The 1,153,433-nt window shown below is 47.2% G+C and overlaps 1 protein-coding gene across 3 annotated transcripts; it reads right to left on the bottom strand.

Moving 5' to 3' along the window:
- Positions 1–403,011: 403,011 nt before the first annotated feature.
- On the bottom strand, positions 403,012–1,152,722 carry KDM5A (lysine demethylase 5A). 3 transcript variants are annotated; one of them, XM_078673710.1, is made up of 30 exons: positions 1,151,973–1,152,543; positions 1,113,564–1,113,681; positions 1,091,281–1,091,358; positions 1,075,447–1,075,569; positions 1,075,074–1,075,244; positions 1,074,356–1,074,490; positions 1,073,044–1,073,149; positions 1,072,297–1,072,350; positions 1,053,973–1,054,061; positions 1,051,793–1,051,951; positions 1,026,132–1,026,251; positions 1,017,673–1,017,831; positions 978,250–978,431; positions 921,896–922,058; positions 878,985–879,104; positions 862,402–862,596; positions 829,482–829,663; positions 782,609–782,733; positions 760,029–760,179; positions 712,979–713,099; positions 700,157–700,512; positions 608,485–608,617; positions 568,416–568,595; positions 568,147–568,302; positions 552,777–553,328; positions 524,958–525,101; positions 482,883–483,042; positions 467,561–467,781; positions 418,089–418,499; positions 403,012–405,091 (listed from the first exon to the last, which is right to left on the bottom strand). In XM_078673710.1, exons 4-30 carry the CDS (start codon positions 1,075,564–1,075,566, stop codon positions 404,879–404,881), a joined length of 4,878 nt encoding a protein of 1,625 aa, XP_078529836.1. In that variant the 5' UTR covers positions 1,075,567–1,075,569; positions 1,091,281–1,091,358; positions 1,113,564–1,113,681; positions 1,151,973–1,152,543; the 3' UTR covers positions 403,012–404,878. The 3 variants fall into 3 exon arrangements, with proteins under 3 accessions (XP_078529836.1, XP_078529834.1, XP_078529835.1); XM_078673708.1 differs by lacking the exon at positions 1,113,564–1,113,681; XM_078673709.1 differs by lacking the exons at positions 1,074,356–1,074,490; positions 1,113,564–1,113,681 and having other exon boundaries at positions 1,151,973–1,152,722.
- Positions 1,152,723–1,153,433: the final 711 nt, after the last annotated feature.

Below are 1,153,433 nucleotides of genomic sequence, written 5' to 3'. Positions count from 1 at the left end.
CCGACTACGTCCGGATCTCGGAGGGCACTACGAAGCAGTTGCAGTGGTGGCTCACAAACCGCGATTGGGTCAGCGGCAGATCTCTCTCCCTTCCCCACCCGGAGCACATAGTGGTGACAGATGCGTCCCTCCTGGGTTGGGGGGGCCACATGGGAGAGAGGGAGATCAGAGGCCTCTGGTCTCCGGCGGAGTCCCAGCTCCACATCAACCTTCTGGAGCTGCAGCGATCCGGCTTGCACTGAAAGCATTCCTTCCCTCTGTCCGGGGAAGTGTAGTGCAGGGGTTCACGGACAACACCACCGCCATGTGGTACTGCACCAAACAGGACGGGGTGGGGTCGTGGATCCTTTGTCAGGAGGCTCTGCGCCTCTGGACATGACTGGAACACCAGGGCGTCACCCTGGTGGTTCAATAGCTGACAGGTTCCCTGAACGCCAGGGCAGACGAACTCAGCCGCCGGTGCATAATGGATCACGAATGGCGTCTGAACTCGGACGTGGCGCAAGGCCTCTTTCGGCAGTGGGGAGAGCCTTGGTTAGATCTATTGGCCACCGAAGAGAATGCGCAATGTCATCAGTTCTGCACATTGGAATTTCCAAGGCGGCACACGCTCGAAGACGCTTTTCGTCGCAAGTGGAGCTGCGGTCTGTTGTACGCCTTTCCACCTATACCACTTCTGCCCAGAGTACTGAAGAAGATCAGGCGCAACCGGGCCCAAGTCATTCTTGTGGCTCCGGACTGGGCACAAAAATACTGGTATCCCGAGCTACTCAGCATGTCAGTCGATCCTCCGATTCGTCTGCCTCTTCAGTAGGACCTTCTGTTGCAGCAGCAGGGGATGGTCCTCCACCCAAACCTGCCAGCCTCTACCTCCATGCGTGGAGATTGAGCGGCGGCAGTTGAGGCCATTTGACTTGCCTCCTGAAGTATGTGATGTGATTCTGGCAGGCGTCCCTCCACAAAATCGGTATACGCCTGCAGGTGGAACAAATTTGTGGCATGGTGCACCGCAAAGGCTGTGGATCCTCTCTCTGCCCCCCTTTCAGAGGTTCTCGTCTTCCTTCTTTCTCTTGCCCAGCAGGGCTCTGCTCTGGGCACTCTTAAGGGCTACCTCTCTGCCATTTCTGCCTTCTTGAGGCTTCCTGATCAGCCTTCTCTTTTCAAGTCCCCTATAGTTGATAGGTTCTTGAAGGGCATCATGCACATGTTCCCTCCTGTTCCTTTCGTGATGCCTCAGTGGGACTTGAACCTTGTTCTTACATTTCTGATGTGCGCTCCTTTCGAGCCACTTCACAATTGCCTTCTTCGTCTTCTTGCTCTTAAGACTGCATTCCTGGTTGCCATCACCTCTGCCAGGACAGTGAGTGAGCTCCAGGCTCTTTCTTTTAAGCCTCCTTTCCTTTCTGCCCATCCGGACAAAGTTGTTTTAAAAACTCGTCCTTCTTTCCTGCCCACAGTAGTTACGACCTTTCACATCGGGCAGTCCATCACCTTGCCCACCTTCTATCCGCCTCTGCATCCTTCTAAGGAGGAAGAGAGGCTCCACCGTCTGTACCCAAAACGTGCGATTTCCTTCTACCTAGATCGCACAAGCCAGTTCCGGGTGGACGACCAGCTATTTGTTGGTTACGTGGGCGCGAAGAAGGGCGGGCGGTGCACAAACGGACCATCTCTCGATGGGTCATGTTGTGCATCAAGGTCTGTTACTCCTTGGCTAAAAAGGAGCCCCCTGTGGGCCCATTGCACTTGGGCCACGGCGGCTACTACTGCCCTGGGTCGGGGAGTCCCCTTGCAGGAAATCTGTCAGGCAGCTACGTGGGCCTCGCTGCACACGTTTGCTAGACACTACTGCCTGGACAGCCAAGTCCGTAGGTATGGTTTTTTCGGCCGTTCCGTTCTCTAGGACTTTCTGGTGTGATCTTGGTCCGCAGACCCACCACTGGGGTTGGTATTGGTGGGGTATCTATTCTAGGGTAAGTAATCTAACACTAACCTGTTTCTTTCAGATGCACAAGTTACTTACCTTCGGTAACGATATATCTGTAAGAAACAGTAGTTAGTGTTAGATTCCTTACCGTCCCACCCATCCTCCCCGTTCAGCGGACCGATAAGGTATTTCCCTTTGAGGGCCCTAGTTTTTTGGCACCAGTGTCGGTCTCTGGCATGGCTCTGCGTTCCTGGCGCGGAAAGCTATGTACAAGAACTGACGTCAGCGCGCGAGGGCAGCGTCTAAGTACTCTGACGACGACATCCTGGCGACCACGACGCTGACGCCGGACGCAGAGCCGCAGACGACGCCTACCGACTCGCAGGGGTACTGCTACGCAAAACTTTCCGGATCCAGTCTGACGCCTGGGGATATTCTAAGGTAAGGAATCTAACATTGACTACTGTTTCTTACAGATATATCATTACCGAAGGTAAGTAACTTGTGCGTTACGCATATACATAATGTCTCGGCTGTCACTGAAGTGCTGCTTAAAACTGTTAATTGGAGTGTGCAACAGATGGTAGCGCGCTGCCTGTGGTGTGCACGCACTGCTCACACAGGCTTGGGGCTCGCTGCTACAATGTATGAAGTGTTGATTCCAGCAGCACCGCTCTCAGGCCTGACATCATATCGAGGTACTGCCCAATGGCTACTACTGAGAAATGACAGCCCGGCTGGGCCCCAGTCAGGTGGTGTAATACAGTCTGGTGCCCCGGGTCGTGACAGGACACGAGACAAAAAGTTTGCCATTATCTTTGAATAGGGGCTGTATTAGAGACAGAATTACTGAGTGGTACTTGGCAGGATTGCTAATACTGCCTGTCAAATGGCCTATTAGAATTAATGGGGAAATGCTGCACTGGGTATGAGGCACAGGCAGAAGGATGTGGGGCCTCTGTGCTAAAAGGGCCAGCAGGCAGAGACCTCAGGGATTCTGGGCATGGGAGCTTCTGTGTTCAGGAAGGGCAAGTAACAGAGAATATTAAATTGGTCATTATGAAAATGCAAGGCCAAACAGGCAATTCAGCGTGCATTTGCCATAGGAATGAGCAAGCACATCTAAAATAAAAGCAAAACTGGAAATGTCATTAAATTCCTTTTCTACTATCAAGGCCTTTTGAAATCTCATAGCACCACCCTTAACCACGCCCTCACGAGTTTGTTGAGTACCTGTGCTTTTCTTCCTAAATTAAAGCACTTATTGTAACCATAACTTTAGTTCACAAAGAGATTATCTGTGTGAAGGCAAGTGTTTGCTTGTGCTGTCATTGTTGTTTATTCTCCCTAAGGGCCATATGTATCAACATCCTGATTTGCGATTCTCAAATAGGAATTTTTTAGAAATCGCTATTTGAGAATTGCAAATAGGGATGTATGTAAAAAATCGCAATTATTTAGCGATTTCTTAATATTCCTTAATTGCGATTAGCAAATTGCGAATCGCAATTAAGGAATACTTTCCCATTCATTTCTATGGGCCTCCTGAATGGGAAGTTATTCTCAATTTGCAATTCGCAATTTGGTAATCGCAAATTGAGAATAATTTCAAGCTGCAAGGGTGTCAAAAGGACACCCTGATGCACCCCTGAAATAAGCATGGGTGCACATGTGGCGCACATACATGCCCTAAAGCTACAATGCAAAAAAGTGAATTTTTCAAAGAAATCGCAAATTACCACCAACTTGAAGTTTGTGGTAATTTGCGATTCCTTAAGGCCAAATTGCACTTTTTTGGTGCTTCTTACATTGCATTTAAGGAATCGCAAAATTTGCGATTCCTTAAATGCAATGGCAAAATAAGGAATAACAAATTTTGTGATTCCTTAATTTGCCTTAATACATACCATTTGGCAAAATTGCATTCACAAACGCCGAAATTCTGCGAATTTCGGCGTTTGCGAATGCAATTTTGCTTGATACATATGGCCCTAAGTGCGGTAGTGTACACAGCTGCTATTTGGGCTATGTTGGTACTATTTGTGAGAGAGCGCTTGTTCTATGACCTACATAGAGCCTGTTCTCCTTCACTTGATAGCTTTCACATCTACTGACCACCCTCTAAACCTTTGCTTCTAGAGAAACATTTAAATTTGCCTTTGAAATCTTTTCAGTACACTGAAAAAAGGCAATGTTTAGGGCCTTTTGTTGTAATTTGGCACATCCAATAGATGATGTCCCCAGGATTCTACCATGCCTTGCCTCAGGAGAGCCCCAACCCTGCTTTTTGTAGTTTAGTAAGGCATTTTTCATATATTAGAGCCAACATGATTGGTTTGGTCAATTATTGTTATTTTTTCCCTTCAAATCTTCTAATACAGTCTGCACATCTTGATCCTGGTTAAAGTTCTCGGTCTCCCACAGCACAACCTTCCCGCTGTTCTTTTGAACTCCCTGCTTTCTATAAACATCACATGTTGAACATGCAATAATGTTCCAGCTCTGCTGATCCACCACCCTCCTGCTTGTTGTTGCACAGGGACAGATGCAGAGTGACGCTGTGCTCTAAGCTGACTAAATAACTCATTATTTTAGGAACAACTACTGGGGTAAAGCCAGATATTTTCCTGTCAAAGTGTAGACTTTACAGCAGTGCATGATACAGGAGTGTAGATAATGGGCACAGCTTTGCAGTTCACAAAGCTATGCACAAGACAATAATACACCTGTGTGCTTGAAACAGGTGACTAAATCCAAGGCCAACACCGCAGGGATACATCAGGGGCTGTATTGCATTTGCTCCCGCTTTACGTGCCCCAGGGCACTTTGGCACTTACAAGGAGCCACAAATGCTTCTGGGGCCCCTTCTGTAATACAGATAGCACTGGCACACATGTATCGCCAGCGTTTTCGAGAAAAGCCATTCCCTCATTTGCGTGGAGCAAAGGCCCCATGCAAATGAGGGAGTCACTTTGCCTCTGCGTCCGCGCCATATTACCTACAAGTGTGCAAATGCAAACATGCCTTAAGGAGGCGCATCGAAAGTGTGCCACAAAAATGTGGTACACTGTCAGTGCATCCCCTGAAGGCAGCCCTCTCAAAGGGTTAAAAGGGGTCCCATGGACACCCTAGAGTTCCCCATGCACTCAGATGCAGTCACTCACTGTACCAGCTGCAAGGAGATCTTTTCCTTGATCAAATCACCAGAGAAAGTGTTTGAATATCTTCCTTTGACAGGAAGGAACACAGTAGTACTAACATTCATAACTTCAAGATTGGACTACTGCAAAAGCTTGAATTTAGGGACTCCTGAATATTTATTTCACAAACTTCAAGTGGTCCAAAAGGCTTCACTCAGATTAGTTCTGAATCTTCTACTTAATGGGTCAGTTTCTCAAGGAATTAGGAAGCTGCATTGTTCCTAAATAGATTCTTTTAAGACTCTGACTTTGGTCTTCAGAGCCTGCCACCATTTTGGTCCCATCTGTATTTCTGATCGTTTTAAACATTACAAGCCTTCTAGAACCTTAAGATCTTCTTACCTAAATTTGTTAGCCGTTTCTGTTTTCTGATGCAAAACAAATAGGCAAATCATTCTCTGTACGGTACTCCAAAATTTTGATTCAGCTCCCTGTTCCATTTTTATTTATAGATAATGAAACGGAATTCAAGAAACATCTTCAAACTTGGCTTTTTTTGTTACTTGGTGATTCCAACAGACTGATTTCAATGCTCGCTTCGGTTCTGTCGGGCCCTTAATATTACAACCTTTTTTGTAGGTGCTAGATACCCACTTATGTTTCTGAATCAGCCTCAGGATGCTCAGTCTAGAGTGGCAGTGTGCTTTATAAATACCCCCTATCATATCATGTCATATCATATCATATGATATCTTTAATCCAATTTGAAAGTGGAGGCAGGTGCTGCCTGCACATCGAAACATGGATCAGCTTTTAAACAGCTGCTCTGTATTTCTCTTGAATGCGCGGTCCTGGGAGCAACACAAGGTTATGACTGCCCTGAGAGCAGCACATTCTTCTTAATAGGACACACTTTCCCTGTTTGCATCCGGCCCACCCACTTTAAGGTGCGCCGTGGCGCAAACAGGAAAAGTGCACCCTAGCTATAATATGGCCAAAGATACTCATGCACCACCATTCCCACAATACTTATTTCTGATGCGTGGCACATACAATAAACACAGCACTGAGATCACACATTTAAATTTCCCAAATACCCAACTAACCAATAGCTAGGGAACACAGCAGAAGATATATCCACTCACCTACGACACATATACATCTGCTAACAAATGAGCACCGGTACTGAATGAGGAAATGGATAAACTATCATGGTAAATCCATCTGGTCTCACCCTAACTGGCCAGTCCCTGTGTCTTGGAAAGTTATACATATAGGATAGTAGGGACAAGGAAGGGGCACTGTGGGCATGCTGTACACCTAAAACTAACACCTTGAAGCACGCAGACTTCTTGGATGGACCAGGGCCAGTGCTAACCATCAGACAATTTGTCCCAGAGACTTTGGGCCAGATGTAGGTAACTTCAATTTACCGACTCATAAATACAGAATTTTACCGATTCGGTATTTATGAATCGGTAAATTTGAAGGTGGGAGATGTAGGTAATTTTTAAATGTGAATTACCGAATCGGTAACATTCGGTATTTACCGATTCGGTAAATACCGAATCGGTATTTCCCATTGATTCCTATGGGCTTCATAGCCCATAGGAATCAATGGGAAATACCGATTCGGTATTTACCGAATCGGTAAATACCGAATCCTGCAAGGGTGCAGGGGGTGTCACTTTGACACCCTCTAGCACCCAAACTACAGGCATGTGTGACATGTGGCACCGATACATGCCCTAAGGGCATGTCTGTGTGTCACATAGCACAGGTGTGCATGCACAGATGTGCATGCACACCTGAATTCGGTATTTTACCACCCAATAGGATTGGGTGGTAAAATACCGACTCTTAAGGGCCTGTGGCACTCTTAGGAGTGTCACCTACATGTGGATTTACCGAATCGGTAAAATTACCGATTCGGTATTTATGAATCGGTAAATTTGAAGGTGGGAGATGTAGGTAATTTTTAAATGTGAATTACCGAATCTGTAACATTCGGAATCCTGCAAGGGTGCAGGGGGTGTCACTTTGACACCCTCTAGCACCCAAACTACAGGCATGTGTGACATGTGGCACACATACATGCCCTAAGGGCATGTCTGTGTGTTACATAGCACAGGTGTGCATGCACAGGTGTGCATGCACAGATGTGCATGCACACCTGAATTCGGTATTTTACCTCCCAATAGGATTGGGTGGTAAAATACCGACTCTTAAGGGCCTGTGGCACTCTTAGGAGTGTCACCTACATGTGGATTTACCGAATCGGTAAAATTACCTATTCGGTATTTTACAGAATCGGTAAATTTACCGATTCGGTAAATTTACCGATTCTGTAAAATGATGGCCCCTACATGTCAAACACCAAATACCGGTCGGTAACGGCCGAAATCGGCCGTTACCGACCGGTATTTGCTCTCCTGCATCTGGCCCCATGTACAAACTAGCATACCAAAAATGCATTCAATTAAAAAAGACTGACTCAATAAGTGAATTCTAGGGCAGTATTTGGAGAAACCATAAAGGTTTATTACAAATATTTTAAAGGTAGAATACAAGATAATTGAATGCAGAAATTGCCGAGTTACATGGAAATCAATTGCCATAAAGGCCATCACTTCAGAATTATACAGAAAAGTGACACAATCAGACAAATGCTTATGTGCAGGAAAATCAGTAAGAAATCAGACAGCCTCCCGAAGTAACTGGAAGTTTCTGGCTCACCTCAAAATTTAAGGCTTTATATAGGAACTTTCCCCATAGAAGAGTATGAAAACAGCAAAATCATTGTGATGTGAGCAAAGAAATACAATTTAAACAAATCAGGACACAGATTTTAAAATCGTCATACTGCCCTCTCACCAAAGCACTAATCCACTACATGAAAAAACTAGTTGCAAAAACAACAGTCAACCATTGTGAATGAATGCAAGGCTGCGTGCAAGCAGATCATCCTAGGAAAAATGTTACAATAGTGTTGGGACGAAAAAGTCCCTCACATGGTGATGGATGTGCACCCTTGCCCTGAGTGCCCCAGCTGCCACAATGTCTGGATCTCTAGTGCTGATTGTTATTGTTATGGGCTAATACAGAACATGCGTGTGTGTCATGATATGGGCCTGTCTTGTGAATTTTGGTCTTGTTGGACCAGAAGTGATGCTCAAAGAGAAGAGCTACACTTATAGTGGTGAAAGGCTACTCCTTTACCAGAAGTTAAGTAGCAAGAGGATGGTGGTGGCAGCATACCATATAGTTATCAGTAGAAGTAAACAGGCTTTCTTATCTCTGTCACTGGAGTGAGGCCTACAGGATCACTCATGGAAAGGTCCAGTGCTGTGTGCTTAATTCAACCTTGGCCTACATGAAATGAGTAGGTAGCACTGTGCAGTGTGTGTTGTTGATTCAATCTGCTGGGTTTATGTGTGTCTGTGAATAGTACAGTAAATGGAAGACTCTAGGTTCCCTTTTTGGAGACCCAGTGCTGACTGAAGAAGCTTGAGGAGATAGAAGAATCCCCCGGACAGATTTTTGGTTTGGGCCTTCCTGTGACCTGGGTGAGCCACACTGGAGGAAGGAAAGCTAGGCCCTTCAGAACACTTCAAAGGGTGCTCTTTGATTCAGGGAGAGGTCACTGAAAAGGGGCCTGGTCAAATCCCAGGAAGCAGTTGAGTCTGATTAGAGAATCATAAGGAGTAGGGCTGGGACCCTGGTGTAACCTTTAGAATCACATATCACTGTGGCTGGCATTGGTCCAAACATTCCTGAAAAAGCAACCTCCTCCACTTGTCTCTACCTCCCGTGGCGGATGACAATAAAAATGTTGGATTTAAATGAATCATGCCTTCCGATACTACTTGACTTATCATCTGACTTTGACACTGTTAAACACGACAATCTATTGATTCTACTTGAATGAAGGATGGGCTCATCAGGGGTCATGTTGCAATGGTTCATTTCATTCCTCTAGAACAGATCCAAAAGATTCAAGATGAATCAATCCCTTTCTAAGCCTTCCGCAGTGACTTTGGGTGTTCCACAGGGATCTGCCCTCTCACCGATTCTCTTCAATCTATTCTTGGAACCGCTAGCAGACTCTTTAATATCTGCTAACATTCTTTATCACATGTTTGCAGATGTTATGCAATTGTATCTCAAAATCTCTTCCTCAGATGTCATCATATCCCTCAACTCTACTCTACAAAACACTCATAATTTTTTGCTCACTAGCAATCATCTCAAGCACAATGCCGCCAAAATGGAATTCCTACACATCTCATCTTGAAACAACATTCCCAAAATCAATCTTTGGATGAAACATCTTACAGCACTCAACTGTTCTCCACACATCATAGATTCTGCTACATCCTTGGGAATTACATTAGACAAACACTTGAATTTGCAGGATCACATCAGTACAGTCACCAAAGTACACATTATCAGATGAGCATTCTACGGAAACTTAAACCTTACCTCCCCAAAGGAGGACCTCAAACATGCGGTTCAAGCTCTTGTTTTTCCCAGATTGGACTACGGTAGTGCCACACTATGTGGCCTACTTAGATACAAACTGGTCCCTCTAAGGCCCTACCTTAACACGGCTTCCAGACTTGTCTCCAGAATAAAAAGAAACAAACACATCTCCTCGCTCTAAAATCCCTGAACTGGCTACCTTATGAGACATGAATTCAACTAATGATAGCATGCATGACACATGAAGCACTACATTTCAATAACCCCAGATATTTGTCTCAAAAACTATAAAAATTGGGGGATTGCAGACTTTTTTCCCTCCAGGGTGCACACACCCAACTTCCTTGAAGCGCCCAGAGTCTTTTATGGAGGGCGCATGCCACTCCAGAAATCACTCAAGGGTATTTCGTATCTAAATGCATGTCTTTTAGAAAGGCGCGTGTTGAAAGGCATTAACACTTGTTGGATGGCAAGTCAACAAAGATTCAGGAACCCAACTGAGAACGGGGGCAAACATGTCCTGCACTGTGGTGGGGGCAAGCTGTGCCATTAGACTGAAGGTGCAAAGATGCAGGGGACGGTTGGACGGCCTTCTGAGAGAAAAGAAAGGCGGCTGTGCTTTTAAATAACAATGAGAAGTGCATGAGCCAATAATTTGTAGAGCAAGGACAAGTTCATGGTCCCACTTCACTATGAAAGCCCAGCTTTGAAAATGTTAGCACAGGGTAGAAACGTGATGAAGCAATAACGTACCTGCTTGGCTCTTGCTGGGGCACAGGAATCATTAAAGACAAAAGTGGTTCTGTTGGGTGGCAGAATGAATTGCTTTAAGGAAAGGCTATGTTAGCTCATAACACAATAGAAAAATTAAGTTCAATTAAATACAATTAAACCTCTCTGAAAACAAACGAAGTTCAAAACTTTTATATAGTAAAAAGTCACAATTACAATACACCGGAATTACTTCATTCCGTTTTAGTTTCAATAAATGCTAAAACAAGTGAGGAATGACTGTTGGTGAACAAAGTGAATAGTGCAATATGATTCAGTGACACTTATATACAAATTTATACAGTATTGTACAAGGAATCATCATACAGCCACGAGCGCCGTGAGGGGAACGGCTGGCTGACCGGGAGTGCCGTGAGGGCAACGGCGGTAGTTCCCACCCGGGAACCACATTTCCCAGCAGCCCCGGGGCCGGCGCACAGCTTCCGCATCAACAGCGCGCCCGGAGGCGCTTCAAAAGCCGCGAACCTGACGAGGTCCCAGGGGGAGCAATAACGTACCTGCTTGGCTCTTGCTGGGGCACAAGAATCATCATACAGCCACAAGCACAGTGAGGGGAACGGCTGGTATGGTACTGAAAATTCTGGACCCATGTTATAAACATCATCGTATCACGACGATTTTAGTATCAATAGACCGAGATCACCCTGAAATCAGAGTTTCCATCCTGAACCCTCGGGTTCCATGTTGTGCATGGAAGCCATTTTGTGATTGCCCTCACATAGGCCAATAACTAAGGCCAAAACGCGTCTGAAGGACACGTACACCTTTGCCGACTTCTCTGTGACCTGGGCAAGCTGACTCCACTGCCTGAAGCCAAACCTGTTCGGTCAGTTCCTTTTCCAGTGGCCGAGCGAGATTAGTATCAAGGCACAATAACCATAAACCTTTCATCGCATACAAACCATGCCTAATCTTACACACACCTGTCTCTGTTTCTCTCTTTATGACTTGCTTTACGAGGAGGACGTGCCCGTTTTTATTGGGGGTCCGCCGATATCTGATGAAAATGTTGGGCCTTGCCAGGTAATTGACTGTGGGCTGGACAAACTGAAATATGGGCTTGTCATCATGACTCTGCTTTTTCTTTGTAGTGAAAATATGTGAATGATCAACTGTAAAATAAGGAATGTTTGCCTAAAGCATAATATTTTGTATAAAAAGAGAAGGCTGGCTTTGTAAGATTGAGCAGTCTCCTGAGAATATACACCGTGTTGTACTTCTAGGATACCTGTTACTGGCTGCAGCCAATAAATACGATCTTTGACTTCACCAAGAAGACTCTGTGTTTCTGTAGTCTGAAACAGGAAGAACTCGAAGTCTTAGGGTGTGTTCCCTGGCACCGCTGGGTTCCGAAAAACCCAGTACTTCATTTGGCGCCCAACGTGGGGCGATTTCAGCAGTACCGGTCCAAGCCAGAGGTTCGTGAGGAGCTTCGTGTGAAATTCTGGAGGAAGGCCAACCACTTCATCGACCCCTGTATGTCGTCGTGGTCCGAAAGTCTTTGCTGCGAGGTTCCACGCTTTCCGACGGCTACGAAGGACTGCTGCCCTGACTATCGCCCTGTTTTGGACCCTTTAATGATTTGTAGAGCGAGACGATAGACGAGTCTTCTGGTGACGTCATCGATACCTCAGTTAAGTATGAGTGGAGCGTCTCCCAGTCCTTAGTTTGGTTCTTAGTTTTTGGGTATCCCCTTGGGATCTTTTGATTTGGAACTTGCAAGTACCAAAGCTGAGGGACTCGTGTATTCACGAGACTATCGTTTTTTCGATAATCCTTTGAAGTTTGAAGCTAGACTAGTGAGCGAAGATGCCTGGTCTTAGCAGACTTGGAAATTTGTTTTGTCTTGGTTGTAGTAGGGATTCCCGATTGGAGGACTCGTGTCCGGTTCCTCCGATTGGAACTCCGACCTATGAACTCTATGTGAAGCATGGCATAGGCCCTATCACATATAATGAAGTATGGATCCGATACACCTGGAAAGATGGTGTTTTAAAATGGCCCCAATATGGTAGTTTTGACACAGAGATTTTAGATAATCTAGAGGTTAAACTATTTAAGAAGAAAGCCCGGCCGGCAATGTTTGACTCTTTCCGCCTATGGAGAAAGGAAGCCAAACAGAAAGAAATTAAATTAGCAAAAAGAAATAAAAGAGAAAAGGGTATCTCGATAATGCAAGCTGCTATACAGTTTAAAGATAATGAAGAAGAACAGGCAAGTGAGCAGTTGCACAGGCAACCTAAAATGGCAATCGATAAATGTTATCCAGTTTTGCCGCCTCTTCAACAAGATGCAGCAAAAGAACTTGAAAAAGATCCTTTAATGTCACACTTATTGAGTTCGCCACCCCCTTACGCGCAGAGTGCTACAGCACCTCCGCAACCTTTGGTGGTGCAACAACCAGTTATTGTGCCTCAGGTTCTTCCACAGCCCTCAGCTGCTCTTCAGTTGGTTCCTACTGCTATGGCGCAGCCTCCTCAAGGGCCGCCGACTTTGCTACCTGCTCCATCTGTACTTCCTACGACTTTGCCTGCTGCATCGACTGCCTCTTCTGGTATTCCTTCTGATACTGCCTCTGCGTCTGCCTCTGTTTTTCCTCCTGTTCTTTTGTCGACTTCTCCTACTGTTCGACAGAGAATGACTGACACTGTTACTAACCTTTTCTCATCATATTGATGCTGTACCGGCTCACTTTCAGCGTGTTTGGGTACATGTCCCGTGGAAACGAGCAGAAGTATTGGCACTTAAGCATACTTTACCTGACCCTAGTAAAAATCCCGCAGGGTACTACAAGGAATTATCACAGACTGCAGGCTCATGCATTATGAATCTAGCCGATATAGACATGCTGTTCGGGAATGTTGTTCCACAGCCTTTATGGAGAAAGATTCGTCATGCTGATCATGATCAGGAGTTAGGTGATACATGGGTTAATATTGCTGCTGCAGATGGCAGACAAGTTGGTGGTGCTAAACCTGAGCCCTTGGTAGCAGAACTTCCTGGTAGGATCATTACTTATATGAAGACTTTAATGCCTGCGATGCGTGTGAATTGGGATAAATTGTCTGCGTGTAAGCAGAAGAAAGAGGAGACAGTGTCTGATTTCTTCACCAGGTTTGAAGAGACGTTTATCGACCACAGTGGTCAAGACATGAGTACAGAAGGTGGTCAACGGTTGTTCGTTGACAAGTTTGTGCACAATTTGCTTCCAGAGTTGTGTAAGAAATTAAAAGATTCAGAGAGTTCTTGGGCCGTTTCCTCTTCAGCACAAATACTGGCTACTGCACAGTACTACGAAAATAGGGATAAAGATGAGAAGGATAGAGCAGACAAGAAAACTAAAGAGTTAAAGACAAAGGTTCTTTCACAGCAGGCGTATCCGCCTCGTGCTGGTCAGAGTAACTATCAGCAACCTCAACAGTTTCAGAGAAACTCGCAACGGTTCGAGTTTTCTCACCCACGTGTTCCTGTAGGTCCCAATCAATGTTCATATTGTAAAGAAGAGGGTCATTTCAAGTATAGTTGTCCTATTTTGTTACAGCGTATGAATGGTGCTTCTGGTGCAAGAGGTCGAGGTATTCAACAAGCTCCTAGAGGTAGAGGACGTGGAAATTTCCCACAGAACGCGCGTTCCTTCCCGCCTCAGAGTTCAATGAATAGTTTTGATCAGCAGAATAACGCGTCTGTAAGGACGACTCAGTATTATACTGATGGTTACTATGCAGAAGATGAGAATATGGGAGGAGATGATTGCTAGGACAGCCATAGACAAAGAGAGGGAGTTGTTTCAGTTCCACTACATCAGAGTGGACCTTATGTTGAGGTGATTACATCAGGTGTCTCAGAGCCTTTTTTGTTGGATACTGGTGCTACCAAGAGTTCTATTATGCACTCTAAACTCCCTGGCGCACCTTTGTCTGGCGAGACGAATGTTTCAGTAGGTTTTTCTGGCGCCCCGGTTAGGAACCCGGTTTCTAGTCCTATGTCCCTTTCTGTTGGACCTTGTGAATTCGAAGCACCCCTTATTCTAACGACAGGTTGTGGTGAGAACTTGTTAGGATTGGATCTGTTGAAAAGATTGTATGCGACATTGTATTGTTCTCCTTCGGGAGTACAACTTACACTGGGTAGGAAAGTGGTCTCCCCAATGTATTTGTCGAAGGATAAACGTCCGACAGAATTGTCGTCTCTTCCTGACATTCTTTGGGCTACTGGTCCTAATGATGTGGGTCTTTTGGAAATACCGCCATATGTTGTAAACTTGAAAGCCAATGTTAAAATGCCACGCATTCCCCAATACAAGATCTCTAGTGAAGGCGAAAAGGCGTTGCTAGCGATCATTTACGATTTGATTGAAAAAGATGTAATTGAAGAGACAAGAGGTAACGTTTACAATAGTCCTGTTCTGCCTGTTTTGAAACGTACTGACCCTTCTCAGCCACCTGTTTACAGGTTTGTAATTGATCTTAGAGAGGTGAACAAAATCGTTGTGCCACAATTTCCAGTTGTTAATGATATCACTGCCTTATTGACTATGATTCCAGCTTCCGCCACTTGGTTTTCGGTGATTGACTTGAAGAATTCTTTCTTCAGCATCCCGATTGCCGAGGAGAGTAGAGATATTTTCGGATTCAGTTTAGGAGGCCGAAGCTTCCGCTTCAAACGCGCTCCTCAAGGCTACTGTGAAAGTCCATCGATATATAGTCAAGCCTTAAAAACACAGCTTGATACGATTGTTTTACCTGATGGCACTACCCTTATTAAGTACGTTGACGATTTGCTAGTCGCTGCAGATACTGAGGAAATTTGTAAAGAAGCCACCTTGTCATTGTTGCGTCATTTGTCTGATTTGCATCACAAAGTGTCTCTTTCGAAATTGCAATATTGTCGACAAGAAGTGACCTACCTAGGTCATCTCTTATCGAAGGAGGGAAGGAAACTGACCCCAGAAAGAATTCAGGCAATTGCAAAATTGAGTGTGCCAATGACACAGAGAGAAGTGCTTGCTTTCTTGGGTATTACATCATATTGCAGACAATGGATACCGAATTTTTCTTTGCTGGCCAAACCTTTGGTAGCATTGACCTGTAAACATACACCGAATCCCCTTCCGTGGTCTGAAGATTGTCAGTAAAGTTTTTCCGAATTGCGTGATGCATTGTGTTCGGCTCCTGTGTTGGGTACCCCCGACTACAGTAAGCCCTTTACATTGTATGTCCATGAGAAAGAAGGATGTGCATTGTCAGTGCTGACACAGTCTTTTGGAGACAAGCTGCGTCCATGCGCGTATTTTTCGTCGACTTTGGATCCGGTAGCTAAAGCGTTGCCGAGTTGTTTGAGAGCCACGGTAGCCGCAGCTGTTTCTATTCGACAGTCTGCTGGTTTGGTAATGAATAATATGTTGATTGTAATGGTTCCACTTGCAGTGGACCCTTTGTTAAACAGGACCAAGACACAGCACTTAACTAGTGCTCGATTGTCAGGTTACGAATTGACACTTTTAGCGAGTCATGTGCACATAAAGAGATGCAACACGTTGAATCCAGCTACGTTGTTACCGATTGTAGCAGAGACAGATGTTTCTGAACATCATGATTGTTTTCTCAGGACAGAGGAAGAAACGAAAGGGAGAGTAGATCTGAAAGACACTCCTCTTGTGAAGTGTGATGGTACCTTATGGGTGGATGGTTCATGCTTCCGAATGGTGATACGACTGCGGCATATGCTGTTACGACTTTGCATACGATTGTTGAAGCTGCACATATCCCACATAATTCAGCTCAAGCAGCAGAGTTGATTGCACTTACGAGAGCGTGTGTATTATCAAAAGGAATGAAAGTGACCATATATACCGACAGCCGGTATGCGTTTGGTGTGGCTCACACTTTTGGACGATTGTGGAAAGAACGTGGTTTTTTGACTTCGCATGGAGCTAAGATACAGCATGGTCAGTTGGTGAATGAGCTTCTTGAGTCACTTACTTTGCCATTACAAGTTGCGATTGTGAAATGTAGTGCACACAAGAAGGTTACTGATGATGTTGGTCATGGCAATGCATTTGCTGACGAAGTCGCAAAAGAAACAGCAAGGGATGTGAGGAGTCGAATGTATGTTGCAGGCCCTGCGAGATGGGTTGGTGACGTTGGAATGTGTGAAGATACGATAGAGAGTGTGAAGTCTATTCAAGCTGAAGCCACAGAGAAAGAGTTGAGTGTGTGGAGAGAAAGTACGGGTAAATTGGATGCAAATGGTTGTTGGGTTGAACTGTCAGAGCATCAGCGATGGTTGTTACCCGATGCATATGTGCTTGCAGTGGTTACAATGGCCCATGGAATGGCTCATATCAGTGTGAAAGGGATTTGTAAGTTGTTGGCTCCAGTATGGCAAAATGCTGGAATTCCTAAGTGTGCAGAGAATGTGGTCAAGAATTGCATGGTGTGCCTGAAATACAATCCTGGTAGGGGAACCCCAACTCCAGCTGGTCATTTTGCGCCTCCTACGTATCCGTTCGAGGTTTTGCAGCTAGATTTCATCCACATGGAAAGGTGCAACAATTTGAAATACGTACTCGTTGTTGTTTGTGCCTTTTCAAGATGGGTAGAAGCATACCCCCTGAAAGATAACACTGCCTTATCCACAGCTAAAGCCCTTGTCAAAGAATTTTTCCCTAGGTTCGGTTTGCCGAGAATGGTCTGGTGTGATAATGGGAGTGAATTTGTGGGTCAAGTGATGAAGAAAGTATGTGAAGGGCTAGGAATCCGGCAGAAATTTCACGCTGCAAATCACCCCCAATCAGTTGGACTAGTAGAATGCTACAATGGCACACTAAAACTTAAACTTGCCAAGATACAAGCAAGCTCTGGCCTAAAATGGCCCGATGCTTTACCATTAGCACTTCTATCGACAAGAATGACGGTGCACTCGCGAGTGGGACTTAGTCCATATGAAATTGTGTTCGGCCGCCCGGCCAACATATGGGGAGTGCCAAGGCCGACAAAATTCAGTGACATTGAACACCCTGTACTGCTTGATTACTTGTATGATTTGACGGCTAAATTGCGTGTTTTACACCAACAGGTTCACGATACTCTGCCTCAGGTCTCCGAAGATCCAGGACATACTATCAATCCTGGTTTGTGGATCTTGGTGAAAAACTTCCAGCGGACAAAGAATGATCAGCCCCGTTGGACCGGCCCCCACCTAGTTCTTTTGTCAACGAGATCAGCCGTGCGAGTGGAAGGAAAGAAGAACTGGATTCACGGTGTACATTGCAAGAGGGTTCCTTTGCCTCTGCCGTACGACCGGTGGGTCCAGGAGGGTATTGCTGACTCTGAGACTGAGACTGTGCCTCGTTTTCTGCCTTTCAGTGATGCACGTGTAAAAGGAACAAATTCTGAACGTGAAAGTGACAATCTTTTGCAAGAAGCTGTGCTACCATCAATTCGATTGGACACTACCGAGCCTGAACTTTTGTTCCAGGACCAAACAGTACCTGGAAAAAGCCGTTATATTCTGAGGCCGAGAACTATGGACAAATAAATACATTCCTTTTCTTTGCTATGTTTTTTTTTAAAGTGCAGCTCTCTCATCTGAGAAACTTTCTTATTTTTGTTTTTCGAACCGCCATCCGGGTTCAGCTGTAGGGTCGCGGTTGCCCAAGTCTTTGGAGTGCAGCCGAAGACGTTAGGTCGACGGTTCTGGTTGGTCTAAGGGAATTGCCCTGGACTGACAGAAGCATTCCTTTGCACAGAACACCCTACCACCGCGAGCAGCAATTAGAGAGGATGGAGTTTTTCGAGATGGAGAGACCTGCCAAAGAGATAAACTTTAAAACTAAAATGTGTATAACGATGACCAAGAAGCGTTTTTTGATGTTATGCATTTTCATGTTGTTTAGTGTAATGGTGTTTTTAATAGGATATGTCCTATTCTCTTTTCAAGTAACATTTGCACCCACTACACCGCCCATACCTCCTTCTACTGTTTCCTCGCATTCTTTTCATCCTCTGCCTGAACATGAGTCCGCTAGAAGATTAGAGTTCATTAATAACTCCTTTGTTCAGCTTTTGCACCAACACCAATTAGTAATGAACACAACTAACTGTTGGGTGTGTGGCCTTATGCCCCATACCACTGACAAAGGTATCCCTTACCTGATCCTACCATTCAGCCATAATGGTTCTGTATGGGCATACAGAACGATGTTCAACTACGCTCATGAAGTCAACCCCCTACGTTCTGTGAAAGATAATCCGAAGAATAGTGCTGTAGTTAAGGGTATAGTAGATATGATTAGGGAAGCTATTTCCTATGAGACTATCCCGAGAGATGAGACACTAGCATATATTGGATGGAACGTGACCGGATATGGAGTTACTCTGAGTGAGAACCAGCGAGCAAAAAGATTCTCCCCGATTTGGGTTGTACCCCATCAGGGTCATCTATGTCTGCAAGGTAATGGCAAGAATCCCAGAGCTCAGCTAGGGAAGAGTACCTGCAATGAGACGTATGTCTTTGCGTCCCAGACTTCCCCTTAGTTCCTAGCAGCTATGGGTACCTATTTCATCTGTCATGATAGAGCGTACACATGGTTGCCCCCTGACTTCTCAGGCACATGTTTTGTTTCGTTCCTGCTGCCTCCCACCTACACAGCTACGGCAGATTACCACAAGACAAGGATAGTTAGAGGTGTTTTCAGTAAATAAGACACTGCAGGTCAAGAATTAGGAGATTTCTTGAAGGGTTTTCTGCCATTTTGGGGACCTATGGTTAACAGCAGGAACATAAGACAATTGACAAGAATGGTTGAGTCCACCGTAGTTGAAACTGCCGGTGCCCTTAGTAACTTGACTGCTGAGCTCCAGTCGGATCGTCTTATGACTCTTCAGAACAGAGTTGCGTTAGATGTCATACTTGCAGACCGAGGTGGGGTATGTAAAGTGATCCAATCAAGTTGCTGTGTTTTCATTCCAGATAACGCTCCGACAGTGTACCAGGCCATTTCCAAACTGCATAATATCTCTGATTCTATTCATGTGGATAAAGGAGATTGGTCGTTAAAGGGATGGTTCTGGGAACTGTTATCTGCCTGGGGGTGGAAGATTCTAATGGTCATTGGGATGATCTTAGCCATTCTTTTCCTGTTCTGTCTGTGCATACAGTGTGCTCCTGCTCTATGTGGCCTCTGTGCTACATCATGTGTAAGGAAACCTGTATCGAGGGATGAGCTAAGTAATAGGATGATGCTACAGCAACATCTCAATGAATTCATGAATATAGACCTGGACTCAGATTAGCGTGAGTATAGGTTAATTGCCTATGTAAGGGCAAAAGGAGGGTCTGTGGTACTGAAAATTCTGGACCCATGTTATAAACATCTTCGTATCACGATGATCTTAGTATCAATAGACCGCGAATGACGAGTATACTATACACGAGTATTTTCATCGTATTCGAGCCACGAGATCACCCTGAAATCAGAGTTTCCGTCCTGAACCCTCGGGTTCCATGTTGTGCATGGAAGCCATTTTGTGATTGCCCTCACATAGGCCAATGACTAAGGCCAAAACGAGTCTGAAGGACACGTACACCTTTGCCGACTTCTCTGTGACCTGGGCAAGCTGACTCCACTGCCTGAAGCCAAACCTGTTCGGTCAGTTCCTTTTCCAGTGGCCGAGCGAGATTAGTATCAAGGCAAAATAACCATAAACCTTTCATCGCATACAAACCATGCCTAATCTTACACACACCTGTCTCTGTTTCTCTCTTTATGACTTGCTTTACGAGGAGGAGGTGCCCGTTTTTATTGGGGGTCCGCCGATATCTGATGAAAATGTTGGGCCTTGCCGGGTAATTGATTGTGGGCTGGACAAACTGGAATATGGGCTTGTCATCATGACTCTGCTTTTTCTTTGTAGTGAAAATATGTGAATGATCAACTGTAAAATAAGGAATGTTTGCCTAAAGCATAATATTTTGTATAGAAAGAGATGGCTGGCTTTGTAAGATTGAGCAGTCTCCTGAGAATATACACCGTGTTGTACTTCTAGGATACCTGTTACTGGCTGCAGCCAATAAATACGATCTTTGACTTCACCAAGAAGACTCTGTGTTTCTGTAGTCTGAAACAGGAAGAACTCGAAGTCTTAGGGTGTGTTCCCTGGCACCGCTGGGTTCCGAAAAACCCAGTACTTCACTGGCCGACCCGGAGTGCCGCAGGAGTGCCGTGAGGGCAACGGCGGTAGTTCCCACCCAGGAACTACACTTCCCAGCAGCCCCAGCGCCGGCGCACAGCTTCCGCATCACCAGCGTGCCCGGAGGCGCTTCAAAAGCCGCGAACCTGACGAGGTCCCAGGGGGAGCTGAGGAAAATTGAATTTTGCCCTGTCATGTGTCCCTACGTGTTCCCCATCATATGTTATATGTGCATGATTAATATGCATATTCACCCCCTTGACCGAATAAAGACGCAATTATAGTTGTGTCCAACGTTAATATGTCAGTTATCCAGTCCTTCTTAAAGCAACGTGAATTGGGCTTCTAGGCCTATGTTGCCAACGTCTTTACATTGTGCACGTTAAATCATCGAGTTGTACCCGTTTCTAGGCCTCACAGGGCCCGGACACCAGATTCGAGCCTCAAGTCTCCTAAACCACTCCGAGGAGAGATGCAGCCCCGCCCGCATCCCTGACCCTTCACTTACATCCTGCCAAGCAGCGCGGTGCCCGGCCTGGCCTGCCTGCCTGTCTGCCAAGAATATGTTATGCCTCTAGTTATCAGTTCAGCTCCCCGGCTTCACATTCCTAGCTAACGAACCGCATAAACATCTTCATCTATAGTCTAGTCTTCTTGTCTCCATGCAAGTGATTTACTGAATTAATATCCATAGAAGATCCATAGCACACGCAATACATGAAGAAATATATGCATGCACTAGCCTTAGTGACAAGTAGCCTTTCCCCTGATGACTTTTAGATTCAAGCAACATGTACTCCAAACACGAGATATCAGATATGCTATAGGTACAGGTCGTTCTGACATCCCAGACTTTAGTCTCCTCTTCTAGTGCTAGAAGTCAGAGCCCCCAGCTCTCCCCAGTTACACGTCATGACTCGTTTGCGCGCACCAGTAGGTTAAAGGTTCCAGCTGCCCATGAAGCCCCCTCCATGTATCCACCCACTTATGACACTTCTGTGACGTTTACATCACATGTCTCCGTGCACGCCCTGTGCACGCCTTCTTTTTACGCCCATATGTTCTTATCTTCCGTTTGTCACTTGTTACGCCTACTGTATTCAATGCAATTGTACTGTTTTACTATATATACTGTATGATGTTAATGTGATATGAGCGACTTCCCTTTTGTCCTGTGTCTGTCCCTTCCTGAACCTTAGCAGGTGATGGAACCCGATGGTCCATTGGCTCGAGCCATCTAATTAAAGCCCGTATGACTCAGATACCACGGATTCTGCCTCTTATTTATTGAGCTATCCTTTTCAGTTAATGCATAGAAAAATAGTACCGGTAATTATTTATTTATTTACCACATAATGGCGCCCGAATAGGGACGAGCCCCTTCCCCACGCGCCGGCGATGTTACGCAGTCCCCCTGACCCTTCTACAGCCGTGACGGACCCCTACTGTGCACGTGCAGATATTTCTGCTTCAAGTCTCCCTCAGGCCCACGGAGGAGACGGAGACTGCGGTCCGGCATCCAGACGAGGCGGTGAGGAAGGCGGATCGTCCCGACCAGAGCCCAAGCCGAGAGAGCAAGGTCCGAGGTATCCGGAGGCCCACCTGTTTCCGAAGCCCGAAGCCCGAGGCGCATGCGTAGTGCGTAGCAGTAACCAGATGTCGTAGCAGTCCAGTCCAGTCCGAGGCCTTCAGTTTTGCTTCCCGGTGAGTACCATTGCTGGGAACGTATCTAGACGGGTTCATTAATTTGTGCCCGGTCCGACGGGTTTGGGTACACAGATCCGGTCCGACGTGTTCACCTAGGTGGATACGGTATGACGTGTCTCTTTAGGAGACCGGTATGTTCTGTACTGTTTTAGCAGTGCATCCAGTAATTCTAGTAAGTCTGTTCTCGAGAAATTCAAGTATTATGTTTTCAATGTATTAGGTAACATCTGTTCGAACTGTTATCAATGTGTTTTTGATGTCGTGGTATGAGTGATTGTTTGCTAGTCATTACTGTGTTCATTGTGTACTGTGTTCAAGTTCAAGTACGGTTCAAATATGCCTCTGTTTTCAAAGTTACATCAGATAGGAACCAGAAAAGTGTTACTCGAAGAATCAGTTCCTGTCCCTCCCAGGGACAGTCCTGGACATTTCATGTATCATAAACATGGCTTAGATGCCATACTGTATCTAGATTTATGGGTGGACTACACCAAAGATCTCGAAGAGAAATATAGATGGCCTGTGTCAGGAACATGGGATGCCGAGTGCATCATGAGAGTAGAAGAAGCATTATGGAAAAAGAAAGCCAGACAATCCCAGAAAGATGCCATAGAATTATGGCGTAAAGAATCGCATAAAAGAACGGAAAAGGAATTCAGAAAAGCAGAATTAAGTAGGGAATCCTCCGAAAAAGCCCAAGAAAGGGAATTACTAGAAGAAGGTGAACGAGTTAGAGCAGAACAGTCAGACCGACAGAGAAATGCCCTTATTAAAGGTATGTATCCCCTTCTCGCCGAGGGTTCGCCTAAAGCGACCCCGGAAACACTCTGTAATTTACCGCCACCATTGGTCCCGACTAAGCTACGTCATAAACCGACCGCAGCTGAAATTTTCCTTTCTTCCTATTTAGATGACACTGTCCCAGAATATGCTAATACGAATCCTACCCCGCCAGTTCAACCTCAACATCCTGTTAATAACGTAATCACTGTACCTCCAGCCGTGGGTCCCGGGAATCCTGTCCATGTGCCAGTACCCCAGGACCAACCCACATTACGTACACCTACTTTACCAGTCATGTTACCAGCAGCCGCACATTCAGTATTAATTGACGATTCTAGTTCAGGAGGAGCAGGGGGAGGTATTCCTATCACCCCGCCTCAAACAAAACGACTGACACTGAGAGACGCAGCATTACAGCGTACGCCAAAGGTGGCTACGTACGAAGCACTCAAAAGGTTCCTTAATGATTGTAGATATGACCCAGTGCCAGGTGAAGATCACATGATATTGCATTCCGTACGTTTACGACGAGTTGCAAACTTCTTAATTACCATATCAGATATGAAAGAACATTTAGACAGAATATATCATTTCATCCGAACAGGGGAGAAACCAGAAAGTATTCACGAAGCCATGGCACACAGGAAAGTCGAGATTCAAGACATGATTGTGCAATTTCTAATAAATTGTTTAATAAGAGAACAGGATCGCCCTGATAAAAGTCTAGAAGAGATGAAAGTCCTGATAAGATGGAGTGACAATATAGCAGACGGAAAACACAAGACACAAAATAGTATAGAAACCATGTACAGAAAGATTCGTAAAGAAATTATAGGCATACACGAGAGGGAGAAAGCAAGAATAATAGCAGAGAAAGAGAATGACTCTTCAGACGAAGATGTAGACAACGAGAATCCCACCAGAATAGCGTATGTAGGTAGGACGAGACCTTCTGATAGACACACACGCCTAGACTACAAGAAAGCTTTTCCTCCTCCCGTACCGGAACAGTGTTCTCTTGAACAATTATTCCAGGCTACCGATAAAGTTCTGAAATTACGAATAGGTTACAGTGAGCTTAGTACCATGCATGAACAAGAACTAGCCCGATCAGCAGTTCGATGGACTAGTGATTCTACCACGTATTCAGACGAAGTAGTGGCTCAAATGTTTCTGAAGCTGCCCCCAGCCGAACAGCGACTGGTGGGTATGTACATGATCCAGTACCTCATTACACTGTATGAGGATCAGCATTCTGATCCAGGTCCTTTATATAAAGTACTGAACGAGTTACTCCTAAACAGATGGAAAGGTCTAGGTACCGATTTGGTTAGCGTAATTTTAGAAAAGCGCCACAAATACAGAACGTTCCTGACTCCACATTTTGTTCCTGTTTCACCCCCATTCTACATAGACAGACAGAATCCGTTGCGAGAAGTGCATCCTGTGAAGGGAACGGGGGGTGAGCTCGAACGAGTATTTGTTTACACCCCTATAACGAAAATAGAACTACTAGAAATGAAAAAGTTAGTGCCCTGTCACGATAAAGATCCAGCAGGGTTATGTTATGTTATGTTATGTTATGTTATTTATTCTTTTATATAGCGCACGGATACTCAAAAAGAGTGTCCCGGCGCTTTAATGGAAAAGGAAGGCTGCAACACAATAACATAACACCGATAAAAGAAAAATAGAATGCCAAACACAAACATGCAGGAAAATAGGCTACTGGGTAAACAGCCAGGTTTTAAGGCCTTTTCTAAAAGCTAGTAGGCTGGTAGCTCCCCGCAGAGCAAGCGGCAGAGAGTTCCACAACTGTGGCGCCAGCAATCCAAAAGAGCGGCCTCCCAGGCGAGCTCTCTTCACACGCGGGACAACCGCCAAAAACAGGGATTCCGACCTCAAAGACCTGGTCGGTTGATAGAAGACCAGTCTCTTTTGAAGGTACTTTGCTCCCACCGCGTGGAGAGCTTTGTAGGCCAGAGTCAAAGCCTTAAAGGCAATCCGTTTCCGGATAGGAAGCCAATGCAAGGTTTTCAACAGACCCGATGCATTGGCCCGTCTATTTAATCCAAAGATTGCTCTCGCGGCAGCGTTCTGCACCACTTGGAGCCGCTGCAGCAAGTACTCTGGTAGGCCCAGGTAAAGAATGTTGGAATAATCCAACCTGGACCCAATCAGAGCCTGCACTGTCAGTTTCCTATGCTCCTCAGACAACAGGGGAAGGAACCTCCGCAACATCCTAAGGATGCCGAAGTAGGTGCCCGACACCCCAAGGATCTGGGATTTCAATGTTAGCCCCTTATCCATCTTGACCCCCAGATTCTTGGCAATTTGCGAAGAACAAGACGGAGGAAACATATTAATCGGCCACCAGGCCTGCCAGTCTGGCTCTGTGTCGCACCCAAAGAAGAGTACCTCGGACTTATTGGAAAACAGCCCCAAGGCAATCCCGGATACTCTCCTCCTCAAAGTCTCCTCCTCTCTTACATGAGAAGAGGAGCTGGGTGTCGTCAGCGTAGGATACGATCCGGGCGCCATACGACTCCGCCAACGCCGCCAACGGGGTCATGAAGATGTTAAATAGGGTCGGGCTCAAAATAGAGCCCTGTGGGACCCCGACTCCCAGAGGCGGCATCACGGCGGAATCTGGCGACGCCCAGACCGTTTGCCGGCGGCCGGCTAGAAAGGAAGAAAACCAGTCGAGCACCGTCCCCCGCAGACCTATCTCAAAGAGTCTTGCGAGAAGGCCATCATGGGGGACGGTGTCGAATGCCGCCGACAAGTCCAACATCTCCAGCATTACTTTGCCCCCAGAGTCCAGAACCCCTTTAATGGTTTCTGAGACCTCCAGGAGCGCAGTCTCTGTGCTTAGATGGGGACGAAAACCCGACTGGGTGGCATGCAAGATCTCGTTGGCCTCAAGAAAATTGGAAAGCACAACCTGAACGCTCCACCGTGAATTAAAAGACATGCTCCGTATGGGAGAATACACGTATCCCGATATCATTAAAATGTTAAAGGTCCTGTTGCCTGCGGGCATATATGAAAAACTCAAAGAAAAAGAATGGGAGGTGGGAGAGAAAAAGATTGACTGGACCGCGTTAGAGAACGAAGATAACACACGAGTCCCAGGTACTGGTCTCGGGGATAAAGCCAAAGAGTTGCCCGAGTTGCTAATACAAGTCTTGCCAAGATTACTAGCCACAAAAAAGGAAGATTGGGATGCCATCTCAGCCTGTAAACATAAACAAGACGAAGACACTAGTGATTTTTATTCCAGATTTGAGAAATGTTTCATTATTAATAGCGGTTTGAAAACAAGTAGTGAATCGTATCCACATCTCTTTGTTACCAAACTAGTTGAGAATTCTTTACCACAAGTTAAAAATCGAGTATTAAAGGTCGAGAGAACATGGCAAGCTAATACCCCGTCCCAAATGCTACAGATGTTACAGTATCACCAGAACAGAATCAGGGAAGAGCAAGAACACGAAAGGAGACGTATGAAAGATACGAAAATGAAAGTACTAGTTGCACAGTCTGTTCCAGCAGATAGTCAGAAGAGGGGTACGAATCAAACTAGTCATTCTGCAGCTCCCGTTAAAGGGACCTGCAATTACTGTAAACAGCCAGGTCATTATATAAACGAATGTGCAGTTCTGAAACACAACATAGCTACAGGTAAGACGAAAGAGAGACCGCGTCCTCCTAGACAGGAACATGTTCCGCAGAATTCGCAACCACCGCAGAACGCACAACAGACAGTTACAGTACCACAGCCTATAGCTGCCACACAACACGTTACACAACAGATGTACCAGTACGCACAGTCAGATTATCCAGAATATCAGCAGTATTCATGAAACAGCCTAGAGAGGGAGGTTGGCTTGCCTCTCATCGAGGTTCCTGTAGATCAAGAGGGTCCCTATGTACACAGTCAAGTATTAGGGAAAGACAGAAAGTTTCTGATTGATACAGGGGCAAGTAGGACTACCATCAGTCATGACGAGGTTCCAGGGGCTCCACTCTCAGGCTCAAGAAATGTTTCCCTGGGATTTTCAGGAAAGCCTATTGTTAATGAAATATCGAAACCAGTTTCCCTAGAAGTTGGTCCATTGTCCCGAACCACAGACTTGTTACTTACGAAATCATGTCCTGAAAATGTACTTGGTATTAAAACATTGAAAGAGTTAGGGGCTGTGATTTGCTGTTCTCCGGAAGGAGTGAGATTGTTTTTACGTGATTTTAAAGGACATTATGTGTTACGAGATTTTGATCCAAGATTACTGAATGTACCACAGCATTTATGGGCGCAAGGCCCAACTGATGTAGGTTGTATGCATATTACACAATATCGTGTCACTCTGAAGCAAGGTGTTGTATTGCCACGAATCCGACAGTACAAATTGCCACCTGAGGCTGTAGCAGCCTTATCGAAAATTATTGACGAGCTCATTGCTCAAGGAGTAGTTGTAGAAACTGACTCCAATGTATGTAATTCTCCTATCATTCCGATTCTTAAACGTACTGACCCAAATGCACCTCCAGTTTATCGATTAGTGATTGACCTCCGAGAACTCAATAAATGTATCATACCCCAGTACCCAGTGGTTCCAGATATCTCTTCCCTATTGACTGCCATTGATTCTGAAGCTACGTTCTTTACTGTTATTGATCTCAAGAACGCATTCTTTAGTGTCCCCATTCATCCAGACAGCCAGTTCCTTTTCGGATTCTGTTTAAATGGAAGAAGCTATAAATTCACACGTGCACCTCAAGGTTTCACAGAAAGTCCTAGTGTTTACAGTCAAGCACTTAAAAGACAACTAGACAGTATTCACATGCCAACTGACACTGCCCTGCTCCAGTACGTCGACGATCTATTGATCACAGCCCGTGCAGAACGTGACTGCGAACGTGCGTCACTGACCGTCTTGTATTTTCTGGCAGATATGGGGCACAAGGTGTCCCCTTCGAAACTGCAATTCTGTGTCCAGCAAGTGGTATACCTTGGACACTTGCTGTCCAAGAGGGGTAGACAGTTGACACCTGACCGTATCCAGTTAATTGCACATCTTCCACAGCCCAAGACACAGAAGGAGGTACGAGCTTTTATCGGCCTCACTTCTTACTGCAGACAATGGATCCCTCAGTACGCATATCTAGCCAAACCACTGATACAGTTGACAACACAGGAGGCAGCCACATCGACTGTCATCCCTTGGACCCAGGAACATACACTTGTTTTCAACGAGTTAAAGACAGCTTTATGTAATGCACCTGTTTTAGCGACACCAAACTACAGTAAGCCTTTTACACTTTTTGTTACTGAACGTGATGGTACAGCATTATCTGTTCTCACGCAAGATCAAGCAGGACAACACAAGCCTTGTGCTTATTTTTCTAGCACATTAGATCCAGTAGCCCAGGCTTTGCCTGCGTGCCTCAAGTCGGTTGCAGCCACAGCTCTAGCTATCAGACAAAGTGATTCCATAGTGTTAGGACACTCCCTGACAGTACAAGTTCCACACTCCGTGGAAGTTCTTTTAAACCGAACACAGACTCAGCATTTGACAATTGCACGATTAACAGGATATGAACTGACACTGTTTCAGCCACACATAGAAATCAGACGCTGCAACATATTAAATCCTGCTACATTGTTACCCTCGATTACATCAAATCCTGCCACACATGACTGTGTGGAAGTTATTAACACCATGACAAAGCCAAGACAAGACTTGACGGATATTGCATTACCTGATCCAGACCTGACACTTTACGTGGATGGTTCATGTATGAGAACAAGTACAGGAGAGTTAGTAGCCGCGTATGCAGTGACTACTGAAACTGAAGTTATAGAAACACATCGTATTGGCACCCTGTCTGCTCAAGCAGCAGAGCTCATCGCTCTGACCCAAGCCTGCATACGAGCTAAGAACCTGAAAGTAAACATATATACAGATTCACGTTATGCATTCGGGGTCGTTCACGACTTTGGAGTCCTTTGGCAAGAAAGAAGTTTCATGACCTCTCATGGAGCCAAGATTCAGCATGGCTCCCTCATTCAAGCCCTTTTAGAAGCAATACATTTACCGACAGCTATTGCCATTATGAAGTGCAAAGCACATACGAAAGCCACTGACACCATTTCCCAGGGTAACGATTTGGCAGATCGAACAGCCAAGCTTACAGCCCAGACTCCAGACACTCCAGTTAACATGACAAAGACAGATGTTCCAAGCCAGACGACTTGTATGACGGTTAAGGATCCTACACAAGACGTACTAGACATACAGACACATGCTACCCCAGACGAAATCAAGAAATGGTCTGAACAAGGAGGGGTCCAGACAGATCAGGGATGGTTGACGAAAGGAAAAGCCACATGGTTTCTCCCCGACTCCATGGTTCAAGTCATTATTAACACAGCACATAGTCCAGCACATTTAGGAGAAAAAGCCATGTTAGACAGCATCCAGAACCTCTGGTTTAACAAGCATTTACGAGCAGCAGCGAAGCAGAAAGTGCGTACCTGCATGATCTGGTGTCAGTTCAATCCAGGTAAAGGTGTCCCCGTGGAACAAGGTGGATTCCATCCTCCTGACCACCCTTTTGAAGTCCTCCAGATGGATTACATTCAGATGGATCGATGCCGAGGTTTCAAGTATGTCCTCGTAGTTGTATGCGCTTTGTCCAGATGGACAGAAGCATATCCAGTCCCAGATTACACTGCCGCGACCACTGCCAGGCAGTTGGTTCGTGAGTTTTTCCCACGCTATGGTTTGCCCAGGGTCGTGTATTCAGACAACGGACAGCCATTCTCATCCGAACTCATGAAACAAGTATCACTTCTGTTAGGGTACCAGTGGAAGTTCCACTGCGTACGACACCCCGAGGCAGCTGGCCTCGTCGAGAGACACAATCAAACTCTGAAAATACGAATAGCGAAGGTTTGTGCAGAGAAAGGTGTAGATTGGATGGTAGCCCTGCCGGTTGCCCTATTCTACATGAGAATGGTCGCCCACTCCCGATCAGGTCTGTCACCGTTTGAAGTAGTGTTTGGTCGTCCCCCAAACATGTGGGGTACACCTATGCCACGTAAAATCACCGATGTTGACAGTAATATGCTGACAGATTACCTAGCTTCCTTGATGTCTGCACTGCTCTCTTGTCGTTCACAGGTCGCGGCTGCCTTTCCAGACAACACCCAGGTGAAACCGCACGAGGTCGTTCCAGGCGACCTCGTCCTCGTCAGGAATTTTGATCGTTCAAGCCCTCTGGAACCCCGCTGGAAGGAGCCGAAACTTGTTCTGATGACCACAAGGACTGCCGTGAAGCTGGAAGGCAGAAAGGGCTGGCTACACTCCAGCCACATCAAGCGTTTTCATGGACTGCGTCCAAAGACTTTTTTCAAGGACTGCCCCGATACTGACTCTAAACTTCCCCTGTTAGAGAAAACTCCGCAACAGGAGTATAAACTCAAGTTAAGGTCTAGCAAGTCAGACAGCGTTTAATTGTTTAAGTCCCTCTCGGGTGAAGCGGTTAGACAGGTTCCTGACATGTATGAGATAGACCCACATAGTGAGAGAGATAGACGAAACTCCAAGAAAATACGCTACTGTAAAAGTCTGCGAACCAGATGTGTTGTTACATTATTGTTGATGTTATTTCTGAGTCTTACGATCACATGTATAAGTTATGTGCTACATATATTTTTTCCTCCTCTTGATTCGCATGTACATCTTTCCTCTAATGATACAGTAGAGCACACTTTTAGTGAACTACCCCCTCACGAGTTATCCTACCGACTTGCAATGCGCAACAATACTTTTATTCGTATGTTACACTATTCACACCAGACCAGCAATGCCACTAATTGTTGGGTGTGTGGTCGACTCCCCCCTTTCCAGACACCGAAGGGAGTTCTGCCACTCTTTCCCTATCCGTTTTCACACAATGGTTCGTGTGGAGCATGGTTTACGTTAACATCATCCTTAGACGATAAGTCCCTTCTTAATAGAACATGTTTCCCAGACAAGGAAGGTCTTTCCCATAGGACAGGGTTAGATCTAGAAAATGAAGTATATGATCTAGGTAATTTTTCCTCCAACTTCATGGTTTTGAATGTTCAGTCCGAGACTACTCCAGACTTGCCTGCTATAACAGTTCTACCAGTGAAAGGCGAATTATGTGTTAGAAAGAATGGTTCAGTACATCTAGGACACAGTGATTGTAATACTGTGGTCGAGTATAGTGACGGTGGGAAATCTACTTTCAAAGCCTCACGTCATTCATATTTTGTATGTGGTCAGACCGCATATGTACGCCTGCCCCTAGATTGGGATGGAACATGTTACATTGCCTTCCTACTGCCACCAGTTTTCCTGGCCCCATCCGATTATCACCGAAATACACATCTAGTACATGTCAGACATAGAAGGGAGATCGAGTCCCCAATTGTCGATCAAACTGAAACTGCCTTAGAACAGTATACAGATTTCAATAAAGGTTTCTTTTTCTTCATAGGACCTATCCAGAATAGTAAGCTAATACGTAGGTTAACCAGAACCCTTGAAGCAGTAGTGAATGAGACTACTTCCGCCCTAGGTAACTTAACAGAAGAGCAATCTGCTATGAGATTTGTTGTTCTTCAGAACCGCCTTGTTCTTGACGTCATACTGGCCGATAGGGGCGGAGCTTGTAGAGTCATCGGATCTAGTTGTTGCGTTTTCATTCCTAATAACGCACCGTCTGTATATTCAGCAATAACTAGACTTCATAAAATAGCCCATCAGCTACACCAGAATCCAGGCACCTGGACTTGGTCCGGCTGGCTCTGGAGTGTAATATCTGCCTGGGGATGGAAAGTACTGTCATTCCTGGGAGTAGTAGTAATGATCATATTCAGTTGCTGTCTCTGTTTACAATGTGGCCCTGCGATTTGCGGCTTGTGCGCTACCTCTTGTATTCCACGTCCAAAGTCCTATTCCCAAAAGATAAAAGACGAGCAAATGATGCTGTATGAACAGATGGATGGTCTCATGAATATTGATGTTTCCTGAAGGAAACGTAGGGAACAAGGAGGGAATGAGGAAAATTGAATTTTGCCCTGTCATGTGTCCCTACGTGTTCCCCATCATATGTTATATGTGCATGATTAATATGCATATTCACCCCCTTGACCGAATAAAGACGCAATTATAGTTGTGTCCAACGTTAATATGTCAGTTATCCAGTCCTTCTTAAAGCAACGTGAATTGGGCTTCTAGGCCTATGTTGCCAACGTCTTTACATTGTGCACGTTAAATCATCGAGTTGTACCCGTTTCTAGGCCTCACAGGGCCCGGACACCAGATTCGAGCCTCAAGTCTCCTAAACCACTCCGAGGAGAGATGCAGCCCCGCCCGCATCCCTGACCCTTCACTTACATCCTGCCAAGCAGCGCGGTGCCCGGCCTGGCCTGCCTGCCTGTCTGCCAAGAATATGTTATGCCTCTAGTTATCAGTTCAGCTCCCCGGCTTCACATTCCTAGCTAACGAACCGCATAAACATCTTCATCTATAGTCTAGTCTTCCTGTCTCCATGCAAGTGATTTACTGAATTAATATCCATAGAAGATCCATAGCACACGCAATACATGAAGAAATATATGCATGCACTAGCCTTAGTGACAAGTAGCCTTTCCCCTGATGACTTTTAGATTCAAGCAACATGTACTCCAAACACGAGATATCAGATATGCTATAGGTACAGGTCGTTCTGACATCCCAGACTTTAGTCTCCTCTTCTAGTGCTAGAAGTCAGAGCCCCCAGCTCTCCCCAGTTACACGTCATGACTCGTTTGCGCGCACCAGTAGGTTAAAGGTTCCAGCTGCCCATGAAGCCCCCTCCATGTATCCACCCACTTATGACACTTCTGTGACGTTTACATCACATGTCTCCGTGCACGCCCTGTGCACGCCTTCTTTTTACGCCCATATGTTCTTATCTTCCGTTTGTCACTTGTTACGCCTACTGTATTCAATGCAATTGTACTGTTTTACTATATATACTGTATGATGTTAATGTGATATGAGCGACTTCCCTTTTGTCCTGTGTCTGTCCCTTCCTGAACCTTAGCAGGTGATGGAACCCGATGGTCCATTGGCTCGAGCCATCTAATTAAAGCCCGTATGACTCAGATACCACGGATTCTGCCTCTTATTTATTGAGCTATCCTTTTCAGTTAATGCATAGAAAAATAGTACCAGTAATTATTTATTTATTTACCACAGAGCAATAACGTACCTGCTTGGCTCTTGCTGGGGCACAGGAATCATCATACAGCCACGAGCGCCGTGAGGGGAACGGCTGGCTGACCGGGAGTGCCGTGAGGGCAACGGCGGTAGTTCCCACCCGGGAACTACACTTCCCAGCAGCCCCGGGGCCGGCGCACAGCTTCCGCATCACCAGTGCGCCCGGAGGTGCTTCAAAAGCCACGAACCTCACTCGCCCCGCGAGTCGCGCGCAGGAGCTGCCCGGGAGAAGCCCGGGACAAGGGCGGGACCGTCTGTGGCCGTCCGGGGCCGACCGAGGCTGGGCTGGGCCACGGATTCTGGCTCTTCTTTCTACACCCTAAAACTGTGAGATATTTGTTTATGTTACGGTCTCTGTTTTAAAGTACGTGTATTTTTAGCAGTCATCTGGTATAATTATGTCTAAACTTAGATCGGCTAAAACCCCCTTAGTACCGAGTACAATGGATAACTACTTGGTGAAAGTAGTAAGCAAAATCAATAAAGAAAGGCGTCTCTCATTAAACCGGATAAGCCCTCTGGCTTCACCTACCTCTTTCTCCGACCCCACAGATACTTCTGCTCCAGATCTTAGCTGCACCCAAGGCTCCCAATTATTAACCGGTAACGAAATAGTTGCCCCCCCAGTGCTGAGTCAGTCAGTTCTAGACAACTGCCTGGACACTTCACTACAACCTTCCCCGACATCTTCTCCAGTACCATCCCCGGTACGTAGAGTAGTAAGGGCTTGCAGGAAGCTACCTGCTAAGTGTGGGGGGAACAGGAAAACTAAGAGAGCCGGCACACCACCTATAATTGTAGGGGGCGTTAATGAGACCTCAAATAAGACCGAGGTGGCTAATCTGAACTCTGAACAATTTGACCTGTTGGCCAGTCTTATTGAATCTAAACTAGAACTTTTGATTAAACCTCTTATGGCCAAAATAGATCAGGTCCCAAAAGAAGTATCTAGACTGGGTGGCCTACTGAACTCTCACTTAGGTATGACAAATAAGAGTACCCAGGGTGGCAATAATATAAATAAAGCCGCAGCTGCTACTTGTAATGGGGGTAACGGGATTACACAACCTGTACCAACTACACAACCTGTACCAGTCTCCCAACTCCCCCCTGCACTTGTAACAGCCACTCTACCACCTCCCTCTTCAGCCACTCAACCACCCCTAATAACTCAGAGAAACCAATCCATTTCTACAGGGGGGAATAACAGTGAAGGGAGAAGTGAGACAAATAGAAGACACTCAGTTAATCTCCCCACAGATTGCGCACCATATATAGTGGTATTAACCAATGTACCTGTGGTGGATTCTCATTTTACTGAGTCTCAGACAGAATCTCATGATTCTCTGAAAAATAAATCAGTATCGTGGCTGAATAGAAACTGTGGGTTCCCACTGTCCTTCTCAGATGATATAATATCCACTCGTAGAGTTAGCTGGATAGGAAATTCCAGGAAAAACACCAGGGGGGATTGTATTATTGTAAATTTTAGGTATCCGCAGCATGTCGCCACAGTCCTGCTAAGAGCGGCTTCCCTACCAATTGTTGACAATACTGTATGTGCTCGCCCTCTTGGTTTCTTTTATAACCACCCTGGCAACACTCCACATTTACACACTGTTCTGCCCAAGCCAGTCCCATCTTTACTTAGGCGTGGCTGCGATATATCTCCCCAAAATGGAAATTATCTTGCGAATAGACTGGACCCATTTCATTACAGGTTGCCCAGGCCAAATAGTCATTTTGATCATCCCCTCCCACTGGCCAATCGATATACCCCTCTATCATCTCTGGAGGAAAATGATTGACTGCCAAATATTCCGAGGACCAATGTGCAGCGCCCACATTCTTCTTGTAGGATCATGACATGGAATATTGCTGGAATTAAGGCTAAAGCAGGGAATGATATTCGGATCAACTTTATAAAAACGTATGACATTATAGCTTTTCAAGACACCTGGGATCTGACGGATAGCTTTTCTTTGGATGGGTACAGTCATTTTTGCATTCCAGCAACCTGCAGTGCGGCAGGCAGAGCGAAGGGTGGTTTAGTGAGTTTATTTAAACTTGATCTAAAGGGCACACTTACTTTGTGTAATTCAGGATGTCAAAATTGTTTAATTGTCAAACTATCCTCTTCTGATACTCCTAAGATTTTATTTATTAATTTCTATAATTCACGTGTCAATGAGTTAACCAGCTTAAACCTGGATCTTTTGGAGAAATTTCTGTCAGTCTATAACAGCAATGTGAATACTTTTGAAATAATCCTTTTAGGGGACTTTAACATTCATCCCTGCAACCAACCATGTGCCAATATAGAAGAGGAGCCCCCCCCCCCCTATTCTTCTCCTATTCATCTCGAACACTCAAGACGGGGTGAGGCCCTCGAATACTTTCTGGCAAGGTGGAATCTTTATGAGTCTGGTTGCGGGGAAGGTGGCTCTAGGACCCCCACTTTTAAAGGAACAGTCGATGGTACTATTATTGTTTATATTTTTATGTCTTCTTTTGTACTGTGTAAGGTTTAAATGTATAAGACTGAGGTCTCGGTCTTCAGGGATCATAACCCAGTGTCAGTGGAGATAATACCCGTAGATTTATTAACCTTTAAAACTGTGACACATAAGGGCGGCCTAAATGTGATTGCTAAAGACCAAGGACGCAGGTTAAAATGGTCTAATATAGTTCCTGAAACTTTTATTCAAGATGTACTGGGCAAGGTTGAAGACGATGTGGCCATATGCCTAGAGAAGCAGGCTCAAAATATTCATGTGGTCACCGCCTTTGATAACATTTGTAGACAAATTAACCAAAGCCTACTTGCTGGCCCCAGACAGACGAGACCTCATGGGAAAAGATGGTTTAATAAAAGATGCTCTGGGGCACATGAACGTTTACTTAAGGCTCTGAAGGCTACCCCTAAAGATAGAGTTCAAATAGCTAGTTTGAGATCTGCATATAAGAAAGCTATCCTGGACAGAACAAATGAGTTGAAAGAAGAGGCCTGGTTGCAATTACTTGCCCCTGAGACTTTAAAAAATAGTGGGCAGTTCTGGAAAATCGTTAATCAACCACTATTCTCGGCTGAGGATAACTCTCTTCTAGAGTCCAACATCCCGGATGAGGGCTGGATTTCACATTTTGGGAAAATCTATTCTACACCAGATTCGGAAAAACAGCAGATTAATATATTTTCTAGCTCTGAGGGTTTACATGTGATCTTTGAAGAGACAGAGGTAGAAAGAGCGATTGAACAGACCTTAAAAAATAAGGCCCCAGGTCCCGACGGGGTTCCTTCAGATGTTTTTAAATGTGCGCCGAAATTTTGGTCTAAAATCCTGTGTAGTGTTTTTAACGCCCTGAATCAAAACAATATACCGGTGCCTTGGAAAAAATCTATCATTATCCCAGTTTTCAAGAAGGGAGATAGGCAGGACCCCTCCTGTTATAGACCTATCTCCCTAATAGATTCTTCGGTAAAAAAATTAGGACGTGTTATTCTGTATAAAATAACGGACTGGCTCGACGATAGAGGGGTTCTGTCGAACCTGCAATATGGGTTTAGAACGAAAAGAAGTACTTTAGACCAATGTCTCAACCTGCAATTGCTTTTAGATAAATATACCAAGGCGAAAGAGGGGTCAATGAATCTGGGGTTCATGGACCTCTCATCGGCATTTGACCTTGTAAATCAGTCAAAGCTATGGCAAATCTTACTTGACATGGGATTAGATCGGGCTTTAGTTAACCTCTTGGCAGACTTACACTCGGGGCTATTGGCCTCTGTCCGGGTTACCACTGAGGGACGATGCTCTAGCCATTTTAATCCAGAACGGGGGGTCAGGCAAGGGTGTATCTTGGCCCCCCTTCTTTGTACGGTATATATTAATGCCCTAGAACCTGCATTAAAGGAGGCAACCCTTGATATACCGCGTATAGGGGAACTTGGTATTCCAGTTCTCCTCTACGCGGATGACGCTGTCCTTCTCTCACGGACGGGGGTTGGACTCTAGCGGCTGTTATATGCTTTCGGAAATTTTATGGGTTCCCTGGATCTTAAAATAAATGCAAAGAAGTCACAAATCATGATTATAGGGAGGTGCAGCAGGAAGAAGCAATCTAAAACTTTTTACTGTTGCGAAGAAGAACTTTGCAGAGTGCCCACATTCCCCTATCTTGGGATTACTTTTGATGAGAGGGGGAATTGGGGCCCGCAACTTAAAAATATAAATATCTCCCTTGCAAGAACCACTTCTGCACTCCAGGGATTCACAAAAAAAATGGGGGCAAGACCGATAGCCGCACTGATGAAGATATACAAAGCGAAATGTATTGCAGTAGCGACTTATGGTAGCTCAATATGGGACTATAGTGATTTAGATTGCCTACAGGTGACCGAAAATTAATTTTTGAGATCAGTTCTATCAGTCCCACAGTCCGCTCCCTCATACACTATTCATTCTGAACTGGGGGTAGGGTTCATCTCTGACATGATAAGAATGGCTTCCGTAATATGCTGGATGAAGACCTGGTGGTTGAACCAGGAAATCACCTTGAACCATACTATCATGAAAGATTGTCTCCTATTAGAAAATTCCAGTAAGTTTCAGTGGTTGACATATATTAAAAATAGCTTTTTTAAACTAGGGAGACCGGAGCTTTTTTCCTCCCCAGAGATAATAACTCCTAGGGACATTACACAAATTAAGGGAGCTATGGCTCAGTTGTTGTCCCTGGAAAGAGAGGAAATAGAGCTCAGAAAACCTACCGTAAGGGCTAATCTTGTTGTAGCTAGTTTACCAGGTCCAGAAATGTATCTTAATATGGTGAACCGTCCTTACCATGGGTTTCTCTTAACTCGCTTTCGTTTTAACTTGATCCACTTGAATCTTGGTCATTTTCCAAAATGGAGCACTCCTGAAAATGCATTGCCGTGTTCTTGTGACAATTTTTCCATTCAGAACACATTGCATTTTGTGATGTTCTGTGGTCATTTTACGGAATTAAGAATGAAATTCTTGGTCCCAATACTTAGGGAGGCGGGTTTCTTGCAAGTCAAGTCCGCTCTCTTCTACTTGCAATTACTAAAGACCCCCCGTATCACTTTTCATGTCGCTAGCTTTTTAGTGAGTGCTGTCAGAACCAAGAACAGGAGGATGATTAATTGTACATAAATGTTCATGGATGTAAATTAGAATGATATTTGTACTGTAAAACTGACTGCTAGGGTACCCAAATTGGTTGATGTTTTTATCCTATTTATTGTGATTTTTAAAACCTATGAAATTGCTGAGAACATCCTTCTTAATTGGCTTAATATTTTTCCTTTCATTATGTGTAAATAATGTATTTAATGTAAGTGTTGTATTGTACCATTGTCTTTTTATGATATTGATTTATCGAAATAAAGTATTCTGACTGACTGACTGACTGTGATGAAGCCTTTTTCAAAATTAAAGTAAGTGTATTTATTTAAAGTTTAAGTTTAGTACATCAGATAACATGACTGTACTGGTAGATGTTTATTAAACGTGATTTTTTTTTTTATGAGCTTAGACACATTCAGGGCTTTCTCTCTGACAACAAATCAAATCAAGATGCAAGTAATTTGTGTTCTGCATCCAGTAAGTAGATAAGACTCTTATTATGGAGGAATATTATAGTCTATTAGCTCAACAGAAGAGGATTTTGTGCAGCGCACAAAATGAACTCATGTATTCGAAGGTGCTTTCATAAGTCATAATTGAGAAAAGGAGGTTCAGTAAATTAAAATATTTGCATAAAATCCAGTGCTAGACCTGTAAACAATTTACTATAGGAACCTATATATTAGGGGTTAAGATGTGGTAGAGGAAAGTGGGTGGAATCATGAGGGGCAGAGCTTTGAAAATAGAGTCTGAAAGTCGACTTATACACTTATTTTTACAAATAAAACCTGCAGCAAAGACATTGGCAGCAAGGGCACATGTGACAGTAAATTTCTTCTATAGCTTACATAACCTGTCACAAAGAGGCTGCATTTAAAATATCTGACAGGGTTAAGACACTGGCTGCAGAGATTATTATGTGCCCAGTAATTTGGAAGGGATTGTAACAGCAGGAAGATAAATCAAGTGGTTAAAGGAGTTCTGGGAGAGATTTGTGTTTTGTCTAGTCAAAGTATTGACTCATAAAGTAGCATAGAGGGTTAATGTGCCTGAATGCCGTCTTATATACAGATCACACATTGATATTTTATTTAGAGAGGTAAGTGGGCTACTGTTTTTGACACTGAGATCCTTTTGATAATTCCAGTTCATGATTTGCAAGCCATCTAATATAGCACAGTGGTATATTTATTGGCATGAATGAGTTGCATTCAAAATGCAGGTCATGGGTTTAGATCCTTATTGAATTTTTCTCAATCTGTTATTCTAAGATTGCAATGAAGGGTTGCTTTGGGAATTAATAGTGTTGTCAGTACAGACAAAGACAATCCCTGTTACGTTTTATATCCTGAATTTTTTCTCTGATCATTCATTCTTAACGTATAATGTTTACAAGTATGGATAATATGTTATTCCTACACCAATAACACTCATTCTTTTATGTAACATTTCCAGTACATTGTTTACTCACTTTATTGTGCCTCTGTGTGGGCCGTAAGGTGATGTGCCCCTCTACACTGTGATGAGTATCACCATAAAAGAATGATATCAAAAAAATATTAAGTGGCATATTAATAAGGAGAGGATGTAGCCTTACGGCTAGAGCAGTCAACGTCGAAAGTGGGGAACCATGTTCGAGCCTCGGCAACGACGCTCAACATCCTGTGATTCTGGGCAAATCACTTAGGGCCATATGAAGGTAATCTCAATTTACCTATTCTTAAATACCGAATTTTACCGATTTGGTATTTAAGAATAGGTAAATGGGATGTAGATAATTATTCGTTAAGTTTTACTGAATCGGTAGGATTCGGTAATTAAGAATCTGTATTTACCGATTCAGTAATTCCCATTCATTCCTACGGGCCTGGAGGCCCATAGGAATGAATTGGAAGCCATTCAGTATTACCGATTCGGTAAATACCGAATCAGTAATAGGGGGAACATTTTCAAGGGTGACAGGGTGTCAAATTGACACCCTGTTGCACCCCTGAATAGTGCATGGGTGCACATGTGGCACACATACATGCCCCAAGGGCATGTATGTCTGCCACATCGCACTGTTGTAAAAGCAAAATAATTGCTTTTTCAAAGGTTTTCGATATTTACCACCAACTTGTAGTTGGTGGTAAATAACGAATCCTTAACTCAGGAATGCACTAACTTGAGTGCTCCCTACATTACAGATTCGGTAATTTACCAAATCGGTATGTTAAGAATTCGGTAATTTACCGATTCCTTAAATTACCGATTTGGTAAAATACCGAATCCAGGAATCATGCCACCTACATCTCAAAAGCCAAATACTGGTCGGTAACGGACGAAATTCTGTAATTTCGGCCGTTACCGACCGGTATTGGGCAACCTTCATCTGACCCCTAATCTCCCCATGCCTAACAAAAATGAATGTGTCCTTATGTAAAGAAACTGGTGCTGTGTAAGGCGCTATGATACCCGATATCTTCAGATCAAGTTTGCGCTATATAAAACTCTAAAAAAAAAAATGTTTGTATACATACTCATACAGACCAATAAAGCTTCCATTCTTACATTGTAAGCCCATCTCTAACACAGGGAGTAGAACAAAGTTCAAAATCTGCCTCCAACAGTTTCTCTTAAGCACTTGTTAAGTGGTAGCAAGTTGTGCGCATTTGTTTCCTTCTATTTTATTGCCATCTAGGTCTTAGGCGCCAGATGGCTCCAAGTCAGGATGATACATGAACAAAAGGAGGGCTGATGGCCTTTTAAACCATGCCTTTGTTTCGGGCCCAGTTGGAATTTAAATTCAGAAACCCGCCTGACAACTTGCAGGCAGTGCTGAATGTTTATTTATTTATTTAATTTATAGAGCGCCAGAATCCCCCAACCGGGGTATCTCCGCGCTATGACTGCAGTTGCCAACAAAGAGGGACGATCATAACAGCGCGGTTATCAGCATCTTTCTAAAGGCTAGATAGTTAGTGCAGGGACGCAGATGGATGGGTAGTTGGCTCCAGTAAAGTGGAGCCAGGTGGGTGAAATCTTCCCCCCCCCAACCGAGCTTGTTTAATGTGAGGAATATGGAGAAGAGCTTTGGACCCTGATCAAAGGGTCCTTTATGGCATATATCTGGCCAACTTGTCTGTCAGATATCTTGGTCCTAGGTTGTTCAGAGACTTGAAGACCATACAACAAATCTTGAATTTGATCCTCTTCTGGATCGGAAGCCAGTTTAGCTTTTGGAGTAGGGGGAGGGACGCTGTACTAGTGGGCACATTGGTCACTGACTGGGCTGCCGTATTCTGGACTATCTGCAATCTGTTTAAGGAAGATTCCTTGGCTGGGATCAATAAAGCATTGCAGTAGTCTAACGGCTTAAGACCAATGCCTGAATCAAGGTTTTCCGGTTGGTGAGCGGTAAAAAAGGGAAGACTGTGCGAAGAATGTGTATGAAAACAGGGCCCAGCCGTAGCGGTGGCATGCTCCTCTAGGGTTAGTTTATGGTCAATCTGTACACCTAGGTTCTTTACCACCAGTTTTGGGTGTCATGGTGTTAGAAAAATCGACATCAGGACAAATTCAGCATGTTTCTCTTTGATGTCCAGATCCAGCCCAGAAAAGCTGCCAGAGGTGGGATCCCTCCTACTTTCCAGCACTACTAGAATCACAGTATTTAGTGATACTGGAGCCACATTGTCAGTGCTTAATTTGTAAAATACGAAGTGCAGGTGCTCAATTTTTAAAAGGCCACAGCCACTTCCCAGGCTCCACCCGTAACCTCCAGTGGTTCCACCCATTTCCTTTATTGGCCCCACCCACATCTACAAGCCTAAACACATTAGAGCTACCTCCTCATGTCTTGAGTTTTGCAAGAAGCTGAAGACCTAGTTCTTCACATAAGCATATCAAAGAACTTACACGTACACACCTGACCAAGGGCCTGGATACCCTCTTGGGTGATTAGTGTGCTATACGAATCAATATAACATAACATATTTTAACATTTGAGAAGCCTATGACAACAACTTAAAAGTGAACTCAAATTAGAAAATGTGTGTAAATCTCAAAATGTGCCAATTGTGAGATCATTTGAGGGACAGAGGCAGCTTTATAAACCAAAGAGAATGTGCTTGTACTGTGCTGTTTAAAAAATCTGAAGATATGAAGGAAGGAATACATTAAAGAAGATGGCAGCAAATGCAGACAGGAAGGTGAGTACTGGAGTGAGGATTTAAATGAGTAATGGAGGAAACAAGAAAATAAGTAAGACATGAAGGGATAGAAGAAATGAGGGAGAAAGGAAGTGGACGATGTGTGATAGATGAATAGAAAGACGAAAGGAAATGATAAAGAAAAACAGAAGAAAGGGTTGACGATAAGAAAAGAAGAAATTAAAGAAGGGATGAAGGAAGGAACAGGCAAAAAAGAAAGTTAGGAATGAAAGGAGGAAGAGGGAAGAAATGCACAAAGGGAGGGACGATGGGGAATGAATGCGGGTGTGAGGAAGCAAGAATGAAAAGAGGAAAGGAGGCATGGCTGGATGTGCTGAGGATGAGAACAAGGAAAGAAAAAGATGGCACGAAGGAAAGAAAGGAGTTCAGGGGAATGGGTATGTGTTTGAAAGGTACTGTGTCACGAAAGTACATAGGGAATAATGGCTGGGTAATATTGCAAAGAAATTGAAAAACAAAATATTAAAATACATATCTGTGTCCTTAACACACCAATTTAGGGGCCGATTAGGATGGCGGTGAATCCGCATCCTCCGGGCCGGCGGAAGCCACCGCCGGCTTGGAGGATGCGGATTCACCGCCGCGGACATTGGAAACACCCACCGCCACATTAGGATGGCGGTGGGATCAGCGGCGGACGGCAAGTCCGTCCGCCGCTGATCCGCGGTGTATGCTGGTAAATATGGTGGCGGTGTCTGCAAGACACCGCCAGCCATATTAGGAAGCAGGCTGAAACATGCTTTTCCACGGCGGCTTTTCCGCCGTGGAAAAGCATATGGTCTTTTGTGTTTGGGGGCCCGTTGCAGGCCCCCAGGGTGTCGGGGGTGGGGGGTGCACATGGGGGGGTACCTATGGTACCCCCCAGCATTTATATGCACAAAGCGGCAGGCACCGCGCGGTGCCTGCCGCTTTGTGCATGTAAATGCAAAGCATACATTTTTAACCTTGCCGCAAGGTTAAAGATACAGGATGTGACCGCCAGGGTGGCGGTCACATCCTAATTGCACCGGAGGGACCGCCGCTGCCCCTGCGGACGGTCCCTCCACCTCGGGGGTGGCGGACGGAAGCAGGCCCGTACGCCATCCTAATAGGCCTCTATGTTTGTAAAACACATATTCACCAGAGGGGGGCCTTGACACCGAATACAAATGTTATCCAGCTCAATGGCACTAATTTTATTGACCTCAGAAAGAAAAAAGATTTAGTGGCCACACCAAGATTTAAATTTATGACCTTGACATCAAACACAGTTCCTGGAGTATATATAGATATATGCTCAAGAAGGAAAAACATAAAAGGGTGTGGAAGGAGGAGAGGTCTGAAGGCAAAGATAGATACAGTACACACAGAATGTGAAGAGAAGTGGAGAAAACACAGATTGGGAGTGCAAGATTGAAGTTGAACATGATGAGAATGAAAAGTGGAAAGAGGAGAAAGGCAAGGGAAGAAGAGCAGACAGCATGTAAAAGGAAAGTGGAAGTGAAAGAGGGAAAGGTGAAAAGGTGTAGACTAAGGGGAAACATCGACGTAGAGCATATAGTGAAGGAATAATGGAGAGAAAGGAAAGAGTGAGGTGTGAATGGGAGAAAGAAAAGCAGATACTGAGGGAGAGCACTAAAAGAGTACACCTCTGCTGTATTATCTATACAGAAATTCATTATGTAAAGTTGTGGGGTGCCAGAGCTATATCATTCTTGGTCTGTCTCATCAATGCATAGCTGTGCGGTCCATGACACACAATAGCAATTCTCCAACTGTGTTAAGGTTTTATGCCATCAAAAGATGTTTTGTGGCATCACAATTAGTAAACCTCATAAAAGTGTCAGTTAAAGGCCCAAGTTCAGGGCTGAGGTGGCACAGCAGAGCTGTGAGTGAAGGGCCACTGCACAGCCAGTGAGAACTACGGATTAGGAGAGAGCAGCACTGGCAGAGACGTGGGGATGTGCTGATGCTCTGGAAATAGCAGAATACCTATGTGGGTCCAGTATGCCTTGTGTATTAGCCAAAATTTAGTTTGGGCTAGGGTGGTGGTCACTTTCTTGTTCGAGGTTGATGTCCAGACGTTGGACTTTTCTCTCTTGCTAAGTTTCCTGTCTAGGAGTGATTCCCAGTATGCTATGGCCTTGTTGTTCAGTTTGGAAGTTCCTGGGCTTAGTATTTTGTACAGGTGCGATGTTTGGTGCCCTGTTTTGTTTAGATTGGTAGCATATTGTAGGATCGGGGGGGTTTGCTTGCTGAGGTCAGCCTTAGCGATGGCCACTTTTATCTTAAGGAAGTTATACAGCTCGATGTCTCCTAGCTTGTATTTATTTTTAAATGAGTCGAAGGTTGTGTGTGCCCCTAGGGTATACAGTTGGTTCACGGTGGAGATGCTGTGCTTGTACCAGGAATGCATGTCTAGAGTTCTTTCTCGGTCGGTCAAGACGGTCCTGAACAACTGGAAAGACACAGGGAAGGCGTCCTTCAAGGTCTGGCTTAACTGGGTCACCTTCCTGCGTGGAGCAGACACCATAACTTCCAACCATACACCCAAAACCCACACAAAGTGCGAAATGTGGCTCTCCCTGGATAACTACCTGTCCTCACACAAGCCACCGTAGCCACTCGAATAAAGATCATGACCAGTCTCAATCGAACACAAGTACTGTGCTCCATCTAACATCAAAGCCACACATTTCTCCTCCTCTACTTTCCTTCCTTCCTTTCTCGCCACCGGGGGACACAGACGGACAAGGGCCGTAGACATGAACAAGCACCGGCCATACGAACAATATGCCACCCAACCGGACCAGTAGAGGCGGGGGAGACTGCCAGGGCCGGGACAAGAACAATCCCCACATATACGAACAGTACTTAACCTCACCGGCCCGGATTGTCATTGCAACCTCTTGCTATGTCTCCTACCCCCCCAGGGGACACTCCTGCTTTTCCTTTGATTGTACCCCTGTATACTGTACCTTGTATATATAAACTTTCTTTTCAATAAAAAATTACTGAAATAAAAAAAATAGAGAATACCTATGTTGGTTTATTGCGCTGTGGCTGTCGGAGGAGAGCAGTGGAGCTGAGCTCGGCAACACCTTCCAACATTTTTTCCCTAGTGTTGTGTAGGTTCCTAAATTAAGCTGCAGCATTAAAGGCCACAGGTGAGATCAGGACTGCACATCCTGGGCACAGACAATGTTATCACTTGGTGCAAGCCAGACTGGGCCGCTCCCACATCTGGGCCCTGGTGCATTTTCCCGGGTGTACTAATGGCCACTATTCTCCTGCTATCATCCATTAGAACCACCTTGTCTTGCTTCTGTTCCTCACTGTTTTGTATGCTTGCTTCCAGTTCATAATATGTTTTTTTGTGAAACGTATGTTCACTCCTGTGTTTCCAACTCAAGAATACTCATATTGTCTTGAGGAGGAAAGTCTGCATGGCCTTGTCAGGTTTCAAACTTATGCTATGAGGCCAAACCCAGATGATGCAATGAATGCACTACTCCACTGACTCACCAGACCCTGCATCCAGGCACTCTCTCCATCATCATATAAATTGAAAATTGATGACTTTTCTGTTATTTTCTCAACATTGCCTTGAATTATTTTAGGCTAATGGAAATACCACTTCTCATCTCTAGATTTCTATTGCTTCCCTGGGTTTTTGAAGGGCACTCTTCCAAAAGTTGAAAGAATTGCAGCCTACACTAAGTTTCACAGATTTTGAAAGTTTTTATTCAAATAGTAGGTACAGTGCATTATCCTGTGTGGTAGGTGCCCTGCTTGTGCACCTTCCACACCGGGCCAAAGAACAACCCAGCAGCAACGGAAAGATTGTGTGTGGACCCTCTGCGACACTTACATGAAAAGAAGGAAAAACACCATCCCTCCACGCAGCACACTGGCATGGCAGTTGTTGGACGCTCCCATTGTCCATTTACCACCAATATATATCACTTTATAAGCAACGCTCTTGATGCAGTCTGCCATTGAAAACATATAGCGCTTTGAGAATTACATATTTGCAGTACAGCTTCAAACTTGTGCACTGAAAGAGACATCACACATGGCATGAAATGGTACCCCGGACCGTACAGCTCTTAAGAAGCATGCTGTAGTGTCTCAGAGGAACACTGGGCATGTTTTGGAGGATGGGAGGGGGTGGAAATAAGGGATTCATGCTCAAAACCTGCATCGCGTTTTTTTCCCCTGCAGTTTTATATAGCGCTATCTCGACTGAAGATATTGGAGCAATTTACATGAGTTTCCCTGGCTAGGCAATATTGGCCTCTGTGCAGAGGAGCATGCCAAAAGTGATCAGCATTTAATGCCAGGTGTGAGTGAGCACTTGTGCAGAACAGTTTCAGATTCTGTTCTCTACTGTTCCCTTCTCACTGCATGCACTGTCCAGGGCAACGTAAATAAAATAATCTCAGACCTGCCGGTGTTTGGGAGCTGCGCTGAATCAGATCAGGTGTCTGTGAACTACGGGAGTGGAGAGCAGAGCTTAGGAGGCACCGCAGGAACTCCCAGCCCAGCCTGTGGGTAGAGGGCCTGGCTCTGCTGTCGCACATGTACACTTCTGAGTGTGCATGGTTCTCGGCAGTGGGGTTTCTGCTATTTCGCTCTTGCTTCACTTGTATAGTTCTTGGCAACTCCAGTGCAGGGCCTAAATCGCTCGGCTGGTCTAGGTGTTAGTGTTCTGCACGCAAAGCATGGGTGCTGCCACTCCTCCTGCCTCAGTCATCCAGCGTTTCGTTAACCCTTCCCATGCCTGATAAAAAGTAAAAACAAGTGCATGACTTACCAGTAGAGCCCTAAACAAGACAGGCCCCACACAACGAGGAGACTGGATTAGATTTGAAGCATGTGGCGTGCATCAAATTGGATTTCCCATGTTGAATGTTTATGAATTATTAATTCTGCCCACCCCTACAATAGACTCGATCATGAGAAATAAGTGCCGGTGATCGGCACCGGAAAGCACCTGCACAAATTAAGCACTGTGTGGGGTGCAAAATAAAGTGAAAGAAAGGTCCTTTCAAACAGTGGTTCATTTACACTCTTACAAATGTTTCTATGTGTTTTGTGCACTATATGAGTAGTTGGTATTATTTTTTTGTCTAATAGTACAGTGACCATTTAGTCTGTTGTCTGGAACTGGACATCATTGGAACACACCAGTGAGGAGAAATATTGTGGGGTGCGGAAGCACAGGTGAATACATTTATAATGGTGAGACCCTGTAACAAACAATTGAAGGTAGTTCCATCACATCACTAGTGTTAAGTCTAACTTTAAACACAGTAAATAGTTATAATCTAGAATCTCATTAAAATCCAGTGTTAATTTAATAACAACCAGCTTCCTGCAAGCCCGTCCTGTGTTCAACAGGCTTGCTAGCTGGTATAGTGTTGGTTTCAGTTGGGTATAATGCTGATTGAAAAGTTTACAGACGTGCAATTTGAAGATAATGCAACGGTTATTGTGGTGCTTTTCACCAAGCAGATGAGGCCCAGTTCTAATCTAGAGGCATTGTAATGATGGTTTGCAAAAAATCGCCAATATTTTTTCTTTCGTATTGTTAAAGTCTTTATTTCAATAGAATTTGGGGTATTTCATGCTAAAGAATACTTAAATGTTCACCTGAATTCAACCACCATCTAAACAAGGTATTGTCCGTGAGGACCCCGAGACTCTCCACTGAGCTCTTGGGCTGGGCGGGGGGTGCCCATTTCTGCTGGCCACAAATAAGGGTTCGATGGCTCAAGCCTAGTGCTAGTAATTACAATTTCTGTCTCAACTGAATTTAGCTTGAGCTGATTGCTGGTCGCCATGTCCCGAATGAACAGCAATGTGAATTGAAAGGCAGCTTTGGATTTCAGTGAGTTGTTGATAGTGAAGAGCAATGGCATATCATCTGCATATTTGTAGATCTTCACCTCCATATTTACCACAGAGTATGGAAGGGCATGTATGTATAGATTGAAGAGATGGTGAGACAGAGGTGACCCCTGGGGCACGCCACAGGAAAGCTAGACCTTAGTGGAGCTATTGGGGGATAGGTGGACTGACTGACAAAGGTCAAAGGACACACAGACTGTAAACTGTGGGTACCGAGCGAGCCCCACAATGAGGCCAGAGCAGCAGAACCGGTGCCAGTGTCAATCACGTCATCATCTCTGTCCCACACCACCAGGGACCCGCGGTTGGTGCCCAGCACTGAGGTTTGGACAGGCCCGGTTCTAGCGGGTGGGCCGGGTGGGCCAGGCCCACCCAAACTTGAGCCTGGCCCACCCAAACAGGATCCTTGGCCCTCGCAGTGAGGGCTTGAAGGCAGGCGGGCAATGCCTTTGGGATCAAAGTGATTCAACCCTCCTCCATCGTGTGTGCGCTCGGGCCGAGACAGCTTCCCGGCGCGCACACACAGAGTCAGTTTTAGAGATTATCGCAGCCGCATCAGAGTACTTCACAGGTCTTTACAAGACCATGTATATGTTAAGGAGGCTTTGTTTACTTTTTTCACCCCTTCCTCTCTGCATGGCGAAAGGCAAAAAATCATTTATTTGACAAAGGTAACCTTTGGTAACCTTTGCCTACTGTCCTGCTGCTGTGATATTTCTTTTTCTACGCAGCACAGGAGCAAAGAAGTTTGTTTAATTCTATTCACCTTTCCTGACCCCTACAAAGTTTGACTAATGGAGTAGGTAAGAGAATACTTACTACATTTTTTTCTTTTTTTAAATCTGCACAGGCCCAGCAGAACACACACTTCGTGTTTGCTTCATTTAAACAGTTTTTATCATGGCCGATGCAGGACAACAATAAGAATACAAAATGCCCAGATAACGCTGGTGATTAATGATCCTGCTGGAGAGCAATCATTTATCTGTTGGTAGTTTTTAAATGCTGATGAACTATATTTTATGTGGATAACACCAGAGCTTTAAGCGGGATGAAAAACCTGGTGGGGGGGTCTCTCAAAGGGGCGTGGCCAATGTATTTGAGGACGTGGCTTAAAAACAGTACGTTAAAAATCTGTGTTTAGCAGTGTGCGGCCCGACTTGTATTTTGCTGTTTCTGTCATTGCATCCAGGTATTTGATACAACAAGTAACATCATACCTACAAGTCAGGACTATTGGCTTTGTCAATGGTTGTTAGTTGCATAAGATAACACCAACTATAGCTTGTATATAATATTGCAAATGCTTCCACTTAAAGTACTGGTGACATCACAACAATGTTGCTGCTCCCAAGTTTCAAAAGGAGAAGGAAAATCCATGGAGAAAATGACTCTCTTTAAAGGATTTCCCTTCCTCCTACAATGCTCACCTGGCATGACGTCATGCCGTAACTTTACACATGTGAGTAGTGTGAACAGGGTACAGCGATGTGCCTACTGTCTCAAAACGGGTCTCTATCGGGCTCTGTTTGGTGCCCTGGCACTTTTATCTGGACTGCAGTGACAGCAGACTGCTGTCACTGCAGTTCGGAAAAAAACAGACTACCTGTGCCCGGGCTCAAAACAGAGCCCGATAGAGACCCGTTTCGAGACCCCCTTAAAAAAACTGCTGGTGCTCAGACCCAGTGAGACCCGGCCCACTTAAAGCCCTGGATAGCTCAGTGGGTTACTGCCTTTGTCACAGAGATCCTTGTGTTACTTGCCGTTCAGAAGTTACAATCCTAACATAGGACAGTAACCAATGAACTGTCACCAAAGAGCTATCTACAAACATGAATGGTAGAGTTAGAACTTCACTTTTTTTGTTTTGTGATATAGTTAGAACTTCCCAAGTCTTTCATTATTCTAATGTTGCTAAAATGAGTATGTTTGGGCGGATATACATTTTCATCAGTAAAGCTGACCCCATGGAATACTTTTTAAATCCTAAGGTTGTTTCCCCAGACCTAACCCTTTTAAAATATCCTGCCCACCAGTATGAATGACATGTGATTCATACACCTTGTAATCCTCATTGGCTTTTGTGACATTCCCTGTAGACTGATTTACATACTAGTATGAATCATTGTCTCTGTACAATGTGTGCGTGGTGTAAAGTACTGACACACACTACACTGGTATGAGTAGCGCTATACAACAAATGGAATGCATAAGAGAGAGGGGCTACGTAAAGATAAGGGGCACTGTTGAACAGTGGCAGTGAGGGAATCTAAGGAGGAGGTAGTGGGAGGGGCTACGGAGAGATGAGGGGCACTGGTGGAGGATGGCAGTGAGGGAATCAGAGGAGGAGGAAGTGGGAGGGGCTACGGAGAGATGAGGGGCACTGGTGGAGGGTGGCAGTGAGGGAATCTGAGGAGGAGGTAGTGGGAGGGGCTACGGAGAGATGAGGGGCACTGGTGGAGGGTGGCAGTGAGGGAATCCGAGGAGGAGGTAGTGGGAGGGGCTATGGAGCGATGAGGGGCACTGGTGGAGGGTGACAGTGAGGGAATCGGAGGAGGAGGTAGTGGGAGGGGCTACGGAGAGATGAGGGGCACTGGTGGAGGGTGGCAGTGAGGGAATCCGAGGAGGAGGTAGTGGGAGGGGCTATGGAGCGATGAGGGGCACTGGTGGAGGGTGGCAGTGAGGGAGTCCGAGGAGGAGGTAGTGGGAGGGGCTACGGAGAGATGAGGGGCACTGGTGGAGGGTGGCAGTGAGGGAATCCGAGGAGGAGGTAGTGGGAGGGGCTATGGAGAGATGAGAGACACTGGTTGAGGGTGGCAGAGAGGGAATCCGAGGAAGAGGTCATGGGTGGAGGGGGGAGTTAGGGAAAGATGAGGGCCACTGGTGGAGGGTGGGAGTGAAGGTATTTGCGGAAAAAGAGGTTACAGGTGCGGCGCCAAAAAAGACTTTCGCATCAGTGCTGAAACCGGCATTTCTGTTTTTGTTTATTTAATTAGCAGTTGGGTCATAAGGGCTACTGTGGAACATACTTTAAAGTGTGTGCTAATTATATGTACTACTATATTTAATGTTTTAAGTATGAAGGTGATTTTACTAATGTTTTTACCAGGAAAAATGAAAGTGGAGCCCGATGGTGCCTGATATGGGGCTGGGGCCCAAGGTCAGCTGTGAGAGAAGGTGCACTGGGGAGGAGTAGTGGATAATCAAGCCTGTAAGGGAGTGCGTTGCAGAGTCTGGGGTCAGGTGGAGGTAGTAATGAAGACGGATTCTCCCTGACGGCACGCACAGAGGGAGCCCGAGAAGTGTCACTTGCCTGATACTCCCTCCTCAGAAACCTCCTCTTCCCATCAAAGGGACATTACATGGAAATAACACTTTTTGAGAGTGATCACATTTAGAAAGAGATTTGGGAAAGAGTGCGTTTTATTGGGCCTTGTAAGACTAAGAAGAGATCAAGGAGGGCCCTGAAGCAGGTCTGCCCAGACATATATGCGAAAAATCGAGCTCGCAGTGGCCCACCCAAATGCACCCTTGGCCCACCCAAATACAAATTCCTGGAACCGGGCCTGGGTTTGGACACGGGAACGAGTTCTAGAACCCCCTAGAATTGCAAGCGTGGGATAGGGGGCTAATTCCAGGGAAGCTCCTTCCCCGGGAATGTGCCCTACGCCGGAAACATGTAAGGGTTCTCCGCGCGAGTTTACCGGAAGTACAGTGCAGCAACGAGGGGACAGCCTCAACACTGTTCTAAAGCCCATCTTTGGTTGTGTGCCTCCAGTGACGATGCTGATTTAAAGGAAGCTGCTTTATAAGCAGGACATGCACAGCGCCAGAAACATACAAAAGCTGCAAGTCCAAAGACGGGGCACACAGTCCCGAATCACACAGTTTCCTGTAACGATGACGGTGCACTAAGTGAGCTAGAGGCGGAAGTGACTCTATGAAAGAGGCTACATGTGAATTGCACTCCGGGGTGAATGCACACTTGTTGTTACACTTCAACATTAGTGAGACAAAGTTTTTCAAAGGTAGCGCTTTCACCGCAAGATCTCGGCATGAGTTTGATGTTTGTGCTAAATTAGCTATTTAAAATGACGAGGCTAGTCTGTAATCTTCTTTTCTTCTTCTTACAAGATTTATAATGCGCACGGCTACCTCAGCGACGAGGCGTCCCAGCGCAACCAGAAACCTAATCAGAACAGGAGAACATAGCAAACAAGGGATATCACAGTGTGGGGAACAGCCAAGTCTTAAGGGACTTGCGAAATGGCAGAAGATTTGGAATGGCACGAATGCAAACTGGAAGAGAATTCCACAGTTTGGCTGCCAAGAGGCCAAATGACCGCCCCCCCACCCTTGCTTTCCTAACACGAGGGACACAGACCAGACCTTGATTGGTCGATCGTAAGGCTCTACTAGGCAGGTAAGGCTTCAACAGGCCCAGTAGCCCCGCTGGGGCTTGAAGTCGCAAGATTTTGTGCGCAATACAGAGCACATTGAACTGGATGCGAGCTTCGATTGGCAGCCAATGCAGTTTCACAAGAACGTGGGCCACAGAGTGCGATTTAGGAAGAGACACTAACATACGTGCGGCTGCGTTCTGGACCCTCTGCAAACGTTTGATGCTAGCTTTGTTAGCACCAAGATGTAGGGCATTGCCATAGTCTAGCCTTGCCAAGATGGAAGCTTGCAGGATGGTCTGACGTACTCCGGGAGGGAAGAAACCAAGCAAGGGTCTCAACCCTCTCAGAAGCCCAAAACAGACAGAAGCTACAGCCTTTGTCTGCTTATCGAAAGTCAGACCGGTATCGAACCAGACGCCCAAGTTCTTCACCGTCTCCTTTGGTACCGGTGCAGGCTTTAAATGGTCGGGCACCATTTCTCTGACCAGAGTCCCTGGTCCTTCCCATACAACAAGATCTCGGACTTGCTGGCATTTAGTTGAAGGTAATTCACATTCATCCAAGCCGAGATAGCTGTTAGATCCTCCTTAACATTTTCCAGATTGGTCCTACATTTTTTGGAGAAGGCAATCACCAACTGGGTGTCGTCGGCATAAGACACCAGAGTCAGCCCTCTGTCTCTGGCCACTGTCGCCAGATGTCCCACATACAAATTGAACAGAAGGGGACTCAAGATAGAGCCTTGAGGAACCCCTCTGCCCAGAGCATGTACATGCGAGTGGAACGGCGGCACGGACACTTGGAACGACCGTTCACACAGAAAGGACCGAACCCATTCCAAAGCAGCATCCCTACTACCAATCGTCCAAAGACGATGAAGGAGAATCTCATGGGATACCGTGTCGAATGCGGCACTTAGGTCCAATAGGATCAAGGCCGCTGATTCATCCGCATCCAACCTACTTCGAATCGATTCCGTAACCGCCAAAAGGGCAGATTCCGTGCTATGGCGGGGGCGGAACCCATATTGAGATGGATCGAAGATGTTATGCTCATCAATGTAGTTGGATAAGATGACATTAACATGGGCCTCAACCACTTTCGCCATAAACGGGAGCTGTGATATTGGGCGATAGTTGCCCGGATCCTCAGGGTCTAGAGATGGTTTTTTCAACAGTGGAATGATCTTTGCATGCTTCCATGCCCTGGGAACGGAGGCTGACTTCAGCAAAAGGTTAACCAGTTCTAAGGCCACTGGGGAAATAAGAGGTAGAATCTGCCGGAAGTGACTTGCTGCCAGCAGGCGAGCCAGATTTAATTTTGGCGCTTATAGTCTGGAATTCTTCCAGCGACAACAATGGCAGGAAGACCAAGCCATTATTCGTCGCATTAGCTGGCCTTGCTAACTCGACGTTTACCTTAAGTGTATCCCCAGAAGAGAGGTTTTGGTAGATCTGATCCACTTTACCCACAAAGTGGAGTGCTAAGGACTCACACTGCTGATTAGAAGCAACTGGAGAAGCCCTAACCTGACCAGCGGTCTTCATATTTTTAAGCAGTTTGAAGATGGTTTTAGTAGGGTTAGAGCTTATCAGAATTTGGTCAGCTACAAATTCTGCCCGGGTTTTATGGATAAGCTTATGATAATCCTTTACTGCCTTACGGTATACCACTTTAGTCGATGGTTCATAAGAGCGACGCCATGCGCGGTCCAACTGCTTGCATCCCTTTTTTGCATGCGTTAGAAGGTCGGAAAACCAAGGATTAGAAAGAACACGGCCTTTTCCTCCCCGCTTAGCCGGGATGCAGCTATCCAGGCCGGCAATCAGCCAGTTCTGAAAGAACACCTGCGCTTCCTCGATGTCAGAAGGGAGCTGAGATCTGAATTCCGCTAATCGCTTAGCGAGCTCCTCCTGCTCAAGTTTATGCCATGGCCGTTTTGCCACAGCAGTCGTGCGGAGCACATCAGCTCTACTCTGCCACCGTAGAGAAAATGGAATGATTGAATGGTCAGTCCATGTTAGCGGGATCGGGGGGAGGATGTTTAGGCAGGCAAGGTTAGAAAAAATGGGGTCAAGCAAATGCCCAGCCACATGTGTGCTCTCCGAGACTAATTGGGGCAACTGAAAGGCTTCTAAATCAGCTAAGAAATGTGAAATTTTGACCTTATCCTCCAATTCGAGGTGCAAATTGAGGTCCCCTACAATGGTAAATTTGGCCGCTTTACTAGCCATGCTAGCAATTTTATTTGCTAGGTCTTCACAGAAGTTTCCTGAGGGACCAGGAGGTCGATAGAATAAAAGGCCAGACATAGTTAGGTTACAGCTCAACCTTAATTTAAAGAGAGCACTCTCGCAACCCGCGATGTTTTCCTTTACCAAATTAACCGTGACTGTTGCTTTGGCAATTACCGCGATACCCCCGCCTCTGCTCCCCTCTCTATTGACATGATATATCAAGTATCCATCAGGAAGGGCAAGCCCTGGCTCTGCCACAGTGTCCTCGGTTAGCCAGGTTTCTGTGAGAAACATGGCATCCGGGGCCTCGGCCATTAAAAGATCGAACACATCTGCATGATGGCTCACGAAAGAGCGGCAATTAAGACTGAGAAAGTTATATGTAGTGTACTGCGGTGGGCGGGTGGCATGCACCTCCGAGTTAACCCTGACACTACAATGCTTATACTCAAAATAAGGCTCTTGAAAAGCCCATGGTGGTGATGAGCATCTAGTGGCCAATCTCAGAAGGTCTTCGCTGGTGTACTTAAGCGGCGCGCCCTTTGAAAAAGCAGGGGTCCTGGCGTTTGGCGCGGACGGGCGCAGACGGGCTTGCCTTAGGCGCGCCTGCTGCACGCGTGCGCCTTAGTGTGGACATTTATAGGATCCCCAGGTGTCAGCCTGGGGATTCCCTGGCCACTAGCCAGCTGCCTCGCCCGATCCTCCTCACCCAAGATGGCGCCCAAAGTCCCCTCCTTGCCCCGAACAGTGGCTCCAAGTGATGATCAGATGGCAACAACTGTGTTAAAGCGGCGCGGTGACAAAGGTAATTACAATTCAGTCCCCCAGGTGAAAAACGTGTCACATTAAGTAATCTAAAATTTTCTATCAGAAAATACAGCTTAGTTTAAAATTATTTATCTATGCTCCCGGCTCACGCCTCAGGAGTCTGGCGACTGATTTATCACCGACCAATGGAACTTGTGAATTTTAGAACGCACTCTCATTTTAACTGTCCACACTTATGCATCACAGGCCTGTTTCTGAAATAAAGGGCTAAACTGTCTTAGAAGGGTTATGATTGGCTTGCAGCATGTTTGCTTTTAACTTTGGAAATTGCTTCTGTTTACACACTGGGATTTATTGAATTACCCTGGCTCTAAGGCACGGGCGGACGCCTTCACACAGGCAGGCGAGCTGCAGGGCGCTGGAGCACTGAGACGGATGAAAGGAGGTCAGCCTGGACAGCGCAGGGAGTAGTTGGATATAGTGAGCCGTTACAGACAGACAGACAGAGACACATACCCTCAGAGACGCGTGCAGGCATTAAGGAAGAGACATGCGGCATTGCGTTTGGTTTCAGCACCGTAAGAGATTTTCGGACACATGATAATGCTTTATATTAACTCTTATAAAACTGCCATTACGGCCTATAATGAACCGACTCAGGTCACATTGGTGGACTTCGTCTCCTCAGTCAAGCAATCCGGCGACTAGGACTGTGTCGGGATCCCATTGGCCTGTAGGTAAACACGTATGAAGTGGAATGCATTCGAGAACGTCCCTGCTTCTGTAGAATTTGACAAAACCCACCTTCTCTACTCAGGAATTCACAAAGTGTGATGCCTTTGTCCTTCCTGAGATTTATTCTACAGTGCACGCACCAGCTGTACGTAAATGTAAATGTAAATGTATGTGTCTTGTAAAGTGCACTGCTGCCCTGAGGCGTCGTGGCGCTGTAGACCGCTGGGGAACCCGTCCTGGCTATCCCTGTGAGATGGTCCCTACTGGGTATCTCCAAGGTGAAACCAGGCATCCCCGGCGAATGTGGGGGGCCGTTGTAGAGATGAGGCAAGCTAATGCCCAGAGTTGCCGAGTGTGATCCCTGGTTAGAGTAGGCACGGAGGCGAGAATTATCGAGTCCGCTGACCCTGGTCCCCGACCCTGCCACGTCGGGAATTGAACCCTGGTCCCGGGCCGTTCTCTGCTTCCGGGTCTGCCGCCTCTAACCAGTGAGCCACACCACTCCACGTTCTTGAGCCATTCCGATCTTGCGGTGAGGGAGTAGGGTCGCTCTGTGGTGAGGGCGGGTGTTAAAGCGCGGGCGGCTGAAATTGAAAATGCACGCGATCTTGCGATGAGGAGGGGTGGAGTTGTAGGCTGGGCGGGCTGCTGGAAAAGAAGCCAATTGGCAGGTGTGCGCGATGGCAGCTGCCTCGTGAGCAGAAACATATCAGACGTTGCTCTTTTGTGGCGCAAAGCTCTGGCTCTCAGGCTGTGCAGGCGCTTTTTTTAAAAAGTGAAAATGAACGCGATCTTGAGGTGAGGGAGGGTGGTGGAGTTGAAGCGCGGCCGGGCTGCTGGAAAAGAAGCCAAATGGCAGCTGTGCACAATGGCAGCTGCCTCGTGAGCAGAAACATATCAGACGTTGCTCTTTTGTGGCGCCGAGCCCTGGCTCTCAGGCTGTGCAGGTGCTTTTTTTAGAAAGTGAAAATGCACGCGATCTTGCAGTGAGGGAGGGGGGTCGCTCTGTGGTGAGGGAGGAGGAGAGAGTTAAAGAGCGGGCGGGATGAAATTAAAAATATTGTGGTGAGGGAGGGGGTGGAGTTGAAGCACTGCCGGGCTGCTGGAAAAGAAGCCAAATGGCAGTTGTGCCTGATGGCAGCTGTACACGTCACGCACGTGCTTGTGCGCATGATAGTAAGCTGGTGGCCTGCAAAGTAGCACTTTTCTAAGCAGCTACTAAATGTCTCGCCAGAGCGGTGCATGACTTGGCTCAGGCGAGACCTAAAAAGGGACAATGATGCTGCAACAGAGACGACATCATTGCACATTCATGCCACAAAATGACGCGGATGCCAGTTTCTTAAATTTACCAATCCAAAATAGATTGGTAAATCTAAAAAAATGAAAAACACAAAAAAGTTTTGATGTAAGGAGGAGGGGCCATCAGTAATTTGCTTCTCATAATTTTTTTTTAATTAAAAACATGATTGTGGGGCAACAGAGAAGGGGTTGGGTAGAAGTGTGGGGGCAAGGGAAAGCATCACATGAGGGAAAGTAACACAGGTGGTGGGATGAGAAATAAACAGGCAAGAAATCGATAGTCAGCACAGAGAGGGACAAAGTTTGATTAGAGAAGAAAAACGAGAGAGAGAGAAAGCTTACAACTCAAGGGAGACAGTACACGGAGCATGGTAGTGGTATTTGGCAGGGGTAGAAGCACATGAGGGAGAGAGCTGGAAAATTAAAAAATGAATAATCGAATTCATCAAGTGAAAAATTGAAAATTCACTCGCGCTGTGACCATCCTGACTCCTGTTGAGGAGGTCGCTCCCCACGCTCCCCGCTATCGTTGTGCTGGTCTTCTACACAGCGTGCTCTTTTCAAAAGGCAGATTGGTATCGTAGTGCTGCGCCGGACACTGACTGCATTTAAATTGTGCCGAATTATTATCGTAGTACTGTGCAGAACTGTGTACATTGCCTGCAAACATATTGTGCCATATTGATATCGTAGCACTGCGCCGGTCTGCTTCATTAGTTGCATTTAAACTGTGCCACATCTTAGCGCTATATCGTAGCGCTACATCGCATTGCCTGAGTGATTCGCCTGGTTTCGCTTTTGTTTCAGCCATGTTGTTGTTTGTTTGCCTCCCAGCCCGTCCCTCCACCCCGCTCCCACCTCCCAGCTGATCCTCCCTCCCACAGATAGCATAGGAATCGCCCTGCTTGCACTCGCGCTGTGACCATCCTGACTCCTGTTGAGGAGGTTGCTCCCCGCTATCGTTGTGCTGGTCTTCTACACAGCGTGCTCTTTTCACAAGGCAGATTGGTATCGTAGCGCTGCGCCGGACACCGACTGCATTTAAATTGTGCCTAATTATTATCCTAGTACTGCGCAGAACTGTGTACATTGCCTGCATACATATTGTGCCATATTGATATCGTAGCACTGCGCTGGTCTGCTTCATTAGTTGCATTTAAACTGTGTCACATCGTAGCGCTATATATGAGTGATTCGCCTGGTTTCGCTTTTGTTTCAGCCATTTTGTTGTTTGTTTGCCTCCCAGCCCGTCCCTCCACCCCGCTCCCGCCTCCCAGCTGATCCTCCCTCGCCCCACCCCCTCCACTATCCACATATGACAGATGCTTTTGCGCGCAGCGGTCGCGCCCCATGCGCGCCGAAGGTGCGCCAAAGGTAAGCCCGTCTGCGCCCGTCCGCGCCTGGACCGCGCCCAGCGCCAGACCCCCTGGCCCACGGAAAACCCACCCCACCCGCTTTACGTACGACACCGCATCCCTCTCAGCACTTAACCCCGGCCGACTCCCAACCTGCTACCAAGCCGCCCCAGGACACACCCATGGACCCTTCACCTGCCACTCCTGCAAGTTCGACTGCATCAGGACCCACACCAAATCCACTATCTCCAAACAGAGCTCCGACACTAACCACCTAAAGTGCATCCTGCTCAACACCCGCTCGGTCCACAGACACTCCATTGAACTCTGGAACCTACTCGACACCACAGCGCCGGACATCGCCTTCCTTACGGAAACCTGGATGAACGCCTCATCAGCGCCCGACATCGCCATAGCTATCCCGGACGGCTACAAGGTCATTCGAAAGGACCGCATCAACCAAACTGGAGGAGGCATAGCCATCGTCCATAAGAACACCATCCGCATCACGACCAGCTCCAACGATAACCTCGCTACCGCCGAACACCTCCACTTCCAGATCCACACCGACCCCAAGACCACACTCAGAGGCACCCTCATCTACAGACCTCCAGGACCCCGCACACAATTCAGCGAAGACATCACTGACTTCATCAGCCCACATGCCCTCCCCTCCGAGAACTACATCCTACTGGGAGACCTCAACTTCCACCTGGAAAAGAATAACGACAACAACAACCTGGCCAATTTCGGACTCAAACAATTTGTTGACACCCCCACCCACCTTGCCGGGCACACGCTCGACCCAATCTTCTCCTCTAGGAAACACATCTCCTTCGATCACTCCACAGCTCTCCATTGGACGGACCACAGCTGCGTTCACTTCAACTACAAGAAGACCACGCCCCATAACCCCCCACAACCTATTCCCCGAAGAAATTGGAACAAAATCACCACCGCCCAGCTCTCCTCTTCGCTTCACCTAAACCCTCCTGCCAAAGTATCGGACCCAAACCAAGCAGCCACCAACCTCACACAATGGATCACCCTCAGCGCCGACGAACTAGCACCCTTGAATAACCATCAAAACAAGCAAGGTACCAAAAAAGCCTCCTGGTTTAACGATGACCTTAAGAAATCCAAGAAGTTCTGCCGCACCCTCGAGAAAATCTGGAGAAAAAACCCAACCACTGACAACCTGGCCACCTTCAAGACCGCCACCCGCAAACACCACCAACTGATCCGATCCATCAAGAAATCAGCTTTCAAAGATCGACTCGACAACAACGCCCAAAACAGCAAGGAACTATTCAACATCGTCAAAGAATTTACCAACCCCACCGCCGGCTCCAACGACATCACTCCCTCCCAAGACCTCTGCGACTCTTTATCCTCATTCTTCCACAACAAAATCGCCGACATACATAACAGCTTTGAAAACCAGCCCGAAGACCAGTTCACTCCACCCACCTCCGAACCAAAACAGCACTCTAACTACCTTTGCACCTGAAACCCAATTACTACCGAAGACACCATCCGCCTGATGAACTCCATCCACTCAGGATCGCCAACCGACCCATGCCCCCACCACATTTTCAACAAAGCAGACTCCATCATCGCACCCCATCTCCGCGATGTCATCAACTGTTCCTTCAACTCCGCTACCTTCCCGGAAATCTGGAAACATGCCGTACTCAGCGCCCTTCAGAAGAAACCCACAGCAGACCCCTCTGAACTTAAGAACTACCGCCCCATCTCGCTCCTCCCATTCCCTGCCAAAGTCATTGAGAAAGCCACCAATAATCAGCTCGCCGCCTTCCTTGAATCCAACAAATCCCTCGACCCCTCACAGTCCGGCTTCCGAGCCAAACACAGCACTGAAACCACCCTCATCGCAGCTACAGACGACATCCGAACGCTACTGGACAACGGCGAAACAGCTGCCCTCATCCTACTTGACCTCTGGGCCGCCTTCGGCACAGTTTGTCATAGCACCCTCATACAACGCCTCAGCAACGTAGGAATACAAGGAAAAGCTTTGGACTGGATCATCTCGTTCCTCGCCGGAAGAACCCAGAGAGTCCGCGTCACCCCATTCAAATCAAAGGCCACTGAAGTCATCTGTGGCGTACCACAAGGATCATCACTCAGTCCCAACCTCTTCAACGTTTACATGAGTCCCCTCGCACCCATCGCGAGACAACACAACCTCAACATCATCTATTACGCAGACGACACCCAACTGATCCTCTCCCTCACCAAAGACCCAAACACCGCCAAAACCAAATCTCCACGAAGGAATGAAAGAAGTAGCCGAATGGATGAAGAACAGCCGATTAAAACTAAACTCGGACAAAACGGAAGTCCTCATCTTAGGATCAACCCCTTCTGCCTGGGACGACTCATGGTGGCCAGCGGCCCAGGGTACAGCACCCATACCTACAGAACATGCACGTAACCTGGGCTTTATCCTAGACTCCTCCCTCTCGATGACCAGACAAGTCAACGCCGTCTCATCTCCATGCTTCAACATCCTACGCATGCTCAAAAAAATCTTTTGTTGGATCCCCACCGAAACAAGAAAGACAGTCACCCACGCACTGGTCACAAGCCGACTGGACTACGGAAATACCCTTTACGCCGGGACCACAGCCAAACTACAGAAGAAACTCCAACGCATCCAAAACGCCTCAGCCAGAGTCATCCTAGACATCCCCCGCCATGCTCACATTTCCGGCCACCTGAAAGACCTCCACTGGCTCCCCGTCAACAAAAGAATAGCATTCCGTCTCCTCACCCATGCACACAAGGCCCTCTACGACCTTGGACCCGAATGCCTCAACACACGACTATCCCTCTACACTCCCACCCGCCAACTACGATCGTCCAATCAAGCCCTCGCCGCAATTCCGCGAATCCATAGAGCCACCATGGGGGGAAGATCCTTCTACTTAGCGGCCAAAACCTGGAATTCTCTCCCCACCCACCTCCGCCTTACACAGAACCACCTCTCCTTCAGAAAACAGCTAAAAACCTGGCTATTCCATAAGTAAAGTACCCACCCTCCCACAAGCGCCTTGAGACCCTCTGGGTGAGTAGTGCGCTATACAAATTCCTGAACTTGAACTTGAAAAATATATCAATATATTTATTGCTGTTACCTTGCAGGTAAAAGGGGCTTGATTGAATGGTGTAGCAGATGCAGTGGCTCTGGGGCCAAAAGCTCTAGGGACCCCACAAACACGGAATATTTCAAAATTGTACTACTAAACAGGCAGTCACAAGTGCAGTTATCTAGCAGGCACTAGGGCCATGATTTCAATGGTGGTGCAGGTGCAGGTAGGGGGCCAAAGATTATCAGAACTCCTCTAAACACCAAAATATTCCTATATTTAACTAATAAATAAGCAGTCACAATTGCAGTTACCTTGCAGGCTGTGGGGTCATGATTTCAGTGGTGCAGCAGGTGCAGTGACACCGGAGCCCAAAGCTCTAGGAACCCCTCTTAACACCAAATATTGCAATATTTTACTAATAAACAGCCAGTCACAAGTGCAGCTACCTTGCAGTAGATAGGGTCGTCATTTGAATGGGGCAGCAGGTGCAGTGGCACCGAGGTAAAAAGGTGTCATAACTCCTCTAAACACCAAATATTGCTATATTTTACTACTAAACAGGCCGCCACAAATGCAGTTAGTTATCTTGCAGGCACTAGGGGCATGATTTGATTTGAATGGTACAACAGGTGCAGAGACACTGGGCCCAAAAGTTGTCAGAACTCCTCTAAACACATAAAATTGCTTTTACAGCAATCAATTCTATTATTTCCCTCTTTCTTTTCATTTTTCAAACTGTTGCTATTATTTACCCACACTATAGGACTAGTAAAAGCACAATATATTGCCTTTTTGCACATAAACAAATCATGACAATGTAACAAACTTTCTGTAACTTGTATTGTATATCTACTCAGCAAGCTACAACTTACAGCAAAAAACAATTTATTACTAATCACATAGGCGAAACCTACTGCATTTACCAATGTTTTTCTATATAGTGAAACCCGAGGATAGCTACAGCCAAACTCTCACTACCTTTCACCCTAATAAATATTCACAAGTGCGGAAAACCCCAGGGGAGCAGAATTCGAGGCAGGTTGACTGAAAGGAAAGACATGCACAGTGTGAAAATAAAGGACGCTTTTTATTCTTGGGCGCCATAAATTATAGGGTAAATTGAGGTTTGAGTTGAGGAGGGCTCACTAAACACATAGGCGTGGAAAGGTAATCTTCCAGGCTGCACAGCTGGTAAATTCTGTTCTATAAGAGTGGCTGAAACACTTGCACAGCCCTGTCTTTGAGGTACTACAGACGCGAGTCTAAGAAACTTCTTCATCTTTTTTCTCCTGGGGCCCCTCGCGCGTTTATTCCCAGAATTCCTGGCAAAGGTCGAAAACCTGCAGCTGTGGCCTGTCAAATAAAATTCACCCCCTGTCAAGATGTGGCGCTCTGGCTTGAGTTCACAGCGGAGACCCAGAGGAGGGCGGGTGGAGATGTGTTTTCCGTCGTGTTCCCAGTGTCGAGAAACTATGATTGTGACTTCTCTCCTGTCAGGTGGGGCCGACGTGCTCCATAATGGCATTGCAGAACACTTCATGCGTACATTTTATGAACACACAGCTTGTGATATACGATGTGCTCTGGGCGAGCCATCAGCGAATAAGATTTTCTCTCAGGGGCGAGGAAAGCCTTACTGGTAGAATCACAATGGAATATTTCCCCATGGATCTGGAACAGAAAGCTGCACAGGGGGCAGCACAAAGGGCATAACATGTTCCAAGTCGCAAATAGTGCCGAGGGGGAAATAGTGAGAGAGTGTTTGTGTGTGCAAGACATCGGTGAAAATAAATGTGACCCAATGAAATAAGCTATTGGAGCAAGTGCGCTAATATAAATTTAGACAATGCATTTTTGACAAGATCAAATTTCACTAGCACACTCTAGTGCAACTATTATAAGAAATCACTACTTCCTACCTCACCACCATAGCACTTCACCAGCATGCACTGGCCATAATCGCACATTTCCACCTTAATCCATCACCTGCTGCATAATTTGCAGACTTTCAACAAAAGAAATTTTGTTTCAAACTCCAACGGATCAAAAGTTGCTAAAAATGCAGTAGCAGTTTTTGCCATACAATGGTATGCCCCTCCTAAACATCGGTAGGTCACCTTTCAGTTGCTTATTGCTGTATTTTGGGTGTTAAACTATTGAGGTGAAACCTTTGCCCAGACTGTATTAACGTGTAACAAGCACTGGCAAATCCAATAGGACTGGTGTTGACGGTCAAGCTTTACGCTTCGTTAATGCTTATTTTTTTAAGGGTTTTGCTAAACATTAGTTTTGGGGAAACTGCCTGGTTTTCCTCAATATAAAAAAAACTGCATTAAAGCAAAGAAAATATATTTGTTTTGGTCTCTAAAAGCACACAATGCCATCGAAGTCTTGGCAATGAAGGGAACTACTTTGAGTTTGGATGTGCTCCTTGTGAAAGAGAATTCCATCACTCAAAGTGAAGCTAGCCAGTTGCTAAAGTGTTCTGACCCACTGCCCGATAGTGTATGTTGTAGAGGGCATAAAAAAATGTGTATGACAGAATAACAGACACATGGATGAAAAGGGCTGAATGAAAGCTCCTGTAATCAACTATGTTATAGATATAAGGAACGCATAGCGCTTTTCCTATATGATGAGTCACAGTGATGTTTCAAAGTGTCTGCGCTTCAGAGGTGGAATGCACGGAGTGCTCTGTGTGTGCGTCATAGTGCACTTTATTCACAGAGAAAGAGTGGAACAAAGCTTCTCTTCTGCTGCGCTCAACATTCTTTGTACTATAAAACAAAAGGAGCGGCAGGCAAACCATTGCCAGTGTATTCAGGTACTGTCAAGTGTTTTTATTTCTACGCTCAACATTCTTTGTACTGTAAAACAAAAGGAGCGGCAGGCAAACCATTGCCAGTGTATTCAGGTACTGTCAAGTGTTTTTATTTTCCTTTGATCTTTGCTAATAGCGCTGTGCACAAAGTGGAAAAGAGACTTGCTCTAAGGGATTGTTGTCATTCACATGTGTTTGTGTGCAAGAGACTTACGCTGTTTTCTATTTTTTCTCCACAATTTTCTTCTCATTCTAGATTCAAGATAGTCTAAGTGCTACTTGCGTAAAACAAACACACTGGTCAAAAGCAGTTTGTAGCTGAATAATCCATTGCTTTTGGTTGAGTTTCTTAATCTTCACTGTTTTGTCGTTTCTGGACACTACAAAGTTCCTGTTTCCTAAAGTTGTGCAAGATATAAACTGTTTAGGCTCCCCCTCCATTTTTAGAGACACCTGGTAAGCCACCAATCAAGTGAAAACAGTGGTTCGATTGGTTTGAGACTTACCTTGGAGCAATGGGCGTGAACAGATTAAGAGCTGAACGCAGGAAGTACCTCTTGCTACACTTGTTGGGTTTTGAGGGAAGGGCTATTTTGAAACATGATGAATATCAAGACACTGTCAAGCGACTTCAAACTAGGTTCGATATTCAGCCCAGTATAGTTGTTCTGCACCACAAATCTTCTTGCGAATTTAGAACACAGGAGAAGACGTCTACAACTACATCATAGCCCTGAGGAGGCCTGTTGCAGAGTGTCAGTTCGAAAAGTTTGCTTGTGCATGATCAATTCATTTGTCATTGTACAGATAAAACTATCAAGCAAAAACTTCTGCCTGTGGGCAATCCTACTTTGGATGAAACCATCAATGTAGCAAAAAGCATTGAGACTTCACAGTTGTCCGCAAAGCAGCTTGATAACAAAAACTCTGAAGCTGTTTCTACTGTTAAAGTAAAAGAGAAGGATAGTAAAGACAAGGAGAACAAGTTTTCTAAAAGACCTCGTTCTAGTGCGGGAGATAAACAGAGTTCTTTCTTTTCACAGAGTAATTTCTGTTTCAGATGTGGATACAAGACTCATATAGGGAATGGGAAGTGTCCTGCTAGGTTCGGGACTCGTAGAATTTGTAACAGAACAGTTCACTCTGCTAAAGTTTGTCAGTCTACAAAAGGGAAATCAGTCTCTCAACCTTCTGCCGTAAAATGTGTTGTTGATGAAAGCATGCATGGAGATGGTGAAGATTTCATCACTAAAGATCTTTCTAATATGGTTGTAGTAGTAGAAGACAATGGAGTCATAGTTAGTAATCCTGAGAAGTGTGTTGACCCCCTTGTAGAGATTTTAGTAGGAGATCATGTACTAAAGCTCCTTGTTGATTCTAGTGCAAAAATCTCTATAATCACGTTGAGTTTATTCAATGCGGGCTGGCCGAATAGACCTTTACTACCCTCTGATCGTAAGGCCGTCTCTTATGAGGGACGAGAAATCAGTCTGTCCGGTTACATTGAGGAGATCATGGAGTTCAAGGGGAGCAGGTTTGCTGGTAGGTTGTATGTTGCACACAAAGGGTTAAAAATATTGGGCTGGTTCCACCAGGGTTTATTTGGGATGGTGCTCAGACCTAGGGCTTCAGAATAAGTCTTTGTGGTTAGAACCAATCCTGAACTTGAAGATCTTATAAATAAATGTCCCCATGTGTTTTCTGGTGAGCTTCGATAGATGAAAGATTTCCAACACAAGATTATTGTAAAAGAAGATGCCATACCCGTCAAATATAAGCTGAGAAATGTCCCCTTAAGTGTAAGACAGGATCTTGAAAAATAATTTGATTCTTTATGTGTCAAGGGAATAATTGAGCCAGTTGAATCCTCTCTATGGTTATCTCCACTTGTTATCGTGCGCAAGCAGAATGGCGAACTTAGGGTCTGTGTTGACCTCTACTGCTTGATTAAAGAAATGTAGGTGGATTCACATCCTCTACCCAATATCAATGAACTGCTGGCAAGTTTGAAAGATGCGAAGGTCTTTACGAAATTAGACTTAGCATCTGCCTACCATCAGGTAGAGTTGGCTCCAGCATCAAGACACCTCACTGCATTTGTTTCCCCTTGTGGTACTTTCCAGTATGTACGTATGCCTTTTGAGCTTGCGTCAGCTGCTTCAGTTTTTCAGTGACTCATGTCCAATACGCTGAAGGGGATCGATGGGCTTTCTATTTTTCAAGATGATGTCCTTGTCTGCGCCTGACAGAGTTACGCATTACATTATTTTAAGGGAAGTCCTGTCTAGATTCCAAACTAATGGCGTAGTGCTACGTATGAACAAATGTGTCTTCATGACCAAGAAGGTTGACTATTTGGGACATTTAGGTAATGAGAATGGGATTCTCCCTAAGTCTAGTCTTGTTGACTCAATCGTCAAGTCCAAATCTTCCTCTGACAAGACCGGTCGTAAGTCCTTCCTTGGCCTTTGTGAATTTTATTCACGGTTCATCCAAGATTTTGCAAGTAAATTGAGGCCATTGTGGCAAATGCTAATGAGGGGTGTTACTTTTGTGTGGAGTTCTGAATGTCAAAGTGTCTTTGAATGGGATGAAAGAGAAACTTGTCTCGCCTAAAGTGTTAAAACACTATGATCCTTCTCTTATGTGTACTCTCACTGTTGACGCTAGCAACGTAGGAGTGGGTGCTGTTCTGTCCCAGGAGAAGGGGGATGAGGTCAGGACCATTGGGTTTGCTTCCAGGGTTCTGTCTCCTTCGGAAAAGAAATACTCAGTTATTGAGAAGGAGCTGCTGGCGTGTTGGTGGGCTGTGATGAAGTTCAGGAACTGTATTTGGGGAAGTAAGTTCTGTCTTCAGACTGATCACTAACCTTTGGTCTTTATTCTTAGTGGGAAGAATGTCAGGAGTTTCACTCCCAGGATTGCATGTTTGTCCTCAAAAATTCTTCAGTTAGAGTTATGTCCTGAATATATTCCTGGAAGCAAAAATGGATGTGTTGATTTCCTTTACCGTTCCTTTGACATTGTGGATATTGAACTTTACGTGGGTGAGGAGGACAAGAAGGAGTTTATTGTTGCCGCAGTAGAGTGCAATTTTTGAGTGTGAATGGCGTAAGGCCCTCAGTTGTGATCCTTCCTTGATCCTTGTTATGGGTTATTCTGAAAAGGGTTGGCCCAAGGAGAGGAACTTGAGTTTCGAATTTAAGACATTTCTGCAGGTTGAGGATGAGCTATCTATTGAAGATGGGCTGATACTGAGAGGTGGCAAGCTTGTTCCCCTTATTGCTTTGAGAGCTTCTTTAATAAAACATGCTCATGAGGGACATCTAGGTACCACACTTACTAAAAAAAGGGTGCGTCTTTCTGTTGGCCTTCTATGGACTGGAAGATGGATGAGATGGTCAAGTCATGTGTGATTTGTTCCAGCTGTGACAAAACTGCCAAATTGCGTACCCCTCCTCTTTCTCCTATTGAATTGGCGTCTGCCACGTGGGTAAAGTTAGGGCTCGACATTGTGGGTCCTTTTTATGCTCTAGATTCTTCATCTAAATTTGCTTTAGTCCACATAGATTACTACTCTCAGTGGCCTGAGATCAAGTTTGTGAAGGAAGTGACATCTAGAACTGTTGCTGAATTTCTTAATGATGTTTTTATGAAAGAGGTTTTCCTGAATATCTAGTGACGGACAATGGTGCTCTGTTTGTTGCTCGTGAAGTTGAATTGTTCCTTCAAACTGGTGGGATTAAGCACCTCAGGAGTTCTCTTTACCACCCCCAGTCCAATGGCTTGGTTGAACGCATGAGCAGAGTTCTTGGTGAGTGCATTCAGTGGGGCCTGGCCAACAAATGTGTTGTTGCAAATTCTGTAAGGAGCATGCTTTGGTTTTACCGTACCACGCCCCATTCAACCACGGATGTCTCACCTTTTGAGTTGTTACGTGGTTGGAGAGCTGCCACTGTTTTTTGTCCAAGTTGGTTAATGGCACTAAATGGACTAGATGAGAATTGGTCCAAAATAAGCAAAAAACTTACTTTGATAATGAAAAAAGTGTTAAAAGTGTGGAAATCATTGTGGGTGATTACGTCTGTGTCAAAAAACCTGTCCATGTTAGGAAGGGCTCTTCTAAGTTTAGTCCACCTGTCAAAGATGTAGAGGTGAAAGGGAATTCTGTTAAGTTCATCAATAGACAGTGGTGGAACAAGTATTTTTTGGGCAAGAGTTGTTTGCTTCGTGAGGATGCTGTTGGTGAGTGTAGTGAGAATACTTTTTGTGATGAGAGTGGTGTGGGTAGTTTGATGGCACCAGTCAGCCTGCCCTTAGGCGAATGCTCGAGTCAGGAAAGTTCCTCCACATTTTAGAGTTTAAGTTTTATAGTTTGAATCTGTTGTTGTTTTTACCTAACTTGCTTTTTTCCTTCACAGGTATTTCTCTTTTCCTGTTTTTCTTTTCTTTCTTTTCCTTTTTGCATTGTAAGCTTCTTCGTTCTTTAATGTTTTAAGGGAAGACCCATGTAGTAGCTTATGCTTGTTGTGGAATGTCAACTGGTTCAGAGCCTCACTGCGTGAGGGCTCTGATCAAGAATTCCTGCTGTGTCAGTTGGTGTCTTCGCACTATCTCTGCTGCTGCTGCTTTGCTTGAGGGCTCAGTTTGTAGTTAAATAAAACAACTTACCTGGTGTTCCTGCTACTTCATTAGAACACTTTTCAGATGCTAAAAAGACTTCTCCAGAGTACGGGTAGGTGAAAGTGTGGTGAGGAATCGGCAGTTGTATAGAGTATCAACCAGAAAGAGCATTACCAAAGATTGGATAAATACTTGTTCTAACCACAGATTTCTCACCTTTATAACATATACCAAAGCAGTGCCTCCCAGTGGACTCGGACTAAAAGATTTTGCAGGTCCAAGCAGGGGAAAGGTCCTTCCCGCCAGACCTCACTGTCAAGGCAATAGGGCTTTGTGAACGTGTGCACCGATGCCCATGTCACAGCCAAGCAGATGTCAGGGACAGGCACTCTATGCCAATGCAGTGGTAGCAGCCTTGGCTCTACTGGAACAAGCTCTCAGACCTTTCTGAGGCTGCTTTTTGACCAATGCATAATCAATCTTAAGGCAGAGGACTATCCACCTGGAGAGAGTCCTCTTTTCTGCACTGCCTTTTTTTTCGTTACCCCAGAGAGACTCACAAAAAGCTGATTGTCTACCCGATGGTTCTTGGTGTGATCGATGTACAAGCTTAAAGCTCTTTTGGGGGTCACACTGAAGGAGCCTCTCAAGGAGTGATGTGGGGCGAAGATCACTGGGAGAATGTGAAAAGGAGTCACACCTTTCTGCAAGAAGGCTTCTCAATTCCTCAGCAGCAGTTTCTATTGACAAAATGTGATTTGGGGCTATTGTACCTATAAGGCCTGGAGTTCACTCACTTGACACGCTGAAGTGATTGCAATGAGAAAGATAGTCTATAAGGTCAGAAGACACAACAAGCAGCTGTACATCAGCTCGTTGGGAATGAATCAATGAATGAATACGCGCTTATATAACGCATGGCTACGCCAAAGGGCATCCCAGCGAATGATGTAACACCAATCATTCATCAGTGATCAAGCAAAGAGAAGAGTCTTCAACTGTTTCCTGAACCTAAGATGGTCATCTTCAAGGCGGATAGAAACTGGAAGCTGATTCCAAAGTCTGGCCGCGTTATAGGAGAACAGCCGTCCTCCAGTCCGGGACCGTTTGATCTTCGGAACTAACAGCAGTTGTTTATTGTTAGATCTCAAAGTCCTCTTGGTGTCATATAAATGCACCAAGGACTGCAGCAAGGCTGGACCCTTACCCGAGATACACTTGTGGACAATACACATTGCCTTGAACCTGACCCTTTCCGCAACAGGAAGCCAATGTAGTCGTCTAAGCGCCAGCTTAGCTGACTTACGCCTAGGGATACCCATCAAGAGACGAGCCGCACAATTCTGTGCTATCTGCAGTTTCATGATAGTTCCCTGTGGCGCACCCAAATAGACTACATTTGCGTAGTCCAACCGTGATAAAATCAGGGATTGAACCACCATGCGCTTGGCGTCAAATGGCAAAAGGGGGCGAATCTTCTGCATCATCCTAAGCATGCCATAACAATTTTCGGCCACCTTACTTACCTTTATGATTCAAATTACAGTCCAGCCAGATACCAAGACTCTTGATTTGTGTCTTAGCGACAGGCGGCACGCCAAGGCAGGTTGGCCACAGAGAATCCAGACTGTTAGGTGCCGCATGACCAAGAATCATGATCTCAGTCTTTGTGCCGTTTAGTTTAGGAAAGGACAGATCCATCCATTCAGAGACCTTGACTAGGCATGCCCCCAGGCCTAAGTCTGAATTATCTTGCCGATTAAGACACACCACTAATTGTGTGTCATACGCATATGTAACAGTCTGAATCCCCCAGGGGAGAACCACCTCAGCCAATGGCCTCATGTAGATGTTAAATAAAGTAGGACTCAACGAGGATCCCTGAGGGACTCCACACTGCAACGGCCTCTGGTCAGAGAGAGCACCCTCCTCAAAGACCACAAAGGACCTGTCTGAAAGAAAGGACTGCAACCATTCTAGTGCAGTACCTCCAACACCCATCTCCCTGAGTCTTTGAATCATTATATGATGATTCACAGTGTCGAAGGCTGCGCTAAGATCTAGTAAAATAATTGCAGCGCAGCCTCCGTTATCCTAGATCTTCCTTGACTCTTCAAGTACCGCAAGGAGAGCAGTCTCTGTGTCCTGGTACCGCCTAAAAGCAGTCTGGGTCGGGTGGAGGTAATTATTCTCCTCAAGATGACCTGACAGTACTGAATTGACATGTTTTTCTGCCAGTTTGCTCAGTCTGGGCAACAAAGAGATGGGACGATAATTAGACCAGTCATCAGGGTCTAAATTATTTTTCTTAAGAAGGGCATTAACTCTAGCTTGTTTCCAGGGACCAGGAACCTGCCCCGTTGAGAGGTACGCATTTATCACGTCCAATATCACTGGGCAGACTATCTCTGATACTGAGTTAAGAGTAGCTGGCGATACAGATTTTAACTGGTGCAAAAAATCCTGCAATGAGGTAAGAGCAAGGGGGGGGGAGTTTCCAGCACAGCTTGTCGTCCAGGTAATAGATATTAATATCCGCAGCCCTGTGCTGAAAACAGGCATAAATTGTATGAATTTTGGTAGAAAAAAAGCTGGCTAATTCCTCACAGCCAACAAATGAGAGCAGACTTGCACAGCTCTATAAGTCTTCAGTCAACCAATATCAAGTTTGTAGCGTGCTGCCAGGATAACGCCGACTGGCCATTCAGCGTGAGTTAAAGGACTAATACACAGCTCCCCCCACTGTGGCAAAAGCTACGTGGGACATACCGAAAGGAAAGTCAAAACACGACTGTTGGAACATAAGAGTAATATCAGGACAGGCAACATGAAGTCATCCGTGGCAGCTCACTTTGTTGAACAGAAACACACAGTAGCTCAGTTAAAATTTCTGATATTGGAGCAAGTGAAAGCCACACATAACAATAAACATACACTGCTTAAGAGAGAGAACTTCTGGATCCGCTACATGGCGACGATGCAGCCGCACGGTCTGAATGACCGTATGGAATTTTTGTGTTACATCTGAATTTTTTGTTACATCTGAATGAACTATGAGCATAGCCTTCACGTTTCCTGATATATTGTATTTTTTCTTTAATGAGTATTTTTTTACATATATTACTGTATTTGCTTTATATATCGTGTGTCCGATATGTTTGTTACTTTTATGCATGGTTTACTTTTTCAATTTTTTCAAAAAAACGTGGTGGTGGTTGTTTTGCACCACTTCAAGATGGCGCTCCTGCTTTGTTCACTGGTGATATGTCGAGTTTGGTCCTACCTTTATTTTCACACTCCCGTGTCCATTCTTGTGGTGCACGTATTTAACTTTGCCGGCCGCCCCGTTTACCGAGGCTGCCTGCTTTGGACTGACAGAGTCGGCTTTCGTACTCTTTGGCATGTAAGTACCTCCGTGCGAGGACTTTTGATAGTGGTTTGAGGTTTGGTTCATCTGCATGTCCACGTGGTGTTTTTTTAGCTTATTTGCATGGTTGCTGGAACGTTGCACATGCAGCGCGCGAGTTAAATGTCCATATTCTCCCGGTGATGGGGGATTATAGCCAGCACTTTTGAACTTTGGCGCGCACATTTGAGTATTCACTGTATGGTTGCACCTGGGGATTTTTTATGAGTTGCACACATTTGGAGATGCTAGCTCATGTATATGTTTTCGAGCACTTTTTTATTATCTTCACGTCAGACGCTTGCATTAATGGTGCACGCATGAGGCTATGACTATGGGTACATGATGGTATCCTATGATTCTGATACTGTGTTGCTTTCCTTTATGTTTCTAGAGCAGTCCCCTGAGGAAGGGCTTTATTTCAGCCCGAAATGCATTGGGAATTATGCTGGGAGTTATGTCAAGTGTAACATACGACTTTTGAATTGATGTCGATTCTAGGCATCTGGAAAGATTTATGATTTTCTGAAATATTGGATGTATGGAATAAATCGTTGATGAACTATTCTAAGCCTTTGCTGTGATTACGCTTTGGATTAGTTGAACAATTCATACAAGACAGCATTGTCTATTTTAAGCTGTGCACCGGGAGTCTCCTTCCAGTGGGGGGAGCTGTGTATTAATTCCTCACAGCGCCTTTGGGCATTATCATCATCATTAGGAGGAGCAGGGAGAGTAAGAAGCAATTTCACAATTTTAAAAAATTTCAAAAGGGGAGCTGGAGGCTGCAGTGATTTTTTCATGGTAATACCTAGTTTGGGCAGCTTTTATTTCATTCTTATAGAGCTTCATAGCTTTTCTATAATTGCTCTCACTTGATTCTGAGAAGTCCTTCCTCCATTTCCTCTCGGCTTGCTTACATGACTGTTTTAGCTGTCTCAGAACAAGTGTATACCATGCTTTCTTATTGGAACCTATTCGGTGGCAGACCACTTTTTTCGGGAGAACAATGTCCATAGAGGCCTCCAGCCAGTTGTTAAAATTCTCGTTTGCTACCATAGGGTCCGGGTGAGAGGCTGGGGTAGCATTTCCGAGGGAGACACAAGAAAAACGTCAAGACCAAGCTAGGATCCCACTGTGCATCACAAAAGGTTTGGGAGGGAATGTGCATTAAACCTTTAAAAACACTGGACAAAAGACTGGCAATGCTAGAATGATTGCCTTCATCTCCAGCATGTGTACAAAGAGGGGCAAATCTATTTATCCAACAAGGCACTGATCTATCATACTCCGCAACTAGCCCCATTGCTCATATGCTGATCATCTAGTGGTCAGCTGGAGCTGCAGCTAGTTACAGTGGAAGGAGCATCACCCCAAGGGGCTTGAAGCCTTGTAAGCCATACCACCATTATGCACGGCCTCTCCTGGAATGGCCAGGCTGATACAGTCTTGTTGCTTATGTAGTAATTCAACATCTGGTTCATGCAGGAATCTTCACTGTGGAAGGTAAGAGCTTTACCAGACTATGGTTGTCAAACGTAATCCTTTTGGAGGTTCTCAAGGAGGATTTGATAGTTCACTGAAAACTCAAGATTTCATATGGCTCTAAAGGTCATAACTAGCTTTGACCCAGTCTCCTCCTGTAAATTGACACAGACGAGACAACTGTTTAGGTAAGGTTGGCCGTCAACTTTCTGCTATTCTCTAAGGCTATAATCTTGGTGAAGGCAAGAAGGCATTACTAAAACTGAATGACAGCAACCTGAACTAGTAGAGTTTGTTTCCCATAGTAAAACCAAGGCACTTCTTGTGTTTCTGCCGGATGAGTTCAGCTGAACAACTGATGTGAATCATAGTAATCTAAAATGAGATTGACTCCTCTGACCTTTTTCTTTACAAAGAGATAGAAGAAGTACATCCATGCCTTTTTTAGGCATGAGATCAGCTCTATTAGGTCTAGAAGGAGGTGCCTCTTGGCGATGTGCAGTATTTCTTAAAATGACGACTGGGGCAAAAGTAACTTCAACGGGGGCAGTGTGGGAGCTGCCCAATTTTGCCATTTTTCACTACTGACGACCATGCAATCCTGCTTATCTGGATCCGGTTATACTAGTGAACATAAAGATTTCTCTCCCATTAGAGTGTGGAAGGATTCCTGAGATGGCGGTTTAGCCTTCCCTCTAAAGCAGCTACTCTTTGATTGCCGGCTGCTCCCTGAGGAAGTGGAGTTTCCTCCTTGTGGTTTGGAATGATTGGAAGCCAGCAAGGAAAGGGGAGGTGCTTACCGCAGTACCATATAGGTGGCTCTCTACATCTGGCACTGCTGGAAGCCGTAGTCCATTGGGGGCTCAAGGAAGTCTTCCAATCAAAGGAGATGCTGAGGCTTTCTCTCGCATCTACACAGAAGATCCTCGGCCTTACTACCATTCTGCAAATCTTCCCGGGGACTTCCCCAAGGTAACTTTTTTAAGTGAAGAAGTTACAGGTGCTGTCAATGAAAGCCCCAGCTTCAAAGCCCCGGGATTGGATGTGTTAACCATATGTAGGAAGGTAGGATCCTTCTGCATGGTTACCCCCACTTTTTGCCTGGTGCGAAGCTGTTTTTGACTAGCCTGACTGGGATCCTGCTAATCAGGACCCCAGCCACTGTGCTTTCTTCCTTAAATTGTTATGTTCAGTACTTAGGTACATCCCATATTGGATACTGGGGTACCCTTATCAGTCCCTAGTATATGGGACTAGGGTACAGAGGGCAATGGTACCCCAGAGGTCCCCCATGGGCTGAAGCATGTATTATGCCACCCTTGGGAGACCATTCAAACTGTAACTACAGGCCTGCCATTGCAGCCTAAGTAAGCTGGTGCTAGCAACACTTACTAAAGATATATGTTTCCTATATCTAGGGTCACTGCGTTTAAAACCTATAAGTCACCCTGTTGGAACTGGCCCTTCTTGCAGGGTTATCCTCAAACTTTTTGCTTCTTCCTCCCTTATTTTTCCTGACCCGTGGCTGTTGGCAATAGGACTCTGCGCACTTTACCACTGCTGATCAGTGCTAAAGTGCATATGCTCTCTGTTTAAATTGTTATTCTGATTGGATATACATGTTTGGCATATTTGTATCACCATGAAATCCCTAGTAAAGTGCACTGGGTGTGCCAGGGCTGGTGATGACAAATGCTACTAGTGGGCCTGCAGCACTGATTGTGCCACCCACATGAGTAGCCCTAAAATGGTGTCTCGGGCCTGCCACTGCGGTGCCTATGGGCAGTTTAGAACTGCCATGTCCTCCTGGTCAGTGTCCCCACTGACCAGGCCTAACCCTTCCCTTTTTGTGCACATCAGTCATCCCTATGGAAGGCCCAAGGTACCCCCCTGGGCAGGGTGCAGTGTATGTAAAAGGTAGAGCATGTACTAGTGCAGGTGACATGCTCTGGTAGTGAATGGCAGCCATTTTCGTTTTTCACTACTGTAAGGCTATCTTGCTCCATAGGTTAACATGGGGGGTGCTGGCTACAGTGGTTAACAGCATTTCTTCCCATAGGAACAAGATAGGACATAAGTATCTAGTATCCCTGAACTCAGAATTTAATAACACATCTTTTAGGAAAGATTGTTTTTAAATCCTGTGTTTGAGAACAGCACTTTTAGAAAGTTGCTGTTCTCTTGTCTGACCCTTCTGTGTGCCTGGGCCTGTTTGTGTATTGACTGTCTGGTTTGAGAGTGACAGGGGCTGGGGAATTCCCCAGGAGGATGGATGAGTCAGCACTAGGCTGAATGACTGCATTTGCAACTGGAGTGGTGGGAGGAGTTAGCACCTGGGCTGAATAGGGCTGTGCCTGCCTTCCACAATGCTGGCTCCACCCCCCTGCTGGGCGGCTGAGGACCCTGCTCCTCACTCTGAAAGGAAAGAAGCAGCCAGCAAAACAAAGTACTCAGGAAACACCCAGAACTGGTTCAGACCGGGCTCAGGGCCCACATGCACAGAGAGAACAAAGACTTTAGGGGTATAAGTACAGGATCCTTGACAACAGAAAATTAGATCATCCTGGAAATCAAGAAGGAACCTCTGCCAAGGAGAAAGCTGACTCTGAAGAAGGAAGATTGTCCTGCAGTTGCATGGCTGGACTGACCTGCTGTTGCTTTGCTGCCAAGGAGAGGGGAAGGACTTTGCTGTGTGCTGTGTCCCCTGTCTTGAAGGAATCTCCAAGGGCCTGAGAAGAGCTGGCTCCCTGTTTTGAAGTCCCAGGAACAAAAGGACTTCACCCCCAGCTTCCCTGAACTCTGCTGAGAGAGTTCTGTCCCTCCTAGAGTGCTTGATCCAGTTGTGGGGCCTCTGGAGGTTGGACCTGTGCTGGGAAGCTTGAAACCAAGCTTGAGTGACTTTTGAAACTGAAAAGTGTCGCATCGCTCGCTTGCGGAGCGCATCCCCGACAGTGCGAGAAGTTTCCCGCCGCTACGGAGGTCGAGATCGTCGCAGCGCCTGACACCGCTGCCAGAGACGTCGCATCCTTCGTTTGCGGGACGCACCAGACCGGTGCGGGAGAATCGAACATCGCTGCGAGTATCGTCGCAGAGCCTGTCGTCGCTGGGTGAGAACGTCACACCGCTTGCTTGCGGACCGCATCACGTCGCTGCGAGTGTCGTCGCAGAAACCATCGCATCGAGGAGCTGCGAGAGAGAGGATCACCGCTGGACCGCGCATCGTCGCCCCGGAGATCGTCGCAGCCCCTTCGAGATCGTCGCATCGTGCCTTTGCGAGAACAGACTTCCTACGGAACCTACGCACCGGAGTCCATACAAGTGGCCTTCCTCCCCATACAGACCGGATTCGTCGCAACACGCCCGCTGCTGCAGCGGGGCTGTCGCATCGCCTCCCCAGGGTCTCAGGAGCAACGCATCGCTTGTTTTCCACTGCACCAGCTTCTGCTTTTGGAACTTTGTTGCAACTAAAAGGTACTGTGAGTAAACGTGACGCAACTGTGAACTTTTCACGCATCAGTAAAGAATTCTATCGCAACGTAGAGAATTCTATCGCAACCTAAAGAATTTTAACGCAACCTTAAGAACTATTTTGAAACCATATTCTTGAACTGTGTATGTTGGATTTTTGTCGTTTTGGTCTTGTGTAGTTTAGATTAAAAATACCTTTATTTTTCTAAACTGTTGTGGAGTCAGTTTGTGGTGTTTTCACTGTGTTACTGTGAGTGTTGGTACAAATACTTTACGCATTGCCTCTGGTTAGCCTAGACTGCTCGTGCCAAGCTACCTAGAGGGTGAGCAGGGGTTATCTCAGAGGGTTATCTCTTGCCCTGACTAGAAGCAAGGGTCCCTATTTGTACCTACCTCTGCCAACTAGAGACCCCCATATCTAACACACCCCTATAGCAGGCCTTTGCAATCCTGAAGGCAGGTGCTTGGTTCTAAGTATGAAGGTGCCCCTGCATGAGCAGGACACCCCTACACCCTACGGAGTCCATTCTCCTGGGTTGTAAGTGAAGCAGCTATATACCATATAGAGGGGCATCTCGTGATTACACGATGACCATCTCAAAACTGGCTGCAATGAATCCTATCACGTTTGGTATCAAACATGTTGTAATCATACCCCCCACACCATAAACGTTGTGGTAGGTATGATTCCAAGCACTGGAACAGGCCTCCGCTAGGCTCTATGTGCTCCCGGACCAGACTTTTAGACCTGGACAGCACAAATTGGCTGCTTCCGACCAGAAACGCGATTCTGCCCTTGTGCTGTTGAGCCAAGCTCAAGCAGGGGAAGGCAGAACAATAGGTATCCTGGAACAGGGAGGTGTGACCACCTCCCAGACAGGATTTAGTGTATAGGGACCGGGTGGGTGCGCTTGCCAGCGCCACTCAGTCTGCATGAGGGGCACATTTGGTTTCCCCCTGCATAGTCCAAATCTGGGAGCTGTTGGCTCCAGCTCTGGTACAAAACTGGACAAAGGACATGGGAGTAACCTCTCCACTGTCCAAACCCACCCCTGGATTGTCGCAACCCTTTCCTTAGGGTACTTAAGGGCTTACCTGTGGGTGTGTTCCTAGATTCATCGTGGGACACAATTCAATTCAGACACCATTTCAACTTCTACTGTCTGGGCACTCTGGACTTTGTTGAACCTTCCAAGGCCTGTGGGCATCCAAGACACTTGAAGGAATCTCCCTTGGATTAAGGAGTCACTTCCCTGCATCTGCAGGCACAGCAACTAAGCTGACCAGTCTGCTGATCCTGAGCTCCTACAGACTCCGAAAGGTTCAACAAATCAGTTGGTGGCTCTCCACAGCTCTCGAGACCTGCCCTGCCCTCTCACCAAGTTTGAGGCCAGTATCCCTCGTTGGAGCCGCTGGAACCGAACCCCTGTGCTCCACATTGACTTGTCATTGCCAAGGCTTGTTGGATTCCTTCCATCAAGATCTTCATGGTCCTATTAGCCCCAACCATGAGCATATCCAGTTACCGGAATCATCCACACCGCATTGCTTGCATCGTGGCCTGCATCTTTTGGCGAGCCCCTTGAGGTCCTCTTGTGACTTTAGTGCCTCTGGCCTGTGGGTCCTGTTGAGAGTCACCTTTGTTTCTTTTGGACTCCCCTGATTTCTCAGGCCTGCCTTGATTTCCCTACTTGTTGTGAGTCCCCTGGACCTTGCTGGTCCCGACATTGCACCTTCTTTGACATCCACGTGTGTTGCAGTTGCCAAGGCTTGCTGGTGCTCCCGACAGACACTAACCCCCCCCCCCCCAACTGTCAACATCCAATGTGGGACAGCTCATGCATGGCTCCTGGTCTTCCTCAGCATCGCCTGGTCCTCACAGCTGCAGAGTCAAGGTCACCGTCGACTCCTGCAACATCCGACATCGCTGGGCATTCGTCTTCCAGGTTTCCGGGTCACTCCTGAGTGACATAGACTCTGTCCCCTCTGCTTGCAGGTACCTCTCAACTAGAATTCACCTTCAGATTCCACCAGACCCTCTCTCCTTCTCCAGCAGCGGCACTTTGCTGAAGTCCTCCATTGGGTTTGACGGCGGTTTCCAACACCACTACCCACCTATGCACCTGACTTCCTGGGTTTAGGTAACATGGGTACTAGGGAATCAACAGGTGGGTTGTCTCTCCAACCTTATGTCTTCCACAGGGTTTCCTCAGGGTCCACTGGGAAGGGTTGATTTGTACAGAGAATGCAGTTGTGTTCCCACACTGCACACAATCTCCGTGGGGTTTTGGTCACTCACCTTGTGTGGTTCCTTGGGCGCCTGGTACTTCTACGTCCTCTGGGCATTGTCTTGACACGAGTTGTGGTTCTTATAGCACTTTCTTAATATATGGTTTGGTCCCCCCCGAGGTTCACTGTGTATTCTGTGCTATTTGTGTGATTTCTAAACAAAGTATTGTGTGCATTGTGCATATCTCTGGATAGGAGATATGTTAGAGAGTATTATATTATAAATACATATTTTCATAAACACCTTGTGTAGTTCTTTTTTATTTAATCTATACCTATAAGATTGCATTCTCACTGGTATTTCATACATCTTTGTCTCCGGCCGGCGGGAGGGACGCGGCGGCTTTTTGCGATCTAGGAAGTCCCGCTCCTGCACGTTTTCACTTTCTCGACCCTGGGGATTCTGAGAGCATGGTGGAGCTGCCTGGTAGACGCAGCCCGGCTCCGCACACCGCTGGGGTGGCTTCTGCTCCAGGCTGTAGACGGCATTCACCTGGATAGGCGCGCCGCATGAAGGATCTCCTTCCAGGGCACTCTAGGCAGGATTAGTCCATTCTGTGTGCCCCGCTCTGCAAGTTTCATCACTAGTGGTTCTGAGGGGGCTGAGCCATTCAGCAGATTGCTGGCACGGATATACCAACAACAACGTGAGCCCTCTCAGATTCCATCCGCCTCATCGGCCCTTTCTTTGCCCATGAGCTAAGCGCCTTGATAGCAGAGAACCAAGCATTGCTTTCCCTTCTAAACAGACACCATGATGAAAAGGAAAGGCAAAGCTTATTAAACCAGATTCTGCGCGAGATGAGCAAGTAAGATGGGGGAAACGTCTGATGTGCATGTTTTTTCTGAGACTGCTGATTTTACTATCTCACCTCCACAGATTGAGGGTTTTCTGGTGAAAAGAGGGTAGAGGTCCCTAGCAGATACGCTTTACGAAATAAAAACTTTGGTATTTTGGAGTCTCTGGTAAACCCTACTACGATTCCAGCTGCTCCCATTTTTGGGAAAACTGACAAAAAAGCCCTGGCAGGAAAACAAGGGGAAATCAGTCTCTTAACCCTCAAAACTCTTCTGCAATATGCTCGGCACGACAATGAAAGGCAGCACCCCAAGTCAGGATAACCCCATCCCTTAGATCCGATTTTAAGGTATATGCTTAAGCTCAACAGGTTGGTCCAACCTCCCCGGAGACCATGGAATCGTACCAGAATTGACTGCAGTGATCCTACCGTCTCCCCTGAATGGATCTATGCTGCGACCAGCGGCTAGTTGGACTGCCGAGCCAGAGGACGGACGCGGTGAGCTGGGTGGTGGACGCTCTGCTATTGATGCTGCTAATTGTTTGGTATCTCACTGCATTGTGCTCCTGCTGTGGGGTAGCGAAAGGCAATCCCTATAAGTGGTGAGCACGCGAAAAGTTTATGGTGGCGAGGGGCGGCAAATCGGTGGAGACCCGAGCTGCGGGCTCCAGAGGAGGCGGTTCCGTTCGTCCGGTGACTTCCAACGGGAGCGGAGCTCATGGGAGCTCCATACAGACAAAACAACGCACTGGCATGGGCAGAGGAAGGAGAGAGCCCGGGAGTAAAAAACCAGCATGGAAACCGGGAAAGCACGTGGAGGAGGACCCATCACAGCCCACGCTAATGGCTATGTTCACCAATCTTTCTGCAGCAGAGATCGTAAGTAGGAACCAAGTACTTTCCCAAACACTTACCTCACCCGGGACAGAGGAAAGTTTGTCCTGTGAGGGGGAAGGGTTCTTGGAGTCAGACAGCTCCTCCTCAGGAGACCAGATGCAAACAACCGAGAGGAAAAGGAGCATTGGGGGAAGTAAAAGGAAAGACAGCCAGAAATGGCATGTGGGCAAACAGCTGAAATGGGACTATTTGGACACGCGACTTGTGCAGCTGGTGGAAGGGCCAAAAGAGGGCCCAAGCAAAGCAGTAGAGATGGATTCTCAAGAGAAAGAAACTTCACTAGCCACGATATTCCGATCCATTCAGCAAATGCAAGAAGAAGTGAGGGCGAATGGGCGCAGAGCTAGAGTGGCAAATAAGAAAGTGTAAGCTGGAATTCGGAAGATAAATAAGAAATGTGGGGACATTGCGGAAAGATTGACGTCAGTTGAGGCAAGGACAGAGACTCTCGAGGTGAGAAATTGAGACACTGAATGAGCAGTCACTGGTCAATGGGGAGCTCTGTCGGATGTCATGCTCAAGCTTGAAGAACAGGAAAATAGACAGCGGAGAAACAACCTGCGCTTCTTAGGGGTACCGGAGGGGGTGGAAGGCAGTAATCCGAGACTATACTTTGTCAACTTGCTGAAGAATACCTTCCCCGAACATGTGAAGCCGTACTGGAACAGAAAGATCCAACGTGCCCACTGGGTACCCCTAATGATGAAGAAACAATCCCAAGAACGACCACGGGCTTTTTTTGGTATTTTTGGGAAATTTCCTGTTGCGACAACTTGTGTATGACCAAGCCTGACCTAACTATCCTAAATCGCATGTTGGTGTCTCTTTTGTTGTCAAGCCGGACATTGCCCACGCAACTGTCGAACGGCAGTAGAGGCTAAGACAGTTAATAACACCATTTCAAAAGCAGGGGCGGAGGTTTTCTTACAAAATCCTGCTAGACTGAAAGTTAAATATAAAGGATCCTCTTGTATGTTTGTTTCTGTGATTTTAGCACAGGGTTTTTGGAGTGAAATAACGAGGAAGGGAAAAGGAGGTGAAACCTCGAAGATATGAAGGGGGAATAACCAACGTGACTAATCTGTAAAATAATGCTGAAAAGTCACTAATGATATGGTTTTGTGAGATCACAGGGGGGACGGTGGGGCAGTTTATTAGATGCACATCATTGCCTAGGTATTTGGGCGGTGGGGGGAGGGTAGAGGGGGTGAGGGGTGGAGAGGGGTGGTTAGGAGTGGGTTTTGGATATGGGAAGCTACACTGGGACAGTATAGTGAATACTGATGTAAAAATAATTTCTCAATGTGGGGTAAAGTCAAAAAAGCTCAAAGATGAGTAAGTTAAGGATTGCAACGATCAATATATGTGGTCTGAATGACACAAAAAAGAGACAAATAGTATCTCAAGGGCTAAGATTGCAGCAAGCCGATATAGTGTGCCTTCAAGAAACTCATGTAGAAGGGAGTAAAAAAGATCTTTTAGAATACTTGGGATATAGTATAATTGGAGCAACAACTCAAGGCACACGTACTCGGGGGGTAGCAATTTTGGCCCACAACAAAGCTATCCATTTTTCCTCAGTGAGGGTCAATCCAAATGGGCGTTGGGTTATTGTTAGCTGTAGTGCCCCTAGTTCTCCTAAGTTTACGCTATGTTGCCTGTACGGTAGCAATGTGGATGATCCCGCCCTATTGGGATGGTTGTCGAATTAAGTATCACACTGGCAATTGCCTATAGTGGTGTGCGGGGATTTTAATATTAATCTTGTCAGCGGCTGGGATCTGGGGGAACTATATGTAGGCAAGAAACCTAAAGTTTATCAAGCTTTATGTAATATGCTTCATCACAAGCATGCGGGGCTAGATTCTTGTTTGTCTCGCACATGATTAGCCAGAAAAGTACAATTGAAAAGGCCCCCAGATATCTCTCAGACCATAACCCACTGATGCTTGAGGTATAGGGAGTGAGTGATCAGGGGAAATCCTTTTCTTCATGGACATTCGAAAGAGCATTATTGGTGGATGAGGCCTGTGTGGAGTACATGAAGAAATGGATTACGGAGCTTCTGGGTAGGAATCTTGGATCTACCTGCCTTGGCACATTTTGGGATACACTAAAAGCAGGGATACGAGGGGAAACAATGCGATAAGTGTTGTGTCCTATTTAGAAAGACACCAGGAGCCAGGATGTATATTTAGGTCTTCTTTATTCAGTCTTCAAATGTAGGTTACATCTCTCTCGACTCCAGCCAGCCTAGTGTGGTACCAGCCCACCAGGAGCAGCCTGCCTAGCTGCTCAGCCCATCTCTAACTACCACATTCATCCCACTCAGTCATCCAGGCATTCCACGCATCACAGGCACACCAACATTCTAAAACCAAGACACACTCTGGCTGAGCAGCTAGAGGCAGCAGGACTAGAGTAAATGTTATACATTTAAGTAGGATATAACATTATCCCTTTTTCCTTAAACAAAAGCATAAAGGAAACGCTGGCTTGCCTGGAAATGCATTCCTTGTACTTGTAGTTGCTTGTAGGATCTCTTGGTATCTCTTGTAGTTCCTTGGTTACTTAGTTTCTTTTTTGCTTTGCTATACCAAGAGTCTCTTGGGTTCAAGACTGACCTCGTCGCCAAAATTATGTTGTGTCCTATGTAGAAAGACACCAGGAGCCAGGATGTATATTTAGGTCTTCTTTATTCAGTCTTCAAATGTAGGTTACATCTCTCTCGACTCCAGCCAGCCTAGTGTGATACCAGCCCCACCAGGAGCAGCCTGCCTGGCTGCTCAGCCCATCTCTAACTACCACATTCATCCCACTCAGTCACCCTGGCATTCCACGCATCACAGGCACACCAGCATTCTAAAACCAAGACACACTCTGGCTGAGCAGCTAGAGGCAGCAGGGCTAGAGTACATGTTATACATTTAACTAGGATATAACATTAAGCAATAAGGAAAAATAGAGCTGAAAAAGGTGGAACTTCAGTCTTTGCAAATCAGTTTGGCACAGGTGGAAGGCAATTTAATTAAGGCCATTCAACAAAAGGAAAACATAGAGGATGCTTGCCATGGGGTTACAATAAACAAAGCTGCAATAGGGGAGAAACTATTAAAAAAAGCTGCTGACAAAGCAACTGTGCATCGTGAGGAGCTGGACGAGTGCAGCGAACGGGTTAGTCATCTTCTTGCGGTTAGGACAAAGCAAGAAGTTACTCGAAATCAAATCAAGGCAATAAGAGATCCTATGGCAGGTTTGAGGTCAGATGTAAGTGAAATCCAAACTGCTTTTTGTAATTTTTATCAGACTTTGTATACAGAAGATCAGAAGGGAGAAAAGCAGAAGGAAGAGAGGATAGAGAATTATCTGGAACAGCCTGCTGAGGTGCTCTTATCAAGAGAAGAGAGGGTCCTTCTATATCAGCCACTAGCATGGAATGAGATTGCTACTGCCCTTGCTAGTTTACCAAGAGGGAAAGTGATGGGACCAGATTTGATCCCAATGAAGTCTTTAAAGAACAACTGAAAGAAATTATGAAGATCTTGTTTTTACAAATTACAGAGGGGATGAACCCACCGGCTTCTTGGGCTATGGATAAGATAATTATCTTTCCCCAAAAAAAACAAATTTGTGAGGATTTAGGGTCTTATCGGCTAATAATCCTCATCAACGGGGATGTGAAGATTTACTCCAAAACTCTAGCCTCTCGCTTGTCACTAGTAATTCATAAAATTGTTTCCCAGAGCCAACATGGCTTTATTCCAGGGAGAGGTACCATTGAGCATATTAGGAAGATCAACACGCTGTTTGACGTGAAGCAAGTGGCAGGAGACCCTATGGGCCCAATTTTTTTAGATGCCGAAAAGGCCTTTGATAGTGTCGCCTGGCAGTTTCTTTGGGCCTCTATGCAATGGAAAGGGATAGGGGTACAGTTTATTTGTGCAGTGAAAGCCCTTTAGGAAGATCCTGAGCTATAGTTAGGGTAAATGGGAGACTGACCGAAGCATTTAAAATAACGAGAGGGGCGCACCAAGGATGCCCTTGCTCCCAGTTATTGTTCGCTATTTATATAGACCCTTTTTTGAAATACTTGGCAAATTCAGCAGATATCCCCCCACTATTTGAAACTCAGCATACAGAAAAGGTGTAGGCTTATGCTGATGTTGTCGCGCTAGTCACTTCACAATCCGAGACTGCGATGATAGCAACTGAAAAAGAAGACCAAAGATTCGGCTCAGTGTCTGGATATGCCCTAAATAGGGATAATAGTAGTTAATGAATTTGCACCAAGTGTGGATAAAAGAGTTGTCCAAAAGACCACATATTTGGGGGTGGTGATAACTACTGAAATCGATGAGATAGTTTGGAAATTTGGAGCCGTGTGCCGGTGAAATGAAAAAGGCACTTAAAAGAGAATAGATCATTTGCACCTAACATTGATCGGCAGAGTAAATATAGTTAAGATGGTATGTTTTCCTAAGGTTTTATACTTTTTAATAGCAATTCCCTTGATTTTTATGAACTCCTGGTTCTTACCTAGAGAGGGTGGTGGCTTGGCCTTACCTAATCTTAAATTATACTGGTGGGCAGCCTCTATTAAACATTATATAGCCTTTTTGAATGCGAGCCCTGAGATGGAGATATCTAGTGATAGGTACCTTTTTGTACATAATGGCCATGATGTAAGAGGGTGCTTATGGTGCCAGCTCAATTTTGGATATTACAAAAAAGTACGCTTTAAGACTCTACACACTGCTTTTAGGGTATGGTCCTCTGTGCGACGTTTAGTAGGTTTCTAGGGAAATTAAATTATTATACGCCCTTTGTACAGAATAAAGACCTCTCTGATATTTTTAATGATCACTACTTTGAGAAGTGGATGCCTTTTTAGGTCTCGTAGAGAGACCTTTTCCTATCCATCCACTTTTTTATGATGAGGATTCTCAACAGTTCACGTGAAATCACGTGACCACAAGCTCCTTCGTGCACGAGCTTGCATTTCCCCACAGGCTTTCCCCTGCCAGCAGCATTTGCCACATCAAAGGCTTCAGCTGCCCCGCCCCCCGCCGTCACTTATTCACGGCCGCAGGCCGTCCTAATTGCATTTTTTTCAGCCTGGCTACTTCAAAGGGTTCGGCTGCCCCGCCCCCTGCAATGCCGAGAGCTTCTTTTGATGCTCTGTTCAACAGCCCCATGGATGGGCTTCCTTGTTTTAGCAGCGAGGAGTATTTAAAATTAGATAGCCCATCTGCTTTAATAAACTTTCAGTCACGACTAGCATTCTGTTCTATTAATCACTCCCATACATTTGCTGCCATCTACTGGCCATAGATTCACTGCCGAGCTCTGTGAGACTGTGTGTGAGTGTCATTTAAACAGAATCCTGTCGGCGCAGACTCCGAGTCCTGGCCCTAGATGCAGTCTTGCTTTTCAGAAGGGAATTTTGTACATAATTATCTTCCATGCTAGCTGTCATCTAACCCCTAAACCATTCCTCTTTTCTGTTCCACTTAAAAATAAGTGGCTTGTGCCAAGCTGAAGCTCGCACCGTCCCCCCCCCCGTTACGCTGCCTCCTTGCTAAGATCTTCAGGGTCTGTGGCTCGGAAGCACACGCTGCACTAACACTGAGTCTTCACTTCAGCGCTCCCGAATAGCATGCCCTCACAGAACAAGGGCAGAGCCAAACTTCAAAGCAAGGACCTGTGAAATTACCCACTTACATAGTATGCTGACTTAAAGACGTTCTCTGCATCACAAACGTCGGCCTTCGCATCCTCTGCCTCTAATTGTTCCGTTTGGAGAGGGGGGAGGGTAGACTGAGTTTGTTCAGTCAAAGGAAGACCTATGAATGAACAGCGCATTATTCCCTCTCAGCTCCTCAAATCAGAGGGTCGTCTTGTTGCAACATTTCTCCCGTCAGCCTATTAATTTGAAGACATGAGGAAGGTAAAATGCTTAATGTTTCCCTTGTAAGCCATGCGCCGGACATTGGAGGAGGGGTAGAGCCGGGTGCTCTTCAGGCTTGTTTTTCCCTGACATAGCATTAGAAACAAGAAGATTCTTACCTTCCCCCTTGTTTCCGTTTCCCACCCGCTCCTACATTACGACCGCTGTACCTCACACCAGCTTTTCTACTTATATATTTTAATTGGAGCTTTTGTGCTAAAAAATATTTATTTTTCTATTTGCCGTCTTCCAAACTGAATTGGAAAAAAAAAAGAAAACTGGAGCAAAACGCACCTATGTAATGTCAGGGAAGTGCGCATACATTCTGGTGCATGCGTCTGACAGTGGAATAACTGCACAGCCATTGTGTGGGCATTTTGTTCTACATTTTTATTTTGATGATTGTGGGCAGCATCTCAATGCTTTGCAGCCCCACCAAAGGCAATTGGCAAAGCTAATACATTCCAACGACCTGACCTATTTGCTCTACCAATGCTTTTTTCCAGTTTACCCTTCTAGGGATTTTTGTAAGACGGATGCACAGACTTGTAGTGTAGTGATCGGCTAGAAAATGTCTTAAAGACATTGTTTCTAGAAGTGTATATGTTCTTAATCTATTTATGTCACGGATTACGTTCTATGCCCTCACACCCCCTCACCCCCTCACCCTCTCACACACCCTCACCCCTCTCACCCTCTCACACACCCTCACACCCCCTCACCCTCACACCCTCACACCCTCTCACCCTCACACCCTCACCCCCGCTCACCCTCACCCCCGCTCACCCTCACACCTCCTCACACCCTCACCCTCACACCCCCTCACCCTCATACCCCCTCACACCCCCTTACCCTCACACCACCTCACACACCCTCACACCCCCTCACCCCCCTCACCCTCACATCCCCTCACCCACCCTCACACCCCTCACCTTCACAACACTCACCCTCACACATCCTCTCACCCTCACACCCCCACACCCTCACCCACCCTCACTCCCCTCACCCTCACCCTCACGCACCCTCACTCAACCTCACACCCTCACACCCTCACCCTCACACCCCCTCTCACACCCTCACACACCCTTACCCTCACCCCTCTCACAACCCTTCACCCGCACACACCCTCACCCACCCTCACACACCCTCACTCACCCTCACACCCTCACCCTCACACCCCCTCACCCTCCCAACCATCACACCCTCCCAACCCTCTCACCCTCACACACCCTCGCCCTCACCCTCACACCCCCGCCCTCACCCTCACACACCCTCACACACCCTCACACACCCTCACTCACCCTCACACCCCCTCACTCACCCTCACTCACTCACCCTCACTCACCCTCATACACCCTCACCAGCATAGCATAACAAAACATAGCATAGCATAACAAAACATAGCATAGCATAACAAAAACAGCACAGGATACACCCCCCTCACCCTCTCACCCTCACCCTCTCACCCTCACCCTCACTCACCCTCACTCACCCACCCTCACTCACCCACCCTCACTCACCCACCCTCACTCCCTCACCCACCCTCACTCACCCTCACTCACCCTCACTCGCATAGCATAACAAAACATAGCATAGCATAACAAAACAAAACCTAGCATAGCAAAACACAACAAAGCATAGCATAACAAAACACAACAAAACATACCATAGCATAACAAAACAAAGCATAGCAAAACAAAACATAGCATAGTATGACAAAGAATAGCATAACAAACCATAGCATAACAAACCATAGCAAAACACAACAAACCATAGCATAACAAACCATAGCATAACAAACCATAGCATAACAAACCATAGCATAACAAACCATAGCATAACAAAACATAGCATAACAAACCATAGCATAACAAAACATAGCAAAACACAACAAACCATTGCATAACAAAACACACCAAAACATAACATACATAACAAAACATAGCATAGCAAAACATAGCATAGCATAACAAAACACAACATAGCATAGCATAACAAAACACAACATAGCATAGCATAACAAAACAAAGTTTAGCATAGCATAACAAAACATAGCATAATAAAACAAAGCATAGCATAATAAAAAATAACAAAACCTAGCATAGCATAACAAAACATAGTATACCATAACAAAGCATAGCAGATCAAAACCTAGCATAGCATAACAAAACATAGCATAGCATAACAAAGCATAGCATAGCAAAACATAGCATAGCATAACAAAACATCGCATAACAAAGCATAGCCTAGCAAAACACAACAAAACATAGCATAGCATAACAAAACACAACAAAACATAGCATAGCATAACAAAACAAAGCATAGCATAACAAAACAAAGCATAGGATAGCAAAACATAGCATAGCATAACAAAACATAGCATAACATAACAAAACATAGCATAACATAACACATAGCATAACAAAACACAACAACACATAGCATAACAAAACACAACAACACATAGCATAACAAAACACAACAAAACAGCATAGCTTAACAAAACACAACAAAACATAGCATGGCTTAACAAAACATAACAAACCATATAATAGCATAGCAAAACACAGCATAGCATACCAAACAAAGCAAAACATAGCATAGCATAGCATAACAAAACATAGCATAGCAAAACAAAGCATAGCATAATAAAACGCAACAAAACATAGCATAGCATAACAAAGCATAGCAGAGCAAAACATAGCATAGCATAACAAAACATAGCATAGCAAAACAAAGCATAGCCTAGCAAAACACAACAAAACATAGCATAACAAAACACAATAAAACATAGCATAGCATAACAAAACAAAGCATAGGATAGCAAAACTAAACATAGCATAGCATAACAAAACAAAGCATAGGATAGCAAAACATAGCATAACAAAACACAACAACACATAGCATAACAAAACACAACAAAACAGCATAGCTTAACAAAACACAACAAAACATAGCATGGCTTAACAAAACATAATAGCATAGCAAAACACGACATAGCATACCAACACAACAAAACATAGCATACCATTGCATAATAAAACATAGTATAGCAAAACAAAGCATAGCATAATAAAACATAACAAAACATAGCATATCATAACAAAGCATAGCATAACAAAACATAGCATAGTATAACATAGCATAGCATAGCATAGCATAACAAAACATAGCATAGCATAACAAAGCATAGCATTGCATAACAAAACAGCATAGCATAACAAATCAAAGCATAGGACAGCATAGCATAGCATAACAAAACAAAACATAGGATAGCAAAACAAAACATAGCATAGCATACAGCATCACTCAGCATCACTCAGTGGCACCACAACATCACTGAGCTCCACCACAGCATCAATCTGTGCAACCATTCAACAACAACTGGTTCAAATATGTTATCTCAATGTTTCAAGCTTTATTACAAATGTAACAAAAAGATGTTAATATTTCACTTCTGTTCTTGGATTTTCATCACAATAAAATACACTGAACATAATCTTCACAAATGTTATTTACAAAAGTTTAAGCTATTGCCATTATAAAGTACAATAACTTTTATTTAAGTATTAATTATTTTAAAAAAATTAAAAACCATTGTTATTTGTAATATCAATACATGTAAGTCACGTAAAAACAACACATATTGCATTACAAATGCTATAGGTGTCACATTTGCGAAAGTTATAACTATTGGCATTGTAAATGACAAAGCTATTAATTTCGCTATTTTCAAAAACAAAACATAAATAAAAAGTGTGTCATTTACAATACCAATAGCTCAAACTTTCCTAATACGAGACCTATTGCATTGCAAATGCTTGTTATAGCTGATGGTTTAATGTTCTTTGAGGAGGTGAGAGGAAAATTTGATCTAACAAATAGAGGAATTCATCAAATATTTACAGGTTAGGGACTTTTTGGTAAAAAAGGGAGGAGGAAAAGATAAATTTGAGAGTTGCGAATTAGTGGATAGATTAAGACGACCTGCGGTACCAAGGATTGGATTATTTTATGCATTACTGAACAGCTATATGAAGGATGATTTGGGTAAATGCTCATCAAAATGGCAAGAGATGCCTGGAATATCGGATGCAGACTTTCAAGAGGCTTTTTTAAACATCTTAGGGTTTTTAATGCCTGCTAATCTTCAAGCAAAGTTCTATAAAACTTGCTTTGAATTATATGATATCCCCTATGTCGGATTGCCAAATGGGGGGAGGGGAAAGGAGTGCTTTGCCCATGGTGCATGTTATTTAAGGCAGATTTAATGCATATGTTTGCCACCTGCAGTGAGCTTGTCCCGCTTATAGGAGAAATAGAGGTGTTCTTACAGGAGAAGTTGCTGTTGCAGGTGAAAGTCACCCCCAGGTAATTATGCTTGGTATAATTGACCTGAGTAAACACGAAGGTGGGGCTCTTAGCTGTATAGCAATGGCATCAATGGCTAGCTCGTTTGCTGAGAACATATAGCCTCGAGAAAGCTATTTATGAGCGAAGGCGACATAAGGCCAAAAATAAAGGAGAAATAATATGGCAATACTTTAGCAACTGGAGGGATCTAGTGGACGGCTAAGTCATATATGCCTTACAAGGCAAGATGCGAACATGTTTTATATTTGAGTGCACTCTGATTAGTGAAAATGGCCGTGGTAGATTATAAAGTAAGTTGGGTGTACCGGTTAAAGAGATCAATGTTAAATTGACCCTGGATATGGGAAGGGTAGGTTATGCCATACCCCAGAAAACTGGGCGAACGCGAGATCAGAAATATGGTCAAGGCATTTAAATGCTTTAAAGACTTCAACTATGCACTTTTTGGAACTTTGCACTGTAATAACCAGGTTGCTAATATGGTTTACAATGTATGCACTTGCACTATGTTGGATATAGGCCTTGTATGGATTGGTCAGGTGGTGAAGATCTTTTTTTTAATTAATTGAATATCAAGCTGATAATTGGAAGGTGTTGTGGAAAAGAGCTCTAAGCTAACTACTAGAAAAACTGAGTTGTCTTGTTTAAAAATCTGGATATGGGAAACGTACATTATTCAATATTTTAGAATACTTTGTACCTTTTGATTTGACGAACTTTATTTATCGGGCTGCTAACATAGTTAATAATGTATGCACATGGATTTTTTGGCTGGCTTGGATAGGCCAGGTATGCACTTTTCTTCTTGGCACTTTAGTAGAGCGATGGGGAAGTTGTGGACATGATATGCATATGCACTTTATGGAGGTCCTCTGACTGTGATGTGATAACTCAAAGATGCTGCTAAAAAAATTATGTTAGCTAAAGGAAACCAGGACACACAAGCCATTTGTATAAGATGTGGTATTGGATAAGGGAATTTTATTTGACCTATACAATTTTCTGTCTTGATCTAGTATGAATAAGATACCTAAAAATTTTAACAAAAAGATCCCACTTGGAAATTGATAGGATTGGTGGTAGGGAGGGGGTGGGATGAGCACGGGGAGATATTTAAAAAAAAAGTGTGTGAGAGAGATAGAAGATGATTGTATTGTTTATTTCCCTGTTCTCGCACTCAATAAAAATATTTTCAAAAAAGGAATCGTACCAGAATAATGGGTTTTCTGCCGAGGCTTCTGTGATAAACATGGAGCCTAATAACACTAATATTTCAGCTGAAAGGGCAGTGCACTTGATAACTGCCACCTCTAATAGATTCTAAGTCTTAGGGGATTGCGATGGTGACCCAGTCAACCCGTCTGTCGAGACGAACCAAGATTCCATCCCACTGGCCCCTGAAGACCCCCCAGCCTCAAATAGTCCAAAACAACTGGGATGGAAAACGAGGCAGTATCTGTGAGGCCTGCACAAATAACATGACTACATTTGTCCTTCACTTGGAACCAAACACCCAAGGGTAGCGTTGCAGAGCAGTCTGAGGCTTACTCAAGGGAGGTGATGTGGGCTAGTAAAGGCCATTTGCAGGTGCGCAGCAATAACACTCAATAATTGATTGTCCAGTCTGTACTTTGCTTTATAAAAGTAAGAGTACATTTATTAAACACACACACTACTCAATACTATGCACCAATTTACAAATACACATAAGCTGTTGGAATTACTTTGTGATATTGCATAACATCTCCACCTCTCCCGCTGGAGGTGGGTCTAGTACCACCACTCCCATGAATGCACATCATCTTGCCCCGAAATGCAGTTAGTGGAACCTAACCTTGAGCGTGGGCCCTTCGCACTGTTATCATCCCAGCGGTGACCCACACCGGTACCTCAACAAGCATTTAAAATAGGTACACCTTCTCTGGTGACCCACAACCCTGACTGAGCATTTCCTACTGACCATGATGTGTACACCCCTCCGTCATAAGGGCTGACAGTCTGGGTTCTTCACCTAAGCGCAGCAGCAGGAATACATTTTTAAGCCTCACTTTAGAATGACTGTACTCATCACATTTGTTGGACATTAGAATGCGTTGCATTTACAGTCCCTAAAGGCATCACAAATGAAATCACAGGATTACGCATATACAGCCAGACACCCTAGCAGGACGGTCTGGCAACATAACCCCACTTTGCTTATGACATCACCTTACACAGGTACTTCACATTACACATGTGACCTTCAGTGCATGTGACCTTCAGTCCCTCTAAGAGAAATAACATTAGAAATGCACTATGGGTGCAATTATACCTCTTCACATCCAGGGGATGTCCTCCTCCAGACATCCCCAACTCAGCCCTTCAACCCTTGGTGCACTTCTCAATCCTCCTCCAGCTGATAAACAAAAGTTCCAGCCCAAGAGGAGTTAAAATGCTGGCTGAGCCCTTGAGGGGTTATTCTTTTCAAGTTTCCGTGAGACTTAGGGAGGGACTCCTTTTCTTCGTGCTGGGGGTCACTGCATTCTCCTGCAGCTCCCCCTGCACCCTGTCACACATGTGGTGGTGACCCCGTTCTCCTGGGGCCACCACAAGCAGAAAAAAGCTGATTTTTCCTTGCAGGCCGGTCCGGGACTGCAAGGCATTATGGGGAGCGTCCTCCATTCCCTGCGCATAATATAGCAGCGGCTCTCCCGCTGCATTGGGGAGAGCCGCGATGTGGGCCTCCGGATGCTTTTGCCTTCCGTTGGAGGATCCGGTCCCACCCGGACCCCCAGGTAAGTGGTACAGTTCGGGCAGCCCACCACTGGCCGATCTGCCCGTTTTCGGGGGCCCGTCCCAGCGTGGCCACTGACACCTCCTCTTTTCATGTCTGGGGTCCTGGTCCCACTCGGGACCCCGCAGGCTCTCCATATTGGAGGGCAGCCTGGGGAGCCCACCACCGGCTGCCCCCGCCGGCTCCCCGTCCGGCCAGCACCGGTGCGTGCTGCCGCGGGATCCGGCTCCATTATTCTGGTCTGCCCGCTCCGGCGGGCAGACACAAGGAATCTGGCAGGTCCTTACTGACCTCAGGAGAGTGTTACGGCACTCCGCCGCCTTCTCCCAGCCACGACGAGATCCCGGGCCCCCAGCAACTGTTCACGGGCAGGCGCGAAGGCGCCCCCGACTTGCGCTCCCTTTTCTTTGGGGCTCAGAGATGGGGTCCCGGGCCCCTGGACCACCTTCGTCCCTCCGGCTTCCACCTTCTCGGGGGCCAGGGTGGGCTCCTGGCACCCTGCTTGCCCAGCTCCACAAGGAGCGCAACGGCGCTCCACAAGGAGCGTGACGGTGCTCCCCGGATTTTCCCCCAGCCCCCCTCCTTTTCAGCCCCATGCTCCACTGCACTGGCATTTTCACCGGGAGCGACAGCGCTCCCCTGACTCCAGTTTTGGCGGGGGCCAGGGTGAGCTCCTGGCCCCCTGCTGGGCCATTTTTCACAGGGAGCGCAATGGCGCTCCCTGACTTTTCTTCTTGTGGGGACAGCCCCCAGGACCTGACACACCTGAAGGCACATCATGGACCGGAGGTGGAACCCCACACACTTCGTTGTCGGTCCTTTCCGAGTTCAAAGATCGCCCATCTTCTGGTAGGGATATCACTGCCCCCAGAGGTCCGATCTTCGTCTCTTCTTGCTCCCGGTGGTGCTTCCCAGCCACATTCACCTGGAGGGTGAATTCAGCAGGGAGCGTTCTTCACTCCCTGCACCAGCCTTTCACCTGGCTCTCCTACTGGGCCTCTCCTCCATGTGCAGAGGCCCCTGCTTCTGCGCACTGGTCCTAGTCTCTTCTCCTGGCGCTGTTCAGGATCCTGGGACAGTCAGGGGGTTCCCCCTTCCAATTGCCCATTGCGCCAGGCTCCTGCAACCCTCTGGCTCAGCAGACCACACCCCAGAGAGAGGTCCTCTTCCTGTGCAAGTTCTTTTTAAATATTTGGGGAGGGGGTTGGCAGTCTCTGTTTGCCCTATCACACAGCGACACATCACTTCTCTGCCCCTGCTCCCTCTTTCCTTCCCAGGCTTCTGGATTTGTTCAAAATGGCGTTGTCCAGGGTCTCCTGCCACATGGTCTCTGAGAGCCCCTTCCCCCCAGGCTGCCTTCCCTCCAGAGCGGCCTGGTGCCTGGCACCAGGTGTCAGCTACTGATGGATGAACCTGTAGCCCCACCAATCTTCTCTTCTTGACGTGGTTGCCCTTGCCCTTGGAATGCTTGTTGTGCTGGGCTGGGCCGCTGAGGCCACGGCTTGGAGAGGAAGGTCAATAAATCAGCCTGGCAGAGTTAGCCCCCAGCCAGTCCCTGGTTATGAACTGACTTAGAGAAATATAATATTCTGGATGACCAAGAAGCAGTACAAATATGACTTTGGACTCTGCAGAATACTTCTTCTCACACAAGTTACAGTGGACTTTAGTGCGTGTCTGGAATTTGTAGGCCTTAGGAAAGTGTCACTCGCCCATGGGCTCTACATCCCCTTAGAAGAATAATGAAGTGAAAATAGTAAAACACACTGATACCTGGCATGTTTGTTTCCAGTGTATAAAGCCTATTCCATGTCACCACCCAATTCTGCATAAGTCCTGCCACACCATTCACTTTGTAGCTGCTCCTGGGCTGCGCACACTAGGAATCTCCCCTGCGCAGCCCATACACGTGTGCACACACATGTACACATGTGTCTGCATGTTAGCAGCCCAATGTCCCTTACTCCCGCGGCTGCGCTGCGGCCTAGTCAAGCTAGGAGGACACCAGTTAAACCCACATGCAGTCTCTTTCATCATGAGTTCACTGTGGGTGAGTCCCAACTTATGAGGCTCTCCCACAGTAAAAGCACAACAAATAGGTGCTCAAAAAGCGAAAAATCCGTCCGTCCCAGAGTGTCAGAACCGACTTCTAACAAACTGGATCTAGCAGATTTGCTAGAGGCTATAGCTTCAGGGATCAGAAACAAGTTTGCCATCTTGGAAAGGAATCAGTCTAAAATTCAAGACTCCTGTAAGACTTTAGAGGTCAAAATGTCGGCAATTACAGAGAAAATCTCTGTGATGGAAGCTTCAGTATAGGCCCTCAATAAGGAAGTGGAGACCAATCGAACCGAAATACAAATACTAAAGAGTGACGAGAAAGCTATGCTGGACAAAATTGAGTCCCTGGAAAATAAAGCTAGGCTTAACAATATTAAGGCTCTTAATATCCCGGAGGCCTAGAGGGAGATAACATTAAAGGTTTCTTCATAAACTTACTAAAGGAGTTTATCCCCACCATTGACTCCCAAGACCTAGAGGCTGATATTCAGAGACTTCATAGAGATACCTTCTCAAAACATCTGAATAGGAAAACCCCCATGAGAATTTTGGTCAACTTTAAAAACATATATACTAAAAGAGCGAGTACTGTATGAGGCTTTAAAAATCTGGTAAATTTCCTAAAGGGGAGTGGTCATTTTGGATTAGGTCGGATCTCTCAAGAGTCACACAGGACAGGTAGTGGGAGCTTCATTCCAATTCTAAAATTTTTAGGCGCATGGTCCAAGTGAGATTTCTGGCCCTACGTAAAGTAATGTGGAAGAATAAAATGCTTAACTTTAGGGATCCCAAGGCGGTAGGGATCTTCATCGATCAAATACAAGCTCAGTGATAACCTTATTTTTGATGTAATTGTCTTAATCTGGAGGGTGATGTGAGCTCCAATGGGTATTTTTTTCATCATACCCAGGTTATCTTTAGGGAGGGTTCCCTTGGGTGAGGGAGGGGGGGGGTTACAAGAGAAGCAATTTAGTTTTGTATTTCACTGGGTGGGGAGCATATTAGGGAAATATAACAAAAGTCCTCATCATTTGGCTATAGTAAATGAATTTGTAAATAAGAGAAGGGTAGGCCATTATTGAGTTGTCCAACTGGTGTTAAGACATTGCAATGAATAAAAGCCAAATGACTGTTTTTACCCCAGTTAAAATCTTAACATGGAACGTTAATGGCCTTAGAGTAGCAGGTTGACGAAGGAGGATCCTCCAATATTTGAACCAATCTCAATATGATATCATCATTTTACAAGAAACACACCTAACCATTGATGAATGGGAGGCCGCTCAAGCTAAGCTGAATTGGATTGAAAGCTCTCTTCATACAACCCAAACATGTTGCATTAAAGGAGTAGCTCTTATTTTAAAAAAATCGGCAAAGGCGATCCTGGGGGCCTTTAATGTGGCTGTTAAGGGGTGATGGATTATTGTTGACAATAAAATTCAGAATGAATAGTTTGGTTTAGTGGAGTACTAAATCCAAACATAGATGATGAAGCTCAGTTAAATTCGATTTACAATCGCTTACTATAATCTAATCTTCCTGTTTTTATGGGAGGGGATTTTAAAATTCTCCTGAATCCCACCCTTGATAGATCTAAAGGGTTAGGAGTAGTACCCACTAAAATGGGTTCTTTTATCAGAGTATTGATGGAAGATCTAGGTCTTACAGATATTTGGAGAGTGAAGCACAAAGTAATAAGTGGCCCCCAAGTTTTATATTCCATAATAAAAACATGAGCACTTCTCCAGAACTGATTTGTTCCTGGTGGATGCCAGGCTGACAAATAGCGTTAAAGTGGTAGCACATATTCCGGAGCATCTTTCAGATCAAGTTCTTCGTTTGGAAGATGGCCTTTCGATAGATCTCTACTCTCCTATGTACCAGCAATAATACATCTGAAGAGTGATACCCTGTCTTTTTTTTTAAATTAATGACTCCTCTGCCCAACCACATGTAATATGGGATGCCTATAAGGCATTTATAAGAGGCAGAGTTATTAGTCTTGCCGCAAACAAGCATAAGGAAACCAGAGCTACGATTAAAAAAACTAGAAGAAGAAATATCCAGAGCTCTGAGTAAAAAAGATACTCAACAAGGCAACCAGAAGCAGAGAGAGGATAACAATGAAGTTATAGTTAAAAGACAGGTGTTAGCAGATTACCTGGACAGCATTACTAGAAGAGGATGGGAGGCTAGTAAATTAGCTAATCATGAATATGGAGATTAATGTGGAAAGCTCCTTGCCTGAAAGTCTCGCATCAACCAAACAAGGAATACAATTAAGGAGATTGCCAATGCTGCATATGGGGCACTGGTTGGAGAATACTAAAATAGAGCAAGCATTTGAGTCCTTTTTTTAAAGACCTATATACAGAGGATCAGGTAGTCTCCGACACCCAAATTAAAGATGTTGTTGATAAAATAACATTGCCCTCAATTTCTGATCACTAAGCTCTATGGTTGAACCAAAACATCTCCTTTGAAGGACTTAAGGCTACAATGAAAAATCTAAAAAGAGGTAGCGTTGCTGGGACAGACAGTATTCCCAACGAGTTCTATATTTCTCTTGTCAAGGAAATTTCTCCGGTTTTGGTGAAATTATTTGACAGCATCTTCTCCGATGATCTCCTGATTCTTAAGTCTTGGGATGAGGCAGCTGTCAGCCTAATTTTAAAGCCTAATAAAGACCCTAAAAAAAGTGAGTCCTATAAGCCTATCTCCTTGCTGAATTGCGACTATAAAATCTATGTGCAAATCTTAGCAGGGAGGTTGAATCCTGTGATGGGCTCTCTGGATTAGGCCGATCAGAAGGGAATTATTAGGGGTCGTCAACTTTATGATTTATCTCATGAGTTGATTGGCGCAATTGATATCACCACAGCTGCAAAACTACTTGTTACCATGTTTGCATCTGATGCAGCCAAGGCTTTCAGAAGGGTGAGCTGGCCCTTTTTACATTACATGATCACATCTTTGGGTATAAATTCACCAGGGCAATTAGTAATACCGATAAGACCCCTACAGCGAGGATAGTGGTTAATGTTAATCTATCGGAGCGATGAACAAGACAGGATTGCGCCCTCTCCCTATTAGTATTAGACTTATACATTGAACCCCTGGCATGTAGTATCAAGGCTAGTCAAATCTTTGCACCATTTGAATGGAATGGGTGGGTGAAGAAAATAGCCCTCTATGCAAAAGAGTTGATGATCTTCACAATGGAGAGCATCAATATCTTATCTAGGCTAGAGCAACTTTTAATGGATTTTGGGAGGGTGTATGGCTATTTAATTAATCGTCAAAAAACTGAAATTATGTTCTGGAATATGCACTCAAATATCCAATTGTTTAAACAACAAATCAGATACTTACGAGTACAGATCAGACATGACATTACCAGACGGAAAAGTTGCAAGGAAGTTGGGAGTGCTTACAAGAAGCCTTCCACACCCATACATTTGATTGGCTATTGTGTCTGGCTTTCACAAATGAAAGCACGCAAATGGACAAAGGCGTGGGCATGTCCCGCCTTTTCTTTATATGTTTACTCCCCTAGCCTAGTGATTTATGGGTCAGTAATTATTGATTGGTTCATTAGACAATAATCCAATTAAGAAGCAGCAGCCTTTACTTGCAACAGGTCCTAAAGGGCGGGAAAGTTAATGCAGTTTTGAAAATCAAATTATACACCTGTAAGAGATGTAAACGCCACCGCACGACAGGAGGGGATTACCCTCACGCTTGCAGGTTGTTTTATCACAGATTTGACCCCCTCTCGCTGTTTTCTTTTCACTTAGTCCCCAGTTACTCTTGTCTCTGTTTCTTCGAGACAATGTCTGATAATGAAAAACTAAGACACAGTCCAAAAAGAGAGCGCCCTCTTTGAGCGTTAGCTAAAAAGGCATGAGGAAACTGGGAGACTAAGGAGAGTTAAAAAGCCAGGTCTTCAGAAGTTTCCAGATGGCTAGTAGGTTGGGGGCATTTATGATATGCAACTTGTGATTTTTAAAAAAATTATTACTGTTTTTATTGTTATTAGCCTCGGACACGTGGACCCTTTCTGCTCTGTTCCTGCCTCAGGTAAAAGTCAGCATGTCCCGCTGCACCTCTGTCCCTTGCATCCACGTGCGCCCCCTCCTCTCTTGTCCCTGTTCATATGCCTCCTTCCCCTGGGCGCCTGTGCTGTGCCCCTGCTTCGAGGGTGTTGGTCACTCTTGCCGGGCCCGGACTGGCCGTAGCGGGCACCGGGCAATCCCCCGGTTCGCCGCACGGGTAGGGGCCTTTTTTGTTACAGTGCCGTTTTTGCAGCACAGCTGCAAAATCGTCCCTGTAACAAAATCGGCAGAAAAGCGGCCCCGGCAAAGTGCATTTTGCCAGGGCCGGTTTTGGTTACCAGTCCGGCCCTGACTCTTGCCCTGGGCCTTGCGCAGGTGCCCCCGCCTCAGTGCTACGTGTCTCTCTGTTCCCTTTGCCTCCGTTGACTGTTGTTCGGTCCCCGTGACCCCGACACGGTGTTTCAGTCCCTGGTGCTCCTGTTCCCCCACTTGTCTGTCCCGTATGCCCATGTCCCATGTGACTCTCCCGTGTACTCCCATCCCATGTGTCCCCATTCCTGTGTTCCTCTGTTCCATTTGCCTGTCCCGTGTGTAGGAGAGTGGGGTCTGCAATCCTATGGTCACCCCAGATTTTTGCTTTTTGCTTCACTGGTTTATGACTTTCCCTGGCTGTGGGCCTGCTAATCAGACCCACAGCCTAGCTGTTCTCTCTCTAAATTAACAACCATGTACTCTAGGTGCATTTACCAATTGGTACTGGGCCACCTTATCAGTCCCTGTACCCAGGGCATAGGTGTACCCAGGGCCTACCAGGGGCTGAAGCATGTATTATGCCACCCCTGGCTGGCCATCTAAACAGACACAACTGGCTGCACGACAGCTGGGGCAAGGTGGTGTAATCACCCTTTGCTGAAGATATAGTATACCTATATCTAACCCTAAAATGGACACATATATTCCTATCAGTCACTCCTATGGCAGGCCTTATTGATCCTGAAGGCAGAGTGCTTGGAATTATGTGAGAAGGTGCTCTGGCATGAGCTAAGCCCGTTTGCAGCTTGTGGAACCAAGTCCTAATAGCTGTTCCATGATAACGCTATACCATATACTCTTAAGTGCATTATAATCCTCGCGGTTAAATGCTAACTTTGGTATAACATTATCAAAACATGTCGAGTAAGGTGTCATACGAATTGGAATACTACCCCCTCGCCAATTCTGGCGACGGGGGTAGCATTCCTCCCTTCTAGAGGGACACAACATGTATGTAACTGAGAACCCCGGTTAAAGTTAACTCGAGCCTTGGCATCACAAAATGGATGCCACCACCACAGACACAAGTCTGCCCTCCTGCTGCTGGGAGTCCTTCCAGCGAGGGAGATACATATAGAGGGGAGTGTCCCCGTGAAAAGAGTGTGTGCCGTAAGACCACACTAAAACACAACAACTCAATATTTAAGCAATAAACAATGACATTTCAAATGGTAATAAAGTTTTATTACCAAAAAAGCAGAACACAAATTCAATAATAATACAAAATTCAATATTGTCAAAACCCCAAGGTGGGGGAAAAAAAGGGGAAGGAAAGAAGGAAATACTAGGGAGGAAAGTGGTAAAGATAATAGACACAGTAAAAATGACCTAATTATTACAAGGTTGCGTGACACAATACAAAAAATAAACAATATAAAGGCCTAGCTATGACCAATTACAACCAATTAACAAATAGTCCAAAATATATCCGGTATGTCTGATAAATCAGATTAGTAAGGACAATGTCCGGTATATCAAAATAGAACAGTCGACGTTTCGACCCCTATTAGCAGGCTGAATGTAGTCCTTTCACGGGGTCTTCATCAGGACGTCACACAGGGAAGGAGGGGGGGGGGGTGTCTTGGGGCGGGCCAACTGTGGGAAAAGACATTACGACTTTAGTACATGGTCAAGACAGGAGATAATCCACGGGTCTAAACCTATTAATTAATTATACACATATAAAAATTACCATGGGGTACGGCCAGGGAAGGCTCTGTACTCTGGATTTGCGCCACGCTACGGAGTCGCGGTCAAACAATAACGGTGGGGAACCACCACTACAGAGGAGAAAGACTACAGTTAAAACTGCACAGTGACATAACATCACAGTACTATAGATTAAGACCAAGAGACTCCATTACCTTTTTAAAGTAATTGGACTGTCCACACGCGGGAAACAAGCTCCCTTGTTCCCGCTAAAATGTTGATACAAGATGGTTAATTGCCTTGGTGCTCTGGCGATATATTACGCCAGGACGGGCGTGTTTAACACATATATTAAATTATTGCCTCTCAGACGAGCTAGAAAGGGGGATGAATGAAATAACGTTACTAAATATGTAACATTATTGACCGCAAAGATTAGGCAAGTTAAAAAAGGTGGAATGGGTGTTATTAACTTACGAGAGAAATGGTCAGAGAACGACTTATCTTGAAAGCCTCAGAAGTACGAGGTCGTGTGGAGAAACATAAAGGCGATACACCGTATCTTTTGGAGGGCGCAACTTGCTGTGGGAGAGTGAGAAGAGCAAGGATCAATATTTATTTTATTTTAAGCCGTCAAGCAGACTGTGCAAAAACGTCCAAGTACTCTTACTCACAGGGATGTTTGGTGTGGCAATGCGAGTTCGTCTATGAAGGGAGCCGGTGGCCAAAAGGGTGACTTGCCTTCGTTGGGCTGTTGTTTTCACCTTTTTCCTAAAAAGCGGAAGAGATGAGTAAATCTAACTCGATTTGGAAAGGATGCGGCAAGGCGCCCGTCGGTTGTTTTGCTTACTTCAGAAATGAACGCTTCACAGGCTGCAAGGATCCGCGCTGCACCGTGTCTGCACGGGTCCGGACAGCAACTCCGCCAAACCACAAAGCGGAGTTTGTGGGCGGGGCCTATTGCTGCCTGCTCCATCAACATGAAAGAAATACTCAAAAAGGGCTAGTTACTGGCGGTGGAATTTGCAAAAAGATGAATTTGCGGTGTAATTACAGTTAAGCCGTACAAACGAACCCACAGTGGCCCAGCAGTTCAAATAAATAAATCGGCTACGAATAACATGGTGGGTGCAAATCCAATGTATGAAGACAACATAATTATCAATATGACGCAAGTGGTGCTTCTCTCATACAAGAGGAAGTAAACCCCTTATTGCATCGATCTATGACTAAACGTAATAGAAGGTCTGTGAAAAGACATTGATGATTATAATTACAATCCATAGAAATTGCGGAGGCATAATTACAGATTCCCAAATTACAAATGGAACAAATGCGCAGTGGTTAAAAAGAGAAAGGAAATCAGTGGGTGCATCTCTCACACAGGAGGATGAAGACCCGTTTAGCCCCTACTCCACAGGTTACCAGAATTAACTAAAAGGTCACATTTGTCATAATGTATCAAAGAGAGCCTTGTTAGATCAATCAACCTAACGCTGCCAATTGTGATAGACTGCTGTCCTGTTCATTCAGTCCATGTTTTATGGAGTCCAGAAGGGACATCCATTTGGACTCCCGTGTGTTAAGGATAGCCCGGAGGTTGCCTCCACGTCTACCCAAAGTCACTTTTTCAACAGCGAACCACCGCAAGTCTGTGACCAAATGGCCAGCTGTCTGCCAATGGTCAACCAGGGGGGCGCCTGCCACTTTGCATCTTAATCTGCTGCAATGAGATGAGATTCTGGCCTTAATTTTCTGTTGAGTTTGACCTACATACAGTTGGCCACATGGGCAACGGATGATGTATATCACTCCCATGGAATTGCAATTGGTATAGTGTCGGAGGGTGTACGTTCTCCCATGATGATCAAATGTTTTGATCTGAATTGTGGTATCGCATGCCGTACACCCGCCACATCTGTAGTGGCCAATTACTGGGGGCAAATTCCAGAGAGAGGTTAGAGTAGGTTGGTTCTCACCTTCAAGAAAAGAGTGGACAACCATGTCCCTAATATTTTTTGCTCTCTTAAAAGAATGAAGAGGCAACTCTGTTTGGTTAATGACATCGGCCACTAATGGCCAGTTAAGATTAATGATCTTCTTAATCTCATTGCTGCGAGTGGAAAAAGTCGTGACACAGATCACACGATCAGTTGTGGCCCGTGGAACATCATTTGGATTGAGTAGAGAATCACGAGGGTTATACCAAGCCCGTTTCCTGGCTCTTTTAACCAGCCTGGTGGGATAACCTCGTGATATCAGACGGTCACTCAGGACCTCCGACTCTGAGAAATAATCTGCTCTGGTGGAACAGTTTCTCCTAATCCTAAAAAATTGGCCAACTGGCAAGTTGTCCTTAAGACCTCTAGGATGGTGACTCTGGTATTGTAGAAGTGAGTTTCGTTCAGTGGGCTTCCTGAACAGAGTGGTATACAGATGGTCTGAGTCTACACAGATTGAGATGTCTAGGAAAGGTATAGCTTTTTTGCTGGATTCCATCGTGAACTGGATTGCCGCATTGCGGGTGTTGAGCCAATCATGAAACAATTGGAGTTGGACGACATCTCCGTCCCAGATGCAAAGGACGTCGTCTATATATCTGACCCAGAGTGGCAGATGGGCCTTAAAGGGGTTAGTAGCTGGAAAAATATGCTGATGTTCGAAATAATCCATGAAGATTATAGCCAGATTGGGAGCGAAGGTGGCCCCCATCGCTACGCCCCTAGTCTGCAAGTAAAACCGATCTTCGAAAATGAAAAAATTTTGCATCATTGCAATTTCCAATAGTTCAATAATGAACTCAGTAGGAACCTGGGCCGGAGTGGGTCGAGTATCCAATACCGTTCTTATTATGTCCAATGCTTCTTGTTGGGGTATGCTCGTATAGAGCGATACAATATCGCATGTGACCAGAAGGGAACTCTCTGGATTAAAAGGTCGACCGTCTATCAGATTGATGACTTGGGTTGTGTCTCGTAAATAAGCCTTAGTTTGTAAAGCAATAGGCTTAAGGAAAAAATCCACGTATTGGCATAAAGGTTCCAAGAGAGACCCGCAGCCAGAAACTATCGGGCGTCCGGGGGGTTTTTTCAAGTTCTTGTGAACTTTAGGCAAAGTATAAATTGTTGCCAGTCTCGGAAATTTCTGATTAAGAAATTCGAACTCATGTTTGCTTAAGAAGCCAGTATCCATACCTTTTTGCGTAACTCTTAAGATGGTCTTGCTCAAGTTACTTGAGGGGTCATTGGGTAAAAGACGGTAACTGATGCCATCCGATAGTTGTCTATGAATTTCTGCTCTGTAGTCTGAAAGGTCTTGAACCACAATGGCACCGCCTTTATCCGCCGGTTTTATAACAACCTCTTTGTTGTTACTCAAATCAGCCAATGCCTTCTTCTCTATTTTGGATAAATTCAACCTCGTGAATTTAGGCTCTTTGAGGGACTGGTCTATAGTAGAGGTTACAATATCCTCAAAGGCCAGGATCCGGCTGTTCATAGCATACGTCGGTGGAAAGAAGGTCGAAGGAACCCTTAAGCCGGTAGCTGAGTTGTTCGATCTGATCGTCTGATTTCGGAAGAAATATCGCAGCCTGATCCTTCTAAAAAAACTATAAAGTTCCGTTTTCAGCAAAAATTTATTCACTGAGGCAGTTGGGACATAGGAAAGTCCTCGGCCGAGGACTTTAACTTCTGCCTCCTGGAGCTGATATTTGGAGATGTTGATCACGGGACTAGTGGTAATAGGAGTGCCAAGGTCTGATGGATTCGGCACGGCTACCATCTGTACGTGTTCCTCCGTGTCGATATCTCCCCGTGGGACTCGGGGCGGAAATTGACCCGCTTCTGTTGCTTGCCTCGGCCTCCTTCCCATCCCGCCTGGTTCTGTGGTTGGCCTCTTGTTTGACCACGGGGCCAATTGCTGCCACGGCCTCGTGGTGGGCGCCACTGTCCCCGTCCCTGATCTAAAAAATGAGGTGGAAACTGGGGAGGATACTGCTGGTAATTGGGGTCTAGGATGGGGTAGGGGGGGTATGGGTAGGGGGTACTAGGTCCTGCCTCAGCCTCACTCCCAGAACTATAGGAGGAGTCCGTATAGTTCTGTCGTCCTCTATAGCCCCCACGGCCCCGATTGGTGAATCGGCCTGAGTTATCCTGTTTGTAATACTCGGGCTGTAGGTATGGGTACACCAATTTTTTGTCGAAATTCCTGAGATCACGTGCCAATTTCTCCAATTTCTTGGTTTGCGCAGTGGTGTCAAAATCTTTGATGGTTACTTCCAATTTAGATCGCGTACCTAAATTTAAAGAGGGGTTTAGTTACGTGGCTAACAACTGCTCCCGGCACTGGATGGTGCTGGGAGTGGAGACAGCCGCAGAACAGGTAGTCTCCTTGAGTAAAGAGATCGCAGATCTGAAGGCAGAAATCTTGGGTGACAGTACCCTAACCAAAGCCAAGGAGGCCATAGATAATTTGGAAGTAACCATCAAAGATTTTGACACCACTGCGCAAACCAAGAAATTGGAGAAATTGGCACGTGATCTCAGGAATTTCGACAAAAAATTGGTGTACCCATACCTACAGCCCGAGTATTACAAACAGGATAACTCAGGCCGATTCACCAATCGGGGCCGTGGGGGCTATAGAGGACGACAGAACTATACCACCTTCTCGGACTCCTCCTATAGTTCTGGGAGTGAGGCTGAGGCAGGACCTAGTACCCCCTACCCATACCCCCCCTACCCCATCCTAGACCCCAATTACCAGCAGTATCCTCCCCAGTTTCCACCTCATTTTTTAGATCAGGGACGGGGACAGTGGCGCCCACCACGAGGCCGTGGCAGCAATTGGCCCCGTGGTCAAACAAGAGGCCAACCACAGAACCAGGCGGGATGGGAAGGAGGCCGAGGCAAGCAACAGAAGCGGGTCAATTTCCGCCCCGAGTCCCACGGGGAGATATCGACACGGAGGAACACGTACAGATGGTAGCCGTGCCGAATCCATCAGACCTTGGCACTCCTATTACCACTAGTCCCGTGATCAACATCTCCAAATATCAGCTCCAGGAGGCAGAAGTTAAAGTCCTCGGCCGAGGACTTTCCTATGTCCCAACTGCCTCAGTGAATAAATTTTTGCTGAAAACGGAACTTTATAGTTTTTTTAGAAGGATCAGGCTGCGATATTTCTTCCGAAATCAGACGATCAGATCGAACAACTCAGCTACCGGCTTAAGGGTTCCTTCGACCTTCTTTCCACCGACGTATGCTATGAACAGCCGGATCCTGGCCTTTGAGGATATTGTAACCTCTACTATAGACCAGTCCCTCAAAGAGCCTAAATTCACGAGGTTGAATTTATCCAAAATAGAGAAGAAGGCATTGGCTGATTTGAGTAACAACAAAGAGGTTGTTATAAAACCGGCGGATAAAGGCGGTGCCATTGTGGTTCAAGACCTTTCAGACTACAGAGCAGAAATTCATAGACAACTATCGGATGGCATCAGTTACCGTCTTTTACCCAATGACCCCTCAAGTAACTTGAGCAAGACCATCTTAAGAGTTACGCAAAAAGGTATGGATACTGGCTTCTTAAGCAAACATGAGTTCGAATTTCTTAATCAGAAATTTCCGAGACTGGCAACAATTTATACTTTGCCTAAAGTTCACAAGAACTTGAAAAAAAACCCCGGACGCCCGATAGTTTCTGGCTGCGGGTCTCTCTTGGAACCTTTATGCCAATACGTGGATTTTTTCCTTAAGCCTATTGCTTTACAAACTAAGGCTTATTTACGAGACACAACCCAAGTCATCAATCTGATAGACGGTCGACCTTTTAATCCAGAGAGTTCCCTTCTGGTCACATGCGATATTGTATCGCTCTATACGAGCATACCCCAACAAGAAGCATTGGACATAATAAGAACGGTATTGGATACTCGACCCACTCCGGCCCAGGTTCCTACTGAGTTCATTATTGAACTATTGGAAATTGCAATGATGCAAAATTTTTTCATTTTCGAAGATCGGTTTTACTTGCAGACTAGGGGCGTAGCGATGGGGGCCACCTTCGCTCCCAATCTGGCTATAATCTTCATGGATTATTTCGAACATCAGCATATTTTTCCAGCTACTAACCCCTTTAAGGCCCATCTGCCACTCTGGGTCAGATATATAGACGACGTCCTTTGCATCTGGGACGGAGATGTCGTCCAACTCCAATTGTTTCATGATTGGCTCAACACCCGCAATGCGGCAATCCAGTTCACGATGGAATCCAGCAAAAAAGCTATACCTTTCCTAGACATCTCAATCTGTGTAGACTCAGACCATCTGTATACCACTCTGTTCAGGAAGCCCACTGAACGAAACTCACTTCTACAATACCAGAGTCACCATCCTAGAGGTCTTAAGGACAACTTGCCAGTTGGCCAATTTTTTAGGATTAGGAGAAACTGTTCCACCAGAGCAGATTATTTCTCAGAGTCGGAGGTCCTGAGTGACCGTCTGATATCACGAGGTTATCCCACCAGGCTGGTTAAAAGAGCCAGGAAACGGGCTTGGTATAACCCTCGTGATTCTCTACTCAATCCAAATGATGTTCCACGGGCCACAACTGATCGTGTGATCTGTGTCACGACTTTTTCCACTCGCAGCAATGAGATTAAGAAGATCATTAATCTTAACTGGCCATTAGTGGCCGATGTCATTAACCAAACAGAGTTGCCTCTTCATTCTTTTAAGAGAGCAAAAAATATTAGGGACATGGTTGTCCACTCTTTTCTTGAAGGTGAGAACCAACCTACTCTAACCTCTCTCTGGAATTTGCCCCCAGTAATTGGCCACTACAGATGTGGCGGGTGTACGGCATGCGATACCACAATTCAGATCAAAACATTTGATCATCATGGGAGAACGTACACCCTCCGACACTATACCAATTGCAATTCCATGGGAGTGATATACATCATCCGTTGCCCATGTGGCCAACTGTATGTAGGTCAAACTCAACAGAAAATTAAGGCCAGAATCTCATCTCATTGCAGCAGATTAAGATGCAAAGTGGCAGGCGCCCCCCTGGTTGACCATTGGCAGACAGCTGGCCATTTGGTCACAGACTTGCGGTGGTTCGCTGTTGAAAAAGTGACTTTGGGTAGACGTGGAGGCAACCTCCGGGCTATCCTTAACACACGGGAGTCCAAATGGATGTCCCTTCTGGACTCCATAAAACATGGACTGAATGAACAGGACAGCAGTCTATCACAATTGGCAGCGTTAGGTTGATTGATCTAACAAGGCTCTCTTTGATACATTATGACAAATGTGACCTTTTAGTTAATTCTGGTAACCTGTGGAGTAGGGGCTAAACGGGTCTTCATCCTCCTGTGTGAGAGATGCACCCACTGATTTCCTTTCTCTTTTTAACCACTGCGCATTTGTTCCATTTGTAATTTGGGAATCTGTAATTATGCCTCCGCAATTTCTATGGATTGTAATTATAATCATCAATGTCTTTTCACAGACCTTCTATTACGTTTAGTCATAGATCGATGCAATAAGGGGTTTACTTCCTCTTGTATGAGAGAAGCACCACTTGCGTCATATTGATAATTATGTTGTCTTCATACATTGGATTTGCACCCACCATGTTATTCGTAGCCGATTTATTTATTTGAACTGCTGGGCCACTGTGGGTTCGTTTGTACGGCTTAACTGTAATTACACCGCAAATTCATCTTTTTGCAAATTCCACCGCCAGTAACTAGCCCTTTTTGAGTATTTCTTTCATGTTGATGGAGCAGGCAGCAATAGGCCCCGCCCACAAACTCCGCTTTGTGGTTTGGCGGAGTTGCTGTCCGGACCCGTGCAGACACGGTGCAGCGCGGATCCTTGCAGCCTGTGAAGCGTTCATTTCTGAAGTAAGCAAAACAACCGACGGGCGCCTTGCCGCATCCTTTCCAAATCGAGTTAGATTTACTCATCTCTTCCGCTTTTTAGGAAAAAGGTGAAAACAACAGCCCAACGAAGGCAAGTCACCCTTTTGGCCACCGGCTCCCTTCATAGACGAACTCGCATTGCCACACCAAACATCCCTGTGAGTAAGAGTACTTGGACGTTTTTGCACAGTCTGCTTGACGGCTTAAAATAAAATAAATATTGATCCTTGCTCTTCTCACTCTCCCACAGCAAGTTGCGCCCTCCAAAAGATACGGTGTATCGCCTTTATGTTTCTCCACACGACCTCGTACTTCTGAGGCTTTCAAGATAAGTCGTTCTCTGACCATTTCTCTCGTAAGTTAATAACACCCATTCCACCTTTTTTAACTTGCCTAATCTTTGCGGTCAATAATGTTACATATTTAGTAACGTTATTTCATTCATCCCCCTTTCTAGCTCGTCTGAGAGGCAATAATTTAATATATGTGTTAAACACGCCCGTCCTGGCGTAATATATCGCCAGAGCACCAAGGCAATTAACCATCTTGTATCAACATTTTAGCGGGAACAAGGGAGCTTGTTTCCCGCGTGTGGACAGTCCAATTACTTTAAAAAGGTAATGGAGTCTCTTGGTCTTAATCTATAGTACTGTGATGTTATGTCACTGTGCAGTTTTAACTGTAGTCTTTCTCCTCTGTAGTGGTGGTTCCCCACCGTTATTGTTTGACCGCGACTCCGTAGCGTGGCGCAAATCCAGAGTACAGAGCCTTCCCTGGCCGTACCCCATGGTAATTTTTATATGTGTATAATTAATTAATAGGTTTAGACCCGTGGATTATCTCCTGTCTTGACCATGTACTAAAGTCGTAATGTCTTTTCCCACAGTTGGCCCGCCCCAAGACACCCCCCCCCCCTCCTTCCCTGTGTGACGTCCTGATGAAGACCCCGTGAAAGGACTACATTCAGCCTGCTAATAGGGGTCGAAACGTCGACTGTTCTATTTTGATATACCGGACATTGTCCTTACTAATCTGATTTATCAGACATACCGGATATATTTTGGACTATTTGTTAATTGGTTGTAATTGGTCATAGCTAGGCCTTTATATTGTTTATTTTTTGTATTGTGTCACGCAACCTTGTAATAATTAGGTCATTTTTACTGTGTCTATTATCTTTACCACTTTCCTCCCTAGTATTTCCTTCTTTCCTTCCCCTTTTTTTCCCCCACCTTGGGGTTTTGACAATATTGAATTTTGTATTATTATTGAATTTGTGTTCTGCTTTTTTGGTAATAAAACTTTATTACCATTTGAAATGTCATTGTTTATTGCTTAAATATTGAGTTGTTGTGTTTTAGTGTGGTCTTACGGCACACACTCTTTTCACGGGGACACTCCCCTCTATATGTATCATATTGCACCCAGGTCCCCGTGACTATATGGGTTAAACCCCTTTTTGTGTAACACTTCCAGCGAGGGAGGCTTGGACAAAGGGTTTCCTGCCTTGGGAGGTGCTAGCACCACCCCAGACAGGATTTTGTGTATTGGGTAGGACAGGCCTGAAAGGAATGAGACATGACCGGGGCACACAAGGTGTCCTGTGCATACACCGGTTCAAACCAGTTGCTGGGGCATCCCTGCCCCAGCTCTGGTGGGAAACCGGACAAAGGATAGGGGGTGTAGCCACCCCCTTCCTGGTCTCACCCAGGGGAGGGACCTAGTCAGTAGTGCAGCCCCCTTTAGGAGAATAAAGGTAGGAGCTGGTCCCATTCCAGATTAGATTATCTTGAACAACTTTACAAGAAGAAACTCTGGACTTCGACGTTCTGCTCCACAGAAGACTGAAGAATCTCCCTTGTGGGCAAGGAGTGTCCACCCTGCACAAGCAGGCACCATCAAGCGTCCAGCGGCTTCACTTTGTCGTCTTCCCTCGAGGATCCAGACTTCAGAGCCCAACGAGACCCGGATTCCCAGACCTCTCCGACCTCAACCTACATCTGCAGCACAGCTGAGATCCGTGGGTGCGACGAGACACGTGGGACCGGCCATCTTGAACGAACCTGCACTTCGCTTTCAGCACAACTCCCGAGGTAAACTCGACCAAGTGCTTTGGGGACTGAGAAGCCCCAGCCCCAAGCAGCTCCTGCACCAAAGACCAGCCCTCCAGCATCCATGAGATCTGCGTGGGGCCCTTCTGCTTGTTTGCTGCTTGACGCGTTGTCTGGTCACGCGCCGGCTGGCCAGTGGCCTCCTAGACGACGAACTTTGAAACTTCCACTGCTGGTCTGGTTGCTCCAGACTGGCCCTTGCTCCCTTCCAAAAGAGGAGCACCCTGGACCCTCCTGGTCCACTCCAGACGCCGTTTCCACTCACCGCATGGGTTGCCTTTGCCAAGGCCTGTTGACGCCGATTCCGGATCCAACACCGCCGACAGCGAGAGCCTGCGTGGGACAGCTCGTGCCTCCATCCTGGTTGTCGAAGACACCTCCTGGTCCACGTGGCTGCAGAGACAAGCGTCCACTCTTCACCTGATCGCGACGACGACATCTGGTTCCTTCCTGGTTCCACTCCAGTCACTGGCTAGTGACTTTGAACATTGTCCCCTCTGCTTTCAGGTCCTCTTCTTCACCGATGCACCCTTGGATCGCACCAAACATCTTCCTCCTGGTCGCCTGCAGCATCTTTTCTTCCAGGCTCCATAGACTTCAACGCGAGAACCCGACACACTTTGACACCTTTGCACCCACTTGCCAGGCCCTAATCTTCCCTTTTCTTACATATTAGTCACACCTAAGGTAGGCCAAAGGTACCCCTGTGGATGGGTGCTGTGTATGTTGAAGGTAGGTCATATACTAGTGTGCGGCATGTTCTGGTAGTGAATTACAGTGTATTTCGATTTTCACTATGGAAAAGCTATATGTCCCATAGGATAGAATGGGAGTATATTTATAACATCTTATACATATAACTTCCCATTGGGACAGTATCGAAAGATGGAGTTTAGTATGCCTGACTCAGAATATAACACACATTGGTAAAGCCACTAGGTCTCGCCTTTGAAAACACTGCATGGCTTTACCAATCCTTGTTTGCATTGGCCTGATCAAAATCCAAAATAGCCACCTGAGTGAGATGAAACTTGTGCTATTTGCCCGCATGATTGCGAACAGATTTTACCTAGAGGAAATCATGTGGGGAACACACAGAAGGGTGTAGGGTTACTTTAAGAAATTTCAGCAGATTGTGGAGTCCACTGTGGGAAAACAGAACCACTTTGACAAAAACTAACGCAGCATAGAGACATTCCTTTACAAAGCCATTCCAAAAGACTTCGGCATACAGCAGGGAGACCCTGCACAGATAGAGCTCTATTATTAGTGTGCAGTAGTAAAGCTGGTAAGTAGGGTTACATCTTTCTGAGAACTAAATACCGGACATTGGTTACTTTTTCCTATATTGGAAGAGTTAACTCCTGGAAGGTGAAAAATAAATGTGTGTAAACATCACAGTATTCTTTTGTACCATGGCAATTATCCCTCTGTTAGAATATTGATTTACATATGATTTGGACAGATTTATTCACAAATGCTTTCTTTGGGTTAGGTGTCATAAGGTTACACTAATCGAAAATGTCACTGTTTTTCCATTTTTTTTACTTGTTTGGACATAAAGCTACATGCCACGCAAGTAATAAAGTGGTAAATAAATACAGTAATTTTAACAATCCTGGATGTAAAATCATTACATGTATGCCATTGCATATATTTTGGAGAAAGAGGAAAATAGTGTCAAACAAAATGTGACATTGCTCATTAACCCAAATCGACGACCATGTATGTACTCACAGCACTGCGGACCACGACCCTCGCTAATGCAATCACCAACACGCTCATGTATTCACGCAACTATTTCACCAATCAACCATTCACAACAGCTCACCTAAGACCCTCCAGGCATGCACTCATTCACATTTTCAGGAAGGAAGTGAGTAAGTAAAGTAAGGGATAGGAAAACAGAATGAAACTAGGTGCAATGTTATGTTCTGCTTTGTTACGTTATTAGAACTATAGTATAGAGCAAACAACTCACTCCCGAAGAAGTACCTCGGCACTACAATGTTAACCAGCAGTCCTTCAAGAAAAACTGTACTGGGACCATTAAATGCACAGAACACTGTACTTACTATAGGTCAATGGCTTTGAAATGCTTGAAGCTGTCACAGTATAGCTCAATTGAGGCCGGTGAAGCATAGTCCTGTCACCACTGCAGACAAAAGTCACTCAATCGTGCACTGCCTGAGAAGCGATTATGCCCCAGAGCCTCTCAAAGATCAGAGGCAAATATTAAACATGACCCCTACACAGGAGGTACAGACTGCACGGAAAGACACACCTTGTGCTACAGAGAGAGACCTCATCCCATAAGGAAGTCAGTTATGGGGTTTATAGTTCTCACGAAATACACGCACAGCAAACCTGTTGCATGTTTCTGCTTTTAATATTGTATATGCACAATACTGTTACACCTTAATTAAGACATAACTATCGTATAGTATATTGAAGTATGCGGGTTGAGTGCTGGAAATATTAACTTACAAGTGCCTCTCTATAAAAGCGTGCAACCATTACAATTCTTTCTAAAAGAGAGTGTCGATTAGTGCTCGGCTTTAATGTGTGTTAGCCAAGGCTTTTAAAGGAAATGCTAACGTGTTAAAACCAGATACGACTTCAATAAAAACTGAAGATTGTTTCCTGTCAATCTTTTATATGCAGACACTCTTCACAGAAAACCAGCACTGGCATTTCTTCTCACCACTGAACTTCATTGTCCAGTAGGCTGCCTGTGCACCACCAATACCAGGATCAGTGCTGATCCGGGTGTGTCCTGGCAGTAGCCATGACATCTGCAGCAGGACTGGCCTCCTGGAGTCTCCATCCCTCAGGCCGGCTGTGATTCATGGCTTTAAGGCTCCTTAAGAAATGTTAGCCGGGTTATGCGAAGGTGCAGCAGTGCACAGGGCGAACAGAAAGATGTAAATGCAGACCCAGCTCATTCGAATGAATATCATTTAACCCCATCAGTTAGGACTCCTTTGTGTTCTTCTAAAAAGTGACACTTTTCTCCTTCCTTGGCACTTTGGTGACTATTGGTTGATGTTTGTAAATTAAACATGCTACTAAGCACTGCATGTCCCTAAACAAAGTTGGCTATGGAGCGAGCAGCAGGTTGGGGGTGGGGGAAATAGTACCTCATTCACGTTAGGAGCAACGGAGGGGCACTAATTAACTAGAATCAATTTGTCCTTAGTCAGTGCTCCAGTTAAATGACCGAAAATTATGTTTGGCCAGCACTGGCCAATTAGGGAGGCTGCAAAGGAGAGGGAAACTAAACCAAACAAGTGGTAAGCAATGGGCACGCTCCAAGCCCTTTATGTATGCTATAGTGTCTTGCAAGCGAGACACATGCACTAGTTCATGCTCTCGCAGGCTGGACGCACCAGCTTGCCTCTGTTACAGGCCTCGGGGGCAAAGGTCGATTGCCTGCCCTATCCGGCCCGGGTCTAAAGCACAAAGCCAGGGGTTACAAGCAGAAATCCAGAGGCCACGCCTGGGAATGATGTCCACGGTCCAGAGCCGGAAGTGGACAACATACAAGCCTTGCATATAAGCCTCGTGGGAAGGAGCTAGACATGGAGTAAGATCATTCCCTTACCTCGATGCAAAGACCTGGAACTCCCTTCCTCTGCATCTCAGGCAATCACCATCACTGCCTCAATGCAGGAAGGACCTCAGGACCTGGCTCTTCGACTGAACAACAGATGCCCCTTCTGCCCCAAAAGCGCCTTGTGACCCTTACTGATGAGTACTCACACTTTACAATACCCTGATTGATTGATTGAATGATTGATTGAGTGATTAATTGATTGAACTATGCACAGAAGAAGCTCCAGCGGTTGTAATTACCAGGTATAATAAGAGGGGCAACTGAGCTAACACAATAACTCAGGTATACAGGTATGGGCTGCAATGTCTGTCCATATAAAATACCTATTTTTCATTGAGCATGCGTGGACTAACACAAGCCCTCAATGTACAAAAAGACATTCAGAGACATGGAAGAGCCATCGTTCATACCACCTCTGTTGCAGGGTTTCTGTACTCACACAGAACTGTGCACAGAGGAGTGGAACCTCGGCAAATTAGGATGTTCCAAAACTTACCTTAGCAACCAACTCACCCCTTACCGAGCTAGCTACAGTGTCTCATTGGACATATCAAACACCCAATGTTTAGACAAACCAGAACATGAACTTACAGTACCTCAGGGTACGTGGGACTCATGAACACTCTTTCGTTATATTATCATTACAAACCAGAACATGGAGTAAAGAAGACACATGTGCATTTGAAATGTTTATTTACTAATGCCGTCTTCTCAGGCGCAGTATCTTTGATAATACAAGTATACTTATTATCAGTAGCAAAATTATCAGCATAGTTACTAAGACATAAAAAGCGAATGGTGACAGCATGTTAACATGCTGTAATGAATAAGAGTTAACAACACTTATATCTCACCCTCCCTAACACATATATTATATTATTAGCTAAGAAGGTCTCTTTGGGTTGTTTTAGGGCGGGCCCATACCTTAGTGTCCTAGCATGAAGGAATCACATCAGCATACACCAGCTCTCTCTGCATGTGCACCGCATCAAGTGTGTTAACAATTCTCGTGCAAAGCAATATCAATCCCGCCTCAAGCCCAAGTTGGCAAAGGCTGCACTTGTGTTATGACTATGAAAGCGTGGAGATCAGACCTCATAACAATTCCATATCGTGTTGCTCCTGAAACTTCAGCACTCTCCGTGCAGACATGGTTTATTAAACAAGACTGATATCAGAGCAATAACATATTATTCTCACATACACCACGGCAAACCACTAGGTTGAAAGCTAAGTCAACAATTAAGGGTCGTGTGCAGAAGTTGCAAGAAAGGAAAAATGGCGTTTAAATCTCAAATGTACCTATGCTAACTTAACACGATATAAGGATATATAGGAGCTATACAACACCCCCCCATGATCCGAGAACGGACTAAATAAGATAACAGAAGTGCCATCACATGAGAGCAGAATCCATTTATAAACGAGCATGAATAAAAATTCAATTATAAAAACTAATGCTAAAAAATAGCCCACAAATATAATGTGGCTCAAGCCAATAGGCAAGCAAAAAATAAAATGTCTTGACCAAAAGTCAATAAAATCAAGGAAATGCTATCAATCAGCATGTCAATTTGAGGCAGTGTCTATGATAAGACTGTATATGAAAAGTAAGCTGCAACAGCCTCCAGGAGGAAGTCACTGTCCTCATCCGAAAACAGTTCAGCCATCCAATTTAAAAGATGAAAGGAACATACGTGATCTTCCAGCACCGGATCCTCTATAACCATCAGAGGACAGCTCGGTGGGTTTTCAAGAAAACTTAGTTCCAAGAAATTTTGCGCTGCCGACAACACATCCCAGGGACCCATTAGTCCATGTGCCACCGCCAAGGCCATAATCCTTTCGTCAGAACAAACCAACTCGTGAGCAATGATAGGACTCATCAGTTGATCAAAATCGACGTCAGAAGATACTGGTCCGCAGAGACACAAATCAATGGCCCAAAGGAAATCACAGGTCAGACAGCGAAATACAGGCTGGACACAGGTGAAATAGGAGAACCGAAAAGATAATCCAAACGCCGTGCTTAGAGTCGCTAACGGCAGTGTGCCATAGTAATCAAGCATGCGGTTGCGAAACCGCGTCAGTAGTAGCTGTGCGTGGTCTTGCACAGGAAGGGCATCCATATTTAAAAAGGCAGAAAACCACCAATGCGCCAGCCGCTAAAGCAAGTAAAAACGGGAACCCTCCAAATAAGGATGAAAAAATAGAATGGAAGAAAGCAGGGATGACTCCAAAAATCTTCTCAAAGGAAGTCACGAGACCACCGCTAACAACTTTAAAAAAATGTGCTAGGCCCGTTGTGGAGGATGCGTTAAAGATAGAACGGACCATGGCTCCGAAATGCAAGGGCAAATCAGTGTTTAAAAGAGCCTGAACCTCCGTACGGGTGTTAGCAATGTGAAGCACGAAAGTTTCACGGGCCGAGCTCAAGGCCACCTCTTTCTGGGACAATAGAGCTCTTATTCTAGCCATGCCGCTGAATTCTGCTCCCAAGGTCGGTATCTGTGGCCAAATGGAAGACTCCCTATGTTCACGTGTGGGAGGATAAAGCACATTTCTGCAGCAAATAACTCGCTCACTAACTGTTACTATGAAAGCTATACCTTTAATTAAACCACAACAGTTTTCATTATTGAGCATTAAATAACTACCATTCTATAACAATTTAAACGTGGGGATTATAGCAGGAACCGGCGTGCCCTGTAAAACGCAAGCCATATTCGGTCTGTCCTTGTTACATGAACCGTGTAACTGTATGTGTCTACACATTAAAGAATGATCTGGCGTCTCAGTACACTCATCCCCTGTTAGATAAACTTCTTGTTCATCCTTGAAACATCTGTATGTGTATGGGAGTGACCAGACCTCATGAAGAAAACCGCTACCTAAGGGTTCAAAACGACCTATTGGCACATATTTCATACAATTTGAAAACTTATATAAAGCAAAAGGCAGCGTTATTAAACCGTGGATAAGCCACGTAGCAGCAGTGGCTTCTGCCACAGAAAAAGGTAAAGATTCCAACCTTTCAATATGTAGCATAGAAAAGGAAGCATCACGCATTGAAAGCAAGCGTTGTTTGTCTGTCAAATTAAACGGTGCAAATAAAGAAGAAACATTCATGTATCCCCAGGGAACTTTACCCATTTTCAGAGTCTGAAGTGTCCATGCAAACTGCATGATTGAACGTAATTGATTTTGACCATGGTATAATACAGATACTTCATCATGCACAATATCAACAACAGACGACACAATATTATCTAATGTGTAAATTCTAGAGGAAAGCACGTTAATGCTATTGTCAACAACTGCAAGCACTTTCTCAAGATTCGCCTGATCAATAGCCCTAAGACGTGAAGCAGCCTCAATCTGTGAGAGTTTCCAAATTTCATTGTAAACCCCATATAACCAACGTTTCGACCTGCCACTAGCTGGGCCCTTAATGAAATCATTCAAATCCACGTCTGCATTCAGTTTGGAAAGGTGATACTTAACCGCAGGTAAAGTTGAATGTTTCAGCCAAGCTTGACACAACTTGCCCACAGAGTAAGAGGTGACAGTATGACTCAAATCAAAACGGGGATCAGATCTAACAGTCTTAAAACCGTCAGTTATATTTAAAAATCTTTTTTGGCAAGAATCAGCACTACGGTGCCAAAGCAGCCAACCCTTGGGATTCATACTGGAAATGTTAAAGGAGGAATTCAGAAGCAGAGCCTGTATATCTCTAATGGACAATTTAGTAAAATTACTCCAATTCTCATATTCCTCCAACTCCGGGAAAGACGGGGTGTTTAACCTTTTAGATGTAGCCAATCCAAAGCATGTGGTCTGGGAAATGGTTTCATTTAAAAACCACATATGATTTGGGATGAGACATGCACGGTGCAAAGCCTCAGTGCCTCGTACCTGCCAGGCCCTTGAGCCCCAAACTGATTTAAGGTCTATGGTATCCTTCCATAACTCATACCCCCCAGCAACTAATTGATCTAGGAAGGCCTTCGAATACAACAATTTTGTATTTGTAAGTCGAACCTTGGACAGTGGCTGTTTTTGAAATTTAAAATAAAAGGACTCGGGATTGGACTGATTAAAGTCAGTGAAATAAGTATACTTTTTAAGAAACGTTTCTGAACTCCCTTGTGTAGGTGCTGGGCAATGTTCCCACTGAGTAAAATTAACCGCATCCCTTCGGGAAGATGTCTTGTGTAAGAAGTGATTGCCATAATGTTGGTAACAGAACAATTCACCATAATTAGCAGATTCTAAATATAAATCCTCAGCATCAAAAGCAGCATAGTATTTCAAATCAGAAAACAAACTTTCCACAGCATTAACATCCCAATCATCAGAACGAATGTTTTGTTTCACTACATCCCCCATATTAACTCTCAGTACATTAGGAACATTAACGACTTCCGTTGGACCATGAATCTGAAAACGAACTGCATCCCACGCGATTCCATCCAGAACAGGCCATGCTGTGATGTTAACCAAAGTCAAGTCTCTTTTTAATCTGTGTGTAGAATGTGAAGAGGAAAGTGGGGCCAATGTTCCATTTAAATGAGTAATGCAAGTTCTCTCCTCGACATAGTGTCCATTCATAATCCGAAAAAAATAAAACACAAAACCAATTGACATAAAAAGGTAAACTGAAAAAAGGACCAGCCAAATGTATATCCAAGGAGGTATCAAAAAATGTTTTTTAAACAGGCTAGCATATACTGCAAATTTAGAGGGTTTTTTCGAGGCAAGGGAAGCAGAGTCAAATGAAAATCTGGATTCCGTGGCTAAACGAGCTTGCAGGTCAGGCATGGACAAATCAGTGGGGTATGTATAGTCTGTCTCATCAAGGTTAGTTCCTGGTAAATTATTCAATAATGGACTGGAAACAGCAGGTAATTCGATGGCCACCTCAGGTTCATTATTAGAAGCAGTGGGCATAATTGAATTTCTCACAATGGAAGGACAGGAAACAGCCGGTGTCATGCTAAGAAGAATCGGCCACTCTGTGTATCTTGACATTGTCAATAGAAATAAACCTATTTTCCTTACGACCTGGAAGTGGTGGTAAAATGACTGTTCTTGTGCCCTTCACTCCAAGCACTGGGACCGGAGCTCGATAGGAGGGACCAAACTCTTTCTTGTTGTCGATCTTCTCTCGAACCAGTTCTCCAACTTGGGGTAGCCAGCCAACTACCGGGATCTGCAACGCATCATCCGATGTGGAGGGCAAATGTTCCTTTGCAAGAGTGTCTCTGGTCTTTTGTAGATTCTGTAAAACAGTGCAATGTTCATCTGCGTCAAAGGAAGTGGCGCGAACCACAGAGTCTAGACCGTCAAGGTCAGGGACGTACATCTTGATGCCAAAGAGCATTTCGTATGGGGTCCGCCCACCCAGAGACCTTCTAGGGAGATTATTAAGAGCACGCTGCACGCCATAGAGGTGAGCCAGCCAGTTTCTGCCAGTGCCTATAACTCGGGCTGTCAAAGATTGCTTTAAATCACGGTTCATTCGTTCAACTACACTATTACCCTCAGGTCTGTAGGGTGACGAAAACTTGACTTGGACCCCCATCGAAGTCATGGCATCCTTATACGCCTTAGAGGCGAAAGCCGGACCCTGATCCGAATGGAAGGTACCACAGGCAAAAATCCCTATAAAGATACGCAAATCTCTAATGACAGTCCGTGAATCAGCGCTGCGATGTGGCCATACCCACACAAAGCGTGTGCATGAGTCAACTGCTACTAAGATGTACTTATACGCAGTATCAGATGAAAATGGACCGCAGTGATCTAAATAAACACAGCCTAGCGGTTTATTAGAAATGTACAACTGAGTCTGAGGCGGACGCGTAGCAGTCGAAGGTTTAATCTGCTGGCATATGTCACAAAGAAGGACATAATCACGCGTCTGTTTGTACAGTCCCCGCCACCAGAAACGTAATTGTAATTGAGTTACAGTGGCCGAGACGCCCGCATGCGCAGACGCCACACCTTCATGAGCCGCTGTAATCAAGTCTGCTCTGCGATCCGAGTTGGGAATCAGCCGTTCCCCAACATCAGGAATTGTCACAAAAGGAACCTTTTCGGGACTTAAGTGGTATTTATACTTCGAAGGGAATCCCGCAGGATGTTTACTTCCCTTCTCAGAGGCAGCAATCGCTGCCAAGATGTCGCTATCAATCTTGGTTTTAGACCTAGTAACTGCTGCAACTAAGTATGTAGATACTGCTGATTTCGCCGCTTCATCAGCAAGCGAATTGCCAACAGCGTGTACTCCCACGCGCTGATGACCGAGAGTATGAATCACATAAACGAGTGGCAACATAGCCTTAAGCTCTGCCACTCGAACCCAGATCATTTTATGTTTTATTGTGCTACCCTTGGAATCATGAAAATCATTTTGAATCCAAAAGAACAAGTTTTCATTGTAAGACTGGACACAGTAGTAAGAATCACTTACAATTAGAGTAGTAACACTTGGATCTGCGTACTCCAAAGCTAGTAAGAGAGCACGAAGCTCTGCCAATTGTGCGGTGCAATCGCCCAGGGGCAACGTGTGAACCTCCCTGGAAATGAACTCATCATTCAACATAGCACCGACCACAATGGCGCATGCGGAAACGTAGGCATGTTTAGAGCCATGCGCAACCTGCGCCGACCCATCAGTGTAAATGATGCAATGGAAGTCCTCCAAAGGTCGCATCGCCAGAGGAGCAGGATGAACGAATTCATACTGCAAGTACTCCTGCGACCGTAAGGAAGCGTCAAAAATAAACATGACATCCGCGGATGACAATGACGCAGCCCACTGAATCCACCGAGGGTGCAAAGCCTTTGAATTTGGTACACTGGCTTTCGTGACTGCCTCTAAATGAGGACAGGGTGTTACCACTAGCATGCGCTTCCCCTGTGACAGAGCACGTTCTTTTAGAATTGCCATCTGTACAGCAGTTAAAACCTTTTCCACTGTGGGAAACCGCATCTCAGCCGAAGTGTACAAGTGTGACTTGTAAGCAATAGGTACCGTGTCACCTTCATTAAAAGTGAGGTACGTGAAACCCACCGTCCCAGGAATTATCCTTATGACCAGGTTGGTGTGGTTATCACGAGTCAGTAAATATTTAGAAGCGAGCAGATCAGCCTGCAAGGATTGCAAAATGGCTGAATGCTCAGGCAGCCAGCATGATTTAGAGAAAGTTGGTTGTATCAAAGCATACAAAGGCTTGATACGCTGGGCATATTCCGGAATGTAAGTTCTGCCGAAATTCAAAAAGCCCAGTAAGGATTGTAATTTTTTCAGTGTTGTTGGTGCGCGCAATTGTGCGCACTTCTCCAAGAAGTGAGGAGCCAAACCTCTACCTTCATTGTTGAGCTCATAGCCCAAAAACAACACTGTGTGTTCAGCAATGTGCGATTTTGCAAAGTTGAATTTGTAACCCATGTCTGCGAAGTTGCAAACAAGAGAATTTACACGACACAGATGCTCCCAAATATCGTCGTCTGTGAGATATATGTCATCCACATACGAAAAAGCATCAGGGTCGAGTGCCTCCAGAATAGAGACAATTCGAGCGGTAAATATACCAGGACTATTCTTGTAGCCCATTGGAAGACGCCGGAATTGCTTTTGGACTCCAGCGCTTGTAAAACTGGTCCATTGGGAGCTAAAGCTGTCCAATCTGTGGGCATAAAAACCATTGGATATGTCAAGCGTTGTCTTGAAACGCTTACGCACGAGACTATCCACAAGGGCAGAGCCGTGGGTATTCTGTACTGCACAGTTACGGCAATGCGAGTTTAAATGCCGGTAATCCAAAACCAAACGATATGATCCGTCAGGTTTGTTCACAGTAAAAAGGGGATTATTCATCGGTGACACACACGTTTCAATAACTCCCTGATATTCCAATTGTTCAAGGATTTCCGCGACGGAAGATTTCGCTTCACGCCGAATGGGATATTGAGGTTGAGGCTGCGGCTGAGACCGCAACGGAATTTCGTGGCAAGGCGACAATTTATCCCAACCACATTGGTTACGGTACAGAGCCGGCGCGAGAGCCCGAGCCCACTCTTCTGCAAAATGCTGCGCATGCTCTTTCGAGACAGTGTTCGCGAAACTGGGTAGGATCACCTCCTCCCCTCGCGGCGCCGCGAGCACAAAAGGTGGGGGCCAGTCAGCCTCCGAAAGTAAAATATCATATGTAGAAGACAGATTCTCCCAAAATACACCTTTAACGGTACGCTGTATGTCACCTTCAATTAACAGGACAATTTCATATAGTCTTTCAGGGGGAGCAAGTCTCGTATCCGCTGTTTCTATCACAACGTAGACATCAGTCGCTGTCACCCTCAGTAGTGGACGCAGCGCCTCTCTGACTATGGTTATCTCCGCCGCGCTGTCCAGCAAGGTCAGAGCCCACGTCAGATTCCGAAGCCGCGTTCTCACTATCTGTGGCATATCGATGCGCTGTTAAGGCTGCGACTTTCTTTTTCGCAAACTGCGGACGCCTAGGCGTAGAATCCTCCTGCTTCACTGCGCCGTCCGTCTGGCGGGACTGACCACGTCCTTGTTGGCCACCACGTCCACGTCCACCCCCTCCTCCTCCACCGGTCTTCGGGGCCGATGTGTCCTGAAAGGAACGAGGAGAGCGTTGATCAGAACCCTGAAAACGATCAGGTGATTTAATCATCGCGCGGTCGCGCAAATCATAAACTTTTTCGGATGGCGCAGGAGCTTGTATTGCAGGAAAAGTACCCTGAGTCTGCATTGTCTGCTTCCCCTGTGTCTGTTTTTTAGGCCAATTCGATTTCTTGGACTTGGGCTGGGCATCTGTCACTGCAGATTGTCCCTGAGGTTGTTTTTTATCCTTCACTGGAAAATATTTCAGACCTCTACTTGTGCGGCCAATAGTTTTATAAGCGGCCACTACAATCTTTGCTAACTGGCGGGGTTTGTCGGCATCGGGCAGAGCAGCCAAAGCATTCGACACCTGAAAGTTAACTGCATCTCCTTTAACATTGGAGAGAATGAGATCACTTACAATCTCAAAAGAACCACACAGGCGCATACCCAATTCCACAGCTGCCTCTGGACCGTGATCATTCTGAACACGTCTAATGATTTCAGGCAGGGCATTCATAGACGGGGTGCCGAAGCACCTCGTATAAACTGCCGCAAAAGTTTTTCCCCAGCTTTCACAGTCAGCAAGTTCAGGAGTAATATCCTTCGGTAGAGTAATCGTCAACATTCTATGTTTATCAGCAGGAGTAGAATTCGGAAAAACCGCCTCCAGTTGATCAAACTTCTCTGCTAGCCAGAATGGGAAGTCATCGTTGTCAACAGGACGCGCACCAAAAACCGAATTTACCATCACTGGATTGAGACGCATTCCGCCTCGTTCCATGGGAGCGGCCGCACCCCCCTGGGGACCACCAGGAAGATGTCGACCAATGTATTGCACTAAAGCACGAATCACGGAAATGGAAACTACATGTAGCCTGCGAATTTCTGCCAGGGTACAAGCCCCGTGATTCGGGTGCGGGGTAAAGCCACCCAATGCAGGCCAATTAGTACCTGGAATTGAGAGTGGACCTAACCTCGCACGGGACAAAGAGTGGGGGAGGGCGCCATCAAACCAAACTCGATGCTGCCAATGATCAATAGGTATTTCCAATGCCCTGTATGGCGTATATTCAGCCGGGACATCCGAGGCGGTGTAGGAGTGGTACAAACCAGAATTAGCGTCCACAGCCGGAAACGTAACCCAAGAGTAAAACAACTCGTAAGGAAACGCCGGATCTGCACTTACCACGAAAATCACAGCCATCCCATCTACTGGGACCTGGTACGTCTGAAGATGGTTGCGTACCGCTACGCGACTATGCTGTGCAATAGCCACCGCAGCCGCCATCACAGAATCGGAAACAAGAAAACACAAAGAATACTTTGTAGCACAACTGGGTAGTAATTCAAAGAAACCGTTTAAGTAAGAATCAAGCTTGAATAAAGACCTATTTCAAAAAATAGGTAGGTTTCACCAACACCCCGTTTTCCGGAAACGGACGTGAAGGGGTTAAGGCATGAACGATAAACTACTCGAGTGTCATGATATAAGACCACCGAAACCGTTGGGCGCCATGTTGCAGGGTTTCTGTACTCACACAGAACTGTGCACAGAGGAGTGGAACCTCGGCAAATTAGGATGTCCCAAAACTTACCTTAGCAACCAACTCACCCCTTACCGAGCTAGCTACAGTGTCTCATTGGACATATCAAACACCCAATGTTTAGACAAACCAGAACATGAACTTACAGTACCTCAGGGTACGTGGGACTCATGAACACTCTTTCGTTATATTATCATTACAAACCAGAACATGGAGTAAAGAAGACACATGTGCATTTGAAATGTTTATTTACTAATGCCGTCTTCTCAGGCGCAGTATCTTTGATAATACAAGTATACTTATTATCAGTAGCAAAATTATCAGCATAGTTACTAAGACATAAAAAGCGAATGGTGACAGCATGTTAACATGCTGTAATGAATAAGAGTTAACAACACTTATATCTCACCCTCCCTAACACATATATTATATTATTAGCTAAGAAGGTCTCTTTGGGTTGTTTTAGGGCGGGCCCATACCTTAGTGTCCTAGCATGAAGGAATCACATCAGCATACACCAGCTCTCTCTGCATGTGCACCGCATCAAGTGTGTTAACAATTCTCGTGCAAAGCAATATCAATCCCGCCTCAAGCCCAAGTTGGCAAAGGCTGCACTTGTGTTATGACTATGAAAGCGTGGAGATCAGACCTCATAACAATTCCATATCGTGTTGCTCCTGAAACTTCAGCACTCTCCGTGCAGACATGGTTTATTAAACAAGACTGATATCAGAGCAATAACATATTATTCTCACATACACCACGGCAAACCACTAGGTTGAAAGCTAAGTCAACAATTAAGGGTCGTGTGCAGAAGTTGCAAGAAAGGAAAAATGGCGTTTAAATCTCAAATGTACCTATGCTAACTTAACACGATATAAGGATATATAGGAGCTATACAACACCTCCTTTGTCATTGCTGGGTTGATGCCGACCTTTTTACTTGTACTTTGTTTTATTTAAAACCATAACTTATTAAAGCTATAATGTGTGCCTCTAGCAAAAAAGCCTACTGTAAACCCCTGGCATTAGAGTTTAATAAAGCAATCGCATACAGCTTCATTCCAAGTGCCAATGTAAGTAACGGGGACGCTTTGCTGAGACTGCCCTGAGAGGACGCTGGGCTGTGAGGCTTTCTGTTTTAACCCGCCACTTCTCGCGGAACCCGCTGCGCGGGTCCCGCTTCGCTGGATTGCCTGCATCACCACCTGGTCACCTGTGTGATTGCTCCTGGGGCTTACCGAGGGAAAGGCAGGGCTGCGAGCAGAGTGCTAGCGCCGGCCAGGGACTACCTGTCCCAGAAGCACCGGCGCCCGGACCAACTGCACCTGGGCTGCTCTCCCCGCCTGCCCCTCCCCATCTGATTTAAAACCTGTGCAGTTCTTGCTTCGTTGGGACGCTTTGCTGAGACTGCCCTGAGAGGACGCTGGGCTGTGAGGCTTTCTGTTTTAACCCGCCACTTCTCGCGGAACCCGCTGCGCGGGTCTCGCTTCGCTGGATTGCCTGCATCACCACCTGGTCACCTGTGTGATTGCTCCTGGGGCTTACCGAGGGAAAGGCAGGGCTGCGAGCAGAGTGCTAGCGCCGGCCAGGGACTACCTGTCCCAGAAGCACCGGCGCCCGGACCAACTGCACCTGGGCTGCTCTCCCCGCCTGCCCCTCCCTATTACCCATAGTCCTATAAATTTCTAAGGGTAATGCCGCTGCGCGGGAGCGAGCGGGAGCGACCGGGAGAAGCCCGGGACAAGGGCGGGACCGTCTGTGGCCGTCCGTGGTCGGACAAGGTTGGGTTGGGCCCGGACCCCTGCCAAAATTACCATCTGATCTATGTTATTCTCCTTGTACGGTACCAAATGACATCTTGTTATTATCAGCCTTCACAAGGGAGGGGGATATATAGTACCCAAAGCATAGTGGATCTATTTATTTTCTCATATACTTTCCCATTTAGAATCTCACCATGCCATTGAGATCAGGGAAAGAACGTTTAGTCCACATACAAACTTCTAAGGGCGTAGTCTCTGGTCCCCTAGACGCCTTTATCACCAGAGCTACCGGAATTTTGGAAAAAGAAATAGAAATGGTGGAACAAAGGCTGTCCCTTGACTTAGTTACCGGAAAGCGCTCCTCAATGGGTGCTTTAGCTTTAGCCAAAAGCCCTGTCTCTCATGCAGCATTTAACTGCATTTCTACCATCGAGACAGAGGCAATAGTTCATGTGGATGGAGATGGGGTTACCTTACCCCCATCCCTAGACAACAGGGCCCAGAAATCCCACGTTAATCAGACAAGGGATGGGGATGAAAGCCAGAATACCGGGGATGACGAATATAGTTTGGTTAATTCACCCCAATCTATTGATTCTATCCCACCTAATTTGACTGAGTTGACTCAAACAAGTCCAAAATCGATATCCCGGAAGAGAAAATATGTTTCGAGTCCACAGGGGGAAAAAGATCAAAAACAGCCCAAATTGGATGACACATGCAGTGTGAGTATATTACTCCCTCATTCCCCCCTTGGTTTCCCAAATGTGTATTGCCCATCATTAGCTCCCCTGGGGTCATCCAATCCCTGTCCAACATGCCTCAATAGTGATGACACCTTGTTGGTCAAAATTGAGGCTATGCTAAAAACCATTCTGCTCCCGGTTTTGGAGAGAACAAGGCTGATGACCGCTAAAATTGACGCACTGGAAACAGTAGTAAACACCAATTTGGGTCTACTGCAAAAATTATCAACGCCTAATCCCGGGGTGGGGGTTCGTAATTCGACAAAGGGTAAAAAACAAACAGCAGGTAACCCCTCAGTGATCCAGGTAACCAACTCCGCACCGCCAGGGGCAACCGATGATATTAACAAACCCATAGTAGGGGCAAAGCCCGCTGTTACTACAACCACCGCTAGTAGAGGTCCCGCAAAGAACTTACCAAGGGATAAACACCTACCCACATCTAACTCAGCTATAGCGAATCAGTCTATGTCAAAAGGTTTGTTAAAACAATCTAATAGTACCCCAGTACAATCACTTAGTAGGGGTAAAACCAACCCTCAATCCTCTAGGACTCAGCTGGTGGGTAAACCAAAGATGCGCCCCTCACCTCGAGTCAACCTACCCCCAGAAGCGTCCCAATATACTATAGTTTTAACTGGTGTGGCTCCCCTAAGGGACGGCATCAAGGAGACCCAAGGGGAATTGCGGAATAAAGTAATATACTGGTTAAACAAACATCGCCCACTTCCACCATCATCCCCTACAGAAATCCTTTATGTAAGGAGAGTAGACTGGGTGGGTAAGGGCACAAAAGATTTAGAAGGAGACTGTATCTTGATATCATTCAAAGACCCCTGGGTGGTCGACCGAATACGACGGAAAGCTAGATTTGCCCGTCAGGGCGACGTCCAAACACTGGACCTTGCCTACTCCTATCCGCATACACATACCAACTATCCCATAGGCCCAAACCTGTGGAGAGTGAGAGATGGGAGGTTTCAAGGGCCTAGAACACCCCACCCACAACAGTACCCCCTACTTTTTAATAATTTTGGAGCGCTGTCTGACTTGGAATTGGTAGATTGACTGTGTTTACCCAGTTCGACGAATAATCTAACCGATGATAGCAGGGAAGAAGTACAAACTCCACTTAAACACTCTATGACACCTACACTGGGTAATCAGTTTATGCCCTATAAAAAGGCAAATATGATGGTCCCGGCAGAAGGGGAAAGTGTGTTAAAAATCAACACTGAAGAAAAAGGGGTTAGAAATATGCCCATAAGCACCACCCTATCTAATTCCCCCTCCCCTCCCCATCTAGGTAATAACCCTGCAGAACTCGCCACAGCGACATTTAATATTGTGTCCTGGAATGTAGCTGGAGCAAAGGCTCGTATGGATTCTGAGGATTGGCTGGAGTTTATCGACAAATTTGACGTAGTGTTACTACAAGAAACTTGGGCAACTGCACCTATACACAAAGCTGGCTTCATAAACTTTTTCAAACCTGCAATAAAAAGCAATAAAGGGCGCGCTTCGGGGGGTTTGACAACGTGGGTCAAACAGGTCTGGGGATACACAACCACAGAACTTTATGAGGACAATCCCGATATCTTGGCTATTAGGTTGAGTAAGGAAGGTGGTCAGGACATGCTTATTATTAATATTTATTCTCGTGGTCTCCCTGGTGGTCGATGTCCCTTGATGGTGGGTGCCTTGGACAATCTTTTGGCAGGGTGGAACAAAGGAACATTGATCCTGTTAGCTGGCGACTTAAATTGCACCATTGAGCCGCTTTATTTAGCGGGGGATAGCTGGGGGTCCGCAGAGGATGCAACTTGGAATATACCGGAACTATTGAATAGCAAACCTGTCAAAGCAACGGAGGCTGCCCTGAACTGGACTGCTTTTTGTCTCACCTGGGGATTAAGGGCTGCAAACGGACGCACCCCATCCGACCTTGGTGGCAATTTTACCTTTGACAATGGCCTGAGAAAAAGTCGTATAGACTACATCTTCTTAAAAATGGAATTCTGGAGTCTGATGGTCGATATGGAAATTGTCTCTCGCCCTGAAAGCGATCATAACCCTCTGTCTCTGAAACTAAAGTTGTACGATGTGGTAAGATTGGAAGGTCCAGCTCCTAAGGGGCAAGGGGCTGTAATCTTATCAAACGATCGGAGGAGATTGAAATGGTCTAACATATCAGGAGATGAAACCATACAGACTAATATAGAGAATGTGGTGAAGCTCGCTTCAAACAAAATGATGACAGAGGACATCGGGGGGGGGGCACCATTGAACCAAACAAAATTATGGACTTGCATGAACAATGTTTTGCTGAGCTTAAGCTACTCCTCTCCAAACCATGTAAGAAGGGTGTTGGGCGACCGCTAGCCATTCGAGCAAAATGGTATAACAAAGATTGTAGGGAGGCTCACAGTAATCTAGTTGAGAAAGTTAAATCTAGAAACATGTGTGCTGTAAAGGAGGCCAGGAAACGGTATAAAAGAGTACAGTGGGAAGCAAAGAGGGTGTGGGAGGATGATTATTGGGCTGACCTCTTGGATGCCACCAAGTCAAACAACCAGACTAAATTCTGGGACATTGTAAAATGGGGGAAGGATGGTGACTCCCGTACTCCAATCAATCATGTGTCCCCAGAAGCCTGGATAACTTATTATTCATCCCAATTTAGCTCAGAAGGCATTGACTCTCCCCCCATTCTGAATCAGTTGCATGTAATGCCCACTTGTGATACAATCCTGACCTTCACTACTATTGAGACAGAGTTAGCCCTTGGTTTAACTCAGCGGGGGAAAGCCCCTGGGTTGGACCAAATACCAGCCGATTTGTTTAAAACCAATACTGCTCTCTGGGTGCCATATTTAACAAACATAGCTAATGCTATAGCAAAGGGTGCATGCATCCCCAAAACATGGAAGGGGGCAGAGATTCTTCCCATATATAAAAAAGGAGACAGGTCTAATCCGGGCAACTATCGCCCGATTAGTTTAATCGACTGCCTCCAAAAAGTCATTGCCCGTATGATCTTGGCCAGAGTGCAAGGGTGGATGGACTCTGAAAACATACTGTCTCCCATGCAGGCAGGCTTCAGATCTGGTAGGAGTACCATTGATCAGGTGCTACGATTTTGTATGATCTTCTGGAAGGTTGTTACGCTAGGCGGTGGTACCATCTTTGCCGCGTTTATAGACCTGAAGTCAGCCTTCGATCTGGTACCTAGGGGTAAATTGTGGCAGGTATTGAGGGACCTGGGTATGCCTGGAGAATTACTAGAGATGATCATCAGATTACACGAAGAGAACTACGCTAGGGTAAGGTGGGGAGAACAAGGACAACACACGGATTCCTTCCCTGTAACCCGAGGAGTCCGACAGGGGTGCGTTCTCGCGCCCACTCTCTTCCTACTCTTTATGGACCAAGTAGCAAAATTCTTCTCGGCCACCCATATTGATGCCCCATCCTTGGCAGGGACCAAATTCCCCATGCTAATCTTCGCCGACGACACCTTACTCCTATCCAAGACCCAGGGAGGCCTACAGCGGGCCTTGAACCGTTTTGAGGAGTTTTGTGTGAAAAATGATCTCCAGATAAATGTGGGCAAAACTAAGTTCATGGTTTTAACCAGGAATAACATCGTACGTAGTAACGTTCAAATGAGCTGGGTCAACTTGGAACAAGTTGAAACCATGACTTATCTGGGGGTCACCTTGGATCGCCGTCTGTCGTGGAAAGATCAAATAGCGACCCAGCAGTTAAAATTCGCCCAATTGACCGGATGTCTTTTGCGTGAGCAGAAGAGATCTATTACAAAACGGGTCATCCCTGCCTTGAGAATTTATGACACTAAAATAAACGCCGCCATACTTTATGGGGCCGAGTTATGGGGATTTATGGATCTTTCTAGTCTTTATAGAATTCAGTGCAAATTCCTTCGGAACCTGGTAGGGTTGCCACAATCCTCCCCATCGATACCCCTTTGTCATGATATGGGTTGCCCACCAATCATGGACATGGCTAGATTTAGAGTAGTGGCTACTTGGAGGCTCTTGTGGACCTCCGAGGATCTCACACGCTTTTCAAAGGAGTTAGCAGAAGTGAGGTCCATGGGGGGTTCTGAACGAATCCCATGGCTTCGTTCGGTGAAAAAGAGCCTGCATGACATGGGTTTAATACATCTGTGGGTCTCCCCAGGTACCAATACTTTCCCAACTAAAAAAGAATTCAAAGAACTATTTTGGGCCTCAACCCGTCCCTCCTTGGTAACCGCCTCCAGTTCTGGAAGCCTAACGGGAAGATTTCTAAGCTTTAAGCTAGATCCCTCCCGTGAGATTTACTGGGACACCATCACCAGACCATTGGATAAGAAACTTTATCATCAGTTTTGAGTGGGTGCCTTACCTTTGAATTCATTTACTTCATCCTGGGGTAAAACTTCTTCTAGTTCCTGTAGCTGGTGCCTAGATCATAAAGAAACAGAGGGTCATCTATTGTTTGCTTGTCCACAGTATTCAGAACCCCGTTCAACATGGCTAAAACCCCTGTTCAAACGCCTTTCTTGTAGAAAGTCTTCCGAGGCAATCTGGGTGTTGAAAACTAATACCTCGGAAACTTTTGTGATATGCTTGGCCAAATTTTTAGGCTGGGCATGGGCAATTAGGGCCAGAAGGAACTTATCTTTATCCTAATTGTATCATGTAAGATCTTATCTTTTTAAATGTGCTAATTTTGCCCTTTTAGCTCCAGGTTTAAATATGTCTTGTAAAACTAAGAAAGTTTAATAATTAGTTTTAACCGTGACTTCAGTGTAAAGTTAATAATATGTTTATTGGTTTTCTATATAACCTAATGTATAGTGGTTGTTTTGTTTTGTAATGTTTTCATTTTGTCTTTTATGATTTTATTATCGAAATAAAGACATTAAAACCTGAAGTAACGGGTACTCAGCCATTTACACTGGGTATGGGGCTGTTTTTTCCGACCGAGTATTACTTTTTCAGTTTCAAATGTACAAAGAAAACAACTTTGTAGTTGTGTAATATTATAATCAAAAGCAGCAGATGTACTTGGCTCCTAAAGGGCTGGAGCCACCACATGTTCCTATTCTGAGCCCTGTGCAAATACAGAAGAGATACATGCATTTGTGTTTCCAGAAATTGTGCTCTCTGCAGTGTATACATTGACTCCGAAAATTAATGATTTGGTGCCTGAACTGCCACAACAAACCTTGGAAACACTGGGCGGTATCATGAACAGATGCTCTCAGCCGAGGCAGGCACAGGTAAGTAGTAGGGCGAGGGCGGGACAGGGTGGTGGGGGGAGTCAACAGAATAGGTATAATTAAATAAGTAAATAACACCTATTCAGTTATGTCGGCTTTCCCCCTGAAGCACCCTTCCGCGCCCTACCACGCTTACCTGTGCTGGCCACTGCTGGGTGCACTAGCTGAAAACCAGGGGCAGCTCCTCCACTAAGGCGGAGGAGAGTCGCTCCACTGCTGTTATGTTATGTTATGTTAATTTTGATTTCTATAGCGCACGGCTACTCCATTGGAGTGTCCCGGCGCTTTTAATTGGCAGCTCATAACAGAAAAAAACATAACAAAGAGACAAAAAAAAGAAGGGGGCAGCGAACAGACATCGGGGGAACAAATTAGAGGGTAAAAAGCCAAGTTTTGAGGCCCCTCCTGAAGGACAGCAGGTTGGAGGTACCACGTAGGGCCAATGGCAGAGCATTCCAGAGCTGTGGTGCCCTTAGCCTAAAAGAACGCCCCCCAATACGGGCCTTCTTTATTCGGGGAACCATCGCAAGGAACAAAGATTCAGAGCGCAGAACACGGACCGGGCGATAGAAGCCCAGCCTGCGCTGAAGATATTTCGCTCCTGAACCGAAGAGCGCCTTGTGAGCCAGTGTCAACGTCTTGAAAATTATGCGTTTCCGGATAGGCAGCCAATGTAACGACTGCAAAAGGCCGGACACTCTGGCTCGCCTGTGAAGGCCAAAGATGTCGCGTGCAGCGGAGTTCTGCACCACTTGTAACCGCTGTACAAGATATTCTGGAAGACCCAGATAAAGGACGTTGGAGTAATACAATCTGGAGCCAATTAGGGCTTGCACCGTGATCCTCCTATGCTCTTCCGAGAGCAGAGGTAGAAACTTCCGGAGCATCTTAAGGATGCCGAAACATGTGCCCGTAAGACCGAGGATCTGAGATCTCATAGTCAGACCATTATCGATCTTAATACCCAGATTTTTAGCCAGCTGGGACGCATGGGCTGGGGGGAACATATTGATCGCCACCATGCCTGCCAATCAGGGTCTGAGGCACAGCCAAAGAACAGTACCTCAGACTTATCGGAGTTACATTTGAGGCTGTTCAGATGAAACCACCTGAAAACAGCCCCCAGGCACTCTCGAATACTCTCTCCATCGAACTCCTCCCCTTTCCTACTCGTAAAGAGAAGCTGGGTATGATCGGCATAGGAAACGATCTGGGCCCCAAAGGACTCAGCCAGTGCCGCCAAGGGAGTCATAAAGATGTTAAAAAGAGTCGGGCTCAACACAGAACCCTGTGGAACTCCGACTCCCAGCGGCGGCATCTCAGCAGAGCTAGGAGAGGCCCAGACCGTTTGTCGACGGCCCGCTAAAAAAGATGTAAACCAGCTGAGCACCGTCCCCCTCAGACCGATGTCATAAAGTCTGGCGAGGAGCCCCTCGTGGGGGACGGTGTCAAAGGCCGCCGACAGGTCAAGCATAACAAGCATGACTTTGCCGCCTGAATCCAGGGCCTCCTTAATGGCTTCTGACACCTCCAACAACGCTGTCTCGGTACTTAAATTGGGGCGGAAGCCAGATTGAGTGGAGTGCAACAGGTCATTGGTCTCCAAAAAAGTAGAGAGCACGCTATGCACGTGCTTCTCCACGACTTTGGCCAGTGCCGGAAGGAGAGAGATCGGCCTATAATTGGCTAGCGCCTCAGGATCAAGGCCAGGCTTTTTAAGGAGGGGGATCACCATCGCCTGCTTCCATATCTGCGGGACCCTCCCCTCACGCAAAGAGAGGTTCAGAAGTGGGTTAGCCAATGGGTTTACCACAGCCGCCATCCTCGCCAGGAATTTGGCCGGGCAAGGGTCTAGAGGTGACCCAGATTTAAGATTGGCCAAAAGTGCCAATGACGCAGAAGTAGAAATAGGCGGGAAAACAGCCAAGACAGGATCCACGGTGGCCAATGAAGCAGACCCCTCCCCAAAACTGGGGGAGACTTCGACCAACCTCTCAGGAAAGGAATCCTGAATCAGTTTAATCATAGCCGTAAAGAACTTGGCCAGATCACACACCCAAGAATCCAGGGGGGCAGCCTGAGAGAGATTAGCCCGAGGGGCCGTAAACTCCCTCACAATAGTAAAGATCTCCTTACAAGAATTAGAGGCTGCCTCTATCCTCCTAGCAAGGTAGCTCCTTTTCTCATGTAGGATATCGCGATGATAGACTTTAATCGCCGTCCTATATACAAGACTGGCCGACGGATCGTATTGTGAGCGCCAAGCCCTCTCAGCGACCTTGCACTGCCGACGAGAAGCCGATAGTGCTTCCGTGAACCACGGAGCGGAAACCCGCTTCGATGTCGGCCGTGGGGCCAGCGCAGGGGCTAAATAATTTAGCCTGTCGGTCAACCACGCTTGCAGAGACTCTAGATCCTGCTCTAGGTCACCCGAAAGAGGGCAAGGATGGTCAAGAGATGCCTGAGCTAACATCTCAGGTGTCACCCAATGAAACGCCCTGGAAAGTGGTCCGTACTGTCTAGGCACAGTGCAAGGGAGTTTCTTCATACCCGGAACATAAAACCTAGCCAGCCTATGATCGGACCAGAGTACCGGGAGAAGTTCAATACCTTCTAAGGGGGCCGTGGAGAAGACCTGATCCAGGGTATGACCTCTGTCGTGTGTAGGGCCGGCAAGAAACGGGGCAAGGCCAAGGGGGGCCGTAATATCGAGAAGTTTACTCGCGTCCGGATCCTCTCCCTCGTCCAGATGGAAATAAAGTCTCCCGCCAACACGCAATGCTCAGCTCTCAAGGCAAGCCCAGAAATAACTGCCTGCAATTCATCAAAAAAGGATCCAGCCGGTCCAGGGGGTCTATAGACCAACAGCCCTTTAAGAGCTTGATGAGGGGCCAATGAAATGGAGAAGGCCAGGGATTCAGAACCTGTAATAATATCCGTAGGAATGATAGAACATGTAACCAGCTTATTCACCACAAGAGCAACCCCTCCTCCCCTCCCCTTCAGTCTATCTTGCCTGAAAATGTTAAAATCCGGCGGGATAGCCGCAGCAATATCGGGATTGGACAATTCCCCTAACCAAGTCTCTGTCAGCATGAGACATAAATGTTTTTCGGTAACAAGGAGATCGAAGATCTCCTGAGCATGTCTGTGCACTGATCTGGTATTCAGGAGCAGGCAAAGATGTTTCACATTGGCCACTTCTCTCTTTAATGAAGTAGTCGGGGCATACCCTGGTGACCACCCACAGCCAGGACATTGCCTCTTACCCCTACAGCGAGCGGGGAAAACTGTGTGACAGATAAAAGAAGTTTTTTGCAAAGAACGTAGTTCCAGCACCGAATAATATATCATTCTCACAGCTGCGACTTACAAGTCTCTGTGGCCAGACCCTCCCGCCGCTCCAATGCCTCCGGAACGCTGACGGGCGCAGACGGGCAGGACTCTGGCAAGACTCAGGCACAGCGAGGGCGAACCCGCTGCGCGATCCCGCTGCGCTGTGAGGACAGGTTTAAATAGGGCCTCCAGGTGAGGTACAAACCGCCCCACGAGGATGCTCAAAATGGCGCTGCCAAAGCGTCACTGTCCCTCCCAAGATGGCGCCCAAAGTGGAAGCGCTATAGAGCCCCAACAGCTCTCAGAGCAGGAACAATAAAATGATAATAACATAGTTATTATACTTTTATTTTCGCAGGTTGAAGGCTCGGTTAGGGCGGGGATAGTGGCACAAGGAGAAGAGTGGTTTGAACACTCTAAGTGTGCCTGACTGCTAGGCCGAAAGTCTTGACCCAGCCAAACTGTCATGTGCACTTTGCATGTTCCCCACCAGGCTGCATTACACAGCCTGGTGAGGAACATGCCCAGGCCCCAGGTCCCGTCTGAGCGCCAATAAACAGCGCTCAGACCATCACAACGCTGCATTGCAGCGTTGTTATTGGCTTAGGGGAGCCCGTCTGCGCCCGTCCGCGGCCGACCGAGGCCAGGGGCCAGGCATGCTGTTCAACGTCTGGTCTACTCCTCTCAGGCACTTCGTGCCTTATCCCATCACGTCTCCCTTGCTCCCCATGTCATAGCTACCATTCTAGGAAATAATATTCTATCCTCTCCCCCGTCTACAATTCCTTCCTCCCCTTCCCTTCCCTTTTCCCCTCCCTCCCCCGCTGCACCTCTGCTGACTCAGTCCAGTCCTAGCGGCAGAGCTCCCCTCTCACTACTCTATCTCAATACTCGTTCCCTTCCCAAACATCAATTAGACATATTCCAACTCTTAGAAGGAGGCCTCATTGACATCTTGCTCCTTACGGAAACTTGGTTAAACGCTGACTCTTACCCAGATATCTTGGCCGCCATTCCTGCGGGTTACTATATCCTCCATTCTAATAGAAACTCCGGCAGATCTGGCGGCGGAGTCGCCGCCATTATCCGCTCTCATCTACAATTCACTACCCTCACCACTCCACTCATAGCCAATACGGACATTCTTACATTGAAATTCACCTCTCCCAATTCTTCATTTATCTGTATACTAGTTTACCGCCCCCCTGTCAACATGCCCCTTTTCCCATCCCTATTTAGCAATATGATTTCGCAAATAGCCATCAACTCTGCTAGGGTCTTAGTGGTAGGCGATTTTAATTATTGGCCATCAGACCCCCAAGAATCCTCTCTCTCCCGTGAGTTCACTCACTCACTGCTTGGCTTAAACTTCTCCAAACATATTTCTGTTGCCACACATAATAAAGGCCATACATTAGACCAGATCTGGTCCACCAACTCTGACATTTCCCCTCCCTTGGTTTATCCCTGTTCCTGGTCCGATCATTTTTTTATTTCTTTTTCCCTTCACCTATTTTTGTCTACCTGCCTTCCGGTCCCCCATAATTTTAGGGCCCGAAACTGGAAACACGCCGACATTCCCCATTTTCATTCGATCCTTGCTTCAACATCCCTCCCTGACTATTCTGACTTGAATTCACAAGCAACTTCCTTCGATCAGTGGCTGTCCTCTGCATGTGACGTCGTTGCCCCCATCAAAACTGTTAAGTCTAAACGTCCCCACGACTATCAGCGCTGGTTCACTTCTACTCTGAAGGCGGATAAACTTCGCCTTAGACAGGCTGAACGCCGTTGGCGGCGTAATTATGACCCTCTATTCAAAGTCAGTTACACTGATCTATTAAAAACTTATAAAAAATCGATCATTTCGGCCAAACTTTCCTATTTCTCTCAGAAGGTCTTGACCTCGGCATCCAAGACCAAAGAAATTTTTTCTATTGTAGCTGAGCTCTCCCTTCCTGACCGGATCACTCCCCAGCCCCTACCATCACAAGCCCTGTGCAATTCTCTCAATTCTTTTTTTTCTGATAAGATTTCCGTGATTAAAAACAATATTCCCCCTACTACTTTGTCTCACGATTCTGCTCTCCCTTCCTCGAACCCTCATTCTTTCTCTAAATTTCCTCCTATTTCCTTGGACATTTTTCTTTCACTACTTCAGACTGTGAGCTCTGGCTCTCCTAATGACTGCTGTCCTACGTCTATTTTAAGAGCTGCCTTTGTGGCCTGTCCCGGCCCCCCTCTTGATCTCTTAAACCAATCTCTCTTGTCAGGCTCTGTCCCCAATGCTTTCAAAAGCGCTGTGGTGGTCCCCATTTTAAAAAAACCTGGTCTTGACCCTACCACGTTGGCAAACTATCGTCCCATCTCCCTTCTCCCTTACCTCGGAAAGGTCTTGGAGACTTATGTCACCCGCTGCCTCAGTGCCTTTATCGAGGAAACACACTTCCTCGATGACCGACAGGCCGGTTTTAGACCTGCTCATTCCACTGAGGCAGTGGTGGTGGCAGTTATGGACACGCTGAAACAGGGAGCTGACAAGAACTTGGCCCAGGCCCTTGTACTCTTAGACCTTTCAGCCGCATTTGACACGGTCGACCATGGAATCTTGGTCGACCGTGTCAGAAATGCTGGCATCTCTGGGCTGGCCCTGTCATGGGTGGTATCCTTTCTCCATTCCCGCTCTCAATCTGTTCGCCTTTCCTCTTTTTCTGCCCCCTTATCTTCTCTTTCCTGTGGTGTTCCCCAGGGTTCTGCTCTGTCTCCGCTTTTGTTCAGTCTTTATATGCAGCCCCTTCTTGTCTCTCTTCGTCAGTTTTCAGTTACTGCTTTCAACTACGCAGATGATCTGCAGCTTATTTTTCCTATCAATTCTTCTCCTTCCTCTTGTTGCAATTTTCAAACTGCCATGCTCTTCATCTATGAGTGGATGAACCTTAGCCAATTAAAGCTCAATCCAAGCAAAACGGAGCTGGTGGTGACCGGCGGCCCTCTCACACCCTGGTCTCCCAACTTTTGGCCTACCGCTCTGGGTTCCCCTCCTTGTCCAGTGAATACTGTGAAGAGCTTGGGGGTTACCATTTCTAGTGACCTCTCGATGCGGCCACACATTAACACCGTCACTTCGGCCTGCTTTTTTCATCTCCGCCGAATCGGGAAGATTCGCAGGTTTCTATCCCAAGAGGCCCTTATTCTTGTTATCCTCGCCCTCATCACCTCACGTCTAGACTATGCCAACTGTCTATACGTGGGGGTTCCTGCCTGTCACCTTTCCCGACTCCAACTGGTTCAGAACCAGGCAGCCAGATTAATCTTTCAGCAGCCTAAACATCAGCATGTCACCCCTCTGCTGAAGACTTTACACTGGCTCCCAGTTGTGCAACGGTGTGTTTTTAAAATGGCCTGTACCATCTTTAAATCCTTGTTTACCTGTGCCCCTGCCTTTATCTCCTCTTGTTTGCACGCCTATGTTCCTTCCCGTCACCTCAGATCTTCGGCTCACAATCTTCTGATCACTCCCAGGTTCAACCGCAAGAAACATGGGGGTGCCTGTTTCTCTTTTCTTGCTCCCGCTACCTGGAACTCCCTTCCTCTTGCTATTCGTCTGTCCACCGACTATCGTTGCTTTCGCAACTCTCTGAAAACCCACCTGTTCCGTCTGGCGCACGGTTAGCTGCCCTGACCCTGAATGTTCTTCTCCCACCTGGTCTCGAGCGCCAAGAAACCAATTGGTGTATGTGCGCGGTACCAAATCCCTTTTAATAATAATAATAATTTAATAATAAAATAATTAGGGGAGCCAATGACAATGCGGCATTGCAGCATTGTGAATGGCTTAGGGGAGCCTGGATGCCGCCTGGTATGAGACTGTGGAAAAGCGTAGGAGAGACATGGCCGGCAGAAGAGGTATGCGATATTTTATTCTTTTTTGGTATTTTAGACTCCTTGCCCCGCCCCCCTCTTTCCCTGTCAGCCGCTACTGCTGAAAGCTCAGATGGGAGACTGTTTTTATGCATTTGCACTGCCAGATTCGACCTATCTTCTGAGGCGGAAGCCGGGAGCGCTACTTTGCTAATTTTTTTAAAAAATTGATTGTCACTATTAATATTGTGTTTTTAACTCACCCGCTCGGATACCACCTCAGGGCACTTGCTCGCCCCTGATCGGCTCGCGCAGCGGATTCTAGCGCTGCCGCGAAGCCTGCCCCAACACACCTCCTGATGCCATTACTGTCGAGTATAGAGGCCACGCCCCTTTTTTAGGCCACGCCCACTGCCGCCCGGTATAAAGACGCTGACAAACAAGCGCCACAACCAGATTCGACCTATCTCCTGAGGCAGAAGACGGGAGCGCTACTTTGCTAATTTAAAAAAAAAAAATGATTGTCACTATTAATATTGTGTTTTTAACTCACCCGCTCGGATACCACCTCAGGGCACTTGCTCGCCCCTGATCGGCCCGCGCAGCGGATCCTAGCGCTGCCGCGAAGCCTGCCCCAACACACCTCCTGACGCCATTAACGGCGAGGACAGATGCCACACCCCTTTTTAGGCCACGCCCACTCCTCCCCCTTCCTTCCGCATAAACCATGTGCCTCTGCCGGAAGTGCAACGGACGAGCGCAGCGGGAGCGCCGTTTGCGCACCGAAGGCGCGTTTAAGGTAAGCCCATCTGCGCCCGTTCGCGCCAGTCCGAGCCCGAGCCCGAGTCCCAGAACCCCTGCCTCAGTTACATCTTCACCTCTGAGGTATACCAAGGAAACCCTCCTCAATCTCAGGGACTCTACCTCCACTCCCTGTCGCAGCATCATCCCTTTAAAGGATGGACACTCCTGCTCAAACTGTCCATATAGGCTAATACCACGACTCCCTCCGAAACCACGCTGGATCAGGATGGCCCTGCTTAACTGCAGATCCCTCCCGAAACACCAAGCAGAAATTAACATGCTTCTGCAAAACTCCGAGATCGAGATTCTCTTTCTCACCAAAACATGGATCAATTCCAACTCAGACCCGGACATAGTTCAAACACTACCCTTTGGCTACCTCATCAAACATCAGGACAGATCCTCCGGGACTGGAGGCGGAATAGCGATCATCTACCGAGATTACCTGTCCTGCCACTTCAAGGACAGCCCAATTCAGGACTGCGAAAACGCCCTGTTTTCTATCCACCTACCCCCATCCACAACCCTCTCAGGGATTCTAGTCTATCGCCCCCCAGGACAGCAGCGACTTTTTTGCAACTCCCTTGTGGAAACCACCTCCTCTCTTGCCTGCTTGTCCCCTAACTTCACGGTCTTAGGAGATCTAAATCTCCATTTCGACGACCCAACAAACAATACCGCCGAAGACCTTAAAAAAGACCTAGCCTCCCTTAACCTCCACTTGAAAGGCAACCAGCCCACCCACTCCAAGGGCCACCTGCTGGACCCCATTTTCACTAACCTCGCGAGTCTAGTAGTGAACAATCCCCTCCCTGTCCCCTGGTCAGACCACTTTTTAATCCCCTTTAAGGTTCAACTTCTGTCTGAAGCCCCGGTGAGAGCTCCACCCCAAGCACCATCCCGTCCGTGGCAAAAACTGGACACGGCCGCATGGGCTCAAGCACTCGCCTCCACTACACCTTTGCTTGACCCAGACCCCTCCAGAGCAGACACTCAACTCCGCGGCTGGATTGATCAATCGCTTGATGCCATCCTCCCTGTCAAACCCTTCCCTAGTAAAAAGAGAGCTCTTAAGTCTCCCTGGTATACTCAAGAACTACGAGAACTTAGGAAAAAGTGCAAAAAGCTCGAGCGCCTTTGGAGAAAGGACTGGGCCACTGAAAGCAAAAACGAATATAGGTCCGCCTTGAAGCAATACAAAACTGGCATAAAAAACACCCAGGCAACCTTTTTCGAGCAAAAAATACAAGCTGCAGCCAACTCGGCCAAAGAAACCTATCGCATCGTACGTCTTCTCACCAAAACCCCAGACCCTCTGCCCACACCAGACCCATTGGGCACCAGATGCAACCAGCTTGCTGAGTTCTTCTCAACAAAAATGTATAATATCCTCAAATCCCTCCCCCCTCCCAACACCTCACTACTCTCCGTCAACGCTCCCTCTTGTTCAGAGGCCCCATGCCTCCAAACATTCTCTCAGGTGACCACAGAACTATTCCTGACCACTCTACAATCTGTGAAGAGCGGGGCTCCATCGGATCCTGCTCCTATGAGCAAACTAAAACTGGACGCCACCACGGTTGCCTCCCCCTTCACTAACCTTATCAACGCTTCCTTGACACTGGGTACTGTCCCAACCAACTGGAAAAAAGCCACAGTCAGGGCACTTCTTAAAAAACCCCACCTTGATCCTACGGATCTATCCAATTACAGACCCATCTCTCTCCTCCCGGCCATCAGCAAAGTGGCCGAGCGAATTGTCAACCACCAACTATCTCTCTTCCTGGAATCCAACAAACTTCTGCGCCAATCCCAGACTGGGTTCAGACCAGGACAGGGAACAGACACCGCATTACTAGCCGTGGTCGAAGAGGCAAGAACCATCATAGACGCAGGAGGATCAGTGGCAGTGATCCTCCTCGATCTGAGTGCCGCCTTCGACACGGTAGACCATGCTATCCTCATCCACCGGCTCAGCATGATAGGAGTATCCGGCACCGCCCTGTCCTGGATCAAATCCTTCTAAGAAGGGAGAACCTTCCAGGTGTCTGATGGCACAGTTAAGTCCAAAGCTCTCCCGCTCCAGTGTGGGGTCCCCCAGGGCTCCTCCCTGAGCCCCACACTTTTTAACGTCCACATGTCTCCCCTAGAAGACATTATAACCCCATTCGGCATAAAAACAGTTATGTATGCCGATGATACACAACTGGTGGTGTCCATCAACCAGTCGAGTAAAAACCTAGACAACCTGGCAGTTTGTCTCGAGAACATCTCCCATTGGATGTGCGAATCGCGCCTTAACTTGAACGGTGAGAAATCCGAGATCCTCCTCTTGGGAAACCCACGCAAACTTCCCCCATCCCTCTTATGGCCAAGCTGCATGGGATCACCTCCCACCCCCAAACCAGAAGTCAAAAGCCTTGGTATCTGGCTGGACCAAGACCTTAATTTTAAAACCCAGGCCAGAAAAACCACAGGCACTTGCTTCGGCCTTATTCAAACAGCACGGAAAATCCTCCACTTAATCCCCTTTCAATCCAGGAAACTGCTCATGCAGGGCTTGGTGAACTCCAGATTGGACTACCGAAATGTCCTTTATCTAGGGGCCCCCGCATCGGTCATTCACAGACTGCAATGCGCTCAAAACGCCGCTACCAGACGCTTAACAGGGACCAAATCTAGATGCTCAGCCAAACCAGCCCTCAAAAGCCGACACTGGCTACCGATTAAGGAAAGGATCACCTTTAAGACTCTTTGCATTTCACACAAAATAATGCATGGCAGAGGTCCGCCGACTCTGAGCTCCCTTGTCAAACCCCATCAGTCTAACAGGCAACTCAGATCAGACTCCCTCTCCTTGGCCAGCGTCCCCAGAATACAAAAGGCCCGCTCTGGGGGGCGACTGTTCTCCTACAATGCCCCAAAGTTGTGGAACTCCCTTCCACTCTCCATCCGAAGAGAACACAACCTACTTGCCTTTCGTAGGCAGCTAAAAACATGGCTCTTCCCATAACACTCTTCCCCCTCCGGAACCATAGGTTGACTGACAGCGCTGGGACGCCCTAGGGTAGCTACGCGCTTTATAAATCTGTATCCAAATCCAAATCCAAATCCATAGCTTATAGCCTGGAATATCGAGTTGGGTGTATAGTTATACTGTAATGCCATAGCCAAAATATCAAGGACAAAAATAAGGATATTCAAGTGCATGTAGGGAAGTGTAGATTTACTTAACTCTGCAGCCATGTATCTTGAGAATATATATTATCAATATACGTATATGTGGAGTTAGGCATAGAATATCTATACATTCTTACCTCTTGATACTTTTGCCTTTGATATTATGGCTACAAAAGTAAGGTACCACAATAGTCTCTATTCAATATTGATGGCACATGCCTGCCTTAGGTGCATGCATTTAACTCCACATTTACCAAGTTAGTGCATGCGCTGTAGACATCACAGCTCTGAAAGAGAGAGCAGTGTATGTCTCTGTTTCAAAACCTTGCTGTCCGTAAAATCATGCATTAATTAGCTTGGAGAAATTCCATGTTAAACGTATATGCGCTTCAGACAGTGCAAATGAGTAAAAACAGCTGCTGAGCTCTCTCAGCGGTTTGTCGATTTTGGAAATATGGCTTGTTCTTTTGAGAGGAATGTGTTACTGTCAAACGCTGTTGTTCGTGGTGAGGTTTTCTCCACTCTCTCTTCCTGTCGCTCACATCAAGTTACCTAGAGCTGCACAAAGCATTCTTAAAGTAGGGCGCAAGCATGAGCCATCAACGGCTTGCTTTCGGAGGCGAACTTCGTGCACCATCACAGCAACGGCCTTATGCAAATACTAAATGCAAAAATACTGCCCGGTTCAGCTACGTCAAGCCTTTTATGTGGACGCGTTTTTTCCACGAATTGCACGTTCTTTTCAGAGCACCTGGTGCTGCCTCCGATCCCTACAAAACAAGTGCTTTTTTTTAACAGTATTGTCTAAAGCTTCAAAATGCCCATTAGTTATGTTTCCTCAGCCCTTACGGCAAGAAGGACAGTAAGCAAGATAGATCTCAATACCCCGAGTTGACTCCCATTTAAGGATTGTTGGTGAACGGACTATGCTAATCTCCCTGTTTTTCTTTTTTTCTTCCCCTCCCCCTCCGCTGCACAGTTACTTATTGTTCATACTGTATTCTTTATCCGTGGTTTGCTTACTTACTGTCAGCCTTCTAGGTAAAGTAAGGCCCTTCGGCTTTGCACGATATGTATGTGAAGCACTCTGATACCTACGGGTCAGGCTAGCGCTATACAAAACTTTAAAAATAAATAAATAAAATAAAAAGTGGGGAGAGGCTGACAGCCCCTAGACCTGTGTGAGGATTAGGTCTGTCAGTTCAGGGCCACTGGATCTATGCAAACGTGGAGCAACAAATTTGGTCTTTCTAATTTATACAGGAAGAAAAGTTACATTTCCCCCACATGGGTCCTCCCTGTTCCAGTCCTTTCCACCCAGCCAATCACAACGGCAGTATTTGATTACTACATAAGCCTCACCCACCTACCGCCATGCCTGGTTTTTTTTCTGCTCCGAATGCGGCCGGAACACTGGTGCTCCCGGTTCCGGTCCCTGGATCCAGTTTCCTTTGGACGGTACCGTGAGTTTTTCATCTTTGTATTTGATTTGTGCATTCTTGCTGTCTTGATTTTATGTGACTATGCACAACACGGCCGCTCCGGTCAGCCACGCTCCTGTTCTGGGGTCAGGGCGCTCCCCGCTCATGTGCTGGGCAGGGGCGGGGAGGTCACGTGGTGTCCTGGCTGCGGGTCGCTACTGCGCTGCTGCTCTATTGCAGCGTCCGGCCCCCGCGGCCAGGCTCTTTTGATCTGTGGCTGTGGGTGGTGACTACAGTGCGCCCCCTTTTTTATTTCATTGCTCCAGTCTCACTTTATGAGACTTGGTGATTGAGGGCAGTATTTATTGGAGGTTGCTGGGCACTTGCTTTTGTTGTGATGAGTTCCTGTTTGATTTGTTCCAGTTTTCTCACCATGAGTGAAGGCGCTTCTTCACCTGTGCCTGCTAAGGCAGTTTCCAAGCAGTATAATGTTCAGGATCTGCTGGAGGACAACGTTTTGCAGATTTCTAGGGCTGATTTACAGGACTTGATAAATTCTGGGAAAGTGGTATCGCCTGTGGACTTCGACTCTCAGTTCGTTGCGATTCTTACAGTTAATTCTTTTTTGTCCTCTATGGCTTCCGCCTCCTCTTCCTCTTTGTCATCGGAGGAGGCTTCCATGTCGGATCCGGTGGAGTGTAAGGTGGAGTCTGCTCTCAAACGTTCTTAAACCGCTTCTCACTTTGGGGTGCGTGCTAACACATATGCGGCCTATGCCTCGCAGGTCTTGCTGAAGGATTTTGAGAAACTGTTTGACTGTTTTCAGGATCAGGAAGACCCTACTCCTGTGTTAGCCCAAATTAAGGTCTTGGCGCAGTTCCTCTCAGATGTCACTGCCTTGTGGGTCTTCTCCTAGGCTGCTGGGGTGGCGGTGGCTGGGAGGCGGTCTCTCGGGAATAAACAGTGGCGTCTTGAGGCTGCGCAGAAAATCTTGGTCCATAAACTGCCTTTTGAGGGTCCCCGTCTTTTTGGGGACGCTTTGAATACAATGGTGCAGCGCTCTAGGGAGGAGAAGAAGTTGTTGAAGCCTTTTCAGCCTGCGCCTAAGAATAAGTCTTTTTTCCAGAAGCAGGGCTTCAGGGGCTTTTGTCCTCTCAGCCCTTTCGTGGTCGGGCCCGTGGTCAGGCCCGTGGTCGGGGGGCCACATTCCGTTATAAGTCCCGGCCTCAGCAGCAGCAGAATCCATCTGGTGCGGGACAGTAGTGACTATGGCGTTGTGGGGGCTCGCCTCCGTTTGATTCTAGACCATTGGTCGGCTCTGGTTTCCGACAAGTGGGTCTTGTCTGTCATCAGGTGGGGTTACCAGATTCCCTTCCGGGGCCCTCCCCCTCTGGGTTGCTTTCTGATTACCCCATTGTCAAGAGACCCCGTGCAGCAGTCTGCCATGTTGTCCAGCGTCACCATGTTGTTACAAAAACAGGCAATTGTGCCGGTTCCGCTGGTAGAGGTGGGCCTGGGGTTCTATTCTCATCTGTTTCTGGTGCCAAAGCCCAATGGTTTCTTCCGCCCCATATTGAATCTCTGTTCCCTGAACAAGTTGGTACGGTTGGATCATTTTCAGATGGTCATATTACAGTCCATCGTTCCCCTCATCTAGGAGGCTTTTCTGGACTTGGAAGACACCTATTTTCACGTTCCGGACCATCCTGCCAGTCAGCGGTTCCTGGGGTTTGCGGTCCAGGGGATGCATTTCCAGTTTCAGGTTCTGCCCTTCGGCCTCTCCACTGCTCCCAGGACTTTTACCAAGGTATTGGCTCCTGCTGTGGGGGTTTTGCAACGTCAAGGTTTCTCCGTGTTTCCCTATGTTATTGATTGTTTGGTCTCTGCTTCCCCCTTTACTAAGGCTCTTCTGGCGGTGGAGGCTACACTGACCCTGTCCCGGGAGCTGGGTTTGAAGGTGATTCTGGCCAAGTCTCATCTGGATCCTGTTCAGAGACTTCAGTCCATTGGGGTTCTGTTCGACACATCTCTGGGGACGGTGTTTCTCCCTCCTGTTTGGATCCTTTCATTACAGACTCTGTTGCGGGATCTATAGAGCCGTCCCTCTGCCCCGGCTCATGTTTGGTTGTTGGTCCAGGGATTGATGGCTGCAACCACTGCTATGGTTCCTTGGGCTTGCCTCCATCTCATGCCCTTGTTGACTCATCTGTTGGCTCGGTGGGACCCCTCCCGGGCTGATTACGAGACTCTGGTTCCTCTCTCTCCTGCTGCGGTTCTGGACTTGGACTGGTGGCTTTGCAGTCCCAATCTGGAGAAGGGGGTGCGGTTTTGTCTTCCACCTCCCCTTCTGTTGGCTACATATGCCAGTCTTTGGGGTTGGGGGGCCCCTTTGGGGTCCTGGGAAGCAAAGGGTTGGTGGTCTTGGGGGGACAGCGCTCGTTCCTCGAACTGGCGGGAGTTGGCATCTGTCGAGGAGGCGGTGCAGTTCTTTCAGGTTCATCTCCAAGGGTCGAATGTGTTGGTTCGTACCGACAATCAGGTGGCTCGTTGTTACTTGAACCGTCAGGTGGGGATGAGGTGCACGTCTCTGAACCTGTTGGCCTCCTTGGTTGTGCTTGGGTGGAATCTCATCTGTTGGCCTTGAGGGCGGTGTACATTCTGGGACAGTTGAATATTCATGTGGACACTTTGAGCCGCAACCCTCCATCCTCTGTTCTGTACCATCTCTCTCTTCCTCTGTTCCAGTCCCCTTGTCTTCGGTTCGGGACTCCCTGGATCAATCTCTTTGCCTCTCCTCAGAACGCTCTTCTCCCCGCTTTTGTTCGGAGGTGCTGTGTCCTCAGGCTTGGGCGGTGGATGCTCTCGATTCTCTGGCCTTTGGGCCTTCTGTATGCATTGCCTCCTATTCCCCTCCTTCCGAGGGTGCTGCAGGAGATTCGGGGGAGAAAGTTTCACTCCTGTTGATTGCTACTTTCTGGCATCAATGCATTTGGTTATCCTCTCCTGTGGCGGCTGGCGGAGGGTCAGATTGTCCGGCTTCCTTTGATCCTGTCTCCTCTTCAGTTTCCACTCCTGTCTCTGCCTTTTCTTCATTGTTTGCAGCTCATGGCTTGGCTTCTGAGCAGTTGACGTTGGAGTCGTTGGGTTGTTCCTCTGTGGTGGCTCGTGACATTCAGTTGTCATGCCTCCCTTCGACCCTTAAGTGCTATGGTCGACATTGGGGTTCTTTTGTCTCTTGGTGTTCTTCCCATGGGATGGAGCCTGTGCTGGGGGATCCTGTTTCTGTGTTGGATTTTCTCAGGGATGGTTTTTTGAAGGGACTTTCCCCTTCCACTTTGTCTGCTCAGTGGGTGGCGGTCCGTGCTTGTAGGGGTCCTGCAACCTCCTTAGAGGTTCTCGCCCCTTTGGTCAGTCAGCTTCTTCAGAGTTTTTGGCTTCGTCGGCCGGTCTCTCCTATTCTTGTTCCTTCTTGGTATTTGCTTACTGTTTTGCGGGGTCTGCAGTTGCCCCCGTTTGAGCCTTTGCTGGAGGCGGATTTGTTGTGGCTGTCTGCTAAGGTGGCTTTTTTGCTGACCATTACCTCCGCTCGCAGGTTGGGTGAGTTGGGTGCCTTGCTCATTTTGTTTCCTTATTTACAGTTCCTGCAGGATCTGGTCGTTTTGCTGCTTGATCCGGCTTTTCTGCCTAAGTTTTCTTCTAAATTTAATTTGCAACAGGAGGTGATTCTTCCTGATTTGCCCACTGAGGGGGATTCCCTTGTTCCCCCTTCCTTGGACGTTCGCAGGGCTCTCCAGATTTACCTCCAACGTTCCCTGGAGTTTCGGGTTTCTTCTTCACTGTTTGTCTCCTGTGGGGGAGTGGCTAAGGGGAAGAAGGTTTCCACTTTCTAAATCAGTCGGTGGGTGCGTTTGGCGGTCTGCCAATCTTAAAAGTGTTTGGATCTGCCTCCTCCGTCTCAAGTGCAGGGCCGTTCGACGCGTTCTGTGTCTGCTTCCTGGGCTGAGGTGGCAGGTGTCCCTATCCACCTGGCAGTCCCATCACACTTTTGTGCGACATTATCGGCTTGATGTTTTACATGCCTCTACTGACAGTTTTTTTGTTGGCGTCTTGAACGCTGCTGTTCATTGATCATTTCTTGATTAAAGTTTTGTACTTTGCATGGATCCCTGATGTCCTGCTTTTTTTGTTGGTTCTCTGCTTGTGAGTTCCTCACGTAGTAAGGACTGGGACGGGGAGGACCCATGAGGGGGTAATGTCTTGTTACTTACCGGTAATCTTCATTACCCCGATTAGGGTCCTCCCCGTCCCAGTCCTCTTCCCTTCCTCCCTCCCGCTGTCGTTGTGTCGGACTCTTGTTGATAACAGGCAAGGTGGTAGGTGGGCGGGGCTCATGTAGTATTCCAATACTGGCGTTATGATTGGCTGGTTGGAGGCAGGACTGCCTCACGTAGTAAGGACTGGGACGGGGAGGACCCTAATCGCGTAATGAAGATTACCAGTAAGTAACAAGACATTACGACAAATTCTTTGGCAGTATATTTTAATATTTCTTCCTTTTAACACAAATTGAAACTGTCTGGGCAAGGATTTCACATCATAAGTAACACTCTTTAAATTGCTTTCATATCCTCCAGAAAGATACTGCAGCTAGTGACTCATTTAATGCTTTAAAGTGCCGTATTGGTATCACCGGAGCGCTGAGAGGCAGCTGCAGGTTTTAAAAGTACTTACCTTCACAGGCTCAGGAGGGATTCAAGAGACGACAGATTAAGGCGGAAAAACATAGGAATATGGAATATAGCTTATGTACGCACTATGCCGGTATTTACACCGGAAGAATTCAAAGGCACAGGAGTTCACATACCACAGGTGCAAACTGGTAACAACACCCGAGCACACACAGACCCAGTTTGCTGTGACACAGACATTATCCCAGACATATCCAGAGTGCAAGAGCAACTCCAGCATGCATTTGCCTCAAAAAGGCAGACACGGCTTTTTCAATATGCTCAGTCATTGTGACAGTAAAAAAAGACATTAGCACACTTGGGATAACAGATACTCACATATCCGATCCACAATGCTCAGAAGGGAAAGTGGGGGAATTCCTGACAGACTACAGTTCCTAAATGGCCAGTAGAGCTGGGACAGACACCACCTCTTTCAAAAGTCCTCACACACAGACAAACGTTCTCCAGCAGAGAAAGCTGTACTGCGTCTAATTCACAGCAAATAGAGACAGTTGAATAGCACTGAACATGCCGTGGAACTCACTTCAGGGTGCTTTAAAGTAGAGTGGTCCTGATGCGCCTGCCCTCCAACCCACACAATAGTACTGTATTTTTCCTTTATCACTCCTACCGCGATTTGTCAAGCACAAGCGTTTTGGGAAAGAGGCCTAATCCTCATCACCAGCCTCTTCACTACCACCGTCAATGCTGCCAAGACATCTCTACCCTTCTTCATACTGACTACTTCAATGACGTGCGTGCCAGTCTCGGCCAGCACTGCCAACTTTAGAGAAGGCATGGACAACGGGGGGGGGCAGGGGGGATTTTGAAGGCACGGACAACAGGAGGGCGGGGTTGGGGGGAGAAGGCACAGGCAACAGGAGGGGGAGGAGGGAGAAGGCAAAGACAACGGGTTGGCGGTGTGAAGACAAGGCATGACAACAGGAGGGAGGCTGGGCTGCAGGGAGAAGGCATGGATAACTGGAGGGAGGGTGAGCGGGAGGAAGAAGGCACCAGAGCACGTCCTCCTTGCAGTAGAAGAACCTCATTAACACAAATAGTGCTCACAGTCTAAATGATAGTACCGTTTAACAACTGAAGTAAAGGGGCCAGTCGCCATGGGAGGTGACAAATGAAGAGGAGGCGGTACTAAGGAGGGACTAACAAGCCTATTGACGAATCAGAAGCCAGCATTTAGGACAGACAATGGCACCAAGCCAATCGCAAATATGGGCGGAGCTTCTATCCACCAACTCCTCTGCTATAAGCATTGCAGAGCAGCGCATGCACGCTGGCTCTAGGCTTGACCTAAAAATGCATCTTTTAGTAAGGATGATTTATATATTTTGTGTTTGAAAATACCACTTTTCGAAAGTGGGTATTTTCTTGCTTAGCCATCCTGTTAGCCTCTGCTGGTTTGTTGATTGACTGTCTGGCTTTGGAGTGACAGGGTATGGGAATGTGCATTCTCTCAGCCAGCCATCGTGGCTGGGGGCACCTCTCGTAAGTTTCACAATGCACTGCCTCGTCCCACACTGCCGTCTGGGCCGACTGATGCCAGCTCCCGCTAACCGACCCCTGTTGCTTGCACCATGACCTGCCAGCACCACAGATTTTTTTTTTTATAACTCCGTGGAACTCCTCGTAGTGGCACAATTCCATCCACCCTTAGTAAGTAATGCATCTAAGAAAAAACATTTAATTTGTGATGCATCAGTGTACTTCTGAGATGCAAAATAGGCCATTGTGCAATGCTGTCCCAACACTCTAGGGTGTTTGGACTGGTACACCAAAAAGCCAATAGCATTAGGTGCGAAAAAAGTCTATTCGCCAGGCAGAGTCTAGGCCCTCTCTATGTATACTTTCAAGAACCGGTAACAACTGGATTTTCAGGAATTGGGTACAATAGGTCAAACAGACATGTTGCCGAGGCAGACCTGAAGCTTAGGATATTGTGAGACAAGGGTAGGGCTGGTCGTTAGTGCGATGTGCACAGAGAGCTCTGGTGAAGCAGGGCTAGATCTGGCACTGTGAGACAAGCCTAGGGCTGGCCTTCTGTGCTTTGCACACTACAGCACTTGTGAGACATGATTAGGGCTGTCTTTGTGTGCAACACACACGATGAGATCTGGTGAGAGAAGGCTAGTGTGGTCTTGTTTGCCCTGTTTTTGGTAGGCTCTTGTGAGACAAGGCTAGGGGTGGTAATGCGTACAGACCTGAAGCTTATGGTCTTTAACTTTGCCGCAAAAGACCACGGACACAAGAGTGGCTGTTTGTGAGGAGTTTACCCTAAAACATATAATTATGAATTTGTGGGAGGAATCTACACTGCATCTCGGAGTTGCACCTTAATCCTTCGAAGTGATACCCTCCCACAAAGCCCTTAAAAACAATATAAAATAACATGTCTTGAAAAAATACAGCACAACCGCTGTCTAGGCTCGACTTAAAAAGCCTGTGTGATTTACAAAACATAGAAATAAAGAATTCACAGCTGTACAAGTACACTTACAAAATAATTCTACCTTACATTATGGTCTGGGCAGTCAATATGTTATGTTATATTACGGGATTGTAAAGTGAATGGCTGGCCCAGCAACGGGTCATCCCAGCGCTGATTCCAAAATGACCAGACAAAGGAATAGTCTAAGGCGGGAGGATTATGCCGGGAAAAGACAGGTCTTTATTGCCTTCCAGAATGCCCTGTGGTTCTGAATGCTCCTGATTGTACCTGGAAGGGCAGGAGCTAGGACATGGAATGACCGACCTCAGACCTGTGCTCTTCTGACACGGGGAACAAATGCCAGATGTTGATCTGAATAGCGCAGCGAGCGGTTAGGGATGTAAGGCGTGAGAAGATTGGCTAGAAGGGGGTGGAGCCTGGGAATACAGAATTCTGTGTGAAATGCACAGTGCCTTTAAGAGTGGAGTTGTGTTGTTCAATAGACTGCCCATAAATCAAAATATCGTCCTGAAAGTATACCACGTTTCCCACGCACTCAAATATACTGGAAACCATTCTCTGAAACATGCTAGCCGCAGAATTGAGGCCAAAAGGAAGGCGAGTAAACTGAAAGGTACCCCAGGGAGTGATAAAGGCAGTCAAACTTTTAGAATCCTTGTGTAAGTCAATCTGGTGGTATGCACTTCTGAGATCCAGTTTCGAAAAGACTTTAGCCCCCTTAAGCGTAGTGACCAACTCTGTAATATTGGGCAAGGGAAAAATGTCTGCCACCACACAATGATTCAAGGACCTCAGGTCCACACAGAAGCGGAGTTTGCCGTCCGACTTCTTCGTGACGACAATCGGAGAAATCCACAGAGATGCCTCCACAGGCTCAATAACACCACTTGTCAACATATTATCAATGAGCTGTTTGACTTCATCCCTGACAACAATAGGAATCCACCTGACTTTATGTTGGACAGGAATCAATTTTTTTTCAAAATAATCTTGTGTGAGTACCCCTTAAGATGACCAAGGCTCTCTCCAAATATGTCTGCAGCACCAGAGAGAATAGTATGTAACTCTCCATCTTCGATGATCATGACCTGTGGGTTGGCACGGGGATTGAATAGGATGCTTAGGTCATACTTGTGAACCCACCCCAAGATGGCAGGACCAGATACAGACACATAAACCTTCCCTTGAATTTCCCTGGTAGAGAACTTAATGTTTGCTTCAAAATACCCAAGAATGTCTAAAGGCTCCCCTTGGTAACCCCCAGGAGAAATGTCTTTGGGAAGGAGTGGCCCCATGCCCCACACTTTTACAAACAAAGCATTAGGAATAATTGTGTAGCGTGAACCCGTGTCAACCATTAAGTGAACTTCTCTATCGTTAATAGTGAATGGAGCTTTGGGTCTATTTTTCCGTTTATGTTCCTCATCAGTATAATAATGATCTGAACCTACTACTAAAATCTTGTTATTTTCATCACACATTCTAGTGGTGTCTTCTATACACGCAACAGAAGAACTGCCACACCTATTACACAATTTGGTATTATAGGCTCTAACGGGATTCTGAACTTTCGTGGAAAAAACTTTTTGGGAAAACTTCTTGTTTTTAACTGCAGCAACTTCACTTTGATCCTCATCACCCTGAAAACCATCCGAATAGTCGTGAGGAGACACCTCATTAACATCACTCACAGTTGCCCTTTTCTCAAGTCCCTTCATGCAACCCTCAGATTGTTCTACTATTTTGGCCAAATCAATAGCAGTTTGCAAGTTTGGATTTTTGGCTGCCCACAAGCTTTCTTGGATATTTTTATTATTGCATTGAACAATAAGCTGATCCCTGATTAGTTCATCAGTCATGTTCCCAAACTTGCACTTAACCGACATCTCTCGAAGTCTTGAAATAAAGTCATCGATAGGCTCACCAATTTTTTGACTCTTGGTGTAAAACTTGTACCTATTCATGACTAGATTTTCTTCTTTAGAATACCTAATTTCCAGACGTGAAACAGCTTCTTTGTATTCATCCAAAGAAGCTTGTGCACCCGCTTGTAGGACTTAAGGGAGAAACTTAAAAACACGCTGGCCCTCTTTCCCTAATGAGCTCAACAAAAGCGATTTTTTTTCGCTTGGCCAAAAAGTTTTGTGCATCAAGCGTATCTAAATAATTATCTGACATTGGAAACCAGTTCTCCCAGGATATGCTAGGTTGGCCAGGGTTGGGAAGGAAACTCGGTGAAAGTACAACTGAACAGTTTTGTGGAGCGTTTTGCGTTGACATGGTAATATCGAACTGCTACTAACTTAGAGAAAAACAAAATAATTATAGAGCAGAGGAACTAGCAACAGAACGCTAAACCACTGGTGTCCGTTGGTAAAAACTAAATAAATAAAAAAACAAGGCTAAATAGACAGTATCTGAGCTAGATTGATATGACATGTGTATCGTCGAAGACATAAATTACTCAGCGTTTAAGTTCAGATACACAAGTGGCGTGTGTATCCCCGAGGAGGACGACTCTGAGAAATTAAATTAGACAGCACTTTAATTTGATACACAAATGGCGTGTGTATCCCCGACGAGGGCTCTGAGGAAGTGAACATTGTTCAACGGCGTGTATAGTCTGGACTCGGGTTGCTGTAGTAGCCGAAGGAAGTTGACCGACTTCCTTGAGTGGTGCAGTTACGTGGTCGGATGCTGATTGGATGAGGCGGGTTGCTGAGGTAACCGAAGGAAACAAGATGGTTTCCTTACGTGACGCGGTTACGTAGCTGGATGTTGATTGGAGGGAAGGACGTTTGCGAGAGTTCGGTGTCAGCAAAGAATGTAGACGTCACCTTGACAAAGACGATTGGATGATAGTCAGTCACAAGCTAACAAGTCATCAGACTCTCCACCAACTCCCATGAACACTTTAAGACGTCATCATTATCACGGAGTAATGCGATGCAGAAAGGACTGGTGAAGAAGCCAAGAGGTAGTGTTATACGCGACTTAGGGGAGACAGCGCGATTTACAAACACACCAGGTGAGTGCACATAGTCACTGAGAACTGTTAAGAACTGTTCACAACATCCATGTCCATCAGAAAGGAGAAAGTTTTGCTCATGCAATAAAACACAAAGTGTTTCTTCACGCGTAGCTTTTAAATAATCAAATGTACAATCCACACGAATCACAAAGTCAGTAAAACGCTCACCTCACCAGCGAAGCTCTTAAAGGAAATTGCTAATAGAAGAGTGAGGATGAAGCCGACGTGAAGAGCCTCCGTTTTGTCCGCTCTTGTTGGAATCGATGAAAGACGAGGTTAACGGCATGTGATGGGTTGAAAGTATCGTCGCCAAAAAGTTGTAGTAAATAGACTGGAGGACGATCCAGAATTTGAGGAATCTTTTATTAAGTTGAGGAATAGTAACAAGAGCGGACTCTTCCTTGCAGCAGCAGCCAGTAAACCGCCACAGAACAGAACCCACAAGACATATAACAACAAAGAACACAGGAGTAAATGCATTCCTCACATTAAACATTCTACTAAAGTATTCTAGAAAGACTAGAGCGATAACCAATACAGTGCAATGTACTACACTCTTCTTCAAAGAAAGCCAAAGGAGCTTACGTAAAAGGTTGGAGACCATGCAGGACTGGGGGAGTGCGAAAAGCACCCGGGCTGTGGCTTTTTGTGCCTTCTGAAGATGATTAATCCCTGCTTTGTTGGCGCCCAAGTACAGAGAATTGCACTAATCCTGTTTAGAAAATATGGTGGACTGGATAATGATCAGGCATGTTTGGGCGTGGAAGAACCCGAGGAGTGGCTTAAGCCCACATAACTTTTTGGAATGATGTCTAATGAGTAGAGGAACATACAACACAGCAACTAGATAAAGCAAAGGTCAGCATTTTTTGCAAACAATGCAACCAAAAGGGTACAATCGTGGGGTGAGTAAGGATGCGTGAAATTGCACCAAACAGGCAGGAATGCTATGTTCTCCCAACGTGATTTGCAAAACAGGTCTTTTATCTCTGGAAAAACGCCACCATTTTTGAAAAGTCCAGTATTCTCGTCTCGTGAGATCTCTTCCAGTCACTCTCTCTCTCACTGCACTTGGCACTGCAGTTTGTGATATTACCATCATTTATACTCTCTCTTATTATATTACACGTACCATCAGCGATGGCAGAATCACGGTTGTACTTAATAATGGATTAGGATTTATCCCTACTGTGTTTCTTGACAAATTCCAATAACAGTGTGAATTTAGCGATTTTTTTTCATACAATTTGCATAAAAACATACTTCCTGGATAAGAACAAACCTGAAGAAGACGACACACATAAAACATTGCAACTGAAATCAACTCTTTTTCCACCAGCATCATTGATGCCCCCGGAAGTCATCGCCTTCAAAGAAGGGGTGTCAAAAGAAGTTGAACAACTCCAGCCGAGGAGAGACACCTTCAACAACCTCAGCAGAAAGGAGCAAGAGGACCTGAGAACCTTGAGCACTAGAGAGGATATTGTTGTCAAACAGGCTGACAAGGCACCACTGCTTACAGGACAGCATGCATGAATCTCCTGGCCGAGGAGAAATACTACAAGAGAATCAAGAAGGACCCTACCTCATGTATTAAGAAGACTATTGAAACTTTACCAATGCTCTAGAAAACAACTGGATCACTAAAAGGGAACGGGATTTCCTCATTGCGGATGACCCTAGGGTGCCTCTCTTCTGCACCATACCGAAGATACATGAAGGCAGATTCCCATTCCCCGGCATAGGGTCCATCCTATAACCTTTTTCAATATATATGGACTGGTTTTTGAGACCACTTTTTACACGTATAAGATCTTATGTCTAAGACACCAAACATTTGCTCAATCTCCTTGCAGATCTTCAATACAATCTGGAGGAAAACACCATGATGTGTCTGGACGTTGAAGTGCTGAATACCAGCATCCCTCAAGAAGAAAGCCTCTGTGTTGTTGAAGAACTATTAACACAGGAAGACTGACAATGGGATGCACCAGTCAGCTGGACTATCACCTTAGCTCGTATGGCCCTGACTGAGAACTTCTTTAAAGTTGAAGATCAGATGTACCTGCAAGTCCATGGGACTTCCATGGGCAGCACGTTTGCGCCAAGTATAGCGTGCCTGTACATAGGATATTTTGAAGAACAGCACATTTGGAAAAATTACCCTTACTCAAATTTCATTTGTAAGTGGTACAGGTATATAGACGACATCCTGGTCATCTGGAAGGGTGATTCAATAAGCCTAGATAACTCAACCCTCACTTATCTTTCACTATGTCCTCTAATAGTGAGATGGTCTCCTTTCTTGATATAAACTTTATCGCGAGGAAAGGCACTTAGGTTACCTCATTATATACAAAACCAGTGGATAGAAACAGCTTATTACGTTTTAACAGTGCCCACCTACGCTCTCTTAAGGAGAACTTAGCAGTGGGTCCGTTTTTTGAGGATCCGTAGAAATTGTGCGGACCTATCCGATTACAGAAAAGAAGCAGAAATCCTAATAAAGAAACTGGAACAGCGAACTTACCCTAAAACAATCGTTGAGAAGGCAAGGAAAAGATCACGGAACACACCCAGGGCGGTCCTGTTAGAGACTCATCAGAAAAGTGAGATTGGCGCATTAATCTGTGTCACTACATATAATACCTCCTCAAACCAGATCAAGAAGATTATTAACAAGAAATGGCCCAATCTCACATCTAATAAACTAACATTTGAGAGACAAATGTTTTCCTTTAGAAGGAATAAAAGCCTGAAAGATACCTTGATACACCCTGACACACATAAACCAAAACAGACCAATCAGCTTACACTCTGGAACCAACCTCCAGTAGTGGGAAATTATCTCATAATTTCCCAATACTGGAGGTTGGTTCCAGAGTGTAAGCTGATTGGTCTGTTTTTTTTTTGGCCTGCGGATAGTGTGTGGTTTGCCCGTTGACAGAATATTCCAAACAAATTGACTAAGGCCTACAATACCCATGGGAACAAAGAACACAAACCAATTGTAATACTGATAACGTTGTTTACCTAATTTAATGTCCATGCCAGCTAAGATATGTTGGTATGATCAGCAGGAGAATAAAAGTAAGAATAAACGAACAGCACAGCACCATTGCGTCATTGGTGTAACACAGGCCCCCGCAGCCCATGTGTTGTGGGGGGGCGCCCGCGCTCCAGGTGTCCCCTCACTTCATCATGAAGTAAATGGCATGACCCTCGGCCGGCCCTCAGGTTCTGACTGAGCCTCTTCATTAATTGAATGGTGAGTCAGGGTGGGTGCGCGCGGCGCGCAGTTGTTCCGCAATGCATCTGCGCAGTCTTTGGGATGGGGCAGGGGGCAGGGGGCAGGGCTTCGGACCAATGCCCTCATTGAATTATTCGTCATGTGCATTGAGCGCGTGCAATTAAAAGTGCGCGTGAGACTGAGGTGTGGCATCCGAGGACTCAGCCACGCTCCTACACCCTCGAGACTGAGAAAAACTGTCCGACGTCCCCGGTCATAATTTAAATTAATTTATTAGCAGGCCCCTGCCGCTGCCCCTGCCTTCTGCAGCAGAAAATCAGTGAGTGTGGGGTGAGAGGGAGGGCTGCGGGGACAATCTGCCTCTGGTGGTTCCCCGGGCCTGGGTCAGCTGAGGCGAAGTTTCTTTGTGGTCAGATTGTCTTACACCCTGGGGATGTCAGCACACCAAAGAGGACATCTGAATGACATTGAGCAATAATTCAGCCGTCATAGTTGGTGGACATATTAAGGGTGGACTACTGTATGTACGGTTCACTTGGTGGAGTAGCACGTCTGGAATTTGATCTATCTTCATTTTGTAATGTGACCTAATTTAATACATTATATAGCGCCCTTCTCCGAGACTCTCTCTTGGAAGCGCTAGATCTGCCACGGGTGAACTGGCCTTGTAGGAAGAGTTAACAAGCAGTAAGTACCCATGTACGCCGGTAGGGCTGGGATAGCCAGCCACTTGCCAGACTGGTAGTTTATGCAGATCCCTCCGTTTCCCTCATAGAGCTCTGGGGCATCTCTATGGCAACAATAGAAGGTGCTGGTCTGAAAAATTTTAACAAATGTTGGCATATTATATTAACATTCATTGCAAACAAGTGACGAAAATAACATTTGTTACTTCTCTTCACACACAATGGAGATTATCTGCAAAAGAATGACACACTATATATTGATATACTCTACAAATCTTTATATATATATTACCTACTGGCGGTCGCCAGTAGGTATATATAGTTAGGATTTTTTCTCTATGGGATTTTTGAAAATTCTATGTCTAATAACTTTGCCGTTTGTGGACGGAATTGGCTGAAATTTTCAGGAAAATGGCACATTTTGTTTCTGAGCAGCCTTTGAAAATTTGGGGGGGGTTCGTCAAGGGGGGGCCGAGAAAAAAGGGGGGTCCCAAAACGCGTTTTTCCCATGTTAATTTCCATAGGGCGGTTGGCCTCACTTTTAGCCCGAACGGCTGAATGGATTTGCACGAAACTTGGCAAAATTGTAGGGACTGGTAGCCCGATGTGCCTTTTGTAGGTCTCAATATATGTGCTCCAGTTGATTTTGAGAAATTAACGTTTAAAAAAAGATATATATCTGTAAGCGCGGACCGGGCAGCGGCCTAGGACGCGTACTTTTCGCGCAACGGAGCTTTGTGAAGCGAAGCTGATTGGTTCTCCGGCGTCTGTCAACATTCCAAACAGTCCGTAGTGGCCGCAAACAGTCCGTAGTGGCCGCCATCTTGTCTCTCGGTAGGATCGAGAGACAAGAGGAGGCCAAAGCGAAGGGGCAAATGACCATAAGGGGGAATAGTAGATCCTCGCTGACCCCCTAGGTTTGATGTGGAGGTTTTAAAAGGGCCCCGCGGGGCAAAAAAAAAAAATTATAATAATAATCTTACGGCTGAATGGATTTGCACGAAACTTGGCAAAATTGTAGGGACTGGTAGCCCGATGTGCCTTTGCTAGGTCTCAATATATGTGCTTCAGTGGATTTTGAGAAATTAACGTTCAAAAAAAGATATATATCTGTAACAGCGCACCGCTTCGCGTACTTTTCGCGTTACGGAGCTTTGCGAAGCGAAGCTGATTGGCTCTCCGGTGTCTGTAAACATTCCAAACAGTCCGTAGCGGTCGCCATCTTGTCTCTCGGTAGGATCGAGAGACAAGAGGAGGCCAAAGCGAAGGGGCAAATGACCATAAGGGGGCATAGTAGATCCTCGCTGATCCCCTAGGTTTGATGTGGAGGTTTTAAAAGGGCCCCGCGGGGCAAAAAAAATAAATAATAATAATAATCGAACGGCTGAATGGATTTGCACGAAACTTGGTAAAATATTAGGGACTGGTAGCCCGATGTGCCTTTGCTAGGTCTCAATATATGTGCTTCAGTGCATTTTGAGAAATTAACGTTCAAAAACAAGATATATATCTGTAACAGCGCTCCGCTTCGCGGAGATAAAATTATATCTGTATTACCTAGCTGTTGCTAACACCAGTTAGCGACGGCTAGTAGGAGATAGCGACCATCTTGGGCCCCACTTTGCATGTGAGTGATATTTATCACTAATGACATGCAAAGTGGGCATGCCAAGATGTTAGCGACTGGAAACAGTCGCTAACATCGCTATCTCCTATTATCAACTTTTGGAAATATTCGAGATAAGCGCGAATATCTCCAAAAAGTAACAGCTGCCCTGAGCAGTTCTTAGCCATGTTATCCTATGGGAGGTGGATAACATGGCTAAGAGGATTAGCTCGGTAATGCATGAATATCGCTGAGTTTTCAGCGATATTAATGCATTGCGGTCGGTTTTTATCGTATTTGCGATAAACTTTGATAATAGCAAGGTTTATCTGCGATAATTTCTGACGGTAAAAAAATCTTTGCAATGCATCGTTAGGGATAAATATCGCTTAACTTTGGTAATATGCCCCAACGTCTGTTAACGTTCGATTCGAAGGAAATCAGGAAGTGTTGAAAAACATTGTCTGCGCCATCTTGTCTTTTTTCAAATGCCACACTTTTGTCGTGCACGGCAGCCATTTTAGATGCCTTGACCAGACCCACTCTGTGCACGCTGTCGATCCTTAGCATGGCTCCCCACCCTCGCAAGCATCTCCCCCAGGCAGTGGTCACCCCCGCTCTCTGTCTTATGCATGGGTAATAAACCTCCCCCCATCTGCGCTGCTCTTTCCTGAGAATCACACCCTGTGCCCGCCCGACACCTCCCTTTCGCCCTATTCACTACTGCACCCTCTGACACTCCTTTTCCTCTGTGTCCGATTGTCCAGGCTGGTCCTAGGGTATCAGCTAGCCCTGCAGATGTAGTTTATGGCCACAGCTGTAAAGATTCACCCCTCTTCAAAGGAGTTATAGTAGATCAAGGCCCACACTCGATGAGATCCGTCACAGCAGAAGCGTTGCTATTATCTGAAAACCATCCTGTATTGTGATTGGGGAGGGGACCGAGCGTGAAGCGGAAGATTCCAGGGATGACTCTTTGTACATCAAAGTTTTTACAATTATGTGTCACATTAAAAATATATAGCACTCCGACAAAGTAGTAAGATTATAAAACTTTAATAATTTATAAATATATACAAGAAAACAAAAATAGTAATAACATATAAACATTTTTAGGGAAAAACAACGAAGTAGCGGTCGGCTGTGCGAATAGTCCCAACGCAGCACAACGTCCAGATTTCCGGCGTGGGGCGGGTCATCAGTAGCAAACTGTTGTGCGAATAGTTCCAAGGCAGCAGAACGCGCTGAAATCTAGATGACACGAAAGTGATGTCTAGTAAGTTGCCACCCAGCAAATAACGGCGTGGGGCGTCGCGGGGGGTGGGTCTTCAGTAGCAAACTGTTGTGCGAATAGTTCCAAGGCAGCAGAACGATGGCACCAAGGTGATGTCCAGTAAGTTGCCGCACTGGTTTTGGTATCCTACAATGCTGCTCCGAATAACGGCGTGGGGCGCCCCGGGGGAGGCGGCGTGAACGGGCCTCTCCAGGTGGAGTGTCATCTGTTGTAGTGGGGCGCCCCTTTACCGTTTCAGTTGCCATTCCGTCCGTTTTTGGTCCACTGTGTCAAAAGCCGCAATTCAGCTGAGTTGCGCCCACTCTTGCGGTGCAGCGATAGGCGGCTGTCACAGGACTCTCAAAATGGCGGCAGGCTCTTTCCTTTTTGGGCCTGGTCCACTGAAATGGCCCTGGGACACCTTGGAAATCGGACGCTTGTCTGCTAGGTCTTGGACCCCATTCTCGAAAGCGTCCCCTCCGCCTTGAGAATTCATCAAAAGTTTTAGGGGCCCCGACTCCTGCAGGCTTCTGGTGGGGAGCGGCTGCCATGATTGCTCGCGGAATGACTACGACGGAGCTACGAGATGGTGGTGCTCTCATGCTGACGCCAGCTTCAGTCTGAAACATCCAGAAACAAGGTGGGGCTTTCATCGTTTGGAAAAAAAAAAGTTTTCATCCAATGAAAAGTGTTGTTTTTAGGTCATATGATCAAGCCTTCCATCATTAGGAAACCAAAAGTAAAATGAACCAATGAAAAGTTTTATAAACAAGTCACATGACCTGTTATGCGGCATAGGGTATAAAATGCGGAGAAAATACGTTGGCACGTGAGGCGGCGTCAGTAGCGGACCGATGTGCGAATAGGCCGAAGGCAACACAGCGCGCCAAGATCCGGATGGCACCGAGGTGGTGTCCAGCAAGTTGCAGCACTGGTGTGGCCATCCTACAATGTTGAAAGTCGGCGTGGGGCGCCCCGTTGGCCTGTGAGTTTGCGTCAGTAGCGGACCGATGTGCGAATAGGCCGAAGGCAGCACAACGCGCCAAGATCCGGATGGCACCGAGGTGGTGTCTAGTAAGTTGCCGCACTGGTGTGGCCATCCTACAATGCTGAAAGTCGGCGTGGGGCGCCCTGTTGGCCTGTGAGATGGTGTCAGTAGCGGACTGATGTGCGAATGGGGCCAAAGGCAGCGCAACAATATTTTCTGACTGACACCACAAGGCGCTGAGATGCCAAGATCCGGATGGCACCGAGGTGATGTCTAAGTTGCGGACTGATGTGCGAATGGGGCCAAAGGTAGCGTAACAATATTTTCTGTATGGAAGATACCACTAGGCGTTGAGATGCCAAGATTCGGATGGCACCGAGGTGATGTCTAGCAAGTTGCTGCACTGGTGTGGTCATCCTACAATGCTGAAACTCGGCGTGGGTCGCCCCATTAGCCTGTGAGATGGCGTCAGTAGCGGACCGATGTGCGAATAGGCCGAAGGCAGCACAACGCGCCAAGATCCGGATGTCACAGTGGTGGTTTCATAGTTGAGAGGCACTTCATCTGCAGTGGGGCGCCGAGATCCGGATGGCACCGAGGTGATGTCTAGCAAGTTGCTGTACTGGTGTGGTCATCCTACAATGCTGAAAGTCGGCGTGGGGCGCCCCATTAGCCTGTGAGATGGCGTCAGTAGCGGACTGATGTGCGAATGGGGCCAAAGGCAGCACAACGCGCCAAGATCCGGATGGCACCGAGGTGGTGTCCAGCAACTTGCCGCACTGGTGTGGCCATCCTACAATGCTGCGCCGAAAGTCGGCGTGGGGCGCCCCGTTGGCCTGTGAGTTCGCGTCAGTCAGTGGGGGCTGTTTGAGGATCTGACTGCATTGGAAAGCAATGTGATGCTGTGCGTCGCCCCCAAGATGGAGGTTCCTCGGCTGCAGTGGGGCGCCCCTTGGTGTTTCACTCGCTATGCAGCTGAGTTGCGTGCGCACTTGTGGCGAATAGGCCGAAGGCAGCACAACGCGCCGAAATCTGGATGGCACCGAGGTGGTGTCCAGCAATTTGCCGCACTGGTGTGGCCATCCTACAATGCTGCGCCGAAAGTCGGCGTGGGGTGCCCCGTTGGCCTGTGAGGTGGCGTCAGTAGCGGACCGATGTGTGAATAGGCCGGAACCAGCACAAGGCGCCAAGATCCGGATGGCACCGAGGTGGTGTCATAGTTGAGAGTTCTGAGCAGCGCTTGTAACACTGTCTGAAGCTTATTTGCACCTGCTGCAGCTTCACTATTGCCCTGGTGTGGCCTAAGATCGCCCATGACATAGGCGGCCACCTCCCGGGGTCCGGCGGAACTTTTTTCCTTTTCCTTTGTGCATCTTGTCCCACAATCCGTTTGACCTGAAGACACGACCAGGTCCCTGAATGTGTGCAGGGGGACGCTATTGATTGAATCAAAATGGCGGCTTCACACAAAGCTGACTCAAGCGTTGCTGCTGATGCTATACAGAGAAAAACTGGTTTTCAGTTTGTACATTCTTCAGGATTTTTCCATCCAAGGCTGGTTGAGAGTTTGTATAACAATGGCTTCAGATTTTCAACATACTACTCTTCAACATTCTTCCTAAATGTAACAATGTGAGACTCACTAGGAGAACGGTGTAGTGAGGGCCACAAACGGCTGTTTGTCTTTCCTTTCAAAATGCTGCCAACAATATTTTCGGAATGGAAGACAACACAAGGCGCTGAGATTCGGTTGGCACCGAGGTGGTGTCCAGCAAGTTGCCGCACTGGTGTGGCCATCCTACAATGCTGCGCCGAAAGTCGGCGTGGGGTGCCCGAAGGGGGGGGGGGAGGCGGCGCAAACGAGCCTCTCCCGCTTCTCCATGTGGAGGCAGTTCATCTGCAGTGGGGCGCCGAGATCCGGATGGCACGAGGTGGTGTCTAGCAAGTTGCCGCACTGGTGTGGCCATCCTACAATGCTGCGCCGAAAGACGGCGTGGGGTGCCCGAAGGAAGTGTCCTTATCCAGGGCATTATCGCTGTATCATGTCCTCCACTAAAATGGCCCTGGGACACATTAGAACTCGGACGCTCGATTTTTTTTTCCTTTCCTGTACATGCAAAAAAAGGTAAATGCCCGGTACGTTACACGCTTCATCTGCCACGATGAACTCTCCAGAGGAACCGAAAAAAAATATAGTTGTGGTAACTATACCATGCATCGTCATATGGAGAGGTGGCACCAATTAATTATAGTGCTGCATAAAAGAGAGATTTGGAGGAGAACCCCTGACCTGCTAGTACATTCATCAAAGAAGTGGCACTGAGAGCTTCAGAGGCAAGGGAAACGGTCCCAAATTTTTAGAAGAACTTTGGAAAGATTAAAATGACATGTTTAGATTGTGGCAAATTAATTTCATGTGGACAGATGAGTGTTACTCTAATAAATACAGCATATGAACATCATCATAGTCGATGGTTGGTAGAGACATTTTGACTATATCCTGGACCTGCCCGTCCTCGCCCAAAATGGCGCCGGAATAAATGGGACTCGTAACTCCTTGTTGTGTACTGGTTGCAGAACCTTGAAATCACGAGATACGTATGCAGTTTTGAAGCACATGGCGGGCGGGGACGAGAATTGATTGAATATTTCGACATCCCTATTGATATTAAGTTCTGATGTGTTATTGATTACTGTACTGTTGAAAGTTCGAATTAACGTCACCCATGGTACTTGCCCGCAAATGTATATCTAGATAATTTTATTGTAACTGGCCCTGTCGTATTTTAATTATAAAATGTACGTCCACCGATTCCGTAACTGTTAGACACCTTAGTTCTTGCAACCTAATGGCCCGCCCGTTACGTTCCTCTACAGTGTAAATGTCTACTCATCACATACGATTACAGTTTGCTCCGTGGCCGGCCCACGTGGTTATAGGCTCGTATTTGTATAATGAAATTTTCACAATAAAGGTTTTTAAAAGAAAACATGGTAGTAGTATATACATTGGTAAAGTTTGTAATAATAGTCACTGTTTTAGAATCATTAAAAGGCAAGTGAAATAAAGCAGACCAATTACATGAAGGGTAAAAGGTATAATACGAAGGAACGCAGTAAAGATAAATGGTCAAGGGCTGTTGTGTTTTCTATTCCTGCAACATAAAGTGATCGATAAGAATCTCATATTCAGGCGTATCGGCGACTAAGACAGCAGGTCGACCCTCTTTTGCTCAACGGCTCCATCATGGGACGAAGAAACGCTCTTTTTCTCGAAAAAAGAATATATTTTACTTGCAGGACAGTTGTAAAATTTCCGGGAAAGTACATTAGTCTGGAACATTATAACATATATTTAAGAAAAAATAATGTTCGGAAGTAATGAAAAGCGTAATTTTTAGGTCATATGACCAAGCCTTTCATCATTACAATAAGAAAAGTAAAATGAACCAATGAAAAGTTTTATTAACAAGTCACATGACTTGTTATGCTTACGTTACGCGCTGCGCGCCCCGGATGACTTCCGGATGCGCTAACGCGGCGCGTCATATGACGCATTACGCGACAACGCAGGTCCAGAATATAGTCAAAATGTCTCCACCAACCAGCGGTCGGAACACAACCCCTTTCAGCAGGCTAAATAGTTCTGTTAAATGACAACAGAAGGGACAGGCAACAAGAACCATCAGTCAAAGAGGGGAGGGCTAGTTCTTCTCTACCGGGTTACATTGGGGCGCTACCGGAACTGATCGAATTGGTAGTCTACAGTGTTTCTGGATGTTTCAGACTGAAGCTGGGGTTAGCATGAGAGCAGCATCATTTCGTAGCTCCGTCGTGGCCATTCCGCAACCAATCATGGCAGCCGCTCTTTATCGTTATTTTGGGCGGGGTGGGTGGCGGAGCCGAGCTGTTTTGCAGCCATCATTGTGTGGAGTTCAGTTCATCTCACTAGTTTTGTATTTGTCATGAGGGGTTGTTCCTAATGTTTCTATTTTAGCGAGGTCAAAAAGAGATCCCATTAGTGGCCTACTGATTTTGCTCGATTCCTTTTCTTTTTTTTACACGATTTTTCGTTATCTGCAAAGACTAAACAGAGTATTGCGACTCTGTGTTTGTTTGTAAATAGAGAATGAACCAAAGAGAACTAATTCTAAAACAGTAAATACTTGGATAACAATCAATCAAATGGAGAGAGAAGCAGGCACGACGGATTACAACGGGGGCAAAGGCCTGCGTTAACTACCTTTCACTATCTGCAAAGAGAGAGTACTCCTAATAGAAATGAGGGGGGGGGGCACCATTCAAAGCAGATCAGTGTGCATAAACACGAAAATGTTTTCACTTACCACGTACTTGACATTCGACAGCTTATGATATTTGCTATTAAAAAACCATTGAAATTCACTGAAAAAACCATAGGTTATAGACCATATATAGTTAGGAATTAGCATTTACAAAACCTTGAAAATTCACTGAAAAAACCATAGGTTATAGACCATATATAGTTAGGAATTAGCATTTAAAAAACCTTATTTTACTCACACAAAACCATTGAAATTCCATATATAGTTAGTTGCACTAACTATATATTGCGCACCCGCAATCCACTGCTGATCATGTCACATATTACATCATTCATGACATGGTCAGTGACATCACTGATGACATCACTGATGACATCTCAAATGACATCACTGATGACATCACTGATGACATCTCATTTGACATCAATGACCACATCACTGATGATATTATTCATGTGACAATACAATGCATCTCTTCACATTTTAATATAACCTCTGTTTCACCCAGTGTTAAAAACAGAGTATAATTTTTGAAACCATTGACACACCAATACTAGTTACTACATACGTACTCACTGATTCCTACGTCTACACACACATTCACTCATTCACCCATACAATCATTCATACATACAATCACTCATGTTTACAACACAATCATATGCACTCATACACCTATACAGACACTCACACTCTGCCACTCATCCATGGAGTTACTCACACACCTAGTCAGTCCTGTAAAGAATCAATCACACTTCCATTTTCTACTCTATACAGTTAAACATAGAGCACCTTACGTTTTCAACCATATACTAACACATACTTACTCTCTTATACAATCATTGATACAAGTACACATTGATCTGTACAGAGTCACACACCTCCCATCCAGCCACACACACACTCAGTCTCCCATGCAAATACTTGGGCAATCAATCAATAACCCATATAGTTACTCATATAGCTACTGATCAACACATGCAGCAGTTTACAGAACAACAGACATAATGATGCACAAATTAAGACAGTTTAGTCACTAACCCATGCACTCAGTGAGACACATTTAATCACTCACTCATACATTCAGTCATGCACCTACTAAATCCTTCGTCCAGACACTTATACATCCACTCATTCTTCAATATGTAAGACATATTTTAACTTTACAGAAACATAGTCACTGGATGTTGTCATCAGTGATGTCATCAGTGATGTCATTTGAGATGTCATCAGTGATGTCATCAGTGATGTCACTGACCATGTCATGAATGATGTAATATGTGACATGATCAGCAGTGGATTGCGGGTGCGCAATATATAGTTAGTGCAACTAATATATATGGAATTTCAATGGTTTTGTGTGAGTAAAATAAGGTTTTTTAAATGCTAATTCCTAACTATATATGGTCTATAACCTATGGTTTTTTCAGTGAATATATATATATATATATATATATATATATTCACTGAAAAAACCATAGGTTATAGACCATATATAGTTAGGAATTAGCATTTACAAAACCTTGAAAATTCACTGAAAAAACCATAGGTTATAGACCATATATAGTTAGGAATTAGCATTTAAAAAACCTTATTTTACTCACACAAAACCATTGAAATTCCATATATAGTTAGTTGCACTAACTATATATCGCGCACCCGCAATCCACTGCTGATCATGTCACATATTACATCATTCATGACATGGTCAGTGACATCACTGATGACATCACTGATGACATCTCAAATGACATCACTGATGACATCTCACATGACATCACTGATGACATCATCTAGTGTCTGTGTGTTTTTGTAAAGTTTAAATATGTTTTACATATTGAAGAATGAGTGGATGTATAAGTGTCTGGATGAAGGATTTAGTAGGTGCGTGACTGACTGTATGAGTGAGTGATTAAATGTGTCTCACTGAATGCATGGGTTAGTGACTAAACTGTCTTAATTTGTGCATCATTATGTCTGTTGTTCTGTAAACTGCTGCATGTGTTGATCATTAGCTATACGAGAGGCTATATGTGTTATTAATTGGTTGCCCAAGTATTTCTATGGGAGATTGAGTTTGTGTAGGGGTGGCTGGAAGGTGTGTGACTCTATGCATAGATGTGTGAGCAGTTTATTCACTAGGTGTATGAGTTCAAGAGTGCATGTGGAAACAGCTACATGGGCAGTTGACTGTGTGCATGAGTGTATTGATGAGTGAATGGATATCTCAATGCTACATGTCATAGTAAGTACATATGTAAAACACAGTACATGTGAGAGTTGGCATATATAAATAACTGTGCATGAGAGCCACTGAATGAGTGAGTAGTTGTATCGATCATTGTGAACTTGTATCAGGGATTGTATAAGAGAGTAAATATGTGTTAGTATATGTTTCAATAAGTAAGGTGTGTTTAACTGTATAGTTGAAGAAATGGAGGTGAGATTGTTTCTTTGCATGACTGACTGGGTGTGTGAGTAACTCCATGGATGAGTGGCAGTGTGTGAGTGTCTGTATACACTGAGTGTATCTAAGGTTATATTAGAGTCTGAAGAGGTTTATCGTATTAGCACAAGAATGATGTCAAATGAGATGTCATCAGTGATGTCATCAGTGATGTCATTTGAGATGTCATCAGTGATGTCATCAGTGATGTCACTGACCATGTCATGAATGATGTAATATGTGACATGATCAGCAGTGGATTGCGGGTGCGCGATATATAGTTAGTGCAACTAACTATATATGGAATTTCAATGGTTTTGTGTGAGTAAAATAAGTTTTTTTAAATGCTAATTCCTAACTATATATGGTCTATAACCTATGGTTTTTTCAGTGAATTTTCAAGGTTTTGTAAATGCTAATTCCTAACTATATATGGTCTATAACCTATGGTTTTTTCAGTGAATTTCAATGGTTTTTTAATAGCAAATATCATAAGCTGTTGAATGTCAAGTACGTGGTAAGTGAAAACATTTTCGTGTTTATGCACACTGATCTGCTTTGAATGGTGCCCCCCCCCCCTCATTTCTATTAGGAGTACTCTCTCTTTGCAGATAGTGAAAGGTAGTTAACGCAGGCCTTTGCCCCCATTGTAATCCGTCGTGCCTGCTTCTCTCTCCATTTGATTGATTGTTATCCAAGTATTTACTGTTTTAGAATTAGTTCTCTTTGGTTCATTCTCTATTTACAAACAAACACAGAGTCGCAATACTCTGTTTAGTCTTTGCAGATAACGAAAAATCGTGTAAAAAAAAAGAAAAGGAATCGAGCAAAATCAGTAGGCCACTAATGGGATCTCTTTTTGACCTCGCTAAAATAGAAACATTAGGAACAACCCCTCATGACAAATACAAAACTAGTGAGATAAACTGAACTCCACACAATGATGGCTGCAAAACAGCTCGGCTCCGCCACCCACCCCGCCCAAAATAACGATAAAGAACGGCTGCCATGATTGGTTGCGGAATGACCACGACGGAGCTACGAAATTGTGCTGCTCTCATGCTAACCCCAGCTTCAGTCTGAAACATCCAGAAACACTGTAGACTACCAATTCGATCAGTTCCGGTAGCGCCCCAATGTAACCCGGTAGAGAAGAACTAGCCCTCCCCTCTTTGACTGATGGTTCTTGTTGCCTGTCCCTTCTGTTGTCATTTAACAGAACTATTTAGCCTGCTGAAAGGGGTTGTGTTCCGACCGCTGGTTGGTGGAGACATTTTGACTACATTCTGTACCTGCGTTGTCGCGTAATGCGTCATATGACGCGCCGCGTTAGCGCATCCGGAAGTCATCCGGGGCGCGCAGCGCGTAACGTAAGCATAACAAGTCATGTGACTTGTTCATAAAACTTTTCATTGGTTCATTTTACTTTTCTTATTGTAATGATGAAAGGCTTGGTCATATGACCTAAAAATTACGCTTTTCATTACTTCCGAACATTATTTTTTCTTAAATATATGTTATAATGTTCCAGGCTAATGTACTTTCCCGGAAATTTTACAACTGTCCTGCAAGTAAAATATATTCTTTTTTCGAGAAAAAGAGCGTTTCTTCGTCCCATGACGGAGCCGTTGAGCAAAAGAGGGTCGACCTGCTGTCTTAGTCGCCGATACGCCTGAATATGAGATTCTTATCGATCACTTTATGTTGCAGGAATAGAAAACACAACAGCCCTTGACCATTTATCTTTACTGCGTTCCTTCGTATTATACCTTTTACCCTTCATGTAATTGGTCTGCTTTATTTCACTTGCCTTTTAATGATTCTAAAACAGTCACTATTATTAAAAACTTTACCAATGTATATACTACTACCATGTTTTCTTTTAAAAACCTTTATTGTGAAAATTTCATTATACAAATACGAGCCTATAACCACGTGGGCCTGCCACAGAGCAAACTGTAATCGTATATGATGAATAGACATTTACACTGTAGAGGAACGTAACGGGCGGGCCATTAGGTTGCAAGAACTAAGGTGTCTAACAGTTACGGAATCGGTGGACGTACATTTTATAATTAAAATACGACAGGGCCAGTTACAATAAAATTATCTAGATATACATTTGCGGGCAAGTACCATGGGTGACGTTAATTCGAACTTTCAACAGTACAGTAATCAATAACACATCAGAACTTAATATCAATAGGGATGTCGAAATATTCAATCAATTCTCGTCCCCGCCCGCCATGTGCTTCAAAACTGCATACGTATCTCGTGATTTCAAGGTTCTGCAACCAGTACACAACAAGGAGTTACGAGTCCCATTTATTCCGGCGCCATTTTGGGCGAGGACGGGCAGGTCCAGGATATAGTCAAAATGTCTCTACCAACCATCGACTATGATGATGTTCATATGCTGTATTTATTAGAGTAACACTCATCTGTCCACATGAAATTAATTTGCCACAATCTAAACATGTCATTTTAATCTTTCCAAAGTTCTTCTAAATATTTGGGACCGTTTCCCTTGCCTCTGAAGCTCTCAGTGCCACTTCTTTGATGAATGTACTAGCAGGTCAGGGGTTCTCCTCCAAATCTCTCTTTTATGCAGCACTATAATTAATTGGTGCCACCTCTCCATATGACGATGCATGGTATAGTTACCACAACTATATTTTTTTTCGGTTCCTCTGGAGAGTTCATCGTGGCAGATGAAGCGTGTAACGTACCGGGCATTTACCTTTTTTTGCATGTACAGGAAAGGAAAAAAAAATCGAGCGTCCGAGTTCTAAGGTGTCCCAGGGCCATTTTAGTGGACCAGGCCCAAATCCAAAGAACAGGCCGCCATTTTGAGAGTCCTCTTGCAGCCGCCTGTCGCTGTAGCATCAAGAGCAGCCGAAACTCAGCTGAATGGCAACTGAAACGGTAAAGGGGCGCCCCACTACAGCAGACGAGCCTCCACCTAGGAAGGCCCATTCACGCCGGCTCCCCCCCCCTTCGGGCACCCCACGCCGTTATTCGGAGCAGTATTGTAGGATGGCCACACCTGTGCGGCAACTTGCTAGACATCACCTCGGTGGTAACCGAATCTCAACGCCTTGTGGTGTCTCCTATTCAGAAAACATTGTTATGCTGCCTTCGACCTATTCGCCGCAAGTGCGCACACAACTCAACTGCATAGCTTGCTAGACACCACCTCGGTGCCATCCGGATCTTGGAATGTCAGCACCTTTTGGTGTCTTCTCTTCAGAAAATATTGTTGCGCTGCCTTTGGCCCCATTCGCACATCGGTCCGCTACTGACGCCATCTCACAGGCTAATGGGGCGCCCCACGCCGAGTTTCAGCATTGTAGAATAACCACACCAGTACAGCAACTTGCTAGACATCACCTCGGTGCCATCCGGATCTCGGCGCCCCACTGCAGATGAAGTGCCTCTCAACTATGAAACCACCACGGTGACATCCGGATCTTGGCGCGTTGTGCTGCCTTCGGCCTATTCGCACATCGGTCCGCTACTGACGCCATCTCACAGGCTAATGGGGCGACCCACGCCGAGTTTCAGCATTGTAGGATGACCACACCAGTACAGCAACTTGCTAGACATCACCTCGGTGCCATCCGGATCTCGGCGCCCCACTGCAGATGAAGTGCCTCTCAACTATGAAACCACCACTGTGACATCCGGATCTTGGCGCGTTGTGCTGCCTTCGGCCTATTCGCACATCGGTCCGCTACTGACGCCATCTCACAGGCTAATGGGGCGACCCACGCCGAGTTTCAGTATTGTAGGATGACCACACCAACTTGCTAGACATCACCTCAGTGCCATCCGAATCTTGGCATCTCAACGCCTAGTGGTATCTTCCATACAAAAAATATTGTTACGCTGCCTTTGGCCCCATTCGCACATCAGTCCGCAACTTAGACATCACCTCGGTGCCATCCGGATCTTGGCATCTCAGCGCCTTGTGGTGTCAGTCAGAAAATATTGTTGCGCTGCCTTTGGCCCCATTCGCACATCGGTCCGCTACTGACGCCATCTCACAGGCCAACGGGGCGCCCCACGCCGACTTTCAACATTGTAGGATGGCCACAGAAGTGCGACAACTTACTAGACACCACCTCGGTGCCATCCGGATCTTGGCGCGTTGTGCTGCCTTCGGCCTATTCGCACATCGGTCCGCTACTGACGCAAACTCACAGGCCAACGGGGCGCCCCACGCCGACTTTCAGCATTGTAGGATGGCCACACCAGTGCTGCAACTTGCTGGACACCACCTCGGTGCCATCCGGATCTTGGCGCGTTGTATTGCCTTCGGCCTATTCGCACATCGGTCCGCTACTGACGCCGCCTCACGTGCCAACGTATTTTCTCCGCATTTTATACCCTATGCCGCATAACAGGTCATGTGACTTGTTTATAAAACTTTTCATTGGTTCATTTTACTTTTGGTTTCCTAATGATGGAAGGCTTGATCATATGACCTAAAAACAACACTTTTCATTGGATGAAAACTTTTTTTTTCCCCCAAACGATGAAAGCCCCACCTTGTTTCTGGATGTTTCAGACTAAACTGGCGTCAGCATGAGAGCACCACCATCTCGTAGCTCCGTCGTGGTCATTCCGCGAGCAATCATGGCAGCCGCTCCCCACCAGAAGCCTGCAGGAGTCGGGGCCCCCAAAACTTTTGATGAATTCTCAAGGCGGAGGGGACGCTTTCGAGAATGGGGTCCAAGACCTAGCAGACAAGCGTCCGATTTCCAAGGTGTCCCAGGGCCATTTCAGTGGACCACGCCCAAAAAGGAAAGAGCCTGCCGCCATTTTGAGAGTCCTGTGGCAGCCGCCTATCGCTGCACCGCAAGAGTGGGCGCAACTCAGCTGAATGGCGGATTTTGACACAGTGGACCAAAAGCGGACGGAATGGCAACTGAAACGGTAAAGGGGCGCGCCACTAAAACAGATGAGACTCCACCTGGAGAGGCCCGTTCACGCCGCCTCCCCCGGGGCGCCCCACGCCGTTATTCGGAGCAGCATTGTAGGATACCAAAACCAGTGCGGCAACTTACTGGACATCACCTTGATGCCATCGTTCTGCTGCCTTGGAACTATTCGCACAACAGTTTGCTACTGATGACCCACCCCCCGCGACGCCCCACGCCGTTATTTGCTGGGTGGCAACTTACTAGACATCACTTTCGTGTCATCTAGATTTCGGCGCGTTCTGCTGCCTTGGAACTATTCGCACAACAGTTTGCTACTGATGACCCACCCCCCGCGACGCCCCACGCCGGAAATCTGGACGTTGTGCTGCGTTGGGACTATTCGCACAGCCGACCGCTACTTCGTTGTTTTTCCCTAAAAATGTTTATATGTTATTACTATTTTTGTTTTCTTGTATATATTTATAAATTATTAAAGTTTTATAATCTTACTACTTTGTCGGAGTGCTATATATTTTTAATGTGACACATAATTGTAAAAACTTTGATGTAGAAAGAGTCATCCCTGGAATCTTCCGCTTCACGCTCGGTCCCCTCCCCAATCACAATACAGGATGGTTTTCAGATAATAGCAACGCTTCTGCTGTGACGGATCTCATCGAGTGTGGGCCTTGATCTACTATAACTCCTTTGAAGAGGGGTGATTCTTTACAGCTGTGGCCATAAACTACATCTGCAGGGCTAGCTGATAGCCTAGGACCGGCCTGGACAATCGGACACAGAGGAAAAGGAGTGTCAGAGGGTGCGGTAGTGAATAGGGCGAAAGGTTGGTGTCGGGCGGGCACAGGGTGTGATTCTCAGGGAAGAGCAGCGCAGATGGGGGGAGGTTTATTACCCATGCATAAGACAGAGAGCGGGGGTGACCACTGCCTGGGTGAGATGCTTGCGAGGGTGGGGAGCCATGCTAAGGATCGACAGCGTGCACAGAGTGGGTCTGGTCAAGGCATCTAAAATGGCTGCCGTGCACGACAAAAGTGTGGCATTTGAAAAAAGACAAGATGGCGCACACAATGTTTTTCAACAATTCCTGATTTCCTTCGAATCGAACGTTAACAGACGTTGGGGCATATTACCAAAGTTAAGCGATATTTATCCCTAACGATGCATTGCAAAGATTTTTTTACCGTCAGAAATTATCGCAGATAAACCTTGCTATTATCAAGGTTTATCGCAAATACGATAAAAAACGACCGCAATGCATTAATATCGCTGAAAACTCAGCGATATTCATGCATTACCGAGCTAATGCTCTTAGCCATGTTATCCACCTCCCATTGGATAACATGGCTAAGAACTGCTCAGGGCAGCTGTTACTTTTTGGAGATATTCGCGCTTATCTCGAATATTTCCAAAAGTTGATAATAGGAGATAGCGATGTTAGCGACTGTTTCCAGTCGCTAACATCTTGGCATGCCCACTTTGCATGTCATTAGTGATAAATATCACTCACATGCAAAGTGGGACCCAAGATGGTCGCTATCTCCTACTAGCCGTCGCTAACTGGTGTTAGCAACAGCTAGGTAATACAGATATAATTTTATCTCCGCGAAGCGGAGCGCTGTTACAGATATATATCTTGTTTTTGAACGTTAATTTCTCAAAATGCACTGAAGCACATATATTGAGACATAGCAAAGGCACATCGGGCTACCAGTCCCTAGGAGATAGCGATGTTAGCGACTGTTTCCAGTCGCTAACATCTTGGCATGCCCACTTTGCATGTCATTAGTGATAAATATCACTCACATGCAAAGTGGGACCCAAGATGGTCACTATCTCCTACTAGCCGTCGCTAACTGGTGTTAGCAACAGCTAGGTAATACAGATATAATTTTATCTCCGCGAAGCGGAGCGCTGTTACAGATATATATCTTGTTTTTGAACGTTAATTTCTCAAAATGCACTGAAGCACATATATTGAGACATAGCAAAGGCACATCGGGCTACCAGTCCCTAATATTTTACCAAGTTTCGTGCAAATCCATTCAGCCGTTCGATTATTATTATTATTTTTTTTTTTTGCCCCGCGGGGCCCTTTTAAAACCTCCACATCAAACCTAGGGGGTCAGCGAGGATCTACTATGCCCCCTTATGGTCATTTGCCCCTTCGCTTTGGCCTCCTCTTGTCTCTCGATCCTACCGAGAGACAAGATGGCGGCCGCTACGTACTGTTTGGAATGTTTACAGACACCGGAGAGCCAATCAGCTTCGCTTCGCAAAGCTCCGTAACGCGAAAAGTACGCGAAGCGGTGCGCTGTTACAGATATATATCTTTTTTTGAACGTTAATTTCTCAAAATCCACTGAAGCACATATATTGAGACCTAGCAAAGGCACATCGGGCTACCAGTCCCTACAATTTTGCCAAGTTTCGTGCAAATCCATTCAGCCGTTCGATTATTATTATTATTTTTTTTTTTTGCCCCGCGGGGCCCTTTTAAAACCTCCACATCAAACCTAGGGGGTCAGCGAGGATCTACTATGCCCCCTTATAGTTATTTCCCCCTTTGTTTTGACCTCCTCTTGTCTCTCGATCCTACCGAGAGACAAGATGGCGGCAGCTACGGACTGTTTGGAATGTTGACAGACGCCGGAGAACCAATCAGCTTCGCTTCACAAAGCTCTGTTGCGCGAAAAGTACGCGTCCTGGGCCGCTGCCCAGTCCGCTGTTACAGATATATATCTTTTTTTAAACGTTAATTTCTCAAAATCCACTGGAGCACATATATTGAGACCTACAAAAGGCACATCAGGCTACCAGTCCCTACAATTTTGCCAAGTTTCGTGCAAATCCATTCAGCCGTTCGGGCTAAAAGTGAGGCCAACCGCCCTATGGAAATTAACATGGGAAAAACGCGTTTTGGGACCCCCCTTTTTTCTCGGCCCCCACTGGACGAACCCCCCCCAAATTTTCAAGGGCTGCTCAGAAACAAAATGTGCCATTTTCCTGAAAATTTCAGCCAATTCCGTCCACAAACGCCAAAGTTATTAGACATAGAATTTTCAAAAAACCCATAGAGAAAAAATCCTAACTATATATACCTACTGGCGACCGCCAGTAGGTAATATAAACATACAAGATCTCATGGTGTGGGGTGCGATGCTCTAACTTTGAGGTTTAAGGATGTACACCTCTTATTTCAAAATAATTCAGAGTATTAGGTTCACAGTACATGACGAAAATAAAACATAGAGGGCAGCCATTGTGGTTGAGTCCGCTTGCCTGGTGCTTCGGCTTCAATAGACTTTTGATCAGGGCTCTCTTCTTCTGGGCGTAGGTTCCATTGATGAAGCAGGTGCAGTGACACCCTGGCGCAGAGGCGAGGGGCCCATTGAACCCTGATTATTGCTATATTTAATTTTCAAAGGTGGTGTGTTTCTCAGCTTTTCCTTCCTTTCACTATTAGCCTATGACACACTGGCTACGCGCAATTCTCTCTTCCCTGAGATAGCGCCTTCCCTGAATATTCCCAAGCATTTGGAAGCTAGAGCCTCCGAGCCGGACCTGTCACTCAGCAGCACTTAAGGGCATGCAGAGTGTTGTTTATTTCTCAGCACAGCCTCTTATTCCTAATGTCCCTAGAGGCCCCGCCACTTCAGCCCTCCAGGGAAGGACTGTGGCAGAAAATTCTAATCAATACAGAGACATGGGAAAGGTATGCAAAGCAAGACATATTTGTGTGTTTAAAGCTTTGTGAGATGAGCATTGACGAGCCATTAAATTAAACACTGGTGCGGAGTTATATTCTCATTTCTTGCTGCCATCTTGTGCAATTTGAGGTTTAGTTTAATTCATATGAGTGAGTGTGTGCACGCGCATAGGCAGAGAGCGTGCATAAATATACAGATAATGTACCAACAATGTAATGAAGCCTATTAATTTCAATCAAGGTCCCTTGTTGGTATAAAGTGTGAAAAACAACAAAGTAGAGTCCCCGAAGGCCAAGCATGCATTGTAATCTCCCACTGGTGTTTTTTGAAGGCAGAGTTTTTATGCAACTGAGTGGAATTCCGCATAGTGCAACTCCACGAACTACGCCCACCCCTCTCGTGGACTCTACACCCTAAGGCGAGTGTGTGCCTCCTTCTCTAGTGGTTTCCGTAAGCGGCCTGCCACATAATTGTTTACCTTGGCCGATGGGAACCAATCAGCGGAGCGTGAGTGTACAAGATCGTCAGGGTCTAGCATATCTGAGAAATCATCCGACTGGACGGCTGAGGATGTGTCATGGGAAGGATCAGGCGAAGGGTGCCAAGTCCTGGACGGGCCAGCCTCATCCTTGGAATCTCCATGGGAGTCTTCGCCCTCCCCTAGAGGCAGTGGGTGAGAGTAGGTTAATTCAATACCAAGGGCGTCCTCTGATACCTCTACAGGAGGGTCAGCCCTCTTCAGCCTATCGAAGGCGCTTAGATCCATTGTGGGGTCCCCTTTGCACTTCTGTGGTCTTAGCCCCGTCTGCTGTGACTCCTGTAGCACACCAGAGGGGGGAGTTTTTGCTCGGTACAGGTCTAAGGGGGTTGCATAAGAGTGGGCCAGCTGCATCAGGCACCTTTCGAAGGGCCCTGTGTTGGCTACTATTGCCTGGTGTATGGAGGTGTCTACAGCCTCACATAATTCATCATCTAGGGGAAGGACCGTGATGGCCTCCTCCTCCTGGTAATCTTTCATAGTAATATATAATTAACGCATTTCTATTAAAAGTCAGGCGCAAGTGCACAGAGCGCTTCAGGAGGTGAGATTCCTGATAAAACGCAGTGCAGAGGGTCTAGTCTTTTCTTTTGGCACTGTCAGGTGCTGTAGATGAACTGGCATAACGAAGGTGAAATTTGTGAATTGCAAAAATACAAAAACGTACGCAGGTGGACACTTACTAGTGTAGATTTCCAGGTGTTTATAGTCAACTGGTAGGTGCAGGATCCTTTTTGTCCCCCAAACATCTGTATCTGAGCAGCACTTTTTCCAAAACTACATTTTAATTTTTTCTGTAAGTATATTTTAAGTTATAGTCTATCTAGCCTTGCCATCAATATCAGATTTAACAAACAAGTTGCTACAAAATAAAACAAAACCCATGCATTTGTGGTAAAACACCATTTGCTGGAAATATTTGTTACTAAAGAACAACAGGGAAAACATAGATGTACATGGTAGTAAATTACAGGAGTATAAATTAACCATCACCCTAGGCCCCAACACAAAACCGACGTGTTTTGATTGTAAAAGCGTGACATCAAAGTCAATGTGGTCTTCATAGTGTTATTGTTTGACAAGTCTTAGATCAAATGGATATTGTTAGAGATTTTTGCGACTGAAATTATTTGTAGATTTGTAGATCTCAAACCTATAAACACAAAGTTAGCAAAATAGTTATAAAATCAAAGTCTGGGATTTTTGCACAGTAATGAAGAAAACTATGGTATTGCCTTTTATTTCAAATTATCGAATGGGGGAGGTCCCTAAAATCCCCCATGGCCTAATCCAAACCCCTTGTACACTTTAAGAGTGTTCTGGGTGCTTAATTGCACTAAGGTTTGCTCCTAGTGAGATCTACCCTGCCCATTTATCATTGTAAGATGCCGATGCCTCTGACCTCACTGCCGCTTGTAATAGCCATAGCCACTCCTGATTTCCTGCCCCTGTCGACTGCCATTTCCCACTCCTGCCCCTTCTCAGTTTATGCTCTAAATTTATAACTCTTGTAATTTGCCTATTCTGCAGGTTATAAGAGTCAGCTCAGTTGTATGCCTTCTCTAGGTTCCAGTGCCTGCTCTCATCATGTGCTCTACTCGATCCTGAAAAGTTATGATTGAAATATAAGAAGGTTATAAAAGCAGAAATTTCAGAGGTTTTTTTAGGATTATTTGTTTTCAGATGCATGGCTGCCTACGTTTTCTGCTGTTCTTACTGACTGGTGAAGAGAGCATTATTTTCAACTTGACCCTTTGATGATAATCTTGTGTGCCTTACCATTTGTTATACACATGTTTAAAATATTTAAGTTGCCTGAAACCCTTATTTGGCATATTGGTTTTAGTAAGACCAAGCTATACTGAAGGCATCAGAATTTAGTTTGGAGAGTACATCAATGGTGACATTGCATATTATCATTAACTCCAATGAATAGCTCATGAAAACAATGTTTGCTACATTTATTTGCTGGAGGTGGATGATGCCTAGAGTGTGGTGGGCATGGCTGAAGGTGATTCTATATGGTGTCCAGTGACAGTAAAAGTTAGTTTAGGGTGTGGCTAAATGCCACACTGCGCAAGGGCTTGACAGATGCCATGGCCACACGCTCTGAGGGCACTTGGGAGTGAGTGTAGAAGGTGACCAAAGGCCAGACACTGCATTCAGTAGGCTATCTGGACAGTGGGACATAATTAGGAGGGGAGTCTATACCCATATTGATAGGGAGCTAGGGAGTTGGGTTGAAGGTGTGCCTGAAAATTGTATCCTTCGACAATGGCCTTGTGGACTCTGGGTGAAAAGAACTTGGGCAAAAGCTGGCTCAAAACTAGTGGCTACATTGAAAAATTACCAAAGTAGTTAAACCATTACTGAAAAACCTCTATGGGAAGTTGTAATTGTTTACTCACATAAAAATGTATTATTAATCATTGTCCACAAAGATCTTAAGTTAGATAGATGTTATTGCTATGAAATGATATGTCTAGAAACTGTAAACCCATACAATTTGCTAGTTCTAGTAGGGCTTAGGCATTCTGAGGAGTGCGGTGTTCATTATGTCACCACTGCATCTAGTGTTGGTGTTGAGTAGTGAGAAGCCTCTCCTCCTGCATCACAGGACACGGGGGCGGGTGTAAAGTCCAAGACAGTAATACTAAGGCCTAAGAATAAGCAGAGATCAGTGGGGGGCTGGCCTGTATCAAAACTGCGACATTTACTGAAAAGATCAGTGTCTCTGAAAACTTGTGAGGGTCGAACAGAGTCAGTCGTTTCTCAGGCAAACATCCTTAATTTGTGCTGGTGGATGCATATTGTAGACTCGGGCATTCAATATTTGGGCATCCAGAATTCTTTTTCAGTTCCAAAAATTGACCAAATTCAATAGAGAGAAAGGCAGACAACTACGGAGAAAGTAGCAGGAAGAGAAGGATACAACAGCAGCAGTGATAAAAGCAGGAATCGGGATAAAAATAATCCCTGCTGTGAGCTAAGAGGTAGCCTGGGAGTGTGTTGTGAAAGAATCAGGCACGGGGTGGAATAAAAACGAGGCTGCTCTGAAAATCTCCCAGTTTTCTGTTGTGCCTGTGGAAGACTTATCCTTTGCTCACAGCTTGTATCTAGAGAGATGGGTGGGTAGATGAGTGAATTAATGGATGGTATGGACAGATGGTATGTATTTCGATGCAAGAGTTTGGACTGATGTGTGGGGATGGATGAAAGGTGGGGTTATTGTGTTTGGTTGGCTGAATGGCTCGGTGGGTGAATAGATGGATGGGTTTTGCTAGTTTAATGGATAAAGGGTTTGGATGGATGAATAGATGGGATTGGATGAGTGGGCGGGTGGTGTATGGGTCATTTGGGTGGTTTAGTTGGATGGGTAAGGATGAATGGGTTATGACTTGTGGATGGCTAAGGGGTGAAGAAAAATACAAAAGACAAATGTGTAGCATTTGACTCGAAAATGGTCACACAAAAGTGTCAGATATTGGCACAGCAATGACATTGTGATTAAAAATGCTCCCGCCCTCGCCTGCATAATTGTGAGCATCATCATAATGTGGCCATATTGCTCTCGCTGGCTGCTGCTCATCCATATCCATTGATGATTGTTGCCAGGGCAATTTTTTCTGCAAGAGTGTGGTTTTTACAGCAGTTCCTTGGAATTACGTAAGAAATAGTATTGGGTCGTTCCAATTCAATCTTTATTCGGTTAAAAAAACCTTATACGATACAATACATATAATTAATAAAATACAAGCGGATACAAAGTCACAGTTAAATTTGGGTACAGTTAGCAGCACGTTTTTTCTTATAGCAAATAATACAAAGTATGTAATTACATTTCCCTGAGGGTTTTTTAATTGGAAGACAATTCATCATAGTCAGCTTGCCTCATCTAACGAGATCACTTAGGACAGTGTTTCCCAAACTGTGGTCCGCGGACCCCCAGGGGTCCCTGACACATTCCCAGGGGGTCCGCAGACAGCAGTTTTAAAAGCACTGCAAAGTATCTTGTTTAATTAGCAGTTTTCAAAGAACAATAAAAGTGTCAGATAACGCCAGTGATTAATGTCCCTGCTGGAGAGAGGAGAGTTTTTTTCTGGTGCCAGCTTTGACTTATCCAATGTAGCACAGAGGGGTAATATGCCTACTGCAAGGAAGTGTACCATGAATTTTAAGAAACAGTATTTTATATGCATAGGTCAGTGGGTTACTGCTTTTGTCACAGGGATTCTTTTGTTACTCTGCAGTTCATAAGTGACAGTCGTAATCTAGCAAATAGACCTATAAACTGTCTTCAAAGAGCTGCTTGCAGACTGTAAGGTACAAGTTAGTTAATTATGTTTTTTCCCAGTCTTTCATTATCCTGATGCTGCTAAAAAGGTTTCTTTGGGTGGAAATACATTTTTATTGTTAAAGTCATTGCTAATCATTGTGTTATTTTCTGAATCCTGGGTTTGTGCTTCTCCAGAACAAACACTCTTTAAAAATGCTACCAGTATGAATGACATGTGAATTCTACACCTCGTAGTCCCCTTTGCCTTATGTAACATTTTCTATACACTGATTTACATGTATGATTCACTGTCTCTATATGTGTGTGATGTAAAGGGCTCTGACATCACTACAATGGTATGAGAGATGCTATAAAAAAGGAAATACACGTGACAGAGCGGGGCTATGGAGAGATGAGAAGCATTGTTGGAGGGTGATAGTGGGGGAATTATTGAAGAACCCCCAGAAAGATTGTCGTATTCTGGTACATAGTCAGGTCTTCATTTACTATTTTTTAAAAGCTACTACAATTCAATATATAATGATATGTGCTGTAGACTGCACCATTGTTTCCTAAATTGTTTGGGAGGAGAGCCACCCTAAGTCCCGTTTGTAGTGGTCAGGCTCACTCACTGCACTCAGTATGGGGACTGGTCTGAAATCATTTGCCAAGGGCTGCTTTGGGTTACCAGTCTGGCCCTGGCAGGAGAAGGGGCCTCGTACAGCGAAATAAAGCCAACCATTGAAAAGTTAGTCACGGAGACGCAGCACCAACCTTCCCATTAACTTTTTTTGGTTTCTCGCAAATTCTTTCAATATAAAATACAACAGAAGTTACGAAGAGTTTCGTTAGCCTCCTTGGCTTAACACACTCCGCCACTTCAGAAACGCAGGGCTGCACCATATTTACAAGAATATGGTGCAGCCCTGCGTTTCCCCTGCGCTGGCTCTACACTTAACAGGGGAAGATTGTTTATGTACAGGAAGGTCCCCCTTCCTGCACATAAACAATCTTGAAGTATCGTTTTGTCACTTCTATGTGTGCTGCTTAATGCAGCACACATGAAAGTTATAAAATGGCATTTTGTTTTTAAAGATTGTTGAGGTGCAGGAATGGTCACCTTCCTGAAGATAAACAATCCAAGGCGTTTTGCAAAATCGAGTAGAAATGAAGCATTTCTCCTGTTAAGACCCGGTTGTCCCTGGTCTCAATTTTGGCGCTGCCTCCCATTTACGCTGCCCTTGTAAATAGGGGGCAGCGTCAAAATCAATGGGTGTTGCAGGGGAAATGCCCACGCAACACCCACTGCCCACCCTTTAACGCTAAGCATTGGAGGAAAGGGGGTCTTATTTACAAGGCAGCTTTAAGCCACGTTAAGTGGCTTAACGCTGCCTTGTAAATAAGGCGAAGCCCCTATCCCCACGGGAACGCCGCAAAAAGTGATTTTCCATGGTGATAGGGGCTTGTAAATATTTTCCTAAAATCATTAGTAATTCGCGTATTTGTTTTGTGTGCAAACGTGTGTTCATTTTTTTCGAATGACTGTTTTAATGTTTGAAATTTAAATCCTACAAATTGCTTGGGGGTCCCCGGCTTCCAGTGGTGACTCATTGGGGGTCCTCAGGAGTCAAAAGTTTGGGAACCACTGACTTAGGAAGTATAAAAAATAAAACAATAAAATATTTTCTATATACAACAAGCACCAGGATCACTAAAAACAAGCAACACTTTGCCATTTAGCAAACAATATCATGTTAAACTAACCAGTTCATTTTACCTCTGCACCTAACTTATACATTCAATTCTAGCCAGCGATAGTGCAGTACAAAGGTAGATAAAATTAGATTTTAAGTCCTTTTCTCTTTCTGATCAAGGCTACACATAAGAGGAAACGGCTCAGACTGAACACTATCGGTTGAGAGGTATCTCCCTTAAAAATTCTAAGCCCAACCCCAATATGGCGAAGGCCTAACATTTTGCATATGGGCTTTAACCATTTTTTCCTTGCGTTAAGATATGCAGGACATATAAATAAAACATGAGATTCATCCTCTTTCAACCCCATTTCACAAAGCTCACATAAAACTGAATCAGTATTCCTATTTGCACCCTTATTACAGTGCCATTTGATTGTCCTGTCCCTCGTTTGCAAAATGCTGTACCGGAATTTTAGATATAGACTTTTAGCCAACGGGGGTAAATTTCATCCATAAGGGGCTCTAGTTGCATATTCATTTTTACTTCAAAAAATTTTGAAGTCAGAGTTCCTATATTGGGGTTGGCTAACACTGAATCACTAATAAACTCCCAGTACCTTTGTTTCAGAAGCTTTTTTGAGCTATTAGTGAGCGAATCTGGGTCTGACCAAAAATTACTCAGCCCCAGTTTTCCAAACCATTTTTCGACGTACGCTAACCATGGCAAATAGGTGATATTTTTTATAGCCATTATCTCTTTCAGTGCTTCTCTGTAGTCTACCAGCTCCTCTGTAGACCACAGACGGACCCAGTAAAGCAACGGGCGAAGAGAAGCATAATCATCTGTGCGTCGAAAATTGAGGTCCCACAGTACGGGGGTCAATGGTGTGGAACCAGGTACACCTAGGAGCTGTCTGATGAAGGAATTCTCGCGTACTAGAAAGGTATCCTTCAGTGCATAACTCCAAAGATCCGCTCCATAGAGGGAGGATGATTGTGCTTTACATTTAAATAATTCAATGGCCGGTGAAACTGATTTAAATTGACTATTCTTGTGCTTTTTTAGAATCGGGAACTGGTTTTGAGTCAACCTCAGTTTTGCATTTTCTAGTTGAGTTTTCCATGATATTTTGCTATCTAAAATAATACCAAGGTATTTAAAATTAGAGACTTCTTCAATAATTTCATCATTTATTTTAAAAACTTTGTTAAAACAAAGGTCATGACAATCAATGAGGGTTGATTGTCATGACCTTTGTTTTTGAGGAGTTAATTTCCAATTTCCTGTCATGACAATACAAACTAAATTTATTTAAAAGGTTCTGAAGTCCTCTGGGTGTCTGAGAGATTAGAATCGTGTCGTCTGCAAATAACAATGCCGGAACGGCTTCACCACACAATTTGGGAGAGTCATGCTCGCAGCCCAAAAGGGTGTCGGGAATATCGTTGACATAAAGGGAGAATAGGGTAGGTGCCATTACACACCCTTGCCTAACCCCTTTGGATATTTTTATTTTCTCACTTAGCTCCCCATTTGGTCCCCATCTGACTCGTGCATAATTATTCTCATGCAGTCTAATTAGTAACTGTAGAATGTTTCCGGGCACGCCCATATTATTTAGTGTCTTCCATAGGTCTGCCCTTGGAACCATATCGAAGGCTGCTTTCAAGTCGACGAAAGCCACATATATGTGGGAGCTCCTTATAATAGTATATTTCCAGACTAAACATAAAAATCTAAAAACCTGGTCCACTGTGCTTATTTTTGGTCTAAAACCAGCCTGGTACTTCGTAAAAATAGAATGATCATCGATCCATAAGGCAAGACGACTAAGAAGTTGGCGGGCAAACATTTTTTGTAACACGTCAATCAAACTGATAGGACGGTAATGCGAGGGATTCGACCTATCACCTTTTTTGAATAATGTTACAATCTCTGCCCCCTTCCAAGTTTCGGGGACAGAAGCTCCACTAGCAATTTCATTAGATAATATATTAATGTAGGGAGCCCAAATGTAATTCTCATGCTTCCAGAGGTCCCCAGGTATTCTGTCCGGGCCTCGGGCTTTTCCTGGCTTAACTGCTTTAATTGCTAAAATTGTTTCGTTCAAGGTAAATACAAGAGGGGTTTCATGCAATGCCAAGTCAAGGTACATATTAGCCTGGTCTTCATTATCACCTGGGTCGGCACAAGCATATAATAAAGAGAAATGCCTAACCCAAGTCCTTTCCTCAAGAAATCTATCTTTGGTGTCAGTGGCCCCTTTGGTGCCTCTAGCAATAAGGCTCCAGAAGGAAGTCTGATCTTTGCGCTTACAAGCATCTAGCAGGTCAGACCATACCCTCTCGTCCCATTCTTTTTTGGTCGAAAGTAAGCTTCTTTTGTACTGAGCTCTTTTGATTTTAACATTGTCTGATGAATTTTCCCGGACTGCAATAATTAAATCTGATTTGGCTCTCCGGCATTCCTGATTATACCAAGAATTACCCATTTTTTTACATTTATGAGCGGCATTTGGTCTTTTTACCACTCTAGTCAGGATCTCACTGAGCTGGCCAATTAAATGGTCATGGGATTCTGTCAGACAAGAGCTATGGTTTGCAGTACTATTCTCAACCAAGGGGGACATATGTCTAACGAAGACGTGGTAGATCTGGCTAATAGTGTTTGTATTTCCTAAGACTGCTGGCCACTTAAGGGACCTACGATTATTTGCTTCTAGGGGTCTTGTAATTGATAAATATTTTGTCTGGCTCTCTTGTTGGTAGGATTAGAGATCACATTTTGGATAGATAAAATCAAAGGATAATGATCGCTCTCCATGCGGTCATCCACTTTTAAATCCACTACCATAGGCCATAAATGTGAGGAAACTATAAAATAATCTAAATGGCTAGAACAAACACCTCTAATGAATGTTGGCTTACTGGGGCAATCTGAAGGCAAACGCCCATTACATGCACGTAACCCACGCTCAAACGTTAAGCTCAGTAATTGTAGGGCACTCACAGTACAGGCTACTTTGTAAGTCGTGTCAACCAGGGTTATATTGTTGACACTATCCTCATCTTTATAGATGTCTTCAAGACCCAGTATGGGCTCAAAACTTCTATTAAAGTCGCCACCTATAATTACCGTTGCATTCTGATCTAACCCTGCCATAATGTTACCTAAGTGGGTTATGACTGGCGACTCTTTGCACGCTTGATGTGGTCTGTTATAGACATTGATCACATAAATGGTCTGTCCCTTGGGTTTTTTTAGTTCCATCATCAGAAGGTCGGGATTGTTTGTATCTATTTGCTTTAAGCTTACCCCCCCTGTGATTTTGACCCATACTGTTAAACCACCAGAAGGTCTGCCCCCATTTGTGTTTGTTGCGGGAATAAAAAATGATCTGTAATCAACCTTAAAGTAGTTCTCTAACCCCCAAGTTTCCTGGAACAGGATAAGGTCCCCACTGGCAAGATATTGGTGCCAAGCTGGATCAGATAGATTTTTTCACAACCCTGCAATATTCCAGCAAAATATTTGATCTATTTCTAACATTTCTTGATTTGCCTGTGCCTGGGGTTGTCTAGTAATCTCGGAGACATCTGTATTCAATGTTTGAGCCACTGTATTTTGTCTAATGGAATGGTAGTGCGGCAGTTCTAATCTGCAATCCAGTGCATTTTGATTGAACTCAGCTTCGGGGTTATCCCTGGGAATGGCATCCCTTACTTCATTGGAAACCCCCCCCCCCCCCTTGAGTCAATCACAGTCATTAAGACCAGCCAAAGCCCCAAACCTGTTGGAAGTGCTAATTCCCCAATTATAGGACGGAGCCCCAAAACCCCATCCATTTATAGCTGTATTCCATCTAGGCACTGGGGTGTTAGGGTATGGCAAGTTCTGCTGGTCACCTAACCATCCTCCAACGTAATTGCCATTACGTGTCGCCCCATACTCATTGACATGATTACACGGCCCCCGTCTACTCACTAAATTCCAGTTTGGCCCTGGGGTAGTAAAACAGGGCACATTTTGGTGGTCACCTAGCCATGCACCAACCCTATTACCTGGGACAATATTAGTATCAGTTACCATAGGTCCCCCACCCCATCTGTTATTTCTTGCCATCCAAACTGACTTCAAGGCATTTTGTTTGGGTCGTTCCCCATTAAGGTTCTAATGCCAGCCCTCTCTATTAGAGTAGCATGTGAGTTGGTGGGATTTAACACCTTCGCTGCGGCGGCTATTCCGCCGCAGCGCTAAGGGGGTGGGGGGGTGCGCGGCGCTCACACGCTGGTGACGGAACCGCTCCGTCACCAGCCTCGGGTGAGCTGTGCTGATGACAGAGCGGTTCCGTCATGGCCCCGCCCATGGCCCCGCCCGCTCAATAGTACGGGCCGCGCAGGCGCGAAATCAGCGCTGCGCAGGCGTGAAATCAGCGCCGCGCAGGCGCGTCGGGCGGGCCATGACGGAACCGTTCCTTCATCAGCGTCGAAGGTGTTAAGTGTCCCCCATTGCATTACGCTTCCCCTCTTCTCACAAAGGGCGTGCAGATGTTAAGTGTCTTGCGGCATCTTCCATTGCATGTGCGAGCTATATTAAAAATGTGTGCAGTCACCTCGGTCGTATAAGTTTCCTCAGTGAGTTTCGCTGTTGAATCCAGTCCTGGATTTGCTCTGGTAAGCTCTCGGTCAGCATAGGCCCTTGACCACGAGGGATCACCCACCTTGTCCCACCCCTAAGGACTGTTGGAGTCTCAGTGGCGGCGGTTGGTAATCGGATAATTTGGAATCAGGGAGGGCATCATGGTGGGGCAGCTGGGGCCCGGTCGGCAATACAAGTAAAACATAGTGTAGGGCGGTACAAACTTCACCCACTCTCCATCTCATGCCGGTCATACAACTGAAGGAAATTCGCCCGCATAAAATATATAATAAATAGATCAATCTGCAAGCAAAATGAAAGCCTTTCCAAACTATATCTATATTTTACTATTTCTACTTGTGGTTGTCTAATCTCACATCGGGGCTCTAACGGAGTCAGTATATATTGATGAACATCATGATCCCTGCAATAGGCAATGTTTCCTTAGTTCGCTTACCGCTTTAACTTGTTTATCTACTTTAGTTGATCATTGTGGTACTAAATCCTATTTTACATTATCAGTGACATACTAAAGTCTTTAATGTGGCTTTAAGTTTGGCTGATATAATGTTTGCTGTGCTCTCATTTCTCACGTATGTCTCAGTCCTGTATTAATTATCCCTGAAAGATATTCCGGCTGTTTGGCCATTCACCTCCCCCCCAAAACTTAGAGCTGCCTTTATCAAATGCCTCAGACATTCTACGAGGAGCAATGTGTATACCAATCTGTGATAAACGAGGTACTTCTATCACTTGTGAGTTTAACCTGAGGAATTGCTGTTCTGAGACTTCGGGATGATACACTGTAGGTGGTGGGCTAGGTCGCCGGGGGTGGGCCCCCTCCATGTGATCTGCAGGGGGGCCCCCTCAAGTTTCGTTACGCCACTGTATCGGGCGTGACGTCTTAGCCATTAAACTCACGGCTCACTACCTAAAAAAAGGACATAGTCACACTGACATAAAGTGGACAATCATTGAAAAGGTACAGGGCATGGACAACGTAACTAAAAAACGACTTGAGCGCGAACAGCGATGGGTCCATAAGTTAAAGACACACGAGAACGGACTTAATGATTGCATACCATGGAATCAACTTAATAGCAGATGAGTGCATGATTTACTGGAATCAGCACTTTAACCTGATGTTAATGATTATAACAACTTGACATCTGCACTATTCCTTAACAAACCTATTATTGAAAGCCACCTGCCACTTTAAACACAGTACATTTTGTGATAACATTAGAACATTCCCCCTTTACATGGCACCGGAATAGGTCCATCGACATTTGCCTGCTTTAAATCATATGACCTTAGGAAACAATAACTAACAAAATGAAGTTGCGTTCCCTTCCTTCTCATTTTTACGACAAATTTAAGTATATAAATAGCTTGGATTAGCCGAGATTGGACACACGCAAACACGGGTGGATATTGAGAGTTTGCGACTTATGTCACCACAATACTTGATTCAACCACCGACCTGTGTGTGGTGAAAGTGAAAGTATATGATACTGAACACGCATATTAGCGGATATGAATAGTGATTTGTTCTCAGCTCCCTGCAGTTTAGATAACATGGGTGCACATTGGAGCACATCACGGTGCACTATGATCTTCTTTCTCTTTTTTCTGTTTTACAGATAGAGTGAACACTAAACATAGATACATCATCTATTACTAGGCAGTTTAGGAGCAGCTATCTGCCCCAAAAATAAAAGTAGGGTAGGGACTTGCCCCCTCTCTCTTTGTCCAGGGAGGATTATTATATTCTCAGCCATGTAGAAAGTCCCGGACTAATTTGGCCAATAAAGACTGAAACATGTTGGCACTAGGGTCGTAGGACCATAAATCTCCTGAATGACCCGCATACCTTTGTTTTTGAATATCCCCATCATATCCACGAATAAAGGGATACCGGGATCTGGCGGCGGCTTTTTAATCTTTAACTCTCCCTGGCCACGTCTATTCAAGAGCTCCCTGAAATATGGTCGAGCCCACCCTGACTTTTAGGCGTCAGGGTGACCCTATAATGAAGCATGACACCACTAGGTTGTGTGAGGGTAACTAATACAAAAGGATGTGTGTCCTTCCCCACTCTCCAGTGAAGGTCAGCTCATCATTTTGAAAAGATCTTTCCCATCTCTTACCATCCAGGGTTACTCTCAGAGGGCAGCGAACACTGGTCATAAAAGTGTGGAGTACTTTTTGTGAAGTAGCACTGCCTTTGAAAAACAGTACCTGCAATCTTCAGGAAGTCTAACGAGGTCACATTGCAAGCTGCGGAGCTAGAAACCAGCTGGGATAACTGGCATGCCTACAAAATAAATCAAATTTTAGTTTACACATTGTGAGAGCTGCAAACGTCAGCACATGGCTATGTCCCAAGAGGACTCTCGGTGCGGAGCTAAGCACCTCTGTCTGCACTGGCTCTGCTGAAGAGCTGTAGTATGTGCAGTCTCCGGTATGCAGTGATTTCCCCCTGCACACCCCACTTCTATAGTGCCAATATCGGCAACACTCACCAGCCCTCATACAGGAACATACAGGTAACTCAAATAAGCAGACAAGACAACTTCTTTGGTGATGAACATTGCTGCAGGTTTATTAGCATACCAACTATGCCAACATGATGGGTTATCTTACAGGTGATCTAATGGCAAGCTGCCCCTCGCGGCCTACTCCCTATGGGCCAACTTGCTTCGTGGCCTTAGCCAATCAGTGCTTAGCGGTTGTGGTGAGAGGCTAGCCCCTCCCACTTCCGGTGAACCGTCGGTCCACCCCCTTACTCACACCCCCCTATGAGGGGCGGAGCATTCAATCGACCCCAGTTATACAGGTTTCCAACCACCCGTAGGACAGACAGGGCGCCGTCGCACCTCAGGGTCCACCGCAAACACTTCCTGAGGATATTAGGCCTCAGCACCCTTTGTGCTCCTGAAGAGGGTACCCCTGAGTACCATTCCTCCTCTGGATTGCCATGTAACTCCGACACAGCCCTGGGTGTGGTGACCGTCGCAGCCAGGGCCCCCCACTAAGGCCGGCATTCCTACTTACATCCTGCTATTTCTAGGGTCTCTCCCAGATCCAGCAAGAACATGCCCATGCCTATTCTGGACAGATGTACCCCATCATCCTCGAAACACCCTGTGGATTTGGTGTGAAGAAACCCATGTCTAACGAAGCCAAATTCCAGCTGCTTAGTGAATTTACGCATAGCGCCATTCACCCTCCTGTGCGCAGCCTCCCCTAGGCTCCATGCCACAGGAGCCTAGGGGTGATCTCGGACCACGAAAGTGCACATGTCCCCAACTGGTTGCTCAATGTGCACATTGTGGATTTCATGTTTTGAAGCAATATCCTTTTCCCCAAGGCAGTCAGGTCGTTCCCACTCAGATGTATAACTAGGACGTTGGGAGGAAGGGTGTCTTCCCCTAGTCTCTGTTGCAGCTTGCCCAACAACCCATTCCATCGCATGCCTGGGTGCCGCAGCAAAAATTATTTTGGTGTTGGAAAAGCCATGCCTCCACTTCATGCATTCAGCCCACTGTGCCAGTCTCAAGACCCCAGATTGGCCAATCACCCAGACCTTTGTTCCTGGCAAATAAAGAAATGTGAGATTGCAAAGACGTTTATTGACACCACAGCACACCAACTTGTAAAAAGTAAATTACACTCCACAATGCATTGCTGCCTGTCCCGTGACTCCGGTGACTGACCACATTAAATTTTGTGGGCACATGGCCGTATGTATCTCTTGAAACAATGGGATTCCCACCTCCCCTCTTGTTTGATACCCTCTGCTGGCAGGCCTTCCTTGAATGCTGTTATTGCTGCCCCTATGCGGAACGAGTGACTGCAGAAACGCTTACCCGGATCAGTGTTGCCTGACAACGCCAAGCATTCATGCATAATGTGTTCCACCTGGAATTTTGTCAAGGGCGTGCCATCAGATTGCAAAAGTAGATACCCTTCTGCTGCCGGGTGCAGGGCCAGATAGGCGGCAAACAGGCCCACATGGGAACACCTGCCATTGCCTAAACTGTGTAGCCAGAACATCCTCCCTTCACCAGACTGGTCCATCTTAGATCTTCTTATAATTATTTTGAGGGAAGCCCCCAAGAGCAACACATCCTGAACCATCAGAGCCGCCCCAGACCTGTTGTGTTTAGATCTAGCCACTATCTCACTAATTCTGAGGGCCCCGAAAAGGGCCAGGCTAAAGGTGGCTGCAAATAATGCTGCCTCAAAAGCAGAGTGGGTAGCCTTGTGCACCCAGTCCAGCATCCCGTGCAAGGTCTTGGAGTCTATGGGGGACCTATTGTCCGGTCCCCTCGGTTCACTCCTGGCCCAACCCTTTAGTCCTGCTCTGATCAAAAAGGATTTGGTGGGGTCTGCCTGGCCTCTCAGTTTAGTGTGGTGACTGATTGCTGCCAGATGACCGGAAATCCAAGAATGACTCTTCCTGTTGTTCTTGGCCCACTTTATGAAAGACTGTACCTTGAAATCTAGAGATGCCCCGCCCTCCTCCCAGGGTCCCACCAATGAACAGCATTTGGCAATGCAAGACCTGTATCTCTTACTGATCCTGGGTGCTAGGGACAGCTCACCCAGCCTCCTCAGTCTGTTATCCACTTCAGCAGGAACCAGAGGTGTGGTGGGAAAGGGGTCATCTCCTCTCTCTCGGTCACGCCTCCCGGTACCGGCGCCATTGAAAACGAGAGAGAGCATCAGCTGCTGTGTTCTGTACACCCTGAATGTGTCGCGCTCTGCATCCGACGTTATTGTATAGACACACCCGCACCAACTCCCTCAGAGGCACAAGACCAGAGGGCAACTCGCTGACTGGGAGTTGATGGCTGCACTACTGCTAGGTTGTCAGACCAAAAGAGGACTCTCTTAGCCACCAGTACTGCAGGCCACAGTTAAAAAGCTGCCACAGTTGGGAACAACTCTAAAACTGTGATGTTAGCTGTGATCTTCCTCTTGTGCCAAGAGTTGGGCCATTTCTCCGCACACCATTCTCTATCTAGGATTGCCCCGAAACCTTCTCTGCATGATGAATCCGTAAATAGTGCTAGGTCGGGATTGCCAGCCCAGGGAGCCCTCCAAATTACTGAGTCATTGAAATTAGCCAGGAACTCCGCCCACATGACCAGGTCCTGTTTCATTCCTTTGCTTAGTTTCACCATGTGGTGCTTCTTTTTTACCTTGGCAGTGACCCTGGCTAGCCTTATGGCAAACACCTTACCCACTGTGATTACCCTGGTTGCAAAGTTCAGTTTCCCCAGGATGCATTGGATGGATTCCAAAGTGGCCCTGTCCTGCCCCAACACTGCCTGGATTAGTTGCCCTAGGTCGCGGACCTTGTATGTCGGCAGTCTGGACTCCCCTGCGATGGTATCAAGCTCAATACCCAGAAAAGTTAGGACCTGCGCTGGGCCCACTGTTTTACCTGGCATGAGGGGGACCCCCAGATGACTGGCCAACTTCTCGAAGTCTGCAAGGGCCTGATTACAGTCCTGCGTGCCATCACTCCCAAGAAAAGAAAATCATCTAGATAATGGGTCACCCCGTCCACCCCATAGGTCTCCTGGAGAGCCCATTGCAGGAAGCAGCTGAGCGCCTCAAAATATGCACAGGACACAGCGCAACCCATGGGCATGCATTTGTCATAAAAGTACCTGCCCTCCAGCTTGAAACCAGGCAGGTGATGGCTGCTCGTGTGAACTGGTAGCAGGTGAAAGGCAGATTCAATGTCTGCCTTGGCTAACCAGGCCCCTTTGCCCACCCGCCTGACTAAGTCCAATGCCACGCTAAACTAGTGAGCTGCTATGGTGGCGTGCATGGCCGCCCGTATCCCAACACGGGCCCAGGTTCATGGCAGGTCTCACATGGACAACCTACACCCATGCGGTCCCCGTAGAGTGCCGCTCCGGATCCCCCCCATAGGAAGCTTCGACAGGACCAGGGCTGCTCCCGCCGTTCCGCAAGGCCTCCGAATCCCCCCCCCCCGCATCACCCGGCCTGGCAAGTGAAGCACAATCAGTGTGAGCTTTACCTGCACACCAGTCTTATTGTGGAAACAAAGGACGAGGACTGGACACCCGTAGTTCACACCAGAAGGATGGGAGCGCTCACGCGTGGCTGAGATACAATGCCCCGCGTACCCTCTCCAAGACTGCTTCCCTGTCCCCCGTCGTTGGGAAACCTCACGGTCAGGCCCCCACCCCTCGGATAATCCCGGGCACATGCAAAATTAACTGAACTGGCCGCAATGCCTCCCCGACTTAAAACCATGCATCAGGATACAATGCCGTTGTAACCCTGACGCTTTGACCACTAGACCCCTCTCTCTTCCAGGAGTATAAGTGGTTAGAGGGAAGGCCTGGTGGGGGAGGACTGAGCCCTGGAGATCATGTTTGACCTCGGAAACCGCCAGGCAAGACTGGCTGCCCCCCCCCCCATTTCTGAGCATAAACAGCCTAGTCGGGCCCGGTCCCCCAAATCCCACGCGACAGGGGACCCCGCAGCCACAAACCCAGAACACACCTGTCCCTCCGGTGCCGCGTCTACAGCCCATAAAGCTCGGTGCCCCAAGCAGACACGGCCTACATGCCACAGTCCCTGCTGCCACTCGTGAAACCTGGCGGGGGGAGGATGCCTCATAGTGCCCGATACCTTCCTCCCCCTTCCGCCGAACTACTCGGGCCCTGGCCACGTGTGCTGAGGCCCCACAGGCCTTGCCTCGAATGAGTCGGCCCCCGGGACGCGCAAAGGAAAGTGGGGGTGCGCTGTATCCAGCTGCCCCCCCCCACCTTCCACCATCCCCGTCACCCACAGAGCCCACTCAGGGCAGGGACAGCCCGGCGGAGACGCACGTGATCAAAGGGGAGCTGCCCTAAAACTCCCTCCAAGGCGGTCCGTACTGCAAGGCCACCCTGCCCTGATACAACCACCTGAGTGAGGGACCGGGCGAGGGGGGGAGGATGTGCACTCACCGTGCAAACAGAGATCGGCAGCTCCCAGGACACGTCAAACGGCATCAGTGACGAGGGACAAAGAGGCCGCCAGGCAGGCAGGGGAGGCGGGGGAGGAACTTATACCTCTCCCCTTCCCCCACCTTGGCCGAAAGTGACAAGCGGGACCCCGAAGGGGTCTCGAGGCACTAGGCTGACTAGTGTGCCATCCTGTGGCACTAAAGGGGCCACCCTCCTAGGAGGGTCCCCTTCGGGGTCGTCGGTCAGCCAACAAAATATATATCTTCTGGTCGGGAGTGTTTGAGATAAGCCAAGCTAGAAGGAAAATCCAGCTATTCTCTATTTCAATAAAAAGTGCAGAAAGCAAAGCTACACAGTCACAGCAGTTCATGAGGACAGCAGCTCATAGTCACATCATAGCAACAGGACCCCCCACCCCACAACGTAAGCATGCATCCCGCAAATAACACACTAGACACCAGTGTTAGATTGGGAAAAACTGCTGCAGGTCTATTACATACAACGTTATGTAATCATAGTGGGTTATCTTACGGGCGATTCAAGGGCAGGCCGCATTCTCACCACCTGCCCACCTGCTGAGCCAGGCAGCACCGTGGCGATCCACCTATGTGCTGCCCCTTATGTTAATGATTATACTCACGCCTCTTGAGGGGCGTAGCTAGGCAAACCCCCGGTTGCACAGGCCCACAACCGCCCGAAGGACTACTGGGGCGCCAACACGGATTCCCGGAACCTCCCCTGAGGCCCAGGTCTTAGGCTCTGGCACCCCTATGTGCCCGCTGAGGTACAGTGCTGCACCTCTCTGCTTCCGGATCGCCCTGTAACTCTGCCTGCAACGAGAATTAAAACATTAAAACGTTCCAACTGTCCCCCCCAAGCTGACACACAGGGTGAGAGATCGGGAGGGAAAATGTGTGTCCCCGCTGGCGAGGTCACCACGACGCGTCCGGTGCGGCAAAGAGGCATGAAAAATGGCGAGGGGACTTAAGTACCCCTCGTCCTGCCTGCCGCACCGGACGTGACCACAAAGCTCCTCCTACGCTCCCTTCGGGACTCCTCCTGCCCCGGGGACGAGAGGGTGCTAGAGGGGGGTGGGGGAAGCCCACTGTGAGTAGGAGGCCGCCCTGCTAATGGCCACTGCGTGGCCTCGGGCAGCCGAATAGTCACATCATGGCAACAGGACCCCCCATCCCACAATATAAGCATGCATCCCGCAAATAACACACTAGACACCAGTGTTAGATTGGGAAAAACTGCTGCAGGTTTATTACATACAACGTTATGTAATCATAGTGGGTTATCTTACGGGCGATCCAAGGGCAGGCCGCATTCTCGCCACCTGCCCGCCTGCTGAGCCAGGCAGCACCGTGGCGAACCACCTATGTGCTGCCCCTTATGGTAATGATTATACTCACGCCCCTTGCGGGGCATAGCTAGGCAAACCCCCGGTTGCACAGGCCCACAACCACCCGAAGGACTACTGGGGCACCAACACGGATTCCTGGAACCTCCCCTGAGGCCCCAGGTCTTAGGCTCTGGCACCCCTATGTGCCCGCTGAAGTACAGTGCTGCACCTCTCTGCTTCCGGATTGCCCTGTAACTCCGCCACAGCCCAGCCGGCGGCAACCGTCGCGCCCGGGCCCCCCACTACCTAGCTTCCTTCCTACCTGCAACCTCTTAGCTGGAGTGCTACCTGCCGGTCTAGGAGAAACGGTCCATCCCTACCGGTGAGCGGTGGACCCCGCCACCTCATGGTAACCCTAGATCTGTTCCTGAATCAACTCATGCCTCTGAGTCCCGGAGCCCTCTGCTCGGTGAACTTGCCCAAGGCACTGTTGACTCATCACCAAGACCTCTCTACTGCTTCACAGGATTAGGCACCCTGCCACCCTGCGTAGCACGATCTCCGGCCACCATACCTCACATAGTCCCCCTGCGTTTACAGACTCCCTGTAAGAATCCAAATCCTGTTTAAGTCTTAAAGATTTATTTGAGCAGCACAGCATGAAATCCAAGCACGGCAACAGCATCAATTCAAAATGACAGGTAGCATGGAATGATACATGAGCAAAGCTCTGTTGGAATACAGAACCCTTACAGAAACATAACATGCCGCATGCACTTAAAGAAACACAGTATGCATAACACTATTAACATAAATACATATGTCGAATGTAACATCTGCCTTATTTACAAAAGGACAAAAGAAACAAAGAAATTCAAACAAAATCTTGCAGAGCAATAGGCCTCCTTCTAACTCGTACATTATTTTTCATTCTAGAAGCAACAGAGTCACCTCTTCATGACCAGACTTGTTACCTTGAATATGATCTTCACATGCCTGCGTAACATTTTTTTATAGGGTATTTAGCAACTTTCCTCGAATTCCAGACTTTACCATCCTGAGTAATCACAGAATTATTGAAAACTTTCTTAATCTGAATAGGTCTGCCATACTTACTCACACCTTTAGTAACCAAGAAAGGTTTCAAAATCCTGACCCAATCACCCACTTCCAAATTATGTTCCCTTGTCTTCCACTTATTGTTATACCACAATGCTGACTTTTCCTGCTTACAACTAATTTTGTTAGAGACACCTTGAATGTTTATTTTATTTTCCACCAAATTTTTAGATTTTTCTCTAAACCACCAAGGACAAATGTCTGAAGCGGGATCCCTTCCTTTAAGTAATTTAAAAGGACTAATTTCCGTGGTGGTGTGAGGAGTTATGCGATACGTCCAGAGTTTTTCCCTAATGACATTTAACCAATTACCTTTTTCTTTGATAGCATCACCAACAAAGGATTTAAGAACTCTGTTGAAGCGCTCAACCTGTCCATTTTCATGGGGTTCATAAAGGGAAGTACGCACATGTTTGATATTACAAGTATCCAAGAATGACTGCATCTCTGAAGAAAGTAACTGCACACCATTATCAGATACCAAGGTAGAAGGACAACCTTCTCGTGCAAAAACGTCTTTGAAAAAGGTAATAACAGCACCAGTAGTAGCTATGGCCACAAATTTCACTTCTTGCCATTTTGAGTGATAATCAATGATTACCAACGCAAAACGGGAAGTTTCTGGTAACAATTGAAAGGGGCCTGAAATATCGAAAGCAATTTTATTCCACGGACAATCAGGCCATTTCACAGTTCTCAGAGGCGGAGTATATAATCTTAACATCTTGTCACTAGCACAACATTCATCACACTACCTAACTATCCGGTCAATGAATCTATCCATACCTGGCCACCAAAAGTATAATCTTATTAAACGCTTCATAGCAGAGATTCCCGGATGAGTTTTATGTGCCAATTTTAATATCAAATCCTGAACACCAGAAGGTGGAATACATTTACCATCTTTAAAAATAAACTCACCATCACAAAATAATTCTTTTGCCACTTTGTGAAATGGGAGTAAATCCTGTCTAATGTTAACTTTGTTTGGCCATCCTTCTAGTAGATACTTTTTCAACAGGGTGAACCTGTCATCAACTGCTTGAGAATCCATCCACAACTGTTCAGTAATGTCTTGATACTGAGAAGAAACCACATCAGATATACTTAAAACAAAATCAACTTCTCTAAGTATATTCACGTTACCACATGGGAGACGTGATAGGCAGTCCGCAGTAACATTTCTTTTTCCAGGTATGTATTCTACTGAGAAATTATATTCCTGTAACCTAGATGCCAAACGTGCAATTCTTGCCGTAGAATTCCAACCTCCGCCTACTGATAATATATGTAATAAGGGTTTGTGATCTGTTCTAAGCACAAATTTGCTTCCCCAAATGTAAATTCTATAATGCTCAATAGCCCACACACAGGCAAGAAGCTCACATTCAATAACAGCATATTTACGCTCTGTCTCATTCAACGTCCTAGATGAAAACGCCACATTCCACTCAATATTACCATCAATTTGAGATAAAACACAACCAAGACCATATAAACTAGCATCAGTGGTAATAATACATTTTTTTCCAATCCTGAAAGGCTTAAGAGTGGGTGACATGACAATGTCATTTTTGATATCAACAAAAGCTCTTTCCTGTTCATCCTTCCATTCAAAAACATGACACTTCCTCAACAACTTCCTTAATGGCTCAATTTTAGTAGCGAAATTTTCAACAAACTTACTGTAATACTCGCACATACCCGAGAAAGACAGTAACTGTTCCTTATTACTTGGGGCAGGAGCATTGAGAATAGCATCCACATCCGATTTCTTGGGAACTAACCCTTCCCCAGAGAGAGTATGCCCCAAATATTCCACGGATTTCCTGAATAGCTTGCATTTGTGCGCCTTGAGAGTTAGGCCAAAACTTCCCAGTCTTTTGCAAACCTCATCTAAATGTAACACATGTTCTACCTCATTCTTAGAAAAAACCAAAATATCATCTTGAAAACACTTCACAAACATATCAAGATCTCTAAATATTTGGAACATGAGCCGTTGAAAAACGGAGGCAGCGGATGCCAGGCCAAATGGCATCCTTTTGTACTGAAAAAGACCCATGGGTGTAATGAAAGCCGTGTACTTTTTGGATTCCTCCGTAAGTTCAATTTGATGGTACACCGACCTAAGATCCAAAGTAGTGAAGATCTGCGCACCATCAAATAAGGAAACCAGCTCATTGATATTGGGAAGGGGATGACAATCAATGATGATGTTGGAAGTAAGTGCCCTCAAATCAATGCATACTCTCAACTTTTGATCGGGTTTGCGTACTAGGACTATGGGCGAAACCCATTCCGATGATTCAATGGGTTCAATGATCTTTTCCTTTAATAGATCATCCAACATTTCTTTTAACTCACCCCTGATACTAAGAGGAACACCTCTTAATTTTTGTTTCACCGGAACAGCCCCTTCCTTAAGAACTATTTTATGGGCAACATTTTTTAACTTACCCAATTGGTCACAAAACACTTTCCCAAATTTTTTACTCCAAAAAGCCTTGTCGTTTTTCCCATCACTGGTAGGATTAACAATGTTCACCATATCCTGTTCACTGCACAGAGACACAGGATCTTTTGCACGTGGATTTAATGTAATGCCCAATTGCCATTGGTCATGCCAACCAAGAACATTAACGCCTTTTATGGCAATATATAACTTAATTTGAGCTAATCTACCTCTGAACATTAAAGGTGCTTCCAGAAAACCTTCAATGTCAATCCGGTTACCATTAAAATTCTCAGCTAAAATGTCAGAATGCTGAAAATTTGAAATATCACACACTTCTAATAATTTTTCATTAAAATATTCCCTGGTAATTATAGTCCAAGGTGATCCTGAATCCACCATGAGTTCAATTTCTACTGTAAAAATTTGAAAAGTACATTTGGGTGACTTCCTGCTACATGACATCACACAGCCTTTTTGGATAATAGAAACAACGTATCCCTTATCAAGCTCTTGATTAACTTCTTCAGCATTGTTAACAGAAGAAACTTTAGCAGGAACGGTGTTATTGTTGGACAAACGTGATTGTCCAAAATGTGGTTGATAATTAACACTTTTATCCCTGCACACATTGCTGAAATGCCCTAACCTTTTACAGATATTACATTCTTTATTAATAGCAGGGCAACCCCGATAAGAAGCAATATGTGACTTGCTCCCACATCTGTAGCATGAAAATGAAGTGTTGGAAGAATTAGTACTATTGCTATTAGTGTTGTAAAAGGAATGCTTGTTTTTCCCTTGTGTAGGAAAAGGAACTTTGTTGTCAACTTTAGTTTTAACAAGACAGACTTCTTCTTCAAGTACCGTTTTACTATCACCAGAACTCTGCTTAACCACAACATCCATCTATTTCTCTGACATTTCAGTGGATTTGGCAAGAGCAATAGTTTCTTCTAATTTAGGATCACCCATACACCACAATTTTTCTTGGATTTTTTTGTTTTTGACATGAACAATAATCTGATCACGAATCATTTCATCAGACATTGCTCCAAAGTTACAGTGCACACATAAAGCTCTCAAAGAAGTAAGAAAGTCATCAAAAGATTAATCTTGTTTCTGTGCTCTAGTGTAAAATTTAAATCGATTGAGCGCAATATTCGCTACAGGTTTAAATCTTTTTTCTAGTCTATTGAGTGCCTCTAAATAAACATTAATTGAATCACCACTACCAGATGGTAGAATAGCTTGAGGTAAAGTTCTGAAAATCTCTTGGCCTTCAGAACCAATGCAATGAAGTAAAATACTCTTTTTCCTCTCAGCACCCATACGTTCTCCATCTATAGCTTTCATATAATTGAAGAATTCTTCCTTCCATCTTGACCACGGCATGGGAGGATCACCCTTAATTTGTAAAAACTTAGCTGGAGGATCAAATTGCATTATAACACCAATACAAATATCAATATAAGTAATATGTAAAAGAATGAAAGAAAGATAAAGAAGGCAAAGAAATAAATAGCGAAATCAAAAAGAAATAAGAATTCCAAATATAAGAAGTGAAAGAAAACACAGTTAAATGAGCAGCACAACTAAAAAAAAATATATAAGGAGTATGGAAATTAGTTGTGGAACCTAGAATAAGTGAATTTGAAAAAGGGTTGTTAGCTAGATGTTTCTCTCACTGTTCGTTGTCTTATTTATGTTGATCTGAAGTAATTGTAAGTCAAATTGTAAATGTGGAAACAGGCTGGAAATTCGATGAGAAACGATAAAATAACACAAGCGTCATCAGCTTCAGTGAAAATATCTTTGCTGAGACACAAAAGAGCTTCAACTTCAACTTCCGTGAAATGATCGTTGCTTAGTGACGAAGGGCGCACTGTGACACGTATCAATGTGTGTGTCAAACGCCTTAAGCAGAAATCCGGTCACTTAGGACGCGTTGTGACGCAAGCGCCGTGAGCAGGAATTCGGTCACCTAGCAACACAAAGGACGCGTTGTGACGCGCATAGATGCATGCGTCAATACACACAGCAACGTCAACGCTGGAAGAGAAAGACCAGTTCCTTAGCAACCAAGACACGCATACGTCAATGCGTGATTGCGGTGGACGCCGTCAGCTCAACACGAGGCTTCAAAGACGTACGCGAGAGGAACTGCTGATTCGTATGAAGCGGTAAGTATTTTAAAAGATGCAGCGATGTTAAAGGTCCCAAACATAGAAAATAAGAATAAAATAAAACATAAATGCGCGCAACAGCGCAGAATACGATCACAGTACCTTGAATACGATCACAGTACCTTGAAGTAAAGCGAATTTCCCGTTTTCCACAGCAAACCATAAAATAAGTAAAAATCTTTCCAATGAAGTAAAATTAAGTAAATGGGTCCAAACTCCGCTCCTGTGCTGTAAATGGCTGGAGCCCTCGTCGCCAAATTTTGTAAGAATCCAAATCCAGTTTAAGTCTTAAAGATTTATTTGAGCAGCACAGCATGAAATCCAAGCATGGCAACAGCATCAATTCAAAATGACAGGTAGCATGGAATGATACATGAGCAAAGCTCTGTTGGAATACAGAACCCTTACAGAAACATAACATGCCGCATGCACTTAAAGAAACACAGTATGCATAACACTATTAACATAAATACATATGTAGAATGTAACACTCCCCCAATCAGAGCCCCTTACTTGCGCCCCAGTTACTGTACAAAAGAACACATTCCATTATTGCACATAGAGGGCAACATATGCCTAGACACATCACATGTGTAAAAGAAACGCAATTCAATTTTGTCACAGGGCATGCATGATTTGCATACAGTCTCCCACTGCTTACTGACAGAACACCCCAATTATTGCCCAGTACAACAAATGCCCAGGTTCATCTGACGTTTCAAGCGAAACATTCAACTATTGTACAGGAGCTACCTGCTAAGTTCAGATGCACCAGTTGACTACGAATGTACAACTTCCCTGGGGTGTAACCTGCGTGCCCCACAACAGGGACCGTCCTGACACCTGTGGAGGACCTGGGAGCCCCAGGCCCTAGCACACTGCCCCCAGCGTGCTAAGACCCTTATACCTGTTGGTAGTTTAGGTGGACCCCCATGTCAGTAGGGTGGTTCTCCAGCAGGGTACTTGCATTCGAGACATAAAACATTCATTAGAAGCCCTGCTCCCCTGCGTAATCAATATGGATTCTCTGCAATGAAACAGGGCCAACACTGCCCCCCACGCCACAAAGGCCAAGCTTGTTAGTCAGTTACGAGAACTAGTTTGCCCACAATACATTCCCGTAAGGAGATGGGTGTGGCACACACTTGCGTACCTCCAGCGCCAGATGCAGGAGAGTAGCGTCGTAAAACTAAGTCAATGATTCACATGCTAAGTCAGATAATGACCATTGCACTTTGGAGTGTGTGATTTGGAGTCACTTCTAACTCTTCCCATTCTACTTCTTCTCATAAACACCTCCTCCTCCCAGGCCTTCAAAACTGACCTCAAAGTTCTTCTCCTTCCAAGACACCTCCCAATATAATACAAGCCCTCTCTTATCCGATAGAAGACCATTAATATAGAAAATTCAATTCTCCTTTACTATGGAAGTGTCCTCCCAGTGTGTTCTTGTGGCTGAGCGTCTGCCCTGCATGAAGTATTCTCTTTCTACCTGTGGAAGGAACTCTCTTGTAACATGCACGTGTCACTTTTCTCTTAGGCACACTGATTGCTACCTCATACACTGTGTTTGGTTCCGGTTCCTGCACAAGTGCCACCAATTGCATACGTAACGTGGGTTCGTGTGTTTTGAGTGTGCTCCTTTTAATGTGACATGCACACGTCGCTTTATTCTTGTAACATACACACTGATTGCTACCTCTTGCAATGTGTTTGGTTCCGGTGCATGCACGGGTGCCACCCTTGCCTATATAACGTATGTTCTAGTGTTAGCGTGCTCCATATAATGTAGTATTATCCTCTCATTGTACTTAGTACGCTATTGTAACTTACACACATCACCTATCCTCCTGTAATGCACAGTTTGCTACCTCTTGTATTATTTGCTCTGCGTCTAATTGTCCACGACCAAAATGCTAGAAACCACTATTAACCAGCGTGAACTAATGTGTGTCCCCGCTGGCGAGGTCACCACGACGCGTCCGGTGCAGCAAAGAGGCATGAAAAATGGCGAGGGGGACTTAAGGACCCCTCGCCCTGCCTGCCGCACCGGACGTGACCACAAAGCTCCTCCTACGCTCCCTTCTGGACTCCTCCTGCCCCGGGAAGGAGAGGGTGCTAGAGGGGGGCGGGGGAAGCCCACTGTGACTAGGAGCCCGCCCTCCTAATGGCCACTGCGTGGCCTCGGGCAGCCGCAAAGTAACATAGGCACTTTCGTGCAGACAGTCTGACCCCATGGTATTATCAACACACTCTGGTGGCTAGTGCACTGCACACTACAGTCTCACTAAACTTACTTCAACTTTGCAGCGCCAGCCACAGTGGCAATTGAGGGATTACCACCCGCCTCCTGAGGCCTCCACCAGAGTCCTGGCCACTGCAACTGTCACACTCAGTCTCTGACTCACCTCAGGGGCAAACAAATTAGTGGAGGGCAAGAGGGCCATTGATTTTAATACTGCATCTCAGCTGACGGCAGCCAGTGCAAGCACCCAGGGAGCACCGCCAGCGCCATATTTGCCATGCCCAAACTATCCAGCCATTCCACAACAAACTCCGGCTCTGCAGCAGGACGTGACGTGATGCCAGAGACTGTACCGCACAACTTGACTATGCTCTGTCATGTCTCCGGTTGCCGTAGTCAAGGTTACTCTGTAACTATTTGAACACAAAACCAGTGCCCTGGAAGACGGACATACTGACATGTGCCACACAGGAAAGCATTTTAATATTGTGTAATGGCACATTTTATAGCCGCCACTATGTAGGACGACATCGAGCGGTGGCAGAAAGCAACAAAGTAAAGCCCAGATTCCAGTGAGGCCCAATTTTAAGGAGCTTAGTAGCCAGCACAACGGTGCATGCACCAGTAAAGGATCGCTCGCTGCAGCAGTGAATACAAAAAACAACGAGCAGCGGCAGAATGTAGCAATTAAAAAAAAGAGTTCTCCACACCACGTCAGAAGAGGGACATCGTAAGGAAACTGTAAATGGCAGGTGTGCCTAATGCTCACAGGGCAAGTGACATGTCGGCAAAGTGGAGGAGTCACGAGGCAGTGATGGAGCGAGTTTCAGAAATGAATTTATTTCAGCTCGTGAAGTTACACTTCCATAATCGAATAATAATATTAGTAATGTGTGCAGTATGAAAACTAATTCAACCTAGATTAAAAGTTGCATTTCCATAAACACACGGGACACTAATATGTGTTCTCATAAATGTGTATTATGTTGCATCTGCATGTGTGTGAAAGTAATGAATTAATTCTGTCTATTGTCATGTCAAAACTAAATGCGGCCGTTTATTAATGACGTGCTTATTTTTGTGTGCTCATGTTTTTATTTTCTGTCTTAAATGTTGCACGAACTTGTTTGTTGCTTTGTTCTGCTTCTGCTAGGTAACATAGATTAATGGGTTAATTAATTAGCAAAGGTGGGTGGGTAACAGAACAAACTTTATTTCTTGCATTAATTATTCTTTTGTGTTTGTTTATACACTAGTTAACGAGAAAGTGGTCAGAGGCCTAGTGCATTTGCAGTTGGCAAAAGTTCTGCTCAGAGAAAACAAGAGTCCAGGGTGAAAAAGATTCTCTGCCAAGTTATTTACGTGATGAAAAATAAACGTGATGAGCTGACTGTTCTTTGGTTAGCAAGGCCAAGGCCAGGAACCGGCAGAGAAGTGCGACAAGCTAAGGAAGTCGTGAATATTTTTAATAATTGTTGCAAACTGGAGGAAGCTTCATGACTCGAAAGTAAAGGACAATGGACTCTAAGAAAGAGACGGAACTGGGGTTCTGAAGAATGCGATGACATGATGGCTTGTCACTTGACAGCCAATTGGAACTAAAATCACGCAAAAAGTATTCTATTTTTCTTAGATTAGTTAGTAAGAAAAGGTATAAAAACTTTTCCACTTCTAGGAGAGGGTGCTGCTACTTGCTGTTCTCTGGATGGTCGAGTCGTGCTGTTGGACTTCATTTGGAGCACGTAAGAGATCTTTTTAGGGCCTAGAGACTTTTACCCTTATTCTTTTATAGAGCAAGTGTAGCTAGGGACTTAGGGTTTAGATGATGCCAAACTGCTTTTCTATTTGAATATACTTTTTCCATGCTTTAAACTGTCCTTACCGTTTTGCTAAAAGCCTTTTAAAATAATGCTTAAATAAAAAGAATTTAAATAAATAGAATGCACTTTCTTTGAATGATGGCTAATAAATAAGATTCTTAAACCACAAGCTGGCCTTGTTATTTATTAATTTTAGGTTACCATTAGCAGATTCATTCGCCAAGTTGGCTTAATTAAATGCAAACTATGGTGAAAATATTATACTGCAGTTGTATATAAAATGTATATAGGTTGTGAATAGGTTTTATTAATTAGGTCACATGATTCAGTTGCTCAAAATATGTCATGTTAGTTTAAGGGCCTTGTGAGTGATTTATGATTAATGGTGAGTATTGTGGAGTTGGGTAATGTCGCTTATGGCATATTTTCTATCAATCGATCAATATCTGGTAGCAGAGGATGGTTGCTATGGTAACCAACATGCTACATGGTAGGTACATAGGATCGATGTCTAACATATGTTGAGTTTTGGTCACTTGTTACATGTAGTTAAAAGGGTTTTTTCCTGCAGTGTGAAAAATCCTAGTTGTACCGGTACAGAGTGGTGTGACATGAGTGAAGTTATACAGTGCATTTGATCTGTTTCAGAATAGTGGTATTAATTTATATCACAAGTGTTGTGGCCGTACAGCACGTGTTAGGGATATAGGTGTGTTAGATAGAATGCATGTATAGTGAGGATTGTCTATGAAATTTTGGCTTTGAGTACAGGGACAGAGAGCCCGTTCTAAAACTCACTGCGAAAAGAACAATAGAATATATTCGAGTTTGAGTGAAGGGTAGGATAACGTCGTTTATTTTGCTGGCGATTTTGGATTTTTGTGGCTGGTTAAAGTCCTGCCAGGATTTCACGTATGTGTAGTTAGGGTAACTTTCCGTTTGAAAGTGCGTGAATGATTCTGTAATTCCGTTCAAGTCGAACTTTGAAATGCTACTTTATGTGCATTCAGAGGGAAACGGGTTCGTTATTACTTGCTAGAAGGGTAGAGTAGAAGTTTACTTTATCGACGAATGAATATTCTGTGAGAATAGCGTTGTCTATTCCACGCAAAAGAATACTTGCATGTCTGTAAAAACTGTCACTTTATTTTAGAGAAACAGACAAATGGTTTGTTCTTTTGTCGTTATTAATTGAGATTCATTGAAAAAGCGTTCTTAAAATGGCGCTGTGAAAAGTTTTGTGAAGGAGGGGTGAGCGCTGAGATTGAGACGCGAGAAACCGCAGCGGCTGTGTAGGTCACACGGTCCGCGCTGTGATTGGATAGCATACGTCACAGCTTGTACACTGATTGGCTCTCGTGACTTGGACGAACTGTAACCTGATTGGCTCTTTTGGAAAGCACTATTTCTATTGGTTGAGCAAGGTGGTGACGTAGCTCGAACCTGATTGGTCTGTTGGTGTGTTTCGTGCACGGATTGGCTAGTTTTGCGGAACATCCAGGAAATATTTACGATCATTTCAATTAAGTGAATTTGATTTAAAAATGAGTTATTTTTACAAGAAAGTAGAGAAAAAGCTTACGTTGCTTCAAAGATTTAAAATTTTTATTTCACCTGATAAGAAAATTGAAACGCGAGGTGGAAAATTGCTTCATAAGTACAAAACACCTGCAGCGTATATGGAAGGTGAATATGGTTATCATACTTGTCTATGGTTTGATGTTTGGAAGCATTGTACTAAAAACGATGGTGTTTTAACTTGGCCGGAAGATGGTTCATTTAACATGAGAATTTTGAAAAATTTGAGAGAAAGAATGACAGCTCTTGTTCCAAAGCCTAGACCAACACAATTTGAAGCATTAGTTGAATGGGAGGATGAGATGTTTCAACTTCAGAAGGAGGCAAATGGTTTAATAAGACCTCCTAAAACACCGATTTACAAACGAGAAACGCATGAGGATAGAATGCGTCAGTGGAGACAGGCAGACATGTGTGATGGTCTGTATATAATAAGAGAAATGATTACTGAAATACCAGGTCAAAAGAATACCGAAAAGAAAAATATTGCTGTTGTGGAAAGTGAAACAGAAGACCCAGTTTTAGAAGAAATCTATTTGACAAATAAAAGACACACTCCTTCTAGACCAGCTTGTACGTGGTCTACCCCGTTGGTTTCTCCAGGAACCACATCTAGTGCACCTCCATTAAATGAAAATTCACCCAGATTGTATCCGAATAATTCTGAATCTTTTGAAACCCCTGAAAGGTTAGAAACAAGGACAAATTTAAGTGCTTATGATGAAAGCAGAAATTTTTCTGAGACCCCAATGAGAAGGGAAGTTCCTAGAAATTCAATGAGAGCTGGCAGAAATGAGGAAGTTGCAGATACTTCAGGTTATTTGCGATCAAAAGAGGAATTAATTCGACAAATAACTAAAGGTATGGAAGCAGTGACAGTTCCAGTAATGATTGGTCCTGTTCAGCCTGTTTTTGATCAAGGAGAAATTAAACAGCCAGGTTTAATAATTCCGTTAAATGCAGAAATTCAAAAGGTAGCTGAAAAGTTTTATTCAGAATTAACTGAAATACATCGAGAAAAAACAAAAATGCCTGATTTAACTTTTAATCAAGGTTCATTAAGCGGAACACCAATGGGTGCAGAATCAGATGCTGAATTTTTAGAGAAGCCAGAGTCCACTTCAAAACTTGATGTGGCGAAATTGAAAGCAGATTTAGAAGAGTTAATAATTGGCACAATTGGTCCTGACAGTTTGAAGTATTATCGAGATGATGAACTCTTGTTCAGCAGTAAAAGTATTCAATGGAAAACAAAGAACAAATATGAGCAGTTAGAAGAATTAGCTGCAGAGTTGGACTTTGATTTAAGCAAACAAAAAAAATTTGGGAAAACATTACAGATTAGACTTTACTGAGAAGGACATTGGGAATTTCAATACAATGGGAAGAATCATGCATATAAAAGATCTAATTGTGTACATCAAAAAGTTAGGTGACTTGAGTAAATGGAAAGTGAAGTGGACCAAAAAGAAGGAAGATGAAAGGCTAGAGAAACTAGCTAGACAGTTTCCAATGAGAGAATTTGCAGGTGGTGGTTATGTTCATGTTCCCTGGTCGAGACAGGACATTCTGCTTTTTACAAATGATTTCCCTCGGCTGAGAGAGAAGCCTGTGGAATGGTATCGACAGGTGGACAGATTCATCAAGGTTTCGAAGGTTCTGTGGATTGATCATGATTGATTCTTTGACATTGTTGTCCCATCAGATCTTTGGACAGAATGTAAAATCGCTGTGAGTTGGCCTAAGTCAGAACCAGATCGAAACAAGGAGACAGGTGCTCTGGCATCAGAGGTCATGAATCTGTATGACAAAGTGACTTACTGGTTAAAACAAAAGATTCCCCCAAAAGAAGTAGATTGGGTAAAATAGACAGAACAAATCAGGAGCCAAAGGAATCAGTACATTCATTTTATGAAAGATTACTGTTAGTTTTCAAGCAGTACAGTGGCTATGAAAAATTAAATGAAAAGGACATGAGCCACTTCATTTACAGATTTGTTTATGGTCTTAGACCTGAAATTGGAGAAATGATCAGGAATAATATTGTCGGAGGGCAATCAAACTCAGTTGATGATATTTTGAGGAAGGCAAAATACTGCAGTGATGAATTAGAGGCAAAACAGAAGAAATTAAAAGAGAAAGCAATGTGGGCACAGGTGAAGGTAGCAGAACATCAGATTGCAAATCTTGAAAATAAAAATGTGAATTTTGTTCAAAATCAGGATCAGAATCAGAGTCAGGGAAAGTTTAAAAACAACTTTAATAAGCCAAAATGTAATGTTAACATTGAGGAGTTGAAGCAAAAATTACCTTGTTTTAATTGCGGCGAAATTGGACACTGGAAGCGCGAGTGTAAAAACCCGCCCAGAAATTTAAAAAATGCATCATTAAATCCAAAGATGCAGAATGATGTAGATCTGCAGCAACAGCTACAGCAACAGTTGAATGAATTGAGTCTTCAGCAACAGCTACAGCGACAGTTAGTAAATCAGCATAGTCAGATTCCACAGCCTCCTCTTCCAAACTGCGGGGGTGGTCAGAGGTATAACACAAGTTCAGGATTCAGCGGTGGTGATCAGGTAATAAGAACTCAAATACCAAATGTGCAAAATACATCAGGACAATTTTTGTTAACAGAAAACCAAGGGAGTGATTCAGATGACTGCTTATGACGGTGCCTGAGAGAGGAGGAAGAGTGTGTGCTTGGAGCCACTCTTGAGGTTGACCAGTCTGGTCCATTTATAAATGGTAAAGTGAATGATGTAGAAATCACTTTTCTCGTGGACACTGGTGCTACCCGTTCTATTGTTAGATCAGTGGAAATTGAAAACCTGCCTCTCTCTGGGGATACCATCCAAGTAGTTGGTGTAACTAATCAGCAAATTAAAACAGATTGGACTGAACCAGTGAAAATAGAAATTGGCAAATTCAAAGACAAACACAGATTTGTAGTTTGCAATACCAGTCCTGTTAACTTGCTGGGAAGAGACATCCTATGCAAGATGAATTGCAAGATACATTGCTCACCAGAGGGTATTGAGCTACAAACCATGGAGGAAGATGGGCTGTACAAATTAACAATGTTAATGGTTGAAGCAGAGGAAACAAAGTTATTTCCTGTATTTGATAAACAAAATTTGCCTGAAGAATTAAAAAAGACAGTTAAAGCTGAAATTTGGGATTTAACTGGAAATGAAATGGGTCTGATGAAATATGTTGATCCAGTCAAAATTACAGTAAAGCAGGGAATAGATTTTCCAAACATTCCTCAGTACAAAATGAAGGCTGAAACGATTGAGGGTGTCATTCCTGTGATTGAAAAATTCATAAAGCAAGGTGTTTTGAAGGAAATTGAAAGCAGTCCTTGTAACCCACTGATTATGGGGATCAAAAAGCCAAACGCAACGTTCAGGATTGTTCAGGATTTGAGAAAGGTTAACCAGATAGTTGTTCCTTGTTGTCCAGTTGTTCCAAACCCAGCAGTCATTCTTTACTAAATTCCGCATGATGCAGAATGGTATACTGTCATTGATCTTTGCAATGCGTTCTTTACTGTTCCATTGCATCCAGAGAGTCAGGAAATCTTTGCATTCCGGTTCCAGGGTCGTACACTAGCATGGTGTCGAATTCCTCAAGGGTATACAGAGAGTCCTTCTATCTTTAATGAGCTGTTAAAGAAATCTTTGGAAGTACTAGATTTGCCTGGTCGATCAACATTGGTTCAGTATATTAACGACCTTCTAGTGGCAGCAAAAACAAGAGAAAACTGTGTTACAGATACAATTACTCTTTTGAATCATCTGGCAGATGAAGGACATAAAGTGTCTCCTGCAAAATTGCAGTTTTGTAAACAAGAAGTAAAATATCTTGGTCGTAGAATTGCGAAGGGAATGAGACAGGTAACAATTGAGAGAATTAAAATGATTCAGGCAATGCAACCTCCAAGAACACAAAAACAGGTCAGAATGTTTCTGGGAATGGTTGGCTACTGTCGTCAATGGATTAGTGGATTTTCGGTAATTGCGAAACCACTGCAGAGATTGACAAAATCAGACATAAAAGACCCAATTGTCCTTACAGAAATTGAGATGGAAGCTTTTGAAAAACTTAAAAGAAGCTTGTGTGAAGCTCCAGCTCTGGGCATGCCAGACTATGAGAAAGATTTTGAGCTGTATTGCAGTGAAAGAGAAGGTTGTGCAATGTCTGTGTTAATACAGAGACATGGGAAATTGAGAAAACCTATTGCATACTTCTCAGCAGTCCTAGATCTGGTTGCAAAAGCATTACCAGGTTGCTTAAAAGCAGTTACAGCAACCAGTGTGAGCCTTGAGCAAAGTGAAGGAATCATAATGGGATTTCCTGTAAAGGTCTATGTTCCACATTCAGTTGAGATTCTCCTTACTAGGAGCAAAACGCAACATTAAACAAGCAGTAGACTCACGAAATATGAAAAAATTATTCTGGGATCAGATAATGTTTCAATAGCAAGATGTGTGAATCTAAATCCTTCCACGTTATTGCCTGATGGAACTGTAACAGAAATTGGAAATGAAAATGATGTTGACCATGAGTGCTTGGATGTTTTGGAATATTGTACCAAGCCAAGGCAGGACATTAAAGATGTACTATTGCCAGAATCGATCATGTTTACTTTGTTGATGGTTCTTGTCTGAGAACAAAAGAAGGCTTTTTGAGAGCAGCCTACTCAGTTTGCACAGTTGCAGATGTTGTGGAAGCCTCATGTCTTGAAGGAGTTCGTTCAGCTCAAGTAGCAGAACTGATTGCTTTAATTCGTGCATGTGAAATAGCGATAAATATAAGGATCACAATAATAACTGATAGCCAATAAGGGTACGGAGTTGTGCATGTTTATGGACAGCTTTGGTCTCAGAGAGGCTACTTGACATCAGCAGGTTCACCAATCAGAAATGCAAGTTTGATTAAAAGACTAATTGATGGCATACAGTTGCCGGAGGAAATTGCAGTTGTAAAATGTGCTGCACATCAAAAAGGTGATGATTTCATTACCAAAGGAAATGCTTACGCAGACGAAATTGCAAAGTACTGCGCAAGAAATCATTTTGCAGTTAATCGGGAGAAGAACAATGAGCATGGTTTAAATTCATTAATGCTAACATCAATAGTTGAGACATGGCAGGAAGTCAAAGAAATACAAGATGAAGCTGATGATGAGGAGAAAAACACATGGTTGAAAGCAGAATGTAGGCAACGAGATGAGGATGGAATTTGGACTTACAAAGATGGCAGGGTAGTCTTACCAAATTGCATGATTGCTGACATGGCCAGACTGTATCATGGCCCAGGACATAAAGGAAGAGACTCAATGATTAGGCTTTTCAAAGAGACTTGGTTTAATACCAAATTCAGAACAATTGCAGAATCCCTTTGTCAAAGGTGTTTGACTTGTCAACAAATGAACCCAAACAGAAAGACAGTAGTGGGAACGGGAACCATAGGACGGGAGGGTGGTCCAATCACCAGATTACAGATGGATTTCATTGAAATGCCGAGACATAACAAATTGCGCTATGTTTTGGTGTTTGTGTGTTTGTTTTCGAGATGGGTTGAAGCATTTCCCACACGTCACAGTGATGCGATTACTGTTGCAAAGTTGCTTTTGAGGGAGATTATACCAAGGTACGGTTTCCCAGTGACTGTGGAGAGTGATAGAGGAGTTCATTTTGAGAACAAACTGATGAAATTTGTTTGTGAAGCATTACACATTGAGCAGAAGTTGCACTGTGCATACAGACCAGAGGCATCTGGAGTTGTGGAGCAAATAAACGGAACAATAAAAAACAGAATAGCTAAATTGTGTTTAGCTACAGGTGTAAAGTGGACAGATGCTCTTCCACTTGTTTTGATGACTCTAAGAAGTACACCAGATAAAAAGACAGGTTTAAGTCCACATGTCATTCTTATGGGCAGAGTCATGAGACAGGCATTTATACCAGTAGGAAAACTGTTGAGCATTAATGACAGTGCAATTTTGGAGTATTGCAGGAAGCTGTCTGATGTCGTGAATTCTGTGTCTAATCAGGTGGGAACTGAAGTACAGTCAAGAGACAAAGAGCAAGCACATGATCTGTCACCTGGAGATTGGGTAAGAACAAAGGTTCCCCGAAGACGAAACTGTTTGGTGCCAAGGTGGCAGAAACCGAGACAGGTGATTCTTGTAACAACGAATGCAGTGAAGTGCAGAGGCATAAAACGGTGGATACATCCCAGTCATACTATTCCTGTGCCTACACCTGAAAACTCTGATGAAGAGAGTGATACTACAGCTGATTCAGATTCTGAAGAAGAACCTGAAAGAAATCCAGATTCTGAAGATCGACAAACAGGTCGACATCTGGAAAATCGATCTGAAGATAGAAGCCTGAATGAAAAGGATTTGTAAATCATAGTTGTAGACTCTGAAAATGATGAAGATCTGCTAGAAAAAGAAGCAGCAGAAGAGTCTGATCAAGCTCGGAATAAAGACCAGGAGAGTATCGAAAAGCAGAAAAGAAGCCCTGAAAACAGGGACAAGAAATCCGAAGCTGGGAAGTTGAAGGTAATTGATGAAGAAGAGGAATTGCCAAGTACCAGTTATAGAGATGTTGTTCCTAATGGAGTGAAGCTGCAGAGTAGAGAAGTACCTGAGTCGAGAATTAAAATCTCTGACAGCGATTCTGGTGAGAGTGATGAAGATTCTCAAATAAGCAGATTGAGAAAGAGAGCTTGGAGAACAGAATCTAATGTGACTGAGCCAAAGAGAAAATTACCAAGAAAAGGTGACAACTGGCCAAATGGAAATGAAGGACTGAAATTCAAGTTGATAAAGAAGTCCAAAGAACAAGTAAATGAGATAACTAGTCAAGAAGATCCTGAAAAGAAAGGTGAGGCAGGAAAGAAAATAGAAGTTATTTCTTGAAAGACAAAGAGAACATTAAAGCCTAATCAAAAATATAAGTCGCCTGAGTGGACTTATATAATAATTCCACCTGTAGTCGAGATCAACAGTAGCAGTCAGGAAGAAATTGAAGAGAATAGTGACAATGATTGAGGTATTTTCTTGTTAGAATGTAGGTTTGAAGTTTTTGGCATAAGGCTGAAGAAAATGTGTTAGGTGACACAAGGTCGAAGAAATTGTGTTTAGCTGGAGAATAACTTGTGACGCAAGGTCGAAGAAAAGCTGTTAGAAGGGTTTGGGTAATTTATAAAAAAAAAGAAAAAAAAGTTTTTTGAAAAAGGGGGGTATTAAAAAAAACTTTAGATATTTTTTGACATTTTTAAATTTTGTTTTCTTTTTCTTTTTACACGTTTAGTGAAAATGCCTTATGTTTTTGTAAATAACAGCTCAAGATGCTCCATCTTAAAAAGATGTTGCAAAATGTCTCTGATATGTGTGCTCTTAATAATTCTGCTCTGGTTAGTTTTAGCTGTCATCTTTCCTTTCGGGATCGATAAGGAGATGTACAAGATCAATATGACAAGCAAAGCTTCAGTTAGTCAAGACAAACATAGTGCAACAAACAAAGCTAACAAAGTTATTGATCACAGACCAGAGACTCATCAAGACAGGTCTGTTGGTGATTTTTCTAGCAATACATTTTCAAGACTTTTGGCAGAATATGTTAACGTTATGGGAGTCAAAGATTGCTACATTTGTGTAAAGTTGCCTGCTTCTGTTTCAGAGGGAGTGACATACAATATGCTTCCTCTTACTTACGGCATAACCTGCAGTGTAATAGCTAGCTTATTTTATCAGACTGGTCGCCTAGAGTACTATTATTCAAATTATGATGAGATTTTTGCAAACCTGAAAATTGAGAAGGCTTAAAATAAACACAAGCAAGCGAAACAGATAAGGGAATTCTTTATAGTGACTAACGAACTCACCTATGAATATGCTTACAGGAATAATTTAACTTGCAAATTGAGAGCTGAGGAAAAGACTTTCCTGAACCTTGTTGAGGAGAGGCGAGCAATTTATAAAAGAAATGAGATGGTCAAACAGACCAAATCTAAGTTCTGGCAGAAGGAGGATGAAAAATTAAATGGCAAATCATTTGACAATGTTGCAATTCACATAGACAAGCCAATTAGTGGCAAGCTTTGCATTAGAAGAGATAACACACTTTTTGACAACTATTTTGTGGGAGCTAGTAATTGTGAGGATACTTACCAGATCATGGGGGGCTGGGGATTCAAAGGTGGTAGAGACCCAATCTTTCCTGGAATTTATTTTGTTTGTGGAGACAAAGCCTATTATAACCTCCCGGACCATTGGTATGGGACGTGTTTTGTTGGTCTTGTTTTTCCGAAAATATTTCATGTTGACAGAAATGCAGAAGGCTCTTTTGAAATCAGTAATCATGTAAATAGGTACAAAAGAGAAAGTTTCTCAGAAATTTTGGGAGACATGTTTGAGGCAGTAATACCTTTAGTGGGTATAACCCTGAATGCAGGAAGAATTAGAAAGTTGTCCACAATAGTTGATAGATTGTCAACTGACACAGATGGTGGTTTCCAATTAGTGGATACCGAGGTCATTGCAATCAGATCGATGGTAATGCAAAACCGTCTTGCCCTGGACATACTCCTAGCAAAAGAGGGAAGAGTCTGTGGTATTTTACATGTCCAACACTGCTGTACATATATCCCCGATGAGAGTAAAAACATTGAAATGTACATTAAGAGCATTACAGAAATGCATTCAGAAATAGTTCCCTTAGAAGAGGACGATTTTTCAGAACGTCTTTCCAAAAGATTTCAGGCTATCAAAACCTGGTTTCAAGAGATTGGTGGTTCAGTTCTTGGCAAAATTCTAACACCTTTATTTGTAATAATTTTTGTGATAATTTTGTTGAAGATCAGTTGCATGTTACACAAGAGAAAGAAGTATTTGAGGGAAAAGAAGAGAATTTACAAAATCAAGAAGGAACAAGAAAGAGAGATAGAGCTGGAGGAGTTTCGTAGAGCTCAATATGATAGTTGCAGACAAACAGCTGAGACAAGTTTTTAGAAATACTAACACAGTGAAATTAAACCATGTTCATCATAGATAAAAATTTGCTACATTTTGGGTGTGGTGTGGGGATTTGGAAATCACCAGATGAGGGAGATGAGGGAGTTGATGGAGCGAGTTTCAGAAATGAATTTATTTCAGCTCGTGAAGTTACACTTCCATAATCGAATAATAATATAAATAATGTGTGCAGTATGAAAACTAATTCAACCTAGATTAAAAGTTGCATTTCCATAAACACGCGGGACACTAATATGTGTGCTCATAAATGTGTATTATGTTGCATCTGCATGTGTGTGAAAGTAATGAATTAATTCTGTCTATTGTCATGTCAAAACTAAATGCAGCCGTTTATTAATGACGTGCTTATTTTTGTGTGCTCATGTTTTATTTTTCTCTCTTAAATATTGCACGAACTTGTTTGTTGCTTTGTTCTGCTTCTGCTAGGTAACATAGATTAATGGGTTAATTAATTAGCAACGGTGGGTGGGTAACAGAACGAACTTTATTTCTTGCATTAATTATTCTTTTGTGTTTGTTTATACACTAGTTAACGAGAAAGTGGTCAGAGGCCTAGTGCATTTGCAGTTGGCAAAAGTTCTGCTCAGAGAAAACAAGAGTCCAGCGTGAAAAAGATTCTCTGCTAAGTTATTTACGTGATGAAAAATAAACGTGATGAGCTGACTGTTCCTTGGTTAGCAAGGCCAAGGCCAGGAACCGGCAGAGAAGTGCGACAAGCTAAGGAAGTCGTGAATATTTTTAATAATTGTTGCAAACTGGAGGAAGCTTCATGACTCGAAAGTAAAGGACAATGGACTCTAAGAAAGAGACGGAACTGGGGTTCTGAAGAATGCGATGACATGATGGCTTGTCACTTGACAGCCAATTGGAACTAAATCGCGCAAAAAGTATTCTATTTTTCTTAGATTAGTTAGTAAGAAAAGGTATAAAAACTCTTCCTCTTCTAGGAGAGGGGGCTGCTACTTGCTGTTCTCTGGATGGTCGAGTCGTGCTGTTGGACTTCATTTGGAGCACGTAAGAGATCTTTTTAGGGCCTAGAGACTTTTACCGTTATTCTTTTATAGAGCAAGTGTAGCTAGGGACTTAGGGTTTAGATGATGCCAAACTGCTTTTCTATTTCAATATACTTTTTCCATGCTTGAAACTGTCCTTACCGTTTTGCTAAAAGCCTTTTAAAATAATGCTTAAATAAAAAGAATTTAAATAAATAGAATGCACTGTCTTTGAATGATGGCTAATAAATAAGATTCTTAAACCACAAGCTGGCCTTGTTATTTATGAATTTTAGGTTACCATTAGCAGATTCATTCGCCAAGGTGGCTTAATTAAATGCAAAAATTTTAATAACTATGGTAAAAATATTATACTGCAGTTGTATATAAAATGTATATAGGTTGTGAATAGGTTTTATTAATTAGGTCACATGATTCAGTTGCTCAAAATATGCTTGTGAGTGATTTATGATTAATGGTGAGTATTGTGGAGTTGGGTAATGTCGCTTATGGCATATTTTCTATAGGGCCGCTGGATCAGCAGCAAGGAAAAGCGATAGTGGAGTGAACCAATGGTAAGTAGGAGGCGGTAAAAAAGTGGTATTATTGATTACAGCAAGTCTTGCAGACAGCACATATATGCTGTAGCTCGACCTTAAAAGGAAACTCTTCCAAGGCCTTCAAAAGTACATAAAGGCATGCTAGTTACACAAAACAAAGCTTTGGGATACATGCTCCTACTGCATAAGCACACGGGGAGAATTTAAAGAAGTATTTGGCTACGTCGATGTGTCTGGCTTGCATGTAATACACAAAATAGGCACAAGGTGGTGGGTGCCACTGGGCTGTGTATTTCAAACGCTGAAGCAGCAAGACACTGCAGGCGCTTCACCTGAGCGTAATGTTTTCAGCTCAATATAAACATCTGCTATAAGTTGAGGCTCTGGAAGAATGGAACACATTAGTGTGGTCAGAATGTGATGAGGGGCCGAATCTGCCATATTGCACAGCTATTCATTGGCTTAGGGTTTAAAGTGTTTCACTGAAAGTTTGGGCTACCCTGAAGTGTTGACCCTCCGCACCCTGAGCCGCAGGGGCTGCATGGGGGCTGCGGTACACCCCTGAAACAGGGTACGGTCTGCACCCAATGCCCCTGCACGTGATGAAAAGGTTAGCACAGCACGCTATGGGACAGGAAGACAAGAGGCTGAGAGACTTGGGGTAGTGCTTGGAAGAAGGCTAAGCCATGTGCAGAATGGCCACTTTGCATATCTATAGGCAATAAACAATGGGCAGGAGGGCTGGGTACCAGGCATGGCTTAAACTTTGAAGTAATTTAATCAGATTTTTCAAAGCTTGCTGGGACAAATCAAAATGTATCACATTTCATTTTAGAAGACTAGTGCTATTCATTACATTTTGTTCTTTGCATTTGTATTTGCTCTAGGAAGGTGTTATTCTTAGGAATGTGCAGTGCCTTAAAAGATAAAGAAAAGTGGCCCAGACATTTACATTTTTCCTTCCCTCCCGACCAGAGAATATAGAGTGGTAACCATCTCGTTCAGATATCAAATCTACCAGAGGAGGACATTTGGCCTTCAAAAGGTTCATGTGCCATAGGAGTAATTTTATTTACCAGGTATTTAATGCATCCCTTTGCCCATTTAATTGGAAGCAGAGCTTCAAGACCCACCATTGCTTCATTGTCTTTTGACAGGTTGCAAATTTCAAATGTTTCTGGTTTATCTAATATCCTGCCACTGTTTCAAACTCTGCAAGCTTGTGGATCACTGCAGGTAGTGTCATTAGCTTTCTGGAAAATATAGTTTACGAAGAACATCATCTACTCATCTTGCCCAAATCAAATCCCTTCAATGTATCCGAAATTTCAAATCATGCACACAATGGTTCCTTGCTCAGCACAAACAATAAGGGCGACAGTGGGTGTAGGAAAGTAGGATCTGCTTTAATGGTTCCCTCCACTTTTTGCAAGTGCCAGTACGTTTTTTGACTAGTCTGGCTGGGATCCTGCTAATCAGGCCCCCGGCCACTATGCTTCCTCCTAAATTTGACTTGGTAATTACTTTGGTACCTCCACAATTGTCTACTGGTGTACACTTGTAAGTTCCTAATATACTAAGGTCCCCAGGGCATAGGTACATCAGGGGTCTCCCATTGGCTGCAGCATGTATTTTGCCACCCATGAGAGACCACTCAAACTGTAACTACAGGCCTGCCATTGCGGCCTGTATAAGCTGGTGCTAGAACCACTTATGAAAGATATAAGTTTCCTTATATCTGAGGTCACTAAACTTAAAACGTATAAGTCATCCCTAAGGCAGGCCTTTCAATCCTGAAGATAGGGCACTGGATTATAAGTGTGAGGATGCCCCTGCATGAGCAGGACACTCCCTACAAACACCAGAGTCGATTCTCTTGGCTTTGTGAGTGCAGTCAGCCATTTCAATACATATAGTGGTCATGCATCACTACGCGATGGCTAACTATATAGTGGTTGTGCTGAACCTGGGCAAGTTGGAATCATACTACAACACCATTACTGGTGTTGCAGGTATGATTGCATGCACTGGGCGGCTCCTCCGGGAAGCCCAGGTACTCCTGGTAACAGCCTTTCAGTGGCTATTGGAAGCTAGTGCTGCTGCCGACCACAGACACGATTCAGCCCTCCTGCTGCTGAGGTCAAGCAGGTGAAGGTAGAACAATAGATTTCCTGTCACAGAGAGGTGTGACCATCTCCTAGACAGGACTTAGTGTATTGGGCTGGGGGTCCTTAAAAGTGCCTCCAGACTGCTTTGAAGGGCACATTTGGTGCCCTTCTTGTATACTCTAGTTAGAGCCAGTTCTGGGAGGCCTTGGCTCCAGTTCTGGTGCAAAACTGGTCAAAGGACATAGGAGTATCCTTCCCTCTGTCCTGCCCCTCCTTTGGGAAGGACCCATGAGTTGTCTTAACTCCTTTCTTAGGGTTTAAAAGGGCTTACCTGTGGGTGGGTCCCCAGATTCATCATGGGACAAGACTCAAGCCTGAAACCACATCACTCTTTGACCATCTGGACACTTGGACTTCGCCTGGAACAGAGACTGCATCAATTAGACTCCTGCTGCTCCTGGTCTCGCTGTTCTGCAAGTCTTCTTCTTCGTCTCTGTCTGTGCGTCTTCCAGGGTCTTCAACAAACCTGTGGGCATCAAGGGCACCCGAAGTAAACTACCTTGAAGTGAAGGAGTCACTCTCCTGCATCTGCAGGCCCCGCAACAAAGCTGACCGGTCTGCTGCTCCTGACGTCCCACGGATTTCGAAAGGCTCAGCAACACAGGTGGTGGTTCTGCAACTCCCTCGAGGCCTGACATGTCCTCTCTACAATTATGAGGTCAGTATCCCTCGTCGGAACCACTGGGACTGAACCTCTGTGCATCGAGTTAACTTGCCATTGCCCACGCTTGTTGGCTCTTCCCTCCAGAGATCTTCAGGCTATAATGAGCTCCAGCCTCCAGCATCTCTTCCAGTCAAGATCTTTTTCCTTACCACATCCTCTGCACCGTGGGCCTTCATCTTTGGTGAGCTGCTTGAGATCCTCTTTTGACTCCTGTGCCTTTGGCCTGTGGGTCCTCTTGAGTGTCTTCTCTTGCTTCAGTGGGCTCTCCTGCTTGTTCGGGGCCTGCTCTGACTCTCCTGAGTTTGGTGAGTCCCTTGGACCTTGCTGGTCCCAGCATTGCTGCTTCATAATTTTCCACGTCTGTTGCTGCTGTGAAGGCCGGACACAGAAAGCCTGGTTCCGAATTCCAATGTGGGACAGGTTGTAAATGGCTCCTGGTCTTCCTCAGCGCCACCTGGTCCTCACAGCTGCAGTGACTAGGTCACCGTCATCACTCATGCATCTTCCGTCATCGGTGGTCATTGCTCTTCTGTGCCCCCTGGTCAACTCCGGGTGGCATAGACTCTGTCCCCTCTGCATGTAGGTTCTTCTCTTCAAGAATCCACCCTTGGATTCCATCAGACTCTTGCATAGTCTTTGCCAGGGGCGTCTTTACTGAAGTCCTCCATTGTAGTCTAAAGCAGTTTCTGACGTCACTTCGCACCTATGCTCCCAGCTTCCCTGGTGTAGGTATCCTGGTTCCTGGGGTATCCAAGAGTGGGGTGACTTCCCAACCTTCTGTCTTCCATAGGGTTTCTTCTGGGTCCACTGGGAAGGGCCTTTCTTCTCCAAAACCGCAACCACCACTTCCCAGTTGACTTCTATTGAGTACGTGGCTGTGTTTATACTCTGCACACATCCTCCGTGGGGTTCCTGGGTACTTACCTTGGGTGGTTCCTTGTGTCCCCAGCTCTTCTGAGTCTACTGGTCAAAGTCCTGACTTTGTTCGCTGTTCACATTCCACTTTCTTAGTATATAGTTTGGTCTCCCTCTGGAGACCACTGTAGATTGTGCTTACTTACCTGTTTACAAGTGAAGTTTTCTATGTATTTGTGTTTATATGTCCAGGTAGGAGATACACCAATTTGTTAGTGAGTGTTGTGTAATAAATAGACACATTTTTATAACTACACTGTGTGGCTCTTTTTAGTTGAACCTACACTACATGATTAGATCTGGTAAAACAATCTGCTTAACACTCCTTCTGGACTAAGCTTGAAGGCGAGTCTCCACAGCTACCACTTAAATAGCTTTCTGTTGTTGTCTAAGATCACTAAAATTCCCATAAGGGTTGTCTGGATTAGTGCAAAGTTCTTCACTTAAATAAGTGTGCACCATATACTAAGCCAGCCTCCTACAAGGGGCATCCCTGTTTAGTACTTCTTTCTAGGTGTATTGGTGATGACAGTCTTCCATTAAGAGAGATCCTCGCTTTGGGGCATTTACAATTTGCCATAGCTATCTTAAAATAGTTAGGGCCTACTCATATCTGGAGCATCACATTAGTTGAAAAGCTTTAATCCACCTTGTCAAAGGCTTATTCCCCATTAAGAAATAAGAAGATCTTCCATGTGTTCTTTTTGCATACTTTTCCAATCAGGTAGATAGCTTTACGAATATTGGCTACCACACATATCTAATCGTTTTGCCAGAATTTTAGAATATAGCTTTGCGTTTATATTAAGGAAGCAATAGAGCTGTATGACGCACAGCGGGCCTCATTTATGAAAAGTGTTGCATCGCAGCGTGAAAGCAGCGATGCAACACTTTTCACTGCGCCTTCCTTACGACACCATGGTTGCCCTGTATTTACTGTACGGCGCTCCATGTCGCAAGGAATGACAGATGTGTCAGGTGACGCATCTGTCGGCGCAAAATTCATGCATTGCTGGAGTTGTGGTGCAAGCATGATGCAACTCCAGCAATGCATGGGGTAGGCCCATTCTCATTCCACTGCATCACCCTTACACCTGCCATGAGGCAAGCGTAAGGTTTTGATGCAGTGGCATCCTAGAAGTGGAGCCTTGAAATCTGATAGATTTGACTGCACCACTTCTACAAAGCTTTTTTGCGGGGGAACACCCACCCTGCATACATTATACCGGACGCAGGTATAATGTAGCGCAGAGCTTTACAAAGTGGAGCACCTGCTTAGATGCATCACTTTGTAAATAGTGCGCAGCGTGGGACATTTTATACACAGCCGGTGCGTCATAAAAAGTGATGCAGCGGCAGCGTAAAAGTGTTGCAAGTCTTTATAAATAGGCCCCTGAATTTGTACTCCTTGCCCGGCAAATGTAATGACTGCCTCTTGTATAGAAGCTGAGATATCTGTTTCTCCACAGTACCCCATACTCCCTGGAGCTGTCCGAACATAGTAGGCTACTGGTCAAAAAGAGAAACGTTTCTCCCAGCTCCTTTTGGCTGCCAAGCTAGTGATTTAGTCATCCTGGAAAGGCACCAGTCACACAGTGGATCAGTAAATTTGACTGTCAGAAAGTGAAGCAGAAAACAATGCATGTTCTGCAAATTATGAGAATCAATGGGGCCCAGTCATCACATATTTACATGAGAACTCTGGAGGGCAAAAGTGGCCCAGAAGTGCTCAGAGTGCTAGGCCTGCCATATATAGACAAGTACTTGTTTAAGACCACATAGAATGAGGAAAGAGTCAATGCCAGGCTATTAAAATGTGAGACTTTCTCAACACCAGTCTTCTTCAGAAAGAGCCTGCACATTCCAAATGGATTTGCTGGCCACCACAGCAAAACTGTCTCTTTGAGAACTTTCAATCACACGTATAAGCCTTAAGAAATAACAAAAATGTAAGTTTAGGGGTGGGTGTCTGCGCTTCACAATATTCAAGGACCAGTTCGATGGACCGGGCTTATAAGTCGAGGGTCCAAGGCAAATAAAAGAAAAAATACACAGGAAAATCTACATGGTACAAGATTTAAAGTTCATATTATAACAGTTTATTTAGACTTAAGAATCATTCTAGAAGGCAAAAAGACAAGCGGTTAGTCAGTTTATATGAATATCATTTTATATCATGAAATGAGGGAAATCTCACTTTAGAATCCATAAAAGGACCGACAAAGTCTGCCTCCAGAGAACAGGGTAAAAGCGTGCATTCAGAATTATTCTAAGTACCTAATTAAATAGCAAACTAAAATGGAGTCTGCTTGATATGCAAAGTAGGAAAAGTCTGAAGACCGACTCTTTGCATGGTGGCTGGCCGTACTAATAAAAGTTACATGACAGAAACAAATCAACATTGCATGAGGCTGGCTCAGTATATAGTGTCCACCTATGGTGAGGCACTGTGAACTGAGTTGAGGCAACCCTTAGTGATAGTGTTTATGTCCCTGAAAACCAAAGCTCTCAAGGGGTAGCCATGGAGAGCCTCTAAGGCTTATCCTGGAGGGTGTAAAGCAATTGCATGTACCATTATAGTCAGTCAGTAAGCTTTGCACAAAAAAAAGAGCCACAGCAGGTGTTTAGAAAAATACTGTATATTTATTACTATACACTAACTTGGAATACCTCCTACCCTGAGGTATAAATTACACACAAGGAATACTTAGAAAGAGGTAAGTAGCATAGAAAAACACATAGGACTCCACCGGGCGACAGAAGCATATACTAAAATAGTAGGATGAAAGGTAAGTTCCAAGCAGGTCTGGTACCTAAGGTTGGAGGAACCCAGGGGAAACAAGTCACAAACCAAGGTGAGAAGCCGGGGACCCCAAGGCGCCCAGTGTTGAGTCCTTTGTGAATCGGAGTTTGCACGATACAGAGCTCCAGATCTTTGGGAAAGCACAGAGACAAAGATGCAGAAGGATTATTCCTACCGGAAGCAGTCTTTTGTGGGTCCTGGCTTGAATAACAGCAGAGTTCCAGTGTCCACCAGCAAAAGAGTCTGAACAATCTGCAGACGACAGGCAGTCCACTCCAGAAGTTGTCAGGACGAATCTCAGGACCCAACTTCAGGGGAGCCCTTAAGTAACCCTAAAAAGGAGGGAGTGCCTCTTCTCTGGTGACCCACCTATTAGAGGGGATCAGGGATGCTACTCAGATGTCCTTGCTAGTCAGATGCTCCCAGGGGCCAAGATTCAACATGGCAGAATCAAGAGGCCACCTGGAGTAGCTCTGGTGCACCTCCCTAAGGAGGAGCTGGGCAGGGGGGTGGTCACTCCCCTGTCCTTTGTGTGGTTTTGCATCAGAGCGGGAGCCAAGAGCTGGTTTATGCGAGGAGGGCATCAAATGTGCTCCTGAATGCAGTCTGGTGGCGCTCAAAAGTGCCCCCACCCTACCTAATTACAAAGGAGATGTGGTCACACCTCTCCTGTGCAGGTAATCATTTGTTTAGCTTCCCCTGCCTGAGGGAAACTCATCAGCAGGAGAGTAGAACACTGTCTAGGGTTAGCAGCACTGTGGACTGGCAGTCAGACCTTGTAAGGTTACACAGGTTAGTATTGGGGTGTCCTCTAAGGAGCCCCCAGTACATGGTATCATACAATTGACACTGGAATCGGTGTAGTTGCATGATTCCAACATGTTAAATACCAGACATTACTAGGTTCAGGGAAGCCATTATGTAGTTAGACATCTTGACTTGCCAGTGTCCACTACATACCTTATAATGTCTGTACCGCACTTACAAAGCCCAGAAAATAGAGTTCGGGGTTTGTAGGGGAACCTTTGCTTGTGCAGGGGTACCCACACACTTAGAACCATGCACCCTGCCCTTGGACTGAAGGGCCTACCTTAGGGGTGATTTATAGGTTTTAAGTGCAGTGACTGGGATATAAGGGAAACCTTATATCTGAAGAGAAGACAGCAATGGAAGTTCTACAGAATAAGCCTGGGCGGAGTTCGGACCAAAAAACTCTGCCGTGCTACAGGGAGTTCCGCAAGGAGCAGGGTGCGCTTGCTAATGACTGTTCACGTTGATTTTCAGTGCAGGGTGTTTGTCCTGTGCTGGAAAATCAACTTGAACGGCATCATGCACAGCACAAGAGGGCGCTGCTTCTTTTCTGCCGCGCAAATATATTTTTTTACCCAAGCTGCAACTTTCTCAGCTCAAACAGAATGTTTCGTCAACATGAGCAGTCGCGACCGCCCGCATTGAGAAATAGGATTTTTCTTGCTTGTGATCACCAACTTGGTGTTGGGGAGCGTGAGCGATCAAAAATCTCACCGGGATGTGGATTTTTCTCGCTCATGCTGGCCAACTTGATGTTGGGAAGCGCAAGTGAGGGAAAACACTTCGCTATGCGGAGCACAGTTTTTCGGAACTCTGCGTGCTCCGCGGAGTGCGGAAAACTCCACAAACTCCGCCAGCAGAGCAGAGTTCACCGTCCGGGCTTACTGCAGACACAGTTTGCATGGGCTTCTTAGGGTGGCGTAATATATGCTGCAGCACATAGGAGACCGCTGGTGTAACAATACCCTGAGCGCCTCAGTACCATATACTTGAGACTTACAATAGTACCCCAGTATTGCCAACAATCGGTGTGCAAAGTTCTTACCAGAGAATTTAGAGGAGAGAGCACAGTCAGTGGGGTCCTTTTTAGCAGGATCCCAGTGAATTACAGTCAAAACGCACTGACACCAGCCAAAACGTGAGGGTATCTAAGCCAGAAAGTTCCACCTTCCTACAAACATTTTAGAATTTCATTACGTATAACAAGCTTACTCTAAGAACCCTCCCATAATTAATAGTCAATGAGTACCTCTCACCTACATAAAAATAAAAATTGCAATACACTACTAAACAATAAATGACTAAATAATGAATGGGAGCATAGTTTAATCAGCAAGTAGCATTCAAGCTTGAACATTTGTAACACTGCAAGAACATCTCCAGCATGGCTTTGTCCAAAGCACTATAATTGATAAAGCATAAATAGCACCTTGGAAAGATCACAATTTCATCTATTTTATGAAAAGGGAAAAACACTACATGAGAGAGAAATCATGCATGCAGTGCAACTTTAAATGCCAGGTTTCTTAGCTGGCAGTCCAACGAGACTAGAGGCCCCGTAAAACTATTTTGCAATCTACTTATGTTAATCTAAATGCACATAAATAAACAATAATCCTATTACTAAATCTGCTTATAAAATCAGCATGGACAGAGTATTTAGACTCACTGTGAAGAGCTTAAGAGCAACATGGACAGGAACATGGAGGACGTCCAAGCTGATGTAGAGGGAAAATCAGAGAACAAAATCAAGATGCGGATGTGGGGGTGCAGGTGTGGATGTGGGTGGCCGCATTGTTGATATGGAGACTAAAGTAAGTACCCTCGAATTGAAGCACTAAGTGCTGGCAACTGGAAAAGAAATGAGACATGACACGTATGCAGGCTGAGGACCTCAAGAACAGAGCCAGATGGGAAAAGCTGCGGTTGTGAGACCTGAAGGAAGTTGCAGAGGGTGTAGACAATCCACGTTTGTTAAGGACCTCTGCTTGATGCTACTAGACGAAAGCCTTCTTGAAGTGAGAATTGTCAAAGTGCATTGAGTACACAAGACTATGGTAAGACAAGACAAAGGTATGAAGGTGAGGAAGAGTTTTTTTTTTGGGTGAGTTTTATTTATCATACTAGTCCCAAAGGTATCAGAGCTCAGAGCGCTTTACATAAGCACCAGTTGTGTTACAGACAAACACATCCATTTTCTTAGGCACGGAGACATTATGCGATTTGCCCAGAATCAGGATGTCAAGACTCGAATCCGGTTCCCCAGCGTCGATGTCGACCACTCTATCCGTTAGGCCACAGGTAGTGAGCGAGAAAGAGAACGAGAGAACCTCCGGAGTGAATAACGGAGAAATTAACTTCACTTAATGTTAGGAAGCTAAATAGTTCGGAGGCTCGAACTGGAGCTATTTAAAAAAAAAAACTCCCCAATCACCATATGTCTTCAGGAAACTCATTTCAAGAGAGCTGATCAACACAGGATGACACATCGTATGCTAAAGTGCTGTGGAAAGCTTCCAAAACGTATAATGTATGTCCTTTGAGTCCCGGGAAATAAAACGGAGGAGCGACTGTGTGAAGATGAAGTGGAAATACCCTTCACTACAGCTTAGATTAGGATTGGTATAATTTAAAAGTCAACTTTGACCAGCCTATGAAAATAGGGAAGAATCTGCCGTTCTGCACTTGAGGCGGAGGGCTATGGGGCAGGGGATAAGGTGGGAGCGCCGTAAGCTAAACTACTCAATTCAAAAGGGAGTGCGAATACTTTACGGAAACTGAGTCAGCAAATGGTACAACTTTGGAAAAGGAGAGGAGAAACTGCAAGAATTCAGTAGGTTTTAGGCCTCTTTGTACATCAGAAAAGACTACCCCATTGCATGTCAGAAAAAAAGCACATGAAAGACACACAGTTGCCCAAAACTATAGCCTCTCAGAGGAGGATTTGGTGGCCCTGGACAAGGAGGAAGAAGTTAGAACAACGTTGACAGAGCTTAAACATCATAAGGCTCCAGGGCCAGAATGGTCTAAGCACTTTAAATAAAGTATTTATTAATACATTGGCCCCTAAACTAACCGATTACTTAAGAGCAGCATGGGCAGAAACATGCAGGAGCCATGTTTGCTTGATATAGAGAAATTGATCTTGAACAACCCCAGCACCTGTAAACCACTGACGCAGTCTGGTTTTCGTCCCCATCTAAGCACAGAGACTGCGCTCCTTGAGGTCTCAGAAACCATTAAAGGTGTTCTGGACTCAGGGGGCAAAGTTATGCTGGTGATGCTGGACTTGTCGGCGGCATTCGACACCGTCCCCCATGATGGCCTTCTCGCAAGACTTTTTGAGATAGGTCTACGGGGGACGGTGCTCGATTGGTTTTCTTCCTTCCTAGCCGGCCAACGGTCTGGGCGCCGCCAGACTCCGCCGTGATGCCGCCTCTGGGAGTCGGGGTTCCACAGGGCTCTATTTTGAGCCCAACCCTTTTCAACATCTTTATGACCCCATTGGCGGCGTTGGCGGAGTCGTATGGCGCCCGGATCGTGTCTTACACTGATGACACCCAGCTCCTCTTCTCTTGTCAGAGGGGAGGAGACTTTGAGGAGGAGAGTATCCGGGATTGCCTCGGGGCTGTTTTTCATTGGTTCCATCTGAACAGCCTCAAGTGCAATTCCGATAAGTCCGAGGTACTCTTCTTCGGGTGTGACACAGAGCCAGACTGGCAGGCCTGGTGGCCGATTAACATGTTTCCTCCATCCTGCTCTTCCCATGTCGCGAAAAATCTGGGGGTCAAGATGGACAAAGGATTAACATTGAAATCCCAGATCCTTGGGGTGGCGGGCACTTGCTTCGGCATCCTCAGGATGCTGCGGAGGTTCCTTCCCCTGTTGTCCGAGGAGCACAGGAAAGTGACAGTGCAGGCTCTGATTGGGTCCAGGTTGGATTACTCCAACATTCTTTACCTGGGCCTTCCAGAGTACTTGCTGCAGCGGCTTCAAGTGGTGCAAAACGCTGCCGCGAGAGCAATCTTTGGATTAAACAGGCGGGCCAGTGCATCTGGCCTGCTGATAACTCTGCACTGGCTTCCCATTCGGAAACGGATTGCCTTCAAGGCTTTGACTCTGGCCTACAAAGCTCTCCACTTGGTGGGAGCTAAATACCTTCAAAAGAGACTGGTCTTTTATCAACCGACTAGGTCCTTGAGGTCAGAATCTCTGTTTTTGGCGGTCGTCCCGCGTGTGCAGAGAGCGCGCCTGGGAGGCCGCTCCTTTGGTTTGCTGGCACCACAGTTGTGGAATTCTTTGCCGCTCGCCCTCCGGGGAGCTTCTAGTCTTTTTGCTTTTAGAAAAGGTTTGAAAACCTGGTTGTTCACTCAGTAGCCGGTTTTCTGTTTGCACTTGTTTTGTACTTCTGTTTTTTTCTTTTATTCAGTGTTATGTTATTATGTGGCAGCCTTCCTTCTCCAATAAAAGCGCCGGGATACTCTTTTTGAGTAGCCGTGCGCTATATAAAAGAATAAATAACATAACATAACATAACATAACATGAAAAGATGACATGGACATGATGTATAACATGTAGTTTCAGGTGAATAATGATATCATTGTAAGACATTTGATCTGGAAATTAAGTGAGGTCAAACTGGGAATTGCCATGGGTAGTTTAAAAAATGTTTAATGCAAAAAAAGAAAGCTTTTCGTGCAGGAAGGGCGTATGCTCTTTTCACGCCACCAAACGCTTAAATATCTCTTCCATTATATGAGCATTCCATATGAAGAAATCACCAGTCTGACCGATCTAAGTGCAGATACCTTTGCTTTCTCCAATGAGGAAGCTTTCAGGATTTATGTCTTAATACACGAGGACACCACCGAACCCACATCCCACCGGAACAAAGAGCAAAATATCAGACAACTATTATATTTATCCAAGAGGGAGATAAACCAGAGATTACACGCAAGCACGTTAATAAAATATCACCGTGCTCAACGCATCCCAAGGGGATTGAGAATTGCTCTTAAACCTTCACTCTGTAAAAATGTGCAAAAGTTCAAAGAAAGATGGTACGCGATTCTTAACAAATGTTCGCTCGATTTAATTCTTTTAATCATAAAAGAATTATCTAACATCTTGGATGAACTATTGAAAGAAATAGTCAAGGTAACCACGGAGCTGACGTATTCAATGTCAACAGAGGATTGGTTCAAAGTATTGGAGGACATTAATTTACCACTCACCAAACATTCCCAGGAGGTGATTGAAAGAAAAATCTGAAAATTCCGCCGAGATACGGTGGACTAGAAACTAGGGGAGGTGTACACCTGGGCCGAGGTATATGCACGCCGACGCCAGAACAGACCAGACTCTCAACAAACGGATCATCATCTTCTGGAAGAGAGACATCAAACAGACCACGAGAAGGATACAATACCCAGACCCCAAACTTTTACAGAACAACCTCACACCTCAGCACAAACACAAGGTACCAGTCAACAGCAAAAAAATACTGAGCCTTTTTTAGAGGTAGGCCCACCAGAGAGGTAAAAGAAAAAGACGCACCGAATAACAGGAGCACCACAGCAGGAGGGAAGAAAGACAAGGGCAAAAAGAACTAAGCCCAAATAATCTGGTCATTAACATCTCTGACGAACCTTTGCAACCCATGGAATTAAAGACTCTACAGAAAGGAATGTCTTACATACAAACTACCAAGACAACCAAACTGTAATTGGAAATTAGTCTATTCAAACTTATGAGGAAAATACACCTCACACATTTCTTTGACAACGTGCTACCTTACCAAAGACCCACCGGTGAAGATCAACTACGAGGACTAACACCGCGAAGCACATACATGGCACCGATCAGCCATAAGTCCTTTGACACCTTTCAGAACTTGGTTAAACTTAAATTATCCAAATTAAATTTCTCTAAAAATATGCGGAATAATAATTTAACGCAGAAAGAAATGGGGATCCTGAAAAAATAAAATCGCTAGTAATCCTAAAATCACATGCCAGAAGGAGGACAAAGGTGGAGCGATTGTGATCCTAAACACCACACACTATGAACAAGAAGTGGAAACACATCTATCGGACTCTACCCTATACCCTATACATGAAATTGGCAACCAACCCTATTGAATCCTTTTCGAGTCAACTACAGTTGATCATCAACAATGCAATGAAAGGACGAAGCTATTTTTAACTCCAAGTCACCCTAAAAGCTCGACCATTTACATGGTTCCTAAAATTCATAAGGACTTACAAAATCTGCCTTTCCGTCCAAGAGTATCTACAAAAGGCAGCATACACCAACCGATTGGACAACTACTTGTCAAGTACCTTCAACCCTTGTCACCAAAATGAGAACATATGTTAAGGACACTTCCGATTTCCTGAACAAACTGCAAGTGATTGAACTCACATTTGACTAACCTGTGTTACTCTGCACTATGGACGTCAAAGTGTTATACACCTCAATACCCCACCAACAAGGCATTGAATCTATAGAGCATGCTCTCTTACAAATAGACTTCGAGATGGACATGAAGGTGTTTTTAATAAAGCTACTGTGTTTCACTCTATATCAAAGTTATTTCAGGTGGAAGGAACAATATTTTTTGCAACAGTTGGGTACTTCCATGGGCAATTCGGCCGCCCCAGCCTACGCTAACCTGTTCATGGAAAGATACGAGGAAGAACATATACTTACCGAAGAGCCATGGCTAACTGACATAAAAATCATTCTAAGATACAATGATGATGTATTCCTATTATGGAGTGGACCAAAAACACTGATCGAGGCGATCGAGACCCTCAATAATGCAGCAGACCGGATACAATTCACATCAGAGATCCAAGATACAAAAATAACCATTTTAGCCGTGGAGATCACAAGAACTGCTACAGGATTTACCACAGACATCTACCGCAAACCTACAGACCGCAATAATTTATTACATTATCACAGTTTCCATCAGGACAGCCTGAAACATCACCTTCTGTTTACACAAATGTTACGAGTTAAAAGAATAGTTTTAACACCACAAATAGCTGAAATGAGAATTAATGAAATGGAATCCAAATTCACACAAAGAGGGTAGCCTAAGGATGTACTGGATCAAGCAAAGAAAAGATGCACTCAAAACAACCAGACAGAGACTCTTACAAAAAAGTCCCAACAAATACAATAGCAGAGTGGTGGTGGTATCTAAATATTCCACGAAAAGCAAAGCATACCGGAATATCATAAAGAGACACTGGTCCATCTTAGCACAAGAAAAGGATTTTAATAACATCTTTGAAGCAGAACCAATTTTGTTTACCAAAGAACCAGCAACTTGGGAGAAATTTTGAAGTTTAAAACCGAACAAAACACAAACACATACAATGGAACAGTTCCATGCTACAACTGTAGTAATTGTAATAACGGCATGAGGGGAGCTACTATTACCTATCCAAGAAAAGGCCACACCATAAAACTGAGAGTAACAGCCACATGCGACACTATGAACGTGGTATTTTTATTAAAATGTCCTGTGGTCAGGGCTAAGTGTGGAAAAACGGAACGGAAGATTAAAACCAGAATGAACGAACATAAATCCAACACACGCAATAAATTGATGAAATCCACAGTAGCGTGTCACATCATAGAGAAATCACACAACATCAGCCAACTCCGATTCACAATTCTGGAGATAGTACCCAAAATTGAAAGAAAAGACAATAACAAACATTTGTTGCAAAGAGCAAACCACTGGATATATAGTCTTGAAACTCTAAAACCATTCAGAATGAACGAGAGAGTGGAATACAGCTGTTACCTGTAATAACATTTGCTTGTAAATATTTGCTTGTAAATATTGTAATTTTTTCTCTGCAATATCTCCCTAATAAGCATAATTCCACACTGAACGCTTAGATAGCCCCAGGTTCAACAATTTACTGATATGCTTTTTGAAACGCACACTCGTTTATTTCTTTTTATTACCATTTTTCACTTTTCACTTTTGATTTAACATTGGTTAGCCACATACTCCAAGATGGCCCCGCAAAACAAGACCTAGTAGTCCTTCCACTATGTCAGTTACACAAATCACTGATCTAGCTTTTAATTCCGCATTTACGTGTCCTGATTAACATAGCAGTTTCAAGCACACGGTGAAGCACATCCGAGCTCTTCAGCCGCACGAAGAAGTCAGCGCACTCTCTAACGCAGAGGTCTTCAAACTTTAGTAGGTTGAGCCCCCCCCATCTGAATTCTTTTAGATGTCGGGGCCCCCCCACCACCTGTCAGATATTTCTGGAATCTGGCACACTACATATTCGACCGCCACCCGCATATCATGGGCCATATCTGACAAACAATGTTTAACACAATAAGAGTGTCTAGTAAGCTGCAGGTTTTTGAGTGGGTTTGGTTAAATGACAGAGGCTTTTTACAAAGCTCAAACACAATTTTCCAAGATAAAATGTGAGCAAATTGTTTTTACTAGGATGCGTTATTTTACACAAGACCTAGATTGATAATAACACCACCAACATTAAAGTGACAGGTGTGCCTATTTTACGCCACAGAGACGGTCAATCTGTGGATGGAATTTTTCTATTGCCGTTCTCAGGCTGTGCTCCACATCCACTAATTTTAAAGTGAATAATATATGTGAAATCCTCCAATTTCTCATTTGTGAGGGCCCGTTTTGATGTAAAAAAACTTTTTTATGGTTGCTGCATGAAACAAACACATTTCTCTGTAAATAGTAAGACTCTCCCACATCAATCACATTCAAAGGAAATGGGAAAAAACGGTATTCACAAGAATCTGTTTGGGAATTATTCCAGGCCATCAGGGCAAAAACAATAGAGCTGTCTCTATCTAGGGGCCCCCTGAAATATGCGGGGGGGCTAACACTCTCAGCCAGGTATGGCCATAGTACTGGTCGCACACAGTGCAATAGTATTATTTGGCACCCCCTCCCCCATTTCCTCCTTCTCCATGAATTCCATCACTACCACTCACCAACATTGTACCTCATTCTCTATAGCACCTTTCTGACAAACATTTCATTTTTTTATAGCCCTCAGTTTACTCAGACTCAGTTCTTTGATCTTCATGGTACACATTCTTTGTAGCAGGCACAAAATCCCTCTGCGCTGTGTGGGTGGCAGGAGTGCACATGTGAGTGCACAGTGAGCGATGCATCAGTGTGAGGTGAGAGGAGTGACTGCAGGGTGAGTGAGGTGACCATATGAATTAAGGTGCGGATGTAAGTGCAGAGTGGGATGAATGAATGTATGGTTAGTGATGGGCTTGCTTGAGTGACACTGCAGATTGAGCAGTGAGGGGGACAGGTGAGTGAAGTGTCACATGATTGCAGGTTGAGTAGTGTGCTCGTGTGACTGCAGAGTAAGGTACAGGGCGAACTGCGCAAGTTCATTGTGAGTGCAGAGTGATCAGTATGAGTGCAGGTTGAGCTGGTGAATGCTGTGAGTGCATTGGGATCAAAGTGAGTGCATTGTGATCGCTGTGAGTGCAGGATGAGCTTGAAAGTGAAGGGCGCGAGGGTTGTCTGAATGCAGGGTGCATTCCCAGACACTTGAGGTAAGTCAGCATGTTATTGATAGCGGCATAGGGTACACAAATAAGCAGTCACCTAAAGCTGTATTTTCAGTACTTATCTTTGCGTACTTTGAACAGCAAATATAAATAGAAAGCACTTTTCATTTTGTTCTAGGGCTGCCTGAATGATCCTTGACTGATAATTAAAGGGAACAAAGACAGAAAAGTCATATTACAAATTAATACAAACATCTTTATTTATAACCTGTATTTAGTGTCAAGACAAGCACAAGCAATTTGCAGGCTCTTTAAACCATACATGGCATTTTCGTTTGGCAACTTTGAAGCCATTTTAGCCTGCTGTGAACGTTGTGCGCCTGCCTGTCTCATTGTAAAAGAAATGTGGTCTCCTTTCTGGGAAGAGGAGGGGGTTAAATTCCTAAGGCTGAAATGATGCAGCTGCAGTGGGAGGCAAGGAGTCTACTCTGCTATGAAACTAAACACGAAGGAACAGACAGTCCACAGTGGACTGTCTGTTCCTTTGCTTTCAGTTTTAGCAAAGGAGACTCCTTGCCTCCCACTGCAGCTAAAGCATTAGAAATTAACAAGTTCATCGGAAAAGAGATTGTTAGGTCAGTTTGAGCAAGGGCTCTGTTCTGGTTCTGAAAGGTTATTTCTCCTTCTGTAACTTTGGCGGTTTTATTGGAATGAAGCTTTGCTAGTCTAAATAATACGATCTGGAAGTTGATTGGCCTGCTCTAGGACGCTCGTGGAATTAAAAAAAGAATGAGTTAGTCGTGCCCCATAGAGTCCCTCTCCCTCCCTTCCCCTCCCTCCAACCCTCCGTTACTGCCAAAGTCTCAGCCAATTCCTCTCCAACCCGCCCACCACCTCCCTTCCAAAAAGCTCTCTCATCTGATGTAGATTTAATTTCAGCCAAGTCCTTCACAGCCAGGCGACGGTAAAACCCAGGAAACAAAGAAGAAAAGGCAGCAAGCAGTGGAATGCAGGAACTTTATGCATGTGAATTTCGCGGCACTTCCTGAAATCTCTGCTGCTGTGCCATCATTGGTGGAACGTCAGTGGTGACGTTCCTACCTGCTAATTTGCTGCTGCTGCTCCGGAGTTCTCCTATCAAAAATCCCCATATGAAATGGGGCACGACTTTGGATCGTAGCACAGTACAAAGGTAGAATTTTACAGTGCAGAGCGCGCCCTGATGGCATAACAGCCTCGGCAAGCACCTAAAACCCGCTCACTGCCGGCTGGCATTAGCCGCGGCAGGCACCCAAACCTCAACACTAACAGAAGGATCTACACGGACAAAGACGAGACTCTCGAAGGAAACATGCTGACAATTCTGCAAACACTACTGACCGCTACCCGCGGCCCATCACTGAGCTGACCATGTGATGCAACCTCAACTGTGACAAAGCGTCACACACCAATAAGACAACCTAAACAGCGACTACAAAATTCCAAACGAATATGGAGTAATGAGGCTATTGCCTCGGTATCCAAAAACTCACCACTGTCAGAAGGTATCTGACAGGAGAAGACAAGAAACAGGCTGGCAGAGCGCGCCCCCCCTGGGATGGTGTCACGCCCCCCCCATGGGGGCGTGCCCCACAGATTGAAGAACAATGCTCTAACGGTGCGCGACAGCGTATTTTGCACAAGTAAGTGACCGCTCACGGGGTACACAGATCGGCATGTTTAGCATTGCGCACACGTTCAAAACTTCACCCAGTATTGCTCAAATATGAGCGCAGATAATACGTGTTCTTACACAGTTAAGATGGCGCGAGCACATTTAAAACTTCACCCAGGATGGCTCGAATATGTGCGCAGATAATGCGTGTTCTTATTTAATTAAGACGACGCGAGCACATTAACGTGTATCCGACGGTAACCGCATTTGTTACAATGCATGTTCCCACTAATGATTCACAAACCCAGAGCTCACTTTAACTCGTTATTATTTTTCGACAGGGCAGGTTTCTGAGTACTTTTTCGATTACTTTTTTTCAATTACTTTTGATTATGTTGTTACCAACTGGCATTTTAAAGCACGGAGCACTTGAAGAAGTTCACACGTTTTTAACTAATGTATGATTGTTCACCATGGCAAAACGAGTAGGGTATTCATAATTTGATCAGATCCTCGTGTATTAAATGCTATACATTTATTTGTAGATACATGTTCCCTGATGAAGGCTTAATACAAGCCGAAATGCATTGGATTATGATGTAACGTGTTCTGGAGTGCAAATGAACTTGAACATCGACAATAAAAATACTGCAATATAATGATCGGAATGGACCTCAGTTTTTTCTGAATCAAACATAACGAATCACGGATGAATTGAAGAAACCCTAGTCTGGGACACTGCTGTGGCTAGGGGACATTCCCCACTATAGGGGTACGCTGTCACGCATTTAAAAAAAAAAACATTCTCCATCTTCCTAAGGTATAAACATCACTCTCTCTCTAGACCCGGAGAAAGGTCTGCATTACCAAAGGGGTATAAAATAAAAGCTTCTTTTCATGCTTACTCCATCCCACACTCCAGTGACTGGTGAAATTTAAGGTTTTGGACTTGTACATTAAGTATAATAAATTGCAGAGTAAACTCTTTTGTAAACCGACCTCATGCAATGATACCCTACATGCCTCTATCTTCCATCCCAAAAGTCAAATCAATTCAATATCTTTTGGAGAGATGTTGAGGGCAAGAAGGAATTGTAGTGATGATGTATATGGTCTGGTACTCCCTAGGACCCCTCTCAACACTTCAAAACCCCTGGCGCAAGGTAGACCCCCCTTCCAGCTTGCCCCAGGTACTTGGACAACCAGACTAAGATTTGGTAGTTATTTGGATTAGGGGGGAGTGACCCCCCCCCCCCCGGCCGTATTTATTAACAATACAAAACAATAATTCAAAACAATTTTTGTTACAGAAAAAATTTAACGCAGAAAGTACAGTTTACATTGATAGACACATGATGTTGCCAAAGCTAACCTTAACACGTGCTAATACAGAAGGCACTCCTATCGTAAATCTAACAATGGACAATATGACTTTCTGCGTGTCCCTTTGAGCCTGACGGCAAAGTCAACGTCTGGCAAGTTTCTCTCCCCTCCCTCCTTCAGTCCCAGGGGTACTGCCACTATTACTCCTGGAGCAAGGTTGCGCAGGGGGTCCAGCTTATCGGACGGATCTTTTTCCCCCGGGCCCCCCCTTCACCCGGTCCTTGAACTCCATAAAAGGGGGAGCGCAGACTGCTGCGCATGCGCGTACAGGGGTGGCCCCAGGCCCACTGGGAAGGATGACTCCCCGGGCCCCCATAGCCCGACAGCCTACTTACCGGCTGTCACTACCCCGGAGTTAGATGGTGCTGACCGCTAAGACCGCAGACTATGCTTACCAGCGTTGACCTTACCGCCACAGGCCAGCATAGTTGACCGACTATCTGGCCCCCCCCTCCTAGCACTAGAAAGGTCCTGTACTTTGTTTCAACACCCTGAACCAGGCTATGATGTCATCCATAAATGCATGATTCCCTTTATGTGAAAGGTGCACCCCGTCCTGAAGAAAAAACTGCGCACCCTGGATATACCTGTGCGATATTGTCTTTAACCTAGGGGTCCTAAACAATTTGTCAAATTTGTTGTTGAGTCGCTTTACCGCATGATTCAACGCCCTCACTGATTCGCCCCCTGTTGGACCTGCGATGGGCAAGCCCAGCACAAAGGGGGTAGCTTGGCTCAAGTGACAAGGCAAGTGAAGGCTGTAGTGTTAAGCCGGCTCTGACCCAATAATAACTCCTTGTACATCCACACCAAAAAGAAGGACACCACACCACTGCTGTAGAAAAATACGATTCCTTTATATAAAAGTTCTTTGTTGTAAATAGGGTTGACTGGGAAAGCACATATACATTTCTTTTGGTCATACAGTTCTGGTAATAAATAGGATTAATAAATAGAATAACTTCAGGAATGAGTATCACAATAAATATCAGAATAAATATCAGAATAAATATCAGAATAAATATTGGTTCATTTAAATAAACAACCACATGTTTCTTCTGGTATCGCTGCCACCAATTAAATACTTTAGAATCATTACATCTGCAATACGTTTCAAATGGGAAAGATAACTCTTACAGTTTATGCTGTTTTCAATGACCAGGTATACGGCTTCTCTGAGCACAAAATAAGGTTTGGGACTCTTTAATAATCACTCAGGGCATATGCGCGTATATCTAAAAGGCAAGGAAACACAGTAAATACATCATTTGCACTCGGCGGTCACCGGGATAGGATCTCTGCTTTGCCGGTGAAGTCTATGCGCGCCTACGGGCTTTAGCACCACTTGAGCACAGGCGGCACCAGTTCAAAGTCATTAGACTGACGAACGGGCTGCCGGAGAGGTCACACAACCTTCGCGCACAGTCAAATGAATGCCGGTTCACAGTTCCTTCACAACGCTGCATTCACTATGAAGAAACGGGCCCACCTCACATCGGCTGCAATCAAGATACGATTCAGTCGGGCACAGCACTTCTCTCGTTAGCGACGGGGCTCTCAGGGGCTCCACGGACCTCACTCCGACTTCCGCATACAGGGTGGTTCCCGCCCACAGCTACAGCTCCCGGGTCACTGGGGAGTGGCAGAGACGCTAGTCCCGCCCAACGAAGGCCGGCCTTTCCCCGCCCCGGCGCACCACCTCACCTTCAATCTGCGCAGGAAGCGCTCTACGCTGGTGGGGCTCGGAGATGTCCGAGCTCCCCTCTAGAGGCACCTGTCGCGAAGGGGGCACAGATGACGGTCGCGGCGAACTTGCTCTCGCCTCGCGACTCGATAAATCGATCACAGTTCACCACCGGGGGGGGCGGGGAGGCACACGAATCTGGCCACAGTCTTTGGGGGGCAATGAGGTACTCGCTGGGCAGGCGCTGTAGGCGCTAGATCACTTCTCACGTAGCTGACTGGAACGCCAGTCAGACACAACGCCAGCAACCCTTTGCTGCTCTACTGCCTGCGCTACCAGCCACCTCAGGGGTCAACAGGGCAGGTGTCAATCTGGTGTCAAGTCTGGAATCTCTTCTCTAGTCTGAACAATCTTCATCTAATCTAAAATGGCCGCCAGGGACTGGGCCTTATATAGCCAATGCCCTGGGGTACCGGCACGAGCCAGAAGGTTCTAGAACCTTCTCTGGCTGTGACAATGACATGGCACTCTTGAGGGGTATTTAGGACACTCACAGCCACCGTACTGGGGTTCTAGAGCAGCCATTTTGTGTACCTGAGGAAAATAAAGGAATTCCTGTCAGAAATGCGCGCCAAACAAAGGGCGTCAAAACCTCAAAAGGCCAGGGTTCATGAAGGCTCCAATTGGAGTCACTTCACATGAGGAAAAAGGGTGTCCACCATTTTAGGTTCATTTATACAGGTTGACAACCCCAGCTTGTAATGCCACAGGTTTGGGCCAGGCGCCTTGTAAATAGGTGCCACAAACCTTGTGAGCAACTGGGCGTCAAGGAACATCTAGCCCCATGAGACAACACATAAAAAGTCCTGTTAGACAAATAAAAAGCGACATATTTTGGGAGGTACAGGGGAACAAAAGAAATCATAGTGGTGAGGGGACTCTCAGAAGCAGACGGGTCTAACACCCCCCCTCCACTGAAACCTAGGTATCATGTGGGACCATGCTATTATAGACTGTGGACACTGCTTCGCTAGCCACCCCACCTCTGTGAGTAATTCTTCAGTCAAGTTCCTCCTACCTAGTCTTGCCAGGTCGTTACCCCCAAGTGCAGGATCGAGATTGCGGGTGTATAAAGCATGGTTCACCAGCTCTCTGAATTGTCCCACGCACAGCCCCCCCCCCGCCCAAAAAATAACATCTTTGCCCCTAAACTTGCCACCTCGTCTATAATGGCTCCTGTAAAGAAAGCATTCAAACGACGAACATATGAGTGTCCTACCACCCACATTTCTTCGGTCTTCTGGTGCGAAGAGTAAACTTGCGTCACCTCTTTAGTTGCTTCGCTGTGAACAGCCACCAGTTGACCCGCATATTTCTCCCCTGAGTCACAGGATGAAGAAACTGCAAGCAACATAGAAAAGAGAAAAGGGGGTCAGTGCACCGCCACGCCGGCATGTCATGCAAATATACAATGAACCTCTCGTCCAAACCACCTCCCCTACCTCTTGAGTCACAAGAATAGGGTATGGGGCAAGCGTGTCTAAATACAAAATTGCTACCTAGATCCTACAGCAAGTGCAGCCGCACATATCGCTTATAGCAATTGGAGGACCACCTGCCAATCTTTTTAACGCGCTCTTGTCCCAAGCCGTTTGCTGCCGCCTCTGAGGCTGCGCCTATCCTGAAGGAATGGGTCCCGAAATTGGCTGGATCCACACCTGCTTCCTCGAGTGCTTTGACCATCACTCTTCTAAACTGAAACACTGTGAGGGGTGTTCTATCATCGTGTATAAACAGTGGTCCGTCTAATACTAGAGCCCTTTGAGCCATGAATGCCTCCAACCTGGCCACCGGGCAGCATGCCACACTCCCTGCCCTGTGCAAGACTACGGATTCCCCCCTACCCTCTTGATCTGTCTTAGATTTTGGTATAGTAATCATCACCGAGCCTATGCACATCTTTACGTGTCCCGCATGGATCCCTCCCGACCAATCGTGTTTGTTCCTTGCGACTAGCTCACCTACCCTGAAAGCGCCGTAAAATGCTAAGCAGAACGCAGCTTGGAAGAGGACGGCCTCGCTAAGTGAGGTACAGACCCTTGGCAAGACCACTACCAGCTTTCCCAGTATCTCTAGGCTAACAGGCCTCCTCACATCGGGCTCCGCCTTTCGCAAGCGTTGCCACCCTTTCAAAACCTGCTGTACCACAAAGCGTTTCGTGGGATCACCTCTCCCTTGTAACTTCGCAAAATAAGAAATCGCTGCGACGTGTCTCCTTGCGGCTGCCACTGTGCGCCCCTCTTCCCACATGAAGGAAAGGTAAGCCAATACTGACTCATGTTCTAGCCAACTGCCCCCCCACTGTTCCCCTAGGAAAAGACAAAATTCACCAAACGCCCCTTCGTATGCACCCCTCGTCCTAGGCGCTAGGCTTGCAGCCAAGAGGTGTGGTACTCCAGGGCACCGAGTTGCCATAGACGTTCTGGGAAAGGTGTCTGGTGGGGCGCTGCCTCTGGGATGTGTGCCCTGAACTCCTGCATTTTAAAACGAGACAATGCATCAGCTGCCTGGTTCAACACCCCTGGCACATGTTTCGCTCGGAAAAGGACATTCAACCTCATGCATTGCAACACAATTTCTTTTAACAGGCGTAGCAACATCCCACATTTTGCCGATTGATTTTTTATGCATTCCACCACGCCCATATTGTCAGACCAAAATATGACAGACTGGTCTCTCAATGCATCCGCCCACACAACCAAAGCTTCCAGAATCGGGAAAAGCTCTAGGAAAGTGATGTTGCTGGTGAGCCCTGACTGTTGCCACCATATCGGCCAACGTTCTGCCACCCACTCGTGCCCCAGAATTGCTCCAAAGCCCTCACTGCCTGCCGCGTCGGTCATTAAACCTAGTTCTGGGCTAGACAAGGGCGGGCTAGGCCACACCACCTTGCCATTGAAATCCTGCAGGAAAGTCTTCCATATATGCATGTCCTGCCTGACTTCTTTTGTCAGCCTGGTGTGGTGATGCTTCTCTTTGAGGCCGGACATAGCGTGAGCAATGGTGCGGGAGAAAGGACGCGCCATAGGAATGATGCGCAATGCAAAATTAAGTTGGCCCACCACTTGCTGCAATTGATGTATTGTAACCTTCTCTCTGCCAATGCAGCACTCCAACGCGCGCCCAAACTCCCTAACCTTGTCACGTGGCAGTCTGGACACCCCTTGGACGGAATCTAACTCGATCCCTAGAAATTCAAGTCTGGTTGCGGGGCCCACTGTTTTATCAGGCGCCAATGGTACACCAAACTCCTGCATGAGGTCGCAAAATTGCTGCAAGGCTGCCTTGCAGTCCACAGAACCTGGGGCCCCTAGGAAAAGAAAATCGTCCAGGTAATGGAGGACCCACTGATGCCCCGACTTTTCCCTGAATGACCATTCCAAAAAAGAGCTGAATTTCTCAAAATAAGCGCACGACACTGAACATCCCATTGGCATGCACTTGTCCACATAGTACTTGCCCTCAAACTGAAATCCTAGAAGGTGACAATCAGCGGGGTGAAAGGGTAGCAAGCGGAAAGCAGATTCAATGTCTGATTTCGCAAGCAGTGCCCCTTGACCTAGGATCCTCAACATGGTCAATGCCTGATCAAAAGATGTGTACTTGACACTACATAGCGCATATGCGATGGCATCATTCACCGAGCTGCCCTTGGGTGCGGACAGGTTGTGGATTAATCTGAATTAGCCCGGTGCCTTCTTCGGTACCACCCCTAGGGGTGAGCACACAAAATTCGCCATCGGGACGTCCTCAAATGGTCCAGCCACCCTCCCCAGGTGCAACTCCTTGTGGATTTTTGCCCTCGCTATGCTCATGTTGGATCTAACTGACACCTGGTTCTTACAGAATGTCACCCCGCCGTGCCCTTGTGCAGGTATCCTGAAACCCTCCACAAAACCGTCCATAAGGACCCTCGCTGAGGCAGTGCAAGTGTACCGTTCCAACCAAGGAATCATAGCGCCAATGTTCACTGGAGATCTGGCCTTTCCTAACAAGCTTGCCTTATTCCTGTTTCTTGCCCCCTTTGTCTCTAGCTTTTTTGTTGCACTTGGACTCGGGGTGAGAGGTGTTGCCACAGTATCCACAGGCGTGCCTGAACTTACACGTGCCTGAGGCCCTAGCACAGGTACGCTTGTTGAAATCGAAGCAAACCCCTTTTTTGCTACTGCCCCCTGACCTGACCGCACTACCCCCCGCGTTCCCAGCGGGGCTTGTCTTAAAGGGCGGGAAGCGGCCCGTGTCCGGAATTGGAACCCGGGTAGTATCCTGTGATGCTACCACCAAATATTTCAGGTGAAGGAACATATCGGTCTGATCCCACCTCAGGGAAGGGTCCTCGGCCTTTGCTCGCCTAAATGCCTTGTCATAATCTTTCGACCCATCACCCCCCTTTTCTGCATGGGCGAGGGTGATCCTGTTCTGGTAGATTGCCATCTCTGACCCAACCTCTGGGAATCTTTCAAGCATTACGGACATGTATGTGGAGAAACCCTGTATCCAATTTGCCAAGTTCTCTTCCACCCTGTACTTTAGTAGAATGGTAGACCATTCTCTAGGATGAGTCCACTCCATATTTTTCCTAGCCTCTTCTCTGTCCGCTTCATCAATTAACAGGAAAAACATATTCACATATTCCCCCTTCCATATCCTCTCTTTCATCTCCTTAGACAGATGCCGACCCAAACGCTCCCTCTCAGAACGCATTTCCCCCTCTCCCAGAGGCGTGAAATGTTTTGTACCTGCTGATGCTGCTACATCAGCCTTCTTTGGGATCTCCGTCTCCCTGCCGTTGCTTGTCCCCGGCGGACTGCCGCTACTGGTGCCTGACACCTTTTCCCGTGGCGCCACGGTAGCCTCATTAGGGGTTGGGCCAGCAGGTACCTGCTGTGGGCTCCCTGCCGGTAGTGCCGGCCCCTCCTTTGGTTTGCCAACTACGAGTTCTGCGAGCAACTTTTTTGCCCGCTCCATTGCGTCACCCGCGCCAGCTGACGCCCCCGCTGCATGTGACCAGTTGCCTATTGAATCCAGCCATGGCAGAACCGCCGCCAAACTAGCTGTCATATCGGGCTGACCGGGTATTTCCACTGCTGCCCCTACATTATTCTGAGGTCCTGGCGTGGCCAACGGTACCTCAGGCTGCCCTGTACCACCCACAGGAATCTCAGGCTCAGGCGCTACCACTGGACTGACGGGTTCCCTTGCGCCCTGCCCTCTCCCTTTTCCCCCCTGTCTGGACCTGTTCCGTTTTGGTGGGGGGGGGGAGTAATTTCTCGGGGGCACAACAGGCCGTCTAGGCCTTCCTCCCACTACTGCTTCTGGGCCCTCCACTTTGTCCTGCAGTCTATTGAACGTTTGCCCCATGGCCTGTACTTGCTGCACCAATGCTTCCAGCATAACCTCTGTGTGAGACCGCTTCTCGGGCCGCCGTGCCTTAGGGGCCATAGTGATAATGGGCCCCCCCTGTGTATGACTGCCTACGGGAATCTATACCACATGACAGTTCCCTACCAGAAGACTGTGTCCCCTCTCACCGTTTGTTGTAGCGACACCGACCAACCTGCGCAGTCACGCAACCAGAGCCAAGACCTACTGGCTAACCCAGTAAGCTCAGGCGAGCCGCCCGCTCAAGCTTTCTATGGCTGCCAGAAGCGATGTACTGCTGGTTAGCCGACGCCGCCGCTGCTCCTTCCAGTGCTCGCCAACCGACTGCCGCCCTGCAGGTGGATGGTTGTCCTCTCAGAGACGCGAGCTGGTGCTGTTGATAAAAATCAAAGAATTGCGGTTTTCGCTGCGCTGCACCTGTGAGTGCTATCCAACTGGGCTCCCTAATTGCAATGAGCCCCCTATTGTAACGTATGCCCCTCCAGCACAGCAGGAAAAAAGGTGAAAAAACCTCGCAAATGTGCCACAAAGCGGCTCCCTTTCTGATAAAATTAAACACCCCTGTGCAGAAATATCGGGTGCCACTACTCCCTAGTGTCTTAAATAACTGGGCAAGCGCTAATGAGGATGCAAATAAATCTTAAAAACGATCCTGGCCTACTATCCAGGCGCACTGACAAACAAAGCCACCAAACAGCCACGATCCCCCGCCTTCGAGTCACACTCTCAGTCCGTTACACTAGGAATGCGTGCGGCAGCTAAAAAGTGCCCCCAGAAACGCTGACCCCAATTCGGGCGTCTGTACCGGTATTCTTTTTTTTTTTTTTCTTTCAACCCGACTGCGCAAATGTAGCGGAGGCTGATACAGGGACCGCACACACACTCAGACCAACTGAGCCCACCGGCCAGCACCTCCCCCTGGGCTCTTCGTCTACAGGATGCAGCCAAAAGGGGGTCAGTGCACCGCGGAATTGCCCAGAAATACCACCGCACTCCGTTGCTGCCCCGACGCCGCTCTTAATGCCGCCGTCACCAACGCGGCTCTCCGGATGCCGGCAACGCTGCTCTTGCGATGCCGCTTACCCCGTCAATTAGAAACCTGTAAAATAAACCAAAAGATTAAAAGGGACGGGTGGGGTGTCGGCCAGCCGGCCTGCGCGTGGATGAGACGAGGGAGGCTGCCGGGTCACCTAGATGCTGACTCCCTCGCAGGCTCCCTCCTTTAAGGGCTGGGGAGCCAGGCGGCATTTCCGGGGGTTGTTCTTGAACCGGAAGCATTGAAGTGCTTCCGGTTCGTTAGGACTATGCGCGGCGCTGATTGGCTGCCGGCCCATGATGCAAGGAAGGTCGAGGGCGGCGTCACGGATGACGCGTTTCCCCCCCCACCCTCCTCGCAAATCTTCCCGGGGCTAGGGCGACCGCCATAATGGCGGCCCGTCCCATTCTGTTCCTGGCTCTCATAAGAATATCAATCATGGTTACAGGATATGAAGAAGCGGTTTTTAGATAGGGATATAATACACATGTGGTGAGATCCGCAAAGAGTAGAATAATCAATATAGATAGACAACAGACACTGAAGGATCTTATTGACACAAGAAGTGATTCCAAAAGAGTATACAATATTACGGATTACAACAGTATGTCCACCAAATACCGTAAGTGCTTGAATAAACATTGGCTTCTGTTGAAGAGTGACAAAATGTTGGATGAGGTACTGACAGATTACCCCTCGGTTACCTACAATAGGGGCCGGCCCTTGAGGACTCTACTGTGTCCTAGTTACCCTAAGTATGGACCACAAGAGAATTGGGGAACGAGACACACGTTGGATTTCTTTAAATGTGGGCACTGCACAATGGGCAGATGGGCCAGGGACAACACCAAAGGCTTTTCAGATATGAGACGGAGAAACTACACTATACGCCACAATGTCACTTGTCACACAAAATGTGTGGTTTATGTTATATTGTGTAAATGTGGACCCATGTATGTTGGGAGAATGATCAGGGCTCTCAAGGATAGGTATAAACCATGTGCCACGTAATCCTAGGAGAGGCAATAGAGAATTGACCCTTAAGGAGATGTGAGGCAAAATGGATTTTGCGCTTACAGACGGCTGTTACTAGACTTAACACGGATCATAAACTTCATTATTTTTTGGGAGATAGGTAAATGAGTTACAGGATTTGTATTCAAGTTTAGAGTCTGCGCTCAGAACTTACCGAATGAATGATGTATCGTGTAATTGACAGATATAGATATACAACTATGTCCAGTAGAGTGTATTATGGGGACACAGGCTTGACTGTACTTTATGCGGTCTTTGATGGATTTATTTGCATGTATTTTGGATATTTGAGGATTCAAGGAAAATAAACTTGCTCGGATCAACCTTTCGTTAACAAGATACTAAAAAATAGAAGAGAAAATGAACATATACACGACATTCATACATAGGGGAAAGGCTTTCTGCTTGCTTAAATAACAAAGAATAATTTGCTGCATATAACTGAAATCCTGCCTGAAACCGAAAATCATCTTGCGCATGTGCAAACCAGTACTGCGTAATAACCATGAGATTAACCCATGTGAGAGGGAAACTTTCACGCATTCACATATGCTTGCCTGGATTTTAAAAGAGTTATGGCTGCTAATGCTTTTGCTTTACAAAGAAGAAAATAACATGGGATACAGTAGAAGTTGGTGGTGACCAGTGTTAATAACATATTTGAGAAAATAACATCTGTTTATGATTCCTTTATTAAATTGGGTCTGATGTGCTAAGCCAAAGAAAAGATGGCGGTTGAGACGTAATACAAGTTGAGTCTGCGCACTGAAGTTCTGAAGTGCCCTGGTGATCGAATCATTGACCGGCTGCCAAGGACAGATGCCTGGGAACGTTTCTCAACTGAAGAATGATATAACATTTGTATCTAATCAGTGAATAAATTAAATGGGAAGGGTTTACTAGACAAAGAATTAGTTAAGAAATCAAGAAGGACAGCATGAGGTGATGACAACTCCCATGCCCTTGCCCAATCGCAGTCCATGATGCACGAATACTTGCAACTTTTGAGGGTGGCACATGCAGAATTAAAGGGTATAATTTGAGTGACATAAGGTTAAGAAAGGAGTTGAGACATCGATGCTGAGTGAGGAGTGGGCGAGAGCTGCTGCTGGAGAAGAACATACTGGGAAGATTAAATACTGAAAGACAGTATTAATAGATTGAAGAATTGCTGAAGAATATCGAGGAGGAGACCTCCACCAATCCTTTTGGCCAGGGGTTAGGTTTCCCATTTCGGTAATTGCATTTCTGTCTTAAATTTGCATAACTTTTTGCAAAAATATTATATATTATGTCTTTGTCTCTCCATCTGTCCACTCCTAATGCGTTGAACTGTGGAATAGATCTGTGAATTGAATGTATTTGATAAATGAGTTTTCTCTCCCATGAAAGTTGATGGAGTTTGCACTGTGAATCTGTATAAATGAGCGTTCATTTTGAATGAGTTATTAGATAAGATTCATTAAATCTTATCCGGAGTCTGTGATTATTTTATTAAAAGTTATAAGTTAAATTAGTTAAAATTGTTAATATCACCATCAACTACTCGACTAATGGTCCATTGACCAAAGGAAGAGTGTTGATCTGTGAGGCATTGACTAATTCAGATCGAAGTGAAATAAAACTTGACCCCCAGCGAAAGTCAGAAAATGTTTATGTATCTATGGGCCCGTTTTGAGTCATTTGTTGATTGTGAAATGTTCATCCTGGCCTTTTGCTGGATCAGGGACACGTCCTTGACTGTATTTTATGTGGTCTTTGATGGATTTCTTTGTATATATTTTGGATGTTTGTTATGTAATATCAATTATACTGTTTAATTTTGAGTTTTTCTTCACCACATCACAGTACCTACTGGATATGATTGAATCCTCATTCTTGAGTAACGCGAGGTATTATTATTTGTTACTGCTTACTTGGGACATCTGTGCATATCATAAAAAACTATGGGGTTCTATGCTAAGGGCACTCCTTTTTGGGTATTCTATTCAATTATTTTTCTTTTCATTATTTTTACACAAGAGGGCGAGTCTTTCTTCACCATTTTGTTTTAATTCTGTGCTGATATATTCTACCAGCAATATCTGCAAGGTAATACGAGGCATAGTACCAATTTCCTTAAATTATATTATTGGGGATCGCTATCTTTTTAGATGGCGGCAGGCCCGGACTGGCCATAGCGGGCACCGGGCAATCCCCCCGGTGCACCGCCGGGTGGGGGCCGGTTTGGGGCCCCTAGGGGCCGTTTTTGATACCGGGCCGTTTTTGCAGCATAGCTGTAAAATCGGCCATGTACCAAAATCTGCCAAAAACCGGCCCCGGCAGAGCTCGGCGGCACCTCCAACCCCACCCGAGTGGGGAGGGGGTGCCGGCCGAGCACTTTGCCTGGGCCGGTTTCGATTCCCAGTCCGGCCCTGGATGGCGGGTCCAATACATAAGATTTAAGTATTACGTGCATTGGGATGTCCGGAATGTGCGAGACCAATTATTGACTCCTTTACTATGCTTGGCATCAATATTTAGAGAGGTAGTATATTTTAAAACATGTTATTCCTTTTGTGGAATTCAGTTTGGTTACGCTAGCTGATGTTATGATATGATTATGAGGTCAATAGCGTTACACTATACTCACGTTTTCAAGCACCATTCAAAGATGGCGTTGACAATTGGTATTACGCTCTTAGAGTGTATATTTCCACATGCAGCCGTAACCATGGCATGTGAGCGGACGCATCGGACACGGAGATGCTGTTTCAAAGACGTCGGACCGTAATCTGATGTGAATTTACTCCGTTGGCTTTTGGTATTACTTGGGAAGTAATCCAATGACAAATCAAAGATTGGCGTGTAATAGGGATTAAGTTATATGGTAGCATTATAACAGTTCTTGCGTCGCGACACGCATTCTGTATTGTATGGCATCCTAAATATGATGCCTGGCCAACAGTGTGTTACTTTGCATTGTAGGAGGTGGTACTCCAATTTTGGATAGCTGCACTCTACATACTTTTACACCTAGTTTCTTGTCGATTTTAACAACAAGAATTGGATATCGTTGGTACAGCAGCACATTGTTTAAGGTATGTGTTTAGACGGAGCACTTTTAGCATGACCGTTAACAACCTTCAAAGGCAATCTATATCATTAGTCAGGACATAACATCATGTCACAATTTTTTTTCTTTTCTCGTTTTTTCTTTCCTACTCAGAAGACATCGAGACAAAGAAGGTATATATTTTATTTCACTTTAGGTAATATAGGACTATAGAACACGTCATCTACTTACCTCCAAAATGCATGAGGATATATTTAGACAACAAACTCTTCTCTCCGGTGACATTGGCAATTACAAATACTATAAACTTCAATAATTATAAAACAAAATACATGAAGTATGTACATTCTTGTCAAACATGTCTCACTTGGAGAACCTCATTGAAATTTACTCACCAAATAAGTACTGTTGCACTATTGGTAAAAAAGAGCCTCTAGGCAAATCTGAATGTTGAAAGCACCACTGTGGGTGTAACACAGGAGCACCTGGGTATGGTGTAGAGAATAAGTAATATTTGATATTGTAACCTCAGACAATGTTGTATCAATTGATAATTCCAGCCCTGAAGAAGTCGTAGGGTGATTAAAGCTGAGGACGAAACATGTGTTGGCTAGTGTGAGGCTGATTTATATATTCGATTAATAAGAAGATTTGGTGAAGAGAGGGAGACAACTGGACTACTTCTTTTTTGGGACTTTAATGTTGCATGTGCTAAGGGCATTATTTCACTCTATGTATTCTGGGGATGAACGGTTGATATCCCTACTCTTGGAGCACTGCGGAGTGGTGTGATTCAGTATATGTTGGTTACAATGTCCTTGTGGGCCTGATTTCCCTCATTCACCTACAGTTTTTTTAAGCTTTATGAAGTAGGCAACACGGCTTTTCCAATAACTTTAGAAATACAAACATGGCCAATTCAACTGATCAAGCTAAAATAGCGGAGGAGCTATTTAAAAATCTGAAAATGGGTACAAGTGTAGGACAAGCTATAAGTGCAAACAACCCCAAAGGAAAGGAAGGACTTTGTGAGAAATTTGTGAGATTGGAGAGATGGTGTGATGGTGTGACACTAAAAGAATATATCAAATTAAATATGATTCCAAGGGGTCTATGTGATACCAACATTTGATGACCTAGAAGATGACCTCCTACTGGTGTGGGAAAAAGGAATTAATATCTAGCTCCATCAGACTTATGGAAATATTGACTGAGAATAGCGATAGAAAAGTATCCAGACTTTTTACCGAAATTAAGAAATTGGAAGATGAAATACAGAATTTAAATCTAACTAATGCAACTAACAAGAATTATGAGATTATGGATACCATTCTGGATAAACATCAGAATGTGGTCGAACAATGGAAGGTTTGGAAATTAAGAAGAGATGAGGTAGACTATCGGACTGGGTGAGTTTTCACTTTTGCCACACACTATGAACATCTACTTAAGAGTAATGAAGATAATGGAGCAAGGATGATATCCACCTTAAGCATTAGCTCTACCTCACTGAGTACTAATGTAAGCAGTGAGTGGGATTCTGAACAGGGAGCAGCCATTCCCCACCAAACTTCTGGAAATCCTACTTTTTTACAAGAAGGTTAGAGAATTAGGAGAGGGAACAGAGAACAGGGTCAGAGAACAAACTTACAAAGAAAACAAGAAGGGGTAGGAGAGGCAGAGCAAAGGGAAGATGGGAAGGGCCTGCACACCAGATCTTGAGGCAAGAAGAAATAGACTTAGGGGGTTCAGGGGTTTCAGTTAATAACCTATCAGATACACCCCTCAGTCCAGATATGGTATCCTTACTACAACGGGGTCTTGGCTTCTGCCCTAGTACTGTAGGAGATTTATGCACCATGAAAATTGACCTATTTAAGTTTGTTCGTCAACTGAAATAAAAAAATAATTTGGCCATGAACCCCTGTGGCAATAAAATGGAACAGATACCTAAATCTGACTGATGACTGTGTGATGATTTATCCATCCAGGATTTACATGATACAGTAATGTTACTATCCATTACAGGCACGGAGTGTGATATAACTACTGCAGCAAGTGTCCTAGAATCTCTGAATGTACCATCTAATAAGAGTGTCGATAGTGGATTGAAAAGCAAATCCCAATGGACACCACAATTACCTAGTGGCAACACTATTGACACATTCTATACCCTAAGGAGTAGAGATATGGAAAAATGGGACACAGATAAACAGTGGCGACACAAAAAAAATGATAATTTAAATAGAGGAGAACGAGAGGCCCTCAAACCACCCCAACACAACACTGATCTTGTTATACGAGAAGCAGCCAACGGGGGCAACATCGTTGTCATGAACCATTCGGACTATAACAATGAAATTATGTCACAACTCAACAATACTCAGTGTTATGAGAAACTTCATATTAACCCTATGTTTGAGTTGAGTAAGATTAACCTACAATTGAAAAATTGGTTTGATGATGGTTTGTTGATTATGGACGAATTCTATTACTTACGCATTGATCGACCAAGATACCCATGTCTTTATATGCTCCCTGAAGTCCATTAAAAAACCCAACATTTCCACCAAGGAGACCCATTGTATTGGGTGTTGGGGGACTCACATAGAGGATCTCACAATATTTTGACCTGTTTTTACAGACTTCTGTGGAGAAACTTCCTTCATACATAAGAGATACTAAACATGTTCTGAATGTTTTACAAGATGTACAGTGGGAGTCTGGATTGTGGCTGGTTACACTTGATGTCACATCTCTTTATACATGCATTTCCCATGAGAAGGGCACTTCAGCTCTGATGCATATTCTCAATACTAGATCAGTAAACTATTATGCACATACACAGATGCTATTATCTAAGGCCAGAATTATTTTTGGAGAATAATGTTTTCCTGTTTGACCAATCATGGTATAGACAGTTGCAGGGGACTGTGATGGGCTCCAGATTTGCCGCTTCCTATGCAAACCTCTTTATGAGGTCTTTGAGGAGGGGCACATTTGGAGCTCAGGAGGATCAAAATAGATTGACTACATTCTATATTGAGGGTGGTATATTGATGATTGCCTGTTAATCTGGACAGGCAATGAGATGCTTCAGTGTTGATAGAGGACTGTGCGTTCTTAATAAGTTTTTTGTAAGTGGAATAATTTCCAGAATTCAACAATCGTTTCCAAACACAGTGTGTTTATTACAAATTTCCACACATGAAACAAAGGACAGCCGACATTTGTTTCGCCCGTGTGGCCCGACGGCTGTGGGCTTTCTCTAGGCTGTGTATACATCAAGTAAACATAATGCAGAGAGTGGTGAGAAGGTGTTTGGAGCAGTGAAAATGTAGCAGAGACAGGTTATGGTGATTGAGGAAAAGAGACCAGAGAAAAGGGACACAAATTAGTGAAGGAATCACAAAAAGCCAAAGTAGGGGAGAAAGGAAAAGGGGAGAAAAATCAAGAAAGAATAAAGAAAAAATAGAGGAAGGGAAAAAGCAATACATGGGCAAAAAAAGCAAAAACATGAGAGATGCAACTGTGAATTATTCATATTTCATAACTCATATTGACCCTTCAAATCATAGAGACTTAAGCAGGATGTGCAGATGGGCCAGGGACAACACCAAAGGCTTATGAGATATGAGACAGAGAAACTACACTATACGCCACAATATCACTTGTCACACAAAATATGTGGTTTATGTTATATTGTGTAAATGTGGACTCATGTATGTTGGGGGCATGATCAGGGATCTCAAGGATAGGATGTATGAACACATGAGGGCATTAAAATTGCTGGACCCCAAATATCCAATAGCGGTACAATTAAGAGAATGTAACACACAGGGACTACACAAGAACTTTGAGTTCTTTGGTATAGACCATGTGCCACGTGATCCAAAGGGGGATGCAATAGAGAATTGACCCTTAGGAGATGTGAGGCAAAACGGATTTTGCGCTTAGAGACTGCTGTATCTGGACTTAACTGAGATCAAGAACGTCAATATTTTTTGGGAGATAGGTAAATGAGTTACAAGATTTGTATGTCAAGATTAGAGTCTCCGAGCTCAGAACTCACCTAATGATGTAGCATGTAATTGACAGATATAGATATACAACTATGCCCAATAGAGTGTATTATGGGAACACAGCCTAGACTGTATTTTATTTGGACTTTGATGGATTTCTTTATATATATTTTGGATGTTTGTTATGTAACGTCGATTTATATTTGAGTTGATCTTCACCACATACCAGTACATACTGGATATGATTGAATCCTGTTTCTTGGGTAATGTGAGGTCTTTTTAATTGCTACTGCTTCCTCTGGACATCTGTGCATATCATTTAAACTATAGGTTTCGATGCTAAGGGGACTCCATGTTGGGTTATTCTATTCACTTATTTTTCTTTTTATTATTTTTACACAAGAGAGCTAGTCTTTTTTCACCTTTTTGTTTTAATTCTGTGCTGATATATTCTACCATCAATATCTGCTCGGTAATACGGGGAAAGGTAAAAATAATTTTGTAATATACTATTGGAGATCGCTATCTTTAAGATGGCGGGTCTAATACACAAGATTTCAATTATGGACTCAGTTACCATGTTTGGCATCAATATTTAGAGAGGTAGCTTATTTTAAAACATGTTATTCCATTTGTGGAATTCAGTTCGGTTACGCTAACTGATGTTATGATATGATTATGAGGTCAATTGCGTTACACTATACTTACGTTTTCAAGCAACATTCAAAGATGGCGGCGACAATTGGGTTTACTCTCTTAGAGTGTATATTTCCACACGCAGACGTAAACATAGTTTGTGAGCTGAAGCATCGAACACGGAGACGCTGTCTCAGAGAACGCCTGACCGCAATCGGGTGAGAATTTACTCTCTTGGCGTTTGGTTCCTTTTGGCATTATTTGGGAAGTAATCCAATGACAATTCAAAGATTGGCACGTAATAGGGATTAAGTTATATAGTAGCATTATAACAGTTGTTACGTTGCAACGTGTATACCGTATTGTATTGCATCCTAAATATGATGCCTGGTCAACAGTGTGTTACTTTGCATTGTAGGAGGTAGTTCTCCAGTTTTGGCAGCTGGACTCTACATACTTTTATGCCTAGTTTCTCGTCAATTTTAACAAGAATTGGATAACGTGGGTACAGCAGCACATTGTTTAAGGTACATGTATAGATGGAACACTTTTAGCATGCCCATTAAGAACCTTCAAAGGCAATCTATACCATTGGACAGGTACACCTGTAACACCATGTCAAAAATGTTTTTTTCTTTTCTACTTAGAAGACGTTGTGACAATAAAGGTATGTATTTTATTTCACTTTAGGTAAAATAGGACTATAGGCAGGTCATCTACTGACCTCCACAATGCATGGGGATATATTTAGACAACGCACACTTCTCTCCGGTGGCAGTGGCAATTACAAATATTTTTAATAATTATAAAACAAAATACACGAAGTATGTACTTTCTTGTCAAACATGTCTCACTTGGAGAACCTCTTTGAGATTTACTCACCAAATAAGGTGCACTATTGGTAAACAATAACCCTCTGGGCAAATCTGAATGTAACAAGCACTGTGGTGGGTGTAACACAGGAGCACCTGGGTATGGTGCTGAGAATAAGTAATATTTGATATTGTAATCTCAGACAATGTTGTATCAATTGATAATTCCAGCCCTGAACAGGTCGTAGGGTGACTAATCCTGAGGACGAAACATGTGCTGGCTGGTGTAAGGCTGATGTATATATTTGATTAAAAAGAAGATTTGATGAGAAGAGGAAGACAACTGGAGTACTTCTTCCTTCGGACTTTAATATTGCATGTGCTCAGGGCATCATTTCTCTTTATGTATTCTGGGGATATAATGTTGACATCCCTACTCTTGGAGCACTGCAGACTGCTGTGATTTAGTATATGTTGGTTACAATGCCCTTATGCGCCTAAATTCCCTCATTCACCCATCATTTTTTTAAACAAGTCACCACCCAAGGTGGCCAGGGATCCCAAGGCACCCATGTACTGAGTCCTTTGTGACTCGGAGTTTGACAGCCACGGTGTTCCAGTTCTTTGGAAAAGTACAGGGACAAAAAGATGCAGCAGGATTCTTCCTACCGGGAGCAGTCTTTCATGGGTCCTGGCTTGAAGAAGAGCAGAGTTCCAGTGTCCACCAGCAGAAGAGTCTTTGAACATTCTTCAGACGACAGGCTGTCAGTTCCAGAAGTTGTCATCAGGATGAATCTCAGGACAACTTCAGGGGAGCCCTTAAGTAACCATAAAAAGGGGAAGTATCTGTTCTCTGGTGACCCAATTAGTAGAGGCAATCGGGGACTCAACTCAGATGTCCTTGGCAGTCAGATACTTCCAGGGGCCAAGTTTCAACATGGCAGAATCAAGTTGCCACCTAGAGGAGCTCTGGTGCACCTCCCGAGAGAGGAGCTGGGCGGGGGGGTGGTCACTCCCCTGTCCTTTGTGCGGTTTTGTGCCAGAGTGGGAACCAAGAGCTCCTGAACAGGGCAAAACTGGTTTATGCAAGGAGGGCACCAAATGTGCTCCTCAATGTAGTCTGGTGGCGCTCAAAAGTACCCCCACCCTATGTAATTCTAAAGGAGAGGTGGTCACACCTCTGCTTTGCAGGGAATACTTTGTTTAGCTTCCCCTGCCTGAGTGAAGCTAATCCACAGGGTAGCAGAACACTGTCTAGGGTCAGCAGTAGTGTGGGCTGGCAGTCTGACCCAGTAAGGCTACACAGGTAGGTATTGCAGGGTCCTCTAAGGAGCCCCCAGTATATGGTATCATGGAATTGACACTAGAATTTGTGTAGTTGCATGATTACAACATGTTTAATACTAATTATGACTAGGTTCGGGGACACCATTATGTAGTTAGACATCTCGACTGGCCAGTGTCACTACATTTCTTATAATGGCTGTTGCACACTTACAAAGCCCAGAAAATGGAGTCTGGGGTTTGTAGGGGAACCTTTGCCTGTGCAGGGATACCCACACACTTAGAACCAGGCACCCTGCCCTTGAACTGAAGGACCTACCTTAGGGGTGACCGATAGGTTTTAAGAGCAGTATTCAGGATATAAGGGAAATATTATATCTGAAGTGAAGTGTGCATGCACCCTGTCATGCACACTTTAACGGCAGTTCTGCAGAGTAAGTCTGGGCAGAGTTCAGAACAAAAAAACTCTGTAATGCTATGCGGAGTTCTGCAAGCGGCGGAGTGCGCTTGCTAGTGACTGTTCGTGTTGATTTCCAGAGCAGGGTGTTTGTCCCGTGTTAGAAAATCAACGTGAACGGCATCATGCGCAGCCCAAGAGGGCGCTGCTTCCTTTCTGCTGCTCGAGTATATTTTTACCCGAGCTGCAACTTTCTAAACGCAAACAGAATGTTATGTCAAAGGAGCAGAGATCACCACCCGTGCTTACTGCAGTCACAGTTTGCATGGGTTCCTATGGGTGGAATAATACATGCTGCAGTCCATAGGAGATCCTTTGTATTGTATCAATGCCCTGAGCAACTCAGTACCATATACCAGGGACTTACAATGGTACCCCAGTATTGCCAACAGTCGGGTGTACAAAGTACTTACCAGAGAATTTAGAGGAGAGAGCACAGTCACTGGGTTCCTTGTTAGCAGGATCACAGTAAATTACAGTAAAAACGCACTGACACCAGGCAAAAATTGGCGGTATCTATGCCAGAAAGTTCCACCTTCCTACAGACATTTTAGAATTTCATTATGTAAAACAAGCTTACTCTAAGAACCCTCCCATAATTAATAGTCAATGAGTACCTCTCAGCTACATACAAGTAGAAATTACAATACGCTACTAAACAATAAACAACTAAATAATGAATGGGAGCATAGTTTAACCAGCAAGTAGCATTCAAGCTTGAACATTCGTAACACTGCAAGAACATCTCCGGCATGGTTTTGTTCGAAGCACTGTAATTGATAAAGCACAAATAAATAGCACCATGTAAAGATCACAATTTCATCTATTTTATGTAAAGGGAAAAACACTAAATGAGAGCGAAATCATGCATGTAGTGCAACTTTGAATGCCAGGTTTCTTAGCTGGCAGTGCAACGAGACTAGAGGCCCAGTAATACAGTGTTGCAACCTACTTATGTTAAACTAAACGCACAAAAATAAACATTAATCTTATTACTAAATCTGCTCACAAAAACAGCATGGACAGAGCATTTAAACTCACTGTGAAGAGCTTAAGAGCAACATGGACAGGAACATGGAGGACGTCCAAGCTGATGTAGAGGGAAAATCAGAGAACGACATCAAGATGTGGCTGTGGGGGGTGCAGGTGTGGATGTGGGTAGCCGCATTGTTGATATGGAGACTAAAGTAAGTACCCTCGAAATGAAGCACTATGGGGCATATGTATCAAATGATTTTTCATTCGCAAATGCTGCGTTTCGCAAAAATACAGCGTTTGCGAATGAAAAATCGATAAACGCGATGTATGAGCTGTTTTCTCATCGCAAAATTAAGGAATTGCAAAATTTGAGATTCCCTCATTTTGCGTAAGCATTTAAGGAATCGAAAATTGCGATTCCTTAAATGCTATGTATCAAGCACTCAAGTTGTGCGATTTCTCATTAAGAAATCGCAAATTACCACCAACTTCAAGTTGGTGGTAATTTGCGATTTCTTTCACAAATGCACTTTTTTGCATTTGTAAAGGTGCTATGTGGCGCACATACATGCCCTTAGGGCATATATGTGCACCATATGCGCACACATGTTCATTTCAGAGGTGCATCAGCGTGTCCTTATGACACCCTTGAAATTATTCTCAATTTGCGATTCTCAAATTGCGAATCGCAAATTGAGAATTACTTCCCATTCATTCCCATGGGCCTTCTGGCCCATAGAAATGAATGGGAAAAAATTCCTTAATTGCGATTTCGCAATTTGCTCATCACAATTAAGGAATACTAAGAATTCGCAGAAAAATTGCGCTTTCTTTAATACATCCCGTTTTGCAATTCTCAAATAGAGATTTCTAAAAAATTGCTACTCGAAAATCGCAAATGAGGATGTTGATACATATGGCCCTAAGATGCTGGCAACTGGAAAAGAAATGAGACATGACACTTATGCAGGCTGAGGACCTCAAGAACAGAGCCAGATGGGAAAAGCTGCGATTGTGAGACCTGAAGGAAGTTGCAGAGGGTGCAGAAAATCCACATTTATTAAGGACCTCTGCTTGATGCTATTAGATGAAAGCCTTCTTGAAATGAGAATTGTCAAAGTGCATTGAGTACACAAGACTATGGTAAGACAAGACAAAGGTATGAAGGTGGGGAAGAGTTCTAATTTGGGGGTAGAGTTTTATTTAGTGCACTAGACCCGAAGGTATGAGAGCTCAGAGCGCTTTACATGAGCACCAGTTGTGTTACAGATGGACACAACCATTTTCCTATGCATGGGGAGATTAAGCGATTTGGCCAGAATCAGGATGTTGAGACTCGAATCTGGTTCCCCAGCTTCGAGGCCGACCGTTCTATCCGTTAGGCCACATCCTCTCCCCAGTTAATGAACAAGAAAGAGAACGAGAGAACCTCCCGAGTGAAAAACAGAGGAATTAACTTCACTTAATGTTAGGAGGTTAAATAGTTCAAAGGCTCGACATGGAGCTATTTTAAAAATAAAATCTCACCAATCACCATATGTCTTCAGGATACTCATTTCAAGAGAGCTGATCAACACAGGATGACACACAGTATGCTAAAGTGCTCTGGAAAGCTTCCAAAGCTTATAATGTATGTCTTTTGAGTCCCGGGAAATAAAACAAGGAGCGATTATCTGAAGATGCAGTGGAAAATACCCTTCACTACAGCTTAGATTAAGATTGGTAGAATTTAAAAGTCCACTTCGGCCAGTTTATGAAAATAGGGAAGAATCGGGCTATGGGGCGGGGGTAAAGTGGGAGCTCCGTAAGCTAAACTACTCAATTCAAAAGGGAGAGCGAATACATTACGGAAATTGAGTCAGCAAATGGTACAACTTATTAAAAGGAGAGGAGAAACTGCAACAATTCTGTAGGTTTTATGCCTCTTTGTACATCAGAGAAGACTACCCCATTGCATGTCAGAAAAAGCACATCAAAGGCACACCGTTGCCAAAAACGATAGCCTCTCAAATGAGGATGTGGTGGCCCCGGACAAGGAGGAAGAAGTTAGACAAGCATTTGCAATGCCAATAGGTCTCGCATTTGCAAGCATGTGAGCTATTGGCATTGTTTATGACAATACCTTTTCTTTGTGTTTTGAAAACCTGAAAGCGGTGCGTAAACACACAATTTGTACTTATAGTCGTTGCTTACGAGAAGCAAGGCTTGCAGTAAAAGGGGTGCAGTTACTGCCAGCCTAGCTTCTTGTAAGCAACGACTATAACTATAAATTGTGTATTTACAACCAGCTTGCAGGTTTTCAAAAAACATAAATAAATTGAAATTTGCAATGCCAATAGCTCAATCTCTCGCAAATGTGAGTCCTATTGCATTGCAAATGCTTTTTTTTTTGGTAGGCACAGCGAGATTGAGTGATTTGCCCAGAATCACAAGATGGAGAGCAGACACCGAGACTCGAACCTGCTTCTCCAGCTCCATAGTCGGCGGCTCTAGCAACATTCTCTTACCATGTGACCTTCTATACCCTAATCTGATGCCCAGGTAAAGCTCCTTTAATGCCACTGCGCCGAGTCTGCGCTCTTGAAACTGCACAAAATACATGCCGTAAACAATGGCCCGCAGAAAGGAACTGCCTGACACTGGCCTGGCAATGAAGTCGCCCTATTAAAATCCACTCATGCTGGCAGTGACAGGAAGTGAGCCACAAGGTGGCGCCAGAGAACGGCTCTGAGCCCAGCAGGGACAGCGGCTAGAAGCTGCCTGATAGTTTGTGTGCTGGCTTCCTGCTGGTGACAGTCACTGTGTCCCCCACAGGGCAGTGGTACAGTCCAGAAGCTTCCACATTTGCATGCTTGATAATCAGGGCCATTGACAGGGCCTGCTGGTTAAGGGTAATCGCATGTGGCCCTCATCCTTGGCAGCACGATAAGCAAAAATAATGCACCCCGGAGCAGGGGCGAGTTGGCACTGCGGGCACTCGGGCATTGGCCGAAGGGCCGGTGTCTCAGTGCACTCTGTGGGCCGGTTTTTCCCCCTTTACCAGTCAACGGAGAGCACTGACAGGGAGAGGAAAGCAGCTTCGCTGTGAGGCCGGCCGAGCGATGATCAGCTGTGGCCTCTCCTTGACCCCCTGCCCTGCCAAGCAATCATGTTGATGGTGGGCTAGGGAGGTGTGATTGTGTGCCAGAATCGGCCTCCCAAGGGTCCAGGTGTTGCTCAGGCCTATGAGCCATTTTCGTACAACCATTACAAAGGTGAAATACTTTGAAATTTGAACTTTGAACTGTTCTTGAAATTACTTGAACTGCACAGACCATGATGCAGTGGGGCGATACGGCGGAAGAGGTCAGCGGTGTGCTCCCAACTCCGGTATCCACTTTTTCTTGGCTCCCGGTAGCCATGTAAGCTGACGAGCTTGTTGGAGATGCACCTGCGCGCCAGAGGGGCAACGAGGCCCGTGACGGATGTTTGGCGACCTGTTCTGCAACCCCGAATATATCTCTACTGATGAGGGAATCAATCCCGAAACACGAGCTAGGCTCGTGTCTAGAGATGACCACAATACAAGTACTTACTTGCACCGATTGAGGTGAAATACTTTGAAATTTGAACTTTGAACTGTTCTTGAAATTACTTGAACTGCACAGACCATGATGCAGTGGGGCGATACGGCGGAAGAGGTCAGCGGTGTGCTCCCAACTCCGGTATCCACTATGAGCCATTTTCACCAGGGCCCCCCAGGAGCCCACGCAGCCCAGAAACAGTGCTTGCATTAGTCATCGCCCACAGGCCTTCTCAATCAGGGCATAGTGGGTGAGTAAGAATGGGTCTCACTATGGGGACCAGGTGATGTGGGGAACTTGCACCATCTTCACCTTAGCCTCCCCCCACCTCCATAGATGGCCCAGAAGCTGTGTTTTTGCTTTAGCCCCTCTCCTGCCACACCATTGCCCTGAGGTACTGAAGGGCTGAGTATTTTACAAACAGCTGGTGCCACGCTGTTTTCAGGTGCTCCTGCGCTGGAGGGCTGGGGTATAATTTTTTAAGAGAAAGGGGCCTCACTGTTTTCAGGTGCTCCTGCGCTGGAGGGCTGGGGAATAATTTTTTAAGAGAAAGGGGCCTCACTGTTTTCAGGTGCTCCTGCGCTGGAGGGCTCTGGAATAATTTTTTAATAGAAAGGGGCCTCGCTGTTTTCAGATGCTCCTGCCCTGGAGGGCTGGGGAATAATTTTTTAATAGAAAGGGGCCTCGCTGTTTTCAGATGCTCCTGCCCTGGAGGGCTGGGGAATCATTTTTTAAGAGAAAGGGGCCTCGCTGTTTTCAGATGCTCCTGTGCTGGAGGGCTGGGAATAATTTGGTAATAGAAAGGGGCCTGGCTGTTTTTCAGGTGCTCCTGTGCTGGAGGGCTGGGAGCCTGGGAATAATTTGGTAATAGAAAGGGGCCTGGCTGTTTTTCAGGTGCTCAGCTTGTAGGACATTGTCACCTTGGCCCTGTGTCCTTCCCAAGAACAATATCCTCTCACTTACATTCCTTGTGTGTTTCATGAAAGAGCCACGGCCGCGAATGTGGGCCACGCCCCGCGAATGTGGACCACGCCCCATGAATGTGGACCACGCCCCATGAATGTGGGCCACGCCCCGCGAATGTGGGCCACTTTTTCGTCAGTGACCGGGCCAAATTGTGATCCCAATCCGACCCTGCCCCGGAGCCTGTCCTGGCGACCGCCAGTACAAGACCAGCAGCCCCTAGCTGTGGATGGTGAGCATACATGCTATCTCCACCCTCTTGACCTCTGTGGCCTCTGCTTCTGGGGGCTGGCTGAACTGGAATCTCCGGGGTGCAGTCTATTTTTTCCCTCTTGTATTGTGATCTACATGACTTCAGTTCCCTTGTCGTAAATCACTCTAATACCGGGGACATTGGGACAACATGACCTCTGTACTCAGTGGCCGAGGTTAGTGAGCAGAACAAACAGCCTGGATCTGCTCTGGGCGCTGCGATAAACTATCAATACCATTCAGTTTTTGACATTTCTATATGTTGACGGCGCCATGCCACTAACCATACAACCATACAGAAACACGTACACTTATCATGAAACATCATCCTCTATTACACATTAGGCTAACAATATTTAAGTATGCAGTCAAGATGCCAACGATTATGTTGCTTTTTTTTCAGTATTAATTACAAGCTTGCTTTCTAGAATGATTTATTCTTACTATTTAACTTGCCGTGTAATGCACGCCCACTGCGAGGACAAACAGGAAGCGAGGCCGCTGGCCCCTTTCCTTCTAGTCCACAATGGAGCAGACCAGCTGCTTGACCTGCGCCTGTGTTGGGAGACTCAGGATGGACAGATGCCCTCAGAAATCAGAGTGGTGCTGTCAAGAATGCACAAGCTTGGTGGGCCAGATTTTATGAAAATGTATTAATTTAAAAAAAAGGATTTTGGCGGTGCGCGCTATGGAGACGTAGCGCGACCGCCGTTATTGAAGTTTAAACGCGGCATGGGGGATAAGACATGAAACAAACACTAGACTCGCATGAAAGTGTGCGTGTGCTCGCGCTAAACACATCAAAGCATTATAATTAGCCGTGCAGAACAAAAAAAATGTGCGGCCGCCATATACAAGATACAGCTCATCATCCTGGGCTGCAATAATTGTAAAACAAGCATTGGCATAGCCAATAGGTCTCGCTTTTGGGACCTTATGTGTTTATCCTGAAGTTTGGGCTATGTTGTAGAGCACTGTGTCTGAACTGCATTATGTTTAAAAGTTATAATAAAAAGTGTTAAGCATTTTTGTTACCTTTATAAAAACTAAGAAGACATTATATACAACTGAAGAACCTGATTAAAAAATATTTTAATATAAAAATGTTTTTATTTTTTGTGTACTTATGTGGCACAGCTGTATTATGTGGAGTGCATTTGTTGCATTGAATAGAATGTAATTATGACGTGTATTTATGTTGTATTAAGTGGTATTTATTGCGTGCAATTATGTGGTGTGTAATTATGTGGCCCTGAGTGGTATTATGTGGAGTGTATTTGTGTTGCATTTAATAGAGTGTAATTGTGAGGTGTGATTATGTGGTACTGAGTGGTATTTTGTGGTGTGTATTTATGTTACATTGAGTAGAGTGTAATTACGTGGTTTGTAATTATGTGGTACTGAGTGGTGTTGTATAGAGTGTATTTATATTGTATTGAGTTGAGTGTAATTATGTGGAGTGTTATTACGTGGCACTGAGTGATATTATGTGGATTGTATTTATGTTTCATTGAGTGGAGTGTAATTACGTGGCATGTCAATATGTGCCCTGAGTGGTATTATGTGGAGTGTATGGTGCATTTAGTAGAGTGTAAGTACGTGGTGTAATTATGTGATACTGTGTTGTGTTATGTGGAGTGTATTTATATTGTATTCAGTAGAGTGTAATTATGTGGCATGCCCCGCCCACTCCCCACATTTAAATGAGTACCCACACTACTTTTTTCCCATTTAAAGTACTGGGTACATCCTTAAGGGTCTGTCAGCCTTGTGGGGAAGCTCAGGCCATGGAAGGGGTGAGGCAGAAGACCGAAAGGGGTGAGGGGTGTGTTACAGGTATGAGGGTCAGGATGTGCCTGATAATATGGCCAAGGGAGGGATCAGGTAAAAAGTGGAGTCATGAAGCAGAAACTTGTTCTGGACTCCTTTAAAGAGTAGGGGATGCTTGTATGGTGTCCTGCAAGGGTCAGCCACCCTGCAAAGTGCCTGCACTGTGACCCATGTCCCTAAAGAGAGGCCGTAAAGCCACAAACACTGACACATTGTTAATGTGACTGCAGGGGTTAGTTAGGCTACGCTTATAGAAAACAGCAATTGCAACCTATCAAAAAACCCTAAAACAGCTACTGTACTGCATATGTAAACTGGTAGGCAGGATGCAATTTATTCCCCAAATATTGTCTATAAGGTACACTACTACAAAAACAACTGTTACAGTTGGGACTGGTGGAGCTAAGGGGAACTAAAATAGAATACAATGCGTTAAAAGCACATCACTTTGGAATTACCTGGCACAGGCACCTTGTACAACCAAACAGCATTTGGGCCAGCAGTGATAAGTCAAGTGTGAAAGCGAGTGAACTCCCGCCATGACCAAATAGTGAAAAAAGTAGCCTCCCTATCGTTGCATCCTGCCGCCGGGAGGGGCTTTGCCAATTGTCGAGGAGGAGACCTCACGCAGGAACCCAGCAAACAAACTCCCTTCAAGCCAGAAACCTCTGATGAAGTCCCCACAACAACCTGCTAATGTCTGCCTCCTGCTTTGCCTTTGACAACTCGGAGCTCAACGTACACAGCAGGTGCAACACTATGTATTTTAGTCGGGTGGGGGATTGTAGGAAATTCTGTAAATTAAAAGCAAAGAGTGCACTTTACCGGCCCTTCACCACAAATTCCGGAGAGAAAAGCGAGGAAGAGGAGCCTGAAAAAGTCAGCCGGGCACCGCTTGTATGCAGAGGGTTGCAGATCATGTCCCTTGGGGCCTTGAAGGCTCAGGCAGGGCTAGAAAGCATACAAGCCCCCATGGCCCTGTTTACATCAGTAGGTCTGCAGCTAGGGGAGGCTTGTGCGGGGTCATATCAATAGGAAAAGCTGGGGTGAAGCGTTACTTAAGGAAGGGCACTATTTGTCCATGATATTCAAGGACAATCAGTGCTCTGTCCTAACTGGCAGCCTGGTGCCTTTAAAAAATTCCTGAAATCCGAAATGAACCTGAGCACCAGCAATGCTTTTAGTACTTCAGGGAGCGCGCCAATTTGTTTTGACTCACAGAAGTAGATTCAGACAGCTGTCATAAAATAGTATTGCTTTCTGTCTAGCTTATAAAGTTTAAATCAAATCTTACGTTTTCTATAAATCTCGCAACATATGATGTGAAAAATCAATGCTTTAACTTCCATGAACCTGGAAGACTGCCATAGGCTCCGGTTCACTGCCCAGGAGGGGAGGTGGCTGTCTGCGGCTCTGTGTCGAATCCCAAGCGGCGGGGACTAGATTGCCAGTAGGAAACCGAACGTGAGGATGACCACGATGTGGGCAATGGGGTAGTGATAAATTGTGTTTGCATATTTACACAGGAGTTACGTATATTTAACAAGCTGTTTTGCGGTCGCCTTACAGCACTTTAAGGCACTTTCAGTAGTGAAGAGTGCAGCACTAAGCCTCGTGCATCAAAGGCTAAGTGCGGGGAGTTGATAAACACATCCAGGTGGCTCCTATCGTGTGCGCACGTTTCCGGATGTCTCGTTACACATGGCACCCACCAGTTTGAGCGGTAACCACTTATAATGATGCCACTGATGTAGACCCTCATCCCTTAGAGACATTTAATAATCCTGGGCGTCAAATGAAAAATATTCCGTTATTTAATTAACCCAGTTATTTTGGAGGAGGAGGGCTGCGTGATTCCCTTGAGAGAGCGATAATTGTTACCATATGGCGGCGGGAATAGCCACACGTCCAGGCGTTGCCATTGAAGGCAATGGAACGCCTGCACGTTATAGCCTGAAAAAGGCGATCGATGGCTACAAGTCTATTTCCTATGCAGCGCATGCGCGCTGCATAGGCGAGACCTAAAAAGAGTTCTCCACAACAACCCATGAACCATGGAAGCTGTAGGAAAACTGTAGTTGGGCGGTGCTGCTTTCGGAAAAAACTGAAGTGACATTTGGCTGCATCAACCGTTTAGAAAGCAGCAACTTTAAGTGACACTGTACCAAACCAATGATGAGGCAGCAGACGGGAGCAAAGTTATTTTTGGATACTTTAGGTCTTCCTGACAGTGCATGCTCGCTGCCTAGGCTCGACCTAAAAAAGGTTGACAGAGCTTGAACGTCATAAGGCCCCAGGGCCAGAATGGTCTAAGCACTTTGAATAAAGTATTTATTAATACATTGGCCCCAAAACTAACCGTTTGCTTAAGAGCAGCATGGACAGAAACATGCAGGAGCCATGTTTTCTGCACCCACATTTGCCACCATCAGGGACTGGTGCCTCCCCAAGAGGACTAAACCACTAGCTTGACTGCCAAAAAGAGCTGGGAGAAACGTTTCTCTTTATGACCAGTAGTCTCCTGTGTTCGAGCAGTTCCAGAGAAAATGGGATAGAGTGCCCATCCCGCCACATCCCCTCCAACAGGTATACAACCTAGTCTGATGTAGAACATGTAGAGATCGAGGTGTGTAGTGCCACCTATGTAGGATTTTGAACATACCCTCTCTGTCCTGTGAGAACCTGGACAAATTATGAGCTCTAATAGTGATTTTCCTCCCACTGTTTGATGTCAATCAAAATCGCCAACTCCTTTTCCCACTTAAAGTGAAATCAAAACTTTCGTTATAAATATACATTTTTAGAGATTAAGTGCAAAAATCTCTCAAATGGCGTAAGTCCCCTAGTCCCCCTCCACCCTGACCGATAGTTACAGAGTCTACGCCTTCAGTTGAAGGTAACTGAAAGACTAGCTTTTCTTCATCTAGAAATTGATATGTATGCCAATAGGTGTAAAATGGTATTCCTATGCATGGGGCAACTTGACGGTAAGAGCTACTACTATGAAATGGTGCAATAATTAGAGATGTGGCGGAAAGGATTGGATTATCGTTTCACTCTGTAAATCACGATTTATAGAGCGAAAAGGGTTCCCACAAAAACACCCTAAAATCTGGGGGGCTTGGTGTCGATATAGAGAAATTGATCTTGAACAACCCCAGGACCTGTAAACAACTCATGGATGAAAAGATGAGATGGACATGATGTGTAAAATGTAGTTTCAGGTGAATAATGATATAATTGTAAGACATTTGATCTGGAAATTGAGTGAGGTCAAACTGGAATAAACAATATAGAAAGGCACAGACACTAAAGGATCGTTTTGACACTAGAAGTGATTCCAAAAGAGTATACAATATTATGGATTACAACAGTATGTCCACCAAACACCGTAAATGCTGGAATAAACATTGGCATGAAGAGTAACAAAATGTTGGATGAGATACTGACAGATTACCCCTCGTTTACCTACCATAGGGGCTGGCCCTTGCGTACTCTACTGTGTCCTAGTTACCCTAAGTATGGACCACAAGAGAATTGGTGAACGAGACACACATTGGTTTTCTTTAAATGTGGGCATTGCACGATGTGCAGATGGGCCTGTAGTGTAGTCCCTATATTCCCAATAGGCTCTGCGCATTGGAATAACATAAACGATAGTTTAGAAGTAGGACTTAGGTCGACTAGGTCTCTATTGAATATGTTAGACTTAATTATAAATGCCAGCTAGCTCAGAGGTCACTAGAAACTTTCTCGAGTAAACAAGAAGGTGTTAACTTTCCTGAATAGACAAGAAGGGATTAGTTTCTGACAACCGCATAAACATGACAACTTTGCTCCCTCCAGAATAGGGAGTATACCTCCAGAGTCGTGGAAACAATAGACGGCTATTTCACTCAGTCAATCGTGCATGCTTAGTTTCACCAGGAGTGCAGAGAAATAGAGAGACGGGCGTTTTCAATAAAAGTGGTTATTTATTGAGCAGGCTTCTTTCTCATGCAAGAGAAGTGAATTGCCACAATTGCAATACTTGTCATAAAGTAAAGTGTGTACAGTAAAAGGAGTATTATGAAATAATACTGTAAAAGCATTTATATGGTTTCTAAGCAATAAGATACTTAAAATGGATAAAAATACATACAAAGATAAAAGTTGACTAAACGTACTCAACTGGTGTTTCTAAAATACACCTACCCCGGTGTACCTAACCTAAGTCTAATACGTGGGAAGGAGTAAGAGAGATATAGTTTGAGTAAAGATAGTTTTTGTCAAGAATCTGAATCAAGAAGTCTCTAAGGGTCTAATCAGCTCCGTACCTTGGTTATAGAATGAAGGAGGTCTTGTATCTCTCTCTCAGGACTCGATCTCCCAGCAACCCGCAAGGGTGACTGGAAACACTGGAGCTGGATTTCTCGGCAGGAGAAAAGACAGCGTCTCTCTCAGTGCGTCAATGGGAGGGTCGGCTTCCTTCAGCACTCGTTTCAGCAGGGCGTCGGGTAAGTAGAGAGCCGATCTGCTCCAAACCACCGAGTGTTTGCTAGGGCAGCTGTTGGTATATTTATACCTGGAAGGTGCCGAGTTTGACGTAAGGTTGGACATAAGACGTCACTAAGAACTCGCAGTTCTTTCAGGACTCCAGGAGTTCTTGGACAAATCAAAACAGAAGCAGGGGGAATTCCCGGGCTGCTGGAGGCTTGGTTTGTTTTAAGAACATGTTGTACTTTCTAGGAGTCTATGGGAGTAGCCTTGCCGTATTTGGACTGCATTGGCTATGACTAAATATGGATATGATTCTTATGCCTTTATAAGGATATGATTTGTTATAACCACATAAGGGCATAAATCGGGAATATTTAAATAGGGTCCTAGATACGTTCACAACAGGCCAGGGACAACACCAACGGCTTTTCAGATATGAGACGGAGAAACTACACTCTATGCCACAATATCACTTGTCACTCGAAATTTGTTGTTTATGTTATATTGTGTAAATGTGGACTCATGTATGTTGGGCACACGATCAGGTATCTCAAGGATAGGATATATGACCACATGAGGGCATTAAAATTGCTGGTCTCCAAATGTCCAGTAGTGGTAAACAGAAGAGAATGTAACACACAGGGACTAGACAAGAGCTTTGAGTTCTTTTGTATAGACCATGTGCCATGTGATCCAAGTGGAGGCAATAGAGAATTGACCCTTAGAAGATGTGAAGCAAAATGGATTTTGCGCTTACAGACGGCTGTAACTGGACTTAACTCAGATCAAGAACTTCATTATTTTTTGGGAGATAGGTAAATGAGTTACAGGATTTGTAAGTCAAGATTATAGTCTCTGAGCTCAGAACTCACCTAATGAATGATGTATCATGTAATTGACAGATATAGATATACAACTATGCCCAGCAGAGTGTATTATGGGGACACGGCCTTGACTGTAATTTATGTGGTCTTTGATGGATTTCTTTGCATATATTTTGGATGTTTGTTATGCAATATCGATTTATACTGTTTAATTTTGAGTTGATCTTCACCACGTACCAGTACATACGGGATATGATTAAATCCTGTTTCTTGAGTAACGTGAGGTGTTTTTAATTGCTACTGTTTACTTGGGACATCTGTGAATATCATATAAACTATAGGTTTCGATGTTAAGGGCACTCCATTTTGGGTTATTCTATTCAATTGTTTTTCTTTTTATTATTTTTACACAAGCCGGCGAGTCTTTCTTCACCTTTTTGTTTTAATTCTGTGCTGATATATTCTACCATCAATATCTGCTCAGTAATACGGGGCATAGTATCAATTTCTTTGTAATATACTATTGGGGATCACTATCTTTAAGATGGCGGGTTCAGTACATAAGATTTAAGAATTACATGCGCTGTGACGTCAGGAATGGCCGAGACTAATTACGGACTCCTTAACTATGGTTGGCATCAATATTTAGAGAGGTGGAATATTTTAAAACATGTTATTCCTTTTGTGGAATTCAGTTTGGTTACGCTACCTGATGACTATGAGGTCAATAGCGTTGCACTATACTTACGTTTTCAAGCACCATTCAAAGATGGCGGGGACAATTGGGTTTACGCTCTTAGAGTGTATATTTCCACACGCAGCCGTAACCATGAAGCATTGGACACGTAGATGCTGTGTCGAAGGACGTCTGACCTTACTCGTGTGAGAATTTACTCTGCTGGCTTTTGGTATTACTTGGGAAGTAATCCAAAGACAATTCAAAGATGGGCGCGTAATAGGGATTAAGTTATGTAGTAGCATTATAACAGTTGTTGTGTGGCAACGCGTATACCGTATTGTATGGCATCCTAAATATGATGCCTGGCCGACAGTGTGTTACTTTGCATTGTAGGAGGTGGTAAACAAATTTTGAATATCTGGACTCTACATACTTGTACCCCTAGTTTCCAGTTGATTTTAACAACAATTGGATAACGTGGGTACAGCAGCACATTGTTTAAGGTACGTGTTTAGACGGAGCACTTTTAGTTTGACCGTTAACCACCTTCACAGGCAATCTACATTATTGGTCAGGACATAACACCATGTCACGAATTTCTTTTTCTTTTCTCGTTTTTCTTTTCTACTTAGAAGACATTGAGACACAAAAAGGTATATATTTTATTTCACTTTAGGTAATATCGGACCTTATAGCACGTCATCTACTGACCTCCACAATGCATGGGGATAGATTTAAAACAAAATACACAAAGTATGTACTTTCTTGTCAAAGATGTCTCACTTGGAGAACCTCATTGAGATTTACTCACCAAATATGTATTGTTGCACCATTGGTAAAAAAGAGCCTCTGGGCAAATCTGAAGGTAGCAAGCACCGTTGTGGGTGTAACACAGGAGCACGTGGATATGGTATTGAGAATAAGCAATATTTGATAATGAGACTTCAGACAATGTTGTATCAATTGATAATTCCAGCCCTGAAGAAGTAATAGGGTGACTAAACTTGAGGACGAAACACGTGTTGGCTACTGTGAAGCTGATGTATATATTTGAATTTGGGTGTGGTGTCTGGGCAGGATCCGGATGCCTGGTGACTTTTTAGTATCATGGACTTTGATATCTAAGTTGGCGCCCGCTGTACTCCAGTGGTCTGGTGGTACACAAATAGAATGGCCTACTAAACCAGTTGTTAGCTCTATACGCATGTCACATTTTTTGAGAACATAATGATTTGTGTGAATTGAAGCGCTAATGTCTTGCAGTGTGTATATCGCTTACATAAAATTTACCGATTGGGCATTCACATGGTGTTACTTGGGGATGTGTAAGATGGCGCCCAAGTTTACATCCTGTGTCAAGTGTTGGGCGTGAATTACGTGGTTATGTGGCGCTGTAGTGGTGTGGTTATGTTGCACTAAGAGTGGTAGGAGTTTGAATGCATTGATACGCCGGACAGTGGCGTTGGTGCAGTAGGCGAGCTACATTGCAGCATACCTATATCCACACGTCAAATGAGCAATACCGATGCATTATATGGCCAGGATTGTGCATGCTTAGAAACCCTGCAGACACTTCAAAATTGGTTACTTGGGGCGTCCAAGATGGCGCATGAGTAGATTTCTCTGGTGGCGGTCACGTGACGGCATAAACAATGCAATGCCGTAGAAGATTGGCGCCAGTCCTTTTAAACAGAAGGGAGTTCCATCACACCAATACGCCAGTTTGAGTTACCGCACAAAGGTTTCCAGATAGCGGTAAGAGTATATGTGTGGATGGTCGCCCGTGATTAAGAGATGGCCGTGATGCATATGCGCCCGTGGGACATGAATACGAGGGTGTGTATGTTTTTTTTTTTTTTTTTAATGTGTGACTCGCGGTCTAGGTATCCCGGCTGGACCGCGTATAACAGCCTAGACATGTGAAGCTGATGATGGCGTGCCGTATTGTTTTAAATTGGGATATCTGGTTTATGCCTCAAGTCAAATACACAGAGAGGTGTTGGTACGCACCAATGATTGAAAGGAAGGCTGAGTCCCTATTATGGAATTTTACCAGAGGATGTTGGGATGTCTTGAGGGACAATTATAGGAGTACATAATGATATGTGTATATTTCCACAGGTGAACCTATAAGCAACGACTGTGCTGTTTGAGAGGGATCAAACTATAAAAGATATACACCCTAGCGACTGAGTGGGAGCTCGTACCTAGGCCCATGGCTCCCACTAGGTAAATATTATGATCTCTAGAGGACAGGATTTGGAGCTAGATCTTAATCCATGTTCTGTTTTTACCAATACCTGTGCTGAAGTAAGCTGCAAATGGGGGGTGTTTACATTTTTTTTTAACCTTTTCGACGCTCATGATGAGCTGAGCTCGTCATGAGCAACGGCGCTCCGGTGCTCATGACGAGCTCAGCTCGTCATGGCCCGTGGAACTCTCAGGTGCGGGGAGAATTCCCCCGCTGTGCTGAGCGTTCCACGGGAGCCAATGCACCTGTGACGAGCTCAGCTCGTCATGAGCACCGGAGCGCCGTAGCTCATGACGAGTTCAGCTCGTCATGAGCATGGGGGCGCTGTGCGCGCCCCACAGCACAGCGGGGGAATAACCCCCGCAGCAAAGGGGCTAAATTATTCATCCTTGTTTGTTTGTCAGTCACTCTTGATTCAATGTTAGATGTCCAGGGAGGTGATTGCTGACCTCAATTGCCCTGACGAATTTGCCGCCAACTCATAAAGGCAATGAAACATGTTGGCCGTCCTTGAAGTGGTTTACAACATGCTGTGTTTTTAATGTTGAGCAAACTCACACTTTGGATTAAAAAGGTACAATTAAATATATGAGTCTAGCTCAATTTTATCAGAGACACTTTGTCTCTTTTCTTCACTGGGTCTTTATTTTCAGTTTTTCCGACACCTTCTTGTTCACTGGACACACAATTTCTTTTCTATATGAGAAAGTTACCAATGATAACAAAACCTGGGCAAGCTGGTGTCTGCCAGAGAACGCCAGATCCTTTGTGTTTGAATGCTACCTGTTAGATCTGCCTTTAATGCTCACTTCCTTCTAGCGCCGCCAAACTCCAGTCATCATGAGGATGAAGAGGACTTCACAATGAATAGGCACGGACTTCTCTCACTCCAAAGCCGGCCCGTGTGATTCCCTTCATCCAATATGCTTCCACGGTTATATCCTCATCCCTCCCATAAGCATTGCACTGCCAGGTGGAGTAGACAGAGTTGCCAGCCTACTTTCTCCACCCAGAGACAAGGAGATATTCCACAGGAAACCAAGCCCTCAAGTATCAGGCCTAGTCAGCTCCATCAACCAGGTCCAATCCCCATCTTTGGTCTCCAAGGTTAGGGATACCCCTCCACCAGATCCATGTTTAGATGACGTGATGCTCACTGCTTAGTCCGTCCAGAGGTCCATCGGGTCATTTCTTATATGATGACGCACAGGGCCGGACTGGCTACTGGGCAGTTGTGTGTGCTGCTGTGCTGGGGGCTAATTTCGTTGATGGGGACCTGCGTGTGCAAAACAAAATTCGTTTTGCTTTTTTTATTTCAAATCGCACGCAGGTCCCCATCAACGAAATGAGCCCCCACCACAGATAAATTAGCCCCTCGCTCGGCAGCACACACAACTGCCCGGTAGCCAGTCCGGCCCTGATGACGCAGGCAGGCCCCTCAAAATCAGCACAATAGGGCCAGCCAAGCCATGTCACCCCAAATGGGCACTGAGGCCAGGCACCTGCATTCCAATGTTCTTGTGTCTATCCTGCCTGTCTTGGGCACACATTTCCTTGGCACTGGCTCACGGCTTTGCCCTCGATAGCCCAGACCCGAAACCCAGGTCTAAATTGTAGTCAAAGTTTGAGGAGGGCACAGTTCCTGCCCGTCTGAGGCATTCTGTCCCTGGGCACTGGGTAAGTAGTACACCCTACACAGCCAGGTCCCCCATCTCGGGCCTCGGCCACAGTTAGTGCTTGGTCAGTGAGAGTGTTGGTAATGCCCTCCTAGACTCCCTGCTCGTCTGTGTTGGCCCCAGGCCCAGCCCAGAAAGAAAAGAACCCATACCTCTGGCTTCTAAGAAACTCAATGCTGTGGTAAAGTAACTGGGTGTTTGGGGGGGGTAACGTTATGCTGCACAGTCAACGAGGCCCACAGCATCTGCGGCTCACTTACTGCTGCATTTTAATGAACTTTTATAGGTGCCCCGTTCCAGGTAGGCCTCATCATCTTCTAGGCTCACTGCCGAACAATAGGATAGGTGCCACTGTGCTCAAGCCACAATCTTTCTGAGGGACCCTCTTTAAAACCCAGGCCCTATGTATCAGGTGCTAAAGTGTGTGCCAGTTGTAACATAATTGGGCCATTTTAAATTGTTTTTAGGGAAAGCGCAAAGGCCTGGTTAGCAGGGACCCAGTGCACATCAGTTGAAAAACATCAGTACCAGTGGCAAAAAAGTGAAGGTGACCATGACAAAAAGGGGACTTTCCACACAACCCCCACCCCCGAATGAAAGAGGATGAGACTAACCTTTCCCAAGTGTGTCTTTGTTGTCTAAGTAGAAGAACCTGGCATGGTCAGCCCCGCATCTGTGCCCCCCTGTAAAGTCCATACCCTGTAGGGATATGGACAAACTCAACAGTTTTGGATTTTGGCCTGTGGTTAGTTTGAACAAGAAAGTGAGTCACAAACAGGTAGGGTCTCAGCTTCTTTAGTAACTAAACCACAGCAAAGGCTTCCATCTCAAGGACACTCCATTGCTGTTCCCTGGGGAGTAACCTTCTGCTAATAAAGGCAACAGGCTGGTCCTGACCATCATTGGTGGTTTGTGATAGGACTGCTACTATGAGTAACAATGTGATCCCAGAGCACTCGGGTTCGGAATATAATTATGAAAGAATTTTACTTGGTTCGAGTTGGCGCTAGCATTCGTCACACGTAGTCAAACCGTGCCTTATAATCCAAAACAGTGTCTTGGTTAGCGGAATCTAACCAGAGAATGTGCGCGCTGTAAGCTTGAAACAAATGTTTCTTCACAAAGTTTCATTAGTTGATTCTCAAGTTTATTTAATGTTTCAACGTTCATTTAATCAGAATCATCTGTATCCATGAATCTTTACGCATGTAAAGAAATTCTTATGTTAAATTTTCACAAGTTGTCCATATATAATCTGTATACCCAATGCATTTCGGGTCAACAACAAGGGGACCCTTCATCAGGGGTCTGAAAAGAAAGTCAAAACAGGACCAAATCAGTCACTCTACATTTAAGAAAACGTCATCACATTTACAAAAGGTATTTTGCATTGTCGACATGCTTTCTGAGATGCAAATTCATTAAACCCAAAATGGTACATTTTGAAAACACTGGCATCATTGGCTGTGTACTCGGAAATCTATGTGTAATGTCAAACAATAAAAAAAGAATGTGTAGGTGACCCTAACTGAGTAGCGTAACATCTGTTTAAATTACACGTTGGCGTCAATATCATGTATAAGTGCAAGTAAATACAAGCAAATGAAAAGTGATGCTTAAAAACGACTTACATAGAATCGGACAACGCCGCGTCTCCCGCGTTCTGAAAAATGAGGATTTTACCTAACAAGACTCCGTATTGGTTGATATCAATATGGTGCCATCATGTGACCTATCTGCAGAACCAATCCAACAAGCGAATAGAAACTAGTGTATACCATGTGATATGGGTGTCACCATGATACGGCAGAAATGTAAACAAAGTATACGAAAGGGCTTAATGCTTACACGAATTGACTGATTGATATGAAAAATTACACAAGGTGTAGTGACAACATATATGAATAACATTGTAAGATAAAACACATGACAAGGAAACAATGAAAAACTGGGTTGATACATGGTTATTCGGGTCACAGTACCGTTTTTCAGTCAATGCTGTGGATGAAAAAGTTAATTTACAAAAAACAGGAAAGTTCAATCCGATCATTGATCCCGATCGGTTGCATGGAATTTAATTTTTTGATCCAGAAATACTCCATTCTCAATCGCTGTTTTAAAGGGTCCATGTCCCTGCGTTGTGGAGCTGTCTCCAAAACCGTGAATCTCAACTGTGCAATTTGATGACCAGCCTCTTTCCAATGACAGGCTATTGTAGATTTCATGTTGCCTAAGCGGATATTGCTTTTATGTTCGGTGATCCGAACCTTGATTTTGCGCTCGGTTTGTCCCACATATATTTTGCCACATGGGCATTTAATGGCATAAATGCAGTTGGTTGTGTCACAAGTGCTGGAATGTCTTAGCTCAATTTGATGACCTCGGGTAGGGTGCATGAATTTGGGTCCTATTATGACGTTATTGCAATGAATGCAATTTAGACATCTCTGCATCCCTTTCCATGTTGCTTTGGGTTTCTCTGCAGTGCTCAAAAGTTCCTTTAAATTCTTGGATCTTTGGAATGCAAACGTTACTTTTTCACTGTACAAATCCTTGAGGTCTGGCTCCATCTTTATCAGTGACCAATGTTTGTTGATGATGCGTTTGATTCTCATCGATTCTGTGGAATATTTTAACACGCATACGTTTTTTCTCTCAATGATTTTACTTTTCTCCTTCAGTAATTTTGCTCTCGGTAATTCAGAAATGTTTTTGAGAGATGTGTCCAATATGTCTTGGGGATAGCCTCTTTGTTGGTATTTGAGCGTTTGTTGTTCAAGTGAATCTTGCAAATCATGATCATATGTGGTGATTCTTTTCAGTCTCATATATTGGGACATAGGTAAATGCTTTTTAAGCGATTCTGGGTGAAAACTCTGAAATAACAAGCTGGCATTTTTTATCAGTCTTTTTCGTGTAGACTTTAGTGGTGATTTGATGATCGCTCAATGTGACTTGTACATCTAGAAAAGGAATGGTTACTGGGTCAATTTTGTAAGTGAATTGAATGCGATCATTCAAAGTATTGAGTGTTTGTATGTTTTCTTCAAGTTGATGTTTAGGTCCATGGCAAATAAAAAAAATATCATCAATGTAACGTTTGAACACGATGAGACCCTTGGTCCACAATTGCTCATGCAAGATGTGATCAGTTTCAAATTTATGCATGAAGATATTGGCATATGAGGGCGCCCCCCCAAAGCCCATAGAGGTTCCGTTGCATTGGTTAAAAAATTGGCCCTGCCATTCAAAGTAGCTGTAATATAATGCGAATTGCATTAATTCCATGATGAAGATTTTTTGTGACTCGTCCAGCTCGCTGTTCAGAAGGCTCCATTCTAGAGCTTCAATGCCCTCGTTATGAGGGATGGATGTATATAAGGCGATGACGTCAATAGTACATAACCAATACATTTGTTCCTTGTCCAATTTCACTGTTTCCAGGAGATTCAAAAATGATGTAGTGTCTTTGATGTATGTGCTGCTAGTTTGCACAATGGGTTGTAGAAATCGGTCTACAAATTTTCCAATGGGTTCGGATATTGATCCACAGGCTGAGACAATGGGTCTGAAAGGCGGTTTAATTGGATCCTTATGGATTTTTGGCAACATATAGAGTTGCGGTCTTCTAGGGTATTTAGTCTCAAAAAATTTGTGAGTCTTAGAACTGATCCATTTCATTTCAAGTGCGTGATCGATGATTTTTTGTAAGATCTGTTGATAAGCATGAGTGGGATCAGTATCCAGAGGTAAATAAATGTCTGTGTTCATGACGTGTTCATTCACACTGCTCTCATAAAAGATGGTGCACAGAAGTTACTCTTAGGTTTGAACTCTTTATCCCATGTGTCAGTGATTTCTGCTTCTTGAATATCTTTGAAAAAGAATCGTAATTTTAAATTCCTAAAAAATTTAAACAGAAAGATTTCAGTCTCTGCTTGATTGGAACTATAAGTGTGCACCTTTCTCTCACAAGACACTTGAAGCATTCGAAAGATCTGTATCATCAGAAATTCAACGCATCGGATTTACCAAACCCAAACGAAGCAATCTATCTGTTAAAGAATGGAACACTCTAAAAACTTTAACACAAGACAAGAGTCTAACCTTCCAGAAAGCAGATAAAGGGGGTGCCCTGGTCGTGATGGACACCGTCTTTTATGAGAGCAGTGTGAATGAACACGTCATGAACACAGACATTTATTTACCTCTGGATACTGATCCCACTCATGCTTATCAACAGATCTTACAAAAAATCATCGATCACGCACTTGAAATGAAATGGACCAGTTCTAAGACTCACAAATTTTTTGAGACTAAATACCCTAGAAGACCGCAACTCTATATGTTGCCAAAAATCCATAAGGATCCAATTAAACCGCCTTTCAGACCCATTGTCTCAGCCTGTGGATCAATATCCGAACCCATTGGAAAATTTGTAGACCGATTTCTACAACCCATTGTGCAAACTAGCAGCACATACATCAAAGACACTACATCATTTTTGAATCTCCTGGAAACAGTGAAATTGGACAAGGAACAAATGTATTGGTTATGTACTATTGACGTCATCGCCTTATATACATCCATCCCTCATAACGAGGACATTGAAGCTCTAGAATGGAGCCTTCTGAACAGCGAACTGGACGAGTCACAAAAAATCTTCATCATGGAATTAATGCAATTCGCATTATATTACAGCTACTTTGGATGGCAGGGCCAATTTTTTAACCAATGCAACGGAACCTCTATGGGCTTTGGGGGGGCGCCCTCATATGCCAATATCTTCATGCATAAATTTGAAACTGATCACATCTTGCATGAGCAATTGTGGACCAAGGGTCTCAACGTGTTCAAACGTTACACTGATGATATTTTTTTAATTTGGCATGGACCTAAACATCAACTTGAAGAAAACATACAAACACTCAATACTTTGAATGATCGCATTCAATTCACTTACAAAATCGACCCAGTAACCATTCCTTTTCTAGATGTACAAGTCACATTGAGCGATCATCAAATCACCACTAAAGTCTACACGAAAAAGACTGATAAAAATGCCAGCTTGTTATTTCAGAGTTTTCACCCAGAATCGCTTAAAAAGCATTTACCTACGTCCCAATATATGAGACTGAAAAGAATCACCACATATGATCATGATTTGCAAGATTCACTTGAACAACAAACGCTCAAATACCAACAAAGAGGCTATCCCCAAGACATATTGGATACATCTCTCAAAAAAAATTCTGAATTACCGAGAGCAAAATTACTGAAGGAGAAAAGTAAAATCATTGAGAGAAAAACCGTATGCGTGTTAAAATATTCCACAGAATCGATGAGAATCAAACGCATCATCAACAAACATTGGTCACTGATAAAGATGGAGCCAGACCTCAAGGATTTGTACAGTGAAAAAGTAACGTTTGCATTCCAAAGATCCAAGAATTTAAAGGAAGTTTTGAACACTGCAGAGAAACCCAAAGCAACATGGAAAGGGATGCAGAGATGTCTAAATTGCATTCATTGCAATAACGTCATAATAGGACCCAAATTCATGCACCCTACCCGAGGTCATCAAATTGAGCTAAGACATTCCAGCACTTGTGACACTACCAACTGCATTTATGCCATTAAATGCCCATGTGGCAAAATATATGTGGGACAAACCGAGCGCAAAATCAAGGTTGGGATCACCGAACATAAAAGCAATATCCGCTTAGGCAACATGAAATCTACAATAGCCTGTCATTGGAAAGAGGCTGGTCATCAAATTGCACAGTTGAGATTCACGGTTTTGGAGACAGCTCCACAACGCAGGGACATGGACCCTTTAAAACAGCGATTGAGAATGGAGTATTTCTGGATCAAAAAATTAAATTCCATGCAACCGATCGGGATGAATGATCGGATTGAACATTCCTGTTTTTTGTAAATTAACTTTTTCATCCACAGCATTGACTGAAAAACGGTACTGTGCCCCGAATAACCATGTATCAACCCAGTTTTTCATTGTTTCCTTGTCATGTGTTTTATCTTACAATGTTATTCATATATGTTGTCACTACACCTTGTGTAATTTTGCATATCAATCAGCCAATTCGTGTAAGCATTAAGCCCTTTCGTATACTTTGTTTACATTTCTGCCGTATCATGGTGACACCCATATCACATGGTATACACTAGTTTCTATTCGCTTGTTGGATTGGTTCTGCAGATAGGTCACATGACGGCACCATATTGATATCAACCAATACGGAGTCTTGTTAGGTAAAATCCTCATTTTTCAGAACGCGGGAGACGCGGCGTTGTCCGATTCTATGTAAGTCGTTTTTAAGCATCGCTTTTCATTTGCTTGTATTTACTTGCACTTATACATGATATTGACGCCAACGTGTAATTTAAACAGATGTTACGCTACTCAGTTAGGGTCACCTACACATTCTTTTTTATTGTTTGACATTACACATAGATTTCCGAGTACACAGCCAATGATGCCAGTGTTTTCAAAATGTACCATTTTGGGTTTAATGAATTTGCATCTCAGAAAGCATGTCGACAATGCAAAATACCTTTTGTAAATGTGATGACGTTTTCTTAAATGTAGAGTGACTGATTTGGTCCTGTTTTGACTTTCTTTTCAGACCCCTGATGAAGGGTCCCCTTGTTGTTGACCCGAAATGCATTGGGTATACAGATTATATATGGACAACTTGTGAAAATTTAACATAAGAATTTCTTTACATGCGTAAAGATTCATGGATACAGATGATTCTGATTAAATGAACGTTGAAACATTAAATAAACTTGAGAATCAACTAATGAAACTTTGGGAAGAAACATTTGTTTCAAGCTTACAGCGCGCACATTCTCTGGTTAGATTCCGCTAACCAAGACACTGTTTAGGACTGCTACTATCCCATGCTCAGAGGCATACGTCTGGTTTGTAAAATCCTGAGCTTTTAGAATGGGTGCTAAGCATATTGCTGTCTTCAGAGTGTCAAAAGCCCTTTGACAGCTCACTGTCCAGTTTACTTTCTTTGGTTGCTTCTTTGAGATCAGTTCAGTGAGGGGAGCCACAATGGTGCCACACCCCTTTGCAAACATCCTGTAGTACCCAGTCAAGCCAAGGTATGCCCTAACTTGAGCCCAGGTGGTTGGAGCTTCCCAGATCAGAATTGTTGGGATCTTGGGTTGTCAGGGTTGAACTTGGCCTCCACCTACAAGGTAACACAAGTATACAACAGAGCCCTGCCCTAACTGGCCACTTGCTTGCCTTGATAGCGAGTCCTGGATGCTGCATGGCCTCAAGGGCCTTTCCAAGGTGCAGCAGATGTCCTGACAAGTAGAGCTATAGATAGCAAAATCATCAAGATACGCTGCACTAAAAGACTCGTATGATCAATTTTGAGGAGAGAGAGTCAGGATCCTTTCAGTCTCCGTTTGGATATTTAAAATCAAGTGGGGGAAAGGATCACTCGTCCTGCGCAAACCAGGGTCTGCAGGTACGTAACCGGGTGTCTCCCAATAAAAAGACCCTCCTACACGTGTTTTAAAGTTCTTAGGTTCTCGTCGCGGTATATGATGTGTACCCGCTCTTGTTTTACACGTGCGTGCGTAATCCTTGGGTCAATTCTTTGTGTGCACCCTCCGCCAGGAGGTTTTACCTTTGGTTTAAGGCAGTAGTGATCGTGGAAAAGTGGATGGTGGGGTAGTGGTGACAGTTTGTTTAAAAAAACCCGGACAGCCAGATAAGGTACTTTAATCGGTCTGGATTCGGGTACAAATTATTCAAAATTGTGCTGCTGTGGAATCTGTTATGAATTCAAGCGCACTTTATAATTGTGGTTAAAAAGGTCGACATGTTTCAGCCTTAAGTGCCAAAAGGTCAGTAGGCTTTCTTCAGGACCAGGGAGTGGTGAAGTGACTAATAGTGAAAAGAATAGGTAAATTTATAACCTGATTCTTCTGGCAGTAGAAGGTCGCATTGTACCTTTACAAACAGAGCAATTTGCCTCTTCGGGGGTCGCGGCTTTAAGGATGGAGGTTTCACTGGTTCCTTCTCATCCTTGCCTGCATACTTGTGCTGACTCTGCCCAGCAACGCCCGGTATTCTACTGCCAGAAGAATCAGGTTCTAAATTTACCTATTCTTTTCACTATTAGTCACTTCACCACTGCCTGATCCTGAAGAAAGCCTACTGACCTTTTGGCACTTAAGGCTGAAACATGTCGACCTTTTTAACCACAATTATAAAGTGCGCTTGAATTCATAACAGATTCCACAGCAGCACAATTTTGAATAATTTGTACCCGAATCCAGACCGATTAAAGTACCTTATCTGGCTGTCCGGGTTTTTTTAAACAAACTGTCACCACTACCCCACCATCCACTTTTCCACGATCACTACTGCCTTAAACCAAAGGTAAAACCTCCTGGCGGAGGGTGCACACAAAGAATTGACCCAAGGATTACGCACGCATGTGTAAAACAAGAGCGGGGACACATCATACACCGCTACGAGAACCTAAGAACTTTAAAACACGTGTATGAGGGTCTTTTTATTGGGAGACACCCCGTTACGTACCTGCAGACCTTGGTTTGCGCAGGACGAGTGATCCTTTCCCCCACTTGATTATAAAGCACTAAAAGACTCCACAGCCCAGCCTGGACTATGTTGACCAGTCTTTGGTAGGTGGTAGAGGTATTATTTAAACATAAGGGCATTACTGTGAATTTGTAATGCCCATCTGGTGTGTAGAATACTGATTTCTCTTTTGCTCCTGGGGTCAGACCAATCTGCCAGTACCCAGATGTAAAGTCAAAAGTACTTAGAAACCTGGCTGCCCCTAACTTTTCTATCTGCTCTGGTTTTCTTCCCTTGGAATGAGGTTTTGGAACAAAAGATCACTGGGCTGGCCCAGGAACTCTTAGAGGGTGCAAACATAGTAAATCATTCCAGCATATTGCTGACTTCAGTTCTGATGCTTTCTTTGACTTGGTCAGACTGCCTGTAGATTTTACTCTTGACAGGTAGGCTGTCCCCAGTGTTCACATCATGTTAACACCAGGTTGTCTGAACGAGGGTCAGAGAAAAGATCTAATCATACTGTTTAAGAACTTGCCTGCAGTCAGTCTGCTGTTGGGTAGAGAGGGTGTGTGAGTGGACCGTTTCCTCAACAGACCCATCTTGAGGGTTGTTGGAGAGAAAGTCAGGAAGAGGTTCATTATCTTCTTCCTGATTCTCATCAGTGACCATCAGCATGGTCACATCAGCCCTGTCATGATATAGCTTAAGGCGGTTCACATGGATAACCCTCTTGGGGCTCCTGGAAGTGCTAAGGTCCACCAGATTAGAGACCTCTCCATTTCTTTCTAGGATAGTGTAGGGTCCACTCCATTTGGCCCTGCACATCAATGGTGGCACTCCGACGAGGTAGTGGGGAACATAGCGTGCAATCGCCAAAGGGTGTGGTATGCTCAGTGCAAGAAGTAAAACTGGATGAGCTTAAATCCGACATTCCGGGATACCTTGGGGGCAAATGCCATGAACATCCTCCAGGTACGGTCATTGGGCGAAAATCCCAAATTTTCATCCCAGCAGAGGCGCAACTGCAAAAGGTTCATCTGGGCCCATTTTAACTAGGCGCGATAAAGCAGAGAGACTGCCATCATCATTCCCGTGATAAGGAACAAGCAGAGGAGGCATTCGTGCTCTGGGGGTTTGGATAGGCGCAAATCCTTCCCGCCCTGGCCATGTGAAAAAAGAACGGCACCTTTTAGGACATCATATGTCTCTCTGAGCTCTAGGAAAGAGCTAAGTTCACCTCCCACGTAAATATTTCCCTCATAATAGTGACTCTTGCCCCGGGCCACACATCCAAACTGGCCCAACCTCCTGGATGTGGCCAGTAACAGGCCATCAACATGAGAAGCTCATAAGTATAGGGGGCTCTGTTGAGAGTTCTCTGTAGGGCCTTGCCCAGGCTCTCCCACGCTGAATGGATCAGGATATTTGCGTCGAGATCCACCAAGGCAGGATTGGGGGGCAGCAATTTGCAAGTTAGGAGAGATCTTGAGGGGGACCCATGTTCCCTGACACTCACTGCCTCCCACTGCAGCTGGCCAGTCAGGTAATAAAGTTCAAAGTCATGGGCCGCAAATCCCCCCTCGTCTATGGTTAAACGCAGTTTCTTCAGAGCTATCTTATGTCTGCTAGTCCCCAATAAAGCATGACAAGCACACTATCTAAGTTCGAAAGTAAGTTTACAGGTTTTTAATCGGTAAAACTGAGGGGAGATAGAGGAGTTGAGGTAGAAGGACCATCCTGGATATGGCTATCCGCACTCTAACTGATATCTGTAAGGTACACTCAAAAAGGAGACCAAACCTGCACAGCAGACTAGGCTTGTGTAAAGTTGCCCTCAAATAGCAACTCAGGCTCTATGCAGGTCCACTCCTAGTTAATGGATGGAAGCGATATATGAAATGAAATGAAATGAAAAAGATTTATAAAGGGCTCGTAACAATAGGTATCAAGGGTCTGCATCAAAGAATGTTGAAACCTATCAAAGAGAACCCACCCCAATGAGAAATGGCAGCCAGTCTGAAAGATTTTACAGTCAAGATCAGGTCGGAAAGTGATCACAGGCCACTAATAGCAGTGTTCAAGCTAGAAGTTCCAGCGGCCCTTAAGTTCCAAGCCATCGGAGAGTCCAGAGGGGACGAAAATTACACCCTCCTAAAGAGAATCAGATGGACTGACGAGACGGGAGCAAAACTTCAAAACTGGCTGGACCTAAAACAGGAGGACATCCCAGCAATTCCCTCTTCACCGATAAAAATATAGTAGACCATATTTGATGAGATACAAAAAAGCTTGGGCCATACCAAGCCACAATGGTCCAGGCCCAAAAAGAAAATAACAAATGGAATCATCCGTCCAACCAAGGACATATGCAAGACCAAACACCTCTTGGGTAAGGAACTAGTAATAAAGAAAAGAGGGGGCAGACAAACAGATGGGACATCGATTGCATCATTGAGGGCAGCCCTAAGAAAGAAATGGTGAGAACACAAAAATGCTCACATGGAGAGGGAATGGATCAAAGTGTTCTCCCTGCTCAAACAGAAGAATTCGACAGGATTATGGAGACACATAAACCGACTAAGCAGCAGAGGTGCTCAAAGAGAAAACAGGGTGGCAGAGCAAGATTGGCTGGTCTACGTAAAGCAGCTATATTCAATTGCCCATGTAAACACATGCAGGACGGACTATCTCCACTTACCAAGGGCAATGATCGAAGAAAGAACTTCTAGCCCCCGAAATCCTTCTGAGGGTCTGCGAGACCAGGTATAGATGTGCCGTACCCTGTCAGCCCAGATTAACCATCTTATGGTTATTAAGATATTTAAGAATATGAAGAACGATGGGGTCCCTGGACCAAATGGGATACCCGCCCAGGTTTTCAAAAAGGCCCCCGACTTTTGGGCATCTGTCCTCACTCCTCTTTACAACTATTCCTTAACAACAGCAATAACCCCGACTCATGGAGGGGCTCCATCTTGACATAGAAGCCAAGGCCCACGCCCGCCTCATACTGAAGGACCTGGAGACATGGGCCGAAGAAAAAAGCATCAGGCCCTGCTATCAGACTGGCTTCAGACCACAAGCATCGACAATGGATAATATCCTGGCGTTAGCGCACCTAGCAACTGAAGCAATAAAGAAGAAAAACCCTCCCCTCTTTTGTTGCTTCATTGATTACAAAAGGGGGTGGCGATGGACGGAGCATCTGAACCAATCAAACACTCACACCCAGTCAACAGATCTGGGTTTAATCCATCACCGTTCTTTAGCCCACTCTGCCACCCCAGTTCAGACATGGCCATATGCAAATCAGTCTGACCCTGTGTCTCATGGGGACAGTCCAGCCCGAACTGCCAAGCCATGACTTCCCTAGACCGGAAACAAGCTTCCAAGGAACGGTTTCTGGCATTTCAGCCGTCTTCAGCCCGGCTTGCTTGAATCCAGTGGCAAAGTGAGCAAGGGACTCACGTTTGAGCATACCCTGCCAACTTATGGCGAACAAAGTGGTACAAAAGGGGGTGGCGATTGTCGGAGCATCTGAACCAATCAAACACTCACACTCAGTCAACAGATCTGGGTTTAATCCATCATCGTTCTTTAGCCCACTCTGCCACCCCAGTTCAGACATGGCCATATGGAAATCAGTCTGACCCAGTGCCTCATGGGGACCGTCCAGCCCGAACTGGCAAGCCATGCCTTCCCTAGACCGGAAACAAGCTTTCCAGGACCGGTTTCTGGCATTTCAGCCGTCTTCAGCCCGGCTTGCTTGAATCCAGTGGCAAAGTGAGCAAGGGACTCACGTCTGAGCATACCCTGCCAACTTATGGTGAACAAAGTGGTACAAAAGGGCGTGGCGATGGACAGAGCATCCGAACCAATCAAACACTCACACCCAGTCAACAGATCTGGGTTTAATCCATCACCGTTCTTTAGCCCACTCTGCCACCCCAGTTCAGACATGGCCATATGCAAATCAATCTGACCCTGTGCCTCATGGGGACAGTCCAGCCACAACTGCCAAGCCATGTTCGGGCTGGACTGTTCCAATGAGGCACAGGGTCAGACTGATTTGCATATGGCCATGTCTGAACTGGGGTGGCAGAGTGGGCTAAAGAACGGTGATGGATTAAACCCAGATCTGTTGACTGGGTGTGACTGTTTGATTGGTTCAGATGCTCCGTCCATCACCACCCCTTTTGTACCGCTTCATTGATTACAGCACAGCATTCGATAAAGTGGTACAAAATAGGCTATGGCGGAAACTAGAAAATTGGGGCGTTCCGTCAAACCTACTGAAGGCAATCAGATCACTTTACGATGGCACAAGGCTACGGGTTAAAAACAGCGCTGGTACAGTGTCCCCATAAATAATAACAAACAACGGGCTGAAACAAGGATGCGTGCTGGCGCCCATCCTTTTTAACCTGTATACGGCGGATTTGCGGGATGCCTTGAAAGGTGCCAGCACCGAGATTAGGCAGCATGAGGCTGCCGTCCTACAATATGCCGACGACACAGCTGTAATGGACCACACGAGGGTGGGCCTACAGAGAGCATGAAATGCGCTGAATCAATTTAACAAAGATAACAACCTTCTTGTAAACCAAGGGAAAACTAAGGTCGTCATTTTTGGGAGCTATCATCTGAAAAAGAAAGCACAGTGGTGAATGGGAGATCTGCAGATCAGTACAGTGGCACAGTAGAACTACCTAGGGGTTTGGTTTACGCAACGGGCCAAGGCAAATGTCCATCTGAAACAGTAGTCGTCCAAGGCCAATAAGGTGATATTCATTTTAAAGCAACTGAGCTTACATCTGATAAGCCCCACGGCCGGACCAATATTAACTGCCTTAAAAGCAAAACTGCTGCCAGCCATTAGCTATGGCCACTAGGTTTTTCCGGGGTCTCAGAATGCCCTTCTCAATGCTTTGAACGGTGTTTCCCCTATCGAACTATGCCAGGCATTATTAAAGGACAGTTCCGCAAGCCATAGCATAGAGACCCATGACTGACTAACCACCTCCGAATAACACCGCAGATATTGCTTGAGCGTTTGGTTCAGTCGCTCGGTCTGTCCGTCAGTCTGTGGATGGAAGCTCGTGGATAGGGCATCTTCCACCCGTAGAGCTGTACACCACATGTGCCAAAACCGTGCCTCAAACTGTGGTCCCCGATCCGAGATGATTACCCTTGGAATACTGTGGATCCGCACCACATGGTTGAGTAACAACTGGGCTGTTTGACTGGCCGTTGGCAGATTCTTGCAAGGGATGAAATGTCCCATTTTCGTTAAGCTGTCCACCACTACCATAATGGCATTGCACCCTTGGTCTGTTGGAAGGCCCACGACAAAGTCCATGCTGATTGTGTGCCAGGGACGAGATGGAGTGGGTAGAGGTATGAGTTTTCCTCGACTTTTAGAGTGATCCTCTTTTGCCCGGGCACAGGTGTCACATTGATTTATCCAGCTCTCCACATCTTTCGTCATGGTCTCCCACCAAAAATGACGTTTTGCTAGATGCAGCGTTTTTCTGCTTCCTGGGTGTCATGCAAGTACGTAATTATGGCACCAATTGAAGGCCTTCATCCTCAGTTAGTGTGTGGGAAAATATAATTTCCCGTCATGCAATGGTATACCGTGTTTAATACTTCGGAGTCCGTTCATGTCCGCCCACACCTGCCACTGAGCCTGACTCCGCTCTCCTTGGACCTGTTCGATGAAGCGTTCAGCTGTAACCAGGAACACAACTTTTTCCGGTGCAATGACAGCTGATGTGCCTCCTGGGATTCCAGCGCTTCACCCCCTTGCCGAGAGAGGGAATCCGCCTTCCTGTTCTCTGATCCTGGACTGAAGGTTACTATAAAGTTGTATTCCGGGAAGAACTACATCCACCTCATCTGGCGGTGGGAGAGGTGTTGAGCGGTCTTCATGAACTGCAAGTTCCTGCGATCTGAATAAACCGTGATTGGGTGTTGTGTTCCCCACAAGTAATGCCTCCACTCTTGGAACGCCCGTTTTATAGCTAGCAGTTCTTTTTCGGAGATGGTATAATTAGTCTCTGCGGAGTTGAGTTTTTTAGACAGAAATGCAACAGGATGCAGTTGTCCCGTTTCCTTGTCTCTTTGTGATAAGACGGCCCCCACCGCTGAGTTGAATGCATCCGCTTCCACAACAAACGGTAGTTCCAAGTGAGGATGTTTCAGGATTGGAGCCGTAACAAACGCCTGTTTCAAAGTTCAAAAGCCTCCATGGCTTCGGAATTCCATCTGAAGGGCACCCCTTTCCTCAGTAATTTAGTTATAGGGGCGGCTAACAAGGAGAACTGAGAGATGAACCATCTATAATAGTTGGCGAAACCAAGGAAACACTGCACCTCTTTCACACTTGTAGGCACCGGCCACGATCGTACTGCTTCTATTTTTCTTTCAGCCATACTGAAACCCTTCGGAGTCAATATAACCCAGAGAAACTCTACTGTTTCTACGCTGAACTCGCACTTGCTGAGTTTACAGTAGAGACTGTTCTCCAGCAGTTTCTTCAGAATCAGAACGACATGGCTGACGTGTTGGGCCCGGGACACAGAATAGACCAGGATGTCATCAATGTATATGATGACAAACTGGTCTATGTACCCTTTCAGCACGTCGTTGAAGAAATACTGGAATGCCGCCAGGGCATTACACAACCCAAAAGGTATTACCAGATATTCGAAGAGACCGTATCGGGTTTTGAATGCAGTCTTCCACTCATCCCCCTCACGTATCCTGACCAAGTGATAGGCCCCACGGAGGTCCAAACGTGTGTAGATCACTGCCTCCCTCACCTGATCCAACAATACAGGGATGAGTGGAAGTGGGTAAGGATTCCGAATGGTCGGTTTGTTCAGTTGGCGATAGTCAATACATGTTCTCAGCTCCCCATTGGCTTTCGATGTGAAAAACAGGGGGGAGGCCGCCGGGGATCTGGGTAGTCGGATAAAACCAATAGCGCTAAAATGCGTCCGATATTCCTGTAGATGTTTAGTTTCTAAGACTGATAACGCATATACCCTACAGGCGGGGACTACAGCACCATCGATCAGATCTATCCGACAGTCGTACTCCTGATGGGGAGGGAGTACTTCCGCCTTGATCTCGCGAAACACTTCTCTATACTTTTCGTAGACTGTGGGCAGGATAGTATCTTTTTCAACTGCAGTGGCAAGATGCAAGACCCGAGCCAATGCTAGTGTATGCGATGGAGGTGTGCTGTTGCAGGTATCCTGGCACTCCTCAGAAACAAAACTCACGGTTTTTGTCCTCCAGTCAATGGATGGGTTGTGCCGTTCTAACCAGGGTATACCCAAAATGATCTCATATTGGGGAGCCTCTATGATATTTAGCACAATACTTTCCACATGGTTTATCGTGCTGCTTTCAAGGATCAACACGACTTATTCCGTGCTTTCGGTTATGGGACCAGACTTCAACGGGGTACCGTCCATCGCCAATACCGTCTCAGGATTCGTGTGTGGAACCCGTCCCAAACCCAAACGACGCACCAATCCCTCGTCTACGAAATTCCCGGTAGCCCCAGAATCTAGCATGCTCCACACTGTATGCTGTTGCTATTTAGTTTGCAATAAAGTGGATAATAAAATGTGAGTGACTGCTGGTTTGACTTCGGTAGTCGCTAAGGAAGTCAGCCTCCATTCTTTACTGGCTATTTCTGTCTCTTCGGCTTTTCCTAGCTCTCCGGAGGTGAGTGCTACCTTTTTTCCTGAAAAGTATGTCCTAGGTTTTTTCGGTTTCACAGGACACTCCTTAACGTAGTGCCCTCTCTTTCCACAGTACATACAGAGCCCCAGTGTACGGCGGTTCTCTCTTTCTGCCCTAGACAACGTCGCGCGTATCGCACCTACATCCATAGGTTCGGGGGCACTGTCTCTCGCTACAGTAGTTGGTTGAAGCATCGGCCCCATGCTCCCTGAGTTCCTATCGTGTTTCCGACGATCGCCTCCTCTCTCTGCTAAACGATGGTCGAGGCGGAGGGTGAGATTGATCAGATCGACACAGGTCGTAGGTTGGGGGTCAATCTGAGCAAGCACATCCTTCAAGTCGTCAGACAGACCTTGATAGTACAACGCCATCCTTTTTTCTTCCGGCCAGGCGGTTTCAGCCACCAACCGGTTGAGGTGGTCATGTAGGTAGCCAGATCTTTTCTTCCTTGACGAAGCTCTAAAAGCTCCCGGTCTGCACTGAGAGTGGTTGCTCTTCGGTCGAACACCCACTCAAACTCCTTACGGAAAGCAGACCAGCTTTTAAGTATAGGATCGTCATTTCTGACGAACGGCACTGCCCAATTGGCAGCATCTCCTGACAAATAAGAAATGGCAAATGCCACCCGAGACAGATTCGTGGGGAATGAGGCTGGCCTACACGAGAAATGGAGAGTGATCTGTGTCAGAAAAGCCTGTATTTTCTGTGGATCCCCCGAATATCTTTCAGGGCTGGCCAACGGTATAGGGGGGAGGGACTGTCACCTGAATCTGACGAGCCCCTGCTGACGCGTCAAACGGGTTTCCCAGTTGACGGTCTATTTTGTCTCGTAATGCTGCGGTCTCTATGTTTGACATAGCCAGTTCCTGCTGTACTAGCAGCAGGGCCTGGAGCACGTCATCCATCGTGGCCATGTTTGAGGATCCTTCCGACCAGGAGGAGATGATTACGTGGGCACGTGATTCTGTCACGGCTGCTGGCTCCTCGAGGTCGGAACGATGCTCAAAAGGGGTCCACCTCCTGACGTCCCTGCACTCTGACTATCTAAAACATCCAGAGCACAAAGGCAGTCAAGCGAGGGATAGGTAGGGGTAGGAGCAGCAGGGATAGGGAAAACTGTAACAAAAGAGGACATACGTTAATACACACTCCTTCTCTTCCTGCTCTCTTGTACTGTTAATCTGGGTTTAGACAGTACCTGATATTTGCTCAGGAGGTGACCCTTCCCTTTCTGAGATTCTTCTCTCATCTGCTACTTGATTGATCTGAGAGAGAAGAGTGAGAATAACATTACCCTAGTACCACATTCCATTGGTCCCCTTACTCCTGCACCACCCAGAACCCATACGTACCAAAAACAACACGCAGTTCCCAAAAAGAAATACGGGTGCTACCATCTCTCAATTCTCCTTCAACAGGAAAGTTTACTTTTCTCGATCAGCACCAACGTTATGTACAAGGATAGCCAGTCATCTGCTACCTCTCTGGTTGGCGTTGAGCGTAGCTCCCCCAAGATGTCTGGCAAAACGAAAGGGCAAGAATTAAGAAACCAAGATTGCCTTAACGGCAGGCCCGTGGCTAATAAGGGCTATGTCGCTGCTTCTCCGCGATATAGGTTGTTGCAAGCCTCTAAACTCAGAGAACTATCTAGGAGTCCCAGGAGGGTGCAATCCCACGTCTCTTGACTCTCAGTTCCATGAATCCAACAACACTGGCAAGCAGACTGCTTGATGAGGTCAGGGAGGGGACAATCCTGCGTCTCCCGACCGAATCAGAAGCCAAACAAAGAATAATCCTCCCCTGAATATCCGGGGTAACACTCAGCCGAGTGTTTGATGCTTTCTATCCTTGTGAGGGCACCAAGGGGGAAATCCAGCGTCTCCTAGCGCCTCACATGAAATACATTCGCTATACCAGCCGGTACAGCTTCAGCCGATTTGGCTCCTTTGAGCACTCCCGGACCTACGCTTCGCAGCTGCAAAGCGTACACCACAAACACATTCAGCACAACAACGAACTCCGCTGCAGTTCCGCGGAAAACAGGACGTCCACTTACAGCAGACTCCATGGGACAAATCACGTGCAAGATCCGCTGCCTCTCCACTAACCATATGCTTTCCCGGTCCGTCCCCTTACCGCTATGCAGCATGGAAGATGTAGTCCTCCCTTAATTATACCTTCGGTAGGCACATACGCCGGTTCCTGACACTTGGGGTCCGCCTTGGGTTTCTTCAGTAGGGCGTTGATCTCTGCGTGCTTCCAGCTCTCTGGGAAGGTTGCTGTATCGAAGGAGATGGTGATAGTTTTCTGGAGATGGGATGCGATGGTGGTGCTGACTTTGTTGAAAACGTGGTGAGGGCATGGGTCAGATACAGCTATGGACAGAGCTGGGGCGTCTGGCGGGAGTGATTCATGTTGGTCTAGACTCTAGGGTATGAATCAACTGACAGGTGGGGATAAAACCGTTTGATCGTGGTGCATTAGCTTGAACATGTGTGGCAAAATCCTGTTTGCCAGTATCTTACTAAGGATCGCATAGTATGTTGAGCAGGTATAGAGGGCGATAGAAATTCACCAGAAGTGGTTCCTTGACTTTCTTTAGCAGGCCTATTGAGGCCTTGTGCAAGGTGGGGCGAAAGCACACCCCACTGCCATGCCACGTTGAATACAGCTACTGGCTGGGGGGCAATCGCAGCTGAGTAGTCAGAGTACAATTCCACTGGCAGGCCACCCATCCATCCCAGGGACCTTGCTCCTGGCCATCTTTTTAATAACCCCCCTCTGCCCCCCACCTCCCCTCGCCTCCTGAAGGAGCGAGGTCAGCATGCTCCCAAATGTGTCCCTTCATTCGTGGACCCTCATAATGTATGCCCTGTAATCATATTGGTGCAGGCATTCCACCAATGTAAACAATTTCTCACGTTCGGCAAGCTGCTGTTCCCTACCCATAGTTGTTTCACCCAGTTCCAGGGGTAGCCCCTCAAGAACTGACTCCTGTCAACGTATATCAGAGTGTCGCTGGGCACCACTCCCGTCTTGTTGGCAATACAGTAGCCGCGCGCCACCACTTTAAAAGCCTCAAACTCCAACACTCTGAGGAGGCCGAGCCCTCTTTATCAAGCCAACAATTTGTGATCCTGTTATGAAGGAGGGACCAGAATGCCTGGTCCTCCAGCAGGGCCGGATCCAACCAGCAGGGTGCGATGCATGCCCTGTGGGGAGACCAACGAAATGCGCACATTAGGGGTCAATGATCAGAGTATGAAAATATTTAGCATCCACCAGTTTTTCGCACAATGCAGCACATTCGAGCACCCTGCTCAAAATGACTTCCAGGTCATGCAAGCTTGAGTGATATGAATATATCGAACACCGGGGTTCCTCATCCTCCAGCAAACCGCCAGGCCCCTGCCCAGCAACCATGCACAACAGGGCACGCCAGTCTAGTCAGAGGTGCCAAGGCTAAAGGGTGGTGGGATATGCCCATACACACGTCGGCAACACAAACTCTCCATCCACAATGCAGTTATATGGCAGTATGGATGGATGGAGGAGGGGGCAAACTGTCAAGGAACAAAGTTAGGTCCATAGGTTAATCCTGGGCTCACATCCTACGCTTTAAGCACTGTTCTGATATGTGTCCAGGTCCCTTCCTAAGGGTAATCTTTTGAAGTGCAAAGGAAGAATCCCTTCTTCACTTCCTCCAGTGTTTCCCACCCAGCTCCCAGGAATGCAGCAATACACAAATCTGTCTGGGGGATTTCTCAACTTCTCATGTCTTCACTAGAAGACCTGGGCCTCTAAAAATAGAAGCAAGTATCCTCCAGTTAATGTACCATTGTGGGCACATTGGCACTCATTGTGCATTCACAGCACACTTACTCCACAGCATTGTTACTTCAATCCATTGGAACATTACAGGTACAAATACATTCAGCACATGCATTCAATCTGCGTGCACTGTTCAACATTGCAGCCTTTATGTACTGTACCAGGGAGTGCTATTTTAAAAAACACACACACACTGCCAACACATACACACTGCCAGCACATACACTCACCAGGTGTCCTGCACAACACTTCACCTTACATGTATTGTACTTCACACAAGCCCACATACACTCAGCACATGCTTTCCTTGCGCATGCACAGGACAACACTACATATCTCATGTACTATACCCCAACAGGCAGACATGCATTCAGTACATCCACTAACCATCCATATATTGAGCAGTACAGCTCCATCCCTGTACACTATCCTTCTCAGGCACACACACACAACCCAACACAAAGTCACTACTCATGCTCTGCACCAGGTGAGTTAAGCACACAGTAGTGGACCTTTTTAAAAAGGTGGGTGAGCCTGCACTCACTCCAGTGACACAGGGTAAAAAGAACCTGTTCACTACACTGTATGCTGCCACAACAGCACTTGTACTGCTTAACTCCTTTTAAAGGCAGTAGTCTTCTACCACTAAGAGAGTAGCACTTTGGGCAACCTCTCCCAGTCCAACAAGACTGCAATCTGTGAGACAGACCTATGTCATTGTGCACACGCACGATCTGTGTATGCCTATGACAAAAAATCAGCATTAGGGATCCAGACAACAGTACAGTTGAGCACTCAGGGCAGGGGTACAGGTCTCTTACCATGCAGAGAACTATTCCGTCCCAACAGTTGAATTTCCTACAAGATATGCAATGTATTCCTTTGCAGGAGACTGGGACTGAGGTAGAGGGTCACCCTGCCATACCTGTTACTTCTCTGGTTGAGATTGGCAGGACGAGGGTGAATCCAGCTTTTGTCTTTTTATGCTTTTACATTGACATAGACTTACCTGAAGATTTGGAGTGCATATTTTGCAGGAATGATTTAGTAACGTGAACCAGTCCGTGTTCTCGACTTCAACTGGGCTCTATCCTTATGTGCCCTTTGGCTATTTTTGGTGATGTTGGCTTTGGTTTTACAGTAGTAGATACCTTTGGGGTTCATCCGGGTGCAATCAACTGGAGTCGTGCGAAGACACTATATGCATCATACACATTCCTCGTGAGGGTCTGTCACTGACATCAGCTTGCAACAGTCCCTACGAGGTTTAAAAACTATTGTTTTTGGTGGGGACATTCCCTCTGCATGCTGGAAAAAGACATTTCTAAAGGCAAGCCTGTCAAAGACGAGGTCAATACCTTTAATGCGAGCTCTGGATACATATCTGATGGCGCAGAGAGAGCCAAGTAAGAAACGGACATCAGCATGTAGGGGTGTAATCACTTCACCTCAGACATCACTCCTGAGGTGGGATGGACTTGACGCATAGCTATACAACATTCCCTGGTGGAGCTCGGGTGCAATGCTGAGAAAAATCTCTGGATCTCGTCTAGCCCCTGGAGGTATTCACAATGTGAGGAATGTGTGGTTAGAAGTATCCAGCAGATTGACTTTGCAGATCTGGTGATGACGCATCAACAAGCAAATAAGCTTCAGCATTACTTTCTGAAATGTAGAACACTAAAGTCTACCTGTTCGCCATTGCAGAAAGTGCAATACGTCCAAGCTTTGGCTTGAAGGGCCCACATCCACAGTTCATGGGCAAGGCTCTACAATGAACTTATATGGAAAATTACCTTGCCTTTTTTCTCCATTACCTCTGATCCCTTATGTAGTGAGCAAAACTGAGACAAATGTCCATGACGCTCATTTTTATTCCTCCGACATAGACAAGACAACCATAATATTTGGTATAACTCGAAATGTCTATCCACCAACATGAGAAGGGCATCAAGATATTCTGAGACTGCTGGCAAGATTTCACTGGCTATGTCCTCAACAGCATGTGTGTAACGACTTAATAAACACAAACAGAAAATACTATTTTCAAATGCTTTAATCCTCTTGGAATTGTGAAATAATCACAAAGGTGCACCACTAAACACAACAGAAAACAGACACATAACAAATTATCAAGTACGTGTCCATAGTATTTTTTCTTCAAGTATCTTCTTTTATTCAAATTGTGTTAAAAAATCATTTGTGATTGAAAAGAACAGCCTACGAGTTTTGTGCAGACATCTGGACTTCTTCAGGGCTGTAAATTTAACAGAGACATATATACATATATAAATAAACAACACTTAATACAGACAAAACTATACATACTTAAAAAAGCAACGACAATGATGCATAATACAACCATTAAGCCAGAAACCCTATGTACATCACAATAACACAACTATTTACAAATATTTACATGATAACTAAGTCACCAAGACATTACATTTAACAAACTCATTTATTTACCAAAAGTTTACATAATTTGACAAATATAGCCATAAAGACATACACATAGACAACATTTATTTGAAACAGAGGAAAAAGAGAAGTGTTGACGAAAGGAAGAAAAGGGAAAATAGAAAAAGATAGATAAAAGGCTAGACAAAAAATATAGATAAAGAGGAGAAGACCTGTCTCTATATTATAAAACACGAAATATTAATCAAAAGTACACATAATTATCTGAAGACCAGAAAAAGCATATGTGATAGAAAGACCAAAAGGTCCATCACATGCCGAAGAAGGGAAAGAAATTTTACATAATAAACAATCCGGTACAGAGCACACGTATATGGTCTGAATACTCACCAGACGAACAAGTAACTGCACTTCTAGGCAATATTTTAATCAAAGTGTCCTTGGTAGATGGAACTTTAAGCAGAACGGCGAAATTTGTTTCACCAGAATCTGTACAGGGATGGAAAATGTATATAAGTAATCAGATGACCCCACAGTTGTGGCTGGCCAAACAGCCGTCAATATCTATTGTACATAGGACCTGTTCCTTTACTCACTTCTTATTACAACGATGTGTGCTCCTCAGTTATTAAGGAAGTCAATGATGTAGTAACCAGCATAGAATGAACCAGCAGTCTCACCAAAATAAGGTGGGCTGGAAGTATGAGCAACAGTCACCGGCCTCCATCTATGGTAAAAATAACGTAATCAATATGCGTCTAAGAGCTTGTTTTAATCAAGTCCGCCACTATAAAAGAGAGAGCATGTTTGACTATCTCAATAATTGGCATCCAATGGTACAACTATATCTTAATTTAAAAAGTAGCTCAACTGAGCCCCACCCAAGTAGACAAAAAGAATATTATAAATCTCATTTGACCCTATACCCCCTCTTAAGTCATGTGAGGTACAAGTACCTAGATTTTCAAATATTGCTTCTAAATGAGTAAACAGAGATTGACCACTTCAAACACTCAAGGAGGGCATGTATATGTAATATGTATCACCAGAGGAGAGACATAATTCAACTGGTTTTATCAATGTGGGCAGTAAACTGTAAATTGAGATCATTGACATTAATGTCATTGACAAAATTCTGGGCCTGATCTTTGGTTCCCCTCCAAATGACAAAAATATCATCAATATATCCCCACCATTTTATAATGTGCTCAGACCATTCGTTGGTGTGTTGGACCATGAGGACATGCTCCTCCCACCAGCCCACATGCAAGCATGCGTAGCTTGGGGAGAAACATGCCCCCATGGCCACACCCCGCAGTTGTTGAAATACAGTGTTATTGAACATCAATATGTTGTTAAACAAACACCACTTGATCATACACAATAGCATTTCATTGCGGCGATACATTTGAATCAGTCTTTTGCCCAAATAGTAACTCACTGCCTTAAGTCCGTCCTCGTGGGCAATACTTGTATACAAGGTAGTGATGTCCATAGTCAGAAACAAGTATTCACCCGACCACTCAGTGTTGCTAAGTTGGAATAAAAAATCTGTGGTATCTTTAATGAAAGATGGCAGTTGTGTCACAAAGTCCTGAAGGTAGAAATCAATATACTTGGACGTATTTTCAAAAGTACATTTGATAGACGAGACAATTGGTCTGCCCGGAACATGCAGTATCCCTTTGTGCACTTTTGGTATAAAGTATATATTGGGCAGCACAGGTAAGTCGTTGTTCAAAAAAGAAAATTAATCTTTCGAAATCAATCCTTTTCTTCTCCATTTGCTCAGGTCGTCTTTGTAATCCTTCTGGAATATTTGGGCATTCATTAAACTGCTTTTGCAATAACAGGCAGCGTCATTAAGGTGGTTGTATGCTTCCTCAATATAGTCCTTTTTGCCCCATATAACAACATTGCCTCCCTTGTCAGATTGGTTGACTACTATTGCGTCATTGTTTTTCAGTTTCTTCATGAGCTCAAAGTATTGCTTGGTGTTATATTTAGGGACAGTTAGTTTTCTTTGCGTGTTCTTATACAGCTATACACCTGTTTACGGTCTTCTGTCAGTCGCTCGTGGTAAATGTCAATAGCGTCTCGTTGCATGTTAGGGACAAAAGTCTTTCTTTTATAGTGGAGAAGCGTGGCTCAATGGTTAGAGCGGCAGACCCTGATACACAGGTCTGGCCCGGACCAGGGTTCAATTCCCGCCTCGGCAGCTCTTGGACTCAATTTCCCCAGACCTGATAATTCTCGCCTCGGTGCCTAGTCTAATCATGGGTCCCACTCTGTGACTCTGGGCAATAGCTTGCTGAATCTCCACAATGGCCCCAGCAGCGCTTGGATGCCTGGCTTCACCTTGGGGGTGCCCAGGAGTGGATATTTCACAGGAAAGCCAGGATGGGTTCCACAGCGGAATGAATACAGCGCTACGAGACCTCTGGGTAGAAGTGCGCTATATAAATACAAGCACATTTACATTTATAGTGGCGGATATGATTAAAACAAGCTCTTAGACGCATATTGATTACGTTATTTTTACCATGGGTGGAGACCGGTGAATGTTGCCCTTACTTGCAGCACACCTTATTTTGGTAAGACTGCTGGTTCATCCTACGCTGGTTACTATATCATTGACGTCCTTAATACCTGAGAGGAGCACACATCGCTGTAATAAGAAGTGAGTACAGGAACAGGTCCTATGTACAATAGATATTGAGGCCTGTTTGGCCAAATACACCTGTGGGGTCATCTAATTACATATATATATTTTCCATCCCTGTACAGATTTTGGTGAAACAAATTTCGCCGTTCTGCTTAAAGTTCCATCTACCACGGACACTTTGATGAAAATATTGCCTAGAAGTGCAGTTACTTGTTTGTTTGGTGGGTATTGAGACCATATACTTGCGCTCTTTACCGATTGCTTAATATGTATAATTTCTTTCCCTTCTTCAGCATGTGATGGACCTTTTCTGGTCTTCATAAATTATGCGTACTTTTGCATTAATATTTCGTGTTTTATAATATAGAGACAGGTCTTCTCTTTATCTATATTTTCTGTCTAGCATTTTATCTATCTTTTTCTATTTTCCCTTTTTTCCTTTCATTTACACTTTCCTTTTTCTTCCGTTTCAAATAACTGTTGTCTATGTGTATGTCCTTATGGCTATATATGTCAAATTATGTATAGTTTTGGTAAACAAAAGAGTTTGTAAAATGTAATGCCTTGGTGACTTACTTATGTAAATATTTGTGTGTTATTGTGATGTACATAGGGTTACTGTCTTAATGGTTGTATTAAGCATCATTGTTGTGCTATTTTAAGGATGTATAATGTTGTCTGTATTAAGTGTTGTATATGTATATATGTATATACATCTCTGTTAAATTTACAGCCCTGAAGAAGTCCATCTGTCTGGACGAAATGCGTTGGCTGTTATTTTCAATCACAAATGATTTTTTAACACAATTTAGATAAAAGAAGACACTTGAAGAAAAAATACTATGGACAAGTACTTGATGATTTGTTGTGTGTCTGTTTTCTGTTGTGTTTAGTGGTGCACTTTGCGATCGTTTTAAAATTGTTAAAATCCTGTTTTGGAGTGCATCGTGACAGTGGGTGCATTAACAGTGTGCACACACATTTGGTTGGTGATTTCCACTATATTATTTAGGGATAGCGGGTCAGATGCTGGCCTATTGTAGTGTTCACTGTCAACATCTTTTTTTAATTACAAATTACTCTCTGTGTATGCACTGACCTGCCCTATTATACTTGTGTCTTATTGTAAATTACAAAGGAAATCAAAAAGAGGGAGAGAAGAGGTGGTGCTGGGTGGCACCGAGGTGGGCACGTCCTCCTCTTGCAAAAGTAACGATAATCAAAAAGGTCCACCTCGAAGAGGTACTGTGTATATCCTGTTGTTACTGGAATATACACAGTTTGTTAAAATACCCCTCACACACCAAAAGGGCCCTTGGTGTCATGCTTCATCATCGGGGTCTTCCCGCCCGGCTGCCGGACGGGGCAGTGCTGCGACAAGCGACTACGCTGGAGCACCTTTTAAATGTGGGTGCTATGTGAGTTAATTGGAGTGAGTGTCAGTAGGGTCAGGGGTGATAAAGAAAAGGTGGTGTTAAAAAATACCTGGCCTAGTGATAGAAAAAACTATTTAATTAACACTGGCTGGTATCATTAAAAAAATGTGGTGTCGGAAAGGGTAAGCGGGTTAATGGGCTTACTTTCCTGTGCGGGTCAACATGTTTCGGGGCCTAATGCCCCTTTGTCAGGACCGGGTTCAGATCCCCCTGTCACTCACTAATGTCTTTCCACAATTAAGGTGTATGTACATAAAGTGCAGTGGTGATATAATTTATCAATGTGTATAGATATATACTTTATATTTATACATTTCCCTAGCTAGTGCTAAAACTCCTGATGAAGTATGCCTGAAAGATAAGAGTATGCAATTAATACTGCGCGGATCCCAAAGCGCTATTCTTTGAAATGCCTGTGAATAAAAGAGAGACCACACATACAGCAATAGTCTGGAGCAAAAGATCTGTGAAAGGTGTCTCATGGTTCAAACACACATACAGTTAAGCACACACACTTGTCCTGCACAGGGTAAAACAGGTTCAGGTATAAGAGGTAAGTATTCATCCTAAAATACATACTTGGGAAGATGAGGAATAATGCCCCATGAGCCAACACTGGACAGAAGGGTATTTGAAGGTCCAACTGTAATTAGGGAAAAGACAAAAAAAGGGGGAGAAAGGAAATGGTTCGTTGTCCCAGTATAATGGTGGCAGGTAACTGAAAAGACATACCTGGTTGAAGACCAAGTGTGCCAACATTCTGTTAACTTCCCCATGCGGCTATGCCGTACTTACTCAACCCCCAGCCTCGTTGTGCTTCCTCCTCAGTCCGTGGCTTCCGTGATTGTGAGGATGGGAGCTGGGGCGGGTGTTTATATGCTCGTGTTAATTGCATAAATGCCCGTTTAATTGGTTAATCGTTTCTGACTCGGGACAGTTGTGCCTGTCGGAGAGTTCTAAAACGAGGTTGATGCGGGGGCCATTGTTAGCTAGTCAATGGTCTTATATAATTGTGGAAAAAGGGCCTGGTTTTTCGGAGGTGATCTCCTCTGTAGTTGTCCGTTTGAAGTATCTTATGTTTAAGAGTATTGCCAGAGACGCATGAGCTAAGAAGATCATATTAGTAGTTAAGCCGCCGTGCTGTTCAGTCTGCGCATGCGCGGGGAAGTGTAGTCCTTACGCGCATGAGCAGTAGAGTGGGCAGATACCGCGCATGCGCGGGGAAAGAAGCAGTGCGCTGCGTGTCCCAAATTAGAGGGGCGAGAAGGCAATGACTTAATAGTGGTGCCCAGACATCCATATTAGTATTTCTGATATGTCTAGGAGTTTCTATATGGGAATGTTGATAAGGGATAGAGAAAGCCCAGCTAAGGTCATCTGACCTCTAACAGAGTTGGACAGTTTAATGTAAATGATGGCTCCTACTGTCATGACAAGTGTAGTAGGATTGGCTCGGCTTTGTAGTTTAGCTCGTGGTGATTACTACATGGTTCTTTAAGCATAATATTCCGTGGAGCCTTAGGACAGTATCATCCGGTTGGGCTGCTTATAGCTCATTTACAGCATCATGAACGGGCACTAGGGATGTTCATGAGTTCAGTTGTGACCAGGGTATGTCATCATTAAGGCCAGTCTGATGTGTGCCCAGCCGGTACACCCAGCGTTGTTCTTTCGAGAGAAGGTCATTGTCACTCTTGAAAGACTCGATGACAGTCCATTTCAGATCATGGATGCTGTGTCCTTCGGTCAAGAAATGTGTCGCCATTTTGGTAGTGGTTTTTTTGCAGCGTACATTGCTGCGGTGTTCACCCATGCGGATGTTTACAGGTCTGCTAGTCATCCCTATATATTCTTTTTTACAGGGGCAGGTGATTAAGTAAACCACGTTGCGACTGTTGCAATTGGTGAAAGAGCGTTGCTCCCATGTAGTTCGGTTCGAGAATGTGATGGTGCGGCTCTTTTGCGTGTATTGACAGGACATGCAGGTGCCACATGGATGGTGGCCACCAACTGTTGTAAGTCTAGCGGGAGCGTTGTATTCTGTGGTCCTCGGTCTTGTGTGTACCAACATATCCTTGAGATTTTTGCCTCTCCTATGCGAAAACATAGGTTTGGGGAAATCAAGTTTGCCACAATTAAGCATCCTCCAATGTTTATTCACAATCTTGGAGATGTGATTGGAGTTTGTGTTGTATGTTGTAACACAGATGGGTCTTGGGTCGGGCTCTTTGTTGCATGTTTCTTCTAGTAAAGCTTCCCTGTTGTTGTTGCGGGCTCTTTTTTGGCCTTTCTTGACGATTGCTTTCGGATAGTTTCTGTTCAATAATTTGCATTCCAAATCTGCCGCCTGGGTCTTAAAATCTTCGATGTTGCTGCAATTACGTCGCAGTCGAAGGAATTGCCCATAGGGCAAATTCTCGCGTAGATGACGCGGGCGAAAGCTGTCGTAAAGTAACAGGCTGTTTTTGGCCGTGGGTTTAAAATGTGTGCTTGTTTCTAGTTTGCCATTACTGGGGTAGATATTCAAGTCCAGGAACACTAGGTTCTCTTTGGATATGGTGTGTGTGAATTTTAGGAACCGATCTTGTTGGTTTAACCAAGTTATGAACAGGTTGACAGAGGCCTGGTCACCTCTCCAAATCACTAGCACATCATCGATGTACCTCTTCCACGTTACTACGTGGTTTCTGTAGGGATTCTGGTCACTGAGGATTTTGGACGTTTCAAGGTGGTGTACATACAACCCGGCCAGACTAGGGGCGCATGTGCTCCCCATGCTCGTGCCGTGCTTTTGCAAATAGTAAGTGTCCTCGTATTGAAAATAGCTTTTCTTCAGTGTTAGTGAGATACATTCGAGTACCACCTGTCTTGGTGTGTGATATTTCCAGGGTGTTGAGAAAAGTACTTCCTCTATTATCTCCAAAGTTTCTTGGTGGGGCAGGCTCGTGTAGAGACTCTCCACATCTAAACCTAGAAGGAGGTCTTGTTCTGGATCAAATGATATCTCTTTGACCAACTGAAGGACAGCTTTGGTGTCTCTTAAATAAGTGTTGGTCGCTTGCACGATGGGTCTGAGGAATGCGTCAGCAAATTTTGACAGGGCTTCCAGGATTGAGTCAATACCTGAGACTATGGGGCGCCCCGGAGGATAGGGGGCATCCTTATTAATCTTTGGTATGGTATAGAAGTAGGGTGTTTTTGGGTTGTCTTGAATCAGAAATTCACTCTCTTTTTTGGAGAGCCAATCATGTGCTATGGCTTCCTCGATCATTATCTGAATACAGATCCTGACTTCTTCGATTGGGTCCTCTCTAAGTATTTGGTAATTGCGTCTGTCTTCCAACAGCTTGCTGCATTCTCTGTCATAGTTTGCATAGGTCTGTATGACTGTCGCCCCGCCTTTATCCGCCGGCTTAATCACAATGTCTTGATTGTTAGCCAGCTCTTGTAGAGCAACTCTCTCCAATCTGGAGATATTTTGGAAAGTGGTACCTGCATCTGAGGGCAGTTTATCTAGATCCTCCATGACCGCTTTTTCAAACGCCAGAAGTTCTACTGGTAATGTGGAGTCTAGAGGACTGAAGGTGGATTTTTTCTTTAATCCCGTGTCTGAGTGGTCATTTATTGCTCTCTCAGAGTTCTGAAAGAATGCTCGTAGCTTCAATTTCCGCATAAATTCCTTCATTTCTTGACAGATTTTGAATTTATCCATCTTATTTGTTGGCACGAACCCGAGGCCCTTTGATAGGGCACTTTCTTGGGCTTCTGTTAGTTGTAATTCTGATAGGTTCACTACTAGGTTCCCCGACTGGTTGAAGCTGTCTGGCTCCGGGTTGACACCCCTGGGGGTGCCCCTGGTTGTTGGTTCCAGTGTACCTGGGTGCCCTTTTGATTCAGATTTCTTCCCCGTCGTGGGCCTTGGCGCTGGCCTAAAAAAGGCGGTTGGCAATAATAGTTGTATGTGGGTGCCTGTTGGTTCCAAGGTTCGAACTGATTGCCCATGTAGGGTGGCATTGGTGGATATTGCATGTAGCCAGGTGGACCTGGGTAGGGTGCCCAACCTCTCCCGCCTTGGGGAAAAGGTCTTCTGTGAGATGGTGTCCCCCCTCTCCTCTGGCCCCTTGATTACTGTTCCTACTCGAGCCCGAACTGTTGGAGCTTGTATCTGAGTAGTACGTGTCCTGATCGCTATTGTGATTTTTGGACACATAGTCTTTTTTAATGTAGGGATAAACGCGTTCCTGTGTAAAGCCCTCTGTATCTTTTTTGTGTTTCTTGTATTTACTTGTCTTTAGGGTTAGTTCAAAATCTGTCATCTCCTGGTTGAGTTCTTCTAGTCTTTTTTTCAGGGCGGCTGGGGATATGTAGCTCTTGATTTTCACCTCAAGTTTTGATATCTCTATTTTCAGTTCTTGTGTAAGTTTGGTGGCAGTTTTTACAATCAGGACTAGCCAGTCCCTCGTGCACCTCCAACTTATCAGAGACCAGTCTTTTTTGAATTCTAAATCTTGTGTAAAAATAAAAGGTTAATTTTTTACTATAAGACCGGGGGGGGCAGTTTTTGATTTGAGATATTCTGACATCATTAGGCCGTGTAAAGCTGTCTTTATCTGTGTTCTCCTTAGAACTGCTAGTTCGTCCCAGTCGCCATTGTTTATGCCTGGTTCAGAATTGCTCAGCCTTTCAAAAGGGCGGAGGGTAGCTAGGATCCTGTCAACTTCATTGTCATCGAAAGTGAGGCCTCCTGCTTCTTCCATGGTGGAAAACTAACCTGTTGTGTGTGTATGACTATGTGTGTGCGGTACCTGTGATGTGCGTGAAAAACAAATGATATGTGACACAAGAACAGACCAATTGGTGGTCTTGTGTTAGATCCAGAAATACTGGTTCTCAATTGAACATTGAGATAGGGAAAACTCCCACAGCTGCGCGCTGCCTAAATAGCAAGGAAATCAAAAAGAGGGAGAGAAGAGGTGGTGCTGGGTGGCACCGAGGTGGGCACGTCCTCCTCTTGCAAAAGTAACGATAATCAAAAAGGTCCACCTCGAAGAGGTACTGTGTATATCCTGTTGTTACTGGAATATACACAGTTTGTTAAAATACCCCTCACACACCAAAAGGGCCCTTGGTGTCATGCTTCATCATCGGGGTCTTCCCGCCCGGCTGCCGGACGGGGCAGTGCTGCGACAAGCGACTACGCTGGAGCACCTTTTAAATGTGGGTGCTATGTGAGTGAATTGGAGTGAGTGTCAGTAGGGTCAGGGGTGATAAAGAAAAGGTAGTTAAGCCGCCGTGCTGTTCAGTCTGCGCATGCGCGGGGAAGTGTATTCCTTACGCGCATGAGCAGTAGAGTGGGCAGATACCGCGCATGCGCGGGGAAAGAAGCAGTGCGCTGCGTGTCCCAAATTAGAGGGGCGAGAAGGCAATGGCTTAATAGTGGTGCCCAGACATCCATATTAGTATTTCTGATATGTCTAGGAGTTTCTATATGGGAATGGTGATAAGGGATAGGGAAAGCCCAGCTAAGGTCATCTGACCTCTAACAGAGTTGGACAGTTTAATGTAAATGATGGCTCCTACTGTCATGACAAGTGCAGTAGGATTGGCTCTGCTTTGTAGTTTAGCTCGTGGTGATTACTAAATGGTTCTTTAAGCATAATATTCCGTGGAGCCTTAGGACAGTATCATCCGGTTGGGCTGATTATAGCTCATTTACAGCATCATGAACGGGCACTAGGGATGTTCATGAGTTTAGTTGTGACCAGGGTATGTCATCATTAAGGCCAGTCTGATGTGTGCCCAGCCGGTACACCCAGCGTTGTTCTTTCGAGAGAAGGTCATTGTCACTCTTGAAAGACTCGATGACAGTCCATTTCAGATCAAAACCAGGGCCTTTTTCCACAATTATATAAGACCATTGACTAGCTAACAATGGCCACCGCATCAACCTCGTTTTAGAACTCTCCGACAGGCACAACTGTCCCGAGTCAGAAACGATTAACCAATTAAACAGGCATTTATGCAATTAACACAAGCATATAAACACCCGCCCCAGCTCCCATCCTCACAATCACGGAAGCCACGGACTGAGGAGGAAGCACAACGAGGCTGGAGTTGAGTAAGTACGGCATAGCCGCATGGGGAAGTTAACAGAATGTTGGCACACTTGGTCTTCAACCAGGTATGTCTTTTCAGTTACCTGCCACCATAATACTGGGACAAGAAACCATTTCCTTTCTCCCCCTTTTTTTTGTCTTTTCCCTAATTACAGTTGGACCTTCAAATACCCTTCTGTCCAGTGTTGGCTCATGGGGCATTATTCCTCATCTTCCCAAGTATGTATTTTAGGATGAATACTTACCTCTTATACCTGAACCTGTTTTACCCTGTGCAGGACAAGTGTGTGTGCTTAACTGTATGTGTGTTTGAACCATGAGACACCTTTCACAGATCTTTTGCTCCAGACTATTGCTGTATGTGTGGTCTCTCTTTTATTCACAGGCATTTCAAAGAATAGCGCTTTGGGATCCGCGCAGTATTAATTGCATACTCTTATCTTTCAGGCATACTTCATCAGGAGTTTTAGCACTAGCTAGGGAAATGTATAAATATAAAGTATATATCTATACACATTGATAAATTATATCACCACTGCACTTTATGTACATACACCTTAATTGTGGCAAGACATTAGTGAGTGACAGGGGGATCTGAACCCGGTCCTGACGAAGGGGCATGAGGCCCCGAAACATGTTGACCCGCACAGGAAAGTAAGCCCATTAACCCGCTTACCCTTTCCGACACCACATTTTTTTAATGATACCAGCCAGTGTTCATTAAATAGGTTTTTCTATCACTAGGCCAGGTATTTTTTAGCACCACCTTTTCTTTATCACCCCTGACCCTACTGACACTCACTCCAATTCACTCACATAGCACCCACATTTAAAAGGTGCTCCAGCGTAGTCGCTTGTCGCAGCACTGCCCCGTACGGCAGCCGGGCGGGAAGACCCCTATGATAAAGCATGACACCAAGGGCCCTTTTGGTGTGTGAGGGGTATTTTAACAAACTATGTATATTCCGGTAACAACAGGATATACACAGTACCTCTTCGAGGTGGACCTTTTTGATTATCGTTACTTTTGCAAGAGGAGGACGTGCCCACCTCGGTGCCACCCAGCACCACCTCTTCTCTCCCTCTTTTTGATTTCCTTGCTATTTAGGCAGCGCGCAGCTGTGGGAGTTTTCCCTATCTCAATGTTCAATTGAGAACCAGTATTTCTGGATCTAACACAAGACCACCAATTGGTCTGTTCTTGTGTCACATATCATTTGTTTTTCACGCACATCACAGGTACCGCACACACATAGTCATACACACACAACAGGTTAGGTTTCCACCATGGAAGAAGCAGGAGGCCTCACTTTCGATGACGTTGAAGTTGACAGGATCCTAGCTACCCTCCGCCCTTTTGAAGGGCTGAGCAATTCTGAACCAGGCATAAACAATGGCGACTGGGACGAACTAGCAGTTCTAAGGAGAACACAGATAAAGACAGCTTTACACGGCCTAATGATGTCAGAATATCTCAAATCAAAAACTGCCCCCCCCGGTTTTATAGTAAAAAATGAACCTTTTATTTTTACACAAGATTTAGAATTAAAAAAAGACTGGTCTCTGATAAGTTGGAGGTGCACGAGGGACTGGCTAGTCCTGATTGTAAAAACTGCCACCAAACTTACACAAGAACTGAAAATAGAGATATCAAAACTTGAGGTGAAAATCAAGAGCTACATATCCCCAGCCGTCCTGAAAAAAAGACTAGAAGAACTCAACCAGGAGATGACAGATTTTGAACTAACCCTAAAGACAAGTAAATACAAGAAACACAAAAAAGATACAGAGGGCTTTACACAGGAACACGTTTATCCCTACATTAAAAAAGACTATGGGGCCGATTAGGATGGCGGTTTTTCCGCATCCTCCGGGCCGGCAGACACTTCCGCCGGCCCGGAGGATGCGGAAAAACCGCGGCGGAGACTCCAAAGACCCACCGCCAAATTAGGATGGCTGGTGGGTCTGGAATTCCGTCCGCCGCTTTTCCGCTGCGGTCGGCTTCCGACCGCGGCGGAAAAGCTATAACATGGCAGGCGGTGTCTATGAGACACCGTCCGCCATATTATGATGGTTGTGTAAAACTGCTTTTCCACGGCGGCTTTTCCGCCATGGAAAAGCATACGGACATTCACTTTGGGGGCCCGTTGCGGGCCCCCTGGGTGAATGGGGGGTGCACATGGGGGGTACCTATGGTACCCCCCTGCATTTGCGTGCACAAAGCAGCAGGCACCGTGCGGTGCCTGCCGCTTTGTGCATGTAAATGTAACACATGCTTTTTTAACATTGCGGCGGGTGCAGCTTGAAGCTGCACCCGCCGCAATGTTAAATATAGAGGATGTGACCGCCACCCTGGTGGTCACATCCTAATCAGCACGGAGGGAACGCCGCAGCCCCTGCGGACCTTCCCTCCTCCTCAAGGGTGGCGGACGGACGCAAGTTCGTCCGCCATCCTAATCGGCCCCATAGTGTCCAAAAATCACAATAGCGATCAGGACACGTACTACTCAGATACAAGCTCCAACAGTTCGGGCTCGAGTAGGAACAGTAATCAAGGGGCCAGAGGAGGGGGGACACCATCTCACAGAAGACCTTTTCCACAAGGCGGGAGAGGTTGGGCACCCTACCCAGGTCCACCTGGCTACATGCAATATCCACCAATGCCACCCTACATGGGCAATCAGTTCGAACCTTGGAACCAACAGGCACCCACATACAACTATTATGGCCAACCGCCTTTTTTAGGCCAGCGCCAAGGCCCACGACGGGGAAGAAATCTGAATCAAAAGGGCACCCAGGTACACTGGAACCAACAACCAGGGGCACCCCCAGGGGTGTCAACCCGGAGCCAGACAGCTTCAACCAGTCGGGGAACCTAGTAGTGAACCTATCAGAATTACAACTAACAGAAGCCCAAGAAAGTGCCCTATCAAAGGGCCTCGGGTTCGTGCCAACAAATAAGATGGATAAATTCAAAATCTGTCAAGAAATGAAGGAATTTATGCGGAAATTGAAGCTACGAGCATTCTTTCAGAACTCTGAGAGAGCAATAAATGACCAATCAGACACGGGATTAAAGAAAAAATCCACCTTCACTCCTCTAGACTCCACATTACCAGTAGAACTTCTGGCGTTTGAAAAAGCGGTCATGGAGGATCTAGATAAACTGCCCTCAGATGCAGGTACCACTTTCCAAAATATCTCCAGATTGGAGAGAGTTGCTCTACAAGAGCTGGCTAACAATCAAGACATTGTGATTAAGCAGGCGGATAAAGGCGGGGCGACAGTCATACAGACCTATGCAAACTATGACAGAGAATGCAGCAAGCTGTTGGAAGACAGACGCAATTACCGAATACTTAGAGAGGACCCAACAGAAGAAGTCAGGATCTGTATTCAGATAATGATCAAGGAAGCCAAAGCACATGATTGGCTCCCCAAAAAAGAGAGTGAATTTCTGATTCAAGACAACCCAAAAACACCCTACTTCTATACCATACCAAAGATTCATAAGGATGCCCCCTATCCTCCGGGGCGCCCCATAGTCTCAGGTATTGACTCAATCCTGGAACCCCTGTCAAAATTTGCTGACGCATTCCTCAGACCCATCGTGCAAGCGACCAACACTTATTTAAGAGAAATCCACAGCTGTCCTTCAGTTGGTCAAAGAGATATCATTTGATCCAGAACAAGACCTCCTTCTAGGTTTAGATGTGGAGAGTCTCTACACGAGCCTGCCCCACCAAGAAACTTTGGAGATAATAGAGGAAGTACTTTTCTCAACACCCTGGAAATATCACACACCAAGACAGGTGGTACTCGAATGTATCTCACTAACACTGAAGAAAAACTATTTTCAATACGAGGACACTTACTATTTGCAAAAGCACGGCACGAGCATGGGGAGCACATGCGCCCCTAGTCTGACCGGGTTGTATGTACACCACCTTGAAACGTCCAAAATCCTCAGTGACCAGAATCCCTACAGAAACCACGTAGTAACGTGGAAGAGGCTAGTGATTTGGAGAGGTGACCAGGCCTCTGTCAACCTGTTCATAACTTGGTTAAACCAACAAGATCGGTTCCTAAAATTCACACACACCATATCCAAAGAGAACCTAGTGTTCCTGGACTTGAATATCTACCCCAGTAATGGCAAACTAGAAACAAGCACACATTTTAAACCCACGGCCAAAAACAGCCTGTTACTTTACGACAGCTTTCACCCGCGTCATCTACGAGAGAATTTGCCCTATGGGCAATTCCTTCGACTGCGACGTAATTGCAGCAACATCGAAGATTTTAAGACCCAGGCGGCAGATTTGGAATGCAAATTATTGAACAGAAACTATCCGAAAGCAATCGTCAAGAAAGGCCAAAAAAGAGCCCGCAACAACAACAGGGAAGCTTTACTAGAAGAAACATGCAACAAAGAGCCCGACCCAAGACCCATCTGTGTTACAACATACAACACAAACTCCAATCACATCTCCAAGATTGTGAATAAACATTGGAGGATGCTTAATTGTGGCAAACTTGATTTCCCCAAACCTATGTTTTCGCATAGGAGAGGCAAAAATCTCAAGGATATGTTGGTACACACAAGACCGAGGACCACAGAATCCAACGCTCCCGCTAGACTTACAACAGTTGGTGGCCACCATCCATGTGGCACCTGCATGTCCTGTCAATACACGCAAAAGAGCCGCACCATCACATTCTCGAACCGAACTACATGGGAGCAACGCTCTTTCACCAATTGCAACAGTCGCACCGTGGTTTACTTAATCACCTGCCCCTGTAAAAAAGAATATATAGGGATGACTAGCTGACCTGTAAAAATCCGCATGGGTGAACACCGCAGCAATGTACGCTGCAAAAAAACCACTACCAAAATGGCGACACATTTCTTGACCGAAGGACACAGCATCCATGATCTGAAATGGACTGTCATCGAGTCTTTCAAGAGTGACAATGACCTTCTCTCGAAAGAACAACGCTGGGTGTACCGGCTGGGCACACATCAGACTGGCCTTAATGATGACATACCCTGGTCACAACTGAACTCATGAACATCCCTAGTGCCCGTTCATGATGCTGTAAATGAGCTATAAGCAGCCCAACCGGATGATACTGTCCTAAGGCTCCACGGAATATTATGCTTAAAGAACCATTTAGTAATCACCACGAGCTAAACTACAAAGACGAGCCAATCCTACTACACTTGTCATGACAGTAGGAGCCATCATTTACATTAAACTGTCCAACTCTGTTAGAGGTCAGATGACCTTAGCTGGGCTTTCTCTATCCCTTATCACCATTCCCATATAGAAACTCCTAGACATATCAGAAATACTAATATGGATGTCTGGGCACCACTATTAAGCCATTGCCTTCTCGCCCCTCTAATTTGGGACACGCAGCGCACTGCTTCTTTCCCCGCGCATGCGCGGTATCTGCCCACTCTACTGCTCATGCGCGTAAGGTATACACTTCCCCGCGCATGCGCAGACTGAACAGCACGGCGGCTTAACTACTAATACGATCTTCTTAGCTCACGCGTCTCTGGCAATACTCTTAAACATAAGATACTTCAAACGGACAACTACAGAGGAGATCACCTCCGAAAAACCAGGCCCTTTTTCCGCAATTATATAAGACCATTGACTAGCTAACAATGGCCACCGCATCAACCTCGTTTTAGAACTCTCCGACAGGCAAAACTGTCCCGAGTCAGAAACGATTAACCAATTAAACGGGCATTTATGCAATTAACACGAGCATATAAACACCCGCCCCAGCTCCCATCCTCACAATCACGGAAGCCACGGACTGAGGAGGAAGCACAACGAGGCTGGGGGTTGAGTAAGTACGGCATAGCCGCATGGGGAAGTTAACAGAATGTTGGCACACTTGGTCTTCAACCAGGTATGTCTTTTCAGTTACCTGCCACCATTATACGGGGACAAGAAACCATTTCCTTTCTCCCCCTTTTTTTGTCTTTTCCCTAATTACAGTTGGACCTTCAAATACCCTTCTGTCCAGTGTTGGCTCATGGGGCATTATTCCTCATCTTCCCAAGTATGTATTTTAGGATGAATACTTACCTCTTATACCTGAACCTGTTTTACCCTGTGCAGGACAAGTGTGTGTGCTTAACTGTATGTGTGTTTGAACCATGAGACACCTTTGACAGATCTTTTGCTCCAGACTATTGCTGTATGTGTGGTCTCTCTTTTATTCACAGGCATTTCAAAGAATAGCGCTTTGGGATCCGCTCAGTATTAATTGCATACTCTTTTCTTTCAGGCATACTTCATCAGGAGTTTTGGCACTAGCTAGGGAAATGTATAAATATAAAGTATATATCTATACACATTGATAAATTATATCACCACTGCACTTTATGTACATACACCTTAATTGTGGCAAGACATTAGTGAGTGACAGGGGGATCTGAACCCGGTCCTGACGAAGGGGCATGAGGCCCCGAAACATGTTGACCCGCACAGGAAAGTAAGCCCATTAACCCGCTTACCCTTTCCGACACCACATTTTTTTAATGATACCAGCCAGTGTTCATTAAATAGTTTTTTTCTATCACTAGGCCAGGTATTTTTTAACACCACCTTTTCTTTATCACCCCTGACCCTACTGACACTCACTCCAATTCACTCACATAGCACCCACATTTAAAAGGTGCTCCAGCGTAGTCGCTTGTCGCAGCACTGCCCCGTCCGGCAGCCGGGCGGGAAGACCCCGATGATGAAGCATGACACCAAGGGCCCTTTTGGTGTGTGAGGGGTATTTTAACAAACTGTGTATATTCCAGTAACAACAGGATATACACAGTACCTCTTCGAGGTGGACCTTATTGTAAATTACGACAGTCACGCCTAACTTTAAGGATAGAAGACAGGAACTAGCTCAGGATCTCTTTTTATCAAGACAGACTGTGGGAGGAACAACTCTAAATGTTTAAAAGCAGAGGGTCTAAAAACCAAGTTTCAAAAACTAGAGAAAATGAAAAAACAAGATGTTCAGGTGGTGGGACGGCACCACTCTGGCTATTTATATGGAAAATGAAAAGATCCCAAGAGGTCTCAGGATTTTAATCTTTCCGACCTTTGAGGACCTGGATTCTGAATCACTAAAAGAGTAGGAGGAGAACCTCCACAATGCATCATTTATTATGATGCGTATACTAATTGTTAGATTTGGGGGTTTCTAGTAGGCACAGGTAGGTACTTGTGACAAATAGGGACCCTTGCCTTTAGTCCGGGTAAGGAGGTACACTCCTAAAATAACCCCTGCTCACCCCTTTGGTAGCTTGGCACGAGCAGACAGGCTTATCTAATTGGCAGTGTGTAAAGCATTTGTGACCACATACAGTAACAACACTACAGATGGACACCACAGAGTTATATATTAAAAATAAGTATTCTTTATATAGACTTAACACAAGACCACAAACGACAAAAATCCACAATACTGAAAAAAGGTAGTTTTAGCTTAGTTCAGTTCAGTTCTTAGGATGCGAAACTTTAAGTCAATGTACCTTGTGTTGCGTTGCACTTCCACAACAAGCAATGTTGCAGCGATGGAAATGCGGCAAAGTTCCGGTGCAAAGAAAAACATCAGCAGGCACTTCCAAAGAACTCTTGGGAGCTGGGGGGTGAAGTCTGTTGTCCCTGAGCCTTCAGCAGGAGGCAAGATCTTTTCCATGCCCTTGGAGATCCTTCACAAGTTGAAAGTAAAGAACACAAAGTTCTTTCTCCTCTTTTTGGCAGTCAGGCAACCACTGCAGGCCAATCCCCTAAGCAGCACTTCAGCTGTCTCTCCTCAGTTTCTGCAGGTTCCTCTCCTCAGCAGAGGTTTCTTCTTGTAGTCCAAAAGTGATCTAATTTCTTGGGATCAGGGTCCCAATATTTATACCCCAAAATCCTTTGTCTTTTGAGGGTAGAGGGGACTTTGCCCAGTCCGTACCAGTTCTGGAGCATTCTGTTTACAGGACTCCTTTCCATTCGCACTCCTGTGGGGCAGACGCCCCACAGGAGGTGGAGCCAGCATTGTGGTGGGAAAGCACAGCCCTGGAGCACTTTGTTGACATGATTCCTTCTCTTCTTTCACAGTGCGGGCAGAGACATCAGCAGAGACATCAGCCGCTCCACAGGAGGGAGAGCCAGCATTGTGGAAGGCAGGCCGAGCCCTATTCAGGTCCCAGGTGCAACTCCTACCACCCATCTAGATGCAAATCTCTCTATTCACCACTGGGCTGACTCATTCTCTCTATTGGAATCCCCCAGCCCTGTCACTCAAACTCCAGACAAGGAATACACAACCTAATAATAATAATAATAATAGGGGCATTTGTAAAGCGCTGAGTTACGCGCACCGGCGTGTCCCCGCGCTAACGATGAGAGGGCAGAACAGAGAGATAGGGCTGCTAAAGTGGGCCTGCTTATCTGACATAGAGGTGGGTTTTTAATTTAGCTCTGAACCTGGATTCTACTGGTTCCAAGCGAAGAGCCACTGGAAGTTTATTCCAATGGTAGGGTGCTAGGTGCCTGAAAGATCTGCCACCCATGCGAGCCTTCTTCACCTTGAGGGTCGACAGCAGTCCCCCGCCCGCGGATCTAAGTGCTCTAGCAGGTTCATACGCTTTGATCAAGCTCTGCAGAGGTCGCGGTGCCCTGCCATTCAAAATCCGATGGCAGGTGCAGAGGGCTTTGTACTCAACTCTGCTCCTCACAGGCAGCCAGTGTAGTTTTTGCAAAGCCTGCTTCGAAGGTGCTCTTTTGGGCAGCCTAAGGACCAAGCGTGCTGCCGCATTCTGCAGCACTTGAAGACGCCCAACACTTTTACTCGGCGCTCCCAGATACAGCAGGTTCGCATAGTCCATCCTTGCGGTAACCAAAGCATGTACCAAGGTTTGACGAGCTTCCACCGGCAATAAGTCCAGGACTTTCCTCAATCTTTTCAGGATCCCAAAGCATATTCCGACCACACGATTAATCTGGGGCCCGAAGGTGAGACCCGCGTCAAACCAGACGCCCAGATTTTTTGCCTCCCGACAGGGGGTGGGGGTCGGCCCAAGACCGGATGGCCACCAGGCCGATGACCAGGCCGACTGGGCTCTCCCTACCACCAGCACCTCTGTCTTGCTGCCGTTGAGCTTTAAACAATTCATGGCCATCCAGTCGGCAAGCTCTTTCATGCACAAACGGAAACCATCGGCAGCAAGACAGGGCGCGTGCGACAGGGAGATGACCAGTTGCGTATCATCTGCATATGATACCAATTGGAGGCCATGACTCTCCACAATAGATGCCACAGGAGCCACGTACAGGTTAAACAGGGTCGGGCTCAGGGACGAGCCCTGAGGCACGCCCTGGCCCAGAGGTACCCCACTTGAGTAACAGTCACCCTGTCTCACCTGGAAACTCCTTCCCGTCAGAAAAGCCTGGATCCACCTAAGCGCGGTACCAGCAATGCCACCTTTGCTCAGACACTGTAGCAGGGTAGAATGTGCTACCGTGTCGAACGCCGCGCTGAGGTCAAGCAAGATTAAGGCCATAGTATGCCCCTCGTCTACACCCTTTCTCAGATGTTCTGTTGCCATTAGAAGGGCGGACTCAGTGGAGTGACGCGGTCTAAAGCCGAACTGCGTGTCATGTAGCAAGCCCACCTCCTCAACATAATTCATGATTTGAGTGTTTACTACCTTCTCAGCCACTTTGGACAGATAGGGTAGTAATGAGATAGGTCTCCGATTTTCCAACACCTCAAAACCAATGTGAGCTTTCTTTCGGAGGGGGAGCACGACCGCTTGTTTCCACCCATCGGGAAGCATTCCTGACTTAAAGGAGATATCCAGAACGTGCCTTATGTAAGGCTCCAGAACTCCCAGGCTGTCCCCCAACCGCTTGGGAGACACCGGGTCCAAAGGGGAGCCAGATTTCACTGAAAGACATGTTCTGACCAGCTCCTCCGGAGGGGGAGTGATAAAATTTGTGAGGAGCCCCGAACTCTCCAAGCCATCTGATGTTACTTCAAGCTCGGTCCCCATGGAAGGAAAGGTGGGGAAGGTCGAATAAATTTTCTCGACTTTGGTGGAGAAGTAGTTGGCGATGCGATCGCACGTTTCGATCGAACAGCTCTTCGGATCTGCAGACGAGTCAATAGTAGTCAATGACTTGTAGATGCAGAAGAGCTCTTTAGCTGAATTTTTCGCCCCTAAAATTTGCCCTGCGTAAAAGGACGCCTTTGACTTTTTAATCAGTCTGTGATGCAGACGCCTCTTCTCTAGGAACCTTTCCCTGGCCTGAGTATCATATGATACTCTCCAGGCTCGTTCCGCACGCTTACAATCTGCCTTGGTCCGCCGCAATTCTCCATTAAACCAAGGAGCAGATCTTTCCTTGCGGCCGGCCGCAGATGTATGGCAGAGTGGAGCTGTCTGATCTAGCGCGTCAGTGATGCGCCCGTTCAAATTGCGAACGGCAGATTCAATGTCCTCACCTCCAGGCTGGCCTTCCCTTGTCAATGCTTCATTAAAAGCCTCCAAGGAGAATTTAGCCCATTTCCTTCTTAGATAGTTCAGGGGTGCCTCACTATGTTTTGTGGGTTTGATGCTATTAATAGCAAATAACACAAAAAAGTGATCTGTCCAGGGGATCGGCTCCACTTTGGAGACCTGAACCCCTTCCCAGTTCGCAAATACCGGGTCCAGCAGATGACCTAGACGATGCGTAGGAGTTGAGAGCTTGAGTTCAAGCTGCAGGTCTTGAATGTCCCTGCAGAACTCTTCCGCTCCTTTATCCTCTGAACTATTAAAGTGCATGTTCAGGTCTCCCAATAAGAGAAATTTGTCTCTGCGTTGCGCTGCCTCTGTGACATTTTCAAGCAGGCTCTCCCTAAATTTGCTACAGGACCCCGGCGGCCTGTATATAAGCAAGCCTTTTATAGCCATCCCCCCAATCAATTGAAGGGTGAATGCTCCGGTTTCGCTCTCCGCAGAAACCTAGCAGAGGCAGGCTTTGGATAGTTAGACATGAAAATACCTACTTTCTAAAAGTGGTATTTTCAAACACAGAATGTTAAAACCAACTTCACTAAAAGATGCATTTTATCATTCTGAGTTCAGGCATATTAAACTCGAACTTCTACCATGTTCCCAGAGTCAGTTAGGATTATAAAATGTAATAATCTAACAGCCCATTCTGGCCTATGGAGAACAGGTAGCTTTGCAATAGTGAAAAACGAAAATGGCTGTAATTCACTATTAGGACATGCCACACACATCAGGGCTAGTCCTACCTTATACTTACAATTCACCCTGCCCTTGGCCCTACCATATGATATGTAGAAAAGGTTTAGGGACTGGTAAGTGGGTGCACATGCTCAGTCAACATGGCAGTACCAGACTGCACACAGGCTCTGCAATGGCAGGCCTTAGACACATTTTTACAGGCTGCTTCTGTGGGTGGCACAATCAGTGCTGCAAGCCCACCAGCAGCATTTCGTTTACAAGCCCTGGGCACTCCTGGTGCACTGTGCTAGGGCCTGACAGGTAAACCAAAGCAGCCAATCATGGAATCACTAATCCATACATCAATTTACAATAGGGAGAGCATATGCACTTTAGCACTGATCAGCAGTGGTAAAGTGCCCAGAGTCATAAAACCAACAAAAACAGGTCAGACAAAATACAGGAGGAGGAAAAAAGTTCAGGGATGACTCTGCAAAAAGGGCCAAGAACAATACTAATTAAAAATGCAGAGAAGAAGGGCTGTAATTTGCAGTCTGAAATAGAGGAACTTGAAATAGAGATCGCAGTATACAGTAAAAAAGAATTATGATATCCTAGATAAGATCTTGGGAGAATACCCAATATATTGAGGGACAAGAAAGTCAATTCAATTCAATTTGAAAGCTTTTATTCGGTTAAATAAATCAACCATATAAGCAGTACAGTCATAAAATGATCTACAATAAAATCAAAAATAAGTATGAAACAGTGGAATTGAAAATGCAAGTACATCAAAGTTCGTAAACATAATGATCCAATTACAAAAGTGCAAGTGCATAATTCACATAAGGACCCAAGCGTATTACATAAACATATATGGTCCTGATTCGAAAGTGCAAGTGCATAAAGATACATGATACCCTTAGAATCATACAGTCAAATGTCAATGATCATAGATTTCCTAGTACTAATAGATTTCAAAAGAAATGTAGCTAGATAAAAACACAATCGTGGGTCATCCAATCTAAAGAGCAAATTCATGGCATCTTAAGCAGTTCTTATATAATGGTATAAAAAGAATGGTTTTAAGTAAAATTTCCTAAGGTGAGAATAAAATGTACAAAATAATAACATATGGCAGCAGATTTGTCGAGAGACTCCATCACATGGGCAAGGGTGAGCAGAACACTGTTTCATAACTGGAAAATTAACAAGATGATGTATAATACCCAATCTTAAACGTGTCAGCACAAATCGGTGTGAGGCTTTTGTCACGACTGACAGGTAAGTTTGGATCAGGGCCGGACTGGCTACCGGGCAGTTGTGTGTGCTGCTGAGCAGGAGGATGATTTCGTTGATGGAGACCTGTGTGTGCAAAACGAAATTCGTTTTGCTTTTTTTATTTCAAAGCGCACGCAGGTCCCAATCATCGAAATAAGCCCACACCACAGAGAAATTAGCCCCCAGCTCGGCAGCACACACAACTGCCCGGTAGCCAGTCCGGCCCTGTTTGGAAACCCTGATTAAGATCCAGTTGCACATTAAAGAGGAGATTTAGTTGGTTCGTAGTAAAACGGGAACAAGCCTCTATTTTTTTGGCTAGCAAGGTTAATTTTATCTCAGCTCTAGCAACAGAGGCAGTACACCCGGGATCCAATCGTATATCACAGTTAAATAAGAATTTGAACCAATAAATAATATAATTAAGCCAGGGTATTCTTAAATGATTCTCCAGTTTGAGGCAGTCCCGTATTATGTATTGAGTGAACGATGTCTCCTCTTTTGACCATATAGATTTCCATAATAGGAGAGGACGTGTTGAAACCAGATCTGAAATATATTTAATGCCCACCTCATGATGAATCAATTCTGTAGAGGCATATGAAGGGACACAAAGCAAGCGTTTTAAAAACGAGTTTTCGGTTTGTTGTAATATATTACCTTGACAGCGACCCCAAACACCTGCCACATAAAGAGCTGCGGTGACACATCGTATCTCATAAATTGTCAACATATCTTTGATGCGTTGATTACCCAATTTGGCCGCAAATCTAAAAAACCATTTATATTTCTCAACATCTTAGAACAGGCGTTTCCTGTTCCTGGGCCCATGACATATTCCCTGCAAATGTAATGCCCAAGTAACAGAATGTTTTGACTATCTGGACCTTAGAGCCTTAAATATAGTAAGAGCTAGATGTTAAAGGGTTCCTACCGTAAGCCATAACAAAGGTTTTTGTTATTAATTAAAAGTTTCCTTTTAGCAATAAAAACAGTAAAATTGTCAATAAGACGCTGTAACCCAATGGGGGTGCGAGAAAGTAAAACCGCAACATCGGCGTATAAAAGGATTGGGACAGGCTTCTCATCCACACTCGGGGCATCCGACTCAAATCATTTCAGCCCTGTCGGATGCCTCTTTTAACTTTAAAAAGTGGGGTATATTCGCCTAAGTGACCGTCCCGCACTTTACTTGACAGCTCCCCATATAATCTTGCAAGAAAATATATTATCTCTTTGGGAGGACCCATATCTAACAGTAAGGGCCATAAAATAGAATGATTTACCAAATCAAAAGCACTGCTAAGGTCAGGAAAACATAAATATAAATTTCCCCACCTTAGCTAGTGTGTTCTTGCCAATCAAAAGATCCAGGTTGACACACTGCTCTAGTGTGCCAACTCCCTTTCTGAATCCATATTGTACTTGCGTAAGGACAGTCTTCTCTTGGACCCAGGCTTCTAATCTTGATAGCATGACCCTTCTCATGATCTTTATAGACGAGTCCAGTAAGGAGATTGGACGGTAATTGCAGACATCAGTTTTAACTCCTTTCTTATGAATTGGAATTATAATTGACTGACCCCAGGATAATGGGAATTGAGTCTCAACAGCGGCATTAAAAACTCTGGATAAAAGCGGCAACCATAAAACCATTTTGTTTTTATAAAGGTCTATCGGGACCCCGTCTGGTCCCGGTGCCTTACCCCCCTTACTACTAATCATACCCTCAATACTTCCTCTATACTAATTGACAGGGGGCTTATTGGCCAGTCATCAGGGTTTTGGTTGGGTAGAGTGGATGGGACAACTCTATCGATTGGATTAAAAAAAATATTTGCAAGATGAGCTACCCAAGAATTACAATTGATGTAGGAATTAAGTTCTGGAATATGACCATCCTTCAAAAATGTACTATTGACAGTATCCCAGAAAAGTTTACTATTTTTGGTGTCGGCTGCCTGGCTTAAATCTTCCCATGCTATTTCTTGAATTTCCAATTTTCTGGTTTCTAGGGCTAAGGCATATTCTACATGTAGAGCCTTAATTGTATCCGGGTTTCTTGGGTTACACCCCAGGGCTTGTTTGAGACGACACAAAGCCACTGTACAATTATCATCAAACCAGCCCACCTTGGGTTTTTTATTTCCGCGGACTGGTTTAAACAAGAGGTTCCTCACAATATTATTGATCTTAGTAAAATTATCAAGCATCAATACTGGGTCAACCTCGTCCCCTAAACAGACTTGTATTTCGTTCTGGCATTGTGTAATAACATCATGCTGGATTTTAGATGGGTCCAGGCAGGCCCATTTTATCCTAACACCATTCGGTCTAATGGGGGCAATACATGGGCTATAAGAAACACCGGTGACATTTTTAAAACCCCAACATGATAAATGCAGAGAAATACTATTATGATCACTAGTTGGTTGAACCGTTATCCAGGGTGGGGAAAATAAATGTACACTATTGCTGGAAATAATAATGTGATCAATATTAGACACTGCATTTCTACCTGTAAATGTGGGACGTTTCATATTATGTTTATCAGTAGCATAATGCAATAGTTCTAAATCCAGCTTAGCAATAGCACCATTTAAGGCCGTACCATATTCACAGTGGGGGAAGTGCGTATAACAGTCATCATCAGATTCCCCCCTCCTTGGCCCACAAACTTTGCTCAGAGACAATGGGCATATTTGAACATTAAAATCGTCAACCCAAGGAATAATAATTGGTTTCCTAATAGTACTGGTCAACTTCTCAAGTTCCCTTTCCAGGGCATGGACAATCGAACCACGTGAAGAATTAAATACATTGTTATAAAAATTGATCAAGATAACATCTTTACCTACGGGGGATATCAGCCACATAATCTGCGCATGAGTGCCCACAATAGTACAACCTTTGACTTTACATTTTTTCAAATTGGTGGAAATCAGAATCAGAAGACCACCCATAGCTCTACCCGGCTGGGAGCCAATGGGAGGTAAAACCCTCTACATAAATTGGATTAATACACCAAGTCTCCTTTAGGCATATGATGTCATGTGGGGCCAAGATAAAATCAGACCATGATGGTGTACCTATTTTACTTTTAAAACCAGCAATGTTCCAGGTGGTGACTTGATACCCTTTGCCTGGTATCTGTTGGTTACTGGGATGGCAAAATTGGGTAGGGGAGAGAACAGGGAAGGGGCTAAGAAGGATCCACTTCTGGGCCAGCTTACATTTCCATGCGTCGACATTAGATGTCTATAAAAGTACCCTAAAGGGAGATGAGTAGTATTACATTCCCGAAGCGAAGGTGGTGGTACATTTTTAAGTGTATTATGTGCCCACCTTGGGGACCTAAAATTAATAATAATACAGTCACCATCAATGCGCTTTTTCAAAGGTCCGATCCAGCCCACTCTACGTGTTGTCAAAATCTGACTTTCTCCTTCCATTGGATAGCCACAATTGTTGGTCAACCAGGACACTACTTTGTTCATAAGTGAACCATGTTCTTCTACTTGACCAGGTTGAAGTTTAGGTAGGTTGGCCAGAATTGCGACGTAAGCACTGCATTCGGGAGGCACGTTTGCGACCGTGGCCATTTTCCTATCCCCATAGGCTGAGGCTCTGGAACAATCAGGCTTTACAGGATCAGGTGTAATAGGTTGAACCGACTTGTTCGCTATTCTCTCCTTCTGGGGTGGTTCAGGTCTTTAGTTATTAATTTGATTTCCTGTTACTGAATTTCTCTCTACATCCCTATTTTCCACTTCTGTGATAGCGGTCCGCTCCTTAGAATTATTACTAAGTTCACTACCCCGGGCAGTGATCGAGTCAATGGAGCCTATAATAGCATCTTTTTGTTGGATCCTGTTCGACTCATTTTGAAGTTTGCAGTTGACTTTATCCAGCGCTCTGCTAATCTTATGAATTTCTCTGGCTAGAATATCTAATTTCTCATATAGCGGCCTTAGAAGCTCTGTCATTTTATCAGAAATAGTCGCTAATGTTAAATGTTGGGGTAAAGGGTCTATTCTAATCAAATGATCAGCAGGCAGGCCTGGTTTCCCAATACGAGTACTCTTTTTACATTTTTTTGCCTTGGGGTTAGAATTGGGATTCCCCTGTTCTAGGGTATTCTTTTTGCGTCCCCTGGTCTTTTTCGGTAACGGGGGGCTTTCAAGGATGGTCAAATTAGGGGTCAGAGATATTCTAGTACAGTCCCCACTAATCCCTCGCGCATCAATAGTGTCCGGACCTGACTCCTCGATTACCAATGAATTGTTAATCGATTTATTGGATCCATTCTCGCTAGAGGGTCCAGAAGGGGCCTTGGCCCCGTTCCCCTGTTCTGCCTCCATAAAGCTTGAACCCATAGAGAGACGCCTCTCAGTACGATCAATTTCTTCTGAAAGAACATTAACCGCTTTGACCAGAAATGAATCAATCGTAGTGCATGATTTATCAGTGAAAGGCTTAGCAGTCTTCCTCCTTGCCATGATATTACAAACAGAAGGGGCTATACAACCGGAGGATAAATAACTGGCCCTATAAAGGTGCCTATAGGGACTTGGATGTTACTTGCCCAAGTGTAATGCAGCGACTACAAGTGGGACTAGAAGGAGGCTAGCACAAAACAGTTGATGTTAGCCTCATAAGGTCTTTAGACCTTAAGTCCTTGCTAGACAAAAATTGGCCTCTTTACAAATCTATTGCTATAAAGTATAACTACTCGGAACAAAGTGCAATGTAGGTTGGCTTTAAAGTGGCACGTGCTACACAGTATGAATTAATCTACCATAGGCAAACTCGATATACATAAGCTTGGGGTATTAAGCGACCCGCTAGTAATAAAGTGCAAAATGAATGGAACTTAGATAAGGTGGCATGTGCTAAAGGAAAGCAGTACAACAGTACAATCTATCACACAGCAGTTCGAAAGCAAAACATACAGAAGCAAAACATACAATATATTCATATGTCATCCTTAGGGATTACCATTGAGGATAAAGCGCAATATGGGTTGGGTTTAAAGTGATACGTGCTACAAAATGTAAATTAATCTACCACACAAGTGTACTCGCTATGCTGGAGCTTGATGTTTAGGTCAGTCCACTAGTAATAAAGTGCAAATGAATGGACCTTAGATAAGGTGGCATGTGCCAAAGGAAAGCAGTACAACAGTACAATCTATCACACAAAAGTTCGAAAGCCCACAGAAGCAAAACATACAATATATTAATATGTCATCATTAGGAATTACCATTGAGGATAAAGCGCAATATGGGTTGGGTTTAAAGTGATACGTGCTACAAAATGTAAATTAATCTGCCACACAAGCGTACTCGTTATGCTGGAGCTTGATGTTTAGGTCAGTCCACTAATAATAAAGTGCAAGGTAAATAAACCTTAAATAAAGTGACATGTGCTAAGCAATAAGATATATCGCACAGTTGTACAAAATCCCACAGTATCAAGCGTACAATACAATATTAAAATGGGAAATTAAAACCAAAGAAGTATAAAAAATTGGTAAGTCCGAGGAAAATAGCAGCAGAAGGTATTAACGTGCAAAATGTCAAAAAAATCAAGAGAGACAACAAGGATTACAGAGATGGGAGAATTTATACATTCTCCTATAGATATGACAACTTGAAAGTAACAGGGGAAGGTAAAAGACGTGAGGATACGTCTGAATTAGCCTCAACTGACATCATTAGCTCCTTATCCTCAGTATCTAGCTCGGTGGCTATGCAAGAGACACCTTGTACATCTGATACAGAAAATAGGTTCACTTTTTAGTGGACATGGAACAACTCAGATTAGGAGTGAAAACCACAAGAAAAGATCAAAACCAAAAACATGAAGGGGGTGGGGAGGTGGGGGGGAGATGGCAGAAATACAGGCAGAAACAAGAGTGCAAAACGAAACCATTGCCATGTCCACCAGGTCCAAAAAAACTTAGGAGATATTACAGCAGGATTATTAACTTTTCAAGCCATTCACTGTCCGAAATTGATGTATCAATATTGAGCAGAGGTTTGGATATGTGTCCACCCAATTTGGAAATGATTTAGAAATTTTTGTTGATTTGTATACATTTACGATATTAAAGTTGAAAGATCATTTCACTTGCAATCCTGTTTTGTGTACTACAAGTATGGGTGAATATACACTGCCGACTTACACTGTTTCAGATTTAGAGGTTTTACAACTTATGATGTCACTACAAGATGAAATACCAGTGGAGGTTGAAACGTTAAGAGCAGAATTGGATATCTCAGAGAACATGCAAATTGATAGCAGTCTAAAGTGGCGGTTCAAATTTATTCCAGTAGGGACACATTCTAATATTGATCTTTTCAGGGAGAGTCTCACCGAGGGTTTTCGCCAACTTCTAGAACATCCAACCTCCCAAAACAGAATCAAATTCAACCTCTCAGTGGAGCCGAATAAAGCTCTGAAGGATTTAAGATCTGACCCCGCAATTGTTATTCGAGAAGCGGACAAGGGGAGGAATGTGGCGATAATGGACAGGGAGAGTTACATGAAGGAAATTGACCACCAGTTGGCAGACAGCACACGTTACAGGAAGGTTCCAGGGAGCACAACCAAAACACTGAGTGCACACATTAATATGTAAGTAAGTAGTTTATTGTCTAGTCAATTAAAACCTTTACAATTCCTCATAAAAAAGAAAAGTTATAGCAGCAAAGTCAAGAGTTTGAAACTAATTAAAAATAACATTTCATAAAATATCCGTGCATATTATGCTAACAGTAATGATAGTTATAAAAATTGTAGTCCAATAAAGTAAATTATGAAAATTGTAGTCCAATACAATACAAGAAGACTTAAAATTTGATAAAACGAGTACTCAGTTCTCAGTGGAGGGGTAAGTGTGCAATTGTCAGTTGCTTTGTGGGCAGCTGCAGCAGTAAATTGCTGTTGACTGTTTGCTGGAGCGTATGTCGTTCAGGTGAGGGGCACCCTAGGTATATGTTGTTTGCTGTGAGGTGTCACTGGAATATTTTTTTATTGCAATGGTGAAGGGTTCAATGATCCAAGTTTCTCCCCTACTGCTTCCATAAATTGCACAAAGCGGCACGCTAGCTGAACGTCTCCACCGCCGAGGCTTGCCATCACAGCTTCTCTGCAGGTTCTAAGCCACATCCTTACAAAGACTGGCTTCAGTAACTGACAACGCTCAGCTTGTAGTTCTCTGCAGATGCATAAAAGGTGTAATACACTTTCATTGGCTCCCTGACATAAACGCCATGATGACTGACCCGGCAATCGTTTCCAAGGGTGAAGGTGCGGCAGTGCTGGTAAAATGCCCATTCAAAGATGAAGTAGAAAACAACAAAGGGCCTAAACTCACCTCAGTAAGGCCGAGTCCAAATAACGTAACAACTAAACAATTGCCAATACTGAGCAATAATTATGAGAAAAGATTTTTTTAACTGCATATATGACTAAAACATATAAATGCACTAGGAGGTTCATTCATCAGTCAATGTTTTATTTTGAGGATCAATTAGACCATATTTTTATCAAAAGCGTTGTATATACATGTGTAAAAGGACACTAAATCAAACAACATATACAAACTTCTCTACTCAATGTGACACCCACACTCAATCCGAACCTTTCATTCACACAGACAATTCAACACTCTTCCTCAACAACACAACATTCTCACTCTCGACAACTAACACACAACCCAGTGCTTATGTAACTGGTGAATACACTTCCTAATCCCCACGTCAAAGAATAATTCCAATGTTTTTCTAATACATGTAGGAATCTTCCTGAATCAACAGTTTTCCTAACAACAACGTCTTAATTCGTGCAATTGCCACATTAATCACGCAGTCGTTTGATTTTGAGTCATGTAACAGTCTTACCCACAAGTTGTTGTCCAAATCCCTTTTTGCCTGCCAGATTATTGTTTTCTTTTCTGGTTTGAGTTGCACTAGCTCCCTTTGTAAACTTGAATCTTGCCATGTACACCCAAGTCTGCATAGTGTTTTGTTTATTGCTTTCTTGAGAATAAGAAGATTTGGAGTTCTGGTGATTAGAAAATGGTTGTTTTGATGGTCTAATTGCCTGTTTGTCGTCAAGGCTGGAAGAGCGCTTGCCGCGTGCTTTGGTCCTAAAGTTTTAAGGAGTTTTTCCCAGTGTGTATTTTTGTTTGTCTCATTCCTTTGTTCCCATATTGACTTCACTGAGGCCATCAGTTCATCTAGTATGTTGGTTTTGAATTTGATCCTCCTTAAATTTTCCATATATATATATACTTGGGGTCCTTAGCAGGCTGGTCTAGTAGTGATCCAGTTATTCTTGTGGAGATTTCCTGTGGCAGGTGATCCCTTTGATTTTGGGTCCCTACCTGGAAGCCTGTAATCCTGCTGAAGAATAGTAAAGATACAAAGGTGTAGTCCATTAACAAGCTAGAGCTTGTGCTGTGAAATGTTGCTACCAGGGGCTAATCTCCCTGGAAGAGCCCATTTAGTGCCACAAAACGTAGGTGTTCCAATTCCTTGACGAAGTTCCTAGCGAGTACTGGTTGATGCTTCTTGGTGCTCAGCAACTGACAAGGAATATTCCAGGCGGTGTGATGTTCCTCAATACTCGTCCCTCATCTGTGGCCCCATTAAGTACATGTTGAAGTCACCTGTCGGCAGTAGATTTGAAGTTGGTTCTTCCGGGAGGAGCCTAGTGATTTCTGGGTGTATAGGATGTATGTAGATGTTTAGGAGCGGTAATTGCTATATAATATTTCCATCTTGTATGCTCACTCTGAGTGCTTTGATTGCATTGGTGAATGATGTGGAGGTGTCAATATCTTCAGTCGCTTTTATTGTTTTTATTGATGAATAACTTGTTAGACCACCCATTGGATGGTCACATTTGGAGGTTTTCACTGCTGGAGTATGATGGGTTTTAAAACCAAATATGTGAAAAGGTTCTTCTAACCATGCTTCCTGTAGCAGGATAAGATCGAAGCCTTGAAACTAAATGAAAAGATGTTTTATTGCCCAGCCCGTTTATATTTCTGGAGCAGATTCATGGAGGATGATTGCTTGGAGGTGGTTGTTTTATACTACGTCAAGTGCTCTCATCTTGTTGGTTTATAATCCTCGCTAGCCAGATCCAATATTCACACCTACTTGCTTGATGTTGATCGTTTCTTTCTGATAGTCGTGCGTCCGTACTGCGCGCACCTTTAAGTACTGATTGTGGCTGCATGCCCGCTGATGAGTTAACTACCACTGCTTTCTCTCTTTTATTTGGAATCAGTGGATCTGGGTAGTCGGGACTTTCATAGAGTAGTATTTTTATTCCCCATGCTTTTAGTTGGGGTTCTTCGTCCAGAATCCTCCTCACTATTTCTTCTGAGGACCAGGTTGTCTTTGTGATTTCTCTGTCAGAAATTTCTTTGATGTTTTTAAATACTAATCTTTCCAGATCATTTGTACTTATATCTGCCAAGTTTCTAATTGCTTGGATTAAATGCAGAATGTTCCCTCTGTTAAGAATGTCCCCACAACCTCTAGATTTATATTCGGGGATAAACAAAATTGAGTTGTTTTTAGGTTGTAATTGGCTGCCGGTTAACAGTTTTGCATGGATAGCCGGTTCCTCATCAAGTTCTTCGGCCAGTAGTTCCGTTGTTTTGCTGGCAGCTTGTCCTTTTGTCCCTGGTATTAAACAAGCTAAATAGAAATATTCCACAATGGTCTTTTTCTTCTTCCTTCCCTTTCTCCTCTGCTTGCAGCTATGCGTTTGGTATTCTTTCCCCCCGGCCTGGGTCTTTTCTGAGGATTCTGGTTCAATATTTATTTTTGTTAGGTTCTTCGAGTGGTGGTCGTGACTATGTTCTGAGCCCCTTCTATACTCTGGTATGTTGTAGCCGCCAGGAACCTCGCTTTTTTGACCAGCAGTTTCTGGGACAGTGCTGAGGGGTCTAACAATGGGGTCCTTGGCTGGTCGTGTTTCGTTGTAAGAATCCTTTGGGGGACCCTTTGCCCCTCCAATGTTGGTCATATCCTAATGGCTGCAGGTTGATCCCATTGAGGGCCCTTTTGTTTGGGCCTCCTGAGGTATTGTGCTAGGGCTTTTCGATATTTTCCTGATGTCTGCCTGGATATCCCCCATTACCTCTGGAAGGATAGAGTTTATCGACAATAGCAAAACAGGTACAGTGAGTTGGAAATAGTTGTGCGTCTGCCTGGGCCCTTTTGATCAAGTTGTTCATATCTGCTAGTCTGCTGTCTATATTTGAGATATGGATGGCCACTGAATTAAGGATCGATAATTGAACATCCATCTTGTCAGAATGATACTGTATTGACTTGGAGAGCTGCATGGTGTCTAGTAAGGATTCTCAGAGCTAATCTGAGTCTAATTGATTAGATCCTTTAATGTCGGTTCGCTGAGCTGGGGTGCCCTTTGCTTGCCAAGTGGCAGAAGAATGGAAAAGCTTTTGTTGGACTGGGTTGTGGGTTATTTGGGCTGCATTGCTGGCGTATGCGCCTTTTACGTCCTCTGTGGTTCCCAATTCCCTTTCCCCAGTAATTTGGTCTGAACTGCTGGAAGAATTGATAAGTTGTGAATTAGGCTGGGGTGGGAGGTCAATGTTGGAGCCGTTGTTTAACGTTGAGCTATCCCATTTTGATGTTCTTTTATCCTGTGTCTATTAATATGAGATTAGTGGAGTGACGAGAGATCGGCCTAATAAATGATGAGTATAACTACCTGACGGTTAGGGTACCTTCTTTCCCCTGTATCTATGTACTCGCCAAAATACCCAAGGGGGCCCATTCCCCCCAGGATGCCCGATTATCTCGGAGGTTAACGCCCCCAAGGAGAAACTGTCGGAATATGTAGATCAGTTCCTTCAGCCTCTGGTGTGTAAACTACCAGCTTACATCAAAGATAGTAAGGACATCTTGAATAAATTTGAAGGGTTTACATGGTCCGATAATATCCTCTTTGTCACCATGGATGTGGCCAGTCTATATACTTGTATCAGGATAGAATTTGGTGCGAAAGCTCTGGAGTTCATCCTGGGACAAAGAACTGCGGACCGCTATATGCACAATGAAGTCCTCTTGGAAATGAAAGATATCATTCTGTCAAAAAACGTATTTATGCATGAAGCCCAATTGTAAGAAAATGGGTTTCAGTTGCAGTAACCCCCCACTTTTTGCCTGATAACTGATGCACTTTTCCTTGGTGTGCCCTGGGTCCCTACCAATCAGGCACACAGGGCCTGTGTTCCTTCCCTAAAAACTGTACTAAAGCCTGAACCCAATTGGCATCTCTGGCCACATTTCAGCCCCTGGTAAATGGTACCCAGGGCATTGTACCAGAGATGGCCCCTAAGGGCTGCAGCACTTACTGTGCCACCCTTAGGGGCCCTGTACCCTGACACACACACACACACACACACACACACACACTGCCTTTGCAGGCTTAGTGTCTTGGTGCAGAACTAAACAGAGAGTTGACATGGGACACATCACGGTGTGACATGCCCACAAACACACAGCCCTGGCATACCTCAGTCACCCCCCAGCTGGGTGTACTATGCCAGTGGTGTGGGGACAGGTGCATGAGCCCTGTGCCCCTACAGTGCCCAGGGACATTCCTGGGCACTGTAAGTGTAGTGATGCTATTAAGAGTATATGGTGCTGGGAGGTTGTCATTACGAACTCCACAGCACCATAATGGCTACACTGAAGATTATGAAGTCTGATGCCAGTGTGGGTTTTAATGTAAAATGCACGACAGAGGGCAACTTAGAATTGTCCCCTGAACCTAACCTACAACCAGTGTCCTGACTGAGAGGCTGCCTAGGCTGCCACACAGCAGACATGTTGCTGGACCCCTGGGTAGAGAGCCATCTGCTCTCCTGGGCCTGCAACAATGCACATCCTGGGACAAGGTGCTAGGTCTCCTCCCCCAGGATGGGCAGGGGGAGCTTCAAAGGCTGTACTCAGCAACTGGCTCCCACCGGTCTGACCCCCAATCTGGCAGGAAGACAGGCGGAAAAAACAAAGTAAGCAAAGGGGGCTCAGCCTCTGCCAACCCCACCCCTCATGTGGGGGACGCGAGGTAAAGCACAACTCCGGGCTCTCTCCATTTTGAGAATGGGGAGCCCTACCCAATCAGAGCTAGGCTCCTAACCCCCTTCAACTGGAGAGTGGCACGATAGGGGGTGTCCTCACCCCAGGACAGGGACCCATTGGTCCCTGCCCTTGCTCTACCTGTAAAGCCTTTAAATTTAGTATTTAGGGGCACCCTGAACCTTCCTTCCTCAGATCCCAAATCAAGAAAGAAGAACAAGAAGAAAGAAGACCTGCCATGCAGCTGCTAACAAGAGGACGACACCAACTGACTTGGCTCCAGTCCTTCAGGCCTGTCGACCCTCGAACCTGCTCCTGCTAAATCCCGGTGTCTCCTGTGGTCAGCAAACACAAAAACCCAGGAGGACGTGACTGCCTTGCTCATCTAAAAGACTGGGACTCCCACGGGCAGTGGTTCTGCTCAAACAAGCAACACCCCCTGGTGCCAGCCAGGAACTGCGAATTCAGCACACTCTGCACCTGCCGAGCCCAGCCTGTGTCTGAGTGAACAAAGACCACGAGGACATCCCCCCCAGCGATTGTGACCTGGAATCCAGTGCCCAAGGACCCTCCTCGACGCTCCTAACAACGCCTGCAGCCTCACAACAAGGGATCCCTCGAACCGCGACCAGCTGAGGGTAAGATTTACCAGAGTCGACATGGCACACATACCTGTGTGCCATGCCCATAAACCCACTGCCCTGGTATACATCAGTCCCCCCTCTAGCTGGGTGCCCTATGCCAGTGGTGTGGGCACAGGTGCATGAGCCCTGTGCCCCTACAGTACCCAGGGTCATTCCTGGGCACTGTAAGTGCAGTAATGCCATTAAGAGCACATGGTGCTGGGAGGTTGTCATTACGAACTCGACAGCACCATAATAGCTACACGGAAGACTGACAAGTTTGATATAAAACTTCTCAGCACATTTAACCCACACTGATGCTAGTGTAGGATTTAATGTAAAGTGCACTACAGAGGGCGTCTTAGAGACGCCCCCTGAAACCTAACCTACAAACCACGTCTTTTCTGAGAGGCTGCCTAGGCTGCCACACAGCAAACATGTTGCTGGACCCCTGGTTGGAGAGCCCCCCGCTCTCACGGGCCTGCAACAATACACATCCTGGGTGAGGTGCTAGGTCTCCTCCCACAGGATGGGCAGGGGGAAGCTTTAAAGCTCTGCCGCCTTTGTGAGCTTCTCCAGGCCACTTGCTGTACTCAGCAACTGGCCCCCACCGGTTCGGACCCCCACTCTGGCGGGAAGACTGGCGGGAAACCCTACGTCAGCAAAGGGGGATTGCTAGCCTGTGCCAACTCCACACCTCAGGTGGGAGAGGCGAGGTGAAGCACAACTCCGGGCTCCGGCCATCTTGAGGATGGGGATCCCTGCTCAATCAGAGGTAGGCTTCTGCCCCCCTCCCACAGGAAAGCAGCAGGATAGTAGGTGTACTCACCCCAGGACAGGGACCTATTGGTCCCTGCCCCTCCCCTACCTGTAACACCCATGAATTTAGTATTAAGGGGCACCCTGAACCTTCCTTCCTCAGATCCCGATTTCGAAACAAGAACGAAGACCAAGGAGAAGACCTGCCGTGCAGCTGCTAACAAGAGGACGACACCAACTGACATGGCCCCAGCCCTACTGACCTGTTGATCCTTAAACGTGCTCCTGCTAAATCCCAGCGTCTCCTGCGGACAGCAACCTCGAGAACCCCAGTAGACCTGCCTGCCTTGACCCTCTTAGAGACTGGGACTCCCATGAGCAGTGGTTCTGCTCAAACAGCAATACCCGTGGTGCCAGGCAGGAACCGCGAATCCAGCCCACTCTGCACCTGCCGAGCCCGGCCCGTGCCCGAGTGAACAACTCAGGACCCCGAGGACATCGCCCCAGCAATTCTGACCTGGAATACAGTGCCCAAGGACCCTCCTCGACGACCCAGACAACGCCCGCAGTCTCAGAACAAAGGACCCCTCCAACCGCATCCAGCAGAGGGTAAGATTTCCCAATGTCAAAAGACACTCTTGCAGCCTGCGCCCCCGGGGCCCCTGTGCCCAACTTCGGGTTGCCTACCTATTCTCCAAGATCCCAACTTACCCCTCGAAGTGTTGGTCGCTCCTGAAGAGTCACTGTCCCCGAGCCTGCAGCCTTTGTTCACTTTCCAAGATCTCCATTGAATAACATTAAACGCCCGACGGCTCAAAAGCACCCTGCACCCAGCCGCCCGAGTGCCCCTGGGAGTGCAACCTTTATCCTAATCTACTACCCCCATTGCCCTGAGCAAGTGACCGGGAGCCCAGCTCCCACAGCCGCGTGGCCTGCTTGCCAGCAGCCACAAACCGAAGGCCCCCTGTCTCTCATGGGATAACATTAGGCCTAACTACCTCTGCACCCGGATGCCCCTGTGCCGCTGAGGGTGTACCAACTGTACCTACCTGACCCTGGGAGACCCCTGAGTCTATGCCCAGAACCTTAACTCTGCCAGTTGAGTACTTACCTAAAAGCTGATAACTCACTTTTCTTCCATAGGCTAGCATTGACTAGTTTCACTTGGAAATTCTTTTAAGTGTGGAGTTTTGGAACTTTACAATATTCACCTAAATCAGCCAAACAACGAATTCCGATTTACTCACCTGTTATCAGGAGAGAACCCAGTGCTGCATCTTTTAGCCTGAAAAACAGAAAACAATGCTGGCCCTCAAGGTGATTTTACCTCGTAATTTATGAGAATACAAACAAGGGAAAAACCTTTTGTTTGTATGGGTTATTTTATTTAAACCCTTTCTGTCAATTTTTAATCATTTTGAAAAACATTTCATGGGTAAGAAAAAACACTAGTGACAAACATTTACAATATTTACAACTATCATACATACGAAATATCATACAATAATCACAGAATAACATATATACAAATGAATCCACAATTATATACAAGCTTCTCTAACAAGAGAAAACAATAATTCGACCATCACAAATAATTAATCTTTGCGAAGATTCAAATCATTAGAATGCCCCACCAGGGTCAAAGAACAGAAACAGGCAACAGAAATTTAAATTGAAACTCTTCAATCAGTTAAGTTTGAGAAATAACTCAAGGCTTTACTACATCAAAAATTGCCTATTTGCCGTTTTGCCGACGCGTTTCGAATCTGGATGCAATCTCAGATTCTCTTCAGGGCTCTGTCAATGTGGTATTCTACAAAAAGAAAGGAAGCTTGCTTTAACCACCATTTTTAAAAAAAAAATTGAGTCCCCCCTCAGGACAGAAGGTCACAGGGTTTTACCTTTTCGTGTGGATAACGCGGTCCCGCGGTCCAATTATTCAAATGAGATAGGGCTTTTGATTAGGCAGAAATTCTGTTGAAAGAATATGTGAATGGGAATCGGTTACCAGGCCATTCAGAGACACACCAATAGCGTGGTTCCACTACTGTAAAGCACACGAGTCATACCTTTAAGCTGTGGAGCACGGGGACGCTACTATTTCATTTCGCACTGTAAATCCTCCTCTGACAAATCAGTGGCGCTGCCGCCTGAAAAGCAACAGACAAAGGCTGTACTTAACACTAGTTTACCGAATATTTGCGGGATTAGAATTACTTTCAATCGTGCATACCTGAAACTCTAAGTATGGAGCAAAGGAAGGTTGATGCGCCGGTCCCGAGGATCCTTGGCTGTCGTGCGGGGAACAGGCTGGGGAACAGGCTGGCGTTGCCTCCGCGGCGTGCCACAGGGCGTGCTTCAATCGCGCTAGTTTCTAAAAGAATTATCTAAAATTATTATGCGCTAAAACGCCGTGTTTTCTTTGCCATAGTTTAAGGACACGCTTGCACCCACCTTGCTTTCCAACTGATGGACCAGGAAATGCGAACTCATTGGTGGAAAACCACCATGTGAGGTTCCTACATCATAGCAATCCCGCCGCTCGGCATTGTGGTCTCTGTAGTTCCTCAGGCATACAAAGGCTATTACAGGCGAGAAATCTCTGACAGAGAGTTGAGCCCCGTTTGGGTGCTATTGAATTTAAGTATCAAATATGCTTCTTTCTTTAGTAGCATTTGATCATTATTTGCACCCACAGTAGGTGAAGTCAGATTAAACAGCACAGTCCACTTGAACTCATTTTCCCCATGACTGTGATCAATGAAATGTTGAACAAGGGGCGCTGTGAGCACTTTGTTCTTAATTCGTGACCTATGTTGCGTCATGCGTGTATTGGCTTGTTGATTTGTCTTGCCTATATACATTTTAGGACAAGGACAGATGATGGCATAAACCACATTTTTGGTTCTGCAGTTAGTGAAATTCGAGTGCGTCCACATTGTGGTAGTGTGGCGGAAAATTTTCCCTTCAATGGTTGTATCACACGCGACACAATTCCCACATCTGTGGTGACCCTCAATTGGTTTGAGACCCCATTGAGATAATAGGTCGCTTCTCGGTTTTGATGTTCTGATGTCTGCGCGCACTAGTTGCTGGCCAATATTCTGGTTTTTTCTAAAAGCGAATATTGGACGAGGGAATGGTATTCCTATATCATCTAGCAAATGCCAGTGTTTAAGAACCATCTGTCTTATTTTATGGGTTTCTGCACAAAATGTAGTGACGCAAACCAGACTCTCAAGTTCACGTTTATTTTTTGTCTCAAAGAGACATTCTCTAGCCCAGCACTGACCCTGAAAAGTAATTTTAACAGTACTTACCAGTAACTTCGATTTCCTTCATAGGAATCCATTGTATGATTTTCACCAGAAAAGTTTCTCTGTTAATTTTTAGAAACTACAAATATTCCTTAAAAATCGCCTGCATGACTTAAACGCATTCTTTCAACTGTTTACAGGAGATGCACCAGGGCTGGATCCAGGATCCAACCCTGAGTAAAAAAAAGTAATCATTACACTACTTACCTGCTAAGTGAATGTACTCCCATAGGATAACATTGGTGATTCTATGTGAAAAAGTTTCTAAGTGTCAACTTTTAAAATACAATAATATTCCTTAAATATCACTACTGTAACAAAAACGCTTTTACTTAACTGTTTACAGGACATGTCCCAGGACTGAATCCAGGATCCAGTCCTGTGATTAGAAAAGTAATCTACAAAGTAACTAAGTGCATTTATCTAGAAATTCCCAGCTCAATGTTGCATTGTGTCTATTGCCTATTTGAAAAGTATTTTACTACAGTAACTCATTCGGAAAAAGTATATTTTCATACCTTGTTGGTTCTAAAATAAAACAACTATATCTTTTGATATAAAATAATTGACCTAGAGTTCAGTTCTTGTGTGTGTGAGACCATTTGCTGACTGAGTGTGTACGACAAATGCTTTACACTGTCCTGTGATACTGCCTTACTGCTCGACCAAGCTACCACTTTAGAGAGTACGGTTATATCTAACTTTAGCCTCTGCCAAACCTCTGGGGACTGTGGACTCTGTGCACACTGTACCTCACTCTGGTCCAGTATGTACAGAGCCACTTTCTAACAGAGGATATCTCCCAGGCAAACTTGAAGAGGCAGAAAAAAAGATCTCTAAGATGCCCAGGGATACTACCTTGAAACCCAAAGGCCCACCTATAAGCAAGCGGGCCCGGTTCTTTCAGAAACATTGGCACCTACTCAGTGAAGTACCAAGTCTAAGATTTTACGCTAACCTCTAGACAGAGTCACGTATAGGAGGGGTAGGAATCTAAGAAATGTATTGTGCCCCAGCTATATCATCACACCAAGGAAGGATAATTGGTTGTCTCATACAATCAAGGGTTTCTAAACCTGCAAGTCTTTCAATTACAACACCAGCTGAGTTCAGAACATCAATCATCTGATCAACTGTAACACAAAATATGTCACCAACATCTTGGGCTGCCCATGTAACAAAATCTATGTGGGCAGCACCATAAGACCTTTGAAGATGAGCGTTCAGGAACACTTGCATACGATGCGGAGTGGAGATCACAAATATCCCATGACGTTTCACATGCAAGAAAACCATCCTATTGATAAGGTTTATGGGTATTGACCATATACCGGACAATCTGAGAGGTGGGGATAGGGAACTGTCCCTAAGGAAGAACGAAGCAGGTTGGATTTGCAAACTTCGTAGTGTGGCGCTAGGTCACAATAATAATGAATAAAATGCATTATTTCCTTTAGTACCTGTGGAGAAGTGTGGCTCAGTGGTTAGAGGCGGCAGACCCGGAATCTGAGATCGACCGTGGACCAGGGTTCGATTGCCCGCCTTGGCGGGTCTCGGGCTCATAAATTCCACGGCCTCGACAATTCTCGCTCCGGTGCCTACTCGACTCACGGGGTCACACTCTGCGACTCTGGGCAATAGCTTGCTTAATCTCCACATCGGCCCCTCGCGGCGGGATGCCTGGCTTTCACCTTGTGGATACCCTGCCGGGGTTTCTCACAGGGGAATACCAGGACGGGTTCCCTAAGCAAGCGCGGAGATGCCCCAGGGTAAGTCCTGCGCTATATAAGTTTCATACATTTACATTTACATTTATTTTCACACTCACCTGCTCTCCAGTTATGCTGCCCTTTGATTATGAATTAATACTTGGGCTTAGATTGTTTGGTTGACTGTCATCTAACCTTCATGTTACAATAAATGGCTGCAGTATATATACATGGTGATGTATCTGTAAATGTGTTCTAGTATAGATCAGCTTAAGTGACATCTGGCTGTATTCTAATATTTGCCTGTACCTCCAAGAATGTACTCCTGCTCACCGTTCCCGCTAGGGCGCGTGCACCTCCCCTGACGTCAGCGCGCACCGCCTCGCGTGGAGCACGCACTCAGGACGTCGCGTAAGAGAGTCGCGCCGCCGGCCGATTTAAAGAAGCAAGCGGCGCGACCATGAGGCACTTTTCCTTGCGCTGGTGGCAGAGCAGGGTCGTGAGGAGTGCAGGTAAGGAGGCGGGGGGGCTGGTGGGGCTTGTGGCTATGTGGGAGCGCAGGGCAGACTGTGGCCTTTTGTTTAAGTATTGCTGTTAATCAGAGCCCCTTCATGGACTCCGATTAACAACAATACTTAAACAAAAGGCCACAGTCTGCCCCGCGCTTTACTAACAAAAGCGTAGTCAGGTTCCAAACACAGCGTGTACTTTAGCACACGCTGTGTTTGGAAACTGTCTCTGATTACTAGCAATACTTAAACAAAAGGCCACAGTGGGCAGTCAGGGGGGCGGGGCCGCAGGGGGCACAGCGGATGGGGAAACGCGCAGAACAGTAGGCAAAAGGGGTACAAAAACAAGGAAAAAAACGAGTGGCACAGAGGGCAGAAAGGAACAAAAAGTAGTGGAACACATGACAGAAAGGCACAAAAAACGAGTGGAACAGAGGGCAGAAAGGCACAAAAGACGAGGGGAAAACAAGTGAAACAGAGGGCTAAAAGTAACAAAAAAAGAGTGGAACAGAGGGCAGAAGGGCACAAAAAAACAAGTGGAACAGAGGGCAGAAAGGCACAAAAAACGAGTGGAACACAGGACAGAAAGGCACAAAAAACGAGTGGAACAGAGGGTAGAAGGGCACAAAAAACAAGGGGAAAACGAGTGGAACAGAGGGCTAAATGGCACAAAAAACGAGTGGAACAGAGGGCTAAAAGGCACAAAAAACGAGTGGAACAGAGGGCAGAAGGGCACAAAAAACAAGGGGAAAACGAGTGGAACAGAGTGTCATGCACGCACCTTTTTTGTCTCAGAAGTGTCCTGGATCCACGAGGCTAAACACCCTATCTTCCCCCTGTCACCTCCCGGGCGTCAGGAATGAACGCTAACACCCGAAAGGTAACCAAGGAGAGCACAGGGAAACAAAACAAGGGTAGGAAGGGGGGAAAAAGGATGGCTCTCCACCGGTTTTCTTCCACTCAGAGGATGTTCTTATCTTCTGTTATACAAAAGGGGATGATGGACGGAGCATTTGAACAAATCAAACACTCACCCCCAGTCGACTGATCTGGGTTTAATCCATCACCATTCTTTAGTTCACTCAGCCACCCCAGTTCAGACATGGCTATATGCAAATCAGTCTGACCCTGTGCCTCATGGGAACAGTCCAGCCCAAACTGTCAAGCCATGTCTTCCCTGGACAGGAAACAAGCATCCTGAGACCGGTTTCGGATTCATAATCCTCATCAGCCAGGCTATCTTGAATCCAGTGGCCAAGTGAACAAGGGACTCACGTCTGAGCATACCCTGCCACACTTAGGGCGAACAAAGCGATACAAAAGGGGATGATGGACGGAGCGTTTGAACAAATCAAACACTCACCCCCAGTCGACTGATCTGGGTTTAATCCATCACCATTCTTTAGTTCACTCAGCCACCCCAGTTCAGACATGGCTATATGCAAATCAGTCTGACCCTGTGCCTCATGGGAACAGTCCAGCCCGAACTGTCAAGCCATGTCTTACCTGGACAGGAAACAAGCATCCTGAGACCGGTTTCGGATTCATAATCCTCATCAGCCAGGCTATCTTGAATCCAGTGGCCAAGTGAACAAGGGACTCACGTCTGAGCATACCCTGCCACACTTAGGGCGAACAAAGCGATACAAAAGGGGATGATGGACGGAGCGTTTGAACAAATCAAACACTCACCCCCAGTCGACTGATCTGGGTTTAATCCATCACCATTCTTTAGTTCACTCAGCCACCCCAGTTCAGACATGGCTATATGCAAATCAGTCTGACCCTGTGCCTCATGGGAACAGTCCAGCCCGAACTGTCAAGCCATGTCTTCCCTGGACAGGAAACAAGCATCCTGAGACCGGTTTCAGATTCATAATCCTCATCAGCCAGGCTATCTTGAATCTTTTGTATCACTTTGTTCGCCCTAAGTGTGGCAGGGTATGCTCAGACGTGAGTCCCTTGTTCACTTGGCCACTGGATTCAAGATAGCCTGGCTGATGAGGATTATGAATCCGAAAACGGTCCCAGGATGCTTGTTTCCGGTCCAGGGAAGATATGGCTTGGCAGTTCGGGCTGGACTGTACCCATAAGGCACAGGGTCAGACTGATTTGCATATAGCCATGTCTGAACTGGGGTGGCTGAGTGAACTAAAGAATGGTGATGGATTAAACCCAGATCAGTTGACTGGGGGTGAGTGTTTGATTTGTTGAAACGCTCCGCCCATCATCCCCTTTTGTATCGCTTTGTTCGCCCTAAGTGTGGCAGGGTATGCTCAGACGTGAGTCCCTTGTTCACTTGGCCACTGGATTCAAGATAGCCTGGCTGATGAGGATTATGAATCCGAAACCGGTCCCAGGATGCTTGTTTCCGGTCCAGGGAAGACATGGCTTGGCAGTTCGGGCTGGACTGTACCCATAAGGCACAGGGTCAGACTGATTTGCATATAGCCATGTCTGAACTGGGGTGGCTGAGTGAACTAAAGAATGGTGATGGATTAAACCCAGATCAGTTGACTGGGGGTGAGTGTTTGATTTGTTGAAACGCTCCGTCCATCATCCCCTTTTGTATCGCTTATCTTCTGTTATGGCACTGCAGTAAGATATAAGAAAAGTACGTGAAAACTATTCCCTCCCTCGCTAACCCCAATGTAGTAAGTGTCATATACTCAATTGTACCTTGTGGAATACTGGGGAGAATAATAAGGAAAACAAGGAAGATGTCTGGAACTCTGTAGTTTGACTTGATAGGGTTTTTGACGTGTATTTGTAATCTAAACACAAAACAACACAATATGTAAAGCGTGCACTACACCCCACATAGGTATCTCTGTTAGGAGAAGCACTCACCAATGTAACCATGTAAACACTCCGTGAATTATCTCCAAAACCTTTCACCTAGAACGCTGTGATTCTATCAACCTGTAGAAACACTCCGACCACAGTACAAAACCCCCTGATACAAACTAAGAGAGTCGGAAACCAATGTCTAAATATCACCGCTATTAATCTCAGCGGAAAACAAAATAACAGAAAACAAGAACAGAACAAATATCCTGGAAGCAAGCCGCTTCTAAGGACTTACGATCACCAGAACGGGCCCGCAAATACCATAAGAGACGAACTCCAACCGCCACGAACAACTAGCTCCTCGGACGCCGAGATCATAACCCGGAACGAGTAGGGAAACAAACTGGCTAAACGCGAAGCACTTCCTACAGGTCCGGGGCGGGTTTAAGGCCTGAAACGCTATACCTCTGCGCATGCGCGGTAACTACGCATGCGCCATAACTCTTGTTGCTGGATTTGCCAACCATTGCCAACCACGTATAAATAACAGGCAGAATCACAGAACTTTAACGGGCAACTGCCTCTGAATCTATGTTTTGGCAAGTGCACGGCTCCCATGTACACGACAGGCATGACACAGAGGGCAGAAAGGCACAAAAAACGAGTGGAACAGAGGACAGAAGGGCACAAAAAACGAGTGGAACAAAGGGCAGAAAGGCACAAAAAACGAGTTGAACAGAGGGCAGAAGGGCACAAAAAACGAGGGAAAACAGAGTGGAACAGAGGGCAGCAAGGCACAAAAAACGAGTGGAACAGAGGGCAGAAGCGCACAAAAAACGAGTGGAAGAGAGGGCAGAAAGGCACAAAAAACAAGGGGAAAACGAGTGGCACAGAGGGCAGAAAGGCACAAAAAACAAGTGGAACAGAGGGCAGAACGGCACAAAAAACGAGTGGAACAGAGGGCAGAAAGGCACAAAAAACGAGTGGAACAGAGGGCAGAAGGGCACAAAAAACGAGGGAAAAACGAGTGGAACAGAGGGCAGAAAGGCACAAAACACGAGTGGAACAGAGGGCAGAAGGGCACAAAAAACGAAGGGAAAACTAGTGGAACATTGGGCTAAAAGGCACAAAAAAAGAGTGGAACAGAGGGCAGAAGGGCACAAAAAATGAGTGGAACATAGGGCATAAAGGCACAAAAAACTAGGGAAAACGAGTGGCACAGAGGGCAGAAAGGCACAAAAAACGAGTGGGACAGAGGGCAGAAAGGCTCAAAAAACGAGTGGAACAGAGGTCAGAAGGGCACAAAAAACGAGGGGAAAACGAGTGGAACAGAGGGCAGAAAGGCACAAAAAACGAGTGGAAGAGGGCAGAAGGGCACAAAAAACGACTGGAACAGAGGGCAGAAAGGCACAAAAAACGAGGGAAAAACGAGAGGCACAGTGGGCAGAAAGGCACAAAAAACAAGAGGAACAGAGGGCAGCAGGGCACAAAAAACAAGTGGAACAGAGGGCAGAAAGGCACAAAAAATGAGTGGAACAGAGGGCAGAAGGGCACAAAAAACGAGGGAAAACAGAGTGGAAAAGAGGGCAGAAAGGCACAAAAAACGAGTTGAACAGAGGGCAGAAAGGCACAAAAAACAAGTGGAACCGAGGGCAGAAGGGCACAAAAAATGAGTGGAACAGAGGGCAGAAAGGTACAAAAAACGAGTGGAACAGAGGGCAGAAGAGCACAAAAATCGAGGGAAAAACGAGTGGAACAGCAGGGAAAAAGGCGCAAAAAACGAGTGGAACAGAGGGCAGAAGGTCACAAAAAACGAGGGGAAAACTAGTGGAACAGAGGGCTAAAAGGCACAAAAAACGAGTGTAACAGAGGGCAGAAGGGCACAAAAAATGAGTGGAACATAGGGCAGAAAGGCACAAAAAAATAGGGAAAAACGAGTGGCATAGAGGGCAGAAAGGCACAAAAACGAGTGGGACAGAGGGCAGAAAGGCACAAAAAACGAGTGGGACAGAGGGCACAAAGGCACAAAAAACGAGTGGAACAGAGGGCAGAAGGGCACAAAAAACGAGGCAAAAACGAGTGGAACAGAAGGCAGAAAGGCACAAAAAAACGAGGGAAAAACGAGTGGAACAGAAGGCAAAAGGGGCACAAAAACGAGTGGCACAGAGGGCAGATGGGCACAAAAAACTAATGGCACAGAGGCCCTTAAGACCCTTATTGTGGCGCTGTATGTGTGAAAATTCACCATCTTTTCACTTTTTAAAGTAAACGTTTTGAGTGCCATTTGGCGCCGCAGACACGCGCGGTTTGGTTCCTGATGCACATAGCCATGGATGCAGCACACAGAGACCCTCCACTGTTGCACACAGAGGAAAAAGATGAGAGGGAACATTGCTCCTGCTGTATTTTATCTATCTCCGTTTTGTTTCTTTTTACCTACCATATGGTGCATAGTCCTTGTGTGTACCCTCTTTAGATACTTTCAGATGCTCCTTTACCTTGTTGTCTAGGTGTTTACGATTATCCAGCTTCTTGCTGGATATTTTTTATTTAGAATTTCTGATTTCTTACCTCATTCTGTGAATTGTGGGTGCTGCTACCCGTCCCAGCCACAAACTTTGTTAATGTATTCCTTGGGTATATCTCACTCATTCGCTATAATAGGATCACATTTGGCTGTACTTATCTCCCATGTGTAATTAGTAGCCCCCTTTTTCCCTTGGCCATACATTGACTACCCCAGATCGGGCAATATCGTATTTTGAAACTTTTACTTTGGGCATCCCTCTTCATATAGGACGTAAATTGATTGACATATGAATGTATACACATAGTACTTTGGGCACTCAGACCCCAGATGGGCATTAAACCCTCTATATCTAATTCGTCCATTTACCACTTGAAGATGGCCACCTTTCTGATGTGTACCAGCCCTAGATGATCGCGTGCTAATCACTTTGGTATATACTATAGATTTTCACCCAATGGATCGTGTGATAATCTCATTGGTATTTACTGCCATTTTATCTTTCTCCTTTTCATATAAAGGAGGATCCTCACACAATCATATGTGTCTTATCTTTACTAAAGTATATTGCATTACATATAAGTATAGGCATTTGAACATATACACAGCCTTGTATTGCATCATGCCTTGAGGCACAGGGTCAGACTGATTTGCATATGGCCATGTCTGAACTGGGGTGGCAGAGTGAGCTAAAGAACGGCGATGGATTAAACTCAGATACTTTGACTGGGTGTGAGTGTTTGATTGGTTCAGATGCTCCGTCCATCACCACACCCCTTTTGTACCGCTTTGTTCGCCATAAGTTGGCAGGGTATGCTCAGACGTGAGTCCCCTGCTCACTTTGCCACTGGATTCAAGCAAGCCTGGCTGAAGACGGCTGAAATGCCAGAAACCGGTCCTCGGAAGCTTGTTTCCGGTCCAGGGAAGGCATGGCTTGGCAGTTTGGGCTGGACTGTTCCCATGAGGCACAGGGTCAGACTGATTTGCATATAGCCATGTCTGAACTGGGGTGGCAGAGTGGGCTAAAGAACGGTGATGGATTAAACCCAGATCTTTTGACTGGGTGTGAGTGTTTGATTGTTTCAGATGCTCCGTCCATTACCACCCCCTTTTGTACTGCTTTTGGCCGCCATAAGTGTGGCAGGGTATGCTCAGACGTGAGTCCCTTGCTCACTTTGCCACTGGATTCAAGCAAGTCGGGCTGAAGACGGCTGTAATGCCAGAAACCGGTCCTCGGAAGCTTGTTTCCGGTCCAGGAAGGCATGGCTTGGCAGTTCGGGCTGGACTGTTACCATGAGGCACAGGGTCAGACTGATTTGCATATAGCCATGTCTGAACTGGGGTGGCAGAGTGGGCTAAAGAACGGTGATGGATTAAACCCAGATCTTTTAACTGGGTGTGAGTGTTTGATTGGTTCAGATGCTCCGTCCATTACCACCCCCTTTTGTACCGCTTTTGGCCGCCATAAGTGTGGCAGGGTATGCTCAGACGTGAGTCCCTTGCTCACTTTGCCACTGGATTCAAGCAAGCCCGGCTGAAGACGGCTGAAATGCCAGAAACCGGTCCTAGGAAGCTTGTTTCCGTTCCAGGGAAGGCATGGCTTGGCAGTTCGGGCTGGACTGTTCCCTTGAGGCACAGGGTCAGACTGATTTACAAATGGCCATGTCTGAACTGGGGTGGCAGAGTGGGCTAAAGAACGGCGATGGATTAAACCCAGATCCTTTGACTGGGTGTGAGTGTTCGATTGGTTCAGATGCTCCGTCCATCACCACACCCTTTTGTACCGCTTTGTTCGCCATAAGTTGGCAGGGTATGCTCAGACGTGAGTCCCTTGCTCACTTTGCCACTGGATTTAAGCAAGCCTGGCTGAAGACGGCTGAAATGACAGAAACCGGTCCTAGGAAGCTTGTTTCCGGTCCAGAAAAGGCATGGCTTGGCAGTTCGGGCTGGACTGTTCCCTTGAGGCACAGGGTCAGACTGATTTGCATATGGCCATGTCTGAACTGGGGTGGCAAAGTGGGCTAAAGAACGGCGCTGGATTAAACCCAGATCCTTTGACTGGGTGTGAGTGTTTGATTGGTTCAGATGCTCGGTCCATCACCACACCCTTTTGTACCGCTTTGTTCGCCATAAGTTGGCAGGGTATGCTCACACTTGAGTCCCTTGCTCACTTTGCCACTGGATTGAAGCAAGCCTGGCTGAAGACGGCTGAAATGCCAGAAACCGGTCCTAGGAAGCTTGTTTCCGGTCCAAGGAAGGCATGGCTTGGCAGTTCGGGCTGGACTGTTCCCTTGAGGCACAGGGTCAGACTGATTTGCATATGGCCATGTCTGAACTGGGGTGGCAGAGTGGGCTTAAGAACGGCGATGGATTAAATCCAGAACCTTTGACTGGGTGTGAGTGTTTGATTGGTTCAGATGCTCCGTCCATCACCACACCCTTTTGTACCGCTTTGTTCGCCATAAGTTGGCAGGGTATGCTCAGACGTGAGTCCCTTGCTCACTTTGCCACTGGATTCAAGCAAGCCCGGCTGAAGACGGCTGAAATGCCAGAAACCGGTCCTAGGAAGCTTGTTTCCGGTCCTAGGAAGCTTGTTTCCAGTCCAGGGAAGGCATGGCTTGGCAGTTCGGGCTGGACTGTTCCCTTGAGGTATACAAAAAGAAGGGTCCCCGCAAGGAGACCGTGTTGTGTACTACACACACTGATACAATTTAGAAACAAATTAACCTCAAGAAAGGAAATTCAATCAGAAGTACTCATGAAAGGTATTGTCCTTTATTTTACAATACCAAATTTCACTTATGAAAAAGCAAACATATGTACATTTAATAATATGCCCCAGTAGGGTAAGAAAAGGGGAGGGATGTGCTCAGGGCGGTGTAAGGTCACAGAAAGATAAACACAGTCAAAAAGGAAGTGAATAATAACAGTCTTGACTCAAATTTGGAACAAATCAGAAGCAAAGCCTAAACAGTTATGGCTTCAATTAGAAACTGTTAAGCTAGGGACCTTCCGCGGCCACATACATAGTTCAGAATAATCAGGGGCATGTGCCGGAGGTCCAACATGAGGGAAGAGCCGTCGACGTTTCGACCCCTAGCCGTAGGTTACGTTAAATCCTTTGATTTTAATACCAATTAATTTTATAATTATTTTTTACAGTCAAAGTGACGCCGTTGAGCCAGATCAGATTTAATTTTGCCTGTGGTCAAGACCTGCAGTGCTTTGCCAAGTGTGTTTAACGTAAGTGATGAGATGATCCACACACTATATCGTTGTCTTGTAGGTTAAATGGTATGTTACTAAGTTAGTCTCATCAATCCTTTTGGCTCAGAGTTTGTGTATTTACTTGACACTCTGTCCGGTTTGGATAACAGCCACAGGTAATCCATTCCACCAACACCTTTCTGACTGCGTGGCTTCATCCGATGCATCATTGAGGTGTAATTGTTGATATTTTTTTGACAGAATAATCCTTAAATTTAATACCGGTTCCTTTCCTCTGTTGCTAATAATGAATATCTTTGAGTCTAACCATGACCTTGGCTTGGTTTCACTCATTTTCCATGTCGGGAGGCCCCCTTTGGGTCCGGACTCCATGGTAATGGCAGTCTTTGCATTGTAACATTGTTAATAAAACGACAAGTAATAGGTCGCACAATTAAATAAGCCTGACCTTTGGTTTTAATTTACAGATTGAATTGCCCCACTTTACCCCCGCCTTCCTTTCCTGCACTTGTCCTGATGAAGACCCCGTTCAAAGGATTTAACGTAACCTACTGCTAGGGGTCGAAACGTCGACGGCTCTTCCCTCATTTTGGACCTCCGGCACATGCCCCTGATTATTCTGAACTATGTATGTGGCCGCTGAAGGTCCCTAGCTTAACAGTTTCTAATTGAAGCCATAACTGTTTAGGCTTTGCTTCTGATTTGTTCCAAATTTGAGTCAAGACTGTTATTATTCACTTCCTTTTTGACTGTTTATCTTTCTGTGACCTTACACCGCCCTGAGCACATCCCTCCCCTTTTCTTACCCTACTGGGGCATATTATTAAATGTACATATGTTTGCTTTTTCATAAGTGAAATTTGGTATTGTAAAATAAACGACAATACCTTTCATGAGTACTTCTGATTGAATTTACTTTCTTGAGGTTAATTTGTTTCTAAATTGTATCAGTGTGTGTAGTACACAACACAGTCTCCTTGCGGGGACCCTTCTTTTTGTATACCACTTAGCGCCCAGGTCCCCGCGACTGCATGGGTTCAACCCCCTCTTTTGTAACGGACTGTTCCCTTGAGGCACAGGGTCAGACTGATTTGCATATGGCCATGTCTGAACTGGGGTGGCAGAGTGGGCTTGAGAACGGCGATGGATTAAATCCAGATGCTTTGACTGGGTGTGAGGGTTTGATTGGTTCAGATGCTCCGTCCATCACCACACCTTTTTGTACAGCTTTGTTCGCCATAAGTTGGCAGGGTATGCTCAGACGTGAGTCCCCTGCTCCCTTTGCCACTGGATTCAAGCAAGCCCGGCTGAAGACGGCTGAAATGACAGAAACCGGTCCTAGGAAGCATGTTTCCGGTCCAGGGAAGGCATGGCTTGGCAGTTCGGGCTGGACTGTTCCCTTGAGGCACAGGGTCAGAATGATTGGCCTATGGCCATGTCTGAACTGGGGTGGCAGAGTGAGCTAAAGACCGGCGATGGATTAAACCCAGATCCTTTGACTGGGTGTGAGTGTTTAATTGGTTCAGATGCTCCGTCCATCACCACACCCTTTTGTACCGCTTTGTTCGCCATAAGTTGGCATGGTATGCTCAGACTTGAGTCCCTTGCTCACTTTGCCACTGGATTGAAGCAAGCCTGGCTGAAGACGGCTGAAATGCTAGAAACCGGTCCTAGGAAGCTTGTTTCCGGTCCAGGGAAGGCATGGCTTGGCAGTTCGGGCTGGACTGTTCCCTTGAGGCACAGGGTCAGACTGATTTGCATATGGCCATGTCTGAACTGGGGTGGCAGAGTGGGCTAAAGAACGGCGATGGATTAAACCCAGATCCTTTGACTGGGTGTGAGTGTTTGATTGGTTCAGATGCTCCGTCCATCACCACACCCTTTGGTACCGCTTTGTTCGCCATAAGTTGACAGGGTATGCTCAGACTTGAGTCCCTTGCTCACTTTGCCACTGGATTGAAGCAAGCCTGGCACTAAATTTTGCCACTCACTTCACTTACCCCTGGTCCTGAAGAAAGTCCCGCTCATTTTTCCAGAAGGGACTGAAACATGTCGACCACATAAGTCAACTCTTAGTAACAATTTTTCTAATTGTAGTTGCATCACATATTTTAAATAATACCCTGGGCCGCCAAGAATAAAACTGTAGGTAAGAATTCCCAGAGGTATCTTTTAAGCATTCACCTTCATCCACATCACTCGTTTGCACCACACCTGCTCCGCTGTAGTCAGGCGTAGAAGCACAACCAGGCGGCACTCTGCTGCCTGGTTGGACCCCAATGATGAAGCATGACACCAACCAGGTTGGTGTGTGAGGGGTTTATAAACAAGACCCATTGGGTCCAGTCAGAAGGCCATTACTTAAAGTGACCCTAAATAGCAGTGAATACTTCTACTCATAGTAGGCCAGTCCACATATATATTTTCCATCCCCGTACAGATTTTGGTGAAACAGATTTCGCCGTTCTGCTTAAAGTTCCATCTTCACGGACACTTTGATGAAAACATTGCCTAGAAGTGCAGTTACTTGTTCGTCTGGTGGGTATTCAGACCATATACTTGTGCTCTTTACCGGATTGTTTATTATGTATAATTTCTTTCCCTGCTTCGGCATGTGATGGACCTTTTGGTCTTCTTATCACATATGCATTTTCTGGTCTTCAGATAATTATGCGTACTTTTGCATTAATATTTCGTATTTTATAATATAGAGACAGGTCTTCTCTTTATCTATATTTTTGTCTAGCCTTTTATCTATCTTTTTCTATTTTCCCTTTTTTCCTTTCATCTACACTTTTCTTTTTCCTCTGTTTCAAATAACTTTTGTATATGTGTATGTCTTTATGGCTATATATATATGTCAAATTATGTATAGTTTTGGTAAACAAAAGAGTTTGTTAAATGTAATGTCTTGGTGACTTAGTTATCATGTAAATATTTGTGTTATTGTGATGTACATAGGGTTTCTGTCTTAATGGTTGTATTAAGCATCATTGTTGTTGCTATTTTAAGTATGTGTAATGGTGTCTGTATTAAGAGTTGTATAAGAAGGGGCTGAAGTCAGTTTGATATTGGAATCGGCATGGGGTCATCTTCTGTCAATAGTGGGGTTATCAATATCAACAAGGAGGCCTAGAACAGGTGTTTCAGCTTGCAACGCTGTCTGTACCAGTGTTGGTACAGGAGTTGCAGCAGTCCCAAGGGGTTAGAAGGTGCAGAGGACAGATTGACCGGTGGTTACCCAAATGGAGCCTCCTGCAACTCCTCAGTGCTCTAAGGCGCGCCAAAGGAGCTGGAAGCGATCCACAAATCTGCAGCATGCTCTCCTCGAAGACATCAAACTGCTGCCACATTGCCAATGGCATAGGGAACTCAGGTACATCTAAATCAGGTAGGGAATTTGCAATGCAATCAGGAACCTGGAGGAGACCGACTGATGTTCTCATGTATTCTCCTTGGATACACAGTAACGTGATTGGGTGAAGTCCCACTTTTCATTTTGGTGTTTGCATCAATAATTCAATTTGGGTTCACCGTAGGACTTCGACTTCTATACACCTACGGCGGAAACAGTCTTTGGACCAAAATAGAGTTTGCACTAGTGATTTGGAACGCGAATTATGTGAGGCCCTGTAATTCTTCTTATGCTCGGCGATGTTCAATTTCGCTTCTTGTTAAAAGATCGTCTTCAGGTACATGAGGGTGTATTTGTCGCATGACTATGAGTTGTGTATGGAGACCAAACACCAGAGACACACCTTGTGCTGATCCATGGCAGGCATCTAATTTCTAAAGTCACAGCATGGTTTGAAACTTGTTATTGTAGGAGGGGATCCTGCTCACAAGCCCAGTAGATTAAGTTTGGAAGTCACTAGAATGTTAACGATATTGGGAGAGAAACTCCTGGCCCATGCCAGAATAAGCATAAAGAAAGGAACTGACAGTGTACAAGGATGGCCCATATATGCGGCTCCACTCAGTCCCTCCGGGGCTGTACAGAGCCACATGGCACCAGTTAGCAGCACACAGGACATTATCAGGACAAATGTTTCCAGATTCAGGCTTGTGCCTGGGGGTATTCTAAGGTGAAGAATGTGCAGCTAGAAGTATCCAGTAGAAGCACAAGGTTACTATGCTGCAAAAACGAAACAACGTGTTCATTAGAGCATCAAGAAGAATACATAACCTTTGTAAGCCTCAGTTGAAGATATTAATTGCTACACTTAAATAAATCATTGCTGGCGTACACATCTGTCGGAATTAACTTAGCAAATAACAAAAGACATGGGCCTTTTTGATTTCAGTGGTTAAGGCATATATAGAAATGCCTTAAAAGGATTATTACTCCAGGGACACCACCGATTTCTTGGTGGGGCAATAATGTTGTCCTTGTGAGACTTAAGGATATGCTTCCTGAGCCATTACACCTTAGTCAGATGCAATCACATCTACTAACAGTTAGCGCACTGCAGACTTTAATGGAGGAGGAGCATTTCATCCATGTTCATAAAGATCTGGTCATCCTGAAAATGAATACGAGTTTCCTACCATTCCATGTCAATAAGAGCACTGACATGCATATTTCTTTCCACGACTTTGGTCAGAGGAAGAAATAGCATTACACACATTAGATGTAAGGAGGGGTGTGGTGTACTAATCTGGATGTACTAAGTCTACTCGCAAGACAAAGCAACTAGTTTTCGCATTCCCAAAACCTCATTTCAGAAACTAGATCTTCAAATCAGGCTTTGCAAGATGGATATTGAGGTGTATTCAAGAGAATTATGCTATTAACTAAACGCACTCTTCACACTGTGCCTAAGGTCCATTTTACTAAGAAGGGATACAAAAAAGTCCTGTCTGGTAAACATTTCACCTGTAAAAAGACTTATAAGGCTGTTACATGGTCAACGCCACATGCTTTCACAGAACATTACTGTGTAGACATTCATGCCGAAGCAAGGCTAAGGTAGAGCAAATAGTCATTAAAACATTGTTGCAACCATCTGTCTGATTTGCTGCAAAGCTACTGCTTTATAGGGAAAGCAGTGTTCAGTCTATATAAAGCATGTGATCTACAGTTACACATTTTACAAACGGAAAAATACTACTTACTTTGTCAATATTAGTTTTTACCTTTTGGTACTGTAGATTTAAATGCGCTCTCCCACTTCCCCAGAAGACAGTTCATGCCTCTTTTGTTTCACATTACATATAATACTTTCAAGCTGCACCATTAGACAATTACTGTCCTGCTTTGCTTCTCTCTGCTACTTTCACTTAACCTCTCGGGGGGGAAGGGGAGAACACAATCTGAGGTGGAATACTAACAGGTCCACCCCTTCAGAAAACTTGTAACAATAGTAGAAACGCAGAGGCTGATCCGGTAAACAGAAGATGGCTGAATGGGCGGTCAAATAAGCTTTCACAGAGCCCAGCGCTAAGCATTGTCAGACAAGCGAAAGCAAAAAGTGCAACATGTGATAATCTCGCCTTGACAGAGTTAACTTCCACTTTGCTGGTAAAAGCAACGCAGGACTACAGACTAAAACAACAAGTTACTTCATTTCAGTAATGCTCTTTCTGGAGAATAATCCGTTTAACCGCAGACTCCTCGCCTTTAGAATACACCCCGGTGCCAGGACTCAATCGGAAAGAATTTATAGCACAGCCTCTGTGAGCCATTCGGTGGAACCCCTTGACTGTGCGTCGACTGCACTCTGCTACGGAACTAACGACTAGAGTCCCATATAGACGCAATCCCAGCAAGCTGTGGTCAGTTTCTTTCTGGATATCGTCAGCACCCTTTGACACAGAGCCCCAAAAAGTTACTTGTGCCAGTGTGCAGATCTTACGTTTTACAGAAAAGGAGTCCATTCACAAACCGGTGAGGTGAGAGGGCAATGAAATATCAGTGGTAAAAAAAAAGCACAACCAAAGATAAGTAACTTGTTCTTCTAAGGAGTACTTATAACCACAGAATCTGCACCGTATAGATACAAAGCAGTACTTACTGCTGAAGGGTCTGTGGAGACCAAAACGTTCTGCAGGATCGGACAGCTAACATTTCTTTCCCATCGTAACTGGCTGGCAAAGCGGTAGTGCTACATAAACATGTGCATGGACGCCCATGTTGTGGTCTGACAAATATCCATGACAGGCACTTTGTGTGCTAGCACAGAGGTTCCAACCATGGACCTGGTAGAACAGGCCACCTCTAAAAGCAGTTTTTTTGGTCACTGTGTAGCAGATCTTAAAGAAGAGGACTATCTGGACAAAGTCTGTTTCTGCACCGCCTTGCCTTTTTTGTCTCAGAGAACCCCACAAAGAGACTTTTTGGGGGGCCCCAAGGATAAAGTATGTCTTTCTCTTTCAAGGGGTGATGTGAGATAAAAAAAAAAATAAAATAAGCCGTAAGTGATGAATTGCCCATAGATTAAAGGGGGTCTCAGCTTTCAAGAGAAATGCCACTCTAGTGCTCAGCACCAGTTTGTCCGGAAAGAAGGTGGAGTAGAGTGGGTGAAATGACAAATCTTGAAATTCACTCTCCCAATAAGATGAGATGATCATAATAATAAAGATTGTCTTTAGGGTCGGGAGACACAGGAAACTGTTGTGCAGCAGCTCAAAAGGAGAACACATAAGAAAAGTAAGGATCAAATTATGGTTGCCACGGTATCATCATTAAGGGTTTAGGGGGGAACATGTAGACCAACACTTTAAGAAAACATCCCACCAAGTTATTTTAACAAGAACAGCTGGTCTAGTAAAAACAAAAAGGCTGACAAATAGCCTTTAGCAGTGCCACTGCAAGTCCTTGATGGGTCAAAGGCAGAGCAAACAATAACCCATCTTAAAATGTAGGCCGTAATGGGTCCAAGTCATGGGTACCACATCAAGAAAAACAAACTTGTCCCCGTATCTGGCAAAAAAAAGATTTGTTAGAAGGGCTCCTGTCTGCCAGGGTGACATCCTCTATTTTGGTACGTGATGGAAAGCAGTCAACTGTGGACACTCATTTACCATGCATGGAAGTAGAGATTGCACGCCCAGATACTGGATCCTGTGACAGAAAGTCCTCCTTAAGTGGTTGCCCGATCACAGGACAGATGCTCAAGCCAAAGGTTTAGTGCACCATACTCTCATAGCCCAATCCGGAGCCACTAGGATGACTTGGGCTTAGTTTTTTTTTGTTCTCCTTCAGAACTCAGGACAGCAGAGGAAGCAGCTGGAAGGTATACAGGAGTCCTGGGATCCACTCAAGGCAGAATGTGTTTCCAAGAGAGACCCGTACCTATAACGTTTAATACTGCATTTATGCGTCCTCGGGGGACATGCGGAGGTGAGTCCTCACTTACTCGAGTGGTCGAGGTGAGAACTTGTGCTTGCTCCGTATACTGTGCCCCGGGGCGATAGACCCATAACGCCTGAGAAGAAGGGTAAGTGCACTATACTTACCTACGCATGTCAACAACCTGGCTACGTGCCTCACACTGGTCCTGAAGAAAGCCCCAACCCTACTGGGCACCGAAGGGGCTGAAACATGTCGACGGTTCACGTTTTTAAAGTAGGTGCTATAGAACAGTAGCCCTTCTAGATACGCACCACCTTTTGATTTTTAACCTTGCCCCATCTCCAACTGAATTAAACTCCTTGTTGAGAGATGGGGATAATTTTAAATTCACTTCACACACACTTTCACCATTACTGATCACTACTGTAATCACCAGATGGACTCTCTCCAGGAGGAAAGCATATTGAAACACCCTACGATGATGCTTTTCACAAAGCTAGACAAGCAGGAAAATCAAGATATACTGCCACTTTACATTTAAAGGGAATAAGGGTTTTTCTTAAGACTGCTAAAACCCAAGAGATCTTGGAGTCATGCCTGACCCAAAACACCAGAGACAAACCTCATGGGAATCTTTCTCAGACCTTTGTTTGCAACAGTTCAACAGTTTTAGAAGGGGACATAACCCTTTGCACATTGGTAAGAATTTAGGAGAAATATCTTGCCAACTGGTGAGAAAAAAGTAGGAGCTACCTATGGATCTGTATACGAAAGCACAGAGAGGAAGGAAGTGATGTTGGCGCGCTGGGGTGACTCCTATATGTGTCACTCGGCATCACTTTCAGAGTGGAGCGGAGTTTATTTGGAGTCGCACAATGCCACCTACTGGCGTGCACAAGCTATGCTAAAATATCACTTGCCAACTGGAGAGATTGATTGCAGGAAAAAATTCCAGATCCAGTCTCATGCCTGGGATGATTCAAAAGGTGAGGTGAAATGCAATTAGTAGTATCGATTTTAGCATGGGGAATGTAAATGAGCTAATTCAATGAAGTTTACAGGTGCATATGAACCCTCGCTCCAGACACACTGTAACTCTCTGTTCTCAGAAAATGTCCGGTACCACAACCTTCAGCTCGGATATTACATTAGTCAAGAGAAAGAAAGACCGAAGGAACAAGTATTGTATTGTATTGTACTGTAATTGCATTTGTATAGCTCTTACTACCCCTGACGAGGCGCCAAAGCGCTTTTTTGGCGAGTAGCACGCTACTCCGGGACCCATAGAGGATTAGTGTTGAATTAGTATAGTGAAACATGCAAGTACATTTTAAGTGGTGGATATTTAAGTCCGTTATTTGTATTCAGAAGGATAGCAGAAGGATAGAAGAGGATTTTTTTTGTATTTCTATAGCGTTTGTTACCCATGATTGGGTGTTGAAGCACGCTACTCCGGAAACCCATAAAGGATTAGTGGTGAATTAGTATGGTGAAATATGAAAGTATTTTGAGTGGTGGATATAAGTCAGTTATTTGCAGTGAGGATAGCCGAGGGATAGAAGGGGAAGAAATGATTGCATTCATATAGCACCTGTTACTCCTGATTGGTGTTCAAACGCTTTTCTGACGAGTACCACGCTACTCCAGGACCCATAAAGGATTAGTGTTTAAAAATTAGAATAGTGAAATCAAGTAATTTGAATGATGGATATGTTATTCAGTTATTTGGATAAAGAAGGGTAGGTGGTGGGATAGAAGAGGGAAAGAGGTTGGTATTTATATAGCGCTTGCTACCCCTGACAGGGTTTTGAAAAGCTTTTTTGGCGAGCAGCAGGCTACTCTGGAACCCATAAGGATTAGTGTTGAATTAGTCTGGTGAAACATGAAATGGATTTGTGTGGTGGATATGTTAGTCATTTTTCTGAATTGAGAAGGGTTGGGGAGGGGTAGAAAATGGAAAAAGGTTTGCATTTATATAGCGCTTGTAACTCTGATGGGGTGTTGAAACGCTTTATTGGCGAGTAGCACGCTACTTTGGAACCCATGAAGGATTAGTGGCAAATTAGTATAGTGGAATATGGAATTTAAGAAGAGAACATGTTAGTCTGTTTTGATTGAAAAGGACAGTGGAGGGATAGAAGAGTGAAGGATTCCTTCACTCTTCTTTTTCAGGTCATAGCAGTAGGAGTTCTGGACTTTTTGGTTCCGTCCAGAGGTGTCAGGGAAAACACCCGAAGACCCCGGAGTTCAACCTGTCTCGGTGCACAAACAAACAGAAACACGGGCTTCTCGATGGTGGCGTCAAAGACCAAAGGTTTATTACTGCAGGGACACAGAAGTCACAGAAACTACACATGGGCAGTATCTAGGAGCCTGTTCAATTTGTACAAAGAGGGTTGTTCCTTATATACTAAATATTCTGCTCGGGGCAAATTCTTTACAAGTTACCACAGTTCTAAACATTCGTGTCTTAAACAATAAATATTTGGCGTTGCACAGGAATCGTCAACAGTATCTGATGTCAAAATATTACGAATGAGGGGTTCCCACTATTCCATCATAATCCCATGTCAATTTCTCATTCAAGACCCGGACCGCCTCATCGTAAATTTCGTCACCTCCCCCTAATAAAGGCCCAGACGGAAAGGAGCAGAGCCAGGTGTAGAAGATAGAAAGACAGGATAAGAGATGTTTGTGGATCGTAAATGGGCACGGTTTCCAGCTTCGGCCGCCTAATCATGATCAGGCCAACGGACACAAGAACCAGTATAGCAGGACTGGCCTCAGGCTGGGGAGGCAGCTCTTGCCGAGTCATGCTGCTACAGCGTTGCTGGCCTAAGGTGCACGTGTCACTCGCAAGGTGAATCGCCGGCTAAAGCCTACGTGTCCTTAAACGAAAAGAGGTCATTGCGTGTCCATTGACTATGTGAGGGCAAGGAATACAAAATGGCTTCCGTGTTCTAAGATGGATGCCATGGGTAGAACAGAAATGTGTTTGTAACTGGAGTGCTCTTGCTCGTAGCATAGCGAAAACACCAGGATATACTAAATGGATCATTTGCGGTTCACTGATACCAAAATTATGTATTTACGACAATGTTTACAAACACGAGTAAAATCGTCACGGAACCTCAGACCCTCCTTTTGCCCTTACATAGGCAATTACTCAGTCTATATCAGAGTCAGAGTCTAATTCTATGCTCATTAGGTCAGTGACATGTTGTTGTATCATCATCCTGTCTCGTGCCTTTTCTCCTAATGCAGGTGGTTTTCTGAAACAGGTTGCAGCACAGAGACTACACAGAGCGGGACCACATTGGATAATAATACAGCACGAGAACAGAAATACTAGGATGACACCAATGACCATCAGAACCTTCCATCCCCACGCTGATACCAGAGTCCAAAACCACTCCATGAAGGACCAGTTTCCCTTATCTACGTGTATAGAGTCGGAAATCTTGTGTAGCTTAGAGATCGCTTCATAGACTGTTGGAGCATTATTTGGAATAAAGACACAGCAGCTCGATTGGATCATTCTGCATACCCCACCTCGATCTGCAAGTATTACGTCTAGAACCATTCGGTTCTGCAACGTCATGAGACGATCCGCCTGAAGCTCAGCTGTTAAGTTACTAAGGGCACCAGCAGTTTCTGCAATAGTAGATTCAACTACCCGTGTTAGTTGACGTAGATTTCTACTATTGGCCATAGGCCCCCAAAACGGAAGGAAACCTTTGAAAAAGTCTCCAGCTTCTTGACCAGCGGTATCTTCCTTGCTGAAGACACCTCTTGCTACTCTGGTCTTGTGATAATCTGAAGAAGCAGTGTATGTCGGAGGTAACAATCGAGCAATATAACATGAACCTGAAAAGTCAGCAGGCAGCCATGTATATGCTCTGTCCTGACAGATGAAGTAGGTACCCCTAGCAGTCAGGAAGGCAGGGGAGGAGTTAGACGGAAATACGTAAGTCTCAACGCACTCACTCTTCCCTAGCTGAGCTCTCAGATTTCTCCCATTTCCTTGCAAACAGACCTGACCTCGGTGAGGCACAACCCAAACTGAAGTGGAGCTTTTACGCTTGCTTTCTCCCAAACTAAGGCGATACTCTGTAGAGTTCCAACTCAAATACACCCGTAATTCATCTCTAGGGTAAGATGGAGTATTATTGACGTCTTTAATCATGTCAATAATTCCCTGGACTAAAGCTTTGTTGGCTGAGTTGTATTTAGTGGACCGTGGTGGACGCGGAGGATAGGTCTCAAGGGCATATGAAAAAATGGTCTGAAAGGCCTGAAATGATCCATTGTAGCTAAAAGGCAAGACTAGATAGGGAATGCCTTTATCCATAGTGTGAGGTATCAAGCCACACACCCAGCAGTCTGTAGTATTAACTACCAGTTGGTGTTGATGCAAGAGCTGTACAAATGTATTGTTAATAAATTCTGAGCGTCGAGCTTGTTCGTGTTCAGGAAATGAGTGAAAAGAATGCATAGAAGAAACCGTAGAAGTAGTAGGATCAAGGGGAGGTACTGTAGTTACTGGCATAAAAATCAAATGTACACCAAAGATGATTCCACCCACCAACGTTATCAAAACAATTAAAAATGTAACTGCACATTGCATTAGAAAGCATTTGCTGTGAAGTATTCTGTACAGTCTATTTCTGCGAACATAAATTACATTTTCTCGTTGCAGCTCAGGAAGCTCCATCTTCTACGACCGTTCGCGACCACTGATGATGTGTACGTAGATGAAAATGCCTCTATCAGCCCTGGGAGTTCCCAGAACTAACAGAAAGATCAACCTTGTGTCTGACCCCGCAGATTCAACTAGGCACACAGCCACGACCCTACGGCTACCCAGACGGCAAGGCAAATTAAAACAAAAAGAAACAATACAAAGTATTAGCAAACTTCCTGGCTGGAGGCAATGTATAGAAAATTCAAATCTGAAAATAGGCAGTTTCCTGCTTTATTTGTCCATATTGCGAGAACGTAAGTTGTATCTCAGTTTTGCAGGAGCTGTCTGATCTGGAAACAATGTATTTTCAGCTGACGTTGCAATGTTCACGTTCGCAGATGGCAAATGTTCTTTTGGTGCAGATGGCAAATGTTCAGGGTTCAAAAGAGCAGTTTCAGGAGGAGAGTCAGAATTTGGTGAATCCGTGATCAGTTCTGCATCGCTGAAAGGTATGAACCTGGGGACTTGTTCCGTTTCAGAGGCACCGATTCCTTTCTTTACCCAGTTGTCGTAAGGAAGTGGCAGAGGCACACGTTTGACATGTGTCGTATGGATCCAGTTCTTCCTTTCGGCCACACGAATAGCAGTTCTCGTTGCTAGTAGGACTTGGAAAGGGCCAATGAATCTGGGCTGAAGATTTTTCGTTCTTGCAAAATTTCTAATGACCACCTGGTCACCTGGTTTCAGCTGATGGCCTGGACTCTCCGGTGGCTTTGGCAATGCATCGAAAACCTGTTGGTGAATAAGACTCAATTTAGCAGTCAAGTCGAAAAGGTAATCAATTAACATTGGGTATTCCAGCTGCTTGAATTCTTTTGGTCTAGGTACCCCCCAAACATTTGCAGGACGACCAAAAACTATTTCATAAGGACTAAGCCCTACTCTAGAATGTACAGTTGCTCTTGTTGATAGCAAAGCCAAAGGCAATGCGTCTGGCCAGGACAAACCCGTGGATGCTTGTATCTTAGCAAGTTTCAGTTTAAGGGTACCATTGTAACCCTCGACTAAACCCGCGGACTGGGGATGATTCGCACTATGAAACTTCTGTCTAATCCCTAGGCCGGCACACACACTCTGCATAACTTTCCCTACGAACTCACTTCCGTTATCTGACCATACAATCCGTGGCATTCCGTATCTGGGGAAGTATTCTTTAAGAAGAATTTTGGCAGTGGATAAGGCAGTATTGTCCTTTAGCGGGTATGCTTCGATCCATCTGGAGAAAGCACAAACTACCACTAGGACGTATTTCAGGTTATTACAACGATCCATGTGAATGAAGTCTAGCTGGATCACTTCGAAGGGGCAGGAAGGAGGAGCGAAGTGACCTGCAGGTGTGGGGATTCCCTTGCCAGGATTATGCATCAAACATACCATACAATTTCTCACCACTCTCTCTGCACACTTACTAATCCCATCATTCTTCCAGACCGGAGCCAACATCTTACAAATCCCTTTTGAACTGATGTGCGCTGTTCCATGTGCCATCGTCACTACTGCAAGCACATACGCATCAGGCAACATCCAACGCTGTTGTTCTGACAAGTCAATCCAACACCCACTCGAGTCCAATTTACCCGTGCTCGCTTTCCATGCAAGTTTTTCCTCCTCAGTCGCCTCTTTCTGAATTTCTTTCACGCTTTCCACTGTGTCCTCACACATTCCAGACTCAGAAATCCATCTTGCAGACGTTGCAACATACATTCTACTCATCATATTTCTAGCTGTCTGTTTTGCAGTCTCATCAGCAAAAGCATTCCCACGACCAACATCATCCGTGATTGCTTTATGAGCACTGCATTTCACAATCGCAACTTCAGTCGGCAAGGTTAGAGATTCCAACAAGTCATTAACTAGCTGACCATGTTGAATCTTAGTCCCATGGGACGTAATGAAACCTCTCTCTTTCCACAAGCGGCCAAAACTATGGGCCACGCCGAACGCGTACTGACTATCTGTGAACACATTCACTCTCTTTCCCTTAGCTAAAACGCACGCTCTTGTTAGCGCGATCAATTCTGCAGCCTGGGCAGAATTCTGACTCACTCTTGCAGTCTCCACAACCGTACTCAAGGTCGTTACTGCATAAGCAGCAGTCACATCACCATTCTCCAATTTGAAGCAAGACCCATCAACATACAGCGTGCCATCTGGGTCTGATAACGGAGTGTTTTTTAGATCAATTCGTCCTTTGGCTTCTTCCTCAGTTTTGAAACAACAGTCGTGTGGTTCGGAATCACTCGACTCTTGGCTAGTCGGCAACAATGTTGCTGGATTCAATACATTGCATCTTTTGATCTGAATATGACTAGCTAACAGTGTCAGTTCATAACCTGATAATCTAGCACTGGTAAGGTGTTGCGTCTTGGTTCGGTTCATGAGTGTATCCACAGCATGAGGAACCATAACTACTAGCATGTTGTTCATTACTAAACCAGCAGATTGTCGAATGGAAGCTGCAGCTGCGGCTGTAGCTCTCAAGCAACTAGGCAATGCTCTGGCTACCGGATCTAACGTTGATGAAAAATACGCACAAGGGCGTTGTTTATCACCAAATTTCTGCGTCAAAACACTCAATGCAGAACCTTCTCTCTCGTGGACATAGAGCGTGAATGGCTTACTGTAGTCGGGTGTACCCAATACAGGTGCTGAACACAGTGCATTTCGTAACTCAGAAAAACTCTGCTGACATTCAGCAGACCATGGTACCGGACTCGGAACATTTTTCCCAGTCAAAGCTACCAATGGTTTTGCTAAAAGAGAAAAATTCGGGATCCATTGCCTACAATATGAGGTAATACCTAAAAAGGCACGTACTTCTCTCTGCGTGCTAGGAACATTCATCTGTGTAATTGCTTTTATTCTCTCTGGGGTCAACTTCCTTCCCTCCTTTGACAAGAGATGACCTAGGTAGGTCACTTCTTGGCAGCAGTATTGCATTTTTGAAGGTGACACCTTGTGATTCAAATCTGACAAGTGATGCAATAAAGAAATCGTAGCTGTTTTGCAAGTTTCCTTGTCATCAGCAGCCACTAGAAGATCATCGACATATTGTACTAAAGCAGAACCAAGAGGAAGTACGAAGGAATCTAACTGGCTTTTTAATGCTTGACTGTAAATGGATGGGCTTTCACAATAGCCTTGTGGAGCGCGTTTAAACCTGAAGCTTCGTCCTCCTAGAGAGAAACCGAAGATATCTCTGCTTTCTTCGGCTATCGGAATGCTGAAAAAGGCATTTTTCAAGTCGACAACCGAAAACCATGCTGCTGTAGCAGGTATCAACGTTAACAATGCAGTAATGTCTGGAACCACAGGAAACTGTGGAATCACAATTTTATTAACCTCTCTGAGATCAATTACAAACCTATATACTGGAGGTTTTGTTGGGTCAGTTCGTTTCAAAATAGGCAGTACAGGACTATTACAGACATTACCTCTAGTTTCTTCTATAACGTCTTTCTCAATCAGATCCTGCACTATCAGTAGGAGCGCACGCTCACCTTCACTAGAGATTCTGTATTGTGGAATTCGTGGAAGTTTGACATTTGCTTTCAAAGTTACTACATAGGGTGGAATTTCCAATAGACCTACATCATTAGGACCAGTCGCCCAAAGAGTATCAGGGAGTGAACGCAACTCTGGTGGGAGCGCATCCATCGACAAGTACATCGGAGAGATTATTCTTTTACCCAACGTAAGCTGTACTCCTTCTGGAGAACAGTACAATGTCGCGTACAGGCGTTTTAACAAGTCTAAACCAAGCAGATTTTCGTTACAACCTGTCGTCAAAATCAGGGGTGCTTTCAATTCAACAGAAATCGACAAAGGACCAGAAACAGGGTTATGAACAGGGGCGCCCGAAAAACCTACTGAAACGTTTGTTGAGCCAGACAAAGGTGCGCCAGGGAGTTTCGCATGTATGATAGAACTTTTTGCTGCACCAGTATCCAACAGAAACGGTTCGACTATACCTGATGTTGCTACTGCGACATAAGGCCCACTCTGATCTACTGGAACTGATAATACTCCCTCTCTTTGTCCATGGCTGTCCTAGTACTCACTTTGCTGACCTTCCTCACTAGCTTCATAATAGTCTTCAACATGATACTGTGGAGACCTATTCTGTTGGGCAGATTGTCCATTTCGCTGGTCGAAATAATTAGAAGGGCGATCACTCGTCTGCGGAGGCATAGCACCTCGTCCTCGACCTCTAGAGTTTTGCATAGAACTACCACGACCTCTCTGAGCTGCCGCAGCATTATTTTGTGCCCGAACTGGACACTCATTTTTGTAATGACCTTCCACTTTGCAATAAGCACATTGATTCCATTGGTATTGTGGCCTTTGAAAATTATAATCCGTTCTTTGATATGACCCTTGCTGCATATTAGTCTGATTTGTGCGAGGCGGATAAGCTTGCTGTAAAAGTACTTTAGTTTTTAAATCTTTCGTCTTTTTATCTGATTTTTCCTTCTCTTCTTTATCCCTATTTTCATAGTACTGGGCAGTCGCAAGTATTTGCGCAGTCGTAGAGACAGCCCACGCACTTTCAGAATTCTTTAATTTACCACTAAGTTCTGGCAACAGATTGTGCACAAATTTATCAACAAATAATCTCTGACCTCCTTCTGTGCTCATATCCTGACCACTATGATCCACGAAAGTCTCCTCGAATCTTGTGAAAAAGTCGGAGACGCTTTCGTCTTTCTTCTGTTTGCACGCGGACAATTTGTCCCAGTTAACGCGCAATGCTGGCATCAAGGTTTTCATTAAATCGATTATTCTACCAGGCAAATTAGCAATTAGGGGTTCTGGTTTGGAACCACCTATTTGTTGACCATCCGCTGCAATTATAGCTGCCCAGTCACCACCTAGGGCAACTGGATGATTCTCTTTACGAATTTTAGCCCAAATTGGTTGCGGTACTACATTACCAAATAGCAGATCTATGTCAGCAAGATTCAATACACAAGCGTCAACTGTTTGAGCCAACTCTTTGTAGTACCCTGCAGGATTTTTACGCGGATCTGGCAAGGCCTGTTTCACTGCTAATACTTCAGCTCGCTTCCATGGAATATGTATCCAGACTCTCTGGAATTGGGCCGGAGCGGCTGCAATACCAAGGTTTGCGTTAGCTTGCACAGCTTCACGCCAAATTGGTGGAACCTCTCTCATTGGGTATTGACGATTTTGTTTCGTACTACGTTTCTCTAATTCTCTCGGTGAACGAAGGGATGAGTCGGTCCTATAACTTAGAACCAGTTCCATCGCTTCTTTTATATTTTGTCCAACTATCATACCTGCAGCAAACTCTTTCTGTACATTAATTAATTCTCCTAGATTTGATTCAGGGTCATCCTCTTCCAATTCCTCACGTAGAAGGAAACACATTTCATCGAACACATATCGTTGTGTCGGTTCATTCCATTGCATAAATGTATCTAATACATCTTGTACATTATATCTTCCAACTTTTGAAACCCATCTAAGAGCAGTGGAATCTAATATTCCTCTTTCTTCAGTACTGGGAAGCTGGCTACGCCTCTGCACAGAGTCAGAGGTAGGAGTCTTAATCAGAGTTTTATAGAAGGGAGATAGAATATTAGAGACAGAATCAGTGATTCTCCGACGAACAGAAAGTGGAGTCATAATATTAGCAGAGGCAGTGAATAGAGTAGCAGTTGGTACAGATAGATTAGGAACAGTAGGAGTAGCAGGCAGAATAGCTTGGGAACTAGCAGGTGTGAGCGACACAGGCATAGGTAAAGAAGCCGGCAACCCTGGAAGAGGGGTTGTCGAAGGAACATGAATATTGACCACAGGAGGTACAGGAACTTGATTCAGGGGAGCGGGAACAGGGACACCAGGTTGTCCAGCAACCGGTAATTGAACATTCGGTATAGGTGGAGCCGTAGCACCCTGTGCATACGGTGGGGGTGATCGTAACAAGTAAGACAACAGGGGATCCTTTTCAGGGTCCTCTACTATCTTAGCCGTACTCGATGGCAAAGCAGGATAGCACTTGTCTATCGCTAAATTACGCTCTCTATTGGCCACCTCCATCGCTTTTTCAGATTCGTTGAGTTGCAGCTGCCTAGCAGACTGTTCTAAAGTCAACTCTTGCTCTTTCTGTTCTTTCTTCAACTTTTTAATTTCTCTTTGTTTAGATTCTTTTCGCCAATAACGGAAAGAATCAAACATTGCCGGCCGGGCTTTCTTCTTAAACAACCTTCTTTCTAGATTATCGAGAACTTCAGGTTCAAAACTACCATGTAGTGGCCAACTAAGGACACCATCTTTCTCTGTGAAGCGGATCCATACCTCGTTATAAGAGATAGGGCCCACACCAAATTTGCAATATAGATCATAAAGGGGAGTTCCAATCGGAGGAACCAAACACGAGTCCTCCAACTGGGAATCACTGTTGCAACTGAAACAAGACAACATACAATTTTTCCGACTTACCATTTTATAATCCGGAACACAAAACAAACAAGACACAAACAGAAAAGATGCGCAAGAACTCGAACCAAGAACTTAGGCCTACCAGAACTGACAAATGTATCGATACCTGAACTGAACAGAATGATTATCGTGATAATCTTACAGAACTGAACTGAACTGAGAACTAAAAGGTTTATCCAAACAGGAGCAACCCTCACAAAATACTTAACTGAGGTACTGAAGACGTCACCAAGGAGAAACCCGTCACGTCTCGCCGTACTGAGGACTGCACCTCGGGTCCAAGACAGGGCGACGGTCAAGGCAACGGACCACTGCAGCCGTCTGAACGGGAACCCTCGTGGAAGAGAACGTCGGGGCCACTTTTGCGATATGCCGGGATCGATGAAGTGGGGCGCCTCCCTCTGAAATCTTCACACGAAGCTCCTCGAACTCTTCAGGCTTTTGGACCGGTACCGAATGACGTCGCCCCACGTTGGGCGCCAATTGGAGTTCTGGACTTTTTGGTTCCGTCCAGAGGTGTCAGGGAAAACACCCGAAGACCCCGGAGTTCAACCTGTCTCGGTGCACAAACAAACAGAAACACGGGCTTCTCGATGGTGGCGTCAAAGACCAAAGGTTTATTACTGCAGGGACACAGAAGTCACAGAAACTACACATGGGCAGTATCTAGGAGCCTGTTCAATTTGTACAAAGAGGGTTGTTCCTTATATACTAAATATTCTGCTCGGGGCAAATTCTTTACAAGTTACCACAGTTCTAAACATTCGTGTCTTAAACAATAAATATTTGGCGTTGCACAGGAATCGTCAACAGTATCTGATGTCAAAATATTACGAATGAGGGGTTCCCACTATTCCATCATAATCCCATGTCAATTTCTCATTCAAGACCCGGACCGCCTCATCGTAAATTTCGTCACCTCCCCCTAATAAAGGCCCAGAAGGAAAGGAGCAGAGCCAGGTGTAGAAGATAGAAAGACAGGATAAGAGATGTTTGTGGATCGTAAATGGGCACGGTTACCAGCTTCGGCCGCCTAATCATGATCAGGCCAACGGACACAAGAACCAGTATAGCAGGACTGGCCTCAGGCTGGGGAGGCAGCTCTTGCCGAGTCATGCTGCTACAGCGTTGCTGGCCTAAGGTGCACGTGTCACTCGCAAGGTGAATCGCCGGCTAAAGCCTACGTGTCCTTAAACGAAAAGAGGTCATTGCGTGTCCATTGACTATGTGAGGGCAAGGAATACAAAATGGCTTCCGTGTTCTAAGATGGATGCCATGGGTAGAACAGAAATGTGTTTGTAACTGGAGTGCTCTTGCTCGTAGCATAGCGAAAACACCAGGATATACTAAATGGATCATTTGCGGTTCACTGATACCAAAATTATGTATTTACGACAATGTTTACAAACACGAGTAAAATCGTCACGGAACCTCACTTTTGGGTGAGTAAAAAGGGGTTTTGGAGGGGAAGAGTTAGAGGGAAGAGTTTAGAAAGGTCTGTTTTGGAGGGGGCGTAGCCAGCGACATGGCTGCTTGTGACGTGCTTTTGCCGAGCTCCGGCCGAAAGCGCCTAATCCGACTATTATCCGGCTGTCTAGAGTCCCGGATTGGAACTCTCCCGCAAGCAGAAGCGCTATGAACTTCCCGTTGCTTAGAATTGGAATAATTAAGAGCCTCACTTACCGGGTTGGAGCCGATTTCTGTGACACAGGGTCTCGCCGGGACCTGCCCAAGATGGCGTCCTGCTGTGATTGAAGGAGCGCACCTGACTCGAAGGAGCTGCGGTGGGCCTTGGAGGGAGAGCCCTAGCTCACTGCGGCAGACAACACCCCCTCACCACCCTGCCCATTGCCGCCCATGCAGAACCGCTGACAGGCTCCCGGGACAGAGACGCCTGTGAGTAAGTGCGTGGGGGGATCCGCAGTGGGTGGACCGGCTGCCTGGCTGAGGAGGTGACAAGAAGGGGGACCCTCCACGGGGCCGGATCCTTTGAGAATGGACCCCGAGGTCATCTTTGGTTGCTTTGGTCCCGGCAGGGCTGCCGGATGGTGAATACTGAACATGCACCTGAGTACCTGGCGACACTCCTAGGCTCAATCGTGCCTGGGGAGAACTTTGCACCCCGCCCTGGGTGCTCCACTTGGCCTTGGGAGCTGGATGGAAGCTGTGACCACACTCCTGAGAGACCCCGAGGTGCGAGGGGCGCGGGGAGCGGTGCGAGTGACACCGACAGGATAGCTCATCGGATGGTGAAAGCGAGAGGACGGGGTGCGCTCCTCGCACCTCTTGATGCATCTTATAACCTGAGGGACACTAACATTGTTGGAAACCACAGGGACTGCCATGGGCGGGGGCGCGGCCCACACTCCCCTGGTCTGCTCGCCGAGCTTGTAGGATTCTGAGAGGGGACTAGCTGGCCTATCTTGGAGAAGATACTGAAGGGGCCCTCATGGCTTTTGGGTCGCATATGTACTCAGTGGAGTGTACTCACACAAGGAACAACCACCCTGTAGAGGGCCCCCTTAGCAGATATACTAGGGAGCCAGTAGACCCTGCATTGGCTGGTGGCCATTAAGAAGGGGGCGGACTTTAGGCTGGCTCCAAGCCCTCTGGACCCTATACCTGACCCTCCACGGTCCCCGCTTGCGAGCCTTGCAATTCTTGTACCGGGTCTCTGAACCTCCCGGGATAGCAGCAACAGACTTGGCGGGGTGCAAGAGAGGGAGGGATCACCTGTATGAAGAGACAATCTGCTCTGGCCCCTCCACGATTACCACTGCGGACTACCATTATGACGACCACCACAATGGGTAAAGACAAAGACCCAAAGCCACCCCGGCAAGGGTAGATGGATCACTACACTAAAGTGATTCCCCCCTCCTCTGGAGGAGCAGCCACCCAGTCGCGCATATACTGATACTGTCCTCCAGGCAATTCAAGCCTCCAGGCTGGCATTAGAAGGGAAAATAAGAGCAGTGGGTACGGAGGTGACACTTCTGCGGCAGGACCTCCTCAACTTGGCCAACAGAGTCACGGAATCGTAAAACCGGCTGGGTGAGGCAGAGGACACGCTGCAGGACCCCCTCAAAGGGATAGCCGACCCTCAAGCATCGAACAAAGAGCTCCAGTGGCGTGTTGACGATGCAGAAAACAGAGCAAGGCGTAACAACCTACGCTTTGTGGGATTTAGAGAGGGCATTGAAGGACCGAATAGGCTGGACTTTCTCTACTCCTGGCTTCAACAAACCTTTCCGACTGAGACATTCTCAACCTGCATTGTGATAGAAAGAGCGCACAAATCGTTGATGGCGAGACCCCCTCCTGGTGCGCAACCGAGACCTATCATAGTGTACTTTCTAAACTTCCTCGATAGGGACATAACCCTAAGCGAGGCAAGAAAACTTGGTGATATCAAACATGAAGATGCCTGTATAATGATTTTTTTACCAGACTACAGCAGGGAAGTGCAACAACAACGACGCATGATTCCGTGAAGGAAAAACTCAGAGTGCAGAAAATCCAGCACATGCTTCTGTTTCCTGCTAAATTGAAAATACTATATATGGGAAAGACCCACTTCTTCCAAACGCCGGAGGAAGCATGGCAATGGTTAGAAGAGCCTCCTGTTTTGAGGAGGACGGAAGACTCACCACAGGCTAATCAGACGCAAAAGGATAAAGATTCCACAGTAGCTGGTTTCCAGAAAGCGCAGAGGTCCCAGGGACACCGGAGGGCGCACCTACAATGGGCAATGCCGTATGTCACGAGGCAGTGGCTGCCTACAGAGAGCTACACAATCACTAGACCGAAACTGGGCAGAGAACTCACGCAACACTCCTGTTCTCGGACGGCGGAAACCCTACACGGAGACGAACACCAGAGAGAGCACATCCAAAGAGGAAGAAGACGACACCGCAACACCCCTTGGTTACTGCAAAAGTAGCAAAGGAACAAGACGCAGAGACAGACACCTGAGACACAGGGAGAAGCTCCCGACTCAAACTCCTGAAGAAGGGCCTCAGAGACTTGCAATTGAACCAGAGTGGGAAGGCCAAGCTCGATAATTGCCACCCCCCCAACAACACCACTCAGACCTGCACAGTGACTAAAGCGTTGCGATCAAGAGCAGGTGAGAGGCCAGAAGAGGCCTAAGACTTTGATAGTTATTTCCCCCTTTTTCCCCAATGTTTTTTCGTCCCTTTTATTTCTTTCCCCTCTACACTCTTTTCTTTCCAATCTCTGGGCTCGCTTTTTCCTTCTGTTTTTCTTTGCTCGTTTAATGGGTTGCAAGTGTTCGGACTTGTAACATAAGTTTTTGGTTGGGCGGAGCGAAAGACCTCTACTGCTCTTAATCACAACCCTGGAAGTATTACTCTGGGTTTAGATGTGAAACTAGGGGGGGCGAGGGGGGGAGTGAGGGACGGGATTGGGTCTCAATTTCATGAGAAGTTGCTGTTGTTGACAGTTAAGTTTCAGTTATGGTTCAGTCGTGAGGTTTACAGGACACACATACCAAGGTACACCTTCAAGCCTGGGCTCCGTTGTGTTCTATACACACATGTACAACATAAGTGCAATATATCCAACCATGGTGAGTTATGAGAATGAACCCTTCACTGCCTTGACCTGGAATATTGCCGGCCTTGAGGATGAAATCAAAAGAGGGTAGGTAACGTCCTTTATAAAGTGTACTCAACCAGACGTAGTGATGCTACAGGAAACCCATCTTGAAGGCACAAAATGTGGATTCATAGCGAGGGGGGCATATACGGTCTTGGCCCATGCGGGGTATACCTCCGGCTCTAGAGGGGTAGCAATTTTGATAAGTCCCCTCCCTTCTGTGTGGCACGCACATGGATAGACCCCCAAGGCACATTTACTGGGGTGACGGCGAAATGGGGCAGGACTGTTACTATCCTTTCAGTTTATGCTCCGCCGAAACTGTAATCTAGGATGTTAAGCAAGATGACATAAATGATACTAGTGACGCTGAACTCAATACAGATTGTTGGGGGGGATTTCAATGTAGTGATGCACACACCCATTGACCGCACAGGGGACCATACGCAAAAGTACCCCACTACACAACTGGCATGTCTTGTTGAGACACTGTGCCTTGTAGATGTCTGGAGACACTTACATCCAGGGACACGATGCTACTCTATTTGGGTGAGCATAGAGTCTACTCGCAGTTGGACAATGTGTTCTTCCCGAGGGGTGACATGCAGACTATACATGAGGAGGAATACATGGCCCGGGGTTTGTCGGATCACTCCCCTCTATATGTACGGGTGGGAGACCAGAACTGGACGGGACACAAGTGCTGGAGACCGTCTGCATGGGACTTACAGAATCAGACAGTGCTGAGCAGACATGTAGGATCTGTACCATCAGGGGGTAGTGCTCTGGGAAGCTTATGAAACAGTTCTGCGGACAGAGTGCAAAACAAAGTAGTGTGGGAAAGGAAAAAAAGATCAGGAAGAGTTAACCAACCTAGAAACACAGATCCTTACCCTTGAGAGATGGAATGTTTCACAGATGGACCCCCAGGTCCTACGGCAACTGACAGACACACAGCATCAATACAAGACCCTGGCTACCCAGGAGGCCAAGGCGCAGGCCCAGTCAACCCTACACAAGCTCTATGATGTAGGGGACAAATCGAAAGAAAATCCTGGCATGGCTTAGCAGAAAGGACGCAGAGGCTCGATGGGTGGTGAACATTATAGATCCACAAGGGATACCACAGACGACAGACGAGCAGATAGTGCGGACTTTCGCGTCTTACTACGCAACCTTCTATGACGCCCGTCCCCTATGCCCGACCTCTGACATTACAGACTATTTGGCCGAGATACAGACCCCATTATTGGATGAAGCCGATTAGGAAGGGTTGGAATCGGACATTACGATCGAAGAACTTAAATTGGCCATAGCTCAACTACGCCCTGGTTAGACCCTGGGACAAAACGACTTGCCAGCAGAAATCTATAATAGATGTACGGATCTCTTTAGTCCCCACCTCTTAAGCCTCTTTCAAGACGCATGCCACAAGGGAGTCCTTCCTTTAGATTTACATATGGCCACAAATCATCCCTATCCATAAACTTGGGAAGCCCCAAAACCAGTGTGAATCCTATTGCCCGAAATCCCTACTTAATACAGAAGTGAAGATACTGGCAACTATCTTAGCCACGAGACTCCGTCAGGTAATAACGACCCTAGTCCATCAGGATCAGTCGGGATTCTTGCCCGGCTGGGTGACAAGACTGAATCTGCGCAGGACCCACAATTGGATAATAGAGGTCAAGGATTGTGATATCCCCCACCTACTCCTGTCACTGGACGCAGAAAAGGAATTTGACGCAGTCCACTGACCCTTCCTTGAGCCCACCCTGATTAAATTTGGTATAGGCCCCAACTTCCAGAAATTGGTGGGACTCTAGTATAAAGACCCCAGGACGCAGGTTAGGGTAAACGGCATGAATTCAGAAGACTTTTCCCATTCAACGAGGTATCAGACAGGGCTGTCCTTTGTCACCATTACTTTTTGCCCTCACTGTAGAAACTCTGGCTTGTGCAGTCTGCCAGCACCCTGAGGTACATGGGTTTCCCATCCATCCAGGGGATACTTTGGAAGAAAAGATTTCTCTGTATGCGGACTACATACTTCCGTATATCAGGCACCCAACTACTACGATTCCTACCCGGTTTCATATTATATATAGATACGGACATACATTGGGGTATACAATTAATTGGCACAAATCCGTAATAAATAGCCCAGGTATTTTGACCAATTGGCCCACCCTCCCCAGGGACCTCCAGATAGCCCATGACGGGTTTACCTACCTGGGAATCTACCTTACCACTGACAGGGACCTTTGCTATTAGAAAAACATTAAGCGCATACTCACAAACTTTGCAGAAGATGCACAGCAATGGAAAGCGTTTCCACTCACCATACAAGGCCGTTCCGCTATGTTTAAAATGATCACTTTGCCCAGATTCCTATAAGCACTATAGAACACCTACTTACCCCTTTCACGAGCAACATTCTGAGAAATAGACGCTGAGCTACGCTCACTCCTGTGGCAAGGAAAACAACCAATAATTGCACTCTGTACCTTACGACGAAATCAATACAATGGAGGGATATCGCTCCCTGACAGAGGCCTACTACTGGTCGGGACAACTAGCCACAGCAAATGAATGGCTACATGCATCGGGAGATCACCCCAACTATAGATTGGAGAGGGAAACCATGGCCGGACGCACCTGCCAACACTATCTCTATGGTGGCAGAGGTAAAGGAAGACTTCTCCCGGCCACCCAAGCCACAATAGAGGTGTGGGGAGGGCAACAATGGCAATTGGGTGGGACCGGAAACTCACTAAACAGACACCCCTTTGGCATTGCCCTTGGCTAAAAGAAATACGGAAGTTACGAGGCTTTGGAGGTTGGGATGATATAGATATCTCCACCATAGGGGATGTTATGGATAAGGGTAAATTTAAAAGTTTCGATACCCTTCAACGGTACTTTGCACTACTGACCTCCCAGTTCCTCAGGTATGCTCAAATCAGGCAAGCATGACAAGCAGAGAACATAGGTGAGTCCCCACTGCCGGATTATGCACCACTGGAGGGGAGACTGCTCCAGGAGCACACTCCTACCAAGGCAGTGTCACTTACATACCAGACCCTCAATAATAATGCCCCAGACAGACTGGGCAAGTTGCGATCGACCTGGGAGGGGAACTTGGGCACACTCAAAACCATAGACTGGGAAGCAGCCTTAATGCACCCTAGGGAGGTAGCAATTAAATCATGTCCTCGCCTCATTCAATACAAAATACTCAATAGAGCTTATTATGACCAAGCCAGATTACATAAAATAGGACGAGCAAGTGACCCTACCTGTCAGAGATGTGGACATGGGAAGGACGACTTTTAGCACAACATTTGGGACTGCACTATAAAACAGGCCTATTGGGGGAGGATATTGCAGGAACTGAGTAAAGTATTGGAGGTTGATATACCCTCGGACCCTAAATTTATACTATTGGGAATCCCGGGCGATGTAGACCTGAGCCGGCCGCAAAGAACAAGTTACTTACCTTCGGTAACGCTTTTTCTGGTGGATACGGTATCTGCCTGTGGATTCCTCACCTGGTGAATATCCCCTGCGCCAGCAGCCATTCGGAAACTTTTGCAGCTCTCCATGTCGACGAGGACGAGGACAATGTCACAGAGGCACGGCTTCGCTCGCGACCTCGCTGACGTCACCGGACCCATAAGAGAGCCTCGTTGGCGTGATGACGTCAGTTCCGCCCTTTTTTCCGTGCCCCCGAGGCACACGGACGGACCGACATAAATAGGTACAGTACACATTATTCAAACCGACACACATAGTGTGAAATTAATGCAAAAAACAAGAACAATTAAACATTTCCATTAAAAGATACAATCATAAAATGAACACTTTTCAGGTATAGAAGAGTGGACAACGGGGAGGCAGGTGGGTCAGTGAGGAATCCACAGGCAGATACTGTATCCACCAGAAAAAGCGTTACCGAAGGTAAGTAACTTGTTCTTCTGATGGATACATCTGCCAGTGGATTCCTCACCTTGTGAACAGAATCCCACAGCAGTCCCAGCTCCCGGAAGAGGGTGTCCACAATTGCTGTAGGAAAGAGGGCGCAAAGGGGCCATGCCTCCTCACTTCGGAATCTAAGCAGAAACGCTTCGCGAAAGTGTGGAGGGAGGCCCAAGTTGCCGCTTTACAAATGTCCTCAACAGGAACACCTCTAGTTAAGGCAGATGTAGAAGACTTTGCCCTGGTAGAATGAACTCTTAAACCCTCTGGAGGTTCTGACCGGCCAAAGAGTAACAAATCTTGATGCACAAGACAATCCATCTGGAAAGTGTACCGCTCTGCCTTTTCTGCAGCCAGCAAGGCCCACGAAGAGCTGATCATCCACACGATAGTCTTTAGTTCTATCAAGGTAGAAGCTCACCGCCCTCTTTGGGTCCAAGCGGTGAAGCCGCTCCTCCTACTTGGAAGGGTGAGGGGGAGGATAGAAGGTAGGAAGGGTAATGGACTGCCCCAGATGGAAGGGAGTTACCACCGTAGGCAGAAAAGCAGCCCTGGTCCGGAGTACCATTCTTTCAGTATGAATGGTCAAAAATGGGGCTTTTGAACTCAGAGCTTGAAGCTCACTTACCCTCCTTGCCGAGGTAATGGCAACAAGAAAAACTGTCTTAAAAGACAGTAGTCTCAAGGGACACTTGTGCAAGGGTTCAACGGGGAGAACCCATCAAGTAGGTTAAGACAAGATTTAAGTCCCACTGAGGCACAATAAAAGGAGTGGGCGGATATTTGTTGGTAAGGCCCTTAATAAAACGCAAAACAATAGGTGACTTAAACAAAGATGGCTGATCCGGTAAGCAAAGGAATGCCGACAAATAGCCTTTCACAGTAGCCACAGTAAAACCCTGCTGAGCTAAAGAAAGAGCAAACTGAAGGATGTTGGATAAACGAGCCCTTAAGGGGTCAATAGACTTCTCTCCACACCATGAGACAAATTTGGACCACGTATAGGAAGAAATAGTCTTGGTGGAGTGTCGCCTGGCCGAAAGAATCACATCCACCATGTCAGGCGGGAGAGAAAAAGAATTCAGATTGCCCCGTTCACTCTCCAGGCATGAAGGTGAAAGCTCTGGAGGTGGGGGTGTAGAACCTGCCCCTGCGACTGCGAGAAGAGGTCTGCCCTGAGAGAGAGACGGACTGGAGGGCACGAGGAGAGGTGGAGAAGATCTGTATACCACACCCTTCTTGGCCAATCCGGGGCGATCAATATGACCTAGGCCCTGTCTTGGCGAATCTTCCTTAGAACCCGAAGAATCAAGGGTATGGAAGGAAACACGTAAAGGAGTTGTGAGTCCCAACTCAACTGAAACGCATCCCCCAAAGCTCCCTGCATCGGATACTGGAGACTGCAGAATGATGGGCCGTGAGCATTCTCGTGAGTGGCAAACAGGTCCACCTGAGGAGTTCCCCACGTCCGGAAGAAGTGATGATCCTCCTCCGGATGAAGCCTCCACTCGTGATCGGCTGAGAACTGCCGACTGAGACTGTCTGCACGTACGTTCAGAACTCCGGCCAGATGATTTGCCATCAGACAAATCTGATGGTCCTGAACCCAGGACCAGAGACGCAGAGCCTCTCTGCAGAGACAATGCAACCCTACTCCTCCCTGTTTGTTGACATACCACATCGCAGAAGTGGTGTCCGTTAGGACTTGAACCCACTGACCATGAAGGGAAGGGAGGAAAGGCCATGAGCGCCAAACGTATCACCCGTAACTCCAGAAGGTTGATGTGAAACAACCTTTCCTCTGGAGACCAAAGACCCTTGATCTCCTGGTCCACCAGATGAGCACCCCACCCTAGAGTGGATGCATCCGTTATCACCGTGGCCACCGATGGAGGTAGGTGGAAGGGCTTTCCCTGAGACAGATTGCCTTCCACGCTCCACCAAGATAGATCCGCTGCAGCTTCTCTGGAGATCCTCACAGACTCCCAGAGATCTCCTTTGTGCTGATACCACTGCCTGCGGAGGCACCACTGGAGTGCCCTCATTTGCCAGCGTGCAAGGTTGACCAACAGAATGCAGGTAGCAAACAGACCGAGCAGGCGAAGGACCTTCAGGACTTGCACGACCGCTCCATAGTAAAACAAGGGAATCATTTCCTGAATGGCGAGAATCCTTTGAGGAGGAGGGAATGCTCGACACACAGTCGTGTCCAGTAACGCCCCTATGAACAGGTTGCGCTGAGAGGGTACCAGGTGAGACTTGGGCATGTTTATCGAAAAACCCAACTTGTACAACAGCCGAGTTGTCACCTACAGATGACGAAGCACCTTCTCTGGTGTCTCCGCTTTGATCAGCCGGTCGTCCAGATAGGGGAAAAATGGAATCCCCGATCTTCTGAGATGGGCTGCCACCACTGCAATCATCTTGGTGAAGACTCGAGGTGCAGTAGTAAGTCCAAACGCGGGGACCGCAAACTGATAATGTTGCGACCCCACCGTGAAACGGAGATACTTCCTTTGTGACTTCAGGATCGGGATATGAAAATACGCGTCCTGCAAGCCGATCGACACCATCCAGTCCTCTTGCTGCAGCGCTTGAAGAACCTGCGATAGAGTGACCATCTTGAACTTTTCTTGCTTCAGAAAAAAATACAACATCCTGAGATCCAGGATTGGACGTTAGCTGCCATCCTTCTTGGGTATCAGGAAATACCGTTAGTAGCATCCCTGACCCCTTTCCTGCTCTGGCACTACCTCTATCGCACCTTTCTTTTTAATAAAGCTAGAACTTCCTCCTGTAGGAGAAGAAGGTGGTACTCCGAGCCCACCCCTTGACAAGGAGGGTAATTTGGAGGGAATTCCCGAAAGGGAAGAGCATACCCATTCTCCACAAGATTGAGAACCCAAAAGTCTGTAGTGACCGATTCCCAATCTTGTAAAAAATGAGTAAGCCGACCCCCCCACAGGACCAACATGATCCAGAATGGTGGATCTAGGGCTGCTGTGCTGTGGTAAGAGGGGGAGAGGTAGAAGAGGAGGAGGGCTGACGACCTCTGTTTTTGCCCCTGTATGACTTATATAGGGCGTTCTGCTGCAGCTGCTGCGGCTGTTTGTAGGTCCGAAAGGACGACCTCCCAAAGCCTCTGTACTTTCTATAAGAGGAACCCCTAGACTGCCTGCAGATCCAGGGACTTGGCTGTAGCCTTGCTATCCTTAAATCTTTCTAAAGCTGCATCCGCCTTCTTTCCAAAAAGTCCAGAGCCATCAAAAGGGCGGTCCACAAGAGTCACCTGGACATCCTGAGAGAACTCCGAAGACTTAAGTCAGGCACTCCTTCTAGATGCAACTGAAGACCCCATTATCCTGGCTACAGAGTCCGCAGTATCAAGACCACTCTGGATCGGCTGTCGAGCAGCAGCCTGCGTGTCAGACAAGACCTCATCAAAATTCTTTCTGTCCTCCTCCGATAACTTTGGGGCCAGCAGTTTAGCAGAATCCATTAAGGCATGAATGTACCTGCCCAAAAGGCAAGTAGAATTAGTGGACTTAAGTGCCATAGATGCTGAAGAAAACACCTTTTTAGCAGCCTGATCCAGTCTCTTTGACTTTCTGTCACCTGCAATCTGCGGAACAGCATCAGCCGATTTCTTCAAACAGGCAGCTTGGATAACTAGGCTCTCAGGTGAAGGCTGTGAAGTTACTCCGGATCTCCTGGAGCCGCCCTGTATCTCCTGGCAACAGACCTCGAGACTGCCGGAGACGAAAAGAGCTTTTGCCAAACCTCCATAACCGGTTCAGTGATGGTGTCATTGAATGGTAGTAAAGGTTCTATTACTGCAGAAGGAGAATGGATTACCTCTTTCAGAATGTTGGATTTCAATTCCGCTGTCGGGAGTTGAAGACCTAAAAGATCAGTAGCCTTACGTATCACAGTGTGGTAGGGAGCTACATCCTTAGAGGGAACCTCCGAAGGAGGAGAGAGTTGCCATTCTGGTGACATATCCAGACCACTTGCCACTCTTAAGTCTTCAAAAAAGTCCTCTGACTTCTGAAGCTCACCTTCCTCTATCTCATCCTCCCTATATTGCTGTTCCACCAACAATCTTTGAGCCTCCCGCCTGGACCTTATCCTCGGGGCCGGCACAGTCGTACACGGCTCCGATGGATTCGGAACCTGTGTCAAACCCAGATCCAGGGGCACAATCAAAGTCGAACGAGTTCGAGCTGACGGGGCCCTTGGTGTCGGGAAATGCCAGAACGGAGCCGCAGGAAGAAAAGGCATAAAGGGAGCCTGAGCATAGGCTTGAGGAACCCCCAAATTGAACGCCATAGGATCCATTAGACCCCAAGGTGCACCAGAGGGGCACATTGCCCTCGCAAAGACACCATACATAGCATTGAGACAATGTGATGGGTCTTGCCCTGGACCAGGAAAGGGAGGGTACTTGAGTGGAATACGCTCAGGCATAGGCATCACCGGTCTCGTGCCTGCCGGCAGCGACAGTGGATCCACTGGAGTCGACGGCCCTTCAGGTACTGGTACGTCTTCTACCGGAGCCGGAGAATGTTCCAAAGGTGGAGAAGGAATCTGCGTCTGTGAAGCCACAGGAGAAGTCGCTCTCACTGGAGGAAATACACAGTCCTCACGATGTCGTTGGACTTTCGAGGTCGACGTCTGAGCCTCTTCCTTATCCGAACGGCGTCGTGAGTCGTGCCTCTTCTTTTTCTTGTGCTTCTTGGGTTTTGAAGCATGACCCGACATCGACTTCGAGCCCGACCTCGACCTTGATCTCGACCTCGATCTCCTCCGGCCCCTCTTTTCTTTCCGCATCTTGGCCCTGAACAGCTTGGCTTCCCTTTCTTTCAGAGCCTTCAGGTTCATTTTCCTGCAGGAAGCGCAATCCTCGACGTCATGGTCCGATGACAAACACCATACGCAATTGTCGTTTGGATCGGTTATGGACATGTGTCCACCGCACTCTCTGCATGGCTTGAATCCTGACTTTCTCGACAACATCTTCCGAAAAGAGAAACAAAAGAGAACAGGATTCAAGCTAGAAAACACAAAGTAGCAATACAACCACGGAGTGTCCCAAAAAAACGTTAGAGTTGACGGCGCGGAAAAAAGGGAACTGACATCATCACGGCGACAAGGCTCTCTTATGGCTCCGGTGACGTCAGCGAGGTCGCGAGTGAAGCTGTGCCTCTGTGACGTTGTCCTCGTCCTCTTCAGCGTGGAGAGCTACAAAAGTTTCCGAATGGCTGCTGGCGCAGAGGATATGCACAAGGTGAGGAATACACTGGCAGATGTATCCATCAGAATACTCTTTACTGCATTAGCACTGGTGGTGGCGAAGAGGGAAGTAGCAAGAATGTGGGGTGCCGTCAATGCACCACTACTCAAAGAGTGGCGAGCTGGGATGGACATGTATATGGCAGCAGAAAGGGTCACCTATAAGGCGAGGGGATGCCCGAAGAAATGTCACCAGGTAAGGGGTAAATGGAGGAAATATTATGATTTGATGTCGCAGTGGGTGACGATTAGCTGGGTCCCAGAATGAAGTTCCTCTTGGGCTCAACGACCAGCAACGGGCCCTTGGCGCCTAAAGGAAAGGGAGACCCCATGGAACTGCGATACAACTGTGTGGGTTTTGTAATGATGACTTTTCAAATGGCCCGCCGTGGCTACAAAGGTGTACTATCTGATGTATGGTTTACTAATGTACGACACTGTATGACTGTACCTGATTTTGTTATGGTTTGATTTTTGCGTTTTTTAAAAAGCATACTAAAAATATATTTTTTTAAAAGAAAGGTTTGTTTTGGGGGATCGGTATAGTAAAAGGTGTCAGATGATGCAAGGAGGGGTAGAGCAGGAGAGAGTCAAGAAAGGGTTATTTTGGGGATCATAGTAGTGGTACAGGGTTTGGGATAAATGAGAGAGTGGATGTAGAGGATACAATGATAGATGTATTGGGTGAGAGATAGGGTAGTGCATTGGAAAGAGTAGTAGAAAGAAGTTTGAGATGAGTCAGAAAGTTGGGCTAGAAGATATATTGAGAGAAGTATAGGCTGAGAAATAGGGTAGTGCATTGGTAATGCTAAATTAGAAGTGATAAATATATAGATCCATATGTACATTGAAAGTATATAGACGCATAAAGGAGATAAGCATATGTAGATTAAAGATATTGATAGTGGTACAGGATGAGAAATAGGGTGGTGCAATCGATATGCTTTTTCAGGAGAAAAGTAACAAAGACACAGATCCAAGTACATGGAAGGTGCATAGATGCACAATGGAAGCAAGTACATGTAGACCAAAGATGAATATATACATATTTTTTATAACTACATAATTATTCTACATGTTTATACAAAGCAATACACAAAGATAGGTACATATCTATAGTGAAAATAAATGATTATATACAGAGGGACACATAGGTAGGGTGGGTATTACTGAATGGGAAAATGGGCAGCATTTCTGGCCCTAGTCCCGAACAGGCTCAAGCAGGCAACTGCCCTTGTCCTCTCCGCCCATTACAGGTTAAAACAGGCAACTGCCCTTGTCCTCTCTGCCCTTTACAGGCACAAACAGGCAACTGCCCTTGCCCTCTCTGCCCTTTACAGGCACAAACAGGCAACTTCCCTGCCCTCTCTGCCCTTAGCTTCGAAGCCAAGGCTGAGAAGCACTAAGCCTTGGCCTTTTACAGCCCTGGTAGTTAGGTGACCCCTTCAGCCAATGAGAACCCTATCCCTAACACTATCCAATTACAACACTAGTCCTAAAATCTACAACCAATAGGAGACTGGGACCTTACCTTACAGTTAATCGTAGCCAAAGTCCAAGCAATCAACCAGTCTCAAATACCCTGGTCTCTACGTCCAATAGAGGCCCTAGCCCTACCAGTAGTGCCAACCCAAGTACAAACAACCAATGGCACAGGAATCTCTAGTCCCTACTTCAAATAGAAAGACTAACCCTGCTCTTAGTCCCACATCTATTCCAGCAACCAATCACACCAGAAGCCCTAATCACTGCTTCCATTTAAAGACCAAACCCTAGCCCTAGTCCTAACAGCCAATAACACAGGAAATCCTAGTCCCTACTTCCAATAGAAAGCCTAACCCTACTCTTAGCCCCACACCTAGTCCAGCAACCAATCACACCAGAAGCCCTAATTGCTACTTCCAATTAAAGGCCTAACCCTAGCCCTAGTTCCACTAACCAATAACACAGGAAGCCTTAGTCCTACTGCCAATAGAAAGCCTAACCCTACTCTTAGTCCCACACCTAGTCCAGCAACCAATCGTACCAGAAGCCCTAATCGCTACTTCCAATTAAAGGCCTAATCCTAGCCCCACCCTACTCCTAACAACCAATACCACAGGAAGCTCTAGCCCCTACTTCCAATAGAAAGCATAACCCTAGACCTAGTCCCAACCCTACATTGATTGCGTCACAGACACAGAAACCAATGACAACCCTCAAATTCCCAACCAATGAGGACACTAACCCAAATCCAATAGAAATACCAGATACAACCACCAAGCAGTGTACACATGTACCAAACAATAGCAGACTATATAAGGTCCCAGCTACCTCTGACAAAGATTGCTGACCAGGGAGTTTGAAGCTGCTCCTCTATTCAGTAATCTCCTAGGAGAGAGACAGGCTCAATCCACACTTTGGGGGTAAGGGCCTAACAAACTTGTCCTTTAACAATACTGTTTGTATAAAACTTTACTCCCTCTCCTGGCCAAAAAACAAAGTGCACAGTCCCTACTAAACACAGTTAAAACAGCTCACACAAAATGTTGGCTGGGGGTGCACTGCTTAACATACAGGTCTTAACACTGAGCAAATGAGAAATTTTGAGGTAAAAACTGATAGTCACAGGGAATGAGGGGGACAAACTACAGAGTTTGGACTGCAAATCCCACAATTCAACAGTTTAAATGGAAGCAGTCACGGGCTGTAAAAACCACAAGTTTAAACACAAAACAGGTGATAAATTATGCAATCACTGGCAATTTAAAACTACCATTTTAATCTGTAACAACCACAAGCAAAGACAGTTAAAGATGTATTTTTATTTTCAAAAGAAGAGATTATGCAATCACAGGTAGGGAAAATTGTTTAACTTTTTTAGGAAAGAAACAGCACTAGTTTGCCTCCTCACCCATTGCTGGACTCTGCTCACTGCAATCTGGGGCACAGGTAGGCTGCAACTCACAAGATAGAGGAGAATGATTTGGGGTGCACCCAGCAAAAGGCTTAAGGGGCAGGTGTGAGAGGAGGGCTCAGATTTGCTTGGAGCTGGGGAAACCAACCAGCAGCCCTTGGTCTGCTGGCCGGGGGGTGGGGCTGGGACTGCTCCTCCATTCAGAAATCTCCTAGGAGACAGACAGGCTCAATCCACAAACCCCGGGTCCAGCCATCGTCAGCTCCGGTCCCACGCAGCTCTGCGTCACTAGCGTCAGCCACAAATCTAGGTCGGTACGCTGGGTGGCGGTATAGGCCTCTCCCTTTTCCTCCTGTTTCCTCTTACTTGGGGTTTATCGATGTGTGTTATCTGCGCACCGAACGGGAGATAAAGACTTGCATTTTCCCCTCTACCTTCGATATGTCGCGTTCTGGATTCAGGTGTGAGGATTCCTGTAGGATAATGTCGATGGCTCACAAAGCTTTTCCTTACACGTGCAGCTAGTCAGAGACCACACTGGGTTGGCAGGTTTTCAGGGGGCCCTCTGAGTACATGGTACAATAAATCTCACTCTGGCATCAGTGTGGATTTATTAAAAGGAACACTTTGGTAAAAAACACTCGTGTTCAGTGAAGCCATCATGGGGCTGTGGAGTTTCCAGACCATGTACCCTCTACAGCTTCACTGGCACTTACAATATTAAGGAATGGACCCTTATTGTAGGGGCATAGCCGCTCATGCAGATATTTCCACACCTGTGGTATAGTGCACCCTGCCTTAGGACTGAGGCCTGCTAGAGGGGAGACTTACCTATATCTTCAGCCAGTGCTGGCTGACATGGGACCTGTTGGAAGGTGGCATGGGGATTCTTTAATCCAAAGAGCATCACGGTAGACTGGAAGTGCCTATTTGAGATGGAGAATGCCGATTTGTCTTTTGCTCCAGGGGGCTATCTGCCAGTACCCAGATGTGAGATCAAAGGTGTCAATATATTTGGCTGTCAGTAACCTGTCAATCAGTTCATCTGCTCTAGGGATTGGGTGAGCATCCGTTTTTGTCACAACACTGAGGCCCCTGTAGTCCACACAAAACATAATTTCTTTCTTTTTATCATCGGAGTGAGGTTTGGAGAATAAGGCAAGTGGGCAGGCCCAGGGGCTCTGAGGATTCAATGACACCCAATTCCAGCATCTTGCTTACTTCAGCTTGGATGTTCTCTGACATTATCAGACTGCCTGTAAATTCTGTTTTGAACAGGTATTTTGTCGCCTGTGTTCACTTCATGGGTACACCAGCTATTCAGAGAGAAGAGCTAAGCATACCGATATAGCACATGCCTGCAGGCAGCCTGCTGTTGTTCAGGAGGGTGTCTGAAAAGATCACTCCATTAACAGACCCATCATTGGGATTGCTGGAGAGGAGATCAGGGAGCGGTTCACTCTCAGTTACCTGCCCCTCAACTGTGACCCTGAGCTTGGTCATGTCAGCTCTGAAACAGGGCTTCAGGCGGTTGACATGTATCACCCATATGGGATGGTTGCAACTACCAAGGTCCACCAGATAGGTGACCTCCCTTTTTCTTTCAAGGTCAAGGTAAGGCCCACTTTGCCGGTCTTGGAGGGCCCTAGGGGGCCAAAGGCTCCAATACCCATAACTACTGCCCTGGTTTCAATTCAACTACTTTTTTCAAAGCTCTCGGATAGCCTGAAGGTTTTGGCTTGCGTTGCTTTTTCCAAGTACTCATCCATCCTCGAATGAAGGCCAAGCACATAGTCCACTTTGTCTTGTTTGAATTCTTCAAAAGGTTTCTCCCAACCTTCTCTTACAAGACTCAGAAAACCTCTAACAGGGAGCCCGAATAGAAGTTCAAATGGTACAAATTCCACTCCTTTCTGTGGTACTTCCCAGTAGGCAAAAGGCTGGCATGGAAGAACATTCCATCTCCTTTTGAGTTTTTCAGAAAGTGCAAGAATCATGCCTTTCGATGCCTGGTTAAATGTCTCAGCCAGGCCATTGATTTGTGGGTGGTATAGTGAACTTGTAATTCACTCCACATTCCTCCCACATGGGATTGAAGTATGCAGACATGAAGTTTGAACCTCTGTCTCTTACTACCTCCTTAGGAAAACCAACTCTGGTAAAGACACCAAGGAGGGCCTTTGCCACCACTGGGACAGTGGTTGTCCTAAGGAGAATAGCCTCAGGATACCTGGTGGCATGATCCACTTCCACTACAATATATTTGTTCCCTGAGGCTGTTAGAGTGTCCATGGGGACGAAAATGTTGACACCTACCCTTTCAAGTGGTACCCAAAACCCTGGAAGTGGAATTAAGGGGGCCTTTCAGTGTCCACTTGCCTTGCCACTGATATCACCTTTTCCCTGTGCAGCAGCTTCCTGACTCAGGCTCTCGAGAGTGGGACAGGTTTCTTGTCTCTGGCACAGATCAATTATAGAGGGTGCCCCGGGCCCAAGAGATATGCCTGGTAAGGCCCACACTCTTCAGGCTCAGTTTACTTTAAGAAGTTAGTTTGTTATGTTTTTTCATTTTAGAAAAACGTAAATCAAAATAGTAGTAATGTGATTACAGGACGCAATTGCAAATAAGACTATTGTGATAGTGGGATATTAAAGGTCCCTAGAAAATTGGACCAGCAATATTGCCTAAGTTACATTGTAAAACAAACTTCTTTATGGCACCTCCTAAAGTTAGCGCTCTATGAGCTGGGAACGGCACAGCGCTGCTGTTTACAGCTGGGCAACAATATAACGCATTGATGCTTGTAATATGATGTCTGTATATTGATCCTCACATGCATACTACATATAAAAAAAGGAAAAAAAAAAAGAAAGAAAAAAGAATACCGAGTCCTCTTCCAGAGAAGAGGGGTTCTGACTTGTGATATGTTTAGAAGCTGGGCCCCTAGTTTTCATGCCCTTTCTCTTAGAGGGCTGGTCCATTCTTCCAGGATACAGCACCTCTTTTTCACACAGAGATTTGCACTGTGCTCTTGTTGTAATAAAACCCCATCCTGGTAGACCTACCATGCTAACATGGGTCCTCAGTTTGACTACAGCCCAAGATGAGGTCTGCAGATCATTTCCAAGCAGACACTCTTCAAGGAAAGTAGGGGACACAACCACTTCCTTTGATCAGAGTACTCTGTCCAGTCCAAAGTAACCATAGCCATGGGATGGACTTTGATGATACTGTCCGCATTGGTGACTGGATATGATTTTTTAATGAGGTACTGATCTGAGTGAACCAGAGGCTGGGTCATCATGGTGATAATAGCCCTAGTGTTTCTCAAGGCCTCTATCATAGAGCCATTCGTCTAGGGAAACTGCCTGTATTTTTTAATATTAGATGGCCAGGCAGCGCAGACTAAGTCTACCTTTCCCTCAAAGACCAATGTTGCCACAGTGGGCTACTGACATGGTCAGGCAACACAGGGGATCCCATCTGGATATTAGCAACTACAGGTACTGCAGGTGTACTAGAGGCATGTTTCTTATTTTTACAACTAAGGTCTCCAGTTCAGTATCCTAGTGCTTTACAATCATGACACCAAGCACTGTTGGCATTCCAGTTCCTCCCCTGGTACCACCCTTAGACGGTGAAGAGACTCTGGGTCCACCCTCCTGAGCATGTTTTTATGGGGCCTGTAGAAGACTTGATTATTTTTAGGGTTATCCTAGTTCCCCTGAGGGGGCTTTTTGGCCTCTATCATTTGGTCTCCCCCACCAGTGTCAGTTTGGGTGACCTTTGTTTTGACCTCGTGGTCTGCCTTATTCCTGAATTCTTGAGGAGAAAGTGGACCTGGGTCTACCAGGAATTTATGTAGTTTCTCTTCGTGACAATTATTTTAAAGTTGCTCCTCAAATTATACAACCCTTCAAAATCATGTACATTTTTACCTTTTAACCAACATCCTGGTGCTTTGACTGGGTAATACAGAATCTACCCTGGATTGGCCTTGGGTTTTCTTGGAATCTCCGAAACTGATCCTATACTCCTCAGTGCTGAATCCAAAGCCCTCAAAAAGAGTACCCTTCATGAGGTCATAGGTTGTAGCATCTTTCTCAATGAGTGTCAGGAGTGAATCACTGCACTTTACTGAGAACAATTCCAACTGGATAGCACTACGCAGCTTCCTGTCGACCTGTCTACAAAAACAGGCTCTCTCAAATGCAATGAACCACTTAGTGACATGACCACCCCCAAGTATTTAGGGATTTTAAAGTCAAAAGATTCTACCTCCCTACTTATTATTTTGCTGCCCCCAGAGATAGGTCTACATAGAAATGCTACTGGGGTTGCTCCCAGTGGTGTTACTATAGGAGGGAGTAGTGAAAGACTCAGAGTCCCCTTCCTCTATTTCTTGAGACTCCTCATGATCACCTCCTTCCCCTTTGGGGGAAGTTTTATTTGCCATGTCATTTTCTGCCAACAACTGCTGTAGATGGTCTTTTGTGGGTCTAGAGCCCATGGCAGTTTCCCATGCTTTGCACAAACCTTTAAGTTGAGTAACTTTCATGAGTGCATAGGGGGGTAGGTTGAGCGAATGTCTGGTCCCTGGAGTATCAGTAATGGTTTTTAAAGTAGTTGGGGTTTTATTAGAGATAAAAAAAAACTCTAAGGGTTTCTAAGGACAAAAAACTTTATAGTCTTTTAAGTTTCCCAAAACAGTGGAAGACACTGCCAAGGCACTAACACTATTTAAAGACAATTTTGGATTTCATCAAGTGAATCAATTATAAGTCAAGTGGTACAATAAATGTCACAGTCTTGTACCCCACCCCTGCACCAACAGTGTAGGAAGCTGGCTCTGTATATGGTATGCCCACTAGCTGGTTATACCTTGCACAGAGCTCAGGGGTTCCCCAAAAATGTACAGGGATCAATGTAAAACCCAAAGCGCTCTATAAGTGGTAGTATCGGCAAGCAGCCTTATGCCTAACACAGGGGAGTGGAAGACATTTACTGCACAACATTGACCAATAATGGACACATGATTCAAAAAGGGAGTGCACACCAATTTTATAAAAAAATAAGCTTTGTTTGTATTTTATTTTTAGACTGAGAAGTTTGCAATAAGGTAAGGACGTTTTTGAAGAAACATACTTTTCACTTTCAAAAGTCGACACTCCGAATATTTTTGAAGCAGTTCAATGTTATCCTATAGGGAAAACAATAATGCAGTTTGACAGTGATGTACCACACTTACAAATCTAGTCTTCGTGTCCAAAGGTCAGAAGGGGCATTGGTTAAGGGAGTACCACAACTGCACCACCAGCGGCAAAGGGGCAGTCAGGTGCAGAGGTCAAAGTCGGAGTTCGGCCCAATGCTTTTCAATGGACACTGGAGGTGCCTGGAGCAATACTGCTTGTAGGTAAGTGGATCAGTTGCAGAGGCCAAGCTTTCACAATCACGGGACCAAAAAGCAGCACCAAACATACACCACCAGCAGAACAGGGGCGTTCAAGGGCAATATAGGCGGCGGGCGCCCAATGGAGTTTCTTTTTTTAACGAACAAGCTGTATGCGTTGTACTGGATGTTGCATGAGGGAAACTAACAACAGCACCGTGTAGAGGTTTGCAGGGGCACCATCGGCTCAGCTCACCAAGGCCAAGGGGCTCCTTTCGACATTGGAGTATTCTTACCGGAGCCGGTCATGGTCGGGGGAAGCCTCTGGATTCAGGCATCATTGGGGAGGTCAGGAGCAGTCGGCCAACGCTGGACTTGAGTTAAGGATCGCTGGGAAAACTTCTCTGGGCAGGTGGGCCACTCATATTAGGGCTGTGGGCGTCAGGTGCAGAGTGGGCAAGGATTGCAGGGTTCCTGCAAGTTCTGGAGCCCTTGGACTCCATTTCCTCTGGACAAGTCCGCTGTCCAAAAGAGATTGGAGCCTTTTTCGAAGGCAGAAGTCCTCCCAGGGTTTTCAGAGGTTGCAGGCTGCAAGACAGGTCACAGGTTTGCAGAAGCTGGAGACAGGCCGGTAGGAGTGGGACCAAGGCAGTCGTCCTAAATCTTCTTTGCAGGGAAGTCTTCTTTCTTCTTAGATCATCGGAGATCTAGTTTCTAGGTCAGGGCAAGCCACCTAAATTCTACATTTAGGGGTGTTTTAGGAGAGTAGAAGTTAGGGCCAATGGGGTGATTACACCCTCTATTATGCCACCCTCCTGTTGGAGGGGGCATAGACCTAGCTATGATTGGAGAGGCCTCCCCATCTCAAGATGTCAGGGACTGAAAGATATGCCTCACCTTGACTTCCCACCTTAGGGGTGGAGTTGGCAGAGGTGGGAACACCTCTTATTCTCCTATGTTTTCACACCTGTTTTCCTGCCTAAAGTGGGGGAGTAAACCAGGTGCTGCCATCTGCTGGTAGCAGCAGAGGCTGGGGTCATATTACAAAGGCAGCAGGCCTTTGAAGCTTCCCCTTCAAGCTCTGACCCATCCTGGGGAGGAGGTGTGACACCACTTCCCAAAATGAGCATTGTTTCTGGTCGCAGAGAGCACAGGCTCTCTACCCAGGGGTCCAGAAACATGTCTGGTGGTGGCTGGCTGCCTACAGCCGGGTCAGAGATCACACCAGGCGTGTAGGATTTCAGGGGGCAACTCAGAGTACATGGTACAACAAAACATCACACTGGCATCAGTGTGGATTTATTGAAAGTAGTTTGGTACCAAACACTCCTGTGTTCAGTGAAGCCATCATGGTGCTGTCAAGCTTGAGTCGTCAAGTTTACAGCCCATTTACTATCTATGGCTTCACTGGTACTTACAATATTAAGGAATGGACCCTAATATTGTAGACATCTAGTATAATGGGGTGACCCAGTGCCCCTCAGAACGTGGGTGTACAAGAATGTGGAAAATGTTGGCTCTGTCGGGTACAGAATTGATTCTAAGTCTTCTGAATAATAACAAATAGAAAACCGTGCTCAAACTTTTCAGTAATAATCAATGAAAAGGTAAGAGAAGGAAAGACAAAAAACGAGTAAATCTAAAGTTGTATTGAGGGATATATCAATATTTTCTTTGACATTTTATGGTGTCAAAATAACAGAAGGCTGTCACAGTTCATAAACATATGAATGGTTCAAAGTATGAACGAGATGTATACAGTGCTGTACAGATGGTTAAAACTGGTCATTCATAGAACATCCATCCCTAAGTGCATAAATTTACACATCGCTTGGGATTTAAATTTCCATTTCAGGTGGGGCAGAGAGAGTAGGGTCAGGATTATGACAAGCACGTCTAAGCTTTGACCCAGAGAAGTGCGTGATTGACTAGAAGGCACACAGGCTCTACCTCAGGACAAAACGAACCAAGGGACAGCCCGAATCAAGGAAATCTTCAGGGTATGGTCCACCGTTCAGTTGGATTCAGCACAATGGATGAAGTGAGGTTCTTGATGGTTATGAATCACATCAAAGGGGCATCAAAGGGGCAGCACAGTTCTGTCGCTCTCCGGCGCTATGAAGATTTCCTTGATTCGGGCTGTCCTTTGGTACGTCTTGTCCTGAGGAAGATCCGCTGTGCCTACTAGTCAGAGCCAACATTTTCCACATTCTAATATTGTAGGGGCATTTCTGCTTATGCAGCTATATCCTCACCTGTGGTAGAGTGAACCCTGCTGTAGGACTGTGAGGCCTGCCAGAGGGGTGACTAACCTATATCTTCAGCCAGTGCTGGCTGGCATGGCACCCAGGCAAGGTGCCATGTCGACTTTGTTTTCTACCTCACAGGGACATGCAAGCTGCAAGGGCAGTGGCCCAAAGCGACCCTCTTCAGCTCTCATGCTCTAAGTACCCAGGGTACCATTTACTAGGGACTTACAGGAGGCAGAAGTACCAATAGTGGATATGTTTTGGGGAAGAAACACTGGCACAGAAACCTGGAGGGTAGGGACCATGTGCTCTACAATTGAAAGCAAATTAAAGCCAGGCAAAAAGTGGGGGCTAACCATACAAAAAGAGGCACTTTCTCACAGGTAGCCAAACTGCACTCCAACAAGTCTTCTGGGTGCACCAGACTCGGGTGCTACTTTTGAGCAATGATTCGGTGATATGGGTTACCTATTCGCCCAGGCAGACTGTCTCAGCTTTTGTAGAACAGTGCCGCGAACATGAAGTCGGCCAACTGACTCTTGGAGCCTCTGTTCTGGCTGGGTTTGGGAGACGACTACTCCACAAGCAGGACTTCACAGGCACAGTCTTATCTTCGCTAGACCAAGGAGCAGCAGGTGCAGTCCAACTTCGGTGTAGCATCTTCTTTGCCAGTTCCAAGGTCAGCAGGGCAGTCCTTCAGTCTTCTTCTCCAGTCCAAGCAAGATCTGAGTGCCAAAGATGTTCTTTTTATGCCCAGAAACTGCCCTAAGGGATGGTTGCAGTTACTAGCCAGTGGAGTGTGGCATTTAGCTATCCCAAAGTGCTCTATTTAGCTAGTTCCCAAGATGGCTACATCTTTCTCTTGGTGTGTTTGGAGCTCAGTAGTTGCCAAAGAGGTGGTTCAACCCGAGATCTACATGCCCATGGGAAAAAACAGTATGGGCATTGTTTCACCCTCTCTGTCCTAGACGCCAATCTGTCTACCCAGGCAAAAGAGTAGCCCCGTCGAGTGTGCTCACCATTTGCCAAAGGCGACTTCTCCTTTGAGAAAGGTAAAGACCTCTATTTTTACCGCTCCTGGGAGCTGCTGATACCTCTCCCCAAGCGGGCAGAAGGTTGTTTTGTGGCCAGCATCAGCAAATAGCCACTGGACAACTTGGGCAACAGAGTGGCAACTTTCTAAATGTGGCAACAAGTTACATTAATTTCAACTTGGGCATCAAGTCGGGCTTAATGTAACGAGTTGTATGATACTATGAAGTACCAACTTGGTAGTCTCATTCAGAAGTTAGAACAGTTGAGTTGTCAGCATGTAACTCTGTATTCGCCAATGGGGCTACCAGTCTTTCACACATTAGAAACGACAGTTGCAAGTTTTTACTGTCAGAAAATGTAAAATAGATCTACTTTTTAATATGATGCACCTTGTCTTAGGACTCAAAAGACCTGCTGTAGAAGTGGCTTACATATATTATAAAGGGAGTTTGGGTGTTGCCACTGTTTTAAATGGCAAAGTCGAGTTATTTGTAAACTGCTCTACCAGCCTGCAGTGGCAGGCTGGGAGATACGTTTTACCTAGTCTCACACAGGGTGAAAAAGTAAGTGCTGCAATCCCTGAAGGGACACCTCAAATTACAAGCCCTGGGTACTCCTGGTACCATATACTAGGTACTTATAGGTAGGTTACCATATGCCAACTGAGTATAGGCCAGTCAAAAACACATGTTTAAGGGTTAGGCCACTGGCACTGAGGCCTGGTTAGCAGGCCTCGGCGCACTCTCAGAGTTGAAAAAACAGCAGCATCAGTCAAAAACTTTGGGGGTGAGCACACAAAGAGAGACATTTCCTTATAGTAACTTGCTATGCTATGCCTTCTCACTCCCTTGTGTAGTAAAATAAACTCCTGGAAAACTGGTCTTAATGCACAAGTTACTTACCTTTGGTAACAATATATCCGTAAGAAACATTAGTTAGTGTTAGATTCCTTACTCCTTACCTTAGAGTATCCCCAGGCATCAGACTGGTTCCGGAAAGTTTTCGACAGCAGTACCCCTGCGCGTCGGTAGGCGTTGTCTGCGGCTCCACGTCCGTCGTCAGCGTCGTGATCGCCGGGATGACGTCGGAGTACTTAGACGCTGCCCTCGCGCGCGGACAGCAGTTCTGTACATAGCTTTCCGCGCCAGGAACACAGAGCCATGCAAGAAACCGACACTGGTGCCATGAAACTAGGGCCCTCAAAGGGAGATACCTTAACCCTAGATATCGGTTTGCAGAACGGGGAGGATGGGTGGGGCGGTAAGGATTCTAACACTAACCAATCTTTCTTACAGATATATCGTTACCGAAGATAAGTAACTTGTGCATCTGAAAGAAACACGTTAGTGTTAGATTCCTTACCTTAGAATAGATACCCCAGCAACACCAACCCAGGTCGTGGGTCTGTGACCCAAGATCACACCAGGAAGTCCTGGAGAACGGAAAGGCCGAAAAAGCCATCTCTCCAGACTTGGCTGTCCAGGCAGTAGTGCTTGGCAAACGTGTGCAGCGAGGCCCACGTAGCTGCCTGGCAGATGTCCTGCAAGGGGACTCCCCGACCCAGGGCAGTAGTAGCCGCCGTGGCCCAAGTGGAATGACAGTGCAGCCCCACATGAGGCTCCTTTTTCGCCAAGTAATAACAGACCTTGATGCACGAAACGACCCATCGAGAGATGGTCCGCTTGTGCACCGCCCGTCCCATCTTAGCGCCCACGTAACCAACAAAGAGCTGGTCGTCCACTCGGAACTGTCGTGTGCGGACTAGGTAAAAAGAAAGTGCACATTTTGGGTCCAGACGGTGTGGCCTCTCTTCCTCTTTCGAGGAATGAGGAGACAGAAAGAAGGTGGGCAAGGTGATGGACTGCCCGATGTGAAAGGCCGTAACCACCTTGGGCAGGAAAGAAGGACGAGTCCACTTTGTCCGGATGGACAGAGAGGAAAGGAAGCTTAGAAGAAAGAGCCTGGAGCTCACTCACTCTTCTGGCAGAGGTTATGGCAACCAGGAAAGCAGTGTTAAGAGTCAGAAGACTGAGAGGGCAATTATGAAGTGGCTCAAAGGGAGAGCACATCAGATAAGTAAGTTCAAGTCCCACTGAGGCATCACGAAAGAAAGGAACAGGAGGGAACATTTGTGTGATGCCTTTCAAGAATCTATTTACAACAGGTGACTTGAAAAGAGAAGGCTGATCAGGAAGCCTCAAGAAGGCTGAAATGGCCAAGAGATAGCCTTTGATAGTGCCCAGAGCAGAGCCCTGCTGGGCAAGAGAAAGAAGAAAGAGGAGAACCTCTGAAAGAGGGGCAGAAAGTGGATCCACAGCCTTTGCTGTGCACCATGCCACAAATTTTTTCCACCTACAGGCCCATACCGTTTTTGTGGAGGGATGCCTGGCTTCCAGAATCACATCACAGACTTCAGGAGGCAAGTCAAATGGCCTCAACTGTCGCTGCTCAATCTCCACGAATGTAGGTGGAGGCTGGACAGGTTCGGGTGGAGGACTGTCCCCTGTTGCTGCGACAGAAGGTCCTCCCGAAGAGGCAGACGAATCGGGGGATCGACTGACATACTGAGTAGCTCGGGATACCAGTATCTTTGTGCCCAGTCCAGAGCCACAAGGATGACTTGGGCCCGGGCGCGTCGGATCTTCTTCAGCACTCTGGGCAGAAGTGGTATTGGCGGAAAGGCGTACAACAGACAGCAACTCCACTCGCGATGAAAAGCGTCTCCGAGCGAGTGCCGCCTTGGAAATTCCAACGCGCAGAACTGATGACATTGCACGTTCTCTTCGGTGGCGAATGGATCTAACCAAGGCTCTCGCCACTGCTGAAAGAGACCTTGCGCCACGTCAGAGTTCAAAAGTCATTCGTGATCCATCATGCACCGGCGGCTCAGTTCGTCCGCTCTGGCGTCCAGGCAACCTGCCAGGCATTGAACCACCAGGGAAAAGCTTTGATGTTCCAGCCATGTCCAGAGGCGCAGACCCTCCTGATAAAGGGTCCACGACCCCACCCTGCCCTGTTTGCTGCAGTACCACATGGCGGTAATGTTGTCCGTGAACACCTGCACTACACTTCCCTGGTCAGAGGGAAGGAATGCCTTCAGTGCAAGTCAGATCGCCCGCAGCTCCAGAAGGTTGCTATGGAGCCGGGACTTCGCCGGAGACCATAGGCCTCTAATCTCTGCCTCTCCCATGTGGCCCCCCATCACAGGAGGGACGCACCAGTCACCACTGGGTGCTCTGGTTGGGGTAGGGAGAGGGATCTGCACCTGACCAAATCGCGGTCCGTGAGCCACCACTGCAACTGTCTTGCAGTTCCCTCCGAGATCAGGACGTGGTCGGAGAGGTTGCCCTGATGCTGTGCCCACTGGAACTTCGGGTCCCACTGCAGAGCCCGCATCCGCCACTAGGCGTGATGTATCAGCAGGATGCAGGTATATCAGCCCCAGGAGTCGCAGCCCCAGGAGCCGCATCATCATCCTGACCGAGACTCTGGATAAAGACCGAAAGATCGGAATCAGAGCCTGAATATCCCGAATCTGCTGCTCGAAACTGCACCGAGTCCAGAACCGCTCCGATGAAGAGGAGCTTCTGGGAGGGGCATAGGTGTGACTTCGGCATGTTGATGGAGAACCCCAGCGAGTGCAGAAGATAGGCCGTAGTCTGGAGGTGGGAGACGACTGTCTGGGGCGAGCCCGCCTTCAAGAACCAGTCGTCGAGATAGGGGAAGACTGGAACCCCTGATCTGCGCAGATGAGCTGCGACCACCGCCATCACTTTTGTGAACACCTGAGGGGCACTGGTGAGGCCGAAGCACGGTAAACTGAAAGTGCTCATGGCCTACCGTGAACCGCAGGTAGCGCCGGTGGGCCGGCAGGACAGGGATGTGGAAATATGCGTCCTGCAAGTCTAACGCTACCATCCAGCCTCCAGGGTATAGGGCAGCCAGGACCTGAGCTAAAGTCAGCATTTTGAACTAGTCCTTTCGGAGGAAGTGGTTGACACTCCAAAGGTCCAAGATAGGGGGCAGGCCCCCTTTGCCCTTCTTGGGAACCAGAAAGTAGTGGGAGTAGCAACCACGTCCTACTTCTGGCCCAGGAGCGCACTTGATGGCCCCCTTGGCCAAGAGGGCCGTAACATCCTCCTTCAGAAGTTGCAAGTGCTCCCCTGACATGCGGTGGTACTGCGATGGCATGACTGGAGGGGTCGCCCCGAAGGGGAGGGAGTAGCCCCTTTGGACGATTTGCAGCACCCACCTGTCTGAAGTGATGGTACGCCAGTGGAGTAGGTGATGGCGAACCCTGCCTCCCACTGGCGTTGAATGGGCCTGAAAGCTCGGACTAGGAAGGCTTTGAGGCAGATGCTGCAGGAGTGGATGTGGACTGACTGGGCCTCTGTCCCCCTGCACCGCCACGGCGGTTACCACGTCCACAACCGCGTTGAGGTTGGTTCTGCGGCCTATGGCTGGACGAATGTGTGGGGGCGCCCCTTCCTTGGCCACGAAAGGGGCGAAAAGCAGAAGTTTGCTGGCGCTGGCCAGACAGGTCCAAGGACTTGGCTGTAGCCCTGGAGTCCTGGAGTCCTTGAAACGCTCAAGCGCACTGTCTGCTTTGTCCCCAAAAAGTTGACGGCCATCGAAGGGCATGTCCATGAGAGTGTTCTGGACATCCCCCGAAAAATTGGCGGACCTCAGCCAGGCGTGGCGACGGATCGCCACAGTCGTGGAAATCGCTCTTCCCAGCGAGTCCGTGGTATCAAGTCCACATCGGATGGAATACTGTGCCGCATCTCGCCCCTCAGCAAGAGCCTGGGCGAGCCGTGTCCGAGCCTCCTCCAGACACTGAGGCAGCAGGTCCGCCACCGTATCCCACAGAGAGTAGGTGTAACGGCCCAAAAGGCATGCAGTATTAATGTACTGCAACCCCAAACTGACTGACGAGAACAGTTTCTTCCCAAACTGATCTAGCGTTTTGGATTCCTGATCCGGGGGAGCGGATGGGAATGCGGACTGGGACGTAGAGGCCTGGATCAGACTCTCGGGAGTGGGGTGCACGGACAGAAAGCAGGGGTCGCCCAGAGCCGGGCGGTGATGTCGGGCCACGTTCCGATCCACAGGGGGCACTGTGGAGGGCCTGGACCAAGTGCCCATCAGAACGTCGGAGAGGGCCTCATTGTATGGCATCATAGGCTCTGAAGAGCTTACTGGCGGTTGAAGCACCTCAGTGAGGAGATTAGTCCTCGCGGCCGCAGCAGGGAGCTCAAGAGCCAAGGCCTTGGCTGTCTTACGCAACACCGCACTGCATATAGCACCCTCCTCCGTAGCCACGGAGGGAGGAGAGTTGAAACCAGTGTCAGGCGATGTGTCAAGACCACAGGCCTCCCCCAGCTCATCTGCCCAGTCCTGACTTAACTGGCACTGTTGTGCCAGAGGGTCCTCAGACCCCTCCCAGTCCTCCCCTTCATCTGTATCCTGATAAACAGGCATAAAGGACGGAGCGGGTCATAGGTGAAGGCCTCACCCATCGATGTCGGAGACGGCACCGACCGGCGCAGTTCTGGCATCGGACCGGGGCTGAAACCGGGGACGGCGACGTCCGAGGACGTCGCCGAGAGTGGCACCATAGGGGTCGGCGCCAGGGGAGGAGTCGTGAGGTCGACTAGCGTCGACCGGGCTCTAGACCTGGATCCAGAGGGGTCCTGCGGCGTTGGGACCGAAGTCGCCAACGCGCCGAAGCCGCCGTCATGCTAGGGCCCCCAGTCTGGTCTGCGGGGCTGAAGGGGCACCGGCAGGCCTCGACGGCAGAAAGAGAGTCCTCATGGCAAACGAGGAAATCTCGAATCTCGCCTGGAGTCGCGTGAAGCCCAGGGACCGGAGGATGTGGGGCGGGACGAGACTCCTGCGGCTCCGGCAGAGCCACGCCACCCGAACCCTCCGCCGAGTCGCACAACCGGCGAGGGGAGTCAGAAGAGCGATGTCACCTCTTTGACTTCTTCTTCGACTTACCGGAGGACTTCGAGCCAGACGAGTTCGAGAAGCTCCCACCTAGCTTTCGAGGTCAAGGCCAGGCAGTCGGGGCACGACTTGTCGTTGTGGTCGGCCCCGAGACAGTAGAGACACCAGCGGTGGGGGTCGGTCGCTGATCTGCGCATGCTGGCACGGAAAAAATAAGAACTGATGTCAGCGCGCAAGGGCAGCGTCTAAGTACTCCGACGAAGTCATCTCGGCAATCACGACGACAGACGCTGAGCCGCAGACGATGTCTACCGACATGCAGGGGTACTGCTGACAAAAACTTTCCGGATTCAGTCTGACGTCTGGGGATATTCTAAGGTAAGGAATCTAACACCAACGTGTTTCTTTCAGATTAACAGGGTGGTAGCAGACAACACACATGACCCTGCATATGTATACACAAAGAGGGAAAACATAAATAGTTCCCCAGACAGTGTATAAAGTCTTTAAAACATAACAATGAAAGTAGCATCATCTAATGTATGGAGAGTAGAGTAGCATTTCTTGAAAAACATACTAAATTAAAGACAGAAGACTCATTTTTGTTTTCATATTCTTTTAAATCCAAGCTAGTCTTTCAGCTAGACTGTGTTCTACATACAACGGTCTTCATTTGCAGGGGAATGAGCGCACGAGGGAACAATGGAATGGAGTGTCTTGCTTCACCCTTTGACAAAGCCTACACAGGTTACAAAGGGTAAAGACCAGATACCTTCTGTGACCAACACATCACCAAAGCATAATGTGCCTTATTAAGAGGTATGGATCCACTTATATATAGTTCTGATACAGGTCTGATCCAGCCAGCAATATAGCGACACTGCCAAATCCTTTCAAAAGAAAGAGGTAATGGAGTGGAAAAAAAAGATTTCCATGCGTGCAAATCATACCGCTTGATAGGGGACATAGGAAATATAACACCAAAGAAAAATAATCTATTTGTAGAACAGTCAGTAGTCAGAGACATTAGAAAAAAGTAAAAACAAGTCTTTTTTTAAAACAAAAAATATTTACTATATAACATGGTCTCAACTGTGACCGCCACTTGGGTATACCAGAAGTTGTTTTCTCTTTATCTGGGCTGAGAAAGAAGAAACAATCAGTAAAGTCTTCAAGAACCAGAAGGAAAGATCACAGGTGCTGCTATGCCTGATCAGTGAGATGTTGGAAACACTTCAGAAACGGCTCTGCACTGGAGTATGTTACCAAAGACAAGCTGCCATTTTGTAGCTACTCAGTTCACACAAATATCCAGATTCCCCTCGTGTGAGTCTGCCAGATGAAACTGTAAAGTGTTGTTCGAATAATCCTTGCTCAGACTGTAGGGGGTGGTGCTCACAGACTGTAGGAGGTGTTGCAGGTAACCACCAGTGGTGGGGTGCAGGTAGTCCCGAAATTCGCTCAAACCACAAGTGTATTCATGAATCGTTCATCTGTTCATCGACTTTAAGAGTCCACTCTTTCCCACATGATCTTGAAGTTAACATGGTGCAAACTAGACACTGGGACAGCTCTTATGTCTAAGTCCAATGCAGGCATTCAAACAAAAAATTATCATTCAGCTTAAATCTTGCAAGATAGGACTGTACCACCAAAATTAGATTTTACTCCTGCTTACAAGTGAGCTTTTACCACTCTACAGCATCAGTTTGACACTGATATACCATACCCACTGAAAGGGAACAAACTCTGGGGACATAACCAATACCTTCCTTAGCATTACTGTATCTTCTCCGAGACATAAAGAGAGTGTATTTCAGGTACAAAGCACAGCTTTATACATCGCCCAAGGTTTCTATCTCTATCATCAAAAGGCGATAGCTGTCTACTACCATCACCTTTTGCAGCTCAAATTGGACAAGTTGCAAACTTAATATGTTGAATTTCTTACATTTGTTTTGTTATTTTTCAGTTGTATGGTGATAACTGCAGGTTCCTGAAGGAAACATCTCATTAGAATGGAGGTTGAGTTGTGCACACTTCAATTTCAGCACTCATCAAGTGTGCAACATGGCTGATCACTATATACTGTGTACTACTTTTAAGCAGTGCAAGACCTGACCATGTGACTGATTTGCAACAAAGACACAAAGTCTAATCTATTGCCTCTTTCACGCCCAGATAGCGTCCTGCACCCAAAGTGCTGCTGTACATCACACCAAACATGAAGTACTCGGTTTAAAATACTGGCTTCAAATTTTGACAAATATTTCAGCACATAGATAAGTTAAGAGACTCAATGGGTACATCCCTCTGTAAAAATGCAGAGAACGCCATCCCTTACAAGCCTTTTCTTATCTTGTATAGAGAAGCCTTGGTAACAGCTATGTTAGCTTTACAACCGTTCTTTCTTTTAAAAGATCAGTGATGTCCATTATTCTACACCTCTTATATTTTGAGCCACTGCTAGCTTGTTTCTTCCTTTAAGTTCTGAACTGGCAGCTGAAAACTTGGTGTGAAGGAGAGTGGAACTAAGCCTGGGCTCATAGAGCAGTGCATCTGCTTTCGGGAACATTTTATACAGATGTAATCTTCATTCTCAGCCATCTCTGGGGAGACTCCAACACAAACTTGATGAAACCATTCATCACAGCCACCATCGCACTGCACCCAGTCCACCTGAAACAGAAGGAAATGAGAATAAGCTAGTACATATGCAAAAGAAGTGCCTGAGAAGTGTACAGAGTTAATCATAAAAAAGCACAATATAACATTACAAATTGTAAAAACCCATCTAAAAGAAAAATGTTTCAATTATTATAGGACATTTAATTAACAAAATGTATGATCTCTTAGATCCAGAAGGGTAAAAAGGTAAAACGCAGCACCAAAACACCCTACAAGTCCCAAACAGAAGCAACATGAAAAGGGTGAGTGTAGGAATGTCCCCCATTTTTACATGGTTACTCCCTAAATGTATGCCAGAAACCTGATACCAACTTGACTGAGTGTGTACAGGGATTCTGCTAACCAGGCCCAACCACCTGTGTTCTCTCCCAAAACTGTACCTTGGTACACACAATTGGCACACCCCTGGCCACATAGAAGTCTCTTGTAAAAGGTACCACTGGTACCAAGGGCCTTGTGCCCAGAGAGGGCTACAGCATGTTTTATGTTACCCTTCGAGACCCCTCACCTTAACACCATCACCATGCCATAGCAGGCTGGGTGTTTTGGTGCAGACCAAACTGAAGAGTCGACATGGCACACACCCCTTGGTAAAACTAAAGGGGATGATGGACGGAGTTTTGAACATTGCAAGCCCTCACCCCCAGTCAACTGATCTGGGTTTAATCCATCATCATTCTTTAGCTCACGTCGCCACCCCAGTTCAGACATGGCCATATGCAAACCAGTCTGACCCTGTGCCTCACGGGAACAGTCCAGCCCGAACTACCAAGCCATGTCTTCCCTGGACCGGAAACAAGCATCCTGGGACCGGTTTCTGGCTAATCAGCCATCATAAACCAGGCTAGCTTGAATCCAGTGGCAAAGTGAGTAAGGGAACCAAGTCTGGGCATACCCTGCCAACTTAGGGCAAACAAAGCAAAACCAAAAGGGATGATTGACGGAGTGTTGAACATTGCAAGCACTCACCCTCAGTCAACTGATCTGGGTTTAATCCATCATCATTCTTTAGCTCACTTCGCCACCTCAGTTCAGACATGGTGATATGCAAATCAGTCTGACCCTGTGCCTGCAGCCTTTGTTCCCTTTTGACCTTTCCCATTGGATACCATTGAGCGCCCGACGGCTCAAAAGCACCCTGCACCTAGCCGTCCGAGTACCGCTGGCTGTGCCACCTTTGTCCTATCCTGCTTCCCCCTTTGCCCTGAGCAAGTGACCAGGAGCCCAGCTCCCACAGCCGAGTGGCCTGCTAGCCAGCAGCCACCAACCGGAGGCCCCCTTTCCCTCATTGGATAACATTGGGCCTAACTAACTCTGCACCCGGCCGCCCCTGCACCGCTGAGGGTGAACCAACTGTACCTACATGACCCTGGGAGACCCTTGAGTCTATGCCCAGAACCACGACTTCACCAGTCAAGTACTCACCTGGAAACCGGTAACTCACTTACCTGCCAATGGATAACATTGACTGGTTTGACTCGAAAAATCTTCTAAGTTTTGGAAACTTAAAATATTCATATAAAATCAACCGAATTCCGAAGTACTCACCTGTGATCAGGAGAGGAGCTAGTACTGTACCTGTAGCCCAGTACTGAACCACAAAAGTAATCCTTACCTGGTTTACTAGTAATCTGAATTTTCTCCAAAGGCACTCATTGTCTGCTTTTCTATGAAATTTCTTCTAAGTGTCTACTTTTGAATACTTTAAATATTCTTAAAAAATCATACGAAATACTGAAATGAAATTGTTTACCTTTTTTAAGTTGAGACCCCAGTGCTGGACCCAGGAGCCCAGTACTGGATTACCAAAGTAACAAGATTGTACTTTACCTGAAAACTGGATTTCCTCCCATTGGATAACATTGCCAGATTTTTGTTGCAAAGTTTCTAAGTGTGAACTTTTTAAATAGCTTTATATTCCTGAAAAATCACTGCAATACCTAAAGCGTTTTTACTAAACTGTTTTCAGCTTAGATCCCAGGACTGAATCTAGGAGCCAGTCCTGGAACTACCAAAGTAATCTACAAAGTAATCAACTGTGTTTATATAAGAAAATCCATTGAGCTTACTGTTAAATTGTGTGTAGAATTGTGTTGCCTACTGCAACCCCTGTACCTATTGTGTTTACCAAGTTTATTGCCTTTCTGCAAAGTACTCATCTGAGATCTCTCATATTGAGAACAGTATATTTTGAGACCTGTTGGTTCTAGAAATAAAACAACTATATCTTTGATAAAAAACAATTGGCCTGGAGTTCAGTCTTTGAGTGTGTGAAACCTTTTGCTGACTGAGGGCCAGATGTAGGTAGGCGTTTACCGGCCGGTAACGGCCGAAAACCGGTAAAATCGGCCGTTACCGACCGGAATCCAGGAAATGAGAAGTAGGAGGCCATTATTTTCCGATAAATGAAAACCCGAGTCGGAAAAATACCGACTCGGTAAAAATGACCCGGTAAAATTACAGTGTCGGAATCTACCGTATACATAAATACCGAGTTCGTATTTTCCGACTCGGAAAATAAGAAACGGTAATAATTGCCCCTGGAGATGTAGGTAAGCCCAAAAATACCGAATCTGCAGAAAAACTGTATTTTTTAGTCGGTATTTACCATGGATTGAAAGCAGGTGGTAACCAAGGGAGGGCTATAAAAAAAGTCCCAAAATGCACCTCAGGACCCATGATGGCGGCTTTTTACATCATAGCAAGACGGCAGAGACTACAGGCAGCAGGACAGAGAGAATGGCTAAGGGAGGAACAAGTGTACAGGCAGAGGATAACACTGTTCCAACTGACAGAGCCTGAAATACTGCAGAGGTACAGGCTACACCCAGACACCATCAAGCAATTGATCAGGGACCTACACCCTCTCCTGGACCACCCAACACCCAGGGCCCATGCCATCCCACCTCATGTCCAGGTGCTATGTAGCTTACACCTGCTGGCCTCAGGGAGCTACCAGAGTGTGATAGCTGTAGTGGGTGGCGTGTCCCAGGGCTGCCTGTCCCGCTTCTTCAGGAGGTTTCTTGACGCCATGATGCAGAGGATGGGGCATTATATTTCATTCCCTGTTACACCGGCAGAATTAGCCAAAACCAAGACAGACTTTTATCAACTGGCACACTTCCCTCACGTGATAGGCTGCATCGATGGCACCCACGTCCCACTCTGTCCACCTGCAGCCACAGAGCACATATACAGGAATCGCAAATCGACGCACTCCATCAACGTCCAGGTCATATGTAATGCAGGGAACCTCATCACTGACATCGTAGCCAAGTTCCCCGGAAGTACCCATGATTCTTACATATTCCAGAATAGTGGAATATACACACGCCTACTTGCCGGAGAATTTGGAAATGGATACCTGCTAGGTAAATCACAATGACACACCCTGACACCCACATCACATCTACGTCTCATGTACTTGCAATTAATGTCTATCTTTCTCCCCCTAGGCGACAGTGCATATGCCCTGCGGTCCTTTGTGCTCACTCCCTACGTCAACCCATCCACCAGGAGTGAAAGGCGATACAACGTGGCTCACAGATCCACACGAAACGTTGTTGAGTGCACATTTGGACTCCTGAAGAGCAGGTTTCGCTGCCTCCACAAGAGTGGAGGTGCACGGCAGTACACCCCAATCATCTGCTGCAAAATAATAGCGACCTGTGCAATGTTGCATAATCTCGCCACCAAGCAAGGCACTGAGGTGGAGCTCACATATCATGAGGACATTGATGACGACCCAGAGGAGGCAGAGCCCCAAAGCTACAGTGGCAGCAGCAGCTACAGATGGGAGACTGAGACGGGAAGAGGTTACACAACAATATTTCTGAGTGAGTAAAGAGACACAGGCATGAATGTAACTTTGTGTAAGTAGTTTAATATTCACTACGCCACAGCATTGCTAGCTCACATTGGGCTCACTATATCAAACACTCCATGAGTGTGTTGTCACGGTTAACACCACCGTGACTACAGCCTTGGGTGGAGGGCAAAGTCATTGTTTGTGGCCACGGGCCACAGGGCGGGGCTGCTGTGGCTGTGAATCAATGTTCTCACTCTGGCCTGTCACACTTCCCCGACGCCTGCCACTCCTCCGTAAGTCATGCACAGGAGTGCTTGCACCACTCCTGCTGGTGGACCCCTCGCTTTCGGCTGCACAAGTGTTGCCTCCAGTGCCAGTCTGATGCGCGAGCACGAGCTCCATAGCAGAGGTCATCCTGGCCATACCTTCAGTTAAATTGTTGCAGCACTGCACTATGGCATCCTGCATCGTCACTGACCGTCTGCACAGCACAGTGGTAGCAGTGGCAAACCTGTTCAGGGCCTTGGTTTGCTGTCGCACATCCACACGGGCCTTGCGTCTCTCTAAATGGTCCCTGTCCAACTTGTCACACAGGACAGTCATGCACTGTGTAATATCAGATATTCCTGACGCCATGGATTGCATGCTTTCTGCCATTTCCCCTATGCCCTTGCCTACTGCTTCCAGTTTATTATTTGTTGTGCGTGCCTGCCTCTGAACCCCCATCATCGCTTTTGCCTGCAGGCGCTGCATCTTCACCATGGTGGCCTCCAGTCCGCAGAAGACACCCTGGACTTGACGCACATCCTCTACCTCCCGTGGCCGTCGCCCTCGGACACTGGCCCGCGTGACTCTGGGACTGGGCTGCTGCTCGGTGTTGCCTCTGTCCTGTGTGTCACCCTCCACCTCCTCCTCCGATGATGTTTGCAGTATTCTGCGAGGGGGCACATCATGGCTCCTTACTCTTCCCAGCACTGGGGATGGTGATGTGGGGGTGGGTGATTGTTCTGCCGCTCCTGTGTCCTGACTACCGAATAGGAGAGGGGATTGTGGATTTTCTGCAGTTGCCTCCTCAGGTATCGCGGCTGCCTGCTCTTGGTCCTTCCCTCCGTGAGATGTGCTAGGTCCGGCTCCTTCCCTCCTCTTCTCTCTGACCTCTGCTGTGCTGCGCTTTGACTCTCCTGTGGACAGACATGGACATTGTGTCAGTGATGTTGTTCACCTGTGTCATGTGATAAAATACACTTCTATTGCACTTTTGCCTGTCTCTCATTTGCCTATGCTAGTTGTCTGTTGCTCCCCTTGCTGCAATGCACGCTGACTGCTCTGAGGTATCTACACATGACTACATTTCCCAGGATGCATTGCAGGACATTAGTTAAACCTGTTGTGGAGTCTGATTTGTCCTGTGAGGGGAATAGGTAAATGGGTAAATGATAATGTTCTTGCATCTTACCTGGTTTCTTTGCTCCTCTTGCTGAGCTGTCAGCGTCTCCAATTCCGTGAATACATTCCTTCTCAAGGGTGGATGCCACCATCTCCTCGATGTCCGTGAGTCTGGGGGCTCTGTTTCTTCCTCCCCCTGTAGCAGCACTTTCCCTGCGGTGGGCAGCAAGTTTTTTCTTGGTGATTATGCGGATGTCATACCACCGTTTTTTTAGGTCTTTAAGGTCACGGTGGGTGACACCAATGGCATTTACCTTGCCTTGTATGTCCAACCAGGTGCTGCGTTTGATTGATTCTGCAACATGCAGAGTTTGCTTTCCAAAAATTTTGCCATAATGTCTGACAATCTCCGAAATTAGCACCTGCAGTTCCTCCTGGCTGAACTTCTGCTTCCTTTTGCGCTCTGCAGCATCTCTCTGTGCCTCCTGGCTCTCCATCTTGCAGTGTTGTTTGTCTCAGGAAAGGCTGCTCCACACTCTGTCCTCCTGCTCTCCTGACTGTTGGTTTCTGCACCTGCATGGGCGTGGCCTGTCCCAGGTACTGGGGTGTGGTGCTTGGATCTGATTGGTTAGTTCCCCTGTGGCTTTGGATTTGGGTGTGGTTGGAGTACCTGATTGGTTCACAGGCACACATGTTTGTCAGTTTCAAAATCTTCGACGCATATTTCCGACACGGTAAATACCGGGTCAGTTTTTACCGACTCGGTATTTTCCGGGTCGGGAGTTGCCATTCATTCCTATGGGCCATGGCACCGGTGGATCAGTTTGGGTTTTTCCGTCTCGAATTTTACCGTGTAGGTATATTCCGAGTCGGTAAATTCCGTTTCCGATTACCGACAGGTTCCGAGTCGGTATTTGTTACCGGCATTGTTACCTACATCTCATTTTCCTACTCGGTAATACAGAGTCGGTGTGAAACGGTATTTAAGAGGTGGTAAATATTTTATTACCTACATCTGGCCCTGAGTGTGTACAACAAATGCTTTACACTGTCCTCTGGTACTGCCTTACTGCTCGACCAAGCTACCACTTTAGAGAGTAAGGTCACATCTGGCTTTAACCTCTGTTACACCTCTGGGGTTTGTGGACTCTATACACACTGTACCTTATTCTGATCCAGTATATATAGAGCCACTTTCTCACAGTGAGCAAAATAACGATGGATTAAACACAGATCTGTGACTGGGGGTGAATGTTTTGCTAGTGTGCAACATTCCGTCCATCATCTTGTGTGTTTTGCTGATCACCCTATGTGGGAATGGTATGCCCAATCGTGGGTCCCTTGCTGACTATGCCACTGGAGTCAAGTTATCCTGGCTGATGAAGGCTGATAGCCAGAAATCGGCCCTAGAATGCTTGATTCCGGTCTAGGGAAGACATGGTTTGGCAGTTCGGTCTGGGCTGTTCCCATGAGGCACAGGGTCAAGACTGATTTGGATATGGCCATGTCTGAACTGGGGTGGCTTGGTGAGCACAATAACAATGGATTAAACCCAGATCTGTGACTGGGGGTGAATGTTTTGCCATTGTACAACATTCCATCCATCATCTTGTGTGATTTGCTGATCACCCTATGTGGTAAGGGTATGCCCAGACGTGGTCTCTTGCTCACTACGCCACTGGAGTCAAGCTATCCTGGCTGATGAAGGCTTGTGTGTTTTGCTGAACACACCCCTTGGTGCCACGCCCACCAACACTGCCTGTGGCATAGGCAAGTCACCCTTCTAGCAGGCCTTACAGCTCTTAAGGCAGGTTGCACCATACCACAGGTGAGGGCATAGCTGCATGAGCATTATGTCCCTACAGTGCCCATGCCATGCACAGACATTGCAAGTGCAGTGAGCCATTTTGAGTACATGGGCTGGGAGTCTGTCAACACGAACACCACAGCACCATGACGGCTTTACTGAAGGATGGGAAGTTTTGTATCAAATATCCCAGCACATTAAACCCATACTGTTGCCAATGTTTGATTCAATAAAAAAAATCTTAGAAATGCCCCCTAAAAATTGACGGACTCTGTTTGGTTCCTGACTGGCTCCCTGTCATCTGCCAGCCCCAAACAGGCTTCCTTGAGTAGAGAGCCCGCCACTCTCTGGGTCTGGAAACAAAGCACAACCTGGGCAGAGGTGTCACGCCTCCTCCTCCCCTAGGATGGACAGGGTCCTCGAAGAGGAAGTTTCAAAGACCTATTGCCTTTATTAGCTGCCACCAGACTTTTGCTACTATCCGTAACTGACTCCCACCAGTTCTGACCCCCATTTTGGGCATGTGAACCGGTGGGAAAGCCAGGTCAGGAAGGGAGGTGTGCCCACCTCTGCCTACTCCACCCCTCAGGTAGGGGAGGTGAGTTGAAGCCTACATCTCAGTCCCCTCCATCTTGTAGATTGGGACTCCTCCAATCTGAAAGAAGCTTATGCCCTCCTCCCACTGGAGGGTGGCATACTTGGGGGTGTAGACACCCCAGGGTAGGGACCAATTGGTCCCCAGCCTGCACACCTCTATAACACCCCTAAATCTAGTATTTAGGGGCACCCCTGAACCTTGCCTCTTCAGATTCAGCATGACAAGAAGAAGGACTGAAGAGCCGTGCTGCAGAAGAGGACAACAACAATTGCTTTGGCCCCAACCCTACTGGCCTGTCGCCTGCTCTTAAACTCCTGCAAGCTGAACCTGGCGTGTCCTGCAGCCAGCAGCCTCCAAGAACCCTGGGGACCTGCCCTGCCTTACTAAAGAACTCTGTATTCCTGTGGACACCGGATTTGTCCCACACCAAGCCAAGCCACGACTCCTGATCCAGCCGGATCCGCGAGTCCTCCCCCTCTGAAGAGTCCCAAAAGGATCCTCCATCAGCCCGACCCTGTTCAACGTCTACATGGCCCCGTCCACATCCATCATCAGATCACATGGACTCAACATCATATCATACGCAGACGGCACCCAACTCATCCTCTCCCTATCCAATAAAGCCAACACCACCAAACACAACTTTCAAAACGGAATGGAAGCAGCCGCCAGGTGGATGAAGAGCAGCTGCCTACAACTCAACATGGACAAAACCGAGGTGCTCATCATGTGCCTGCACCCAGATGCCTTGAACAATATCTGGTGGTATCCCTCTCTCCCCCTTGGACCATGAATACAACCTCAGAATCATCATGGACTCTGAAATCAAAATGGACTGCCAGATCAACCCCGTCACCTCTTCCTGCTACCAAACCGTCCGCCTACTCCGAAAGACCTTCCACTGGATTCACCCCGAACACAGGAAAACGGTCACCCCCACTTTCATCATCAGCCGACTGGATTACAGCAACGTCCTCTAAGCCGGGATCAACAAGAACCTCACCGGCTAACACCAGAACACCGCTGCAGCCAGACTAGTCCTCAACTTACCACGCCACTGCCAAATCAGCCAACACCTACAGGCCTTACACTGGCTCCCCGTTGAGAAGAGAATCACCTTAAGCTTCTCACTCATGCTCACAAAGCCCTTCACAACACCAGACCCTCCTACATGAACCACCCCCTCACATTCCATGCAGCCCAATGATCCCTCCACTCGGCCCAGCTCTCCCTTGCGACGGTACCCCGCACAGGAAGACCAGAGCAGGAGGACGCTCCTTCTCCCTCCTCACTACCAAGGCATGGAACTCCCTCCCTCGCCACCTCCAACAGACGCCATCACTCCCCAAGTTCTTGAAGGATCTCAAGACCTAGCTTTTCGACTGAGCTCCGTGAACTTTCGGGAGCTGCGCCCCGCCCACCTCCAGCGCCTTGAGACCCTTTCCGGGTGAGCAGCTGCGCTCTATAAACCCGCTCTATAAACCCTTTGATTGGTTGATTGACTCTGCACCTGACGCCCATGACCCGAGTTTGTGTGACCCAACACCCCAGAGGTCACCGCGGCTATCCTGACCTGTGATCCAGTTTTGGACCACCAACCTTCTCCTCGACGCCTGCAGCCTCATCTCAATGGGTCCTCCCAACCGCGACCGGAACCGGTGAGAAGATCCCAACACAATAGGACACCACTGCACCCGCAGCTTCTGAGTCCTGAGGTGCCTAACAGACGGCGTCCTGGTGTCCAGCAACTCTTCATTTTCTACCTCCAGTCGTTGCTTTTCTTTATCCAGTCTTCTGTCTCCAGCCCGCAGCCATTTTTCTCGACTGACATCCTCCATTGAAAAGCATTGGCCTCCCGGACACCTCTTGAGCACCCTGCACCTGGCCGCACCTGTGCTGCTGGTGGTGTGGACATGGTTGGTGCCAACCTGGGATCTCCTTTGCCCTGACCTTAACCCTAGGAGCTTGGTTTATGCAATGGAGTGGCCTGCCTGTGAGCAGTCTCTAACCAAGGTGCTCCCTAACCCCATTGGCTAACATTGGAACCCTGTACTCTTCACCCGGCTGCCCTAGTGCCACTGGTGGTGCCACTTGAATGCCAAACTGAACCTTGGGGAACCATTACCCCCAAAACTCCAATCCTACAACCATTTTACTCAACTGTAAACGTAACCCTTTGGTTTCTAAATAGGTCTGCATGGTGGGTTTTCTCTGAAAAACTGTCTTGTATTGCAACAAAGAGTAACATAGGCCTTCACCAGAGTTAACCGGTTTACCGATGTCCTGGGTTGCTTGAACTGTGTTAGGGGTGTGCTTCATGTCAAACTAGAAAAGTAATCACAAAGTGATCTAAAAGTAATCTAAAAGCAATTACAAGCCTGTTTTAACAGTTTACAAATCGTTTTTTCAACTGTAAAATTAATCTGAATGTTCATACAAATCCATTATTCACTGTATTGCTGAAAGTAACATTGTATGAAGAGTTTAACTTACCTGCTATTAAGTAGATCATGGTTCTAGAAGAACAAGTTGCTTACCTTCGATAAAGCATTATCTGGTAGAGACTATCTAGCTGCAGATTCCTTACCTTTGAAATCCCAAGCGTCAAGCTGGATCTGGAAACTTTCGCTGAGCACTAACTCTTGCACGAGGCAACTGATGGCTCCATTAGGCTCAGCGTAATGTTGTACATGTCGGCAGCGTCGGTTATGACGTTGCGGTGCCTATATATGCGCCACCTATGCAAGCGGACTTCAGTACTTTTCGTTTTTTCCATGCTAGTAGCACAGAGCCACGAAGTAACTGACGTAGTCGTGAGCAAATCTAGAGCCTTGAAAAGGAGTCAATAACCCTAGCCCTAGAACATTAGTCCGCAAAGCAGGGAGGCATGGATGTGGCTGTAAGGAATCTTTAGCTAGAGTCTCTACTGGATAATGCGTTACCAAAGGTAAGTAACTTGGTAATCGGATAGAGACTTCTAGCTGCAGATTCCTTACATTTGAATTAGATACCCAAGCCATACTATCCCGGGGGTGGGCAGCGGATAAATTTAGTAAACTAGGAAGTCCAGCATTAGCAAGCGAGCTAAGTGCCCGTCCCTGCGGACCTGACCGTCCAAACAAGAATGTTTTGCAAACGTGTGCTAAAACACCCACGTTGCAGCTTGACATATGTCTTGCACAGGGACACCCTGAGCCAAGGCAGGAGTTGCATCCTTTCCCCTGGTGCAATGGGCCCTTAATCCCTCAGTGTGGCGCTTCTTCGCCAGGCTATAAAAGATCATGATGCAGAGAACGACCCAACGAGAAATGGTCCTTTTCTGCACTGCTCTTCCCTTCTTCACTCCCATGTACCCCACAAAGAGTTGGTTGTCCACCCGAAACTCTTTAGTGCAGTCAAGGTAGAACGACAACGCTCTTTTTGGGTCCAGACGATCGAGACGTTCCTCTTCTTTAGATAGATCCTGGGGAGCAAAGAAGGTGGGCAAAGTGATTAACTAACCCAGATGGTGGAGAAAGGAGAGATGGTCTTCAGTCAGCTTGTCTCAAGTGGGTGGCATGGTTGGGGGGGGGGGTAGTTATGAAGGGAAGGTAGTAGCCCCTTCGAACAATCTGGAGAAAGTCACACAGTGTTCACGGAGTGCCAGACTGGTGGAAAAAAAACATGGTCTTGCCTAAGGTGTTCAGCCTCTTGGATTCCCTATAAGGTGCAGTGGTAGGGAATGTGCAAGGGTTCACACTTTGGACCACCAAGCTCTCCAGGTTAGGGTGTTTGCGTGAGGAAATTGGGGTTCCCTGGGGCAGGGCGATGGCGACGTACAATTGTCCTGTTTACAGGAGCTCCTGTGCAGGGTTTGGACCAGGTCCCAACCAGGCTATCCTTAATGGCTTTATTAAAAAGGAGACATGGTTCCAAGGGCTCACTCCTGGCTGAAGCACGTCTTTCAAGACATTAGTCTTGACTGCAACTGAGGGAGGTCTGAAGTCCAGGACCTCAGTTGCCCTTTTAACCCCCATAGCAATAGAAGATGCTTCCTCAGGAACCATGGTAGGAGGAGATGCTTCCTCACTAGCTGTGATAGGTGAAGAGACCATGGCAGTATCTGGGGAGGTGTCCAGTGCACTGGTGTCTGACAACTCCTCCCATAAGTCCATGTTGGGGTCTAGGGGATAGGATTCCTCAGTGTCAGGTGGCTTCTCCTAATTTCCCCCAAGTCCTAGTCCATAGGAATAGTGCTCAGCGTCCGGTCTGGAGGTAATGGCTCCAATTGATGCTGGAGTTGTCATCGGAAGACGCCACTCTGGCTCTGTGTCGGAGCAGGGAATGAGAATGGGGAGGGCACCGGGAGCATTAAAATTCGGATTGGGGAACGTCGAGATAGTATGACAGGCACCAGTCCAGATCCATCCGTGGAGCCAAAGGGGCTGGTGCCAGAGGCAGCCACGCTGAATACGCACCAGCAGGGATAGACAGCCCAAATATGAGGGCATGGTCTCCTAAAATTTGTGTAGTTGGGCTGGGGTTGCTTTGGTTCACAGAAACTCAGGTAGATGTGGAGCCAGCCAGGCGCAGATTTAACCACGCCAGGCCATGAATGACAAGGCTCCCTCGTCTCGCCGAATGACTTAGACAGACCGGGTAGAGTTGAAGACCTCTTCGACTTCCTATTCTATTTTTTTTTTGTGGGACTTACCCATATGCCTGCACGAATTCAACTGCCAAGAAGATCAATGGCTCTGTGACCAATCCCTGGACCTTCCTCTCGACCGGGATCGAGACTGTCACACATCGAGCAGCAAGGAGCTTCAGGGATCGCTCCCTCAAAGCCTTGGGGTGCATGTTGCTGCAGTTGACACAGATATTTGCGTCGTTGTCACACTTGAAGCACCAGAGACAAACACAATAGTAGATATGCCTGCCACAACAGGGGAAAACATTCTCAAAAGACTTCGACAAAGGGTCAAAAAACGGTCAGTCAAAAAGTGACTGGCATTAGGTCTCTGGATCTGCGCTGACTGGCGTGGAAAAAATGTCAGTGCGCTGCGGTGGCATCTATATATGCATTGCACGTCACTTCCGGTGCAGATGACGTCATGTGGATCTGCACTACGCCACCTACTGGCATGCAGGGGTACTGCTCACTAAAAAAAATTGGATCCAGTTTGCTGTCTGGGGATAATTCTAAGGTAAAGAATCTGCAGCTAGAAGTCTATATCAGATATAAATAATTATATACACACACTATTAAAGGCTGATCTACTAATTGATAGACCTATGTGGATGTTGGGAAAGAAGTACATGAATAGGCATGTAGGACATTTTTGTTTTATTTGTTTAACTCAAAAGTGTCCCCTCTGTCCGACTGTAATCAGATTAAAATGTGACTCACCTTGTCCTTGCATGGCCGCAGGCAGCTCTGGGATGCACAAACTGCATTCTCATCTTCAGAATCTTCAGCACCAGACCAGTCGTACTTGGATGGTATATCAAGCACTTTCTTTTCTCTTTTCTTCTCAATTATTTCCTTTGCTATCTCTGCTTTTGCCGCTGCTGCCTTTTCTTTCTTTCTTTTCTTCTCTTCCTCTTTGGCTAGCTTCTTTGCAAGCTTGTTCAGTTCTTTTGCTTTGTCCATGTTCAATTTTAGCTTTTTCCTTTTTGGCTTATCCAGTCTCTTTAGCTCCTTCGACTTTTGCTTGCTCTCTCCATGAAGAAGTTCAGCCTTTTCCAACTTCCTTTTACGTTTTTTCTCAGAAGAGTCTTTTGCTTTCATTTTCAATGGTTTCTCTTCTGTACCATCATCCTTTTTAGTAATTAAAAAAAAACACAAAAAACATGCCATTACACGAAAATCAAAGCACTAGTTTTAGGGATACACATAAGGCTTGATTGTCACTTATTTTCCTAGGGCTTTATTCTAAAATATGTTAGTAATGTTTCTTTTTATAATTTAAGATTCACTACTATGAATATGAAAATCAATATCTATGCTAGATTTCCAGGCAAACAACTAGTTCCAAAAACCTGGAATGACCCCCAAACAATAGGCAGGTACACTGTTAATGTCTAACGTTACTTTCTTTATTCTCCACATGCAAAATGTTTTCATTTGCAGAAAGCTCTTCCCATAAATACTGTAAAAACAGGCTTTGTTAGCACACTTTCTTCAGCATTATTCTGCCGTGAAAGTATGTAAAATGTTACTAACCCAGTAAACAGCTGTAGATTCACATTCTGTGAATATTCCTGCATCTAGTGTTGGGTACGGATGTGTGCAAGATGTGTTTTTCCATGTCTTTTGCATCATGAGGTAGTGCGAGTCCTCCTCTTTCTGGTAATGCGCATGGTCATGGACTATTTTTTTTTATAAACTTTATTTTTCAGTTTCATCAAACATATATTTGCAGTACAATTATAAAAGTCTAATTATTAGGTTTGGCATAGGTAATGTGTACATATGTGGATAAATAAAGCCAAGCAGTTTATACTTGGGGCATCCCATCTCATGCGTCCACACCTTATTAACAGTCTAATCACTCTCTGTCCACCCTCCTCTGCAGACATACTCACATCTGTCTCAGAGTCATTTGAGGTGCTCATGTCCTCGTTGGCATTCACAAATGCATCACATAGTTCCCGCAACTCCCTGAGATCTTTCTCTAGTTTCTCATCCCGCATGTTTAGTTTCATATGTATTTCTTCAGCGAATGTGCACTCCCGCACATCCTGATGCCAGAGTTCTACCATGGGGGCATTTTGACCCATCCATGTTATGACTACTCTGTCTCGCTAATATCAAAAGCAGTTGCAGTAGCTTATATGCCATTTTGAGCCCCTTTGGTTTTCTAACATGGCCCAGCAAACAGTGTAACGGTAAACTATAAATGTGAAAACCCATAGCCCTCATCTGCCACAACCCAGGTCCACAAATATTGTACCATAAGGGACCTCCAAACCAAAGATGCATAGAATTATAATGCACCAGCTTGAAGCAGGCATTGCAGGATACTGCACATGTGAGTCCACTGACCGCGGTCCATGTTTTTTTCTTTTTTTTAATCTTTTAATTTTTAACCGACACTTTACAAATTAATTGTCTGCTACTTCTGAAACAGCCCCCCCCTCCTTCCCCTCCCCAGGTCCGTGAAAAACAGCAACAAAAAAAAAAAGAAGGAAAAAGGTACATATACACAATTAGGTGCATGTTCAGAAGTACTGTTCTAGCATGACAATGATTATTAAATCCAAAACAAATAGCCTGAGAGCGGGTCAATTCTGATATGAAGAAAAAGCAAAGCTAGGCAACATGAGTGAGAAGTGAGTCGCTAGGGAGGAGGAAGTAAAGGTAGAAGGGGATCGGATGGGAGAGCGCAAGCGTGGCCAGAATATTTTCAGTCCTAGTAGGTCATAGCCTCAATCCAATTGGCCATAGGATCCCAAACTATCATTCCCTTTTTCTTTGCCCTCCGACCTTTTTTGGCGTAAATTGCCCATTCCAACCTGTTTGTGGCGAGTAGCCTCGCTTGCTATTGCCCAAAATATGGAGGTTTCAGGTATTATTACAATAGGTAGCTATACATATCCGTAAGATAGTCATTGCAACGAAGATTAATGCCGGCTTTCGGGTCTACTCGGTCATATAGCCCTAACAAGAACGTACAAGGTGTAAGTTGAATATCTAGCAAAAGAATCTTGCTAAAAAAAAGTTTTGTACATCTTGGATCAGTGGTTGAAGTTTAGGACATGTGGCAAACATATGTACAGCGTCCGCACTGTATGTAGCACAGCATGGACAATTTGCCCCGGAGCCTGATGTCCATTTAGCACCTTTGCTGGGTGTTGTCTACAAAAAAAAATGCGGTTTTATAAAATTGCGCTTGTAGTTTCGAGGATAGAAGGTATATTTGTGCTAGACTTAAGGCAGAGAGGAGAGCATTCGGCGGGGCATTTGCCTTGAGTTGCCATTTAATGTCAGTTTTATTCAAGTCATCTGGCCGTTGTTCATTCAAAATGGAATAGATACTTCCTATCCTTGGCAGGTTAGGGTTTATTAATTTGTCAATGAGTCCAACCGTGGTGAAGCCGGAAGACCCGCCGGTTTTATGTTTTAGATAGCTCGTAATGGCCTGATATTGGAAAATCTGATTATTGCTCAGTTTGACGCGGGTTTGCAGATCTTGAAATGTTCGAATATGGCCGGAGCTAAACAAGTCCCCTAGTTTGCCAATCCCTGCTCGATACCATTGTCGTAGATATATGTTTTGAAATATCTGTGGCAGATTATCATTGTGTCTGACCGGGGTCAGTGGTTTAATTTAGATATTCCAAAGATCTTGCGGACATTGTTAAAGACTCGGTAAGTGCTGAGCAAAGTCTTGAATCGGACTCGCTTATAATAACCAAGTTCCAATTGACGCCACAAGCAGCCCCTTACATTCTCACCCAAGAGTGAAAGATAAGGAGAAGGCAGTCCTGAAGGGCTTAGTACATGGTCTTCATGTAGTAGTACACAGGATTATTGCAGTGCTGAGGCCCAATAATATAGTTTTAGATTAGGAAGAGCCCAGCCTCCCCTTTCCCTTGGAAGGGAGAGGAGATTAAATGCTCTCCTTGGCTGCGCGTATGCCCAGAGGAACCGAGAAAAAAATCGCTCATATATGGCAAGTGAGTGGTTGCTAAAATCGAGTGGGATAGTCTGAAACAAATACAGTAGCTTGGGAAAATATGTCATCTTTAAAACGTTGCATCTTCCTACTAAGGTTAGGTGCAAGTTATCAATTTTCCGGAGTGATTTTTCCATTGTGGTAGCAAGAGGAGTCAAATTTTCGGAGACTACCATGTCCACATCAGAGACTATGCAGACTCCTAAATATTTCGCCTTTTCAGTTATCCTACTATCTACCCAGCTAATTTTCCTATTTACCACTATCTGCATTTTTGATTTATTAATGGCCTAGCCTGAGATTAAGCCACATTCCTGTGCTTCTAATTCTAATGCCCTAATGGCAGTCTCAGGCTCAGGAGTTATTATAGCAAGGTCGTCTGCATAGGCCATAATTTTTGTGTCTGTGTCGAACCTGCTGACTGGTAAAATATAAGGGTTTAGCTCTATTCTTTTTATCAAGGGGTCAATATACATTGCGAATAACAGGGGTGAACAAGGGCACCCCTGTCTCGTCCTTCTTGTGATCTTAATTTGTTCTGTCAACTGGCCATTAATAAGAATTATAGCCGTAGAATTTTGATAGAGTGCCTGAACTATTCTGTGACCAAAGCCGATCCGCCGCATGATAGCCCATAGAAATTGCCAGAAGACCTCAAATCAAATGCCTTTTCTGCATCTAAGAGAATTCGCGAGATTGGGTCTCCTGACACCTCTGCGGCATTGAATAAAGTGATCGTGCGGCGGATTTGCTCGGTGGTGCCTTTTTTGGGTATAAAACCGTGTTGCCATTTTGAAACTAAAGACTCGATGTTAGTAGCGAGTCAGGTAGCGATGATTTTTTAAAAGATTTTTGAATCAGTGTTGTAGGAAGGTGGCTACCTGACTATGGTTACCCCAGATTTTTTGCCTGTGTTTAGCTGGTTTTTTGACTTAGTTGACCTGGTTCCCTGCTAATCAGGGCCCCAGGCCATCTGCTCTCTCTGTAAAATGGATTCCATGTACCCTAGGTACATACCACAATTGGAAATGGACTCCTTGTCAGCCCCTGTATAATGCACTATAGGTGCCCAGGGCATAGGGGCCACCAAGGCCTACCAGGGGCTGCAGCATATCTTTTGCCACCCCTGGCTGGTTCTTAAATTGACACAACTGGCTGATCACTCAGCTGGGGTAAGGTGGTGTAATCACCCCTTACTTAGGTATAGTATACCTATATCTAAACCTATATCTGGACACATATAAACCTGTGAGCCACTCCTATGGAAGGCCTCATCAATCCTGGAGGCAGAGTGCGTGGTTTAATTTGAGATGGAGCTCTAGCATGAGCTGAGCCTGTCTGCAGCTGTCGGGAACAACTCCCTAAGCTGTTTCAGGATAACGCCATACCATATACTCTTAAGTGCCTTATAATCCTCGCGGTTATATAGCAACTCTGGTTTGGCTTTATCAAAACATGTCGTGTAAGGTGTCATACGATTTGGAATACTATCCCCTCGCCAGTTCTGGCGACGGGGATAGCATTCCACCCCTCTAGAGGAGTAAGACATGTTACTTTACTTAAATGCGGTTAATTTCTAAAAGTACCTTAGATCCACAAAATGGATGCCTCTGCCACAGACAAGAGTCTGACCCCCTGAAGCTGACCGAAACTCAGCCAAATGGGGCCTGGACAAAGGGTTTCCTGTTGCAGGGAGGTGTTACACCCCCTCAGACAGGAGATAGTGGATTGTAGCAGGGAGGTTTGAAAGAAACCAGACACTGCATGGGGAGCACAAGGCTGCCCCTTGCATAATCCGGCCAAACCGGTTCTGGGGCACTCCAGCCCTCGTGCCAGGGCGGCCTGGATCAAAGGAAGGGGGTGTATCCACCCACTTCCTGGGTCCCACCCATAGGAGGGGACCTAGCAGGTAATCCAGCCCCCAAAATTAGTATAAGACTGGGAGCAGTGCCAATGCACGGCAGATTTCCTGACGAAACATAAGAAACGAAACTCTGGACCCTTGGACCTCCTACTCAACGTGGAAGCCCGAAGAATCTCCCTTGTGGTCAAGGAGTGACCACCCTGTGCAAACAGGCACCATCCAGCCCTCGACGTCTACTTTGTTGCAGTTCCCGCCGGAACTCGAGCGACAGAGATCGACGAGATCAAGCTTGCCTGCCTTCCAACAGCCCGATCCACAGTCCGTGCAGAGCTGAGACCCGTGGAGGCGACCGGAAGCGTGGGGCACGCCATCTTGAATTGACCACGAGACGCTGACCGTGCAGCCCACGAGTGACCCTCGAAGCTGTACACCGGGGTTTGAGAAGCCCCCATCCTGAGCCACTCTTGCACCGAAGCTCACCCCTCTACACTCATCGAGTGCGGCGTGGGGCCCTTCTGCTACTTTTGGCTCAACGCGTTGGCCCGGTCACTTGCCAGCCGGCTAGTGGCCCCTGTGCCGACGAAAACTTGAAATCGACTTGTGAATCTGGTTGCTCCAGATCTACACCAGCTCCCCTGAAAAGGAGCCCCCACTCTGACCCTCCTGGTTCGAGTGAGAAGCAATCTCCCGGTTCCGCGTGGATTGCTTTTGCCAAGTGTTGTTTTCTCCAATCTTGAAGCCGACAGCGCCGACGGCGAGAGCCTGCGTGGGACAGATCGTGACCTGCTCCTGGACGTCGTAGATGCCCCAGAGCCCACGTGACAGCGGAGAGAAGCACCTCGACAGCGACCTGATTGCGCCCGACATTGCCTGGTTCCGTCCTGGTTCCACCCTGGTCACTGCTGAGTGACCCAGACTCTGTCCCCTCTGCTTTCAGGTACTTTTCGACTCGAGTCCACCCTTGGACTCCACCGGACACTTCTCTTTCACCCCGCCTGCAGCCCTTTCAGCTCCAAGCACCAAGAGCCTGCGTGACGAAACCCGACTCAACTTCGACCCTGTGCACCCGCTTCCTGTGGGTGAGGTAACTTTGCTCCGCCGGTGTTCCCACACTGGTACACATCTCTAGGGTCTGTGTCTTAAGTTTTGTTCCTCTAGGTTCAGCGGAAGTGTCCTTAAACTTTAACTTGCAACTTTTACGCACCATTGGTTAACATTGGTGCATGCGTGCGCTTTCCGCACTGCTCCCGAATCCCGTGGGCCTCTCCCGACTTCAGCACTGCTTGTCCTGACTGCTCCCAGCGATTCCCTAGGCCCTAGGCCTAACCACTGTTCGATTGGTATCTCTTATACCACTTGTTTAGTATATGGTTTGAGTGGCCCCCCGCCCTCATCCATAATTGTGCAACTTTGTATGTTTAAACTGTGCTTTTGATTTAACGCTTGTGCCCCTTTATTCATAAAGAATACTGGGGATTGTTTTTAGTAATAAACACATATATTTTTATAATATATACTTGTGTGGTGTCCTTTCATTTGATATTACAGGATTGTATGTGGTAAAACAGCTCGCTTAACACGACCTCTTGAGTTAAGCCTTTAGGCTGCTTAGTCCATGCTACCCCTAGGATAGCTTGTCTAACAAGGTTGACTTACAACCTGACACCATAAGGGATTGTTTGGTCTGATAATAGGTGGTTCCAGAATTGGAAACATCACCTATCAGGCCAACTTCTCACAAGTGTTGATTAGGGTTATAGGTCGGTATGATGACATTTTTAATGGTGATTTGTCTTTTTTTAGGAAAGATGACTATTTTGGCTGATGACCAGGAGTTTGGAGGTTTGGCGCCTTCAAAAATGGACCTCACCATCTCAGTGAACAATTCTTTTATTTGCGGTGAAAAAACCCTGTAGAATTCTACGGGTAAATTGTCAGTCCCGGCGGCTTTACCGTCCGGAAGACAAGAAAGTGCTGTTAAGATCTCACCCCACGTTGGAGGCCTTTCTATTGCCTCACGTTCATTCGATTTAAGTTCACTAATGGGAATGCTTACTAAGTAATCTCAAATTTTATTCTGTATGTCCAAATTAGATCCTTTGATTTATTCCGAGTAAAGTTCCGCATAATATTTCTAAAAGACTTCCTCTATTTTCCTAGGGTCGGACGTTCCTACGTTATCTATCTTTATTGTAGTGATAGAGTTGGCGGTTATCTGCTGTCTGGTAGCGATGGCAAGGTGGTGGCCAATACGCTTTCCCAACTCATAGCATTTTTCCTTAGATGCTGCCCATTTAGAGGCTATTTTCTCCACCCGCACAGCATCAATCTCTGATTGGGCCATTTAGACCGCTAGTTGTGCCGCCTCAATCCCTGTTCCAGTCTGGACTGCGAATATTAATTAGCGTCTCGCCCCTTATACCAGCCTTAAGAATATCCCACACTACCATAGTGGAAGCTGACCCGTTGTTTAGGCTCAAAAATCCCTGTATCCATCTGACCATATGCTCACGATAATCATTATTATACAACAATGCATTTTCGTATGTCCATTGCGAGGTTGGTTCTTGATTGCCCCATACGCCTAAAGTTAAAATTAGAGAGTTATGGTCAGAAAGAAGTCTAGGGGCGCCATCAATGGAGCAGTCATAAATTAAGGCAGGCAGGACAAAAAAATAATCGAGTCTGGCTAGTGACAAATGGGGAGCGGAGAAAAAAGTGTAGCCGTGCTTGTTCGGTTTAGAGTAGGCCCAGACGTCCTTTAGACCATGATTGCTCATTAGGTCGACCAATGCACTATACACTTTAGGTTTCCTGCCCTGATAGACCCATACCCCAGTTGTATCCCAAGTGCTAGGTAGAATTAGGTTCAAATCTCCACATAGTATTAACGGAAGCGGCCAATGAACAAGTTCCTCGTTTACCTGTTGCATAGCCCCCGGGTCATCTAGATTGCTGGCATAAATCGAGCAGATCGTAAATACAGATTTAGAGAATAAAGTACATCTTGCAATGACAGATCTCCCTAATGCGTCAATTTTGACTTGGTTAACCACTAGCGGCAGGGTTTTCCTAGCCAGTATCCCAACCCCCTTAACCCAAGCCCCTTGAGACATTGCCCCAATGATTTTAAACCCAAGGGAGTTCAGCAGAGATCTCTGGGCACCTTCAATGTGCGTTTCTTGAAGGCATATTATATCTGCCCCCATTAAACGTAGTGTTTGTGCGGTTCTCTGTCGCTTTGATAAATCGTTCAGGCCACAGATGTTTAATGACACAACCTTAAGTTTATTTAGTGAGCCCATTATTTAGTTCTAGTAGCGTTCCATCTTTGTGGTGTGCAGGCCAGAGCCTGCGACCTGCCAGCTCTTCTCCCCCCGAGAGCCCTCCCACACCCCCCAGTCGCCCCCCACCCCATCTCCTCCCCCCCAGCCATGCCCCCAGTACCCCACTCGTAAGGCTTTCCTGAGTTACAGTGCAAAGAAAACTTGAGTCTTAGATACAGTCCAGTTCAGCCTATTGATTATTAGCCCTATGTGATCCCCGGACCCAGTGGCTCTCCCCCACCCCCCCCCCAAAAATAGACAGTCAGGATAAGCCTGAATGATGGTGAACACATGTGAGGTCCCGACCTCCACCCCGCTTGTGACCTCTCTAGTTAGTAGGCTGACCGGAGTTGCACTGGAGAAAACAAAAAAAGCAGATCAGTCCACACAAATATTATTAAACAAAAAAAGGAAAAGGAAAAAAAGAAGGAGAAGGATGATCAGTGCAAAAGGAGAGAAAGAATAAAACAAGAAGAAAAAAAAGGTGAGCAGCTGGAAATGCCAGTAGCTTTAGCCTCAGCTTGAGTTTATCATGTTACACATTAGTTCAGTCTTAGCCAGAGTCCCAAATCTTAAAAGACGGAGTTTTACTAATTAATATTTCTTCCTTTCGGATAATTCGGGTTGTTCCTTCAAAGTTACTTTTCAGTCTTGCCGGGTTCATCAAGTATACTTGGGCCCCTAGCTGTTGTAGCGGTGTTATCATTTGGCGGAGCCGCCACCTCCGCTCCACAGTTGCATGCCCAAAGTCTGGTATAAAGAAGAACTTTAACCCGTCTACTTCTTTGGGAGAATTTGGCCTGGCCATAAACTAATTGCCTCAACAAAAAATTCCCAAAAAACCTAGGAAAACTCTTGGTTTGTCGTTGTTTGCATTGGAACCCTCTCGCCTTTGTTTCAAGTTAAAAGGAAAGCGGTGAGCTCTTTGGACCTCTTGATCCCAGTTCCAGCTAGTTTGTGAGGGCCGGAGGAGTTTCACAACGAATGCTATAGGATCTTCTCCCTCGATCCCTTCTGGAATTCGTAGTAGTCCAAGGGTGTTCCTTCGCATTCGATTTTCTTGTTCCTCCAGTTTTATCATCATGTCCGTGAGGCGAGCCTCGTGGGATGCAGATTGTTCCTTTACTTGCACCATTTCCGTCTCGAGGGTCTCTGTTCTTCCCTCTACCATGGTGAGTCTGTCTCCAATATCCGTACATATTTTGTTTAATATTCGAATAGCACCTTGAAGCTTTTTCAAGGCCCCTCTTGCAGCTAAGTTTTCTGTTTTAGCCTCTTCCCAAAATTGATTGATAGACTCCAGGATTGAGAACAGAGAAGGCTCGTAAGTGTTTGTAGAGACTAGCTGAGAGCTTGCCCTTTGCTGAAACCTAATGGACTCAGAGGATAGTGTCTCTTGCAGGTCTGAATGGTCCCATTTCAGCTGGCTACATTTCCTGCTTCTGTTTTTTTTCTTTTTTACTGTGTTCATGGCCTGTTCGTTCCGCCCTCCTTCCGAATTACTACTTTCAAAGGAGCTTAGTACCTCGTCATCTGACCCTGTCAAGGACCCATCTGAAACGGAGTAAAAGTTTTCATTTACTAGGTCCGGGGACTGTGGATCAGTGTCTCAGTAAATTCTCATTTACCAAGCTTTCCGTGCCCCCTGCCCCTTTGTTAAGAATGTCTTGGTGAAATAGCCGTAGAAGATAAAGTACCTTTATTTGAGGCTACATTACCTAATATAGCGGTTTGGTCGCCATGATTTGAGGCTGGTGGCATTATTTTCTTGTTTGCTGCTAGTTTGACTCTGGCTTCATCCGTAGTTGGTTGTGTAAATTGTAGCGGTGGTAGTACCTCGTCTTGAATTAGAATTGGAGAAGCATTAGGTGGAATGTTTGTTTCATCTGGAACAGAAACAGGAGTAGGAGCAGTGGCAATGGCAGTGGGAGGGGTAAGAGTAGTTTTTTTTTTTTAGCAGCGATGGGAAAATGTCTGGCGATTGATAACGTTTTTCCCGTAGCAGAGGTGTTTGCAACACGATTTTCTTTTAAGTTACACCCTCCACCAGATTTACTTGCTTTCTTTACCACCCCCCCCATCTTCCCTTTTCCCTTTTTTGAGAGAGTCTGCTTTTTCCGTAGCCTTTTCGGATTTTTCACTCTCCATGCTCCTCGTGGCTCGGGTTCGTTTTGATTTTGAGGATTTTCTGTCCTTCTGTAGTCATCCTCCCACGGGTCGTGGAGCTGTTTGGCAAGTGAAATTCCTTTGTTCGCGCAAATCTGTTTTACTGATAAACATCCATTCAGTCAGTCCGGATGTCTTATGCTGTCCCACAGTGCCCGCAGCGTCTTGCAGAGGATGTCACCGAAGAGAGATGATGAGCAGTCGGCAATTGCAGGCACGTCAGTGCAGCTCCGTGAGCACCAGCTCACTTTAATCCGGACAGATAAGCCGATGTTCCTGCGGCCACGCTGAGCATATGCTGATGCTCGCGGGGCCTGAAGTTCGTTGTTGTCCATCCGTTCTGAAGCAGCTGGCCCAGGGCGATATGCCGAGCCGAGGTAAGGGATGATCTGCTCAGGTCAGCCTCGCATTTGTGAGTGGTGTGTAGGCCGGGAAGGAGAAACACTCCAACTAGCGCCATCTGCTGTCCCATGAAGAGGACCCCTGTGGTCCATGTTTTGTATCGATTCTATTAGATAGTTTTCCCACATGCCAGGTGAGGATGGATTGTGAAGCAAAACGATGTCGATAGAGATGTCCTTGGATAGAAGCAGGAATGGAGAGGACTGCAACGGCCACAGGCGTCCAGGGAGGAGGGTGGGCGCATGTGAATCTACTGCACTATATGCCACAAACATACGAATTACTTACCATCGATAAGGATGTATCTGGTAGAGAGGTGTCTAGCCACAGATTCCTTATCTTAGAATATCCACAGGCGTGAGACTGGATCTAGAAATGTTTTGCAGCAGCAGCTCTGCACGCCGGGGGACGGTGCACACGACCCCGCCCTGACGTCGTCCTCGTACGGGACATCAGCGGGGTCATACAAGTCCCTCGCGCCTCGCTGACATCAGTTTTCTTCAGAGAAACTTTTCCGCGGCACAACGCGGAGCCACCAACTAAAAACTGTGAAAGTATGGGAACTATGTGCGAGGAATGAAACTTCCGTGAATAAAGAAGGGGGAATGGTGGAAGACACCATCATAAAGACATAATAGACACCGCCTCCACATACAAGTGGAGGCTGTGAGAAAGAGCCCCGCAAGCCAAGCGGAGGCCCTTTCCCGAGTACAACAAGGGAAGAACATCACAATAGACAGAAATAGACCGATAGTGCCCTGTGGAACTGTGCCGTCCAGTAAGAACGGAACACAGAAAGAACAAAAGCCCACTGTTGGTAAGAAACAGAAGACTGGCCTTTCCCCCTCTAAAAACAGAGGTAGGAAACAGAGCACAACCGACCCTCAAAGAGGATGACCACGAGGAGACCAGGACCCCGAGGAAGTAGAACAGACTGAAGGGAATGGAACTGGAGAGTAAAACGACCTTCCCTTGAATGAAAGGTACCATATAACAGAAAAGAAGCCCCTCAGCAGGGGTTAACTGTATACAAAAACACCCAGGGGAGTGCAACAACCTGAACCCCCTAAAGATAAAACCCAATGGCAACTGAAGAGGCCAGTGGAGAATACCACCAGAAAAGGTCCTCGCAGATGAAGAGGCTGGGTGGGCGTTAAGGAATCTGCGGCTAGACAACGTCTCTAACAGATACATCGTTACCGAAGGTAAGTAATTTGGACATCTGATACCATAGCCATACCCCAAAAGGGAGGCGGGTCTGCGACAGGACCACAGAAAGCGTCAGGCATGTGATCCGGCAACAGGGTGATGGATAAAGGGGAACAAACTGTGGCAGAACAATCCGACAGCAACCCCAGCAGCTCGAAGAGCCGAAGTCACAGGATAGAAGAAATCTGACAACATGCCACAATGGCGCCATACCGTACCAGTATAAAAAATGATAAGTAGAGAGAGAAGGATCACTCTCCACTAAATGACGCACAAAAGTGCATTAACCCAAGCTTGGAATGAACTGAAAGAGATGCAACCAGTGCCTAACCGACCAGTCATAAAAGGAGACCGAAAGCGTAGAGGGGGACCCAGCCGGGTCGCACCCTAACAACACCACATCTCCGGCATTCCTGGAAGGCAAGGGCTAAATTGGTGCCGGTGCGAACCCGCCGGCGAGTCCGTCGGAGACCCCTCAAGAGGTGAAGGTTCCGAGGACGCCCCAGGAACGAGAGAGGATCCAAGGGAGGCCTGCAAAGCCGTAGCATAGGCCTCCATTTGGGTCAGAGTCGCCCCCACACCCGGAAAGGGTGGATAGAGGGGGGACGACCGTCGGGATCGCTCGTCCGGAAAGTTCTGGGAACCAGAGCCCCTGACAACAGAAGAAGGTGAGGTCGATGACCTAGGCGACAAGAGCCTCGACTTACCAAGTGGAGAACGACGGCCCAGGACCCCAGAGGGCGATCAACGGCGGAACCGAACAGTAGAGGGACCTGCAGTCAGCGACGAGGCCGGGGGGCGAGACGACTCCAACCGGGACAGCCGTGCCGAGAGAAGCTTCATACGGCGCTCCCGCCGAGACTTCGGTTTCAGACGTTGGCAGGCTTCACAGTCCGTGGAGTCATGGTGCTCGTCCAGACACCACATACAAATAAGATGTCACGGACGTCTGCCACGAACAAGAATTACAAGATGTGAAGCCCGAAGGCATCTGTGAGAAAGTGCCATCTTTCTTGCATGGTATGCCCCCACTTCTTGCTGAATTGCTGATGTGCTTTGACTGAGTGTGCCTTGGGCTCCTGACAATCAGGTGCCAGGGCCTTCCCTAAAACTGTATTGAAACCTAAAACCCAATTGGCATCTCTGGCCACAGGGAAGCCCCTGGTAAATGGTACCCAAGGTACCCTGGGCCCTGTGACCAGAGAAGACCCCTAAGGGCTGCAGCACATATGGTGGGGCCCTGTAGCCTGACAACACACACTGCCTTTGCAGGCTAAGTGTCTTGGTGCAGAACTAAACAGAGTCGACAAGGCACACATCCCTGTGTGCCATGCCCACAAAAACACTGCCCTGGCATACATAAGTCACCCCCCTAGCTGGGTGCATTATGCCAGTGGTGTGGGCACAGGTGCATTAGCCCTGTGCCCCTACAGTACTCAGGGCCATTCATGGGCACTGTAAGTGCAGTGATGCCATTAAGAGTATATGGTGCTGGGAGGTCGTCATTACGAACTCCACAGCACCATAATGGCTACAATGAAAACTGAGTTTGGTATCAAACTTCTCAGCACATTAGACCCACACTGATGCCGGTATGGGAGTTAATGTAAAATGCACTAGAGGGCATCTTTGAAATGCCCCCTGAAACCTAACCAACTCCCAGTGTCCTGACTGCGTGGCTACTGAGGCTGCCACCACCACACATGTTTCTGGACCCCTGGGTCGAGAGCTTGCCGCTCTCGGGGCCTGAAACAATGCACATCCTGGGACATCCTGGGGACGCTTCCCCTGCCAGGATGGGCAGGGGAAGCGTCAAAGGCATGGTGCCTTTTGTGAGCTTCCCCAGGCCAATTGCTGTACTCAGCAACTGGCCCCCACCGGTTCTGACCACCACTCTGGCAGGAAGACAGGCGGGAAACCCTAAGTGAGGAAAGGGGGTGTGCCAGCCTCTGCCAACCCCACCCCTCAGGTGGGAGAGGCGAGGTGATGCACAACTCTGGGCTCCGGCCATCTTGAGGATCAGAGATAGGCTCCTGCCCCCCTCCCACAGAAGAGGAGCAGGATAGTGGGTGTACTTACCCCAGGACAGGGACCCATTGGTCCCTGCCCATACCCCACGTGTAACACCCCTAAATTTAGTATTTAGGGGCACCCTGAACCTTCCTTCCTCAGATCCCGATACCGAAACAAGCAAGAAGATCAAGAAACAAGAAGACCTGCCGTGCAGCTGCTAAGAAGAGGACGACACCAACTGACTTGGCCCCAGCCCTACAGGCCGATCGACCCTCGAACCTGCTCCTGCTAAACCCCGGCTCCTTCTGTGGTCAGCAACCTCAAAAACCCCGGAGGACCCGACTGCCTTGTGACTCTACCAAGACTGGAACTTCCACAAGCAGTGGTTCGGCTCAAAAAGCAACACCCCTGGTGCCAGTCAGGAACTGGGAATCCAGCACACTCTGCACCCTCCGAGCCCGACCTATGCCTGAGTGGACAAAGACCCTGAGGACGTCCCCCCGGCGATTGTGACCTGAAACCCAGTGCCCAAGGACCCTCCTCGACGAACCAGACGACGCCTGCAGCCTCACAACTAGGGACCCCTCCAACCGTGACCAGCTGAGGGTAAGATTTCCCAACGACAAAAGACACCCCTGCACCCGGCGCCCCAAGGCCAGCCTGTCTTGACATAAACGCATTCTTTCAATTGTTTACAGGAGATGCACCAGTGCTGGATCCAGGATCCAACACTGAGTGAGAAAAAGTAACGATAACACTACTTACCTGCTAAGTGAATTTCCTCCCATAGGATAACATTGGTGATTCTATGTGAAAAAGTTATCAAGTGTCAACTTTTAAAATACAATAATAATTACAACTGTAACCAAAACGCTTTTACTCAACTGTTTACAGGAGATGTCCCAGGACTGAATCTAGGATCCAGTCCTGTGGTTAGAAAACTAATCCATAAAGTAATTAATTGCATTTAACTAGAAATTCCCATTGAGCTCAATGTCACATTGTGTTTGAAATTGTGTTGCCTATTGCAACAACTGTAACTATTGTATACAAAAGTCTATTGCCTATTTGAAAAGTATTTAACTAAAGTAACTAATTCTGAGAAAGTATATTTTGATACTTATTGTTGGTTCTAAAATAAAACAACTATATATTTTTTATACAAACCTTTGGCCTAGAGCTCAGTTCTTGAGCGTGTGAGACCATTTGTTGACTGGGTGTGTACAACAAATGCTTTACACTGTCCTCTGATACTGCCTTACTGCTCGACAAGCTACCACTTTGGAGAGTAAGGCTATATCTAACTTTAGCCGCTGACAAACCTCTGGGGACTGTGGACTCACTTTGGTCCAGTATATACAGAGCCACTTTCTTACACTTAGTTTCTTTGTCAGGCAGAGTGCTGTTCACTGTGACTTTGGTGAAAGCACTATGCATATGCACTACCAGGGCATCAGGTGGCATGTGGTACCTGATGTGCACATGATCCTCCACCACCTTGTAGTTTTTCTAAACTTTTGCTGTGACCACCCTGCTTTTGACGGGGTCTTTAACGTTCATGGTCGAGTATTTTTAGCTTGTTTTTGGGCAGGTACTGTACCAAACAATCAGTTGTTATAGAGGAAGTTGATAAGAGGTGGTTCATGAGGTAAAGAGTGTAAAGTAAAGTTCGAAATAGGGGTATTCTTGGGTATCTGCACTGTAGTCATGCTAAGGGTCATCTCTGTAGTGTGCCTGGATCACAGTCTGAATATGTGTGGACTAAGTGTGAAGAGGATATGAAATGTGAAGATGACTGACCTGGAGGTGAGCTGTGATCCTTAGTCCCAGCTTTCTTGGGAATTGGGAAAGATCTAAGCTCGATCAAAATTGCCTCCTCAAATTTGAGCATCTCTTCTTGATTTGCCAGGTGGTGTAGCTGGTGATGGTCAAGCTATGATGTGCCCCATGATTGGGTCTATGTACATCTTCTTTTTTCTCCCATCAGGCCGCTCGCCCTGATCTTCTGGTAGTGTCGGATCCCTCTGAGCAAACCCTAGTGCATCTCCAAAGAATTTCAGTCAAGAGATAGAGTCCCTCAAAGCCTTAACTCAATCCTACATTTGAGACGTTTCCTTAGTCCAGACTTGCTTTGAAAACAAAGCTGGCTATGAAAAGTGACTGCTGAGACCTTTTTGGTGGTGGCTTGGGGCTTGAGAGATAGCACTCTTGACAATATTCCATGCACTGGAGCAGAGGCTCTGCTCATGGTCAACCCACGGAGGGATGATAATCGAAAGCTGTAAGGTTGGAAATCAAAAACACAGGCGTCTGAGACTGAGTTTCACTTGGGCCCTCAAAATCAGCTAGGGTGGAAGGTTGTGGAGAACCCTGGTGCTGCACTCTATAATGCCTTCAACACAGTGCCCTTCAATAACAGTTGGTTGTGTTGTTCTTGAAGGCCAAAGAGGCGGAGCATCTTTATTCCTTGTGGTCCCGCCAAAGACAGATGTTGCAGACTATATGATTGGACCACAGGAAGTTGTTGTTCGCTTAAGATTAAAATGGAGGAGTGTATTCTACATAATCCACCCAATACAAGTCATTTTCATATGACCTAGTGTAGGAAGCTGGCACTGTATAAACTATACCAAAGTGAGGTATAGTGTGCACAGAGTCCAGAGGGACACCAAAAGTAGGCAGAGGTAAAGTTAGATAGCACCTCACTCTCTATTTGTGGTTGTGTGGTCGAGCAGTAAGGCAGTATCAGAGGACAGTGTTAAGCATTTGTTACACACACTCAGTCAGCATATGAATTCACACACTCAGACTAAACTTCAGACCAATGGTATTTGTATGGAAATATTCTTTTAGTTATTTTATTTTCTAGTACCAAGCAAGCATGGCACAGGTAAGCAATAAACACTTTACAGTAGTAATGGGGATAGGGGGCCTCCGGATGGCGGCTGCTGACAAGCAGGCCACTTGGTTGTAGGAGCTCCTGGACTTTAGCTCTGGGAAAACAAAGTTGCACCAAAATCTCACCCTCAGCGGCACTAGGGCGGCCGGCTGCAGGGTGCTGTTTCCGGTTTGAAAAGGCACTGCAGACTTGGGGACGAAGGTCTCCTGGGTGCGACCACCACAAATTACAGTGGTAAGTTGGGAAGTTAGGTGTTGGTTAGGCACCGGCGGTTTTGGACACCCAAGGCTGTGGGGCGTCGGCTGCAGGGGTGCCTTTTGGGGGTCGGATCTTTTTACCAGATCCTTGTCGTGTTTGGGGGGGGCCCTCTGGATTTAGGCTGCAGGCATCGGCTCGAGGCAGTTCAGGGGTCGCCGGATCTCAGGGCAGGATCGTTGGAGTGACCTCCTCGTGGTGTTTGCCCACTAGAGCTGGGGCAGTGGACGCGGGTGCACGGTGGGGTGGATTTGCAGTGTCTGGCCGGAGCCATAGGCTGCAGATGAACAAGTCCGGTGTTCACGGGAGGCAATGTCTTTTTGGTTGAAGGCAGGCAGGTCCTCTGGGGTTTTCGAGGTTGCTTGCTGCAGGACACACCGGGATTTCGCAGGAGCTGGTTCGAGGTGGAGACAGGCGGGTAGGGCTGGGGCCAAGTCAGTGGGCATCTCCCTCTTGTTAGCTGCTGCACGGCTGTACGGACCTCCTTTTTCTTCTTACTGCAGGTTCTTGTCTGAGGAAGCACGGTGGTTCAGGGGTGCCCCTAAATACTAGATTTAGGGGTGTTATAGGTAGGTAAGAGTCAGGGACCAATGGGTCCCTTCCCTGGGTTGGGTGCACCCCCTATTATGCCACCCTCCGGTGGGAGGGGGGCATGTGCCTGTCCCTGGTTGGCTGAGTCCCCCCATCTTCAAGATGGTGTGGACTGAGAATTGTGCTTCACCTCGCCTCCCCCACCTAAGAGGTGGAGTTGGCAGATGTGGGCACACCTCCCTTCCTCACTTGTTTTTCCGGCCTGTTCTCACGCCCGAAGTGGGGGTCAGAACCAGTGAGGACCAGTTGCTGAAAGCAGCAAGTGGCCTGGGGAAGATCACAAAGGCGGCAAGCCTTTGAAGCTTCACCTTCGTGAACCCTGCCCATCCTGGGGGAGAAGGCGTGGCACCTCGTCCCAGGATGTGTATTGTTTCAGGCCCCAGACAGCAGCAGGTTCTCGACCCAGGGAAGAAACATGTCTGGTGGTGGCAGATGAAAGCAGCCACTCAGCCTGGAGACTAGTGGTAGGTTAATTTTCAAGGGGTATCTTTAAGATGCCCTCTGTATGTATTTTTCAGTAAATCCCACACTGGCATCAGTGTCGGTTTAATGTGCTGAGAAGTTTGATAGTAAACTTCTCAGTTTTCAGTGTAGCTGTGGAGTTCGTAATGACAAACTCCCAGCACCATATACTCTTAATGGCAGCACTGCACTTTCAATGTCTAAGAATGGCCTTAGACATTGTAGGAGTACAGGGCTCATGCACCTGTACCCTCACCACTGGTATAGTGCACCCAGCTAGAGGGGTGACTGATCTATGCCAGGGCAGTGGGTTGTAGGCATGGCAAACAGAGATGTGTGCCATGCCGACTCTTCACTTTGTTCTGCACCAAAACATGCAGCCTGCATAGGCAGTGTGTGAGTGTGATTGTACAGGACTTCTATGGGTGGCACAATAAGTGCTGCAGCCCTTAGAGGCCTTCTCTGGTCACAGTGCCCTGGGTACCCGTGGTACCATTTACAAGGGATTGACCTGTGGACAGAGATGCCAATTGGGTTTAGGCTTCAATGCAGTTTTAGGGAAAGAACGTAGGCCCTGGGTACCTGATTAGCAGGAGCCCAGGGCACAGTCTGTCACACCACATCAGCAATTCAGCATAAGGTGGGGGCGACCATGCATAAAGAGGGCACTTTCTCACACTTGGTCTTGATACCATCAGTCCGATTCAGTTCTGAAGCAGTCAGCAGTCATACAATGTCTTTGAGTGTGGCACGTACGAATTCTGGTATTAGATGTTAAACATTTTCATTCTGCAGCACAACAGCTATAGAGCTCTGGAAGTTATATGCAAAACTGATGGCAGGAAAAAAAGGTACATTGTGAGTTTTTTGTAGGATCAGGATTGACCCCAACACCAAAATCTCTACTTAGAAGAAATACACTTTCAACAACCACGCCCAAAATTTAATGGCAGTGTTAGAAGGTGGTTCTGACACTATGGGCCGCCCGGATTTTTCGCTTTTTGAGTACCTAATTGTTGAGCTTTTCCTGTGGGGGAGCCTCATAATCTGGGACTCACCCACAGTGAACTCATAATGAAGGAGACTGTATGGGGATTTTACTGGTGTCCCCCTGGCTTGACCAGGCCACTGCGCAGCAGCTGGAGTAAGGGACACTGGGCTGGTTACATGCAGACAGTTGTACATATGTGTGCACACGTGTAGGGGCTGTGCAGGGGAGATTCCTAGCGTGCGCAGTCCAGGAGCAGCTACAGAGTGAATGGTGTGGCAGGACTTATGCAGAATTGGGTGGTTACATTGGAATAGGCTGTATACACTGGAAAGAAACATGCCAGGGAAAGTCAGGGTGTTTTACTGTGTTTTTCACTTCATTGTTCTCTTATGGGGATGTGGAGCCCATGGGCTACAGTAACTTCCATAAGGCCTACAGATTTCAGACACGCACTATAGAAGTATTCTGCAGAGTCCAAAGTCATATTTGTACTGCTTTTGGGTCATACAGAACTGTCATATTTCTCTAAGCCAGCCATAACCAGACCCGGCTGAGGACTGACCTCAGCAGGATGGATTGATAACCTTTCTCCCACAAGCGAAGGCCTCCTCTCCAGGAAGAGAAGATGGGTGGGGCTACAGGCTCATCCATCACTGGGTGCCAGGCGCCAGGCTGCACCAAGGAGGGAAGGCAGGGTGGGGAGAAGAAGCTTCAGAGACCATGTGGCCAGAGACACTGGACGACGCCATTTTGAACAAACCCAGAGGCTGGACAAGAAGGAGGGGCAGGGAAGTGATGTGTCGCTATGGGATAGGGTAAACAGAGACTTCCTGCCAGCCCCCTCCCCAAATTCCTCAAATAACTTCCACAGGAAGAGAAGCTCTCTCTGGGGTGTGGTCTGCTGAGGCGGAAGGTGCTGGAGCCTGGCAATGGGCACTTGGAAGGAGAGACCCCCTGACTGCCACCCATGACCCAAACAGCGCCAGAAGAAGAGCCCAGGACCAGTGCGCAGAAGCAGCGTCCTCTGCGCAGGGAGAAGAGAGGCCCAGGAGGACAGCCAGGCGAAAGGCTGGCGCAGGGAGTCAGTAAAGACCGCTCCCTGCAGAATGCACCCTCTTGGAGACACGGAGGGTGAAGGAGAGTGCTCCCAGTGGCTTGGAGCGCCACCAGAAGCAAGAAGACACAAAAATGGGGCAGATCGGACCCCTAGGGGCTGAGAGACGACCCCCGGAAGGTAGGCGACGGTTGACCCCTAAGAAGACAGACGACGAAGCGCGTGGGGCTCCGCTGCCATCTCAGAGATGCCTCTGGGGTGGGTGAGGTCCCGGGGGCTGCCCCTAAAGAGAAGTAAAGCCGGGGGGGCAGGGGTGAGTTGCGCTCGACGTGAAGGTGACCCAAGGGGGGCCCAGGACCCCATCCCCGGGCCCGAAGCAAAGTCGGGGAGCGCCGTCGCGCTCCCCATGAAGATATCCCCCATCGGCGGCCAAGAGCCCACCCTGGCCCCCGCCGACAAAGAGCCGTCGAGGAGCATGGTCACACTCCCCGTCAAGAGGAGGAGCCTGGGATCCCATCTCCGGGCCCAGAAGTGGGCACGTGAGGGGTGGCGTCGTTGCGCCCCCCCGAAAGAGTCCGGGGGCTCGGGATCTCATCCCCAGAAGTCAAGTGGAAGAATGGGGGGGGGGGGGGGGAGGGGGGGCAGCGGGAGCCGAGGTGGTCTCCGTGTCTGCCCGCAGGCTGACCAGAACGGAAGAGCCAGCTCCTGCGGCCGCACACAAGGGTGTGGGCTAAGCGGGTAGCAGGCGGGGGCAGCCGGGGGTTGGGCTCCCCAAGCTGCCCTCCAACATAGAGAGCCTGCGGGGGTCCTGAAAGACCAAAAAGGGAGGAGCCAGTGGCCCGGGTGGGACCGGACCTCGATCAAGCGGCGGAGTGGCTGGGGTGGGCTCCCCAAGCCGCCTACCCTCACCTGGGGGTCCGGGTGGGACCGGGCCCCCCATCGCGGCCCTCAGAAGCAGCAGAAGCAGCATTGCGGCTCTCCCCGGGAGAGCTGCTAATATAATATTCATCAGCAGGAGCCTGAAGCGCCCCATAATGTAATGAAATACCAGCATTTGTAAAGCGCACAGCTACCTCCAGAGAGGTGTCCCAGCGCTGGGGGCCCTCGGGAAGATTAAGCAAGCTATTGCCCAGAGTCACATGGTGCTGGGCTAACCTGCCGCCGGCACCGGGGATCGAACCGTGAACCCCATGGTCCGGAGTCAGGCACCCTGGCCGCTGCGCCACACCTCTTCCATAGTGCCTTGCAAGGCATGGGAAATCAATTGTTTTTGGCGTTTTGGTGGACCCCAGAGGAGAGGTGTCACCCTCAATGGGGAATAGGTGCTGGGGGGAGCTGCTGGAGAAGCGCAGTCTCCCCCTCCCCCCTTATTTCTTTTAGAGGGACTGAAGGTCACATGTGTAATATGAAGTACTGGTGTAAGGTAATGTCATAAGCAAAGTGGGGTTTTGTTGTCAGACATTCCTGCTAGGGTGTCTGGCTGTATAGGCGTAATCCTGTGATTTCTTCTGTGATGCCTTTAGGAGCTGTAATTGCAAAGCATTCTAATGATACCCAAATGTGCTGAGTACTGTCATTCTAAAGTGTGCGTAAACATGTATTCTTGCTGCTGCGCTTAGGTGAAGACCCCAGACTGATAGCCCTTAAGATATAGAGGTGCATACTTTATGGTCAGTAGGAGATGCTCAGTCAGGGTCATGTGTCACCAAGGCAGGTATACCCCTTTTTAATGCTTTTTGAGGTAATGGGGTGGGTCGCCACTGGGATGGTGCCAGTGCGCAGGGCCCTCGCTCCAGGATATGTTCAACTAACTGCATTGTGGGCAAGATGATGTGCATACAGGGGAGTGGTGGTACTACACCCCATCCCCCCTGCAAGAGGGGTGGAGATGTTACGCAATGTCACAAAGTAATTGCAACCGCTTTTGTATATTTATAAATTGGTGCATAGTATTGAGTAGTGTGCGTGTTTAATAAATGTACTCTTACTTTTATAAAGCAAAGTACACACTGGACAATCAAATATTGAGTGTTATTTCTGCGCACCTGCAAATGGCGATTACTAGCCCACACCACCTCCTTTGAGTAAGCCTCAGACTGCTCTGCAACGCTACCCGCTGAGAGTCAGGCGCTACAATTGGGTGTTTGGTTCCCAGTGAAGGACAAATGTAGTCATGTTATTTGTGCAGGCCTCTAGTGGCCATACCTACCCATATCCACGCACCGCTATCAGCCGATTGGGAGCTGAATGGTGGAGGGACTCGGCAATAGTGAAGGCCGCCATCTTGGGGGTGAATCCAGCTCGGGGACTAGTTGTCGCTCCTTCTTAGACATTAAATGACCAGCCTGACCAGTTCGTGCAGCGGAAGCGCCGCTGAAGCGCCAAAGGCAAGCCCGTCTGCGCCTGTCCGCGCCCGACCGAGCTCAGAGGCAGGAAATGCTGCCCAAATTACAACCACTTTGCGGACCATGGACCACCTAAGGTATTCCACCAAAACCTTACATAATATTAGAACCACAGCCCCTAGTAACTCACCACTACACATCTGTTGCTCAGCTAAATTTCCCATGACTCCGGAAGGTGCGGTAGCCTGTAGGTCTTGTCGTTTTCAATGTAATCTGGATACTGACAGTCGACCTGAGCCACAAACGAAATCTGATGATGATTCCATCAGCCCAAAGTACATCCTTTGTAATGTGCGATCCCTAGCCAAACATTCCATTGAAATTTGGGATATGATCTCCTCCCACTCCCCAGAGATTTGTTTCTTTACAGAAACTTGTCTCACTCCAACTAACCACCCGTCCATTCATCTGGCAATTCCGGCAGGTTATAAATGTATCCATCTGGACAGAACAGGTAAAACAAGAGGTGGCATTGCTATAGCTTTCAAGGATCATCTGAAAGTGCAATGGACTTCTATCCTTGGTAACGATAGACTGGAACTAGGCATCTTCAAAATTGAAATATCTCCATCAGAGAGCTGGAATGGAGCATTATTGTACCGACCGCCTGGTCCGAGAGCCAATTTTTCCACCTACCTGATAGAACAAATAGCTACTCAGGCTCTTGCCTCCTCCAAATTCATTTTATTGGGAGATTTTAATTTCCATGGCGAGGATCTTGATAACCCAGAAGTTAGCCAACTTGTAAACAGCCTTAGCCTAATAGGCCTTTCGCAAAGAGGCAGGGTCCTACTCATTGCGCTGGCCACGCCCTTGATCTAATTTTTACTAATATGGACCATCTTAGTAATTTCCCCCCATGCCCTTTAACGTGGACTGACCATTTTATGGTCATGTTCACTTACCATCTCCAGCCGTCCGGTCCTTTATCCAGAATAGGGAACGGAAACAGAAGGTGCTGCGTAGGTCTTGGAACAAATTAACCTTGGGATCTTTTAAGGAAACCTGCCATCCTCACGCACTGGAGGATGAATTGGATGTTGCCCTGGATGTATTTAAATTGTTGGAAGGTTTCAACTCAGATCTAGGGGCTGCCTTTGACCTTACTATCCCCCAAAGCCTACACTGCACTGTCCAGCCTCGCCATTCAGCACCTTGGTTTACACCTGAACTAAAAATTGAGAAATTAGAACGTGAGGCTCTGGAGCGACGATGGAGAAATAGTAACGATCCATTGGAGCGACAGACCTACAAAAGAGCCCTGGCGGGCTACCATAAGAGCATTAAAGTGGCTAGGTGTACCAAATCAAGGTCCAAATTGACCAGGCTAGAAAATCAGCCAAAGCCCTTGTTAACATAGTGAAAGATTTTGTTTCAGCTCAAGCCTGTAGGCAAATCCCAGATGAATCGCAAGAACTCTGCGATGCGTTAGCGACCTATTCCATGAAAAAATATTGACAATCTATGCAAACTTTCCCAATAGAGAACCCCTTAATCTAGCTCCTTCAACTGGACAAGAAGAATCTGAAATTCCAGTAACTAACGTCCTGGATCAGTTCGAACCTACCACCCTGGAAAAAGTCTCTAACCTACTATCACTATCAAAATTGGGCTCGCCGGGCGACCTGTGCCCCCCTAAAACCATGGCCCTTATATTCTCTAGCTGTGCCCCAGAAATTCTTAAAATTTTTAACAAATCGATCCAATCTGGCATCGTCCCCACCACCTGGAAAGAGGCATATGTTAGGCCACTATTGAAAAAAATCTACGGCTGACCCCCGAACGCTTAGTAATTATCGACCTATATCCCTTCTACCTCTGCTGGCCAAACAATTAGAAACCATCATAAATAGACAACTGAGCGCATTTCTAGAAACTAACAACATTTTAGATCCATCTCAGTCAGGATTCCGGCCATGCTACAGCACTGAGACTGCCATTCTTGCAGTAACTGACTCGCTGAGGCAGGTGTTAGATGCTGGGGGATCCACGGTTCTGATTTTGTTAGATCTCTCCGCAGCATTTGATACCATCTCTCACTCTATGCTTGCGGAGAGACTCTACTCATTTGGTATCCGTGGATCAGCCTTGAAATGGCTCAATAATTTTCTGTACGACAGATGGCAAAGGATTATGCTGGGTCCGTATCTTTCACAGAAAACCCGCTTGGACAAGGGCGTCCCTCCGGGATCTTGCCTGAGTCCGACATTATTTAATGTCTATATGGCACCCTTAGCGAATAATCTCCTACGCTGATGATACTCAGTTGATGTTTTCATTGGGTATCGATCTCGAGGATGAGAAACACTGTTTTGCAGCAGGTATGCTTGCAGTAGCAAACTGGATGACAGAGAACTGCCTTCAATTAAATCCGAGCAAGACTGAAATTATGCTTCTGGGAAAAGCCTCGATGATCTGGTCACCGGATTGGTGGCCAAATAAGCTGGCTACGGCCCCCACCATGACCCAAGTGGTAAAAAATCTTGGAATAAAACTGGATCCAGCATTATCTATGAAGGACCATGTGGCAGCTACGTCTAGCTCCTGCTACTACAGTCTACGCCTCCTACATAGGATACTTCCCTATCTATCGACCCACCACCGGAGAACCTTGGTTCAAACCATGGTGATGAGTCGCCTAGATTATGGTAACGCACTGTTGCGGAAGTAGGAGAGTTATTGCTTGCTAAATCACAGGTAATTCAAAATACCGCGGCTAGGATGATTGTAAACCGCCCCCCAGGCTTTCATCGCTCCTTTGCTGAGACAGCTACACTGGCTGCCTATCACAAAGCGCTCCTTTTTCAAGATCTGCTGTCTTACCTTTAATGCCGTGAATGGCAGAGGCCCTCTGTACCTTCAGACGAAATGCTTGAAGCAAGCCTCACGCTGTAACCTAAGGTCCAACTCCCTGGCCCTGCTAAAAGTTCCTCGTATCCGTCTTAGCCGCACCGGTGGGAGATCCTTCTCGTATCTCTCTCCGCGGTACTGGAACCAGCTCCCTGTTGCCCTACGAAAATGCTCTACGTATGCCGGTTTTAGGAAACAATTGAAAACCTTCCTGTTTTAACTTACTCTCAACGTGACCGTTTATTTTCCCTACCTCGCTAGGGTAGCGCCGAGATGCCTCCTGGTGAGTTGCGTGCTATAGAAATTCACATTACATAACAGATGCTGCCTCGTTTTCCAACAGCCAGCTTGAAATCTTCAGCGAAATACTTGGCAAACAGATTTATAAAAGCAATTTAGACTGTTATTCAAGCATGAATCTGGTTCTAAAATTCAGCATATCACTAAATTCTCTATGGCATATAATAACAACCTAAACTAATTTTTAGATTAAAGCACTAAGAAAAACATCGAGCATGAGAAGCAACAGAGTGGGAAGCTGGCTCTCTATACAGAGCACTAAAAATAAGTTCGCTGTGTAGAAAGTCCAGTGGGTCCCCAAATGATTTACAGTGGCTAAAGCAGATAACGCCAATGCTCTCTATTGTGGTAGTGTGGGTGAACAGGTAGTCTTAATAGTGGGTAGTGCTAAGCATTTGTTGCACTCACAGAGGCAATAAATCAGACACACTCAAAAGAATAGATCTGAGACCAGATAGAAAAATAACACATCTTTAATATATTTTGTAAAATTAAGAACTTTCAAAAATAGGTACTGTTTTTGTAATCAATTTTTACAGGTAAGTAAACGTTTTAAAGTTGTGCACTTTTACACACAATGCAGTCCTATGGACAGATAAGAAATATATGCATAACAGTCAGTACAGTGGGTTTCAGGTCCTCACCTCTTGGGTTTAGGGCTGTAATGGACCATGGTCCTAAGTTCTACCAGTAGTTCTTCTGGAATTTAGCTGGGGGCAGGGTGCTGGTGAGGTTGATAGCTGTGTGTAATACGAAGAAGGGGGGCACCTGGAAACAGGCTGCACAGGGGACTTGAGGAAGTGCGAAGATCTCGGGTGATGTGTGAGTGAATGACCAGCTGCAATACCGCATTAACACTCGGCGTTTCTAGCGCGATTAGGCACTACCAGGATTCTTGCCTAGCGGTGTGGTTGCGGTCTCTTATCTTTTTGGTGCTCTATTTTAAATCAGTTCACCATTTTTATTTCAGTTTTGGCGCGGAGCATAAGTCTGGGTCCTTCTATTTCTACTCAGCCGCCCCTGCCTGTTTGTTTTAATCTTGTGGGCATTAAATCTGAGCTTCTATTTCATCTGCCCAGCATGCCCTTTTAGCCTTCACCCCTGACACATACCTCTGTCCATCCGGGTACAACTTCCCCCCCATTGCCGGTGCCTCTTCGACACAGCCTGATCCGACGCCGGGTTTTCCCGTTCGAGCGGAGGGCTTGTGCAGAAACGAGTCACCTGATTTTCCTCCACCCGATCCTGGGGGCAGACCCTTACCTGAGGCGTCACGGTTGTGGACTACAAAGCCCACATGTCACACTGGACGCGCAGCAGACGCGCGCAGAGGGCGTGCCGAAGGCGCGCCAAAGGCAAGCCGGTCTGTGCCCATCCGCGGCAGACCGGGGCAAGGGGCAAGCGATGCTGCCCAGATTTTTAACTATTCCTTCTCTGAGCTTATGGCGTTCCAAGGCGAATGGCCTATTTCTAAACACTTAAAGGCCAAGCTCGTTTCACTGGGTTTATTTACTAGTTCTGGCCCCTCCTTCCTAGTACCCCCAGCTGAGGAGGCTACTGTCCCTATAGACAGTGAGACTTTACCAACGGTCCCTCCCCCGGTCTGCCCCCCGTGGTTTTCTCGGCATGTCTGCTTAACACTCGATCATTAGCTAAACATCAATAAGAGACGTTTAGCTATCTCGACCAAGTCCAGCCGGACTGTTTATTTCTCACCGAAACCTGGCTCACTCCTGCATCTTCCCCTGACATCTTAGCGGCCATTCCCGATAATTATTGATTGATTGATTGCTTTATTTCGATATGCATATATCATAAAAGCAGTACAAAAGGTAAAAACAGCATTTCGAAAAAAAAGTATGACTGTACATTCGGTAAAAGAATAAAACACATTAGATCAGCATAAATTAATTAAAAGAAAGGATTAAATTGAAATGGACAGTCTTCTATGTCTAATCAACCAAGCCCATTTTAAAAACTTGGCAACAGCACAAACAATGGGAGGGGCTGTATTGGTTAAAAGAATCCGGAGGGCGACAGAGTGCTGGCGGGTACCCAATTCTCTGCAGATAGGACCAAGCCAACGTGATCTGGGGCGACCATAGTCCGGGCATTCGAAAAGAAAGTGTGGCACCGTCTCTGGTTTATCGGGACAGAGAGCACAAAAGCGTGATGGGGACTGGGGTTTATTCCACCTGGAGCAGAAGTCGGCCAAGGGTAGGGTTCCTAACCGGAATTTAATGTACAGGGACCGATCCATGGCAATTGTTATTATGTCCATGTACGGCTCATAGGTGACGACATCTTTTAACAGCAGAAAAGCTGCGGTGGTTTTGCAGTGCTGCTGGCTGCTGGTGCGCTTCACACAAACCCACTCCCCAAAAAGTTTTTTTAAGGTCTCCTTTGGGGGAGCGGAGTGGCTATGCCAGCAGGAGTCCAGGCCTAAGTCCCCTAAAAGGTGTTTAATGTCCTTCAGCCATTTAATGCTATGCCAACCGTCGGAGTGCATCACCTCAGCTAGACCATTGGCATAGGGTTTTAGCTCAGGAACCCTCCACAGGCGAGCCCAGAGCAAGAGGGGTCGAAGACGGGCCTGATCCCTTATAGCTTTACAGCCAGTATCCATGAGCACTGGGATAGTCGGACTACTCGATGGAATTGCAAGGAGATCTTTAATGAATTTGTTTTCGGCCTTGCTCAGTAAGTCCACTTTGCCCAGGCCCCACAGTTCGGCACCATAGAGTGACCCAGGGACCGCACGTGCTTTGTATATGTCCAGTAGAGGGGCAACACAGTGTTTTGTTGAGTTGTTGAACTCCTTGAGGAGGGCCCCCCCCACCCTTTTGTGGGCCATTGTCATTTTATTAATGTGGGCGGTCCAGCTCATCGCGTCGTTAAGTCGAATTCCCAAGTAATCGAATTCTGCCACTCTTTCAAGGGGTATGGAGTTCAGAATGGGAGGGCGGCCAAGTTTGCGTGGTGGATGCATAACTAGGTACTTGGTTTTTTCCACGTTGATGACAAGTCCCTTAGTGGTGCAAAAGTCCTGAAAGCGGTTCAATAGTGTCTGGAGACCTTGGGGGGTTTTAGAGATGAGGAGGGTGTCGTCGGCGAACAGTAAGGTTGGAATTTTTACGCCTCCCAGAGTGGGAGCGTCTGCTGGTTCGCCGAGTAGATGGTCTACCACTCCATTGATATAGAGGGAGAATAGTGTGGGGGCCAGGACACAACCCTGCCTTACTCCCCTCTCGACCCTGATCTTATCGGTCTTTTCCCCGTTCAACCCCCATCTGACCTGGGCATAGGTGTTGTTGTGCAGTTTGATAAGGAGGTTTAGTATATACGGGGGCATCCCTTGTCCGTGAAGCACCCTCCAAAGTTCCTCCCTAGGAACCCGGTCAAAGGCAGTCTTTAGGTCAATAAAGGCCAAGTAAAGACTGCCTTTGCCCAGCTCCACCACCTTCCAGTATAGTAGCAGGAGCCTAAAGACCTGTTCGATAGTTCCTGTGCCTGAACGTAACCCAGCTTGCATATCGGACAGGATGTGGTTATCGTCCACCCATTGTGAGATCCTCCCCAAAATGGCTTTCCCCGCCAGTTTCTGGCTCGAGTCTATTAGGCTTATGGGCCTGTAATTCCCAGGTAGATCCCGGCTGCCCTTTTTGTAGATGGGGACCACCTCCGCACCTCTCCAGGAATCTGGCACAGGGCCTCCCACAACGATTGCATTGAGGAGTGCAGAGATTAGTACCCCCCATTCTTCCGGATATGCTCGGAGGATGTCGCCTGGTAGGCCATCCGGACCAGCTGCTTTTAATGGTACCAAGGTTTTAATCTGCTTTGTGACATCCAAAACAGAAAAAAATTCCAGGTCTTGAACTAGGGTAAAGGGCGGGAGGTTAAAAGGGTCGTTTAGTGGGCCTTCAGCGGCAGAATAAAGTTTTTGGAAGTGGGAGAACCATGTCTGGGCATTGATGGTACAGGTCCTCAGGGTGTCATCGGGACGGTTCCTATTGCCCACCAAGTCCCAAAAACCTTTGGCGTCTTTCCCACGACTGGCAGCCAGGAGGTCCTGCCAGAAATTATCCTCCCACTCCATCTTCGCATTTTTTTGGCAGAGTGCATAGTGTCGCCTAGCCACCCTAGTCTTGGACGGTAGTTTGGACTTGACTGCTTCAATGAGAAGTGACTTCGCCTCCCTGCACTTCTGATTGTACCATCCCTGTCTAGCTCGTGAGCTTGGTTTCCTTCTGTTCGTGTTAGCTGGAACTACAAAGAGGTCACTAATAGCCTGGGTTATGGTACAAAACCTTGGGGCCACCTCCAGCAACCCATCCTCTTGGGGGTCAAGATTGACTAGGGCTGAGGCAAGAAGCTGCCTGATGGCAGAAGTTTTCTCCTCTGAAAGTGCCAACTTCGCCCACTTTAGCCGCCGTCCACAGTTGGCGACTACTGACAGGTCCGAGGCGGGGTTACGAGAAGTTCTGCTCACAGTACTAGTTAGCCACCTGTGAGACAAGGTGAGAGAGAGGAGGTTGTGGTCACTCTCGACAGATGGTATAATCACCATGTCCTCCACCATGCTCCACAGGTGTATGTCAAGGAGAAAGTAATCAATCCGTGACGTATGCCCTAGCCTATTGTAGGTATGGGCCCCTGCTTTGTCGGACCTGGTCCTGCCATTGGCAGCCCTCAGACCAAACTCCATAGCTAATGAGTTGATCTGGAGGGCCACTTCTGTCCACTTTTTGATGGGACTGAGTTCAAGGGACGGAATCCCCCACCTAATGTCATGTTCCTCTTGATCAGTTAGAATTTCGAGGTCCAGGGGCTCAAAGGTACAATTGAAATCGCCCGCCAACAGGGTACAAGACCTATGAGGTGACGAGCGAAGCTGGGCTTCTAGACAGGCTATTACTGGGGATTCTCTACCCCCCTTTGTGCCTCGGGCGTAAATGTTAAAAATATTTAGGATGACTCGACCCTGGGAATTTTTCAGCAATATATTGAGGAGATCCGGGCATTTGGTATCCCGCTCCACCACCCTGCAGTTGAGTTCTGAAGCCACCCAAATTAAGAGGCCACCCGAAGGGCGGCCCCTACCAGTTGCACTATGAACTGCTGGCAAAAAGTGGGTGGAATATCCTGCCTTGTGCAGGGGCACCCCACTCCAGGTTTCCTGGAACAGGCATATGGAGTATTGCTCCACTAGCGCGTTCCAGTCCGGCAGCGCTAGCTTCCTCTCGAGGCCCGCCACATTCCAGCTGAAAACCCTAATCGAGGGGACCGTCACAGCCGTAATGCTACAGTCCTCGACAGGGTGCAGCGTGTCCACAACACCCACACCAGGGAGGCTAACCAGAAGGTCAGAAGATGCCCCGGTCTCCCCTTGCTCTTTTACCAACTCGGCAGTAGCCTGGCTTTGAGATGTAGTCAAGGGGCTACGGGTTTTAAGGAGGGGTGTAGGCTCGGCAGCAGGACTCAAAACCACAAGGGCCTCCCCGGGAGCGTCACAGAGTCAGCAACCCCAGGAACCCCAATTCTGTATCACTGGAGCTGGATATAACTGCTGTGAGAAGACTCCCGGGGAAGGGTGGCCGTGGATGGTGTTTTCTACGAGAAATTGGCCCCCAGGACTGCTATTATAGGGGAGTTGTCCAAGGTGGATGGTAGGAGTGGTCGTGATAGTCCGTGGGTAGAAGAATGTTAAGTCGACTGCATCGACACCCGTTCCAGCCGTGGATCGCCCTTGGGAGCATATCAAATGGGCGACTCTTGCGTCTTGGAAATTAACCACCACACAATCCCCTTCAAGAGATTTTTTCCCGTGTCCAATCCATCCCACCCTGCGTACGCCAAGAATTATGCCATCCACTCCCGGAAGGAGGGGCCTGTTGATTTTCAGCCAATGGATGACCTTATTCTTAAGCGCCTGGTGATTTTCCTGCTGGGTACTCCTAATAGGGGGGACTTTGGTGAGGACAACAACAAATGGGTGGCACTCAGGGGGGAGGTTAACTGGGGGACACTTTCGTGTAGGTTTCTGCGAAGAAGCCAATGGAGAAGGGTTTTTGGGCGGAAGGGTGGTGGGTTTAGCCTTAAGGGTTGTCGCTGTACCACCAGTTTTGGCGTGTAAAGCGGCCCCAGGTTGTGAAGTTGGGCCCGTCCCTCCCTTCTGGTGTTTCCTTTGGCCTAGGTTAGGGACAGGAGTTGTTACAACTGGGGGAGGAATAGCATGCACTTGGGCAGCTTGAGTGGAGACAATCAGCCTTTTCTGCCTCGGGCCGTCCTGGGAGGCGACCGAGGAAGCGTTCCCAGAAGCTGGTCGCTTGGGCGGCTGTGTCAACTGTTCTACTGGAGGATGACTCACTAAAGCCTCTTTCCCAGTGTTCCTGTCTGTCCTGTCCTCGCTGGGCTTCGGCTGTAATTTGAACAGGGTTTTCAGGGAAAAGAAATTGTCCCTGGTGACCTGTTCAAAACGGTCAAGCCTGTCCCCCAACCTTTTGACTTGGTCAATAAGTGGTACCAAAAGAGACCTGACCAGTTTCTCGATCGGCTCCAAAAAGAGACCCTCGTTGACTAGGTCAGGTACTGCTGGGACCAGCAGGGGGGGTAGCACTGTGTCAGCTGCGATTGGAGGGGCATGAGAGTTCCCAGATGGTGCAGGTCCTCCGGCACCTGAAAGAGCAGAGCCCCTCTGGGGCTGATACCTGGCGTGCTTAACAAGCGTAGGGTGACAGCCCTTTCGGAAGATATTTGCCTTTTTCCCCTTCCTTTTCGTTGGCCCCTGAATGGATCGAGACTTGGACTGAAGTTGTGGATCGGGTGTGGGAGCGTCAGGGCAGGATAGGGATAGAACACCAGGAAAGCTGGCTATGGGAAGGTCGGGGCAGGACTCCACAGCCACGGTACAAGGGCTGACGAGGAGAGGATCAATCAGCAAACTTTCTACCCCATCTGTTCCAACCTCTATTGGTGCAATATGTGAATCCCCAGGTAGATCCCCAAACAGGGGTGCGGGGGAAATGGAGGTTTGTGAGGACATCCCTAATGCCGAAGAAGGACTTTTGGAAGGGGGGAAGTCCAAAGAGAGGCGCCGTTGTGATATAGCAATCTCATTGTCTATAACAGCCGCCACCCTGGTGAGGAATTTGTCCATAGAGCCGAACATGGCACCCCCTGGGGCACTTTCACCGCCGCCCCTCAGGGCCTTACCGGAGCGGGTTGACATGCTGGATTCCAGGCCCACAGTGAAGCACCACGAACTGAGACCTGTTGCAGTGGATGTAAGGGAGGTGGCCCTGCCCTGCCTCCTCCTGCCCCGGACGGCCACAGACGGCCCGCCCTTTGCTCGGGCTTCGCTCGGCGCCCCGCTCGCGTCCCGCGGAGCGCCAGACAGAGCGTAAAATAGAAGAGAGTTGCAGGCGGGGGGCGTGGCTGGTGGTGGGTGCGTCCGCTAGCGCACCTGTGAGAGCAGGGACTCCTGGGTCTTTGAGTCCCTGCTGAACGCCAACGCCAGGAAACAGCCTCCGCCCTCTTGGAGCCGCGAAGCGGCACCCGCGGAGCGGGTGCGGCGAGCGGTGACAGCAGGCGCACAAGGGTGGGTCCCCGGGTCAGCGGGACTCGCTGAGGCTCCGCAACACAACAAACGCCCAATGCAGCTTCCAGGTGGGTCCCAGTAGGCAGAGGAGACTCACGCCTTTTCAGCTTGGCCAGGCGGGGGGCGTGGCTGGTGGTGGGTGCGTCCGCTAGCGCACCTGTGAGAGCAGGGACTCCTGGGTCTTTGAGTCCCTGCTGAACGCCAACGCCAGGAAACAGCCTCCGCCCTCTTGGAGCCGCGAAGCGGCACCCGCGAAGCGGGTGCGGCGAGCGGTGACAGCAGGCGCACAAGGGTGGGTCCCCGGGTCAGCGGGACTCGCTGAGGCTCCGCAACACAACAAACGCCCAATGCAGCTTCCAGGTGGGTCCCCGATAATTATTATGTTTTGCATTCAGATCGTGCATCTGGTAAGAATGGGGGTGGGGTGGCTGCCATTATTCACTCAAGATGGTCTTTTACCTTATTGCCCTCTCCGGCGATTCCGGCAGTTGACTACTTGGTTATGAAGACTCTGTCGGTCTCTCCGCCGCTGGTTTGTGTCTTGTTTTACCGCCCCCTCCTTCCACCCCTCCCCAGTCTATGCCCACCTTTTCGATCCTAGTAGGGGAGATCCATGCCAATCTGACAGTAAACAATGCACGTATAGTGATCTTAGGTGATTTCAACTACTGGCCTGGCGACCCCTTTGAGGATTCTCACTCCAAGGAATTCTCCGATTTACTTATTCACCTGAATCTGACACAATTGGTTGAGTCACCCACACATAAGTCTGGCCATATTTTGGATCAAATTTGGTCTGCTAATTTAGACATCTCTTTACTTTCGGTTCTCCCTTGTTTGTGGTCCGACCATTTTTTGGTCTCTTTTGCTTTATCATTAAAACCTACGGTGAGCACCCCTCTACCTACGAACGTTAAAGTGAGGAATTGGGGACAAGTTAACATTAATTCCTTGTGTGCCTCGCTCGGTTCCTCTAGTCTGTTAAAAGGAGCCAATTCAGATTATTCTCTTCATGATCAGGCTTTGGCTATCAACACCTGGCTTACCTCACCTTGTGACGAGTTGGTCCCTTGGAGATCAATTCGATGTAAGCGTTCACATGATGCGCAAAGATGGTTCTCTCCCTCCCTACAAGCTAAGAAACTTCAGCTTAGACGGGCAGAGCGTAAGTGGCGTCGATGCTATGATCCATCTGACAAAATTATCTATTCCGCTATTCTTAGGGATTATAAAAATGACATCCTCGCCGCTAAAACACAATACTTTTCTGCACTGATTCTATCCTCTTCTAATAAATCTAAGGAGATCTTTTCTATTCTTAACAGTCTGTCCAAACTCGATCGAGTGACTGCTAAACCGCTCCCGTCCCAGGACTTGTGTGATTCTCTGCAAGATTATTTTTTTACTAAAATTTCTACAATTAAACTTCACATATCTTCTCCCTCCCTTTTCTTTGATTCCCCTTTACCTCCCCCAAGTACACATTCTCTCACGCATTTCCCTCCCATCTCGACGGAGAACTTTCTCAGTCTGGTGAGCGCGACGAAATCTGGCGCTCCCACCGACAGTTGCCCGTCACACATCCTTCGGGAGATTTTCTCAGTTTGCTCCGATCCACCTCTTGCCCTCCTCAATGAATCTTTGGCCTTGGGTGTCGTCCCTAATCTCTTCAAGTCAGCTAAAATCGTTCCTGTTTTGAAGAAGGCTGGGGCTGACCCTACTATCCCTTCTAATTTCTGTCCCAAGTCCCTGCTTCCATTTCTGGGCAAGGTGTTAGAGAGACATGTTACTCATTGTCTGAGTTCTTTCATCGAGGGCTCCAATTACCAGGATCCTTATCAGGCTGGTTTTCGTCCTTCCCACTCCACAGAATCAGTTATCCTCTCGGTCTTGGATGACCTGAGAGTGAGTGCTGATCATGGATCCGCACAGGCCCTGATACTGTTAGATCTATCGGCCGCTTTTGACAAGGTCGACCATCTCCTTTTGGTCGACCGTGTCAGATGTGCTGGTATCTCGAATGTGGCCCTGAGTTGGGTCTCCTCTTTCTTGAAGAACCGCCAACAGGTGGTCCAGCTCTCCTCCTTTTCCTCAACTCCCCGAGCGGTAACCTGTGGTGTCCCCCAAGGCTCTGCCCTTTCCCCCCTTCTATTCAATCTTTATATCTTTCCTTTACTTTTTGCTTAGCATCTCCGGGAGGTCACAGTGTTTAATTACGCTGATGACCTTCAACTTATATTTTCTCTTTCCTCTTCCCCTGACTCTATCTCCCTTTTTCAGAATACTATGATTTTTATCCAGTATTGGATGAGCATGAACCACCTGAAGTTAAATCCCGACAAGACGGAGTTAGTCCTGATCGGAGGCTCACCCAAACCCTGGTGTTCTAACTTCTGGCCTTCCTCTTTTGGACCAGGCCCTTCTGCGGCTAAATCTTTGAAAAGTTTGGGTATTTAAATCAGCGACAACCTTTCGATGCACACCCAGATTAGCTTGATTGTTTCCACCTGTTTCTTATGTCTCCGTACCATCCGGAGGGTGTCCCGTTTTTTTACCATCGATGCTCTTAAATCTATTCTTCTTGCCCTGGTTATCTCTCGGGTTGACTATGCCAATTCTCTAAATCTTGGCATCCCTGCTTACGAATTACGCCGACTACAGCTTATTCAAAATCAGGCTGCTAGGCTGATTTATAGTCGGTCTAGATTCCATCAACCTCTTCCGCTTTTGAGGCAACTGCACTGGTTAACGGTTGCCCATAGATGCCAATTTAAACTCGGGTGTCTTATTTTTAAATCATTGGCGGGCTTGGCTCCCCAATATGTGGCATCCAGGCTCTTAACCTACACTCCTACCAGGAATTTACGGTGTTCCTCTAAGAATCTTTTGGTTGTCCCACGTTTTGTCAGGAAAAAACATGGGGGATCGATTTTTTTTTTTTTGGCCGCTAGGTTCTGGAATGCCCTCCCTGTCAATCTTTGATTTTCTCAATCATACTCTGAGTTCCGCAAAGGCTTGAAGACCTGGTTATTCATCAGAGCGTTTGAGGTCTAACTGTTGCCTGTTTTGTGCCGAACCGTTCAGAGCCATGAAACCTTTTTGGTAAACGCGCGCTATATAAATCCCCCCAACTTCAACTTCAAATCTGATAGTTCCCAATCGGAGGCTTGGGTCGCAAGAGTCCTTAGAGTGAGGAGCACAGCGGTTCGTCGGGCCCCAGGCTAGACAGCTTCGCTGTAGAGTGGTTAGGTCAGTTGGGATGGGTGCACAAAGGTGATCCTTGTGGTTAGGGACATACAAAATGAGGACAGTTGGGCCACTCAAGAATTGGATCTCAGTGATGCTGAAGTCCATCGAAGGCTATTCAGTCGTGGTGAAGTGAGCATCTGGATTGAACTCTCGCTGTTGCTGTTTGATGCAGGGCACCTGGTATACAGGGTATTGGTGCTGCACGGTTCTTGTTGGTCCTGGTGTTTTCACACATGGTAGGGAAGGCAGATCTAACTCTCCAGAGCAGGAGTAACCCTTCATTGTCATCTGAGGTGTCAGTCGGGCCAGAGAGCTGCAAGGCGGTGGACCGCATTCTGCTCTTCGATGCCTGCGGACTGCAGGGGGTTAGCGCCTCTACTCCAAGGGAGACTATAGGCAAGTTTCAGAGTTCTGGCAGACTACCCAAGGCCTGTGGTAGATCTGCAGCTTGCTGGATGAGTCACTCTGTCGTGATTGTCGAGAGAGTCAGGAGAGGCTGGGTCCATACCAAAGGCGGTGGAGCCTTTGAAGCTTCCTGTTATGGAATGCAGATCCTGCTTGGAGGAGGTGTAACCTCCTCCGCTCAGAATAGGCTTTGTTCCTGATGCCTGAGAGCGAAGACTCGCACCTCAGGGGGTCAGCAACTTTTCTGTGGTGGCTGACTGGACAAGACCAGTTAATCAACACACTAGTAGTCAGTAGGCATCTACTCAAGCAGATATGCCCACACATGGGGTATAGTGAACCCTACCTTAGGGTTGTAAGGCCTGCTGTGGGGGTGACTTACCTTTACCACATGTAGCGTTTTGCAGGAATAGCAAAAAGGGATGTGTGCTGTGTCGACTCTTCACTTTTCTCTGCACCAAGACAAGCAGGCTGCAATGGCAGTTTGCATGAGCTTGCGGAGGGATCCTATAGGGTGGCATAATTCATGCTGCACCCCTTAGGGACCCTCTTTATGTCACAGCTCACACGCCCAACTCTTCCCACACGCTGCAGGAACGAGGATGACCCCAGTCCTCCTCCAGCCCCCCGTAACGCACACTGAATAGTTACCACAGTGCGCTAATCACTGGGGTACCGGGAGAGGGTGGGAAATCAAAACAAGGAAGTCAGAAGGGAAACACAGCTAACCACCCCTTTCTTCTTCGGTGGAATGGGAACGGACAGCACCTGTATTGAAAATATAAAACAGCCTTAAGTGTTGCAGTAATTACTGTTTCTATGCTCATGCAACCCAAGCCTTATACTGTATTTAAACAATGAATAGGGTCATTATCTCACCAATTCAACTGTGAAGCTCTCCTCTAATGAAGAAAAGCGTGTAGCAGGATACAAGGATTCCTGGCTGTAATCAAAGTCCCATCATGCAACTGACTTCCATGAACAAAATCTTTGAAAGGATCCAGGGGAAAAAATCTTTAAAAACAGAGAAAAACCCCTCTCAGAACGGGTACTCAACATATTTAAACCTACTTTCTTCTTGTATAGTGGCCACTATAACAAAATCAGAAGAAACCCAGGGAAAATGCAGGAAGAAGCACAGGATTCGTGTTTTACCAGCCGGTAAAACGGACTAAATACTGCAAAGAACCAACTCGAAATGCCAGCGGTTCAAGAGGCAAGATCCTGGTGCTCTTATTCAAGCCATAAACGCCCCAACAGATGGCAGTCACAATTTCATGAGCAAAGTCCCCGAATGGTGCTGATTTCCCAATGAGAGCTCCCAACCAGCAATCCTACCACAAGTGTCCGAAAGGTAGGTGGATTTCCGAGTAGGCTTTGTCCTCAGCAAAAACCACGATCCTTCAGGTGGGCTGAAACATCCATAGATAAGAAGCAGGGAGGGAAGGACTGGGCACCCATATAAAGGGGAAGGGACTCTGAACACATGACCCAGACACATGAGCATAGAAACAGGACTGCGATAAAAAATGAAAATCTGACTAATTCCTAACAGTACCCCCCCCCCTCCCAAAGGTCTTCCCACCGGGCGGGGTTTAGAAGGGTGTCGGAGATGGAAACCACGCACCAACAAAGGAGCATGAACACCCCCTGCAGGCTCCCAGGAACGGTCCTCAGCAGGGTAACCCTTCCAATCTACATGGTAATATAACCTCCCCCTTCTCCTTCTAGAATCCAGGACAGCTTCCACTTCGAATTCCTCATGCCCATCAACTACCAAAGAAGGAGGTGGCGGTAAACTCATTGAAGATCTAATATATGGTTTCAAGAGAGAGGTGTTAAAAACAGGATGTACCCGGTACTCGTTAGGCAGCTCCAGTTTCATGGCCACAGGATTGACTACCTTCACGATGGAAAAGGGACCCACATAACGGGACTGCAATTTCCTAGGCCCACCCAAGTGTAAGTTTTTAGTGGCTAACCACACCTGATCGCCTAGCACATAAGAGGGAGCAGGCACTCTATGTCGGTCAGCATATCTTTTCATTGCCTCCTTAGCTGCCTGTAGATGTGTTCTTGCTTTGTCCCATATGTCAATCAATGATTTACTGAGTGTGTCCACTGCTGGTACTAGGCCCGATGGTTGGATAGGTATGGCCTTAGGGTGATTATCCCATGGAACAAAAAGGGGTCATCCCCAGAGCTGTATGCAAACTGTTATTATATGCAAATTCAGCTAACGAGAGAGCCTCCACCCAACTACTATTCAAGGAGGTTAACAGGCATCGCAAATACTGCTCCATTGTTTGATTAGTGCGCTCTGTTTGCCCATCCGTCTGCGGCACGAACACGAATGAGATGGTATGCGCCCCTTAGATCCAACTTAGTAAACACTGAAACATGTTTCAACTGATCCAAAAGTACTGGAATACGCGGGAGGGATATTAGTTCTTAATTGTAAACTTGTTTAAAGATCTATAATCCACACAGGCCCGCATACTACCCTCCTTCTTTGGAATAAAAAATATTGCAGATGAAACCGGTGAAGAGGAGGGGCGGATGAAACCGTTGGCCAACATCTCATCCAAGTATGCCTTTAAATGTTGCTCCCCAGGTTCAGACAAGGCATAAATACGGCTACACGGTAATGTAGCACCTGGCACCAAATCGATGCGACAATCCAATGGACGATGTGGGGGGAGGCTATTTGCCCTGCCCTTGTCAAACACGTCGCTAAACTGAACATAAGGCGTTGGTACTGCCTTTACCTCTGTGCAATCCCCCACAGTACAAGTCAACGGCGTAACCCAATCAGTCACCACCTGATAGCAACCCTGCAAACAATGGGCAGAATCCAATGTAACAGTTCGCCTTACCCAGTCTATCCGGGGGTTATGCTTTTGTAGCCATGGCACCCCCAGAACCAGCCCAAAAGAAGGACATTAATTAAGTCAAAAATGATATACTCAGAATGTCCGTTGTCACATATTAAACACATAGGTTCCGTTTGTCTCGTTATGGAACCTGATGACAACTCTGTCCCATCAATAGCTCGCCATGATTCTGGCTGTTCTTTAAACACACAAGGAACCTTCAGTTTATCTGCCAACTGGATGTCCATGAAATTCCCAGTAGCCCCAGAATCCAACAACACCGACACAGTGGTCCTGTGACTATTTAAAACCACCAAACAAGCAGATATAAAGAAATGTCTCGGAACACCTTGTACTGCCCCAGCCACTTCATATGATGCGTTCCCATCTTCTTTATCTCGTAGTCTACCATACGTACTTACGAACGCTACAGTGTTTCTGGGTGGGAGACTAGATGGTTTTACTGGGCATTCTCGAGCATAATGGCCCCCCTTGCCACAATACAGACAATGGTTCTGAACTCGCCGTCTACCCTTCTCTTCATTGGACAACGGGCCTCTGACCCGACCTATTTCCATAGGTTCAGAACTGGACTTGACGTCTAAAGGAGGTCTAATTTCCTGTCTCACTGGCAGTACCCGTGAGGCCTGATACCTATTCCGCTCCCCACGCCTCTCCATTAAACGATGATTTAGTTTCACCACAAGATCTATAACAGCGGTGCAATCATCAGGGAGGTCTACTACTTGTGAGACAATGTCCTTCAACTCCTTACACAACCTCTGATAGAAGATGGAAGTCCTCTTAGAAGCAGGCCACTGCGTCTCTGACACTAAACGATTGAATGACGAGACATATGTCAAAAGATCCTGTTTTCCCTGTCTCAACTTTAGTAATTCAGCATCGCTAGCCTGCATGAAGGCGTGCTTGGCAAAGAGACAACGCATCTGTTCCTTGAAAGCCACATAGTTGTACAATACAGGATCGTCATTATCTACTAAAGGTACTGCTCATAAGGCTGCTGTACCGGACAGATATGATATTATGAATGCCACCTTAGCTGAGTCATCCGGAAAGGCTGTGGGACGGCACATGAAATGCAGATGACACTGATTCATGAAGGTGCTGTACTTATTGCTATCACCTGAAAACCTCTCGGGAACCGCTAATGGAACAGGAGTGGTAACAGTAACCGATACCGGGGTACCCCCTGCAGCTCCCTGTCCTGACCCCCTTTCGAATTGGAACGTTGCTGGTTGGACTATGGGCCCCTGACCCCTGGTTTGTTCTCTAGCCCTCATTACTGTTAATTCCTGGCGCAACCCCAGATTCTCCTGCCTTAAATCCTGAACTTGGGACTGTAAAGATGTAATGGCCCCCATCAAGTCCTGCAATGTAGGACTACCCTCACCCACCGCATTCCCAGTCTCATCCATCCTCGCTCAGGCAGCGATATAATACGTGGGCTTGTTATTCTGTCACAGCTCACATGCCCAACTCTTCCCACACGCTGCAGGAACGAGGATGACCCCAGTCCTCCTACAGCCCCCCTCGTAACGCACACTAAATAGTTACCACAGTGCGCTAATCACTGGGGTACCGGGAGAGGGTGGGAAAACAAAACAAGGAAGTCAGAAGGGAAACACAGCTAACCACCCCTTTCTTCTTCGGTGGAATGGGAACGGACAGCACCTGTAGTGAAAATATAAAACAGCCTTAAGTGTTGCAGTAATTACTGTTTCTATGCTCATGCAACCCAAGCCTTATACTGTATTTAAACAATGAATAGGGTAATTATCTCACCAATTCAACTGTGAAGCTCTCCTCTAATGAAGAAAAGCGTGAAGCAGGATACAAGGATTCCTGGCTGTACTCAAAGTCCCATCATGCAACAGACTTCCATGAACAAAATCTTTGAAAGGATGCAGGGGAAAAACTCTTTAAAAACAGAGAAAAACCCCTCTCAGAACGGGTACTTAATATATTTAAACCAACTTTCTTCTTGTATAGTGGCCACTATAACAAAATCAGAAGAAACCCAGGAAAAACGCTAAAAAAACAAAGCTACTCGCGTTTTGACCCAAACTCCACATAACGATGTGGAGCGGCTAACAAAATGCAGGAAGAAGCACAGGATTCGTGTTTTACCAGCCAGTACCACACAGACTTTATTTTATTTTTATAACAAGCTATTTTATACCCCCTGTGACCTTTTTAAATTTAAACTTCTAGTCTCCAAAAGGTGCTGGTCTTGCTCCTGTATAACTAGTGATTTAAAACACATGTTCTTCTTATGTCCCAGAGTACAACGTATGTGGTCTCGTATCTGGATTACTCTCAACAAAGTTTTATCTACCACTGTTCCTTTTGATATTTCCACTGTATTTTTGGGTGGTTTAGCTTCTGTTTGGGCTGTTCCCCCTCTTACTCGTAAGTTTATTGATTTATGTATTGCTATTCAAATTATTACTGCTAATTGGAAAGACACCAAGAATGTCTGTTATAATGCTTGGTGGAATTTACTTTGTCACCACCATAGGTTGGATCGTGCATGTGCCTCTACTACCTCTCTTTTGATTAAACGTGATTTATTATGGTCCCCTTGAACAGATTTTCTCTCTAAATGTGCCCCATAATTTATTTATTTTATTGATGCTTATCTCCATACTTTGTTTTTTCTTTCTACACATGCATTTGCATTTTTTTTTTCTCTTTCTTTTTTTTTCTGCCAGTTCATTGCATTGTTTCATTATGTACTTTATCTCTCTTCTCTCTCCCTCCCTCCCCCTCTACTTCTCCCTCTTTTTTTTCTTCTTCTTCTCCCTCCCCCCAAAATTATAAAAGTTATAAAAGCATTTTCTCTCAGTATAATCTTAACCTCTTATGGGTTCTTTTTTGTCTTTTGATTGCTCGGTTTATTTATCTTCATTCTTATTCTGTACTTCAATTTTTGCTCTTGTAATGAGGTTTTACTTTGTCTTTATTATTCAATAAAGCTTTTCAAACTTAAAACGGACTAAATACTGCAAAGAACCAACTCGAAATGCCAGCGGTTCAAGAGGCAAGATCCTGGGGCTCTTATTCGAGCCATAAACGCCCCAACAGATGGCAGTCAAAATGTCATGAGCAAAGTGCCCGAATGGTGTTGATTTTCCAATGAGAGCTGAGAGCTCCCAACCAGCAATCCTACCACAAGCGTCCCAAAGGTAGGTGGATTTCCGAATAGGCTTTGTCCTCAGCAAAAATCACGATCCTTCAGGTGGGCTGAAACATCCATAGATAACAAGCAGGGAGGGAAGGACTTGATACCCATATAAAGGGGAAGGGACCCTCAACACATGACCCAGACACATAAGCATAGAAACAGGACTGCGATAACAAATGAAAACCTGACTAATTCCTAACACTTTAGTCCCCATGTCCTAGGTGCAAGGGGTACCATTTACTAGGAACTTACATGGAGCCTAAATTATTAAACACTTGTAAAGCGCATAGCTACCCTCGGGCATTCCAGTGTTAGCGACTGAACAGAAAAACCATTGAAGTTATGGAGTTATTTGTTGGAATAGCCAGGTTTTTAAGAGTTTACGAAATGGAAGGACATGGGGTTCGAAGCGGAGGTCCAAGAATAAAGTGTTCCAGAGCTCCGCCACAATGTAGGCAAAGTATCTTCCTCCACTTCTTGTCCTCCTGATTTTGGGGACAACTGCAAGATTGAGATTGAGCGATCGCAGATTCCTCTTGGGGCAATAGGGGGTAATGAGGGTTTGTTGATAGCCGGGCCCGTTCCCCACATAGTCTTATGGGCAGTGCTAAGGGCCTTAATTTTTGCTCTTTCAAGGATTGGTAGCCAGTGTAGGGTTTTTTAAGACTGGCTTAGCTGTCTGGGTTTTTGGAATTCCAGTAGCATCCTGGCAGCACAGTTCTGAGCAACTTGGAGTTTCCTTAATGTTGCATTGGGAGCCCCTAGATAGAGGGAATTGTCATAGTCCAAACGTGATAGGACCAAGGCCTAAATCAAGAGTCTTTTTGCAGCCATTGGAGGCAGCGGAAGGACTTTTCGGAGTGATCTGAGTATGCCAAAACAGGCCCCTGTCACCTTCATTGATTGTGCTTGATGGTCAGACTTGAGGGAGTTATTTAGCCAGAAACCCAGACTCTTTATCATGGTTTTTGTTTTGGGGAGGGGGACCTAGGCACTTAGGCCATATCTGACTAAGGTCTACGCTAGAGTGGTTGCCTAGGAGCATGAGTTTGGTTTTGCCTCCGTTAAGTCTGAGACAGGTATGCTCCATCCAAGAGGCAACTTTCTCCAGACATGTTTCGAAGTCCAAGTGGGAGTTGCGGGCCCATTCAGAGTTATGACCAGCTGTGTGTCATCCGCATAGGTGACAATCTTAATCCTGTGATGTAAGATGATATCAGCCATTGGTCGCATATACACACTGAAAAGCATAGGGCTTAACGAGGATCCCTGCGGGACTCCACATCTGAGCTCTAGTCTCTTAGATGTTGCGTCCCCTGAAAAAACCTGAAAGGCTATTTAATCTAGGTAAGATTGCACCCAGGAGATAGCCTCATCTTGGATCCCCAGCCTCCTGAGTCTCTCTACTAAGATGGAAAAGTTCACTGTGTCGAAGGCAGAGCTTAGATCAAGGAGGATGATGGCAACTGCCCCTCCCTGATCCAGGATCTGTTTAGATTTCTCGCCCACAGCAAGAAGGGGCGCTCGAGGTAACGTGTTTAGGATGGAACACAGTCTGAGTGGCATGAAGGAGGTCCTGAGTTTCCAAAAAGTTAGAGATAAGAGAATTTCCATATTTTTCTAAAATTTTTCAATGGCCTGCAACAGCGAAATTGGGTGGTAGTTGGGTAAGGCCTCTGGGTCTAGGCTAGGTTTTTTCAATAAGGCCTTGACCATGGCATGTTTCCATGGACCCGGGACTGATCCTGTAGAAATGGACAGATTTATAATTTCCAGGATAGTAGCAAGAATCATGCTTCCTGCTTTATGTAGAATATATGGGGGGGGCTGGCTCTAGAGGGGAGCCTGATTTTATTTGTGAAAAGATTTCTGTCAGCCTATCCAGATTTATAGCTGCAAATTATTTAAGCACGTGCTCTGGATGGTGTAAGGGCACATCAATGGCTAAGAGATCACTAGGGCAAGGGAGGCTAGGGAATGTGGAATAAAGTTTTTTTATTTTTCCCTGAAAGAAATCTGCCAGTGCATTACACCGTTCTGGGGAGGCCTCAAGGGCTAGTTCATTTTTGGGGAGCTAAGATTATCAAGTGCAATGATCTAGGAGTTTACCGTAAGTTTAGCCCAATAGCGGGATTATATGGAAAAAGATCAAAAAATTATCCGACCAGGGGATAAGCCTGGGATCGCTCACCAGCATTTCGGTGTGGTTACAGAAAATGGAGTCTAAAGTATGGCCTTTTATGTGTTTGGGGCCAAGCACATTTTAAGAAAGTTGGATAGCTAAAAGATCCTGAGTGAACTCCACTGCGTCCACCTTATTGGGCTCATCAAAAAGTATGGTTAAGTCCCCATAAAGAGTGGTGTTTGGCAGATTTAAATATAGCTTGTTGCAATAGCCTATTCTCGATAGTACTAAAGCAATAACTATCATCTTCAGCATGTCGAACTGCAAGAATTGCACAATTTTCTTAAGCAAGCGAAGGGAGAAAACACAGAAAGGCAGAAACAACTTTATTTACTGGCTCCTTTTTGGTTAATCGGTCGTCAATCCGGGCTCAAAGTCATTTTACCTTCAGCACTGGTTTTGGCAGGATAACCAGTTCCTCCAGCCACCAATCTTGAGACCAGAAGGTGGGATTATTTCCAAACAGGATGACCTCCGTCTTAGTTGAGTTTAGTTTTAGACAGTTTTGGTCCATCCAAAGGATCCGGAATCGACTCCGTCGGAGCCGGAGGATCAGACCGCTGAACACGAGGTCGGATCAGATTCGGCAACGACATCGAGGGTGTCGGCATCGATGGTCTTGCCGTCGAAGGCTTCGGCGGCGCCGAGTAAAGCCAAGAAGGCGTCGGGCCGGCATAAAAGGCGCAGGAGCATAAGACTGGGGGATACCCAGATTGAAGGCTAATGGACCCGTGGGACTAACCGGTGCACCAGAGGGGTACATTGCTCTTGAATAAACTCCATACATTGCATTCAGGAACTGAGTAGGGTCCTGACCTGGAGCAGGAAAAGCTGGATAAGAGCCCACAGGCTGCTCTCAAGGGAGCGGAGTCTTCTCGACTTCGACCTCAACCTCAGGCTGGTGCACAGGGGTCGACGAACCCGCAGGCAACGGAGCCTCCTCTTCTCCTCCATCCTCTTCATCTCCCTCACCCTCCTGGTCAGAAGAATGAGTCGGAGCCGGGGAGGGATTCGACATCGGCTTCGGTGAATGAACAGGCGAAGCCTCACCTTCGGTGACATGAACTTCCGGAGTCGGAGCCTCCACTTCTTTGCGAAGTAACTTCACCTGCGACTTCGGTCTCGAGCTCGAATCCTTTCCAGAATGATGACGAGACTCATGAGATCTCTTCTTGTGCTTCTTCCTCGATGACTTTGAAGCATGCACCAAAGACGACCTCGAGCGCGACTTCGATCGAGACCTCGAACTTCTTGCTCTTCAACTTTGCAACAAGGAGTTTCGCCTCCCTCTCACGGAGAGCCTTAGGATTCATTTTCTTGCAGGATGAACACTCCTCGACCTCATGGTCAGAACTCAAACACCAGACGCAGGATCGTGCGGATCCGTCATAGACATCATCTTGTATCACTCTCAGCAGGGCTTGGATCCAGTCTTCTTCGTAGACATTTTGACACAAAGAAGCAAAAGGACACCGAAATGAAACAAACAGTAACAAAGTTACCAACAGCTACAGTCGATCCCTAGAAACCGTTAGCGTCGATGACGCGGAAAAAAGGGAACTGATGTCATCACGCCGGCGTGGGCCTATTATGGAGTCGGTGACGTCAGCGGAGTCGCGCGCGGTGTCGTGCCTCTGTGACGTCGTCCACATCGGCGCGAAGCTACAAAAAGAATTTCCGAATGTTGCTGATGCAAGGGGATATTCACAAGGTGAGCAATCCACTGGCAGATGTATCCATCAGAACTGTGTGCTTCATTGTGGCAATTTCAATCTGAATGTTTCAACTTTAAACTGCATGTTATCTCCATTACAAAAAAAAAAAGAATTTTAGGTCCCTTTCATGTTGGGTTGTTACAGGTCCCACTCACCAGGGGGCCGACTTCAGCATTTTTGGTGACTCGGAGTGTGTTGCTTCTTTCTGTTCAGCGCTTGCACTGCCACCCGGCTTTTTCCTAATTGGTAGTAGCTCAGTAAAAGTGGGGTCTAGGTACTGCACCGCATCTCTGTAGCATCACACACCGGGAAGATGAAAATACCTGCAGAATTTTTATAATGTTCCAGGCATATCAATTAGGGCACAATTAATCAACATTGGTTCTTGGTATTTCACAACATGTTTTTTTTTATTGGGAATGTCTTCTTATGTAAATACGTAGGCCTTAACTTGTCCAAGGTAAGCTGACGGGTTATTGATTCCTGTTTCTTCACAGGCTCACTTCCTGCTTAGGGATATAAAAGGGGACAGAACTGTTCCAACCTGTGTCACAATTAAACTTGTTGCCTGCGCTCACTTGTTGAACTGGTTGATAGTAGAGGTGGGCGGAATTTGCGCTACGCAAAGCTCTGCGAAACGCCCCAAAAAATCTGCCACCACGCAAAAGTTCCAGGAACACGCGGAATTGCTTGTTCCGCCGTTCGCGATGTTTTTTTCCTGTTCACGAATGCTGTTTGCGTGCTCAAGAAATATCTTGCGAACACGCATTTTGAAAGCGCGAACAAGCAAAAAATTCCACGAAGCCACGGATAGCGAATTTTTTGGCAATTCTGCATTCTCCGTGGAACACGAAATTACCCAAATTACGCAAATTCTGCGAGCAGAACGGAATTTACCGCCCAGGCCTAATTGATAGTTCCTAATTCCAGTTCATTCTTTGAACCATCATTTATCTGCTGGTTCTGTTGAATGGCCTGGCTTGAGTAATGCTTTTCACTGCATTCAGTTTTTTCCTTCCATCTAGCTTCTACTTTTTTGTCCCACCTCTTGATTACCTGTGACAATCAGGAGTCTGAATTTGCTTCAGTAACTGGGCAGTCCTTTCTTTAGTTCAAAAGGAGCATTCAGCCATTGCCTGAGACACCTGTCCTTGACAGAATGAGTCAGAACTGAGAGGCCGATAACAATATGTATTTTCTAAATTACTGTAGGAGTGGCTCTATAATATTAAACTGTGCTACAAAATCCTGCAGAGAAAGAAATCAAACAACTTAAAGCATTTGCAAGTGAAAAAGAATCGAGGTTTGCTAGAGCCCCAGATTTCACATAGCAGGATAGATTACGTGGAACAAATAACACAGAGATATAGCAAAAAAGTTGGCGGTGGAAAAATTCTGTGTGACTCTAAGATGCCACCTCAAACTGAAGTAGGGTATTAAATCCATTTCGGAGTACAAGTCTCTCTTCTTAGTATATTTAGAATAAAAATTATCATGCAGGAATAAAATCGCCTTTAGAGAGAGCGAGGCTGCAGGGGGCAAAGGTATTTATGTATCATCAAAGTCTATGTAATGATTAAGAAGAAAGACGTGTTTAAGAATATACAAATCTGTGAGATCACTGATTCTCATCCACTTTTACAGAACCAAAAGCATATCAACTTGATGATATTCTGCAACAGTACTGTACTTAGGCTAAAAACATCATCTGGATTCTAGTGCTTGTAGGGCTCTCTTCTGATGTCCATAGGCTCAAGACAGTGACTAATATATTTTAAATGTGTTTCTCATGTTTAGCACTGGTGGTGCTGGGGTTGTCCAATCATTCTCTAACATGTTACTTCTATTAAGTAGTTGGTTATAGTACAATTGATGCATTGTGATATCAGTGCATTATAGAAATGTTAGCATAAAAGAAAAACAAAGACAGTGGCAAATGCATGTAATGGCAACATATCAGGAATAAGGAACATATGCTGGCCATTTTACAAACTTAAAACTTAATTTTGTTTTGCATTTCATTGAGGATTACCTTGAGGAAGTTGACTTTGGAGATATTAAGTAACGTTTTACACTTTGTATTATAAATATGGTCCACCTGGGCTTTAATTTTGAAAGCATCATATGAAAAGAATATATTATAAATGTGTTAATTACAGTATTTGCTGATATAACTGCATACCTCTGCAACATGGAGGAACCGGTCTTCTGAGGGTGGATGTGTAGCCTGTAAAATGCGCCAGATGTGCTGTGTTTCATCCAGAGACACTTCCAATAGGTCTCCAACCATCATAAGCTCCTCCAACTGGGCTTTGGCTCCAGGAGAGAGCTCCAGAACGGGGGGTTCCAAACTGCGAGGTACCAGCGGGGTTTTTCTTGGCTGTTTCCTGGGGGTTGCTGTAACTTTTGGACATAGGTAGAAAGTAAAAAAAAAAATAATAATAATAAATAAAGGTGAGTTATACTATGGACAAAACATTAAAAAAATTAAGTAATCATTACAAAGACAACATTTAATATAACAAAAGCACAAGTCACTACTTGTGTAATGATATATTTGTAAGAGACATTAGTTAGTGATAGATTCCTTACCTTAGAATATCCCCAGGCGTCAAAGTGGATCCTGAAAGGTTTGCTAGCAGTAACCCTGCGCGTCAGTAGGTGGCATCCTGCGGCTCCGCGTCGGTCGCTGGCGTCGTCAGCGCCGAAATGACATCACAGAGACTACTTAGACCCATGTGCGCTGACGTCATTTCTGTACACAACTTTCCGTGCCAGGAACGCTGAGCCATGCAAGAATCTGACCACTGGTGCCAAGAATCTAGGGCCCTGAAAGGGGATGACCTGAACCCTAGAAATCAGTTCGCAGAACGGGGAGGACGGGTGGGGCGGTAAGGAATCTATCGCTAACTAATGTGTCTTACAGACATATTGTTACACAAGTAGAACTTGTGCATCTGAAAGAGACTTGTTAGAGATAGATTCCTTACCTTAGAATAGATACCTCAGCAATACCAACCCTGGTGGTGGGTCTGCGAACAAGATTACACCAGAAAATCACGGAGAACAGAACGTCCAAAGAAGAAGTCTCTTAGTACTTGACTGTCAAGGCAGTAAGGCTTGGAAAACGTGTGCAGCGAGGCCCACGTAGCTGCCTGACAAATGTCCTGCAAGGGAACGCCGTGTCCCAAGGCAGTAGTGGCTGCCGAAGCCCTGGTAGAATGGGCACGCAGCCCCACAGGAGGCTCCTTCTTAGCCAACGAGTAACACGCTTTGATGCACAGAACAACCCACCAAGAGATGGTCTGGCTTGACCTTTTTTGGCGCCCACGTAGCCAAAAAAGAGCTGGTCAACTACCCGGAACTGTTGTGTGCGCTTCAGATAAAACAAAAGCACACGTTTTGGGTCCAGACCGTGGAGCCTCTCTTCCTCTTTCGAAGAATGCGGAGGCGGAAAGAAGGTGGGCAAAGTGATGGTCTGCCCGATGTGGAAGGCGTGACACCCTTTGGCAAGAAAGAAGGGCGGGTCCTTAAAACCACCTTGTCCCGATGAACAGAAAGGAAAGGAGGTTTAGAAGAAAGAGCCTGGAGCTCACTCACTCTTCTGGCAGAGGTGATAGTTACCAGGAAAGCCGTCTTGAGAGTGAGAAGACGTAAAGGACAGTTATGAAGGGGCTCAAAGGGAGCGCACATCAGATATGTCAAGACAAGATTCAAGTTCCATTGAGGCATGATGACCGGCACGGGAGGAAACGTGGGCAAAATGCCTTTCAGAAACCGGTTTACAACCCGAGACTTAGAAAGAGAAGGTTGATGAGGGAGCCTTAGAAAAGCGGAGATGGCAGAAAGATAACCTTTGATAGTGCCCAGAGCAGAGCCCTGCTGGGCCAAAGAAAGAAGAAACAGAAGGACCTAAGAAAGAGGGGCAGAAAGGGGATCCACAGCTTTACATAGGGTCCAGGATCCCACCCCGCCCTGTTTGTTGCAATACCACATGGCGGTGGTGTTGTCTGTGTACAGCTGCACCACACTTCCCCGGACAGAGGGAAGGAATGCCTTCAGTGCAAGTTGAATCCCCTGAAGCTCCAAAAGGTTGATATGGAGTCGGGACTCCAACGGAGACCAGAGGCCTTTGATCTCCGCCTCTCCCAAGTGACCTCCCCCTCCCAGGAGGGACGCATCCGTCACCACAGTGTGCTCCGGTTGGGGAAGGGAGAGGGATCTGCCATTGACCCAATCGCGATTCGTGAGCCACCACTGCAATTGTCGGGCAGTGCCCTCCGAGATCTGGACATGATCGGACAGGTTGAATATCCCAGACTCGCTGCTCGGGAGGATAGCCCCAAAACTGCGTCGAATCCAGAACCGCTCCTATGAAGGGGAGCTTCTGAACGGGACTCAGGTGCGACTTCGGCACATTGATGGAAAACCCCAGCAAGTGCAGGAGGTGGGCCATAGTCTGAAGGTGGGTAACGACTGCCTGGGGTGAGCCCGCCTTCAACAACCAGTCATCGAGGTAGGGGAAGACTGACACCCCTGACCTGCGCAGATGAGCTGCGACCACTGCCATCACTTTTGTGAACACCCGAGGGGCACTGGTAAGGCCGAAGGGGAGCACAGCAAACTGAAAATGCTCCTGGCCTACCGTGAACCGCAGGTAATGCCGGTGGCCTGGCAGGACGGGATGTGAAAATATGTGTCCTGCAAGTCCAACTCGACCATCCAGTCTCCAAGGTCGAGGGCAGCCAGGACCTGAGCCAGAGTCAGCATTTTGAATTTCTCCTTCCGGAGAAAGCGATTGACGTTCCGGAGGTCCAAGATGGGGAGCAGGCCGCTCTTATCTTTTTTGGGGACCAGAAAGTAGTGGGAATAACAACCACTTGTCCGATGTGATATCGTGCCAGTGGGGGAGGTGGAGGCGGATCCTGCCACCCACCGGTGTAGGGTGCTCCACAAAGCTCGGATTAGGAAGGTTTGGAGGTAGAAGCAGTGGGGGCGGAGGTGGACTGACCACTACGCTGATTCCCAGACCCGTCCCTGCGGAAGCCGCGTCCGTGCTGAGGCTGATTCTGCACAGGCTTGCTAAAGGAACGTGCCTGGGCGCCCATGCCATGGCCACGAAAGGAACAAAAACCAGGAGAGGCAGGGCTCTTTGCAGAAAGACCCAAGAACTTGGCCGTGGCCTGCGACTCCTTAAAACGCTCCAGTGCACTGTCGGCCTTATCGTCAAACAGGCGAGTGCCATCAAAGGGCATGTCCATGAGCGAGTTCTGGTAATCGGGCGAGAACCTTGTAGAATGCAGCCAGGCGTGGCGACCCAGCGCCACAGTCGTAGAAATAGCCCTGCCCAACGAGTCAGCGGTGTCCAAACCACACCGAATGGCGAACGTAGCCGCATCCTTACCCTCAGCAGCCACTTGGAAAAAAACAGCCTGAACCTCCTCAGGGTACTGTGGCAGCACCGGAGCAACGGTATCCCACACCGCGTGGTAATAGCGGCCTAATAAGCAGGCGGTGTTCACCGACCGCAGCCCCAAGCTGGCCGAAGAGAACAACCGCTTACCGAACTGTTCCAGCTTCTTAGAGTCCTTATCCGGCGAGCCGTGGGGAAGGCACTCTGCGACGTCGAAGGCACACCAGCGGGAGCCCGAGGCCTAAAAAGGCGGTCCATGGTGGAAAGAAACTCTCGCACCTGTTTGGGAGTCGCCGAAGGACCCGGGTAAGGCGGGTAGGCTGCGGGACTCCCAGGCTCCAAAGGAGCCGCAGGGGCAGAACCCCCTTACCCCTCGTCCGCATCCGAGGACCGACGGGGGGGGGGGGCAGGGGGGGACGTCGGAGAGCGAACACGCTTCTTCGACTTCTTTTTATGCGTCGCTTACTAGAATTCTAGGGTGAAGATTTGGAGCCTGAGGAGCGACGACTGCTGCCCCGCGAGCGGTCCCGGGAGCGGTCAATGGACCCAGAGCGGCATCAGGACAAGTGCTGGGCCTCCAGCAGTTTCCTGCGCCGCTCCCCCAAGGCCCTCGGGCCAAGGCTTGACAGTCCCGGGAGTCGTGGTCGGTCTCCAGGCAGTAGAGGCAAACATCATGGGGGTCCGCCACCGACATATTGCGACGGCAGGCCCCACAAGACTTAAAATCCACCTACGTGCACCATGAAAAAAAAAGAGTAGTCAAAAAGTGACTAAGGTACGTGCTCTATCCGGATCTGCACTTGCTGGTGCGGAAAAATAAAGAACAGACGTCATCGCGCATGGTTGGCGCCTAAGTAGTCTCCGTGATGTCATCTCAGTGCTGACGATGCCAGCGACGGACGCGGAGCCGCAGGACACCACCTACTGACCTGCAGGGGTACTGCTGGAAAAAATTCCGGATCCAATCGGACGCCTGGTGATATTCTAAGGTAAGGAATCTATCATTAACGTGTCTCTTTCAGATATGACATACAAGAAGGAAAAGGTTACACCCGTTTTACTACAGTTCTATAGCTCATATATCTTGTAATTTTTGATTCAGTGCATAATGCTGTGATTCCGAGGTCTGGCAAGATGTTCTCAATTTGCAAATGAACAAAGATAGCACTGACAATAGACATGCCAAGAATTACTCACTATGGAGCTGAAACAAAGTGTGCAATGCCCCCTCATCCTGACACCAGTTTCAGACAGTATCTTCCAGTGCACTGTGTGATATGTGGAGTAATATTACTTTTACAAACACAAGGCGCAGAAAAACACTGAACTTAAACCAAGGCACCTGGGATGTTCATGAGATGAGAAATCTGCAGACATACCAGTTTATCGGAAAACTCATGTTTATAACTCTTCAAGCCCATGGTGAGATTAGCTGTACCACCTCTGAATCTATAATAAATACAAACTACAAATCTGTTGTTACAAATAAGGAAAGGAAAATATTACTTACCTGCAAAACAGTCTGTAGCGTGCAGGATGGTCAATATGCATGCTACGCATCAATTTGTGTGTACCATGGAACATTGTTCTGTAGAATAGCATTCATGTTCAGCTTGCGGGTTGAAAGCTGCAGCCCCAGGCAGTGGTATTACTGTGTGAGTTCAAACACTTGCTGCTGAGTAGCCACAAATCTGAATTCTATTAAAACTCTTTTGCAGATTACTTCACTTGTTGAAGAAATAGGTCTTTAAACTTTTGGTTTAAATCCCACTAAGACAGCTCAAAGAGTTAGTGCGCCTGCTTTGGAGAGGTGTATGTGCATGCCATGAGTTAAAAATACAATGTATGTGTATTAACAAACATATTATATAGATTGGGCTGACTCCTGGCAGGGCAGATTTAGTATTTCACCCTCAATTTTCTATACAGCAAATATTTTTGAGATGCTACCACTAGATGCTCGACATATTTTTATTTTCATGACAAAGAGAATCTTTTCACAATCTGCCCAAGTAGAATTTGACTTTGAGGATGTAATGTTTGCTGCAATCAACATGCAAGTGACATTGAGTTAATAGTAACACTGTCTATGAAAAGAGACAAGAGACCTTGGGTGAGCACCATCCACTATATAAATGGTCATTATTCAATAAAGTGCTAATATGAGAGGAGCGTTTCTAGTGTGCACATGTGCCAACTGGCTTTAGGATGGATGTAGCAACAACAGGGCTGAAATACATTGTTCAATGATGAACGATAGACTAGTTCTTGGGAGTCGGTTCGTCAAGACCCCCCTAGCTGTGTTAAAATTAAATACTCTGGTGCTTTAAGAGTTTTGCCTGGATTGTTCTAGGTGTCCAACCAAGCACGTTTCACGGGCTAGATTTAAAAGCAGTGCTCTGTATTGCTGGAAGACCACCAGTCTCTTGGTTGTCCCTGAAGTGGCTAGAGTCCTACTTGGCACCTTCACCAGGGTAGGGTTCCTTAAGAAGGCCACTTCTTATAGGGATACAAATTTCATGTCCGCATACCCGAAAGCTATGTTGAATAAATGTGGTGCTACTACCTCTTCACCGTCCCATATCAGCCCCAGACAAACAATTTAGTTTGGAGATTCAACAAAACCATGGCAAACTCAGGAGGAAGCGGGATGTTCTCCTACCATGCCTACAGGGAGGTTCCACAAAGTGAAGTGGGCTTCTGCCCCTCTAAGGTTTTCTTTGGGCACCCTCTAAGAGACCCCTTGAGTTTGGTTAGAGAGAGTTGAGGGAAAATCCCTCAAAGAGTCTAAACTAAATGTTATACACTATGCAGAAAGCCTGCAGCCACTAATGGTAGATTATATGAAGAAGGCCTATAAGAATCTGGAGGCCAGGTAGGAGTCTCTGAAACAGTGGTAGAACGGACGTACTACCTTGTTGAGCACCAGCCGGAACCGAAGGTATGAGTGTTGGGGCCTGTCCCTCCTAGGGCCCTCCAGGACAAGTAGACTGAGCCTTATCCAGTACTGAGAAAGAAAGGGAAGGTCACTTATTGGGTGGATCTAGGTACGCCCCACAAGGTGAATCATGTTAACTGGTTGAAGCCAGACCATGACAGGGCTGACATGGCACTGCACATGGTAAAAGATGGTGGGGAGGAAGAGGAAAGTGAGCCTCTGCCAAACCATCTGTCAAGTAATGCCAAAGATGAGACAGAGGGTGGGGTTGTACTCAAATTCATCCTGACTGAACAGCAGCAGAAGAACTGTCACCAGTTGTAGAGATGGCTTCTGGTCTGTTATCCCTAACATCAGGTCAGACACAGTGGTGTGTCCACAAGACAAATACAGGTGACAGTTTACCTGTCAAGAGTACAATTTACAAGTTGTCACACCCAGTAAAAGCTAATATCAAGGCTGAGGTTGCAAAGATGCTAGAGGTGGGGGTCTCTGAGCCCTACAGTAGGCCAGCATATGGGTCCTGGTAGCCAAACCCAACCCAAAAGGGGAAACACAGATGAGAATCTATGTGAACTACACAGGACTTAATGCAGTCACCAAGACTGATTCCCACCCGATACCAAGAGCTGATGAGCTCATTGACCAGTTGGGGCTGCCAAAGCACCTTTGATTTGACTTCAAGTTACTGACAGAAAGTCCTCATACAGGGACCCAAGGCAAAGTCTGTCTGCTTTTTTAACTGCAGATGGCTATTTTCAGTTTAACGTGGAGCACACTGGTCTGAAACATGCACCTGCATGCATTTTGCTGTGGTTTGATCATCGAAGAAGTTGAGCCCCTCACTGTCTGAGGCTAGCTTCCAAGTTAAAACCGAACACAGACCTCTATGGTGGATGTGCAATCAACTAGTGGATTAGTAAGGGTCACATCTTTAAGAACTATTTTCAAGCTTTTTTTTGCTAATAAGTGTCCCGGAGATCATTAGCAGGGACTAAACGTACAAGTTACTTACCTTCGGTAACGATATATCTGCAAGAAACAGTAGTTAGTGTTAGATTCCTTACCTTGGAATATCCCCAGGCGTCAGACTGGATCTGGAAAGTTTTGCGTAGCAGTACCCCTGCGCGTCGGTAGGCGTCGTCAGCGGCTCCGCTTCCGTTGTCAGCGTCGTTGGTGCGGGGATGACGTCGTCGGAAAACTTAGGCGCCGCCCTCGCGCGCTGACGCCAGTTCTTATACACAGCTTTTCCGCGCCAGAAACGCAGAGCCAAGATAAAAACCGACACTGGTGCCATGAAACTAGGGCACTCAAAGGGAAAAACCTTAACCCTAGATATCGGTTCGCAGAACGGGGAGGATGGGTGAGGCGGTAAGGAATCGAACACTGTTTCTTACAGATATATCATTACCGAAGGTAAGTAACTTGTGCATCTGAAAGAAACAGGTTAGTGTTAGATTCCTTACCTTAGAATAGATACTCTAGCAATACCAACCCCGGTGGTGGGTCTGCGTACCAATGATCACACCAGAAAGTCCTGGAGAACAGAACGTCCGTAAAAGCCATCTCTCCGAACTTGGCTGTCCAGGCAGTAGTGTCTAGCAAACGTGTGCAGGGAGGCCCATGTAGCTGCCTGATATATGTCCTGCAAGGGGACTCCCCGACCCAGGGCAGTAGTAGCGGCCGTGGCCCAAGTGGAATGGGCACGCAGCCCCACAGGAGGCTCCTTTTTAGCCAGTGAATAACAAGCCTTGATGCACAAAACGACCCATCGAGAAATGGTTCGTTTGCGCACCGCCCGTCGTTTCTTAGCGCCCACGTAACCAACAAAGAGCTGGTCATCCACCCGGAACTGGCAAGTGCGGTCCACATAGAATGAGATTGCACGTTTTAGGTCCAGACGGTGGAGCCTTTCTTCCTCCTTCGAAGGATGCGGAAAGAAGGTGGGCAAGGTGGACTGCCCGATGTGGAAGTCTGGGACTACTTTGGGCAGGAAAGAGGGACGTGTCCTCAAGACCACTTTGTCCGGATCGACAGAAAGGAAAGGAGGCGTAGAAGAAAGAGCCTGGAGCTCACTCACTCTCCTGGCAGAGGTGATGGCAACCAGGAACGCAGTCTTAAGAGTAAGAAGACGGAGAGGACAATTGTGAAGTTGCTCAAAGGGAGCGCACATCAGATAAGTCAAAACAAGATTCAAGTCCCACTGAGGCATCACAAAAGGAACAGGAGGAAATATGCGAGTGATGCCCTTCAAGAATCTATTTACAACAGGGGAATTGAAAAGAGAAGGCTGATCAGGAAGCCTTAGAAGGCTGAAATGGCAGAGAGGTAGCCTTTGATAGTGCCCAGAGCAGAGCCCTGCCGGGCAAGAGAAAGAAGAAAGAGGAGAACCTCTGAAAGGGGGGCAGAGAGTGGATCCACAGCCTTTGCTGTACACCATGCCACAAATTTGTTCCACCTGCAGGCGTATACCGTTTTTGTGGAGGGACGCCTGGCTGCCAGAATGACATTACAGACTTCAGGAGGCAAGTCAAATGGCCTCAACTGCCGGCGCTCAATCTCCACGGATGTAGGTGGAGGCTGGACAGGTTCGGGTGGCGGACCGTCCCCTGCTGCTGCGACAGAAGGTCCTCCTGAAGAGGCAGAAGAATCGGGGTATCGACTGACATGCTGAGTAGCTCGGGATACCAGTATCTTCATGCCCAGTCCGGAGCCACAAGGATGACTTGGGCCCGGTCGCGCCTGATCTTCTTCAGCACTCTGGGCAGAAGTGGTATAGGCGGAAAGGCGTACAAAAGACTGCAACTCCACTCGCGACGAAAAGCGTCTAAGAGCGAGTGCCGCCTTGGAAATTCCAACGCGCGTTCTCTTCTGTGGCGAATAGATCTAACCATGGCTCTCCCCACTGCCGAAAGAGACCTTGCGCCACGTCCGAGTTCAAACACCATTCGTGATCCATCATGCACAGATGGCTGAGTTCATCCGCCCTGGCGTTCAGGGAACCTGCCAGGTGTTGAACCACCAAGGAGACGCCCTGGTGTTCCAGCCATTGCCAGAGGCGCAGAGCATCCTGACAAAGGGTCCAAGACCCCACCCCGCCCTGTTTGTTGCAGTACCACATGGCGGTGGTGTTGTCCGTTAACACCTGCACTACACTTCCGCGGACAGAGTGAAGGAATGCCTTCAGTGCAAGACGGATCGCCCGCAGCTCCAGAAGGTTGACGTGGAGCCGGGACTCCGCCGGAGATCAGAGGTCTCTGGTCTTCCTCTCTCCCATGTGGCCCCCCCAACCCAGGAGGGATGCATCCGTCACCACTACGAGATCCGGTTGGGGAAGGGAGAGAGATCTGCCGCTGACCCAATCGCGGTCCATGAGCCAACACTGCAACTCTCTCGCAGTGCCCTCCGAGATCAGGACGTTGTCGGACAGGTTGCCCTGATGCTGGGCCCACTGAAACTTCAGGTCCCACTGCAGAGCCCGCATCCGCCACCTGGCATGATGCACCAGAAGGATGCAGGAGGCCATGAGCTCCAGAAACCGCAGTGTCAACCTGACTGAAACTCTGTATAAAGGCTGAAAGATCGAATCGGAGCCTGAATATCCCGAACCAGCCGAGTCCAGAACCGCTCCGATGAAGAGGAGCTTCTGAGAGCGACTCAGGTGTGACTTCGGCACATAGATGGAGAACCCCAGCAGGTGCAGGAGGTCGGCTGTAGTCTGGAGGAGGCTGACGACTGTCTGGGGCGAGCCCGCCTTCAACAATCAGTCGTCAAGATAGGGGAAGACTGACACCCCTAATCTACGCAGATGAGCTGCGACGACCGTCATCACTTTCGTGAACACCCGAGGGGCGCTGGTAAGGCCAAAGGGGAGCACGGTAAACTGAAACTGCTCGTGGCCTACCGTGAACCGCAGGTAATGCCGGTGGGCCGGCAGGACGCGGATGTGAAAATACGTGTCCACAAGTCTAACGCTACCATCCAGTCTCCGGGGTCTAGGGCAGCTAAGACCTGAGCCAAAGCCAACATCTTGAACTTCTCCTTCCGAAGGAAGCCGTTGACGTTCCGCAGGTCCAAGATAGGGCGTAGGCCCACTTTGCCCTTCTTGGGAACCAGAAAGTAGTGGGAGTAACAACCACACCCTACTTCTGGCCCAGGAACGAGCTTGATGGCCCCCTTGGCCAAGAGTGCCGAAACTTCCTCTTGCAGAAGTTGCAAGTGATCCTCGACACACGGTGGTACTGCGGTGGCATGGCTGGAGGAGTCACCTAGAAAGGGAGGGAGTAGCCTCTTTGGACGATTTGCAGCACCCACCTGTCCGATGTGATGGAGCGCCAGTGGAGGAGGTGATGGCGAACCCTGCCCCCTCTGGCGTTAAATGGGCCTGAAAAGCGCGGACAAGGAAGGCTTTGAGGCAGATGCTGCGGGGGTGGATGTGGACTGGCCTCACCATTGTCCCCTGGCACCGCCAAGGCGGTTATAACGTTTGCCACCACGCTGGATGGTAGTCTGCGGCCCGTGGCTGGCAGGACATGAGGGGGCGCCCCTTCCTTGGCCACGAAAGGAGCGAAAGGCAGAAGTTTGCTGGCGCTGGCCTGACAGGCGCAAGGACTTGGCTGTAGCCTTGAAGTCCTTGAAACGCTCAAGTGCACGGTCTGCCTTGCTGTCAAATAGGCGGTGGCTGCCATCGAACGGCATGTCCATGAGCGTATTCTGGACATCAGCCGAAAAGTTGGCGGACCTCAGCCAGGCGTGGCGGCGAACCGCCACCGTCGTGGAAATCGCCCTGCCCAGCGAGTCCGTGGTATCCAGCCCACATCGAATAGAGTACCGTGCTGCATCCCGCCCTTCCGCAAGGGCTTGAGCGAGCTTCACCCGGGCCCCCTCCGGGAACTCCGGCAGCACAGCCGTAACCGTGTCCCACAGAGAGTGGGTGTAACGGCCCAAAAGGCAAGCGGTGTTGACCGACCGCAACCCCAAACTTAGTGAGGAGATTAGCTTCTTGCCGAACTGTTCATACCTTTTGGATTCCCGATCTGGAGGTGCAGTCGGGAATGCGGACTGGGAATTAGAGGCCTGGATTACCAGGCTCTCGGGAGTGGGGTGGGTGGACAGGAAGCTAGGGTCGCCCAGAGCCGGGCGGTGGCGCCTGGCAACGTTCCAATCTACAGGGGGGCCTGTAGCGGGCCTGGACCAAGTGCCCAACAGGACGTCAGTGAGAGCCTCATTAAACTGCAGTAGAGGCTCCGAAGAGCTTGCCTGCGGTTTAAGGACCTCAGTGAGGATGTTAGTTCTCACTGTCGCGACGGGGAGCTCAAGAGCCAAGGCCTTGGCCGCCCTCGTCAGCACCACAATGTAAGCAGCCCCCTCCTCCGTAGCCACGGTAGGAGGGGAGACAAAGCCAGTGTCGGGCAAAGTGTCCAGACCACTGGCTTCCCCTAGCTCATCTGCCCAGTCCTGATACGACTGGCACTCCCGTGCCAGAGGGTCCTCAGACCCCTCCCAGTCTCCCTCGCCCTCCATCTCCTGAAATTCAGGTTCAAAGGATGGGGCCGGATCATAGAAGAATTGCTCTTCTGCCGATGCCGGATCGGGACCGAGGGAGGGACCGGGGACGACGTCATCCGGGGACGGCGCCGGGGGCGACACCCTGGGGGTCAATGCCGGCGGGGTCGTAAGGTCGACCAGCGGTGACCCGGATCCAGTGGGGTCCTGCGGCGCCGGGACCGAAGTCGCCGGGGCGGAAGCACCCGACGGCGCCGGGGCGGAAGCACCCGGCCCGCTTGGACTCCCAGACGGGGACGCGGGCCCGAAGGCACCCCTACGAGAACCTGGTGGAGGAGAGAGCGATCTTATGGCAATGAGGAAGGCATCGGTCTCCTCCGGCGTTGCTTTCAGCCCAGCGACCGGCAGGTATGGAGCTGGCCGCAACAACTGCAGCAGAGCCGCGGGGTCGTGTAGCCCGGACCCCCGGCCGCATCGCGCGAGAGTCGGGGGGAGTCGGAAGAGCGATGTCGCCTCTTCGACTTCTTGTGCCTCTTACCTGAGGACTTGGAGCCCGACGAATGGTGACGACTCGCCGAGCTTCGACGACTGTGGCCCTGCGACCGGTCCCTCGACCCCCTCCTGGACCGGGACCGTGAGCGGCGCGGGGCAGACTGCCGGAGCTCGAGGCGCTTATGGGACCGCTCCCACCTAGCTTTCGACATCAAGGCCCGGCAGTCGGGGCACGACTTGTCGTCGTGGTCGGCACCAAGGCAATGGAGGCACCGACGGTGCGGATCGGTAACTGACATCAGTCGGCTACAATCGGCACAGGGATTGAACCCGGGCATCCCTATTGGCACCGAGAGTCGTAAAGACTCGAAAAATGATCAAAATAGATCAAAAAAGTTTAGTCAAAAAGTGACTAAGAAGTACTGGTTTTTCTGGATCTGCGCTTGCCGGCGCGGAAAAAAGAACTAGCGTCAGCGCGCGAGGGCGGCGTCTAAGTACTCCGACGACGTCATCCTGGCGCCAACGGTGGACGCGGAGCCGCAGACGACGCCTACCGACGCGCAGGGGTACTGCTACGCAAAACTTTCCGGATCCAGTCTGACGCCTGGGGATATTCTAAGGTAAAGAATATAACACTAACCTGCTTCTTTCAGATGGAGTATCCAGTAGCATGAACTCCAGCCTCTCCAGAAGCACTCCATGCTTGAAGTCACATCCAAGCTCCACTATTAAAACATTTCCAACAGTTGTGTCAGCACCTCTTCAGGCAATAAGGAGCAGGGACCTAATCAAATTATTTTATGCATGGTTTCCACACCATTCCTGCCAATAAACTTTTATTTAGTCCCAGTCATGCACATGGAGAGAACAAATACAGACCTAATCTGTAAGAGCCCCTTGAGTCTCAGAGGCTAACACATCTCAATCATCAATCTCTTTACGTGGGACAATAGTTGTTCGAGGTAGTGTAGAGAGGCTTTACAACTCTTAGTATGAAGCAGTATTTCTAAACAGTCACAGAGTGATCGTGTGTCCATATGGGGAGATTTTGGAGCATCTTCAATGTACAAGGCGTATAGACCAAAGACCCTATGAGATATTTCAGCCAAATACGCTATGCAGCATTGCCTGGCTAACTGAGTGTTGGTGTCTTGAACTAAAGGCCAAGTAGTGGAGTCTAAAGAAATTCATGGGAGCAGCCAAGATAAGTACCTGTAAAATATTTTCATTGGATGGGGTCTCCGAAAATATACGGATGTTCATAGAGCTCTGACCATGTAGAGAAGAATAGCCTCCAGGGTTTTCAGAAAACCGCTTTCTAGAAAGCAGGACACTGTCCATCAAGCTATGTATTCAAACACAAGTTGGGATTACATCATACAAGCTACTTTTCTACACAATAGTTGGTCATCCTGAATCATTAACTAAATGCAGCATATGCATATCACACCACTTCTTGTATGGGTTGGACTTTTAAGTTGTTTGCTTTAACACAAATAAGGGTACCAATGATGGTTTTGAATCAAATAGCACTCCCCTAAAATTGTAGAGAGAGACATATAGTGCCTTTATTTGCAGGACGTTGCAATTTTTTGTCCAGTCATCAAGTTTAGTCTGAAACAGCAAAGCTACCAAATTGTTACATATAATACAACCTAACCTCTTTAGTAAAAAAAAGTGACTTATGAAGTGTCTTAGACCTATTCAACTAGAAACACAAAGCCATTTAAATATCAGAAATATGAAGAATGCCTTCAGCTTAATTTGTAGACGTTTGATAAGGCAAGGCGTTAATGCTCTAGAATCAAGTTTGAATCAGTCACCCATGGAGAGAAAAGGAGTAGAGGGCCTTGGGATAACTTTCTCTTTCATATAATTATTATATTGCACCTCAGTATTTGTCATGCCAGAACAGGCACTTAAAAATCCAAGAGGGCCCTTTCAACTTAAAACTGCTTTTATCTAATTGGGAGTGTTCAGGAATAAAACATGTTAGGGAGCAGAAGTTTATACCTTTGTATAGCAACACCAATAGAAGCCAACATGACTAAAGTGATCTTTAATGTGCGTATGTAATTTTGGGAGTACAACATCTTTTGAGTATTCACCTACTAACGTGTGTTTGGGAGGGAGGCAGACCTGTCTAGTTGGGGTAGATGAAGGAACGTCTATGGTTCTGGATCAAGGACAGCCATTTAACTGGCACTTGTTTACCACAAAGTATAGAGAAATGAGGTCAACAGGCATAGGGGCTCTGAGTGCTGACAGGGTGAAAATTGATGAAACTGACACAAACTTTGTAAGCATGCTGGTTTGTGGCTTGAATTTGAAAAAAACTTGGAAAACTAACTACAATGTTAAAACAATATTTTTAAAGACACCCAGAGGATTATTCAATTAAAGAAGATCCAAGACAAAGCATGTGGGAATAAATCTGTCAACAATGTACAATGAATCGCACTGCACAGGGCAGACAAAGACAATAGCCAGAAGAGGCAGATAGGAAGTGGAGCTTGGAAATCAACAGAGCCAGCTATCAAAGCTGGTATGTTAAATTCATTAAATGACTTTTCTGAAAGTAGTAATAAAATGTCTGGAAAATAATAATGGATTTATCTATTCATGTCATGTGCGTGAAAACAAATGTGACCAAATAACACGCTGTGTAGTGCCAAATAAATTCATATTTATTACTACAGCACATGTAGGATAAGAGAATACACTGCTTATTTTCTCACATATATCATGGTACAACAAACAGCAGTCGTAAGTTGTAGTCATTTTGATTTTATCTTAATGCATGGATTTAACTCCTTGGATCTAGGTGACATGCTTTTGTTTATAGTTACTACCATGACAAAGCAACATGGCATAAAAAATGTATTATCATTTTTGAAGGAGAGGACAGACATCATGACCCACTCCAGACTTCTCTAGTAAGTCATGATCTCTCCTTATACTCAACAATGGTAAAACATATTACACTCTGAGTACCTGCATCTATACAATGCACAGAACGTGTGACGTTGATATATTAATTGGAACCAAAATACAACATGTCTGTATTTATGTTTTGCACCCTCCCTTCCAAGGTAGTGAGACCACAGTTACATTAGCCACCCCTGGCCCTGTCTCACCGGCAGCGAAAGGTGGTACCTTGAGAGCAGCTCTTGGAAGCTGATGAGTATGCATGTTCAGCACAAAATGAAGGTGCACTCCACATGTGTGTCACCACCTCTTCGGACTTGATTGGAATCTCCTCATCACAAAACAAATTAGGCTCTAGGCTGCTTGAGGACTTCACGCTTGCAGTATCCTGTGACAGACAATTGAAAAAAGCAAATCTCATACATCTTGTAGAATACATTTGACTTTGTCAAACAAGTTATGTACCCAGCAAGTCATGATTAGACACCAGTTTTAGCTGAAGCTATACTTTATGGACTGGAATAGTATGGCCAAAAATTACACCCAGCATATCCCATTCCAATCTCCTAATCACACACTTCAGCTTTGATGTTGGGGAAGAGCATAAAGAAAAAGTATTTGAGAGAAAAGTGGTAGGAAGCATGTAAAATATGCTGGCTGGCTGGCTGACCCAAATACCTCTGCTGCAACAAAGAACATGTGAGCAGTAAAGTGTAGCACGGCTCACAAGCCTTTACGCAATTGCTAGCTAATACACCATTCTTACAGGTTGTAGCTACTCTAATGCAGCTACAGATCCTACTGATGGCGGGCAGAGAAAGAGATTGAAACATGAGGACAAAGGCATGGAGGTCAGAGAAAGAGAAAGTAACGCTAGAAACGAGAGGCAGAAAATAGTACCTACATGGTGAACACAGTAGTTTTGTTCTTGCTCCATCTCCTTTACGAATGGTTGGGAATCCCACACCGAATTGTTGCAACGCAAGAAAGAATGGAAAAAGTTCCTGATTAAGAGTGCCAATGCCTTAAATATTTAAATGGACAATAGCACAAGTGTACAAAAGGTTCTGACACATGCATCACCAATCATCCCTATCCAGTTCCTCCAAGTTTTATCTGAAATTGTCATGCCTTAACCTAGATCCAGAGGGCAATCAGTGTTTACTTGGTAGTACTCGGTGTTAGGACTTTTATTTACTTATGGTACCTCGAGGGAGGAAAACTGCAGCACTTCAACTGGAAAGACAATTAACTCCCTTTAGGCAGTGAGGACAAGCAGTAAGGATTAGTCCAGGAGGTGGAGGGGTAAGCAAATCAGACTCAGTAAGAAACAGTTGGGAGTATGTTACTTAACCTGTAAGCCTCTATCCGTAGTGTAGTGCTGCAGAATCACATACTATGCACACTCCTGCCATCTAGTGCTGGGCCTAGACCCTGCAATTTGTTTTTCTCAAGGAGATTTTCTCACGGAAATTCTTTATGGTTTAAGTCGTATCTCCTCCTCCTCGAGGCAATGCCCATCATGTTCAATGACTCCTTTGTTAGACTGTAATGTTTTTTTCCCTGCCATACAGGAAGTAAGGATATAGGCTGCCAAGTTACCGTTTGCTGTAGAATATGTGTGAGAAAGTGGGCTCTTTCTGCATGGTTACCCCCACTTTTTGCTGAACTGTTGATGTACTTTGACTGAGTGTGCCCTGGGCTCCTGCCAATCAGGTACCCAGGGCCTATGTTCTTTCCCTAAAACTGTATTGAAGACCAAACCCAATTGGCACTCTCTGGCCACAGGTCACTCCCTGGTAAATGGTACCACAGGTACCCAGGGCACTGTGACCAGGGAAGGTCTCTAAGGGCAGCAGCACTTATTGTGCCACCCTAAGAAGCCCGGTACCTTTACACTCACACATTGCCTTTGCAGGCTGCGTGTTTTGATGCAGAACAAAGTGGATAGTGGAAATGGCACACATCCCTGTGTGCCATGCCTATAACCCACTGCCCTTGCATTGATCAACCACCCCTCTAGCTGGGTGCACAATACCAGTGATGAGGATACTGGTGCATGAGCCCTGTACCCGTACAGTGTCTAAGCCAATTCTTAGACCATGTAAGTGCAGTACTGCCATTAAGAGTATATGGTGCTGGGAGTTTGTCATTACAAACTCCACAGTACCATAATGGCTTTACTGAAAACTTCTCAGCTCAGAAAATCCACACTGATGATGCCAGTGAAGGATTTAACGAAAAATGCACACAGAGGGCATCTTAGAGATCCCCTCAGAAAAATGACTCGACACTAGTGTCTAGTCTGAGTGGCTGCTCCCCAGCTGCCACCACCAGACATGTTTCTGGATCCCTGGGTCACGGGCCTGCTGCTCTCGGGGTTTGAAACCCGGCAGCACGAGTGCCGCTGACGGTGCTTTGAGAGTGCATCCCTGACCCTGGGGGACCCCGGAGTCTAAACCCTGAAACCCAACTCCTACAACAAAGTACTTACCTCTGAATCGATAACACTATTTTCTCCCTTTGGATAACATTGACTGTTTTCAGTGAAAATGTTTCGAAGTGTGGAGTTGGAAAAGCTATAAAAGTCTCTAAAACTGTAATCAAAACGCTTTTACTTACCTTTTTACAGGAAATGTCCCAGTGCAGTATCCAGGTATACTATACTGTGTAAGAAAAGTAATCTGTAAAGTAACTTACTTGGCATCCTATTGAAAAGTCAATACAAAGTATATGTACAATATTTCAAAGCATTGCATTACCAGTAATTCTACTCTAATCAAATCAAAGTATATATAACTGCAATTCAAACTGTATTATTACTGCAAAGTATAAAACACGTAGCTGTGCCAGCTTGCTTGGTTCTAGGAAATAAAATAACTAAACAAATATTTGTATACAAACAAAATTGGTCTGAGTTCAGTCTTTGAGTGTGTGACATAATTTGCTGATTGAGTGTGTACAACAAATGCTTATCACTACCCTCTGATACAGCCTTACTGCTCGCCCGCACTACCACAAATAGAGAGTGAGGTGCTATCTACTTTTACCTCTACCTACCTTTGGGGTTCCACTGGACTCTGTGCACACTATACCTCATCTTGGTATAGTATATACAGAGCCAGCTTCTTACAACATGCTTAAAGTTATTGTGTATATGTGCCACCATCTAATATCTGCCGAAGAAGACAGGAGGGTTTATGTGAATCTGCAGCACTATACTCTACCACTAAATGCTTACAGTGTAAATCAAAAGACTTCAGTCGTAGCATGTGTTGGCTGCAGATACACATGTTATGCATAGATGGTAGAGCAGTAGTCCTCTCATGGTTGTTTTTAGGTATCAGATGGTGTATTTGCTTGAAATAATGTGCTAGAGCTTGTTGTCTGGCTTGTACATCCACACAAAAGTGTAAAAACAAGCAATTACAATGCAACAGGTCTCGCATTTATGCAAGTTTAAGCTATTGCCATTGTAAATGACAATACCTTTTATTTAAGTTTCAAACACCAAAACATAAATAAAAGGCATTGTCATTTACAATGCCAATAGCTCAAAAGCGACACCTATTGCATTGGAAATGCTTGTTTTTATTATGTTTCATTTTTTTAACCGATTATGCCATTGTATTGGTTTGTTTCTACACTTGAATGTTTGTTTAGTGTTGCTTATATACTTTACACTAATTTCTCTGTAGAATAGCCTGCTTGTTTGTTCCCCAGCTACCACGGGTTAAGCCTAAATTTGTCATTTAGATTGCCTTTAGTCCTAGTAAAATACTAAAGTACTAATTTATTAGTACCCTCATACTAATGAATAATCCTGAATCTCAAAGATCCTCTGTGTTTAAATGTGTACCACTCAACGCTTGGTGCTATTTTTTATGGTTAGTATGGTGCAGGACTCAATACCGATTTAAGGAAGTACAGGTCTACAGTACTTTAACCGACCACCGCTGCAAGTTAACCCCTTAATTAAATAAACAAAAAGCATATTAATTATGGCAATACAATTGAGGAGCCTAGTGGAGTGTAAGCATTTATAAATATGTATATATGTAGAAAGGCTGAGTATAATAAACTGCATAGGCATGCTTGTACTCAGTGTTCCAAATGTGTGTACATGTGCTATAAGATGTATGGGCCTGGGTCGTTGTTCATTATTGATGAGCCTAATTTACCTGTGGATTCTCTTTGCCTCGCTGCCTTTAGTAACCAGATCATTAATAACATGCATCTAATTACAAATTATTCAGACAACTTATCAGGTATGCGTTTTAGAATGCTAAGCTGACGCATTGTTCCTGCAATGCCAAAGAAAGCGCTTCTTGGAAATCACCGGCCTCTATCCGCTTCATTCTATTCAGCGTAGGCATTCATGCATCCATTTCCCGCATATTCCCTTCAATGAAAAGTCATTATAAAAGCCTCAACTTTTACCTGCTCCTCTGCCACAATATTGACAATAAAAGAAAGAGTTGTCATCTCGGATTAGTATGAGCCATGATTTATTCGGCGCTTCTCTAAAATATGAATACACTTCCTCATGGTTGTTAGCATTGTTGCAAAGGCAGACATACGAGATGAAAACTAACATTCTGCCTGCTTCAGGTGGAGTGTATGTAAGGAAAATGCTACTTACCAGTATGCATCTGTTCTTGGCATGTAGAGCTGTAGATTTGTATACTGTTTGCACTTTGTTTTTGTCTTGGAAGAAGTTTTTGTAGTCACAAGGTAGGTGACTCCTCCTTAGGACGATAGTGCACATGGGCATCCACTCCACCTCCAGATTGTTTTTGCCATGAAGGGTTATGTTGGAGTTAGTAAGAAATAGAAAGAGATGTCCATGTGTAATGTCAAATGTCAAAGGTACTTGTAGAGCGCGAACAATCATCCTAGATAGGATATCACGGCGCTGTCATAATGTATCTAAGTAAGACAGTACTGGAACAGATAGAGGTATCTGGGGAGGCGGGTGGGCGTATACGAATCTACCGCTCTACATGCCAATAACAGATGCATACTGGTAAGTAGCATTTTCCGTTCGAGGCATATGAGCTGTAGATCGTATACTTGTGCATAGACTATATAGCAGTTACCTCCTTAGCGTTGGCTACCTGTATCTGTTGCAGTGGTTTGAAAAAGTGTTCTTAATACAGCCTGGCCCACACTAGCTTGTTGTTTTGCTTGCACATCTACACAGTAGTGTTTTATGAAAGTGTGCAGTGTGGACCAAGTTGCTGCTTTGCAGAAGTCATCTAGGGGAATGTTCCCTAAGAATGCCATAGAAGGCCCTAGTTTGCGGGTGGAATGAGCTCTAGGAGGAATGGTTAATGTGTGTTTGGCTTTCAGATAACATATTAATAATCCACCTTGCAATCCCTGCTTTTGAAATGGGATAGCCATAGCCCTTATGAGGTGGGGAGAAAGCCACAAAGAGTTGTTTAGTTTTTCTAAAGGATTTTGTCCTTTCAAGGTAATAAAGTATTGCTCTTTTAACGTCTAGCGTAAGCAGAGCCCATCCTGCCACTGAGTCTGGTTCAGGGAAAAAACTGGGAGTTCAACAGACTGGTTAAGATGGAAGGCATCTCTGGAGTTGGAAGGAGGACCCTGAGCAATTGAGGGGACTGCAAATCCCAGGAAGCTTTGCCTGATATCAACGTGCCGCAGCTGAGCCCAGGGGAGACCCTATTTCACAACTCGCGGCACCCGCTTCGCGGGAGCCGCATTGCTGGAGTTGGAAGGCGGACGCTGAGCAATTGAGGTAACTGCAAGTCCCAGGAAGCTTTGCCTGACATTAACGTGCCGCAGCTGAGCCCAGGGAAGAGCCTATTTTACAACTTGCGGCACCCGCTTCGCAGGAGCCGGATCGCTGGAGTTGGAAGGAAGACTCTGAGCAATTGAGGGGACTGCAAGTCCAAGGAAGCTTTGCCTGACATCAACACGACACAGCTGAGCCCAGGGGAGAGCCTATTTTACAACTTGCGGCATCTGCTTAGCCGGACGCACGCAGGCAGACGCCAGGCGAAACCCGGGCCAAGGGCGGGCACGTCTGAGCCCCTCAGTGACCGGAGGACACTGGGCTGGGCCCCCCCTCTGAGTGCCCCATCAACCCAAGGTTAGTCTCGCAAATATATTCATAGTCCGTCTTCATCAAAGCTTGCTATTAATCAGGTCCTTTGAACTGATACTAATCTGCGTCCAAAGACGTCCAAGCGAGAGGGAAAGGGGAGAAGCGCGCTAACTAGTGGTGGGGACACTGGATCAATTTTTACTCAGAGCAACCTCTGTTCTCGAACATGAGATAGCAATCACAGAGCGCCGCCTAACCCTTGAACCCCTATTGTCTAAAAGATCATCTATGGGTGGCCTGGCCTCTGCTCGTACCCCCGACCGCTGCCCTAATACTGCTATTGATAATACTGACAAGGCGAGTGACCTTTTACTGACTCTAAATGGGACATTGGAAGTACCTATCCCACAGCCATCAGTTGAGGTCGTGCAAGAGCGTGCTGCAATTAGCCGACCATAACAAATTTCCACGAGGTCTGCGACCCTGCCTAAAAACAAAAGCCTTGAAGTAACTACAGACCCCTCAGTAAAGAGGAAAAGGGGAGGGGGTCTGCAGAGACCAAAAATGGCTAAAATTCCCAGGACAAACAACAATGGAGGAGGCGCCACATCAGATCCACCTACTACAGCAGACAGTGCCTCCCTCTCTGCTGGAGTTCTGAATTTTGATCCAACAGGCGATTTCTTCCCTGAAGCTAACAAGGCTATGAGGACGAGAATGGAAGACTTACTCCTAATATCATTAAACCCGATCAAGTATAGACTGAGCCACATTGAGGAAAGATTAAACAACTTTGAATCACAGTCTAAATTTAATCCCGGTGTCCTTAAGGCCCTCTTTACTCAATCTAAGTTGCCATCGGTGCCTATACCTTGCAAATCGAGTAATACTGTCTCAGTCAAACCCAAATCCACAAAACTACATACAATTAAAACATTACCTCCTAAGAAGACCCTCACCACAGCAACCAAATTAGATGTTGTCACGGTTGCTAAGATTGAGAACACCACAGAGATTGGAAACATGTTGAGTGAATTTGCTAAAACCATCACGAGTTCTCCGGATGATGAATGCTCCTTCGCAGCGACAGCAGCTAACAATGCGCCAATGGCTAATCCAAATACTAGCTGTGCTATAGCAAGACAGGTCAGTTCTTTACCAGGGACATTTAGTCCAGAACCTTCGACAAAGTTTGGTAGATTGGATTATAGCACTGCCTTTGAAGGCTCTCTGACCCTACACCTTCCTCCGGCAGCTGCTCCGTTGGTGCTGGTCCTGAGGAATGTCCCAGTACTGCAAGAAGGACAGACTGAAACCACTGAACAATTACTATTTAAAATTATGCACTGGTTCAACACACAATTGAAGAGTGTTGGGATTTGGGATGCGGATATTTATAATCAGATGATCATGGTCCGACGATCTGCCTGGATAGGACCCTCCAGGAAGGAAGGGAGGGGAGATTGTGTAGTTGCCAACTTTAATAATGAGTATGTTGTTAGATTTCTTTTGGATCACCTGGGTAGTAATTCAGGAAGCCATTCTGACAAAATCTCTGTCCTGCCATTAGGGTTCTTTAATATACCCCACCCCCACCCCTTAATAGGGAGGGGCCCATCAAGTGTAGTGAGACAGCCCTGGGCACCCTCAAGAAACATACATAGATCCCTAGATGTAAATCTCACAAATAGATTTGCACCCTTGTCAGACCTAGATGCATGCGACTGACTACAATCAGTCACCCCAATTCTGGCAGAGAACACTGATACTCAGCCAAATCTCTCTCCCGTCACTGATGCGGGACTACAGATGATAAATTCAAACTATCCAGAGAGTACGGAGATCTCGATACCTCTAACTTTGGGTGGTAGTCCTGAAATCACTAACTGGCCTCCTTCAATCGACTCCTCTTAAACCCCTACTATTAGATTTGGGATGTATTTCATTTGAGGAGGCAGCGGGCTTTAGACCCCTAGCTTACTGGAGACGGCTGTGGACAACACCGGAGTTAGCACAATATGCTAATGCAGTAAAACTTATTAGAGAAGCAGAAATGTCTTCAAAAATGAATTGGCTACAAAAGATCAAAGGCACATTACTTGATATGGGACTTAGGCATCTGTGGGAGGACCCAGCAGGGAATCTGTTGCCAACTAAAAATTATTACAAAGCACTCTTTAGGGACATGGTCAGTTATAAGTCCATGTCATTGGTGAGTAGCACCTCCCTGACAGGAACCTTTTTAGAATATAAGTATGAATTCAGGCCTGAAGCATACTGGGATTTTATCGTGAGACCTTGCGATAGGAAACTATATCATCAATTTAGAGTAGGTACCCTCCTCATAAAATCTTTTACGTCAAAGTGGCATAATGTTTTAGATACTAAATGCCCCATGTGCTTAACTATGGAGAGTCTATAGCCCATGTATTGTTTGTTTGCCCAGCATATAAGGGTCCTCGACATAAATGGCTCAAGCCGATCTGTTTAAACCTTGGCACAAGATCTTGTTAAACAGCATTGCGTATTCTGAAAACAGACACACGCGAAGACGTAGCTATAGCTATGGTGAAATTTCTGAGCTGGACATGGGCCCTTAGACGAGCCAGTTTGGAGGCTACCGCAGTTACTAGTACTGTATTCCCATGAATAATCTGTTTTTATATATGGTGTTTTCAATTTTTCTTTTAATACTGTGGATATCAATCATAGCCATTACTTTTACCATCAATAAATGATATTACATTTTTTATATAGAAGTGCATGATTATAACGGAAAACTCCTTTTGGTATTTTAAGGCACTCTAAATTGTAATGACTATTGTGTTCTTAAGGTATTTTATGGTATTTCATGATATTGTATGTATTGTATTTGTGTCTTATGAATGAAAATATCGAATAAAGACGAATTTGATTTTATTTGATTTGGAAGGCAGAAACGACTTTAGGTAAAACATTTGGGTTAGGTCTAAGAACCCCTTTATGATGGATTTGCAAAAATGGTTCTTGTATGGTTAATGCCTAGAGTTCACTAACTCTTCTAAGAGATGTGATAGCCTCTAGGAAGGCTACGTTCCAAGTTAGGAAATGTAGTTTGCATTTGTGCAGAGGTTCAAATGGGGGACCCAAGAGTCTGGTAAGAACAATATTTAAATTCCATACCGGAGAGGGTGGAGCTCTGGGTGGGATTATTCTTTTCAAGTCCTTCCATAAATGCTTTGATAGCAGGTACTCTAACCAAAGATAAGTGTTGTCTGTTTTGGAGGTAAGCTGCTATTGCAGCGATATGTAGTCTTATGGATGTATATGCTAGGTTACATTGTTGTAGGTGTAAGAGATAACATATAGGGCCCGATGTAGGTAATTTTATTTTACCGGTTCATAAATATCGTTTCTTACCGAATCGGTATTTATGAATCGGAAAACTGTATGTAGCTTAAAAAATCGTTAAAAAATACCAATTCGGTAACAGTCGGAATCCTGACTCGGTAAATACCGATTCGGTAATCACCGAATCGGTATCACCCATTCAACCCTATGGGCCTCCAGGCCCATAGGAATGAATGGGAGATACCGAATCGGAGATACTGAATCGGAGATTACCGAATCGGTATTTACCGATTCGGTAAAATCCGATCTCGAAAATTCGAATGGAAGACATGTGAGCCAGTCAACCAATCAGGGACACCAACCACACCCCACAACAAAGCAACTGTGAAATCAACCAATCAGATGCAAGTACCACACCCAGTACCTGGAGTTGGCCACACCCATGCAGGTGCAGAGCCACAGAACTGTGTGGAGAGCTGGAGGGGAGACAGAGGAGCAGGCTGCACTGAGCCCAGCAGAGCATCACCATGGAGTCCCAGGAAGGCCAGAAGGATGGTGTTGACAGAAAAAGAAAGCTGAAATTCAGCACAACTGAGCTCCAGGTGCTGGTGGAGGAGGTAGTGCAGCATTACAGCTAGCTTTTTGGGAGACAGTCCCTGCAAGTAGCAGAGTCTGTCAAAAGAAATACCTGGCTGGCGATCCAGAGCAAAGTAAATGCCCAAGGGGTCACACATCGTGAAATTGAAGACATCAAGAAAAGGTGGTATGATCTGAGGATCACCACCAAAAAGAAGATTTCAACCCAGAGGAAAGAAACCTCAGCCACAGGGGGAGGGAAGAGCCGTGCACCAAGCCTCACTGAACTGGAGCAGCTTTTGGAATCCACCATGGAGCCTGAAAGCATACACAGGATTGGGGATGCTGACAGCTCAGCCAGAGCTGCAAGAAAGAAAGGTAAGATGCAGGGACATGAATCCCCACCCATTCCCTGGCCCCTTCCCCAATGTGGGTGACTCAATCACAATCCAGAACACATGACAGTAGTCACCAGCAATGCATCATGGTAATAGTAGTCATAGGAACATTCATCAAAGCAGCCAACACTGAACACTGCATGCCATGCCACACTCCCCATACACAAGCAGTTGAGGCATAGGAACTTGTGTGTTAGGAATTTGTCTAATGAAAACACACAGTTGATCATTGTCCATGTCTGCCCACAGGAGAGTCATCGCACAGTGCAGCGCAGGGAGGGGAGGCAAGTGCACCAGCAACGGCTGCGAGGGAGAAGCCCACAGACAAAGCAGGACCCAGCACTGTCCCTGAGGACACTTCCACAACGCACGCACCCACAGCAATGGAGGAAGACACCACAGCACAGCCACTGTCACCCCTGCTGTTTGAGACACAGACTCCAGCAGCACCTGCAGGTGTCACAACACCAAGCTCAGGGTCCTCTGTGCATTTGAGGCCAAGGAGGCAGGACGTTCCATCATTCAGGATCCTGGAAAGCTCTGATGAGGAAGAGGTGGAGGTTCACACACCTACCACTCCAGCACTGGCTGGCAACGTAGGGCAACAGGGGTCATTAGGATCTGGGCGTGCAAGTGCCCGTGGGCGTAGTGCACGTGAGCGAGACGAGGGGCATGATATGCAGGTGGTCTTTGCTGGTTTGGAAAGCACTATGGTGAGGATCCAGCGCATGCAGGCCAAAGGGATCATGGCAGTGCACAGACAGGTGCGCATCCTGAACAGCAGGATGTCAAACATTGATCGGGGGATATGCTCCATGGCCCTAGGAATGGAGTCCATGGCCAAAAGAATGGAGTCCATGGCAGAGGGGGTGAGGGACATGGGTGTGCGCATGGGTTCCCTCTGTGACAGGCTGGAGAGTGACCAGACAGAAAGGTGCAGGAATAGGCACGAAGTTAAGCAGCTGAATAAGTCCATCAACCGTCTGGCAACTGCAACCACACTGCTATGCCGCCGGTCAGTGAACATGCAGACTGACATTGTGCACTGCTGCAGTGACTTGTCCAGGGGGATGGGGAGGGTGACCTCTGCTATGGAGGTACTGCTGACACAGCAGACAGCCACTGCTGGTAACACGTGTGTCGGAGACACAGAGGAGTCCACAAGCAGGAGTGGATCCAGCACACCTGTACAGGACGTTCGTCGGAGCAGCAGGCTCCATGGAGATGACCCTGGCACCACTGCGCAAGTTGATGCCCTGCCCCGTGGCTCCCACAACATAATGCGTAAGCGCAAACATTAACATATCATCCAGAATACAGGACAGGTCACAGTGAAGTGAACTTTGGCCACCCAGTGTGAAAAGTGGATTTTATTTGGTTGATGTGGTCTTGAAAATGTGAAGTCCAGTAGTGCATATTAAACTGAGTGCTTCAAGAACTAAACATGCCTGTGTTTCATCACTCTATTAGAAATATCTGTTTGTGATTTCTGTGCGTCTCAGTCTACCATCTGTTGCTGGCGCTGCTCCTGCTGCATTGTGATCGGCTTGTTCTGTTCCATCATCTATGTCCTCATGAGTTGTGAGTTCTACCTCTGTGCCCTCCTTGGTGGCAAGATTGTGCAGCATGGCGAAGGTCGCAATAATTTTGCAACAGATCATTGGCGTGTACTGCATCTGCTTTCAGCAGTCCAAAAGTGCGTTCCACCACGCAACGTGTTGTTCTGTGTGCCACGTTGTAACGCCTTTCGCTCCTGGTGGATGGATTCAGGTAGGGGGTGAGAACAAATGAACGCAGGGCATATGCACTGTCACCTGGGTGGAAATTGAAATTTTGATTAGTCACATACTCATGATTGCTCCTTCTGCATTGACTATCAGGGTGTCTCACACTTACTTACCTAGCAGGTATCCATCCCCCAAATCACGAGCCACAAGGCGTCTGTATATCCCACTATTCTGGAAGATGTAGGAGTCGTGGGTACTCCCTGGAAATTTAGCTACAATGTCCGTAATTATGTTTCCAGCGTTGCAGATCACCTGCACATTGATTGAATGCGTAGATTTCCGGTTTCTATATATGGGTTCTGTTGCTGCAGGTGGGCATAGTGGGATGTGCGTCCCATCGATACAGCCTATGATGTGCGGGAACTGTGCAAGTTGGTAGAAATCGGTTTTGGTCTTTGCTAGTTCAGCAGGTGTGTCAGGGAACTCAATGTAGTGTTCCATCCTCTGCATCATGGTGTCAAGGAATTTTCTGAAAAAACGTGACAGGCAGCTCAGGGACACCCCCCCTACCGCAGCAATCACATGCTGGTAGCTCCCAGAAGCAAGAAGGTGTAGACAGCACAACACCTGCACGTGGGGTGGGATGGTGTGTGCTCTTGGGGTTGGGAGTTCCAGATATGGGTGGAGGTCCCTGATCAAGTCCAGGATGGTTCTGGGGTGGTGTCTGTACCTTTGCAGGATCTCAGCTTCAGTCAGTTGGAAGAGGGTGATCCTCTGCCTATACACCTGCTCCTCCCTTAGCCAGACCCTCTCTCCTGCTGCCTGTATCCGTAGCCGTCTTGTCATAATGTAGAAAGCCGCCATTGTGGTTGCACTGTTATATGTTGGGGCCTTCTTTTATATCCTGTACCTGGTTTCCACCTGCTTCCAATCCATGGTAAATACCGACTCTTAAATACCGATTTTCATGGAGTTCGGTATTTTTTGGGTTTGCTACATCTCGACATGCCATTTTTACCATTTCTTATTTACCGACTCGGTAAATAAGAATTCGGTATGTTCCGATTCGGAAAATTACCATTTCTTAATTACCGATTCGGTAAATATGAATTCGGTATATTCCGATTCGTGAAATACCGATTCGGTATTTTTCCAACTGGTTTTTACCGATTCGGTAACTTTTTCAACACATACATCTCGATACTCTTATACCGGTCGGTAAAGGCCGAAAATAACGATTTTCGGCCGTTACCGACCGGTATTTGGCTACCTACATAGGGCCCATAATGTTTTGAATAGAAGCATCTAGTGGTTGGATTTTGTTATTTGTACAATAGATTACAAATGGTTCCACTTTGAGGCATAACTTTCTCTGGTGGTAGAACGCCTAGCCTCTTTAATGATGTTCATGCAAGCTGGCGGGAGATCGAGGTAGCCAAACTCTAAGACTTCCGGAGCCAGATCGCAAGGTTGAGTTGATTGGGATCTGGATGTCTTATCTCTTCATGGTTCTGAGTGAGACGCTTGGGTGAGAGGTGTAGCTTTTGATGAGGACCTACTGATAGTTCCCAGAGCGTTGTGAACCATGGTTGTCGGGCCCATGTTGGAACAACCAGGATCATAGTGAGGGAATGCTGTTTGAGCCTCCGAACCACTAACGGAATTAGTGGGAGAGGCAGAAAAGTATAAGCAACTTTGCCTGACCAGTACATCCACAGCACATTGCCTTTGGACAATGGGTGTGAATACCTGGACACCAAGCTTGGGCATTTTGCGTTTTGATGTGTGGCGAACAGATCTATTTCTGGGTGTCCCCACATGTGAAAGAATGGAAGAATAACTTGAGGATGAAGTTCCCATTCGTGGATCTGCTGTGTTTGATGACTGAGCAGATCTGCGATCTGATTGTGTACCACTGGGAGATGTTCAACAAGGAGATATATGTTTTGCGGAATGGCCCATCTCCATATACTTTGAGCTAGGTGTGAAAGCTGTAGAGAGTGTGTACCCCCTGTTTCTATATGTAGTACATTGCTGTCATATTGTCTGTACGGACCAGGACAGCTTTGCCTACTAGATGGAGTTGAAAAGATTTTAATACCAGAAAAATTGCCAGTAGTTCTAGGTAATTTATGTGGTGTTGTTTTTGCTGAGGGGTCCATATGCCCTGAATGGTATGCTTTTGAAGATGAGCTCCCCAGCTGGCGAGCGATGCGTCGGCTGTTAGCACTATCTGTGGAACCGGATCGATGAATGGCCGCCCTTTGGAAAGGTTTTGTGTGTTCCACCACTGCAGAGAGAGATGTGTGCTGCTGTCCACCAACACCAGATCTGTTAGCTGACCGTAAGCCTGTTTCCACTGACAAGCCAAACACTCCTGTAAGGGGAGCATTTGGAGTCTTGCATAAGGGACGATGAGAATGCAAGAGGCCATTATCCCGATCAACTGCATGAACACTCAAGCTGGTAATGAGTGTTGAGGCTGAAATTTGGATATTAGAGCTTGCATAGTGCTTATCCTGAGACAATTGGGGTATGCTAATGCTTCTTAAGTGTTTATTGCAGCTCCTAGGTATAGTTGTGCGTAGGATGCTTGGAGGAGGGATTTGGTGAGATTCACCATGAATCCAAAGTCGTGAAGCAGCTGGATTGTTTTGTGTGTGTGTTGCACACTGCTGCTGTGTAACTTAGCCTTTATGAGCCAGTCGTCCTGATAAGGGAACACGTGAATGTGTTGTCTTTGTAACTGGGCTGCCACTACTGCAAGGCACTTGGTGAAGACTCTGGATGCTGTAGTTACCCTGAATGGGAGGACTTTGAATTGGTAGTGTTGACCATCCACCATGAACCTGAGATATTTCCGGTGAGCAGGGTGAATGGAAATATAAAAATGTAGGTGTCCTTTAGATCTAGCGTGGAGAGAAAGTCGCCTTGTTGAAGGACTATGAGCACCTGTTGGAGAGTGACCCTGTGGAAGTGGTCTGACTGAATGTAGAGGTTTAACGGTCTGAGGTTCAGTTTTGGCCTGAGAGAACCGTCCTATTTTGGGATTAGAAAGTAGAGGGAGTAAACCCCTGTGCCTTGATGAGGTAAGGGGACTGGTTCTATTGCATGTTTTTGTATTAGAGAGAGAACCTCTTGTTTTAGAAGAGTCGGATGTTCTGAGGACATTGAACGTTGTCTGGGAGGCATATTTGGGGGAGTGGAGGTGAGCTCCCGGCAATAACCATTCTGGATAATTTGTCTTACCCACTTGTCTGTTGTGATGGAATTCCAGACAGGTAGGAACTGTGAGAGGCGTTCCCCGACAGGAGTGGGATGATCGGGGGGAGGTGAAGGGTAGTCACTGTTCAGTGGTAGGGGAGCTCCGGGTATTGTTACCGCGACCTCTTCCCTTACCATTGTTGCCTCTGAACCCTCCACGAAAGTATCCTCTGAAGGGACTTTTTTGATTGGGGCTCTTATAGGAAAAAGAGGGGTGTTCCAAACTGATAGTTTTGGAGCCAGCCCTGTAAAAGCAGTGACGAAATGAACCTCCAGGGGAAGATAATTGCAAGCTTCCCATGGATTTGGCAGTTTACATATAATTTTTAATCTTCTCTAAAGATGTATCAACTGTGGGCCCAAAAATATGCTCTTGGTCAAAAGGCTGATTACGAATAGCAGACTGCACTTCCTGTTTGAATCTGGAGATTCGGAGCCAAGTGTGCCTGCGTAGCAAAACGCTAGTGTTAATGACACGGGAAGCGGTATCAGCTGCGTTGGGCGCACATTTAACTGAGGTGTTAGTTAATAATTTCCCCTTCTGAATAAGGTTGCTAGCTTTCTCTTTATATTGGTCAGGAAGGTGTTGCATGAGCTTTTCAAGCTCATCATACTGAGCTCTGTCATACCTGGCCAACAAAGCTTGCGATTGGCAATCCGTTATGTGACGCAATACGTTTTATGCGTCTATCAGTTTGGATTCCTTATTAGGAGGAGGGGTGTCACCTGTAGTCTGTGAGTTTGCCCTCTTGCGTGCATTAGACACTACAAGAGAATCCAAAAGGACTTGACTTTTAATGTAAATTGAGTCATTGGGAGCTGCTTTATATTTTTGTCCACTCCGGTGTTGAGAATCCTGGCTCTGACAGGGTCCTTAAAAACTTCTGGAACATGTTTTAGCATGTCTTTTAACATTGCCAGGGTGTGCGTGGACTATTGTGAGGGTGCAAAGGTTTCAAGTAAAAAGTCTTCCTCTAAGGGATCAGAATGTAATTGTACCCCGTGATATTGAGCAGGCCTATTAATTGGTTGCACAAAGCCAATATTGTCATCTGGTTGTGATGGCCTAGATGGATAGAGGTACGGGTCATTAAGTGGGTCGGGATCTGTGTTGTAGTCATCCCATGGTTGTACGTTGTGTGGGATGGTATGTGCATAATCATCTCCATCTGGATCTCCATTCCCACCCCTATTGGTCTAATCATCTTGTGGTTGAGGTGAAAAAATATGTTGTGGGGAGTGTTCTGGAGAAATTAAGAGATTTGGATCAGCTGGAGGAGAAGGAGGTGAAGTGTTATTAGCCATTTGTAAGAATGTGGCTCTGTATATACTGCACCAAAGTAAGGTACAGTGTGCACAGAGTCCACAGTCACCAGAGGTTTGGCAGAGGTTAAAGTTAGATATAACCTTACTCTCTAAAGTGGTAGCTTGGTCGAGCAGTAAGGCAGTATCCGAGGACAGTGTAAAGCATGTGTTGTACACACTCAGTCAGCAAATGGTCTCACACAATCAAGAACCATAAGTAGGTTAAAAAAATACTCTCAGAATGAGATGCTACAGTTGAATACTTTTAAATAGCAATAGACTTTTCAATGCAATAGATACAGTTGTTGCAATATGCAACACAAGTTTAACACAATTATAACATTGAGCTCAATGGGAATTTTTAAGTAAATGCAATATCAATTACTTTGCGTATGTTTTTCTTACTCAGGGCTAGATCCTGGACTGGAATCAGCCCTGGTGCATCTCCTCTAAACAGTTGAAAGAAATCGTTTTTGTTACACAGGCGATTTTTAAGGAATATTTGTATGTTTCATAAATCGACACTTAGAAGAATTTCTGGCAAAAATTAGCCAATGTTATCCTATGGAGGAAAATCAGGTTATCAGAAAATCGCAGTTGTAATTACTCTTTAGGGTCAGTGCCGGGCGCAAAGATCCAGCACTGGGATCTCTCCTGGTACCAGGTGAGTAATTTAGTTTTCGTTGATCGGTTGATTTTTAGTGAATATTTCAAAGTTTCAAAACTGGACACTTAGAAGAATTTCCAAGTGAAAATCAGTGAATGTTACCCTATGGAGAAAATGTAGGTTATCGGTTTTCAAGTAAGTACTCGACTGGTAGAGTTAAGGTTCTGGGGCAAGACTCAGGGGTCTCCCAGGTACAGTAGGTGCACCCTCAGCGGCAAAGGGGCAGCCGGGTGCAGAGAGAGTAGGCCCAATGTTAGCCTATAGCGGGTAGAAGGCCTTTGGTTGGTGGCTGCTAACAGGCAGGCCCACAAGGCTGTGGGAGCTGAGCCCCTGGTCACTTACAAAGGGCAAGTGGGCAAGTAAAATAGAACAGATGCTGCACTTCCAGTGGCACTCGGGCGGCTGGGTGCAGGGTGCTTTTGGGCCGTTAGGCGCCCAATGGTTTTCAATGGGAAAGCTACAAGACGAACAAAGGCTGCAAGCTCGGGGACGGAGATTCTTCAGATGCGGCCACCACTTCGAGAGGTAAGTTGGGAAGCTGTAAGTTAGGTAGACATCCAGGAGTTCGCCCAGGGGGCCGTGGAGAGCCGGGCGCAGGGGTGTCTTTTGGTGTCAGGAAATCTTACCCTTAGCTGGTCGCGGTTGGAGGGGTCCCTTGTTGTGAGGCTTCAGGCGTCGCCAGGAGCGTTGAGGAGGGTCCTTGGGTGCTGGATTCTGGGTCACAGTCGCCAGGGGGACGTCCTCGTGGTCTTTGTTCAATCAGGCACAGGCCGGGCTTGGCAGGTGCAGAGTGTACTGGATTCGCGGTTCCTGGCTGGCACCAGGGGTTGTAGATCTTTGAGCAGAACCACTGCTCGTGGGAGTCCCAGTCTTTGGATGAGCAAGGCAGTCAGGTCCTCTGGGGTTTTCGAGGTTGCTGACCACAGGTGACGCCGGGTTTCGCAGGAGCAGGTTCGAGGGTCAACAGGCCGGTAGGGCTGGGGCCAAGTCAGTTGGTGTCGTCCTCTTGTTAGTAGCTGCACGGCAGGTCTTCTTCTTCTTGTTCTTCTTTGTAGTTTCGGAATCGGGATCTTGGGAAGGAAGGTTTAGGGTGCCCTGAAAATACTAGATTTAGGGACGTTACAGGTAGGGGAAGGTCAGGGACAAATCCCTTCCCTGGGGTGAGTACACTCCCTATCCTGCCACTCTCCAGTGGGAGGGGGGCAGGAGCCTGTCTCTGATTGGGTAGGGCTTCCCATCCTCAAGATGGCAAGAGCCCGGAGTTGTGCTTCACCTCACCTCCCCCACCCGAGGGGTGGGGTTGGCAGAGACTGGCACACCCCCTTTCCTCACTTAGGTTTTCCTGCCTGTCTTCCCGCCAGAGTGGGGGTCAGAACCAGTGGGGGCCAGTTGCTGAGTACAGCAAGTGGCCTGGAGAAGCTCACAAAGGCGGCATGCCTTTGAAGCTCCCCCTGCCCATCCTGGGGGCGGAAGCCTAGCACTTCGCCCCAGGATGTGCATTGTTGCAGCCTCACAAGAGCGGAAGGCTCTCTACCCAGGGGTCCAGCAACATGTCTGCTGGGTGGCAGCCTTAGCAGCCTCTTAGCCAGGACGTGGGTTGTTGGTTAGTTTCAGGGGGCAACTCTAAGTTATCCTCTGTCGTGCATCTTACATTAAATCCCACACTGGCATCAGTGTGGGTTAAATGTGCTGAGAAGTTTGATACCAAACTTCTCAGTCTTCAGTGTAGCCATCATGGTGCTGTGGAGTTTGTGATGACGACCTCCCAGAACCATATACTCTTAATGGCAGCACTGCACTTACAGGGCACAGGAATGGACCTGGGTACTGTAGGGGTACAGGGCTCATATCCTTGTACCCACACCACAGGCATAGGGCACCCAGCTAGAGGGGTCACTGAGGTATGCCATGACCATGTGTTGTGGGCAAGGCACACAGGGATGTGTGCCATGTCTACTCTTTGGTTTGTTCTCACCGAGACACTCAGCCTGCAAAGGCAGTGTGTGGGTGTCAGGGTACAGGGCCTCTAATTTATTTTATTTATTTTTTTTTTAAATCTGTTTTATTGACACACTTGGCATACAGTTACATTTCTTGTGTGCATAATTCAAAGGGGAAACAACAATTGGAGCAGTTCGTACACCATCAATGCGAATGTTGGCGACAGTTGAAAGTTGATAAATGCGCTTGTTGTTAAAGAACTGCATACGTTGTCATGGGGTGGTCACTGCATTCACCAGACCATTCGCTTCACTGCTATCGTACTGCGCAGCGCGCCCCGCCTGCCTTTCTCTAGTGCCTGACCTCTCCTGCCGGGGCGGGTAGCTTGATGGCCAGCCGCACCCTTGGCGTTCGTAGCTCGCTAGCAAGTGACATTGCTCGATGCCCCTCAGTGGTGGGAATAACCCGCTGGGCTAGGTTCCGGGCGGCTTGTATGTGTGCCGTGGTCTGCTAGGAGGTTCGGTGGTGTGCCTCCGTGTGGTGGATGGTTGCGGCAGTGGTTTGTGAGTGTGCTGCTCCCCTGTGTTTCGCCGCCGTGTATCAGAAGTGGGAAGTGTGCGTGGGGGAGGCAGAACCAGCGCGGACAACTGGGGGGCGTCCTTGCTGTAGATGCCACCAATTCGAACTGGGGAAAACCAGGAAAATGGGGGAGGGCGTAAAGATTCCGTTCTCGGGGTAAGGAGGGGGGGGGGTGCTGCAGTGCGGGTCCTGTCTGGGTAGTTTCGGGTGTAATGGTCTCGCAGAGTGCTGGCCTCGAGTGTGCTCGGGGAGGAGGTCCTAGCGGTGTGCGGTTGTTCCTGGTCTCGGGTGGGGGCATATTGGTGGGGTCGACTGTGCATGTGGGCTCCGCCAGCCAGCGGGGGGGGGGGGGGGGGGGGCGGGGCAAGGCGGGATGGGCAGAGATGTTGGGGGGTGGGGGAGGGGAGTGGAAAAGAGAAAGAGAGGGGGGGGGGGGGAAGGCCATGGGGGCGAGTAATTGACCGCATGGGCAGCGTGTCATGCCCGTATGTGTGTGGTTCCCGATTCTTCCCTTTCCCACTACGCAGCCTGTGATCCAGTCATGCCTCCCTTGCTCCACTGGGGAGGAGTCATCTCCTTATGACATCCCTCGGCCGTGGCAGGCCCTGGTGAACTCTTTCAGGAAGCCCTCCCATGTTGCAGCTATTGGTATGGCCCTCCGCCCCGCCGTCTCCTCCCTACGTAGCACCGTGCCCTCTGCGGTTGCCCAGTAGATGAGGGAGGCACTCCAGTGTTTCGTCAGGGGTGGTTCCGCGGCCTTCCAGCGACGGGTTATGAGCCTTTTGGCGGTTATCAGCCCCAGATCCCAGAACCTCATATGTGCCTTGTTGTGTTTCGTTCTGGCTAGGAGCCCCAGCACACAGGTGTCCCAGTTGTGACGTTGGCCCAGCGCCGTCCCTTTTGTCAGCAGCGCGTTGACATCCTGCCAGTACGTCCGTAGCTTGGGACATGCCCACAGCATATGTAGGAGATCCGCGTTCAGTAATGCGCATCGCGGGCATTTGGAGGTATCCAAACCAAAGTAGCGGTTAATCTTGTCCGGGGACAGGTATGCTCTGTGCATGATATAGAACTGTATGAGTCTGAATCTCGAATTGCGGGGAACGTGTTGCGGTCCCTCCAGGATCCTCTCCCAGTCTTTATCCGACCAGTCCCTCCCTCTGTCTGTGGTCCACCTGTCCCTGAGCGACTGAAGGGAGGTCGCTGTGTGGGATCTCAGCGCCTGTGTTAGCCAGTGCACCACGTGCGAACCCGCCCCCATTACGTGTAGGTATTGTACTAATAGGTGCGTCTCGGGTTCCACTGACATATCGCCCCAGTGTTCCGTTAGGACCCGCAGCATTGATGTGTGCAGCAGGAATTGTCCCGCTGGCAGACCTGGATTCTCCACCAGTCCCTCGAACCGTACCAGGGCTCCGTCGTCATATAAGTCCGCCAGAGTCTCAAGCCCCACTAGCGCCCAGTCTTGCAGGCGTGCTGCAGTCACCACTCCCCCGGGCCTCGGCAGACCCTCAAGTGGTAGGGCCGGAGCGTAGGGGGTAGTGTCCTTGGTCAATCGCAGTGCTCGCCTGTAGCATCTCAGCGCTACTGCCAGGTGCAGTTGCGTCTCGCGTGTCGCTCGTCTGAGGGGGTGGAACAGTGCGAGAGCCGCCGCGTGGGTCAGTGCTGGGACTGTTGAGGCTGTGTCATTTAGGTTCCTACCCGCCAACCAAGCCACCACCCATTGGAGCTGCGCGGCAAGGTAGTAGTGCTCCTGGTTCGGGACTGCGAGCCCCCCCGAGGATGTCGGGGCATACAGTTTCTTCAGGGCCACTCTCGGTCTCCCCGCATTCCAGATTAGTGTACGCGTCAGGGTCTCCAAGTCTCGAAAGACCCGAGCTGGGACATACACCGGTATGTTTGAAAAATAGTACAGGAGTCTGGGTAGGACTATCATTTTGGTCAGGGTGATTCTGGCTGGGACATTGAGCGGGAGTGTGCCCCAGAATTGGATCTGGGCTCGCAAGGAATTTATGGCTCGAATCAAGTTGCCATCCAGTATATCTGCTGCGTTCCTATATACGTGGATGCCCAGGTACTTGAAGGTACCGGCATACCATGTCAGCGTTGTGTCTCCTAGTTGTACTGCGCAGTCCTGCATTTCCGGGTGAAAGGGGAAGACCCCAGATTTGCCCCAGTTGACCCTCAGTCCCGAGTGTGTTGTGAATTCACGGAGGGCGTCGGTGAGTCCCGGGGGTATCCGTGTCAGGTCTCTGACGTAGAGGAGTAGGTCATCAGCATACAGCGAGACCGCGTGTATCCCATCTATCAACGGGATGCCCCATTCGGCGCCTTGCATCCTCAGCACCTCAGCCAGTGGTTCCATGGCCAACGAGAAGAGTAGAGGCGATAACGGGCAGCCTTGCCGTGTGCCCCGCCCCACCCGTATGGCCTCCGATATCAGACCCCCTATCCGGACCCTGACGGTTGGTGTTTGGTATAGGAGTCCCACCATGTCCAGGTATGCGTCGCCCAGTCCAAACCTCTGCATAACTGCCCTGAGAAACGGCCACTCCACCGAATTAAATGCCTTCTCCAGGTCTAATACTATGCAACCCGATCGTGGCCATGGGCCTCTCGCGTACTCCTGTACTCTGAACAGCCGGCGGATATTGTGTGATGTGCTGCGTGTGGGCACGAACCCGTTCTGGTCTGGGTGGACCAGGGTAGGTGTGTATTGGGCCAATCTCCTCGCCAGTGTAGAGGCTAGTATTTTGTAGTCTGTGTTTAAGAGGGCTAGGGGTCTATATGAGCCCACAAGCGTCTCTTCTCTACCTGGCTTCAGGAGGGAGACCAGGGTAGCTTCACTCAGAGACGGTGGCAGGGAGGAGTCCTCCAGAGCCGTCTCGTACAGTTTTACGAGTTCAGGGATCAGGAGGTCCTGGTATGCTTTATAAAACTCCGCCGGGAGTCCGTCGGGGCCAGGGGACTTTCCGTTGGAGAGCGCCGCTATGACTTCTCGGAGCTCCTCGGGGGATAAGGGTGCCGCTAGGTCAGCGCGTTGGGCATCGGTAAGCGACGGCAGCAGTACCTGGTCAAGATAGACCTCCATATCCGGGGCGGGTGTGGGTAGGCAAGAGTGATACAGTGTTTTGTAGTGTGCGGTGAATGCTCCGTGGATCTCTGCCTGTGTGTGTAAGGGCACCCCGTTCATGTCTATTACTTTCGTGACTGGCTTCGTCCGGTCTTCTCTATTGATGAGCCACGACAGCAATTTACCAGGCTTGTCCCCCCTATCGTGTGTGCGCGCCGCATGAGCCGCGAAATTCAGACATCTGAGCCTCTCCATCAGTTTTTCGTGTGTCGCCTGCGCTGCCTGAAGCCCAGTGTCGTGTCTTCCCACCGAGTCCCGTTCGTGTCGGCCCAATTCCTCCTCTACCCTGTGTAAGTCCCTCTCCACCTGCCGTTTGAGGTTCCCCTGTGTTCCCATGCACTGTCCCCTAATGACCACCTTGAAAGCCTCCCATTCCATCTGTAGTGAGGTGGCCGTGCCCGCATTGTCCTCAAAGTAGTGTACAATGTGTGCGAACAATGAGTTCCGGAAGGGCGCGTCTAGCAGGAGGTCCGGCTGCAGCCTCCAGGTGGGGACAGGGGGGCGAGTGTTCGCCCATGAAACCGTTAACATGTGTGGGTTATGGTCGGAATGTGTCCTGCCCATGTAAAGCGCTTCCGTCACTAGTGGGAGTAGATCATCCGTGAGCATGAACCTGTCTAACCGGGTGTGCAGGGTGTGGGCTCCTGAGTAGTACGAGTACATCTTGGCCGTTGGGTTCCGGTGGCGCCACACATCGTGTATGTTCCAGTGTGAGGCCCAGGCTATAAGAGCAGGGTACAGGGCCTCTAATGGTGGCACAATAAGTGCTGCAGCCCTTAGGGGCCTTCTCTGGTCACAGTGCCCTGGGTACCTAGGGTACCATTTACCAGGGGCTGACCTATGGCCAGAGATGCCAATTGGGTTTTGGTTTCAATACAGTTTTAAGGAAGGAACACAGGCCCTGGGCACCTGATTAGCAGGAGCCCAGGGCACACTCAGTCAAAGTACATCAGCAATTCAGCAAAAAGTGGGGGCATATTATGCAAGAAAGATGGCACTTTCTCGCACGATTTCCTTTCGTTTCTTGGGTATTTCATATTCCTCTGAAGTGTCAATTATTCTCTTTTCAGGAGGTTTTTACCAGTTTCTGGGTCAATATAAGAGTTTTTTGCTTTGGATCCGAAAATTCTGGTACAGACTGTGTGGATGGGATATCCTTTTATCAGAGCCGAAGATTTAGGGTCAGAATGTTCTTTAGACCGAGTCTCTGAAGCTTTCTGCGGGGTCTTGGACTCCTTAGCTTTTGGTATAGGAGTTTGTGGCTCCATGACTTTTTTGGGCTCCAAGACTTTTTTGGGCTCCAAAGTTTTTTTAGGCTCCAAAGGCGTCTTTGGCTCCAAAGGCGTTTTCGGTTCTGCATGTTTGTGCTTAGTGTGTTTTGACGCCGAGGGCTTCGGTGTCGAGGCTGTCTTCGGTGCCGACGAAGGGCGTGGCACATCCTTGGCCTTGTGCTTCGGTGCCAAAGGTGACTTTTCGGCACCAGAATGGGGCTGGCTCAGGCCCGAGGCGGAAGGCTTGTCTTTAGGTTTCATTGCTGGGCCCGAGCGTCTGAGACATGTTGCCGGTGTTGAACTGAGCCCGAGGGCAAAGGTGTTACCGGAGCCTTAGGTTTGGTTTTTGAGAGAGGGGTTTCGGTACTCACGGACCCTTAAGCCAGGGTAACGGTCTCCTCTTCGATGTCGGAGTCATTGGCCTCGGAGACGGAGAGGTCTTCTTCATCACCTTGTTGTTCCGGCTGGACATTGGGATCTGCTTCGAAGATGTCCGGAATCGAGATGCTTCCGCAAGCCATTTTGTGACGTTGAACCCAATGGTCACGTATGGTTTTCTTCGACCTGAACGATGCACAGGGCTCGCAGCTCTCGTCTTTGTGCTCCAGGAAGAGGCAGAGATTACAAACCTCGTGCAAGTCCGTGTGTGGGAACTTAGCACCACACCCGGGGCATTTTTTGAAAGGAGTCCTTTCCATTGACTGCTTGCGTAATTGTCGCGGATAGGCTCAACGGCTTGCTTTAAAGATCGAGGGCAATAAGTTTGTTTTAAAGATACACGTTGAAAGGGAAAGACAATCAAGACAATACCGTAGAGTGGAGAGGGATTGCGCGTTGAAGGGATTTTCGAAACCGATATCGACCTGGAGCGCAGCAAATCACATCCGAACCCGATGGCGAAAACAAAACAATCTGGAGATGGAGTTGATGCCCATGCGCACTATCGTCCTGAGGAGGAGTACCTACCTTGCGACTACAAAGACTTCTTCCAAGACAAAAACATAGTTCAAACATCCAAGCCCAATACCAGATGGCGATCTATGCACAAGTACACGATCTGCGGCTCATATGCTTTGAACATATTGTTTCCTCCCATTCGTGATGTGAAAACTCAACTATAATATTGGCTGGTGGAAGCTGCAGCGTGGAGCAGTTATCCCTGCTTCCAGCGCAATTAATATCTGTCAGACCAACGTGCGGCGCTCCCAAGTTGCAACCAATCAGCCTGTTTGCCCCCGTTTCTTTGTTGTTGTGCTGTACTGCCCAGTAAGTATGGTCTTGTGTCGCAATAATCTCCCAGACAAATGCTAATTCCACTTGACCTGGAATAAATGTTAAAGCAATTTTCACAGAGACCGTTTCCGTGCGAAAATTGAAGCAAAGTTAATCAGCTTAAGCAATGTAATGGGACTCAATTAGATCTGCGGCGAGGTGCACGGGTCCAGAAGTAATTCATAACAAGATGTTGCCACTGTGCAAAGGCAGCTGCTTGTTTATATTTGCATCGCGCTTCCACTTTACAATAGCTTCCGCCCCATACAGCACCGGCTGGGTGGGGTGGCAGCTATTGTCGAAGTGAAAGCGCAATGCAAAAGTAAACAAGCTGTAGGCATTGCCAAAGACGTATGAAAAAAATAAAGTGCCTACTGACTAAATGAAGGAGACAGTGTAATGCTGCAAGTAAAAGATCCAGTCCTGATAGGCGGTCACAAAAGGAGACAGGGCAGTAACAAGAAGGGACTAAGAAGGCTCATTATCAATAGGAAGCCGGCATTTACCATGGACAATGACACTAGCCAACGAAAAATATGGGCAGGGCTTCCACACCACTTCTAAAACATACCCTACTACAGAATGCTTCGCAGAGTGAGCAAGGTATGCGCTGCAACGCTAGGCTCAACCTACAAAATGTGTGGGTTTATCCATGTTGCCACTTACAAATGTCTCTTAGCGGGTATTTTCCAAAAAGGCCATTGATTCTTCTTTTTTTCTTGTGGAATGACCCCTTGGCATTGTGGGTAGTGTTAGTTTTGTTTAGATGTGATTACAATTTCTTGGATTTGAAAAAGCTCAAAATGTTGTTGTGTTTTTTTTAATGTTTTTGTTCTTTCCACATATTACATAAAGGCTCCTGACCAGTTCATTCATAGAGCATTGCCTTTGGAATGTGTATGCGGGTGCCTGGATGGGAAGATTGGGCATTTTGTGTTTTCTTTGGTGGCAAAGAGATCTATTGCTGGAGTTCCCTACCATTGGAAATATGTTTGTAGGACTTGAGTGTGGACTTCACATTCATTGTTTGTTTCTGCATCCTGCTTAGTAGGTCTGCTGGCGTGTTATCCACTTCTGGTATGTATTGGGACAGGAAGTGGATCTTATGCCTGATGGCCCATTTCCATACGAGCTGAGCTAGCTGAGATGGCTGGAAGTAATGGGTCCCTCCATGTTTCTGGATGTAGTAGATTGCAGTTATGTGTCTGCGTGTACAAGAACATTCTTTCCTGTTATTTTGGGTAGAAATGCTTTGCCATCTGTATGGCTAATAGTTCAAGAACAGGATTGGGTCCTTGAAAGCACTTCCCTTGTGCGTGTTATGTGTATTCCACTATTGTAGGGCTTGATGGACCTTAGGTGAAACCAACAGTATATCATCCATGTTGCCACCTGCTTGTAAACATTGTGAGATTAAGCACTCCTGTAGGGAGCTCGTATGTAGTCTTGCATGTGTAATTATTGCTATGCAAGAAGCCATCCTAACTAGAAGACTCCTCACCATTTTGACTGATATGCGACTATGTGGCTAAAAAAGAGCCAGTTGGTTCTGGAGATAATCCTTTGTGGATTAGGGTGAGCTTTCGTTGTGATCGAATTGGGTATAGCTCTAAGGTAAGATTGTATCTGGAGCGGCAGCAAATCGTATTATGTTGCATTTATTGTAAATCCCAATATGTGTAAGAGGTTGATAGTGGTTTTGGTGCCCTGTAGACATTCCTGTATAAGGGTACTCCTAATCAGCTAATCCTCAAGGTAAGGCATGGATGTGTTCCCCTTTAGGACTTGCTGCTACTACAGCTAGACTTTGGTGAACACCCATTTGGCTGTTGTTACACCGAATGTTAGTACCTGGAGCTGATAGTGACATCTACTTACCACATACCGGAGGTAACAGTGATGTGCCGGATAGATTGGTATACGAAAGTATGAGTTCTTCAGGTCTAATGCGGTTCATGAAGGCACCTTGCTGCAGAAGTGGTATAACATCCTGTAGTGTCACCATGTGAAAGTGTTCAGATAGGTTGTGTTGACTTAGTGGGTATGAGTCCAGTAAGGGGCGGAGCTTTCAATCCTTTTTGGGTAATTGGCAGAATACTACTTTCCCTTGATGGTTGAATGGGACAGGTTACCCCAGAGGTAGGCAGAGGTTAAAGTTAGATAGAACCTTACTCTCCAATTGTGGTAGAGTGGTTGAGCAGTAAGGCAGTATCAGAGGATAGTGTTAAGCATTTGATGTACACACACACTCAGTCAGCAAATGAATTCACACACTAAATAACTGAACTCTAGGTCAATTGTGTTTGTATAAACATATATACGGTTTTATATTTAGAACCAAGCAAACCTGGCACAGGTAAGCATTAATACTTTTCATTAATAAGTTACTGGATATAGAACAGTTTGAAAATGCAACTATACTTTGTTTGATTTACAGGGGATGCAGTAGGTTGCAACACTTAGCAAATACAGTACATTGAAATGAATAGGTTTTTTCAGTAAATTACAGGTAAGTTACGTTTACGTTACTTTTCTACCTCAGTGCTGGATACCTAGATTCAGCACTGGGACATTTCCTAGAAACAGGTAAGTAGTTACGTTTTGGTTATTCACATGATTTTTAAAGAATATTTTTAGATTTCAAAACTCCACACTTAGTCGTTTTTTGGAAGAAAAACAGTGCATTGAAATGAATAGGCTTTTTCAGTAAATTACATGTAAGGTACTTTGTACATTACTTTTCTTACTCAGTGCTGGATGCCTGGATTCAACACTGGGACATTTCCTGTAAACAGGTGAGTAAATGCATTTTGGTTATTTGTGCGATTTTTAAAGAATATTTTTAGATTTAAAAACTCCACACTTACAAACTTTTGGGAAGAAAATTGCCAATGTTATCCTATGGAGGGAAAACAGGTTATCGGGTCACAGGTAAGTAATCGTCTGTGGGAGTTAAGGTTCTGGGGTTAGACTCGGGTCCCCCAGGGTCAGTGATGCACTTCTGTTTCACCCTCAGCGGCACTAGGGCGGCTGGGTGCAGAGTATTGAGGCCCATTGTTATCCTATGGAGGATAGGGGGCCTCTGGTTGTTGGCTGCTGGCAAGCAGGCCACACGGCTGCGGGAGCAAAGCTCCTAGGGTTTAGGTCAGGGTAAATAGGGGACCAAATCAGCACCAAAGGTGCACCCTCAGCAGCACCAGAGCGGCGGGGTGTAGGGTGCTGTTTTGAGGTTGGGTGTCCTGTTTTCAATAGAAAACCTCCGGTTTGCAAAAGCACTGCAGGCAGGGAGACGAAAACCTTCTGGGTGCGACCACCACTTGGAGATGTAAGTTGTGAAGTTAAGGGTTGGTTAGGCACCGTTGATTTGGGCACACAGGCTGTGGATCGTCAGGCGCAGGGGTGCCTTTTGGGGTCAGATCTTCTTACCAGCTCCTGGTCGTGGTTAGGGGAGCCTTCAGGATTTAGGCTGCAGGTGTCGGCTGGAGGCTTGAGGCAGGTCAGGGGTCGCCGGATCTCGGGTCAGGCTCACTGGGGTGACCTCCTCGTGGTGTTTTTACACTCGAGCTCAGGCCGGTTTTGGCGGGCGCAGAGTGGGCTGGATTCGCGGTCTCTGGCTCGTGCCAGAAGCTGCAGTTTGAACAAATCCGGTGTTCACGGGAGATATCGTTTTTAGAAGTGAAGGCAGGCAGGTCCTCTGGGTTTCTTGAGGTTGCTGGCTGCAGGACACACCGGGATTTTGCAGGAGCAGGTTCGAGGGGGAGTAAGGCCAGTAGGGCTGGGCCCACGTCAGTGGGCGTCGTCCTCTGCCCGGCTCTTCAGTCCTTCTTCTGATCTTCTTTCTTGTTTCTTATCTGGATCTGAGTTCTTGGCTCCGGGCTGCCCCATAATAACTGTATTTAGGGTGCGTTTTAGGGGTCTTGAGGTCAGTAGCCAATGGGCTACTGCCCCATGGGTGACTACACCCTTGGCGTGCTCACCCCATATGGGGGAATGAGCTCAATCCCTAGTCCTGATTGGGGAGGGCCTACCATCTGTAAGAAGGCGATCACTGGAGAGTGGGGTTCACCTCGCCTCCCCCACCTGCGGGGTGGAGTTAGCAGAGGTGGGCACACCTCATGGGCTGGCTAGTTTTTCCCACCTGCCTTCCCGCCAAAGGGGAGGGGAGACAGGAATAGAACATGCTACTTATAGCAGGAGAGGCTGGGGTCACATTACAAAGGCTGCCAGGCCTTTGAAGCTCCCCTGCCACAGATGGCTCTTTCTGGGGGAGGAGGGAACACCTCCACACAGGAAAGGCTCTGTTTCTGGGCTCAGGGAGCGTAGGCTCCCACCCTAGGGGTCCAAAAACATGTCCTGTGGTGGTAGGCTGGTGTATACCAGTCAGGAAACCCACCAGAGGCTGGTGGTTTTTCAGGGGGCATGTCAAAGATGCCCTCTGTGGGCATTTTCCATTAAATTCCACTCTGGCATCAGTGTGGGTTTAATGTGCTGAGAAGTTTGATATCAAACTTCTCAGTTTTCAGTGTAGCCATTATGGTGCTGTGGAGTTTGTAATGAAAAGCTCCCAGCACCATATACTCTTAATGGCAGCACTGTACTTACAATGCCTAAGAATGGACTTAGACACTTTAGGGGTATAGGGCTCATGCACCTGTACCCTCACCACTGGCCTAGGATACCCAGCTAGAGGGGCGACTGAGCTATGCCAGGGCAGTGGGTTGTAGGCATGGCACACAGGGATTTTTTTCATTTCATTTTTTTTTTGTTGAGTGTAAAAACACAGCAGACATATTTTGACCAAGGTACATACAACTGACAAAATTCCAAAATCTCCAATCTCATATTAAAACCAGACAATAAATAGATCCAATACCATCATCCATTTGTACACAATAAATATGATAAACAGGATATACAAAAAAAGATAAAATCTATAAAATATCAAGTCACATATTTAGAATGTGTAAAATAAAGGGGAAAGCGCAAATTCATTTATCATTTCATATAATGTGCAAAACCAGCATTCTACCTTGCAGCTCGGTAGTAACGTGTAGCCCCTACCTGAATGACCTATGTAATTTCAATTAATTCTTTGAGAAGGGGAACTTCATTATTAGTTTGGTTCTGTATCCCATGCTTTAGCCTGGAGACTACCCGCCTTTTAACTATTCCAAAAAAAAGCAGAGGTTACTAACCGTTCAATCAATCAATCATGGACATTTATAGAGCGCACTACTTACCCGGAGGGTCTCAAGGCGCTGGGGGTGGGGGGGGTGCTGCTACTGCTCGAACAGCCAGGTCTTGAGCTTCTTCCTGAAGGAAAGGTGGTCTTGGGTCAGGCGCAGGTCGGTCGGGAGGGAGTTCCAGGTCTTGGCGGCCAGGTGGGAGAAGGACCTTCCTCCTGTTGTCGTTCTTCGGATGCGGGGGACGGCGGCGAGGGCGTGACTGGCTGATCGGAGGTGGCGTTTGGGAGCGTAGAAGTTGATGCGGTTGTTGAGGTAGCTCGGGCCTTGGTCGTGTAGGGCTTTGTGTGCGTGGGTGAGGAGACGGAAGGTGATTCTCTTGTTGACGGGGAGCCAGTGCAGGTCTCTCAGATGTCCGGAGATGTGGCTGCGTCGGGGGATGTCGAGGATGAGTCTGGCCGAGGCGTTCTGGATCCGCTGGAGTCTCTTCTGGAGCTTGGCGGTGGTTCCGGCGTAGAGGGCGTTGCCGTAGTCCAGTCGGCTGGTGACGAGGGCCTGGGTGACCGTCTTCCTGGTCTCGGTGGGGATCCACCGGAAGATCTTTCGTAGCATGCGCAGGATGTTGAAGCATGACGAGGAGACGGCGTTGACTTGTCTGGTCATGGAGAGGGAGGAGTCCAGGATGAAGCCCAGGTTGCGTGCGTGGTCTGTCGGTGTGGGTGCGGTGCCCAGGGCGGGGAGCCACCAGGAGTCGTCCCAGGCGGAGGGCGAGGAGCCCAGGATGAGGACTTGTCTGAGTTCAGTTTCAGGCAGCTGGTCATCATCCACTCGGCTACATCTTTCATCCCTTCGTGAAGGTTGGCTCTGGAAGCGGCGGGGTCGTTGGTCAGTGAGAGGATCAGCTGGGTGTCATCGGCGTAGGAGATGATGTTCAGGTTGTGTTGGCGTGCGATGGGCGCGAGGGGGCTCATGTAGACGTTGAAGAGGGTGGGGCTCAGCGAGGATCCTTGAGGGACGCCGCAGATGACTTTGGTGGCCTCTGACTTGTACGGTGGTAGACGGACTCTCTGTGTTCTTCCGTCGAGGAAGGAGACGATCCATTCCAGTGCCTTCTCCTGAATTCCGATGTTGCTGAGACGCTGCACTAGGGTGCGGTGGCAGACAGTGTCGAATGCCGCGGAGAGGTCTAGGAGGATGAGGGCCGCTGTTTCTCCGTTGTCCATCAGGGCTCGGATGTCATCGGTGGCAGCGATGAGGGCGGTCTCGGTGCTGTGGTTGGCTCGGAAGCCAGACTGTGAGGGGTCGAGGGATCCATTTGTCTCGAGGAAGGCGGCCAGCTGTTTGTTGACGGTCTTCTCGATGACTTTGGCTGGAAACGGGAGGAGCGAGATGGGGCGGTAGTTCTTGAGTTCGCTGGGGTCTGCTGTTGGTTTCTTTAGTAGAGCGCTGAGTTCGGCGTGCTTCCAGCTCTCCGGGAAGGTGGCGGTGTCGAAGGAGGTGTTGATGATGTCCCGCAGGTGGGGTGCGATGACAGCGTCGGCCTTGTTGAAGACGTGGTGAGGGCAGGGGTCGGTCGGAGATCCGGAGTGGATGGAGTTCATCATGCGGGCGGTGTCGTCGGTGCTGATCGGAGTCCAGGCGCGGAGGGTGGTGGTGGGCGGCGTTGCTGCGGTCGTTGTGTGCGATGGTTGACTGCTGAAGCTGTTGTGTATGTCCGCGATCTTGTTGTGGAAGTAGGAGGCGAGGGAGTTGCAGAGGTCTTGCGATGGGGTGATGTCGTTGTTTCCGGCGTTGGGGTTGGAGAGCTCTTTCACGATGTTGAAGAGTTCCTTGCAGTTGTGTGCGTTGTTGTCCAGTCGGTCCTTGAATGCAGTTTTCTTGGTGGCGCGGATCAGTTGGTGGTGCTTCCGGGTGGCAAGCTTGAGGGTGGTCATGTTGTCCGGTGTTGGTTCCCTTCTCCAGACTTTCTCGAGTGCTCGGCAGTTCTTCTTGGAGTTCTTGAGTTCGTCGGTGAACCATGGGGCTTTCTTGCTGCCGTGTCTGCTGGGCGGGGTCCTCAGAGGGGCGAGTTCGTCCGCGCAGTTGCTGATCCACTTCGTGAGGTTGTCGGCGGCCTGGCTGGGGTTCGCTGAGCTGGCGGGAGGGTGCTGACTCAGGGAAGCGGCGAGCTGGTCGGTTGTGATCTTGTTCCAGCTTCTTCGGGCAACCTGTTGCTGGTGGTGGTGGGTCGTCGTTCTTCTGAAGGTGAAGTGGACGCAGCTGTGGTCCGTCCAGTGGAGTCCTGTGGCGTGGCTGAAGGCGATGTCTTTGCTGGATGAGAAGACGGCGTCGAGTGTGTGTCCGGCGAGGTGGGTGGGGGTGGTCACCAGTTGCTTGAGTCCCAGGTTTGCGAGGTTTTCCAGCACGGTGGTGGTGTTGCGGTCGTCGTTGTTCTCCAGGTGGAAATTGAGGTCCCCGAGGAGGATGTAGTCGGCTGAGGGGAGGGCGAGCGGGCTGATGAAGTCGGCGATGTCCTCGCTGAATTGTGTGCGTGGTCCCGGGGGTCTGTAGATGAGGGTGCCTCTGAGGGTGGTCTTGGGGTTGACGTGGATCTGGAAGTGCAGGTGTTCGGCGGGTGCGATGGTGTCGTCGGTGTTGGTCGTGATGCGGATGGTGTTCCTGTGAATGATGGCGATGCCTCCTCCCGTCTGGTTGACGCGGTCTCTCCGGATGATCTTGTAGCCGTTGGGGATGGCGATGGCGATGTCGGGTGCTGAGGAGGCGTTCATCCAGGTTTCCGTGAGGAAGGCGACGCCTGGGGCCGTTGATGTAAAATGTATAGAACGTAACCTTTAAATTACCTAGAGTTGTTTATTTGCGTGGTCACCCCATAGCCCTTCCAGGTCAATCCAAATCTCCGTAGAGACCCTATCCTCTTCGCATAGGCCTCTTCAAATCTATAGGTCCTTTCCAGCTTAAGTAGGTACTGAGCCAATGTAGGAATTTTATGCAATCTCCAGTTCTGTAATATTAAAGATCTGGCTACCGCTATGGCTAGGAAAACAAAACATAGGGCTAGATGTAGGTGGCTAGATGTAGGTAGCTAAATACCGGTCGGTAACGGCCGAAAATCTGTAATTTTCCCGTTACCGACCGGTATTTAGCCCTTTCTAATGTGGGAGGCTTAAAATAAGGATTCAGTAAAATACAGATTAGTTATTTTAAGGAATCTGTAAATTACCGATTCGTTATTTTAAGGAATCGGTAAATTACCGATTCCTTAAAACCTATATAGCTAGCACTCAAGTGAGTGCATTTTAGCTCTAAGGATTCGTTATTTACCACCAACTACAAGTTGGTGGTAAATACCGAATACCTATAACAAAGCATTTTTTTGCATTTTACTCAGTGCCATGTGGCAGACATACATGCCCTTATGGCATGTATGTGCGCCACATGTGCACACATGCATGATTCAGGGGTGCAACAGGATGTCAATGTGACAAGCTGCCACTCTTGAATATGCTCCCCCTGTTACTGATTCGGTATTTATCGAATCGGTAATAGTGAATGGCTTCCCATTCATTCCTATGGGCCTCCAGGCCCATAGGAATGAATGGGAAGCTATTTCTCATTACAGAATCGGTATTACCGATTCGATAATAAGAAACATTACCAAATCGGTAATTTTTTACCGATTTATTACCTACATCACATTTACCGATTCCTAAATACCGAATCGGTAAAATTCGGTATTTAGGAATCGGTAAAATGCGATTACCTACATCTAGCACATAGTCTATATAAGGAGAGCTGACCAACTACATAGGAAAAAACAAATAAAGCCAACAGTGCACATGGGAGAATATCTATTGACAGACATTTACTAATAAACCTAAACACTTCCTCCCAAAAGTATCTAAAACAGTCATTCGGTGCTGTAGGAAACCATTTATGGATTCTAGAGGGAGTATAATAGGCCACCAGTCTAGAAAGGAAAGGCATTCTTTTAAAAATGGCAGCCCTAAAAGCCCTGTGGCCAAGCTTACAAACGTGTAGCCATTCCTGGCTATTGAGCGAGCAGTTGGTTTCCTGAGCAATTTTTGGGAGTATTGTTTCCACCAGGCTCTTATTCGGCTCCTGGCGCAGTAGCCTGTTCTTTATCTAATTGTAGAATAGATAACTTAATCCGCAGTTTTTTCTTAGCCCAGACAAACTCCCGAATCACCTTATCCACTTCATTAAAATATGAGATTGGTATCTTTAAAGGGAGATTTAAAAATAAGAATATCAACTGGGGAAGAATCGACATCTTTATCATAGAGACTCAACCTATTATTGATAAAGGTAAAAGTGTCCATCTTTCTAGCAGACTTTTTATTTTATCAAGTGTTCTACCCTAATCCAGATGAAAGAGTTGAAGAAAGTCCACCGTCACATACAAGCCCAGGTATCTAATTGGTTTTAGAGGGAGATATGTTAACCCTTGCATCTCAAACTGAATATTTATTGCAAAGTTTTTATCAACTTACCTGTGCCAGGCTTGCTTGGTTCTAGAAAAGAGAGTAACTAAAAGAATATTTTTATACAAAACCAATTGGTCTGAAGTTTAGTCTTTGAGTGTGTGAAATTATTTGCTGATTGCGGGGGTACAAAAAATGCTTACAATTGTCCTCTGATACTGTCTTACTGTTTGACCACATTACCACAAATAGAGAGTTAGGTGCTATTTAACTGTACATTTGCCTACCTTTGGGGATTAACTGGACACTGTGCACACTATACCTTACTTTGGTATAGTATATACAGAGCCAGCTTCCTACACCCTGTGAGGGAGAAAATGGCAAAGTCGACATGGCACCATGTCTTAGTGCCATGCCAGCCAGCAGCGCCTGAAGGCATAGGTAGGTCCCCACGGCCCTAATGGTGCACTATACCACAAGTGAAGGGATATCTGCATGAGCAGATATACCCATACAATATTGGGGTCCATTCCTTAGTATTGTAAGTGCCCAGGAAGCCATGGAGAGTACATGGGCTGGAAACTCGACAACTCAAGTTCCACAGCACCATCTGGAAAACTCAGGAGCATAGGAGGTGTGTCCACCTCTGCCAACTCCACCCCTAGCGTGAGGGAGGCGAGTTTAAGCACATCTTTCTGTCCCCGCCATCTTAAAGATGGGAAGACCCCTCCAGTCAGAGCAAGGTATATGCCCCCTGTCACAGGAGGGTAGCATAATAGAGGGTGTAGTCACCCCAGGTAAGGTGTACAATGGCCCTACCTAGTAAGCCCCTAAAATGCAGTATTTAAGTGCCCCCTTAACCCCCGAATAGAAACTAGATCTGAGACGGCCTAAGAAACACGAAGATAACCCTTTGTTTATTTAGAAGGTTTTCTATAGCGCGAACATGACACCGAGGGTATCAGAGCACTTTACAGTTTATACATCAAGAGGGATACAAGCAGTCAACACAGAACCAACAAAGCGAAAAATTCACAGTCTTGTAAAGCCAGGCATTCTTGCGAGCCCTGCCAGCTGGGCCACAAATCTGAGACTTTGACCTCAATATCCAACGGAATAGATCCTGAAGAGAAGACTGAAGAAGACGACTGCCTTGGCCCCAGCTCTGCTGGCCAGTCTCCAGCTTCTACCAACCTGCATTTTGTCTTGCACCCAGTGACCTCTGAAAACCCTGGGAGGGCTGCTGCCTTCGAAAAAGACCGCAATCTCCTGTGGACAGTGGACCTGTCCAGAGGAAACCTACTCGAAGGACTCTGGATCAGGAGGATCCGCGTCTCCTGCTCATTCTGCACCCGACACCCACGGCCTGAATCTGAGTGGCTCACCTGATCACTGTTGTGCAATAAATGTTCTACACTCCTCTGCGATGGGCCTAAGGCTGGTCGCCCACACTACCACTAATAGAGCGCTTTGAGCCCTATACACTTTTGAGGAACCCCTGGACTCTGTACATGGTGTAACCACCTAGTGCTAATACCATAAAAAGAGCCAGCTTCCGACATAGAGGCACGCACGAAAGCCCAAATGCTCTCTTTACTGGAAAAGTGGGTGTAGGAAGCTGGGTTTCTGTTTCAGTAACCCCCCACTTTTTGCCAGATTGATGCGCTTTGACCTGATGTGCCCCGGGTCCCTGACAATCAGGTTCCCAGAGCCTGTGTTCTTTCCTAAAACTGTACCTTTGTACCCCCAATTGGCACTTCTCTGGCCACATTGTAAGTACCTTGTAAAAGGTAACATGGGTACCAAGGGCAATGTAACCAGGGAAGGCCTCTAATAGCTGCAGCCCATTCGTAGACATTGTAAGTGAGGTAAAACCATAAAGAGTATATGGTCTGGGAGTTTGTCATTACGAACTCCACAGCACCATAATGGCTTACTGAATTCTGGGAAGTTTGGTAGCAAACTTCTCAGCATAACAAACTCACATTGATGCCAGTGTGTGATTTATTATACAATGCACTCAGAGGGCATCTTAGAGTTGTCCCCTGAAAAACCTCTGGTGGGTTCCCCGAGCGGTAAACACCAGACTGCCACCCCAAACATGTTTCTGGACCCCTAGGGTGGGAGCCTTCGCTCCCCGAGACCGCAACAAAGCCTTTTCTGGGCGAAGGTGGTCACACCTCCCACAGGACAGGTAGAGCCATCTGAGACATGGGAGCTTCAAAGGCCTTGCCACCTTTTTAACACGATTCCCAGCCTCCCCTGCTATCTAGGAGCAGGCCCCCTTCCTGTGTCTCATCCTTTTCGGTGGGAAGACAGGCAGGAAAAATGAGAACAGCCCAGAAGGTGTGCCCACCTCTGCCAACCCCACCTATCAGGTGGGGGAGGGGAGGTAAAGCCCACGCTTTAGTGCCAACCGTCTTGCACATGGCAGGCACTCTCAAATCAGGACTAGGGATTGCGCCTACACCCCCACGTGTGGTGAGCACATCATGGGTTTAGTCACCTAAAGGAAGGCTACTGACCTCGAGACCCCTAAAAGGTCCCCTAAATACAGTATTTAGGGGGCAGCCCTGAACCAAGAAGACAGATTCCCGCAACCTATGAAGAAGAAGGACAAAAGAAGACGCCCAGCAGAGGAGACTGCAGAGAAGAACTGACTTGACCCCAGCCCTACCGGCCCGTCTTCAGTTTCCAGAGTTGCTGTGCCAAAAATCGCCTTGCCCTGCAGCCAGCGACCTCTAGAACCCCTAGGAGGACTTACTGCCTTCAACGAAGACCAGCTCTCCAGTGAACAGCAGCTCTGTTAAAAAGAAACTCCCAAGACAGACTCTGAGCCTGCTGAGGACAAAGAAAACTGACGCCTGGAACCACTGCTCCACCAGACGCTTACGCCCCAAATCTGAGTGGTCCACCGGTCCCAGCGAGGTCCCCCAGTGCTCCAGAGTCCTGGTCCACCTTGGATCGACCCCGCCAGGACTCCCCGACGCCACCTGCAGTCTCTGCACGAAGACCCCTCCAACAGCAAGTGACCTGGTAAGGTGAAGTCCGGCCTCAAAAGGCACTCCTGAATCCAGCCGCCCTGCAGAGAAGAACCCAAGGTGCACCTAGGTCCCCGAGCCCTCCAACTTACCTGCCCAGCTGTTGGTTCCTACCAAAAGACTTCCTGGACCGAGCATGCAGCCAAAACCCAAAACCGGCAACTCTCATTGAAAACAGGCCACCCAAAGCCAAAACAGTACCCTGCACCCAGTCGCCCCTGTGCTGCACATTGTGTGCTAACTCGGATCCCTCTTTGCCCTGAGCCCAAGTCCAGGAGCTTTGCTCCCACAACATTGTGCCCTGCTCGTGAGCAGCCACCAACCGGAGGCCCCCTATCCTCAATGGATAACACCGGGCCTCATCACTCTGCACTCAGCCACCCTAGTGCCGCTGAGGATGCTTTCGGACTGCATCCTTGACCCTGGGGGAACACTGGTTCTAACCCCAGAAAACCAACTCCCAAACCTAAGTACTTACCATTAAACCGATAACCCAGTTTTCTCCCACAGGACTGCATTGACTGCTTTCTTGTGAAAAAATTTCTAAGTGTGGAGCTGGCTTGTATGAATCCCTAAGACACTAGAAATGTACAAAAACAGATTTACTTAACTTTTCTCTAGGAAATGTCCCAGTGTGATATCTAGGCATATCACGCTGAGTAGAAAAAGTAACTTAAAAAGGAATCTTTACAGTAACTGAAAAGTAATTCAACCTGCTTTACAAACAAATGACTTACCTGTAACAAATCCAATTGCATTCAACTGTATTTAAACGTTATTTACCTGCATTATTATTGCAAAGTGTTATTATACTTACCTGTAACAGGCCTGGCTTGGTTCTAGAAAATAAAATATATATTTTTTAAAGATTCTTTTTATTGAAATAAAATATCAGCAAATAACTCAATACAGAGGATCGTTCAAAACGGCAGACTCTACATCGGGGGGTTACAGGATAGACAATAAGTACAATTGAAAAGGAACTTCAAGGGGAGGGGGGGTCATCCTGAGCAGAATTACAGGGCGGTGTACAAATCTCTCCTCTGTGACGATTCCAAGGGCTCCAGTCCAGCGACCACTTTCTGGGGCATCCCCTTGCAAGATACACCGTTTTCTCTCTAAACATGGCCAATCCAAGTTGCTTTCCCACGTTCCCAGAGTGGGTTGTTTGCCGTCCCCCCAACCCCCCCTGCCCCCCCCCCCACACAATTGAGCGATATTTCTTTTTACCAACATAAACCCTCGAGCGGCCCATTGCGTCTGGGAAGTGTTTAAATCGGAGGGTTCCCATATATTCAAGAGGCACCTCCTCGCCTCTGGGGACAGGGAGACCCCCAATACCTTGCTCATCATATCATGTACTTTGTGCCAGTAACCGGCAATATGTGTACACTTCCAAATGGTGTGCATAAATGTACGTATGAGACCCCATTGCTGTTTTCAGAGCCCTGGGTCCGACAATCCCATAAGTACCAGTCGAGGTCCCAGGATATAGATCCTATGTAGAATCTTAAGCTGGACTAATTTCAGGCGAGCTGGGATTGCAACCTCCCTGGGGGATGACACCACTGTCTGCCAATCTTCGTCGTCAAGCTCTATCCCATCCTGCATCCACATGTTCCTCAAAGCCGGAAGGGGATCCGCCATATGGTTAATTAACTAAATTATAAATTAAAGAAATAGTCTTTTTGGGAAGGTGTCCATCCAGTACTCTGTCCTCTAATGGAGAGGAATATATGACGACATCCTGCATTCTTTTTCCCCGCAGGGAATCACAACGCGGTCGTTACTACGACCGCGTTGTGATTCCGCATACCATTACTTCGCGAGTCGGAACAACGACTTGAGGAGCGGGGCGCTGGAAGTTGGAATAGTATAATTTACCATTCCAACTCCAGTCTTTGCGAACACTAGTGAAGGTGTTGGATTTTAAATCCAACACCTTCACCCCCCCCCTCCCCCCCCTCCCCCCCTCCCCCCGGGACCGAATCCAAACTTAGCAACAACAGCCCACAAATAGGGCCACTCAATCGTATCGAAGGCCACTGTTGCCACTAATGCTTGACGTAATTATGGCTGGTTCCTGCTGAGTGTGAACTCTATCTATGACTTCGTGCAGTCTGCGCAAGTTTAGGGCTGTGTTCCTATGCGGCATGAAGCCAGACTGATCGGGGTGCACTAGGCCACTGATAACCTTCACCAGTCGGTTCGCCAGGAGCTTAGCTAAGGTCTTCGGCTCAGCATTTAAGAGAGAGATAGGTCTATACGAGGCGCAGTCCGTTTTAGCCATGCCTTCCTTGTGAATCGTGACCACAGTAACTAGTCTCTGTTCCCTTGGCAGCACTTCCCTGTCTCTGGATTCTACAAACATCGCTTTCCAGTAGGGTGCAAGTTTATCTGGCCTGAGTTTGTAGAGCTCGATAGGAAGCCCGTTGGGACCCAGTGCCTCCCCAGAATTTACCGAACGGATTGCTTCGGAAATTTCGTCCGTAGCGAGTGGGCTATCCATATAGTCACGGTCTTCCGGGGAAAGACAGGGGAGCTTGATGTCTCGGAGTAATACCTGGGAGTCAGTCTCCGAGCGAGTGGAGACCGATTTGAAAACCGTGTGAAAGTCGTCCGCAAACCTGTCCACTATTTCTTGTGGTTCAGTGAGTTATGGTACCTCCCTAACCCCCCCTCCCCCACCACCCCCCCCCACCCCCCGGTCTGGCGCCCCGGGACAGGAAGGCTCGCTCAGTCTCTCTTGTCCAGCCAAGCAATAAGCTTACCAGCCTTATCTCCCAAGTCATACAGCCTGCCCTGTTGTTCCCTGCTAAGAGCCTTAGCCCTGTCCGAGACCAGTGCTTTATAGTCGTGCTGCTTCAGGCTTAACAGATGAAGTTTAGCCTGCGTTATCCCTAGTTCCAACTCACCTGCCAACCTGCAAACTGCTGCCTCTAGCTCCACCACCTCCTTCTGTTTCTCCCGTTTAGAGCCTGCTATCAAGGACAGAGCCTGACCTCTGATGACTGTTTTAAATGCCTCCCACAAGGACTGAGAGGATGATACCAACCCTACATTATTGGTGAAGTATTCGTCCAGCGTTTTTATGAGGTCTTTACGAATCTTGGGATTACGCAGATACCAAGAGTTGATTGAGGCCACCCTCCCTGCGATGCCCTGACGTACAATCAAATGTATCCACAGCAGTGAGTGATCTGAGATGCCTCCAGCTAAGTGCCTGATCTCTGCTATGTACGATGCTTGGGCGGCAGGGACTAGGCAGTAGTCTAGCCTTGAGAGACTTTGGTGAGCCCCAGAGTGAAATGTGTTTTGTGTTTGATCCGGGTGACGGAGTATCCAGCTATCAACCAGTCCCATCGCATCTATGAAATCGCTTATTGAGGGAAACTTTAGGTCCTCCCTGTAGCCTTTTGGAAGTCTTTGGAAATACTACACTTTATTTACTTCAGATCAATTGAGCCGAGGTGCCAGGCATTAGGTGACAATTTATCATATTTGTAATGACATACTGGCCCAGTGCCCAGTGGGACAAGTTTGTAGGCGTGAGCCATGTGGCTGAGATTCACATGCAACAGGTTACTGGCCTCAAGAAGGTAACAGGATGTGGCAATGAAAAACCTAGGTCCTACTGGTGAAGATGGGTTCATATACTCTCACCAAATATGACAAGCTGGTCAGAGACAGTGGATGCTCATCGCACAGTCAGTCAAGAATGCATCTCTTGACAGCTGTGTCTCACAGTTGATTCTTGACGGTTCTAGACAGCTCAGTTGCTCCTGTGCAACTTACTCCATCAAGTCATTCACATCACAAGCTTCAGCCATGTAGGCCCTGCTCTTTCTCTTTTTGTTCAGGGGCTTTTTCCCTGCTGTCACTGGGTAGTATATCTTCCTGTTTGTTAAAATGTGTGCACACAGAAGCTGATCCTTTAGAGTCTCAGAATGTTGTGACAGATTTCTGATTATATTCTTAATTTGCTACTTTAATTTTCAACATAAAACAAGACCACCTACCCACTGTCAAACAATCATTAAAGTCACAAACCATGCTGTCAAAGGAAAATAATTTCAGTATTTCAAATACCATCTTTGCTACCTTGATATCATAGCCGTACGTCTCCCTAATATCTTCATCAGAGTCCGTCTCCTCATCATCATAGTCCCCAGAAGGTCGAGGGGATGAAGTTAAACTGCCCACTGAGCGGTTAAAAGAAGACTGCTGGAGGCTTGGCAGGTGGCCCTAAAACATCATAGAATTTTAAGTAAATTATTAGATACAGACAATACCAAAACAGTAAATAGGTAAGCACATAATGCATAAAGCAGCGTTAACACGTGCAAGTAGAAAATAACTAATAAAATATAAAAAAAAATGTTCAAACTGCACCAAGAGATACTTACGACCAGAACCTACATGTGAATTTAACAGTGCATGCTAAGTCTGCACAACAAAGTGAGCTGAGACGGACCACATCTCAAGAAGGAGAACAAGTATTCTAATGGATAGGAAATATAGTCTCCCAAAATAATACCTTAACACAATAGGGTATCCCACTCCTAGGAGTACACTCAAAATTGAGTACACAGAGAAGCAAGCCCTTCAGCAAAGACTTCACCCACTCTAGTAGTGGCAGGCTTTATCATAGGGTCTCACCCCGGTCCCTAAAGGGTGCCATGTCTCCTCTGGAGCCAACTCTAGCCCCGTTAAGCTACCAACTCGAAGTCAGTAGGAGAATGGGGCTAAAGTAGGTTCACAGGGTTTTCTAAATACATTTCCAGACATTTCTTTTTGTTAACTAAATAGATTCCGACACTTCCTTCTATCCTCTCTATACTGTGGGGTTCCGTTGGCCTGTTCTTGATGTAATACTTTTCCCTCTGTACACTATTCCTTTATATTCTATTTTTCCCTCTCATGGCATGGTGACCCACTTCCACGTAGATGACTCTCAAATCATTATCTCTTATTCTTCCTCCTCAATTTCGCTTCAGAAATGTCTCGTCCTGCCTTTTCCACTTTTAAAGCTTGAAAAAGCAGCTCACTTTTTAAAAGTCAATCCTAGCTAGACTTTTTTTTGTTGCTAATTTCTCTTCTCCCACACCACCTTTCAGTGTTTCCCCCTTCTGCAATTCTTTTCTCTCCTTCAGCTCTTACCCTTGGCTTGGTCTTTAATTCATTCATTGATAAGCCAAATCCTTTCATTTTCAGTTGTAGATCAGAAAACTAAACCTTCTGCTATCTTCCCTGAAATTGCTCAATAAAAACACAGTGTATATAGAACACTTATTTTCTCTTCTACCTTCAAGCTATTTGTAAAAACTACAATGGTTGCCTTTCACCTCATATTTTCATGAAGCTTCTTACTTATTTTCTCTGATTTCACTCTGAGACTCCGCGAACTCAGGCGCAACTTTGTGGTTATGTACGGTGGAGGTAGGCGGTGGTACCAACTTGCCCCAGAAGACTTCTCAGCTGTTGAGTCCCTATGTTGTGGACAGAAGGCCAGCTCACTGGACCTTGTAATCCCTTGGCTTTGGCTGGGTTCCAGAAACAGCATCTCCTCAAACAGGACAAAGCATGCACAGTTACCCTGCTTTGCTAGTTACCAGGTTCCAGACATACAGAAATTACAAGGTATAGTGAATATGCACTTTTGTGAGAAAGTGCTATCTTTCTTGTATGGTATGCCCCCACTTTTTGCTGAATTGCTGATGTACTTTGACTGAGTGTGCCCTGGGTTCCTGCCAATCGGATACCCAGGGCCTGTGTTCCTTCCTAAAACTGTGTTGAAATCTAAACCCAAATGGCATCTCTGGCCACAATCAATCAATCAATCAATCAAGAGCATTTATATAGCGCACTACTCACCCAGAGGGTCTCAAAGCGCTAGGGGAGGGGGGTCCGCTACTGCTCGAACAGCCAGGTCTTGAGCTGCTTCCTGAAGGCGAGGTGGTCGTGGGTCATGCGGAGGTGGGTCGGGAGGGAGTTCCATGTCTTGGCGGCGAGGTAGGAGAAGGACCGTCCCCCAGTGGTGGCTCTTCGGATTCGAGGGACGGCGGTGAGGGCGTGGGCGGTCAATCGAAGCTGGCGTTTGGGAGCGTAGAAGTTGAGGCGGCTGTTGAGGTATCCTGGTCCTTGGTTGTGTAGGGCTTTGTGAGCGTGGGTGAGGAGACGGAAGGTGATTCTCTTGTTGACCGGGAGCCAGTGCAGGTCTCTCAGGTGTTCGGAGATGTGGCTGCGACGGGGGATGTCCAGGATGAGTCGTGCTGAGGCGTTCTGGATCCGCTGAAGTGTCTTCCGGAGTTTGGCGGTGGTTCCTGCGTAGAGGGAGTTGCCGTAGTCCAGACGGCTGGTGACGAGGGCCTGGGTGACCGTCTTCCTGGTCTCGGTGGGGATCCACCGGAAGATCTTGCGTAGCATGCGCAGGATGTTGAAGCACGACGAGGAGACGGCGTTGACTTGTCTGGTCATGGAGAGAGAGGAGTCCAGAATGAAGCCTAGGTTGCGTGCGTGGTCTATTGGTTTGGGTGCGCTGCCTAGGGCGGGGGGCCACCAGGAGTCGTCCCAGGTGGAGGGTGAGGATCCCAGGATGAGGACTTCCGTCTTGCCCGAGTTCAGTTTCAGGCGACTGTTCTTCATCCATTCGGCTACCTCTTTCATCCCTTCGTGAAGGTTGGCTCTGGCGGTGGCGGGGTCGTTGGTGAGGGAGAGGATCAGCTGGGTGTCGTCGGCGTAGGAGATGATGTTGAGGTTGTGCTGGCGTGCGATGGCTGCGAGGGGGCTCATGTAGACGTTGAAGAGCGTTGGGCTGAGCGAGGAGCCTTGTGAAACGCCGCAGATGACTTCGGTGGCCTCAGATCTGAACGGGGGAGGCGGACTCTCTGTGTCCTTCCGGCGAGGAAGGAGATGATCCACTCCAGTGCCTTCTCCTGGATTCCGACGTTGCTGAGGCGCTGTACTAGGGTACGGTGGCAGACAGTGTCGAAGGCCGCGGAGAGGTCCAGGAGGATGAGGGCCGCTGTTTCTCCGTTGTCGAGCAGGGCTCGGATGTCATCGGTGGCTGCGATCAGGGCGGTCTCGGTGCTGTGGTTGGCCCGGAAGCCAGACTGCGAGAGGTCTAGAGATCCATTCGTCTCGAGGAAGGCGGCCAGCTGCTTGTTGACTGTCTTCTCGATGACTTTTGCAGGGAACGGGAGCAGCGAGATGGGGCGGTAGTTCTTTAGGTCGGTGGGGTCGGCTGATGGCTTCTTTAGCAGAGCGCTGAGTTCGGCGTGCTTCCAGCTCTCCGGGAAGGTAGCGGTGTCGAAGGAGGTGTTGATGATGTCCCGCAGGTGGGGTGCGATGACAGCATCGGCCTTGTTGAAGACGTGGTGAGGGCATGGGTCGGTAGGAGATCCGGAGTGGATGGAGTTCATTGTGCGGACGGTGTCTTCGGTGCTGATCTGGGTCCAGGCGCGGAGGGTGATGGTGGGGGGCGCTGGTTCGGTTGTGGCGTGCGTCGGTTGAGTGCTGAAGCTGTTGTGTATGTCCGCGATCTTGTTGTGGAAGTAGGAGGCGAGGGAGTTGCAGAGGTCTTGCGAAGGGGTGATGTCGTTGTTTCCGGCGTTGGGGTTGGAGAGCTCTTTAACGATGTTGAAGAGTTTCTTGCTGTTGTGTGCGTTGGTGTCGAGTCGTTCCTTGAATGCGGTTTTCTTGGTTGCGCGGATGAGTTGGTGGTGTTTTCGGGTGGCGAGCTTGAGGGCAGTCATGTTGTCCGGTGTTGGGTCTCTGCGCCAGGTTCTCTTGAGGGCTTGGCAGTTCTTCTTGGAGCTCTTCGCAACAGGTAGGCCCCTGGTAAATGGTACCCTAGGTTCCCAGGGCACTGTGGCCAGAGTAGACCCCTAAGGGCTGCAGCACTTATTGTGCCACCCTTAGGGGCCTTGTACCCTGACACACACACACAGTGCCTTTGCAGCCTGAGGGTCTTGTGCAGAACTAAACAGAGAGTCGACATGACACACATATCAGCATTTCATGCCCACAAACACACTGCCCTGGCATACCTCAGTCACCCCTCCAGCTGGGTGCACTATGCCAGTGGTGTGGCCACAGGTGCATGAGCCCTGTGCCCCTACATTACCCAGGGCCATTCCTGGGCACTGTATGTGCAGTGATGCCATTAAGACTATATGGTGCAGGGAGGTTGTCATTACGAACTCCACAGCACCATAATGGCTACACTGAAGACTGAGAAGTTTGGTATCAAACTTTTCAGCACATTAAACCCACACTGATGCCAGTGTGGGATTTAATGTAAAATGCACTACAGAGGGCATCTTACATATGCCCCCTGAAATCTAACCAACTCCCAGTGTCCTGACTGCGTGGCTACCGAGGCTGCCACCACCAGACATGTTTCTGGACCCCTGGGTCGAGAGCTTGCCGCTCCCGGGGTCCTTAAACAATGCACATCCTGGGGCGAGGTGCCAAGACTCCCCCCTCAGGATGGGAAGGGGAAGCTTCAAAGGAATGCCGCCTTTTTTGAGCTTCCCCAGGCCAATTGTTGTACTCAGCACCTGGCCCCCCACCGGTTCTGACCCCCACTCTGGCAGGAAGACAGTCGGGAAACCCTAGTTGAGGAAAGGTAGTGTGCCAGCCTCTGCCAACCCCACCCCTCAGGTAGGAGAGGCGAGGTGAAGCACAACTCCGGGCTCCCGCCATCTAGAGGATGGGGAGCCCTGCCCAATCAGAGTTAGGCTCCTGCCCCCTCCCACAGGAGAGGATCAGTATAGGGGGTGTACTCACACCAGGACAGGGACCCATTGGTCCCTGCCCTTATCCTACCTGTAACGCCCCTAAATGTAGTATTTAGGGGGACCCTGAACCTTCCTTCCTCAGATCCAGATTCCAAAACAAGCAAGAAGATCATGAAACAAGAAGACCTGCCGTGCAGCTGCTAAGAAGAGGACGACACCAACTGACTTGGCCCCAGCCCTACTGGCCTGTCGAACCTCGAACCTGCCCCTGCTAAACCCCGGCATCTCCAGTGGTCAGCAACCTCAAAAACCCCGGAGGACCGGACTGCTTTGTGACTCTACCAAGACTGGGACTCCCATGAGCAGTGGTTCTGCTCAAACAAGCAACACCCCTGGTGCCAGCAAGGAACCGCGAATCCAGCACACTCTGCACCCGCCGAGCCCGGCCTGTGCCTGAGTGGACAAAGACCACGAGGACGTCCCCCCGGCGATTGTGACCAGGAATCCAGTGCCCAAGGACCCTTGTCGACACACCTGACGACGCCTGCAGCCTCACAACAAGGGACCCCTCCAACCGCAACCAGCTGAGGGTAAGATTTCCCGACGTCAAAAGACACCCCGGCGCCCCACGGCCCCTTGTGCCCAAATCCTGGGTGGTGATCACACCTGAAGAATCTCCGTCCCCTAGCCTGCAGCCTTTGTTCAACTTCCATTTTTCCCATTGAATAACATTGAGTGCCCGACGGCTCAAAAGCACCCTGCACCCAGCCACCTAGTGCCCCTGGGAGTGCAACCTCTGTCCTAATCTACTTCCCCATTTGCCCTGAGCAAGTGAGCAGGAGTTTTGAAACTTTAAAATATTCATCAAAAATCAGGCAAATCACGAAAATGAAAATACTCACCTGTTATCAGGAGAGATCCCAGTGCTGGATCTTGGTGCCCAGCACTGACACTAAAAAGTCATTATAACTGAACTTACTGGTAACTTGAATTTCCTTCCATAGGATAACATGGCCTGGTTTTTGCAGAAAAAGTTTCTAAGTATCAGGCAAATCACGAAAATGAAAATACTCACCTGTTATCAGGAGAGATCCCAGTGCTGGATCTTGGTGCCCAGCACTGACACTAAAAAGTCATTATAACTGAACTTACTGGTAACTTGAATTTCCTTCCATAGGATAACATGGCCTGGTTTTTGCAGAAAAAGTTTCTAAGTGTCGATTTTTGAAACTTACAAATATTGGTTAAAAATCACAACTGTAACCAAAACGCTTTTACTCAACTGTTTACAGGAGATGTCCCAGGACTGAATCAAGGATCCAGACCTGTGGTTAGAAAAGTAATCCATAAAGTAATTAATTGCATTTAACTAGAAATTCCCATTGAGCTCAACGTCACATTGTGTTTGAAATTGTGTTGCCTATTGCAACAACTGTAACTATTGTGTTCAAAAGTCTATTGCCTATTTGATAAGTATTTCACTAAAGTATTTCACTAAAGTAACTCATTCTGAGAAAGTATATTTTGATAACTATTGTTAGTTCTAAAATAAAACAACCATATATTTTTATATACAAAACAATTGGCCTAGAGTTCAGTTCTTGAGTGTGTGAGCTCATTTGCTGACTGAGTATGTACAACAAAATGATAGGGGAGAGGGGTTGGCCTAACGGCTAAGGCGCTCGACCTCGGACCTGGGGATCTGGGCTTGAGTCTCGGTAACGACGCCAAAAACCCCCTGTGATTCTGGGCAAATCACTTAATCTCCCCGTGCCTAAAAAAAAAAAAATGAAAGTGTGTCCTCATGTAACGTAACTGGTGCTATGTAAAGCGCTCTGATAACTGATTCGGTTCGGTTCTAGTTCGCGCTATATAAAACTCTGCAAAAAAATAAATAAAAAAAAATAATGATTTACACTGTCCTCTGATACTGCCTTACTGCTTGACCAAGCTACCACTTTAGAGAGTAAGGTTATATCAAACTTTAGCCTCTGCCAAACATCTGGGGACTGTGAACTGTGTGCATACTGTACCTTACTTTGGTCCAGAGCCACTTTCTTACAACTTTTTCATTTGACCGCGATCTAACATTGGCAAATTAAACAAACATGAACCTTAGAAACTTTTTCAAGAAAAACGTGGGTAAGTATTAATGTGGCCAACTCAGTCATCGTGGCTACAGCCTGACCCTTTCCTTGGCGAAAACTCAGTTTCTGGATGACAAAGCTGCACTGGCCAACTCTTCCCGGTCCAGCAGACTCAGGTGTAACTTTGACAAGACCCCTTTCTCGGCACTCAGAGCTCCGTAGCTCACCCCAGTGGTGTGGCTATTAAGGGGCTACATGCTTCTGGAAATACCGGTCTGGCAACTGGCTTCTCCACTCTGCTTACTCCCAACATGACAGAACCACTCTCTCTGCATCCAAAGCTCCCTAGCTGAACCAAAAGGTGTAGATACCATGGGGGCTATACGCCGCTTGAAAACTTGTTTGACAATTGGTTCCCTTTTCCCTTCCCTGTCCTTATTGCCAGCCAGTCTGCGAAATGACAAGTTACTTACCTTCGGTAACGCCTTATCTGGAGGAGACATGATCTAGCCACAGATTCCTTACCTCCGAAATTCCAGGCGTCAGGTTGGATCTGGAAGATTTTTGATAGAAGTATCCCTGTGTGCCGATAGGTGGCGGCAGTCGATTCAGCGTGAGTCACAGGAGTCGGGATGGTCATCATCATGACGTCCTCGTCATCAACATAGGCGCCACCCCAGCGGGATGGCATCTGTACTTTTCATGAATTCCACGCCAGAAGGGCAGAGCCAAGAAGTGACTGACCATAGTATGTTAAAAACAACTAGGGCCCTGAAGGGAAACAGTCCTGACACAAACTAATCCGCAGTGCAGGAAGGATGGGTGGGACATTAAGGAATCTGCAGCTAGATCATGTTGCTACTAGATAAGGTGTTACAGGAGGTAAGTAACTTGCCCATCCGGAGGAGGAACTGCAGAGAAGCTTCAAACCGAATATTCCTGCAGAACAGAACAGACAAAAAGGCCCTCCCTGTGGACCCGGTTGTCCAGGCAATAATGCTTGGCGAACAAGTGCAGAAATTCCCATGTGGCTGTCTGGCAAATGTCATGAACCGGAACGCGATGTTCAGGAGCCGTGGTGGGTCCTTTCGCCCTGGTAGAATGGGCCCTAATGCCTTCAGGAGGATGTTTTTTAACCAAGGCGTAACATTTTAATGCAGAGGATGACCCAACGTGATATTGTCCTCCTCTGAACAGCACACCCCTTCTTTGCTCCAAAGTACCCTACGATAAGCTGGCCGTCCACTCAGAATGTTTTAGTGCGGTCAAGGTAGAACGACAATGCTCTTTTAGGGTCCAGACAGTGGAGACGCACTTCTTCTTTAGAAGGAAGCGGAGGAGCATGGAGGGTGGGCAATGTAACAGATTGTCCCATATGAAAAAGTGTTATTACCTTGGGCAGAAAAAAAGCCATAGTCCGCACACCCTCCTGGCAGACGTTATTGCCACTAAAAAGGCTATTTTGTTAGTGAGCAGCAGGAGGGGACAGTTGTGCAATGGTTTAAATGGTGCACACATCAAGAAGGGGGGAACCAAATTAAGGTCCCACTGTGGAATAATAAAAGGTGAAGGAGGAAAAAAATGAGCGTGCTCCTTTATAAATCTCTGTACAAGAGGTGATTTAAAAATGGATGGCTGGTCTAGCAACCTAAGAAAGGCAGACAGGGCTGAAAGATAGCCCTTCAGGGTGACCAAAGTAGAGCACTGTTGGGTCAAGGAAAGAATGAATAGAAGGATGTCTGACAGGGAGGCAGATAAAGGATCGACAGACCGGTCTGTACAATATTTACAAAACCTTTGCCATCTGAATATATATACTGACTTTGTGGAGGGACAAGGATGACTTCAAAGACTTTGGCAGGAAGGAAAAAAGCTGTCAACTGTTGCCGCTCAATCTCCACGCAAGGGAGGGGAGAGTATACAGGCTCGGGTGGAGAACCTTCCGGTACTGCTGCGATAGAAGATCCTCCCGAAGCGGCAGTCTGATCGGAAGATCGATGCTCATTTGCAGAAGCTTGGGATATCACATTCTCTGTGACCAGTCTGGAGCCACAAGTATGACTAGGGCCAGGTCTCTCTTGAGCACCCTGGGCAGGAGTGATATGGGTGGAAAGGCGTACAGAAAGACAGCGCTTCACCCCCGACGAAAAGTGTGGCAGAGCAAGAGCCGCCTTGGAAATTCCAACACGCAAAACTGCTGACACTTCACATTCCCTTTAGAGGCAAACAGATCTAAACAAGGCTATCCCCACTGTTGAAAGAGGCCTTGCACCAGCACCGGGTGGAGACGCCACTCGGAAACTGCAAGGCACCAACGGCTGAGTTCATCCGCTCTAGCACTCAGAGAACGGGCCAGATATTGAACCACCTGGGAAATACTTTGTTGCTCCAGACAAGTTCAGAGATAAAGGACTACTTGACAGAGGGTCCACGACCCATTTTGCAGTACACCATGCCGGTAGTGTTGTCTGTGAACACTTGAACTAGTCTTCCCTTGAGAGTTGATAAGAAGGCTTTCAGAGCCAACTGGATCGCACGAATCTCCAGGAGGTTGATAAGGAGCCTGGCTTCCTCCGGACACCAGAGTGCTCTAATGCCCACCTCTACCAGATGGCAGCCCCAACCCAGAAGTGAGGCATCCGTCATCACTGTGAGATCTGGTTGGGGAAGGGAGAGGGATCTGCCTCTGAACCAATCGCAGTCTGTCAGTCACCACTAGAGATCTTTTGCAGTGCCCTCTAATATCTGGACTAGGTTGGCAAGGTCCCGCTAATGCTACGCCCATTGAAACTGCAAGTTCGACACCATAGCCCGCATGTGCCACCTGACATGGTCCACAAGCAGGATGCAGAAGACCCAACAGCCTCAGAGATATTATTACCGAACTCCAAGATAGAGGCTGGAACATCGGAATCATAGCCTGAATACCTTAGAGTCACTGCTCAGGAGGATAAGCCCAAAACTGCACCGTGCACATTACTGCTCAGATGAAAGGAAACGTCTGTGAGGGAGTCAGGTGTGACTTCGGCATGTTGATACTGGACTCTAGCAAATGCAGAAGGTTCGCTGTAGTCTGGAGGTGGGAGGCGTCTGCCTGGGACAAGTCTGCCTTCAACAACCAGTTGTCGAGATAGGGAAAGACTGGAACCTCTGATCTCCGCAGATGGGCTGCGATCACTGCCCTCATCTTTGTGAACACCTGTGTGGTGCTGATGAGGCTGAAGGGAAGCACGATAAACTGAAAGTACCGTAAACCTCATGTACTGGCGATGGGCAGGCAGGACTGGGACATCGAAGTAGGTGTCTTGCAAGTCCAACGCTACCATCCAGTCTCCTGAGTCCAGGGCAGACAGGACTTGAGCTAGGGTGAGCATCTCAAACTTCTCCTTTTTGAGAAAGTAGTTGAGGGCTCTGAGGTCGAGGATAGGACGACAGACTTTGTCCTTCTTTGGAACCCAGAAAATGGCGGAAACTGCAACCACAGCCTATTGCTGGCCCGGGAACACTCTCTATGATGCCCTTGGAAAAGAGAGTCTTAACTGCCTTGTGGAGTAGGGCAAGGTGATCGTCCGTTAGCCGATCGTAAGTTGAAGGCATGGGCAGAGGTGGAGTATCGAAGGGAAGGGAGTAGCCCTTAAGACTATTTGCAACACCCATCTGTCCAAGGTGATATCCTGCCACTAACTGGATGGCCATGATCAAGAGGGATTGCACTAGGAAGCATTTGCAGGGGAGGAGGGGTTTGTGGATTGACCTCACTTCTGGCCACCCAACCCACAAGGTCGGGTGAACTGTGTCCGCAGCCTGCAGAGGTTGCTGGACTTGCAAGGTTTTCTGGCTGGAATAGGGTTGGCGAAGTTTAAAACCCCTTCCATAGTCATGAAAGGCAGACACAGGCTGGGATGAAGGGAAGAAGTCTAGGGACTTGGCCATAGCACACAAATCCTTGAAGTGCTCAAGCGCTGCATCTGCCTTGGTCTCCTAAGAGACAGGAGCCATCAAAGGGCATGTCCAGAAGGTTAGCTTGGACATCCCCCAAAAAGCCAGATGTCCTTAGCAAGGCATGGCGCCTAACGGCTACCGTCGAAGAAATTGCTCTGTCTAGCAAGTCTGTGGTGTCTAAGCCACATCATATGTCAAAGTTCGCTGCATCTCTCCTGTCTGTAACAGCTTGGGAGAGGAGAGCCCGGTTCTCCTCCAAGACTCTTGGCAGTTCTTGCGCAACCGTTCCTATAGCAAATTGGAGTAACGGCCCAAGAGACATGCAGGGTTTACCGACCACAGTGCTAGGCTGGTGGAAGAAAAGATCTTCTTACAAATGATGTCCAGTCCTTTGGATTCCCTGTCTGGGGGTGCGGAAGGAGACGTGCCCTGGGAAGTGGAAGCTTGGTCCACCAAGCTCTAGGGTGGAATGGGAGGTTAGGAAAGCTGGGTTGCCAGGTGGAGGTAGGCAATAGTTTTATTAACCAGCCTCTGCGCTGGTTTTGGAGCAGGGCCCAGTATAACGTCGGTCAAGGCCTAGATGAAAGGCTGCAAGGGTTCTGAGTGAGGGTGCAAGACCTCCGTCAAGACATTAGTCTTGACTGCCACCATAGGAAGCTGCAGGTCCAAGACCTCCACAGCTCTATGCACCAGCATTGCAAAAGAAGCCCCCCTCCTCCATATGGGGAGACAGCATGCCAGAACCTGGGCAGGTGTTGAGACTGCTGGCATCACCCAGGTCCTCATACTAGTCCAGTCCTTGATTTGATTGCAGGATTTCTAAGAGACCCTGCTCCCGCCCCAATCATCATCATCCATCACTAGCCCTTCAGAATAGATCAGAGTATATGGCATGAAGACATACGGCTCTGTGGCGCCTGCCTTGGTGTCAGTGGACACCCAACTGGCTTCATGTAATCTGGAATAACAATGGGAGAGGTGCTGCTGGTGCTTAGGGCCTCAAGGTCAGACGTGGCGTTAGGAATGGATCCAAGAAGATAATATGGCGCCAGAGGCGTGGAACCCATCGGGCATGACCCTGCATGCCGGCAGGGTCAGGCCGCCCAAGTATGGCACACATGGCATTATAGAATTCTACAGGGAAACGTGGAGCCAACTCAGGCACCCACACCGCTGAGCATGGCCTCGAACGTCGAGACTCTTCCGTCTCATTGCGTGACGAACAGGATGAAGCTGATGCACGCTTTGACTTCTAGTGCTTCTTATGGCGCTTCTAACCTGACTGCGATTACTTCGTCTGTAGGGGAGAAGATTTCGACCCTCCCCAGAGCGTTGTCAAGACCTTCCTCTTGACCGAGATCGATGAGGCAACCTCTGTGGCGCCATACGCTAGGCCGCGATTAGCTTTAGGGACCGCTCCCTTAAAGCCTGGGGGGCCATGGCCCAGCAGTTGGAGCATGACTACAGGTCGTGATCGCGCTCCGGGCACCAAAGACACACCAGATGGGGTCCATGACCGACATGGCGTGGTGGCAGGCGCCGCCTTGGCTTGAAATCTGAGGTCCTCTAGCTGGACATACCTACACACTAAAAGGACTGGATAACAGATAAAAATGTCACTTAAAAAGTTATGGGGTGGCTCTCTTCGACAGCTCTGCGCTGGTTGGCGCGTAAAGAAAAGAATTGACATCACCATGCCGGGGTGGCGCCTATATTGACTAAGCGGACGTCATCACCACAGGGAACCCAATGCCTAAGACGTCACGCGGAGTAGACCGAATGTAAGAAAGTGGCTCTGTATATACTGGACCAAAGTAAGGTACAGTGTGCACAGAGTCCACATCCCCATAGGTTTGGCAGAGGCTAAAGTTAGATATAGCCTTACTCTCTTAAGTGGTAGCTTGGTCGAGCAGTATCAGAGGACAGTGTAAAGCATTTGTTACACACTCAGTCAGCAAATGGTCTCACGCACTCAAAAACTGAACTCTAGGCCAATAGTTTGCATAAAAAATATATAGTTTTATTTTAGAACCAACAATAGGTATCAAAATATACTTTCTCAGAATTAGTTACTTTAGTTAAATACTTTTCAAATAGGCAATAGACTTTTGTATACAATAGTTACAGTTGTTGCAATAGGCAACACAATTTCAAACACATTGTGACATTGAGCTCAATGGGAATTTCTAGTTAAATGCAATTCATTACTTTATGGATTACTTTTCTAACCACAGGTCTGGATCCTAGATTCAGTCATGGGACATCTCCTGTAAACAGTTAAGTAAAAGCGTTTTGGTTAAAGTTGTGATTTTTAAGGAATATTATTGTATTTTAAAAGTTGACACTTAGAAACTTTTTCACATAGAATCACCAATGTTATCCTATCGGAGGAAATTCACTTAGCAGGTAAGTAGTGTTATTGTTACTTTTTGTTACTCAGTGTTGGATCCTGGATCCAGCACTGGTGCATCTCCTGTAAACAATTGAAAGAATGTGTTTATGTTAGACATGCGATTTTTAGCAAATATTTGTAAGTTTAAAAAATCGACACTTTTTCAGCAAAAACCAAGCAATGTTATCCTATGGAAGGAAATTCAAGTTACTGGTAAATACGGTTAGAATTACTTTTCAGGGTCAGTGCTGGGCACCAAGATCCAGCACTGGGATCTCTCCTGTTAACAGGCGAGTATTTTCATTTTCGTGATTAGGCAGATTTAAATGAATATTTTAAAGTTTCAAAACTCCACCCTTAGAAACATTTCCAAATGAAACCAGTCCATGTTACCCTATGGAAAAAAAGTGAGTTATTGGCTGTTGGGTAAGTACTCCACTGGCAGAGATAAGGTTGGTACAGTTGTTACACCCTCAGCGGCACAGGGGCAGCCAGGTGCTGAGAGAGTAGGCCCAATGTTATCCTATGGGCGGCAGGGGGCCTTTGGTTGGTGGCTGCTAGCAAGCAGGCCACGCGGCTGTGGGAGCTAGGCTCTTGGTCACTTGCTCAGGGCAAAGGTTGCACTCCCTGGGGCACTCGGGCGGCTGGGTGCAGGGTGCTTTTGAGCCGTCGGGTGCTCAATGTTATTAAATGGAAAAGCTGGAAGGTGAAGAAAGGCTGCAGGCTCGAGGACGGAGATTCTTTAGATGCAACTACCACTTCGAGAGGTAAGTAGGCACCCAGGAGTTGGGCACAGGGGGCCTTGGGGCGCCGGGTGCAGGGGTGTCTTTTGACGTCGGGAAATCTTAACCTCAGCTGGTCGCGGTTGGAGGGGTCCCTGGTTGTAACCTGCAGGCGTCGTCTGGGTCGTCGAGAGGTTCCTTGGGTACTGGATTCCACGTCACAGTCGCTGGGGGGACGTCCTCAGGGTCTTTGTCCACTCAGGCACAGGCCGGGTTCGGCGGGTGCAGAGTGTGCTGGATTCGCTGTTCCTGGCTGGCACCAGGGGTATTGCTTTTTGAGCAGAACCACTGCTCGTGGGAGTCCTAGTCTTGGTAGAGTCACAAGTCAGTCAGGTCCTCTGGGGTTTTTGAGGTTGCTGACCACAGAAGGAGCCGGGGTTTAGCAGGAGCAGGTTTGAGGGTCGACAGGCCTGTAGGGCTGGGGCCAAGTCTGTTGGTGTCGTCCTCTTCTTAGCAGCTGCACGGCAGGTTTTCATGTTTCTTGATCTTCTTGCTTGTTTCGCTATCGGGATCCGAGGAAGGAAGGTTCAAAGTGCCCCTAAATTTAGGGACGTTACAGGTAGGGCAAGGGCAGGGACCAATGGGTCCCTGTCCTGGGATGAGTACACCCCTATCCTGCTCCTCTCCTGTAGGAGGGGGGCAGGAGCCTATCTCTAATTGGGCAAGGCTCCCCATCCTCAAGATGGCCGGAGCCCGGAGTTGTGCTTCACATCGCCTCTCCCACCTGAGGGGTGGAGTTGGCAGAGGCTGGCACCCCCCCTTCCTCACTTAGGGTTTCCAGCCAGAGTGGGTGTCAGAACCAGTGGGGGCCAGTTGCTGAGTAAAGCAATTGGCATGTGAAAGCTCACATGCCAAGGCGGCATGACTTTGAAGCGTCCCCTGCCCATCCTGGGGGAGGAGGCTTGGCACCTCGTCCCAGGATGTGCATTGTTTCAGGCTCCCGAGAGCGGCAAGCTCTCGACCCAGGGGTCCAGAAACATACCAGTCAGGACACTGGGAGTTGGTTAGGTTTCAGGGGGCATATCTAAGATGCTCTCTGTAGTGCATTTTACATTAAATCCCACACGGGCATCAGTGTGGTTTAATGAGCTGAGAAATAAAACTTTTCAGTTTTCAGTGTAGCCATTATGGTGCTTTGGAGTTCGTAATGACAACCTCCCTGCACCATATACTCTTAATGGCATCACTGCACTTACAGTGCCCAGGAATGGCCCTGGGTGCTGTAGGGGCTCATGCACCTGTGCCCACACCACTGGCATAGGGCACCCAGCTAGAGGGGTGACTGATGTATACCAGGGCAGTGTGTTTGGGGGCATGGCACAGTGTGCCATGTCGACTCTCTGTTTAGTTCTGCACCAAGACACTCAGTCTGCAAAGGCAGTGTGTGTGTCAGGGTACAGGGCCCCTAAGGGTGGCACAATAAGTGCTGCAGCCCTTAGGGGTCTTCTCCGGTCATAGGGTCCTGGGTACCTAGGTTACCATTTACCAGGGGGTTACCTGTGGCGAGAGCTGCCAATTGGGTTTAACTTTCAATACAGTTTTAGGGAAGGAACACAGGCCGGGGGCACCTGATTGGCAGGAGCCCAGGGCACACTCAGTCAAAGCACATCAGCAATTCAGCAAAAAGGGGGGGGCATACCATGCAAAAAAGATGGCACTTTCTCACACCAAGCCAACTATCAGCGTGCAGGGGTACTGGTATTAAAAATCTTACCGATCCAGCCTGTTGCCTGAAAGTTCAAAGGCAAGGAATCTGTGGCCAGATTAGATCAAAAGAGCAGCCCCTTGCTAAAGTGTTTCCCATTTGCCCTCAAAGGTGGCTTTTTCATTGAGGCTCGCTTTAGGGCCAAGACCCATGTGGCTTTCTACAGGAACACCTCTCTCCCGAGCAGACCCCTATTGTCGCCTATCGGGAGTCGTTAGCACATCCCCGCAGGAGGGAAGAAACCTTTCTGCAGAATAGAGGCAATGAACGAGCACTGGAAATCTTGGGCAGCAAAAGTGACAACTTCTAAAGTCCCATCAAGAAGTCAGCAGGACTAAGATGTCAGCCTGTAATTCTGTACTTGCCAATGGGGTTCCTCGCCATCCCAGAGGAAAAACAATTTAGGGCTTTTAGACTGGCCTTCCAGTCTGCAGTGCCATGTTTTTACCTTGTAATCGTGGTGGCACAACTAGTGCTGCTGTCCACGAGACACACCTCAAGTTACAGGATCTAGGTACCCCAGGTACCATATACTAAGGAAACGTACTTAGGGCTATTGCAATTGGGGACAGACAAATGAAGCATGCACCATTTCAAGTGTTCGAGCACGTGCATTGAGTCTTGCTGCGCAGGGCTCAGAGTATTTCAGACCAGTATGTAGTAGTCAAAATGGGGGCAGTAAGTGGGGGTGAACCTTCAAAAAGCCTGGTTCCTAACAGAGCAGAAGAAATATCTTAAAATATGGAACACCTGGACTCAAGACCAATGCAACCCTGGAACATTGGTTTATACTGTTACTTATGGGCGGAAGAATTCTACTGTGTTGCTAGTGTCATTTAAGTTTTACTCTGATGCAAAAAATCTATTAAAAAAAGTTCAGAAAAAGGGGCCTTGCAGCGAAGGTCGGACACAGTCGCTGGTGTCTAGGAAATAGAATTGCTATTTGCAAGTAGGCGAAAAATTATAGGTTGGAATGCGACACAGAGTGACTGCCAGATAACTATCTGTTAGCATCTCTCTCATCCCCTTTTGTGTTTTGCATCTCAGCAGATAAGACTTAAAGCAGGTAGGCTTCTGCAAACTACTTGTGGCACTTTGATCATAACCTGAAAATTGCAGAGGCAAAACAGGAGAAGAGTGGAGTAAACAGCAAGAAATACAGGGAAAATTGGGAGAAATAGTACCACAGTACATAGGAAGTGAGCTGGTGGCTCTAGTCCATACTGAATAGCGTAAAAAGGAAACTGGATGGAATGCATACACGGTAGGTTTGTATGGTACAAGCAACACAAGGCAACAGTTTTTAGAAGAATTTTATGGAATGACACGGAGGTTAACATTATGCAAATCTCCTTGAAAGATACAGAACTTCAACAACATTCTAATAAGGTATAAAGTCTCCCCACACGCAGTCTTCTGCCTTCTTTGTTGCTGCTGCTCACAAGATAAGTACAGTCTTTATAGTATAATATTCTATCTGGTGTTGTTTGTACTTAAACCCTCCCTCCCCCTTAAGAGAAGAGTATATATTTTAATCGCTGTTGTGACACTCTGTTTTAGAATTAACTAATTTTCTCCATTGTTCTTTCCCTTGGAAGGAGGGTGGCTCATGTTTAACATTTCCCTTTTATAGGGCTGAGCTGAAGGTTCTCCCACCTCCGTGCCTGGCCCATCCTGGCATTTCATGCACAGTATGTGTCTGAGGCCATTTTAATAGCTTGGGATACAGAGACAAAAACAAAGGAGTAGTAAATTTAGCTTGTTGGATAATCTAGAAGAATTCTGGCAGTTGTAATCCAACCAACTGTGGGAACAGCTGTTTGTTTTTCCCGTAGAGCCCTAGTAATTTGATATTTACCTATTTACAACCATGTCCCTTGAACCTGTAGGAAAAGCTGTGGAGGATAGGTTGGAGGAGCTTATAAACAAAGCCCTGGATAAGGTAATGGGGTCACTGGACAAGAAAACTAATATAGAATTGGACGTTCTCTCTAAGAAAGGATGGCCAGTTGCTGGCCAAGGACACCCTGAGGGGCCAGATGGAGCGGCTAAGCCCAGAGGTGCAGGGGAAAGTCTGCCTAAAGGAATAAAAAAAGCCCACAGCCTCATACCAAATTATATCACGCATAGACGGTGCCTTGTACACTATAGAGGGGAGGGAAAAGGCCCAGAAATTCCCATTGTAGCGATGTTGGTTTAGAGGATGAATTTAACCTCTCCTAATCCTCTGATTTCGATATGAATATTGAGGAGATAGAGGTGAGAAATATGGGAATAACTGACTAGGTATCTGGCTCTAAAATGGGCATTGTGGACCTATTCGGGGAAAGCATGTTTGACCTGCTTCTCATCAATTACCCCTAGTCTCCAGAACGGGCTTCATGTTAGCACATTGCAGAGCACCTTTCCTTTTGACTTCAAAAGGAAATTTCGAAAGAGGTAAGGTTTCGTCTAAGATCTGAGTGCCCACGCCCCTCCCTCCCAGATAAAGTCGCTTCAACCCCAAAGCTAGATGCAAAGGTGTTGGTGTTCATCACCAAGGGTGAAAGGACCCTAGAAACGGTCTTGACAAAAGTCTAAAGTCCTGCCAAGACCGTCTTTATGACATTACTGGCCCAGTAACAAAGATGTTTGAGTGGCTGACGTAGGCTATCTCGCAGACACTCTCATTGACCCTAAGAAGCTGTGCAAATAGGCGCAGAGAGCCATCTGCCTCCTAGGAAACACGAATACTGCACTCTCAAATGACAGGAGATAAAGCATACTTAAAATTGACCTTAAACTGAATGAACTGGCCAGTAAGGAAGGAGGAGTTGCTTTCCAGGGATTACTCTTTGGTGAAGACTTCATAAGAGATATGGCCAAATATGTGGGAGTATTTAGTTCGATACAAAAATCACAAACTCTACCTTTTTACGTGGCGCAAGGTTTGCACATCTAGGTTACACCACTCATTCGAACTTCTACTCACAGAAACAGAGATTTAGCGGGAGAGGCTTCAGAGGCGATCGAAACGGAAAGGCTTTTCAACAGGTAAGCTCTATGAGAGACCCTTCAGATACCTCTATAAAGGTGGGAGGTAGACTGGCCCAAATTTGTGGAAATTGGAATGTAGTCAGTCAATATTCCAGGGTCCTCGACACAGGCAAGGGATACAAGATCGAATGTATGGGTTCACAATACAAAGGAAAACTTGGGAAATGGTTTTCTCTCAGGAGGATTCAATCCTTGTATCACAGGAGGTAGACCAATGGGGCAATTTAAGAGGGAACAGAGTCAGGTTTTGTCAGCAATATCTTTCTAGTGGAGTGAGACCAGTGATAAACCTCAAAGAGCTGCCCAAATGGGTGGTCAAACATTTCAAAATGGACAGAGTTCACCTCCTGAGAGATGTGTTAAGAAAAGGGGATTGGCCAACTTAGTTAGACATAAAGCACACATATCAGACTATCCCAATTTGGACACTGCAAGAAAAATTCCTTCAAATTACTCGGAAGGGCATACTTTGGCATTTGTGCAGTCTCCCTTTCTGTCTTTCCCCTGCCTCTTGGTGTTTCACCAAGCTTCTTCACCCTATAGTGGGTTGGCTCAGAGCAAAGGGTTGACTAATCATTTACCTGGATGATATTCTAATAATAGCTCAGTCCAGATACGTTGTTTCACGTCGCACAGACCTTACCATAAACTTATTAGAACACCTGGGTTTTGTTATATACAGAAAAAATGTCTTGGGTTTCGTTATAAACACAATGCAGGCATGATTAAGATTACCAGGGGAGAAGTTAGGGAAACTTATCAAGCAATTGAGGAAAATATTAGGGAGAAGGAGTTAGGCTTTAGCAAGGATTGTGGTTCTTCTGTCCCCAACGATCCAAGCAATTTAGCTGTGACCCCTGCCCTACTGGGCACTCCAAGATTCAATACAAGAACATTGAGAACAAGTCAATCTTATTCTCAAATGCAGTCTTTCAACCCAGACTCACAAAATGAGCTATTATGGTGGCTGAAGAATGCAGAAGCTTAGATTGGGAGTGGCATTTTTGTAGAGGAACCGGAGATAGTGGTAGAATCAGACGCGAGTTTAGAAGGATGGGGTTCGAGATGTGGCAACGCATCAGCAGGGAGACACTGGACAGATCAGAAGCAGGGGTTGCACATGAACTGCTTGAAATTACTGGCAGGTTCATTTACAATTTATTGCTTCAACAAGTACTTAATGTAGTGTTCTGCAATGTTTACTTTTCCATCCTCAGCGCCTTGACGCTTACGGGCAAAGTTGCGCTTTACAAGTCCTATCTCAACTCAACTCAACTCAACTCAATGTTACGCATGGACAACATATTTGCGGTCACATATGTCAACAAGATGGGAGGCCCTAACTCCAAGGGGCTTGCGGGTTTAGCGACGGTGTTTTGGGGCTACTGCTTAAGCAAGGGCATTTCAGTGGTAGCAGAACATATCCATGAACTAAGCAATGGTGTAGAGGATTGATTGTCCCGGAATTTCAGAGACTCCAGCAATTGGAGGTTTAACAGGGAAATCTTCCTTAGTATCCAGACGATATGGGGACCCTTTGGGGTGGATCTCTTTGCAGACAGACTAAACATTCAGCTGTTTAAATATTTCAGTTGAAGAACAGACCCTCTGGCCTAGGGGTTGGGGCCTTCCTTCAGAATTGGAAGGGTCTAGCACTTTACGCTTTACCTCTGTTTGTCATGCTACCAAGACTATTACACGTATGCAGGAACAAAGAGATTACTGTAGTGATAACACCTCTTTGGAGGTCACAGACCTCGTTCTCATTCTTACTGGAAATGAGCATAGACTCTCCAATCTTAATTCCAACTTTTAGGGAAATAGTTAAAGGTCCAGAAGGAGAGTCACACCCTCCTGTAGAGCAAGGACTACTAATGATGATGGCCTGGATGATTTCAGGAGACATAGGCATACCCCTTTGACAGATGCTTTCAGACTCATATCAGAGTCATGGGGACCTGGCACAAGGAAAGCATATAGACTGGCTTGGGAGAAATGGGTTTGTTGGTGTCTTCGTCAGAACTACAAATCTGTTTCAACTGATTTAGTACATGTAGCTAATTACTTATCAGAATAATTGACATCAGGACTCTTATAGAACAGTTAATGTTTACAGATTGACTGTAGCAGCAGGTCACTGTCCAGTGGACAGCGTCTCTGAGGGGCAGAACATACTAAGAAAATCATGCAAAGTACGTGCATACTAAACCCACCTTCTGTGAAATTCACTGCTTTATGGGAGGTTAGAGATGTTCTACAGGTCATTGTGAGTTGGGGTGACAATTCTGGCCTATCACTGAAAAGTATCTCTCGTAAACGGACTGTCTTACTTTGAAATGAAATGAAAATGGAATTTGTTAAGCGCTGCAGCTACCCTCAGGCGTCCAGGCGCTAAGACTAAAAAGTGCCAACAGAAACAGGGGGTTCTAATTACTAGAACAGAAAGGTTTTAAGCTGTTTACAGAAGCTAGATAGATTAGAGTTGATTCTCATATACAAAGGGAGAGTGTTCCATAGCTTTGACACATTATAGGAGGAAGAACGGCCTCCTGCTCTGGCTCTGTAAATTCTAGGAAACTTGGCCAGAGATGAAGAGCGAAGCGCTTTATTGGGCAGATCGGGGGAGACCAAAGAGTGGTTGATTTCTGGGCCCAGTTTCCAGAAGGCTTGGTGAGCAATGCACAGAGATTTAAACTTCACTCTCTCCCTGATGGGCAACCAGTGCAACGTTCTTAACCCAGCTTTTATGGACGTTCGTCGTGGAACTCCAAGTAATACGCGAGCTGCGCAATTTTGGGTGCGTTGAAGTTTTTGTAGGCTATAGTCAGGTGCCCCAAGATACAGAGCGTTGTTAAAATCCAGGCGGGATTGAACAAGGCCCTGTATAATTATCTGCTTGGCCTCAAATGGAAGAAGGGGAAGGATTTTTTTTTTATCACCCCGAGGAGGCCAAAGCAAGTGGCCGCCACCTTGGTAGCCTGTGTGTTGAAGGTTAGCGACTTATCTAATCATACCCCCAGACTTTTGATGTCGTCACTGGGGTCAGGGACCGCACCCATGCTTACGGGCCATAACAACTCCAGAGTAGAGGGGGCTGCTGGGCCCAAGAGCAGGAGCTCCGTCATGTCGTCATTGAGCTTCAAACAGGAGCTCATCATCCAGCTCTTAACCTCTTCCAGACACACTGCTAAATTAGGCAGTGGTTGGGGGCCACTCTTCTGCACAAGGGAAATCACTAGCTGGGTGTCGTCCGCATAGGAGATGATGTCAATTCCATGCGGACGAACAATGCCGGCCAGCGGTCTCATATACGCATTGAAGAGCGTTGGGCTCAATGAGGAGCCCTGAGGTACTCCACACCCTAAAGGCCTGCTTGACGAGACGGATGTGCCGTCAAAGACCTGGAAGGTTCTATCAGTTAAAAAAGACTTGAACCAAGCCAGAGCCTCTCCGGACACACCCAGGTCGGCGAGACGGTTCACAAGAATTTTATGATGAACCGTATCAAAAGCGGCACTCAGATCGAGGAGGATCACTGCCACTGACCCCCCCCGATCCAAGATCCGCCTCGCCTCCTACGTCACAGCTAACAGGGCGGTCTCTGTCCCATGTTTAGGGTGGAAGCCCGTCTGGGAAACATCAAGAAGATGATTTTCCTCGAGAAACTTCGTCAAGGTGGAGTTGATGTGTTTCTCGAGGATCTTGGTTGCCCATGGGAGCAAAGACATCGGGCGAAAATTACTGGGATTGGCTGGGTCCAGGGCAGGTTTTTTCAGCAAGGCCCGAACCATTGCATTCTTCCATGCCACGGGTACCATCCCGCTCAAGATGGAGGAGTTCAACAATTCCATGAGAGTGGGGAGAATGGTTTTACTGGCCAGTACCAGCGGGCCTGGAGGGGCAGGGTCACACGGAGAGCCAGATCTTATCTGGTGTACTAGAGGCTCTAATGTTTCCAGATTCAACAGAGGGAAAAGGTCTAGCTTATTTTGAACAGGAATTACTGTATCCAGGACCGGATCAGTGTTTCGGGTGAGTGGTTCAGTGACTGGGTCTGGAAAAGAGAGGTAGATTTTGGTGACGTTATGAAAGAAAAAATCAACCAGCTTGTTGCATCTAGAAAGAGAGTTACTATTGTCTGCCATGGGCGGGGGGGGGGGTTTGTCATAGATTTAACTATTCGATATATTTTTTTAGGCTTGGATTTAGCCAATGTTATTTTCTCATTATAGTAGGCTGCCTGTGAAGTTTTTATGGCCGATTTATAGGTCCTAATGGCGTCCCTGTAAGTGGCTTTATCAATGGGGTCATAGGTCATACGCCATTTCCTCTCCAATCTTTTGCAGAAACGCTTTTTATCTCTAAGTTCCTCTGTATACCACTGTGCAGATTTGTTCTGTCTCTTTGACCCAGATAAGTGAAGAGGGAGAATCCGATCTAAAGAAATGGTGATCCACTTATTATATTCGTTGTTATTTACAGATGGGTCATGAGAGAGTAGTGGTCTGGTGGCGCTAAGGACCTTCGTCCAATTATCTTCAGGCAGTGTGGACCAATTTCGGATTTTCCGGGACGTGAAAATGGACGGTGGAGGTTTGTAAGTGGTCCAAGTGAAGGCTATCAAAAAGTGATCTGACCACGGTAGGCAGCTAATAGTGCCCACTCTAAGACATTCACAATTACTACAAATCGGATCTAAGAGATGGCCTTTTTCATGCGTTGGAGAGGGGACTAGTTGCTCTAATTGAATGGCAGCTAAACTTGACAACAGCTCTAAAGCCGTGGTGTCAGCCGGATTATCAAAATGAACATTAAAGTCTCCGAGTAAAGTAACATTTGAGGGAGAGGTAGCCAGATCAGCAGCCACCGAAGGGAGGGATGTTTGAAATTGTCCGATGGGTCCGGGGGGACGATAGATGAGGATGCCAGTAAAACTGGTGTTAGGGGAAAACTCGATCACGAAGGGCAAACTTTCGCAATCCTCAATCTCCTCCGTCAGGCAACGGCAAACATAGCTATCTTTATAAGTAATAGCAAGTTCACCACCTTTACCCTTAGGTCGGTCTAGCCGAACTATCTGGTAACCAGGAATAAGGGCCTGCACCAGGTCTGGCTGAGAATCTTGACTCAACCAAGTTTCAGTCAGGAAGATCGCATCCGGTGTATGTTCTTCTAACAACAAGGAGATTTCTAAGCTATGCTTAGGGAGAGACCTGCAATTAAGCAGAAACATGGAGTAGGCTTTTACCTCTGACTTGGTGGTTTTAAAAATTAGCTCCGACTTGCAGTGCGGGAAGAGGTGGGGCATCTCCAGTGGATGTATAGAATGACAGCAACTAGGTGACATGGGTGGGCAAGGCTGATGTAGGAGGCTCGGGTTATATGACCTCCTATCTCCCACAAAAAGACCAGGGGGGGTGGCCCCTGGGCCCGGTCGGGCGCGGACCGGCTTGCTTTTAGCGCGCCGCCGGCGCGCCCGCTGCGCCCATCCGCTGCGCGAACGGGAGACCATGTCCTTATATCCGGTTTGAGGAGGGCGTGAGGCGGCCAGCAGCTGCAGCGCCACCCTTCCCTCACCCAAGATGGCCGTTATAACCCTTTCTCCCCGAGCGTCACGAGGTGGTAATATGCGCTGGGAATCGGGGTTCGAGGGGGCATAAAGATGTGCAATATAGTTCTCAAGTCAACTAGGCAATGCAAAATATGTAGTAATTAAAAAACAAGTTAAAAACGAAATGTTTTAAAAATGAGCAAACAGAGCCCCCGGCTTCCGCCTCAGGGGAGAGACACTAGTAGAGTAAGCGCGCTGCGCTGTCAGCCTAATTAAATACTCTGGGAGGGCGGGAGGCGGCCAGCAGCTGCAGCGCCACCCTTCCCTCACCCAAGATGGCCGCTATAACCCTTTCTCCCCGAGCGTCACGAGGTGGTAATGTGTGCTGGGAATCGGGGTTCGAGGGGGCATAAAGATGTGCAATATAGTTCTCAAGTCAACTAGGCAATGCACAATATGTAGTAATTAAAACACAAGTTAAAAACGAAATGTTTTAAAAATTAGCAAACAGAGCCCCCGACTTCCGCCTCAGGGGAGAGACACTAGTAGAGCATCTGGTATCGTTTAGACGGACCTTAGATGTGAAGGATTTAGGTCTCACCAGCCAGGCCTACCAACCTGAAGGGGTTTGCTTTTATTTGAAAATGAGAACAAAGACCATGTCAACTTCTGTTTTCTACCTCTTCTTTGCACAGAATAAAATACTTTGTATAGTGATAAAGTTGATGGAGTATGAGAGGAGGACTGAGAGTCTGAGATAAAATACAGAGCAAATGCCAATATGCCATAGATGGCCTCATAGAGCTGTTTCTTCCCCCACCTTAGCAAAATGAATAAGCAGGTAATGAAAGAAGCCGGTGTGGATATCACTATATTTGGTGCATACTCTCTTAGGGGTGCTTCAGCTTCCAAAGCTTTCTTCTTGGGGGGAGGTTTACAGAATATCCTTAGGGCAGCGGATTGGTCCAATAAAAGCATGTTTAAAAGTTATTTTAGACCTATTACAAGCGCAATTGAGTATGTGTTAATTGCACTTTAAACTTCATTATGTTAGAATCTGTGTCATGCCATAAGATGAAGAATTTTCACAGCCTGGTGGGCAAAAAATCTGGATTCTACTAAAGACACGGAGGCTAAGATTATCTCTCCACTTTGATACCCGCCCTTGTGGAGTTAAAGTTACTTTATCTGAAAATGTGTTAGTTTTTTTCTTTCAGAGTAAGAAGCTTTCCACAGACAACATTTTTGTTCGGAAGTTAAAGATCTTAGAAGTTATCTTGTTCGTAATGCCAAAGAGGGGAGAACACAGCGTGTGGGAGTACTTTCTATCTTTTTAGAATGTTGTTGAAGTTCTATGTTCTTCATTTGTTGCTGCTGTGAGCTGGCAATAAAGAAGATTTGCATAATCTTAGCCTCGGTGTCTTTAATAAAATCCAGATTTTCTGCCCACCAGGCAATGAAAAATCAAAATTTTCTGCTCAAACAGTAAGAGCCTACCTACAGTTTGGGAACAGGAAAAAGGCATGGGGATAGAGTAATGTTACATTTTCATAAGTTAAACATTCACAAGAATCAATCTTCTAACAATACTGGGTTCTATGTAATGTTATGTTATAAGTTTGGTAGAGCGCGACAGCTGCCCCAGCAAAGAGGCGTCCCGGCGCTAAGAAACCACAGACACTACACTGAGAATGAGAGGAGAGGGAAAGACGGGTGGCCTAGGGAGAGGGGAAGAGGTAGGTCTTGATGGGCTTCCGAAAAGTAGATATGTTTTCCAAAGAACGAATGTTCAATGGCAGAGCGTTCCAGAGCTTGGCTCCCAGAACCCTAAAGGAGCGGCCACCAGTGCGGCAGAGCTTTATACGGGGTACGTTCAGTTGGTGCTGACAAGATGAACGCAGGTTGCGTCGCGGCACGTACGGTGTAAGGAGAGGTCGCAATAGTTCAGGGGATCCGAGTTTAAGTATTTTGAATGTCATAATGAGGGTTTTGAACTGAATTCTTGACTCGATAGGTAACCAGTGCAACTTACAGATGGTGGCTCTGGCCGAGCATCTGCGGGGAAGACCAACCAAGGTTCTTGCCGCAGAGTTCTGCACGCGTTGTAGTCGCGCTATCTCTCCTTTGTTGGCGCCAAGAAGAAGAACATTGGCGTAGTCCAAGCGGGAGAGGATTGTGGCTTGGACAATAAGTTGACGAACCTTAGCATCGAAGAAGCCAAGTATAGGGCTGAGACTCCTCAACAGGCCAACGCAGGTAGCTGCCACTTTTTTAGTGTGGGTCTGGAATCAGAGTGAGGAGTCCATCCAGACACCTAGGTTTTTAACCAGAGATTTGGAGGGTGGGATGGTGCCTAGTGTTGAGGGCCACCAGTGCTCGTTCCAGTAACTGGTGTTCCTTCCGAGGAGCAGTACCTCCGTTTTGCCTGCATTGAGCTGCAGGCAGTTGTCCGTCATCCATTGGGCTACTGCAGCAAGACCATCCCTAAATCTTGAGGCCGAAGTGGAAGGGCCTTCCGTGAGAGTGATGGCCAGCTGCGTATCGTCAGCGTAAGATACCAGCGTAAGGTCCCACTCTTTAGCCACTACCGCGAGTGGCTGCACGTAAAGATTAAAAAGGGATGGGCTCAGTGCGGAGCCCTGCGGGACTCCCTGTTCAATGGGATGGGGTTTAGACAGAAACGGGGGGGCTGACACCCGGAAGGATCTGTCCTTCAGGAAGGAACGGAACCATTCCAGGGCGATACCTGAGATCCCTACTGTCGCCAGACGATTTAGCAGAATGCTATGGGATACCGTGTCAAAGGCTGCGCTGAGGTCTAATAGAATCAGCGCGGCACTCTGACCGGCGTCGAGGATCGTCCGGAGATGTTCAGTCGTGGCCAGGAGGGCAGACTCAGTGCTGTGGCCTGGCCTAAACCCATTTTGGGATGGGTCCAGGATGCTGTTTTGGTCCCTATGTAGGGACAGGGCTTTGTTGGCATGGGCCTCTGCAAGTTTGGATAGCAAAGGGAGCAGCGAAATAGGTCTGTAGTTTTCCAGTTTGGAGGGATCTAGGGTAGGCTTCTTGAGAATAGGGGAGACCCAAGCTTGTTTCCAGGCTGTCGGGACATTAGCCGATGAAAATGAAAGGTTCAGTATGTAGGCCAGGGAAGGTAGAAAAAATTCGAGTGATTCCACTAATTGGGTAGGTCTCATGGGGTCTGCTGGGGAGCCAGATTTAACTTTCCTGCAGAGTTTGGTAAGGTCCTCATGTGAGATTTCTGGAATGTGCGTCATAGTGGTGTCATTAGTAATGGAGTTGGTGGAGTTATTTAGGTTGGAGGGGTGCTGTGGAAATGATTTGTAAATTCTTTGTACTTTCTCTACAAAGAACGTAGCAAGATCTTCACATTGCTGCGCGGAGGAAATGCTGGGGGAAGGAGAACTGCTGCTCTGCAGTTCTTGTACCAGTTTAAAAACAACTTTAGCGGGATTCGAGCTCGAGTTAATTTCTTCTGCATAGAAGGAGGCGCGAGCGGCGCATATAGCTTTGTGGTAGAGTTTTTGTTTGGATAGGTAAAGGACTTTATCTCCATTATTGTAAAAGAAACTTAAGACAGTATGTGGGTGAATGAGTAGGCGTACACGCTATTTCTCTCTCTTCCTCCCTCCCCCTCCCGATCAGTTAAGTATTTATAATTACCTGTAGATCTGGGTTTGCTGCTGCTTTTTGAAGTTCAGCACTGATAATTTTCTCAGTCTTTTCCCTGGCAGCCTGCTCGACCATCCTCTGGCTCAGCACAGAGAGCTTGGCTAAAGCAGATGACAGTTCACTTGTGGCCAATGCCTGTCTTGCACGATCTTGCCAGCTCATCGCTCGTTCTGTCAGGCACTGAAGTGCCTCCCCCTCAGGTAGTCGTACAGGCAACTTCTGCAGGGATACTAGTAGAGCAAGGATGGTTTCTAGTCGGGGCCTTCTGGAACGCATGCACAGGGAACACAGGAATTTCACTTCTTTGGCCTGCCAGCTGGAGGCCTTTTTTTGTGTACTGCTCTTGGGTAGGGGTACACAGGTGTTGTGAAACCAGTCTTTACAAAGTTCACACTGTAGCATGAATCCGCTGGCTGTCTTACGGCAAATGCAGAATTTCACCTCTTCTATGTGGTCCACCATGGACATTTTAGCTAAGTTGGAAGCTCGTAGAGCATGCATAGCATCAATCTCTTTCTGCTCCAGTTCGCGGAAGATTGCCATCTGCAAAATAAAAGAGAGAAAGTACAATCTTTATACATATAGTACAAAACCCAAGTAATCATGGTAAACAACAAGTTCCTAACAGTAAACAGTCAAAATATCGACTTCAAAATATCGACTGGACATAATATTGAGTTTTAAATATCGAATGGACAAAATATCGACAGGACAGAATATAGACATCAAAAATATCGTTTTTAAGGTAAGTAATGTAATATCGAATGTTAAAAATATAGACAGTTAAAATATCGAAGTATATAATATAGGTTATTAAAATTATCGAATTTTTATTAATATAGAATTTTTTATAGTGTTTTTATGTTAATATACGTGTGAAAAGTGTGTATTTATGTTATAATTTATTTTAATTAAGGAAATTTGTTGTTTTAATTTTTGCGTAATTTAATTCTGTAGCGGGTTGTGGGTTTATAGGGGAATAGGGTGGGAAGTAATTTAAATATAATTAAATATGTAAATTTATTTATTGGTATTCATTTTTAATTAATTGTTAATACATTTTTAATTGGTAATTAATTAAAATTGAATTGCCAATTAATTTTAATTAATTGTTAATTATGTTAATTTTACTAATTTATTTTCTGTAGTGGGTTGTGGGTGTATAGGGGAATAGGGTGGGAAGTAATTTAATTCTAATTAATTAAATATGTCAATGTAATTATTGGTATTCATTTTCATTAATTGTTCATTCATTGATATTTGGTAATTATTTAAATTTTAATTGGCAATTAATTTTAGTTAATTGATTAATTGCTAATTATGTTAATTTTACTAATTTATTTTCTGTAGCGAGTTGTGGGTTTATAGGGGAATTGGGTGGGAAGTAATTTATTTATAATTAATTAACTAAATCAATTAATTTAATTGTAGTTAATTTGAATTAATTGTTAATTAATTGTTAAATGTTAAATTATTAATTGTTAATTTCTAATTAATTTGTATTAATAGGTAAATAATTGTAATAATTATATTATATTAAATTGGTAATTACTTTTAATTAATTTTTTCTAGACATTTATTTATATTTATAGAAATATTATATGAAGTATTTCATATCCCTACTTATTCACTCTTTGGAGTGGGAATAGTAATTTTAACCCCTACGCTATCCAACGCTTTCCCTACTGTTGCACTCTTCGGAGTTGGAATAGTAATTTTTACCCCTACGCTATCCAACGCTTTCCCTACTGTTGCACCCACTGGAGTGGGATAGTAATTTTTACCCCTACGCTATCCAACGCTTTCCCTACTGTTGCACTCACTGGAGTGGGAATAGTAATTTTTACCCCTACGCTATCCAACGCTTTCCCTACTGTTGCACTCTTTGGAGTTGGAATAGTAATTTTTACCCCTACGCTATCCAACGCTTTCCCTACTATTGCACCCACTGGAGTGGGATAGTAATTTTTACCCCTACGCTATCCAACGCTTTCCCTACTGTTGCACTCACTGGAGTGGAAATAGTAATTTTTACCCCTATGCTATCCAACGCTTTCCCAACTGTTGCACTCACTGGAGTGGGAATAGTAATTTTTACCCCCACGCTATCCAACGCTTTCCCTACTGTTGCACTCTTCGGAGTTGGAATAGTAATTTTTCCCCCTACGCTATCCAACGCTTTCCCTACTGTTGCACCCACTGGAGTGGGATAGTAATTTTTACCCCTACGCTATCCAACGCTTTCCCTACTGTTGCACTCACTGGAGTGGGAATAGTAATTTTTACCCCTACGCTATCCAACGCTTTCCCTACTGTTGCACTCTTTGGAGTGAGAATAGTAATTTTAACCCCTACGCTATCCAACGCTTTCCCTACTGTAGCACCCACTGGAGTGGGAATAGTAATTTTTACCCCTACGCTATCCAACGCTTTCCCTACTGTTGCACCCACTGGAGTGGGAATAGTAATTTTTACCCCTACGCCATCCAACGCTTTCTCTACTGCTGCACCCACTGGAGTGGGAATAGTAATTTTTACCCCTACGCTATCCAACGCTTTCCCTACTGTTGCACCCACTGGAGTGGGAATAGTAGTTTTTACCCCTACGCTATCCAACGCTTTCCCTACTGTTGCACTCTCTGGAGTGGGAATAGTATTTTTTACACTTTTACGCTATTGTACGGTAATAATATTGGATATTATTTCATTATATTATGTTACTATATATATATGTTTTTACAAATATGATAGTAAAAAAAAAATAAACTTGTATTAATTATTTAATTTTTATAAGCTAATTATAGTATTTTTAAGTATATTTTAGTAATTAATTTTTACTATTAATTTAATTTAACACTGTTTTTAATAAAGTTGATATTTTTAAAAACTATATTTTTGTAAACGATATTTTGTACTCGATATTTTTGTACTTACCTGTTTGTAGATACAAACTCGATATTCTGTCTGTCAATATTTTGTCAACGATATTTTTGATAGTCGATATTCTGTCCTTCGATATTATGTCAGTGATCCGTTCCTAACCTTTGGTAACACTCTTTCTGGTGGATACTCTATATAACCGCAGATTCCTAACCTGTGAATATCCCTGTGTGACAGATTGGATTTGGATATTCTTTCTTTAGCAGTTACCTTGAGCCCCCTTGGAAGGTGGCACTGTATGCCTCTGCATCAGGTTCATATTACAGGTGATTTAAACATAGATGGTGGATCAAGCAACTGTAGAAAAGCTGATAAGATTAAAACAATATCCTTTAACTGTTGACACAGTAAGACCTTGCTGGACCACTGATAAACAAAAAATGTGTACATCTGACAACTGGGCATGTAAGAGTTGGATATGCTGGGAAGAAAACAAAGCAACAAACTTCTCTCCTGCCAGTGTCCCAAAGAGATGGTTTCAGCAAAGGAGCATCTGGCTGCCAAAATGACACCTACTATGTTAGAATGAGAGTTCAGAGGCTGTGAAATGTTGCTGTTCAATCTCCAAGGATGGCACACGGACGGGTAAAGGACCGTGCCTGCTGCTGATACAGGAACTCTCAAAGGGGCAGTCATATCGGAGGACAAACGCTCATGGCCAGAAGTTCCAGATACTTCACTGTAGGAGCAAGACCACTGACTCATTGTCAGTGAAATTGCTCTACCACCCTCGCAGCGCCACCATTAAGTGAGGTGCCCCTGCCCCTGCACTCTTGAGTGTTGGTGATCGAGGCCCTCCTCCACCCGCAGGTTTCCCTGCGCCTCATCCCTGGTGGTCCAGTGGACCTCTGTCTCCTTTCTCTCACTCTGCTCCTTCACTCGGTTTTCTACTCTTTCTATCTTTCACCTTTCTGCATCTCTGCTCTTTTGTGCCTTATTTCTGCCCATTTTCCCTTTCTCTCCCTCTGCTCCTTCACTCGTTTTCTCTCGTTTTTCTACCCTTTCTATCTTTCACCTTTCTGCACCTCTGCTCCTTTGTGCCTTATTTCTGCCCATTTTCCCTTTCTCTCCCTCTGCTCCTTCACTCGTTTTTCTACCCTTTCTATCTTTCACCTTTCTGCTCTTTTCTGCATCTCTGCTCTTTTGTGCCTTATTTTCCCTTTTTCTCTCTCCCTTCTTTCCTCCCTTTATCTTTCCCTGCCGCTGCTGCGCCCGCGGCCCCTCCCCCCCCAGCGCGACCAGCCCAATCCAGCTCCCCCCCCGCTCCCGCCTCCCAGCTGTCCAGCCCTCCCCGACCCCTACTTAATGGCAGCCACTGGCTGCGGGCGCGCTGCTGGTGCACTGAAGGCGCGTCAAAGGCAAGCACGTCTGCGCCCGTCTGCGACCCATCCGCGACCAGCACCAGGAACCCTGGACCTCCGCCCCACCAACGCTACGACCCAGCAGCACTCCACGCACTCAACCCAGGCTGCAACAACAACTGCAAGCTAGCATCACCAGCCGACACCCATGGACCCTTCAGCTGTCACCGCTGCCGGAACACCTGCAGCACCGCCAAGAACACGGATCCAGCACAACCCGCCCACAAGAACACAACCGAACCGAAGACCCTGCAATGCATCCTCCTCAACGTCCGATCCCTCCACAAACACGACACAGAAATCTGGGACCTACTTGACAGCACCACCCCGGACGTAGCATTCTTCACCGAAACCTGGACCAACACCACCTCGGCACCGGACATCGCCATCGCCATCCCCCAAGGATACAAGATCTCCAGGAAGGACCGCCCCACCCACCCAGGTGGAGGAATCGCCATCGTCCACAAATCCAGCCTCCGCCTGAGCACACTCCCTGACGAGTCCACAGAACTGATGGAACACCTTCACTTCAAGATACTGGCCAGCCCCACCGCCGCCCTCCGAGGAACCCTCATCTACCGACCCCCTGGACCCCGCGGACCCTTCGCCAACTCCATCACGGACATTATCTCCCCGCATGCCATCGCATCCACCAACTACACCCTGCTGGGAGACCTCAACTTCCACCTCGACAATCAACTGGACCCCAACACCACATGCCTCCTGGACGACCTCCACAACATTGGACTCCGCCAGATCGTGACCGAGCCCACGCACTCAGCAGGACACACCCTCGACCCCCTCTTCACTAAAGGAAACTCCATCACCTTCAGCCACACCACCGAACTCCCATGGACCGACCATCGTTGCGTCCACATCACCTTCAGAACACCCACCATCCACAGACACCAGCACCTGCTTCCACAAAGAAACTGGACCAAAATCACCGACGACCAGCTCACCTCCTCACTCAACAACTCCACCCCAACCATCGCGGAAAATGACGACCCCAACACCGCAGCCCAAACCCTGCATAGATGGATCTCGGACAGCACCAACACCATAGCCCCCTGAAGAAAAACAACAATACCCGTGCCAAGAAAGCCAGATGGTTACCACCGAACTTCGAGAATCCAGGCCCACATGCCGCCGCCTCGAAAAGGCCTGGAGAAACACCAAATCCACAGAAGCCCACAACAACTTCAGAGCCGCCACCAACGCCCACCATCAACTCATCAGAGAAACGAGGAAAAAGCGATTGAAGACAGAATCTCCACCCACGCACACAACAGTAAGGAACTCTTCAGCATCATCAAGGAGTTCGCCCAACCCACCAGTGAGTCTACCGACATCCCTCCCTCACAAGACCTCTGCGACAAACTCAGCACCTTTTTCCACCACAAAATCAAGAGCATCTACGACAACTTTGACGAAGACAACCAACACACTGAACCCTCACCAACCACCCCTGACACCTGGAAACCAGCGATTGATGACTGGACAGCCCTCACCACCGAAGACACACTGAAGACAATGAAGTCAATCCACTCAGGGGACCCCACGGACCCCTGCCCCCACCACATCTTCAAGAGAGCCGCCAACACCATCGCACCCATGCTCCGCCACACGATCAACCGCTCCCTGGCGACTGCCTCGTTCCCCGACGACTGGAAACACGCCGAGGTGAACCCCCTCCTAAAGAAACCCTCAGCGGACCCCACCGACCTCAAAAACTACAGACCCATCTCCCTGCTCCCGTTCCCAGCGAAAGTCATCGAAAAAGCCATCAACAGCCAACTCGCCACATTCATTGAAGAACACAACATCCTCGATTCCTCCCAATCCGGCATCAGAAAAAACCACAGTACGGAAACCGCCCTCCTCGCCGCAACAGACGACATCCGCACCCTACTGGACAAAGGAGAAACAGTAGTCCTCATCCTCCTCGACCTATCAGCGGCGTTCGACACAGTCTCCCACCGCACCCTAATACGCAGACTCTATGACGCAGGAATCCAGGACAAGGCCCTCGACTGGATCTGCTCCTTCCTCTCCGGCAGGACGCAGCAGGTCAGACTCCCCCCTTTCCTCTCGGACCCCACACCTACCACCTGCGGAGTCCCCCAGGGCTCCTCCCTCAGCCCGACGCTCTTCAACGTCTACATGGCTCGACTTGCCCCCATCGTCAGAACCTACGGACTCAACATCGTGTCATACGCAGACGACACCCAGCTCATCCTCTCCCTATCCAACGAGCCCAACACCGCCAGACGCAACTTTCGAGAAGGCATGGAAGCCGTCGCCAAATGGATGAGAAACAGCTGCCTACAACTAAACATCAACAAAACAGAAGTACTCATCATGGGCCCAAACCCCGACGCCTGGAGCGACACCTGGTGGCCCACCGCCCTCGGAAACCCGCCAACCCCCACAGACCACGCACGCAACCTGGGAATCATCCTGGACTCCGAGCTCAAAATGGACCGCCAGATCAACTCTGTCTCATCTTCCTGCTTCCACACCCTCCGCCTCCTTCGTAGGACCTTCAAATGGATCCCCCTCGAACACCGAAAGACAGTCACTCACGCCCTGGTCACCAGCAGACGACTACGGCAACGCACTCTAAGCCGGAATAAACAAAAACCTCATCCGCAAGCTACAGAACATCCAGAACGCCGCCACAAGACTGGTCCTCAACCTGCCAAAACACTGCCACATCTCCCAGCACCTGCGCACACTCCACTGGCTCCCCGTCGAGGCAAGAATCACCTTTAAGATGCTCACCCACGCACACAAGGCCCTCCACGGCACCGGACCAGCATACCTGAACAGCCGACTCAAATTCCACGCACCCCAAAGGACCCTACGATCAGCCCAGCTCTCCTACGCCGTGGTCCCCCGCACCAGAAAGACCAGATCGGGAGGCCGCTCCTTCTCCTTCCTCGCTGCCAAAGCATGGAACGCCCTTCCGCTCCACCTCAGACAGACAACATCGCTCCCCATCTTCGCAAGAAACCTCAAAACCTGGCTCTTCGACAGACCCCCTCCTTGATGGATTGGAACCTGCAATCCCCCCCCCCCCCCACCCCTAGCGCCTTGAGACCCTTACGGGTGAGTAGTCACGCTTTAACAAACCCCTGATTGATTGATTGATAGGTAACAGGACTTTTGCTGTAGTGTCACCCCACTTTTTACCCCCATTAGAACTACTAGGTCCTGGTTTTCGATTTTGACATGCTGCTAACCTGGTTCCAGTTCCGGTGCCGTTTCCCTAAAAACAAGGTAAAATAGTCTAATTTTGGTACAATTAGCACACAATTCAGCACCCCTGTGGGTCCCTAGTAAATCGTACCTACGATACCTAGGGCATGGGTACTAAAGAAGGTCACTAAGGGCTGCAGCATGACCCACCTAGCAAATTGCATGCAGACTGCCATTGCCGTGTGAAAACTCGAAATGGCATACACACTGTGTGCCATTCCGAAAGTCACTGCATCTAATATATATAAGTCACTTCTGCAGCAGGCCTTTTAGTCCTAAGGCTTCATGATGATTTTTCCTGAATATAAAGCTGTTTTAAAAGTTCACACTTAGAAAGTTTTCGAGGTGATTCTCACAATGTTATTCAATGGGAGGAAATTCAGGTTACAGCTAAAGTACGATCGCGTTACTTTTGTAACCCAGCACTAGTCCCCTAGGGCCAGCACTGGGGGCTTAACTCAAAACAGGTAGGTAATTGCGTTTGAGTATTTCGTACAATTTTTAAAGAATATTTGCAGTTTTCAAAAGTAGACAGAAGAAATTTCATAGAAAAGCAGACAATGAGTTCCTATGGAGAAAATACAGGTTACTAGTAAACCCGCTAGGGATTACTTTTGCGGTTCAGTACTGGGCTGAAAGGTACAGTACTTGCTTCTCTCCTGATCACAGGTGAGTATTTTCGAATTCTGACTTTGGCTGATTTTATAGTAATATTTTCAGTTTTCAAAACTCCACACGTAAACTAAAGTTCGAGTAAAAACGGGTCAATGTTATCCAATGGCAGGTTCGGGTTGGCCCGGCCCGGGCTCGGCTGTTGCAGAGTGGGCTGGTCCGGAGTACACCCCCTAGCCTGCTCCTCTCCTGTGGGAGGGGAGCAGGAGCCTAGCTGGGATTGGGCAGGACTCCCTATCGTCAAGATGGCCGGAGCCCGAGGTCGTGCTTCACCTCGCCTCCTTCACCTGAGGGGTGGAGTTGGCACAGGTTGGCAAACCCCCCTTCCTGACGTAGTTTTTTCCCGCCAGTCTTCCCGCCAGAGTGGGGGTAGGACTGGTGGGGGGCTGGTTGCTGGGTACAGCAAATGGTCTGGAGAAGCTCTCAGAGGCGGTATGCCTTTGAAGCTTCCCCCTATCCATCCTGGGGGAGGAGACATAGCACCTCGCCCAGGATGTGCTTTGTTGCAGACCCAGGAGAGCGAGGGGCTCTCCACCCAGGGGTCCAGCAACATGTTTGCTGTGTGGCAGCATCTGCAGCAACTCAGCCCGGACGTGGATTGTAGGTTCTGGTTTTTGGAGGGCATCTCTTAGATGCCCTCTCGTGCATTTTACATTAAATCCCACACTGGCATCAGTGCGGTTTTAATGTGCTGAGAAGTTTGGTACCAAACTTGTCAGTCTTCAGTGAAGCCATTATGGTGCTGTGGAGTTCGTGAATGACAACCTCCCAGCACCATATACTCTTAAATGGCAACACTGCACTTACAGTGCCCAGGAATCGCCCTGGGTACTGTAGGGGCACAGGGCCCATGCACCTGGGCCCTCACCTCTGGCATAGGGCACCGAGCTAGAGGGGTGACTGAAGTATGCCAGGGCAGTGGGTTATGTGGGCATGGCACACGGGGATGTGTGCCATGTCGACTCTTGCTTTAGTTTTGTACTTAGGCACTCAGCCTGCAAAGGCAGTGTGTGGGAGCCAGGGTACATGGCCCCTGAGGATGGCACAATAAGTGCTGCGGCCCTCAGGGGTCTTCTCTGATCACCATGCCCTGGGTACCTAGGGTACCATTTACTAGGGGCTGACAGGGGCCAGAGATGCCAATTGGGTATTTTGTTTCAGCAAAGCTTTTCTTTGTAGGGAAGGAACGCAGGCCCTGGGTACCTGATTGGCAGGGACCCAGGGCACACTCAGTCAAAGTACATCAGCAGTTCAGAAAAAAAGTGGGGGCATACCAAGGCAAGAAAGATTGCACTTTCTCACAGGTATCTAGTAGCATGGTCAACTAAGATATACCTATTCCCTGTTGCAGTAGGTGGGTCCAGGGGACCAACAATTTCCATCCCCACCCCTTTCAAAAGGAATCCCAACCACTGGCAGTGGTATTAGGAGAGCCTTTGTCTTGCCCCCCTGCCTTGCCACTGGCCTGACTGGTGACACAGGAGCTGCAAAACTCCTTTACCTTTTCAGACATATTGGGCCAGTAGAAGTGGTTCACCAACCGGTTCCATGTCTTTGTCCGTCCCAAATGTCCTGCCAAGGGTCATGACCCAAAGTCAGGATGAACTCTCTGTACTTCTGGGGCACCATTAATCTCCTGGTGGCCCCCTGCTTGAGGTTTCTGGCCTCAGTATAAAGCAGTCCATCTTCCCAGTAGAGTTTGTGAAACCCACTGTCATCCCCCTCCTCTTGCTTAGAAGCAATCCGCCTCAAGCTCTCAAGGGTGGGACAGTCACGCTGTCCCTGACTGAACTCCTCTCTGGTGGGTCCACCTGCTCCTGTCAGTTCTGCCAAATCTGACAGCTCTGGCAGGGATAGAGTCCCTCCCTGAGAGGCCAGATCCTGCCCATCAGAGTTAGATTCTTCCTGCACCTCTGGAGTTTCCTGGGCTGGCTCACCAGACCCAGTGCTCTTGTCCTTGGATGCTTGGCCCTTTGTTCCAGGGTCCAAGTGTCCAGCTCTCCCTTCTGGCTAGTCTGTGACCTAGTCACATCACATACCCACTCAGGGAGCTCCAATATTTTCATATGGAGTTCTCTCGCCACCTCTGACCATGCAGAGGCTTCAAGGTCATTGCCCAGTAAACACTGGACTGGGAGCACCCCTGACACAGCTACCTTCATAGCGCCTGTCACACCTCCCCATTCCAAATCCACCACAGCGATGGGATGGAGTTTGGTAGTGCTGTCTGCATATGTCACCTGGTGAAACTCACCAGGTAACAACCTCTCTGGTGGCACCAGTTCATCCAGGACCATAGTTACACTAGCCCCAGTGTCTCTGAAAGCCTCAACCTCAGTCCCATTCACTTTAGGCCTCTGCCTGTACTTGTCCATGTTTGGAGGCAAGGCAGCAAGGGTGGCAATACCCACGCCACCCAGGGACACTAAGGTTGCTTCCACCACCTGCCTGTTCTCTACACCACCCTCCACCCCTACACTAACACTGGCAATCCCTGTGGATGGCCCCTTAGGGGGGAGCTTCTTGGCGCAGACAGCATCTCCCTGCTTATGCCCTGGCTGGTTACAGTCAAAGCACTTACCCACCTTTGAGGGATCAAAGAACCTATCAGGCTTTCCCTGAAAGCCCCTCACTTTGAATTTGAGTTGGCTCGGGCACCCCCTCCTTGTGCAGGTCTTTGGACGACTCCTTAGGTTTTTGACCTTCATTTCCCTGGGCTTTCCCCTGGGGAGGGACCTGTCCTCCTTTCTTTTGGTCACCCCCCTGGTGCTGAATGGAAACCTGGGTTCTCACCCACTCATCATCTGATTCCCCCAGCTCTCTGGGGTCTGTCAGCTTAGAGTCCACTAGATACTGGCGTAACTTCTCTTCTGCACAATGAGTCAAAATGTGTTCTTTCAAAAACAAATTATACAATCCCTCATATGTGTCAACATTGTTACCAACAATCCAGCCTTCCAGTGCCTTTACTGAAACATCCACAAAGTCTACCCAAGACTTTGAACTCCATTTCTGCGTGCCTCTAAACTTCACCCTGTACTGTTCTGGAGTCAGACCAAATCTCTTGGCTAAGCATGCCTTCATCTGCTGGTATGATTCTGCATCCTCTCCCTTCAGGGTCAGGAGCCTATCCCTCCCAGCTACTGGAATCAACTCCCACAGGAGTGCACCCCAATACCTAGAGTGGACCCTACTTATTTTAAGAGCCCTCTCAAAAGCTGCTAGCCACTTGTCAATGTCATCCCCCTCGGTGTACTTGGGTACTATGCCCTTGGGAAGTTTAGGTTCAAATCTACCACCCCTGGACATCTCAACATCTTCTTCACTTTCGCTGCCACCATTCCTTTTCTCCTCCTCCCCGTCCCATTTTCTCTTAGCCAATTCGAATTTCTCCTTCTCCAAGACAATCAGCTCTATTTGAGCCGGAAGCTGTCTCTCTGCAAGGGGCAGTAGTGGGACCTGATTAAGGGACCCTTCCCCACTCCAACCACCACCTTGATTCACCTGGCTAACACTAGTCACAATGGGAAAGGTCTCATCCTCACCCCTCTCTCGGGTGAGGTTGGGGGGAACATTTTCTCACCCCCTTGGGTTCTCCTCCACTGCCCTAGGCCTTAAGGGACTCAAGCAACCCTGCCTTCCTCATCTTCTTTGCAGGACGCAGCCCCCTGCCTACATTGTTCCCTAAGATCCGCCATCGTAAAATGGGACATGTTTCGCCAGGTCCAGCTCCATGGTTCCCTAGTTTTGGGTCACAAAAAACTAGGTACAATAGACTTAGAACAATTTGGAAAAATCTAAACAATGGATTAAAAACAGTTTAGTCCAAATTGGGTGTACCTCTTCCATTTTTCTGTATAACATTTTCTTGTTGTTGGTTTCCTAGCTTCTCTTAAAACAGCCATTGTGCTTTGTGGTAGTTTGAGATGTGCGAATTCTAAGTCCTAAGTACTAGGCCTAGGCTCTCTGGTTCCGGATGAAGCACTTTCCCGTTCTATATTGTTAGCAAATCTTTTCTCTTTGGAAGTTTGTGCATTGTTCCTTCTGAGACTTCTATTAGTGCCGAGAACCATGTTTGTCTGGCCCAATGTGGAGCTATGAGAATCATTGTCATGTTGCTGGTCCAGCATTTGCTGATTACCCAGTTCAACAATGATATTGGGGGAAAAGCATAAGCAAATTTACCTGACCAGTCTATCCATAGCGCATTCCCTAGGGACTGCTTGCAGGGTCGCCTGGATGTGAAGTTTTGGCATTTTGCATTTTGGGGTGTTGCAAAAAGGTCTATTTGTGGTGTTCCCCATTTTTTGAAGATTGTTTGCACTTCTGCTTGATTCAGTTCCCACTCGTGGGATGCTGTTGTTTGTCTACTCAGCTTGTCTGCTTCTAGATTGTCCTTCACTGGTAGGTATATCGCTAAGACGTCTACTTTCCTTGGAATTGACCAGCTCCAAATCTGTGGTGCTAGTGTGGAAAGCGCGACAGAGTGAGTCCCTCCTTGTTTGTTATGTAGGACATTGATGTAGTGTTGTCTGTTTGTACCTACACCCCTTTCCTGTATAGCTGCTTCTGAAAGGCTTTTAAGGCACAGAACACAGTTTTTAGTTTCAAGATATTGATGTGTTTCACCGCATCCTGTGGTGTCCACAATCCCCTTACTTTGAGATTGTCCATGAGTGCTCACCATCCCACTAGGCATGCATCTGTTGTTATGGGTATTTCGGAGTTGGAGGTGTAAAAGGTCTCCCCTGTGCTATGTTTCCTTTGTTCCACCATGCTATAGCCTGATGAACTCTGTTTGTGAGAACCACTAGATCCCCCCAACTCCCTGTAGCTTGTGACCATTGTGCTTGGAGCCATTCTAGAAATGGTCTCATGTGCAGACAAATATTGCAAAAGCAAGCAGTCACTTATCTTCCTGAGTAAGAATTGAGGCATAATCTGCTGAAGTCTGAACATAAACAGGTGGGACAAGAGGGAGAGAAGATGAAAAAGGGAAGGCATCAAAGTGAGGCACTGCAGTCATGGCAGGAGGACGTAGAGGGAGAACTGCTGTCCTCGATGGTGGCTACAAACTCAGCTACCACCAATCCCTCTTGATCCTAGATTGTGCTGCACTAGCGGTTTACGGTTGCAGGGGCTGCCATTGGTGAGAGGCAAGATCTCAAAAGTATTCTCTAAATAATTGGTATTGAAGGGCCATAGGATAACAACCCCTCAAAGAGCAGGCTGTAGCATGCCTGTCTGTAGAGCGTTCCAATGCACAGTGACTTCTTTCCCCAAAATGTCTGGAGTCATCAAATGGAATATGCTACGCCATGCATCCAGGTATGACGCCTAATCACTACACTGGTGCCAATGCCAGGAGCTACACAGTTGTTTATAGACTAGCTCTTAAAACATACTTCGCTGGGTCCCATCTGTCCTGAATTATTTTAGCTGTTCTTGAATGAGTCAAGAACAGCCGGCAAAATCTTGCAAGCCATATCCCAGAGGGAATGTGAAAAGCGTTGAAGCAGGCATACAGCATTCAAGGACCTCAAAGACACACTGGAGAGGACTAATTATCTGAAAGCACCAATGCACTTGGAATTCTTATTTAATGGAGAAGTGGAAAATGAACTGGGGTTAACTTTGCTAGCTTCTGCCAAGGTCTCAAAAAATGGGTCAGAAACGCCAGGTCCCCAAGGCAACCCAGGAGAGAAAAGTGACCACTGCTTAGACTGACTAGCCATTAATATGTCTTTCAAAGCTATTATTTTAAAGAACAGCAATGTCTTTTAAGTAGTAGGTCCAGGCTGCAAGATTTAATTCAGTAGATTTTCCTCGATCTTTATCATCTGTAGCTGAAGATTCAGCGCGTCTGCAGCCCTGCGTGTTGACTATCACAAAAAATGCCTTCTCTTCTTGGAGGTGGGAGGTGTGCTGTAGAGTGTCATGGACACTGGCATTCTGCAAATCTAACTACAGACCAGCAGAAGTAAATAATCCACCTATCAGACAAGCAGGACATTTTGGAGACCTTGAATGGAATACCAATCCAAAACCAACAAGGCTAGAAGGCTACAGTCGTACTGGTATCAAGGAAGAGACTGTTGCTAATGCAACTGTGGCCGCTTCAACTCGGTTATATCATAGCCAGATACATGCCTGGCTCGAGCGACCAGCAGCTCTGGATTGGAAACAGGTGCTGGGTTTTTCTACAGAGTGGGCACCACTCAAGCTAAAGCCGGCACCAGAGCAGGTCAGACTGATAAAGTCTTAAGGGCATTAGTGGTGGAGGCATTGCCAGTGATGGCTGGGAGGGGCCCACATAGAGGCTCAATGCGATCATTTGGCTAGAACATTTGCAGCATAATCTCCCTGAAGGATTGACAAAAGGCCAGGGCACACTGGGACCAGTCTTGGAGTAGTTTCAGATTTGGACTTGGGTAGGGTTGGGTTTGTAGAGTGCCAACTGCTCCACATCGACCTGAAGTGGGAGTTCTACTTGAACTTCTGGCATTTATGGCAGAGCTTGTCTCTCACCCTGTATGAGAATGGGGGACAAACTGGGTTGTGGTGAAACCTGGAGCAGAAGCGGTCCTGTGACTTAACAGAAGAGCGAGTCTGGAGTTTAGCGAGCAACCGGTCTGCTTCTTGTGCTTGGAGAAATACAATAACACCTCTCACTCCCAGATCTGCATATGGCATCGGCTTCCTTTATTTGCAGCACAGTTGGAAGCCTGAGGTGTTTGGTGGAGATGATTTCCTAGCACACTATCTAGAAAAAAGATTTTGCAGTTGGTGAAACTCTGTTAATAGTTAGGGAGTAGTGTCACAGTCAAAGGGTGTGGAAAGAAAGGAACTGGTGACAAGAGGGCTCAAGTGGTGTCTATATATAACTCCTTGCCATCACTTGCAGAGGTAGTGTGAAGCTGTTGCAAAGTCTTATGGCACCACCTATCAGCAAGTGGGGGCAATTGCTAGAAAAGCTTTGGATCTAGTCTCACACATCGAGGGAAAGAGGTAGTGTAAAATTCAGACGGTGGGCATCTGCAGTTGGAAGTCTCTGTCAAAACAGTTCTCTTATGTTGCAGGGATACAGCTATGGCAAATTGTCATGACCCACACACTGAAACACTTACCACTGCAGCATTATCTCTAGACTCATCCATGATGTCTTCCAGCTGCATAAGAGATTCCAGGTCTATATCCTTCTCCTTTTCCATTATTTCTTTTACCTTCTTCCGTTTGCTTTTGCTGCTTCCGTAAACACCAATATCACTGCGAGGACTCAATACCTAGCATTATTTGCAAGGAAAGAAAAATAACATGCTTGAGAGAGCCAACTATAAAACAGGACAAATAAATATCATGGTAATGTGAGATAGCAGCTTAATGTTATCAACATTACCTGTAAAAGAGTGTAACTAGAATTCTTCTTTAGGAAGGCCCGCCCTAAGCGATCTCTCCAAGACCAGGCTGTCACAACCTGTGAATCTACCTGTGGCAATAAATCAAGGCGCACAGGTATCAGACGACCTTTTGCTAACAAACTCTCAAGCTGATCCAGGTATGCATAGTGGGTTCCATTCTGTGGAAATAAAGGTATAGTTCTGTTAACGTTTAGATGGGTCTTGACATTCCTCTTAAAATTCAAGCAAAGCTAAATTATTTGTAACCAAGATCAGTTAATACTTTAGGAAATATGGTTACGGTTGATGATTAACAAGTTACTTACCTTCAATAAGGCCCTTTTGGTGGATACTCTAACCACATATTCTTCACCTTTTGATTCCTTCAAGGTGCAATATTGGATCCAGAATGTTTTTCGGCAAAAGCTCCTGCACACACACAGGTGGAGTCCTTTGGCCACTCAGCACATTTGCCCTGCTCCAGAATTGACAACTCTCAGATGTATATAGCCAACACACCTACATCTTGAATATCAAGATAACTTCCACAAATGATGACTCACAACAAAAAAATAAGAAGACAATGTGATTATTTAACATCAAACCTTATGACCTACCAAAAGTCTACTCCACAGAACACAAAGTTAGACGGCACAGTGAGGTTCTGCGGTTAGAGTGAGTATCCACAATAGAGAGATACCGAAGGCAAGCAACTTGTTCTTCTGATGAATAATTCCAACTGTAGGCTGCTCCACTTTTAAACAGATAGCTACACATTAAAAAGGGGGGTGTCTTAGGAGTAGGCTTTGGAGGTTCTGCAGAGCTAAACTAGTAAAATAGTCAAGCCTGCAGACCAGAAATTCAACATAATCAACCTAATAGTGCTTGGTAATGGTGTGGATGGATCCCCATGTAGCAACCTGGTAGATGTCAAGCCAAAGCCATAGTGGCGACCTTTCTGTGATGGAATAAGCAACAAGGCCCAGAGGGGCTTCTTTCTCACCAAGGCAAAGCACATCTTCTTTTAGTGAACTATCCATCTCGATAAGGTCTGTTTTTGAACTGCCATTCCCTTCTTTGCACCGGCAAATCCAACAAAGAAACAGTCATCTACCCGGTAACTCCTTATATCCCTTACATCTCTATATATAAATTAAGGGCTCTCTTTGGGTAAACCAAGGAAGCCTCTTCCCCTACTTGAAGGGATGAGGCGCAGAGGAGAAAGCGGGGAGTGTGATGTACTACCCTCGATTGAAGGGTGGCACTACTTTCAGCAGGAAGGATGTCCGAGTCTTGAGTACTAACTTGTCTGGTGTAATATGGCAACTTCACTGACGAACAAGTTACTTCCCTTCGGTAAGAATCATAGGTTAGTTATAGATTCCTTACCTTAGAATAGATATCCCTTAGAATTACCCCTAGGCGTCAGACAGGATCCGGAAAGTTTTTTCATCAGCAGTACCTCTGCGTGTGGGAAGATGGTGTCGGTCGGCTCCGGGTTCGTCATTGGCGTCATGGTCGCCGGGATGACGTTGCAGGAGCTACTTAGATGCCGCCCTCTTGCGCGGACGTCAGTTCTGTAAACGTCTTTCTGCACCAGAAACGCAGAGCCATAAAAGACACTGACCACTGGTGCACAACACCCGGGCCCTGAAGGGATGTCCTTAACCCTAGAAATCAGTTCGCAGAACGGGGAGGATGGGTGGGGCGGTAAGGAATATATAACTAACCTATATTTCTTACAGATATATCGTTACCAAAGGTAAGTAACTTGTTCATCTGAAAGAAACAGTTAGTTATAGATTCCTTACCTTAGAATAGATACCCCAGCAATACCAACCCCGGGAGGGGGGTTGGGGGGTGGGAGGGCGTATGGCTGCGAACTAAGATCACACCAGAAAGTCCTGGAGAACTGAACGCCCAAAGAAGCCATCATTCCGGACTTGGCTGTCGAGGCAGTCGTGTCTCGTAAATGTGTGCAGCGATGCCCATGTAGCCGCCTGACAGATGTCATTTAGAGGAACTCCTCGTCCAAAAGCAGCAGTGGCTGCCGTTGCCCTGGTGGAGTGTGCGCGCAGTCCCACTGGAGGCTCCTTTTTTGGTAGAGAATAGCAGGCTTTGATACACAAAACGCCCCATCTGAAAATGGTTCGCTTGTGTACGGCCTGACCTTTATTGGCGCCAACATAGTCAAACAAGCATTTGCAATGCAATAGGTCTCGCAGTTACACAAGTTTAAGCTATTGGCATTGTAAATGACAATACCTTTTATTTATGTTTTTAAAATGAAAACAAAAATAAAAGGCATTGTTATTTGCAATGTCAATAGCTCAAACTCGCGTAAATGCGAGACCTATTGCATTGCAAATGCTTGTTTTTATAAGTCATTCCGATATTCGAGAAGCAGATTTCAACTTTTGATAATGGTTTTGCTACGTACCTTGACTAATAATTCATGCTGAGGATCGACAGGGATTCACAACATAGAAACTGCCGGTAGACCAGTGCATGCAAGGGGGTGGGAAATTCTGACAAATCAGGTGAGCTCATTTTTATAAAAACAAAGCCTCCTAATGCGTTTCAATGGGAGATGCATGCAGTGCCTAAACCCAACCTGTGCTTTTCTTATTAATGGTGAGATGGTATTAGCCCCCAAAACACCATTCTGCACAATCTGTGTCATATGGGAGATTTGAACTGTTAAACATTGATTCTGTTAATTGAATTTGAACTAGCACATTGAAATGTCAAAACGTCATTACTCCATACTAATCGATAAGGAGACAGAGCTCTGGTTTTCACGCAGAGAATGTTTTCTGTTTTCCAAGGAATGCGGCGCGTCGATCTGTTTATTTTAAGTAAAAGACCCACTGTAACACTTTGCAAAGTTTGAAGATGTGTTGGGGAGGAAGAGCCCACTTGTTAAAGACAGCCACAGCACTCTTTCACCCCCTCGCTTCCTACCCTTGGCCATAAACCCTTTGATGCAGGCCTGTGGTGGGCAGCTGTGGCCCTCCAGTGAGGGTGCAGGTGAGTGCAGGCGCGCAACACCCATTGGACTCACCGGGCTTCAGCCCCCCCCGTCGTGTGTGGCAGCCCGGGATGAGACAGATCCCAGGCACACACAGCTGCACCCAAACGTTTCACAGGTCTTTAAAAGACCATTTGAATGTTAATTAAGCCTTGCTGTTGTTTCACCCCTTGTTGGAGGACCTGCTGCTCCACTCTGCCTACTGATTAAAGGTTCACCCCCCCCGAAATTTTTTCTTAGCCCCCCCCCCCTGAAATTTGACTCTAGTTGCGCCTCTGGGTGAGTGACGGCGCCTCCCCGGCACATGTAGAGCCGCCTGGCCCGGGACACAGTGTGAGGAGCAGCGTTGTGAGGACCGTGCGTTGCTACTCGGCTGAAACAGGCACGCGCGGGAGGGGCGGATGGTGCTGCCGGCTCGTGCGCCTGCGGTCCTGGCCGCTGCCATGAAGCCGGCCTGGGAACCAAGCGAGAGCGAGCAGCCCGAGAGGGAGGCCAGGAACCCTGGAACCGTGCCCACCAGCAGCTCCAGCGGAGGGGGCGGCACCCGGAGGAGGGGCCCCCACCATGTCCCCTCACCACCAGCCCCTGCACAAGTAAGAGGCTGTGTGAGGCGAGGATCACGCGAGGGTGGCTGAGCCGAGGGAGGGAGGATCCCAGAAATGTAATTCTTATCGCAAAATGCCTCTCTCTGCGTGAAGGGCTGTTTATTCCTCAAAAACATATCCCCTGAAGAACGGCATCCTTTCTGCCCAACATAATATTCTCTCTGTCCACATTTTGAATACCTACATGCTGGGGTGAAGCGTATGTGCCGTCTCCCCAATGTTATTCCTTAGCATCATGTTACTCTTTCTCCACGGAATACAGTACGTCCTGGACAAAATGTTTTCTGATTCCCTAGAAATGTCCTTCCCTACAACAAAATACGTCTTCCTCAACAAAACATCCATTTTATAGCCCATAATGACATTCCTTCTCCTCAAACTTGCGTTCCATCTCTCTGAATTGATATTTCATCCTCATAAACGTTGCTTTTTCTAATCAAAACGTCAGTCGTTCGCGAAATAATTTCCCCCCAAAAGCGTTACTCCCTTTTCTTCACAAAGTTCTGCCTTCTTCCCACCATGCTATCCCTCCCATGTCTTTCACATATCAAACATTCATTGTGTACATTTTGATCAAGTGCTAAATACTTTGCTAGGGGAAGTGTGGACACTGTTGGGGGACGGGTGACACTACACGTGTGCTGTAGAGGTGATGGCCTTGTTATGACACAGAAGGAAATGAAAGGCCTTACTGTCAAGGGTACAGGGAATTGTACTTGATATAAGCAAGTACAGGCTTTATGAAGTGTGCGCCTGTGGGTATGCATGTGTGCGTACATGTGCGTGCATGTCCACGTGTTTCAGGGATAAAACATTCTGAATTCCATTTCAAGGAGAGGTATCTTGTTGGAAAGAAGGAAAAATATTTTGTTGTTTCGCTGTAAATTAGCCCCCCATTTTATTGTTCTGTTTTCGGGACCTTCTTTAACTTCTACATAAACTGTGCAACCACTTTCTAGGAGAAGCAAACACTGCGAAAAAAGAGAATTTGAATTTCATATACTTCTTGCTGCCAGTTCCCACACTCTTATGCTCTTCCTGGGACAGTGTTGCTACTTGAAGCATGACCCGCTCCGTTTCAGAAAGAAATAAACAGAACCAAAACTTTCAGCTGAAACAGAGCGTGCTCCACTGGTGTGGGTTTTCATATGCCCCCCACCCCCTCCAAAAAAAACAAGCTACAACAGAAGAAGGCAGGTCTGTGGGAGGCAAATAGGTTGACAGCGGGGTGAGAGAAGTACTCTAAGAAACCAGCTGAAAAAGCTGCAGTCTAGAAGAGAGCTCAGTGCGAGCTGAACACCTGATTACAGCAATTGCTACCAGTTAACCTCCGCCACCAAAGCATGTTTAGCTCTGTCCTCAGTCCTCCAAAATACTTATTGGTAGACTGAGAGAAAAAGGAATCACAGAGGCTGCGCTTGACTGGATAAGTACCTTCCTATCGGATAGAATCCAAACCATTTCATTGGGACCTTTTCTCTCGAATGAAAAAATAATTTCTTCTGGAGTCCCTCAGGGATCCATTTTAAGTCCGTTGCTATTTAATATTTACATGGTGCCCCTCATCACTCTAATTGAATCATACGGGATACTAGTAACTTCGTATGCCGACGATACTCAATTGATTGTATCCTTAGATAAGAATTCCACAAACGCTGAACGTAATTTCCAAAACTGTTTGACTGACGTTTTTTTGTGGATGAAAAATAACCATCTGAAATGTAATGCAAATAAGACGGAAATACTGCCCATGGGAAAAAATGTCAACTTTAGCCCCAGTAAATGGTGGCCAGAGGGCACCACTGCGCCCCCCAGTTCGGTTGAAGTAGCCAGAAATCTGGGTGTACTTTTTGATTCTTCACTGTCCTTTGACCATCATGTAAGGAACGTTGCGGGAAGTTGCTTCAATATCATAAAATCTTGAAAGAAATTCTTTGATTTCCTCCCCACAGAATCGAGAAAGGCGGTGGCAGTGGCTCTTATACTCTCCTGTCTCGATTATTGCAATGGTCTGATGGCAGGGGTAAAAAAGCTCACGTTAAAAAAACTACAGAGCGTGCAACACGCGGCAGCAAGACTGGTACTCAAGCTGCCTAGAAAATCCTCTGCATCTACTGCCCTTAGGACATTGCACTGTCTGCCTCTCTACAAAAGGATCCTGTTCAAAATCCTTCTGACTACCTTCCGAGCGCTAAATAATATCGGCCCAAGGTATCTTTCAAGAAGATATACCCGTTACAACCCTAACAGAGTTTTAAGATCAGTAGGCTGTAATTTAATCAGTATTCCAAATTCAAATACAAAACCAAGGGTGGAAAAAACCTTAAGTGTCCTGGCTTCTAAGGCTTGGAATTCCATGCCTAAAGAACTAAGACTTCTGGACCTAGAGAGACCATTCAGGAAACAACTTAAAACCTGGATTTTCAATTTGACAGATGCTTACGTAATGGCCGCCATTTAGATTTCACCTTTGTTCCTCCCACTTTTCTCGGTGTCTGGATGCTCCTTCCGGAGTGACAGTTCGCGCTTTATAAATACCAAATCCAAATACAAATCTCCACCTACCCAGGATGGCCGCCCCATTCCAGAAGGGACACATTCATCACTATTGTGAGATCTGCGTGGGGAAGGGAGAGGGGTCTGTCCTTGAAACAATTGCGATTCGTTAGCCACCACTTCAAGTCTTTCACAGTGCCATCTGAACCTTGTTGGTGAGATCTCCTCGATGTTGTGCCCATTGGAAACTTCAGGTCCCACTGCAGAGCCTGAATGTGCCACCGAGCATTGGTCACTAGCAGGATGCAGGAGGTCATGAGGCCCAACAGCTTCATAGTCCTTCTCACCGGGATCAAGGATAGAGGCTGTAACATCTGCATCACAGCCTGAATATCATGGACTCACAGTTCGGGAGGATAGGCCCGAAACTGCACCGTGGCCAGAATCACTCCAATGAAAGGGAGCGTCTGAGATGGAGTCAAGTGTGACTTTGGCTCGCTGATAGTGAACCCCAGTAAATACAGGAGGTTCGCCGTAGCCTGGAGGTGGGAGATGACTGCTTGAGGCGAGCCCTTCTTAAACAACCAGTTGTCGAGATAGGGGAAGACTGGAACCCCTGATCTCCACCGATGGGCTGTGACCACCACCATCACCTTTGTGAACACCCAAAGGATGCTGGCGAGGCCAAAGGGGAGCACTGCGAATTGAAAGTGCTCATGACCCACAATGAGCAGCAGGTAGCGACAATGGGCAGGCAGGATGGGAATATGAAAATAAGTATCTTGCAAGTCCAGCGCTACCATCTAGTCTCCTGGGTCCAAGGCAGTCAGGACCTGAGCAACAGTGAGCATCTTGAATCTCTCCTTTTTGAGGAAGTAATTGAGGGCTCTGAGGTCTAGGATAGGACGGAGGCCTCCGTCCTTCTTTGGGACCAGAATGTAGCGAGAATAGCAACCACTGCCTACTTAGGGCTGGGAACCCTCTCTATGGCTGACTTGGCGAAGATAGGCTTGACTTCCTCGCTGAGTAAAGCAAGGTGATCCTGCAGTGGGGGCATAGATAGATGAATGGTCTCGAAGGAGAGGGAATAGCCCCTTTGGACTATTTGCAACACCCACATGTCCGATGTAATGTTTCACCAGTGGTGTAAATGATGGCGTACTCTGCCACCAACTGGCTGAGGGTGATGTGGGCGATTGGACTAGGATGGTTTTGCGGTGGAGGAGGAGATCGTGGCGTGGCTCGACTTCTGGTTTCCCAACCCACAGGGCCGGGGGAACCGTGTCCATGACCCCGCAGAGGTTGCTGAACTTGCAGGGTCCTCTGGCCAGAGTACGGTTGGCGAGGTTGATAGTCCCTTCTGTAGCCACGAATGGAGTGAAAAACAGATGAAGCCCTAGGCGTTGTAGTGGGGCCGTAGGACGTGGACGTGGCCCGCGAGTTCTTGAAGCGCTCAAAGGCGGCATCCACCTGGTCTCTGAAGAGACGAGAGCCATCAACGGACATGTCCATGCAGTAAGCCTGGACATCCCCAGAAAAACCAGATGTTCTCAACCAGGCGTGGCGACAAACAGCCAATGTGTGAGAATCGCTCTGCCCAGTGAGTCCGTCATGTCCAAGCCACATCTGATGGCGAACTAAGCTGCATGTCTCCCAACTGAGATAGCTTGGGAGAGTAGAACCAGGTCCTCCTCCGAGATTCTGGGCAGCACCTGCCAACCGTTTCCCATATCGAATGGGAGTAATGGCCAAAAAGGCATGCAGAATTCACAGACCGCTAATGCCAGACTGGCGGAAGACATTTTTTTTATTTCTGAGGTTCTCCAGTCTTTTGGATCCCCTGTAAGGGGGTGCAGAAAGCAACGCGCCACGAGAAGTGGAAGCCTGGATCACCAAGCTTTGGAGGGTGGGGAAAAGTGAGTCGCGCAGTGCAGGGCGCTGGCGGCAGGCGATCGTCCTATTCAAAGGAGCCCCTGTGATGGGCTTGGACCAGGTACCCAGAAGGTAACCAGCCCCCCTCCATCACCACGTGGCAGCAGGCCACAGCCAGGTTCTAGCTCCAATATCACCCTCAAGGCTGCAGTGGAAGAGCAAAAGATGTTGGCTAGCCCAGGGCAGTGACAGGAGTGTAGTGAGGCGGCTTGCAGAATCAGATTGATGGCAGAGGTTAGGAAAGTTACTGGATTACAGGGTTAGATGTGCAGAGCCTCACTAGAGTGCATCTGTCATCTCTGCCTTGCTAACCAAACTGTGAGAAAGTGCCCTCCTTGAGCATGGTTGCCCCCACTTTTTGCTGAATTGCTGATGTGCTTTGACTGAGTGTGCCCTAGGCTCCTGCCAATCAGGTGCCCAGGGGCTATGTTCTTTCCCTAAACCTGCATTAAAAACAAAAACAAACTGGCGTCTCCATCCACAGGTCAGACCCTGATACATGATACCACAGGAACCCAGGGCACTGTGACCAGGGAAGACCTCTAAGGGCTGCTGCACTTATTTGGGCCACCCTTAGAGGCCCTTTACCATTACACTCACACACTACCTTTGCAGGCTGCGTGGTTTGGTGCAGAACAACCCACTGCCCTGGCATAAATCAGTCACCCCTCTAGGTGGGTGCACTATACCAGTGGTGAGGGTACAGGTGGATGAGCCCTGTACCCCTACAGTGTCTTAGTCTATTCTTAGACAATGTAATTGCAGTGCAGCCATTAAGAGTATAAGGTGATGAGAGATGGTCATTAGGAACTCTACAGCACCATAATGGCTGCACTGAAAACTGAGAAGTTTGGTATCAAACTTCTCAGCACATTAAACCCACACTAATGCCAGTGTGGGATTTAATGACAAATACACACAGGGGGCATCTTAGAGATGCCCACTGAAAAACGACCTACCACTAGTGTCCAGGGAGAGGCTTATTTCAGATGCCATCACCAGACATGTTTCTGGACAACTGGGTTGAGAGCCTGCTACACTTGGGGGCCTGAAACAATGCACATCCTGGGACATGGTGCCAAGCCTACTCCCACAGGATGAGCAGGGTTCAAGAAGGGAAAGCTTGAAAGGCTTGCTGCCTTTGTGAGCTTCCCCGGGACACTTGCTGCTTTCAGCAACTGGTCCCCACTGGTTCTGACCCCCACTTTGGGTGTGAGAACCGGTGAGAAAAGCAAGTGAGGATGAGTGGTGTGCCCACCTCTGTCAACTCCACCCCTTAGGTGGGGGAGGCGAGGTGAAGCACAACTCTCAGTCACCGCCATCTTGCAGATGGGGGGGACCCAGGGAATGGCATATGCCCCCCTCCCACTTGGAGGGTGGAATAATAGGGGGTGTACGCACCCCAGAGAAGGGACCCTTTTTACCTACATGTAACTGTGAGAAAGTGGCTCTATATATACTGGACCAGAATAAGGTACAGTGTGTATAGAGTCCACAAACCCCAGAGGTATAACAGAGGTTAAAGCCAGGTGTGACCTTACTCTCTAAAGTGGTAGCTTGGTCGAGCAGTAAGGCAGTACCAGAGGACAGTGTAAAGCATTTGTTGTACACACTCAGTCAGCAAAAGGTTTCATTCAAAGACTGAACTCCAGGCCAATTGTTTGTCAATTGTTTGTATATCAAATATATAGTTGTTTTATTTTTAGAACCAACAGGTATCAAAATATACTGTTCTCAATATGAGAGGTCTCAGATTAGTACTTTGCAGAAAGGCAATAAACTTTGTAAACACCACAGGTACAGGGGTTGCATTAGGCAACACAATTCTACACACAATTTAGCATTGAGCTCAATGGGGTTTTCTATATAAACACAGTTGATTACTTTGTAGATTACTTTGGTAGTTCCAGGACTGGCTCCTAGATTCAGTCCTGGGATCTAAGCTGGAAACAATTTAGTAAAAACGTTTTAGTTATTGCAGTGATTTTTCAGGAATTTAAAGCTATTTTTAAAGTTCACACTTAAAAACTTTTCAACAGAAATCTGGCAATGTTATCCAAAGGGAGAAAATTCAGGTTGCAGGTAAAGTACGATCTCGTTACTTTTGTAATCCAGTACTGGGCTCTTAGGTCCAGCACTGGGGTCTCAACTTAAAACAGGTAAGTATGAATATGCTACTTACCAGTATGCATCTGTTCTTGGCATGTAGGGCTGCTAACATTCATATCTTTTGCATTAGATCGCCGCCTAGTGTTGGGTCCGGATGATCGCACATTGTTGTCCTGGAAGAGTCTTCGAAGTATCCTGAGATAGGTGGCTCCTCCCCTGGACTACAGTGCGCATGGGCATCGGCTCCATCCCCAGATTGTTTTTAGCCATTGTGGCAGAGATGGAGTGTAAAGTGTAAAGGATGTCCATGCTAATGATTGAATGCAAGAGTATGTCTGCAGCTGCGACAGGCACCGGGGAGGAGGGTGGGCGATATGAATGTTAGCAGCCCTAAATGCCAAGAACAGATGCATACTGGTAAGTAGCATATTCAGTTCGAGGCATGTGGGCTGCTAAATTCATATCTTTTGCATAGAATATATAGCAGTCCCTCCATTAGCGGCGGTTGCCCGTGCCAGCTGCAGAAACCTGAAAAAGTGTCTTGAGAACAGCCTGCCCAACAGCTGCTTGCTGTTTGGAATGCACATCAACACAGTATTGTTTTGTAAAGGTATGTGGTGTAACACATGTGGCTGCTCTACAAATGTCCTCTAAAGGAATGTTCCCCAGGAAAGCCATGGATGCCCCCAATTTGCGTGTGGAGTGCGCCCTTGGGGGTATTGTTAAGGTGCGTTTAGCCTTTTGATAGCAGATCTGGATGCACTTAACAATCCATCTGGCTATTCCTGCTTTGGAAATAGGGTTGCCCTTGTGCTGTGGCGAGAAGGCAACAAAAAGTTGTTTTGTTTTCCTAAAGTGTTGTGTCCTGTCAATATAGTACATCAACGCCCTCCTAACGTCCAAAGTATGGAGCATTCTTTCCGCCACCGTTTGTGGGTTTTGGAAGAATGCAGGCAAGTCAACAGTTTGGTTGAGATGAAACTGTGACACCACCTTCGGAAGGAATTTGGGGTTAGTACGTAGTACCACCCTATTTGGATGAATTTGTATGAATGGCTCTTGGATTGTGAGCGCTTGCAGCTCACTGACACGTCTCAGTGAAGTGATAGCAATAAGGAAAGCCACTTTCCATGTTAGGAACTGGAGTTCACACGAGTGTAGTGGCTCAAAAGGTGGTCCCATCAGCCTGGTGAGGACCACATTGAGATTCCACACCGGAGCTGGCGGTGTTCTTGGGGGAATGACTCGTTTCAGACCTTCAAGGAAGGCCTTAATGGCAGGCACTCTGAAGACAGAGAGATGCTGCCTGTTCTGAAGATAAGCTGCAATGGCGGATAGATGTATCCGAATGGAAGTGTACGCTAGATTGCACTTGTAAAGATGTAACAGATAGCAAATGATGTTAGGGATAGATGCATCTAGCGGGTTTATGTTATTGGCTGTACAGTGAAGGAGGAAACGCTTCCATTTTGCAGCATAGCATGCTCTGGTAGTCGGCTTCCTTGCCTCCTTGATGATGTCCATGCATTCTGGAGGTAGGTGAAGGTAGCCAAACTCTAGGACTTCAGGAGCCAGATCGCCAGGTTGAGCTGTTGCGGATCTGGATGCTGAATGTCTCCATGGTTCTGCGTCAAAAGCCTGGGCCTTTGATGCGGCACCACCGAGAGCTCCAGAAACGTGGTGTACCATGCTTGGCGTGCCCACGTTGGAGCAACTAGGATGAGTGTCATCGAGTGCTGCCTTAGTTTTCTTGCCACCAGCGGTATCAGAGGTGCTGGTGGAAAAGCGTACGCAAATTTGCCTGACCAGTTCATCCATATCGCATTCCCCTGCGACTGTGGGTGAGGGAACCTGGCGGCAAAGTGTTGGCATTTTGCGTTTTCGTTTGTGGCAAACAGGTCTATCTCCGGATGACCCCACTGCTGGAAGTACGGGAGGAGTACTGATGGATGTAACTCCCACTCGTGCATTTGATGGCTGTATCTGCTGAGCAGATCCGCCATCTGATTGTCCTTGCCCGGGAGGTGTTCTGCCATGAGGAAAATGTTCCTCTGAATGGCCCACTTCCACATGCTCTGAGCCAGATGAGACAGCTGCGGCGAGTGGGTGCCTCCCTGCTTTTGAATGTAGTACATCGCTGTCATGTTGTCCGTCCGGACTAACACTACCTTGTTGCACAGATGTACATTGAAGGACTTGAGCGCCATGAAGATTGCCATCAGTTCCAGATAGTTGATGTGCATCTTCTGTTGCTGCGTCGTCCATAGTCCCTGCACAGTGTAAGTGAGCAGATGAGCTCCCCATCCCTGGAGAGATGCGTCCGTTGTCAGGGTAATCTGTGGCACTGGCTCTTGGAACAGTCGGCCCTTGCAAAGGTTGTGTGGATTCCACCAATGCAGAGAGTTGTACGCCCGACTGGTAACCAACACTAGGTCTGTCAATTGTCCCTGAGCCTGTGTCCACTGATTTGCTAAGCACTCCTGGAGCGGACGCATATGCAACCTTGCGTGAGGGACTATGAAGATGCAGGAGGCCATCATGCCAATCAACTGCATGAATACTCTCGCTGGAAGCGAGTGTTGTGGTCTGAACTTTTGGATTAGAGACTGCATGCTGTCTATCCTGACCTTGTTTGGCTGAGCCATGGCTGTCAGGGTATTTATCGTCGCGCCCAGAAACTGCCGCACATGTGCTGGTTGAAGGTGCGACTTTGGGTAGTTCAGCGAGAAGCCCAGATTGTGAAGGAGGTGAATGGTAGTCGACATGTCCGCGGCGCACTTGGCTTGAACGAGCCAGTCGTCTAGGTAGGGGTAGACATGGATGTTCTGCCTCCTGAGGTGGGCCGCTACCGTCGCCAGACACTTGGTAAACACTCTTGGGGCGGTGGTCACTCCGAAGGGTAGGACTTTGAACTGATAATGCCTGCCTTGGATAGTGAACCTGAGATATTTTCTGTGGGACGGGTGTAGTGGTATGTGGAAATAAGCATCCTTGAGGTCTAAGGTTGCTAAGAAGTCCCCTTGGTTCAGTAAGGGAAGAATCTGTTGCAGTGTAAGCATATGGAAATGTTTTGATAGTATATACAGGTTGAGGGGACGCAGATCTAGAATGGGTCTGAGAGATCCGTCCTTCTTTGGAATAAGGAAGTACAGGGAATAGACCCCTGTGCCTTCCTCCTCCACTGGCACGAGCTCGATTGCGCCTTTTTGCAGCATCACCACTACTTCTTGCTGCAATAAGTGCAAGTGCTCTGCGGACATAGGCCGTTGCCTTGGTGGAATGTTGGGTGGAGTGGACTTTAACTCTAGACAATAACCGTACTGGACAAGTTGTCGTACCCACCTGTCTGTGGTGATGTTTGTCCAGACTGGCAGGAACTGTTGGAGTCTCCCCCCAACAGGTGTTAAATGGTCGGGGGGCAGTGACAGAGAGTCACTGTTTGTTTGGGGCAGAGGAACGGGAGTTGTTGTTTCCTCTGCCACGTCCTCTGGTGCTGTTTCCTCGATAACCCCCTTTATTCTGCTTGGGGTACGAGGACTGTGCTCCACCTCTAGTGAACTGAGATTGTTGACCCATCTGTCCTCGGGTGACTCCACGTGCACCTGAGCGACGAAAAGTGTTGCCCCGGAATTGTTGTGACTGAAGGGCCCCCATAGACTTAGCTGTTTCGTTGTCTTTCTTAATCTTTTCGAGGGTGGTGTCAACATCAATCAATCAATCAATCAATCAGGTCATTTATAGAGCGCACTACTCACCCGTAGGGTCTCAAGGCGCTGGGTGGGGGGGGGGTGCCGTTACTGCTCGAACAGCCAGGTCTTGAGCTTCTTCCTGAAGGAGAGGTGGTCTTGGGTCAGGCGCAGGTCGGTCGGGAGTGAGTTCCAGGTCTTGGCAGCCAGGTAGGAGAAGGACCTTCCTCCTGTTGTCGCTCTTCGGATGCGGGGGACGGCGGCGAGGGCGTGGCTGGTTGATCTGAGGAGGCGCTTGGGAGTGTAGAAGTTGATCCGGTTGTTGAGGTAGCTCGGGCCTTGGTCGTGTAGGGCTTTGTGCGCGTGGGTGAGGAGACGGAAGGTGATTCTCTTGTTGACCGGGAGCCAATGCAGATCTCTCAGGTGTCCGGAGATGTGGCTGCGTCGGGGGATGTCGAGGATGAGTCTGGCCGAGGCGTTCTGGATCCGCTGGAATCTCTTCTGGAGCTTGGCGGTGGTTCCGGCGTAGAGGGCGTTGCCGTAGTACAGTCGGCTGGTGACGAGGGCCTGGGTGACCGTCTTCCTCGTCTCGGTGGGGATCCACCGGAAGATCTTACGTAGCATGCGCAGGATGTTGAAGCAAGACGAGGAGACGGCGTTTACTTGTCTGGTCATGGAGAGGGAGGAGTCCAGGATGAAGCCCAGGTTGCGTGCGTGGTCCGTCGGTTTGGGTGCGGTGCCCAGGGCGGGGGGCCACCAGGAGTCGTCCCAGGCGGAGGGCGAGGAGCCCAGGATGAGGACCTCCGTCTTGTCCGAGTTCAGTTTCAGGCGGCTGGTCGTCATCCATTCGGCTACATCTCTCATCCCTTCGTGCAGGTTGGCTCTGGCGGTGGCGGGGTCGTTGGTCAGGGAGAGGATCAGCTGGGTGTCGTCGGCGTAGGAGATTATGTTGAGGTTGTGTTGGCGTGCGATGGCCGCGAGGGGGCTCATGTAGACGTTGAAGAGGGTGGGGCTCAGTGAGGATCCTTGAGGGACGCCGCAGATGACTTTGGTGGCCTCTGACTTGTACGGTGGTAGGCAGACTCTCTGTGTTCTTCCGTCGAGGAAGGAGGTGATCCATTCCAGTGCCTTGTCCTGGATTCCGATGTTGCCGAGGCGCTGTACTAGGGTGCGGTGGCAGACAGTGTCGAAAGCCGCGGAGAGGTCCAGGAGGATGAGGGCCGCTGTTTCTCCGTTGTCCATCAGAGTTCGAATGTCATCGGTGGCAGCGATGAGGGCGGTCTCGGTGCTGTGGTTCGCTCGGAAGGACCAAACAGTCTATCAGGATTGACGGGCTGATTGAGTATGGTCGTTTGAATGTCTGGTTTAAACCCTGATATGCGTAGCCACGCTTGTCGTCTCAGCATGACGCTAGTGTTAATAGCCCTAGCTGCTGTGTCCGCGGCATCAAGCGCACACTTTATGGCTGCATTGGAGATGAGTTTTCCCTCCTCTATAAGCAGTTTGGTACCCTCTTGAAACTGCGAAGGCAGGTGTTGTAAAAGTTGCTCTAGGGTGTCGTAATGCGCCCTATCATAACGTGCCAATAGCGCCTGTGTGTTCGCAATACGCCAGAAATTGGCAGCCTGCGCAGCTACTCTTTTGCCCCCTGCCTCAAGCACTTTAGACTCCTTGTCTGGGGGAGGAGCTTCACCCGTTGTCTGGGAGTTTGCCCTTTTGCGGGCATTTGCGACCACAAGAGAGTCTAGTGGCAACTGTCCCCGAATGTATGCAGGGTCTGCAGGTGCTGGTCTGTATTTCTTCTCGATGCGTGGATTGACCACCCTCGCCCTGGTAGGCTCTTTAAAGATTTCCGCAGCATGCTTAAGGACACCTTTGAGCATAGGAAGTGTCTTGACTGTCCTTTCAGAGACTGAAAAAGTGTCAAACAGAAAATCTTCCTCCACTGGGTCAGCATGCATGTCCACATCATGATTAGCAGCTGCCCGTTCAATGAGTGCATGAAATCCTGCAGAGTCTTCTGTTGGGGATGCACGTGCACTGAAAGGCTGTGGGTCTTGCCCCACATTTTGGATTCCCTGGTGTAGGAGAGTAGGGTCTGCAATCCTATGATCACCCAGATTTTTGCTTTTTGCTGCACTGGTTTACGACTTTCCCTGGCTGTGGGCCTGCTAATCAGACCCACAGCCTAGCTGTTCTCTCTATCCAAATTGTACTCAGGTACTGAATTGGCACTGGGCCCTCTCCAAGTCCCTGTACCCAGGGCTGAGGTGCACCCAGAAGTCTCCCAGGGGCTGAAGCATGTATTATGCCACCCCTGGATTGACTAACTAAAACTGACACAACTGGCTGCACGACAGCTGGGGCAAGGTGGTGTACTCACCCTTTGCTTTAGATATAGTATACCTATATCTAACCCTAAAATGGACACACAGATCTCCTATCAGTCACTCCTATGGCAGGCCTTAACAATCCTGAAGGCAGAGTGCTTGGAATCGTGTGAGATGGTGCTCTGGCATGAGCTGAGCCTGTCTGCGGCTTTCGGGATCTATCCCTTAGCCGTTTCCATGATATCGCATACCATATACTCTTAAGTGCATTATAATCCTCGCGGTTAAATGCCAACTCTGGTATCGCTTTATCAAAACATGTCGAGTAAGGTGTCATACGACTTGGAATACTAACCCCTCGCCAATTCTGGCGACGGGGTTAGCATTCCAGCCTTCTAGAGGGACACGACATGCATGTAACCCCTAAACCCGGTTAAAGTCAAACAGAGCCTCAGCTCCACAAAATGGATGCTGCCACCGAGACACAAGTCTGCCCTCCTGCTGCTGGGAGTCCTCCCAGAGCAGGAGATAAGGACAAAGGGTTTCCTGCCAGGGGCGGTGCCAGCACCGTCCCAGACAGGGTTTTGTGTATTGTAGGTAGGCAGGGCTTCAGAGGAAGGTGACTGCACGTGGCACCCCGGTGCTCACTGTGCATAGGCTGGCTTGAACCAGTTCCAGGGACACTCCAGACCCTGTGCTGGGGAAAAGCCCGCCAAGGAAGTGGGTGTAACCACCCCCCTCCTGGTCCCACCCATAGGGCAGGACCTAGTCGCGTGCCAGCGCCCTTTTCCCAGATAAAGGTAGGGACTGGCCCCCTTCCAAAACAGATCATCTTTGGAATCAAGATACCACTTTCCACGAAAGGACTTCACGATTTCTTCTTCAAGATTCTCCCTTGTGGCTAAGGAGTAGTCACCCTGCATCCGCAGGCACCATCTAAGAACACTGCGGTCTGCTGCACGTCCTTCCTCCGGAATCCGACTGCCCAGCTCGACGAGACCCGGCTTCCCTGGCACCTCTGACCTCTACCCACCTCTACAGCCCAGCTGAGAACCGTGGGTGCGACGAGACCTCGAGGGACCGGCCATCGCCAAGACTGCACGACTTCTGCACAGCAAGCCCACCGAGTAATTTCCTGGTGAGTGCTTTGGGGTCCGAGAAGCCCCCGCCCTGAGCAGCTCCAGCACCGAAGAGCAGCCCCCCAGCATCTCCACGATCGCCGTGGGGCCCTTCTGCTTTTTGCTGCTCACCGCGTTGTTTGGCTACTAGCCCGCTGGCTTGTGGCCTTCCGAACGACGCCCGACGACAACACTGCTGCTGGTCTGGTTGCTCCAGACTGGCCCTTGCTTCCCTCCATCGGAGAAGTACTCTGGACCCTCCTGGTCCGGCTAAGACGCCATTTTAGGTCCACCGCGTGGGCCTTGCATTTGCCAAGACTTGTTGCCCAATCCTGGGTCCAGCGACGTCGACAGCAAGAACCTTCGTGGGACAGCTCGCACCTCCATCCTGGTCGCCGACAACGCCTCCTGGTCCGAGAGACTGCAGAGCCCAGCAGCGCCCACTCACCTGACTGCGGTGACTTCGCCCGGTGCCATCCTGGTGCCCACTTAACCACTTGGCTGCTAAGGCCCCTCTTGCCCCTCAATGTAATTTCCATTGAAATCAATGGAAACTCCATGACGAGTTACCCTTGTCATTAGCACTGAAGGGGTTAATCACTGGCTAGTGATTCAAGAACTTGGTCCCCTCTGCTTTCAGGTTTCCTTCTTCCTTGATCCAGGCTTGGATCCATCGAACTTTCCTTCACTGGTCGCCTGCCAGCAACTTCTTCCTTCCAGGCTCCTGGTCCGGCACGAGGATTCCCGACGTCTTTTCAGACCTATGCAGCTGCAGCCCCTGGGCTAGGTAACTTCGGCACTTCGGTGTCCCAGCATAGCCTCACTATCCAAGGGTCAGGATCCACTGTCGTTTTCTCCCTACCAGGTCGGGTTCGCCCGTGAACACTAACTTTGTGAATTCTAGCTCCCATAGACTTTGTCCCGAATCCCGCGTGAGAGTGCACACTCTGCACCCGAGTTCCCTAGGCCTCCTGCTAGTAATCTAAAGGTTCAGTAGTCCAGTCCTAGCGATTCCAAAGCCTATTAGTACTGTTACTTACCTGCTAGTAATTCGCATTCCACTTTTAGAGTATATGGTTTTTCGTGCCCCTCGGGCATTTTTGTATAACGTGCTAACTTAAGTATTTTCATAAGAGTTTTGTTGTGTGCTTAGCACCCTGTCCTCATAAAGAGTACAGGGTTGTTGTGATTCTAATAAATACATTGTTTATTTTCATAACACTTGTGTGGTGTCCTTTCACTGGGTGTTCAAGGGGTAATGTGATGGTAAAACAGCTGGCTTAACACGCCCTCTAGAGTCTTAGCCTTAGACTGCTCGTATCCATGCTACTAGGATAGCTGGTCTATAAGGTTGACTTACAACCAATCATCAATAAGGGTTGTTTGGACTGATATATAGTGATCACTAGAATAGTGAGCACTGCACATCAGGCCAACTTCTCACACCTGGTCACCTATGTCGTCATAGGAATCCTGTTGTGCATCGGGCTCATTGATGGGGAAAGTGTACTGGTCATCTTGTCCATATTCCTCTCCCCAGAGTGGTCAGGGGAAGGTGTTGGACTCCTTCTAGGAGGAGGCTGGATAGGTTCAATCAGGGCTGGAGTGTCCTGTGTAGGCCTCTTCTTTTTAAGTGGGATAACATAGGAGTCCACTGGTTGGGAAGTGATCTTCCTCTTGTAAAGGGTCAACTTGCCCGTGTCCGCGTCGATAAAACGTTCAGAATCGTCTCCTGAGTCGGGTTGTCGACCCAATACTCCAGCAGGCGTGGACGAGTCCGATGACTTTGGCGCCGTCTTTGGCGCAAAGGCCTTTGGTGCCTCCTTTGGCGGCAGAATGAAGAGAAGTTTGCCAGCAGGCTTTGCCGGCATGTCCATCGTCTTCTGGTGCGACGGCGCCGGAGCCGACGTCGCAGAAGCCTTATCCCGTATTCTTTGAAGTGAAGTGGCGATGAGGGATGCGTCACTCACAGCGGCACTTGGCGCCGACGAGGAGGCCTTCACCTTGCCTTCGGTTCCGACGTCCTGTGGGCCCTACGGAACCTTAGACGTCGATGCTGCAGCTGTAGACACAGAGTCCTTGGACCGATGTGTTGAGCCTCCGCCCTTCGATCCGTGTGATTTTGCAGACTCCGTTTCAACCACGCGTCCGACTAACGACGTCCCAGTCGGTACCGGAGTCTTGTCGCTGACTTTGGCGGACTTTGACGGCGTCGTCCCGGTCGACCCGTGCCGGACGACCTTCTTAGAGGATGCCTCCTCCGCTGACGACTTCGGCACTGTCGAATCGACAGTTTTCTTCGACTTCTGTGGACCGGAGGCCGACGGAGTCGATGAGATAGCAGGCTTTGGTGTTTTTGGTTGAACGACCGCCATCTTAGGTGCACTCGAATCCGTTAGTTTCGGTTTCGTTTTCGGGTCGGCCATTTTAGGAGCAGTCGATACCGATGGTTTCAGTTTCGGTTTCGATACGGGCTGCGTAGCAAGTATGTCCGTGGCCGGGCCTGAAGGCGGGGCCGTGGCTTGCGGTACAGGGTCTTGGGTAAGGCCAAGTGGCGATCCCGTGACCCGAGCCTGATCCGCGTAACTTTCGGGGCATAGCTCATCCCCTGAGCTATCTTCCGCGGCCCCATAAACTTCTTCGACGTCCCCTACCTCGTCGACGTATTCAAGGCCTTGATCCACGACCCCGTCGTCGTCTTCCGGATCTGCCTCGACCTCCGTCGCGGGCGGTGAGATTTCAAGATGATGGCTTAGGCCCTCTTCTTCCTGGTCGCCGAAGATGTTATCTGGAGCCGGGGCCGCTTGTCTGGCCTCAAGGCGCACCGCCCGCCGAAGCTTGAGCGTCTTCTTCGACCTGAATCTGGAGCAGGCCATGCAGCTGTCCTCGTTATGGTCTGGCGAGAGGCATTTGTTACAGACCGGGTGCACGTCGATATGTGGGTATTTGGACCCACAGACGGGACAGTATTTAAACGGGCTCCGCTCCATGTTGAAAAGTTGTGGTCGTGTTGCGATGAGAAGGCCTCGGTGTCCGAAGAGTGATACTACTCCGCAGATTCCGACTCAAAGAGACGGAAGAACTCGAGACCGTACGCAAACAATACCGACGTAATGAAACGAAGGCCTTTTGGCCTTAAAGAAGCTAGTTTTCTCGGTTCCGACAGAGCGACGTCGAGACCGCATCCGAACCCAATGGCGGAAAAAAACAATCTGGGGATGGAGCCGATGCCCATGCGCACTGTAGTCCAGGGGAGGAGCCACCTATCTCAGGATACTTCGAAGACTCTTCCAGGACAACAATGTGCGATCATCCGGACCCAACACTAGGCGGCGATCTAATGCAAAAGATATTAATTTAGCAGCCCACATGCCTCGAACATTACGTTTCAGAATTTGGTATGATTTTTAAAGAATATTTCAAGTTTTCAAAAGTAGACACTTAGAAGAAATTTCACAGAAAAGGACACAATGGATTCCTATGGAGAAAATTCAAGTTAATAGTAAACCCGACTAGGATTACTTTTGCGGTTCAGTACTGGGCGACAAGATGCAGTACTGGCTTCTCTCCTGATCACAAGTGAGTACTTCGGAATTCGGTTGATTTTATGTGAATATTTTAAGTTTTCAAAAGTAGGCACGTAGAAGATTTTTTGAGTCAAACCAGTAATAATAATAATAATAATAAAACCACTTGTAGAGCGCTTGGTTACACTAAAACAGTGTGTCCCAGCGCTAAGAAATGCTACAGCTCCCTGAAGAGGCCGAGGACCGGGGAAGTTCTGAGTCCCGGGCTACAAAAGCAATTATTCCCTTGGAAAGAGGTAGGTTTTTAGTTTTGATCTGAATATTGTTTCTGAAGGCTCCATGCGCAGGTCAAGGGGGAGATTGTTCCAGTGCTTGCTCGCAAGAAAGCGGAAGGAACTGCCTCCCATCCTGCTCCTGCGTACACGAGGGATTTGAAACAGCATTGCTCCAGCAGTCAATGTTCTCTAATGGCAGGTAAGTGAGTTACTGGTTGCCAGGTGAGTACTCGGCTGGGGAAGTTAGGGTTCTGGGCATAGACTCAGGGGTACCCCAGGGTCAGGTAGGTACAGTTGGTTCACCCTCAGCGGCACAGGGGCGGCCCGGGGCAGAGGTAGTTCGGCCCAATGTTATCCAATGAGGGGCAGGGGGCCTCCAGTTGGTGGCTGCTGGCTAGCAGGCCACGCGGCTGTGGGAGCTGGGCTCCTGGTCACTTGCTCAGGGCAAGGGGGAAGTAGGATAGGGCACAGGTTGCGCTGCCAGGGGCACTCGGGCGGCTGGGTGCAAGGTGCCTTTGAGCCATCGGGCGCTCAATGTTATTCAATGGGAAAGGTTAAAAAGGAACAAAGGCTGCAGACTCAGGGACGGTGATTCTTTAGGTGCGACCACCACTTCGAGAGGTAAGTTGAGATCCTGGAGAAGCGGTAGGTACCCCAAAGGGAGGCACAGGGGGTCGCAGGGCGCCCGATGCCGGGGTGTCTTTGGGTGTCGGGAAATCTTACCCTCGGCTGGTCGCGGTTAGAGGGGTCCAAGGTTCTGAGGCTGCAGGCGTCGTCTGATTCGTCGAGGAGGGTCTTTGGGCACTGGACTTCGGGTACTTGTCGCCGGGAGGACGTCCTCGTGGTCTTGGATCACTCGGGCATGAGCCGGGCTCGGCGGGTGCAGAGTGGGCAGGTCTTGAGCTTCCTGGCTGGCACCAGGGGTTGGTTGTTGAAGCAGAGCCTCTGCTTATGGGAGTACCAGTCTTTAAGAGGGTCAAGGCAGGCAGGTCCTCCGGGTGTCCCAAGGTTGCTGTCCGCAGGAGTCGCCGGGATTAAGCAGGGGCAGGTTCCAGGATCGACAGGTCGGTAGGGCTGGGGCCAAGTCAGTGGGAGTCATCCTGTTAGCAGCTGTAAAGTGGGTCTTCTTCTTGATCTTCTTTCTTCTTTTCTTATCGGGATCTGAGGAAGGAAGGTTCAGGGTGCCCCTAAATACTAAATTTAGGGGCGTTACAGGTATGGCAAGGGCAGGGACCAATAGGTCCCTGTCCTGGAGTGGGTACACCCCCTAGCCTGCTCCTCTCCTGTGGGAGGGGAGCAGGAGCCTAGCTGTGATTGGGCAGGGCTCCCCATCTTCAAGATGGCCAGAGCCCGGGGTCGTGCTTCACCTCCCCTCTCCCACCTGAGGGGTGGGGTTGGCACAGGCTGGCACACCCCCCTTCCTGACGTAGGGTTTCCCGCCAGTCTTCCCGCCAGAGTGGGGGTTAGAACCGTTGGGGGCCAGTTGCTGAGCACAGCAAATGGCATAGAGAAGCTCACAGAGGCGGCATGCCTTGGAAGCTTCCCCTGCCCATCCTGGGGAAGGAAACCTAGCACCTCGCCCAGGATGTGCATTGTTTCAGGCCCAGGAGAGCGGGGGCTCTCCACTCAGTGGTCCAGCAACATGTCTGCTGTGTGGAAGCCTCTGCAGCCACTCAGCCCAGACGTGGATTGTAGGTTAGGTTTTCAGGGGCCATCTCTAAGATGCCCTCTGGTGCATTTTACATTAAATCCCACACTGGCATCAGTGCGGGTTTAATGTGCGGAGAAGATTGGTACCAAACTGGTCAGTCTTCAGTGTAGGAACAAAAGGATTCTATCAATGTGTGTTCGCTAGAGATTTATTTTTATATTGTGGTAGTGTGAATAGTAGGATGATTGACTCTCTCTTAGGGTGGTAATGATGAGAGCACAATGTGCTTGTTAAAATACCCCTTTGTTGGTAGGATCTCATAGTTCCTTTCATCTAGGAGTAACCTAGCACATTCTCTGTCATATTGTTCTTTGTTCAACAACACAGTGGCACCGCCCTTATCCGCTGGTTTTATGACCACTTCTTTTTTGTTACTCAATTCACGAAGTGCTTGTCGTTCACTATTAGACACATTCTGAAAGATTCTTTTCTGATTGGGGTCAAGGGCTTCAAGATCCTTCATGACAGCCTTCTCGAAAGTCAGAAAACAAACCCCACGGAGAGAATAGCTACCAAAATCAAAACGATGGTTGAAGAGGCACTGTCCCATAACTGGATTACCAACAAAGAAGGGGAGTTTTTATGTCAGAAGAACCCTAGAACCCCCTATCTGTACATCTTACCGAAGATTCACAAGGACCTGGAAAATCCCCCAGGAAGACCTATCGTATCGGGGATCGGGTCGGTCCTTGAACCAGTCTCTAGATTTGCGGACGCATTTCTGAGACCCTTGGTACAAAAAACATCAACTTACCTTAGAGATACCAAGGATGTGTTAAATCTACTGGAGGAAGTGTCTTTTGATCCCAATACACAGCTGTTAATTAGCTGTGATGTAGAAAGTCTGTACACCAGCTTGCCCCACAATGAAACGCTGGCAATCATTGAGGATGTTCTCTTCACGGATGACTGGGAGTATCAAACCCCACGAAACGTGGTGATGGAGTGCTGTTCATTGGCACTTAAAGACAACTTTTTTGAACACAACGGCACCCTCTACCTTCAAAAGCATGGGACCAGCATGGGAAGCACATTTGCTCCCAGCATAGCTGGTCTCTATGATCACCACCTCGAGGAAACAAAAATATTGAATACCATCAACCCCTTCAGATCGAAGATCCTGACCTGGAAGAGGTACATTGATGATATCCTCATCATCTGGGATGGAGATGAGAGGACTGCTCAGCAGTTCCTCACGTGGTTAAATTATCAAGACGAGTTCCTCAAATTCACCAGTGTCACTTCCAACACTAACCTGGTATTTCTGGACCTGAATATCTTTCCAAAACTTGGCAGACTTATGACAACTACACACTTTAAGAGCACGTCTAAGAACTGCCTTTTAATGTACCAGAGCTTCCACCCGAGACATCTGAGGGACAATCTTCCCTATGGGCAGTTCTTACGTCTCCGCAGGAATTGCACCGAAATTGACAATTTCAAAACTCAATCCAACGATCTAAAAAAGAAGCTACAAAGGAGGAACTATCCAAAAAGGATCATCAATCAAGCATATAAAAGAGCCAGGAACAACTGCAGAGAGAGCCTACTCGAAGAGAAAGTAAAAAAAGTGGATATACAGAGACCAATATGTATCACAACATATAACACCAACTCTGACCAAGTCTCTAAAATCATCAACAAGAATTGGAAAATTCTGAACAGTGGCGGCCTCGATATCCCTAAACCCATGTTCTCTCATAAAAGAGCTCAAAGTGTTAGAGACATACTGGTACATACTAGACCCAAGGAGGCTAAGACATCAGGCAACTCCAGCATGGTACAAGGACACTATCCCTGTGGTGGTTGCAAGGTATGCTGTCTTACTAAAAAAAGCAAGAAACTGACTTTCAAAAATGGAACTACATGGGAGCAGAGAAGCTTTAGCAACTGTAACAGTTCGAATGTCGTCTACATGATCACCTGCCCTTGCAGTCTCGAGTATATTGGCATGACAAGCAGGGCTGTAAAAATAAGAATAGGCGAACACAAAAGCACTATCAAGTGCAAAAAGTCAAGCACTAAACTAACCAACCACTTCCTTGAGAGTGGGCCAAACCTGAGGATATAGCGTGGACAGGGATTGAGCAGATTGATCACGAGAAATACCTACTGGAGAAGGAACAAAGATGGGTTTTTCGTGTCCAGTCAAACAAACATGGGCTCAACGATGAAATACCGTGGGGTCAGCTGTAGACCATCTTAATCCCCTGTCGCCCAACACCAAAGAACCAAACCCCCCCCCCCAGGGCAACTCACACAATCTGTATCCACCCTATAGAGATTCATGGGGGACAGAATTGTCTGGCTTTCATGAAACTCTAACTGCCAATAACAGAGTCCTATTTGGTGATATCACTTGATACCCGGTATGGAGCCGCTAACGTGACTCAGTGGTCACTAAACAAATAAAAATAATTTTATGATAAATTGTGAAATATTCAGGACCAATGCCACCAAGAAGTATCCCTGTGCATCTCAGGACGTTTAACAGCAGTTAATTTGTCTATAACGGTCCCTGGGCGAGTCCTCTCGCATTATCAGCAATAAGGGTCCATTAATATAAAACCACCGGGCAGGACCTCTTAGCTTTGATTTATAATCATTATAAACATTGTTGATTCTATTAAAATATCGAAGGGGCAACGAAATAGACATGGAAAAAATACTTCCGTTATTTGCACACCCCGTGTTCCATCGGGGGCAGCCATTTTGGGTTAGCGCGCTAGTCTCCAAATGCGTGCCCGGCGCCCAGTGATGCTTAAATACTCACCGGTCTCCAGACGCGAGCACTCTTCAGAGCGGCAGGACGGATAGAAGTAAGGTAGTATCCTGACGCGGCCACTGTAAGTACTAGACCCTGCCAGACGTCTCTAAACACCTGGTCCAAGAGACAGGGATAACATTGCAATGTGTGTGTGTGTTCTGACGCTATGGGCGCGGTTTTCTCCCCTTCCAGATTACCGCGTTGACACACCTATCGACTGTCAGCTCATGGGGCACACCAAAACGGCCTCAGCAGTATGTATGGCAATCTATATAACAATCTGTGTGTGCGTCATGGGTTTTTAAAGATTATCGGGTATGACATTGAAATAGAAGGCAATATTACCGGTTGTGAAATCAAATAACAAACAAACAAAAAACGGATTCCTCTTTTTATCCCTGTGTGTGTGCCGATGGGTGCATCGAGTTATGAATGTGCATGTGTGTTACCATGAATCCGCCCTTAATTATATGGGGCAATAATATGTTCGGAACACAAACGAACGTGCAGGGGATGGCAGATTGAACCATCACTCGGTCCATAAAGCTTTAATTACATTCTTTATGAAATGGGCATAATGTGAATGACCCGTGGGACTTGTGGCGCTACTTATATGTCGTGTCTATAGATGAATCACAGTTACAATGGTAAAATTTGTGCTCTCTCTTTTTTCTCCCTTTTTCCTTACAGAGACCTATTTAGGTCATCAATTTTGAGTTTTTACGCTTCCCCTGGGCCAGCTCATGCCCTGAAGCATAAAACTAACAGTTGATTTTTACTGCTAGTTTTTAGGACGACAGGCTTACTATACTTAGCAACTGAGCTAATTCTTTGTAGGGGCCACTAGAAGGTCCTGATGAGTAAGCAGTAGGGGACTGCTTACGAAACATGTTGACCAGGTAGTAGCTAATCGCTCTACCCCAAAACCCCCTTCTTAACGTCCCCAGCTAGGGAAGTGAATATATTGTTTTTTTCCACTAGCCAGAGGATTTTTAGCTTTTGTTTTTATCTCACACATTATTAGGTCCCTACACTTCACTGACACTTACCACCCTGCACTATCACATAGCCTTGTCACATCACTAGTGCTCCCGCGTAGTTCGCCAGGTCGTAGCACGCCCCGCCCCGTAGAGGGACGGGAAGACCCCAATGATGAAGCATGACACTATTGGATTTTTTTAGTGTGTGAGGGGTATTTTAACAAGCACATTGTGCTCTCATCTTTACCACCCTAAGAGAGAGTCAATCATCCTACTATTCACACTACCACAATATAAAAATAAAAATAAATCTCTAGCGAACACACATTGATAGAATCCTTTTGTTTGTGCATATCTGATTGGAGGGTGATTCTATCAACACCTCTCTACTTCCTCCTGTGTTTTGGAACAGTCTTCAGTGTAGCCATTATGGTGCTGTGGAGTTCGTAATGACAACCTCCCAGCACCATATACTCTGAATGGCATCACTGCACTTACAGTGCCCTGGAATGGCCCCTGGTACTGTAGGGGCACAGGGCTCATGCACCTGTGCTCACACCTCTGGCATAGGGCACCCAGCTAGAGGGGTAACTGAAGTATGCCAGGGCAGTGGGTTCTGTGGGCATGGCACACAGGGATGTGTGCCATGTCGACTCTTTGTTTAGTTCTGCACTTAGACACTCAGCCTGCAAAGGCACCGTGTTGGTGTCCGGGTACAGGGCCCTGAGGGTGGCACAATAGTGCTGCAGCCCTCAGGGGTCTTCTCTGGTCACCATGCCCTGGGTACCTAGGGTACCATTTACTAGAGACTGACAGGTGGCCAGAGATGCCAATTGGGTTTTAGTTTCAACACAGTTTTAGGGAAGGAACACAGGCCCTGGGTACCTGGTTGGCAGGAGCCCAGGGCACACTCAGTCAAGGCACATCAGCAGTTCAGAAAAAAGTGGGGGCATACCAATGCAAGAAAGATGGCACTTTCTCACAGTAGCACCCCTAAATCTAGTATTTAGGGGCACCCCTGAACCTTGCTTTCTCAGCCAGGAACCTGCAAGAAGAAAAGAAGAGGAATGACTGAACAGCCATGCCAAAGCTAACAAGAGGAGGATGCCCACTGACTTGGCACCAGCCCTACCGGCCTGTCGCCAACTCGAACCAGTGACCCTTGACCTGCCTCAAGCCTCCAGCTGCCGCCTGCAGCCTCAAACTGGAAGGCCCCCCCCGCCAACCGCGACCAGGAGCTGGTAAGAAGATCCGACCCTAAAAGCCACCCATGCCCCAAGGCTTTGGGTGTCCCAACCGAGGGTGCCTAACCAACCCCCAAGATCCCAACTGACCTCTCCAAATGGTGGTCACACCCAGAAGACCTTCGTCTCCGAGCCTGCAATGTTTTTGCAGACCGGAGACTCCCCATTGAAAGCCACAGGGCTTTCGACGCCAAAACAGCACTCTGCACCCAGCCGCCTCAGTGCCTCTGAGGGTGCATCTTTGGTGCTGGCCTAAACCCCAATTTGCCCTGAGCTACCCAGTGGCCTGCTCGTCAGCAGCCACCAACCGGAGGCCTCCTATCCCCCATTGGATAACATAGGGCCTCAGCATTCTGCACCCGGCCGATAACACTATTTTCCTCCATAGGATAACATTGACTTGACTGTTTTTCTAGGAGAAGTTTCTAAGAGTGGCGTTGGAAAACCTAAAGAAATTCTTTATAATTGTACTAACTAAGAAAAACGCTTTTACTTACCTGTTTACAGGAAAAGGCCCAGTGTACTATTCAGGTATATTACACTGTGTAAGAAAAGTAATCTGAAAGTAATGTACTGGTCATTTTACTAAAAAGCCCATTCAAAGTATATGTACTGTATTTACAAAGCATTGCATTGCTCAGTAACAATACTGTAAGTCACAACAAAGTGCATATACAATTACAATCCAAACTGTATTACAACTGTATATTTACTGCAAAGTATTTATCACTTACCTGTGCCAGGCTTGCTCGGTTCTAGAAAATAAGATAACTAAAAGAATATTTTTATACAAAAGCAATTGGTCTAAAGTTCAGTCTTTAGAGTGTGTGAATTCATTTACTGACTGAGTGTGTACAACAAATGCTTAACACTTACTGCTCGACCACACTACCATAAATAGAGTGAGGTGCTATCGACTTAACTTCTTCCTACCTTTGAGGTTCCACTGGACTCTCTGCACACTATTCCTCACTTTGGTATAGTATATACAGAGCCAGCTTCCTACACACACCCCTTGAAATATCTGACCCATGGGTGAAGTTTGGTCCTGTGGATCCCAAAACAGGGACATTTCAGTCTTACAGTCCTGCACAGGTACCAGTAAATTATGTATTTTATGATGGCCCAGAAGTCATTTTAGGATACCTAGAACACCAGGCATGGTTTGGTAAATGTAAATGTAAATGATTTTGTACTTGTATAGCGCACAGCTACCCGGACCGGGTCTCCCGGCGCTTGTACTCATACCGCTAAGGAACCCTTCCTGGCTTTTCCCTGCGAAATGTCCACTCCTGGCCATCCCCAATGTGAAGACAGGCATCCCAGCGCTGTTGGGGCCGTTGTGGAGATTAAGCAAGCTATTGCCCAGAGTTGCAGCGTGGGACCCATGATTAGAATAGGCACCGAGGCGAGAAATCAGGTCCGAGGAATTAAGAGCTCAAGACCCCGCCAAGACCTGCCGAGGCGGGAATTGAACCCTGGTCCCGGGCCAGACCTCTGCATCAGGGTCTGCCGCTCTAACCATTGAGCCACACTTCTCCACATTTGGTGGTAAACTACCTCATATAGTTCGGAATGTTCAAAGTAAAGAAGGGACCACATGGCCTTTATCGGCTGGATATACACTATATCCTTACACAGCAAATTTGTATCACATAGTAATGAACCAATTACTGTTAGAAATGGGATTTCTGGTTGGCTGAGGCTTGCGCCAAAGCCAGGCAGAAACCACCACTCTAGTTAGGGCAAGGGAGTTACACTCCAAAGATAACCCCTGCTCACCCCCCTTGGCAACATGACACGAGCAGTAAGGCTGATCCCGGAGGCAATGTGTAAAGCATTTGCGCACGCACCCCCCAGCAACAACATCCAAGGCCCCCCACAAGAGGATCTCCACACCAGGTTATATCAAAAATAGCCTTTGTATGCTCAAAACATATTAGATTAATAATCACATGATGTTCAGTGTGCCAACTGGCACGGGCAATATTTACAAGGGACTATGTGCACCTGACAGGGCCACACTGTCAGCATCAGCACTTGGAAAAAGTGAACTAAATCATAAAATACAAGTAAAGTAGGTCATAGAACGTACAGCCAGTAAACACTGGTAATCACTGCACTTTGCAACAGTCTGTGCCATGAAATCCATCATGCACAGTATCTCACAAGTCGAACTACATTAGACCCTCACCACCTAAGTAAACCTTACACTAGGGGCGTAAATCACACAGGGAAGTATAATCTCCCTAACATAAACCTAAACAGGTAAAACAACCTCCTATGCATAAAGCATATCTAGAGGCATCAAACAGGGTGTGCAAAACATACTATACACAGTAAATTTTTAACACTCAAAGCATTAGCACATAAATCACATTAGGGCCTGCACCCTATAAATGTAACAACCCCCCTGGCCAACTGGACATCTCAATTAAGGGGGCTCAAACGCTCTATGGCCAGAGAGTCAGGGCTGCTGCCTAGGCAGCGAAGGTCAAGGTTGCACCACTGCGCCAAAACCTAAACATGGCAGCTGCCCACTACTTGCTGGGCAGCTGAGAACAATGAACTGGGGCCTAAACGCTGCATCTGGCACTAAGTGCTGCGCAGCTGTGGAAAGCCAAAGTAGGGGCGAAGGAGTGTGACTCACTCCTGCGTCCAAGAGAACACATGTCCCTAGAAAGAAAGACCTAAATGGTGCAGCTGCCCACTGCTTGCTGGGCAGCTGTGAATTCAAAACTGCGGTCTGGGCACTCACTGGCCCTCAGGAACCGAAACTGCGCCAAACGCTGAAGCCCTTTAGGCTCTTGAACAAATCATGCGCAAAATGGTGGAGACTTCTAGGCTCTGAACACAAATGTGCCCTGGGGTGTGGAGCGCTGGAGCCACACGGGGCTCTGTAAATTGAACACTGTACCCCTGTAAGCCACCTGGCTCTTAAAATAACTAGGGCCTCTGAGCCACGGGGCTCTGTATTGGAAACTTGCCCCCTGGAGCCCACTGGCTCAGAAAACTAATGGGGGGCGGGGGAGCCACCTAGGCTCTTAAAACAAATATCACATTGGAGCAGCCCATTGCCATTTGGGGCCGCTCAGGACAAAACACGGTGCCCCCTCTGGCACCTTATGGGGCTCTGTCAACCCCTTGCTGCCCTCATCGTTGGAGCGCAACGGCTCTGGGGGAACACGGGCCCCCAAGACCTTAGGAACAAAGACTGCCATAGATGGAGCGGCCCGCTGCCATCCGGGGCCGCTCTGAAACAGGACACCACTTCGATGCCTGGGGGGACCCCCACGGGGGCCCCTTCTCTCAACTTAGACCCTCGCAAGAGCCTCCCTGGCTCTAAAAGAGGCCGCCATCGGGGTGGCCCGCAACTGCAGGCCCTGTGCACACACGTGGCCTTCCCCCACCCCAGCCGTCTCAACTTACCGGCTCTCGGCGGCGGAAAGGCTCCTCAATGCGGATGCGGCGGGGGCAGGCACAGGCAATGGGCCTCGCGCCCCCTCTGCCGGAAATGCTGGGGCGCTGGCGGAGCTCTCTCACCCCTCTGGGAGCCCCGCCCTCGGGAACGCGCCGTGCTTTGACCAGGCTTCACCCGGTCCCCCATCTCGGGACCGGGACTTAGTGGGGAAGCCGCAAGGCTCCTGGCCAACTCCTTTTCTGGGGCTCCCTCCTGGTCATGGGAGCCCCGCAGCATTCGGCGGTTCTCTCCTAGCGGCCCCAGGGCTTTCCTCCCTTCACCGGAGCCCTGGGCAGCGGGAGGCCTTCCCTTGGCCGGTTTCCATTTCCGGTCCTGCCGCGGCCCCGCCCCGTCACAGGCGAACATGCCTGACTTCCGGGGCGGCCGCGGAGGTACTACAGGGGCATTTTTTGCCACAAAACTCGAAATAGTAGTTAAAGAGCGGCCATAATCGGGGTGGGCACCCGGAATTACAAATACAAATGCGGGCATAATGCAGCGTAGGCACCTGCTAATCAAAATGTCGCAATAAGCGGGTGGGCACCCGCGCTGCACTGATAAATGCAGCAATGAGGGGTAGGCTCCCTCAATAAACGGGCAATTGAAAATAAAGCACTCAAGAGGCGCTGGGGGCACAGCAACCATCAAGCCCCCAAGGGAGGACCCCTAGAGCAAAGGGTCCCAGCAGTCCTGGGCATCAGGAGGGGCCAGCACACAGGGCACTCCAGCAAGGAGACAGCCCCCATGGCGGTCCCTCCTGGGCCCCACTAGCAGCAAGCCCCCTCCTGTTAGGATCCAAGCAAGAACTCCAGGTATCCAGGCATCCAGGGGCAGGGCAGGGCCCAGGGGTCAGCACACAGGGCCCTCCAGCAGGGAGGCAGACCCCAATGGCGGTCCCTCCTGGGCCCCACCAGCAGCACGCCCCTGGTTGATTCAAATAGCAAAGACAAGAACATTTTACATGAGGTCACAGCCTCTTTTTATACACACATTTCCTTTGTCTCCAAAGGTGCAGGCAAGGGGCGAATCAGATGCAACTGGTTCTGGAGCACTTTGTTTTGCTCAGCCCCTCTGCCTATTCACAGGATGGGTCAGGGACATCAGACACAACACAGGGGGTGGAGCCAGCATTGTGGAGGGAAGGCCCAGCCCTATTCAGGTCCCAGGTGCACTCCTCCCTCCCATCAACATGCAGATCTCTCCATTCACCTCCGGGGCAGACCCATCCCAACTCCTGGAGCCAGGCACACCAGCCAGCTCCAGCCAATCAAAAGCCAGACAGTCAAATCGCATTCACTGCACAGACATGCCAACTTCTAGAAGTGGCACTTCCACACTAGACACATTAAATCTGAACATATCATCGCGCAGCATTCAATCTCATGAGTGCGCACATACCAAACTCGCCCATGCACTCCCCACACATCAGGAACTACCATGGACACACATATCCCCCATGCATTCCTATGGGAGGGCAGGCCAGTCTCACCACATGCACTCAGACTGCGCACGCACTCTACACTGGGACACAGTGTCAAAGTGCGCTAAGACCAGAAATCACCATAATTACGTCATATTAAAAGGCAAAAAGTTCAGGGGTGAACTTGCCAAAAGGGCCAAGTCCAACAATTACCAAAATAATTAGTGAGAGTTTATAGATGGCTTAGATGGAATGTTTTACAAAAAGCTGTGATATTTTGTCTCGGACCTGAACCACAAGTGCATGCCACAATACCGGCAATCAGTCCACAGGTAATCAACGCTATCATGGGCAAATCGCCCACAAAACAAGATTAAATTCTATTCTGGATTGCTCATTGGAAGCAATATATCCATAAACAACACCCCAGGAGAAGAACAAGTAACTTACCTACGGTAACACCTTATCGTTTAGCGGCTCTATCTAGCGGCAGTTTCATACCTTAGAATTATTCCCAGGCGTCAGACTGCATCGAGAATTTTTTCTTGAGCAGTACCACTGTGCGCTGGTAGATGGGATTGTTCGGCCCTGTGCTGCATATATAGGTGCCACCCAAGCGTGCTGACGTCATTTACACACCAGAAGCATAGAGCCACAAAGCACACTGCCAATTGGTGTGTAAAACTGCAGCACTGAAAGGAGGAAACATATTGTTCCTATAAATCCATTGGCACAGCTTGTAGGATGGGCGGATTGGCAATAAATCTGTGGCTGGATAGACTACCAGATACGGTGCTACCGAATGTAAGGAACATGTTTATCTGATAGAGACTTCTAGCCACAGATTGCTAACCTAAGAATAGATACCCAAGCAATACCGCTCCATAGGTGGGTATGCGGACCAATTCCACACAAGGAAGTCATGCAGGACCGAATGGACAAAAGGCCCATCCCTACTGACCCGAATGCCTGGCAGATGTCCAGGACATGAACTCCGCGTGCTAACGTAGTGGTGGAAGCTTTAGCACTGGTGGAATGAGTATGTACACTCTCAGCGCGTTGATTTTTAGCCAATGCATAGCAGAACTTTATATAGAGCACAATCCACCAGGAGTTGGTCCACTTCTGCACAGCCCATCTTTTCCCCACTCCGACATTCCCCACGAAGAGATGGTTGTCCACCCAGAACTCATGTGTGTGGTCAGGGTAGAACGGCACGCTCTTTTTGGGCGAATGAGTCGCTCCTCTTCCTTGGAGGGATAGGGCGGAGAGTAAAAAGTAGGCAGAGTGATCGTTTGGCCTACTTGAAATAGAGTAACCACTTTTGGGAGAAAGGAAACCCTCGTTCAAAGCACCAGTGTGTCTGGGTAGATGTTCAGGTAAGGAGGCTTGGATGATAAGGCCTGAAGCTCACTGATCCTATGGCCAGATGTTATTGCCATTAGGAAGGCTGTCTTGATGGTAAGGAGCTTGAGATGACAGTTGAGTAATGGCTCAAATGGAGATCACATATGAAATGTCAGGACCACATTAAGGTCCCACTGAGGCATAATGAAGAGAGGAGGATGACAAATATGTTGCAAACCTTTCAAAAGCCTATGTACAATAGAATTTGAAAAGGAAAGGTTGGTCAGGCAACTGTAGAAAAGCAGATATTGCAGAAAGATATCCCTTAATAGTACCTCCAGAAGAGCCCTGTGGGGCAAGGGAAAGATCAAACAGGAGAACCTGAGAAAGGGGAGCAGACTTAGACCTTTTTCTTTGCACACCATGCCAAATACTTGCCCCAAAAGAGGCATATACCATCTTGGTGGAGGGACGCCTAGCTGCCAGAAATACATTGCAGACTTCAGGCGGAAGGTCGAAAGCTGTCAAGTGACAGAACTTAATCTCAACACAAGAAGGTGGAGCGTTGGCAGGGTCAGGTGTAGAACCCTTCCATGCTGCTGCAACGGAAGATCCTCCCGAAGGGGCAGCCTGATTAGAAGCCGAATGGCCATGTTCAACAGCTTGGGATACCAGACTCAATTCCCAATCTAGAGCCACAAGGATGACTTGAGTCCAGTCCTTCCTGATCTCCTTGAGAACTCTGGGCAGAACGACATACAGGAGGTCTGAGCTCCACTCACGATAAAAAGAGTCTTCAAGCGAGAGCCGCATTGGAAATTCCAACACGCAAAACTGCTGACATTGCGTGTTATCATTTATGGCAAACAGATTTACCCAAGGCTCTCCCCGCTGCTGAAAGAGTACTTGCATCACCTCCAGATGGAGATGCCATTTGTATTCTGCTAGGCATCTGCAGCTGAGTTAATTTACTTTGACATTCAGAGAGTTCACCAGATGTTGAACCACCAGGGATATGCCCTGTTGTTCCGACCATGTCAAAAGATGCAGGACCTCTTAACAAAGGGTTCACAACCCCACCCTGCCCTGTTTGTTGCAGTACCACATGGTGGTGGTTTTGTCCGGGAACATCTGCACTAGCCTTCCCCTGATGGAGGGCAGAAAGCTTTCAATGCCAATCGGATCGCTCAGAGCTCCAACAGGTTGATGTTGAGACCAGAGTCACTGCAGCCTGCTTTTTATGAAGCAGATAAAAATTGAAGATCCGACCTGGTACACATCCAGTGTGCCAGGCCTATCAGCACTGCAGAAGGCATAAGTAAGCCACTGCTACAGCAGGCTTTACTCCCCTAAGGCAGGGTTCACTATACCTCCTGTGAGGGAATAACTGCATGAGCAGATATGCTCTTACATTGTCCAAGTCCATTCTTAGGCATTATAAGAACCCAGTGAAGCCGGACTGAGTACATGGGCTGGGAGCTTATCATAGATAGAGATGGGGGCCCCCTCTCAAAATCACTTTCAGGTCAAGGAGTAGAGGGGAAGAGACAAACATTAGCAAAAGGAAACTCCGTCATGACCTATATGTACTTTATGACAGGGTGTGACCTCTGACAGCACCGGCATACACAAAACACATCTTCACTTTTTTTAATTTATTCATTTATTATATTTTAGAATCTTTTTTTCTCATTTCTTTATATCATTTTTCTGAATATAAAAAATTATTCAATATACATCACAATAAGTTTTTTTGAATACATATCATAATATTCAGTCCATAGATACATTTGTGATAAATAAGTTGCGAAAAAACATAAAAAAGGGGGGGTTATAAGGTAACACAGTTTGGTGGTACAGTTTGTGAGAGATTGGATGGATGTCTTCTGTGGTGGGTCCACACTGTTGTTTCAAATTCAAATTGTATTGAAAGTAAATTGGGCATACCTGTAAAATCTTTTTGAACATATCTTTTCATTAAATCCAGGTTTAGAGATCCTATGTTGAATTGTTTCTGGCGGGTCCTGATGAAGGTGGTCTCCATTGCTGTTCTTCCACCAAAACGCGTTGGCCATTCTTCCTATATTTAGATCCAACTATTATGGTTGTATACTGGACAACGGATACAATACAACAGGATATTTTTGGGCTGTATTGAAGTTGTGCATGTTTAGGATGAGTGTGTGAGTATGTATGGATGTGGTTCTCTATCTGGTAAATTAGAATTGGCTCTTTTTTAGGATATATGTTTTTTCCCAACTTATGTATCACAAATGTATCTATGGACTGAATTTTTTGATATGTATTCAAAAAAACTTTGTGTGATGTATATTGAATAATTTTTTATATTCAGAAAAATGATATAAAGAAATGAGGAAAAAAGATTCTAAAATATAATAAATGAATAAATTAAACAAGCATTGGCATTGCCAATAGGTCTCGCTTGTGGGACCTTATAAGTATTTAGTATTGAAGCATTTAAAAACAAGCTCCTGGCATTGCTGTGGGGAGGGGGGGAAGAGAAATGCACGGCCGTGAAAGTGGCTCTCGGGGGCGCATTCCTTTGAAGTGTCGGGTCTGATGCAATTATGCGAGGCAGGCTGGTTAGGAAGCAAATGGCAAGGGAGGGAGGCTGAGGCTTTGATGTGGGGAGTCACAAGTGAAGTGAATAATTAGGGGAGGAGAACTGGCAGGCTCATAGGCAGAAGGCTCAGGCAAGCTCGTGCACGAAGGAGCTTGCTGTCACGTGATTCACGTGAACTTAATGAAAACCGCGGCGCAAGAAGCCCTTGGTTTCACGAGGATTTCGAGCACTTGAATTCTCGCTCCCTCAATGCGCTTGCGCGCATCGATAGGTCGCGAGACCTAAAAAAAGTGAAGATGTGTTTTGTGTATGCCGATGCTGTCAGAGGTCACACCCTGTCATAAAGTACATCTGGGAGCTTATCATTACATGTTCCGCAGCTCCATGATGGCTTCAATGAATTCCAAGATGTTTGGTATCAAACATCTCAGCTTAATAAACCTACACTGATGCCGGTGATGGATTCATTGTAAGATGCACTCAAAGGGCATCTGTGAGATGCCCCCTGAAAAACGACCAACTCCCACGTTTCCAGCTGACTGGTCTGCACCAGCCTGCCACACACAGACATGTTTCTGACCCCGAGGTGGGAGCCCTTGTGCGAACATCTTAGCTTAATCAACCCACACTGATGCCAGTATTTGATTTGTTATAAAATGCACTCAAAGGCCATCTGAGAGATGCCCCCTGAAAGCCGACCAACTCCCTCGTGTCCAGCTGACTGGTCTGCACCAGCCTGTCACACACAGACATGTTTCTGACCCTGAGGTGGGAGCCCTTGTGCTCTTCTGGGTCAGGGACAAATGCTGTGTGGGGTTTAGGTGCTTTACACCTACCCCCAAACAGGAACAGCATTCAGGGTGGTGTCCTTTGATTTGCTAGTCAGGGCCTCTCCAGCTAGTAGAGATGCCCTCCCCGACCAAGCCTCACTTTTAGCAACAAGGCCGGCAGGAAAATTAGTTATCAGGAGAGGTGTGCCCTCTCTCTGCCAGGACCATGCCTAATGTGCCCTGGACAGAGGTGATACCCTCCTTAGAAAATCCTCCATCTTAAATGGAAGGATTCTAGCCAACTGGGTGAGGGGATGCCCCCTCCCCAAATGGAGGGGACATACAAAGGGTGTAGTCACCCTAAAGACAAGTAGCCCATTGGCTACCAGCTGCCAGCACCTGTAACACCCCTAAATTCTGTATTTACGGGCACTACTGAGCCTTGATCCTAAGATTCCTGCAACCTATGAAGAAGGACGAAGAGAAAGCTGTGTAGCAAAGCTTGAAGACGACAAGTGACTTGTCTCTAACCCTACCAGAGAACCTGACCACATATGCATTGTTGGCTGACCTCTAATGGACTACACAAAGGTGCCAGAAGCTTCATCTTGAAGGGTCACCCTGACCAAGACCTGCTCGGGTGAAGAAAAACCAACACTAAAGGGCGCCCCTGCATCCCCAGTCCCCCAACCTTGGGGAGCCCAGCTGACAGTATCCAGCCCTCCTATTATATCTCAACTTACCTGTCCGGCCGGTGGTAACGTTCATCTGGCCGCCTGGTCTGAGTCTGCGATCTTCTTTATGAGACCGAGATTCCCCGTTGAAACGCATTAGGTGCCCAACGAGGATTTGCAACCGGCCGCTTGTGGTGTAAGGTTGGAACAGTCCTGTGGCCCCCGTGCTTGCTTTACCCCTGGGGCCTGTGCCTCTGAAACCCAGGTACTTACCTGCAAACTGCATCTCTAGTTGGTGCCCTCAGTCTCCATTAACCAAAATTGGTCAAGTGCTGCTTTTGGTGAATTACTGACCTCAATCTGACCCTTACCCAATGTTAGTCGAAACCCCCAAAGACTAGAAGAGTAAGCCATGTATTTACCGGTCAATGCATATTTTCGAGTCTCGGTAACGACGCCAAACCTCCTGTGATTCTGGGCAATTCACTTAATCTCCCCGTGCCTAAAAATGAAAGTGTGTGTTCTCATGTAAAAACGTAACTTGTGCTATGTAAAGCGCTCTGATACCTGATTCGGTTCGGGTCTAGTTCGCGCTATATAAAACTCTACCAAAAAAAAAAAAAAAAAATATCTGTTTTTCTCCCATAGGATTGCATTGCATTTCTCCTATTACATTTAAAGGTGTATTTTCTACAATGGCGAAGTTCTACCATTGCTGATTGACAATACCAACGTTTTTCGTGTACTGTAAAAAACACTTCTCTGCCTTACTAAATAATTCCCACTGAATCTTGAAAAGTATTATTGCTATTCTTGAAACTGTTACTCACCTTCTACTGAGTTCCTCCTGGTTCTAAAATAAAATAACAAAGTAATAACTTTTTATGCATAGCAATTGGTCTTGGATTCAGTCTTTGAGTGTGTGTAATCATTTTGTGTCTGAAAGTGTACAACAAATGCTTAACAAAGCCCTCTGATAAGCCTAACTGCTCAAACCACACTACCACAAATAGAGATTTTAGTATTATCTACTAAAGCCTATGTAAGCATCTGGTGAGTCACTGGACTGTGCACACTATACCTTACTTTGCTACAGTATATACAGATCCAGCTTCCTGCAATCACTATATCAAATTCTGAATGTACATAAAATCAGCTCCGCACAAAAAAGGCCATTATTAATTCAATGGGTATCATCAAAGTAGATAATTACAACAGGCTTCCTGTGGGTCTTCCTCAATCATTAGGTGTTTCCTAATTACGTAGTCTTACACTATGCACTAACACACTATACAGTCTTTCTAGAACCACCATTAACTCAAAGTATCAGCATGTTGGCTGACTTCCAGCAAAAAAGGACCCTTTACAATCCTGAAAGCTAGTTCTCAAAACCATTCCAGTAAAATCTCTAAACTACCTTTTCTAACAATGTTTCCCGATAAATACCCTCCCACTATCTAGGACCTGCTAATCACCACATTCTGACCTCACAAACAGCTCTGCGCACACTCTATTATTTTCTAAAATTCACTCCTTAAATCTCCCTTTCACTGATCAGTGTGGCTAACCTACCCATGAAGGAAATTTAGCACACTAAAGATTTGCTTCATGAAACTTCAAGTTAGTGAAAGGTAAAAACAACAGTGAAAACCATACAAACATCTTCTGGACTCACCCCTTAGTATATAAGCACACTTTAAAACTTTCAAAGTAAATAACTTACAATTTGGACCTAACCACTTGATAACAGGATAGTACACAGCCTGCAACTCTATAACAGACTGATACATACCCAAACAAATTCAATATAATTCAGGAGGGACTTATTACTAACTAAATCTCATTATATTCTGTACTATGTAATTATGACACATGATTACAGCACGTCTCGATACCAAAGTAAGGTTTTGAATGCCATATTTTCCTTTCTTTGAAGTTCAGAATTTGTATTTAGAAGGGTAAATAAAACAGACAGCAGGGTTTTATTGATTTGACATCTTACCTGAATAGCCTCCACCTTAGCCGTCCAGTCTTTGGCCCCATTAAGAGCTTCCTTCAGGGCTATCACGTTAGGCAGGAAAGCCGGGATGTTTTTGCACTCATTCACCATTGCCTCCAGAGCAGACAGACGTGGCCTAAATGATGAACACAAACAAGTAAGCACATCTTTCCATTAGAGATTTGGAAAGGCACATAATAGTTGGACACAGATAGAGAGACAAATGTACTTCATGCTTTTTCGCAGCCTGCCAAACCCTATGCCTCAAATAAAAAAAATAGATGAAAACACCTTTCTTAGAGACATTTAATTGGTAAACCAACAGCCAAAGGAGGAATGGGGTGGTTATCAGTCACATCAATCTACTAGGAGTCAAGGGGGAAGAACAAAAAGAAAAGGCCGCCCCCCACTCACATCATTATAAGCAAGAAAGGCCTCACCCAAATTACACTGAATCCTAACCTAAATGACAAACCCAGGGTTTTCAATTCTCTTCTCAATTCCCTCGAGTGTAATCCTTTCAACTACTCTGGTTTGTCACAGTTTATCACTAACTATCCTCAATGTAAAACAACAAATACTACCATCCAGGCTCACCCACCTTCCACCAATGAAAAAAGTGAGGGAAGAGAGAGAGTACCTCACAATAGAACCGCCAACGGGGTTGCTGACTAACATTCACCAGTTTACCCACTTCTCATCATCGGCATCTATCTCTCAGAGTGTGAAAGCAAAAGAAGAAGGCAGTGTTCTCAGCCCAGAGAGGAAGTGGCAGGGGCAGGGCCAATTTTCATCCAACATGGAATACATACTCCCCTCGCATAACACGCAGCAGAGGCAGAACTTACCAATCCTAGATCATGGTAACAACCGACAATGCGACAGTATCAATGACATTGTGGTTAATTTATCCTGCCACGAACTGACAGCTGCTGAGTTGACAGCTCTAAACAAGGGACTTGGTTTTGTTCCGACCCCCAGGCATGATACTTTCATCTGTAGGACAGAACTGTTCGAGATGATAAGGAATATTAAGTTACACAAGTTCTTTGCTCACAAAGAAAAGGTTGCTCCATCTGTTTCTGCCACTAATTTACATCACCCCTCCAGGTTCTGCCCACAGACTTCCTCACTAGGTCCGGAGGTGGCTGTTTTTGAACAGTGAGTGTTACATGACATTGAAGTATTAGAAGAAACTCATGAACAGAAACATACAAGTAACATGAGTAAGGAAGATTAGTCGGCTGTGAAATCGTTGCAAGATAACAAACTGGTGACAATAAAGCAAGCAGACAAAGTTGGTGCGCTAGTTGTGCTCAACACATGTGACTATGAAGCTGAGGTGTTGAGACGGTTGAGAGTGCGCACCAATTACCATCCGCTGGTGCAGGACCCCACGCCCGAACTCCTCAATATGATTAAGAGCATGGTGGCGGACACGGTTGAAAAAAAGTGGATAACATCTAAGGAGGCAGATTTTATTGTTAATACAAAACCGCGTGTTGCGGCATTTTACATCTTGCCTAAAATCAACAAGCCTCAGCGTCCGCCTCAAGGACGCCAGATTGTTTTGGGCATCCAATCTGTGTTAGAGCCGCTGTCTCAATTCGCAGTTTTTTTCTTGAGGGAGGCAGTCATCACACAAGATTCGTATGTGCAGGATACGACTGATATTTTGAACATCATGAAGTACGTTGAGTTTGATCCTGAAAACCAATTGCTGGTGACTATTGATATTGAATCACTTTACACGAGCATCCCCCAGGACGCCACGCTGGTGGCAGCAGCGTGGGCACTTTGGGAATTAGAATGGTTTTATGACACGCCCCAATCTTTTGTCATGCAATGCATCGAATTGGCATGGAGTAGGAATTTTTGTTAATACAAAAATCAGCTGTATTTACAGGTGTCGGGGACTTCTATGAGGGCCACATTCGCCTTTATGCGGGCCAGTTTGAGGAGAATATGGTCCACCACCCCAGGAACCCCTTAAAAGAGAATATCTCCCTGTGGCGGAGGTATATTGACTATGTCCTCTGTATCTGGACAAGTACAGAGGACCACCTCCAGAGGTTCCTAACCTGGTTGAACCAGGCTGATGATTGCCTCCAGTTCACGTGGTCTATCAGCAACACATCTGCTGTGTACTTAGATGAGGACATTACGGTTGTGGAACATAGGTTGGCCACCAATGTCCACCACAAGGTAACGGACAGGAATTCCCTGATCCATTATCGGTCGTTTCATCCCAGAGCCCTAAGGGATAATCTCCCTGTGGGTCAGTTTTTGCGCTTTCGGCGCAACTGCTCTACGACTGGGACATTTATGGAACAGTCAGAGGAGTTGGTGAAGAAACTTCAGGAGAGGGAATACCCCATTAGAATTATCAAGCAAGCTCAGAAACAAGCTTTCAGTACCCTACGTGAAGCACTGTTGAAGAGGAACATTAAAGAAAGACAGGAGTGTCTTCCAGTGGGCATGACTTTTGACCCCCTCTCCACCAAGATGAGACAGATTGTGAGAAAACAGTGGTCCATTCTTGACACTGCCACGAGTAGGATGCCATCGCCTCGCTTTGCGTTCAAAAGAGCCCCCAATCTTAAGGATAAGCTGGTCCACACACGCACTTCCATGAGGCTACCTCTCTCCCAGCCGGACACTATCCGTGTGGAGGTTGTTCTGTTTGTAACCTCACTCAAATGACCAAGGAGTGAAGTCTACACGATGGCAGAACATGGTTCCTCACTAAATTCAGCAATTGTAACACGTTGAACGCTATTTATAGATTGACCTGCAGTTGCGGGCTACACTATATTGGTTTGACTTCACGGAAGATGAAGGTGCGAATACAGGAACATCTTAGCACTATTAAAGCCAAAAAATTGACTACACGACTAGTGCTACATTTCATTGAGAAAGGACATGAGCCTAGGGATCTGAGGTGGACCATCTTAGAGAGGGTGCTAGGAGAAACACGTTGAGAACATATTGGCAAGGAAGGAGGCCAGATGGATTTTTTCTGAACAAGCAGACCGGGAGGGTCTGAACGATTCCACTGAATGGAATAAAATCAGTAAACGTTGACCGGGCTGGACATAAAAGCAGACATTTGATGTGGGATGCTGGTCAGGATATAATACCGAATTTGCATGTCACTAGAAGGGACATTGAATCCACATTAGTATTACAAAGTCATGATTTATTCTGGCTGGTTTATCTGTTCCTACCGATGCAGTGGACTTGGGCGTCTTTGACACTGTTAGCATGTTGGTAACACTATGTTTGATGGAGATACGACAAAATTGCTGCCACATAGCTGAGTCCGTCTTTAAAGAATGCAAAGTGGTCATAATGGTCATTGATTGGTTTTAGCGCGTGACTGGTCTATATATTTAATTTGACATTGTCTTGGAGCAGTATATACAGTGATACACTACCAGATTTATTGTGACCATTGTGTTTGTGGATTTACAGACCAGTATGCATGATAGTTTTTAACAATAAAACTTTATGCGACTCTGACCCCGATCGAAGATGGCTTTGGGAGAGTAGGGATTAAGTTGTCAGTAAGAACCCTCCCTGGCGATCGGCTATTTGTAGTGAATAGAAAAGAAAGAAGAAGGAATTAATGAAGATGACAATATCGCATTTCACAACAATCAAATCTATATATGAACAAGACATGATTCATTTGATGGATATGAGAGGGAATACGGTACACTGGATACTACAATTTGTTTCCGCAAACAGACTGGTTTTACGATGTACATGGGAATCACAGTATGGAGCTTAGGTTCTGGAGATCACAATTTACTTCATCTAGTATAAATCCTTTCAAAAGATGGCCGCCGTGATCGTAACTAGGTCGGCTCTCACCAGGATCATGACGTAACGTCAAGGCGGGCCGCAGTATTGGTAAAAACAAATGGCGGTCTGAGCTCGTAGTGGGAACGTCTGACACGCTGCTGGAGGGACGCGGCTCGGGTAAGGGTCCGAGCCGGGCGGTAAGATAGTTTTGCGAGTGAGTCTTGAAAGAAGTGGATGCGAACAGGCTGTTTTAACGATAACGAGAGGGAGCTGCGGTGTCAGACGAGCATGTGGAGTTTTGACGAAAAGTATTGTGCAGGCATTGTTGCGCGATTGTTAAAGTTACTGGGATACATGGGCACAAGAGAACGAGAGAACATGGGCAGTGGCTCTGGATTATTATTAATATAAGTGATGGTGAACCAGAAAACATCCTATTGACTACGTAATACGCGTGAATGGATTGGAGAAAAAGACATACAAATAATGAATTATTGATGTTCTCCTATGTCCTTTTTTTGTATATGATTACAGAGGGCCAGACAGTTGATGGTCTTCCAGGGGACACGTGATCTATTGACACGTTGGTCGAAACGAGGAGGGTTGTAGATATGCTGTAATTCCGCAACCTGCAGGTAACGAATAGTTACAATATCTCAAGTGAACTGTGTGTCGTTATAATTACAAAATTCATTATGTCCTTGCATAAGGCAGATGGATTTCTACAACTGGCTCCATGGTGTGTATTGTTCTCTACCATCGCAGGTTTTAAGTAAATATGAAGAGAAGATTGAGAAGTTCAACCCCTATTAGCCCTGATGAAGTTGCGAAATGGTGTAGCAACGAAACATGTTGGCACTATGGAATTAAATATGGTTTGAGGGGAACCATTTTTACTTTGGAAGGCTTGCAGCTTGGAATAAAAGTTGGTTGGCCAGCAAGCCTTACCACTTTTTAACGGTGAGAATTATGCTCCCTAATTCTCACAGGAGTTCAATGGGCACAAATATACACTAGTAAGCACGGTTATTCTGTCTTACTGTCATGTTTGTCACTATCTTTTACGTTGTGGTTCTCCGAAGGGAGAACAAACACTGCCTTCTTCTTTCCCACTCAGAGTTGCCGATGATGAGAAGAAAACAAGTTACTTACCTGTAACTTTGGTTCCCCCGTATTGGTAACTTTCATAGATTCCCATGCTTTGTATCATTCCCCCGTCGTCTGAATGGGAGTCTCGGTAAATAAAAAATACTATAGCAGTAAGTACAAAAGAGAAAACTAGGCCTAGGCCTCATCTCATTTTGTAGCTTATCCACCTCTTTTTGTAAAAGAGATCAACATTCTGCAACAACCAATCAGAATAGCCTCACCCCATAGAACCCTCCTGAGAGAGCCTCAGATTTTCCTAGCCGTTGTGTAACAGCAACTATCTCAGTAAAAAAAAGGCCGAGCTTTCCCAGGGGAGGAGGGTGGGCGCATGGGAATCTATGAAAGTTACCAATACTGGGGAACCAAAGTTACAGGTAAGTAACTTGTTTTCTTGCCCCAGTATTGGAACTTTCATAGATTCCCATGCTTTGTATCAGAGTAGCTAGCAGTAAGTCATAAAAGCACATTTTGTTACATGAATATCCTTGCGTCAACATAGTTATCCTCATAGGAAACAAATCATAAAAATGTTGCCACAGAGAAGAATACAAAAATCGATACAAAATGTGCAATACAGGAAGGAGGGATTGTAGGGAAAGCTCACCTCTCATTGAAAAAGATTTCTCAGGACTGCTTGACCCACCGCTACATCCTCCTTCATGGAAGAATCCAAGCAGTAGTGCTTCGTAAAGGTGTGGATACTGCTCCACGTAGCTGCTCTACAGATGTCCTTGATAGGGACTCCTGAGAATAGAGCCACTGATGAAGCAACAGATCTCGTTGAATGAGCACAAACTCGTCTTTCAAGCGGTTTGCCCACTTCCTGATGGCAATACTGAATTGTATTAGAGATCCAACGTGAAATACTGTGCTTTGAAAGCGGAAATCCCTTCCGCGGGACACTATAAGAGACAAAAAGTTGAGTAGACTTCCTGAATGGTCTTGTTCGTTCCAGATACAATTTCAGACACCTCTGAACATCCAAAGAATGCAAAGACCTCTCCGCTGGTGTAGTAGGTCGTGGGAAAAAAGAATTCAAAATCACAGGCTCATTCAAATGGAATTCGGATGGGACCTTCGGGATGAATTTTGGATTTGTCCTTAGAATCAGAACCTCCTTTTTGAACTGAAGAAAAGGTTCCACAATCGTGAGCGCTTGGAGCTCCCTAATCATCCTGGCCGATGTTAAGGCTAATGGGAGAGCCAGTTTCCATGATACAAATTTCAGATCTGCTCTGTGAATGGGCTCAAACGGAGCTCTCATCAGATGAGCCAAAACCAAATTAAGCTGCCAGACTGGTGGAGGAGGACGGACTGGAGGAAAAACTCTGAACAGGCCCTTCAGGAATTGTTTAATAATCCTAGCGGACCAAAGTGAAGGACCTGAAGACGTCCCCCTGAATCTAGAGATGGCTGCTAGATGTACCTTGACAGAAGAATGAGCCAAACCTGACTTAGCCAGAGAAAGAATATATGGCAAAAGATGATGCGTAGCTGAAGTGTATGGATGAACATTCTGCCTCTGACACCAGAGACAGAATATCTTCCATTTCGCCCGATAAGTCTTATTCGTACTCGGAGCTCGGGCCTGAGACAGAATATCCTTACACTCTTCTGTGAGGTTCAAATCCTGGAATTCTCTGTACTCAGGAGCCACGCTGTCAATTGGAGTGACCTCGAATCAGGATGGAGTACTTGACCCTGAGACATTGTCAACAGAGACGGAATAGGCTGCAGGTGAATCGGTTGGTCTTGAGAAAGCAGGAGGAGTTCCGTGTACCAGAACTGTCGGGCCACACTGGTGCAATTAAAATCATTCTGCAAGGTTCCGCTTTGAGTTTCCTGATCAGCCTCGGAATTAATGGAATTGGAGGAAAGGCGTAGACAAATGCGCCGTACCAAGCTATCAAAAGCGCATTCCCCAAGGACACCCGTTGGTGATCCCTGCTTGCGTAGAACCGGCATTTGGAGTTTTCTGGAGTTGCAAACAGGTCTATGGTCGGGGGTTCCCCGAACTGAAAAGACCTCCTCGAGAATGGTCTGGTCTAATTCCCACTCGTCACTGATCGATCTTTGGTGACTCAACGTATCCGCTGTTGAATTGAGCGAACCTGCGAGGTGCTCTGCCGTAAGAGCAATGTTGTGGAGAATCGCCCAGTTCCAAATTTCCTGAGCTTCCTTTGAAAGAGCCCAGGATCTTGTCCTGCCCTGTTTGTTTATCTAGTGCATGGCAGTTGTGTTGTCCGTGCGAACCAGCACTGTGCGATTCTGAATCCTCGGAAGAAAAGCCTGTAGGGCCAAGCGAATGGCCCTGAGTTCCAATAGATTGATGTGGCACTTGCGTTGATCTGGATCCCAATGACCGCTCACCTTCAACTCTTGTAGTACCTCTCCCCAGCCTTCTAGTGAGGCGTCTGTGGTTAGAACCATGGGGGATGGGAGAAGCGTGAAGGTTAAACCTTTTGAGATGTTGTCTTTTACCAACCACCAGCTGCTTGCTTTTTTCATTGCTGATGTCACCGTGATCTTGTCGTCGAACGAGCCTTCCGCTTGGTACCATTGCTTGTCCAGTTGCTCTTGTAGCGGACGCATTAGAAGCCTGCAGTACGGAATCAATGGTATGCAGGATATCGATCCAAGCAGGGACTTGTAGAGACAGACTGACAGCGACTTCCGCTTTTGCAAGAGACGAGCTAACAGAATAGGTTTGTTCTGACGTTCCTCCGATGGAAAGGCCTTGCAGTGATTCGTGTCCAGGATAGAGCCTAGAAACCTTGCTGACCTGGCCGGAAGAAGGATCGATTTCTCCTTGTTGAGTTGAAGGCCAAGTTGGTTGAAAAGTTGAATGCAGCTTGTGACCGCCCTGGAAGCCACCTGGAAAGATGGAACTTTTATCAGCCAATCGTCTAGGTAGGGAAAGACCTCTAGAGATTGTTTTCTGAGAAACGCCGCCACCGGAGCCAGTACCTTTGTAAATATCCTTGGTGCGGACCTGAGACCAAAAGGAAGCACTCTGAACTGAAAGTGGCTCTTGCCTACTGTGAAGCGTAGGTATTGCCTGTGAGCTGGGTGGATCGACACATGGAAGTATGCATCCTCTAAATCCAGAGTCGCCATATAGTCCCCTGGATTCAGTAGACGTACAATATTCTGAAGGGTGACCATCCTGAAAGATAGCTTTATGAGATAGGTGTTGAGCTCCCTTAGATCTAATATTGGACGCCACTTTCCCTTTGTCTTGCGAACCAGGAAGAACCTGGAATAAAAACCCTTTCCCCTCTGGGAGTGAGGTACAGGTTCTATTGCCCCCTTGATGAAATGTTGGTGGGCTTCGAGACGTAGAAGTCCTAGATGTTTCGACTCGTTGGCGCCTGGAGCTCTGGTAGGAGGAAGCTGTTGAAACTCCAAAGTGTGGCCACCCTGAATGATATTCAGAACCCACTGGTCTGATTTAATTACCTTCCAGCAGCGTAGACAATGAGAAATCCTGCCCCCCACTGATGTTATCGGGGGGGGTAGGAACAGTAGAAAGAGCCATGAAGACGCTATTGTCGCTTAGAATTGTCTCTCCCTTGACGCCCCTTTGATGCCTGACGAGAGAAAGACGCCGACTGACCTTGGCGCTGTGAGTATTGTGACTTGTAAGATTGAGAGGACTGATAGTACGAAGAGTAGCGCTGTTGATTGCCACCTCTGTACGAGGAAAAAACTCTCCCTCTCGCACCTCTGAAAGGAACTTTGCAGTAATTCAATGTCCCCAAGGACCTTGCCGTGTCCGTGTCCTTCTTGATGCCTTGAAGGGCATCATCTACATGCTTTCCAAAAAGCATCTCTCCGTCGTAAGGTAAGTCCAAGATCTTATTTTGAACTTCCTGGCGAAGCCAGGTTGCCCGTAGCCAGTCCTGACGTCTTAAAACTGCCGAACCCGCCAATGCACGGAAAGCTGTTGTTGCTATGTCCATAGCACAATCTATCACCTCTGAAGAGGAATGCCCCCCTTCCACCAGTATCTTCCTGGCTTCATCCTTCGCTCCATCCGGAAGTTGGTCCACAAACGGGGATAAATCGCACCACATCTGGCGATCATATCTGCCCAAGATAGCAAGAGCATTAGCAGCTCGAACCAGGAGGCTGGCCATAGTAGAAAACCTTTTTTCCACATTGTCCAGACGTCTCCCTTCCTTGTCTGGCGGTGTTGTAAGTGGTGTCGAAGGATTCTTGGACTTGCTTTGAGCCGCCTGGGTAATGACTGAGTCCCGCTTCGGCTGACCAGTCATGCAAGCTCGACTGCCTTCTGGTGCTTTATATTTCTTCTCCAGCTGGGGAGGAACAGGGATGACTGTTGCAGGATTCTGCATCACTTTAGTACCTTCCGACCATACATGTTCAATTATTGGTATTGAATGAATGGACTTTCTATAAGTTGAAGTTGTAAAGGAAACAGTCTGATTGCACCGTCTTAATAGGAAGGCCAAATCTCTTGGACGCCCTCTCCATAAGATTATGGAAACCTCTAATGTCAGCTGGAGGAGAGGTTGCAGTATCCGGCACTGGTGAATCAGGATCCTGGTCGACATCATCGCCCCAACCTCTATCCGGGTCATGAGGAGGATCAACCTGAAGCTCTCCATTAGATGAGACATCATCGTCCTGAACAGTCACAATCTCCTGATAGCTCTCTCTGGGTTCTGGTTCCGGAACTCGAGAAACCAGAGGCGTCACTGCCACTGCCGAAGTAGTAGGAATGGATGGAGAAGGAGGACGCTCTTGCTGTTCCGCAGTTTGCGACGGAATCCTCTTTTTGTAGTGTTGTAACATCAATTGTAAGTCAGTTATAAGAGAGGACGGCATTGCCACCATATCCTGACGTGATTTTTGTGGAGGCCTTTCTTGCTGAACAAACTGGCGCTCTTCAGTATAGCACTCATCAGAATCCGAATCCTGATATTTAACTTTTAGTTCAGATGGGCTATAAGTATCTCCATAAGGACCATCGTCATCAGACTCCTCATCCAGAAGTAAAGTGGGAGGCAAAGGTGTTACACGCCGAGGAGATGTCATCTCTGGGGTAATTTGCTGCCTTCTTATAGATATGCGGACCCTTTGAATCGTCGACGACAGACGTCGTCGACGGAAAAGTCGGCGAAATCGTCGTCAACGGCAGCTTGATCGTCGACGAAGTCGTTGACGAGCTTGTCGTCAGAATCATCATGGCTGTCGTCGTTGACGTTGTCCTCGTCGTCGGCGCCGCCGTCGACACTATCTTCGTCGTCATTACCGTCAACGTCGAAGATATAAACACAATCGTCGACGAGCAGGAAACAGGTACCTTAAACATCGACGAAGATATCAATGCCGCCGCCGCCGCCGTCGACGACGAAGCCGCCGAAGCTGTGCCTGAACTTAAGTCCTTTCTGGAAGTAGTCGTCGACGTACCAGCTGTTTTCGTCGTCGACGGACGTTGTTTCTTGTCCGATCTTCCGTCCTGAGGGACAGCAGAAGGTTTTTTACCTCCCTTCTCCTTTTCAGATGATGGAGAAGTAACAGATAAACTTTTCTTCACCTTCTTAGCTGTCTGTTTTCTCAGTCTGTCCCAGCCTCTCCTTTACACCTCGGTGAGGAGATTTTATGGGACTAGCCCTTTCCGACCCATCAGAGGTCTTTTGTAAGGCTTTCACAGGGGGCTCAGTAGATGTTGAAGGGGATGACCTACCCCTCTTCTTGGATCTTCTGGAGGACACAGCTGAGGAAGAATCCTCACTGTCAGATGACAAAACCTCCTTACGTGACTTCATTTTCTGGAGCCAAGTCAACAAGCGGCCTTCCCTGTCTCTCAAGGTCTTTGTAGAGAATGTTCTGCAGATTTTACAATCTGTGGCCGTGTGGTCCGGGTACAAGCAGTAGATACAGTCTTCATGCTTGTCCTCCACAAACAGCCTCTTCTTAGAACAAGTAGCACAAGCTCTAAATAACGCCGTCTTCTCCTTGTCAGATATATTGAAGTTGAAGAAATGGAAAAGAATCCAATCTGAAGAGAAATCTGAGCAGAGCTCAGTGGAGACTCCCTAGCACAACGTGCGGTAGAAAATCTGAGGCTCTGAAGCTCTCTCAGGAGGGTTCTATGGGGTGAGGCTATTCTGATTGGTTGTTGCAGAATTTTGGTCTTTTTACAAAAAAAAAAGCTACAAAATGAGATGAGGCCTAGGCCTAGTTTTCTCTTTTGTACTTACTGCTATGGTATTTTTTATTTACCAAGGCTCCCATTCCGACGACAGAGGAATGATACAAAGCATGGGAATCTATGAAAGTTCCAATACTGGGGCAAGTGGGTAAACTGGCGAATGTTAGTCAGCAACCCCGTTGGCGGTTCTACCGTGAGGTACTCTCTCTCTTCCCTCAAATTTTTTCATTGGTGGAAGGTGGGTGAGCCTGGATGGTAGCATGTCGTTTTACATTGAGGATAGTTAGTGATACACTGTGACAAATCAGAGCAGTTTGAAGGATTAAACTCGAGGGAATTGAGAAGGGAATTGAAAACCCTGGGTTTGTCATTTAGGTTAGGATTCAGTGTATTTTGGGTGAGGCCTTTGTGGCTTATAGTGGTTATCAGTCAGCCAATAATAGTGAAAGAGGTACGCCTACTGAAGAAACTATGTGGAGCAGTCAACCAAGTGAGAGAATGAGATGAATGAAGAGGAATGCAAGTCAAGGAGGATGAAGTGATGCAGACAAACAAACAAATATAATAAAAATAAATTAGAAACTAACGAATAAGATGGGGTTGATTGAAGTTATAGAAATGGTTCCGCCTAAGGAACAAGGTGGAAGAGACCTTCCAATCAAAGTTGAAGAATTCAAATAAATTAATATGCGCACTATAGAAAGAACAGCCAATGAATGGAGGAGACTTGCATATGATTATTGGAGAGATGGTGTATTAGCAAAAGAGAAATGGCTAAAGCAACAGCTAGGCAAAAGGAGTGACAAGATGAAAGGTAACAAAGTAGATGTTGGCTAATAAGAATGAAAGTCACGAACTGGGGAATACAAGAAGAGGGCGGCAAAGGATGCTAAAAAGGTGACAGAGCCATCAATCAAGGGAATAGGAACGAAAGGTGACAAGTGTAGTGCTCACTGCAAAAAAATCTAGCAACCATAATTTTATGCCACACTGACTAAGGAGAGACGGGAGAGACCAGAAAGAATGAGAAAAGAGTTAGTAACCAAAGGATGTAGAGAAGAGGTCAATTAGCCAAAAAGGAAGGGAGTGGCTAGAAAAAAGGAGGAAATAAGCAAATCAAGAAGTAGAAAAGAGAGGTAAGTCCTACTACAAGAAAGTTAGAGACACACTGGTCAAAAAGGCCAAATGTGAAATCAGCAAGATAAGACAGAGAAAAAAAACAATTAAAGGTGGGGATGCCAGCCGGAGGAAAATCAGCTAAACAGGAAAAAAGGTTGTGGTCGCTGGCTCTGTATATACTACTAGCAGCCCGTCCCGACGTTGTCCGGGTATGAAATAGAATGTGTGTAATGTGTGTATTCAGATACGGTCATTCGCGTGTTCCCCCGCTTGAGGCCCAGCTCCAGTATGTGTGAGACAGCGGGCAGTCCCCCAAGGGAGTCTTGCGAATGGTTACTTACCACGCTTCGAGGTGAACGCCTTTGTGACGCCCCCAGCACACGGCCACAGCAGACGATCTGTTTAATGTACGACCCAGATGGCATGAAGTGCGGAACGTAGCACACGCCCCCACCCCAGCGTGCCCCTTAATGCGGCGCAATTGCGTCATTGGCGCTTCACATGGCATGAAGGGCGGACACACGCCCACAGCGTTTGTCACGCCCCCAGCGTGTCAGGCCCCCAGCGTGCCCCTTGATGCGGCGCAATTACAACTAACATGGCATGAAGGGCAGAACGTACCACACGCCCCCAGCGTTTGTCACGCCCCCAGCACACGCCCACAGCAGAACGAAGACACGCCCACAAGGGACTAATTTGCTGGCACGGTTCGTTTACCTTTTAAATGTATATGGTGGCCGTCTGCATAGCCTATGTCCTTTTGCTGCAACTGCCCTTTCCAACGCTGTATTGGGTGTTGTGATTGGTGCTGTGGTTACTGAGATTAGCCGCCTCAAACGTTTGGGCTCCTGCTTTATAATATTAGTATGGAGATATATATATATATATATATATATGAGGTATGTAAAGCTCCAAAGGTCCGCAAGTACAGCAGGTGAAGCCACACAAACAAACAGGAACCAGCAAGACCCTGGATGGTACAATATTTTTGTTTATTTAAATTTTAAGCCCAGCACCAGTCCGCCATGATGCGTTTCGGCTAGAGATAGCCTTGATCACATGACGACGTCATGGGGGCTGACCACCCATTTAAAGTGCAACAGTGCCATCACATGTCATGGAAAGGGAAAAAATACTATTTCCAATTTTTCACAAGGTTGATTACTGCATAAATGCCGTTATTTGCACAGAAAATACAAATCAGTAATTTAAAAATTATCTGTAAAATACATATTCCAAACCCGAATGTAAAACCTCAGTGACCAAATGTCATTGTGTAAGTTAATGGCAACAATATATCAATATACAGTAAAAACCTCTAAAATAAATATAAAAGTTAAAACCTATAAATATTAACATATAGATATTGCCATTTAAAATCCATCAGAATAAAGCACCCTTCGTATGTTGAATGGGGCAACAGTGGATACATGCAAAAGGATAACAAGTAATCCTAATTGTCACACATTCATATCTGATCAAAGGAAATAATATATATCCCTTGGTTCCGTTTCGCCATAATTTGCAGCGCTCTCTCGCCGGTTCGTAAATCCCCGCGGCAGAACCACGCCGCATTTAAATCCACAACCAATTCCCCCAGCTGGGAGAAAAACGGGACGAACTCGCGTTTGTCTTGACTTATGTGCTTTTTTATTTAATCCTCACAGCATGGAGTTTCCCAAGCAGGCAGGCACATATCTAAGTGTTTCGGGATAGCATATCCCTTGTTCACGATCAATTTGGCTCCAGGCTCCCAGTCTCAATATAGTGAGTCACATTATTACATCATTACCTGTTTGATGTTATTTTGGCCCTCGGCCTTCTGGATGATGTAGTTTTTTGCAATTTTTTTAATGCATTTTTTTATCCCTCTGCATAGCCTATGTCCTTCTGCTGCAACTGCCCTTTCCAACGCTGTATTGGGTGTTGTGATTGGTGCTGTGGTTACTGAGATTACCCGCCTCAAAGGTTTGGGCTCTCTCTTTATAATATTAGTATGGATATGGATATGGATACTAAAGTGAGGTATAGTGTGCACAGAGTCCAGTGGAACCCCAAAGGTAGGCAGAGGTAAAGGTAGATAGAACCTTACTCTCTATTTGAGCAGTAAGGCTGTATCAGAGAGCAGTGTTAACCATTTGTTGTACGCACTCAATCAGCAAAGGATATCACGCACTCAAATACTGAACTTCAGACCAATTGGTTTTGTATAAAAATATTCTTTTAGTTATTTTATTTTCTAGAATCAAGCAAGCCTGGCATGGGTAAGCAATTAATACTTAACAGTAGTAATGCATTTTGTAAACAGCTTGAATTGCAATTGTATATGCATTTTTGGTTTGATTACAGTAGAACTACTAGTAATGCAATGCTTTGAAATATTGTACATATACTTTGTATTGGCTTTTTAGGAAATGTCACATTGCAGTGTAACTGGATACTGTACTGGTACATTTCCTGTAAGGTAAAAGCGTTTTTGTTATTTAGTTACAGTTTTAAGGGTTTTCATATATTTTCCAACTCCACACTTACAAATTTTTCTTAGAAAAATAGTCAATGTTAACCTATGGAGGAGAATAGCGTTATAGTTTAACAGGTAAGTAATTTGTTGTAGAAGTTGGTATTCTGGGGTTAGACTCGGTGGTCTCCCATGGTCAAGGATGCACTCTTGTTACAGCCTCAGCAGCACTAGGGCGGGTGGGTGCAGAGTGCTGAGGCCCAATGTTATCCAATGGGGGATGGTGGGCTTCTGGTTGGCGGCTGCTGTCGAGCAGGCCACAAGGTTGTGGGCTTATGCTGAGGCACATGGGGGTTCAAGCCAGCACAAAAGATACACCCTCAGCGGCACTGGGGCGGCTGGGTGCAGAGTGCTGTTTTGGCATGGGGGGCCCTGTAACTTTAAACGGGAAGTGTCCGGTTTGCAAACACACTGCAGGCTCTGGGACGAAGGTCTTCTGGGTGCGACCACCACTTGGAAAGGTAAGTTGGGATGCTGGGGGTTAGTTAGGCACCGTCGGTTGTGCCACCCAAGGCCGTGAGGCGTTAGGGGAAGGGGTGCCTTTTAGGGTTGGATCTTCCTACAAGCTCCTGGTCGTGGTTGGGGGGACCTTCCGGTTTGAGGCAGCAGGCGTCGACTGGAGGCTTGAGGCAGGTCAGGGGCCACCGGATCTTGGGTCAGGATCGCCAGGGAGACCTCCTCTTGGTGTTGGGCCACTCGAACTAGGGCCGTGGGCGTCGGGTGCAGACTCGCGGACTTTGCAGGACCTGGAGTCTGTTGGTGAACAAATCTGGTGTTCACGAGAGACAAGGTCTTTTCTTTTGAAGGCAAGCAGGTCCTCTGGGGTTCTTGAGGCTGCTGGCTACAGGACACACCAGAGTTTTGCTCCTGCAGGTTCGAGGTGGGGAGAGGTAGGTAGGTCTGGGGCCAAGTCAGTGGGCAGCCTCCTCTTGTTAGCTTTGTCACGGCTGTTCTGTCCTTCTTCCTTCCTTCTTCTGGTTTCTTGTCTGACTTTTTGGTTCAGGGCTGCCCCCTAAATACTGTATTTAAGGGGCGTTCGAGGGATCCCGAGTCAGTAGCCAATGGGCGTCTGATCTTAGGGTGACTACACCTACACTCCAACTCCACACTTTGGAACTCTTCATATAAAAACAGTCAATATTGTCCTATGGGAGAAAATAGTGTTATCGGCTCACAGGTTTGTACTTTGTCGTGGGAGTTGGGCTTCTGGGGTTAGACTCAAGGGACACCCAGGGTCAAGGATGCACTATTGTTACACCTTCAGCGGCACTAGGGCGTCCAGGTGCTGAGGCCCAATGTTATCCCATGGGGGATAGGGGCCTCCGGTTGGTGACAGCTCACGAGCAGGCCACAAGGTTGTGGGAGCAAAGCTCCTGGACTTAAGCTCAGGGCAAATAGGGGGTTTAAGATAGCACCAAAGGTACACCCTCAGCCGCACTAGGGCGGCTGGGTGCAGGATTCTGGTTTGTTGTCAGGTGACATGCTACTTTCAATGGGGAGTCTCCGGTTTGCAAACACACTTCAGGCTTGGGAAAGACGGTCTTCTGGGACCAACCAGAACTTGAAGAGGTAAGTTGGGATGCTGGGGGTTGGTTAGACATTGTCGCTTGGGCGGCGGGTGCAGGGATGTCCATTAGGTTTGGATCTTCTTACCAAATCCTGGTCGCGGTTGGGGGGACCTTCCGGATCGAGGCTGCAGGCGTCCACTGGAGGCAGGTCAGGGATCACACGATCTCGTGTCAGGATCACTGAGGAGACCTCCTCGTGGTATTGGGCCACTCGAACTCGGGCCGTGGACGCTGGGTGCCGAGTGGTGCAGACTCGTGGATTTCAACAGAGATGCCTCACTCTGGATATCTAGGTCCCCCATCTGCAAGATGGTGGGGACTGAGATTTGTGCTTCACCTCGTCTCCCCCACCCGAGGGGTGGGATTGGCAAAGGTGGGCACAACTACCTACCTCACTTGGTTTTTCCGCCGGTGCTACCGTCCAATGAGAGGGTCAGAACCGGTGGGGACCAGTTGCTGGGAGCAGCAAAAGGCCTGGGGACGCTCGCAAAGGCGGCAAGCCTTTGACGCGTCCCCTTCGTGGACCCTGCCCATCATGACGGAGAAGGCTTGGCATCTCGTCCCAGGATGTGTATTGTTTCAGCCCCCCAAGAGCAGCAGGCTCTTGATCCAGGGGTCCAGTGGTGGTAGCTGAAAACAGCCACTAAGTCGTTTTTCAGGAAGCATATCTAAGATGCCCTCTGTGTGCATTTTTCATGCACCTGTACCCTCACCACTGGTTTAGTGCACCCAGCTAGAGAGGTGACTGATCTATGCCAGGGCAGTGGGTTGTAGTCATGGTACACAGGGATTTGTGCCATGTAGACTCTTCACTTTGTTCTGCACCAAGACACGCAGCCTGCAAAGGCAGTGTGTGAGTGTAAAGGAACAGGGCCTCTAAGGGTGGCACAATAAGTGCTGCAGCCCATAGAGGCCTTCCATGGTCATAGTGCCCTGGGTACCCGTGGCATAATTTACCAGGGGCTGACCACCTGTGACCAGAGAGTGCAAATTGGATTTGCTTTCAATGCAGTTTTAGGGAAAGAACATAGGCCTTGGGCACCTGATTGGCAGGAGCCCAGGGCACAGTCAGTCAAAGTGCATCAGCAGTTCAGCAAAAAGTGGGGGCAACCTCTCAGAAAGAGGTCACTTCCTCACACTAAGTGGGGGCAACCTCTCAGAAAGAGGTCACTTCCTCACACTTCTCCGTGGCCACGGTAGGGGAGGAGGTAGCATACCAAGGTCTGGGGAGGTATTCAGACCACTGGCATCACCCAACTCCTCTCTCCAGTCCGGGTCTTGTGCAACCTTGCAGAAAGAGAGCACTTTCTCACACTTCTCCGTGGCCAAGATAGGGGGAAGAAGCATACCAAGGTCTGGGGAGGTATTCAGACCACTGGCATAACCCAACTCCACTATCCCAGTCCTCCTCACCTTCCTCTGGCTGCCACTAAGGGCAAAAAGGAATGGCAGGTTAGAACAGTGGTACAAAAGTACCGTCCGGTGCCGGTCCCAGCGTCGGTCGACGCCGGTCCACGCCGGTCCGGCTACGTGTCCAAGTTGAGGGGGAGGCCGGGGTCGACGGCAGCCGGGGACACAACCGGCTTCGGAGGTGGCAGAGGAGTCGTCTGGGGAATCTGCGCCGGGGAGGTGTCTTGAGGTCAACAACGCCGATCAGGATCCAGGCCTGGATCCCTGTGGGATTTGCAGGGCCGAGGCCGGACGTGCTGGCATTGAAGGCCTAGAGCACCCAGTCAAGTATGTGGGGCCCGTAGGCGCACCAGCGGAGTCGGGCTGCCCGAAGATAAAGTGGAGGGCTTCGTAAAACGCATGAAGCTGGGCAGGGGATGCTCCGGCTCCCAGGATAGGAGGGAGGCTTGGAGCCGTCCCAGCAGGCTCCGCGGGAAGAGCCGAAGGACGATGACGTTCCACGTCCCAACGTATGGGGAGAAGGTGAAGAGAGACGGTGCTTCTTCGCCTTCTTCTTGTGCTTCGACTTACCCGATGACAAAGACATACAAGAGGAATGATAATGGTCACTCCTTCCTGACCGGGACATTGACCGCCACGGAGCTGACTGCTGGGCCTCAAGAAGCTTTTGGGTCCACTTCTGCAAAGACTTAGGGTTCCTGGCCCAACAGTCGGAGCACAACTTTGGGTCATGATCGCGCTTCAGGCACCAGAGGCACACGAGGTGTGGGTCCGTGACTGAAATCAACTTGTTACTGGAGTCACAAGCCGGTCCGAGGGTGTGACATCCCTACGTGCATCAAGAGTCGAATGACTCGAAAAAGATGCTGACAAAAGTCGAAAAAGTGTTAGTCAAAAAAGACTAAGGGTACCGCTCTCTACGGATCTGCGCTGGCTGGCGCAGAAAAAGTAAGAACGGACGTCAGCGCGCAGGGGCGTCGTCTAAGTAGATACTGTGACGTCATCCTGGTGATCACGACGCAGATGACGAACGTAGAGGTGACCGGCGCCACCTACTGACACGCAGGGGTACTGCTAAGAAAAAGTTCTCTGGATCCAGTCTGACGCCTAGGGGTAATTCTAAGGTAAGGAATCTATAACTAATAGTCTATTTCAAATACCGCTTTACTCACCTGTGAACAGCGCATCTTTGACCACCCCCAGTCTCCATTGGTTACCATTGGGCATCCGACCTCGGATGTGACCTCTGCACCTAGTCGCCCCTAGGGGTGCAATTTTAGTCCCAACTTGAAGCTTGCCCAATGCTGAACTTAAACCTCGAAGACTGGATTTTCAAGTTGTGTACTTACCTGTGAAACTGCATTCTTGTTTTCTTCCTATAGGAGAACATTGATGAATTGAAAAATGCTTAAAGTGTCCACTATATAAAGCCTAAAGAACAAGTTACTTACCTTCGGTAACGCTTTTTCTGGTAGATACAATATCTGCCTGTGGATTCCTCACCTTGTGAATATCTCCCTGCGTCAGCAACATTCGGAAATTATTTTTGTAGCTTCGCGCCGACGTGGACTTAGACGTCATAGAGGCACGGCATCGCTCGCGACTCCGCTGACGTCACCGACGCCTATAATAGGCCCACGCCGGCGTGATGACATCAGTTCCGCCCTTTTTTCCGTGCCTTCGAGGCACACGGACGGACCAATGACAGTAGACATATACACAGTATACGCAGTACAAATATCAAGGTAACACACACAGTGTGAAGCAAATGCAATAAAACATTTGAAATAAACAACTCCTTGACAATAAAATAAATACATTACAGAAACTCTGGTATAGAAGAGTGGACAACGGGGAGGCGGGTGTGTCAGTGAGAAATCCACAGGCAGATATTGTATCTACCAGAAAAAGCGTTACCGAAGGTAAGTAACTTGTTCTTCTAATAGATACATCTACCGTGTGGATTCCTCACCTTGTGAATAGAGTCCCACAGCAGTCCCCACTCCCGGAGGAGGGTGTCCACTCTTCTAAACCAGGAAATCCTGGAGGACAGAGCGCGCAAAGTAACCATCCCTCCTCACCTCGGAATCCAAGCAGTAATGCTTCGCGAAAGTGTGGAGGGAAGACCAAGTTGCCGCCCTACAAATATCCTCTACAGGAACACCTCTAGCCAAAGCAGAGGTTGACGACTTAGCTCTAGTAGAATGAGCCCTTATACCCTCTGGAGGTTCCTTACCGGCCAAAGAGTAGCAGATCTTTATACAGAGGACGATCCATCTTGATAAAGTTCTTTTATAGACCGCTCTTCCTCTCTTGCAGCCAGCAAAACCAACGAAGAGCTGGTCATCCAACCGACAGTCTTTAGTTCTGTCCAGATAAAAAGACACTGCCCTCTTGGGGTCGAGACAGTGTAATCTCTCCTCCTCCTTGGAAGGGTGTGGGGGAGGATAAAAATTAGGGAGGGTAACAGATTGACCAAGGTGGAAAGGAGTCACCACCTTAGGCAGAAAAGCAGCCCTGGTCCTAAGAACCATTCGATCAGCATGAATGGACAAGAAAGGGGGCTTGGAACTAAGAGCTTGAAGCTCACTTACTCTCCTTTCCGAGGTTATTGCAACGAGGAAGACTGTCTTAAGAGTCAAAAGCCTCATAGGACATTTGTGAAGAGGCTCAAAAGGAGCACCCATCAGAAAGGCCAAAACAAGATTTAAGTCCCACTGAGGCACAATAAAAGGAATAGGAGGGAACTTATTTGTGAGGCCCGTCAAAAACCTCAAAACCACAGGAGATTTAAAAAGAGATGGCTGGTCAGGCAAGCATAGAAATGCCGACAGCGCAAAAAGATAACCCTTCACTGTGGCAACAGTAAGCCCCTGTTGCGCCAGAGAAAGGCCAAACTGGAGAACATCAGACAAATGGGCTCTCAAAGGGTCTATAGATTTCTCTCCACACCAAGTGACAATTTAGACCACCTATAAGAATATATGGACTTAGTGGAGTCATGCCTGGCTGACAAGATGACATCCACCACGTCAGGCGGGAGAGAAAAGGAACTCAGGTTGCCCCGTTCAATCTCCAGGCATGAAGGTGTAAGGTCTGGAGGTGGGGGTGTAGAACCTGCCCCTCCATCTGGGAGAGGAGATCTGCCCTGTGAGGGAGACGGAGCGGTGGGTGAGAGGAGAGGTGGAGAAGGTCTGAGTACAACACCCTTCTTGGCCAATCCGGGGCGACCAATATGACTTGGGCCCGGTCTAGGCGAATTTTCCTCAGAACCCGAGGAATCAAAGGTATGGGAGGAAACACGTAAAGGAGTTGCGAGCTCCAACTCAACTGAAACACGTCCCCCAAGGCTCCTTGCATCGGAAACTGGAGACTGCAGAATAACGGGCAGTGAGCATTCTCTTGAGTGGCAAAAAGGTCCACCCGAGGAGTCCCCCACGTCCGAAAGACGTGACGAACTACCTCCGGATGAAGCCTCCACTCGTGGTCGGCAGAGAACTGCCGACTGAGACTGTCTGCACGAACGTTCTGAACTCCGGCCAGATGATTTGCCATCAGACAAATCTGATGGTCCTGAACCCAGGACCAGAGACGCAGACCCTCTCTGCAGAGACACTGCGACCCCACTCTTCCCTGCTTGTTGATGTACCACATCGCAGTCGTGTTGTCCGTCAGGACCTGAACCGACTGACCGCGAAGGGAAGGGAGGAAGGCCTTGAGCGCCAGACGTATCGCCCGCAGTTCCAGAAGGTTGATGTGAAGCAACCTTTCCTCTGGAGACCAAAGACCCTTGACCTCCAGGTCCCCCAGATGAGCACCCCACCCGAGAGTGGATGCATCCGTTATTACCGTGGCCACCGATGGAGGAAGTTGAAAAGGCTTTCCTTGCGACAGATTGCCTTCCACGCTCCACCAAGACAGATCCGCTGCAGCTTCTCTGGAGATCTTCACTGACTCCCTGAGATCTCCGTTGTGCTGATACCACTGCCTGCGGAGTCACCACTGGAGTGCCCTCATGTGCCAGCGTGCATGGTTGACCAACAGAATGCAAGAAGCCATCAGACCGAGCAGGCGAAGAACCTTCAGGACTGGAACGACCGCTCCATTGTAGAACAAAGGAATCATTTCCTGAATGTCGCGAATCCTTTGAGGTGGAGGGAATGCACGACAAACAGTAGTGTCCAGTACCGCACCTATGAACAGGTTGCGCTGGGAGGGCACCAGGTGAGACTTGGGTACATTTATCGAAAAACCCAACTTGTGCAACAACTGAGTTGTCTCTTGCAGATGATGGAGCACCTTCTCCGGCGACTCCGCTTTGATCAACCAGTCGTCTAGATACGGGAATACAGGTATCCCCGACCTCCTGAGATGTGCTGCCACCACTGCCATCACCTTGGTGAAGACTCGAAGCGCAGTAGTAAGACCAAACGGAAGGACCGCAAACTGGTAGTGTTGCGACCCAACCGTAAAACGGAGATACTTTCTGTGCGACTTCAAGATGGGAATATGAAAATACGCATCCTGCAAGTCGATCGACACCATCCAGTCTTCTTCCAGCAGCGCTTGAAGAACCTGTGCAAGAGTGAGCATCTTGAACTTTTCCTGTTTCACGTAAAGGTTCAATATCCTGAGATCCAGAACTGTCCGAGGCCTGCCATCCTTTTTGGGGATCAGGAAATACCGGGAGTAGCATCCCTGACCCCTTTCCTGCTCTGGAACCACCTCTATCGCACCTTTTCGAAACAGTGCCAGGACTTCTTCCTGCAGGAGAAGCAGGTGGTCATTCGAACAATAACCCTGGCAAGGAGGGTAATTTGGGGGAAACTCCCGAAAGGGAAGAGCATACCCATTCTCTACAAGATTGAGAACCCAAAGATCCGATGTTATCAATTCCCAATCTTGTAGGAAATGGGTAAGCCGGTCCCCCACTGGGCCCACATGATCCGGAATGGCAGATCTAGGGCTGCTTTGCTGCGTTGGCAGGGGGTTGGGAAGGGGAAGAGGAGGAGATTTGACGTCCTCGAGAACGGCCTATCTGCTTGCCCCTATAAGATCTGTACAGCGTGTTCTGCTGCTGCTGTGGTTGTTGTTGTGTAGATTTGTAGGATCGAAATGAAGATCTACTAAATCCTCTAGTACGTCTTCCAAAAGTAGGCCCAACGACTTAGCAGTCGCCCAGCTGTCTTTAAAACGTTCTAAAGCAGCATCTGCTTTCTTCCCAAACAGACCAGATCCGTCGAATGGTAAATCCATCAATGCAGACTGGACATCAGTTGAAAATTCGGAAGATTTTAGCCATGCAGCTCTCCTCGTAGCAACTGAAGAGCCCATAATCCTCGCCACAGAATCTGCAGTGTCTAAACCACTTTGTATCACCTGCCTTGCTGCAGCCTGAGTGTCAGAGTTAACCTCCTGGAAGTCTTTTCTATCATCTTCCGGTATCTTTGGCACTAACTGCTTAACAGTGTCCATTAGTGCGTGAATGTAACGACCCATCAAACAGGTCGCGTTTGTGGACTTTAATGCCATGCTGGCAGAAGAGAAAATCTTTTTAGCAGCCTGATCCTGCTTTCTTGATTCCTTTTCAGCTGGAACTTGAGGAAAAGCTCCAGTTGATCGTTTGGAACATGCAGCTTAAACCACCAAACTCTCAGGAAGAGGGCGAGTGGATAAAAATTCAGGATCATCTGGAGCAGTCCTGTATCTTCTGGCAACAGCTCTAGATACAGCTGGAGTTGACAACGGTTTCTTCCAAACCTCTAAAATTGGATCTCTAAGAGCATCATTAAAGGGCAGCAATGGTTCAGTCACAGATGAGGGAGAGTGAAGAACCTCTGTGAGTAGATTTGATTTGAACTCAGCAGTAGGTAAAGCGATGTTTAACAAATGTGCTGCTTTTTTAATTACAACGTGGTAAGGAGCCACATCTTTTGAAGGTTCATCTGTCACTGAAACCAAATCCCATTCAGGGGACAGTTCAAGGCCACTGGCCACCGAAAGATCCTCATAAGGGTCCTCAGGATCCTGTAGTTCACCCTCCTCCAAATACTCCTCATAATAGCTCTCTTCTTCCATCAGTCTCTGAGCTTCACGTCTCGACCTAAGCTTCACTTTCGAAGCCGTCGGATCCACTGTCGACTCCGTCGAAGCCGGAGTCGGCGCAGAGCCCGACGCCGTTCGAGGAAGATTTTCACGACGTCGTTCGGGATTTGGCATCAGAGATGATGGAACCGTCGTCGAAGGATTCGGTGTCGTCGACTTCGGCGTCCATGGCTTCGGCGTCCATGGCTTCGGAGTCGAAGGCCTCGCCGGTGTCGGAAGATGCCAATGCGGCGCCGGAGCCAGCATAAAAGGCATAAAGGGCGCAGGGGCATAGGTTTGGGGGACACCCAGACCAAAAGCCATCGGACCCGTGGGACCAACAGGAATCCCAGAGGGGTACATAGCCCTTGAGTAGATGCCATACATCGCATTCAGAAAATGCGTTGGATCCTGACCTGGAGCCGGGAAGGTTGGGTATGAACTCCCAGGTGGATCTTGAGGGTGCGGAGTCGATACGACGTCGACCTCTTCTTCAGGCTGGTGCACCGGAGTCGATAGACCTTCGGGCAACGGAGCCTCTCCCTCTCCAATTATCTCCTCCTACCGATCCGGAGAATGGGATGGAACCGGAGACGGATTCGCTGTCTGCTTCGGTGAACCTGCCGAATTCACATGCGACGCCTCACCTTCGACGTCATGTCCTTCCGAAGCCGAAGATATCACTTCTTTTTCTACGAGTTTCACTTGCGACTTCGGCTTAGAACCTGAGTCCTTCTTTGAATGATGTCGGGATTCATGAGATCTTTTCCTATGCTTCTTTCTTGATGATTTCGAAGCATGGGCCGATGACGAATCCGAACGCGACTTCGAGCAGTCTTCGACTTCGTGGTCGGAGCTCAAACACCATAAACAGCATTTATGCGGATCCGTAATGGACATGGACTTGCCGCATTCTCCACAGGCCTTAAAACCTGTCTTCTTCGAAGACATGTTGAAAAGAGAGATAAAGGAATACAAAGAATATAGAGTAACAAAGTTACAGTCAAAGCTATGGACGATCCCTAGAAAACCGTTAGCGTCGACGACGCGGAAAAAAAGGGAACTGATGTCATCACGCCGGCGTGGGCCTATTATAGGCGTCGGTGACGTCAGCGGAGTCGCGAGCGATGCCGTGCCTCTATGACTTCTAAGTCCACGTCGGCGCGAAGCTACGAACGAAAAGAATTTCCGAATGTTGCTGACGCAGGGGGATATTCACAAGGTGAGGAATCCACACGGCAGATGTATCTATCAGAAGTATTTTCCCTGAAAACGTACTTAACTTTTTGCAAACATCTTGCTCTTAAAATAAATCTTGAAAGAAGCTTATTTTTCTAAAATTGGCATGGATCTCCTTTTTGAGTTGTGTCATTTATTATTCACTGTGTGCATAACTAATGTCTTACACTACTCTGTGTTAGGTCTAAGGCTGCTCACAACACATAGAGCAGTTTGGGTTTACATTGAACCCTGTATATTTCTGGGGGAATCTCTGGACTCTTTGCACAATATAACCACTTTGTGGTATATCACATTTACAGCCAGTTTCCTACAATGGTGGTACAGCAGGGGGATGAAAGACTCAATATTTGCTGTACCACTTGATCGATAAGTGATTTTACAAGGGGAAATCCCAAACTGTCCAATGTTGGATTTTTTCCAAATTAATTTAAACTAATGTTAGAGCCTTGGTTAAGTCTGCCACTTCTTAGAAATTAAAAAGTCTGTAAAGCAGTTAGGCCCTTTGCCCTCTTTAGCATGTTTTGAAAGTTTCTAATAAGACCCCAACTACTTTAAAAACCATGACTGAGAATGTAGGGACCACCCAGGAGCTCAACCTGGGTCCCTATGCACATTTGAAAGTTTCACACCTTAAAGAACTGTGCAAGGCATGGAAATATGCCATGGGTCCTAAACCCACAAACGCCCATCTGCAGCCGTTGCTGACAGAGAATAACAAGGCCCTGGCAAAAAAAAAAATACACTTCCCACTGGGAAGGAGGATGATGAGCCCCCAGATGTAGAGCAAGGGTACTCAGACTCCACCACTAACCCATCAGATAGCAACACCACTGGGATTGACCCCAGCAGTGTCCCACATGAGGTATGTAGTGAAAATGCAGGGCAAGAGGATAACCTTAGCGGCTACACTCCTGGCCACAGAAAAAGAAAGAGCTGAGATGGACCCATCTCTGGTGGCAGCAAATAATAAATAGGGAGCAAGTCAATTCGTTTGACCCTAATAACCCCAAAGGATGTGTGCCAAAAATACTTTGAGGGTGATGATATCACCAAGTGGTTCATTGCTTTTGAAAGAGCCTGTCAGGGTAGACGTGTCCACGCGAAACTGTGTAGTGCTATCCTGTGGAAAATGTTCTCAGAGAAGTGCAGAGATAGGATCCTGCCACTCTATGGGAAAAATGCTACATTCTATGACCTCAGGAAGGGTACCCTAACTGAGATTTTTGAATTTACTAATGAGGAGTATAGGCCCAGACTCGAAAAACCCAGAGCCAGACCTCGATAAATATTGTAGACTTCTCAGTGAAATCACTAGGAGGTAGGTTAGATGGTAACAATGTACATCACTTTGAAGGACATTATAATTATATAATAAAGGAATATCTTTTAAGTAATTGTCACCAAGAGAAACTACATCAATTCTTGATAGACCTAGGTCCACTTTCTCCTCAAGAATTGGGGAAGAAGGCAGACTGGGTCAAGTCAAGTGTGACAACCACTGGTGGGGGAGACCAAAATAAAATGGCCTACCCCTCCCCTCAAAAAGAAAAGAGGGTAACCCCAAAGACAAAGAATTTTCTTCAGGCCCCTAAAAATCTGCTCAGGAGGGTTAGCCCAGAGACTTTGCATAGCCAAAGGGTGGGCACCAGGGGAATAACTGGAATCCCAAGAAGGCTTGGTGTCATGACTGTAGGTCATTGGGACAACACGCTAGAGACCGTAGCTGTACAAATTTGAAAAATGCCTCTAGCCAACCTACAACACATGCAGCTGTTAATGTCCAGATGGGACCCTTTGTGTGGCCTGACCATGTCAGTAACCCCACTGAAGGCAAGTCTGGTATTTGAGGGAGGGGCAGAATTATCCTGTGCTGCCTGGCCCACTAATATGAGAAAATACAGGCTGGGCCCCCTGATTCATAGTACCAGAATAGAGGTCTTGAGAGATACTGGGGCTAGAGTCCCCATGGTGGCAGAGAAACTGGTTCACTCAGATCAGTGGTACCTGATTGGAAGGACCTATCCAGCCACCAATGCTGACAATGTCACAAAGATCCATCCATGGCTTTAATATCTTTTGACTAAGGGGTTGGGGCAGGTGGTGGAAGAGTACTTGGGCAGAAGGTAGTGGCCGTGTCCCAATCTATCCCTGTAGACTGTCTGCTTGGAAATGATCTGGAGCCTTCCACTTGGGCTGAAGTCAAACGGAGGACCCATGCAGAAAGGCTAGAGATCCCAGAATAGGGTTGTGTAAAAATAAGAGGTCAATGCCTTGAGTGAAAAAGAGGTGCTGGATCCTGAAAGAGTGGCCAGCTATCCAAGAGAGAAGGCAAGAAGAAGACTGGGGCACCAGCCTCCGAACAGATATCTGATAAGAACCCCTCTTCTCAGGAAAAGAACCTGTTAGGCCCACAGGGAACTAGCCTGAGGCGCTTGGGCCTTACACGGCAGAGCTCTTAGGCACAGGGGGACCTTTTAGGGAGGTTCTGTGCCAGCGACAAGAAACCTGTCTCACTCTGCTTGAAAGCCTGAGGCATCAAGCTACTGTACAATAAAAGGGAGATATCAGTGGCAGCCACAGGGTCTATTGGGAGGATGGGTTCCTATACCACTAGGCCAGAGACCCCAAACCTGGTGCAAACAGGAGAGTGGCAGAACCTCAGAGGTTTAGAGAGTTTCTCCTCACTTTGGTCCATGATATCCCATTAGCTGGGCACTTTGGTCCGGATAAAACATGGAGTAGATTAGTCAATCACGTGTACTGGCCAAGGATGTCCCAGAAGGTGAGGGACTTTGCCAGTCCTGTGTCTCCTGCCAAGCCAGTGGTAAGGCAGGAGGCCAACTAAAGGGCCCCTTAATCCCATTCCAGTGAATGGGGTACCCTTTGAAAGGGTAGGGCAATCATTGTTGGCCCCCTTGGCTCTCAAACAGCGTTAGGTACCAGATATATTCTGGTGGTAGTGGATCATGCCACCAGGTATCCTGAAGCAAATACCCTTAGGTCAACCACTGCTCTTGCAGTGGCCAAGGCCCTACTTCGTATCTTTAACAGGTTGCTTTACCTAAGGAGGTAGTATCAAACAGAGGTACAAACCATGTCTGCACACTTAAAACACATGCATGGGAATGTGGATTGACTTATTAGTTCACTATCCCACACCATCCATAATCGAATAGCCTGCTTGAAAGATTTAGACAGACACTGAAAGGCATGATTGGTAGACTCCCTGAAAAACCCAGAAGGCGATGGGATGTCTTACTTCCTGCCTGCTTTTGCCTACAGAGAACTGCCACCGAAGGGAGTGAGGTTACCCCCATTTGAACTTCTGTTTGGGCGTCCTGTTAGGGGTCCACTGGGTCTTGTGATGGAAGGATGGGAAAAACCTCCCAAAGAGCCAAAACAGGACAAAGTGTGCTTGGCCCACGCTACAGGATGGCTGAGTACATAGAAAAAGCAAGCCAAATCCTTCAGGCCAGCCATGTGCTTCCTAAGCAAAGGTATGACTACAAGGACGCCATGGTTGCGTTTAAACCAGGGCAAAAGTTATGGGCATTGGAGTCTGTGGCACTAAGGGCTCTGCAGGACAAGAGGAGTCCTTGAGACAAAAGTGGAGGTTCCTCATTTGTGGACCATGCTCCAAAGGGTTATACATGTCAACCGCTGTGAGAAGTTGGCCTGATGTGCAGTGCTCACTATTCTAGTGATCACTATATATCAGTCCAAACAACCCTTATTGATGATTGGTTGTAAGTCAACCTTATAGACCAGCTATCCTAGTAGCATGGATACGAGCAGTCTAAGGCTAAGACTCTAGAGGGCGTGTTAAGCCAGCTGTTTTACCATCACATTACCCCTTGAACACCCAGTGAAAGGACACCACACAAGTGTTATGAAAATAAACAGTGTATTTATTAGAATCACAACAACCCTGTACTCTTTATGAGGACAGGGTGCTAGGCACACAACAAAACTCTTACGAAAATACTTAAGTTAGCACGTTATACACAAATGCCCGAGGGGCACGAAAAACCATATACTTAAAAAGTGGAATGCGAAATTACTAGCAGGTAAGTACAGTACTAATAGGCTTTGGAATCGCTAGGACTTAACTAGGGAATCGTTAGATTACTTCTAGGAGACCTAGGGGACTCGGGTGCAGAGTGTGCACTCTCACGCGGGATGCGGGACAAAGTCTATGGAGGCTAGTAAAGGCAAAGTTAGTGTTCACGGGCGAACCCGACCTGGTAGGAAGAAAACGACAGTGGATCCTGACCCTAGGATAGTGAGGCTATGCTGGGACACCGAAGTGCCGAAGTTACCTAGCCCAGGGGCTGCAGCTGCATAGGTCTGAAACGACGTCGGGGATCTCGTTGCCGGACCAGGAGCCTGGAAGAAGGAAGTTGCTGGCAGGCGACCAGTGAAGGAAAGTTCGTTGGATCCAAGCCTGGATCAAGGAAGAAGAAACCTGAAAGCAGAGGGGACCAAGTTCTTGAATCACTAGCCAGTGATTAAGTGGGCACCAGGATGGCACCGGGCGAAGTCACCTCGACTAGGTGAGTGGGCGACGCTGGCTCTGCAGATCTCACGGACCAGGAGGCGTTGTCGGCGACCAGGATGGAGAGGCGAGCTGTCCCACGATGGATGAAGCTGTCGGCGTCGAAGTTACCCAGGATTGGGCAACAAGCCTTGGCTAATTCAAGCCCACGCGGTGGACTCAAAATGGCGTCTTGAGTGGACCAGGAGGGTCCGGGCTGCTCCTCTTTTGGAAGGGAGCAAGGGCCAGCCTGGAGCAACCAGACCAGCAGCAGAAATGTCGTCGGGCGTCGTTCAGGAGGCCACAAGCCAGCGGGCTAGTGGCCAAACAACGCGGTGAGCAGCAAAAAGCAGAAGGGCCCCACGCAGATCGTGGAGATGCTGGGAGGCTGCACTTCGGTGCTGGAGCTGCTCAGGGTCGGGGCTTCTCGGACCCCAAAGCACTCACCAGGAAATTACTCGGCGGACTTGCTGGAAAGAAGTCGTGCAGTCTTGAAGATGGCCGGTCCCTCGAGGTCTCGTCACACCCACGAATCTCAGCGTGACTGATGATGCAGGTAGAGGTCAGAGGTGCCAGGGAAGCCGGTTCTCGTCGAGCTGGGCAGTCTTGATCCGGAGGAGAGACTTGCAGCAGACCGCAGTGTTCTTAAGATGGTGCCTGCGGATGCAGGGTGACTACTCCTTAGTCACAAGGGAGAAATCTTAGGAAGAAGTCTTGAGTTCCTTTCGTGGAAAGTAGTTTCAGGATTCAAAGATGATCTGATTTGGAAGGGGGCCAGTTCCTACCTTTATCCTGTAAAAAGGGGCTGGCACGCGACTAAGTCCTGCCCTAGGGGTGGGACTAGGAGGGGGGTGGTTACACCCACTTCCTTGGCGGGCTTTTCCCCAGCACAGGGTCTGGAGTGACCCTGGAACTGGTTCCAGCCAGCCTATGCACAGTGAGCACCGGGGTGCCACGTGCAGTCACCTTCCTCTAAAGCCCTGCCTACCTACAATACACAAAACCCTGTCTGGGACGGTGCTGGCACCGCCCCTGGCAGGAAACCCTTTGTCCTTATCTCCTGCTCTGGGAGGACTCCCAGCAGCAGGAGGGCAGACTTGTGTCTCGGTGGCAGCATCCATTTTGTGGAGCTGAGGCTCTGTTTGACTTTAACCGGGGTTAGGGGTTACATACATGTCGTGTCCCTCTAGAAGGGTGGAATGCTAACCCCGTCGCCAGAATTGGCGAGGGGTTAGTATTCCAATTCGTATGACACCTTACTCGACATGTTTTGATAAAGCGATACCAGAGTTGGCATATAACCGCGAGGATTATAATGCACTTAAGAGTATATGGTATGCGATATCATGGAAACGGCTAAGGGATGGATCCCGAAAGCCGCAGACAGGCTCAGCTCATGCCAGAGCACCATCTCACACGATTCCAAGCACTCTGCCTTCAGGATTGTTAAGGCCTGCCATAGGAGTGACTGATAGGAGATCTGTGTGTCCATTTTTAGGGTTAGATATAGGTATACTATATCTAAAGCAAAGGGTGAGTACACCACCTTGCCCCAGCTGTCGTGCAGCCAGTTGTGTCAGTTTAGTTAGTCAGCCCAGGGGTGGCATAATACATGCTTCAGCCCCTGGGAGACTTCTGGGTACACCTCAGCCCTGAGTACAGGGACTTGGAGAGGGCCCAGTGCCAATTCAGTACCTGAGTACAATTTGGATAGAGAGAACAGCTAGGCTGTGGGTCTGATTAGCAGGCCCACAGCCAGGGAAAGTCGTAAACCAGTGCAGCAAAAAGCAAAAATCTGGGTGATCATAGGATTGCAGACCCTACTCTCCTACATGACCCCCCCCCCAAACTTTGGGACAATAAACTAACCTTGACCAGGTGAGTCTTCTTGCTCTAAGTGGAAATACCTGGAGAGCCCATCAGCATTGCTGTGATCAGTACCAGGTCTATGCTCCACTGTAAAATCCATCCCCTGTAGGGAAATGGACCACCTAAGCAGTTTGGGGTTTTCACCCTTCATCTGATTTAGCCACAAGAGGGGCTTATGGTCTGTCTGAATGGTGAAGTGAGTGCCAAACAAGTAGGCCCTCAGCTTCTTCAGGGCCCAGACCACAGCAAAGGCCTCCCTCTCAATAGCTGACCAATTTTTCTCTCTGGGTGTCAACCTCCTACTAATGAAAGCAATAGGCTGATCATTACCATCAAAATTCAGTTGAGACAGAACAGCCCCCACACCCAACTCAGAAGCATCTGTTTGGACAATGAATGGCTTGGAGTAATCTGGACTCTTTAGGATAGGTGCTGTGCACATGGCCTGCTTTAGGTCATTGAATGCTTTCTGACAGCTTGCTGTCCACTGAACTTTCTTTGGCATCTTTTTGCTTGTCAGGTCATTAAGAGGGGTCACTATGGACCCATAATTTCTGACAAACTTCCTATAGTACCCAGTCAGGCCCAAGAAAGCTCGAACCTGAGTCTGGGTGATTGGAGGAGTCCAGTCCTTGATGGCCTGTATCTTACTCTCCAGTGGCTGAACCTGGCCCCCACCTACAAGGTGGCCCAGGTATACAACCTGTGTCTGCCCTATCTGGCACTTTGTGGCCTTGATAGTGAGGCCTGCCTTTTGCAGGGCCTCTAACACTTTCCTCAGGTGGACCAGGTGATCCTCCCAGGTGGAGCTAAAGACAGCAATATCGTCAAGATAAGCTGCACAGAAGTCATCCAGCCCAGTGAGGACTTGATTCACCAACCTTTGGAAGGTGGCAGGGGCATTTTTCAGTCCAAAGGGCATTACCACAAATTGATAATGCCCTCCAGGGGTAGAAAATGCTGTCTTGGGTTTGGCCTCCTCAGCTAACCTGATTTGCCAATACCCAGCTGTCAAATCAAATGTACTTAAGAAGTTGGCAGAAGCCAATTTATCTATAAGTTCATCTGCTCTTGGTATTGGGTGGGCATCAGTCTTAGTGACTGCATTGAGGCCTCTGTAGTCTACGCAAAACCTCATCTCTCTTACCACCCTGGGTGTGAGGCTTTGGCACTAGAATTACTGGGCTAGCCCAAGGGCTATCTGAGGGCTCAATGACTCCCAGCTCCAACATTTTCTGCACTTCAGTTTTGATGCAGTCTCTAACATGATCAGGCTGTCTGTAGATTTTACTCTTGACAGGCAGACTGTCTCCAGTGTCAACATCATGGGTACACCAATCAGTTTGGCTGGGTGTCAGAGAGAACATATGTCTGTAGGATTGCAGAACTTGCCTGCAATCCTGTTGCTGATGTTCAGTGAGGCTGCCACAGAAGACAACACCATCAACTGATCCATCATCAGGATTCTGAGTGAGCAGGTCTGGGAGAGGGTCACTCTCTTCCTCCTGTCCCTCATCTGTGGCCATGAGCAAGCTCATGTCCTTCCTGTCAACATATGCCTTGAGCCTGTTAACATGGAGCACTCTGAGAGGGCTCCTGGGAGTTCCAAGGTCCACCAAGTAGGTAACCTCTCCCTTTTGCTCAATGATGGTGTGGGGCCCAGACCATTTGTCTTTCAGAGCTGCTGGGGCCACTGGCTCCAGCACCCACACCTTCTGTCCTGGCTGGTACACAGTCAGAACAGCCTTTTGGTCATGCCAAGCTTTTTGAAGTTCTTGGCTGGCCTCAAGGTTTTTGGATGCCTTTTCCATATACTCAGCCATCCTGGAGCGGAGACCAAGTACATAGTCCACTATGTTGGTTGCAGGCTTTTTGAGAGGTCTCTCCCATCCTTCCTTCACCAAACACAGGGGTCCTCTTACAGGATGCCCATACAGAAGCTCAAAAGGGCTGTAGCCAACCCCCTTCTGTGGGACCTCTCTGTAAGCAAACAAGAGGCAGGGGATCAGGACATCCCATCTTCTCCTAAGAGTTTCAGGTAGTCCATGAATCATCCCTTTCAGGGTCCTGTTGAATCTCTCAACAAGCCCATTGCATTGTGGGTGGTAGGGTGTGGTGAACTTGTAGTTCACACCACACTCCTTCCACATTGCAGTCAGATATCCTGACATGAAGTTTGTACCTCTGTCAGAAACGACCTCCTTAGGGAAACCCACTCTGGAGAACACTCCAACTAGGGCTCTTGCCACTACAGGGGCTGTAGTGGTCCTAAGGGGAATAGCTTCAGGATACCTGGTGGCATGATCCACTACCACCAGTATAAACTTGTGCCCTGATGCTGTCTGGGGTTCCATTGGACCAACAATGTCAATCCCCACTCTTTCAAAGGGAACCCCCACCACAGGTAGTGGTATGAGGGGGGCCTTTGTTGTGCCACCTGACTTACCACTGGCTTGGCAAGTGACACAGGAGCGACAAAACTCCTTGGTATTCTCATTCATATGGGGCCAGTGAAAGTGTGAGACAAGCCTGTCCCAAGTCTTTGTCTGACCTAAGTGACCTGCAAGGGGAATTTCATGGGCCAAGGTGAGAAGGAAACCTCTCAGAGACAAGGGGATGACCAGCCTCCTGGTTGCACCAGGCTTGGGGTCTCTTGACTCAGAGTACAGGAGTCCATCTTCCCAGTATACCCTGTGGGCACCTGTGGCATTCCCTGCAGCCTCAGCAGCAGCCTGCTGTCTGAGGGGTTCAAGGGAAGGGCAGCTCAATTGTTCCTTCCCCAGGTCTGCTCTGGAGGGTCCCCCTGAGCCCAGAAACTCAACTTGATCAAGTTCAAGCTCTTTAGGCTCAGTTTCCCTCAGTTCTCTCAGATCAGCCTCCTCAGAGACTTGATCCTCAACCTGGGGTAAGGGGGAAGGCAAAGCCTTACCCTTACTGCTCTTCTTCTTGGAAGGTGTCTGGTCCATCATTTCAGGATCCAGCACCTGTTCAGTGGGGCATTTTCTGGCCTGTGACCTAGTCACAGCAAGCACATGTGCTGGCAAGCCTAACATTTCCATGTGAGTCCTCTGCTCCACTTCTGACCATTGTGATGACTCCAAATCATTGCCCAACAAACAATCAACTGGGAGGTCTGAACTGACTACAACTTTCTTTTGTCCCTTCACTCCACCCCAGGAGAAAGCCACAATTGCCACACTATGACTAGTAGTGACATTGCTGGCATTGGTCACCAGGAAATCAGTACCTGGCATGATCTGTCCAGGGTCCACAAAGTTAGGTGTCACCATGGTGACACTGGCACAAGTGTCCCTATAGGCCTGAGCCATTTAGCCATTTATCAAAGGTGTCTGCCTGTATTTGCCCAAAGTATTGGGACTTATTTCAGGGGGCATATCCATATCCCCTGTACAGACAAGGACAGCCTGAGTGAGTGTGCCAACTAAGTTGTCAGACCCCTCAGTACCCAAGGTTAACCCATCTAATGCCTTGGGAGGTACACTACCACTACTGACTGTACTAGGGGGTGCAGTTGCCTTAGGGGCTGTAGTGGCAGGAGTTTGTCCTCCTCTTTTGGTGCACTCACTAAACCAGTGAGATTTACTTTTGCAGTACTGGCACCACCTTTTTGACTGGCCTTCTTGAGTCTTCTTCTTCTGGGAAGCCTGACCCCCACCCTCTTTGGTTTGTTGGGGACCTGGTGAAGACTTCTGGTCATTTTGCTCATTCTTAACATTACCCTTCTGGTCTGCTTTCTTCTGACCACCCTGGTTCTGGTTCTGGTTCTGCTTGATCCTTGTCCTGACCCATTTGTCTGCCTTCTTTCCCAATTCTTGGGGAGAGGTCAGATCTGAATCAACAAGGTGCTGGTGCAACAACTGGTTCTGACAATTGTTTAAAATTTGTTCTCTCATTATTAGATTATACAATCCTGTGTAATCTGTAACCTTGCTACCCAGCAACCAGCCCTCCAAAGCCTTAGTGGCACAATCCACAAAGTCAGACCAGTCCTGAGACTGAGTTTTCTGGGTGTCTCTGAACAGCAACCTGTACTGCTCAGTGGTTAAACCAAACCCATCAACCAGTGTATTCTTCAGGACCTGGTAATTGTTAGCATCCTCTACTCTTGTAGTGAGGAGCTTATCTCTACCTTTACCATCAAAGGAGAGCCACAGTATAGCTGCCCACTGACTCTGGGGAATGCACTGCACAGTGCAGGCCCTCTCCAGAGCAGCCATCCATTTCTGGATATCATCCCCTTGCTTAAAGGGGGGCACTATTTTAGTCAGGTGTTTAGTATCTAAACCCTTCTCTCTATCTCTTGGGAGATTGCTGCCACCAGTGGGTGCTAGCCCACTCATCTGCTGCTCTCTAGCAAAGGCAAGCTTCTCTTTGGCCAGGGCAAGTTCTTCCCTTTCAATCCTCAGTTCAGCTTGTCTCATTCTAGCTTCATGCTCTTTTCTCTGAGGGGAAGTAAATCTCCTCTGTGGAGGATTCCTTCTCCCCTGAGAAGAGGCATTAGAGTGCAGAGATCTATTGGAGTCCCTAGAAAGAGATCTATCTCTCCTAACTCCAAGGTTAGGCCCACTTCGGGTTAGTACTGGGGGTCCCCCAGATCCTAGCCCAAGTAAGTCTAAGTTGGCCCTGGTTAGCCTTCTGACTACCTCAAGACCTTTGTCTACCTCATCCCCAGAGAGTTCCTCTTGATCCTCCTCCTCAACTGCAGTAGCAATGTTGGGGAGATCTGGATCCCCAGAGGTTCCCTCTAAGGCTGGCATGTTCTCATGTAACTGAGAAAGCTTTCTGGCATCATATGTCTCTAAGAGACCTATCAGAAAGGGAATGGTGGGGTTAGACCCCTGCTTCAGTTTTCTGGAGACACAGATTTGTCTCATCTCCTGGAAACTGAGAGCTGCATATCTTGAAGTGACCTGTGGAGGGTCAACACTGACCAGGGGAGTCTCAGTAGATTCTCCCTGGGTAGACATGCTTTTCTAGTGAGGTGTAAGTGGTGCACTTACCTACACTATATGTTTGCCTACTGATCCCTTGCTAGAGTTGTAGTTTAGGGTGTGCTAGGCCCTAGGAGCTACAACAGCTGGTTCAGTAGAACTCAGAGTATTCTAAGCTAAGTTATATGTACCTTTAGTACTTATGTGATCTTTCACAAGATATTCTTAGGGCATGTGTGGTAAAACAACAGCAAGCTCAAATCCCAACCGCTGCTCACCAATGTGAGAAGTTGGCCTGATGTGCAGTGCTCACTATTCTAGTGATCACTATATATCAGTCCAAACAACCCTTATTGATGATTGGTTGTAAGTCAACCTTATAGACCAGCTATCCTAGTAGCATGGATACGAGCAGTCTAAGGCTAAGACTCTAGAGGGCGTGTTAAGCCAGCTGTTTTACCATCACATTACCCCTTGAACACCCAGTGAAAGGACACCACACAAGTGTTATGAAAATAAACAGTGTATTTATTAGAATCACAACAACCCTGTACTCTTTATGAGGACAGGGTGCTAGGCACACAACAAAACTCTTACGAAAATACTTAAGTTAGCACGTTATACACAAATGCCCGAGGGGCACGAAAAACCATATACTTAAAAAGTGGAATGCGAAATTACTAGCAGGTAAGTACAGTACTAATAGGCTTTGGAATCGCTAGGACTTAACTAGGGAATCGTTAGATTACTTCTAGGAGACCTAGGGGACTCGGGTGCAGAGTGTGCACTCTCACGCGGGATGCGGGACAAAGTCTATGGAGGCTAGTAAAGGCAAAGTTAGTGTTCACGGGCGAACCCGACCTGGTAGGAAGAAAACGACAGTGGATCCTGACCCTAGGATAGTGAGGCTATGCTGGGACACCGAAGTGCCGAAGTTACCTAGCCCAGGGGCTGCAGCTGCATAGGTCTGAAACGACGTCGGGGATCTCGTTGCCGGACCAGGAGCCTGGAAGAAGGAAGTTGCTGGCAGGCGACCAGTGAAGGAAAGTTCGTTGGATCCAAGCCTGGATCAAGGAAGAAGAAACCTGAAAGCAGAGGGGACCAAGTTCTTGAATCACTAGCCAGTGATTAAGTGGGCACCAGGATGGCACCGGGCGAAGTCACCTCGACTAGGTGAGTGGGCGACGCTGGCTCTGCAGATCTCACGGACCAGGAGGCGTTGTCGGCGACCAGGATGGAGAGGCGAGCTGTCCCACGATGGATGAAGCTGTCGGCGTCGAAGTTACCCAGGATTGGGCAACAAGCCTTGGCTAATTCAAGCCCACGCGGTGGACTCAAAATGGCGTCTTGAGTGGACCAGGAGGGTCCGGGCTGCTCCTCTTTTGGAAGGGAGCAAGGGCCAGCCTGGAGCAACCAGACCAGCAGCAGAAATGTCGTCGGGCGTCGTTCAGGAGGCCACAAGCCAGCGGGCTAGTGGCCAAACAACGCGGTGAGCAGCAAAAAGCAGAAGGGCCCCACGCAGATCGTGGAGATGCTGGGAGGCTGCACTTCGGTGCTGGAGCTGCTCAGGGTCGGGGCTTCTCGGACCCCAAAGCACTCACCAGGAAATTACTCGGCGGGCTTGCTGGAAAGAAGTCGTGCAGTCTTGAAGATGGCCGGTCCCTCGAGGTCTCGTCACACCCACGAATCTCAGCGTGACTGATGATGCAGGTAGAGGTCAGAGGTGCCAGGGAAGCCGGTTCTCGTCGAGCTGGGCAGTCTTGATCCGGAGGAGAGACTTGCAGCAGACCGCAGTGTTCTTAAGATGGTGCCTGCGGATGCAGGGTGACTACTCCTTAGTCACAAGGGAGAAATCTTAGGAAGAAGTCTTGAGTTCCTTTCGTGGAAAGTAGTTTCAGGATTCAAAGATGATCTGATTTGGAAGGGGGCCAGTTCCTACCTTTATCCTGTAAAAAGGGGCTGGCACGCGACTAAGTCCTGCCCTAGGGGTGGGACTAGGAGGGGGGTGGTTACACCCACTTCCTTGGCGGGCTTTTCCCCAGCACAGGGTCTGGAGTGACCCTGGAACTGGTTCCAGCCAGCCTATGCACAGTGAGCACCGGGGTGCCACGTGCAGTCACCTTCCTCTAAAGCCCTGCCTACCTACAATACACAAAACCCTGTCTGGGACGGTGCTGGCACCGCCCCTGGCAGGAAACCCTTTGTCCTTATCTCCTGCTCTGGGAGGACTCCCAGCAGCAGGAGGGCAGACTTGTGTCTCGGTGGCAGCATCCATTTTGTGGAGCTGAGGCTCTGTTTGACTTTAACCGGGGTTAGGGGTTACATACATGTCGTGTCCCTCTAGAAGGGTGGAATGCTAACCCCGTCGCCAGAATTGGCGAGGGGTTAGTATTCCAATTCGTATGACACCTTACTCGACATGTTTTGATAAAGCGATACCAGAGTTGGCATATAACCGCGAGGATTATAATGCACTTAAGAGTATATGGTATGCGATATCATGGAAACGGCTAAGGGATGGATCCCGAAAGCCGCAGACAGGCTCAGCTCATGCCAGAGCACCATCTCACACGATTCCAAGCACTCTGCCTTCAGGATTGTTAAGGCCTGCCATAGGAGTGACTGATAGGAGATCTGTGTGTCCATTTTTAGGGTTAGATATAGGTATACTATATCTAAAGCAAAGGGTGAGTACACCACCTTGCCCCAGCTGTCGTGCAGCCAGTTGTGTCAGTTTAGTTAGTCAGCCCAGGGGTGGCATAATACATGCTTCAGCCCCTGGGAGACTTCTGGGTACACCTCAGCCCTGAGTACAGGGACTTGGAGAGGGCCCAGTGCCAATTCAGTACCTGAGTACAATTTGGATAGAGAGAACAGCTAGGCTGTGGGTCTGATTAGCAGGCCCACAGCCAGGGAAAGTCGTAAACCAGTGCAGCAAAAAGCAAAAATCTGGGTGATCATAGGATTGCAGACCCTACTCTCCTACAACCGCCTTTAGCCCTAATATGACAGAGCTGACATGACCATGTGACCAAGCTCGTAGTTACAGATGAGGGATAGGAAGTGACGAGTGACCCTCTCCCTGATCTTTTCCCCACCAATCTAAATGATGGGGCTGTGGATGGAGCTGTGTTTTCAGACACCCTCTCTGCCCAACAGCAAGCTGATTGCAGGCAAGTCCTCAATCAGTATTCTGAGCTCTTTTCTATGACCCCAGGTCAAACTAGCTGGTGTACCCATGATGAGGACACTAGTGACAGCACCTGTCAAAAACAAACTTTACAGCCAGTCTGATCTTGTCAGAGAGAGCATCCAAGCTGAATTAAGCAAGATGCTGGAACAGGGTGTCACTGAACTCTCAGAGAACCCCTTGGGTGCTCAGTTGTCTTAGTCCCCAAAGCTTACTCCAAGAGTGGAAAGAAAGAAATGAAGTTTTGTGTATATTATAGGGCTTCAATGCTGTGATGCTCATATAATTCCTAGGGTAGATTAGTTGATTGACAGGTTGGGGGTAGCCAAGTATCGGAGTACCTTTGATCTCACATCTGGGTACTGGCAGATAGGTCTGACCCCTGGAGCTAAGGATAAATCTGCATTCCCCAGTCCAAATGAGTACTTCCAGTTTACTGTGATGACCTCTGTTTTAACCCCTCCCCTGCTGATGACGGAACCGCTCCGTCATCAGCTGTGTTGGCACTGTGCTGATGACGGAGCGGTTCCGTCATGGCCCGCTCGGCACGCCTGTGCGGCGCGGATTCCGCGCCTGCGCGGAGCGTTCCATTGAGCGGGCGGGGCCATGACGGAACCGCTCCGTCATGAGCACAGCGCAACCGCGGCTGGTGACGGAGCGGTTCCGTCACCAGCATGCGCCCGCCGCGCGGCCGCCCCGCCCCCTTAGCACTGCGGCAGAATAGCCGCCGCAGTGAAGGGGTTAAAGGATGCCCCTGCCACCTTCAGAGATTGGTGAATAAAGTCCTTGATGTATTGGAATCCTTTCGTGAAGCTTATTTGGTGATATTACTGTCTACAGCTCTACCTGGCAGGTTCACCTGATCAACCTTAAGAAGGCACTTGAGGCTCTGAAAAGTTGAGGCCTCACTGTGAAAAAGTGCTATCTTTCTTGCAAGGGTATGCCCCCACTTTTTGCTGAATGGCTGATGTACTTTGGCTGAGTGTGCTCTGGGTTCCTGCCAACCAGGTACCCAGGGGCCTGTGTTCCTTCCCTAAAACTGTGTTGAAACCTAAACCCTTTTGGCATCTCTGGCCAGAGGTCAGCCCCTGGTAAATGGTACCCTAGGTACCTAGGGCACTGTGACCAGAGAAGACCCCTAAGGGCTGCAGCACTTATTGTGCCACCCTTAGGGGGCCTGTACCTTGACGCCCGCACACTGCCTTTGCAGGCTGAGTGACTTGGTGCAGAACTAAACGGAGAGTCGACATGGCACACATCCCTGTGTGCCATGCCCACAAACCAACTGCCCTGGCATACCTCTGTCACCCTTCAAGCTGGGTGCACTATGCCAGTGGTGTAGGCACAGGTGTATGAGCCCTGTGCCCCTACAGTACCAAGGGCCATTCCTGGGCACTGTAAGTGCAGTGATGCCAATAAAGAGTATATGGTGCTGGGAGATTGTCATTACGAACTCCACAGCACCATAATGGCTACACTGAAGACTGACAAGTTTGATATCAAACTTCTCAGCACATTAAACCTACACTGATGCCAGTGTGGGATTTAATGTAAAATGCACTACAGAGGGCATCTTAGAGATGCCCCCTGAAACCTAACCTACAATCCACGTCTTGTCTGGGAGGCTGCCTAGGCTGCCACACAGCAGACATGTTGCTGGACCCCTGGGTGGAGAGCCCTCCACTCTCCTGGGCCTGCAACACAGCACATCCTGGGCGAGGTGCTAGGTCTAATCCCCCAGGATGGAAAGGGGATGCTTCAAAGGCATGTCACCTTTGTGAGCTTCTCCAGGCATCTTGCTGTACTCAGCAACTGGCCCCCACCCATTCTGACCCCCACTCTGGCGGGAAGACTGGCGGAAAAACCTACGCTCGGAAAGGGGGTATGCTTGTGCCATCTCCACCCCTCAGATGGGAGAGGCGAGGTGAAGCACGACCCCGGGCTCCGGCCATCTTGAAGATGGGGAGCCCTGCCCAATCACAGCTAGGCTCCTGCCCCCCTCCCACAGGAGAGGAGCAGGCTACGGGGTGTACCCAACCCAGGACAGGTACCTATTGGTTCCTGCCCTTCCCCTACCTGTACCGCCCCTAAATGTTGTATTTAGGAGCACCCTGAACCTTCTTTCCGTAGATCCCGATGTGAAAACAAGAAAGAAGACCAAGAAGAAGACGACCTGCCGTGCAGCTGCTGATAAGAGGACAACACCAACTGACTTGGCCCCAATCCTACAGGCCTGTTGATCCTTCAACTTGCTCCTGCTAAATCCCGGTGTCTCCTGCGGACAGCAACCTCAAGAACCCTGGAGGACCTGCCTGCCTTGAAACTCAGAACCAGGGACCCCTCCTACCGCAACCAGCAGAGGGTAAGATTTCCCGACGTCCCAAGACACCCCTGCACCCGGCACCCCCCGGCCTTCTGTGCCCAACTCCGGGGTGCCTGCCTACCTACCCTCCAAGATCCCAACTTACCCCTCGAAGTGTTTGTCGCTCCAGAAGATCCACCGTCCCCGGGCCTGCAGCCTTTGTTCCCTTTTCAAGATCTGCGTTGAATAACATTGAGCGCCCGATGGCTCAAAAGCATCCTGCACCCAGCCGCCCGAGTGCCCCTGGCAGTGCAGACTGTGTCCTATCCTACTTCCCCATTTGCCCTGAGCAAGTGACCAGGAGCCCAGCTCCCTCAGCCGCGTGGCCTGCTAGCCAGCAGCCACCAACCGAAGGCCCCCTGCCGCTCATTGGATCAATCAATCAATCAATAACATATGTAGAGCGCGCTACTCACCGGTGAGGGTCTCAAGGCGCTAGACGGGGTGGGCAGGGTGTGGGGGGGGGGGGGGCTGCTACTGCTCGAAGAGCCAGGTCTTGAGGTGCTTCCGGAAGCTGAGATGGTCTTGGGTCAGGCGTAGGTGGTTGGGGAGGGGGTTCCAGGTTTTCGCAGCCAGGTAAGAGAAAGATCTTCCTCCGGAGGTGGTTCTGCTAATACGTGGGACGATGGCGAGGATGAGGTTGGAGGAACGAAGCTTGCGGGCGGGGGTGTAGAACGAGAGTCGGCTGTTGAGGTAGTCGGGCCCGTGTTGTGAAGTGCTTTGTATGCGTGAGTGAGCAGTCTGAGCGTGATCCTTTTGTTGACAGGGAGCCAGTGGAGGTTTTTCAGGTGAGTGGATATGTGGCTGTGGCGAGGGATGTCGAGGAAGAGTCGTGCGGAGGCGTTTTGTATGCGATGGAGCCGAGTCTGCAGTTTGGCGGTGGTTCCGGCGTATAGGGCGTTCCCGTAGTCCAGTCGGCTGGTGACCAGGGCCTGGGTGACTGTTCTTCTGGTTTCTGTGGGGACCCATCGGAAGATCTTTCGAAGCATTCGCAGGGTGTTGAAGCAAGAGGACGAGACGGCGTTGACTTGTTTGGTCATCGTGAGGGAGGAGTCCAGGATGAAACCCAGGTTGTGTGCGTGGTCTGTGGGCATCGGTGCCCAGCGCCGAGGGCCCCCATGAGTCGTCCCAGGCGGAGGGGAATTGTCCGAGGATGAGGACCTCCGTCTTGTCTGAGTTGAGCTTGAGACAGCTGTGCTTCATCTAGTCTGCTACCTCTTCCATTCCATCCTGGAAGTTGGCTTTGGCGGTGGCTGGGTCCTTGGTGAGGGAGAGTATCAGCTGGGTGTCGTCGGCGTAGGAGATGATGTTGATGTTGTGTTTTCGTGCGATGGTGGCGAGGGGGCTCATGTAGATGTTGAAGAGTGTTGGACTGAGTGAAGATCCTTGAGGTACGCCGCAGATGGTCTCGGTGGCCGCGGACCGGAAGGGGGGGAGGCAGACTCTCTGGGTTCTTCCGGAGAGGAATGAGATGATCCATTCCAGGTCCTTTCCTTGGATTCCAGTGTTGCTGAGGCGCTGTATTAGTGTGCGGTGGCATACGGTGTCGAAGGCTGCTGAGATGTCCAGGAGGATGAAGGCGGCGGTTTCTCCGTTCTCTATCAGGGTTCTGATGTCGTCTGTGGCTGCGATGAGGGCGGTCTCGGTGCTGTGGTTGGTTCGGAATCCGGACTGGGAAGGGTCGAGCGAGTTGTTGTCCTCGAGGAAAGCGGTCAGCTGTTTGTTGACGGTCTTCTCGATGACTTTAGCCGGGAAGGGGTGAAGAGAGATGGGTCGGAGGTTCTTGAGGTCCTTAGGGTCTGCTGTGGGTTTCTTCAGGAGGGCGTTGATCTCTGCATGTTTCCAGCTCTCAGGGAAGGTTGCTGACGTGATGGAGCTGTTGATGACGTTTCGCAGGTGGGGTGCGATGGTGGTGCCGGCTTTGTTGAAGATGTGATGGGGGCACGGGTCGGAGGGTGAGCCGGAGTGGATTGTGCTCATGGACCTAACGACCTCTGCACCCGGCTACTCCTGTGACGCTGAGGGTGTACCAACTGTACCCACCTGACCCTGGGGGAGCCCTGAGTCTATGCCCAGAACCTTAACTTTGCCAGTCGAGTACTTACCTAAAAGCAGATAACTCACTTTTCTTCCATAAGCTAACATTGACTGATTTCACTCAGAAATTCTTCTAAGTGTGGAGTTTTGGAACTTTAAAATATTCACCTAAAATTACCCGAACAACAAATTCCGATTTACTCACCTGTTACCAGGAGAGACCTCAGTGCTGCACCTTTTAGCCTGGCACCAACCCTGAAAAGTAATTTTAACCGTACTTACAAGAAACCTGAATTTTCTTCCATAAGAAACCATTGACTGTTTTTCTGTGAAATTGATTTTTGCAAACTACAAATATTCTTTAAAAATCGTACCAACTACCAAAACATAATTACTTACCTGTTTTAGATAGAGGTCCCAGTGCTGAACCCAGGAGCCCAGTACTGAATTACAAAAGTAACGTGAACATACTTTACCTGGAAATTCAATTTCCTTCCATAGGACAACATTGGTAATTTCAGCTGAAAAAGTTTCTAAGTGTCAACTTATAAAATACAAAAATATTCCTTAAAAATCACTACTGTAACCAAAACGCTTTTACTTAACTGTTTACAGCTCATGTCCCGGGACTGAATCCAGGATCCAGTCCTGTGGTTAGTAAAGTAATCTACAAAGTAACTAATTGCATTTAACCAGAAATTCCCATTGAGCTCAATGTTGCATTGTGTTTGAAATTGTGTTGCCTATTGCAACAAACTGTAACTATTGCATTCAAAAAGTCTATAGCCCATTTGAAAAGTACTTAACTTAAGTAACTCATCCTGAGAAAGCATATTTTGATACCTTGTTGGTTCTAAAATAAAACAACTATATATTTTGATACATAACCATTGGCCTAGATTTCAGTTCTTGAGTGTGTGAGACCATTTGCTGACTGAGTGAGCACAACAAATGCTTTACACTGTCCTCTGATGCTGCCTTACTGCTCGACCAAGCTACCACTTTAGAGAGTAAGATTATAGCTAACTTTAGCCTCTGCCAAACCTCTGGGGACTGGGGACTCTATACACTCTGTACCGTACTTTGGTCCAGTATATACAGAGCCACTTTCCTACAGCGCCCCCAAGAGTCCAGCCAACGGGCCTCCCGGGACGGCGGAGTCAACAGTAGCGGCAGGGAGGGGAAAGCATTCTGCAAAAGTGGACTGGCGGCAGAGGGGTGAAGGGAAAGACACGCCGGGTCACACGGCGCCAGAAGGTGCCGGTGCAGAAGATGCAGAGGCACCGGGTCCCGAGGCAGGACGCCTCCAAGCCCCTTTCAAGGAAGAAAGGAGCAAACCCATGAAGGGAAGCAAGATTTCCCTCCCACTTGAGCCCTGGTGGAGAACCTCCAAGAGATGGTCCGCCGGCAAAATGAGCAACCGGGTCACCCATGCGCAGGATGACCACAGCCGTGGACACTGCATGAGCAACCCGCCTCCGTAGGGCCCCAGGGTGGAGAAAGCCGCTCCTCCTTGGGTGACGGATGCAAACTAAGGCGGCCGTCCCCGAAGCCAAGCGGGACGGGCAAGGGCAAGACCTGGAAGTCAGAAGGAGCCGAAGAATGAGGGACCTGCCGCTCTTCTGACGAACACCTCTGCCTCAGGAAAGGCAGGGAGCCGCCCTTCGACGACACAGGTGAAAAAGATACCACACGGCGACCAGTCTCCGGGGAGGACGACAACAATATACAGCCTGCCTCTGGAGAAGACAGAGCGTCCGAAGACGAATCCGCAGCACGACCCCTGCACGGAGCCGTAGAGTCCACCACCTGAGGCAGAACGTCTGCACCATCCGGCGACGCCGGACAGCGTTCCTCCATGTCACACCGCATCGGGGACCGGAGTGGAGCCGGAGCCGAACTGGCCCCGGGGCGGCAATAGAACGACGCCGACTCGACGCCCACCGAGGCAGCCGCCTGCGCAGAGGAACGAGAAGGCCTTGGGGAGTGACACGAAGCCTTCCGCCAGCCCTAGGCTCTGGGATGCTACCCGAGCCCCGGCGACCTCCCGCGACACCATGGGGACACCCGCGGGAGTTTGCGCCGTGGCAGAGATGCCGTGGCCTGAAAGAGGTGCCCCGGAGGAGCTGCACCCCAATAGCACCACATCCTCCAAGCCTGGATCCGAACCAGTTCGCGCCGGGGCTGAAGACGCCGGCGGCGGCCCGCTCGCAGGGCAAGGGATGCGCCGACACCCCAGGAGGGGAAGGAGGAGGAGACGCCAGCGAGGCCTGCAAAGCCACCGCGTATGTCTCCAACTGGACTCTCGACGCCCCAGCACCGGGAAAAGGTGGCTAGGACGACACGCGGACTGCATCACCCACGAAGAGCCCGCTCCCCCGGCAGGCCGGAAATCAGCCCCCGGGGACAAACTGCGACACTTACCCACCAGGGAGCGACGCTCACGTGACATCGGAGAAGGGCGAGGACGACTACCACGGCCGTATCTGAAGACATCCGCTGAAGCAGACTGAGGGGAGGACGTCGACCTGGAGAGACGCGCCAAGAGATGTTTCATCCGGCGCTGCTGCCGCGACTTCTGCTTCAACTGTTGGCACGCCGCACAATCAGAGGTGCCGTGATCCTCCCCCAAACACCAAATACAAATGAGGTGAGGGTCCGTCGCCGACATAAGACGCCCACACGACGTGCAAGTCTTGAAGCCCGAAGGCACACTGTTCCACAAAAAGATGGGACAATGGAAAGAAAAAAGAGGGCCCAAACAGACCCGTAGCAAGGACCGGATCCGCGTTGCACACAGAAAAGGAAAAAACTGACATAGGTGCCCCGGGGCGGGTCTTATGTGACCTCGCTGACGTCATGTACGTGGACGACGCCTGGGCGGAGTCGCGTGATGCCGCCCTGACCCCGGCGCGCAGAGATGCTGTGGCAAAATGTTTCCTGATATAGTCTCACGCCTGGGGATAATTCTACGTGAAGGAATCTGCGGCTAGTAGTCTCTATCAGATAACACTACTTACCTGCTAAGTGAATTTCCTCCCATAGGATTACATTGGTGATTCTAGGTGAAAAAGTGTCAACTTTTAAAATACAATAATATTCCTTAAAAATCACTACTGTAACCAAAGGCTTTTACTTAACTGTTTACAGGAGATGTCCCAGGACTGCATCTAGGATCCAGTCCTGTGGTTAGAAAAGTAATCTATAAAGTAACTAATTGCATTTATCTAGAAATTCCCATTCCAATGTTGCATTGTGTTTAAAATGTTGTTGCCTATTGCAACAACTGTAACTATTGTAATCAAAAAGTCTATTGCCTATTTGAAAAGTATTTAACTAATGTAACTCATTCTGAGAAAGTATATTTCGATACCTTGTTGTTTCTAAAAAAAAAAAAAAAAAGCTACTTACCAGTATGCATCTGTTCTTGGCATGTAGGGCTGCTGACATTTATATCTGTGCATAGATCGCCGCCTAGTGTTGGGTCCGGATGATTGCACATTGTTGTCCTGGAAGAGTCTTCGAGATAGGTGGCTCCTCCCTTGGACTACAGTGCGCATGGGCATCCTCTCCATCTTCAGATTGTTTTTCGCCATTGTGGCAGAGATGGAGTGTAATACAGTAAGTGATGACCATGCCTGAGAATGATTCTGAGTGCTACAGCTGCGACAGGCACCGGGGAGGAGGGCGGGCGATATAAATGTCAGCAGCCCTACATGCCAAGAACAGATGCATACTGGTAAGTAGCATATTCCGTTCGAGGCATGTGGGCTGCTGAATTTATATCGGTGCATAGAATAAATAGCAGTATCCTCCTTAGCGGCAGTTGCCCGTGCCAGCTGCAGCAGTCTGAAAAAGAGTTCTGAGAACAGCCTGACCTACAGCAGCTTGCTGTTTGGAGTGTACATCCACGCAGTAGTGTTTGGTGAATGTGTGTATGGTGGTCCATGTGGCTGCTCTACATATATCCTCTAGAGCAGTGTTTCCCAAACTGTGGTCCGCGGACCCCCAGGGGTCCGTGACACATTCCCAGGGGGTCCTCAGGCAACAGTTTTAAAAGCACTGCAAAGTACCTTGTCTAATTAGCAGTTTTCGAGCAACAATAAAAGTGTCAAGATAACACCAGTGATTAATGTTCCTGCTCGACAGAGATGAGAGTTTTGTCCAGTGGCAGCTTTGACTTCTCTAATGTAGCACAGAGGGTTAATATGCCTATTGCATTTTTAAAAATGGTGTTTTATCTGCATAGATCAGTGGGTTACTTTGCAGTTTATAAGTGACAATCCTGATCTAGCACAGTGACCTCTAAACTGGCATCAAAAAGATGCTTGCAAACTGCATGGTACAAGTTAGTAACTTATGTTTTTTCCCAGTCCTTCATCATACTGATGCTGCTAAAAAGGTTTATTTGGGCGGAAATACATTTTTATTGGTAAAGTCAACGCTAATCACTGTGTTATGTCCCGAATCCTAAGTTTGTGCTTCTCCAGACCAAGCACTCTTTAAAAATGCCTACCAGTATGATTGACATGTGAATCCTAGAATTTGTACTTGTCTTTGTCACATGTAACATTTCCTTTACACTGATTTACATGTATGATTCATTTTCTCTTTGGGGCAGATTTACAAGGAAAGTGACTCAGTGAGTGCTGCAAGCCATTTGGCTGCACCGCACTTAGGGGCCGATTATGATGGCGGACGGACCTGAGTCCGTTCCACACCATAGAGTAGGAGGGACCGTCCGCAGCGGCGGTCCCTCCGTGCAGATTAGGATGTGACCGCCAGGGTGGCGGTCACATCCCCTATCTTTAACATTGCGGCGGGTGCAGCTTCAAGCTGCACCCGCCGCAATGGATGCGCAAGGATGCCTGCGTTGTGGGGAGATTGTTTATGTGCAGTAAGGGTTCCCTTTCTGCACATAAACAATCACCAGAGGAGATTATCTTTCTATGCGTGCATGCATAGAATGAGGGAAAAAATGAGGAGAAATGAATAAATTCCTCCTCGTTGCGCCTCCCTGGAGAGGAGTAGCATTTAGACGCATTTCCAGATTTGCAATTTCTCGTAAATCTGGAAATGTGTCTGGTTTCATGGGTGTTGCATGAGAACCTTCACCACAAAACCCATGGAATGCAACTTTCACGCAAAGTGCTGTGTGCAAAGGGGCCGTATTTACAAGAACAGGAAAAGTCATGCAGGGTGGCTTTTCCTGTCCTTGTAAATAATGGGCACAAAAATGCGCAAGCGGCTTGTAAATCTGCATGTATATGTGTGTATTGTAAAGTGCTCTGACATCCTGTAATGGTGTGAGAGATGCTATAAATGAAACTAAATGAAATACATCTGACAGAGATGAGAGGCACTATGGAGGGTGATAATAAGGGAATCATTGAAGAAACCCAACAAAGATTGTTGTATCCTGGTAGATAGTAAGGTCATCATTTACTAGTCTTTAAAAGCTAATACAATTCAATATATAATGATAAATGTGTTGAAGAATGCACTATTGTTTCCTACATTATCTTGGGGGGGGGGGCCTCCCAAGCCCCCTTTTATAGTGGTTAGGCTCAGTCACGCAACTTGGGGGCTTTTTTATGAGCCCTTGCTTTCACTTTTGTGCTGCCGATGCGTCACTTTTTGTGACGTACCAGCAGCGTACAAAATGCGCCATGTTGCGTCGTATTTACAAAGTGACGCATCTACCTAGATGCGTCACTTTGTAAACACGACGCATCACTTTGTAAACCCCTGCGCCGCATTATACCAGCGTCAGGTATAATGTATGCAGGGTGGGTGTTCTGACGCAAGTAAGCCTCGTAGAAGTGACGCAGTGAAATTTATGAGATTTCACTGCATCCCTTCTAAGATGTAAATGCATCAATATCTTACGCCTGCCTCACAGCAGGCGTAAGACTGACACAGGCACATTTGAAATGGGACTTGCCGATGTGAAATGACCCATTGATGGAGTAGCGTCACTTTTTGTGAGACACTCCAGCAAGGCGTCATGTTTGCGCATACAGATACGTCAGCAATACTGATGTATCTGTAACTCCTTGCGACATGATGCGTCATACTGTAAATATGAAGCATCATTGGTGTCGCAAGGAGGGCGTAATGAAAAGTGACGCATCGCTGTTTTCACGCAGCAATTCGTCACTTTTCATAAATGAGGTCCTTGGTGTGCACCGTATGGGGACTGGTCTGAAAACATTTGCCAGGACTGCTTTTAAATCATACAGATGTTTTGGGGGTCCCCGGCTGCCAGTGGTGACTCAATGGGGGTCCTCAGGAGTCAAAAGTTTGGGAAGCACTGCTCTAGAGGAATGTTACCTAGGAAAGCCATGGATGCCCTAACTTGCGTGTGGAATGCGCTCTTGGGGGAACTGTTAATGTGCGTTTAGCTTTCTGATAACAGATTTGTATGCACTTAACAATCCATCTGGCTATACCCGACTTGGAAATGGGGTTGCCTTTGTGTTGTGGAGAGAAGGCAACAAACATTTGCTTAGTCTTCCTGAAATCCTTTGTCCTGTCTATGTAATACAGGAGAGCTCTTTTAACATCTAGCGTGTGCAGTGCTCTGTCTGCCACCGAGTCTGGATTTGGGAAGAAAATGGGCATTTCTATGGTTTGGTTAATGTGGAACTGCGACACCACTTTAGGCATGAATTTCGGGTTGGTACGCAGCACCACCCGATTAGCATGAATCTGTATGAATGGCTCTTGAATAGTTAGGGCTTAAAGCTCACTAACTCTCCTTAGCGATGTTATTGCCACTAGAAAAGCCACTTTCCATGTCAGAAACTGCATCTCACAAGAGTGAATAGGTTCAAAGGGTGGTCCCATTAGTCTGGTGAGAACTATGTTCAGATTCCAGAGAGGTGAAGGAGGGTGTCTGGGAGGATTCACTCTTTTGAGTCCTTCCATAAAAGCTTTAATGGCTGGCACTCTAAAAAGAGAAAGATGCTGCCTGTTTTGAAGATAAGCTGCCATTGCGGCCAAATGTATCCGAATGGAACTATATGCCAGATTGCATCTGTATAGGTGCAACAAATAACATATAATGTTTTGTGTGGATGCATCTAGCGGATTTATGTCATTATTAGAACAGTAAATGACAAATCGCTTCCATTTGGCCGCGTAGCATGCCCTGGTTGTAGGTCTTCTTGCCTCCTTGAGGATGCCCATACAGTCAGGGGGCAGGTTGAGGTAGCCAAACTCTATGACCTCAGGAGCCATATTGCAAGGCTCACTGTTGCGGATCTGGGTGCTGAATGTCTCCACGGTTCTGAGTGAGGAGACTGGGCTTGAGTTGCAGCCGTTGGTGAGGCACCACTGAAAGTTCTAGGAACGTGGTGTACCACGCTTGCCGTGCCCACGTTGGAGCAACTAGGATGAGCGTCATGGAGTGCTGCCGCAGTTTGCGAGCCACTAGCGGTATGAGCGGTGCTGGAGGAAAAGCGTACGCAAATCTGCCTGACCAGTTCATCCATATCGCATTGCCCTGAGACTGCGGGTGTTGGAACCTGGCGGCGAAGGTTTGGCATTTTGCGTTTTCCTTTGTGGCGAATAGGTCTATCTCTGGATGACCCCACTGCTGGAAATATGGTTGGAGCACTGAGGGGTGTATCTCCCACTCGTGCATCTGGTGGCTGTGCCTGCTGAGCAGGGCCGCCATCTGATTGTCTTTGCCTGGGAGATGTTCCGCCATGAGGAACATGTTCCTTTGAATGGCCCACTTCCACATGCTCTGGGCTAGATGAGACAATTGTGGAGAGTGCGTGCCTCCCTGCTTCTGGATGTAATACATGGCAGTCATGTTGTCCGTCCGGATCAGCACGACTTTGTTGCACAGATGCAGTTTGAAGGCCTTCATTGCCATGAAAATCGCCATGAGCTCCAACAGGTTGATATGCATCTTTTGCTGCTGCGCTGTCCATAGTCCCTGCACTGTATAATGGAGGACATGCGCTCCCCAACCCTGGAGAGATGCGTCCGTTGTCAGCACTATCTGTGAACGCTCGTCCCCTGCAAAGGTTTTGTGTGTTCCACCAATGCAGAGAGTTGTATGCACGACCGGTCACCAACACTAGGTCTTTTAGATGTCCTTGAGCCTGGTTCCACTGTTGTGCCAAGCACTCCTGAAGCGGACGCATGTGTAGCCATGCGTGAGGGACTATAAAGATGCAGGAGGCCATCATACCTATCAGCTGCATGAATAGAGTGTTGGGGCCTGAATTTCTGAAAGAGCAATTGCATGCTGTTGACTCTGGCTGAGGTTGGGTGCGCTGTCGCTGTTAGAGTGTTGATTGTCGCACCCAGGTACTGTTGTACATGTGCGGGTTGAAGGTGTGATTTTGGATAATTCAGGGAAAATCCTAGACTGTGTAGGAGGTGAATTGTGCGGGACATGTGGCTGGCACATTGCTGGGCTGACTTTGCTTGAACAAGCCAGTCGTCCAGATAAGGATAGACGTGGATGTGTTGTCTCCGAAGGTGCGCCGCCACTTTCGCTAAGCACTTGGTGAACACCCTGGGGGTAGTAGTGACGCCGAAAGGCAGGACCTTGAACTGGTAATGCTGGCTGTTTATGGTGAACCTGAGATATTTCCTGTGTCCTGGGTGAACAGGAATGTGGAAATATGCGTCTTTCAAGTCTAGGGTTGCTAGGAAGTCTCCCTGACTGAGCAATGGTAGAACTTGATGTAAAGTCAGCATGTGAAAATGTTCTGACAAGATGTACTGGTTCAGGGGTCCGAGGTCTAGAATGGGCCTGAGAGACCGGTCCTGTTTTGGGATTAAGAAGTACAGTGAGTACACCCCTGTACCCTGCTGATTTAAAGGCACGAGTTCTATGGCCCCTTTTTGCAGCATGCAGAGTACTTCTTGCTGCAATAAGTGCATGTGCTCTGCGGACATAGGACGGTGCCTTGGGGGTATGTTGGGTGGAGTGGAGGTTAGTTCTAGACATTAGCCGTGTTGGATAAGGTCTCTCACTCACCTGTCTGTGGTTATGCCTTCCCAGACTGGCAGGAACTGCTGGAGTCTTCCCCCGACTGGTGTTATATGGTCGGGGGGCAGTGACAAGACGTCCCTGTTTATTTGTGGCGGAGGATCTGGCATTATTATTTCCGCGTCCTCTGCCTTTGGTGCTGTTCCCACGATAGCCACCCCTATTGTTCTTGTTATAGGTGTTTTGCATGCCCCCTCTGTTGTATTGGGCTTGCTGTGATGCTTGACCTCTGGAGGCTCCCCTGTTACCGGAGCGACGAAAGGAACTGCCCCTGAACTGTTGTGACCGCAGAGCCCCCACGGATTTTGCTGTCTCAGTGTCTTTTTTAATTTTCTCAAGGGTTGTGTCTACATCAGGGTCAAAGAGAAAATCAGGGTTAACCGGCTGGTTGAGTAAAGTAGTTTGTATCTCTGGCTTAAAACCAGAGATGCGTAGCCAGGCATGCCTTCTAAGCATCACACTTGTATTTATGGCCCTAGCTGCCTTGTCTGCTGCATCTAGCGCACACTTGATGGACGCATTTGAAATTAATTTCCCCTCCTGTATCAGCATTTCTGCTCCCTCCTCATAAGCCTCAGGCAGGTGTTGCAGTAGCTGCTCTAACGTGTCGTAGTGTGCCCTATCATATCTGGCTAATAGGGCCTGTGTGTTGTAGATCCTCCAAATATTTGCTGCTTGAGCCGCTACTCGCTTGCCAGATGCTTCAAAGATCTTGGATTCTTTGTCCGGAGGGGGAGCATCACCACTGGTTTGAGAGTTTGCCCTCTTACGAGCATTAGCCACCACGAGGGAGTCCAACGGGAGCTGGCCTTTGATGTACGTAGGGTCCACAGGTGCAGGCCAGTACTTCTTTTCAATCCTTGGGTTTACAACCCGTGCCCTTGTTGTCTCCTTGAAGATGTCAGTAGCGTGTTTAAGGACACCCTTCAGCATAGGCAATGTTTTTACTGATCTTTCTGAAGTTAAGAAAGTATCAAACAAAAAGTCCTCCTCTACTGGGTCAGCATGCATGTCCACATCATGGTTTTTGGCTGCCCTTTCAATCAAAGCGTTAAACGCAGCAGTATCTTCAGTAGGTGAGGTTTTGATGGTATAGGACTGAATGTCAGGCGTGGTCTGTGGCTCACCAGGGTCAGTCCAGGTTTGCTGTTCATCCTGATCTGTGTCAGCAGGATAATTGAACTCATCTTCATTGTATCCCTCCCCTATATCCTCATAGGTGCGTGTGGGCGAATAGGAATAGTCTTGTTCATAAGACTCCACAGGCTCAGAAAGAACAGGTGAGGTTGACGAGTCCCTTTTCCTTTTTAGAGGGATTATGTATGACTCCAAAGGAGTTTCTGGAACTATTTTCCGTTTGTAAATGGTGAGTCTACCCGTATCCGAGTCGATGAACAGTTTTGACTGATTGTCATAGGAGGGTACTTGGAACATCACATCCTCCTTAGCGGACTGAGTCCTTGAAACTACCAACACTTTCTTGGTAGTGTCGGTGCCCTTTTGTGGCTCGAAGGTTTTTGGTCAAGCGGTCGGGGGCAGTCCATATTTAATAGGTTGTGTAAGCAGTGGAGACGAACCGACCTTTTTTGAGGATGTTGCAGTCTTCGATCCGACCAACTTTGTAGGATCACTGGACTGCTTGCGTCGATTCGAGCTGTCGGTGCGCAACAGGTACGCCTTTTTGCTTCGACGCGACGGGCTCTTTCGGGTCGGGAGCATTTTGCGACTCGAAGGCCTTGCTGGATATCGGCGCCGAGGCTGGAAGTTTCGGATCAACAGTCTTCCTAGCCTTGAGTCCTTTGCCAGTGTCGCCAGCTTTGGGCGTGGACGTCGACAGCGTCAGTGCGACGTGCCTGACTGCAGAGACAGGCTTCGGCGTTCCGTGTTTCGGGTCGACGCCCCCTTGTGACCCCAAAGGGTTGATGACACTTTTAGATTGGGTTGGAGCCGAAGAATCCGAGGCTGTCGATCCGAGGACTGAAGTCAGCAGTTTCGGTTTCGATACAGTTGCTGTCGGTTTCGGTTTCGATTTTGCCGCTGAAAGTGGCTGATTGATCGATGGCTCTGTAGAAGTATTCTTAGCCGGGCCTGGACGCGGGGCTATAGAATGCGGGTAAAGATCTTGGCTAAGGCCTTCAGCGATGCCTCGACCTGAGCCTTAGAGAGTATAATGTCAGTATCGGGCCCCGCGATTGCGGATGGGCCTTGCTCATCGCTTGAGTCGTCATCGACGGCTCCGATGGCTTCTGCGTCGTCTCCTACCTCGACGATGTCTTCCTCATGGACGTAGTCTTGTTCTTCGTCCACACTATAATGTGAGTCGTACTCCGATGCAGGCTCCGACTGCTGGTCAGGATCCTCTTGATCGGCGCCCTCGATGTCGTCTGCCTCGAAGATATTTTCTGGTTCTGGCGCTGTTTGCTGAACCGACTGCCTCGCGGCGCGTCGAAGTGGTTTTTTTTCGACCGGAACTTGGAACAGGCCATGCAGCTGGCCTCGTCGTGGTCCGGGGATAGGCACTTATTGCACACCGGGTGCACATCGATGTGAGGGTATTTGGAGTTGCAGACAGGGCATCTCTTGAACGGGCTCCGTTCCATCGTCGACGCTCGTTGGGGCCTATCTGTCGAAAGGCAATACGGCCTTCGACATCCTGTTCGAAGAACTGGATGAAGTACCGGGCACCGAACGAGAGACAATACCGACGCCCCGAAGGCCTTTTGGCCTCGAGAAAAGTGTTTTAAGTATATTCCGAACTTGAGTCAAGAAGGTACATCCGAACCCAATGGCGGAAAAAAACAATCTGAAGATGGAGAGGATGCCCATGCACACTGTAGTCCAAGGGAGGAGCCACCTATCTCGTGATACTTCGAAGACTCTTCCAGGACAACAATGTGCAATCATCCGGACCCAACACTAGGCGGCGATCTATGCACAGATATAAATTCAGCAGCCCACATGCCTCGAACATATATATATATTTTGATACAAAACCATTGGCCTAGAGTACAGTTCTTGAGTGTGTGAGACCATTTGCTGACTGAGTGTGTACAACAAATGCTTTACACTGTCCTCTGATACTGCCTTACTGCTCAACCAAGCTACCGCTTTAGAGAGTAAGGTTATATCTAACTTTAGCCTCTGCCAAAACTCTGGGGACTGTGGACTCTGTACACACTGTACCTTACTTCGGTCCAGTATATACAGAGCCACTTTCTTATAGTTAGGCACCCCATTTTTTGCTAGGAAAATGATGGGGTTAGACTGTAAGTAAACAGTTTCCCTGCCAACCAGATCCCCTGTGCCAGTGCTTCTTTTCTAAAACTGTACCCTGATTGGCACCTTCAGCCCCCTGTAAGTCCCAAGTAAATGGTACCTCTGGTAGCTAGGGCATGGGAAATGAAGAGGCTCCCTTAGGAACCCCTCACCATGGCTATGGTCATGCCACTGCAGCTTACAGGCCTTGGTGCAGTGAAAAACTAGAGTGACCTCTGCACCCGGCCGCCTCTGTGCACCTTTGGTCCCAAGATGGCTGCCGTGTAGGAGCTCTGTGCAGGAGCTCCCAGGTTAGGGATTACCAACCTGTAAATATCCCTTGGTCTGCCCTGCCATCCACCGCCAATCTACAAGGAATCTACAAGGAACCAACAAAGAGACTTTGCACCTGATCTTCGACTTGCTCTGGACTGCTTTGGCAAAGGGTGTTTCCTGCTACATGACCCACAGCGACCGAACGCTCCTACATCTCGCCTGCCTCACCTGCCCTCCTTGCTGCTCCCCGCCAAGATTGGGTGCACCGAGCTGACCGGGTACCGATCCTACAACCTCCATTGCACCGATACGGGCTATATCACTGTTGGACACGCCACAGTCGAGTATCCTGGTATGAGCGTGGCGCTTCTTGTCGCCCTGCCTATCTGCAACCCGCATGAAAGGGCCTGCCAGCGCGGACCCCCATAGGACCTCAGAGGAACTGGTTTTTGGGCATGCCGCTTCTCGTCCACCAGCGTGGACCCCCATCGGACCTCCGAGGCTCTGGTTTGGGCTGGCCGCTTCTTGTTACCGTGCCCTGTCTGACTGCTCCCTGCACAAAAGGGCCCTCCGACGTGGACCTCAATCGAAACACTGAGACCTGGTTTCAAGCATTTTCTCGGGGCAGCCTTCCTCTCTGCTCCCCTGGCTGCTGCATGTATTCTGCATGACGACCACCCAACTGGGATGCGTCGGATTGCTCAGGAGCAGACTCTGACACTCCACACTGTGCGGCCCTCCTCTACGTGACCCAGGCTGCCGCTTGACGAGTCTCCGCCTGGATGTTTAACAATGAAGCTTTGAGACACGATCTCCGCCCTACCCCAGTGTAGCCCCCGACCTCAATGATTCAGCGCCCCCGCCACTCAGACCTCTACCATGTCCTCTCTGGTGGTTTGGGCCAAAAGGAGGTAGGCATCCAAAAAATAGTCAGTATCATGAGAGAATTCGCCTTCATTAAACCGTGGATCCAACTCTCCCTCCCGTGGTGACTCCAACGGTCAGCTGGCCGCCTAGTTTGCCGCCGAAATTAAAATGGCAACATTCCGCTTTTTCTCGCCTACCAAGATGGCGTACTACACGTTCCCCTTGTGAGGCCAAGGTGAGCAGTTTTCCCCCTCCACCGAGCCCCCCTCGAAGCATATATCTTAGCAAGAACCAAATCTGACTGTACAGGGATGGCCTCCTTTCTCCTTTCTTTTTTCGTGAGGTGTTCTATCCTGTTTGCTGCCAAAGATAAGATGGCGACGATTTGCCTTGTCCCGCTTCCCAAGATGGCATACGACACGTCCTGCCTTTGAGAGCAGGGCAAGTGGTTTCTCCTCACTACAGCCCGGGCCTACCCCGAAGCACCTTACTAAGCAGGGAACCAACTCGGACCCCAAGGGTGGCGTCCATTCTATTTTTGCGAGCCAATCTCACACAACTCACCTGCACTCAACATATACCCTTGTGAGACCAGGGTGAGTGGTTTATTTCCCAACCGCCCTAGCCGAACTTGAAGCACCTAAGTAAGCAGCATACTGTGCTTTTGTGTGTGTGTCTGTACGTGTATGAGGGGGGGGTGCGGACGCGTGTGTGTGCGCCTGTGCGTGTATGAAAGACACTGTTCACATTTCTGTGTGCTTGTGCATGTCTGTGCGTGTGGACATGTATTTAGGTGTTTTTGTATTAGAACATGTGATTCTATGTGTGCTTGTGTTTGTGCGAGCAGATGTTTCTGTATGTGTGCTTATGTCTGTGCATGTGATGGTATGTGTATGTATTTGAGTGTCTTTGTATTAGAGCATGGGATGGTATGTGTGCTTGTGGATGTTTCTGTATGCGTACTTGTATGCGCCCTCTGTTTCGCGTATGAGATTGTGTGCGCACATTTGTGCATGTCTGTGTGTGTGTGATGGTGTGTGTGTGTGCATTATTATTATTATTATTATTAATGGGCATTTATTAAGCGCCTGGTTACGCCACTGGCGTGTCCCCGCGCTATGACAAGTGGAGTGACTGTCCCCCCTCCTCCCAAACAAGCTATTTGCTGAAAAGGTGCGTTTTAAGTTTTTTCCTAAACTGGACTTCGGAGGGTTCAAGCCGAAGTTCCAGCGGAAGATTATTCCAGCATTTGGGAGCAAGGTATCTAAAGGATCTACCTCCCATACGAGCTTTAAATATTCTTGGAACTTTTAACAGCCCGGTCTGCGAGGACCGAAGACTGCGTACAGGCTCATAATGGGATACTAGACTCTGGAGCGGAAAAGGTGCTTTGCCGCTCAAGATACGGTGACAAGTGGCAAGGGCCTTAAACTCCACTCTCCTCTCAATGGGGAGCCAGTGGAGGGCCCGTAAGGCTGGTTTGGGGGATGACCTCCTAGGGAGTCTGAGGACCAACCGCGCTGCCGCATTTTGAAGAACCTGCAGGCGGCCGATGACCCTGCCTGTGGCCCCCAAATAGAGCAGGTTCCCATAATCAAGTCGGGAGGTGACCAAGGCATGCACCAGTGTCTGACGAGCAGAGATGGGAAGCAGATCTAATACTTTCCTAAGGGCTCTCAGAACACTGAAGCATATCCCTGCCACCCGACCGACCTGTGGACCGAAAGTAAGGTCCTTGTCCAGCCACACGCCAAGGTTCCTTGCCTCACGGCAGGGAGCAGGAACTTCCCCCAGACAAGGTGGCCACCACGCCGACGACCACGCAGACGGTGCACCCCCCACCACGATCACCTCGGTCTTGCTCCCGTTCAACTTTAAACAGTTTGCAGACATCCAGGCAGCAAGATCTTTCATGCAGTTCCTGAAGATGTCTGCCGCAAGTCCGGGCGCGCGCGATAGGGAGATGACCAACTGCGTGTCATCGGCGTAGGACACCAAGCGGAGACCATGCCCCTCCACGATAGTCGCCAGGGGGGAGACGTAGATGTTGAATAGAGTTGGGCTCAGGGACGAACCCTGAGGTACGCCCTGGCCCAACTCAATCTCCCTAGAGTAGCAGTCACCCAATCTGACTTGGAAGCACCTCTCAGAAAGGAAGGACTTGATCCAACCAAGCGCAGCTCCTGTCACCCCTCCTCCATTCAGACACTGTAGCAAGGTGGAATGTGCTACAGTGTCGAATGCTGCGCTTAAGTCAAGAAGGATCAATGCCATCGTTTGGCCCTCGTCTACTCCCTGTCTGAGTGCTTCCACTGCCACGAGGAGAGCAGACTCCGTCGAATGACGGGGGCGGAAGCCAAATTGCGAGTCGTGGAGAAGCGACGCCATCCCCACGAACTGCATAAGCTGTATGTTGGCTATTTTTTCCGCCACCTTCGCCATATAGGGAAGGAGGGAAATAGGACGGAGGTTATCCAGCTTTTCGAAGCTAACGTTGATCTTCTTTTGCAGAGGAAGTACCACTGCCTGTTTCCAGGCCTTCGGGACCACCTGAGACTCAAAGGAGATGTCCAGTAGCTGACGCACATAGGGCTCCAGTACTGGCAGACTATCCTTTAGCCGACTGGGAGTGGTCGGATCTCTAGGGGAACCGGATTTTATGGATCCACAAATACGGAGAAGCTCCGTAGTGGAAGGAGTAACAAAAGTAGTTAGCTGATGTTCCCCTTTCATTCTTGGGAATTCCGAGGGGGTAGGACCATTGTCTGTCCTCTGGGGGAAGGAATTGTAAATATTGGAGACCTTAGTTGCAAAGAACTCAGCAATTCGATTGCAGCCCTGCGTGGTGCAGAGTTTCTTAGGCACTGTGGCGGATTTTCCTATTGCAATAGATTTATAAATAGAGAAAAGCTCCTTGGTGGACTGCTTTGCTTCCTCTATCTTATTGCAGTAGTACAATGATTTGGCCTTCCTAATCAGCGTGTGATAGGCACGTCTGCAATCTATGTAAACTGTTTTGGCCTGCGTGGAATAGGCTATCCTCCATTGCCTTTCGGCACGTTTACATGTTGCTTTGGCCGTTCGCAGATCTTCATTGTACCAAGGTGCCGATCGTTGCACTCGGCCCCCTAATTTCGCCATACCCAAAGGTGCCACCTGATTCAGGGCTTCCAAAATGCGATGGTCAAGATTGGAATTAATTTCATCAACCCCATTGCCCCCAGGATGACCTTTCTCGGTGAGCGCCAGGTTGAATTTGGCCTGGGAGAACGCTGTCCATCTGCGCCTAGGGTGTTTGTCAGCGGGACGGTCATTGGGACGTGGTCCCTGTATTTCGATGGTAAAGGGGACGAGGAGATGGTCAGACCATGCAATGGGAATCGGGGCTTGGGCATCAACTTGGTTCCAGTTAGCAAAAACTGGGTCTAGAAGGTGGCCCAACTTATGGGTGGGTTGCAATACCTTCTGTTCGAATTGTAAGCTGGCCATCGTATGGCATAGCTCACTCGCCACCCTGTCCGTGGGGGTATCTAGATGTAAGTTGAGATCCCCCAGGACCAGGTATTTGTCTGAGCGTAAAGCAGCTTCTGTAACGCCTTCCACTAGCTTTTCAATGAAGGCTGCAGTGGAGCCTGGAGGGCGATAAATTAACAGGCCTTTCAAAGTGAAACAACCATTAATAGAAATGGAAAAGGCGCCAGCCTCACTGTCGTCAATCACAGTGCGATCTAGCTGACATTGATAGTCTTGTCGAGCAACAATGGCTATGCCGCCCCCTCTCCCCCGTATTCGGTCTAGTCTTTGCAGGCAGTAACCTTCTGGAATGGCCTCAATGATCTCTGGCATAGAGTCTTGGTCAAGCCAGGTTTCCGTAAGGAAAAACAGATCCCATTGTTTCCCAGTAAGAAGGTCATGAATGTCGAGGGAGTGTTTTCGTAGGGAGCGTACGTTTAGTAGACCACATACCAAAGTATGCTGGCCTACAGTTAATGCCTTACCTGTGTTGAAGGTGTAATCACAGTGGCTGCAGCCCGCATTGTTCCCTGCCTCAATGCTGTGAGGGCAAAGCCCACGCAGCTCTCTGCGGAGGAGAAGTAAATCATCTCGACTCCAGCAGACTTGACAGGAAGAAGAGGCAAGAGGTCTGGCCCTGGGCCGCAATCGGCCGCGGACGGGCGCAGACGGGCTTAACTCAGGCGCGCCTTCGTCGCGCCCGCTGCGCTCGTCCGCTGCGCTGACGACAGCACATCCGCCTTATATCCCCCCCAGCGTCCCAACAACTAGAGCGCTGCTGTTCCCTACCGGAAGTGCCTGGCTCGGACCCTCCACGCCCTCTGCTCAAACGGCGCTAATCACCGGCGTCAGACCGAGGCGGGAGGGAGGGGCGAGTCCAGCACTCCGTAGTCCGCCTAACGAAGCTCAGCCGAGCAAAGTGTGGAGGGACAGACAACACGCTGACAACACGCTGTGCAAGCAGCTTCCCAGCCAGGTGAGGAGAAAGTAATGTGCAGAGTTAAAAAAGCATTAAAACGCTCACGCGCCGCAAAGCATGCGAGCTACACGCAAATGCGCTTAAGTTTAAAAGCGGTAGGGACGCTGCCACAGTCCACTTACCACCCTGTGTGTACATCCTTGGGTATTTTTGTTCTGGAGCATGTGATTGTATGTGTGCCTATGCTTTTGATAGTTTCTGTATGTGTGATTTTGTTTGTGTGCATGTCTGCGTGTATGATGGTGTGATGGTGTGAGCGCAATTGTGTGTACTTGTGCATGTCTGTGCACGTGTCTATCTTTGCGTGTGCATGTATTTTTTTTTTTTTTTGCATTAGAGCATGGGATTTTATGTGTGCTTGTGTTCTTGGATGTTTTCTGTCCATGCACTTGGGTGTGTGCGTCAGTGCGCATACGAGAGTGTTTGCTCACATTTGTGTGTGCATTTCTGTGCATGTGATGGAGTGTGCACGCTGGATTTGTTATTCTCTGGCGGCCGCTGTCCTGGATATTGACTTTAACTGCCAGATGCCTGACCTTAGGAGGGCCACCAGTGTACAGTACAGTCCCCTGCCTGACCCCAAGATGGCTTCCATTGTGGCCCCCTACACGTTGTTCTACTTCCCTGGGACAACAATTGGACATTGACCAGATCTTGAACCTATCCCCTAACCTGCCTACACATCAGGGCTTGGAAACTGCAGAACTTACCCCAGACTGTGGAGACCTAGCGATTTGTCTGATGCCCGGTGGAGCTACCATATAGCTAAATAGGAGATGGGTTGTGGACCCCTTCCACACTACAGTCACTTACCCAGCCGCACCTTGGGCAGATTTTCCCCTCGTCTCTACGTCCTATCTTCCTACTACCCCTTTACCCTATCCCCTTACCCTTCCTTGCTCCATTCACCTTGTCCCCTATGTTCTTTAAATGCTTTTCTTGATACTTATGTATATTTTTAACTGATGTAAATTGCAACATTATTATTCCTCATGTAAGGAGCTCTGATTCCTTCGGGTCTAGCCAGCGCTATATAATAACTCAATTGTATTTGTTCCCTTTTAGTACCATTTCTCTACCTCCCTAGATCCTATCCCCTCTTCCCTGAATCTCTCATTTTGCTTGTTAGTCTGCCTAGCCCCCTGTCCTTTGTGCCCTTTGACTAAGGACTCCTTCTCCCCTTGTTGGGGAAAGATCCAATATTTATACTCTGGAGTCTCAGCGAACCCGCTGAGAGAGTCCAATGCGCCAAGGGAGCCACTCACAGCTGAGGTATGGTATGGCACCCCTTGCCAAGTCACTCCCTCTCCCCTTTTTGGGGTAGGATCCAGTATGTAGGCCTTGGAGTCTCAGAGACCCCTCTGAGAGAGTCCACTGCGTAAAGGGAGCCTCCCGCAACTGAGATACGGAACTGATACCACTTCCCCAGGGATCACTGCTTACGGGACTTTGGACGTTGCTTTGACTCGTCTACAGGTTTGTGCCCTCGTCGCCCTTCCCCTCCTCTTTCCATGCGGTATCCTTCACCCTCCCCTCCTCTTTCCCACCTTCATTACCGGTCTACTCCCCCAGCTTCTTCCCCCTCCCCTGAATTTCCCCCCCTGCCTGCTTTTCCCCTTCGTATTTGTGCTTATTGTTTATCTCAACCTTACAAGTAACTATGTTGCCATGCTCTAATAACTGTGTAACCTTTATAACGATGTAACCTGTAACTATGATCTGATGCTCATGTAAAGCGCTCTCATACCACCGGGTCTAGTCAGCGCTATATAAAACCTTTAAAATAAAAAATAAACTCCGAAGACTGGATTTGTAAGTCGTGTACTTATCTGTGAAACTGCATTCTTGTTTTCCTCCCACAGGATAACATGGTTAAACAAAAAAATGCACTACAAAAAAAAATGCACTAAGTGTCCATTGTTCACAATCGGAAGTATTTTTCCTCAAAAATGTACTGGCGTTTTTTGCAAACATCTTGGTATTAAAAGAAATCTTGAAAGAAGCTTATTTTTCTATAATTGGTGTGGATCTGTTTTTTGAGTTGAGTGTAATTTTGTAATCACTGTGTGCACAACAAATGTCTTGCACTCCTCTGTGTTAGGCCTAAGACTGCTCAACCACGCTACTGTTAGTGCGGCTGGAAACGCTAGGGGTTAAGGGCCTGTCACTAGCCCTGTTGTCCTCCTTTCTAAAGGATAGGAGACAAACGGTGGCACTATACCAGTCCAAGTCAACACCCTATGTCCTCCCTTGCAGAGTCCCACAGGGCTCGTCGCTCCTTCCAACACTTTTTAACATTTATGCTTCAGAACTTGCCCCATGGATCCAAGACTTCGGTTTTAGTCTTAAGTCATACACCAATGACACTAAGTTGGTGGTGGCAGCGTATAAAGGGCAAGCCTCCCCCTATCAATGCAGTTCCATAACCGTATGGTGAACATAAATAGATGGATGGATAACCAATGCCTCAGGCTCAATTCCGGGAAAACCGAAGTGGTAATCTTTGGAAATCTGCAACCCAGATGGGATGTCCTTTGGTGGCCGGCGGAGATGGGGGAACTACCAAAACCAGTCCAGAAGGCAAAAAACCTGGGGGTGCTGATCGATAATAAACTCACTTTATCTCAGCAGACCAATGCCATCGTATCTACCTCCCATTTTCCCATCAAAAAACTGAAGAACGTTTTACCATACATTCCTGATGACTTCAAAAGGACAGTAGTGACTACACTTGTGGCGTCTAGGCTAGACTACTGCAATGGACTCTACCTAAATATGCAGAAGCAATATTTAAAAAAGCTCCAGATGTTTCAAAACACATCTGCTAGACTTCTAAGAAATATCCCTAAATAGAGTCAGTAACCTTGGAAATTCGAAGACTTTACTGGCTCCTGGTGGCACAGGGCATTCAGTTCAAGGCACTATGCTTAGCCTATAAGGCCTTGGACAACACCGGACCAATGTATCAAATAGTTTCTTACCCGTCGGTGTAGTTTTGCAGCTTGAAGATCTTTCTGGATTCACTATGCTGTGCATATTCCGCAATCTGGTGGTTGGGTCCGGAATCGTAGTCTTTTTTCTCTTTTTTTTAATTTTTTTTTTATTGTCGTAGCCCAGGTGGGCGTTGACGTCCCACCATTTGGTGTACCTTCGGTGACGCCGGCGTGCTTCCGGCGGAAGCTACCACCTTTGGGCGCCATCTTCGGATTCTTTTTTCGGTCTCTTTTTTTCTTCTCTGTGTTTGTAGTGAATCCATGGCAGTGTTTGTTAATCGTTTTTCAACGTAATTCTTTTCACGTATCTTTTCACGTATCTTGTAAGCTTCAACTTGCTTTCTTTTCTAGCTGTTTCCACCCTTTTCTCCAGCCTCATCTTTCTGGCGGAGGCGGGTGGGTTCGCTAGTGAATCCAGAAAGATCTTCAAGCTGCAAAACTACACCAACAGGTAAGAAACTATTCGTTTTGCAGCGTGAATCTTTCTGGATTCACTATGCTGTGCAGAGATTTTGAGCGGTTTTCGTTACTTTTGTGGCGGTTGGGTGGAAGATGAGCGCTGGTTGTTGAATATATGTTGGAGCACCTTTTGTCCTACTTGTGCTTCCTTGTTCATCTGTACATCCACGCAATAGTGCTTAGTGAACGTGTGCACTGAAGCCCATGTTGCCGCCAGGCATATGTCCTGAATTGGTGTGTTGGCCAGAAAGGCGATTGTTGCTCCTTTCTTCCTGGTCGAGTGGGCCTGTGCCCCTCCTGTTAGTTCCTGCCCTGCTTGTTTGTGGCAGAATTGTATTGTCTGTCAGATCCATCGAGCTATGGTGTTTTTAGTCACTGGTTTACCCATGTAACTGTTTGCGAAGGATACGAAGAACTGTTTTGTCTTCCTGTGTCCCTTCGTCCTTTCAATGTAGTGCATCACAGCCCTTCTTGCGTCTAGAGTGTGGAGCGACCTCTCAGCGCTTGTAGTGGGGTTTTGGAAGAAGCTAGGAATCTGAATACTCTGATTCATGTGGAACCTTGACACCACCTTTGGCATGAAGTGCGGGTCTGTTCTCATCACGACCCTGTCACTGTGTATCTGGATGTAGGGTTCCTGCAGTGTGAGTGCCTGCAGTTCACTCACCCTTCGTAGCGAGGTGATTGCTACCAGAAAAGCTGTTTTCATTGTTAGCATTTGCAGTGATGCTTTGTGGATGGGTTCGAAAGGTGCTTTCATGAGCTCCGTCAGTACCACATTCAGGTTCCAGGCTGGTGGCAGCATTCTTTTTGGTGGCGCTATTCTTTTAGCCCCCTCCAGGAATCTTTTTACGACTTGAGATGTGAAGAAGCTTCTCCCTGTTTCTCCTCTCGTGTACGCCACAATCGCTGCCAGGTGTACCCTCAGCGAGGATGAGCTTAGCTTAGCTTTTATTAGGTGCGTGAGGTACCTTAGCACCGTAGATTCCCTGGTCAGTTTTCTATGGAGTTTTTTCTTGCAACACCATTGAGTGAATCTATTCCATTTTTCTCCATAGCACTTGCCTCTCGCAGCACCCTCAAGGTGCTCTCAGGTAATTTTAGATGTGCGAACTCTAAGTCCTCAGGAGCCAGGCTGAGAGGTTGAGGCTCTCCGGCTCTGGGTGTAGAACTTCTCCGTTTTCCATGGAGAGTAGGTCTCTTCTTTTCGAGAACTTGTGGGGGTTCCCCTGCGCCATCTCCATTATCTGAGAATACCAGGTCTGTCTGGCCCATTGTGGTGCCACCAGGATGAGCGTCATATTACTCGTCATGCATTTGTTGTGAACCCTGGGGGATCAGTGGTATCGGGGGAAAAGCGTAGGCAAATGTTTTTCTTTTTAATTCAAGAAGTTTTTTATTGTTTGTTTCAGCATAAACATACAATGAGTAGAACAAGTAGCATAATTAGAGTTAGAATTTCACGGGCGAATATTACAGTACGCTTCTTTACATCAAAAGGAAAATGTCAATACAAAGTACATAGCTGATATCCTGTCGAAAGTAGTAGATCATATATCTTATACTCAACAACATTTTAGTCACAGTCATTTTACTCAAACACCATTTTACTCATCAAAGAAAAAAAAAAAAAAAAGAGGCTCCTAGTTTGCGAGTGGAGTGCGCTCTAGGAGGAACTGTTAGTGTACGTTTAGCTTTTTGATAGCATATTTGAATACACTTTACAATCCATCTGGCAATTCCTCCTTTAGAGATGGGATTGCCTTTGTGTGGGGGAGAGAAAGATGCAAATAGTTGTTTTGTCTTTCTGAAGGATTTTGTCCTGTCTGTGTAGTATAGTAGAGCTCTTCTAACATCTACGGTGTGTAAAGCCCTTTCTGCAACAGAGTCCGGTTTTTGAAAAAACACTGGTAACTCTACTGATTGGTTAAGGTGAAAAGGAGTAATCACGTTTGGCAGGAATTTAGGATTGGGTCTAAGAACCACTTTGTTAGGATGTATTGAAAAAATGGTTCTTCTATTGTGAATGCTTGTATTTCACTAACTCTTTTGAGAGAGGTCATGGCAACAAGGAAGGCAGTTTTCCATGTAAGGAATTGTAGTTCACACTTATGTAAAGGCTCAAAAGGGGGGCTCATGAGTCACATTTAGGTTCCATACTGGAGCAGGTGGTAACCTAGGTGGGATTGATGAAGCAAAGCTTCGCATATTTTGCGGCTTGCCGAAATCAAGAACCTCATTTATGTGTAATAAGGTAACAAAAGTATGTTTTACTAACACTTATTTTGTTTAAAACAAAGTTCTCGAAGCTTGCCTATGTGTATTTCTAATGAAATTAATCCGTGTCCTTTTAAAATGGCCGTCGCTTGTATTTTAGTTACTGCGCATGCGTCAGCCACACTCACGTGTCCTGACGCGTCTGCAGAAGTGGAGGGAAAGTTATGCGCATGCGTAATTCATAGCTGTGCTTATCATGTGGTACTGCTCGTGCCACTGCTCTTGTGTCCGTCTCAATGTAGCTAACATTTAAATGCATAAGTTTATTTCATGATGATGAGTTAAAAGTACAAACCCTGTGATGTGTTTTCCTAATGACATTATTATGTATTAATTTGTTTTCGCTTACTTTTCATGTACCGCGGGAAATGGGGGTCTGAGTGAGAGGAGAGCCATCTTGGAGGTCCCTTCTGCGCCTGTGCGACATTCGGCAGCACGAGGGACCTTGGCTGATGGAACATAGCCAGCTGGCAGTGATGGGCGAGATGCTCCTGAGAAAGTCACCTCTGCCCTGCGAGAACAGCGAATGTGGCTCCTTATGTGATACATTGTAATATTGCGCTACTGTTAGCTCATGGGAACCCCAAACCTGCTAGGCGGTACCCAAATATGTTAATGAAGGCTTCAATTCGCGTATTGTGATTGGTGTGTTACCCAAACCCTACCTTAGGACCAATCGAAATTGAGGGATTCTGACACTTTGCAACATTGGGGGGTGGTACACTGTCCCCAAACTGTATATCTACCCTGGGTTCACCTAGTGAACCGTCCGACTTGTCTGGTTTAGCTGACCTGTCACTGACCCATCGTACTCAATAGGTGACTGAAGATACAGAGCGCTGCAGAGCACTCTGTCCGAATTTGACCATAGACTGAGGTTCTACTGAGCCTTAAAGTGCTGGGCAAGCACTTAACTGGGAGTTCGCTGACCCAATCGGGGTCTTGATCGATAGCTGCAGAGCGGGTGGAGCGCAGGCGTTGCTTCCGAACTGTGGGTTCCGGTCCTGTCCTGAAGAGGGTCCTGTCCTGAGGGTTTGCTGTCCTGTCCTGAGGGTCCTGTCCTGATTCGTTTTCCGAGGGTATCCTGTCCTGTCCTGGGTGTCCATTCTGCACCTGCTGTCCTTTGAGGGGTATCCTTCCTTGAGGGTTTCCTGTCCTTAACTGACCCGTGGCCAGGGTTTGGTTTCCACACCTTTCTAGGTAAATATTACTCTGAGCCTCTTGAAATTCTTGCACCTTCTGAATTTCTAACTTTTGCTTAAATAAAGTTCAACATTGCATATGTTATATTTCCATGCCTTTCCGCAACTATTGAACAGTCATTTATAATTTTGCAAAGTTATTCCTATGTCTTCTCATTTGTTAGAAATTATATTTTGCATAGCAGTGTGTCATTTTCTGATATGGTCTAGGACTTCGTTGCCTAGGTTGTTCAAAGGCCCCTTCACCTTAAGTGAAGCGTGTTATTCATTATAAGCTCTTCTATAGTCACACACACTTAGTCTATCCCTGTCTAGATAATACTGACTTGCATAGTATTTTCTCGCTACATTTTATTTAGTACCTTGATGATTACTCTGTCATTATTTCTTCATGCTTATGTGATTTACGTTATCTTGGTTATTGATTGCCTTATTTTACTGTACCTCATGCAAGAAAATATTGAACTTTAGATAAACATTTTAAAACTTCCAGTTGTCCGTGGTCATTTAAACAGTATTTGAATGTTATTGGTTGGGTTTGTATTTTGCTGCCTTTCTTTTACAGCTAGCTCCCTGATTCATTGTGGTCATTAGGCACCCGCATCGGTGGATGGTAAGTCGGGTGCACCGAAAATTGGTAGCAGGGAACACACACACACCAACCTGATAGAGCTCGTGAAGTCACCTGATCGATGTATATGGTGATTTGGAAAGTATATGGGCCCTGAAGCCGGAAACGGCGAAAACTATTGGCCGGGTGGCCTCGCGCGCTCTATCAGTTTTCTGGTAGCTAGAGGATGGTTAGGGACTAGCTAAAGGTTAGGCAGGATTAGTTGGACTAGTTAAGTCGGAAGCTGCTATTATATTAATGCTGCTATAAGAGTGGCTGTTCTAAGAGACCTGATCAATCTCTTGTGAATACGCACGAATAATATCTTGTAAAAATAATTCATGAATTACTGTATTGTTATTATTCTTGTTCTTATATTGTTATATGTACTAATCCATGCAATTGTCAACCGTCTTGTTTCTTGTTGTCCGAACTCCCCGGGGAATTGAAAGGGCAAGTGGTGAATAGAATCCATTGTCCTGAGGTCACAGGTTCGAGGAAAGTTAGGTGCAGGTTAGGATAACCGGGAAGCACTAACTAGGGTTTTCTGAATACATGTGTGAATAAATGACAGTAACGGGGTTCATTGGCAAAATTCCCATAGTGGCGTAACCTAGTAAGGGTCACATCGGAAAAGTAGCAGGTTCCTCGGAGCTAGCGTGAAAGCAGAGGGGTCCGCTGAGAAACCTTAAACTCGGAATATATCCCGGAAAGAAGTGGATGAGTTTGGGGGAATAACAGGTTCACCGATGCTAGAGTGAAGGGTAGGCGGAAGAGATCTGCCCGCAGCGAGTGAAAAGTAAATGGAAGTAGTTTACTTGCAGTAAAAGAATTCTTTCTCTGTCTAGACACTTGAGCACTGTGGCGAATGTGTATTCGTTGTAAAATAACCAAGCACTGAGCACTTTAAAAGAAAGAAAGTTTCCGTTACCTTGTGAAGGGAGGGAGTCAGTCGCGAAGCGCCTCTGACGTCACTCTGTGCCGCGCTAGGATTGGTAGAAGCAGCGGGCGGGTAGCGGAGCTGGAATTGTAAAGGAGGGGTGAGCGCCGGAGCGTGGGAACTGTCTCACGAAGGGGCCGCGCACCCATTGGCGGAGCTTATTTTGTGTCGCGCACCCATTGGTTGCACGAATTTTCTGAAGCGCGTTCTGATTGGAGGTAGTTTGTAAACAAAGTTAGCGCAGAAGTCGTATGTGGCACTCGCGGACTACAGAGACTCGACCTGATCCAAGGCATCTAGGGTTTGAAAGGGATCAGTGGAAGGCTAATAGATACGATATTATGTACGGAACCAAGAGAAAAATGTCCCTTGTAAGTAAGGTGAAAAATTATTTTAAAACGGACAAACCGATAAAATCTAGGGAAGGTGTTCTTGTTCCAGCACCCAATACTCCCGCCTCATTCATGATGTTTGACCGAGGGTACAATACCTGTGTGTGGCTGGAGAATTGGGTGAAGTACACAAAAGATGACGGAGTATTGGCTTTTCCGTTAGATGGTACTTTCAATGGTAGGATCTTATTTAATTTAAGAACCCGAATGAATGAATTGCATCCCAGACCGAGACTAACGCAGTATGAGGCATTAGAGGAATGGGAGATTGAGGCTTTTGAAAGAGAAAGACCCCGAATGGACAAGGGTTTGACCAAGTGGTACCCCAGGCAGAAACAGGAATCCAGGGATAAAAGGATGAAACAGTGGAGGCAGAGCATGATTGTTGAGGGTCTGTTTCCCATGATGCCTGCATGTCATAACATTGGAGCAGGTGAGAAAAGTACTGAAAAATGTAAGCATTGGGGAGCCCTGGGGGATTCAGATGATGAACTAATAGATGACATCTGTACCCGAAGTCCGCCACCTTACAATGAGGGAACCCGACCTTCCAGTGTAGGAGATGTTCCCCGACGCCACTTCCTAAAAGAAGAAGACAGGTCCCTGGGACTGGGAGGGGGTGGTCAAGTATTGCCCTATCCTGAAAAACCCGAACTGACGGAAACAAGGGATATATATCCCAAAGTGCCCGCAAGTCAGGAAGAAAAATATTCACGTACGAAAACTTTTTTCACCAGACCCTTGTATGAAAGCGAAGAGAAACCCTCGAATTCGGGACTGCCTTTTGTTCAACCTCCATATGGGGAAGAGCGCAGGTCCTTTAATACTGGAACTTTATTCCCGAAACCAAATTATGGGGGAGGACCAAGTGAAACGCATCCTACTGCCCCGAGTTTTACTCCTCCATTGACCCCCCAGATATTACATGACACAACTCTAAGAAGGGTACTAGTGGAAAAGGAGCAAGAGGCTCTAGCTAGACAAAGAACAGAAATAATTCAGAAAATTTCTCAGATAAATACCAGTCCTGAGGCATTGACTATTCCAGTAACTATTGGACCGGTGGTCCCGTTATACGGAAATGGTCAGGGAAATCCGATTACTCCAGTTATGACCCCAGTCATGGCAACCCCGAGACAGGAACCAATCATCATAGATGATCAGTCCAGTGAATGCGAGTCTGAAGTTGCGTTCTTGGAATTGCCAAACAAACAGACTGGAAAGGGAATACAGCAGAGGTATAACCCTTTTAATACAAAAGAAATTAAATTAGAGACAGCAACCGGTACTAGGAATGTCTCTCTGGTAACTCCGGATGAAATTGAGAGTTGGAGTCGTGAATTAGAGAAGCAGACTCCGCAAACAAAGCCTTTAGACCTCTACAAGCTGAGGGTTGAAATAGAAGAATTAATGGCAGGAAATGTGGGGTTGGATCGATTGAATACCTACTCTGAGGAAGAATTGTCGTTCATATGTAAAAGCTTTACAAGGAACACCAGAGTGCTCCACGAAAAACTGACCGAAACAGCAGTTAGTATGGGGGTAGATATCTCAAAATCCAAGCCCTTACAGAAACCGTACAGAGCAGACTTCTCAGACAAAGATATAGAACACCTGAATGTGGCAGGGAAAAAGTTGCAGATTAAAGAATTAATGGGAGTACTGCAGAAATGGGGAGATGTGGAAAAATGGAGAAGCAGGTGGGCGAAGAAGAGGGAAGAGGTTCGCTCCCGACAAGTGACTCCTGAGTTTGCTTTAAGAGAGGTAGAAAAACCTGAGCAGTTATGCCCCATGCGCGAAGTTCCAGGGGGAAAATATGTGCATGTCCCCTGGTCTAGGCAGGATATTGTGTCCTTTACGAACGATTTTCCAAAATTACGAGAGAAACCAGTTGACTGGTACAGGCAGGTGGAAAGGTTCGTGAAGGTACAGAAATGTCTGTGGAAAGACCTGGATGGGTTTTTCGACATTGTGGTTCCAGTAGATTTATGGACCCAGTGTAAAATAAACATAGATTGGCCCAGTGAAGAGTATCCCAGAAACAAGGAAACAGGGGAGCCATCAAAGGAAGTCATGCGAAAATATGAGCAGGTAATTCAGCACTTGAAAGAAAAGGTGCCCGCTAAGGAAACTGATTGGACAAAAATAGATAGAACAACACAGGAAAGGGACGAGACAGTGCACTCCTTCTATGAGAGGTTATTGCAGGTATTTAAAACATACAGTGGTATTGACAACATCGACCTGAAGGATATGACGCACTTTATTTACAGGTTTGTAAATGGTTTAAGACCTGAAATTTGTCAGTGGATAAAAGACAATAAAATCTGTTGGCATACTAAGAAAATGGATGAGGTCCTGCGGTACGCTAAGTACTGCGAGGACGAGATGGCAGAAAAGAAAAAGGCCCTTAAGGAGAAGGTTATGTGGGCTCAGGTGAAGCTCGCAGAACAACAGGAAAAACAATTGAGTAACATGGTTAAAAATGCTGGGAACAAAAGTCCTGGGGAAGGGGGTGGAGGAAAGCCCCGGCCCAAATTTAGCAGGGAAGAGGCTATGAAAAAATTTCCCTGCCATCAGTGCGGCGAAATTGGACACTGGCGAAACGAGTGTCCCCAATTAGTCGATGTTAATGAGAAAACTCCTGATTTAATTCCACAGACGCAGAAAGAAAGACCAAGAAAGACTCAACCCCAGGTAAAAACAGTTCAGGTGCCTCGAGCACCCAAGCAGGTATACAGGGGAAGACAGGCAGAAAATGAAGAGATAGAGGTTTGGGAAAGCGGGGAGAACAGAAATACAGCAACTTCGCAGTATCTGCTAAATGATACCTTCCTTTGTAACGATCAGGACTGACGGGGCCTGAGAGGGGAGGACGAGGAGTGCGTACTTGGCGCTTCCTTGCCGGTAGACCAGTCTGGACCATATATTGAAGGAAAGGTTGACGGAAATGATGTCACCTTCCTGTTGGACACTGGCGCTACCCGTTCTACTGTAAGAACAGTGGACGTTCCAAACCTACCCCTCTCGGGAGAAAATATCCAAGTAGTAGGTGTATCTAATCAATTGATTAGTACTCCTGTTACCGAACCAATGGAGATTTCAATTGGAAATTTTAAACAGATGCATAGATTTGTCGTCTGTGACACCAGTCCAGTGAATCTACTGGGACGTGATTTGCTGTGCAAAATGAACTGTACTATCTTTTGCACACCAAAAGGTGTTGAAATACAGACCCCAGATGAAGACGGCATTTATAAATTATTGTTGCTTAGACCTGACTCAGAAATTAAAAGATTGACCCTGCAGGACTTGCCCAAAGAACTCCAGGAAGCCGTAAAGCCAGAGGTGTGGGATTTCACTGGAAAGGATGTGGGGTTGATGAAAGATGTGGACCCCATACAAATAGCCATCAAGGACAATGCAGTATATCCTAACACTAGGCCCTACCGAATGAATGCTGAAGTGAAAGCAGGTGTCACTCTGGAAATACAAAAATTATTGGAAGGAAACATCATACAGGAAGTGATGAGCAGCCCATGCAACTCACCGATTATGGGCATAAAAAAGCCTAGTGGCAAGTATAGGGTAGTGCAGGACCTGAGAAAGGTTAACAAAATTGTAGTTCCTTGCTGCCCTATTGTCCCAAACCCTGCAGTGATATTGTACCAGATTCCTTGGGATGCTGAATGGTTCACTGTGATTGATTTGTGTCATGCATTCTTTTCGATACCCCTGCACCCCGACAGCAAATTTCTTTTCTCATTTGCTTTCGAGGGTCACGTGTATTGTTGGAACAGGGTCCCTCAGGGGTATACAGAGAGCCCCTCTATCTTTAATCAGATCTTGAAAAAATGTCTAGAGACTTTGATCTTACCTGGGAACTCTGTGTTAGTGCAGTACATAGACGACCTTCTATTGGCGTCTAAAAGTCACAGGGACTGTGTAGTTGACACCATTGCCCTCCTAAATCATCTGTGTGAGAAAGGGCATAAAGTGGCCCCTGACAAACTACAGTTCTGTGCGAAATCAGTGAAATATCTGGGACATCAAATAGAAAAGGGTGTCAGAAAAGTCACATCAGAAAGAGTGAGAATAATTCAAAAAATGCAGTTGCCCCGTACTCAAAAAGAAGTCAGAATGTTCCTGGGTGTATTAGGGTACTGCAGGCAGTGGATTCTGGGATTTGCAGCCTTAGCCAGGCCCTTGATAAAAATGACCACGAGAGGAATGCCAGATGTTGTACAGTGGGACGATGAAAGTCTAATGGCTTTCACAAGACTGAAAAACTGTCTGTGTACAGCCCCTGCGTTGGGAATGCCAGATTATTCCAAAGAGTTTGCCCTTTTCTGTGACACTCGCGATAATTGCGCATTGTCTGTCCTGACTCAAGAACATGGCACGACCAGAAGGCCTGTGGCCTATTTCTCTGCCACACTGGACCCAGTAGCTGCTGGGTTACCAGGCTGTCTGAAAGCAGTAGCTGCTACCTGTGCAAGTTTGGAACAGAGTGAGTCCATTGTCATGGGACATCCTGTGACCGTGTATGTTTCACATGGAGTGGTAATTTTATTGACCAGAACTAAAACACAGTATCTCACCCCTAGTCGGCTGACTAAATACGAGAGGATTCTTGTGGGTGCAGCAAATGTGAGCATTGTTAGGTGCGGTATTCTGAACCCTGCCACCTTACTCCCCGACCCCTTGGAAATGGAAGGTGGGGATGATGATGAACATGATTGTATTGACCTGACAGAGTTCAGTACTAAGCCACGCCCAGACATAAAAGAAGTACCATTGCCTGAGCATGATAAAGAACTATTTGTGGATGGTTCCTGTCTAAGACATGAATTAGGAGGCTTGAGTGCTGCTTATGCAGTAGTGTCTTTCACAAAAATTGAACAAGCAGGTTACCTATATAACATCAAGTCTGCACAAGTAGCCGAATTGATAGCCATGATAATGGCTTGCAAAATTGGGAAGGACTTACGCATAACAGTGTATACTGACAGTCAGTACTGTTATGGCGTTGTGCATGACTTTGGCCAATTATGGCTACAGAGGGAATTCATGACTTCCTCAGGTACTCCCATTCGGAATGCAAAAGTTGTTCATGACCTTTTAGAGGCCATCCAGTTGCCCAAAGAACTGGCAGTGGTAAAATGTACCGCTCATCAAAGGAGCATGGACAAAGTATCACTGGGAAACGATTATGCTGATCGAGTGGCTCAATGGTGTGCCAAAGATCGGTATATTGTAAATCCAAAACGAGGGGGGCCAGGAACCAGCTGCCAGCTTCAGGTGTTTGAGGAAGTGCCTACATGGGATGAAGTGAGAGAGTGGCAGGAGTCGGCTCCTTGGCAAGAAAGAGAGAAATGGAAGGAGGATGGCTGTAGACCGAGACGTGTGGATGGTGTGATTTTGGGCCCAACTGGTATGCCTGTGTTACCCCGACACTTGCTTGGCACAATGGCAAGATTGATACATGAAGGATCACACATTGGTAGGGATGCCATGATTTTGGTATTTCAACAGACTTGGTACAGCAAAAAGTTCAGGAAGGTAGCAGAGTCCCTCTGCCAGAGGTGCCTGTCATGTCAACAGATGAACCCAGGCAAAAGGACAATGGTTGAGCTGAGCAAGATTGGGAGATCAGGGGGTCCCTTTATAAAGATACAGATTGATTTCATCACCATGCCCCGTTGTGAAGGGAAACGATATGTCCTTGTCATTGTTTGCGTATTTTCAAAATGGGTAGAAGCTTACCCTACTCCTCAAAGTGACGCACTGACAGTAGCGAAGTGTTTACTAAAAGAACTGATACCTAGGTTCGGAATACCATGCATTATTGAATCAGATAAGGGTGGACATTTCCAGAATGACATACTGGCTGAACTTTGTAAGGCCTTTGGAATAAGGCAGAAACTCCATTGTGCATACCACCCAGAGGCTTCTGGAATAGTGGAACAAGTAAATGGAACTATCAAAAACAGACTAGCAAAGCTGACAGATGCTAATGGCATGACCTGGGTGAAGGCCCTGCCCCTGGTCCTGATGGGACTGAGAAGTGTTCCAGACCGCAAGACAGGCCTAAGTCCCCATGAAATCATTATGGGAAGAGTGATGAGACAAGCATGGGTGCCAGGAAGCAAACTGTTGAGTATTACTGATGATTTGGTGCTTGAATACTGCAGAAGATTGGGTGACCAAGTGCGTTCTATCTCTCGCCAGATTGGAGACGACGGCATCCTCAATCCAACAACTCCTCTCCACAGCTTGGTTCCAGGAGACTGGGTCAAAATAAAGAAGCACACTCGATCAAGCTGTCTGGCACCAAGGTGGGGAAAGAAACGCCAAGTAATCCTGGTGACAACCACTGCAGTGAAAGTCGCAGGTGTTCCCCAGTGGATCCACGCCGGACACACCCAGAAGGTATTGCCAGACAAAGGATTTGAAGAACCAGGGCAACCAGCAGAGGACCCTGAAGGAGTCAGACCAGAAGCAACTGACAACGAGCAGCCCAGCACCAGTCAGGTTGCAGGAACAGCAGACGTTGGCCCAGGAGTAGTTGACTACGAACTGCCAAGAATCCAGCCTGCTGAAGAGGTCCAGGAAACTGAGCCAGGAGTAGCTGAAGACGAGCTGCCAAGCATATGGCCAGAAGAATGGATACCGATGATTGATCTGACCGAAGATCCTATCAGAACAAGAGAACGACTTAGTGAAGGTAGAGAGTGGACTAGTCAGGAAAAGCAAGGCACAGGCGAAGAACCTCAGCCACTTGAGATTCAAATCAAAACTGAGGAAGGAGAAGGTCAGACAGGGACAGAGCACGTGATTGATACAGATCAAGTACCCGATACTGAACAAGTGCAGGATACAGAGCAAGTGTTTGATACTCCTCCATTAACTCCTGATGTGGATAAGGGACAGACTAGACATAGAGTAATAGTTCGAGCAGAAGAAAATCAAGAGATCGAAGTGCTTGAACAGGATCAGATAGGGTTAAAAGAACGGATTCAGGAAACAGAAACAGAAACAGAGACAATCGAAAGCCAAAAACAAAATATTCCTGAACAAGGCCAGATTAGCAACCAGGCAGAAGAATTTGATGCTAGCCCTGGAACTAGTCAGATAAGGGAAGTAGGAGAAGAAAGTGGAGAAGAATTACCACAAGATAAAGAGAACAAGAGAAGAAGAAAAGAAAGTGAAGTCCAAGTACCGACTAAGAGACTAAAGAAAAGAAACAACCTTGAGCCTAGGTTTGTAAAAAGACTGAGACTAAGGATAAAGACAGTGGAAGAAAAACGTGCAGAAGCAAGGAGAAGTGCTCGAATAGCAGAGCAAGAAGAAGACTCTTCCAAAAGAAGGAGTGAGCGAATAAAAAGACAAAACAAAAAGTACAAGTCTCCTGAATGGACACTGGTTTTGGAAGAACTTGAAGATCTTGATATAACTGACGTGAGCGACGGAGAACCTGTCCCAGAGTACTCGGCGGAAGAGGAAGACGAGCCACCGTGAATTTGCACAAAGTAAGCTAGTTGTGTAAAAAAGTAAAAAGGAGGGGTGAGAACACTCCTACTGAGCTAAAATGTCTGATTCAACAGTGAATGGTAGTCCTAGTTGCAGCCGTTTTAAGACGTGTTGCAAGGTGTGTATATGTAGTGTAGTAGTACTGATAGTTATCTGGATAGGATTAACAATTTTCATTCCCTTTGCTGTCAGTAAAGATACTAACATTGTCCCTACTGAAGTTGTAAATACTGACAATGAGGAGCCGACAACACAGAGTGTAGAAAGACATGAGAGAGCATTGAGACAAACTAAACGAGACTTAGAAGCATCAGATGAGAAAGGACTACATTATCATGGAATGAAAAAGAGGACACATTTGAATGTTTTCGCAAACTTGTTAATACACTATGTAGAGACTATGGAAATTGAAGATTGCTATGTCTGCATGAAGCTACCTACTTCGGTGGCTGAAGGCGTGACATACCATCATCTGCCATTGACATATGGAATTTCCTGTAGCATTTTAGCTAGTTTATTTTACAAAAGGGGACCGTTACAGTATTATTACTCTAACAATGACGTAATCTTTTCTGAACTTCCTATACGTGGGAACTTGAATCCTGTACATACCAAAACTGACACCATAAGATATATGGGAGACTACTTTCTGACTATAGGGAACATTGACATAGCAGACGCACACAGAGATAACTTGACTTGTTCTTTGCGTGAGCAGGAAAAGATGTTCCTGAACATGGCAGAGAAAAGGAGAATTAAAATTCAGAAGAAGGCTAATGACGAAAGTCAGAAAAAGCCAAAGTGGGCAGAAAACATGGAAGGCACATCATCTGGTGGAGCGGGTCCTGCTCTGTTGCTGGATTTTGAAAAGAAAGGCAAGCTATGTCTTCACCGCGAGAAGACTAGCTATTATAATAATGTTTTCATTGGTTCCAGTGAATGCGAACATAATTACAAGGTAATTGGAGGTTGGGGTTTCAAAAATGGGTCAGAGCCTGTGTTTCCTGGAATTTATTATATTTGTGGGGACAAGGCTTATTTCAAATTGCCGGATCACTGGTATGGGAGCTGCTACTTTGGCATTGTTTTCCCAAAAATATACCATGTGAATGGAAAAGCTGGAAGCAATGAAGATACTAATGGCTTAGTGCGTAGTAAAAGAGAGAGTATAGGTGAAATTATGGGTAGTATTTTCAGTGCACTGATACCTGGAGTGGGAGTGGTTCTGAATACTCACAGAATTTGCAAATTGTCTACTATAGTAGATGTGCTGTCTACTGAAACAGCTCATGGATTTCTGCTGGTCAATACCGAAATGGTTGCGATCAGATCAATGGTTTTACAAAATCGACTTGCTCTTGACACCTTATTAGCGAAAGAGGGCGGAGTCTGCCGGATGTTGAAGGCGCAACATTGTTGCACTTATATTCCGGACAAAAGTGTACAGATCAAAAGATATGTGAAAAACATTACTAATTTGGCAAAGGAGCTCAAACCACTCGAGGTTGATAGTGCCTGGAAGAGACTGGTAGATGGTCTCTCAAATGTAGGTCATTGGCTTGCTAGCATAGGTAAAAGCTTATTATTCAAAATTCTGATGCCAATTGGTATTATAGGTCTTATTATACTTTCCATTTTCTTATGCTGTAAATACCGCAAGCGCACCAAAAAGCACGAGGTAAATGCAAGAGGAGTGAAACGAAGTGTGGATGAGATTGAATTAGAGGAAGTGAATGATCAGATATACAAAAAGGTGAAAACTTCTCACCCTGCTAAAACTGAAAGAGAAAAGTTAGAGCGGTTGCTGGAAGAAATAGAACTTTATAAAGTGTGAAAGAAAGTTGGCATCTGGTTCCATTATAATTTGTGATGATAGTAGATATCATCAAAGAGGGGATTGATGAAGCAAAGCTTCGCATATTTTGCGGCTTGCCGAAATCAAGAACCTCATTTATGTGTAATAAGGTAACAAAAGTATGTTTTACTAACACTTATTTTGTTTAAAACAAAGTTCTCGAAGCTTGCCTATGTGTATTTCTAATGAAATTAATCCGTGTCCTTTTAAAATGGCCGTCGCTTGTATTTTAGTTACTGCGCATGCGTCAGCCACACTCACGTGTCCTGACGCGTCTGCAGAAGTGGAGGGAAAGTTATGCGCATGCGTAATTCATAGCTGTGCTTATCATGTGGTACTGCTCGTGCCACTGCTCTTGTGTCCGTCTCAATGTAGCTAACATTTAAATGCATAAGTTTATTTCATGATGATGAGTTAAAAGTATAAACCCTGTGATGTGTTTTCCTAATGACATTATTATGTATTAATTTGTTTTCGCTTACTTTTCATGTACCGCGGGAAATGGGGGTCTGAGTGAGAGGAGAGCCATCTTGGAGGTCCCTTCTGCGCCTGTGCGACATTCGGCAGCACGAGGGACCTTGGCTGATGGAACATAGCCAGCTGGCAGTGATGGGCGAGATGCTCCTGAGAAAGTCACCTCTGCCCTGCGAGAACAGCGAATGTGGCTCCTTATGTGATACATTGTAATATTGCGCTACTGTTAGCTCATGGGAACCCCAAACCTGCTAGGCGGTACCCAAATATGTTAATGAAGGCTTCAATTCGCGTATTGTGATTGGTGTGTTACCCAAACCCTACCTTAGGACCAATCGAAATTGAGGGATTCTGACACTTTGCAACATTGGGGGGTGGTACACTGTCCCCAAACTGTATATCTACCCTGGGTTCACCTAGTGAACCGTCCGACTTGTCTGGTTTAGCTGACCTGTCACTGACCCATCGTACTCAATAGGTGACTGAAGATACAGAGCGCTGCAGAGCACTCTGTCCGAATTTGACCATAGACTGAGGTTCTACTGAGCCTTAAAGTGCTGGGCAAGCACTTAACTGGGAGTTCGCTGACCCAATCGGGGTCTTGATCGATAGCTGCAGAGCGGGTGGAGCGCAGGCGTTGCTTCCGAACTGTGGGTTCCGGTCCTGTCCTGAAGAGGGTCCTGTCCTGAGGGTTTGCTGTCCTGTCCTGAGGGTCCTGTCCTGATTCGTTTTCCGAGGGTATCCTGTCCTGTCCTGGGTGTCCATTCTGCACCTGCTGTCCTTTGAGGGGTATCCTTCCTTGAGGGTTTCCTGTCCTTAACTGACCCGTGGCCAGGGTTTGGTTTCCACACCTTTCTAGGTAAATATTACTCTGAGCCTCTTGAAATTCTTGCACCTTCTGAATTTCTAACTTTTGCTTAAATAAAGTTCAACATTGCATATGTTATATTTCCATGCCTTTCCGCAACTATTGAACAGTCATTTATAATTTTGCAAAGTTATTCCTATGTCTTCTCATTTGTTAGAAATTATATTTTGCATAGCAGTGTGTCATTTTCTGATATGGTCTAGGACTTCGTTGCCTAGGTTGTTCAAAGGCCCCTTCACCTTAAGTGAAGCGTGTTATTCATTATAAGCTCTTCTATAGTCACACACACTTAGTCTATCCCTGTCTAGATAATACTGACTTGCATAGTATTTTCTCGCTACATTTTATTTAGTACCTTGATGATTACTCTGTCATTATTTCTTCATGCTTATGTGATTTACGTTATCTTGGTTATTGATTGCCTTATTTTACTGTACCTCATGCAAGAAAATATTGAACTTTAGATAAACATTTTAAAACTTCCAGTTGTCCGTGGTCATTTAAACAGTATTTGAATGTTATTGGTTGGGTTTGTATTTTGCTGCCTTTCTTTTACAGCTAGCTCCCTGATTCATTGTGGTCATTAGGCACCCGCATCGGTGGATGGTAAGTCGGGTGCACCGAAAATTGGTAGCAGGGAACACACACACACCAACCTGATAGAGCTCGTGAAGTCACCTGATCGATGTATATGGTGATTTGGAAAGTATATGGGCCCTGAAGCCGGAAACGGCGAAAACTATTGGCCGGGTGGCCTCGCGCGCTCTATCAGGATTATTCGTTTTAATCCTTTCATAAATGCTTTTATTGCAGGTACTCTAAAGAGAGATAGATGTCTATTTTGTAAATACGCTGCAATTGCTGCTAGATGCAGGCGTATGGAAGAATAAGCCAAATTGGACCTTTGTAGGTGTAGAAGGTAGCATATGATATTTTGGATGGAAACATCCAGTGGATCAATGTGATTGTTGTTACAATATATTGCAAATCTTTTCCACTTAGCAGCATAACATGCTCTGGTAGTGGGTCTTCTAGCTTCTTTAATTATATTCATACAGTCTGGTGGTAAGTCTAAGTAACCAAACTCTAGGACTTCAGGAGCCAGATCGCCAAATTCAGTTGGCTTGGTTCTGGGTGCCTTATTTCTCTATGGTTCTGTGTTAACAGGGATGGCGTGAGCCGTAATTTCTGATGTGGAAGCAATGAGAGATCTAGTAGCGTAGTGAACCACGGCTGTCGCGCCCATGTGGGGGCCACTAGTATTAGTTTGAGAGACTGTTGTCTGAGCTTGCGTACTACTAGTTGAATGAGGTGGAGAGGCGGAAAAGCGTACGCAAATCTGCCTGACCAGTTCATCCATATTGCGTTCCCCTCCGACCGTGGGAGTGGGAACCTGGCGGTGAAGGTTGGGCATTTTGCATTTTCGTGGGTGGCAAACAGGTCTATCTGTGGATGCCCCCACATTTGGAAGAATGGTTGTAGAACTTGTGGGTGCAACTCCCATTCGTGAATCTGTTGTGACTGACGACTCAACAGATCTGCTATCTGGTTGTGAATTTCTGGAAGGTGTTCTACTGTCAGGTGTATGTTTTGAGGGATGGCCCATCTCCAAATGTTCTGTGCAAGCTGGGACAGTTGCAGAGAGTGTGTCCCCCCCTGTTTTTGTATATAATACATGGCTGTCATATTGTCCGTCCGGACTAGGACAGCTTTGTTTTGTATTTGTACTTGAAAAGTTTTGAGTGCTAGGAAAATTGTTAGCAACTCCAAATGGTTGATGTGGAACTGTTTCTGTTGATTGTTCCACTGACCTTGTGTGGTATAATGCAAGAGATGGGCTCCCCATCCTGTGAGGGATGCATCTTTTGTGAGCACTATCTGTGGAACAGGATCTAGGAACGGCCGTCCCTTTGTCAAGTTTTTGGTGTTCCACCATTGCAGAGAGCGATATGTACGGCTGTCTACCAACACCAGGTCTGTGAGCTGACCTTGAGCCTGATTCCACTGTTGTGTTAGACATTCTTGTAGTGGGCGTATTTGCAGTCTTGCGTGAGGAACTATAAAGATGCAAGACGCCATCATGCCTATTAGTTTTATGAACACTCTGGCTTTGAGAGAGTGCTGGCATTGAAAAAGGGAGACCAAGTTCTGAATGCTTTGAATCCTGGCTTGACTGGGATACGCTAGAGCTGCAGTTGTGTCTATGGTAGCTCCTAGATATTGAAGAGCGTGCGAAGGCTCTAGGTGCGACTTGGTGTAGTTTATCGTAAACTCTAAGTCGTGCAGTGTTTGAATTGTTTGTTTTGTGTGTTGTACACACTTGTTGAACGATCTTGCTTTTATGAGCCAGTCGTCGAGGTAAGGGAAGACATGTATTTGTTGTCTTCTGAGATGTGCTGCTACTACCGCTAAGCACTTTGTAAACACTCGTGGTGCTGTTGTGATCCCGAATGGAAGTACTTTGAACTGAAAGTGTTGTCCTTGTATGACAAACCTTAGATACTTCCTGTGCGCAGGATGTATAGGAACGTGAAAATAGGAGTCCTTTAGGTCTAGTGTGGACAGAAAGTCTCCCTGTTGTAGTAATGGGAGTACTTGTTGTAAAGTGATCATGTGAAAATGATCCGATTGTATGTAGTGGTTGAGGGGCCGGAGGTCGAGAATTGGTCTCAATGTCCCGTCCTTTTTGGGAATTAGGAAGTACAGGGAGTAAACTCCTGTTCCTTGTTCCTCTAAAGGAACTACTTGAATAGCATCTTTTCCTAGAAGTGCTAGAACTTCCTGTTGAAGCAGAGTTATGTGTTCTGCGGACATTGGACGCTGCCTTGGTGGTATGTTTGGGGGGGTTGAAGTGAGTTCTAGGCAGTAGCCATGTTGGATAATTTGTCTTACCCACCTGTCTGTTGTAATGGAGTTCCAGACAGGTAGGAACTGTGAAAGTCTGCCCCCCACAGAAGTGGAATGCTGTAGGGAAGGCAGAGGGAAGTCACTGTTTGGGAGTGGAAGAGGAGAGGTTGTTGTTATTACCTCTACCTCTTCCCTTATTGTTGTTGCCTCTGTATCCTCCTCTAAGGTAGCCTTTGTTAGAGGAGGTTTGTGTGTTTGTCTTAAAAGATGATGTGGTCTCTGTGCCAGTTTGCTTTGAGCCTCCTCTATAGAAGGAGCGGCGAAAAGAACTTCTATTCTGGGTGTATTGTAATGCACCCATAGACTTAGCTGTGTCCGTGTCTTTCTTCATCTTCTCTAGTGTGTTATCTACCTCCGGCACGAACAACTGGTTCTGATTGAAGGGCTGGTTTAGGATGGTAGTTTGTACCTCTGGTTTAAAATCTGAAATGCGTAACCATGCATAACGTCTGAGAATCACACTAGTATTGACTGCTCTGGATGCTGTGTCAGCTACATCTAGTGCGCATTTAATTGAGGCATTAGATATTAGTTTGCCTTCTTGTAAGAGCTCTGCTGCCTGATCTTTGTATTGATCTGGGAGATGTTCCATTAATTTTCCTAGTTGGTCGTAGTGAGCCCTGTCGTAGCGTGAAAGTAAGGCTTGTGTGTTTGCTATGCGCCATATGCTTGTTGCATCAATAATCTTTGATTCTTTATCAGGCGGGGCGTGTCACCAGAAGTTTGGGAGTTGGCTCTTTTACGTGCATTTGACACTACCAAAGAGTCTAGAGGCAGATGTCCCTTAATATAGACCGGATCAGCTGGTGCTGGTCTATACTTTTTTTCTATTCTGGGATTTAGCACCCTACATCTTACTGGATCTTTAAAAATGTCCGGAGCATGTTTAATGACTCCTTTGAGCATGGGTAATATTTGAGTAGACCTTTGAGACTGCTCAAATGTGTCTAGTAAGAAATCCTCCTCAATGGCATCAGAGTGCATTGACACTTCATGGTAAAGGGCAGCTCTGTTTAAAAGATGATTAAACCCAATACTATCTTCTGGAGGGGAAGGTTTTGTTGGGTAGTACTGAAGATCTGGGATGTCTGGTGCATTGTTTGGTGTAAAACCATATGCCTCGTCCTCCTTGGGATATTGGGGGTTGACATCCTCATCTAAAGGGTATGGTATGTCATTGTCCCCACCTAAATCATACTCCACGTCAGTGTGGTGTGATGATGTAGGAGATTGAACAGGACAAGTTATAGGTGGTGAGCACCGCAGTATAAGGAGTAGTGTTTGTGGATCTTGACTTCCTGCCTAAACACGTATACATCCTTCACCTTAATTTTAATCCTGACCTTGGGACCCTGGAATAAAGTACTGGCGGGTACCCATGAGCCAGTTTTAACGAGCACCTTCCAACTGCACTTTAAGTCTATCACTTACCCAGTCCGGACGGACAACACTAATCGTTGTGATCACTGTATGTCACTTATATGTTGTTTGTATCTGTTGGTTTTGAGTAGTGTGTTTTTGTGTCCCCCCCCCTATGCTCCGCCCCCTGCGTGGCTACGCGGGGGCGTATTGTAAGCAGACCCGATGATGAAGCATGTCACACACATTGTGTGTGAGTGAGGGCAGTTTTTTCAAATAATTTTGTTTTTCTTAGTCATGTCTTTGCGTCACAGTGTCTGTTGTTCCCCACCCCCTTTGGTGTGTGTAGGATCTGGTCTAAACAGTTCTTCTTGTTCTATAATCTTCTTCGGCGTCGATTTTTTCGGTGCCGATAGAGGTTGCTTAGTGTTTATTGCCTTAGGAGGAGTGATTGAGTCCTGTGGCAATTTTTTCGGTGCCGAAGGTGGTTTAGGCTTGGTAGGCTTGTCAGAGGGTTTAGGCGTGTCTGTATCATGCCTTGGAGTCTTTGGTAGCGATATTGGAGATTTCGGTGTGGAGACTGCGGGGCCGGAATCTGGCTTCCCTTCTTTATTTTTTAAACCAAAGGGTTTCGAAGTCGAAGCTTTCGGGTCCGGTACGGTTCTTGGCTTTGGCACCGATGTGTCTTTTGGTTCGGGTGCAGAAGGGTCTTTGTTTTTGGGCACCGAAGGGCGTATTGGCTTCGGTGTCGAAGAGTCCTTCGGTGTCAAAGGATGTTTCGGTGCTAATGGAGGAGGTGGAATTGGCACATGTTGTTTTTTCGGCGCCGAGGCACCGGAAGGCGTAGTCTTTTTCCTCAGAGCCGAGCCCGAAGGCGGGGCGTCGGAGGGTAAATCTCGGTCTCGACTGGGCCCCATGGGCAGAGTGCCGACCGCTGCCTTTGTCTTGGGTAGTGTATGTTGTGCGGGGGCAGTGGTACTCACGGGTTGTCGAGATGGAATCGAATCGTCCGAGTCCTTTGCCCCGATATGATCCGGAGATCAAGCGAGTCTTCCTCGGCGACGAGTGGAGCCTCGTCCTCGGAGATATCTTCGATTGGATCTTCGTCCTCGGAGACGTCTTCTTCGACGATCTCCTCCTCAAAGATGGCCTCCGGTGCTGGCGCTAATCTCCTCATTTCGTGTCGACAGGCCCTCCGATCCCGAATTGTTTTCTTCGATCGGAAGGAGGCACAACTCGTTGTGTTCTGGCGAGAGACAGAGGTTGCAGTCCTCGTGATGGTCGCTATGAGGGAATTTTTCTCGACATACAGGGCATCTCTTGAATGGAGTTCTGTCCATGAGGCGTAGGCCGAACGGCGCAGATAGGCCCAACGGCCCGCGTCGACGCACCGGAATGTAGCTGCTGATGTCGAAAAGTCTATTCGATGTCGAAATAAGTTTATCGAAAGTTTCTCGCTTCAAAATTGCAGAAAAAGTTTTTTCTAGCCGGAGCGGAAAACTTTCATCCGAACCCAGTGGTGGAAATAAATCTGAGGATGGAGTCGATGACCATGCGCAGTATTGTCCAAGGGAGGAGTCACCTATCTCGTGACTACAAAGACTTCTTCCAAGAAGACAACAACCTGCAATCATCCGAGCCTTACACCAGGTGGCGATCTATTGGTAAGTGTAGGATCTGCAGCTTATATGCCTCGAACACCATGTTTAGACAACATGAAACATTAATATCTTTTACAATATCTAGCGGTAGAACTAGACAGTGGCATATGTGCTCATGCAGATATGTCCTCACATAAAATATAATGCACCCTGCCTTAGGGTTCAAAGGCGTGTTGTAGGGGTGACTTGCATATATTGAATGCAGTGACTTTGGCATGACACACAGCGTGCAATGGCAGTCTGTATAGGATTAGTATGTGGGTCTCTTTTGAGTGGTATACAATATGCTTCAACCTTTAGGGACCCTTTCTGAACCCCTGCCCTAGGTACTTGGAGTACTAGTTACTAGGGACTTACAGGGGTGTTAAAGTCATTAGCCAATTGTAGCACATTTAGATTTTGCCTTGCTTTAGGGATGGAGTACTGGCACTGAGGTCTTGTTAGCGGGCCTTGGTACACTGTCAGAGTAGAAAATTAGAATCTAGTAGCTAAAAAGGGGGCAGAGAGGGAGGGGAGTGGGTAACTGCCCAGTTCTCTATACATACTCACACTATTTGGGGTCTCATAAAACATACACTGGATTTGATTACGTTCTTCTTGATAAATGCCTGCTCTCAGACTTGGAAGAATGCATTGCTCCTCAAGCTTACCAAAGGACTTGGAGACCTAGAATAGGAACATACGAGATCCCACTCCTACAAAAGGTGGAGGAAAATCATTATGGTCTGTGGCTTGATCAGTGCTTTAGATACTGACCGGTCAGCACACCTGCTGGCCCCAACTCAACTTGGCAATAAATACTATGAACCTGTCAACAAATCAGGTAAACTTTTGTCAAGCCTACTGGAAGCATCATGTGCACAAACTGTTATACCCAGAGGTCAGAACCCTCTCCTCCAAGGAGAGACATGTGCAAGGGGGGACACTGAGAAAGGGAATGCTTCAGAACATTCTACATCCAACTGTAAATCAGGGAGTGGATAGACCAATAGGTGCACTTGCATTATTTGGCTGAGGCCCAGTTACTTACACTATGGCTTTATAGACTGCTAGCGAAAGAAGAAATCCCTACGGCCATATCCAAACTGTGCTGCTCTAGGGTACCAGGTTCTGATGGGTTCACCACAGCCTTCTATAAGTGCTTTGCCCAACACTTTATCCTTTGCTCCTTTAATTATATCAGTAATCCGGGAAGTTGGGTTTAGGAAAGTTCCCCTTTTTGCATGGTTACCCCCTAACCCATTTCCTAATACTTGCTACCAACCTGACTGAGCGTGTGCTGGGATCCTGCTAACCAGGCCGCAGCACTTGTGCTCTTTCCCAAAAATCATACCTTTGTTTCCACAATTGGCCCAACCCTGGCCTACCCGTTAGGCCCTTGTAAGGGGCACCTATGGTACCAAGGGCATGGTGGCCAGGGAAAGGCCTCTGAGTGCTGCAGCATGTATTATGCCACCCTGAGAGACCTCTAACCACCAACATGCACTACTGTCATTGCAGCCTGCATGTTTTGGTGCAGCTAAAAGTGAAGAGTTGACATGGCACACATCCCTGTGTGTTATGCCTGCCCAACACTGCATGAGGCATAGGTAAGTCACCCTTGAGGTAGGGTGCACTACACCTCATGCAAGGACCTATCTGCATGAAAAGTATCTGAATCGTATCAGGTCTCTCATCAAGGGTTGCAGTATGGTGTAGGGATTTTAGTCAAAAGTTTGGCACCTATGTTAAGAAAGGAGATTGAGCGATATGAGTCCTCAAAGGTATGGAGGAGGTTAAAGTAGATAATACCTTACTATCAAGTTAGTGGTAGCTGGGCTGAGCATGTAGGCTTATCAGAGGGCTGTGTTAAGCATTTATTGTGCACACTCAGGCAAGAAATGATGTCAAACACTTAAAGACTGAACACAGACCAATTGTTTGTATAAAAATATGTAATTTTATTTCTAGAACCAATAACTACTTAGTTGTAGTTAAGAGATACTTTCAAAGCAGTAATACTTTTCAAAATACGGTGTTTTTTTATGAGCATGCAAGTTACTTTGCAGTATAGAAAATAAATTGTAAACTATGGAATACTTGAAATTACTTCCGATTATTTTCTAGTTACTTTTCAGTTACTTTTTATTAACTTAATGCAAAACAAATAATATAGTTGAGGTACTGCGGTACATTAGTAAACACGACAATTGGACACTAAGTTACTTTGTGGCAATATAAGGCAGAGTCAACACTTAGAAATTTTTTCAGTAAAAGGCAACACCATGCAAGCCTATGAGAAAAACAAAGTTAGTAATTGCAGGTAGGTACAACTAATTTTGGTGTGGTCCTTTTGGGAGTACAATCAAGGTTTCCCCAAAGTTCAATTCTGCACTCAAGGTGCGCCACCAATGGCAATAGGGGAAGCCAGAGTGAAGGGGTGCCAATGCTAGTCAATGGGGTCTAGGGGCACATTGGTTGGAGAATGCGTACAAGCAAGTAACGAGGTCTTGGTGGTCAAGAGCTGAGGTAAGTACAAATGGGAGGGGAGTGGAGAAGACCCAGTGTGGGAGGGAAGGGGGTGGGGGGTGGGGAGTGGGGGGGAAAGGTGACCAAAGAACCAAATCTACAACGCCATTGGCACAGAGGCAGCAGGGTGCAAGGTGCTAACACAGCGTCGGGTGACCAATGTTAACCTATGGACATCGTCAGTTCCGGTTTCAGGCTGCAGGCTCAGACCAGGAGGTCTACTTAGCGGACCCAGCAGCCAAGTGGGGTGGTGGAGAAGCCAGGGGACGTCCAAACACCGTTTGTTCTAGTCACCAGGACGCAGGGCCAGAGGATGCAGGGGTGTCTTTGGACATTGGGTTTCTCCTCACTGGGGAGGTCGGGTCGAGGGGGGTTTTGTTGCAGAGGTTGCAGGCGTCGACACGTAGGCTGGGAGATGTCACCCCCTCAATGGATTCGTCCTCAAGACCGTTGGGGAACCTTTTCTGGACCGGTGGGTCACCTGGACTCAGGCCGTGTGTATCGGGTGCAGAGGTAGGTCTGGAAGGTGAGTGTTCACGTTTCCGCAGGGCCCTGGAGTTCTTTTTGGAGACAGAGTCTCTGTCTTTGAGACTATTCGGTCTTTTTCAAAGCTGATCAGTACTCCCAGGGTTTTTGGAGGTCGCTGGTCTTCAGGCTGGAAGTCGTCGTGCTGCAGGCGTTTCTTGAAGGTGCAGGCAGGCCGGTAGGGCTGGAGACAAAGCAGTGATAGCCTGGATCATCTTCTGCTGCATTGTGATCTTTGCTAATCTTCTTAGGTTGTCAAGAACTTCTGAGCTGGGTGAAGGGGTGCCCCTAAATATTGTATTATGGGGCATTACTGGGGTAACAAGGTAGTAACAAATGGGCTGCTGACCTTAGGAAGACTACACACTTAATGTGCTCAACTCAAGTGGGCGAGTGAGCATAATCCCTGTTTGGAGGGTGCCTTCCATGTGCAAGATTGCGAGACTTAAAAGTGGGCTTCACTTCGCCTCCCCCACCTGAGTGGTGGGGTCGGCAGAGGTGAGCACACCTTCTGGGCAGTCCTGATTTCCCCGCCTGTCTTCCTGCCGAAAAGGGGGTGAAGCTCTTGAAACCAACACGAGGCAAAGAAAAGATTTCGCCAAACAGTGGGGTTGTCTCTGGGAATCTTTTGGTAGAGACTTTAAAGAGCTTTCTTGCACTGAGAGGCTCTATGTACAAAAACTTTCAGATACTTTCAAATAGGATGATTATTATACCACTATCCATAGACAGCACAGTGAAAAAACGGCCTCTAGCTCGGCTGACAACAAAAACTGGGCAGGCTGAGGACTCCAAGACTCCACCATCAGATGGCTCGGGAGGGTGGAGCAGGGCACTTGATGATTAATGCTTGTTCTCCACTTCTGGGTCTTCTATGGTATCTCCTGTCTACCTGTGGGCTGTTAAGGATGTATTTCGAAATGTCATAAAAACGTATCTAAACTTAAATCTGAACCATGCATGTTTAGAATTCTTCAACAGATATGAATTAAAAAATACAATAAATCATTTGGAAACCACTTTGTGCTGCTTATGTTTAAAAAGAGAAAGTTAATCTTCAAGAACATATTAAGTGCGTATGCCACTAAAAGAAGATATAATTTCTTTTGCCATACAAACCAATTTGCATCTGGTGTTACAGACAAAAAATTTGAAAAATTTTTGAGAGAAGAAACATAACTTACCTAGATTGTAAGCAGGCTTTTGCTTTCTCTTCCCACCTTTCGGAAATAGTCAGAAGCTCCTGCAGCTCAGCCATTGCCTTCTCAACAGCATGTTGAGATGCCAGCCCCACACCAGAATCAATCAGCTTTTTCATGACATCTAAAGTGACCCTCTGATGGTCTGAAAGAGTAATTCGAACCTCATCCAACCAACGGGCTTGCTGCAGCTCCTGCTTTAGTCTGGGCAATTCGGGAAGTTCAACATAGAGACCAGTCCCCATGTCAATTAGAGCTTGAAGTTTACTGGAATCTGGGATCTCATCCATCCTGGCCTCCAGAGCGCGTTCAAAAAACTCTTCCACATCATCCAAAAGATTCTGAAAAAATGTATTGCAAGATCACTAAGCACATAAAAAAAAGAATACGCAAAGTGCAAAAACTGTTTCTCAAGCACTTCAAAAACAGCTCATTAACTCAAATATAGTAACAAACGGAAAATTTAGTAACACAGACTGTGGGGAAATTACTCACTCATTTCAGACCTTTGTGTATGCTTAGTCCAAAAGAAAAGTTAAGTTACTTATAACACTAGTTTTGCAGACTGAAGCACCACTAAATTCCAATTGTGTGCATTATTCCGCCAACTAGTGACTGGGGCTGGATTTTCAAATGAAAAATGTATTTGCACGATTAGCCAAAATCATTTAAAAAAATGTATTAAATAGGAAATACAACACAATACAATAAAACATTTAGCAACCTTAAAGACCAGACAACTGATGCAATTTAACAGACAATAATTTACCAAAGCATAAAAGAGCACAAACGTTTTGGAACACAATTTTCAATACAATCCGGGAACTGACGTGAATATAAAAACAGTAATGCACTTTAGCATATGATTCACAGACCTTTAAAAGCATAGTTAAAATACCTGAAGAATACAAAATATAGCCGGCCCCAGTCAACAATAAATAACATTCCTCCTTGTAGGATTTTCCCACCTTCATAAGTTAACCACTCTTTAGGTGGACAAGGGATTCATCCTCTATAAACCGACTGTCTGCGCCTTGGTTTAAAAAAAGCTCAAGGGGTTGCAGAAATCTTGTAAGAAGCTGGAAAAATTTGGAGGCTACATTACCTCCAGCTTGATAAATCCAGATATAAGATGTCATTGACCAATTATCATAAAGCCAACAAAAAAGATCAATCTGAATTCCTTACTGCTTAAAATAGACGTAAAAGACAAATAACCTTGCGTGGTTTATAAAATTTTAAAGAAACGTATCCTTCCAGATGCCCTGCTTCAGCACCTTAAACCTTTGCTTAAACTCTGCTCTCAACTTTCAGAATTTTTTTATACTAAAATTAAAACTATTCTCGACTCCCTTCCTCTGATGGATAAAGCTCCACCAAAGGCCGATGGGCTTTTTGCTCACCAGGAAATTGGAAGGTCAGTCAAGGGCCCATTATTGCAGGATTTTACGCCCATTTTATTAGAAGATTTCGAGCTTGTTTGAAGATTTGGTAATTCTGGATCACTGGCTGACCCCTGCTGTCCTCACATTTCGGTCTCTAATTGTGATGCCATCAACTAATTTCTTAACAAGGTCTTGAATCAATCAATTCATTCTGCCACTGTGCCTAGTAGTTGAAAACAACAGAGCTAATCCCATTAGAAAAGAAACCACGGGCTTATAAAACTATTCTTTCTAATTATTGCCCCATATCTCTGCCCACAGCCTTCGTTTAGACTTACGCTTTTGATGTACACACTCAATCAGCAAATTAATTCAAACACTCAAGAACTGAACTGTAGGCAAATTGTTTTTGTATAAAAGAAATACTGTTGTGTTATTTTTAGAACCAAGCAAGCCTGGCACAGGTAAGCATTAAATACTTTTCAGTAATAAGTTGCTGAATGTAGAACAGTTCGAAAATGCAATACAAACTGTACGTTGTTTGATTTACAGGGCATGCAGTAGGTTGAAACTCTTAACAAATACAGTATATTGAAATGAAAAGGCTTTTTCAGTAAGTTACTTTTTACGTTACTTTTCTAACTCAGTGCTGGATACCTGGATTAAGCACTGGGACATTTCCTGCAAATAGGCAAGTAAATACGTTTTGGTTATTTGTGCGATTTTTAAAGTATATATTTAGATTTCAAAACTCCACACTTAGAAACTTTTTGGAAGAAAACTGTCAATGTTATACTAATGAGGAAAAACAGGTTATCGGTTCACAGGTAAGTAAATGACTGTGGGAGTTAAAGAGTGTTAAGGCCCAATCCTATCCAATGGGGGACAGGGGGCCGCCGGTTGGTGGCTGCTGGCAAGCAGGCCACTGGGTTGTGGGAGCAAAGCTCCTAGGGTTTAGGTCAGGGCAAATGGGGAAACAAAGTAGGACAAAAGGTGCACCCTCCGCGGCACTGAGGCGGCCGGGTGCAGAGTGCTGTCTCGACGTCGGGCGCCATGTTGTTTTCTATGGTGAACCTCCGGTTTGCAAACGCACTGCAGACAGGGAGACAAAGGACTTCTGGGTGCGACCACCACTTGGAGAGGTAAGTTGGGAAGTTAAAGGTTGGTTAGGCACCGTCGGTTTGGGAACACAAGGCTGTGCGGGCGTCGGGGTGCCTTTTGGGGTCGGATATTCTTACCAGCTCCTGGTCGCGGTTAGGGGGCCATCTGGATTTAGGCTGCATGCGTCGGCATGAGGCAGGTATGGGGTCGCCGGATCTCGGGTCAGGATTGCCGGGGTGACCTCCTCGTGGTGCTTTTCCACTCAAGCTCGAGCCGGGTTCGGCGGAAGCAGAGTGGGCTGGATTCACGGTCTCCGGCTGCTGCCAGAGTTTGCAGTAGAACAAATCCGGTGTTCACGGGAGAAGCAGTCTTTGGAAGTGAAGGCAGGCAGGTCCTCTGGGGTTCTTGAGGTTGCCGGCTGAAGGACACACCGTTGTTTTGCATGAGCAGGTTCGAGGGGGAGACAGGCCGGTAAGGCTGAGGCCAGGTCAGTGGGCGTCATCCTCTTGTTAGCTGCTGCACTGCTGTTCGGTCCCTCTTCTTCCTTTCTTCTTGTTTCTTGTCTGAATCTGAGGAAACAAGGTTCAGGGTGCCCCCAAATGCTATATTTAGGGGCGTTACAGGTAGGTAAAGGGCAGGGACCAATGGGTCCCTTCCCTGGGATGGGCACACACCCTATTGTGCAACCCTCCAGTGGGAGGGGGGGCAGGAGCCTGTCCCTGGTTGGCTAGGTCCCCCCATCCTCAAGAAAGACGTTCTCATCTTTGCTTTTCAGTGCCTCCTTAAAAATCTCTCGGGTCCTAATCTCTACACAGTGTGTAAAGTCATTGATAGCAAACTGATGCCTACCCTTACATATTTTTTTTGGGGGGGTTTAATATAGCTCAAAGTCGACTTGGAAGTATTCAAGTGCTTTACATAAGCACCAGTTGCGTTACAGACACATTCATTTTATTAGTCAAGGGTCAATTAAGTGATTTGGACAGAATCACAGGGTGTTGACCAACCCTGCCAAGTCTCGAACCCTTCTTCCCAGCTTTGAGGTCGACCACTCTAGCTGTTGAACCGCATCGTCTCAAATGGTTCCTTTGTTTGCAAAAATCATTAATCATCCTGGCTAGATCTTGCGCAATGCCAATGCTACAGGCTACCATCTAGCACGATGCAGGCACAAATGTGGCTAGTGTCCAATTTTGCTCACCAAGATAATGCTCTTTATACCTGTTCTTGCCCAGATGTGGGTCCCTTGCTCACTTTGCCATTGGATTCAATCTAGCCTGGCTGATGATGTGTGTTTTTATTTTGGGCCCAGAGGTGCCTACCTCTGTAAAGTCTAAGTTAGCAAGGGCAAGGCCCAGCTTACCCACAGAGGCTACTCAGAGTTTGAGCAACCCCACCATGACCAATAGGGTCAGGGGGCCTAGCTTATTACTTGGCAGGGGGTTAGGCCACCATGCCATGGATAGGGCTGCCATGAAGGCTAACACCCAGAAGAGGCTGCTGACCGCTGTCAGTGCCCAGAACCACACCTTTAGCCCCTGACTGGCAAGTGAGGGGGGTATTTTACAGGTCTCTTTGGGTCCTGTCTGTCTGCCTGTTGTTTTGGGGTGGGGGGGTCACCACACTGGGTAGTGAGCACCCTTCCTCCACCCATTGTTCTGCCAGCTGAGGAGCCACCAACTCAGGCTGGGCAGTTGCCTGAATAGCCAGGGCTTTGTGTTGGCTAGGGGGGCCTTACTAAGGCCAGGTTCAGCGTTTTCCCTCACTTGGATGGAATCCCCCTGGTCTTCTGTAACTGTGGCTAACAGTTGCCCACCTTTCCTATCCTGTTCCTTTTTTCTCTTTTGGGGCTCAGCTGCACTGACTGCAGGTGGCATCCCCCTAGGTTTCTTGGTTGAGGCCTGGCATTGAGCTAGCGCCTCTCTCTGGCTAAGATCCACCTCTAAGTGGTCATTCCCAGGAGACAATCAAGGGGGAGGTCTTTACTGACAGCCACCTTTCACCATCTAAAGTGGAGTGGTGTGGCTCACTGGTTAGAGGTGGCAGACCCGGGAGCAGAGGACGGCCTGGGACCAGGGTTCAATTCCCGACGCGGCAGGGTCTTGGACCAGGGTCAACCGACTCGATAATTCTCACCTCTGTGCCTACTCTAACTAAGGATCACACTCGGCAACTCTGGGCATTAGCTTGCCTCATCTCCACAACGGCCCCCCACATACGCCGGGGATGCCTGGTTTCACCTTGGAGATACCCAGTAGGGAGCATCTCACAGGGAAAGCCAGGACGGGTTCCCCAGCGGTCTACAGCGCAGAGATACTCCTTCGGGAGTCGATTCTAGCGCTTTACAAAAAAAAAACACAAACCCACAAAGGACCCAGCTACGACCAGGGGCACTACAGCCACAGGCCTAACAGTGACTCCCCCTGGGACAGCCCTTACTCTTCTTGTTTCTCCTGAAACATACTGGTGAGGTAGTACCACCCTGTCATGTACCACAGTGTGACTGGCACAAGTATCTCTTAGGGCAGTGACTTGGACTCCATTCACCAGTAGGTGGTGGAAGTGTCTACTCCCCTCTGGGATCTCCAGCTCGCCCTCTTGCCCCATTCCCCAGTTGCAGGCTAGGAGTACTTCCTCTTCTGAGGACCTATCTTCCCATGCTACACTGGCAACCCATGGGACTACACTAGTCACCCCTGAAGTTGTACTAGGGACCTTGTTCTTAGGACAGCTAGGTGTGGTGTCCTGTTTTCTGACGGTTGTGACACCATACTCTGTTGGGATCCCAATTCTTACCTCGGTACCCTGGTTTGGCTTGTGAGGTGTCTTTGGGCCCACCCTCCTGGATAGGCTTTTGGGGGGCTACCTTGGACTCCTTACTTTTCTCCTCATGGGGTTCACTATCTCTCTTCTGGGGAGGCTTTGTGACCCCTTCCTTTTGGTCACCCCCAGTGGACGTCCTAGTTACCCTTGTTTTGACCCAATGGAAACCAAGCTCTTGTCCTTGCTTTTCCACCTAATGGCAGAAAAAAATATATCTGAACCTAGCATTCATATAATCTGGCACCGTGATCATGCACTCAGTGTCGAGGAGCATCTCGATTTCACATTCTCCATAAACCGCAGTCTCCCTAGGTCTTTGTATCCTTACAAGCAGGACTACAGTATATCACATAGAGTGCAATCTATTCAGACAATCTCTCAGATCATAGACCGGTATCCACAACAGAAGACCTTCTCTGCCCACGACTGTCTAATCTGTGATTTTAAGGCAGAGGATTGAATATGCTACTTACCAGTATGCATCTGTTCTTGGCATGTAGGGCTGCTAACATTCATATCTTTAGCATAGATCGCCGCCTAGTGTTGGGTCCGGATGATTGCACATTGTTGTCCTGGAAGAGTCTTCGAAGTATCACGAGATAGGTGGCTCCTCCCCTGGACTACGGTGCGCATGGGCATCGACTCCATCCCCAGATTGTTTTTAGCCATTGTGGCAGAGATGGAGTGAAATAGTGTAAAGGATGTCCATGCAAATGATTGAATGCAAGAGAGTATCTGCAGCCGCTACGGGCACCGGGGAGGAGGGTGGGCGATATGAATGTTAGCAGCCCTACATGCCAAGAACAGATGCATACTGGTAAGTAGCATATTCAGTTCGAGGCATGTGGGCTGCTAAATTCATATCTTTAGCATAGAATACATAGCAGTCCCTCCATTAACGGCGGTTGCCCGTGCCAGCTGCAGAAGTCTGAAAGAGTGTCTTGAGAACAGCCTGTCCTACAACTGCTTGCTGCTTGGAATGTACATCGACACAGTAGTGTTTGCTAAACGTGTGCGGTGTAGTCCACGTGGCTGCTCTACAAATGTCTTCCAAAGGAATGTTTCCCAGGAAAGCCATGGAGGCCCCCATCTTGCGCGTGGAGTGCGCCCTTGGGGGTATTGTTAAAGTACGTTTCGCTTTTTGATAACAGATTTGAATGCACTTAACAATCCATCTGGCTATTCCTGCTTTGGAGATAGGGTTGCCTTTGTGCTGTGCAGAGAAGGCAACAAAAAGTTGTTGTGTTTTCCTAAAGGGTTGTGTTCTATCAATGTAGTACATCAACGCCCTTCGAACGTCTAATGTATGGAGCATTCTTTCCGCTACTGTTTGTGGGTTTTGAAAGAATGCGGGCAGGTCAATAGTTTGGTTGATATGAAACTGTGACACCACTTTTGGAAGGAATTTGGGGTTAGTACGCAGGACTACCCTGTTTGAATGAATTTGTATGAATGGCTCCTGAATCGTGAGCGCTTGCAGCTCACTAACACGTCTGAGCGATGTAATAGCAATGAGAAAAGCCACTTTCCATGTTAGAAACTGAATTTCGCAGGAGTGCAGTGGCTCAAAAGGTGGGCCCATCAGCCTAGTGAGGACCACATTGAGGTTCCACACTGAAGCTGGCGGTGTTCTTGGAGGAATGACTCGTTTCAGTCCCTCTAGGAAGGCTTTAATGGCAGGCACCCTGAAAACAGAGAGATGCTGCCTGTTTTGAAGATAAGCCGCTATGGCGGATAAGTGTATCCGAATGGAAGCGTACGCTAGATTGCATTTGTAAAGATGTAACAAATAGCAGATAATGTTAGGGATTGAAGCATCTAGCGGGTCAATGTGATGTTCTGTACAGTAAATGACAAAACGCTTCCATTTTGCTGCATAGCAAGCTCTGGTAGTGGGCTTCCTTGCCTCTCTGATGATGTCCATGCATTCACGGGGCAGGTTGAGGTAGCCAAACTGTAGGACCTCAGGAGCTAGATCGCCAGATTGAGCTGTTGCGGATCTGGATGCTGAATGTCGCCATGGTTCTGCGTCAAGAGCCTTGGAGTGAGATGCAACCTTTGATGCGGTACCACGGAGAGTTCTAGAAACGTGGTGTACCATGGTTGGCGAGCCCACGTTGGAGCAACCAGGATGAGCGTCATCGAGTGTTGCCTTAGCTTTCTTGCCACCAGCGGTAGGAGAGGTGCTGGGGGAAAAGCGTACGCAAATTTGCCTGACCAGTTCATCCATATCGCATTGCCCTGCGATTGTGGGTGAGGGAACCTGGCGGCAAAGTGTTGGCATTTTGCGTTTTCCCTTGTGGCAAACAGGTCTATCTCTGGATGACCCCACTGCTGGAAGTACGGGCGGAGTACTGATGGATGTATCTCCCACTCGTGCATCTGATGGCTGTATCTGCTGAGCAGATCCGCCATCTGATTGTCCTTGCCCGGGAGGTGTTCCGCCATGAGGAAAATGTTCCTCTGAATGGCCCACTTCCACATGCTCTGAGCCAGATGAGACAGCTGTGGCGAGTGAGTACCTCCCTGCTTCTGGATGTAGTACATGGCTGTCATGTTGTCCGTCCGGATCAACACGACCTTGTTGCACAGATGTACTTTGAAGGACTTTAGCGCCATGAAGATTGCCATCAATTCCAGGTAGTTGATGTGCAATGTCCGTTGTTGAGTCGTCCACAGTCCCTGCACCGTGTAGTGGAGCACATGGGCTCCCCACCCTTGGAGAGATGCGTCCGTAGTCAGGATAATCTGTGGCACAGGCTCTTGGAACGGTCGTCCCTTGCAAAGGTTGTGTGGATTCCACCAATGCAGAGAGTTGTATGCCCGACCGGTCACCAACACTAGGTCTGTCAGTTGTCCCTGAGCTTGTGTCCACTGATTTGCTAAGCATTCCTGGAGCGGACGCATATGCAACCGTGCGTGTGGGACTATGAAGATGCAGGAGGCCATCATGCCTATCAACTGCATGAACACTCTCGCTGGTAGTGAGAGTTGCGGTCTGAACCTTTGGATCAGCGACTGAATGTTGTCGATCCTGACCGGGTTTGGCTGAGCCATAGCAGTCAGGGTATTTATTGTAGCGCCCAGATACTGCCGCACGTGTGCTGGCTGAAGGTGCGACTTTGGGTAGTTTAGTGAGAACCCCAGACTGTGAAGAAGGTGAATGGTGTGGGACATGTCCGCGGCGCACTTCCGTTCTGACTTTGCCTGAACGAGCCAGTCGTCTAGGTAAGGGTAGACATGTATGTTCTGTCTCCTGAGGTGCGCCGCAACTGTCGCCAGACACTTTGTAAACACTCTGGGGGCAGTGGTTACTCCGAAGGGTAGGACTTTGAACTGATAATGCCTGTTGTGGATTGTGAACCTGAGGTATTTTCTGTGGGATGGGTGGAGTGGTATGTGGAAATAAGCATCCTTGAGGTCCAAGGTTGCTAGGAAGTCCCCTTGGTTTAGCAGGGGAAGAATTTGTTGCAGTGTAAGCATGTGAAAATGTTCTGACAGTATATACAGGTTGAGGGGGCGTAGATCCAGAATGGGCCTGAGGGATCCGTCCTTCTTTGGGATAAGGAAGTACAGGGAATAGACCCCTGTGCCTTCCTCCTCCACTGGTACGAGCTCGATTGCGCCTTTTTGCAGCATCACCACTACTTCTTGCTGCAATAAGTGCAAGTGCTCTGCCGACATAGGACGTTGCCTTGGGGGAATGTTGGGTGGAGTGGAGGTTAACTCCAGACAATAACCGTACTGGATAAGCTGTCTTACCCACCTGTCTGTGGTGATGGACATCCAGACTGGCAGGAACTGCTGGAGTCTCCCCCCGACAGGTGTTGGATGGTCGGGGGGCAGTGACAGAGAGTCACTGTTTGTTGGCGGCAGAGGAACGAGAGTTGTTGTTCCCTCTGCCTCTACCCTTGGAACTATTACCTCTGTAACCCCCTCTATTCTGTTTGGGGTACGAGGATTGTGCGCCACCTTTCGTGAACTGTGTTTGTTGACCCAAGTGTCCTCTGGTAACACCGCGTGCACCTGAGCGACGAAAAGTGCTCCCCCTGAACTGTTGAGACTGAAGCGCCCCCATGGACTTAGCTGTCTCATTGTCCTTTTTCATTTTCTCGAGGGTGGTGTCCACATCTGGGCCAAACAGCCTGTCAGCATTAACGGGCTGGTTGAGTATTGTTGTTTGAATGTCAGGCTTAAAGCCTGATATGCGAAGCCATGCTTGGCGCCTTAACATGACGCTAGTGTTAATCGCCCTAGCCGCTGTATCAGCCACATCAAGTGCACACTTTATTGCTGCGTTGGAAATTAGCTTTCCCTCTTGTATGAGCATTTCTGCTCCCTCCTTAAACTGGTCGGGTAGGTGTTGAAGGAGCTGTTCTAGGGTGTCGTAATGCGCCCTATCATAACGCGCCAATAGTGCCTGAGTGTTTGATATATGCCAGATATTGGCAGCCTGCGCAGCCACCCTTTTGCCCCCTGCCTCAAGCACTTTCGACTCCTTGTCTGGGGGAGGAGCTTCACCCGTTGTCTGGGAGTTCGCCCTTTTGCGGGCAGTGGCGACGACCAGAGAGTCCAGAGGCAACTGTCCCCGAATATATGCAGGGTCCCCAGGTGCCGGCCTGTATTTCTTTTCGATACGTGGGTTCACCACTCTCGCCCTGGTAGGTTCTTTAAAGATATCTGGGGCATGCTTAAGGACACCTTTTAGCATAGGAAGGGTTTTAACTGTTCTTTCTGAGACAGAAAAAGTGTCAAACAAGAAATCTTCTTCCACTGGGTCAGCATGCATGTCCACATTATGATTTGCAGCTGCCCGCTCTATTAAGGCATTGAATGCCGCTGAATCCTCAGTTGGGGATGTACGTGCACCAAAAACCTGTGGGTCCTGTACCACCTGATGGCCTCCCTGGTCACCAGTGTCGTCATATGAGTCCTGATGGACATCAGGGTCATCATTGCCCGGGAAATTGTACTGGTCATTTTGGTCATGCTCCTCTCCCCCTGACTGGTTTGGAGAAGGTGATGGACTCCTCCTTGGTGGAGGCCGAATAGGTTCCACAAGTGCAGGAATGTCCTGTAGTGGCCTTTTCTTTTTTAGAGGAATGACATATGATTGTAGTGGTTGGGAAGTGATCTTTCTTTTATAGAGAGTTAATTTCCCTGTTTCGGCATCGATGTAACGCTCAGATTCTTCTTCTGAGGCTTGATGTCGATCCGACCGGCCACTTTGCGTCGAAGGTTCCGACGTTTCCGTGATCTTTGGCACCGATTTGGGTGCAAACGCCTTCGGTGCCACCTTCGGCGGCAGGGTGTAGAGAAGCTTGCTCGAAGGCTTCGCAGGCACGTCCACTGGTTTCGGAGCCGACGGCGTGTGGGTCGTCGACGACGAAGACTTCTCCTGAATACGTTTGAGGGAGTCAGCGACTTGCTTTGCGAAGGAAGGCGATGGTGTGGTAACCAACGCCGTATGTCCGGTACCATCGGAGGCCTTCGGCGTTGAAGCGGAGGCCGCCAATGCATCTTCAGGTGCGACGGTCCTTGCCTCCGTTACAGGCTTAGTCGCAGGCGCCGTTGTTGTAGATTTGGTGTCTTTGTGCCGATGCGTAGTGCCTCCGGACTTCGGGTCGATGTCTTGAGCAGACTTTGTTTCGACGGCTTTAGTGGATTTAACGGGCGCAACCGTGACCGACACTTGATGGACGACCTTCTTCGAGGACTGGTCCTTGGGCACCTTCTGCGGCGCTGTCGACTCGACAGCCTTCTTCGACTTCGGAGGGCCGGAGGGCGACGGAGTCGATGAGGTAGCAGGCTTCGTCAGTTTTGACGGGACGTCGGCCATTTTAGGTGTTGTCGAAGCCGTAGGTTTCGTATTTGATGGGACGTCGGCCATCTTAGGTGCTGTCGAATCCGAAGGTTTCGGTTTCGATACGCGCAATGGCGTCTCCGCTGTTGTGTCCGTGGCCGGGCCAGAAGGCGGGGCCGGGGATAGCGGTGCAGGGTCGTGGGTAAGGCCTAGTGGCGATCCCGTGACCTGAGCCTGAATCATGTAACTTTCGGGGCATAGCTCCTCCTCTGAGCTATCTTCCGCGGCCCCATAGACTTCTTCGTCGTCCCCTACCTCCTCGACGTATTCACTGTCTTGGCTTTGTTCCTCGACTTGTTCCTCGGGATCGGCCTCAACCTCCGTCGACGGGGGTGAAATCTGAAGATGATGGCTTCGGCCTACTTCTGCGGGGTCGTCGAATATGTCGTCGGGTGCCGGAGCCGCTCGCCGTGCCTCGAGGCGCGCCGCGCGCTTGAGCGTTTTCTTTGACCTGAACTTCGAGCAGGCCATGCAGTTGTCCTCGTTGTGGTCTGGCGAGAGGCATTTGTTACAGACTGGATGCACATCGATATGTGGATATTTAGATCCACAGACGGGGCAGAACTTGAACGGGCTCCGCTCCATGTTAAGGTCGTCGGGGTCTTGCTGCGACGAGAGGGCCTCGATGTCCGAAGAGTTACTTGACTCCGCAGAAATCTGACTCGAAGAGTTGGATGATGCTCGAGACCGCACGCTAACAATACCGACGCAGGGAACGAAGGCCTTTTGGCCTTAAGTAGGAAGTTTTTTTCGATTCCGACAAGGAGTCGTCAAAATCACATCCGAACCCAATGGCGGAAAAAAACAATCTGGGGATGGAGTCGATGCCCATGCGCACCGTAGTCCAGGGGAGGAGCCACCTATCTCGTGATACTTCGAAGACTCTTCCAGGACAACAATGTGCAATCATCCGGACCCAACACTAGGCGGCCATCTATGCTAAAGATATGAATTTAGCAGCCCACATGCCTCGAACCATAAGGTCTTCTTCATTACCCAGGACTCAGATGACTGATGCCAATTAGCATCCTTTAATAAAAACAAATACAGCAGTTCTAAGTCCATGTTCGACAGGTTTCATGAAAGGTCTAAGTAAAAGGAACAGCTCTTTACAAAGTAAGAGAAAAGACAGGCCTACTCACTGAGCACAAGCTGTTGTCACAAAACTCGGAGGTACCCACAGGAAATTAATCAGCAGTAGCAACAACTAGTTGTTTTTTTCCTCTTATTTTGAATGAAAGGTTAACAGCTTTGGACGAAAATCGGACCTTTCTGGTTGTGATCAGTCTCAGTGGGGTGTGGGTGTCTCACCAAACAAGGCATGCAAGCATGGTCAACTTCAAAGCATCATATACATCAGTCACAGACGCCAATCACAAGCATCACAACATTCCACCGCCTGCCATGCTTAAACCACCTTTATGAAAATATTGTAACGTAAAACATGGGACTTTTTTTTCAGAAAAAAGTTATACTGAAATGTACTTAAATGCAAAGCTCTTGCACTTAGGGGCACTGATCACAAAGATCTATTGGCTGTAAGCAGCAGGAATCTGCAGAAAGAAGCACGCCCAAGTAGAAATACTAGGAGACAATTCTGTGCCACATAGACATTCACATCTAGAAAAAGCTCACCTTGACTTGTCTCGCCTGGCTAACAACACATGGCAAGCTAAAAAGCTGCTGAACAAATGCTTTTAGCTCCTCCACTGTCAGCTTGGTCCTTGTTCGTCCATTATCTGGTTGACTGAGCCTGCTGGAAAACAAAATGACAGACATTGGGGGTAGGTAATGCTTTTAAATGGCTAAAGCAAACTAGGTTTGTTCTAAATTTCACATAAATAAATAAAATACAATTACATATTTGCCCATAAATCACTGGTGGTAATAGAGCACCTTTGTCCAATTTAACATGAGTATGTTTTGGTCAGGTCTAGAACACTATGGAACAGGTTTGTGATTCTGCACTTGCATGTACTCGTATATAAAGGTCCATGCAAGATCAAAGGCACAGGGTCATGTACTTGAGCTATAGCTAGTGGTTTCACAAACCTAAAGGTTATTATGTTATAATATAGTGGTACACCAAACTTAAACACAGACACACAAGCATCACTGTAGTCTCTTGTGCATCACACAAATATGAGATTTTTGATGTGTGTTGTATGGTGCCAATATGACCAGTGGGTAGCTCAGACTTGGGATCCACGGGACATGTACGTGTGTAGGAATGATGCACAGAAAGTAAAAGAATACTGGTTGTAATTAACAGCTGTTACTAAGCATAGTTCAGGGAAAAAATATTTTAAACTGAGGTATACTGTACCCAATATATAACCAAAAAGATTGCAGGCATTTAAGGGCATACGTTTAGTATGTTTATATAATGCTCCTCAGTATCAGCCTATCCAACTAACAGTTGCTAGGGTATATTTACATTGTTCTAGATTTCAAACACCAACAGAAATAACATGCTTCTTTTCCCATTCACAATGAATGAAAATTTACTTTAAATAAGTATCAATTTCATTATTTGAACTAGATCTCTTGGAAGACAACCCCCCTTAAAAATCACTCTAAATTATGTTGTAAGTGAAATCCCAAAGTGGAGGAAACACTGGCTTGTATATTTATACAGAGACACTCAAGGCACATCCTGGACCACTTGAGGCTGCAGGTAGTGCCTGTGAGACTGCAGGATGGGAATGTGGAAATATGCATACAATCTCTTCTGTCGGATCAATGGCAGAAAAAACTTTGGCAATGGTGAGCATCTTAAGCTCATCTTTTCTTTAGAAGAAGTTATAGGGTGAAAATCTGGTATTGGGGCAACAGCATCCATCCTTTTTTGGTACCAGAAAGTAGCAGGAGTAACAACCTGTCACAACTTCTGAAACAGACACCCTATTTATTGCTCCTTTGGCCGAAAGAGCTAAAACATCTGCTTTAAAGTATAAAACAAGTGGCGCTTCAAACGATATTACAGTGTAGGTGGCATGTCTGTCTGGAAGACAGGTAATATAGCCTTGTTCCAAAATTTGGAGTACCCATTGGTGCAAGGTAATGCTCCTTCAGCCAGGGAGATTAAATGCAATTCAACTTCCAACCTGGAGAACGTAAAATGTCAGGGTCAATTTAAAGGGGTTTTGATGGGTCTGCTGAAGGGGGTCTCTGCAAAATTTTCCCTTGAGGACTAAAAGCTATTGTTCTGTTCCCCGACCACAGCCTCTAATGGACTGGGTGGTTTTAGGAAACTGGCTCTGTATATATTCTATACCAAAGGAAGGTGTAGACTGCACAGATTCCAGTGGATCCCCAAAGGCTTACAGAGGTAAAACAAGGCCATTGGTTTGTAGGTGATAGGGTGTAGTAAACGTGTAGTAAACGTGTACTGCACTCCACACTCTTTCCACATGTGTTTGAGGTAAGCAGACAAAGTTAGAACCTCTGTCTGAAACCACCTCCTTATGAAACCCTACCCTGGTGAAGACACCAATGAGGGTCTTGGCTACTGCAGGAGCTGTAGTAGTCCTAAGTGGAATTACCTCGTGGCATGATCCACTACCACTACAATGAATTTGTTCCCCGAGGCCGTGGGAGGTTCAAAAGGACCCACTATATCCACACCTACCCTTTCAAAGGGAACCCCCACCACAGGCAGTAGTATCAGGGGGGCCTTTGGGTGGCCACCGGTCTTGCCACGGGCTTGACAGGTAACACAGGAGCTGACAAACTCCTTCACCTTTAGGTGCATCTGGGGCGAGTAAAAGTGGCTAACTAGCCTTTCCCAAGTCTTGGTTTGGCCCAGATGTCCAGCTAGGGGGAGCCAAAGGTAGGAGGAACTCCCTGTACTTCTGTGGCACTACCTCTCTCCTGGTGGCTCCAAGATTGGGGTCTCTTGCCTCAGTGTACAGTAATCCCTCTTCCCAATAAACTCCATGGGTACCACTGACATCTCCCTGTGCTTCTGAAACAGCTTGCTGCCTCAGGCGTTCAAGAGTGGGACAGTCTTGCTGACCCTGGCACAGCTCTTCCCTACTGGGTCCCCCTGGACCCAAGAGTTCAACCTGGTGAGGCACATGCTCCATGGGCTCAGTTCCCTCTAGGATTCCAAGTCCTCTCCCTGAGGAGAGGGGACCTGAGGAGTTGGCTGTACAGAAGCTGGTTCCCCGGTCTTCTTACCTTTACTCTTGGTTGGTTGGGCCATACTTTCAGGCTCCAAACCTACTTTTTCACCCTGCCTCTTGCTCTGTGCTCTTGTTTGCACACACACCAATTCAGGGATACCCAGCATGGCTACATGGGTTTTCAATTCAACCTCAGCCCAGGCTGAGGTTTCTAGGTCATTGCCAAGCACGCAGCAAGCTGGTAATTTCCGAGAGACCACTACCCGTTTCAGGCAAGTAACACCTCCCCCCCCCCACCCACCCACCCCGCCCCAGCCGAATGTCACCATAGCCATTGGATGATTAGTGGTAACACTGTCATCATTGGTGACTGGGTAAGTTTTCCCAATCAAGTATTGCTCAGGGGAAACCAGTGTATTTCTCACCATAGTGACACTGGCACCTGCATCCCTCAGAGCTTCTATCCTAGTCCCATTCACCCAGGGGTATTGCAAATACTTCTTTAAGTTGGGTGGCCACATAGCTACAGTGGCAAACTCAACTTCCCCCATTGAAACTAGACTGGCTTCAGTGTGCATCCAGATTTGCTCAGGGCACTCTTCTGATCCCATCTGTAGACTTGCTGCCCCAGAAGTAGCTGTGCTGGGTGCCTTAGTGGCCTTGTTGTGGGGGCAAGATTTATCTCCAGTTAAATGTCCCAACATATTACAGTAGTTACAATAGGCATTTAAGGGATCAAAGTTCTTCCCTTTATAGGGAAAAGGCACATAGGGAGGAGTTTGGGACCCACCCACCTGTACAGGTTTTTGGGGCCCTTTGGAAGACTCAGACTTTTATCTTGGGGATTCTCACCACCTTTCCCCATGGGAGGTTTTGTAACCAACTTCTTCTGGTCACCCCCAGTGGTTGTCCTGGTCACCCTTGTCTTGACCAAAAGGTCTGCCTTCTTTCCCAATTCTTGGGGAAAAATTAGTCTTAGGTCTACCAAATGCTGATGCAACTTTTCATTTGTGCAATTATTTAATATATGTTCCTTCATAAACAAATTGTAAAGTCCAGTAAAATCATGCACACTATGTCCAGCTAACCAACCATCCAGTGTCTTTACTGAGTAGTCCACGAAGTCAATCCAGGACTGGGTTTTGTGAGCCCCCCTGAATCTAATTCTGTACTCCTCAATGGTGAGTCCAAATCCCTCAATCAGAGTGCTCTTCATGAGATCATAGGACCCTGCATCTGGCCCAGAGAGGGTCAGAAGCCAGTCTCTGCAATTTCCAGAGAACAGTTCCCAACAGAACTGCCCCCCAGAGAGGTTTCTTTACTCTTCTTATTTTACAAGCCCTCTCAAAGGCTGTGAACCACTTGGTGATGTCATCACCTTCCTCAATTTTGGGGACAATCCCTTTGGGGATTTTAGGATCAGAGGTTTCCTCCCTATCTTTATCTTTAGTATTACTGCCACCATTGATGGGTGCTAAAACCATCTCTTTCCTTTCTTTTTCAAGAGCCAGGAGTCTGGACTCTAGGTCTATTCTCTTGGCCAGATTTGCTAAAAAGCGGTCTTCCTCATTGGGGCTATTCCCAATGTTTTCCCTGGGACCTGGTCCACCTTTGTGAGGCCTAGGACCACATAGATTGATTCTTGGAGTAAAGGGTATGTGGGCCCTCTCCTCCCTAGGGATGATTGGAGGGAGGGGGGAATTATCCTCCTCCACTATCACTCCTTCCCCTTCTGACTGGTCATCACCATGTTCAGAGGGGTGGCCTTTAGCATACTCAGCCAGGAGCTCCTGTAGCCCTTGTTTGGTTGGATGCAGGCCCATTGTTATATTTTTAAGTTTGCATAAGGACCTCAATTCTTTGAAAGACAAGTGTAAGTAAGGTGTGAGGTCGAGCTCCTCAACAAGGTCCATGGTATTATCTTCACTAATAGCTGGGGTCTGTTGAGACATTCTAACCTAAAAGTTCTAAACCTCTACCCTTGAATACAGTGACTTTTATTTCTTTAAACTTCTATTGGGACTTAAGCAAGGCTCGGACAAGACTTTTAGTATTTTAGAGAAACCAATTTAGGAAAATCAGAATTCTAAAGGCAATTTAAGAGTTCTGTTGTGTGATCAGATGGTGACCAAGTAGTCCAACAAATGCAAGTTTGTATCCCACCACTGATCCACCAAAAAGTGGCTCTGTATAAACTGGACCAAAGTAAGGTACAGTGTGCACAGAGTCCACAGTCCCCAGATATTTGGCAGAGGCTAAAGTTAGATATAACCTTACTCTCTAAAGTGGTAGCTTGGTCGAGCAGTAAGGCAGTATCAGAGGACAGTGTGAAGCATTTGTTGTACACACTCAATCAGCAAATGGTCTCTCACACTCAAGAACTGAACTGTAGGCCAATGTTTTGTATGAAAATATAAAGTTGTTTTATTTGACAACCAACAAGGTATCAAAATATACTTTCTCAGAATGAGTTACTTTAGGTAAGTACTTTTCAAATTAGGCAATAGACTTTTGAGTACAATAGATGTAGTTGTTGCAATAGGCAACACAATTTCAAACACAATGCTACTTTGAGCTCAATGGGAGTTTCTAGTTAAATGCAATTAATTACTTTATGGATTAATTTTCTAACCACAGGACTGGATCCTAGATTCAGTCCTGGGACATCTCCTGCAAACAGTTGAGTAAAAGCGTGTTGGTTACAGTAGTGATTTTTAAGGAATATTATTGTATTTTAAAAGTTGACACTTCGAAACTTTTACACATAGAATCAACAATGTTATCCTATGGGAGGAAATTCACTTAGCAGGTAAGTAGTGTTATCGTTACTTTTTCTTACTCAGTGTTGGATCCTGGACCCAGCACTGGTGCATCTCCTGTAAACAATTGAAAGAATTTGTTTGTCATACAGGCGATTTTTAACTAATATTTGAAAGTTTCAAAAATCGACACTTAGAAACTTTTTCAGCAAAAAGCAGGCAATGCTATCCTATGGAAGAAAATTCAAGTTACTGGTAAGTAAGGTTAGAATTACTTTTCATGGTAAGTGCTGGGCACCAAGATCCACACTAGGATCTCTCCTGATAACAGGTGAGTAAATCGGAATTCGTTGTTCGGCTGATTTTAGATGAATATTTTAAAGTTTAAAAACTCCACACTTAGAAGAATTTCCAAGTGAAACCAGTCAATGTTACCCTATTGAAGAAAAGTGAGTTATCGGCTTTTGGGGAAGTACTTGACTGGCAGAGTTAAGGTTCTGGGCATAGACTCAGGGGTCTCCCAGGGTCATGTAGGTACAGTTGTTACACCCTCAGAGGTAGTTAGGCCCAATGTTAGCCTATGGGCAGCAGGGGGCCATTGGTTGGTGGCTGCAGGCAAGCAGACCATGCGGCTGTGGGAGCTGGGCTCCTGGTCACTTGCTCAGGGCAAATGGGGAGTAGATTAGGACAAAGGATGCACTCCCAGGGGCACTCGGGCGGCTGGGTGCAGGGTGCTTTTGGGCATTCGGGCCCTCAATGTTATTCAATGGGAGACTTGGAAGTTGACCAAAGGCTGCAGGCTCGGGGACGGAGATTTTTCAGGAGCGACCACCACTTTGAGAGGTAAGTTGGGATCTTGGAGGATAGGTAGGCACCCAGGATTTGGGCACAGGAGGCCGTGAGGTGCCGGGTGCAGGGGTGTCTTTTGACGTCGGGAAATCTTACCCTCTGCTGGTCGCGGTTGGAGCCCCTTGGTATGAGGCTCAGGCGTATTCTGGCTCATCAAGGAGGGTCCTTGGGCACTGGATTTCAGGTCACAATCGCCAGGGGGACGTCCTCGTGGTCTTTGTCCACTCAGGCACAGGCCGGGCTCGGCGGGTGCAGAGAGGGCTGGATTCGCGGTCCCTGGCTGGTTTTGTGAGCAGAACCACTGCTCCTGTGAGTCCCAAGCTTGGTAGAGTCTCAAGGCAGCCAGGTCCTCCGGGGTTTATGAGGTTGCTGACCACTGAAGGCGCAGGAGTTTCGCAGGAGCAGGTTCAAGGATCAACAGGCTGGTAGGGCTGGGGCCAAGTCAGTTGGTGGTGTCCTCTTGTGAGCAGCTGCACAGCAGGTCTTCTGGTTTCTTGATCTTCTTGCTTGTTTCAAATCGTGATATGAGGAAGGAAGGTTCAGGGTGCCCCTAAATACTACATTCAGAGGCATTACAGGTAGGGTAAGGGCAGGGACCAATGGTCCCTGTCCTGGGGTAAGTACATCCCCTATCCCGCTCCTCTCCTGTGGGAGGGGGGCAGGAGCCTATCTCTGATTGGGCAGGGCTGTCAATCCTCAAGATGGCCAGAGCCCAGAGTTGTGCATCACTTCGCCTCTCCCACCTGAGGGCTTGAGTTGGCACAGGCTGGCACACCCCCTTTCCTCACTTAGGGTTCCCCGCGAGTCTTCCCACCAGAGTGGAGGTCAGAACCGGTGGGGGCCAGTTGCTGAGTACAGCAAGTGGCCTGGAGAAGCTCACAAAGGCGGCCTTTGAAGCATCCTGGGGGAGTTGACCTAGCACCTTGCCCGGGATGGGCATTGGTGCAGGCCCAGGAGAGCGGATGGCTCTATACCCAGGGGTCCAGCAACATGTCTGCTGTGTGGCAGCCTAGGCAGCCTCTCAGACAAGACGTGGATTGTAGGTTACACTCTGTCGTGCATTTTACATTAAATCCCACACTGGCATCAGTGTGGGTTTAGTGTGCTGAGAAGTTTGAAATCAAACTTATTATGTTATGTTATGTTACCAAGCATTTATAGCGCACACAGCTACCCGGAAGTGTCCCGCCGCGATAGGCCAATGCGGGGTTGTACAGAAGTGCAAATAGCAGCTACCCCACCTAATTAAAAAGTAAGGTTTTCAATTGCTTCTTAAATGTCCTAAGATCATGATTATTCCTGAGCTCAAAGGGCAGCCTGTTCCAGGCCCTGGCTGCCCTTACGGAGAGGGAACTCCCTCCCGTTCTGGCGAGGCGGTAGCGTGGAATGGCAACACGGCATTGACCCATTGACAGATCATGTGACACAGTGATATCACAGATTAAAGATTTCTTACCATTATTTGAACCACATTAGAGAAGTACGCCTATTAATAAGCTGTAAAGTCGACGGCGTTTCGATGCACGTTAGTAAGGATCGTCATCAGGACTTGGTTGTCTGACTCGGGGCGTGCTGGAAAGGAACTTAGTTGTCGCTGTTAGAGGTGATCGTCAGAAAATGAATTTCGAGCCTGCATGAGGGCAAGGCAAGGAAGCGCTGGGCGGCCGTCTGCGATCCGCCGGAGGCCAACACGAGTCCTTAACCACTTCCATGCTAATGACAAGGGTAACTCGTCATGGAGTGCCCATTCATTTCAATGGAAGTTACATTAGGTTGGGATTTATGCTCTAGCATCCAAGTGTTAAAGATCTTCGTGCCGGGGCAGGACTGGATCCTGAGGTCTGGTGAACGCGGGCGTTCGTGTGGAATGGTATTTTACTTAGAAGTAAAATACCATTCCACAAATAATGGAAATAAATCTTTAATCTGTGATAACACTGTGTCACATGATCTGAACCACCCACTGTAGATTACTTGCACCTTGTTCACAGTGCGCCGTCCATGCTGTTCACTCCCTCACTTGCGTCGCCACCTCCACCACAGTCACTTTTTTAGAGCACCAAGTTTTATATGGTTGTCACCAAATTGAGTTTATGCAGTGCTGCTCAAAACTGTATACTACTGACCATGAACTTGCATCATAAAATAAGATGATTAACTATCTTGTCTCAATTCAAAGAGTGTTCTCCTTTTTCCTTGCTAGCAATGCAATGTGCATGCATATTTAATTGACTGTACATCATTACCTATCAGGACATTGTTTCTTGAATGCACCTTCCTTACCCAGTCCTGATTTGGTATATGGGTCACACTCCTGTAACTTTTGCGACAAGATGAGAGCGCGGGTCATCATTTCTTTGGAAGCTTTTGGCAGGAGTGGCTAAAACTTCTTAAGAAGTTTCAATGTACCAAAGTTCGAAATCAGAGATCCTCGCTAAACCAGACTCCCAGATTTTTTGCTGGGCTACCCTGAGTTTTTGGCTTAGGGAAGCCCATGCGCCACAGGTCATCCCGAAAAGTTCGGCGGAAAGGTCCCATAAAGAAGGAACTCCGACTTTTCCTTGTTACATTTAAGTTGGGCCCGTGACAGCCAATTAAAACTTCTGTCAGGCAGTTTCTAGCTGATTCCACGGAAGTCTCCTCTTTTCTCCATGTGAAAAGCAGCTGGGTGTCATCGGCGTAAGCTATAATTTTAGCACCCAATCCTTACGCCAAATATATCAGTGGAGTCACATACACATTAAAAAGCAGATAGCTCAACGTAGAGCCCTGGGGGACGCCTGTAGTAATGCTTCTAGGTGTGGACGAAAAAGGCACTACCCACACTTGTTGGGATTGTTGTCAGTCTTCAGTGTAGCCATTATGGTGCTGTGGAGTTCGTAATGAAAAAGTAAAGTCCACATTTGTAAAGCGCACAATCACCCGTAAGGGTCTCTAGGCGCTGGGGGGCCGTCGGGAAGATTAAGCGAGCTATTGCCCAGAGTCACATGGTGCTGGGCTAACCTGCCGCCGGAGCCGGGGATCGAACCGTGGTCCCCAGATTCCAGCGTCAGTCGCCCTGGCCGCGGCGCCACACCTCTCCCAGCACCATATACTCTTAAGGGCATCACTGCCCCTAAAGTGGCCAGGAATGGCCCTGGGTACTGTAGGGGCACAGGGCTCATGCACATGTGCCCACACCACTGGCATAGTGCACTCAGCTAGAGGGGTGACTGAGGTATGCCAGGGCAGTGGGTGTGTGGGCATGGCACACAGGGGTGTGTGCCATGTCGACTCTCTGTTTAGTTCTGCATTGTGAGAAAGTGCCATCTTTCTTGCATTGGTATGCCCCCACTTTTTCTGACTGCTGATGTGCTTTGACTGAGTGTGCCCTGGGCTCCTGCCAACCAGGTACCCAGGGCCTGCGTTCGTTCCCTAAAACTGTTTTAAAACTAAAACCCAATTGGCATCTCTGGCCACCTGTCAGCCCCTAGTAAATGGTACCCAGGGCATGGTGACCAGAAAAGACCCCTAAGGGCTGCAGCAATTGTTATGCCACCCTTGGGTGCCCTGTACCCTGGCACCCACACACTGCCTCTGCAGGCTAAGAGCCTAAGTACAGAACTAAACAAAGAGTCGACATGGCACACATCCCTGTGTGCCATGCCCACAAACCCACTGCCCTGGCATACATCAGCCACCCCTCTAGCTGGGTGCCCTATGCCAGTGGTGTGGGCACAGGTGCATGAACCCGGTGCCATACAGTACACAGGGCCATTCCTGGGCACTGTAAGTGCAGTGATGCCATTAAGAGTATATGGTGCTGGGAGGTCGACATTACGAACTCACTGAAGACTGACAAGTTTGGTATCAAACTTCTCAGCACTTTAAATCCACACTGATGCCAGTGTGTGATTTAACACCTTGAATGCTATGGGGATTTTTCCCCTGTGCTGGAAATCCATGAACATCATTATTCATGACGAGCTGGGCTCGTCATCAGCGTAGCAGGAGGCTACTGCATGACGAGCCCAGCTCGTCATGAGCGTGGAAGGGGTTAATGAACAATGCACCACAGAGGGCATCTTAGAGATGCCCCCTGAAACCTAACCACATTCCACGTCTGGACTGAGAGGCTGCCTTGGCTGCCACACAGCAGACATGTTGCTGGACCCCTGGGTGGAGAGCCCCACGCTCTCCTGGGCCTGCAACAATGCACATTCTGGGCGAGGTGCTAGGTCTCCTCCCCCAGGATGGGCAGGGGGAAGCTTCAAAGGCCTGCCGCCTTTGTGACCTTCTCCAGACCATTTGCGGTGCCCAGCAACTGGCCCCCACCAGTCCAGACCTCCACTCTGGCGGGAAGACTGGCAGGGGAAAAACTACGTCAGGAAGGTGGGTGTGCCAGCCTGTGCCAATCCCACTCCTCATGTGGGGGGAGATGAGGTGAAGCACGACCCCGGGCTCCGGCCATCTTGGAGATGGGGAGCCCTGCAAAATCACAGCCAGGCTCCTGCCCTCCTCCCACAGGAGAGAAGCAGGCTAGGGGGTGTACCCACACCAGGACAGGGACCTATTGGTCCCTGCCCTTGCCCTACCTGTAACGCCTCAAAATTTAGTATTTAGGGGCTCCCTGAACCTTCCTTCCTCAGATCCCGATACGAAAAGAAGAAAGAAGTTCATGAGGAAGATACCCAACGTGCAGCTGCTAACAACAGGACGACCACAACTGACTTGGCCCCAGCCCTACCGACTTGTGGTTCCTGGAACCTGCTCCTGCCTAAACCCCGGCAACTCCAGCGGACAGTAACCTTGGGACACCCAGAGGACCTGCCTGCCTTGACCCTCTTAAAGACTGGGACTCCCATCAGCAGAGGCTCTGCTGCAACAACACCCCTGGTGCCAGCCAGGAAGCTCCAGACCAGCCCACTCTGCACCCGCCGAGCCCGGCCCGTGCCCAAGTGATCCAAGACCACGAGGACGTCCCACTGGCGATTGGGACCCGAAGTCCAGTGCCCAAAGACCCTCCTCGACGAACCAGATGACGCCTGCAGACTCAGAACCAGGGCCCCCTCAAACCGCGACCAGCTGAGGGTAAGCTTTCCCGACACCTAAAGACACCCATGCACCCAGCGCCCTACAGCCCCATGTGCCTTCCTTTGGGGTACCTACCTGTGCTCCAAGATCCCAACTTACCTCTCGAAGTGGTGGTCGCCCCTGAAGAGTCTCCGTCCCCGAGCCTGCAGACTTTGTTTGTTTGTTACCTTTCCCATTGAATAACATTGAGCACCCGATGGCTCAAAAGCACCCTCCACCCAGCCGTCCGAGTGCCGCTGGCCGTGCCACCTTTGCCCTAGCCTACTTCCCCATTTGCCCTGAGCAAGTGACCAGGAGCCCCGCTCCCACAGCCGCATGGCCTGCTAGCCAGCAGCCACCAACCGGAGACCCCCTGCCCCTCATTGGATAACATCGGGCCTAACTATCTCTGCACCCGGCCGCCCCTGTGCCACTGAGGGTGAACCACCAGTATCTACCTGACACTGGGGGACCCCTGAGTCTATGCCCAGAACCCTAACTTCACCAGCTGAGTACTCACCTGGAAACCGGTAACTCACTTACCTGTCATTGGATAACATTGACTGGTTTGACTCAAAAAATCTTCTAAGTGCCTACTTTTGAAAACTTTAAATATTCCTATAAAATCAGCCGAGTAACGAATTCCGAAGTACTCATCTGTGATCAGGAGAGAAGCCAGTACTGTACCTTGTAGCCCAGTATTGACCCACAAAAGTAATCCGAACCGGGTTTACCCTTAGTCTGTATTTTCTCCATAGGAATTAATTATCTGCTTTTCTATGAAATTTCTTGTCTACTTTTGAAAACTTGAAATATTCTTTAAAAATCATACCAAATACTGAAACGTAATTACTTACCTGTTTTAAGTTGAGACCCCAGTGCAGGACCTAGGAGCCCAGTACTGGATTACAAAAGTAACGAGATCGTACTTTACCTGCAACCTGAGTTTTCTCCCATTGGATAAAATTGCCAGATTTCTGTTGAAAAGTTTGTGTGTGAACTTTTAAAATAGCTTTATATTCCTGAAAAATCACTGCAATCACTCAATCGTTTTTACTAAATTGTTTTCAGCTTAGACCCCAGGACTGAGTCTAGGATCCAGTCCTGGAACCACCAAAGTAATCTACAAAGTAATCAACTGTGTTTATATAGAATAACCCATTGAGCTCAATGCTAAATTGTGTGTAGAATTGTGTTGCCTACTGCAACCCCAGTACCTATTGTGTTTACCATGTCTATTGCCTTTCTGCAAAGTACTTATCTGAGACCTCTCATATTGAGAAGGAATATGCTACTTACCAGTATGCATCTGTTCTTGGCATGTAGGGCTGCTGACATTCATATGTGTGCATAGATCGCCGCCTAGTGTTGGGTCCGGACGATTGCACATTGTTGTCCTGGAAGAGTCTTCGAAGTATCACGAGATAGGTGGCTCCTCCCTTGGACTACAGTGCGCATGGGCATCCTCTCCATCCTCAGATTGTTTTTCGCCATTGTGGCAGAGATGGAGTATAGTACAGTAAGAGATGTCCATGCAAAGAGTGAATGCTACAGCTGCGACAGGCACCGGGGAGGCGGGTGGGCGATATGAATGTCAGCAGCCCTACATGCCAAGAACAGATGCATACTGGTAAGTAGCATATTCCGTTCGAGGCATGTGGGCTGCTGAATTCATATCTGTGCATAGAATGTATAGCAGTATCTCCCCTAGCGGTGGTTGCCCGTGCCAGCTGCAGCAGTCTGAAAAAGAGTCTTGAGAACAGCCTGACCTACTGCAGCTTGCTGCTTGGAATGTACATCTACACAATAGTGTTTGGTAAATGTATGTATGGTTGACCATGTGGCTACTCTACAAATTTCGTGTAAAGGAATATTTCCTAGGAAAGCCATGGATGCCCCTAGTTTGCGTGCAGAATGCGCCCTAGGGGGAACTGTTAAGGTGCGTTTTGCTTTTAAATAACATATCTGAATGCACTTAACTATCCATCTGGCTATACCTGATTTTGAAATAGGGTTACCTTTGTGTTGCGGTGAGAAAGCAACAAACAACTGTTTTGTTTTTCGAAATGCCTTAGTTCTATCTATATAGTATAGCAGAGCTCTCTTGACTTTTAACGTATGCAAGGCCCTTTCTGCTACTGTCTGTGGATTTTGAAAGAACACTGGCAGTTCTATTGTCTGATTTATATGAAAATGGGATACCACTTTTGGCATGAATTTAAGGTTTGTTTTGAGAACTACTCTATATGCATGTACATGAATGTATGGTTCTTGAATAGTTAGGGCTTGCAGCTCACTAACTCTTCTAAGTGAAGTAATGGCAATAAGGAAAGCCACCTTCCAAGTAAGAAACTGTATTTTGCATGAGTGTAGTGGCACAAAAGGTGGTCCCATAAGTCTGGTTAAAACGATGTTTAGATTCCAGACTGGTGAAGGTTGTTGCATTGGAGGAATTACTCGTTTAAGTCCTTCCATAAATGCTTTAATTGCTGGCACTCTAAACAGTGAAAGGTGTTGCCTGTTTTGGAGATAAGCTGCTAGAGCAGCTAAATGTATCCTGATGGATGAGTAGGCTAAATTGCAACGTTGTAGGTGCAAGAGATAGCAAATGATGTTTTATGTAGAGGCATCTAATGGGTTTATATCGTTGTTTCTGCAGTAAATGACGAAACGTTTCCACGTTGCTGCATAGCATGCCCTTGTAGTGGGTTTTCTTGCATCTTTGATAATATTCATGCAGTCTGGAGGCATGTTTAGGTATCCAAACTCTAGGATTTCAGGAGCCAGATCGCCAGGTTCATCTGTTGTGGATCTGGGTGTTGGATTTCTCCATGGCTCTTAGTTAGAAGACTGGGTGTGAGTCGCAGTCTTTGATGAGGCACCACTGACAGTTCTAGGAACGTTGTGTACCATGGTTGCCTTGCCCATGTGGGAGCAACTAGGATTAGCTTCAGTGAATGTAGTCGCAGTTTGCATGCCACTAGCGGTATTAGTGGAGCTGGGGGAAAAGCATACGCAAATTTGCCTGACCAGTTCATCCATATCGCATTGCCCTGCGACTGCGGATGTGGGAACCTGGCGGCAAAGTATTGGCATTTTGCGTTTTTCGCTTGTGGCAAATAGATCTATCTCTGGTTGTCCCCACTTCCGGAAGAATGGTTGGAGCACATTGGGGTGAATCTCCCATTCGTGCATCTGTTGACTGTGCCTGCTGAGCAGGTCGGCTATTTGATTGTCTTTGCCTGGGAGGTGTTCCGCCATGAGGAACATGTTCCTTTGAATGGCCCATTTCCACACACTTTGAGCTAGATGCGATAGCTGTGGGGAATGTGTTCCTCCCTGTTTCTGAATGTAATACATAGCTGTCATGTTGTCCGTCCGGATCAACACCGTCTTGTTGCAGAAGTGTTTTTTGAACGCCTTTAGTGCTAGAAAGATCTCCATCAGCTCTAGTAGATTGATGTGCATTTCTTTTGTTGTATTGTCCATAAACCCTGGACTGTGTAATGCAGGACATGGGCTCCCCATCCTAGCAGGGATGCGTCCGCCGTCATTACGATTTGTGGGATAGGCTCCTGGAACAGTCGTCCTTTGCAAAGGTTTTGTGGGTTCCACCAATGCAGAGAGCTGTATGCCCGACTGGTCACCAACACTAGGTCTTTTAGTTGTCCCTGAGCCTGGTTCTACTGCCGCGCTAGGCACTCCTGTAGCGGACGCATGTGTAGTCTGGCATGAGAGACTATGAATATGCACGAGGCCATCATGCCTATTAGTTGCATAAACACCCGAGCTGGTAATGAGTGTTGTGGTTTGAACCTTTGGAATATTGTTTGCATTCCTGTTGATCCGTGCTGCGTTTGGATATGCCTTTGCTGCTAGTGTATCTATAGTCGCCCCCAGGTACTGTTGGACGTGGGAGGGTTGCAGGTGTGACTTTGGGTAGTTTAGCGAGAAGCCTTGACTGTGCAGGAGATGAATGGTCTTTGACATGTGGCTTGCACATTGCTGGGCCGATGGCGCGTGTATTAGCCAATCGTCCAGATATGGGTACACATGAATGTGTTGTCTCCGGAGATGTGCCGCCACTGTTGCTAGGCATTTTGTGAACACCCGTGGAGCTGTTGTTACACCGAATGGTAGGACTTTGAATTGGTAGTGTTGTCCTTGAATAGTAAACCTCAGATACTTTCTGTGAGCAGGGTGTATTGGTATATGAAAGTATGCGTCTTTGAGGTCTAGAGTTGCTAGGAAGTATCCCTGGCGCAGCAGTGGCAAGACTTGTTGCAGAGTGAGCATGTGAAAATGCTCTGATAAAATGTACAGGTTGAGGGGCCTGAGGTCCAATATTGGTCTGAGAGAACCGTCCTTTTTTGGAATGAGGAAGTATAGTGAGTATACTCCTGTTCCTTGATGTTTGAGTGGGACTGGTTCTATGGCCCCCTTTTGCAGCATACTGATGACCTCTTGCTGCAGTAATGTTATATGTTCCTTTGACATTGGACGGTGTACGGGTGGTATGTTGGGTGGTGTTGATGTGAGTTCTAGGCAATAGCCATTTTGGATAATTTGCCTGACCCACTTGTCTGTAGTGATGTTTAACCAGACTGACAGGAACTGTTGTAGTCTTCCCCCGACCGGTGTTATATGGTCTGGGGGGTAGTGCCAAGAAGTCACTGTTTGGTGTTAGTGGAGGATCTATTGGCATTGCCTCCACGACCTCTGCCATGTTATTATTTCCTCTGTATCCACCCCTGTTTGTGTTTTTATTGTATTTGGATTACGTATTACTTTTGTATGTGGAGGATTGCTGCGATGTGTTACCTCGCGCTCCTCCTCTATAGTTGGAGCGACAAAAGGAGCCTCTGTGTTGTTGGGATTGAAGAGCTCCCATGGACTTTGCAGTCTCTGTGTCCTTTTTCATTTTGTCCAGAATTGAGTCAACTGCTGGACAAACAAAAAATCTGGATTTATAGGCTGGTTAAGAATAGTGGCCTGTACTTCATTCTTAAATCCAGATATGCGAAGCCATGCGTGCCTCCTAAGCAGTACGCTTGTGTTGATAGATCTGGCAGCTGTATCTGCCGCGTCTAGAGCACACTTAATGGAGGCATTGGTGATGAGTTTTCCCTCCTGTATAAGTTCATCTGCCTGCTCTTTGAAAGGCTCAGGTAAGTGTTGGAGAAGTCCTTCTAAACTGTCATAGTGCGCCCTGTCATATCTGGCCAGCAAGGCCTGAGTATTGGCTATTCTCCATGAGTTTGCTGCTTGAGCTGCCACTCTCTTGCCTGATGCTTCTAAAATCTTTGACTCCTTGTCAGGAGGAGGAGCCTCTCCAGTAGTTTGCGAATTTGCACGCTTTCGTGCGTTGGATACTACCAATGAGTCTAAAGGCAGTTGTCCCCTGATGTAAGTAGGGTCTACTGGTGCAGCCCTATACTTCTTCTCTATTCTAGGGATGATGACCCGTGCCCTAGCAGTGTCTTTGAATATGTCATTTGCGTGCTTTAGGACGCCTTTTAACATGAGGAGCGTTTTGACACTTCTCTCTGATGTTGCCAATGTATCAAACAGAAAATCTTCTTCTATAGCATTTGAATGCATATTTACATTATGGTAGTGTGCTGCTCTATCTATTAAAGAGTTAAAAGCCACTGTGTCTTCTGTGGGTGATGGCTCAGGTGGGTATACAGTTGGGTCTGTAATGGGTAGAGCCCCCTCAGTGTCTGGCTCCCCCCCCTCCCCATGGCTGGGAATAGGGGTCTAGATATGGGTTTTGTGGGTATCCAAAACCCATATCTGCGTCCTGATCTTCATCTGGGTTGTAGTCAGAGCGTGCAGGTGAGTATGGTGCATATGGAGTATTAGGCATAGCTGGAGAGATAGGTTGGAAAAGAATAAGAGAGGTTGCACAGTCTCTCTTCTTTTTGAGTGGAATTCTAGAAAAGTCTTCAGCAGGCACTGGTCTTTTCTTGTTTGTATAAACCGTCACTTTCCCAGTATTTGGGTCAATATATAGCTTGGACTGATCTTCTGTGGAGGGGTCTGGATGGATGATCTCCTCTTCCACAGTATATTGCCTTGGCGCCGTAGTTTTAGGTTTGACCTTCTTCGGTTCGATGCCTTTAATCGGTTCGACCGCTTTTGGAGCCTGGATTGGTTTTTGAGGCTTTCCGACAGGTTTTGTCGGTCCGACGTCTTTCACAGGTTGCACCACTTTTTTCGGACCGATCGGTTTTGTCGGTTTGGGCACTTTTTTCGGCTGTAGAGGAGTCCTCGTGGCCTGCGGCTTTGGCTCGATGCCCTTCTTCGGATCGATGGTCTTCAGCTCGACGGCTTTCGGTTGGTCTACCTTTGGTTTCGCTTTCGGTTCGACGACCGCCTTGGGCGTAGCCCTTTTGCCTTCGTCGACAGGCTTCTTTCCTTTATCGGCAGTCGAACTGGATTTGGTCGATTCGACGGCCTTTGGCTTCGAAGGTTTATATGGAACGCTGGCCTTCGGCTCGGCGCCCTTTGGGTTTATCACCTTTGGTTCGACGATGTTCAGTCCGAAGACTGTCGTGTCGATGACTTTCGGTTTCGATGGAACCGGCTTTGGATTACATGTCTCAGAAGGCTCTTTTTGTATGTTCTTAGCCGGCGGTATGGCGGGCTATAGAACCAGTATTTAGATCTTGGCTAAGGCCTGTTGGCGATGCCTCGACCTGAGTCTCTGATATTGGTGTAGTGTCTGTATGGGGCGGTGTACTCACGGTTCGGCCCCATGTCATCGGAGTCGTCTTCGACAGCTACGATATCTTGATCGTATTCCTCGACATCGACGATTTGTTCTTCCTCGTCGATATAATATTCAGAGTCGTGCTCGGAGTATTGATCTTCCTCTTGATCCGAGTCTTCGGCGTCAACTAGTTCTTCTTCATCGTCGAAGATATTCTCGGGCTTCGTTCCATCGACCGTTGGTCCACGTGGCATCGAGAAGGCCTAAAGGCCCGATTCGACGACCGGAGTGCAAACAAATGGTGAAGAAAGCTTTTCGGTACCGATCGAAAACAATACAGACGAATCCGAAGGCGTTTTGGCCTTTTTGAAAAGTTTCTTTCGATTCCGAACTTGGAGTGCTGGAAAGTACATCCGAACCCAATGGCGGAAAAATACAATCTGAGGATGGAGAGGATGCCCATGCGCAATGTAGTCCAAGGGAGGAGCCACCTATCTCGTGATACTTCGAAGACTCTTCCAGGACAACAATGTGCAATCATCCGGACCCAACACTAGGCGGCGATCTATGCACAGATATGAATTCAGCAGCGCACATGCCTCGAACCAGTATATTTCGATACCTGTTGGTTCTAAAAATAAAATCACTATATCTTTGATATAAAAACAATTGGCCTGGAGTTCAGTCTGAGTGTGTGAAACCTTTTGCTGACTGAGTGTGTACAACAAATGCTTTACACTGTCCTCTGGTACTGCCTTACTGCTCGACCAAGCTACCACTTTAGAGAGTAAGGTCACACCTGGCTTTAATCTCTGTTATACCTCTGGGGGTTGTGGACACTATACACACTGTACCTTGTTCTGGTCCAGTATATATAGAGCCACTTTCTCACATGCACCAAGTTACTCAGCCTGCAAAGGCAGTGTGTGTGTGTCATGGTACAGGGCCCCTAGGGGTGGCACAATAAGTGCTGCAGCCCTTAGGGGTCTTCTCTGGCCACAGTGCCCTGGGTACCTAGGGTACCATTTACCAGGGGCTGACCTGTGACCAGAGATGCCAATTGGGTTTAGGTTTCAACACACTTTCAGGGACGGAACACAGGCCCTGGGTACCTGGTTGGCAGGAACCCAGGGTGCGCTCAGTCAAAGTACATCAGCCATTTAGGAAAAAGTGGGGGAATACCACGCAAGAAAGATGGCACTTTCTCACACCTATATCTTAGTAAGGGCTGCATGCACCACCTTACCCAGGCTGCAGTAGCAGACCTGTGGTGCCATTTTGGAAGGCTTCCCAGGGATAGCATAATACATGCTTCAGCCCCTGGTAGGGATCTGGGGTAACTATGCCCTTAGTACCCAAGGAACCATATACTAGGGACTCACAAGGGTAACCAAGTAACCAATCTGGAGTGTACCTAATGTACATGCAATCATTTTAGAGAGGAAAGCAGATAGTTTGGCTGGCATCCTGCTATTCAGGGCCCCAGCCTATCTGCTTGTCAGCAGCCACCATCCGGAGACCTCCTATTCCCCCATTAGATAACATTGGGCCTCAGCACTCTGCACCCAGCCGCCCTAGTGCCGCTGAGAGTATAACAAGAGTGCATCCTTGACCCTGGGGGACCTCTGAGTCTACCCCCAGAACCTCAACTCCCACTACCAAATACTTACCTTAAAACCGATAGCACTATTTTCCTCCGCTGGATAACATTGACTGTTTTTCTTGGAAAAGTTTCTAACTATGGAGTTTGAAAAGCTAAAGAAATTCTTTAAAAGTGTACTATTTAACCAAAACGATTTTCCTTGCCTGTTTACAGGAAATGTCACAGAGTAGTATCCAGGTATATTACTCTGAGTAAGAAAAGTAATCTAAAAAGTAACGTACCTGGTACCTATGTACTGTATTTACAAAGTATTGAATTTTTCTGCAACCATACTGTAAGTCAATACAAAGTTCATGTACAATTACAAATTCAAACTGTTTGTAAACTGCATTACTACTGTAAAGTATGTATTGTTTACCTGTGCCAGGCTTGCTTGGTTCTAGAAAATAAAATAACTAAAAGAGTATTTTTATACAAAAACAATTGGTCTGAAGTTCAATCTGAGTCTGTCCTCTGATGCTGCCTTACTGCTCGACCACACTGCCACAAATAGAGAGAGAGAGGTGCTCTTGAACTTCACCTCTGCCTACCTTTCGAGTTCAACTGGGCTATGTGCACACTATACCTCACTTTGGTATAGTATATACAGAGCCAGCTTCCTACACCATGTATATATGTATCTAAGTAAGATATTACTGAAACAGGTAGGGACCTGGGCAGGCAGGTGGGAGCATGTGAATCTACAGCTCTACATGCCAAGAACAGGTGCATTCTGGGTATGTAGCATATTCTGTTTGATCTACAGCTCACATGCTTTGCATAGACTTTACAGCAGTTATTTCAAAAAGCAGTGGCTAAACTGTAGCTAGTGCAGTAGTTTGAAATAGTGTGCGTAAAACTGCTGGGCCCACACTAGCTTGCTGTCTTGCTAACACATCCTCACAATAGTGTTTTGTGAATGTATGAGGTGTAGACCATGTTGCAGCTTTGCAGATATTATGTATGGGTATATTCCCTAAGAATGCCATAGAAGACCCTAGTTTGCGTGCGGAGTGTGCCTAGGGTGTCATACCTTACCTTGTGTCTGCAGTACCTGACGCTGTGGCTTCCGAGGTTCGGAACGGACGAAATGAGAAGGAAGCATTACGAGACTACAACTCCCATGATTCCCTGTACCGCTTCCTGTTCTGGGTTGAAGGACAGCAAGGATTTCCGGTCGGAATCCTTAAGATGCGCTTTCGCACTCAGCTCGAGGCAGATTATTAGTTCCTGCCGATCGAGCGTGACCAGTGTGAAAAGGTTGCTCCTGCGGACCCGTGATTGCCTGTTCTGGGCTGGTAAAGTATCTTGGATGGTACGCAGTTGCACCTCGTGTATCTTGCAACTTAAGACCTGGACTTTGCTGCTGTTATTTGCCTGTACATTCTGGTGCTGTGTTTTACTTGGGCACAATCTTCTTGTTCCTTTGGGTCTACGCTATTTTACCCATGGCCAACTCTGACCTCAAGGAGAGGTGTTTTGGGTTTCCAAAACTTAACTCAGGAGAATTTGGGTATTTCTGTAAACCTCAAGGAGAGGTGTTTGTTTTGGGGGGCTAGACTTGGAGGAGTCAGCTTGTTTCTTGGATATCATTGTGTTTGCTCATTTTGACTTTGCTTATTCCTCCCCTGCAATGGGTGGGAACAACCCTGCAGGTGTTTCTTTCAATGGACAAGTTAACACGATTTATGGTATATGGACACAGATCCATTGAGGTTCTAATTGTACCATATTTTCATCATTGCCACTTAACAGGGGAGGATATCTATTGAAGTATCTTCTCTTCCCCTGTGACGTTCGACATATACTACCTTTTGGTAGGTACTGGTTCTTCCATAAGGTTTACAGGATTTGTGAGACATTTGAAGGGTGTATTTTTTATAAACATGGTGTGCCTTGTGTATATTACAGGATTAAATTCTTACGGTGCGTAAAGGGTTGTAACAAGGACGTATTGCTATATAGCCTGCCTTTATTTTCTTTACAGGTATATATACATCATTAATTCTGTTTGCATCGTGTGGTATTGGTAGAAATAGTTAGTGTTTATTGTTTTCCAGGTCCCCTTCACCGCTGTTCCCTTCCTTTCCTTCCCTCGCTTGATCTGATCAAGATTCTGTGTTGTTTATGCAGGAGAATTGAGACAATCAAGAGGTGGACCCTAATTAAGCATCAAATCAAGTCCGAGGTATTCGCAGATGACTTAGTGTGAATTGTCAGTGTTCGTTTTGCCTTTGCATAGCATGTCTGAATGCACTTGACTATCCACCTTGCAATTCCAGATTTTGATATAGGATTGCCTTTATGTAATGGCGCAAAAGGGACTAACAGTTGTTTGTCTTTCTGAAAGGTTTGGTACTTTCTACATAGTAAAGTAGTGCTCTTTTCACATCTAAAGTGCGCCGCAGAATCTGGTTAAGGGAAGAACACAGGCAACTCCACAGATTGGTTGATATCAAAGGCAGAAATTACCTTTGGTAGGAATTTAGTGTTGGTCCAAAGAACCACTTTGTTTTGGTGTACTTGTAAAAATGGTTCTTCTATGGCTGGTGCCTGAAGCTCACCTACTCTCCTCAGTGATGTGATAGCTATGAGGAAAGCTACCTTCCAAGTGAGAAATTGCAGTTCACACCTATGTAATGGTTCAAAGGGTGGACACATCAGTCTGGTAAGGACAATGTTGAGATTCCACACTGGAGCAGGCGGAAGTCTTGGAGGAATCATTCTTTAAAGTCCCTCCATAAATGCTTTAATGACCAGCACTCGGAAGAGAGACAGATGTTGCCTGTTCTGTAGGTATGCAGCTATTGCATGAAGCAAGATGTAGGCGTATGGAAGAGTAGGCTAAATCAGAACGCTGCAGATGTAATAAATTGCAAATGTTTTAAACTGAGGCGTCCAGCGGATCGATTTAACTATTATTGCAATATATCACAAATCTCTTCCACTTTGCTGCATAGCCTGCTCTTGTGGTAGGACGGACGCCTAGCCTCTTTGATGATGTTCATGTAGCCTGGCAGGAGATTAAGGTAGCCAAACTCTTTAAGATTTCAGGTGCCAGATCGCAGGATTGAGATGACTGGGATCTGGATGTCTTATCTCTCCATGGCTCTGACTGAGAAGATTTGGAGTGAGATGTAGTTTTGGTGAGGAACTACTGAGAGCTCCAACAGTGTTGTGAACCAGGGTTGCCAGGCTTATGTGGGAGAAACTAGGATTAGTGTCAGGAACGCCTGTCTGAGCTGCTGAACCACTAATGGAATGAGTGGGACAGGCGGGAAAGCGTTTCTACAAAATATCCTTGACCAATTGATCCATACTGCATTGCTTTTCGACAATGGGTGTGGATGCCTGGATGCAAAGCTTGGGCATTTTGTATTTAGGTTTGTGGCAAACAGATCTATGTCTGGAAAGCCCCATATTTGGAAGAAGGGGAGGAGAACTTGAGGGTGGAGTTGCCATTCGAGAATCTGCTGTCTTAGACGATTGAGCAGATCTGCAATCGGATTGTTTACTCCTGGGAGGTGTTCTGCAATGAGATAAAGTCAGTGCTAGTTGGGACAGTTGGAGAGACTGTCCCCCCTGTTTTTGTATGTAGTACATTGCTATCATTTTGTCTGAACGGATCAAGACAGCTTTGCTTACTAGATGTACTTGAAACGCTCTGAGCGCTAGAAAAATCGCTCGCAGCTCTAGATGATTTATGTGAAGCTGCTTCTGCTGCAGGCTCCACATGCCCTGAATTGTATGCGTCTGGATATGAGCTTCCCAACCAGTGAGCGATGCATCTGCTGTTAGCACTATCTGTGGAACCGGGGCGATGAAGGGCCGCCCTTTTGAAAGGTTTTGTGTATTCCACCACTGCTAAGAGCGATGGGTGCGGCCGTCCACCAACACTAGATCTGACAAGAGACCCTGAGCCTGGTTCCACTGACGTGCTAAGCACTCCTGAAGGGGACGCATCTGGAGTCTTGCATAAGGGACTATTAAAATGCAAGACATCATCATCCCTAGTAACTGCATGAACACTCGAGCTGGTAATGAGTGTTGAGGCTGAAACTAAGAGTAAAGTTTGCATGTTGCGGATTATCACCGGATTAGGGTAGGCCAAAGCCTTTTGTGTATCTAATGTGTCTCCTAGATACGCTTGTGTGCTGGATGGTTGTAGTTGGGATTTTAACAGATTTACTGTAAATCCAAGATTGTGGAGTAACTGCACTGTTTTGTGAGTGTGACGTAGACTCCGATGAGAGCACCTTGAACTGATAGTGTGGGCCTGCTACTATAAACCTGAGGTACTTGCGGTGAGCAGGGTGTATTGGGATATGAAAATAGGCTTCCTTTGAGTCCAGAGTGGACAGAAAATTGCCTTGTTGAAGGAGCAGGAGCACTTGGTGGAGTGTGACCATGTGAAAGTGGTCCGACTGAATATATAGATTTAGTTCTCCGAGGTCTCGTACAGGCCTAAGAGAGCTGCCTTCTTGGGAATTAAGTAGTACAGGGAGTATACCCCTGTCCCTTAGTATTTTAAAGGAATTGGTTCTATAGCTCCTTTTTTTAACAGAGAGAGAACTTCTAGCTTTAGAAGGGTAAGATGTTCTTGTGACATTGGGTGTGATCTTGGAAGAATGTTTGGGGGAGTGTCTGTAAGTTCCAGGCAGTAACCATATTGCACCATTCATAAAACCCATTTGACTGAGGTTATTGTGTTCTAGACAGGAAGAAATTGTGAGAGACGCCCCCCGGCAGGAGTGGAATGATACAGGGGTAGTGGAAGGAAGCCACTGCTTGATATTTGCGGGGGAAGTGCATGTGGAGTTGCCTCTGCCTCTTCCCTTACCATCGTTTCCTCTAAAACCTCCTCTGAAATAGCCTCTTGATGAAGGCGATTGGCTGATGCCTTTGTAAAAGGAGGAGGGATTGTCTGTAGAAATATTTTTGGAGCTACCCCTGTCAAAGGAGTGACGAAAGGAACCCCTATTTGTAGGTAACTGCAAAGCACCCATGGACTTTGCGACTTTGGTATCTTTTTTCATCTTTTCCAGTGAGGTGTCAACTGCTGGACTAAAGAGGTGCTCTTTGTCAAATGGCTGATTGAGAATAGAGGACTGTACCTCAGGTTTGAAACCTGAAGTTCACAACCATTCATGTCTGCATAGCAGTACGCTGCTGTGTCTGCTGCGTCTTGGGCGCAGCTGGTGGAGGTATTGGTGATAAGTTTGCCTTCCTGAATAAGATCATTTGCCTTAGATTTATGTTTAACAGGTAGAAATTGCATGAGTTTTTCTAACTCATCATAATGAGCCATATCATATCTTGCTAACAAAGCCTGAGCATTAGATATGCCCCAGTGATTAGCCGCTTGTGAAGCCACCCTTTTGCCAGAGGCATCAATTAACTTGAGACTCCTTATCAGGAAGGGGGGCCTCACCTGCGGCTTTTGAATTAGCTCTCTTGCGAGCATTGGAAACCACAAGCGAATACAAGGGCAGCTGACCCTTGATGTAAGCAGGGTTAATAGGTGCTGGTTCATATTTCTTCTCAACTCTAGGGGTGATGATCTTTGAAAGCCTCATCTGGGTGTTTAAGCATTCCCGTAAGCATTGGTAGTGTATGGGTAGTTTTCTTAGAGGAACTTAGGGTCTCAAACAAGAAGTCCTCCTCTAAAGCCTCCTTATACAGTTCCACCCCATGATAATAAGCAGCCCTGTTAAGAAGTGCAATATACCCTATATTGTCGTCAGGTGGTGATGGTCTTAACCGATATAAGTCAGGGTCATTATCCGTGTTTGGGTCAGTGTGGTAATCCTCCCATGGGTCAACATCCTGTGGCCTATCCCCATCCATTTGATCCTGTGGGTCACGTGATAGTGGTGGTGATGAATTAGTGGGTGTGATGAGTAATTGAGGATTAATGGGCGAAGGACGTGGCTAATAATAATAATAATAATAATAATAATAATAATAATAATAGGGAAGCTTATAAAGCGCCTGGTTACGCACACCGGCGTGTCCCCGCGCTATAGCGAGTGGAAACAGCACTGCCATAGCAACTCACGGCCAGTCTACTGAACAAATAGATGTGTTTTAAGTTTTCCCCTAAACCGAGACTCTAGGGGTTCCAAGCGCAGTTCCATCGGTAGCTTATTCCAACTTTTAGCAGCCAAAAATCGAACCTGCCCCCCATGCGCGCCTTTTTAGGTCGAGCCTAGACGAAAGCAAAGCGAAGCTTTGCTGTCTAGGGCTGGACAACTTATGTAATCACTTTTGGGGGAATGTGGACAGCAGACTGTCACGCGCTTCTCCTGCCGGAGATTTGACCTCGTGAACGCGCACGCTTTCGCGTTGGTGAACAGGCACGTGCGCACATGCACGCAGGCACACACACACACACACACGCACACACACCCACACACGGACGCGCAGGCAGGCACACACACACACACACACGGAGTCCCCCGTCGGACGCCGCCCCGCAGGCCGGAACACAGCACTAGGAGCCTGGGGCTTCCGCGCCACATTACCTCGTTCTAGGAAAGGTGGCAACCCAACCCTACTTTTTCAATTCACATCCTCGAAGCGCATTCCAAGTTTCCTCCAGTTTATGTCGCTTGGCAGCAGATAGTCATGTCTCACTCCGTTCATCCTTTATGTCGATGTCCGTTCTCTTCCCGGTGAAGCAAGAGCCTGAGTTCCAAGCCTCGATGTGACAATTTTAACTGCGTAGTAAGAAACGGATCTTTGATTGGACGAGAGCAAGAAGGGGCTGGGCTTAGGTATCAGCCGGTTCGGTTCAACGTACCCGGGATCCGGAGAAGAGCAGGATGGCAGAGTGGGGTAGAGGTAAGGAAAATAGTTCGCGAAATCGGGGAAAAACTTTTCTATGGTGCGTTTTAAAGTACAAAGAAAGGAGAGAGATGTTTTACAGCACTCTGCACGGTAATCGCCTGTACATAAGATCACTCCTCCTGAATATAAATAGGCCTCCTCTCCATACACTTCTCTCAGGCTGAGGCCCACGTGCACATATCCCCAACATTTAGTCACTGTCAACCCCGCGATTTTTTTATGATCTCGTCGCTTATAAATAAGACTTTGTGCAACACATGAAGTGGGGTTCTTGCGGCATCGTGTTAAAATTGAAAATCCTGGTGTGCCGTTTGGTGTGAAGGAACTCGACCAGAGTGTTGTTCCCATCCGAAGTCACGCAGGGCGAACTCTAGTTTCTCCACTGGCGAGGTTGTTGTCTCACCCCTAACCCTCGAGGCATCAATGGACAAGAGGGCAGGTGTGCAGAAAATGGCGGGCTTGCGCGCGGGCAGCAGTAGCGGTCGTGTAGCTAATATTAGAGGGACCCCACGAGGCCACGCTGCACCTGTGGCGCTGGCTCGGGGTAGAAGGAACCATGGTAATAGGAGGATGATAATACCTTGGTTATGGGAAACCTGAAAAAGGGAAAGCTGCAAAATAAAAACACCAGCGGCAGCGATAATTATATACGCAGGACTCCAGGGATACACGTGCTGTTATGTACAGTAAGGACCCCATACATAGGACGCCACATGCACTATAGACAGAAGGATATGAGTGATGTTCTGTGCACTGATAGCGAGAAACTTTAGTCTCCGCGGAGACAGAAATATTGCCTTGTGCGCTATCAAAGGGGGGAGAAATGTTACTCTGTGTAGTGATACAGAGAAAAATATTACTCTGTGCAGTGAAAGAGCTAAACACGTGACCCAGCGATAGAAATGTTGACCATTGCAGGGATGAACGTAAAGACATCGCACTGGGGAGCGATGCACAGAGCTGCAGTTTCTATTCATGTCAGGGGGATTTTAGTTTCGCTCGTAGTTTGAAGTGATACCGCCCTATAAAAACGCTCATCGCGGGATTTACTTTAATATGAATTAACCAGTCGAGCATCTGCGCCCACACATTTTAGAGAGAACATGTTTGCAAGAGACATTTACTTTTTAACCTAACCAATTGTAAATTGTCAATCGTAATATTAAATCTATTTGTCATTGTAAAAAAAAAACTCTAAGGTGAACTTCTCAGAGCCTATGCCATGTCTTATTGTATATCTGTTACCATTTCCAAGTGTAAAAATAACAAAATAATACTATCACAAACAGTGCCACATTATGCCGCATAAGATGCCTTTTCTTGTCACATAGTTTAATCAACCCTGTCGCGTAATTTGGCCCTCACGTTCCGCATAATTACAGTTGTTCTTTCTGTATGCCAGTCCAACCCAGGCTCCATGTATTGTATTATATTGTATTGTAATTGCATTTATATAGCGCTTACTACCCCTGACGAGGCGTCAAAGCGCTTTTTCGGCGAGTAGCACGCTACTCCGGGACCCATAGAGGATTAGTGTTGAATTAGTATAGTGAAACATGCAAGTACATTTTAAGTGGTGGATAGGTTAGTCAGTTAATTGGATTTGGAATGATAGCAGAAGGATAGAGGACAAAGCTTTGTATTTATATAGCGCTTGGTGAATTAATATGGTGAAATATGAAGTAATGTCAGTGGTAGATATTAGTCACGTACTTGGACATTTGTTCACAATTCGCCATGTGCCTTTCGTTTCTGTCTCACTCTCTCCTGCCCCTTCACTGTCTTGGCTTCTCCACTCTTCCTCTATTTCTGTCTCACTCTCTCCTGCCCCTTCACTGTCTTGGCCTCTCCACTCTTCCTCAGTTTCCGTCTCACTCTCTCCTACCCCTTCACTGTCTTGGCCTCTCCACTCTTCCTCTATTTCTGTCTCACTCTCTCCTGCCCCTTCACTGTCTTGGCCTCTCCACTCTTCCTCAGTTTCCGTCTCACTCTCTCCTGCCCCTTCACTGTCTTGGCCTCTCCACTCTTCCTCTATGTCTGTCTCACTCTCCTGCCCCTTCACTGTCTTGGCCTCTCCACTCTTCCTCTATTTCTGTCTCACTCTCTCCTGCCCCTTCCCTGTCTTGGCCCCTCCACTCTTCCTGTATTTCTGTCTCACTCTCTCCTGCCCCTTCCCTGTCTTGGCCTCTCCACTCTTCCTCTATTTCTGTCTCACTCTCCTCTGCCCCGTCACTGTCTTGACCTCTCCACTCTTCCTGTATTTCTGTCTCACTCTCTCCTGCCCCTTCCCTGTCTTGGCCTCTCCACTCTTCCTCCATCCCTCGCCCTCCCTCTATCTCTCTCGCCCTCCCTCTATCTCTCTCGCCCTCCCTCTATCTCTCGCCCCCCCTCTATCTATCTCTCGCCCTCCCTCTATATATCTCTCGCCCTCCCTCTATCTATCTTTCGCCCTCCCTCTATCTATCTTTCGCCCTCCCTCTATCTATCTTTCGCCCTCCCTCTATCTATCTATCGCCCACACTATCTATCGCATCACCACAGCATCACTATGCGCTACCATTGCATCACTGCATCACTCGTCGCCGCCACAACATCATTCAGAGCCACCACAGCATCAATCTGTGCAACCATTCAACAACAACTGATTCAAATATGTTCTCTCAATGTTTCAAGCTTTATTACAAATGTCACAAAAAGATGTTGATATTTCACTTCTGTTCTTGGATTTTGTCACAATAAAATACACTGAACATAATCTTCACAAAACTTATTTACAAAAGTTTAAGCTATTGCCATTGTAAATTACAATACCTTTTATTTAAGTATTAATTATTTAAAAAAATTAAAAGCCATTGTTATTTGTAATATCAATACATCTAAGTCACTTAAATACAACACATATTGCATTACAAATGCTATAGGTGTCACATTTGCGAAAGTTAAAACTATTGCCATTGTAAATGACAAAGCTAATATTTCGCTATTTTCAAAACCAACACATAAGTAAAAAATTTGTCATTTACAATACCAATAGCTCAAACTTTCCTGATACGAGACCTATTGCATTGCAAATGCTTGTTTACTTTGGGAACCACCAAAAGACCGGAGCCAGAGGATCTTAGGGCTCGAGCAGGCTTATAGAGAGTAATGAGGTTCTGTAAAGGCTCCGGTGCTTTGCCGGCAATAATCCGGTGGCATGTGCACAGAGCCTTAAACTCAATTCTACTCCTCACCGGGAGCCAATGAAGTGCCTGCAGCGCAGCCTTTGAGGCCGATCCTCTGGGCAGCCTCAGGACCAGACAGGCAGCAGTGTTTTGTATCAACTGTAAGCGATCAAGGCTCCTCACCGTAGCACCCAGATAGAGGAGGAGATTACCATAATCCAGTCGTGCGGTGACAAGGGCATGCACCAGTGTCCGTCTAGTCTCTGTAGGAAGGAGTTCCAAGACCTTCCTTAGGCCTTTCAGGACACCAAAGCACTCCCCCACCACCCGACTGATCTGGGGCACAAAAGTCAGGTCAGCATCGAGCCACACGCCCACATTTTTAGCTTGCTGACATGGCGTAGGAGCCGGACCTAAACAGGAAGGCCACCATGCTGACGACCACACAGGCGGGCCCCCCCCCACCACGAGTACCTCTGTCTTGCTACCATTCAGCCTCAGGCAGTTGGTCGACATCCAGGAGGCAAGCTCCTGCATGCATGCTCTGAAGCTGTCCGCAGCAAGACCGGGCACACGCGACAGGGAGATGACCAGCTGCGTGTCATCGGCATAAGACACAATACGCAGCCCATAGCCCTCAACTATAGATGCTACCGGGGAGACAAAGTTGGGCACAGGGACGAACACTGTGGTACTCCCTGACCCAAGCTGATCACTCTGGAATAGCAGTCCCCCTGCCTGACCTGGAAACCCCGGTCCGACAGGAAGGAGTGGATCCATTTCAGCACAGCACCCAAAATCCCACCCTCATTCAGACACTGTAGCAAGGTGTAGTGTGCTACAGTGTCGAATGCTGCGCTCAAATCTAGGAGGATCAGGGATATGGTGGTGAAGGGTTAAAAACCACTTTTTTCTCTTGAGGGCAATGTGGTACTCTTCCTGTTGGCCCATTTTCCTTTTTTCAGGCCATTTGGCATGGGTATGACCAGTGTCTGGGTTTATAACCAGTCCTTTTTGTTTCGGGTTTGAAAAAGGAACATCGGACTGAGGCTGTTTTGGTGGAGTCTTTATCTTTGCTCGCCGTTTTCGGTGTCGAAGGTTACGGCTCTAAACTCTTCGGTACCAAAGATTTAGTCTTTGATAAAGATGGGAAGTGGACCACAACATGTTTTAATTTTGGCGCTGAGGATTTTATTTCGGCGCCAGCATGGGCCCAACTAGAGCCTGAGCCGGAAGGCTTCTCCTTTATTCAGCGTTGGGCCCGGGGTAGGGGCGACGAAAACTTTTTCTTGTTGCTGACCTTGGCCTGCAGGCAGAGGAAGGACCAGAGCCTTTTTGGTCTTGTGTTGTTGGGGCATGGGGGCTTCTGTACTCGCGGTACGCTGACCCGGTGTAACTTGCTCCTCTTCTTCCATTTCAGAGTCGGCCTCGGACACAGAGATGTGTTCTTCTTCCTCTGCTCCTTGAGCTTGTGTTTCTTCTCGGTCGGAATCTTTGCTGAAGATGTCCGCCTTGGTGTTGCATCTCGTGACGTTGAGCCAGACGGTCACTGAGCATCTTCTTCGATCGAAACTGTCGGCACATGTCCCAATCTTTCTCAGGGGATAAACCTTTAATGCAGGTCGGTGTGCGGAAATCTGCCGCGACCCCCAGGACAGACCTCGAACGAAGTCTGTTCCATCGACTGCTAGCTAGCCCGCCGCCACCCAATGGCCCTCCGTGAGTTTTCCCATCGAAGAGATACGCGAAGAATGGGAAACGCGATCGAGAAACAATACCGTAGAGGGTAGTGGATTGCGTGTCGAAGGGAACCCGGGAAACAGTGACGAACGGGAGCGCAGCAAATCACATCCGAACCCGATGGCGGAAAAAAACAATCTAACAATGGAGTCAAATGCACATGCGCACTATCACCGGAAGGAGGAGTCACCTATCTTGTGACTGGAAAAGTCTTCTTCAAAAACAAAGTGCAAACATCCGGATCCAACACTAGATGGCCGGCTATGCAAAGCATGCGATCTACAGCTCCCATATCTCGAACATAGATTACACTGGAAAAGAAGGGTGTACCCATTTTCTAAAAGATTTAAAACCCAAAGATCTGATGTATCAGATTTCTAATTTTGTAGAAAATGGGACACCCGACCTCCAATGGGTCCAACATGCTCCAAGAAGTGGGATCTAGAGCTGCTTCCTTGACGATCCAGTCAGGGGGACAGGAGAGGAGGAGGAGGAAGAGACCTGTTGGAGAGCAGCCGCTCGCAGACAACCTCTTCCTTCCCTCTCTACGCCCTATACAGGGGTTTCTGCTGTTGCTGCTGAGGGCCTTGACATGGAGCAGCCTTCCCAAACCCATAAAATCTCCGGTAACCAAAACCCCTAGGCTGGTACTGTAGGCCTAAGGATCTAGCAGTAGCCATGCTATCCTTAAAAAGTTGTTGCAGAGCTGAATCTACCTTTGCCCCAAGGAGCCTGCAGTCATCAAAGGGAAGATCCGGCAGAGTGGCTTGAATGTACTGTGAAAATCCAGATCCTCTTAACCAGGCTTTTCTCCTGGTCGCCACCTAAGAGCCCATCACCTTGGCGACTGAGTCTGCTGTATCTAAACCCGACTGGATCACCTGATGGGCTGCTGCTTGTGTATCAGTCAACACCTCCATAAAGTAACCTCAAACATCCTCATGCAGCTTACGGAGCCACCTCCTTGGCTGTGTCCATCAAGGCATGGATATACCTTCCTAACAGGCATGTGGCATTAGTGGATTTCAATGCAATGCAAGCCGATGAGAACACCTTTGTAGCTGACTTCCAGCTTTTTTAATTCCCTATCCCCCGGGGGGAGGGGAGGGAACCTGCCCACTGTCTGGAAGAACTTGAACCTTGAACCACTGAGCTTTCCAGTGAAGGATGAGAGGTTAAAAAAGCTGGATCTCCAGATGCAGCCTTATAACGTTATGCTACTGCCCTGGAGACTGCCGGGCAGACATTGGCTTCAGCCACACCACCTAAATTGGCTCCGTCAGAGCTTCATTGAATGGGAGCAAAGGCTCTACCACTGAAGGTGAGTGCAAAACCTCAGTTAGAATGTTAGACTGGACCTCAGCAGTGGGCAACTGCAGATCCAAAAGGTAGGCAGCCTTCCTAATAACCATGTGATATGGAGCCACGTCTTGAGAAGGTAGAGCCTTGGTAGAAGAGAGCTCCCACTCCGGAGAAGTGTACAATCCAAAGGCCTCCCGAAGACCTTCAAAGTCATGCACAGACTCAAGAATTTCTCCCTCCTCTGCCTGCTTCTGCAAGTCCTCCTCTTCCAGAAGCCTCTGTGCCTCCCTCCTGGACTACATCTTTGGAATCGGTGCTGGTGGCGCCAGTGACATCGGAGCCAATGTCGAAGGAGGTCCCTCAATAGTTGCCAGAGGTGCGGCACAAAGTCAGGAAGGCATCAGGACAGAGCACAACAGCGCCAGAGAAACCTGCGAGATCGGTGTCAAGAATCTCGGCATGTGAGAGGCCATGATAGAGTCATCGGCATGAAAGGCACGAACGGTGCCTGGACATAATGGTGGAGAATGCCCAAAATAAAGTAAAGCAGTCTTACTGGGCCAGCCAGCGTGACGGATGGGTTAGCCGCTTTGGCAAACATGCCAAACATCGCATTTAGGATCCACACCTGGACCTGTAAAAAGGTAGATATAGATCCGGAGCCACCTGGTCTGGTTCAGTCCGAGGACGTGAGGCGGGTACTGGCTGTAGTGCCAGAGACACAAGAGCCACAATACGCGAAGCAGGAGAAACAGAAGACGCCTCCCTGGGTACTGGCGAATCCATGGCACCGGAGAATGTACCGGAGATGCCTGCTGAGAAGGCGAGAGGTCATCTTTTCTATGACGCCACTGCACCAGGGAAGCCGACCTTGATGAATTGCCCTTCGAAAAACGACACCTGGACCCAGGACGCCATTTCATCTTCTGTTTTTGGATGACCTAGAGGTGTGCGGGGTCGGCGACTTCCACTTGAAACTCTTGAGGCCGCTCTTCCTTTTTCGCTCGGGCCATGAATAATTTCACCTCTCTTTCCTTAAGAGCCTTCGGATTCATTCTTCGACAAGACGAACATCCCTCAGCGTCATGATCCGGCGATATACATGTGAGAAAGTGGCTCCATATATCCTGGACCAAGATATGGTACAGGGTGTATAGAGTCTACAAACCCCAGAGGTAAAACAGAGGTTAAAGCCAGGTGTGACCTTACTCTCTAAAGTGGTAGCTTGGTTGAGCAGTAAGGCAGTAACAGAGGACAGTGTAAAGCATTTTTTGTACACACTCAGTCAGCAAAAGGTTTCCCACACTCAAAGACTGTCCTCCAGGCCAATTGTTTGTATAACAAATATATAGTTGTTTTATTTTTAGAACCAACAGGTATCAAAAATATACTGTTCTCAATATGAGAGGTCTCAGATGAGTACTTTGCAGAAAGGCAAGACATTTTGTAAACACAATAGGTACAGGGGTTGTAGTAGGCAACACAATTCTAAACACAATTTAGCATTGAGCTCAATGGGTTTTTCTATATAAATACAGCAGATTACTTTGGAGATTACTCTGGTTGTTCCAAGGCTGGACCCTAGATTCAGTCCTGGGATCTAAGCTAAAAACAGTTTAGTAAAAACGTTGTTGTTATTGCAGTGATTTTTAAGGAATATAAAGCTATTTTAAAAGTTCACACACAGAAGCTTTTCAATGGAAAACTGGCAATGTTATCCAATGAGAGAAAATTCAGGTTGCAGTTAAAGTACGATCTCATTACTTTAGTAATCCAGTACTGGGCTCCTAGGTCCAGCACTGGGGTCTCAACTTCAAACAGGTAAGTAATTATGTTTCAGTATTTGGTACGATTTTTGAAGAATATTTCAAGTTTTCAAAAGTAGACACTTAAAAGAAATTTCAAAGAAAAGCACACATTGGATTCCTATGGAGAAAATACAAGTTACTAGTAAACCTGACTAGGATTTATTTATTTATTTATTATAGAGTTTTGTATAGCGCGAACAAGACCCGTAGGTATCAGAGCGCTTTACATTAAGAGGTACATTAAAGATTAACATATATAATAAAACGTTTTAAAAACACATATATGAGGTAGAAGATTATATGGCTTTAACGAGGTGAGTATATATATATATATTCACATTAGCATGAGGTAGAAAATAAGGATACAGCTTGGTCTCAAGGTGAAGCGCCAGTCCAGAATCATCGTTCAGCCGATATCTCTATTCACGTTGGAGAATTTCCCTTCTACTAAAGTAGATGTTCTGTATTAAGGCATCTATAGATCCGATCAGTGATCAGTAATCTTCCCTATGTCAGGAATCTACCCATCAGGAGGTTCTTCACTTCCCTCTTAAATGTTGCTGTATTTTGAATTTTTCTAATGTTTGGAGGGAGTGAATTCCAGATTCTTGGGGCTGCTCCTGAGAACGCTCGGTCATAAGTTTTTTTCTTCCGGAAAATGGATGGTCTCAACAGCAGCTCCTTTGCACTCCTTGCTGGTCTGCTTCCTCCTGATAATTCAATTTTCCCGGCTAGGTATCTGGGTGTTTTGTAGTGGAGCGCTTTATGGTTGATACAAGCTATGTTTAGTTGAATTCTGGCTTCATAGGGTAGCCAGTTTAATGCTTTCAGGTGAGGAGAGATATGGTTGAATTTCCTCGATCCAGTGATGAGTCTTGCCGCTGCATGAGGCATGCTTTTAGTGGTGCTGTGGACATTTTTGGTAGACAGGCTAAGGTGGTGCAATCGTATTCAATCCTCGAGATAACTAAGGATTGGACTGCCAGTTTGAGATCCGTCTTTGAGATGAATGGTTTCATTTTTCTTATGTAGTTCAAATGGAAGCGGGCACTTTTTGCCATTGATTTAATGTGGGCTTTCATGTCTAGGTTCTCATCTAATGTGATTCCTAGCGATTTCGCTGAGTTGACTAGGGTAGGGGTGCATTTTAGTGCTGTCACCAGCTTGGTCCATTCCTTCACTTCCATATGGCTCCTTGGTGATGAAATTAGTAGGAACTCTGTTTTGTGAGCATTTAGCTTCAGATGATTGGTTGTTAGCCATTGCAGCGTCATTTTTAATGTCTCATTCATTAGCTTAATGTATTCCAGGGATGCGATCTTTATATATATTTGCGTGTCATCCGCGTACATGTGATAGGATATCTTTGAGTTTCGGAGGATTTCTTTAAGAGGTTCGACATACAAGTTAAACAGAGATGGGGACAATGTAGATCCTTGGGGGACTCCAATTGAGTTAGGGCAGGATGGTGAAAGTGATTGGTTGACCAAGAATCTTTGTGTTCTGTTCCGCAGGAATGATTCAAACCATTTCAGCACATTTTCAGCACATTTCCAGACATTCCCATCCTGTCCTGCAGCCTGGTCAATAATGCTTCGTGATTTACTGTGTCAAATGCAGATGACAGGTCCAGGAGGATCAGTAGGCATGCTCGATTTTGGTCTAGGGCCTGTAGCGCATCATCCACAATATGAAGGATCGCTGTTTCCGTGCTATGCCCGGATCTGAATCCTGATTGGCAGTCGTCTAGGAGGGCGAAGTTGGTGATGTGTTGGCTCAGTTCGCCTTGCACGCATTTCTCAATTAGTTTGGCAAGTAAAGGGATGTTGGTCACTGGGCGAAAGTTATTCGGATCTGCAGCGTCCGCTGTAAGTTTTTTGATGATGGGGACGACTTGGCCTGTTTTTAGGCAATCTGGGAGGATCCCTTGTGATAGCGAGGCATTTATTATTTTGGTCCAGAATGGAATCACAATATGGCTGATTTCTTTTAGGCATTTCGCGAGTAGAGGGTCGTTATAGTGATTGTTAGGTTTGATATCCGAGAGCGTTTTGGCAATGGTATTCTGGTCATATAATTTGAAGGTATCCCATTGTGCCTTGTTTTTTGCATTATTATAGTCCGTTATCGAACTGGTATCGATCGCTGTAATGGTTGGTTGGGTAGGTTATCAGCTGCGCTTTTGAGCTCTTTTTCAAGCATGTTGGCCTTCTCCGTGAAAAATGTCGAGAATTCTTCGCAGCTTAGTTGTGTTTTTGTAGTCTCTTGAGCAGATTTGGCTAGTTTATTTGATTGCTGCTTTAAGATTTCAAATAGTTTCCGTGGTTTGTTTTTGGCATTATCCAGTTCTGATCTTATAAATTGCTTTTTGGAGTTGAGGGTCTTTTTATTATATTAGTTTCTGATTTGTCTGAGGGATTTCAGTTCGGGGGATGATGGGTGTTGTCTCCATTTTCTTTCAGTCATTCTCAGTTTTCGCCTTTCTTCGTTCAGTGACCCGTTAAACCATGGATTTTTAATCTTCTCTGTGACTCTTTTCAGTTTTAGTGGCATGGTGTTGTTGACAATATTCGCAACTGATGTTGTGTAGTGATATGTCAAATCGTTTACATTCTGCAGGTTGTTAGGTGCCTTTAGGTCTCTCTTACAGCTTTCTACTAGCAGCACAATATTCGACTCTTTTGTATCTCAAATCCATTTTGTGAGCTTGATGGGTTGCGTGGTCTTGCTCTTTTTCATTGTGGGTATCAAGAATGTTATGGCATGATGATCTGACCAGTCACACGGAGCTATTGAGAGGATTGATGTATCTTCGTTTCTTGATATTATCCAGTCTAACATAGCTCCTTTCGAGTGTATAGGTTGCGTGCATGCTTGTGTGAAGTTTAACTCCGCTAGGAAGTCTTTGAGAGCGTTGACCTGTTTGTCATTGCAGTCATCCCAGTGTAAATTAAAATCACTTAGGAATATGTTATTGGCATCGGTGTTAGAGTTGGCCGTTATGATCTCCATAAACTGATCGATGAACGTGGCGTTATCTCCTGGTGGGTGGTAAAGCACATGCAGGTTGCATCTTTGATTGTCTGCTGATCTTATATTGAGTGCTAGGTATTCACAGGATTCTAGTGGGTCGGATTGTATTTGGTTGACCTCTATATCCGATCGGTGAATGCAGGCTATACCTCCTCCTGTCTTTTTTAGTCTATCTAGTCTCACAATGTTATACTCAGGTGGTACTAAGAGATCCATGATTGGAGACGATGACTCCGATAGCCACGTTTCTGTAAGGATTGTCAAGTCAATTTCCTTGTTGATGAGGAGGTCCGCTATGTCTGATGCATGTTTGGATGCAGATCGACAGTTGAGTAGAAGGCATATCAGAGGTTTCCCTGAGTTACTAAGGTTCTGATTTTTCGGTTCGGTTATTAGCTGGACTTGTAAATTGTTAAGGTTGGATTTTCTTTCATTCTGTCTGGATGTTCTATTAGGGTCGATCGGTACTGTTTTGATTTCCTCCCCTCTCTTGCGGTCCGATGGTTAATATGTTCGGAGTAAGGCAAGGGTTTCCTCCTCCGACAAGTAATCATTCATCCTATCTGGTCGGTTGTGTCTACTTGATAATGGCATGGCCGTCTCGTTGTTCTTTCTTTGAGAGGAGTGTACAAGATTTTGGATATGCGCGACCTTGGAGTGAGTGCTTACCGTCATTTCAAGTATCTTTTCCATCACTTGTAGAGTACTAAGTGTGTCTTGTGCCATGTTGCCAATTAGTTTCTGAAGCTCTTTGATATCTTTCTGATTTTGGAGTGACCTCTTAGGAATGATTAACCTATCTTTTCGGGATTTGCGTTTTGCTTTTCTATGTTTTTGATCTGTTCTTTTTGCCGAGATCCTTTTCTTTTTGTCATCAGTTTGGTCGTCTGTTCCGTTTCTATTTGCAGTGTGGGATGTGTTATCTATGTTTTGTGATATTAGGAATGCATTTGTGGGTAAAGTTCTAGATGTCGCTTGTGTTGTACTAGAGAGAGGTAAGGAATGGTTGATATCTTCTACCTTATTTATTTCAAGATTATCATTGAGTGGCTCACTCGAATGAGATGTCTGCGCTGTGTGAGATGTCTCTTCATTTCGGAGCGGTGTCGACTCTTCCCTTTGGAGCTGCTCCTGTTCATTGTTCGCATGTCGTGTAGACATCTCTGTACTTTCCGTCTCATTCTCAGATATTGTCATTCTTATTTCAATTTTGTCTCCTGATTTTATAGATTGATCCTGATGGCCTCCAGTTCGTTTGGCGTCTCTGGTAGTAGTATTGTAGTTGTCTGGAGTGTCTTCTTGTGAGGTCTGGTGTAGTTGACAACTTGAGCCCTCTACTGACTCTTTTAAGGTCGGGAATACATTGTCAAATTTATCTAATTCGCTATTGGCTGCTTGTATCAGCACTATTCCATTTTTATAAATGGTAATGCATAGTTCCGCTCTGCATCTTGTTGACAGTGTGATCATCATTTTTGTGCCATGTGGGATATTTGTTATAGCTTTTGTGTTCAGCATTCTTGTGATGGCATTGCGCCATTTAGCCGTTTTGCTTGTGAAGAATATCAAGTCATTCACTATAGTGCCTTTATCTATGCTAAAGTAGGGGTCAGAGATCAGCGTGTCCGGGTTTTTTCTCAAGATATTATGTTTGAATTTTTTGGCTGCATTTTTGGATAAATTGGTTGGATATTTTATGATCTGAGCATTCATTCCAACTGGCTCTAAGTAGCTTTCGTCCATGTTTGCTCCTCGTTGTAGGTTTTGTGGTGACTCTTCTCTGTTTGACTGCTAATAGTTCCAATACTGATGTTTCCTTCTTATTTGCTAGTTACCATATGCCCCGTTTAATGTAGCAGTCTGTCTGTTATTGAATTAGATCTAGTTCTCTTCTTAAACCTCTGCTTTGAGAGTACTTCTCATATAGCCTGTACACTACTCCAGATCTGTTATAAGTGTTGGATCAGTGCTGTTTCTTTCATTACTTTCTTTGTAGATAGACATTTAAAGATGGCCGCCTTTTTAGATGCTAGGCTATCTGAGGCCTGGATTCTCTCCTCAGTTTCTAAACTTGTCCTCTTTCACTTGCTGCTATCTGAGTGTTTAGCTCTTGGTGTCAGCAGCGGCCGCCATTTTAAGGTCAGGCAGGCCGGGCCCCGACTCCCTCCCTGCTTTTATCAGTCGATTTCACTGCAGTCCTCCTGTCCTGTTTTTGTCCTCTCACCTCCGGCCCATCTGCATCCTATACCGGGCTTCCTGGATTACTTTTGCAGTTCATTACTGGGCTACAAGATGCAGTACTGGCTTCTCTCCTGATCACAGGTGAGTGCTTCAGAATTCGGAATTCCGTTGATTTCATGGGAATATTTTAAGTTTTCAAAACTTCACACTTAGAAGATTTTTCGAGTCAAACCAGTCAATGTTATCCAATGGCAGGTAAGTGAGTTACCGTTTTCCAGGTGAGTACTCGGCTGGGGAAGTTAGGGTTCTGGGAATAGACTAAGGGGTCCCCCAGGGTCAGGTAGGTACAGTTGGTTCACCTCAGTGGCACAGGGGCAGCCGGGAGCAGAGGTAGTTAGGCCCAATGTTATCCAATGAGGGGCAGGGGGCCTCCGGTTGGTGGCTGCTAGCTAGCAGGCCATGCGGCTGTGGAAGCTGGGCTCCTGGTCACTTGCTCAGGGCAAATGGGGAAGAAGTATAGGGCACAGGCTGCGCTGCCAGGGGCACTCGGGCAGATGGGTGCAGGGTGCCTTTGAGCCGGCGGGCGCTCAATGTTATTCAATGGGAAAGGTAAAAAGGGAACAAAGGCTGCAGACTCGGGGACGGTGATTCTTCAGGTGCGACCACCACTTCGAGAGGTACCTTGGGATCCTGGAGAAGAGGCAGGTACCCCCAAGGGAAGGCACAGGGGGTCGCAGGGCGCTCTGTGCAGGGGTGTCTTTGGGTGTCGGGAAATCTTACCCTCAGCTGGTCGTGGTTGAAGGGGTCCCTGGTTCTGCGGCTGCAGGAGTCGTCTGATTCGTCGAGGAGGGTCTTTGGGCTCTGGACGTCGTGTCCCAGTCGCCGGGGGGATGTCCTCGTGGTCTTGGATCACTCGGGCACGGGCCGGGCTCGGCGGGTTCAGAGTGGGCAGGTCTTGAGCTTCCTGGCTGGCATCAGGGGTTGGTTGTTGAAGCAGAGCCTCTGCTTATAGGAGTCCCATTCTTTAAGAGGGTTAAGGCAGGCAGGTCCTCCAGGTGTCCCAAGGTTGCTGTGGGCAGAAATCGCCGGGATTAAGCAGGAGCAGGTTCCAGGATTGACAGGCCGGTAGGCCTGGGGCCACGTCAGTGGGTGTCGTCCTGTTAGCAGCTGCACGGCAGGTCTTCTTCTTCTTGATCTTCTTTCTTCTTTCTAGCCGTACTGGGTGCCTATGGGGCTTTATTGTAGGGGCAGTTTTCGTCTACAGTTAAATGTCCCAACTTTTTACAGTTGTTACAATAAACATTGTTAGGATCAAAGTTCTTCCTCCTATAGGGCTGAGGCACATAGGGAGTAGTTTGGGATCCACCCACATGCACAAGTTTTTGGGGCCCTTTGGAAGACTCAGACTTTGTATCTTGGGGATTCTCACCACCTTTCCCCAGGGGAGGTTTTGTAACCACCTTCTTTTGGTCACCCCCAGTGGCTGTCCTGGTCACCCTAGTCTTGACCCAATGGACAGTCTTCTTTCCCAATTGTTGGGGAGAAATTAGGCCTAGGTCTACCAAATGCTGATGTAACTTTCCATTTGTTCAATTACTCAAAATGTGTTCCTTCATAAACAAATTATAAAGTCCAGTAAAATCATGCACAGTGTCCAGTTAACCAACCATGCAGTGTCTTTACAGAGTAGTCTACAAAGTCTATCCAGTATTGTGTCTGGATTTTGTGAGCCCCCTGAACCTAATTCTGTACTCCTCAGTAGTGAGTCCAAACCCCTCAATCTGAGTTTTCTTCATGAGCTCATAAGACCCTGCATCTGGCCCAGAGAGGGTCAGAAGCCTGTCTCTGCAGTTACCAGAGAACAGTTCCCACAGGAGTGCCCCCCAGAGAGGTTTCTTTAATCTTCTCATATCACATGCCCTCTCAAAAGCTGTGAACGACTTGGTGATATCATCACCTTCCTCAAATTTAGGGACAATCCCTTTGGGGATTTTAGGATCATAAGATTGCGCTTTGTCCTTATTATTGATATTGCTGCCACCAGAGATGGGGGCTAAGCCCATCTCTTTCCTTTCTTTTTCCGGAGCCAGGAGTCTGGACTCTAGGTCTAATCTCTTGGCCAACTTTGCTAAGAAGTTGTCCTCTTGATTTGGGCTCTCCCCAATGTGTTCTCTGGGGCCTAGTCCACCTGTGTGGTTCCCAGGCTCCCAGAAGCTGACTCTTGGAGTTAAGAGTACAGAGACCCTTACTTCCCTAGAGATGGTGGGGGATTACTATCATCGTCCTCCTCCACCTCCTCTTCCTCTGACTGAGTGTCACCCTGTTCAGAGGGGTGGCCTTTTGCATACTCAGCCAGGAGCTCCAGGAGCCCTTGTTTGGTTGGATGCAGGCCCATGACTATATTTTTAAGTTTACATAGGGACCTCAATTCCTTGAAATTCAAGTGCAAGTAAGGCGTGAGGTCGAGCTCCTCAACCAGGTCCATGTTATCTCCACTAATAGCTGGGTTCTGTTGAGACATTCTAACCTGACAGTTCTAACCCTCTACCCTAACTATAGTGACTTTTTTTTCTAAAATTCTATTGGGACTTAAGCAAGGCCCTCCCAGACTTTTAATATTTTTGAAAAAACAATTTCAGAATTCTAAAGGCAATTTATGAGTTCTGTTGTGTGATCAGATTTAACCACGTAGTCCAACAAATGCAAGTTTGTATCCCACCGCTGATCTACCAATGTGAGAAAGTGGCTCCATATATCCTGGACCAAGATATGGTACAGGGTGTATAGAGTCCACAAACCCCAGAGGTATTACAGAGGTTAAAGCCAGGTGTGACCTTACTCTCAAAAGTGGTAGCTTGTTCGAGCAGTAAGGCAGTACCAGAAGACAGTGTAAAGCATTTGTTGTACACACTCAGCCAGCAAAAAGTTTCACACACTCAAAGACTCAACTCCAGGCCAAGTGTTTGTATATCAAAGATATAGTTGTTTTATTTTTAGAACCAACAGGTATGAAAAATATACTGTTTTCAATATGAGAGGTCTCAGATGAGTACTTTGCAGAAAGGCAAGAAATGTTGTAAACACAATAGGTACAAGGGTTGCAGTAGGCAACACAACTCTAAACACAATTTAGCATTGAGCTCAATGGTTTTTCTATATAAATACAGCTGATTACTTTGTAGATTACTCTGGTAGTTCCAGGACGGGACCCTAGATTCAGCGGCACAGGGGCGGCCGTGTGCAGAGGTAGTTAGGCCCAATGTTATCCAGTGAGGGGCAGGGAGCCTCCGGTTGGTTGCTGCTGGCTAGCAGGCCACGCGGCTGTGGGAGCTGGGCTCCTGGTCATTTGCTCAGGGCAAATGGGGGGGGTAGGATAGGGCACAGGTTGCGCTGCCAGGGGCACTCGGGCGGCTGGGTGCAGGGTGCTTTGAGCCGTCGGGCGCTCAATGTTATTCAATGGGAAAGGTAAAAAGGTAACAAAGGCTGCAGACTCGGGGACGGTGATTCTTCAGGTGCAACCACTACTTCGAGAGGTAAGTTGGGATACTGGAGAAGAGGTAGGTACCCCAAAGGGAGGCACAGGGGGTCGCAGGGCGCTGGGTGCAGGGGTGTCTTTGGGTGTCGGGAAATCTTACCCTCGGCTGGTCGTGGTTGGAGGGGTCCCTGGTTCTGAGGCAGCAGGCGTCGTCTGGTTCGTCGAGGAGGGTCTTTGGGCACTGGAATTCCGGTCCCAGTCGCCGGGGGGACGTCCTCGTGGTCTTGGATCACTCAGGCATGGGCTGGGCTCGGCGGGTGCAGAGTGGGCAGGTCTTGAGCTTCCTGGCTGGCTACAGGGGTTGGTTGTTGAAGCAGAGCCTCTGCTTATAGGAGTCCCAGTCTTTAAGAGGGTCAAGGCAGGCAGGTCCTCCGGATGTCCCAAGGTTGCTGTCCGCACGAGTCGCTGGGATTACGCAGGAGCAAGTTCCAGGATCGACAGGCGGGTAGGGCTGGGGCCAAGTCAATGGGTGTCATCCTGTTGTTAGCAGTTGCACGGCCGGTCTTCTTCTTGATCTTCTTTTCTTATCGGGATCTGAGGAAGGAAGGTTCAGGGTGCCCATAAGTACTAAATTAGGGGCCTTACAGGTAGGGCAAAGACAGCGACCAATAGGTCCCTGTCCTGGGGTGGGTACACCCCCTAGCCTCCTCCTGCCCCCTCCTCCTCCTGCCCCCCTCCTGTGGGAGGGGGGCAGGAGCCTAGCTGTGATTGGGAAGGGCTCCCACTCTTCAAGATGCCCAGGTTCGTGCTACACCTCGCCTCTCCCACCTGAGGGGTGGGGTTGGCACAGGCTGGCTCACCCCCCTTCCTGGCTTGGGGTTTCCTGCCAGAGTGGAACTGGTGGGGGCCAGTTGCTGAGTACAGCAAATGGTCTGGAGAAGCTCACAGAGGCGGCATGCCTTTGAAGCTTCCCCCTGCCCATCCTGGGGAGGTGACCTAGCACCTCACCCAGGATGTGCATTGTTGCAGGCCCAGGAGAGCGGGGGCTCTAGCAACATGTCTGCTGTGTGGCAGCCTCTGCAGCTACTTAGCCCAGACGTGGATTGTAGGTTAGGTTTTCAGGGGGCATCACTAAGAAGCCCTCTTGTGCATTTTACATTAAATCCCACACTGGCATCAGTGCTGGTTTAATGTGCTGAGAAGTTTGGTACCAAACTTGTCAGTCTTCAGTGTAGCCATTATGGTGCTGTGGAGTTCGTAATGACAACCTCCCAGCACCATATACTCTTAATGGCATCACTGCACTTACAGTGCCCAGGAATGGCTCTGGGTACTGTAGGGGCATAGGGCTCATGCACCTGTGCCCACTGGGTGACTGAAGTAAGCCAATGCAGTGGGTTCTGTGGGCATGGCACACAGGGATGTGTGCCATGTCGACTCTCTGTTTAGTTCTGTACCTAGACACTCAGCCTGCAAAGGCAGTGTGTGGGTATCAGGGCACAGGGCCCCTAAGGGTGGCACAATAAGTGCTGCAGCCCTTATGGGTCTTCTCTGGTCACCAGGCCCTGGGCACCTAGGGTACCATTTACTAGGGGCTAATAGGTGGCCAGAGATGCCAATTGGGTTTTTGTTTCAAAACAGCTTTAGGGAAGGAACACAGGCCCTGGGTACCTGGTTGGCAGGAGCCCAGGGCACACTCAGTCAAAGCACATCAGCAGTTCAGCAAAAAGTGGGGGCATACCAATGCAAGAAAGATGGCACTTTCTCACAATACATCAAAGGCTATCTTCATGGGGGTTCGTGAAGGACACATGACCCGCACATTCCGAACAAGGTCTGAACCCGGACTTCTTCTGCATAGCCATCGCAGTGCTGCAACCACAGATAGACTGTAACAATGTTAATTCTACAGAGAAGTAGAGAGTCCTATAGAAACCAATGTGTGACGACGGCGCGAAAAAAAGGAAACAGACATCAGCACGCAGACAAGGTCTTCTTATGGCTCCGATTAAGTCATACAGAGTCGCGAGCGGAGCCGCTATTAAGATGTCCTCGTCAAGGTGGGTGAGCTATGAAAAATGTTTCTGTGGAATGCTGGCGTAAGGGTAATTCGAAAGGTGAGGAATCCACAGGCAGATATGTCCATCAGAAATCCCTTTTTAATATATGCAAGTCTCCGGTACGGCAGGCCTATCAAAGCCTACATCAGGGTGCAGCATATTAAAAAGTATAGCATGCGTTTTACATGTTCTCACAATAAAAAACAGCTATTGTCATTTTAACTGTGGGAGAGACTGCTAGCCCCATTGGGAATTACAGAGTTACATGCCGACAACTCAGCAGTGCTAATTTCTGAAGGGGACTTCCAAAGTTGGTACTTAAAGGTATCAAACAACTTGACACATTAAGCCCAACTTAATGCCCAGGCGAAATCAAATGTAACTTGTTGCCACATGCAACATTTAGAAAGGTACCACTCTGTTGCCAGTTTTCCAGGGGCCATTTGCTGAGGCTAGCCACAGGACATCTGCCTGTCCGCCTGGTAAGACGTGTCAACGGCTACAAGGACAAATAATATATGCCTGCTGTTAGAGATGTTGCCTCCTCCTGGCAAGAAGTCACACAGGGTGTTAGCCCAAATGGAAAGCTTGAAAGGGAAAGCCATCTTTAAAGGGCAAATGGTAACCACACTCAAGACGCGGCTGCTCTTTTGTATGGGTAGGCAGAATGACATCAGGAACAAAGAGGGGGAAACACTGGCCAAACTGTTTTTCCCATGCACATGTAGCCTCCAGGAAGCCACACCCCTAGAGTGAGCTATTGAGCCCCACATACACATAAAGAGAGGGGTCCAGCTGTCTTGGTAGTGGGTAGAGTAGAGCACTCTGGGATAAAAAGATGCCATACTTCACAGAAAGTTGACATCAGGTGAGAGAGAACTAAGTAGCTTATTTGCTAGTTACCACAACCTCCTCTAAGGGCACTTTCTGGGCTTAAAAAAAGACCCCTGTCACCCAGAACTCAGATCCCACTTGGACTGGGGTAGAGGGTCAAAGAAGGTCTGCACTGCTGACCCTGAAACCGGCAAATAAGAGGCTGCAGACGATGAGCTGCACCTGCTGCTCCTAGGGCTAGTAGGGGAAAGGACTACGTCTGCAGTGTCCTGCTTGTGGAGAAGCTGTTGTCTAAGCCCAGCCAGGAGCAGAGACTCCAAGAGCCAGACGGATGACTTCCTGTTGGCAGCATAAGGCCACAAAACCTGAAGAAGCGTGCCCGGGTGCGTTATTAGCCCAGATCACTGGATCATTGCTTCTCGTCACAATTCAGCCTGAGAGACGGATTTGCAAAATACTTGTGGGGTGTTTAATAGTGTCATCTTGCCGCAGAGTGGACATTTCCCATGGTGGTGGTTGTGAAGGATGACGTGTAGACATGCTCATGGGCCATATACAGGTGTGTTCAGTTGACACCAATAAAGCAGTAAACACAGAAAGAGATTTATTTTTTTAAAGTGGAAAGTTTGAAGGAAAAAAAAGTAGGTTTAGTAGAAATACCTGCATGTTACAGTGCTTCAATAACTTGATTCAGTAAACATTTTAATTTGTTTACTTATCATCCATACAAGTTTTTCTAGTGTAGGACTTTCAATGTCTTCCTTGCATACATGCCCACATTTTAAATGAGAAAAATGGGAGATTCTGGAGAGAAAAAATTGGGGCAATGTATTTTCCCCATTGACTTCTATGGAAGTAGAAGCAATTTCAGGCCGGAGATGTATAAAACGGTCTGTTGGCATGTATATACTTGATAGCGGTACTTCACCCTAAGAAATGATTGACCATAGACAACAACGGTAGCACCAAGACCATTCTAGCCTTTCTTTCTGCTATCTAGAGCCTATTTTTTCATTGGTGGCATCAGAAACAGTTCCTGTAAGGAAACAATGTGCTAAAAGGCAACTGTTCAAAAGTAAGAAAATCTGCTTCTACCTGTGTTTTTGCTTTTTACTCAACAGAAGCTGAGCCACCGAGGCGCATGCCTCTGCCTCTTTCACAGCCTCCCGGAGCCTGCGGTAAAGATCATTCTCTGGGTACTTTCTGTCTTCTGCATCCTCCAACATTACTTTGAGCTCAATTACATCTGCAAAATTAAATTACTAGCATTAACGGACACAGTGGTCATGAATATTTATGGGCAGTGCAACAGTTTTAAGGTTCAGATACCCACATCCATTGGCCCACCCATGCCTATCCTAGCTTCTATTCGCCTAAAGGAGTACTGGCAACACACAAGACACTGGAGCAAAAGAAGGCAGCTGGAAGAAATGCAAACACATGTTAAAAAGCACAGGCTAACAATATAATAATCATAGTTTCAAAATTCAAATAATTTCAGTGATACGCATGGCTAATTAACAGGTATAGGAAAAGGGATGCATTTTCTTAAGCGACTCTAAAATGATCTTGGTAGTGCTACCATAGTTGTCAAAGTTTTTTGTGTTGGAGTGAATTATACACCTGGAAGGATCACGCTCCAAGGTGTCTGTTTTGTAGAGAAGGCAGAATGAAGAACAGCAGATGATTTGTGGGCATGCCTGATGTTTTGGAGCTGGTGCTGTTTGGAGTCCATGCACTTGCTGCATTTAGAAGACTTGAGCGGGTACCCTTAGCCCAGCGAGTCAGGTGGGGTATTGTAGCAGTATTCGCAGAGGCTACTGGTCGCCCGGACCACTATACTTAGGCGCGTGATCAAGGAACGTGTGACGCTCCACTGCCCAGCTCTAAAAATCTCCCTGAGTGGGCCAGTGCCAGGGGGTAGCTGCAAGGAGAATCTGCTATTATGGACCCAGGGAGGAGGCAAGCGTGGAGCCGCCCCCTCACCCTCCCCAGAGACATAGGAGCCTGGTGATCCCAACCCTCATGCCGCACTATGCACTGGGGTCCGGTACTCCACTCTGGCCCGGAACTAGACCGGTGCAAGAGGGAGCGCCCCACTCCCCTCTTATTAGTGGAAGGCCCACCCCGCTCCCCATGCTAGGTGGGAGTGAGAGGACGCCATGACAAGCCCTGCCATGTCAGCAGGAGAGGACAGGGCAGAGGAAAACTCTTCCCAGAGCAACAGGAGGGCCCTCCACTAATTTGCACACTCCTGAGGGTGCGCCCCATAATGCCCTGTGGGACCTGTGTTGGACAAAAACATTTTCTCCTGCTCTGGTTGATCCAGAATGGAGGGACCAACACCACAAATATAAAAGAAATGCTGGGGAGATGCAGAGGCATTGCAGCTTCCTTCGGGGGCACAAGGTATTTTAGACAAGCATTGGAATTGCAATCGGGCTCGGATTTATTTGAGTTTGAGCTAATGGTATTGTAAATGGCAATGTGTTTTCGCCATGTGTTATGGAGTGTGTGCATGTGGTGTGTAGTGGAATTATGTGAGTTAGATTGGAATTGTAGCAATGGTGGCATGCTGTGCTTTACATGAATATGTTTAAAAGTAAAGTGTACCATACTGACATTGCTACAATAGTTAATTGTGGATGCGTTAACAATTGATGCATGCACTGATGGCTGGTGGTGTGTTTGTGACTGCCTGTAGAAATTGTGCACTGATGGCTGGTGGTGTGTGTGCTTGGTAAAAGACTGCACTGCCGCCTGGAGGTGTGTGTGCCTGGTGGAAGGGTGCACTGACGGCTGGTGGGTGTGTGGTTGGTAAAAGCATGCACAGATGGCTGATGGTGTGTGTGTTTGGTGAAAGCGTGCATGATGGTTGCTGGTGAGTGCGCCTTGTAAAAGAATGCACTGACGGCTGGTGTTGTACGCCTGGTGGTGTTTGTGGTTTGTGAAAGCGTGCATTGATAGCTGGTGGTGTTTGGCCCTGGTGAAAGCGTGCACTGACAACTGGTGGTGTGTTGTTGTGTGTGTGGTTGTGTGTGTAGTGGTGAGTGTGTGGTGGTGAGTCTGTGGGGGTGAGTGTGTGGTAGTGAGTGTGTTACACCAATGTGGCGCACTGGTGCCACTGCACCTGCTCCACCAATGGTAGCTACGCCTACGCCACACTGGTACCACTGCACCTGCTCCACCAAATATACTTAAACCACACCGGTACCACTGCACATGCTGCACCAATGATAGCTACGCCACACTGGTGCCACTGCACCTGCTGCACAATCATAGCTAAGTAACACTGATAACACTGCACCTGCTACACAACGCCATCTACCACACACTGGTGCCACTGCATCTGCTGCAAAATCATAGCTAAGCAACACTACCACTGCAACTGCTCCACCAAATATACTTACACCACACGGGTGCCACAGCACCTGCTGCACAATTGTAGCTATGCCACACTGGTGCCACTGCACCTGCTGCACAATGGTAGCTACGCCACAATCAATCAATCAATCATGCCATTTGTATAGCGCACTACTCACCCGGGAGGGTCTCAAGGCGCTTGGGGGGAGGGGTATGCTACTGCTCGAACAGCCAGGTCTTGAGTTGTTTCCTGAAGGCGAGATGGTCCTGGGTCAGCCGAAGGTGGATGGGGAGGGAGTTCCAAGTCTTGGCAGCCAGGTAAGAGAAGGATCTTCCTCCGGCGGTGGCTCTTCGGATGCGTGGTACGGCTGCGAGGGCGAGGCTGGTGGACCGTAGCTGGCAGGTGGGCGTGTAGAAGGTCAGGCGGTCGTTGAGGTACTTGGGGCCCAGGTCGTGGAGAGACTTGTGTGCGTGGGTGAGGAGCCGGAACGTGATCCTCTTGTCGACGGGGAGCCAGTGCAGGTTCCTCAGGTGGCTGGAGATGTGGCTGCGTCGGGGGCATCCAGGATGAGTCGGGCGGAGGCGTTCTGGATGCGCTGGAGTCTTTTCTGTAGCTTGGCTGTGGTTCCGGTGTAGAGGGCGTTTCCGTAGTCCAGTCGGCTGGTGACGAGTGCCTGGGTGACAGTCTTCCTGGTCTCGGTAGGGATCCAGCGGAAGATCAGACCACACTGGTGGTACTACACCTGCTGCGCAATAATAGCTAAGTAACACTGATAACACCTCACCTGCTCCACGAATGGTAACTACGCCACACACTGGTGCCACTGCACCTGCTGCACAATCTTAGCTAAGCAACACTACCACTGCACCTGCTCCCCCAATGGTAGCTACCACTCACCGGTACTACTGCACATGCTGCACCAATGATAGCTACGCCACACTGGTGCCACTGCACCTGCTGCACAATCATAGCTAAGTAACACTGATAACACTACACCTGCTACACAACGCCATCTACCACACACTGGTGCCACTGCACCTGCTGCACAATAATAGCTAAGCAACGCTACCACTGCAACTGCTCCACCTATGGTAGCTACCACACACTGGTACCACTGCACCTGCTGCACTAAACTGGTACCACAGCACCTGCTCCACCAATGGTAGCTACGCCTACGCCACACTGGTAACACTGCACCTGCTCCACCAAATATACTTACACCACACCGGTACCACTGCACATGCTGCACCAATGATAGCTACGCCACACTGGTGCCACTGCACCTGCTGCACAATCATAGCTAAGTAACACTGATAACACTGCACCTGCTACACAACGCCATCTACCACTCACTGGTGCCACTGCACCTGCTGCACAATCCTAGCTAAGCAACACTACCACTGCACCTGCTCCACCAATGGTAGCTACCACTCACCGGTACCACTGCACATGCTGCACCAATGATAGCTACGCTACACTGGTGCCACTGCACCTGCTGCACAGTCATAGCTAAGCAACACTACCACTGCACCTGCTCCACCTACCACTCACCAGTACCACTGCACATGCAGCACCAATGATAGCTACGCCACACTGGTGCCTCTGCACCTGCTGCACAATCATAGCTAAGTAACACTGATAACACTACACCTGCTACACAACGCCATCTACCACACACTGGTGCCACTGCACCTGCTGCACAATCATAGCTAAGCAACACTACCACTGCAACTGCTCCACCTACGGTGCAATGCCACACTGGTGCCACTGCACCTACTGCACAATGGTAGCTAGGCCACACTGGTGGTACTACACCTGCTGCGCAATAATAGCTAAGTAACACTGATAACACCTCACCTGCTCCACGAATGGTAACTACGCCACACACTGGTGCCACTGCACCTGCTGCACAATCATAGCTAAGCAACAATACCACTGCACCTGCTCCACCTATGGTAGCTACCACACACTGGTGCCACTGCACCTGCTGCACAATCATAGCTAAGCAACACTACCACTGCACCTGCTCCACCAATGGTAGCTACCATTCACCGTTACCACTGCACATGCTGCACCAATGATAGCTACGCCACACTGGTGCCACTGCACCAGCTGCACAATCATAGTTAAGTAACACTGATAACACTACACCTGCTACACAACGTCATCTACCACACACTGGTGCCACTGCACCTGCTGCACAATCATAGCTAAGCAACACTACCACTGCAACTGCTCCACCTATGGTGCTATGCCACACTGGTGCCACTGCACCTACTGCACAATGGTAGCTACGCCACACTGGTGTACTACACCTGCTGCGCAATCATAGCTAAGTAACACTGATAACACCTCACCTGCTCCACGAATGATAACTACGCCACACACTGGTGCCACTGCACCTGCTGCCCAATCATAGCTAAGCAACACTACCACTGCACCTGCTCCACCAATGGTAGCTACCACTCACCGGTACCACTGCACATGCTGCACCAATGATAGCTACGCCACACTGGTGCCACTGCACCTGCTGCCCAATCATAGCTAAGTAACACTGATAACACTACACCTGCTACACAACGCCATCTACCACACACTGGTGCCACTGCACCTGCTGCACAATCATAGCTAAGCAACACTACCACTGCAACTGCTCCACCTATGGTGCTATGCCACACTGGTTCCACTGCACCTACTGCACAATGGTAGCTACGCAACACTGGTGGTACTACACCTGCTGCGCAATAATAGCTAAGTAACACTGATAACACCTCACCTGCTCCACGAATGGTAACTACGCCACACACTGGTGCCACTGCACCTGCTGCACAATCATAGCTAAGTAACACTGATAACACTGCACCTGCTACACAACGCCATCTACCACACACTGGTGCCACTGCACCTGAGCTAAGCAACACTACCACTGCAACTGCTCCACCTATGGTAGCTACCACACACTGGTACCACTGCACCTGCTGCACTAATGATAGCTACACCACACTGGTGCCACTGAACCTGCTGCACAATGGTAGCTACCACACACTGGTACCACTGCACCTGCTGCACTCATAATAGCTACACCACACTGGTGCCACTGCCCCTGCTCCACTAATGATAGCTACACCACACTGGTGCCACTGCACCTGCTGCACAACTGAAGCCACCGTCTATATAAACACAGCTGTAGTCAGTAAAGAAAACCAGATCTGCATGAAAAGAGGAAACGCGAGACACAGAACAAGCACGAACGCGCGCCACTCACTGCAGACTGGTGAACGCGCCCCGACCATCTGGATTCTATTACGGCGGCACCCTGACAGCTCCTAATTGAAATTTATAACACTCCCCTGCGCGCGTAACCACACAGAATATGGCGGAAGTGCCCTAAATCATTTACACATGGCCTATTGCGTGAAGGCTACTAGAAAGACAGCACAGCGAAGACGAATCACTATGCAAATGGCAAAAAAAGGACTGAAAAAGCTCGCGCACGGAGACATTTTTCCTGCAAGATTCAAAAGCCCTTAACAAAAGGAGCTCGGAGCTCCGCCCCCCTGCTGACGCTGAGGGGGCGTAGGCCGAGCCCTAAAAAAGTACTGACCTTAAGTTGGAAAGGTCACAGGAAAGATGATAACCCCTGGCTTTACTAGCATGTTTAAGCAATCCCTAGGCTGGAGCATGTGCTCTGCAGCTGGGAGTGCAGCGTATGGAAAAAGAAAAAGCACGGACTAGACAATTAATTAATGAGTGGTACTACTGCGTGCCAGCAAATGACGATTACTAGCCCACACCACTTTCCTTGAGTAGGCCTTGGACTGTTCTGTTCTGCTACCCTGAGAAAGTCAAGCGCTACAATGGGGTGCTTGGTTCCCAGTGGAGGACAAATGTGGATCAATTACTTGTGCAGGCCACAGAACTAATGGCCTGTTTCTCTACACCCATCATCCCCCAAAATGTTCTTTAAAATAGATGAAAATTTCAAGTCATGAACCATTACATTCTCTTCGACAGGATACTAATCTATAACATTAATAGTCCTGCTTTCTTAAGATTTCTGCTCTCCGACGAGGAGAAAAAAATCTAGAACAGTTCTCCTTTTGGGGGTGGAAATAATTCTTGGAGCAGAATACTCTTGGGAGGCTGCAGTGAGATCTGACACCTCCATAGAAAGGGTTTGATATGTAACTGTGGAGTATCATAATTCTCTAGTCCGTAAAGTCATACCAGCAAGCTGTAACATACCTAGCCAAGCAGGATCTGCAAACATGTTTGAGGAAACAAGCACTTTTCTATCTCTTAACTTTGAGCATCATCTGGTATTACACTAACAGACTCCACGCCCTTCAAGGAGAATCCAGGGGAGAGACAAGGCGATGTAATATTAACCAGTGTTGCTCCGAAATCCAAAAGCTCCAATTAGGACCCTTTACTGCAGAAAGACAGGAAATCAAATACAGATGACAGCGCCACAATGGTGCTGCCTGGATCCCGCAAACCCACTTACAAAGGGCAACGCTACAAGTTCCTTTGTGACCCCGCCCTCCCAAAGTGCAGACAACCACCACATATGGACACAGAGTGGCGGTATGGACAAAAGCCAGGTTTGTTGTAAGATCTACTGAAGCCACCACTGCCATGAGTGCTTAGCACAAAAACAGCAAGGAAGAGCTTTTCTGGCCAGAGCATGCCCACTGCCTCACACCTTGTGTGCTGGACTGCAACAGCCTCTGCTGGTGTAGCATGGACATTGTAGGAAGCTGGCTCTGTATATATTATACCAAAGTGTGCCGCTCGTAGTCGTGGACAGAATCACGCTCTGTAAAGACTTCCCCACTCTGACCTGCCATTAATCAGTGGAACTTTGCCTCGTAACCTGGGAGCCCGTGTGCTCGGTTACCAACTTTGCCGGCTGCTGCTGCGGGGAGAGCATACGCCTGGGAGCGGGACTGCGAGGACCAGAGGTGCTTGCGCTAGGACATCGCGCGCACCTGGTGCCTCTTCCCACCCCCTTCTCTTACTTAACCCAGCCTCCTGATGCGATCGCGGGACGCGCGCGGACGGAAGCGCGGGCAAAGAGCGGGCCGTTTGAGGCCGTTCGAGGACGGCAGAGACCGGCCCGGGCCCCCCCTCCATCGAGACCAGCATATCACCCCTGGTATACTACCATCAGGACTCAGCCAGCCCATATAAGTAGTTTCGTCACAATGAGTCAAATGGAGACTAGGAGTAAATCAAATTTGGTCGAGGCTGGACCTCCCACGGCTGCAACGGCTCAAGGTAGAATCGACAACTATTTTCTTAAGGCGGGTTCCTTGTTGATCGATGACATTACTGTTTTGGAAAGACGCATTTCCCAGGAAATTGAGTGGGTTAAGAGATCATCCATGGGCTCCCTAGCATTGGCCAAAACCCCCGAGGAGAGGCGGAACGTGAATGGCTCACTGGCTGGAGCTTGTGGGGGGGACCCACTACCTGTCCACCTAGATCTTTCTGAGGAAACCTTAAGTGACCCTGACGATATGAGTTTACTGACCCTTCCACTGACCCAATCCACACAACCTCCAACCTCTATTATTGTGGAGGCTCCCACTGAACAAATACTTATCTCACCCAGGGCGGAATCTCTAGTGGCAACATACACAGTAGACAAAATCGATCCATCAAGCAGAGCTAGGGGAGCAAGGGAAGGGGCAACACAAAAAAGGAAGATGGGGGGACCAAGTAAAAAAGAAAGGAAGGCTAAAACACCGAGACTAGGCACAACACAGGATAAGGTTAGCCTCGATAATACCAGAATGGAGACCCCATTATCAGGCAGAACGGAATCTTCCGTATTAGCAAATGTCCCTATCGATTCCCCTCCTTCCATAGTAGATTGCACCATGGAGGTAGAAGAAGAGGATATTACACTCACAGACATAGGGAATTTGTTCAGGTCACTGCTTAGTCCTATAGAAGCCCGCCTGATCAAGATAGAGGCAAATTCGAGAAATCTACCACCCAGTTTATGGATATGTGAAAAGCTGCGAATAACCATCCTACAGTACCAACCGTAGACCCAAAATCCAAGAAGGGCCCTGTGTCCCAGACGTTGATTAATGAAAAGGGGGTAGAAAATGGGAAGTCCTCAAATCCAACTGCAAAATCTAATCCGGCCATCCATCAGGCACCTAGCCTAAAGCAAAACAATCCCTTCTCCTCTCCACACCAACCAACAACAACTGTAGCTGCAGCCCAATTACACCCCCCTGCACACAGCAAACATTAACAGCTACTGATGTACCATTCTAACAGCTACCGACCACAACTGCACTCAAATCCTTACAAACCAATACACAAAAACCTCAAAACTCTAACACTACATTACAAAAAACACAAAGAACACTAACAGTAAATCTTCCACCAGAGGTAGCTGCATACACTGTCATTTTAGCAGGGGTACCGGAATTAAAACCAGCGACCAGCGAAACAGGGGCCTCACTAAAAAACAAAGTCATGAATTGGCTATCTACATTCAGGCCACTCCCCAGAGGCATGACCAGCGATATTCGCATGGTGAGAAGAGTCTCATGGGTAGGGAAGAGTCCCAAAACAATCAGTGGCGACTGTATACTGGTCAGTTTTAAAGAACCTGGAACAGTTTCCTACATTTGTGGTTGTTTTCCAGCGGAGATGGGGAACAACATCCAGCCACTCCATCTCTCATTTTTCGATCCATCCAACACTCACATAGGCAACGATCAGAGATGGGAATATTTACATGAGCCACTGGGCAATTGGGGGGGAAACCAAGGAGGGAGGAGGAATCCTTATAATCAAATGCGAATAGCATCGGGCCACGCTATGACACATGATGAGGCTCAGGGTTGGGAAACTGTCACTAGAAGAGGGGTGGGAAGGGGTGGCCGGGAGCGAGGAGCAATCTGGCCCCCGAGATACTATCAGCCCCCATTCCTCCCAGTATTTAACCGTTTCGACTGTCTTGAAATGGTTGATTGACAGCATGACTCTGAAGGTTGGGCATATCCCCACCCATATGGGCAAGCCGCACCCAACACCATCGGGGGGAGAGGGTACAAACTTCCCAAAATCAATCGTGGGGGGGAATTCCCCTCCCGCATCAACTCAGAAGATTTCTCACAAAGAGCAGACAGGGAAATAGAACTAGCGGATGCCCATAGGGGACAAGATCCTATACGAGGGATGCCTCCAAAAGATCACACCAACTCAACAGTAAATCCAGGTACAAGGGGAAATAACCAGCACGCTCCTCATATACTAAAGCTCCTGTCATGGAACGTGGCTGGATTGGCAAACAAAATAGATTCCCAACCGTGGGTTGACTTGATTGACTCTAGAAGTGTTTGTCTCTTACAAGAGACTTGGGCAAGGGAGGAGTATACCTCCCGAGGTTTTGAGATATTCTCAATACCGGCAAGATGGGGAGGGAGAGGTCGCCCATCAGGAGGACTGGCAATCTGGGTGGCATCGCATCTGGGATGCCTAGCTACACGTCAAAATGTAGACTCAGAAGATATATTGGCTGTCCTCCTCGAATGGCCTAGAACGTTTAAATTACTCATAATAAATGTCTATTCTAGACTGACCCCCATATCCAGCACCTCAAAAACTATTGAAGAACTGTCCTCTCTCCTGGAGGCCATTCCGGAAGGCACATCATATCTAGTGGGGGGGATTTTAAATCACACTTTGAGCCATTACCGGGCCTACTTGATGGACCCTCCCTAGAGGAGGATTCAAGTTGGCAGGTTCCGGCGACAGAGCCCCCCCTCCGAAAGCATGGACACCACTCGCCGTGCAGATAAACACGCTCACCCTGGCTCATGGCCTTAGGGCTTGCAACGGCCGTGTCAAATCGGATATCCCCTCCAAATGTACTTACAATAAAATTGGGAGGGAATCAAGACTAGACTACCTACTGGTGCAATTAACCGCTTGGAAAAGGGTGAAATATTTTAGAATAACAGTCAGAGAAGACAGTGACCACAATGCCTTGGAATTGGAATATGCCATTCCTCATACTGAGGACAGGGCATCGAATGAACAAAAGCCCAGGGAAGGTTATCTCCTAGAAAATAACAGTAGGAGGATAAAATGGGAAAAGCTGTCCACTAGAGAAGATAAGTTAGCCATCCTATATGCTAGGATTACACCAATCTTAGCAGAAGCATTTGCCTCGTGGGCCCCAGGGAACACGCAGGAAAATAGAGAGCATCTCCTGCGCGTACATGAACAATTAATTAAAACTCTGGAGATGGACCTATTTAATAGTGGACCCTCCAGGACCCGCGGACCTAATAAAGATACCTGGTTTAATACCTCTTGCCGAAACGCTAAATGTGACCTCCTACTAACTATCAAAGCCGGAGGACCAAGGGAGGAGATCCGTAGTAGAAGGCGGGCGTATAAGACACTCATGGTAAACGCCAAGATAGAGTGGGATCTCCAACACTGGGAGAATCTCTCGGAGCTATTAGCAACGAGCAATTCCCGCAAATTTTGGCGCATAGTCAATCATGGTTCTGAAGACCTTCCCTCGGCAATCGAACCAAACATTGCCCCGAGCGTCTGGCAAAATCATTACCAGTCTTTATATTCCACGGAGCTCGGAGGGCTGGAATTCCCACTCTATAACATGAAAAACAATCAGGCACTGGACCCTTTCACCGAGAAAGAGGTGAGGATGGCGATAGCAGGGTTATCCTGTGGAAAGGCACCTGGCTTAGACGGGGTGCCGGGAGACTTATATAAACAGGAACCAGGAATTTGGGCACCTTATCTTCTGCTGATGTTCAATGCAGTTCTTGAGGGGATGGAAATACCTGATACTTGGCTGGGGGTGGAGGTGGTCCTGATTTTCAAAAAGGGATCCCCCCTGCTCCCAGTCAACTATCGCCCAATCAGCCTCATTGACGTCTCGCAGAAGTTATTTGGCAGGCTAGTACTTAACAGGCTACAAACCTGGTTGGAGGAGACTGAAACCCTCAGCCCATTGCAGGCGGGATTCAGAAAAGGAGTCTCTACAGTAGACCAAATACTCCGATTAAATATTATTTACTGGAAGACAGTACTGATCGAGGGCGGCACCCTTTATGCGGTCTTCGTGGACCTTCGTGCCGCCTTCGATCTGGTCCCAAGGGCCAAACTGTGGGAGGTATTGGCCGAGCGGGGCGTCCCGGGTGAAATCCTCCAAATTTTAATTAGACTGCACAAAGATAATTATGCCCGAGTTAGATGTGGGAAAGAAGGCAGGCTGACTGACAGGTTTCCCGTTCGCAGAGGGGTACGGCAGGGTTGCGTACTAGCGCCGACCCTGTTTTGCCTCTTTGTGAACGGGGTGATGGAACACCTGAACAGGATCCCCAATATTGATGCACCAAAATTGAACAGCAGCAGGGTGCCCGCGATCATGTTTGCGGACGACACCCTGCTGCTGTCCATATCACCCATGGGGCTACAGAGGGTTTTGGATGGTTTTTTGGGCTTCTGTAATGAAAGGGGTCTTGAAATCAACCCCTCAAAAACAAAATTTATGATCCTTAACCCCAAGCCCAAGAATTCCCCAAACCCCCGTCTGGGCACAACACTTCTGGAAAGGGTCTACACAATAGAATACCTTGGCATTACCCTAAACCAGAACCTAACTTGGTCGGCCCACATAACGAAAGCGAGCACAAAACTAGCCCAGAGGGCGGGAGGCATCACAAGAATTGCCAGGAAATCTCCACTCCGTCCACTTGCACCTGCTATTCACATTTACAAAGCTCAAGACCGGGGGGGAATTACTTATGGAAGCGAGCTCTGGGGACATACCCAGCCACACACTATCCAGGCCATAGAAAATACGTTTATTAGGCAATTGGTAGCCCTCCCCCCCGAGCACCCCACTCCTCCCACTAAGGCTGGATCTGGCACTGCGATCCATCACTGAAGAACTAGGCCTCAAACCTTTGACCTACTGGCGCCGCCTATGGAGTAGCCAGGATCTCGTCAATTATAGAAATGAGCTGCAGGAACTTTTAAAGTTACCCAACGCCACCAAAATACCCTGGCTAAGGTACATCAGGAGTATGTACATGACTCTCGGAGTGCCAGAGCTATGGACAGACCCGGAATGTGTGTCCGCAAGGATCTCCAGGAAAACACTTTCTAATTTGTTTTACAATTTTATGCTCCAAAAACACTGGACACCACCCGGGAAGGGTCTCTAACCGACCATTTTATTAAAGTAAAAGACTCATACAGCCATGAGTGTGTATTAGATGGTATTTCACCGACGTTCACACGGAAGATCTTCTTGCAATGGAGGTACGGGTCTCTCCCCCTAAGGTCCTTCACAAAGTCCTGGGCTGGTCAATTGGAGACAGGGGCATGTCCTGCATGAGCATATAAACTGGAGAGTGACTTGCATGTGGTATTGTTCTGCAAAGCCTACACTAGAATCAGGAGATATTGGCTGGTGCCACACCTAAAAAATATGGGATTCAGAACATACGCCCCGGCTTACAGAGTCCTAAAGACAGATCTATCTGCGCCAACTGTCTTTGCAATGGCAAAATTCTTGACTGCAATGTGGCGGGTCCGCGCACAATTAATTGGGGACACTATAACGGCATGAAATATTCTTTTCTTACCCCCCTTGCACTTGGTCTAGTTGAGTTCTCTAAATACATTAAATTAGTATCTGTATAACTATTTTATTAAGAATTGTATTTTAAAAATAGTACACATGCATAATGTTTTTAAATTTTTTTAAAAAGACCAAATAACTGTATATCTTTTATGATCTTCTATGATCGAAATAAAGATTTTTGAATTGAATTGAATTATACCAAAGTAAGGTATAGTGTGCACAGAGTCCAGTGGATCCTCAGAGACATACAGAGGTTAAAGTGGATAATTCTAAAAGAGCTATTTTTGCTAGTGTGGTTAAGCAGTTGGGCTGATCAAAAGGCTGTGTTAAGCATTTATTATACACACTCAGGCAATAAATAATTAAACACACTGAAAGTATTTTCCCCATAGGATTGCACTGGTCTCTCACTGTACTGTACTAAGTGTGATCCTAAAAACAAAGTATCTTTTTCTGTACCAAAAGTATTTCATGCACATGCAAATCTATTGCCAGTATTTGAAAGTATTGCAATTGAAAAGTACTCACTGAGTTTGAAGTGGTCCATAGAAACAAAAGTAAAAATAGTAATATTTTACTACAAACATTGGCCTGGAGTCAGTCATTGAGTGTGTTCCAGCCTTGTCCTACAACTCCTCTGTGTTAGGCCTAAGGCTGCTCACCGACACTACCACTAATATAGCACTTTCGGTTTACATTGAGCCCTGAACACTTCTGGAGGAATCTCTGGACTCTGTGCACGGTATTACCACCTGGTGGTATGCCATATGCAGGTCCAGCTTCCTACAGAAGGTTTTAGCATATCTCAAAATCTGCCGGAATATGACCTGAGTGGAGACAGTAGAGACAACTGCTGTGTGGATATTTTTATTAATCTTTGCAGGCCTTGAATAGGTTTTTATCACAGGAATGTTTGCCTTGAGGTTTTAAAAGCAGTAGCACGTTGAGAGTAGATGAAATCTTTAATTTTCTCCTGAAAGAGAGAGAGAGAAAGATCTCTTCAAGGTTTCTCACCTGAATGTGTAATCGAAAGAATGACAGCTGGAAACCTCTGGGCAGGGAGGCACTTCAGGATATGGGCCACTGATTAGCTGGAGTTTGGGTCATTTATAAAAAGGTGAATAAAATACAAAACTATTTAGCAATTTTCAAAGTTAATGAGTTTATAGTTGCACTGCAATGCTAATACTGTTTACCGAGGATTTACAACTTGACGACTGGGAATAAATTAAAGTATCTGAATCAATGAACAATCTAGTGTTGGAGAACTTTACTTCCAATAGTGCCTCCCCACTGAACAGGATTTCTCAGAAGTTCTCAATAATGTTGAACAGCTGACAAGACTGTCAGCAGTGAGCTTCAGAAGTGGTGATGCAGAGGTTGGTCTCAGGAGCCCAACCTAGTCACACCAAGAGCTGAAGAATCACGATCCCCTGCCCAGCTGGAAGATGGCAAACCCAAAAGAAGCTTTAAGAATCTCATGCATTTACACTTTGAAGCAAATTCCCTTTCTGATCCTCTGTTTCCTGTACGGTTCTCCTGACTGATCATTCCGTTATTATTGTTAGAATCTGAAAGGAGTGTGACAAAAATGTCATGCTCTTTCTTTCAAGACTTTTTCCCATCGCAATAAGAAAACCTGCTGAAAGAGCAGGTATGGTGTCCAAGTAAATAGCAGAGGAGACAAATCACCTTAATGTTGTAAAAACAGGGTAACTTTCTGAGTAAAACAAAAAACGAACTAAATGCATTCATGCATTTTGCGATTTAGAAGTACTCAGGCATTCTTATCAGGGATAGGTCTAGATGACGGACCTTGTAGAACACAATGGTCAGGAAAAATGTGTTAAGTTTCAGCCTAGTATGGGGCAATATAGAACTAGTTACTTACCTGTACACTATGGTTCTCCAGTATTATCTTTCATAGATTCACATGCTTGTATCTTCCCCGTCGTCATGGTGGGAGTCTCCCGGTATATAATAACCATAGCAGTAGAAGAAAAAACTGCCTGGAAGCCATAGAGTAGTGTAACCACTAGGTAACCTCTCCTCCTCATTATGTGGCCCAAACTACAGCCAATCAGCAGCCAGCACCAGCCTACACCATTCCCAGCAGAGCCACCATACCTCAGATTTCCTACCGCCCAAGAGTGAGCTATGCAGGAAACCAGAGATAAAAAGGTGGTCTACCTAAAGGAAACGGGGAGGCGGGCGGGCGCATGTGAATCTATGAAAGATAATACTGGAGAACCATAGTGTACAGGTAAGTAACTAGTTCTTTCTCCAGTATTCAATCTTTCATAGATTCACATGCTTGTATCAGAGTAGATAGCAGTATTTGTAGTTAGAGCGTTTCTAGGCTAGACCCCTTTCTTTTCTCGGGGCTGCGTGCCATAAATTCCTTTCAGAAAAAGAACTCATTACAAATTAAAAAATACTAACAATAAAACTTTGCTATTTCAGATATTAGCACAGATGGAAAAAACCACATTATATAGAAAAAACATTTGAATAACATTCATAAACATGTACCTTATTTAAAAAGATGTCGTAGAACTGCCTGTCCCACTGCCGCATCTGTTTTCCATTCCGTGTCCAGACAGTAATGTTTCGTGAATGTATGAACATTCGACCAAGTCGCTGCTCTGCATATGTCTGGAAGTGATACTCCTGCTAGCAATGCAGAAGACGTCGCCATCTTCCTTGTATCATGGGCCCGGACTTTCATGTCGAGAGGCCTTACTGCTTTCTCTTGACAAAAAACAATGGCGGATGCAATCCATCTGGAGATGGAGGAACGTGATAGGGCCAGACCTTTTCTGGGCCCCGAGTAGGAGACAAACAGTTGGTTTGATTTGCGAAAGCTTTTAGTCTTTTCAATGTAGAACTTTAGGCATCTGCCAATGTCTAAAGTATGAAGAGCTTTCTCAGCCGCTGTAGAAGGATTTTTAAAATATGTAGGTAGGATCACTGGTTCGTTTAGATGAAAAGACGAAGGTATTTTAGGTACAAACTTCGGATTAGTCCTTAGCATCACCTTATCTGGCCTGAATTGTATGAAGGGATCCTGTATAGAAAAAGCTTGGATCTCGCTGACCCTTCTGGCTGATGTGAGTGCCAGCAGTAATGCAACTTTCCATGACAGAAATTGCAGTTCAGATTTGTGGATCGGCTCGAACGGAGCTTTCATAAGTTGTGACAAGACTGTGTTAAGTTGCCATGTGGGTGGAGGACGCTTAATTGGAGGGAACCTTCTGAATAGTCCTTTTAAAAACTCCTTGATCAGTCTGTTAGACCACAGAGATGGACATCCTGGAGATCTTCTGTATCTAGATATTGCTGCCAAGTGGACTTTAATAGACGAGTGCGCAAGCCCTGATCTGGCTAAATGCAACAAATAAGGAAGAATTTGCTCTGGAGAAGACGTCAAAGGATGTACTGCATGAGCAAGGCCCCAAATACAGAATCGCTTCCATTTAGCGGAATATGTTTTGTTGGTAGACAGCGCTGCGGAACTTTGCAAGATTTCACGACATTCCGGGGTGATATTTAGTGACTGGAACTCGTGCTCAAAAGGTTCCAAGCCGACAATTTTAGAGATGTCAATTGCGGATGAAGTACTTGGCCTCTGTTCATGGAAATCAAATCCCTGGTTGATGGTAGCTGAATTCTTGGCTCCACCGACTACTGGAGAAGCTCTGTATACCAAAACTGCCTCGGCCAGGCTGGGGCTATCAGTATTATTTGGCAAGGTTCTGATCTCATTTTCCTCAATAATAAGGGAATTAGTGGAAAGGGAGGGAAGGCATAAGCAAACATCCCTTTCCATCGGAGGTGAAGAGCATTCCCTCTCGAACCCTGTTGGGGGAACCTGCTGGCATAATGTCTGCACTTCTTGTTGTCTCGAGTTGCAAACAGGTCCAGACTTGGCTTGCCCCACACATTGAAAATCCGATTCAGCTGGACTTGACATAGTTCCCATTCGTGGCAAATGTCGGATGACCTGCTTAACAGATCCGCTTTTGAGTTGTCTACTCCTGGAACACGTTCCACTTGCAGCGATATGTTTTGACACAGTAGCCATTTCCAGATTCTTTGTGCCTGAATCGACAGAGGTTTTGATCTCGTTCCACCTTGCTTGCGCAGGTAAAACATTGTTGTCGTGCTGTCCGTTCGCACTAAGACCGATGAACCTTGGATCCTGGGAAGGAATGCCTGAAGGCCCAGGAAGACGGCTTTCAATTCCAAGAGATTGATGTGAAGTTTTGTCTCCTGAGGAGACCAAAGGCCTTGAACCTCTAGGTCTTGTAGATGTGCCCCCCAACCTCGTAATGAAGCATCTGATGTCATGACGTAGCTTGGAGATTGAGTTTCGAATACCAGGCCCTTTGTTAGATTGCTCCTGATACCCCACCATGACATTGCACATTTGATCTGATGGGTTATGACCAGCTTGTCGTCGAAGGAACCCAGGGCTTGGACCCATTGTTTGTCCAGGGCTTCTTGCAACGGTCTCATCTGTAAACTTTTTAGTTATTTATTTTTTATTTATTAAAGTTTTGTATAGCGCTGGCTGGACCCGAGGGTATCAGAGCGCTTCACAGCAAATATACATGGGTTAGACAGATAATGCGGACAAAAAGCAGGTCAATGCACACAGGTGTGAGTACACTCTATACAATAGCAGCCAAGCGTGACCCAGGTGGAGATTCGTAGGCAAGTCAATCAGCTCAGGGGTGAGCGAGGACATGAAACAATAAAGTCTAGGTTTAGTTCTAGTTGGTTCCGGAGCGCTCAAGGAAGAGGACTTTGAGTAGCTTCTTGAATTTCGGGAAGGATGTGGTCATTCTGATGTGTGGTGGAATGGAGTTCCATATTTTGGGAGCATTGCCCGCGAAGGATTTGCTCGATGTTGAGAGTTTCTGGGATTTCAGAGGAATGAGTAGGAGCGTGTTGGAGCTTCTGAGGTTTCTAGACTGCCCGGCCCTTTTGAGCTTATTGGCCAGGTATTCCGGTTTGCCCGTAAACGGCAATTGGGAATCAATGGGATACAAGAGGACATCATTCCCAGTAATGACTTGAATATTCTGATGGAAGTGAACTTTTTTGTTGCTAGAGATGCAGTCAGATTCAAGATTTTTGTTACCCGTTCTTCTGATGGGTAAGCTTTCATTTCCTGTGTTTTCAAGATTGCTCCTAGGAATTGCAGAGTACAAGTCGGAAGAAAAAATGATTTTTCTTTGTTTATCCGAAGGCCTAATTTGTGGAAGAGATCTGTGCACATCCGAAGGGATCTCTGTGTTGCCTGAAACGATGGTCCTTTTATTAACCAGTCGTCCAGGTATGGAAACACCTGGAGACTTTGTTGCCTTAAATGCGCCGCTATTGGAGCCATGCATTTTGTGAATATTCTGGGGGCAGACTTCAGGCCGAAAGGCAAAACTCTGAACTGGTAATGGCGCCCCGCCACCATGAATCGCAGATACTTCTTGTGTTTTTTGTGTATCGGAATGTGGAAGTATGCGTCCAACAGGTCTAGAGAGACCATGTAGTCTCCCTTGCGGAGCAGTAGAAGAATTTCCTGCAAGGACAGCATACGGAAAGAAATTTTCTTTATGTATGTGTTCAGATCTCTGAGATCCAGTACCTGCCTCCATTTTGATGATTGCTTTTTCCTTATAAGGAAGAAGTGTGAATAAAACCCTGTTCCTCGCTGGTCTGATGGGACTTCCTCTATCGCTCCTTTCAGAATGAGTGATGAGATCTCTGCTTTGAGAGCTGCCATATGTTGATGAACTCTGCAGAGAGGAGGACGATCTGGAGGCCTTTGCGAAAATTCCAGGGTGTGACCCTGTGTAATGATGTCTAATACCCATCTGTCCGATGTTATGGACTGCCAATGCGGAAGAAACTGAGAGAGGTAGTGGAACTGGTCGATCTGAAGAGGAATTGGAGGCGCCTGATAAATATCACTGTCTGCGACCAGAGTCTTGTTTCCCTCTGGCGGCGGACTTTCTTCTTCCTTGTTGTTGGAAAGAAGAGTTCGAGGACCGGTATTGTTGGTTGGAGGAGTATTGGCGGTATCCCTGTTGGTTGTAAGGTTGGTACCGATTAGATTGGTAAGAGGAACGTTGCTGTTGAAAGCGTCCTCTGGATCCTCGTCCACGAAAGGACTGATAACGACCTTGCTGTAAAGATCCCACGGATCTAGCAGTATCAGTATCTGCTTTTATCCCCTGTAACGTTTCATCAATCCGTTTACCGAAGAGGCTTTCGCCATCGAATGGCATGTCCAATATTTTAGCCTGGACCTCCGGCCGAAAGGCTGTAGCCTTGAGCCATCCTTGTCTCCGTAGGGTTACCGCCCCCGCCATCTGGCGGAAAGCTATAGACACTATGTCCATTGCCACGTCTATGGACTCCGACGCCGCTTTAGCTCCATCCTGCAGGATGGTAGTCGCCTCCTCTTTCTTGTCCTCCGGACGGTGCCACAGGAATGGAGCGATGTCAGACCACATCTGTCTATTGAATCGGCTCAGAAGGGCCATCGCGTTGGTAGCCTTGAATGAAGCTGCTGCCATGACTGCAAAACGTTTACCTATGCCGTCCATCTTCTTGCCCTCCTTATCGGGGGGCACCAGACATGTTGCCATAGGGTTCTTGGAGCGCTTTTGCGCTGCTTGAGTCACAACTGAGTCCGGTCGAGGATGACCAATAAGACATGCTGGAGCCGTCTCTATAGCACGATACTTTTTGTCCAGCTTGGGTATGGATGCTGGGACTGATGCAGGATTCTTCATTAGTTTGAGCCCTTCATCCCAGATATGTTCAATAATAGGAATGGCTCTTACCGACTTCCTGGAGGACTCCTTGAAATCATAAAGGTAGCATTCGCTTTCCTTGATTGGCATATCCAGCTTAAATCTCTTTGCCGCTTTTCCCATCAAATCATGAAAGCTTGCTATGTCCTCTGGAGGAGAGCTTGATTGAGGCAAAGGTGAAGCCGGGGACGTTGGAGCAATATATTGATCCCACTCATCTCCAACTTCCTCATCCTGAGGAAGTTCCCCTTCCTCCTCTTGATCGTCCTGATCGGAATCATTTAAGTCATCACAAATTGTAATAACGTTTTGGACCTCCTTCTGAGGAGGAGGAGGCGGCGGCTGAGCCAGTGGTATTTCCTTTGCAGGTTGAGAGATTTTTCCAGCGGCCGCAGGAGCATTATCTTCAGGAAAGCGACGATAATAGCTATCTATCATGCTTCTAAGGTCTGATATTAAAGAAATAGGCACCGACATGGCCTCTTCCCGCACAGGCGTATCCACTTCCTCTTCATCATCATAGTGGTAGGCCTGGTGAAATGACTCGTATCTCATCTGGCCTTTGACCGGCCGATCCGCAAAAGAGAAGTGTTCCTGTGCCTCCTGGTGGTCTTCCTCCTCGGAATCCTGATGTTTAATATGGAGTTGCGAAGGACTGTAAGCAACACCAAAAGAACCTTCCTCCTCTGATTCCTGACAGTCCAGAATGGTAGAGGGCAGCAAGGGTGAAATTTTGGGCGTAGAAAATTCCCCTTTTTTGCTCGTCAACGCTCCCGTCGACGGAGCAATGCTCTTTATAGAAATATATGTTGATGTTATTCTTGTTGGAGATGGCATCGCCAACGATTTTTTCATCGTCGACGGGACCGTCGACGGGGCCGTCGACGGGACAATCATTCGCATCGTCGGCGGGATACTCGTCGACGAAGATCTTGCCGTCGACGAAGGTCTGGCACTCACCGTCGACGGAGTCGTCGTCGTCTAAGCTGTCGTCGTCGAGATTGTCGTCGTCGTCGTTGACGAGACGGTCGTCGTCGAGGTCGTCGACGGCCTCGTCGACGGTCTGACTGGAATTTCAGTAGATTTCGTCGACGGAAGCGACGACGGAGCCTTCTTTTCTGAGGAAGGCTTGAGAGGAGTTGGAGGGAGTGAAGTAGAAGGTTCACCTTCCTTAGATTTTCCTGATTTTTGTTTCTTCACCTCACCCTTTTCCTCAGAGGACCCTCTTTTCAATTTCTTAGAGGTGTGTCCCTTGGCTTCTCCCTCAGACTCCGAGTCATGAGTTTTCCTTTTCTGAAGCCATAATAAGAGGCGCGCTTCTCTATCCTTCAGTGTTTTAGCAGAGAAGGTCCAGCAATATTTGCAGTCCTTAGGAATATGCTTAGGGTACAAACAGTACAAGCATTCCTTGTGAGGATCTTCAGAATACAGTCTGGCCTTGCCACAGGACCTGCAAGCTCTGAAAAGGCTCTTCTTGGAGCTTTCAGACATATTGAATGAAATAAAGCTTGATAATAAAGAACAGTACCTGACTTCCAACTGTGAAAGGTCAAAAGTTCAGTGAAGAGAGAATAAACTGAGCAGAGCTCAGGGAGACTCCTCACACGAAGGCGGTTGGAAATCTGAGGTATGGTGGCTCTGCTGGGAATGGTGTAGGCTGGTGCTGGCTGCTGATTGGCTGTAGTTTGGGCCACATAATGAGGAGGAGAGGTTACCTAGTGGTTACACTACTCTATGGCTTCCAGGCAGTTTTTTCTTCTACTGCTATGGTTATTATATACCGGGAGACTCCCACCATGACGACGGGGAAGATACAAGCATGTGAATCTATGAAAGATTGAATACTGGAGAACTGTCAGTTTGTTAGTTTTATGTGCTTATCTAAAGATATGTTTTTTTGGTCAAATACACTTCATTGTGACTTAATTAGCAATATGAGCAACATAAAAAAGGCCAGAATGTGGTGCTTCCTTTAAGCATAATTGCTTTATTTACATGATTTTCAATTGACAATTTTTGTGCCAGGATTCAGTAGAAACATAGTCTACCATTTATAATGGCTAATGAAACTAATGGACAATGAAAATGAACGTTATAAAGGAATTGCAAAGAACTAAAAGCATTCATCTGTTTAGAAGAAGGTATCTCACAAAGTGTAATCTAGAAAAGTGGAGAGACGGTACAGACAAGAAACAGCAATTGAGTAAATTTGAAGTTAAGTCTTTTGATTCTGCTCTTGATTGGTGCAGAAAACAGATGTATTGAGTGTTATGTATGTGTATGGTATTTGTATATCGTGAAACTAGCCAGAAGGCAACAGGGGGCTTTACTTGGTCAAAGGCTAAGATAAAGCCAACAAGTGATGGAACCAAAGTGTACTGTCAATGCATCATTAGGTTTTGTTCCATGAAGAGGTGAGTCTTCAACTTTTTCCTAATTTGGAGCTGCACTACGGCAACTGTGATACATACAGGACTTAGAAGTAATTTTAGGAGGAAATAAATTGTATGTGCTCTGTGAAGAAGGCTGAATACTTTGAGGCAATTTGAGTACAAAAGACAATATATGCTCAAGAGGAGGCAACCAATCAAGGTTTACAGAAAAAATTAGTTGGACACTAGGAAATGCTGTCAAGTGTTACTTCTAGCAGTGATAACAAAGAACACATAATTGAGGAGAATTTTTGCTGTACTTCAGCTATGTTAGCATGGATCATCTGGCTGTACGGAGGCACAAAATAGAGGGTTATGATTAACCTGGAAAATATTATCAATTAGCATATTTCAAATTTGAATAAAATCTACCACTATGACCACTTTAGACTTTTACTGACCTTTTTTATGATTCAGATTTGCTGTCAGAGCTTCAGTAGCCCTGGTAACCCATGTTTCATACGATTGAGCTCGCGATCTCACACCTTGCAGTAGCAATGGAAGGTCCTCTGGAGGGTACCGGTACCTTAAGATACAACAATCAGACAAAAAAAATAGTAAACACAAAGGCCAGCCACTTAAGACATGCATTTACCTTAGATTTTCGACAGTGACATTTCAGTGAGTGATGCTTCTCATATCTCCAAAGTGGTATCACGTCAACTATGTACGTTTAATTACCACGTGACAAAAACAAGAATGCCCTTATAAAGAATAGAATTGTAAGGGAAGAAGCTAACAGGAAATCTCACAATCCCTGCTCATTTTTACACTGGCCCTAGTGCCTGAACTACTTCTTTCTGTCACCCTCAAGCATAAAATCATCTTGACAAAGCCGGATGCAGCACTTTTGAGGTATTACTATCAGTGAGATCTTTTGCCTGCACCGCTACTTTTGAAAGAAAATATTTCCAAAAGAGTTCTCGGTCACCCTTACACAGATAAGAACAATAGTTACTTACCTGTAAACAGGTGGTTCTCCAGTATTGGTGTCTTTCATAGATTCACATGCCTGAATCATTCCCCGTCGTCGGAGTAGGAGTCCCACGGTATATAAAAAAGCAATAATCTGCCATAAAATATTTAGCAAATATCATAAATACAAAACCAGGAAGTAAGTAGCACCAGCTACAGTAGAAAAAACTTCCACACTCGTGACCATCTTAGTCATTATGTGTTGGTCCAAACTGCAGCCAATCAGGCGACAGCACCCACCAGAATGTTCTCCCCAGAGGCTCAGGCTCTCAGATTTTCTCGCACAGGAGTGAAACCCCATAATGCCTGAGTGAGTCTCTGGGGGGAGGTGGGCGGGTTGCATGTGAATCTATGAAAGACACCAATACTGGAGAACCACCTGTTTACAGGTAAGTAACTATTGTTCTTCTCCAGTATTAGGGGTGTCTTTCATAGATTCACATGCCTGAATCAGAATAGTAAGCAATACTCCCAGCAAAATGCTCGTAGACGTCAGAGCGGCATATATATATATATAGATCTATAGTATACATGTAAAACAAAAATCATCAACATCAGATAAAACGTCTAAAAAGCATAAAAGAGGAGGTGGAAACAGAGGCTCACCTTATTTGAAAAGATTACGCAGCACTGCTCTTCCAACCGAAGCATCTGCATCGTCTGCTGAATCTAGACAGTAATGTCTAGTAAAGGTGTGCCTGCTAGACCACGTAGCAGCTCTGCAGATCTGTCGAAGCGGCACACCAGCAAAAAGGGCAGTGGAAGAGCTAACCGCCCTTGTAGAATGTGCTCTTGGTAAGGCCTGTAAGGGCCTACCGGCCTGTTGATGACAAAGTCCAATTGTAGAGGAGACCCATCTAGCAATGGTCTGTTTTGAAACTGCACAGCCCTGGCGCTGCCGTCCATAAGCCACAAACAGCTGGTCTGTCTTGCGGATGGTAGATGTTCTTGATAGGTAAAATTTGAGGCATCTTCTAATGTCCAGCGAATGCAGTGCTCGTTCAGCCGGAGACTGCGGGGCTGGAAAGAATGTCTTGAGGACAACCGGCTCATTTAAATGAAAATCCAAAGGTACTTTTGGCATATACGTTGGGTTAGTACGTAGTACTACCGAGTCAGTGGTAAATTGGATGAAAGGCGATGTAGATGTGAATGCCTGAATATCGCTAACCCTTCTAGCAGATGTTAAAGCCAGTAACAGTGACACTTTCCATGTTACAAATTTCAGGTCCACCTTATGGATCGGCTCGAAAGGGTGACGCATGAGCTGAGTTAGTACGACATTCAGATGCCATGTAGGCGGAGGTGTCCGCACCGGCGGAAACATACGAAACAATCCTTTGAAAAGTTGTTGTATAATCCGTACAGAGTACAAAGAATTTGATCCATCTTGACGATATCTGGAAATGGCAGCCAGGAAGACCTTAAGAGTAGAATGAGCCAAACCCAGTCTGGCCAAGTGCAAAAAGAAGGGTAGAATTTGCTCTGGCTTGGCATGAATGGGATGAAGACCATTAGACTGGCACCATGCACAGAAACGCCTCCGCTTTAGTCTGTAGGTTTTAATCGTAGATGGAGCTCTGGCCTTCGCCAGCACCTCCTGGCAATCCTGCGGAATGTTTAAGTGTGCAAATTCCATGTGCTGAGGAGCCAAGCCGACAATTTCAGCGAGTTCGGGTCCGGATGATACACCTTGCCCTTGTGGGTAGAGAGAAGATTCGGAATGCGAGGAAGTTGGATCGGGTTGCATTCCGAGAGGAGGAGCAGCTCGGTGAACCAGTATTGCCTGGGCCATCGTGGAGCAATCAGGATCAACCGGCATGGTTGCTTCTTCATCTTCTTGAGGACTTTCGGGATCAGTGGTATCGGTGGAAAAGCGTAAGCGAATATTTGATACCAGCTCATCGAAAGGGCATCCCCGCATGAGTCCTTGTGGGGAACCCAGCTTGCAAAGTATGGGCATTTCCGGTTCTGATGCGTCGCAAACAAGTCCAGATCCGGATGCCCCCATGTCTGAAAGATGCGGTCTAGAGATGGTTGATGTAATTCCCACTCGTGGGTGCAACCTGAGGATCTGCTGAGAGAGTCCGCTAACACATTCGCGACTCCCGGAACAGGGACAGCTGATAGATGGATATTGTGAGTCAGGGCCCAACTCCAAATCTCTTGTGCCTGGTGCGACAGCCGGGCTGATCTCGTGCCCCCCTGCTTGTTTAGATAATGCATGCAGGTGGTGTTGTCTGTCCGGATCACGACCGTGGCACCTTCTAGAGTCGCCTGAAAGGACTTCAGGGCTAGAAAGATGGCGTGCAATTCGAGCCTGTTTATGTGCCACTTCATTTGGATTTTGTCCCATTTGCCGCTGACCGTCATGTCCTGGAGGTGTGCACCCCATCCTGTCATAGACGCGTCTGTCGTCACTATGAACCTGGGCACTTCCGTGAGGAAAGAGCATCCCACTTGTATGTTGGAACCTTGGCCCCACCATTGAATCGATTCTCGCATTCGTGGTGTTATGTTTATGATGTCCTCGAAGGACCCTGACACCTGAATCCACTGGCGACTGAGCTCCTCCTGCAGGGGCCTCATCCGAAGACGAAAATTGGGGGTGAGAAGAATACAGGAGGAAATCATCCCTATGAAGGACTTGAACATGCGAACTGAAACGCAGCTTTTTAACAACAGTGCAGCAGCCAGCCGTTGTATCTTTTCCTGTCTCTCCTTTGAGATAAATACTTGGGCGAGCTTGGTGTCTAGTGTCGCTCCCAAGAAAGTCTTCCTCCTTGCTGGTGTTCGGCGTGATTTCTGGAAGTTCACTGTGAAACCCAGGTCTTGCATTAGTGACAGAGTCTTTTGAATGTGAGTGTTTGCCATGTTGAAGGAACTGGCCTTGATAAGGCAATCGTCTAGATATGGATATATCTGTATTGACTGCAATCGAAGGTGGGCTGCCACCGGTGCCAGCATCTTTGTGAACACTCTGGGGGCTGAACACAGTCCAAAGGGAAGGACCTTGAACTGGAAGTCCCTGCCAGCCACTCTGAACCTTAGAAACTTCCGGTGTCTGGGAAAAATTGGAACATGGAAGTATGCATCCTGAAGGTCGAGTGTTGCCATAAACTCTCCCGCCGAAAGAAAATGGAGGATCTCTTGTAGTGTTAGCATCCTGAATGACAGTTTTTTGAGAAATTTGTTGAGGGCACGCAGGTCGAGGATGGGTCGCCATTCCCCCGACTTCTTGCGAATAAGGAAAAATCTGGAGTAAAAACATTTTCCTTTCTGATGATGAGGAACCCTCTCTATTGCTCCTTTTCGAATCATAATATTGATCTGGGCAAACAGCTCCTTGAGATGTGTTGGAGGAGGTCCTCTTGGGGGAAAATGTGGAGGAGTTTTTACGAATTCCAAAATGTGACCTCTGGCTACCACATCTAAAACCCATTTGTCCGTGGTAATCTTGGACCAATTTAAGTAATTTTGGGATATTTTTCCTCCAATTTGGTTCGGGTTGGGGCAAAGTGGCGGCAGGATGCGTCTCTCACTTTTTATTGTCTCTTCCACGATAAGTGGATTTTCCTCTAGACTGTGAAAAATTTCCCCTTCTTTGCCCGTAAGTCTGTTGACGATACGGTTAGTATCTCTGGCTTCCCTGGGCGGAAATATAGGAGCGCTGTTGGTTATAGTTCCCTCTATTAGAGAAATTCCCTCTTCCTCTTGCTCCACAAAAGGAAGACTTCCTGTATTGTAGTGTGCCCAGCGAACGTGCTGTCTCCGTATCTTTCTTGATGGCTTCCAGCGCATCGTCTACATGCTTTCCAAATAAATGCTCTACATCATAAGCCATATCTATAATCCTTGTTTGGACCTCCTGTCTAAAAGATGTTGCCCTCAACCATCCTTGTCTCCTGAGAACAGCTGCACCTGCTAGCTGACGAAAACCTGTTGCAGCAACGTCCACTGCAGCATCAATCATCTCAGATGAGACGCACTCTCCTTCTTGCAGGATCTTCTTCGCTTCCGCTCGATCTGGCTCAGGAAGTTTATCCACATACGGCAAGATGTCCGACCACATCTGCCTCTCGTATCTCCCTAATATGGCCAGAGAGTTTGCGACTTTAATAGTCGTAGCTGCAATCGTAGAAACTTTCTTCCCGATTGAATCTAGACGTCTCCCGTCTTTATACGGCGGAACAGAGACCTGAGCTGATGGATTAGAAGATCTCTTTTGCGCTGCCTGCGCTACCACAGAGTCTGCCTTTGCTTGCCCAATGAGGCACGCTGGAGATGAATTAGGCGCCCTATATTTTTTATCCACTCTCGGGAGCACTGCTGGTAAAGAATTAGGTTTGGACATGATCTTCAGTCCTTCCTTCCATATGAACTCTATGATTGGAATGGTCCAACTCTGTTTCTGTTGCGAAGACTTGAAATCATACAAGAAGCATTCATCTTGTTTCGACTCCATGGTTATCAAGAACCTCTTTGTTGCCCTATCCATGATCTTGTGAAAGGAGGCAATGTCCACAGGAGGTGACTCAGATGTTGTAGGTTCCGCCGGAGAGGGTGTGTTTGCATTGTAATCCTCATACTCCGACGATTCAGATTTATTGTCCAATTCTCCTTCTTCCTGCTCGTCATTATCAGAGTACTCATCATCCCCTGTTTGAGGAGCTATGACTTCAGACGCAGGCAATGCTGTACGTCCTTCTTCCCGTGGCTCGGAACCAACTGGCTGTGTCTGTCTTGAAAGCGGCGTTGTTGTTTTAGGCCGTGGCGTAGATACCCGAGAGTCACCTGACTCTGATGGTGGAAAACGCCTATAATAGTCGCTGAGCATGAACTGCAAATTGCGAAATAATTCCTGAGGCATTTGCATGTCGGAAGCAGGCCTGTTCTCTTGTGACAAAGGCTCAGTTTCTTGTATATCCTCTTCCGTATCACCGTCCTGAATTTTAATCCGGAGGTCAGACGGACTTCTGGCCACTCCAAAGTTCTCATCCTCGTAGGATCCCTCCTCATCAGAATCCAAAGGTTTCTCTGGCACTACCAGAGTAGAAGGAATTACCTCACTAGTAGCCCGTTTCTTTAACAGCGTAGCTGTAGTCGAAGGTGAGGGTAACGGTATTCCAGATGGCTGTGCTGACCAGACTTGTAAGGCAGTGCAGCTTGACAATGGCGGCGGCGACGGGTGCACCTCCGTCGCCGTTTCTTGATGCTGAACCTTTTTCTTCGTCGACACAACCATCGTCGACGGTTGATCTGTCTTCGCCGTCGACGACTGCTTGGATGATATCTTCGTCGACGAGGACATCGACGATAATTTCGTCGACGGGGTCGTCGACGGTTGCTTCGTCGACGGGGTCGTCGACGGTTGCTTCGTCGACGGTAGCTTCGTCGCCGTTGATTTCGCCGTCGATGAAGATCTTATCGTAGACGGTAACGCCATCGACGAGAGCTTCGTCGACGAGAGCATCGTCGACGGTACAATTTTCATCGTCGACGGGGAGCCACCCGTCGACATTAGGATCGGAGACGAGGAACTCGTCGACGGTACCTTACCCGTCGTCGACGGGATTATCTTCGACGACGAGATAAGCCTGATCTGAACATGAACCAGCGTCGGAGAAGAAGCCGAAGACATCACTAGAGCTGGTTTCGGAGAGGAAAAAGTAATCGTGCAGGTGGTAGACGTAGTCACATGAGAGGAAACACACTCCTTTTTTGACGTTGACATTGTCAAAGGTGGCAATTGAGGAGGCACAGACTGTGAAGAGTTCTTGGGAACTGTAGATTTCCCAGACTTCTTAGAGGACGCACTATCCATCCTACCAGGAGGAAGAAGCTTCTTAGAAACACTAGTCCCAGAAGATTCCAGAGAAGGTTGGGCCTTCTTGGTCACCTTCGCCCTGGGAGATGAAACTTCAGTTTCAGCCTTCCTCTTACTGGAAATACGAGAAGAAGTAGAGGCAATGCTTCCTACCTCAGACAAAGGGTCGTCCTTGTCCTTGAGTCTGTTAAGCCATAAAAGTAGTCTTCCTTCTCTGTCCCTGATGGTCTTAGGGGGGAAGGTCCGGCAGATCTTGCACTCCTTTGCCTCATGGTCAGGATAAAGGCAATATAAACATTTTTTGTGGGGATCTTCCTTGAATAACCTAAGTTTCCCACAAGAATCACAGGACCTGAACAGTGATTTAGAAGTAGACATTTGAAAAGTCTTGAAGAAACTACTAATCTTGAAGAAAACTGAGCAGAGCTCAGGGAGACTCCCTTCACACGACGTGCGGTAGAAAATCTGAGAGCCTGAGCCTCTGGGGAGAACATTCTGGTGGGTGCTGTCGCCTGATTGGCTGCAGTTTGGACCCACACATAATGACTAAGATGGTCACGAGTGTGGAAGTTTTTTCTACTGTAGCTGGTGCTACTTACTTCCTGGTTTGGTATTTATGATATTTGCTATATATTTTATGGCATATTATTGCTTTTTTATATACCGTGGGACTCCTACTCCGACGACGGGGAATGATTCAGGCATGTGAATCTATGAAAGACACCCCTAATACTGGAGAATATATGAATATCCACATTACTGCTATGTTAACAGACTTAAATGATATTGCCTTAAGGAAACTGCGGTCCTGGTGCATTTATAGACATCGTGTGATTATATAACATGATGTTCATAATAACTCACAATTCCAGAATACCCAGAGTGATTTCGGTTTTTACTGAATTTTATAGCAAAGATAATGTACTTTACATTAATTGCAAACAAATATGTCAGGCTAACTCAATTGATGTTTACCAAACTATTGACTCAGTGCAACTACTTACATCACTTATGACAGTTATAAAATCCATTCAAAAGTTTCAACTTTAGTATATCACATAATGCACACACCATCATCTCCATTAGTGAATTCACTTATTGATAATCTTTTTAAATCATTTTCTTGTGTCTGGTCCTATGCATTTCATCCAAAAGGACTTAAACAGCTTTATACTGTGTTTACACTGTATGGCACAAGGGAGATACGGTGTCAAAAAAGTTGTACAGCCAGAGATGTTACATCATCAAGTCTTTCATATACCTGGCACAAAATATTGACAGATGGCAACAACGTTCCTTTCTGTCCATGCTGGTTGGCGAACTCCGGTGCGCGACTCTAAATATTAGGCCTTGAATCCTGTGAGTCTCAGGCCTTCCTCAACAACCTTATTTTGACCCAATGGTCAGCCTTCTTCCCTAGCTCTTGGGGAAAGACTAACCCTAGATCCACCAGGTACTGACGGAGTTTTTCTGATGTACAATTACATAACAACTGCTCTTTCATCAACTAATTGTAAAGCCCTTCATAATCTTGCACCTACAACAACCAGCGATCCAGTGTTATGTTATGTTAGGTTGTCTTGTAAAGCGCATGGCTACCCCAGCAATGGGGCGTCCCAGCGCTGTAGACCACTGGGGAACCCGTCCTGGCTTTCCCTGTGAGATGATCCCTGCTGAGTATCTCCAAGGTGAAACCAGGCATCCCCGGTGTATGTGGAGGGCCGTTGTGGCAATGAGGCAAGCTAATGCCCAGAGTTGTCGAGTGTGATCCCTGGTTAGAGTAGGCACCGAAGCGAGAATTATCGAGTCTGCTGACCCTGGTCCACGACCCTGCCGTGTTGGGAATTGAACCCTGGTCCCGGGCCGTCCTCAGCCGCCTCTAACCAGTGAGCCACACCACTCCACTGTGTATTGACTGAAGTCAACAAAATCTACCCAGGATTGACTTAAGGTTTTATGAGTCTCCCAGAACTTTATCCTGCACTCCACAATGGCGAATCCAAAGCCCTCAATAAGCGTATTCTTCATGAGGTACTAAGACTAAGACTCAGCATCTGCCTCATCTAGTGTCCGGAGTCTATCCCTGCACTTTCCTGATAACAGCTCCCAGAGTAAAGTGCCCCAGTATTTCTGGTGTAACCACCTCATTTAACAGGCCCTCTCAAAGGCAGTAATCCATTTGGTAATGTCAACCTACAACATATTTAGGGACAATCCTTTTGGGGATTGTGGGATCAAATGTTTCCTCTCTCTCCCTAAATACTTTATTGCTGCCACTACTTACGGGTCCTAAACCCATCTCAGCCCCCTCTTTTTCTATGGCCAGGATTTTGGCCTTAAGGACGGCCCTTTTGGCTAGTCTCACAAAGGACTAGATACTTTTTATATAGGTCTTCTTCCTATCCTGAGTGGCCTGGCCTACCCCTAGTAGGGGCAGACCCTACAGGTGAAGCGTTAGGGTAGAGGTGAGGGACTTCTTCATCTCCATGATTGCTGGTTACAGCAATCATGAGCGACCTCTGACCCTGCTCCCAGACAGGTCGCTCCCCACGCTGCTGCACGGCTCTGCCTGCATTGTTTCTGCCTAATCTTGTATTTTTCCTCTGTGCCTAACTTGCTGTCTAGCCCAGACTTGTTTTTATTCCCCGTGCCTGTACTTGCTTTCTTGCCCAGACTTGTTTTTATTCCCCTGTGCCTGTACTTGCTTTCTTGCCCAGACTGGTTTTTATTCCCCTGTACCTGTACTTGCTTTCTTGCCTAAACTTGTTTTTCCTTCCTATGCCCAGTTCTCCCGCGGCTCCTTCCCGTTTTTCCTGCTGCTGCGTCCCTGCGGCCCTCCCCCCTGCAATCCTATTCGCCGTCCCGCTCTAGCCTCCCAGCTGCTCCTCTCTCCCACATCCCCTCATATGGAGGCCGAGCAGCGGGCGCACGGCTGGCACGCCTAAGGCAAGCCTGCCTGTGTCCGTCCGCGCCTGGACCACGCCCAGCGCCAGAACCCCTGCACCCCGCGAAAGCCGAGTCGCCCGACACCGCTACGATGCCAGAACCCTCCACTCACTCAACACCGGACGATCATACACCTGCTTCCTGGCCGCCCCAAAGCGCACCCACGGAGCTTTCACCTGCCGAAACTGCAGCTTCACAAGCATCCGCCCCACCAGGCTGCCAAACAGGAAAGAACCCAACCACCTCAGATGCATTCTTCTCAACACCCGCTCCGCCTGCAAACATGCAGTTGAACTTTGGGACCTACTCGATTCAACCTCCCCAGACGTCGCCTACCTGACGGAGACCTGGCTGAACCCCGCCTCGGCACCCGACATAGCCATAGCCGTCCCGGAAGGCTACACGATCTCCCTCAGGGACCGCACTAACGGAGCAGGAATCGCCATCGTCCACAGGAACACTCTCAGAGTCTCGACCAACACCGACGACACCCTCAGCACCGCCGAACACCTGCACTTCCAGATCCACACCGCCCCAACACCACCCTCAGAGGAACCCTAATCTACAGACCCCCCGGATACCAACCACAGTTCAGCGACTCCATCGCCGACTTAGTCATCACACACGCCCTCGCCTCCATGGACTACATCTTCCTTGGGGACCTGAACTTCCACCTCGAGAACAACAACGACACCAACTCCACCACCCTGTTCGACAACATAGCCAACCTCGGACTCAGACAACTCATCACAACACCCACCCACTCCGCCGGTCACACGCTTGACCCCATCTTCTCTGCAAGCCCCCACGTCTCTTTCAACCACACCACTGAACTCCACTGGACCGACCATCGCTGCATCCACTTCACCTTCAAGAAACCCACCACCGCACCCAACAGATGCCTTGCCGCTGCTGGAGCAAAGTCACCGAAGACCAGCTAACCACCACTCTCGCCCAGAGCCCACCAGCTGACCCCACCGACCCAGACACCGCCGCCTGCAACCTCAGACAGTGGATCAACGACTGCGCCAACACCCTCGCCCGATCAAGAAACCCTCCAACAGTCACACCAACAAGAAAGCCAGCTGGTTCACTGAAGACTTCCGGGCCTCCAAGCAAACCTGCCGAAAGCTGGAGTAGATCTGGCTCGGTTAACGAACACTGGACAGCCACGCAGCCCACAAGAACGCCACCCGCAGACACAATCACCTCATCAGATCCGCCAAAAGGGCCTCCTTTAAAGACCGCCTAGGCAACAACGCGCACAACAGCAAAGAGCTTTTCAACATCGTGAAGGAACTCTCCAACCCCAGCTCCAACACCAACGACGTCCCACCCTCGCAAGACCTGTGCGACTCGCTGGCCTCCTTCTTCCACCGCAAGATCGCAGACATCCACGACAGCTTCAACGCCACGACCGCCCGACAACCACCGAGACCTCTGCCCGCACGACCACCATCCGCACCAACCGCCTGCTCTCCTGGACCAACATCAACGACAACGACACCATCAAGATCATGAACACCATCCACTCTGGATCTCCGTCAGACCCATGCCCACACCACATCTTCAACAGCCAGCACATCTATCGCACCCCAGTTCCGGAAAGTCATCAACACCTCATTCGAGACGGCAACCTTCCCGGAGAGCTGGAAGCATGCAGAGATCAACGCCTTACTCAAGAAATCCAAGGCGGAACCCAAGGACCTCAAGAACTTCCGGCCCATCTCCCTGCTCCCGTTCCCGGCAAAGGCCATCGTGAAGACCGTCAACTGACCCGCTACCTCGAGGAGAACAACATCCTGGACCCTTCCCAGTCCGGGTTCTGCAGCAACCACAGCTCCGAGACTGCCCTCATCGCCGCCACCGATGACATCAAGTCCCTTCTGGACAACGGAGAAACGGCGGCCCTCATCCTCCTGGACCTGTCAGCCGCCTTCGACGCGGTCTGCCACCACACACTACGAACATGCCTCCACAACGCCGGGATCCAAGAGAAGGTCCTGGACTGGACCACCTCCTTCCTCTCCGGCAGGACACAGAGCGTCCGCCTTCCCTCCCTCCCGCTCCGAAGCCACCAAGATCATCTGCGGCGTACCCCAGGGCTCATCCCTCAGCTCAACTCTGTTTAACATCTACATGGCACCGCTCGCCCACATCGCCCGTCTACACGACCTCAACATCATCTCCTATGCTGATGACACCCAGCTGATCGATCCTCTCCCTCACCAAGGACACCCACACCGCCAAAACCAACCTTCACGAAGGAATGAAGGCCGTCGCTGAATGGATGAGGAACAGCCGACTGAAGCTGAACTCGGGCAAGACTGAGGACCTCCTCCTCGGATCCACCCCTTCGGCCTGGGACGACTCCTGGCAGCCGACCACACTGGGAACCGCTCCAACACCCACCGACCATGTACGCAACCTAGGGGTCATCCTCGACTCCACCCTCTCCATGACTAAACAAGTCAACGCCGTCTCCTCCTCCTGCTTCATCACCCTCCGCATGCTCCGCAGGATCTACAAGTGGATCCCCACTGAAACTAGAAGAACGGTCACCCAGGCCCTCGTCAGCAGCAGGTTGGACTACGGAAACGCCCTCTACGCAGGAGCCTCGGCCAAACTCCTGAGACGGCTCCAACGCATTCAGAACGCCTGATCCTCGACATCCCTCGCCGCAGCCACATCACACCCCACCTGAGAGACCTGCACTGGCTCCCGGTCAACAAGAGGATAACCTTCAAGCTCCTCACCCACACACTTAGGGCACTCCACAACACCGGACCAACGTACCTCAACAGACGACTCAGCTTTTACACCCCCACTCGCCAGCGCCGCTCCGCCATCCTCGCCCTCGCCACAGTCCCCCGCTTCCGAAGAGCGACCTCCGGTGGCAGATCGTTCTCCCACCTCGCCGCCAAGACCTGGAACACCCTCCCCATCCACCTACGGCAGACCAAGACCTGCTGACCTTTAGAAAACTCCTCAAGACCTGGCTTTTCGAGCAGTAGCAGCATTGCTCACCCCAGCACCTTGAGACCCTCACGGGTGAGTAGTGCGTTACAAATGATTTGATTGACTGATTGATTACAGAATCCTCTTCACTAACTATTATCACTTCAGGAATGTCAGGATTCTCTGTTCTTGCCTGGGCTATATCAAACTCAGCAAGCAACTTCTGGAGTTGTGCCTTGGTTTGAGACCTAGCTGTAATTTTACAAGCTTTACAGAGGGCCTTCAACTGCTTCACTTAAGGTTGCAGATAAGCTGTTAGGTTGAGCTCCTGTACTCTCACCTATGTGAGATTACTTGTTTGCATTCACCCCTGAGGCGGAAAGCCGGGGGCACTTTCTTTCTCTTTGTGGTTTGATATTATGATTATTTTTAAAACTTGAATACGAGTGTGTTGTATGCGCGGTGATTAATACCTGTGTACAGCTGCCACCAGACTTGCGCTTTTAAAAAACTGTGTATATTTTAACTGGAGCTATTTTATTGAATATCAGACCTCTTTTGCCGGTCCGGACGAGATTGCTTCGTCCCAGGGGCCTGACCTTGATCTCTCTCCCCCGGCGCAGCCGAGCACAGCGCTCTCGCCGGCCAGGAGAACGCGGAACCGCCATCTTGGGGGGAGGCAGGGTAGCGCTCCAGCTCCTGGACGCCTCCCGCCCTCCCTCACTACTTAAGTTCTCCCGTCCCCACACCTTACAGATTACTTGTTTGCATTCACCCCTGAGGCGGAAAGCCGGGGGCACTTTCTTTCTCTTTGTGGTTTGATATTATGATTATTTTTAAAACTTGAATACGAGTGTGTTGTATGCTTGGTGATTAATACCTGTGTACAGCTGCCACCAGACTTGCGCTTTTAAAAAACTGTGTATATTTTAACTGGAGCTATTTTATTGAATATCAGACCTCTTTTGCCGGTCCGGACGAGATTGCTTCGTCCCAGGGGCCCGACCTTGATCTCTCTCCCCCGGCGCAGCCGAGCACAGCGCTCTCGCCGGCCGGGAGAACGCGGAACCGCCATCTTGGGGGGAGGCAGGGTAGCGCTCCAGCTCCTGGACGCCTCCCACCCTCCTCCCACCGCCAGAGGGACATGGATATAAAGAAGGGACCAGCCCGTCCGCGCAGCGGGCGGGCGCAGCGTCCGCGCCGATGGCGCGCCGAAGGCGTCCGCGCCGGACCCGCGCCTAGCGCCAGAACCCCTGCTCCTTGTAATCCAAAAATCTCCTGGACCTCTGATCAACTATTACATCTTCAGCACAATACATGTAACCCTATTACTTGCTGGAAATCTAACTGTTTGGAATCAGCGGGCTACTCCTGCTCACAATGCAAGTTTACCATCCCTGCTGTACTTAAAGCATCTCTTCCTCCCCCGAGTGTTCAACATCAGCCCCCAGCTATTTTAAAAGCTGCTTTAATTAATTGTAGATCGCTCCCAGCCCATGCCACGGATATCTGGCTCTCACTTGACACCCATAAATGGGACATACTGTTCCTTACAGAAACGTGGATCAAAGACTCGTCTAATCCGGATATTAACCTGGCTATTCCTCCTGGTTACTGTTTCACTGGCATTAACCGAGAAAACTCCAAGCCCGGGGGGGGTCTCGCCATAATTGCCAAATCTCACTTGAAACTGAACCTTACAAAAATTCCCAATCATGGCCACATCGAAGCCGCTTACTTCACAATTATGGACTCGGCAAGTATTATTTGTGCCGGAATCCTGGTCTATAATCCCCCTGCTGCTACCGTCTCTTCTCTCAATGCTTTGATGCATTCTATTGCTGACTTCTCTCTTAAACATTCCCATTTTACTGTGCTGGGAGATTTTAATCTCCATATTGATAATCCCTCCTGTACTAAAGCCTCCTCTCTGTTGGAAACTTTACAAGGACTTACTTTGCCCCAATTAGTTATCGGCCCGACTCACACTGCAGGTCATACTTTAGACCTTATTTTTTCTAATCATCCTGGTATATCTGCCATGTCCCCTTCTCCCCTGACCTGGACTGATCACTTCCTTCTTCCCTTCACCATTACTTCCCTTTCCCTTCCTTCCCCCTCCTTTCTTCACAGAGACAAAGGTCGTAAATGGACCAAAGTCACGTGTGAGTCCTTAGAAGCTCGTCTTCAATTTCAATTTAACCAGCTGGAAGACCTCGACAGTGAAACTGTTAGATTTAATTCGTCCTTTTCCTCGGCTCTTGATTTGGTCGCCCCTCTTGTTCCGTTGTCCTCCTCCAGATCTCGTCCCTCCGCCCCCTGGTTTTCCCCCCTGCTTCGTGAGCAGAAGAGCAAATGTAAACAGTTGGAACGCAAATGGAGACAAGACTATGATCCTTTTGCTAAACTTGCTTACAAATCTGCCCGGAACAAATTCCACAAACTGAAACGCTCTACGATGAGAGCTTACTTTTCCAATCTTATCCAACAGGCGCAGAACTCTTCTAAGACTCTTTTTGCCATCGTGAAAGATTTTGTAAACCCCCCTGCCACGAAAACCCAATGTATCCCTACCCAAGATCTGTGCAACGGACTTTCGAACTTCTTTCAGGACAAAATAATTAAACTCTCCTCTTCCTTTGATAATGCCTCTCCTCACCACCTTCCCGATATATCCAGCCCCATTCACTGCTCCCCATCTAATCTACCATTTTAAAAAAATCTGGCGCAGACCCCTCGCAATTCAGTAACTACCGGCCCATATCACTCCTGCCTAAACCTGCTAAGATATTGGAGAAAGTGGTACAGAATCAGTTAGCCCAGTATCTTGCAGCAAATCAGCTGTTACATGACTCACAGTCTGGCTTTAGAGCCGGCTACAGCACCGAGACGGCGCTGCTAGAAGTCTCAGAAATTATCAGGGAATCGGTGGATAAGGGCGAGGAGGCCATGTTGGTCCTCCTCGACCTATCCGCCGCATTTGATACTGTATCCCATGACATTCTCGCAGCCCGTCTACAACAGCTTGGGATTGGGGGTACAGTGCTGGCTTGGATCAAATCCTTTCTGTCCAATCGGTCTCAGAGGGTCACGATGCACCCATTTGAATCAGAGGATAAACCCCTTCTATGTGGCGTACCCCAGGGCTCCGCCCTAAGCCCTCTATTGTTTAACACCTACATGGCCCCCCTTGCCAAGGTAGTAGAATCTTGGGGTGTCAGAGTGGTCTCTTATGCTGACGATACTCAGCTTATTTTCTCATTTAGAGACCACTCTGACTCCCGCTTTTCCAACTTCAGAAACTGCCTTGGCTATATCTGCACGTGGATGTCAGCAAATCACCTTGCTCTTAATACTGACAAAACTGAGGTCCTTTTCTTTAGCCAGAAATCTCCCCCCCCCTGCTATTCTATGGTGGCCCACAGTTCTGAACCCTCCTCCTATGCCAGTACAGGCTGCCCGCAACTTAGGTTTCACATTTGATAACTCCTTGTCTGGTAAGTCCCAAGTCAACAAAGTCGCGGGGGCTTGTTTTACTAAAATGCGCATGATCAGGAAGATCTTCCCCTTCCTTCCCCAATCTTCCCGTAAAACGGTGGTCCAGGCACTTATCACATCACATTTAGACTACGCTAACAGTCTTTATGCAGGTGCCCCCCAATATCTGATTGACCGCCTGCAAATTGTCCAAAACGCCGCAGCTCGGCTCATTGGCAATATTCCTGCTCGTTCTTCGGTCAGAGCTTACCGGGATGAGCTTCATTGGCTCCCCATAGCCCGGCGCATCGATTTCAAGATCTTGATTCTGGCATTTCGTGCAATCCATGGAACTGGCCCGTCTTACCTGAGTAAACGCCTTAAAATTTCATGTTTAGTTAGACATCTAAGATCCAACAGCCTTCGTCTACTGATCGTCCCAAGATTCAGGCTTTCCCGCAGCGGCGGTAGAACTTTCACCGTCATAGCTGCCAAGCTCTGGAATAGCCTACCTCTGGATCTCAGGTTCATTGAATCCGAGTCAGTCTTCCGACGTAAACTTAAAACCTGGTTGTTCACTCAACGGTTATAAAGTTTTGCAGCATCTCTTATTCTTCTTAGTGGGATTCAAACTGGGCTCCTTCCTCTGGGGACATTCAGGTAATCATAGCGCCGGGACACCTCCGCCGGAGGTAGCCGTGCGCTTTATAAACTTCTAAAATAAATATGTGCTAGTCATAGTTAGTGTAGTTGGGACCTATTTAGAAAATTAACAAAAAATTCTAAACAGGGTGGTGGCCAGCAACATGGCAGACAAGCACCACCTCAGGTGAGCTCAGTCGGCTTGACAGCGATCCAGCACGTATCCTGCAGCACATCTGCCCTCCATTACAGCTGTTGAACTCCTCTGGTATCTAGGGCTCTGGCAGCGTGCTGTAGTCCAGATTTGACCTCCTCAAGTGCCCCCAAGTCTGCGGAAAGAGAACATGCGGTAGAGTCCAGGAGAGAGAAATTGGTGGCGGCCGGGCAGTACAAGCCGTAAGTGGCTCACTGAGAGAAACGCGGTGGACCCCGGGGGTCAAGGTATCGCTTTCCAGCAGGCCCTGGTGCCCCGCACAGAGCCCGCCACCCTAGCTTCTGGACTATATGTCTAGGAGGAGGCACTGGGCCACGAGGCATGTGAGGCAAGGCCCGCAAGGAAGGAACTAAGGCCCACGAAGGCTCGCAAGGTAATGTGTTGGAAAAGACCAACGTAGGCAGAAGAACAAAGAGGGTGGGAATCCCCGGGAAATCATTGCTCCCTGGGACTTGGGCCCTCTTTTAATACCCCCTTAACCACCCAACAGGACTGTTGACACTGCAGGGGGCCCGTGCTGGAGACTGGGTCCTACGTCTACACGGTACATGGACAGATCGGGCTGCAGGGGAAGCGCCGTGGGTTAAGGACCAGACAGCTTCAGTTGATATGGGGATTTCTACTTATAAAAAATGGATCCTGACCCTACTCCTCAGGTGGGTGAGGCCTGCCGTGTGCTTCCAGGCCACTCACTGGCATGGCAGCGGCAATGGCCTGCTGACGACGTTTCAACTTCTCTGGTGGCATGGACAGTGCCCCTCACCAAGTTGCGGATCTAAAAGGGCCAGAAGGAAGGCATATCCCTCACTCACCGCCATGACAAGTGGCAACTTAAAGACCACTGCTGCCTGGGCTGAGAGCACTACTGATTTTTATTACACCGCTGGGGCTGATATAATGTTGAAGGCTCACTGAAACCTTAGCTTGCTTTGGAACATTTGTGGGTTCCCATAGGAGCTAGAGACTGCGCCAGGGATAGACGCTGACTTCTCTTGACACAATACTAGCACCATAGAGGCAAACATGCCTACAGAAGCCCCTCTCCTCATGATGCAGCCTGGGAAACAGCAGTGAAGATCCAAACAAACTGCTACTGCCGCCCACACGACGTGACACTGGGAGGCAGAGACCGCAGAGGGCAGAACCCACAAAATACTAGCTAGGAGGCAGTATCAAAGACCCTGGCGAGTCTGGACACTATTGAGACCCGGGGCCCCACCATACATCTGTCTGCACACAACAGCCGATACTCCCACTATGGCTAAATACAACAGCTCGAGGCCCATTAGACAAGATGGATAGCTACGCGAAGGTGCTGACCTCCCAGGCAGAAGCAGACATTGCGGACCCTGACTTACCAAACACCACACTTCTAATGGCAATCCAATCCTCCCCGGAGGCACTAGAGGGGAAGATTGGAGAGGTGTGCTCCGAGGTCTTCCTATTGAAGCAAGGTCTGCAAAATGTCTTAGAGAGAGAGTAACAATAGCCGAAGGCAGGATATCATATTAGAGGACACAGTGCAGGGGATGCGAAGAACAGGTTACTTCCTTTTGGTACATTCTTCCCATCAGGAGTGGCTATATAGGTACCGTGACGTCATTCCAGTGCCCACGACGCCCATGACGTCGTTGTGGGCACTGGAATGACGTCAAGGGACCTATATAGATGCTGCCCATGCATTCGGACGTTCGTTCTTAACACAACGTTCCACGCCAGAAGCACGGAGTCATGAAAGACACTGACCACTGGTGCGTCAAAACTAGGGCCCTTTAGGGTAGTCCCTATCCTTAGAAATCAGTTTGCAGAGCAAGGAGGCTGGGTGGGGCGGTATGGAATTTACAATTAATACATGTCTCTACCAGATACATCATTACCGAAGTAAATTGTTCATCTAATAGAGACTATTAGGTCTAGATTCCCTAACTTAAAATAGAAACCCCAGCAATATCAACCCCAAAGGAGGGTTTGATAACCAAGATCACACTAGGAAGTCCTGGGGGACCAAACGGGCAAAGTACTTGTGTCTCCGGGATGCCCACATCACTGCCTAATAGATATCAGGGACTAGGACTCTGCGTACTAATGCAGTGGTTGCCACTGCTGCTCTAATGGGGTTAGCACGCAACCCTACAATAGGTTCTATTTTCGCAAATGCATAGCATGTGTTAACCCTGTCTTCATTTGTCCCGCTGTAAATCTCGCCTGCCCCTACTCCCCGTTCCGCCGCAGGTGTTCCTGTTTGTGCGGAGGGAGACCCGGGCTACACTGCTAGTTGGCGTGGACGCCATCTTGGGGGTGAGGGTCAGCGTTCTAGTTGCTCGCCCCACTCAGGAGAGTGCATAAAAGATTGTAGGCCCGGACGCAACACTGTCAGTCAGAGGTGCGTGCTGAGGGTACCGCAGTCCTTATCATTTGCACTTCTGCCATTTGCACTATTACCTCTTGTTTTTAAATCCATTTTTGCACTTTCCTCATTGCTTTTAAAAATACTTATTTTATGCTCGTACTTTGCTTACCCGGTCTTCATTTGTCCCGCTGTAAATCTCGCCTGCCCCTACTCCCCGTACCGCCGCGGGTGTTCCCGTTTGTGCGGAAGGAGACCCGGGCTACACCGCTAGTCGGCGTGGACGCCATCTTGGGGGTGAGGGTCAGCGCTCTAGTCGCTCGCCCCACTCAGGAGAGTGCATAAAAAGCTATGATAACCCGGACGCGCAGCGGACGCGCGCAGCGGGCGCACCGCTGGCGTGCCGAATGCCTGCCAAAAGCAAGCCCGCCTGCGCCCATCTGCGGCCGGCCGGAGCCAGGGGCCACAGACCCTGCTCCCCGTGCTAGCCAGCGTCTACGCTATAGTCCAGATGTTCTTCGCCGCATGGAGTCCCCATTGATGGGAGCATGCAAACATGCCATCTTACCTCACAATCCACCTATCTTATGCCCACATTGTAGCTTCCAGCTAGGGAACAACCTGTCCCTCCCCCCCCCCACTAACCACTTGAGGTTTAAGATGTTCCTAATAAATTACAGATCCCTGCCTTGTCACGCCATTGAAATCTCTATTCTTCTTGAAGAAGAAGAGCCGGAGGCGGTTTTTCTCACAGAAACTTGGTTTTCCCCCAACTCCGATCCTGACCTTGTCCAGGCTTTGCCTATGAGCTATGCCATCACGAGGATGGACCGCCCTGTAGAGAAAGGGGCGGGATTGCAATTATTTACAAACGAACCTGCCGAATACTGGGCAATCCTGCCACAGATTGCGAGAATGTTGCATTCTCCATCCAGTTCAGCCCCGCCCTTACTCTCTCAGGCATATTAATTTACAGACCCCCTGGGCCCTCTATGAACTTCTGTAAATCCCTTCCTGACCTGGTTGCTAATTTCTCTATACTGGGGGACTTCAACCTCCACTTTGATGACCCCCTACAGACTTCTGCGGTAGAACTTATCAAAGACCTAGCGGTCTTCCAACTCTCACAAAAAGTCAGTAAACCTACCCATAGAAAGGGCCACTCACTAGACACAATCTTCTCGAACCTGGACACTCTGATCGGGGAAAACCCTATACCGGTCCCATGGTCAGACCATTTTCTTATACCTTTCACATGGTCGCCACCTGGCAAAACAATGAATAGAGCCCCCTTTTTCTTAAAAACCAGGACCTGGTCCAAACTTTCGTTGGAGCAATGGGCCAAAACTCTGAAAGCCTCTAAACCAGCACCGTCTACAGACGTAGCCACTGCCAACGAAAACTTTAACTGCTGGCTTCAAAAATCCCAGGACATTGGCTTCCCATCTGGGAAAGAATCAAATTTAAATCACTATGCATTGCCCATAAATCATTCCACAATTTAGGCTCCCCCCCCCCATTCTTAACAACATCATTCAGCGGTATGAGCTCAAGAGAGCCCTCCGATCCAAATCCCTAAACCTGGCATCTATCCCTAAAATCAAAGAAGCCAGAAGTGGAGGCCGTCAATTCTCCCTGCACACTGCCAAACTCTGGAACGCTCTCCTGCACTACCTTCGAGCCGAACCCAATCATCTCTCTTTCCGCAGATCCCTAAAGACATTGTTGTTCCCTTAACCCGCTCTGTTTCATCTGTCTCTGTCTCTGTAAAGAGCTGGGATGCCTCTGGGTAGCCATGCGCTACATAAATACCACTAAATTTCAATTTAATGCAGAGGACAACCCCTCGAGAGATAGTCCACAAGCAAGACCCTTTTTAGAGCCCACATAGCAAATGAAGAGTTGATCATCCACCTGGAAGTCTTTGGTACGAACAAGATAGAAAGACAATGCACGTTTTGGATACAGGCGGTGGAGTCTCTCCTACTCTTTGGAGGGATGCATGGGTGGGTAAAAGGTGGACAGAGTGATGGATTGTCCCACATGAAAGGGTGTGGCCACTTTAGGGAGAAAAAAAGCTTCAAAGCACCACTTTGTCCAGATGGACAGACAGATAAGGAGGCTTAGAAGATAGAGCCTGAAGCCCGCTAACTCTGGGAACAGAGGTGATGGCAATAAGGAAAGCAGTTTTAAGAGTTAGGAGTTTAAGAGGGCAATTATGAGGAGGCTCCAAGGGAGCGAACATAAGAAAAGTCAAGACTAAATTCAAATCCCACAGAGGATGATGTAAGGGAACGGAGGAAAGAATTGAGTAAAGCCCTTAAGGCACCTATTTATAATGAGAGACTTGAACAAGGAAAGCTGACCTGGAAGTCTCAGAAAGGCAGCAATAGCATCAAGATAACCCTTAAGGGTGCTCAAAACAGAACCCATCTCGGCCAAAGAAAGTATGTACAAAAGAACCTCTGAAAGAGGGGGATGAAGGGCATCGACACGGCTGACGATGGATGTGGAACTGGCTGATGCCCCCTACTGATGTGCAGGTGAACTGCTGTTGAAAAATCTCTGGATCTAGACTGACGCCTGGGGGAAATTGTCAGGTTAGGAATCTACTACTAATAATCTCTATCAGATGCAGTATGTTTTTTCGCACATAGGATAACAAAACCGCTTTAAGAACACAATGATGAAAAATCACTCTCTCTAAAAGTACCTACGATGATGTTTTGGTCCACTATATAAAGAGCCAGTTTCCTACACTGGGAGCCATTGAACTGGCTGTGCCCCACGGCTCCCTGGACCCTTGTGACCCAAGCCCTCCAATAGGCGTGCCCAGACTTGTCCCAAAGTCCCCCTCTACAGCCTGTTTCTAGGTGGCACCCACCTCCTTCCACCGGAGTAGCATGCAAAGTGACAAACCCCTACCAGCACCTCTATACCCGGACGCCCAATTGCAGGTACTGAGTAACTGCTGGTGATGCTTTGGACCTTGGCCCCCTACGCCACTAAGTCCTGAAGGAGACACCCAGAAACCGACGGTAAATAACTGTATGCAACATATGCCTTTTTATTCCCATAGGAAAGCACTGCTACATAAAGACGCATTTAAATTAACTGTTTACTTATCTGTCAAAATCTGACAAAAGACAGCACTTAGTGCCAACATTACGTCGAGCCTGGGCAGCGCATGCGCTGTTCTGCGAGGCATGCTGTATTGAGGTTAGGCATAGAATCTTCGCCCATGTCTCGCCCATCTTTTCGATTGTCTTCTGTTACTGTCCATGCAAAATCTTTGCTTTTCATTTGTAAAGAGGATTACTGGTCCCTCCTTGGTACCGCCTTGTCTTCATTTGTAACCTCCTATAACGATCTGCCTTTTTACTGTGTCATTACACGTGTGCTTTAAAATTAAATTACAGCACGGTCCGCTTTAACTATAGCGGCCGCGCTTATTTAATTATTTAATTTATGGAGCAGTCTGGTTTCGCATTCGCGCCTGAGCTTATTTATTTAATTAATTAATCGCGCAGCCGCTGTCACTTTGGCGGCAGCGCTCCAGAACCCAAGCTAATTAATTTTTTCCCACTTTTTTTGTGAAATTGCCACATACGCGCATTCACTTTAATGGTGGCCATGACCCATTCTTTAGACATGGCTTGCTGTAACCTGAATATGGTAGTAGTGTCTAAAGAAATGGGTACGGCCAACATTAAAATAGTCTCACATTTGCAAGAGTGTAAGCTATTGGCATTAAAAATACCAAAGTCTCATATGTTTTGCTTTTAAAAACACATAAATAAAAGTCAGTCCTTTACAATGCCAATAGCTTTAACGCTCCCAAATGCTACACCAATTGCATTGAAAATGCTTGTTTTTGCCACTGCAAACCAATAAGGGCTGCCTGAAACCTCATCACACAGTGCACCTCATCTTGGTCTAGTGTATAAAGAGCCAGCTTCCTACAAACCGCATTCCAGGCTATAATATGTTTGCCAATCAAGCAACCTCTCAAGGATTTAGCTATATGCAATCCAGCAATGGCACTCATCCAGTAGGAACAGTCATAACAAAATTCCAAGTCAGGACCTCTCTGAATGGGAACACAAGCAATCCAAGGTCAGTTGTGGCCTTGTTAGGCCTGCTCAGCGAGTTGCAGATTTAGTCCTGTGAGACAGTGAGCACGGATCCCACATCTGTGTGATGCACAGTGGAAAACAAACAAGCATTTGCAACGCAATAGGTCTCGCATTAGTAAAGTTTAAGCTATTGGTATTGTAAATGACACATTTTTTATTTATGTGTTGGTTTTGAAAATAGCGAAATTAATAGCTTTGTCATTTACAATGCCAATAGTAATAACTTTCGCAAATGGGACACATACAGCATTTGTAAAGCAATATGTGTTGTATTTACGTGACTTAAATCTATTGATATTACAAATAACAATGGCTTATAACTTTTTTTAATAATTAATACTTAAATAAAAGTTATTGTAATTTATAATGGCAATAGCTTAAACTTTTGTAAATAACTTTTGTGAAGATTATGTTCAGTGTATTTTATTGTGACGAAAATCCAAGAACAAAAGTTAAATATTAACATCTTTTTGTGACATTTGTAATAAAGCTTGAAACATTGAGAGAACATATTTGAACCGGTTGTTGTTGAATGGTTGCACAGATTGATGCTGTGGTGGCTCTGAGTGATGTTGTGGTGGCGACGAGTGATGCTGTGGCGTTCAGTGATGCTGTGGTAGCGCATAGTGATATTGTGGTGCCCCTGAGTGATGCGGTGGTGATGTGATAGAGTGAGTGCGATAGACAGATAGAGTGAGGGCAATAGATAGATAGAGTGAGGGCGATAGATAGAGTGAGGGTGATAGACAGATAGACTGAGGGCGATAGATAGATAGACTGAGGGCGATAGATAGTGAGGGCGATAGATAAGATAGAGTGAGGGCGATAGATAGATAGAGTGAGGGAAATAGATAGATAGAGTGAGGGCGATAGATAGAGTGAGGGTGATAGAGGGAGGACGATAGATAGTGTGAGGGCGATAGATAGAGTGAGGGAGATAGACAGATAGATAGATAGATAGAGATAGATAGATAGATAGATAGATAGATAGATAGATAGATAGATAGATAGATAGATATAGGAATGACGGCAATAGATAGATAGAGTGAGGTCGGTAAGAGTGAGGGTGATAGATGGATAGATAGAGTGAGAGCGATAGAGAGCGATAGAGAGATAGAGTGAGGGCGATAGATAGATAGATAGATAGAGTGAGGGTGTTGTAAAGTCATCCTGTGCCCTGGGCACCCCCTAACTTTTTGCTGACTGGAACTGGTGGTAACTGATTCTGACTGACCCTGGGCTCTGTTTAACCAGGCCCAGTGCCAAACTAAAAGGAACACATTAGAATACAGTTAAGACACCCAACATACACTAGGGTACACTATAGTATGGTGGGGTACCCCTGTAATTGGCATGACCTACCCCATAAGCCCCTAGTATGTAATAGGGCAGGGGATTGAAACTACCTAGAAGTCTCCAGTATTCTTGGGCATGGCAGTTTAGAGGCCAGCAGATTTTCTGCACTAGAATGTGTGCAGTGCTGAAGCCTGAGGTCCGTTTAAAAGCCTCCCTGGTGGCCAGGACAGCTTTTAAACCTTACATTGTGCCCAACCTCGACTTTGGTGGTAGGTGCCCTTAAAAATGAAGAACCTACCATGTTTTTGCATATTAGGGACCCCTAGGGTCACTCCGAGGTATCCCAGGGGTGGGGGTCAGTTATCTATAAGGTACGCCCTTATAAAATGAGTTTTTATATGCCTGGGTAAAGTGAAATTTTACATTTCACTCCACATATTGTGTTAAAGAGCTGACCAAATTTGACTTTGATGCTACAAGAATTGGGTAAGGATAATCTTCATGATTTCTGCAGATTCAGAACCCCTGAAGTCTCCCCTAGTTGAACAGGGGGTGGGGGTCCTGTAGAAATTAGGGAAATACTTATTAAAGATGGTTTTATAAGCCCTGGTTCTTGAAAAGTGGCCCAAGTCATTTTCCCCATTGCAAACCCCATGGCCCATAGGTTAACATGGTAGGAAGTGATTGATTAATAAATATTGATAGGAGAGGACTAGCCGGACCATTCAAAGACTTCCCAGAATGGTGGTAGTAAATCCAAACATATTATATTGTTGAATTTCTCCTAAAGTGTACATACAAGAAGTTATGAGACTTTCTTGTTTGTAAGTCCAAATCCAGCCTTTCAGTGGTCTGCCCTGATTGGTCAGAGTTAAGTGCATTAGTCAGGCTGCTGGGAGGGCAGTGTGCTGGTCTACAGGAATGCCAGGCCAGGAGGTGGCGTCGTAAACTATGCTCTTCAAAGGCAGAGGGGAGGCCTGGGTTTCAGTCCACTCTGACAGTCTTGACCCAGAGTCAGGGCAAGGCTTAAGGAAGGTATGTGCAGATGCTAGGGGGAGAGTCCATGGAAATAAGCCATCCCAGGGGGTGTTTTTAGCCAGCTTTTACCTCCTTGCTGGAAAATCAGCCATTATGGATTTGGAAGAATGATGCACTCTGGGACAAACTAATGCCACACTCTACAGGATGTGGTCATAACTATGAGGAGTTGCCCTACTCTTATTGGTCAGCAGTGACCTGGTGATTGACCCAGAGAATTTTGAATAAGTACCTGAGAGGGGCAGAGCCCTCCAGATCTGCTGCTTGAAACTGAATGAAGCAAGAAGTTCCCTGCTGGAAAGTTTTTGCTGTGCAAGGAACTCTAAGGCCTGACCTATGAAGACTGCACCATCTGAAACTGCAGCCCTGTGGATTACCTTACTGCCAAAAGACTAAGAGTGGAATCCCTGCAAGCTACAGGTTAACAGAGCTCACCTGGACATCCCCACAAAGAATTCAAAGCCTGGAGTACCAGTGGATTTGTAAGGGTTTTGTTCAAGTGGATTGCGGAATTGAAGTTTCACACTTTCAAGGACCCTCTTGAAGATTCCAGAACCTTGGATTGTGTGTTGGATACTTTGGGACCCGCAAGCAGAACGCCAGGAAGGTGTTCTAACTGGACCACACTGCTGAAGAAGGCGGCCCACTACAGTGGTGGGAATTCTTCAGAACAATTTATAAAGGTGTGTCCCGGACAGAGAAAACTAAATGACTTAAAGGGGCGCTATTGGTTTCGAAGCACTAGAAAGTGACTAACCTTTCCCTACAGTGGAATATTTTCATTTTGGTGTAATTTAAAAGACGAAAATATTAGCTATTTTTATAAATTGGTGTTGGATTTTTATTTTGTGTTGTGTCTTAATTATTTACTGAAATTGTGTTTTTGAATGCTTTACATACCTGTCTTTGAAGTTAAGCCTGTCTGCTCGCAGCGACGTTACCAAAGGTTAAGCAAAGGAATAATTTTCTAAGACCTATGCTGAGTCCTATCATGTGTTAGTGGCCTTATTGCCAGTGGCAAACTTACATTTGCCCCTACCAATAACCCACTTTCCAACAGAGGGAGATGGATAGAGTGAGGGCGATGGATAGAGTGAGGGCGATGGATAGAGTGAGGGCGATGGATAGAGTGAGGGCGATGGATAGAGTGAGGGCGATGGATAGAGTGAGGGCGATGGATAGAGTGAGGGCGATGGATAGAGTGAGGGCGATGGATAGAGTGAGGGATATAGATAGATAGATAGAGTGAGGACGATAGATAAATAGATAGATAGATAGAGTGAGGGTGATAGAGTGAGGGAGATAGATAGATACATAGATAGATAGATAGATAGATAGATAGATAGATAGATAGATAGATAGATAGATAGATAGATAGAAAGAGTGAGGGTGATAGAGTGAGGGAGATAGATAGATAGATACATAGATAGATAGAGTGAGGGTGAAAGAGTGAGGGTGATAGTTAGATAGAGTGAGGTTGATAGAAAAATAGAGTGATAGATAGAGTGAGGGTGATAGATAGTGAGATAGAGTGAGGGCGATAGATAGAGTGAGGGCGATAGAGAGAGAGTGAGGGCGATAGAGAGAGTGTGAGGGCGATAGAGAGAGAGTGAGGGCGATAGATAGAGTGAGAGTGAGGGCCATAGATAGATAGAGTGAGGGCCATAGATAGATAGAGTAAGGCTGATAGATTAATAGAGTGAGGGTGATAGATAGATAGAGTGAGGGTGATAGATAGAGTGAGGGTGATAGAGAGATAGAGTGAGGGAGATAGATAGAGTGAAGGTGATAGATAGATAGAGTGAGGGTGATAGAGTGAGGGTGATAGAGTGAGGGTGATAGATAGATAGATAGATAGATAGATAGATAGATAGATAGATAGATAGATAGAGTGAGGGTGAGAGTGAGGGTGATAGATAGATAGAGTGAGGGTGATAGATAGAGAGATAGAGTGAGGGAGATAGAGTGAGGGCGATAGATAGATAGAGTGAGGGCGATAGATAGATAGAGTGAGGGCAATAGAGATAGAGTGAGGGCAATAGATAGATGGATAGAGTGAGGGCGATAGATAGATGGATAGAGTGAGGGCGATAGATAGAGAGATAGAGTGAGGGCGATAGAGTGAGGGCGATAGAGAGAGAGTGAGGGCGATAGATAGAGTGAGAGTGAGGGCCATAGATAGATAGAGTGAGGGCCATAGATAGATAGAGTAAGGCTGATAGATTAATAGAGTGAGGGTGATAGATAGATAGAGTGAGGGTGATAGATAGAGTGAGGGTGATAGATAGATAGGGTGAGGGTGATAGAGTGAGGGTGATAGATAGAGTGAAGGTGATAGATAGATAGAGTGAGGGTGATAGATAGAGTGAGGGTGATAGATAGAGTGAGGGTGATAGAGTCAGGGCGATAGAGTCAGGGTGATAGAGTGAGGGAGATAGATAGATAGATACATAGATAGAGTGAGGGTGATAGATAGAGTGAGGGTGATAGATAGAGTGAGGGTGATAGATAGAGTGAGGGTGATAGAGAGATAGAGTCAGGGCGATAGAGTCAGGGTGATAGAGTGAGGGCGATAGATAGATAGATAGAGTGAGGGTGATAGATAGAGTGAGGGTGATAGATAGATAGATAGAGTGAGGGTGAGAGTGAGGGTGATAGATAGATAGAGTGAGGGTGATAGATAGAGAGATAGAGTGAGGGAGATAGATAGAGTGAGGGCGATAGATAGTGAGGGCGATAGATAGATAGAGTGAGGGCGATAGATAGATAGAGTGAGGGCGATAGATAGATGGATAGAGTGAGGGCGATAGATAGATGGATAGAGTGAGGGCGATGGATAGAGTGAGGGCGATAGATAGAGTGAGGGCGATAGATAGAGAGATAGAGTGAGGGTGATAGATAGATAAAGTGAGGGCGATAGATAGAGGGATAGATAGAGTGAGGGCGATAGATAGATAGTGTGAGGGCGATAGAGTGAGGGCGATAGAGTCAGGGTGATAGAGTGAGGGCGATAGATAGATAGATAGAGTGAGGGTGATAGATAGAGTGAGGGTGATAGATAGATAGATAGAGTGAGGGTGAGAGTGAGGGTGATAGATAGATAGAGTGAGGGTGATAGATAGAGAGATAGAGTGAGGGAGATAGATAGAGTGAGGGCGATAGATAGTGAGGGCGATAGATAGATAGAGTGAGGGCGATAGATAGATAGAGTGAGGGCGATAGATAGATAGAGTGAGGGCGATAGATAGATGGATAGAGTGAGGGCGATAGATAGATGGATAGAGTGAGGGCGATGGATAGAGTGAGGGCGATAGATAGAGTGAGGGCGATAGATAGAGAGATAGAGTGAGGGTGATAGATAGATAAAGTGAGGGCGATAGATAGAGGGATAGATAGAGTGAGGGCGATAGATAGATAGTGTGAGGGCGATAGATAGAGTGAGGGCAATAGATAGATAGATAGATAGATAGATAGAGTGAGGGCGATAGAGTGAGGGTGATAGATAGATAGAGTGAGGGTGATAGATAAATAGATACATAAATAGATAGATAGAGTGAGGGTGATAGAGTGAGGGTGATAGATAGATAGAGTGAGGGAGATAGATAGATAGATAGAGTGAGGGCGATAGATAGATAGAGTGAGGGCGATAGATAGAGAGAGTGAGGGCGATAGAGAGAGAGATAGAGTGAGGGCGAGAGAGAGATAGAGTGAGGGCGAGAGATAGATAGAGTGAGGGTGATAGAGTGAGGGTGATAGATAGATAGAGTGAGGGAGATAGATAGATAGAGTGAGGGCGATAGATAGAGAGATAGAGTGAGGGCGATAGAGAGATAGAGTGAGGGCGATAGATAGAGAGATAGAGTGAGGGAGATAGAGTGAGGGCGATAGATAGTGAGGGCGATAGATAGATAGAGTGAGGGCGATAGATAGATAGAGTGAGGGCGATAGATAGATGGATAGAGTGAGGGCGATAGATAGATGGATAGAGTGAGGGCGATGGATAGAGTGAGGGCGAGAGAGAGATAGAGTGAGGGCGAGAGATAGATAGAGTGAGGGTGATAGAGTGAGGGTGATAGATAGATAGAGTGAGGGAGATAGATAGATAGAGTGAGGGCGATAGATAGAGAGATAGAGTGAGGGCGATAGAGAGATAGAGTGAGGGCGATAGAGAGATAGAGTGAGGGCGAGAGAGAGATAGAGTGAGGGCGAGAGATAGATAGAGTGAGGGCGATAGATAGATACATAGATAGATAGATAGATAGATAAAGTGAGGTGATAGAGTGAGGGTGATAGATAGATAGAGTGAGGGTGATAGAGTGAGGGTGATAGTTAGATAGAGTGAGGTTGATAGAAAAATAGAGTGAGGGTGATAGATAGTGAGATAGAGTGAGGGAGAGAGATAGAGTGAGGGAGAGAGATAGAGAGAGAGTGAGGGCGACAGATAGAGAGAGAGTGAGGGAGATAGATAGAGAGAGAGTGAGGGCCATAAATGGAGTAAGGCTGATAGATAGATAGAGTGAGGGCAATAGATGGAGTAAGGCTGATAGATTAATAGAGTGAGGGCAATAGATAGAGTGAGGGTGATAGAGTGAGGGTGATAGATAGATAGAGTGAGGGTGATAGAGTGAGGGTGATAGTTAGATAGAGTGAGGGTGATAGAGAGATAGAGTGAGGGAGATAGATAGAGTGAGGGCGATAGAGTGAGGGTGATAGAGTGAGGGAGATAGATAGATACATAGATAGATAGATAGAGTGAGGGTGATAGAGTGAGGGTGATAGATAGAGAGATAGAGTGAGGGTGATAGATAGAGAGATAGAGTGAGGGTGATAGATAGAGAGATAGAGTGAGGGTGATAGATAGAGAGATAGAGTGAGGGTGATAGATAGAGAGATAGAGTGAGGGCGATAGATAGAGTGAGGGCGATAGATAGATAGAGTGAGGGCGATAGATAGATAGATAGATAGATAGATAGATAGATAGATAGATAGAGTGAGGGCGATAGATAGATAGAGTGAGGGTGATAGATAAGAGAGATAGAGTGAGGGTGATAGATAAAGTGAGGGCGATAGATGGAGGGATAGATAGATAGAGTGAGGGCGATAGATAGATAGAGTGAGGGCGATAGAGAGATAGAGTGAGGGCGATAGAGAGATAGAGTGAGGGCGATAGAGAGATAGAGTGAGGGCGATAGAGAGATAGAGTGAGGGCGATAGATAGATAGATGGATAGAGTGAGGGCGATAGATAGATAGATGGATAGAGTGAGGGCGATAGATAGAGAGATAGAGTGAGGGTGATAGATAGAGTGAGGGTGATAGATAAAGTGAGGGCGATAGATAGAGTGAGGGCGATAGATAGATAGAGTGAGGGCGATAGATAGATAGATAGAGTGAGGGCGATAGATAGATAGATAGAGTGAGGGCGATAGATAAGAGAGATAGAGTGAGGGTGATAGATAAAGTGAGGGCGATAGATGGAGGGATAGATAGATAGAGTGAGGGCGATAGATAGATAGAGTGAGGGCGATAGAGAGATAGATAGATAGATAGATAGATAGATAGATAGATAGATAGATAGATAGATAGATAGAGTGAGGGCGATAGATAGAGTAAGGGTGATAGAGTGAGGGTGATAGATAGAGTGAGGGTGATAGAGTGAGGGTGATAGAGTGAGGGTGATAGATAGATAGAGTGAGGGTGATAGAGTGAGGGTGATAGATAGAGTGAGGGTGATAGATAAAGTGAGGGCGATAGATAGAGTGAGGGCGATAGATAGATAGAGTGAGGGCGATAGATAGATAGATAGAGTGAGGGCGATAGATAGATAGATAGAGTGAGGGCGATAGATAGATAGATAGAGTGAGGGCGATAGATAGATAGAGTGAGGGCGATAGATAGATAGATAGATAGATAGATAGATAGATAGATAGATAGATAGAGTGAGGGCGATAGATAGAGTAAGGGTGATAGAGTGAGGGTGATAGATAGAGTGAGGGTGATAGAGTGAGGGTGATAGAGTGAGGGTGATAGATAGATAGAGTGAGGGTGATAGAGTGAGGGTGATAGATAGAGTGAGGGTGATAGAGTGAGGGTGATAGATAGAGGGAGGGCGATAGATAGAGTGAGGTGATCGATAGATAGATAGATAGATAGATAGATAGATAGATAGATAGATAGATAGATAGAAAGATAGATAGAAAGATAGATAGAAAGAAAGATAGAGTGAGGGCGATAGATAGAGAGATAGAGTGAGGGCGATAGAGAGATAGAGTGAGGGCGATAGAGAGATAGAGTGAGGGCGATAGAGAGATAGAGTGAGGGCGAGAGATAGATAAAGTGAGGGCGAGAGATAGATAAAGTGAGGGCGAGAGATAGATAGAGTGAGGGCGATAGAGAGACAGAGTGAGGGTGATAGATAGAGAGACAGAGTGAGGGTGATAGATAGAGTGAGGGTGATAGAGTGAGGGTGATAGATAGAGTGAGGGCGATAGAGAGATAGAGTGAGGGCGATAAAGTGAAGGCGATAGATAGATGGATAGATAGATAGAGTGAGGGCGATAGATAGATAGAGTGAGGGCGATAGATAGAGAGATAGAGTGAGGGTGATAGATAGATAAAGTGAGGGCGATAGATAGAGGGATAGATAGATAGAGTGAGGGCGATAGATAGATAGAGTGAGGGCAATAGATAGATAGAGAGATAGAGTGAGGGCGATAGAGAGATCGAGAGATAGAGTGAGGGCGATAGAGAGATCGAGAGATAGAGTGAGGGAGATAGATAGAGTGAGGGCGATAGATAGAGTGAGGGCGATAGATAGATCGAGAGATAGAGTGAGGGCGATAGATAGAGAGAGAGTGAGGGCGATAGATAGAGAGAGAGAGAGTGAGGGCCATAGATAGAGAGAGAGTGAGGGCCATAGATAGATAGAGTGAGGGCCATAGATAGAGAGAGAGATAGAGTGAGGGCGATAGATAGATAGAGAGATAGAGTGAGGGCGATAGATAGATAGAGAGAGTGAGGGCAATAGATAGATAGAGAGATAGAGTGAGGGCGATAGATAGATAGAGAGAGTGAGGGCAATAGATAGATAGAGAGATAGAGTGAGGGCGATAGATAGATAGATAGAGAGATAGAGTGAGGGCGATAGACAGATAGAGTGAGTGAGATAGATAGAGTGAGGGCGATAGATAGACAGACAGACAGATAGAAAGAGATAGATAAAAAGATAGATAGATAGAGTGAGGGCGATAGAGTGAGGGCAATAGATAGATAGATAGATAGATAGATAGATAGAAAGATAGATAGTGAGGGCGATAGATAGAGTGAGGGCGATAGATAGATAGAGAGATAGAGTGAGGGCGATAGAGAGATCGAGAGATAGAGTGAGGGCGATAGAGAGATCGAGAGATAGAGTGAGGGAGATAGATAGAGTGAGGGCGATAGATAGAGGGATAGATAGATAGAAAGATAGATAGATAGAAAGATAGATAGATAGAAAGATAGATAGATAGAAAGATAGATAGATAGAAAGATAGATAGATAGAAAGATAGATAGATAGAAAGATAGATAGATAGAAAGATAGATAGTGAGGGCGATAGATAGAGTGAGGGTGTTAGATAGAGTGACGGCAATAGACAGAGTGAGGGCGATAGATAGAGTGAGGGCGATAGACAGAGTGAGGGCGATAGACAGAGTGAGGGCGATAGACAGAGTGAGGGCGATAGATAGATAGATAGATAGATAGATAGATAGATAGATAGATAGATAGATAGATAGATAGAGTGAGGGCAATAGATAGACAGACAGACAGACAGACAGACAGATAGATAGATAGATAGATAGATAGATAGATAGATAGATAGATAGATAGATAGAGTGAGGGCGATAGATAGAGTGAGGGCAATAGATAGATAGATAGATAGATAGATAGATAGATAGATAGATAGATAGATAGATAGATAGATAGATAGATAGATAGATAGATAGATAGTGAGGGTGATAGATAGATAGAGTGAGGGCGATAGATAGATAGAGTGAGGGCGATAGATAGAGTGAGGGCGATAGATAGATAGATAGAGTGAGGGCGATAGATAGATAGAGTGAGGGCAATAGATAGATAGAGTGAGGGCGATAGAGAGATAGATAGATAGATAGATAGATAGATAGATAGATAGATAGATAGATAGATAGATAGAGTGAGGGCGATAGATAGAGTAAGGGTGATAGAGTGAGGGTGATAGATAGAGTGAGGGTGATAGAGTGAGGGTGATAGAGTGAGGGTGATAGATAGATAGAGTGAGGGTGATAGAGTGAGGGTGATAGATAGAGTGAGGGTGATAGATAAAGTGAGGGCGATAGATAGAGTGAGGGCGATAGATAGATAGAGTGAGGGTGATAGATAAATAGATACATAAATAGATAGATAGAGTGAGGGCAATAGATAGATAGATAGAGTGAGGGAGATAAATAAATAGAGAGAGAGATAGAGTTAGGGCGATAGAGTGAGGGCGATAGATAGAGTGAGGGCGATAGATAGAGTGAGGGTGATAGATAGAGTGAGGGCGATAGATAGAGAGGGAGATAGATAGATAGAGTGAGGGAGATAGATAGAGTGAAGGTGATAGATAGATAGATAGATAGATAGATAGATAGATAGATAGATAGATAGATAGATAGATAGATAGATAGATAGATAGATAGATAGAGTGAGGGTGATAGATAAAGTGAGAGCGATAGATAAAGTGAGGGCGATACATAAAGTTAGGGTGATAGATAGAGAGGGAGATAGAGTGAGGGCGATAGATAGACAGATAGATAGATAGATAGATAGGGGGTTGTGTGCGTGAGGGGATTGTGTGTGAGGGGATTGTGTGTGTGGGGGGGGTTGTGTGTGTGGGGGGTTGTGTGTGTGGGGGGTTGTGTGTGTGGGGGGTTGTGTGTGTGGGGGGGTTGTGTGGGGGGGGTTGTGTGGGGGGTTGTGTGGGGGGGTTGTGTGGGGGGGTCGTGTGGGGTGGGTTGTGTGTGAGGGGTTGTGTGTGAGGGGTTGTGTGTGAGGGGTTGTGTGTGAGGGGTTGTGTGTGAGGGGTTGTGTGTGTGGGGGGTTGTGTGTGTGTGGGGTTGTGTGTGTGTGGGGGGTTGTGTGTGTGTAGGGTTGTGTGTGGTGGGTTGTGTGTGTGGTGGATTGTGTAGGGGGTTTTGTGTGTGTGTGTGTGTAGGGTTCTGTGTGTGGTGGGCTGTGTGTGTGGTGGGTTGTGTGTGTGATGGGTTGTGTGTGTGATGGGTTGTGTGTGTGATGGGTTGTGTGTGTGTGGGGTTGTGTGTGGGGGGTTGTGAGTATGTGTGTGTGGGGTTGTGAGTGTGTGTGGGGGGGGTTGTGTGTGTGTGGGGGGGTTGTGAGTGTGTGTGGGGGGGTTGTGAGTGTGTGTGGGGGGGTTGTGAGTGTGTGTGGGGGGGGGTTGTGAGTGTGTGTGGGGGGGTTGTGTGTGTGGGGGGGTTGTGTGTGTGGGGGGTTGTGTGTGTGGGGGGTTGTGTGTGTTCTGGGGGGTTTTGTGTGGGGGTTGTGTGTGGGGGGTTGTGTGTGGGGGGTTGTGTGTGTGGGGGGTTGTGTGTGTGGGGGGTTGTGTGTGTGGGGGGTTGTGTGTGTGGGGGGTTGTGTGTGTGGGGGGTTGTGTGTGTGGGGGGTTGTGTGTGTGGGGGGTTGTGTGTGTGGGGGGTTGTGTGTGGGGGGGTTGTGTATGGGGGGTTGTGTGTGTGGGGGGGGTTGTGTGTGTGGGGGGGGTTGTGTGTGGGGGGTTGTGTGTGTGGGGGGTTGTGTGGGTGTGAGTCTGTGTGTGTGTGGGTGTTTGTGTGGGGTTGTGTGTGGGGGGGTTGTGTGTGTGGGGGGTTGTGTGTGGGGGGGTTGTGTGTGGGGGGGGTTGTGTGTGTGGGGGGTTGTGTGTGTGGGGGGTTGTGTGTGTGGGGGGTTGTGTGTGGGGGGTTGTGTGTGGGGGGGTTGTGTGTGTGGGGGGTTGTGTGTGTGGGGGGTTGTGTGTGTGTGGGTCTGTGTGTGTGTGGGTGTTTGTGTGGGGTTGTGTGTGGGGGGTTGTGTGTGGGGGGTTGTGTGTGGGGGGTTGTGTGTTTGGGGGGTTGTGTGTTTGGGGGGGTTGTGTGTGTGGGGGGGTTGTGAGTGGGGGGTTGTGTGTTTGGGGGGGTTGTGTGTGTGGGGGGGGTTGTGTGTGGGGGGTTGTGTGTGTGGGGGGTTGTGTGTGTGGGGGGTTGTGTGTGTTGGGGGTTGTGTGTGTGGGGGGGGTGTGTGGGGGGTTGTGTGTGTGGGGGGTTGTGTGTGTGGGGGGTTGTGTGTGTGTGGGTCTGTGTGTGTGGGTGTTTGTGTGGGGTTGTGTGTGGGGGGATGTGTGTGTGGGGGTTGTGTATGGGGGGGGTTGTGTGTGTGGGGGGGGTTGTGTGTGTGGGGGGGTTGTGTGTGTGGGGGGGTTGTGTGTGTGGGGGGGTTGTGTGTGTGCTTGTGTGTATGGCTGTGTGTGTGGCTGTGTGTGTTGTGTTTAGGGTTGTGTGTGTGGTTGTGTGTGTGTGGTTGTGTGTGTGTGTGTATGTGGTGGGTGGGTGTGTGGAGTGGGTTTGGGGGGGGGGGGTGGGGGGGTGTTTGTGTGGAGTGTGTGGGGGGTTGTGTGCATGTGGAGTTGTGTGTGTGGGGTTGTGTGTGTGGGGCTGTGTGTGTGGGGGGTTGTGTGTGGGGGGTTGTGTGTGGGGGGTTGTGTGTGGGGGTTGTGTGGAGGGTTGTGTGTGTGGGGTTGTGTGTGTGGTAGGGTTGTTTGGGTGTGTTTGCGGGGGTCTAGGTGTATGTGTGGTTGTGTGTGTGTGTTTGTGTGCGTTTGTGGTTGTGTGTGTGTGTAAGGTTGTGTGGGGGGGTTGTGTGTGTGTGGGGGGTTGTGTGTGTGTGTGAAGTTGTTTGTGTATGGGGTTGTGTGTATGGGGGGTTGTGTGTGTGGGTGTGATTGTGTGTGGGTGTGATTGTGTGTGTGTGGGGTTGTGCGTGTGTGGGGTTGTGCGTGTGTGGGGTTGTGCGTGTGTGGGGTTGTGCGTGTGTGGGGTTGTGCGTGTGTGGGGTTGTGCGTGTGTGGGGTTGTGCGTGTGTGGGGTTGTGTGTGTGGGGTTGTGTGTGGGGTTGTGTGTGTGGGGTTGTGTGTGTGGGGTTGTGTGTGTGGGGTTGTGTGTGTGGGGTTGTGTGTGTAGGGTTGTGTGTGTGGGGTTGTGTGTGTGGGGTTGTGTGTGTGGGGTTGTGTGTGGGGTTGTGTGTGTGGGGTTGTGTGTGTGGGGTTGTGTGTGTGGGGTTGTGTGTGTGGGGTTGTGTGTGGGGGGTGTTGTGTGGGGGGTGTTGTGTGGGGGGTGTTGTGTGGGGGGTGTTGTGTGGGGGGATGTGTGTGTGTGGGGGCGTGTGTGTGGGGGGGACGTGTGTGTGGGGGGGACGTGTGTGTGGGGGGGACGTTTGTGTGGGGGGACGTTGTGTGTGGGGGTGTGTGTGGAGTTGTGTGTGTGGAGTTGTGTGTGGGGTGGAGTGTGTGTGGGGGGGTTGTGTGTGTGGAGTTGTGCGTGTGTGTGGAGTTGTGTGTGGGGGGGTTGTGTGTGGGGGTTGTGTATGGGGGTTGTGTATGGGGGTTGTGTGTGGGGGGGACTTTGTGTGTGGGGGACGTGTGTGGGGGGACGTGTGTGGGGGTCGTGTGTGGAGTTGTGTGTGTGTGGGGTTGCGTGTGTGTGGGGTTGCGTGTGTTTGGGGTTGTGTGTGGGGTTGTGTGTGTGTGTGGGATGTTGTGTGGGGGATGTGTGTGGGGATGTGGGGGTGTGGGGGATGTGGGGGTGTGGGGGATGTGTGTGTGTGGGGGGACATTGTGTGTGGGGGGACGTGTGTGTGGGGGGACGTGTGTGTGGGGGGACGTTGTGTGTGTAGGGGGGACGTTGTGTGTGTAGGGGGGACGTTGTGTGTGTAGGGGGGACGTTTGTGTAGGGGGGACGTTTGTGTAGGGGGGACGTTTGTGTAGGGGGGACGATGTGTGTGTAGGGGGGACGTTGTGTGTGTGGAGTTGTGTGTGTGGAGTTGTGTGTGTGGAGTTGTGTGTGTGTGGGGTTGCATGTGTGTGTGGGAGGGTGTGTGTGGAGGGGGGTTGTGTGGGTGTGGGGTAGTGTGTGGGGAGGTTGTGTGTGGGGGGGGGTTGTGTGTGTGGGGGTTGTGTGTGTGTGGGGTAGTGTGTGGGGGGGTTGTGTGTGTGGGGGGTTGTGTGTGTGGGGGGTTGTGTGTGTGGGGGGTTGTGTGTGTGGGGGGGGGATTGTGTATGTGGCTGTGTGTGTGGTTCTGTGTGGGGTTATGTGTGTGGTTGTGTGTGGGGTTGTGTGTGTGGGGGGTTGTGAGTGTGGGGTTGTGTGTGTGGGGGTTGTGAGTGTGGGGTTCTGTGTGTGGGAGGTTGTGTGTGGGGTAGTGTGTGGGGTAGTGTGTGGGGTTGTGTGTGTGGGGGGTTGTGTGTGTGGGGGGTTGTGTGTGTGGGGGGTTGTGTGTTTGGGGGAGTTGTGTGTGGGGGGCTCTGTGTGGGGGCTGTGTGTGGGGGGCTGTGTGTGGGGGGCTGAGTGTGGGGGGTGTGTGGTGGGGTTGTGTGTGTGGGGGGGTTGTGTGTGAGGGGTTGTGTGTGAGGGGTTGTGCGTGGGGGTTGTGCGTGGGGGGTTGTGTGTGTGTAGGGTTGTGTGTGGGGGGTTGTGTGTGGGAGGCTGTGTGTGAGGGGGTTGTGTGTGTGGGTGTGTGTGAGGTGTGGGGGTGGGGTTGTGGGGGGTTTGTGCATGTGGGGGTTGTGTGTGTGGGGGGTTGTGTGCGTGGGGGTTGAGTGCGTGGGGGGTTGTGTGTGTGGGGGGTTGTGTGCGTGGGGGGTTGTGTGCGTTGGGGAGAGTGTGCGCAGGGGTGTGTGTGCGTGGGGAGGATTGTGTGTGGAGGGGGTATTGTGTGTGGGGGGATTGTGTGTGTGGGGGGATCGTGTGTGTGGTTGGTTGTGTGTGTTGGGTTGTGTGTGGGGAGTTGTGTGTGTGGTGGGTTGTGTGTTTGGTGGGTTGTGTGTGTGGTGGGTTGTGTGTGTGGTGGGTTGTGTGTGTGGTGGGTTGTGTGTGTGGTGGGTTGTGTGTGGGGAGGTTGTGTGTGTGGGGGGGTTGTGTGTGGGGGGGTTGTGTGTGTGGGGGGGTTGTGTGTGTGTGTGGGGGGGGTAGTGTGTGGGGGGGTTATGTGTGTGGGGGGTTGTGTGTGTGGGGGGGGATTGTGTATGTGGCTGTGTGTGTGGTTCTGTGTGGGGTTGTGTGTTTGGTTGTGTGTGGGGTTGTGTGTGTGGGGGGTTGTGAGTGTGGGGTTGTGTGTGTGGGGGTTGTGTGTGTGTGGGTTGTGAGTGTGGGGTTCTGTGTGTGGGAGGTTGTGTGTGGGGTAGTGTGTGGGGTAGTGTGTGGGGTAGTGTGTGGGGTAGTGTGTGGGGGTTGTGTGTGGGGGTTGTGTGTGTGGGGGGTTGTGTGTTTGGGGGGGTTGTGTGTGGGGGGCTCTGTGTGGGGGCTGTGTGTGGGGGGCTGTGTGTGGGGGGTGTGTGGTGGGGTTGTGTGTGTGGGGGGGTTGTGTGTGAGGGGTTGTGTGTGAGGGGTTGTGCGTGGGGGTTGTGCGTGGGGGGTTGTGTGTGTGTAGGGTTGTGTGTGGGGGGTTGTGTGTGGGAGGCTGTGTGTGAGGGGGTTGTGTGTGTGGGTGTGTGTGTAGGTGTGTGTGGGGGGGGGTTGTGGGGGGGTTGTGTGTGTGGGGGTTGTGTGTGTGGGGGGTTGTGTGCGTGGGGGGTTGTGTGCGTGGGGGGTTGTGTGCGTGGGGGGTTGTGTGCGTGGGGGGTTGTGTGCATTGGGGAGAGTGTGCGCGGGGGTGTGTGCGTGGGGAGGATTGTGTGTGGGGGGGTATTGTGTGTGGGGGGATTGTGTGTGTGGGGGGATCGTGTGTGTGGTTAGTTGTGTGTGTTGGGTTGTGTGTGGGGAGTTGTGTGTGTGGTGGGTTGTGTGTGTGTGGTGGGTTGTGTGTGTGGTGGGTTGTGTGTGTGGTGGGTTGTGTGTGTGGTGGGTTGTGTGTGGGGGTTGTGTGTGGGAGGTTGTGTGTGTGTGTGTGGGGGGGGGGTTGTGTGTGTGTGGGGTTGTGTGTGTGGTAGGTTGTCTGTGTGGTGGGTTGTGTGTGTGGGGGGGTTGTATGTGGGGGGTTTTGTTTGTGGGGGGTTGTGTGTGTGGGGGGTTGTGTGTGTGGGGGGTTGTGTGGGGGGGTTGTGTGTGTGGGGGTTGTGTGTGTGTTTGTCGGGTTGTGTGTGTGGTTGTAAGTGTGGGTCGGGTTGTGTGTGTGGGGTTGTGTGTCTGTGTGGGGTTGTGTGTCTGTGTGGGGTTGTGTGTGGGGTTGTGTGTGTGTGTGGGGTTGTGTGTCTGTGTGGGGTTGTGTGTGTGTGGGGTTGTGTGTGTGCGTGGGGTTGTGTGTGTGCGTGGGGTTGTGTGTGTGTGTGGGGGTGTGTGTGGGGTTGTGTGTGTGTGTGGGGTTGTGTGTGTGTGTGGGGTTGTGTGTGTGCGTGGGGTTGTGTGTGTGCGTGGGGTTGTGTGTGTGCGTGGGGTTGTGTGTGTGCGTGGGGTTGTGTGTGTGCGTGGGGTTGTGTGTGTGCGTGGGGTTGTGTGTGTGCGTGGGGTCGTGTGTGTGCGTGGGGTCGTGTGTGCGTGGGGTCGTGTGTGCGTGGGGTCGTGTGTGCGTGGGGTCGTGTGTGCGTGGGGTTGTGTGTGTGTGGGGTTGTGTGTGTGTGGGGTTGTGTGTGTGTGGGGTTGTGTGTGTGGGGGTTGTGTGTGTGGGGGGTTGTGTGTGTGTTTGTCGGGTTGTGTATGGGGGGTTGTGTGTGGGGTTGTAAGTGTGGGGGGGTTGTGTGGGGGGTTGTGTGTGGGGGGTTGTGTGGGGGGGTTGTGTGGGGGGGTTGTGTGTGGGGGGTTGTGTGGGGGGTTGTGTGGGGGGGTTGTGTGGGGGGTTGTGTGTGGGTGTGTGTGGGGGTGGGGGGTGTGTGTGAGGGGTGTAGGGGGAGGGTGTGGTGGGAGGGTGTGTGGGGGGTTGAGTGGGGGGGTTGAGTAGGGGGGTTGGGTGTGTGGGTTGTGTGTGTGGGGTTGTGTGGGGGTGGGGGGTGTGTGTGAGGGGTGTGGGGGGAGGGTGTGGTGGGAGGGTGTGTGGGGGGTTGAGTGGGGGGGTTGTGTGTGGGTGTGTGTGGGGGTGGGGGGTGTGTGTGAGGGGTGTGGGGGGAGGGTGTGGTGGGAGGGTGTGTGGAGGGTTGAGTGGGGGGGTTGTGTGGGGGGGTTGTGTGGGGGGGTTGTGTGTGGGTGTGTGTGGGGGTGGGGGGTGTGTGTGAGGGGTGTGGGGGGAGGGTGTGGTGGGAGGGTGTGTGGGGGGTTGAGTGGGGGGGTTGAGTAGGGGGGTTGGGTGTGTGGGTTGTGTGTGTGGGGTTGTGTGTGTGGGGTTGTGTGTAGAGTTGTGTGTGGGGTTGTGTGTGGGGTTGTGTGTGAGGCTGTGTGTGGGGTTGTGTGTGAGGCTGTGTGTGAGGCTGTGTGTGGGGTTGTGTGTGTGTGAGGAGGGGGGTCTAGGTGTGTGTGTGTAAGGTTGTGTGTGGGGGGATTGTGTGTGTGTGGGGGTTGTGTGTGGGGGGTTGTGTGTGTGGGGGGTTGTGTGTGGGGGGTTGTGTGTGTGGGGGTTTGTGTGTGGGGATGTGTGTGGGGTTGTGTGTGTGAGTGTGCGGTTGTGTCTGAGTGTGGGGTTGTGTGTGTGTGGGGGGGTTGTGTGTGTGTGGGGGGGTTGTGTGTGTGTGGGGGGGTTGTGTGTGGGGGGGGGTTGTGTGTGTGTGGGGGGTTGTGTGTGTGTTGTGGGGTTGTGTGTGGGGGGTTCGGTGTGTGTTTAGGGGTTGTGTGTGTGGGGGGGACGTTGTGTGTGTGTGTGGAGTTGTGTGTGTGTGTGTGTGTATGAGATTGCGTGTGTGTGTGTGTGGGAGTGTGGGGGTGTTGTCTGTGTGGGGTTGTGTGTGAGGACTAGAGGTAATCGATGGAGGCCACACATTTATTTATTTTTTATTTATTTATTTATGCGTTTTTATATAGCACGGACTTTACCCGAAGGTGTCAGAGCGCTTCACAATAGGAACATAACTGATACATGAGAACATTACAAGTGAGCAAAATACAAAAGCAAACGTTACATTAAATGAAGCAAAAAATGACAATCGTGTGCCAACAAAATACAAGAGGTAGCAAACGGTGCATTTAATCGTGAGCCAACAAAATACAAGAGGTAGCAAACGGTGCATTACAGGAGGAAAAAGTGACGTGTGCAGGTTACAAAAGCGTACAAAATAAACATAGAGGAATAATACTGCAATATATGGAGGACACTCAAGCACTTGGGCAGGTATCGAAAACAAACAAATGTAAGAGGTAGAAAACAGTGTGTTACAAGAGAAAGTGACGGGTGCATGTTACACACGAGTACCAAACACAGGTAGAAGGATAATACTGCAATAAATGGCAGACTCTCAAACCACAAGGACACACTGGGAAGACACTTCCATAGTCATGTAAAGTAGATTTTTCTATAATGGAAGGGGTTCCTACAGATAATAGAGAGAGCATGGATTACATTTGGAAGTGTCTTTGAAGGAGGAGAACTTTGAGGTCAGTTTTAAAGGCCTGGGAGGAGGTGGTGGTCCGGAGCTGAGGCGGAAGTGAGTTCCAGATTCTCACTGCGCTGCCTGAAAAGGATTGGGCCATCGATCTTTCCTTCTTGAAAGTGGGAGGTTCAAGCAGTAGATTTTCCGCATTTCGTGATGGTCTAGAGCCTCCAGAGAGTTTCAGTTTATTCGCCAGGTAGCGCGGAGAGGAGGAGTGCAAGGCTTTGTGGGTGATGCAGGCAGTCTTGTAGATAGCTCTAGCCTCGATGGGAAGCCAGCGGAGGGTGGATAACAAGGGAGTGATGTGGTCGCTTCTTTTGGCCCCAAAGATGAAACGAGCTGCTGAATGGAGAACAGACTTAAGGGGGGACAGGTGGGATTTGGGGAGGCCAGTCAGAAGAGAATTGCAGTAGTCCAGTCTGGAGAGGACCAGCGATTGGACCAGGGTTTTAAGGTCATGCTCCGGGAAGAAGCGACGAATCCCCCACAGAAGTCGCAGCTGGTATCGGGCTGACTTTGCAATTGAATTAATGTGGGAGAGTAGATTGAGTTTTGTGTCAAGTATGACACCAAGGGATTTTGCGCTGTCGACAATGATGGGTTTGTTGTTCAGCAGATTCATCTGGTCTATCCATGATAGAACCGGGGAGGAGAAAGTGAGGAGGAGAGGAGGAGGAATTCGGTTTTGGAGGGATTCAGAATCAGTTGATGTGTTGACATCCAGTTTTGAATGGAGTCAAGGGTAGAGCTTAGGACGGAGAGATCGTGAGCGGAGGCAACCTTGAGGTAGATTTGAGTGTCGTCTGCGTAGAGATGATAGTTGACCCCAGATTTACTTAGGAGATTTCCCAGAGGTTCCAAATAGAGATTGAACAATGTGGGTGCAAGAATAAAGCCTTGGGGAACACTTTGACCCACAGCCAAAGGAGATGAAAGACTGTCCGCTATTTTGATCATTTGGGATCTATCAGAAAGGAAAGAAGCAAACCATTTAAGCACAGTGCCCTCCATGCCCATTCTCTGTTGAAGAGTGTTGAGGAGGGTGTTGTGATTGACAGTGTCAAAGGCTGCCGAAAGGTCAAGGAGAATTAGAAGACAAGACCCCCCCGAGTCTAGTATTCGCAGCGCGTCATCGATCACTTGCAGCAGGGCAGTTTCAGTGCTGCAGTTTTGGATGAAGCCGGACTGAAAATTGTCAAGAAGTTCATTGTCCTTGATATGACGAGAGAGTTGTTTCGCAACACATCTTTCTGTGATCTTCGCAAGGAAGGGTAGGTTAGTGATAGGGCTGAAGTTGTTGAGGTCATTCGCATCCGCAGTGGGTTTTTTAAGCAGGGGGGTGACCTGCCCAGTTTTGAAGGGAACAGGAAGGGAGCCTTGACAGAGGGAGAGGTTGACCAGAGTGGTCCAATAGGGAAGAGAATGGGTGTAGAAGTCAACGGCAATGGCACTGGGGATGAGGTCGAGCGAGTGGTTGGAGGGCTTTGTTTCGAGGATGCACTTAAGGAGGACATCTTCAGAGATGGGATTGAAGTTCTGCCAAATGGCTAGTGATTTGCGCTCCTCTGGAGGGGTAGGATGAGCGACCTGAACCACAAGTGATTTCGCTTTTTCGTCAAAGAATACAGCGAAATCAGCAGCTTTCTTTGTAGAATCCTCCAATTTGGAGGTTGGGGGAGAGTAGTTAGTATTCTTGATGAGATCAAATAGTTTTTGGGTCTATTTTTGGCTGAGTCAAGGAGGGTTCTGAAGTGTGAAGCTTTCCCAAGGAAGATGTGCTTGTGGTACTTGGATCTTGCTGAACGGAGCGTAGCCAAATTATCGGTGGAGGGTGCTTTCCTCCATTGTTTCTCCAGGAGTCTTAGGTGCTTCCTTTCTTCATATAGGGATTTGTTGAACCAGGGTGCTGAGGGAATGGGCCTTTTCTTTTTGCTTTGGAGAGGAGCGACGCTATTGATTTCGACTGCAAGGACTGAGAAGCATTGTGAGGTGAGATCATCAACATCTAGGTTCGGGTCTAGCCTTGGGAGTGACAGCAAAGCTGATTCACAGAGGGAAACAGTGTCAATATTTTTAGCGTCACAGAACCAGGAGGTAGCCCTCTTAGGTTGGCCAAGAGTTATAGAGTGTGCTAGGTGAAGAGAGAATGGAATGAGGAGGTGGTCAGACCAGTCTACATGAATAAGGGTAGCGATGGAAAGCATGCCTGCTTTAGAAATGACAAGGTCCAGGATTGAGCCCTTAGAGTGTGTTGATTCAGTGCAGTGTTGGATAAGATCGTTTGTGGAGAGGAAGGTGGCCAGCAAGTTCGCGGAAGAGTCTTGCAGGGAGCCCCAGTGGAGATTGAAGTCACCCACGAAGGTCTGATTGTCACTTTGTGCGTATTGGTCGCTGATGAAGTCAGTGAGTTCCTCCATAAACGAAGGGCCGCTGCCAGGTGGGCGGTATATGACATGGAATCTGAGGGGCGAGCGGTGGTGTAGTTGAAGCTCAAGAGATAGACATTCAAAAGTGCGGAAGGCGCTGATGGGAAAAGCCTTGAGTTGAAGGGAGTTTCTAAAGATGTCTGCATGATGAGGAAGATAGGCCAACACCCAAAAAACGGTTATGCAGCGATATCACTAGGATTTTGAGAGACTCCGGGTTGGAGAAGAAATAGTGGGTCGGGGGCAAACTGTAAAAATGTTTATGTTTAGTAGGTTGTAGCACATGTAAACACAATGAAATATGGCATAAAAAACTAAAAAAGTGGCCCATAGTAGCAAAGCATATTGTTTTAAACAAAGGAGAAAGAAAGGGATTGGAAACACCAGCATTGTCTTCCCTTGCTCCGTCGCCCTTACAAAGCCGCAGCCTTTTCAACGGTTCTTCCAATTTACTTGTATACAGAGTTCTGTGATTGTACAGGGTGGAAAAGATCGAAAGAAGACAAAAAAAAAGCAAATGGGACATGAAGTGAAAATGTAAAATTGAGATGCTTTAAAGGCCCTGAAAAATTTTCGCAGAAGCACGTGGAACTTGTATGTTCCACGTGCATCTGCAAACTTTATGTAATCATATGACCTGGCAAGGAGCATGGACATGCATGGTAAAAGCAAAATATCACTTTTTTTTTTTTAATGAACGTTTCAAACTTTTAAAAAAATTTGTCATTTGTATCAGAATTATTGAACTGGGGCTTATAAATCGAGCTGTTGCCTTGATTCTCATTCATGTTCTAGTTACATTTGGACACAGTTAGTTCTTTCTTTGTGCCCTGGTGATATCATTCTGCCCTGTGTGATTACCATTTAATGTATAAGCCGACCCTCTTATTTAGCTAAAACTACATTCTCCTAAGTTTGTATTGGACCTATTTATTTTTGACAGTCACGTGCATGACCTTTTTGCATCCAAATAGAGTCCATTCTATTAAACAATTATTTTGCCATTTGTCCGTCGTCATCTGCAGTTATTCCCCAACTGTTGCAAACAAAGTTATTGTTTCCTGTGAATTAGTTCGCCGCAGTTATTTCTTCCGTCAAAAAGCCCGATCTCACCCCTAGCAATGTAAAGTAATTTTTTTTATATTAAATTAACCTTTCCTGTTATTTAGAAAGTGTAGGTATAAAGATTCCCTGGCAGACTGCTTATGATGGAGCGGGTTCACATGGGCATACATGACGGGGAACAACAAAGAGAACTAAGACTTTATCAGGTAATCGCACCTGAAAATAAAAGCTCAAGACAGTTATAAGAACTGGTGTTGGTGAGGCACTTGAACCTGACATGAGACATCTTAAGATCTCTGCTGAAAAAACGGAGCATCGACAAGGCTTAAAGGTCTCGGACTTAGAAAGGCTGAACAAACTCTTGGCTTTGGCAGTGCTTGGAGGCACCAGAATGTGAACCAATAAGTCAAGACATGCGCAGGCATGGTTAGTCGTTTTGGAAATATGGAAAAGACCAAGGGAATGCATGGAGTCCCACTGATTGTTCAATAACAAACAACAAAACTTATTTATGCAGTGAAGGATACAACTTATTCAGTCAGAACACTGAGACTGAAATGCTTCTCGGTGCGACAAAAGAATAGGGAGAAAATCAGTCAAAACAAAAGCAGACAGAGATGCCACCCAATCGTTAGAAAGGGCCAGACACAAAGCCACTCCAAGTATATGTTCTGTGTTGGAAACAAAAGGTATGCTTATAGCGGTCTACAGATGTGACATAAAAAGGGAAACTTTGAAATCAAATGACTCATTACCTGACAGGGGGTGACAAATGGTGAGCACTTTCGTGGCCGCTTTGATGTTTTCAGTGGCCGCGCGGCTCACTAAGAACATCAAAGCGGCCGTGAAAGTCCTCCCAAAGGCTGCAGGCGGACAAATGGTGCAGACTTTGGGAGCATTTTTGAAAGCCCTTACTTAACTCTCGCAGAGCAACGCATGCGCCTTGGCTCAGCGAGACCTAAAAAGTGCTAGATGATGGTTTGAATAAACTTCATACGCTCAGGGCTGACAAGGGGGGAAACTAAGAGTGGTAACAAGTAATGGGCAGTAAGGTGGACAGTTAAGTGGTGAAAATGGAGATGATCACTTGGGACAATATAAAAACATTCTAGCATGTTCAGGTTCTGAAAATACTGCAATTATAAGAAAATAAACAAAATAAAAATAATTGGTTCTGAAGTTAAAGCATTCAAAGAAAATATGCTGCACACCTACCGAAGGCACTTGTTCTGCATGGGGCAAGGGCAGAGATCCATTGGATGGTAAAGGCAAACTAGGCTGTCGGGATTACAGGGGCAGGTAAGAGCAGAGAGGAAACATGTTGTTCTGCAAGCAAAACACTGCCGCTCATCATCAGGGACCAGCTCAAATACCTCCTCTTCCGACATCACCACACCCTGGAACAGAAGTTCACCTCATTAATGCAAAGGTTTTGAAATAAATAAAAAAACATAAAAGGTAAAATGTTATACATTTGTAGGAAGCTGGCTCTGCATATATTATGCCAAACTGAGGTATAGTGTGCACAGAGTCCAGTGGAACCCAAAAGGTAGGCAGAGGTAACGTAGATAGCACCTTACTCTATTTTTGGTAGTGTGGTCGAGCAGTAAGGCTTTATCAGAGGACAGTGTTAAGCATTTTTGTCACACAGTCAGCAAATAATCTCACACACTCAAAGACTGAATTTCAGACCAATTGTTTTTGTATAAAAATATTCTTTTAATTCTTTTATTTTCTAGAGCCAAGCAAGTCTGGCACAGGTAAGCAACAAATACTTTACATTAATAAAGGAGTTGTAACACAGTTTGGATTGCAATTGTAAATGTATTTTGATTTGATTATAGTAGTGTTACTAAAAATGCAATGCTTTTCAGAATACAGTACATATACTTTGTATGGGATTTTTAGTAAAATGACCAGTAGATTACTTTGCAGATACGTTTTCTTACACAGTGGAATATACCTGGATACTGCACTGGGACATTTCCTGTAAACAGGTGAGTAAAAGCGTTTTTGTTATTTAGTACAATTTTAAAAGGATTTCTTAGGTTTTCGTACTCCAAACTTAGAAACTTTTCACAGAAAAACAATAAATTGTATCCTATGGAGTAAAATAGTGTTATCGGTTAACAGGTTAGTACTTTGTTGTGGGAGCTAGTAATCTAGGGTTAGACCGACTCAGGGTTCCCCCAGGGTCAAGGATGCACTCTTGTTACACCCTCAGCAGCACTAGGGCGGCCGGGTGCAGAGTGCTGAGGCCCAATGTTATCCCATGCGGGATAGGGGCCTCCGGTTAGTGGCTGCGGACGAGCAGGCCACTGGGTTGTGGGAGCAAAGCTCCTGGATGTAAGCTCAGGGCAAATGAGAGTTTAGGCCAGCACCAAGTAGGTCAAAACAAAACGAAGCGGGGAGTGGGCGAAATAACGCAATCAGAAGCAAAGTTGGCAATGCCTGCTGCAGGAAGGAATACGCGCACTGCTTTCTATTAATTTAAGCATTTGTTTTCAAATGTTATCTAGCATGCTTCATAAGGCCATATCTCTGGAAACCTACGGATGAACTTCAAGTTTAACATGGCCGCCGGGCCACTAACTTTGCAATTAAAAGGGGTCAAACAGCTAGCTATCGGTTCTATGCATGTGCTGCAGCTATTTGCGTAAGCACGATTATAGGTAGGGTGAACATTTTTACTTTACTACAGCGCACGGCAGCGCATTTACTTGAGCCGTATTCTATATTTATGTGAAACGGACCACACTGTGTAAATTAGGTGTTAGGATCGCCATTGCTGCTGCGTTCCCCAGATAGAAAGGAATGCACTGGACAATTGCATAGCTGCCAAGCTGTCAGATTTCTTATGTGTGACATTTACATATTTACGTGTAATTATTAGTGACAATTAACGACTATGAGTGACACTTTCTGACAAGCAAAATCAAGCAATGGCAATGAGGTCCCCAATCTTTTGCTCACTTGAGCGCACCATGCGAGAATGTATGTGGCAGGGCTCACAATGCAGGTTGGCATTATCCAAACTAATCATGCAGTGCCCAACATGGCGCATTACTACCTAGCAGCACAGTTCCAATGGATAACAAGCATTAGCAATGCAATCAGTCTCGCCTTTGGGACCTTATATGTATTTAGCTCTGCAGCAAATTAGCCTGGATGCTGAAACATATACTGTTCTTTAACATGGAGGGAAAGAAAGCACCTAACTGTGGAACAAATCGGGTATGGAAACACATGGAGATAACTACTGCCTATCAGCGGGAAATGGTACTGTGCAAAGCTACTTTTTAATATTAAATCAAGGCCTTTGGTGGTCGTTCTGGGTGACCTCAACATTTGTTCTGACAAACCCAAAATGACAGAGCAAAAAAACAATAATCACTGGCCTAGACGCACTAAACCTGCATCAGATTGTCCACAAACCCAGACACATCGCTGGACATATCCTAGATGTCATTTTTGCTAATACCGAAGTAGTTACCTTTCAAACTATAACTCCAGTCACATGGTCAGACTACCACTTGCTTGCTTTCCAACATAAAACAACCCTAAGCGACTCACCTAAAACTACCTTGCATCCATCCACCTATTGACTGTGGAGCAAACTCAATTTGTAATACTTAGAAACACAACTAACATCCAGTACAAATCTGGAAACAATAAATTCTGTTCAAAAACAATTATAGTGTCTACAGAAAGCATTTGAAATCCTGATACCACTCAAAACCACACAACAGAACAAAAGATAAAAGCACCTTGGACAAACAGAGATAAAAGACATGAAAAACCAGATTAGAAAGCTGCAACCTACCTGGCTCAAAACAAACGCCCAACAAGACAAATTTCACCTACAGACAATAAACAAATTATACAAGTCAGATATCTAAAAAGCTAAGAAAGGTACTATTCAGACAGAATTTAAAATGCCAAATGTGCAAATAAAGAATTATATAAAATATTCAATGAATTTTGCAAACCAAATTGCCTAGAAGGAACGCATCCTGTTACTCAAGATTTCACAGACTAACTGGCTAATCATTACACTGACAAAGCAGACACGGACTTGAAACTGAGACAAAGCACCAGCACTAAACCTTTGACAAAACAACAATCCAAGAATACCCTAACCCAGCCTCTCCGTTCCTTCCAACACATCTTACACAATGAATTTATGGACCTGGTCAAAGCAAGCAGGCCTGCCAGCAGCTCTTCTGACCCGTGTCCACCACAACCTCTGCTGCCACTACAAAAAAAGAATCAACTATTCCTAAACTACCGGAATATTTCCAGAAGAACTCACAAAGTCATACATACGCCCTTTACTGAAGAAAACAAACTTGAACCCGCTGAACCCTGACAACTACAGACCCATTACAATGGACCTTTCCTGGACAAACTGATAGAAAGAGCAGCGTTCGCCCAGATGTCACAATTCATTGAAGAGAATGACATACTTTCAGACTTCCAAACAGGTTTCCGTCCAGGAAGAGGCACAGAATCTGCTCTCCTTGCCATCTAGGATGACCTGAAGAACACAGTAGACCGCAACGGGGTTGCTGCGCTTCTCCTCCTGGACCTCTCGGCTGCCTTTTTGACACGGTTGACCATGACAATCTGGTACAAAAACTCTAGGAAGCCGGCGAAGCCGGCATAGAGGGGATTGCTCTAGACAGACTGGATTGCGTCCTACCTTCAAAACAGAATTAATGTCATCCACACCCCACCTCTCTCATCCAAACCATACTCCACAAAAGTAGGGGTCCCTCAAGGCTCTATCATCTTGCCCACGCTTTTCAACATCTACATGAAGTCTTTACAAGAACTGATCAATCGATTTCACCTCAGGTGCTAGAACTATGCAGAAAACACACAAATACTCCTTCAACAGGAATGCCCCAAAGACATTGGAAACTCCCCAATTTTCAGTTGTCTCAGAACCATGAATCAGTAGATGACTTGGAGCTGCCTCAAATTGAATGCTTCCAAAACTGAAATACTCATGTGTGGCGATTGGAAACATGAAGACCGCTTTCCACCTGGTCTGATGAACTGTGATCACGACCTCAAGTATTGAAGGAAGTAAGAAACCTCGGAATGACCATGGATTCTAAGCTGTCGATGAATGCCCAAGTGGACAAACTAGCCAAATCAAGCTTTGTCACTATAAAAATGCTGCAACAAATGTTCCATCATTTGCGATTTCCACACAATGTCCAAGCTACCATCTCCCTTGTTCTGGCCAAAGTCGATTACGCCAGTAGCCTCTACCATGAATCACCTTTAACGACAATGAAAAGACTACAACGGATTCAGAACTCGACTGCCAGACTACTCTAGCATATAAAAACCGTGAGACCACATCTCACCTGCCTTGAAAGCCCTGCATTTGTTACCGGTTGCCAGAAGATCTACGTTCAAGCTGCTTTGTATCACCCACAAAGCAATGCATGGAATGGGACCGCTCTTCATCAGGAATAAAAATCACCAAACACATTCAAAAAAAGAAACCTCCGCTCTAAAATGGCACCTCGCCTCAAAATCCCAAGATACAAGAAAACAAGCATTTACAGTGCAATAGGTCTCGCCTTCAAAATAGTTAGAGCTATTGGCATTTTACATGACAAACTTTTCATTTATGGGTTGGTTTTGAAAACAGACAAATAATTGGCATTGTCATTAACAATGCCAATAGCTTAATCTCTGGCAAATGCGAGACCTATTGCATTTGCACACACACACACACACACACACAGAGCCACACACACACACAGAGCCACACACACACACACAGAGACACACACACACACACACACACACACACAGAGCCACACACACAGAGGCACACACACACAGCCACACACACACAGCCACACACACACAGAGCCACAAATACAGACACAGAGCCACAGACACAGAGCCACAGACACAGAGCCACAGACACAGAGCCACAGACACAGAGACACACACACAGAGCCACACATACAGACACAGAGCCACACACACACAGAGCCAGCCAGTGTGCCAAATGCCGATAAGCCCGGTGGTACCAGTGGGGGAGGGCACCTCACGGTGTCTCAATGGCAGCCCAAATCGAGGAAAACCGGTCCCAATTGTACTCACTGACCAGCGGTGTTGTTGTCCACATCGGCGGGTGTTAGGGGGGTTAGGGGAGGGAAAGCTTCCAACATCGACTTCGGCCCAGGGGCTGTAATAATGACCATGTAATGGCGCCTTTAGCAAACCGATCTTCTTGCGTGTTCAGGAGCCCACCTGGCACAGCGCCATGTCAAGCAACCAACACCGCCGCCGAGCAGCACCGGGGACACCGCCAGCACCGCGGGGACAGCGCCACGTCCAGCAACATGCGCCGCCGCTGAGCAGCACCGGGGACACCGCCAGCACCGCAGTAGACCCCGCCTCCCACCGCCGAGAGACAGCCACGCTGAAGACTGGCCGCCGCCCTGCACCCACAGGCCCGGCCGCAGCAGCGATTCTTGCGTAGAGGCCAGAGCGTCCCCGTGGCCTCGGTCCGGAGCCGCAGTGCGATAACTCGGGCCAGGTGGTCGGATCTTCACAGGCGGTGGACCGGGTGATTCCATAAGTCAGCGGCCACCCAGGGTGAGCGTTTGAGCGGGCTAAACTGATATTTCTGCAGAGTTTGGTGCTAGATTATGCTTTAGAAACTCGGAGCTTCACTACATTGCAGCTATCTTGGGTGTGACTGGATGGAAAAAACATAATGTACCTGCCACTGTACCTGCCCTCCCCTCCGGTTCCTGCAGTTGTTTCTCACGGGGAGCGCGAGGATGAAAGTTTTCACAACCAATAACAAAATGTGCATAATACAACCAAACAAGAGACACGAATCCCGAAAAGCAGCGGACAAGAGGCCCGAAAGGCCGTCTTCGCCATGACGCCGAGTTTTCTGTTTTAGAGCCGTCCCACTTGGACAGGCATGGCCTGACTTACGTGTGTGGTAAAAGGTTTATTATCTTCTTTATGGGCCATCTGTTTCGCCCCATAAAGAAAATAAGAAACCTTTTACACCAGCAGTAAGTCGGGGAAGTCCGTCCGAATGGGATGGCTCTGAAAGAGAAAAGAGTACGTCACTGGAACCTCTTTATCAATGGCTGGCCACCGTTTACCCTAAGCGGTGACGCCAGCCTAAGGAAAAGATGGGCGGGGCCAAACCTCGCTAGTGAAATCTACCCAAAAACATAAGATCTTGCAAGCGAGACTGTGTATGCGCAGCCTACGCTAGCCGAGACCTAAAAAACATGGGTGGCACATCCTCTGTTCAAGCAGCCAAACTATGGAACTCTTTACCCCCCAACATAAGATCCACGGACAGCAACCTTATCTTCAGCAAACTGCTCAAGAATTGTCTCTTCCCCACATAAGCACCATACGCAAACAGAAATTTACAGCTTATCCCTCTGTATATAATCATTTATTGTTACTATAGATATGTACCTATGTTTGTGTATTGCTTCGTATAAATATGTAGAATAATTATGTCAAGAAAATATATTTTGTTTAATTAAACTACAATAACACTTGAAAACTGAAGTCTATCCGGTGCATCTTTGGTCTACGTGTACTTCTTCCATTGTTCAGCTACGTACCTTCAATGTACTTGGATCTGTGTGGCTGTTAATTATCGGAAAGTGGGTTTCTGTTGCAGTAACCCCCCCACCCTCCCCCCACTTTTTGCCAGACTACTGATGCACTTTTACTTGATGTGCCCTGGGTCCCTGCCAACCAGGTTCCCAGGGCCTGTGCTCTTTCCCCAAAACTAACCCAATTGGCATCTCTGGCCACAGGTCAGCCCCTGGTAAATAGTACCATAGGTATTATTTATTTTAATGTTTTATAGAGTGCGAACTTAACCCGTGAGGGTATCAGATCGCTTTACACAGTTTACAGGGGTAAACAAACAAACAGTCTCAAGTACAGAAATATGCAAAGTTTGGCGCTGGGTAGGGGTGCTGAGAGCATAGAGACAAAAGGGGACACAAATGTATGGTTACGGTTATAATTAGGACCAGTAAAAACTGAAGCCCCACACTTTCTTGTCGGGGTGAGTTGGTGGTCTGAGGAAGAAGCAATAGATTTAGATTCGTCTGGCACACTGTGGTGGATGAGAGCGGGCCTTTGACCAGGAAATTACCAATGAGGAAAGTTTTGGCCTCCTTCTTGAAACGTGGTAGAGAAGGGATATTTCAGATGTCAGGTGGGAAAGAGTTCCAAATCCTTGGTGCTGCTCCAGAGAACGCCCTATTGTAGGTTCTTTTTTTCTGAAAACAGGCAGGTTGGAGCAGGAGGTTTCTAGCGGACCAGGAGTTCCTGCTTCCTCCAGATATCACAGGTTTCTGTGCCAGATAAGCAGGGGAGTCTGTGTATAGGGCCTTGTGTGTAATGCATGCCAGTTTCAGTTGTATTCTGGCCTCCAGAGGTAGCCAGTTTAGTGCTTTCATATGTGGAGAGATGTGGTCGAATTTCCTAGTGCCTGTGAGTAGTCTGGCGGCCGTGCTGAGGCAAGCTTTTAGAGGTGCCGAGGAGATCTTGGTTAATCCCGTGAGGGTGGAACATCCATATTCCAGTCTCGAGATGACTAGTGCAGGAGCATCGATGAAAGGTTTCAGCTTCCATAGGTAGCTCAGGTGGAATCTGGAAGATTTAGCCATTACGTTAATGTGGTCTCGCATGTTCAAGTTACAGTCGAGGAATATGCCCAAAGATTTGGCAGAGTCCACAATAGTCAGCGGGTAGTTTAAGGCTGTGATGGCTTTGATCCACATCTGAATCTTCAGGTTGGCTTTTGAGAGGGAGATCAGGAGAAGGAAAATGCTACTTAACAATATGCATCTGTTCTTGGCATGCAGAGCTGCAGAGTCCTACACTTAGCAATAGATCGCCACCTGGTGTTGGGCTTGGATGATTGCAGGTTGTTGTCTTCTTGGAAGAAGTCTTTGTAGTCACGAGATAGGTGACTCCTCCCTTGGACAATACTGCGCATGGTCATCGACTCCATCCTCAGATTGTTTTTCGCCATGATGGGAAATGATGGGGTTAGTAGAAGTAAAGAGAAAGGATGTCCATGTGTGTGCATCTAAGTAAGATGAGTACTGGAACAGATACAAGTCCCGGGGAGGCGGGAGGGCGTGTAGGACTCTGCAGCTCTACATGCCAAGAACAGATGCATACTGGTAAGTAGCATTTTCCGTTCGAGGCATATGAGCTGCAGATCCTACACTTAGCAACGATTGTGCAGCAGTGTCTCCCCTAGCGGTGATCGCTTGTATCCGTTGCAGCATACTGAAATAGTGTTTTAAGGACAGCTTGGCCAACTGCAGCTTGCTGCTTGGCTTGCACATCAACACAATAGTGTTTAGTGAAGGTGTGTATTGTAGACCATGTTGCTGCCTTGCATATGTCCTCTAGTGGTATGTTTCCTAAGAAAGCCATAGAGGCTCCTAGTTTGCGAGTGGAGTGCGCTCTAGGAGGAACTGTTAGTGTACGTTTAGCTTTTTGATAGCATATTTGAATATACTTTACAATTCACCTGGCAATTCCTCCTTTAGAGATGGGATTGCCTTTGTGTGGGGGAGAGAAAGATACAAATAGTTGTTTTGTCTTTCTGAAGTATGTAGTCTTGTCTGTGTAGTATAGTAGAGCTCCTCTAACATCTAAGTTGTGTAAAGCTCTTTCTGCAACAGAGTCCGGTTTTTGAAAAAACACTGGTAACTCTACTGATTGGTTAAGGTGAAAAGGAGTAATCACTTTTGGCAGGAATTTAGGATTGGGTCTAAGAACCACTTTGTTAGGATGTATCTGAAAAAATGGTTCTTCTATTGTGAATGCTTGTATTTCACTAACTCTTCTGAGAGAGGTGATGGCCACAAGGAAGGCAGTTTTCCATGTTAGGAATTGCAGTTCACATTTATGTAAAAGCTCAAAAGGGGGGCCCATGAGTCTTGTAAGGACCACATTTAGGTTCCATACTGGAGCAGGCGGTAACCTAGGTGGGATTATTCGTTTTTATCCTTCCATAATTGCTTTTATTGCAGGTACTCTAAAGAGAGATAGATGTTGTCTATTTTGTAAATACGCTGCAATTGCTGCTAGATGCAGGCGTATGGAAGAATAAGCCAAATTGGACCTTTGTAGGTGTAGAAGGTAGCAAATAATATTTTATATGGAAACATCCAGTGGATCAATGTGATTGTTGTTACAGTATATTGCAAATCTTTTCCACTTAGCACCATGACATGCTCTGGTAGTGGGTCTTCTAGCTTCTTTAATTATAGTCATACAGTCTGGTGGTAAGTTTAAGTAACCAAACTCTAGAACTTCAGGAGCCAGATCGCCAAATTCAGTTGGCTTGGTTCTGGGTACCTTATTTCTCCATGGTTCTGTGTTAACAGGGATGGCGTGAGCCGTAATTTCTGATGTGGAACCAGTGAGAGGTCTAGTAGCGTGGTGAACCACGGCTGACGTGCCCATGTGGGGGCCACTAGTATTAGTTTGAGAGACTGTTGTCTGAGCTTGCGTACTACTAGTGGAATGAGTGGGAGAGGCGGAAAAGCGTACGCAAATCTGCCTGACCAGTTCATCCATATTGCATTCCCCTCCGACCGTGGGTGTGGAAAACTGGCGGCGAAGGCTGGGCATTTTGCATTTTCGTGGGTGGCGAACAGGTCTATCTGGGGATGCCCCCACATTTGGAAGAATGGTTGTAGAACTTGTGGGTGCAGCCCCCATTCGTGAATCTGTTGTGACTGACGACTCAACAGATCTGCTATCTGGTTGTGAATCCCTGGAAGGTGTTCTACTGTCAGGTGTATGTTTTGAGGAATGGCCCATCTCCAAATGTTCTGTGCAAGCTGGGACAGTTGCACAGAGTGTGTCCCCCCCTGTTTTTGTATATAATACATGGCTGTCATATTGTCCGTCCGGACTAGGACAGCTTTGTTTTGTATTTGTACTTGAAAAGTTTTGAGTGCTATGAAAATTGCTAGCAACTCCAAATGGTTGATGTGGAACTGTTTCTGTTGATTGTTCCACTGGCCTTGTATGGTATAATGCAAGAGATGGGCTCCCCATCCTGTGAGGGATGAGTCTGTCGTGAGCACTATCTGTGGAACAGGGTCTAGGAACGGCCGTCCCTTTGTCAAGTTTTTGGTGTTCCACCATTGCAGAGAGCGATATGTACGGCTGTCTACCAACACCAGGTCTGTGAGCTGACCTTGAGCATGATTCCACTGTTGTGCTAGACATTCTTGTAGTGGGCGCATTTGCAGTCTTGCGTGAGGAACTATAAATATGCAAGACGCCATCATGCCTATTAGTTTCATGAACACTCTGACTTGGAGAGAGTGTTGGCATTGAAAAAGAGAGACTAAGTTCTGAATGCTTTGAATCCTGGCTTGACTGGGATACGCTAGAGCTGCAGATGTGTCTATGGTAGCTCCTAGATATTGATGAACGTGCGAAGGCTCTAGGTGCGACTTGGTGTAGTTTATCGTAAACCCTAAGTTGTGCAGTTTTTGAATTGTTTGTTTTGTGTGTTGTACACATTGGTTGAACGATCTTGCTTTTATGAGCCAGTCGTCGAGGTAAGGGAAGACGTGTATTTGTTGTCTTCTGCGATGTGCTGCTACTAGTGCTAAGCCCTTTGTAAACACTCGTGGTGCTGTTGTGACCTCGAATGGAAGGACTTTGAACTGATAGTGTGGTCCTTGTATGACAAACCTTAGATACTTCCTGTGCGCAGGATGTATATGAACGTGAAAATAGGCGTCCTTTAGGTTTAGTGTGGACAGAAAGTCTCCCTGTTGTAGTAATGGGAGTACTTGTTGTAAAAGGATCATGTGAAAATGATCCGATTGTATGTAGTGGTTGAGGGGCCGGAGGTCGAGAATTGGTCTCAATGTCCCGTCCTTTTTGGGAATTAGGAAGTACAGGGAGTAAACTCCTGTTCCTTGTTCTTCTAAAGGAACTACTTGAATAGCATCTTTTTGTAGAAGTGCTAGAACTTCCTGCTGAAGCAGAGTTATGTGTTCTGCGGACATTGGACGCTGCCTGGGTGGTATGTTTGGGGGGTTGCTGTGAGTTCTAGGCAGTAGCCATGTTAGATAAATTGTCTTACCCACCTGTCTGTTGTAATGGAGTTCCAGACAGGTAGGAACTGTGAAAGTCTGCCCCCCACAGGAGTGGAATGCTGTAGGGGAGGCAGAGGGAAGTCACTGTGTGGGAGTGGAAGAGGAGCGGTTGTTGTTATTACCTCTACCTCTACCTCTTCCCTTATTGTTGTTGCCTCTGTATCCTCCTCTAAGGTAGCCTTTGTTAGAGGAGGTTTGTGTGTTTGTCTTAAAAGATGATGTGGTCTCTGTGCCAGTTTGCTTTGAGCCTCCTCTATAGAAGGAGCGGCGAAAAGAACTTCTATTCTGGGTGTATTGTAATGCACCCATGGACTTAGCTGTGTCCGTGTCTTTCTTCATCTTCTCTAGTGTGTTATCTACCTCCGGCCCGAACAACTGGTTCTGATTGAAGGGCTGGTTTAGGATGGTAGTTTGTACCTCTGGTTTAAAACCTGAAATGCGCAGCCATGCATGACGTCTGAGAATCACACTAGTATTGACTGCTCTGGATGCTGGGTCAGCTACATCTAGTGCACATTTAATTGAGGCATTAGATATTAGTTTGCCTTCTTGTAAGAGCTCTGCTGCCTGATCTTTGTATTGATCTGGGAGATGTTCCATTAACTTTCTAGTTGGTCGTAGTGAGCCCTGTTGTAGCGTGAAAGTAAGGCTTGTGTGTTTGCTATGCGCCATATGTTTGATGCTTGTGCAGCAATCCTTTTCCCCGACGCATGAATAATCTTTGATTCTTTGTCAGGCGGGGGCGTGTCACCAGAAGTTTGGGAGTTGGCTCTTTTACGTTCATTTGACACTAGAGTCTAGTGGCAGATGTCCCTTAATATAGACCGGATCAGCTGGTGCTGGTCTATACTTTTTTTTTCTATTCTGGGATTTAGCACCCTACATCGTACTGGATCTTTAAAAATGTCTGGAGCATGTTTAATGACTCCTTTGATCATAGGTAATATTTGAGTAGACCTTTGTGACTGCTCAAATGTGTCTAGTAAGAAATCCTCCTCAATGGCATCAGAGTGCATGGATACCCCATGGTAAAGGGCAGCTCTGTTTAATAGATGGTTAAACCCAATACTATCTTCTGGAGGGGAAGGTTTTGTTGGGTAATACTGAGGATCAGGAATATCTGGTGTATTGTTTGGTGTAAAACCATATGCCTCGTCCTCCTTGGGATATTGGGGGTTGACATCCTCATCTAAAGGGTATGTTACGTCATTGCCCCCACCTAAATCATACACCTCGTCAGTGTGGTGTGATGATGCAGGAGATTGAACAGGAGAAGTTATAGGTTCAATGTAAGGATGGATAGGAGAGGAAGAAGGTGAAGGAGAGGAAGGGTGCATTGGAGAAGTTGCACAATCCTTCTTTTTGGCAGGAACCACAGGTGGAAGTGGTGTGTCTGTTGGTCTCTTTTTGTAAGGAATTGCTTCTACATGTCCAGTTTTTGGATTAATGTAGACTTTCTTCTGTTTAGGATCTGGTGTAAACAGTTTTTCTTGTTCCATAATCTTCTTTGGCGTCGATTTTTTCGGTGCCAATAGAGGTTGCTTAGTGTCTTTTGCCTTAGGAGGAGTGATTGAGTCCTGTGGGAATTTTTTCGGTGCCGAAGGTTGTTTAGGCTTGGTAGGCTTGTCAGAGGGTTTAGGCGTGTCTGTATTATGCCTTGGAGTCGTTGGTACCGATATTAGAGATTTCGGCGTGGAGACAGGTTTTGTTGGGCCTGAGGCGCAGGAATCTGGCTTCCCTTCTTTATTTTTCGAACCGGAGGGTTTCGGAGTCGAAGCTTTCGAGTCTGGTACGGTCTTGGCTTCGGCCCCGATGCGTCTTTTGGGTCGGGTGCCGAAGGGTCTTTGTCTTTGGGCACCGAAGGGCGTTTTTGCTTCGGTGTCGAAGAGTACTTCGGTGTTGAAGGATATTTTGGTGCCAATGGAGGAGGTGGAATTTGCACATGTTTTTTCGGCGCCGAGGCACCGGAAGGCGTAGTCTTTTTCCTTGAAGCCGAGCCCGAAGGCGGGGCGTCGGAGGGTAAATCTCGGTCTCGACTGGGCCCCATGGGCGAAGTGCCGACCGTTGCCTTAGTCTTGGGTAGTGTATGTTGTGCGGGGGCAGTGGTGCTCACGGGTTGTCTAGATGGAATCGAATCGTCCGAGTCCTCTGCCCCGAAATGATCTGGAGATCAGGCGAGTCTTCCTCGGCGACTAGTGGAGCCTCGTCCTCGGAGATATCTTTGATTGGATCTTGGTCCTCGGAATCGTCTTCTTCGACAATCTCCTGCTCAAAGATGGCCTCCGGTGCTGGCGCTGATCTCCTCATTTCGTGTCGACGGGCCCTCCGATCCCGAATTGTTTTCTTCGATCGGAAGGAGGCACAGGCTGTGCAGGTCGACTCGTGTTCTGGCGAGAGACAGAGGTTGGAGACCTCGTGATGGTCGCTATGAGGGAATTTTGCTCGACATACCGGGCATCTCTTGAATGGAGTTTTGTCCATGAGGCGTAGGCCGCACGGCGCCGATAGGCCCATCGGCCCGCGTCGACGCACCGGAATGTAGCTGGTGATGTCGAAAAGTATATTCGATGTCGAAAATAAGTTTATCTAAAGTTTCTCGCTTCGAAATTGCAGAAAAAATCTTTTCTAGCCAGAGCCGAAAACTTTCATCCGAACCCAGTGGCGGAAAAAAACAATCCGAGGATGGAGTCGATGACCATGCGCAGTATTGTCCAAGGGAGGAGTCACCTATCTCGTGACTACAAAGACTTCTTCCAAGAAGACAACAACCTGCAATCATCTGAGCCCAACACAAGGTGGCGATCTATTGCTAAGTGTAGGATCTGCAGCTCATATGCCTCGAACATTCAGTTTTCTTTGCATTGAGTTTCAGTTGGTCAGCGGCTAGCCATTGGACAGTTAGTTTCAGGGTCTCATTCAGGGCAAGGATCTCCTCGAGTGATGCAATATTGATGTATATTTGTGTGTCGTCGGCGTACATGTGGTAGGAAATGTTGGCGGTACGAAGAACTTCAGTGAGTGGCTCGAAGTAAAGATTAAAGAGGGTGGGTGACAGGGTTGAACCTTGGGGGACTCCAACTGTGACCAGGGTGGGAGCTGATAAGTTGCTGTTAATGAGGAATCTCTGAGATTGATTATGGAGGAAGGCCCTAAACCATTCTAGGACAATGCCATCTAGACCCATCCTGAGTTTAAGGCGATCAAGTACTTTTTCATGGTTGACCAAATAATCATGGTGGAGGATAGATCTAAGAGGATTAGTAGGCAGGTTTTGCCTTGGTCAAGGGCTTGGAGGGCGTCGTCCAGGATGTGGAGCATAGTAGTTTCCGTGCTGTGCCCCGGTCTGAATCCAGATTGAAATTCATCACGTAGGTGGAAGTTGTTGATTTGTTGACTTAGTTGCTGTTGGACACACTAACACTTTGGCTAACAGAGGGATATTGGAGATGGGTCTGAAATTGTCAGGGGAGGCAGGATCCAGCAATGCTTTTTTTTTTTTAAATAGGGAGGACTTGGCTGGCTTTCAAGGGGTCCGGGATCGATCCCTGCTGGAGAGAGGCGTTGATTATTGCAGTCCAGCAAGAACAATGGCTTGAGCGGCAACGGTGAGGCAATTGGATAGTAGTGGGTCATTGTAGTGGTTATTTGGGTTTAAGTTAGAGAGGATTTTAGAGATGGAGTATTCGTCATAGTATTCGAAATCGGTCCAGTGAGCTTGGTGTTTAAGTGAGACCAGTGAGGGTACTGGGGAAAAGGGGGGCAGGTCAGAAAGGGGTTGAGAGTAAGCAGCGGTACTGAGTTAGATTCCTAGTGCCGTGATTTTATCAGCGAAGAAAGAGCAGAATTCCTCCGAAGATATTAGAGACTTAGGGGATTCTTTCTGTGTATTAGCCAGTTTATTAGATTGGTGTTTGACCAGTTCAAAGAGCTTGTGGGGTCTATTCTTGGCATTCCCTAATTCCGATCTGAAGTACTCTTTTTTGAATTGAGGATGTGCTTGTTGTAGGAGTTTCTCGCCTGACGGAGAAGTTTAAGGTGAGCAGCAGAAGGGTTCTGTCTCCAGATTCTTTCAGATTGTCGTAGGGATCTCCTCTCCAAGTTGAGGGCATCAGAGAACCAGGGGTTTCTGTCTTTGATTTGTGACCTTTTTAGTTTTAGAGGGGCAAGGTCATCCAGAAGGTTCGATATGAACACTGAGTAATGTTCATTGAGGTGACTGACCGTAGTTATATGCGAGGGGGAGAGGAGGGGGGGGGGGTGATCAGATTTGCAGTGAGCTTCCATTTTCATAAGATCAAGGTTTTCAGTGTCTCTGATCTAGCGTTTGGGAATCACCGATTGCGGTGTCTTTGTCTAGAGCGTCTCAGGTGTGAGAAAGTGCCAATTTTCAAGCATTGGTATGCCCCCACATCTTGCTGAACTGCTGATGTGCTTTGACTGAGTGTGCCCTGAGCTCCTGCCAACCAGGTGCACAGGGCCTGTGTTCCTTCCCTAAAACTGTATTGAAACTAAAGCCCAATTGGCATCTCTGGCCACCTGTCAGCCCCTAGTAGATGGTACCCTAGGTACCCCGGGCATGGTGATCAGAGGAGACCCTTAAGGGTGCAGCACTTATCGTGCCACCCTTAGGGGCCCTGTACCCTGACACCCACACACTGCCTTTGCAGGCTGAGTGTCCTGGTACAGAACTACACAAAGAGTCGACATGGCACACATCCCTGTGTGCCATGCCCACAAGACCTACTGCCCTGGCATACCTCAGTTACCCCTCAAGCTGGGTGCCCTATGACTGTGGTGTGGGCACAGGTGCAGGAGCCCTGTGCCCCTACAGTACCCAGGGCCATTCCTGGTGCAGTGATGCTATTAAGAGTATATGGTGCTGGGAGGTCGTCATTACGAACTTCACAGCACCATAATGGCGAAACTGAAAACTGTTTGATATCAAACTTCTCAGCACATTAAACCCACACTGATGCCAGTGTGGAATTTAATGTAAAATGCACCAGAGGGCATCGAAGAGATGCCCCCTGAAAACCTAACCTACAATCCACGTCTGGTTTGAGAGGCTGCCTAGGCTGCCACACAGCAGACATGTTGCTGGACCCCTGGGTGGAGAGCCCACCAAAAAAATGCACATCCTGGGCGAGGTGCTAGGTCTCCTCCCCCAGGATGGGCAGGGGGAAGCTCCAAAGGCCTGCCGCCTTTGTGAGCTTCTCCAGACCACTTACTGTACTCAGCAACTGGCCCCCACCAGTTCTGACCCCCACTCTGGCGGGAAGACTGGCGGGAAACCCTACGTCAGGAAGGGAGGTGTGCCAGCCTGTGCCAACCCCACCCCTCAGGTAGGATAGGCGAGGTGAAGGACGACCCCAGGCTCCGGCCATCTTGAAAATGGGGAGCCCTGCCCAATTACAGCTAGGCCCCTGCCCCCCTCCCACAAGAGAGGAGCAGCCTCCCCAGGACAGGGACCTATTGGACCCAGCCCTTGCCCTACCTGCAATGCCCCTAAATTCAGTATTTCGGGGACCCTGAACCTTTCTTCCGCAGATCCGGATAAGAAAACAAGAAAGAAGATCAAGAAGAAGAAGATCCGCCGTGCAGCTGCTAACAACAGGACGACACCAACGGATTTGGCCCCAGAACCTACCGGCCTGTCCACCCTGGAACCTGCCCCTGCTAAATCCCGGTGACTCCTGCGGACAGCCACCTTGGAAAACTCAGAGGGCCTGTCTGCCTTGACCCTCTCAAAGACTGGGACTCCCCTGAGCAGAGGCTCTGCTCCAACAGCAATACCCCTGGTGCCAGCCAGGAACCGCAAATCCAGCCCACTCTGCACCCGTCGAGCCCGGCCCGAGTGATACAAGCCCACAAGGACGTCACCCTGGCAACTGGGACCCAAAGTCCGGTGCCCAAAGATCCTCCTTAAAGACCCAGACGATGCCTGCAGCCTCAGAACCAGGACCCTCCCCCCCCCCAACCGGGACCAGCCGGGGGTAAGATTTCCCGACACTCAAAGACACCACTGCATCCGCGCTCCAAGGCCCCATGTGCCATCCTTTGTGGTACTCACCTCTTCTCCAAGAACCCAACTTACCTCTCGAAGTGGTGGTCGCACCTGAAGAATCTCCGTCCCCGAGCCTGCAGCCTTTGTTCACTTTGTAACTTTCCCATTGAATAACTTTGAGCGCCCGACGGGTCAAAAGCACCCTGCACCCAGCCGCCTGGGTGCCGCTGGAAGTGCAACTACTACCCTACTCTACTTCCCCTGAGTAAGTCACCAGGAGCCGAGCTCTCACTGCCGTGTGGCCTGTCTGCTTGCAGCCACCAACCAAATGCCCCCTACCCTCCATTGGATTGCATTGGGCCTAATCTCTCTGCAACCGCTGCCCCTGTGCTGCTGAGGGTGTAACAACTGTGCCTTTCCGACCCTGGGAGACCCGAGTCTATGCCCAGAACCTTAACCTCACCAGTCGAGTACTCACCTGAAAGCCGATAACTCACTTTCCTTCCATAGGCTAACATTGACTGGTTTTCTCTGAAATTTGTGGAGATTTGAAACTTTAAAATATTCCTATAAAATCAGCCGAATAATGATTTCCGAAATACTCACCTAGGATCAGGAGAGAAGCAAGTGCTGTACTTTCTAGTTCAGTACTGAACCCCAAAGTAATCTTAACTGTACTTACCAGTTACCTGCATTTTCTTCCATAGGAAACCATTGACTGTTTTTCTCGGAAATTTCTTCTAAGTGTAGACTTTTGCAAATTACAAATATTCTTTAAAAATCGTACCAACTACTGAAACCCAAATACTTACCTGTCTTAGGTAGAGATCCCAGTGCTGAACCTAGGAGTCCAGTACTAGATTACAAAAGTAACAAGAACCTACTTTACCTGTGACTTGAATTTCCTTCCATAGGATAACATTGCAAGTTTTTCTCTGAAAAGTTTCTAAGTGTAAACTTTGAAAATACATTTATTTCCTTTACAAATTACAGCTGTAACCAAAACACTTTTACTTGACTGTTTACCGCTTAGGTCCCGGGACTGATTCCAGGATCCAGTCCTGTGGTTGGCAAAGTAATCCTGAAAGTTATCAACTGCATTTATGTAGAAAAACCCGTTGAGCTCAATGTTAAATTGTGTTGACTATTGCAACCCCAGTAACTATTGTATTTACCAAGTCTATTGCCATTCGGCAAAGTAATTACCTAAAGTCACTCATATTGAGAAAAGAACATTTTGATACCTGTTGGTTCTAAAATAAAACAACTATATCTTTGGATATAAAAACAATTGACCTGGAGGACAGTCTTTGAGTGTGTGAAACCTTTTGCTGACTGAGTGTGTACAACAAATGCTTTACACTGACCACTGGTACTGCCTTACTGCTCGACCAAGCTACCACTTTAGAGAGTAAGGTCAGATCTGACTTTAATCTCTGTTATACCTCTGTGGATTGGGGACTCTATACACTCTATACCATGGACCTGGTTGTTGAGGAGCTCGACCTCACACCTTACTTACACTTGTCTTTCATGGGATTGAGGTCCTTATGCAAAATAAAAAAGATAGTCATGGGCCTGCATCCAACCAAACAAGGGCTCCAGGAGCTCCTGTCTGAGAATGCAAAAGGCCACCCTTCTGAACAGGGTGATACCCAGTCAGAGGAAGAAGAGGAAGAGGAAGAAGAGGAGGAGGAGGAGGAGGATGGCAACCCCCCTGCCCCCCAATCTCTAGGGAAGTTGATTACCCCATACCCCATAAAAGTTGCATACCCCATACCCTTAACTCTAAGAGTCAGCTTCTGGGAGCCTAGGCACCACACAGGTGGACTAGGCCCCAGAGAACCCATTGGGGAAAACCCCAATGAAGAGGACAACTTTTTAGCAAAGTTGGCCAAGAGATTAGATTTAGAGTCCAGACTCCAAGCTCTGGAAAAAGAAAGGAAAGAGATGGGTTTTGCCCCCATCTCTGGTGGCAGCAACACCAATAAAAAGGATAGAGAGCAATCTTATGACCCTAAAATCCCCAAAGGGATTGTCCCTAAATTTGAGGAAGGTGATGATATCAAGGTTCACAGCCTTTGAGAGGGCCTGCGATATGAGAAGATTAAAGAAACCTCTCTGGGGGGCACTCCTGTGGGAACTGTTCTCTGGTAACTGCAGAGATAGGCTTCTGACACTCTCAGGGCAAGATGCAGGGTCCTATGACCTCATGAAGAAAACTCTGAGGGATTTGGGCTCACTACTGAGGAGTAAAGAATTAGGTTCAGGGGGGCTCACAAAACCCAGACCCAATCCTGGATACATTTTGTGGACTACTCAGTAAAGACACTAGATGGTTGGTTAACTGGACACAATGTGCATATTTCTCTGGACTTTACAATTTGTTTATGAAGAAACAAATTTTGAGTAATTCCACAAATGAAAATTTGCATCAGCATTTGGTAGACCTAGGTCTAATTTCTCCCCAAGAATTGGGAAAGAAGGCAGACCATTGGGTCAAGACCAGGGTGACAAAGACAGCCACTGGGGGTGACCAAAAGAAGGTGGTTACAAAACCTCCCCAGGGGAAAGGTGGTGAGAATACCCAAGATAAAAAGTCAGTCTTCCAAAGGTCCCCAAAAACCTGTACAGGTGGGTGGGTCCCAAACTACTCCCTACGTGCCTCCGCCCTTAAGGGGGAAGAACTTTGATCCCTCCAAGGCCTATTGCCACAACTGTAAGAAGTTGGGACATTTAACTGTAGGCAGAAATTGCCCCCGCAACAAAGCCCCTAAATAACCCAGTACAGCTACTCCTGGGGCAGCAAGTCTACAAATGGGATCAGAGGAGTGCCCAGAGAAAATCTGGGAATACACTTCCTGGGGGAAGTGGAGTTTGCTAATGTAGCTGTTTGGCCACCCAACTTGAAAAAGTATTTGCAATACCCCTCCATTAATGGAACTAGGATAGAAGCCCTGAGGGATACAGGTGCCAGTGTCACTATGGTGAGGGACAAACTGGTTTCCCCAGAGCAATACTCGATTGGGAAAACGTACCCAGTCTCCAATGCTGACAGTGTTACCACTAATCGTCGTATGGCTATGGTGACATTAGGTTGGGGGGAGGTTACTGGCCTAAAACTGGTAGTGGTCTTTCCACAGTTGCCAGCGGACTGTCTGCTTGGAAATGGCCTGGGCTGAGGTTGAGCAAGTAACCCATGCAGCCATGCTGTGTATCCCTAGACTGGTGTGTGTGCAGACCAGAGCACAGAGCAATAGAAGAGTGAACAAGTAGGTTTGGAGCCTGAAAGTATGGCCCAACCAACCAAGAAAAAAAGCCAGAAGACTGGGGGACCAGCTTTTACACAGCAAAACATTCAGGCCCCCTCTCCTCAGGGAGAGGACTTGGAAACCCTAGGAGGAACTGAGGCCAAGGAGCTTGAGCCTTACCAGGTTGAACTCTTGGGCACAGGGGGACCCATTAGGGAAGAGCTGTGCCAGGGTCAGCGAGAATGTCCCACTCTTGAAAGCCTGAGGCAGCAAGCAGTTTCAGAAGCACAGGAAGATGTCAGTGGTACCCACAGAGCTTATTGGGAAGAGGGATTACTGTATGCTGAGGCAAGAAACCCCACTCCGGGAGCCACCAGGAGAGTGGTAGTGCCACAGAAGTACAGGGAAGTCCTCCTAACTTTGACCCATGACATCCCCTTAGCTGGGCATCTGGGGCGAAACAAAACTTGGGAAAGGCTAGTCAGTCACTTCTACTGGCTCCAGATGCATCAAAAGGTGAAGGAGTTTGTGAGCTCCTGTGTTACCTGTCCGGGCAGTGGCAAGACAAGTGGCCACCCAAAGGCCCCCCTGATACCACTGCCATTGGTGGGGGTCCCCTTTGAAAGGGTAGGTGTGGACATTGTGGGTCCACTTGAACCTCTCACAGACTCAGGGAACAAATTCATTCTAGTAGTAGTGGATCATGATAACCCTGAAGCAATTCCCCTTAGGGTTGCTACAGCTCTTGCAGTAGCCAAGGCCCTTCTGGGTGTCTTCACCAGGGTAGGGTTTCCTAAGGAGGTGGTTTCAGACAGAGGTTCCAACTTCATGTCTGCTTACCTGAAACACATGTGGAAGGAGTGTGGGGTGCAGTACAAGTTCACTACCCTATAACATCCACAAACCAATGGTCTTGTGGAAAGGTTCAACAAGACATTGAAAGGAATGATCATGGGGCTCCCTGAAAAACTCAAAAGGAGATGGGATGTCCTATTGCCATGCCTGCTTTTCGCTTATAGGGAAGTGCCACAGAAAGGAGTAGGGTTTTCCACCTTTGAACTTCTGTTTGGTCATCCTGTAAGGGGACCACTTTGTCTTGTGAAAGAGGGTTGGGAGAGGCCTATCCAGGAATCCAAGCAAGACATTGTGGACTATGTGCTTAGCCTAAGGTCCAGAATGGCTTAGTACATGGAAAAGGCAGCCAAGAATCTTGAGGCCAGCCAAGAGCTTCAGAAGCACTGGTATGACCAAAAAGCTGCACTGGTTGAATTTCAACCTGGGCAACAGGTGTGGGTTTTGGAGCCAGTGGCACCAAGGGCTCTCCAGGACCGATCATTTCGTTTTCTCTGTCAGGGACACACTTTTATAAACTGTTCTGAAGAATTCTCACCACTGTAGTGGGCCGCCTTCTTCAGCAAGTGGGGTCCAGTTAGAACACCTTCCTGGCATTCTGCTTGCGGGTCCCAAAGTATCCAACACACAATCCAAGGTTCTGGAATCTCCAAGAGGGTCCTTGAAAGTGTGAAACTTCAATTCCGCAATCCACTTAAACAAAACCCTTACAAATCCACTGGTACTCCAGGCTTTGAATTCTTTGTGGGGCTGTCCAGGTGAGCTCTATTCACCTGTAGCTTGCAGGGAGTTCCACTCTTGAGTCTTTTGGCAGCAAGGTAATCCACAGGGCTGCAGTTTTACTTGATGCAGTCTTTAGAGGTCAGGCCTTAGAGTTCCTTACACAGCAAAATCTGTTTCAGCAGGGCACTTCTTGCTTCATTAAGTTTCAAGCAGCAGATCTGGAGGGCTCTGCCCCGCTCAGATACTTATTCAAAATTCTCTGCGTCAAGCACCAGGTCACTGCTGACCAATGAGAGCAGGGCAACTCCTCATAGTTATGACCACATCCTGTAGAGTTTGGCATTAGTTTGTTCCAGAGTGCATCATTCTTCCAAATCCACAATGGCTGATTTTCGAGCAAGGAGGCAAGAGCTGACTAAACACACCCCCTGGGATGGCTTATTTCCATGGACTCTCCCCCTACCATCTGCACATACCTTCCTTAAGCCTTGCCCTGACTCTGGGTCAAGACTGTCAGAGTGGACTGAAACCCAGGCCTCCCCTCTGCCTTTGAAGAGCATAGTTTACGACGCCACCTCCTGGCCTGGCATTCCTATAGACCAGCACACTGCCCTCCGAGCAGGCTGACTTATCCACTTAACTCTGACCAATCAGGGCAGACCACTGAAAGGCTGAATTTGGACTTACAAACAAGAAAGTCTCATAACTCCGTGTATGTAAACTTTAGGAGAAATTCAACAATATAATATTGTTGGATTTACTACTACCATTCTGGGAACTCTTTGAATGGTCCGGCTAGTCCTCTCCTATCAATATTTATTAATCAATCACTTCCTACCATGTTAACCTATGGGCCATGGGGTTTGCAATGGGGAAAATGACTTGGGCCACTTTTAAAGAACCAGGGCTTATAAAACCATATTTAATAGGTATTTCCCTAATTTCTACAGGACCCCCACCCCCTGTGCAACTAGGGGAGACTTCAGGGGTTCTGAATCTGCAGAAATCATGCAGATTATCCTTACCCAATTCTTCTAGCATCAATGTCGAATTTGAGCAGCTCTTTAACACAATGTGGGGAGTGAAATGTAAAATTTCACGTTACCCAGGCAGATAAAAACTCATTTTATAAGGGTGTATATTAAAGATAACTGACCCCCCACCCCTGGGATACCTAGGGGTGACCCTGGGGGTCCCTAATATGCAAAAACATGGTAGGTTTTTCATTTTTAAGGGCCCCTACCCCCAACGTCGAGTGTGGGCACAATTTAAGGTTTAAAAGCGGTCCTGGCCACCAGGGATGCTTTTAAACTGACCTCAGGCTTCAGCACTGCACACATGCTAGTGCAGAAAATCTGCTGGCCTCTAAACTGCCATGCCCCCGGATACTGGAGACTTCTAGGTAGTTTCAATCCCCTGCCCTCTTACATACTAGGGGCTTATGGGGTAGGTTATGCCAATTACAGGGGTACCCCACCATACTATAGTGTACCCTAGTGTATGTTGGGTGTCTTAACTGCATTCTAATGTGTTCCTTTTAGCTTGGCACTGGCCCTGGGCCTGGTTAAACAGAGCCAAGGGTCAGTCAGAGTCAGTTAACACCAGTTCCAGTCAGCAAAAGGTTGGGGGTGCCCAGGGCACAGGATGACTTTGCAACACCCTGTCAAAAACACAATCTGTCGCCAATCAGACCAAGTCAAGGAAAGCATCAAAGCTGAAGTCAGCAAGATGCTGGAGTTAGGGGTTATTGAACCCTCTGAGAGCCCCTGATCTAGCCCAGTGGTTCAGGTCCCCAAACCTCACCCACAGGGTGGAAAGAGAGAGATAAGGTTCTGTGTGGACTATAGAGGGCTCAACTCTGTCACAAAGACAGATGCTCAACCCATTCCAAGAGCAGATGAGTTGATAGACAAATTGGGGGCAGCCAAATTTCTCAGTACCTTTGACTTGACTGCAGGGTACTGGCAGATTGGCATGGCCCCAGGAGCCAAAGAGAAAACAGCATTATCCACCCCTGATGGGCACTATCAGTTTACTGTAATGCCCTTTGGGTTAAAGAATGCCCCTGCCACATTCAAGAGGTTGGTGAATCAAGTCCTGACTGGGATGGAGTCCTTTAGTGCAGCTTATCTTAATGATATTGCTGTCTTTAGGTCCACCCGGCAGGATCACCTGATCCACCTTGGGAAGGTTTTACAAGCCCTGCAACTATCAAGGCATCCAAATGACAGATAGGGCAGGGCACTGTGGTGTACTTTGGCCACCTTGTTGGTGGAGGCCAGGTACAACCCTTACACCCAAGATCCAGAGGATCATGGACTGGGCAGCTCCAACAACCCAGGCCCAAGTCAGGGCATTCCTTGGCTTGACTGGCTACTACAGGAGGTTTGTGAAGGGATATGGGTCCATTGTGACTCCCATCACAGAACTAACCACCAAGAAAATGCCTAGGAAAGAAAACTGGACTGTTAGCTGCCAAAAGGTTTTTGACACCCTAAAAGAAGCAATGTGCTCAGCACCAATTCTGAAAGCACCAGACTACTCCAAGCAGTTCATAGTGCAGACTGATGCCTCTGAGCTAGGGATAGGAGCAGTCCTATCCCAGATCAATGAGGAAGGCCAAGACCAATCTGTTGCTTTTATAAGCAGGAGGCTACTCCCCAGAGAGCAGTGCTGGAGTGCCATTGAGAGGGAGTCCTTTGCTGTGGTTTGGTCTCTGAAGAAGTTGAGACCTTACTTGTTTGGGACTCACTTCCTGGTTCAAACTGACCACAGACCTCTCAGATGGCTATTGCAAATGAAAGGGAAAACTCCAAAACTACTAAGATGGTCCATCTCCCTACAGGATTGCCCATGCCAATGCAGATGGACTTTCCAGGTTATTCCACTTAGACAATGAAGACTCCCTAGGGCAAGGTTAGTCTCATCACCTTTCGTTTGGGGTGGGGGGGTGAGGGGTGGGGGGGTTGTGTGAGAAAGTGCCATCTTTCTTACATTGGTATGTCCCCACTTTTTGCTGAATTGCTGATGTGCTTTGACTGAGTGTGCCCTGGGCTTCTGCCAACCAGGTGTTCCTTCCCTAAAGCTGTGTTGAAACGAAAACCTTGGCATCTCTGGCCACCTGTCAGCTCCTAGTAAATAATACCCTAGGTACCCAGGGCATGGTGACCAGAGAAGATCCCTAAGGGCTGCAGCACTTATTGTGACTCACTTAGGGGCCCTGTACCCTGACACCCACACACTGCCTTTGCAGGCTGAGTGTCTAAAGTACAGAACCAAACAGAGTCGACATGGCACACATCCCTGTGTGCCATGTCCACAAGTACACTGCCTTGGCATCCATCAGTCACCCGTCTAGCTGGGTGCCCTATTCCAGTGGTGTGCGCACAGGTGCATGAGCCCTGTGCCCCTACAGTACCACATTTCTTGTGGCCAGATACAGGGGGAAGGCCCCATAATGTAGTTTGGGTGACTTTAACCGGTGTAGGTAACAGAGATGATGTTTCTCCCTTTTAGGAATGCATGTAGTGGGGGCTCTAAATCCCCCACTGCTTCCTTTACCAGGTGCCAATGGCGATTAATCACCTTTTTGATCACATTGCTTTTAGTATTAAAGGTGGTAACAACTACTAGTCTTTTCTTCTCTTGTACAGTTAAAAGGAATTCCCGATGATTGTGCCATGCACATTTACGTGCCTTTTTGAGCAGGCGCATTGGATATCCACGTTCACTCAGTCTTGCAATAAGTAAAGAAGATTCATCAAAAAAAATGGTGCAGTTCCTCCGCAACCTCAGAAATTGACCAAAAGGTAAATTATCTCTGAGGTTGCGGGGATGATGACTAGAATATCTGAGAAGTGTATTGCGTTCACTGCTCTTTCTATATAGACTCGTCAACAAACAGCCAGATTCTGCCTTAATTTGAATGTCCAAAAGTTGATAGTAACATTGTCTGACTCCACAGTGAATTGGATATCCACCATGCGCAAATTTAACCACTCGTGAAATTGTAACAGCGACTCCTTACTCCCCTCCCAAGTCAATAGGACATCGTCGATGTACCTGGCCCACATCGAGATATAGTCATAATAAGGGTTGTTCTTGTTCAAAATGTAGTTACTCTCATATTCGCTCATAAAAATTATCGCCAGGTTTGGAGCGAAGCTTGCGCCCATTGCGACACCCTTTGTTTGCACATAAAAATTCTCCTGGAACACAAAGAAGTTTTTTGACATGGCTACATTCAGAAGTTTGATAAGGAAATCAGTAGGGACCCTATGTGGAGACGGTCTACGATTAAGGACCATTTCAATACAGTCCAGAGCCGCCTGCAGGGGGATGTTCGTGTAAAGGGCAATAATGTCCATGGTCGCCAGTAGGCATGTATTTTGATCATATGGACGTCCGTCCACCAACTGTATCGTAGCTGTAGTGTCCCGCAGATAGGTTGGAGTTACAATCGCTATGGGTTTTAAAAACACATCAATGTATTTACAAAGTGGTTCAAGAAAGGAACCACATCGCGAAATAATAGGTCTACCTAGTACAGTACTAAACACATCCCTGTGTGCCATGCCCACAAGAGCCACTGACCTGACATGGATCAGTCACCCCTCTAGCTGGGTGCCCTATGCCAGTGGTGAGGGTACAGGTACATGAGCCCTGTACACCTACAGTGTCTAAGTCCATTCTTAGACCCTATAAGTGCAGAGCTGCCATTAAGAGTATATGGTGGTGGGAGCTTGTCATTACGAACTCCACAGCACCATAATGGCTACACTGAAAACTGAGAAGTTTGGTATCAAACTTCTCAGCACATTAAACCCACACTGATGCCAGTGTAGGATTTAATGAAAAATGCACCTAGAGGGCATCTTAGAGATGCCTCATGAAAAACGACCTACTTCTAGTGACCCAACTGAATGGCTGCTTAGGCTGCCACCGACAGACATGTTACTGGACCCCCGGGTCGAGAACCTGCTGCTCTCGGGGGGCCTAAAACAATGCACAGCCTGGGACGAGGTGCCAAGCGTTCTCCCCCAGGATGGGCAGGATTCATGAAAGGGAAGCTTCAAAGGCATACAGCCTTTGGAGATTCCCCAGAACCTTTGCTGATTTCAGCAACCTGTCCCCACGGGTTCTCCCCCCCCCCACTTTGGATGGGAGAATCAGCGGGAAAACCTAGAGAGGGAGAGAGGTGTGCCTACTGTGAGAAAGTGGCTCCATATATACTGGACCAAAGTAGGTACAGTGTGTATAGAGTCCACAATCCCCAGAGGTATAACAGAGGTTAAAGTCAGGGCTGACCTTACTCTCAAAAGTGGTAGCTTGGTCGAGCAGTAAGGCAGTACCAGAGGACAGTGTAAAGCATTTGTTGTACACAATCAGTCAGCAAAAGGTTTCACACACTCAAGGACTGAACTCCAGGCCAATTGTCTATATATCTAAAGATATAGTTGTTTTATTTTTTTAGAACCAACAGGTATCAACATATACTTTTCTCAATAGGAGTACTCTCAGATCATTACTTTGCAAAGAGGCAATACACTTTGTAAATACAATAGGAACAATGGTTGCAGTAGGCAACACAATTCTAAACACAATTTAACATTGAGCTCAATTTTTTTTTACATAAATGCAGCTGATTACTATATAGATTACTTTTGTAACTTCAGGACTGGATCCTAGATTCAGTCCTGGGGTCTAAGCTGAAAACAGTTTAGTAAAAACGTTTTAGTTATTGCAATGATTTTTAAAGAATATAAAGGTATTTTAAAAGTTGACACCTAGAAACTTTTCAGTGAAAAACTAGCAATGTTATCCAATGTAAGTAAATTCAAGCATAGGTAAAGTAGATTCTCGTTACTTTTGTAATCCAGTACTGGACTCCTAGGTTCCGCACTGGGGTCTCTAACTAAGACAGGTAAGTAATTACGTTTTAGTAGTTGGTCCGATTTGTAAGGAATATTTGTAATTTTCAAAAGTAGACACTTAGAAGAAATTTCACAGAAAAAACTGTCAATGGTTTCCTAAGGAAGAAATTTAGATTACTAGCAAACACGGTTGTGATTACTTTTGCGGTTCAGGACTGGGCTACAAGGTACAGTACTGGCTTCTCTCCTGATCACAGGTGAGTAATTCGAAATTCGTTATTCGGCTGATTTTAGATGAATATTTTAAAGTTTCAAAACTTCACACTGAAGATTTTTCGAGTCAAACCAGTCAATGTTATCCTAAGGCAGGAAAGTGAGTCATCGGTTCTCAGGTGAGTACTCGACTGGTGAAGTTAAGGTTCTGGGCATAGACTCAGGGATCCCCCATGCCCAGGTAGGTACACTTGGTACACCCTCAGCGGTACAGGGGCAGCCGGGTGTAGAGGTAGTTAGGCCCAATGTTATCCAATGAGAGGTAGGGGGCCTCCGGTTGGTGGCTGCTGGCTAGCAGGCCACGCGGCTGTGGGAGCTGGGCTCCTGGTCACTTGCTCAGGGCAAATGAGGAAGTAGGTTTGGACAAAGGTTGCACTCTGGCGGCTGGGTGCGGGGTACTTTTGAGCCGTCGGGCGCTCAATGTTATTCAATGGAGATCTTGCGAGATGAACAAAGGCTGCAGGCTCGGGGACGGACATTCTTCAGGAGCGACCAACACTTCGAGAGGAAAGTTGGGATCTTGGCAGATAGGTAGGCACCCAGTAGTTGTGCACAGGGGGCCATGGGGTGCAGGGGTGTCTTTTGACGTCGGGGAAATCTTACCCTCTGCTGGTCGCGGTTGGGGGGGTCCCTTGCTGTGAGGCTGTAGGCGTCGTCTGGGTCTTCGAGGAGGCTCCTTGGGCACTGTATTCCAGATCACAATCGCCAGGGATGTCCTCAGGGTCTTTGTCCACTCAGGCATATGTCGGGCTCGGTGGGTGTAGAGTGTGCTAAATTTGCGGTTCCTGGCTGGCACAAGGGTATTGCTGTTTGAGCAGAACCATTGCTCATGGGAGTCCCAGTCTTTAAGAGGTTCAAGGCAGGCAGGTCCTCCGAGGTTTTCAAGGTTGCTGTCCGCAGGAGACGCCATGATTTAGCAGGAGGAAGGAAGATTCAGGGTTCCCCTAAATAGTAAGTTTAGGGGTGTTACAGGTAGGGTGAGGGCAGGGGCCAACAGGCCCCTGCCCTGGGGTGAGTACATCCCCTATCCTGCCCCTCTACTGTAGGAGGGGGGCAGGAGCCTATCTCTGATTGGGCAGGGCTCCCCATCCTCAAGATGGCCGGAGCCTGGATTTGTGCTTTACCTCGCCTCTCCCGCCTGAGGGGTGGAGTTGGCACAGGCTGGCACACCCCCTTAATTCACTGAGGGTTTCCCGCCAGTCTGCCCGCCAAAGTGGGGGTCAGAACTGGTGGGGGCCAGTTGCTTAGTACAGCAAGTGGCCTGGAGAAGCTCACAAAGATGGAATGCCTTTGAAGCTTCCCCTGCCCATCCTGGGGGAGGAGACCTAGCACCTCGCCCAGGACGTGCATTGTTGTAGGCCCAGGAGAGCGGATGGCTCTCTACCCAGGGGTCCAGAAACATGTCTGCTGTGTGGCAGCCTAGGCAGCCCCTCAGACAAGACGTGGATTGTAGGTTAGGTTTCAGGGAGCATGTCTAAGTTGCCCTCTGTAGTGCATTTTACATTAAATTCCACACTGGCATTAGTGTGGGTTTAATGTGCTGAGAAGTTTGATACCAACCTTCTCAGTCTTTAGTGTAGCCATTATGGTGCTGTGGAGTTCGTAATGACAACCTTCCAGCACAATATACTCTTAATGGCATCACTGCACTTACAGTGCCCAGGAATGGGCCTGGGAACTGTAGGGACACAGGGCTCATGCACATGTGCCCACACCACTGGCATAGTGCACCCAGCTAGGGGGGTGACTGATGTATGTCAGGGCAGTGGGATTGTGGGCATGGGACACAGGGATGTGTGCCATGTCGACTCTCCGTTTAGTTCTGTACCAAGACACTCAGCCTGCCAAGGCAGTGTATGGGTGTCAGGGTACAGGGCTTAGAGGTCTTCTCTGGTCACAGTGCCCTGGGTACTCGTGGTACCATTTACCAGAGGCTTAACTGTGGCCAGAGATGCCAATTGGGTTTAGGCTTTAATGCAGTTTTGAGGGAAGGAACACAGGCCCTGGGTACCTGATTGGCAGGGACCCAGGGCACACCGAGGAAAAGTGCATCAGGTATCAGGCAAAAAGTGGGGGGTTACTGCAACAGAAACCCACTTCCCTACAGGCAACCATGCAGAAAGAGGGCACTTTCTCACACAATTTACTTTTTTTCCCACAATATATTTGTGTGGTGGATACTGACAGTAAAAGAACAACCCAATTGGCATCTCTGGCCGCAGATCAACCCCTGGTACCCAGGGTATTGTGACCAGAGAAGGCCTCTAAGGGCTGCAGCACTTATTGTGCCACCCTTAGAGGCCCTGTACCCTGACACACACACACTGCCTTTGCAGGCTGCGTGTCTTGGTGCAGAACAAAGTGAAGAATCGACATGGCACACATCCCTGTGTGCCATGCCCACCAAACACTGCCCTGGAATACATCAGTCACCCCTCTAGCTGGGTGCCCTATGCCAGTGGTGAGGGTATAGTTGAATGAGCCCTGTATCCCTACAGTACCCAGGTCCATTCCTGGGCACTGCTGCCATTAAGAGTATATGGTGCTGGGAGTTTGTCATTACGAACTCCACAACACCATAACGGCTGCACAGAAGACTGGGAAGTTTGGTACCAAACTTCTCAGCACATTAAACCCACACTGATGCCAGTGTGGGAATTAATGTAAAATGCACGACGGAGGGCATTTTAGAGGTCACGAGCCCCAAAAGCATGCTTTCACAAGTCACAGTCATGTTGCAAGGGGCAATGATCCATTTTCTTAATAAGAGATTATTCTCCGTCTTGTCAACGACAAAAAAAGATTTGCTATCTTACGTCCGAGCTTACGTTTGCTGATATGCATAACAGGGAGTGCAGAGTCATTTTCATCTTTGTGCAATCTTGAAACCCCTTGGTGTGACTTTTAGGAGCTTTTTTTTCCTGACAGGACAAGAGGTGGCACGCAATAAAGAGGAAGTCAGTGAGGGGTATGCAGAGCAAGCAACAACAGGGAGTTGGGACCAGACAAGGAATAACGCAGGAGGAGGGCAGGGGAACCAATAATAGGAGGAAGGGGCAGGAAGAGTGTGCAAGTAAAAGGAACAAGTCAGGTCCCGGGCCGTGCTGTGATTGGCTGACGTCACGGGGGTGTCCCGTGCCGGCAGCCAATCACAGCGCGGCCCGGGAAATGACGTCACTGGGGTGTCCCGGGCCTGCAGCCAATCACAGCGCGGCCCGGGACACACGGCAACAAGGGGCGGGGCTTAAAAAAAGACCCAGAAACGCCCCCGAATCGTGTTTTCTCTGGAAAACGTGATTGACGGCCAATCTCTTCCAATGGCTAGCCTCCATTTATGGAGCTAGCCAATGGAAGAAGGGGCGGTTTCAAGTCGCCACTATAGAGCTAACATTAGATTTCGCCCTTGGGCGGAGCAACTGCTACGCAGTTGCAACGCCAGGGCGAAACCTAAAAATTTTAAGTGTCAACTTTTGAAATACAATAATATTCTTTAAAAACCGTACTTCTAACTAAAATGCATTTACTCACCTTATTTCAGGAAACGTCCCAGGGCTGAATCTAGGATCCAGTCCTGTGCTAGCAAAAGTAATTTGAAAAGTAATTAACTGCATTTTACTTTAAAAGCCCATTCATTCGAATGTACTGTACCTGCAAAGTGTTGCAAACTGCTTACTTAACACTGTAACCAAAACCAGTACAAGTTATACTGCAATTTTGAACTGTGTTCATACAAATAATTTACTACTGCAAAGTATTTTTATGCTTACCTGTGCCAGGCTTGCTTGGTTCTAGAAATACAACAACAGTATATTTTGTATACAAAACAATTGGCCTAGAGTTCAGTTTTTGAGTGTGTGACTTCATTTGCTGACTGAGTTTTTACATCAAATGCTTAACGCTGTCCTCTGATAATGCCTTACTGCTCGTCCAAGCTACCACTTTAGAGAGTAAGGTTCTATCTAACTTTAACCTCTGCCAAACCTCTGGAGACCCTTGGACTCTATACACACTGTACCTCACTTTGGTGCAGTATATATAGAGCCAGTTTCTTACAAACACTGAATGAAGAGAATACATAAAGGTGTAAGAATACTTTTGTTGCACCTGACTGGACACAGTGAAACTGGAGATGAGCACATGTTGTAGGATTAAGGTTAAGCTCCAAGTAAGAGGACTTCATAAAATGGAGGGTAAAACAGTGATCCTAGTGTGTTCACCATACTCATACCCACATCCCAAAATAGCTTATTTTAAACTAAAACAGCAAGCCTGAATTGCCTACAATTCTCCAGTTTCAATGTAAGCTATATTGATTGTGCTGAAGGCGAGAGCAGAGCCTCCCCCAACTCCAACTCACATGGCTATAGACCTATTCAAACTTCGGCTTCCAACCTAGAGTATTTGTCTTCTGAGTGGGGTACACATATTCAAGGCCTAGCAGCTCTACATTACAGTCTCAAATGACAAACATGCTTTATATGAGCGTAGGCAGGATAGCTAATCCATGAACCAACAGCAGGGGCTCCCAACAACACTTGCAAAATTGCCATTAAAATTAAATATGAGACTTCTGCAGGTTTGGCAGTTTAGCTTTTTCACGTTCGCAAGTGCAAAACTGCTAGACTGACAACAGTGAAACCCTTGAGAAAGGCTTAAAGATGTAAGAGCAATGTGTAAATGCTGAACCTGGTATTCCTCTTCAGAAAACTGGCAATAAGGAATATTCCACCTTGACCTGTCCCATGGATACAAACTATGAACAGAACATTTCTCCATCCCTTTCCCTATTAGGGGACATTCTTGAATCATTTTAATACACTGACCATCATTCTCCCCATTCCATGGTTTTCAAGATAGGTTCATATGACCTCCACATTCTCAATAGGTTCTCGGCAAACAATGGCTTAAACCCTTGCTAATTAGAGCTTAGAATCCAAAATAAAGGTGCTTTGGTACAATCTGTACAAGACTAACAGCACTTACTAATTGCATGACGGAATTCCGGAGTTGTGCCTCATCCTCTATCATTATGGCCATTTCCTTGCATATGGCTGCTGCTAGTCCCACATCTAGGCACTCAGGATCTGCAGCCATCTTAAAGATCAGCTCTTCATGAGAAAAGACACAGTGTCGTCTCAGCCGGCGATAATGGTTAACACACTGGCGGCCGACCGGTAGCTAAAACACATACAATACACATATGAGAATGATTTTAAATATTCACCGATACAAGTAAGTTTTGTTAAGTCCCTATATAATCACATATCTTCCTGTCATTTTTACATTGGAAACGATCCCAATCTCAGCTCTCTGCATTGAGAACAAATAACACAAGCTTGACCAGCTGTAAGGATTGTTCAAAGAAGCGAAGGAGAAACTACAGAGTGGGGTCCTTGGAGTCACACTGCTTGCAGGGAAGTCGTAAAGTTGCAGGGGCAAAGCTTTCGTGTTAGGACCAGCATAGCGGGAAAACAAAGCAGCACCAAACATACACCACAAGCAGCACAGGGCTGGCCGTGTGCAGGGTGCAAACACAGTGTTGTGCTCTCAATGCAATCCTACGGAGTTTCTTCTTTTCGGAAACAGTCTGTTGGCGTCGAACCAGAGAGTCCAATCAGAACACCAGGGATAGCACAGGTAAGGTGAGCTGAGGTGTTGGGGGTCACAGGGACTCAGCTGGTCACACTTTCTAAAGCCCGGGTGCTGCCGGTGCAGGGTTGCCTTTAGACATCAGAAATCTACTTACTGGGCCGGTCGTGTGGGGAGGGGAGGGTGTCGGGAGGGGAGGGTGTTGGGAGTGGGGGTGGGGGGGAGTGGGGGAGAGCTCTCAGATTCACTCTGTTGAGAAACTTTAAGATGTGCATAGGGACCCGGGTTGAGCTCCTGGCTGGGCCCTGACATATCAGTCATGGTGTTTAAAGTAAGTGGGGTCTTATTAGAGGTTTAGAAAAACGAAGTATTTCCAAGGCCTAACTACCTTTACAGTATTTTATCTTTCCAAAACAGTGGGGGATTTAACGAAGGCACTAACATTATTTTCAATCAATTTGGAAAAAAATAGACAATTGATAAAAAAAATTCTATCTAAAGACAATTTTTGGATTTCATCAGTGAAATTAAGTATCAATCAAGTAGTACAAAACATGTCAAGGTCTTGTAGCAGACCGCTGCACCACCAATGTATGTAGGTGGCTCTGTATATAGTATTTGCACTGAAGGTTATACCGTTCAGAGTCCAGGGGTTCCCCAAAAGTGTACAGGGCTCAATGTAAAACCCAAAGTACTCTGTTAGTGGTAATCTGGGCAAGCAGCCTTAGGACTAACGCAGTGGATTGTAAGACATTTATTGCACAACTGTGAACAATAATGGACACACGACTCAAGAAGGAGATCCAGACCAATTTTCGATAAATACACTTGGTTTATACTTTATTTTAAGCCCACAATCTTCGCAATACGCTTTTTAAATTAAAAATATTTTGCACTTTGAAGAATCGACACGGTTAATCACGTAAGTGTGCAACTTACAGTGCCAGTCTCGGGACCAAAGTGGGCAAGGAATAGGTAAGTACCAACACTTTATCAACAGCGGCACGGGGGCGGCTGGGTGCAGAGGTCAAAATCGGAGTTCGTCCCAATGTGTTTCAATAGAGACAGGGGAACTTTAAGCCACGCAGCCTGCAGGTAAATGGAACAGTTGCAGGGGTCAAGCTTTGGGTGTTCGGACCAGCACGGGGAGGGGACACAAAGAAGAACCAAATATACACCACTGGCTGCATAGGGACCACCTGGAGCAGGGTGCAAATACAGAGTTGGGCGTCAAATTCAATCCTATGGAGTTTCTTCTTTTGGAAACAGGCTGCCGGCGTCGAACCGGAGGGTCCTGGCAGAACACCAGTGACAGTATAGGTAAGTTGAGGTGTTGGGGGTCACAGGGGCACCGCTGGTCAAGCTCACCAAAGCCTGGGGACAGCAGGTGCAGGGGTGCCTGAAATTTTCCAACCGGGCCTGTCGCAGTGAGGCATTTCAGATTGAGTCTGCAGGCACTGTTGAGGGGTCAGGAGAGGTGGGACAGTGCTGGATTCGGAGTCCTGGTTGCTGGGGTGACTTCACTGGGCAGCTGGGCCGCTCAGACTCTGGCCATTGGCGTCAGGTGCAGAGTGGGCGTGAGTTGCGTATCCACCTGGATCCGGACCCTTTGCTGTTGAATTCTTCTTGACAGGTCCGCTGTCCGCTGGAGATTGGAGTCTTTACTAAAGGCAGCAGCGCTCAAGTGGTTTCAGAGGTCGCTGGCCGCAAGACAGGTTGCAGGTTTGACGAAGCTGGAGACAGGGGGGGTAGGGATGGGGTCAGGGCAGTCGTCGTCTTCAGGCTTCTTCTATAGGGGTGACTTCTTTCTTCATAGGTTGTCGCAGATCTAGTTTCTGGGTCTGGAGAGCCCCCTAAATACAACATTTAGGGGGCTTATTAGGGGAGTAGTAGGTAGGGCCAATGGGCACCTCATCTGGGGTGACTAACCCTCTATTGTGTCGCTCTCCTGTGGGAGGGGGTATAGACCTGGCCCTGATTATAGGGGTCCCCTCATCTCCAAGATGTAGGGGACTATAAAGTGTGCTCAACTTCACCTCCTCCACCAGAGGGGTGGAGTTGGCAAAGGTGAGCACATGTCCTAACCTTTCAAATTTTCCTACCAGTTTTCTCGCACAAAGTGGGGGATTAAACCAGGGGCTGCCATCTGCTGATAGCAGCAGTGGCTGGGGGCCACATTACCAAGGTGGTGGGACTTTGAAGCTTCCCCTTTGAGCACTGGCCCATTCTGGGGGAGGAGGTCTGCCCAGGGAGTGCATTGTTGCTGGTCCCAGACAGGATAGAGCAGAGGCTCTCCATTCAGGGTCCAGAAACATGTCTCTGTGTGGCAGGCTGCCCAAAGCCAGTCAGTGCACACACCAGGGTCTGTAGATTTTCAGGGGGCACCTCTGAAGTGCCGGAGTACAAGTTTGGTACCAAACACTCCTGTATTCAGTGAAGCCATCATGATGCTGTGAAACTCGAGTCGTCAAGTTCCCATCCCAAGTACTCTCAATGGCTTCTTTGGCACTTGTAATATTAGGGAATAGACACTAATACTGTAGAAGCATATCTACTCATGCCTGCTAGAGGTGGGACTAACCTATATCTTAGGCAGTGCTAGCTGGCATGGCACTCAGGCAGTGTGCCATGACGACTTGGTCATTTATTTTACCTTACAGGAGCATGCCAGCTGCAGGTGCAGTGGCATGGTCCTACTGGGATCCTTTTCAGCCTCTATGCCCAAGGAACCTAGGGTACCACTTACTAGGAACTTACAGGGGGCAGAAGTACCAATTGTGGACAACAGAAAGAACAATGGTACTGGGAACCTCAACAGCAAAGACCAAGTACTCTACAGTCAAAATTGCATCAAAAGCAAGGCAAAAAGTAGGGGGATACTGCAAGAAAACCCCATTTTCTTATAACTGTGATCACCCATGACGTATCCCTGACAACAGTTTTGAGCTTGAACATGAATGCATACCATGAATACCTACGCACACCTAGTAGTTGGGTAGAAAAAGTGCTGCTTGTTTTTCTTCCAAAGTCTGTCATTGTGGGTGCAGGAAGGATATGAATATGCTACTTACCAGTATGCATCTGTTCTTGGCATGTAGGGCTGCTAACATTCATATCTTTTGCATAGATCGCCGCCTAGTGTTGGGTCCGGATGATTGCACATTGTTGTCCTGGAAGAGTCTTCGAAGTATCACGAGATAGGTGTCTCCTCCCCTGGACTACAGTGCGCATGGGCATCGACTCCATCCCCAGATTGTTTTTAGCCATTGTGTTAGAGATGGAGTGAAATAGTGTAACTGATGTCCATGCTAATGAGTGAATGCAAGAAATAGTCTGCAGCCGCTACGGGCACCAGGGAGGAGGGTGGGCGATATGAATGTTAGCAGCCCTACATGCCAAGAACAGATGCATACTGGTAAGTAGCATATTCAGTTCGAGGCATGTGGGCTGCTAAATTCATATCTTTTGCATAGAATACATAGCAGTCCCTCCATTAACGGCGGCCGCCCGTGCCAGCTGCAGATGTTTGAAAAAGAGTTTTGAGAACAGCCTGTCCTACAGCTGCCTGCTGCTTGGAATGCACATCTACACAGTAATGTTTGGTAAACGTGTGTGGTGTTGACCACGTGGCTGCTCTGCAAATGTCTTCCAAAGGAATGTTCCCCAGGAAAGCCATGGAGGCTCCCAACTTGCGTGTGGAGTGTGCTCTGGGGGGGACCGTTAAAGTGCGTTTAGCTTTCTGATAACAAATCTGAATGCATTTAACGATCCACCTGGCTATTCCTGCCTTGGAAATTGGGTTGCCTTTGTGCTGGGCTGAGAAGGCAACAAAAAGTTGCTGTGTCTTTCTAAATTGTTGTGTTCTGTCAATGTAGTACATCAATGCCCTTTTGACGTCTAGCATATGGAGCATTCTTTCTGCTACTGTTTCCGGTTTTGGAAAGAATGCGGACAGTTCAATTGTCTGATTGACATGAAAGTGTGACACCACCTTTGGAAGGAACTTGGGGTTAGTGCGGAGCACAACCCTGTTTGAGTGAATTTGTATAAATGGCTCTTGTATTGTGAGCGCTTGTAGCTCACTAACACGTCTGAGAGATGTAATAGCAATGAGGAAAGCCACTTTCCATGTTAAGAACTGAATCTCACATGAATGTAGCGGCTCAAAAGGTGGGCCCATCAGTCTAGTGAGAACCACATTGAGATTCCACACAGGAGCTGGTGGGGTTCTGGGAGGAATGACTCGTTTTAGTCCCTCCAGGAAGGCTTTAATGGCAGGCACCCTGAAAACAGAGAGATGCTGCCTGTTCTGGAGATAAGCCGCTATGACGGATAAGTGTATCCGAATGGAAGCGTACGCTAGATTGCATTTGTAAAGATGTAACAAATAACAGATGATGTTAGGAATGGATGCATCTAGCGGGTTTATGTGATGTTCTGTACAGTAAATGACAAACCGCTTCCATTTTGCAGCATAGCAAGCTCTGGTAGTGGGATTCCTTGCCTCCCTGATGATGTCCATGCATTCCGGAGGCAGGTTAAGGTAGCCAAACTCTAAGACTTCAGGAGCCAGATCGCCAGATTGAGCTGGTGCGGATCCGGATGCTGAATGTCGCCATGGTTCTGCGTCAAGAGCCTGGGTGTGAGACGCAACCTTTGATGCGGTACCACGGAGAGTTCTAGAAACGTGGTGTACCACGGTTGGCGTGCCCACGTTGGAGCAACCAGGATGAGCGTCAGCGAGTGTTGCCTTAGCTTTCTTGCCACCAGCGGAATGAGAGGTGCTGGGGGAAAAGCGTAGGCAAATCTGCCTGACCAGTTCATCCATATCGCATTGCCCTGCGATTGTGGGTGAGGGAACCTGGCGGCAAAGCTTTGGCATTTTGCGTTTTCCCCTGTGGCAAACAGGTCGATCTCTGGATGACCCCACTGCTGGAAGTACGGGTGGAGTACTGATGGATGTATCTCCCACTCGTGCATTTGATGGCTGTACCTGCTGAGCAGATCCGCCATCTGATTGTCCTCGCCCGGAAGGTGTTCCGCCATGAGGAAGATGTTCCTCTGAATGGCCCACTTCCACATGCTCTGAGCCAGATGAGACAGCTGTGGAGAGTGCGTACCTCCCTGCTTCTGGATGTAGTACATGGCTGTCATGTTGTCCGTCCGGATCAACACGACTTTGTTGCACAGATGTACTTTGAAGGACTTGAGTGCCATGAAGATTGCCATCAACTCTAGATAGTGGATGTGCATCTTCCTTTGCTGTGTCGTCCATAGGCCCTGCACCGTGTAGTGGAGCACATGAGCTCCCCAACCTTGGAGAGAAGCGTCCGTCGTCAGGATGATCTGTGGCACAGGCTCTTGGAACGGTCGGCCCTTGCAAAGGTTGTGTGGATTCCACCAATGCAGAGAGATGTATGCCCGACCGGTCACCAACACTAGGTCCTTTAACTGTCCTTGAGCCTGTGTCCACTGATTCGCCAAGCATTCTTGGAGCGGACGCATATGCAATCTCGCGTGCGGGACTATGAAGATGCAGGAGGCCATCATGCCTATCAACTGCATGAACACTCTCGCTGGGAGTGAGTGTTGCGGTCTGAACCTCAGGATGAGCGACTGGATGTTGTCGATTCTCGCTGGGTTCGGCTGAGCTGTAGCAGTCAGAGTATTTATTGTCGCGCCTAGATACTGCCGCACATGGGCTGGCTGAAGGTGCGACTTTGGATAGTTTAACGAAAACCCCAGACTGTGAAGGAGGTGAATGGTGTGGGACATGTGTGCGGCGCACTGCTGTGCCGACTTGGCTTGAACGAGCCAGTCGTCCAGGTAAGGGTAGACATGTATGTTTTGTCTCCTGAGGTGCGCTGCCACGGTCGCCAGACACTTTGTGAACACTCTGGGGGCAGTGGTCACTCCGAAGGGTAGGACCTTGAACTGCTAATGCCTGTTTTGTATGGTGAACCTGAGGTACTTTCTGTGGGATGGGTGGAGTGGTATGTGAAAATAAGCATCCTTGAGGTCCAAGGTTGCGAGGAAGTCTCCCTGGTTTAACAATGGAAGAACCTGCTGTAGTGTTAACATGTGAAAGTGTTCTGAGAGTATGTACAGGTTGAGGGGGCGTAGGTCCAGAATGGGTCTGAGCGAGCCGTCCTTCTTTGGGATTAAGAAGTACAGGGAATAAACCCCTGTGCCTTCTTCCTCCACCGGCACGAGCTCTATTGCGCCTTTTTGCAGCATCACAAGGACTTCTTGCTGCAATAAGTGCAAGTGCTCTGCTGACATAGGACGTTGTCTTGGGGGTATGTTGGGTGAAGTGGACGTTAACTCCAGACAATAGCCGAACTGGATACGTTTCCTTACCCACCTGTCTGTGGTGATGGACTTCCAGACTGGCAGGAACTGTTGGAGTCTCCCCCCGACGGGTGTTAGATGGTCGGGGGGCAGTGACAGAGAGTCAATGCTTGTTGGCAGCAGAGGAACGGGAACTGTTGTTGCCTCTGCCTCTGCTCTTGGCGCTGTTTCCTCTGTAACCTCCTCTACCCTGTTTGGGGTATGAGGACTGTGCGCCTCCTCTATTGAATTGCGTCTGCTGTGCCAAGTGTCCTCTTGTAACACCCCGTGAACTTGAGCGACGAAAAGTGTTCCCTCTGAATTGCTGAGACTGAAGCGCACCCATGGATTAGCTGTCTCAGTATCTTTTTTGATCTTCTCGAGGGTGGTGTCAACCTCTGGGCCAAACAGTCTGTCTGGGATAACGGGCTGGTTGAGGATGGTTGTCTGGATCTCTGGCTTGAACCCTGAGATGCGGAGCCATGCTTGACGCCTCAACATCACACTAGTGTTTATCGCTCTTGCTGCAGTATCTGCAACATCGAGCGCACATTTGATTGCAGCGTTGGAAATGAGCTTGCCCTCCTGTATTAGCATCTCAGCTCCTTCTTTAAACTTGTCTGGAAGGTGTTGTTATAGCTGCTCTAAAGTGTCATAGTGTGCCCTATCATATCTAGCCAACAGGGCTTGTGTGTTAGCTATGCGCCAGATGTTGGCTGCTTGCGCTGCCACCCTTTTTCCCGATGCCTCCAGCACTTTTGACTCCTTGTCTGGGGGAGGAGCTTCACCCGTGGTCTGTGAATTCACCCTCTTGCGGGCATTGGAGACCACCAAAGAGTCCAGAGGCAACTGGCCCCGTATATAAGTTGGGTCTCCAGGTGCCGGTCTGTATTTCTTTTCTATCCGGGGGTTTACCACCCTTGCCCTTGTGGGTTCCTTGAAAATGTCCGTGGCATGCTTGAGAACCCCTTTGAGCATAGGAAGTGTCTTCACAGTCTTTTCTGATGCAGAGAAAGTGTCAAACAAAAAGTCAACTTCCACAGGGTCGGCATGCAGTTCCACCTTATGGTTTGCAGGCGCCCTTTCAATTAAGGCATTAAATGCCGCAGAGTCTTCTGTTGGAGAAGTTTTCACACCAAAAACCTGTGGGTCATGTACCACTTGTTGGTCCCCCTGATCACCAGAGTCCACCCATGAGTCCTGCTGCTCATCAGGGTCAGTATTGTCTGGAAAGTTATACTCTTCATCCTGTTCACCCTCATCTACATCTGAGCAAGTGGGTGAAAGTGTTGGACTCCTAGGTCTTGGAGGGATGGGTTCAACGAGTTCTGGTGTGTCTGGCGCTGGCCTCTTCTTCTTTAGAGGTATTACAAACGACTCCACAGGCTTGGAAGTAATTTTCCTCTTGTGGAGTGTCAATCTTCCCGTGTCGGCGTCGATATAATGTTCCGACTGCTCTTCTAGTGCAGTTTGTCGATCGAAACGTCCACTTTGATGCGGCGGTAGAGTATAAAGTATCGGCGTCGAAGTCTTCTTCGGTGGGGTTATCGACTGTGGTACCGAGGGCGTTTTCGGCTCCGACGTCAACCCCTTTTCCCGTATCCGCTTAAGGGAGTCTGCTACCTGCTTAGTAAAAGAAGCGGATGGCTTTGTCGATCCGACCGATGACCTCTGTCCACCTACAGGGGAAGATCCGAGCGTTGTCGATTTTTCTTTGGTCGCCGGAGACGCAGACTTTCCCTCGACGACCACACTGCGGCCCCCTGAAACGGGTTTAGGCGTCGACGCCGCAGGCGTCGGATCGACAGTCTTTTCTTTTAGCGTCGGGGCTCTAGACTTCGGCTCGGTGCCCTTCGCGGACTTCGCTTCGACTGCCCGTTTGCCTGTTGGTGCGGTAGTCGTTGCTGAAGGCGTTTGGACAGTCTTCGTTGACTTCGACTCGACCGCTTTGCTCGACACTTGCTCGACGACCTCCTTCGAGCTTGGCTCCGTGACCCTTTTGGGGACCTTAGCCTGTTCGACAGCCTTCTTCGGCTTCGAAGTCTCCGAGGACGACGGCGCCGATGGTGTCGCAGACGTCTTCGGTTTCGATGGTGTCGGCCATCTTTGTTGTTCTCGATTCCGATGTTTTTAGTTTCGGTTTCGATTTAGGTAATGTAGGCTCCGCTAGTATGTCCGTAGCCGGGCCAGAAGGCGGGGCCGAGGATTGAGGTGTAGGGTCGTGGGTAAGGCCGTGTGGCGATCCCGTGACCTGAGCCTTAGTAATTGTACGTACGGGGCATAGCTCTTCCTCCGAGCTATCTTCCACGGCCCCATAAGCTTCCTCGTCGTCCCCTACCTCTTCGACGTTTTCGTCTAGGTCTCGGCCTCGACCTCCGCCGATGTAGGTGGGATTCGCAGGTGAAGCTCTTGCTCGTCTGCTTCGGGGTCTATGAAGATGTCGACAGGCGCCGGTGCCGATCGCTGGGCCTCGAGGCGCGCCACGCGCCGAAGCTTGAGCATCTTCTTTGACCTGAATTTCGAACAGGCCATACAGTTGGCCTCGTTGTGGTCCGGCGACAGGCACTTGTTGCATACAGGATGCACGTCGATGTGTGGGTATTTCGAACCGCACACGGGGCAGTACTTGAACGGACTTCGTTCCATCGCAGTGTCGCCGGGGTCTTGCTGCGTCGACAGGGCCTCGATGACCGAAGAGTCACCCGACTCCTCAGATATCCGACTCGAAGAGTTGGAGTACACACGAGACCGAACGCGAACAATACCGACGAAGTAAAGAAGGCCTTTTGGCCTTAAAGAAATTGTTTTATCGATTCCGAACAGGAGACGTCGAAATCACATCCGAACCCAATGGCGGAAAAAAACAATCTGGGGATGGAGTCGATGCTCATGCGCACTGTAGTCCAGGGGAGGAGCCACCTATCTCGTGATACTTCGAAGACTCTTCCAGGACAACAATGTGCAATCATCCGGACCCAACACTAGGCGGCGATCTATGCAAAAGATATGAATTTAGCAGCCCACATGCCTCGAACATGCTACTTACCACTCTATGCATTTGTTCTTGGCATGCAGAGCTGTAGAATCTCATGTTATGCATAGATCGCCATCTAGTGTTGGGTCTGGATGTTTGCACTTTTTCTTCGTTCGAAGAAGTCTTTAAAGTCACGAGGTGGCCGACTCCTCCTTTCAGTGGTAGTGCACATGGGCATCGACTCCATTCATAGATTGGTTTGCAACAGAGGATGATGATGGAGTTAGTAAGAGTAGTAAAAGAGAGATGTCCATGTATATTGTATCCAAGTAAGATAGTACTGCAACAAGTATAGGTTCCCGGGGAGGCGGGTGTGGGCATGAGATTCTACAGCTCTACATGCCAAGAACAGGTGCATACTGTGTTAAGTAGCATGTAGCATTCGAGGCATGTGAGCTGTAGATCACACGCTATGCATAGACTATATAGCTCTTACCTTCCACAGCGTTGGCAAACCTGTAGCTATTGCAGTAGTCTGAAATAGTGTGCGTAAAACCGCCGGGCCCACACCAGCTTGTTGTCTTGCTAAAACTTCTATACAATAGTGTTTTGTGAATGTGTGTGGTGTAGACCATGTTGCAACTCTGCAGATGTCATCTATGGGTATATTTCCTAAAAATGCCATAGACGCCCCCAGTTTGCTTGTAGAATGCACTCTGGGGGGTTGTTAATGTGCTTTTAGCTTTGATGTAGCATATTTAAATGCACTTAGCTATCCACCGTGCAATACTTGATTTTGATACAGGATTGCCTTTGTGTGGCAAAAGCAAGAAAAAGTTGTTTGGTTTTCCTGAAAGGTTTTGTCCTTTCTAGATAGTTAAGTAATGCTCTTTTGACAACAAAGGTGTAAAGAGCATATTTTTGCCAATGAATCTGGTTGAAGGAAGAACAAAGGCAACTCAACAGATTGGTTGATATGAAAGGCAGAAATGCCTTTAGGTAAATATTTGGGGTTAGTCCCTAGAACCACTCTGTTTTGGTGTATTTGTAAAAATGGCTCTTCTATGGTTAGTGCCTGAAGCTCACCCATTCTCCTTAGAGATGTGATGACTATGAGAAAGGCTATCTTCCATGTGAGAAATTGTAGTTCACATCTGTGCAATGGCTCAAAAGGCGAGCCCATGAGTCTTGTAAGAACAATGTTGAGATTCCAAACTGGAGCAGGTGGAAGTCTGGGTGGAATGATTCTTTTAAGTCCTTCCATAAAAGCTTCAATAGCAGGCACTCGAAAAAGAGACTAATGTTGTCTGTTTTGAATCTATGCAGCTACTGCAGCAAGATGTTACACTGACGTGCTAAGCATTCCTGTAGGGGATGCATTTGGAGTCTTCCGTAAAGAACGATCAAAATGCAAGATGCCATCATTCCTAGCAGTTGCATGAACACTCGAGCTGGTAATGAGTGTTGAGGCTGAAACTTTGATATTAGAGTCTGCGTGTTGCAGATCCTGACTGGGTTGGGACACATTAGAGCTTTTTGAGTGTCTATTGTGGCTCCTAGATACACTTGTGTGTTGGAAGGTTGGAGATGAGACTTGGTGAGGTTCACAGTGAACCCGAGGTCGTGAAGCAGTTGGACTATTTTCTGAATGTGGCGTAGGCAGCTCTGTTGCGAGCTGGCTTTTATTAGCCAGTTGTCTAGGTAGGGGAAGACCTGAATGTGCTGCCTTCTTAGATGAGCCGCGACTACTTCTAGACATTTTGTGAAAACCCTAGGTGCTGTAGTTACTCTGAATGGGATGACTTTGAATTGATAATGTTGACCGTTAACCATAATCCAGAGGTAATTGCAGGGAGATGGGTGAATGGGAATATGGAAATAGGCATCATTTAGATCCAGAGTGGGCAGAAAATCGCCTTGCTTAAGGAGCGGGAGAACCTCTTGAAGTATGACCATGTGAAAGTGGTCTGATTGGATGTAGAGATTTAGTTGTCTCAGGTCTAATATAGGTCTTGAAGAGCCATCCCTTTTTGGAATTAAGAAGTACAGGGAGTATACCCCGGTCCCTTGGTATTGTAATGGGACTGGTTCTATAGATTGTTTTTCTAGGAGAGAGAGAGAACCTCTTGCTTTAAGAGTGAGAAATGTTCCAGTGGAATTCCATGTGGTCTAAGAAGGATATGGGGTAGTTTCTCACCTGTAACTCCAGTTCTCTTGTAGAGGTATTCCAGTGATAGTCATAATCATGTGAATAGTCTCACCCATGTGTGTGGACCCAGGAGCTCTTCATTAGCTATATCTTCTTAAGTTGTTATCATCTGCCTTTCTTCAGGAAGGCCTGAACAGACACATACAAGATAAAAAGACAATAATGCAGCCTAACCAACCAATGGCAGAAAAGTGCAGCCGGTCCCGATCGACGACGACATCGAGAGCAGGTATGACTACTATATGCTCTCCGTCGACTCAGGGCTCTGCGTCGAAGTGACTTCGACATCCTCGTCGAGGAGAAGAACGGCGAGGTCTCGGATGAGATCGCCATCGCTGGTGTCCCCGTGTTCAACGTCGACTCAACGCAGATCGGCGTCGAGACATAATCGTCATCGATCGGAGTCACACAGGCACCGACGGTCGCCGTCGAGGCGTTACTACCGATCGCCGTCAACATCTACGAGAAGAGTTATTCGTTCACTGTTTGGGAGTTGTCTTGGGATGGGCTTGCTAGTCTATTCACATGATTATGACTATATATGTAAATGCCCTACAAGAGAAGGAGTAGTTTCTTACCTGTAACTCCAGTTCTCTTGTAGGGGTATTTCCGTGATAGTCATAAGCAACCCGCCCGCCTCCCCGGTGGCAGAAACAGACGTACTCTGGACTCAGCAGGCACTGCTTTTTTACGCCTTCAAAAAGAACTGAAAGTAACTGCCTCTGGCTGTGCATCATGGGATACCGGGAGTCTCTGGAGACTCTTAAAGGCACAGTATCCATATGCAGAGACATTATGGCAGCCTGTAGGGGCTTCTATGTCCAACCCTTTTCATCTATCATGAAAAACGGAGTTTTGTAAAGGGGAGTTTTCTATGTGTTGAAACTCAGTAAAATTGCTAAATTTAAAAGTTAACTGGCTATCTTTCTTCACTTCAAGATGAGGTAATGACCAGTGTAGCCTAGTTGGTTAAGCTGCATTATTTTCTTTTTATCTCTTAAGTGTCTATGCAGGCCTTCTTGAAGAAAAGCAGAAGATGACAACTTAAGAAGATATATCTAATGAAGTGCTCCGGGGTCCACACACATGGGCGGGATTATTCACATGATTATGACTATCAAGGAAATCCCCTACAAGAGAATTGGGGGATTGGCTATAAGTTCCAGGCAGTAACCATATTGGAAAATTTGTAGTACCCATTTGTCTGAAGTGAGGGAGTTCCAGACAGGGAGAAATTGGGAGAGATATCCCCCGACAGGAGTAGAATGATCAGGGGTACGTGATCATTCTGTTTGTTGCTAGATGGGGAAGAGCGTCTGGGGTTGCCTCAGTTTCTTCCCTTACCATTGTTCCCTCTAAAACCTCCTCTGAAATAACCTCTTTGTGAGGGGGATTGAGTATTACCCTTGTAAGCAGAGGAGGTAGACTCTGTGGATATGTTTTTAGAGCCACCCCTATAAAAGGAGCGGCAACATGAACCTCTACTTGTGAATGACTGCAAAGCCCCATGGACTTTGGGACCTCTGTATCTTTTTTCATTTTTTTCAGCGAGGTGTCAACTGCTGGTCTAAATAGATGTTCCCTATCAAAGGGTTGGTTGAAGATAGAGGTTTATATCCAAGGTTTGAAACCGGAAATACTCAACCAAGCATGCTTTCTTCAGAGTACACTGGTGTCGATTGTACGGGCTGCTGTGTCTGCCGCATCTAGGGCACACCTGAAAGAGGTATTTGTAATGAGCTTACCCTCTTCAATAAGATCGTTAGCCTTAGTCTTGTGTTCATTGGGTAAGAACTGCATGAGTTTCGCCAACTCATCATAGTGATCCCTGTCATAACGAGCCAACAAAGCTTGAGTATTGGCAATCCTCCAATGGTTAGCTGCTTGTGAAGCTACTCTTTTGCCTCAGGTGTCAATGAGCTTGGACTCTATCTGGAGGAGGAGCTTTACCTGATGTTTGGGAGTTGGCTCTCTTGCAAGCATTAGAGACTACAAGAGATTCTAAAGGTAATTGACCTTTGATGTATGTAGGATCAGTGGGTGCAGGCTCAATTTTTTTCTCCACCCTAGGAGTAATGATACTGGCCTTCACGGGGTCTTTGAAAATGTCATCAGTGTGTTTTAACATGCCTTTTAGCATGGATAATGTATGAGTGACTCTGTGAGTGGAGCTAAGAGTCTCAAAGAGGAAATCCTGCACTAACAGTTCTGAATCGAACTCCACCCCGTGATAATGAGCAGCCCTATTATGGAGCTCAACGTATCCAATGTTGTCATCTGGCGGGGCGGGTCTGGAGGGGTACAAATCTGGATCATTATCTTGATCTGGATCAGTGTGATAATCTTGCCAAAGATCAGTGTCCTGTGGGGAATCTTGATTGCCATCCCTATCTCCATCCCCATCACCTTGTGGGTTAGTTGAAGTTGGTGGTGGTGGTGAATTTTCAGGTGAAATAAGTAAATTGGGATAAATAGGAGAAGTAGGTGGGATTTAAGGAAGAGAAGGGTTAGTACCCACACTTATCTTCTTTAGAGGAATGTGGTAGTCCTCTAGTAGGTCCAATTGTCTCTTTTATAGTAGAGTGGCCTGAATATGTCCTGTATCAGGGTAAATCACCAACTTTTTTCTGCTTCAGATCTGAAATAGTGTGTTCCTTGGTTGCCTGTTTCGGCATCCAAGATTTCGGCTCAGAGCCTTTCGGCGCTAGCGGTGTCGATTTGGACTTGCGTTTTAGTGCTGAAGGTGTAGGGTTAGCACCAAGATGGGGTCGGTTCGAGCCCGAACTCTAAGGCTTTTCTTTGTGTCGGAGCCTGACCCAAGGGCGGGACGGCGGAAACATTTAGTTGGTGCCGCCCGAAGGCAGAGGTGGGACCAGAGCCTTTGTCTTAGGTTGTTGGGGGAGGGGCGCAAGGGGTTGTCTTTACTCAAGGTATGCTGACTCGGAGTAACTTGCTCCTGTTCTTCGATGTCTGAGTCGGATTCGGACACTCGGAAGGGTTCTTCTTCTTCAGCTTCTTGGGCATTTAAGTTTCGAAGTCGGAATCTTCTCCGAAGAGGTCGGGTGCAGAGACGCTTTGCTGTTGCATCTCGTGACATCAAGCCCGATGATCTGGAAGAGTCTTTTTTGATCGAAAGCCTTTCTTGTTGTGTTCCGGGAATAGACAAAGGTTGCACACTTTGTGCAAGTCAGTGCGTGGAAACTTAGCATGTCACCCAGGACATAAATTGAAAGGAGTCCATTCCATCGACTACTAGAGCGGTCGGCGCAGGTAGGCCCCACCGTCTTCCACGAGTTTTGTAATCGAAGATGTTAAAGTTGAGACTATAAGCGACGAATGGGGAACTGCAATCGATAACAATACTGTCGAGGGTATGGATTGAGTGTCAGAGGTGTCCGAGAAAAGGTGCCGAGCTGGAGCGCAGCAATATACATCGGAATCTGACGCCGTAAAAAAACAATCTAAGGATGGAGTCGATGCACACTATCAGCGAAAGGAGGAGTCACCTACCTTGTGACTGGAAAGATTTCTTCGAACAATGCAAAGTGCAAACATCCGGACCCAACACTAAATGGCCATCTATGAATAGCATGTGATCTATAGCTCACATGCCTCAAACATATACTTATCTATTTTATGGGATGTTGCTTAGTGCTCCACAGTATCTCACAATGCCATGCCATTGCTAGATAGTTTTTTCCTACAAGAGGCTTGGTTAGAGAGGAACAGAGTGAGGAGCTTCTGTATAAATAATGCCTGGAGAATGAGATCATAATGTTCTGATTTGGGATAGACTGTATAAGAAGAAATATGTTTTTGATCAATTCAGCATTGCAGAAGCTGAAAAATTCTGATTGAGCTGTCACAGATTATTTCTGCAGACAGGAAATCAAAGGGTGCATACTGCAGGAACATTTCAAGTCTGGTTTCTTGGTTTGTGGAAAGTTTAAGCCTTAAAAATCTGTTGTTAGAACGGAATTAACTACAGCTCTAAAGAATGTTTTTATTTGTTTATTGATTACTAAGTCTCTCCATTGTAACTCACATAAATTACCAATACATATAGTCCATTCTTCCAAAATAGAGCACTTTCATATCCATTTAAATCTCAAACAAGTTTATATTTCCGCTGAGTATTTAATGCATCCTAATTCTACAGTTCAAAGATGCATAAACGTTATTAGTCCTTTGTTTATTTCTAGCACTCCATAGGTTAGTTTGGCATATAACATTATTGTTACCGTTTTAATAGTAACAGTGTAGACTCTAGAAAGGAACGCAACCAACAGAAATCCTGGTGAAAAACAACCTATTGTTTGGAACAGATAAAAGAGAATTGTTCTATATGTTTTCATATCACTGACGTTTTCCTTTGTGTAGGCTGGTATGAAACAAAAAAGAACATCAAGAAACAACCATCGCAGTACAGGAAAATATTGTAGATGGACCATACCAGGGACATACCCAGTCTGCAGTGCAGAAATTCACAGCCTCTGCAAAGTTGTATCCTTGGTTAAATCCAGAGTGGTATGCACGTGGAAAAGTGACAACAAACTCCCCTGCACACTGGTTGGTCCTGAAAACCTGAAAAAACAAATAGGTTGAGCCAAAACAAAAGCAGAGTGACTACAGCCACCACACAAATTGGAGACTAAGTTCTTCAACTATAGATTTTGTAGACACTTTCAATTCTGATAGTCAGCTCAAATTTCATCTGAACACAAAAAATGGAAAAGTCTTATCCACTACAAATTACTCAAACTAAATGTCATGTTCGTTTAAAACTAGCATTGCAGCTGTAAATTATTTAGATACAATGAATACACATTCCTGCCATTTTGCACCTGGCCCAGTAGTTTACATTTAAAATAAAAAAAACACCAACAGGAAGCAAGCAAACTCGAGGATATATCTAAAATCAGACTTTTTTAATGTAGTCTATCCAAAAGGCCATATTACTGAATTCTAATTCACAATTATTGAGTCATCTAATGAGAACAGCAAAAACGGTAAAAAAAGACATAATGAAGCAAAACAGTTATTAATGGTATGCAACAATACCTTCTGTGGCATGAACTTGTGAAAGACTGAATTTAGTATTTAGTACCAAGTAGGACTTTCTTTTAATGAGTTGGACACATTTCAAATTACATTCCTTGGCAATGTTTCTTTTGCCAGTGCATCAGGCAACTGACTCAGGCAACCAGACAATAATATTTTACAAATAGTGCACGGTGGTACGTCTTAACCCATCTCTTCTGAGTGTGCAATCGGTATGCTATCAGTTTTGCCATATCAGCCAGCAGAATATAAGAATGTGACTTTGGCTGAGATACCGCTTTCCCACCTAGCTAAGTAGCCAGAAGTCACAAATAGCTGGCAAGGGCCTTTGATGGTGGTCGTTCTGATAGTGGAATTTCCAAATGTACTTCTAGAATCAAGAGTGTGTAGACATTCATTTATATCTGTCACTGTATGAAGGACACTGGTAATTCAGTTGTTAGGAGAAAAGTCAGGGATGAATTTACATCGTAATGATGGGTACATGTGTGAGAAAGTGCCTCTTTTGACATGGTTAGCCCGCACCTTTGCCTGGTGTAAGAAAGTGGCTCTATATATACTGGACCAAAGTAAGGTACAGTGTGTACAGTCATCACTCCCCAGAGGTTTGGAAGAGGCTAAAGTTAGATATAACCTTACTCTCTAAAGTGGTAGCTTGGTCGAGCAGTTAGGCAGAATCAGAGGACAGTGTAAAGCATTTGTTGAACACACTCAGTCAGCAAATGGTCTCACACACTCAAGAACTGAACTCTAGGCCAATTGTTTTGTATCCAAATATATAGTTGTTTTATTTTAGAACCAACAATTTGCCAAGTGGTTCACAGCCTTCGAGAGGGCTTGTGAAATTAGAAGAGTAAAGAAACCTCTCTGGGGGGCACTCCTGTGGGAACTGTTCTTTGGTAACTGCAGAGACAGGCTTCTGACCCTCTCTGGGCCAGATGCAGGGTCCTATGGCCTCATGAAGAGCACTTTGATTGAGGGATTTGTACTCACCACTGAGGAGTACAGAATTAGATTCAGGGGGGCGCACAAAACCCAGACCCAGTCCCGGATTACTTCATGGACTACTCAGTAAAGACACTGGATGGTTGGATAACTGGACATAATGTGCATGATTCTACTGGACTTTACAATGTGTTTATGAAGTAACATATATTAAGTAATCGCACAAATGAAAAGTTACATCAGCATTAGGTACACCTAGGTCTAATTTCTCCCCAAGATTTGGGAAAGAAGGCAGACTATTGGGTCAAGACTAGGGTGACAAGGGCAACAACTCGTGGTGACCAGAAGAAGGTGCTTACAAAACCTCCCCAGGGCAAAGGTGGTGAGAATCACCAAGATAAAAAGTCTGAGTCTTCCAAAGGACCCCAAAAACCTGTACAGGTGGGTGGGTCCCAAACTACTCCTTATGTGCCTCAGACCTAAAGGGGGAAGAATTTTGATCCCTTAAAGGCCTACTGTAACAACTGCAAGAAGTTGGGGCATTTAACTGTAGATACATCTCGCCCCCACAACAAAGCCTCCAAGGCAGCCAGTACAGCTACTTCTAGGGCAGCAAGTCTACAAATGGGATCATAAGAGTGCCGTGAGCAAATCTGGATGCACAATGAAGCAAGGCTAGTTTCCATGGGGGAAGGTGAGTTTGCCACTGTAGCTGTGTGGCCACCCAACTTAAAGTACTATTTGCAATACCCCTGGGTGAATAGAACTAGGATAGAGGCTCTGAGGGATACAGGTGCCAGTGTAACTATGGTGAGAAATACACTGGTTTCCCCTGAGCAATACTTGATTGGGAAAACTTACCCAGTCACCAATGCGGACAGTGTTACTACTAATCATCCAATGGCTATGGTGACATTAGGTTGGGGGGGGGGGGGGGGGGGGGGGTTACTGGCCTGAAACAGGTAGTGGTCTCTCAAAAGTTACCAGCTGACTGTCTGCTTGGAAATGACCCGGAAACCTCAGCCTGGGCTGAGGTGGAACTGAAAACCCATGCAGCCATACTGGATATCCCTGAATTGGTGTGTGTGTGTGCAAACAAGAGCACAGAGCAAAAAGAAGGGTGAACAAGTAGGTTTGGAGCCTGAAAGAATGTCCCAACCAACCAAGAGAAAAAGCAAAAAGACTGGGGAACCAGCTTCTGCACAGCAAACCTCTCAGGACTCCTCTCCTCAGGGAGAGGACTTGGAAGCCCTAGAGGGCCCAGGGGGACCCACTAGGGAAGAGCTGTGCCAGGGTCAGTAAGACTGTCCCATTCTTGAAAGCCTGAGGCAGCAAGCTGTTTCAGAAGCACAGGGAGTACCTGTGGTACCCACTGCTAAGCTTGTGTTAAGTCGACCAGGCACAACCTCTGCTTCAATTGCCCTAAAGGATCTACATTGGCTGCCCAATGCACAAAGAGTCCAATATAAGGCACTTTGCATTGTCTATAGGGCAGCACATAAAACAGGGCCGCAGTTGCTGCAGAGGAAATTGGTATGGTATTCTCCTGCTAGATGCCTGCGTTCTTCCTCTGTTAATCTGGTTTGTGTTCCTCAGGTCAATAAAGCTCTAATGGGTGGCAGATCTTTTAGTTCTACAGCATCCAGACTTTGGAACGCACTGCCCCCGGAGCTTAGACAATTGAACACACTGTCACGTTTCAGGAAGGAGCTGAAAAACAAATTGTTTTCCAGAGAATAGATCCATGCTTAATTCTGTTTAGATACACACAGAGCTGATTGGTAATCTATTTTCACAATTGCTGTGTACATTTTATTTTGGTCTTCTCTTCCAACCTATTGGAACCTATTGGGGTGGCAGCTGCACAATACAAGTTTGCCTTACATTACAGAGCTTATTGGGAAGAGGGATTACTGTATGCTGAGACAAGAACCCCCACTCCTGGAGCCACCAGGAGAGTGGTAGTGTCACAGAAGTACAGGGACTTCCTCTTAACTTTGGCCTCATGACATCCCCCTAGCTGGACATCTGGGGCAAACCAAAACTTGGGAAAGGCTAGTTAGTCACTTCTACTGGCCCCAGATGCACCAAAAAGGAGTTTGTTAGCTCCTGTGTCACCGGTCAGGTCAGAGGCAAGACAGGTGGCCACCCAAAGGCATCCCTGATACCACTGCCAGTGGTGGGGGTTCCCTTTGAAAGGGTAGGTGTGGACATTGTGGGTCCACTTGAACCTCCCACAGCCTCAGGGAACAAATTAATTCTAGTAGCAGTGGATCATGCTACTAGGTACCCTGAAGCAATTCCACTTAGGCCTACTACAGCACCTGCAGTAGCCTAGGCCGTCCTGGGTGTTTTCACCAGGGTAGAGTTTCCTAAGGAGGCGGTTTCAGACAGAGGTTCCAACTTCAGGTCAGCTTACCTGAAGCAAATGTGGAAGGAGTGTGGAGTGCACTACAAGTTTACTACCCTATAACATCCACAAACCACATACCAATGGTCTTGTTGAAAGATTCAACAAAACATTGAAAGGTATGATCATGGGACTCCCTGAAAAACTCAAAAGGAGATGGGATGTCCTGTTGCTATGCCTGCTTTTCGCTTATAGGGAAGTGCCGGAGTAGGGGTTTCCCCCTTTAAACTTCTGTTTGGTCATCCTGTGAGGGGACCACACTTTCTTGTGAAAGAGGGTTGGGAGAGGCCTCTCCAAGAACCCAAGCAAGACATTGTGGACTATGTACCTGGCCTAAGGTCCAGAATGGCAGAGTAGATGGAAAAAGCATCCAAGATTCTTGAGGCCAGCCAGGAGCTTCAAAAGCACTGGTATGACCAAAAAGCTGCACTGGTCGAATTTCATCCTGGGCAACAGGTGTGGGTTTTGGAACCAGTGGCACCAAGGGCTCTCCAAGATAGATGGAGTGGCCCTTACCCTATCCCAGAAAAAAAGAGTGAGGTCACTTAGTTGACCTGGACACAAGCAGGACACCCAAAAGGGTTATCCATGTGAACCGCCTAAAGCTCTGCAATGACAGGGCTGACATCACCATGCTGATGGTGACTGATGAGGAACAGGAAGCAGAGAGTGAACCTCTCCCTGACCTCCTCTCCTACAGCCCAAAAGATGGGTCAGTAGATGGGGTTGTCTTTTCAGACACCCTCTCTGCCCAACAGCAGACTGACGACAAGCATGTCTTGCAACAGTATGCTAGTCTCTTTTCCCTGAAACCCTGGTCTGACAAACTGGTGTACCCATGATGTGGACACTGGTGACAGTTCAACTGTCAAAACCAAGATCTATCCCCAGTCAGACCAAGTCAAGGAAAGCATCAAAGCAAGTCTTGCAACAGTATGCTAGCCTCTTTTCCCTGACCCCTGGTCTGACCAACTGGTGTACCCATGATGTGGACACTGGTGGCAGTAACCCTGTCAAAAACAAGATCTATCGTCAATCAGACTAAGTCAAGGAAAGTATCGAAGATGAAGTCAGCAAGATGCTGGAGTTGGGGGTTATTGAACCCTCTGAGAGCCCCTGGGCTAGCCCAGTGGTTCTGGTCCCCAAACCTCATCAACAGGGTGGAAAGAGAGAGATGAGGTTCTTTGTGGACTATAGAGGGCTCAACTATGTCACCAACACAGATGCTCACCCTATTCCAAGAGCAGATGAACTGATAGACAAATTGGGGGCAGCCACATTTTCTCAGTACCTTTGACATAAAAGCAGGGTACTGGCAGATTGGCATGGCCCCAGGAGCAAAAGAGAAAACAGAATTCTCCACACCTGATGGGCACAATCAGTTTACTGTAATGCTTTTTGGGTTAAAGAATGCCCCTGCCATCTTCCAGAGGTTAGTGAATCAAGTCCTGACTGGGTTGGAATCTTTTAGTGCAGCTTATCTTGATGATATTGCGGTCTTTAGCTTCACCTGACAGGATCAACTGATCCACCTTGGGAAGGTTTTAAAAGACCATCAATCTGCCGGCCTAACTATCAAGGCATCCAAATGCCAGATAGGGCAGGGCACTGTGGTGTATTTGGGCCACCTTGTTGGTGGAGGCCAGGTACGACCCTTACAACCCAAAATTTAGAGTATCCTGGACTTGGCAGCTCCAACCACCCAGACCCAAGTCAGGGCATTCCTTGGCTTGACTAGGTACTGCAGGAGGTTTGTGAAGGGATATGGGTCCATTGTGACACCCCCTCACAGAACTCACCTCCAAGAAGATGCCCAAGACGGTGGGTGTCGGTGCTGTTCCCAGTGTGGTCGTCCACCAGGAGTCGTCCCAGGCTGAGGTGGTGGGTCCGGGGAAGAGGACCTCCGTCTTGTCAGAGTTCAGCTTCAGACGGCTGCTCCTCATCCAGTCGGCGAGGGCCTTCATTCCCTCGTGGAGGTTGGTTTTGGCGGTGTTCGGGCCTTTGCTGAGGGAGAGGATGAGCTGGGTGTCGTCGGCGTAGGAGGTGATGTTAAGGTCGTGATGGCGGGCCACTTGTGCGAGGGGAGCCATGTAGACGTTGAACAGCGTCGGGCAGAGGGCTGAGCCCTGGGGGACGCCGCAGATGATGTCGGTGGCTTCGGATCGGAAGGGTGGGAGGCAGACGCTCTGGGTTCTGCCGAAGAAGAAGGACGTGGTCCAGTCGAAGGCCTACTCTTGGATTCCGGCTTCTTGGAGGCGTGTCTTTAGGGTGCGATGGCAGACCGTGTCGAAGGCGGCTGACAGGTCCAGGAGGATGAGGGCTTATGTTTCATCGTTGTCTAGTTGGCGCCTGATGTCTGTGGCGGCGATAAGGGCTGTCTCGGTGCTGTGGTTTCGTCTGAATCCGGACTAGGACGGCTCCAAGATGTTGTTGTCTTCGAGGTGGCGGGCCAATTGTATGTTGACGATTTTCTCGATGACCTTCGCCGGAAACGGGAGCAGGGAGATGGGCCGGAAATTCTTGAGGTCTTTGGGGTCCGCCTTGGGATTCTTGAGGAGGGCGTTGATTTCGGCGTGCTTCCAGCTTTCCGAGAATGTCGCTGTTTCGAAGGAGATGTTGATGACCTTCCGTAGCTGGGGGGCGATGGCTGCGTCTGCGTCGTTGAATACGTGGTGTGGGCACGGATCTGACGGAGATCCTGAGTGGATGGAGTTCATGACCTTGCGTGTCTCATCGTCGTTGACATTGGACCAGGAGGTCAGGCGGTTGGTGCTGGTGGTGTTCGCGGGGGAGGTAGAGTCTGGTGTAGTCAGGGCGGTTGTGGTGTTGAAGCTGCCGTGGATGTCAGCGATCTTGTGGTGGAAGAAGGTGGCTAGCGAGTCACACAGGTCTTGTGAGGGCGGGATGTCGTTGGCGTTAGAGAGTTCCTCTACGATGCTGAAAAGCTCTTTGCTGTTGTGTGCGTTGTTGTCCAGGCGGTCTTTGAAGGAGGATCTCTTGGCTAATCTGATGAGGTGGTAATGTCTGCGGGTGGCGTCCTTGTGAGCTGCGTGGTTATCCGGTGTGCGTTCGTGGAGCCATTTCTTCTCCAGTTTCCAGCATGTTTCCAGCATGTGGATCTATGAAAGATACCAATACTGGGTAACTGAAGTTACAGGTAAGTAACTCGTTTTCTTATCCAGTATTGGGGTATCTTTCATAGATTCACATGCTTAGAATCAGAATAGCTAGCAATAAATAATACTCAGATGCATAGTGGGTGGTGGGTATTATAAGAAAATCCAAAAGATACCATGTCAAACCAATGCAAAATATACATACATATCTGTATTGTAATTAAGCGTAAGTCATACACATATGCAATAATGGTTATATGCAATAAAGAATCTTCACAATAGCAGAAATAATATACTCTTTTTATATAGGCTTACCTTATCTAAAAAGGTTTCGTAGTACTGCTTGACCAACTGCTGACTCAGCCTCTATTGCCAGGTCCAGGCAATAATGCAGAGTAAATGTGTGCACACTTTTCCAGGTTGCAGCACGGCAAATCTTTTCCAAGGAAACACCAGCGAACAGTGCCGTTGATGAGGACACTGCCCTGGTAGAATGAGCTTTAGTCTTATTTGATAACGGATGTCCGGCCTTGCAATGGCAGAATTGAATAGTGGATGCAATACACTTTGAGATAGTAACTTTTGTTACTGCTGATCCTGGCTTATGACCACCATAAGAAAGAAATAACGGGTCTGATTTTCTGATGGACACAGTCCAAGATCTGTAGAACTTCAAGCATCTTTTAACATTCACAGTATGCAAAGATTTTTCCGCCGAGGAAGACGGATTAGGAAAGAACCTCCGCAATATCACAGGTTCCTTGAGATGGAATAAAGTAGGAACGTTAGGTATGAATGTGGGATTAGTTCTTAAAAGGACATAGTCATTCATAAACTTCAAATATGGTTGTCTTATAGTGAACGCCTTTATTTCACTAACTCGTCGGAAGAGGTGAGTGCCAGTAGGAGAGCTGTCTTCCATGAGAGATATTTTAAATCTGCTTTATGAATGGGTTCAAATGGATGTTTCATCAGTTGCTGTAGCACCAGATTCAGTCTCCATTCTGGAGGAGGAGCTCTAATAGGTGGGAAAGTTCTGAAAAGGCCTTTCAGGAACTGTTTAATGAGACAATTGGAACAAAGTGATGCCACTCCTGAGGATCGTCTGTATGCAGAAATAGCGGCCAGATGCAATTTAACAGAAACAAAAATGAGACCGAACTTAGACAATGACAATAAATATGGTAGAACCTTATCAGGAGAACATTCCAGCGGATGTAAATTGTTGTTGCTGCACCAGCAACAGAATCTCTTCCATTTTAAGGCATAGGTCCGTAACGTAGAAGGGGCCTTTGCCATATTCAGAATGTCTCTGCAGTCTTGAGGTAAATCTAGCTCCTTAAACTCTGAGAATCCAGAAACCAAACATGGAGCTGCAGTTGGGCTGGACGAGGATGAAGAATCTGGCCTTCGCTCATTGACAACAGATTCGGTATTATTGGAAGGCGGAATGGCTTGCACTTGGAGAGAAGGAGAAGTTCTGTGAACCAGTGCTGACGTGGCCATTTCGGTGCGATTAGAATCATGCAGCATGGTTCCCTTTTGATCTTGCGCAGAAGTCTCCGGATCAGGGGAAAGGGAGGGAACGCGGAAGCAAAAATTCCCGTACATCTCCTCATGAAAGAGTTTCCCCAAGAGCCCTTCTCCGGTTCCCAACTTGCAAAAAAAAGGCAGTTCTGATTGTTCCTGGCGGCAAAGAGATCCAGATTCAGTTTGCCCCACTTCCGAAAGACATTTTCCAGAATCATTTGATTCAGTTCCCCGTTCGTGGCAGAATTTCGTCGTCCTGCTTAGAGTGTCTGCTAAGGTGTTCTGTACTCCTAGAAGATGTTCCACCTTGATCACAATATCGTGCAAGAGAAGCCATTCTTTGAGCTTCTTGGGACAGAATGTGAGATTTGGTACCCCCTTGCTTGTTTAAATAATGCATGCAAGTGGTGTTGTCGGTTCTGATGAGAACTGTAGACCCTTGAAGTCTTGGCAGAAAGGACTGTAGAGCCAGAAAAATGGCTCGAAGCTCCAGAAAGTCGATGTGCATCTTCGCCATTGCTCCAGTCCATCTTCCCCTTATGCAGAGATCCCAAAGATGCGCACCCCAACCTTCTAGGGAGGCATCTGTTGCGAGGATGAAATCCGGTACTGAAGGTTGAAAACTGAGGCATTTTTGGAAAACCTCCACCAAGAAAGAGTTCCCTTCATAACTGGAGTTACTTGGACTAGGTCGTCGTACGAACCCGAGATTTGGAGCTACTGATTGTCCAGCTCCTCTTGAATTGGTCTTATTTTCTTGTTTAAAAAAAAAAAAAATTACAACTCTTTTTATTGGCATTTTGAATCAACTTACTCATAATTGGCACATCACAGTTGTATTTCCACCCCATCAAGCACCTCCCCGCCCTTCCGCCCCCCATCCATTTCAGTGATATTACATACATCAATTCAACAGTGTCCATTCCTAGCCCATCAAACACTAAGTCTCTACATGCGTCATCCTTCAAAGGGGGGTCCCTCGGGTCCCAATATCGTACACCACAGGCCGTGTACCATAGGTAACATCCAAGTCGATGTGCCCAGGAGCTTTTCAATCAGTCCCCATCCCCGCATCAAATCCATGGTACTTCCTCCACTTTCCCCAGATCTTGCGAAACTTTCGGGGGCAGCCCCTAGCTTTATATGTCACTCTTTCTGCCGCCATGTACATGTCCATTCCCCTCCGCCAATCTCCCACCTTGGAGGTAGAGGAGCTCCCCCAAGCCCGTGCTCAATCTCTCTTTGCCACTACTAGTGCCAGCAAGGCAAAGATCAGGTGCGGGCGAGTCAGATCTATCTCCGTGGTTATACCCAATAACACGAACTTAGGGTCCATTGGTAACGTCACCTCCAAAATTGTACTCAGTTCACCCAGGATATGTGTCCAATAAGTGTTTATGGTGGGGCACTCCCATAGGGTGTGGAAAAATGTTCCCTGGTGCTGTCCGCATCTCAAGCAACAAGGGTCATTAGCTCTGCCTATGCGGTGCATTCTAACCCGGTCATAATAGACCCTGTGCAGTATTTTATATTGAATGAGACGCAGTCAGGTTTTGATCGCTACCTCCCTGTGGTGCATCAGGGCCGCCTCCCAGTCTATGGTGTCCATGTCTCCCACGTCCCGCTCCCAGATTGTCCTCAGTTTCCCTAACCTGTCCGGTGCATTATTATTCAGTGTTTTATATGTCAAGGAGACCAGTTTATTGGGACCTGTTTTTGTAACAGTCGACCCTCTGGGGGGGGGGGGCATACTCCGGTAGTGGGGATGTTAACGCTACCTCAGCCTTCCAGGCATGGCGCAAACGTACATATCTGAAGAACTGCGCTGGGGTCAGCCCATATTCTGCCCTTAGGGAGTCATACGTCTTAAGCTCTCCTCTTACCACTAGGTCTCAGAGTGTTGAAATCCCTATGGCGTCCCACCCATCAAAGCCGGTAAGTTTGTGCAGTTCTTTCAGCCACGTACAGGTCCATATCGGTGTCTGCTTGGTCGGTTTGTGTCCCCATCCCCTCCTCTTCGCCGCCCTGTCCCATACATCTACGGTAATCTGTGTGGCTGGTAGCAGCCGTCGCCTCCCCGTTCCCCCGAATAAATAGTGTGAACTGGTGCTGTGTGCCATAGTGGCCCTCTCTAGCCTATAGGTTGGGTGGTCTGCCGGTGCGTGTAGCCATTCATTTACCGGAGCGAGATGCTCCGCCCAGTAATAGGCCTTTATATCCCCCCATTGTATTGATTTTGTTGGAGTGTAGTTAGGGCTATCCTAGGTTGCTTCCCTAGCCATAGGAGGGCGCGCAGTTCGGCGTTAATTGTCTGAAATGTCTGTCGGGGTAGGGGAAAATATTCATTCTGCAGGGCATACAGAAATTGTGGTAGTGTAATCATTTTGAACATTGCCGCTCGACCTAGGATCGTCAGAGGTAGGGACTTCCATCGGAGGGCATCGTCTGCAAAGTTCTTAATTACCCTAAGTATGTTTTTATGATATGAGACTTGTTTGTCAGTTGTCAGGTAGACCACCAGGTATTTGAATCCAGACTGCGTGACCTATAGGACACCCGGTAGTGGAGGCCAATCTTCTTCCGTGCGCGGGCTATATAGAATCGATTTGTGCCAGTTTATCTTGTAACCTGAGAAGGAGCCATATTTGTCTAAGAGTTCAAACAGCTTCGGAATTGTAATCGTCGGCTGTGTCACGTATAGGAGGATATGGTCTGCATATAACAAGATTTTCTCCTCCTGTAGGTACTCCTGTGTAATGCGGAAGCCGTGCACCCCCTCTGCTTGACGGATATCACATGCCACTATTTCGACCGTGAGAGCGAACAGTAGGGGGGACAGGGGGCACCCCTGGCGAGTCCCCCTCCGAACAGGGAAATCCTCAGACATTACACCATTGATTCGTACCCGGGCCCTAGGATCCGTGTACAGTAGACCTACCCACCTACGAAAATTGGGGACGATCCCAAACTTGATCAGTGTCGCCTCCAAAAAGGGCCAGGGGACCGCATAAAACGCCTTCTCGGCATCTAGGGAGAGGAACATATGTGGGTCTTTCCTGTGCTGCACCTCCATGAGCCAGTTACGGGCCTGTCGGAGGTTTTGCCTTGTCGCCCTCTCCGGTAGGAATCCCGTCTGGTCTTGGTGCACCAATCCGGAGATCACCTGGCGTGAGCGGACGGCCAGAACCGTAGCCAGCAGCTTGGCCTCCACATTGAGGAGAGAGATCGGTCTATACGATTCACAGGCTTCTGGAGGCCTGCCCTGTTTATATATCGGTACAATCGTGGCCATTCTCAGGTCCGGCGGGAGCTCACCGTCTTGGGCTGCGTCTCCATACATCGCCAGAAGGTGGGGAATTAAAAGGTCAGCTCCTTTCTTAAAGAATTCCGCTGGAAGCCCATTTGGGCCTGGAGCCTTCCCTGTCTGGAGCCTAGTTATCGCTTCCCTTATTTCCATGGCCGTGATATCGGCCTCAAGGGTTTCTTTGTCTTCCTCAGTTAAGACTTGGGTGTGGATCTCAGCCAGATAGGCCGCTATGTCTTCCGTGTCTCCCAAGTCCAGAGCTGCATAAAAATCCCGGAAGTAGGAGGCAAACACCTGGGCTATCTGGGGATCTCCCCTATGCAATTATCCCTGCCGATCAGTCACGCCCTCTACCCATCTTGCATCTTTCTCCCTGCGACTCAGCCAAGCCAGGAGCTTTACAGATTTGTCCCCGACATCGTATAACCTGTGCAGGGTTGCAAGTGCCTGTGCCTTCGCCTCATTGGTGGCCAGGTCCCTATATTGTTGCTGGGCGTCAAGCAGGCGTCGGAGGCAAGCGAGTCTAAAGGTAACTGTCCTTTAATGTATACAGGATCCCCAGGAGCAGGTCTATATTTCTTTTCTATTCTGGGGTTTATACTATCCTAGCCCGTACAGGATCTTTAAACACTTCTGGAGCGTGCTTGATGACTCCTTTGATCATAGGTAGAATTTGCACTGACCTCTGGGCTTGCTCAAAAGTGTCAAGTAGAAATTCTTCTTCTGCCTCATCTGAGTGCATTGTGACCCCATGATGTATGGCAGCTCTATTGAGTAAGTGTCCAAACCCAATATTATCTTCAGGAGAAGAAGGTTTGGATGGGTATGCATATGGATCAGGAATGTCTGGTACATCTTGTGGAACATCTGGTGGGATTGGGTACTCCCAGTCAGGTGGCTCTGTTGGGTAGCTAAAAGGGTCACCTGGGTCGATCATTATCGTCATTATATTGAGGAGGTGTATGTTGTGGTGAGAAATGAGTTGGAGAATTTTGAGGAGGTGAAGGAAGAGGAGGAGAGATAGAGTGAGGTATAAGAGAAGAAGGACGCATTGGTGATGTAGCAGAGTCCTTCTTCTTTACAGGCACTGGATGTGGAGGTGCTGTATACAATTTCCTCTTTCTGAGTGGCCCAGTAGAAATATGTCCTGTGTGTGGGTCAATATAGATCTTTTTTGTATAAGATCAGGGTGAAAAAGCTTCTCCTCTTCAGGAACTGCAGTCTTTTTTACTATCGGAGCCGATTTGCCTTTCAGAGTCGACTGTTTCGGAGCCGTTTTCGGAACAGGGACTTCTTTTGGTTTCAGTGCCGATGGAGCTGATGGTATCGGCACATGCGGTTCGCTCGGTCGCGAGCTACCGGAAGGCTTTATCATTTTCTTCGGAGCCGAGCTCCTAGGCGGGGCTTCTGAAGTCGTTTTTCAGTCGCGACTGGGGCCAGAGGCGGAGTGTGGACCTTTGCCTTCGATTTGGATGTTGGGATTGGGGCAAGGGCAGTAGTATTCACACGTTGACCCGAAGGTATGGAGTAATGCACCAGATACAATTTGGAGATCTTCGGAATCTTCCTCGGGGACATCTGGACCTTCGTCGAAGATGTCGTCTGGTTCCGGAGCTGATCTCTGCATGATTTGTCGTCGGGCCCTTCGATCTCGAATAGACTTCTTGGATCGAAAGGATGCGCAGTCTGGACAGGTGGGCTCGTCGCGTTCTGGTGATAAGCACAGGTTACAGACCTTGAATTTTGCTCCACACTGGTGCCATTTCTTGAACGGCGTCCTTTCCATGAGCTGTAGGCCTCACGGCCTAACGGCCCGTGTCGCCGACCGGAATCGAGCTGAAGAGATCTAGTCGATAGTTCTTGATGTCGAAAGTTGTTTAGAAGAGTTTAAGCAAGTTTTTGACTCGTCGAACTACTTAAAAAGTAGATTTCGAACCAGAGTGGAAAAGTTGCATCCGAACCCAGTGGTGGAAAAAAACTATCTAAGGATGGAGTCGATGCCCATGCCCACTATCGTCCAAGGGAGGAGGCACCTATCTCATGACTACAAATACTTCTTCCAAGACGACAACAACACGCAATCATCCGAGCCCAACACCAGGTGGCGATCTAATGTGTCAGGAATCCCTCTGCCGCGCCTACCTAGTGATTGAACTACAACCCCCATGAGCCCTTGAGACAACGGGGTATTTCCTGTCTGCTCGCGCTGTGGAGCATGCGCGTTATTCTGTGTTTGGTTTCCACTCGTCGGCTGTCAGCTCAGCGAGTGGATGTTCATCAAGATTCAGGTGTTGCTTGGAGATCCCGCGTCCTCTCCTCGAAGGTACTGTTTCTGAGGTCTGGTGCATTTGGGAGGGCGGCTGCCCTCGATGCTGGAAGCGGAGCGCAGTGTGTATTTCGACCACGCGCTACCGTGGATGTAGTGGAGACCGGCTGGTTTCCACTTTCAATCTTTGTTTCCTGAAGCGCGGCTGCGCTTGAGATTCGCTAAGCGGAACGTTGTGTGTCGGCCGACCACACGTTACCCATTTAGTTTCTACGAACGGCAGGATTCGGTCATGATGCTTTGTAGCGGCTGCTACAAGAGCCTTGATAAATAGCTATTGGACTTTGATGTCAGACGGAACGCTGTGTGTATTCCGCCACGCGTTACCGTTACTGGTGGTACATTTCTTGTCTCACATTTGTTAGGTCGGAGTAGACCTCTCTGCTTTTCTTACTTTGGAACTTCCTCTAAAACACTATCTGGTTACGGTGTGGTGCTGGCATTCGTCACGATATATGAATCCTTAATATATTGTGTCTTAACGGCCAGACAAAAGCTCCTAGCAACAAACTTCTCCAGGTTGTGCATAAAGGAGGAGTATCCAAACCCCCTCCTGGGACACAAGTTGTGTTCCTATCTGCTGATGTGTTATCGTTTGGGTTTGTTCCATATTTCGTGTTCTGCTCTGCTGAGATTTCGGAACTGGGTTCCCCATCTGGAGGTGTGTTTTGTTCTGCCGTTGTACAACCTTCTTATAGCGAGAATTGATGAGTAGAGATATATGTGTACTGTTGTGATTAATGTTGTTTGTATGCTTATGTCTTTCAGAGCCTAACATCCCAGCAGTCCTTTCCCCTTCCCCGTTTTTTCCCTCGCCTAATGGTTCGAATTCCCTGTAAATACTGTCGGGGAGTTGGTAACATTAGGAGGTGGACCCCATTGAGCTACAGCCGTATCCTGTGGAGCGTATTCCTGACATAATGCACAGTGTGAGATCTGCAGCTCATATGCCTCGAACAGAAGACTTCTCTTTTTTTGAGGAAGAGTGACCAGTCTCAGAGTGAGATTTCTTCAGGGTCTTACTCTGTCTCTCAGGTAGATCTCCAGATCTATCCCTCTTCTTGGCCAGAGGGGTGGACACCTGCCTTCATCTCCAGATACCACATCAGATGAAGCTTTCAACTTCTCTAGCCAAACCAAAAGCTGTCCTTCAAGGTCTTGGCAGGAAAGGTTCTACAGATCCTGCAATCCTTGACCTTGTGAGCTGGGTAAAGGCAGTAAGTACATTCTTTATGTGAAACCTCAAAGTGTGACCTCTTCTGCCCACATGAAGAACAAGGCAGGAACAAGCTATTCTTTGAAGAATCAAACATCTTTTCTCACAAGGAAGTAAAATTTAAGGAAAAAACTGGTCGGAGCTCAGTGAGACTCCCTGTCACACGAGGTGCGGTAGAAAATCTGAGGGTTTGCCTCTCTGTGGGGAAGGTTCTAAGAGGGGGCTGCTGCCTGATTGGCTGGTTTCCAAGTTTAGTTCTTTTTGTAAAAGGACTAAGATAGACTAATGTAGTTACTTTGCTATCTACTGTAGCCTATAGTATAATGTTATTATGACTGTAATGTATATGTTATATTGTACCGCGAGCCTCCCACCTCGTCGGCGGGGATGATTCTAAGCATGTGAATCTATGATAGATACCCCAATACTGGATAACTGAACTTTAGGCCAATGGTTAAATACTTGTTTTATTTTAGAACCAGCAATAGGTATCAAAATATACTTTCTCAGATTGATTTCCTTTAAGATAAATATTTTCAATAGACAATAGACTTTGGAATAGGATAGTTACAGTTGTTGCCATATGCAACACAATTTCAAACACAATAACACCTTGAGCTCAATGGAAATTTCTAAAGAAGGCAATAGATTACTTCTAGGATTACTTTTCTAACTGCAGGACTGGTAGATCAGTCCTGGGACATGTACTGTAACCAGTTGAGCAAAATCGATTAAGTCACAGTAGTGATTTTTAAGCAATATTTTAGTATTTTAAAAGTTGACACTTAGAAGAAATTTCACAGAAAAACAGTCAATGATTTCCTATGGAAGAAATTCACTTAGCAGGTAAGTGGGGTTATGGTTACTCTTTCCAACTCAGGGATGGATCCTAGATCCAGCACTGGTGCACCACCTGTAAACAGTTGAAAGATTGTGTTTTTGTTATACAGGCGATTTTTAACTAATATTTGTAAGTTTGCAACTTCGACACTTAAAAACTTGTTCAGCAAAAACCAGGCAATGTTATCCTATGGAAGGCAATTCCAATTGCAGGTAAAGTATGTTCTTGTTCCTTTTGTAATCCAATGCTGGACTCCTAGGTTCAGCACAGGGACATCTATCTAAAACAGCTAAGTAATTACTGTTTTATAGTTGGTACGATTTTTAAAGAATATTTGTAGTTTGCAAAAATCGACACTTAGAAGAAATTTCACAGAAAACGAGTTATTGGTTTCCTATGGGATAAAAGGGAGTTAGCGGTAAGTACGATTGTAATTACTTTTCAGCGTCAGTGCTGGGCACCAAGATTCATCACCAGGATCTCTGATGATAACAGGTGAGTGTTTTCGTATTTCAGATGATTTTAGACAAATATTTTAATGTTTCAAAACTCCACACTTTCCAAGTCAATGTTACCCTGTGGAAGAAAAGTGAGTTATCGGCTTTTGGGTAAGTATTCCTCTGGCAGAGTTAAGGTTCTGGGCATAGACTCAGGGGTCTCCCAGGGTCAGGTAAATACAGTTGTTACACCGTCAGCGGCACAGGGGCAGCAGGGTGCAGAGTGAGTTAGGCCCAATGTTATCCTATGAAAGGCAGGGGGCCCTTGGTTGGTGGTTGGTGGCTGCTGGCTAGCAGGCCACGTGGTTGTGGGAGCTGGGCTCCTGGTCACTAACTCAGGGCAAGTGGGAAAGTGAGATAGGATAGAGGTTGCACTCCCAGGGGCCCTCGGGCGGCTGGGTGCAGGGTGCTTTTGAGCCGTCGGACGCTCAATGTCATTCAATGGGAAACCTGGAAATTGAACAAAGGCTGCACGAAGATTCTTCAGGTGCGACCACAACTTCTAGAGGTAAGTTGGGAAGCTGGAGGAGGGGTGGGCACCAAGGAGTTGGGCACAGGAGGCCGTGGGGCGCCGGGTGCAGGGGTGTCTTACCCTCAGCTGGTTGCGGTAGGGGGGGTCCCTAGTTCTGAGGCTGCAGGCGTCGTCAAGGAGGGTCCTTGGGCACTGGGCTTCGGGTCACAATCGCCAGGGGGACGTCCTCGTGGCGTTGGTTCACTCAGCACAGGCCAGGCTTGGCGGGTGCAGAGTGTGCAGGGTTCGCAGTTCTGGGCTGATGCCAGGGCTCATTACTTGCTTTGAGCAGGACCACTGCTCGTGGGAGACTCGGGTAGTCAGAGTCACAAGGCAGTCAGGTCCTCCGGGGTTTTTGAGGTTGCTGACCACTGGAGACTTCGGGGTTTAGCAGGAGCAGGTTTGAGGGTCGACAGGCCTGCAGGGCTGGGGCCAAATCAGTTGGTGTCTTCCTCTTCTTAGCAGCTGCACGGCAGGTCTTCTTGATTTTTGTTCTTTCTTATTTCTGAATCTGGATCTGCTGAAGGAAGGTTCAGGGTGGCCCAAAATAAAAATACTGAACTTAGGGGCGTTACAGGTAGGGCAAGGGCAGGGACCAATGGGTCCCTGTCCTGGGGTGAGTACACCCCCTATCCTGCTACTCTCCTGTTGGAGGCAGGCAGGAGCCTATCTCTGATTGGGCAGGGCTCCCGATCCTCAAAATGGTGGGAGCCCGGAGCTGTGCTTCACCTCACCTCCCCCACCTGAGGGGTGGGGTTGGCAGAGGCTGGCACACCCCCTTGCCTTCCTTTGTTTTTCTAGCCTGTTTTCCCGCCAGAGTGGGTGTCAGAACCGGTGGGGTCCAGTTGCTCACTACAGCAAGAGGCCTGGAGAAGCTCACAAAGGCGGCATGCCTTTGAAGCTCCCCCTGTCCATCCTGTGGGAGGAGGCCTAGCACCTCGTCCCAGGATGTGCATTGTTGCAGGGCCAGGGGTCTAGCAACATGTCTGCTGTGTGGCAGCCTAAGCAGCCTCTCAGACAAGACGTGGATTGTAGGTTAGGTTCAGGGGGCAACTCTAAGTTGCCCTCTGTCATGCATTTGGCATTAAATCCCACACTGTTTTCAGTGGGTGTTTAATGTGCTGAGAAGTTTGATACCAAACTTCTCAGTCTTCAGTGTAGCCATCATGGTGCCGTAGAGTTCGTAATGACAACCTCCCAGCACCATATACTCTTAATGACATCACTGCACTTACAGTGCCCAGGAATGGCCCTGGGGACTGTAGGGGCACAGGGCTTATGCACCTGTGCCCACACCACTGGCATAGGGCACCCAGCTAGAGGGGTGACGGAGGTATGCCAGAGCAGTGTGATTGTGGGCATGGCACACAGGGATGTGTGCGATGTCGACTCTCTGTTTAGTTCTGTACCAAGACTCTCAGCCTGCCAAGGCAGCGTATGGGTGTCAGAGTACAGGGCCCCTAAGGGTGGCACAATAAGTGCTGCAGCCCTTAGGGGTCTTCTCTGGTCACAGTGCCCTTGGTACCATCGACGAGGGGCTGACCTGTGGCCAGAGATGCCAATTAGGTTTAGGCTTTAGTGTAGTTTTCAGGGAAGGAACACAGGCCCTACCTACCCGATTGGCAGGGACCCAGGGTACACTAACACACTAAGGAAAAGTGCATCAGGCAAAAAGTGTGGGGGGGGGTTACTGCAACAGAAACCCACTTCCCTCCACACTGCCCCTACCGAACCCAGGGCCATTCCTGGGCACTGTAAGTGCAGTGATGCCATTAAGAGTATATGGTGCTGGGAGGTTGTCATTACAAACTCCACAGCACCATGATGGCTACACTGAAGACTGAGAAGAAAACAAGTTACTTACCTGTAACTGTAGTTCTCCAGTATTGGAAGCTTTCATAGATTCACATACCTGAATCATTTTCCCGTCGTCGAGACGGGAGTCTCCGGTATATAAAAAAGCAATGGTTAGCAGTATAGCTAACCGAAAAAAGGCCTGAGGCCCATTTCCTTTTGCAACACATAACCTTTGTTATGTAAAAAAGGACCAAACTTTTCGCTTAGCCAATCAGAGCCACTCACCCTCTAGAACACTCCTGAGAGAACCTTCTGCCCCTCAGATTTTCAGGCACTTGTGTTGTAATACCCTTTGTGCCAAATCCGAGGTGAGCCTCTCAGGGGAGGAGGGTGGGCGTATGTGAATCTATGAAAGCTTCCAATACTGGAGAACTACAGTTACAGGTGAGTAGGAATATGCAAATTACCAGTATGCATCTGTTCTTGGCATGTAGGGCTGCTGACATTCATATCTGTGCATAGATCGCCACCTAGTGTTGGGTCCGGATGATTGCACTTTGTTGTCTTGGAAGAGTCTTCGAAGTATCACGAGATAGGTGACTCCTCCCCTGGACTACAGTGCGCATGGGCATCCTCTCCATCCTCAGATTGTTTTTCGCCATTGTGGCAGAGATGGAGATAGTAAAGTAAGAGATGGTCATGCCAGAGATAATGCTGCAGCTGCGACAGGCACCGGGGAGGAGGGCGGGCGATATGAATGTCAGCAGCCCTACAAGCCAAGAACAGATGCATACTGGTAAGTAGCATATTCCGTTCGAGGCATGTGGGCTGCTGAATTCATATCTGTGCATAAACTGTATAGCAGTATTTCCTCTAGCGGTGGCTACCTGTGCCAGCTGCAGCAGTTTGAAAAAGAGTTTTGAGGACAGCTTGGCCTACAGCAGCTTGCTGTTTTGCTTGCACTTCTACACAGTAGTGTTTTGTGAAAGTGTGTATGGTGGTCCATGTGGCTGCCTTACAAATGTCTTCAAGAGGAATATTCCCTAGGAAAGCCATGGATGCCCCCATTTTTCTTGTGGAGTGTGCTCTTGGGGGGACGGTTAAAGTGCGTTTTGCCTTTTGATAACATATTTGAATGCATTTAACTATCCATCTGGCTATTCCGGACTTTGATATAGGATTTCCCTTGTGTTGTGGTGCAAAAGCAACAAATAGTTGCTTTGTCTTTCTAAATGATTTAGTTCTGTCCACATAATACAGTAGAGCTCTTTTTACATCTAATGTGTGGAGGGCTCTCTCAGCTACTGACTGTGAATTTTGAAAGAATACTGGCTGTTCTATTGATTGATTAATATGGAAATTGGATACGACCTTTGGCATGAACTTAGGGTTTGTTCTAAGAACCACCCTGTTGGCATGTACTTGCATGAAAGGTTCTTGGATTGTTAGTGCTCGTAATTCGCTTACTCTTCTGAGTGAGGTAATGGCAACCAAGAATGCTACCTTCCACGTTAAGAATTGTAGTTTGCATGAGTGTTGAGGTTCGAAAGGAGGTTCCATAAGTCTGGTAAGCACTATATTTAGATTCCAGACTGGGGAAGGGGGGTGCCTTGGAGGGATCACCCTTTTCAGACCCTCCATGAAGGCTTTGATTGCTGGTACTCTAAACAGTGAAAGGTGTTGCCTGTTTTGAAGGTATGCTCGTATAGCAGCGAGGTGTAGTCGTATCGAAGAGTATGCTAAGTTGCATCTTTGTAGATGCAGCAGGTAACATAATGTTTTGTATGGAAGCGTCTAATGGGTTGATTTGGTTATTGTTGCAGTAAATAACAAATCTCTTCCATTTAGCTGCATAGCACGCTCGTGTAGTTGGTCGTCTTGCCTCCCTAATGATGTTCATGCAGTCTGGAGGCAAGTTAAGGTATCCAAACTCTAAGACTTCAGGAGCCAGATCGCTACGTTCATCTGATTGGGATCTGGGTGTCTCATTTCTCCATGGTTCTGAGTTAGAAGATGGGGTGCGAGGCACAGTCTTTGATGGGGAACTACTGAAAGTTCCAGGAACGTTGTGTACCAAGGTTGTCTCGCCCATGTGGGAGCAACTAGGATTAGTGTGAGTGACTGTTGCCGCAGTTTGCGCACCACCAGCGGAATCAGCAGTGCTGGGGGAAAAGCGTATGCAAATCTGCCTGACCAGTTCATCCATATCGTATTGCCCTGTGACAACGGATGTGGGAACCTGGCGACAAAGTACTGGCATTTGGAGTTTTCTTTTGTGGCAAACAGGTCTATCTCTGGGTGACCCCACTGTTCGAAGAATGGCTGAAGAACTTGGGGGTGAATCTCCCATTCGTGTAGTTGTTGGCTGTGCCTGCTGAGCAGGTCCGCTATCTGATTGTCCTTCCCTGGAAGATGTTCTGCTAGGAGAACATTGTTTTTGGGAATCGCCCACTTCCATACGCTTTGTGCCAGGTGGGACAGCTGTGGAGAGTGCGTTCTTCCCTGTTTCTGGATAGATACGTTGCGGTCATGCTGTCCGTCCGGATCAACACAGTCCTGCTGTACAAGTATTTCTGGAATGCTTTCAGGGCTAGGAATTTCGCTAGGAACTCTAGTTGGTTGATATGCAGTTTCTTTTGTTTGGTTGTCCAGAGCCCTTGTACTGTGTATTGAAGAAGATGGGCTCCCCAGCCTGTCAGTGATGCGTCCGCTGTTAGTACTAGTTGTGGAACCGGCGCTTGGAACAGTCGCCCCTTGGAAAGGTTTTGTGGGTTCCACCACTGCAGAGAGTTGTGAGCGCGACTGTCTACCAACACTAGGTCTTTTAGTTGTCCTCGAGCCTGGTTCCATTGCCGTGCTAGGCATTCTTGTAAGGGACGCATTTGAAGTGTGGCATGGGGGACAATGAATATGCAGGAGGCCATCATGCCTATGAGCTGCATAAAGACTCGAGCTGGCAGAGAGTGTTGTGGCAGAAATTTGCAAATAAGTATCTGCATGCTGGCTATCCTTGCTGAGTTTGGGTATGCCTTTGCCACTGAGGTGTCTATAGTGGCTCCCAGATATTGTTGTGTGTGGGATGGTTGCAGATGCGATTTTGGGTAGTGTATCGAAAACCCTAGACTGTGTAGCAAGTGAAGTGTTTGAGATGTGTGTGTTGCACACTGTTGGTACGATTTTGCTTGTATTAGCCAATCGTCCAGATAATGGAACACATGGATGTGCTGCCTTCTGAGATGTGCTGCCACTGTCGCTAAGCATTTTGTAAACACTCTTGGAGCCGTGGTAACCCCGAAGGGCAAAACCTTGAATTGGTAGTGTTGACCTTCTATTGTAAACCTGAGATATTTTCTGTGGGCTGGATGGATAGGTAGGTATGTGAAAGTACGCATCCTTGAGGTCCAGTGTTGCTAGGAAGTCTCCTTGTTGTAGGAACGGGAGCACTTGCTGTAGTGAGATCATATGCAAGTGCTCCGACAGTATGTATTGATTTAGGGATCTGAGGTCCAATATTGGTCTGAGGGAACCGTCCTTCTTGGGAATAAGGAAGTATAGGGAGTATACTCCTGTCCCTTGCTGGTGGAAAGGGACTGGCTCTATGGCCCCCTTTTCCAGCATGCATTTCGCCACTTGTTGGAGCAGGGTGATGTGTTCTGTGGACATAGGACGGTGTCTGGGTGGTATGTTTGGTGTTGTAGAAGTGAGTTCTAGGCAATAACCATACTGGATAATTTCTCTTACCCACCTGTCCGTGGTAATTGCGTGCCAGACAGGTAGGAACTGTTGGAGTCTGCCTCCGACTGTTGTTAGGTGGTCTGGAGGTAGCGTGATGAAGTCACTGTTTTGTGGCAGTGGAGGCTCTGGTGTTATTGCCTCCACGTCCCCTTCCCTTATTATTGTTGCCCCTATAACCTCCTCTGTTTGAGTTTTTGGTGAAGAAACCTTGTGTGTTGCTTTTGTATGAGGAGGACGTCTGCGAGGTATTTCCTCGTGTAGTTGCTCTGTATGAGGAGCGTCGAAAGGAGCCTCTATGTTGCTGAAACGGTAATGCTCCCATTGATTTTGCGGTTTCTGTGTCTTTTTTCATTTTATCTAAAATGGTGTCGACAGCAGGCCCAAATAGAAAGTCCTGATTGACTGGCTGGTTAAGAATGGTGGACTGCACCTCGTTCTTAAAGCCGGAAATGCGCAGCCATGCATGTCTGCGTAGTAAGACGCTAGTGTTAATCGACCTGGCTGCGGTGTCTGCTGCGTCAAGCGCACATTTGATGGAGGCGTTTGTAATGAATTTTCCCTCCTGTATGAGGTCATCAGCTCAGGTAGGTGTTGCATTAGGCTTTCGAGCTGGTCATAATGTGCCCTGTCGTAACGAGCCTGTAGGGCTTGTGTATTAGCAATCCTCCATGAGTTGGAGGCTTGTGCTGCTACCCTTTTACCTGACGCCTCTAGTATCTTTGATTCCTTATCGGGGGGAGGTGATTCCCCCGTTGTTTGGGAGTTGGCACTTTTACGTGCATTAGCCACTACCAGTGAGTCTAATGGTAACTGCCCTCTGATGTAGGTAGGGTCTGTAGGGGCTGCTCTATACTTCTTCTCTATCCTGGGATTGATTACTCGTGCCATGGATGTATCCTTAAATATGTCAGGTGCGTGTTTTGGCACTCCCTTTAACATAGGAAGTGTTCCGACACTTTTTTCTGAAGTAGGGAAGGTGTCAAATAAGAAGTCTTCTTCGACAGGGTCATTATGCATGTCTACGTTGTGGTACTGCGCTGCCCTGTCTATGAGTTGGTTGAAGACAATGGTGTCATCAGTAGGTGACGGCTTAGTTGGATAAGAGGGTACATCAGGGATGGGATGGGATGGGTGTTGTAAGAGTCTGTTGGCTCCTCCCATGGTTCCTCTTGTGGTTGAGGATCTTGTGGAAAATCATAGTCAGGCTGTGGATTTTCCCCTGTGTTCCCCTCATTGTCCCCGTGGTGAGAAGGAGAGTAAGGAGCAAAAGGTGTAGTAGGCATCATAGGATAGAAAGGGATGAAGGGCCTAGAGGGAGAAGTCCCAAAGTCCTTCTTCTTCAATGGAATAGGGGAATGAGAGCCCGTGTCCAGTGGCCGCTTCTTCCTCTGCAGGATTGTGACTTTACCAGTCTCTGGATTAATATACATTTTTGCTTGGTCGTCTGATGGATCTGGATGGAAGAGTTCTTCCTCTACAGTCCTTGGTTGAGTGTTAGACTTTTTTGGGTCGGTAACACCTTCTTTTTCGATGACTTTTGGTGTCTTATTTCTTTTCTTCGGCTCATGCCATTTTTTCGGGTCGACGAGTGATTTGGGGTCGACCGGATCTTTCGGCTCGACACGTTTCTTGTGCTCGACAGGCTTTTTAGGTTGACTGTCCTTTTCCGAGTCGATGGTTTTCTTTGGATCGACGGGTGTCTTCGGAGCACTTATTTTCGGGTCGATAGCCCTCTCCGGCCGTGCTACGGGCTTCGGTACGGCACCCTTCTTGTCGGCGACCTTTGCCGGGTCGACGGTTTTCGGTACAGCTGGCTTGTTTGGGTCGGCGACCTTTTTTGGTTCGGCGCCCTTTGGCTGTGTGACCTTGTTCGGTTCGACTACCCTTTTGGGGTCGACGCTTTTTGGCTCAGCTGACTTTTTCTGGTCGACAGTCTTCTTTGGCTCGACGCTTTTGGGCTGTACGGCCTTTTTCGGGTCGACGCCCTTCGGGTTGACGACCTTCTTTGGCTCTGGAACCTTCTTAGGGATGATGGTAGTTGGCCCTGGGGTCTCTGAAGGTTTTGGTTTCGGAGCCGAGCCGGATGGCGGGGCTGGCGAAACTTTTTTCTGATCTGGGCTAAGGCCTTTTGGCGATGCCACTGGTAATTGGTGTCGGGGGCAGTGTACTCACGATTTTCCCCGGTCGTCATCGGAGTCCGAGTAGTCCTCAACGGTGACGATCTCTAGGTCCGAATCTGGAGCTTCCGGTAGTTCTTGGTCATCATCGAAGATGTTGTCTGTTTCCGGTGCCTGTCGCTGCATCTCTTGCCTAGCGGCCTGTCGGATCCGTATGGTTTTCTTCGACCGAAACTGGGCGCAGGCTGGGCAGGTTTCTTCCCTATGGTCTGGGGAAAGGCACTTGTTGCATACTGAGTGTTTGTCACAATGTGGGAACTTGGAGTGGCATTGTGGGCACCTTTTGAACGGGTTTCTTTCCATCGACGGCAGGATCACGTGGCGTCGAAAAGGCCCAACGGCCCACGTCGATGACCAAGTCGAGATGGAAAGCTTGAGCGAGCAGAGAGGTACCGAACGAGAACAATACCGTCGAAGTCGAAGGCCTTTTGAACTTTAGAAAACTTTTGTTTCGATTCCGAAGTTGGAGTATAGAAGTAACATCCGAACCCAATGGCGGAAAAAAACAATCTGAGGATGGAGAGGATGCCCATGCGCACTGTAGTCCAGGGGAGGAGTCACCTATCTCGTGATACTTCGAAGACTCTTCCAAGACAACAAAGTGCAATCATCCGGACACAACACTAGGCGCCGATCTATGCACAGATAAGAATTCAGCAGCCCACATGCCTCGAACACTTGTTTTCTTACTCCAGTTTTGGAGCTTTCATAGATTCACATACCTGAATCAGAATAGCGAGCATTAAATTATAGCACTTTTTTTTTGTCACCTGCTTTTCACAAATAGGCAACACATGATACTTGCAGATAGTAGTAACTGTATCAAAATACACAGAGACAGATCGCCCATAAATGACATATCCAATATCATACAACAATAAAATGTGCTTTTCTTACCAACCAAAGGATGGAGGGATGAGAAAGAAGGCTCACAGTTATTGGAAAAGGTTCTTCAGCGCCGCTTGTCCCACTGCTACATCGCTTCTTGCATGTGTATCCAGGCAGTAATGCCTGGTGAAGGTATGCGTACTCCTTCAGGTACCTGCTCTGCAGATGTCCTGAATAGAGACGCCTGAAAATACAGCAGTAGAGGTTGATACCGTTCTTGTGGAATGTGCACGAACACGTGCTGTTAATGGCTTCCCCGCCGCCTGATGACAAAATTGAATGGCATTTGAGATCCATCGTGCAATTCCCCGTTTTGATAACAGGAAACCTTTCCTGGGGGCACTAAAAGCCACATACAATTGTGTAGATTTTCTGAAAGGTCTTGTCCTTTGCAAATAAAATTTCAGGCAACGCTGGACATCCAGACTGTGGAGAGTCCTCTCCGCCGCCGTAGATGTTTGAGGAAAGAATCGTTTCAGGATTAATGGCTCATTTAAGTGAAAATCCGTTGGTACTTTGGAATAAACTTTGGATTTGTTCTGAGCACCAATCCGTCTTCCCTGAATTGCAGAAAAGGTTCTTGCATCGTAAGGGCTTGTATTTCTCCCACTCTTCTGGCTGATGTTAGAGCTAATAATAGAGCCACCTTCGAGGATAGGAATTTTAGATCAGTTTTGTGAATTGGCTCAAATGGTGGTTTCATCAGTTGTGATAAAACAATGGTCAATTGTCATAGAGGCGGTGGAGGCCTAATGGGTGGATAAACTCGAAACAACCCCTTCATGAATTGTTTCACAATTCTTTCCGACCACAGAGATGGACCTGCTGAGTTTCTCCTGTATCTTGAAATCGCCGACAAATGCACTTTAATTGAGGCATGGCCTAATCCGGACTTTGCCAGACTTAGTATATATGGGATGATTTGATGCGCCTCTGCACGCAGAGGAAGCAATTTGTTCTTCTGACACCAGAGGCAGAATCTTTTCCATTTCATCCTGTATGTCCTATTAGAGCTTTCAGCTCTTGCCTTTGCCAGGGTTTCTCTGCATTCTGCCGCAATGTTTAAGCTATGAAATTCTCCGTAGTCAGGAGCCAGGCCGCTAATTTTAGTGATGTCGGGTCTGGATGCCGCACTTGTCCCTTCTCCATAGTCAACAGTGCTGGTATTGGCTGTAGACGTATTGGCTCGGTCTCTGACAAAAGCAACAGCTCTGTGAACCAATGCTGCCTGGGCCACCAAGGGGTTATTAGTATCATCCTGCACGGTTCCTTTTTCATCTTCGTGAGCACTCGTAGCAGGAGGGGAATCGGCGGAAAGGCGTAGGCAAAGACGCCTGACCATGACATTGAAAACGAATTCCCCCATGATCCCCTCTGGTGACACCAGCTTGCAAAGAACTGGCATTTCTTGTTCTGGGCTGTGGTAAACAGATCCACCGTTGGTATCCCCCACGTGGCAAAGATGGTCCTCAGCGTGTCCTGATCCAGCTCCCACTCGTGACAGGTCTTTTTTTGCTTGCTGAGGGTGTCTGCTGTCGTGTTTTGATCTCCTGGAAGATGTATGGCCGTCAGAGTCACTTTGTGATCTATCACCCATTTCCAAATTTTTTGAGCTTCCTTTGACCGAGAGAGAGATCGTGTGCCCCCCTGTTTATGTAGTGCATTGCCGTTGTGTTGTCTGTTCGCACTAGCACTGATCTCCCTTCTATTCTTGGCAGGAAGGCCAACAATGCCAATCCTATTCTCCTTAATTCCAATAGGTTTATGTGAAGGTATTGTTCTGGTTTGTTCCATCGGTCACTGACTTGTAACTTCTGTAGGACTGCTCCCCATCCTTCGAAAGAAGCGTCCGAGATAACTACTAACGTAGCTGGCTCGGTCAGGAAGGACAGACCCACCGAGATATTGTTCCTGCAAGTCCACCACTTTACCGCCTGCAACATTGGTTGCGTGACTTTGACCTTGTCCTCGACGGATCCCTTTGCTTGGCACCACTGAAGGTCTAACTCTTCTTGTAACGACCGCATTCTCAAACGACATAGGGGAATGAGTGGTATGCATGAAGACACTGTCCCCAGAAGCGATATGTATCTTCAGACTGAAAGAGACTTTCTTCTGCTGAATTCTTTGGCTAGAGATACTAGTCCCAATTGTCTCTCTGCGGATAGGAATGCCTTGTTTTGTGATGTATCTAGGATCGCACCTAGAAACTTGATTGTCCTGGATGGCTGCAGAGATGATTTTTTCACATTTAAAGTCAGGCCCAGATCCGCAAACAGCTCATGCAAGCCGAAGTCGAAGCGTGAGCTGCCTCCTGCGATGGTGCCTTTACCAACCAGTCGTCTAGGTATGGGAATATTTGGTGTTTTTGTCTACTGAGATAGGCTGCCACAGGCGCCAGACATTTTGTAAATATTCTCGGTGCAGATTTGAGGCCGAATGGCAGCACTTTGAATTGGTAATGGTCTTTGGACACTGTAAAACGAAGGAACTTTCTGTGGGACGGATGGATGGGGATATGAAAATATGCATCCTGTAAATCTAGGGAGATCATCTGATCTCCTGGGTTTAAGAGCAGCAGAATATCTTGGAGGGTCACCATTCTGAATGACTGTTTCTTGAGGTAGGCATTTAGGGACCGTAGGTCCAAGATCGGACGCCACCTGAGAGCATCTTTTCTGATCAAGAAGAATCAGGAATAAAATCCTCCTCCTCTTTGGGAGTTTGGCACCGGTTCTATTGCTCCCTTTCGGAGCACTGCCCGTATCTCCCGACACATCGGAGACAGGTGTTTTACTTCTTGATATGTAGGTGGCGTGGGAGGAGTGAAGTGGAGGAATTCCAGAGTATGTCCGAATTTTATTATGTGGAGGACCCATTTGTCTGATGTTATTTTCTGCCACTTGTAAATAATAAGTTACTCTTCCACCCAGGGGAACATTTGACAGGGTAGAAGGATAAGCACCCGGAACTTGTAGGTTGTCATTGTCTTTCATTGTCATCCTTCCCAGAACTACCTCCTCGTCCTCTGGGCGTGGACTTAGAGTAGCCCCAAGAATGCTTGTGGCCATATTGCTGCCGGTAGGGCTGCGAAGAGGAAGAATATGATGTGTATCTTCCTTGCTGGTAGCCACCTCTATACGAAGGTTGTCCTCTTCCACAGGCGCCTCGAAAGGGCACCTTCCTGTACTGTAACGTACTCAAGGCTTTCGCCGTATCAGTGTCCTTCTTAATACTTTGAAGGGTCTCATCCACTAGACGTCCAAACAGATCTTCCCCCATCAAAATGCAGGTCCAAAATCCTATTTTGGACCTCCGGTCTTAAGGCCGAAGCCTTAAAACTGCTGCTCCTCCTAGGGAACGAAAGGCTGTGGTAGCTATGTCCATAGCACAATCAATAACTTCAGCTGAAGTTCTCTCCCCTTCCTGCAGAATTTTCTTCGCCTCCTGCTTGCTGTCTTCCGGAAGGAGGTCGACATATGGTGCTATATCGCACCACATCGGTCTGTCATATCTGCCCAGGATGGCAAAGGCATTAGCTGCTCTGAACAGGAGAGCTGACATCGCGGAGAATCGTTTACTTGCATTGTCTAAACGCTGTCCCCCTCAATCCGGAGGTGCAGAAATAGGTGCAGAAGGGTTTTTTGTCCTTTGTTGCGCTGCCTGTGAAATTATAGAGTCCGGTTTAGGATGGCCTATTAAACACGCCGGAGCGTCCGCAGGCGCCTTATATTTTTTATCCAGCCTCGCTAGTACCGGTGTAACCGTCGCTGGAGTCGTCATCACTTGTAACCCTTCCTTCCATACGCAGTCAATGATTGGTATGGACCTGACTGACTTTTGATAGACCTCTTTAAAGTCATAAAGAAAACATTCTGCTTGAGTTGTTTTCATTGGCAGCTGAAATCTCTTTGCAGCTCTCTTTATTAAGTTGTGGAATCCACCAATATCCACTGGTGGAGAATCCGCTGGTACTTGGGTGGGAGATGGTGGAGAGGGAATTAGATAGTCATTCCATTCTCTGTGACGCTCCGTTAGCTCTCCTTCTTCACGGTACTCATCATCTATGGTCACAGGATCCTGCTGCTGTTGGACCGGAGGTGTCTGCGGAGCAGTGTCTAGTAGGCTTTCCCTACTGCAGACTGGAGTGGCTGGAATAGAACAAGGACGCGAAGGTGGAATGTCTTGAGGGAGCCCTGATGAAGGAAACCTTGTCTTATAATCTGCCAACATGAATTGTAAACCCATCATGATTGAAGATGGCATTGCAAACATCTCTTCCTGAGGCTCTTGTTGGTAGCGATGGTGTGAGAGGCTGTGGTATTCTTCATACCCCTCTTCATCGTCATCTTCTTGACATTTTACGTGGAGTTCAGATAGGCTTCTGGCATACCCGAAGGGTCCATCATCCTCATCCTCATCCTCATCCAACTCTTCCTCCTCCAAAAGGTGCAACGGGACCAGAGGAGTAATCTTGTTCAGGGAAGTCACTGCTGGCGTGATTTTCTTCTTCTGCTTTTCTGGAGTTTGCCTCGTCAACGAGCCCGTCGACGAGATCGTCGTCGATACTACAGTCAACGTAGCTGTTGTCGTCGTCAGTGCTGTAGAACCATTCCTCGCCAACGACATAGTAACCGTCGTCATCACCGTCGACGACGATCCCATCGTCGACATCACCGTCGTCATCACCACAGTCGTTGACGATGTCGTCGTCGATGCGGCATACCTTACAATCCTTTGCTTGGTGGTCCGGACAGTAAATGCAGTCTTCATGTGGGTCATCAGTGTAGAGTCTCTTTTAGAGCAAGTGGCACAGGCTCTAAAAAGACCCTTTTTCTCCTTTCAGGACATTCTCAAGGATGTAGATGAGAAATAGATTAACAAATTCTCAGATCCACAAGAAATAGAATTAAAAGTAAGCTCCTACAAAGTTGGAAATCCAGAGTTTGAGCAGAGCTCAAAAGAGAATCCCTAGCACAATGAGCCGGTAGAAAATCTGAGGGGCAGAAGGTTCTCTCAGGAGGGTTCTAGAGGGTGAGTGGCTCTGATTGGCCAAGGGAAAAGTTTGGTCCTTTTTTACACAACAAAGCTTGCAAAAGGGAATGGGCCTAAGGCCTTTTTAGGTTGAGGACCGAAGGCTGGCTTGCCAGCCGGAAGTCGGAGATTTAATGATCTTCAGTAGGGCAGTTTAACCCGCCTCTCTCCTCTGTCTCTCCTCCATTGGCTGGCTTCCTAAACGGAGGCCAGCCATTGGAGCAGAGAGGCGTCCCTCGAAAGAAGCTCCGTCTCTTTCGGGTTCGGGGGGGGTGTTCGTGCTGTTCTTTCCACTTTTTAGCCACGCCCCTTTTTAGAACGCCGAAGACGCCCCAGAATCTGAAAATGTTTGGAAGCTTGAGGCCGCCATTTCCCCCCCCCCCCCGCAGTGAAGGTGAGCCATTGCTTTGCGTGTATTCCAAGTTCCCATCGTTCCTCCGCTGCTTGTCTCCCTCCCCCTGTACACCGGTGAATCGCTGATGGTTCGGCTGATGAAGGAGCCAGTCTCTACGGTGATTACCCCTCGCAAAGCTCCCTGGGAGGCTGGTGAAGAGCTGGGACGAGGCTGACCCCTCCTGATCATCCCCTGGCCCCCCGAGCGCGACAGCAGTATCTTCCCTTACTGCCCGCCCTCCAGCTTCTCCTCCGATGGGACATCCGGGACACGTGAGTGCAGTTTTAGTGAACCTACTCGGCACTGTGGTGCTCCTGGGCCTTTCTGTACCATCCTGAGCCTGGGATGAGGTCTCCCAACCCGATGCATTCCGGGTTTGACTTCTGCCGCTTCCCCCACGGCATGCCCTCCTGCTTTGCCTCCTGTGGGATGACCGGGACCCGTGAGTCTTATTGCTATAGTTTCCGTGTAAATCCCCCGCCAGCACTAAAATGAGAGCTACCACAGCTGAAATGATCACAAAGGTCCCCGGTGCGAGGGTCTGTGCGCCCGCGTGCCTTTGTGCGCTACTACATGGCGATGGGGTGGGGGGGGCAGGGGGGGAGGAGCACTTCTTTATCCCTGTTCCTGCCAGGCACACTACCCCTGCCTTTCTGGTGCGGCGGGGCAGGCAGCGGAGGTTTGTTCAATTGAGTTTATTTCAGGTCCGGCCGTCAGCATATCATCCGACGCCCCCGTGCCAAATGCCCATGGCGAGTTGCTTGGGTCTCAGGCGTTTTTGTCGGGAAGCGCGATGAGAACTCGGATAGATTCGCCCTTTATGCTCTCCATAGGCAACTGGGAAGTTTATAACTGTCACGGTACAAACTAGGAGGCCAACGATTAGACGACAGTCATGGCGGGTATTTATGTGTGGCGCTGCCCGTAGCCAGTTTTGGACGTACAGGGAAATTTACTTATTCTTATATGTATAGGCGCTAAGACCGCGCTGAAAAGTAAAGGCCACGATACATGACCAGGTAATGCCTCGAGCAAGGTATTTATTTATCAATAGGTCCAGTTTTGTATTCGGGATGCGTGCTAGGAAAAAGGGAGGCTTTCAATTGGAAGCCGTGTTTAACGTTAAGTATGAAAGCGCGTTCACAACCGAGCACTTATAAGAGAAATATTATTTGGCTTATGCCTCTTACACAATCTGCATGCGCCTGGCCAAATCACTTAATCTTCCCGTGCCTGACCACAATGAATGTGTGTCCACTGTAACTTGCATAGCCAGGAGTGGTAAGCTAATATTTGTGATGGTTGAGCTAAAATGATCAAGATGTCAATCATTTTAGTACAGTCGATGTAAGAGCTTTAAGATCTCTGAAAGTAAGTTCTCATTTCATATAGTAATATTTGAAGCAACGAACTACAGGAAAAACATGCATGATATATTTACACATATAGAAATGTGAGAATACTTTTGTGTTGGGGCCTCGAATTGGAGAGCAACCAGTCGTTGCCATTTTATGCTTGTCCTCGCGGAAGGAATGGTACCGGTGGACTTGGTACTGCGACAAAACATTAATTAGGGACTGGGTGTACAGCTTTGTCACAGTGTGGCTCTGTGTGTGTGCGTGTGTGTGTGTGTGTGTGTGTGTGTGTGTGGCTCTCTGTGTGTGTGTATAGCTATGTCTATATGTGTGTGTGTAGCTCTGTGTGTGTAACTAAGTGTGTGTGTAAATCTGTGTGTGTGTGTGGCTCTGTGTATGTGCCTCTGTGTGTAGGTATGTGTGTGTAGCTCAGTGTGTGTGTCTCAGTGTGTGTGTGTGTGTATATGTGTGTCTCTATGTGTGTGTATTTGGCTGTGTGTGTGTGGCTGTGTGTGTGTGTGTGTGTGTACCTGTGTGTGTGTGTAGCTATGTGTATGTAGCTCTGTGTGTGTCGCTGTGTGTATGTGGCTGTGGCTCTGTGTAGATAGCTTTTATTGTAGGTGGCTCTATATGTGGATGCCTCGGTCTGTGTGAGTATGGCTCTATGTAGGTAGCTCTATGTGAATGCTCTATGTAGGTAGCTTTGTGTGGGTAGCTCTGTGTTGATGTAAATGCAATAAGTAATGCATTTGCAAACAATAAACATATTAGCATTGTAAATGACAATGCCATTTCTTTAACGATTAAGCTATTGCCTATGTAAATGACAAGGCCATTTATTAATAAAAAAAAATGTTTTTAAAAAAGCAATGCCAATAGCTCTACCTTTAATAATGCCGAGACCATTGCATTGTAAATGCTCGTTTCGGTTAGCTATACTGCTAACCATTGCTGTTTTATATACCGGAGACTCCCGTCTCGACGACGGGGAAATGATTCAGGTATGTGAATCTATGAAAGCTCCATTACTGGAGTAAGTTTGGTATCAAACTTCTCAACACATTAAACCCCCACTGATGCCAGTGTTGGATTTAATGCCAAATGCATGACAGAGGCCAACTTAGAGTGTCCCCCTGAACCTAACCTACAATCCACGTCTTGTCTGAGAGGCTGCCTAGGCTGCCACACGGCAGACATGTTGCTGGACCCATGGGTAGAGAGCCAACTGGGCCACTGCTGTTCCTAATAGGCGTTTATCCAACCTAGTGCCGTCCAGGCCATCGAAGATCCCTAGCAGCATTTGCAGCGGGTCATGGGGGACCTCCCAGCCCAGGGCCTGCGAAAGCTCCTGCTCCACTCCTCTCCAGAACCTCTCAAGCCCCGGGCACAGCCACACCATACTAGAAAGGTACTTACAGAGGGGAAAGTACTATTGTGGATATATTTGGGGAAAAAAGAAGCACTGGCATAGGGGACCTGGTTAGCAGAGACCCTGTGCACTATAATTGAAACCACAACAAAACAAGGCAAAACCTCTACAGATTGATTAAGATGCTTTGGGAAGGAATTTTGGATTTTGTTCTAAGAACCGCCTTGGTACGATATATTTGTAAGAATGGTTCTTGTATGGTTAAAGCCTGAATCTCACTTACTTTCTTGTGACAGGTGATTGCAACAAGGAAAGCTACTTTCCATGTAAGGAACTGCACTTCGCATTTGTGTAGAAGTTCAAATGGAGGACCCATGAGCCTAGTAAGGACAATGTTTAAATTCCACATCGGAGAGGGTGGTATTGTGGGAGGAATTATGCTTTTAAGGCCTTCCATGAACGCTTTGATAGAGGGTACCCACAATGACAAATGTTGACTGTTTTGCAGGTAAGCGGCAAAGGCAGCTAGATGTAATCGTATGGATGTGTATGCTGCATTACATCTTTGTAGATGCAGCAAATAGCAAATAATTTTCTGAAGCATCTAGCAGGTCAATTTTGTTGTTATTGCAGTAAATGACAAATCGTTTCCATTTGGCTGCATAGCTAGCTCTAGTAGTAGGGTGTCTGGCTTCTTTAATGATGTTCATACAGTCTGGTGGGAGGTTGAGGTAACCGAGCTCTAGGACTTCAGGAGCCAAACGCCCCAGTCGCGCCGAAGGAGCGCCAAAGGTAAGCCTGTCTACGCCCGTCCGCGCCAGGACCGCGCCTAGCGCCAGACCCCCTGGTCCAGGCAATGCCCAGCCCTCCCGCATTACATACGACGCCTCCACCCTCCTAGCCCTTAACCCCGGCCGACTCTCCAACTGCGCCCAAGCCGCTCCTGGACACACCCATGGACCCTTCACATGCTACTCCTGCAAGTTCGACGGCACCAAGAAAAACTCCTCATCCACGATCACACAACAGATATCTGACTCCAACCACCTTAAATGCATCCTGCTCAACACCCGCTCAGTCCACAGACACGCCATCGACCTCTGGAACCTACTAGACACCATTTCTCCCGACGTCGCCTTCCTAACAGAAACATGGATGAACGCCTCATCTGCCCCAGACATCACCATTGCCATCCCGGAAGGATACAAGATCATCCGTAAGGACCGCACCGACCAAACAGGAGGAGGCATCGCTATCGTCCATAAGAACTCCATCCGCATCTCAACCAGCTTAGACGTCAACCTTACCAGCGCCGAACACCTTCACTTCCAGATCCACACCGACCCCAAGACCACACTCAGAGGCACACTCCTCTACCGACCTCCAGGACCCCGTGCACAATTCAGCGACGTTATCACTGACTTTATCACCCCACACGCCCTCCCCTCCGAGGAATACATTCTGCTGGGAGACCTCAACTTTCACCTGGAAAAGAGCAATGACAGCAACGCCACCTCCCTTCTGGACAATCTCGCCAACCTCGGACTCAAACAACTTGTCACTACGCCCACCCACATCGCAGGTCACACACTCGACCCTATCTTCACCTCCAGCAAACATGTCTCCTTCAGTCACACCACTACTCTCCACTGGACGGACCACAGCTGCGTACACTTTATCTACAATAAGACCACAACTCACAACCATCCTCAACCTACTCTGCGAAGAAACTGGAACAAAATCACCATCGACCAGATCTCCTCATCGCTTCTTCAAAACCCCCCTGCCCACTCCTCAAACCCTGACCAAGCAGCCATTAACCTCACCCAATGGCTATCCAACAGCGCCGACATCCTAGCACCGCTGAAAAAACGTCAAATCAAACTAGGCAGCAAAAACGCCTCCTGGTTCAACGATCTTAAGAAATCGAAGAAACTCTGTCGCTCCCTCGAGAAAGCCTGGAAAAAAGACCCAAACACCAGCACCAGGGACGCCTTCAAAAACGCCACCCGCATACACCACCAACTAATCCGATCTGCCAAGAAAGCCGCATTCAAAGACCGACTAGACAACAACGCCCAGAACAGCAAGGAATTATTCAACATCGTCAAAGAATTTACCAACCCCTCAGCCAACTCCAACGACATCACCCCCTTTCAAGCCCTCTGCGACTCCCTAGCTTCGTTCTTCCACAACAAGATCGCAGACATCCACAACAGCTTCGACAACCGACCCGGAGACCAACCCACCCAACCTTCTGCAGGACCTTCACCCCCCTTGAACATCCTTAATGACTGGAACCCAATCTCCACTGAGGACACCATCCGCCTGATGAACTCCATCCACTCAGAATCCCCCACAGACCCCTGCTCACCACATCTTCAACAAAGCAGACTCCATCATAGCACCACACCTCCGAGACGTCATCAACTGCTCCCTCAACTCCGCCACCCTCCCGGAAAGCTGGAAACACGCAGAACTTGGCGCCCTTCTGAAAAAACCCACAGCGGACCCCACCGAACTCAAAAACTACCGCCCCATCTCGCTCCTTCCATTCCCGGCCAAAGTCATCGAAAAAGCCGTCAACAACCAGCTCGCCGCCTTCCTCGAAACCAACAAATCCCTCGACTCCTCACAGTCCGGCTTCCGAGCCAAACACAGCACTGAGACCGCACTCATCGCAGCAACAGACGACATTCGAACCCTACTGGACAAGGGAGGCACAGTCGCCCTCATCCTCCTCGACCTCTCCGCAGCCTTCGACACAGTCTGCCATAGCACCCTTCTACAGCGCCTCAGAAACATCGGAATCCAAGGAAAAGCACTGGAATGGATCACCTCGTTCCTCACCGGAAGAACCCAGAGAGTCCGCCTCCCACCATTCAACTCAGAGGCCACTGAAGTTATCTGCGGCGAACCCCAAGGGTCCTCACTCAGTCCCACCCTCTTCAACGTATACATGAGCCCCCTCGCGGCCATCGCACGCCAACACAACCTCAACATCATCTCCTACGCGGATGACACTCAACTGATCCTATCACTCACCAAAGACCCTAACACCGCCAAAACCAACCTACATGAAGGAATGAAAGAAGTAGCCGAGTGGATGAAGCACAGCCGTCTGAAACTGAATTCAGACAAAACAGAAGTCCTTATCTTAGGTACCTCCCCCTCCGCATGGGATGACTCTTGGTGGCCAGAGGCCCTTGGAAAAGCACCCATCCCGACGGACCACGCACGGAACCTGGGCGTCATCCTGGACTCCTCACTCTCTATGAACAGACAAGTCAACGCCGTTTCATCATCTTGCTTCAACATTCTTCGCATGCTCAAAAAAACATTTCGCTGGATCCCCACCGAAACCAAAAAAACGGTCACCCATGCACTGGTTACAAGCCGACTGGACTACGGAAACACCCTATACGCCGGTATCACCGCAAAACTCCAGAAAAAACTACAACGCATCCAGAACGCATCAGCCAGACTCATACTAGACATCCCGCGTAAAGACCACATCTCTAGTCACCTGAAAAACCTCCACTGGCTCCCCGTCAATAAGAGGATTACTTTCCGCCTCCTAACCCACGCACACAAAGCACTTTACGAACTTGGACCCGAATGCCTCAACACACGACTTTCCTTCTACACCCCCTCCCGCCAGCTACGATCCTCCAACCAAGCCCTTGCTACCGTACCTCGCATCAATAAAACCACCATGGGAGGCAGATCCTTCTCCTACCTCGCAGCTAAAACCTGGAACTCACTCCCCACTCACCTTCGTCTCACTCACAACCATCTTGCATTCAGAAAGCAACTTAAAACTTGGATATTCGACAAGTAACTCCCCACCCTTCTTCAAGCGCCTTGAGACCCTCCGGGTATGTAGCGCGCTATATAAATCTTCTGACTTGACTTGACTTGACTAGATTCAGTTGAGTTGGATTTGGATGCTGTATCTCTCCATGGATCTGGGTAAGCAGCTTTTGGGAGAGCCGTAGTTTTTGGCGTGGAACTACTGAGTTCCAGGAGTGTTGTGAACCATGGTTGCCGGGCCCATGTTGGATCAACTAGGATCATCTTTAGAGACTGTTGTTTGAGCTCGGGTACTATTAGCGGAATGAGTGGGAGTGGCGGGAAAGCGTACGCAAATATGCCTGACCCGTTCATCCATATCGCATTGCCCTTGGACAACGGTTGTGGAAACCTGGAGGTGAAGGTTGGGCAGTTTGCATTTGCGTGCAGTTTTATGTCTAGATACTGATGTAGGTAGAAGGGCTGGAGATGTGACTTGGTGAGTTTTATTGTGAACCCCAAGTCGTGGAGCAGCTGAATTGTTTGGTAAGTGTGGTGAACACACTGGCTGTGTGACTTGGCTTCTATTAGCCAGTAGTCCAGTTATGGAAGCACATGAATCTGTTGTCTCCGCAAGTGTGCTGCTACTACCGCAAGACACTTTATGAAGACCCTGGGTGCTGTGGTTACTCCGAATGGAACAACCTTGAACTGATAGTGTTGGCCGTCCACTGTAAACCTTAGATATTTCCTGTGAGCAGGGTGTATAGGAATATGGAAGTGGGCGTCCTTGAGATCTAAAGTGGCAAGGAAGTCACCTTGTTGAAGTAGTGGAAGGATTTGTTGAAGCATGATCATGTGAAAGTGATCTGACTGTATGTAGAAATTGTGAGGTCTGAGGTCCAGTATTGGTCTAAGAGTACAGTCCTTTTTTGGGATTAGAAAGTACAGGGAGTAAATCCCATACCCCTTGATGCTGTAGGGGAACTGGTTCTATTGCATGCTTTTGAAGCAATGAGAGACCTTCCTGTTTGAGGAGCGTGGGACACTGTTTGGCGGTAGGTTGGGGGGAGTTGTGTTAAGTTCCAGGCAGTAACCATACTGCATAATTTGTCTTACCCACCTCTCTGTAGTGATGGAGTTCCAGACAGGTAAGAACTGTGAGAGTCTTCCTCCAACCGGAGTGGAATGGTCTGGAGGGAGCGGAGGGAAGTCACTGTTTGTTAGTGGGGGGAGGTACGATTGTAGTTACCTCTGCCTCTCCCCTTGTTATTATTTCCCCTGTACCACCTCTGAAATATATCTTGTTGAGGGATGTTTGTGTGGGGCTTTTGTAGGAGGAGGAAGCAGTGTCTGCACTGATGTTTTTGGATGGGCCCCTATAAAAGGAGCGACGAATGGAGCCTCGTGTTGAAGGAGACTGTAATGCTCCCATAGATTTTGCAGTATCCATGTCTTTTTCATTTTTTCTAAAGCTGTGTCTACAGCTGGGCCAAACAGGTGTTCTTGGATGAACGGCTGATTCAAGATAGTAGTTTGCACTTCTTGTTTAAAACCAGAAATGCGCAACCATGCATGTCTCCGTAGTAAGACCCTGGTGTTGACCGATCTAGATGCAGTGTCTGCTTCATCGAGGGCACATTTAATGGATGCATTTGTAATTAACTTGTCCTCCTAGACCAGTTCATGGGCTTTGGCCTTGTATTGGTCAGTTTAAATGCTGAATTAGGTCCTCAAGCTCATTGTAGTGAGCCCTATCATAGCTGGCATCACCCGAGGTTTGAGAATTGGCACGTTTCCTTGCATTGGACACTACCAAAGAATCTAGAGGGAGTTGTCCTTTAATGTACGTGGGATGATTGGGGGCGGGTTTATATTTTTTATCAATGAGAGGATTGAGCATTCTGGTCCTGACAGGGTCTTTGAAGATGTCTGGTGCGTGTTTAATGACACCTTTGAGCATGGGCAATATTTGGATTGTCCTTTGTGACTGGGCAAAAGTATATACCAAGAAGTCTTCCTCCATGGGGTCTGAATGCATTTGTACGCCATGATATTGGGCAGCCCTATCAATAAGCTGACTAAACCCTATGTTGTCATCTGGGGGAGATGGTCGTGTTGGGTATGCCTCTGGATCAGGAAGGTCTGGAGGATCTGCAGGATCATTGTAATCTGCCCATGTCTCCTATGGTGTAGCAGTGTGATCATCAGGGTCATATAAAGGGTCATTATGTCCACCCTCGTCCCCTAGGTCATCATCATCATCCTGTGGTGGTGCTGAGTGTGGAGAGAGTCTAGGAGAGGGTATGGAAGACTTTGCAGGAGACAAAGGCTTAGTAGGAAGAACAGGAGAAGAGGGTTGTAGGGGTGAAGTTGCAATGTCTCTTTTCTTCACAGGCACCTCAGGAGAGAGTGAAGTGCCTAATTTCCTCTTCTTTGTTGGGAGACTGACAATATGGCCTGTTTAAGGGTCCACTTGCAATGTCTTTTGTTTTGGATCGATAGGATCTGGTTGAAACAGTTCATCCTGGTTGGTGTCTACTTTCGCTGCCAATTTTTTCAGTTCCGAATATGGTTTTGATTTCTACTCTGGAGCCGTAAAAGGTTTTTTTTTGCTCCTTCGGCTTCTATGTCGAGTCGGTAATCTTTTTCGAATCTGAAGGTGTTCGTTTTTTTTTGGGATCTGAGGCCGTTTGGTCTTTCGATGCCGAAGAGCTCGATGCCAAGGCCTTTTTGGAGGTAATGGGAGTAGGATGTATTCTCGATTTCAGTACCAACTGTGTTTTTTTGGGCACCGATATGCGGCTTGCTCGGTCCCAAGCTGCCGGAAGGCTTTTCCTTTGTCTTCGGAGGCGGGGCTTCTGAAGTTATCTTTCGGTTGCGACAAAGGCCTTCAGGCGAAGTTTTGACTGGAGCCTTCTTTTTCTCAGGTGGGGCACGGGCAGTTATACTCGCTCGTTGACCTAGAGTGGTGTGGTCATCGGAGTCGTAGTCATCAGCTTCGGATACGATGTCGAGCTCCTCCTAACTCTCTGCCACTGGAACGTCGGGGCCTTCATCGAAGATGTCTTCTGGCACCGGTGCAGGCTGTTGCACCATAACGTGTTGTCGAGCCCGGCGATCACGGATAGTCTTTTTGGATCGAAAGGAGGCGTAGGCTTGGCAATCTTTTTCCTCGTGTTCTGGCGAGATACAAAGGTTGCAGACCTTGTGATGGTCGCTGTGTGGAAATTTAGCTCCACATTGGGGGCATTTTTTAAAAGAAGTCCCTTCCACTAGCTGTAGGCCCGAATGGGGTCGATAGCCCCAGCGGCCCGCGTCGACGACCGGAATAGAGTATTTTTGAGTTAGCGCGTCGAAAAGCACGCAAACTAAAACAATACCGTTGAGTTGTGATGGTTAGCCTGTCGAAATGGTTTGGAAACACAGTACCGAACCGGAGCGCTAAAGTTACATCCGAAAACAATCTAAGGATGGAGTCGATGCCCATGCGCACTATCATTCACGGGAGGAAAATACTTCTTTCAAGACAGCAACAAACTGCAATCATCCGAGCCGAACACCAGATGGCGATCAATGCAAAAGTATGAATTCTGCAGCTCAAATTCAGTCTGCAGGCGTCATCGTGCAGGTCAGGAATGGTCAACTAATGCTGGACTCAAGGTCAGGATCACTGGGGAGACTTCACTGGGCAGGTGGGTCCTGAGCCCCAGGAGTCGATTTCTCCTGGAAAGGTCCACTATCCACAGGAGATTGGAGTCTTTCTCGAATGCAGCAGTCCCCCCAGCGTTTCAGGTAGCAGTTTTGCAGAAGCTGGAGACAGGCTGGTAGGGATTGGGCGAAGGCAGTCGTCATCACCCGCGTCCCTCGTCGGGTTGGCCAACCGATTAGGAGAAATCGAAGTGCGACAATGCTCCTTCGACTTCTTCTTATGCTTCGACTTACCCGACCCAGAGTGCGAAGACTTCGAAGACTTGGATGAATGGTGGTGGCTCCGCAACCGGTCCCTTGACCGCCCTCTTGACTGGGACCTCGAACGGTGCAGAGGCGACTGCTGGTGCTCAAGCAGCTTTCGGGACCGCTCCTGCAAAGCCTTCGAAGCCATCGACCGGCAGTCGAAGCACGACTTGGGGTCGTGGTTGCGCTCCAGGCAAAAGAGAGGCATGCGGTGCGGATCAGTCACCGACAACATCCAATGACAGGAACCGCATTGCTTCAAACCGTCATACCTCGTGCACCAGGAGTCGAAGACTCAAAAAAGTTGTCGGCAAAAGTCGAGAAAAAAGTCAGTTAAAAAGTGACTGGAGGTTCCGCTCTTTCCGGATCTGCGATAGCTGGCGCGAAAAAAAAAAAGAACTGACATCAGTGCGCGAGGGCGGCGTCTAAGTAGTTGTCGCAACGTCATCCCGGCGACCACGATGCCAACGACGGACACGGAGCTGACCGACGCCACCTTCCGACGCGCAGAGGTACTGCTGACGAAAAAACTTTACAGATCCAGTCTGACGCCTGGGGATTATTCTAAGGTGAGGAATCTATGCCTAACGTGTTTCTTTCAGAAAGAGCACTTTGGGATTTACAAGGGGCAGTGTCCACTTTTGGGGAACCCCTGGACTCTGTGCACCGCATTACCATCTAGTGGCAATATCATATACCGAGCCAGCTTGTTACAAAATGGAGAAAAAAAACAAAATTATTGAATTACTTCCACTGCTCAGGAGAAGTGCCTTACACCACATTTAAACATGATTTACAGGGATTTCCGGCAGTAAAGTCAATTGGCAACGCTTTCCACATACCCTAAAGCACAGAAAATGGTTGTTCATGGGCACATGCAATAAACAGTTTTTAGATCAATGACACCATAATATCACCTTCCTGTAACAAAGGGATAAAATCATGTAGCCTTGCAATTTTGAATTACGTTGAAATGTTCAAATTGGTTAAATCAAAGAAGAAATACCCAAAAGAGAAAAAAGCAAGGGAGGGCAACAGACTCCTTTTACCCAAATCATTTATTAAAAACACAGGAACGAAGAATAATTTAAAATGTGAGGGCTAAATCCACAATACTTACTGGTACGCCATGCTCCATAAGCACATTAGGGTTCATGATGGTTACCAACTGATGTAGGAGGTCAGGCTGTGACACAAATAGCTCTGGTGCTAGTTCCCTCATTACTGCCTCCAGCTGCTCAGCCGCATGAGAGGGAACACCATACCATGTCTTCGGTTCCCCCCTAATACGGTTAAACAAAATCAGAAAACAAAGATAAGAATCACATATAAACTAAGATAAGCAGCAGCAATCTAAAGAAAATGTGTATAACTAAATAGGTTTAACATAGACACTGTAATTTTAGCCTACTGCAATGCTGATGTTTCACATACATTCAGACAATTGCTCAAAAAGCTAAAATGCCACTTATGTTCCTGTAGATGCCGTTTTATTTGTTACACTCAAAGATGATAGGAAGCAGAGTCTAATGTGAAAACAACTGCATGTATAAAGTTGAATGGGAACCTTTGCTCATTTTCTGACCAAGCCGGATTCTACTTACCAGCTTCCTGACCTTGTCTCCTTGCCTGGAAGCGGACAGACAGCGCCAGGGGTCTTCTCGCCTGCCCGCCTCCCGCCGCCTAACTCCTTCTTCCAACGCGGAGTAGGGCCGCCGAGTGGAGCGTGGGCGGGCACCAGGAAAAACCACAACTCCCAGCAGCCCCAGCGGGGCAAACTACAGCGTTTTGGCGCCAGGAGGCGCTCAAATAGAGCGTCGCCCCTGACGAGTGGGGGAACCTTTGCTCATTTTCTGACCAAGCCGGATTCTACTTACCAGCTTCCTGACCTTGTCTCCTTGCCTGGAAGCGGACAGACAGCGCCAGGGGTCTTCTCGCCTGCCCGCCTCCCGCCGCCTAACTCCTTCTTCCAACGCGGAGTAGGGCCGCCGAGTGGAGCGTGGGCGGGCACCAGGAAAAACCACAACTCCCAGCAGCCCCAGCGGGGCAAACTACAGCGTTTTGGCGCCAGGAGGCGCTCAAATAGAGCGTCGCCCCTGACGAGTGGGGGAACCTTTGCTCATTTTCTGACCAAGCCGGATTCTACTTACCAGCTTCCTGACCTTGTCTCCTTGCCTGGAAGCGGACAGACAGCGCCAGGGGTCTTCTCGCCTGCCCGCCTCCCAACTCCTTCTTCCAACACGGAGTAGGGCCGCTGAGTGGAGCGTGGGCGGGCACCAGGAAAAACCACAACTCCCAGCAGCCCCAGCGGGGCAAACTACAGCGTTTTGGCGCCAGGAGGCGCTCAAATAGAGCGTCGCTCCCGTCTCGCGGGACGCGAGCGGGACGCCGGGCGAAGCCCGGGCCAAGGGCGGGCCCGTTTCAGCCCGTTCCAGACTGTGAGAGACTGGACTGGGCCACGGTATTTGCGTTTTTCTCTTGACCATTTGTTTCGTAGTCTCTCCTTGCTAATAATTGCGGTAAACTACACCTCCACCCTTGTTTACTGCGAGCTCAGTCTCTTTGCTCCATTAATACTGCTTAGTCTGAAAAGCATAGCGCTCGATCATGAATAGAGCCACCAGGAAGAGAAAGACAGAAAAAACTACTGATAAAACTACTGATATAACTGGTCCCATTGACTTATTCTTAAACAAGACCAATGCAGTTATCGATAATACCATTCAATTGATAGAACGAAGGGTGTCACATGAATTGGAGGTTGCTAGAAGAAGATCCTCAATGGGTCCCCTTGCTTCAGCACTAACTCCAATTCATAAGGGGCCGATCATTCCCTTGTTGAATCAAGTAAGTGCACTAGTTCACACAGTCCCAAACACCGTGGACTTGTCTGCAACACAATTGTCATCAGGGTCTGATTCGGTGGATGACTTAGAAAAAACACCGGATTTACAACTCTTACACAACCAAGACACAGCTTTGGAACCTAATTCAACGGGTGAAAGGGAGGGCGCCATACCTAAGAGGCTAAGTAGCGGGTTGATCATACAGGAGATTACATCTGCTCCACCAAATATTGTCAATCCTTGCAACCCGAATAAGAATAGTAATACTATTATAGTCCAGCAAATCCATCCTTCCACCGATAGAGTGGTTCTTAATACGCTTCTACAGAATACTGAACCACTGGGGAATCTAGATGCAATAGGCGCTGTAGGTGGTATACATAAACCATGTACCACATGTGTGTCACTGCATGATTTTCTTACAAACAGCTTGGGGGAATTGTTAAAATACCATCTGCAACCCTTGGAAAAAAGTATAAGGATAATTGAAAAACAACTTGCAAAACTAAATACTCCTGCATTTATTCAGAAGTCACTGGGCACCCTAGATATGGGGGAGGGGAAACCTAAAGAGCCAACTAAATCGGCACAACCGCTCACTCTACCAGCGGCGTGTCCAAAGTCCCTTGCACAAGACAGAGAAGCAAACCCCAAGACTAAAAAGAGTGCCAGCGCAAACTCACAAAATACACCTAAACCCCCGATTGTAGAGGGGAAGGGCCAATCTGATATCATCAGCGGTAATGTGCAACCCACCCCGGCCCTTGTGGCCTTAAATACCCAGTTAGCTAATTTTAAGGAGACCTTACATACATCACAAAAAACCCAGCCTCCCCAACCTCAGGGAAAAGAGAGAAAGGGCACTAGGTTCAGGCGCCCGTTTCATCTGCCACCTGAGGCCACCCCTTACACTGTTGTCCTAACAGGGGTGCCAGAATTGACAGATGGTTCGGACGAGCCCCCGTGGTCTTTGAGGAACAAAGTTCTGCAATGGTTAAGTCAAAACAGACCTCTCCAGTCATTTCACCACAGCAGAATAAATTCTGTGAGAAGAGTGTACTGGATTGGGGATACGAAAAAAAGTCTACAGGGTGACTGTGTTATAGTCAACTGCGACGATCCTGCCATGGTTGACTATATTTCTTCTTGGCCAGCGCTCGAAAAAAGGGGGGGGATTGACGTACAGCGTCTTTCCTTCTTCTATCCACCTTTAAACATCCCCAATTATGCTGACTCAACTGGCTGGGACGAAGTGCAAGACTGGCCTTGGACGCAGGTGGGGCACTCCAATAGAAACAGGAATAGCAATAATTATTGGACCAGAGGCTGGGATTCTCGCCCCTGGTACCATAGTAGAGGAAACCCAAACCCTGATTTCTGGAGGGGGGCTCCTACAAGGAACAGATACGACTGTTTAGATATGGTCGATTGACCAATAAAGGTCATTTCCGGGTTATCAGTAACCTCAACCCCCTCAATTAAGATCCATGACGTCCTTACCCACGTAGAAAGCACTAATCCCGTGGCGATAGAGAGTTCACAAGATCATGCTACGGGGGGCGGAAACCTGTCAGGCCTACACCAAACAGAACAACCTAGTACGCCACCAAAGGAGCGTGGACTTGGGACCACAGCTGAAACTACCTTTATGTATGTACACCAAAGTACAGCAGATAATATTCTAACTCATAATGAGATTGGAATTCTGCCCGTGGGTATTGTCCCATTAACTAGTCAGGAAGAATCGAGCCTACGTAACGAGGGAAAAAGTTTGCTAAAAATAACATCCTGGAATATTGCCGGGTTGGCTAAAAAAGCGCGGGACCTGTTATTCCTAACTTTCATGGAAAGGCAGGACATAATCTGCTTGCAGGAGTGCTGGGATTTAGATGAGACCCATATTGAGGGTTTTAGTACTTTCTATGTCCCTTCGATTCAGGGCACCCGAGGCAGAGGCTCGGGGGGACTGTGCATTTTCATCTCTAATCTCTGTAATATAGAAAAGAGTACATATGAGGTTAGTGGATCGAAGGCAGGGGTAGGGAGCCTACTACAAGGTCTGTTTATTAAATTAAATGGGCGTTCTTTCTTTTTGATAAACATCTATAATAATGCGCCAAAAGTGGAGGTCAAAATCTTAATAGCGGAGTTGGACTCACTGCTAAAGAGAGGTGGGCAGGGGGCAGACTGCCTCCTCATAGCAGGGGATTTTAATTGCCACTTATGCCCCTATAGTCAAACAAAAAATTGTGGCATCTTTGACTTAAGGGGGGATCCGACCACGCACTTCGAACACTCCATAGTGGGCAACCTGCTAAATCAACTTATGCACGATTGGGATTTGGCCTTCGCCAATGAACTTTGCGAGCCATCTGTAGCATTTCAGACAACCTTCTTTGGCCGTGGGGCAGGCACTGTAATCGACTTTATTTTAGTCTCGAACAGGAATCAGGGCTGGGTGGTGGGTTTTGATACGGAGGATTTAGCAATAAGCGATCATTTTCCTATCAGCACTTCCCTTAGCCTAGGGAAATTGGGAACCCAAAAAACAAGTACAATGAATATACTTCATGGTCGCTCAGTGGCGTTGGCCAGAAAAAACGGCTACGCCATAAAATGGGCAAAAATTGATCCCACAAACTTCCTGAAAGACTTGGTTCAGAAAGAAATGAGCCAGTTTGCCATCTGCTTAGAATCAAGCACCAACCCCGAGCAAATAATACAGGCGTATGACGGGATTACCGCCACAATAAACGCCAAGTTAATCAAAAAACAAAAGTTAGGGGAGGCAAAAAGATTACATGGATGGTTCAATCGAGCCTGCACTAAAGCACACAAAGCCCTTTTACAGGCCTTAAAGACAGTCCCAAGGGATAGCGGCCGAATTAAGGAGGCTAGACAAGTATACAAGCAGACCCTACGAACTAGACAGATAGACCTCAAAAACGCAGCTTGGGAAGCCCTGATAAAGGCAAGCGCCCTAAGGGATAATACAATGTTCTGGAAAGAAATCAATGCCCCCTTCTTCTCAGATAGGAAGGAAGACTCCTTGGAAATAGGTATACCAGAAGATACCTGGGTTAACTACTTCACCTCCCTCTATAAGAAAGAATCACTTGCATCGATCTCACAAGATGAGTTGGAGGCGGGGCGAGAGGTTCTTCCACCGCTTCATAGAAATTTCCCACTAAAAGTAATGTTTACCCCTGCAGAAGTGGAACAAGCGATCTGCCAGAGTGCTAGTCTAAAAGCCCCTGGACCTGATGGAGTTCCCATTGATCTATTTAAGGGGAACGTGGATCTCTGGGCCCCCCTACTAGCAAATTTCCCCAATACATGGCATGAAGCAATAGTCATCCCAATATTTAAAAAAGGGGACAGACAAGACCCAAAATGTTATCGTCCCATCTCCCTGCTAGACAACCTAATGAAAGTAGCAGGGAGGGTCCTCTTAACTAAATTACAAGCCTGGTCTGAGAGTAAGGGGATACTCTCAAAATTCCAATATGGATTTAAGTCCGGTTTGGGAACCGTAGAGCAGGGTCTAAACCTGTCCCTCATAATGAACAAATATATTGGAGCAAAAAAAGGGAATCTTTTCCTAACATTCGTCGATTTAACATCGGCGTTCGATTGCTTAGATCATGGAATGTTGTGGAAAACCCTTGCCATAATGGGGATAGATAAAAACATTTTAAGTTTTATTCAGGAGTTGTACAGAGACGCAGGCGCCACGGTGAGATTTGGCAAAAATGGCGAGCAAACCAGAAAATTTCCCATAGCAAAGGGTGTTCGCCAAGGCTGCATACTCGCGCCATTTCTATTTAACTTATATATTAACGAGGTAGCAGTATCGTTGATTGCTCTGGAGGTGGACTACCCTAAGATAAATGGTCTCTCAGTCCCACTATTGCTATACGCCGATGATGCGGTGATTATGGCCCGCACTCAGCGGGGACTCCAAAAGGCGCTAATGGGTTTTGCAACCTTCATGAGCTCTAGAGGCCTAAAAATAAATGTGGGGAAAACTTTTACGATGTCTTGTACCACCAGTAAAAAAGTTCCTGACTGCAAAACCTTCGTTAATGATTCAAAGATAGCTATGTCTAAAACGTTTTCTTATCTGGGCATTATTTTTAATAATAGGGGGACATGGTCCTCAGCGATCACCTCCCGGAACCTGGCCTTTGCACGCTCGATAGGGGCAGTTAAACAATTTGCAAAAAAACTTGGCGGGAAACCGGTAGACACACTCCTTAAGATCTATGCAGCAAAATGTGTGTCTACTGCGGTTTATGGGGCGGGGATCTGGGGACTTGCGGATAGCTCACAAATACAAAGGGTGGAAAATGCTTTTTTGAGGTATCTTTTAGCAGTCCCGCGTTCCACATCCACCACCATATGCCACAACGAACTTGATAGACCCCATATCAGTGATTTGATAAAGATAGCGCCAGTCATGTTATGGTACAAGATTTGGACATGCGAGGACACGACTTTCAATAGGGAAGTAATTTATGATTGCTTGGAGCAAGCCGAGGGCTCCAAGCAGCCATGGTTGGCCTATGTTAAGAAATTTCTGAATTCTATCGACCAACCAGAGTTATTTTCAAACCCAACATCATGTGCCCTAATCTCAAAAAAAGCATTAAAAAAGTCATGCCTTGGTTTATTGGAGGAGAGGAGATACTATCTGGATGGGCACAAGTCTACTATTGTAGCCCATCGTCAGATCCTCCATGATCATGGCCTTCATCCCTATTTGGCGCCAAATTTTTCATGTTATCACAGAATGCTCTTAGCACGAATGAGGACGGAATCTTTCTTTAGGCTAACAACGTTCCCTGTGCCAAATGATTGGTCCGGGAAACTGATAAAATGTCCGTGTGATGGAGTAGCCACCCAGTCTAACATACACTGTATCCTCTTCTGTCAGTATTATCAGTGGGGGAGGAAAAAATACCTGTTACCACTGTTAAAGTCATGGGGTTTGAGAAGTTGTAAATCTGCCCTTCATAGATTGTACTTGCTTCAAGATGAGCTTACCATTGTAGTGGTGATAACATTTTTGTCGTTTATTATAAAATGTAGAGGAACCATGAGAAATGATTAGGAGTATGAGGGTTTGTATGAGTATTATTTTGTGCCTAACAACATCATATAATACATAAATATGTTCATATTTACCTCAACTGCTCCATCAACTTAATGAATTTACCTTCCTATCAAATGAATTTTATGCAAAGTTTTTAATGGTTTTTAAGATTAGATTAATTGATAAGTGTAATGAAGTGCATATTTTTGTAGTGTTTTTTAAACCACCAAGTTTTTATTGTTGTGTTTTGATTGTATTTTGTATTTATGCCTGCTTTTATGGTGTTTGCCAACCACCGAATAAAGCTATCTTTGAATTGAATTGAATTGAATGGCTAGCATTTAGTTACGGGTGCTTGTAGACCACAAGATCATTGTTTATTTGTAAGGTAGACTACAGATCTTTTTAAATGAAGATTACAATCTGTTTAGCAATGCAAATATTCATCACAAATGATGGCGAGTAATACTGGCTTAATTCTAAAACAAATCCAAGAAACAAACAAAAGGATACTGGTGTTCAAATAGATAGTTGTGTAGTGTAGTTCCTATATTCCCAATAGGCTCTGCGCATTGGAATAATATATCCTATAGCTTAGACATAGGACTGAGGTCTACTAGGTCTCTATCGAATATATTAGACTTAATTGTGAGTGCCAGCTAGCTCGGAGGTCACTGGAAACTTTCTCGAATTCACATGAAGGGATTAGTTTATGACAACCGCATACACATGACTGTAGGAGAGTAGGGTCTGCTTCCTATTGTCACCCCCACTTTTTGCTTTTGCTTTACTGGTTTTCGACTTAGATGTGGCTGTGGGCCTTCTAATCAGACCCACAGCCCAAATGCACTCGCTCTAAATTCACATCATGTACTCTAGGTACATCCACAATTGGGAATTGGTTCACCTTGTCAGCCCCTGTAGAAGTGTACCCTAGGTACTCAGGCCATAGGTGTAACCAAGGCCTACCAGGGGCTGCAGCATGTATTATGCCACCCCTGGCTGGCCACTCAAACGGACACAGCTGGCTGATCACTCAGCTGGGGCAAGGTCGTGTAATCACCCCTTGCTTAGGTATAGTATTCCTATATCTACCCTTATATATAGACACACATTAACCTATAAGTCACTCCTATGGCAGGCCTTAACAATCCTGGAGGCAGAGTGCTTGGTTATGTGTGAGATGGTGCTCTAGCATGAGCTGAGCCTGTCTGCAGCTTGCGGAACTATGTCCTTATAGCTGTTCTATGATATCGCCATACCATATACTCTTAAAAGCATTCTGATCCTCGCGGTTGAATGCTAACTTTGGTTTGGCTTTATCTAAACATGTCGTGTAAGGTGTCATACGCTTTGGAATACTACCCCCTCACCAATTCTGGCGATGGGGGTAGCATTCCACCCTTCTAGAGGGAGAAGACATGTTGTTGCTGACTATCCCGGTTAAAGTTAACCAGAGGCCCAGCGTCACAAAATGGACGCTGCTGCCACAGCACAAGTCTGACCTCCTGCTGCTGGGATTCCTTCCAGTCACTGAGGTTTGGACAATAGGTTTCCTGCCTAGAGAGGTGCGAGCACCACCCCAGACAGGACTTTGTGTATTGGGACAGGGAGGGCTGAATAGAATGAGACAGTGCCTGGGGCACACTAGGTGCTCCATGCATACCCCAGTTCAAACCGGTTGCTGGGGCACTCCAGCCCTAGCTCTGGCGCGAAACTGGACAAAGGAAAGGGGGTGTAACCACCCCCCTTCCTGGTGCCACCCATAGGAGGGACCTAGAAAGTAATCCAGCCCCTTTTAGTTGTATAAAGGTAGGAGCTGAGTCCTAGGACTTTAGATTAATCCTGAAATCGAAACTTGACACGAAACTCTGGACCTTCTACATTCTGCTGAAGCTGAAGACTGAAGAATCTCCCTTGTGGCCAAGGAGTGACCACCCTGGGCAGCCAGGCACCATCCAGCAAATCAACAGCTTGCTTTGTCGACGCTCCCGCCGGGACCCGAGTACAGAGCCTGACAAGACCCAGACTTCCAGACCTCTGACCCGCTCTTCACGTCTACAGCATAGCTGAAATCTGTGGAGGCGACGAGACACGTGGGACCGGACATCTTGAAAAGTCCACGACTTGCTACCTGTGCAGCTCCAGAGGTATCTTCGAAGCCCCGAATCCGAGCTCCACCTGCACCGAAGATCAGCCCTCCACACTCCCCAAGTTCTGCTTGGGGCCCTTCTGCTTGTGTTCTGCTCGAGGCGTTGTCCGGTTGCTGGCCCGTTGGCTAGTAGCCTCTGTGATGACAATCCTTTTGAATCACCTCGCTGGTCTGGTTGCTCCAGACTAGCCCTTGCCTCCCTGCAAAGGTGAGGCACCTCAGACCCTCCTGGTCTGCACCAGAAGCCTGGATAACTGAAGTTACAGGTAAGTAACTCGTTTTCTTATCCAGTATTGGGGTATCTTTCATAGATTCACATGCTTAGAATCAGAGTAGCTAGCAGTAAATAATACATAGATGCATAGAGGATGGTGGGTATCATAAGAAAATCCAAAATACACCACATCAAGCAGGCATATCTGTACTGAAATAACTAGTAAGCCATACATATACGCAACTTTTGGTTAAGAGTAATAAAGAGTTGTACAATAGCAGAAACAATATATTCCCATCACTAGGCTTACCTTATCTAAAAAGGTTTTGTAGTACTGCTTGTCCAACTGCTCACTCAGCCTCTGTTGCCAGATCAAGGCAATAATGGCGAGTGAAAGTGTGCACACTTTTCCAGGTTGCAGCACGGCAAATCTTATCCAAAGACACACCAGCAAACCGTGCCGTAGATGAGGACACTGCCCTGGTAGAACAAGCTTTAGGCTGATTTGACAACGGTTGGCCAGCCTTGGAATGACGGAAGTGAATAGTGGATGCAATCCACCTTGAGATAGTAGCTTTTGACACTGCTGATCCTGGCTTGTTACCACCATAAGAAAGAAATAATTGGTCAGATTTTTTGATGGATACAGTTCGAGATATGTAGAACTTCAAGCACCTTTTGACATCCAAAGAATGTAAAGACTTTTCCGCCGAGGTAGACGAATTAGGAAAGAAAGTCTGAAATACCACAGGTTTGTTGAGATGAAATGAAGTAGGAACCTAAGGTATGAACGTGGGATTAGTCCTTAAAAGAACATAATCATTGGCGAATTTCAAATATGGTTGTCTTCTAGTGAACGCTTGTATTTCACTCACTCGTCGGTGAGTCCCAAGAGAAGAGCTGTCTTCCATGAAAGATATTTTAAATCCGCTTTATGAATGGGTTCAAATGGATGTTTCATCAGTTGTTGTAGTAACAGATTCAGTCTCCATTCCGGAGGTGAAGCTCTAATAAGTGGAAAAGATCTGAAAAGGCCCTTCAGGAACTGCTTAATGAGACGATTGGAACAAAGTGATGGCGCTCCTGAAGATCGTCTGTACGTAGAAATCACAGTCAGGTGCAATTTAACAGAAGCAAACATGAGACCAGACTTAACTAATGACAATAGAGAAGGCAGAACGTTATCAGGAGAACATTCCAGGGGATGTAAGTTGTTGTTGCTGCATCAGTAACAAAATCTCTTCCATTTTAAGGCATAGATCCATAATAAATGTAGAAGGTGCTCTTGCTCTATTAAAATATCTCTGCAGTCTTGAGGTAAGTCTACATCCTTGAAGTCTGTGAATCCAGAAACTAAGCATGGAGCTGCAGCTAAGCTGGATAAGGATGGAGAATCTGGCCTTTGCTCATTGACAACAGATTCGGTAGTACAGGAAGACGGAATGGCTTGCACTTTGAGAGAAGGAGAAGTTCTGTGAACAAGTGCTGACGTGGCCATTTCGGTGCAATTCGAATCATGGCATGGTTCCCTTTTGATCTTGCGCAGAAGTCTCGAGATCAGGGGAAACGGAGGTAACGCGTAGGCAACAATTCCCGTCCACCTAATCATGAAGGCGTTTCCCCAGGAGCCCTTCTCCGGTTCCCAACTCGCGAAGAATAGGTACTTCAGATTGGTTTTGGAGGCAAAGAGATCCAGCTTCGGCTTGCCCCACTTCTGAAAGACATTCTCCAGAATCATTGGATTCAGTTCCCATTCGTGGCAGGATTTTGTTGTCCTGCTGAGATTGTCTGCCAAGGCGTTCTGGACTCCTGGAAGATGTTCCACCTTGATTACAATATTGTGCAAGAGAAGCCATTTCCAGATGTTTTGACATTCTTGGAACAGAATGTGAGATCTAGTACCCCCTTGCTTTTAAATAATGCATGCAAGTGGTGTTGTCGGTTCTGATGAGAACTGTAGAACCCTGGAGTCTTGGCAGAAAAGACTGCAGAGCCAGGAAAATGGCTCGAAGTTCTAAAAAGTTGATGTGCGTCTTTGCCATTGCTGTAGGCCATCTTCCTCTTACGCGGAGATCCTGAAGATGGGCACCCCAACCTTCTAGGGAGGCATCCACAGTGAGTATGAAGTCCGGATTCGGAGGCTGAAAACTGAGCCCTACTGAGACATTTCTGTAACACCTCCACCAAGTAAGAGTTTCTTTCATAACCGGAGTTACTTGGACTAGGTCTTCGAACGAACCCGAGATCTGGAGCCACTAATTGTCCAGCTCCTCTTGAATTGGTCTCATCTTCAGCCGCGCATGTGGCACTAGCAGAATTGCTGATGACAAGATCCCCAGAAAAGATTTGATTAGTCTCACTGAAGCAAACTTTATTTTTAGGAGCTTTCATGCCAGAGAGATAAGGCAAGTTATTCTTTCTTTGCTTGAAGAGTGTCCAGATTTGCTCCCAAAAATTGAATTACTTGGGAAGGATAGAGGCTTGACTTCTGGACGTTTAGAGAGGCATAGAGAGTGAAAAACTTGCAGGCATTTTGCTGTTGCGCGAGAAGCCTGACGAAAGGATGGAGCCTTTATCAGCCAGTCGTCCAGATATGGGAATAACTGGATGCTTTGCAGCCTGAGATGAGCTGCTACCGAAGCTAGAAATTTTGTGAAGACTCTCGGAGCTGAGTGTAGGCCAAATGGGAGAACCTTGAATTGGAAATGTGCACCTGCCACAGTAAATCTTAGGAACTTTCGATGTTTGGGATGAATCTGGATGTGGAAATATGCATCCTGAAGATCTAATGTTGTCATGAAGTCCGCATGATCTAGAAGGTGGAGGATTTCCTGGAGTGTTACCATGCGAAAGTATTTTTTCTGAAGATATTTGTTTAGCATTCTCAAATCCAGGATTGGCCTCCAATCACCAGATTTTTTCTTTATCAGAAAAAAGCGAGAATATAATCCCTTTCCCGTTTAAGAGCGTGGTACCCTTTCTATCACTCCCTTTGACAATATAGCTTTCACCTCCTTTCTGTGTAGAGCAAGATGCAGTGGGTGTTTCCTCAGAGGTGGATGAGGAGGGGGAAATTTTGTAAATTCCAGTGTGTGACCAAATCTTATTATATCCAATACCCACTTGTCTGTGGTGATTTTTCTCCAATTTTCGAGATATTGGGAAAGCCTCGAGATTTCGCATACTTGTGGCATATCTGAAAGGTGAATAGTCGTGACGGTGGCGGCATCGTCAACTGGATCGTAGAAGACGAAGTGGGCGTCGACAGGACCGGTATCGTCGACGGTGATGTAATAATCGTCGTCTGCGCCATCGACGTAGTTCTCGTCGACGATGGAATTTTCTTCGATGACGCTGAAGGTTCACTCACCGTCTGAGGAGATTTTCTCGTCGAAGAAGCAGTTTTAGACGACGACTGAGGCTCAGGAAGCGATTTTGAGGCAGATTTTGATGAAATTTGTTGTGTGTGTTATACTTCGTAGCTGGAAGCGCTGTGACGCCCCTTTGCTGGGGGAGCTGCGCGCTATATATGACTCAATAACATAACATAACATAACAAATCTTTACCTTTTCTCCAGATTTCACCTCAGAAGAGAAAGAAGACTTCTCTTTTTTTGAGGAAGAGTGACCAATCTCAGAATGAGATTTCTTCAGGGTCTTTTCTGGTGGATCTCCAGACCTATCCCTCTTCTTGGCCAGAGGGTTGGAAGTTTGAGGACTCACACTGCCTTCATCTCCAGATACCACCTCAGACGAAGCTTTTAACTTCTCCAGCCATACCAAAAGACGTCCTTCTCGATCCTTCAAGGTCTTGGCAGGAAAGGTTCTACAGATCCTGCAATCCTTGACCTTGTGTGCTGGGTAAAAGCAGTAGATACATTCTTTAAGTGGATCCTCAAAGTGTAATCTCTTCTTCCCACATGAAGAACAGGCTAGCAACAAGCTTTTCTTAGAAGAATCAGACATTTTCTCTCACAAAGAGGTGAAAGTAAGGAAAAACTGAGCAGAGCTTAGGGAGACTCCCTAACGCACGAGGTGCGGTAGAAAATCTGAGGGTTTGCCCCTCTGTGGGGAAGGTTCTAAGAGGGTGCTGCTGCCTCATTGGTTGGTTTCCAAGTTTGGTTCTTTTTACAAAAGGACTAAGATAGGCTAATGTAGTGACTTGCTATCTACTGTAACCTATAATTTGATGTTATTATGACTGTAATGTATGTTTTATTGTTCAGCGATACTCCCACCTCGTCGGTGGGGATGATTCTAAGCATGTGAATCTATGAAAGATACCTCAATACTGGATAAATGGAGTAAAAACTTAACCAAGGTGCATGAAGTGCAAGGTGTAGCAAGAAGAAGAAGGCAAAAGACTAGTGACAAAGCGGGAATGAATAGGTTCACGAGTGTGGTGAACCTTTTGACAAAAGTGTGACTACAAAGGACACCACCACCTTCCTGACCAGTCTACTGGTATCCCCTAAAGCCTAGGGTTGTTTGCGTAAATCGGTTCCTAAGAAAACCCAGGTAGTACTCACCTGGGTAGTTGTTTTTGGTGATGTACTAGCATTTCCAGGTAGGATAGATTGACCCAATTGTTTATTTGTAGGAATCCTATAGCCCTGATGAATGCCCCAGACCTGAAAGGCTAGTTATTGAGGGCAGAAACACGTTGGTGAGTAGTAGACTAATTTGAGCAATTGCCCTCCTTACCCACTCCTAAAAGTGTTTTTAGACATACGTTGAGTCCTCGCTAATAAAGGTGAAAACTGAGAAACCCTAAGGTATTTTTAGATTATCTGGATCCCGCTTTGTCCCTATTACCCACTATTTAAGAACTCCCTCCTACCATCAAGTCCTAGTGGAGTTTGAGTCTACCCTGGCAGTAACATCTTACCAGGGTTGGGAGAGGATGCAGCTGATGAACCATAACACTATTGTGTGAGTGAGACACCCTCTTTCATTAAGGACAGCCTTCCCATTTTAATTTTAATTAGAATCATGCTTAATATAGCATAAGTAGACAGACCTTTCCTAAAATCTAAGTTTTGATCTCTCCTATGAATCCCTGTTCTATTTTGCTAGCACTCTACTTTCAAGTGATATATTTATTTATATTTATTTATTTATTTATTGATAACGTTTTATATAGCGCAAACAAGATCCCGAAGGATATCAGAGCGCTTTACAATAGGTTGGAAGAGAAGACAAAAATGAAATGTACACAGCAATTGTGAAAAAAAACATACACAATAAACAGTGGTACACGTATAGAGTATAATATTATGCAGAAGAGACGTCCGGTGACTGTTAGTTGTGTCATGGAGATAGAAACCAAGAGCAACCGCCTTATGAGTGCCTCCACCCATTATGGTAAGAATTTGCTCATTAGGAATCTTTTGGCTTACAGTTTGAAAGCCGTCGCCGAGGAGAATCTGCGTACATCCGGAGGAAGAGAGTTCCATATTTTAGGGGCAGCACCAGAGAATATACTAGTTGTTTGTGGAGGGAGGTATGGGTGCCATTTCCTCCACCTCTCTAATTTGAGATAATAGTTGAAAGCAAAAGATCTGCAAATGACACAGGTTTCCAAGTAGGAGTATTGGCACATGTCAATCTATAGCACTACACGCTATGAAAAGAAGCTACAGGTTAAGTATAATGTTCCAATTGTGGCAGGTGTGGCTGTAGATACATATTAGCACAGACTCTTAAAGCAGGGTCCTTTGGAAACAAAGACTAGTGTGTGGTTGTTGCAGATGCCTGGAACAAAGTCCTTAACACCGTCTAGCTGACCATGGTTTGATGATGGGCTAGGATGTCCGAACAGCAGTGCTTGGTAATGTTTTGCGGTGTCAACCAGGTAGATGCCTTGCAAAAAAGACACAAGCAGGATATAAACCACAAAGGCATTAGTGGTGGATTAAGTGTGTCCTGCAAGCGGCAAGAAGAGCCTTTTTTAGGTCTCGCAGGCGAAAGCAGCGCATGCGCTGCCCTCGCCAGGGAGAGGACCTTTTGTAATCTATTCAGCCAAAGCTGAATGCACGTGCATCCAGATGGACAAACATGGCTGCTCTTGCCGCCCGCAAAGCTAAACATGCATGCGTTGGGAGATAAAAAAGCACGCGCATGTGGACAGCCCCGCGCCATCTTTGACACGAGTGCGCATTCTTTTGTCCTTAGGCGTGCTTTCGCTTTTCCTCCCTCCCCCCGTCAGCCCTCTGCACCCCTGCAATGGAGCTTTTTGGATGCATCACTAGTGTTAGTGTGGTTAGTTGTGTTAAGAGAGTATGTAAGGCACACATTGCTTCTAGGCGCTAACGATCAATGATGCTCTGCGAATGTAGCCGTTTAGTATACGGTGTACAGAAGAATGCTCTTTAGGTACCTTGAGACCCCACCTGCAGGATTTGGGACTTGTCAATGTCCACCTGAGCTGCCTTACTTTAAGAGAACATATACAGCGTACAGTCACTTACATTTGCCTCTAGGCACTAGTACATGCAGTAAATGAAGACCATCATTTAAAGACATGGTGGTTAGATAGCAGGAGGGGAGGTGGAGGGTCTTGCTACCACCTTGTGCCATGCCGATTCTGTAGAAGAAGCTAAAAGAGGGCACTCTACCAACAACCTGACTCTAGGCTCTAGATAATATTAATAATAATAATAATTTCTTTATTTAGATATATAAAAACATATCTTTAAAAGATTCTTCCAACACATTAAGTACAATTTTGCAGATTAAAAGAGTAAAAAAAAAAAGCAAAATAAAATGTGGCCTTTCTTATCAGTGCTTACTGCGACGTATCAATTTAAAAATGAACACTCCCGGACAATGCAGATAAAGTTAAAATACATATCATTCTACACAGTTATCAGCGGAGCCTTAGCCGTTTCCAATTTTTCTAAAATACTGTAAACTTGCTGAACGAATGTGGCCAATTTTATATTTAAAACAGTATTCTCTAAAGACAGAGCAGCAATAAGGGTGTGCCTACAAGTCCGGACTCCCAGCCTGTTCCATTCTGGCCTGAGTAGGCGTCTGCGTTGAAGAATAAAGAAAGGGCACTAGACTGTCTAATGAGACCAGGTGAGCACCGACTGCCATCGTCTAACCAAATAAGTGACCCTCACTGGGCCGAAGAACCGGCTCGGTTAGTAAGTGTGCAGTAATTAGAGCTCTCTTGGAAGTACTGTTTATTGGCAACATCATCAACACAACTAGGCAGATCCCCACCAGCCCCAACTGCCTCTTGCAGTGAGCACTCAGAGAACATCGTGTGACACCCTACAGTGCTCGCCCCCAGCCCCACTGCAACACTGCCTGCCTCCCACAATCGAGTGCCCTCAAAATCCACACATAACCACTAACAACCGAAAACACGGTTTGTCGAAGCACGTGTAATATCACAACATTGCCTGTAGGTCTACCTACCACAATACATAGATATATTATTGTGGTGACTATGATTTTTTGCGTTGGCTAGTTATGTTACGAGCGTTCATACATCACATGCTGCAAAAAACATTGTTTATAGATGCTAGAGACGAGTGCTGACGTAGTGGTAGCACATACACTGCTTCCTTATTTTGGCACATGGGCATTAGATGGGGAAAATATGGACTTACCCTCAAGAGGGTAAGAAGGATCATTCCCGCTGGTGCCAGGTTTGTCGTCCCTAAGAAAGCATGGGTCCTGCTGCAGTCACTGTTGATCCCACTTCAACCAGTAGTGCCCTTATAGCTCCTGGTGAGTCTGCTCTCGCAGCAGTCAGCTCCAAGTCCATGTGGACAGCCCGACGCCATCTTTGACAAGTGCGTGCATTTTTTTGTCCGTAGGCGTGCTTTCGCTTTTCCTCCCTCCACCCGTTGGCCCTCTGCACCCCTGCCAATAGTGCTGCGAGGGAGGTATGGGGCTGCGCGCAGTGTGTGCACATGTGGCAAGCCGTGGTACACTAACCTGATGCACAAGGGACAGCAACATGTATCCCCCAGTCACTCCCTGCAAACTTAAGTATTGCACACTAAGTATTGCGTACACGGTGTGTATATGTGCATAATAAAATTCTAATGAGAGGTGCCTGCAACTGGATTTGCGAACCCTGTGTGTGTGAGCATGTGTATGTGTATTCCTGGTACGTCATGCCGGATTCAAGACTCATTGCATACTAAACACTACTCACCCCCATCAATAAAACAGCTGTATAGGATGGGCAGTTAAAACCAGGCACGTACGCACACGCAGGGTGTAATACTTTCCACAAACTGTCATCCTAACTTTTGTATACCACCCTGCACTTGTGCATACAGAGCGGTAGCCTGCACACGAACACTACCCTCTGCATAGGTCAAACATGGAAAGATTGACAGTGCACAGTGCCACCCGAGGCTTTCGACCATGTGTGCACACGTCCACCATGTGTGCACACGTCCAATAAGTGTCCCCTCCTGTTTACTCCAGCTGTTCCCAATTCTCAGACTTAACAGTGTTGCCCATCACTTGGTACATCATCAGCTAGAACCAAGAACACGACCATAGTGCAGTAACTCCCCCTATCCACCCAGCTGCCCTTCCCCGCACTAATCCCACCTCCCACTGACAAAGGCCTCTGCAACACAACATATCCCCACACATTCAGACCCCCAATACATATACTGAGACCACTGCTTACCTCTACTTTACCTAAGGGCTGGCGCACTTCGTGTACAATCACTTATCTACCAAGGCTGTCCTCCTCTGCATGTTCAACATCGCATAGTCTGCAGCAACCCAAGGAGCAGACCCCCTACAGTTATTAATGAGGTGAACATACATGTCTTAGTTATCACACACTATGGTGATTTGTGCGGCCCACTCCGTGTCAGCGTCCCTCGGTGCAGTGTGCCAGCCTGCTGTGGGCATCAATCTTGCTCGGCGCACTACAGCTTCACGTGCATAGTGACTCCACATGACCTGCCTATGGTGCACTCATTAACGTTGCACAGCAGGCAGCCATCGTAGGACATGGTGCTGCACCATCCCTGTGCACATTCATGCTATACCATGGATTGCCGCCTCCCCCCCCCCCCAACAATAGCAAAGAGCGTCCTGTTCAGAACACTATATATGGGGCACACTGTTTTACCTGTGCCATGTCGGTGGTGGACATTAAACGCACGCCACAGCAGGTCCCGTTGAGGTCAATGTTCTCACGCACACTGGCTGCGAGTCTCGCAAAGCGTTCACATTTATGTTACAGGCCTGCCCTTGGCCTGTAGAGACCGTCGAACACCTAATATATTATGAGGCCCACCTCCTGCTCTTCTCAGGGACTACCTGCATTACCAGGGCTTTCCCTGCAGTCTGTTCTGGTTAAAGGGCCTGTGTTATGGGGCTTGCATTCCATGTAACACAAAAAAGAAAGTACTTCCGGGGCTTTTGTGCCCCACACGGGGATGTTACTTCTTCATGTCATACCCTGCATTCCATGGTGCTGATATAAATAAATGCAGTCTTCCCCCCCCCCCCACAACCCCCTCATGCGACTTTCAAACAGCAGATCTTTCTATTTCTGGGCGACGTTCTTTGCAGTCTCTTCCTATGAGTCTCAGTTGGGGCTTGGGGCCGGGAGTGAGCGATAGATTGGAAAATAAAACAAGCATTGAAAATGCAATATATCGCGCCTTTGATTAAGTAAAAGCCATTTGCTTTGCTAATGGTATTGTATAGCAAAGCAAATCGCTTTAACTTAATTAAAGGTGAGACCTATTGCATTTTTAATGCTGGTTTCCTTTAAGAATCCACCACCTACCTATGCCTGCCTTGCATATGGGAGATTCTTTCCAAAGGATACACAGAGCTGGAACGATTGACGGAAAGTCCTCTTGACATCCAGTGTGTGGAGTGCTCACTCCATAACAGAACATGGTTGTGGGAAGAAGACTGAGCTCTATGGTTTGGTTTGGTTGGGTGACACCACCTATGGAGGAACTTAGGTCTGTTTTTCAGGACAACCCCTGTCCTTGTAGACTTGGATGAAAGGCTCTTGTAGAGTGATAGCTAACAGATCGCTAATGTGCCCAAGTGATGTAATAGTCATGAGGTAGACCACCTTCCAGGAAAGGAACTGAAGGTGGAGTGAATCCACTGGTTTAAAGGGTGATCCTACAAGCCAGGTAAGGACTAAACTGAAATTCCACACAGAAGCAGGAGGTTGCTTAACCACATGAATGCTACAGTAATTCATGCTCTGTGCTGCAGATCCATATTTCCCATTGTTCATGACGAGCTCAGCTCGTCATGAGCACACAAGCAGTGTACTGCGTGACGAGCTGAGCTCGTCATGAGCATGGAAAGGGTTAAGTGGGTATCACTCTCTTGAGGCCCTCCATGAAGGCCCTGACAACAGGAATTATGGAGAGCAGTGTGTTCCTTGTTCTGGATGAGAGCTGCAACTAAGTGTAAGCGAATAGAGGCACAAGTACGGCATACGTTTTGCAAGTGCAAAAGGTAGGCAATGATATCCTTGACAGTAGACCTTAGCGAGTTCAGTTTTCTGGACAAGCAGTGGTGAAAAAATAGTTTTAATTTTGCTGTATAACAGACCCATGTTATGCGCTGTCATACATACCGTAGAAGATTGAGGTACCCGAATTCTAGGACTTAAGGTGCCAAATCGCAAGGCTTAGCAGACCTGGATCCGGATGACGGCCATGGCTTGGCTCTACATGAGAAGGCGTCTCTGGGGGACCCACTAAAGAAGGCTGAGGGACATCTCCCAGGGCTGTCAGGCCCTGGTTGGGGCTACCAGAATGAGGGATTATGATGGTTACTCAAGTTTTGTCATCATGAAGGGAAGCAGTAGGAGAGGAGGAAAGGCATAGTCAAATATCCCAGACCAATTCACTCCTGCCCATGGACTATAGGTGTGGATACTTTGAAGCGAAGTTTACTTTTTCTGGGGTGGTGAACAGGTCTATTTGTGGGGTACCTCAATGCTGGAAGTATGTGATTTGTTGGATCTTGCCGAGCAGATCCAGAAAGACGTTGTCCGCCCCTTGGAATGCTCCGTCATGAGGTGAATGCTGTGGTGGAGTGCACAATGCCAAATCCCATGGGCTAAGCGGGAGTGAGTGCTGCTTTGCGTCTGAAGGCAGTACATGGTGGTCAAGTTGTTCGTCCTCATGATGACGAACTTGCTCTGAAAGACTTGTAGAAAAGCTTTCAATGGCTACCAATTCAAAGTAATTGATGTGTTGACCATGTTATTGAGAGGGCCACTCTAGTAAGCTGGCTCTGTATATACTATACCAAAGTAAGGTATGGTGTGCACAGAGTCCAGTGGATCCCCAAAGGCAAGCTGAGGCTAAAGTAGATAGACAATACCTTACTCTCCATTTGTGATAGTGTGGGTAAGCAGTAAGGCTTTATCAGAGGGTAGATTTAAGTATTTATTGGACACACTCGGGCAAGAAATGATGTCACAAACTCATAGACTGAACCTTGACCAATTTGTTTTGTATAACAATAATATTTAGTTTTATTTTATTTCTAGAACCAAGCAAGGCCTGGCACAAGTAAGTGTAATAGTACTTCGCAAAAATAATGCAGTTGAAAACAGTTCAATGCAATGGGTTTGGTTACAGATAAGTCAAATGTTGATAAACAGCTGTTACTTTGTGAGTAGCTTGTTGGATTACTGTTCAGATTACTTTTTTTACTCAGTGTGATATACCTAGATACTACACTGGGACATTTCCTGGATAAAGGTAAGTAATGTAATTTGTTATCAAACCATACTTGTATGACATTTCATAGAATTTCCAACTCCACACTTAGAACTTTTTTCACAGAAAAGCAGTCAATGCAATCCTATGGGAGGAAAGTACGTTATCAGTTTACTGTTAAGTACTTGGTTTTTGAGTTGGGGTTCTGGGGTTAGAACAAGGGTTCCCTCAGGGTCAAGGATACACCCCAAGACCACCCTCAGTGGCAAAAGGGCTGTACAGTGCAGTGTGCTGTTTTTGCATTGGGTGCCCTGTTGTATTCAATGGGGAGTCTCCGATTTCAACAAACAATGCAGGCTTGAGAACCAAGCTCTTCAGGTGGCGACCACTGGTTGGAGAGATAAGTTGGGATACCGTGAGATGCCAAGACACCGTCGGTAGGGCCACCCAAGGCCATGGGGAATCGGATGCAGGGGTTTCTTTTCGCATCGGGTTTTCCTTACCGGCTCCGGTCGCGGTCAGGGGAATCCTCCAGAAAGGGGCTGCAGGCAACGTTGAGAGACTTGAGGCAGGTCAGGGATCACCAGGTAAACATCACCGGGGAGAACGCCTCGTGGTGTTGGGCCATGGGCATAGGGTGCAGGGCACTGCAAACTCACTGATTTGGCCTGAGACAGAGTCTGGTTGTGCGCAAATCCGATGCTCATGGGAGACAAACTCTTTTCAGTGAAAAAATGGCAGGTCTTTCCATGTGGCCATAAAGGTGCCAATTTGGGGGTACACAGTACAGTTTAGGGAAAGAACATAGGCCATAGGTACCTGGTTGGCAGGAACCCAGGGCACACTCAAAGAGCATCAACATCAGGTAGAAAGTGGGGGGAAACTTTGCAAAAAGGTGCACTTTAATACACATGGTTACAGGCCAATCCTTCCTGAGTCAATGGCTTGTCCTTGGAGCGTCACTGCAGCTCTTTGACAGTGCTTCCCAGTTCAGTGAACTCAGCAGCAACTCTGTGCCTTGGGTCTTGGTGCCCAAGGCACAGAGGTGGTTTACGGCGTCTGTGATAGCAGCTTGAAGACTTTGGGCTACCAATCTTCACCTTCGCGGTCAGTTGAAATATAATTTCAGGGAACCAGGGATGCCCTTGTACTGCTCGGTTCCTTCCCCCTGGTGACCACTTCCTGTGGAGTGTGGCATCTGAATATCCCATGATGCACCATTATGCCCACTCTCAAGATGGCGAGACCTCTGTGTAAGCCTTGCTGCTCACAGCCACAGCCACCTATGGTTGAGTTGAAGGTTTTCACAAAAACGAAATCTATGGGTCCACAAGGGTTTGCTAAGTGTATTACAAGGGAAGGCTGCATTATCACAACATTTAATACACATAATTTCCTCCAGCAAATTTAATGTATGACTATATTGTCTGCCTGCCAACCTCTAACCTATGGGGTTTGCGATGACCACAATGTGCATTGAGTTTTTCATGGGGCATGCTTCTGATGGACTGTGCTGTTTCTATTGCTGTGCTCACTATATTTTATTGAAACCAATTTTAAAAAAAATGGAAACTCCTTACATTATAATAGGTTTAGAGTTCATCTACTTTGTGAAAGAAGCAAGTTAATAGTTACAAGCTCAGCATTTCAATTTTTATTAATGCATTTGTTGTCAAACATCAAAACCAGGATGATGCATCAAGTTTTCCATGTGGGTTATTTTTCTATACCATGCCACATAACTAAACATTTTGACTTGTGTGCTCATCACATACAAACGATAAACAGTCAAACAACTTAAACGCTGGTCTCTCTTAGGCTTGACTGTCCAGTGTACTATAGCTTGTTGCCCTTTGTGCCAACCTCTTCATTCTCGCTGCTTCTGTCTAGCATAACACTTAAGACAGCAAATGCCGGCATAGCTCTCTGATTTCACTTCTCCTAAGCATCACGTCCCAAACCAACATTTGTCAAGAATTAAATCTGTCCTTTCTAAATGCATTTTCCTAATAAGAACTCTAGCAAGTTTGCTCACTGCAGATGACCTCCCTCTTTAATGATTTTGAAAACAGATTTTATTGGTTATTTCCATCATACAAAGAAAACATTACTTACATTCTTCATTTACCATAAACCTGTCCCCTTAATTATCCCCAACACACCCCACACATACCCCCCCCCGGTTGCAATGGTGTGGGTAAATTCACTTCTCCATAGTACCTAGAACTCTCAGCGTGCCAGATAGTCATTGACAATGCCCCTTGTAGATGATCACATGACCGTAATTACTCAATCATCTCCTTCATCCGACCGTTGTAATAACAAAGCTTGGAGCAGAGCTTCCCATGCTCTCGCCATTTCCATTGCTTTATCTTATCCCCCGCGCTTAGCCTGCTGGAACCTGACCACACTTTCACTGCTTGCCCATTTACAGAACTCCACTCGCCAGCGGCTGCTAGATGGCCCGTCCCTTGATTTCCAATGCCAAGTTATCTCTCTCTTGACTAACAACAGACCCAAGTCAATGAATTTACTGGTGATCTTATTCTTGGCTGTGTGTGGAAACCAGTGCAGCAAGCATGTTGCCATGTCATAGGTCAGCTGCCTATCTGTTAATTCAGTCAGAAGAGCACCCACCTCCACCCAGTAGGTCCCCATCACCGGACAATGCCACAACATGTGTTCCAATTACACCTCTGCCTCTCGGCACCTGGGGCATGCCGCAGTGTGTACATTGAAATATTTTTTAATCTTCCCTGGAGTCAGGTAAGCCCGATGTAAGATAAAGAACTGTACCTGCTGAAATCGAGCATTCCTACTTCCTTTCCATGCCCTCCCCAGAATCTTGTCCCATGCCGTATCTGGGATAGGGCGACCTACACTCGCCTCCCATTTCGATTTCAGCTCCAGCAACGGTCTCAACCCTTCGTTCAGCATCCTCTGATGCAGGCAAGTAATTGCTTTGAAGATCCCCGCTGCCATCACCACATACTGGCAAGCCATCGTGGTCTCAGGTTCCTCCTGCCCCCTGCCCCAATGTTTCCTCACCGCTGCCACTACTGCCGCGTGAAGCAGGAAGCCACCCTCCGGGAGCCCGAATGCAGCGTGGAGCGCCTGAAACGACATCAGCTCTCCGTTCATGTACAAATCTCGCACCATTTGGACTCCTAAATCCTCCCAGTCTAAGAGGGGAGACCAGTCTCCGCCATGTGAAAGTGCCGTCAGCATCCCCAGGGGAATCTCAGGCGCGTAGGGGCGGACCACACCTGCCCTGCGCTGACTCCTAGCCCAGCACTGCCGCAGCGTTCGCTCCTCCATCGTAAGATCTCGTGTATCAAGCCTCTGCTGCATAACTATGTAGGACAGAACGTGTCGCTGTATCCAGAGTCCCCTTCTATCCTCCGGGCCTTTGAATTCCGCGGCAATCTCCTGTGTCAAAACCTGCAACTGAGCGGCCAGATAGTAAAGCTCGAAATCGGGTACAGCCATCCCGCCCTCCTGCTTGGGTCTCATCAGTGTGGTCAGTGCTACTCTCCGTCTCCCGGAGCCCCACAGAAATCCCACAATCTGTGACCTCAACTCCTTAAAAACCCGCGGGAGGACCCAAACTGGTAAAGTACGGAAGTAATAAAGCAATCTGGGCAAAGCCACCATCTTGAGTGGAGCTACTCTCCCCAGCACCGCCAGAGGGAGCGTCGACCAAAACGCCATGCACCCCTTCAGAGCCCTTATGCATCTTCCGACGTTCCCATCTAGCAGATCTGCACTCTCATGGTAAATCCTGACCCCTAAATAAGTAAAGCATGTTGGTTCCCATCTCAACTCCCCTACCTCCAAAGATTCATGCAATCCAGGGCGGACCGGGAAAAGACACATCTTACTCCAATTGACCCTAAGGCCAGACACCCGCCCGAATCGCAAAAGCAATGACTCCGCGGCTCGCAAAGCTATCTCGGTGTTCTCCAGAAAAAGGAGCAAATCATCCGCATATAGAGACACATACTGCGGTGCTCCCTTCAACATGAGCCCACGGCAAACCCGCCCCGAACGCGCCTGGATCGCAAATGGTTCCATGGCCAGCGCAAACAGAAGCGGGGACATCGAACACCCCTGCCTCGTTCCCCTCAAAACTGGATATTGGGAAGATATGACCTCTCCCAGCCGCACTCTAGCCGTCGCCGCAGCATACAACACTCTTGTCCAATGCACAAATCGCTCACCCAGGCCAAACCGTTCAAACACCCGATGTAAAAACGGCCACTCCAAACTATTAAAGGCCTTCTCTATGTCGACAGATAGGACTGCTGGCCGTTCGGAGTCAGGCTGACCACCCTCAATAACCTGCAATAACCTCCTGATGTTCGACGCAGTGTGCCTAGTAGGAATTAACCCCACCTGGTCCTTATGGACCAACGTGGTCATGAACGGCAAGAGACGGGTCGCCAAGATCTTACTCAAAATCTTATAGTCCACTGTCAGCATGGACAGCGGCCTGTAAGAAGCCACATCCTCCTGGCCTCGCCCTGATTTCAACAACGGTATAATCAACGCCTCTCTCATTGATGTCGGCAGGTGGCCCCGCTTCCCGGCCTCTATATAGACCTCCAATAACGAGGTGCCAAAATATCAATGTATTGTGCATCAAATTCCACGGGTAGTTCATCAACACCCGGAGTCTTGTTCCGGGCCCTCTGCTTTATCGCGACCCGTACCTCAGCTAGCGAGATATCCTGGTCCAACAGTTTCACCTGCTCATCCTCCAATTGAGTGTAAACAATGAAATACTTGGTATCCTTGTCACTCCTAATTGTTACTCTTAAACAGACCACACTATATTCCTTTAGTGATCGGGTTATTTATAACCTTTTTATTTTCTACTCTTTTTTTGGATGTAAAGAACTTTGACCTTCACAGTGGAACACAAAAGGTTTCCAACACATGTATCACAATTACCACATATACAAATACACAATTATCACGTATCAAGTACAAACAAACAATGAACAATAATAGTACATCAATTCCTGAAACAATTATGATGCTTAATTATATCAACATATAAATAAACTAATGTAGAGCAATTATTCTATTCTCCAATTGAGGCAGTGGGACCCCATCCAGGTATCCCTCAATATCGGCATCCCCCACGTCTAGCATACTCCTATATAAAGATTCATAATAACTTCGAAACCGGGCAAGCACCTCCGCCTAAGAATAAACCAACTGTCCTGCCTCGTTCACCACGCTCAAGACCGGGTTGCCCTTCGGCACAGGATTCGCCAATCTTGCCAGCAGGGTTCCAACCTTATCTCCCTCCGCGTGCGTCTTCGCCATGTAATTTTTGTGGTCGAAGCAGCGCAATCTCTCCGCCTCCGTTGCTACCTTCTCTCTCGCCTCCAGTAGCTGCTCCTGTAATTCCGGCTCATCCGGCCTACGCTTCTCCAGGTCTCGCAACCTTTCCTCAGCTCTCGTCACATCATTAAGTACCACCTTCCTGACCCCCGAGTATTTACTAATACATAATCCTCTCACCACCACTTTAAAGGCATCCCACTCCGCTGCCCTTGTCTCCACTGTCCCATGATTTTCCTCAAAATAATGTTCTATACCCATTTGTATCTCCGTGCGAAACACCTGATCGTCCAGCGTCTCCGGACGGAGCCGCCAAGTAGGAATCGCTGAGCGCGTGCGCTGCCAAGTAAGCGAGAGTAGCAATGGGTTATTTTCCGAAATAGTGCGTGTGAGGTACTCAGAGCGCGCAGCCATATGTGCTATCTCTCGAGAACAAAGAATTGCGTCAATCCTAACATGCAGGTCGTGTATAGCGGAGAAAAAGGAATAATCCCTATTCCGGGGATGTTGCCTACGCCAAATATCCACCAGCCCCCAGCTGTCCTGCCAGTCTGATCTGCTATTCGCCAATTTCCTAACTGGAGACACAGGAAGTGGAGGATGTGATCTGTCCAAGGCAACGTCTGTGATCGCATTAAAGTCTCCCCCCACTATCGCAGCACCCGCCAAATAATGCGCCAATTTCCCAGATAGCCTCTCATTAAAGCGCGCCTGCTCTACATTCGGAGCGTAAATGCTACAAAGCACCACATCCCTCCCATATAGCTTACCCTCCACCGCCACGAACCTGCCCTCTGCATCCAAAGTATGTCTCGTGGCCTGGAAAGGGACTCCCGCTCTCACCCAGATTAGCGCCCCTCTGGCAAAGGCCGAATATGCCGTGCTAAAGACCTGTCCTCTCCATCGACGCTGTAGCGCTTGGCCTTCCGCCTTAGTTAGATGTGTCTCCTGCAGCAAGGCGATCTGGACCCCCCTCCTCACCAAATATGCATGTACCTTAGGCCTCCTAGATATCGTATTCAGACCCCATACGTTCCATGTGATACATTGCAGCTCAGGTAACGTTCCCATCGCCTTCACCTGCCCGCTTCAAGAGTTTCATTCCACCCACACCACCAGCGATTCCCCAACAATCAACACCCCACTCAACTCCCACAGCCCTCCCCCCCAGAACAGGACCCAATATCAGTCTATCAGCCCCCATCCAAACCATGTAAAAGCACACAACTATGGTCTGCAATAGTCACTGCAGAATGCCTTAAGGGCGGTGGAGGGGTGTCTCGGCTCCAACAGGGAGCGGCATTCGCCGCGCCAACCCCCGCCCTAGATCCCGCATGGCAGTGCCCTGTAGTAGTCAGTCCCCCCGCCAACCCCAATTAGAGACATACGTGTTGCCAGTCCAAAATGGCCTACCCAGCGCCCCAGTGTCCGCAGATAAGTCATTCATCTAACATGCCTTCCGCCGTCGCAGGCGTGACCGAGGGGCCTTTGCTGCTGTCCGCCTCAGAGAGTTCTGTGTCCGATCGCCCTTTACCGTCATCCGATTCTGTGCCCACCTCCGACTCAGTCTTCTGCGACCCAGTGATCGCCGCCGTCGCAGCCAAAGCCCCTTGTTTGTCGGCCGCCATTTGCGTTTTTTGTTGTTACCGCAGGGACCTGATCCTTTTCCGTATCCTTTGGGATTTACGCATTTGCGATGCCTGAAATAGTTCAGAATGTTGGAGGCCTCTTCGGTCCGTGCCCGCTCTGTACGTCTCAAGCCATGTCCATGCCTCGTCAGGGGCAAAAAAGAACTGCGTAGTGCCATCCACAATGATCCTCAGCTTGGCCGGAAACAGCAATGAGTACTGGATTCCTTCTGCCCTGAGTTTTTTTTTTAACCGAGAAATAGGAGGCTCTGCGCCTCTGGATCTCCTGCGTATAGTCCGGAAACAGCGTGACTTTGCTGTTCTCGACCGTGAAGGGTCCCATCGTGCGTGCTCTCTGATCAGTGTTTCCCTGTCCTTATAATGAAGCAGCTTCGCCACCACAGGTCTCGGTGGGCGGCCCTGTAGAGTAGGCTTGGCCGGGACCCTATATTGCTCTTCCAAGCGTGAAAAAGGGGGATAGGCCCTCCGGTGCAACCACTGTCCTGAACCAATCTTCCAAGTAGGCCACCATATCCTCCCCCTCCACTTTCTCCGGCAGGCCTACCACCCGTATGTTATTACGGCGATTCCTGCTTTCGGCATCTTCCGCTCTCTTCTCCAACAACTCTATACGTTCCAAAGCGTGCCCCAATTTAACAACCGTCGCAGCTTGGGCCGGTATCAGATCTTTCAATGCCGCTTCATTTGCGGTCACCTTATCCGCTAGCCTTGCATGATCAGCTCTTAATAGCCCCAGCCCCGTTGCCACTTGTGCAATGTCAGTCTGTAGAGCTTCCTTCGTGGCCGTGATGGCTGCCAAGATTTGATCCAAACGTTGATGGAGCGCTGACTCCGAATGTGCCGCTTCTGCACCTCCCTCCGCTCCACGAGAAGGGTCCTGGCCCGTCTCCCCATCTTTCCTGGTTTTCGGCTTCATAATCGCAATCCGCCAGTGCGCCACACACTATCGCTGGCCACCCTACTCAGAGGGCACTGCGGGTCAGAGCGTCCCCCCTCTGGTCTCGTCGCCGGTCACGCTCTGCCGTTCCTCCACGTGTGTCGCAGCACTCCCTGGTCGCCTAGAAAGCAAGTCACCGGCTACACCTTCTCTGGCCACTCTGGCTGGTTCCTAGACACTTCCCCGCTCTCCAGCACTCGATTTCTCCGCTACTCCGTGCAGCGGCCGTCCCAGTCCAAGATTCCTTTCTGCCGCCGAGCACTGGTACCAGGGTCCCCTCGTCAACGCCCTCCGGCCGCCATTTTAGGCCTCCAGCGTGATCGTCACGACAGCCCGGATTCCAAGTCGTTCCCCTCAGGGCATCCGGGTCCACCGTCCCCGTCGGCGCAGGGCCAGCTCTCAAGTCCCCGCGTCCACTTGGTTCACTTTTCGGAGGGAACTCAGGCTGTCCCGGGACGTCGATCAGCTCCGGTCCCGGCCGCCATCTTGTCGTCGCCTTCGTCTTCAAGGACCGTCTTTTGGTGCTGCTCGCCCCAGGGTTGCGCAGGGGGGTCCAAATGTCCCGAGGGTGACCAGGTCCTTCTCCTCTACTAGTCCACCCCTCGGTGTTCGAAAACAGCAGCTCGATATACAGTTCATCAGGATATTTAAGGGATCAGGCACGGAGCTACCAGCTCACGCCGCCTCACCCATCGGCATCCAAGCCTCGCCCCCCTCCCTCTTTAATGATGAGCCCTCTTGTCACATAAACTGACTAGTGGTGTGCTGACAAAGCTGGGTATGCTCTGATCCTAGAAGAATATTAAAAGTCCAGTTTTACCTTTTCTCTCTAAAGCTGCAGTTAAATTGTTTTTCTTTTGTTTCACATTTTCCAAAAGCACCTCTAAATTCAGAACATAACTTGATTTTTATGAATGAAATGTAAATATTTTCAAGTGTGGTGTGGGAAGCTGGCTAAGTATATGGTATTACCACTGGGAGGGGTATACCACGCACAGTCCAGGGAATCCCTAAAAGTGTAAAGGGCTCAATGTAAAGCCCAAAATGCTCTATTAGTGGAAGTGTGGGTGTAAGAAAGTGAGTTTCTGTTGCAGTACCCCCCCTCCCCCCCCCCCACACTTTTTGACTGATACCTGAAGCACTTTTTCCTTGGTGTGCCCTGGGTCCCCAGGGCCTGTGTTCTTTCCTAAAAACTGTACTAAAGCCAAAATCCAATTGGCATCTCTGGCCACATGTCAGCCCCTAGTAAATGGTACCCTAGGTACTCATGGCATTCTGACCAGAGAAGACCCCAAAGGGCTGCAGCACTTATTGTGCCACCCTTAGGGGCCCTGTACCCTGACACACACACACTGCCTTTGCAGGCTGAGTGTCCTGGTGCAGAACTAAACAAAGAGCCGACATGGCACAGATCCCCGTCTCCGTCTTTTGAACCAGATCCCTGTGTGCCATGCCCACAATCCCACTGCCCTGGCATACATCAGCCACCCCTCTAACTGGGTGCCCTATGCCAGTGGTGTGGGCACAGGTGCATGAGCCCCGTGCCCCTACAGTACACAGGGCCATTCCTGGGCACTGTAAGTACAGTGATGCCATTAAGAGTATATGGTGCTGGGAGGTTGTCATTACGAACTCCACAGCACCATAATGGCTACACTGAAGGCTGACAAGTTTGATATCAAACTTCTCAGCACATTAAACCCACACTGTTTGGGATTTAATGTAAAAAGCACTACAGAGGGCATCTTAGAGCTGCCCCCTGAAACCTGACCTACAATCCACGTCTTGTATGAGAGACTGCCTAGGCTGCCACACAGCAGACATGTTTCTGGACCCCTGGGTGGAGAGCGCCCGCTCTCCTGGGCCTGCAACAATGCACATACTGGACGAGGTGCCAAGCCTTCTCCCCCAGGATGGGCAGGGGAAGCTTCAAAGGCATTCAGCCTTCGTGAGCTTCTCCAGACCACTTGCTGTACTCAGCAACTGGACCCCACCAGTTCTGACCCCCACTCTGTCGGGAAGACTGGCGGGAAACCCTTCGTCAGACTGGGGGGTGTACCAGCCTGTGCCAACTCCACCCCTCAGGTGGAAGAGGCGAGGTGATGCACGACCCCGGGCTCCGGCCATCTTGAAGATGGGGCGCCCTGCCCAATAACAGATAGGCTCCTGCCCCCCACCCCAGGAACCCATTGGTCCCTGCTCTTGCCCTACCTGTAACGCTCCTAAATTTAGTATTTAGGGGCACCCTGAACCTATTTCCTCAGATCCATATTCCAAAACAAGAAAGAAGAACAAGAAACAAGAAGACCTGCCGTGCAGCTGCTAAGAAGAGGAAGACACCAACTGACTTGGCCCCAGCCCTACCAGCCTGTCGACGCTCGAACCTGCTCCTGCTAAACCCCGGTGTCTCCAGTGGTCAGCAACCTCAAAAACCCCGGAGGACCCGACTGCCTTGTGACTCTGACTACCTGGGTCTCCCACAAGCAGTGGTACTGCTCAAAGCAAGTAACAAGCCCTGGCATCAGCCCGGAACCGCGAACCCTTCACCCTCTGCACCCGCCAAGCCTGGCCTGTGCTGGAGTGAACCAAGACCCTGAGGATATCCCCCCCGGCAATTCTGACTTGGAATTCAGTGCCCAAGGACCCTCCTCGATGACCCCTGCAGCCTCAAGAAAAAGGACCCCTTCGACAGCAACCAGCAGGGGATAAGATTTCCGGACCTCAAAAGACACCCCTGCAACCAGCGCCCCACGGCCCCCTGTGCCCAACTCCTGGGTGCCTACCTAACCTCCAAGATCCCAACTTACCCCTCGAAGTGTTGGTTGCTCCAGAATATCCTCCGTCCCCGAACCTGCAGCCTTTGTTCCATTTTCAAGATCACCATTGAATAACATGGAGCTCCCGACGGCTCAACAACACCCTGGGTGCACCAGCCGCCCGAGTGCCCCTGGCAGTGCAACCTTTGTCCTATACTACTTCCCCATTTGTCCAGAGCAAGTGACCAGGAGCCCAGCTCCCACAGTCGCGTGGCCTGCTAGCCAGCAGCCACCAACCAAAGGCCCCCTGCCTCTCATTGGATAACATTGGACCTAACTGCCTCTGCACCCGGCTGCCCCTGTGCAGTTGAGGGTGTACCAACTGCACCTACCTGACCCTGGGGGACACCCAAGTCTATACCCAGAACCTTAACTTCACCAGTTGAGTACTCACCTGAAAACCGATGACTCACTTTCCTGCCATAGGATACCATTGACTGGTCTAACTCGAAAAATCTTCTAAGTGTGAAATTTTGAAACTTTAACATATTCAACTAAAATCAGCCAAATAACGAATTTCGAATTTCTCACCTGTGATCAGGAGACAAGCCAGTACAGTACCTGGTAGCCCAGTACTGAACCGCAAAAGTAATCCCAACCGTGTTTGCTAGTAATCTAAATTTCTTCCATAGGAAACCATTAACAATTTTTTTGTAAAATTTCTTCTAAGTGTGAAGTTTTGAAATGTTAAAATATTCATCTAAAATCAGCCGAATATCGAAATCCGAAGTACTCACCAGGAGAGAAGCCAGTGCTGTTTCTTTTCGCCTAGTACTGAACTGCAAAAGTAATCACAACCGTGGTTACTAGTAATCTAAATTTCGTCCATAGGAAACCATTGTCTGTTTTTCTGTGAAATTTCTTTTAAGTGTCTACTTTTGAAAATTACAAATATTCCTTAAAAATTGTACCAACTACCAAAACGTAATTACTTACCTTTCTTAGGTAGAGACCCCATTGCTGAACCTAGGAGTCCAGTACTGGATAACAAAAGTAACGAGAACCTACTTTACCTGTGCTTTGAATTTCCTTCCGTTGGATAACATTGCTGAAGTGTCAACTTTTAAAATACCTTTATATTCTTTAAAAATCATTGCAATAACTAAAACGTTTTTACTAAACTGTTTTCAGCTTAGTCCCCAGGACTGAATCTAGGATCCAGTCCTGAAGTTACAAAAGTAATCTATAAAGTGATCAGCTGCATTTATGTAGAAAAACCCATTGAGCTCAATGTTAAATTATGTTTAGAATTGTGTTGCCTACTGCAACCATTATACCTATTGTATTTACATAGTTTGCCTCTTTGCAAAGTAATGACCTGAGACTACTCATATTGAGAACAGAATATTTTGATAACTGTTGATACTAAAAATAAAACCACTATATCTTTTGATATAAAAACAATTGGCCTGGAGTTCAGTCCCTGAGCGTGTGAAACCTTTTGCTGACTGAGTGTGTACAACAAATGCTTTACACGGTCTTCGGGTACTGCCTTACTGCTCGTCCAAGCTACCACTTTTGAGAGTAAGGTCAGCCCTGACTTTAACCTCCGTTATACCTCTGGGGATTGTGGACTATATACACACTGTACATTACTTTGGTCCAGTACATATAGAGCCACTTTCTCACAGTGGGCGAGCAGCCTTAGGCCTAATACAGAGGGGTGTGAGACATTTATTGCACAACAGTGATCAATAATGGACAAACGACTCAAGAAGGAGATCAAGACCAACTTCAGAAAAATATAATTTGTGTTTTATTTTAAGACCAAGAACTTCGGAATAAGGTAAGTAAGTTTTATAATAAAAGGAATATGCTACTTACCAGTATGCATCTGTTCTTGGCATGTAGGGCTGCTGACATTTATATCTGTGCATAGATCGCCGCCTAGTGTTGGGTCCGGATGATTGCACATTGTTGTCCTGGAAGAGTCTTCGAAGTATCACGAGATAGGTGGCTCCTCCCCTGGACTACAGTGCGCATGGGCATCCTCTCCATCCTCAGATTGTTTTTCGCCATTGTGGCAGAGATGGAGTATGGTACAGTAAGAGATGTCCATGCAAGAAAGTATATGAATGTCAGCAACCCTACATGCCAAGAACAGATGCATACTGGTAAGTAGCATATTCCGTTCGAGGCATGTGGGCTGCTGAATTCATATCGGTGCATAGAATGTATAGCAGTCTCTCCCCTAGCGGTGGCTACCTGTGCCAGCTGCAGCAGTCTGAAACAGAGTTTTTAGAACAGCCTGTCCTACGGTGTCTTGGTGGTATGTTGGGTGGTGTGGAGGTTAGCTCTAGGCAATAGCCATCCTGGATAATTTGCCTTACCCACTTGTCTGTAGTGATGCTTTGCCAGACCGGTAGGAACTGCTGTAATCGTCCCCCGACTGGTGTTGTATGGTCTGGGGGTAGCGCCAAGAAGTCACTGTTTTGTGTTGGTAGAGGATCTGGTGGTATTATTCCCTCGTCCTCTGCCTTTGTTGTTATTGCCGCGGTATCCACCTCTATTGTTCTTATTGTAGGTGGTTTGCGTATTCCCTTTGTAGTTTGAGGTCTGCTGTGATGAGTTACCTCTTGCAGCTCCTCTGTAATTGGAGCGACGAAAAGAGCCTCTATGTTGATGGGACTGTAAGGCTCCCATAGACTTAGCTGTCTCAGTGTCTTTTTTCATTTTGTCCAGTATTGTATCTACAGCTGGACCAAATAAATAGTCAGGATTTACTGGCTGGTTTAATAAAGTAGACTGGACTTCATTTTTGAAACCTGAAATGCGAAGCCACGCATGTCTCCTGAGCATAACACTGGTGTTAACTGATCTGGCCGCTGTATCTGCCACGCCTAGGGCACATTTAATGGAGGCGTTAGTTATTAACTTTCCCTCCTGTACTAGGTCTTCAGCCTGTTCCTTGTAAGGTTCAGGTAAATACTGGAGAAGTGTCTCTAAGGTGTCATAGTGTGCCCTGTCGTACCTAGCCAACAGGGCTTGCATATTAGATATTCGCCATATATTAGCTGCGTGAGCAGCTACCCTTTTTCCTGAGGCCTCTAAGATCTTTGATTCTTTGTCAGGAGGTGGAGCTCCTCCAGTTGTTTGTGAGTGAGCACCCTTACGTGCATTGGATACCACTAAAGAATCTAAAGGCAGTTGTCCCTTAATATATGTGGGTTCTACTGGTGCTGGCCTGTATTTCCTCTCTATTCTGGGGTTAATGACCCGTGCCCTAGTTGTTTCCTTAAATATGTCACCTGCATGTTTAAGTAGCCCTTTTAACATAGGTAGTGTTCGGACAGTTCTTTCTGATGTGGCAAAAGTGTCCAAGAGGAAATCTTCCTCAACGGGGTCTGCATGCATCTCTACATTGTGATGGAGGGCTGCCCTATCTATTAGTGCATTAAAAGCAGCTGTATCCTCTGTAGGAGAAGGCTTAGCAGGGTATGCAGGTGTATCTGGAATGGGCTGAGAGTCACCAGGATGTACTGGGTCTGGCCATGGGTGAGCTTGACTGTCTTGGTCAGGGTCTACTGGGTAATTGTATTCTTCATTATCTTCATAATCCACCTCTTCATCTGAGTGTGTGTGTGTATATGTGTACGTGCTCGGCATAGTTGGTTTTATAGGCTCAAATAAAATAGGTGAAGTAGAACAGTCCCTTTTCTTTTTGAGTGGGGTGATGTAAGTCTCTTTATCAGTTTCTGGTCTGATTTTTCTCTTAAAGAGAGTGACTTTGCCAGAATTAGAGTCAATGTAAAGTTTTGACTGTTCTTCTGATGAGGGGTCTGGATATAAGATCTCCTGCTCAGTAGTCCTTGGCTTTTTTCCCAATGTCTTTGGTTTTGTTTGTTTCGGTTCGATCCCGGTCTTTGGGTCAACCGCCTTTGTCTTAGAGGAAGTTGGTATGCCAAATTTGATCGGTCCGAGAGCCCTCGGTGTTACAACAGTCTTTTTAGGTTGTGCCTGTTTCTTTGGAGCCGATGTTTTTATCGTTTCGACGTTCTTTGTAGGGTCGATAGTACCCTTCTGACCTTGTGGTGTTTTTGGAACCTGTGGTTTTGGACCGATGCTTTGCGGTCTCGGCTCGATGGCCTTCTTCGGGTCGATTTTCTTCGGCTCGATCGTTTTTGGTTGCACAGCCATTGGTTTGTCGACTCTCTGTTTCGGTTCGACAACCTTCTTCGGATCGAGTCCCTTTTTTGTGTTGTCGGCTGTCGGCGCCGATCTTATCGGTTCGACGGCCTTTTGTTTTGGAGTGGATATAGGTGCGCTGGCCTTCGGCTCGACGACCCTTGTCCTCGACTCCGATGGATCGACATAGTTTGGTCCGAAGACCATATTGACGAACGATCTTCTTTGGGATCGACTCCGATGGATCGACGTAGTTTGGTCCGAAGACTGTGTAGTCGATCAGTTTCGGTTTCGTTTTTGGTTCCATAACTTTCGGTTTCGATATCAACAATTTCGGGTAATGTTGACCCGATGGCTCTTTTCTAATATTCTTAGCCGAGCCGTATCGCGGGGCTATAGAATGGGTTTCGAGATCTTGGCTAAGGCCTTCCGGCGATGCCTCGACCTGAGCCTGTACTCACGGTTGGCCCCGTGTCATCACTGGAGTCTTCTTCGACGGCTCCGATCCCTTGTTCGTCGTCTCCTACCTCGACGATGTCTTCTCCTTCATCGACATAGTAGTTGGAGTCATCTTGATCCGACTGTTGATCTGATTCTTCGGCTTCGACGAAATCTTCTTCATCGTCGAAGATATTTTCCGGCTCTGGCGCTGGTTTCTGCATGATTAGCCTAGCGGCCCGTCGAAACCGAAGTGCCTTTTTGGATCGAAATTAGGCACAGGCTAGGCAGTCGGCTTCATTATGTTCCGGAGATAAACACTTGTTACATACAGGGTGTTTATCTATATGTGGGTATTTCGAATTACAACGAGAGCATCTTTTGAATGGACTTCGTTCCATCGACGACTGGTCGCGTTAGCGTCGAGAAGGCCCGCGGCCCGATTCGACGTCCTGAGTTGAATAAACTGTAAATAAAGCTGTCGGCACCGATCGAACACAATACCGACGAGTCCGAAGGCCTTTTGGCCTTTTAGAAAAGTTTTTTTCGATTCCGAACTTCGAGTAAAGGAAAATACATCCGAACCCAACGGCGGAAAAAAACAATCTGAGGATGGAGAGGATGCCCATGCGCACTGTAGTCCAGGGGAGGAGCCACCTGTCTCGTGATACTTCGAAGACTCTTCCAGGACAACAATGTGCAATCATCCGGACCCAACACTAGGCGGCGATCTATGCACAGATATGAATTCAGCGGCCCACATGCCTCGAACATACTTTTCACTTTGAAAAATCGACACTCAGAAACATTTTTGCGCAACTCAAAGTTTTCCTATGGGGCACATAAAATTCCGGTTAAACAGGTAAGTAAAGCACATACAATTCCAGTCTTCGGGACCAAATGTCAGCAAGGGGCATGAGTAAGGGTCAGGTGAGTACCAAAACTGCACCAACAGGGGCAGCCGGCTGCAGAGGTCAAAATCAGAGTTCGAAACCAATGCTTTTCAAAAGAGACTGGGTGTGCCTGGAGCCTCACTGGCAAGTGGATCGGTTGCAGGGGGCAAGTTTTAGGGGTTAGGTTAAGCACAGGGGGTGCACAAAACAGCACTAAACATACATCACCAGAAGCCCTGGGGCTGCTGGCAGCAGGGTGCAATTTCGACAATGGGCGCCCAATGCTTGTCAATTGGATTCTTCTTTTGACAAGCAGGCTGCCTGAGTAGCACCGGAGGTTGCAGGAGGAAGATCAACAACAGCAGTGGTAAGTGGAGATGTACGGGGTTGTAGGGGCACCAACAGTTCAGCTCACCAAGGCCCAGGGGCTTCGGGTGCAGGGGTGCCTTTTGACAGAGTCTTCTTACCGCAGTTGGTCGCAGTCAGGGGGGGAGCCTTTGGATTCACACTGCAGGCGCTGGCGTGGGGACCTGGAGAGGTCAGTAAACATTGGACAGAAGGTCAGGATATCTGGGGAGATGTCACTGCACAGGTGAGCCACTCTGATTCGGGCCATGGCCATCAGGTGCAGAGTGGGCAGGAATCGTGGTTCTAGCTGGATCCAGAGCACTTGGAGTTGGTTTCTTCTAGACAGGTCCACTGTCAAACCGAGATTTGAGTCTTTTTCGATGGCAGCGGTCTTGCCAGGGTTTTCATCGGTCACTGGCTGCAAGACTGGCTGTAGGTTTGCAGAAACTGGCGACAGGTCAGTGGGGTCGAGCCAAGGCAGACGTTGTCTTCAGTCTTCTTTGCAGGATTGTCTTCTTGCTCCTTAGGTCATCACATATCTAGTTTCTAGGTCTGGAGGAGCCACCTAAATAGTCTTGCAGGTGGAACCAATGGACATGTTACCTGGGGTGATTACACCCTCTATTATGTCACCATCCTGAAGGAGGGGGCATAGACCTATTTATAATTGGAGAGTCCCCCCAACTTCAAGATGGCGGGGACTGAAAGATGTGCTTCACCTCGCCTCCCCCGGTGAAGTTGGCAGAGGTGGGCACACCTTTTATTATCCTAGTTTTACTGCTGGTTTTCCCACCCAAAGGGGGGGTGGAAACCAGTGGCTGCCTTTTGCTAGCAGCAGAGGCTAGGGGTTGCATTACATAGGCAGCAGGCCTTTGACGCTTCTCACTTTGAGCGCTGGCCCATCCTGGGGGAGTTGGTATGACACATCTGCCTAGGATGTGCATTGTTTTCTGGTCCAGAGAGCAGAGGCTCTCTACCCAAGAGTCCAGAAACATCTCTTGCCGTGGCTGTGTGCCTACAGCCAGTCAGACACCAGGGTTGGTAGGACTTCAGGGGGCACCTCGAGGTGCCCTCTGGGTACATGGTACAATAAATCACACAGTGGTTTCAGTGCAAATTTTTTGAGAAGAGTAGTTTGGTACCAAACACTCCTGTGTTCAGTGAAGCAATCATGGGGATGTGGAACTTGCGTTGCTAAGTTTCCAGCCTATGTATTCTCTAAAGCTTCACTGTCATTTAATATAATCAAGAGATGGAAACCAATAATGTAGTGGCATATCCGCTCATGCTGTTATGCCCTCACCTGTTGTATAGTGCACTCTGCCGTAGGGCTTTGGGTGACTTACGTATACCTCCAGGCAGTGCTGTGAGAAAGTGGCTCTATATATACTGGACCAAAGTAGGTACAGTGTGTATAGAGTCCACAATCCCCAGAGGTATAACAGAGGTTAAAGTCAGGGCTGACCTTACTCTCCAAAGTGGTAGCTTGGTAGAGCAGTAAGGCAGTACCCAAGGACAGTGTAAAGCATTTGTTGTACACAATCAGTCAGCAAAAGGTTTCACACACTCAAGGACTGAACTCTAGGCCAATCGTTTTTATATCAAAAGATATAGTCGTTTTATTTTTAGAACCAACAGGTATCAAAATATACTTTTCTTAGTATGAGTGTTCTCAGATAATTGCTTTGCAGAAATGTAATAAACTTTGTAAACACAATAGGTACATGGGTTGCAGTAGACAACACAATTCTAAACACAATTTAAGATTGAGCTCAATGGGTTTTTCTACATAAATGCAGTTGATTACTTTATAGATTACTTCTGTAACTCCAGGACTGGATCCTAGATTCAGTCCTGGGGTCTAACCTGAAAACAGTTTAGTGAAAACGTTTTGGTTATTGCAATGATTTTTAAAGAATATAAAGGTATTTTAAAAGCTGACACTTAGAAACGTTTCAGTGAAAAACTAGCAATGTTATCCTATGGAAGGAAATTCAAGTCACAGGTAAAGTAGGTTCTCGTTACTTTTGTAATCCAGGATGTGAGAAGTTGGCCTGATATGCAGTGCTCATTATTCTAGTGATCACTATGTATCAGTCCAAACAACCCTTATTGATGATTGGTTGTAAGTCAACCTGATAGACCAGCTATCCTAGTAGCATGGACAAGAGCAGTCTAAGGCTAGACTCTAGAGGGCGTGTTAAGCCAGCTGTTTTACCATCACATTTACCCCTTGAACACCAAGTGAAAGGACACCACACAAGTTGTTATGAAAATAAAGTATATTTATTTATAACACAACAACCCTGGACTCTTTATGAGGACAGGGCGCTAAGCACAATACAAAACTCTTAAAGAAATACTGCAAGTCGCACAATTTACACAAATGCCCGAGGGGCACGAAAAACCATACACTACAAAAGTGGAATGCGAATTACTAGCAGGTAAGTAACTATTCTCAGAGGCTTTGGGATCGCAAGGACTGTACTACTGAACCTTTAGATTACTAGCAGGAGGCCTAGGGGGATCGGGTGCAGAGTGTGCACTCTCACGCGTAATGCGGAACAAAGTCTATGGAGGCTAGTAAATGCAAAGTTAGTGTTATCGGACGAATCCGACTAGATAGAGCTGAAACGAAAAAGGATCTGGACACTTAGATAGTTAAGCTATGGTGGAGCACCGAAATGCCCAGGTTACCTAGCCCAGGGGCTGCGGCTGCATAGGTCTGAAAGGACGTCGGGAATCCTCGTTGCAGTCTATGGAGCCTGAAAGAAGAAGTTGCTGGCAGGCGACCAGTGAAGAGATTCGGAGGGATCCAAGCCTGGATCGGGGAAGAAGGAGACCTGTAAGCAGAGGGGACCAAGTTCTGAATCACTAGCCAGTGATTAGGTGGGCACCAGGATGGCACCGGGCGAAGTCACCTCGACCAGGTGAGTGGGCGACGTTGGGCTCTGCAGTCTCTCGGACCAGGAGGCGTTGTTGGCGACCAGGATGGAGGTGCGAGCTGTCCCACGGAGGTATCTGCTGTCGACGTCGCTGGACCCAGGATTGGGGCAACAACTCTTGGCAAATGCAAGCCCACGCGATGGACTTAAAATGGCGTCTGGAGTGGACCAGGAGGGTCCGGGGTGCTCCTCTGTTGGAGGGGAGCAAGGGCCAGTCTGGAGCAACCAGACCAGCAGTGTTGTCGTCGTGGTTCGTCGTCGGGAGGGTCACTAGCCAACGGGCAAGTGACCTGGACAACGCAGTGAGCAGCAAAGAGCAGAAGGGCCCCACGCAGATCTCGTGGATGCAAGGGGGCTGAACTTCGGTGCTGGAGCTGCTCAGGGTCGGGGCTTCTCAAACCCCAAAGCACTTACTCGAGGGTCTCTCGGTGGTCGTGCTGGGCAAGCGTCGTGCAGTCTTGAAGATGGCCGGTCCCTCGAGGTCTCGTCACACCCACGAATCTCAGCTGGGCTGATGATGTAGGTAGAGGTCAGAGGTGCCAGGGAAGCCGGTTCTCGTCGAGCTGGGCAGTCTTGATCCGGAGGAGAGACTTACAGCAAACCGCGACGCTTGGATGGTGCCTGCTGCTGCAGGGTGACTACTCCTTAGTCACAAGGGAGAAATCTTGAGAAGAGTCTTGAGTTCCTGTCGTGGAAAGTAGTTTCAGGATTCAAAGATGATCTAGTTTGGAAGGGGGCCTGCTCCTACCTTTATCCTGAGAAAAGGGGCTGGCACGCGACTAAGTCCTGCCCTATGGGTGGGACTAGGAGGGGGGTGGTTACACCCCACTCCTTTGTCCGGTCTCTCCTCAGCTCAGGGGCTGGTGTGCCCCCAGAACTGGTTTGAGCCGGCCTATGCATAGTGAGCACCGGGGTGCCACTTGCAGTCACCTTCCTCTAAAGCCCTGCCTACCTGGGATACACAAAATCCTGTCTGGGATGGTGCTGGCACCGCCCCTGACGGGAAACCCTTTGTCCTTGCCTCCGTTGCTGGAAGGACTCCCAGCAGTAGGAGGGCAGACTTGTGTCTCGGTGGCAGCATCCATTTTGTGGAGCTGAGGCTATGTCTGACTTTAACCGGGGTTACAGGTTACCAACATGTTGTGTCCCTCTAGAAGGGTGGAATGCTAACCCCGTCGCCAGAATTGGCGAGGGGTTAGTATTCCAATTCGTATAACACCTTACTCGACATGTTTTGATAATGCTATACCAAAGTTAGCATATGACCGCGAGGTACATAATGCACTTAAGAGTATATGGTATAGCGTTATCATGGAACAGCTATTAGGACTTGGTTCCGCAAGCTGCAAACGGGCTCAGCTCATGCCAGAGCACCATTTCACATTATTCCAAGCACTCTGCCTTCAGGATTGATAAGGCCTGCCATAGGAGTGACTGATAGGAATATATGTGTCCATTTTAGGGTTAGATATAGGAATACTATATCTACAGCAAAGGGTGTGTACACCACCTTGCCCCAGCTGTCAAGCAGCCAGTTATGTCTGTTTTAGGTAGTCGCCCCAGGGGTGGCATAATACATGCTGCAGCCCCTGGGAGACCTCTGGGTGCACCTCTGCCCTGGTTACAGGGACACAAGAGAGGGCCCAGTGCCAATTCAGTACATGGGTACAATTTGGAATAGAGAGAACAGCTAGGCTGTGGGTCTGATTAGCAGGCCCACAGCCAGGGAAAGTCGTAAACCAGTGAAGCAAAAAGCAAAAATCTGGGGTGATCATGGATTGCAGACCCTACTCTCCTACATGCCCCCCCCCCCCAAACTTTGGGACAATAAACTAACCTTGACCAGGTGAGTCTTCTTGCTCTAAGTGGAAATACCTGGAGAGCCCATCTGCATTGCCATGATCAGTGCCAGGTCTATGCTCCACTGTAAAATCCATCCCCTGTAGGGAAATGGACCACCTAAGCAGTTTGGGGTTTTCACCCTTTATCTGATTTAGCCACAAGAGGGGCTTATGGTCGGTCTGAATTCTGAAGTGAGTGCCAAACAAGTATGGCCTCAGCTTCTTCAGGGCCCAAACCACAGCAAAGGCCTCGCTCTCAATAGCTGACCAATTTTTCTCTCTGGGGGTCAGCCTTCTGCTAATAAAAGCAATGGGCTGGTCGTTGCCATCAAAATTCAGCTGAGATAGAACAGCTCCCACACCCAACTCAGAAGCATCTGTTTGGACAATGAATGATTTGGAGAAGTCTGGACTCTTTAGGATAGGTGCTGTGCACATGGCCTGCTTTAGGTCATCGAATGCCTTCGGACAGCCTGCTGTCCACTGAACTTTCTTTGGCATCTTTTTACTTGTCAGTTCATTAAGTGGAGTCACAATTGATCCATAATTTCTGACAAATTTCCTGTAATAACCAGTCAGGCCCAAGAAAGCTCGAACCTGAGTCTGGGTGGTTGGAGGAGCCCAGTCCTTGATGGCCTGTATCTTGCTCTCCAGTGGCTGAACCTGGCCTCCACCTACAAGGTGGCCCAGGTATACAACCTGTGTCTGCCCTATCTGGCACTTGGTGGCCTTGATAGTGAGGCCTGCCTTCTGCAGAGCCTCTAACACTTTCCTCAGGTGGACCAGGTGATCCTCCCAGGTAGAGCTAAAGACAGCTATATCATCAAGATATGCTGCACAGAAGTCATCCAGCCCAGTGAGAACTTGATTCACCAGCCTTTGGAAGGTGGCAGGTGCATTTTTCAAACCAAAGGGCATTACCACAAACTGATAATGCCCACCAGGGGTAGAAAATGCTGTCTTGGGCTTGGCCTCCTCAGCTAACCTGATTTGCCAATACCCAGCTGTCAGGTCAAATGTACTTAAGTAGTTGGCAGAAGCCAATCTATCTATAAGTTCATCTGCCCTTGGTATTGGGTGGGCATCAGTCTTAGTGACTGCATTGAGACCCCTGTAGTCTACGCAAAACCTCATCTCTTTCTTACCACCCTGGGTGTGAGGCTTTGGCACTAGAACTACTGGACTAGCCCAAGGGCTATCTGAGGGTTCAATGACTCCCAACTCCAACATTTTCTGCACTTCTGTCTTGATGCAGTCTCTGACATGATCAGGCTGTCTGTAGATTTTACTCTTGACAGGCAGACTGTCTCCAGTGTCAACTTCATGGGTACACCAATCAGTTTGGCTGGGTGTCAGAGAGAACATATGTCTGAAGGATTGAAGGACTAGTTTACAATCCTTCTGTTGATGTTCAGAGAGGCTGCCACAAAAGACAACACCATCTACTGACCCATCATCAGGATTCTGAGTGAGCAGGTCTGGGAGAGGGTCACTCTCCTCCTCCTGTCCCTCATCTGTGGCCATGAGCAAGCTCATGTCCTTCCTGTCGACATATGCCTTGAGCCTATTCACATGGGAGCACCCTGAGGGGGCTCCTGGGAGTTCCAAGGTCCACCAGGTAGGTGACCTCTCCCTTTTGCTCAATGATTGTGTGGGGCCCAGACCATTTGTCTTTGAGTGCTGCTGGGGCCACTGGCTCCAGCACCCACACTTTCTGGAAAGGCTTGTACACAGTCAGGACAGCCTTTTGGTCATGCCAAGCTTTTTGGAGTTCTTGGCTGGCCTCAAGGTTTTTAGATGCCTTCTCCATGTACTCAGCGATCCTGGAGCGGAGACCAAGTACATAGTCAACTATGTTGGTTGCAGGCTTTTTGAGAGGTCTCTCCCATCCTTCCTTCACCAAACACAGGGGTCCTCTTACAGGATGCCCATACAGAAGTTCAAAAAGGCTGTAGCCAACCCCCTTCTGTGGGACCTCTCTGTAAGCAAACAAGAGGCAGGGTATCAGGACATCCCATCTACGCCTGAGAGTTTCAGGTAGTCCATGAATCATCCCTTTGAGGGTCCTGTTGAATCTTTCAACAAGCCCATTGCACTGTGGATGATAGGGTGTGGTGAACTTGTAGTTGACACCACATTCCTTCCACATTGCAGTCAGATATCCTGACATGAAGTTTGCACCTCTGTCAGAAACAACCTCCTTAGGGAAGCCCACTCTGGAGAACACTCCAACTAGGGCCCTTGCCACTACAGGTGCTGTAGTGGTCCTAAGTGGAATAGCTTCAGGGTACCTGGTGGCATGGTCCACCACCACCAGTATAAACTTGTGCCCTGATGCTGTCTGGGGTTCCATTGGACCAACAATGTCAATCCCCACTCTTTCAAAGGGGACCCCCACCACAGGTAGTGGTATGAGGGGGGCCTTTGTTGTGCCACCTGACTTACCACTGGCTTGGCAAGTGACACAGGAGCGACAAAACTCCTTGGTATCTTCACTCATGTGAGGCCAGTGAAAGTGTGAGACAAGTCTGTCCCAAGTCTTTGTCTGGCCTAAGTGTCCTGCAAGGGGAATCACATGGGCCAAGGTGAGAAGGAAACCCCTCTGAGACAAGGGGATGACCAGCCTCCTGGTTGCACCAGGCTTGGGGTCTCTTGACTCAGAGTACAGGAGTCCATCTTCCCAGTATACCTTGTGGGCACTTGTGGTGTTCCCTGCAGCCTCAGCAGCAGCCTGCTGTCTGAGGGGTTCAAGGGAACGGCAGTCTAACTGTGCCTTCCCCAGGTCTTCTCTGGAGGGTCCCCCTGAGCCCAGAAACTCAACTTGATCAAGTTCAAGCTCTTTAGGCTCAGTTTCCCTCAGCTCTTTCAGGTCAGCCTCCTCAGAGACTTGATCCTCAACCTGGGGCAAGGGGGAAGGCAATGCCTTAACCCTACTGCTCTTCTTCTGGGAAGGTGTCTGGTCCATTGTTCCAGGATCCAGCACCTGTTCAGTGGGGCATCTTCTGGCCTGTGACCTGGTCACAGCAAGCACATGTGCTGGCAAGCCTAACATCTCCATGTGAGTCCTCTGCTCCACTTCTGACCATAGTGATGACTCCAAATCATTGCCCAACAAACAATCCACTGGGAGGTCTGAACTAACCACAACTTTCTTTTGGCCACTTACCCCTCCCCAGGAGAAAGCAACAATCGCCATACTATGACTGGTAGTGACGTTACTGGCATTGGTCACCAGGAAATCTGTACCTGGCATGATCTGTCCAGGGTCCACAAAGTTAGGTGTCACCATTGTGACACTGGCACAAGTGTCCCTATAGGCCTGAGCCATTTTGCCATTTATTAAAGGTGTCTGCCTGTATTTGCCCAAAGTATTGGGACTGACATCAGGGGATATATCCACATCCCCTGTACAGACAAGGACAGCCTGAGTGAGTGTGCCAACTAAGTTGTCAGACCCCTCAGTTCCCAAGGTTAACCCAACTATTCCCTTGGGAGGTGCACTACCACTACTGACTGTACTAGGGGGTGCAGTTGCCTTAGGGGCTGTAGTGGTAGGAGTTTGCCCTCCTCTCTTGGTGCACTCACTAAACCAGTGAGACTTACTTTTACAGTATTGGCACCACCTTTTTGACTGGCCTTCTTGAGTCTTCTTTTTCTGCTGTGAAGCCTGACCCCCACCCTCTTTGGGTTGTTGGGGATCTGTTGAAGACTTCTGGTCATTTTGTTCACTCTTGTAACTACCCTTTTGGTCTGCTTTCTTCTGACCACCCTGGTTCTGAGTCTGGTTCTGCTTGACCCTTGTTCTGACCCATCTGTCTGCCTTCTTTCGCCAATTCTTGGGGAGAGGTCAGATCTGAGTCCACAAGGTGCTGATGCAACAACTGGTTCTGACAGTTATTTAAAATCTGCTCTCTCATGATCAGATTGTACAACCCTGTATAATCAGTAACCTTACTGCCCAGCAACCAGCCTTCCAAAGCCTTAGTGGCACAATCCACAAAGTCAGACCAATCCTGAGACTGAATTTTCTGGGTATCCCTGAACAGCAACCTGTACTGCTCAGTGGTTAAGCCAAACCCATCAAACAGTGTATTTTTCAGGACTTGGTAATTGTTAGCATCCTCAACTCTAGTAGTGAGGAGCTTATCTCTACCTTTGCCTTCAAAGGAGAGCCACAGTATAGCTGCCCACTGACTTTGGGGGATGCACTGGACAGTGCAGGCCCTCTCCAAAGCAGCCATCCATTTGTGGATGTCATCCCCTTGTTTAAAGGGGGGCACTATCTTACTCAGGTGTTTAGTATCTAAACTCCTTTCCTTATCTCTAGGGAGATTGCTGCCACCAGTGGGAACTGTCCCACTCATCTGCTGTTCTCTAGCAAAGGCAAGCTTTTCTTTGGCCAGGGCAAGTTCTTCCCTTTCAATCCTTAGATTAGCCTGTTTCATCCTTGCTTCATGTTCTCTTCTCTGAGGGGAAGTCAATCTCCACTGGGGAGACATCCTTCTCCTCTGAGAGGAGGCATTAGAGTGCAGAGATCTATTGGAGTCCCTAGAAGGAGATCTATCTCTCCTAACTCCAAGGTTAGGCCTCATTAGGGTCAGTACTGGGGGTCCCCCAGATCCTTCCCTAAGTAGGTCTAAGTTGGCCCTAGTAAGTCTGATGACTAGTTCAGGCATGTTGTCTGCCTCATCCCCAGAGAGTTCCTCTTCTTCCTCCTCCTCAACTGCTTTGTCAGTGTCAAGGAGGTCTGGATCACCAAGGGTACCCTCTAAGGCTGGCATATTCCCATCTGTATGAGAAGCTTTCCTAGCATCATATGTCTCTAAGAGACCTATCAGAAAGGGAATGGTGGGGTTAGACCCCTGTTTCAGTTTCCTGGAGGTACACACTTGTCTCACCTCCTGGAAACTGAGAGCTGCATATCTTGAGATGACCTGTGGAGGGTCACTAGCCACTAGGGGAGTCTCTGAAGACTCTCCATGGGTAGACATGCTTTTCTAGTGAGGTGTAAGTGGTGCACTTACCTACACTATTTGTTTGCCTACTGATCCCTTGCTAAGAGTTGTAGGTAGGGTGTGCTAAGCCCTGTTGAACTACAACAGCTGGTTCAGTAGAACTCAGAGTATTCTAAGCTAAGTTATATGTACCTTGGTACTTATGTGATCTTTCAAATGATATTCTTAGGATACGTGTGGTAAAACAACAGCAAGCTCAAATCCCAACCGCTGCTCACCAATGTGAGAAGTTTGCCCGATATGCAGTGCTTATTATTCTAGTGATCACTATGTATCAGTCCAAACAACCCTTATTGATGATTGGTTGTAAGTCAACCTGATAGACCAGCTATCCTAGTAGCATGGACAAGAGCAGTCTAAGGCTAGACTCTAGAGGGCGTGTTAAGCCAGCTGTTTTACCATCACATTTACCCCTTGAACACCAAGTGAAAGGACACCACACAAGTTGTTATGAAAATAAAGTATATTTATTTATAACACAACAACCCTGGACTCTTTATGAGGACAGGGCGCTAAGCACAATACAAAACTCTTAAAGAAATACTGCAAGTCGCACAATTTACACAAATGCCCGAGGGGCACGAACAACCATATACTACAAAAGTGGAATGCGAATTACTAGCAGGTAACTATTCTCAGAGGCTTTGGGATCGCTAGGACTGTACTACTGAACCTTTAGATTACTAGCAGGAGGCCTAGGGGGATCGGGTGCAGAGTGTGCACTCTCACGCGTAATGCGGAACAAAGTCTATGGAGGCTAGTAAATGCAAAGTTAGTGTTATCGGACGAATCCGACTAGATAGAGCTGAAACGAAAAAGGATCTGGACACTTAGATAGTTAAGCTATGCTGGAGCACCGAAATGCTCAGGTTACCAAGCCCAGGGGTTGCGGCTGCATAGGTCTGAAAAGACGTCGGGAATCCTCGTTGCAGTCTATGGAGCCTGAAAGAAGAAGTTGCTGGCAGGCGACCAGTGAAGAGATTCGGAGGGATCCAAGCCTGGATCAGGGAAGAAGGAGACCTGTAAGCAGAGGGGACCAAGTTCTGAATCACTAGCCAGTGATTAGGTGGGCACCAGGATGGCACCTCGACCAGGTGAGTGGGCGACGCTGGGCTCTGCAGTCTCTCGGACCAGGAGGCGTTGTCGGCGACCAGGATGGAGGTGCGAGCTGTCCCACGGAGGTATCTGCTGTCGACGTCGCTGGACCCAGGACTGGGGCAACAACTCTTGGCAAATGCAAGCCCACGCGGTGGACTTAAAATGGCGTCTGGAGTGGACCAGGAGGGTCCGGGGTGCTCCTCTGTTGGAGGGGAGCAAGGGCCAGTCTGGAGCAACCAGACCAGCAGTGTTGTCGTCGTGGTTCGTCATCGGGAGGGTCACTAGCCAACGGGCAAGTGACCTGGACAACGCGGTGAGCAGCAAAGAGCAGAAGGGCCCCACGCAGATCTCGTGGATGGAAGGGGGCTGAACTTCGGTGCTGGAGCTGCTCAGGGTCGGGGCTTCTCAAACCCCAAAGCACTTACTCGAGGGTCTCTCGGTGGTCGTGCTGGGCAAGCGTCGTGCAGTCTTGAAGATGGCCGGTCCCTCGAGGTCTCGTCACACCCACGAATCTCAGCTGGGCTGATGATGTAGGTAGAGGTCAGAGGTGCCAGGGAAGCCGGTTCTCGTCGAGCTGGGCAGTCTTGATCCGGAGGAGAGACTTACAGCAAACCGCGATGCTTGGATGGTGCCTGCTGCTGCAGGGTGACTACTCCTTAGTCACAAGGGAGAAATCTTGAGAAGTCTTGAGTTCCTGTTGTGGAAGGTAGTTTCAGGATTCAAAGATGATCTAGTTTGGAAGGGGGCCTGCTCCTACCTTTATCCTGAGAAAAGGGGCTGGCACGCGACTAAGTCCTACCCTATGGGTGGGACTAGGAGGGGGGTGGTTACACCCCTCTCCTTTGTCCGGTCTCTCCCCAGCTCAGGGGCTGGTGTGCCCCCAGAACTGGTTTGAGCCGGCCTATGCATAGTGAGCACCGGGGTGCCACTTGCAGTCACCTTCTTCTAAAGCCCTGCCTACCTGGGATACACAAAATCCTGTCTGGGATGGTGCTGGCACCGCCCCTGACAGGAAACCCTTTGTCCTTGCCTCCGTTGCTGGAAGGACTCCCAGCAGCAGGAGGGCAGACTTGTGTCTCGGTGGCAGCATCCATTTTGTGGAGCTGAGGCTATGTCTGACTTTAACCGGGGTTACAGGTTACCAACATGTCGTGTCCCTCTAGAAGGGTGGAATGCTAACCCCGTCGCCAGAATTGGCGAGGGGTTAGTATTCCAATTCGTATAACACCTTACTCGACATGTTTTGATAATGCTATACCAAAGTTAGCATATGACCGCGAGGTACATAATGCACTTAAGAGTATATGGTATAGCGTTATCATGGAACAGCTATTAGGACTTGGTTCCGCAAGCTGCAAACGGGCTCAGCTCATGCCAGAGCACCATTTCACATTATTCAAAGCACTCTGCCTTCAGGATTGATAAGGCCTGCCATAGGAGTGACTGATAGGAATATATGTGTCCATTTTAGGGTTAGATATAGGAATACTATATCTACAGCAAAGGGTGTGTACACCACCTTGCCCCAGCTGTCAAGCAGCCAGTTGTGTCTGTTTTAGGTAGTCGCCCCAGGGGTGGCATAATACATGCTGCAGCCCCTGGGAGACCTCTGGGTGCACCTCTGCCCTGGTTACAGGGACACAAGAGAGGGCCCAGTGCCAATTCAGTACCTGGGTACAATTTGGAATAGAGAGAACAGCTAGGCTGTGGGTCTGATTAGCAGGCCCACAGCCAGGGAAAGTCGTAAACCAGTGAAGCAAAAAGCAAAAATCTGGGGTGATCATAGGATTGCAGACCCTACTCTCCTACACAGGACTGGACTCTTAGATTCAGCATTGGGGTCTCTACCCCAGAGGTATAACAGAGGTTAAAGTCAGAACTGACCTTACTCTCCAAAGTGGTAGCTTGGTCGAGCAGTAAGGCAGTACCAGAGGACAGTGTAACGCATTTGTTGTACACACTCAGTCAGCAAAAGGTTTCACACACTAAAGGACTGAACTCCAGGCCAATTGTTTTTATATCCACAAATATATGTGTTTTATTTTTAGAACCAACAGTTATAAAAATGTACTTTTCTTGTTAGGAGTTCACTCATGTAATTACTTTGCAAAGGAGCAATAAAGTTTGTGTACACAATTAATACAGTATTGACAGTAAGCAACACAATCCTAAAACACACTATAGCATTGAGCTCAATGGGTTTTCCACATGCAAGTACAGTTGATTACTATATAGATTACTTTAGTAGTCCCAGGACTAGATCTTAGATTCAGTCCTGGGGTCTAAGCTGAAACCAGATTAGCAAAAACGTTTTAGTTACTGTAGTGAATTTTCATGAATATAAAGCTGTTTTAAAAGTTCACACTTAGAAACTTATCAATGGAAATCTGACAATGTTATTCAAAGGGAGAAAATTCAGGTTGCAGGTAAAGTATGATCGCGGTACTTTTGTAATCCAGTACTGGTCTCCTAGGGCTAGCACTGGGGTCTCAACTCAAAACAGGTAGGTAATTGCGTTTCAGTATTTCCGGTGATTTTTATAGAATATTTCAAGTTTTCAAAAGTAGACACTTAGAAGAAATTTCCTAGAAGAGCAGACAATGGGTTCCTATGGAGAAAATACAGATTACTAGTAGCCCCGCTAGGGATTACTTTTGCGGTTCAGTACTGGGCTGAAAGGTACAGTACTGGCTTCTCCCCTGATCACAGGTGAGTACTTTGGAATTCGAACTTTGGCTGATTTTATAGGAATATTTTCAGTTTTCAAAACTTCACACTTAGAAAATTTTCGAGTCGAAAATGGGTCAATGTTATCCAATGGCAGGTAAGTGAGTTACCGGTTTCCAGGTGAGTACTTGGTTGGTGAAGTTGAGGTTCTGGGCAGAGACTCAGGGGTCCCCCAGGGTCAGGTAAGTACAGTTAGTTTAATTCCAGCGACACAGGGGCGGCCGGGTGCAGAGGTAGGTAGGCCCAATGATATCCAATGAGGGAAGGGGGGCCTTCGGTTGGTGGCTGCTGGCTAGCAGGCCACACGGCTGTGGGAGCTGGGCTCCTGGTCACTTGCTCAGGGCAAGGGGGGGAAGTAGGATAGGATACAGGGGTCACACCCAGCGGCACTCGAGCGTCTGGGTGCAGGGTGCTTTTGAGCCGTCGGGCGCTCAATGTTATCCAAGGGGAAAGGTCAAAAAGGAACAAAGGCTGCAGGCTCGGAGACGGAGACTCTCCAGGGGCGACCAGCACTTCGAGAGGTAAGTTGGGATCTTGGAGCACAGATAGATACCCCAAAGTGAGGCACAGGGGTGTCTTTGGGTGTCGGAAAAGCTTACCCTCTGCTGGTCGCAGTTGGGGTGGCCCCTGGTTCTGAGTCTGCAGACGTCGGCTGGTTTGTCGAGGAGGGTCTTTGGACACTGGACTTCGGCTCCCAGTCGCCGGGGGGACATCCTCGTGGTCTTGGTTCGGGTTGGCCCGGCCCGGGCTCGGCTGGTGCAGAGTGGGCTGGTCCGGAGCTTCCTGGTGGGCACCAGGTGGGTTGTTGCAGCAGAGCCTCTGCTGATGGGAGTCCCAATCTTCAAGAGGGTCAAGGCAGGCAGGTCCTCTGGGTGCCCCAATGTTTCTGTCCGCGGGGCCGCCGGGTTTAGGCAGGAGCAGGTTCCAGGTTCAACAGGCTGGTAGGGCTGGGGCCAAGTCAGTTGTTGTTGTCCTGTTAGCAGCTGCGCGGCGGGTCTTCTTCTTGATATTCGTTCTTCTTTTTGGTATAGGGATCTGAGGAAGGAAGGTTCAGGAAGCCCCTGAATACTAAATTTAGGAGCGTTACAGGTAGGGCAAGGGCAGGGACCAATGGGTCCCTGTCCTGGGGTGAGTACACACCCTAGCCTGCTCCTCTCCTGTGGGAGGGGGGCAGGAAACTAGCTGGGATTGGGCAGGGCTCCCTATCCAAAAGATGGCCAGAGCCCGGGGTCGTGCTTCACCTTGCCTCCTTCACCTGAGGGGTGGAGTTGGAAAAGGTTGGCACACCCCCCTTCCTAACGTACTTTTTCCCCGCCAGTGTTGGGGTAGAACTGGTGGGGGCCAGTTGCTGGGTACAGCAAATGATCTGGAGAAGCTCTCATAGGCGGCATGCCTTTGGAGCTTCCCTCTGTCCATCCTGGGGGAGGAGACATAGCACCTCGCCCAGAATGTGCATTGTTGCAGGCCCAGGAGAGCAGGGGGCTCTCCACCCAGGGGTCCAGCAACAGGTCTGCTGTGTGGCAGCCTCTGCAGCCACTCAGCCCAGACGTGGATTGTAGGTTCGGGTTTTGGAGGGCATCTCTAAGATGCCCTCTGGTGCATTTTACATTACATCCCACACTGGCATCAGTGCGGGTTTAATGTGCTGAGAAGTTTGGTACCAAACTTGTCAGTCTTCAGTGTAACCATTATGGTGCTGTGGAGTCGTAATGACAACCTCCCAGCACCATATACTCTTAATGGCATCACTGCACTTACAGTGCCCAGGAATGGCCCTGGATACTGTAGGGGCACAGGGCTCATGCACCTGTGCCCTCACCTCTGGCATAGGGCACCCAGCTAGAGGGGTGACTGGAGTATGCCAGGGTAGTAGGTTCTGTGGGCATGGCACACAGGGATGTGTGCCATGTCGACTCTTGTTTTAGTTATGTACTTAGGCACTCAGCCTGCAAAGGCAGTGTGTGGGTGCCATGGTACAGGGCCCCTGAGGGTGGCACAATAAGTGCTGCAGCCCTCAGGGGTCTTCTCTGGTCACCATGCCCTGGGTACCTAGGATACCATTTATTAGGGGCCGACAGGTGGCCAGAGATGCCAATTGGGTCTTTTGTTTCAGTACAGTTTTAGGGAAGGAACACAGGCCCTGGGTACCTGGTTGGCAGGAGCCCAGGGCACACTCAGTCAAAGCACATCAGAAATTCAGAAAAAAGTGGGGGCATACCAATGCAAGAAAGATGGCACTTTCTCCCAAGTTGCAATATTCAAACTTAGACAAAAGAAATTTCAGAGAAAAGAAGTCAATGGTTTTCTATGGAAGAAAATGCAGGTTATGGGTAAGTACAGTTCTAATTACTTTTGCGGTTCAGTACTGGGCTGAGAGATATAGTACTGGCTCCTCTCCTGACTCCAGGTGAGTAATTCGAAATTCGTTACTCGGCTTATTTTATAGGAATATTTTACAGTTTCAAAACTTCACACACAGAAGATTTTTAGAGTCAAACCAGTCAATGTTATCCAATGGCAGGAAAGTGAGTTATCGGTTTCCAGGTGAGTACTCAACTGGTGAAGTTAAGGTTCTGGGCATAGACTCAGGAGTCTCCCAGGATCAGGATGGTACAGTAGTTACACCCTCAGCGGCACAGGGGCAGCTGGGTGCAGAGAGAGTAGGCCCAATGCACTCCAATGGAGGGTAGGGGGCCTTCGGTTGGTGGGTGCAAGCAAGCAGGCCACATGGCTGTAGGAGCTGAGCTCCTGGTCACTTACTCAGGGCAAGTGGGGAAGTAGAGTAGGGTAGTAGTTGCACTTCCAGCGGCACTCGGGCGGCTGGGTGCAGTGTCCTTTTGAGCAGTCGTGCACTCAATGTCAGCCAATGGGAAAGTTAAAAAGGGAACAAAGGCTGCAGGCTCGGGGACGGAGATTCTTCAGGTGCGACCACCACTTTGAGAGGTAAATTGGGATCCTGGAGAAAAGGTAGGTACCCCAAAGGAAGGCTCAGGGGACCGTGGTGCGCCGGGTGCAGGGGTGTCTTTTGGCGTCGGGAAAGCTTACCCTCAGCTGGTCGCGGTTGGGGGGGTCCCTGGTTCTGAGGCTGCAGGCGTCGTCTGGGTCGTCGAGGAGGGTCTTTGGGCACTGGACTTTGGGTCCCACTCGCCAGGGGGACAGCCTCGTGGTCTTGGATCACTCGGGCACGGGCCGGGCTTGGTAGGTGCAGAGTAGGCTGGATTTGCGGTTCCTGGCTGGCACCAGGGGTATTGCTGTTGGAGCAGAGCCTCTGCTCAGGGAAGTACCAGTCTGTTAGAGGATCAAGGCAGGCAGGTCCTCCGGGTTGTCCAAGGTTGCTGTCCGCAGGAGTCGCCGGGATTAAGCAGGAGCAGGTTTCAGGATCGACAGGTCGGTAGGGCTGGGGCCAAGTCAGTTGGTATCGTCCTGTTGTTGCACGGTGGGTCTTCTTCTTGATCTTCTTTCTTCTTTTCTTATCGGGATCTGAGGAAGGAAGGTTCAGGGTGCCCTAAAACACTGAATTTAGGAGCGTTACAGGTAGGGCAAGGGCAGGGACCGATAGGTCCCTGTCCTGGGGTGGGTACGCCCCCTAGCCTGCTCCTCTCCTATGGGAGGGGGGCAGGAGCCTAACTGTGATTGGGCAGAGCTTCCCATCTTCAAGATGGCCGGAGCCCAGGGTCGTGCCTCACCTCACCTCTCCCACCTGAGGGGTGGGGTTGGCACAGGCTGGCACACCCCCCTTCATGACGTAGGGTTTCCTGCCAGTCTTCCCGCCAAAGTGTGGGGTCAGAGCTGGTGGGGGGGCAGTTGAAGCAGGCCTTTGAAGCTTCCCCCTGCCCATCCTGGGGGAGGAGACCTAGCACCTCGCCCAGGATGTGCATTGTTGCAGGCCAAGGAAAGCAGGGGGCTCTCCACCCCGGGGTCCAGCAACATGTCTGCTGTGTGGCAGCCTAGGCAGCCTCTCGGACCAGACGTGGATTGTAGGTTAGGATTTCAGTGGGCATCTCAAAGATGCCATCTGGTGCATTTGACATTGAATCCCACACTGGCATCAGTGTGGGTTTAATGTGCTGAGAAGTTTGATATCAAACTTGTTAGTCTTTAGTGGAGCCATTATGGTGCAGTGGAGTTCGTAAGGACAACCCCCCAGCACCATATACTCTTAATGGCATCACTGCACTTACAGTGCCCAGGAATGGCCTTGGGTACTGATGGGGCACAGGGCTCATGCACCTGTGCCCACACCACTGGTATAGGGCACCCAGGTAGAGGGGTGACCGAGGTATGCCAGGGCAATGGGTCTTGTGGACATGGCGCACAGGGATGTGTGCCATTTCGACTCTTTGTTTAGTTCTGTACCTAGACACTCAGCCTGCAAAGGCAGTGTGTGGGTGTCAGGGTACAGGGCCCCCAAGGTTGGCACAATAAGTGCTGCAGCCCTTAGGGGTCTTCTCTGATCATCATGGCCTAGATACCTAGGGTGCCATTTACTAAGGATTGATAGGTGGCCAGAGATGCCAAATGGGGTATAGTTTCAACATAGTTTTAGGGAAGGAACACAGGCCCTGGGTACCTGTTTGGCAGGAGCCCAGGGCACACTCAGTCAAAGCACATCAGCAGTTCAGCAAAAAGTGGGGGCATACCAATGCAAGAAAGATGGCACTTTCACACAAGTGCTGTCTTGCATGGAACCCAGGCAGGATGCCATGTCGACTTTGTAGTTTTTTCTCCTCGCAAAGGCATGCAAGTTGCAAGGGAAGTGGCACGGTCCCTGTGAGAAGGGTCCATGGGGACCTTTTTAAGATCCCAGGCCCTAGGTACCAGGATACCACTTACTATCGACTTGCAGGGGGTAGAAGTACAAATTGGGGATATGTCTTAAGGGAAGGAGCACTGGCATAGGAGACCTGGATGGCCACAGACCTTGTGCACTACAATCGAAACCATATCAAAGCCAGGCAAAAAGTGGGGGTTAACCATGCAAAAAGAGGCCCTTTCTCACATGTGGTCTGGAAACTGAAAACTATTTGATGGTTATAATTTGGGGGAGAATAATCTGCTGAAGAAACCCTGCCGATGCTTCCAAACTTCATCATGATGAGATGAAGAAAGACACCAATAAAAGTTGTCAAACAATCCACAGCTATTTTGTTTGCTGATATGGTAACTGAAAGAAGGCAGAACAAGCTTGCGAAGAGGGGAAAGACCTACTAAGACCTACTAAGTACTGTGGTTCACATAAATGTTGCCGCAAGAAGGGTAGATTGAAGTGAATAAGATTTCCTACCAGTGCAAATAGTTGATGGAGTAGCTCCAGTGGTCTTCAATGTGCCAACAAAAGGATGAGAAGCACATTCCAACATACAGCCATGGCACTTTCATACCAGAGATATCTACGTTGATGTGAGCAAGAACAGACTGTTCCAGCACAGGCAGGTTATTCAGGTTCCAGCCAGAATTTGCATATTCCTGCCAAGACAAGTGAGCGAGACATAAGTCAGCAGCAATAGATATGTAAAAGGTGTAGGTATAACCTTAAAGGAATCATCTGAACATGTAAGGATGATAATGCAATACTTTATATTTAAATGTAAATACATATACAGATCCACCAGCAACTGCAAATGGGCACCAGATGTGGGCCAAATAAACCCACAAAACAGCACCCCCACAAGACACAAAGAACAGGAAATTCTTCTCTTCAATTCCACCTAATCTAGACAAAAAAGGAATAAATAAAAATAAGGAAATAGTCTAACTATCTACTTACATAGTCCATCAGATAAGATAGGAAACATATAGCTCTTCCCTTCTCCTCATGTCTAAATTATCCTTATTCAACTGAGAGCCTATTATGGAAATTAAATAGAAAACTGTCTCTCATAACATCAGGCACCAGACGGAAATCCTACTTTTCTTCCAAACTCTTTCATCTTCCAACAGCACAAAATCCTAATACCACTTCGAACACTCTCTGCTCAGCCTACTACTCCACCCTCAACAACAAAAAGAGTGGTAAACCTATGGAGATGTATGTTGTATGCGCTGCTAATATTTAATTCTTCCATTCTTGTTTCCAGTCCAAACCACCTGGCAAGGCTAACTGGAAATGTTCTTTAAAGACTCAGTTGAATTGCTCCACTGACCCTATCAGTCATGACTATATCCCTCTCTGTTAAACATTTATTTTTCTAAACTCTACTACTCTATGGTTATAGATGGATACACCTGCCCTAATTGCCCACCAGTACTGTTGTCTGGATCCGTAATGCTGATTTTTGTCACCGGTGAACATAAATAATGCATGTGCATCATGACACATGCCCATCTCACAGATTGAATTCTTATTGGACAAGGAGGGGCGCCCAAAGCGCTACCCTCAGATTGATGGAAGGCTACCGCCTTCACCAAGAGCTAAGCAACACTAGTATGGTGGTGGCAGCATACTATATAAGGATCAGTACTAGTGAATAGGACCTTTTTTCGGTCGAAGCCCATCAGACAGCTTCTGGTTTGCTAACAGCATCTTGTGGACATTCTGAAAGCTTCCCAGGGAATGCATTACATCCATAGCTGACCATTGGCTTTGTGGTTTGCAACTCACATTTTCTGGCTTTTAGTTTGCTGGCTTTGTTGGCACTTGGCTGTCCAGCTTGAGATTGTCCCTTTTTTTTTCCAAATTCTTATTTACTGTATTCTTCCACAACCTTGCTTTTTCTTATCTTGTCACATTTGCTGTGCATTCAAAGACAGAGGTCAAATGTTAGGCTCTGTCTTTCCAGAGAACTCTGTTTACTTTTCTTCTTTCTCGGACTTCAAAGTGAGAGAATTTATGCGACAATCCTGCTGAGTACGTATGTGAGAAGAGTGGGTCTAGGATGTTTTTTCAAGAAACAAAAAAATGAACTGTGCTGATGATGCAGAATATATCCGAATTAGTACAAATTAAGCACATTTGTTTTGTAATTCTGAACTGTGGTGAAAGGAAAATGCTACTTACCAGTATGCCTCTGTTCTTGGCATGTAGAGCTGCAGATTCTTACACTGTGCATTAGATCGCCACCTGGTGTTGGGCTCAGATGACTGCATGTTGTTGTCGTCTTGGAAGCAGTCTTTGTAGTCACGAGATAGGTGACTCCTCCCTTGGACGATAGTGCGCATGGGCATCGGCTCCATCCTTTGATTGTTTTTCGCCATGATGGGAAATTATGGAGTTTGTAGAAAGAAGAAAGGATGTCCATGCGTGTATATCTAATTAAGATAGAACTGGAACAGATGCAGGCCCCGGGGAGGCGGGTAGGCGTGTAAGAATCTGCAGCTCTACATGCTAAGAACAGATTCATACTGGTAAGTAGCATTTTCCGTTCGAGGCATATGAGCTGTAGATCTTACACTGTGCATAGATTGTGCAGCAGTGTCTACCCTTAGCGGTGGTCACCTGTATCTGTTGCAGTAGTTCGAAAGAGGGTTTTGAAGACAGCTTGGCCTACTGCAGCTTGCTGCTTAGCTTGCACATCAACACAATAGTGTTTAGTAAAGGTGTGTGTTGTAGACCATGTTGCTGCCTTGCAGATGTCTTCTAGGGGAATGTTCCCTAAGAAAGCCATGGAGGCTTCTAGTTTGCGTGTGGAGAGCGCACTAGGAGGAACTGTTAATGTACGTTTTGCTTTTTGATTGCATATTTGTATACATTTTACAATCCACCTTGCAATTACAGCTTTAGAGCTGGGGTTGCCTTTATGTGGTGGAGAGAAAGCTACAAACAATTGCTTTGTTTTGCGAAAGGATTTGATCCTATCTATATAATAAAGGAGAGCTCTTTTAACCCCTTCCACGCTCATGACGAGCTGGGCTCATCATGAAGTAGCCTGCTGCTACACTGATGACGAGCCCAGCTCGTCATGAATGCATGAGGATCCCGGAATCCCAGCACAGCAGGGGAATTCCCATAGCATTCAAGTGGTTAACGTCTAGTGTGTGTAGAGCTCTTTCTGCTACAGATTCTGGGTTTTGGAAAAACACTGGTAACTCTACAGATTGGTTTAAATGAAATGGAGTAATGACTTTTGGAAGGAATTTGGGATTTGTTCTGAGAACCACTTTGTTACGGTGTAATTGTAAAAATGGTTCTTGTATAGTGAAAGCTGGAATCTCCTTTACTTTCCTAAGAGAGGTAATAGCTACTAGAAAAGCTGTTTTCCATGTCAGGAATTGCAGTTCACATTTGTGTAGAGGTTCAAAAGGTGGTGCCATGAGCCTTGTAAGGACAATGTTTAGGTTCCACAATGGAGAGGGTGGTAACCTGGGAGGAATGATTCTTTTGAATCCTTCCATAAATGCTTTAATAGCAGGCACTTTAAATAGAGACAGATGTTGTCTATTTTGTAAATATACTGAAATTGCTGCGAGATGTAGGCGTATAGATGAATATGCCAAGTTACATCTTTGTAAACGTAGAAGGTAACAAATGATATTTTGGATGGAAGCATCTAGAGGATCAATTTGGTTGCAGTAAATGGCAAATCTTTTCCATTTAGCAGCATAGCAAGCTCTAGTAGTAGGTCTCCTGGCTTCGTTAATGATATTCATACAGTCTGGTGGTAGGTTAAGATAACCAAACTCTAAGACCTCAGGAGCCAGATCGCCAGATTCAGTTGACTTGGGTCTGGATGTCTGATGTCTCCATGGTTCTGCATTAGCAGGGATGGTGTCAGACGTAGCTTTTGGCGTGAAACTAGGGATAGTTCTAGCAGAGTTGTATACCACGGTTGTCGTGCACATGTGGGAGCTACTAAAATCAGTTTGAGCGACTGTTGTCGTAGCTTGTGCACTATTAGTGGTATTAGTGGTAGTGGCGAAAAAGCGTACGCAAATCTGCCTGACCAGTTCATCCATATCGCATTGCCCTTGGGCAGCGGGTGTAGAAACCTGGCGGCGAAGGTTGGGCATTTTGCGTTTTCGTGTGTGGCAAACAGAATTATGTCTGGATGACCCCACTTGTGAAAGAATTGTAGAATAACTTGTGGATGTAGTTCCCATTCGTGAATTTGTTGTGTCTGTCGACTTAACAGATCTGCTATCTGATTGTGAACTCCTGGAAGGTGTTCTGCTTACAGATATATGTTTTGTGGAATGGCCCATCTCCAAATGTTCTGTGCAAGCTGGGACAGCTGTAGAGAGTGTGTCCCCCCCTGTGTTTGTATATAGTACGTCCGTCTGGATTAAGACAGGTTTGTTTTGTACTTGGAATGTTTTGAGTGCTAAGAATATTGCTGGCAGCTCTATGTGATTGATATGGAACGATTTTTGTTGATTGGTCCATTGCCCTTGAGTTGTATGATGTAGGAGATGGGCTCCCTATCCTGTGAGAGATGCATCTGCTGTAAGTACTAGTTGTGGAACAGGTTCGAGTACTGGCCGCCCTTTTGTCAAGTTTTTGGTGTTCCACCACTGCAGAGAGCGATGTGTGCGGCTGTCTACCAACACCAGGTCTGTTAGTTGTCTCTTTCAGATTTACTTTTTCGATCGACCAGAGGTGGTGGCGGACTGGCTTGATACTCTCTCGAATCAGCCTCCATCGGAGAGACAGTCTGGTGGAGCAGAGGGGGGCCCGACGGAACAAGAATAGGTGCCGGCGGATGGTATCCTGGGGCCTCGAACTGTGGTTCGATAATCCCGACAATTGACTTGATTTATATATTTTGGGGGTGGCGGGGTCAGTAATGGGTCTCTTTCCTCCTCTGTGTTTTCTTCTAGTAGCCTAGTTAGATGGGGGGGCGACAGGCACACTGCAAGTTTGGGGTGTTTTCTACTATTCCGCAGGGGTGCAGGGTGGGGGGTATTGTAACAGGATGTTGCTGGGGGGTTTGGGGGGTTTTGTTGGGGAATGTGTGTGTTTCTTCGCAAGGCAATCTATTGATGTCTAGTTTGACCAAGGTGCTGTATTCTGCTTGGGGTTGGATCCTCTTTCTTTTTCGGGATGGGGGTAGAGGGCTGAAATTGCTGAGTTGGAATGTAAATTGTTTGGGGGATCGGATAAAACGTAGTGTCGTAGTGCAACTGTTGAAGCATCTTTCCCCAGATGTGGTCCTCCTTCAAGAGACACACTTAATTGGCAATACTTGTCGTGCTATGCACAGGAGGGGGTACCGTTTGGCCGCGCATGCCGGATTCTCATCTGGTTCCAGAGGGGTGGGTATCCTGATCAAGAATTCTCTTCCACTTGAAATTGATTCCACGGTCCTCGACGATAGAGGGCGTTATGTTGCTCTTACGGGTAGGTGGGAGGGCCAGACCGTCTCTCTGGTCTCTGTATATGTTCCCCCTGGCCTGCAGTCGACTACTTTTGCGGACTTAGGGCGGGTTCTCCTGGCTCTCCCTGAGGGATCACTGCTCATGGGTGGTGACTTTAATGCGGTGGTCTCTGGTATTTTGGATCGGCACCCGCCCAGGGATTTGAGAAGTGCACAAAACTGGCTATCTGATTTCCTGGATACCCTGGGTCTGGTTGATTGTTGGAGAGTGTTGCACCCTGTAGAACAGCAGTATACTTTCCATTCTGGTGCGCACGGTAGCCTTTCCAGAATTGACTATGTGCTGGTACCGGCGGCGCAGGCCCTCTCCGTCACCGGGGTTAAGCATTTGGCCCGTGGTATTTCCGATCACTCTCCTTTGTGGCTCCGGTTGGAGCTGGGCTCTGAGACTGAGGGCTGGATGGCCCCGATCAATCCCTGTACCTCCGCAACCCCAAAACTCGGACGGCCTTCGTAAAATCCCTTGATCAATATTTTTTGGAGAACGAGGGTTCGGTTTCCTCTGCCATATCTCTCTGGGAAGCTTTCAAGAACGTCCTCAGGGGTCAGGCCCGGTCATTGATAGCGAATGTTAAGAAACAGAAGGAAGAGGCAGTGGTCAAGATAGAGACGGAGATAGCAGACTTGGAGCTAGAACTTGAGGGGGGGGTGACCCAAGCTGCGATGCATGTATTGCGATTGAAGCAACTTGACTACAGGGCTTGTCACCGATGCAGCTAAGGCCATGGGTAGAGAGCAGCAGGGACGCCTTTATGATGCGGGGGATAAGGCTGGTAAATTAATTGCGTGGTTGTTTAAGAAGGATAGAGCTAGTCGGGTGGTGCCTGTGATTGTGACGGATGGTGGTGATCGGGTTTCTGACCCTAAAGAGATCGTTCAGCAGTTCACGGATCACTTCCGGACAGTGTACTCCTCGGTCTCTGATAGACCGGAGGAAGACTCACATCTCTTGTTACGGGATATCTACTTGCCCCGACTCTCTGACATTGATAGGGAACAAATGGATGCTGCAGATCAGCAGATGAGGTAGCTTTAGCGATTCGCTCTTTGCGATCGGGGAAAGCAATGGGTCCTAACGGCCTACTTATTGAACTTTACAAACTGAAACCTGATAAAATTGCTCCCTATCTGCGAGATATGTTTTTGGATTCTCTGGAGTGTGACTCTCTCCCCCGTGATCAGCGTTTAGCGACCATTGTGGTGATTCACAAGGATGGGAAGCCCAGAGACAGGTGTGTGTCGTATCGTCCTATTTCCCTATTAAACGCGCCGAACCTAAAATTCTCGCAAAGGTCCTGGCCAATAGATTGATCACCATCATTGGTGAGCTGATACACCCGGATCAATCCGGTTTCATCCCACATAGGAACACCCCCCTGAATCTCCGACGCCTACATGGTGTTCTCGCAGAGCATCGACGTTGCGGGAGCCGGCCATCTTGGCGTCGTTGGATGCCACGATGGCCTTTGATACCGTGGAATGGTCATATTTATGGGCCGCGTTGGCTAAGTTTGGGTTTGGACCAGGTTTTATCAGTTGGGTTAGATTACTTTACGAGGACCCCCTGGCGCTAATTGTTGTTAATGGCCGCGTCTCAACTCCGTTTGGTCTGGAGAGGGGGACGCGTCAGGGCTGTCCTTTGTCGCCTCTCCTGTTCGCCTTGGCCCTTGAACCTCTCGCGGCGTGGATCCGTTGGGAACCATTGATGAAAGGTATTCGGTGGTCCTCTGAATTCGAAGATCGTATTTCACTTTATGCGGACGATATACTACTATATCTAACTTCGCCGCGAAAATATTTGATAGTGTTATGCGATGTCTTGAATTCATTTGGTCGGAACTCGGGTCTCATTATTAATTGGACGAAATCCTATCTATACGTCCTCTCGGGCGACGTCCCTCTTCTCCCACGTAACTGTCCCATTCAGATAGCACACACGGGGTTTAAATACCTTATATTTCATTGGACCCTATAGTTCGGTACGAACGTAATCTCCTTCCGCCCATGTCCAGATTGAAGCAAGATGTTGCGGGTTGGCGTGGGCTTCCACTTTCACCTCTTGGTCGTGCTGCCCTTTTCAAAATGATGTCTCTACCTCGTTTTCTCTACGCTCTTCAGAATATTTTCGATATCGTTGCCTCTAGTTATTTTCGGGCAATAGAGGATCTTCAAAGGAAATTGATATGGGACGGCAGACCTCGTATTTCGCTTGCTAAACTGACACTCCCGTGGTACGACGGGGGTATCGCTCTCCCGGATATCAAGCGATACTATTGGGCATCCCAATTGGGAGCGATTAATCATGGTATGTTTGGTCCCGACCTGAACCCCGCCTTCACTATGGATAGGTGGCTTCTGCCTGGTGGCAACTATTATAGGGCACTGTATTCTAAGTCGGTGATCAGGGCTTTGTCGGGACCTACGAGGATAGCGGTACGCCTATGGCGGGATGCAACTAGTGCGACGGGATGGACGGATCGTTTGACTCGGGCGACCCCGCTATTTGATTCTGATAAACTTGGCAAACTGTGGAATACCAAGGAGTTCGATAAATGGGACCTGATTGGCATTAGTAAGATTGGGGACCTCTGGGTCAAGGGTCAGGTGAAATCATTTGAGTCGTTGCGGGAGGAATTTGATTTAAGCAACTCTGAATACTTCCGTTACATCCAGGTTCGCCATGCTTTGAGGTTCTGTTTCGCGGTCGGGGAGGTAATTCCAGAATCGTCTCCGCTCGAAGATAGATTATTGGATGGATATGTGCCCGATAGCGCCATCTCCCTAGTTTATAAAAAACTAATCAATGATAGATCAGACCTCCTATTGCGTCTTCGAGAATTGTGGACACGCGACGGTCTTGAACTGGATAACGAGGACTGGCAGTCTGTGATCTACTCGCCAAAGGAGGTCGCGATCCCAGCTTGACTCCGGTTGGTTCAACTTAAGGTTCTGCATAGGATTTATATCACTGGCCCTCGCTTGGTCCACATGGGTTTCTCTGAGGATGGTCTGTGTAAGCCTGGATGTGGGCAGGTGGGGACATTCCTCTTTATTATCTGGGAGTATCGTGAGGTCGTGGCCTTCTGGAGCAAGGTACATGAGGTGATGAATGAGGTGACGGGGATTGCCCTCTTGCCGGAGGCTAGACGCTGTATACTGAATGTTTGGGAGCCGACGGACCATAATGCAGCGCAAACACAGTGGGTGACCCTGGGAGCCATGATTGCTAAGAGGGATATTGCTCAACTGTGGGGGTCCCCGAGGCCGCCTACGGTCGCGGCATGGAAAGACAATATGGACTGGTGCATGTTCAGGGAAAAGACTGTGTACTTGACCCGGGGCCGACCCCGGAAATGGTGTAGAATATGGGGACCCTGGAATGGCTACCGTGGAGATATATGTACACCAAAAAACCAAATGGAGGAGTATCACCTGAAGTAAAGCTAAAAGTTTCCTAACTGTTTTTTTTTTTTCAATGATGGAAAGGAAGGATTTGTTAGAAACCCCTCACTCATCAACCTAGTGGTGACATGCTTCATCATCGGGGTCCACCCTGGTGGCCTAGCGTCACCAGGGTGTGCTTCGACACCAGTAGTACAGTGGAGCAGGTTGTGAATGTAGGTGAAAAAATAAATGTTAAAAATTGTCCTGGTTTGACTTAAAAAATGAATTTTATTTTGAAGCAACTGGACAATGTTAAAAAACAGAGAACGAGATACTGGAAGGGGAGTTACGACCAAAGTATCTCTATATGTGTAATGGTGGGTTGGTCAACATGTTTCTACCATATGGGTGAATACCCGGTATTCGTCAGGACCATGAACAAGGAGATGGGAGGTGTGGGCCCCCTAAAAGGCACACCCTGTCCTAAATCCTTATGTACCTCTTGGCGAAATTGCCAGTGGTAAAAATGCTCCAAAAATAGAAGAGCATTTGCATTTAAAAAAGCAAAAACTTTGTTTAGTGCTTTCGAATGCTTCGGCGGGCAGGGGGTAGGCTCATCTCGTGGTAGAACATATTAGTTTCCTAGAGAGGAGTAAGGCCAGTAACCTACTTCTACTTCCCACTGCTCGCCCCTCACTCCTAACCCCTCACTCACCACTAGGTTGGTGAGTGAGGGGTTTCTAACAAAAGGATGAATCCTTCCTTTCCATCATTGAAAAAAAAAAACCAGTTAGGAAACTTTTAGCTTTACTTCGGGTGATACTCCTCCATTTGTTTTTCTGAATCCTTGACCAGGGGAATAGGAGTATTCTCCGTTCACCAAGGGTGAACACAATCCCTTGCTCTCCTCCTTGTTTCCCAAGATATATGTACACCACCTGTTGTAGATGTCCCAGATGTTCCTATTTCCCCCTAACCCCACATTCCACTTACTGTGATGTATATGCTTTAACTTTACCTTGCCCTCCTCCCCTCCCCCTCTCTTACATGGATTGCTGGTTTCTTTGTGTTGCTCTTCCTTCCCCGCCTTGGAATCGGTACTGTATGTAATATATTTCTTTTTTGCCTTGCTGTTTACATAAAATCTTTCAATAAAAAAATAAATAAATAAATAAAATGCCAGATCCTTAGGGAAGCATAGCACTGAATGTGCCACCTTAATTGAGGATGAACTTATTAGTATTGCTTTTATTACAGAGTCCTGGACCGATCAAGCGTCTAGCCCAGATCTGGTAAAAGCGGTTCCTCCCAATTATTTAGTTCACACACTAAACCGGTCCCATAAAAAGGGAGGCGGTCTAGCAATCATCTATCCTAGTTTGATTGGTGCTTCTTTTGCTAATTCTACCTAGGAAGACTGTGAAGCACTTGAATTTTGTTTCCAGCTTTCGCATAAGCATTCGTTTAAAGGGACTCTGATCTATAGGCCTCTGGGTCCAAGGAATAGATTCGTGGCTCAAGCTTGTAATTTACTTGAAAGCAAACTCCGCTCTGATGCATACACTCTGCTAGGCGATTTTAACTTTCATCTGGAAAAGGTGGAAGATCCTGACACCTGTGGCTTATTAGATTTTATGAATCGTGTCGGCCTTAGTCAGAAAGTCAGGGGGGCCACGCACACAGCAGGTCATCTGCTGGATGGGATTTTCTGTAACAACACCAAGCTTGACTTTGTGAATATGATCACCCTGGCTTGGTCAGTTCATAAGGTGGTACTGTTCAATGTAGCGGTACCCAATAGGTATATAAAGAAACCAGCGGCGAAGTCTTCTCTTTGCAAAACCTGGAACAAGATAAATCCAAAGGACTTGGTGGACCTTTTGTCCTCCTCAGTACCTGAACAGTCCTTGGATTTAGACCAGGTAACTTTAAAATACAACAACTGGCTGACTTCCGATGGGGACAGTCTAGCTCCATATAAACTTAGACACTTTATTAGACGGAGTCCTTCGGCCTCGTGGTATTCCCAAGAGCTCAGGGACATAAAAACGGTCTGAAAAAGAGCGGAAAGAGTCTGGAGACAGAGTTATTCAGCTTCAGCCCGATCAGAATATAAGAAGACCCTGGCAAAATATAAATTACTACTAGAGAAAACTAAACAGGAATATTTTGCAGATCAAATCAAGGAGGCAAAAAACTCGATGAAGGAATTATTTAAAACTGTAACCAAATTGGCCAATCCTGCCCCCCCACTTATTGAGACCTGTCAAGAGTTGAGCGATGACATCGCGGAACTTTTTTATAACAAAGTGAACACTATCTTTCTTTCGCTGGAAAGTGCTATAACACAGTACCAGCCTCCTGCTAGTCCCTGTATTTCTTCACCAGCTCACGATACCGTCAGTTTCGAAAAATTCCTCCCAGTTTCAGTTTTTGAAACTTCTAAAATGATCTCGTCGGCTAAATCTGGCTCTCCTTTGGATCCATTTCCTTTATCCACCATTAAATTAACGGTGCAACCTGTTGCCTCATATTTAACCTCCACTTTTAACTTAATGTTTGAGGTAGGTTATTTCCCTAAGATCTGGAAAAATGCCTCTATATTGCCCCTATTAAAGAAGCAGAATTTAGATCCAAAGGATTCTAATAATTTTTGACCGATCTCCAGACTTCCGGTACCGGCCAAAATAGTGGAAAAAGTCATGAACACCCAACTTAGCGCTTTCCTAGAAACCTCGCATAGCCTAATCACATGCAATACGGGTTTCGGGGTGGACACAGCATGGAATCGGCCCTGTTGAAATCCACAGACAAGATTAGAGTTAGTATAGGGAGGACATGCTGCTCTGATAATGTTGGATCTCTCTGCGGCTTTCGACACGGTCCATCACAGTCGTTTGATGGACAGGTTGCATGAGATCAGAGTAGAAGGGGCAGCCTGGAGACTGCTTAAATCCTTTCTCTCCGATAGGGTTCAAATGGTGACATTGGGGCGCTATACTTCCAAACCCTTCTCGCTGCCCTGTGGGGTCCCTCAGGGATCCTCTATCAGTCCGACTGTATTTAATGTATATGTGGCTCAATTGGCTCCTCTGATCGAACTGTTTGGGTTCAATTTGACTTCATACGCAGACGACACACAAATTGTGGTGTCGCTGCTTCCGGACAAGCCACATGATACAGCTTCCCGTTTTCAAGATTGCTTATCAGCCGTAGGTGGGTGGATGAATCAAAACTGCTTGAAACTCAATTCAAGTAAAACGGAGGTGATCCTCTTCGGCAACAATGCAAATTTCTGGTCAGCCAGCTGGTGGCCGGCAGAATTGCGTCCTCCTCCTCAACCAGTCTCAAAAGTAAAACATTTGGGAGTCTTTATAGACAATAAACTTTGCCTTAAGGGCCAGGTGAATGCCGTGATTTCTTCCACCTCTTTTATCATAAGGTCCTGTAAAAAAATCCTTCCTTTTCTCCCTTCGGCCAGTCGAAAAACCATTGTCACGGCACTAGTCATGTCAAAACTGGACTATTGCAATGGCCTGTATTTGAACATGCAAGAGGGCCTGTTAAGAAAACAAATAGTTTCTTACCTGTCGGTGTAGTTTTGCAGCTTGAAGATCTTTCTGGATTCACTATGCTGTGCATATTCCGCAATCTGGTGGTTGGGCCCGGAATCGTAGTCTTTTTTCTCTTTTTCATTTTTTTTGTAGCCCAGGTGGGCGTCGACGTCCCACCATTTGGTGTACCGACGTCTTTATTTCCATGTGTCTCCACCTTCTTCTCCAGCCTCATCTTTCTGGCGGAGGCGGGTGGGTTCGCTAGTGAATCCAGAAAGATCTTCAAGCTGCAAAACTACACTGTCCGGTAAGAAACTATTCGTTTTGCAGCGTGAATCTTTCTGGATTCACTATGCTGTGCATAGATTTTGTAGCGGTTTTCGTTACTTTTGTGGCGGTTGGGTGGAAGATGAGCGCTGGTTGTTGAATATATGTTGAAGCACCTTTTGTACTACTTGTGCTTCTTTGTTCATTAGTACATCCACGCAATAGTGCTTAGTGAACGTGTGCACTGAAACCCATGTTGCCGCCAGGCATATGTCTTGAATTGGTGTGTTGGCCAGAAAGGCAATTGTTGCTCCTTTCTTCCTGGTCGAGTGGGCCTGTGCCCCTCCTGTTAGCTCCTGGCCCGCTTGCTTGTGGCAGAATTGTATTGTTTGTGCGATCCATCGAGCTATGGTGTTCTTAGTCACTGGTTTACCCATGTAACTGTTTGCGAAGGATACGAAGAACTGTTTTGTCTTCCTGTGTCCCTTCGTCCTTTCAATGTAATGCATCACTGCCCTTCTTGCGTCTAGAGTGTGGAGCGCCCTCTCAGCGCTTGTCGTGGGGTTTTGGAAGAAGCTAGGAATCTGAATACTCTGATTCATGTGAAACCTTGACACCACCTTTGGCATGAAGTGCGGGTCTGTTCTCATCACGGCCCTGTCACTGTGTATCTGGATGTAGAGTTCCTGCAGTGTTAGTGCCTGCAGTTCGCTCACCCTGCGTAGCGAGGTAATTGCTACCAGAAAGGCCGCTTTCATTGTCAGCATTTGCAGTGATGCTTTGTGGATGGGTTCGAAAGGTGCTTTCATGAGCTCTGTCAGTACCACATTCAGGTTCCAAGCCGGTGGCGGCATTCTTTTTGGTGGCGCTATTCTTTTAGCCCCTTCCTGGAATCTTTTTAACGACTTGAGATGTAAAGAAGCTTCTCCCGGTTTCTCCTCTTGTGTATGCCACAATCGCTGCCCGGTGTACCCTCAGCGAGGATGAGCTTAGCTTAGCTTTTATTAGGTGCGTGAGGTACCTTAGCACCGTTGATTCCCTGGTCATCTTTCTATGGAGTTTTTTCTTGCAGCACCATTGAGTGAATCTTTTCCATTTTTCCCCATAGCACTGGCGTGTGCTGGGCCTTCTTGCCTCTCGCAGCACCCGCAGGGTGCTCTCTGGTAGTTTTAGATGTGCGAACTCTTAAGTCCTCAGGAGCCAGGCTGAGAGGTTGAGGCTCTCCGGCTCTGGGTGTAGAAATTCTCTGTTTTCCATGGAGAGTAGGTCTCTTCTTTTCGAGAACTTGTGGGGGGGGCCCTGCGCCATCTCCATTATCTGTGAGTACCAGGTCTGCCTGGCCCATTGTGGTGCCACCAGGATGAGCGTCATGTTGCTCGTCATGCATTTGTTGAGAACCCTGGGGATCAGTGGTATCGGGGGAAAAGCGTAGGAAAATGTTTTTGACCAGCTTATTCATAGGGCATTCCCTTGTGATAGTGCCTCTGGTTGCCTGGATGCAAAGTATTGGCATTTTGCATTCCGGCGTGTTGCAAACAGGTCTATTGTCGGAGTGCCCCACCTCCTGAATAGTCTCTCTGTTTCCTGTATGTTGAGTTCCCACTCGTGGGATGATGAAGTCTGCCTGCTGAGCCAATCCGCTTCTACATTGTCCTTCCCTGGCAGGCGTATGGCTAGCAGGTCTATTTTGAGTGGTATTGCCCATCTCCAGATTTCCTGTGCCAAGCTTGACAGAGGGAATGATTGAGTTACCCCCGGTTTGTTGATGTAAAACATCGTTGTGGTGTTGTCTGTTTGTATCAGCACCTTCTGGCTGTACAGGTGTTTCTGAAAGGCCTTGAGGGCTAGCAACACTGTTTTCAGCTCCAGATAATTGATGTGTCTGACCGCATCTGTAGGGCTCCACAGACCCCTCACTCTGAGCCTGTTCATGTGTGCGCCCCATCCCTTCTGGGATGCGTCTGTGGTGATGGTCACTGTTGGGTCCGGTGGTGTTAGAGGTTTCCCTATTGTTATCCTTTCTTTGGTCCACCACTTTATTTCTTCCTGCACCCTGTGCGTTACAACCACTAGATCCTCCCAACTTCCTGTAGCTTGTGACCATTGCTCTTGCAGCCACTCTTGGAGTGCTCTCATCTGTAGGCGTACATTGGGGACCAGGTGTATGCATGACGCCATCATTCCCAAGATCTTGCTCACTGTCCTCACTGTCAGAGCTCGCCCCTTCTGGTAGTGACGTTTCTCCCTCAGTAGGCGGAGTGTTATCTTTTCGCTGGGTAACACCATGCATTGGACGGTGTAGATTTGAGCTCCCAGGAAGATCTTCACCTGCTCCGGTTCCATTGAGCATTTTCCCCAGTGTATGGAGAATCCCAGGCCTGTTAGCGTTCTTGTAACCTGCTCTGCATGATCCATGCATGTCCTGTAAGAGCTTGCCTTTATGAGCCAGTCGTCGAGGTAGGGGTACACGTGTATCCCCTTTCTTCGCAGATGTGCAGCCACTGCTGCGAGGCATTTGGTGAACACCCTTGGTGCGGACTTTAGACCGAATGCCAGGGTTGTGAATTGGTAGTGATCCTTGTTTACTGTGAATCTTAGCATGTGCTTGTGCTGCCTGTTCATGGGGATGTGCAGGTACGCATCTCTGAGGTCTATGGTGGACAAGAAGTCCCCAGCCTTTATCTGCGGGATGACCTCTTGTAGGGACGTCATCTTGAATTTTTGGGTCTTTACATATTTGTTTAGGAACCGTAGATCCAGGATGGGTCTTAGGCTTTCGTCCACTTTTGGCACCAGGAAGTAGCTTGAGTACACTCCCCTGTTCCGTTCTTTGAATGGGACCGGTTCGATGGCCTCTTTGAGGAGGAGTTCTTGAGCTTCCTCTTGGAGCAATTGCAGCTCTCTTCCCGAGTGCTCTCTTTTCTTTGGTTTTCTGTTTGGTGGTCTCTTTTCCAACTCTATGCAGTATCCGAACTGCATGATGTTGAGTATCTACTTGTCTGTGGATATTTTTCTCCAATCCTGGAGAAAAAATCTCAGCCTGCCTACTACTGGTGTTACATGTTCCTTTGTGTCTTGTCCCTGTAGCCCTCTCCTCTTTGTTTTTCCGTGCTCCTCCCCCGGAGGGTTCGGGTGGGTGAGCACCTTTTCCCGTGTGCAGTCACTTAGAGGGGGGTTGTTCACCGCCTCTCCTTCTCTGGCCCCGTCCGTTTCCTCTTGATCGAAAGGACTGGCCCCTGTTCTGATAGTTCCAGTTTTGCCTCTGCTGGCCCTGGTGACCTTGGCTGTCACTCTGTTGCCCCTGGTGGAACGCCTGGTGTGATTGTCCTTGCTGGTTTCCACCCCTGCCGTTCGGCCTCCGTGTAGGAGTGCCCCTTCTCATCCCCCTGAATTGCAGAGCCCCCATGGACCTTGCCGTCTCGTTGTCTTTCTTCAGTTGGGTGAGTTTCTCATCAACTGGGGCTCCAACAGTGTTTCACCATTGAAGGGTGTGTTCAGGATGTTGTTCTGAACCTCAGTTTTGAAGCATGAGATCCTGAGCCAGGCTTGCCTTCTCTCTGTGATGCCTATAGCCATCAATCTGCTGGATGTTTCAGCCCCATCCAAGGATGTCTTCAGGCACGAGTTAGCAATGCTTTTCCCCCCTTCCACAAGGTGTGATCCCCTCTCACGGTATTGCTCCGGGAGGTGGTTGAGCAATTAGCCGATCTCATCCCAATGCTGGTATTGATGTCTATTCAGGAGGGCGTTGGAGTTAGCCAATCACCAGTGCGTTGCGGCGTTCCTCTCTATTTTTCTGCCCGTCAGGTCCATCCTCCTGCTTCCTTGTCAGGTGGAGGCCCAGATGTTGTTGGGACGTTGGCCCTTCTTCTGGCCGTTGCAGCGATTATTGAATCTGCTGTGACGGACCCCTTGATGTAAGCAGGGTCCTGGGAGGAGAATTTGTATTTCTTCTCCATCCTCGGCGTTACTGATCTGCATGTAGCCGGGTCCTTGAACGCTTCCTTCCCGTGGTCTGTGATACTTTTCAGCATGGGCAAGAATTGGCTTCTTGTCTGCGTGGGGAGCAATGTTTCCAGCAGGAAATCTGCTTTTGGCTTCTCCTTTTCCAGCTTAACCCCATAAGCTGCTGCTGCCTTCCTGACGACCTCATTGTATGCCCCAATGTCATCCGGCGGCGAAGGCCTCGAGGGGTATGTCTCCACAGCCTCCTCCGGGTTTTCGGCCTCGATGTCCTGCCATTCCTGGTCTTGGGCCGTCGAGGATCCTGAGCCGTAGCTTGACTGCTGCTCCCGGCTTGGAAGGGATCCTGTAACTTCTCATCTTTTCATCGAAGTCTTTCTTTCTCTGAAGGATGTTCTCCATCTCGGCCTCGAGCCTTCCTTTCTTTCTCTCCATCTGTGCGGCCTGCTCGTCGTCGAGCGTTTCGGCTGCTCTCTTCGACGGCGTCATCGACGTCGAAGGTTTTTTCGGCTCCTTTTCCTTCGAAGTCGAAGACCCTTTTTCGGGGGCTTGCTTCGACGACCTTTGCTTTTCACCGGTCTTCGGCCCCCGGGAGTCCTTCTCGAAGGATCCGCTGGGCTCTTTTTCGGAGGATGCAGTTACGGTCGTCGAAGTTTTCGGCGCCGGTGCTCCTTTCGAGGCTCTGGACTCTGACTTCTGAGAGTCTGCCTCTGGCTTTCGAGGCCCTGTGGAGGTTCTCGGGGTCGTAGACTCTCCTACCTTGTCAGACGTTTTCTTATCGGTCTCTGTGACCGTGAAGTCATCTGGACCCTCTGCTATGTTATCCTCGTCGTCGGTGGAGAGGCCCAGTTCGTAAAGCGTCGGGGCCTGGCCTTTGCCCTGCATCATGTGGTGAGCTGTCCTCTGTCTCTCTCGAACTCGGAGTGTCTTCGGCTTGAAGACGGGGCAGGCGTTGCAGTCTCTGTTCTCGTGGTCGATTGGCAGGCAGAGGTTGCAGACCGGGTGCTGGTCCTTCTGCGCGAACTTGTAGTGGCAGTTTTTGCAGAATTTAAAGGGTGTCTTGTACATCCCTGCGCTCAGGGGGCCCCCTGTGTGCGCATTCCTCCAAGGACGTCGAAGATCTCGAGGTTCTTCCCTTTCTTCGTCGTCTCTTCTCTGATGGTCTTCTTCTCCCAATCTTCTCAGGTCTTTACCGTCGAAGAGTTGTTGTATTTCCTCCTTTTCTCCTCCAAAACTTCTGGAGCTTCACGCGACGATCCAGACCCAACGGCGAAAAAAAGAATCTGAAGATGGCGCCCAAGGGTGGAAGCTTCCGCCGGAAGCATGCCGACCTCACCGAAGGTACACCAAATGATGGGACGTCAACGCCCACCAGGGCTACAAAAAAAAAAAAAAAAAAAGAGAGAGAAAAAAAAGACTACGATTCCGGACCCAACCACCAGATTGCGGAATATGCACAGCATAGTGAATCCAGAAAGATTCACACTGCAAAACTTAAGCTCCTGCAGAACGCGGCAGCCAGACTATTGATGAAAACACCTAAATTTGCATCAGTCTCCGCAGATTTAAAGAAGCTTCACTGGCTGCCCGTCAAAAAGCGGTCTGTTTTAAGGCTCTGTGCATAGTTCATAAATATCTTTATGGGCTTAGCCCTAAATACCTTAGACAAAACCCTCACTGGTATGTGCCGAGGAGAGCCCTGCGTTCATCAGAAGCAAAACTGGTCCAGGTTCCCCGGAGTAGAAGAGCTAACTGGGGAGGCAGACGCTTTATGCTTGGAGCATCTAAGGCATGGAATGAGTTGCCATTGCCTATTAGATACATCTCGAACCATCTGGAATTCAGGGAAACAGTAAAAACTTGGCTGTTCCAATCCTTGTAAACATGGTTCTCTCCCACTTGGTCATACCTTGGTCTGGACACCAATCGTTAAGCGCCAGGACACCCATTGGGTAACAGTGCGCTCTATAAAATGGCAATAACATTAACATTAACATTAAAATGAGAGCGCACGTTTTGGGTCCAGACGGTGAAGCCTCTCTTCCTCTCTAGAAGGATGTGGAGGCAGAATGAAGGTGGGCAAAGTGATGGTTTGCCCGATGTGAAAGGCAGTGACAACCTTTGGCAGAAAGGATGGATGTGTCCTGAGCACAAGAAAAGGAGGATTACAGGGGGGCGTGGCTTTGACGGCAATGGAGTAAGCAGCGACTCCGACGAGATCCGGTGCCCCGCTGCCTTTTTAAGCCATCTCGAGCGGATTCTGGGGGCTACTCAACATCTCTGGGGCTAGGGGAGCCCTTGGCTGCGTGGGGTGCAGTGTGAGCGACGACAGGGCCCCGAACGCGGACTGCGAGGAGGGGGTGTGCCAGCGGGGTCCCGGCTGGTGGACGCGCCCGCCATCTTGCTCGAGCGGCTGGAGACGAGCCCCTTCGCCCGGCCCCGGGCGTCCTCCCCTGGGTGATTGTCGGAGACGACCTGGTGGGTCCCACAGAGCGGCCCAGGCGTGGGCTCTGCCCTAGCGCTGCAGCGCTGTGACTTGGTACGGCTGCCGGTGGTCCCGGCCGGGGGAAGCCTAGAAGACCTGCAGTTGGGGCCTCGGAGGCGGGCTGCCCCTGCGAGCGGCGGGGGGCCTGCGGGAGCAGCGAGCCTTGGCGCTGACTCTCCTGTGGCCGTGCATCGGACCCGGAGCCGGGCTCCCCCGGTGGCAGGCGGAGAGGCCTGAAGCAGCGGCGGACTCGGGAGCTGAATTGTCGGCGGGGGTGAGGCAGATCCGGAGCGTTGCTGCAGCCGCCATCTTGGACGCAGACCTGGACACAGACGGCGGCGACATTGATGAGGTGGGGAGCCCCGGGGCACTAGCGCGGGGGCGGAGGTGAGCTGAATCTGCTGGGGGCTGCGGGCGGTGCGGCTGATCGCGGTGGGCGCCCCCTCGCCCCCAGTGCTGCTGATGGGATGCGGCCCGTCGCCCTGCACCCCTCCCCCTTCCGGCCTGGGACCTGATCTAGACGCCATGCCCGGCGAGGGAGCGTGGGGGCCCTGCAGCCCTCTGAAGCGGAAACCGCATTGCGAGACCTAGCCTTTTGTCTACCTGCTGCCCGCCCTATTACCTGTCCTGGACTGCCTCGGCTGGGGGCCTCGTGAGGCGGCCTACGTGGTGAGGCACGGTGGGTCCCCACGGAACCTTCCTGTGGGGAGTGTAAATTGGCCTGGGGCCCCGGGGGCTTGCGATGCTCCCCGACTAGCGTGCCATCCCTGACACCAACGGCGGTGTACCATCGCGCTCGGCTGGGACTTGGTAATTCCAGCCTGCCCCCCCTGACTGGTGGTGTGACCTTGGAGGGGGGTGCAAGGGCCCTGCAGAACTTTGGAACTGTTGCTGGGAGCTGGTGGATGCTGGAGGGGGGAGCTGCCTGCTGCTGTGAGTTGCCCGGTGCCTTGCTGCTCGAGAGCCCTGCCCTTGATAAGGTGGAGTGGACTTTGGCTTGTTTGGGTGGAGGAGCTGACCGGGGGGACTACTGGTGCTGCTGGACCCGAGTCCTCGGCGGCGGAGGTGTCCCTCCCACGGCTTGCTCGAGTGGGCTACGACGCCTTCAAGCGGAGCTAGGGAAACTGCATCACCTGGGGCATTGCTTCTTTCTACTGTGAGCGCTCCCACATCTTGCCTTCCGACTTGTGTCCTTCCCGCCTCGAGTGCGGTGCTCTGGGCAGCACTTTGCACTGCTGAGTCCCGTCTGCTGCCTGCCTAGCTTGGGGGCGCTCTCGGTGTGCCCTCCGCCGGGGCCTGTGGTGGACGGGGGGCCCCTGCCTCTAGCCACTGAGCTGCTGCCATTTGGGGGGCCTGAGGCCTCGACACACTGAGAGAGAAGCAAGAGGACTTGTGGTGACGAGGCCTGGTGTGGATCCCTCCCCTACTTGCAGAGCCACGGGCTCGTGGCCCTCACCTGCTGGCCTGATCATGACACGGTCTAAAGGAGGCAACAAGGACCCGACGGCTAAAGACAAGTCAATGATGGCCATGTGGGGCAAGACTGGAACGGCGGCGCCGACCGAAGGGCCCTCGGAGGCGGCAGCGGATTCGCCACCGGTGACTCAGGCCTTTATGGCCTCCTTCATGTCAGATCTCAAGACGGAGATAGGCTCACTACGCACAGAGGTGCACACATGTGTCAAGGAGATGCGCAAGGAGGTCATAGAGCTGGGTGACAGAGTGGACGGCCTGGAGAAGTTAGTCGACGCGCGCACGGAAGACCAGGAACGGCTGTGGCAGAGACTGGCGGCTCTGGAGGAGCAGAATATTGAACTGCAGGTCAAACAGGAGGACCTTGAGAACAGGAGCCGTCGGAACAACCTCCGACTCCGTGGCGTTCCGCTCGACGAGGAAGGGACGGATATTTTAACCTACGTGGCGCAGCTCTTGCATGAGGTATGGGGAGATGAAGACGCCTCCCCCCGACTTTGGATCGTGCTCACCGGGTGTACGGACCGGCGGGTAGGGCGGATCTCCTCCCAGACATCCTGACACGGGTGCGCTACTTCACGGAAAAGGAAGCCATCTTGAAAGCGGCCCCGGACAAGTCCAACCTCACCTACGGAGGCCATAAAATACAGATATTTCAGGATCTGGCTCCTAATACCCTGCGTCGGAGACAAGCTTTTCGAACAGTGACGGAGAAGCTGAGAGCTCTTAACGTTGCTTAAAAGTGGGGTCACCCCTTTGCCCTTATCTTTCGCTGGGAGGACAAGCGCAGGGTCATCCGGTCGTACCATGAGGCAGCGCAACTTCTCAAGCTACCGGAATCGCCGACCCACAGCCCGTCACGATCACGTCAACGAGAGAGAATCCCTGCCCACCCGGACTGGACCAAGGTTCAGCGCTATCGTCGATCTCCTCCGGTGGATGAGAAATCCGCATCGCAGGCCAAGCAAGACATTATAGCGCACATCCGCTCTCTGGAGGGTGACCGAGATGGTCGGTCCTCCCAACCGCCCATGCCATGATCTAGACCTCCTGGCGATGCCTGGACTGCCTTGCTTGGCTGCAGTTGCCGACCAGAACACCAGTCTCCCTGTACTGCGGGCGGCCTGCTCCCCTGCGGCGCTCTGCCCTGCCCTGCACTTGGGAACCCAGCTACTCCTGCCTACGGCGTGTGGGCCCCCTCTGCAGCCGCTCCCGCGGTGGACCTGGACCTGTAGGGGTTCTCCCTGTAGCACAACACCTGGTTCGCTATGAGGACCTAAGCGATGGCCGCTGATATGCCCAACTGCTATGCCCAGCTGTGTGGTGCCCCTGGACTTGGTTTGAGCGGCGGGGCTACCGGGGTCGGGGTCTCCTATCCTGCCTGTGAGTACCCCCTGTACTGCCCCATAGGGAGTGACATTCCTGTGTGCGTCCAAACCCTCGGGTAGAGGATGCCTGGTAACTGGGGTAGTTTGAAATGGCCCTGTTGGCCGTTGTTGTTCTTGGTAAACGCGAGGCGTGTTTGGCCTCCTGCTGTTCTCGCTCTCCCTCTCTTTCTCTTACTCTTCTTTCTTTTGCTTTCCCTCCTTTGGTCTTCCTCTCTCTTCCTTTCCTCTGGGCTGGCGGGTGATGGGGCGGGATTGGGGTGGCGGCTACCCCCTGGGGGGTGGGGGCGGATCCTTTGACAGACCCCTGTGGGCGCCTTTCCCTGCGCTGGTGGGTGCGGGGAACGTGGGCGGGTTCTGCTTGTCTCTTGTTATGGCTGCAATTGTGCCTAGAACCCTGAAGATCTTGTCACTTAACGTTAAGGGCCTGAACTCCCCTAATAAGCGCAAGCCGGTTTGGCGCTATCTCCTCCAGCAGCAACCCGACATTATTTACCTTCAGGAAACCCACCTGCTACAGGGCGACACGCCTCGCATGGCCCATCCCAAATACCCTCTTCAGTTCTGGGCGGCTGCGGACACTAAAACTGCGGGGGTGGCCATACTATGCAGAGCTGGCTTCAGGCGGGGAGACTCCAGACCCTATAAGAGTGGGGATGGACGCTTCCTCAGGGTCACGGTGTACGCGGGGGGCGCAGGTTCACTTTATGTAACGTGTACGCTCCTAACCAGTTGCAGGACCGATATCTTCAACAGCTCCTGAGGGAACAGATACCTTGTGGAGACCCGCACCTGATACTGGGGGGGGAAGGCGGGGGGGGGGGACTTCAATCTAGTGTGGGACCCTGACCTGGATCGCTGTGGCGCTGCCTCTAACGCCTCCGGGGCGATGTCCTCACCACTGCGCAAACAAATTGCAGATCTGGGCCTACTAGACGTGTGGCGCTATCATAATCCGGATCTAAGAGATTACTCATTCTATTCACACTCCCACAGGTCTTACTCCCGTATTGATTTTCTTTTTGCGTCACTGGGAATACTCCGAGACGCGTTGGGAGCCTCCATCTCGGACATTTCTCTGTCAGATCATGCCCATGTAGAGATGTCCCTCCAGGATCCGGCGGCGCACTCTGCCCATGTCGCCCGTTGGTCTTTTCCACCGAGCGTTCTTCGGGACGCTGACGATGTGGATAGCATTCGGGTAGCCATAGACGCCTACTTTGCCTCTAACGACAACCCGGATATGTCTTTCACGGTGGACTGGAATGCCTTCAAGGCCACGATCCGGGGGCACATCACCTCCCTCGCGATTGCGCGGAGGCACGCGGCCTGTAAATTAGAAGCTGACTTGGCAGAGGACATTAAGAGGGCCGAGAGGCAGGACCGAGAGCGGTCGTCGCGAGACACTAGGAGGAGATTGGATAATCTCCGAGGGCAACTCAGGCTCCTGCGCACTAATAAGGCGGAGGGTGCCCTGTTGGCCCTGAAGCAAAAATACTTTGAGGGTGGTGACAAGGTGGGCCGACTGCTGGCGGGACGGCTGCGAGCGCGCGCTGCCAAGGCTCACATAACTGGTATCCAAATGCAGGACGGATCGAAAGTAGTCTCGGAGAAATCCAAGCAGGTTGCATTTGTGGACTATTATACCTCCCTATATGGGAGAGAACCTGTCTCGGTGGACGCGATGGCGGCCGTCCTGGATGACTACGAAGGACCGACGGTACCGGCTGGGAATGCAACGGTGCTGGAGGGCCCCATTACGGAGGACGAGATCACGGCGGCGATCAAGGACCTCCCTCTGGGAAAGACGCCGGGTGCAGATGGTCTGCCACTGTCTTTCTATCGCACGTTTCAGACTCAGCTTCGACCCTACCTCCTGCGACTGTTCAACTCTTTCTCTGCAGAGGTGGGTCCATCCTCTGATATGGGCATGGCCGAGATAGCGTTAATACCGAAGCCTGGGAAGGACCCCACACTGTGTGCGTCCTATCGCCCTATCGCCTTGCTTAATACGGATCTCAAAATATACACCATACTCCTCGCTCAACGCCTAGATCCGTACATGCAGTGGCTTGTGGACCCCGACCAGGTCGGATTTATCCACGATCGTCAGGGTGCGGATAATGTTCGCAAACTTGCGCACCTCGTAGGGAAAGTGCGACACTGGCACATCCCGGCCTGCCTTCTCTCCCTGGACGCAGAGAAGGCGTTTGATCGGGTGGACTGGGCCTTCCTCGGGGCGGTCCTTTGTAAACTCGGGCTGGGCCCGAAGATGATTGCGAGGATCATGGCTCCATACCTAGGGCCCCAAGACCGAATTCGGGTTAATGGAGTCTTAACACAGCGTTGGCGATCCACAGGGGCACTAGGCAGGGGTGCCCCCTCTCGCCCCTCCTATTCGCCCTTGCAGTGGAACCCCTCGCAGAGCTAATACGGCGTGACTCGGGCATCCACGGGATAACGCACAGTGGGAGGGACCACAAGGTGCTGCTGTTTGCGGATGACCTGATCCTTACTCTCACGCGCCCGCGAGAATCCTTGCCGGCTGTTCATAGGGCGCTCTGTCTCTTCGAGAGAGCTTCCGGCCTAGCTTGCCCCAACCTGGTCCATTACTACTGGGCCGCACACCTTCGGTTCATGATAGAATGGGGGGTGAGAGACAGTGAAAAAGGGTGGCTGCACATGGACAGGGCGGTGACGGGGCGTACCGTCTGGGACCTGCCGTGGCTCCATCGGGCGTCCCGCTCCAGAAGTGCCTACCTTGCAGTGCCCTCGAAAACGGTACTGGATATTTGGGACGCTACCGCTGTCTCCAGGGGTCTCACCACCTTCCCGTCCCCGCATACCCCCATAGCGGCAAACCCTCACTTCCCGCCGGCCTATCAAACTCGGGTATTTGAGAATTGGGTGCAGGGAGACTGTAGGGTGCTCTGCGACCTGTTTGACGGGGGCTCTTTTAAATCGTTCGATCACTGTCGGGAGGAGTTCCACTTGCAGCCCACTGCGCGGCTGCAACATGCCCAGCTGCGACATTGGGCCTCCGGTGGTGATACCTACCAAGCAGCCACGCGTGCCTTCACCCACTTCGAACGTCTGGCGTGCACCCTCGGGGGGGGCTGAAACGGCTGGTCTCTAAGATTTACCACATTCTACAGCATCCACCACTCACACCCGTCCACCCATATCAGCGCCAATGGCAGAAGGCGGTCGATACGGACATTACACCCTCGCAATGGGAAGCGGTGTGGAGAGACATCCCCAAGGTCTATCGGAGCATCCCGCAGAGGGAAAATGCCTATAAACTTTTAACTCAATGGTACTACACTCCCCTGCGCCTTCATAAGATGTTCCCCAACGTCTCGCCGCTGTGCTGGAGGTGTCGAACTGCGACGGGGGACTTTGTGCACGTATGGTGGACATGCCCGCTCATCACTGTCTACTGGAAGGAGGTCCTTAGCCACATAAGGGGGGTGTTGGGGTTCCCCTTGCCTGAAGCCATGGATACGATCTTGTTGGGTGTCAGGCTGCCGAACCTTAAGGCCCTCACCCGCAGTGACTGGATTGTGACGCTGCAAATGCTAGGTGCGGCCAAACAGCTCATAGCCTTGTACTGGAAGAAGAGTGTGAGAAGTTGGCCTGATGTGCAGTGCTCACTATTCTAGTGATCACTATATATCAGTCCAAACAACCCTTATTGATGATTGGTTGTAAGTCAACCTTATAGACCAGCTATCCTAGTAGCATGGATACGAGCAGTCTAAGGCTAAGACTCTAGAGGGCGTGTTAAGCCAGCTGTTTCACCATCACATTACCCCTTGAACACCCAGTGAAAGGACACCACACAAGTTGTTATGAAAATAAACAGTGTATTTATTTAGAACAAGACTACCCTGGCTCTTTATGAGACAGGGAGCTAAGCACACAACAAAACTCTTACGAAAATACTTTAAGTTAGCACGTTATACACAAATGCCCGAGGGGCACGAAATACCATATACTTTAAAAGTGGAATGCGAATTACTAGCAGGTAAGTAACAGTTCTAATAGGCTTTGGAATCGCTAGGACTGGACTAGGGAATCGTTAGATTACTACTAGGAGACCCAGGGGACTCGGGTGCAGAGTGTGCACTCTCACGCGGGATGCGGGACAAAGTCTATGGAGGCTAGTAAAGGCAAAGTTAGTGTTCACGGGCGAACCCGACCTGGTGGGAAGAAAACGACAGTGGATCCTGACCCTTGGATAGTGAGGCTATGCTGGGACACCGGAGTGCCGAAGTTACCTAGCCCAGGGGCTGCAGCTGCATAGGTCTGAAAAGACGTCGGGGATCTCGTTGCCGGACCAGGAGCCTGGAAGGAAGAAGTTGCTGGCAGGCGACCAGTGAAGGAAAGTTCGATGGATCCAAGCCTGGATCAAGGAAGAAGAAAACCTGAAAGCAGAGGGGACCAAGTTCTTGAATCACTAGCCAGTGATTAAGTGGGCACCAGGATGGCACCGGGCGAAGTCACCGCAGTCAGGTGAGTGGGCGCTGCTGGGCTCTGCAGTCTCTCGGACCAGGAGGCGTTGTCGGCGACCAGGATGGAGGTGCGAGCTGTCCCACGAAGGTTCTTGCTGTCGACGTCGCTGGACCCAGGATTGGGCAACAAGTCTTGGCAAATGCAAGGCCCACGCGGTGGACCTAAAATGGCGTCTTGAGTGGACCAGGAGGGTCCAGGGTACTTCTCCGATGGAGGGAAGCAAGGGCCAGTCTGGAGCAACCAGACCAGCAGCAGAAATGTCGTCGGGCGTCGTCAGGAAGGCCACAAGCCAGCGGGCTAGTAGCCAAACAACGCGGTGAGCAGCAAAAAGCAGAAGGGCCCCACGCAGATCGTGGAGATGCTGGGGGGCTGCTCTTCGGTGCTGGAGCTGCTCAGGGTGGGGGCTTCTCGGACCCCAAAGCACTCACCAGGAATTCACTCGGCGGGCTTACTGGAAAGAAGTCGTGCAGTCTTGCAGATGGCCGGTCCCTTGAGGTCTCGTCGCACCCACGGTTCTCAGCTGGGCTGTAGAGGCGGGTAGAGGTCAGAGGTGCCAGGGAAGCCGGTTCTCGTCGAGCTGGGCAGTCGGATTCCGGAGGAAGGACTTGCAGCAGACCGCAGTGTTCTTTAGATGGTGCCTGCGGATGCAGGGTGACTACTCCTTAGTCACAAGGGAGAAATCTTAGGAAGAAGTCTTGAGTTCCTTTCGTGGAAAGTAGTTTCAGGATTCAAAGATGATCTGATTTGGAAGGGGGCCAGTCTCTACCTTTATCCTGTAAAAGGGGGCTGGCACGCGACTAAGTCCTGCCCTATGGGTGGGACTAGGAGGGGGGTGGTTACACCCACTTCCTTGGCGGGCTTTTCCCCAGCACAGGGTCTGGAGTGACCCTGGAACTGGTTCCAGCCAGCCTATGCACAGTGAGCACCGGGGTGCCACGTGCAGTCACCTTCCTCTAAAGCCCTGCCTACCTACAATACACAAAACCCTGTCTGGGACGGTGCTGGCACCGCCCCTGGCAGGAAACCCTTTGTCCTTATCTCCTGCTCTGGGAGGACTCCCAGCAGCAGGAGGGCAGACTTGTGTCTCGGTGGCAGCATCCATTTTGTGGATGCTAAGGCTCTGTCTGACTTTAACCGGGGTTAGGGGTTACATACATGTCGTGTCCCTCTAGAAGGGTGGAATGCTAACCCCGTCGCCAGAATTGGCGAGGGGTTAGTATTCCAATTCGTATGACACCTTACTCGACATGTTTTGATAAAGCGATACCAGAGTTGGCACATAACCGCGAGGATTATAATGCACTTAAGAGTATATGGTATGCGATATCATGGAAACGGCTAAGGGATGGATCCCGAAAGCCGCAGACAGGCTCAGCTCATGCCAGAGCACCATCTCACACGATTCCAAGCACTCTGCCTTCAGGATTGTTAAGGCCTGCCATAGGAGTGACTGATAGGAGATCTGTGTGTCCATTTTAGGGTTAGATATAGGTATACTATATCTAAAGCAAAGGGTGAGTACACCACCTTGCCCCAGCTGTCGTGCAGCCAGTTGTGTCAGTTTTAGTTAGTCAATCCAGGGGTGGCACAATACATGCTTCAGCCCCTGGGAGACTTCTGGGTGCACCTCAGCCCTGGGTACAGGGACTTGGAGAGGGCCCAGTGCCAATTCAGTACCTGAGTACAATTTGGATAGAGAGAACAGCTAGGCTGTGGGTCTGATTAGCAGGCCCACAGCCAGGGAAAGTCGTAAACCAGTGCAGCAAAAAGCAAAAAATCTGGGTGATCATAGGATTGCAGACCCTACTCTCCTACATGACCCCCCCCAAACTTTGGGACAATAAACTAACCTTGACCAGGTGAGTCTTCTTGCTCTAAGTGGAAATACCTGGAGAGCCCATCAGCATTGCTGTGATCAGTCCCAGGTCTATGCTCCACTGTAAAATCCATCCCCTGTAGGGAAATGGACCACCTAAGCAGTTTGGGGTTTTCACCCTTCATCTGATTTAGCCACAAGAGGGGCTTATGGTCTGTCTGAATGGTGAAGTGAGTGCCAAACAAGTAGGCCCTCAGCTTCTTCAGGGCCCAGACCACAGCAAAGGCCTCCCTCTCAATAGCTGACCAATTTTTCTCTCTGGGTGTCAACCTTCTACTAATGAAAGCAATAGGCTGATCATTACCATCAAAATTCAGTTGAGACAGAACAGCTCCCACACCCAACTCAGAAGCATCTGTTTGGACAATGAATGGCTTGGAGTAATCTGGACTCTTGAGGATAGGTGCTGTGCACATGGCCTGCTTTAGGTCATTGAATGCTTTCTGACAGCTTGCTGTCCACTGAACTTTCTTTGGCATCTTCTTGCTTGTCAGGTCATTAAGGGGGGTCACTATGGACCCATAATTTCTGACAAACTTCCTATAGTACCCAGTCAGGCCCAAGAAAGCTCGAACCTGAGTCTGGGTGATTGGAGGAGTCCAGTCCTTGATGGCCTGTATCTTACTCTCCAGTGGCTGAACCTGGCCTCCACCTACAAGGTGGCCCAGGTATACAACCTGTGTCTGCCCTATCTGGCACTTTGTGGCCTTGATAGTGAGGCCTGCCTTTTGCAGGGCCTCTAACACTTTCCTCAGGTGGACCAGGTGATCCTCCCAGGTGGAGCTAAAGACAGCAATATCGTCAAGATAAGCTGCACAGAAGTCATCCAGCCCAGTGAGGACTTGATTCACCAACCTTTGGAAGGTGGCAGGTGCATTTTTCAGTCCAAAGGGCATTACCACAAATTGATAATGCCCTCCAGGGGTAGAAAATGCTGTCTTGGGTTTGGCTTCCTCAGCTAACCTGATTTGCCAATACCCAGCTGTCAAATCAAATGTGCTTAAGAAGTTGGCAGAAGCCAATCTATATATAAGCTCATCTGCTCTTGGTATTGGGTGGGCATCAGTCTTAGTGACTGCATTGAGGCCTCTGTAGTCTACGCAAAACCTCATCTCTCTCTTACCACCCTGGGTGTGAGGCTTTGGCACTAGAACTACTGGGCTAGCCCAAGGGCTATCTGAGGGCTCAATGACTCCCAGTTCCAACATTTTCTGCACTTCAGTTTTGATGCAGTCTCTAACATGATCAGGCTGTCTGTAGATTTTACTCTTGACAGGCAGACTGTCTCCAGTGTCAACATCATGGGTACACCAATCAGTTTGGCTGGGTGTCAGAGAGAACATATGTCTGAAGGATTGCAGAACTTGCCTGCAATCATGTTGCTGATGTTCAGTGAGGCTGCCACAAAAGACAACACCATCAACTGACCCATCATCAGGATTCTGAGTGAGCAGGTCTGGGAGAGGGTCACTCTCTTCCTCCTGTCCCTCATCTGTGGCCATGAGCAAGCTCATGTCCTTCCTGTCAACATATGCCTTGAGCCTGTTAACATGGAGCACTCTGAGAGGGCTCCTGGGAGTTCCAAGGTCCACCAAGTAGGTAACCTCTCCCTTTTGCTCAATGATGGTGTGGGGCCCAGACCATTTGTCTTTCAGAGCTGCTGGGGCCACTGGCTCCAGCACCCACACCTTCTGTCCTGGCTGGTATACAGTCAGTACAGCCTTTTGGTCATGCCAAGCTTTTTGAAGTTCCTGGCTGGCCTCAAGGTTTTTGGATGCCTTTTCCATATACTTAGCCATCCTGGAGCGGAGACCAAGTACATAGTCCACTATGTTGGTTGCAGGCTTTTTGAGAGGTCTCTCCCATCCTTCCTTCACCAAACACAGGGGTCCTCTTACAGGATGCCCATACAGAAGCTCAAAAGGGCTGTAGCCAACCCCCTTCTGTGGGACCTCTCTGTAAGCAAACAAGAGGCAGGGGATCAGGACATCCCATCTTCTCCTAAGAGTTTCAGGTAGTCCATGAATCATCCCTTTCAGGGTCCTGTTGAATCTCTCAACAAGCCCATTGCATTGTGGATGATAGGGTGTGGTGAACTTGTAGTTCACACCACACTCTTTCCACATGGCAGTCAGATATCCTGACATGAAGTTTGTACCTCTGTCAGAAACGACCTCCTTAGGGAAACCCACTCTGGAGAACACTCCAACTAGGGCTCTTGCCACTACAGGGGCTGTAGTGGTCCTAAGGGGAATAGCCTCAGGATACCTGGTGGCATGGTCCACCACCACCAGTATAAACTTGTGTCCTGATGCTGTCTGGGGTTCCATTGGACCAACAATGTCAATCCCCACTCTTTCAAAGGGAACCCCCACCACAGGTAGTGGTATGAGGGGGGCCTTTGTTGTGCCACCTGACTTACCACTGGCTTGGCAAGTGACACATGAGCGACAAAACTCCTTGGTATTCTCATTCATATGGGGCCAGTGAAAGTGTGAGACAAGCCTGTCCCAAGTCTTTGTCTGACCTAAATGACCTGCAAGGGGAATCTCATGGGCCAAGGTGAGAAGGAAACCTCTCAGAGACAAGGGGATGACCAGCCTCCTGGTTGCACCAGGCTTGGGGTCTCTTGACTCAGAGTACAGGAGTCCATCTTCCCAGTATACCCTGTGGGCACCTGTGGCATTCCCTGCAGCCTCAGCAGCAGCCTGCTGTCTGAGGGGTTCAAGGGAAGGGCAGCTCAACTGTTCCTTCCCCAGGTCTGCTCTGGAGGGTCCCCCTGAGCCCAGAAACTCAACTTGATCAAGTTCAAGCTCTTTAGGCTCAGTTTCCCTCAGCTCTTCTAGATCAGCCTCCTCAGAGACTTGATCCTCAACCTGGGGCAAGGGGGAAGGCAAAGCCTTACCCTTACTGCTCTTCTTCTTGGGAGGTGTCTGGTCCATAATTTCAGGATCCAGCACCTGTTCAGTGGGGCATCTTCTGGCCTGTGACCTAGTCACAGCAAGCACATGTGCTGGCAAGCCTAACATCTCCATGTGAGTCCTCTGCTCCACTTCTGACCATTGTGATGACTCCAAATCATTGCCCAACAAACAATCAACTGGGAGGTCTGAACTGACTACAACTTTCTTTTGTCCCTTCACTCCACCCCAGGAGAAAGCCACAATTGCCACACTATGACTAGTAGTGACATTGCTGGCATTGGTCACCAGGAAATCAGTACCTGGCATGATCTGTCCAGGGTCCACAAAGTTAGGTGTCACCATGGTGACACTGGCACAAGTGTCCCTATAGGCCTGAGCCATCTTGCCATTAATCAAAGGTGTCTGCCTGTATTTGCCCAAAGTATTGGGACTTATTTCAGGGGACATATCCATATCCCCTGTACAGACAAGGACAGCCTGAGTGAGTGTGCCAACTAAGTTGTCAGACCCCTCAGTACCCAAGGTTAACCCATCTAATGCCTTGGGAGTGACACTACCACTACTGACTGTACTAGGGGGTGCAGTTGCTTTAGGAGCTGTAGTGGCAGGAGTTTGTCCTCCTCTTTTGGTGCACTCACTAAACCAGTGAGATTTACTTTTGCAGTACTGGCACCACCTTTTTGACTGGCCTTCTTGAGTCTTCTTCTTCTGGGAAGCCTGACCCCCACCCTCTTTGGTTTGTTGGGGACCTGGTGAAGACTTCTGGTCATTTTGCTCATTCTTAACATTACCCTTCTGGTCTGCTTTCTTCTGACCACCCTGGTTCTGGTTCTGGTTCTGCTTGATCCTTGTCCTGACCCATTTGTCTGCCTTCTTTCCCAATTCTTGGGGAGAGGTCAGATCTGAATCAACAAGGTGCTGGTGCAGCAACTGGTTCTGACAATTGTTCAAAATTTGTTCTCTCATCATTAGATTATACAATCCTGTGTAATCTGTAACCTTGCTACCCAGCAACCAGCCCTCCAAAGCCTTAGTGGCACAATCCACAAAATCAGACCAGTCCTGAGACTGAGTTTTCTGGGTGTCTCTGAACAGCAACCTGTACTGCTCAGTGGTTAAACCAAACCCATCAACCAGTGTATTCTTCAGGACCTGGTAATTGTTAGCATCCTCCACTCTTGTAGTGAGGAGCTTATCTCTACCTTTACCATCAAAGGAGAGCCACAGTATAGCTGCCCACTGACTCTGGGGAATGCCCTGCACAGTGCAGGCCCTCTCCAGAGCAGCCATCCATTTCTGGATATCATCCCCTTGCTTAAAGGGGGGCACTATTTTAGTCAGGTGTTTAGTATCTAAACCCTTCTCTCTATCTCTTGGGAGATTGCTGCCACCAGTGGGAGCTAGCCCACTCATCTGCTGCTCTCTTGCCAGGGCAAGCTTCTCTTTGGCCAGGGCAATTTCTTCCCTTTCAATCCTCAGTTCAGCTTGTCTCATCCTAGCCTCATGCTCCCTTCTCTGAGGGGAAGTAAATCTCCTCTGTGGAGGATTCCTTCTCCCCTGAGAAGAGGCATTAGAGTGCAGAGATCTATTGGAGTCCCTAGAAAGAGATCTATCTCTCCTAACTCCAAGGTTAGGCCCACTTCGGGTTAGTACTGGGGGTCCCCCAGATCCTAGCCCAAGTAAGTCTAAGTTGGTCCTAGTTAGCCTTCTGACTACCTCAAGACCCTTGTCTACCTCATCCCCAGAGAGTACCTCCTGATCCTCCTCCTCAACTGCTGAATCAGTGTTGTGGAGATCTGGATCCCCAGAGGTTCCCTCTAAGGCTGGCATGTTCTCATGTAACTGAGAAAGCTTTCTGGCATCATATGTCTCTAAGAGACCTATCAGAAAGGGAGTGGTGGGGTTAGACCCCTGCTTCAGTTTCCTGGAGACACAGATTTGTCTCATCTCCTGGAAACTGAGAGCTGCATATCTTGAAGTGACCTGTGGAGGGTCAACACTGACCAGGGGAGTCTCAGTAGAGTCCCCCTGAGTCGACATGCTTTTCTAGTGAGGTGTAAGTGGTGCACTTACCTACACTATATGTTTGCCTACTGATCCCTTGCTAGAGTTGTAGTTTAGGGTGTGCTAGGCCCTAGGAGCTACAACAGCTGGTTCAGTAGAACTCAGAGTATTCTAAGCTAAGTTATATGTACCTTTAGTACTTATGTGATCTTTCACAAGATATTCTTAGGGCATGTGTGGTAAAACAACAGCAAGCTCAAATCCCAACCGCTGCTCACCAATGTGAGAAGTTGGCCTGATGTGCAGTGCTCACTATTCTAGTGATCACTATATATCAGTCCAAACAACCCTTATTGATGATTGGTTGTAAGTCAACCTTATAGACCAGCTATCCTAGTAGCATGGATACGAGCAGTCTAAGGCTAAGACTCTAGAGGGCGTGTTAAGCCAGCTGTTTCACCATCACATTACCCCTTGAACACCCAGTGAAAGGACACCACACAAGTTGTTATGAAAATAAACAGTGTATTTATTTATAACAAGACTACCCTGGCTCTTTATGAGACAGGGAGCTAAGCACACAACAAAACTCTTACGAAAATACTTTAAGTTAGCACGTTATACACAAATGCCCGAGGGGCACGAAATACCATATACTTTAAAAGTGGAATGCGAATTACTAGCAGGTAAGTAACAGTTCTAATAGGCTTTGGAATCGCTAGGACTGGACTAGGGAATCGTTAGATTACTACTAGGAGACCCAGGGGACTCGGGTGCAGAGTGTGCACTCTCACGCGGGATGCGGGACAAAGTCTATGGAGGCTAGTAAAGGCAAAGTTAGTGTTCACGGGCGAACCCGACCTGGTGGGAAGAAAACGACAGTGGATCCTGACCCTTGGATAGTGAGGCTATGCTGGGACACCGGAGTGCCGAAGTTACCTAGCCCAGGGGCTGCAGCTGCATAGGTCTGAAAAGACGTCGGGGATCTCGTTGCCGGACCAGGAGCCTGGAAGGAAGAAGTTGCTGGCAGGCGACCAGTGAAGGAAAGTTCGATGGATCCAAGCCTGGATCAAGGAAGAAGAAAACCTGAAAGCAGAGGGGACCAAGTTCTTGAATCACTAGCCAGTGATTAAGTGGGCACCAGGATGGCACCGGGCGAAGTCACCGCAGTCAGGTGAGTGGGCGCTGCTGGGCTCTGCAGTCTCTCGGACCAGGAGGCGTTGTCGGCGACCAGGATGGAGGTGCGAGCTGTCCCACGAAGGTTCTTGCTGTCGACGTCGCTGGACCCAGGATTGGGCAACAAGTCTTGGCAAATGCAAGGCCCACGCGGTGGACCTAAAATGGCGTCTTGAGTGGACCAGGAGGGTCCAGGGTACTTCTCCGATGGAGGGAAGCAAGGGCCAGTCTGGAGCAACCAGACCAGCAGCAGAAATGTCGTCGGGCGTCGTCAGGAAGGCCACAAGCCAGCGGGCTAGTAGCCAAACAACGCGGTGAGCAGCAAAAAGCAGAAGGGCCCCACGCAGATCGTGGAGATGCTGGGGGGCTGCTCTTCGGTGCTGGAGCTGCTCAGGGTGGGGGCTTCTCGGACCCCAAAGCACTCACCAGGAATTCACTCGGCGGGCTTACTGGAAAGAAGTCGTGCAGTCTTGCAGATGGCCGGTCCCTTGAGGTCTCGTCGCACCCACGGTTCTCAGCTGGGCTGTAGAGGCGGGTAGAGGTCAGAGGTGCCAGGGAAGCCGGTTCTCGTCGAGCTGGGCAGTCGGATTCCGGAGGAAGGACTTGCAGCAGACCGCAGTGTTCTTTAGATGGTGCCTGCGGATGCAGGGTGACTACTCCTTAGTCACAAGGGAGAAATCTTAGGAAGAAGTCTTGAGTTCCTTTCGTGGAAAGTAGTTTCAGGATTCAAAGATGATCTGATTTGGAAGGGGGCCAGTCTCTACCTTTATCCTGTAAAAGGGGGCTGGCACGCGACTAAGTCCTGCCCTATGGGTGGGACTAGGAGGGGGGTGGTTACACCCACTTCCTTGGCGGGCTTTTCCCCAGCACAGGGTCTGGAGTGACCCTGGAACTGGTTCCAGCCAGCCTATGCACAGTGAGCACCGGGGTGCCACGTGCAGTCACCTTCCTCTAAAGCCCTGCCTACCTACAATACACAAAACCCTGTCTGGGACGGTGCTGGCACCGCCCCTGGCAGGAAACCCTTTGTCCTTATCTCCTGCTCTGGGAGGACTCCCAGCAGCAGGAGGGCAGACTTGTGTCTCGGTGGCAGCATCCATTTTGTGGATGCTAAGGCTCTGTCTGACTTTAACCGGGGTTAGGGGTTACATACATGTCGTGTCCCTCTAGAAGGGTGGAATGCTAACCCCGTCGCCAGAATTGGCGAGGGGTTAGTATTCCAATTCGTATGACACCTTACTCGACATGTTTTGATAAAGCGATACCAGAGTTGGCACATAACCGCGAGGATTATAATGCACTTAAGAGTATATGGTATGCGATATCATGGAAACGGCTAAGGGATGGATCCCGAAAGCCGCAGACAGGCTCAGCTCATGCCAGAGCACCATCTCACACGATTCCAAGCACTCTGCCTTCAGGATTGTTAAGGCCTGCCATAGGAGTGACTGATAGGAGATCTGTGTGTCCATTTTAGGGTTAGATATAGGTATACTATATCTAAAGCAAAGGGTGAGTACACCACCTTGCCCCAGCTGTTGTGCAGCCAGTTGTGTCAGTTTTAGTTAGTCAATCCAGGGGTGGCACAATACATGCTTCAGCCCCTGGGAGACTTCTGGGTGCACCTCAGCCCTGGGTACAGGGACTTGGAGAGGGCCCAGTGCCAATTCAGTACCTGAGTACAATTTGGATAGAGAGAACAGCTAGGCTGTGGGTCTGATTAGCAGGCCCACAGCCAGGGAAAGTCGTAAACCAGTGCAGCAAAAAGCAAAAAATCTGGGTGATCATAGGATTGCAGACCCTACTCTCCTACAAAGAGTGAAACACCTCCCATAGCTGCCTGGTTTGTACGGCCGTGGCATGTCTTGGCAATGGAGCTTCTCACGGCGCGGCTACAGTTGCGCCACACTCGCTTCGAGTCAGTCTGGAAGCCCTTGGTGCGGTACCTGTGCTCAATGGAACATGCACGACACATGCCCACTAGGCTTCGAACCCTGCATCTCTTTGAGGACGCTGTCGTCCCTGCAGATCCCACTAGGTTGCTCCCATAAACGACCTGCATAACACCTGAGCTCTAGAGGCTGACCCTCACTGCCTGATGCCACCCCTTAACAGCGGATCGGCCTGACCCCCCTGCTAGCGCGTCATCTCCTCTATCTCCTGTCTCTGGCCTCCTTCTCCTTTTCCTCTCTTTTCTTTCTCTCTCTTTCTCCTACAGCCGCTCTCTGTGCCCATGGGCCTCTGTTGGGTCGCTCCTGTGTGTTGGGTTTGTTAACCTCCTATTTACCCACCCTGACCCGTTCTTGGGGCTCTTTTGATGCTGACCAATTTTAACAGCTTATCCTAAGCCACGCGGCCGGCCCTCTTGGGGTTGTAGGTAAGGCGCTGTGTTAGACAATTAGACTACGCAAAATTCATTGCCCACTCTTCGCGGCCGGCCTCGGATAGAGGTTGTAGGCTTAACGCTGTGTTATTGTGGCCCTCCCAGGGGTCTTGTTCTAAAATAAAACAGACTTATAACAAAATAAAAGGAGGATTACAAGAAAGAGCCTGGAGCTCACTCACTCTCCTGGCAGAAGTGATTGCAACCAGGAAAGCAGTCTTCAAGGTCAGCAGACAAAGAGGACAATTGTGCAGAGGCTCAAAGGGAGCGCACATTAGATATGTAAGAACTAGATTCAAGGCCCACTGTGGCATTACGAAAGGAATAGGAGTGAAAAGATGAGTAATGCCTTTGAGAAATCTATTTACAACAGGGGTCTTGAAAGGAGAGGGTTGATCAGGGAGCCTGAGAGAGGCCGAAATAGCAGAAAGGTAGCCCTTGATAGTCCCCAGAGCAGAGCCCTGCTGGGCCAAGGAAAGATGAAACAGAAGAAGTTCTGAAAGAGGGGCAGAAAGGGGATCCACAGCCTTTTCTGTGCACCATACAACAAATTTGTTCCACCTGCAGGCGTATACCAACTTAGTGAAGGGGCGCCTGGCTGCCAGGATGACATCACAGACTTCAGGAGGCAAGTCAAAAGGAATCAACTGCCGCCGCTCAATCTCCACGCAAAGAGGTGGAGGCTGGACAGGTTCAGGTGGAGGACCGTCCCCTGCTGTTGCAACAGAAGATCCTCCCGAAGAGGCAGTCGGATCGGGGGATCGATGGTCATACTGAGTAGCTTGGGATACTATACTCTTGGAGCCCAGTCCGGAGCCACAAGAATGACTTGGGCCCTGTCGCGCCTGATCTTCTTCAGCACTCTGGGTATAAGTGGTATAGGCGGAAAGGCGTAAAACAGGCCGCAACTCCACTCGTGACGAAAAGCGTCACCTAGCAAGTGCCGCCTTGGAAATTTCAATGCGCAGAACTGCTGACATTGCGCGTTTTCTTCGGTGGCGAATAGATCTAACCAAGGCTCTCCCCACTGTTGAAAGAGACCTTGCGCCACGTCCGAGCGAAGATGGCATTCGTGATACATCATGCACCTGCGGCCGAGTTAAATGTTGTCTCATATTTGTATGTAATGTTTGTACTGAAAATGTGCTTTACTTTGCCTCGCACCCGAGGGGTGGAGCTGGCTAAGGGGGGGCACACCTCCTATTCTCACCTAATTTTCACGTCGGTTCTCCCACCAAAAGCGGGAGTTTGAACCAGGGGCTGCCATCTGCCACTAGCAGCCAAGGCTGGGGTTGCTTTACAAAGATGGCAAGGCCTTTGAAGCTTCCCTCTCAAGCTCTGTGCCTGGCAGGGCACCTTCACTGGGCTTTGTTTCGGGCTTCAGAGAGCAAGGGCTCTCACGCCATGGGTCCAGAAATATGTCTGATGGTGGCAGGCTGCCTAAAGCCAGTCAGAGAACACACTAGGGTTGGTAGGTTACATGGTCTAATAAATCCAACACTGGCATCAGTGTGAGTTTATCAAGAAGAGCGGTTTGGTACCAAAACACTCCTGGTTTTAGTGCAGTTTCTGTCCCAATGCCCTAGGTGATAGTAACGTACAGGGGGTCTGAAGCTGGGCCAATTGCAGAACAGTTTTATGGAAAGAACAGTACTACTGGGAGCCTGGTTAGCAGGGACCCAGTACTCTACAGTCAAAGATATATCAAAAGCCAGGCAAAAAGTGTGGGGGGAGTACTGCAACAGAAACCCAATTTCCTACACACCCTTACCAAATAATTCATTAGTTACCGTTTGCATTACTGCAATCATTCAGTGCCCCTCACTCTCAAAATAAAATATGGGGAATTCCTTCTCCCCTTGTACAGACCTTGTGTGCCCACTCAGTAGTATGGCTAGGCTAATGTGCAGTCCCTTTCTCTATGCCAATTCAAAACTAGGCTCTGTGGGGTAGCTTCCATCCCTCTAGGTTTGGTCCAGATTGACTATAGGGACAAAGAATAGGACTTTCAAAGTGTCACCTAACATTTGCCTGTGACAGAGCAGGCCCCTATGAAGTGAATTAAGTTTTTGGACCCATCAACTGGTCTTCCTGTCAGGGGAATAAAACACATTCCTACTCCCAGAACAATGTCTCTGCTCTGGACGCAGTTTTCACATCTCTTTTTCATCTAATAAGTCAGCCTGGCCAGTTGCTGGAGAGCTAATGCAAATTGGTCTTCAGCAGCTTCCGCAGGGTAAATGTAGCTTTTTAAAAGTTACATTTCTAATATATTTAATAAAAATCTAACTTCTAAATTTGATGCGATTTTCATTAAATATACAAATAAGTCTTTGAATGGGGTCTTTAGATTATACCGTATAATCTGTACTTTGACCTTTCCTATGGGCAAGCTACAGTCTGACCAGTGACATTGTCGTTGCGGGCCTAGTACTGAGGAAGCATGCCATTTCTAATATCCCACATGTGCCACTTTTAAACTGCATGCACCCTACCTCGTGGGCAACAAGGTACACTTAGGGACCACTTATTTAACATTTCAAATTTGGTTTTCCTACCTGCGCAAAGGGTCATTCTGTGGCGCTGGGTTCAGGCTGATACCATCAGGCCACATTGGGTATGCCTGAAGCCATGTTTTCACTGCCGTTGTAGTGGGTAGAACAATAGGTATTGCAGTCCACTAGTGACATTTGTCTTACCATGTCTTGGGTGTGTTTCAGCAACATATACCATGGCTTTATAGGAAAGTTAAATATGCCAATCTGTCATTAAGCCAATTACAACATCTGTTTATGGTCAGAGCACATACGCTGAGCACTGGAAGCAGTGTCCAAGTTCTAGAATGTCAGTGGGTAAGTCCCCCAAAAATACAATAATAGGGGTGACCATTCAAAAGGGGTCACTATTCGACAACCTGCATGCACAATCTGGTGAAGGTAATTTACAGGTACAAAACACGTGGTACAGGGAAACAAGGTGTGTGCCACAAAGAGAACAGCAATACATACCTCCTCATCTGGCATCAGCTTTCTTCGACCATCATTAACAGGAAAGCCACTACCAAAGTCCCTGGATGAGATGTCAGCACCATATTCCACAATGACATCCTCTTCAATGCTGCTTACAAGCCGCCAGAACTCCTTCTCCACCAGCTCGGTGGGTACCATCTGCAACAGATGCATTGGCATATTTCAAAGTCCTGTTAGATTTGTGGAAGACACTACTTCTCTGATACATTTGGTCAGAAAGCCTCCAAAAAAGGGCGTTACCTGCCAACTTCATAAAGTAGAAATTGAAAAACACTTCATGATGGATAATTCATTTTTTCAGACCACAAAGAGGGTCACAGTCAGGCCTCTTAACTACCTAAGAACAAGGCAAACATCCTTTTCGGATCCTAAGGGATATCTTTGTTGGTGACTAGACATATGACGGCTCCTTGAAATTACCATTATAATTTCTCTCACATTGGACTTTTTTTTTTAAAGAATTTTATTTGGCGCGAACTAGATATCTGCTATCAGGTATCAGAGCGCTTTACATGAGCACCAGTTGCATTACATGAGGACACATTCCGTTTTGTTAGGCACAGGGGGATTAAGTGTTTTGCCCAGAATCACAGGATGTTGAGCGTCGCTGCAGAGACTCAAACCCGGTTCCCCGGCTTCAAGGTAGACCGCTATAGCCTTAAGGCTACATCCTCTCCCCATACTTAAACTAGCTTCTTCTCTATCCCTGCTATTATTCAGCAGAGGTCATGTATCCAAGTTATGGCTAAACCCAGATAAAACAAATCAATCAATCACAAGATTTGTAAAGCGCACTACTTACCCGTGAGGGTCTCAAGGTGCTGAGGGAGAGGAGGGGGTTGCCGCTACTGGTCGAATAGCCAGGTCTTGAGTCATCTCCTGAAGGACAGCAGGTCTTGGGTCTGTCGTAGGTTGAGGGGAAGGGTGTTCCAGATCTTCTCTGCGCAGTGGGAGAAGGATCTGCCTCCGGTGGTGGTTCTCTGGATACGCGGGACGGTGGCCAGGGAGAGGTCGACGGAGCGGAGGTGACGGTTGGGAACGTAGAAAGAGAGTCGACTGTTGAGGTAGGCTGGACCGGTCTTGTGGAGTGCCTTGTGTGCGTGGATCAGAAGTTTGAAGGAGATTCTCTTGTTGACGGGGAGCCAGTGCAGGTTTTTCAGGTGGGGGGTGATGTGGCTGTGGCGTGGAATGTCGAGGGTTAGGCGTGCAGATGAGTTTTGGATTCTTTGTAGTTGTTTGATGAGCTTGGTCGGGGCTCCTGCGTAAAGGGCGTTTCCGTAGTCGAGTCTGCTGCTGACGAGGGCCTGGGTGACTGTTTTTCTCGTGTCTGTCGGGATCCATCTGTAGATCTTCCGGAGCATGCAGAGGGTGTTGAAGCAGGAAGAGGAGACTGCGTTGACTTGCTTGGTCATGGAGAGCTTTGAGTCGAGGATGACTCCCAGGTTGCGTGCGTGGACGGTTGGTGTCGGGGGTGCCCCTAGTGACGAGGGCCACCAGGAGTCGTCCCAGGCTGATGGGTTGGAGCCGAGGATGAGGATCTCCGTCTTGTCTGTGTTCAGCTTCAAACACCTCAAACAGCTTGTCTTAGACCCATGAATGGATATGAGAGAACAGCCTCTTTGTGTAGAGCTACAATTGAAATATTTCTACAAGACCGTTAAACAAAAAAGCATATATCATCAATTTGACCCTCTTGCTTAACTGGACCACTAGCAACAATCAATAAGGTCTTAAACACAAGGATGATATTCAACTCAAACATTCAATTCCAAACCCAAATCAACACAGTTCTCAAATGGGTATGCTGGGAACTTATTCCATTGGAGAAACTGCTTATACTCTATATTGCCAATCAAATAAAATGATCCTAGAAAATGCAGACAGGATACTGGGGTAGGGTGCAGAATGGTGTTTTAAAGAATTTACTGAGAGCATGCATGCCAGAAAGTTGCTACTGTTTTTAATTGAAGATTTTACAGAATCAATGAAACCTACTCTCTGGACCCACCACCTGTAAGTTTAGGGATAGACAGTAATTCAAAATGTTTCCCACTGCTAGCCATTTTGTCATGAATGTCTGATATGTCCCCTTAAATTCTATGTCAGGACTGGAGGCTTCCAATATGGTTTTCTCTCTTCGCTTTATTCTGTAACAATTTTCCCAGCAGCCAGAAAAGCTATAACTTCATCGTTTTTTTTCACAAGAGGGAAAGAAACAACGAAAAATGAAGCATCAACAAGAAGAAAAACCAACTCGGACCGCAACTCCCATGGTCCCCAGGGGCAATGTCCACACATGTCCTTCTATAGGGTCCATGCTCCCTACATAATCTCCTTGTCCTGGGCGTCCTTCCTCTTTCTTCGCTGCTTACGAAACTAGTTAAGTGCTTTTTTTCTGTCCTCGTTCAGTTAGGCCTGAGGCATTTTTCCGGTGACGGGAGGCGCCGAAGGGGTGGGGGGAGGAGGGGAAGGGTGGGGGGAGGAGGGGCAGGGGGGCGGGAGGGCCGTATTGTATTGTACTATTTGATTGATGTTAGGATTGTAGGGTATACTGCTGTGTTTCTTTCACAGATCCCTAAATCGGCCGCGGGAGCGCTCCCTAAGCGGCGTGTACCTCTTGGTTGCGGTGTTTCAACTCACCACCAGGGGCGCTCTCTCGTCTCGTTGGTCGCGCGGCGCGGATCCTCAACTGGGGAGCGTACTGTGTGGAGCGAGTCGCAAGAGCCTTGTACGCCCTTGTTCAAGGGTCTGTATTGCCTGCATTGCATTTTTCCTTCTCACGACGCCCCGGCGGGGGTCCGTATTGCGGTTTGACCGTGTTGTACGCATGCGGGCTGATTGTTTGGTTGAGCACTTTGGTGGCGCGCTGGGAGGTGGTGAGAGGCCCTTGCCACTGGATTCAAGCAAGCCTGGCTGAAGACGGCTGAAATGCCAGAAACCGGTCCTAGGAAGCTTGTTTCCGGTCCAGGGAAGGCATGGCTTGGCAGTTCAGGCTGGACTGTTCCCATGAGGCACAGGTTCAGACTGATTTGCATATGGCCATGTCTGAACTGGGGTGGCAGAGTGGGCTAAAGAACGGTGATGGATTAAACCCAGATCTGTTGACTGAGTGTGAGTGTTTGATTGGTTCAGATGCTCCGTCCATCACCACCCCCTTTTGTACCAGTCCTGGTTGAGGGCCTAGCATGCCTAGGGTCAGTGCTTGCCCTAATTGCAGTGTTTCTGCTGCCCCAAAAGCTTCGCAGCCCAACAGTCTGCCCATATTTTTCCCTCAGGTAACCCCGGGGGCCTTAGTTGAAGTCGCCATAATAGTTTGGTGTATCTGGCTCCTTACTGTTACTTCATAATGGAGCAAGACGATATCTATGTTGAAGAGGAGACTGAGTACCTCCTTTATGATGATGCCTTTTTTGAGGCAGAAGATACATCCATTTATAGGTGTGTTAACGAAGTTGTAGGACCCATGGAGCAGCGCCTCGTCCAGGAGTGCGCCAAGCATGCGCATTTGGAGGTCCCGTCACAGGTCCCTGCCGCTAAACCCACTGGGGAGGGTCCCCTGTCCCCTAAGAGAGCCTGTGATGAGGGTGACCCTGGGGACGCTCCTGCTGTTGATAAGAGGGCATTTGAACGCTTGCGTAACATAACACATTCTTAGCAAGGGCCACCCCACCCGCCCCTATTGGCCTCCGAGCCAGTTCCGCCTACCGAACCGGATTCCCCTGACAATAATGGAAATTCGTCCGGAGGATTCAGACGACGACACGGGGTCTTCGCGTTCTTGGCGCCCGGCTGGTTCTTCCACCTCTCTGCCTCAGGACAGCTCAGGCATGCTGGACGCGGATGAAATTATTCATCCCCGGTCGGTGGCCTGGGCCCCTGGGGAAAGGGTGGCTAAGTTTGTGGCCGGCCGCCTCCGCAAACCCTTGAAGAAGGAGGCGAGGAGTTGCCTGCTGTCTGAATCTTCGCGCGCTACTTTGGACGGGATGGTGGCCTGTACACCAGAGCTTGACTCCAAGATGGCAACCTTCCTGGCCAAATGTATGAAAGAACCGCGGAAGGGAATAGACCGCTCTTGGCGTTCATGCCAGGATAAACTGCTGGACGCCATAGGGCCTTTAACCAAGATCTTGGACATGGCCGAGGAGGCGAAAGATTCAGGGACCTCCATTTCCCCGGAGGTGATCTCCAATTGGGCGCAGTGCGCCATAATATTCTTGGGCAACGCCAACTTTGCCCTGTCGATGGAAAGTCGACGATCTCTGCTCATTAAATTGAACCCTAAGTTAGGGGATCTGGCCTCATTAGAAGCAGGGGCAGTGGCACAGGGGGGCTCTTTGGGTACCCCTTTGTAAAGCAGCTAGGAAAGTTTGTAGCCACGTTTACCTCGCTGGACAAGGCCCAGTCCAGCATCAAGAGGGTTTTCCAGCCCTGGGTCTCTCAAGGGGCCCGTTGCAGTAGAGGCAGAGCGACAGGTCGTGATGCGCACTCCGTTCCCAACAGGGGACAAGGCTACGGGTGTGGTCAGTACTCCACCAGCGCCACTTACTCCGAGTTCTACCCAACGAGGGGGCAACGGTTCAGAGGCCGTGGTTTCAAGAACGCCGCCAACGGAGGAGGCAATACCGGTAAGTGTTTGACCAGCTGCGCATCTTTGTATCGGGGTCGGCAGGCGCGCTTCCAAGACGCTTGGGCAGGTGTTACAACAGATGCTTGGGTTTTGCAAACTATCCGGGGGTATTACATAGAGTTCTATGACACCCCTCATCAGGAATATCGCCCTCGTCCCATCTCTTTCTCCACCGCTGATGCTCAGTTGGTTGACGAAGAGGTCTGCGTGTTATGCCGCAAAGAGGCCATCTGTCGTTCGCAGTTGCATCCTCGCGGGTTCTCAGCAACATTTTCCTAGTGCACAAGACAAATGGGGGTCGCCGGTCGGTCATCAATCTCAAGGAGTTCAATGGGTGGTTGGTGTACCGACATTTCAAGATGGAAGGAATCCATCTGCTCAGGGATATTCTCCTTCCATCCGACTGGATGGTGCATCTGGACCTCAAGGAAGCGTATTTGGTGGTCTCCAATCATCCACTGCACAGGCGATTCCACCAGTTCTGCTGGAAGGATCAGGTGTACGAGTTCACCGCCCTTCCGTTCGGTCTTTCCTCGGCACCTTGGTGCTTTACAAAGGTGCTCCACCCAGTGGTGGAGTTTCTCAGAGCTCAGGGTATCCGACTGATTGTTTACCTGGACGACATCTTAATCATGGCGCAATGTCGCGGTACTTTGTCGGCCCAGCACCGTCAGTCGGTGACAATTTTGCAGAGTCTGGGGTTCGTGATCAACGCGGACAAATCTGTCTTGACACAGACCCAGAGCGTAACGTTTCTTGGCTTCGTCGTGGACTCGGTCAAAGCTTCCTTGAGTTTGCCATCTCGGAAGATGGCCAAAATTCGGCAAGGGTTACGGCAAACCATCTCCAAGCCTCATGCCTCTCTCAGGCAGATTGCCAGGGTGGTGTGACTTCTATCCTCATCCATCCAGGCAATCTCCCTGGGCCCCCTGCATTATCGGGCCATGCAGCGACTGAAGGCGTCTCATCTTCGGAAAGGGATGCCCTACGACCACTCGGTACCCATTTCTGCTAAAGTGAAGGAAGAGATGGTGTGGTGGCTCGCACACATGGAAGCGTGGAACTATCGAGCGATTTTTGGGTCAGTTCCGGACTTGGTCATAGAGTCCGATGCCAGCAGGTCGGGATGGGGCGCGCGCTGCAGAGAGTTTTTCACAGGCGACATCTGGTCTTCCTAAGAACAGACATTGCACACCAACTGTCTGGAGCTTCTAACGGGGTCCTGTGCCGTCCGGAGCAAGACCAGGGACCGGGTTCAATATTGTGTCCTTCTTAGGATGGACAATATCCCAGCAGTCCGGTACGTCAATTATCTGGGGGGCCCGCGCTCCCGGGCCTTGGCGAATCTGGCGAAAGACTTTTGGAGTACTGCCTGGCACATCATATCTCGGTCACGGCAGAATACCGCCCGGGGCTGGCCAACCAGGTAGCGGATTGGAATTAGAGGTATCTGGTCGATTCCAGTCAATGGAAATTGGATCCTGTGGTCTAAAGGTGGCTGGCAAGCCTCTGGGACCATTTACGATGGATCTCTTTGCGTCACGCCTGGATCATCAGTTCCCGCGTTTCTTCAGCTGGAGGCCGGACCCTCTCGAGGAAGCAACGGATGCTTTCCTGCAGGACTGGAGCATGGAGAAGGGTTATGCGTTCCCCCCTTCTCTGTGATCGTGCGGGCATCTGCCCAGATCCACCAGCAGAGAGCGGTATTGGTGGTTGTGATGCCATACTGGAGATCTCAAGTTTGGTTTCCGGTTCTCATGGCATGGCGGCTCTCAGGCAACGTTGGACGCTCCCTGGCCTTTCGAGACCAGCTGAGGAGCTCTTGTCAAAGGCCTGGGCAGACAGCACCTCTAAACGTTATCGCTCCTCCTGCACGAAGTTGATGCGTTGGTGTCATCGACGGGGTTTGGATCCCATGGTCCCGGGAGTTGTTCCCGACCTGCATTATTTGGCGGAATTGGCAACGGCCGGGTTAGCGTATCGCTCTATTAACACGATTCGCTCAGCTATTTCCGCGGCACATTGTCCAGTGGACGGATTGCCTTAAGGGGAACACCCCTTCGTTTGTAAGTTGTTGCGAGGTATTCGACTTTCATTACCTCCAGAGCCGCACTACTCCACCCGCTGGGACGTCAACTTGGTCTTGAATCTTTTCCTCTCTTTGCAGCAGAATAAGTATCTTTCTTTGAAAGAGCTTTCAGCCAAGCTGGCCTTGCTTTTGTGTTTGGTTTCTTGTAGAAGGGTGTCTGATGTTCGCGCTATGGACATCTCACAGCGGGTTTTTTCCCCCTAATGGGGTGACGTTCACGGTGGGTCGCCGGACTAAGTCCTAGACTCGGTCCATTTTTTACCCTGCATTTTTGGACAGTCCCAAGTTAAGTGTGATTATTTGTCTTAAGGCTTACGAAGACCTTATTCAAGAATTACACCCTCCAGGCGAACGTCAACTTCAGATTGCTTTACGGAAACAGCACAGAGCAGTCTTCTCCCACACCATTGCCCGGTGGGTGCGTTGCGTCATGCAGGAAGCGGGTATTGACACAAAACAGTTTGGTGCTCATTCAGCCAGAGGCACAATGGCTTCTAAGGCTTTTTATCTGGGAGCCCGATTGGAGGATTTAATGCGAGCCATGGACTGGTCCTTGGATTCCACCTTCAAAAGGTTTTACTTTAAGCCGGTCTTGGAGGTTGCTCAGTTGGTGGTAAGTAAGCTTTAAACTAGCGTAATCGGAGCTTCCGGCCCTGACATAGAATCGAAATTTGCCTAGCATAAGTAACGGTAAGTTTCAATTCTATGAAGGACTTGGAGGCGAGGATTATCCCACCCGTTGCAAGTCGGTGCGAACCTGTCCGTATGGGAGTAAGCATCTCTTTTTAATCTCCACCTCTGCAGGAGGTGTGGTCTTTAATTTTGAGGAGGGGGGGGGTTTGCATTGTGCTTGTGATTCTTGCACGATGAGGTTGTCCGTAATGTGCCTTACGCTACCTTGGTCTCTTTCAGGAAATGATGGCGCTAAGCATAACCAATAAAGATGTTGAGTGATTCGCGCGGAAAAAGAGGAAGGACAGCTAGAACAAGGAGACTATGTAGAGTGCATGGACACTATAAAAGGACTTGTGTGGACATTGCCCTTGGGGACCATGGGAGTTGCGGTCAGAGTTGTATTTTGTTCTTGTTGATGCTTCATTTTTCGTTGTTTCTTTTCCTCTTGTGAAAAAATCGATGTAGTTGTAGCTTTTCAGGCTGCTGGGGAAATTGGTACAGAATAAAGCAAAGAGAGAAAAGTATAATCCTCGCCTCGGTGTCCTTAATAGAATTGAAACTTACCGTTACTTATGCTAGGCAAATTTCGATTGTTTCCCTTACTACAACAACTTCACAGCTTTCAGAGAATAATAATTTAAAGCAGCAGTAGGGTATTTTTAGTGGCTCATCCTAAGACGACAACTGCTATAGAACATGAGAACAGTAGAACAATGCCAATACTCAATTCCACATTATCACTTGTCACATTACATGTAAGAAGCACTAAAACATTCACACTTACAAAAAGCACTTCCAGTGCCCTAAGGTGGCAATGGAGACAGAAGAAATGCCACTGAACTTTGCAAACATATCTTCTATTTAATGTCTCAAAAGAGCCTTAATCCAACTACACATCAGGAAAGAGAACATACTATAACCTGTAGTACTAATACTAAAGGCTTACATAATGATTTGATTTTTCCAGTTGTTAAAAAAAAAACCAAAAAAAAACAAGAGTAATACATATAAATAAAAGGACGGTAGTACACTGCCCACTGTACATACATGTACTGGCATGTTGAAATAGTCAGATTTGAAGTTGTCAGCCATTTCGCCAAAGCTCTGGAGGGTATATTCCCGAACAGCCTGTTCAAACCCAAATGCCTCTCGTGGCTTGTTGCATTCCTGGAAGAATGACACATCAATGATTACCATGCAGAAAAAGCGGTGGACAAACAAAAGGACAGAATACTGTAAGAAAAATATCAACAAGCTACATTAATAGATATATGTGAGTATTCGTAATAGGTTATTTTTTTTGGGTGGTGTGAGAAAGTGCCATCTTTCTTGCATGGTATGCCCCCCACTTTTTGCTGAATTGCTGATGTGCTTTGACTGAGTGTGCCCTGGGTTCCTGCCAACCAGGTGCCCAGGGCCTGTGTTCCTTCCATAAAACTGTGTTGAAACCCAATTGGCATCTCTGGCCACATGTAAGTCCCTGGTAAATGGTACCCTAGGTACCCAGAGCATTGTGACCAGAGAAGACCCCTAAGGGCTGCGGCACTTATTGTGCCACCCTTAGGGGCCCTGCACCCTGACACACACACACTGCCTTTGCAGGCTGAGTGTCCTGGTACAGAACTAAACAAAGAGTTGACATGGCACACATTCCTGTGTGCCATGCCCACAACCACACTGCCCTGGCATGCATCAGTCACCCCTCTAGCTGGGTGCCCTATGCCAGTGGTGTGGGCATAGGTGCATGAGCCCTGTGCCCCTACAGTACCCAGGGCCATTCCTGGGCACTGTTAGTGCAGTGATGCCATTAAAGAGTATATGGTGCTTGGAGGTTGTCATTACGAACTCCACAGCACCATGATGGCTACACTGAAGACTGCAAAGTTTGGTAATAAACTTCACAGCACATTTAACCCCCACTGATGCCAGTGTAGGATCTAATGCCAAATGCACGACAACTTAGAGTTGCCCCCTGAACCTAACCTACAATCCACGTCTGGTCTGAGAGGCTGCCTAGGCTACCACACAGCAGACATGTTGCTGGACCTCTGGGTAGAGAGCGATCCGCTCTTCTGGGCTTGCAACAATGCAGGTCCTGGGCGAGGTGCTAGGTCTCCTCCCCCAGGATGGGCAGGGGAAGCTTCAACGGCATGCCGCCTTTGTGAGCTTCTCCAGACCACTTGATGTACTCAGCAACTGGCCCCCACCAGTTCTGACCCCCACTCTGGCAGCAAGACTGGCGGGAAAACCTAAGTGAGGAAAGGGGGTGTGCCAGCCTGTGCCAACTCCACCCCTCAGATGGGAGAGGCGAGGTGAAGCACGACTCCAGGCTACCGCCATCGTGAAGATGGGGAGCCCTACCCAATCAGAGCTAGGCCCCTGCCCCCCTCCCACAGGAGAGGAGCAGGATAGGGGGTGTACTCACCCCAGGACAGGGACCTATTGATCCTGCCCTTGACCTACCTGTAATGCCCCTACATTTAGTATTTAGGGGCACCCTGAACCTTCCTTCCTCAGATCCCGATTTGAAAACAAGAAAGAAGATCAAGAAGAAGGCCTGCCGTGCTGCTGCTACCAAGAGGACGACACAAAAAGACTTGGCCACAGCCCTACAGGCCTGTTGATCCTTGAACCTGCTCCTGATAAATCCTGACGTCTCCTGCGGACAGCAACATTGAAAACCCCGGAGGACCTGCCTGCCTTGAACCTCTTAAAGACTGGGACTCCCATGAGCAGTGGTTCTGCTCAAACAGCAATACCCCTGGTGCCAGCCAGGAACCTAGAATCCAGCACACTCTGCACCCACCGAGCCCGGCCACATCAAGGGACCCCCCCCCCCCCCCAACTGCGACCAGCACTGGGTAAGATTCCCCGACGTCGAAAGACACCCCTGCACCCCAGCCCCCTGTGCCCAAATCCTGGGTGCCTACCTATCCTTCAAGATCCCAACTTACCTCTCGAGGTGTTGGTCACTCCTGAAGAATCTCCGTCCCCTAGGCTGCAGCCTTTGTTCATCTCCCAAGATCTCCATTGAATAACATTGAGCGCCCGACGGCTGAAAAGCACCCTGCACCCAGCCGCCTGAGTGCCCCTGGCAGTGCAACCTTTGTCCTAACCTACTCCATTTTCCCTGAGCAAGTGACTAGGAGACCAGCTCTCACAGCCTCGTGGCGTGCTTGCCTGCTTGCCAGCAGCCACCAACCGAAGGCCCCCCTGCCTCTCATTGGATAACATTGGGCCTAACTACCTTTGCACCCGGCTGCCCCTGTGGCGCTGAGGGTGTACCAACTGTACCTACCTGACCCTGGGAGACCACTGAGTCTATGCCCAGAACCTTAACTCTGCCAGTCGACTACTTATCCAAAAGCCGATAACTCACTTTTCTTCCATAGGGTAACATTGACTGGTTTCACTTGGAAATTCTTCTAAGTGTGGGGTTTTGAAACTTTAAAATGTTCATCTAAAATCAGCCGAACAACGCATTCCGATTTACTTAACCGATTTTTTAACCGTACTTACCAGTAACTTACATTTCCTTCCATAGGAATCCATTGTATGGTTTTCACCAGAAAAGTTTCTAAGTGTCGATTTTCAAAAACTACAATTATTCTTCAAAAATCGCCTGTATGATTTAAACGCAGTCTTTCAATTGTTTACAGGAGATGCACCAGGGCTGGATCTAGGATCCAACACTGAGTAAGAAAAAGTAACGATAACACTACTTACACTGCTAAGTGAATTTCCTACCATAGGATAACTTTGGTGATTCTATGTGAAAAAGCTTTTAAAATATAATAATATTCCTTAAAAATGACAACTGTAACAAAAACACTTTTACTTAACTGTTTACAGGAGATGTCTCAGGACTGAATCTAGGATCCAGTCATGTGGTTAGAAAAGTAATACATAAATTAACTAATTGCATTGATATAGAAATTCCGATTGAGCTCAATGTTGTATTGTGTGTGAAATTGCGTTGCCTATTGCAACAACTGTAACTGTTGTAATGAAAAAGCCTATTGCCGATTTGAAAAGTATTTAACTGAAGTAATTCATTCTGAGAAATTCTATTTTGATACCTTGTTGGTTCTAAAATAAAACAACTATATATTTGGATACAAAACAATTGGCCTAGAGTTCAGTTCTTAAGTGTGTGAGACCATTTGCTGACTGAGTGTGTACAACAAATGCTTTACACTGTCCTCTGATACTGCCTTACTGCTCGACCAAGCTACCACTTTAGAGAGTAAGGTTATATCTAATTTTAGCCTATGCGAAACCTCTGGAGACTGTGGACTCTAAAAACACTGTACCTTACTTTGGTCCAGTATATATGGAGCCACATTCTTACAGGTGGGGAGGATTTATTTAGCACAAGCTCGACCTAAAGATTTCAAAGCACGGGGGGCGTGGCTAAGCAGCATGGCCGACAGGACGTGAGCTCTGCCAGCTCCCGTCCGTCGGACCCTGAAATCCTGTTAAAAAGATCCTGCCCAGACACCTAGGGGACCGAGAAGTGGGTCGCGGAATCCCCTTGGTCTGCTGGTTCGATCCACTATCTGCAGGCGGCCGCCGCTGGTGGACTTCGCCGGCTGTGAAGTCCGGACAGCGCTCCCCCGCCCGCCTGACTATGAGAGGCCGGGGATTGGGGCCTAGACGCCAGGTGCGGAGCTCCTGACGGCGGCACGAGAGAGTCCTCCTTTAGCACCTACGGACGCTTGCTCTTTGCCGAGCTGCCCGGCGGAGGCCCCAGCTGTTTGCTGCAGGGGTCGGGCCCACCAGAGTGACGCCCGGACTGTGCTGCCCCGCCGCTTGCCTACGCGGGGCCGGGGATCGGGGCCTGGACGCCTTGTGCGGCGCTCCTGAAGGCAGCCCGGGGGGCCCTCCTCTGACGCTTCCGGACGTTTGTGCCTTGCCGGGCTGCCTTGCGGGGGGCCCCCGACTGACACCTGCGGGGGCCGGGTGCACCGAAGCGGCCCCTGGACGGGGGGGGACAGACGGCGGCTGCCTGCCGCGTGGTGACCCGGATTTGTGGCCCGCACCAGTCAGGTGTGAAGGCCCCGGCCTTTGACGGGGGCGATCCCCGCACTGCCCCAGGTCATGTCAGCGGCCTCTTGGAGGGCCTAGACTCCTCGGAACCCCCGGCTGAGGACTGTCCCTGCCCCTGGGGGCCCTGTGGCCCGCTTATTGCCTGTGCTAGCTGTGGATGCCGGAGGGGGATTCCCCGGACTCTGCCTGCGGCGGCTGGGCCCTGCTTTGACCGCAGTCTGCGGTCCCTGTTGTTGGGCGGCCCTGGAGGCGGAGACCTGCACTGACTGAGGCGTACCCCGGAATTGGATTTGGCCGGTACCGCAGAGGAGCGGTAGATCTTGCTCCTTGCGGCTGCCCCTGGTGGGGCGAGAAGATAATCGGAGACTGCGCCCCGGCCCTGCTACCCTTCGGAGTCCGACTGTGGGGGTGCGATCCTGGCACGACGGCAAAGTGGGGTGTCCTCATGCACAGGAGCCAGATTTTGGGTATTCTGTGAGTACGGGACGTTGGACCAAAACTCTGCTCATCTGCTAGTGTGCTTCGTCGCACTATAAGGACTTTGGCAATGCGCAAGGACAGAATGTCTCGTTCTACCCAGCCCAACACCATAACACAGTACACTACCCATAGGCTGCCGTCCCAGCGGATCATCCGCCTATCGGGTCAGGAAGACAGTGCGGAGGCCCCCGGTGAGCCCTCCCGGGCGGAACTCCTGAAGGCGATTCAGGGCTCCCACTCAGCGCTGGAGAGGTAGATTGAAACTGTGTCGATCAACGTCAACCTCTTGCGGACGGATCTCCGGAAGGTGGCGGACAAAGTCTCGGACGCCGAGGGCAACATCGTACAACTACAGAGCGAGGTGGCATCCCTCAGGAAGACAGTGACCCAGCTCACGTCCACTACAGATGCCCTGGAGCGGAGGGCTGAGGACGCGGAGGGACAGGCTCGTCGGAGTAACATCAGGGTCCTTGGCGTACCGGAGCGGACGGAGGCGGGTAATGCTGAGCGCTTCCTTGAAACCTGGATTCGTACGCAGCTGTGTCCCCGGGGCCTGTCTGATGTCTTTGTGATCGAGCGGGCCCACCGAGCGCTGGTCCCACCGCCGCGCCCCGGAGCTCCTCCGCGAGCTATCATAGCCTAAAGATTGAACTATCGCGACAGAGACTGTATCCTGTGGGCGGCGAGGGAATCAACGAATCTTAATCATCGAAGACAGTAGGATCTCCATATACCCCGATTACACCCAACAGGTCCAGGAGCAGCGGAAGTCCTTTCAGGGGGTCAAGCAGAAACTTCGTGAAATGCAATTGCAGTACATGCTGCTATATCCGGCTAAGCTCAAGGTGCTTACCCAAGGGAAGGCGTATTTCTTGGACTCCCCGGAGGAGGTCTGGGAGTGGCTGGAGATCCGAGGAAATGACCTCCTGCCGGGTGAACGAGGTGGCCCCCGGGAGAAGTGGGGGACCCGCCCTCCACGGAAACGCCCCAACAGGCGGCGGCGGCGCTCGGAGACCTCCGCGAACGAGGAGCGCCGTAGAGTCACGGTGGGGGTCGACGGGGCTCTGCTTTTGGCGCCGTCGGATGCTGAAGATGGCTTGGAGGCTTCGAAGCCCCGCGGATCGGATGACATCCTGGTCCCGGACACGCTGCAGACTGCGGCGCAGGACGTGACTCTCACCGCTCCGGTGGTCCCAGAGACCGGGGGGACAGACCAGCCTGCAGAGTCAGTGCCACCTTGAGGGAACTTTATGGAAGACATGTGATGTATATTGGACTTTTGTGGGCCACTCGCACTGTGGTGGTGTTATATTACTCAGCAATGACCTTAAAATTGATTCACTGGAGGGGGGGGGGTGGGGGGGGGAAGGTTTTCCTTCCCGCTAGGAGCGAATGGGTGGAGGGGCAGGGGAGTATGGATGGAGAGATGCTCGAGGGGCAGCTTGGCCTCTTAGTTGAGTCTGGTGCTCTATGTTAGGTCTATGGGTCGGGATGGGAGCTGGGGGGAGGGGGTTCATTTTATTGTTTTTCTGTGTGGGTGATTGAAGTGTGGGGTGGCTGTGTACGTCCTGGCACCAGCAGGGGGAGAGCAGATTGGCGTGTTTGGTTGTTGCCGGTATCATGCTCTTGGGTGGGGGGGTCCTGTTTCAAGCATTCCTTGGGGGAAAAGGTTTGTGGCATCGTTTGTATTACAGGTCTGGCACCGGAAGTGACGTACTCTGTATATAGCCGGGCACGGCGGAGTGAGTCTTATTGGCAGTCATGGGGTATACGTTTTGGACTTGGAACGTGAGGGGATTGGGCACATGCACAAAAAGGTACAGGGTTCTCTCCTTCCTCCGCAGGCACAAGGTCTCTATAGCTTGCCTGCAAGAGACCCATTTGGTGGATGAGGGGGCACAGAAGTTGGCAAAGAAATGGAGGGGTCAACTGTTTCACGCGTCCTTCTCCACGTATGCTCGGGGGTGTCCTGATCTGGGTGGCGCCCGGAGTTCCGTTCGCTCTCCAGTATATTGAAGCGGATATTCATGGACGTTATTTGTTGCTCAAGGTTAAGCTGGATGGCGAAGACATAGTCATTTTGAACTCCTACGCGCCCAACATTGATGACCCGGCGTTCTTCGGGACTCTACAGGACACCCTGATAGCCGACCTGGGGACTCCGCTCTTCTGGGTTGGAGACTTTAATTGTGTACTTGACCTGGAGCTTGATAGGTCCCCGCCTCAGGCGGGCACGAAGCCCCGCAGGACGGCGCAGCTTAGGACGGTCATGGATAATGTGGGTGCAGTGGATGTTTGGCGTCTTAGACACCCAACACAGCAGGTGTACACATGCTATTCCCTTACGCATAACACACATAGTCATCTAGACAGGATCTTGATTGCGAATACGGACATTCGTATGACAGTGGAGGTAACACACTAGGCCCGGTTCTTGTCGGACCACTCCCCAGTGACCTGCGTAGCGCAGTGGGGTACCCCCGTTGTCCGACCCCCTACTTGGCGGCTCCCTGTCAACGTCCTCCGTGATCAGGTAGGGAGGGAACATGTGGGGACAGCCATTGGGGATTATGTTGACCTCAATTGGGGAGCTGGGGGCATGTCCGTGGCCACTAAGTGGGAGGCCTTGAAGGCGGTAGTGAGAGGCGCCTGCATGGGTCTTACATATGGCGTCAGGAAGCAGCTCCTGAGGGACCTTCAGGACGCGGAAGAAACCCTCCTGCAGGCCCAGCGACAGGTGGGCCCTGGTGGAACTCAAGGGGCGGAAGAACAGGTAGCCAGAGCACAGTTTCATGATATACTGGACAGACTAGACAAATATACGCCGACCCAATATAGGCAGCGTCTCCACAGGGAGACAGGGAGGCTACTGGCTTGGATTCTGAGGCGGGAACAGGCCCCAGAGCGCATAGTGACCCATCGGGACTCCAGCGGAGAGTTGGTGTACTCGGAGCAGGCCCTTCTGGGGGTCCTTCATTCCCATCTGCGGCATGTGTACACGGCGGACCCGGATATCACAGAGACCTCGTACCTCCCCTATTTGCAGGTACTGCCCGTCTCGACCCTTTCGGACTGAGACCGGGAGGAACTGGATATTGGCCTGACACTGCTCGAGGTTCACGGGGCGTTGTCATGCCTGCCGCGAGCGAAGTCGCCGGGTAGTGACAGATTCCCCCCGGAGTTTTACCATGAGTTTCGGGATATGCTGGCACCGCTCCTCCTGCAGGTCTTCCTCGAGGCGTTCGAACGCGGGGAGCTCACCCGAGCATGGACCAGGGTGAGAACTGCATGATCCTCAAGCCCGGGGGAGACAAGCACGACCCTTCCTCCTACCGACCGATCACTATGATTAACACGGATATCAAGATCCTAACTAAATTATTGGCCATTCGACTAGCCCCCCATATGACGCATTTGGTCCATCAGGACCAATGTGGTTTCATCCCCGGCCGTAATACGGCCATGAATTTGCGGCGGTTAAACCACATCCAACATGAGGAACAAGGCATGGAGGAACAGATGGTCTTGGTCTCCATAGATCTGGCCAAGGCGTTTGACACTGTGGACTGGGGCTACCTCCAGGGGGTGCTTCGTCTACTGGGCTTTGGACCGCACTTCCCCCGCTGGGTGCAGATCCTCTATACCTCCCCGACCGCTCGTGTCCGTCTGGGAGGCGCTAGGTCGGAGGAGTGGAGGTTGGGCAGGGGCACGCGACAGGGGTGCCCTCTGTCGCCTCTACTTTTTGCTCCTGCTATAGAGCCGTTTGCTGTCAGAGTACGCACGGAGTTGAGACAATGGGGCATTCAGGTGGGGGATACGTGTAATGTCATCTCCTTATACGCGGACGATGCTTTATTCTACCTGAAAGCACCCCGGGAGGCGCTCCCGCAGTTGCTACACCTTCTGGACCATTTCGGGGAGGTGTCGGGCCTGCGCCTGAACCGCAGTAAGTCGCTGATCTTTCCATTGTCGGGCTTCGACGCGGTGCCCTCAGGGGCCCTGCCGGAACTTGGGCTCCAATGGGAGCAGACTAGCTTCCGATATCTGGGCATCCACGTCACCTCGCAGGCGACGCAGTCTCTCGCTCGAAACGCGGATAGGGTGCTTGAGTCTCTCCGGTAGTCTGTCACATTCTGGAACACCCTGCCGCTGTCCTTCATAGGGCGTCTGGCAGTCGCAAAAATGGTGATGCTCCCGAGGACATTGTATGTCCTTCAAAACTCGATGTGTCCCCTACCACCTAGGGTCTTTCGGACGCTCAACACATTGCTCACGTCCTTGCTCTGGGCGGGACGTCGTAGTAGAGTTGCCCTGAGTACTGTGGGGCGCTCTTACGAGGAGGGGGGTTTGGAAGCCCCGCGCTTTGATCTTTATTACTACGCCGCGCAGCTCCTCCCGGCCGAGCGGTGGTTCGCGGGCGTGGAGGTCTGGGAGACTCGGTTGCTGGCAGGTAGGGCCACAGTGCTGGATAGCTCTGATGCAGGGCTCTGGGGCTAGCCCTAACCTCCCCTATGTGGTCAGGTACGCGGCTGCGGTGTGGCAGCGTTTTGTGGAACGGATCCTCCGCACGGCGCCCTTCCAAAGGGAATTGCCCGTCTGGATATTGGCACCTATAATTCAATTGGGGCGCCATTTATCTTTCCGTAAATGGAAGGATGGGGGGTGCGAGGTCCTCGCGGATCTTTACCCCGCGGAGGTCTTTCTCTCCTACGAACAGGCGGGGGAATTGTTTGGCTTGAGTAGTGGACATTACCAGGGCCTGCGTTCCGTGGTCCGTTCGGTCTGGCCGCAGTGTCCGGAGATTCCCCCGATGACCCACACTTTACATATTATGTTGTCCTGTGGTAGAGGCCGGAGGCTGATTACCTTGCTCTATGCTGCGATGAAGCGCGACTTGCTTCCCCCGGTGCCGCCCTCCTGGGCGGCTTGGGAGGCAGACTTGGGAATCCCTCCGGATCAAGGACAGCGCAGGCGCGTCGGGGTGTTAACGCGCCGGGTGTCTTGCAATGCCCGCTTTAAGCTTATCCACTTTAACTTTTTTACACCGCACGTACCTCACCACGCTCTCCCTTAGTCGCTTTTCCGACACTAATAGAGACAATTGCCCCAGGTGTGGCGGGAGGGGAGCCGGGTTTCTACATCTGGCCTGGGAGTGCCCGCTGGATGCAAATTTCTGGGCGGACGTGGTGGTCCGTATTCAGACCACTACTGGTCTCCGTATTGCGCTCTCCCCCTTGCACTGCATGTTAGGGCTGATACCCAGGCCCAAAAGGCGGAAGCTCCCGTTCAAATTGTTACAATTGATGTTGGTCCTGGCAAGGCGGAGGGTTGCCATCAGGTGGATGGGACAAAGGGCCCCTGAGGTGGATGTGTGGCTTAGAGATGTGAGGGAATGGACACTTGCGGAGGAAACGCATATGTGGGAGAGGTGTGGCGCTGCGGCCAGGGCGACTGACGCTGGAATCTGGGGACCACGGTTCGATCCCCGGCTCCGGCGGCAGGTTAGCCCAGCACCATGTGACTCTGGGCAATAGCTCGCTTAATCTTCCCGACGGCCCCCAGCGCCTAGAGACCCTTACGGGTGATTGTGCGCTTTACAAATGTGGACTTTACTTTATATGCAGCTCTCTAGAAAGGATGAGAAGTTGCAGGATGACTTGCTGGCTTGGCGGGTCCTGTGTGCGGGGGGTTCAAGCACAGAGGGTCACTCGTCACAAAGTGACTCGGAGGGGACTAGTGCAGAGTTATTTTCATCGTCGAGAGGGGGTCTGGGGGGGAGGGGTGGGAGGACAACTGAGGGGGGTATTCTGGGGTGTATACCTGATGTGGGTCCTGGCCTGTATCTCACTCACAATGCATTTGATAATTGCTTTATGTGATGCTGACCCGTGACTTTTTGTTTTATCCCTTTTTATGATTCAGAGACTCTCCTAATCCGAAATGTGCCGTAATGAGTCAGTCGCCCTGTAAGCAACTGCTGTTTTTTAAGATGCCTTGGGGGGGGGGGGGGGATACATTTTCTTTGTATTCTACAAAACTGAAAATAAATAAAGTTTAAAAAAAAAAATATCAAAGCACTTTATGTGAGCACTATTTGGGTTACAGACTGACACATTCATTTTGTTAGGGACGGGAGAATAAGTAATTTGCTCAGAGTCTTAGGATTTTGAGCGTCCCTGCCGAGACTCGTACCCAGTTCCCAAGGTTCGAAAAGGACCGCTCTAGCCGTTAGGGTATACTTTCAGATTTTCTTTAGGCATTAGGAAAGGCAACCTTAAACATTTTCCATTTTTTATGGCATGTCATTGAACACTGATATCCTATAAAACAAGCATTTGCAATGCAGTAGGTCTCACATTAGTGAAACTTTGGGCTATGGGCGCTGCAAATTATGTTTGTTCTTTTTTTTCTCTCAAAAAATATCCCAGCAGTAGAATAAGTAATAAACAAAATTCCATGAAGAAAAGGAAAGGGTGAAGTACCACACGCTGTTACTAGGTGTCCCTGTGGAGTTCTACAGGGACCTCTATTAGCCGCATAACATACTGCACCCCTAATGTGATTATAAACAGAAAAAATGCAGCTGAGCATACATTTACATTTCCACGTTTCTAGTTTAATTGGGGCAGGTGGATGAAAAATCTGTGGAAATGGAAGGCAGTGCCTTAATTTTCCCATCAGTTACCACTAAATTAGCATGACCAGGCGTCCCAGATTTGCCCGGACAGTCTCGGTTTTTCACCAGCTGTCGAGGCAGATTTCAGGAAATTAAGCTCTTGTCCAGGTTTTTTGAGAGGGACGGCTGAAAACAGTGGGAGGCATCTTTTTATGTTTTGCAAAGCAGGGACAATTAGCAGCAGTTATGATAAAGTAATTTAGTTAACAGGCAAGCTACTAGCTTTAAAAATTGCATTTTATTTATCTTCTTACTGCCTCTTCTGTAATTTTCTGCTGAACAAATCTCAGTGTCCTCACCCTAAAGTGTATGACAAAATAGCTCTACCCAACTGGAAATGGCTAACTTCCCTTAAGTTCCTAGCATACGGTACACTGGTACCCACTGGTTGTGCCACCCTGAAGGTCCCCCCAGTAAAACAAGTTCCCCAGTACGCCACCGCAGACTATTAAAGCAGTTGTGCACTGCTAGCCTGTCTGGGCCATTGAAAGAAACGGCAAAGCCACTACTTTCTTGTACATCTGTATACCTCACCTCCTCAGGCAGGCCTACAGAGTCCGAAGCCAGGGTGCAACATGACATGGGCAGGACATGTACTTTACATGTCCTGACAATAAACACAAAATTCTAAGTTTTTTACTTCGTAAATACTTGGTCGCCCAATTGGCGACTACAGCATTACACACTGATTCCGCAGCTGTGCTAACTCCTGAACAGTGCAACCAAAATGGGCACTGTGAGAAAGTGGCTCTACATATACTGGACTAGAAGGAAGTACAGTGTGTATAGAGTCCACCAACCCCAGAGGTATAACAGAGGTTAAAGTCAGAACTGACCTTACTCTCCAAAGTGGTAGCTTGGTCGAGCAGTAAGGCAGTACCAGAGGACAGTGTAAAGCATTTGTTGTACACACTTAGTCAGCAAAAGGTTTCACACACTCAAGAACTGAACTCCAGGCCAATTGTTGTTATATCCTCAGATATTGTTGATTTATTTTTAGAACCAACAGTTATAAAAATATACTTTTCAAGGTACGAATACTCTCATGTAAATACTTTGCAGAGGAGCAATAAGTTTGTACACACAATAATTACAGGATAGATAACAAGTAACACAGTTTTGAAACAGACTCTAGCATTGAGCTCAATGGGTTTTTCATAGGAAAGTACAGTTGATTACTCTATGGATTACTTTGGTAGTTCCAGGACTAGATCTTAGATTCAGTCCTGGGGTCTAAGCTGAAACCAGATTAGCAAAAACGTTTTAGTTACTGTGATGAATTTTCCTGAATATAAAGCGGTTTTAAAAGTTCACAGTTAAAAACGTTTCAAGGTGATTGTGACAATGTTATCCAATGGGAGGAAATTCAGGTTACAGGTAAAGTACGATTGCGTTACTTTTGTAACCCAGCACTAGTCTCCTAGGGCCAGCACTGGGGGCTTAACACAAAACAGGTAGGTAATTGTGTTTCAGTATTTCGTACGATTTTTAAAGAATATTTGCAGTTTTCAAAAGTAGACACTTGGAAGGAATTTCATGGAAAAGCATTTTCTCCCTATGGAGAAAATACAGGTTACTAGTAAACCGGCTAGGGATTATTTCTGTGGTTCAGTACTGGGCTGAAAGGTACAGTACTGACTTCTCTCCTGATCACAGGTGAGTATTTTCGAGTTCGATCTTTGGCTGATTTTAAAGGAATATTTTCAGTTTTCAAAACTTCACACTTTGAAAATTTTCGAGTCAAAATGGGTCAATGTTATCCAATGGCAGGTAAGTGAATTACCGGTTTCCAGGTGAGTACTTGGTTGGTTAAGTTAGGGTTCTGAGGTAGACTCAGGGGTCCCCCAGGGTCAGGTGAGTACAGTTAGTTCAGCCACAGGGGCGGCCGGGTGCAGAGGTAGGTAGGCCCAATGTTATCCAATGAGGGAAGGGGGGCCCTCGGTTGGTGGCGGCTGGCTAGCAGGCCATGCGGTTCTGGGAGCTGGGCTACTGATCACTTGCTCAGGGCAAGGGGGGAAGTAAGATAGTACAGAGAGGTCACATCCAGCGGCACTCGGGCGGCTGGGTGCAAGGTGCTTTTGAGCCGCCGGGCGCTCAATGTTATCCAATGAGGATCTTAAAAAAGGAACAAAGGCTGCAGACTCGGGGACGGTGACTCTCCAGGGGCGACCAGCACTTCGAGAGGTAAGTTGGGATCTTGGAGCACAGGTAGGTACCCCAAAGGGAGGCACAGTGGGCCGCGGGGCGCCGGGTGCAGGGGTGTCTTTGGGGGTCGCAAAAGATTACCCTCGGCTGGTCGCGGTTGGGCGGCCCCTGGTTCTGAGTCTGCAGGCGTCGTCTGGTTCTTCGAGGAGGGTCTTTGGGCACTGGACTTCGGGTCCTAGTTGCCGGGGGGACGTCCTCGTGGTCTTTGTTCGGGTTGGCCCAGCCCGGGCTCGGCTGGTGCAAAGTGGGCTGGTCCGGAGATTCCTGGTGGGCACCAGGTGGGTTGTTGCAGCAGAGCCTCTGCAGATGGGAGTCCCAATCTTCGAGAGGGTCTAGGCAGGCAGGTCCTCTGGGTGTCCCAAGGTTGCTGTCTGCGGAGGTCGCCGAGATTAGGCAGGAGCAGGTTCCAGGATCAACAGGCCGGTAGGGCTGGGGCCAAGTCAGTTGTTGTCCTGTTAGCAGCTGCGCGGCGGGTCTTCTTCTTCTTGATCTTCTTTCTTCTTTTGGTATCGGGATCTAAGGAAGGAAGGTTCAGGGAGCACCTAAATACTAAATTTTTGGGGCATTACAGGTAGGGCAAGGGCAGGGACAAAGGGGTCCCTGTCCTGGGGTGAGTACACCCCCTAGCCTGCTCCTCTCCTGTGGGAGGGGGGCAGGAGCCTAGCTAGGATTGGGCAGGACTCCCCATCTACAAGATGGCCGGAGCCCGGGGTCATGCTTCACCTCGCCTCCTCCACCTGAGGGGTGGAGTTGGCACAGGTTAGAACACCCCCCTTCCGGACGTAGTTTTTCCCGCCAGTCTTCCCGCCAGAGTGGGGGTAGGACTGGTGGGGGGCTGGTTGCTGGGTACAGCAAATGGTCTGGAGAAGCTCTCGGAGGCGGTATGCCTTTGAAGCTTCCCCCTGTCCATCCTGGGGGAGGAGACATAGCACCTCGCCCAGGATGTGCTTTCTTGCAGACCCAGGAGAGCGGGGAGCTCTCCACCCAGGGGTCCAGCAACATGTCTTCTGTGTGGCAGCCTCTGCAGCCACTCAGCCCAGACGTGGATTGTAGGTTCGGGTTTTTGGAGGGCATCTCTAAGATGCTCTCTCGTGCATTTTACATTAAATCCCACACTGGCACCAGTGCGGGTTTAATGTGCTGATAAGTTTGGTACCAAACTTGTCAGTCTTCAGTGAAGCCATTATGGTGCTGTGGAGTTCATGAATGACAACCTCCCAGCACCATATACTCTTAAATGGCAACACTGCACTTACAGTGCCCAGGAATGGCCCTGGGTATTGTAGGGGCACAGGGCTCATACACCTGGGCTCTCACCTCTGGCATAGGGCACCCAGCTAGAGGGGTGACTGAAGTATGCCAGGGCAGTGGGTTCTGTGGGTATGGCACACAGGGATGTGTGCCATGTCGACTCTTGCTTTAGTTCTGTACTTAGGCACTCAGCCTGCAAAGGCAGTGTGTGGGTGCCAGGGTACAGGGCCCCTGAGGGTGGCACATTAAGTGCTGCAGCCCTCGGGGGTCTTCTCTGATCACCATGCCATGGGTACCTAGGGTACAATTTACTAGGGGCTAACAGGTGGCCAGAGATGCCAATTGGGTATTTTGTTTCAGCATAGCTTTTCTTTGTAGGGAAGGAACACAGGCCCTGGGTACCTGATTGGCAGGGACCCAGGGCACACTCAGTCAAAGTACATCAGCTGTTCAGAAAAAGGGGGGGGGCATACCAAGGCAAGAAAGATGGCACTTTCTCACAGGCACTTTGAGGTATTAAATGACTGGTTACATTAAGCCTGATTTGTATCTCAAGTCGAAGTTAATTTAACTTGTTGCAGTGTGCAGCTTTTACAAAAAACTGCCACTTTGTTGCCTTTAAAACTCCTGTGCCTTACAGCTTTCTGCCCTCCTGGAACGGCGTGCTAATGCCTCTTAGGAAGGGGAACAATAAGGCATTGAAGGCCAGGGAGCCGTTACCTCCTTCCTGCAGAAAGCTTCTTGGGAATAAGCCCCAAAAGGCAGGCTTCAAAGAAGAGGCCACCTTTAAAGAGCTGATTTGTAACACTAGGGAGGAGGGCTGCCCCATTATTTAGGCAGACAGGCTGGCAAGGGGAGAATAGAAGAGAAACCAGTTGCGGAACTGTTTTCCCCAGGGGTGTGTAGCCCTAAGGTAGCCACATCCCAGGGGTGGACTAGTGATGTCTGAACAGTGAATGAAGGGGCTTGCCATCATGGTAGTGCGCAGAAGAGTGCATCCTGGGATAGCCAGAAGTCACACTCTATAGGACGTATTCACCAGATAAAAGGGAACATGGTGGCCAATTGGCTATCAACCGCACCCTGCCCTGGGGGCATTTTCAGAGCATAAAGGGGGCACTCCTAGCACGCCGATCTCATATCTCAACTGACCTGGAAGGACGACCGAAAAAGGACTACCCTGCTGCACTGACGGAGCAGCAAAGAGAGGCTACTCCTTTTAGCACTGCACCTGGTGGCTAGCAAAGAAAGGGACTGTGCCTGCCATGTCCTGCTCAAGAAGGAGCTGTCTTCAGAGCCCAGCAAAGCCAAGCCTTCTGTTTGCAGCAAAACTCTACAACCAGGAAACCCACACCATCTTCGTGGACCAAGGAGTGCCTGCAGGAAGATCATCAGCGAAGTCACATCCACAGAATCCTTCAAGCATCTTCAGCATCCTTCATACCTTGTATCAGGACCACTTCCATTGGAAAAGCCTGCATCAGATAAAAGTGCCTAGAACTGACTGAGGATTGCTTCACCTGCATAGCTAACTGGGATGTATGACATTACAACGCATGCTTTTACCACGCATGCTTTTACATCGCAAGTATTACAACGCAAACCTTTACAACGCATAGCGCTTTGGGGTGCTGGATAGTGAATAGTTTAATTTACTATTCCAACTCCAGTCCCCGTGGACACTAGGGAAGGTGTTGGATAGTAAATTAAATCTATTCCCTATCCTAGAGCGCCCCCCAGCGCAATGCGTTGTAATGGTTTGCGTTGTAAAAGTTGCGATGTAAAAGCACTGCGTGGTAAAAGTTGCGTTGTAAAGGATGTTTCCCAGTTAACTGTTCTTGAGGACCTGGTTGTTCCCCCTGACTGGCTCTCGACTGTAGTTGGTTGTTTAACACCAGGTCCAACTTTTCTTTTGACAGAAAAAGCTTTCAAGTGTCAAATTTGTTAAATTTGGCAATGCTGGTTTGCGGTTAAGTGAATTGTCTTTATTTATGAATTCTTGTAAAATCTATATATATGTGTGAGAAAGTGCCCTCTTTCTTGCATGGTATGCCCCCACTTTTTTCTGAATTGCTGATGTGCTTTGACTGAGTGTGCCCTGGGCTCCTGCCAATCAGGTACCCAGGGCCTGTGTTGCTTCCCTAAAACTGCATTGAAGCCTAAACCCAATTGGCATCTCTGGCCACAGATTAGCCCCTGGTAAATGGTACCACAGGTACCCAGGGCACTGTGACCATAGAAGGCCCCCAAGGGCTGCAGTACTTATTGTGCCACCCTTAGAGGCCCTGTACCCCGACACTCACTCACTGCAGAACAAAGTGAAGAGTTGACATGGCACACATCCCTGTGTGCCATGCCCACAAAACACTGCCCTGACATACACCAGTCACCCCTCTAGCTGAGTGCTCTATGCCATAGGTGATGGTACAGGTGCAGGAGCCCTGTACCCCTACAGTACCCAGGTCCATTCCTGGGCACTGTAAGTGCAGTGCTGCCATTAAGAGTATATGGTGTTGCGAGTTTGTCATTACAAACTCCACAGCACCATAATGGCTGCACTGAAGACTGGGAAGTTTGGTATCAAACTTCTCAGCACATTAAACCCACACTGATGCCAGTGTGGGATTTAATGTAAAATGCACGACAGAGGGCATCTTAGAGATGCCCCCTGAAACTCAACCAACTCCCAGTGACCTGATTGAGTGGCTGTCTAGGCTGCCACCACTAGACATGTTTCTGGGCCCCTGGGTCAAGAGCTTGCTGCTCTCGGGGGCCTGAAACAATGCACATCCTAGGACGAGGAGCCAAGACTACTCCCCCAGGATGGGCAGGGTTCACGAAGGAGAAGCTTCAAAGGCATGCCGCCTTTGTGAGCCTCTCCAGACCATTTGCTGCTTTCACTGGTTCTACCCCCCACTTTGGGCGGGAGACCCGGAGGGGAAAAACAAAGTGAGGAAGAGAGGTATGCCCACCTCTGCCAACTCACCCCTAAGATGGGGGAGGCGAGGTGAAGCACTACCTCGAGTTCCCGCCATCTTAAGGATGGGGGGACCCAGCCAACCAGGTACAGGCTCCTGCCCCCCTCCAACTGGAGAGTGGCAGAATAGGGGGTGTACCCACCTGTAAAGCCCCTAAATATAGTATCTAGGGGCACCCTGACCCTTCCTTCCTCAGATCCAGCAACACAAGAAAAGAAGAGAAGAAGGACGAGAAGCCGTGCAGAGCTAACAAGAGGACGACACCCACTGACTAGGCCCCAGCCCTACACGCCTGTCTCCCCCTCGAACCTGCTCTTGCAAAACCCCGGCGTGCCCAGCGGCCAGCAACATCAAAAACCCCAGAGGACCTGCCTGCATTCACTTTCCAAGCTGTTTCTCCCGTGAACACCAGACATGTTTCAACTGCAGTTCCTGGTGCCAGCCAGGAACCGCAAATCCAGCCCACTCTGCACCTGCCGAATCCCGGCCCAAGCTAGTGTGGAAGAACACCAGGAGGAGGTCCCCCCGGCGATCCTGACCATAGATCCGGCGATCCCTGACCTGCCTCAAGACGACACCTGCCGCCTCAATCCAGAGGACCCCCCCTACCGCGACCAGAGCGGGTAACAAAATCCAAAGTCCAAAGGCACCCCTGCACCCGACGCCCCACAGCCTTGTGTGCCCAACCCAGCGGTGCCCAACAATCCCTCTTAAATAAACATAAGAGGGACCCCGACAGTAGCTAGGTAACAACCCACCAGGGGAAGAAATGTACTAAACAACATGAAAAGGGGACCCCAATAAATATGAAAAAGGACAAAAGTTCCAGAATATAAGAAATAGCACCCACAGAACTGCTCACTGGGGTTTCAAGATTTAAATTTTCATTTTATTTTTCATTAATGCTCCCAGGCCATGATAGCCTCAATCTTCGCCTGGAGGGGCTGCACCGCTCCCCTGCCCACCAAGTGGCCTAGGTACACAACCGACCCCTGCCCGATCTGACATTTACTGGCCTTGATTGTCAAGCCAGCCTGTTTCAGGGCCTGGAGAACAGCTTGTAAGTGACACAAATGGTCCTCCCAACTGCTGCTAAAGACGGCAATGTCATCCAGATAAGCAGCGGAAAAGGCCTCCATCCCTGAGAGGACCTGGTTCACCAGCCGCTGAAAGGTGGCAGGGGCGTTCTTGAGCCCAAAGGGCATTACGCAGAACTGGTAGTGGCCCTCAGGCGTGGAGAAGGCTGACCTCTCCTTTGCTCCATCTGTAAGGGAGATCTGCCAGTACCCTGAAGTGAGGTCAAAGGTACTCAAGTATTGGGCAGCTCCCAGCCGGTCAATAAGTTCATCCGCCCTAGGGATCGGATGTGCATCAGTTTTGGTCACTGAATTGAGTCCCCGGTAATCCACATAGAACCTTAGTTCTGGAGTGGTGCCCGGTAGGGCAGCTTTTGGTACCAAAACCACCGGACTGGACATGGGGCTACTAGAAGGTTCAATTACTCCTAGCTCCAGCATCTTAGTGACTTCACTGTGGATGCTGGCCTTCACCTTGTCTGACAGCCGGTAGGTCTTTGACTTCACTGGTGGGCTGTCTCCTGTGTCCACATCATGGGTACACAGGTGGGTTCTTCCCGGGACAAGGGAGAACAGCGAGGAGTTCTGCTCCAGGACCTGGCGGCAGTCCTCTCGCTGCTCAGGAGTTAGGGATGGTGAGAGAATCACTCCCTCCACCAACCCATCCTTTTCCTGAGACGAAAAAAGATCAGGGAGAAGCTCGCTTTCCGCTTCCTCTGCTCCATCAGTCACCATCATTAAGATGACCTCGGCCTCTCATGGTGGGGTTTGAGACGATTGGCATGAAGTACCCGTAGGGGCTGCCTAGGGGTCTTAAGATCCACTAAGTAAGTGGCCTTACCCTTTTTCTCCATCACCTCAAAGGGGCCTGTCCAGCGGTCCTGGAGGGCACTTGAGCTCTCCAGGTTCCATCACCCACACTTTCTGGTCAGGCTCCAACTCCACAGGGTGAGCGTTGTGGTCATACCACTCCTTCATCACGGCTTGGCTGGCTTCCAAGTTGTCAGAAGCTTGCTTCCACAACTTAGCCATTTGCTCCGGAAGGCCAGCATGTAGCTCACCACATCCTGGGGAAGCTTCCTGGGAGTCTTTTCCCATCCGTCTTTCACCAGGCTGAGAGGTCCACGCACAGGGTGCCCATACAGAAGCTCGAAGGGGCTGAAGCCCACCCCCTTCTGTGGAACTTCCCTGTAGGAAAACAACAGACAGGGTAGGAGGACGTCCCATTTCCTCCGCAGGCTCTCAGGCAGACTTCTTATCATGCCTTTCAGGGTCTTGTTGAGGTCTCTTAAGGAGACCTCATAGGCAGCCAACCACTTGGCGATGTCATCCCCTGCACTGTAGCTGGCGACTACGTCCTTTGATAAATAGGGTCTGAGTTCCCTGGTTGTATCTTTGGATTCGCTGCCACCATTAGAAGTGCTGGGAGTCCCTACTTGCAGGGCCTTAAAGTCTAACTCTCTGAGACTCAACTCATGAGCTAGCCTCTTCTCCTCCCTCTCCTTCTCTAATTTTGCCAACTCCCATCTTAACTGTCTCTCCTCCCTCCTGTCCGCTAGTTCGGCTTCAGTCAAGCTTCTCACGGAAACACTGCTGCCCTCCCTTGAGAGTGTTCTGGGACCTGTCAGTAGGTTCTCCTCCTCAGGTCGGTACAATACATCTGCCCCGATGACAGTGTCCCGCTCTTCCTCTTCCTCCTCCTTCCCCTCTGGGTGTGCTGCCACCCATGCCCTCAAGCTGGTCTGGAGTTTCCCCTTTTTAGCACCACGCTTGAAGAACACTCCCATATTTTGGCAAAAGTCTCGAAGTTGGGCCACAGTATAGGTCTCCAATTCTTCCAGAGCAAATTCCATTTTGCCAATGAGAGTCAGGGACAGCCACTCGGAAGAAGTTAGTTAAGAGGGTAATTAGAAGCGACTTCCACCCACCACAAGGAGTACATTTGGAAATTCAAAAGTTTAATTAGGGAGTCCGCTTGGAGAAAACTCCAGGCGTAGGCCTGTGGTACACACTGCGTTACTATTGAGTGGATGTAAGTAAACACAAGCTCTAATCCCACCACTGATCACCAATTATGTTCGACCTGGGGTTACCAGACTACATAGGGTAGCTTAGCACAGAGCAGGGACAGCTACACTCTAAGGCAAATGTGTTGTGCTTACAATTTTCACTCACAGTAACCCAGCGTTCCACCACTAAAATAAAAGACGCCACACCAGTTTAGAAAAATACGTTCTGCTTTATAAAATCTCTTTGCAGTTTCTCTATGTTCCCTTGAAGTCCTCAGTTTCTGTTAACTAAATAGCTCCGCACAGGGTTATTAGCATATACGCATTTACATGTAACAGTAATTACTCAACACTCTGTTGCTGGGTTGTGGGTCAGTTTTCTTCAACTATGACATGGGATAATTACTTAGCCTAAATTGACACTCTGGAACATTCAATAAGGAATTACTTTTAGGTTCAACTCAGCAGATCATGGAGACCCCAGTTTCAATGATTTATCAATTATACTTATCACTTTCAATTCGACTATACTCAGTTTGTCTGGTATGGGGTCACTGAAACACCATTTCTCATTTATTCAGTTTAGCAGAAGTATACATTAGGTCCATTTGGTGACCATGGAGAAGCAGACTCAGCTAAGTTTCCCAATATGTTTTCTCAACAGTTGCCTGATTTCACTCTTATGCTTCTCCCCTCCCCCTTCTTAATCCCTACTCAGGAGAACGGGGGTCAATACTGTCCAACTTTGTGTGAAATTTCCTCGGTCCCTGGCTTCCCTGGTCCTCGTTATTAACTTGCCAGGTTTAGCCCTAAAACGATTGAGTCTGAAGTCTTAAGTCTATTGGCAGTCCTGCCAGCTCAACTCGCGCTGGCTAACATACAGTTCCACAGAGCTCTTCCTCCTCAACTAATCACCAGGGACCGTGGCGTAGACTTCTGGTTCCACGTCCCTTGCCAGCCCCCACCGATCCCTGCTTACTTGTATTCAGGGAGGCTGGTTCCTCCAGTTCACTGTTTCTCTACCAGCGCCTAAGTCCCGAGTCCTCTCCCCTCACAGGCCAAACTGCACCACCTCAAAGCCTGCAGGAGGGGGGGGGGAAAGGTCGCACACAACGTCGGCGCGCTGGATGTATCTCGATCCCCGGTCTTCACCGAGGCGCGGCTACAGGCTTAATGTAGGTCTGCACGGCCGATTCTGCGCAGTAGATTAGTGTCTTCCTCTGCGGTGCCGCCTTTCTCCTCAGACAGCTGACAGGCCCTCCTCCGGACCCGCCCGCCAGCAGCTACTCAGGGCTGTCGCTCCGCCCCCTCTCGGAGAGTAGTTTCTCGCTCACTTCGGGACCTGCGCAATCACGGGCCACTATTCTCGAGCCCCTTCGCTTGCCCCGCTGTCACTACCACCAATTACCGCTCCACACCCAACACCTCAGGGAGGGGCAGACAACGAAGAGGCAGCGCTTCCCAACACAGGAGAAAGGTGATGTTAGAAATGGGATCCCTGGTTGGCCAAGGCTTGCGCCAAGGCCAGGCAGAAATCGCCATTTCTAGTTAGGGTAGGGAAGTCACCCGCCAAGACAACCCCTGCTCACCCCCTTGGTAGCTTGGCACGAGCAGTCAGGCCTATCTCGGAGGTCATGTGTAAAGCATGTGCGCACGCACCCCCAGCAACAACCTCCCGGGCCCCCCCACAAAAGGAACTCCACACAAGATATATATGAAAATAGCCTTTGTATTGAAGAACACACTTCGACATGAATACACAGTTTACCAGGTGCCAGGGGCACGGGCAGGGTTTACAAGGGACTATATACAGGGCAGGGCCATGGGACCACTGCCAGGGATATGCACATGATGGCACTGGCATTAGAACACATAACCCCTGGGAGCTTCCTCGAACTAGCACTAGAACACATTACACCCAGGAGCTTCATGAAACTAGCGGTAGAACTCACTCTAACCAGGATTAACATACATGGGACATCGGATACTCAGGAGGGAAGGAAGGACAAGGTACATAGCACAACAGAGGCATCATCAGAAGGCAACACGTAATAACTCTCAGAGTCACATTAACATTTATCGATACTTCCAACAGGCAATGTCACGATGTTCAGGGCAAGCTGCAGGTAGCCAACAATAAACCTAAACGGGGCAGCTGCCCACGAAGTGCTGGGCAGCTGTAGAGCAAGGAGGGGGCCATTGTGGGAGCCTCGCAGGCTCTGAGGAAAAAGGCGCCAAACGGTGGAGCCTCTCGGGCTCGGGAACAACTGGACGGAGCCTCGCAGGCTCGAAAGGGCAAGGGACACGTGGTGGAGCCTCTCGGGGCTCTGGACGCTGGGACACGGTGGAGCCTCTCGGGGCTCATGGGCAAAGGGGCCACAGGTGGAGCCTCTCGGGGCTCATGGGACAAAATGGGGGCAGGCGGGGTCCCCCTCGGGGGACCCAGCATCACTGGGGGCCCCACGGACCTCGGGGCTCCACCGAAAGATCTTTGGAGGGGAGGGGCGGGCACCGGCAATGTGCCCCGACGCCCCGCCTCCCCCTCCTGCAACACTCACCGGCCGGTCTGACGCGCCGGTCTCTCCTCGCTCTCCGGGGCTCCCTCTCGCTCCTGGGGGCCCCCGGGGGGAAGCGGCAGTCGTCTTGGGGGACGCAGGGGCGCGGAGTAGGCTCCCGCCGCCCCCTGCATTCTCGGCTCTCTCTCTCGTCGCCTTCACAGCTCCCCGGGCCGCCGGCCAATCCCAGCGCGGCCCGGGGAGACGTAATCAGCCCAGCCCGGGCTGGCAGCCAATCCCAGCGCGGCCCGGGGGAGGGCCTCACGAGGGTCCCGGGCGGAGGCGAACTCAAGGTAATTGACGAGGGGCAGGCACCCTCGATAATTATAGCGGGGACGGGGATAAGCGAGGTAGGTACTCGCTGGGGGCTTGGGCCCCCCCACACGAACGGGGCAAATGCCGGGTGGGCACCGGCTGGTGGAAGATAGCGCTCCCAGCGCTAGAAGCATGAATGAAGTGCCCCAAGGCACTAGGACAGCAAGGCGGCGCTCCCAAGCGCTAGGGCCATAGAAAGCCGAGTCCATAGGAAGTCCAGGATTTCAGGGGGGAGCACCGCAGCTCCTAAAAGGGAAAAGGGCCATCAGAAGTCCAGGAGCAGGCAGGGCCCAGGGAGGCAAGCCAACCCTGAGCCCAACCAGCAGCACGCCCCTGGCAGGGTTCCAGTCAGGACAAGCAGGAAAAGAGAGAGAGAAGAGGTCCCACCCTCCTTTTATACATGAGATTCCTTTGTCTAAAAAGGGGCAGGCAGGGTGAGAACCAGCTAGAACTGGTTATAAGGAATTTCTTGTTACTGGCCAGGCTAGGGACACCAGACGCGCCCCAGGGGGGTGGAGCCAGCATTGTGGGGGGAAAGCCCAGACCCATACAGGATACAGGCACAGCCCCTCCCTCACATCAGCATGTTAATCTCTCCATTCACAACCAGGGCAGACCCACACAGCCTCCTGGAGCCAGGCTCCCCAGCAGGCTTCAGCCAATCACGCGCCAGCATACTGACTGCACACACACACACCGATGTCTAGAAGTGGCAACTTCCCTTCTGGACGCACACACGCCGCATACATCATCTTGCAGCATTCAATCACACGAGTCCACACATACCAGACTCGAGCTGGTACCCCCCACGCCCCAGGAACTACCAGGGACACATACATTCCCCGTGCATTCCTATGGGAGGGCAGGCCTCTCTCATCTACACGCACTCAGAGTGGGAATCACCATCCCAAGGTCACATATAGCAAGCAAAAACTTCAGGGGTGGACCTGCCAGAAGGGCCCAGTCCAACAGGTGAGCACTACGGGGGTATCAGATTCGGAAGGCCTTGGGTTTGTCGAAGGCTACGAATTCCCCTTTAGTTCCTGGGGCACGTTGTTGATGACGGGACCCTTCAGGAGTTCTTGCCCAGTTCACCAGCAGACTGACGATTCCACCCCAGCGTCAGGGGAAGGGTTCTAGTAACTCGTGGGGGCTTTGTGTCCCAACAACCGAGTACAATTCAAAAGGGGCCAGATCTATGGTTTGCGGGTCGGTGTCAGCAGTAAGGCAGCAAACCCTAGGGAAGGATGTCAACCCTCTGTGAATCCTAGCCCCCTAGCGCCACAGCGTGCACTCCCACTGTTTCTAAGGTCACTCCTTATCATCTAAAATGGCCGCCCTGGTTCTGGCCATTTATAGTCTGGGTTCTGGCTACCAGAACTAGCCAGAAGGTTCTAGAACCTCTCCATAGGTTCCTATGGCCACTAGTACTGAGGTAAAAAGATTATGGCAGTTGCAAGCCACCATTTTGTGTCACTGTGCTCAATAGTGTTTATGAGAGGGGACTAGGCCTTAAAGAAAAAAAATGACACTGGGAAAGGTGACACCTAGCCCCTAGACAACACTAAAAATTCTGGTGAACATGAAAAATGGGAACACTCGGAGGCCAAAGGGGACAAAATAAATAAATAAATGGTAGGAAACTCCCAGAAGCAGACAGGTCTAACAGGTGACTACATTTATATAAAAATACAGTCTGTTTTATAAATTGGTGTAAGATATCTTGAGTGTCAATACTATTTCTTCATCAACTGTTTTGGTGATGTTTAAATGCTTTATGCTAGTTCCTCTGTGTAAGCCTTGCTGTGGGTGCCACAGATACCCTAGATTGAGCAGAGTGTTTGACAAATGAAACCTACTGATCCTAAAGGGGTTGGTATGTGCATTACATATGGAGGTCTGACAACCTCACAATGTAATACACCCCATTTCTCAGAGTAATAAACAGGAAGTGCATGTTTGTCACATATGCAAGTTTTTTTTGATTCATTTTTTTTACTGGCAGTGGTATTTTAATAAAGCAATGCATTATATAGGAAACAATATCTAAAGGCTCACCAAAACAAACCAAATTAACCACTTAAAAAGAATCCTAAAAGAGATAAAAAGCCTACCTCGGCAATACACTTGGGGCACCTCCAATCCCCTTTGGGAATCTCTTGCAACGCAGGTATAAGGCAGAAGGTATGGTAACTATCATCACAACCATCACACAACAGGAGCTGGTCCTCAATGTCCCCGCGTCCACAGAACATGCAAATGTACAAATCAACCTAGACGAAGTGGGGGAAAATATTAAATACACAATACAGAAGAGGTATTTACAAATTCCTACATGATTTTCCAAAACAAAGAACTGAAAACTCTTTAAAAAAAATGTTTTACTTGTGATTAATGTATAAAAAAAAATATGGAAAGGCTCAAAAGTGTGACCCAAATTAAGATTAGGTGCTACAAAAAACATTAAGACATCTACCATGTCCCACTATACAACAAACAAGGTAGGAAGAGGCCCCACACATGTACAGGGAGGGTCAGAGATGGAGGAGACAAACCGTTCTCCATGACGAAAATGAAGTACCTCCTTAACCAGGACCTCACTGCACTTCACCTGGGCCACTGGCCAGGGCAACTGAATAGAAAATGGGGCATTTGCTATCCATCAAGATGGCTATCGGATAACTTCCTGCTGGCCTTGTGAAGGCAATTAGGTCTTCCTCCTCTCTTCAGAAGAAGCTAGGAAAGCCGACAGGCTCACCTGGACTCAGGCCAGCATGAAGAAGAGCTGCACCCTACAGCAGACTTTGGGACCTGTACTCCTATACTTCTGGTGGCAGGGGTTCTGCTATTTTTAAAAGTTCAAAGACTTGCTCCCCGGCTGCCCATCCTGTGAGCAGTCTTGTTTGGCTGAGATAGGGATGTGTATTCAGGTGCCTGGAGGCTCTCATTGTCAGGGGAGATGGCTAAGGCCTATGGGGGAGGAGCCGGTTACACTGTGTCTGATTAAATTAGAGACACAACATATGAGATGCAGTGACTACAATACAGAGAAAAGAGAGGGGGCAGGGGGAAAAAGACAGAGTATGTGCAGACTGAAGCATCAACAAAGGGATAGTGCATATTACAAAAGAGGACATACGTTTCAACAGGAGGTTTCAGGAAGCACACAGGGAGGAAACCCTTGCCTGTTAAGCTGTAGAATGTCAGGATCTTGAAATAAAAGGGTAGGGTGAGCAGAATACACTGTATTGTGCATGGGGGAAGGGAGGGATAGTATGGCCCTACAGCAATAAGCACAGGAGCATTCTAAAGTGTAAGAAGCAGAAAGTGCGAGCGAATGAATGACTGAGTGCAATATGTTTATTGGTGGTATGCTAAAGAGAGGAAACGCTGTCATGAATGAGAGATTCCAGGAGGAAGCACAGCAGGCCATACATATTGTCCCTAATCTGCCTTGTTCCTTGTCCCACCACATCCTAACACATCGACACCAATTATATTGGTGCAAAGGGTGCAAGTGTAGCATAGCACAGTGGTAGACAGTGCCTTCATTTATGCTCCTGCCTCCTTGGCTGGTTGTGGTGGTCTTGCTCTCCGCCTTTCACAAGAGCCACAGATTCAAAGCACTGTGATGGGGTTACACCAGCCTACATTTGAGGCCAATGCTGCAGGTAGTAGCCATTCCACTACTAATGTTCTAGTCCCTATTGCGCAAATATATAACATTAAGGAATCAACTCACTGCTTTCCCCTCACCACAGTTTGAATTTGTCAGGCTTGATGCCCTGACAAACATAATACCACTTGAATCCCACTCCTGGACCCATGCTGAGGTAAATGGTTTGGTGCTTCAGTGAGTTTTGCTTCTGCCTCACCCAAGACAGATGTTTCTGTTAAATTTCATATCAGCCTGTTCCTGCTCCACTGACTCAATGTGTTGGAGGGTGAAGTAGTACTCACTGCTTGTCAAATCGTATAATCCATCTCGACTTGCCTGTGACACTAATCCATGTTGGTGGGCATGCATGAGGCAGCCCAATTACAATGATCGCCCATATACCCTGCTTTAATTTGAAGTCCTTGGATTTCACGCAGCCACAAAACATCAATGCCTCCAAAGCAATACAATAAGTGAAGCAGTATGTTTGGTGCCATACAGGCTTGCTGCTTCTCCACCACACAACAGCACATGACCTTTTTAACAGACTAAACATTGTATCTATAAACAGAAAGTTAACCCTATTGGCTCATCAATCCCTACTTACTGAATACATTCTAGAATAATGACACTTACAAAGTTCACAGACAAGGTCCCTTTGCGTTGTCTCATCTGCATACCAAAAGTTTCCAGTTTAGAGCCTTTCAGCTTTTTAGGGCTTTCATCTGATAAAAAATAAACAAAATATAAATCTTCAGACAGGATGACAATTTGAAAATATTTAGAATACATATTAGAGAAAGCACTGAGGAATAAATAGGTCACAAAACACCCACAAATGTGCATATTTAAAAAAGACACATTATTGCCAGCATTACTTCTCGTAAGCAACAACTACAAGTACAAAATGCGTGTTTACTCACTGAGGCAGGTTTTTAAAATACATAAATAAAAGGCACTGTTAGATTGACTTTTGTTTTGAAGCAGTCTAGACCACGTATGTTATCTCTTCATTCACATTTATTGAAAGTTGAAATTTTGTATGTAAACCAGCGAGATTATGACGCTTAATGGGATAGGTGCTCCTTTCAAAAATACATTTGCCATTTAGCGACTGGTACTGTGGAAGCATCTGCTTTGCTAATGGTTTACTACCTGTTTTTGATAGGCAGAAACGTACAAAATGGGTTGCGTCTGAAAGCATTGACACATTCCACAGCGAATCTCAACAAAGAGTGTAACACATATTACACACTCTTCCGTTTGTGGTTCTTTATGTATGTATTTCACCAACTATATTAAATCAATATGTCTTTGTTTGAAAAAGCACCCTTAACTCCCACAAATTAAACATGTAATCAAAAAGTACATAACGAGGTGTGCCATTCTTAGCTCAGGTCACTTGAATGTGTGAAGGAGAACAGGTGTGGTGAAAAAGTGTGGCCAGAAAGAACAGTGACTAGATTAAGGAAGTAAAAATAGTGCCTCAAAGATGCTTGTATCTAATCGAAGGTGGTATCAATGGAGCAGTAGCAAGTTGTGCGTAGAAGAACAGGGCTGTTAATGTTTTTATCTTTTGGAGATGGACAGGACATAATGGATGCAACAGATGCATTTGACTAATATTACCAAAGTCCATGCCAGTGCACAGCACAAATGAGATTGGTCGGCAAACTCTGAGGGACCTTGAACACGTCATTTTAAGTTGCTACAATTTGCGCATGAGGCCCCTTTATTTTAGAACACGATACACAAAGTGGAGCCTCCTATCTTAGTATTTGGACTGTTATCTGCCCCCGCGCGAAATGGCTGAGACAATACATGCCGACATAAAGACATAGGAAGGGGGAGGCCAGGCAGGGAAAAGAAGAAAGGACAGGAACAGAAAACACAAGAAGGGGGGCGAGGCATGGTAAAGAGGCATGGTAAAGAGGCAAGGGCAGGAATGGTGCACACAGGGAATGTACAGGTTAGGGGGCGAGGCAGGGTAAAAGGAGCAAGGATATGAGTGGAAGATGTAGGAAGGGGAGACGAAGCAGGGTAAAAGAAGCATGGATATGAGTGGGAGACAAAGGAAAAGCACTGGGGAGATGACGAAATAAGAAATAGCTTGGAACTTAGAGGCAGGGTGTCTGCCGACCGAGGGTGTAGTATCTGCTCAGGATCCAGCATATCAGAATCATCATCCACACCTTGAGGGTCACTAGGCAATGGTGTAGTGGTAGGGTATCATAGTCTGAAGGGACAATTTGTACAAACATGCAAAAGCATCCTGATCCACCCCATCAACCTTAAGGCGTTTGGTTGGGGTAGGCTGCACATCCCCCTTAGTTTGTGGGCGTACAGTGGCATTCGCTGTGGCTGAGCGCACAGTGCACATTCACGTGCAATCTGCTGCGCTAGGAGCTCCTCCATGGGGGCCATAGCCTTCTCAATGGCCATGTAAATGGACGCGTCGACCGTGTCATACAAGTCATACTGTGGAAAAACAAAAGGGAGAGCAAGGGATTCTGTTCACATTGCGTGAACGGGGGATACTCCTGTACCCCTGGGTTTATCAATAGAAACAAAAAGAAGAGTACCACCAACGTGGAATCAAGGATTCCTAATGGGGTGTGTGGTTGTACAAAAGTGAGAAAATTCTCCTTTTGTTTAAAAACCCCTCACTCACCACCTAGTGGTGACATGCTTCATCATCGGGGTCCACCATAATGACCTAGCGCCATCAGGGTTTGCTTCAACACCTGTATACAGTGGAGCAGGTTGTGAGTGAGGGTGCATAAACAAAAATAAGTGTGTTAAAAATTGTCCTGGTTTAACTTGGGAGAAACAAAATTTTTATTTTCAAGCAACTGGACAATGTTAATAATAATGACGAGATAAAGTGAGGGTGATTATGACCCGTGTATCTCTATGTGTGTCTGGTCTACATGTTTCAACCGTAAAGCGCACACTTTTGCCCATCTGTGGATCCAGAGAGTAGGATTGGGTGCGTCTTTTAGGGGACGCAGACCGTCCACTCCCCTTTTGGTCCTGAAGAAAACCTGGTTAATCAATACCTTTACGGTGGTGGCAAAGAGAGAAGAAGAAATGACGCCCACTGAAGAGATCTGGGTTAAATCCATCATTCTTTTGCTCGTCATGCCACCGCCGGTATAGACCTGGCCATATGCAAATCAGTCTTGACCCTGTGCCTCATGAGAACAGTCCAGCCCAAACTGCCAAGCCAGGTTCTCCCTTGACCAGAAACAAGCATCCTAGGACCGGTTTCGGGGTTTCACCCCTCTTCTTGATTCCAGTGGCACAGTGAGCCCATCTAGACTGATTTGCATATGGCTGGGTCCAAACTGGAATGGTGTGGTGAGCAAAAAAATGGTGGATTTAGGCCCAGATCTCTGTACTGGGGTGAATGTATGACATTGTTCTGCATTCTGTCAATCAATTGTTCTTTTTGCATTTGGCTTAGTTGACAAGCCAGGTCTTGAGTCCCTTCCTAAAGTCGGCCAGCGATGGTGAGGTGGAGGGTGTTCCAGGACTTGGTGACGAGGTGGGAGAAAGAGCGTCCACCAGTGCGGTGGATGCGCAGTATCTGTGGAAGGGCAAGGTGAGGTCCCTGGGTAGTATGTGGAGGTTCAGAATGTGGTTCATGTAGGCAGGTCCTTGATCGTAGAGGGCTTTGTAGGCATGAGAAAGAAGTTTTAATTGCCACCTTTTCTGGATGGGGAGCCAGAGGAGGTCTTTCACGTGTTGGGTGGTGTTGGTTCTCTTGGACAAGTTGAGGATCAGTCTGGCTGATGTGTTCTGGATTGTGTGGGGTCTTCAAGAGTTTGGTGGTGGTGACAGTAGAGTGTGTTGCTGTAGTCCAGTCTGCTTGTGCAGAGGGCATGTGCCACTGTTTTTCTGGTGTTGATTGGTAGCCACTTGAAAAAGCTGCAGAACGTGTGGAAGCAGGCTGAGGAAGTAGTGTTGACCTGACGTTTCATGGAGAGTTTGCGGTCTAGGATGATGCTGAGGTTGCGGGCGGGTGCTTTTTGAGTGCGAGTGTGTCCGAGTTCCGATGGCCACCAGGAGTCATTTCAGAGGGAGATGTGTCTGCCGAAGTTCAGTACTTCCGTTTTGTCCATGTTGAGCTTCAAGCAGTTCTTCATCAAGGCTAAGACGTTGTTCACAATTGTGGAAATTGGTCTTTGTCGTGATGGGGTGAGAGCGAGAGGACAAGTTGGGTGTCGTTGACGTAGAATAGAATGCTGATGTTTTGGGCTCTGATGATGTCCGACAGGCTCACTTTATTTGGGCATTATTTAAGTAGGAACTATGTAGAGAGACCAGTGACCTACTCACGATACAGGTCTCCCCAACCATACGCTTTCCCTGGGTGCTCCATATACCGAGAATATGCAGACATTATATTCCTTGATAATCTCTCTTGCATGGACAGGCACACTTTCCCTCCTTCAGCAGGCAGGCAATCTTCAAGACACAAGGCAGACTCTCCTCCAGCCAATGCCTCCTAACCTCTCGTCTTGCTGTCGAGCAGAAACCAGCCAGGGTCATACTGTTCTTTGAATGCTCTTCGGAGCACTACCTTACTTGGTCATGAAGAACTTTACACTGAAATCAACTGAGGTGAGTTGCAGAATTTGCACTGACTCAAATTCACAACCGGTTTAGGTTGGTTCTCCTTACAAGTGTACCTCTCTGGTTGCACTTGATACACCGCGTTTGTGTAAACTGATGCCTCTCACAATAACTAGCAACGGGGCCATTTCCAAATAGAGGCCCCTAAAATATGAACACAATGAAATGCGTGAAGTCATATGCACCTGGCTATCCGGCTTTCTAAAGCTGATATCAGGGACAGGCAAAAGTGGGACAAGGTATAGAAACTTACTCAGTTTGAGCAATGGAAGCTGCAGTCCCATCCACCACCCCTACCACCTAGCAAATGGCAGAGCTCAGGAAAAATTGGTTACCAGCCCCTTGATAATGGGAAACAGTCTTTACAACCCAATGCCTTTACCATGCATTTCAGGTAAGTATGAGTCGGGGGAGGGCGGGGAGGTCTCCCCCCAAAAAGATAACACTATATAAAAACATATATACACACACACCTAACTAATACTTACCTTAGTTAAGACTAATAATGCGTGGTAATGGCATGCGAGGTAAAAGCATATGCATGCTAAAACAATGGGGGCGGGGAGGTGTTTAACAAGCATTGGCATAGCCAATAGGTTTCACTTTTGGGACCTTTTAAGTGTTTAGTTATCCAGCACAATATCTTTGGTGCAACAACATCAACTGTTGCATGGCTAAACACTTATAAGGTCCCAAAGGCGAGACCTATTGGCTATGTCAATGCTTGTTTTCCGGACTGCAGTAACAGCAGGCACTTCGATGCGCACTCACACTGCTCACTTTTTACTAGTGGAGACGTTACCGCATTGCGTCATGCCAGGTGAGCGTTGTAGGGGAGGGTAACACTTTAAAGAGAGTCATTTTCTCTCTGGATTTCCCCTCTCTTTTTTAGACTCGGGAGCAGACACATTGTCGTGGTGTCACCAGGGCTTTAAACGGAAGCTTTTTCAATATTATATACAAGCCATAGTTGACGCTTATTAATCTTATGCAACTAACAAACATTGACAAAGCCAATAGTCCTGACTTGTAGGTATGCTACTCTTTGTATCACATATCTGGATGCAACGACAGAAACAGCTAAATACAAGTCGGACGGTGTATTATGCTAAGCACAGAGTTTTAGCTTACCTGTTTTTAAGCCAGGGCCTTCATTACGTTGGCCATGCCCCTTTGAGAGACCTGTGAGAAAGTGCAATCTTTCTTGCATTGGTATGCCCCCACTTTTTGCTGAACTGCTGATGTACTTTGACTGAGTGTGCCCTGGGCTCATGCCAACCAGGCACCCAGGGCCTGAGTTCCTTCCCTAAAACGGTGTTGAAACTAAAACCCAATTGGCATCTCTGGCCACCGGTCAGCCCCTAGTAAATGGCACCCTAGGTACCCAGGGCATGGTGCCCAAAGAAGACCCCTAAGTCAAGTCAAGTCAAGTAAAGAGATTTATATAGCGCGCTACATACCCAGAGGGTTTCAAGGCGCTTGAGGAAGGGTGGGGAATTAATTGTCGAATATCCAGGTTTTAAGTTGTTTTCTGAATGTAAGGTGGTTCTGAGTGAGGCGAAGGTGAGTGGGAAGTGAGTTCCAGGTTTTAGCTGCCAGGTAGGAGAAGGATCTGCCTCCCATGGTGGTTTTTTTGATGCGGGGTACAGTTGCGAGGGCTTGGTTGGAGGATCGTAGGTGACGGGAGGGGGTGTAGAAGGAAAGTCGTGAGTTGAGGCATTCGGGTCCAAGTTCGTAGAGTGATTTGTGTGCGTGGGTTAGGAGGCGGAAAGTAATCCTCTTGTTAATGGGGAGCCAGTGGAGGTTTTTCAGGTGTCCAGAGATGTGGTCTTTGCGCGGGATGTCTAGTATGAGTCTGGCTGATGCGTTCTGGATGCGTTGGAGTTTTTTCTGGAGTTTTGCGGTGGTACCGGCGTATAGGGTGTTGCCGTAGTCCAGGCGGCTCGTGACCAGTGCGTGGGTGACCGTTTTTCTAGTTTCGGTGGGGATCCAGCAAAATGTTTTTTTGAGCATGCGAAGAATATTGAAGCAAGAAGATGAGACGGCGTTGACTTGTCTGTTCATAGAGAGTGAGGAGTCCAGGATGACCCCTAAGTTCCGTGCGTGGTCCGTCGGGATGGGTGCTTTTCCAAGGGACTCTGGCCACCACGAGTCATCCCAGGCGGAGGGGGAGGTGCCTAGGATAAGGACTTCTGTTTTGTCTGAGTTCAGTTTCAGACGGCTGTGCTTCATCCACTCCGCTACTTCTTTCATTCCTTCATGTAGGTTGGTTTTGGCGGTGTTAGGGTCTCTGGTGAGTGATAGGATCAGTTGAGTGTCATCAGCGTAGGAGATGATGTTGAGGTTGTGTTGGCGAGCTATGGCTGCAAGGGGGCTCATGTATACGTTGAAGAGGGTGGGGCTGAGTGAAGAACCCTGTGGCACGCCGCATATGACTTCGGTGGCTTCTGATTTGAATGGGGGAAGGCGAACTCTCTGAGTTCTTCCGGCAAGGAACGAGGTGATCCATTCCAGTGCTTTTCCTTGGATTCCGATGTTACTGAGGCGTTGTATTAAGGTGCTATGACAAACTGTGTCAAAGGCTGCGGAGAGGTCGAGGAGGATGAGGGCGACTGTGTCTCCGTTGTCTAGCAGATTACGGATGTCGTCTGTTGCTGCGATGAGTGCGGTCTCAGTGCTGTGTTTGGCTCGGAAGCCGGACTGAGAGGAGTCGAGGGATTTGTTGGTCTCGAGGAAGGCGGCAAGTTGGTTGTTGACAGCTTTCTCAATGACTTTGGCCGGGAATGGGAGGAGCGAGATGGGGCGGTAGTTTCTGAGTTCGGTGGGGTCAGCTGTGGGTTTCTTCAGAAGGGCGCTGAGTTCGGCATGTTTCCAACTTTCCGGAAAGATGGCGGAGTTGAGGGAGCAGTTGATGACGTCTCGGAGATGTGGTGCTATGATGGAATCTGCTTTGTTGAAGATGTGGTGAGGGCAAGGGTCTGTGGGGGATCCAGAGTGGATGGAGTTCATCAGGCGGATGGTGTCCTCAGTGGAGATTGGGTTCCAGTAATTGAGGATGTTTAAGGGGGGTGGGGGTACTGCAGAGGGTAGGGTGGGTTGGAGTTCGGGTCGGTTGTCGAAGCTGTTGTGGATGTCTGCAATTTTGTTGTGGAAGAATGAGGCTAGGGAGTCGCAGAGGGCTTGAGAGGGGATGATGTCGTTGGAGTTGGCTGAGGGGTTGGTAAATTCCTTGACGATGTTGAATAGTTCCTTGCTGTTGTGGGCGTTGCTATCTAGTCGGTCCTTGAAAGCGGCTATCTTGGCAGACCGGATTAGTTGGTGGTGTATACGGGTGGCATTTTTGAAGGCGTCCTTGGTGCTGGTGTTTGGGTCTTTTTTCCAGGCCTTCTCAAGGGAGCGGCAGAGTTTCTTGGATTTCTTAAGATCATCGTTGAACCAGGAGGTCTTCTTGCTGCCTAGTTTGATTTGATGTTTTTTCAATGGTGCTAGGGTGTCGGCGCTGTTGGAGAGCCATTGGGTGAGGTTAATGGCTGCTTGGTCAGGGTTTGAGGAGTGGGCGGGGGATTTTGAAGAAGTGATGAGGAGATCTGGTCGATGGTGATTTTGTTCCAGTTTCTTCGCAGAGTGGGTTGAGAATGGTTGTTGGAAGTGGTCTTGTTGTAGGTAAAGTGAACGCAGCTGTGATCCGTCCAGAGGAGAGCTGTGGTGTGGCTGAAGGAGATATGTTTGTTGGAAGTGAAGATAGGGTCTGCAGCACTTATTGTGCCACCCTTAGGGGCCCTGTACCCTGACCCCCACACACTGCCTTTGCAGGCCGAGTGTCTAAGTACAGAACTAAACAAAGAGTCGACATGGCACACATCCCTGTGTGCCATGCCCACAAGACCCACTTCCCTGGCGTACCTCAGTCGCCCCTCTAGCAGGGTGCCCTATGCCAGTGGTGTGGGCACAGGTGCATGAGCCCTGTGCCCCTACAGTACCCAGGGCCATTCCTGGGCACTGTAAGTGCAGTGATGCCATTAAGAGTATATGGTGCTGGGAGGTTGTCATTACGACTCCACAGCACCATAATGGCTACACTGAAGACTGACAAGTTTGGTATCAAACTTCTCAGCACATTAAACCCGCACTGATGCCAGTGTGGGATTTAATGTAAAATGCACCAGAGGGCATCTTAGAGATGCCCCCTGAAACCTAACCTACAATCCACGTCTGGACTGAGAGGCTGCCTAGGCTGCCCCACAGCAGACATGTTGCTAGACGCCTGGGTGGAGAGCCCCCGCTCTCCTGGGCCTGCAGCAATGCACATCCTGGGCGAGGTGCTAGGTCTAATGCCCCAGGATGGGCAGGGGGAAGCTTCAAAGGCCTGCCGCCTCTGTGAGCTTCTCCAGACCATTTGCTGTACCCAGCAACTGGCCCCCACCGGTTCTGACGCCCCACTCTGGCGAAAAGACTGGCGGGAAACCCTACGTCAGGAAGGGGGTGTGCCAGCCTGTGCCAACCCCACCCCTCAGGTGGGAGAGGCGAAGTGAAGAACAACCCGGGCTCCGGCCATCTTGAAGATAGGGAGCCATGCCCAATCACAGCTAGGCTCTATTGGTCCCTGCCCTTGCCCTACCTGTAACGCTCCTAAATTCAGTATTTAGGGGCTCCCTGAACCTTCCTTCCTCAGATCCCGATAAGAGAAGAAGAAAGAAGATGAAGAAGACCCGCCGTGCAGCTGCTAACCACAGGACGACACCAACTGACTTGGCCCCAGCCCTACCGGCCTGTCGATCCTGGAACCTGCTCCTGCTTAGTCCCGGTGACTCCTGCGGACAGCAGCCTTGGGACCCCCGGAGGACCTGCCTGCTTTGACCCTCTTGAAGACTGGGACTCCCATAAGCAGAGGCTCTGCTTCAACAACCATACACCTGGTGCCAGCCAGGAAGCACCAGACCAACCCACTCTGCACCCGCCGAGCCCGGCCCATGCCCGAGTGTTTCAAGACCACGAGGACGCCCCCCCGGCGACGGGAACCCGAAGTCCAGCCAAAGACCCTCCTCGATGACCCAGACGACTCCTGCAGCCTCAGAACCAGGGACCCCTTCAACAGCGAACAGCCAAGGGTAAGATTTCCCGACGCCCAAAGACACCCCTGCACCCGGCGCCCTGCTGCCCCCTGTGCCTTCCTTTGGGGTACCTACCTCTTCTTCAAGATCCCAACTTACCTCTCGAAGTGGTGGTCGCACCTGAAGAATCACCGTCCCCAGTCTCCAGCCTTTGTTCCCTTTTTACCTTTCCCATTGAATAACATTGAGCGCCCGACAGGCTCAAAACCACCCTGCAACCAGCCACCCGAGTGCCCCTGGCTGTGCACACTGTGTCCTATCCTACTTCCCCATTTGCCCTAAGCAAGTAACCAGGAGCCCAGCTCCCACAGCCGCGTGGCCTGCTAACCAGCAGCCACCAACAGAGGCCCCCTGTCTCTCATTGGATAACATTGGGCCTAACTACCTCTGCACCTGGCTGCCCCTGTGCCGCTGAGGGTGTACCAACTGTACCTACCTGACCCTGGGGGACCCCTGAGTCTATGCCCAAAACCCTAACTTCACTGGTCGAGTACTCACCTGGAAACCGATAACTCACTTTTCTGTCGTAGGATAACATTGACTGGTTTGACTCGAAAAATCTTCTGTGTGAAGTTTTGAAACTCTAAAATATTCCTATAAAATCAGCCGAATATCGAATTCCGAAGTACTTACCTGTGATCAGGAGAGAAGCCAGTACTGTACCTTGTAGCCCAGTACTAAACCGCAAAAGTAATCCTAACTGTCTTTACTAGTAACCTGAATTTTCTCAATACGAATCCATTGTCTGCTTTTCTATGAAATTTCTTCGGTCTACTTTTGAAAACTTGAAATATTCCTTAAAAATCGTACCAACTACTGAAACGTAATTACTTACCTGTCTTAAGTAGAGATCCCAGTGATGGACCTAGGAGCCCAGTACTGGATTACAAAAGTAACGAGAACGTACTTTACCTGTAATCTGAATTTTTTCCCATTGTTAACGTTGCTAGTTTTTCACTGAAAAGTGTCTAAGTGTGAACTTTTTAAATACCTGTATATTCCTTAAAAAGCATTGCAATAACCAAAACGTTTTTACTTAACTGTTTTCAGCTTACACCCCAGGATTGAATCTAGGATCCAGTCCTGGAATTACAAAAGTAATCTACAAAGTAATTAACTGCATTTTTGTAGAAAAACCCATTGAGATCAATGTTAAATTGTGTTTAGAATTGTGTTGCCTACTTGCCTAGTGAGAAAAGTATTTTTTGATACCTGTTGGTTGTAAAAATAAAACAAAAATATATTTTATTATAAAAACAATTGGCCTGGAGTTCAGTCCTTGAGTGTGTGAACCCTTTTGCTGACTTCGAGCGTGTACAACAAATGCTTTACACTGTCCTCTGGTACTGCCTTACTGCTCGACCAAGCTACCACTTTTGAGAGTAAGGTCAGCCCTGACATTAACCTCTATTATACCTCTGGGATTTGTGATCTCTATACACACTGTAACTTACTTTGGTCCAGTATATATAGAGCCACTTTCTCACAAGACCCCCCAGTGTTTTTCATCCCACTTAAAGCCCGGCCCATGGACTATATTCTAGTCCGCTTTCTGTGCCTCCTTCAAGACTGGGACAGTGGCTATGATAGCACAGTCTACAAGCTAATGAAATTTCCCTCTCCCTGCCTTTATCAGCATTCACTTATTAGCGCACCAGGCATTTCACCCCTTTGGGTTATAATGGGCGAGTTTATATTCATGAGGCAGCGAGCCATTAATCAGGCTCCATGTATCTGGGGCAGCCCCAATTCACATCCAAATAAAACAGCAATTTGTTGAAACCAGGCAGACAGCCTCCTCTCCCAAGTCTTCCCTGGCAAGATGAGCGACATTACAGATTTTGCCTTACAAAGCGAAAAATTCTTTATGAGGCCGTTCATTGCACTTTTCCAATTGGTTTCCAGCCGTGTGTATGTACAAGAGCTGAAACATCGAGCGTGACATTTTTCCTCTCAGAGGACTGGCCTCCACTGTGGGGAAACTCGTTCGCTTTAACAGGCGCAATAAAGCTGGGAAGTTTACAGATTGCTTCCCATTACTCTTCTGTTTACAAGTTTAACTTTGAAAGGTTCCTATGAAAATTGGCCGTTAACTAGCTGCTGTCCGCAGAATTGCACCGCTCATCGGATATCCTTCATTTATTAACAGCCGTGTTTGTTAATGAGAGCAGGCTGTCTGTTTCTTGCCGCCAAAACTATAGAGATGAATTTGCCTCTCTCTGTTAGAAAGGGTTTTTCTCGTCAGGCAATAAGCTCATAGTGCGCCCTGCTTAAACAAGCGCGCGTGCCTCGTGCTGAAAGTTTAAAAAAAAAAAAAAAGGAATGCAGCATCCCGCAAGTGCCACGCGGAAGTGAGCACCAGGTCATATGTTTTGAATTATCGCGCCCGTGTCTGGGCACGAAAATTTAAAACATATGACAGCCGTGCGGGTAACCGCAAGCAATAGGCAACGCTTGTGCATGTGTGGTGACAAAGTTTAAGAGTCCAGCCAAGGCAACTCCAACCGCTACTATGGCATTCAAACTCAAGCACCTGCATCAGTGTGTTCCAAATTACATACTCAGGTTCCATGTGACATGACAATACTAAAATCACATAACACATTCTAAATTTTATAATTAAAATGAAAGAAAGACACAATTACCACATTTTGGCTATGCCAAAGCTTGTTTTTAATGTCACTGATTGTGTGCACAGAACACCAAACCAGGTGTCTTAAATCTGCTATCTTGGTCTAGAAGTAACTTCATTCGAAAGAAAAGAAAGACCACAACAACAGGGTCCAATTAGACTACGGTTGTACCGCGGGTCTCTAAAATTGATCAACAGGGTTCCAAGTCACCAAGGTACGTTAATGACACTATCCAACACGATATATATCGTAAAACGATCTGCTGAGTACCTTATTGATGATATGTGTGGTGATGATGATGATGATTGGAGCCTTATATAGCGCAACTTAGCCCGTAGGCGTCAAGGCGCTGAAGATGGAAAAAGTCACTGTGGAGGGGAGGAGGCGTGCCGACTTAGCAATAGAATTCACGTATATGGTACTTAACTGTCTGGTAACTTCACGTCTGATGAAGTAACTAGCTCTTTTAAATTTCACTGTCTGGAGAGATATTTTCTAAAACAGCAGGAGAAATAAAATTGAAAAGGAGATTCAAAAACAATTGTTACAGAAAGAAGACATGTAAACACCACTCCCACCCCAATCGTTTAATCAGATAAAACGGAAACCATTGCAATTCCAAGATGGCTGCCCTATCAGAACACTAAAAACAGCTTTTTCCACATCAGAAAGCTAGAAAAGAGATATTTTGGGAGAAATTTTACGTTTTGCAACTTGCATTCTGTCAACGCTGAGTGTGAAGCTTATTTACCTTCGTCACTGCCAGTTGAGTAGTTTACCTCTCCGATTGACAAGTTTCCCGCCTTTGTCTTTCCTTTTACATGTAAATTGTAAAACATAAATACCATGCTTTAACGTTTGTGTTATGATGCTTCACAATACCCATTCCAACAGTAGCAGCTAATGGTACATTGTGTGTCACTCTTCTTATCGCTTAGTCAAGCGATGTAAACTAAGACTACAACTCCCAGAATGCATTGTTTGTTGACTTGAAAATCCTGGACTGCGCACCTAGTTTTCCAGTTAATATCAATCCGTAGGCTGCCCTTTTCTGCTCTAACGGCCCCCAGCTCTGAGTAGGAGTCTGGGGGAGTAGTGTCAGAGGCTCAGAGCAGCCTCGGAAGGCAGGGGAGCATTTGTACTCTATAAATCTTCAATGGAGGGCTATAGAGCCCATGCGCCTGCTCCACAGACACGGATGCAAAGGATGCGAGAATAGATCATACATGGAACGCTGCAGATCTGGCTGCCCCGGGGAATTCTAAGCAGGGGATTAATCACCACCTCCCCTCCCCCTTCATAAAAGACACACAGCAAGAAAATCACTATAAAAATCAGAGACAAAATCTCCCCAAAGCAGCCCCCGAATAAGGTGAGTGATGCGCGGTGAATTAAAGCTTTGCATGTTAAACCCCAGGGCCCCCTGTAGGGCTTCGTGCTCTGTAAAGGCAGTGCACTACTACAATTATTATTAATAATAGTAGTTCAATTGTCTTGCCATCTACGTTTTTACCAGGTATTGCTGCACAGTGCGACGAAACCAAATTGTTTGCTGTTGTTAAGGAATGCAGCGTCCCGCGAGTGACGCGCGCGAGAGAGCGAGCACCAGGCCATATGTTTTGAATTATCGCGCCCGTTTCTGGGAACGATAATTTAAAACATATGGCGCCCGTGCGGGTAAACGCAAGCAATAGGCCACGCTTTTGCGTGTGTGGCCAATTGCTCGCGGTTACCCGCGTGTGGTGAGCTTTTGAAAGCCCCTTACAATAAGTCTTGCAGAGCAGCGCATGCGCGCTGCTAGGCGAGACCTAAAAGGCATATCATGTTTTTACCACCATTGTTCCGTCATACAACCCTTGATAACAGTCTTTGTGGAATTTCGAGAGGCAGCCTCATTTTCGTCCTCCTCACTTCACTCTCTGAATCTACAGCCACAGGAATGCAGGCAATATATCCCCACTGTCTGGAAAATTTGTCCTCACATTCCATCTGGTGTCATGCTAAACCAAGGGCATCCAAAACTGATCCCATTTGTGTCAATGCTCAGACAGATGCAGTCTTACTACAACACACTTACTATACATGTACTCGACACACAGACAGGATGTCAATTCAAGCTTTTGGGGTATAAATAACAACTGAAAGCTACACAGGAGGGTGCATCAGCAGAAAACACCCTCATGAACACAAAAGGCTCTTGTTCTACTACGAATCATAAAACAGTGCACTGCTACCGCTGTTTAAAGTTCTACACTTGGGCAGGGACGTAGGGCTCTGTCCACTATAACGACATGCTTGGTGCGTATCACTTGGTCAACACCACGGATAGTGGGCATCACACAGTGAAGGCCAGGTCTAGGCCTCTGCACACAAGCTAGTTTGGCATACGTGACGTAGGTCAGGCTACCAGATTCACAAGCAGTCGGGCACTCAGGGCCTACATACCATGCAAGGACCATTCCTGTCTCAACCAACAACTGTAAATGTTGGGGGAGGGGTCACGCACGAGTCTGCCACGCAGGGCGAACTTGGTGAGGGGGCATTCTATGGCGCACATGAAGTGCTTGAGTTCCTGAGCCACGTACCGAGGGCGGGGGGTGGGGTGCAAGCAGGACAGCCCTGGCTCATTTGGGTCTTTCTGCTGGCCGGAGCACCTCGGGGAGCAGTCAATGAGCATTCTGTGCTGCCGGCCACTGGCTGGGCCCGAAGCCCGTGAGGTAATGGGCCGGGAATGTGCGGCCTGCAACAGCAACACTACCCCGTCTAAAAGGGGGCCACTAATTGAAGGGGAATGGGGAAGAGGGAAAGGGGGCTCTGGACATCTTCACTTCTCTCTGGGCGTTAATGGAGCAGGAATGTGAAGACCCTGGGCGGGGAAGGCGAGTACTGCGAGGGGGACAGGAGGGTGAATGGAAGGGGCCGATGGTTTTGGGGTGGGGGAGAGGGGAGAGACCGCATCCAAAGGACATTGTTTCAGCCCAGCAGCAGCACCCCCAGGCCCAGACCCTCATTCTACAGGAGCTGCTCTTAAAAGAGCACAGCTGCGCAGTTTTCCAGGCTCACTAAACATGTACACTTTTCTGTTACGCATATTTATTTTCACACACGACACCGTGCACGAGCAACGTCGATTCACCTGACTAGCATGGTCGGATAACAACATTCCTCAAGGAAATAAGTGATGTGAAGCTGGGTTCTAACAACAAAATCTACCGGACTTGCACTAAGAGCTGCGCATACTACCGATCAAACAGAGTAACTAATCCACAAGTCAAGAGAAAGGACGCAAAGGAGATTTATTTAAAATAATACATATAAAGAAAAAGAACATCCGAACTGGTCACTAATGAATTAATTGTATACATTCAAGTCTCTTCCCCACTTTAATCTCTTCGGGTCCCGCAACTTAAAGTGCGCTGTACGTGCCTGCAATGAGCTCACAGGAAACATGATGTGGCAGTACACGCCTCCAAAAGATAAGTAAGTGCTTCACTACAGCCGTGAAGCAGACGATCCAGTCCAGATGGGCTGGACGAAATGGAGAAAGGGCAGTAACCAAGTAGCCTCCTTTTCAATAGGAAGCCAGCGTTTACCATAAACGTTGACGCAACCCAATGAAAATGAGGGGCGGGGCTTCAAGTCCAAATGTAAAATCTCTTCTATCCCAATATGTCTCGCAGAGCGACCAGCGCGCGCCGCAATGCTAGGCGAGACCTGAAAAGGAAGACCAGGACACAGAAGATGGGCTTTATGTTGGATCCTGTACCCCGATTGGACAATGGACTGTGTTGGTCTGTTTTTTGTTACGCCAATTTCCCAGGCGTTCTGGGAAATATGGTTTGATTCACTGTTAAAATGGCTGCTGTTAAATTAAAGTGAAGAAAGATTAAGCATAACCCAAAGTCTCCGGTCCTGACATAGAATTGTTTAACAGTATGTGATGTGCACCATCCTTAAAGAACTGCAGGGGAAAATCTTCCCTTCATTTCTCTGGTGTTCACAATATCCGGGAAACTGGCCTGTATGCCAGGGAAACACACTGAACACAAATTCAACTATTTTCACTTATGTGATTCAAACATTTAAAAGAAAATGCAGTTGCTGTAAAGAAATGACAGTCAGAGAAACTAGGCACAAAAGACACTGTGAGAATGGAGATAGCGTAACAGGTCCTATTTTACTGGCTTTATTTTATTTTTTATTTTACAAGTGCACGGTGGGAGGAGGCAGCATGCATGGTAAGAAAGAAGTTGCTGCATGTTAGGGATAAGTGAGCCCTATAATTGAATGATCTGGGGAAAGATATGGTCAGGAACCGAGAAATCAAGGAGTTGAGGTAATCAGTGGCCAGACAAGACTAGCACCAGGAATCAGCAAGCCTGGACATTTAGTGATCAGAGGAATTATAAAGCAAGGACATTTAGCAGCGCAAGGATTTTAAGTTATCCGTGCGATCACAGTGCCTTCAGTGAAAGGTGTTATGTTCACACTCGGCTACTCTGGGCATTAGCTTGCCTCATCTTCACTAACGGCCCCACCAGACCGCCGGGGATGCCTGGTCTCACCCTGGAGATACCCATTAAGGGACCATCTCTCAGGGAAGCCAGGAAGGGTTTCGCAGCGGTCGAAGCGCCTTGGGACCCTACGGGTAAGTAGTGCGCTATATAAATGCCTATACATTTACATTTACATTTACATTTATGGCAGCTAGCAATGGACGGGGGGAGGACGGGTGAATGGGGCAAGTTTTTTATTGCTGGTGGGAGGGAGGGCATGCAACATGGGGGGGTGTGTGTAAAAACAATTCTATGACACGGCAAGTAGTGTCTGTGTCATAGTGATTTTTTTTGTAATGGCAGGAGGGTGGGGACAAGCAACATCTGAAAGGGAGTTCGGGGAAGCAATGACAACAGGGAGAGGAGGGACTGATGCATTGCTAAAAGTTTCTTTAAAAGCACTATGTATGACGAGGCCAAAGCATTTTTTTGGGTTACGGCAGAGGCAACACGTACAATGGGAGGCAGGCAGGAAGGGGCAAACAACAACACGGAGAGCGAGAGGAGACAAGCAACTACTCCGACAACAATGCGAGGGAGGAGCAGGCGAGCAACAACACAGACTATGGGAGGGGGTAACCAACAACATGGACAGCAGGAGGGGGCAAGCAAAAACATGGACAGTGGGTGAGGGTAAGCAACAACACAGGCAGCAGGAGGAAGGAGAGAGCAAGCTAGCAACAACACAGACAGTGAGTAGAAGCACGCCATAACAGATAGCGGAAGAGGGCAAGCAATAACAGATAGTGGGAAGGGGCAAGCAATAACACGGAAAGGACAACAGGAGGGGGGAAAGAGGAGCGCTTGAGGGAGGCAGAGGAAAACAGGTGAGAGAGCGCGACACAGAGAGAGGGAGGCACAGGAGTGGAAAAAGCTCACAAACACATGCATTCTCGCAGAGTGCCTGAACAAAAAAAGAAAAAAGAAGCCCCCAAAATGGAAGCAGTGGAAGTACACAAGTACTTGAGCTATGCTCCATGGGACGGTCAAACAGAAGAAGAGGACATGAAGGCTACGCACAATACCAAATCAGAAGCAAACAAACAAGAGCAACGATAAAGCCAACCAATGGTAAGCATTAGGCCTGCTGTAGGCCCACTGTAAGCTAACAAAATGTCTCATAAATGCATGCACTGTCTCAGGCGACGCCGCGTAAAGAGAACTGTAGTTTCGCTTTGAGTGGTTCTTTAATATCCGATGTCTCACTACAAGTATATAATGAAAGTTTAACTCTGTTCGGGAAAACGTACAGCGCTATCGAAAAGAAGTACAATGACAGGGCAGAAAGGTGTCACAAAGGTAAGTGATGATTTTCTATCCAACAGCTGCTATATGCATGTAAATGTAAATGTGTTGGACTTGTAAAGCGCACAGCTGCCCGTGAGCGTCCCGGCGCTGAAGACCGCTGGGGAACCCGTCCTGGTTTTCCCTGTGAGATGTTCCCTTCTGGGTATCTCCAAGGTGAAACCAGGCATCCCCGGCGTCTGTGGGGGGCCGTTGTAGAGATGAGGCAAGCTTAATGCCCAGAGTTGTCGAGTGTGATCCCTGGCTAGAGTAGGCACCGAGGCGAGAATTGTCGAGTCCGCTGACCCTGGTCCACGACCCTGCCGCGTCGGGAATTGAACCCTGGTCCCAGGCCGTTCTCTGCTTCCGGGTCTGCCGCCTCTAACCAGTGAGCCACACCTCTCCACTCATGTCCACACACAGCAAAAGTGCAGCACAAAGCCTATATAAAATGCAAGCTATTTATTTTAAATATGCAACAAAATGGCAAATACTTGGAAAAAGATGGTGTCCGAAGGCCCACACATTACAAATTACACTCAGATCTACTTATGTTTTTACCTTTCAGAGGGTGGCGAAATGGTTGCCAATAGATAGTGCAAGACATTATTATGGTGTGAACCTAAGTGAAATTTTAGCATTCTAAAAAAAATAGTATTTAATCATCATCACTTCAGAACAATCTAGAATGCAAAACAACTGTTCCATATGTAGTTTTGAAAGTGTTGCTTTAAGTACCTTGTTTTATTTCCACATGGCAATACTGAGGTTTGTTTTCTTTGCAGGAATATCCTAAAATAGTAAGATATATATATTAATATGTCACTTATATAATTTTCCCTCTAAAAAAAAAAAGAACCCAAACTACCTCCTCAGACAACAGCAGAAAATAGCGTGCACTTGGTTAAAATGTCAAAGGAGTGTTCATTACTCTGTATTAATAAGTCCATTATGGGAAGGGCCCACCTAACGGAACCCCATTGCTCCCAGAACACATTGGCAAGTACCCTGTCTGGAAGTAAAAAACTGGTTCTTGTTAACCTGCTTTAATAAGACCTACAACAACACTAATTGCTCATTTTTGTCAACTGTTCTGGAGCCAGCTCTTTAAAATTACAATGCTAAAGCATACATTTAAACAAATTAAAGATCACGATTTGTGTGGAGCAAGCACATAGCCTCAAAGACACCCTCACTACAAAGTACAGATTACGCACAAAAACACTAACAAAATCGAACGGTAAAGGAGCCGTTTGATTATGTAAACCATGTTAAGACAACACATGTATGTTCCACACTTGTTAAAGGGGTAGTCGTCAACTCATTCAAAACTAGGAATGCCAACTTGATGAGAAGACTGTGTTTAGGTTGAGAATACTTCTAACAAATAATAAATAACTTATTTGAACAAAGATGTCTTGTAAACCAAACAGCCAATACACAGCTAACCCCAGTATCTGGTTTTCAGAGGACAGGTTCACTCACCTTCTCTCTCCGTCACTGCCACCTCTAGGCTCATCATCTTTGGACCAGCACCAAATATCTGCAGTTTCTTAAGCTCTGTGTTTTTACCCCTCTCTGATGCATCATTCTGGAAAGAAATACAACAATATCGACCTGCATAAATGTTTGAAGTAGTTTGGGTATACACTAATCACACATCTCTTTAGGCCGTATGTTAGAATACTACTCCTGTCATTTGAAGAAATTTAAATGAAAAGTGGGGGACAATCCAGGGATTCATGAACTTGAGCCTGATTCTGTCACTTCCACACTGTACGATCTTGAAAATATTGCCTGCAAGTTCCCAGAGTACTAGATGGACCATCTTGATGTTTCCTTTGGCTGCTATCTTAGCAAATTAATTCTTCTAATTCTTAGAACAATCTTTTCATTGACTACATGCTGACTCCGTATTTCTTGGCTTAGTACAGTCACAAACATGTCATGAAAGACAAATGAAGCAAAAAATGTAAAACCGACTGTTATTTGCACGCAGATACCCAAAGTGAAAAACAAAAGAAAATTAAACTAAGCACGCTCTGTGAAAAAACACTTAAGTGAGGAACCATCTGAAAAATGCTGCTGCTAAATGCTGCACAGTTTTAGAATAACAGAAAACGACAAGCCAACTTCATGCTAAAACAAATCATACCAAAGTGTAAAAATAGCCTTTTAGTTTTGTAAATACAACATCCAGGTTTTCATGCAAACCTTCTGAGACTGGGTGACAGCCATTGACTAAAAGAGGACATCAAGTTTTCAAATTCCATCAAAAGAACATTTTTCAGGCGTCATTTTTAAAGAACAAAAAGTGCATATTTAAACAGGTAATGCAGGCAGAATACACACTCTTGCCACATGAACTCTGTTTCCAAGGAAGTCATTTTTAAGTGGGTTTTACATGCATTTACTGTTTTCCAGACCTTTGAGTTATATGGCAGCACCTGCTATCGGGATGTGCTAATCCTTATAGAGTAATTTGTGCTGAATTTGCCTATATTCTTTGGACATAAAGTATTTTCTATTCTAGTACAAAATAACTAAGCTGTAGGTAAAAGATAGCACTTTTTTGCCTAGGTTTGAAGTGGAACGCTTCTTTAACTGTAGTCAAGGAAAATATTTAGATAGCATGTCTGCCATAGAAAACAAAATCTGCCTAGATTCATTCAGTCCATATGAAAAATTCTTGTGAGATTCCAAGACCATTAATGAAGTGCTTTAGACACGAATGTACTGGAAGGATAACTGATCCAAGGTGATTGTTCCCTGCATCCTTGGACGGAGATGTGCGTACCTCAGACTTGATGCGCCTTGATCTCTTCAAAGGAACCTTCGTTTTAATGCCCTGCTCTGCGGAGGCCCGGGTGTCAGTGGTGGGCTCCTCCATTTCCACTTTCTCCTCAAGTTTCAAGCTTGGCTTTTGGATGCCCTATAGGATCAGAGTACAGAACGTCATCAGGCTCACTGATCGTAGGATCGCAGGTCTGGGCCCCGGCTGGATAGTCATCCCCCTGCTGGAGTGAAGGTATCATTTCTATCTGTGGAGGACCAGGATCTCAACACAGGCATTGAAGTCAGAATTCAGCTACAAACAGATTACCTTTCTCGGTAACCTAACTAATCAGGAAACCAGGTCCACATAATGAACCTGCATGACAACAAACTATGAAAAGAAATGCTTTTACATTTTAAAGAATGATCAAATGCTGTCAAACATACTCTGGTGTGTCTTGGAAAAAACACATCCTATTAACTGAGTCGGTTAGATATAAACTGGGTCTACTTTTTCTTTGATTGGAGATAGCCATCTATTAGCTTCTAACATACGGAAATTGGCTTAGACCACCTCCATCTTTCTTAGAAGTGGCAGCAGAAAAGGGTAAAGGTTAATTTATCTCCATGCCATGATTTGGGACTACATGTTTAAGTCTTAAGAAGATGCCAGGTGATGAACAATCTTCCCATTTCAAAAGTAAACATTTGCTGAGGTCCCAATCCCAACCATATCTCACCAAGAGGCTGACTCCAGACTGGAAAAGTTCATATGGATACAGGATACGGTCGTAATGACTCTTGAGAAGTGAACCTGTGCCTTTCCCTGGTAAGTAGCCCAGCCGACTGGCAACTTTGGACCATTTCTTCTCTTTGGAGACAATCTCAAATCCCCCTTCACTGGAAACAGTCTAGGGCAAAAAATAAACAAAAAACAATATAGGGTTACAATAAAAATGTGCCCAAGTTGGACTTTCGGGACAGAAATCAGTCACCTCAGATAGATTGATCTCATTGACTTCAGAAGAATAACTCAGACATGGTGTTATATTCCAACCACTTCATAATTTACCAATCACTACTGCTTTCCATAAAACACACCAGCCTACAAACCTTGCTGAGAGCATACACATCTAAGAGTTTCCTCTCCACTATTGGGATTTTCAGAGTAGAACCTTGAAGTTCCAAGAATTTTGCCAGCTGATCCAAAAAGTCAAGTTTCACTCTTGTCATCGCCTACAAGAATAGAAAAAAAGGATATAGTATGTCAAACTGATACACATAGCACAGAAGATTTGCAATTATTATTATCAGGTGATTAAAGCCAGCTGCCTAAAGATTCTTCAATTTAGAACTGCTACACCTTTAAATTTCAGACCTGTGAAAGACAGGACACATTCGACTCTTTAGTACTAAGTATAAACAACAACTTATTTTTATAAAGTGCTGGCTTAAACATAGTTTGAAGTTTGGGAATACTGTAAATAGAAAAAGTCACTATTACTCAATTCATTGATGATCAACAGAACTCCTAATTGCTCAGCAGTTGTATAAATGGCAGAAAAATAAATGTTTAACTTGATGCTAAGGTTCAGTCAAAGACGACTATTCTCTTAAAATGGGCGAGTTTTTAATATAAAACATGACTTGATTAGATGCACAAGATGGGTACTACTGCTTCCTATCAAGAAACAAACATTGGCAAAGTCAAGAAAAAAAGCGAGTGGAGCAGCAGCTCAGGTACAACAACCCTGACACACTAAACTGCACTCCTTTTTGGACAGCTGTAGCCATTGGATCAGGCAAAATAATGTTGCTCACTGTGCAAGACTGCCAAAAGATTAAGGGGGATGACCCATTTCCCCTTGCTTTATGCTGTGGTAGGCAGAAGCAAAATGTGAACAACACTTGAACAGATCAACTGCTGAAGAGGGAGGACTCAATGATGCAGCTGTATGAATGTATGTATATGCATTTTCAAAATCATGTTTTTTTCTTTTCTTTAAACATGCGGCTCGATCTAAAGAGGTCTCTAGACCAAGGGGTTGATGCCCAGGAACTAATATCAAAGTCCATTCAATTTAAGGGAATCACCTACCCAGTTAGATCATCTAGCCTCCTACTAGAACACAAAAAAAAAATTCTGGAATATTCAAAGGTTGCAGGAATGCTTGCAATAAGTGTAAACACTGGCAGTGGCATGTGGTAGCATACCAACTCATCGCTCTTCTTCCCACCATGCCACCTCACTTTGAACCTCGCCAAAATAAAATCAGTCTTTCCTCTGCTCCAACATGAATAGTCCAGCCCGAACTGTCAAGCCAGGAGCTCCCTGAACCGGAACACAAGTAACGCAGGACAGGTTTTGCCCTAATTGGGGCTCTTCAGTCGGGTGTAGCTTGGATCCAGCAGCTTTTTGTCAGGCTTAATATAAAACACGATACAGGTGAAAATGTGTCTGTGCAATCATCTTATTAGTGTATATGTTTATATGTCTATTTTCATTTGGGCTTCTCACTATCCCTTGTACATTAAATTAAATTAAATTTGATACGGCAGGAAGCAAGATGGCGACCGCTTAGAGGTCGGTTGCAGCACTGGCGGACCGGGTCTGGCTGTGAGGAGTAGGACCCCCACCGGCTTTGCTAAATGTAGCAGACCAGCGTTGTGCTAATCTAAGGAACCTGTGAGGAAAATATCCCACGCAAAGGTATCAACCCAGGCCCAATTACAAAGGACAAACACTGGCTGTTTAAAGACACAAATTATACACAAACTATAACACAGAAAAATATACTGATATAAAAATATTTTTAAATTATATTGATAAAAGAGATTAAACATATAAATCACGTATACATGATAAGTTGATACAATAAAAAGATTTTTGTTAATGATAAAAATGAAACATTTGTTCTAAAAAGACTCATGTTGTTCTTTGAACCAGACAGCGCACGGTGGAAATACTAGAGTAGAAGAAACCGAACAGATTTCTAAAACCCTCGCTTTGAAAACGTCCTCGTAACTTGACGCTTAGAAGCATTGTCCCCTGTCCGCTATACGCTAAAAGAAAGACTCGGCCACACCGCTGGAGTCTCACATTAGAAAATCATCATTCGTATTTTTACAGCGTAACGCCAAAATAATTAAAGGGGTAATATCCAGAGCTATCATGGCGTTCTGAGCGTTTTCTTCAGTACCAACATTTTAAACCACCTCGAAGTGAAAATATAATTTGTGGCGAATATTCATTTTAAGGAAAATAGTGGTTGCGTATTTCCGAAACGAAGAGTGAGAAGCGAGCAGTGAAATCCTCTGAACAAGATTTCACATACCGAAATAAAGAGTTGTTTAAGGTGCCTCATTCTTCGTTTGCTACTGTGATGACTGGATAAGATAAAAGAAGCCACTCCAGGCCCGATAAATATCAACTGATTTTTAACCCGAAACCACAGAAACTACAGAAATCTCAGAGATTTTGATTTCATCCTATATACAATGAAAATTTGGCTGCAAAAAATATTGTCCTGAGGAAGACACTACGACGTGTCGAAACGCGTTGACTGACTAAAGCCACGCCAATAATATATAGGACAACAATACTGTCCCTTGAGTCTTTTTAGAACAAATGTTTCGTTTTTATCATTAACAAAAATCTTTTTATTGTATCAACTTATCATGTATACGTGATTTATATGTTTAATCTCTTTTATCAATATAATTAAAAAATATTTTTATATCAGTATATTTTTCTGTGTTATAGTTTGTGTATAATTTGTGTCTTTAAACAGCTAGTGTTTGTCCTTTGTAATTTGGCCTGGGTTGATACCTTTGCATTGAACTAATTTCCCTGACCCAGGAACTTTATCCTTACCAGGGGGTCCTTGATACATTACAGAAAGGAAAATATCCCACACCTGTATGTTGGGGCAGCGGAGGAATCACTGTTTGTTCTAGGCGGCTCTCGTGAAGCTTGGAGTGCTGCTCGAGCATTCCATTAGGAGGCATTTGCCTCACCTGGAGAAGCGACGGAGCGGCGGAAGAATGGCTCCGAAACCGACGGCGAATGCAGGATCGAAAGCAGCGGCAGCTCGCAAACTGTGAGGGGAGGCGGGTGCGAGCTCGGCCACTACGGAGCCAGGTGCATCGGAGCTGATTCAGGGTGACACGCCGCACACACTGCAGACGCCGCCCCCTGATCCGCCGAGGAGAGGGAGAGGCGGAACCGCGGCCAAGAACCTACCTGCTGGTCCTACGATAGCTGAGCTGCTGACACGCAGCAAGGAGTCACTGACCGAGCTAGCAGGGGCACCAGCGGAGGCTGTAACGGCGCCTCGATCACAGAAAGGTACAAGAGGGAAACAACTAGAGGAGGTGAGCCCAGATGAAATCCAGAATCTCCCCCAGTGTGTGAGAGCAAAAAAACTGTATTGACTATACCCATTGCAGCGACGCCCCCCTGTTCATTTAGATATAGAGAGAGGGGAGAAGGCTCACGTAGGCAATATGGTTGAGATAGCCACAAATAAAACGGCTATAGAGGAAACGTCTGCTGTCAAGAACAATGAAAATATACAAACCCCAGAAATAGCGATTGTACCTGAAGTATTGGAAGGGGTCGAGGGGGCAATGGGCCCTTCTGATACCTTAATAAATGAAAAAGACAAAGAAAGAATGGAGCTCGATAAAGACAAGGACCCAAGCAGCTGTTTTCTTTTCCGTTTCGGAAGGGGCCGAATGGTCCGAAGATGAACGGAGCTCGTCTCCAGGGGACAGCAATCTTGATTCAGACAGTGACTTTGATCCCCTCGCAACTACTAAGAGACCTAATACTCAGCCAGAGATTCAAGGTCGAGACAGAATTGATCTAAAATGGGGTTACTCATCTGCCACCTCACTCTCTGGTGTAACCACTACAGAAAGCGCCACAATCCCCCCTCCTATGTTAGAGATAATCCATCAAGATATTCTTTCGCATAGGGAAGAAATGCGCCAGGACAGTCGCAAGGCCCAGGCAGCAATGAGAATGATGCAGGGGGTTGAAATGAAGCTCTCCAAGGCCTGCATAAACGTAGGAGACAGGGTGACGTACCTTGAGGAAAGGATAGTAGCGATAGTAGCAACGGAATTAGAAGCAGCCGCTGCCTTCACCTAAGTAGAGGCTCAAAATGCTCAAACTAAGGATATCCAGTGGAAACTGGAAGATTTTAAGAACAGGCAGAGGAGAAATAACCTCAGGGGGCTGGAGGTTCCAGAGGGAACGAAGGGATCGGATGCAAGGGCCTACATAATTGAACTGTTTAAATCTGCCTTTCCGGAGTTAACAGAGTGGAACTGGTAGGTCAAAATCCAAAGGGCACACCGAACCCCGTTTAAAGCACGAGCTGTATCAAAAGGAGGGGACAAGCCACAGGCGTTTTTAGTATTCCTGGGAATTTCCTCCTGTGGCAGGCAATATCTGAGAAGGCAAGACCTGAATCAAGGAGATCAATTGGTGGGGGTCACATTTTTTGTCCGGCCCGACTACTGTCACACAACGGTAGAACGACAGAGGCTGAGGCAGTTAATTAAGCAATTTCAAGAAAAGAACATTCAAGTGTATCCCATCAATCCAGCACAACTAAAAGTGCTTAATGAAGAACAGACTCAGTATTTTGCATCTGAAATAAAGGCGAAAGAATATTTAACACTCTGGGCAACCATGCATAATAACCTTTACTGCACTGTAGGAAACTGTTTGAAGGCACGGTATAAGGCTAAGAGGGTTGTTTGATATTAACCTGAAACATCATTTAATTATGGTTTAATTACGGTTTGCTGCTATGTTGCTTGATTGATCTGGTTCTTTGGGGGGGGGGGATAAGTGTTCTTTTTCTTTGGTTTGATTAGGAATGACCCGGCAGCTAGTGTTGCTGGCATCACATGCACAGACCTAGGTCGTAGGCGCTTTACGAGGTAGGTGGGTGCAGGAGGGAGGGAGGGCGAGGGGTTGGAGGGGGTAGGGGGGTTGAAGGGGTGTTAAGGGTTGGGAAGGTAGAGGAGGGAAAAACGTCAAAAGGTGAGAATACCGGGTACTATTTGGGTTCTGTTCTGTGCATTGCAAGATCTTCTATATGTGCATACTTATTGTTTTCTGGTGCAAATGGAGGTGATAGCCTAAAAGGGATTTATGGGGAAACTTAAGGTATGCTCAATCAATATTGGGGGTTTAAATGATTGGAGGAAAAGGCAAAGGCTGGCCCATTTTGTGAGCTCAACTTATATTGATGTGCTATGTCTACAGGAGAATCATCTACCCTGGGATAAGAAACATCTGAGGCTTTGAACTGCTGGCCTGCTCCTCACAGACCTCTACAGTTAGAGGTGTAGCAATTTTTGCTAAATCTTTGCTGGGAGGTGCAAAACGCCATAAGGCGGATACTTTAGGGAGATGGGCATTAGTCGAGCTAACTGTTGGCTGTACAATCTGTGGGATCTATGGCTCCAATCAGGATGATCCAGAGGTGTTTGATTTTTTTGGAAAGTGAACTAACTAGCTGGCCTACTCCTGTTATAATGTGTGGAGATTTAAATATATCTGCTGACTTTACCAAGAAGTGCCCCTATGCAGGTTGAAACCCAGGGCTTTTCGAGCGTTGAGTTCCCTAAAATCGTGGGAGAGGTGTGGCGCCGCGGCCAGGGCGACTGACGCTGGAATCTGGGGACCGCGGTTCGATCCCCGGCTCCGGCGGCAGGTTAGCCCAGCACCATGTGACTCTGGGCAATAGCTCGCTTAATCTTCCCGACGGCCCCCAGCGCCTAGAGACCCTTACGGGTGATTGTGCGCTTTACAAATGTGGACTTTTATTTAATTAAGTCACATGGACTAGCTGATGTCTGGGGTGATAAGGAGCCTAATAACCCGGGGTTTACTAACTTCTCTTGCCCTTTTCAGAAATATACTAAACTTGATTACTTTTTAATATCTCTAACAGAATTTTACAAGCATTTACAATGCAACGTTTTCGCCTTTGGAAAAGTTAGAGCTATTGGCATTGTAAATGACAAAATTTGTATTTATGTGTTGGTTTTGAAAACAGATAAATAAATGGAATTGTCAAGTTCAAAAGACCTTTATTCGAATTCTTAAAATTCATAAAAGTACCGATCACAGTAAAAAACACAGAATAATTATATATGTACATACAAATGATAAAATAACATATGGCATTAAATTTCATTACAGTAACAGTGCAATATAGATCAGATCATTATACTACGTTCCCATTGTGACAAAAATTAATTGCTATATTCATGGATTTTCCATCATTTTACGTGCTTGTATAGCCAGTCTTAAAAAGGAACTGGTACGAAAAATTAATTTGTCGCTGTCCAGGGCAATTAACATATTATATGAGTCTTTGAGTGACAGTGGTCTGAATTTCTTAAAATACGGAGTTAAAAACCATTTGATAAATTTGAGATAAAATTTGCAGAAAAATAAGAAGTGCAAATCGTCCTGTGAACTCACACCATCACATGGACATGAAATAGAATCTGCACTGTGGCAATAACCCAATGGAAAAGACAGCATAAATTTTACAGAGCCTGCCCTTAGACGAAACAATAGTGAACGCTCCCAGCCAGTCATAGGCAGGGAGAGGTAGGGCGGCAGAGTTTGGGTACACAGTCCATTTCCTAAATATTTTCTAACATTTGATTTTTGTGATTCACTTTGTAACCTTTCACTATTATAAAGTGCATATAGTGCGTGTTTAACCACACCTTTGTCCTTTAATTCTATTGTCATAGGATCAGTAAACAAAGTGCCTCTGTCGACTTCATTAAGTGATTTAGAAACTTCCAGAATCCATGGAATCTTCATTCCATGTGCACAACTTAAACAGTCTTTTATAATGTCTTGAGTAAGGGCAGCCGCATCGTTCCTCCAGATTCTAATCCAGAACAGTGCTGGTCTTGCTCTGATGAAGTCACTTATGTGTGGAAGATTCAATTCATTGTGACAAATAAAATTGGGTGAGGAAATTGGTACGCCCAAAACTTTTCTGCAAAAACGATTTTCCTCCCTTTGAATGCAGAGGCTATTTCCTGATCCCCACACCTCTGCTCCATACGTGGCAACAGGTGAGCACTGTAGTTTAAAAATCTTTAAAATAGCCCTAGTGGCACCTATTCTCTTTGGGCGGGGGAGACTCAAAACAGAATTGTTGGCTTTCGAGAACTTGCTCGTGGCGTGGGCCAAATGCCCATTCCACGAGCCGTTCGCAGCGAAAACCAACCCTAAATAAGGAAATTTGGGGACAGATTCCAATTTGTCTGTACCCAACTGAATAGTATTGAGTTTCCTTTTGCCTGGGCCACAGGACATAATAAAAGATTTTTTTAAATTTACCCTCAAGTCCAAGTCCCTCATAAAATTTACAAAACTATTTACAAGCAGACGAAGGGCATTAGGAGTGCGGGCCATGAGCACCGCATCGTCTGCGTATAAAGGCACTGGAAGTGGTTTCCCTAAAATAGTTGGGACATCTGTGGTGACTTTTTTCAGGCAGGTGGATAGGCCATTAATATAAATAATGAACAACAGGGGTGCTAAAACGCACCCCTGTCTCACCCCCCTGCCTTTATCGATGGCTCCTGAAACCTCTCCACCCATACCGATACGTACCCGTGCTTTCAGGTCGGTATGGAGATAGGCTAAAAAACTTACGAGGGTAATATCAAGACCATTGATTGAAAGAATAGACCAAAGCTTCGATCTATTCACAAGATCGAAAGCGAATGAGAGATCCATAAACGCAAGGTAGGTGGGGCAGGAGCGGGCAACACTGTATTTGTCAATTATCAATTTTAAATTTAGGCATTGCTCCACTGTTCCAACCCCACTACGGAACCCCATCTGACAAGGGTCTAAAAAGTCAGTATCGTTTGCCCATTCTAGTACTCTGTGGTATATTATGCGACCCAACACTTTTAGCGTGTTGTCCAAAAGGGAGATAGGACGGTAGTTTGCAGGGTCAGACCTGTCTCCCTTTTTATAGATTGGAACAATAATACTAGTTGCCCATGTGGTTGGCATACCTGTTTTTGAAAGGCTATTAAAGATATTAAGAAATATGGGTGTCCATAGGTCAACCTCATGTTTGATAATATCAATGGGCAGGCCATCGGGTCCGGGCGCCTTATTACCCAGGCTTTCTTTGATGGCTAATTTAACTTCATGTTCCAAAATTTGTAAACCATCTGATTGACTAAAAATGAGAGGAGAATGCTCCTCTGAGGGGGCAGCATAAATTCTGGAAAAATGAGTCTCCCAAGCTGAGCTTGTTATATTACAACTGATTTGGGTTAGCTTCTTTCCCATTTCCCTCGTTTTTCTAACAGCTGACCAAAACGGGCCGCTGCCACCCAAGTTTGCGCTAGTTACCAAAGAGTCCCATTGTTCAGTAAGCAAATTAGATTTCCGTTCAAATATTTTAGCTTTATAATTTTTCCTAGCTAATTGGACGGTAGCTTTGCACCTAGGTTTTGTAGAGAGAGCCTTTCTTAGTTCTCTATTAGACAAGGAGCAAGATGAATCAAACCACCTTGGCTCTTTACCTTCCTTAGGTAATGGGACTGACAAAAGGGTTTTAATGGTTGAGCATAAAGCTTCAAAATCAGCAATTAGTTGGTCATGATTATTGCTTGGGAACAAACAAGAATCAATCAGATGTGGGTGTAGCGTTTGTATGCTATCTAAAATAGCCCCACAATCCACTCCCCTCCATTTTAAGCGAAGGCCATCAATTGATGGGGTTATGTCCCTTGCACCATTTAGATTCGCAAAAATCGGACTTGGGGCAAGATCCAAAATTACAACTAATGGGTTGTGGTCGCTAAAAGATGTTTGTACCACAGAGGTTTTGACTATGCAATCTGTCAACAGTGGTGACGCAAATATGTAATCAATGGTGGAACTGCTGTCCCTTCCGGTGTACGTTGGGACATAAGAAGAATCAGGGTTATGTCCTATTCTCATGGCATCGGCTAGGTCAAAATCAATGAGTAATTTGGACAGTTCTGAGCCTCTACGCTCCGCTGGGTCAGAAAAGGTCTCATTTACAGATCCAGCACTCACTGCTAGTTTTGCATTGAAATCGCCCCCTAATAAAATACCTGATTTATTATCTACTGAAAGGGAGCATTCCAATGTGCTTAAAACCTTGGATAATGCCATAAAGTTCTTATTCGGTACATTATAAAAATCATTATTGTAAAAATTGATTAAAGAGATTGTGGTCTTTGACTTCAATTTATATTCAAGAAACTGGATATTGGGATTAACAGGACCATCATTCTGCAGGTTTCTGATTGTACCGCCTGCGAGAATCTTGATTCCAACGAATAGGCCACCCATTGCTCGGCCAAAACTCGGTTTGGGTGAGGTTAGGCTGAAACAATGGTAGCCCTCAATATACAAGTTTCCAACAGCCCATGTTTCTTGGAACATAAGAATATCCGCATCATTAATGATCTCAGTCCATGCAGGATCCAGTAGCTTAGATTCTAGTCCTGCGACATTCCAACTCACAATTGATAATCCATGGATGTTACAGCGTTTTCCTGGCCTTACCCCAGCAGTCCTTGCTTCCCCATGAGTCGTATTAGCAGCAACAGGGAAGTTACAATTAGCGGACACCGATTCCATAATTTCATATGTGCCATCCAGAACCTGATGGTCCGTAACTGTTGCTGGGTGTCCCTCTTGTATACTGACTATGGCTTGGCAGGGAACATCCATGTTGGGCATTTTAGCCATCAGTCCTGTTCATCTAAATTAGAGAAGTATTCGAATCGATTATGTGTGGGAATGTTAAATATTGACCTTACTTCAGTTGATGGCTGAAACTGTTGGAGGTCAGAAGCAGGATAAGACATATCTCTATAGTTATATTGGTGCATGTTTGAGAGTTGAAAATGATGCGGGGGATGAGAAAAGGGTACAGACATTGGGATCTGATTCCGCCAATTATGGCCATTAATATGGCCAGAATCCTGATTTTGTAGAAAGAGCGGAGATTTGATCCTCGCACCAAAGTTAAAATTTTGATGAGTGGTGATGGGGTAGTTCATCGTGACTTGTTTTGGGGGTATCAGGTGTCTATAAAAATAGCCAAGTGGAAGGAGAGTGGTGTTAAATTCATGTGTTGAGGGTAAAGGGGCATTTGCTAAAGTTTTCTCTGCCCATTGCGGGTTCTTAAAGTTAATTGTGACACAGTCACCCTCAAACTTTTTTCTAAGTGGGCCTATCCAGCCTACTCTCTGCGTATTTATAATCTCCCTTACGCCTTCTATAGGAAACTTGCAATTTGCAATTAACCAATGTAAGGTCTTGTTTTTAAGGGATATCGGAGTTTCCTCTTGGTCCTTTCTTAGTTTGGAAACATTAACTAGGACAAGGACATAGGCCCCGCATTCTGGTGGAAGGTTGATGCAGGAGGGAGCCTGCCTAGTTGTTTTTCGTACTGGTTGGACCAAGCTGGAGGCGTTTGCGGGATTTGGTAGGTGGCCCACCATAGGCACACTAGTCTGTTTGGTATTCTGATCCTTCCTTATGACTGGGGCAGCATTATTACAATTAGCTGTTGGTTGACTGACACTTATCCCCTTCGGGGGAACTGGGGGGGGTTTAGATGTAATAACTATATTTGTAGTTGGTGCTTGTGGGGTGTTAAGAGCGGGACCCACTGTATTAGTGGAGGTAGTTTTAGTTGTATCATTTACAGTATTTGTTGTGGATAGGCTCTTGATAGGGATAATTAGTTCAGCTATTTGCTTTTCTATCCTAGTAAGTCTGCTTTCAATGGGGGATAGATAGATGCTGAGAAGTTCGCCCAATTTTGCCAGCATAAAGTCGGTTACAGCAACGGTGTTGTCATTTGTTTCACCCTCCTTTACTTCTAACCCACCCTGCTGCTCCTCCTCTCTTTCTTCATCCTCGACACCCTTAGTAGTCTCCTTAACCCTACTTGTGTTGGATTTAGAGTTGACATCACTCCCAGTTTGAATTTGTTTGCTGACCTTAGTGGATTGGGGCTTACGTGCGTGTTGTTTTTGTATTTTTTGAATGGCGCCCTCACGTCTGCCCCTAGATTCCCTCATATCTTCTACAGATATAATTTCGGGGGTAGGGGTCATATGTAAATCCGGAGTCTTCTCTAAATCCATACTAATATCTGTGTCGGTGTCGGTGTCAGAGTCTATCATGGGGATGGAGGCAGATAGATTTACTTCATTAGGGATGGTATGAATATCAACATTCGTGTGTAATAAGGGTCTGATGTTAGCAGGCAAGATCTGGGTGGGTGTAGTAGCAGAGGTAGAATATACCTCTGACCGCTTGTCCCGCTATTTCAATTTGCCGTAGACTCTGGCACTTTCGCTGATACAGAATGTCATATCTTTCGGCCTGAGCCGGTAGCGGCATTTTATCACCAATTCCCTCTCTTCTCACACAAGTAAACAGCATGTGTTAAAAGTACAACAGGCAACGCGGGCGCTATTATGTTTTCTCTATGTCTACACATGGGAACGGAACAGGATGATGTCACACACAGGGATAGGTTTTCTCCCATTTTTTAATAATACACTTTTTACAAATTTTTGTTTACAGTTATGTGTATGCTGTTAATACATTGCTGATATCATTTGTACTGCATATGTTCATAAATTTTGGCATGTATTTAACACTAGAGAAATAGTCTTTGCACTGTTATGGTGCAATAGTCATAGGTAATGTCTATGTCTATGATTATGTTGGTAAGGTTGCTGTGACAACCATGTGAAGCTAGGTGCATATAAAGTAAATTTCTCGTGTGTACCAGACGTAGTGACCAAGACGGTACGGCACCGAAACGCGTCTAAGCTGTTGTTGGATTAAAATACCTTTGTGCCATCATTTCACGGAGTCAGTGCCTGTCTGTTCGCCACCACCAGGATTGGATTAGAATATATATATCCAGTGAAGGGATGGGCTGCTGCCAGGAGCAGCTCGTCACTATACGTGGGGCCGGGAATTATTGCATCTCGACTCACGGCCCACCTGGTTGCTGCAAGAGGGGCTGGAACGTCAGTGGGGACTCGAGGAAGTCAAAGGACACCATCTCTAAACGGGGCCAGCCATTAGAACAATACTCACCTTTCCCCGTGGACATTGACAATCACGTTGTTTCCCCCACGCATCGCCTTCCCATAATGGTGTATTCTGGGTACTGTAGTCAAGACCAACGGACTACAGTAGCCGTGTAAGCCAACAGCTGTGGGGCGGTGTTCTCCAACCAATAGGAGACCGGGAGGAGATTCAAAGGTGGAGATGGACTGGTGCTGCGTTTATGGAGGCATCTGACGAGGCGAATGGTCGCCAAAATACATCGTGTATCATGCCCAGTGTCCAATAAAAGGCTTCCATTAAGATTCCCCCTTGTGGCCTCTTGCTTCTCTGCATCGGAGGGGCGTTGTTTGATATATATATATATATATATATCCAATGAAGAATCCCGATGTCGAAATCCACGACAACAAAGCAGGCACGAACCACTCAATGCAGATTTTTAAAAATGAAGTGCTTTATTCCATTTTTACTCCAGCAGCATCACGCGTTTCGACCGGGGCGACCCGGTCATGAATATGAAAATATATATATATATATATATATATATATATATATATATATATATATATATAGTCACTCAAGTAAACATGCGCTCCCGGTTAAGATGAAGAACGGGTTTCCCGTGAACACTGTCAGGAAATGGGGTGCAGGAGCGTGGGTGTAGCTTACCTGCCACGGATGAATCACCTGGCATTGTTTGCCCATGAGTACCTTGGTTGCCTCAAAAGAATATGAAGCGTGACTAGATTACAGAGTTCAACAGGAGAGGGGCAAAATCGCCCAGAAAGCCATGTGGCAGGAAGACAAACTATAACCCAGTGAGGCCAGGGGACGTGGCAAGTTCCGTACGCATCTTTTCATGGTATTATGTGCAAGAAGACTGCTGATTTTAATCTCGGTTTTCGCATCAACATTTGAGGCTGGTAGTTTTCAGGTGGCTGTCGCTAGGAGCACCAGACTAGGGTGTCATTTGTTGCTTTTGTCTGTATTGTTTTTTCTCTCGTTGGCTGTTGAATGTGGCCTCCTTGGGATCGAAGGATACCAAAATGCTGCTCTGCAGAAGTTAAAATTCAAAGGACCCCGGAACAACACACAGGTATGCCACTGGTCGCGTAATAATGCAGCACTGGTGTATCAGGGGTGTCACGCATTTCCCCCTGCAGTGCCGGGAGACTCCCCCAACTCTGGGAGGTGGGTGGCGGTTATTCATCTCAACACAAATAAATATCTGTGCGAACCTGACCAGACGTAAGCCTCTCATCATATTCTGCGGGGGATGGGGGAGGGGGGCATTTTCCGTAACGCATCTGATATGTATTATTAGAAATTAAATTGCCCCGTTGTTTAAAGAGCCAAAAATTCTTCCCTCTTCAACAAGTCGATAGTGTAAAGTTTAAACGTTAAGAGCAGCAAGAGAAATCACTTTTTTATTCCTATTTCACCCTTACTTTTAACATGTAGCAGTTGTCACAACAATAAAATGGGGGATTCTTATGTGGACAGAGTCAAGCCAATCAGAGCCCACAGAAGCCTTCACGCCCAGAAACTCCATTAAGCGGCAAGGCTCGGAGGACCTCGCAAAAGATGGAGCGGAAATGAGATAGCGTGCGCGCCTCAAGTTAAAAAACAAGCATGCGAGTGGGGCGCGCGCAGCAGAAGTGAAAGTGAGGGAAAGGAGGGGAGTCTGTAGCGGAAATTAGATAGCGTGCGCCTCAAGTTAAAAGTGAAAGAAGTGAAAGTGATCGCGCTCCAGATGGTGCCTCAGGCGCTGAAAGCTGGCGGCTGCGTGAGTGCACGCGTGCGTAACCGCAAGCGCAAAAGGCCAGCAAAAGCGTGTGGTAGCACCTTAAAAAACCCACTTAATAAATGTCTTGCAGGGCAGCGCATGCGCTGGCTCAGGCAAGACCTAAAAACTGAGATATCATCCAAAAATTGTCACTTCCTCCTTGGAAAGAACTACTGTATTACCCAGAATTGAACTACTAAAGGAGAGAAAATCTCAATGCAGAAATGAAGTCAATGATCAAAAAATCTGTCTAATGACCACATAGTCCACGGAAAATCACCAAATCATGAAAATATTGCGCAAGAATTGGAACATACTACATCTAGATCCAACAGTCTCCGAAATAGTAGGAGACCACCCAAGTATAACATTCCGACGGGCAAAAAATCTCAAGGATCGGGTGGTCCACAGTCATTTTCAGCAAAAAAAGAAGCAGGAGTCATGGTTGAAATCCAAAGGCTTTTTCAAATGTACTGACTGTAAATTCTTTGCAATTGCCAAAAATACCAAAGAAATCTTATTGGCCAACAAAAAAGGGTTTGGAAAATTCAACAACTGATCAATTGCAAAAGTCAATTTGTGATTTATATCATTAAATACCCATGCTCCCTTAAATATGTGGGCAGCACTATATAAGAGTTAAAAAAACGTATCCTTGAACATGTAAGAGCCAAAATCAATACGGATAGAAGCAATGCGGTTGCTAAACATATGGAGAAAGAACATGGAGGCAACTGGAAGTATCTGAAATTCTACGCAGTGGAAGAGGTGGAAAGGCATCCGAGAGGGGGAGACAGAGAAAAAATCTTGAGGCAGAAGGAATCAAGACACATCTTGAAATTTCGAACTCTTACCCCCAATGGATCAAATCAGGACAAGGAACTTCATTATCACTCGTAAATATTGCTAAACTCCCTGCCATAGATGTGAAGTGAGATTACCTGTACAATATCAGCTTGCCCAAATATTATTTTAATAATTTTTAGGGTTCACTAGTTTGAAATGGTCAATGACTCACACATGAGGGACACATTATAATTGATGGTGATGCATAAAGAGGGTTACATCACAGCAGCTGGAGATTTTCCAATCAAAAATTAATTTGGTGAGAAATGATTACACCACAATTTGTGTGCCCACTAGAGGGCATGATTGATGATTAAATTATATCAGCTCACTGGAGGGCGATTCATTTTATTAAAGTTGAGAAAAAAAGTTGAAATGTGGTAAGACATAAATTAAATCGGTCTGTTTAATAATATTTGGACTTTAAATATAGCAAACGTCCAAAATGAATGTGCAACATAAGCAATGCCTTTTGTGAATAAGGTATATTCAACCCTGCGTATTAGAAATATATGTGTGTTTTATAAACCACTTATTGTACAATTTCACTAATGGCGTTTAATTAATGAACTACATTATCCAGAATGCCTAGCTTAAGGCTGCAGGAAATGATGTAATTGTGTTTAAAAGTAGAAAAAAGTTCAGCCTTGGTGGTTTGTTTTTCTCGTGAACAATGCCTTCGTAGAGAGTTGCTGGCATGCGAATATATTTGAGCTGTACCTGCAACAAAGCCTGGAATTGCCTTCATTTGCGAGTGCTAGCAAAAAAATTTTTATATATATATATTTATATCTCCTCTCTCTTCCCCTCCACCCACCATACAGACTGTTGAGAGACACAGACAGAAACATGGAACCCTTCCCAGAGTTAAATACTTTTTCACCTGCTGCCTCGTCAACCTGCATAAGCAGGAAAGAGAGTGGACGCTGCAGTACTACACAGGCCCGATCTGAGCTTACTCGATAAAATCCAGTAAAATCATGAAAATATCAATCATAGGTTAAAAAGCGACATAGTGGGGCCTCAACAAACCCATACTCTGAATAAGATTACGTTTCCCTAGCCAACATTAACATTGCGTGAAAAACAACCTATTTAAACAGGAGGATATTTCTGGGTATTTTTAGACTTTGCTTTTCAATAAAAATCATTACTTTCTCACCTCTAATTCATTTAGACGTTGAACACGTGGGGTAAAACCAAAGCTTTTTACGTCACATGCAAATGGAGGCTGCCAGTCCTGCAAAAAGAGAGGAGAGAAAGAGCATCAGCAAACAAAGCCAAAACAAAGCCAAAGGCAAACAAGCATTGGAAAAGCAAATAAGGTTTGCCTATATGATAGCTACTGGCTTTCGCAATGTGTTTTAGCCATGTGGTACACCAATGTAGCTGCTGTCCAGCATGGCTATAAAGTTAGTGCGGTGTGTTGGGTTGGGGTAGTGTAGACTAGGTCAGATTGGTTACGTTAGAGTGTGGTAAATGGGGGTACAGTTGGGTAGATTGTACTGGAAGGAGGTAGATAGGAGTGGGGTTGATTGGTAAAGTGGGTTGGAGGGGGTAGACTGGGGTGGAGTGGTGTAAACTGGAGTGGAGTGGTGTAGATTGGAATAGAGTTGAGTGAAGCAGATTGGGGTAGACTGGAGTGGCGTGGAGCAGGCTGGGTAGGGTGGAGGGGAGTAAATTGGGGTGGGGTAGATTGGGTTAGAGTAGAGTTGGCTAAAGTAGGGGTAGATTGGGGTACAATGCAGTGGGATGGAGCGGACATATTGAAATGGTGTAGATTAGGGTATAGTTAAGTGGAGTAGATTGAGATGGAGTGGATTAGAATTGCGTGGGATATAGTGTGGTAGATCTTTTGGGGTGGGGTAGACTCGAATGGGGTAGATTGGAGTGGGGTGGAGCTGGGTAGAGTGGGGTAGATTGAGGCGGTGTAGATTTGGGTAGGGCTGAGTGGAGTGGGATTGATTGGGATAGAGTCAACTGAGGTATAGTGAGGTGGGGTAGACTGAGGTAGAGGAGAGTGGGGTGGAGCGGGGTTGACTGGAGTGGGGTAGATTAGGGTAGATTGGAGTGCTGTGGGGTAGATGGGACTAGCCTAGATTGGAGTAGAGTGTGTAGAGTGGGGGTAGAGTCTAACATGAGGGGGAGGAGTGCAAATATAATTATAAGAGGGGATATTAAATAGCTCCTGTCTTGATTATTTGTGCTTTCAAAAAATGCACTATGGAGAGAGCAGTGGTCGGAGTGAGTGGGAGGAGGGGAAGAAATAGTACCAGAAAATCGGGAGCAGCGAACGGGCACTGAAAGCAAGTTAGTTTGCTTGGCCCAATGCTCTACAGAAGTGATTGCAAATGACATTTAGCCAGCACTGGCCAATTAAGGAGACTGCAAAGAAGAGGGACACTGCAGTAAGCAAATGGTAAGCAATGGGAGGGCTCCAAGCTCTTTTGGTAAGCAACAATGTCTCACGAGTGAGAAGCATGTGTTAGCGCATACACTCACAGGTGCGACCCTAAAAATACTTGCGGACAAATTTGCTGAAAGACCACAAAACAAGTAATACATGAATATATATCAGCATCGCACACAGTAAAAGCATACAAAATCAATTTAACCTCATCTGTAACATTTGGTTCCTCAATCACGATTTCAAGTTTCGCCCGCCGCTTAGATTTCTGTTGGAAATGTATGGAACATTAATGAAGTTGCAAGTAGTTCTTGGTAAAGTTGTAATTGCACTGGTGTAATTGGCATAATTGTGTGAAACAAACTTTATGTGAAATTACTGAGATTACGTCACCCAGAGTGATTTTGGGAAGAAATATTTACAGTTGTCAAGATCACAGTGTTCATGTAGTAACTAGGATAAACTCTAGTAGATGAGAGTGTAACCTTTAATGCATCTGCAACCATACCACCTTATTACCAAACCCACACTTTCATACAGGTAACTTGATGTCATATTCTCAGTCTGTAATGAGAATAATATTTACAGATCAGTATGAAGACATTAAAACACTTCATTCAATTTGAAGTAGAGAATTATAGCAAGCTATTGAGGGCTATACTGGACTATATAGGCCCTCTTCCTAAGTTATAGACACAAGCCCCACATGAAGAACGATAATGAGTGAAAGCGCCTTTAACAGCCAGTATAGCACTAAGATGATGGGGTGTAACATTATTAGCATATTTCACCAACTGATGGTAGACTGTTCGACATTCAAAAACCATAAACAAAGAGAAAATCATTGGAATGTTGAAGGTCTGTAGTAACCACTCTTGACCCTCTGCCATTCTTTTGTCTTCAAAGTAGCTCCCAACATTTCAATGCGCTAATATGTGCTTAAAATGGTTCATGCTTTCGAGTGGTGTAGCAGCTGGTTCTAACTGAAAAAAACACACCACTATAGGGTAACAATAGTGAGTGTTTACAACATCACAGTGAATAACGCAAATTCCTTGGCCACTGTAGACTTCCATGGACCCAATTCACCCAGACAACAAAGAATACACCAAACATTCCAGCTGATGACAAGTCCCAAATCTTGACCCAGGATCCCATGACTTAATCTAGCATTGAAATTGTTTCAAACTCAGCAGTTCACACACCTTCAAAATAAACGACTCTCCCAATCCATCTAAGAATGACACAAGCATACCCCTGGATATTTAAATTAGACACCTACTATAACGTACTACATTATAAAACAACTCACCCTATCATCGACCCATGTGGACCTAAAGCAGCGCAAATGACCTGGACTACAGGGGGGTGGCTTATCAAGATGGTCAACAAGTAGTGAGGTTCTTGAGCTTCCGCAGCTATGCTCACATCGTAAATCATCCTGAAGCTGCCAGAGATTTTCGCATGAGCAGATATAGGTGTTATATTTGCGGATACAAAAATGGAAATCACAAAGGTTTTCTAGGAGTATAGTCTCCAGGCCTATTTCTGTAAACTCTGAAATCTTGAAAGTCATGGATCCGCACCAGTACAAGGACATGTACCTGTGGGTGAAGGTTTGTGACATGCCATAAGAATTGGGCCCCCAATTTATTTTCATGTTGTCCATAAAGGTTTACACTGATTCTCCATGAGTAATCTTTCTTGTTAAATGCCGGCAAGCTCAAATTAATTTGAAAAGATTCTGCAGAGATGCAATATTTAGGCTGCACAATTGTTTAGCAAAACAATATTCTGTGCATATTTTATTTAGAAAGCAAACAATCGCCAATGTTGCTTCTGTTTGTATTTACTTATAACCGGGGAGCACTACGTCTGGTGTTCAAGCGGGGTCATTAGAAACTCATGGCATCACTGTGGATTGCGCGACGGTGGACAGACAGGTGTTAAACCTTTGCCACAAGTTGCACTCATGATTTTGAAAACATAATTTGAGATCTGCTAAGAATGCGAAGACCAAGCAGTGTGTAAAACTCTTAAAGATGCTTTAGGTCCCTCATGGTTTTTGGTGGACCAAGTGAAGGTTGCATGCCTGAAACGATGGACCGCTCATCAGTCTGAAACATATGTTTTCAGCTGCAGATTAGGCAAACAGTAATAATATCAATGGCTGTCACAGTACTGTCAGACTAACACAGCTCCAGCCCCTTCATGTATTTATGGTCTCAAAAGTGGCCTAGGAGTGCTTGTCCTCTGAAGTTTTGCTATCTTCATTTTTGGCTGTGAAGTTTTCTAGACATTGGCCTGGTAGGCAAGAGCAGGGTGGCTGGTTCTTCAATATTGATAAGGTCTTCTACTAGTTGTTTTTGTTTTGTTATGGTTACGTGATAACAATTATGAGAGAAGGAGATGACATGAGATAGATCACCAGACCTCTTCAATGGAACAGGTGTTAGATGGTGCTGCAGTACAAATACATGACGTGTCCTTCCCTACAAGGCATTCACTAGATATAAATTGTGCTAGCAACACAATGTTGTTGTACTGTAGGCATCCAAAAGGCAAACAGACGCTCTCGCTCATAGATGGGCAACATGTACAGAGCGTTATTGATTGTTTCTGCTATTAGCATCAGGGAGAACTAATTGTTGAAATTGGGGATATACAGGATGGATTTATGCACCAGTCAAATCACAGCATCATCTTGAATATTGTGACGCACCAAGAGACAAGGATCTCCGAGCTTGTTATCTGTAAAAAAATTATTTTAAGATTGTTTCAACCCACAGAAACAAGTTTAGTTTTCACCAAACCTCTTTTCCCCTCCCAAAAAGCAGTCAAGCATACGCTACTCAAGCGAAAACCATGTACTTGTGATAAGGCTAAAGTACTGCTAAACAATCTTCTATTCAAGTCATCATTTCACTATTCTTAGATCTAATGAGATGTTAGGAGCACCATGATTCATATCCTTTCACTGTCATTGCCCCAGGCACTAAAATTCATATCCATCCATCAGATGTTATTGCTGAGTCCACCTGCAAATACTGCAACTCACTTAGTAAACGGCACAACCTCCGTGCCAATCCTTACAATCACTCTTTCCAAAGGGTCAGCCAATTAACTAACGACCGTACATGTTAATAAAATTAGATCCACTCCTCACAAATCACCCAGCAACTAAACCCTCCATGAGATGCAAAATATACTAACACATTCCTAGCACACAGCTCTAACACACCTACAAACCCTTCCATGAAACTCAGCTATCCACAGTGGAATCAGGAAGCACTCACACACTATACCCAAAAGTTAACAAAACATCAAGTTCATCCAAGAAAACCTGTGACCTAGTGGCATAAACGGCAGTTCCACTAACACAAAGTTCAGTCCAGCTCCAAAGTTAACAACCACTCAACAAGCTTTCTCCTTCAAGAACAGACAACAGGGCTACTATACAACAATATATAGACATTGGCCTTGAAACAACGAAGGACGCACATTGACATTGTGTAGGAAAGGGCTCCTTTTTGCATGTTTGACCGAACTTTTTGCCTGATGTTGATGCTCTTTGACTAAGTGTGCCCTGAGTTCCTGCTAACCAGGTACCAAGGGCCTATGTTCTTTCCCTAATACTGCACCTTTGCAACCCCAATGGGCACTTCTCTGGCAACATGCAAGTCCCTTGTAAAAGGTACCATAGGTACTAAGGGCACTGTGACCAGGGAAGGACTCTAAGGACTGCAGCACCTATTATGCCACCCTTGGAGGCTCTGTACACTAACCCCCCACCTTTGCAGGCTGCATATTTTGGTGCAGAGAAAAGGGAAGAGTCGACATGGCATGCATCCTTGTGTGCCATGTCTACAAACCACTGCCTATGGTACAAGTAAGACACCCCTCTAGCTGGGAGCACTATACCCCTGGTGACGGTACAGGTGCATGAGCCCTGTGCCCCTACAGTGTCTACGTCCATTCTTAGGCATTGGAAGAGCAGCAAAGCCATAAAGAGTATATGATCTGGGAGATTGCCATTACGAACTCCACAGCACCATAATGGCTTTACTGAGTTCTGGGAAGTTTGGTATCAAACTTCTCAGCCTATTAAACCCACAATGAGTGGAAATTAATGTCAAATGCACTTGGAGGGCATCTTAGAGATCCCCTCTGAAAAACAACCTAACTATAGTGTCGTGGCTGCTCACCAGCTGCCACCCCAGACATGTTTCTGGACCCCTGGGTCGAGAGAATCCTGCTCTCGGGGTCCTGAAACTGTGCAAAGCCGGGGCACAGGTGACAAGCCTCCTCCCCCAAGATGGGCTGGGTCCACGAAGGGGAAGCTTCAAAGGCTTGCCACGTTTGTGAGCTGACCCAGCCATTTGCTGCTCCCAGCAACTGGCCCCACCGGTTCTAACCACCACTTTGGGAAGGAGATTCGGCAGGAAAACCTAGATAGTAGGAGAGGTGTGCCTACCTTGGCCAACCCCACCCCTCAGGTGGAGGAGGTGAGGCACAACTCTCATTCCTGCCCTACCACCAGAGAGTGGCATAATAGGGAGGGTACGCATTGGTCCCAACCTGTACCTACCAGGAACGCCCCTAAATTTAGTATTTAGGGGCAACCCCAAACCTTGCCTCCTCAGACAAGGAAGAAGAAGAAGTAGAAGAAGGACCGAAGAGCTGGTCTGAAGGAAGAAGATGAGGACACCAACTGTCTTGTCCCCATCACTACCGGCTTGTCCAGACCTCGACCTGCTCCAGCGTAATCCCAGCCTGTCCTGCAGCCAGCAGCCCCCCAGAACCCAGAGGACCTGCCCTGTCTTCCCTACAAAGACTTTATCTCCCGCAAGCCTGGACTTGCTCAAGAACCAGACTCTGGCTCCAGCTGATACCACGAGTCCGCACCTCTCTGCACCCGACGCCCATGGCCCAAGGTCCAGTGGCCCAAAACCATGAGGAAGTCCCCCCACCCGCTATCCTGACATGAGCTCTGGTGATCCCTGACCTATCACAAGCCTCCCGATGACACCTGCAGCCTCTATCCCGACAGCCTCCCCGACCGTGACCGGAGATGGTAAGGAAACCAGACGATTCAAGACACATTTGCACCAGACAACCCACGGCCTAGGGTGGCCAAAGCAACTGTGTCCAAGCAACCCCCTGCATCCTAACTTACCTCTCCAACTGGGGGTCGCCTCCAGAAAGCCTCCCAGCCCGAACCTGCAGTGTTTGTTCCGACCGGAGATCTCCCATGGAAACCAACAGGGCACCCAATGCCAAATCAGCACCATGCACCCGGCTGCCCCTGTGCTGCTGTGGGTGCACTTTGTATGCTAACTCGGATCCTCCTTTGCCCTGAGCTTAACCCTAGAAGCTTTGCTCCCACATCCATCCGTGAGCAGCAACCAATTGGAGGCCCCCTGTCCCCCACTGGATAACATTGGGCCTCAGCACTCTGCATAGGGCCGCCCTAGTGCCGCTGAGAGTGCTTTTTCAGTACATCCTAGACCCTGGGAGAACCATTGTTCTAACCCTAAAATCAACCTGAAAGACCGATTGCTTACCTGCAAACCGATAACCTAATTTATCTCCATATGATTGCATTGACTGTTTTCCTCTGAAAATGTTTTAAGTGTTGAGTTATGTTTGTATGGAAACCTAAGCAATTGTGTTTTAATGAAAAACTGTTTTGCTAACCTTTGTCTAGGAGATGTTCCACTGTGATATCTAGGCATATGGCATTGAGAATAAAAAGTAATTTAAAAAGTACTCCAAAGTGTAATCTGAAACGTAATCACAAAGTAATTACAAAAACTGTCTTGAAATATTTTACAAACCTGTAACCATGTCATTTTCATCCAGCTTGCTTGTTTTGATCAATCTGTCTTGAAAAGTACTATTTTACTTACTTACCTGTACCAAGTCCTGCTTGCTTCTAAAATTAAAATACAAACACAGAAATACTTTCGATACAAACAATTGGTCTGTGTGTTACATTTCTTGACTAAGTGTGTAGAATAAATGCATAACACTACCCTCTGATAAAGTCTTACTGCTTGCCCACACTTCCACAAATACAGAATAAGGTATTATCTACTTTACCTCTGTAAACGTTTGGGGATCCACAGGACTCTGTGCACACTATCTCTCACTTTGGTATAGTATATACAGAGCCAGCTTCCTACACAGTGTGAACCCAATCTCTTAAAGAGAGTCCACATGTATCCTGATTGCTATATAATTTTTTTTAAAAAGGGCAAATCTAAAGTAAGAGAACCCCTCCAAAGTCTTCACTAACCCAAACCAAAAACATACAACTCAGTAGGCCTGGCTGGTAAATTCCGTTCCGTGCGTGCATTTTGCAGAATTTGGGTAATTTCGCGCTCCACGGAGAAAGCGGAATTGCCAAATATTACGTGATACGCGGCTTCGCAGAATTATTTGCTTGTTCGCGCTTTCAAAATGCGTTTTCGCAAGATATTTCCCCCCCGAGCGCGCAAACAGCGTTGGCGAACAGGAAAAAAGCATCTCGAACGGGTGAAACAAGCAGTTCCGCGTTTTCAGCCTAATCCACAGATCACTCTGTATCACATTTATGCCATCCCAGACATAAAACCAAAATTAACAAACTTTAAAGATCATCAACTTGATACAAAACAAACCCAAATTTTCCTGGTGTCCACCACTCTTAAAACTGAAATATATGATACCCAACTGATCATCACAACACAATGAATTATTCAATCCTATCCTAAAACATACTTTAGACCTCGTGATCTGCACTGAAACATTGCTCGGTCGAGCTTCTCAAACCTCTCAACAGGCTGGATTATCTTGTGAGGAGGCAAAAGAAAGGAGAGGCAGCAGGTTGGCCCTAGTGCACAAAACCTGCTTTAAATTCAAATACACTCTGGCACTAAACACCAAGTCCTTCCTATGGCAATATACTTCACCCTTGAACACAATATGATAAGAAGGAGTATCATATCCCAACCTGGACGGTATCTACTCTGACCAACTACAAGACATCATGGTAATAGCTCTCCCTGCTAAAGAATGAGAGACACCCTATCCACCAGAGGGTAAGCGTGCAAGTTCCCCCACCTTGATGAAGGCAATACCCTTCTTCACAGTCTCCCATGATTCACTCTGTCACCCTTGTAAGGCATCCTAAATACCCTAGAATGTCTCACTAGGGTTTGAGGAAATTCAACCATATCACATCAATGTTGAAGGATCTACATTGGTCTCCCCTCCAGGACCAAATCATGTTAAAGACCAGCTGCATCAGCTTTAAGGTAAAAAAAAAATAATAATACCCTGACTTATTTGGCAAGGATATACGGCACAAAAAGCCAAGTGATCACAAGAATCAAGAAGAGTAGCAAGAAAAAAAATTGCCTTCTAGATTGAAATGGTAAAGATCCACAGATCTGGAATGGTATTCACATCAGAACAGTTGACTAACCTGAAATTCATGAAAATAATTAAGACTCATCTTTTCAAGGACCATTATTACCCTCACTCACAGAAGGTGACCGTCCTGGCTGGCTCAGAAGCGGTCGCTCCCCTGGCATTGGTATCGTAGCGCTGACTCTGCTTGTGATTTAAATTGGTGACTGTACCCTGCTAAGATCGTAGCGCTTCACTGCTCCTGGCTGCCCACTCTGCATATTGTGATCAGTGATTAAATTGCTCATAGCGCTGGCTCTGCTTGTGATCTAAATTGGCGATTGAACCTTGCTAAAATCGTAGCGCTTCACTGCTCCTGGCTGCCCACTCTGCATACTGTGATCTGTAATCAAATTGCTCGTAGCGCTGACTGCAAAGCTTACATTGTGTACATTAGCAAAGCCCTGCTTGTGTTGTTTTTTTCTTCGCTTTCTGCTGCCACCATTTTGTTGTTCGGACCCCCAGCCCCTCTCTCCACCCCGCCCCCGCCTCCCAGCTGACCCCACCTCGCCCCTCCCCCTCCACTATCCATTTATGACAGATGCTTCTGCGCGCAGCGTCCACGCGCAGCGTCCGCGCCCCAAGCGCGCCGAAGGTGCGCCAAAGGTAAGCCCGTCTGCGCCCGTCCGCGCCTGGACCGCGCCCAGCGCCCGTCCCCCTGCTCTACGCCGCTCCCAACCCCCCAGAGTAACTTATGATGCCGCTACTCTCCTCGCCCTCAACGCCGGACGCACCCCACTTTGCTGCGAAGCTACCCCAGGACGTACCCACGGCCCATTCTCCTGCCTCTCCTGTAAGTTCAACTGCTTCAGGACCCTCACCAAACACACTTCCTCCACACTCAGCTCCGAACCCAACGACTTGAAATGCATCCTGCTCAACACCCGCTCGGTCCACAGACATGCAACCGAACTCTGGGACCTAATCGACACTGCGTCACCTGACATCGCCTTCCTTACTGAAACATGGATGAATGCATCTTCTGCCCCTGACATCGCCATAGCCATACCGGACACTTACAAGATCATTCGAAAAGACCGCACCGATCAAACTGGAGGAGGCATCGCCATCGTCCATAGAAACACCATCAAAATTACAACCAGCTCTGACGTCAATCTTGCAACCGCCGAACACCTCCACTTTCAGATCCACACCGACCCCAGGACCACACTTAGAGGAACCCTCATTTACAGGCCCCCAGGCACCCGATCTCAATTCAGCGACGACATCACTGACTTCGTCAGCCCACACGCCCTCGCCTCCGAGAACTACATTCTCCTAGGAGACCTCAACTACCACCTTGACAACATTCTCGACAACAACACCCCCACCCTTCTGGACAACCTGTCCAATCTCGGACTCAAACAACTTGTTGGACACCCCCACTCACATAGCCGGACACACGCTCGACCCTATCTTCACCTCCAGCAAGCACATCTCCTTCGATCACACTACAGCTCTCCACTGGACGGATCACAGCTGTGTTCACTTCAGCTACAAAACAACCCTGACTCACAACCGTCCACAACCCATTCCCCGAAGAAAATGGAACAAAATCACCACCGACCAACTCCTCACATCACTCAGCCAAAACACTCCCACCCTAGCAACGGACCCAGACCTAGCGGCCACCAACCTCAGGCAATGGATTACCCACAGTGCGGACGAACTAGCACCCCTGAAAAAACACCAGTCGCAATCATCCAGCAAAAAAGCTCCCTGGTTCAATGATGACCTTAAAAAATCCAAGAAGACATGCCGCACCCTGGAGAAGAATTGGAGAAAAGAACCTACCTCAGACAACATGGCCTCCCTCAAGACAGCCACCCGCAAACACCACCAACTGATTCGATCCGCCAAGAAATCAGCATTTAAGGACCGTCTCGACAACAATTCCCATAACAGCAAGGAACTCTTCAATATCGTCAAAGAATTCACCAACCCTCCAGCAGCATCCAACGACATCACTAACTCCCAAGACCTCTGCCATGCGCTATCCTCCTTCTTCTACAACAAAATTGCCAACATCCACAACAGCTTCAAGAATACTCCTAATGACCAATTCACCCCACCCCCTTCAGATCCCACCCCTCCAACTAACTATCTCAACTCCTGGAACCCAATCACCATTGAAGACACCATTCGCCTCATGAACTCAATCCACTCAGGCTCACCTTCTGACCCCTGTCCCCACTACATCTTCAACAAAGCCGACTCCATCATCGCTCCCCAATTCCGCGATGTCATCAACTGCTCCTTCAACTCCGCCACCTTTCCAGAAATATGGAAACACGCCGAACTCAGCGCCCTTCTGAAAAAACCAACAGCAGACCCCTCAGATCTGAAAAACTACCGACCCATTTCCCTCCTCCCTTTCCCGGCCAAAGTCATCGAGAAAGCCGTCAACAGCCAACTCGCAGCCTTCCTTGAATCCAACAACTCCCTGGATCCCTCACAGAACGGCTTTCGAGCCAAACACAGCACCGAAACCGCCCTCATTGCGGCGACCGACGACATCCGAGCACTCCTGGACAACGGTGAAACAGTGGCCCTCATTCTACTCGACCTCTCCGCCGCCTTCGACACCGTCTGTCACAACACCCTCATACAACGCCTCAACAACATCGGCATACAAGGAAAAGCCTTGGACTGGATCATCTCGTTCCTAGCCGGGAGAACCCAGAGAGTCCGACTCCCCCCTTTCTACTCAGAGCCCACCGAAGTCATCTGCGGCGTACCTCAAGGCTCCTCACTCAGTCCCACCCTCTTCAACGTCTACATGAGTCCCCTCGCCTCCATCGCGCGTCAACACAACCTCAACATCATCTCCTACGCCGACGACACCCAGCTAATCCTTTCCCTCACCAAAGACCCCAACACCGCCAAAAACAACCTTCACGAAGGTATGAAAGAAGTAGCCGAATGGATGAAACAGAGCCGCTTAAAACTCAACTCAGACAAAACGGAGGTGCTCATCCTAGGATCCTCCCCTCAGCTTGGGACGACTCCTGGTGGCCTTCCGCTTTGGGATCTGCGCCCACACCCACAGACCATGCACGTAACCTTGGCTTCATTCTAGACTCCTACCTCTCAATGTCCAGACAAGTCAACGCCGTATCGTCCTCCTGCTTCAACGTCCTTCGCATTCTCAAAAAGATCTTCCACTGGATCCCCCTCGAAACAAGAAAGACTGTCACCCATGCACTGGTCACGAGTCGACTGGACTATGGCAACACACTATACACCGGAATTACAACAAAATTGCAGAAAAAGCTCCAGCGCATCCAAAACGCATCAGCGAGACTCATTTTAGACATCCCGCGCCAAGAGCACATCACCGGTCACTTAAAAAACCTCCACTGGCTTCCCGTCAACAAAAGAATTACTTTCCGCCTTCTTACCCACGCACACAAGGCCCTTTATAATCTAGGACCCGAATGCCTCAACACCCGACTGTCCTTCTACTATCCCACCCGCCAACTAAGATCATCCAATCAAGCCCTCGCCGCAGTCCCGCGCATCTGTAAAACCACCATGGGTGGCAGATCCTTCTCCTTCCTGGCTGCCAAGACCTGGAACTCACTCCCCACCCACCTCCGCCTCACTCAGAATCACATCTCCTTCAGAAAAGAACTGAAAACATGGCTATTCGATAAACAGTAAACCACTCCCCCCAGCGCCTTGAGACCCTCTGGGTGAGTAGTGCGCTTTATAAATGCATGAACTTGAACTTGAAGTACTTGCTTGCTGCCTACCTTGTAAACAATTGTATCGTACCTTTGGCTCCTGCCCCATTCAGGGTTCGGTTGCTTCTGTGCTAGGTTAGTGCTGTTCATATGCCACATATACAAAACTGTTCTCACAAGAATAAGTGGAGCTGGACAGAATTTAGATCCTCCTCCTATACACTTTGCAGCTACCATATAAAGAACTACAAAATACATATCAGGTACACTACATCCATATTCTATAAGGAACAGACTCAACCCCCAAAAATAGCACAGTCGCACACATAACATGCTTAACATACCCCTGACCAAAACAAAATTTACAATCCAAAGAAATGCTGCAAGTCCATTACCTTCTTGGTTGAAAAAATCTGCTAAATCAAAGCCAAAATTCCCCTAAAGTTCAACAAGCAAACCACCCATCAATTTAAGCCTAGAAAAGGAAATTAAATAGCTAGTCTTCATACTAGTCACAAATTAAACCCCAAACAAAGACCACCAAAAGCCATAGGTCATTCAGCTTCAAGTTGGAAACTATTCTAGCAGGTCTACCTAAACTACTTGCTCCCTATCTATCCCCTTACCAGGTATTCATTATGAACACCTCAGCAGCCACAGGCAAATGAATGGACTCTTTTGAACAAGCATTTACAATGCAAAGGTTTCGCCTTTGGAAAAGTTTGAGCTATTGGCATTGTAAATGACAAAATTTGTATTTATGTGTTGGTTTTGAAAACAGATAAATAAATGGCATTGTCTTTTACATTGCTAATAGCTCTAACTTTTCCAAAGGCGAAACCGTTGCATTGTAAATGCTTGTTTGGTGTGATCCAGCAGAGGCCTATATGTGGTGAGAAAACGCCGAGAAGAGACACGTGCTCCCCTGGGCATTGCTGCGCACGCCGTGTCCTCCCCTGCGGCAGTCAGGCCGGCGCCCACATCATCCCACCAGCCTGACCGGTTCCTCCAGCGAGCCCAGCCCCCAGCACCACTCCTGGAGCCCAAGCACTTCCGCACTCACTGGGGGTGGGGGGCACAACGCTGGGCAGGTCCGTGCATGCCACAGCGACAGACGAGGGGCACCAACCCGGCCAGGCAGCTGCTCCGACAGAAGCAAGTGGTCCGGGTGGGACGATTGTCCTAAAACAGCCTGTGCCGCATCGATTCATGGCAAGGCGCCGGGCATGAAGCCCGGCAGACGGCATCTTTTATTCCAAAGCAAGACACTTGAAACGGGCACTCCACTGCGGAGAAACTGTGAACCTGTGCATAGGAGGGCGGACGGCGCAGCGAGAACTGGGGGGGTGTGCGCTGCGCCAGAGCGCAGCAAGGGCGCACGGACCAGGATTATTTAGGGCCGGGCCCGAGAAACACAGAGACATCCCAGAGTCTTAGATGTAAGAAAAAGATCTCTTCACTTTCTAAGCCTTGTGTCGGACGAAATCATCATAACTGATGTTGTCATCATTCATGACGTAAGAAAAAACATCCATTTTAAAAAGGTTGACAAACCTGGGAAACGTGGATCCCATTTGGAGCATGGTTTCGGTCTGCGTCCTGCTCCCCGGGCTGCTGGGGGGCCCATTGCATGAGAACGGGTCATCGCTTCTAGGTCGGCCTAACCCCGGAAAGAACACACCGCTTCCCGGGGGCCGGGCACACAGACCTCCCCCCCCGGGGGTTTATTGCACCGACCGTGATGGGTGAATGTAAAGTGATGGGATGTCGGGCGGCGCCATGGGACGGACGGATATTCAGTGTTCACCAGAGCCCTGCAAACCGGCCGCCATGCTTCTTCTTTCTTCCCCCCGGGCTGCGGGGGCGGGCACTTCCGGCCGGCCGCGCTGGGATTGGCCGGCCGGCCAACCACTTCCGGGTCGCTGCGGGCAGCGCAGCGGCCCTTCTCCTTAGGTAGGCAGGCGGGGGCTGATTTTTACGGGCAAATGCCGGGTGGGCACCGGCTCTAGATAACCATCAATCGGGGCGGGAGTGGACACGGACGGCGGGAGGGGGCGGGAGTGGACACGGACGGCGGGAGGGGGCGGGAGACGACACGGACGGCGGGAGGGGGCGGGAGAGGACACGGACGGCGGGAAACGTGCACAGGACAGCGAGGGGGGGGCGGAAATGGACAGCGCATCAGTGAAAGGGGAGGGAACGGGAAAAAACGTAACTCCGCCCTGGGAAAAAATCTCGGGAACGCCCCCGAATCTGGTCCGGCCTTGACGGACAGATCTCTGTTCCAATGGCTAGCCTCCATTTATGGAGCTAGCCAATGGGACAGGGGGGCGTATTCAATTCTCCTTACTGGAAATCAAGAGATTTCTCTGGAGGCGGAGCTAAGAGCTCCGCCCTCCAGCGAAACCTAAAAAATGCCATATCAACCCCCACTCAAAAATAAAATGACAACCTGTAGAGACGTATTAACTACTGCTCAATCGCATCCTTCAACTCTTACCAGAGCACTGGAAACTATGGTAGCATCACAACTTAAAAATCACAGCAGTCAATACATCTGCTTGAAAACCACCAAAATGGTGTCCACCGATGGTGTAAAACAAAATCCAATGCTGTTCAAACAATGAATGATGCACTCCGGTCACCGGACTAGAAAGAAACCTACATTCTTTTCCTGAATTACCCAATCGCCCGTCTTTGGTGTGATTGACCAAGACACCTTACTTGTAGTCCTGAAGTCGAACATGGTCCTACATGGTCAGTATTGTAATAGCTGACGGTATACCAGGAAAACATAACTCAGCTAGTTAAAATGGAATACTCCTCATCCTCCCCAGAACTATTGCTGAATCCAAGAGCTCCATCCAGGTGCCCACCATAATAAACATGTACATTGAGGCTCAAAATTAAGACTTTTCAGACCTCAATCTAGAAATTCACCATTATAAAAGCACATTTTCACCTTCCTACGCATCTTGGCGTGGAGGAAAAAATGACACTAACAAGACAAACCCCAAACACAATTCTGCAAAACTATTAGAAATGGATAAAATAATATACAAAATGAAGTTTTGGGGGCTTTTCTAAACACTGAATTGGAAAATATACTTCTGGTAGAAAGTGGGAGGTTATTCCTCAATAATTAAAATGATGCTATACCTCTGTAAGTGAAAGTAAACAAAGGTAAGACCTGGTTTTTATTCTTGACAGCAGACTGATGACAACAACAACAAAAAACTCACCAAACCTGTTAAAGTTCAATTCCACTATCACAAGCCTCACCAAAATGTAGGAGAGGGCCGACCGGGAAATATGGACCATGGTAGCCTGGTACTGACTCAAACAAGACAGAACAAGCATTTACAATGCAATGGTTTTGCCTTTGGAAAAGTTTGAGCTATTGGCATTGTAAATGACAAAATTATTATTTATGTGTTGGTTTTGAAAATAGATAAATAAATGGCATTGTCATTTACATTGCCATTAGCTTAATCTCTCGCAAATGTGAGACCTATTGTACCCTACGGACGAGCTCAGCAGACAGCAATTACTACCACACACACACACACCCAGAGCCAGCCACACACACACACACCCAGAGCCACACACACACACCCAGAGCCACACACACACACACACACACACACACAAATCCACACACACACACACACACACACACCCAGAGCCACAGGGATTCCTCGTCGGACTGCTCCTACAAACGTGTTACTCCTGATAAACCAAACAGTGTCGCAATTCATACAGAGGACATATGCCCTATTAGCACTGATCAATTGAGGTAAGTGGCGAAAAAACCTATAGCCAACAGAAATAGGGTCAGAAAAATCTGGGGCAAAACAACAAATCCCATATGCTATTCATGGTAAACCAAATATTGTCACAATTCACACAGGGCAGATGCACTATTAGCACTGATCAGTAGTGGTAAAGTGGCCAAAAACCTATAACCAACAGAAAAAACGGGGTCAGACATATGGAGCGAACTAAAACAGGTAGACTATGTGTCCTCATACCAAGATAGAGCAGTGACATCCCCTAGACACAGCGCCTGTTTACACTATGGCACCAACGTCACATGAGCAGCTCCGCAAAGCTATGCCCACCCTTGTTTCTCACCCCATTGGTGTGCCGCAGACTTTGCTGGTGTAGTGCATGGCTCTACACCATCAGACCCTACCCACCTTCCCCCACAACCATGGCCAACACCCGCATGACTTCCACACCCCCGGCAACAATATTCCGAACACCATACCACTGGAAAATCACATTGAAATAATCAACCCCTACCGTACGGGCCAAAGCCTCTGTGCAACACTCTTCTCCATCCCTGTGCCCCCCTGGGCAGGAAAACACCAGGCACATTTTCCTGGTGCTCCCAATTCATTAGTTGCCCATCACTTACCCACGACACCTCCTCAGCTCTACTGACCAAGAGACCCCCAGATTTCTTGGGCATCCAGGATCTCCCCCTCCCCTCCCCAATGAACCACAGTCCAGCTGCTGGGTGAATATTTCAACTTGCATGAAGACTGCTGACTTAGACTCTTCTCCTGAGGTTCTATCATTGCCTTGCAACTGCCTAGAGGCAACGTGCCTGCTGTGCTCTGGTCTTTCCCCTCAGTCCCTGACTGCACCACCTGCTCCTGACCACTGGCAGGTCATTACCATGCCTGGTCCATGCACACATTTCCAAGAATTAATCACAATGAATAGCAAAGCATTTACCTTAAAGTGCAGGCAATTCGTCCGAAAAATGTAAGTCACCAGTATTCATACTGGAACCACTTTGCAAAGAAATTACTTGCATTTTAATTTTAAATATATGGACTTTCTGCACAGCAGCCCAGCAGAGCGCACGAGGAGACTCCTGAACCAAAATCAAGTCGGAGGGCCTTGCACCTTTTAATCCGCCCCCCGCCCCACACCTCCATTAAATCTATACTGTTTAGTTTGCATTAAAAACCACAGAGTCCCTGGTCGACAGCAGAATAAAAACAGTTTGCCATACAAAACAATGTGGTGGACGTCACCCTGCTTCTAAACTGAAGTACAGTCGAAAAGAGGTGATGGAAATAGATAAAGTCCAATATCCAGTGACCTGTCTGCTGCAAATGGATCTGGTGTAGATACTTTTTAGATGTTGAACTTGAATTTTAATCAGGGTTGGTTGCGAACTGGCGACCCACAGACAGTAGCCTAGGCTAAGAAGCAGGATGATAGTAGGTGACACTGCTGCAAGGATTCTGGTCTCCACCAGGTCTTTAAGTGGGATGTAAAAACTGGAGGGAGGGGGGTTCTCAAAGGGGCGTGGCCAGTGTCACTAAAGGCGTGGCTTAAAACACTCTAAGAAGCAAAAAATCTGTGCTTAGCATAGTGTGACGCCCAACTGGCATTTTGCTGCATCTGTCATTGCATCCAGATATATAATACAACAAGTAACAATACCCCTACAGCAAGCCAAAACTATTGGTTTTGTCAATGGTTGTTAGCTGCATAAGCAACTATGACTTCGTTGAATATAATATGACAATCCTCCAGTTCGGAAATGATGAGACTGTGAAAGAACTGTAAAAATATCTCGAAGTTACCCCAAAGGCAGTGAAGGCTGGCACTGCTTGCAGAGTTAGGATCTTTTTCTCACCGGGAGGGTGATGGCAAAAAGAGAGAGCCCGATAGGGACCCGTCTGGACACCTGCTTATTAGAACTGTCGGGGCTCAGCAACTGCGCGACCCGGCTCACTTAAGCCTTGGTCTCAACTCATGTCACACAATCCGGCAGAACACACTACAGTCACTGGGGGCACAGAGGAATGCGCGCAGTTGGTCCCCCTCATGCCAAGTGAGGCAGGTAGGGCGAATGAATAAAGCTAAGAGTGGTGCCAGTCACGGGACTTGCATCCGCTGCTCAAAGAATTTGATACCTCATGACGAAATTGCCCCATCAGCCCTAAATCTAGAAAAAGAAGTGGAAACCTTCTTGTGTAACTTAAAAACACACAGCGTCATACGCCTCCCAATAGAATGCACTGAGAAGTGTTTGATTGCGGGGGGTGGGGTCAGCAATCCACAATACCCTCTTAAATCCGCTACACTCTTGTCTCCCTGAGTCTGCGCCCTTAGATCTACCCCTGACCGGATCCCATCTGACTCTACTGTAAAACAAGAATTTACAAGTGGTGCGGGAACGGGCACACGGAAAGCGGGAGAGGGGGCAGGGGCGGGAACGGGCACACAGAGAGCGGGAGGGGGGGTCGGGAACGGGCACAGAGGAATGCGCGCAGTTGGTCCCCCTCACGCCAAGTGAGGCAGGTAGGGCGAATGAATAAAGCTAAGAGCGGTGCCGGTCACGGGACTTGCATCCGCTGCTCAAAGTATTTGATACCTCATGACGAAATTGCCCCATCAGCCCTAAATCTAGAAAAAGAAGTGGAAACCTTCTTGTGTAACTTAAAAACACACAGCGTCATACGCCTCCCAATAGAATGCACTGAGAAGTGTTTGATTGTCGGGGGAGGGGGTGGGGTCAGCAATCCATAATACCCTCTTAAATCCGCTACACTCTTGTCTCCCTGAGTCTGCGCCCTTAGATCCACCCCTGACCGGATCCCATCTGACTCTACTGTAAAACAAGCATTTACAAGTGGTGCGGAACGGGCACACGGAGAGCGGGAGGGGGGGCAGGGGCGGGAACGGGCACACAGAAAGCGGGAGGGGGGTCGGGAACGGGATAAAGGGGGGGCAGGAAAGGCACAGACAGCGGGAGGGGGGGCGGGAAAGGCACGGACAGCGGGAGGGGGGGCGGGAACGGGCACTCATCTGGACTTCTTCCGGCGGCGGTCGGCCGCGGAATGGCCAAAACAAACCTGGACGACAAAAAAAAATAAACCCCGCCCACGGCCGTATGACGATTTCGAAAGGGGCGGAAAGCCTAAAATTTGCAGGAACGCCCCCGAATCTGCTCTCAGGATGACGAGCAGATGTTTGTTTCAATGGCTAGCCTCCATTTATGGAGCTAGCCAATGGAAACAGAGGCGGGGACCAAAGCCACTCTACTCTTCTCATAAGGTTTTCCCTGCAGCTGCGCAGTGCGCAGCTCGCTAGTCAAAACCTAAAAAACAGGATGGCGCCTTTATGCGCGCACGAGGGGAGCAGCAACGAAGAAGTACGCTGTTCCACCCGAATGCACAATATACATAGACTGACCGCCCCCACCCCAAGGGAGATAGTGGCCAGAGAGGGAGGAGAGATCTTTGCGCAGCCATTCTGCCACCTAACAGCCCACTCGACCAAGGGAAAAGAGCAGTATGATAGGCCTTGAGCGAAAGACAGATCCGTCGAAGCAGAAGACAAGGCCATAACGTAAGACTGCGTCCGGTATGGGGGAGAGATCCAAAGTGGAACTTCCCCTACGTGCAAGAATGCCTAAAAAGAAGGGAACGCCATGATCTGGATAAACTAGTAGAGTTACTGAAAGTAAAAATGTACCTGCTGCTACAGAAGGGCAAGTTACGGACCATCTATATGCCGTGAGCTCAAATGAATAAGAAGGGGCTATGGACAAACTTACCGCCATTGCAGAATGGAGCAGGGAAATGGATCTCATGCTTTGAAAAGAACACTGTGGGAATAAACCTAGCGATAGGCGATATCAAAAGTCTGCTAAGCAGTCTTATCGACAGCAGACTAACACAGTGCCCTCCCGAGCACGCATCTAAGCAATTAAGCTGACAAACACAGGAGCATGACGGGCCGCATTCAATTCATACAGGCACCGAATATGGACGGCCCTGAGGGAGATGTTCCCTGACCGCCCTGACGAAGGAGGGTTTATGGTGGAGACTATGGAGTCAGGAGAGACAATAACCAATCTTCTGGATAGGAAGAGGGAGAAGAGATAGGACAGCCGTGGACTGATACAGACCCACAAATGCATTCTTGTACAGTATTCTCAAAAAGGGGCTGCCCACCGAAATACAAACCGGATTGGACAACGTGGTTGGGTTAGACACCAAGCCATGGGGGGAGATACAAGCCCATATATTACATTACCCCCAAAAGAAGCAAGAGATGGATAGAGAAAAATAGGACCAAGCCCAGGAAAACGCTTCTAAACTGGTCCAACACAAATTGAAAAAGACCAAACTAGAGGGGGTTGTGTTGCCCGCAAGCGTGTAAATGTCACCAATCTTAATGGAGGCTTTACCACAAAACCCCTGAAGGTTTCAACCTAGCTATGGCAGCAGAGGACAGGGAGGTTGGCATCAACCAGACCTCAGGGAATGTTACTATTGCCACAGGATGGGCCACCTGGCAGACAGATGCCAGTTAAAAGCATAACACAAACAGAGATTGATGGGCCAGGGCCAGCCACCACAAAGTCCTCATATACAGAACCAGGCCCAGGGAAACCCAGATATACCTTAAATTCACCCGCAATAAGGCCAGTCAGCTGCAGCACCCGCACATTAGGGATCAGGTAGTTGGACGAGAACGTGGCAACAGCAACCGCAGACAGGGAACCCAGCCAACAGGGACTGGGGCCACAGCTTAGACAGGGAGGAGTAACTGTCTGGAGAGGTAATGCCTTCACAGAAACAGAGAGTCCAAATGCGCAGTAAGCTAAAACCCCAGAGTAAAATTGTACCCATTCACCCACATCCCAAGAATTTCCTTTATTTAGCAAATGCTGCCATAAAAGTTCACATAAATATAATGGACATAAAAAAAATTTGAAAACAGTAAAAACCAATATAATAAAAAAAAAAGGTAAAAGCTATCATAAGGCCATTTTTAACAATGCTTAATCAATGGACATTGGATTTGATGAAACTCACTACAGCCATACGACTTCTACTTCTGAATTCTAGTGAAGAATTAGCACCTCGTGAAGGAGCGCCATTGCATTTACAGGTGCAACTAGAGCATTTGTCTAGGTCGCATTGCTAGCAGCAGCGGTGGGCAGTGCAATACAGAATTTAGGACCCTACACAGCCCTGTGTGATTCTCCATACGCCCATTAAGAAGCAGGACAGAACAAACACAATCAAGGGTGATGTATCTTATGTGAGTATCCCCACTCCCCATGCTCCGACAGATAAGTAATATCCACTTCTTCCTGGGATTAAGATAGCGAAAGCAAGGAACAATATGTGATTTATACATTCCTTGATATGGATGCAGTAAGGGCAGGACAGGTCTAGGATAGTGTCATGCTGCCCCCATTTAGCAGTAAAGGGACGTAACAGTAGGGTCCCAAATTGAAATTTAATGTACAAGTTTTTTGCCAAAGGGAGTTTGATGGAATCCATATATTCTTCCATGAGGTAAGAACCTTTGCATTCCTGGAAAGCTAGTGTCAAGGTACACAAACACCTGTTCCTGCTCAATTCTACATCTATGTAACTCCAGTCGATCCCCTTAACTGCTGCCTTAGACACACCGGAAATGGTCCCCGGGTTAGTCCACAAATGTTCGCATCCCGATTTTACCAAGTAGGTCTTAATGAGAATCCTAGAAACTCCAGGCTGCCCGAGTAGCTACTCCAAACCCACCCGATACAGAACAATGTCTGCTGAGGCCCAAAGCTGTCTCCAATATATCAGAGGTCTAAAGGCTGCTCTATGAGCGATGGACCTGTGGCCTAGATCCAACGTAATTGCAGGAATGGGGTACCAGTTGGAAAATTCACCAACGATCGCAGAAATTGGTTCTCGCCCACCTCCAATGTGATAGTCCCCTTATGTCCCCATAATTCTACCCCAGACAAAGCCTCGCCTATTGCCTGTAGGTTGGAGATTAGGATGGCAGGAGATGCTTGTCGGAAGCTAGACCCCTTAAAGCCACTCAGTATACCGCCTGCATAATGTTCAAGCTTCAACTTACCCTTATGGATCTGGGGATACAAGCCCAAATTATCCGTCACGGTTAGGCCCAAGTACTCAAAAGTACAGGCACTTTCAAGGGGAACATCATTCAGAGACAGGTTGGTCCCAAGAATTAACTGTAGCAAAACAAAAAGAAAGACCAATGAGACAACGTTGGGAATACAAACCTTTACTTGCAACTGGGGATTCAGGGCTGCTGTATGTGTGCTGTCGATCAGGTATCCTCACTAAAGTTTGCCATTAAGAGAGGCAAGGCCCCACTCTGCTCCAGATTCCCCAGGGCAAGATTGGCTGGCCACACCCCCAGGGGGGACCCAATTCCCGGAGTCGGCCCTTTCCGTTGGGGACCGTGGGGGGAGCCCCAATGCCCTCGCGGTCCCGCCAGCTACCCGCCTCCTGCGGGAGCCGGCATTGCTTTTCCACACGGGGAGCTGCTGACATGCAGTTCCCCTTGTGGAAAAGCAATCTGTTTTGGATTTTGGAAGCGAGAGCAGGAAACCTGCTCTTGCTTCCAAAATCCAAAGCAGAGTTTGCTATGGCAGTGCGAAAGCAGAACGGCTCCCGCCCTGCCATAGCAAACAGCAGTGTCCTAGGGGTGGGCACCCCAGGACACTGCAGGACCCGGCCCTGAGGAGTGGCGGTCCCCAGCGCCATGAAGGGCTCCTGGAGATGGGCCATACAGCCCCTCTGCCTTTAGTTTGAAAGCCCTGGCAAGGTGGTGGTCCCCAGGGCTTGGGGGGGGTGGGGCTTGAGGACCGCCCTTGTAATTTAAAGAAGCCCCGGGGAGGTGGTGGTCCCCGGGGCTTGGGGGACCAGCAAGGTCCCCCCCTCATTATTTGAGAAAGCCCATGGAAGGTGGCAGTTCCCGGGGGCGGCTGTGTGCCCCCCGCACATAATGAGCATAGCCCCGGAGAGGTGGCGGTCCTCTGGGCTGTGGGGGCCCTGTGGGCCCTGCTATTATTTTTTGGACACGCCCCCGGGACCTGGCCCACCCGGGGACTCATTAAAATTAGGCGTGGGAGCCCGCTCTTCATTTAAAAAAAAAAAATTCAGCAGGATTCACGACCCCAGCGCGAATTTCGGTGAAATTATTTTTTAACATTTTTTGGGCCCTGAGCAGTCCTAGGGGGTATGGGTGTTCCTATTCTGCCCACTTTTATTGTTTTTCATCTTTTTTTCACTGTTTTCTTGTAACTAAGTACTTCCGAGTTACAAGATGGCTGCCAACACTTCCTGGTTTGGAGTGTTGGCAGCCAATGAGAATGAAGCTCATGCTCGGGAGGGTTCGCGAAGCCTCCGCGGCCATAGATCTCGAAACTTTTTCTTTTTCCAATTTCTCAGGAACTGCTGAACGGATTTACACCATTTAAAAAACAAGCATTTACAATGCAACGGTTTCACCTTTAGAAAAGTTAGAGCTATTGGCATTGTAAATGACAAAATTTGTATTTATGTACAAAAAGTGTGAGTCCCGTTGCTCTAGGGGAAACGTAATATACAGTCCCATATCCAATGGTGATTAAGACATCCACTTTCAACAGATTGTGGAACAAAATAGATCTGAACTGACGTGCATAATGCAAAGTTTGAGTTTACAGAGTACCTAAGCTGTAAGATTCATTAATACCGGCCCTCATATATGTACCCCTCTAACATTACTCAGTAATGAGAGCCCAGATTCCACTGTTGCGCAAGAGTGGAATGAAGGAGCCAGGAAGGTCCAATTACTTGAAAGTGCCTACCACCGCTCTTATAAGTATCAACAAATGCCACCTTAATGAAGCCACTGAAGGCTTTACCCTTCCTTTAATGAACTCTGGTTGGGCTTCTGGGCCTAGACGCAATCTCGATAGCTTGGTATGCACAAGTGAATCGTCATTTCTATCAATCAACATTGATGATCCTTAACCACGCCCTCCATTTCACTTGCTGGTACGATGAAGCACGCAGAATACACTAATAAATTCAGTGCAACTCTCAAACTTCAAGTAAAGTGTCAAACAAAGGAAGTGGGTGTATAAATAAATGGCAAATCACGCAGACCTTCCTCTCCCAGCCACACTTCTGTAAATGTGTTAAAAGTCAGTTCTCTCGGATTCCATACTCCCTTTCTATAAACACTTTCTTCCAATTGATTCAATGTACACATAATTTAACTGGCAGCGTTCAAATATAGTTATTTCCAGAATATGTGTAAGGCCATATCACGACCAAATTGCATTCACTTATGGAAAAAAAAATGTTAGAAAGGCGATCCCAGGGGAGACAGAAGATGTCTGACTGACCACCCCGAGACCCACCTCTCCGTATGGAATTGGCCGAGCGCTGTCGAGAGGCCTCCTTGGCGAGGCTCCTCTCCTACTATCGTAACAACCGAGCAATCACACCACTACAGAGGGACACCACACAAGAGTAGATTTAAGAGTCTTTATATAAAGAATACAGGCAAGTTTCCGCAGCAATATTTATAGGGGGTTCGGGGGATCCTCAAAAAGTCTCAGTATCAGGGGGAAGGGGGTAGCGGGACAGTCTTGGTACCAACTGGTACTAGGGTACCCCGCGCACAGCTCTCAATCCTCGAGCTGGGGGGAGTACAAGGAGCCGCGACGTCGTCAGCAGGGCTCTGAGGATGGTTCAACTTGGTCGGGCCGCGACAGCGTCAGCAGGGCTCCGAAGATGGTTCAGCTTGGTCGGGCCGCGACAGCGTCAGCAGGGCTCCGAAGATGGTTCAGCTTGGTCGGGCCGCGACAGCGTCAGCAGGGCTCCGAAGATGGTTCAGCTTGGTCGAGCCGCGACAGCGTCAGCAGGGCTCTGAAGATGGTTCAGCTTGGTCGAGCCGCGACAGCGTCAGCAGGGCTCCGAAGATGGTTCAGCTTGGTCGAGCCGCGACAGCGTCAGCAGGGCTCCGAAGTTCCAGGTTCCAGGTACAAGAGTCCCTATCAGGATCAGCCGCGACGAGGTCAGCAGGGCTTCGACTCCCAGATACAACTGGGGTCCTAATCCAGGGCTGGCCCAGATATAGGACTGGAGTCCTTTGATGTCCGGACCCTCGCACCTGGGGGTCAGAGGGGCCGGGATGAAGGTGTCCAGACACCCAGCAGGGGGGTGGAGCCAGCGCCCAGGGAGGCCGGAGGGCGATCGATACCAGGCGTCCGGGGACGGCTGGAGGGCCATCAAAACTCCCCTCCTCCTTGATCCGTCAAGTGGCCGCTCTACCACCTGGGCGGATCTTGGTGCCTCGATGTGGGGGCTTCGCTGGGGCCGCGGCCGGGGTCGGGCCGAGGCCACGTGCTCGGGACGTGATGGGCCCAAGATGGAGTCGAGCCTGAAATGGCGGCCCGGGGTGGTGGCCGGACGTGCGGAGTTGGGGCGAGCAGGGTTCGTCGGGTTCCAGGGGGGAGAGCCGTGGGTTGCCAGTGGGGAGAGCCGTGGGTTGCCAGGGGGGCTGCTCTTGTCGAGAGTTAGTGGAGGGTAGCTTCAGGGGGGCGACAGCAGGTCGATGGAGGGCCGATGTCGTACCGGGCCCGCCATGCGGGAGGGGTAGGACCACGCCACGAGGCCGGGTCCAACAAAATGCAAATAAAAAGTGTATGTCAAACTGCAGGCACATGACGTGTGAAGCAAAGTAAACAAGTGGCATTCGTCTGCTTAGACTAGCGAAAGCACAGTTTACATTTAAAAAATCCAGTTCCTCACACTGCAAGCAAACGGAACAGCACTCACGTGCACAGAAAAGGCAACCCACAACTTGGCCCGAAATGACTGCGATCTCAAAACCATGAAGATACCAGTCACAACAAGGCGCCGGCGGGCGTCGCGATTAAAAGGCGAAATTGTTTTTTAACACTTCAACTGCAGACAAGAAAAGCAGTGAAAAAAAGGGATTTTTTTTTTAATTCATCGCTTTTGGTCATCGGGTCTCTGTGTTTATCAATTTGCATGTGGAAGTAAACTGTATAGTCCAGGTTACTTTGTATTGTAGTACATGTACTCTTACAACATACAAAAGAATAAACGGAAATGAAAATGCCAAAATGAAAAGGCAACTCAGGCACGATAAACTGCTCAGACATAAAGACTAACATTCTAGAAGAGGAGAAGCCCCTCCGTTCGGGAGGGATAGTGGAGCCATTCAGTAATGGAGTTGGGGGCAAGACGAGCCCCCGAACTCTTAAGGGCGTGGGTAACTCGTCCAGGCTGTGTGATTCTGTGATTTAGAGGGGGAAGCGGAAATCATAAAGCGTAACGAGAATGCAAGACAAATATCAACGTACGAGCCAGTGAAATAACTCACTTTTATAGACACAGAGACAGCGATGCGCCTTCCCTTGCTTCCTAAAGCCAGGCAGAGGCCGGCGTCAGTCAGTCAGCCGCAGCTTCGAGGCCGGTCGCAGCCCTGAGTCTGAAGCAGCAGCAGTTCCCCTCTGGGGCCCACACGAACCACCACGAGGAGGCGGGAGGAGGGACCAGCGCCGTGTCAACGCTGAAGGCGGGGCGGGGAGGAGGAAGTGAGTTTAAAATAAACACGCATCTGCTGTCTGGCGGATTCAAACTCTCTAAAACTTTAAGACATGGAAAAACAACAGCCCCAACTTGTCCCCGACCCCCCCCCCACCCCCTGGGCTATGACAGCAGAGTCTGTACCTGAGCAGCTTGGCAGGGCCTTCCTCACAGCATCGAACACAGACAGTGGGAGGGCGGGAGGGAGGTGGCACGGACAGTGGGCGGGCGGGCGGGAGGGAGAAGGCAGGACAACGGGAGGGAGGGCGGGGGAATCACAGCATCGAAAACAAACAGTGGGCGGGCGGGAGGGAGGTGGCACGGACAGTGGGCAGGCGGGAGGGAGAAGGCAGGACAACGGGAGGGAGGGGGATAAACAAGATGTTAAGAAACCAGGTTGGACTGCATCGAACACGGACAGTGGGCGGGAGGGAGGAGGAACGGACAGTGGGCGGGCAGGAGAGAGACGACTAAAAAAAACAAGGGAGAGAGGGGATGGGAGTGCGTGTAGGGATTCGGGGGGCGTGTTTTTCGTGCTCTCCCCTTCCCATTGGCTGGAAGGTAAAATTCCAGCCAATGGGAAGAGGAGAGGGCGGTACTTAAAAAAAGACACGGAAACGCCCCCGAATCGCGTTTTCACGGGGAGAAAGTGATTGACTCTGATGTCTTCCAATGGCTAGCCTCCATTTACGGAGATAGCCAATGGAAGACAGAGGCGGAACCAAAGCCCCATATCTAGGACATAAGATTTCGCCCTGGGCGGAGCTACGGCCAGGGCGAAACCTAAAAAATAGGTCTCTTTCTGAACCAAGAGCTACCTTTTTGCCAAATTTGGTGTAATTCCGTTCAGCAGTTCGAGCTGTAGCTTTGTCTTAAGTTTTCTATGGAAAATACCATGGAAAAAACGTGTTTTAGGACCCCACTTTTTTCTCGGCCCCCGGTTGACGAATCACCCCGAAACTTTTAAGACAGGAGCGGGTCACTAGTTTGGACAATTTTGCGAAGATTTGTCAACCGGCGCCAAAGTAATTGGGAAATGAAAATATATTCCAATGACAATTGCTCAGCAATTAAGAACGCACCTGAACAACAGATGACTTTCCAGGAGTGTTTTTTTATCCGACCAACAGAAACCAGCGCTCTGTATTTAAATCCGCCTGACGCGTTTCGGAGTAAATCCCCTTAATCATAGGCATGAAAGTCTCGGAGCTGCTGCTAACACACCTGAATATAAATGGTTGCCCTCCCATGGGCTCTAAGATGAGAAATCCCCCGTTGATTTCTGGTGTGCAAAAATTATATTATATATATATATATATATATATATATATACTGATCTAGATCTTAAAAAGTGTTTAGATCTAGATCAGTCTCTCTGGCAGGGCACTCGGAAATGATTTTAACCATGATTGGGTTCTGTTTAAACAATAATTTTTTCCTATTCAATGATGTCATCTATCACCAGTCACATGGCACAGCCATGGGCACCTGTTTCGCCCCCAGCTATGCCAATTTGGTCATGGGCTGGTGGGAGGAGCAGGTGGTATCCCAAATGGCAGAATTCGATCAGTGTGTCCTGTGGCTGAGGTTTATAGATGACATCTTTGTCATCTGGGATGGTGACTTGGAAACAGCTAAAAACGTTGTAACTAAGTTAAACGACAACACATACAACCTGGCATTAACAGAACACAGGAGTAGAATAGAAATTGAATTTCTGGACATTTTTTTTGAAATCAAATTCAATTCCATCCACACTAAACTATTCCGAAAGAACACTGCCGAAAATAGTTTATTGAATGCATCAAGTGCATATCCCAAGAGTCTGGTGCAAAGTATCCCCCTTGGAAAACTGCTGCGTGCTAAACGCAACTGCAGCTCAGAAGAAAGTTATCAAAATGAGAAAAAGACCATGATTCAGAGATTCCAGGAAAGGGGATATGGGCAAAAAACTATAACAGCAGCAGGTAAGAAAGTTGACATGGCGACCAGAAACCAGATATTACATCCAGTGAGTAAGACCAGTGAGGGGGGTAAGCTCAGGTTCATCACTATGTATTCTGGGCAATCCAATGATATAAAAATGACACTGAGAAAACATTGGCATGTACTTTTGACTGACCCACATCTTAAAAAACACCTCAATAGCACTCCTCAAGTAACCTTTTCTAAAAATCGATCTCTGAGAGACGAGCTTAGTCCCAATCAGGTTACAGACAAAAACAATACTGGCGTGATTGGCAAATCAGGGTTCAAATGCTTCAGAAATTGTAAAGCCTGCAGCAACAGTGTTGATTGTACCAGCTTAAACATCAATAGCTGTAGAAGGGAATGGGTCATCAGAAAGGCATTAACTTGCAATACCATGTATTGTGTGTATGCCCTAATATGTCCTTGTAATAAGGCATATATAGGGAGTACCATCCACCGTGCTAAGAAACGGGTATTAGAACATATAAGGGCGATCAGGAACAACAAGAAGCAATACCCAGTGGCGAGACACTTCTTTGAGAAACATATGCAAAACGAGAAGCTTCTAAAAATGGTTGTACTGGACTCTGCTGAAACTAATGTTCGTGGAGGCAATAGATTACTCGCTCGTCGCAAATTGGAGTCTAGGTACATAATAGATCTGGACACCATGGCCCCAATGGGGCTTAATTCAAGCGAAGAATTATCTGTCCATCTGCATTACTAGACTAGAATTATAATGAAAACCTATTGGCTGTAGAATATCTGTAATTAGATTGTTTTTAATCATGGTTTTTAATCTCTTTCACTTATAGTTTTTTTGTGCATTATTTTCACGTGGGGCTACAAGAATATTGGTTGAAATAGCCCACTGGGGCAAGAATGTTATCAGTATGCCACTTACGAAGCTACAAATTAGATCTGGGAGCGGTTTATTTGGAAGCATCGTATTTACATGTGGCCCACTTGGGCGTTATGACTACCTATGACTCAATTGATATAAAAAAACTTTACTCATTATGTTAATATCCACATAACTTATTGAATTTAGAATTGGACGATATATCAATGTATTATGGTCATTGTATTTTCTTGACTAAATATCACTGATCAGTTTCCTTGCTCTTTCTTTTCCCATTTTTTGCAATGTTGATCTTATATTTTATACCTAATTGCATAAAATGATTGTGTGAGCACTTAGTGTGAGTTACATGAATGGCACTGGTATGAATTTGAACCTTTAACCAGTATAAGATGGCCACCACCACTTTTTTGTATACACCCTCACTTGGTCTGTTGTTTATGTTTACACTTTTGAGAAAAAAAACTTTATAAAAATGTTTTAAAAAAATGCCTGTCACCTAGCCTGATCAAGGTGTAAAGCTGAAACGCGTTGCTGTGTAACTACAAATAAAGAACTTTTGCAACGTACCACTGGTGTTGTCCGGAGATCTTCTTAACTTAGAAGGTACAGAACGCTGCAATATTACAGGGTTGCCGATACCCTGGACTGCGGACCGCCCTGATTGACGGTCTCTCCCGAAACGGCATCGTGATGATATATATATATATATATATATATATATATATATATATATATATATATATATATATATGTATATATATATATATCACATTAAAAATACTTAAGCATCATTATTGAATTTGCCTCGTCTCTTCAAGCAGGAAATTTGCTGTGAGACGTTCATTTACCTCAAATTACTATCGGGAGTGCTTCCTCGGAATTGGCAAAACCCCTCTACAATCTTGGGCGGTGCGGCAAGAAGCAACGATTCCGTTCACGGAATCCCTTTTCCACTCCTATTAGGAGACGCCGCCAGTGCCCCGGGAGAGCGGAAGTCACGACTGCACGGTGGGGAAGTGTGGCGGAGTGGTTCCTGGTCGGAGGTCGGCGTTCGCTGGCCAAGGACGGGAGCAGCACCGCGAGTGTATTAGTAAATATTGCTCATTACACGCCATGTCCGCAGACACGTTGAAGGAACGGTTGGAGGCAGCTAAGGGTATGTTTGTTGATTCCCCGAGTACACAATGTGACTCAGGGTGCCTCACAAGAGCCACATAGCAACTTAAAAGATTTGTTTAAAGCACTGGAGAAAGCCTGTAAATCCGAACAATCAAAATGGTGGGAGCATTGCTCCCTAACGGGGTATCTTGAAGTTGGAAGGATAATGCTAGCCCCCTCCTACGAGAATCCAGACCCCGGGATGTTATCTGACTGGGCAGAATGCAATTTAGACTCGTCACACAGGCTCATAGAATTTTGATTAAATATGCGGAAAGTGACAGAGTTAAACTCTTGGCAGAAATAGACGGGCTGAACGAAGAAATTGAAAAATTGCAGAGTACTCCTTTGACAGTTAAATATCGGGATGAAATGGCTGTACGTTTAAAAAGGGAGGAAGAGGTTATCAAGAGGCGTAAAGCTTTCAAGTTCCAAAGGGATCGTTTGGACTACGAACATGGCCAAATTTTTACTTTTGCGAAGAAGTACGATAACTTGAAAGCTCACCAAAAGGCTGCTGTCAGTACCACTTCAGTTAAACAAACGAGTGGCGCAGCGACAGCAGAAACCTCTTCAATCTCTGATGGCAGTTCCAATATAGACAGCGAATCGGATAACGACTTGAAAAGATCCCAGAGGTTGGGGTTTCGCAAATTCACCCTGGCACAGGATTTAGAAGTGGTGCAACAAGATCGAAAGCAGACCCTTCGCTCCGGTGTCCGGGGTGCAGTCGCAAACAAAACAATAACTTCAAACGTACAGAAAGGAGACACTGTAACAAGCAACGGAAACGTAAACAACAAACAGAAAAAGCCACGGAGACAATGGAAACGGAATTAAGTATCAGAGATGTCGATGTACAAATCGTGGCCAATCTATCTGAAGTTGTGCTTACTCCAAATGAAACACGTTTGCTATCACTGGGCTTATCTTATAGTGCCAAGAGTAATTTCGACTTTGCCAGCACTAAAATAGATCTATTTAAGTATGTGCACAAATTGAAGCTCCGCAAATATCACAGCATGCACAAAAAAGCTAACACAGGCCAAGCAATCGAGTATAGTATTGTATCACCCAGTTTGCCTATTTCGGATTCTATTTTTGTACAGGAACTATTAGACATACAAAATGAACCTGCTCCAACATCTTCTAGCCCTGGCGGGGCATAGAATCTGTGTCAGTTTTAACTCCTTTCAAACCGAAATTCAAATTTTGTCCACTGATGCTAAAAGACAATTTGGACTGGTTTCATGATAAGGTTTCCCTAGAGCTCAGGGCATTATATTTGAAACAGACAAATGCCGCAAAGAGGGAACACTACAGAGACCTTGAATACCACAAACTAATCAAAAAATTGAAAAATAATGCTAACGTTATCATTTGGCAGTCCGACAAAGGGGGCAACGTGGTGCTATGTCCTCGACAAATGTACATGGATGTGGCACTAGGTCAACTTAACGATCGAGACAGAAGGACGAACCTTAATGAAGTACAGCAGGCTAAAAATGATATTTATTCCAGGCTCATGGCTTGGAGAACAGATCAGCACAGCAAGCACCAGCAGTAAGACCACGTTATGGTAAGCCCACAAATAATTTTCTGGGTGCACTTTGTTGTGAACTAAATCGGGGTGTTGTATGCTTGGTTAATAACAAGTATTAAAGTAGTTTGAAATACCGCGGCCATGAGGTGTAGCCTACATGTGTAATAATTTTTTATTTACTTTTGACCTGAGGTCGCAGTGTAGTTTGTGCTGTACAGAGAGGCATCTCTATCTATAAAACATTGTACACTTAAGAACAGCTAGCACACTGATAAAACAAATGGCCTGTCAAATGTGGTAATGACAATGTATGTCCAATTTGAACCTTTATTTGAAGCGTCTAGCATCTCAAACTTCATTTAGCCCATATTTTTTAAAAGAAAATAAACAGTGATGCCTTCTACTATTGTTCACAAGATGATGCATTTTGTGCGGTTAATTTAATTCTATGACCAAAGTACTTTATTTTGCCACTGAATAAACAAGCATTTGCAATGCAATAGGTCTCGCATTAGGAAAGTGTGATGTTTTGGTATTGTAGATAATAGGTTTCTTTATTTATTTTTTTGTATACACAAAATATAGGAATTAATAGTTTTGTATTTTACAATGCCAATATTTTTAATTTTTCAAATGTGACACCTTTAGCAATTGTAATACAATATGTGTTGTTTGTATGTGACTTGTATGTATTGATATTACAAATAACGATGGCTTTTATTTAAATGTATGAATTCAATTTTGAAATAAAAAGTTATTGTAATGTATGATGGTATTGGCTAAAACTTATGTAAATAACTTGGTGGATTTGTATTTGGAGGTTGGAGTTTGATTGTGGTTTTGTTTTTTGAGTTTGTTATTTGATGTTGGAGTTGGAGGGTGGAGTGTGTAGTTGTTGTTGGAGGGTGGAGTTGGAGGGTGGATTTGGATTTGGAGGGTGGATTTGGATTTGGAGGGTGGAGTTGGATTTGGAGGGTGGAGTTGGATTTGGAGGGTGGAGTTGGATTTGGAGGGTGGAGTTGGATTTGGAGGGTGGAGTTGGATTTGGAGGGTGGAGTTGGAGGGTGGAGTGCTGAGTGTTGCTATTGTGGTGCTGATTAGTTTTGTGTTGTTTCTGAGTTGTGCTGTTGTTTGCTGACTGATGCGGTGTCGTGCTTAGTGATGCTGTGGTAGCGCATAGTGATGTTGTGGTGCCCCTGAGTGATGTTGTGGTGCCCTGAGTGATGTTGTGGTGCCCTGAGTGATGTTGTGGTGCCCTGAGTGATGTTGTGGTGCCCTGAGTGATGTTGTGGTGCCCTGAGTGATTCTGTGTTGGTGCTGAGTGATGCTGTGAGGATGCAATAGATAGATAGAGGGAGGGCGATAGATAGAGGGAGGGGGATAGATATAGATAGAGGGAGGGCGATAGATAGATAGAGTGAGGGCGATCGATTGATAGATAGTGAGGGCGGTAGATAGATGGACATATAGAGTGAGGGCGATAGAGCGAGGGCGATAAGATGGATAGAGTGAGGGAGATAGAGTGAGGGCGATAAATAGATAGATACTGAGTGCGATAGATAGACTGAGGGTGATAGAGTGAGGGCGATAGACAGAGAGTGAGGGCAATAGATAGATGGTTGTGTATGTGTGGGGGGTTGTGTGTGTGGGGGTTGTGTATGTGTGGGGGGTTGTGTGTGTGTGGGGGTTGTGTGTATGTGGGGTTATGTGTGTGGGGGGTTGTGTGTGTGTGTGGGGGGGTTGTGTGTGTGTGTGTGGGGGGGGTTGTGTGTGTGGGGTTGTGTGTGGGGGGTTGTGTGTGGGGGGTTGTGTGTGGGGGGTTGTGTGTGGGGGGTTGTGCATGTGGGGGGTTGTGCGTGTGGGGGGTTGTGCGTGTGGGGGGTTGTGCGTGTGGGGGGTTGTGCGTGTGGGGGGTTGTGCGTGTGGGGGGTTGTGCGTGTGGGGGGTTGTGCGTGTGGGGGGTTGTGCGTGTGGGGGGTTGTGCGTGTGGGGGGTTGTGCGTGTGGGGGGTTGTGCGTGTGGGGGGTTGTGCGTGTGGGGGGTTGTGCGTGTGGGGGGTTGTGCGTGTGGGGGGTTGTGTGTGTGGGGGGTTGTGTGTGTGGGGGGTTGTGTGTGTGGGGGGTTGTGTGTGTGGGGGGTTGTGTGTGTGGGGGGATGTGTGTGTGGGGGGATGTGTGTGTGGGGGATGTGTTTGGGGGGTTGTGTGTGTGTGTGGTGTGTGGGGGGGGTTGTGTGTGGGGCATCACCTTTCCTAGATTGGGCTTGGATAACTTTTGGTAGTTTATCCAGTGTCAGCTCACAACATAGTCTTACATGCAGCACAATCCAACAAGATTGTCTTTTTAAACTATTTACAACCTTTACAGGCCACAAAAGCCAATAAGCCACCTCTTCACTCACTGCCCTGAACACTTCGGAAAAAGAGACATGAAAACTAAGTTCTCTGCATTTATTCCCGCTCTCCTGCAATCTGGAAAGACGCGTCAAAAGAACAATAGACGGGTAATTAAATGTTTCAACAAGATAGAAATCAGACATCACTTTAGCATGACAGACTTTTATGCAGTCCTTAATTTGTGTCAGTGGTTTCAGGTGGAACTGGTGAGTTCAAAGTGCGTGCACTTTAAGTTAAGCAAATTCCGTAGCCGAGGCAGGAAACCATTAAAAGGGGTGCTGTGCTTAAAATATAAAGTGCAGTGTCTGTGCCATGGCTAGAACAAAGAAAAAAAAAACACGAGTCAGGAAACTATAAAATATATTTCAAAAGTGGGCGCTGTGCTAAAATATAAATTGCGGCGCCTGTGCCATGGTGACAACTATGAACAAGGAATGACGGAAACTGTGCCAGTGCCGCGCGCTTGGCTAAGTGGAGCACTGACGCGCTTTGAAGCCGCGTCCGTTGGTATCCTGCAGGGCAGGCAGGTTTGAGTGGAGGGCTGAAGCCTTTGAAGCTGCGACCGTCGGTTTGGTGGCAGGCAGGTTTGGGGGAGGTATCTTCCTCTGACCTGGCAGTGGTGGAGGGTAGGAGAGGGGCATTGGAAAACAAGCTCTCGGCATTGCGGGGGCGGGGGAGCGCATTCCTTTGAGTGAGTTCGAAGTACGTGCACTTCAAGTTAAGCTAATTCCGTAGCCGAGGCAGTAAACCATTAAAAGAGGCGCTGTGCTTAAAATATAAAGCACAGTGTCTGTGCCATGGCTAGAACAAAAACAAGCTGTGAAAAGACACAACCATCACCAAATTTGGAACACAAGGCTTCCCGCTGCATTGAACGGGAACAGCAGCTTAAGTTAAAACATGAATGAGCCAGGTAACGCGATGCTGTTGACTTTGTGGGGCAGAGGTTACAGACACTGAGCTCGTCAGCTGCCTGTATGCCAGCCATTTGGAAAGCGTTCACACCTTATTGTAGTTTATGCAAGAAGGGTTGGAGATGGATTTAGGTGTGAAAAGGGACTCAAGTAATTAAAGACTGTGGAGAATTACGAGAGGCAGCGCCTCAAATTATGCACCTGCGGTTACAAAATACAAACAGCATATTAAACACTGCGTACAACAACGTGTCAATAAATAAAAAGTCCTTCATACATGAGTTTAACTTGTACAAGTTAAAAGTAGCCGGCAGAGGAAAGGCAGCGTTGGGAGGAGGAGCGAGGAGCGCGTGAAGTGGATGGTGGGTGGCAAATGGACTCAAAGCGGCCGGTCGCTTTGATGTTCTTGGCTTGCTTTGTGGGAGGGGTAGGGTAATTGGAAGTGTAAACCAGCATGAAAGCCTAAGTGGGGGAAAAGCGCGTGCTTGTGTTCACGTGAACTGTTTGAAATCCGCCGATGGTTTGAGAACTTATTTTGCCCACTATAATTCTCCCCTATCCATTCCTTGCGGAATGGGATAGGCGAGACCTAAAAAAGACTTTCCTCTTTAAAGGGAGAGCATGTAATTGAAGTTATTTAAACTGCAGGTTAGATAATAGTTTTAAAAATTTTCGAGGCCTGCTCTATTTTAAGGTCAGACAGTGTGGATTGTGACCTTGCATTTCCGGGGTTTTACATCAGTTTCAGGGCTTTGCCTGAACTTTTCATGTCTCACTTGTGGGTCATTTGAGATATTTATTTGCTTCCATGGATATTATTGTTTAGTTTTAACCATAATAGTGTCACTCACATTGTCATTCATTGACAGTGAAATGTCATACATACAGTCAGACAGTAAAATTATAGAAATGTCATACATAAGCAACCAGAAAACTTGCCAGCTGTGAAGTTGTTCCTGGCCACAAACCGGAGCCAAGAACATCATTTTACATTTCTTTTTATTAAAATTTAATGAAATGATAGTGTGTAGGGGCCCTTCAGTAAAAAAAGCTGGGCGTCGGGGGACTCTGGGAAGAATTTGCGAGTTGCTCGACCTTTAGTTGCTCACAATGACTTTCACTCCTCAAAAGTAGCTCTCACTACAGAAAAGGTTGGAGACCCCTGGTCTAGGAGTTCTCCGACCCCTCAGCGACTGAAAACATCATTAACACCTCCCAGGAACTTTGCAACGTCCTAGCGGACTTCTTCCACTAAAAGATATCCACCATTGACGTACGGGAACTTCCAACCTGCCGCCAATAGACCCCACAGACGCTACCATCGACAACAGGATCACCCATCATCTGGAACCAGCTCACTACGCAAAACATTGCCAACATTATACACTCGGTCTACTCTAAATCTCCCACTGACCCCTGCCCATACCACATGTTCAACCTTGGCAACAACACCATCAGCAGCAAGCTAATAGACATCTTCAACACATCCATCACCTCAGCCAGCTACCCAGAGGATTGGAAACATGCTGAGATCTAACCCCTCCTCCAGAAAACTTCTGCTGACCCAACAAGCTCAAAAACCACCAACCGATCTCCCTACTCCACTTTCCTGTCAAAGTCTTCGAAAAGGCCATCAACCAGCAATTCCCTGAATACGTTCTTCTGGATGCATTCAAATACGTATTCCGCACCAACCACAGCACCGAAAGCCCCATGAGCGATGCCACGGACGACATCTGAAGCCTCCTTGACCATAGAGACTCAACCAACTTGATCCTCCTCGACTTCTTGGCGAAATTCGAAACTGTCTTCCACCACACCCTGACCAAGACACTTCATCAGCTCGGCATTCAAGACAAGCCTAAGAGCATCATCTGCAGCGTCTCTCAAGGCTGATCCCTCAGCCCCACTATTTTTAATACCTACATGACCCTCCCCCGGCCAACATCATCAAAAACCATGAACTGAACATCATCTCCAATGCGGATGACACCCAGCTCATCCTCTCGCTATCCAAAGACCCCCTCCAACATCATGGTCAATTTCCACCTCTGCATGACCAGCCTCACCAACTGGATGCATTACAACTGCCTCAGACTCAACACAGACAAGACGGAAGTCCTGATCTTCGGGAGAACCGCTTCACCATGGGACGACTCCTGGCGGGACGACTCCTGGTGGGCGCCTACATGGGACCTCCACCCACCTTACGGACCAAACCCGGAACCTCTGAATAATCTTGGAGAGCAAGCTCACCATGAACAGTCAGATCAACGCAGTCTCCTCTGCCTGCTTCCTCACCCGCTGCATGCTTCGGATGGCTACCAGTTACAACCAAACGAACCGTCACTCAAGCCCTCATCACCAGTCGACCTGACTATGGCAATGCTCTTTATGCTGGAATCATATCACACCTCCTGAAAAGACTTCAGACAATCCATAACTTAGTGGCCAGACTAATGCTTGACCTCCCCAGACAGACACACATCACCCCTGCCCCCACCTGAAGAAACTCCACCGGCTCCCCGCCAATTCAAGATTCTGACGCACGCTTAAAAAGCCCTCCACAACCAAGGATAAGAGAGAGTCATCACTGGCTGAGCTTCTACCTAACCTCCAGGCCCCTGCTCCTCCCCTCGCGCACACCCTTCCCTGCATCTGCTGCAGCAACACCTACCTCGCCGTGAAATCCTGGAAAGCCTACCCATCCACCTTCGGACCTCTCCCTCTCTTCGGGAGTTCCGAAGTGGACTCAAGACCTGGCTTTTCGACTGAAGCTCCCGATCAACCTGGACCTAGCGTCTGGATACCCTCACGGGATTAGTACGCTCTACAAATCCTGTTTGATTGATTGAGAGTAGAGTAAAGTGGCATAGAGTGCTGCGGTATAGAGTAGAGTGTTGTAAAGCGCAGTGGTGCAGAGTAGATTAGAGTGATGTACAGTGCAGGGGCAAAGAGTGATAGAGTGAAGTGTTGAAGTATACTGTTAGAAGTTCAGTGGTGTATAGTAGAGTGTATTGGCGTAGAGTGCAGTAGTGCAGAGTAGAATAGCGGCGTAGAGTGCAGTGACGCAGAGTGCAGCGACGTAGAGTGATTTGGTGCAGGGAAGAATAGCGAAGAGTGCCTTTGTTTTGAGGAAATGGTGTAGAGTGCAATAGCGTAGAGTGCAGTGGCGTAGAGTGCAGAGTTGCAGAGTGTGGTGGAGTGGTGTAGAATACAGTGGCGAAGAGTGAAGTGGTACATAGTAGAGTAGTGTGGGGTAGAGTGCATTGGCACAGAGTGGAGTGGTGTAGAGTAAAGAGGCGTAGAGTGGTGTGGTGCAGACAAGGGTGCAGTGTGGTGTGCGCAGTGAAGAGTAGAGTGCAGTGGTGTGGTGCAGAGTAGATTGGGGTGGGGTAACGTATGGTAGCGTGCTGGCATTATAGACAACACATCTTCAATTGAAAAGACCATTACATTTGCAATCACATCCAGTTTTAGTGATAAAAGTATTCAGCGCACAAACGCGAATGTGTAGAAATGTCATCACTCAATGTATCGATTTGATAGTCAACACAGTTCATTTACAGACATTTCGCTTTTGTTGTGCTAGGAAAAAGATAGCATCTGTACAGCCTTCCTCAAGGAGTCCCCACTGGCATAGCAGGGGGGTGGGGAACGGGGGGGGGGGGTCCGCCCCAGGTGGAACAATTTTGGTGGGCAGGATACAGCCTGAACAGAAGAGCAAGCATGGGCGATGAAAACCGACAGCTGGGTAAATAGAATAGGGAAAGAAAGAAGGAATGTTGGAAGAAAAGGGTGAAAAAAGGAAGTAGGGATGAATGAGTAGGAGGATGAATGGATATGAGGATGAATGTGTGGGTGAAAGAAGAAGTGAATGATGATGGATGAACACATGAAAGGATAGTAAAGTAAAGGGATGGGTGGATGGGCGAGTGAGTGAATGGATAGGTGGGTGGACAAGTGAAAGGACGGCAGAGCAAAGGGATGAATCGTTGAGTGAATGAGTAGGTGGAGGGACAGCTTAAAGGAGGATAGAGTGGGCGAAAAGATCTGTGAATGGAAGTCATAGTGGATTGATGATGAATGGATGGCAGGGTGAATAGATTGATAGCAAAGTGAATGAATGTATGGGTGGATGTCAGATTGGATGGATGCCAAAGTAAATGGATGGATGCGTAGCAGCGTGAATGGATTAAAGGCAAAGTGACTGAATGCATGATTGGATAGCAGAGTGGATGGATTGATGAATGAATGGCAGGATGGATGGCAGAGTGGATGAATGGATAAATGAGCAGATGGATGGCGGGATGGATGGCAGAGGGGATTGATGCATGGCAGAGTGGATGAATGGGTGGTTGAATAGCAGAGTGGATGAATTGATGGATGAATGGCAGAGTGGATGGGTGGTTGAATGGATAGATAGAAGAGTTGATGAATGGATGGGTGGCAGAGTGGATGGATGGTGAATGGGTGGCAGAGTGGATGGCAGAGAGGATGAATGACAGAGTGGATTGATGGGTGGATGGAAGAGAGGATAGGTGGATGGATGGATGGCAGAGGAGGCTGATGGATGACCGAGTGGAGTGGATGAATGGAAGAGTTAATGAATTGATGAGAGGATGGCAGTTGATCGATGAATGGCAGAGGTGATGGTATGATAACAGAGTGGAGGATGGATGGCAAAGAGAATGGATGGCAGAGTGAATGGATCGATGGGTGCAAGAGTGGATGGTTGGTTTTTAGACTATGGATGGGCAGATGGATGGCATAATAGATGGATGGCAAATTGGATAAATGGATATCATGGGGAATATTGAATGGTGGATGAATGAATGAATGGATGACAGAATCTAAAGGTGAAATAGTGGATACCGGTAGGTGGATGGAAGAGTGAAAGAATGAATAGATAGGTGCATGGATGGAAGAAACAAGGAAGCTGTTCGATTGAGGTTTCGGCTCACTTGCTTTGCTTGCTTGGAGGCATCAGCACTTTAATTCAAAGTAGATGCTACTTTAATTTTCTGCAGAAGCAATTGTTAGGACCAATTAATGTCAATGCCTGCCACCTATAAGTCGCCACATTTTGTCCCTGGCCACTGCTCATATTTTCTCTACATTTTCATTATCAGTGTCTGTGGCACTATGTTTTTTTCAAACACACTGCAGTGCGCATGTCAGGCCACCAGAGTCTGCTTCAGATCACCAGCTTCCTCTGAGGGGGCTGAGGCAGACCCTGCAAGTACTGGAATATTTCATCAAAGCCCCTCTAGAACCTATGATTTTGTTTTTGCTTTAAAATGCACTATTTAACCCCCTTTTTAAAACCATTTTTAGGGTAAAAAAAACCCTACCACAAAGTCCCACAAGAGGTCAGACTCGCTTGCTGGAGTTCAGGGTAAGTATTTTACCCCATCACTTTCAAAGACAACCAGCTGCCACTGCATCCAGGAAACCAGTGATATCTTTATTAGAGCAGCAGTGAGTCAACTGATTAGGATATGCTTAATTTCTTACTGAAAGTTCAAGTTCTTCCATTCGGATAACCTCATCCCTAAACATACCCAAAAAAAGGTTGTAATTATTGATCCTTTTTAAGATGCCTTCCTCATCTGTTGAGGCTATTGGAGGTCGAAGAGCCCTGTAATAGCGGTAGACACACCTGAGATTTTCAATAGATGCTCCTATGTTTTTAGTCTATTTTTGAATAAAAAGAGTTTTGCTATTCACTAAAGGACCGCCGACATATGGTAGAGTGTCCAAGTAGGTAGACCATTTTCTTCCAGCGCAGTTACCTCTTAAAGCATTTTGTTAGGTAGTTTTATTCTTCAACCTGTTTTTATCAAGTTTGCCATTTGTCTTACCAGTCTGCATGGTACATTTCCACCTAAAGTAGGATGGTCCACTCTGAGGGCTATAACTTCTATCTGAATGGTCAATGGGCTTGTTCTGTTTGTTCAGGTCATTTTCTTTTCTATTGGACTCCTCAACCTTGGTCTCTTTTCTGGAATTTATTTAATGATGACTCCTTCTTTGCATATTCCTACTATTGCTTCCAGTGGCGGCTGGCTTGTACCGAGGGTGGTGAGGGTCACAAAAACAAATAAATACAAGCATTTGCAATGCAGTAGGTCTCACATTTACGCGAGTTTGAGTTATTGACATTGCAAATAACAATGCCTTTTTTTGTTTTTGTTTTAAAAACATAAATAAAAGGCATTGTTATTTACAATGACAATAGCTGAAACTCTCGTAACTGCGAGACCTATTGCATTGCAAATGCTTGTTCTGGACTTGATGTAGCTTTCGCCTGACTGCGTGGACCGGATCAGGCAAAGTGTTGTTGCATTGCCCAGCAGGTTGACACCCTAGAGTGTGACTTTAAAGAAAGCAGAGGTGCATCTTCTGGTTTCAGCAGAACATTGAAGCAAGCAGCTGCACATCAGGAACGACGAGGGTCAGGTGAAAGTGACATCAAGTCCCAAAAGTATATCATTTTAATATGAGTTATGGGATTTAAGCACTCACTGCTCAGATAATCCGTGATCGGCAATCCAGAGGTTCAGATCCCAGCATGGCCATCTCAGCCTTCCATCCTTCTAGAGTCAATGACATGCGTACAAATTGTCAAATATTTGCATGTGGACAGCCGAAGAAGTAGCAGAGACAGGAAGCAGTAAATAGAAAAGGAATTGACGACAAACTCATGACTCTGTAACGCCCCGGGTGGCCCTGCAAAGGATGTTGGGAAATCCGTTTCTACTCAGAACACGGATTAAGCCTCCTTGAATGAATCACCAGTGTCCCTAACTGGTTTCGGTCCTGCGTGACATTTTCTTTTCACGTGGAACAGGGTTACTCAAATCTGTTAGTCAGACAAGTAATCCCTCAACCAATCCCAAGCAATGGCCAATGGTGCACTTTACGGGACCTCAAAATAAGAAAAGTAACTGATAGAGACCTCGTATCCAATCCTAAACCTCTATACATGTTCGGAGGCCAACAGCCGAAACCTTCAGCCAATGAGCATACCAACAACACCCTTAGCCAATCATAAAGCGCCTCCGTCTTTTCCACGGCGAGGGAATGTAATTACCGTATTTACGTGTGCATGGAAAAAAAGTGCCTGTAAATAAAGTTACCCGATTTTGGTCTTAAATAATGGACAGTCTCAGGAAATGTTCTAAAAACGCAGAGAATGTTTAGAATAGTTTTAGCAGTTTCTTTTCTTCGGCTATTAAATCAATTCTCATGTAAATATATCTAATGAGCCTAATTTGAGAAAGAGCAAATATAGATATAATGAACTACAGCAAACTACATGTTTAATGAATTATCTGTTTAGGGCTGGCGTCGCCTCAGAACTTGAGAACCCTACAGCAGCGCGCGCATAGACAGATTAGTGGTGCGCACGCACCACAGAGGAGCGGGGGGAGGGAGCACGGCAGCGAGGCTAACGTGGAGTGACGGCCGCCGCCGCGCTGTGATTGGCCAGCGCCCGCCCGGAAGAAGAAGGGACGTCCTCCCGCAGCCCGGGGCTCCCGTGGAGTGTGGAGAGCCCGGGGCCGCCAGCCGAAAGGAGACACAGCTTCGCGGGGCTCCCATGTACTGGAGGGAGCCCCGGCAGGGGAACCAGCAAGCATTGTTGGACAGCGGAGGGGGCGCGAGGCATATTGTCAGTGCCTGCCCCCACCGCGAGAGTCACAGACGTCCTGCCGCTGTCAGAGGAGCCCCCCCTTGCAGCCGGTGAGTGTTTAAAGGCAGGGGGAGAAACAGGCACTCGCATAGTCTCCCGGGGACCACTAACTAATCGGAGAGGAGCGACGGAGGCGACGAGGCTCTTTAGGCAGGAGGGCACGATCACGCCTGTGCTGAGAGAGACAGGAGAAGTTGAACGCGCGCGCGACTTGATCGGATTACGGCAGGCGTGCACATCTCGTCGCTCCCTGTACCTCCTTGTAAGCAAAAATGATTGCAATAGAGTCTCGCAGCAGCGATCGCTTCGTGATCGGTTCGCAGGTGCGAGACCTAAAAAGAAATACATTTACCTCCGCAGTGCGACATCCTCCTCCCTTGGGTGTCTTCGAGGAAGCTCCGGATGCAAGAAATTGCACTACCAAATCCTGGTGCTGCTGTCACAGCATGAAGGCAGCACAAGGGTAGAGCAGGCTCTCTCAGCATTCCTAAGAGCACTGAAGGCCTGCACTTTCTCTAACCCAGCTGTCTAAAACAGCAAGATTAGAGATCTTTAAAATGTGCATGTCTGGCTGGCCGTACCAAGACAGCCAGTCAAACAGACATGCACCTTTTAAAGTGCACAGCTCTCTGCTGCTGACACTCAGCAACACTAGCCTCACCTGATCCTAACATTTATTTAGGGACGGGTTGCTGAAAAAGAAAACGATAATAAATAAGCTTTATTACATTTTATTTTTCAGCTCTGGGGCTTGTGGGGCGACGCTCCTCCGCTCAAATGGAAGAGCCGCCCCTGAATAATATGATCTTGCCTCATGTGGGGCCAAATTGCACATGGCTGTAGATGCCATCTTCCTACACCTAGATTTTATTTCCTACAGGTCTCCACTGTTAAGCACACCAGCCAATCAGGGTTCTGCATTGGCATTTACTACCTGCTCAGTATGTAAATAAGAAGATTGCATTACAGACATTGAATGATGTGGACTCTGCTCATATACTCCAATTGCTAACAGCAGTCAGATTTCCAACACCTATACTAAGGACCAGACAACCATGTATACACACAAGGACCCAATGATACCTTCCAGCCAGACTGGGAAGTGGCTCAAATTTCTGAAGGATCACCATGAGATCATAGACCTTTGCCTCCTCATTCTGGAGCATATCCTGCCTGCTGCAGACGAGGTGGTAGAACAATGCACCGCAATAAGAGACAATGCGCCTGGATCTGTATGTGGGTGTGTGTGTTGGGTCCACAAGATGTATTTTGAGGTACTCCTACTCAAATCCCAATTTTCAAGCGTGCGCAGCAAACTTCTTCGATCTAGAGCAGTAATTGAATGTCCTAAGGATTTCATGCTGACTGTCCCCTTAACTTCTGGCAGGAATCTTGGGACAACTGATACAGGGTCAGTAAAATGGTAATGGAAATGGCCGAGGGGGTGCTCGCAAAGGATGTGCCCGAGTCGCAACTCTTGCAGGGTAACTCAAGTCTGTGGGACACCTGCAATCTCTCCCTCAGTTATCCAGCCTAACTTGTGCAGCACAGCAGAATGTGTGCATTTAAATATTCTATCAGCTCTTGCATTATGTCACTAACAATGTCTGAAGGTGGAGCTTGGAGGGGCCACTACCACTGACAGAAAGTGCCAAAACAACCTGTACAGAGAAACCCCATTTACTTAGTTTTTGAGTTTCATTTCTCTCTTACGAATTAATTCTCTCCTTATTTCAGTTTTCCCACTCTTTTTTCCTACTTGTTTTACTTTGCTCTCACCCCTCATTTTTCTTTTCTTTTGTATTTCCCTCTAATCTCCCTTTTCCACTACTTACTCACTGATTTTGTTCTCTTTCATCTTTTGCTCCCACTGTCTCAAATCACTCATTTTCATTTTATTCTTCTCAAATCAATATTCCCTATTTACAAAACTACATGCTCTTGATTTACTTTTTTCTCTAAGTCCCTTTGTATTTTTTTTCTCCCCTTTCCCATCTTCGTAATCTTTTAATTGTTCTCTTTTCTTCTCTCTTAATCCTCTTTGTACCCTTCCTTTCACTCTCTTTGATCTTTTTTCCAGCTTACCTGGATATTGTTTTGATGTCTACTTTGGTACCACCACCCTTTCCTTTTGTTTTAGATTGCTTAGCTTTGTTATACTTGTGTTTTTCCACTCTGGGTTTTGTTTAGAGAGCCTGAGCCATAGTTGATAAGCAATGAGAACTGCATGGCTAGGGGAGAGGATATGGACTAATGGCTAGAGCATCGACCTCGAATGTGGGGAACCGGGTTCGAGTCTGGACAGGAACCTAAGAGAGGCATAAGGATAGCCTTCAACATTGTTCAGTGTGCTTGAACTGAAGTTGCTACTGTGGGTGAGGGATAGTTAAAACCAATGACACCAGGACCAGTTACTTTAGTGGGTGATGCAGAAATGTCATTGGGGTGAGTGCGAGATGTTATAAAACATCTATACCAGCAGTAGATGTAACAGGAGCATAAGTACCAGTGTGACATGCTGCATGAACTGAGCAACCAGCAGAAGACAGCAGGAATGCTATCATTGATGAAGGAGGAGGGAGGTTAATTCTGCATTAACAGCAGACATAATAGGTCTGTTGCATACCTGACTAAAATGGTAATGCTGTCAAGATCACTCCACTATTTCTCAAACTTACCAATTCCCAGATCCAAGAGCCTCTTCTACATGCTGGATGCCATGCTAGGGGATCTAATTTAAAATAATGAATGTTGCAGAGTAGTACTTTCCTTTGCAAATTGAAACTACCCACAGCGCAGGGAGGCCTGGGAGCCCTGCACTTCAAGCACTGCTATCTAGCAGTGCAACTTCAGTGGCCTTCTCAAGAATGAATGTGTATAGTGTGGCCTATGTGACATTGGTTTCATGCATAAGGACCTGAAAGGTGTTTCTTAAATGACATGCATGGAGTGGAGCAAAAAGGAGATAGCTATAGCTTTGCTTATGTTTCTAAATACTGGCGTTGTTTGGTAGAGTGTGGGTGTAGTGTGTGACCTATGTGGGAGTTGTTTTGGTGTTGTGCTTGATGTCTAGCGGGTGGTTTTACTGCTGTGGTCTTGTAGCAGCCGTTAAGTATGGAGTGGTGTAAAGAGGAGGAAGGGATACATTTACTTATGCATTTAGCTACCAATTTAGTGCTGGTGGGCCTTCATCAACTGAGACTTGACCTTCGAGATTTGCTCTATGCTTACGCCACAGTTTCACGCCCTTTCTTATGCAGTAGAGTAGAGAGTGGCGTTGTACCTTAAACCCTGACAATCCACCTCTGCTGCTCTGCTCGCCGTCATTTTTCCCCAGATCCCCCCCCCCTCCCCAACGCTACCTGCCATGGGCGGCAATCTGGGGGATAGCCCCGGGCGTCAGAAGCTCTAGCTGCGCCACTGGGAGTCCCCCACTAGCCAGCATGATTGTCACATAAATCATCTCACTTTGAAGTCAGACAAAGAAAATTAAACACCACACTCCCTGGAAGACACCGTCTGACATTTAAGCTCTGCCTTTAAATGCACAGCAAATGTGACAAGATAAGAACAAGATTTAAAGGCCTGTTTACAGAAAGCGAGTTTGTGGAAGAATACAGTAAACAAGAATTGGGCAATGGGGGGGCAGAACTCGAGCTGGACAGCCTAATGCAAGTAAGACCAGTAAATAGAAAGCCAGAAAATGTGAGTTGCAAACCACAAAGCCAATGGTAAGCAATGGGCAGTACGCATTCCTAGGTCATTTTTAGGTCTCGCCTGGCATTGCAGCGCGAAGCGCTGTCGCCAGCGAGACCTATTGTGGTTCTGTTGCCCTCCAAGTGGTACAGACCGGTGCACGAGCAGACTCCGGTCTGTGAACGCTCTTCTACGACGCGCTTCCCAGAAACAGTGAACAGCTTGTGCGTGCGTTAATTATAGTTGAGTGCTCCTCTCCGGAAGACGTGGTCAACTATAATTAACGCGCACCACGTCTTCCGGAGAGGAGCACTCAACTATAATTAACGCACGCACAAGCTGTTCACTGTTTTTTTCTTTTGTGCTATTCGTGACACGCTTGTTTACACACCTGCCCACTGACAGCCCAATACACACTGACAGCCCAATACACACTGACAGCACCCCTCCCTCAATCTGACAGCCCCGCCTCTTCTCCAAGCCCCTCCTCCTCACACGTGTGGAGCCGATGTCCATCATAACCTCCTCGAAGGCTGCCGTCTCCTCCGCTTGCCGCTGTCGTTGCAGTGCGATCTTCTCGCTGAACTTGCGGGGGTTGGACGAGGCCGAACTCGGCCCGTTCGGCGCTGCCGCCATCTTCACCCTGCCGCCACTGTACCGCACAGCCGGAGCCGCAGGGGCTGCCGGGAGGTGCAGTAGGGGAGGTAGTGGATGTGTCCTCATGCGCACGAGGAGAAAGCATAAACGGACTACAAATCCCAGGACTTCAACAAACCAAAGTGAGGGAGCACACTGGATGCCGGATGTTGTGCAGGACAGCAATGGACTTCAATAGGATCACAGTTCAAGGCGTCTGAGGTGCTGTCGGGATATGTATTGTTGGTAGAGGGCGGTAGCCGCAAAGATCCATCATGTGAGTACAAAACAGGACTACAAGTTCCGGCAAAGAGTAAGGCGAAAGAAAATTGTGGTAGGGCAGCTGGGAGAGATAGTTCGAAAAAAAGAGAACGCCATTTATTTGTATATTGCGCAGACATCACTAAAGGTGCTAGAGCGCCTTACATCGAGCCTACTCCAGAACAGAAAGCAGACACGGATTTAAAATTGTAGGGGAAAAGGGTTAATATAAGCGCCGGAGTTTCTCGCACATTAGGTGGTAATTGAGGAAAGAACGTATACTTTAATAACGTAAGTACTCTGGCTATATTTGCAATGTACTACGACAATGCTTTATTTGCGTGACTTATCATATATAAATTGGCAACATGTTTACACTACTTATGTGTCCATTATTTCGATATGCACTAAAGAAGATGCTAGTTGTGTATCGTGTCTATAGGTCGTGGGGCTTTTTTGTGGTCCTGTAAGCTAGTGTGTATATGTGCACGTGAGCTAGATAGTGACGTAAAATAGAGAAGAGGTAGCTGGGAGATGAAGTATATATGTGGAGGGAGGCCCCTAGTACATTATACAGAATGACCCGGAAACGGACTACGAACGCCAACAGGACCACCTACGCATCAGCGCATATAAAGACGAAGTACCTCACTCGACACCACCCACATAATGCTTGGCCGTCACGATTTCTCACCAGACAGCAATCTCTGATCGAGGTGGGTCGAAACGAAATTTCACCATACATTATCATGCTGCGACGCTTTTTTCACGTATTTTCTTTGGGTGCTGTAAAGCTGTTCTTGTTTTTTTTTTTTTTGGGTGGGGGCATATTTTTAATATCCAGCAGCTGCAGAAAAATGCATCTCTGATTCCTACTCTTAGGATAGGGCAGGAGAAATGGTTAGGACCCCCCCCCACCCCCCCAGTACAGAGAATGCACATGGTAGCTTCGCCGAGTTTCCACAACTGATAGTTGTTTCATCAGACATTTATGGTCACTAAGCCTGTTTCAGGTCGTTGTTTGTGCACGTGTAAGTCACACCGATGTACGGTTTAATGTAGGGCTGTGGTTTTTGTTCAAGCTACAGTCAAGTATTATACACCCCCCCCCCCTCCAAATCTTTTTTGGTCTTTCATCACTCAGCAAACTTTATATCAGCACATTTGGTACATTATGATCTGCAATGCAACTTGTTGCAACATTTTACTTACGGTGCTCATGCCTGGTTACTTATTAGTGGTTTCGCAACTGGTTTACATTCCTCAGTAACAGTCATAATTATCATTTAAGAATGCAGGGTTTTATATCTAACGTATTTCGTGATTTAGTCAAACGCAAGCAATCCTTGATTTCATATTCCTCAAGCATCTGGCTTATAAAATAATTGAACTTTGAATGAACGTTTTGAAAAAGAGTATGAATGTGCAAAATTCACAAGTTGATCTTGTTTCACATCTGGCAAGGGTAAACCTCCCTCCCTTTGTTGTCTATACAGTATGTTAAGTGCCAACCATGGTGCTTTATTGGCCCAGATAAATGCAGGAAAATGTACCCCAATATTGTTAAAAAAAATATTGTGTGCAAAAAACATGGAAGTGCAGAATATATATCTATAAAAAATGGAATAGTGTGTAAAATCGACATTCTAATCGGAGCTGTTTTACTTCAACTGTGCATAATCTCCTCTAGTCCAAGAATTTTGCACCCAAAACCTAATATCTATTCAGTTCTCACTCCTTTTCTGATACTAGTAAAGAAGTTGGGGGGAGGGTTAGGTGGATCAGCCCCTATACTCGTTTTATTTCTGATGAGTAACATGAGAATTGTATCACACCTTCTAAGCAAATTAGTTTTTTGTTTTTTAATCTGTTTTGGTATCCATATGCAGTATGGTACTTTCACATGTTTGCCCATTTTATAACTTCTGGCTTCCAGGTTGTCAGCCTAAGGCCTCAGGTGCTTTCCAACGCAGTTGTTTCGCTAAGACTAGTGTCCGATCAAAAACTGCTATCAGCTTTCTTTCCCTTGAGACATGCAAGTATACAAGATTCTGGTGTCCACTTGATGGTCTTATCGGTAGCCTCATGTATGAGCTTCATAACATTTTCCCTGTAGTAGAAATCCAGTAGCACCTCCATACCATCTGATAATGATCCTACTCTATTTCCCCCACATCTTAGACCGTTCCATTGGGTCGCAGAAAGAATCTATTTACCTACTTGGTACAATGCAGAAACACTATAAAAGTAATAAAGATGTATCAATCAAAATCGAGCATTTCTGATTATTCTTGGGACATCAACAAAAAATAGACGTCCAGCCTTGATCACGGATTGGTTTATTAATATCGAGAGCCCATTTGTCTCTGGGCTGTCCAAGGAGCTTTTTTGCTGTTCCTGTAGTGCTTGTATCATTAGTTATACTGCTTTCCCCTGCCCCTGGTGGTGCATACTATTCTGAGCCCACGGTATGTGGGTGGCTTATTGTGCTAAATTTTCCAGCACACACAGGGCAGCACAAATTAAGCTACACAACAGAAGGTGTCTGATAACCCATAGTCTCCTATTAATTCTCCAAACTATTTCATTTTCCTTCCTACATAGCCTCTCTTAGATCCCCTTTATGTTGTAGTGCATATAAAAAAAAAGTTGAAAGCATAAACTAGCCATCAGCAGTTCAGGGGTATACAGTGCATGTGAATGCGTTCTCATCAGGCTTCACGCCCTACTGAATTTAAGCGCTCCCAAGAGCATTATTTCATCATCCCTCACCCCATCCTCTCGTTTATTATAATGATTAGTAACTCTGTTAGTGTGTGTGAAACTTGCATGCCTAATGTCATCTAGCCATCTCGTTGCAGCTGGGCTTCCAAATAATGAGAGAGAGAGAGAATGAGAGAGAGAGAGAGAGAGAGAGAGAATATGTGTGTATATATATATATATATATATATGTGCTCCACAGATCAGGTCCCACTATATATTGTTGATTATCTCATTCACGTTTTTGGTATTCTGAATACTAAGTTGTTAACAAGTACAACAAGCAAAGCAATACAACCATTTTCAAGAGGGCTTTTTTCCCTGCTGTGGAAATTGGTAATGTTTTCCAGAAAGCTGCCTCACTTCTAAGTGCCACTAAGTCCGCTTTTATGTTCCATCAACTGGGTCTCCATTGGTTTAGTATATCTGGACCCCTAGGTAGTGCATAGTCGTTATTTGCCACTTCAGCCTAGTGGCCTCTTTTGGCAGCCTGTTACGTAAGTTTTCAGACATCGAATGAGCTAGATGTATTCCAGTCAACTTTTTTTAAATAATATATCTTAATTTAGTTTTCTGCATTTTCTTGCACAGAATCAACTCCATGTGATGTAACATTGGTGCAGACGCATTGTCCTTTTACATACTAGAGCACACAATACAAATCACTTTTTGATGAAGTTCAATCAAAAACAGTTTTATTATTTCATGTTAACCATCCTTTTTAGGTCGAGCTATTTATAGCTCTGACATATTGTAGGGGAAACAACACTCTTGAACAAGCAGATTCCTCCCAATGCATGTGATCTATTGAAGCGTGACGCTTCGCAAGCGCGCGCTTGGCCTCACTCACACCCCATATGCTCGTTCCCTCCCACTCGCTCGCTCCCCTGCCCGCCCACCCCCATCCGACTTGAAAGCCTCGCACCTCATATGCTCGTTCCCTCCCACTCGCTCCCCTGCTCCCCCGCCCGCCCACCCCATCCGACTTGAAAGCCTCGCACCCCATATGTTCGTGCACTGTGACACAAAATGCAGCATGCCTCAACCACGTCAAAGCCCATCACCTGTATTTTTTTCGTCTCTTACAAGCGTCCAGTGCAGGCGAGAGGCAACAAATACACCCCATATGCTCGTTCCCTCCCACTCGCTCGCTCCCCTGCCCGCCTACCCCCATCCGACTTGAAAGCCTCGCACCCCATATGCTCGTTCCCCTCCCACTCGCTCCCCTGCTCCCCCGCCTGCCCACCCCCACCTGACTTGAAAGCCTCGCACCCCATATGCTCGTGCACTGTGACACAAAATGCAGCAGGCCTCAACCACGTCAAAGCCCATCACCTGTATTTTTTTCGTCTCTTACAAGCGTCCAGTGCAGGCGAGAGGCAAAAAATATTATCCCTTTAGCAACCATGTCTCTGAAGCTGCCTGCCATGAGAAAGTGGTTTTCCTGGCCCAGAAGCATCAGAAGGCAATTCATAGACCAAATAAACACGTATAACTGATCAAGAAACCCCTCCAGATTGGCTTGCCTCGTGATCATCTACCTCCCCCACCACAGAGCGCGTCTCGCGGCAAATACCCTCCTTGCCCTCGGGCACCGGCTTCCCATTTACACGGTTGTCCAGACTGAGGTAAGACGTGTCCGCTCTTGCTGCGCGCTTTGATTCTAGAAACTGTCTTGTGGCACTGTAAACACACACGTGTGTTTGTAATTAATTGATTCCTGGATACTACATGCTTTTTATGGTGTTTAGCTCACACGCTGCCAAACTTTTTTGGGCGCACATTCACGCAATACGTTTCATATTGCCCCGTTTTGACGAGGTTCTAGCACACGTGTTTTTCACCTTTTTAACGCGGGTGCCGTCATATGTTGCGTATTACTTTAAAGTGCCTGTGAGGCTATCATCACCATTTCCTTTTGATCCCCGGCGTCCACTTGGGTCACTGGGATCCGTGCCAATTGCATAATATCACACACCGGTGTCAACCTACAGGCATTTTACTCGCAGCTGAACGGGCTTGTTGATACTTACACCCACCCCCATTTTCCCTCACTCCCCCACCCCCCGGACAGATAAGGAAGCCTTGCACACCAACATTTGTCTCTCTTACACCACCAGACATCAAAGGCTGCAGCTCCCCCGCCCACCCCCCCCCCCCCCAGCAATGCTGAGAACTTGTTATGCCCCGGTGACCTCCTTCCCCACATCATAAACTCATGGAGAGCACCCGTACCTGACCGAGAGATGCAGAGTGAACACCACTTTCAGCAGTGCAAGGGCACTGCTGCAAAACACTGTACTTAGCTTCCCTAGATGCTTTTCGTTCACCCCCTTATCTGTGACTTTCCTTCCGTGCATCTCTAGTTCATTTTTGCCAAACAGTATATCATGTACTCTTATAATGTAGTCTGAAAACATTCTTTGAATGAAAAGAAACTGAGCTTTGGACAAAAATTTGGAAGTCATATACAAATACATTGGAAATGCAGGTCATTTTATGTATGTAACATTTTCTTTTCATCTTACCTTACTACCATTAATTACGCAGCCTATGAAATTAATCAGGAATGTAACTCTTTTCGGAGCCTTGCAAGGAGGAAAAGGTTATACCATTAACACCTTGAATGAAAACACTCTTGCTTCCTTCGGCATATAGTGCATTATTTCTCGCACATACCCTCGGCGTCTCTGGTGTGTTCACACCTGGAAGCCTACACATTGCAGCATAGACCGCCATTTATAAAGGGCCTTTGAGGGAGTGCGGGTGAAGTCACAGATCTGCATTTGAAATACAGTTTGCTCACACCAGCATCTTTTGCGTTTTGCTGCACTGCCTTGTGAATTCTGCAGATATTTGGGGAATGGGAACTCGGCCGATGAATGCAGACCTTTCTTACTTTTCCAACGCCCGCTTGTTCGTGTACTCCATTAGTCCATTGCGAGCCCCATAAAACGCTAGCTGTTCGCAGCAGGTATCACGCGACGCAGTGCTCGGAAAATGGAGGATTGTTTATGAATCTGCGACCCGGATGTTAGGCACGTGCAATGTGCCTTTACTGTGAATTAGACACACAGGAGCGGCATAGGATATGAAACAGGCTTGAGAAAGGCTTTCTTTTAATTTACTCCGAATGGCATGATCTAGCGATCTATTTTATGGGAATTAGCGGGGAATGAAAATTCAAAAGTTTTATTAAATCGGCAACATCCAGACATTGTTTTATTACCTGTGAATTGTTGGTGTGTTGTACTTTGCAAGGCTACTTGGGAGGGCTAATCTCTTTTTTCTGCCGTTTTACCGGCACAAGCTGCATTTGGGAGCGGCCATTTTGGACGGGACATGTGTTTTCGCGGTCAGCGGTCCAGTCGCTCTCACGCAGCAGACCAGCATTGGGCAAATTGGTATTTAAAGCAGCCCAGTGCGACCGCACGCTGCTTGAGAAAGGCTTTCTTTTAATTTACTCCGAATGGCATGATCTAGCGATCTATTTTATGGGAATTAGCAGAGAATTAAAATTCAAAAGTTTTATTAAATCGGCAACATCCAGACATTGTTTTATTACCTGGGAATTGTTGGTGTGTTGTACTTTGCACGGCTACTTGGGAGGGCTAATCTCCGTTTTCTGCCGTTTTACCGGCACAAGCTGCATTTGGGAGCGGCCATTTTGGACGGGACACGTGTTTTCGCAGTCAGCGGTCCAGTCGCTCTCACGCAGCAGACCAGCATTGGCCATACCCTATTTAAATGTGCCTGGGGAGAACGCGCAGCGGGCGCGCCAAAGGCGCGCCTAAGGCAAGCCCGTCTGCGCCCGTCAGCGCTAAGACCGGGCTCCGGGTTAGCCACTCTGCCGGTTTTTCCTCTCATTAAAGTCATACAAGATTCATTCAGTACTCGAGCACTGAGCTCAAGTCTTACATCACCCCCATCTGTACCTCTCAAACAATTAACCAGTGCAGGGCTATCACCAGCATTGGTTGCTCGGACTCTGGCTACCTTCCCACCCCGACTCTTCACAAGGAGGCGGAACCGACCACCATGTGCTCTCGGGGAAGTATTAATGCCTGTCTCATGAACGTAAGATCAATGAAGAAGCATTTTAACAACATCACGGACCTGATTACCGACAATCAGGTTGATCTCCTATTCATTACAGAGACCTGGCTCGATACTTTCTCTAATCCTACGGTTGCGCTGGCTATTCCGACTGGCTACAAAATTCATCGCCTGGACCGCCCAGTTGGTAGAGGTGGAGGTCTGGCCATCATATACAGGGACTGCTGGTCTCTGCAGAGTGAAACCTCCGCCTTGTGGGTGGGTTGTGAAGCGGCTGAATTTTGCCTGCAACTATCGCCGCATTTTACTTTAGGGGGCTCCTCACTATATCGCCCTCCAGGTCCTGCTAAGGCGTTTCTGGACTCTTTTGGGGACGCTCTGGCTGATAGGTCACTTCGCTTTAAGAATTATTTACTTTTGGGAGACCTTAATTTGCATCTTGATGCCACTGATTCGGCGGAATCGGTCGCCTTCTCGGAAACTATTCAGATGGCCCAGCTCTCGCAATGGATGACTCATCCAACTCGTCAAGGAGGCCATATTTTGGATCCCATCTGTTCTAATTTCCCTATATCTACGGAGAAGCCCCATCAGGTTGCCTGGTCGGATCATTTTCCCATATTCTTCTCTTGGAAGGCCCTACGCCCGCTTCAGGCTGCCAGCCACCATCTTCCCCCTACGGCTAGGAAATTGGACGCAGGTCTTCTCAGCGACCGTCTAGCTGTTGGGCGGCCTCGCATTCTGGGCAGTCTGGAAGAGAATGTGGCCAGCGTTGCTGACTGGATCTCTGATGCGGTCAGTGCCACCTCGGTCCCGGTGCATAGTACGCTTAGGAGAGAGTCTCCATCTAAGCCTTGGTTCACTGCAGAGCTGAGATCACTGAAACACGCCTGTAAGGTTCTTGAAAGAGCCTGGCGTCTCAGTGGTGATTGGCCCTCTGCTAAATTGGCACTGAGAGCTAAACAGAAACTGTACTATTCCGCCATTGGCCTAGCCAAGGGCTGTCTCTTCTCAGCTCGTATTGATTGGGCCAATAATAATTCTAAAGAAATATTTGCCATCGTACAGAGCTTTGTGCCTCCTAGGGCCCAGGCGGCGCTGATACCATCCTTAGTTACATGGTGTAATACCCTGGTTAACTTCTTTCATGAGAAAATAGTGGCCATACAACAATCTTTCCTGAGTGGGCCTAGGTCTACTCGGGCTGCTCCTTTGGGGGTGCAGGAGGAAGAGCGGAGTGGCATCTTTTCCGCTTTTTGCCCTGTGGACCTAACTACATCTCTTAGAATTTTGAAAGCCCTCAAATCAGGATCGCCGAAAGACCCGTGTCCTGCCAGGCTTCTAGCGGAGGTGGCCGACACCATCAATGGCGAAGTCAATCTAGTGATCAACCAATCACTGTGTGAGGGTTGGGTTCCGCTACCCTGGAAGCAAGCACTAATCTTGCCCCTCCTTAAGAAACCGCCCCTCGACCCTATGGCCCCGGCCAATTATCGGCCTATCTCGCTCTTGCCAAGCTTGGCCAAAGTCTGTGAGAAGGTCGTGACATCTCAGCTTACCAACTATGTAGAGGGGGCTGGTCTGTTACACCCAGCGCAATCGGGATTTCGTGCAGCCCACAGCACGGAGTCTACGCTTGTGAAGGTGACAGAGGCGATCCGTGAGTGCCTGGATGCCGGCGGGAGAGCCGCCTTGGTTCTGCTGGATCTCTCGGCGGCATTCGACACGGTACCACACTCTTTACTCTTGAATCGCCTAATGGCTATCGGCATTTCAGGATCGGAGCTGAGCTGGATTCGAGCGTTTTTGGAGGGTAGATCACAGCAGATGTGGTTACCCCCCTGCACATCCACGCCGTTACATCTGGCCACTGGTGTTCCTCGGGGGTCCTCCCTTAGCCCTCTTCTTTTCAACATCTATCTGACTCCGCTGGTTTATCTTGCGGAGTCTTTGGGGGCTAAGGTGATGGCCTATGCTGACGACACTCAACTTCTGTTCTCTTGGAAGAGGGGTGAGGACGCTGTGGAGGCTGTGCAGCATTGTCTCGCCTCGGTGTTTCATTGGCTAGCAAGCGCACATTTAAAGTGTAACGAAAATAAATCTGAGGTACTTTTGTATGGTTCTTTCCCTGAGGATTGGAGGACTAGGCTCTGGCCTCCCGACTTTCCATGCCCTTCTGTGAACAAGGGCCTGGCTAAAAACCTAGGGGTTTGGTTTGATGAAGACCTGAATTTTTCTTCTCATATAAAAAAGCTGTCAGGGACTTGTTATGGGACCCTTAAAATCCTGAAGAAATTCCTCCCTCTGCTGCCAGTGACGCTAAGGAGACGGTAGTTAGAGCATTGATCCTGTCTCGACTAGATTATGCTAACGCCTTACTGGCTGGCAGCCCGGCATACTTGACCAGGAAACTTCAAGTAGTCCAAAAATGCGGCCGCCAGACTACTATTGGGACTTCCGCGTAGACAGAGTGTCCGCATTCATTTACGCACTTTGCATTGGCTCCCGGTTGAGTCCCGTATTAAATTCAAAGTGCTTTTCATGGCTCACCGTGCTCTGCCTTGGCCCTAGCTATCTGCAGAAGCGTTGTGCCATTTATAAACCCATACGGCACCTGCGATCTTCGGATCAGAAGCTAATGCAAAATCCTCGGTTCATCCGCCAGAGGCTGGGCGGCAACTCATTTGTCCGCAAAGTCGCGATGGCGTGGAACCTACTTCCGATGGCTCTAAGGAGTATCTAGGACCCATTGCTTTTTATTAAAAAAAAATAAAGACGTTGCTGTTTTAGACTGACATTGGAGTATTGTTCATTTTTAATTCTTTCTGGAGTTAGCGCCGGGACACTTTTTTAGTAGCTGTGCGCTGTATAAATGTAATATAACATAACATAATATAACACTCAGCAACACCACATCATCACTCGGGGCCAAGAATGCATCACTCAACACCACCACAGGATAACTCTGCAGCACCACGGCATCCCTCTGCACCACCACGGCATCACTCTGCACCACCACGGCATCACTCTGCACCACCACGGCATCACTCTGCACCACCACGGCATCTCTCTGCACCACCACGGCATCTCTCTGCACCACCACGGCATCTCTCTGCACCACCACGGCATCTCTCTGCACCACCTCTGCACCACACGGCATCACTCTGCACCACCACGGCATCACTCTGCACCACCACGGCATCACTCTGCACCACCACGGCATCACTCTGCACCACCACGGCATCACTCTGCACCACCACGGCATCACTCAGCGCAACCACGGCATCACTCAGCGCAACCACGGCATCACTCAGCGCAACCACGGCATCACTCAGCGCAACCACGGCATCACTCAGCGCAACCACGGCATCACTCAGCGCAACCACGGCATCACTCAGCGCAACCACGGCATCACTCAGCGCAACCACGGCATCACTCAGCGCAACCACGGCATCACTCAGCGCAACCACGGCATCACTCAGCGCAACCACGGCATCACTCAGCATCACCACCGCATCACAGGTTCAAATATGTTCTCTCAATGTTTCAAGCTTTATTACAAATGTCACAAAAAGATGTTAATATTTCACTTCTGTTCTTGGATTTTCGTCACAACAAAATACACTGAATATAATCTTCACAAAAGTTATTTACAAAAGTTTAAGCTATTGCCATTATAAATTACAATAACTTTTATTTAAGTATTAATTATTTCAAAAAATAAAAGCCATTGTTATTTGTAATAGCAATATATGTAAGTCACGTAAATACAGGACGTATTGCATTACAAATTCTATAGGTGTCACATTTGCGAAAGTTATATCTATTGGCATTGTAAATGACAAAGCTATTAATTTCGCTATTTTCAAAACCAACACATAAATAAAAAATGTGTCATTTACAATACCAATAGCTCAAACTTTCCTAATGTGAGACCTATTGCATTGCAAATGCTTGTTTCTGAATGTAACCAAGATGTCTTAAGCAAACCAGACAGCTGCGACCTAAACACGACTGGCTGGGGAAACCAGGCCATATCCAAAGAAAGCTTCCAGCAATCCATAAAACAGATTACGCCTTTATCTGTAGGTAGCACAGACAGCATGCTGATGCCTCTCTGCCAATATATAGCAGCTCAACGATGCTTCTAACGTGAGCCTCCGATTAACATAATCCTTGTCATTTTTTGTTTGGGGCCCTGCAAAGATGCCAGTATATAGAATACAGAATTTCATGATCTTGTGGTGGAAAAAGAACTAGACAAATCATGACTTTGAAGGATTTTGCTATTAAAAAATCTTTGAACTTAAAAAAGTGGTCTGACTTAATAAATTACATAGAAGCATTTTATTTAAGATAATCATAAAAAATACTTGTCTCAGAAGGAGAATGAAGTTTACCATTTTAACGTGTCAAGGCTGCATCTTTCAACAGAGAAAACCAACAGGAAAAGAAAGCAAGGTAGATCCATTGCAGAAAATAATAAGTTGGTCCTTGGGATCCACTTCCCGCACAAATCAGTGTTAATGACAGGCTAGCAAACAAATAATTAATAGCTGAAGGGTGACTTCTACTTTCTATAATCTGATACAACCTGACCACACGAAGACCCACTGCGATATGCTTCATAAAGGTGCCAAGCGTCACACACCTTCAAGGTTGTTTAGTGCTCTAACTCATCATCCACTGAATCAAACTCACCAGTACTATTTCAGTTTAATAGAACCCAAAATTCTGAGCACTTAGGAGGTTGAGGGGGAGAATCAACTGGAGCTGACCCTGATGAGTAAAGTGTTTGCTGGGTTACGTTACGATGATTGTAAGTGCCATACCTATAGCCTATATAGCCAGCACAGCAGATAGATAACAGCTGCTTTTGCCATATCTGTATTTTCGGCTGGGTGCCTCTGTGGTCTTTGGATTGATATTTATGTAATTCACAGCAACTGGTTATTGAATTGCATATTAAATTAAAACGTATTTTCTTACGCTCCCGACCCTCTGGTGTCAGACCTTTCAGGGAAATTGGTAGAGACTGAATGTCTCCTTGATCATCGCTGTTTTACTTGTCGGTATACACACACCGCTGTGCCTGGGCGTGATTTGGCAGCTCGAAGAAATAATGTGGGCCATTCTTTGTGTAGCCAGATCGTAAGGAAACACCCGCCTCCGCACCCATCTCATCGTGCGGCAATTATTGCACATACCACCCTCACCTTAGAGAGCAGACCCTATGAGCATCATCCCTGATACTCTGGGGATAGAAGTCGATCGGAGTTTCGGCCCATCACACATTCACTACAATCACCTTGGGAGAGGAGTCCTTTTGTGGGGGGGGGATAGATTCCTCGCTACCTCGAATAATTATGTTAATTTGGGGAATGAGACCCCTCATTAACTACCTTGTTTCTTTAGAGAACAGAACTTCTGTATAGATACCCTTATCAAGCCCCCTTCTCCTTGGACATTAGGTGACACTATTTACACCCTCCCAGACAAGGGCAAACGGGTTGTGCAAATAACCTTCACATCCATATATTAGGAACCGTATCTTATAAGTCCCCTTACCGACCCCAGCGGTCATGGGGACAATACCTTGCGAAGGCGCCACACCATTCATTCCTCCTACTGTAACTTTGGGAAGAAAATCCCCTCTGCCCACCCCTCTCTAGGGTGCAAATCTTATCAACGGGCATCAGTACTTCAGAATAGCAACGCTCAACGCATTATCTGACCACTCCCATTCTGTTAGCGTCCGATCTTTCAAGAAATGCAACAGACAGAGACCCAATTCTCTGAGGCAAAACTATAGCTTTCAAATAAGAACCCACGCCTTTATCCTCTTAAGAATACCAGATGTTAACGCCCTGTAAAGAAGCAGGTCACCTCACCACCCGCCTTAAAGAGCAGCAGATCGAGAAACCTTCTCCCAATCACCAACTCCTCCCCTCTCACCTTAGGAGGCCGAATCTTGCAGATTCCCGTCTTCTCGGCAATAGGTCTGATCCGCCCGATGAATCCAAGCGGGTCACTGAACTCCTCCCAGGTGGGCTCAAAGACCGGGCACTCGGGCGGAGGCACAAACTCCGCGTACCCGGTCATGGTGGTTGGGTGAAGGCCCCTGCTGCCCTCCCTGTGACCAATTCAGAGGACAAAAGAGCAATCCGGACAGGTCCGTTGTCCCACCTGCCTCTGGGCCGCGCAGGGGTGGCGAATGTGCAGGGGATGCCTGCTTAGCGGGGATCCCCTCCGCCGCTCCTCTTTACTTGGGGGTCGCCATCACCGCCTCCCCCAGGGCCCCGGAGCAGGATCCAGGGCCGCATCCTACCCCCGGGGCAGTCCGTGCTCCAGCCGAGCCGCCCTGCGAGAGGCTCCCTGGGCTGCTGCTCTTTGCGGTCTCCTAGGCCGGGCTGCTCGGCAGCCGGCAGGTCTCGTTGCAGTCTTCAGCCTCAGCTGTCATTTAATTTCCCCGATTGTTTTGGTTCCTTCTCTGTTTTCGGCTCTCAACCGGAAGTTTCTCTAACTTGGGTATCCATCCGCACCAGAAATGTTTTCATTTTAAAAGAAGTCCCACGTCCCTCGGCAGAAATTCTAAGGAAAATCTCTCGTGGAAGCGGATAAGTGGATTTGAACTATAAATCTACGTGAAACAATACAGGCCACGAAGCCGGGGCGACTTGATACCCTGCAGTAATAACTCTGCCCGTCTTCGGCGGAGGAATGCGGAAGGGGTGAAGCGTCTAGGTGAAAGGTTTTCTTCCGGCATTTAAAAAAGATCTTCCGGTTCTTTTATTTAGTTTTTGCGATGCCGCTTCCGGGGTACGGCGTATGAATGGTTTTGCTTCAGTGTCTGACACCCGCGTTCTGCGGCGTAATCTCGGTACACATCAGCGTTCCAAGTCATATAGAAAAATAAATTTGGCTTGTAACTCTACACCCGCGAATATCTACGTTATTTTTATACCAAATGTTATTAGTTGTCAGCTGTTATCTAAGGTTTGCTCATCTTCTCGGTTGTGGCATGCCTTGATTCTAGTCGTTCAAGTACGTCTTACCCCCCTCCCCCCTTTTAGCAGATACAGCGTTCGTGGTGTTCTCCATGGGTCAGGTCGGTCTGCAGACAAAAGCTCATCATTAATGCTGAAATGTAGCGTCATAAAATAGACAAGGGAAAGGAAAAAGCGACAGGTGGTTAAAAAGAACACTGGAAGGAAGGGTTAAAAGTAGTAAATATGGATGAATGAGAAGGGTGAAAGGATGAGTGAATGATAGGTGTATGGACAGATGTAAAGTGATGGGTGGATGGATGAGTGGGTGGATGGATGGATGGATGGACATGTGATAGGATGGCAGAGCAAAGGGATGATGGATGAGTGAATGGGTAAGTGGATGGACAGGCAAATGTTTGATAGAGTA

The sequence above is a fragment of the Lissotriton helveticus genome, chromosome 1_1 (assembly GCF_964261635.1).
Source record: "Lissotriton helveticus chromosome 1_1, aLisHel1.1, whole genome shotgun sequence".
Taxonomy (NCBI): Eukaryota; Metazoa; Chordata; class Amphibia; order Caudata; family Salamandridae; genus Lissotriton; species Lissotriton helveticus.
Note: the sequence above shows the minus strand (reverse complement) of the source record. Positions and strands in the feature narration are given on the sequence as shown.

Excerpts from the sequence above, each read along its gene's own strand:
- KDM5A (XM_078673708.1), bottom strand. The coding sequence starts at position 1,152,119 with ATGACCGGGTACGCGGAGTTTGTGCCTCCGCCCGAGTGCCCGGTCTTT. Across the intron at positions 568,596-608,484 it reads CTAAGGTGGAGGCTATTCAG|AATGGAACCCACTATGCATA; the intron begins GTAAGATGTCAA and ends TTATTTCCACAG. Across the intron at positions 525,102-552,776 it reads CAGCAAACCCAGATCTACAG|GGCCACCTGCCAAGCCTCCA; the intron begins GTAATTATAAAT and ends ATGATGTTTTAG.